Here is an 865,000-nt window from a genome sequence, read left to right as displayed (position 1 = left end):
AACATCATCAACTGTGTGGCACAATGGCCTGGCTCAACCCATGATTCTCGCATCCTCAAGCAGACTGTTGTACACAAAGCTTTTGAAGGTGGTGCAATACCTGGTATAATACTCGGAGATAGTGGATATTAGCTGAAACCGCGTTTACTCTCACCATTCATCAACCCAACCAATGAAGCCCATACCCACTATAACAACACTCACACAAAATAAAGGAATGTCATAAAGAGGTGTTTTGGTGTGCTGAAGAGAAGGTTCCACGGGCTACATGGAGAACTGAGGATGGTGCCTGAGTGAGCCTGTAACATCATCTGTGCTGCTGCAGTCCTGCATAACATTGCAAGGTAAGAGCAAATGTGCACTCATGTTAATTCTCCATTCATAACAGGTGTAATCCTATTTAAATGTATATTTATAGTTTATCTTTAGTTAACTTTTTAAACATATTGAAACAAATATAAAGATGTAACTAAAATACATTGTGGAAAATAAAATGTTTACTTGATGCAGTACATTAAATGATTGTTTATATAACGACAGGAAACTTGCACTGCCAGACCTGGAGGGACCAAATGGTGTGGCTGTGTATGAAGAGGAGGAAGTGCCTGAGCAAGCAGGAGTGGATGAAGATGGCTCAGGAAGACACAATCACCAAATGATTGTGGAGAATTGTTTCTCCAATTAATGTTTTAGTATTTACAAAGCCACATGAGCTCTCCCACAGGATTTAAAACCACAACCTGTTATAAAAAATCCAAGTGCAAAACAAACCTGTAGCCCTCAGGGACACTGGTTTTGGCCTGTAGCAGGCCTCAAAATATACTACTTCTGCTAATTTTATAATGGTTTGTTTTGGTATAAAAGTCTTTCAATTACCTTGATAATTGTAATAATAATTACAAACTTAGCATGTAGCGATTTCTGCATTATACCTCCAATTATTTCTTATTAGGCTTTTTTTTAATACAAATGTAGATATTTAAAACTTGTGTGACGCACACGAAAAGTGAGAATTCATACATGAAAAAGTATGGACACTTTTTTTTTTTTTTTTTTTACTTACCTGTACCTTTAAAGTAGGAACACGTCAAGTACTCCCAGAACCTAAAGGAAAAGCCTAGTGAACTGTACTATTTGATACAGCCACTAGGTAGAGCAGCCTAAATGCAGGACAGCGCTATCAGTGGTGATATCGTGCTTTCTTACAGTAGTAAAACCGAGAGACTACAAGCAACAATTGATTTAGTCCTGTCTTTATTTTTCCTATTTTAACAGGTTAGTAAGAGTCAATATAGCATAAATCACAAGGGTAAATGCTGTAGATCATTATTTTGGTGGTTTAAATATGTATTTTTGATATATAAAAGTGCACATTTTGAATTGGCCATTATAGTGGAGATTGCCACGTGGGGATAATAATACAGATAGTGTTAGTCAGTGAAGATAAGATGGCGATTATGTTTGCAAAGTGAAACAAACTGGTTTAACAGATATATAAAATGCTTGTGAAATATTACGGTTGAAGGTGTTCTGATAATAAATTTAAGCCCATACTATCCTGATGCCAATAATCAATATAAACTGATATTTCTGTGATGTTTGTTATTCTGTGTTTCGTTTTGCTAATTAATAAAAGGTAGAATTTAGGCATGGTATAACGTGATGTAAATGCATGTTTTGAATTACTAAAACTTATACCTTATTGTGAGTTTTATGTACCATTATTAACACTGCGTTCAGGATGCTTAGACTTGAATGAATTCTTAGACTTGAATTTGTAGTTGAACTGATGATTAATAACACCGTGTAACAAATTTTAAAATTGTTTGGTTCCTGGGTAGTAAGTGTTATTTCCTAATTGTTTATGCCTCAAAAGTATAGAAAATGGCTATTATTCCCCACGAACTTTGCTTTTGTGACCAGGACAGTGATATTTTGAAATTTACCTATTTTCCAGAATATTCCAGATAGATTCAGTACTGAGTAAACTTGGAGTAACTTCTAGAACTTTCCAGTAATATAAATAGTAGTATAAATACAGGGGCCTTAAGCCCACCAGTTCAGGTTAGTTCCAGCTAGATAGTTAAGCATTCACACGCTAACATAAACAATGTTGGGCAAGAAGCTTGTAGACGCAACATCTCTATCAATTGTTAGCAGTACATTTGAACCAAACGGTCTGCTATCTGCAATATTAGTCTCCTTTCAGAAAAGTGCACCAGTATAGCTCTGCCAGTCCACATGCGTAGCAAACTGCTAATCAATTCTCGATCCATGTTTTCCAACAGCAGCCGTCTTAGACTAATAATAACTAGTAGTTAGAAGAGAGCAGCAAGTCAGAGAGCGAGGAAGATGTAGATCCACATGACAATTTCAGAGGTGGAGCTGAGGAGAGAAACCCATACTACCCCAACCAAAAAGACCTCAACGACTTGATTGGAGATCTTGGTCTCACCAAGTCCAATGCCGAGCTTTTGACGTCTAGGCTCAAACAGTGGAACTTGTTGGATGAAAGTGTGCAAGTCGCAGATCAGAGGAAGCGTCGCCAACCTTTTTCCAGCTTCTTCACCCGTCAAGATGGGCTCTGCTTCTGCCACAATGTGACCAGTCTGTTCGAGGCAGTCGGAATCGCCTGTAACCAGAATGAGTGGCGCCTCTTCATTGACAGCTCATCCAGGAGCCTCAAAGCCGTGCTGCTCCATAATGGTAACAAGTACCCGTCTCTTCCCCTGGCTCACTCGGTGCACCTCAAAGAGGATTACAAAAGCATTAAGACCTTGCTGGACGCCTTGAAGTATGATGAGTACGGCTTGGAGATCATAGGAGACTTCAAAATGGTGGCATTCCTGATGGGTCTCCAGGGCGGTTTTACCATGTTTCCCTGCTATCTTTGCCTTTGGGACAGCAGGGACACCAAGGCGCACTACCACAGGCGGGACTGGCCACAGCGGACCGAGTTCTCTGTGGGGAGGAACAACGTCAAGTGGGAGCCACTGGTGGACCCCCGGAAGGTGCTGATGCCACCACTGCACATCAAATTGGGCCTTATGAAACAATTTGTCAGAGCTCTAGATAAGGAGTCGGCAGCCTTCAAGTACCTTCAAGACTTCTTCCCTAAGCTGTCTGAGGCAAAGGTCAAAGCCAGTGTCTTCATCGGACCACAGATAAAGAAGATCCTGGAGTGCAGTGAATTCCCCAAGAAGGTCACTAGTAAGGAGAAAGCGGCTTGAAACAGCTTTGTCGCAGTGGTTCGGGGCTTCCTGGGCAATCACAAGGCCGAAAAGTATGTGGAGGTGGTTGAGACCCTGGTGAAGAACTACGGCACAATGGGCTGTAGGATGTTCCTCAAAGTCCATATCCTTGATGCTCATCTTGATAAATTCAAGGAGAACATGGGAGTGTACTCGGAGGAGCAAGGCGAGCGCTTCCACCAGGATATACTGGAATTTGAACGCCGCTACCAAGGACAGTATAACGAGAACATGATGGGAGACTACATTTGAGGGCTGATTCGTGAAAGTGATTTACAGTATAATTGAAAATCTCGAAAAACTACTCACTTCTAAATCTTTTGTAGTCATTTTTTTATTACTTTAGTATAAACACATGTTAATTTGGATTCACATGTTGTTTTTTTCTGACTTTATGTGAACGAAAAGACACAAATTCGCCCGTTTTCTCATTGGAAATAGGTAAATTTCAAAATATCACTGTCCTGGTCACAAAAGCAAAGTTTGTGGGGAATAATAGCCATTTTCTATACTTTTGAGGCATAAGCCATTAGGAAATAACACTTACTACCCAGGAACAAAAATTGTGTTACATAGTGTAATAGTGCAACAGTGCCATGGAAGTAGTCTGAATGTGTTAAAATAGTGATGCTAGTTATATAACATGTATATGGAGAATGCATAACTATAGAAATGACACAGGCTATCCATTGTGGAATGCTTCTTTGTTGTGATTGTCATGTTTTATTTTAATATACTACAGCTGAGATAGCCGTTGAATACCAGTATGAAGACTATCTCAAAAGGCTTGCTATTGGTTATGTTCTATTGCTATTATTTTATTGTCATGATTATTATTGTTCTTCTCTGCACTTCTTCAATGAAGGGATGAGTTGTTTTATGTTTTAAAACTTTCAGTAGTAAAACCGAGAGACTGCAAGCAACAATTGATTTAGTCCTGTCTTTACTTTTCCTATTTTAACAGATTAAACACTTTATCTTCTGTTGATGGGCTCTCTGCCCGAGACCCGTAACACTTGCATTTACTTTAGTAGTTTTTATTCTGAAAAAAATAATAAAGATCAAAATTAATTATATAGTATTTTTGTTTTACAATAATAAAATAAATACTCACATTTCTATAAATTACTAACAATTACTAAATAACTATAATAATATTTTACTAAAAGTTACTAACTTGGATCTACCATTTGTATTTCAAAGTTGTATTAAAAAATTATTAAAACAATTTAACATTTTTGTGTGTTGATAATTTGTTGCAGTTTACTGTTCTGACATTTTTGCTATTTCCAATTTTAGTTTTTTCAAACTCTTAACTTTTCTATTTCTAAGTATAGCTTCCTCTCCTCAAAAATCTAATTGTTGTTCTATGACTGTAGCCACGGTGATTCTCGTGTCTGTGGTGGATTTGGTAGACAATTTATTTACATATAAATTAGTCTCTAGGCTCACTGTTTAAGAACGTCCAAATGTTAATAACTGAGACATACCATAATAGTTCGGTGATATCATGTAGAACTCGGATTCCCTTGACAACAATTGACATCCACACAACATATCAGAATTATAAAAAAATAGTTTATTTACGAATAAAAAGGGGTTGTGAAAAGTGCCCACCCCTGTGTATATCATCTGTTATGTTGCGTGTGGTTTGTTAAACGTTGGTGTATAGTCATTGGTACACGGTGTGGAAGGGTGGTGGGTAATTCACTGACACAGGAGACAGATAGGTGAATTTGGCAACACCGCACAGGTGCCCAGTTTTATTTCAGGGTGCTGTTTTTTCTTTAATCCCGCAGATGGCGCTGTGGGTCCGTGGTCTGATTTACCAGCGATGGTAAACAGAACCACGGGCATACCAAGCGATGGTACACAATACCGGCGCCCTTGCAGGTGCTTCGAAACAATAATTCAAAACAGAAGGCACAAAGAAACAGGGAAAATAAAACAGTAACAAAGAAAAGGTGCTGCACTTTGCAGCGTTATCCCGATCGCCGTTGCCCGTGCGATCCAGATCACTGTCCTACACTGCCGGCTCACTAGCCTGCTCTGATATACTAATCGGGGGTCTGCCCAAGGGTTCCCCGCCCTCAATGTCTCGCTCTGAACCTCCGTTTCTTTCTCTCCCACTGGTTCTCGTCGTTGACCAGCGCTTCCGCACTCTCGGTGCGTTTAACAGGGCAGATCTGAGGAAACAACAGAGCGTTAATTTATAGGGCTAACAATCTCCCAAGACGCGCCTCTCAGCCATTCAGAGAGGGGGAAAGTCCACACACCCACTTTCCCACCTCCCTGTGTCACTGCCATCACTGCGATGGCGGTTGTTGGACGACTGCCGCCCTCTTCCTGCAGCCCGTGAACACGCCAGCAGAGTCAGCACAGATCTCTCCCTGTTACAACGGGATATAAATGGGTGTGTAACACAAGTGTTTAAAATGTATATTTGTATTTAGGCACGGGATTGTACATCACTTCATGTACATTTAAAGTAGTTAATATGTGAGCACGAGGTTGCACATAATTAATTCACGTGCCGGACATATGATTTTGCCATAAGGCTCAGGACATTATAATCATTAATAAACACCCTTGCACCTGTGAATCATTGTCCGTGTGATTAATCCACTCTGCACTGCACTCACCTGCACGTATTCACCACTTTGCCACACGTGGTGTTGACATGGGATGGACTGCAATATACCCCACAGTGAAAGCATCCTTATCGGTTGGTCCGAAAAAACATCACCTGGTACTTGGGGTGGCGGAAAGGCTACCACATCCATTTATTCTGGGTCGAGACTGTCCAAACTATAAAGATTTGGTAAAATTAATGGCAGTCCCGACCACACACATAAATGTGGCAGAAAAAGCTGAAAGGGAAATGATTGGTAATGTTTTTCCCTTTCAAACGGAAATGTTTTCTCCCCCATTCCACCCGAGAAAAACATAAAGAGAGAGGGTTGTGGAAATGGAAGGGAGCGTTAATTAGACAAGGCTAGGGGCTGGTGGGAGCCTGCTATAACAGTGACAAATGCCAGTCAAAGGGGGTCGGAATGTCGTGTGAACAAGAGGGAGAGGTTACTGGGCCATTAAGGGCAGATGTTACTCCCGCCCCTCTCAACATACCGGACATATGGCACTCAAATGTGGACATAGTGTGGGGCCAGAAAAACGACCCCTCACTGGTGCACACTTGGGGACAGGTCCGGTCTATTGAAGGTAAGGATGTTGAAGGCGCTGGAGCACTAGTATTTCTACATTTCATTATCAAGGGGCAATTACTGTATAGTGTAAACCTTGTTACTGGCACTGGACAGCCTGTAACACAGTTATTGGTTCCCCCCATCCTTTCGGCTGGAGGTCATGAGGCTGACGCATGATGGCCCTTTTGCGGGGCACGGAGCTCACAAGACAAGAAAACGGGTATTGACTTGATTTGTTTGGCTAGGACTTTATAAAGATGTGTCGAAATATGTAGCCACATACCCAGACTGCCAGCTAGTAGCGCCGGGTCAGGTGCGCCACGCCCCTTTGGTCCCACTGATGATTATTTCCACCCCTTGAACGCATCGCAATGGACATAGTCAGCCCTGATTCCGGGTATATACATATGTTAGTGGTGGTAGATTACGCAATGCGATACCCAGAGGCTGTTCCATTGAGGTCCACAAGTGCTGCTGTGATAGCCAAAGAACTAGTGTAGATTATGGCAAGAGTAGGGATCCCTAAGGAGATATTGACGGATCACGAAACTAATTTCTTGTCAAACACGTTACAGCAAGTATATAAAATACGTCCCATCAGAACATCTGTTTATCATTGTGGCAATTTGACCAGTGATTGTGAAAAAGTTTGTAAATCAAGAGCAAAAACATTGGGCATCGCTTCTTCCTCCTTTTTGCAGTGAGAGAAGTGCCACAGAGTTCGACAGTGTTCTCTCCCTTCGAACTCTTACATGGCCGATAGCCTCGCGGCATTCTCCATCTTTTGAGAGAGAGGGGTGGGAGGAGCACAAAGTCTTGTCCAAAAATGTAGTGCAGCATATGCTCCTACTTAGGGATCACCTAGATTTGGTCGGTTGTTTGGCCCAGGACAATCTCAAATCAGCTCAGCACCGACAACAGCAGCAATACAGCTCTCGCACAGCAGAAGTCACCAAGCTCATTGCCATCGAGCAGTTTGTGCAGGTGCTGGGGCCGGCCACTCGGAACTGGGTCAGCTGCCACTGCCCCACCACGCTGGACGCCGAGGTCCGACTGGCTAAGGGCTATGAAGGCTCGCAGCCAACTCCATTGCCTGCATCACCGACATCTCCATCCACCAGACCCAGGATGGCAGGCCCAAGACCGCTTCCACCCAGGACCCACACCCCCTCGTTACCCAATGAACGGCCTCACTCCACAACAATGGAGACTGAGGTCAACCCCCAGTTAGGTAAGATCAGGGGTCCCCTCCCCAAGAAGACAGCAGGACATGTAAGCGTCTGTGGGCACCCTTTGCCCTGAGGTGTTACCGTTGCCGTGAGGTCGGCCAAGTCGCTCGGAACTGTCCAGCGGCTATGGGGTGTGGTGCGACCTCACACTTAAATTCACCAGCACCAGGAACATCCAAACTGTTGCCTCAAGGACTGCGTCAATGTATCGCTGAGCAGTAAGGTTGCCATAAATCTGCACCAAAGGTGTTCTTGTGTTAAAGGAGATTCCTCCCCACATCATCACACTTCCACCGCCTCACCGGTTGGCTTGAACAACACAACAGTCAGCATAATGCTCACCACAACACATTGTCTCCCGTCAGGTCTGTCAAGGGCAAAATGGCATTCATCGGTGAAGAAAACACTCTCTCTGCCACCACTGGTCCTGGGCCGGTGTGGCTCTGCCTTCCAGGACGTGGCCTGACCCTCACAGAGCCAGTTTCCTGGTTTCTCTGGACTAGTCTGCTGGTTGTTGAAGCAGAACATCTCATTCTCTGGGCAACTACTCTTAGACAGGCCACCATCAATTCTGCTGATAGCAACCAGGATATCTTCATTACTCAAGCTGGGCATGGTTGTACCTTTCACTGTTCTTGCATTTATTAAAATTGTATCTTTTCGAATGGCTGTTTATACAGATTCTTAATCAACTCATTTTGACAATTTTAACAACTCAAATATCAAACACCTGATGTTTTTATGTAATCACATGACTTGAGCTCAGTATTTTGTTATCCTAAAGAACAATACTACTCAAACAATAAACAAACCTATCTGGCTCACTATTTAAAATGTAAATGACATTTTGTATGTGCCCAATGAGCTATTGATGTAAAACTTAAAAACTGTTGCGTTTTCATTGTGCATCAGTATATGTATTAGGGACTTTACTGTTGATATTTTCTATTGATAAGTCAATCTTCTCATTGATTAATCCCACCTGTTTGCTTGTGATATAAAATTGTATTGAAAGACAATTACAAGTAATACAAAGAAAACATACACCAGGGAACAGTTTTTGCATGGCAAGTAGATTTTTGCAAAATGTATTATGTATGATCACAAAAAAGCAAAAGAACCTATCCACTGACCTGAACTTAAATCAGATTGTGAAAACTTTGTTAAATGTATCTGAATACCAGAGCACTGCACCATTGCAGTAGAAAAAAAAATTAAGCTTGCAAAGTTTTTGATTTAAAAACACTCAACACATGAAAGGTGTACCTCCACTACACTTATACAAGCACGAGTCACAAACTGACTTTGGACAAAGCCTCAGGCCATATTTGTATCAGAAAGCAGACATTCATGGAGTCAATTCAAAAGGAATTGACAACTTTGTAACGTTTGATATTTACCTTTGTAAATAATTGTAGAGTCCTTCAACCTGACTGGTTTCTCTCCAATAATCACAGTAGTCATTTTATTACACATTGCAAATGTATCACACACTCCCTCTGTGGGGAAAAAGGGGTGGTGCTGACCTTATGGTCTGCCATTCAGCAGGGCACATCCACTAGTCTTTTCAAATACCTCCCCATCACAGGGCCAGCCATATGTAATGAAGCATGGTGCATCCATTTCATCTTTGAATGAATTTTCCCTAGTTGTGTAATGAGACTACTAGAACTTAGAGAATACTGCTTAAACACAAAAGCACTTTCTAAACAGAATAACTAGGAGACAATTTAAAACTTCACACTTACTACCTCCTGCAGAAAGCCATTCAGACACCTATTAATCCAGCTCCAGATGACCGATAGCTTGAAAGAAACTGACTTAACTCAAACCATGACATGGACTTACACTAGAGGCTAGGACACTTCAAAATTGATACAGTACATGTTACCTATATGTAGGAAGGCAGAGTCACCATCTTTCCAGACCAGCAGACAAATGCCCACTTTTTTGTGATCTAATTGTACATACAAACAGGGTCAAGAGGGGGTATTAATGTATATTTAGCATAGTCTGCATGTTGTTGCAGACCTACATCTGATAGGTGTTTGATAATGGGCTGGACTAACCTTGAGGGAGGTTGTAGAACTAGTGTTTGTCACTTAAAGTCCCTTTCATTAAGGCAATAGTTTCAGCCTTTGTACAAAATCTAGATGTATTCAAGTCTAAATGCAGTGTACATATGGCATCTAGAACCAAAAAACACATATTGGACTACCAAATGTATTGGAATCTTTATTGCAAATAGTTCATGTACAAAACAAAGTGCTTCAAGGTTTGAAGACTGCACTGCAACCAGTTCATCAGGACTGTTGCACCCAGTGGAACGACTGGAGACATACCTGAAAACAGAACTTCCATTAATTCTATTAATAAATCTTAACTATAATGCATCTCCCTAAACTGGAGGGAAATTACATGCAAACAGGTACAAAATGGGATGAAGTCAGATTCTTTCAGTCATCAACAATCAGTTAGAGAGTTCAAGAATATATTCATCACTTATCCCAAATTATCTAAATTCAGCCAGTGTCTTAACTGCTTCAATGCACTGCAATTGTCCAAACTTACCTTTAAGGCTTAAAGTAACTTTCCATTCAATAGAATCTTCATCCAAGTACTAAGTTTACACAACAGTATCTGGAGAAAAAAAGAACACACACCATACCAAACATTAAGCAACTGACAATGTGGTTTTTATTTTGCCATCACGTGGTGTTTAACCTCAGAATAAATGGAACGGTAAGGAGTATAATCAGCTGGATTCATTTGGCAGAATCTGTTCATCACAGGTTAGATTTCATACACCAGGACACAAGAAACTGCCTTACCTGTTTGCACAGAACTACAAGCCTGGAGCAACCTGGAAAAGTTTTACAAAAATATGAATTAGTGAATACAAAAAGAGAGATCTCCTAGCCTTCTTAGAATCTGCTGGGTTCTTCAGTAATCTTGTTCTCTACACGTGCAATTCAGGTCAGACATTTGAAACCATCATTAAACCCACAAATTCTTCCTTACGTATTTAGCCAGTTAAGTTATGGTGGGGAAATCTGCCTACATAGTCTCTAAATACTCTGATCAGGTGAACAAAGTACATGGGTTACAAGCAACATTCAACCATATGTAACGCATAGACCAATTCCCCCATATCCAAATTTGATACTCAACTTGTCACAGAACGCCCCAACCAAGTGTTCCCAGGGCAATATACACAATACATGAGCACTATATTCCACTCTAAATATCTGCATCCAATAAGTGACACAAGTAGCCATATCCCTACCTTTGGTAGTACAGTATCGGAGTCAAGACAGTGCAGCCATATGAACTTCATTACACCTGTTAAATGAAGGAATGGATTAATTATCTAGATATATAATTAGCACACAATGAGGAGTTTAAAACTCTGCCCATTTCAGTTAGAGCTAATAAATAGACTTCATGCACAAGTCAGATGTGGTTCATCTCATCATCAAGGCTAGAGTGGGGGGGGGGGGGGGGGGGGGGTTTGAGTAGGCCTGGATATAAATTCTACATTTGTAGAGAAGCAGGTGGTTCGAATTTAGTCTCTGCCAAGGTCCACATGTTGACCAGTTTAGTGTTTATAGCTTGGTAGTTTCTCCAACTTTCACAAGGGTGAAAATCCACATGTTGAAGTGTTTGGCATGTATCACTTACACTAAGCTCACCATCAAGCAGCAAAATGGAGGATTACAGGATTAGCACTGAACCCTGCAAGGATGAAAAAAAAGTTAGTAATTGGCTTAAAGAAGCTTGTTAAGCTAGAAGTGTAACCTCTGAATCAGAATTGAATGAATATCCTCAACAAGATCAGAGACCTGATTCATAAGCATCATTTCAGAGATAATGGAAAACACACAAGATGTTACACAAGCAGTACATACCTTTTGTTTCTTGGCAGAGGGCATACAAGTATCTCCTGTAAAATCAAAACAATTCCATTAAGACAAAGCACTTGGAAAAACCACAAAAAAAAAGGGGACTGAACCGATACATCAGCTAGGAGCGAAAGACAAAGCAAGTTACTCGTCACAGTAAATCTGCTGAACTATGGGATCATCATTGTATCAGGTTTATTACATGCCATACCATTAACAGGACACCGTCATAAACCCACATCAAGTTAAATTAAAACTTATTTGAATACACACCTGTTAGTTCTTGGTCAATGCAATTGTCCATCTATTAGAAAAAAAGAGACCATAAGTTTAGTATCACTCTACTCATCAACAAATGCCTCACAACTGGATAATGATACATCAGCTAGGAGCGAAAGACAAAGCAATTTGTTCATCACAGAATTCAGCTGAACTATGGGATCATCATTGTATCAGGTGCTGTAGAATAGAAGAGCAGACATGTGCTGCTGTACTCTGGCAGAGCTGAAACTTACCAGCTTCCAAGGCATCAGGCACCATATGGATTTACTGGAGGGCTGGGTTTAACCAACAAAACTGCAGAGGAAGAAATCAATCAGGAATTAACCACTTGTCAAGAATTCCCTAGCTGTACCGGTCTAACTTAAGGACTGCAATTTCAGTAAAAAGGGTTCTCTTTCATTGCATTTCAGAGAGATTCCCATCTTTTTACATTCATCATTAACAGCAGTGAGTCTCTAATACAACCCAGTTAGTATAGCGGCAATTAAAGTATTAATTTTGGTACAGCACTGAGTCTGCTTAACTTATGCAAGACACATACCTGTGAAGTCTTCATCTTCAGCTTTGTTCACCCTCTGCAATAGAAGTTACAATTAAGGGATGGCACAGATCCACTTCACAGCAAGCATCCCAACAGCACCTCATTTCTTATAGTAAGCATTTAAGAGCATCCATTAATGTAATTTTTTTAAGTGTACACATGTGCTTACCCCCCCAGGGTTCCAGGTTTGTAGCAAAAAATTATTCATTTGGAGGCAGTTACACAGCACACACTTTATAAAGACAAGTATACAATGGATGTGACTTCCCATGCACACTTTTTGTCCTGCAATATTTAAAAGCAATTCTAAATGCTCAACCTAATGCCTCAGATACTGCAAAATGGTGGTTGCAGGTCTCATCATCCTTTTGGGTCAAGAGTAGCAAATAGAGTCATCATTGGCATAGGGGAGTTGAGCATTTGATCTGTACCAAGCTACCAGCAAGGTACATGTTAAAGTAACTTCAAATACAAAGTTGCCATGATATCCAACACTTAATGGAGGATTTCAAACTGCACAGAACCGTCTGTGCTCAACAAGCAGACCCACAGCAAAAATCTGGTAGCACCCTGCAGGTGCTGCTGCTGCTTCTCTGTTCTATTAGGCAAGTGCCAAATATTCAATAAAAGGTTGAAACTTGTCCAACCCAAAAAAGCAGGACAGTCTGTTCATCTCACGAAATACAGCCTCAGAACAGTCTTTGCCTTACCTTCAAGGTAATTTCTAGCTGCATCTGGAAGCCTCCAGAAACCAGAACCTACAATAGAAGAAAGTCATTTACTTCCAATTTAGAAACTAAACATGCATTCTACAACTGCATTAGAAGCCTCAGTATTAAGATTTCAGAAATGACTTCTGACCACTACTCTTTAAAAATCATCATAGGCTTTTAAAATGAATGTTAGAAATGTTTTATTTATCACAAAGTAGGTATCCCTGCATTTAAAATTAGCAGTTATTTACTACTACCAAATAATTCAAATCCCTGAATCATGAGATTGACCACCCCCTGTGTAGTTTACAAGTGGGCACAATTCACCTTCATGGAAATAGATACATACCTTTGCTTGCTTCTGGATAGCAGCACTGTCAAAGTGACCACCCTACAAAGAAACAGGGTACTGGTTTATACACTTTAACCCATGCAACAGAGAACCATGTATATCAAATCATGTACAATTCAGAGAGGTTGGCATTTCATCAGCAGTCAGATGTCCCTACCAACACTCATTTCATCACAACTACATGTTAGACATTCATCATGAAAAGAAAATGGTTGCCCATAACTGCATTGAAATTTACTAAGTCGCCTGCCACTACCATTTAATGTTATGTAGTGAAAATCGTAATTGAGGCATTCCCGTTTCTCGAGATTCCGCCTAGAGCAACAATATGTATGGACAGATACGGCTATAGTCACATGCGCATTGTTTCCAAAGGTATTAAAATACAAATTACCAAATGTACAAGTACATACGTTTAAAAAAGTTAATTGGTCGCCTGTTAGCGACAAATTTATTCGCCAAAATTAACGGTCGCCATGGAGATTAAAATGATCACTGCTTCGAGCACTGCCAACGCAGACAACTAGTCTCTAAACGTACCGGTATATAAACCACTAAGCATTTTATTCTGGTAATGTGGTGCGAGTTGTACAACTCATTTGCCACAATACTTTATTGTACAAGTTTGTATGCGAGCACAGAGGCTGTGAACGCCATTACAATTTATGGTCTATACGAGGCATTTGTTACACAACGTTATTATCCTCCTATCCTACAGTAGGAATAGCCGTATCTTAACTAATGAGACATAATGCAGGGGAGTTCCAAGCGTAAGTATTTGTTACTTTACACCATCCAAATGTTAGGGCGCACAGACTACAGGAAATGCCGTAAGACCAGCCGCTCAAAACGCGATTACGGTACTCAAGCCACTATTCTGAAGATATTACAACCCCTCCCATGCAGTGTTGTGTACTTTCCTATAGAGAAGTGCGCATCTTAGATCGCCTGCACAATGCAAGCATTAGATATAAAGAACCACACACCTCTGTTCTGGACTGCATCATGTAGACTCGGACAGTGCACACCCTACAAAGAAGAGATATTGGTTTATACACTTTGATCAATGCAATAGAAAACCATGCATATCGAATCCATGTACAATTCAGAGAGGTTGGCATTTCATCAGCAATCAGATGTCCCTACCAACACTCATTTCATCATATTCAAGTACATGCTGCATAAACGAACTGAAGGGAAAGTGCGCTGCAACGATTTATCTGCATTTGCTAAGCCAAACGCAGACAAATAGTTCAGCATCTAAACGTACCTATAAGAAAGCGCTTTAATAAACTGTACTACAAACCATTTAAGTACAGTTTAGGTAAACTGAAGATATTACAACCGCGCCCAGTCACTGATACGGCGCAGTTTACTACAACACGAAACAGATCTCAACTCGCTTGTACAGCAATAATTTTAGATGAAAAGCACACACATCTCAGTATTAGACTGCAGAACTGTGCCCACAGCACGAATGAACAAAACGTTAGTATAATCATTTCGTAACAAACGAAATGCTATACTATCATCTCACAAACCTTTACAAGAATTATATTTAGAATATACTTTGTATAAAATTGCATCTTAATATATGAAAGCCGGCCTTAGACTTTGCAAGGCAGTTTCTGAAACACGTGGCTTACCGTCACAGGGCCCAACCCAAATTTTACTTAAATTCAGCAAAATGCATAATCGTCAACCAGCACTCTCGCATACACAATCGTTAACTAGACTTTACAATGAGCATCCAAAGAAAAATAAAACTGATTACAAAAATCTATTTTCTGCACAAGCACCGACCACTTACCTCTCTCTATTAAAAACGCCGCAGACTGAGAACGAGTTAAGGGCGCTGTCGGTATTTATAGTCTACCAGCCCGTTGACTCATGGGACATGTGGGCGTGCCAAGAATACGGATTTTAAAATAAATTAATTAAATAAAAACAAAAAAAGTTTTGATGTAAAACACCTGTAACGATATATTTTTTAAAGATATTGTAAGTAAAATAAATTGAAATTGAAAGTTCTTAACCTAAAATGTTGCTGCTAATTCACAGTCACGTGGTAAATGACAATGAAAGTTCGGCAGTCAGTAAAGAACGGGTTTCCATGTGGAAGTTTCTTTCTTTTTTAAAAAAAAAAAAACAATTGATCTAAATTATAATTGGTACCCTTTAGCTTAACGGTGACAACATAAAATACAAAAATGTTAAGTTCTTTAAAAATAAAGTTGCTCCTTTAAGATTCCAGACTCGACTGTTTAATAATGTACTGATTTTATCGGCCTGGTTTTTGTTTTCCATTAAAATACTTGTTCAAGCTCTATCCTTTTGTATCTAGTGTCAGTTGATAGTAAATTATATTGTGAAAAAATGTACCTGTTATCTATGAATTGTAGGAACAGGGGAGGGTTGACCCTTTTCCGTTTAATTATTCCTCTTTAGGATCATAATCTAGCGATATAAGGAGGCGTCCAAGTTTCAGTCTGGGTGACACTTATATTTAGAATTTAGGGAGCCTGCTATTGAGAAACAACCCGTTTGAATCATCTTTAAACTTAGTTTGAAAATCTGTTAGATAGTTTTATTATATAATATATTATATATATATATTATATATCTATAAATAGATATATTACATAATATACCACTCTGAAATGCCAATGACATGGAAATGTACTTTTACAACAAGATACCAGTTAGAAGGCATCGTAGGCTTTCTGTTGCAAAAGTAAAAATACATTAATAAATAAACTCGGTAAAGGGTGGTCTGCAATGCTGGGGAAGTTACTTTAAAAAGTAATCTGTTAGTAACTATTTGAGCACTTGAACACAATTGTAACTAGTTACAGTAACTTCACTTTTTTTTTTTTTTAGTTACAAATAGTTACCGAGATGTTTTTTTCGGTTTGGTCAGTCTGCAAGCTCAAACTATTCTTTGAAGCTCCAGCTAGCAAACCCACTTGTTCCCTCCTCTGACGCCATTTTCTAACAAGAAGCACTGAAAGCGCTTTCACGTGTGTTATGTAACGTTTGACTTATTCTATCGAAGGGCTTTCTGATTTATTTTTTTTCACATCAAATGTGATTCGTCACCAGATTTAGTTACCTGTCTGAAAAAGCAACCCCGTTTGGGGACACTGTAGCAAACTTCTAATGTTTACAGCAGCTCCTTATTAGAATTGCCCTTTTGTATTTCATATAAGGGTGTTTTTATAGTACTTAACAGAGCGTTTAAGGGGGTGTGTATTTCACTGAGAAATGCAGGGCTGGGACAGCCTGTTCTGAGGGATAGGGGAATTAGGTAATTTGTTAATTATGTGGAAGCACAGTATACATTGTGTAGTTTGTAGGGGTTACTTCACAAACATGTTTGAAACATCCCTTACAAAAGTACATTTGCATTGTAATTTTTCCCATGCTTTCCCCATGGTTATACAATGCATTACGCATAATTTACCATGTCTTGTAATATGCTTTACCATAACTCTGAGCTTTATCCTGCTTACATATGCTTTATCATGTTTTTTACTATGCTATTTGCTCTGCTTTTAGTATGGGAAACTGTTATAAGGGATGCTAGCAAGGCCATTTTTATGTTAACGTTGTTTAACCAAGTTTTATATTATATATTTACTTTAACATTTGCATAAGAATATTATGTATATGTACCTTAACAAACACCAGCAGATTACAATTAATGTATAATAATTTTAGCTGCTGTTTTTTGTTTGTTCTAGAAAGCTACACTATAGGAGAAATCCATTGGTTCGGTTTCAAAAGTAAACTCTAGATGGCAGCAGAGAGCCGTAATTGGTTATGTAGATTTTTTTAAAATAAAGAAATACACTGCAGTTTGTTGCAGTGTTGTGACACAGTATATTTTGTAACGAACACATTGCACACGGAAAACTGAATAGTGGATTTTTCCGGTCTTATTTATTCTATGTTAAACTGCATGGCAATAAGATAAGTGGTACATCGTCTCAATATGGTACCCGTTTAACGGCAGAAAATTGTACCCTGTCAATGCTGTGATACTCCACAAATCACTACGAACAAGACAAACTGTAGTTCGCTCACAAAATCCCATTATGTTTACAATTTTAGATAACCCAATTTGTTGTTCATTTTGTTAAAGTCATTTGCAAAATTGTATATATATATATATATATATATATATATATATTAAAACTGAACATGAGTGGGCAAGGCGCATATGTTTACAACATGTAGCACGTTTTAACGCGTACCACAAAATAACACCACCGGGCTCGTCCGCTCTTACTTAGTTAGCTCTTAATCGCATCTCATCTCACCATAAGAAACATAACCCCTAACAACAGTTAATCGTACACGGACCGTTACAAGCACACATGAATGAGGCATGTGCCTCCTGAAGGACACTGGGGTATGGTTATATGTTCACCCCCTCAGATTGAGTTTTTGGTTCTATGAACAATTTACAGCACAGGGAGTGAACCTGGATTTAACAACCACCTATTCCCCTGGGTATCCTGTACTGCCCCTTAACATCCGTGGTATCCCCAGTGTGATAAAAATAATTAAAATATCCAGCTGTGGCACTCTACAGGTTGATCAAATTAGCCCCATGGTGCTCTTAAATTTCCTGAACAAGCAGCGTAGGCTATCGGTTTTTGATGCTTATGTCCCCGGCTAATGGATGCATATCCCTGACGTCAAATAGCGTTTTCTAGAGAATATCCTGAGGCTTGAAGAAACTTGCTAAGAAAATTTGAGTCAAAATGGCATTACATTCTAAATATGACTACGTTAATTGCAGATATTTGGAAATTAATTTCAAATGCCCGTATATCAATTAACTAAAATATGCTATTTCAGATATTTAGTAAAACTTAAAATAATAACTACAATTCTTTGACAAAGTTTCGACTAAAATTAATTACTGAACTTCTATAAAACGTTTGCCAAACCATTTTAAGAGCTTTCTTTTAGAGAATTACTTAACATAATGTAAACTGCGTTGTAAATAGTTTAATATTACTTAGTCAAATGCAAATTTGAAAATGTTGAATAAAATCCCTTTTAGCACCCTAATAATGGTTGTATAAGTGGAATGTTAACGTTTTCTTAAAATGTTAAAACGTCACTATTGTTTTATCCCTATTTAAAACAGAAGTACAATAGCCTAAAGCTTTCCAGAATGTTTAGAATTAAGAATCAAAATTCACTCAGTAGATTTTGCAGACGTTCGCAGTCTTGCCATTTAAATAACAATCCACTACAACTCCCCTAATTCTGTAGTGCTGGTACTGAGCATTGCGTTGTGGGACTTGAAGTTCAAGTCTGCCAGCTAAGCTGTATATTCAGGGTTCGGTGTCCAGAAATGAACATCATTACCCATACCGTTGAATGTCATGTTGCCATGCCCCGCCTCGTTTAATGGAAGAATATGAGCAGCAAAAAGGGAAGGCTGGGGGATATATTTATTTTGAATATCTGAAATATTCAGTTATGTACATTCATTTTAATATGCACATATATTTATGATTGTAGTTAAACGTAACGTTTAGGCCTATACGGCCAATTTCATGCATTTTATTTGTGCATGCGAAATACCGACCCCCTCCCCAGCGTTTGCCAGATCAGGGGAACTTGCAGGCCCTAGCTAATCACCGGACTGGAGTATTTCTAGTGATCGGGGGAAAGGAACGACGGCAACTGGGGAAGGGGGGGGGGGGTAATTATTATAGACTGAAAGCTAGTCAAGATTTGTGTTGAAGAAGTTTGTAAGTGTTTGAGTAGGTTGCAAGAACAGCAGTTTATTCCATGTGTTAGAAACTGATTTGTTGTGCCCAAGCATTAAGGTTGACAGAACTGGATCAAAGGTAAGACTTAAACTTTTGCGGTATTTAAATAAAGCTCAGTTTCACAAACAGCATGCATGAGTCCCGCTGTTACTCATATGACAGTGATATGAAATACAAAAATATTTGCTGTGATAACGTGTTTGATTGTGGATAGATAATTGGAAGTACTACTTGCCAAGATTGATCTCGGCACATTTTGTACTGATAGAGAAACAAACTTAAAGAAACGGGTGCATTGCTTTGACATGTGTACTAGTTTATTTTAGTATTTCTGCTGGTCAAACATGGTAATATGATTCCCATCCCATTACATAGCAGTTTGAGACATTTCAGGTTTTACACTGAACCTGTTCTATTCCATTGGGTCTGAAATCTGCCCTGTTTGTATTCCATTTGCAACAGAGACCCGTTTGAAATGGGACTCCTTGGAACCCAGTTAAGATTGTGGGCTTGTAAAACTGAAAGAAAAAAAAAAATTCTGATTACATTTGTCCCACAATTGAATTATAGTGTACGTTGGTTCAGTTTAGTCTCATATATAGTCTGATTTCCAGGTACTAGGTTAACATAGGTGTGTTGAGCTGTTTGAACACAAGCCTCCACTCATGAACCCTGATTGACAGTATGTCTTCCAGCCATCTATATTGGCATTGCTCTGCAATGACATGCATCAGTAGGAGGGCTTAGTGAATAAAGAGATGATACTGTAAACAGAGACCGTATCTTCTCATGCTTTTCGGGATTTTTTTTTTACATTCAATCAATCACAGTCTTTATTTTTGTATAGTGTTTTTACTGGGGGTCGCCACAAAGCGCTTTACATGACTAAAAACACATACAATTATATATAATCAGCAAATAAAACACACACACACACACACACACACATATATATATAACACTGTGTAACAATTTTTTTTTTTTTTTTGGTTCCTGGGTAGTAAGTGTTATTTCCTAATTGCTTATGCCTCAAAAGTATAGAAAATGGCTATTATTCCCCACAAACTTTGCTTTTGTGACCAGGACAGTGATATTTTGAAATGTACCTATTTTCCAGAACATTCCAGATAGATTCAGTGCCGAGTAAACTTGGAGTAACTTCTAGAACTTTCTAGAACTTTCCATTAATGTAAATAGTAGTATAAATACAGGGGCCTTAAGCCCACCAGTTCAGTTTAGTTCCAGCTGCATAAGTGGATACGTATCTGCATTTTTCTGAGATGGCATCAAGAGGCTGCAATGGTGGCATTCCTGATGGGTCTCCATGGCGGTTTTACCGAGTTTCCCTGCTATCTTTGCCTTTGGGACAGCAGGGACACCAAGGCGGACTACCACAGGCGGGACTGGCCACAGCGGACCGAATTCTCTGTGGGCAGGAACAACGTCAAGTGGGGAGCCACTGGTGGACCCCCGGAAGGTGCTGATACCACCACTGCACATCAAATTGGGCCTTATGAAACAATTTGTCAGAGCTCTAGATAAGGAGACGGCAGCCTTCAAGTACCTTCAAGACTTCTTCCCTAAGCTGTCAGAGGCAAAGGTCAAAGCCGGTGTCTTCGTCTGACCACAGATAAAGAAGATCCTGGAGTGTAATGAATTCCCCAAGAAGCTCGCTAGTAAGGAGAAAGCGGCTTGGAACAGCTTTGTCGCAGTGGTTCGGGGCTTCCTGGGCAATCACAAGGCCGAAAACTGTGTGGAGCTGGTTGATACTCTGGTGAAGAACTACGGCACAATGGGCTATAGGATGTCCCTCAAAGTCCATATCCTTGATACTCATCTTGATAAATTCAAGGAGAACATGGGAGCGTACTCGGAGGAGCAAGGCAAGCGCTTCCACCAGGATATACTGGACTTTGAACGCCGCTACCAAGGACAGTATAACGAGAACATGATGGGAGACTACATTTGAGGGCTGATTCGTGAAAGTGATTTACAGTATAATTGTAAATCCCGAAAAACTACTCACTTCTAAATCTTTTGTAGTCATTTTTGTATTTAGTATAAATACATGTTAATTTGGATTCATATGTTGTTTTTTTCTGACTTTATGTGAACGAAAAAACACAAATTCGCCCGTTTTCTCATTGGAAATAGGTAAATTTCAAAATATCACTGTCCTGGTCACAAAAGCAAAATTTGTGGGGAATAATAGCCATTTTCTATACTTTTGAGGCATAAGCAATTAGGAAATAACACTTACTACCCAGGAACAAAAATTGTGTTACATAGTGTAATCAGAATAATAAAACACATAGAAATATAATATAATATATATATATATATATATATATATATATATATATATATATATATATATATATATATATATATATAATATATATCAATATCTCAGCAATAAAATACACATAGTAAATAAATAAAAAAAATAAGAATGCAGAAGTGAGAGAATATCACTTTAAAAACTTGCGTAAGCCAAGCTATACAAGTGTGTTTTTAAACAAGATTTAAAAGCATCGACAGAAAGAGCTTTCTTTATAGTACTAGGCAAATCGTTCCATAATTTCGGTGCAATGTAGCTGAAGCATCTACCACCTGAGTTTTGTTTCTGAATGCTTGGTATGGAAAGTAGCTTGGCATCCTGTGATCGAAGTAGACAATTAGGAACGTATGGTTTTAAAAGATCCTTTAAATGGGGTGGAGCTAAGCCATTTAGAGACTTATAGGTTAATAATAGCACCTTAAAGTCTATCCTAAAAGAACAGGGAGCCAATGCAAGGATGCCAGCACAGGGATGATATGATCTCGTTTCTTACTCCCGGTTAAAATTCTTGCAGTAGCATTCTGTACAAGTTGCAGCCGAGAGGTCTGGATCAAAAATGACACCTAGGTTTTTTTAATCTCTGCTCTAAAATCTGTACAGAGACTGGCAAGTAGAAAATCAGATGAATCAATGTTCTTGTATTGCGTCTGAGGTCTCATTATCATCAATTCTGTTTTGTCTGAGTTTAGCATTAAAAAGTTTTTAAACACCCAATGTTTAATGTCAGCAAGGCAGGTATTCAAAATATTATCAGCAGATACATCACCCTGTTTGAGAGACAGGTAAAGCTGAGTGTCATCAACATAGCAATGAAAATGAACTCTTTGTCTACAAATTATATTTCCCAAAGGTAACATATATTGAGAGAACAGAATTGGGCCAAGAATTGAACCCTGAGGAACCCCACACGTAACCATTGACATAAAAGAGGTCTCCTCCTCGACTTTAACAAACTGAAACCTATTAGAGAGATGGGATCTGAGCCAGGACAAGACAGTACCTGACAATCCCACTAAATGTTCAAAGCAGCACTTAGATCCAGTAGAACAAGTACTGAAGGCGAGCCCATGTCAGAGGTCAACAACATACCATTTCCCACTCGAATCAGTGCCTTCTCTGTGCTATGATTAGGCCTGAAACCTGACTGAAATTTCTCAGAAATGCTCTGTGCAGCAAGAAATCTATTTAATTGTTCAGCCACTACTCTTTCTAACACTTTGGACAAAAAAGGGAGATTAGAAATAGGCCTGCAGCTATTAAGCACATTGGGATCGAGGATAGGCTTCTTGAGCAGGGGTTTTACTACAGCAGTCTTCAAAGAATTTGGAACAATACCTGATGAGAGTGAGCTGTTAATATTTAAAACTGTGTTATTTATTTTTGGATATACTTTTCTCAATTGTAGTAGGAATGGGATCTAATGCACATGTTGTGGGTTTTGTCTTTTTAATTATGCCATCCAGCTCTTGTTCACTTGTCAAGCAAAAGTGCTGTAAAGTTTGGTTGGGTTCAGATGGACCAAGAGTATTTTTATCATTGTTTATATCAGTCAACTTATCTCGATGTGGTATGTAGTTGCTCAACTGATTCCTAATGTCGGTCACTTTTTTTTTATTGAAGTGATTCATAAACTCGTCACAGCTTACTGGAGGAATATTCTATGTAATGCACTCTGCCTGCGGATTTGTCAATCTTGCTATTGACTGAAAATGAAATCTTTTATTGTTCCTATTTTTGTCAGTAGGATCGGCGACATAAACTGATCGAGCTAAAGACAGTGATGTTCTATATGTTAAAATACTATCTTTCCAGCTTTGATAATGTATCTGAAGTCCAGTCTATCTCCATCTGCGTTCTAATTTGCGACACATAAGTTTATGCATACGTGTTGTATCATTAAACCAAGGAGCAAATCTTTTCAAAGTCACAAATAAGTATGTGTTTAAGCCATAACTTTAATTTGTTTTTTTTTTTCCTACTAGGGATGACTCAGAAATATTGGCATCTGTTTAAAAAAAGCTAAGCATATAGTTGTTTTAAATGGGTTCACATTTCCCCTAAATCTGAAGTGCTTGGGTCACACTTAACTGTGTCACAATTGGATAATAAAGTGTACTTCTGAAGAGGATGCTCGCCACATTTAGAGAAAAGACAAATATCCTCAGGCAAGTGGATGTATAAATGCATTCACAGACTTTAATAAATAAATAGACATGATGCTATTATTAAATTATTCATAAATAGCGTTTATGAATCTTCATAACCAAAATCTTCATTTACTGTAGTTTGGTTGAAACCTTGCCCTTTTTTCACTAACTACACTTGCTTAAAAACCAAGTGATCTGGCACCGTGATGAACAAGCATTTCGATTTACCACAAATCTAAATTTGCTGTTGATTTACTGTAAGATTGTTTTGATGGGAGATTTTGCTTGAGAGAGCCGTACAATCCAAGAGCAGCTTACAAAATGTAGTTAATATATCTTTGACCTGCGTTATTTAACTTTACAAAGTCTCATTGTTTCCAATTCAATTTAATTACAAACACATTCCAAAATATTACATTTGAGGCAATTACAAACAAAAAAATAAATTGTAGGTGTTTCAACAAGTCCTTTTCAATGAAGAACTGCAGTTGACTTACAAGAGACAAAGTTTTGTGCCCAAAATCAAGGGCAGTACAGTAATTAAATGTTTAAATGCATCTGTATTTGTTCACATATGTGTTATTCCAGCTCAAGTGGACTAAGTTCTGGCAATTCGTTTGTGTGATAAAGAAAATCTGCATGCATAAAAATTGCTTTGTATTGTAACTGGTGAGAATGTGTGTGAAAATAGAGAGCGACAATTTCGATGACCTTTCAACTTCCCTTGGTGCACTTAAGCTTCTGATTTTCGGTACTTTACCCCGACTTTTTTACTCTCCTTTAAAAATTAAATTAATATCTGTTCAACCTTTAGTTTTTCTCAGTCACAACTGAGAAACGTGTTAATAGTAAAATGTATTTAATTTACAGGCTTTTAAATCACAAGTTTTACTTTCTCATTTAAAAGCAGAAGCGACTCATCTTTATGTAAATAGTCACGCATATCAATTGTAATAGTGTGTCCGGCATAAAATACTTTATTTTTCATAGTAGTTTTAATAAAGGTTAGTCACTTATTAACATGTTGCAATCTCGTTTGTAAGTGCTGCTTGTAAATGAAAAATGAAGGCTTAGCCGGTTTAAAAGCCATTTTAGTTGATTCACAGAAAAAAAAGTTAATTATATCAATTTTACTGTTAAGACGGTTCTCAGTTGTGATTGAGGTACACGAATGGATTAATAGGTATCAATTGCATTCTTAAAGAAGAGTAGAAAATCTGGAGTAAAGTACCAAAAATCAGAAGCCCTGTTGGGTTATTTCTCATCTCTTAGTTCTCCTACACTGAAAATACAAATCGCATCCTTTTGTCTTTCCAGCAGATATCTACTATGGAGCGAGCTGGCAGCATCCAATTGGAAATCCCTGACTTCAGCAACTCTGTGCTGTCCCACCTGAACCAACTGCGCATGCAGGGCCGCCTGTGTGACATCATCGTCAATGTGCAGGGTCAGAGCTTCCGTGCCCACAAGGTGGTGCTGGCAGCCAGCTCTCCCTACTTCCGCGACCACATGTCCCTCGGAGAGATGAGCACAGTCTCCATCTCTGTCATCCGCAACCCCTCTGTCTTCGAGCAGCTTCTCTCCTTCTGCTATACAGGCCGGCTATGTCTCCAGCTGGCCGACATTATTAGCTACCTGACGGCTGCCAGCTTCCTGCAGATGCAGCACATCATCGACAAGTGCACCCAGATCCTGGAGAATATTCACTTCAAGATCAGTGTGGCAGACGTGGAGGCCGAGCTCAACCAGGGTAGCAGGGGTAAGCATCAGGAAAGGACCCCAGAGGGGGGGAGGAGCGACAAAACCCGCTCCCTCAGCCCCCGGCACAGCAGCCCGAGGGGAGGTCGGCGAGCAGGTGGGGTGAGCCCCCCAGAGGAGTCCATGAGTCCCCAGATCATTGAGCACAACTCTGAGGGCAATGGCAAGGAGCCCATCCTGAGGATCAATCGGGCAGGACAGTGGTATGTAGAGACAGGGCTGGAGTTAGACCGGGCGAGCGGGCGCAGCGGGGGCATGGATGACGATGTGCGCGTGGTGGACGGGCTGCGCATTAAGACAGAGAGGATGGAGGAGTGGATGGGTGCCGAGACGCAGGCTTCGGGGGAGGAGGGGAGCAGCGCTGAGGAAGTGACCGCCATGATGATTGATACCACAGGCCACAGCTCACTGGCGCAGGAGAGCTCGGGGGCCAAGGGGTCCCAGCCATCCAGCAGTTTCAGTGAAATTGATCGGTATGGGCAATTGATTTAAACATTTTCATTTTTGACCTGTCCATATTACAAAATGCCAATGTCAATTTCTTTTGTTACCTAATTTAAAACCGAAATTAAAACCCAAGGCCCACCATAGGTTCCACTGCCTTACAGCTTAATTGTTTGCTAAAATTACAATTACATGGCAAATAATTACAATTGCAATTGAGCCCAAGTCTGCCACCTGGCCCCTTAGGAAAGCAGCATTTTGCTAGTATTAGAACATACAGTACATTGATGTTCCATTCTGCTTCAAGAGCTACTTTAATTTAAATGATCTGTTCGGTATATAAACCCCATACTTATACAGCCCCTTGAACAGCTGTTGTAAGCCGGGCTTCTCTGTATGCCCATTTTAATATTGAAGCAGGCCTGGTTTAGTACTATTCTGGAATAGGGTTCAGGTAAATTGGCAGGATTGGCAGCTCGGGAGTGGGGAACATGTTAACCGTTGTCCTACGTTGTTGAGAACTAGAGGCCATTTAGTCCATCTGTGCTCGTCCAGTTCCTAGTAGCTGATTCTTTCCAGTGTCAGTGATTGAGCATCGACAACGTGACTAGGTAACCCATTACCCTCTCTGAAGAAGTGCCCCCTACTCTCTGTCCTAAGTCTGTTCCACTTCATTTCCAGCAGTGTCCTCTGGTCCTGGTTTATGTGCTGAGCCTACAGTAGGGTTACATTGTGCATTCAGTATGTTGTTCTTTAAGCCTGCCTCTGCCTGGGTCAGGATCTTGGAGATTGTATACAGTGTTCTGGAGTGGTAAAGGAGTTGGATAATGAAGGTGTGTTTCAGTTGGTGTCTATTTCCCCCCTGAGTAGGTTCAGCCCTACAGGCAGTGTTGTGGTGATGGCTGAGCGGCAAAGAGCAAAGAGTGAATCACCTGTCAGGGTGGATGACCAGAGGCAGCTTACGTCACAGGTATACATTTCTTAAGTTCACTTATTGTTTGTTGTTCATCTGGTTTAGATAATTAAGTAATTAATTAAGTACCTACCTTCAGTGCTGTTGTAGATCTGGACACTTTCGGCATTGGTTACAGTTTGTTTCATATCCTGCTGACAGCACTAAGAGACAACTCTGTATTTAATACTTGTTAGTTTTATTGTACTACACAGTTTGTCTGCGTCACAATCTGTTGCCTTCATCTGAACAAACATCACGGTATTTATGTAATTTAGTGAATTTTCTTATTCAGGGAGAAGAGCAAACGGTTTTCGACATGGGTGGCTACGAGGAGTATTTGCGTGAGCAAGTGGGTGACCGCTGGTTCCGCTACAACCCGCGTCTCACCTGCATTTACTGCTGCAAGTCCTTCAACCAGAAAGGCAGCCTGGACCGGCACATGCGCCTGCACATGGGCATCACTCCCTTTGTGTGCCGTATCTGTGGAAAGAAATACACCCGCAAAGACCAGCTGGAGTACCACATCCGCAAACACACGGGCAACAAGCCGTTCCACTGCCACGTCTGTGGAAAGAGCTTCCCTTTCCAGGCAATCCTCAACCAGCACTTCCGCAAGAACCACCCGGGGTGCGCCCCTCAGGAGGTATCGCACAGCGCCTCCCCCGAGACCACAGTCACCTCGCGGGGGCAGAACGAGGACGAGTCTCCTTCGCAGGAGGAAAGTGGGGCCGCCGCTTTCAATGAAACCGTGCAGCCTTCTGTCTCCACCACGGGCCCGGACTGAACCAGGGCCCGGTTGCTCCATCAAATCGTTTCCACTTCAGTGGGTTGTGTTTTTTCTATTGAAAGGAAAACTGTTTTTTTTTTTTTAAGGCAGCCTGGTTTTGTATTCCCCTTTTTTCTCTAACACTGCTTGTTCTGGGGTACATTTCTCAGCTCGTAATTCAGAGATGTTTGTGTTCTACAGATTCAGACCCATTTCTCCCCAAAGGAATTGCACATGAAATCAAATGCTACAAGGTTCTTTCATTCTTCTCTTTCAGTCGACCTCAGCTGTTAAGACCACTTCTCCCAACCCTGATCACCCGTTCTTCTCCGGATTGCTCAAATTCAGAGCTGCTAATAACCATTGCCATCCGTCAACCATGTTTTTACACAATGAAGAAAAAAGCTGCTACCTACTCGAGATTCTCTTATCAAATTGGCTGATTTGGAATTGTGCAAAGTACAGAGGTGTAGCTGTAGTACATTCAAGTACTATTTTCTTAGCTTTGCATGAAACCTACATAATTTAATAAGTAAAAGCACACCTGAACCAAAACCAATAAGAGGATCTATACAAAGGATCAAACATTTCAGCCAGTGGACTTGCGTTAATGTTCATTTGTTTTTAATTATTCTTGAACCTCACGAAACTTACAGACTTTGTGTTAATGTTACATGTAGTGTAAACGGCAAGGTTTCTCATCAAGTCAGCATGTTGTTATGGAGGTTACAGGCTTCCACGACACTCTCATCTGAAAGGGAGCGGCTTTCTTACAGAACAGTACAAACAGTTGCAATATCAAGAGTGGAAAACCCTGCTTATGATGGGGGGATGTTCACATGAGAACTGCAGGTTCAAGGTTTATAGCAGCGAGGTTGAGTCCAGTACACCCGATGCGCCCTTTAGGTGTAACACTAATTGACAAGTGCTTTGGATTTTTTTAATTAATTAATCACATGCTCTGGGTTTTCTTTTAATGAAATCAGGCTGTGCTGTGAGTGGGAGCCTTCGTTAAACGTGTTTATTGAAACTGTATTGTGTTCTGTAGCTTTACATAACAGGCACTTAATAAGAAGGCAAAGAGTTCACAAAACATGATGAATTTGTTGTTACAGTATATACAGTGGTTTGAAGAAGTATTCCCCCCCTACCAATAATGTCACATTTTGTTGAATTACAAATAATGTGTGCATAGTTTTTCAAACAAACTTTTTTTATTCAAAGCTGTAGTGGTTAAACTGAACACTGTTATATGAGGAGGAAGTTAAATGTCAGCAAAACTTGCAAAGAAAATGTAAAACATTTTTTACTGGTTGCATAAGTATTCAGCCCCTTAAGTCAGTACGTGGTAGAATCACTTTTTGCAGCAATTAGTGCTATGCGTCTTTTTGGATAGGTCTCTATTAGCTTTGCACAGTAGGATGGTGAAATTTTTGCCCATTCTTTACGGGAAAATTGCTCCAGTTCTGATAAGTTTGTTGGGGATCGTCAGTACTGCAATCTTTAAGTCTCGACAATTTTTCGATTTGAATTCATGTCAGGACTTTCACTGGGCCATTCAAGAACATTAATTCTCTGTTTATCCAACCGCTCCATTGTGGCTTTGGCTTTGTGCTTGGGGTCATTATCCTGCTGAAATGTGAATTTCCTCCCCAGTTTCAGTGTCTTGGCTGATTCAAACTGGTTTTCCATCAAGGATTCGCCTGTACTTTGCGCCATCCATTCACCTCTCTATCCTGACAAGCTTCCCAGTCCCTGCTGAAGTGAAGCATCCCCATAACATGATGCTGCCACCACCACCATACTTGGGATGGTGTTGACTGGGTGATGTGCAGTGTTGGGCTTGCGCCAGACCTAACGCTTGGCATTTAGACCGAAAAGTTAAATCTTTGTCTCGTCTGACCACAAAACCTTTTCCCACATGTCTGCAGTATCATCTACATGCTTTTTTCCGCAAACTCCATACGTGCTTTAAGATGAGGCTTTTTGAGTAATGGTTTCTTTCTTGCCACCTGTCCATACAGGCCAGCTTTATGTAAGAACTGGCTTATTACAGATCTCTCAAGGTTATTGTTGGCTTCACAGTGACATCCTGAACCGGTTTCCTGCTTGCCCGGCTGCTCAGTTTCGGAGCGCGACCTGATCTGGGTGGTATGATGCATCTTCCACTAGTTAATGATGGACTTCACTATGCTGAGAGCACCTTTTGAAATTTTCTTGTACCCTTCTCCTGCTCTGTGCCTCTCTACCACTTTATCCCTGACTTGCTTTGAAAGCTCCTTCGTCTTCATGGTTGCTTTGTTGGACCTTTATGTGAGTTGCAGCTTGAGTTATACCACTTTGAGTACACACAGGCTGAAACCATTTCACTAATTTTGTGACCTTTCAAACAAATCATTTGAACCTGAGCTGATTTAGGGCTCCAGTAGCAAAGGGGTTGAATACTTATGCAGCTGATATTAAATTTTTTTCTCTGTAAATCTTACTTATTTATATTCTATAGGCATTTTTTAACTTTATCAATGTGGAGTAGTTTTTCTAGGTTCTACATTTAAAGTCTAATTTGAAAGCGTAGTGGAATATGCTCAGGTGCAAACAAAATGTGAAAACTTTGCAGGGGGGTGAATACTTCTGCAAACCACTGTGTGTGTGTGTGTGTGTGTGTGTGTGTGTGTAATATATATATACTGATGCACAAAAGAAACGCAACACTCGGGTCTAATGGATTTAATAAAATATTTTAAACATATATATATATCAAACAATCACAGAAAATGTGAACACAAGTACAGATCAAAGAATCTTGATAAGTTTTCAGTATGAAATGTGACACACTGTCAAAAACAAAACATTACAAAGTTAGTAGCGGGTATGACCTCCCTGAGCATTAACATAATCGTGGCAGTGTTGACGCATAGACCCGATCGGTCAGGTGTGACGGTCCTGGGCCGGTGTGGTAACCATCTGCCTTCCAGGACGTGGCCTGTCCGTCACTGAGCTGGTTTCGTCTGATGATGGTTGACGCAGAACATCTCATTCTCTAGGCAACTTCTCTCACAGACAGGCCGATAGCAACCAGGCCATCTTCATTACTCAGGTGCGACGTGGTCATATCTTTCAGTGTTCTTGCATTAATTAAATTTAATTGACCAATTTTAACTCAACTCAAATACCAAACAGTGAGCACCTGTGATTTCATAAAAATGCCATGACTTGCGCTCAGTATCTTATCCCAAGGAACAATACTACTCAAACAATCAACAAACCTATCTGCTCACTATTTAAAATGTAAATAACATTATGTATGTTCCCAATGAGCTATTGATGTAAAACTTTGACTGTTACTTTTCATCGTGCATCAGTATATATATATATATATATATATATATATATATATATATATAATATACACACACACACACACACACACAGTTGTAGTCAAAAGTGTACATACCTCAATGGAAATTTCTCAAACAAGGAATTTTTGGAAAAATCTTTTGTAGTAAAAGTTTTGCTGTTGTGGATGAGGGAAAAAAAGTTACAAGAAATTGATGCCTAAAATTATTTATTTCAGCAATTTTTTTTGCAAAACTCAAAAAATTCTAATTCAGAAGTAATCATACCCTTTGCTATGATAGTATTGTCTACAAGGTGCTAGAAATTTCAGTATGATAATGCAGAACCTAATTCTAGAAAAGTCTAGAAAATGCTGGATTGTAGGTGAACATTCTTAGAGCGTATATAAATGTTAGGCATAAGATGATTGCTGTCATTACAAATTAGTCAATATCGGAAAAAGTAAAGAGCGATCTGAAGACCTTAGGTAGACAATTATTTATTGTCGTAAAGCTGGGGAAGGATACAAGATTTCCAAGAATTTCAGAATGGTTAAAGAAGAGTCAATCTCGCTCTAAATCAGATTGAGAGTCTTTGGTATGAGTTGAAGAAGGCTGTGCACAAGAAAAGTACTCAGAATTTGACTGAACTGGAACAATGTTCTGTTGAATGGTCAAAAAGCACTAAAGAATTGTGCCAAAAGCTCATTGACAAATATCCTAATCGTTTAAAAGAGGTTATTATTGGTAAAGGTGCCTCAACTAGCTATTAATTAAAATTTCCTTGTCAGGGTATGAATACTTCTGAATTAACATTTTTGGAGTTTTGCAAAAAAAATTGCTGAAATAAATAATTGTAGACATCTATTTCTTGTAACTTTTTCCTTATCCACAAAAGCAACATTTTTCCTATAATTGTTTGTTTTTGAGAAATTATGAATTTCCATTGGGGTATGGAAACTTTTGACTACAACCTGTGTGTGTGTGTATATATAAGTTTACCAAATCAATGATATGGTGCATTGATGTGGTAAACATACTTTCAAATCACCCTGTATTTAAGCTGCATTTTATTTCTACAGCAATTAAGCCAACATAACTGAATCAGATAAGCCTCAGCTTTTGTGCTATTTTTTTCAAGGACTGTTTTGTTTATTTACATGGTTTTGCATATAAGAGTGACAATATTTATGTGTGTTATCATCAAGCAAACAGCTACTGATATTTATTTTCTCTCTGGTTAAATCCAAGACTGACCCTATTAGACACAAGCTACTGTCCAGCTTTGCCAGTGAAGATATTAGGATGTGATGGTGCCTGGCCTTTCTCTAAAACATTTAAGCCTGATACATTAGGACCCCCTCTACTGTATGTTCTCTCTGTGTGAAGAGGTAGTGCCTTCAGCCTTCCTAACTCATTCCATTGTAAAGCCCAGGAAGGTATGGTAAAACATAAGAAATGACAGGCAGAGATGCTGCTTTTTGATTGGTCAATCACATGTTCCAACCATTGAAACATTTTACAACATCGCCAGGGCTGGAGCCTCATCACAAAATAGGAATCCGCTAAGAGTAAACAAAAAGGAGATGGAGAAATTTAAGAAAACCCCTCCCATTATAAAACATGTACTACACCTGACGAATTTTCAATTAAAACAAGAGACAGGAAAAAGATACACAACACTAACATTCAACAAAAAAAACTAAAATCATAACTCCCTCACTGAAACAAAGACATGATGTATGAGGACTTTAATAATCCACTGTGTCTTGTACTTTCACTACAAAAATATATATGGAAAATGCCTGAGAACCCACCTGCTTTTTAATGACAGCGTCTACACCTCTGACAACAGCACCTTCTCACTGGAGCCAATGGGTATAAATGACCGTGGTTCAATAATGTTGAAGCTGGGCAAAGTGGCGGGACTATCAGACATACAGACCATTCAGTAAGATCTGATGTTACTGCTGTTCATATTCTAACCAAAGCTGGGCTTGAAACGCAGTAAATAATGTACATAACAGGTTATCTATCAGAAGCTATTGGCAAACAAGCCATAAAGAAAGAAATTATTGGTCCCATATGCTTATTTGCAGTGTGGCAGCAAACCAGTCAAATTCAAATGTTCCTTCGTCTCCACACTGGAAATTACTCCCTCTGCACAAACATCACCTGTGCTTAATAATCAGTGCAGTGTTCTCCAATAACATTTAATTATATTAAAAATACACATAGGATCAATAGTTATTATTTCTATTTGTAAAATGATAAGTGTAGTACCTCCCTCACACACAGTGCCGCTCATATGAACATACTATTTTAAAACGGTGAAAGTACACACAAAAGAAAATATTTTATAAAAAGTGCCAAATTATTATTTTTATTTATTTTTCCCCCAATCTGGAATGTCCACTTATGTTTTTTCAGAGTCCCCACACAGCACAGACGTTCTGAGGGTGTGTGAGCGTTCTCTGACCTCGAAAGCCTCCATATCCTGGAGCTTGTCAACCAGTGAGCCCACAGAAACTGACATTGCCAGATGGCCTTTTAGAAAGTGATCCATTACCTGTTCCACTGCCTCATTTGTTTTAAAGTTTGACGATATCAATATTAAAGTGATTGTAGTTAACAGAATGAATTCCATAGATTTTCAGGCAATGTACATCCTTTGAGTAAATGTGTCTGAAATGTGTAGTTTGAAAGGTGTTTTAACAAACATGCATTTTCATTTAAAATATATCTGCAACCACATTTGGTTAAAGACAAATCTGTTGCAGGCCTTGCTTTCTAAGTATCCTGCACTTTCATGGTAATTTCTCCTGGAAACTGAAATTGTCCTCATGCCTTTAGGGTCTTTCCTGTTAGTAAACAACCATCTTCTTCCCCTAATGACTGACATGCTTTATAGCCAGTAAAGTGCTTGACCTCGAAGACACTGCTGACCCGGGAAGTGTTACAGACTACCTGGAAAGTAAGCCAGACAAACTAAGAACTTTTTTTAAAAAAAATTTCTGCCTAATGTAGTTGCAGATGTTTTAAAATGAAATGCTCGCAACACAATGTTTCTTGCACATTTGAGACCGACATAGTCAACAGAATTGCATGATGGGTAAGATTTCTGAATATATATATATATATATATATATATATATATATAGCAACAACCACTTTAAGATTCCACATGCTTTTAAATGTTGGCTTTGCATTTTGGGTAGTATGCATTAATGATTTGATTATAAAGATTATGGGTGTCAGTTAAAAAATAGCCTGTTGTTCCAACCATATCTCAGTAACAATTTTTTGCTTAGTTATAAACACCTTGGCCATGAGAACTTTTGTTTCCTAATTCTGGAGAGCTGTCTATCACTAATAGAAAGTCTATTTTGAGATGTCTGTCAGCAAAGCCAGTGTTGCCAATACTCAAGAAGCCAGTGGACCCTTTGAAATATATTTTACATGGTTTTAATGTAGTGGCTTAATCCCTCCAGTCAGTTGATTTCCCTGTTTCTTTGGGGGAACATGCACTTTAAGTGTGACTGTGAGAGGTTTTATTTGAACTTCACTAAAGGCTGTTTGAAATAGTGTCAGTCATATATTTACAATTTTTAAGCAGTGACGTTGTGATACTCACAAGTGTCACTCCACATACCTGTATCCGTGCCCTGTTTCTCTGCCAGACTGTGGATTTGTGAGTTTATAAATGCATGGGTTAAAAAGCTTTAATTCTACTGCTTAAAACATTAGGATTTTATAAGTAATGGTTCAGTTGTCATGTTTGGTGCAATCAGACAGTATTGATAACCTCATATAAGAAGAACTGTCTGTTTTATAGGTACAAAATTCAAATCATGCATGTATTTATACAAAAGTTTGACCCTGTCCTCCTTGCATATGTAGATTCATTTAACCCACTACAGATAGTGTGTGGGATGAACCTTATTACCTAACACTAATTGTTCAGAATGAATACATATCTAACTTTTTTGGGGGGTTCGAATGTTGTTTTTTTGTCCCCAAATACTGATTTGTTTGTGTAGCCTGAAAGCTGTGTATTTAATTCACTGGTGCTAAGAAACGTTAAAATAATGTAACTTTTTTTTTTTTTTTTTTATGTTACTCAAGTGATTTTTTTGTTTCTTTTTATTTAAACACTGATTGAATAAATAAAAAAGAAAAGGATAACTTCACAACATGTTTGTGCTGTAGTTCTCAGTCATGTGGCAAATGATGCTTGACTCTGAAGACACAGCTGAGGTGAAATGGGCCAAGAAGTGCAAGCGTAACAGATTTCCTGGAAAGGGAGGCAAGCAAACTGAGAACTTTCTTTTATCTAGTGCTTTAAAATGAAATTGCGTGTTTGCGATACCATGTTTCTTTCAGAACTGCACATTTCAGACCTACAGAGATTGGAATTGCATAACAAGTGATGTTTATGAAAGTATTGTGTCAGCTACAACCAGATAAATGATGAAAACTCCGGTGGTTGGTTTTTTAAACCACAGACCCTTTTTTTTGTAGTCCCATTTACCAAAATATACGTAAAGCATTATTGTGTCCTGTTCTCAGTAGAGGAGTTCCTTTTCAAATTGTATAACTTAGTTTCGCATTCTTCAGCTCGACAAAAATAATTCAGGACTGAAAGGGTTAAACACAGTGAGGAGATATTTACTAAAAAATAAAATAAACAGATTAACCCTGATTACTGCTGAACAGTGTGTTGAAATTCTGACGCCGTTCAATGGAAAATGCGAGACTATGAGGATCAAAAAGCTCTATGGAGAATTAGATTGATATTCCTCACCATCTTCCTGCAGACATGCCAGGGGGAAGTTGAGAAATTTGCAGGGGTTCTCCGATGACAGTTTAATTATTTTCTGTGCAGTGTTTGTATCTTCCTTGTTGAATTCGGTTTTCATTTGACCATGGTAAAAATCTGTCAGGTTTCCTTTTCATTTTGTTTCCAGGTTATTTTTTTTTTTTAAACAGTTTCTGTTGGAGGCTACCTCGCAGAAACATTTAAATCCTAATGTGGTGTCTCTGGTACAAGCCATCTGATACAAAAAATGCAGATGACTGTCAGGCACAGCGATAAGAGGGTTTACTAACTAAAGGGTTATTATAAAACAAATTGAAATTGCTAAAAATGAGAAAACACATTTTGTTAAAATAAAAACAAACAAAAACATGTTTAAAAGCTAAAATATAATAGAAGCAAAATAGAAACATAAAAAAACTCTTATTCAGCATAGCCCTCAAACTAGTGCTAAAGGTGTTATCCATTTTCTAGTAATGCTATGCATAATGACTAAGCATCTTTTTGTCTAATTTTAAGTTTCTTTTTAGTTTTGCTGAATATCATGATGAGAGTGTTAAGATATGGATGACCATGGGGTGAGATAATTGTTTTCCCCACCACTCCAAAATATAAAAAATTTGCAAGGTCAGTGACTAATACAAAAACCCAGGAATGAAAAGAGAATCAAAAGGGTACAACATCCTTGGTATTTTTTATAATGTTATGTCCAGTTGTTAACAGAACACAGCATTTAATATATTTATTTTTGTTTTATTGCGCTTCTGGTCATACAGGAAATCACAGCTGTTTAAAAATGTATTATTTTTTTCATTGAGGAATTGATTAGGGGAGGTATTGTTAATCTCCTGTATCGGGGGTACACACACACACACACACACACAAACACTCACAACAAGGAGTTCTAGAATTTGATTCCAGTAATCCGTTACACGCTGATGTTGCAGATAGAGGCTGGGGTCTGGCCTCAGGAGGAGGTGGGCGTTACACGTTGGGGTTGCAAGGATCCGCAACCCTGCCTATGAAGATGATGGTATTGATAGACACCTCACGGATCAGCAGCAGGAAGGGCTTGTTGGCGTTAAAGACCGCACGGTTCATCTTGATGGAGCGGCCTGTGACGATGACTGCTGTGGATGCTGCTGCCTCACTGCCTTCCTCGTTCACCTGGGGACAGCACATTGAATTCACTGCTTACTTTTAATTAATGCAATGTCAAAATGTTTTGGTTAAAGTCATTTTTAGTTCCATAAAGCCATGCGTTTTTATGTTGTCGGAATGAAGGCACTACACTATAGTTGCTGCCAGAGTTTAAAGACACATTTTCAGTCCTAATCACATTTATAAGAACATTAGAACATTTACAGATGAAAGGAAGTCATTTGGCTCATCTAAGCTCATCCCGTTTCAAGTAGCTGACTGATATCAGAACTTTGTCAAGTTGAGTCTTAAAGGATCTCAATAATTCACCCTCAACAACATGCCAAGATAGCCCATAGCCAAAATTATTGAAAACAAGTCTGATTTTCTAAATTCCAGTCTAAAATTATTGTAAACAAGCCTGATTTTCTAAATTCCAGTCTAAATCATACCCTGTAAAAATAGCATATCAGAAAACAATCAAGCACTTGTCAAAATTCCATCATCTTGTGTACATATCTCATTCTGTGCAAAAAACTACAGCACTGTTCTAAAGGAAACTCATTTTTATGGTTTATAAAAGCTAATATTGTGTGTTATAAGTTAATATGTTGTGTGTCTCTTAATATAACAGAAACCATTTCACATTTGGTCCTCTCTCCCAAGTTGAACAAGATGACATCTCTTAAGGTACTTCTTACAAACTGCCTATTAACTAGATTAGACTGGTTTTGGGTTATTTAGAATCATTGAGGGGCATTTACCTAGCAAAGAAAGTACACTTACTTCTAAGAAGGCTTTGTGAAACGCTTCTGAAATGTAAAGGTCATTTTGTTGTCCTTCAACCATACCTGCAAAAATCAAACAAATTCACAAATCTAGTTATTCTCAAATTGCCTTCAAGAGCAATAAGAATCCAACATAACCATAAAATGAGAGTGGATCAATACTGGTTTAACATGCAATATATCAGACCTGGGATCAATATACTTATTAATATAGTTTGTGAAAATTTGAAAATAATTCAATACAAATTGTAAATAATTGAAAATAATTCAATACAGACTGCAGAAAGTAACTATTATTTGAAATGATTTAAATATGGTTTGTGGAAAGCAATTATTATTTTAAAATATTTAAATATGAGTAAAGTAGTTGAAATACATTGAAAAACTCTTCATAAATATGTAACTGCAACATACAGCAGCCTAATTATTATCCTGCATTCTAAGTAGATTAAGCCTTGTCCTTGTTAACCACTCAATTATCTTTTGGAAACTGCTCTACTTCAATTATATTTAATTTGATCAATTAATTGAAATATTTTATTTCAGTGGGTAAATATTTGAAAGCAAGTTATTGAATTGAACGTGTTTAGCATTTCCCTCGTTAGAAATCCTCCTCATCCACCATGAGTTAATTGCGCAAATAGAAATGTACATGTAAGACAGCTTGCTACAGTAGTGCTTACAGTTCTCTGTGAAACTGGCCCCAGATCTTTATTTATTTCATTGCAACATACTGCACTGGAAATAAGCCTACATTCTATGTAAAGCATACTGCATGTCATTTAAAACACTTTTTACTAAACGCCAATAAAATACTCAAAATATGAAATATTTTAAGAAGTAAATTTGGATTTCCATTTTTACATAGATGAGGATATTTTTCTATACTGTCGGAAGGGACAAGTACCACACCACCTACTCCATACAACTGCCTTGTATGAAGTAGTGGATTACTGTACAGTACCCTGAAAGAATTTGGGTTGCAACAGCATGTTTACTGATATCTTATTTATAGAAAATGGAAACATTTGTGGCATAAATAAGATATGTCATGAAAAACCATAAAGTAACCAATATATCTGTTTTAAATGTATTTATTAATTAGTGACTAGTAAGGCTATACAATCACTAGTAATTAAAAACATTGATAGGCTGCCGGTACTTGTAAATCTCCATCAGGTTCCACTGCTCTGTACTGACAGAATGACCTTCTTCAGTGCAGTGACGTCATGAGCCTCATTACAATAACAGATATTGCTTATTTTAATATAGTCCTTCACAAAATAACTAGTGCAACGACATGTGTTTAAAACACAATGAAATATGTATATTCACGTAAGCATTTATGGTTTAATAGGGCTGGAAGTTTGGGGGTTTTATTTTTGATCACAAAACTTATTCTGAGACGATTTTGTTTCCTAATTAAACTTAGAAAAAGCTGTTAATTACAAAACACTTGATATATCTTGACTGAGCCTGATTCTGTTAAGCTTAATTTTTATTTGACACAGAGGTGACAAATTACATTTGCCTAGTTTAGTCTTCATTTGTAGCAAAGAAAAAAATTATCTTAACCCAGGTCTTTATTTAGTATTTTCTCTTTATTAGAATGCAGAGACAGCTTGACCTACACTAACTATCATTTAAAAGGAGGTAGGGATTTGGAAAATAAAACACAAAAAGTTCAGCTCTAAGGTATAAACATATGTGATGTAAAACCATGATTTGGTGATCACTGAGAGTTTGTAGGGTCAGGCAAATCATCCCACAGCGCAGTGTTTAGAAGTGATGGTCTTGTCTATGTGATGGATGTGCTTATGGGGTTACATTATGGTATGGGGCACTATATTCTGGTACGGCATGAGCTTTGTCTTTCCTCTGAAGATCAGAGGAAAGACAAAGATGCTATAAACTGAAGTATCCCATTTAAGACTGTTAAGGGGTTTAAAAGTAAGAAACATGGGTCATCATTGGTAGAAAATACAGGCAAAATGCACAAAACTAACATGTAACTCAAAATACTGACTCACTGTCTTAATTTGATCTACTTTTTTTGCTACCATTCAGTCAGCTTTTTGGGTTGAGGGTTACAGTTTACATATTGTTCAGTTTGTGTTGACATGTTCTGGTTGTCAACACGGCTCTTTTAGCCAGAATCCAGGTTGGACACACCTATTTTTCGTGGTGTTTATATATTTAAAAACCATTGAAGTTCCTCACCTGGTAAACTGCATTTATTAGAGTCAAACAGGTCCCTCAAGCCCATGCTCTGCAGCTTGTCTTTCAGGCTGAAGTTGTCCGTGATGCGGAATCGTGGTACCTGCACGGCCACTGTGGTCTCCTTGATGGAGTCCATCCACTTGACAAGTTTCTTCAGGTTCAGGCTGCTCTCCACCTCTGCCAGGTTCACCCCATCGTTGGGCCGGATCAGTACCATTGTGATGTCATCCTCCTTGTAGGGCAGCTCCAACACCTTGACCTTGTCTTCTCGGAACAGGCCGTAGCGGAATTTGGCCTCCTGGTACATCATGGACACTGTACACTGATCAGTCTTTGACCTGTAAAATTCACCACTGAAGACATTCTCCTTGTCAAACTTAGACTTCCAATTACCCTGTTATGGAATGAAATGAGAAAGACAGAAAACAGTTCAGTAACTTTTGTGGAATACCCTTAAATGCAGGTGTCATAACTCTTCAACTAAAACACTGAGAAAGACTTCATTCATGCCCAAAATGTGATGATTTACTAGGACTGACGAAGGACTTGAGTGAGGATGTTTATTGCCCTTTCAACCTCAATCAGACCCTTGTTTACTGAACTTCTTGGCATTGCTGAAAAGATCATTCTTCCCTTTCCAATAATTTTTAGTAAGAACACCCCCAGTGCTGGATGCGGGATTGTAACTGATAAGACAGGCACAGCATTTAATGTGATACATCTTTGGACAGTCACCCTTAAAGAAACTGTGTTTGTGTGTGAAAGGCACAACAAATATCCTGCCCAGTCATTTTGCAGAGGTAGTAAATGCTACAATACAAAGTTAACAAGGAGCTGACTGGGGTTAAAAAGGGCAATAAATACCCCACCCCTAGTTGTCTATCATTCCTAGAAAAAGGATAACATTTTGGGTACCATTGCTCTTGTGTGATGGTTTAAATCATTGAACTGAACTGAGCATCCTTGTAAAGGGAGCTTGTATTAGCTGTTAATATCTCATAAACCATTTATGCGCAAGTCTTCAAATTTCCAGTCTTTTGGAAACTTATCTATGATACCCTTTACTTTGACCTGTGACCTAATACTGCTGCTAAATTGGCGTGGCTTTTTGGTTTCCAGCAGAAGATAAACATTTTGAGATTTTGGCTTCATACTCATTACACATTTATTCTGTGATTAGATCAAGCGTGATCGTCTTTATAGTTAGCACACAGCTGTATTCTCTCAATAAATGTTCTCAATAAATTTTCGTTACTAATAGTGTCCATGGCACATTAACCATTTCAGTGCCATATCTTTTTCACATTTCTGTTTCCATGTTTACAAACCATCTGACCTGATATGACATTGCCCTTAAATAATGCTACCATGATTGCTTTGTGTTACTTCACATTTCTAGTTATATTATGTAATGTGAATTTAGTTCACAGCTCACCTTGAAGTAAATAGTGTTCACTAGAACAAGGGCTGTGTTGGCGTCAAGGGCCCCCTCAGGTATGACATCTTGGATATGGTTTTTGGTTTTGTTAGCAACCCACTCATTTATGATATTTCTGGATAATTCAGGCTTTTCCTAGAAACAAACAGGAAAAATTAGTTTACACTTTCTATTGGCTGTTGTAAAGAATCACTGCCCTTAGATTGTAAATACTCAGTGGTGGAGCAATAGCAGGTGCAGATGCACTGGGGCCCGTGCACTCAGAGGGCCCCGGAGAGGTTAGAATGTTTTTATTTATTTATTTATTTATTTTTGAACAATGACATTATCCTTCATGTTTATATTTGCAGATGTTATACACCTGTATAAATGTAGCTGCCGGTGTGCAGTGCCAGTAATTCAGATTCTATCCTCCCTCATTTCAACAGGTATCTCTATTGTCTTAATTATCCTAACTTTTTTCCCCCTGAGGCTGGTACGAGGCACGTCTTCATGGAAGGTTTTGGGGTACTATCCAGCACAAACATTTGCAGTTATATTCTGTGTGCACGAGTCATCCTGCAGTTTAGATGGAAGCTATTGGGTGCTGTACGGGCACCAAAATAAACTACAGCAAACCAACATACCTGCATTTCTGATTTAAAAATAATAATAATAAACAAACGGTTTCCTGTGTGAGACAATTTCTGCAAATGTCTGTGCAGAATTGTGAATTCTGTAATCATTTCTGTGAACGCAGAATTGGGGAATCGTAGGGTTAGTGATTAAACCTGTTTGTTTATGATTAAAAAATAGTGTGGTGTTGGATGCAAAGATGTACTCAAAATAAAATAAAGTAGGCGGGTAGAAAACGTTATTATTACGTACTGTTTCCCCTCTGCACCATCCTTACCTAGTAGCACCAGTAGGGTTCGCTGTTGCACGAAAAGAAGAAGCAATCCCTGCCATTTTCCCATCCCTCTCCCCGAGAGCGTCAGAGCCAATGTGATACCTCCCTTGGAGTTCCCAGCAAGGTTCAGGCTTTTTGCACAGCTGGGACACGAACTGGCAGCGTCGAAACTGTGTGACTCATCCTGCGCTCCCAGCGGCAGCGCTTTAACTGGATGAGCCACCCAGGGACCCACTGCTTGGATTCTTATTCACATTTACTGTTGGAGCCTCTGTCTCTTCTTCTCATGCTCCCCCTGTTCCAGTCACTCCTGCAGAATGGTCTTCTTCACTCTTGTTACATCTTCAAAAATAGACCCTTCCTCTGCATTCTTCCTACACTGCAACATAATTGAAACTCCAGGATCTGAGTCCATTCAAAGCTTTCAACCCCTTCCCCAGTCTTTACTGTCAATTGTGATGTACTACATAAAAACATACGGGACTCATAGTCATTCTTCATTACTGATATGGCCTTTAGTAGATACAGCAGATTCTGCTTCTTTTATTCCCCGTTGTTGAGCTCCCTGATCCAGTCCTTCCAGATTTGCGCACCACCTCCTCCCTCGACTTCCTCAGCACCCCTCTTGACACACACCGGTTTACAGTCTGTCTGCACCCAACAAGTTGGACCCCTAGCCTCCTCACATTTTTCTTTCTCCTGCCAGCATTTCAGTATCCCCCACAAAGGAAGTCTAGCTCACTACTCAATCTTGACTGCATCAACCTCCCTCAAGAAGGGCGATTCTCAGCAGGCCCAGGGAGACCTCAGGACATCGCTGATATTTTCGTTTCTCCTGCTATCCTTATTTTCTTTTTTCCCTGATTCTCGCTTCTCGGCTTTGGAGGCCGGACTGCGCCGTCCACACCTCCACAAGGGCGTCTCTCCGTGAGCCAAGGGGGGACCCTGATCTCTTTACTAACTCACAAGCACGCTCCTCTCCTCCTAAACTCCGGAGGTCCTTCCTCCATTCATCCATTGCTCCTATACTGTGAACTTTAAAGTAATTCTAGGCAACAAAATAGTTCCATACATTTTTCTCCTCACCGCAGAGTGTCAATATGGACAATACCGTAGCTATATGCCCATTATGGAACATCTGCAAAATGAAGCTGCTGTGGACATTTTCTGTATTCCAATATTGGACATTCCTTCAAATTCAGAGGTAACCTCTGTGACTGTGATTGTCAAATAACAGCAGATTACTAGCTGGACACTCAGCAAAGCCTGCTTTTTATCTGCTAGAGTGCAGAACGCTACAACTGTGAACATTCAATCAACCGTTACTTACTTTGAAGTTGAGAGGCATGAGCTTGGCATTGTAGACCAACTCGCTGATGTCCTGGTAGATCTGGTTGAAGTTCAGAGATTTGTCCCCAAAGAGCCGGTTGGCAGATATCAACTCCGACGACTTGTTGGTTTTTTCATAGAGTCTGCAGTTCAGCTTGGCAAAGAAGAAGTGGACCTGGTCGGATGTCTTCTCTTTAATGGTATCAAAGTGGAACACCTGAAGGAGAGTGATTCACACCTTTTTTTTATTATTATTATTTTTTATCATTTAGAATACACAATTATTTTACCATAGAATGCCCGATAACACTCCCTCACCACAGCAATTCCCTACAACAGCTTAGAAGACTGAAGGTCAATGGACGCCCTAACCTCTACACCCAGAAGCTCTTCAGTAAATGTTGGCGAGGTAGCTGTCCGTGAAGGACAAAGGCCAGCCCTGCAGGTGTCTGCTTTGAGCTCACTGGTGTCTGGCCAGTAGGGTCCACTGTAGCGCGATGAGGAAAAACAGTCTGCTGATTCCCCTAACAAACTAGAGCTAATACGTTGCTCCCTTTGGAATACACAGCGTGTTGTTAAAACTGCTGATAAAGTCCACTCTAGAAATATACTTTTTAAATTGTCTGCTCATTTAGTGTCGTGTCCAAAACAGAAATACGTTCTAGAATATTTGCTGTTTATGCACTATATTATGCACTATATTTTAAAACAGCTTTACATTTTAACTATTTATTTATGTTCTAAAATGTGATTTATATGCAATAGATTGCAACCATAACTGCCCTTCTGTTCATCTAAAACTAAACGCTTCACAATTACTTTCCGTTTCAATTCAAACAGCTGAATTCAATAAAAATATTGACATTGCTAGTTTGCTACTGGTGTACACTCACAAAAATATGACTATGTTGCTTCTGCTGCTCTGAAATGGAAGAGTGTGATTAGTTGACAACAGTTCCTGAGATCGACCGTCACTTTTGTAGTCGGCCTGTCGAATTTTTTGGCGCTACCCTTACTAGGCAGTGTATCTCAAAGCATGAGGTTTCACGCAGGTTATGTAACATGGAACACTGGACCAAGCAATCCCAGCCCCACTTACATGCATGATCTCTTCCAGTGTCTTGTCACAGGCCCCAAGCTTGGTCATAGCGAAGGCAGTGGAGATGCTGATAGGAGACATGAAGATGTTGCTTTTGTTGGCCTTGGAGTCAGCCAAGGACTTGTAGAAGGACAGGGCAAAGCGGCTGTTGGCCTTGGAGAGCTCCCACACACGAGGGTTGGTAGCATGGGGGGCTTCTTCCAGTTCCCCCTCGTCACTCTCTGTCTGTTTCATCTCCGGGCTGCGATAGATGCACATGGGAGTGAGATGGAGGTCCCGGGGTTTTGCTGTGCAGATGTCCTCTACAGCAAGAGTGCTACAGAAGCAGAGTGCCAAAATGGCTAATAGCCTCATTCTGTAATGGAAGCACACAATACGTTAAGTGTTTACCATGTCTGCCATACATAAAGGACTCACACATGTAGGATCTAAATACCAAACGGGTGGTAAAGAACTAGAACAGGCTGTCAGCAACTAGATAGAATTCTTGACTATACAGTAAAACATATAAAGTACAAAGGAGGTTTTGTATAATGCACTGGTGAGACTACTTTGTTCATTTCTAGTCCCCACATTACCAAAAAGGACATTGTTGCCTTGGAGAGAGACCCGTGAAGAGCAACCAGACTAATGAGCTATGAAGACTGCCCTCCCATTAAAAAGGTTTCTGTTATTGTGTCTTGGTGAAGTCGAATTGCTTAACTTTTTATTGTTATTACTATATGGCTGAACTTTGGATGTTTTACATTGTTTTTGATCAGACATCCTATTTTGTGTTGTTAAATTTGCCACCTTATTATCATTAGACCACCTCTGACTTCAGTCCTTAGCCACATGGAATGACTGAAGTCCCAACCTTAGACTTGAGTTGCTCATTGCACTCGTAGTGGCAAATAGGTGTAATTACATTAAAAACAAGACAACATTACAAATTTAAGTGTTACAGCATACAATTCTGTAGTTCACATTAATATCTTAGTTTAATGAAAATTCACCTTAATGCTACAGCAGACTTTTTCTTCTTCTTCTTCTTCTTCTTCTTCTTCTTCTTCTTCTTCTTCTTGTTTACATTTTTCTAATTCTGTGGCAATACCATAGATTTTCCAAAACAGTTTGCACCTGTGTCTGGAGCTACAGTCGTCTAGTTTTACTCCACTGTTGATTGTTACTTTGCCAAAGTCAGATCAAACCAGTTGAAGCTGAAGCCAAGTTATCCAAGAAGGTATATACATAGATATGCATTATATATACACTGGGGCTGTACAATACAAGCCGAAGTCCACTCAGCATCATTTCTTTCAGATACAAAGACATCTGGTGCAGATTGTGGGATCCATATCAAACTAGGGTGCTGTGTAGGATACAAGCTGATACCCACCCACCCTGTGAGAGGTCAGGACGTCTGCACATCCACCCCAGCGACACCGAGTGTGGTGGCAAGCTGCTGCTATCTTGTTTATTTGAATTGAACTTTGGGGGTTAAAAGCCAATCCTTGCAAAAGCGTGTGCAATGTGGCCATTGCACAAATTGTCAATCAATTGCCTGAGAGCAGCAAGTTGTGTGTGCTGCCCTGCACAGATATAGCCTTTTCTTGGGTTCTCTTTTGTATCACTCTTTAATTTGTAAATTAAAATAAAAGTGAGCTACCAAGCTCTTTGAACTGCAATCTCCTGTGTTTGTTATTCCCGGCGCATGCGTTGACCACAATGCTACTCTTCCACACAACTTACAATGTGTTTGTGTTTAAGAATGATTAACCAGTATGGCTACAGGCTTCACTTCTGAACAGTGCATCCCATGTCCTGGAAAATTCTTCCCCATTTCCATGGAAAAAGCAAGACTTGTGGGAGCTAGACATCTGTTAGGTTTGAATTCCTCACCATATTTACTGTGGAGCAACTTTATAAAATTGGGCAGAATTAGGTCGAGAGCCAACTGGAAAATTTGATGAATTGGCAGTGTCTTGGTAGTCAGGTATTGTTTCATTATTTGAAATAAGGAAAATTGACATGCTCAAAGTAGAAGAATACATTAAATAGTAAATAATCTCTCTCTCATATATATACAAACCTAACTGTTGCTTAGGGCAGAATAACAGGCGATGAAGACATTTGCCCAGATTAAAAACAGTAACAGGCTACCAAATCTAGAGCTGTTCATGCAGGACTGTATTCACAATGCACTAATATAACACTTTCCAGCTCTATACATTTGTTATTAATACTTCCATTAGCATAAGGGAAGTTATTAACAGTTATTAAAAAATACAGTAGCATATATTTATACAGTAGCAACCTTCATTCTCACTGGCACCCAACAGGAAAACTTTTCTATGATGCCACCATTGGATTTTAGAAGTGGGTAAGACTCCAATTCAACAAGGAATTTGGTCAGATGTCTGATTTTCTCCAGGTGAGATAGTAACCCGAATGCAGTGCTATGTATCATTAGTCCAACTTGGGCTTCAATCAGTCCACGTGATTGTAATGGCTGAAATCACAACCATAGACTTGAGTTACTCTTTGTACCCCTAGTGGCCATGGGGGTAATTACATGTACAATACAAATTAAAGAATGGAAGAGAAAGTTCTATGGTGTTCACATCGATATGTACGTTTAATGAAAATTCACCTTTGCGGATTAGTTACAAAACTGCCGATTTGCCAGTCGTCAAATACACTGTAGTCATTACTTTGAAAACTGAAAAGAAAAAGTACTGGAATTGACAATTCTGCATTTCTAAACTTTTATTGTAATTCTCGTTCTTGATTAATAGATGATAAATCTATTAATCTTTAATGTTATATTATCAGTGATGTTAGGCAGTGGCAATTGAGTGAATATAGAAATATTTTAACTGAGAAACAACTCAAAAGTGGTGGTGTCAAATAATCCATAATTTTACTGTTTTACAGTGGATTATTATTATTTTTTTTTTAACCTAGTCACCACTTACTGTTGGTCTTCCCTTACCTAATATTGCTACTCCAGACCCATGTTAATAAAAAACTTCCGATGAGAGTATGGTCCAATCACCTCAAAGACACGGAAAAAGAGAGTTGAGATCTTGTCTTACCTTGTTGTTTTCTATTCAGTTCCGTCTATAGAGCAGAAACAACACAGCCGTGAGATTCGGTACTATGACAGAGACCACACAGCTCACTGCCCCAGGCTGACAAACACAGTGGGGAGGTCACTGTCCTGCTGGCAGTCCAGGGGGTTGAAACAGTTTGTGGTGTGCAACGTTTACACAGACTAACAAACCTTTGAACTCGTTATTTAAACAATGATATTTATTAAACTGTTGTGGGTTGCTTTAATTGTCTAGAAGATGCTTTGAAACCTCTATTTAATGCTCAAACCACAGTAGTTATAAAAAAAAAAAAAAAGAGTGGGACTGTCAATTTCAGCTCTCTAGTACAGGTCTTTACGGCAGTCTTGTTGTATTTTGTTAAACTTGCATACAGGTCCTAAAGCAGTCACATGACTTAATACCCATTTAACCTGGCGTAGAATGGTCCTCAAGGAATGGTGGCCCATTGAACAAAGAAGAATTAGGGGAGACTTGATTGAAGTTTTTATAAACTTAAAAGGAGTTGACAAAGTTAAAACCAACCAATACCTTAAGTGCAGCACAGGTAGGAGATACTATAGAATGGGTCACCTAATCATGGTGTTCAGAATCATTGGGATCAGTCACATACTAGGAAACGGTGGTCTAATTTTCTTATGAGCTGGGAAGATGAGTAATGAGAAGGAAGGATGTTGAAAAGTGCAATGCAGAAAGCAAGCTCACCAGATCACACTAAAAATATCCTTGGAGCCTAAACAGTATTACTGCCTACAATCCTGAATCCTTCTGAATTAAAGGGTGTTAACAAAACATAATTTTCACACTAGGAATTCAGCCTGCAGACATCTATTTTATAGAAATACATTTTGGTGCAATGATCCTAAATGTGGCGCCATGGCCTGCTCACAGGAAAGCAGCAGAGCATCTACTACTCGTCGTGCGTCTGGCATTCCTTTAGTTGATGCAGATGAAATATAGACAGACATATATCTAGATTGGCTGTATACAGTGGCTTTCAAAAGCATTCACCCCCCTTGGACTTTTCCACATTTTTTTTGTTACAACATGGAATCGATTTAATTAAGAGTTTTTGCCACTGATCAACACTAAAAAGTCCTTAATGTCAAAGTGAAAAATAAAATCCACAAATTGTTCAATAATAATTACAAATATACAACAGAAAATAATTGATTGCATAAGTATTCACCCCCTTTGCTATGACACACCTAAATAAGCTCTGGTGCAACCAATTGTCTTTAGAAGTCACATAATTAGTTGAATGGAGTCCACCTGTGTGCAATTAAGGTGTTTCACATGATTTCAGGTTAAATACACCTGTCTCTGGGAGGTCCCACAGTTGGCCACTACATTTTCTAACAAAAACTACATCATGAAGACGAAGGAACATTCAAAGCAAATCCGGAATAAGGTTCTTCAAAAGCACCAATCAGGAACAGGATATAAGAATATCAAATATTGAATATCCCCCAGATCACATCCTGGAGAGAAGGGCACTAGTCAGGGAGGCCACCAAGAGGCCTATGGCAACTCTAAAGGAGTTAGACTTCCACAGCTGAGCTGGGAGACACTCTGCATACAGCAACAATAGCCCCAGTGCTTCACAAAACTGGCCTTTATGAGAGAGTGGCAAAAAGAAAGCCACTGTTGAAAAAAACTTGCATCAAATCTCGGCTAGTTTTCCAGAAGGCATGTGGGAGACTGAGACCAAGTGGAAGAAGATTCTATGGTATGAATAGAGCTTTTTGGCCTCAACGCCAAGTGCTGTTTGGCGCAAGTCTAACACCGCACATCATCCTGAGAACACCATACTGTGAAGCATGGTGGTGGCAGCATCATGCTATGGGGATGCTTCTCTGCGTCAGGGCCTGGAAAGCTCATGAAGAGGGCAAAATGGATACAGCAAAGTACAGAGAAATCCTGGAGGAAAACCTGCTGAAGTCTGCAAGAGACCTGGGACTTGGGAGAAGATTCATCTTCCAGCAGGACATTTTCCCCAAACATACAGCCAAAACCACACTGGAGTGGATTAAAAACAAAAAGGTCAAAGCCCGGACCTTAATCCAATTGAGAATATGTGGAAATAGTTGAAAATTGCTGTTCACCAAAGGTCCCCATCCAACTTGATGGAGCTTGAGCAATTTTGTAATTAAGAGTGGGCAAAAATTGCAGTGTCCAGATATGCAAAGCTGGTAGAGACTCATCCAAATAGACTCATGGCTGTAATTGCTGCCAAAGGTGCCTCTACCAAATATTGACTCAAGGGGGTGAATACTTATGCAATCAATTATTTTCTGTTTAGTATTTGTAATTAATTTAGAACAATTTGTAGATTTCTATTGTGTTGATCAGTGGCCAAAACCATCCATTTTGATTCCATGTTGTAACACAATAAAATGTGGAAAAGTCCAAGGGGGGTGAATACTTTAGAGAGCCACTGTACATTGGTCCTCCTGAGAACACAAGAGCTTATTCCACATATTGCAAATCAGTCACTATAATGTGCTTACCCAATTACGTCTAGGTCTATTCAATTTTCATAAAGCAATTCATTGTCATTGATTATTCTAGACTGTTGGTAAATGTCATGGTCATCAACATACTGATAGTGCTAGTTTTGTATTTACAGTCGTAGTGGGAGATGCATGTTTCTGACAAACCTGTCTGGTATTCATTTAATGGAAACACTGTGTTGTAACAACTTGAGAATTGCACGTGCAAGTGAACCGTGACAGATGATGTTCTGCATAATGTTCTTCTAAAACAAATGAAGACAAACACAAGCATCGATTTACAATGTTATTTAATCACAGTCCCTGCCAGTAAAGAATCACTGTTACATCAGTTACACATTTTATTTTCACAGGTTTTTTCTTAAACTTCCAGTTAGTTACCCCTCCACACCCCCGCCCCCCCCCCCCCAAAAAAAAAGCAGATTATTGTATTATACAAAAATGCAAACCAATTTTCACACAGTGAATTATTTTACAAAGAAAAACGTATAACGGCTACATCCATATTTGGAGAAAGAGATAGTTCTAAACATTCCTTAAATGGAGTATAATATAAAAATGAACAATTTAATTTTTTTTTTAAACTTGTACCTTAATTTAAGCAATCTATTACAAGATAATTTGGGAGTAATCATCAAAAAGAATTACATTCCCAATGTTAGGAAATAACTAATGCAGCAAAGAACAGCCCAGTCTTGTTACAATGAATGCAGTTTGCGTGTAGGCAGAACAATTCCTAGAGGAACATAGAGTAGCAAAGGAAGCCATCTTGGGAGGCAAGTGCTCAGCTCTGGGCCTGCCCTAACTGATTTACCAAGTGGAATTATTTCCACAAAACAAATCAATGGTGACATTTTTAGTTAACCAGATTTTTCAGAATATATTTTTGTTTGTTTGTTGAGAATCTGTATTTGATTAATCAAGATACTAAAAAAAACCAAGTTAAAAAAGCCTAAAGCTTTTAGCACATTTAGTGGGAAAATGGAGCTCCCTTCAAGACTTTAGAAGCCTTTGGAAGTTTGTTTAAGAGCCATCACCATTGCTGCGATTTAGAGAGATGTATTTAATTGAAGTTGTGGTGGAAAACACCAATACATCTAGCAGGTTCTTAAAGAGGCAGTCTGGCACAAACATTACATTTCAGGGATGTTGATATACGTTTGAGGCTGTTTGTATCCGTCACTGACCAGTGTCTCCCAAGATGATATCTATTTATGTGTATCTTTTTTTAAAGCCACTCCATATGAAACCACAGCAGTCAGGGACCCAAGGTAAAGACAAATGCTTTTATCATCAATAACAGAGATGTACAACTGAAATTGAACAGACAGCAACTTATAACTTATTTTAAATAATGGAAATATTCTCTTTAAAAGGGTAGTGACATGGGATGGCATACTACTCATTATATGAAAGCCATACTTTATCTTAAAATTAAAACAAAAGGATGCAAGGAGGGCCCACTGTCCACTTGCAAGTGCATACCTCTTCTTGAACTCCCAGGTAAATTCAAAGCAGCAGCCAATTAAAAGTAGTTGTAGATAACAAAATAATTCCATACATTTTCTCTGCCATGCACATCCATTCATTATTTGGATCTCAAATGTACAGTTTTGAAAGAAACACATTATAGCTGGCATTTTATTTTTAAACATATCTGGTACAACTCTAGGTTAAAGGAATCCTGGGTTACTTCACCTGGCCGGTGAAATGATCCCTTCCCCTTCGCTGGCTTGTTTGTCATCGTTAACCAGCCACTCCCTCAACTAACTGGCATGCTTTGCAGCCAGGAACATGCTTTGACTCAGAACACACTACTAGGGTGCACTGGTCAAGCAGTACCAGACTTCCTGGTAGGCAAAGCAAGCTTTCACCAGAAGCCATGCTTTAAAATCAACATGTTTGCTATAGGCCATGTTTCTTTAAAAACTGCACATTTGGCCTGCGTGTCTAATCTAAGTGTAAAATAGACAAGATTGATGGGATTATTTTGTTAGCTAAGTTTTACCAAATGCCAAGATTGTGAGCTTTTTTCAATAAATAATGCACAAACTGCACATTTCATTACTTTTTACTTTTGTGTTTACCCATGCTTCTGTATTATGGACTTAAAAAAAAAAAAAAAAAGTGATGCTACATCCAGTTAAGAGATTTAGCACACTCTACCTTCAGTCCCCCTGACTGCACTACAAGGAAGGAGTTAAAACCATGACCTCATCAACCATGGCGTGGTTTAAAATCGGCTTAATAAACCATGGTGAGTTTGTGTCAATACCTGAATACACAGAACATTCAATACAGTACAACCTTACATTAAGCTAGAGATTTTTTTTTTGTACAGACACAAAATGGCCAAGTAAACAAACGTTACAAGTCTGGCATTGAACTCCTTTACTTATGAAAGGATAAGAGACATTCAGCTTTGCATTGGCAACCAGTTACAGATCATTGCATTACTGATTTGTAGAGATCATTTAATATAAATGCTTACTCAAAGCGAGTATATTAACAGTTGCACATTATATTTATTTACAGGTGTTATGTACTCAAACCTTAAATAGTCAAGAACCTGCCTAAAGGCACATTTAACAAGAAAGATTGCCCAATACAAGCCAACTGGACCAGGTTGTATTCTGGCTGGGATCTGGTCTGGTCGAATATCCCTGTTTTTAGCTAAATTTTGAAAGTGGCAATGTCCATGTTTAACATTAAGATTAATTTGCCAAAAGTTTGGATCAACCACTGTTCATGTGTTGGACCCAGATTCAGTTCAAGACTGAATCAGGGAATTTGTGTTTAAGAGATCAGAATATGGGTGTGATCATTCCTACTATGTACTGTCACCAAAGAGGCTGGATTCATTCCACAGCCTCACTTCATCTGAAAGGTTTGTAAGTGGTGTCTTTGCAGGGCTCTCTCACATCCAATCTTTACGATTGCTTAAGTGCCAATAGCTCTGTCCCAAGCAATAATAATATTATACAAAGATTATACTTGAAGGAAGTTCCACCAAAAACGGTGCTTAGGATCGCACATTGTCTCGAGAGACCAGTATATATATATATATGGGTCTAGAATATGACAGACACATCAGAGTGAAGCAGAACTGGAAACTGTACCAATAATGTACATTATTTTTAAACTTGAGTGTGTACACTCTTAAAGCTTAATTATGGATGTGCTTTGACCTCCTATCTTCAATGACAACTTTTTTGCTGAGTTTCCACTGAAGTTATGTTGTTGGTCTAGCCTACTGGCCTAGCTGCTTGTTTGGCTGAATGACCTTAGTTGGACTCAAAAGGATGGGTAACAACCTTCCAGTTTGTTCAAACTATGTTGTAATTAAACTGTCTTCATTTTTAATTTGACTTGTAGTGGAACGGCCACTGGAACCAAAGTCGCCCCCCCCCAATGTGAAACAGTGCACCAATGAACAAATGTAATGCACACAAACCAATCTTCACTTCTCATAAGCACAAACAAAGAGCACATTTGACACCAAAGGTCATGGGACATCTTAAAACAGTAGGCCAAAGACTATTGTGATAGGATAAACCAATGATATGGACCATCGATTATAACCCATATTTGAGTTGCAAATTAATGTTTTAACTCCAGTAATAACTCCCCTACAGATTTATTTTGTGAAGTTTGAATGTTGACAAAAAAGAAGTTTTGGGAACACAGAACTTGTTAATGTATCTTTACAAGTCTTAAATGTCATGAGTAGTACAGTCTTACAGTTCTGCAACAGATCTGAATGCCAGTTCCTTACAGTTGCTAAAGACTAGGAAGCTGTGCCGTATAGTTTGTATGCCAAGGTCGGTCTAAGGAAAAATATAGCTTCAAAACGTGTAGCAGAAGGGGGCTTGTTATTTACGACATTGGTACAGTACTGCTATCAAAGTGGTAATCTGTATGTTTGAAATATTGTACAGCGGAACAACAATTCAATCAAAAAAGCATATTAACCTGATTAACCTGAACTTTATGGTTTCCTAGCTATGTGTCTTTGTATATTTAATGTAACCAATAGCCATGCTCCAGAAAATGTGCACATAAGCAGATGCAGCAAAGTGCTCACTGCGAAGGTTTCTATGGACACACAACTAGAGAGCTTCTTTCAATAGCATCTGGCTATGAGCATTGTGGAATGGGTCTGGTCATCCACACAGTATCTTGATGGCAACACCATCACAATCTGTCAAACACTGAATAAATGAGATCTGACATATTGCCTCAAATGTAGATTATATCACATTGCTGTGAAATAGTGGTCTGGATATGTGAAACTTTAAGGACAGCAAGTCTATCCAAACTGGACATAATATTATGAAGGATTGGTTCCACCAAGTTCAAAGGTTCCAGCTTCCCATCTCTGTACTAATGCAGGGTTTATAAGTGTATGTATCCTATGGCTGTAACTACAAACTGGACACTTTTTTGAAGGTTCTAATAATTGTATCACATGTTAAAGTGCCTTGTATTCTCTGACTTCTTTGTTGGTTACAAATAAGAATTAAATAAAATACCCGTCTATGAACTTAAATAGTGGTATCACTGTGTTTTTGTTTATTCAATCACAGGATTGTTGCAGGTCCGTGAATGTAAGAGCTCTGAATGTATGCAGAGGTAGTGGGGGTAGCAGGGGCATCACTCAACCTTTTTGCTTGTTAGACACAAAGCCAAAATCTTTAGCAACTGTTAGAAACCTTGAGAAGAACTACTTGTGTATGGAAATGTAGTTCTGTTTACAGCTCCCCCTTGCTTATTCAATTGCTAGCTGGCAGGGTTGAATCCCAGAAGCCCCCCCCCCCCGCAGGCTTAGTGATAACCTAGTCTGTAAAAAAAAAAAAAAAAAAAAAGAGACAAAAAAAAAAAAACATGCAACTTCACAGAAGTTATCAAAGAAAAAAAAAGACGTTACAATTTAGAGTTCAGTGCAGGAGCAGCTGTTGGTGGCTGTTTAAAGTCAAACGAAGCAAATATACACTGACAAGAACAATGGTGCAACCTGCTTTGGTCTACAAAGCTTTTGTTCTGTACTATTTAAAAAAAAAAACAGCACATTGGTATTTTTATTTATTTTTTTTTTGATTTTTAAATACTTCCCATTTCAACCAGTGCAGAATCAATCTTCCCAGACTGGCACTGAAAAGTGAGTGATAAAGGCTACTGGTTTTTGATAAAGTGGTCAAGGTCACTGCTTGCTACTTGGTTACCAGAGATCAATATAAAATGCCAGCTCCAGCCTTACTCAATAGAACTGAGCTCGACTGAGATGGGGCATTAAAACATTTGCTCCGAATAGTTATTTTGAATTATTCTGAATACACGGAATTTCGGGAGTACATTGCACACACCCACATTTATACAGGCATACAATGACTGTAAAGATCCTGGACTGGTTGGTTGAATTATAAATCTGAAAATGTGTAAAAATCTTTAGTATACAGGAGGGAGCAGGGTTAATCTGATTCTGTTTGCTTTAGTTTGATTTGGTAATGGGAGAAGATGGATTCAGGGAACACTCTGTGTATTTGCAAAGAGTGATGAAAGCTGTGTCATTTTAAACAGTCCCAAAGGCTGTTCACTGGTAAACAGTTTAATGGACTAAGGTTGCAGAAGTAACCATGTTGCTGTTTAAGAAACAAATTCACCATTTTTGTTGCATAGGCAATACAACTGAAGCAAAGCCCCAGGTAAAGCTTTATTAATGTAGGACTCTTAAATCACAGTTTCACCAAGCCACAAAGGGCAAAACCTACTAATTTTGACACTAAAATGAACTGTTCCAAGTAAAACTAATTACTAATTACACAAGGTGAGGCACACTTTTTGATAGGTCTAGAGATCCACTTGCTGTTAACACAAACACACACAACCCACATATATAAATATGTAAACTGACTATTTCTGACTCGGATGACAATAGGTTTCTTATTGTTTGCCTCACAAGATAAGCACACCACCAACAGCTGCTTTTTTTTTCCAAGAATATATAACTTCTAAAGTTTTTAATTTTGCTGCTCTTTTTTAATAATTAAAAAAGAAAAGAAAGAAAGCTTGAATTCCAAGCCAAAATGTGTTTGCAAATTTGCAGACCGGCCACGCCCGATAGATCTAATTCAATGTGAAACAGTATTTTGCCGTGGCTAGTCATGTCTCTAACAGGGGGCTTTGCGTGGGAGTCCTGCCAGCTTTACTACTGAAGATAATTAGTTGTGTCACACAGGGCATAAGATATCTGGATATCCTGCAAGTCCTAACTGTTTTCCATTACCTGCAACTCATGTGAACTATTCTTTAGCATAAGGAGATTCAGTGTATGTTGTGCCCTGTGTACAGAACAGTTGACAAAAGGTGGCTGATTTACACTGGGAGCCTGGTTATAACCAGACTCAATTCAAAACCAAGCCAAGTGTAGTGGTTACCTATTACATACCCAGAGGTTTCCCGTCTAAAAGTTATACCTTAACAAGTGCGGTTTTACAATAACAGGTCAAAACAGGATTTTTTTTTTTTTTTTTTTTTACTGTTGCTTTTCTCAGTATTTGATTTTTGTGTGTGGAGCATGTTCAGCCTTTTCTTAAAAAAGGCCCAATTCTCAAAACTACAATTCCTCAAGTCCAGTTGCAGCAATATAAATTCCAAAGTCAGTCAAGTAGACAAACATTTCAACTTAGAACCCTGACGTTTGTCTGTGTGTCTGTGTGGATCTCAACCACTGCAGTAATGACGATAAATGACCATATTAGTTTTAATACACTGTTTCCTATTAAGTGAGGCTATTTATAATTTACCAGCTGTTTAGTGGCTTCAACATAGAAGCATATCCATGTTTGTTTTGACAAATCAAAAGTGAATAAATTAACCAAAAGTTAAAGATTCAGTTGTAAGCATATTACCATCCCGGGTGACCAGCGTTATTTCATTTTTAAAAACACACTAAATTTAAGGGTCTATTACTACCAAATTAATGCGATTTTAAGTTAAAGAGAATAGTTTGCAGCCGGTTTCTATATCCACTCTAGTTTTGTGAAACTCTACTGAGGGTACAGGTATCTAGACATATAATAATGTAACCAACAGAACTGCTTCTTAAGCTATTTTCAATTTTAAATGCATTGAACAAAAACAGTGTAATATCTATCTGCCCTGGGACCCAAGGCGCTCAGTTATATTAAAAATTAAAGTTCATTCACAGAACAAAAAAAGAAAAGAAATCTTAAATTCACTGCAGATACTGCTTATTTCTAAATAAAATGAAGACGTGCGTTTATCTACTGTATTGCCGAGAACACCCCACCCACAATGGGAGACTGAACTATGTGGTTTTTATATAATGCAGCTTAAATGTGCTAAAATAGCCTCAACGAGCAGAGGGCATGGAGGAGCTTCAATTTCTTCTGCTGACATTTCTACTTCAGTTCTACAGCAAATAATAAGGTGGAGTGTGTCCTCCTTCAACAAATTTATACAAGATTTGAGACATGCTGCTCAATATCTTCCCTCTTTCCCAGAGGGGTGGTGGTGAAAAAATGTGACTCCATTTGGAGGAAACATGTTACCACATCTTCACTGTGTGGTGGTGCTGTGCCTTGTCAGCGAGCAGCCCGATCTCTTACGAGGAGGAGTGGCCAACACCATTCACCTGCAGCTCAGAACTGCTGGCGGAGTCTGTAGACAGGCTCAGAGAGGAGGTCTTACTGGACAGAGAATTCATATTACTGTCTTGGACCAAGCTGGATCCATTCGTGTCTTCACTGAAAATAGAGAAGAAATCAAAACAATTCATGTAAAGAATGTGTGTGATGACAATACGACAGCTGTAATGAATACTGTAAAGCCATAAATATCTGCGACAAATATTTGTTGAATCACACCCACAAAATCTGTTTTGCTCAACAAATGTTGGTGACCTGTTGCAATATACAAAGTGTGTATTGTTAGTGGAATTTGATATATTCGTGCCAAAAAAGTTAGCTTTTTTTGTTCATATGTGAAAAACTAAATAAAACGCTTGCAAGTATTTATGGCTTTACAGTATACTCAGCCATTCTTAAACTGAATTATTCAGGAGTTGTCCCCAGCTTAACCCCCCCCCCCCCCCCCCCCTCCCCTCCCTTGTTTTAGCAAAATAAACTAAATTGATAATTCAGTCAGTGTATCCGAGTATCTGATTGATCTGGGAATGTCATCTAGTCACTCTTAAACAGAAGACAACAGAATGGCTTGGCAAGCTATTCAATATCATATTCTCGGACCTAAGCCAGTCTTTTCTCAATTTCCTACTGTGTCCGCTGCTTGAGAATGTGACTAGGGTTCAATTTTTGTTGATTCCTATTACAAATTTAATTAAGGATGCAAGGTCAGTTATGATTGATCCAGATTTTATGATCGATGACTCTTTCAGCTGTTTTTGACGTCCAATCGGTTTTTGATAAAACCATAATGAAAGTTTAAACCTGAAAAAACGTTGTTCTTTTAAACTGTGACAAACGAGCTCAATAAAGTGTTACTGCACCACTCATACCAATGTATTTTACAATTACACAATGTAGAAATAATAAAATAATGTATTAATATCATTATTTTCCTGGTACCATTGTCGCCTAGTCGGTTAAGTGGCAAATCGCATGCAAATCCTGTGTGAGCAGAACTGCAGCTCATGTGATAAATATACATGACTATGGATAAGGCCCTTACACTTTAATTCAATGAATACGCTGACAGAATACAGCAATGCATGCATTCGATACTTTGGTGGATTGTCAGTTTTGCATCATTCGTTTTTTATTAGGTCAACATAGCGTAGTTTAACAGACACGGCAGAATCCACTTAATTTTTTAACTGGAAAACTTCCAGATTCAGCTTTTCACTTAGGATGTATTTTAACAAAATGTTTAAGTTAGGATATGTAGGCTGAGTATATGCGTCTGCCTGTAGTGCTAGTAGCACCAACACCTTTCATCAAGAAACTGAACTGAGGACTGTCACAATCATCAGGTAGGTCTTGTCATAACTTTTGAATACTTATTTGTATTCATTTTCCAATTTTCTCCCATTTGAATAATGTAGCTTAAATGTGCTAAATTGGAATGTCCAATAATTATTCAACCTGGCTCACCGCTGCAACACCTGAACTAACTCGGGACAGATGAATGCTTGCGTCCTCCGAAACGAGTGCCGCCAGCCGTCCGCTTCTTTTTTCACTCTGCAAGCTCGCCGTGCAGCCATATTCAGAACTTATAGCATCAGAGGGCCACACAGTTCTGAACTGCGTACAGGCCGGCCTGCAGGCGCCCAGCCAGCCACAGGGGTCGCTAGTGTGCGGTGAACCAAGGACTCCCTAGCCAACCTAACCCCTACCCTGCCCGGGCAGCGCTTGTCCAATTGTGCGCCACCCAACGGGAACCCGTCCACGGTCGGTAGTGGCATATCTTGGATTCGAACCGGTGATCTCCAAGCTATAGGGCACATCCTACACTCCGGGCAGAGCGCCTTTACCGGATGTCACTCGGGAGCCCAGGTCTTGTTATAACTTTTGATTTAAAATCACTATGGGATATGAATAGTCTACATGCAAAAAAATGTGCGATGAGCTCCCCAAAATGCCCGCTGTCGTAGTGCTGAAACAGCTTTTTCACTATACAAAAAACAGGCTAGGGAAAGTCATAACTGTTGCATCCCAAATATTAATAACTTGGATCAATTCTCTAACAAGTGAGTCAACCAAGTTCATCCTAGTTACTATTTCAAGCACAGCACTGACCAGGTTATACAAATGGAAGTTTAATTTGGTTCAACTATGTGTAAGATAGTCCTGCCAGAGTTTCATACACAACAAAAACACCAAGGTACTGTGGTACTGAATACTATACTTTACACTTTTTAAGCTTCCTTTTTAACATTCTTATTTCAGTAGGACCAGATCTGGCGAACTGGACATGTAATATACAGATGCTCATGTAATCTAAACAAATTTCATATGGTCTAACCCAATATTAGGACAAGGCTCATCTCAGCTGTTCTCACATACCTGAGTGCAAGAGAGAGGTCCTCCATGTGGACCTTGTGCTCAGGTTGTCCATTTTCTGTCTGTTTCATTTTATACTGATCGTGAGGTGCTTGACTTTCCTGGAAAGAAATAAAATGTTTCAGATGCTACATAAACCTAGAAATTGAGCAACAAAAAAAGAAGCAAACCCCCAGTGTCAAAGTTACATTGGGTTGAATGGACAGATTAAAACAATAAAACAGCTGCCGGTATAGTAGTTAGCAGTTCCACAGTACAGAATAACTGTTGTAACATATCTTTTAACAGAAGTAGATTGGATTAAAATAGAGAAAACACCCACAAATCAAAATCTAAAACAAAAATGGCCGTAATGGTTTAAAAGATCAATTGAAGAAAATATTCAGAGAAAAAAAAGCATTTTACAGAGCATTTAAAAGGGACCAAGAACAAAGTACACAGAAAGAGAAAGGAACTGCAAACACCAGTCAAAAAGGTCAAGTGAGGAGACAGAAATTAGCATTTCCAAGGAGGCTAAAATCACAGGTGAAGGAAAAATAGCAAATATATTAAATGATTACTTTTGACAAGTTTTTACAAAGGAGGTTACGGATAACATGCCCCACATGTTGACCTGTTCCTATCAAATTATTTTCACGTGACTGGAGAGGTTTCAAAAGAAAACTGTGATGAACAACATTAAGATATGTCAGCGTCTTTAAAAGAAATTAGCAATGAAGGTATGTCAGAAGATGAAGTGAACATGGAACTTCGAGAATGGCTCTTTTAGTTGCAGCACGTTCAGTTAAGTAGCAAAAGAAAATACAAGTTCAACCAACAGTGGATAAAAGATTTTCCCTGGCCTAAAATTGACGATGTTAAAATGCAAGGGAACTGATGGCAGAGAAGACTACATTTAACAGGGAGCCAAAAGTTAAAAATGTGAAAATATATTAAACACAGTGCTTCAAAACGGCACGCAATGTGCTGAGAGGCAGACCATCCTGCTACCATAAACAGGCAAGTAGCACATTCTGAGGAAGATGCTACCAGGCAGTTAATCATTTAAAGTTGGAAAAAAAAGTTGGCCATTATAATTTTGTTGATTAAGTTGAAAAGTATTGAAATGCACAAGTGGGATGCAAGAAAGGAAGGAAAAAAGATTTGTAGATATTTAACAAGAAATCTGAGCAAACTTTGTATTTTTTTGTGTGCCCCTAAATTTTTCAGTGTGTGCCTACTTTTATTTTAAATTAGGCGCACATGTGCCTATAAAAGTTAGTGTAGAGCCCTGTCTACACCATGTTTTGTGACTCAGATAAAAATGCTGGTAAGTTTGTTTTATAACTTACCTGTGCTTAATATAAAAAATGCTTTGATTGCGTGTTTGTTATGTTTACGTTGTGGCGTTTTGTTTTATTAGTGCTACCTTACGTATTGGACACTGTTATATTAAATCCCGCTAATAATTGTTGGTCAGAGTTTACTGGTGAATCGCGGAGCCCGCTGAGATCCATCAAAATGGATTGCAGTGTTTGGTGTATTGGCCACCATTATCAGTATCCTGGAAGACAGTCAGCATTGTTTTAGGAAAGGGAGATCGTATCTAACTAACCAGCTTGATTTTTTTCAGGGTGCAACATCAACAATGAATAACTGCAAAGCACATGACATGGTTTATTTAGATTTCCAGAAAGCTTTTGACAAAGTCCCGCAAAAGATTAGTTCTCAAACTGAACACACGTAGGAATTCAAGGAAATGCATGTACATGGATTAGGGAGTAGTTAACATGTAAAACACAGAAAGTACTGATTAGAGGAGAAACCTCAGAATGGAGTGTGGTAACCCATGGAGTACCACAGGGATCAGTATTAGTTCCTCTGCTATTCCTAATCTACATCAATGACTTAGATTCCGGTATAGCATGCAAACATGTTAAATTTGCAGATGACACAAAAACAGGTGGAGTGGCAAACACTGTTGCAGCAGCAAAGGTCATTCAAAATGATCTAGACAAGACAGAACTGGGCAGACGCATGGCAAATGACATTTAATAGCAAAAAGTGTAAGGCACTGCATGCAGGAAATAAAAATGTGCATTATAAATATCATATAGGAGATACTGAAATTGAAGAAGGAATCAATGAAAAAGACCTAGGAGTTTATGTTGACTCAGAAATGTCTTCATCTGGACAATGTGGGGAAGCTATAAAAAAAGGCCAACAAGATGCTTGGATATATTGTGAAAAGCGTTAAATTTAAATCAAGGGAAGTAATGTTAAAACTTTACAATGCATTAGTAAGACAATATTGGAATATTGTGTACAAAAAGGATATTGCTGCTCTAGAAAGAGTACAAAGAAGAGCAACCAGAATTATTCTGCGTTTAAAAGGCATGTCATATGCACACAGGCTAAAAGAATTTAATCTATTCAGTCTTGAACAAAGAAAACTACGCGGTGACCTGATTCAAGCATTCAAAATTCTAAAAGGTATTGACAAGGTTGACCCAAGGGACTTTTTCGACCTGAAAAAAGAAACAAGGACCAGGGGTCAGAAATTGAGATTAGACAAAGAGGTATTCAGAACAGAAAATAGGAGGTAAATGTTGTTGAAGCCGACACACTGGGATCCTTCAAGAAGCTGCTTAATGAGATTCTGGGATCAATAAGCTACTAACAACCAAAACGAGCAAGATGGGCCGAATGGCCTCCTCTCGTTTGTAAACTTTCTTATGTTCAGAACAAATATGCAGACCCCTTTCAGCGGGACAGCACATTGTTAGGTCTTCTTCAGGTGTTCATTCGTTGTTTTGTACATTAGCAAACCACTTGATGCACTCACCATGGCTATTTCCCTGGTTCGCTTGCCAATCTCACGCTCCACCTGATGCAGTTCAATGCTCAGCTGCTCGCTGGAAATCGGCCCTGCTGCCCACTTCTGGGGAGGAGGCTGGGTGGCTAGTGAACTCACCTCCCTTTGCAGCAGCAATGTGTTACTAGCAGCCTAAGGCAAGGGGGCCAAGCACAGACACAACTCATCACCCCTCTCCGCAAAAACTGCTACAGCACACACAGACAAGACCAAGATCTTAAAGCAAAGGGCTCATCTTTAAATATCAGCTTTTTTTTTTTTTTTTTTTTTTTTAATGCATTCACAGCTGATGTTATACACCTTAATAAATAGTTCCGATTTGTGAAACATGAATACGAAGAATAATCTACTGATTGTCGTATTATATAAACAACTTACAACCAATACATTTTTTACATTATTGGCTTAAATGTGTAACATTAGGATTCTTCCAAATTTGTTCCTACGATGCCTAAATAGTTCATGTGAATGTATCACATGATGACCAGGCAACACAGCACAACAGGCTGTGTGTTGTTGTGGGATATCGCCTCAGTGTCTTCCCACAACGACACGGACCCTGGAGTGTTACATTACGACTATGGCTAGGTCATTTGAAATTAAAAACTACTAAGAAACTCTGGCATGGCTATACATCACATGGCCCATTCAAATGGATAGGAGAAGGTACCTTGCCATTGTATAATACTGTATGAACTCTTCTTTTTGCTGTCAAAGACAGACAACAGGCTTTAAAATAAAAGCACACATGTCAATTAATTGTGTTTCCAGCAAAACACAACCCCCAATCAGATCATACCCAATACTGGATTATCACGGTAATACAATTTAAAATGATGATTTGTATTTTTAGCAAATGTTCTATGGTATCCTATTAAACTAGGGGTCACATGACAGGTTTCAGGGCAAACTAATCAAACTACAACATTAAACATGGCTCAGTCAAACAGAAAAATTTGTATCAGTGTCATTAAAACCAAGTCAGACAAAAATTACAGGGAGATTCACAATTTGTCAGAGCGTCATAAAAACTGGAGGTTACCTAGACGATGTCGCAAAGGAAAAATGTCTGACAGACACACTGACTTACATTTTGCCAACTACAAGGTTGTTTAGTTAAAAAGAAGCTGGATGCTTACAGTTCCTCAGTTGTAACAGCCTCTACTGTGCAAATTATGAATCACCCTGAATCATCCAGTTTATTGGTCTTGGCATACATAGCCAGGACCAATTAACTGCTCTGGTTTTATTTTTAACAGCCCATGTACTGCAACAGCAGAGTTCTCAAGCAACAAGCAATGCTTTCAATAGAAGAGCTGGGACCACCCTATTAAAAGGGGAGACGCATTGTATTTAGGTTTGAAGTGTTATGCGGTTTAGAGTACCTCCATTCCACGGATGTGTGTCTGTTGGTTGATCTGCTGGTTAAGTTGCTGGAGCTCCATTTTCAGCTGCTCCCTGTCTGGGGGCATTGGCATCCTATCCATGAAATGGAAAAGATAATTACCGTATGCAATTGTATCACTACTGAGAACGCCCTGGTTCAACAGACTTGTCTGAGAAAGGTACCCAAGTACCATACAAACCCCACGACAATACATGTGCCAGTACAGTGCGCCTCATATTTCACGACACGATAATTAACAAGTTTACGGTTAGTCCAATTTGACAGGAAATTGTACATGTGCTGCATTTTCAACACATGCTTTTTTTCTGTGCACTGTATAAAAAAAATGCCCATGCACCGTTTTAAAGTGTCTCCCAAGATATTGAACAGTCACAATTTCAGGTTAAATCACAAGTAGAAAACCGTTTTAGCCAAATTTTTAATGAAATTGATTTAGTGTGGTTATCAGAAAGACAGTCCTACCTGTCACCGAAGCGTCCCTGAGTTGTCATGTTTTGGTGGTGGGTGTAAGGGACTGCTCCCCAGCCTCCATGAGTAGTACAAGGGCTGAATTCAGCTGCAGAACAAAAAATAAACCACATTCATATAGCTGTACAGTCTCCCCTTCCCACTGTAGATCTGGTGTTGTAGGTAACGCAACATACGTAAAACAGACAGAATCTAATTTGAATCTAGTTAAGTTACAATTGAAATTAGATTTAAGTTCAGAGTGCAAAACCACAAAATGAAAAAAAAAATAGTGCACAGGGGCAGATTTTACATCAAACACTGCTTGAAATGTATTCAGTGGCAAACATGTTAATATTTATTCATGCAATAGAAAAAAGTTGATGACCGTAACAGTCACAGTATTACAGAAAAAGAAGAATGTTTAGTCACAATTCAAGATTTAGGCAAATATCTAATTGCGAAAGACTGATGGGATGACCAGACACACAGTGACCTCACCCCGTATCCCGAATCTGATATTCTCAATACCTTGTGCTAAATAATGTTAATAATGTTTTGTGACAATTGGATAAGTGGTTCCCCAGATACAGGGAACACGTAAAGTGTGAGATACTAACGTATGACTGCCTCCACTAGATCACCTTTGCAGGGGACTTCTATAATGAAAAGGTGAACAGAAAGATACATTTTATGTCTCTGCTGCAGTAATGGCTCAGACCCATGGTAGTACCTGAAGCGCTGCTATGTTTGGGTGCAGCTCCTTGGGATGAAGCCATGGCCTGCACTGGGCCGGTGGTCTGGTACCCAGTTTTGGAGGTGCGGGAGATCACCCCGAAACGGGACACTGTGGGCAGGGACCCAAACGGAATTATAGGGTCGTCGTCTTTGGCCTCAGCTGACCTTCTCTGCATGTCGATTGGCTGATTCCTCAAACCTTTGCGGTCTACATTCTTCAAAAGAAAGAAAAGGGAAAAAATAGTAATTACGTGAAAGGTGTGGGATGATAAAAACAGCCTGGAGTCCCTTGTTCTCACACGATGCCACATAACTTTTCTTGAGAAGGTCCTTTATTAAATCGAAAGCAAGGAAGACTGGTTTTAACTGCCAGTCAAGGCTGAAACAGAAGACTGGTTTAAAAAAAGAAAAAAAAAAAAAAAAAAAACTGTATTTAATAGGAACTGAGAGCTGCAGCCTGTTAGGTTTAAGAAACAAATAATTATTTCAACAAGTACATATAGACAAAGAGATGGAGATGCGATACCTTTTATTGGACTAAATAATAATTATTCACAAACTACATATGAATCTGGTCCTTGCTATTCTGTAACACTTTGTTAATCAAACACTGTTCATGTAATACTTAGGTCAACAAAGCTGCACTTAATAGGTTTCATCTTTAAAATGTGATCTGCTTTTTTTCTTGGATAATACTTTTGAATATACAAAAGGCAGTACTTCCAAACAACATCATATAGGTCAAATCATTTAGTTAAGAAAATGGAACACAGCATAAATATTTCAATAAATCAAGTTTAGAACATATCTAAGAAAAATGTGTTTTCATGTAGAGCTATGTAGTGTGTGACATTTTCATTACACATTACCCTTATGAATCACATAGTAAAACTTCTAATATTAAAATTACACAAGGGTCTAAGGAGGTGGTTTAATACACACTAATACATATAGAACTTGCTTCAGTTTTTTGGTAGCTTTGTAATATAGAGCTGGTGACAGAATACTGGTTTGAATAAAAGAAAAAAACTGCTAAATTAGTCTCACATGGCTTTGTATTTTTGCACAAAAACCCCACAATAATCCTGAGTCACAAATTAATGTAAATGAAGACTTGAGGACAATGCAAGGGTGTGATAACTGTCTGTCAGCATATGACTAATTAATGTTAACTAATGTCTAAAGGACAGTATGGAGTGAACTAAATGTAATTGAACTCAAAAAGCTTGTAAAGGCATTTGTAAAAAAGTAATTCCTTAAAACTAACACAGATGTGCCCAGGGGAATTTTAGCACTTTCGTATAAACCTCTCCACCAAGGTGAACTCCTGGGAGTTTTGAAGGATAACTGGGTAATGGAATAAATACCATCAACAAAAAAATCAAATTTTAATTCTAAAAGATACATTCTGTGTTGGACAGGTTTCTTTTATGAACCACAAATGGTGGTTAATTTCCAAAAACATAAGGTATACTGCCTACTTTGTTTCATTGTATATATTCTGAGTGTATACTGAGTTTATTCTGAATTGAGCATTATGGGTCCACATACAATAATTAAAAAAAAAAAAAAAAAACTACAATACCTAATAATGACATCAATAAAAAAGATGCAAGTACTGTTAATCAATTTGTACATCAGAAAAGTTTAAAATTAAAGTTAAAACTGAAATGTCAACATTTTCCTTGAATTCCAGATACTTTATTTTTACCTAAAAAACATGGTATATTACTTTAATAAACCTTTTTTTTCTACACAAATAATGTACATCTATGGCAGTCAGTTGACCAGAAATACAAGTAAATAAGTAAAGACACGATCTACGTGCCCTGCCCCAGATTTTATTCTCTGACGTTCAGAGTTTGAGAATAGGGGTTTTCTTTTAATCTCTCTCTTTTTTTTTTTTTTTTAAAGTACATTAATTTCTACACATGCTTATACTGTAAAGAACTGCAATAATACAACTAATTATGGAGCATCTTTTTTGATTATTATACCACAAACCCTTAAACCTATAGTGCTGTGTTTCAGAACTTCACTATATGATTACACCCTTTACTGTGAGTTCCACTCTCAGATTTAGGCAAGCAGTAAAAGGCCTCTAGAATTTCGTTTTTTAAAAGACCCAGATAAAAGTTTGTCAATAATTTACTGTTCCTGCAGAAGTGCGCAAATAGCAACAAAAGTAAACACAGATAACCTTGTTTTGAGGGCATCCCTCCTCCCTGAAAAAGCACAAAGTTTGCACAACTCTAGCGTGAAGGCCTTTTGCTTTGGTAAACTAAAAAGTGTACAAAATGTGCACCACGTTGAATGTTAAGCATGTTAGCAGTCTGTTTATTGTTTTGTGCGGAATTAAATACATACATTTGTAAGATCTAAAGCACATAATTACAAGTTTGATATACAAATTGTACACATTTACAGTCCTGTCTGTATTCATTAATACAAAACAGCCAAGAAGCAGAATGTTATAGAATATAACCTTTTTTTCTTAAATTTCTTTAAAAAAACAAAAAAACAAAAACAAAAACAAAACAAAAAAAACCACATGTTCATCAAATAATTTACAATTCCTTTAGGTTACTTTGTTTGTCCTTCATATTTCTAGCATTCGGCTGTGAATCTCGTCTGTGCTTGGACACTTGCTTGAGCCCAGAGGATGAAAGAGACAGGAAAGCATTAGGAGGCTTTGTCACATTTTCCCGAAGTGCTTTGCGAGGACTTCACTCACCATCATCTCCATGGCTCCCGACGCCATGACGTCTTTGGGTTTGACATCCTTGGTGCCGATGTAGGAGCCAATGGTGTCACATGACCAAGGCGAGTATTCGTTTTCTTTGTACTTCCCAACAGCTTTTAGGTTGTCCTCGAAATACTGAAAAACAAGTTTACACTCAGTAACGAATATGAAATATTGTATTAAATACTGAGAGTAGGTATCAGAATATACTGTATTCGCCACAAACCACCACTAAAACTGAATTCATTATTTCAACAGATAGTTAAAGATCTAAACAGAAACAAATTACACTGTTAAGATAATCTACAAATGAAAGGAAGCCATTCAGCCCATCAATACTTTGTTCCTTGCAGCTGATTGACCTAAAATAAAAATAGGTAAAGAATTCAATGATTCAGCATCATCAACATGGCTATGTACCCATTTGATCTGACTGTGTAAAAAAGGGTCTCCTACCTGTCCTAAGCGGTACTTAATTTACAACTTCATTACAGTTAGTTTTCATTACCACAACCTATATCCCAGAATAAAAATCAGCAAAATTATTCCAGTACCTCTTGTGGGAAATCCGGTGGGAATGGACGGGGCAGAGTTGGGGACGGGGCGAAGGGAGGGGGGGAGATCACCTTCCTCTCCTCCAGCTGAGCCATGATCTCCTTACGCCGGCGGTGCAGGTAGTCCAGGCTGGGGTGTGGGGCAGTCATCCTGCTGTAGCTTTCCTAAAAGCACAACACACTTGTATGAGTAGGACAGCCAGGCTTGTTTTAATACATGAGCTCTATGCTTGTGTAGAAAGAGAAATTACCTTTAAATGACTGTGACAAAGTGCCCGCCCCTGTGTATATTATCTGTTATGTGCGTGTGGTTTGTTAAATGTTGGTGTATAGTCACTGGTACACGGGATATAAATGGGTCTGTAACACAGGTGTTTAAAATGTATATTTGTATTTAGGCACGGGATTGTACATCACTTCACGTACATTTAAAGTAGTTAAAATGTGAGCACGAGGTTGCACATAATTAATTCACGTGCTGGGATTCAAGTGAATAATTAATTGGTAATTGAATCCCAGCACAACAGTATATATAGATGCACGTTTTCACATACTCGCGGTTGGGTGTTCAGTGAGTGGAGAACGGGCGAGAGAGGAGGATAAATTATTTACAAATTGCTATTGCGTGCTGGTGGGACCAGCATGACAATTGTTTAAAATATCTACTCACCATGTTTTGTGTAGTGTTAGTCCGTTTTGTTTATATGTCTGTTTATTTTGGCGAATGTGCCGTGTCCCTGTGTTTGTGTTTGTTTATTCCAACCATTTATTTTCTGTCTGTTCTGTTTATTTATTAAATGCTGAGCGACAGCGTTCGCTCAGCTCAACCAAACTCCACCTATCTGTTTATTTCCTGCTTCTGGTCTGATGCCACCCACTCCGGCCGTCTTTGTGACAATGACCCACAATAGCGCCTATTTATCACACTGCAGGGTGGAATTTGTACCCATTAATGGATGAACACAACCAAATAAAAGAAAAAAAAACCTTCATTCCTGAAAGACTATAGCTAACAAGATAATCCCGTAAATCTTACTTGTGCACTTCCAATTGTTAATCAGGTATCAAAGTGTGCAGTTTTCAAACAAACACCTGTTAGGTAGTACACTAGTTACAGAAATCTGTTCAATGGCTTCTTTTGTTTACAAATGCTGCACAAACAGATTATTTCGGATTGAGCGTTCTACAGAAATCAGGTGCTGACAATCAGGTGAAGGTCATTGTTGTTGATTAGGCTGGGTTACCATTCAAAATAAAATAAAGAAAAAACTGCTTGGATGTGTGTTAATTTCTGCTTTTCTTAATGTGTAGAACAGCAATCCACACAAATCCAAGCAGCTATTTCTTCACTTGTCTCTTACTAGGAATAGTAAATTAGGCCAATCAACACCAATGACCCTCACTTGTGGAGAGCTTGATTCGAACAATCAGTTTGTGCAACTCTTATTTACCAACCAGCTGTTTTCTTCATTTGCTTTTTTCAATCACATGCTTTCAATAATAACCCAGAAAGTTCAAATGTAACATATCCTGAGAATAAGGCATAACAGCTGAGAACTCTATCGCAGAAGCAGATACCATATTTTAAAATTAAAATACAGGTTTGCTATTACATGTGTCAGACCCATGTAACTAATAAATGTGCAGCAGGTTTACTGAATTATTTTGTTAGCTACAATGACTTTAAAAAGATAACCTTCTAAGTTGTTGTTCTCATACTGTAAATTGCACACATTATTTTTGATAGAGGGAACACTACTAGTTATTAGTGTTATTAACGCAGGTCAAGGTTTGTGTCTATTCTTTCAGGCAGGTCTGTCATTTTGCGTGCTGAACAGGAGGTGTTGGTGCTGTGGAATGTTTGTTTTGTAGTCGGTGGGGGGTGGGAGTTTGTCTGGTGACATTTGTATCCAAATCGCATTTGACGCAAACATCCCTTGCATCAGCAGCAAACCGTCAGCGATCTCAATGTGTACATATAGTATTACTTTCATGTTGGTATAGTATTTGCAGTATTACTTGTTTACTTTTATATTGGTAGAACGTGCTTGCAAACAAAATGAATCAACATATAAGACTGGTTGACAAATCAGAAGTAAAGATGAGTTTGATGTGAGATTGGGGGGGTTTGAAAACAGTGACTATGAAAGAAGGTTTTCTTCTGTTAAAAAGATGATGATGATGACATGGAGCTGAAGCCATCCTTTGATTTTACACCAGAGTTACAGCAAAATATATTTATATTATATTACATATATGTTACAGCAAACTATATATACACACACACACACACACACACACACAGAGCTCTGGATAAAATTAAGAGACCACTGCAAAATCATCAGTTTCTCTGGTTTTACTATTTATAGGTATGTGTTTGGGTAAAATGAACATTTTTGTTTCATTCTATAAACTACTGACAACATTTCTCCCAAATTCCAAATAAAAATATTGTCATTTAGAGTATTTATTTGCAGAAAATGACAACTGGTCAAAATAATAAAAAATATGCAGTGGTGTCAGACCTCGAATAATGCAAAGAAAAAAAGTCCATATTCATTTTTAAACCACACAATACTAATGTTCAGAAATCAATATTTGGTGGAATAACCTTGATTTTCAAGCACAGCTTTCATGCGTCTTGGCATGCTCTCCACCAGTCTTTCACATTGATGTTGGGTGACTTTATGCCACTCCTGGAGCAAAAATTCAAGCAGCTCGGCTTTTCTTGATGGCTTGTGACCACCCATCTTCCTCTTGATCACATTCCAGAGGTATTCAATGGGGTTCAGGTCTGGAGATTGGGCTGGCCATGACAGGGTCTTGATCTGGTGGTCCTCCATCCACACCTTGATTGACCTGGCTGTGTGGCATGGAGCATTGTCCTGCTGGAAAAACCAATCCTCAGAGTTGGGGAACATTGTCAGAGCAGAAGGAAGCAAGTTTTCTTCCAGGACAACCTTGTACTTGGCTTGATTCATGCGCCCTTCACAAAGACAAATCTGCCCGATTCCAGCCTACCTGAAGCACCCCCCGATGAGTCCAATTTTCAGCTTTTCCCAACACCTGGTCATCTAATGGTTAGACGGAGACCTGGAGAGGCCTACAAGCCACAGTGTCTCGCACCCACTGTGAAATGTGGTGGAGGATCGGTGATGATCTGGGGGTGTTTCAGCAAGGCTGGAATCGGGCAGCTTTGGCATGAATCAAGCCAAGTACAAGGTTGTCCTGGAAGAAAACTTGCTTCGTTCTGCTCTGACAATGTTCCCCAACTCTGAGGCAGGACAATGCTCCATGCCACACAGCCAGGTCAATCAAGGTGTGGATAGAGGACCACCAGATCAAGACCCTGTCATGGCCAACCCAATGTCCAGACCTGAACCCCATTGAAAACCTCTGGAATGTGATCAAGAGGAAGATGGATGGTCACTAGCCATCAAACAAAGCCGAGCTGCTTGAATTTTTGCTCCAGGAGTGGCACAAAGTCACCCAACATCAATGTGAAAGACTGGTGGAGAGCATGCCAAGACGCATGAAAGCTGTGCTTGAAAATCAAGGTTATTCCACCAAATATTGATTTCTGAACTCTTCCTAAGTTAAAACATTAGTATTGTGTGGTTTAAAAATGAATATGGACTTTTTTTCTTTGCGTTATTCGAGGTCTGATAACACTGCATCTTTTTTGTTATTTTGACCAGTTGTCATTTTCTGCAAATAAATGCTCTAAATGACAATATTTTTATTTGGAATTTGGGAGAAATGTTGTCAGTAGTTTATAGAATAAAACAAAAATGTTCATTTTACCCAAACACATACCTATAAATAGTAAAACCAGAGAAACTGATGATTTTGCAGTGGTCTCTTAATTTTTTCCAGAGCTGTGTATGTGTGTGTGTGTGTGTGTGTATATATATATAGTTTATAAAAAAACACATACTACAAATGTGTTTGTCTTACTTATATTTTACTGACCCACAGGGGCTTAATGGAAATGTTTAAAACATTGATTTATATTTTGTTTTCTAATGTTTTAGGGGTAAAAATAGCAATTCATTATTTCAAACTCTGGTACCTGGCATGCACATTTATTTTTACATCTGGAGTTGAGGGGTTAATAGTAAGTTCCGTATTGCATAAACCTGAAAAACTCCCCTCAGCAGCTTCCTGCTTCCTAATAAACAGGCAGTTAAAATATAACCCAGAGAACAAACTGCATCTTCCTATTAATAAACACGGCCACCAGGGGGCATTAACATTTCACTCTGAATCCGATGGCTTGGAACTGCTACGTTTTACTAACTGGACAAGTAAATACAGAAAGAATTGGTATGAACTTTCCTTTTCAGTGAGTTCCCTCATTGTTCAATTTATCTGAGAACTTCTGTGAATTATTTTTGTTCAATACAATGGTTACTGAAAGTTTACCTATGGAAACTATCAATTTAAAAATAGGAAGATTTACTTTTAGACAAATATTTTATAAAGAGAATCTGGTCATGTTTTATTTTAAGGGTTGTTTTTTTGGTTTGTCGATTTCAAGCATATGATCGACTGGGCATTGATCATCCATAGGGCCCTGGTGTATGACTGATCATCCACAGGGCCCTGGTGTTTGCAGTTTTAGCTGGCCTACTATATATTATTAACTAACAGTTAACAGAAAATAAATGTACATTAACATGTTTATTAGCTGCCTGTTAACTATTAACAAACAAAGAAAAAACGTCCCTTAAAATAAAGCGTGATCGAAAAACCTAAATCAGGTATGTCCTACATAAGGTAGTCAATTGAATAATACTGAAGTCGAAATAATGACCGTTATGACAACTCTTTCAGTCCCTTTCCATAAAAAAATAAATCTTACTTCTTTTGCGTAACAGTTCTATCAAATCAAAATGGACATGTATATCCAATGGATAAAATATGAACCATTTTAAGCTCATTTTGGTGGGAGGTGGCAATAGCAAAAGACTCACCCTGTGATAGGGTCGCATCTGGCTGGGGTGTGGGCCAGCAGGGTAGCCCTCTGGTGGGTAGCCCTCAGGGGGATAGCGCTCTCTGCTCTCGGAGAGGTATGGTGACCCACTTGCTGGTGGCGGAACCTCCACAGGCCCTGGGCTCATTCTCACCATCTCCTCACGCTGGAAGGACTGTGGGGGGCCGTAGGGGCGGCGCACGTCGCAGTGGGCAGGGTACACCGGCTGTGCCATGGGGGGGTACTGCACGGGTGGGCCCGGGTACTGCCTGTCTTGCATGTAGGGGTAGTGATCTGGGTACTGCATGCCCGGCTCGCTGGGTGCCGTCCTGGCGTAGCGAGGTTGGACATACTGTGAAGACGGGTAGGGGTAGGGTACACCTGCAGAACAAGGAAACATTCTGGATGAGTTGCATATAAAGGCAATTCCATAATGTGTATTTACTGTTTAAAAACATGGTATATAGTACTTCTTTAGGTTGTAGGAAGTCTACTTTCTATGTTTTTTTTTGTTATACTTCCACTGCCTGGGTAATTTCACCTCAGCACTGTTTTGGGTCATGTTACTGGCTGAAAGCTGGTTAACTAATAGGACAAGAAGCTGGCTGGGTAATGACAAGTAAGAAACCACTGAAAGGGTGGGTCAATTTCACCCTTCAGATGAACTGACCAAGCACGTGTAACACAAACTGAAACCATGGCTTGCAAACAAAGTGTACTGTCATATATAATGCTTTAAAATAAAAATAAATGTTTACTATAGCATGTGTTTCTTTCAAAACAGAGACCTAGCTGATTGGAAGAGCACAACAGGTAAGATGTATGGGATTATTTAGCTATAATCAATTTCAGTCAGTGCTAATACATTATTTTGATAGACCTGGAGTTAAGGCTATTTTAACTATCCTCAGAATATTTGGTAATTGGGTGGTAGTTCTTCGCTTGCACTGTCATGAAGTGCTGGGATAAACATAGGATTTTCATGTTAAAATACCTTTTAAAAAATACCAATATTTGAATACTACATTTAGCTGGAGAACAGCCTTTAGTATAACTGAACCACAATACAGTGAAAAACGTCTCAGGAGTAAAATAAACCCAGTACCCCATCAAATGACCTTTTACATGATCCTGCACAGAAGATTGCGTGCTATTAAACACATCATTTATCCCCTGGTTTCCTTTACATCATTTTCAGTCATTTATAAATTTGGTTTTACTGAATACATTTGAAGCAGTGTTTGTTCTAATATTCAAATGTATATTCAAATACTACAGCCATTCCTTGCTTTACTGAACACATCTAATCCAATATGTTATTTGCTACTAAAGGTATTTCCATAAAACTGTGGTCACCCTGAAATATGAACATTTTACATAATGGAATACTGATAGGAATGTACTTTGCTTCAGTGGAAGTAAACAAAACCAGCACAAGGTTCCTGCAAAGCTGAAACTGCTACGTTTGGGTCCACCACCCCCACACATCCTTTACTAATACACATACAAATGTGCGGTTGTCACAACTTAAAACAAACAAATTTACTGCGTCATACAAATTCCTAGCAGTCAAGTGTTGCTCAACAGGTGTAAGCGGGGACAGTACTGTGGTTGCTAACATTGTGCTATTTTATTTGAATCTTCCTTTGTGTACAGCACCTATTATCACCTTCAATACCACCCTCTTCTAATCACAACATATAATGGGAGTCAATGGGGACATGCACATGATAACATCACTTCAGTAATCGCACTCTGGTTAACATCACGTGTCCCAGTCACACAATTGATTTCCACCACACTTATCAAAAAGTATAGGATACAAAAGTGTTGCTGTACAGTATTCAAATGTTCTATATATAATGTACACAATATAGGATACAGGACAGTAATGCATAGGGTTACATGTTTCAAGTGTTTAAATCATTGTGTACTACTGTAAATCACAATTTCTAGTACACCAGCACAATACCATAATTCACCACCAGTAATTTAGTTAATTCTCTGTTAGGCCACATTCATTTTTAAAAGTCCTGTATTTTCTTAACTAATTCACTGTTTTCAATATTTGATGTGCATGTCAGATAGCAAAACAATGAGGGAGCAGCATTCAACTGATGGATTTTGATGCTATTACCATTTCAAGTATTGAGTAATGTTTCAATATTAACTAAATTGAGTTATCAAAACTGATAAATCTTGTGATGCAATTGATTTATTAAAATATTTGGATAAAATATTTGAAAGACCAAAATACACAATTTCTGGTAGTTTAACAATCTTTATAAAAAAATAAATTAAAAAAAAAGCACTTCGCAATTTCAAGTATTTGTTCATGACAAAAGTACTGACACCTTTACATTCAAAGTCTGTACAATTTGAATAGAACTAAACTACAAATACATATATTCATTTATTGAAAACCATTTCACAGATACTAAGCTGCGTTATAAAGTAAATAGCTGGAAAAAGAGGTGATTACTTCCAATACCTGTTGATGAACATTTTGGCAACACAGCAGACGAGCTGGATTCACGAAAAGCACTTGTAGCAAACTACAACAAAGGGCATGGCTACAGAACGGTATCAGAGAAATATGGAAGACCAAAATAAATGACCAAAGCAATAATCAAGTACCACAGAAGAAATTAAACCGATGCTTCAAAAAAATGGAAAAATGTCCAAAGAAAATGATGGGTACAGCAGGGAGAACAATTGTCTGGGCAACTAAAAACTGTCAACGACTTATAGACTTAGAAGCATCGTGTATATATGTGCATGAAAGAGTTGTACAGAAACAGATGAACATAATAGACCTTGCTGCAAAACCACTTGTAAAGAACATTCAGAAAACTGACAGAAAGTCAGAATTCAGCCATGTATCAAAACATTCTACAAAGTACAATGATACCATCTGATCGCAAGCTGATTGGCAGACCATTTATCTTACAACACAAAAACAACCCAAAGCATACAGCTAAGTCAACCATGGAATTCTTCAAGAAAAACAAGATAAAAAAGTTCTGGAATAGCCTTCGTAATCACCAGAGCTCAACCTAATAGAAATGTTTGGACTGATCGGAAAAAAAAACATAGCCAAGCACTACATATCCAAGCTAAAGGAAATATCTAAAGACAGAATGGGCCCAGATTTCCCCAACAAGATGCAACATACTGATTAAGAATTATATTCAATGTCTGAAATCCACAATAAAAGCAAAAGGAAGATGCAGGAAATACTATAGCAGGGATGGCAATACTTTTGTCATGAACAAATACTTTCAATGAAAGTGTCTGTTTTTACTAGAAATTGTACATTTTGCTTTTTGTTTTATTAAAATAGTTACTAAATGCTTGTCTTTAATCAGCTACCTTGAATTATGCTATAAGCGTAGGGTGACAATACTTTTGTATAAATATCGAAACGATTACACCGTGTAACAAATTTTTTTATTTTTTTTTGTTCCTGGGTAGTAAGTGTTATTTCCTAATTGCTTATGCCTCAAAAGTATAGAAAATGGCTATTATTCCCCACAAACTTTGCTTTTGTGACCAGGACAGTGATATTTCAAAATATCCAAAATATCCTGGTCAAAATATCACTATTTCCAATGGGAAAATGGGCAAATGTCTTTTCATTCACATAAAGTCAGAAAAAAAACAACGTATTAATCCAAATTAACATGGATTTATACTAAAGTAATACAAAAATGACTACAAAAGATTTAGAAGTGAGTAGTTTTTCGAGATTTACGATTATACTGTATTTTCTGACTTTATGTGAACGAAAAGACACACATTTGCCCGTTTTCCCATTGGAAATAGTGATATTTTGAAATATCACTGTCCTGGTCACAAAAGCAAAGTCTGTGGGGAATAATAGCCATTTTCTATACTTTAGAGGCATAAGCAATTAGGAAATAACACTTACTACCCAGGGACAAAAATTGTGTTACACAGTGTTATTTTTTGACATGTATTCGGATACAAAAATCAGACGTTCGTATTTGCTAGAAATGACAAAAATACCTTGCACTTACTTACCGCCACACCAGAAAAAATGACAAATGAAAAAGAGCTCTGTGTGATGTGAGATTCATATATATATATAAAATAAAAACAGCAGCTCTTGAGTCTCTATTTAAAAGTTTTAGGGACAGCAAAAAGTAAACAAACCAGAATATGCGTGTGCACACAGTGTTACGTGTTGTGCTGCTTTGGAGAAAGTCAAAATCTCATGGGACAAAAAATGGACGTCATGGACGTCATTCTGAATTGCCTCGTTTAAACAGTGCCCAACTTGCAAGAAATGTCGTGTAGTGATTTTTATACAGATTATACATAATATATTTTTGTTGTGACTTTGTTATGTGGAATTTCCACGTTTTATTTGAAGTTAAATTTCAGTTTGTTTGCTTGTTCAGCTACAAAAAGGCGTAAGTAAACCTCATGTTATTACTTTATGAAAATGTGTATGGTCACTGTTTACTGTGGAGAAATGGCAAAGGCAAGGAATGAAAAAAAAGAAATGTGTTGTCAACTTTATGTACTATTTATTTCAGGAACAAACAAGAAAAACGTTTAACTTGAACTGATATTTGGCATCCTTTATTATAAGCGAATATCTGAACATAAAAGTGCTGTGTTTGTCCCAGCACTAAAATTACGTGCTGTTAAAAGCTTAGTACTTCTGGCCTAGCGACATGTGAACAACTGCTTATCTGAACATCTCTATCTACGTCTTAAAAAAACGCTCACGGCAATAACTGTTGTTCTACATGTGGCTGGAAATGACGGAAGAGCAATGGGGGTAGACATCAAGAGCAGAGTAAGACTGAACATCTTTGTAACCCTCTTGTTTTGTTTGCTCTCACCTGCTGGGTACGGAGGGTGCTCATACGGGGCTGCAGAAGCAGGTGGCCTCGGATCCTGGTAGTACATATCACTCGGTTGCTGTGTGTACATCTGGGATCCCCTGGGCACCATCTGGAGCTGCTTGGACATTGAGGGGTGTTCTGTGGGCACTCTGGGGTGAGCATTGATGGGCATCGATGGCACAGAGCCCTTAGAGACAGAATCAAGCCTGCAAGACAACAGAAATATGCCAGGAACTTTAAAAAGAATACATCTGTATGTAGTCATTATGTATGTAGTCATTTGCTCTTACACATTTTACAACCACCCTAAGGTCTCTGGAAAGAGAAAACCAAAAAAATGTAGGATAAGCTGGGGTGACTGTGCCAAAAAACATCTCCACAATTAAATACTAGCAGAGGGGTGAGGGTATGGAATGGGCTGCATAAGCCCCTTTCACACTGACGTGCTCTACCAAGGTCAGACCCTATTCAGATGGTGACCCGGTGTCGTGTGGGTCAGCTACACAATTTCTCACTACTTTTTGAAGAAGCAGGGTTGACCTGGGTGACAAGCAATTACACTATGTAACACAATTTTTGTTCCTGGGTAGTAAGTGTTATTTCCTAATTGCTTATGCCTCAAAAGTATAGAAAATGGCTATTATTCCCCACAGACTTTGCTTTTATTACCAGGACAGTGATATTTCAAAATATCACTATTTCCAATGGGAAAATAGGCAAATGTATGTCTTTTCGTTCACATAAAGTCAGAAAAAAACAACATATGAATCCAAATTAACATGTATTTATACTAAAGTAATACAAAGATTTAGAAGTGAGTAGTTTTTCGAGATTTACAATTATACTGTATTTATACTGTATTTACAGTATAATTGTAAATCTCGAAAAACTACTCACTTCTAAATCTTTTGTAGTCATCTTTGTATTACTTTAGTATAAATACATGTTAATTTGGATTCATATGTTGTTCCTGTGTCTTGTAATCTCTTGTAGAGATTTACAATTATACTGTATTTACAGTATAATTGTAAATCTCGAAAAACTACTTACTTCTAAATCTTTTGTAGTCATCTTTGTATTACTTTAGTATAAATACATGTTAATTTGGATTCATATGTTGTTTTTTTCTGACTATGTGAACGAAAAGACACACATTTGCCCATTTTCCCATTGGAAATAGTGATATTTTGAAATATCACTGTCCTGGTCACAAAAGCAAAGTTTGTGGGGAATAATAGCCATGTTCTATACTTTTGAGGCATAAGCAATTAGGAAATAACACTTACTACCCAGGAACAAAAAAAAAAATAATAATTTTGTTACACAGTGTTACGCAATGCCCCGGAAGCAGCTTGTTACAGATGCTTCCATCAAAGCTTCTTTGGATTAAATTTATGGACCAAATGTTGATTAGTGCAAATGTTTCTTCATTCCTGTTGCAATCTGGCTCATGTGTCTCAATTCAACAAAAAAATAGCTAAACAGAATAAACATAAATGTTTCTTGCGGAAATGAAATCTTCCCTCACGCGTGGCTGTTTATTACTACTTCTGCTTACCAACAGCCAGCAATGTCTCGCTCAACCCATGTTCTTGGTTTCACACTATGCAAGATTGTGATGCGGGTAGCCAGAACCCAGGTAGGATCACCAGTGTGAAAGGGACCCCACTTGACAAGGTTCTGAGATCAATCGGCTGTTACGAACTGGACGAGGCAAAAGCCTCTTCTCGTTTGTACTTTTTCTTATGTTTATGTTGTGTCAGAGTGCGAGAGACAGAAATTAAATAAAGTCCTTGATTTTTTTATTATTATATATATATATATATATATATATATATATATATATATATATATATATATATATATATATATATATATATATATAATTACTAAAACTGTTGATCTACTGGAAGCTGATTGTACTTCAATATGTAGAATACACAGTAAATTAACAGTGGAAATATCAGTGGAATATGTGGAATATACAATAATTCACAAGCCATGTATATTCAACTAATTTTCAGTCAGTATCCTCCGTTTATAATTACTAAATTGCTGTAAAGCCCAAACATTATCCAGATGATTAAAAAAAAAAGTTATGTTATTTCAGTTATTGTTCAGTGCACCACATCTTTGGACTCCAGTTACATTAAGACCACTAACCCGTTTGACATGTAGAGTTAATGTAAACATTTAAGATTTTGCTTTTGTGAAAGACACAGCTAACACCTCCTTCAGTTCCATATAAAATAACAGTTCACCATAAAGACCATTTGAAAGGGATCTCTGGGGCGCTTTTTGATAGGTGGTTATATGAAGACACTGAAGGAAATGGAATGGAAAAGGAAAGTATTGAAGGGGCAATGAATAAAATGAAAGAAGGGGAGACAGGGAAAATAAAACACAGGAACATGCAAGAAAAGCTCAATATTAGCCTGCTAAGGACATTGCCTCCACGGACCAAATTTTGTCACGCTTGCTGTCTGTGTGTTTTCACAAACCTGAACCAAATGTGCAGGGCCATTTGAAACCTTTAGGGGAAGGTACACGGAAACAAGGCCTTGGTAGATGGTAAAAGAGGGAGATGCCAACACACGGTAAGTGATGAAAATAAAGCAGGAAGCAGGATGGTGTCTTACAAGTCTGGGGGAGATCCGGGGGCGCTGATACTTGGGTGCTCCATTTTCCCTGGTTTGAGCCCTGTGTCGTACGAGCAGTCTGTCCCACGGGAGATGAGCTGCGGCATGTGGCCCCCCGAGCCGGCTGCTACGATCCCGTTGGTCAGGGAGGAGGGTTTCAGCACAGCACCCTCCAGCCCCCCATCATCTGACAGCAGACCAGACAAGCCCACCTCATTGAGCTGCGTGAGGGACTGGCTCAGGGGTCTTCGGGCTGCCAGGCGCTTGTTCATCTTGCGGTACCTACAGGAGCAAGACGCCATTTTAACCTACTGCTTTGCGTGTGCGCACTGTATACTGAAATTTATTCATGTACAGCAAGACACTAACACAACACAGGGGTGTTTATCTTCTTATTGAAGCTAGTTTCTGTTTTTTTTATTATAGGGGTCAGTCTACTAGAGAACAGTAACTGTGGAGTGCTATTTCCTTTTCTTCTCTGGGTGTTCGATTTTGAAATGTCAAAGTCGGTTACATTTTGGAATCAGCTTTATTATAGACAACAACGATTTTGTTTAAAACAAAACATTAAAAAATACAAAGGAAGGGACACCCACCTAAACTAATCCAGACCATAGCAGAGGATTGATCTCAGGACTTTGTCAAGTTGGGGCTTAAAGGACCCAAGTGATTCTACCTCAACATGAGTAGGAAGCCCATTCCATACCCTCACCACACTGTGTGAACTGTCTCCTTCCCTCTGTACTAAGTCTTCCTCTTGCATTAGTACACTTCCCTTTTTTTTTTTTTTTTTAAAAACACGTCTTGCTTTAGGAAATAAATAAAAGGACAGATAGATAATTCTACTTGTGTGTGTGTGTGGTTGTGATTAAAGTACAATTTATTATTTAAAATGTGACCTCCTAGTTATGTTGCTACTTTATATTTTTTATATTTAATATTATTGCTTCCTATCCTGACATGTGGGAAACTATTTTATCAATGATCTGTATGGTGCCAAAATTGAACCTTCTCTGCTACTGTCACTTGATTACAACGGAAAAAAGTGGATGCAAACGCAATGACTGAGCGGTTCTGGAAATGTGCAAGTGGGGAATGTATAATTCTTCCTTTGTTCAACCAGTTAAGCCCAAGTACTTGTAGTCAGGTTTACAAATCTGCCATTGTGTGCACACATACATATTAGCAAGGCACAAAAGGATGTGTAATGTTACAAATTAAAGAAAAAACGGTGAAGATAAATTCAGGGTGGAGTGGAACATTTTGCTTGAACTTTTTAAGCTCTAAAGTCAAAGCACTAATGTCTGCAAGACCATGTTTAAAACATAGTATTACACAATGTGGGTTGTACAGAAGCCCCACATCCAATATGCACATTGAGCACAAAAACAAACACAAACACTGGGAACACAATCGTTGAAAATGGAGCAAAGAATGCAAGCGGACAGCAGGCTACCAGCAACAGTGACAGCAAAACAGCAAGGGGAGCCCTACAAATGGGGGCATATGGCAGACAGATTAAGCGACAGAAGAGAACAAAGGTGGAGTGGATCCTAAAACGGAAGAGTTTTTTTTCAAATTACATTGTTAATGTCCCCTTTATTTTTAGAATGTTTGCAATCATTCTCAGTACGGCAATTATTTACATACTGTGTTTTACAAAAGTATACTAGTGTTATCTGAGTTTAGGAGCTGCTCTTCGATTACTGCCATAGATATATGTAAAGTAGGCTAGATCAGCCAAAGTGAGACTGTCTCCCACTTCTATAAAGACATGAATGCTAATCTAGCCTACATGTATCTATGGCTAGCAACGGGAACTGAACAGCAACTCCTGAACTTAGATGAAAGCACCTTAACAGAATAATCATAAATACAAATATAAACCTGAAACTACTTTTAAAAGTGAATGTTTTTGTTACAGGCCAATCTGAAAATATTAATTTTTATTTTTATTTTTGTATATCCAGAATGAATTCAGAAATTGTTGTACACCAAGATTTTATTTTCATAGCTCTAGATTTTTGCAACCCGATTCCCTCATGATATAAAAATCTGAACTACAAACCACCATCGGGGATCCAGGACAAAAAGGGCCCTGGCACGGTCTGGTTATAATAAAATCACTGCTCAAAATGTATAGAAATAAAAGGCTCTTACTTTTCTAGTTCTTCCTGAGAATGTGCAAAGGTACAGCTGGCCCCCCGAGGGCACCCCCCTTTCTGCTTCATATCCCGACACATGTATGTTTTGTACTTGCTGTGCTGAGGAGGCTGGAAGTGAAAGCAAAGGCATTCGTCACTTTAAGGCAGAAGAGCATAAAATAGAACGGACGAAGGAAACCCATGGAATATTGGAATAATGATGCCAGCTAGGTACAAGAGTCAGGGAAAGCTTATGGGTTCATGTCTTTTTTCAACTTGGAAATGCAGAGGTAATTGTTTTAAATTATCAGTTAGCCAAATAGGCAGGAGAGACATTGCTACAAGTACATGCTACCTCAGCTTACAGTACCGAAATTGAAACGCTTAGCAAAGAAATGTAACAGTTAAACGACAAATCTTTCAACTTTTCTAAATAAATGTGATGAAAAACATTAACAAGTTTTTTTAAAGTATTTCTAGCACTATTGAGTGTTGCATACTTATGGCTGATACATAAACATATTACTGAAAGCATATGTAGTATAAGCATTTTCAAGGTCAGACCAAGAAGCTCTCCAAATGCAAACACTTCTCTTATCAAGTACTTCCACATACTGTTTCCATTCTACTAGAATAAGCTATTCACATGGAAAGTGAACTCCTGTTACCTGCTGCTGGTCAGTGCCTTTCTTGCTGTGGTTCTGAATGAAATCCACCAGTCCGTGGACCACGGTCTTCACAGCAACCAGCCCCTTCTCCAGCTGCTCCCATGTAGGGGGAGGTGCATCTAAACACAGAAAAGACATGCGATTTAATATACTTTATATCAAAACAGAATGAATTTAAAAAGCAATGCTTGAACACAGCTTTGAATGCGAGTCCATGACTCCAACCAATGTAAACTGATCCAAAGCAAAAGATTCCAGATTGACATGGCATAAAGTAAACCAGGGCTGTCTAATTCAGCCCATCTACAAACTGACATTCTGTATAATCCAGCATCATTTTGGGTCTCAGCCAAATACCTATGGAAATGGATGGTGTGATACACTCTGGAACCTGTCTATTCTGGAATTCGGCATTATTTTGACATCTTCTCTGTCCAAAAGCAATGTAAATCTGGCTGCTGTCCAGCACCAATGCAAGACGTTGCACATACACGAACATGTCCCACCACCTCCATTCTAAACTGTGCAGTTATTCAACAGCAAATAACATTTCTAACATCCACACAACAAGCCTCGATAGAAAAAAATTGGGCTTATCAAAAAAGCTGCATGTTTACCAAAACCAACATACAAAAAGAGCAAAATAACCAATTCAAAAACGCAAGGCAAACCATTTCATACCTTCCGAAAATAAGAGCAACACAGAGAAAACCAGAACGCCAGCTGAAAGTGCCTGAATCCTGCATGCAGGTATGAACAAGTGAACGTCTTTCTATGGGAATAGTTTAAATAGTCTCGTGCTAATAACAGGTACACATTTTATTGAGGCATTGCAGAGTTTACTATACAGTAGGTACGGTACTTGTTTTTTTAAAGGGTTCAAATAGTTGTCCTTTTTCTGTAATCCAACAAAATGTCTAAACCAACACAATTTTCCAATCCCTAGCAACACTAGGTCTTGCTAAGCAAAACTTACGTGACTATATAATACAAATGGTATTATAGCTGGCACTGGAACCTATCCAAGTTGCACTACATTTTGAACCTGCCTCCTGATTGCACATTAGTTCAGTGAACCACCTGCCACAATCTGGTTAACACATATTTAGGACATCATTCATTGCTGTAAATATTTACATTACCATATTGTACCCCCTGATTTTTCCCCCCCTTTATAGATTGTCAAATTCCCTCACCACAGCAATTCCCCAAAACACCTCAGCCAACTGACACAATATACCCTGGCACTCGAGAGCGGGTGTCAGTGAGCTACTGGCCTCTGGAGGACAAAGACCAGCCCTACAGGAGACAGATTGAGGTCACCCTATGCCAGGCCACCAGGGTGCGCTGTAGTGCAATGAGAAACCGCCCAGCAATTTCTATCAACTTTACACAGCCAGGAATCTGTGCTCTCCTGACTGTACGACCCTGGACACCATGTGAGTGTGCCATTACCAGGGGAGCCACTCAGGTACCCCTTCTGTGTTTTGTCTTAACTCTATTTGTATGACATGAGATTGAAACAGCAAAAGCTGGAGCAGTGCATTACCTGGGCTAGGGTCGATGTTAGCCAGCAGCTCAAGGTGGGGTCGCAGGCGGTTCAGGTTGGCAGGGTCTCCCGTCCGCTGGAGTGCAATGGTCAGTTCCTGAACACTCTGGGCAAATGAGGCCGGCGTCTGCAACTTAACCAGAAGGATTTCCGCTAAAGTAAACAGCTATACATCAAAGTTTGCTAACCATGATGTGGCCTGAAAGTTAATAATACATAAAGTAATGACAATAAAAATCCCAGCAACCTGGTTTTACATACCGTTTAATTTTATAAAATCGAGGAGATACTGTAGTAGGGGTGTATTGTACATTTCCAGCTAATTAAAGTGAAAGACTATTTGGCTGAATTTTCAATAAATTCACCTCATGAAAAACCTGACTTTTTCCTAACACTAGTGTGGAGGAAATTACAAATTATAATATATTTAAATAAATGTCTATTACAATTTATGTAAGTTTAACTAAAATTTTTCAATTTAGACTGTGATAAAAGGGGCTTCAAATGCATATTCCTATCTATGGTGAAACCGCCATTCAAACAAAACAATTTGGTTAGAGACCCACAGCTTCAAAGACAGTTGTTCACACTTGGTGAATCTCACAGACTCTTTGATGTGATATGGATAACTGAATATATTTTGAATGCCAGTTCTAATATTATGCTCTATTTATATTTAACTTTTAAATAAGTCATTTTTTACTTTTGAAGATTTGTTCGTTTGTCTGTTACATAGCACCGATATATACATATATCAAAAAGTTATATTAAATTAAAATATACTCTTTACATTTTAATTAACTTTTTACATTAAATTGTAAAGTTCAATACATTTTTTTCAAAGATAAAATAATCAATTGAAATACAGATCGGCGCTGCTTTATCGGGATGCCTCAGGACAAGGAAAAATGTCTTGAATAAGCGGCTGTCACAATTAAAGGAGAGGCATTTGAGATGACCTTAGTCACACTTTTTTGTTTCTTAATGAAAAGAAAAAGAATGAAATTACATCACATTGTGACTAAATGTTAAATACATCAGTTAAAATAACTCAATGTTTTTTTCTACTTGAAATGAAAAAGATTGAAACCACACCTTATCACGAGGCAAGCCACCTGCAATGTTGACTCACCAACGTTCTTTGCAACATTAACCTGAGAAACCACCGGAGACTCCCTCCTCCTTCCAGAGTTCAACATGGTTTACGCAAGTCACAGAGTAATCATGTACTCACTGCACTATGAAAAGCCATCTCCGTTCATCATTTTAAAATAACGTATCCCATAAACAAAGTGAGGTCCCAATTAAACTACATAAACAGTACTGGGAAGAACCGTCTCCCAGAGTTGTATCCCATTATACAGAAATATGATTATCAGTATCCCGATTAGGTGGCGACGACTGTACTTATAACTGTGTTCAAATTTTACTTGACCTTAGACATTAAAAAGAAAATCTTAAAATATACCTCATACTAGAATTTCAGAGAACTAAGTTTAGTACACCACTACAAAAGAACAAAGTGATCTTGAGATTTTTTAGACTAATTAATCAGTAAAGCTAGGCACAGTTCATTTCAGATTTTCTTCAAGTAACTAGTGAATTCAAAATCGATGGGAGGACATCACTAGTTTGTCATCACTTGTTTAAGCTCTATACCCATTTTGGTATCTATTGAGTGGTATGTGGTGGCTTTCCCCCTGCTGGGTACCCCTTACCTTGTCGATGATAGACTGCATGTGTGATTTGTGGGACTGGTCCCCATACAGCAGTGAGGACCACTGGTCAGGTGCGATGCGCAGCCCCCCCTCCATGGCAATCTGGACGATCTGAGAGTCGTGTTCCCGCCGGAGAGCTTCGTACGTGCGGAACTCCTCCTTAAGCTGCATCAGCGAGGAATCCTCATCTCGCTTCGTCACCTAGACAGTACACGACACACACCAGACTGCTTGGATTCATTCCATCAAAATTTCATAACTGTATTAAAGAAATTGTAGTTAACAGAACAGTTCCATAAAATTCCTTTGCCATGTACATCAACTCATTGTATAGGTCTCAGAAGAAACAGTAAAGCAACATGTATTTTCATTTTAAAACATGGTATCTGGTACTACATCGGTTCAATACATCTGTTTGCAAGCCATGCTTTTAGAATGAATGCCTTGCACTTTTTGGGTCATTTCAACTGGACAGTCAAACTATCTCCTCCCCTTCCCTGGCTTCTTTCCTGTCAATAACCAATTGGCTGCTTCCCCTAGTGACTGACACGCTTTCAACCAATAACATGACACTGCTTAGGTTAAATGACCAAGGAAGTGCAAACAGCAAACCTGAGAATAATGCATAGAAACCGAGAGCTTCCTTTAACTGAAAGTAAAACCAGATATCATGTTTGAAAATTAATACACATGTGCTGTGATGTATTTCTTTCAAAAAACATTTATGGAAGATTTTTGAAGATTGAAATATAAGAAGATTTTTGTTTGCTAAAATTTATTTAAGTGAAAGTATAACAAAGCTTCTGGACATAGTATAATGAGGAAGCGTCCATAGTTAGTTTAGATCTTTGGTTTATGTACAATAATGCAAAAATATTTTTATTCAGTAGCCTTAACTTAAACAATACATTCAGGAATGACACATGGGCTAGTCTACTTCCCTACTACTAATGTTGGTCTGTAGTTCTTATATAATGCAGTAGTTCTGATGTGATCTGGTGTGAGGAGCACTTAGTGCTCCAGAACCCCATGCAGTTTTTACAAGAAACTCATTACTTTCCTTTTCTGTATCCAACACTGTCCATATCGCAGACATATTTTTTTCAACATAATCCTCATTGTTTTGATATTTGTATTTACACATCATAGGTAAATCTGCAAGGAAATTAGTTTTAACCCTTAGCGGTCCATTTATTCAGCACCTGTCAGGCATGTTAGGTCCAATTTATTTTCACATGTGCTGTTTATTTTACATGCGCTGTTTAAAAGTCATTTTATTCATAGTAAAGCAGGTTTAAAAGGCACTGCATATCAACAGGACACTCAATATTGCATCTCCAGCCCCGCCCCACGCCTTGTTCGCTCTGTTTATCACATACCTCTTCATAGTCGTGCATACTGATAAATCATTTCCTGATCACTTGTTTATCACTAAACTCCTCAATAATGCTACCCAAGTCATTATTTAACTACTGTAACATACTGTAAAATGTCCTTGACATTCTAAGCGCTGGATGCGGAAGCAGCTATCTTGTTTGTTTATGTCCATGTTAGCTCTGTGGTGCAGGGACATAAATGACGCAGTAGGGAGAAGAAAAAAAAAAAAATCAGCATGATTTTTTTTTTATCTACACTTCCCCACTGGGGTAGTTTCTACAAACAAGAACACATTGACAAAAATACATTACCTTAAAACAGGATGCTCTATAGAGGAGTTGCACCACGTGACCGATGCTCGTTTTGGAGGCCTGGGGGAATCGTGGCTCCAGTCTTTGAACCACAAAGAGAACCAGAACCTTACGGGACAGGGGGGAGCCATCTTCCAGGGCTAGCAGAACCAGCTTAAGAGCCTCCTCCTGCATTGCTGCACATGAGGGCACAAGACAGCACGGTGAAAAACAATAGTGTATTAAATAGAGAATACAGCTCTGTATCCAAGGAGAATCACAATTCAACATGATACTCAGTCACATACTTAATGAATAAGAAAAGTAATTGACAAACTGATGTTGATCTTTAAGTTTTGACAAGCTGATAGAAGAACAACAACAACAGTTAGTTGAACACCACATCATTGTACTGTATTAAAAATAGCTTCTCACTGCTATAGCACGTTCCAAACAAGAAGTGTACGTCCAAATTAGTTTTATTTTGAAAAAAATATATACAGGTATTGTATTTAAGCGTAACTGATTAATTAAAAATGGCAGGGTTATCATAGGTGTCTTAACAATGTGCTGAATTTTGGTACTGGCACAGAACATGGCTTGGGGAACTCACTGAAACATACAATTTTCCCCATAGGGTGCAACACATTTAACTATGGGTGTTTACACACATGGCCCCCCCCCCCCCCCCCCCCTCCAGGAGCATTTGTTTTGTGTTCTCCACGGCTTGGTATTGCCAAAAAATGATCTATTCAATAGAACAGTAGCTGGCCTAAATACCATCACTGCTTAAAGTCCAGTCAGGACTGAAAGGGTTAAGTACCATACACCAAAAAATGTTTGTTATGTTCACATGCATACTCAGTAAAGGAGTTCCTTTTTGAATGATATAACTTAATTTCGCATTCTTCAGCTCAACAAAAATAATTCAGGATTGAAAGGTTTAAACATTAAAATTGGGACTAAACCTGTTATTTTACTTTGGCTTTGTCAAAGTCCTCTTTTAATGATTTAAATGATGGTGGTATTTTGGACCTTATAGATTCATTGAATAGATAAGCCCCAATATGTGTCTCCCCAGGCCAAGCAATCTAATGCCAGCGTGGTTTATATAGGGTTAATTCTTTGGTACAATGGAAATATCAATGCAGTTCCCTTACCTGGCCCGAGGAACTGGCAGCCCCTGGCTCGGACAGCTGCCCACAGGTTGGAGGAGAGCTGCTGTGGGTTCTGGTGCTGGAGGATGAGCTCTGTGACTGTCCTCTCACCCAGGGAACGGGCAGCTCGCATGGCCCTGATCCGCCCCTCTTCCTCCACCAGCTGACAGTGAATCAGCGTGACCAGCTTCCTCAGCATGGGCCGACTAAGAACGCTCTGAGTGGTGCTGTTCAAACCAACACCTGACAAACAACAACAATCAGTACAACACTGTGTTCAATTACCAACAGAGCAAGCAAACTAGTCCCACTGCTTGAAGGAATGAGCTACGAAGACAGGTTCAAGGAACTGAATCTATTTAGCCTAGAACAAAGCAAGAATCACAGGGGACTTGACTGAAGTCTTTAAATTGTAAAAGGAGTTAAAAAAAGGACATGTTTCTTTCAGTAAATATTGTGATTTCCCTTAACAGATAATCATACCCTTTTTCAAAATTGAACTAACAAGGCACCCCGTAATTTCAGTGGTTGCCTAAATGTTATGCATTTAAACAATGCAAAACAACAAGGACGGACATGTGTTCACTTTCCCCAAAGGCTGTTTCTGCAATGGTGCCAATGACTGGTGCAACACTGAACACAAATCAGTTTTGGCTCTCACTAGTGCAGAAATCCTCTTTACCACCAAGAAATATGTTAGCAGCCAGGTTTCTTTATTTCTTTCTTTCCATCCATCCATCCTCTCTCCTTCCTCACCCACCAAGAACCTCAGTGTCATCCTCGTCCCCTCCCTCTCCTACTCTCAGCACATCTCTATTCTGGCACGCTCCTGTCGCCACTTCTTCAGCAACATATGCAGAATTCCCTCCTTCCTCACCAACTACTCCACACAGCTCCTAGCCTCCCTGCCTCTGCTATCCATCTGCTCCAGCTCATCCAAAACTCTGCTGCCCGCCTTGTCTTTTCCCTTCCTCATTTCTCCCATGCTACAACGCTGCTCTGCTCCCTATCGCCGCTTGCATCAAATTCATTCTTGTACTCTCCTATCGCTGCCTCAACCTTTCTGCTCCCTCCCATCTTCAGCCACCTGTTGAGTAACAAGTTTCCCATGTTTAAAAGTGTGTGCCGTTTTTTCTGGTGATTACGCTGTCCCTGCTGGTGCTGTCGGTTCTCTCCTTCAGTCTGTCATTATCTTTAGTAAACAACGGCTTCACTAATTACTGATGAAGAACTGGAACTACTTACTACTACTTATTCTATGGCAACCATAGTTTAAAGGCCACTTTTTAGTCCCGATTTCCTCTCACTGACAGAAATATAAACCCACCTTTAGTATTAAGGCCACCATCAGCAGTCCAAACGTATTACTTACCTCTCTAATAACACTGACATGCTGTTAAACTACCATCTGAAAACCTGGACGCAACAAGATGTAACTCATTTGCACATTTAAATATTTGAAACAAACAGTAAATGATAACAGTTTGCAGGAAAGAACTAAAATAAAGGCCACTCTCACAGTAAGAACACATTTTGTTTTTCTCTTGACTGGCCTTAGTTCCACAGTACAATGACTACAGAAATCCCAGGTGTCACAGGGAAGTGTACAGGACAGTGCATATATTGAGACATGGGCAAGCCTGTCTTACCTCTCGTGCTGCTGAGGTGTTTGAGGTAGAGCGCTAGCTCCTCCACACATTTCCTCGCCTCGTCATAGTGTTTGGTGTCTTCCACTCCTGTAAGCAGAGCGATGGGCTGCTGTTTGGGAACCTGCGGGATGAAAAGGCACAGTACATCAGTCAGCTAGAAACAGATCTGTCACTTTGAGAGCTAAGTCCCCTAGAGTACTGTGCCCAAGTGTGGCCAGCACAGTACCAAAAAAACAGTGTGGCCCTGGAGAGTTCAACAAAGAGCAACCACACTAATCACAGGGCTTAAAAGGAATGAGCTATAAAGATAGGTCAAGAACTGAACCTATTTAGCCTAGAACAAAGAAGAATTAGGGGGGACATGACAGAAGTCTTTAACATTTTAAAAGCAGTTGATATAGTTAACCCAAACCAATACTTTAAGCACAGTAAAGAAACCAGGACCACAGGATCCAGCTGGAAATCAAGTGGACTCAAGAAGGAGACTTGGAGACACTTAAAAATATATAATTCAAGATCATTAGTAGAATAGTATTCTATATTATCAAAGGTTAAGAGAGTTACTGTGTGTACGTTACAGTGAAACTTTTGTAGTTTGCTAGGGTTCAGGGCGCTCTATTAGAAGTTTGTCTTGTTGCTAGGGGAATATAGGGTATGATACAGCTCTGAATGGAGAAGTAGTACAGAGAGATAATACTGTGGTTACAGTACCTGCTGTGCATTCTGTAATTCTTTCTGTATTCCTTGCAAAGTTAAATGTCATTGCCAATGACTTAATCAGTGATTTTAAACAGCATGCCATAAGACCAGATGTTCAATAGCAGCACAAATGTAAGCCAATACATTAAAACAATTAAAATAAATGGTAAACTTATTTTTTTTGTATACTGGTGTACTGCGTAATGTATAATTTAAGACCTAGAAGTCATTAGGTAAGTAAATTAGGTTTCATGGTAAAGTATATACAGACCAAGACACCCCTATAATCCGATACTCCCAGTAACTTATGCAAAGTAACGTTAACACCTAGTTTCAGCACAATTGGATAAGACCACTTCCAGATATTTAAAAAAAAAAAAAAAAAAAAGTTAGTTACACAGACTCCACTATATCCATCTCTGATTTAATGAGATCATTATTAAAACTACTTTAGACCTGGGTGGAGGTTTATACGGTTTAATTAAACAAATGATGATCATACACCAAGGGTTCCACTCTGCAATTCACTAAAATATACAACCACCTCCAACACTTTCAAGAGAAAAACAACAGTAAAATTACACCCACCACTTCGTATCTCGGTAGCGCTATACACCAATACTTTGCATGTAGATCGATTAGCAACAGACAACCAACGCAACCTCATTTGTATTGCAAATTAATTTGCGTTGATTCACAAATTTACATGCCAAGCTTCTCCTTATTTGTGTTTCATATAGCATCAAAAAGTGTGCAGTGATGTAACTGAATTTAATTAATCAGAAATTCAAAGAGCCTTCTGTAAATGAGGCTTTAGTCTCAATGGGTAAATATCCTGGTTAAATAAATAAAATAACTACAAATCAGAAACTGCACAGATACAGTTATTTAAGTAATTATTTCAATCTTAGCAGTATACAAATTTAGGGGGCACAAACCAACTTTTATCACATTGCAGTGTACTAAATTGAAACCAATTTAATATTTACCTAAATATTTTGAAGGAAAAAAAAAAAATGTTGAGTTGACAGAGCTGTACTGCTACAGTGGGCTCTTTAAAAAGCCTGATATTACAAACTGAATACAATTATTAAACTACAAGCTTCCCTTATTTCTGTGCTCATTAAACAAGTTTTATACAGGTTTAATACAAAGCCAATGTTGCATTTCACCTTACCTTCTAGCACAGTGGTCCTCACAGTAATTTGGATGCCGGCATAAATGTGTCCACCCTGGCTGTTTGAGGGCATGCTGATGTATACTGCCAAATATTTGTTTTAAAACAATCATTTCTATAAATTGTGTAAATCACCTGGATATACCTTATAGGTGTACAAAACATCTAATCCAGTGTAAAGATTTGACCACTGCTAACTAATGACTTTTCTGTTGCCTTTTTATGAAGCACTATTCATTATTTGATTACAAGGGGAAGGTGGTGTAACTTTTAAACCGGACCAACAATAAACAAAGTTTGCTTTTTTTTTTTTTTTTTTTGTAAAATATAAAATTAGGCCTGTCAAGCTGTTAAAAATTAAATTGCAATTAAATTTGAGATTTAAAAAATATCAGTTAATCTTGGTTTTAAAATCACATTTAATTGATACAATTGCTGCATCCATCTCATAAGATTGTTATTAACGATGCTATTATTATTATTATTATTATTATTATTATTATTATTATTACTATTATTATTATTATCGTCATCACATAAAAAATCTTGTTTTCTTATTTCTGGAGTCTCTTTATAGTTTTAGATTTATTTACAATCCAGCATTGTTGTTAAACTGTTTGAACCAACTGCTAAAATCACAATGGAGTCAGTTTTTTACTCTCCTTACTGCACTTACAATTATCAGTTTCCTTTACAGTTGTCTTTACTCAAACTGATGTTTTTCATTTCCGTTTAAATACAGTTGCCACTTACACCACACAGGGTGATTTTAGGCAGCCGGACAAACATCGCTTGCCATTCACATAGATTTAAATAACAAAACGCACTGCTTATATTGTAGTAAATCGCTCTTACTAATCCACAATCAGCTGTTCTCACCTTGTTCCCTCGCCATTCACACAGATTTAAATTCAGAAGGCAGCACTTTACTGAAGTAAAAGCTTGACAGGTTGATTAATCAACTGTTTGCACCTAGTTATTGAGCGATTACCCCTGTACTGTACCATGGCTATTTTATCCCTGTACACAGTGTCAGGTTTATTTACAGTTTGAAAAAACAGTACTGACTGCAACAGAAAGCAAGCAAGCATGGCTGGAAAGAGAAAAGCAATGAGAATCAATCAGCACTTTTAGATGCTGTGCACTTGCTAAAGCATGCTTTGAATAACAAAGCAATGTTACAAACAATGAGTGTCTTAATAAAGATTTTTAACTGCATACATGCTTGTTTGTTTTGATTACCTTTTGATTGGAGACATTTTGAATGTCAGGTTATTGTGTGGGAGTTTATACTGTCCATCACTTACTGCAGGTGAATCATATTAACACAAAAATGTGCCTGTTCTAAGTGGCGGAGACAACTAATAATAATAATACTTAATTCTCTTAATAATAATAATACTTAATTATCTCATTAACAACTTGAAATTGCTTAAACAGAACATTGACAAAGTAATGGCTATATCCTCCACAATTGTAAATATTGTTTAAAAAAAACTGACGGGTTTCATTTGTTGTCTGTAAAACTACTAGATTGTTTTGAGAAGTGAAAGAATGTTTAGAAGGACACAGGTGGTACAGCAGACTAGATCTGTCATACTTGGAATTTACTTTGATAGTAGATACAAGTCTAGCCAATGAACCATCAGTTTAAAAAAAATAAACATCCAATTCTTAAGTCCTTCAGTTTGAGTGCTTTGCTACATAATGTGGTTCTGTGACTAATTTTATATTCAAAACTCATTCAATGCAGGCATGCACTAAAATGGTGCAGCAGGAAAAGAATTACGGTATGCCAAGAGGGACTAGACTGGAGTGCGATTAACATACATTAAAGATGTAGCGCCCAAAAATATACGTGTTAATTGCAGAAGTTAACTACGATTAATTGAGAGCTCCAATATTCAGCCCCCGCGGTTGACTCCAATATTGCTCTTGTAGAAGAAACTTCATGGCCAAATATTTAGTATTTATCTGAAACAGTGTGCGATGTTTCAGTAATGTCTCCAGTTCTGCTTAATTTGGGTGTTTTAAATCAGCCACTTAACCATTAAAATTGTTTGATGTTACGCTCTCCCATATGCTGCAACACAATTTAAATCTCACTACAAATCTCACGATAAAAGGTTTGATCCAAATCACAAGGGAGTACGGGCTCTTTAAAATAGATTTTGCTAAACTAATTAAAAGTTCCCAGAATCTCAATTATGTGATTAAAACGTATACAAATACATAAATAGGACTATGATTGATCAGCTGTTCAAAACAAATGTTTGACATTACACAGTTGTTCGTAAAGATTTTGTATTGCCCACCTAAAACATTCCTGTTCTATACTTGATTCAGAGGGGAGAAAATTATTGGAAAAAAAAATTCAGGTCAGGTCCAATTTATTTCACATGCGCTGTTTAAAAGCTTTTTCACAGGAAAACAGGTTTAACAGGCACTGCATATCAACAGCACACTCAATACTGCATCACCAGCCAAGCCCCACCCCTTGTTTGACATACACCTCTTCATAGTACTGCATACTGATAAATCCTCTCCTGATCACTTTTCTTTTTTTTACGTCCGTGTTAGGTCTGTGGTGCCTCCTCAATACATTATAAACAGAACTCTGTTCTAACAGGATCCGTTATAAGTGGAGTGCAATTGTAAAACAAAAAAACCCATCTATATCTATATCAGGGGTGTCCAATCCTGGTTCTGGAGGGCCGGTGTCCCTCCTGGTTTTTGGTCCAACTGTGTCCTAAATTACCTAATTGGACCAATTATTACCAATTATTGTTCTAACTAAGTAACTAAGTAATTTAGGACACAGTTGGAACAAAAACCAGGGGGAACACCGGCCCTCCAGGTACAGGATTGGACCCCCTAATCTATAGTAATGAAAGTATGTAGCTTTTTTTGTTTGATCTAAGCTGGCAATGCTCCCACAACACAAGGTTAGTTTCTATGATTCCACTCCCCCCAGTTCAAAAATAAATGAGCTATATAAAAGCAGCCGAGCCAGAATGCTTGTGAAGGGTGGGGTCTGATAAATATCTGTGACAGTTTCCCTGGAATGGACTCAAACTTGTTCTTGGTCTCCATGTAGCCCTATTGCATCAAACATTTACATTTTTTATTTTTAACTGTCAATGTCAACAACTGTTACAAGCTGGTCACAGGCTCAACAAAGAGAAAGCCTCCGACTCATCACTGCCAGCAACCGGGCAGTGTGGGGACGCAATCAAAAAGGCAAATCCCACAAATGTAGAATACAATCCAAGAATACCATGGTGAGGTTGTATAATGCACTGGGGAGTACTGGAAATGTTCTCATGTTTACGATATTTCGTTATTTCAATACAGCTCGGAAGCGCAATGTTTCCACTTTGCAGGCACAACCACAGACTTCAATGTTGTAACTCATCTCGGGAAGTCACTTCATTTGTGGCATAAAACCGATATACAAGACTCTAGACAGTCAGTAACTTTATGGTGAATAAACTTGTGTGTATTGTGTGTACAGTCCCATCAGCACAGAAACAGTCGGTCTGCAGTATCAGTGTAACTAGTGAAACCATTTTCATGGAACGGCCTGGTAGCGTCTAACTAAATAAATTCTGCCACCAAGCATACTTTTTTTTTTTTTTTTTTAACAAGATAGATTATATAAATTTCCCGTATAAATTTCCCGAGACAATTACATATTGGTGAATTGATGCATCAAATTAGAACCCAGTTTGAAGTCTTCTGTTGCCAGTTTGCATTAAAACCTTGAGTGTGTGAGTGCTCTTCTTTTAGTGCTAGTACAGTAGATTAGCGCGTTGCTAGGATACTCGCTTTAGGCCTCTCCATTTGCGTTGGACAAGCCTAAATCACAAGTAGGCCTACTGTATTTACGTTTTCTAGATTAAAAATTTAAGGCTATTTTTTAAAAAAAAATTTAATCTATTAAATCTATCGATTACCTTCTTTGCTTCAAAGCATGTTGTGTTTGGATTATATGGCAATAGTATATAAAAAGAAGCAGAATTAAGTACGATAGTTAAATTACTCAGGATTTGTGAGATTAATTCAAATGCTTTGCTTTTGGACATAAAATGTTAATAGAAATGAACAACCATAGTTCAGATAGAAATGACTTCTATTAAAATATAGTATTATTATTATTACAACATTAAGGGGACAACTGATGCGGACGCACACATATTTTCAGTTGTTAACTCAAGTCCTTTGTATTTCTTTTTTATATAAATCGAAGTGTTCTAATTTGAATGTAAATTGTGCCTTTTTGTTTAACTATTATGCACAGCAGTGTTTAGATAATGGATCTTTAAAAAAAAAAAACTAATGTTTGTTCTTTATTTAAAAAAAATAAAAGTCAAATGGATCGATTATCGTTGATAAATGCCTATACAATAATCGAATACGAAACCAGGGTGCTGATTACACTTTTGGGAATTACTATGCAGATGTGCAGTAGTACACTACAGTATATGTAGCGTTTAAAGTTTGTTTCAAGAGAACAGCATTGTAAAACCGTATACCTTGGCTAGCTCAGGGTGACAGACACTTAACTGTGGGTTTGCACTGCATATTGCCTACTTTAAAAACACAGTAAATATTTTTATTCATGTCACTTGACTTAAATTTCAAGAAAGCAAAAAATTTTAAACTATTACAATTCATCCCACAAATACAAAATAAACCTTCTGCTTAGATGTATAGTCATCTGCGGGATGCGTCGTATATCCCTGTGACAGAAATACTATGAACCTTGGGAGGGTCAAAGACTCGTAATTCGTTCCTTTGCTTGGTTTGTGAACTTGAACCTGAAGGACTGTGAGAGACGCAGTAACCACTGCTGAAATAAACCTGTGTTTTAAGAATATTCGTGACTGTTTTGTTTGTTTGTGTCTGTTAGTAATTGTCTGTGTTTATAAACCACTCAGACAGCTAACACGTACCCGGAGCTGTCGCCTTGGGTCAGCACAAAGCCGGATCAGCGCTTTCACATGTATCACTGTAAAACTGTCTTGTACCACAGTCACTAATTCACGTAATAAAACTGACTTGTGTTTGTGTTTTGTGTTTAATGTGGGGATACAACAACAGGACTATTATTTCGGGACCAGCCCAGGGATTATAAATGTAAGTAATACACATCGCTGTACTACTTACCAGCATTATTATTTACTGTTTGTTTCGCCATCATGCACTGGACATAAGGAATAACATATAACAAACATTTTGCACCTGGATTACAATTGTCTGTCTGTTCTTTGATCACCTCCACCAGCACACTATTAACCACTTTGCTACAATCCCATAATAATACTGTGCACTAGAGTCCTGTGCGGGCCCGTTTTTTACAACTGGTTTCCGACCTGGACGCGCTATAACAGGACCTGACCGGAACCCACACCCGTCTGGCCAGCAACACCGTCTTCTTACCCGCAACCCAACCCGACCTGCTTTAATAATACCTGCAAACCAACCCGAACCCACAAGTGTTTGTCCTTTACCTACTGCCTGCACCAACTGACACTCTCACACTCTCACATTCACACAGAGATATCTCTACCATTCTCCACGGATTGAGTTTATACAACAGCGTGATAGCACATTCACATTTTTTATATGTGTTATAAAATAAAGTTAAAAAATATAACGCTGCAATACGGACCACACAGGAAAGGTAGCATAATGCATTTCGCAAGATGTTCTGTAACACTAAGTTACGGATAAGGTTTAAAAACCCATAGTCTTTAAATACAATGTGTTACCTGTCCGCCGACGAGCTGCAGCAGGGCCGTGTTCACAGGTAGCTGTTCGATGTCTGTGCTGATAGTGGTCTGGTCGAAGGGGCATGCCTTGCGGTGTAGTTTGTTCAGGCACATCTTGCAGACAGTGTGGCCGCATCCTAAGCTGATGGGCTTGCGAATAGTTTCTTCGAAAGTCTGCGTGCAGATCGGGCACAAGAGGAATTCCGTCCATTGTGGAGCTTGTACAGGCATTGTAACAGGTTACAATTTAAAAACAAAAAGAAACCAAACAAAAAAAACCTACAGATTCCACTGGAATCAAAAAAAATCCTCCAAACATTAATATTTTTAAATATTTTCAGACATCATGGATATTCAGCACACAGTGTGAAATATAACCTGCAAAACAAAGAGGGAAAAAATGATCAGAACAAAATACACTTCAATACACAGCTGCAAGGGCAGTAATATTTTCAACAAAAAGCAAAAGACAACAAGGTGGTTATCAGTGACCGAGGCAATGAAGAATCAGAATCATAAAACATAGGTCCACATGGCAGTATGTTGACCTGAGAGTTCAAATCTGGATGAGCTGTTCATGACAGCTCCACTACTTCCCTTGTTGCTTCCCTTGATCCTCTGTGGGGATTATCATTGAATAAAATGTGCCTGCAAAAGAAATACACCCGAGACATGCACCTGTAGCAGCTACAATAAATAAGCAATACATTAACACATTATTCAGTATCATTATAACATTCATAACACTTAAACCTATGCAAAAATGTTAGTGCATCTGCAGTGAAGTACTTCATTTATGTTGGTAACACTCCCCTTCAGCTAACAATGGATTTAATTTTTTTTAACGATGCCAACATGCATTAAAATATGCACCCTCTCTCAAATATAATATGCAGTATGCAGTAATATGCAGATAGTCAGTATCTCTGATTATCAAATAAAACACTCCATGCATTGCATTCCCTGGTTATGCATTAATAAACCGACAACAAACAGCAAACAAGAACTTGCATAACTAATTAACAATGAATCCTTTAAAAATGTTAAATACAAATGCTTGCCCCAACCTGCTAAATGCACACTGGTAAATTCACAGCAATTAGTTGAAAGCAATGCTACTGAAGTAAAAACAGAAAAATCTGACTGAATCACTTGCATTTCTTTAATTCTCAGTAAAAATTAACTTAAAGCTATTTAGGCAGGAATGGACAGAAACGTTTTTAATCCTCTAAACAGGCTCAAGCAACAAAAAACAAAGCCTAGCTCTAAAGCTGAACATCAGTTTCAGTGTGAAAAATAACGCTGCACAACAAGCTACCAAGAACTAGTACTATAAAATATTTTTGTGTGGCCCTTAAAAGGGGGGAGCTACTAATACACCAGTGCTACACATGTGCCTAATATGTGTCTAATATTAAAACTACTGTACCAGTACCACAATGGGGTTACTACAGCCAGGGTTATTACAGCTCAAACAAACTTAACTGTCAACAACCTGATTTATTTTTTCAGGATCTATGGCATTCAGGTCATGTTGCTAGGTAGAAACACAAATCCACAGTTCTAATTAAAAGTTTTAATTTGTTACTCTCAATACCCTTAGTTATTTTGAATGTTAAACACAAGCTTTCAGACTTGACTGACCTCCTCAAACGTTACAGCTATGCTGCTTCACAGTTAACAGAACAGCTTTCAATCTTTATGAATTTCCATATTCCCACCCTCCCGAGTCACTGATTTGTCAACATTCAGACAGAACCTGCCCCTGGGATCCACAGCAAACAGCTACTGGTTAGAAAGCTGAGTAGTAAACCAAGTCTTCTGTTCGTTGTAACTGCAATGCTATAATAATGCAGGTGACTGAGACTGGATAAACAAAGCAGGCCAATCTGGGAAAAAAAATATTAAAAAGCTACACAAAGGTTTGAAACGCTGAAAAAACAGTACAGGACTGGAGACGATACAAATAAACTTAAAACGGCAAAAGAAAAAAAAAACTGGATAGGAGGAAAGTGTTTATGGCCCAATGTAGAAAACATTTTGTTTGAATGGAGCACTTTGAATGACTAATACATATTGCAACTTGTTATACATGTCAGTGCAACACAGTGGTACACTTGTAAAGTATATGTATGGTTATGATTAACAAAACAAAATGAATGTATTTGTACAGCTGTAAGTTTAATGCAATAGTACTGCAACGTATGCAACACTAAAATGTTCAGTTTATTGGTTATTAGATTGCAAGCAGCACTGTTTAATAGTTTTCTTTTAAATTTAAATAAATATAATGAATTTGTAAAAGCCATGTTCAGTAAAGCAAAGAAGATATGTTTAACTTGTTTGGGTACTTGACAAGCTAAAATAAAATATTGGTAGGTTAATACAGAAATTTTGAAAAACAGAATAGTTTCTAGCAGTTTCACTAAACACAAAAAACACTATAAAAATTATTAATGGATTAAGATGTTGCAAACAATGATTTCGAAACTAAAATTGTGTATCTATTTATCTGGATTGAGCATGTAGGGAAAAATCAATTGTAAAAAAAGTATTTTAAAACACAAAAAAGGTGTTTTCCTAAAACTGAAGTCTCAAAAAGGGGGGTGTAACGTGACACTTACGCCAGTGCGACCTATAAAACAATTTTTAAGAATAACTCCCCTTTCCTGGAGACTCTCCACGCACCATATCCCATCCATTAAGAAACATGTTCAACACAGACATATCAACCATTTTGCAGAACAAACTTCCTTGTTCCTTTACTTAAACAATGCACAGCCATTTAAGGTGGAAATAATCTGCCAGTCTACAAAGAAACACACACATTTCAATGCTTTGAGAAGATTTACTCAGACAGATAAAATAGGGATTGTTATTTTGTATTAAACAACATTGCTTATCATAATATGGTCTGACAATTATAGTAGCTGCCATATCTTTATGGAAAGCCATCGGGGACAAAAACGCATTGTGCTGCTTTAGAGCAAGTCAGAATCTCATGGGACAGAAAAAAGGCAAGTACATCATTCTGACATGCCTCGCTTAAACAGTACCCAACTTCCTGAAAATGCTGTGTAGTGATTTTTATATAGATTGTATATAGTATAGATTTTTTGTTGCAACTTTGTTATGTGGAATGTAATTAACGAGAACCAAAACAGTGAGCTTTTTTCCCCCTTCACTTTACAAGGCCATTTCCACGTTTGTTTTACTTGAAGTGTTTAAAGTTAAAATTTCAGTTTTTTTTGTTCAGCTACAAAAAGGCACAAGTAAACCTCATGTTTTTACATTATAAAAACATGCCTATGGCCACTGTTTACTGTGAAGAAACAGCAATGGGAAAAAATAAAAATAAAATGCGATGTCAACATTATGTACTATTTATTTCGTGAATAGACAAAACAACATTTAACTTGAATGGCTATTTGGCATCCTTTGTTTTACACTTAACTCACAGGGTTAAAAGTAAGGCCTACACAACTTACTTTATACTCCTGGGATATTTTTCTATTTTAACGTGCTACATATTGTAAAGTCTTGCTGTAAAATAAAGGAGCACACACACACACACACACACACACACACACACACACACACACACACACACACACACACAGGGGCCACGGCCATGCCCCCCTGCTATGCTATCTCTGCCTGCGTTCAGAACAATATAATGGCTTATTACTTTTTGAAAAGTAAAGGAATATTCCAACATGAAATTCCTGTGTTCGTCCCAGCACTATTTATTTTAATTATGAAGTGAACTAGAATTCACAGCAGAAACAATCCACTGGAACTTCCTTAAAAGCCTGAACCAGGAAATACCTCCCTTTTATCAAAGTCAACCCTGAGAGGTATTAGTCACCATGCTATAGAAATAGAGTCATGAGATACACCCGGTGTTGGATTAGCACTACACAAGCTTTCAAAATGAAATCTGAAACTGGGTGGAGAAATTCTGAGAAGATAAAAAGCCCTGAAGGCTGACAGCAAAAAGAAATGCCAAGAAATTAGGAGTTCCCAGTAACAGGTAAACATAACATTATTACTGACTGCCAAGAAAGTGTACAATCAGCTGAGATTTGACATTTACACCTGGGCAATGCAACACACATCAGACAAGCTATTTCACTAGCACTATCTGACTGACAGTGAAAAAACGAACTGTACACCAATGTGCAGGTGTGATGCAAACGATCATTATACCATGGACAAATACATTAGAAGACACAAATGAGAAGGGAGATTGTCTTCAAAACAACTGTAAAACACACTATAGAAAGTAGCATGATTCATTAATACAGCCCAACTGTATTTCAGTATTTCAAGAACTTAGACACAGTAATTAACTAAAGAAAGCAGACAGGTTTTTACTAGGGCCTGGTATCCTGTCTACCCATACCTGGCTAATTCCAGACATCCAGTCTAGCTGTAACTAGTCTTTGGTTAAAAACAGACCAGATTGTGGTCATTATTATACCAGTATCATTCCTGAAGAAACATCAATTCCCTTTAGATACAAAACCACAATGAATTCAGAAACCAAGAAACATTATTAGAACAGACTTTAAAAACTATACCACAAAACACCAAAGGCAGGTTTAATCTGGGAGCCATTTAGAAAGTGGGGGGGAGCGGGACGACTAAATAAAATAAACCAAACTAAATTTCAAATGAAAAAAGTTTTCCACTAGAAGTCTATCAATAAAATAATGGCAGCCAACTTTCAAATCAGCAGGTACAGCAAACGTGAGCTATAGGCCTAATATCAATATCAAACTGGCTAGCTGCATCTTGTGACTCTGAAGTGCATTCCAGGGACAGTAATGGAGAAAAACTGGTCAGATCACACATGTATAGCTTTATTAAAGTAAACATGTGTCAATCTTTAAACCTGTGGAGACATATCTTGGTTTCAAGTGAACATTAAAAGTGAAAAAGCCAAGGAAGTATTAAATATAAAAGCAGTTGCCACTAGGCCAACATTGTATTTACATAACTCATTTGAATCAAGATTTATGATGTTTTACATGATCCTGAAGAATGCTTCACCACTACCCCTTTCACACACAAATGTCGCTACTGAGCCGTCTCAAAGAAGATGTTTAAAAATAAATAAATGTAAATAACCATTCACACAGCACAGCATAATACTGTCATATCCCTTTCACACAGACAAAGGGATCAAGCGAGTACAACTTTCAAACTGTCAGTCAGCAGATTGTTTTCATGGCAATGTAAACCAAACAAAATAACAGTAAATTTGGCTGCATTTTGTTTGCTTCTAAGTTTTGGTTATATTATACAATGTAACAACCTGTTCTGTAAGGTGTCAAATTGTAGAAGCTTCAGGCATAATGTAGGTCGCATATTTTATTGCAAAGGTGATACAGTATGTTTAAAAGATAGAGTTCACCTCTTCATGCAAAAGTTGAGTGTGAAAATACATTGAATGCTGGTATTTGCTATATATAAAAGGATGCTCGTGTGAACGCTCAACTTGAGTAATGGAACGCCAACATGGTGATGTATTTTGGAACCAAACACTCCCAAGATTTTTATGATAGTGAGTGGAAAAAACACAAGGCAGTTCAGAGATGGCATAAAATGACAGCTCTGTGACGGTATAGGCAATTCACACAGACCAAAATGTTGTATCAGTGCCAGTTCTGAGCCATCATAACTCGTCTGTGTGAAAGGGTTATGAGATACAAAAAAATAAAATAAAATACAATTCACTCTTTTAAATTGAATTGAAAACGGCACGAACACATCTGAAAACAACCTATGCCAGGAAAACACTTTAAAACAAACATTTGCTTCCTTATTGTAAATCAAGAGGAAAACAGCCTTGTGAAACAATTTAAAGCGATATAAATCTCAGTTGAATTTTTACAGTTTGTAACCATTTTGGAGCTAGGTGGCACCAGAATGATTTCCAGTAGACCACAGACAGAACTCAGCAGAAACGTAGCAAATTACATTTAAATGACAAAGTGTTAAATTATATGTCGGTCACGATAATGTAGGATTCAAAGAACCAAATGGATGAAATAGAACTGGAAAAAGCTCATCAAGAGACTGGTGTTGTAACTGCCTTGTCGCTGTCAGCAACCAGACAGTGGGAAAGCAATCAAAAAGGCAGACAGAATTCTTTGGGTACATAGCCAGCAGTGTAGAGTACAGATGAAAGGTTATGATAAGAATGCATAATGCACTGGTGAGACTGCACTTGAGAACTGTGTCCAATTGTGATCACTACAGTACCTAAAGAACCTGGAGAGACCAACAAAGAGCACCCGCATGAAGTCCTGGAGCTAAAGGAATGTGCTACAAATATAGGCTGAAGAAGGGAATCTCTTTATCCTGATATCAATCAGTGACAAGGAACCACATGATCATAGATTTGCCAAATGGCCTCCTCTGGTTCGTAAAGCAGGCTGTGCTTTAGCTATGTGCTGTGTCTTAAAATCTGCCTTGCCAAAGAAGTTTAAGTTACACCTTATTTATATATAGTGCAGACATGTCCCATCCTAAGAGAACTGCTCCACATGTAGAATAGATAAAACAGTATAATTTTATTTGGGAGCTAGCAGGCCAGAGGGAGACACAACTCTTCAAGGCTTTGTAAAGCAAAAAAGAAGCTACCTAAATGATTTTGGTCAAAACAGTTCAGGCATTTTGGCAGATCTTTTTAAACATAGTATTTCACAAAAATAAACCGGTACTCCAAGTAGCAACAGGGCAACTTTTTTTCTCTTTAGGCACCTGTCACATGACCACCTTTGTGCTGGACAGTGTGTCTTAGTAGACATTAAACATTATCTACAGTTTTGTTTGCTAAACAAACTTAACAGCACTCTGCGTCTGCACTAAAACTAAAACAGAAACTCCATTTAAAACGCTGCTGCTACTGTATCTCTACAGACGTCCTGTGTTTGTAAGTTTTAACATTTTAGCCCCACAAACACCTTTTTCCAAAATGTTTACAAATAAATAAAATGGCTGAAACTAACATCTGCTAATCAGTCAGGCTGAGCTGAACCCAACTATGCAGGGCATAGGTTTGCATACTGCTGGCAGCCAAGGTATGAAAGGGAATGGTACTTAGTTCAAAATGATCGATCACCATTAGGGATATGATTGTCATGGTGGTCACGGAACCTGTGAATTCTGACATTTGTTTCTACTCAACGTGAAAATAGGAAATGAGCCGTTCTTGAATTGGTTTCAGTGTGCAAAGTCAAAGCGGTTTGCAAATGTAAAATAAACCTGAATACTTAAAACAGAATGACAAAAAAAATTAATTGAAGCATACGGAGCAGCTTTAATGAGAAACAAACTTCAAATTAAAGCCTTTTGTGTAGAAAATATGCCTCTGTATACATTTAATAATGCAAAGCCTAAACGGATGACGACCCTTTTAATCTTTTAATGCACATCTTGTAATACCAAAACCACAGCTGTGTTTAAATATACATTAATAAAACCGATATTGTAAAATTCTCAATTTACTACCAGAACATTTATTTTACACGAAATTTTAGCGTGCAGAATATTAAATTATTTTTTTTTTTTTATTACATCGGACAACGTATAGGCTACATGTTATAAAAAGGTAAGCACTTTCCTGTTATGGTTGTTTTTTTAAAAAGGTACTATTAAAAAAAAAAAAAAAACCTGTTTACTTGTGACTAGAAGCATGTGTTAAATAAAAACACATTAAATACATGTTAAACACATTAAATATATGCTTACTTTGCACAAATACTAACATATTACATGAATAAATATATTAAAGTTCAAATCTTTGTAGCTGTGACCATGCTATGAAATTGTCTATTTTTAGCCGTGTCTGTGCCGTGACTTTTACCGTAACAAAATCACACCCCCAAACATGATCGCTTAGCAGACTGAATTGCTTTGCAATAGCACTACAAAATCAACCTATCTACACCTGCTGTTCTGTTACTTAACACAAAGTACTGTACAGAGGTTACAGCAAGTTTCATTAGAATTGGCGATTGCTCTGCTTCTGGTTTTATTTATTGTTTTATAAGTCAATAATTTTGCCCTGATATTTTTTGTAGCCTACCACAGCACTATAAACAAAGGATTATAAACACATGAGTTTTTTTTTTCTCTTTTAAATAACTACTTTCTAGCCTTTACATATATATGTACAAATATTACATTTTATAAAATGTTTTTTGCTTTAAAACATTGCATAAAAGCATTAAGACAAATCCAGGAGATTACAGTAAATTATCAATTAGTACTCTGAACAATAAGTATGTATGTTATGCAAACACTCACCATTAAATCAACAAAATGTAGCATTAATACAGGGATGGCAATACCACCGAAGGGACATATCATTTTTGTAACAAATCTATAGCATTTTTACAATTGCAGTTTTGCAAATGTATTTACACACTCATTTAAGCTAATTTACTGAACAGTTAACCATTTTACTTTAGATCAGACAGTAATACGTTTATGTTTTCTAAATGTTCCTGATCTCAATCAAAGCACCTTCAAAAACTTCAGTCCTGAGTTAACACAATAACCACTACAAATTATTACAAACATAGAAAAAGGTAAGAAAATCAGTGCAGCAGTTGGAGTAACAGCAGGGTTCCAATAAATATAGCGTTACATGTCCCCACGTGTTGCTACAAGTTTAAATAACATACCTGGAATTTCTCTTTTCATTGTTAACATCCTGACCTTTTACACATGACTCAAGTCTGTCAAAGCTCTTTTCAAAATGGCCACTCTAGTGCACTGATAGCGTACGGATTATTCCCCACATTATCAAACAGGTAACACAGCAATAACAATCCATGATGTGGTATAGAACAGAAAAGCCACAGCACTTTTTTTTTTTTTGTTTGTTTTTTTAAATCACCCTTCCAGCAGTGATTTAGAGGACAGATCTGAAACCCCTGTGAACTAGAGCGGCCATTTTGAAGTTAGCTTTGACTTTAAAATTCATAAGTGTAAAAAGAAAGAATATATGAAGCTACTTACTCAAGTAAAACCCAAGTTATGCATGTCTAACTAAACAGAAGCCTTTCTTGCAACATGTGATAAACCCTCATTACTGCTGACAAATGTAGGCCTATGTAATGTAACGGAACACAGCGGACAGTTTCTTGGTTACCGTGGGACACAAATAAAAACAGTAACTGCTGGGCATTAAAGTATGAGAGAATGGTAGCGTAGTTGTAGATTAATTTTCTTGACATGGCACTTAGGCAACATAAAGACAATTGACACGCCCCTACTGTGTGGCAATGCTGTCAGTCATGTGCTGCTAGGCCAGTTTCTACAGCACAAACTCCATAAGATACAAAACTAGTCAAGTATTCAAAAATGGATTTCAGCTTTTTATATAAAAGAAGGGTTAACAGCTACTGCAGTATACCCATGGATGGGTTTAATAAAATCATAATTTATAACCTGACAATTTAAAAATGAAACACAGCGCAAATAAATTATTGAAAAAATATTAAATTCTGAATATTACAAAAACAAAGTGTATCTTGTTAATAAAATAAACCCCATCAAATGATCTATTAAAACAAGCAAACATTTTTCTGTACAGTAGAATGTGTTATTTCAAATGTCATTTAGGCACTGATTTTTTTGCATGACTATCTTTTTGATAGGTAATATAACAATTTATAAATGACTATTTAGAAAGTGGTCATTTTTGACACTGAATACATTACAAGTAGCGTTTGTTTTTCAGTTTTCTAAATATAATGCAGACAAGGTAGTGGGTAGAAAATACTTCCTCTAAAGATAACTATTTCCCACAATCCTTACAAACATGCTCCTAGAAACTACAAGATATCAGAACTGTTTTGTTTGTGCTGCAGGTGCCTCGTATATGGAAATGGCAACACTGCAATGAACAGGGCTACACCCAGCGAGATATTTTTAACCAAAAAACTTCCTTTTTACTGCTTAATAAAACTGTAAAATGACTGCAGTCATGAGTCTGTGTTCACCATCACAGAAATACTTCCACTTTATTCAATTTGCAAACCTAATAACAAGTACCAGTTGACAATGTCAACATATATCAATAACTTGCAGAAATAGATAATCATAAACAAGGCTTAATTGTTGTCAGTTTTGTACTGATTTTAGCCAATTTGCAATGATATGCAATACCTGGATGCTGGTTTAATATACTAGCACTGATACAGGGTGCGCTCCAGATAAGGTTTTGGGTCAGTGAGTAATTTACTCTCCAATTTATGCACTATGTGCATCAAATTTATTCTGGGTGAGTAAAATACAACACTACCTTGAAGTCATGAGTACTTTCAATAAATACTGTACTGTACATACTTAATGCTAACTTATGGAGTATGCATTAACTACAGCCTTACATTAACTGTACAAAAAAATTGGTCTTCCAATAAAAACTTCTTTCCTTATTTTTCGCAGCCATTTAGTCCTGCCTTAATGATATTACAGTCCGAGAAGTTTGAACTCTTGATGTAGTTAGCTACAGTACGGCGTTCACCTAATTCATAAGAGACACCTAACGCTAACAATAAATATAGCTACATTTGTCCACAGGTATGTACCTGGATCAGTAAAAATAATTTGATTGTGCAAAAGAAAGAAGCACTTAAAACCTCACATAACAATTGTAACAATCTAGATCTCCCCCCACCCCCAGAATATACCAGCAGTCATCCTTTGACTCAAGCACTGCGCGCCGCGCCCCCCCCCCCCTCCCCCACCCGAGTTCCTATCACATGAATTTTTGCAATTTCAATCTATCTTTTCCACTGATCATTTCATAGTTTCTCATTATTGAAGTTGAAAACCATGGTCCAAGAACCACCCACCCAATAGCTTTAGACCTTCCACCTCCAAAAATAATTAAATAGAAAATAAACAAAGTTGCCACTCCGAAACTCAACTTAATACTGACGTATCATCAATTACGGCCACAGTGCCCTTTCCGCTACAGCAACTTGAGATGCCTGTACACACCAAATGACCAAGCTTGGATCAAAACAATAAGTGTTTCAGTCACATCAGCAGGAGGAAAAAAAAAAACACAAAAACAAACAACCAACAATCCAGAAAAAAAGTAGGCGGCCTTGCACAAGCCACACAGGACAGTTCACACAATAAAAAATGTACAGAGGTAGTTCTTGCCACAAAAATGTATTTTCTGAACAAATAAATACTTAAGTTAAACTGTGATGTTTCTTTTTGTGGCTCAATTAGCTTTATATATGAATCCTGAGAAAAATTACACAATCTCCACTTTGGCTTAGCCATGTTTAGTGGCCTTGGTGCCCTCTACTAATGTACTGAACTGAAGCCCATTTTGGCATGGCATTGCATACCCCTCCCCCCAGTTCAGAGCCCTGCAATGTATATTGTTGCGCTCTCACATTTTTATTTTTATTTTTTTAAGTATGAGGTGTATTTTTCGAATTAGGCTTGTAAATCTTTAGCTGCATTTACGTACATGCATGATGACATCACTAACCTGGTTTGGGTACAAGAAAACAGGAAATGTGGTTGCTGTATTTTTTTTGGTCAAGCCAAAAACTTCTCTTCCGACACCATATGCTCTTTATTGAAAATTGTTTACAGTTCTCTTTAGCGTTGCATTTAAAATTTTGTTAATTAAGTCAAAATGTCACTACACCAAAAGTACAAATTTTAATTAAGATTTATAATTTTTTTTTTTTTTGTTTTTTTTTTTGGTATTTTTTTTTAATTCAGAAGTTTTAGAACTTACATCCTTATTGTTTCTGAGACATGAGAGATCATGGGATAAATCACCCCATTTTCTGGCACACAACAGCAAAAAGCCAACAAAATTCTAATCCAGGTAGAGATTTAGTCCAAGTCATACATCACGGCTAAATTGAGGATCATTCTAGGATTGTTTTGGTAGAGTGGGGTACTGAAGTTCCACAGATTTAAATTAAGACTTATTTGGATTTGAATATTGGTCTAACTGTTTAGAATTTCATTTTAGTATATTTCTACATTTACATGTAAAAAAATAATAATTTTTAGCTAATGCATTGCACTGCATTCATTATTTTAATTTGGGTGAAAAAGTAGGGTCTACTGATTTTCTGCAATTGCAGAATTAGGCACGGAATTCTGCACTGTTGTCTTTTTTTGCTTGCAACTCCAGTTTTCTACCTTTTTTTCTCCACTACACCTAGCCAGGTTGAGTTAATTCACCATGTGACTTCACCTCACATGTCTGCTGAAACTCAATACAGCTGCTTCACCAACAAAAAAAACAAAAATGCAAAATTTCAGCAAAAGACAGAGCTAAAACATTTTCTGATTATTAGGGCTGCTAATTAATCAACTAAACAGTTGATCGCAGATAAAAAACGAGTGTCAAAGATCTGCCCCTTGTTATGCAGCTGTCTAATCATTAGTGAGCAGAGGTGGGACATAAATATGCTAGGGTGCGCGGTGTAAGAACAGCTGAATTTCGTGTGATATTGCTATTATAGAGACTTACTGAGAATGATATTGAGAACTTCAAAGTAATATTTAGAATTGCTTTTTACAAATTAAAAAAAAAACAGTAATTCAGAGAATGAAGACATCATAGTCGATTTGGTTATGAATCCATTTTCAAGAATGGGAAGGGATACACTAGCCATTTACAACATTCAAACTATGAAAGGTATCCATGGCTTACCGGAAGCTGTCAGTTAAAAAATATATATACTGCTTTTGTTCAGTACAGAAAATGTGACATGGAACAGCACTGGCTACAGCAATCTAGGATGTCTAACGAAGTCAGCACAAAAACAAGAGCGATCCCAGAGTCACTTACGAGCCTCTGTAACACTCAAAACTTTTGGACAAACGCAGACTGATGTTAATGAGCAGAAATGTAGGGACACAATACATCACAATGAGCAAAAAAGAAAAAATTGTGAGGTTCTTAAAAGCTTGATTGATTCTGTTGTTTACCTTGATAAGCAAAAGCTGGCATTCGGAGGGCACGATGAAGACACCAATTTCTTAAATAGAGGTAATTATGTGGAATTACTTTCTCCGATTTGTGACTATGACAACATGTTAAGCAATCACTAGTCAACAGCCACTGTATTCTCAGGTACCTCTAACAAGATTCAGAACAAATAAAAGCAGAAGTACAGGAAGGCAAGTACAAAGCTGTAATGGTAGATTAAGGCAAGGGAGCAGCTCAGCTGTCTTGTGTTTTCAGGTACAGGACCGAATGTAGCCTGAAAGAAAGGTTGTTCTGTAAAAATGTGTTACATTTACAAAAATAAATCTAATAAAAATGCTTTTAAAACATACCAAATCCCCCCCCCCCCTTTTTTTTTTAAAAAAAAAGATTCTACTGATTTTTTTGTATTACTATGCAGGGCAGCCGCTATAAGAACATTACCTTTATTAAAAATGTGCACGGATTAATCTACTGATAAATTTACCGTTTAATCAACTAATGCCAATTAACCTATCATAATTTTTAATCGAGTAACATTCCTACTGACTATCTATATAAGGGTGGTGGAATATTATCCTGCAAATTTTGCTGTAATTCAATTGATCATGTACGAGTCATTACCAGTCAAACAAAAAAGTATTGCATTATTCTATTCTGAAAATCTTAGACCTAAAGTACTGAGCTCAAGGTGGGGCTTTCCCCAAAGTAGTAAGCAAGCTAAATTAATAGCGTATTTAATTAATTGTTTAGTTTATTTCTTTCCACTCTACTGGCACAGGTGTGTGCAATTTTAGAAAAATCTACTTGTCCTTAAAAAAATCTACATTTTACTTCTGTTTGTTCTCCTCTAACATCTTGCGCCATGATGGCTAACTAGAACACTGCTGCAGCATGGTGATCCTGGTTTCACACCCTGATGGGCTGCTTTTTTTTGGGGGGGACGGGGACGGGGGGACACTCTTTCCCTGCACTACTGAAAAATCACATTGAGATTTACAGTCTGTGTTTTATCTTAAAATAATAAAATATTGTACAATGTAATCTCATATATACACATTTCAGTTCTATCATTAGAAATATATTTTTTCGATACAAAAACAGAATGTTTGTACTCACTTTGACTCATGGGCTGCCTTATTCATCCTCTATGCTGCCTGACTGACTGACTTGCTCTGCCTTCCTTGTCCTCTGTGTAATCTGCTATTCTGCCAATACACCTGTCCTTCCTCCTTATGCTGTTGTTCCTCATCTTTCATGCTTTAAGTGAACTACAAATATCCTGCACTTCTGCTTTTTGATAATGTTTCTTAACAAATTAGCTGGAATTTGGCCTTAAGCCTGTGAACTACATACAACTATCAAATATTTCTTATTCATCAGAGTATTCATTAAACTGTTGATAACCCAGACAAAACATTGCAAGTTGAAAACGTGTGCTATGCTGTAAGGTTTGGAGAAGGCGTTTCTCTAAAAGCTGCGTGTGACGTCAGAAAGACAGCAGCCAAGAGCAGCCGGTGCAGGAAGCTCTGGGTAAACAAACACAGCAATTGAAACATGTATTCTGTGTCACTGACAGTTTCCTTGAAAACTATTATCAAAATACAGTATCAACTCACAAAAAGCTCTTCCTCAGACACTTTGCAAAGGCTGCAAGTACCATTGTTTCATTTAAAAGAATCGTGTTTGTAGTTGGAAAAATGCATTAACCGTTGTATAAAGGAATTACGGTAATTGTGGTGTAGAATAAAAGGAACTGTATTAATACTGTAATGTACCTAAACCGCGGTAAACCAAAAAAACAGCATATCCACCCATCCCTAGTGTGCATCACTTGGACTGGAAGCGTAGTTTGGTCTTCATCTCCTTTTACTTGTACCAAGTCAGCGCTTAACACAAGGCTCTGGGTCAAAAAGTCAAGTGAAGGGCTCTCTGCACTGATTCTCACAAGATCTTCAACTGTAGCCATATTAAGTGAGTTGCGCAGCTTGGATTTTATTCTCTTTTGTGCAGAAAATCCACGTTCGCCTTGGGAAGCTGATGTCGGCAGCACAAGCATGATTTTCACTAAATGTAAAATATTTTTTGAATCTGTGCAAAAGGGTTATTTTGTTAGCCTGACCTCCCATAAACCAATGTAGGATTTACCCATAAACTGCTTGAACTGCATCAACATTGCATCCATTCTTTTCTAAAAGGTCACTATACCAACTCAGTAAGACTTGTAATTGCTCACCTCCAAAGTTAACATGATCATCAGGCCATGCACCATGGCAGAAAATTAAAAAGCACTGTATCCTCCTGAAACCTCTTCCTCTGTGGAAAGCTTAATTACGTTGTCAAACCCGGACTCAAATCCCAATTGTGATTTCAACAGTTTTTTCAGTTTGTGTCTGTCATTTTTAAAAATGTCATGAGTGTGGAGGCCCTTAAGTTTAATGCCCTGAAATGTAATGCTTTCTGACTGAACCTGCTGCTGTGCACCTGCCTGGGGTTGGGAATCCAAATGTTGCAAAAATGTCTCTAGTTTGCCATTTTTTAAATGGATTTTCATTCAGACTTAAATTGTCAAAACACAGTTCTCTATTGCTGCAACAGCCTGGGGAAGAATTAAACCAATTTTCTGAAGTTTTGACACCTATGAAAAGAGATCATGTAAAAAATAACAAAACCCTACAAAGCAAGTTTTTCCATTTCCTGCACAACATGTTTTGCTCATCCTCTAATGTTGTGTTTTTAGAAGTGGAAGCAAGATGCTCCACGTGGTGATGCACAGCAGTAAACTATCCCTGTCCAGTAGCAAAATTCTCATCATTTGACTGTAAAAACACAGAGTGTGGCAAATGTGTGGCAGCCAGCGCTGTTTCTTTACAGCTGAAGGTGTCCTAATTGTGCAGCCTAACTCAGCCACAATGGCTTTCAACTTGTGCTTACTTTTTGGACTGAACTGGTAGGTTTTCCACACCAACTGCAGAAGGTCATACATTTTCTCAATCATTGGAACGGATCTTTGAGCACTTAACATTCCCAATTCAAGCCTATGCGGTAAGCAACGAAATGACAGAATATGCTGTCCAATCTTGCTTCTCAAGAGAGCCCCTGCACCCTCTTGTAGCTCCCATATTAACACTGGCACCATCTGCTCCAAAAGCACTTAATTTGTCTTGTCACCAATCTGAACATTCTTTGTCAACCTTTCAAAGCAAATTCTTGGTTGTGTTTAAGATTCCTTGAGCATGACAAGTTCAGCTAGACGATTCATTAGCACACCTGCAGAAACACACCTACAGTACACAGTTACATTATCTCTCCCAACTACATCTTTCCACAGTCAGTTAAAACAGAAATGCAATTTGCACTGTGAAGCCTTTTCTGAAAATCTCTTATTTCTTCAGCAATGACAGCAACAAATTCTGCACATGCTGTATCACTGTCATATGTTTTGGATACATCCAAACCATTCTTCTTCATGAGAACAATCTGCGAGTTAAATTTAGTGAATGGCAATTCTTCTACTGCAATCATACAAGCAGCACTGAATTTCATTTTTAATTCCCTGTGAATTTTTTCTGCATTGATTTCAGTGTCACTTACCATTGCTCTGGCCATTAGTGTCTCCGTTAAAATACACTTTGCAATAACGTAGTCCCTAGCATTTTTATGCTTCAGCTTTCACCATGCTTTTTCATGGTCTCTTTTTTAAAATGGTCTGGGCTATCCGATTTTTTACTCAAGATAATGTTCTGTGCTTTAATCAAACAGCGGTTTCTCAATCGAGATTCCGCTCACAGATCATCCTGGTAAAACACGTTTAGAGGGATCAATGTTTTTCATTGGTAATTCTTGAGTGATTTCCCGGGTGACGTACCTGTAAACATTGCTTGTGACCAAATCCTGTGAGGATTGCCCCGTGTAACACCCCTGACAACTCAAGTGCTCTGGTATATGTCACATGACTGTCTTCTCCAGTGAAACGAAGGTTAAAAAGGACACTATGACAGCCAAAGTATACACTTTTTTATTGAAGGCTACACTTTTTTAAACGAAGTTACAGACTGAATTACAAGCTACTGTACTCTGCTCACCAAGATTCACATTTTGTTATCTTGTTGTTACCTTTATTAAATTGTTAACGTTATTTCCCAACCCAGGAAAATAAATAAATAAATAAAATATGATAGTTATTATCACTGACTCAGATTTAGCACGTAGCATGTTAACATCGCTTTTTTCATTTCTTTAATGAAATGTACCGGTAATTTTATTTAAAATGTATGGTGCTTGTATGTAACTTACTGTACCGAGTGCAGCAAGAGACTCTGGTCCAAACCGTCAGCCGAGTGTAGATATACTATTTACATCCTTGCTATATGGTCTTCATTATATGGTCTTCATTATATATTTATTTTTAAAAATCTAACTGCTGCTGATGTTGGCTCGTACAGCTCTATGCAACCAAGATTTCAATTAACATTTGCAATTGAAACAAAACAAACTTTGTTGATGCGATTTTTTTGAGGGGGAGGGAGAGGGGGGGGTGTTGTACTGTGTTCTTCAATGAATAGGATATAGCCAGAGTACTAGATGCAGCCACAAATAGGTACTGTACTTGTAATTCTACTTTTACTCACAATCTCAGCATTATTATTATTATTATTATTATGTGCTAGTAGTGACGAATACTGTAATAAAGAAAATCAAAGAATAAAAACAGTACTAATATTAATAATTTAACTAATAAGCCTTTATCCAAGGTGACTTCCTTAACTTACTGCAGCAGCTTATATTGTTCGTTTTGGATTGTCCTTTTACTATAGTGAACAAAAGGTTGGGACCCAAACATGGTTGTTATAGCGAGGGTGTGCTGTATTGAATATCTGACTTATATGCTTAATACACTTGCACATTTTAATATATAATGTGTGCATATTTGTTATTTCATTTTTGTTATTTTTCACCACCCATAATGTTCAACACTTAACAGAGGGTATACATTTTTTTTCAATATCATCCCTTACAAAAAAGTAACATACTCCAAGTATACTTGTGCCATAATTGTCTGGTTTTAGTATACTATCTATTTTATTTTAGCACAAATATACTTGCAGTATACAACTTTGTATATTCTTTTTGTAAATAATGCAATGTAGTTCTCAAACATTGGCCATGTCTTAAATTGTATCTTACTTCTCTTTTGCATACCTGCATTGTCTCTTGCTAGATATGCACCTCCAGATTCTGACAAATACTTTTAGAAAACCAGGAGCAACTTCTTCTCTGGATCAAAAGGCTATAATGCTCTGCGGCTGTCCACCTATGAGGAGAACTATCAAAAACTAACTAAAACTAAAACACTGGGAAAAACTAAAAGTCTGGGAAAAACAAATGGAAATCTGGAAAAAGTATGGAATTTTGATGGTGAAAAGGTGTATGAACCTTGAGATACTGTAACTATATTGAGTACAGTGTACTTTGTACAAATCACAGTCCATAGGTCAATTTTATGGGCAACTTCACTTTTTTTTTTTTGGACAACCAAATGTCGACAACTGACTGCCTGAAGGGCAAGTACCATTACCAAAAGTTTGCGAGCCTTGGCAGCCTAGCTGACCTAATAAAGAAAACTTTGTGAAAAATAGGCTTTTAAAAAATGTGCAGAACTGAAAAATAACCACAGAATTACTAACGAAAAATGCTAGTCAGTAGAGAACTCTAACCATAGAAAAATACCAGAAAATACCAAAAATTCACCAACCCCTACCCTACTATACTTTCTCACACACCGATATTAACAGCTTAGGATTTTGATTAAATTACAGATTGTTCCGCACAAACTTTGTGAGAAACTCAAACTCAAGACTAAAGATGGGAAATTCCACATTTTCAACATTAAAGAATTTGCATTAACCTATATTTTCCACTGAGGTGTTTTTTTTTCATTGTTGTTTTTGAGCTTTTAAGTGGAGATTTCGAGACTTATGAGTCAAGACGTGACTCAACTTTTCTACTATTACTGTAACTTTAGGTCTCAACAGATTTGTGGAGACTAAGATGTAGTCAGCCTTTCGTTTTCATACCCACACAAAAATAAACACATTTCTAGTGGCACATTTAGTCATTCAACCATTTTGGAAAGTAATATTTAAAGTATTTTTGGACATTTATCCTTTGTGAAAACTCAGTTGATATTTAAGAGGCTCTGTATAGTTTATGTAGTGGTGTATACAATAAAGTTTGAAACTGTTCTTTACTGTTAATGAAACCATCAACAACCTAGAACAGTTTAAAAAATACCAAAACTTGATTTTATTAATAAAAACATTTTGAAAAAAACATTCTTTAAATCAGTTAAAGCTTTATGAATTGAGCCCACAATGTCTAAGTTAAAAGTTTATCTCAAAGAATCCTTAACATCAGCAACAACATTTCAGTGCTTTTTCGTCAACATCCATTTCCTGTAAAAGTTTTGTTTTGCAGATTAAGAGAATGGGTTCCAATAATTATTCTTGCTAGAGACTTCCTGTATAGATAGCTTTCACAGACTTCAGCGTAGGATAATTGAATATTTTAAAATCTTTAGAACAGCATGTAACTGGGACTTATTTTTTACCACAACTTACTGTGAGAATTTGAATCTAGTAATATATATGGAAGAACCTGTATGTCACACTTCTCGAATTCAGTATTGCCAATGTTGTGCTTTATGGGACAATCAGATTGTTTGTATAGAATATATATACAAACGGTGATGCAAATAACTGGAACACAGGACGGTATGTTACTAAAAACCACTGTATCAGCTAAAGGTAAGTGAAAGGCAACGTACATAAAATTAGAACATAATGACATTAAACTGTTGCATCAGTCACCACATGTTTCGCGTAAACTGTATCAATTTGGGTTCTGAATTATTTATTTATTTATTTATTTAGTAATTAATATGTCATTTTACAACATTTTGACGTAATGACTTACTATCCATACCGTGTATTTAAATAAAAATGATTAAACCCATAACGTACCGCTTCTGTATTATTAATACTTTTAAATCGGTTGTATTGGGAACATGATACTGGTTACCATTTTAATGTATTATTACACTATGAAAGCAATAACAGTTTTCTGTACTTTAAGGTCCAAAACAAATTCACTTCTAGGTGATCCACAGTGATATAAAAGCCAAAAACATTCTACTAATGTGATCAGATTCAAATCAGAAGTTTAACAAACAACGCAGTTTGTAAAATGCAAATGCTTAACGTTTTCACCCCATCCAATTATTCCTATGTACTCTGGGTTATTCGTTGTAATGCATTATTATTTAGTGTACTACAGAAATTAAAACACATACGAATATCTGGCTTCAATTATGCTGTGTTTGCCCTCCTGCCCTCCACCAGTCAGATTTGAGCATTATGCCGGACGTCAAGAGAGTTTGGCCGCAGACAACCTTAAATCAAACCCGGTACCAAACAGGCCCGAGGCCTAAAAAACTTGCCAATAAATAAATAAATAAACACATACATTGGGCTATTTTAACCCAAAAAAATCGATTTAAATGAACCAATCGAAATATCCAGCTATAATTAATAAAACGTACGAGCTTTGTACAATTTTTAGAAAGCTTTATCAGACAAAGTTAGGCCTAACCCAGACGATGGCGTTAATGAGTATGGTAAAATAAGCATTGCCTCGAAACTATTTAAAACAAACACAAAACATTAAAGGCAAGAGCAATACTTAAAATAACTGGTACGTCACGGTTTAAATGTATAGACTAAATTGTTAGATTTGTTTGGATACACAAGTGAAACTGTAAACCATACTTGTGGCAGGTTGATAACGACGTTTTAAAAGGAAATGCGTGATTTAATGCATTTCATAGTCAAGAAAAATGGGAATTATTTAACGCAAAATAAAACGACAAGAGTATTTAATACTATCGCGACATCTTATTGTACTAGTGACACGGGCTTCTTAGCAGTATTGTCTCGTCTTATTGTTGTTTGGTTTCGCTACGTTACGGTACATCGCATGGAAATATATATTAAAATTACACATTACCACATAATACAACTTAAATAGCTCCTCATAGTACAACAAATTGATCTAATTAAACAAACTGTGATTCCAGTAAGACTGCAGAAGATCGGCAGGAGATACAATAGTAAATATGACTCTATTGTTCCTAATTTTTTTTTTTTTTTTTAAAAGCTATAGCTGCCTGGTGAAGTGCGGACCACAAAAATACAAAAAATCATCCTGTTACAATATTTTCTCAACCCAGAATTAACGAGTACAATGATTAACATACTTACAATCTCTGATTGATCTTGGTCAATCTTCAGCTGCTGTTTTTTGTGACATGTTTTGTAATTTCGTGGTTGCCATGTCGTTCTTTCCACTGGCAGCTGAAGTTCTGAGGAAGCTTACAACTGACAAAAACTCAAAACAGCGAAGAACCGCCTCACATCTACAAACTACCCCTCCTGCAGGGGTGAATCTGCCATTACGAAAAAAACATGCATATTCATGTTGCAAAATCTTTTACAAACAGTAATGCATTTTAATGGTTTGATAAAAATGAATGGGCCGGTGATATAATTCAGTGCAATGCAACAGACTAGCCTTTCTGCTTCTTCTGAACTTATAGGACGTATACAGCTCATTTTAAAGTAGACTTAGGCCATGCATATTTAAATAGCTCTGTCAGCATGTACTTCTAAACTATTTTAGTACTATACCACACTTGAGATGTAATGCTCATTCTCATATACATACATATATATATATATATATATATATATATATATATATATATATATATATATATATATATAAGCAATAAGACACGACACAGAGGGCATTACCAGGCATTATACAACCGTTTGGGTAATGGGGCTGAGACAAAGTTATTGCTTACATCAATCTTACAGCACAATTAACTTATATCCATCTAGCTAAACCTTATTTAGAATGCGTGGAATCTTTCCAATGAAGTATATTTGGATTATGAGTGACAGCTCCGATGAGTGGGACTGCGAGACCCTGGCGATGGCCTACAGGTTTGACACTTGGCTGTCAAAAGCATCCACTTGCTTTCTCCTATCAGGGCCGTGTCAATGCATTTCTGTTCCAATTGCTCGTATAAATGGTCATAATCGTGTCTCTTGCGTTCCAATGCATGCATTGTGTCTCTGATCCGCTCACAGCAGAACCCAACATCCATTAGTGTGTTCTATAGAATACAAAAAAGTACATCGTTTTCACTGAAAATGGCCAGACCAGCAGAAGAGAAGCGTGGACTTCATATACACGTAGACATGTTAGTGCAAGTATTTATTTTCATTTTAATTGCCAAGTATTGGTAAGCAAATGACCATCAATTTGACATTGAGGTCAGATAATAATAAAGTAGGTATTGAAATTCAGTGCCATCCATCGGTTGAATTGTGTAATTACATCGGGGTTTTCGTTGAGCTGCTTCAATAACAGTCTTGTTCCCCACCGTGCATAATTATAATTCCCTTTCAATTCGAATGACAACCGAACTTGGCACCAACACTAGGGGAATGGTACCACTCAAGGGGACGCTCACCAGGGGACAGACAGTCGCCGCACAGGCACCATTCCCCTTCCCCAGGGGACAGGAGGTCGCCACGCAGGTGCAGACTATCACCATCAGAGTCGCCTCAAAGGCACACAAGCTCAGCCGAGCGGCTCTTCGCGGAGCTAGTGGAGACTATAGGGGCCCAGCAGACCATGCTGGAGATCCTATTGAGATCTCAAGGCAGGCAGCCCCAGCCCCCACAGTCTCATTCCCCATTCCCTCTGCCTAAACCCCCTAGCCCAGGTGATCTGTCCTTCACGGCGTCCAGCTCGGATGTCTCAGACCCAGCCACCTCCGTCAGGCAGGCCACAGTGAAGAGCACCCTGCTGCCCTTGCCACACGTGTCACAGAGGGAGGAGTTCTGGACACTAATGCCACTTGCAGCTGCAGCCACAGACGTTCCCTGGCTGGCGGAACAGGAGGGAAAGGGAAACTGCTTCTCCATCAGTGAGGACACCCACAGCATGCCCTCCTCTTATGCCAAGACTTCCTGGATGTGGTGCGCTCCTCCTGGGGCAACCCAGCATCTGCACCCTCAGCCTCCAGAACAGCAGTCTCTGCTTCATATGCAGGAGCCCAAGAAGCGGGCCTAGGCGCATTCTCCACTATCAGGGACACCGTCACGGTGTTGGTGCAAGGTTCCACCTTCACCAAGGGGGATAAGGGCCCAACCTGCCCATCCAAGCCTTGCAGGACAACAGATGCGTCCCCTCCCAAGCCCAAGGGAGACCGCCTCTGAGGGGCCCCGGCTGCCACCAAAACCCCCAACAACTGGACTAACCAACGACAACGACCCATGGCAAGGCTGCACCCAGGACTCCTCGGTGCTATCAACAATGAGACACGGATACGCGCTACAATTCCGCGTAGGTCCGCCACCCTTCAAGGGTGTGCTCCTCACCAACGTCGAACCAGGGAGGGCGATACTCCTTCAACAGGAGATTGCCAATCTTCGAAGGAAGAATGCTGTATGCTTGGTAAGTCCAAGTGATGCCCTCATCGGTTTTTACTCCAGGTACTTCCTGGTGCCCACAAGGGGTGGCGGTTTCAGACCAATTATGGACCTCAGGGTCCTCAACTTGTTCCTCAAACAGAGGAAGTTCAACATGCTGGCAGCATAGCGTATCATCCAGTCCGTCCAACCGGATGACTGGTTCACATCGATCGACCTGCAAGACGCCTACTTTCACGTCCCGATCCGTTCCTGCACAGAAAATATCTGCGCTTCGCCTTTATATATATATATATAATAACTATGGGACACGGTGAACCGAATGTTCTCTTTAAGACCATTGACCAACAGATCCATCTCCGTCAATCCTCCTCTCTTACCTGTCATGATTTCTCCTCTTTCTTTCGGAACAAAATCGACAACATCTAATCTACCCTCGCCCACCACAAACCCAGTCTACTACTTGACCACCTTGATGCTCCTCCCGTTACCCCCCCTGCCCTCTCCTCCCTCCATTGCTGATGTTTCCAGCTTACAGTTGAAATCAACTACTGCCACCTGCCCCCGGTACCCCTGGCCGACTAACCTTGTCCGTCTCTGTGCTCCTGATCTTGCTCCCTCCATTATGCACACTCTCAACCTGTACCTGGACTCTGGCTTGGTTCCTGCTGTGCTCAAGCTTGCCAGAGTCACGCCGGTACTCAAAAAACCCTCCGTTGACCCTGCTGACTAATATAATTTCCATCCCATCTCTAATCTCCCTTTTCTCTCAAACTCTCGAAAGGGCTGTAGCCAGTCAGCTGCTGAAACATCTCACAGGCAACAATTTGCTTGAATCTCTACAGTCTGGTTTCCAGCCGCGTCATAGTACTGAAACTGCTGTGCTCCGGATTGTGAATGATCTGCTCAATGCTAATGCTGTTTTGCCCTCTGTGCTTGTCCTCCTTGACCTAACAGCTGCTTTTGACACCATAGATCATGGCATTCTTTTTGACCACCTTCAGAAGTATGCTGGAATCTCTGGAACCTGTCTCTCCTGGATGTCCTCTTACCTATCTGGACGCATGCAGTCTGTTTTCTATGCTGGACGCAGTGGTGTTGCAAACCCAGTCACTTGTGGTGTCCCCCAAGGATCTGTTCTTGTGCCCCTTCTCTTCAATATCTACGTGCTTCCCTTGGGTCATCTCATCCACCAACACAGCCTCATGTTTCACTCCTATGCTGATGACACAGAGCTCTACTTAAAACTCGACCCTGGTAGCCCCTCTGCCATGGTCCGGCTCTCAGCTTGCATTCAAGACATCGAGGCCTGGGTGTCTGCCAATTATCTTCAACTGAACGCTAACAAATATGAACTCCTTCTAGTAGGATCTAAAACTCAGCTGAAGAATTTAAATATAGCTGCCCTGAACCTCGGAAACTGTCTGCTGCTGCCTTCCCCCACAGTACGAAGCCTTGGTGTACTTATTGACAGCAACCTCTCCTTTGATGCCCACATCTCCTCCATGGTCAAATCTTCCTTCTACCATCTTCAAAACATCTCCTAAATCAGTCCCTACCTTTCCTTCGCAGATGCGGAGAGACTTTGTCATGTATTTGTCTCCTCTCGACTCGACTACTGTAACTCTCTCTCTATATGGTGGTCTCCTGGCACGCACTATGAACCAACTACAGCTAGTCCAGAATGCCGCTGCCAGGATCCTTACCAGATACGTGATCAAATGACCCCCTGTCTTGCCCAGCTGCACTGGCTACCAGTAAAGTTCAGGATTATTTTCAAAACTTTCCTGCTTACCTACAATGCCCCCTTCATCACACAGGTCCCGAGTACCTCCTCAACCTGCTGACCTGCTATGTCCCTGCCCGCAAGCTGAGGTCCTCTAACTCTGCCCACTATGAAAGGCACTACATAAAATCGATATATATTCTCCATATATAACTTGTATACATTTACTCAGATATAGCGCTGGAAACCTATGTCCTGAGCTTGACTGCTTGGTTCACAGCAACTTAAGTGTAAAGTGATGTCAAGAATGGGGTGGTTGTGACTAACATGGGCTATTCTCTGAAAATAAATAAGAAACCTTCAGTGAAGAATGACTTCAAACAAAGCAAAGTGGACAAAACATTTGTCTGTAGTACTCAATGTAACAGCTGTGAAAATGGATGAAAATCACAGAGAAACTGATGGGCAGTGACAGCGGGGATGGGGGCAGCTGTGTGAACAGTCTTTAGAGTACTGGGGCGGGTGGACAAGCACAATTGAAAAGCTGTCTCAGACGTTTCTGTTGTGTTTTTACAATCTCAAGTTTGCAAAACTTTAAAACAAGCATTAAACAACTCAAGGGCATGGAGTGGTTCTGGAATTAACATTTTATTTATTTCTTTTAGATTTCAAATATTATTTGTATCCACTATAGACAAAGTGGGACAGGCTTTGCCCTGAAGCAATATCTAGTCCTAATTGTTAAAATAGGTACCATCTTGGTGATTGTAGCTAAAAAAAACATTTTCCATGTCATGCACATCCATTCACAATACAGGTCTCAAATGTGTTGTTTGAAATGAATCTGTGTTTTAGTACACTAGGTTAAGAAACATAAGAACAAAAGAACATTTAAGATGAAGAGGAGGCCATTCACCCTATTGAAGCTTGGCCGGTCCCTTGTACCTAATTCACTGATTGACCTCTGAACTTTGTCAAGTTGGGTCTTAAAGGATCCGAGTGTTTCTGTAAAGGATGCTATATAAATGAAATTGGTCTGGTCAATTGGTATAGTACAAGGCAGCCCATTCCATACCCTTACCACTCTCTGTGTGAAGAAGTGCACTGATTCCTCTCCTACATATATATGGCTTCACTGCCAGCTGGGTCCTCTGGTCCTGGTTTCTGTACTGCACTGTTAAGTATTGGTTTGGGTTAACTATGTCAGCTCCCCCCCCTGTTTAAGATTTTAAAGACTTCATTCATGCCCCCCCCCCCCCCCCCCCCCCCCCCCCCATTCTTCTTTGTTCTAGGCTAAACAGAATCACTTCTTTCAACCTCTATTTGTAGCGCAGTCCTTTAGTCCTGGGATTAGCCTGCTTGCTGTTGTTTGGGTTCTCTCCAAGGTCACAATGTCCCTTTGGTGTTTGCAGGCCTTGTTTTTCAGACGGTCTTGCACCTTCTTAGTTATTTCACCTGGAAAAGTGTCTCTGCATGGCTTTCTTTCCTGTGAGTAACGAACCAGCTGATTCCCCTAATGACTGACCTACTTTACAGCCAAGATGCTTTGTCCTAGCAGTGTAGAGTGCCAATACTTGTGTTCGTGACTGTATGTAATGCAATTAAAAATAAAGATTTGACAATATAATATAATATCATTTCACTCATGAGTATGTTAAAAAAAACAAACAAAAAAAAACCATGTTAAACGCATAGCATACCCACGGGAAAACTCCTATAAAAGTATATCACAGTATTACCATACTTTTCCCACGGTTATACTATTATTTGATTATTTAGCAGACACCTTTATCCATGCAACTTACAGAGACTAAGTAGTGTGAACTATGCATAAGCTGCAGTCACTTACAACAATATCTCAGCCGAAAGACAGAGCACAAGGAGGTTAAGTGAGCCAGGATTTGAACCGGGGATCTCCTGGTTACTTTTCTTTAAACACTGGACCACACAGCCTTCTACTATGCATTTATAATGCTTGACAATGCTTTACCATGCTTTCCCTGTGCTTTATAACAGGCTTTTACTAGAGTAAACTTGTAAAGAAATCATGGGGAAACTGCAAAAGGTCTCTGGTACACTTGTGAAAGGGTTAATAAACTTCATCTTGTGAGGGGCGTGTAATAATATAATGAATTGGTCAACTAACCTGTTAAAATCATAACAGAGGGACAGAGCTTATCACAATACACATTTCTATATTTCTCTAAGGATGTAGAGTGGAACCGTTTAGGAGACTGCAATACACTTCACCATTATCTAGAGACACTGACATCTTGTGGCACAAAGTGTAAAATACAGCTTTCCTCTCTACAATTCATGTATGTACACTTAGGAGTGACTTCACAAACCCAGATTAGCACTGATCTTAGACTAGTTTACCTCATGTAACACTTGCTAGCCCAAGATTAGTGCTATTCGTGTCTGTGAAACTTTAGGTTAAAGTTCAGGTCATTTTCCTCAGTGCATTGTTGGGAAGTTATTTTTAAGAAGCAATCGTTGCAGTTACAAATTGTTAACTAGTGACCAACCTTTAAACCTTTATATAAAGCATTTCAAGGAAATCATCAGTGTAATAAGGAAACCCCCAAGCTATATGGAATAGGAAGGGAAGATCCAAAACATGTGTAACATTGGAATTCTGTTCCCATTTCAAATTCTAAATGGAATGGGAATTAATTTAAACAAATCCAATTCCCAATACACTGCTTAAATGATCCTGATTCAATGCACTGTATGTCTAAGTGTTTGTTGGCTACCTCTAATCTTGTTAATTTCTCACTCTTTTCTGTGTCAGGTATACAAAGACTGCAAGGGAAAATACAACATTATTAGAATTAGCCACTGAACACTAAAATACAAATCACATGAACAGCTGATATTAATTTATTTAATCTGCAGAATGTGTTGTGGTTTACACATTTAGAATGTTTTATCATACACGTTCTGAGGGATACGCTTGAAATACACTTGAATGCAACAATTCTAAATGTCTTTGCTTCCAACAGGTTCCCATGGAGACTGCATATACATGTCTGAACTGGGTGCATTGCTTTGGAGACTGTTGCTACATAGTTTAAACAAATCTGTATCTCCAATGTGGAAATATCATTTTTAATGTTCTGTTAGCATCAAATGTTATACCAAATCATTTTGCTGCATAGTAACTATTTTAACCCATGTGATGGTGTTGTTTTTCTGCACTTAAAAGTTGTTTGTTGATTAGAAAACAAATAAACTTTGTTTTGAAGATCTTTTCTTCTCAGAGTAAATCCTTAGAGCGCTGTCTAATGGTTAAAACTGGTACAGATTACACTTTTCTGTGCTATTTGAGAGCTTATCAATATTTTTTGGGGTCTCAATTATCAATAGGTCAATGGAATCCAATAAACAGTAATGGTATCACTTTACATCAAGTGTCTCTAACTACACTTTAATTATAGTGTTACTGAATGTGTGGTAATGTCATAATTACATTGTAAATACACTAGCCCATGTGTGAAATGGGGGTAGTGGGTATCCACTGGCAGAACTGGAGAGACACAGGAATTTATGTATTTACTTACAAAGGACCATGAGACACGCACGGGTGAACATACAACAAGTGTAAAGGTCAAGTAAATACAAAACAAACACTGTGGGAAAAACAGATAAAAACAAAGGGTTGCCATGATATGACCACTATCACTATATGATACGCCCACTATCACGGAGGTCCCACTGCAGGAACCTACACTGACACACCTTGATTATACTGAGAATGAGATTTAATATCTCCTGAACAATCCTAACAGTTAAAACTCAGAGCCCGACACAGGGTGGTCAACAGGCTTCATTCTTTTGTTCTCCATGTTGTTTTGTTCTCCATTGCTCATGGTTACAGAGACAGAAGAGGCCAGTTACCAGCTGCTTTAAAGTATAATGTCTACAAAGAAAGTAAGTTTCAGCCTCTGTTTAATAGCTAATTGTAAGGATGAAACCAAGACAGTAGCAGTTTTTTGGAAAGTACTGCAGTCTTTTATTGCAAACAAAATTCTTTAAAAATGCAACCTTTTAATCTGGTTGGGTATTTCCTTGATTTGCAGGAATCCCAATATTGTTTGCAATCCCAGCAGAGCACTATGTAATTGCATTCACAGGCATGTACAAAATAGACTCTTATATGGAGCTCAGCTCTCTGCCACAGTTAAGACACAACTGAGTCCATTGTGTCTGCTTATATACCTGCCCATGCATCATGTGACCTATCTGGGCAGGTGAGAAGTAAAAAATAAAACATTTTAAAACATAAAGTATTTAGTCAATATACATATATACCATGACTTTTTATGTCTGGAGTTCTGATGCTGCAATATTTAAATATTATATATTTTTTCTAAATATCTGAATAGATAGTACTACACTGGAGGCAAAGGAAATTCTCAGTTTGCTTCCTTGCTCTCCAGGAATCTGTTACTGCTTTACTTCCTTGACAGTTCACCCTAGTAGTGTCTTCTGGGTCGTGTGTTACTGCCTACAAGCATGTCATTCAATAGGGGAAGCAGCTAATTGGTTAGAAACCAGTGAAGGGGTGGGGACAATTTTATCTTCTAAATGAAAGGAACCAAGAAGTGCAAGACAGTTTGAAAGCTTGTCTTACAAACAGGGATTTAGTTAACCTAGTTAAGTACTAGAAATCATGGTTCATCTCATCTCCTCTGACCAACGGGACAGAATCCCAACACTGCCTGTTACACGGGGTATGTTTCTGACATACTTGTTCTACAGGAATATCTATATATTGGACTACAGCAAATTGTGAAGTACTTTTTAATGAAAATGTACATATACTGCTTAAATATTAGGCACCTTGGATATGCAATGAACAGGAATCTACTGCATGTGCGACAACCTAATATGCAGGCACACCATGGCTAAATTGTAAAAATATTGGCACAAAAACAAGCTGGAAAACAATGCTGAAATGTTATCTCTCATCAGCAAAAAAAACCCAAAACAAGTTATTTTAGTTTTATTCTGTAAATATACACACACACACACACACACATTGTTTCTTCACTTTCTAGAATGTATATTCACTGAACAAAACTGCCATTTACAACTCAATTAAAACTAAATTCTCTAAATTCTGTGCAGCACAGCCTCTAAGTGGGTCTACAGGCCCTAATACCTACACTGCACATGAAGTGATCTTATAATATTGTGGCAGACAAAGTCAATCTAAAATGTGGAGAGCAGAGGTCGTGGCTGCCAGCAGGCATGCTGTCAAGAGCATCCAGTCTCAGTAAAGCAAGGACTTGCACAATGAATCTTAGGAAACAAAAACTTATTTCAGACAGAAAAAACCTGCTAGAAAATCCTCTACAATTAAAAATCCAACTTTAAAAAACAAAACAAACAAACAAAACAAAAAACAAACAAACACATTTCTTACCTCCAGGTTACCTCCATGTAAAGGAAAACCTCTGATTTGGCAACACTGCTGTTTAACACGCTGAACTGAAGTACAGGTTCACTTCACCATCCTTACATAGTTTGTATTTACAAATAGATGCGGTGAGCTGCTTTTTCGATGGTCCATGAGTACTACCCACAGTAAAAGGATAATAAAAGACCTTGAGTACAGTTATCTGGATAATTAGCATATGCTGTAGAAATAGGAAACTTCTAGTCAACAGATCAACATATTTCTATACTACAGATATCATGGTAAACATATTTCTACAGATTGCTATAGAGATTAGAAATTGAATCACGGGCATTGACAGTGTTTGCAGCATAACTCACGTACACTTGGCACGACAGCTCGGGAGCGAGCGCGTGTTCGTGCCCGTACAGGTGCTGGAATGTTGTTGACGTTGGGTGCGCAACGTGAACGCGATCGACAGGGAGGTTTAAGGACGGGGCATTTAACCAACTGCACTTCTCTGTGCTTGTCAGCTTCAAGTGATATGCTGCTTCTGGAGAAACAACGGACTAGGATTTAAGTTTGACAAATACGCCAGTCAGTGAACCTGGGTTGGAATTCTCTACCGCTTCGTGGTCTATATTCACTGACGTTTTTTGTGTCAGTGAGCTGGTGTTGTCATTTGGTGGTTTATGACTTTTTCTGCGCCTCACTTCCTGTCTGTGTGACTGCTCAGACAGGCACTGAATTAACTGTGGGTATTACGAAGGCACATTTCAAGGTACAGTATATATGCATTCAAAGTTTCACTTTTAATTATTATTTATTTATTATTATTATTGCAGTTGAGAGTGTACAAATTCTGGCAGTACAATTTACCGCCTGGTTTCCTGCCGGAAGATAGCTTGCTGAAAGAATGCATGCGTTTAAAAATATAATAATACGGTGTACATACTGTGTGGTGTTGCATTTTAAAGCGTTTTGGTGTGTGCATTTTGCTCTCTCTTTATTTTTCTAATTAAGTGCTGCTTTGAGATTTTAAATTACAGACACTTGGACTTATTGCACGAAACGTCTGCCAAAAAGTGGGTTGGCATAGTATACAATTAATGCAATCCCATAACCAGTCTCAGAAAAGTTATGCTCGTTGAGTGTGATGCTGAATTCTGTTGCTGTGAACCATTTTATTCCTTGTCATCTCTCGGGAAAGCCAGATTAAATCCTTCATCAGCTGTCTGTCGATCAACCTTGATACTATACATTCTACTGCCAATAATCTTTTTTTTTTTCATGTAAGACGCATGGTTTCTTCAGAATTGAGCAGTTGACGTTAGTTTCAAGACATGCAGGACAATGTTTTGTTTACAAGTTATATTTTATTCCATAAGAATACTGCTGCCACTTGTTTAAAAATTGTCTGTTCTCATTGAAGAACACCTGTCGGCTGTTTTGCGTGTAAGATGAGTGTGGCAAATTAAACGATTACAAAAATGTTTGTGTTTTCGGTTCGGCTATGAGAAACTTGTCACTGAGTTAACAAGGATTCAATAGCTTGGTGTTCTATTTGTAAATAAATAACTGTCATCTTTGCTAAATATTTTAGTTTATAAACAATGTAGTGGTTGAGTTATAAACAGCAGAATCGTGTGATTGGAATGCATTGTGATCTTGTTTGAGTTGTGCCCTGTTGGAAGCACAGGTAAGCATGGTAAAGGTATAGTAAAGCATGCAATATTAAAAAGAAATCTATAGAGACTGTGGTAATGCATAGTATAATCATGGGAAGAGTGGCAACGTTTCTGTGGTTGACATTTATAAAGTATTTTTGGTTAATTTGCCAAATTCATCTTGTGGAAGATGATTGAGTACTCTACCCTACTTTTCTACACTGTAGAGATAAAGGGACCATTTCTCTTTAAGACTGCCCACTGTGCTGCTTGTGTGGAGGTTTTGTGATGTGGATTACCCAGTTCACAGTGTTAAGACAGGCACGCTTTAGATTTTGTCCAAGCCTCCAATGATGAAAGCCTTTTAATCCCTGGTTTTTCAGGTTTTGGGCATTCTAATGTTATGCTGTGAAACAGACCCACCTAATGCAAGTGTTAAGTAATTGAATAGTTTCCAGAAACACCTGTATTTTAAAAACCTTTTTGTGTTTCATGCAGCTCTTCAATGGTTGCTTGTAAATTACTGTATGCATTCCAGAACATTAGCATTCTTAACATTCAGCATTACCATTACCATTCAGTACCCAACTGTAGTCTGAGTGTGTAGGTGAAGAAATGAAACCTTGTTAATATTAAGCGTTCATGTAAGGGATGCTTAATATGTTTTCCACTGTCACCGTTTCTTTAATATCTCAAATGGTTTGAGATGGCAACTCCATATTTTAAGTATTATGGAAATGTGTCTGGCATATTGTTGTCATATGACCATTTGGTTCCAGGATGATAAACACAGAATGCTCTGATCTTTTGATATATCCTTGTACAAAACTGAAAACTTTCAAAACATTACTTTTTTGGTCCCCTCTGCACCTGTGGTATCTGTATGTTAATAAGTGGAAAATAGAAAAACGCTTGCAGAGGGGGGAGTACCTACAGCTGCACACTACATGTGGTCATTTTTCAAACGTCCTTGCTTCAGACATTCAGCTAGAAGATCCAGCAGTTGGAAACCCATTTTAGTTGGAATAGTTAGGCATCATGGTGAATATAAGCAGTAATAAGAATAGAATATTTCAAAGCACACATAAGAGACTGTGTTAAAATGTAGGATAGATGAGTTATACAGTATGATCTCTTTCATTGTAAATCTGGTTAACCAAAATTAACACTTATAAAGTCAGATACAATAAACATTAATACATTGATTGGGTTTCTGCGTCTGCTTTCGCCACAATCTGAACCCCAATAAAGGCTGTGTGGGCAACACCGTTGACAGCATACTTCATGTATCATATCACTGCCTCCATAATGGAACTACTGTATCTGTAGAACCGTCTGAGATAACTGGCAAATATTTAGCAGTTACCATTCTGCTTAATTAGGCTGGACGCTGGGTCCTGTGCCTGTTTAGGATTGCTGTAGGTGTTCCCCACATTTAATCATTTTGCCTCATCCAGGTCACACATCCATTCAAAACCAGAATACCGTCATCCATGATTTGAAAGGGGCGTGAGCTGTTCTAAAAAGCACTTTTAACTTTATAATCACAGGAGGATGATTTAGGTCTGTAGTAATTGTTACGCTTTTGATCTGCCTTGTTTGTTAGTCTTTGCCCTCATCAGTTTCACACAATTATTCTTATTTTCTGAAGATGTAGACTTACTGCCACCAGTCAGATTGTGAAATTACTTGTTTTCGATCAGGTCTTTTTTTCTTTTTGGGGGGGTGGGTCGCCGCAACCCGGTATAAATCTCTGCATTTTTGTAAAATGACTTTACACTTACTTCAAAGCTGAAATGCACTAATTTATTTAACGCCATGGCTCAAATTTGAACTTTTGGTATTATAAACTAAATCTACTTCTTAGACATCAGAACAGTGTAAAAACGTCAAAACACAAAATAGTTCAAGTGAACAGCCTTTTCCTCACATTTCAAAGAAAGATAACGTGAGGAAATGGCTGTTCACTTGAACTATTTGTTGTTCTTGTATTTTACACTAAGTGCCCTTTAATACCTAGTTCGTTTATGAAGTTCTGCTTTGCAAGTGAATTCTAAGTGAACTAAAATGTTGCAATTTTGCTTCAATTGGTTTCACACCAGAAGATTTCAAACAAAATGCATTTTTCCTCCAAGCCAGTTCAAGCTCACCTTCTCGATTGTAATCGCACTAGAATGCGTTTGTTTTCGTACTGCAATTTTTTAAGTGAATCTGATTGTCTGGATTTGTGCACGTGACCAAAATGATATTGTAGCGCTGCTGTTGCCTACCCCTGTGCACGCTACAATATCTTCCTGTTAATGCCCAGACGGGTGTTCATTACTAAGCGTGGAGGGTTCCGACTGTACAAGGCTTGCGATATTAGTACTATGTATGTACATTTTGTTTATTCAACATCTGCTGGTAGAATGTCAGCACGAGAGCCGGATAATAAATATTGTTGAGTAACACCGATGTTTTCGTGCTGCTTTATGTCCAAGGTGGAGACATTTTCAAAGGTCACAAATAAGGAGGAAAGCTTTATTTTTTCAGTTTGTCGTCTGTTGCATTGCCAGTGGCATTATCCCGACATCGGTGAGTTGTATGCAGTCTCTGTTTATCAGCCTTTCTCGTCTCAATATGGTTGTATTGTAATGACACGTAAACGCTGAAAAAGTGTGTCAAGGCAGAAAGAACAATTATGCGAGAGACCAAGCTATTTATATATGTAACATAAAATATATAATTATAATATATACAGTGCTCTGGCAGAATAAAATGAGCATTGGAAACAATGTTATTCTCTGATGTATTTAGTTTAAGAAATATTGTATATTAAACTATACTTATTTAGCAATGATATGTTTTTTAAATTTCTTGAACACTCATTCATGCTGCTGAGTATTGTAAAGAGCCAATACTTCAACTTCAAACACATATCATTGCTAAATAAGTATAGTTTAATAAATTAGTGAATAACATTATTTCAAATGAAGAGTTCCAACACTTTCTTCTGCGACTGTATATATAAAGACTGTACACATACATTATGCCTACTTTCATTTAATAATTTAGTAGCTTAAATGTAATACAACATAGTAAAATAATTTTGCATTATTTACCAAACCAAAAAGAAACAATAGAACCAGTAATAGTGCTTTACATCTACAATTACATTTTTTTGCCAGGAGTATCTGGGTTCAGCACCGGTCATCTGTGTGGTGGCAGCACATAAATGACAACGGGACAGATAATAATGCATTACATATAATATAATTGGCACAGATAATAATGCACTACATATAATATAAATCGAGCCGAGACCACCCTTCCAGATGAATCATAGGCCTCTTATTTTGTGCACACTCTGATGAGAAACTAATATTTGACGTCTCACATCTGCACAAATGAACCAAAAGTGTTAAATGAACTCTAGTGCAAATTATCCTCTCCAAACTAACTAGGTGTGAAATGCTTCTAAATCTTGTTATACAAATACATTAGTAATAAGACAGTTAAGTAATCATCCCTTAAATCTATAGTTTTAAATGCTTAAAGATTAGCTGGATGGGGAGTTGAAACCCCATCCATGCTGTAAAACAACAATACCAAACACAAACGAGTACATTATAATAATAGTAATACAAAATAATATAAATAAACCCAGGTGTGGGGTACTCCGTCACAGAAACGTAATGTGAGGAAATGGCCGTTTTTCATACTGTTTTGATGTCTAAAAAGTGCATATTGTTTATACCGAAAGTTCACTGTTAAACCATGGCGAGGAATAAATTAATAGCGTAAGTATGGACAGTGAAGGGCTGACACATTCGCTTAACTGACAGTAATGCAAAATCTGTCATGACAAGGGGAGATGAAGGGAGGTTTCAGTTCTGAGTGACTGCTTTGTAGCATTGTTTGTTCACCACTGTTCACTCTTTTGAAAATGAACTTTCCCTGCATTTTTTAAACTCAAGCCTGTGAATGTGAGAGTATGTCTGTACACTTGTTTTAAGCACTCGCCCACAGAACTACTGAGACACAGACCAACTAGTCCTCACCAGTTTTAATTTGCCTCAGGCGAACATTTGTTTCTAACCCTGCATAGTTAAGAAACCGCTTAAGGTGTCACCAAATCTACAAATCCTATTTATCCTATCTATTTCTAGTTTCTACTGTCTAAGTTGGAATTTAACCCATTCTGTGAGTTGTATTCTAAGACCAAAAATTAACTTATATCTAAATAAAACGTTTTTAAACTCAGATCAGTATGAGCAAATGGCAAATAATAGTACAAAATATTATTTATAACCATATGGTTGTTGTAAGGAGCATAGCATGGTTTGGCTTCCAGCGTTTTCCTTGGAAACCTATTGACAAATTGCAGGGTTTGAAATTACAGGATAGCAAAGCAATTAACTCCTCTTTCAACTCCTCTCTGCAAATACAGTGCTCACCCATTATAACGTGCCCCGTTATAGTGCGGAATCGGTTATGACACGGTATGGTCTTGTCTCCCATTTACTCCATAATGCATTACAGTAGCCCTGTTATACTCGTTATAAGGCGGAACACAAACAGCATGGTCTTGTAACTATGGCTCCCAATTATAGCATTATAAAGGATGAGCACTTTATGGTAGTTTGTGTTCCAGCCATTGCTTCCTTATTGTGAACATTATTGGCAGTGGTAAAGCTGGTCTGCTTCTGGGTGGAAGTGATATTTGGGTCTGTGACAGGGTTCACTGCCCAAATTGTTACCGGCAGGGAAAGAGACTCTATTAATAACAAATAACCAAAAACAATGAACAAAATAAACATTTAAACAAAACAGTATCCACACTATCTACCCTGTAGATTCAGGCTGAGCCTCTGCTTACAAGGAAACACAGCTTCACAAAACCCCCCTTAGCACCAACAGTACACCACACAGCAATAACCACCTTCACCTCTATCGCCAACATTAACCCTAACATTTAACCTGTGATCGCCCTTTTTATACCCTGCTCCAGCCACATTCCCACGAGTATCTGCAGGGAGAAATTTAACCCCCTGCCAGCCCAGTATTCTCCACACACACCCATACATGTGCACTGGCACGGCTTTCACCCTGGCATGGTCATTGTAGCTTAAGTGGACCAAATTACGGTGAAATGTTTCATCAGTTTTTGGTTATAAATGTTCGGAAGAGGTGTATAACAAATGCCCCACATGGTAAGAATGTAGCTTAAGCTAAAATGAGTGGAGCTTGTATGAGTTTGAAAATCTGCCACTGTCACTGCTTCAACCTAATGATAAAGACCTGGGGATGTAGTGGGATGACTGTCTTTGTCCTTTCTTTTTTCTGTCACCCTAAATTTTTTGCATATTTGGAGAACAGCAATTGTCATGAAACTTTGTAGTAACAACATTTGTTATACATTATTGATAATATCGGGTTCTGGGGATATATGGGTGTCTGTCTCTTCATCCATGTTTGTCACACATTTTTCATATATCTGGAGAACCGCTTATGAAATTGATTAAACATGTCATTGCTAATTCGTATTCCATAGTATGCTGTACATACATTTACTATATGTCATGGTTGTATTTTTTTTTCATACTAATAGCTCTAATTTTGAACTTAGTCGTGACGTGGGATGTATGTTATTGACAGGGTTTTTTTTTTTTTTTTTTTTTTTTTTTTTTTTAAGTGTAGCCCCCACCTAACCAATCTCTCTACCACCACTGAGGTGGATAATGTGCTAGAATTTCAGACACACTTTTTATGTATTAAGCCCAAAAAAATTGATTTTAAACCCTACCATCTCCGATTTATACCAAACTTGTTTTTAGGGTTGTTTCAGTCAAACAAGCTCAAATGTACATTTTTAGACTACTGACTTTTGTTCATTTTTAGTCTACTGTCCAGGTGTCAAAATCTAGAGGGTCAAAATATTGTTGATGGCTACCACCCCCCTTTAACGTTAACCAACCTTTTACTGAAAAACGATTTGTGCTACAAACTTGTGGGAGATGTCATTTATTGGACACTGCATAGCAATTTCAACAAATTGAAAGACAACAAAAGGAAGTTGCACCTTAACAGAGTTTTTGACCTTTGACATTGGGGTGAAATCCCAAAAATACAAAAAAAAAAAAAAAAAAAAAAAATTACCAGGTCAAGGTCTTGGCGTTGTCTGTGCAAAATTTCAGGAAGATAGTATTTTTATTTGCTTTGAAAACCGTAACCCTAACCCTAACCATAATACTTCCATCCCCCATGAGAAAGAGTCAGCACCTTTTATTCTAGGTGAACAATTACCTTTATGTGACATAGAGGTGTTACTCGCACTGCTATCATAGTAATGAAGTAAACTATGGAGGATGTTAATCAAGGTTTTGCACTCGACTCAGAATTTGAAAACTTCCCATTGATGTAGAGTAAAATATGTGCCTGGAATTCTTTCACTCCAAACTCCTCACCCCAGTGAAGGAAAAACTTCCCTACCTGAGGACAATTCATTACTTCAGTGATAGTTGTGCTGCCCAATACAAAAAATTGTTTAATTTCATAAATATCTGTCACTGTAAACTGGACTTCAAGTTGGATGCAGAATGGAGTTTCGATCTTTCAAGGCAAACCTTGACCTTTTCTTGGTAAGTTTTTGAGAGGTTTTTTTTTTTCAAATGGATTTTTTTATAGATACTGAGGGGAGGAAAAAATGAAGAATACAGTATTTTTTTAACCACTTATTACAACTATAATTCTCTTCATACTGTTTGTAGGTGGTCCCTGAGATAAAATTAACAAATAATTAAAATGAAAATGTTACTGTTAAATTTTTCTTAATGAACACATACCATTCAGTGTTTTGGGGTGCCATGTACCCCAGGGGATGCTTGGTTTTTGTTCAGAAAACACCAATGTGTAGTATTCCTCTATTTAACTTGTGCTAAATGATGTACAACCAAGTTTAATCACACTTGGGCAAGTGGTTTTAAGTGTATTGTATTTCCTATAAATGTTTTAATAATTAACTTTTTACAATGTATTTTGAAAGAGGAAAGCAACAAGCACCTGACTGAAGTGATGTGCACAGTATTGTGCACAACCAGTATTTCAGGTTTGGGATACAGTATGTTGGCACATTTTGCAATTTGTGCTGCTAGGACATGAATGGGCTGTATAAAATTATAAGGAGTGTACCATTGCACAGCTATCCCTTAAACTAACATTAAAAACTCATTGTGCATTGATTGGATTTTGCGATTTTGTTGGTAGTTGATCCATTCAGTAATATATCATTGAAGAAAGTATATGTGGCAGAGCACAGCTCTGCCCTTTAGAAATTTGCAGGGATGGGGTTAAATTCCCCTACCTGCCTGGGTTCATTGTGTTCAGGTGGCTGGGGTTGATTAGATGATTAGTTTAACGATCAATCAGCGCCCAGCCACCTGACATAAAAGGAGGCCTCTGCTTCTCATTTAGGGAGAGGGAGCTGAGGAAGCAGGTTGGTAGTTTGTTTGTATGTTTGAAAAAGTTTGAATCCAGTGAAGGCATTGCCCAGCCTGGAAATTGTTATTTTTGCTTTTTGTCTTGCTTTATTTGTGTTTAAATCCCTTTATTTTGGCCCTTGTGCCCTTTCATTTTTGTGTTTATTTATAATAAAATAGTTATTTTTTTGAACTACAGACTGTCTCTGGGCCTCTATCCACTCACCAGCCTGCCACAGTATAGTTATAAAATTAGAGTGATTCTCTGTTAATGACATTCTTAAAGGAAAGTTGGTATACCTGAATAGATGCTCATATGCTGTTCAAATATCAAAATAATTCCATACATCTTACCTGTTTTGCACTTCCATGTGCTACCTTGGTCTCAGATTTGCAGTTTTGAAAGAATAGTAGAAGAAACATGTATTTTCATTTTAAAAGCATTTAAGAACTTTCTTTAATCTAAAGTAGTACCTGTTTCCATGCCTTATTCTCAAAATGTCTGTTACACTTTCACTTCTTGGGTCATGTCACCACAGCAGTGCCTTCTGTGTCAAAGCGATTTCATAATTGGACATCTGAGTCGTACTGATTGGAAGTGCATGGAATTATTTTGTTAACTACAGTTCTTTTATTCAGCAAGCCATTTCACAATCCATTGGTTGCTCAAAATGTATAGCAAACCTTTGGGTGGAATATTTAAACTTCATTTTAAAATGCGTTTCTGCAATGGTGACTGCCAAGACATCGTAACAACATTCAATATCATACTGTAACAGGGGTGTGATAAGGGTGTGGGACAGGGGCAATTATAATCTCCTAAATTAATCCCTATTTTACAGTTGTGGTTATCCCGGACTACACATGGTGATAACTCTGCTCGCCCTGGTTCACACACACACACACAGCCGTGAGGGTTCTCTACAGATTCATCACCAGGCTTATAAAGAACAAAGAACTGGCTCTCTAGGGCCTATATGTATCATTTGTGCGTGTAGACAAGATCCAACTCCTACCAAAGTGGCTAAAGATCCTCAATCTGTGCAATATGTAAAATGACAACATTCTCTGTAGGATATTGATGTAAGTAATTTTTCCGTTGTATACCAAATATGCTATTAATATTGTTGTTAATATTCTTATACTGTAAATGTTGGTCAACACCACCATGATTATTACTTAATAAATAGAAGGTAATGTTTTTGCGACTCCCTTGCTTCAGTTGTGCACTGGTAATTACAGAAGATAAGTTGTAGCAAGTGTGTAGGCTATTTAGAAAGAAAATAGCGTCGTTTTAAATGTACATTTCTGGGTGCAAACAACTTGGGGAGATTGAGATTTATTAACACCTATTCCTTAGAAACATGCGTACGAGTGCCTTGCACAAGATTAATAAATGATGATTTAATTGTACATGCAACAATTGCAAACTTTATGCTTGCTAACAAATTAAGTAATTTATTCACGCACAAATAATAAATATAGGCTCAGCTCCTTTTTGTAGCATGTGGCCATAGTTAATTGATAATCAATAAATCAATTAACACATGGCCACATTCCACACTTTTTTTAATTAAGGATTGTAACCTCCAACCATATCTAGGGCTGCAATGAAGGGTACATTTTGACCTTCGAAGGTTCAGACCTTCAATGGTACTCATTTGCATAATTTATTGGTGACGACACCATAGCTACTTGTTTATATTTAATTGAAAATGTTATTATTTCACAGGTAATTCATATAACTGGAACAAAACATTCACATGTAGTTATGTAGTTTAAAAATATGTTATATAGAGCAGTAATCATTTTTTTGTAATTGAAATAAATACATGTTGTTTATTTGCACGTAATTGATGCTGCTTGTGATATATACAGTAAGCTTGCATTGCAAATGCACCAAATGCAGCAGACAAAGCTTTTTTTAACAGTCACCTTTCCAAGCAGGTTATCAGTCACATTTTACTACTACTAAAAATATTAATAATAGTATTAATAATAATACAAACTTATGCTTGCCAAGTGACCCCGGAGATTGGCTGAGGAGTTTCGAGACTTTCAATACAGCTTACACTATCCAAAGCTTTGCTGTTGAGATGGCGAATGGTTTTGAAATTAAAGGTTTGCCTCTGGTTAACACAAGCTGGAGGAGGGAGGGGCAGATGATGCTTTGTTTCGTAAATTAAAATTATTAGTATTGGCTTATATTTTGTATGTTTCAAACATTATTCTGCCACAGCACTTCTCTCACTCTGTCTTGTACACTGATAGGGCTCTCAGTTAACCCCCCAAATAGCAATCGATTAATCGGGCACATAAAATTAATTGTTCAAATAATGATCGGTTGCACCGCCCACATAACTTTGTGCCCCCACCACCCCCCCACCAAGACGTGATTATTTTAATATCATTGCTGTTCAGTAAACGCTTGTGCACAACAATTGTATGCGATGGGTAATTAACTGTAATGTAGCTTTCTGCATGGTACTCTGGTAGTGCTGGCAATATTATGTTTTATCTAGAGATGTGTGAACCGGTTCCTTTTTAACCGATTACCCAGTTCCTGCTTTGGAACAGAGTGAGTACTATTATGTTTTTAATAAAACTAATTATTACAAAACATCAAACAATTAATTATCAAAGACATCTAATTTCTGTCAAAAATTCATTTGATAATTAATTGTTTGTTTTGTAATAATCAGTGTTATTAGAAAACACACGCACTTATGCCCTGTTCACACTAGTATTTTTATACTGCTATCTTTGCGGAACTGTACTGAAACATCTGTCCAGACTGGAGTTCTTATTTGTGTCGTACCGATTGTCAAAAAAGAGCAGGTTTCTTACCAGTACTGTTTCAATACAACTTGGTTCAGTTTAAATGTGGACAGGTAAACAAACAGGGAATTGGCAGTTAAGTCTGTTGGAAAACATGGATTGAGAATTGATTAGGGGTTTGCTACGCATGTGGACTAGCAGAGCTATACTGGTGTTCTTTTCTGAAAAGAGACTAATATTGCAGATAGCAGACTGTTTGGTTCAAATTGCATGTACTGCTAACCACTGATAGAGACGATGCGTCTACAAACTGCCCAACAATGACTGCAAGCTAATGAGATAACAATGCTGTGGACTAGAAGGGAACAGGCTCTAGACTTCAGAGAGATCAAAAGAGATAATCCCACTGGCATCAAAGGGGGTCGCAAGGAGATAGTGTGAAGAATGCACTGAGTTCAGAGGTTGTCACATTAGACTACACAGACACACACACACACACACACATACATACAGACACACACACACACTAAATTAACAGAATAAAGTGTTGTACCTTGACCATTGGTTAATGTCAGAGAAAGGGGAGGTGGACCATCTATACAGAAGGGTATTTAATGTCATGCAAACATTGTAATATTGAGTATTGTTTGTCCTGTACCTGGGACCAGACTCCCTGCATATTTCAATAAACCGAACAACTGATTGAAGGAAAGGACTCTGTGCATTTTCTTGAATTTACTTAATCACCATCTATTTTTTGTAAGTTACTTCAAAGTCAATATTCTGAAATACGCGCACGTTTTGCTTTACAGTTTAAATTCTTTAACAGCTTTACATTTTACAGTGAGCAGAACCTGTATCATGGCTACACCAAAAAATGCCAAAAAAGTGACAAAATAATCTCCACAAAATTAGTGATGAGGTAAAGTGTTCTGCAGACCAGTGCCGCTCTAAAATAAAATCCTTTTTTTTTTTTTTTTTTTTTTTTAAATTTAGTCGTCTCCAATTAGCTTACCCTGGTTTTCTCCCCAGTTTAATGTGCCCAATTATTATCTGTATCCTCGGCTCACCGCTCACAATCCCCCCGCTGACTCAGGGAACAGAGGCTGGAGCATGCATCCTCCGAAACGTGCTCCTGCCAATCCATCATTTTACACACTGCGGATCTACAGTGAGGCCACCAGACCTATAGTGCCAGAGGGCAACACAGATCTGCTGGTTCCACTGCAGAACCACATGTGCCGCATCGACCAAAATAAAATACTGTACATGAACAGGACGGCACAACATGCTGTATTGCATAACAGCAGATCCATTTCTGACAGTTGTGATAGCGGTCCTCATAGAAACCAGTTCAGAACCCAAGCACTGTCTTATTTAAACATGCATGAATGTGGACCGGTATATCACAACTGTATCGATATTGAAAAGTGAGTTAGGATAGAAAGTGGTTTCGTACCGGTATATTCTATACTGAAACAAACTGTATTAGTATCGTACCGATACAAATGTAAACAGGGCTTTACTTAGACTATATAGTTGCGTTTTGTTGTTCTTGTTTTGGACTGCTGATTGATTATGGCTGTGATGAGTTTAATTTGAATTTCTTTTTCTCTGTGATTGAGGTCTTTCAAATGGTTTTTATACTGATGTAAAACTGTAGCACTATTGCTTGTTTATATGTAAGATGCCACTGCCCCCCCTCCCCACCTTTTGCCACACTGTACTTATATCGACTTGATGTGGGCATCAGTGAGGAAATGCACGAGCATGCAGCCCCGTTTGAAAAATACATCATAAAAACCAATTATTCCCAGGTTCATATTCCAAAAAAACTCCAAAGAAGAGAAAACTATATACAGTCTGTTTTCTGATAATTTATTTAGCTGTTGTTCGGCAGAAATGGAAGCTTGTCGACCTGCTCTGGATCCAAGGAGGCACTCTTTTTGTTTACATTGTATACACAGAGGGTGCGTACTTACAAAGCGTTTTCAAAACTGATTTGCACACCAGCAGGAAAAGAGCATGCCCACTGCTTGTCTTTGTAGAAATACTGTAAATAGCAAGACGGCGCATTTGGTGCCGTTTCATTGATAAACTTAAATGATGTTACTTTATTAACTATATTGAATTATGAATGGAATAGATTGAAAAATGCATTTAATTGTAGCAGCCCTATACAGTAGGTATTCAGTATATTTTACTGAAGCACCACAACTGCTATGGCTTGGTATCCTCCCAGTGTACCCTGGTCCATGCACCGCAGCGGCACCGTATAGAGTTGCTATGTATAACGATTTGGTAGTGGATTTTAATACTTTTGTTTACGTAGTATGCATTATACAAATTAAAAGATTGAATTTTGCATGTGAGTGACATTTAATGTGTGTTTTATAGTACAGTGTTTACAATATTCACACATTGTCAAATGGTTTCTGTTAACAGAGAAAAAAAAACAAACAACAAAAAACACACAGTGCGTGAATGCCACCTGATGAACCTTTGAAGGTTTAAAACTACCTTTGAATTCCTGGCTATTGAACAAACCTTCAAACCTTTTAACACAGCCCTAGCCATATCTATCAATTTTTTTCAACAAGTAAACTTAATTTTACAACTCAAAAAAACACAAAAATACACTATTTACATATAGCCATACATGCTTGTGGTAAATTGAAGAAATACCCCACCCAGTTTTTCATCATTGGTAGTAAATGGGTAATGCGCCACATGATTTGAACAGCATACACGCGTCCTGTCTATTGAAGTACAGTATGCTAAGATGTTTAGTGAACGAGTGTGTTTGAGTGAGGAGAATTATACAATGACAAGGCTTGTCCTCTTATTAATTTAGTGGGCTGTGTGATGCCATAGCTGTGGCAATGTACTGAGATATTGCCACGGTTCCGTATAAACCAAATTGTTGTCAGTTGTTTTTAATTTAAAATGAGCTCGTAGAAATGTGTTTAATTGCAATGTGGCACTCCTGGGTGTGTGTTGTAGATGGGTATCGCTACTTCTCGTGCGGTTAAACACACTTGGCTTTGTCTTCAGTCCCACAGTGACACACACCCTGTCGTGCTATATTGCTCTTTAGTTGTTCGTCATTCTATGGGAAAGCAGTGAGGGTTTATGCAGCTATAAAAAGCAGCACTTCTTGGCATACACTGACCTAATTAGTACTACACCAACAGTATGATCTTATTCAGGAATACTTATCTTAAACATGAACAGTAAATTACATATTTTTAAGTGAAAATAAAAACCTTTGTATGCATGTTGAAGTTTTTGTTTTCAAAGCTTTTGTTGGAGAGTATAAACAAAGGTATGGCAGATTTGGCAGTTAGGCTATCTTATGTCTTATCTGTTTTCTGACTAACATTTTTTTCAACCTTATAATTCACCTTTTGTATAACAGTCCAACTTCCTTTGTTAGACTAACTACATCAGCAGAAGAATTCAGTAACATTTACATATTTATAATCTGTTCCTTATTCCTCTTGGTATGGATTAGTTTTGTTCTGCATTGAGATCTATAATTTAAATACTGATCCTAAACTGTATCTAGTTTGCATAGTTGACTGTTAGTTGAGGAGGTTATAGAAAGAGGCAGACAACCAGCACATTACCTTGGAGTAGTGTTTTTCAAAGGCTGAAATGAAAAGCCTACCAGGTGAAGTAGTAGGATCTGAAACACCCCCCCTCCACCCCCGGAAATGAAGAGCTAACAAGGGACGAGCCTTGATCATCTTGTTCCCAAACTTTTTTTCTGTTCTAAAGATACAATAAGTACTGAGATATGCAAGTTGCAATACGGATATATATCATGAATTATATAATGTTGCATTATATAAACTCCTATAAATTCTTTAGGAAATATATGTTTTGATCCTGTTATTCAAGTAGCTGTTGAAGATTATGTCTTGCTGTGCGTGTCTTGGCCATATAATACTCAGTTCTGTAATAACTGCCCCCTTTACAGAGGGGTTTAATAATTTTGTTTAAGCAATAAAATTTTTATTGTATTTCAAACCCCACTCTACTAATGAATGTGCAGTATATTTAATCAATTCCAAAAATAAATAAATTAATGATTTGTTGCAGTCATTTAGATTTTTTATACTAGTGCAGTAAATTTTTTTTAAGACTTTTATTCAGCAGCGAGAGTGGACAGCGAATTTTAAGTTTGTCCGCGAATATTTATCAAACAACAGAGGTTCTGTATCTAGTGAGAAAATAACCCTTACCTGTGATCGTTTTGAAGCTTGCTTTATCTCCCTGTGAGTGTCGTGGTCATATTTGACTTTTTTACACTAAGGCGTCTGTCATTCCTGATCTGTTGGACTGCTGCTTGTTGGAGATGATGATTTTGTTGTTGTTTGTTGTTTAAAAAACATGTCAGTAATTTTTATTTGTTTTGATGCCATGTTAAAGTGCTTCTGCCAATTAACATCCTGGCTTCTGCCTGGTTATGTTGCATAATCAAGCTAGAGTGCTTTCATTGGGCAAAGTAAAATGTGTGGGGGAAAAAAAAGAATTTGCACACACTCTTTTACAGAATTTTTTTAATACTTTCGCCACCGGGGCGAACAAGGTGAAAATTATTTGAGCCACACAGTAAAACATTACCATAACCCTGGTTCCCTGAAAGAGATTGACAACCATTAACGAATGGGAAGAGCCTCTCTGACTGTCAATCACTGAGCATATATAAAAAAGCTGCCCTATCAGGGCCCTGTATTGAGGGGGAAGTCCCTCCCACCTCCTGTTGAAGAGGCATGTCCTCACAGTAGCACATCACCATTTTCTCTCTCGCTTCACTGAGACAGGTCGGATTGCGTTTGCTTTCTTGTAACGAAATTGGCTGGTTTGTTGAGTTTTACCCGCAAATTAATAAAATTCCAGGGTAAAATTGCGCTTTTGAGCATTACTGAGAGTGTTCTCGTCTAATTCTCACGTCAGTTTACTGACTAGAGCTGGTTTCGACCCCTCTTATGAGATTGGCGGCGGCCATTACTGTGCTGTAAGGAGACTGCAGGCTCGCGGCGTCGTCCTCTACGCCGATTTAATCGGTCACAGCGACCAAAAAACAAAAAAAACAGCTCTGGCCTAGTGACCGTCTCAAGCGTCGGGCTTTCCTAGCGCAGCTGCGCTTGCCCTCGGCGACCATGCTGACTGAATTGGCTGCATACCCAAACATCGACCGCGTTTTTTCCCGCTGACTGCGAGGTTGAGTAAAACGGCCCCTACCTGGCCCTGATTGACTCGGCACTGGTGTAAACATCTTCGGCGCCACCTACAACCCGGCACCGACTGTGCCTACCATCGGCACCAACCTTGGAACAGGTCCACTCTGCACCGACTGTTCGGCATCGACTGCGCTCTCCTCGGCACGGATTTGCAGTGTTAGCTCTACAGTAGTTGTTATCTTAACACAGTAAATAACTTTCAGTTCCTTTTGTATTTTTACATTATTCTTAACCTTTTTTTTTGTAACACACAGCTGTCAGCCCAACACCTGTAGACCCAACAACCAGGACACCTTCTCTGACTCTGCAATCCACCCAATAGTTACATTTTTACTGTGTAATGTTTTAATTTAGTTTTGTCTCCCTTTTGATATAAAATTGTTATCCCAGGTGTCTTTTATTGGGCAGTGGAGCAAGCTTTAATAGTCTATTTTCTACTGTTGGAAGAATGTTTTTTTTTTTTTTTATAGCTATCAAGAAATGAGAAATTATTATAGGAAGTTATATAGTCTTACAGAAACAGGATCAAGGAGGTCCTCAAAGTTAGGATACTATGTTACTTGTAAACACTGCAGTGGGTTCTGTAACACTAACGCTTTGCGGGCCATTTATTCAGTGCCTGTCAGACATGTCAGGATCAATTTATTTTCACACGCGCTGTTTTATTTTACACGCGCTGTCCCCCCCCCCCCCCCAAGTAAAACTGCTTTAAAGGGCATTGACATGCTAAGCGACATCAGTTCTGCATCTCCAGCCAAGCACCACCCTGTGTTCGCTGTATTTTTCACATACCTCTTTATAGACATGCATACTGATAAATCCTCTCCTGATCACTCATTTTATCACCAAATGCCTCAATAATGTGATCCAAGTCATTATTTTATTACTAGGTAACATCTCAAAAAGGTCTGCAAATGTCCGTGATATTCTTTGAGCGCTGGATGCGGAAGCAGCTACCTCCTTTGTTTATGTCTGCTTATCTCTGTATGGCGCAGCTGCTAGGGCTATTGCTCGCCCCCTTTTTTTTCTGTTTCATTCGGCTCCTATCGGTCTCACTCGGCCATTGAATGGTTTTCTCGGCTTTTTCCAGAGAAAAAATGACTAGAAACTTGTGCTTTACGTCTTTTCGGTGATATCAGACAGGGTCCGACATTGGACTGCAAAGGGTTAATCTTGTAATATTGCAAAAGTTACTTCCAGCATAATATTTTTCCAACAGTATAGCAAGTTAGGGTGTCAGACTTTATCCTTGACAGGGGAATGTGGGTGCAATGCCAAAAAACAGCAGGGCCTCTGGTAAAATTTAAGATGGACCATCATATTTTTGTGCATCAAATTACTTTACATTGGTAAGTGAATGGAATAGGTCACCCCGTATTGTTGTTGCTACAGTAAGTGTTTGTGATCCTGTAAGAGCAGACTACATTCTGGGATAAATCAACTACTTGAACTAGACAAGAACTTATGGGCCAAATAGCCTACTGTCATTTGTCAATGTTATAAGAAGTTGTTAGATGCTGGTTTTATAACACTTACATTATTTTAACCTTGTCAAAAAATGTAGGCAAACTTTTCACTGTTGCGAACATAAGGGCTAACCATTACTGTTGGAAGGAAAAGGCAATTTGTCACATAAGAAAACGATTTAGCACCGTGAGCCAGTCTGCTTCCACTCTGGCAGACTTCTTTTAGACAGAACACAGTTGGAAATTAAGTGGAGATAGACTTTGAACAGAGGGAAGGAGGCACGTCTGCACACAGAGAGGGGTGAGGGTATGGAATGGGTTACCTAGTCATGTTGTTGAGGCAAAATCACGTGGGTCCTTTAAGACCTAACTTGACAGTTTTGAGATCATTGGAACTGGGATGGGTCGAATGGCTTCCTCTCGCCCAGACATGTTATTTTTCTATAGTGTTTACCAGAAATACATTATGTTACCTTTGCTGTGTTCCATGTTATCCATTTTGCAGTGTAGTATTTGTAAACACATTACTGACTCTTTTTACATTTGTAATCACACATCATGGGTCATAAATCAACTGGACAGTACATTTCTTAACATTTCCAGTAATCGTGACAATTGTCTTCTATCATCTCAGTGTATCCAAATCCTGCTACCTTCTGCAAGAATGCTGTCTTTCTGTTCAGTACACCACTAATTGCAGACAGAGCACCAGCATTGTTTCGGTGGGGGGCATGAACAGGATACGCAGTGATGGTTAGAAGAATCAAATCTCTTTCTCCTGGTGACTAAAAAAAAAAAAAATATATATATATATATATATATATATATATATATATATATATATATATATATATATATATATATATATATGTATGTATGTATGTATATATATAAAAACTATCGAAAGTGTTAAAAAAAAAAAAGAGATATGGACAACACGTGATACAGCAAAGATAAAGTAATATGTTATTTGTAAACACTGCAGGAGGGTAATACTTTGAGTCTTGTCAGTGTCGACTTTGTCTTTTCTTGCAGATGAGCATAGGTTTGCTCATAATTTGCTTTTGCTTGTATAACAACTGTAAGCTTTGCAATGCCAATACTTTAAGCGCTGCACAGAATGTTCTTATGTCAGGGTTATTTACTGAAATATTTTGCAGGAAAGAAAACCCCACCAGATTTAATATTCAGGGAGACAAAAACAGGAGTAGTCCGTCATACCACATAAAAATGGACTTACAGTAGCATTTACAGAACTGCATTATTCATACTGTACAGTATGCTCTGAACTGGAGTACATTTGAACATACTAACACTGTACACACTTCTTCATTGGAAAGAGCAGTTTCTGTACATATCTTTTGTTGTCATGGGTTTAAGAGTTCCATAGTTGTTCACAAGAATGAGGATGGCCAAATAACACACAAAGCACTAAAACCTAAATATTAAAGTCTTAATTTTTTTCTAGTGTAGTGTAAATCTACACTGCTGCAGTTGTTGGTTAAGAAGTAGTGGAATGTGGATCCACTGGAATGCTTTTTTTATTTTATTTTTATTCTCCTATCTTTTCAATGCAGTTCACATTAATGTAATGTAGCAAACAGAATATTTCCATAAATGTGCAGTTTAAAAAAAAAAAAAAAAACAACAACAACAAAAAAGCATCCCCCCCCCCCAGCCTCGAAAGCATTATTTAGGAGGTTTGCAACTGCCTCCCCAACAAAGCCTCGAAGCATTAAAAAAAATATATACAGAGAGTTATTCATGAGGTTTAACTTCCTATGTTTATGGGAAACTAATAATATATGCAACTATGCTTTTTTTTGTTTGTTTGTTTTGCGTGGCCCTCAAGCTATACCGCGGTTAAGTAATGCCAGGAGCGAGCAACGTCAGAGCATTCAGTGCACTGTAATGTGCCACAGCCAAGGTAAAACTTCACTGCCGTTCAAAGAAAATATATAATTATTCTATCTGTCTGACTTTAAAATTAGAGCGAGAGAGAGAGAGTTCATCATGAAAAGAACAGGAATGCAAAGGACCCTAAAAAAAATTTCACAAAACAATAACTATATCACTTCTTTCTTGAAACACCATATCAACTGTTTGTTTAGAACTTTAGTCAAAACCAACCCAAATATAACAAGGGGGTGTTCCAGGACATGTATGTCATATTCTATTGGGTGTTACATGCATTAATATGAAATGTAGATGTCTGCAACCTTATGTACTTACACTTCTGAATTATTAAAACAATTTATTAACTACCTATCAGTTTATCAGTATAGGGTTAAATAAATGCTGTATCATTTTGTTTATTAATTTGATAGTTTACTGGGATGATAAATTTACTAAATGGGGAAAATAAATCACTGTAACCTTTAAAATTGTTGCTTGTGGATTTAGTTTGAGAATACAGAATTGGATCAGATTTATTTTTGTTCAATTTGTTAAACATTGGTGTTAGTGTGGTGTGTTGGGGTTTGTTGTTACTGTTTTGTTATTCACGTATCATGTCTGAAGTGTTTCCGTATGTAGGTGCTTAAGATGAGCACAACATGAGCAGTGATAAAACCTGATCGGTTTCATGACAATGAACATCAGTAATTAATTAATACTAGAACCGCCACTGTAGTCATTTTGAAGGTTTTCACTTTTAAAATGTAAGTTACTCTGTGTGTGTTAAAAATCCGTGGTTGTCTGTTCTTGACTTTTCCTAAATACATGTATTAAATATTGAGAGCGTTTGAAAGTCTGAATTGCAAAAAAAAGTTGTAAGCACTTCTACCTAGAACCGCCAAAAGTAGTCATTTTGACAACTTGTTACAATGCATGCTTTTATTGTCAATATAACCTACAATATGCTATTTTTTATATGTATAAAAGCCAGTTTGTTATATCTACCTCTGCTGAGTTTACAGCAATATTTGAATAAAATATTGCTCTTTAAAGTCAAGATATGTGTTATCCAAATCTCTATTGTAAGCCTATCAATTCCTTGGAGAACTGCTGTCTGGCTGTCTACGTGAGTATATATAGTCTGCTATCTTATAATATTACTATTACAAGACTTTTTCAGGAAATCTTGATATTTTTGCAAATATTTTTGATTTGAGAGCAGCTACAGATATTTGCATTGGCAGCAGGAATTTGGATTGACTTCACTGAAAACAGCATTGCCTGTTTCAAGCTAAATATAAAACAATACATGGACAAGTAGCTGTTTCTGATAAAGCACGGTGTCGCTGGACACAATACACATCAAACAAACCTATCAAACTTGGGCTCAGGTTTTGGCTGGCAGCGGACCATACCCCTACCTGTGCAAATATGAAACACACCCAGCTGGTCAGAGACTCGGTGGCAATGTGGTACTTGGGCTGATGTAACCGTGGTTGGGAAAAGAGGTGAATGTTACCAATGATATATTTTTATTTCACTGTAATTAGCAAAACAGTTGAAGAAAAAAACAGCCTGGTTGGAACAGTAAACAAAGTGAGAAGTGAGTTTCCACCATCTGCACAAAACTTAGTACTCTGTGAAAGCAATCACTGGTGTCCAGTTGCAGTATTTTACAATGTACTGGACATGGCAGCTTTCGGGGAAAATATCATCTTATAATGCTACCCCTAGAGCTTTGGCGGAAACATTTCGATCAGAAAGCTGCAAACAGCAGAGAAATGCAGCTCAACCTGGATACAGTGTGCATCAAGTGATATGCAACAGAAAACGGGTAAATAAATGCAATAAAAATAAAATGTCTGATATCTGTGCCCAGTGTGAAAGAGCAATATGTGGTAAATGCACACGACAAGTTGATATCGTTACATGTGTGAATTGTTCTAATATGGGGGCTACTTTGAATTATGTTTCCCTGAATGCGCATTCCCATTACACAATGTGAACAGAGTTATTTTCTTTTTTTTATAAATAACGATTTCGATTTTACAATTCTGTATGTAAGCCTACATATAACCAGTTTACAGCTGGTTACACTATATTTTCTTTTGAAATGTTTATTTCATTATAGTTTTCATTGTTTTAAGTCGTTTTATGCAGGCTAATGTGAAAAAAAGCCTTTTGTGTTATTTTTGTAAACAATTACTTCATTTTTGCAATTTTTATTTGCATATAGCAGTTTACACTTATTTACACTATCTTCTTTTGAAATGTTTATTTTATTGTAGTTTTTCATTTTTTTACATCATTCATTATATGTGCTAATTTCGAAAGTGAAGCCTTTTATGTTTATTTTTTCATTTAAATACAACGTTTCTGCTATGCAAATGTTAGATATGATGTTCATAAATAAATCTTTTGAGTTGTATCTGATAGTTTCCGTTTCATTTTCATATCGAGGCTGTTTAAAATGTACCTGTCAAAATGGCTGCCGCTGGCTGTTCTAGTAGCATAAACTCGGCTGTTCTAGTGTCAATCAGGATTGATGCTGGCTCTGGGGATCAACCACAGTGCGGTCTCCCCAGTGCATCGGCATGACAACTGTCTGGATTGAGCCAAGTAGGGTACATCTCTGGGGTCTTCAGGTGGCACCTTCCATCCTTGGTGTTTTGTCGACTAGCCCACAACGCCTCAAGAGGGCTCAACAGTGATTCTGGCGTCCCAGCATCACCCCCGTCTGTCCCCCACTCAACACAGCCGAGCGTACTTACCTGTACATCAGCATTGCTTGCTTTCTATTGTGCTTGAGATCCCCATCCAGAATCTTTCCGTCTCAAACACAGCCAGTTGCTGCTCCTTTCTGCTGCTTCAGATAAGTTCTTCACTGTGCGACGAAACTCTTGGCCACTGAACCCAACATCTCCGAGAAACTGGGTTGTAGATTGTGCCACAATTCCTCGACAACCCATCTCCACTGGGTAAACTCTGACTCTCCATCCTTGCTGTTTCGCTTCAGCAGCTAGTTGAGCATACCGAAGTTTCTTCCTCTCATACACCTCATCCACAGTATCCTCCCATGGCACTGTTAATTCTACCAGATGAACAAGGTGTGCTGATCCAGACCACAAGACAATGTCTGGTCGAAGGTTAGTGGTGGCAATCTCAGGTGGAAAAATAAGCCATTGACCAACATCTGCCTGCTTCAGAAATTAATTCTTGTTTTTTTAGTACCCCAAATAAATTTAGATATATGACTATTGATTAAAAAAAGTGACAGATAAAACAGAAGGGACTGAAACAGATATGAGCAATGTGGGTAGCACATTTATCCTAATTACATTTATTTATCACAAAAGTGAGGTTGGTAAAATAGACCAGATTGTTTGTTAATAAGAATAAGACTAAAAGCAAAGCTATTAACGTGGGAATGCTACTGCAGTATACCGGAAGAAAAAACACATGCAAAAGTTAATAAAACCCAGAATCCAAATCAACTAAAAAATTGTGTAAATTGGATTTAGAAAATTATGGTAATCATAATATGTAAAAATAGTACTATCCATTATACTGGCAATATTGAATAAACTATATGAAAGTTTGGTACATTGTACAAAATGACAAGTATGCTGAACCTCTAGCAGGCTATGCCAGATATGATAAAACACTTTCTGTTGTCCAGATGTCATACTCGATTTACATGCAGCTGCCCACTGCTAAGAATTCAGCACAGCCGCATCCCTCTTGGATTTATTATTTTTCACTGCTTCTAAACAATTGGACAATATAATTAAATTAGACCGATGTAGGTTTTATGACTTTAAATCAATTTTATAAAAGAAAAGGGCATCAGTAAATCACACAATGTAGACTTGTAAATTCTATTCTGCATACTTAATAATTATAATAATAATATTTCTTTTGTATAGCACCTTTCATTAAAAGAAATCCCAAAGCGCTTTACATTAAAAAGACATAAAATACATATACATAAAACAATACGATAAAAACTATACAGTGCAGTTAGCCAGTGTATAAAAATGGCTCTTGAGGTGAAACATAGACACAGACTCAGAGTCCCTGATAGACCTTGGAAGGGAGTTCCAGAGACACAGGAACTCCCTTCCTGCTACTGTACATGGCTGTGCTCAAAAAAGCCTTTTGAAAGCATTCAACAAGCATTGGATTTATAACACATGCCCAGTTAACACTACAATGCCACATTTCCATCTGCCACTGGAACTGATTTTGAAACCAGGGTTGTTTATTTCTATCAGGAGCAGATCGAGGTCAAATTCATTTCAATTGGGACTCTCTCAACCCCAGTTAGAATTGTTGGCTGGCAGAACTTGATCCCTCCAATTCACACTGATGGTGGGAGTTAGCTAATGAGGGTCCAATGGATGTGAGTGTCAGCTATTGGTAGATGGTGAATTAATTAATAATGGCCTTCAAAAGTGATACATACATGTGATCTTTGATTTTTGTGTAATGTGTGGCTGCATATTGGATTTGAACTGAGATTAAACTAGGTGAGAGTGAGTTTATAGTTTTCATGGTACAGATGGAAATGTGTCTTGAGAAACTCGGACGACCCAGTTGGAAATTATGCTTGTTTTTAGGGTGTGTGGCAAGGCACATGTAACTGTTGTGTGTGTGTGTGTGTGTGTGTGTGTGTGGTGTTGTAAATTGTTTTAATGATAAAGGGTTCACAGTTTTTTTTTTTTTTTTTTTTTTTGCATATTATTAATAGTGGTGGTAGTGTTCTTGTGATCAAATCTATACCGTACAGAGTGCGACAATGGTGCTTCAGAGCATACACCACATCCATAGCAGTGACGGTCTTTCTCTTGGCATGCTCAGTGTAGGTGACGGCATCCCTGAGCACGTTCTCCAGGAAAACTTTCAGCACCCCACCGGTCTCATCATAGATCAGCCCAGAGATTTGCTTCACTGCTCCGCGGCGAGCCAGTCGGCGAATGGCGGGCTTGGTAATGCCCTATGTATTATCATGGAGCACTTTGCGATGACGCTTTACTTCCCTTGCCATGACCAGACAGTAGTAGTAGTAGTAGTATACTCTACTAATTTTCAAGTATACTAACTTTCATATATTTAATGTAGGCTTATATTTCTGAGAAGTTCAGAAAAACGGGAACATAGCACACTTATACTGGATGCATATTTAGGCAGATCGTTGTCTAGAAATACAAAGATGGATGAAACCACAGCATGACATTTTGAAAACTATTTAAGCTACTTACCTGGCGGTTCGTCAGGGGGATTTTCACAAATGTAGTTGAGGCATGAATTTTTTTTTTTAAAAACAGTTGTCCGTGGCAACTGACCGAAACCCCCCAGCACAATGCAGTGTCATCCACCGCACCTACCACAGTAGTGGGGGCTTTTTCCATAGAACTTTTGTCAATTTTCATTGTGTGTGGTGGTGGTGTAAATAGTTTGAAGGATTTGGGGTAATTTGACAGTGATGGGGGTTGAAATCAAAAACATGTGAAGAATGTGTACAGGACCTAATTGATTTATTGATTGTCAATTAGGCCTGGCAACATGGTATAAAAAAGGAGCCGGAAAGCCAGTTCCTGGGTTCAGTTTGAGGAAGGATTGAGAGCAGCAGGTTTGTGCTTTCTCGTTGCACCACAGTAGATTTTACTTGGGTGCTGCTTTGTTTTGTGTATTGTGTTTATTTTGTTTTTTTAAATAGTGCAATTCTGTGCTCAGACAGTGCCTAAACAGCATTTTCTGCCTCTGCTGTTCCTGCCGTTTGCCTAGGTCCCAACTGGAGTGTAATTTAAGTACGGATACAAACACTCCCTACTTAATGATGGTAAACTTAATGAAAATGTCTGCTTTGTTATAATTGTGCAGTATTGGCTGTATTTAAAATGGGCAGAATTAGCTGGCTGTCTAACCATTTTGTTCAAGTCATTATTTTTATCCCTATAATTATTAGCTGTCACTGGTAGCTGAACAAAGCGTGGGGAGTGTGCCTTATCATAAACCCAAAATTGGTACATAATAGATTAGCCAATTATTACATCAGCAGAGAGTACCCTGTTGTTAAACCCTCAACAGATATTAAAACATTGATCTGACTAGTTTGAACATGTGTACAGTTTCTGTAGTGTGGTAACAGTCACTACCACAGTTCTTACAGAGAAACAACTTTTATGAAATGCATAAGTTTTCTGACTCACACTAGTCAGTGTGAGTCATATTGCTCATTTAAAATATTTTTGCAGGGATTTGTTCACTCAATTCTGTCTTGAGAAAAAAGTTGTGCCTGTAAGTAAAATTTAAAATGGATGTTGAGGGCAAAGCAAAAAAAAAAAAAAATCCTGATTTATTTATTTATTTTTTTAATTGCAAATTAGTTTTTTCTCAACTCTGGAGGAGGAGTTGGGAATAATTGTGCAGGTGCGAAAATATGTTTTTCACAATGTTGGGTAAAAATATGTTGGATTTGTTTGACTTAACTATTTCGCATGCAAGCTAAAATACTATTTAAATATTAGCTTATTCATTCGAATTTAAGATGCAGCCCAAATTTCCCAAGTTCAATTTTAAGAAAAAATAAAACATAAAATACAGATGCATTTACAAAGATACAATCTCAGTTACGCATATAAGAGCCATTTTATACAAAGGAATACTCAATTGTGATGTTAACCTTTAGGTGTAATTCGGTGGACGCTGTAGAGGGCGCTCCCTCGCGGAGCTTCCAGGTTTTATAGCTGTATTCAGCTTCTCTAGCCTCTCTGGCAGCTTTCAGTAGGGGCGGGATTAGCCACGCAAACTACTTCCGTGTGGGGTGGGGGTCAGTTTAACTTGTCAATCTCTTTTTGTTATTTATACATTCAGCATTGCTTCAACCCTCCATCTGTGTTTGTTTTTGGATGCTTCTCAGATTTGCGTGGTATACTCTGGTAGCTCGTTTCTGTATCCAAAGCTTCGGCGACTCATTTGTTTAAACCTTTGTTTTCAATCTGTGTTTATTATTATTTGTCGGCTTTGAGAGCTGTTAAACTTGGGAGTCCAGGAGGACCCACTAGCATGACGACTAACTTAGATTCTTCCTCAAAGTGACGAATTCCTACCTGGGCAAGTACAGAGGTCAGTCCTCCCCCACCCCCCACCCCCCCTTCTTCAGGATTCTACTGCGTGCTCTCCCGTTCAGAGCCCTGCAGTATGGTGCTCAAGGCAGGCAGTTACACAACCCCAAATCAAGACTCTCTTTTATAAAGATTGGACCCAGCCTAAGTTGCTTAAAGTGTTTTTTGAGCAATCGATTCCCATTCCTACCGGAGCCGATTGGGAGGAACTGTTTTGGCTGTATTGCAGTACTATATCAGCCACTCCTGTTTTTCCACCAGTTAAAAGGAAGAGAAACGCTTCTCAGAGCCGATGCCCTGGCCTCCCGATCGCAGAGCCGATCCCTCCTCAGCTTCAGGCCCTCGCCCTGCCTGTTTCTTCTGACCCACCTCGTCAGGTTAGGCAATAAAACCAGACCAATGCCTCTGTTTCTCCTGCTCACAGCACGTACCTTCCTCCTCAAGCAGCTTTTGACCTGGACTCATTCAGGATCTCCATTATGCAGGACATGAATGCCCTTCTCCAGCCTATCTCTGACTCCTTGCTGGACATGAATGCCCATCTTGGTTCTTTGGAGGCTTGCTCTGTACCAGCCCCTCCTCCCACTCATACAGTTTCCTCCTCCGCCATTGAGGTCACCGATCCTACTCCTTCCTTCACTCTGTTTTCTGCTGCTCCCCTCGACCAGCAGCAGGTGTTCAGTTCCAGATGCATTACCGTCTCCCCTGCTCTACATAGGCAGATTACTGAAGATAAGGATGGTGATCTTGTCCTTGTTCTTATTGCCACCTCCAAATTAATTGATCAACACCTCATCAGCTGTGGGGATGTATCGGTGACACTCAAATCTTCTGATCCACGTTTGCTTAAAAATTTAACGATGGGGGAATTTTTGGCATTTTCAGCCTACAGAGATGTGTTATGCAGCGCCTTTCCTCACCACCGAGAGGAGTTGGATCATTATCTGGCATACGTAATTGAGCTGGCTGTCAGTTTCAGTGGTACCATGTTTTATGACTATCACAAGAGTTTTTCTGCAAAAACGTCTGTCGTCCTGGTAACAGACAATGTGGTTGTTAACTGGGCAAAACCAGACAGATCTGTTTCACAGGATTTTTGGAGGTTTGAGAGCCTACGCTTGCGGGGTTTGCGCTTCATCAAGTCATTCTACTCCCCTTTGTCCGAAAGCTGCCACCGCCGGAACTACCTTTTCTTCACGGTTTCCTAGGACATCTTTCAGTTTCAGTTGAACCACTTCTTCTGCCTGCCCTATCCACGCCTCAGCCCCTCCAGACACCTCCTCTTCTACCGACAGGCTCGGTCGCCTCATCAGATTCACAAGGGGCCGTCAAATTTGTAATAATTTCAATTACGCTATGTGACGGGGAACTCCCCGTCTATATGAACATGCTTGGAACTGGCAGGGAGGGGCTTAAATTTCTCCCTGCCAGAAAAACATGTGAGAATGTGGCTGGAGCCCTAATTGAATAATTATTGATTAATTGGGCTCCAGCCACAGGGGATAAAAGCCAGGGGAGAGACCCTGGCTGGCAGTAGAGTAGAGTGAATGGGAGTAGTAGTAGTAGTAGTGGTGGTAGTGGTGGTGGTAGTAGTAGTAGGGTGTGTGTTTTCTGTTTGCTTTTGTATTTTAAAAGAAAGGAATATAAAAACCTGGAACCTGACTGTTTTTTGAGTTCATTTTGATTATTTCTGTTAGAACCTCTTTTTTTGTTGGCCCTTGTGCCTATTTAGTTGATTATTTATTTTATTTAATAAAATAACTTTATTTTTGCCTCTATTCTGTCTCTGAGCCTCAGTCCACTCGCCAGCCTGTCACACGCTACTTGCAATAACAATACCTGCCGTTTCCTTCACATTTGTTCTTTTTGCGGTGACGCGCACGCTAAATCCATTTGCCCTTCAAAGCGTGGCAAATTACATTCAGCCCTGACCGTCTCTTCTCCTGTGAACATCCCTGCCTTAACCAAAGCACTCTGCCTTCACCCTGATAAGCAATCTGTGTCATACCTCATCAACGGCCTCCTTTACGGCTTCTCCACCAGGTTATCTAGTTTTCCTTCTTCACTTTCCTGCCTTAATCTCCGTTCAGCTATTTCAAATCTGGAAGCAGTCACCTCTCTTATCAGAGCCGAGCTGGAAAAAGGTTTGTATTTCTATTGGACTTCTATTGTAGTCGCCTCCCTGCTCTGGAGCCACCTATGGCCCAGAAAATCAATCGTATTCTTCAGTGATAACTCCTCTGCAGTTCATATAGTGAACAAAGGGCGCTCATCATCCCCTTCAATCATGCAGCTTCTCCGCCGCCTGGTCTGGATCTCAGTGACCAATAATGCAATTATTCAGGCCCACCACATCCCCGGTTCCTTTAATAATGCCGCTGACGCTTTATCTCATCTGCAGGTCCCAAGGTTTCACAGCCTAGCTCCAGGAGCAGATCCCAACCCGCAGCAGGTGCCTCCGTTCAGCCAGGTAACATTCATCTAAACGCCTCTCTCTCTCTCTCTCTCTCTCTGGTCTCCTCCAGTCTGCCCGCTGTTTTATGGAGAGCGTTCTAGACCCATCTGCACGCTCAGCTTACTCTACTGCCTGGTTCTCCTTCACCTAATTCTGCGCCCAGAATCGGATCTCTCACTCCACCTTTAATCTTCAACACCTGCTGGCCTTTGTTGCATATCTCAGGCTGTCTCGCAACCTCGCTCCTTCCTCCATCAGAAACTACCTATCAGGCATTCAGTATCAGTTTCACCTTGAGTCCATTCCTTCTCCCCCTCTCTTTTCTTTACCTGAGGTTTGCCTGACGATCCGAGGCATGGAGAAGAGCTTCTCTCTTCCTCCACTTCTGGACAGCCCATTTCTTTGGATATTCTTCTTCTTATCTCCACTCTTCGCCATAGTTGCTTCACTCCTTTCGATGACATTGTTATGGAAGCACTATGCTTAGATGCTTTTTTCGGATTCCCTCGCTGCTCAGTTTTCTGTGCCAACATCCGCAAGTTTCCCAGCCTTAGGATTGCGGTGCTCTGGCCTCACCCAAATTCCTGGGGGTCATTACATTCTCTTTATCAGATCTTCCAAAACAGATCAGCTTCGTAAGGGTCAGTACGTTCAGTTCGCAAAAATGGACTCGCCTCCAAGATTTCCTGTCTTCCTAGAGATTCTCTTTTTATTGACTCATCAAGAACAATCATTACCAGACATTTGGTTTTTCTCTCACCTCAACTCCCTCCTGACTCGGACTGGGCTATTCTCAAGTCTCTAAACCTCTCACTCTTTCCGGATCGGAGCAGCCACATCCGCAGCAGGAGTCAATCAGCACCTGATAAAAAAACATGGGGCGCTAGTCCACTTCAGCAGTCGAGTAGTACATCAGATCCTCCCCTTCAGACATTGCAGTAACTCAAAAGTCCTTTGTTAGTATGCCCGAAGTGGGGGGCTCCCTCTCCGCCAGGTCTGCTAGAGGTTTCCCCCCAATAGGGGAGGTTTTCTTCTCCACAGCGCGGATGGCCTCCAATTCATAGCCAGTCATACTAACCTCTCCCTGTATCTTCTCTTCTTTACAGCTTTCTTTTATCTATGAGTGCGGCTCAGCGGTCTCTTCCCTATCTTCACGGTGCGGTTCTGCGGGGAGCCGGGGGTCCTTCTTTTGGGGGGGGGGGAGTGAGTTTCACTCGTCCGACTGTTCTGTCTCTCATTCTCTAGCCGCTCAGCGATGCGTATGCGGCCTGACCCGGTGATGTAAGAGTTCAGAGAGCTGAAGCTGTCCAACTTTGTCTCTAATTCCTTGTTACACAAGCACCCCCGTTCCTCAAATCAAACCCCTTTAATACTACTCTACTCAAGCCCTTGTAAGCGACCAGGGAATTGCAATTAAATGCTACAAACTCATCTATTTGGCATATTGTAAACCATATTGTGTTTTGGTAAATTCACATACCTGTAAGAACAGTAAATCTCTCCTAGTCATAATCCTCTGAGATGGAGTCCTCTTTATTACGTGACATCTCCCAGACAATGACTCCCGCTTCTGTGAAAATGGCTGCCTTTATGTCAAGGTTGATTTGAGATTGGGCAGAGCATTTTTTCTCGGCAGTCAGTCACGTTGCTGCTTGTGTACTTGAGCAGTGACGTTGTTCTTCTTTTCTCGGCAGTCAGTCACGTTGCTGCTTGTGTACTCGAGCAGTGACGTCTTTCTTTTTTCGGCAGTCAGTCACGTTGCTGCTTGTGTATTCGAGCAGTGACTTCATTTTCCTTTTCTCGGCAGTCAGTCACATTGCCGCTTGTGTACTCTGGCAGTCACGTCTTTTGTTGGCCATTTTAATACACACATCCCTATACTCGAATTTAAGACTTTTTGAGAAGAAAAAATTGTTTAAAAAGCGCCTTGAATTTGAAGGAATACAGTATTTACTCCTATCAAGAGGAAGCTTGGAGCTGACTAAGCTTTGTTTAAATTAACTTTAGTTCCAGTTGTTCAGCAGTGTAGGAAGTGGGGGGAAAAAAAAAAAAAACAAACATGAATAGATGCTGTTTATAAATATATAATTTTTTATTTTCATTATTAAATATGTATCCAAAAATATGGACACATTCCCTCTAAGATGTCTACAGCCACAAAAATGCCAGCAGAGGATGCTGATGTCCCAGGTAACTTCTCAGTTTCAGACTGATACAGTAGCTGTGTCCAGAGCACTTGCAACCGCTGTGAGAATTATTTGGGGCACCCTTTCTCTGTTGGTGATCGGCTGTAACTCAAATTTGAAATCATGTCTTTTTTTAATATTATCTGTATCCCATAGAACAGTTGAAACAGCATTTACGTTATCTGTGGAGTGGGTGAAAGCTGGATGAAGACAAAACTGCCTGGACTGGGAACTAAAACAGTGTGAAACGTCTTGAAAACTGTACCACATGATTATTCAGCATCTATATATTAAAAATAATTATTTTTATATTTGTGTTCATACTTTAATCCTGTAGTATAATTAGACATTTCTCATTGATTTAACTGCCCTATGCGGACAGGTTTGGTTTGGTTTGGAAGTGTGTGTGTGTGTGTGTGTGTGTGTGTGTGTGTAAAAAAAAAAAAAAAAAAAAAGAAGAACTCGTAAATTGATAATCACTATAGTGACAGGGTAATACAAAGATAACTGATTTGTACTTTCAATCTCAAGAAAATAAACTTTTCTTTTAATGACAAACTTTTGAAGTAGTTTTCAGTGTCTTCAAGACTTTTTAGTAAACAAATTGTGCATTAAAAACACTTTGATACGACACCATCTGGTGCACAGCCAGGACATTTAAGTTCTAAAGAAATGTGACGCCTGAAGGATTTTCAGGGGAATTTTCACAAATGGAGTTGAGGCATGGTTTAAAAACAATGTCTGCAGTAACTGACTGGAACACCTTCGGCACACTGCAGTATCGTGCACCGTGCCTACCATAGTAACGGGGTCATGTTCCATGGAACCTACTGTATGTTCCATGGAACCTACTCTTTTTCCATCTCAATAGGACAAGTTCTCTAGATACATGCAAAACTTTAAATTGTGGCATATGTAGAGAAGTATGCACTCCTTTACAATGCATATCCCTGGCTGGGGATAATAAAACAAAATATAAAAGTGACTTTTTTTTTTTTTTTGACTTGACAACCTAGAAAGCACTTGGATATGCAATTTTTAGTCTTTCTGTAATTGATTCTGCTGACCTGATTTACAGGATTTAGTTTCTATTTTTTTTTCTTCTCTAAAATAGACTTGTAGGTTTATGTGGGATTGTACAAGAAACTTAAATTCAATGACAAATGTTTTGACTTGAATAATTTTTTCAATGTCTTAAACCTCACACACCCTACTATTTTCTCCTGTTTTCACTTCTTTTTACTGTATTTTATTTCCTTGTTGTGCCAACCTATGTAAAGCCCCTTTCACACTGGCATGCTCTACCCAGGTCAGAACCTACCCGGGTCAGGACCTGGTGTCATGTGGGTTGACTATGCGATTTCACACTTTTAATAAAGCAGGGTCGACCTGGGTGACAGACGCAAGTGCACAATGCCCTGGATGCAGTTTGTCCAGATTGAACTGTCCAAGCTTCTCTGGATTGAACAGTCAGCCCAAATGTTGAGCAAATCTGGCTCATGATGTGTCTCAATCAACAAAAATATGGCTAAACAGAATTAATGTTAATTAATTAATGTTCCTTGCGGAAGTGAAACGTTCATGCAGGTGAGGCTGTTTATTATGTTGTTGGCTTCCAAAACGTGTTGACCCACATCCTGAGCTGGGTCGCTGGGACCCAGGTCAACCCGAGTACGACCCAGTACATGGTTTCACACTATGCGGAATTGTGACCTTGGTAGGAGTGCCAGTGTGAAAGAGGCTTAATTCTCATGTCTTTATTTTATGCTATTTATTTTTACTTATTTAATTTTATTTTCTACTTTTTTTAATGTTTGCCTACGTGTCTAATTAGTCACGCACACCTCTGCAAGTCTGACTCTCAAACCTTCCAACATTTGAAAACATTGAAAAATACTTTGTCAAAATAGAAATATATATGAAAAAAACAAAAATCCAACATTTGAGGTCTTCTATTTGTCATTGAATGTCTGAAGTTTAGTTTAGTATTTGCTAATTCCTCACCTTTGAGTCTTTGATAGTTATGGATTATGTGGAGTGTCCTGCAAAATTAATGAGCATCTGGGAAGCCCTGACCTGATGAGGCAATACCCCACAGGGCACACTTGTAGAGTAAAAATGCTTAGAAGCTGGAAGAATACATAAACTTTGTTGATTCCAGGATGGCAATTTATCCTTTTTCTGCCAGATTACTAGATCTGTTTTGATGAATGTTTTTTTATTTTTTTTATTTTTTTGTTTTTTTACCCAGAATACTTGACCTGTTTTGATGAATATGTTTTTTCTCTCCTGTAGGTTGTTCTGCAGTGGGTTGAATCACGTTGGGACTGGTAGCCCACAGAGATGGAGGACAGCTCCTCTTTAAGCAAAATGAGCAGCTTGTCAGACTCTGTGTCCACTGTGAACAGCGAGGAGTTTGTGCTGGTGTCGCAACAGAGCGAGGATTCTCCCTCCAGTGGGGAGAGAAAACCACGGCTGAAGGTAAAGACATCTTCTAATGTCGGGTCAGCTATAGATAATGTGTGTGTGCCCACATGAAATGCTACCAAAGCCATTTCACTTCCCACCACCCTTAGGATCCCCCCTATTCAAACATTTTGCAGTTTTCATCAGTAGGACTTGGTAAAATGCAAACATCTTGGTCAGTGAATACATTGAAACTGACTAAAGTTTCTAAAGTAACTAAAATAGCTGACAAACTAATTCCATAAGTCTTACCTGTTGTTCACTTTCAAATGTCCAATTTTAAAAGAAACACACATTATTGTAGACATGGTATCTGGAACTGCACTTGGTAAAGAAACCTGTGGTTGATATCAATGCTTTCAGTTAGTGTTGCACTTGCTTGATTTCAAGGAGGATGAAATTGCCCCCCCTCCCCCTCCCCTTCTTCAGTGTCTTTTTCCCATCATTAACTAACTAGCAGCTTCCCCTATTGATTGTGTTTGACAGGAACATGATTTGACCCAGAAGATACAGGAGGTGCAAATGTAACAGATATTCTGAGAAACAGACATAGAAACTGATAATTTTCTTTAACCTAAAGTAGTATAATATACAGTGTTTTAAAATAGAAATACATGTTTGTTGTACCATGCACTTCTTTCGAACTGCACATTTGAGACTAATGTAGCAAATGAAAGTATGAAACAGGTAAGAGTTATGGAATTATTTTGCTACAATTAATTTAAGTTCAGTGAGCAAGCTAGTTAAATGTCTGATGTGATATACTTATATACTGACATTTTAGGTTGTTTACTATTTATTTTATATTTTTGAGCAGATAGCTTCCAATGGGAATGAGCAACTGGAGAAAGCTATGGAAGAGATACTAGAAGACCAAGGCGAGAAAAACGATGAAGCGCAAACAGAGTCTCCCAGCCTGTCTGCCACAGAGCAACAGAACCCGTCTTTCAATCTCGTGTTAGGGTCCTCACCCACAGGTTAATACCGATTCATTATTCAAACTTATAGAGAAGCATGTTTTATTACTTTAGCTTTTAACTTTCATGTTTTCAACATCAGCTCTGGAGGAAGGACTGCCCTCCCCCACACACATTACTAGGAGTTAAATTAAATACACTGGACAACATATATGGGTACAGCTGCACTTTAGAAAATCTTTTATCTGTTTTAAAATAATGGACGATTACCTATTAAGGGAATTCCTTGGTTCTGTCTCATTTTTGGTGAAATATAAAATGTTGCTTTTTGTTTCTCGCAGAAGTCGTCCCTGCCAGCAATTCTGATTCAACTGCTGCTTCTGAAGAGGACAGTGTGTTGTTCAATAAGCTCTGCTATCTGGGGTGCATGATGGTTCGAGCACCGCGCAGTGAGTCGGAAGCTCTAAAAGCCATGACTACTCTGAGGGCTCAGACTGCCATCTCCTTTCCTGTAACTCTGTATGTGCCCAACATCCCAGAGGGATCTGTCAGGTAAGTGTAGCTCATTGCATTCCCAGCTTATCATGCACACCTCTTAATTAAACAAGAATTATAGGGGGCCAGAGGACACAGTTGGAAATGAAGTGGAGATAGACACTTCACACAGTTGGAAATGGAAATAGGCTTAGGACAGAGGTCAGGTGTCACTTCTTCACACAGAGTGGTGAGGGTGTGGAATGGGCTACCTAGTCATGTTGTTGATGCTGAATCACTTAGTTTCTTTAAGACCCAATTTAACAGAGGTATGACATAAATCAGCTACTGGAACTGGACGAGCTTAGATGGGCCATAACTTTACTTACATTCCTATGTGCTGCATGAACCATATACAGTACCAGATCGACTGGCTTGTTTAATGTAATTACTACTTGTTTAATGTAATTGCTGTCATCAGAAGTTCTGTATATGATATCTATACAATAGGCAAATAAGCCTGTATTAGGTAACAGTTTGAAACATTTGTTTTCTGCAGAATAAAAGATCAAGCGTCAGACACAGAGATTGCCTCTTTCCCCATCTATAAAGTGTTGTTCTGTGTACGAGGACTTGATGGCACCCCAGAAAGTGATTGCTTTGCGTTTACTGAGAGCTATCGGAGCAGTGAGGATTTCCAAATTCATGTCTTCTCCTGTGAAATCAAGGAAGCAGTAAGTGCTAGATATTAAGCCATAACATTAAACAAACATGCACACAAGTGTTTCATCATTGTTTGCAATGCAACCTATACCGCTCAGGTCTAACAATTGCTGGATTTTTAAAGCATTTTACAACACCATGGAATCCTCCTTGATTGCATCATTCACTTATGTTTAGGGGTAATCCCGGATCAACATGGACAGGTGGTTCACTAGTGCTGTAATCAATACCATGTAAGCATAGTAAAGCCCAGAGAAGTATGGTAAGGCATATTAAAAACACTGTAAACCATGGTAAACTGCATAGGATAACCATGGGAAAAGCATGGTAAAACAGCAAAAATACTGTGCAGATTTACCATGGTAAAGTTTTGGGCAGTATTCTGATTAACAGTAGTATACTTGTTCTTATGAAATGTCATGGGCAATGTAATTGGTTTTTATTGATTACATGGCTGTCCAGGAATTTTTGCATTACCACACAGGCCAGAACTTTTTTGCCTCATCACATTTTTAATACTTAAATTAACTCCATCAAGGTCAAAGTGCGCTGGGGTCAACAGCTTTCAAAAAAGTGCATTTCAACACCATTACAGGTAGTTAAAACTACAGGCCACTTAGATATTCAGCTTTTTTCATAATTATACATTAGGTTAACAGTCAGAAAGTAAACCTGATCATATAAATATAAAATGTTAATGAATTTGTTTTATAAATCTCAAAATTTGGGGCTCCCGAGTGGAGCATCCAGTAAAGGCACTCCGCGGGGAGTGCAGGTTGTGCCCTATAACCTGGAAATCGCAAGTTCAAATCCAGGCTACGTCGCAGCCAACCATGACCTGGAGTTCCTAGGGGGTGGCGCACAATTGGCAGAGCGCTGCCCAGGTAAGGAGGGCTTAGGTTGGCAGGGGAATCCACAGCTTACCATGCATCAGCGACCCCTGTGGCCAATAGGGTGCCTGTGGTTCTGCAGTGGAGCTGCCAGATCTGCGTTGTCCTCCGGCACTATAGGTCTGGTGGCATCGCTCTGGATCCGCAGTGTGAAATGACGGATTGGCAGGAGCACATTTTGGAGGCTATGCAGTTTTATTGTTATATTTTTGTAGCTGTACTTCACATAAAAACAGAACCATTCAAGCTGCAGTATAACAATTAATAAATACGTCAATAAATGAACAGTTAATTCAGCAGTAATACGTTCTTTCAGCAAATTTGTGTTCTCTGCAGCCGAAGTGTCAGGACTATTTTTCACTGGTGGAAGGGTACATTCAATAAAAATTTATGTAAAATTAACATAAAGTAATTTTCTAAGTGCTTTAACACACGACAGTAGCTGTGCAGTAATGTTATAACTGCTGCACATCCTGTCGTGTGTTACTGCTTACATATAATTGTCTGAATTCATGCTTACTGAAAGTTTTATCTGCTTTGTGTATTCATTCTGTTTACTGAAACCCCCAAAATATTTGTTTTCATTTTCCAGGTCAGTCGTATTCTGTACAGCTTTTCCACAGCTTTCCGACGCTCGTCTAAACCTGCCCCAGATGTCAAAGATACCTCCCTCCCCACCCTGGAGAGTGACGTCTTCACATTTACTGTCTCATTGGAGGTGAAAGAGGATGATGGAAAAGGAAACTTTAGGTATAATATCTAAACCAGTGGTTTTCATCCTTTTTGTTTTTTAGAATAATCTGAAACACTTTTTTCCTGTTTTTTTTTAAATGTTATTTATGCCGCAACGCTAGTTTAGGGCAGAATTCCAAACAGCAGTTCTTAAAACATTTAAGTACAACTCTTGTGTGCACAGAATCAAAAGACAGTGTTTGGGAATCTCTTCAGAAACACATGTTTTTGCTTTCTATTTGGCAAAGTTATTAGAAATAATCCAAAATAGTCTGCACTGTATTTATCACATTACCATTTACTTCCCATCTCAGCATAAATGTGTGCCAGTAAATGTTTACAACTTCAAAAACATTAACCTCAAGATAAAACTATAATAACTAACAATGAATAACGTTTAATAAAACCCAACATAATAATTATCCAAATGGACTCCGTATAACTTTCCATGGCTTGGCACTTCCTGTAGACTTTCTTCTCCTTTGTTTGTCTTTTGCAAGCAAGAAATGTCTACTTGAGAAATGATACACAGGATAATGTGGGTGTATTCTATCAAACACTGAAAACAAATTCAACCAGCTGCTATCACTGTTATTAAAATGCGTCCGCGCCTAATAAATACATAAAAAAACATTGAAGTATGAGAATTGTGATTATTACCGGAGCATTAATACTGCTAAAAAATGCAAAAAGATTTTGCTTCACAGATTGGTGTTCAACTGTACGAGTTGAAAACTGCAGTTCATAAGCAGCACAGAATGCTCTGATCAGAGTTCTCCATAAGCAGACTCGACGGACACCCGCTTCTCCCACCGTAATATCAGAGTGGAAATCCGCTCAATTGAAATCACGCATGAAACAGAAAGAGAATCTAAACAACAAGAAGATACACAGAGAATACAGTTAATATATAGTTTAGACAACCCGTAAAAAGTTCCTAATTTAGATCAGCACTTTTAATTACAGTGTGTCTAGTTGATATCTGAGAAACAAGCTCCTTTTCTTATTTTTACAGCCCCGTCCCAAAGGACAGAGACAAATTCTACTTTAAACTCAGACAGGGGGTTGAAAAGAAAGTGATGATTACTGTCCAGCAGTTAACTAACAATGAGCTTGGGATTGAGAGGTAAGACAGCTTTTATTATTGCCATGATCTTATCTCTTATTAAAGTTAACATTTATTGGTAATTCTAAATTGGCACTGGGTCTCCCTAAGTCCATTGGTGTGTTGTCTTTTTGATGTGTGCTAAAGTCAATATATGAATACATGTGAAGCTGAGGCATGAAAGTCTTGTAAATTAGCCTGCTGCACCACTTACAGTAGACCCAGGTGCAATAAACTGTTAACTTGTACAGATCCATATATGGGTCATTGACTTTTGCACCTTGTAAAAGCAACATGTATTTTTTTTCAATAAACTTTTCTTTATTTAAAAAACAGTTAAAATTATACCAAAAAACACTTGCTAAGCTTAACAACAGAACACCTGTGAATAAAAAGCCATAAATCCCTGTCAAAATTATATTTTGTGTCAACTATGTTACAGACTTATAAGTAACAATTTGACTGTGCTCATGCTATTTAAATTGTATTTATATATATATATATATATATATATATATATATATATATATATATATATATATATATATATATATATATATATATATATATATATACACACACACACACACACACACACACACACTCTACTGGTCAAAAGTTTTAGAACACCCCCATTTTTCCAGTTTTTATTGAAATTTAAGCAGTTCAAGTCCAGTGAATAACCTGAAATGGTACAAAGGTAAGTGGTAAACTGCCAGAGGTTAAAAAAAAAGTTTAGGTTACCAAAAACTGAAAAATAATATACATTTCAGAGTTATACAAAAAGGCCTTTTTCAGGGAACAAGTAATGGGTTAACAACTTACAGCTGTTCTTCAGCAATGAAAGTAAATTAAGCCTTGAAAGTTGATGCTAACAATTCCTACAGGTGTCCCAACTTTAGTTGATTACTTACAAACCCTCTGTCTTTATAAAAGCAGTGTTGGAACAGACTGTGTTACTACACCATCTTAAGCATTATTTGGACAGTATTGTACTGCAGGAAGTAGTATATTGCTATCATAATGGTGAGAAAAAGGCAATTAAAGGAAGACAGACCATTATAACCCTTAAAAGTGTAGGTCTTTCCTTTAGAGAAATTGCAAAGAAAGCCAAGGTGTCAGTGAGTACAGTTTCCTACACCATCAAAAGGCACTTGGAAACTGGAGGAAACTCTGACAGGAAGAGGTCTGGCAGACCCAAAGCCACAACAGAATCAGAAGACAAGTTTCTGAGAGTCAACTGCTTGCGTGATAGGTGGCTCACAGGACAACAGCTTCAAGCATAACTTAACACTGGTCGAAGTAAGCAAGTCTCAGTTTCAACTGTGAAGAGAAGACCTCAAGCTGCAGGTTTGACAGGTCGAGTGGCAGCAAGAAAGCCATTGCTAAGATTGCAAAATAAGAAAAAGGGGCTTGCCTGGGCCATGAAGCACCGCCATTGGACTACTGAAGACTGGAAGGTCTTATGGACAGATTAATCAAAATTTGAAATCTTTGGTTCATCAGAAGGGTGAAAGCAAAGCAACCTATAAGTACAACAGATTTGTGGGAACTTCTGCAACAGTGTTGGGAAGAACTTTCCGAACAATATTTGATTTCCATTGTAGAAAGAATGCCATGAGTGTGTTCGGCTGTTATATCTGCAAAAGGTGGCTACTTTAACAATTTAAATTTTTGACTAAAACAACATGATTCCATGATTTCTTTTTTATCTCCAATTGTTTATTTGTTCTATGCTTTAATTTCAGAGTACATTGAGACATTAAACTGCAAAAATTTCAATAGAAAACTGGAAAAAATAGAGGTGTTCTAAAACTTTTGACCGGTAGTGTGTGTGTGTGTGTGTGTGTGTGTGTGTGTGTGTGTGTGTATATACATACACACACACACACACACACACACACACACACACAGGTAGTGGACAAAAAAATGGAAACACCAATGTAAAGTATATATATATATATATATATATATATATATATATATATATATATATATATATATATATATATATATATATATATATATATATATATATATATATATAATATGTAATATATAGTAAGCAAAAGGGGTGGGCACCCCCTCACAGTAGGTAAGGCTTTTCAGTCTAAAATCAGGATTCAACTGCCGAGGCTGGGTTCATATTCTCATAAGCTCAGTTGAGAATCGGAGGTTGGAAAAAGAACGCTTTGGTATCGTTTGATTAAAGTTTTCATGTCCAGTTTTTCAGCTGCCTAGCCACCTTTCATGACGTGGTATGTTGTTACAATATATCTGCTAGCTGTCCTAAATGTTTAAATTGATACAACAAAATATTTAGCACATTCAAGCAAAAATGCACGTATTACGCCAAGTAAATATAATTGTAATGCATTAGTTTGAGTATGTATAAAGTCTAAGCTTATCACATTGAATTGGTATGTATAACATTTTAATTATACATCTTGACTTAACACCTTTGCAAAAAATAGACTTCAGCCTATTTCCTCAAAAACCTGCTTCTAGCGAGCGATATTGCAAGACCAAACAGCACCCTGATCTTTTGATGGATAAAGATACACTGCCTAGATGGCCATTATGTGGTATAAGTTCATTTTTCAGAGAAAATGGTTAGTTAGAAAGGTCTTGCATAGTTTATAAAAATCCAAAGTGTTGCTAGTTCATCAAAGGTGATAAAAGAAAAGACAGCCGTGGTTCGTCTTTCAGAAAAAAATGGTGCTGGTGACCAGAAAGCATAGGTTTATTTTTAATTCTAGAAAGTGCAATGTGCAACTATACTTAAGAAAACTATTTAGCAGCAAGCACGCTCTTCTGTTCAGGTTAAGAGGGACCCCGTCTTTTTCTGTTCTCGTCTTCTCCCTCAAACAGTAAAGCTGTCCCGGGCATCCAGTATCTTGATCTGTCTCTGGTTGGCACTTGTAATGTACTGCAACTCCCTCAGTAAGCTCCCTACACTGCAGGCATACCATGCTTCCCATGGCTGTCCAGTCTACTGGCTGTTTACACTTGAGGCAGGTTGCTCTTATTATTTCCTTTCCATTGCTAAACACTGGCTCTCCTGAATTTACCTCAGTATAAACACAGTGTCTTCCAGGGGAAAAAACTGTACAAACTGTTTTTGAAATGGGCCCTGTCTTTGCTGGCACTTGTCACAGCAACAATCTTTGTGTCTCAGAGAAGCTCGTTTATTCCTGGAATTTGTTACTCAAACCAAACCTTTTGGAATCCACGTGGGACAGTTATAGAAAGTCCCATACTTGTCAATCTCAGTCTGCTCACATAAATATACAAATCTGGGCACACTGTAGGCCATTTTAATGACTCTAACGTAATATGGGCTAGCCTCCATGTCTGCCACTTTCCATTCCTCTGTGCTGTAGTCACAGTCAGTGGGTATTTGTAACAACAGATTAGACAAGGAGCCTACCTGAACACCAGTATTTATTTTATGTATTCTTCACATTTTGCTCAACTCTGTGACATCATACCCACTGTCAAACATGAATCGGCTAATCATTCATGTTCCACCCAGTAAATGCATCCATCTTTCTGATTGGGCAGTTCAGTACAACTACTATTATTATTATTGTGTTAATACTACTGGCCTTTTATACGCAGGTGTCAATGGGGTTTCTCATGTAATTTTTGTTCCGATGTTGCGGGTAATATTGTTCCGAACTGTGATGTAGGTTTTATGTATATCTTGATTCCTATCCGGCTGTTGCCGATGGTACTACGCAAGTGTCAGATGAGGTTTCCCCCATGTTAATTATTTGTTCCAAAGGTTTGTCTGTCACCCAGAACAGGAATGAAAGAACAGAGGGAGTGATTCCGATTCCCGAGAAGCAGTTAATTTTTATTTAGTGCTTTTCACAAAGTCAGCAGGCAATTCGTGAACATTTTCCAAAAAATATGTAGTGATGCACTTCTCAGCATGTTCCAGGAGATGGTGCTTTCAACAAACTAATTGAAATAACATGCAGCACAATATATTTCTTCTGGCTTTATGACTTATTGCAACACACAGCTTTGTTTTTGAGAAATAGTTTTTATTGTTTTTCTTTTTTTTGCAAAACAGTACAATACAGTATAGAAAGGAAATTTATTCAGTGTTTTAAGTGTGTTTTCCCAACACACTTTTCCTTGACAAAGCTATGTTAAACATACACCAACATTAACACACCACACGCAACATATAACACCTAACACACACATGGGCGGGGCACACTGCCACAATTACCAATACAGTTTTATACTAGTATCCCATGGCATAGTGGAAGCATGTTACAGCATAGACAAGCAAGGTATTAAATCTCTGATAAGTAAAAACCATAATAAATAAAACATGGCAAACCTTGGTAATCTTTTATTCGACAGGGGATGGACCTCTGGATTTTAATAAAAGAACTAAATATGAGAACTAGAATAAAATACTCTGTATAACACAATGGTACGTTTTTAGGTTTTTTTAAAAACACAAACATAAGAACATTTATGAACCAGACAAAGCCATATGGCCCATCAGTGCATGTCCGGTTCCCGGTAGTTGATTGATCCCTACATTATCAAGTCGGCTACTAAATGACATAGCTTGGCAATTTATTCCATACCCTGATCACTCTGTGTAAAGAATAGTCTCTTACCTTCCTATGCGTGTGTACAATTAACTTTCAAACTGTATCCTGTGGTCATAGTAGGGTTATGGTTAACTTTGTCAACTCCTTTTAAGATTGTTTTTTGTAGACTTTGATGGCATGAGTTGGGGTAAAGTTTCAGAGTTTAAATAGGCAAATAGTGAAATGTGTACTATCTGAAGGGCAGGATAGGATTGCCTTGCATTATTAATAAGCATCCCAGGAATATCACTTTGACTCCTGATTTAAGGTAGTACTCTATAACAAGGAGAAGTGTTGCAACACCTTTCAGAGGGTAAGTTACTATTAAGTTCAGGAGGGAATATAAGTAGTCTACTAACATTTCATAGTGTTACTAGGTAGGTGTCAGTTCGCTACGTTAGCTGCAGATTTCTCCAGTAACCACTTACTATGCCTGCTTTTAAACCCCTCGGTGTTTTCAAATCTGTACTATTTTCACTTACAAGCCTAGACTTGAATTGAATGAGAACTCAGTGAAGTGTGACTAATATACATGAGGGCTGGTCAAAGGCAGGGATTCCCAACATTATTTATCCTAATTTAAAAAAAAAAAGACAACTTTTCTGTGTCCCAGGCAGACACTATTACCTTAATGTAGGTACAGTAATGAAATGAAATATAGTAGTTTATTTGATTGGTTATGCAAAATATAAAACGCAAGTTATAGCCACTACATAACTCAATCAAAAATGTAAATAAAAAGGAATTGCACTGATGCACAGTTGGAAGTTAGTGTAAAAAAAAATGCACGCCTTGCCCAGTGCCATCCTTTTAAATTCGGAAACAGTTGCTTCTAACATGCATAATGTTGCTATTTCTGAGAGCAAGAATAGAGACCTTTTCTCTCTGGTTAACCAAGCCACTCATATGCCCTTTCTTGATCTGTCACAGACCGCATCAGTATTGTATTACAAATGCATCTTGCCTACTACAATATTCTGTATCCAGAGGGCAGAACATTATGATACTGCTTTTCTTAATCTTTGTGTTTAGTTTCATGGTGCCTTTTCAATTTTGAGCTTGTAACCACCGGTTTTGTACAAATTAACCTTCCTGGTTTGATATTTGGATGACCTTTGCGAATGAAAAAAAAAAAAAGATATCTACTGATTTTAATACTAATTGTATTGGCTTGCTTGAGAATGGTTGACTTTTTATAATTTAGGATGTTGCTGACAAGGTGACTGATTTTTATTACAATAATCCGCTTTTTTGTTATTTTATTATTGTTTTGTTACTCTTATTGTCCTCAATCTTGGTTTAATATTGCTTATATTGTTTAATCTTGGTTTTCTACATTTTGGAAATGCATGTTCCAAGCATGAAATATCGGAAGGGGGTAGGCCAGTGCCAGTTTGGTACAATTAATATCATTATATTGGTCAGAATGCATCAGATTCAAGGAATAATCAAACAGTTGTCATTTTACTGAGATAGAAATACACTTCCTTATCTCCTGTAATTTCATTGCAAGTCTCATGTTGAAATTGCACTACATCAAAACAAATAATGCATGGGCCAGTGAAACTGTATAAAAAAACAACAAAATGCCAACCAGGGACACAGCACAGAGCTATGTCGGTGCTTCCCTGCGATTTTGTCTAAACTGCATTCTCAGGAATTTCAAATAATCTAAATGTAAAAATAGGTTTATCTGTTTATAGTATACATGTTTTTATACATATATATTATACATACAGTGGCTCTCAAAAGTATTCAACCCCCATGGACGTTCCACATTTTATTGTGTTACAACATGGAATCAAAATGGATTTAAGTAGGAGTTTTTGCCACTGATCAACACAAAAAAAGTCCATAATGTCGAAGTGAAAAATAAAAATCTACAAATTGTTCTCCTCCAAGTTGTAAGGAAGAATATCAGTGTTGCATATGGAAAATATACAAAAGATAGGCTTCAACGCACAATGCTAATATTCTTCCCCCCACTTCACTCCCCCAAAATCAGTCTTGAGAAAATAGTTTGTAAGCATGGGAAATACTGATCTAAGCACAAATAATCTATCTTACACAACACACTAGGTGTAGCACTGAGTAGTCACCTAGTTGAATAGTGAAGTGACAGTCAACCTGACGGGTAGTCGACTAATTGCACATCACGTGATTGTGAATTAATTATGAAGTGTGCAGTTTCACATAAACTGAAGTTCACGTGCATTTGCAATATTACATATCCCCTTCTATAAGAATTTTAACATTTTAAAACTATGCAGTTCAATAAGTTGTCCTGCCAAAATGGGGAAAAAAAATACATATATGCATTATAAAAGAGATACATAGGTAGGAAACTTAACATGGTACAATCATACACACAGTGAATCCAAGCAGTTTTAAAATATAGTGCACAAAGAGTAAACAGAAACAGAGCACTACACATTATCAAATACAGGATTTATTAATATTTAAGTGGCGACTTTTTACCTCAGCCGTTTGAGTCTTGTCAAATTAGTAGTCTTACTAAGATTAATGTGTTATGGTATAAATGGATTAAGAGAATCATTTGAGTCACAGGTTCCACAGACCACAACACCAATCTTCTCCCTTATTCAGTGTTCTTGCGGATTGGAGTTTGTGGAAACAGCGGTAAATGTCGGTCCTAATTACAGAAAAAAATGGTCCTAATTACAGAAAGTGCGATTTAATTCCTGTTTTCTACAGCTATGAAGGATATAATGCCTCACATTGAAGATGTGCAATACAAACAGATCATGTAAATAGCCAGGGTTTTCCCTAAAGTCACCTTACAACAGTACCTTATAAAGCTGTCGAATTTAATAGTATAGTATTCCATAAGCACAGCAGTGACCACTTCCTGCAAACTTAACTAAGCATTAGTGTGCCAACTTAGATGTTTTAAGTTGAAACCAATATGCAGCTGGTATGAAATCTAATTTGATAGTCAAATTTAATTTCTTGATGCCTGTTTAATCCAAAGTTTAGCATAATGTGCATTGAATCTAGTTGGGTTATCCAAAGTTAAATTAGCTGTTTTCTCTATTAAACTGGTTCCCCTTCTGTCCTGCTACAACTTGCATCATAAGAATTAGGTTATAAATTTGAACTTATATTTTCAACATAAGATTATTTTCCCCGGCTGGGGATGAAGTCCCCTGTGAAGGGGGAATAGTGCAGGTTTAGTCTGCTTGTACCTACATCTATATCAGAACAACTGCTTATTCAATTGTCGTGGAACTTGGTGTTAAGATTATTAAATTATTGAGAATATCAGATGCTGGGGATATAGCAGGTGTCTGTCTGTCTGTTCGTACACCAGTCCATCTGTTTTTTTTTTTTGTATCTATCTTTAAGATGCACATTTCTAATTGTTATGAAACTTTGTAATAAAATTATTTATCAAACACTGAGTATCAGATTTCTGAGATTTCGAATTTATAGCTGTGGCACGGGATGTATGCTACTCACATTCTTGTTAAATGTATAGGATCTAAATATTCTGGTTGTCATTGTAAATGATATACTGTAGTATTTTTGTGCTTTAGCCTAGAATACATAATGACTTCAGTAAATAAATACTCCCAGCAGGGTTGAATTTCCCAATGACAGGAATATAGTGGAGGCAGCTGTATTACCGCGTGTCACATTGACTTTTTTACATTTTTATCTTGAGAAAGCTGCCAGTGATATCTAGGGGTATAATGATTCAAAGTGTATCGATGTATCATTATACCCATGTATTCCCGTGAATAACGTGTATTCCTAACATGATACAGATGAACCTGCTTTATTTCGTGCTTGCAGTGCAGGCATAATTTGTGATATAAAGCAGGTCATGATATAACCGGGTTTCACTCAAAGCAAGAAAAAAAGAAAGAAAACTCAGTGAATTAAAGAGCAGTGTTTTAATACTGTACATTCTGTCATTCTTTAGATTTAAACAAATACATATAGTTCACTTCAGGAGAAAAATACTTTGTGTCATTAATGGGAACAAAGCAGTTTGTCTATCTGAAAAAGGCATTAATTGACTAAAAAAGTCGACAGAGCTATTAATTAGGTGTTGCACTTGGTAGTTTTTTGTGTGCATTTGTATGGATGTTAAAGAGGAGCAGTTTGGTGGTGTTAGTGTTTTGTAACTGAACTGTATCCTGGTACGACTGCCCATTCAGAATTTAATAGGTTGCACAAAATGTCAGTTTATCAGCCTAGATGATTATTAGTTGTTAGTTGCGTTGGAAATTAATTATCTTGTGGTTACTTAGTAAAGCTCGGCCACGCACCATTTGACAGGCTGCACAAAACGTGACAATAAGCGAGTTTGTGAGATGTTGAGAGGTAATTTCTCAAGAAAAATCGTGACAATAAACAGGGTATGATATTAAGTGAGGTGATATAAAACAGGCTCATCTGTATATCATATTGTAATAGGAGCTTGTGGCAAAGTGCCCGCCCCTGTTTATATTTTGTGTTATGTGTCGTGTTTTAATGTTGGTGTATAGTCATCGGTACACAGGATATAAACGGGTCTGTGTAACACAAGTATTTAAAATGTATATTCGTATTTAGGCACAAGGATTGCACAGCACTTCACGTGCAAGTAAAAAGTAATAATATGTGAGCACAGGGAATTGCACTTTATTAATTCACGTGCAGTATTACCGCAACTCCAATTGAATGATTGATTAGCAGTTGAGTCTCGGTACAGCTGCATAAAAGCAGCATGTTTTCACATACTCAGGGTTGTGTGTTCGGTGAGTGGAGAACGGGATTGGAGACAGAGGTAATTGTATAAGTAATAAGTAGTTAAGTAGCTGCTCACCATGTTTTGTCTGTATAGTCAGTTTTGTTTGTCTTTTTGTTTTGGCAACGAGTGCCATGTCCTGTGTGTTTTTGTCTTAAAACCTTTTTATTTTCTGTTCTGTTCATTTATTAAATGCTGAGCGAAACCATTTGCTCAGCTCCACCAAACTCCACCTCTCTCGTTTATTTCCTGACGCCACCCACTCCGGCCGTCTTTGTGATAGAGCTGTACATCGTTTGAGATACAAGACCAAAAGGACAACAGAGCACATTGTAGTCCACCAAATGGTTCTTAAATGAAGAAATGTATGTGCTTTATGTGAATACTCTCCCTATCGCATTTAATTTTTGTCTTTCAAGAAAATGGTCCACCATTAAATGATCACTTGATTGTATTCTGCGTCAGACAAGTAGCCCATCAGGGCCATTATGCATCATGATACACATTGCATAGTTACCTGCATACATATTGTGATACTCTATCGTGACATTAGTACATCGTTATACCCTTAGAGATATCCTTGATTTTCCTGAGTGTAATTTTTTTCTGCAATGTTTTCATAATTATAACTGTAAAAAGGTATGCAAGTCAAAATAAAAAAAAAAAAAATGGAATTACAGTAGATTTATGAACTTTTTTGTGTTTACAGGTGTTTTGGAATGCTGCTCAGTCCTGGTCAGAAAGTTCGAAATGGTGACATGCATTTACTGGATATGGTAAGAAGCTGCTGTATCTAATTTGTTTCTATTGAAGTATCATTGCTTCGAGAACTAATATGGTTTTCTGTAAATTCTGCGCTATTTCTGCCTCCAGTATCTCATAAACCATTTGAGGTGTTGGCTTCATATTTCAACATTATCAAAATTCCATGACAAAATATAACGGTACCTTTTACTGATCTAAGGTGGCTGGTATATTATGGTCATGTGACACTTTCGTTTTCAGATGATAGACATAACACTTAAGATATTGGTGTCATGTACACAACTGTGTTGATTTTTGTTATTGTACAACAAAAATGTAACCCTTTTGTGCTATAGTCTCACATATCAATGGCCATATGCGATAGTGTCTTCGTATTAAGTGTTATTATTAGGGTAATGTTTTGGTAACCCCTGACCATGTGCCCATACACCCCATAGCCGGGGCACAACTCCGCCGCGAGGCTCTTAAAAAAAAAAAAAAAAAAAAAAAAAAAAAAAAAACTCCAATCTGTTATCCCCGACCTCCGCCTCCTCCTGCTGTTGCCGTTTTCCTCTCTCGCCCCTTCTCCTCTTCCTCTCCTGGGCTGGTTCCATTTTCAAATTAAAAAAAAAAACCTTTTCCATCTAATCATTTGGACATGCACATGTTGTGTTTTATTGATTGTTGTTTGGTAACCTTAAATCAGAATTTAAAACCCAATATATTAGTAGAAGGGTCTGAAGTAGCCGTTTCCAATGATATAATTTGTTAACTAGTGGAATATAAAAAAAAAAATATGTAAGCCACGTCCCCCATAAAAAAATGAAAAATTATTAATAAAAATATATATTTTTTAACTGCTCATATCGACCACTTTCCAAGTTAGCTAGAAAAAAAAAGGTCTGGATATTAGTTGTGAAATTATGAGGATTTCAAATAAAAACACAGTTTTCAAATATTTTTTACTGTTGACAAGCTATAAAGGTTTGTCCGAACCATAGTCTGTATGTAAAAATGCCCCAAACAGCACCATCTTATGGAAGTCTGCCAGACTAAGCAAAATATAAGTACTTTGTCAAGTCTTATGCAAAACCTTTTACACTGAAAATATACAAATAGATACAAGTGAGAATGCAGTTTTTTTAATTTATTATTACTATTAAGTATTTTATATTTACTGAAGTGCGTCACTGTAAAATAAATAAGAATTCAGCAAACACTAATTGTATTACTATATTGTATGTAAACGTTATAGAAAAAGTTCAATACAACCACAAATAGTAAAAACAAGTATGAAAACAAGCTATTTTAGGTAAAGCAGAATAACATAGCCTACATGTTGTAACCACACCAAGTAAAAAACAAAGTATATGTTCAGCAGAAGAAAAAAAAGTCGACAGAAAAAATAACTATGATGATAAAGCAATACATTTGCATTTTGCAAAAAGCAATTTTGCATGTAAAATACAATAAAGTTATTGCAGTCAGTGCAAGCAAATAAGGTACCGTCAAACACAGGCAGCTCGTCCGTTTTTAAGAGTCTATATAAAATATATATATATATATATATATATATATATATATATATATATATATATATATATATATATATATATATATATATATATATATATAGCTCTGGAAAAAATTGAGACCACTGCAAAATGATCAGTTTCTCTGGTTTTACTATTTATAGGTATGTGTTTGGGTAAAATGAACATTTTTGTTTTATTCTATAAACTAGTGACAACATTTCTCCCAAATTCCAAATAAAAATATTGTCATTTAGAGCATTTATTTGCAGAAAATGACAACTGGTCAAAATAACAAAAAAGATGCAGTGTTGTCAGACCTTGAATAATGCAAAGAAAATAAGTTCAGATTCATTTTTAAACAACACAATACTAATGTTTTAACATAGGAAGAGTTCAGAAATCAATATTTGGTGGAATAACTCTGATTTTCAATCACAGCTTTCATGCGTCTTGGCATGCTCTCCACCAGTCTTTCACGTTGATGTTGGGTTACTTTATGCCACTCCTAGTGCAAAAATTCAAGCAGCTCGACTTTGTTTGATGGCTTGTGACCACCCTTCTTCCTCTTGATCACATTCCAGAGGTTTTCAATGGGGTTCAGGTCTGGAGATTGGGCTAGCCATGACAGGGTCTTGATCTGGTGGTCCTCTATCCACACCTTGATTGACCTGGCTGTGTGGCATGGAGCATTGTCCTGCTGGAAAAACCAATCCTCAGAGTTGGGGAATATTGTCAGAGCAGAAGGAAGCAAGTTTTCTTCCAGGACAACCTTGTACTTGGCTTGATTCATGCGTCCTTCACAAAGACAAATCTGCCCGATTCCAGCCTTGCTGAAGCACCCCCAAATCATCACCGATCCTCCACCACATTTCACAGTGGGTGCGAGACACTGTGGCTTGTAGGCCTCTCCAGGTCTCCGTCTAACCATTAGACGACCAGGTGTTGGGCAAAGCTGAAAATTGGACTCATCAGAGAAGATGACCTTACTCCAGTCCTCTACGGTCCAGTCCAAATGGTCTTTTGCAAACCTCAGCCTGGCTGTTCTTTGCTTCTCATTGATGAAGGGCTTTTTTCTAGTTTTGCACGACTTCAGCCCTGCCCCTAGGAGCCTGTTTTGAACCGTCCTCACCGTGCACTTCACCCCAGCTGCCGTTTACCATTCTTTTTGTAGGTCACTTGATGTCATCGTACGGTTGCTGAGTGACATTCGAATGAGTTGGCGGTCATCCCGGTCAGTGGAGAGTCGTTTCTGCCCTCTGCCGGTCTGTAGCTTTGTTGTCCCCAGTGTGTGCTGCTTGACCTTGTTCTTATGAACCGCCATCTTTGAAATTTTAAGGATGGAAGCAACCCGACGCTCACTGTATCCCTCTGCCATTAAAGCCAGAATTGAACCCTTCTTTTCCTCACTCAAAACTTTCCTTTTCAACTCTTTGGGCATGGTCAGTAGTTATTTTTTTATTCCAATTACTTTTGAGGTACTGCTAGCACTGTTTTGTCATCCAGCTGGTCCTATCGCAAGAGGATAGTGATGACCACAGGAGTGGTTTTTATACTTTTAAATAAGTTAAATAAGATTTGGTTCAAGTGATCCCCTAATCGGTACCTCATTCAGTAGAATGAGGTGTGCCTGTGTTGGAATTCAACAGACACTGGAATGGAATGGCTGCCATACATGTAGAGATGCTGATTTAAGAAAAAATTGCAGTGGTCTCTTAATTTTTTCCAGAGGGGGGGGGGTGTGTGTGTGTAAAAACACACAAAAAAAAAAAAATCAATGTTACATATTGAATCAAAACACTTATTGAATTACAAGTTCATGAGATAATTACCTTCAAAAACAGCCGTAGATGAGATGTCTGCGTTGTCTTCGTGCTGTGTTTACATGGCATATTTCGAACTTCCTATGTAACTCGGCTTCAAGGTTGGTGCTGCCGATCGCATTTCCTGTACACTTTCTTGAAGTGTATCATTAAAAATACACTGAGGGAAACATGGGTTTTGTTTCTAGAGCCTAGGTTTACTTAATAACAAGCTTCAGCAAGACTGGTTTGATTACCACACAGCTTATTGTGTGAGACAACACAGAACACAGGGCGCGTCATCGGTCAAAAATGCACAAAATTAAAGTCTGACAGCAAAGGGTTAAACAAAACAAAAATCCATGCATCCCCACTCTGAGTCTCCAGGAAGCGCTGTCCCGCTTCTCTGACACCAACTGTGGCAGGGTAGCCAAAGTGAGGAGACTCAAGAGTCGGAAAGTGCAGCAAATAAAAGACTTTTAATTAAATAATAGTCAACACGCAAAACAAAAGGGCACAATGGCCAAATAAAAAGACACACAACAATCTGAACAATAACTAATAAACACCTAACAAAAACACTGCTAACTCCCTGTCCCTGTCCCTGTCCCTGTCCCTGTCCCTGTCCCTGTCCCTGTCCCTGTCCCTGTCCCTGCTACCAAACCGGTCCTCTCACAAACACTCGCCAACTAACACTCCCAACCACTCTCCTTTTTATACAGGTGCCTGGACTAATTGATTAATTAACACCTCATTAGTCGTGGCACATTCCACGCATTCCTCACACAAACTCATTTACTCACAGGTCCACCCTGCAGACTCACTCAAATCCACTCTAAACACCACAAACACACACACAGACAGGCTGCACCCTGTCACAGTAACATGTGTTTTTTTTTTTTTTTTAACACTAGAAAGACTGGAGATATACTGTTATCTAGAATACTTTCTGACGGCAGTATTCAAAACACTGTAAATAGTATAATGAAAGGAGAAACGTTGGATGTAATTTTATTTAATTTTTTATTGAGTACGTCACAAACATCTGAACAACCGAAGCATATTAATTAATAAATAAATAAATAAATATAGTAAAATTAAAGTCTCTACGGCAATGCAAAAGTTCAAAATTCTTTCAGCCAAACTTTCAATTAAGATGGCTTACCAAAAGAGTTTCCATAAAGACATTCTTAGTCGCACTCTCGTTATTTTGCTTCAAACGGATCCATTACCTAACTCCTGCTCATTTATTTTCTTCAAAAAATGTCTTAAGTTAAAACAAAACATGAAAAACAAAGAAAAAAACAACCTCTTGTTTGTGTCTTCATCAAGGTTCAAGTGGTGTGTGTGTGTGTGTGTGTGTGTGTGTGTGTGTGTGTATATATATATATATATATATATATATATATATATATATATATATATATATATATATATATATTACACACACACACACACACACACACACATTTATTTTACAAACCAAAACAAGAAAATGTAAATAAATAAACATACATACATATTTATAAAACTGATAACGATAGCAATTTTGTACTTTCCAACAGCAATTGGTTTACTATCAGATGAGCAAAAGCAACTGAACAACGCAGATAAATAAACTTAGAAGAAAACATTACAAAAACACACAGAACAAGAAGTTACAAAAAAAAGCCTAATGTCTTTTACTTTTTTTTGACAAAAGGGTATTCCTTTACCATGAGTCTAAGGCTGTTTACAATCAACACATAATGCGCTTCTCCACGCCGCCTTTCTGCAAAGGGCACAGCTGTCCGAAATAATTTTTATTACACTTGCCAACCTGGCATTGGCGGCTCTCAGCGGGGTTGCCAGCTTCAGCTGTGAGTACACGCTTGGCAGTCGCCCTCTGTTCCAAATGCTTCTTGCAAAACTCCTGTGCTAACTGAACAAAGATATTATATCCTTTGTAAATTCTTCTTCGTGCAAGTACCCAGGAGTTGATTGCTGATAGGTGTAATACATTGTAGCACACCTGAACAGGCCACTGGCGGGAGCCAGCTTCACAGAATACTTCTTGAAAACATCAGCTCCATATTTTGTTGCGTTGTAAAACTCCACGGTCTCTGTTATTTATTTTCACTAGTCCCAATGCTAATTGACTGACCAATGCAGCACAGCTGGCAAGCAAGCGCCAGCCTTTGAAAAGGCTGTTTCGAAAAATAATAGACTGTCTATCATTCACTCAGGCAGCGAGTAGAGACTAATCTAATTACAGCTACACAATACAATTGTTTTCTGTGTGGCCGTCAATGTGACTGCTCCCGGGGCTTTTAGGTATAATGTAATATATCTCATTTATGTCTGCGCTCCCGTGTTTCCTGCTTTGTGAGAATATTTAATACATATGGACAAAAAGGTACATGAACGCACAGCCCCATATGTGCTACACGACTGGAGAAAATTACATTTTAAAACCAAAAACCGCCAAAATGACTGCCGTTGGGTTTCTAGTGTTAACTGCACATTTGAGACCTTCCGTATCTAGCTAATGAAAGTGCAAAATTGGTAAGGTTATTTAGGCAATGTTTTTGATTTTTTTTTTTTATGGTTCTGGGATGTACACATCTGTGTTCTATTATTCCCATCACTCCAAAAAAGCAATAGCCCAATCACATTAAATGGCAGCTTAAACAGTTGGTGTAGACAGTATAATCAATGCAGATACACTACAGTTTGATTTGGGCATTTCTTCCAGCTGTGAATTTCCCCTTGTAACTACAGAGCCAGCGTTTTGTAAAGCCCAAACACTTTTTAAATGGTCTCAGTAGCTAGCTACAAATTGCTTGAGCATCACTTTTGACAGGTAGTAATTTTCAAATCATGTTGCTAAAAGATTGTGCTGTCTGCTTCTGTAATATACATTTGTGTTAATATGTAGGAGTCCATGGGGAAGAGTTCTGATGGGAAGGCATATGTTATTACTGGAACTTGGAGTCCCAATACGCCAGCTTTTCAGGTGCTTAATGAAGAGACCCCAAAAGGTAATTTTCTTTTGTTGCAGCTTGAAGTTGTAATGCATTCAAATTGCCTGGAAAGCATGGGGGGGGAGGTTAACAACTGGAGTGCCAGGTGCTTTTAATAAGGAGTGTAAAAGCTCTTTGCTTTAACGTTTTGCCACTACTACGCTGACAGATATTTTTCCTACAACCTATAATAATTGTACATAGCATATTTAAAGAGTATCCTTATGCAAGTTTCCCATAGTAAAAGCGTAGAAAATGTGTAATATAGCACTGTGAAATTATGGTAAAGCATAGGCAAGCATTGTAAAGCCAAGCCTGGTAAAGCATATTAAACATGGCAAACTATGCAAATTTACCGTCAGAAACTTTTATAAAGGTAACAGGATTGTAATCACTTTAATTTTGTTTTTTTCACTACCTTACATTTGATGATGTTTGCAGTCATTTCACGGTTCTGGACTCTTGAGTTCTATTTCTCACATATTGAATTCATTGGATATATCCTGGTTTCGAGCTTGCTTTGAATTTTTCTGGAGTATCCTCAGGCATTTATTTGATTTTAGTAAATGTAATACATTTTTGCAGAACAACCATTCTTTCAGGCCACTGTCAGTCACATACCTGAAAACATAAGACAGCTGAACTGCGTTTCCATCGTCGGTTGTTTAATCTACCATTACAGCTTTGTACTTGGCTTCCTGTACTTCTGCTGTTATCTCTTCTGAATTTTGTTAGAAGTACCCGAGAATACTGTGGCTCTTGACAAGCGATTGCTTAACATGCTGTCTTAGTCAGAGGAATTGGTGCCTTCATTGTGCCCTCTGAATGCCAGTTCTTGCTTGCCAAGGTAAACAACAAGGACCTCACATTTTTTTTCTTACTTGCTCATTGTGATGTATTGTTTCCCTATGCTTCTGCTCATACAGTTGATCATCAATCTGGGGGTTTGTCCAAACGTTTTGTGTTAGTGGCTTGCAAGTGACTTTGGGAACGCTCATGTTTTTGCGCTGACTTCACTAGACATCCTAGATTGCAGTAGCCAGTCCTGTTCCATATCGCCTTTTCTGTGCTGAAGTGCAATGTTTTTAATTGACAGCTACCAGTAAGCCACAGATACCTTTCAGAGCTTGAATCCTGGAAGTGGCGAGTATATCCCTTCCCTTCCTGCGTCAGCTCAGGTATTTGTGGTGTATACCTCAATTTTTTAACAATCTCCATTTTTTGGAGAATTGATTTTAGAAAAATTGATTCGGAACTAGTCTCAGAGACAGACTAAATATATTGGGAATATATATATATATATATATATATATATATATATAATATATATATATATATATATATATATATATATATATATATATATATATATATATATATTATATATGAGAAACTGAGAGGGTACCCATTTTTTTATGAGTTCTGGAAGTTGACAAATACAGGGCAAAGACGAGTGAGTCTAAAAAATACTCAGATATATATATATATATATATATATATATATTAATCTATATAATATATATATATATATAATTTTAAGATGATTTAACATGTTTCTTTAATTAATCAACCAGGTTAAATTAGACAATTAGTCTCGTCAGAGGGGATTACTGAGTTTTTAACCACACACACACACAGATATATATATATATATTATTATATTATATATAATATAGAATATCATATATATATATATATCATATATAATACTGTGCAAAAGTTTTAGGAAGGTGTGAAAAACTGCTGTAAAGTAAGTATGCTTTCAAAAATAGACATGTTATTAGTTTATATTTATCAATTAACAAAATGCAAAGTGAGTGAACAGAAGAAAAATCTACATCAAATCAATATTTGGTGTGACCACCCTCTGCCTTCAAAACAGCATCAATTCTTCTAGGCACACTTATTTTTTATTTATTACACACTATATCTTGCTTGCATAAGTATTCAACCCCCACACATTAATATTTGGTAGAGCCACCTTTCGCTGCAATAACAGCTTTAAGTCTTTTGGGGTAAATATGTACCAGATTTGCACCCAGTGTTGGAGTGATTTTGGCCCATTCTTCTTGGCAGATTTGCTCCAGGTTGTTCAGGTTGGTTGGACGACGCTTGTGGACCGCAATTTTCAAATAGTGCCGCAGATTTTCAATGGGATTGAGATCAGGACTTTGACTGGGCCACTGTAGGACATTCACCTTTGTGTTCTTGAGCCTCTCCAATGTTGCTTTGGCCTTGTGCTTGGGATCATTGTCCTGCTGAAAGGTGAATTTCCTCCCAAGCTTCAGTTTTTTACCGGACTGAAGCAGATTCTCTTGCAGTATTTTCTTGTATTTTGCTCCATCCATTCTTCCTTCAGTTGTAACAAGATGCCCAGTCCATGCTGATGAGAAGCATCCCCACAGCATGATGCTGCCACCATCATACTTCACTGTTGGGATGGTGTGTCTTGAGGCGTGGGCAGTGTTAGGTTTTTGCCACACATAGCGCTTTGAGTTTTGGCCAAAAAGCTCTATCTTGGTCTAATCTGACCACAAAACCTTTTTCCACAACACAGCTGGGTCACTCTCATGCTTTCTGGCAAACTCCAGACGTGCTTTCAGACGTTACTTTTTGAGTAACGGCTTCTTTCTTGCCACCCTCCCATACAGGCTAGTGTTATGCAGAGCTCTTGATATGGTTGACTGGTGCACCATTACTCCACTCCCAGCCACTGAACTCTGTAGCTCCTTCAAAGTGATTGTTGGCCTCTCTGTGTCTCCTTCTTGTTTGAGCGCTGAGTTTTGAGGGACGGCCTTTTCTTGGCAGTGCCTGATGCAGCTTCCACTTCCTTATTATTAATCCAACTGTGCTCACTGGGATATACAAACACTGTGATGCAAACGTGTGATGAGCGGTTTCTGCACTGCAACCCGACTATGATATCCCGCTCTGTGGATTTCTCGGCGGACCGTTTTTGATGAAACTGGCCTCTCGTGCCTCAGGTTGAAATTTATCAATTGATCTGCAGTTGCTCGCCTGTTTTGCCTTGCACTTCGAATTAATGCATGGATATCACGATCCTGGAGTATGCGATTCTGCCCGCTGTTGCCCTTTGCTGATGATGTCTATCACTCAGAATACCATGCCGACATCACCTTAGACACCGTTGCTCATGAAACATCAGCAAGTTGAGCTGTCTTGGTCACTGAAGCTCCTGCCAAACACGGCTCAACAATCACCCCTCTTTCAAAGTCACTGAGGTCTCCTCTTGCAGCCATGCTAGCCATAATTATAGGCAACCAGGCCTGTCCAGTATTTTTATGCATGATCCTAAGCATGCTGGGATGTTATTTACTTAACACATGAGCCACACCTGTGTGGAAGCCCTTGCTTTCCATATACTTGGTGCCCCTCATTTGTCCAGGAGTTTCCATATTTTTGTCCTGTGTGTGTGTTTGTGTATATGTGTGTATATATGTGTGTATATATATATATATATATATATATAGATATATATATATATATATATATCTATATATATATATATTATATATATATATAGTACTGTGCAAATGTTTTAGGCAGGTGTGAAAAAATGCTGTAAAGTAAGAATGCTTTCAAAAATAGACATGTTAATAGTTTATATTTATCAATTAACTAAATGCAAAGTGAGTGAACAGAAGAAAAATCTAAGTCAAATCTATATTTGGTGTCACCACACTTTGCCTTCAAAACAGCATCAATTCTTCTAGGTACACTTGCACAAAGTCAGGGATTTTGTAGGCATATAGTCAGGTGTATGATTAAACAATTATACCAAACAGGTGCTAATGATCATCAATTCAATATGTAGGTTGAAACACCATCATTAACTGAAACAGAAACAGCTGTGTAGGAGGAATAAAACTGGGTGAGGAACAGCCAAACTCAGCTAACAAGGTGAGGTTGCTGAAGACAGTTTACTGTCAAAAGTCATACACCATGGCAAGACTGAACACAGCAAGAAACGGGCAACGTTGAGGACCGTAGACACAGTGGTCGGCCAAGAAAACTTACTGCAGCAGATGAAAGACACATCATGCTTACTTCCCTTCGCAATCGGAAGATGTCCAGCAGTGCCATCAGCTCAGAATTGCTAGAAAACAGTGGGACCCTGGTACACCCATCTACTGTCCGGATAAGTCTCGTCAGAAGTGGCCTTCATGGAAGACTTGCGGCCCAAAAGCCATACCTCTGACATGGAAACAAGGCCAAGCGACTCAACTACGCACGAAAACACAGGAACTGGGGTGCAGAAAAATGGCAGCAGGTGCTCTGGACTGATGAGTCAAAATTTGAAATATTTCGCTGTAGCAGAAGGCAGTTTGTTCGCCGAAGGGCTGGAGAGCGGTACACGAGTGAGTGTCTGCAGGCAACAATGAAGCATGGTGGAGGTTCCTTGCAAGTTTGGGGCTGCATTTCTGCAAATGGAGTTGGGGATTTGGTCAGATTTAATGGTCTCCTCAATGCTGAGAAATACAGGCAAATACTTCTCCATCATGCAATACCATCAGGTAGGCATCTGATTGGCCCCAAATCTATTCTGCAGCATGACACGACCCCAAACATACAGAGAAAGTCATTAAGAACTATCTTCAGCGTGAAGAAGAACAAGGAATCCTGGAAGTGATGGTATGACCCCCAGAGAGCCCTGATCTCAACATCATCGAGTCTGTCTGGGATTACATGAAGAGAGAGAAGCAACTGAGGCTGCCTAAATCCACAGAAGAACTGTGGTTAGTTCTCCAAGATGTTTGGGCCAACCTACCTGCTGAGTTCCTTCAAAAACTGTGTGCAAGTATGCCTAGAAGAATTGATGCTGTTTTGAAGGCAGAGGGTGGTCACACCAAATATTGATTTGATGTAGATTTTTCTTCTGTTCACTCACTTTGCATTTTGTTAATTGATAAATATAAACTATTAACATGTCTATTTTTGAAAGCATTCTTACTTTACAGCATTTTTTCACATATATATATCTTATATATAATATATAATAGATATATCTACATAATTATATATATTATATATACTATTATATATATCTATCGTGTGTGTGTGTGTATATATAATATATATATATATATATATATATATATATATATATATATATATATATATATATATATATATATATATATAAATCCCAGACGACCGATTAACAGATGGGGCTGACAAAGTTGAAAACAAAGGTTATTTCATAAAGCTAAAGGACAATGACATTTTGCTATAGTCTGTGTGATTTTTCTCTTCGCCCTTATTTAAACTGAGCTTGACTGTATTAAAATATTGTTTACCAAGGTTATGTACAAAATCGGTACAAGAGTAAAATTTATTGGCAGTTTTTGTAGCTATATTCAGAGGGTTATGGATGGTATTTACAAAGGTCAGAGTCCCACATAGATTTCAAACTTGGTTAACCCTGGGCAATGAGGACTTCGCAGAAGGTTGTAACTGTAAGGTAATATGATGCATGTTGCTTTGCTAATTGCTGTGACAGAAGGCTTTTGTCACCATGCTGAGTGCTTATTTATATAATTTAGGAAGGTATCTGTGCTTTACAGCTCGAGTCAGTTTCATGTGTGATCTTGTCTCTTATGTACTACTTTGCATGACTGGGTGGGACAGAGCGATTAGGTGATTTGAGTCAGTTTGAAGGAGATTCATTTTCCTCTAGGTAACAGTAGATGTGCTTTAGATTTATCTTGAACTATATTTTCACTCTGTGTTACTGTGCTCAGTTGCATTCTTAGTGAAATCAGTATTAATGTACAGCTTCAGTAAGATTCAAACTTCTGTTTAAACCATGTTGGCCATTATGCTGAAATTATTTCACATCCTGGAGTCCTGAACGCAGTGTGCTATTGCACTTATAAAATGGCACCCCCCTCCCCTCCCACAGTGAATTGGTTGTCAAGTGAATCAGGCAGAGCTGTTCTAAAAGTTCCAAGCTGTGCTGGTACGGTGACATATCTTCACCAGTTGGAACACTTTTTAGCCAATGAGATTGCTCCCTCTGGTCTTATGATTTTTTAAAAATGTTATTAGAGGACCTTTAATTGCCAGGGAAGTTAATTCCAGGGGTTGGTTAGTATAACTGAATACATTTTTATTTAATGTTTCCTTAAGCTTTACCTTTTAGCCTATGTGTTATTCTCTTTTTTTTTTTTTTTTTTTATTAGACAGCCCTACTTATTATATAAAGTAAGTGGCAGAGTTTAAAGGTCGCTGTGGCAGGCTGGCGAGTGGATAGAGGCCCAGAGACAGACTGCAGTTCAAAAAAATAACTATTTTATTATAAATAAACAAAAATAAAGTGCACAAGGGCAAAATAACAGATACTCAAACACAAATAAAGCAAAAACAAAACTCACAAAAATAAAGTTTCCAGGCTGGGCAATGCCTTCACTGGATTTAGAAAATTCAAAAAACCACAAAACAAACACCAACCTGCTTCCTCAGCTCCCTTCTCCCAAATGAGAAGCTGAGGCCTCCTTTTATATCAGGTGGCTGGGCGCTGATTGATCGTTAATCAACCTAATCAACTAATCAACCCCAGCCACCTGAACATAATAAACCCAGGCAGGCAGGGGAAGTTAACCCCATCCCTGCCAATTTAAAAGGGCAGAGCTTTGCTCTGCCACACACCTCCCCCCATGTACAACGTACACCGGCCGCAATCGGCCAACTCCCCCCCTCCCCCCCCAAGAGTCCAATTATGTCCCTTGGGTGGGCTGTTATGGTGGGTGGTGGTGGGCGGGGTTGATGTCGGAGCCCCCAAGCCTTCTTTGGTTGAGGGGGCCCCGAATCTCCAAGGTAGCACGGCGACGGCGGCCCGGCTCCCTCTGGTGGCGGAGGCGGCGACGGCGGCCCGGCTCCCTCTGGTGGCGGAGGCGGCGGCGGCGGCCCGGCTCCCTCTGGTGGCGGAGGCGGCGACCGGCCCGGCTCCCTCTGGTGGCGGAGGCGGCGGCGGCGGCCCGGCTCCCTCTGGTGGCGAGCGGCGGTCGACCGGGCCGGCGGCGGCCACGGCTCCCTCGCGCCGCCGCCGGGCCGAGGGAGACCCACGGCCTCCGCCCGCGCGCCGCGGGCCGAGGGAGACCACGGCCAGGGCGGCGGCGGCGGCCCGGCTCCCTCTGGTGCTCGGAGGCGACGGCGGCCCGGCTCCCTCTGGTGGCGGAGGCGGAGGCGGCGGCCCCGGCCCCCTCTCCTTTCTCGGATGGCCTCCGCCACCGGGCCTCAGAGGGAGACACAAGAGACCCACGAGCGCCGGGGCTCGAGGGACCAACCGAGGAGGAGAGCCCCAAGAGAGCTCTGGTGGCTCCTCCCTCTCGGGCTCTGAGAGCGGCGGCGGCTCCTCCCTCTCGGGCTCTGAGAGCGGCGGCGGCTCCTCCTCCCTCTCGGGCTCTGAGAGCGGCGGCTCCTCCCTCTCTGGCTCTGGGAGCGGCGGCGGTGAGCTCCGAGCCTCTGCGCCGCACCGAGGGGAGCGAGAGCCCGAGACCCTCTAGAGGATCCTCCCCCTCTCGGGCTCTGAGAGCGGCGGCGGCTCCTCACCCCTCTCTGGCTCTGGGGGGAGCGACGGCAGATCCTCCTCCCTCTCTGGCTCTGGGAGCGACAGCAGATCCTCCTCCCTCTCTGGCTCTGGGAGCGACAGCAGATCCTCCTCCCTCTCTGGCTCTGGGAGTGACGGAGGCTCCTCCTCCCTCTCTGGCTCTGGGAGCGACAGCAGATCCTCCTCCCTCTCTGGCTCTGGGAGCGACAGCAGATCCTCCTCCCTCTCTGGCTCTGGGAGCGACGGCAGCTCCTCACTCCTCTCTGGCTCTGGGAGCGACAGCAGATCCTCCTCCCTCTCTGGCTCTGGGAGCGACAGCAGATCCTCCTCCCTCTCTGGCTCTGGGAGCGACGGCAGATCCTCCTCCCTCTCTGGCTCTGGGAGCGACGGCAGATCCTCCTCCCTCTCTGGCTCTGGGAGCGACGGCAGATCCTCCTCCCTCTCTGGCTCTGGGAGCGACGGCAGATCCTCACTCCCTCTCTGGCTCTGGGAGCGACGGCAGATCCTCCTCCCTCTCTGGCTCTGGGAGCGACGGCAGCTCCTCACCCCTCTCTGGCTCTGGGAGCGACGGAGGCTCCTCCTCCCTCTCTGGCTCTGGGAGCGACAGCAGATCCTCCTCCCTCTCTGGCTCTGGGAGCGACAGCAGATCCTCACCCCTCTCTGGCTCTGGGAGCGACAGCAGATCCTCCTCCCTCTCTGGCTCTGGGAGCGACGGCAGATCCTCACCCCTCTCTGGCTCTGGGGACGACGGCAGGCTCCTCACCCCTCTCTGGCTCTGGGGACGACGGAGGCTCCTCACCCCTCTCTGGCTCTGGGAGCGACGGCGGCTCCTCACCCCTCTCTGGCTCTGGGGACGACGGCAGCTCCTCACCCCTCTCTGGCTCTGGGGACGACGGCAGCTCCTCACCCCTCTCTGGCTCTGGGGACGAAGGCAGCTCCTCGCCCCTCTCTGGCTCTGGGGAGCGACGGCAGCTCCTCGCCCCTCTCTGGCTCTGGGAGCGACGGCAGCTCCTCCCCCCTCTCTGGCTCTGGGAGCGACGGCAGCTCCTCGCCCCTCTCTGGCTCTGGGAGCGACGGCAGCTCCTCGCCCCTCTCTGGCTCCCGGGAAGGCGGCTCACCCCTCTCTGGCTCTCGGGAAGGCGGCTCACCTCTCTTTATTGGAGTGACCGGTGGATCTCCCATGTCTACCGCCAGGTAATTAACCACCATGAGGGCAACCTCTGGGAAGGACGCCGGGTGGTGTTGTTCCTCCCACTGTTCCCACCTCTCCCCATCTCGACGCCACAGCGTGTTGATAACTATGGGGAGATCGTGGACGAGGTCTGCCTCAGGGTGCATCAACCAGTCCCAGATCTCCTGGGACGGTGGTGAAGGTGGTGGTGCTGGAGGTAGTGGGGTGGCCCCTGATGCCCGGGGTGAACACTGCACCTCTTCCTGGGCCTGGTTGTAGGGGCATCCTGCCCAGTTGTGGCCGTCCTCCTCACACCGGCCACACCAGTTTGCCGGTGGCACGTCTGGGCAGGACCGCCAACGATGGTCTTCCTTCCCGCACCAGGAACACCAGGGGAAGAGGCTGGCCGGGTCCTCCAGCGGTGGCTGCAGCAGCTTACATTTCTTCAGCTGCTTTTCCTGCCTTTGCCGCTGTCTGCTCTTCTTTCCCATTTTTTTTTTTTTTTTTTTTTTAAAAAAAAAAAAAAAAAAAAAAAAAAAAAAAAAATTATCCCAAAAATTCCACCAAACAAAACAAAAATACTGCTCTGAGCCTCTAGGTGGCGCTATCCCACTTCTGACACCAAATGTGGCAGGCTGGCGAGTGGATAGAGGCCCAGAGACAGACTGCAGTTCAAAAAAATAACTATTTTATTATAAATAAACAAAAATAAAGTGCACAAGGGCAAAATAACAGATACTCAAACACAAATAAAGCAAAAACAAAACTCACAAAAATAAAGTTTCCAGGCTGGGCAATGCCTTCACTGGATTTAGAAAATTCAAAAAACCACAAAACAAACACCAACCTGCTTCCTCAGCTCCCTTCTCCCAAATGAGAAGCAGAGGCCTCCTTTTATATCAGGTGGCTGGGCGCTGATTGATCGTTAATCAACCTAATCAACTAATCAACCCCAGCCACCTGAACATAATAAACCCAGGCAGGTAGGGGAAGTTAACCCCATCCCTGCCAATTTAAAAAGGGCAGAGCTTTGCTCTGCCACACACCTCCCCCCATGTACAACGTACACCGGCCGCAATCGGCCAACTCCCCCCTCCCCCCAAGAGTCCAATTATGTCCCTTGGGTGGGCTGTTATGGTGGGTGGTGGTGGGCGGGGTTGATGTCGGAGCCCCCAAGCCTTCTTTGGTTGAGGGGGCCCCGAATGTCCAAGGTAGCATGGCGACGGCGGCCCGGCTCCCTCTGGTGGCGGAGGCGGCGACGGCGGCCCGGCTCCCTCTGGTGGCGGAGGCGGCGACGGCGGCCCGGCTCCCTCTGGTGGCGGAGGCGGCGGCGGCGGCCCGGCTCCCTCTGGTGGCGGAGGCGGCGGCGGCGGCCCGGCTCCCTCTGGTGGCGGAGGCGGCGGCGGCGGCCCGGCTCCCTCTGGTGCCGGAGGCGGCGGCGGCGGCCCGGCTCCCTCTGGTGGCGGAGGCGGCGGCGGCCCGGCTCCCTCTGGTGGCGGAGGCGGCGGCGGCGGCCCGGCTCCCTCTGGTGGCGGAGGCGGCGGCGGCGGCCCGGCTCCCTCTGGTGGCGGAGGCGGCGGCGGCGGCCCGGCTCCCTCTGGTGCCGGAGGCGGCGGCGGCGGCCCGGCTCCCTCTGGTGGCGGAGGCGGAGGCGGCGGCCCGGCTCCCTCTGGTGGCTCCTCCCTCTCGGGTTCTGAGAGTGGCGGCGGCTCCTCCCTCTCGGGCTCTGAGAGCGGCGGCGGCGGCTCCTCCCTCTCGGGCTCTGAGAGCGGCGGCGGCTCCTCCCTCTCGGGCTCTGAGAGCGGCGGCGGCTCTCCTCCCTCTCGGGCTCTGAGAGCGGCGGCGGCTCTCCTCCCTCTCGGGCTCTGAGAGCGGCGGCGGCTCCTCACCCCTCTCTGGCTCTGGGGGCGACGGCAGATCCTCCTCCCTCTCTGGCTCTGGGAGCGACAGCAGATCCTCCTCCCTCTCTGGCTCTGGGAGCGACAGCAGATCCTCCTCCCTCTCTGGCTCTGGGAGTGACGGAGGCTCCTCCTCCCTCTCTGGCTCTGGGAGCGACAGCAGATCCTCCTCCCTCTCTGGCTCTGGGAGCGACAGCAGATCCTCCTCCCTCTCTGGCTCTGGGAGCGACGGCAGCTCCTCACTCCTCTCTGGCTCTGGGAGCGACGGCAGATCCTCCTCCCTCTCTGGCTCTGGGAGCGACGGCAGATCCTCCTCCCTCTCTGGCTCTGGGAGCGACGGCAGCTCCTCACTCCTCTCTGGCTCTGGGAGTGACGGAGGCTCCTCCTCCCTCTCTGGCTCTGGGAGCGACAGCAGATCCTCCTCCCTCTCTGGCTCTGGGAGCGACAGCAGATCCTCCTCCCTCTCTGGCTCTGGGAGCGACGGCAGCTCCTCCTCCCTCTCTGGCTCTGGGAGCGACAGCAGATCCTCCTCCCTCTCTGGCTCTGGGAGCGACAGCAGATCCTCCTCCCTCTCTGGCTCTGGGAGCGACGGCAGATCCTCCTCCCTCTCTGGCTCTGGGAGCGACGGCAGATCCTCCTCCCTCTCTGGCTCTGGGAGCGACGGCAGCTCCTCACTCCTCTCTGGCTCTGGGAGCGACAGCAGATCCTCACCCCTCTCTGGCTCTGGGAGCGACAGCAGATCCTCCTCCCTCTCTGGCTCTGGGAGCGACGGCAGCTCCTCACTCCTCTCTGGCTCTGGGAGTGACGGAGGCTCCTCCTCCCTCTCTGGCTCTGGGAGCGACAGCAGATCCTCCTCCCTCTCTGGCTCTGGGAGCGACAGCAGATCCTCATCCCTCTCTGGCTCTGGGAGCGACAGCAGATCCTCCTCCCTCTCTGGCTCTGGGAGCGACGGCAGATCCTCACCCCTCTCTGGCTCTGGGAGCGACGGCAGCTCCTCACCCCTCTCTGGCTCTGGGGACGACGGCGGCTCCTCACCCCTCTCTGGCTCTGGGAGCGACGGCGGCTCCTCACCCCTCTCTGGCTCTGGGGACGACGGCAGCTCCTCACCCCTCTCTGGCTCTGGGGACGACGGCAGCTCCTCACCCCTCTCTGGCTCTGGGGACGACGGCAGCTCCTCCTCCTCTCTCTGGCTCTGGGGACGACGGCAGCTCCTCGCCCCTCTCTGGCTCTGGGAGCGACGGCAGCTCCTCGCCCCTCTCTGGCTCTGGGAGCGACGGCAGCTCCTCGCCCCTCTCTGGCTCTGGGAGCGACGGCAGCTCCTCGCCCCTCTCTGGCTCTGGGAGCGACGGCAGCTCCTCCCCCTCTCTGGCTCTCGGGAAGGCGGCTCACCCCTCTCTGGCTCTCGGGAAGGCGGCTCACCTCTCTTTATTGGAGTGACCGGTGGATCTCCCATGTCTACCGCCAGGTAATTAACCACCATGAGGGCAACCTCTGGGAAGGAGGCCGGGTGGTGCTGTTCCTCCCACTGTTCCCACCTCTCCCCATCTCGACGCCACAGCGTGTTGATAACTATGGGGAGATCGTGGACGAGGTCTGCCTCAGGGTGCATCAACCAGTCCCAGATCTCCTGGGACGGTGGTGAAGGTGGTGGTGCTGGAGGTAGTGGGGTGGCCCCTGATGCCCAGGGTGAACACTGCACCTCTTCCTGGGCCTGGTTGTAGGGGCATCCTGCCCAGTTGTGGCCGTCCTCCTCACACCGGCCACACCAGTTTGCCGGTGGCACGTCTGGGCAGGACCGCCAACGATGGTCCTCCTTCCCGCACCAGGAACACCAGGGGAAGAGGCTGGCCGGGTCCTCCAGCGGTGGCTGCAGCAGCTTACATTTCTTCAGCTGCTTTTTCCTGCCTTTGCCGCTGTCTGCTCTTCTTTCCCATTTTTTTTTTTTTTTTCAAAAAAAAAAAAAAAAAAAAAAAAAAAAAAAAAAATATCCCAAAAATTCCACAAAAAAAAACAAAAATACTGCTCTGAGCCTCTAGGTGGCGCTATCCCACTTCTGACACCAAATGTGGCAGGCTGGCGAGTGGATAGAGGCCCAGAGACAGACTGCAGTTCAAAAAAATAACTATTTTATTATAAATAAACAAAAATAAAGTGCACAAGGGCAAAATAACAGATACTCAAACACAAATAAAGCAAAAACAAAACTCACAAAAATAAAGTTTCCAGGCTGGGCAATGCCTTCACTGGATTTAGAAAATTCAAAAAACCACAAAACAAACACCAACCTGCTTCCTCAGCTCCCTTCTCCCAAATGAGAAGCTGAGGCCTCCTTTTATATCAGGTGGCTGGGCGCTGATTGATCGTTAATCAACCTAATCAACTAATCAACCCCAGCCACCTGAACATAATAAACCCAGGCAGGCAGGGGAAGTTAACCCCATCCCTGCCAATTTAAAAGGGCAGAGCTTTGCTCTGCCACAGTCGCATTGGTAGGTTTTTCCGTGGAAAAATAAAAATGACTCACGTTTTTCTCACGCTACTTTTGGTAGTACCTTTTCAGGTAATTTGGGGTTTCAGGTAGTTTTAATTTTGGGGAAAGAAATTTTCCTTCCAAATGCAAACACCCTGATTCATCTTCAGATATGGGAGGGTATGTATATTTAAATGTTTCTGTCTGCGTTCCAATTTGGCTTACATCTCCTTCAGAACACTGCTGCTAGAATTCTAACTAAAACCAGAAAAAGTGAACATATTACTGCAGTTTTGGCCTCTTTGCACTGGCTTCCTGTGCAGTTTAAAATTGATTTTAAGATATGTGCTTTTAACTTAAGACCCTGAATGGATTAGCACCCAGTTACCTACAGCAATTATTGACCATCTAAACTCCTAACTGCACCCTTAGATCACAGGATACAGGGCTGCTGCTTGAAAGTTGTGACTCTTACTGGTTTTAAGTCTAGATTGAAAACGTATTTTACAAAATCGCTTTTCTATCTTAATTTTCCTATTTTACAATATGAACTGCATTTGCTTTTGTCCTTTTTTATTCTAATTTTGTAATTTTTTTTTTTTGTATTAGACTTTTAATTGGTCTATTGCTACAAACTCGCTTTTTTAATTAAGTGGTTTGATTGTTCTTTGTTCTTTTTTTGTGTATGAAATGCTTTGGGATCCTTGTGAATTGTTGTTGTTAACAGTTGATGGTGTCAATTCCACAGCCTAGTGCATCAGCACTACAACTAGAACAATGTTCAGGACTTCCCTGTGCAGAGAAATGCGGTGTTTACAAATCTGTAAGGTCTTGGAGAGAACTGTCAGCCGTCAGCTTTTTTTTACTCTGCAAGCCCACTGTGCAGCCATTTCCAGAGCTTACAGCGCCAGAGGACCACACAGTTCTGAATTGCGTACAGGCTGGCCTGCAGGCACCCGGCCAGCCACAGGGGTCGCTGGTGTGCGGCCAAGGACTCCCTAGCCAACCTAAGCCCGGGCAGTGCTTGGATAATTGTGCACAGCCCCCTGGGGACTCCACAGTCGGCAGTGTCATAGCTTGGATTCAAACCAGTGATCTCCAAGCTATAGGGCCTTTACCGGATGCGCCACTCATGAGCTCCCTACAAATGTATTTTATTGTGGCTTTCTTTGTTTCGTCTTGCAAAGTGCTTTGAGATACTTTTTGTAGCAACTCCAGCTCCGGCATCAGCCACTCGGGCTCCAGCAGTAGCTTCTCTGGCTCTGGAGACGGTAGCATGGCCGTTCTTCCCTCAATTAACTGCACAAGCAGTTGCCGCTGTTGTTGCTTTTGCTGCAGTAGCAACGTTCGCTCCTGTTGTAGGTCTTCCAGCTCCTGTTGTATTCCCCTACTCTTGGCCACCTGGTGCTTTTCTGCCCACTGGGCTACTAGTTGCTCCATTTTCTTTTCCTTTTTTTTCTTCATATGCAGTTTCCACCTGGGTCGCTTTTTCCATGTTTTTTGTTCTTCTAAAACATATCTTGCTCAGTGAACTAGGTTTAAGAGATTTTACTTCAGCTATAGGTGGTCGCTCAAGCCTGGTGCTGTAGCCCACAGCAATAATGCAGGAGATCACTTCTGGCACAAATTCCCAGATGTGCTGTAATACATTTTGGGGTACAAACGTGACATTTTTTGTCCTTGGTAGGTTACCATGATAGATGCTACTTAAGGCTGCTATACAATGACAAGCATCTTATTGCTAAGGGACAGAAAAGTCTAGACTTAAAGCAGTCACCTATCCGATGACCAAATACAAAGATAATTAGTGTGAAGGATGAAAAAAAAAAAAAGAAATCTTTCAGTATTGTGCAAAAGACTTCGTTTGTTTATTTATTCATTCATTCATTCATTCATTCAGTGCAAAGGCCTACAGTTTTTAATTTATAGTAGCTTCAGTATTTATTATAACCTTGCTTATAAAACAATTGAACTTTAAACTGTTTAATAAATGGTGACACTTAAAAATAAATAAAAAGCAACCGCTGGTACTGTGTTCTTATTTGGTCAGAGAGGCTTGCCAGGACTACTTCCAGCAGCTCCCGGGTATTGATAAAGAATTGCTTTGTACGGCCTTTCGTTATAGTAGAAAGTTGCATGAGGTTACATCACAAACAGGATCTTCACTGCTGAAGTTTCATGAACATAAGGTATGACTTTCGGACACATTTCCATGCTAATAAAAAAAAAAAAAAAAGTAGTTGTTGGTCAATTTATGTGCGAGAGAAGGCGAATTACCCACCCTTTAAGTTGTACCATGTTTTGGCAATGCACTTCCTATAGCGTGAGGTAGCTTGATATGTAAGGGTTTGAGGATTGATCTAGTAACCCAGGCTGACACCTGGGTATGTCACAACAATGTAGAGAGAATTTGGAGTTTCTAAACTGCATGGAAACCCGGCCATTGTCACATGATTCAAATGGAATAAGCAAGGCTGTTCAGTACTGGCACTTAGGATTCCCCAAACAATCTCAAAGCCGTGTAAAGGCTGATATCATCTAACTTAACATTAGAGCAATAGAACCCAGAATGATTACAAACACCATAAAATAGTAAATGAAAAAAGCAATTTCCAGCTACTACATACTCCTTAAATTACAGTAGCAAGTCTCGTTACTTGTGTCATGTGATGCTGTTTAACTTTGTGAATTTTCCAAGCTGTTTTAGAATCTGCTTTAAACTGAACTGCTCTCCTGGTCAGGAGGGAGGATAGTAGGGATGGGACGGTATAAAATTTGCACGGTATGATAACCGTTAAAAAAAATACCGTGGTAACCTTAATATCACAGTATACAGTACATCATACAAGTTATCAAATAAAAGCTCAAAAGAAGAAAGACTAATGTAAATCACTTAAATTACCGTAATTCACAAAAATAAAACCAACAAAACACACTTCCTTTTTTTTTTTTATAAAGACAATCAGAATAATAATTAAAAAAAAAAAAAATGAAGTTGTACACTATCAACTTTATACTACAACTGTATTAAGATCTATTATATGCTCAAAATGATGTGTTGCTGTAGTTTGTGAAAAACATTTTAACGTATAAAATTAAATAAATAAACAAATAAATAAATACTTTGTTTAGCTGATGGCAAATACAATTGGGAAATGGTCGGTCTTTTGCTTAAACCATAAACATGTACGACAGGTTATTATTTAAGAGCAGAGAAGTTTTCTCAATTCAAAAGAAACCTATTGTATGGCAAATAATATACATATATATATATAAATATATATATATATATATATATATATATATATATATATATATATATATATAATATTATTGGATTTACATTTACGACATTGCAGAAGCAAGCTTCCAATGATTACACATGCAGAGTTTGTTAAAAAAAAAAAAAAAAAAAAAAAAAAAACTAAAACTTGTTACAACTAGTTTAAACAAAACTACATTGATTATAAGTGGGCGATCCTGCTGCAGTTGCGGGACTGTGCTAGTTTTGTTTGAGACATTGGTCGTGTTCTTATAGTGCAGATTTCCGCAGTTCTGCACAGTGCTGCACAGAATCTCGGAGATGCGCTGTATACTTAATACACTCAATACAGCAACGTAAATATGTGCAGATTCTGCATAGCCCAGCGCAGCTTTGAAATATTATTATGGGAGGCTGGCTGCGGCTGTGAACCAAAGGGACAATGCAAAGATCACAAGTGGACCTGCTAATCGTAATGCAAATAACCACTAAAACTGCTGCTGCCACCTTGTTAGCAGAGGCGAACGACATTTTATCAGTATACAATGAAGCCGTGAACAGCCTTGTTCACGCTATATTAACTAAATAAATCAATTATTTAAAAAAAAAAAAAAAAAAAAAAAACATAATGTACTAAATCCGTGCTAAGTGATGTATAATTTTACAATAAAGTTAATGTTTATCTATTACATTAAACTGACTGTTGATAATCCAGACAAATGTAAATATAGCACGTTGAACTGTATGCTACGCTGCAAGGTTTGGAGAAGGCATTTCTCTAAAAGCTGCGTGTGACGTCAGAAAGACAGCAGCCAAGAGCAGCCGGTGCAGCAAGCGCTGGGTAACAGGCTGCAGCAATTGAAACTTGTATTCTGTGTCGTTGACAGTCTCCTTCAAAACCATTATCAAAATACAGTATCAGTTCACAAAAAGATCTTCCTCAGACACTTTGCTAAGGCTGCAAGTACCATCGCTTGATTTAGAAGAAGCATGTTTGCAGTTGAAAAAATGCGTTAACTGGTGTATACCTGAATTATGATAATTGCGGTTTAGAATAAAAGCGACGGTATTAATACCGTAATGTACTGTACCTAAACCGCGGTAAACCGAAAAACCGGTATACAAACCCATCCCTAGAGGATAGCACTTTGTATTTTATACCACAGCAGCTTGGTTTCAATGTGGCTGGTGTTCTGGTATAGCTGCTCCCTGACCTGACATAGAGACAGTGTTTTTATGTGTCTCTCTGATTGCTCTCTTTTTTTGTAGACAAGCAGGTGTACATGACCGTGGCTGTGGACCTGGTGGTCACAGAAGTGCTGGAGCCAGTTCGCTTCCTATTGGAGACGATCGTTCGTGTTTACCCAGCTAATGAGAGGTTCTGGTACTTCAGCAGGAAAACCTTCACTGAAACCTTCCACCTGAAACTCAAACAGGTACAGTACTGATTCTGCAGACCATCCGGACATCCATACAGTGTGCAATTATGTACAATACTGTGGTGCCCATAAATATTACCTCAATCTTCATTGCTCTTGACAACATTTTCTGAAACTTTGTGCAACGTTGTGCAGTTAAAATGTTTAAATACACATCTGTTGCAAGATGGTGTTTATTATGTTTTTTATTTTAAATGTACAAACTTAGCCTTTCAGCAAGAGCAGTGATGCAGTGCTTCATGTATCTTTGAAGGTCATTTGTAAATCTTCTGTTTAAGATCACTGTTCATATAGTGAAAATAAGAAATGGTATTTTGTGTGTGTATATATATATATGTAATATATATATATATATATATATATATATATATATATATATATATATATATATATATATATATATATATATATATATATATATATATATTTAAATAATTAATTGCCTTACTACCTTTAGTTACACTTTAAAGTCAATGCTTTGAATATGAAAACTAATACTGCTTGAAATATATTCAGTGACGAAAATTACTACATTTTTATTCCTTCATGTAGCAGAAGTTTTAAATGATTATTCAAAAGATGTCATGCAGAGTATATCGGTGTCTTTCTCTCCTTTCTCTAAAATGTCATTTGAAATTATATTTTGGTTTTCTAATTCAGATTAAAGAATATTTGAACTGAAAGAATATTCAAATTAACCCATGTTTGTCCCAACAGTATTAAATCATTGAAAATATTTTGGATTTACAGACACCCTCAATTCCGGCTGTGCTCATTCCACTCTGCTTTAGGGGGCTGTCTGTGTGCTGATACTGTGATAAAGTGATACAATATGTATGTTTTGAGCTCCCCTGAAACATCTGGTGGTTGATAAAGGTTGTTTAACCTCTTCTCTTTTACACAATTCATTTTCTGATTTACACAGAAACTGATGATGCAGGCATACATTATGTTTAGGCAACCTTGACACTTTCAGTAGACCTGACATTTTCAATACAAAATCTGTAAAAATATCTCTTTAAAAATCTATTAGTAACCTGTTGCTAAAAACTATTAATATACGTAGTGCTATGAAATGATAAACCGTGTTTTATATTGCTAAATATCATTCTAAACTAATTAGACCAGCAGCACGACTGATATTATTCAATTTTTAATGCTGTTATCCCCCTGAGACGAGGTATAATGCGCCTGATATATTTAAAAGCTCATTAAAATATGGTCTTCCATCGCATGGCGAGGACGAGGTCCTACAGCATGTTATTTCAGCTCTCATTAAGTGAAGGAAATTCATATATAATTATTATCACAAATAATGGGTTGAGGAAATCGTGGGATCTGTTGAGATGATTGCTGTGGTTTAGTAGTTGAGGGTCAGAATTATTCCCTTTTTAAAGGGCAAGTGGACATCCCTTACATTACACATGCACTATTGCAATTTTTTTTTTACTTTTAAATGAGAAAAATAAAATAAAAATAATAAACGACATTGTGTTTTATCAGAGGTTTAAACTATTTATCAGGATTTGCATTCATTTTTATCATTTTATAATGTCCTATTACCATTGATAGTTAGAAATGTAATGTGAAAATGTGTGTACAATTTTAAATACCATAAATACAAATAATATTGAAATATGACCTTAATTATTAAAACAAATCTTTTATAAAAAGTGAATGACAGTTTTCACAAAAGGTTATTCTATTAGAGCCTTAGTTAACTGTAACAGATGAAAATAATAGCTTTTAATAATTTAAGAGCATTTATTTAAGAGCATTTATTTACATTCTTGAAGAAGCGATTTACATAAAAAAACTCAAAAAAAATCCTAGCATGATTGTCTCACATTTTTAGCAATAGCTTTTTGTGCTGATACCTTCTTAGCTTTTCAGATGTCTATGCTGTCTAAAATACTGAATTAAAAAAAAAAAAAAAGTTAAAAATACATTTGTTTTTAAAAATAATTCCAAATCTGAATTTAGATAGTCCTACCTTTTTGTTTTAGATTTGCTAAACATTAGTATAGTATAGTCGCGTATAGTCAAGGTGATCGGATGTCTGTACGTGTCTCACACTTTACATTTTCCATATATCTGGAAAATCGTTCTCTAATTGGGATGAAACTTGTTTTCACTATCAGCAGAAGTTATTGAGCGTATTAGATTGTGGGATTCATGGAAGTGTCTGTCTGTACATATATCCACCTGTATTGTACGTCACATTCTTGCATCTGGAAACCTGCTTATTTAACTGTGATGAAATCTGGTGTTTATATTTTTATGTTATTGTGAGTATCAGATGATATAGCTGCCACACTGTACATTTCAACATGTATCTTGAACACAAGAAACTGATTCTGAGAGACACCTGATTGTCTTACTTAATGACTTCTAGGTCTTGTAGACCACTCCGTGGAAGTATTAATTAATTAATTTACCATTTCTACTTCTGTACTGTTGATTTACATCATGGTCATCACCTTTTCTGTTCTGCGGGGGATGTATGTGTGGACTGTCCATTTCAACTACCAGAACACAAGCACTGTCTAGTCAAACCATTTCCTAGTGTTGAAGGCTGATGACGAGGACATTCTCTATGCCATCCAGGCATGAGGAGTTAATAGAGAAGGAACACCGTTACTAGTTAAGAAACTTAACACGTTTTGCTTGGTGGCAAGACTTTCAAATTGCTTGATTGCTTTTTTTAAACTAACGTGCCTGAAACATGTATCTTAGTGCTGGTGGTTCATAAGCATTAATCCTCAAAAAACAAGGGCAGGAGAGGGAGCGAAGTTGACTCTGCAAAAAAAAATGTGCAGCTGTATCAAACAGTTGACAGAAGAAAACCCTGTATATGTGGACTGTAGAACAAAACAAACTTTTTTTTTTCCCTTAACTGTCTGCTGTCCCACAAAATCCTGTTTGCATACACACTAGCACCAGTCCCTAACCCACACACATTTTCCTGGCCATTTTGCATTCACTTTATTTCTAGACAGTTTCGGTTCTGATTAGACCAGAACATTTTAATCCACCAGTTACATGTTGTAGTAGTGATCTTAAGCAAACTATATTTAAATATTCAATGTGGTTGATTCATAATCCAATATTGATTGTTCATGTTCATAATTAGAACTATGTGTATGGTGAACAATTAGATGAACATGTATGTACTGGGGCTAGTGGCGAATAGTCAACTGGAAAAGTGACGGTCGACCTCCGACTCTCGTAGTCGACTAATCACACGCTTCATTCCAAAGCAGCAGTAACAATGTAGTAATGTGTTTGTGTCTTTAAAGTGTATACTAGTAGTAATCTAGCAATGCCAATATTTTAATTGTATTCAGCTATTTGAATTAAATGTAAAGTAATTGTGAAGCTTGTAGTTTCAGATAGACAGAAGTTCAGTTGCTGTTACAATCTATTACATACAAGTTACATTTTAGAACATTAATAAGCAGTTTTAAAATATTCCACATGGTTTTAAAATATAGTGCACAAACAGCAAACAGCAAAGTGTTACAAAAATGTAGGTACACAAATACATCACCAGATTTTATGAAATATATTATACCCATGGTCGTTTTACCCACAGTATGTACAGAATGGTATACAGTAAAAATGAGCAATGACTAGTTTAATGAAAATTGGATAAGTGGTATTTATGGCCTATTAGGTGAGCAAATGTGTGTGTGTGTGTGTGTGTGTGTGTGTGTGTGTGTGTGTGTGTGTGTTAACAAAAAATATGTGCCTCCATAAATCCCCACTATCTTGACTTTTAATAATTTATGCTAAGTAATTAGGGGTTCAATAAAATAATTGCACAGTTCTCCTGTGCAGACTGTCAGAGTTTTTACATTAAGATTAATAGAAATAATAACTAGATATAACAATAGCTTTAAACATAGACCCAGCAGCATTGATCGTTGGGCAGTCACCACAGTAAACCTATCCCCCCCAAAAAAACTCTGCTCTTGCTCACCTCTAAACTTTGTCTGCCTCGTGCAGTTGTGATAGCCATTTGCTGAGCTGTGGTAATTCTGTACCGGTGTCGTAGGGAAAAATTAGACAGGGGAAAAAGTAGATCACGCAAGCGCAATAAGGTAAAATGAAGGCGTGGCAGCTATTTGATTAATGGGGAAGTTAATTGCACTCAGCATTTTCTGTCTGATCATTTTATTTGCCAGATTGTATGGTTCACACACCTCTTTCTTGGTTTTATTTATTTTCTTTCTAAAATATGTGTGATGCAAAGTTTTCTGTTATGTCTTTATACTCAGACTAAAGTGTTAAACTTTGTCAACTTTTTCTGCTGGTGTGTATTTAAAAATGCCGTTGTTAGTGAGATATAGGCTGTAGTTGATGTGTGATCGCAAAGATTTATTTACTGTATATTATTAAAAGGCTTTACATATCAAAATGCTGTCAGTCTTTAATCGAAATTAAAATGTTTTAGTAATATATTCTAATGACATACAATCATACAGTATTTTTAGTATTGCTTATACTATTTTGTCATTAGGTCTAGCGGTAACTGTCACAGTTTACAAAGACTAAACTTTATGATCCTAGTGTTAAAGAAAAACAAAAGACTAGAAGAACTCAGCATGACAGCTAAATTAGAAAAAACCTCGAGTTGCAATAACGTTTGTTAAACAGACATACAAATTACACTTACAAACTTCATTTTAAATTATGTATTTATTGTTAATGTATATTACAGCATTCTCTTCTCTATCATTATACTGTCAAATACGTCCACAAAATCCATTTAAAAGTATTTATTTTTTGTTAATATGTCAGATCTACTTATTCCCTGGGCTCGATCTACTAATTCCCCAGACATAGCACTAGTACAGTGATCTATGCGTAAACCTTAGAAACAATGGAACATTCCCTTTAAATTCTAGACTGCGATCCACTTTTTTCCCGGTCTACTTTTTCCCCAGGACACCTGTACTGGTACCGTAGCGGTTGAGTCTGTTACGGGAAACTTGCTTTAGGAGCACATTGACCACATCCATTTTTGATTAAAAAAAAATTATATATATAAAATATTGATATTCTCTTACTGGGGCATTTGTGCTCATAAGTAAAGAAGTCCATATTTTTTAGTTCTGGGTTGCGTGAGGGCATGTGGACCACTTGTCTGAATCCCTGTAAGTAATATTAATACCAATTTTGATCACAAGTGGGTAAGCACTTTCCCATATATGGAAAAATATTAAGTGTGATATTCATAGGACATTCATAGGACTGCATACACAACTGTAAAAACCTGGAAATAATTAGAATGTTAATTAGATTTATGAGAGTTTATAGCACTTGGACAGACTTGTATTCTTATTGCGAGTAACTTGGTTTTTCATGAAACTCATAGTTGATCGCTGGAAAAATCAGTAAGTACTGTTTACTGAAAAATGTTACCACTTAAAAGTGTAATTACATATCATGGTTCATAAATAACTGGGAAATACATTTCTCAACATTTACTTGGGATCATTCTCCAGGAGAAAAAAAAGGATCGCAGTGTGCCCAGATCACGTTCCCTCCTGCAAAAATGTTGTTGGAGGGAGCATGTACTGGATATACTCCAATGTGTAGAAGAAAACAAAATTCTAGTGAGTAAAAGTTGAAAAGTAATTACCTAAGCCCTAGTTTGTTTATCTATGATGTGTGAATAAAAAAAATATTAATGTCTGGGATATGTTGGAAAGACATTTGCAATATGGACAACCCAGAATACAGCAAAGGTGAAGTTGTGTTACTGTAAACACTGCAGGGGGTTCTGGATCACCTTCGAATCCTCTTTCATTATTTTACTTTTGAATTATAGCAGCTTAAGATGTCACTGTTTTGAACCTGTTGGTTTGAATCACAAAGTGACATGGTGACAAAAGAGGTTTCATTGTCATGTCTTTAAGGTATGGAATTAATTTTGTGTAATATAAACATGGCTTTGAACTTGGTCTGGTGTCTAACACAGTGTGTGCGTACATGGCAGACTGGGTGAGTCTCTGATTTTACTTGAATCTTCTAATTTATTGTATTTTAGTCTAAAAGTCAGCTCGTCTTTAATTTTAAGTAAATTCTTTCATGTCTGGATGCCTATGTTCAAATTTGGCTCAGGGTACAACTTAACCCTCAGGCAATGTTACTCCAGGTCACTAAAATAACACACAAATCTGGCTGAGAGGCAAATTAGTGTAAATAAAAAAAAAAAAAGGTTTTCTCTTGTTGTTTTCTAGTCTGATGGAAAAAGCAGCCAGAGCTCAAATGACATGATCTACGAGGTGTTGAGTCTGCAGAGACAAAGTGACCTTGACAAGATCCCCAGGAGTCCCACAGGAGGGGGCCCACTGTCCCCAACCGAGGAGGAAGAGCCGGAGGAAGGTAAGCAGTCTCAGCTAGCCTGCTATGTGGTTGTAAAGTCAAGCCAGTTCATAATGACTCAGCAGTCCATCTAATGCCACAGTTCCATCTGTGCTTTTAAAACTGTCTGTTAAACTCCATCTCAATGTTCCAGTATCAAACTAGGACTTCTGACGGTATGTTCATTCAATGTTCTTGTTATGTTTTTGATTAAATGATCGATTTGAAGTTTCATCTATCAAAGATCTTTCTTAGCAGCAGGGTCTTTATCTGTGTTTACTATAGCATCACAGACTACAGATCGGGACAGATACTTAACCCTTTCAGGAGGGGGATCATGTAAACACGATAAAAAAAAAAAAAGCACTTCGTTTTGATGACTTACAGGTCCACCATACTTTACAGTACAGGCTTGAAACACATATCAATCGATTGGGGAGTGACTTTTTTTCCTGTGACCTCACTGAGAGGGACATTTACTGTCTACATGGCAGAGACCAATGCAGAAACAAAACATCACAGGAACTTTTTTAGAGCTAATAAAAAAGGGGAAACACTGTAAATCTAATGTATTTGACTTCTAGTTATATTCGAATATTTATTCTATCTTGTGTTTTAATATATATGTTTTTACAACATTTTTAAATATCAAGAAACAAGTAGATATAAGCATATACTATTTCACGATCTAAATGTATCATGTATGTTTTTTTTTTTTCCCTTATTACTGGTAATAATGAAATTAATAACTGTTATTTTATTTATAAATATTTATTTTGAGAAAATAATTTGAGAGTAATGTCCATTATTGCTTATAAAGACCCTGATAATAAACATGTATTATGTAATTGCAATCCCTCAGGTGAAACAATGTCTTGTAATCTGCCCAAACATCAATATTTTTCAACAGAACTTTCAGGAAGTATTGTAAGGTCCCCTGGGTCATAGAATACATTTTTATACACATAACTCTAAGCAGAATACATAATAAAAAAAGTTTGCTTAAAAAAACCCAAAATATTATGTTGAAAAAAAAAATGCTAAAAGTTTGTATGGTTTCTGAAGTACTTTATAATGTTCCCCAGAGTGTTCTGAAAAAAAGGACACCATTTCCAACATGCTACTGTAAAAAAAAAAAAAAAAAAAAAAAAAAAAAAGGTTATTTGTGAATTTTTATAGGAAGAAAGTCAACTACAGCCAAAAAACGCCTGGTCCTGGGGGAGCATCCCATTGAAAAATACTTGGTCCTGAAAGGGTTAAAGTAGTCTCTGCTATGCACATGGATTTATTATGTAGGTCTCAAATGCAGTTTTGAAAGTTAGACCTGTTTTTGCAAATATATATTTTAATTTTAGTTTTAATATGTGGTACCACACTTGGTTAAAGTCATCTCTTTTGCAAGCCATGTTTTTAGACTGTCTTACACTTCTAGGGTCATTTCACATTGTCCCAACCACTTCATTAGCTTCTTTCCTGTAAATGACCAGTCAGCTGCTTCTCCTATTGATTGACATGCTTTTAGCCAGTAAAGTGCTTTAACCCAGAATACACTGCTGGGGTGAAGTGTCAAAGGAAGTACAGCTGTAGTAGACTTTCTGTAAGCCAAGACCAGCAAATTGAGAATATTCTTTAATCTAGTGTAATACCAAATGTCTGTGTGAGGCGAGAGTGTATTAAATGGAATGTCCAGACAGTAATTTATGTGTACAGAAATAAAATAATTTATTTTTATTTTCTATACACAACAAAAGGATTAAATAACAAACAAAAAAACAAAATGGTGTGAGGGAAGGAGTGCAGGGGTGAAATCCAAAACAAACTGATGACTCGTCTTTAATTTGTCTTCGTGGTGACCATAAACAAAAAAGACAAAAGAAATGTTAGTATTTCAAAAAATCCCGCTGCACAAAACCAGTCTCTCCCTTCACCCGTTACTCCTCCTACTTTATTTTCGGACCAACCCCGAACACAGTAGTACGTTCCCTTTAGTATGTAATGTCCCGCCTCTGTAGTCAGTGGAACACCAATCCCCAACCGACACGTGTCCTTCTCCTTCACTTGACTCCAGTGGCTGGAAGTTACATACTTGTACTTCCGCCCCTCACCAAGGTGCCGCCCCTCAAAAGATGTCTTTTGCCATGGTCACGAGATCTTGGTAAGGGAAGTCCCGAGTTGGTTTGATGCCATCTACTGTCGGGAGGCTGAATCACAGACCGAAACCCCTTTGACTCATCACAGTCTGTTTTAAAATGAAAATATTTGCTATAACAGGCGTCTCTTTAAAAACTGCACAGACTTGTGGAGCTAATGGAATTTTAAAATAACAAAAATGACTACAAAAGATTTAGAAGTTTTAAAGTAAATTTACAGTATAATCGTAAATCTCGAAAAACTACTCACTTCTAAATCTTTTGTAGTCATTTTTGTATTACTTTAGTATAAATACATGTTAATTTGGATTCATATGTTTCATATGAGACACAAATTCTCCTGTTTTCTCATTGGAAATAGGTAAATTTCAAAATATCACTGTCCTGGTCACAAAAGCAAAGTTTGTGGGGAATAATAGCCATTTTCTATACTTTTGAGGCATAAGCAATTAGGAAATAACACTTACTACCCAGGAACAAACAAACAAACAAAAAAAAGAATTGTTACACGGTGTAATAGCATACTAGAGCAGATTTAGTATATTTTCACCTATATTAATTCTGGTAATGCTGTGTTTGTTTCAATTTCCAAATAATGACTTTGTTATCATTTTATGGATTGTTTTCTTCTAGGTGGAGAGAAACATACACATAATAAAATTGGTATTTAAGGAAAGCTTAAACATCGAAAATAGTGTTTGTTTATAGTTAAATTATATTTGTTATTGTTTTCTGACATTGTTTACATCTATGTGATGTACACTGTGTTATTATTACAGCGATAACGTGTGAATGTACTATACATCCTAGCTTCAAACACGTGCCATACAATCTTAAGTAATACTAAAGAAACAAAGCAAACTGCGAGCAGTTTTAGTATTACTGAATGTTTTATATGCTAATATGGTTCCCAGGACCCTCTTAAATGTGTATTTTTAGTTTTCTTACTCATGGATTACAAGCTCTTTTTACTACAATCTTACTACGATCTTACACTCTGGTGTGGTTACTGTGTATGTGTCTGCTACCGAGGGTGGCGTTTTTTTCGGGAGATTAACGTTAAACATGTTAAAATGGTCACTAGGTTTAAAACAATAGTTAGATAATCGGCCCTATTACCTTCCCATTGGGCATCAGGTTGGGTATACCTCAGCATGGTGTTTGGGGAGTAGAAGGGAAGCCTTCAGAAGCATGTCTCAAAGTGCTTGTGTGTAACCCCGATGTGTACAGACAGATAAACAAGCTTACGTGCTGTGCTAAAATGACCTTTTACTTAATCTATTTTCCCACTTTTTGGTTAAAGAAAAGGGCTTGTAACCAGGAGGTCCCTGGTTCAAATCCCGGCTCACTCACTGACTCACTGTGTTACGCTGAGGAAGTCACTCAACCTCCTTGTGCTCCATCTTTCTGGTGAGATGTTGTAAGTTACTCTGCAGCTGATGCATAGATTACATACCCTAGTCTCTGTAAATCGCCTTGGACAACAGCATCTGCTAAATAATCTAATAATAATAATAATAATAATAATAATAATATTTTCTCTAGTAAGCAGGACACGTGTTCTTGCATTCAACCAAAGTGCACCCTCTTTAGACTCATACAGTCTAATTTCCCAGCTACCTTAAATGTTAAACCGAAACCTGGTTGCTTTTTGTAAACCCCTTTTTCTGTATTCTTAACATAGTTGTTTGCTACTATGAAGACAACTTATGTCTGGGTAATTCAGTTTCCGTCAATAACATTAACCATTTCTTAGTTAATTTCTAACTCTACATAACCATAAAAGTGTGTTGCAGCGGCAGTAAGCTGCCCTTGTGAGGCTTGTCTCACAATTTAAAAACCCCCGGTCTAAAAGCATGGTTTACAAACAGATTTCGTTAACCTGGTTTAGTACTAGATACCATGTGTTATAATGAAACACATGTTTGCTAAAACATGTTTCTTTCATAACAGCTCATTGAGGCCTGTATGGAGAATGGGTGTGCATAGTTTCGAAAATGTCCTGTCTACAATTACTTAAATTAAATTAATTAAGTTAATTAACTTGAAGTTTTAACACCGCCTCTTTCATTCTTTGCATTGGCTGTTCATTAGGTAGTCAGAGTTGGAGAGGAATATTTTTACCAACCCTCAATACTCGAAACAAAGTGAAAAAACTCTTGAAACAAAGTGAAAAAAGTCGTCTTTTAAAGCCAAATGTTTTCTGTGTTGTCTTCCAGTTCACAGGATGTTTTTAATCTGAAGAAGGAAGCAGTGATACTCTGATATTTGCCATGTGACGTAGTTGTTGACAAATAGATCTGTGTGTATGATCATTACACATGATCTGACTAGGGGTGCTCTTCCTCTTCAAACGTGTTGTTTCAAGAGTGTAAAGTATTTGAGTGGAGTTTTATACACTGTTCTAATTAGAGATGCTGTGTGTAGGAATAATCAATCAATTACTAAAGACACTTATCCAGCTAGGCTTCAGTGTTTCCAGGTTTTCACTTCAGAGCTTCAGCCAATGTATTCATGGTGTGGTAGTTTCCTTTTATACCAATATTCAACAAACCTTTATTATCCTTTCCTATCCTCCTAAACAATCCTCATATATGTTTATTCTGATTTTGTATTTACAAAATACATGTTTGAAATTTATTATGTGGCTTTAAGAATCTAAAGTGTAAGTACAAGCCAGACCTATGGCATTACTTTAATAAAATTGCTTAAAGGCTGCACATGCCCTTTGACTTCAGGAATTTAAAAATGTTAGAATCATTATAGCTGCTGCAGTTCTCTGTCCAACGGGGTTAAAACAGTCCCTTTATTAACACATAAATCATACTCCAAAGGGAACTAACTTAAATTTGTTCTGATGAAAGCTAAAACCTCAGAAGTTCCATTCAAAATGTACAGGAGTACAGAAACCCTCACTGATAGTCCTAATCTAAAATACTATTGATTAAACGTGTATGTCCGCTCCACAGATTGAGCCTCGCCATTTTAGCAGAACAGACAGCATGTAGGTCTCTGAACTGGCAGAACAGGGGATGCATCCTCAGTCTACCTTCATATGTGTGCCTTTTATTTGGATTGTTACCTATCCACGCCTTTTGAGATGACTGACTATTAAAAGGGAAGGAAGCGTATGTATTGTACATCTATGAAATAAGGTCACAGACACATTTCACTTGTGGGTTTTAAGATTGGTCTTGTGATTCATTAAAACACCATTATCATAATTTTATTTTGCATTATAGGAACATATTTTTGAGGTCAGAACAGCCAAAAAGCCTGCTGGTGGCAAAGCCGCTCATAGGTACCCACACTAACATCTTATGGGGTTGACAGCAGCTTGTTTTGTAGAGCATCCTATAAAAAAAACTCTCAGAATTGCATTTGTGCAGTAGTTCACTCAAAAGGCAAATTGGCGAGATGATCACATTATGTTATGAAAGTCCTAATGTGGTTTAATTTTAGTGAGAGACCCGTATGTACAGTTTCGATTGTGAAGAAACTTGTTTTATACATAGCATGAGCTACAGAGGGTATCACAATCTGATGATATGAAGAGATGTCTGTCTGTTTATCATTTGTTGTCATACAAGACTAGAAGCTCAATGTAGCTCATTGTACAATAGTTCACCAAATAGTTCTTGAATGAAGAATGAGTGTTTTATAGATATAAAAATACTCTCCCCATCCTGATTTAATTTTTGGCTTCTAACAAAATGGTCCATCATAAATGACCATTTGATCTTAAGTAGCCCATCAGGACCATTACATGTATTGTCTTGCGACTTATGTCATGATATACAATGCCTTGCAAAATAATTCAGACCCTCTCACAGTTTTCACATTTTGTTGCTTTAAAGCTTGCAGTCGTGACACTTTGAAGTAGGAATTAATATGTTTTATATACACAACCTACTCCACACATTCAAAGCAAAAACAAAAAGAAAGAAGTAAATAGATAATTTTAATATGAAATAAAAATGGAAAAGTCATGATTGCATAAGTATTCAAACCCTTTGCTGTGGCAAACCTAAATTAATTCAGGTGCACAAAATGACCTTAACGAGCTACACAATTAGTTGAGTGGCCTCTGTCTGTGTGCAATATTAGTGGTTCTCATGATTTCAGAATAAAAACACCTGTCTCTGTGAGGTTCCTGGGACAAGTAGTGAATTTCAGGCAAAGGCTCAACATCAGTGAACCAGAAGACCAAAAGACTGCATCAATGAACAATATCCAGAACACTTCACAAAAGTAGCCTGTATGGCAGGGTGGCAAGAAGGAAGCCATTACTAAAAATAAGCCATCTCAAAGCCCACATTGAGTTTGCAACAAAGCACCTGAGTGATCCGCAAAAATATATGTGGCAAAAGGTGTTGTGGTCAGATGAGACCAAATTGGAACTTTTTGGTCTAAATGCCAAGCGTTACGTTTGACACAGACCCAACACAGCACATCTCCCAGTCAACACCATGCGTACAGTCAAGCATGGTGGTGGCAGCATTATGCAATGGGGGTGCTTCTCCTCAGCACGGACTGGAAGGCTTGTTAGGATTGAAGGAAAAATGGATGGAGCAAAGTACAGGCAAATACTAGAGGAAAACCTGTTTCAGTCTTCTAAAGACTTAAAACTGGGGCGACAATTCACTTTTCAGCAGGACAGTGATCCAAAGCACAAGGCCAAAGCTACACTGGAGTGGCTTAAGAATAAGAAAATGAATGTCCTTGAGTGGCCCAGTCAAAGTCCTGGCTTGAATCCTATTGAGAAAGTGTGGAAAGACTTAAACTGCTGTCCTTAAGCGATCCCCAAACAACTTGAGAGAGCTTGAGCAAATCTGCCAAAAAGAATGGGCACAAATTGCACCAAGTTGGTAGAGACTTACCAAAAAAAACTTGCGGCTGTAATTGCTGCCAAAGGTGCTTCCATCAAATATTGAGTTGACGGGTCTGAATACTTATGCAATCAACATATATTTCAGTTTTTTCTCTTTAGTTTTTGCTGACATTTACTGTAATTTATCTTACCCTTAAAAGTCTTCAGTTTGAACATTCAAGTTTTGAATAAAAGATTAAGTTTAAAAAAATGTGTATGCATCATTTTGTAATTTCACAAAATGGGACACCATTGGAAGGGTCTGAATACTTTTGCAAGGCACTGTATATTGTACTGTCAGATTAGTATATTGTTAAACTCCTGCTGATTTAGCTCCAATTTTGTATAGTATTTACAGCTATGGTGAAAACTGCATGTTAGTGACTAACAGTGCTCCCCCTTTTATAAGACAGAGCCGCTTATAAGCCGGCATAGCCGTGGCTCCTATTTGCCCCATTATTCCATTCCATTAGCACTTTCTTTCTTGTATGGCTCCCAACTATAGCGTTATAAAGGGGGAGCAATAATAGTTATAAAGCTCATATCATGATGGTCAATATAAAATTCCTGCCACTTATTGAAAAGCTTTTGGCAAGAAGGTAGCCGCCATTATGCAACTCTCTCATCCTGTGAAGGGCAATACAAATAGTACACATCATTCCATTGATCAGGAGAATGGCAATGCACAATGCTATCCCCCTGTTGTTTCCTTTCCTCTTTAATTTCTCTCCTGTCTGCCTGCAAGCATAATTGCTTTTATGTCCCGAAGAGATCTTTCACTGTTAGAAAAGAGCTTGCTTTAAAAATGAAAATGAACAGCAGACCACGCGATCCTGCCTGCAGCAAAATCCCTTTGGTTAGCGGAGAAGGGCTGGTCTTGTCCCAGCTAATTAGGATTTCTGAATGTTTGTGGAAGTACACAGAGTCAGTATTAGGACGTGTGAATTGCTTGCTTCAATTATTAGTCTGTTTATCGAAGGGATTTGTCCTACAGAGTCATCGTATAGAAACATCATATAGTGATTTGACTGAAGTATTTAAAATCTTAAAAGGATTTGACGAAGTTAACCCTAGAAAATACTTTAGGTACAGCACAGTAGTCGTACCAGGAAAATATTGAATAGACAAAAATCGGGTATAAATCAGTAAAAACAGATCCTGTAAAATCCTGTCATTTTTTGGTAAAATTCAGAATAAACCGGAAACGCGGAACACTAATTATATTGTACATGCAAACTTAACATGTATACATAACAAAAAAGAAAGATAGGCTTCATCTCTTGTAAGCAGGCTACTGTAAAGTATGCTAAGGCTGAGGCGATGCATCGATTGTAACAGAGCAAGTTAAGAGTGTTGTGCTAGAATTACAAATACTGTATCAACCGAACTACAGTGCCTTCCAGTGTTTGGCAATTATTTTCTAAAGTAAGATGAAAAGAAAAGTAAAGAAAGCAATGTTTGGAATAGCCCGGTAACACAACTAATTTGCGAGACCATTTAATGAGATGCAGAGGTCATGCTAGCCTTAAAATGTGCATTTGTAAAATGCATGCCATCTAAAAATCAGCATTTTCAACCATTTTTACATATTGCATCAACATAGGTCTATTATTTTCCACTCTATTTCAGATTAACGAAGTTAACATGCAAAACATTCACAGTATAAATAGTGGTAGTAGAACTAGACATGCTACCTTTTAAACATTTTCTTTTGAAAATCCCCCAATCCGGATGTAAAAATCAGTGTTGCAGAACATGTACCAGTATCTCTGCTGGTATCTGTCAACTTCATAACTATTTACAGTTTTGCTGTTTTAAAAGTTCTTTAAATTTTCCTTTTAGTCCAAAATGACTGGTGTTCTTTCCAAATCAAAGTCTTAATAATTCTCAGGAGCTTCCATTGAAGTTGTCATAAGTTTTAGATGACCGTCATGTAAATGAGAGCGTTTGCTGGTCTGCAGTCTGTTCTGACAGCTAAAACCCTGTTCTGATGGTACACAAGATACATGTATCGTAATTGCAATTGCTACTAGTTTTGCGAAAGCAGTGAAGATGGCGGGTTAGTTCTCAGTAAATACCCTGGAGGCCTCACCCATGGTCTTAAAACCATGATTTTTGAGCATATGTTTTACTTGTCCAATTCTTGACTGAGATTGTCAACAGGTAAGATGCTCCGATACAGATTACTGAGTTGCTTTAATACCAGGGACGTGCGCAGTGCTATATGGGATACTGTGGCAAAGTGGGTTGCAGTGCACAAGTAATGACAAATACGTTAATTCACGAGCCAAACGATGTTTAATTTTGATAGCGTTTGTAATCCTGGTCATTATGACCGCAAATGATAGTCCCAGCCAATACACAGAAATGTGTATTGCACTGTTAAACACGGGTTACAGTCCCGGAATAATAAACACTGTATTAAACACACACACACACACACACGATCACAAGTCCACAGTGAGTGCTAACGTGCAAGTGTTGAAGTACAATTTATTGGTGCATAGTGGTGAAGTGTTGGCCGGGTTTGGTGCTGGCCTTCAGCGACAGCTCCAGATCATGCTAGCCGTCTAACAAGAACAAACAAGTATAATTAGACATGACAGACAAACAAAACACTAAACACTCGTGGCAACTTTGTGGTTCTTTTTTTAGTACGCTCACAATCATAAAAAAAGGAACAGATTGCTTAGCCACGTCCCCATGGTTAGCGAGTGTGACCATTTCTCCTCCAATCTGCAGTTGCCACATCACTTCCCTTCTGGAGGATGACTTGGTGTACCATAGCTCTGCCCCTTTCTACATGGCCGACTTCCATCCTTTCCCTGGAATGAATTGTCAGACCATCCAGTCTGGGGCAATGTGTTCACTTTTCAGAGCGCCCTCACAGGTTGGGAGGGAGATGTATATCCAAGATTCATTCTTTCTCTGTCACAGATACTGAGACCCCCGTGGCTTTTTGCGTTTTATTAAAATCTTCCGTGTGTATAAAGTGTGTGTATATAATATATTTTGCTTTGACTCTCAACTGGTACAAATCCACACGAATAAGGTAAAAAAAAAAAAAAAAAAAAAAAAATTTAATTAGTATATGCATGAACTTACGTAATCAATTTAATATGCATAATAGTTTTTAAAGCGTTACTAGCAGTGTTACACATTAATCCACAGCGCCACATGCATTTTTTTTACCCTTTCACAACGTCGATGAATCAGTGCATCAGCTTTTTTGGAGAACGATATATCGATAGTGAAAAATTAGGCATTGCCCCAGCCTTAAAGAATGCAGTAATCAAATACAGTGCTGGAAACGCATGTATTATGCACACATAGACGCTCATTTTAAGATAGGAAATTCACTAAAAAAAAAAAAGGAATGTATTATACAGACATAGAGGCACAGTTTCATGAAGTACATAGTAGCCAGTATGTAGCAGCTGAGATTCTGCTATGTGAATATTTATATTCACATAGCAGGCAAATGTACCCCAGCATTTTACCATGTGCACTCTGAAGAAAGATTACTCCAATTTTAGGTGTCAAGGGTGTCATATAAGGATGTTTTTGGGATCAAAACAAAGGTAAGCGTCCTTCAGAAGAGGTCCTGCAGAATTTGTTGATGCATTGTTCACGCCCTAGTCTCTGTAAGTTGCTTTGGATAAAAGCATCTGCTAAATGAAATCTATGTGGCAAGTTGTCTTGCACTTGCGTGTAATTTTACCTGGAGGGTGAACTTGTCTCCACCCATTCACTTGCTTTTTTTCTGTCACTAACCAACCAGCTGCTTCCCCTATTGACTGACAGACTTTCAGCCAGTAACATGCTTTGACCCAAAATACACTTCTGAGATGAAAAGAACAAGGAAGTAAAGCATGGGTTGCAAACAGAGATTTCGTTAACTTGTGTTGTACAAGATTGTACCAGATACCACATTTAAAATGTAAATACATGTGTGCTAAAAGATGTGTTTCTTTCAAAACTGTTTTATTTTGTTATCAACAATTGCTTTGTTTGATTTAACCTTTAGAAAATAAGAATTTCACTGCCACATTGTTTTAACCTCAGGCCATATCAATTATACAGACACTTTAGTGTTCTTTTATTTGGTACACAGCAGGGTAGGAGAATGTCCCAAATTAGCGGGGGGCGTAATTCAAAAAAATGTTTACATACTGTAACTTGAGTTGACAAGAATGGGACTATCATGGCTATTTAACCCAACTAAACAATTACACATTTATAATTAACAAAATAAACAAATTGTAGGCCAGGCTTAATATTCTTATTTTACTTAGTCTGATAATAGATTTAATTACCTGTGCAAAAAATAGCTAAGAATGGGGTTTCCGGCAGCAGTGATGCTGATGCTGACATGAGAATGTTCCTGTCGGCAGAAGAAAATCTTCGGGTCCGGCCCAAATCCTTCAGCACACATTGTGCACAACTGTTCTGCATCCCTGGGACACAGCTGTACTCTATGAATCTATAAATAAAGTTCCATTAAAGTCCATTGTACATTTCACTGCCATTTTGATTCAACCATCACACATTTACTATGTTTGTGAGAGGGTGTGTGTGGGTGGTTCACTGATTACACAGGAGTCAGAAATGTCTTTGAGACGCCACACAGGTTTTACTTATTTACAAGTTGGTCTTTTATTGCAAACTCTCAGGGTTTCTACTAGCAATGGTATCGCCCTGAGGTACTATCCTTGTATAAATAATAGCTCAGAAACAAAAGGAGAGATAAAAAAGGAAAACAAACATTGTAAATAAAACTACAAAGAAAAGTGCTGCTTAAGCAGGGTCTTGCAGCCTCCACTAGTCTGCAAGGCACGATGTATAATGACTCTGTTCTGTTCCCTCAGTGTAATTTCATGGGGTTGCCCAGATCCCCCTGAGCTAAAATAAATAATGTCCCAGGGACTGTACTGTACCAGTATGGGTAAGTGAACAAACTCAAATTGAGCGGCTGTCTAACGCAGCCTTTTGTTGTGCTGTACTGCTGCTTCTGCTGTATTAGGCACCAGCAGTTTCTTTGTCTGTAGACTTTCGCTCTTTGTATTTATTCCTGTTTTCCGACTGGATGGTCTCCTGCTACGAATAGGAGAGTGTTATTTTTATGAGGTCAACCACCCCCCCTGAGTTCGCTGGACTTTGTGGATGTGTTGATTACACTGGAGACACCTTGTTTGTATTTACTGTGAACCTGCCAGAATTGAGAGCCTTGGTTGCTTGCTAAAAGCTTTGAACATTTCTCTTTTTTTTTTTTTTTAATTTAGTTGTTGCCAATTAATTTTATTATTTGCTCCCAATTTCGATTGTCCAATTATTTTTAGGCTCAGCTCGCTGCTACTACCCCTGCGCTCACTCGGTAAGGGCGAAGACGAACACAGGCTGTCCTCCGAAGCATGTGCTGTTAACAACCGCTTCTTTACACACTGCAGGTTCACCTTGCAGCCACCTCACAGCTACAGTGTCGGAGGGCAACGCAGCTTACAGGCAAGCCCGCAGGTGCTTGGCCAGACCACAGGGGTCGTTTGTGCGCGGTGAGCCGAGGACACCCTGGCCAACCTAAGCCCCTTCTGCTGGGCGGAGCTCAGACAATTGTGCGCCGGCCCTGGGAGCTCCCGTCAACGTTCGGCAATGGAATAGCCTGGACTTGAACTGCCGACGTCCAGGCTGTAGGGTGCAACCTGCACTACACAGCGAGTGCCTTTACAGGATGCGCCACTCGGGAGCCCTTCTTGCTTTAAACCTTTCTAATATAAACTAGGTCTTTGTCGCCTCCCTACATGTAAGCACTTCATCGCTGACATTCAAAATTGAGGGCGGGGGGGTCAACAGGCAGCTGATCTAGTCTGATGCTAATTCACATGTCTGTCTTGCCTTTTGCCAATTCCCTGTCACCTAGCCAGTTTCCTCTTTACACCCAGGAGCTTGAGAGCAGATGGGCAGTAGGATCCACTGTAGTGTGATGTGGAAAAACAGTCCCTGCTGGTTTTGCCTCCTTAACATGCGGGAGCGCAAGAGCCAATGCGACGCTCCCTCGCAATCCCCGGTGAAGTCCTGTGACTTCACACAGCCAGGAACCTGCGCTCTCTATGATTACACTACAAATATATCATGTGTCCATTTTTTGTTCTCAATTATATATATTTTAAACCATCGAACTAAATTTGAGCAGCTGAAGCGGATAACAGAACCCACAACTTTCAAAAGGCACCTGTTCCTTGCAGTGTATAATTTGGTTACTAACATACAGTTCAGGTAGATCTGTAGAGTTGAGGGCACATGAAGGGTAAATGTTTTTTTTTTATTTATTTTTTTTCTGTTTCTCCGTTTCACCTCTGAAAGCTCTTCACGGTGTCCTTGGTTCGTGCTGTCTTCCCATGCGCTGAAGTGTCAGGATCCAGGGACAGATGATATGTTTTTATATTAATGACCTCCTCGCAGTAATCACAGGGCATATTCATTATAACATTGTAATTAGATTCTGAATGACTGTGAGCAAGAGAGGGAGAAAGTGATTTACAGTTGGGATGAATTAATAGAGGTGTGTACCACTAACCTGACTTCAGCAGCATTCTTAACTCTTCATAAATCTTGCTTTTACAAAAAGGAAATTGTGAGAGCTTTAACTGACAAAACAGGTAAATGTTTTAAGGCATAAAGGGTCCTTCTTACTGTGGAGTTATGGGAGCCACTATGTTGTTTTTTTTGCTGCACAAACTAATGTCATACCTCACTGGAAGGATTTTTTTTCAAACTTGGTGTTTCAACTACATAGTTCTAGTCCATGTGTAATAGGTGTAATTGAATTTGTGTTTTTTAAGGAGTTCTAAGTTGCCTAACCCTGTTGTAAAACCTCCAGGAATCCATATTTAAAAAAAAAAAAAAAAGAAAAATACTAAAATCAATGTAATAATAATGTAGCGTCAGGTGCTTTCATTAGTTTTGGATGATATAATTCGGTATTACATGACAGGTGCATTATCTCAGATTCCCTTTCATTGGGATTCCAAATCCTGTTGTCCTTTGAAAAATTACATGTTGCAGTTTGGTGGTGTTAAAAATGTAGAGTTTAAAGTTAAATGCTAGACATTTAAGGTTTAGTCTAAACATCTAACTGTTAAATATAACCTTTAAATATAGATAATGTCCTTTGCGTTTTAGCTGTAGGGACTTTAATGTGAGGTCATTTCTTTTTTAAATGTTCAGAATTTTTTAATAGCATGTTCCTTAGACATATAGATATATAATACTGTGTACATGTAGTATTGGAGTAGTAATTTTTTTTTCTTGTAGGAGTGCTTTTTAATATGGGTTTTCTAAATGTTAACTCTAAACGTGTTCAATGTTAAACGTTTAGGAAATTAAACAGAATCTGCAGGCTATCTCCGAGCTGGAATGACTGATTTGCAGTACAGTGCATCTTGGAAGACCGTTATCGCCTCCTAAACCAGATGCATCCTGTAGTTACCGTTAAATTAGATAGTTCCAGAATTGTAATAGAACCATTATTTTTTCAATTTACATTGGAATGTACTAGAAAGAAGTTGAACTCTGTAAGTTATTACCAGTTTTGGTCACATTGTAATCTTTAGCACATGTCAATACTTTTCATAAATGATGAGTGGGTTCTACTGACTGTGTCAGTCAAGCCTAGCCAAATCTAAGACAAAAGATTCAGATCTGTGGTTGCGTTATTTCTAGTTGAGACATTTATGAAAATCAGCATTTTTTATGAATTTTTTATTATTTCTTTTTTTAGTAAAATATAATGGGTTGATCTGAAGTCTTGAAGTCCATTCAAGGCAGATTATTACATTTCACTGTCAACCCTGCACCATATCCTGCAACATTACTAGATGTAGTACTGTATGTTCCACAGTTTAATTTGTATATAACAACTTTGAATCTTTTTAGCCTAGAACAATTAAAGGCAGTTGACACAGTTAACCCTAACAAATACTATAAATGCAGTACAGAAACCAGGACCAGAGGAAACAGTTGGAAATTAGCCGACTTTATTTTCATTGAGGAGAAGGCAGACTGAAACTAGCCTGAACATCATTGATAAAATGTGTCAGTTGACAGATTCCCTGAATTCAGAGGCCATTATATAAGAAGAATATTTCTAAGACCTTTAGCAAGGTTACAACGCTGAATAATTGTGAAAGTGGAGTTAATCATTTCTCCCTAAACTTCAGTTTAGACAATTCATTTGAGCATATCATAAGGCAGTTTGTGGTCGATGGCCTAATAGGACACGGATTGGGGTCAGATTCAGAGGATTTTATGGACTGTCCCGCCAGTGCCATTCTGCCCTTAGCAAACTTGCAATGAAAACCAATGTAGTACAGTATTACACACATTTGAAAAGGATAATTCTTCCAGTTGAATTTATTTGTGCCACACACAGAGCAGTTCTGTCTAATAGTGATACTTATTTTAGTTAATTATTTTAGTTCAGATGATTAGAAATGATAAACAGTAGATTTCTGTGTACAATTTCTTTATATAGCTCTTGAAAGTCAACCAAAGTGCTTTTAACAAAAAACTGTATTTTATTTGGTACCTTTTACAAAGAGCTTCACACAAACCCAGTGCACAGGTCTCATAATCGCACAGTAGGTTAATTATTTTTATATAAAATCGAAAGTGTATTGGAGGTTAGGCCAGTATTATAAAATGTTGGTGAAGATTGGTGTAAAATGACACGAGTGCTTGGGGGCCCCTTTTTTTGAATGAGGAACCTAAAAAAATAAAAAATAAAATCCTCAGAAAGATAGTAAAGATGTCGATGATCAAAATAGGTCTTGGTGGTTTACTTTTTCATGGTACTGACACCAGTAATGTGTTACATACAGTACAAGTGAGTCATGGTGGGTTTAGGGCAATGTACATTAAGGTACTTAAGTAAGTGAGCAGCTCAGTGAAAGAACCCACTTAACGACATGTTCAGTCCTGCTACCCCTGAGCAGCTCAGAGCGCTTCAGAGCAGATTTAATCAGTAATTTGTCATAATGCACCCAGTTATACCACTGATAGCTTTCAAAATGGGCTTAATAAAATAGATTGAATAGTATTTTTGGCAGAACTACTTGTGTAACGTTGTTTTACCTGCAGTAAACCTGGTTCCCTGAAAGAGAAGATGGTCACCAAAAATTGTTTATGGGATGTATGCCTGCCTATTGGTAGGTGTCGCTGAGCTCTTCCTATGAAAGCTGCCGATAGGCCCCCTTCCCTCTGACCTCCTCGGTCCCGTCTACCGAGGGAACAAAACCGTCATGCAAGGAAGGATTGACCTCTTTTTCATGATGAAACCGTGATGACGACCGACGCGACCTTGCCGTTGGTGGCCATCTTCTCTTTCAGGGAACCAGATTTACGGCAGATAAACCAATGTTCCCTTTCAATTCGAGGATGGACACCAAACATTGTTTATGGGAAGACGAATACCAGAGCCGTCGCGAGGGAGGGAAGAACTGCAGCACAAGAAAGATGCCTCAGCCCTGCCTGACCAAAGGCGTGCAACCTCAAGGACCCTTGGGCCCATTGAAGGCAACATGGGATCTATCCAATTAAGGAATTAGAACCTGGAAAAAGTATGTGGCGTAGCCCAGCTAGCTGCATTACAAATCTAAGCCATGGAGGCACCTCTAAAGAGGACCCATGATATAGCCACACCTCTCATGAAATGTGCGGCTACTTGCACAGGCGGGGTAAGCCAGCACCGTCATACACAGTCGAGACTGTGTCCGCAATCCAATGTGACAGTCGCTGCTTCGAAAGGGGCTGTCCCAGGGTCCGTGTCCCATGGCAGACAAGAGCTGGTCAGAATGACGCAATGCTCTCGTCCTATCCACGTAGCATCTCAATGCCCAAACCGGGCAGAGGAAATTCAACTTCCTATCCTCCTCTGAAGTAAATGGTGGTGGATGAAAGGACTTCAGTTCCACAGACCGATTAATGTGGAAAGCTGTGACCACCTTGGGGAGGAACCGAGGAGCCACCTCATTCGGGCGAAAAACGGAACGATGTGGCTCTGCCGCTGTTGCCCAGGGGACCTGCAGGTATGCTGCCGTGCGCCTCATGAGCACGGACACTAACCCTGACAGCACTGGTGCACGAGAACCCGAGGACACCTTGGATCTAAGGACTGCTTCGGGCGGGAACTCTGGCACGAGGATGTGCAGCGCAATTGGAACAACGCACCGACCGGCGACCCAAAGGCGGCTAGTGGGCTAACTCGACAACGGGGACAAGGCAAGCCTAGCCCCGGTGGAGTAAGAGCACTCTCCCAAGAAAAAAAGGGTGAAAGACACACACTCACTCCTTTAAAATCAATACTGCACAGGCAGTCAACTCACAGACGACAGACAGTAAAGACAAAGCAGCCTGCAACGCAAGCGAGCAGGTGCTGAAGGCAGTATAAGAAAGAGAAAAAAGGGCTACGATTTAGCAGCTACTGATTCTGTGAAAGTGGCAAGCCAGCTTTCAGCACGAAGTGCAAGGGAACTAGCAGCAAGCTAGGTCGCATAGGTCGTTGTGGGAGGGTAGTGGGCGGAGCTTTGGGGAAGGACCAGAAATGACAGCACATGGGAGCCGGAAATGTAGTTTAGTCCTTAGAGCCCTGTACCATCAATGGTATCAGGGCAGGGTTTTATTTAACTAAACATAAAAATAGAACAGTCCAGTATTGCAAGAAATAAACAAGAAAACCACCTGGAATACCAGCAATGGTAAACTCAGGTTTGAGATAAAAAGAGTAAACAAAAAAATGTTGTGGTTACAAAATAAATAACAACAAAGGAAGCACTGGGTTTCTTTTTGTGCTACTGTGGTGGGTTTCCTCTCACCGCCTCTTAGCTCCCTTCCACAGATTAATGGCCAGTCCTCGGTTCCTTACTCCGGTAATCCAACACAGTTTCCAAGGTTTTCAAGCTTCTGTGAATAACAGCAGCGAATAAAAGCAACACAACAAGCACAGCATATGTTTTCAGTTCAGCCCAGGGAGACCGAATGGCAAAACCATACTGCTTAAATACTGCCAAGTCCCACCCCTGCAATCAGCACGCTGCCCCACGTCAGCCAATCAACGAGAACAGCACAGCTGATTGCAATGATGGGACCCGACGGCGGCATGGTTCTACCTTGGGACAAGATGGCCGCCTGACCCGGAACTTCCTGTATGGTCAGAGTTCAGCCTCCTGATCCAATCACGGTCAACCCTACACAGTGCTGCCGGTGGTCGGGAGGGCAAATTACGACAGGGACTCCTTTCAATCCTGTCACAGTGGTCATCACGGTTTCGTCGTGAAAAAGAGGTCAATCCTTCCCTGCATGACGGTTTTGATGTTTGGTGGCCATTTTCAAATTGAAAGGGAACTGTCCTTATGAGTCCCTTTGGTAACCCCTAGCAAAAACGTAAATAAGAAAACATATCATACTGCAACAAGGTTAAACGAACAAAAACGACAGTGAGTTTCCAATTTATTTCAGTTTTGCGCTAGAGGAAGTGAATAGAATTGTGCTTCAATCGTGCGCCATAACTTGAAGTTACTGAACTCATCCTCTGTTGGAAGCTGATTTGTATTATTTTGAATATATAAATACTGAAACCGGACAATTTGCTTTCTTGTATTATTTTGGGTGTAACGTCTTTAAAATGTTACAGAAAACCATACAGAGTGATGTGGATTGTAATCAAAGGGAGTGACAGCACAAAACAAGAGCTGCAATATATATCGCCCATAGAATATACTGTAGTTCCACCTGGTAGTTCTCTTTTAAACTAACTGTACTATATACTAACTCTAGTACATTTAAAAATAGCATATGTATTTTTGATAATGATTATTACATATTAGTGGTAAAAACAGGATATTGAATGACTATATTCTGCCAATGTAACACATTTTCATTTAGTATCCTCGATGTCCAGCAAGCAACTATTGGCAGAAATGTACAACAATATAGTACTGTAGGTAACATACATCCACCTTACAAAGCTGTTTAGTGACTAGATGAAGGTCACACTAAGATATGTTAACCAACAGTAACAACAAAACAAGTAGATGGCATTATTTTGCAGAAATATTTCAGTGCTGCTCCAGATTTTCAGTTGTACTAACTGAAATGTAAAGTCAGCTGTCAGGAGTCTTAATGCATTAAGGAAGTACGACACAGTGATTCAGCCATCTGCACTGCAGTTCTGTGAGTCAACTACCAGCAGGATATAAAGATTAGGATGTAAGAAGAGTTTGCCTTGGTTTTCTGTGTTGACATTTTATTCTTTAAATGCATCACGACTTGAATATTAGTTGTGTTTTATATATTTATTTGCTTTGTCATTGCAGTGTTACTTCTGTAGAAAGAGCTTGTTCTCATATTGCTAGCTCCATCCTCCTATACAGTTTGATGCCAGGGTGGGACACAAAGCATCCTTACAGTCCTATTATACCTAAGATGGCTGCCATTGTGGTCAAGTGACATTTTAGTTGTCAGATGATAGACCTAAGGCTTTGAGCTATTGCGTCACTCAGTATTGAAATGTACTTTCTTGGTCAAAGTCAATTTTACTTAATGCTTATAAACTATTCCACCTGGGATTTATTTTTGTTTACAAAAAGTCACCACAAAATAACGGCAACATTACAAAATGAGAAATGGACAACTTCAGAATGCTTAAGAGATCATAATTTATATTACTTTTTTTTGTCCTAGTTTTGCAAAATGGACTTTTCAGATTACAGTAAACACATTGAAAACCTACCCCATTTCAGTATTCTTCTATTCCCCACTACTGGGAACCACAGATCCCTTCCATAATTAAGTTATGCTTCCCCCAGTTAAGATTGAACCCTGTGAATTCCAGAGCTGTGAACTCGACGGGGGATTAGGGAGATGAAAGCCCGCCCACGAGGAAAGCTGGAGCAAGTTCTACCTGTCTTGTTAATGGATGATTATCAGGAGTGTTGGAGGTTTTTTTCTCCCTCACCTGTCTGTTAAATTGATGATGGCTGACTTTGTGTCTATTTTTGTTCTTTATTTTTGCAGACAGCGACAGTGAGATATCGAGCGGCACTGGGGATGTTTCCAAAGACTGCCCAGAGAAAATCTTGGAGTGCTGGGGAGAATTGCTTTGCAGATGGTAGGTTATCGGTTGTCAGTAGCCATATATCCGGCTAGTAAAGCTAGCAAGATCAAAGTTGTGTTCATGCCTGCTTATTCCTTTTTTTAAGTCCTTCCCTTGCTTCTGTGAGGAACAGGGATAGTGTCAGGAATGAGACTCAGAAGCTGGAAAGCTACAGTAAAATCGCTGGTGTGCACATTTATTAACAACAAACAATAGGGGGGTGTTTGTTGAAATGAATTTGTAGTCATGAAAAAACTTTTTTTTTTTTTTTTTTTTTTTTTTTTTTTTTTTTTTACAGTATGTTAATGTATAATTTTACTTTTTAGCAAAGAATATGAAATAATAAACTGAACTCACAAGCCCTTTCCTAAGTGTTTAGTTTGTAATGTGTAATACTATATTTAACCAATTGTTGAAGTGACTGTTGTGTAATTAAATGGTATTTGCATTTCTGTTGAATTGTTCTGGCTATGGTTTCATTGACGAATCAACAGTTTTGTGTGGAATGATAGCACAAACTGGATTCGTTAATCAGCAATATATCTGCCCTGCACTCAGTCACACAGCCCCTTTTAGTTAGAAGAGTCCTAGAATTAATCAGTCTAACGATCAAAGGGTAATGTCACTGAAATGTTTTAAAAGTAAAAAAAAAAACACTCTTAGGTTACGGTTTTGATTGGTAGAGTTGTGTCAGTCAAATCCTGTCATGTGACTAAATGGTAATGCAAACCTTAAACAATTAAAAGTAACTTTTAAACAAAACAGAGTATGAAATAAATACATTGTTAAAATACAGCTGGGATAGGTGTTATTATCTGTAAGGTGTTATTTTAAGCCATCCCTGTTAGGTTTTGCAGTGTTTACATTTATAATCCCCACCCTATATGGAAGTAAAAGAGTTTTCAGTGGGAATGTTTTAAGATATTGGCATCATATTTGAGACAGAACTGTATTCTATGAGTCTCTTTGTCAGGTTCAGTCATGTCAGGTCAGTCAGTCAGTCAGGTTGTATCATACAAGGTTTTTGTGGCTGCAGCCACCCCAATATCAGTGTCAGTGATCGACCATTACAGTTAATGGCTTCATATATGCTGGGTTATATAAACAACTTGATATTGACCTCTGATCTGATATCGCTATTACATTGAGGACAAGTGCCTTTATTTTTCTGGGATATAGAGTTTTATTGTATTATTTGGTACACAGTTCAATTCCATTACCAATGTTGTTTTGATGGCTTATAATCGGTTGGCAAAATCTATTACAGTATACAGGTGTTGTCTTCACAGTAACTGTGCAGCTGTATTTTATGATTCCTTAAATACAATTCAATAACGTGTTGTCCAGAAAAATTAACCATTCCATTGGCACGTTACCTCTGGCCATATTGATGTTATTGACCGTAATCTATTTTACTTAATGTTTGCAAACAACACACAGATTGTATCCTTGATGTGTATTTTAAGATTTTTCAAGTAACACACTCCAGATGTTAAGTTTAAAGTACTGTTTTCTTGTAGTGTACCATATCTCTTTCAGTGAAACACTGCATAGACACAATCCCATGATTCCAGCTTCACTGCGGTTTCTGACGCCATAGTGATCTACCTAACTCCATGCTGTACAGAATCAACAAGCAGTTTACTACAGACAGACACATTCCATTGCCTTCCGCACAGCTGTATCTGACCGTCTTCTTTCTTGCTGACTTAAATACTTTAGCAGCCCTCTAAAATACAAACTCAGTATGAACCAATGTTGAACACACTGTTTTCACTAATGCACATTTAATTGAGATATTAATGTTACAAACTAGTCATGACTAACATAACTAGTCTGTGTGTCTTCATTTGGAAAAGCAATTTATTATCTGAGCCCAGAAGGATACAGTTAAAGTTGTTACACTTTCAATTTCTATTTATGATGACACCTATTGAAATGTTTTTATATGGCTGTTTCCCTCATTGTATCAGTCCCACAGTGTATTTAACATGCTAGAGTGGGATTATAAGCATTTCTGGCTGAGGTTGTCTGCCTGGTGCATCTGTGAAACTCCCATCCACTTTCATGTGTGCAGTGGATGTTTATTCCGATCAGTTCACTGAGTGAAGAGCATTTCCTTGTGCTGACAGCTTGACAGACTAAGCACCAGTCTCCCTGCCACACTAGGAATTGTAATCAAGGCTCTACGCATTTGGAAGGACTCTTGAATCAAGATATAATTAATATGTTTCAAGCAATATATATATACAGTGGCTTGCAAAAGTATTCAGACCCCTGACCAATTCTCTCATATTACTGAATTACAAATGGTACATTGAAATTTCGTTCTGTTCGATATTTTATTTTAAAACACTTAAACTCAAAATCAATTATTGTAAGGTGACATTGGTTTTATGTTAGGAAATATTTTTAAGAAAAATAAAAAACTGAAATATCTTGCTTGCATAAGTATTCAACCCCCACACATTAATATTTGGTAGAGCCACCTTTCGCTGCAATAACAGCTTTAAGTCTTTTGGGGTAAGTATGTACCAGCTTTGCACACAGTGTCGGAGTGATTTTGGCCCATTCTTCTTGGCAGATTTGCTCCAGGTTGTTCAGGTTGGTTGGACAACGCTTGTGGACCACAATTTTCAAATAGTGCCACAGATTCTCAATGGGATTGAGATCAGGACTTTCACTGGGCCACTGTAGGACATTCACCTTTTTGTTCTTGAGCCACTCCAATGTTGCTTTGGCCTTGTGCTTGGGATCATTGTCCTGCTGAAAGGTGAATTTCCTTCCAAGCTTCAGTTTTTTAGCGGACTGAAGCAGATTCTCTTGCAGTATTTTCCTGTATTTTGCTCCATCCATTCTTCCTTCAATTTTAACAAGATACCCAGACCCTGCTGATGAGAAGCATCCCCACAGCATGATGCTGCCACCACCATACTTCACTGTAGGGATGGTGTGTCTTGAGGCATGGGCAGTGTTAGGTTTGCACCACACATAGCGCTTTGAGTTTTGGCCAAAAAGCTCTATCTTGGTCTCATCTGACCACAAAACCTTTTCCCACATCGCAACTGTGTCACTCGCATGCTTTCTGGCAAACTCCAGACGTGCTTTCAGATGGTACTTTTTGAGTAATGGCTTCTTTCTTGCCACCCTCCCATACAGGCCAGTGTTATACAGAGCTCTTGATGTGGTTTACTGGTACACCATTACTCCACTCCCAGCCACTGAACTCTGTAGGTCCTTCAAAGTGATTGTTTGCTTCTCTGTGGCTTCTCTCACAAGTCTCCTTCTTGTTTGAGCGCTGAGTTTTGAGGGACAGCCTTTTTTTTTGGCAGTGCCTGGGTGGTGTGATGCAGCTTCCATTTCCTGATAATTATTCCAACTGTGCTCACTGAGATATCCAAACACTTGGATATTATTTTGTACCCTTTCCCTAATCTATGCATTTGTATTACTTTATCTCTAACTTCTGTAGAATGCTCTTTGGTCTTCATTTTCCTTCAGATTCACAGCCTTACCAATGATCCTTCAACAGTGGGGTTTTTATCCAGAAAATGTGACCTCAACTTTAATGGTTCACAGGTGGAGGCCAATGGTAAGGTAATTGTGCCCTCATTTGGGCAATTTCTTTCATTGGTGCAAACTGGGAGCTTCTACAGCACAGGGGTTGAATACTTATGCAAGCAAGTGTGGAAGGGGTGTGGGTAATTCACTGACTAGGAGACAGACAGGTGTAATTGAAAACACCACACAGGTGCCCAGTTTTATTTTAGACCAGTTCTTACTTTTTCCGGCAGAGGGCACTGTTGACCGTGGGCTGCCTATCAACGATGATAGACAGCACCGCGGAAATACCACAGCTGGTAAGCGAACAGCAAGTGCACTCGCAGGTGCTCAAAGAAATAATAATGAAAACAGAAGGCGAAAAGAACAAGGGAAAATAAAACAGTAATAAAACTACAAATAAAAGGTGCTGCACTCGGCAGCGTTATCCCGGTCGCCGCTACCCGCATGACCCGGATCACCGTCCTACTCTGTCGGCTAACTAGCCTGCTCTTTTACAATACGCCGGGGTCTGCCCAAGGGTTCCCCACTCTCTCTGTCTCGCTGTGAAACTCTCTCCCGGCTGATTCCCGGTCCTGAATCAGAGCTTCCGCACTCTCGTTGCGTCTAAGTGGGCAGACCTGAGGAAACAGCAGAGCACTTTTTTATAGGGCTAGCAATCTGCCAAGACTCGCCTTTCAGCCATTCAGAGAGGGGGAAAGTCCACACACCTACCTTCCCACCTCCCCGTGTCACTGCCATGACGCACAGGCGGTTGTTGGAAGACTGCCGCCCTCTTCCTGCAGTACTGTGAACACGCCAGCAGAGTCAGCACAGATCTCTCCCTGCTACACAAGATATTTCAGTTTTTTAATTTTCTTAAAAATATTTCCCAACATAAAACCAATGTTACCTTACAATAATTAATTCTGAGTTTCAGTGTTTAAAAATAAAATATCAAACAGAATGAAATTTCAATGTACCATTTGTAATTCAGTAATATGAGAGAATTGGTCAGGGGTCTGAATACTTTTGCAAGCCACTGTGTGTGGGTGTGTGGGTGGGTGTGGGTGGGTATGGGTGTGGGTGGATGGATGGATGGATGGATGGATGGATATCTCTTTTAGTAGTAACAACATACTGTAAGAAAATGTGTTCACGAGATTTGGTTGATCTGTGCTTCTCCAGTTCCTACCAGCTGATTGGTCTTAAAATTTGGTCTTAAAGCATCCCAGTGATTCAGCATCAACAACTTGGTAACATAGGTTTTACAGCGTAAGCATTGCAGACTGTCACAGCACAACACTTAAAGATGGGGTCTTGTTACTGTAGGTCTCCTGGTTCTTAGTACTGTAAGCTTAGTACTGTAAAAACTGAGAACTCAGGAAAGTGTGTACTTATTTCTAGTCCACAGTACGTCACAGATAATAGTGTAAGAATGGTGATTGTGGAGTAGTGAATTAAGGACATTGAGGGGTCCAGGATAGAGAAGATTGTTTCCAGTACACAACTACTTAAGACTAGGGGTAGCATCGAATAGGGGATTGAATAGAAAAGGGACAGTCCACCTCTGGTAGTGGATTAATTGCGCATCACATGGTTGTGTAGTAATTGTATTACCATATAGTAGCAGCTTTCATAACAACAGTAGCATAGATATCATTCTCAGCTATTGGTGAAGTATGTGTGACTCCCCTTGCTTGTTTAAAAGAACATTTCTTCTCAACCCTTCCAGTGTACATCTGGTACAACAGCAGGTGATTGATGGAGCCTGACAGTTCAGCAGGTGGATGGGAGGTGCTGAAGTAGTCATATACTATTACTTTTCTTACACTGACTGATAAGACTTTAACGAGGTGCACTGAAATTGAAATTAAAACAAATTAAAGGTATCCTTTGTCTCAGAATTCAAGAACTTGCAATGTTCACTAACCTAGAGTAGACTGAGCTTTCACACATATTGTTCTTTAGTGAAGTGCTCATTTAAAATCCACCTGACCTGCTATTTTTTCACACAAGTATGAATGAGTTTGGTACTTGTCACGTTTATGATGTCTCTAAAGCATAGGAACAAGAAGACAAGAAGTTGAAAAACTGAGACTTAGAATAGAGAGTAGAAGACACTTCTTTATGCAGAGAGTGATAAGGGTATGGACTTGTCTACCTAACCATGTTGTTGGTGATGGGACGTCCAGATTTTGATCATGTTTGCTGGCAAATGCTTTATTTTATTTTTCAGCATAGTCTGTTTGTTTCTCTGTCGGCTTGTCAGTGTAGTAATTATTGAAGAGAGTTCAAAATTATTAAAAGGTATTTTCTTAGAGGACAACAGCTATATAGCAGACATCCATATTTGAAGGGGACTCCTGTTGACAATATGTCTGTGTACGAGGGAGAGTTTGTTGTTTTGTTTTACCTGTGATTTTAATCCCTGTGCTATAACTTCATGCCATCTGTTTGCCTGTCATTGTGTGAGGGAGTCGTTATTAGAGGATAAGATCTTTACCAAACATATGCCGACTTATATTTGAAAATCTTGCCAAATATGTGGTGTTTGTGTTTTAAAAAATGGTTTTAGGGGTCTCATCTGGTAAAAGCAGGGTGCAGGGTAAGTTGTACTTTCAGGGGAGCACAGGCTCCTGGCTATACGATTTTTGTGAAATAATTTAAAGAAATTACCAATTTTGCTATGTGAACATGAGCACAGCTGCGCTCCTGATGCAATTTAATGTGTGTGCTCCATTTATCTAATTAACACCCAGTGAAATTGGTAGGCATGTAAAATAATTTTGTAATCAGTTTTAGTAGGCATTAAGTAAATCATCTTTTTTTTTTTCTCCTACCACTGTGCCTGTCATTGTGAAGCTGTATTTTTGAGTAATGCTGCATCATGTTGAAGCACAGGTATGCACTGCTTACTGTTGATAACACAGTTTTTTTTTTTTTTTTTTTTTTTTTAAATGCTTAGCACTTCAAAACAATATTTATTCAGTAAATAATTGTTTAAATAATAATATTAAAATATAATATTAGTTTGGAATTTTGTTTTGCTTTAATTAATAAGTTAACCACCGGTTTGTATGTGTGGTGCATTTGTACCTCTCTGCCTTACTGCTGAAAAAGGGTTAATTTACAAGAGCTGTCATTTGCATTTGAATCATTAAGTGTTGTTTTTAGCTTGATCTGAAGCCCTCAGTTTCACAGTTTGAATATACATTGTTGATACGAGTGAAGGTTACTGACAATTATTGAATGAGCTCTTACTTAAGTACTACTATACTTCCAACAGCGTTGTAGAGTTGTGTTTTTTCCACAAGCAATACTCAGTTTGGCTGTTAAGCATCTGCAGTTTTAAAGCATGTACATGCCAAATCATTGTACCGTCTCCACAATATTACCGCGACTCCTGTACAAAAACTTGATCCTTACAATAAAAACTAATACAACACTTATGCTTATTTGTTTTTTTGACCACAAACAATATGGCTGTGAAGCAAATAAACACAGAAACAGAAGAAACTATAAATTCCAATGCTGCATGTGGAATATTCAGTACTTCACAAAAGGCCTGCATGCACATACTAATATGTATATATTTTTTTCTAATAATTAAAAAAAAAAAAAAAAACTAATGATACTGCACTAGCAAACAAAGAAACTATAATATTGTATTCCTTATTGATCGCATCTCAGTTCAAAGTCAGTTCAAAGCAACGACCTCCACCTTCAGCGTAATGGCATTCCCTTCATCAACCTTTCACTTTTTTTGAAAAACTATAGAAGTTTGTTAGGAATGTCTATAATTTTATTTTTAACTTTTATATTAATAGTTGTGTATTATAGAGTTATACAATAGGATAATCCCCTGTGCATAGGTTATATCGCCACTCCCTCGAACATTTGCAGTCCTGTAACCCAACAAATAGAAAAGCAATAGCAGTTATTTTGTAATGCAAAATGGGTACAGCACAGGAAACAGAAACAGTAAGTAATTAGTCTGTTACAAACACTACACTGTGTTTAATAGCTGTGTTTGGAATTGCGATACTGCAGAGTGTAGGACATTTGAGTCTTTGAAAAACACATTTGTTGAACCTAACTGCTTGTTCATATCCGGGCAATAGGGGATACTGCAGCAGGTGCGAAATGTGAGTTTCCGCTGGGATTTTTTAAATGTCTTTGTCCTCTTTTATTCAGCAATGAGCTGTTAGTTTATTGCACAGGTAAATCATCCTAATGTCAGTTAGCATGTGATCAGACCTCTAATGGCGGGCTATGAAAACCAGTGAATCACAGCTCAGTATTTAGTGATGAAAGACAGACCTTCATCTGTTTTCTAAATTAATTGTCACAAGGTGCTCAAACCAAGGGATACTAGAAAGAAACAATATACAGTAAAAATACCCAGCCTTCTCATAAATAAGTAGACCTGACATATAAAATGTATTGTGCTGCTAACAATGAAGGTGACTCAGTCTTCTGCCATCCATTAATAATGTGTGGTCCCATCATTCAGAGGTCTATTAAGGATCAGATATGTTCTGTTAGATTGACCTGCCCTGGATCTCACTGTGGCTGTCTTTCCGCTGGGTGTGACTGAGTGCTGACGTCAAGTGGTAGATGGCAAACATAGGCAGATCTCCAGATGGCAACCAAATGTTTCTGCTTTTTTTTTTTTTACCCCTGATTTTCTGTGAATGACCTATTGCGTTTCCCTCACCACAGCAATTCCCAACAACAGCTCTGGAGAACTAAAGGTTAATTGAGCGTCCTTCCATCCCACAGCCAAGCCAACTAACTTGAAAGCCAATGTCTGCTTGACTTGAAAGCCAAGCTACAGGCTTCTGGCAGACAAAAGGCCAGCCCTACAGGTGTGCGCTTGAACTCACCAGGTGACTGGCCAGTAGGGTCCGCTGTAATGTGATGATAAACAGTCCCTGCCAGTTTTGCCTGAAGGGAATCTTGTTACTAGCAGTTATGCAGCTCAAAACCGTGTTGTAGAGATGTATTTTCAATAAAGGCACCTGTTTAGTGTTGGAGCAATTTTTCTTGCATCTGTTTCTTTATACATAACATGTAGAATTGTATTATTATTATTATTATTATTATTATTATTATTATTATTATTATTATTATTATTATTATTATTATTATTATTATATAATAAATAACATTTTTTAGCAGGCGCCCTTATCCTGGGTGACTTACAATTGTTACAAGTTATCACAGTACAAGGTATTGCATTATAAAATATCTCATTACAGGTTATCGCACTATAAAATATCACATTACATAGTCTCATACAGATAAGAGCACATATGACAGTACAATAAAATCAGTTCAAGTAAGAGCAAAATAAGCCATGCAGTAACCTATAAGAGGGAATTCGTCTAAGTGCAGTTAAACCTTATAGTAACTATTTGCTTATATGAATAAAGTCCAGTAAGAACACGTAGTAAGTATGATAAATGGATGAGAATGATTTCAAATAAGAGTACTTACAAAAAACATGAGTACAGATACCTATAAATGTAAAATCTAATACAAGATACAGTAAGTAGTTGTATATAGGAGTAGTAGTTGAATGCAGCAAGGTATGGAGCAGTTCAGTGCAAGTGCAAGCTGACGGAGAAGGAGCGGGTTCTGGAGGTGGGGGAGTGGAGGGGGGTTACAGCTGCTCTGGAGGTGGAGAGGGCGAGGGGGTGAAGGGAGGTGTATGTGTTCTGTACACGTTTTGCATCATAGCTGTTTAGCTTGCTGGTGCTATTTATGCTGGGTAATCTTTTTGTGGTTGTTTTTTTCTATTTTTTATTACTGTTTATTCCCTTTGTGAACGACAATTACTAGTTGTTAGTTACAGCTTTTTTATATTCATCTTAAACAGTTATGAAAACACATGTAACATTCTCGGAGACTTGCTCATGTTTAAAAGCCAACATGCATATTTTACTGTGTATTGAAATGAGCGTGACTTGGCTTTCTTTTTTTCTTTTTGGGCTCCATTTTCAAATTGGGGTTCCTGGAAACAGCATCTGTGGTCTTCTATTACTGGCCCAACTTAAATGGTCTGCGATTTGCATGGAGGTCTACAGCTATAGCCAATATTTTCACATCACCTAGAATTTTAGGATTGAGACATAATAAAAGAAAAAAAAAAAATTATATGAACATCATTTAGATATTTTATTTAACATCCTGTAATCAAATAAGCTACAAAATGATATTGCAAAAGTTTATTGGAAGCCATAACAGTAGTACAGTATTTCATGTTAGGTTTTGAAATTTAACATTTTTCAGTTGTCAGTTTTTTGCTAAGTATGTGGAAAACTACACAGCAGTATATAAGTCAATATGTTAATGTAACATTATTCAGCAGGTTTCTTTAACTTTTGGCCATAGCTATAGTTACATTCCAAATGGTGGACTATTCCACTTTTCAGTGTCAGCTATGCCACGAAACATAATCACACAATTTCCCTATAAGTTAAGTTTCAGATCTAATCACAGTTGATAAACTGATATATTGGTACAGCTTTTGTAGTTTGATACAGTCGCCAGAATTCACTATGGTAACTTATCATAATTGCTGACGGAGGACATTCGCTGAAAGTCTTCATCTGTTTGAAAGTGATCACTTTCCTCTACATCGTCCTGGTCAGTGTCTAAAACCAGTGAATCTGCGTCGCCTCTATCGCTTCCACCAAGACTGGAGTCTGCTACACACCAGACGCGATGTGACAAAATTAATAGAACCTATACTTTTGACAAGTATCTTTCACACCACATGAACATCATAGACACCGAACAAAATGATTATATAAACTGTTTTGCACTGTCATTAGCAACACAGGTCTAAACAGGTTTAAACATGATATCTGGTAATAGATTAAAGAAAGTTCTGTTTATATGCCTTATTCCCTGGATATCTATTATACTTGCACTTTGTGTCATGTCACCTTAGCAATGTCTTTCAGGTCAAAGCATGTCACTTGCTGAAAGCATGTCAGTCAATAGAGGATGCGGCTGGTTGATTAATGGCAGGAAAGAAGCCATTGAATGGGATGGGGACAATGTCACCCTCATGGCTTGCAAACAGAGATTTATTTAACCAAGTCCTGTACCAGATATGTTTTAAAATAAAAAAAATATATATTATTTCTTATAACATGGGTTTCTTTCATAACTGCACGTTTAAGTGTTGTATAACAAAATCACAACAAGTAATATTTGAGGAACTTTTTTGTTAGCTGTGTTAGCACTTTAAAGTCTTGAATCTAACTTTTGCAAGCCACGTGATAACTAGGGAATCTTGAGGAGCAGGTATGGACAGCTGTCCTTCTAGACATCTAGCTTGCTGAATCATGTTACAAATTCTCCTATGCCTGACAACCAGAGCAGGATAACACGCAGAATATAAACATGCAATACAGAAAGCTTTACTGTTTCTCTTTGGTCTCAATTTACTTTTAGTTCTCATTTCCAGACTGTCGCAGTGGCTTAGTGGTTAGTAAAGCTGCATGCAGTGGATGTAGTTCATGGTTATTTACTTTTTTATATTATTGAAAGCTATTGAATTTTGTATTTACAACCAAAAAATCACCATTTCTTAATGTTGAGGAAGTTACTTCTTAAAAAGGTAATCTGTTACAGTTACAAGTTACTTGAACACAGTCTGTTTACACTTCTCAGAGGTGGCCACATCCTATCCTGTCAGACTGTACTGAATAAAAGTTTTTGTTACATTTTTTAAATGTGTACTGTAGTCTGGTGTACAATCTTTTGTTTGGTTTGGTTAGGCAATATCCTTTGAAGATACAGCTACTGAGCCCACCTGTTCCCTCCTCTGCATCCATTTTCTAGCAAGATGATAAGAGCGTTTATGTGACATGTAGCACATTCATGTGACACGTAAGATTTGACTTGCAATGTTGAAACACGTTTTGATTTCCACATTATTCAAGGTAACTTATGTTTCCACCTGTCTGAAAAAGGAACCATTGCACTGAAAGTTACTGACAAATGTAATCGGATTACAGCAAAGCATTAGATGTAATGTGTTACTCCCCACCACTTTATACAAGTCTTACTGGAATGAGTCCTGCTGACAAATCTGCAAACATCACATTAAACATGTATTCTACTTTCTGTTGAATCCTATTTAGCCTAGAACAAAGAAGAATGGGGGAACATAATTGAAGTCTAACATCTTAAACAGAGTTGATAACATTAACCTAACCAATACTTTAGGCACAGTACACAAACCAGGACCAGAGGACACAGTTGGAAACTAAGTTGAGATAGATTTAGGACCCTCACACAGAAAGTGGTGAGGGTATGCAGTGGGCTACCAAGTCATGTTGTTGAGGCAGAATCATTTGGATCCTTTTTCAATCAGCTTCTTGTGACTGGACAAGTATATATAGGCCAAATAGCCTCCTCTCTTTTGCAGATTTGCCTATGTCCTTTTGTTATATAAAGCAGCCTCCAACAAAAGGTGTTTGTGTTTGTGCTCTTAGGCACAGCAGCCTGGGTGTACGTCCCAAGGGTTTGACTGCGCTGGTGAAGAACGGAGTCCCAGAGGCTCTTCGTGCTGAGGTATGGCAACTGCTGGCAGGCTGCCATGATAACCAGGCCATGTTGGAGAATTACAGAGTCCTCATCACAAAGGTAAGGATAGCTCTTGTTAAACAATTTCACTGTATGTTTGCGTGTGTATCAGTATTGAACTGATATGTTTACATGCTGTGTGTAACTTTATAAAAGTTTACTGTAGTAAAATAATGTCAAACTGAACTAAAGCATGAAAGTATTGTAAAGCCCAGTGAGGTTTGGTAAAGCCTACTAAAAAAAAACAAAAAAACAAAAAAACCTAAAATTTTATGACAAATGTTCAGACTAAAAATCTTTTTGACTGTATGAAAAAGTTCATGTTCATTCGTAGTTTACTTTTTATGTGGGTATTTACACAGTATAACCATGTATAAAGGAAAGTCAAGCACTTTATAGCCATTGTGGAACAATATCATAAAAATATAAACTGTGTGTAAAAGTATTGCCCTGAGAGGTATAAATGGTTAAATTATTAGAAACAAAAATCTACAAAAACACGAATCGGTCTGTAATATTGCAGAGCTTTATCAACAGTTAAATAAGACAGATTTGTTAATATTCCTAGTTTTGCTAGCCAGCGTGGTTTGCCTCCAGCACACGCTCCTCCGTTAGCTTATGATCTTGCCAAGGATCTGTCAGTTTCCGATTTTTCCAACATTTTTTAGATGAACCTGGACTAGGCCAGTGACTTGTTTATTTTCTTTGATTGAGAGGTGAGCTTGGTGTTTTGATGGTGAGAGATGACCTTGGTGTTTTGATATTGAGAGATGATCCAGGTGTTTTGATGGTGAGAGATGATCCAGGTGTTTTGATGGTGAGAGATGATCCAGGTGTTTTGATGGTGAGAGATGATCTAGATGTTCTGATATTGAGAGGTGATCTAGGTATTTTGATTGTTGTACAGTTTCACAGTTTAGGGAACCAAAGCAGCAACTCTTGTCAAATAGATGAAGCCATCAAATCCTCAGAGATATTTGAGAGAATGAAAGAAGAAAATCGGTTGTCTCGGTTTTGCAAAATCCATTCTGTAGTTCCACGATCTAAAGCCCCTTTCACACTGGCACTCCTGCCCGGGTCCCGACCCGGGTTCTGGCTACTCTGTTTACAACGCCACGTAGTGTCAAATCACGTACCTGGGTCGTACCCAGGCTGACCTGTGTTGTGGTGACCCAGCTCAGGATGTGGGCCGAGGCGCTTTGACCAGGGTTGAGAGAGACAAAATACATGACGGCCGTTTGTAAGCCGACAAAATAACAAACAGTCACGCCTGCGTGAAAGGAACATTTTTGTTTATTCTGTTTAGCCATATGTTTTATTTGAGACACAGCATGAGCCAGATTGCAGCAGAGATGAAGAAACATTTGCTCTAATCAACATTTGGGCTGACAGGTCAATTCAGAGAAGCTTAGATAGAAGTGTCCGTAACAAGCTGCTTCCGGGGCATTGCTACGCGCATTGTGTACTTGCTTCTGTCACTCAGGTCCACCCTACTTTATCAAAAGCAGTGTGAAATCACGTAGCCGACCCGCACAATACCGGGTCCTGACCCGGGAATAGCATGCTAGTGTGAGAGGGGCTTAAGTCGTTGTAATGCCAATATGAAACAACGTTTTCTTAAGGCAAGTGTCTGAGCCTTTAAATGTAGAAAAACGTGTTTGCCCATCACGTCAGATGTATTATATGATATTTATTTTGTTTATATCCAGTTTTTCCCTAAATGATGCTGTATTGCAGTCATGGGTTATTTAGATCTGAAGGTTTATAGAGATTTGCTGCTGGTTATAGCATGATAACACTGTTTTCCCTTGTCACTTTTTATGTTTACATTTAAGCTCTGTAAGCTGGTAAATCATGCTTTGAACGTTATTTGCAGGTTTATTTGTGTTTTTTTTAAATTTCTTTTTCAATTCAAGTACCAAGAAGACTATTTATTTGAGCAATGATGTCCAGCCTATGGAAAGGATGATATAAGGTTTGTTTTCAGAGCTCAGTAAATGTGCAGTTTTAAAGGACAGGTGGGAAAACACGGAGGAGGTTTATTTTTAATCTGTGTGTTCAGCTGGGGAATCACTGAAAGCAATTAAATGTCATCTCAGCCCTCTTCTTTAGGAATTGTATAATCATTGTAAATCAGCTCCATGGGTTGTTTTCTAGCATCTAGCTATACTTTCATTTCATTTCATTCCTCCCTAAAGATAATAGAAACATAGTTACAAGACAGAAGGCAACAATATTTTAGCTGTGTGCTCTGACTCTTGTGGAAGTTTCTTAATAAATATTAAAAAATTCTAACTTTTATAATTTTATAATAATAATTAGTCATTGTGAATTATAATACATCTTCAGTACTAAAAGAAAATAAAACTAAACAACACATTTTGACTAATCTTTTTAAATGTGTTTTTTTTTTTTTTTTTTAATATTTTGAAATTCAGTACTATTTAGTGATTATTGTTATGGATGAATTGTAATACATCCCTGCTTCCAGGTTTTGCATATAGTGTTCTGTTGAGATCAGTCAGCTACTGGGAACCGGGCAAGATTACATGGGCCAAATGGCCTCTTCTCATTTGTATATTTTCTTATGTTCTTGTGTATGTTATTGCCCATTAAAAATTAAAGACTATTAGAAATATGTGAAGTTAGAATATTCAAACATGAAAAATCCATGATTATCCCAAAGCTTGATAAATAGTAAATTATAATAAAACACTAGTTTGCTCATCTCTGTTAAAAAAAAAAAAAAAAAAAAAAAAATTCCAACATGACATTCAAAGAAAAATACTGGTGTTGTAATGTTTTATTTGTGTGTCACAAGGTTCTCTTGTGCATTTTGTTTGACGTGTGGAAGAATAAAATTGACATTAAAACCTAAACATTTTCCAAATTTACGGACAATTTAAGTTTCACAACACAAGTTGAATAGGTTTTTGAGTTAATGTATTTCTGTACAAACTCACACAAGCCTGGGTTGCTGAAGTAACATCAATTAAGTATGTTATTTAAATGATTCAGTAGCATTTAACACTGTTAAACATGTTGTTCCTTCTAAAGCCCTTCAAAAATTGTCAGGAAACATTGTCTGGAAACTTTTTCAAGCATGCTGCATGCTCCAAAAATGGAGGAAAGCCTTATTGCACAGAGTGGTGCTGCACTGCTAATTGCACGAACACTGTAAAAGAAGGGGAGACACAGGAACAAGAAGTCATGGGGACAAAGGAGTGGATCCTGAATCATGAGGAGAGAGGAGAGGACCATACTCTTTTAAATGAGCTGCGCTTAAGTTATTGCAATTTTGTTTTATGGACGTTGGGCTTTATTGCTCTGTGAACAACTTCTAATAGTGAACCTACAGAAGCAGATGAGACTGATTCCAGTGTGATGAGTTCAGAGCAGATTTAACAGGGGCCTGATTGTTCAAATTCCTGGCACTGTTGATTTCAATAATAATACCTAAACAAGGGGAGTTCTGAAACCCAGGACTGGGTGAAGGGCTAGTCGAAGTTCCTAACCTCTAAACTGGTCAGCAATACATGATGACATGCTACAAAACGATGCACAATTGAGAGTTTGAACTAAACACATCTGATTGGAATAAACCTTTACTACAAAATGTCAAATACCCTTGCAGTACTGTACACAAGACAGTGATGGGGCATGTGAGCCTTTTTAGTGTGCAGTAGTCTCCAGGTTAGCCGAAGTGTTCTCTAAGACAGAGTTGACCACAGACACAATATCAGTCAATAAATAAATAAGTATGTATTACTTTTCTCGACGCACATGCATCAACATATGAAATGAACAGAATAAGTAAGAGTAAAGCAATGGGCAAGTGTATGTTAACAGACTATAGTAATAAAGTAACAGACAAACTAATGTTAATAAACTAACTGTCAAACCACACGTTAAAAAATGCAGCAGCAGCTCTAGATTAATTCTGAATACATAGCCAGGAGCAATATTCAAGACATGCACAAAAAAGCAACTAATCAGAATGGAAAACACCAAATTGCCCAGTGACTTTGCCTGGATTCAGGTTTTTTTTCAAGAGCTTGAACAATTTCCAACTTTGTGCTATAAGAGAAACAGCAGTGTGTGTCGCTGTTTGTTTATATGCCATTTTGTAGTGATGAGGTGCACGCCTGGAAATCAGAATACACAAGAGGCAATGATAAATTGAAAGATTGAATAAACCAATCAGTGTTCCTCAAGAACTCTCACAATAACAAGTCAGTTTTGAAAAGATTGAATAAACTATTTTAATTTAAGTCTAATGATGATGATGGTGATGAGTTATCAGGTTACAAAACAGTACTGTATTTGTTGTGAACAAATCCATATCTGTGCCAAAATGGTGTTCTTTTAAGTAAAATTCCTGTTCCGTTAGCTGGAGCATTTACAATGGGAAAAATCCATTATACGACAAGGTTGTTCTTTTAGCTGAAGTGTTCTCTAGGAGGTGTTCCTGTACACGGAGACTATTTGTATTTCTGAATGTAGAAATAACATCATTAAGTTTCCTTTTATAATAAATCATGTTGGTACTGTATTAGAATCTGCTGCCATTTAGACAAATTGTATAACCCTTAATAAAATCATTACAAACGTATAATCTGAAAATGTAAATAGATTTTGTGTGCTTATGGTTAATGCAGTGTCATTGTATATGTCTTGTGCAGTATGAGGCTGAGGTGTGCCCTTAGCTGGTGCAGTACAAGATTGTGTCATGATCAAATTACAGCATGCTTAGTGTTTCTGAAAAACCTGCAACATTTGCGAAAAATAAATTTATTAGTATATTGTATACTGCAAAATTTGCCAGCTTAGCAATACCCAAGCAGTATGTGCTAGTTTTTACAGTTGAGAACTACATAGAAAGAATCATAGAAATGCCTTATCTGTGCAGGATATAAATGATATGTAGCAGTATTACAGATTTACTGTCTTTATTAAAGACCAGATAGGAGTAGAAAAATTGTGCTATATTTACCTGTATTTTTGTAAAGTGTTTTGGGGATTTTATCTGACGGCATAGTCAGACTACTACAATTTTGAATTTTATTTTTATTCTGTGTTCCTGAGATCAGTTTCTCATTACTATCATCACATAGCAGACCCTCAATTGGCCTGGTTTTAATGACAGTAATTACATCAGTTTGGTCTGATTGCAGTCTTTTATGTTGCACATTTCGCAAGTGATACAGAATCATGCATAACAAATCAAACGCAAGGACGTCTTCTACACTCGCAATCAACTCGAGCTGCACTTTCAGTCACTGCTGGGGATTGAGTTGCAATAATGAGGAGCTGGGTATCAAACTATAATGTGTTTCCTGACTGGTACTGTCTGGGGGGGGGGGGGGGGGGGGGGGGTTGGGGGAGAGGATTTCTTTTACATGTTTTACATGTTTTTGGACTCCTCCGATAAGCCGAGTTGAACGGGACAAAGTCCATAGTCATAGCTGATTAATCTCAAGACTTTGTCAAGTCAGGTCTTAAAGGATCCCAGTGATGTTGCCTCAAGTGCATGGTTACTTAACCCATTCCATACCCTCACGACTGTGTAAAGACTTGTTTCGTACCCTTATCCTAAGATTCCTGTTTTCCAGCTATGTCCTGGTTTACGTGCTGCACTTAAAATATTGTTTAGGGTTAACATTATCAAGAGTCCCCCTAATTCTTCTTTGCTGTAGGATAGGAATTGGGAGATTTATCAGATTTCAGCTTTTCCAGTATAACATGAAATCAGATAAACAAAAATAGCGATCTATAGATATAAATTGCCCCTTGTTGTTTGAACATTTTCTTCTGTTCTTAATAGTAGTAATTCAGTTTTACCCTGCAACTTTCAGGGACTATTTACTGCTGGCAGTGCGACACATTTTTAGTAACACTGCAGAGGTAGTTTATTATTATCACTAAATAGAATTAGGACTTGAAAGAGATCAGTATTAGAGTTACATTTAGAAGTTCTAGGTTGGATTTACAGTAGATCTGCTAATTTATTGGGTCACATTACCCATCTCAAACTATTTATTTAGAGGTGCACACTTAAAATGTTTATTTATTTTGCCTGAATAGTGTTTTATTTTTTTATATGCAACGAATGGAAAACAGAAAGCAACTGCCACTGTTAACACATAGGTGTCAAATATGTATATATTTTATCTTGAACTTGGGCAGTCATACAGTAGCTCAGTATAACCTCGGGTGGGCTCTGCTTCGCTCCGCCACTCTTGAAGGTGAAGTGGGCAAAGGTAACTAGTAAAATACATTGAATATTTTCAGTGGGGCGTACATATTCTCCATATGTTGCAGAAGTAAAATATATATCAAGGATGAATATCGAGACCTGGCAGTTAAAAAGTTGTTGTAAGCAGCTGTAAGCTTTGTTTCTTGCTAAACTATGTTTGAAGAGGTAGGGAAATACACTGCACTATATACTAACCTATACTAGAACTCTAGTCAGTAAGCCACATGTTATAATCTGCTTGTTGGTGCAGTATACTTTCTAAATGAGATTCAGAGCCCTTGTTTTGCTGACATCACTTGAATATACTGTAAGTATAGTCTAACCTCTATGGGTCTCAGGAGTGTCTTTTTGATAGAATAGGGTTGCTCTTACTGGAAAGGCAATAGCCCTGCTGTCTATGGAGAAAAAGACTGAGAACAAAATATAGAAAAGCTCACATCTGGGCTAGTACAGACTTGTTAAAGAGAGCTGTTTCAGCTTTGAAATTAATTATGTCCAAGTCTCCTGACACAAGCCTTGTTAAGGTTAACTCTGGCTTATATCAAGTTGTTGTTTTTTTAAAATAATAAGTTCACTGAAAGTGATTACAGAAAACCCTGTATGTTAGCTTGTTGGGCAGCTCATTCAGTGAATCAGTGTTTGTTATATCCCGGTATACTAAATGTAGATAGCTAGCCGCCCACTTTGATAGAAATAGCATGGCTGCGTAATGTTTAACTGCTGAATAAATTACAAGTTAATTAAATGCATTATGGAGGATCCCATGGGGAAATCTGTACTGTCAATGTACCTATTTGATATTATTAGGGCTGCAACGAAGGGTGCATTTTGACTTTCGAATGTTTGGAACACATTACTGAAGGAAAATTCAAACCTTCGATGGTACTAATTTCATAATGTACTGGTGACATCACCATAGTTACGTTTATATTTGATTGAAAGTCCTTTTATTTTACAGGTAATCCATATAAATGGGAAGAAAACACTCACATTTAGTTTAAAAATACATTATATAGAACAGTATACATGTTTTTATAATTTAAATATAAATATAAATACACATTGTCAAATGGTTTCTGTTAGCAAAGAAAAAAAAAGTGTGTGAATGCCACCTGACACACCTTCAAAGGTTTAAATCTATCTTTGAATCCCTGGCTTGCAAACGAACCTGCGAACACAGCCCTAGATATTGTATAATTTATTCTAGGTCCATGTGAAGGTTATACGTTGATTTGCTTTTTTGATTGAACCACCTGCAGTGTTTACAAGAAACACACTATTTCCTTTCCTGTGCTGTCCATATTGTAGTAATATATGTTTCATCATAATCCCAATTATTTCATATTTGTAATCACATGTCATAGGCAAATCAACAAAGGGATAACTGTTTTTCAAATTTTACTATGGTCTTTTCACCAGCAGAAATATATGTATTTTTTTATCCGGTAAATGCTCCCTCCTGCAGCAGTGCTGGTGCTATGATTGAAATGAGTGGTGTGTTGTGGAATAGGAAACCAGCATTGTTGCAGGAGGGAGGGTGATCTGGATACACTGTGAGCCTTATGAGTGAAATTCTGTTTCTCCTGACGAACACTCCTGAGTAAATGATGATAAATGTTTTCTTGTAAACACTGCAGGGGCTTCTGTAACACTTATAATAAGTTCAATGAGAAACGTTTAGACTCAAGGTGTTGCTCAATGTCTTCAGTGTTGAAATTAGTTTTGATTTGCATATGTGAATCAAAACTCATTTCACTATTAAAGACGTAAGACTTACAGTCAAAACGTTCATCTTTGAACTTAGTTTCTTTTAGTATTTCAAAATGTTGAATAATTGATGGTTTTCGGACTTTTTGTGCTTTTTTTTCAAATTTACATGATATGATAAAATAATAAAGGTTAAAAAACCTTTAAAAGTCTTACTCATTAGAAAAAACAAAAGTCTATTTCTATTTGGCTGCTGCTCGCTGGTGGGAGAGCAGTCTCCCTATATGCTAGTAGTTTCCATAACAGCAAATTTTGCTTCCATTCATTTTTCTTGATCTCATTAACATGCATTCTGAGTAACGAGTTCCTCTTATTTAGTCATTGAAACAGGAAGTAATGTTTGTGACCTGCAACAATTAAGCTTTTTAACGAGAAATGCATTCATTAACAACCTCATCGACTCAATTTCAAAGCATTAATGGATTGATTTAATTAACACATTTAGTTTGAAATTACTTGCTAGCAAAGCTCTCGTTACTATACCACCAGTTCGATACAGTAACACTGGTTTTTGAAAATCCAAGACATTTTTATATCAATTTTTCATTTTTTTTTTTTTATTATCGGTGTGAAAGGGTAGCGTTGTGACCAAGGCTGTTTACCAGCAGGAAGCAGACCCAGAAACAAAAAAGGCATAGTTTAAGCGCAGATGCACGCGTTTATTGGCAAAACAAACCAAAGAAAACACAGGAACAAAAAACATTTAAACAAACACTGTTTACGGTTCAGGGTGGGCAGTCGCCTTCACTGAACCATTCTTCACCCTAAACTCACCCACTAAACAAAGGATCTGGTGCCCCTTTATACCATGAATTAATCAATCAGGACCCAGTCGCATTCCACACGTGGACTTGGAAGGATTGGGATTTTAACCCCATCTCTGCCAAACTTAAATTCAAAATATTCAAACTTGATTTACACAGCACACCAAAACTCATTATATGCACATGCAGGACTTCCACCATGCCACAATCAGTAATACTCACTTTTCTAACAATATTTACAAAGAGAGGCCAATCAACCCTTCAGTCCTTGTCCATTTCCTAGTATCTGATTTGATCCCAAAACACTGTGGATCTTAAAGGATCCAAATGATTCAGCATCAGCAGTGCGGCTTGGTAACGCATTCCACTCTTGCCCTCCGTCCGACGTCTGTCTCCACTTTCTTTCCAGTAGTATCCTCTGGTCCTGATCTTTGCTGAGTGTAAAGTATTACCTAGAGTTAACTTCGTTAAGATTATAAGAACTTTCATTTGGAAGATTGAAGGTTAACTTCCAAGATGTTAATATTAAGTATGCTAAAATAAGTTTTACGCAATGCCTTTCCTTGATAAAATAAATAAATAAATAAATAAAAAAAACAAAACCCTGACCTGTCATAGCAGTATCGTGTCCAGGATAATAGTATGTGAACATGTGACCCCTAGTATTGTTTAAATGCAAAAGGTTGTCGTATGAGTTTTGTTCAAACTGATGGTGAGCCTATTGACTACTATTCGATAGAGGGAATTGGCTTAAGTTCGCATAGTAAAAGCATGGTAGAGTGTAACAAAGCATATTAAAAACATGGCAGACTATTTAAAACAATGGTCAACATATAAAATAACTGGGGAAAACATGTGAAATTGCTAATATTTACCCATGGTATACTTTTAGTTTGCACCCTAGGGTTAAGGTCAGAAACCTTTATCAGGTAATAGGATGCCATTTCTATATTTTTGAAATCTTACCTATCCTATTCCTAGACTCTGCATGTTCTTAGATGGCCATGCATCTTCTATTTGCTGTTATTTTTTCTGTCCAGTCTGCCCTTTGGTTATTATCGATTTATTATTGGCACTTCAGGTAAAGGCCAGAATGTTGTGTTTTTGACTTTTTTTTATTTTTATTGGTTTTACTTGTTTTTTATTTCATTTACTTTTCCAAGTACTTTGCAAATTAAGTCATTCTTTTATGAAGATTGTTACTTACTGTAGCTTCGACAACATTTCTGGCAGTCAGGCACTGGTGTGAAGCTAGACAGTATTACTATTGGTGTGAATATGTGGAAATGAAGTACAGAAATTGCTTGGTAATGAACTTGGCTTTGCTGACACTGACAATGTGGCGGTTTCATTCCATTTATAAATTTGCAGGATTGCATATCCATGTTTTGATAGCTTTCATGTATGTTGAGAATTGCTCTAAAGTCTGAGTAGAGTAGGGGTGGCACTGAATAGTCTAATAGTAATTTGTTGTTGACTATGCACATGTCACGTGATTGTAAAACTTGGTTATTACCCCCTTAACTTATACAACTTATATAACAATACAATTTCTTATTGAAATGTGTTAACAAAGTTGCTAGTCATTGCTTACCATAACAGTTTGCAGACTAGACCATTCATAGGCAGAATTGCTCATGATAATTGGAGATGACCGCTGTGCTCTTAGCAGCTTCCTACTCTCCCCACGCATAGTAATTTATTTAATTCACTGAGTGATCCAATTTGTAAAACTGTATATCCAAGGTACTGGTATTGGATTACTCAAGTTTGCCATCCTGCAAATTTGAAAAGTGTATAGGATCAACTACACACATCTTAAACAACACTATAAAACTGTAAAATAGCATAGATCTTTTTGAGTCTTGGCTGTACAGTACAAACAGTTGGGGAATATTCTGAAGGCAAATAATCAGCATTAAATAGTTTAGAGTCTACTTTTAAAAAGATCTGTAATGTACATTTCCTCTGTGATGCAGTTATACAAAATAGTAATTACTTTGGTTTATTTAAAAAAAAAAAAAAAAAAATCTACCAGTGTGGTTATGTGTCATTTATAATAAAGAATTGTCTTTGACACATCTTGTTATAGGCTTGAATTACCTGCTGACTCAATGCGAGCGATATGATCTGTATTTTTTTCCCCCCCAAGAAGAGACAGCTGAGGGCTAGCATTGAGGTTCAGTGATGGTGCTGGGTGTTCAAAGGTGTGTGTGTGTGTGTGTGTGCGCCTGCTGCTGCCATTACAGTGTGTAAGGCAGGTGCAGGGGGCTGTTGCCATCTCTCTTGAAATCTGCCTGTAGCCTACAACACTAGGAAATGATACGAGAATTCTGCTCACTTTATTTGAAAGAACAGTCTCCACATTTCCAATTAAACAGTGTTCTTTTTAATGTGCAGTAATAGAATGTTTCTTCTCTGCATCTCCTTATCTCGATTTCTTGTGGTAATTGATTTTAGCTGTTACTGATTGAAAAAAACCAAAACTTTAACCATATAACAAACTCTCTGTAAAATATGATACTCTTTGCTTAGCAGTCACAATATGGCAACTGATAAAACCCAGGCCTCAGGTGCATTTTGAGGCAGAAGCCCAGCCAATGAAAAGTAGTGTCTATACTTAGGCTGTAGAGGGCTACTAATTGGCTAGAAGAACTAACTACTGCTGAATTTGATGTTCATTTGCTCCGAAGATATGCAAAAATATTTATTTATTTATTTAGTAATCTGCAACTTGAAGTTATTGTTTTTCTGAAAAGGAAAACAAAAAAAGTTAAATAAAACTGCCAACTTGTATGTTTTTTGTACATTTGAAATGACTGTTCCACTACAATAATCACACTCTGCACTGTTAAAATTTAAACGCAAAGACTTTGTTTATTCTTACCACCAGTGCTCCAGACTAAGTTTCATCAGGCAGCGCTTGCTTGCTGAGAACCACTCATCGTAAACAAGACGAAACTACTTACTGCATTTTAATACACACTGATGTCAGTAATTACTGTGCTGTTGTTTACCTGAATACTACAACCTTAAAATCGTAATCTATTTATTTTTTGGCAGAGGTCCAAAATAACTACGCTCAACCCTGGTTTTAGAAACTATTGCCTGGCTGCATTCTGTTCTAAAGCCCAAGACTTTGAGGGCGTTATCTCTGCAGCTGACCTGATCGAAATTTCATGATTCAAAGAAAAAACGTATGAGGAGGTTGATTGACATTTTTAATTTGTGCGATTCTGTTTACTTTCTTAAGCGTTAAACTAAAAAATAATTATGAAAAAAAGATTAATATCTATGTGGCCTGTAACTCTTAACCACCAGCTGTAATGGTGGCGAATTTCACTTTAAAAAGCTGTTGACACAGATGTGTTTTGATCTTAATGCATTGAATGAAATGAGGTCTTAACCACTGGTTATACTGTTTTAACGGTATGGCTTTAGAATGTCAGCTGCCAATCAGAATGCCATTTACCAAACTAGGGTTAAATACTATGACAGATTAAAAAATTCAAACAAGGCCCTTTGTGTATCTAAATCCAAGTAAGTTGTCTCTTAAGCTGTGAAGGTTGTCAATATGTAAAAAATGTTGTAAAATGTCAAGGATGAGTATTATTTTAATCATTTACACAACATCTTAAGAGAAACAGACTTGTTAAGAAGGAATCTTTGAAATGCCATGGTTTTTACCCCTGCTACCCTGGTACTAGCTAATGCTCGCTTTCCTTTCTCAAGCCTCCAGCTGACAGAACACATGGAAGGGGTTGCGGTGCTGTGCTGTGCAAGAAACACATCCAGCTACTGCGAGGAAAAGGGTGCTTTATTTGTTAAATATTTTGAAGACATGCAGTCCAACCTCTTGTTAGGATCATACTATGTATACTAACAAGAGATGTAATGACTCACAATATGTATCGTGATATGCAGACCTCAATATGATGGGTCACGATTCATGTCATGGGCCTGATGATGAGCTACTTGTATGATGCATAATAAGATCAGATGATAATTTTAAGATGACTATTTTGTTAAAAGACAAATATTTAATACGATATGGAGAGTATATATTCATACCTACTGTTAAACTTGAAATTATCCTTCTTTTAAGAACCATTTGGTGAACTACAATGGGTTAGGCTGTGCTTTAATGATGCTTCTCTCTATTACAGTGTGAAGGCATTATCACAGTTCACTGATGCACAATGAATAATTACACCCCTAAAACTAACTCTTTCAACCAAATAGAAGCACATTGCACCATACAGTATAACGGCTATATTGTTGAATGTGCTCCCCAGTAATAAGACAGTGACAGATCCAATAGATGTGGTTTGTGTTATAATGGATTTTAATTATCTATTGTTTAATGTTCTAATTATTAGCAAAGATTTGTTTTTGACTGTTGTTGGCACCCATCTCAACATGTTTTATTGCTGAAATTGGTCACACTTAGTCTTGCGAAGCACCAGTCAAATCACAGTTTTACCACTGCATTGAACCTCTCATTAGCTAGGAGGACAATTCGGCAGCAGTGAGCTTTAATCTTTGACCTGTCTCTGATGCCAACAAAGGGCACAGTCAACTTGGACCTGGATCAAATCTTGAATGGGTCCCAAAGAGTAAAGTCTTGGAAAACGTTTCTTCAGAATAATGTTAGCACTTGAATTCCAAAGTGAGTAAGACCTACGGCTTCTGCTTTGGGTACATACAGACTGCATTCAAACAGATTCTCCTTGGACAATGAGTTCTCTCTGTCTTTTAGGGGTTGTCCGGTAATGGCACAGCCGCATGGTGTGCAAGGGGAGTTCTACAATAAGTGACGTGCAGGTTACTGGTTGTGCAAACTTTCGGATCATCACTGCGGTTTTAAGTGTTGCATTTAGTTGTGGTGCTCCTACAGGTTAGGAAGGCAAGATTGGCAGGGACTGAATCACCACTCAACAATAGCGCCTACTGGCCAGGCCTACAGTGAGTTCATGCACACTTTCAGGTCTGCCCTCCAGCTAAACTCTGAATAACAAAGAGGTTACCAGCAGTTCGCGATTCAGTGAACTATATTCATATCAGGCATATTTAATTATACATACTTGTGACAGGATATGGCTAAGTGGTGACGTCAGGCCAGAAGCAGGAAGAGATGCACTAAGGCAGTACTGCAGTGAAAAGACGCGCTGGTGCACCGTTTATTCAAAAACAATAATAAATAAAATATTTTAACAAAAACAAACACTGCTCACAGAGCAAAAAAAAAAAATTAAACAAAAGAAATCACAAACACTAAACAAACCGGTCAGGCTGGGCAATCGCTTTCCATGATCCTATGCTTTGCTTTAGTTTCGTTTTTACTTACCTCTCGATCTCCCGTACTCTCCTCTGTACACACCCATCCAGAGTGCAGAGAGCTGCAGGTTTTTGTACAGGTGACCATCTCCCGATTAGCAACAAATTAATTACTTAATTAACTCAGGAGATGGTCACCTTCTGCACAATGTTTTTTATTAATTATTCCTGGTAGACCTTGCCTCTGCTAGAACACATTCAAACAAAAAAAAAACAACAATGTGGTGCTTTGCCGTCACATATAAATACATACATAAATGTAAAAACAGTAACTATGGCTTTCGCCATCATTAAAATTAATACAATACAATCAATAAATCATAATAAACAAAAACAACACAGGGGCAGAGGGTGAGACCCCGTTCTCAAAAACATTTAAACAGCAGGGCTTTCCTACCTCCCTGCTACAATACTGTATACATGTGCACAATCTTTTACCTTTAACGTCCAACTGCAAAATGAAGCGGCCCCAATTTGATATAACTTCGTGCTTACCTGGATCTCTCCCAGTGGGACTTATTACTGGTTGCATAAGTTGTCTTATGCAACCAATTATCAGTAAGTCTGTTAAGAGAAGATTTTGAAGGATTGTTGGCACAGTGGCATCTGATTGATTTTTATTACACAAACTAGGTAATTACAGTAGAACCTCAGTTACAAACACCAAAGTTACAAACTGACTGGTCAACTGAACACCCCACTTTTAGCTGGAAGTATGAAATCACTCAGCCATGCCTATGGTTCAACCAGAATAAAAAACTGAACTGGGAAATGCAAACGTGTTACAGTTTCAGTTGAAAGAACACATATAAAAATATTTTTTAAAACTTGACAGCGTTATCATACTGGGCAATGGGAATACATTATCAGGAAATTGTCAGTGACATTAAAAAGGCCAAGCATTTTCAAAGGAGTTGAAAGACAGCAGATCAGTAAAAACAGGTGTATCGTAGTAAAAGCTGAAGATAATGTGCTGGTCATACGAGTATTACTTTACTGTGCTGTGTCTGCTTTGCCAGAGTAAGGCTGTAGACAGCAGGTATACACATTTATTATCAAACTCATTTTCAGAGTTAGGGACATTTCAGACCTACGAACAATCTTCGTTCCCCAGGTGTTTGTAACTCTGAGGTTCTACAGTATACAAAAAAAGCACACACTGATTTCTCCGTTCCTGTGATTGTGTCTGTGGGTAGGTGACATTTTACTGAAGATCTGTTCTCAGTCACTGGTTAAAATTTGTGTGCAGGTGTTGCTTTTTAACTGGTGTGAAACTGACATTTTCTAAAGCTTTTATGTTGTCTGTTATTTAATTAGCAAGGGGCTTGAGTGCAGATCTCTTCATTGTTGAGTGAACAGTTCTTTTTTTTATTTGAAAGGTTATTTTTAATTTTTTTTTGTATTTAATATCTTTCAATTCTACACACTTACACTGCTCAGCAGTGTTGGGGAAGTTTTTACAAAGTAATCTGTTACTGTTACAAGTTATTTAGCAAACTAGTTGCAGCTACAAATTATTACTTCTCGGGGACAGTTTAGATTTTACAAAGATATTTTCTTTCGGTTTGGTCCGGCTGCAGAAATATTTTTTGAAGATCCAGCTATCGAACCTACTTGCTGTTTGTAAATCCACCATCACTGAAAAGCTCACATATTTTAAACTGTTTTCTATGAACTCCTCGCTTTAATCTTTAGTGTTGTGAGGATACACCGATGTCACAATATGCATCGCAATAGGATATGTCATGGTCCTGATTAAGCTAGCTGTTTGATGCATAATAAGTATGCCGGCAGTTTGTTGGTGGAGGGGATTTATCCAGGCTAGAATTGTATTTACCTGGAGTGGGATTTAGCAAGGACACTGGAGTTAGTGCCCTGGAAATGCCCATAAAGTAACCTGCAACGTCTCATACAAAGGACAGTTCCACTGATATCGTAGTCAGTGTCTCCTAAAAACATTTTGGGGTATTGGTTGTGTTCTGGCCCCCTAAAAAGCCACCAATATCATTGTAGGTTTCTCATACAAGTCCTGGCACGGCCTAGCCATGCTTCACTTCAACAAATAAGACCACATGGTGATATTTCTGCAGTACAGCTGTTTCAATTAGAAGCACCCTCCTGTAGACACACTGCTTAATGAGATGCAATAGTGGTTCTGTTTTGCTTCAGTCTATTGTGGTGCTGGTGTGTGACCATGCCTTTGTGATGACCAGATCATTATGTTCAAATCCAGTCAATAAGCAAGGCAATTTACAGATTTATTTTTTTTTGTATGCTTTCAGTTGACTTTGACTTTATAATAAGTCAAAATAATTTAATGAAAAAAACAAAAAACTAACACAAAAATATAGGATGAATTAAATTTCCTGTGTCTCTAGCAAAAGGTGATGCTTTTGACCTTGTTCCTTTGTAACAACAAAAAAGCATAATTAGTGTAGATTCAGCCAATTTGATCATTATAAGTATATTTGCTACATTCTCAAGTGTTTTTTGTTGCTATTAGAACTTGTAATGCGTTAAGGGTATGGCAATGCACCATCTAGTCTTTGAGGGACTACATTGGGGTGAAATAAGATGCTTGAATGAGATTTTACTCGAGGAAACAACTGCTGATATTTATTGGACCACATCATGACACAGGCAGCATACCTATGAATCTGACGGGGCTTACTCTTGGTGGAATGTGTGACCAGTGTTCTTGTATTAGGCTGTGGACACTACAATTCTCTTGGTGACGGAAACAATTCGATTAAGATTTCAAAATGATGACGCACCTTCGACCTGTATTCAGTATTGTGGTCAGATTTTTTGCACCTTGAACATTTTAAATGTCAGGTGTATTGCACTTTGCAACATTAGTGTCTTCTTGCTTTGAAGGCTACAGTACTAGCCCCGGCTATGATTTCTTCTTTCCTGGTCTTTGAGGGACAACATTGGGGTGCTTCACAGCAATTTAGCATAAATTAAATCATGAATCAAATTAGCAAAAACAAAATGTGTTTTTTCAAGCAAGAGCCCTGTATAAATTGTTGTGAGCTGTTTATGGTAAACACTGGCACATATGGGACTGTGAGTAAGTGTGGTATTGAACTGGTGTGTTCCACCTGTATATTCTTTCATCTGGTTAATTCTCCGTGCAGGAGAGAGTGTTTGGTTGGAATGTAATGAGGTGAATCTCCCTTTCCCAATAGGTTGCCATTAAACATCAGGGTGCTTTCCATTCAAACAAGATTTAAATGCCAACTACACTATAAAGCCTATGACAAATATAAGGGATTTTTTTAGAAGCTGTTTTTGTAATTAATTATTAATCAATTCTACTTGCTGCTACTGATTGTGTTACAAGAGATAATAATGCATCTGATTATAGCAAAATACCGCTTGTTAGAATAATAGATTTCACAAATGTTTTTTGTTTTTGTTGTAATTTGTACTATGCTGAAGGATTTTATGTTTGTAGTTAAAGGTATATTATAGAAACAATCAAATAATCAAGGACTCCCCCCGCCCCCATCCCCCTGCCCTTCTCTTCATTTGTCATGCTTGATCGCAACTAACGTGGGAGACTATAAGCCAACAAATGCCTGGCAACTGTAACCAAGTGACAATTTCAGAAGCTATGGTCATTGGCCACTGTGTTTATTGGGGGCAGAAGGACCAAGTCAATTTTTGAATGGCAAATTCTTCTGCATAGGCTGGGAGGAGGGACAGAAAAAGGGAGGGAGGAAGGCGGGGAGGAGGGATGGGTAGAGTGGGGGCCTCAGGTGCAGCCAAGTAATACAGAGAAAACAAGAGAGTCAGAGAGAGAGAGAGAGAGAGAGAGGAGAGAGAGATCCAGCGACAACGACAGCATCCTTTACACTGCATTAGAGGCTCCTCTGCTACAGTATGCCTTCTGCAGTGTAGAGGTAACCTTGGAAAGGATTTCTCTCTCCTCCACAACAACAAAACAAATAAAAAGAAAGTCCTACGTCAAGTAAAAAAAAAAAAAAAAAACTGGAAGCTGTATATGTTTTTATGTGAAAACGGCTGCTTGGAGAATCGCTCTGAAAGGGCTTAACCTCTCTTTCGGGTGCAATTTTTATTTTGTGGAGAACTGACAGTGGGAGATGGAGATTTCTTCTAAGATTTTTGAACAAGCATTGCCTAAATTCAGGACTGTATCCCCCAAGTGCAATTGGAGAAGAAATAAAACTGGTTGGAATTAACACCTTGTTTGCTGTAAGTAGGAGGAATGTTCTATTGTCTTGTTTAGCCCACAGTAAAAGCAGTGTTAAAAGTTCAACAGGGAGAGAGCAGGACAAGTTTTTAATAATACTGCTGGAAATTTGAAACTGGAGAACAGCCGTCAGAATGAAAGGTCTCTCTCTGTTTAACTAAAACATGAGTTTTTCTGTTCTTAACCAGCTGGAAACCAGTACGGAAATGACAAGGACTTCACATCTATGAACCCAATAGGGCTTAATCTTGGAGGAGTGTTTTTGTATCACACTGTGGGCTACATTTAAAAAAAATGGAAATAAGTAATTTTTTTGGTGACAGAAGCCATTGGATTAAGAAGATTTCAGAATGACAGCACACATCCCCGTATATTGATTTTGGTCAACTTCTTTGCATCTTGTACAGTGGATTTTAAATGTGAGGTGCGTTGCACTTTTCAACATTAGTGTCTTATTGATTTGAATGCTGCCAGCCTGTGTTGACTTCTTGAACGCTGTTTTAAATAACATTGTGAAGCAACTAGCATAACTTTGAATTGAAAATCTATGTTGCATTTTATTGCAGTTAAAATTGACACTATACTCTTTGTGTGGCTTACATTAGAATCACCCTGGATGTCATATAAATTAATTTTTTGGAACCGGATTTATTTAAGCTGTGGTATTTTATTGTGTCACTTGTAAATGTGACTCTTGTGAATGGTATATTTTAAGTGCTGAAAAAGCCCATATCCATGTCCTTTTTTCATGTCACCTCTCTTGGGATCTTTCGTTCTACACCTTGCCTTTGATTCTTTATCCTTTTTACTGTGAAGGTAGGTTGAACTATCCCCAGAGAAAGACAATGCTTCCAGCATATCAGATCTGATAGTAGCTGCCAGAAGAAACTGTTCAGAGAATTGAGTATTTTCTATAATGTCTTTGGTTAAAAAACCTAATTCAGGATGGATAGAGTGTTGAGGATTGTGCACTGGAAGGAGCTAGTCATCATTCCTTCTCCTTGCATTCTTTTTTTTCAAAAGCTTAGGTGCATAAATACAGCCCTGCTGCTGTGAATGGAATGAGCAGTCCACTGAAACGCCAGTATCTTAGATAGAAGCAGCAGCTGTTGCATAGTGGCTAGCAGACATTGGAGAGTGGAGAACAGATGTCCTGTTAATTTATTTTGCCTCTGTAGCACTGGCTATCCTCTGGCCCTCCACCCCCCTCCGTCTCAAGCCATGAACCAATCCACACTTGAATGGAAGACTCTGACAATGAACACCAGCTCCATCAATGCATCCGTGTATCACTCTTGTCCACTGGGCTTTGTCCACTACATGGAAGAGGCTTGTGTCCTGGAGACAGTGGTCATCGTCCTCCTGACCGTTCTGATCATCATTGGGAACCTGACCGTGATTTTTGTGTTTCACTGTGCTCCCTTGCTTCACCACTACACCACCAGCTACTTCATCCAAACCATGGCATATGCAGACCTCTTTGTGGGCGTCAGTTGTCTGGTCCCCACACTTTCCCTTTTACACTACCGAACGGGAGTCCAGGAGTGGTTGACCTGCCAGCTTTTTGGCTATATCATCTCTGTGCTCAAAAGTGTCTCCATGGCCTGCCTTGCCTGCATAAGTGTGGACCGGTACCTGGCCATTACCAAGCCGCTGTCCTACAACCAGCTGGTCACTCCTTGCAGGCTCCGTATCTGTATTGTTCTCATCTGGATCTACTCCTGCCTCATTTTCCTGCCCTCCTTCTTTGGTTGGGGGAAGCCGGGCTACCACGGGGACATCTTTGAGTGGTGTGCCCGCTCCTGGCCCACAAACGTCTACTTCACAGGCTTCATTGTGTGCCTCCTGTATGCACCAGCCGCCTTTGTGGTCTGCTTCACCTACTTCCACATCTTCAAGATCTGCAGGCAGCACAACAAGGAGATCAGTGAACGGCGTGCCCGTTTCCCCAGCCAGGAGATGGACACGGGAGAAGGTGGCCACAGCAGCCCCGATCGCCGCTATGCTATGGTCCTCTTCCGCATCACAAGTGTCTTCTACATGCTCTGGTTGCCCTACATTATCTACTTCCTGCTAGAGAGCTCCCAAGTGCTGGACAATCCTGCCCTGTCCTTTGTCACCACCTGGCTGGCCATCAGCAACAGCTTCTGCAACTGTGTCATTTACAGCCTGTCCAACAGTGTCTTCAGGCTAGGCTTGCGCAGGCTCTCCGAAACCATCTGCTCCTCCTGTGTTTGTTCCAAAGACAGAGACATCCGGGACCCCAAACCACGCAAAAGGGCTAACTCTTGCTCAATTTGAACTGACAGCAAATCTATGGAATGGTTCAGATGTCAGATGGTTCAGGGATTTCAGATGGTTCAGTCCTTGCCTTGCCCAGCTTTGTGATGGAGTAAATCCACGTCTGAATTAAGCAGCTTGCAGGAGATAAGGGGAAAATGGACTTCCCGGCCCATTGGTCACGTTAAGCTTGAGACGGGTGTCTAATCAAGGATCTTGTTAGTCTAAGCTTGAAGGATTGATGTGGAGAGGTGACCCTGTTTGGCCTGCAGTTGGAATGTGGTTTTCACGGCACTAGTGAAAGGAGCTTATTTCTCTTGAAAGTGTCTCGACTGTGCAGGATAATGTAATCATGTAAAGATGACCTCCGACCTCCACAGGCTTTCTTGTTATAGAGCCATTGGGTCGATGGGGGACAATTGAATTCAGCACATCTTACTAAACATCTAGGGTCTCTCTCCTAGTCTGTTCTATAAATAACGTACAATGTCAATGATATCTGAAATTAATAAGGCTCTTTTATCCCCCTCCCCCCATTGCCTTTGTCAGTAATAATTGTGTAGCACTGTCTCTGTAATGTGTGGAAACAGAAAGATAGAAGATAACAGCACATTTACAAATAATTAACCCTTTGTGTAGCTTTCAGCTGTAGGAGGCGTTCCTAAGTATAAATTGGCTTGCACATATCTTATTTAAATTGTAAAGATTTTACTATTTTTTATTATTAATATTATTATTAGTAGATCTTAATTGTATCTGTGCCTAATATTTTCAGTGCACATTTAAACGGGTTATTAGTATTAAACAATGTGTGAAGACTTAAAATATTTATTTTTTAAATGTGTGCTATTATAGTGAAATTCTGAGATTGTGAGGACAAGCATTAATTCAGATTTTAAAAAACTAAATTATATAATGGCCAATATGTAATTGCTCAGAAACCTCGTATGATTTTCCTTGAGTCTATTAAAGTTACTCAGTATGAATTCTCTTTTAACATTCTTGTTCCATGTTATAGTTTGCCTTTTTTGAGAAAGTAAGGAAGTAACGTTGACGATATAGGCGTATATATATATATAGTATATATATATATATATATATATATATATATATATATATATATATATATATATATATTTTTAAAAAGAAAAATTCTAGTATTGGTTACCAATGGAGCTAGTCGGACTATTTTAACATTGTTAAAAAGTGGTGACTGGAGATATGAACATTATGTATTCTGTTAATCTCACTTAATTATAATTGTGATCAACTGTCGTATATGTAAATAAAACAAGAATAGTTTTACATGTGCTTACATTTTTAACAACACATCACATTGGGAACATTTATGAACTATGTCTCATTTAAAATAAATATCACGTGTTGCAGTGTAGTGTTAGATTGTTAGATTAAGAGCATCCGAAAGAGTGAATATGAAAATGGAACTTGTTTGAGGAACCTTTGTCTATCCTTCAATACATACTGCTGCATATCTTTTCAATCAATTAAAGCAAAACACGTCAACCGTCAAGTCATAGTAAACTCTGATGAAAGCTTGATAGGGAAAATTGTTGTGTTTGTTTATTTATTTATTTATTTATTTATTTATTTACGTACGTATGATGTTGTGACCAAAAGTTTTCAAAACGTCGTAGATTTAAAATCCTAACTTTTGTAGTATATATATATATATAATATATATATATATATATATATATATATATATATATATATATATATATGCGCCGCATATATATTATGTACATTGTAGTACATTAGTTTGTACATGTTTTAATATCGCGTTTTTTGATACCGGAAACCATAATAGTAGTACAGTATTTCATGTTAGATTTCAAAATGTCACATTTTTTACTTTGTCAGTTTTTTCCAAAAAAAAAAAATTCATATAGAAAACTACAAAGCGGTATGTAATTCAATATGTTAACGTAACTTTGTTCAGCAGTTTCCATTCGACTTTATGAAATAAAATTGGTTAATTCTGGTGAGGTGTTTCAAAACTTGTGGACGTAGCTTTATGTATGTATTTCATGGGAATAACATATTTGACAGGGGCTTGTTTTTTTTTCTCTCAATGACATTGAAAAATGCTTGTTTGCCTGATTTAGTTTTGTTTTACCTGAGACTGAGTAAAGTAATTGATTTATTTAAACATTTGTAACATCATATGCCTTGTTATACAAAAAAACAATACATGCCTAAAAAAAATATGTACGGAATTGTACCTGCAAATTAACGCTTGTTAATTAGGGATTTCACTATGCACTACTTTTTTAATGAAATGAAATGGCGCATTTTAATGTTTTTTGTTTTGCTGCTACCAATATAATTTGCCAGTTGTATTTGACAGCTGTGTATCACACCTACTTTTGTCACTAAAGCTGACAGAGTGGTGGGGATAAGACTGGGGTATTCAGTCTTTTGCTGCTCATTTTAAATTGGTTGTAAGGTCAGCAGCAAGAGGTGTGGTCTTTGTATTTTTCCCCAAAGACTAATGTAGGAGAGCAGGTTTGGAAGACAGTTCAAGGCTAATTCTCACTAAAGCACTAACAACACTAATCACTTACTCTCTCATTCTGTTTCATTTATATTTCCGCTGGAAGCTGCTTGTATGCAAATTCTTTCAGTCTGCATTCTGTAATCAAGGATAATACTAAGGGTTAAAATATGACATTGAAAGGAAACTGAATAATGCCTGTCACATAAATCATTCCCTTTTCTGAAGTCTGCTTTCAGTAGGTACACAAAAATGTGAATAATTGATTAAAAAACATCAATTATGTCAGGACGTTTCGGACCACAAGTCCTCCTTCAGCTGGATTGAAAAATATATGTGTGTGTTTATTAATTGTCAATTATAAAAGTGAGTATTAAGAAGCTCTGTGTAGGGTTCATATAAAGGGTTTCAGAATATTGTGTTATGTTGTTTTTTTTTTCTTTTCATGGAAGAACAGTGTTTACATGTAATGTCATGTACTTTTGATAAAGCTGTGCTTTGTTTTGCTCTAAAAGGCGTCATGAAAATCTAAGATATAAAGCTGTTTACAATCCATTTCTTTAGTATATTAATTAATTCTGTGTGTTTTTGGAGTTTATGATACAGAAAACATTAACAAAGAAAACACAGTTTATCCATTTCCAAAACACGCTGCAGTTGTGCTACAGTGTTTTTAAGTGACTTTGGAAGTAATGGATGCAGTGGCACACACGGCAGTAAGCACAGACGGTAATAATTATTTGACAAATTAATTATTAACTTAATAATCACATGGCTTAACTATTAGTTTACTGAGAAAATAGACCTTACTACACTCGTATGATTCAAGAACTCTACTACTGTCTGCTGGCCAGGAAGTCTTAAAACACAAGCTTGCTATGACACAGGTTGTTGGTAGCTGTAGAAGGGCCACGGCAGGAAAGAGACAGAGGCAAGGAAGCTGCAGAATGCACACTTTTTAATAAACAAAATAATACAAACAAAATACAGGAACAAATAAACAGGCACGCGGGCCAAAACAAAAAGGCTTAAACAAAATACAAAAACTTCACTACTTAACAAAAAAACACAAGATACAGAGACACAGTAACAGCACACAAACTAATTCACCAACTCATCTCAAAATGGAGCCTTGGGCTCTCTTTTATAGGATGTGGCTGATCTCAATTAGCCCCAATTACTCTATTTTGGAGCAGCCACATTCTCAAATGTTTTGGCAGGTAAAGGAATTAACGCCATCCCTGCCAACCATCACCAAAGCACACCAAAAACTACAATATTTACAGGTACAGCTCTTGCTCTGCCACAGTAGCAGTAGCAGTTTGTATGAGTAGATTTTACAGTTTAGCACAAACCACAGTTACTTTACACTGTACTATCCTGTTACATATCTGTTAACTGTTTATCCAAACTCTGACCCTGTTCTTATCTTCTATTCCTGAACAGGTATCTCTTCAAATATGTGCAGACTTTGAAGCATGGTGTCTAAAAAGTATAGATGTACAGTATATATTACATGTATACCAAAATCCATCCACTGGGGTAGGGCATTAGTTGCTCATTTTACTCCACTTAAACCTCTTGGGGCTGATGTAAGAATAGTCGTAGTGCAAACAGGTGTGGCTGCAATATCCAAATTGCCTAGTGGCCAGGCAATTATGTAGCACTGCTACCTATGTAAGCTTAAGAGCAATGAAAATTGCTCAATACGCACAAATAATGAGCTGCAATCATGATAATGAGGGTCACAATGAGCGCCACCTGTGCATCGGGCTAGTTAATGGCCGCACTTTCAGACCAGAGGTGCTGCGAGTTAGGAGTATGGAGAGCAGTAGGCACTGTACGAGATTTATGGAGCAGGGCCACCATCCACATCACAACTGACACTGAAGGAGAGGCAAGCAGAAAGGACAGTCTATCCCAGAGAAAGTGACCCTGGGTTTGAATATGCGGGTTCTTCTCCGTCTTGCCCTTCTCTTCCAAAGGTTTTCCTGCCTGTCCTCAACAAGAGCCAAGCATTGCCGCTTCAAGCAGTGTACCACAGCAGCTACACTGAGGCCAAGGTGTGTGGTTTTATACAGCTCTTAATTACTCGCTTCTACAATGGTTTGCACCTTGTCAGAGGAGTTTTTGGAGGGTCAGCATTTGCTTAAGTACAAGGCAACATAATGTTTCACCTGCTTAGTATTCTAGATCCCTGCCCAGTTCCATACTATTTTCTTAATTTGAATACATTTCAATATCTTTTAAATGGATTAATGATGACAAAGTGCTAATTTGATAGCGGGTAAAGACCATTCTTTACATACGTCGCAATTTTACCGCAAACGTCCCACTTTACAGCAGCTACATATGGGTGTTTTGCAGTCGCAAATCACTTTGCACGGATCTTTACATCAACTTTGTATACTTATTATTTTGGTATGAATTAATGAACACTCATGTGGTTTTCAGATTTTTGCAAAAGACTTACAGGTGCAGAATGCTTCCTTTACAGTTTACCCCCAAAACAAGTTCCCTCAATGGCGATTGTTATAATATTCCTTCTGTATTGGCAGTAAAATAACCCTACCAATGCACTTGGACAGATTGCTCATTAAAATTGTATTTATTTCACGCCCCGCAGTTGTACGTTTATTCAGCTGACCCAATATTTGCTAGAGGTCTGTGTAAATACATGATAGTGGTTTGTTATTTCAGTATATAGCTCACAAAAAGCTGTCTAATCTAATGTAGTTGTAAACAGTAGAAAATAATGTTATTGTTATTTTTTTAATTGTCAAAATCAGTGTCAACTTTTCTTCTGTGTTTTTACAATTAATAAGAAAAGAGTTTCTTACCTCCTATGATGAACTCCACACACAAAGTGAACTACCAGTCCCCATGTTTTATGCAGGAGGGACACTGGCTTTGGCAACAAAAGGATTATATCAATGATCTCTGGGTAAGAGATGCGTTTGCTTATCCTGACCAAGCAACATGGAGACTGGGAGTGTGTGGAGTTCATCATCCTACAAAGAAGCCCTATTACAGGTAAACTTTTTTCATCATCCCCAGGGTTCCCTTTCAAGTAGGGAATATTAACCATTACAAAGTGGGTGATTTCCTTTAAGAAACCAAAACTGAAAACTCTATACCAAAGATTTTCGCTAGAGCAGGGTGGCACTACTGAGGCTCCGCCCCTCAACCACAAAACGGCAGTGCACCCTATATTTTGTGTGTGTGTGTGTGTGTGTGTGTGTGTGTGTTTATATATATATATATATATATATATATATATATATATATATATATATATATATATATATATATATATATATTTACATATATATTTCAGAATCGCTGAAGTAAAATATTATTTCAAGCTGTTTTTCTGTTATTTTTAGTCTGTGCTGGTCAAGTCCCACCGTGGCCTTGTGTGCCGTGGGAAGCCTGCTGCTCGATTAGCTGTTCCTTCCCGAGATCCTAGTACAGAGTGACTTGGTCAACAGTTGGAGTGTGTTGTAGTGTGTATATATATATATATATATATATATATATATATATATATATATATATATATATATATATATATATATATATATATAAAATTACGCTGTATGCATTTCCAGCGCTTGTGCTTGGAGAAGATCAGACAAGACCAGGCCAGGGTGCTCCTAACAGCCCCATTCTGGCCAAGGAGAGTCTGGTTCTCCTCTCTGATGCAGCTCCTGATCGGCCAGCTGTGGATACTTCTGATGCATCACGACCTACTCAGTCAGGCGCGGGGCGCTCTGTGGCACCATAACCCATCAAGCCTGCAGCTCTGGGTTTGGACCCTGAACGGCTGCATTTGAACCCACGACATACTTAATGCACTGACAAAACCTCAATTTAATCCTGTGCATTCAGCTGAGCTCAAAACTTTGTCTTTCAAGACCGCTTTCTTGCCACCACCCCCGCTAAGCGGGTGAGTGAAATGCAAACACTTTCAATTTCAAAAGCTTGTTTAATTTTTTTCAGAGGCCAGAACACAGGTCACCCTTCATATTAACCCAGCTTTCCTGCCGAAGACCATTTCGGCTTTCCACATTAATCACTCGCTGAAATTGGAGGCTTTCCATCCCCCTCCTTTCTAATATGATAAGGAGCGCCAGCTCTGTATGCTTTGATCAGTATGGGTGTTAGCATATTATGTGGAGCGGACTAAAAGCTGTAGGCAGTCGGAACAACTGTTTGTTTGTTATGGGGCTAAGTCCCAGGGACAGGCTCTGTCTAAACAGCATCTGTCCAAATGGTTAACAGGCGCAATATAGACTGTGTATGAACTGGTCAGTCTGTCCCTGTCTGAGAACCTCACTGGCCATTCCACCAGGGGTCAGACGACTTCATGAGCGTTGTTCCACGGTACATCTATTCAGGACATATGCAGTGCAGTGGTGTGGGCTTCCTCTCATACGTTTGTCAGGTTCTATCAGGTTCTGAATGTCAGATCTACAGATTTGGCACAAGGTTACTGAGGGTGGCTTCCCAGTCTACCCTCTCGGTAGAACATTAGAGGCGAGTTAATCTTAATGTTTTCAATATAGAACATTACTGTGACATAAGCGGTTACTAGCTTGCAATTGGGTTGTATGCCACGTACTTGCAACCGCTTGGGTATACTCACCCATTTTGTAATGGTTAATATTCCCTACTTGAAAGGGAACGTTAGGTTATTATCATAACCCTGGTTCCCTGAAATAGGAATATTAGCCATTAAGTTCGGGATCACGGCGTTCATGGTTGCAAGAAAATAGCAATGCTTACGGGGCTCGCTGGTGTTTTGTGGTTGCGGGGCGGAACCTCAGCAGCACCACCCTGCTCTAGCGAGAATCTTTGGTATAGAGTCTTCGGTTCGGGTGTCTTAAAGGGAAACACCTTTGTAATGGTTAATATTCCTATTTCAGAGAACCAGGGTTATGATAAAACCTAACACTCTGCATCATGCTGAGCTTTCATTGTGATGGAGACAGAAAGAGAGATTTTGATTAATACCTGTGTTGTTTCCAAGTCTATTAATGGCTCTATGACCCCCCAAAGGGGTTTGTTTTTATGAGGTAACATATTCTCTATGGGGGCATTATATTTGTTAGTATATGTTTCATTACATGGATTCTTTCATGGAGAGTGAAAGTGAAAATATATATACCTCTTTATTAGGAATTGTGCAAATACCAGGATACATTTTGAGGAATTATAACATTTATTTTTCAGGGGCTCACAAAATACCATAATAAATTATTTATCTTTTAGAGTTATGTATTTATTTAAGCCAACTTGAGGTGCTTTATTGATATATCATGAAACCTGTTATTTGTTGCGTCATTTGATGATTTTCAATGTATTCTTTGCTTCTGACCAAATACAGAGATAGTCAAGCTAAGGAAAAGCACAGCGAAGCAAACAATTATACCTGGAGCTTTACTGTTGTTGACTTTGGATACCACTATCTCTGCCCCACTCAATCACGGATTATTGTTGGCTCAACTCATTAACTGAAAGTACCAAAACCTGCTATGTAATTAACGGGTGTCATTGTGTTCCAATAAAGAACACCATTGAAATACATATTCTGTTATATTGTGAGCCCTGAAAAATAAATGTTGACAAGGAGCGCACCTAACTAAAAAAAGGCAATATTCAAAACATGATTTGATCCATAAAAAGTTATCATGTCCATTTAAATGTTATTCTGTACGCAGATGCTAAAATGTAGCTTAGGGTTAGATTTCTTTCTCAACAGTTAATTGATTGAATTTTGACTTGATTCATTTGTATTGAATTGATACTGTGAGCTCTAATTTTGTATTAACAGCTGTGGCATGTATGTTCCTGTGGCAGTGTGCCCCGCCCCAGTGTGTATTTTGTGTATTATGTTGTATGCGGTGTGTTTCATGTTGTCTGTTATATGTGGATATAATGGTGCACAAGATATAAATGAGTCTGTGGAGCACAATTGATTTAAAATATATAGTTGTATTTAGGCACGGGAATTGCACAATCACTTCACGTGCAGATAAAAGGTATATTAATATGTGAGCACAAGGATTACACAAATTAGTTCATTTGCTGGGATTCAAGTGAATAATTAATTAGTAATTGAATCCTAGCACAGCTGTATAAATGGTTGCACAATTCACTCACTTGGGGTTTTGTGTTCGTGAGTGGAGAACGGGTGTGGAGAGGAGATTAAAATAAGAGTAAGAAAAATAACAATAACAATTGGCCCAGCACGATACTTGTTTGTATAGCATTCGTCCACCGTTTGTTTGCCTGTCTGTTTGTTTTGGCCACCACGCCGTTTGTTTTGCTCAGTGTTTTGTTTTCTGTTTAAACCTTATATTTGCAATAAACCGGTGCAAGCAAGCGCATTCACCATTTCACCTTGCAGTACTGTGTGTTTCTTCCGGGTCTGACATCACCGCTCAAGCCATCCTGTGGCAGTTACTAATGAATTGTCTTTTACAAAAGTGATTGCTTGTGACGGATAGAGGCTTGTTAAGAAAAGTACAAACCAGGCCCGATTTAACATCTAATTTACAGTACTATGCTTCAGATGTTCACTTCGTAGTTTGAACAGTCTTTTTTTTTTTTATCCCCAGAGGTTTCATCCATATTCATGAAACTAAAGATGGTGCATCCAATCATGTTAATATTTATGAAAATCTCCTTCATGCTGACTACATTAGAAATTATATTTAATATTAATATGTGCTGCAGCAAAACTGTGAAGTAACCTTTCCTTTTAGCCACTGTCAGTGAGCATCACCTGCCTTCATTGTAAATTATGAGCCCTATTTCAAAGCTTTGTAACATTTTTTTCAGTATTTAAATGAATGAAATAGGGCCTTTAACTGCACGGTGCACATGCAATTAGGAGTTAAGCTCGTCTGGCTGAAAAGGATTTTAACCAAACTTTAGCTGGTATTTACAAAATCGTTTTGAATACCGTTTTCGCTGTGCGTGGCTAAATGTGAAACGTAGTCACTGTTTAGCTTTATTCAAGCAGATACACGCAGGCAATGTATGTATTGCACATCTTCTTTTCCTCTTGTCACATTGCTTAAAGGGGGAACGTAATGCAAATTTAATATATAACCATTTCAATAGAAAACATGTTAACTAAATCTTTTTCAGCCTCTCCTTGAGCAGTATATTATATAAAAACCATTAAAACAAATTAACATTGAATGTATTGGAGCGTCTCTTCCATTGCGTTTTGTGTGACGTCCTGTCGTTGACTCGCTCTATAGTCACACATAGTATTCTATTGAGCGTATGTCCTGTTCCTATATTATGTAGCCATTGTTTTGTTATGGCCGAACTTTGTTGATTTAAAGGCCTAGGCACAGAAAAATACTTTTTGTTACTGTTTTTCCTTTTGTTATTTTAGCAACCGAACGCGTGGGATTCCGACATAATTCACCCTGCCGGCGTTCACGGGTGTGGGTGGCTGTCAATGATATGATGTAACATCAGCGCCAGAAACATTCCAATATGGCGACAGCCTGCATTTCCAGCTGACCGAGAAAATTACAAAAAAATGGAAATACTGGCCAAACGCTTGTCTTTTTAACAAAATTGGCACAGCGAGACGCATTTGTTATGAATACAGAGCATTTGGAGGGCTTTGTTATTTTGAGTAGAGTTCCCCTTTAAAAGTAGCTCATTGCTTTCAGTTATTAAAAATACTTGAAAGCAAACATGAATTACCTTTGTTGCCTTTCACCAAGATACTGTATTAACCTTGGATGTCATGGTTAAGTATTCTTTTACAGAGACACTGTACATGCAATACATTTGTCTTCGGGGTAGGGTTAAGTTAAAGCTGATAAAAGTAATGCAGTAAAGATGTTTATTTTTACGTTTTTACACTCCCGACACTCAACATGTGTTGCTGTCTTGACATTACCTTTAAATCCCCCCCCCCCTGAAAAGCACGAAAATAACATTAAGATTTATAGGGAGTGGACACTGATGGGCACTTCTCGACAGCGAGACCACCCCCCCCCCCCCCCCCCCCCCCACCATGTTCCAGTGGCAGAGGACCTGGGTGTTGGCCTGTGACTGGACCTGAGTGATAGGAACCAGGCTCACACTGAGGAATTACCCCAGCCAGTCAATATTAATATTTCATCTTACTGAACAAGCTTGTGGAAAGCTTGTACATATGTGAAAAAAGTACCTTTGTTTTTTGATACTAGGGTACAGTGTTCATATTTCAGTTGTCATATGTGTGTTTGACTACAGTTTAAACAAGTCCTTAATAAAGCTATATTCTTATTTGACAAAGCTGTATTTTGGTTAGGCACGTCTTTAATTTACAGTAGAACATGCTTTATGAATATGGAACAAAACATAACCACATGTTTCAAGAGTAACTAAAATTTTACACAGTCGTAGGAGATAAATTGCTTCGTTAATATGGCTCAAAAAGGCTTTTGGTGACTTCTATATTCTTTCTTGCAGGTCCAAAGTTAGCATTTCTAACATGTCTTACTATTGATATCCTAATTAGCCCGCAAACAGTTTGAGTAGGGAGAGCTATTCTAAAGGTTATACATTTGTAAATGTTGAGTGTCTCTTATTTCATACAGTAAGAGGACGTATACGTGACATTTAATATTATCCAGTACTTTTGTTTATATCTGATATACTACTGGGCATACTTGGCAAGGTTAAACCTGGTTAGCGCTTGGGGGTGGGAATTCTCCATGGAAAATGAAGTACTGCAGAAAGTAGTGGGCGGTAGTATAGAGTGCACATTACTGCCGGGGGGTTGCTTTTTGTGGATGAGATGTTAAACCAAGTTCCTAGCTAAACTACAGACAGAAAATATCCTATTGTGTACCCCTGATTCACAGATAAATTATCTCTTCCTAATTCTCATTACAAATCACTTGTGTGAAATCAGTTGATGGCTGTTTAGGATTTGTCAGAATTCTAGTACACCTTAACCTATGTATAGATGTCATCCCGTACATGGCAGACACTGCTTGATTTCAAGAGCAATGTTTGTGTTAAATAGTGGTTCCTGAGTACAAGAAGTCAATACCTGGCTTGCATGCTGTCTCTTTTTATAACAGAATTGATTTTGCACAGTTTGAGCAGACAGAACCGTTCATCTGCACTTTGCTAAAACTGCACCTTGTGTTAACTTAGGAAAAAAAAAAACAAGGCTTCAGTCTCCCAGTCCCTGTAAACAAGTGGAGAGCACCCCTGCAACTCTAGGGGACTATTAATGTGTACAAAAATAAACATCCTAACCTTTTATGTGCAGCCAGAATACATATTACAGGAGCTTTTGATTGTTTCAATCATTTTTGACATAGTTAACCAAGCCAGTGCTCTCAGCGCAGTATAGAAACTAGCGGTGAGGGTATAGAATGGGTTATCTAGTCTTGTAGTTGAGGCTGAATTATTGGAATCCTTTAAGAACCAACTTGATAAAGTTCTGAGATCAATCAGCTACTGGGAACCGGCTGAGCTTAGCTGGGCAGAATGGCCTCCTCTCATTCGTACATTTTCTTATGTTCTTAAGTTATGTAAGAACTTGCACTTAAGTTTAATTTTTCAGTTTCTCTACTTAGCATTCGTACCAATGCTGCCTGACTAGACAAACTTAAATGGATCTGTTTGGAATACATATCAGCAAAAGGTCAGTTACAGTGCTCTTTCTGTTTATTTTTTCCATCTTTATTTCCCTGGGGTCTGGGCTACAGCAGCTGTGACCTTTCCTGAAGATGGTATCTTCCAATGCACTTTGCTTGGTAGGCACTGTGCAGTGGACTGTAACAGACTAAATGCACTCCTTGGTTTAGGGAGTACAGCAAGTAAGGGAATGAACTCCTGCCCTGTACTGCTGCCCTGTGGAACCTTGCCGATTCAATGCTTTTTTTCTTCTGTATTTGTTACCACCATTTTAGTTTATAATCTTATCCATTGATCATGTTCTTCTGTCTGTGTGTCACACTCACAAACCAATGTCTTGTTTTTGCATATTCACCAAACCTTTATCATGCACTCCTAACCACCTACAGACATTTCAAATTGCATTTAGATATAATGCCATTTACTGCTCAATTTTCTAAAAACATTTTTAACCTTCCGCATGTATTGTGCGAATATGAGGAACTTCTACATCTGTGTACACTGTTTTAGCTCAGTGCCATTTCCCCACTGTTGTATCTAATATTAGCACCTTCTAAAAACATGTTATGCTTGTCAAGTAAACAGAAAACCAATGTTTTATTTGGGGGGAGGGGTATTTTAAATACAATACAATGCTGTTCGAAAATGAAATGAAGATTGAATGTGTAACATTAGATCAGCATCACTAGTTCATTCTGTGCGTGTTCTCTAATTCCATTCTCAATTTTAGTATTGTGTTCCTGTATTCTAAATGGTGTGTGGGATTACAATTTGAACCTGTTCTGTAACAGAAGCACTAGGTACCCTGGTGAAGTTGTAACAATAACCTGGAACCTAATTATCGTGGCTCTTTGTTTTTGGTAATTGTTGGGTTATTTGTATGTACCTTCATTTACAATGTACTGGATTAGAGGGTTGTTACAACTTTTAATCTGCACAAACTGGCCTGCAGTCTACACAGAAGATGTAGAAGCAGCCCTTCTATTTAAAAGTTATGAGAACATTGTCTCTAGGTAAGTTTATTAGAGCAGTGCTGTCATTTATCCAAAACAACACAGGGCATTTTTCTTTCATTAAAAACATAACACAAAAAAAGTATTGTAGTTCTTCCACAAATGAGGCTAGTCGACATTCATGTTGTTTTCTGTTTATATAACAAGTACAACATTTGTAAAAGAAAGTATGTTTAAACCTGTACTTAATAGCTAATACAGAGAATGACTTGTCTTTGGTTAAGCTCTGCATCTGTGTAGCAGAGCAACATAGTTTCTAATGGTTTGATTTGCCCAGTCATTTTGTCTTTGGATTTGAATGAATGCAAGATAGATTTGAAAGTGAGATTCGGTAAGAAACATTATGGAAACATTATTCAGTCCTAGATGCTGCAAAACTTGCTGTATAAATATTATAAACCTTTGATAAAAATCAAATAACTCCTGTGGATGACAGTATACAAGGCATATAGGAGTTTGTTAGTTGGCTGTAAAATGGTTACAATTTTCACCACTAGGGATCACAGATAGACTAATAGATAAATAGATATTTAAGAAATACGACTTATCACAGAAGTAATTAGCATTAGTGGGTTAGTACATTGAGTGTATTCAACAGGGGGTAACTGAAGACGAGGGATTGTGCAATTTCCATGTAAGGGGGTTATAGATTTTTTATCTTTAGGAGTTATCATGTACTGTCAATGTTTATTGGACAGAATGGAAAAATGTTATAAACCTATACAAACTGTTTGACAGTTGTTTAATTGCTTATGGAGATGAGTTTTTGTCAGCCAGTGCTATGAAAGGCATCATAATAAATAATGATATTGTGTTGCCTTTCATAACAAAAGCATTGTATTTTGAATGATCCTACACTGAAAAATTACAAGGATAACAGGAATAAAGACAGTTTTGCTATTCCTTGATTTTATGCATAATGAAAATCGGAACTGAAGCATATAGTGTGGGATCACCTTTTTAAATTTAAAGTGTATCTGTTTTCAGTAGGCTTACTTTGCAAGCAGCAGTGTCATCAACAAAGTCTTGTGACTATAATTAAAACATGTCTGCGGCTTTAGTAAGGTCCACTGTATAATATTGTGTTTCATGCACATGTTTGTATTGTCCCTGACAATCGTTTTAACACCCCCACCTAAGACATGCTTTTACTGTAGCTGTACTGTAAAACAAAGGAAAGCATATGCACTGCTGCATGTCATGTTTGCACAATGAACACAATTCTAAAATCAAAAATATATAAAAAATACTGGATGTCGACCAACAACCTTGTAGACCAGAGGCCAGTTCCCTCAGCTTTGTCCTGCTAGCTATGTCTGTTTATTGGCTGAAGATGAGGAGGGGTTGGGATAAAGGGAGGTTGTGAAAGATGGGTTAAAAGATGAAGTTCTCTGGCAGAAGCCCCATGCTATAAGTGCTATAAGCCCCATGCTATTGGAAATATTTTGGCAGGGAAACACATATATAATTGTGGTTGTATGAAATTGGATAATTTAATTTAGCCTGGCCAACCCTTGGAGGATCTCTCAGTTAAATGGCAAGACTGATGCTCAATGTTGGCGAAACACTGCGTTAAATGTAAAGCTTTAAATGTGCATTGATTAGCTGAGACTATCGTAACCTCATATAAGTCTCTCTCTTTTTTGCTACCATGTTTACTAAATGCAGTAAACCTTAACAGTGTTTAGTTTTTGTTTGTATTTTGTATCTCAACTTGTAGGCACATGGAGACCGACATACCCCAATAACTTTTTTTTTTTTTTTTTTTTTTTTTTTTGCTGGTGGTGTTTTCAAAGCAAATGATTGATGTAATTAATTGTCAAGTTTCTATTTTAATAACGAATTAAAATTAATATAATAATTTCATATATTATTATATAATAATATATAATAATATTATTAACCATTTTGTTTTCATAGTGGTTGAATTTTGTTCCCTGAGGTCATTTGGGTTTTCCAGCAAATATCAAACGCATGGAAAGCCAGGTACATTACTTCAATACATCTCTGTCTTTGTATTGTTCACATTCACAAGATGGAAAATAAATGGCAGCACTTTATTATGCAGGTTTTGCTTTATCAACTGTATGACTGAAGGAGGTTATAAAAAAAACATCCCAGGCAATGAAGCGCCTTGGATGAAATGGAAAGAGAGTAATGAATCGATCCACCCTCTTTGTGGCGGTACATAGCTTGCTAAATTGCTCTGTGTCCGTTCAATAAATTCCAGTAGAGATATACACTGAGGGGTCGTCCTGAAAGTAGGATGTGTTTTCACAGGTTCCATTAGGGTGTTTGTCTGGGTGGGTAAGGATATAACATTGTGCTTTATTGACTGTGAATGCCAAACATTCAAAAGTAGTGGAGATAAACGGAATTTAAAGTGATTGTTGTGCACAGAATAATTCCATAACTCTTACAGATGATGTACTTGGATTCATTATAGAAATCTCAAATGTCCGAACCAACTTACTGTCATTAACCAACCAGTTGCTTTCCATATTGACTGACATGCTTTCACATGCTTTGACCCAGAAGACACTGCTAGGGGATGTCCTATTTTTAACCAATGGGAATATAAAGGGATTTCTATATGTGTTTATTTATTTTAAATTAGAGATTCATGCAAACACTTTGTTTATTTAGAAACAAGATGGTTAGATCTGATTTAATCAAAGCTGCATACATTTTTTAATTAAATTGACAAGACTTTGATGATGACGGTGCTTCTTACAAAGTGTATTACGTTTTGCACTTCCAACAAACTTACTGTAAATACAGATTCATTTGTGTGTGTGTGTGTGTGTGTGTGTGTGTGTATATATATATATATATATATATATATATATATATATATATATTATATATATATATATATATATATATATATATATATATATATGTATATATATATATATATATATATATATATATATAGTGTGTGTGTGTGTGTGTGTGTTTTAAAAACTGGTTTATTATGAAGATTATTTATAAGAAACAGTAAAAGAAACATTATAAATTCAATGCTAAATGTTTTTTTATTTTCTTATGTATATTCTTGTCCAATTCATGTTTGGTGTTGTAGCAGGACTGGAGCCCTGCACAGAAGGAGTGTTGAGATTGTACAACTAAATGGGATTAGTTTTAATGGGGAACCTGATGCTCTGTATGTAGCAGCCTGCCTGCTGTGTTTAGTTGCGGCAACGAGCTGCGTGTGTGTTTACCAACTGCAAGCTCCTAATCAGCAGGTGGGCTTGGTGCAGCAGAGCGCCAGGAATAAAAGTCCTGACTATACAGTTAATGGCTGCTTTAAGCCATAGGGGTCAGAGTGTTGCTCTTGCCGAAACATCGGCCTGTCTGTGCTGCTGAACGACTAGGATCAGGAGACGAAACGACCTCCTCTAACGGCGACCGTGTGCATATTCCGAGGTCAGGAGGTGGTTTTGTCCTGGGAGAAGGAGTTTGCAATGAAGCAACGGCTGTGTGTATATGTGTGGTTGGAGTTGGGTGAACTGCCTGATGGACAGGGAGTTAGTTAGTTTCGGGATATCCCACACAGTATAGCAGACAGATTTGGAAGCGGGACCTCCGTTTGTTAATGAAGTAGCGCAAGCCGTCTTCACATGGCACTTTTTGTTTATAGTTTTTGTACAGTGTTTTATTTTGACTTTTGTACAACGGGCCATCTGTTCCACGTGAGCTATCATTGCTGGTAGCAACATGTGGGGTTCCTGCAAGTACTCTATGTTAGTAACTCTACACGCCTGCAGGCATGTCAATCCCAACCTTCCAGTCGGTCTCCTGTCAGTCTAGTGGCGAACATGCATCCATGTCATCATTTCATCTAATCAGTCATTCCTTCAGCCACATGTAGTGAGTGCCCTGTTACAGGTGTGCATAGAAATTAAGTCTTGACTTAAAAGATACAACAGCGGTGACAATGCTAATTTTATTGGAATAGGAATTTCACAAGCAGGGCTATAACAGCTGAATACAGTTGTAGTCCAGCTGGATTTTTCAATAACATTAATTTTTCTGGTGATGAGAAGAATTGTGAGGACTATCCTGTCACACACCGAATTTGCGAAAGATTACTTTTATAACCCAATCTCTGACTACCAGGCAACTATATCTCAGCTTCTTACTGCACTAAATTCTGTCCAATCCCATAACTCACAACAGACATAACACTGGTAGGGATGTGCTTTTGGTACATTTTTATGAATGTTTAAACACTTTGCAGTGTCAGAGTTTTAAACGTTTAAATCATATCTACACACACACACACACACACTCTTTGTTACATTCTGATACTGACATCCCTGGTTAGTATTTTCTAAGCAAATAAACCCTAAATAAGCAAATAACTTTTTTAACATCGCAAAGACTTGTACACATCAACGTATGTATTGAAATGTTTATATTTATGGTTTTACTAAATTATGTAAAATATTCAAATTCACGTATCCACACAACTTTACATTACCTGTTTGAAGTGTGCCTCAGAGGTCCTTTACTTTAGTGCAGTAGTTCCACGATACAAATAAAAATTGTACTAAACATAAACGGCCGTTCAGTCCAAAAGCTTACAGAACAATTTCAAGTGCAATAAAGCCTTCCACCTATGGGAAGATTGGGGAATGTGGTCGACGAGTCTGTGGTAACTGCAACTTTTTCTCCCTTTGAAAGTTTTGTGTGAACCGCTGCAGCACCATTTTCTTTAAGTTCTTCTAGCCTCGCTGTTACTGTTTTATGGGTCGGCACAGTATTGGGATAATCTTGCATTGATTTCAAAACTGCTGCATTCCCGATTCACATGCACTGTCCTCATAGGGGATAACGTGATCACGCCCCTGTTAGGCCACATCTATAGAAAATGTTGTTATGGATGTTTGCTTTTTATTGCCATCAGTAGCTCCATCTACAACAATTCTGAATGTTTTCATTTCAAATGGTGGAGCACTGAACTTGTTTTTATGTGGAGCGGCAGTTTTGTTTGGCATAATTACTTACATACCACTGTTTTCTCATCCTGTTCCTCAAAATAATTCCAAACGTGGCTTCCTTTGTTTAGGAATATAGAACAAACTCAGAAAAAACACTAACGTCATTAACGTTATTACCGTGCCGTGGAATTGATACCATACCATGCCTGCTACAGGCATGAACACACACAGTGCACCAATGAAGCGCCATATCTACCGTGAATAAAACCCGCCCCAGTGTCAATCTTTCTGTTGCACCAATTGGAAAAGCTACTTGGAGGCAATTGCCAAACCTCTTCCTTTTCATAATATCCGTCCTTACTGTGTGGCACTAGAGCAGTCGGATACACGATGGAATACTGATGATAAATTACTAAAATTAATGTGTAAAAAAATATGCGTGTGGTGACATTTGTCATGTAACCGATTATATGTCTGGCGTATTATGAAACTTTTAACCATTTCTTTAGAGTTGATACATTTAAACGTTTAAAAATTCCCTTCCCTAAACATTGTCCTTTCATAGAAATTATACAGTTCCTGAAATTAGTTTCATAACAGCTAGACAATAGTGGCATGTCTTGATCAATGTTGAGGTTATGATGTGTTCAATTCAAACTAATGTGTAGGCTCCTTTTTGTTAAAACAAAGCAAAATGATCCAGAATAGTATAGTTTCCAAATGCTAGCCTGACTGATTTCTGTTGTAACTGAAGGATTGAAATAAGTTTCCCATTGCAAAATTCCATAACTGCTTTCGACACTCCATAACTTGTTACCTGTACACTAATCTAGATAAGTTACAACTAGAAAGGTTGAAATATCCATTGAAATGGGAGTGTTTTCTGTCTGTACTGTATGTTAGTTATGCCAAGTAATACAAACTATATGCTGAAAATGTTCTACCTTGGCTAAATAATTTACATTTAGTAGACTGGAGTTTGAGAATAAGCATTTGTAGGCTTTATCTCGAGAACTGCTCTCTTGGATTTTAATAAACATTGCATGGGTATTCAGTATGTTTTTTTAACATACAATGAATGTAGCTACTTTGTATCAAAAGGAAAATGGTTAACATAGTTTTGCTTAAACCATTGTGTTCACTTAATTATATACAATCCATAGACAGAATTTCATTCCACACAGAGATATGCATCTAAAGTTGACAGTGTGGCTCTGAGGGTTGTCTCTTTGTGTGAGTTCAGTTCTACGATTCAAAACCCTCTCTGTGATTTTCACGCCTAGTGCCTGTCTAGGAAAATGGATGGTGAGTCATTCCATGTATACCATGAGACCTTGACATTTCAAATGAAAAAAAAAAAATCTCCTCCTAAGAAGACAGAAGGTAATTTTCAATGATGACTGTATCTCTGAAGCCGCTAATCCATTGATCGAGAAGGAGAGCAGATATCTGGCTTGCTTATTAGGGATCAGATCTCACAGCCTCACCCTTCAGCATGCCTTGACGTATGTTGAAGTCTGTGGCAAAGTGGTTGATTGTGTACAGGTGCAGGAGTAATGCAGTGCGCAATGAACAGGCAGAGATTTGTAATCCAGTTAGAAAAGTACTTTTGTTATACAATCCAGGTCTGGTGACCAAATGATCCCCGGCAATACACAGCAATGTGTAGTGTACGGGGTAAATAACAAAGGGTTTGCAGTCCCAAACAATAAACACAAGTGTCCCTCCCACAATGTACAAGCACGGTCACCAGTCCTGGGTTCGTGCTGTAGTGCTTGTGGTGGGTGATATGGTCTCATGTGTGACAATATTGCAGTGCTGTTCTGTTCTGCATTGCAGTTTTGTGCTGGCCCTTAGCGACAGCTCCAGAACATGTTAGCCGTCTATTAATATACAAGCAACAATTATAGATAAGACAAAACAAACACTCACGATACGTTATGACAATATTGCACAGGTCCTTCCAGATTATTTTTCGTAACCAAAGCGAAGGAACAGATGCATCGTTTCGACCTCTATTTATACGGTCACGCATGACCCCTTGGTAAACGATTGCAGCCACTCCTGTAATCTGTGGCCACATTGTTTACCTTCCGGGTCAATGAGTTAGTGTACCGAAGGTCCGTCTCTTTTCTACATGACTGACTTCCTTTTAGCCCTCGGAACGAAGTGCCAAAAATAACCTGAATTTTGGTGGTCTTTCCCTGCACGATGTACCATGTGGTACATGAAGTCTGCAGTGCCAGATCCCACTGAGTTATCCGGGCATTGCTATGCTTCATTGTGCTTAACCATTTGAGTGGAGCATGGTCTATGACGAGATCAAATGAGTGTCGCAGCAGGTAGTATCGTAAGGAGTGAGTATCCCATTTAATGGCCAAACACTCCTTTTCGACTACGGAGTAGTTGTGCTCCCGAAGGAGCATCTTTTTATTAATGTACAATATCGGGTGTTCTGCTACATCAACCTTTTGGGACAAGACTGCACCCAAACCCACATCTGACGCATCCTCGTGGAAGATGAATCTCTTGGTGAAATCTGGGGTGGTGAGAGTGGGGCCTGGCAGAGTCTTTTCTTAACAGTATCCAACGTCCCCTAACACTCTACTGACCATTTAAATTTGGTGCACTCTTTTTAATGAGGTCAACTAAAGGGTTAACCACTGTGGCATATTCGTGGATAAAGTGGTGGTAATAACCGGGTAATCCAGTCTCACCTGAGTCTTGGTTTTGGGGATCGCCGTTTCTACCAAAGCCTGGATTTTGGTGACAACGGGTTTCACTCTTCCATTCCCCATTAAAAATCCCAAATATTGAGATTCTTATTTGGCAAACGCACATTTTTTCTCTAGAACTGCGGGTTAAGGGGATCTGCCAGTATCCCTTTGTCATGTCCAGTGTCGAGATAAACTTCGCCTTCCCAGTCTATCTAGACGTTTGTCCACCCGAGGCATAGGGTACGCATTGAACTTGGCAATAGCAATTACCTTCCGGAAGTCCACACAGAAGCCATTGGTGCCGTATTTCTTGGCCACTATGACAGTTGGACTGCACCACTCGCTCCTGGAAGGCTCAATCACCCCAGGTACGAGCATATCCCATACCTCTTTGGTGACTTTCTGGGATGCGGTAAGGTCTCTATCGTACTGTGACACCTGGTGGAGAGATAATGCCATATTCAGCTAAGTTAGTTCTGCCAGGCAAGTCAGAAAAAAAACATTGCTGAACTCCTCAATAAGCTTACACAGCTCCCGTTGCTGATCTGGAACCAATTGTTCCCCCCTCGAAATTATTTTTGTGCTAGGGGTCTCTGGACAGGGGCCTAAATCATCCTCTTCTTTGCCTAGGGCTATAAATAAGGCCTCCCTTGCCTGCCAGGGCTTTAATAAACTTACATGATAAATTTCACGTTCATTACGGCGATCGGACTGTCTAATTTCATAATTAACCTTTCCTATAGCCCGAATCACTTCATATGGCCCCTGCCAACTGGCATATAATTTCGATTCTGAGGAGGGAAGCAGCAGCAGTACCTTGTCTCCTGGTCGAAAGTTTTGAATTAATGCATTTTTATTGTAATGCTGCTGCTGGCGGTGCTGAGCCGATTTGAAATTGTCCTTGGCTAAATGACCGGCCAAATCCAGGCAATCATTACATTTTTGGATGAGCCTTTGTGCTCCTCCCACCCCTCTCTAAACAGATCGAGGATGACGTGAGGCTGTCGGCTGTACAAGAGCTCGAAGGGGGAGAACCCTGTCGAACTCTGCGGCACCTCTCTCACTGCAAAACGGCGGTAGGGAAGAAGCGATGCTCAATGTTTTTGCTCTTGCGTTACAAAACATCAGCAAATGCTTGAAGGTCTGATTAAAGCGTTTCACCAAACCATCCGTCTGTGGATGATAAACAGATGTCCTGATGGAACATATTTTTTTTATTTTATACACCTTCTGTAATGTGTTAGACAGAAAGTTGGTTCCATGATCAGTCAAGATCTCCTTGGGGATCCCTATTCTAGCCATAATCTGTACTAACTCTGTGGCTATCGCAGCAGCACTTGTGGACCTCAATGGAACTGCCTCTGGGTTTCGCGTTGCATAATCTACCATTAGTAATATATGTGTATACCTGGAGTCAGAAGGTAGCAAAGGGCCCACTATGTCATTGCAATGCGTTCAAAAGGAGTGGAAATAATTGGCAGTGGAACCAAAGGGGAGGGGCGCACTCGACCCGGCTTTACTCGCTGGCAGTCTGGGCATGTAGCTACATATCTCGACACATCAGTATGAAGACCAACCCAATAGAATCAAGCCAATACCTAGCGATGGTACTTGCAGCCTTAGCAAAGTGTCTGAGGAAGACCTTTTTGTGAACTGATACTGTATTTTGATAAGGGTTTTGAAGGAAACTGTCAATGGCACAGAATACATGTTTCAATTGCTGCGTTCTCTTACCCAGAGCTTGCTGCTCTTGGCTGCTGTCTTTTTGACGTCATACACAGCTTTTAGAGAAACACCTTCTCCAAACCTTGCAGTGTAGCACACGTTGTCAACATGCAATATTTATATTTGTCTGGATTATCAACAGTCAGTTTAATGTAATAGATAAACATTAACTTTATTGTAAAATTATTAATCACTTATCATGGATTTAGTACATTGATTTTTGTGTTTTTTTAAATAATTGATTTATTTATTTAATATAGTGTGAACAAGGCTGTTCACTGCTTCATTGTATAATGATAAACTATCATTCGCTAACAAGGTGGCAGCAGTAGTTTTAGTGGTTATTTGCATTACGATTAGCAGGTCACTTGTGATCTTTGCATCATCCCTTTGGTTCATAACCGCAGCCAGCTTCCCACAGTAACATTTCAAAGCTGCGCTGGGCTATGCAGAATCTGCACATATTTCTGTGGGTGTTGAGTGACGTCTACAGCGCATCTCCGCGATTCTGTGCAGCACTGCGGAAATCTGCACTATAAGAACACGACCAATGTCTCAATTAAAATTTGCACAGACCCGCGACTGTAGCAGGATAGCCTGCTTATTATCAATGTAGTTTTGTTTAAACAAGTTGTAACAGTATTCCAATTTCCTTAGGTAAGTGAAGAAGTCCTTTTTTTACAAACTCCACATGTGTAATAATTATTGGAAGATTATCCGGTTGAAAAACTAAACAACTCATATCTGCTCTTAAATAATAACCTGTGGTCCATGTTTGTGTTTTACAGTGGCTCTAAAAAGTAAAAATTGCTTTATGAAAATTGAATAGACCTAGAAGTAATTGGGTAAGCACATTATAGTGACTGATTTGCAGTATGTGGAATAAGCTGTTGTGTTCTCAGGAGGACCAATGTACAGTGGCTCTCAAAAGTATTCACCCCCCCTTGGACTTTTCCACATTTTATTGTGTTACAACATGGCATCAAAATGGACTTAATTAGGAGTTTTCGCCACTGATCAACATAAAAAAGTCCATAATGTCAAAGTGAAAAATAAAATCTACAAATTGTTCTAAATTAATTACAAATATAAAACAGAAAATAATTGATTGCATAAGTATTCACCCCTTTGAGTCAATATTTGGTAGAGGCACCTTTGGCAGCAATTACAGCCATGAGTCTGTTTGGATAAGGCTCTACCAGCTTTGCACATCTGGACACTACAATTTATGCCTATTCTTCTTTGCAAAATTGCTCAAGCTCCGTCAAGTTGTATGGGGACCTGTGGTTCAACTCTTTCCACATATTCTCAATTGGATTGAGGTCTGTGCTTTGACTGGGCCAATCCAGGACATTGACCTTTTTGTTTTTAAGCCACTCCAGTGTGGCTTTGGCTGTGTGCTTGGGGCCATTGTCTTGCTGGAAGTTGAATCTTCTCCCGTCTCAGGTCTCTTGCAGACTTCAGCAGGTTTTCCTCCAGGATTTCTCTGTACTTTGCTGCATCCATTTTGCCCTCTATCTTCACAAGCTTTCCAGGCCCTGACACAGAGAAGCAACCCCATAGCATGATGCTGCCACCACCGTGCTTCATGGTAGGGATGATGTTCTCAGGATGATGTGCGGTGTTAGCCTTGCGCCAAACATAGTGCTTAGCGTTGAGGCCAAAAAGCTCTATTTTGACCATAGACTCTTCTTCCACTTGGTCTCAGAGTTTCCTACATACCTTCTGGCAAACTGGCCGAGATTTGATGCAAGTTTTATTCAACAATGGCTTTCTTTTTGCCACTGTCCTTTAAAGGCCAGTTTTATGAAGCACTGGGACTATTGGTGCCATATGCATAGTGTCTCCCAGCTCAGCCATGGAAGACTGTAACTCCTTTAGAGTTGCCATAGGCCTCTAGCTGGCCTCCCTGACTAGTGCCCTTATCGCCTGGTTTTTGAGGACGGCTTGTTCTAGACAGATTCACAGTTGTGCCATATTCTCTCCATTTCTTAATAGTGGACTTTACTGTGCTCAAGGGGATAGTCAATGCCTTGGAAATGTTCTTATATCCTACCCCTGATTGGTGCTTTTGAAGAACCTTATTCCGGATTTGCTTTGACTGTTCCTTCGTCTTCATGATGTAGTTTTTGTTAGGAAATGTACTAACCAACTGTGGGACCTCCCAGAGACAGGTGTATTTAATCTGAAATCATGAAACACCTTAATTGCACACAGGTGGACTCCATTCAACTAATTATGTGACTTCTAAAGACAGTTGGTTGCACCAGACCTTATTTAGGTGTGTCATAGCAAAGGGGGTGAATACTTACACAATCAATTATTTTATGTTTTGTATTTGTAATTAATTTAGAACAATTTGTAGATTTTATTTTTCACTTTGACATTGTGGACTCTTTTTGTATTGATCAGTGGCAAATGATTCCATGTTGCAACACAATAAAATGTAGAAAAGTCCAAGGGATGTGAATACTTTTGAGAGCAACTGTAAACAATAAGACCGATCATTTCCCAGTTCTATTTACCATCAGCTAACCAAAGTAGGGGGAGGGAAACAAAGGAGAGAACATTGCTCATTGGGGCTGGAGATCTAGGAGGTCTGGATTCCAGTGCTGAGGGTGGTGCTGGTGGCGGAGGAGAGAGAGGAGGGACTTGGATGCTCCGAAGGTCGGGCACCACCATGTCTGTCTGGGAGGAGACCAGGGAGTCCTCATAATCCTCTGTCAGTTTTATGGCGTCTTCCAGAGTGTGGGGGTTGTGGCACTGTATCCAGGCTTGGGTATCAACGCCGACCACATGGCAGAATTGCTCCACAACCACTGCTTCCCCCATTTGTAGGTTGATTTTCTTCTACAATACAATACATTTCTTGTATAATACAAACAGAGCTAGTAATGCAGAGGCCAGCGTCCTGTGAGACCTCACTATTGTTACTGCAGAGACTGGCATGCAGCCTTCATTAAGGCAACTGTCACCTCTCTAATAAACAACCTTTATTTCATTAAAGCAGTGCCACTTCTCATTAGGATGAGATGCAGGGCATGCAGTGCAGTGAATCTCTCTTTTGTACAAATGTACATTATTTGACAGGAGTAGTGAGGTTAGCCAGTCAGTTTTGGCTCTTGGATCATGTTCAGTAATCTCCTTGTATTTAGCGAAATCAGGAAACATGGCAGAAATTACAACTGCTGATTTACCAAACTTCAGAGTATTAACAGGCATATTCTCTGTGACTAAAAAATAGTGTAATTCACAGAAGGAATAAGTGTAAAAATAAAAAGTGTAAAACCGGATTAAGAAACCAAACTAAATATAGGGTTTATTATATATAGCCATTATCTTCCATGTGACAGGCATAAGAAAATGTATTATTACTATTATTATTATTATTATTATTATTATTATTATTATTATTATTAGTTTATTTGGCAGACGCCCTTATCCAAAGTGACTAACAGGTGTTATACGGCAATAGAAGGTTACAGTGAAAAAACAATATTTAAATACAGTATAGTTTACAGTACTGTAAAAATTGTTTTATGAATGCACTGGTGTAAAAGTCGCTCCCCCCTTTTTGAGACTTCAATTTTAGGAAAACACCGTCTCTGTTTTTTTACAATTTATTTTTTTCATACATGCTCAACACTGATAAATAAAAATATAGACACAGATTTAATTTTGAAATAACCCTTGTTTGCAACATTTAATTCCATAAATAATTTTACAGTGTTGTTTTTTGTTTTTAGTTAAACTGCTATTCGGTTTTTCAGAATTAAAAGTAATAATTGACAGAACTTAAAATCAAGTTATACATCCCGCGTCACATCTGTATTAACCGTTATTTTATTTTAGCTTATCAATTATCCAAACAAGTTAAAAACCATATTGTTGTATTAATTCAAATTTAAAAGAAAATTATGAAACAGTGTTAAACTAAACACCAATAAACTAAACAGTGAACCAATTAATAAATAGTAAACAAAACATTTTAGGGTTGCATATGGTACAGTACAATTGCATTCATTTTCCAGCTGCACAAATACATTCATTTTGCTTTGTTAATTAGAACCATAGCCACACACATACTTTACAAGTGTACCACTGTTGCACACTGTAAAAAAAGAAACTGTTGATTTTACGGTAAAAAAACTGGCAGCTGGGTTGCCAGTAATATACCGTATAAAAACAGTATCACAGTACATCATATTACGGTAAGACTTTCTTGATAACCGTCATTTGTACAGTAAAAAAATTTTATCCGGTGAACGAATTACCGTATAAATAATGTTATTACAGTAAAACCGTGTAAAAATATTATCATTCTACATTAGGGTCATCTTTTTTAGAGATTTAAAAACCATACATGTTCAGTAAAATATCATAAAAACACACAAGTAGTAAAGTTCAGCAAATGAACTCTTAATAAAAAGGGTTTATATGCGTTAGAGCTGCTACAGCAGCAGCAAGTTCAACCAGTAATAATCGCACCTCATTTATTTCATAGGCTACGATACTGCCAGCATTGAACTCAGCAGGGAACGGAGAGACGTATAAAGGGAATAGTAGGCTAGCCCACTCCAAGGTCTGACCTACCACAAGATAGTGACCACACAAAATATGAACAAAACACATAAAATGGTGAGGGAACACAAATGACATGTAAATTTACATATAATTGTGCAACAGCACATCACATTTAACACACAATAACACAAGTAACACCGTTAAAACACTACTATTTGCAATCAGCCCTGCAATGGATTCTGGGATTCCAGTTTTAACGTAATTAGATGTAATATCTACGGTATTTAACTGTCAACGCGACCCATGTTTTTTTAAAAGAAATGTTGTCTGTTAAAACTACGGAAAATATCTGTTTTTACTTTTTTAATGTAAAAAACTGTTTTTTAAAGGAAATGTTCTGTAAAAATAAACATCTTTTCTTCTTTTTAGTATGAAGGTAATTTGCTGTTAAATTTAAGGTAGATTGTCATTTTATAAGAGAAGGCAATTTACCTTCACTGTTTACCATAATTTTACTGTTGAATTACGGACATTTTTTACAGTGCATTGACGTGTAGAAAAAGTTACTCAAAAGTCATTCAAGGTGCTTGTGAACAGAATGGCTTTGCAGGGGTGACGTCAGACCAGAAATAGACTCCAAACACTGATGAATGGCGGTGAGTTTTATTGCAAATAATAATAAACAAAAAGGTTTAAACAAAACACACAAAACAGGACACGGCACTTGAGGCCAAAATAAAAAGGTAAACAAAACAGACAACACTCAAGACAGTGGACGAACAGACAAACAAGTACCGGGCTGGCACTTCCAGCATGCTGTAGCAATTGTTATCTCAAAACCCCAAAAACTCCTTCTCTCTCCACTCTCCACTCACGAACACACAACCCCGAGTGAGAGAAAACATGCAGCTTTTATGCAGCTGTACCGGGACTCGACTGCTAAACAGTAATTCAATTGGAGTCTTGGTATAACTGCACGTGAATTAACAAAATGAAATTCCCCGTGCTCACACATTATTTTACTTGCACGTGAAGTGCTGTGCAATCCTCATGCCTAAACACAAATATACATTTTAAACTTGTTCTCGCAACCCATATTTATATCCCATGTATTTTATACATAAACACCAACATTAACACACTACAGACAACATAAAACACTTAATAAACATAAAGGGGTGGGACACTCCGCCACAGTGATTCAAACTAAATGTTTTCTACATCGGGCCATAAACACTTTCCTCTTCTTTCAGCTCGTTTTTCTTTTACCAATTTAAGTTTGTCTTCAGTTATAAACTTTTTTTTCATCATTGCGATAACATGTATTTCAGCAAATTCAACAACGTGCAATTTCAAGAATCAAACCTTCTCAAGAGAGAAGATTTACAAAGGAGGCCATTCGGTCCATATATACTTGACTGGTTCCTAATAGCTGATTGATCTCAAACATTGTCAGGTGGGCTTTAATGGATCCTAGAGATTCAGCATCAACAATATGACTAGGTAACCCATTCCATACTCTGCACTCTGTGTAAAGAAGTGTCTCCTACTCTTCGTCCTAAGTCTATCTACCTAATTCCCAACTGTGGTCTTGGATTTATTGTTGTTGTTAAAGTATTGGTTAACTTTGACACTCCATGTAATATTTTAAAGACTTCAATCAAGTACCATCTAATTCTTTTTTGCTGTAGGCTAAATAGATTCATTTACTTCAGCCTGCCTTCGTAGCTCATTCCTTTAAGCCTTGGGAATTAGGCAGCTGCTGTTAGAATGGGTCAGCTCCTTATGTCTTTCATGATAAGCAAGGAAGAAGGAAGAGCCTCAGAAGTGACAACCCTTTGAGAAATTATTTTTCTCTCCAAACCCAACTTCCATGAGGAAGTTAGGGACAGCTGTTGAGGAATGGTCATGTATCCCCACAGAACAATGGACAAGCTTTGTATGCTTGTCTTGTCTAATCAGTGCTCTGTGTTGTGTGCATGTAAACTGTGTGAAGCTGCTGTTCTTGTGCTCTTTGTCTCAGTCATTACTCTTGCTTACTCTTGCATATTTACTGATTCGGTGCTCCAAGGATTCTGATTTGACAGTAAGGTAAAGGAACAGATGTTAAGCTGTAGTAATCATGTAGTGATGGGAGTAGACAGTAGCCTTGTGAAAAATGGAAGAATTTGCCCAGATGTGGAGCCCAAGGTTCTGCTTGCAGAGGATGGTCCGTCTGGAATCTCTTTAGCAACCCCTTTACTCTGGATGTACAATCCATTGGCAGTGCCACCTAGACTTGCATTTGCTCACTTGAACAAAACTCCCTAAATGTATATGTAAATTACTGACATATAACATATGAAGCCCCCCCCCCACCCCCCTTATAAATCTTCTGACCGCATATCAAATGCTGTCATGTGGCTTTTTGGTTGATTTTCAAGACTTCACACTTTGATACCTGGTATACTGTATTCTGTGATATCTTTAGGTCAAGTCTAATCATGGGTATCAAACAAGAAAAAAACATGGGCTTTTTATAGGGAGCCCCCCTCCACCCTCCCAGATATTTTGTAATTGTTCCTGTTGAATACCCAACTATGGGATTCTATCCCCCAGCCTGAACCCTGGAACTACACTGTGGGTGCCTGTGTACCCCTAACCCTGGGCCTATTTAACCTGACACCTAATAAATCAAAATGTTCTTTGAAAGGTAATTCAGTCTTCTGGGTATTATCCATGTCTTCTACCGTACATTGGGTACTGTGTTCCTGTCTTTAGTGATTTTGAAAAGCAGATTGTTATTTCCGACCTTGGCTATCTTGATACAATAATAGGAGCCTTAGGCTGTTTTAGTACGTTTTTGATGATAAAAAAGTTTTTTTTTTTTTTAAATATATAAAATAATGTTAATAAAAGGGCTACTAATCGAATGACGCCTGAAGGACTAGGGTGGACTAAAGCACTTTACACAAGAGAATTGGTCTATAGGAAGTAGGCCTGATACTAATAGGGCTGGAGCTGTTTGAAATCTTTCCAAGTCTTGCTTTCAAGGGTATGTATAATTGGTATATAATCTCCCGCAGGAAAAAGCCTGAACAGACTGAGTTTATATTACTTCAGAGATAAAACGTGTTTTTAATTTTGTTTAGCAAATTGATTTAAATTATATTTGTTTTGCTGTACAGTCCTGTGCTGTTATTCTCAACCTTGCTTTCTCCCGGTATGATGTGACAAGTGAAGTAAATAAACAAATAAATAAATGTAAACCCTATTCATAGCGTTGACAACAGTTTTATGGGTAAAGCATTTTAATACAAAGAATTGCAGAAGCTTTCTGTGCAGTGCAAAGAGAAACGGTAAAGAAACACTGGATTTGCAGGGAATTTGTCCGTAGTAGAAAATCTAACCTAGGTCTAGCAGGGTACACAGTGGGGGTGTCAACATTTACTACTTAAAAATTATTAGCTATTAGCCATTACTAGACTCTATATGTTTTTTTTTTAGTTTACAGCTGATTTGAGTACATTCTGGTATTGCTTACGAATAGGTCACTGTTTCGGTAATAGAGGATTTAATCACACCATTTAGTTCTTAGATTTAGTTTCTTTGCAGATTTCACCCAACCAATGGGCCAGAGTCTCCAATACAGAGTTTGCCTCCATTGGTTTTTGACAAGGAATAAAGTAAGAAGAAACAAGAAACTGATGAGAAACAACTTAGGATGTTAATTTAACTGCTTCTACCCAAGTTGGTAGTTATAACATATACTTTGCTTTTTTCCTTGTCAGAAAAATTGAGTCAACTTTGCACTGTAGTATGCAACACTGCATTGTATTTTCTATAGATGTCATCCATTCTGTTATTACTAAAAAAACAACAGCAAATAAAGCATGTCTGCTCTTAGTCTCTTTCAGTGGACTACACTGATTATTTCAATGAAGCAGTATAAATAAAATTAGAGGACCGTAAGCCTGGGACACACCAGTGTGCCGCGTTGCTTTGCTTCGCCTCAATCGCTTTTTGATATAATGGGTTTCAATATATATATATAAACAAACAAACAAACAAAACAGTATGTTAAACAATTAGTACGTTTTCCACTTGTACACTTTCTAAAAATATATAAACACACAAGTGCCAAAGCAGTCAATCTGACAATATTCCACAATGAATATATTTTTTAATTAGTTCTATAAAACTTTCAATGTAAAAATGTCAGTGCTTTTTATTTTTAATTGTTTATATTGATTGTTAAACTAAAAGAAATTGTGTGTTTTGGTCTTTGTCATATTAATTAGTTGCCAATGTTCACTAAATGCTTGTATGTAACATGTTGTTATATTAACTGTGTGGTGCCAATACTTTTGTCTGCAGCAACCCAGATACTCGCCTCATACACATAATTATCATCATATAACCCCATATTTAGAAATGGTTAATCAATCCGGTTGTAGTAAAACTTGTTTTTTACATTCTTTACTATATGCTATCAGAAGCTGAGAATACATGAAGGAGTCTGTCTATTTTTACATTCAATTTAGTATAGCCTATGTGTGTGTTCATGACATAATGAAAATATTACTGACCAGATATTTTCTTGAGTTTCCATGCATTATGAAGTGTATGTGCAGTACTTGGCATTGCATATTTTATATCAGTGAATGTGTATATTGTGAAGGATCTCTGACTCATTATGCCTGAATATTAGCAGATGAATGGCCCCAAGCTGATGAAGATAATACATCCAGACAGCTGCCAGCACACTGCCATTAGACAGGTCGAATAAAGATTCGGTGGGTGTTGCCATCTGTCCTATTAGCATGTTGTGTCACAGGATTTCTGAAAGCCCTAGTAACCAAGCATGATGAAAATAAAGCAGGGTTGGGAGAAGATTACAACAGCTCAGTGGGAAATGTATGGGGAATGCAAAATAATATAAATGTTTTTTTTTTTTACTGTTCCAGTAGCCCTAAACAAAAACTGATGTGATTCTGTGGAAAATGTTAGAAGTCTATGTAATTCTGTCTTTAACACCATAGTCTAGGGTATATGAAAGTTCCCTGCCTATTTTCACTGTTACACTTACATGTTTATAAGTACTTATATAGAGCAGTCTGTTAACCTTTTCACTGCTGCATTTTCTTTGTTTCCTTGATGTCATCTTCACATTTAATTCACGGTATTGTTCTTTTATTCAACTTCCATTAACGGTATTGTTTAGTAAATTTGTCTATAGCATTTTTTTAAACTCTGGCTATATCAGTGATACAGATCACACCGTGCAGTATGTTTAATCCTATTTTGGTTTTTTTGTGCCTTTTCAATTGGTTACTGTATGTCACACTTGCATTTTTACATGTGTAGCTCTAATTATCCCCTGCTGGGGATGAAAGCTATGTCACACTTAACCTTCTTCCATATGTCTGGAGACCCATAAATCCAGTTATCATAAAACTTGGTATTAAACATATTTAGCATAAGTGCATGAGTATCACTTTCTGGGGACACATGGAGATGTCTCTTCATCCATTAGTCTGTATGTCACACTTACATTTGTGTGTATGTCTGGAGAAGTGTGTATCAATTTGTGATTAGATATTTCATTGCTAATTCTTATTCTGTATTATTATGCTGTACATACTGTTGATATGCGTCAGGGTCATCATACTGAGAGCTCTGATTTTGAATTTGGGGGTTGGATGTTACTGACGTGCTTTGTTTAGACAGATGTTCTCAGTTAAGTGCTAGGCAGGGGTGTGGGGGACCCCTGTTGATAAACCGATATCAAAAAAAATTGTCTTTGTGTTTGTAAAGAAATTTGGGAAACTATATAGTAAACAGGAGACACAACAATGACAACTGAGAGAGTACAAATCCTGGGTTGTTTGCCAGCACTTCAACAAGGAATAAGAAATGAAATAATTTATAACTGTGTTTAAATCTAGGAGCTCCTAGCCTGCCTCTTGTTGTAAATGAATTAGGCATTGTGATGAATGCATCAGCTGGTAATGAATGCGTCCGCAGTGTGTGTGGGAATATTTCAGGAATACTAATCCAGTTGGTTTAATGAGCAAGGCAGTTATCTGATTAGGTCATACCCCGAGAGATCCTAAAATATGAAATTTGTTATATAATTTTAATACAGTAGGAGTTGAACTCGCATAATAACATTTCTTTTGAAGGATACCATTAATTTTCATTGAAAAATATAGTTTATCAGCAATACTGATAATGATGTGAATAGTGGTATTTTTTCAGCTTTAAGGTAGGATGGACATAGGTGTCGCACAAATAAAATTATGCTAACTGTCTTTTGCAGTGAGATGCACGGAACAGGAATTAAATGTACTGACAGGTTCGATCTGGTCATCCAAATTGTCAGTTTCTTCCTTGTGATACTTGTCACTCAAATGTTTTTTTAAGAAACCACTCATTTCCTTGTGTACCCTAAGGGGTTAAGCCAGTTTAAATATAGATTCTGCCTTTCTAGTCCTTTTGCTGTTCCTTCCTCATCGGGCACAGCAGCAAGTTGTAAATTTCCAAGTTCTGTTAGATGTATTCTGCTGCTTAATCTGCCGACAATTCTCTCGTATTCAATAGGGCAGTGCATCTCACTATAATAAAAATAAATATTTGACTATTTTAATAAACACTGCTTGGAATGTATTCATTTGTGTTTCTATTATAGATGACTGTAATATAGTACAAAAATGAAAAAGCTAATTCCATATTAAAGAATATTTGAAAATGCCAAACATAAAAAACCCATGTTCGTCCCAGCACTATAATATTCAGCTTAACAGTATTCTCTTCCTCAACCTTTTCCCTCTTTTCAATGTAAATTACACTGGAAGAAATAAATGGTGGTCCCACATAGAAAACAAATTTAGTTGGATTTGTTAACTGATATATTATTAATAGAACAGTATTTAACAGATGTTTATGTATGAGTTGTATAGACATGCGCGGTGTGCTTATACTTGTGCCAGTATTACCCACATACACAGCGTTCACTGTCCTATAACCATACAGTAGATTTCATCTAAAATGTACTGTTTTTTAGTTGCTAGCATCATCTTTGTATTTAAGAACTCCATGACTTCCCAGTATTTACTAGTCTGTACCAATTATTAAGTGATGCTTGTATAAATCGGCTGCCGCCATATTGAGGTTGTGTAGTGCTTTATGTTTTTGCATGTGTTAACATATTGGGGTCTACTCAGTTGATCTGAACAGTGACAGTTCTATAAACCACCACATCAATTAGATAATTAAAATGTGTTTACCAGGGTTATAAAAAGCTAGCAAATAACAGTACTTCTGTAAGGGCCAGTGTTGTGTGAAGCATTGCCGTTAAGGATTCTATCCTCTGTCGATGAGATTTGATGAGGCTTAAAGCTCTATAAGTGAGAATGCAAACGAGCCCAGCTCTTTTTCATACTGCTAAGATGATCGCTCGCCGTGTGGGGGGTCACCGGTACGCACCCATCCTCCACTCTGTTACACATACAGTACAGTGAAGTTCTATTACCTGTGTTGTCCAGTAAAAAATAAGTTTTGATGGGTTACAGACCTCCTTGCAATGTGCACAAGAAACACATGATTTAACTTTGCTGTATCCCATGTTGTCCATATGCCAGCATCCCCCACTAAACATTGCAGTATCCAGTTCATGCTCCCTTCTGCAACAGTTCTGGTGATAGCTATTTTTTTCTCCTGGCAAACACCCTCCAGTAAATGTTGAGAAATGTAGTACCCATAATGTGTTGTTGTTGTTGAGTCAGCAATATGTTTAAAAAACTGTGATACGGACAACATGGAACACTGCAAAGGTAACGTAATCCATTTCTCTAAACTTCAACTCTAGCCATATAAATTGTACAAGTCGCACACATTTTGACATTTCCATAGTACTTCATGTTTACAAATCGTTCAGTCAGAGGTAATCATTCCCATGAGGTTATGCCCCAGGGCAATGTTTTTTAGGGTTTAAAAACATTCTAGTGTAGGTTCTCCTTGATAGTGGCCTCATATGAATTATACAGTATGTCAATGCATGCATTGATCTCTTATGCCTTGATGAATGCTTTAAATGAACTACAGTTTTTTCCATTAGCAAATCAAATAACCCCATGTCCCCATCGAAAGCCCTGTCCCTTTGGGTAATAAAACAATGTCATGATCGCTTTTCAAATTGGATAGCCGACAACATCACCTTTTTAGAAGTGCAAGCCAGCCAGACAGTTGCAACTTAAAAACTACTGCTATTACAAGTTCATTTTCTAAGTAGTACAAGTGGTAAGGCTTACCTTCCTCTGGTCCACATTTGCTTGGCTCTGGTGGCAGAACCATTTAGTTGCTATTACGCATTTCAGTTGTGGCAGGATGTGATATTTGAAAGTCTTTTTAGATGCCTTTACAAAATAGGGCCTGTGGTTTCCTTGTGTTCTACAAAACATGATTGTAGAAAAATGTTAAGTACGTGGGCAGATAAACTTTAATAACTTTTACAGATCAAAATATTACTTACCCCAAACCTGTAACCATCTGGGTCATATAGGATCCAATCAAGCTGTTGCTTATTTGGCCTTTGTAAAGTGCTGAATTTTGGTCCTAGCACAGAACAAGACAATGGGGAACACAAATAAAAAAATTGCTCATTGACTGTTGAAGCCTATATTATATCATTATTATATGAGTGTTAATGTTACAGAGTGATGTGATGTTTAATGATTGAGCTTCAAACACAGCTCATAGTTAGTCAATAATGCAGTATACAGTATTGGCAGTTCGTAATGCCTCATTGTGTTTCCATGGCTACTTCAGTGCCAGTACCAAAATCTAGCTCTCTAGTCTACATTTAAGGATATGCCCCAAGCAGAGCAGCTCCATATGAGCCATGTATTTTTAGTGTATTTGTATTTTTAAGATAATCAGTGAATGTGTTTAAGGGTAGCAGATTCACCCCCGCATATATCATTAGAATAGATCTGTAATGTATTCTGTATACCTATTCTGTATACTTGGGCTATTCCCCTTTTGCACAAACTGTAACTAGGTTATTCCCAGTGCCTGCACACACACACACACACACACACACACACACACACATATATATATATGACCCAGTTCCTGTATACAGTTCCATACAAAACAGATTGAACACACACGAACCTCTCACTACACATATGCAGTTCATAGTCCAAGGTTGAAACTAATTACCAGGTTTAAATACAGCCTGTTGAGGATAGATACAATTGGCAGGGCTTGCCAAGCTTTTTAAGGGAACATTACACACAAATCTAGCCAACTGCCCTTTACAACTATGGCTCTGAAGCCAGAAACCCAGTTTTCACTGTGGGCAGCAGGCCATCAAGACTATACAGAGGTCCTAAAGCCTCCCCTACATAATTCCTGCATATATACTCCATCACAAGATACTGTTACGGTAACACTTACTCTGTCTAATGCTGTTAATAACAATAGCTGCAATATTAGATTGCTACCAGAAGTCATTCCACAAACTGGAATGCAGTTAAGCTTAGTGAGAAATAGTGGACATCGCCTCTTAAATAGAGAATTGTGTGCAGCTATGGACACATGTTTTTCATCACCCTAGAATTATTTGATTCTACTTTATAAAGTTGAATGAAACCTGCTGAATAATGTTACAGTAACATATTAAATTACATACCGCTTTGTAGTTTTCCATATACTCAATGAAAAACTGAAAAAAATTGAAAAAGTACAGCATTTCAAAATCTGATCAATCAATTAAATTTTTATATAACGCTTTTCCTGTAGAACATCTCAAAGCCCTGTAGCACAAAATACATCAGCAAGTGTTAATAACATCAGATACATTAAAAAAAGTTAATATAAAAGCCATTACAATATCTAAATGCATGTGAAACATCCATTATAAGTTATACTAAAAAACAGTTAATTACCAAAAGCCAAGAAAAACGAGTGTATTTATAAGTGTAGCTTAAGATTTTTCTTCAGAATCAGAGCCTCTCACAGATAGTGGCAGTGAATTCCAAAGAGTAGGAGCATACAGAGTAAAGCGTCGACCACCCAATGTAACGCATCTATTTGATGGAACAGCCAGCACCCCAGCTCCTGAGGAGCATAGCTGAAGCCCAGGGACATAAAAATGCAATAAATCCTTTAAGTATGAAGGACCAGTTCCCCAGACAGCCTTAAAGGTCAGTAAGAGGATCTTAAAAATAATCCAATATAAATATTAGCTAACCTATGAAAAGTCTTTTTCTGAAAGGTGAGAACTGATTTTGGCAGTATTATATAGATTGTAAAAATATGATTTAGCCACTGGTGAGACTTGATCTAAAACATGAAAACACATGATTTCCGAAGACATATGTTTATAAGAAGTGGTAATGAGTAGATTTAAGCTATATAAGGATGGTTTCTACATACACTTAAGTTCAGAGTAAGCCAAGGGGAAGAGCCATACCTTCCTGAAAACATGCTCAGCCAACATTGCACTTCATGTGGAAGGTTTTAGCAGTCGTCAGATAGCCAACAGAGGTTATGTCAGCCAAACCACAATATATAGGTTCATCCAGAAATATAAGAAAGCTGGAAGCTGTAAAGCTGCCCCCAGGTCTGGACTCCCAAAATTCAGCAATGCTCTCCAGGATCGACACCTGTGTTGTTCAAGTGTGAGAGATAGGCGGCCAGTAGTGTCCACTTACTGTGGCCATGGAAAAAAGTTGGAGTGAAGGCGTCTCTTGGAGAATGGTCTGGTGTCTGGGAGACCTGCTAAGAAGCCCCTTCTGAGCAAGAAAAACATCAGGGATAGTCTGAACGTTTGCTGCACAGAGAAAGACCTCACCAAAGATGATTGGGCCAAAGTAATGTTCTCCAAGGAGTCCCCCTTCAGCTGTTTTGCAAACAGAGGTGGAGTAAGAGTTTGAAGGTGCAAACGAGAAAGATACAAGACAGAGTGTACCATCCCAACGGTGATGCATACGGAAACTGTCCTTATCTGGGGTGTTTTTCTACTAAAGGCACAGGATCCCTGCACGTTTTACCCAAGGGGACAGCTCTGAAGAAGGACTGGTACCTGGAAGCACTTCAATACCACCTTCTCCCTACAGCTCAGAACCATTTTCCCAACAGTGATTTCTACTTCCAAGATGACGGATCCCCTTGCCATCGAGCCAAACAAGTGAATAAATAGTTAGAAGACGACAGTATCACACCACTGCAATGTTGGTCTTGAATGTTTGTGGTATGACCTGCAACCGAAACAAACTGGAATCTATTGTAAAGGCTGCATGAAGAAATGTAAAGGATAAGTCTTAAAATACAATGGAAGCACTACAGATACTACTATTATGGCTTTCGGCAGACTTTTGCATTATCATTTGACACTTTCTTTGATTAAAATATCTAAATTATAGTCATAAATATATATTTTTTTTACCTAAAATTCTAGGATGATGCGAAACCTTTGGCTATAGCTGTAGAGCTCGAAACCCTCTATTCACATGCAGACATGTGTTGAATTTCATGCACCGTATTCCTTTGGATTTAAGACGCACTTTTTTAACCCTTTGTGGTCCTTTGTTGGACCGGGTCTGACATCATCAAAAAGACGTAAAGCACAGGTCTCTAGTCGTTTTTTCTCCGGAAACACGAGAAAACCTTTCAATGACCAAGTGAGACCGATAGGGTCCAAATGAAACCGGTAAAAAAAAGAAAAAGGTCGTATCTCATAGCCCCATCCACTGATAACACGGTCATAACAAAGGAGGTAGCTGCTTGTGGATCCAGAGCTCAAAGAATATATCAGACATTTGCAGAGCTTTTTGGGAAATGTTATAGTAATAAAATAATGATTTGGATTGCATTATTGAGGTGTTTGGTGATAAAACAAGTAATCAGGAGAGGATTTATCAGTATGCACATCTATAAAGAGGTATGTGAAAAATACAGTGAACAAGGGGTGGGGCTTGGCTGTAGATACAGTACAGAGTTTCCTTTTGCGATTCAATGCCTTTTAAACCTGTTTTACTCTGAAAAAAAAAATTTAAACAGCTCGTTAAAAATAAACAGCGTCTGACAAGCGCTGAAAAAATTGCTTCTAAAAAATAGCCTGTGTCTTAAATTCAAGTACAGTATAGTGATGTGTGTATTAAAATCACCAACAAAAGACACGATTACCAGAGTACACAAACAGCAACGTGACTGACTGCCGAGAAGAGAAGAACCAAAACATTACTGCCTGTTCTGGAATTGTCCATTACATTCAGGCAACCATTTTCAAAGAAATGTCATTAGCTTCCTGAGGAATTCATAAAGAACTTTTACAATTTTAGCGTTTCTAACAAACAGTACCAGCTTAAACAGAGTGGAAATGCTGATCAGACTCCTGTATTTTCCGATTGCCAACCAATACCACCATTCACAAATTGGGAGAAAAGCAGGTGCAAGTAATCATGACTGGAAATGAGAAGCAGCACATAACTCTAATGCTCTGTTTGATAGCAGGTGGCCGCTAACTGCTTCCATATGTGTAATTGAGGTTGTATCATTGTAGATGCATATTTATTTTTTCCTAAAATTTAGGGTGGAAAAGAGGGCATCTTAAATTCGAAGGAATAGGTTACTTATTCATGAGTTATCTCTTGCTAAAGAGTGCTTTAAAAGGAAGGCTGACAATACCATAATGTCTTGCCTGTCTGCTGGGGTACACAAATATGAAAAAAATTTAAATGCAGATCATAAAATTGTATTTGCTACTTCTGTGCTGTTCCTAAATTTGACAATAACTTGAAAGGCAATATTTACTATTCTCATCACGCAAGTTTGGGATAGTGGACATGAACTTACCAAACTGCTGGCTATCAATGAGTTGAGGTTCAGCATGTCCTTCTCTTGGGCGGGCACAGTCTGAGTAATCTAAGATTTAATCTGAGCAGAATAGGAACTTCTTCATTTAGCAGAATAAACTACACTACAACATCTGGACATTGTAAAACTTTGCATAATGAAACAGTCTGCAGTTACCTTTTGTTCTGATTTCAGGGCACCCTGAACAGTATGACCAGTCCTAGAAATGTAACTTTTTCTACTGTTGTTAATTATGTACAGTATATACAACATTTGTCTTGGCTCTAGTTAAGAGATGCTCTCTGTCATGTAATGAGACTGATGTTTAAATATCAATTGGCATTACAGGGAAATGGAAGCCACAACCACTTACTGAATTGCAGAATGCTATTTAATTTCGCCCTGTGCATCGCCTATACCGAATGACTGGGCTATAGTGGAGACTTGATGACTTGTTATATTCAATTACACAAGTTATTGGTTCATGGTTCAGACATTGTATGTGTCAGAAGAACATAAATACTTATGAACGCGAGAAAGCCACTAGCTACCACACTAGCGTAAAGAAAGTTGCCTAACTTTCAGGTAGTCCTACACTTGCTAGGTTATTCTACCCAGAGCATAAATTTTCCTCCACCCCTTCAATGCTTTCTTTCCTTTCATTAACCAAACAGCTGCTTCCTTTAATTACTGACATGTTTGGCAGCCAACAGCTTGCCTTTTTCGTTAGTGGTGGAAACACGTAGGAAGTAAAACAGTAGCAGATGACCTGAACGTAAATAGTTCTAACTAGGAGATTTTCACTGTTTGGTTCAATCATCTTTAAAATGCAAAATGCTAATGGAAGTGCCCAACAGATAAGATATTACTGTTCATAAGCTCCAACCCCTTTAATTTACTGTTCCACAGACTTTTTTTTGTGTTGATCAGTGGCAAAAAGTCCTACTTAAATCCATTTTGATTCCATGTTGTAACACAATAAAATGTGGAAAATTCCAAGGGGGGTGAATACTTTTGAGAGCCACTGTATATGGTAACAGTATCCTGGGAGACAATCAGCATGATTTTAGAAAAGGGAGATTGTGTCTAACTTTCCTGCTTGATTTTTTTGTGAAGCAAAATCGACAATGGATAATTGGAAAGCATATGACATAAGCATATGACATGGTTTATTTAGATATCCAGAAAGCTTTTGACAAAGTCCTGCATAAAAGATGAATTCTCAAACTGAAAGCAGCAGGGATTCAAGGAAATGCATGTACATGGATTAGGGAGTGGTTAACATGTAAGTATGTACTGATTAGAGGAGAAACCTAAAAATTGAGTGAGGTAACCAGTAGAGTACCACAGGGATCAATAGAAGGCCCTCTGCTATTCCTAATATACATTAATGACTTAGATTCTGGTATATATAGTAAGCAAACTTGTTAAATTTGCAGATGACACAAAAATAGAGGAGTGGCAAACACAGTTGCAGCAGCAAAGGTCATCAAAACGATCTAGACAGCATTCAGAACTGGGCAGACACATGGCAAATGACATTTAATATAGAAAAGTGTAAGGTACTGCACACAGGCAATACAAATGTCCATTATAAATACCATATAGGAGACACTGAAATTGAAGAAGGAATCTATGAAAAAGATCTAGGAGTTTATGTTGACTTGATCTAGACAATGTGGGAAGCTTTAAAAAAGGCTAACAAAATGCTCAGATATATAGTAAAAAGTGTTGAATTTAAATCAAGGGAAGTAATGTTAAAACTGTACAATGCATTAGTAAGACATTGTCTAGAATACTGTGTTCAGATCTGGTTACCTCGCTACAATAAGGATATTGCTGCTCTAGAAAGAGTGCTAAGAAGAGTGATCAGAATTATTCTGTGTTTAAAAGGCATGTCATGTGCAGACAGGCTAAAATAATTGAATCTGCTCAGTCTTGAACAAAGACGACTACTCGGCGATCTGATTCAAACATTCAAAATTCTAAAATATTGATAATTTCAACCCAGGAGACTTTTTCGATCTGTAAAAAGATGTAAGGACCAGGGGTCACAAATGAAGATTATATAAAGGGGCATTCAGAACCGAAAATAGGAGGCACTTTTTTACACAGGGAATTGTAGGAGTCTGGAACCCTCCCCAGTAATGTTGTTGAAGCTGACACCCTGGGATCCTTCAAGAAGCTGCTTGATGAGATTCTGAGATTAATAATCTACTGACAACCAAACGAGCAAGATGGGTCGAATAGCCTCCTCTCGTTTGTAACCTTTCTTATATTCTTATGTTCATTGAGGTACATATTTGCGCTGAAAAGAACATACTGAAAAATAAGTGATACATTAAAACAAAAATGAACGGAGAGAAGCACTCCATTTATGCGGCTTTTACACGCGCTTTTATAAAAAGAAGCGCAGAATGACTGCGTTCATTTGTCAGAGCACTGTGCTTTGCTGGACTGTCACTGTTTATTGCAGAGAGGTATGTATTGGTGATTTCATGCTACAGTACTGTCCATCAGCTAAAACATTGCCTAATGCTGACATGTCTTAAAATGGATGCTGGGGTTCAGATAGCGGCCCTTGTCAGATGGACAACAGAGAAAGAGCGAAGTTGTATAAAACTGGAAGTATGTGCTCTCTATTTCGGTAAATAGTAATTGCTGTGGAGCTGGAGAGCTAAGCAAGCTATAAATTAGGCAAGTGCTTATCAAAGTAATGCTAGCTTAGCAAGGCTGGCTTGGGGGGTTAACCCTGTAAAACCTTTTCTTGATGCTGATCAAAATAATAAAGCATTGAAACACCAATGTAAAGTCACTTAATAGGGCATTTGGCCACCACGTGTGTCCAATACGGCCTGTATGCGCCGTGGCATAGAGTCTTCCAGCCTCTGGAGGGATGCGGAACCATTCTTCTACGAGAAAGTCAGTCAACTCACGCCTGGTTGATGGAGGTGGAAAGCCCTGTCTCAGGTGTTGTTCCAGAATATCCCATAAATGCTCGATTGGGTTCAAATCTGGTGACTGAGAAGGCCGTGACATATGAATAACACCAATGTCATGCTCATCAAACCTTTGGGTGACTACATCATCTTTGAAGACACACCCCCCCCCCCCCCCCCCCCCCAGCAGGAAAGAAATGCTGCAACATGGGGTAAAGATGATCACTCAGTTCCATTAAGTAATGATTAGCATTGACCTTGCTTTCTAAGTGAATGAGTACATCCAAACCATGCCAGGAAAATGCACCCCACAACATTATGGAACCACCAGAGCCCTTCACTGTTGGAACCAAGCACTCAGGGCTGTAGAGTTCTTTAGGTTGGCGCCACACGTGCACTCATCCATTTGTCGAGAACATGGTGAAGGATGATTCATCTGACCATATCGCATTTCTCCACTGCTTGGTAGTTCATTTCCTGTGGTCTTTGCTCCAATGGACTCGCAAATTGCCAGGTGTGATGAGCGGTTTGTGCACTGCAACCCGACTATGGTATCCTGCTTTGTGGAGTTCTCGGTGGACTGTTTTAGATGAAACTGGCTGCTCGCACCCGAAGTTGAAATTTGCAGTCAATTGATCTGCAATTGCTTGCCTGTTTTGCTTTGCACATCAAATTAATCCACGGATATAACGATTCTGGAGTATGCCCTTCCGTCCACTTTTGCCCTTTGCTGATGATGTCTATCCCTCGGAATACCATGCCGACGTCACCTTAGACACCGTTGCTCATGAAACATTAGCAAGTTGATCTGTCTTGGTCTCTGAAGCTCCTGCCAAACGCGCCCCAACAATCACCCCTTTTTCAAAGTCACTGAGGTCTCCTCTTGCAGCCATGCTAGCCATAATTATAGGCAACCAGGCCTGTTCAGCATTTTTAAACATGACCCTAAGCATACTTGGATGTTATTAGCTTAATTAACGCATGAGCCAAACCTGTGTGGAAGCCCTTGCTTTCAATATACTTGGTATCCCTCATTTAACCAGGTGTTTCCATTTTTTGTCCACTACCTGTACATACCAAAGTCCATTGCTGGATTGTCTGTACTTTAAACATCACAAGATTCATTACAGAAGGTAGCACAGCAGCATTATTTTGTATATATATATATATATATATACATACATAATATATCTATGTATGTATATATATATATATATATATATATATATATACACATATACACACACACAGTGCTGAGAAAAAGTATTTGCCTCTGTCTGATTTTCTGCATTTTTGCCTATTTCTGACACTGAATGTTTTCTGATCTTCAACCAATGTCTAATATCAGATAAGAGACCCTAAGTGAACAAATAACCCAAAATGTGATACTTATTTCATTTATTTATTAAACAAAGTTATGCAACACCCAATGCCCCTGTGTGAAAAAGTAATCACCCCCTTAGGCTCAGTAACTGGTTATGCCACCTTTAGCATCAATAACTGCAACCAAACACTTCCTGTAGTTATTGATCAGTCTCTTACAATGCCGTGGAGGAATTTTGGCCCACTCTTTCATGCAGAACTTCTTCAACACAGTGACATTTGTGGGTTTTCGAGCATAAACTGCTCATTTCATTGTCTTGCTGCATGACCCAGCTGCGCTTAGCTCACAGACGTATGGCCTGACATTCTCCTGTAGAATTCTCTGATACAGAGCAGACTTCATGGTTCCTTCAATGATGGCAAGTCGTCCAGGTCCTGATGTGGCAAAGCATCCCAAATCATGACACTACCATGACCATTGGTATGAGGTTCTTACTGTGGAATGCAGCTGGTGTTCGTCAGACAGAACGGGGCTCATGTTGGCCAAAAAATTCCACTTTTGACTCATTTGTCCATATAACATTGTTCCAGAACTCTTGAGGATCATCCAGGTGCTTTTTGGCAAACTTGAGATAAGCATTCATGTTCTTCTTAATGAGCAGTGGTTTCTGCCTAGCTACTCTGCCGTGAATCCCATTTTTGCTCAGTGTTTTTCTGATGGTGGAGTCATGATCACTGACCTTAGCCAAGGTGAGAGAGGCCTGCAGATCCCTGCATGTTGTTCTAGGGTTCTTTGTGACTTCCTGGACGATTTTACGCCTTGCCCTTGGAGAGATTTTGGCAGGACAGCCACTCCTGGGAAGATCCACTACTCTCCCAAGCTTTCTCCATTTGGAAAATATGGCTCTGACTGTGGTTTGGTGGAGCCCCAGAGCCTTAGAAATGGTTTCGTAACCCTTTCTAGACTGATAGGCATCAACAGCTTTTTTTTTCAGAGGTCTTCAAGAATTTCTGGCATGATGTGCCTCTAGTACCTGTGTGCTGACAACTTCACTCTGATGGTAAGGGGCAAAGTTAGTCAGATTTATATTGGGCAGGGCTGGCCCAAATCAGGCCTGATTGTTAACCAAATTATCCCTTTAATTGGGTTGAGTTAACTAGGGGGACAATAACTTTTTCACACCTGAAAAGTGCCTGTTTGATTACCTTGCACACCAAATATATGAAAGAAGCACCAAACTTTGGTATAATTTTTTCTGTCAGACTCCCTCTGTATACTACTACAACCACAACAAAATGTGACCGAGTTCAATGTGAAAAATGTGCTAAAATGCAGAAAATCAGACAGGGGCAAATACTTTTTCACAACACTGTGTGTGTGTGTGTGTGTGTGTATATATACACATACAGTACTGTGAAAAAATGCTGTAAAGTAAGAATGCTTTAAAAAATAGACATGTTAATAAATTATATTTATCAATTAACTAAATGCAAAGTGAGTGAACGGAAGAAAAATCTAAATCAAATCCATATTTGGTGTGACAAAGTTAAGTTAAAACATTAGTATTGTGTTGTTTACAAATGAATCTGAACTTACTTTCTTTGCATTATTTGAGGTCTGACAACACTGCATCTTTTTTGTTATTTTGACCAGTTGTCATTTTTTGCAAATAAATGCTCTAAATGACAATATTTTTATTTGGAATTTGGGAGAAATGTTGTCAGTAGTTTTATAGAATAAAACAAAAATGTTCATTTTACCCAAACACATACCTATAAATAGTAAAACCAGAAAAACTGATAATTTTGCAGTGGTCTCTTAATTTTTTCCAGAGCTATATATATAATATAATGTGTAAATATATTCATTTGTGTCTGTGGTATTATTATTATTATTATTATTATTATTATTATTATTATTATTATTATTATTATTATTGCTGTTATAGAAAACTACAACACTACAGTAGTTGCTCAGTGGGCTTTACAATATTAAATATAATCATCAGTACTTAGGCATCTTTTAATATGACCACTAAAGCTTTACAAAATATTTTACTTCATTTCAAACTCCAGGCAGATGATATTACTGGTCATTAATAACCAAAGAATTGGTAGAGCAACTTTATTTAAAAGATGTATACTTACTACTTGGTTTCAATAAGATGTAACAACTCTATAAAACTACATTTCTGTGCAGATGCTTTGTCTTAGTAGGTCCATTTTTTAAATGTTGCGGATGGTAAATTCATTCACTATGGATATGTTAGTGACTATAGTTATCTGTCCAATGGTTTTTCCACTGTGTTCTGTCTCTGGGAGGGAAACACGACTTCTACTGCCTGTGTTTCATTTGTAGTCTAGGTTGGAGAATTTGATTTACGGAGAATTTGACTTACAGAGAATAGAGAAATTGAAAATAGAGAAACTTGTCTCCAAGAACCAAAAATAGAACAGAACAGAAATAACCCATAATCTAATTGGCAGATGAAATTATGGGGTTTGTTAAGGTACTGTTCAGAGTCAAGGCTCCCTTAGGAATTGATTGTTTCACATCATTTAATCAGATGCAACAAGTCGTGTGTTGCAAATAGGATTATAATGGGTACTTCAGGGAATAAGAATATTGCAGAGAACAAAGTACATGCTGGTTATTTCCCTCTAGTGTTAGATCATTGACAGAAAAAGGAAACCAAACCAAATCAGCAATTGAAAACCTGTTTCTGCTGGACGGGGTGAGGGTATACCAATCTAGGGTGCTTTTAAAAGCACACAGTTTCTAAACATTTATTGCATTCTAATTCATTTATGCATTTTAAATTTGTTGATAAGGATAGCGTTGTTTTTCTTGAGGTGACTCATTCATTCAAGCTTTCTTCTTTGGTCTCCATTTTCTGTGTCAGACATGCCAGGGTGTAGTGGTATTAGGACTAAGTAAGCCTCAGACTTACTGTTTAACCTTTCCTCAGACCCTCCCATGTAAACATGAACATTTTCAAATCAGAGGAGGCCATTTGTCTCATCTGGCTTTAGTAGCTGATTGATCTCAAAACTTTGTCAAGTTAGGTTTTAAGTGATCTCAGTTATTTAGCTTCAACAGCATGGTTAGATAACCAATTTTCAATTAATTTTCAACTGTGTTCTCTGGCCCTGGTTTCTGTGCTACACTGAAAGTACTGGTTAGGGTTAACTGTAGAAACCGGATTGCTCTGAAAAAGAGATGTTGGATCTCAGTCACTTTGACATTCCTGGGGAAAATACATTTCAAATGCCACATTTCCATCTGAACCAGGAGACTTACACCGGGAGGTCTGTAAAACTCATTCTCATCTGATTCCAATATCAAACTGGGGCTGCAGCTGGTTCCATCTGCAGTCTACAATCCAATCTGCAACCAGACATTACACAAAAGTCAAAGATCACCTTTATACAGAAAGTGTTTGTATATTTGCTGTTAATAAAATGATTCACCATCCTGTAATATTTTTTTGGCAGTATTTTATTTTTGTTTTAGCTAGCCACTGTTTATATGAATGACTAATTGACTGTGTTTTAATGCAGTGGTTCAAACATTTCTTGTGCTTTGATTTACTGTATGTTTTTTTAAATATAGTTTGCTTGAGAGTGATTAGTGTACAGTGTACTAAAAACTGAAATCACGGACAGCTTTTTACTAACTTAATGATGCTTAGCTGCTGCTTGACATGCATATTTACAATGGTTTCTGAAAGATTTTAAACATTTGCTTAAACTTTTCAACTCAAAACTATTAGCATCCCCAGTTAATAGCACTTGCTCACCTGTGTGTCTCAGTGTGGAAAGCGTAAATGTTTTTAACAGTTAACCCCTTTACGGCCAAGTGGTTTTTTAAAGGTCACCTCACAGCCAGGCATTTATGACCAGATTGTGCTGTACAAAACATACTTGAGGCAGTAGAATGATTTTTTGAAATTTCTTTATTTTAATTCCAGACCCTTGCCAGAACACAGTGTAAAAAAAAAATTATATTCTACCTTCAGGAGGTATTTTTTCAATAATTAAATATATTATCATATATATTATATATATTATATATATATATATTATATATTATAATATATATGATATATATATTTTTTAACTTATGTTCCTGGTGGTATCCTGGTGTAAACACTTGTAACATACACTTATTGGACTTGTTTATCATACACAGCATAGCCGACTTTATCACATGGTGAAATAGTAAACAGCTGCAATGAACATACACTGCCTAGTCTTGTGTAACATTGGCAGACCCCTCCTGAACTCTGTCTCCAGATTCCTCAGGACCTATAGAATTTGGTTCTATAGAATATACAGTATCTGGGGTTGGTGGGTGGTACACCTGTGTGTGTGTGTGTGTGTGTGTGTGTATATAGTGTCACTCTCTATTTCCTAATAATTTATTACAGTTATTATAATACAAAGTTGAAGGCAAAAGTATTGCCAAGCTATGCGTATTATACTATAATTCGAGTTAATAGATTAAGGACAAGTATTCAGTAAGCTGTAACCAATTTATAATAAACAAAATGCAAAACACACAATTTCTAGTAATTTAATAAATAATAAAAAGACAGCCTTATTTAATTTAAGTATTTGTTCATGACAAAAGTATTGGTGCCCCTGCTTTAGTATTTTGTGTGTCCTCCTTTTCGATATTTATGATAATTCTTAACCTTGTTGGTGAAATCTACAGCTTTTTTAACATCAGTCCAAAGCATTTCTATTAGATTGAGATCCGGTCATTGCTGGTGAAACTGATGATGGGTTACTTAGATCCTTGGTAGAGATGCCAAGCATGTAACCAATATTACAAAATGATTACCAATAAATTAAAATAAAACCCTAATGTGTTGTATATTGCAGTGCCACCCTTTCTGTTACATTTGAAGAGTTATCTGCTTGACACTGTTTTTTTTTTTTTGTGTTGTCATTTTTTCTTCTTGAATTGCTGGGGGCTGTGCAGCCTCCAGTGAAGTGTGAACGAGACGCAGTGTTACAAGAACCAGAATAGAAAGGCAGATGGCAAAGGGAGTTATTTATAGGCACAGACGCAGCCAGCCTCAGGTCCACAGCGCTGGGTAACACTTACTGGGATTGCTTCAGCAGTAGACAGACAGATTGAGCACAGCTAACCAATGTGGGGAATGCATTATACTAAGTCTATTTGTTTTGTATCTTTGTGTGTATGTTTATATTTTAGCCTTCTGTGTATTCCCTTTACAAAAGCAAACCTTGCCAACAGGCTGGTTAGTTGAAATTCCTTAAATGCACTGTAGTGTTATCTGTAGGCACACGCACCCACCCCCTGCCCCACCCCCACCTTAAAATGTACTTGCCATTGTAATGGTTAGGAATGTGCTATTACTTTTAGAAATGTAATTTAAACCCTCAAAAAAAAAAAAGTAGCTAGAGCAATTCCAAAATTTGATTGCCAAGATTGGTAGAATATTACCATAACAATAGCACAACCCCCAACCACCACACATATAATTTAATAAATACCAAGTAGTCAAAATGCAATCAATTAGTTTGAAACATCACGTTTCAAAATTTGCTGCAAATATTAGCCATTAGAATAATCTAGTAAACTAGGAATATTAATACTGTATGCAATCTAACAAGTCAATTGAGTACTGCTATAAATAAGCTTTCAGACTTAAATCAGATGTCACTATTAAGTCACTTAATAGACTGAAATTGTTTCAGTTAAGGCTAAACAGGTAGCTTTTAGGCTAAATCCAGATATATCACATTCAAAAAGACTCGCAGCACTAAACAGATAAATATGTAATTTCTAAAGAAGCAAAAATGATAGCATACATGGATGGAATGTTATAGAACACAAACGCATGTAAAGGTGCTCCATACAGTTAAGTAAATACTATTCATATATTTAGATTGTTCTGTTGTGAAAATATAAGCCCTTGTCGTTGAAGCTTGCAGATGACAGCCATGACCTCCTACTGCTGCAGCTAGTAGCAGCAGAAGCATGTCTGATTTAATTCAAACTTATTGACATAATCCAAAGAAGGATTGAATAGGTTAGAAGCGTGTGGAATTAGCACTGTAACAATATATCACCAGCACGATACGTATCATGATATGCAGTTTGCGATATGATGTGTATCATGATATGCAGTTTACGATATGATGTGTATCATGATATGCAGTTTACGATATGATATGTATCATGATATGCAGTTTACGATATGATGTGTATCATGATATGCAGTTTACGATATGATGTGTATCATGATATGCAGTTTGCGATATGATGTGTATCATGATATGCAGTTTACGATATGATGTGTATCATGATATGCAGTTTACGATATGATATGTATCATGATATGCAGTTTGCGATATGATGTGTGATGGTGCTGATGGGCTAGTTGTATGATTCTTGTATTAATACCAGCTATAAAACACACTTCACTCAAGAGCATTCTTCATACTTCATTTGGTGAACTACAATGGGCTATGTTGTGCTTTTGGTCTTGTATTACGATACAAATGATACGCACCTCTCGTACAATCTCATGCATCATGTAACGAATCATGATTCATCGATACACAGTCAATTGTTACACCCCTATTTCGCGTGTAGCTAACTACCATTAGAGAATGTAAACAGACTGGATAGCCAAAAAAATATGACTTGCTGTAATATAGACTCCACAGAAGGGAAACTATGGCAGAATATAGTAAATAGTTAAAGTATATTTTAGTAATGTAGCATTGACACAGCAGTTTTAAATATCTAATAAAAACACATGGGTACCCCATACCTTTTATTATGAAAAACACTAAAACACTTGTTTGCTGCAGCAGTGAATTAAGTTGATATTTGCAGTTTTGCTTGTACATGAAAATTGCTTTCTGATTTTTAAACTGTTATTGACTAGCTAAGTCTTCCAAATTCTACCCTTTGCTTGAATGGGTTAAAAAGAAATAAAATATTAAGACTTATTCCCTCAGCTTTCCTGAATTACAGGCGCTTCCAGTAATGCTATTATTTGTGTCTATTCTCTTGGGATTTTTATTGCACCAAGGAGACCGATTTGTTTGTCACTATGGCAACCGGAGTATACTGCAAAATAAAAAAGCGCAGGTTTAATAAGTGTATCAGAAGATTAAAATAGGGAGTAATTAAATTGAGGTGCATTGTTTATTTATTGGTGTTAGTCTGTCATTGTTTTTCATCCTGTTAGAGAGTGTCACAACCCTTGAGTCAAGTCTTTGCCAGCTCTGTGCCGACTGTATTTGTATGAAAAATGTTTAACTGGGTTTTTACTAATTGCCAAAACATGTTTATAGCATACAGACATCAGTTTAAAATACATTGAGCAAGTAGTTTTTGTTAAAATGTTTATGAATCAGTATGTTTTTAGATGAAACTCCTTGGGCTGAAGCCAACATTACCTTTATAGTTTAACTGTAAATATCAGCAACCCATGTAAGATTATTATGTACTGGTTAACACCAGTCTAATTAAATTGTCTTTAGTTTCAATTGATTTTGAAATACCCCCTCCCCCAGTGCAAAGTGAGGTTTGGAAATTGGAAATAGGTTCCTGATATTTAAATGCTTTCACGTCTTGGATGATTAGGCATTATGTTCTGTGCCACCCACAGAAACTTATTATAGTGATGTTCCTGTTAGCCACTATTGGCCTGGAAACTCATTTAGATATACAGAGCAAAAAAGCAAGAATTGAGTAATTGATTAGCTGAAAGAGAATACAAAAGACATATACAGTAAAAACTGCTGATTGAGTAGCATAACTGCAGCAACACTGACATTCCTTCAGATTTGCCTGTCTCAAGGCAGTTGCCATAGCCCAGAACCCTCAATGAGTATTTTACTTAATCCTTCCAAATACTGACAGTAATTAGAGAGACTATTGTCTGGAGACATGTGCCCTTTTGAAGCATTAAATTAAAAAGTGCACTTGAATGTCTGCATTAGCATTTAAATCTGGGGTCGCAGCATTTGTTTTGTTAATTAGTTTTTTTCTATACATTACTGCCTTGTTTTGTGTCCCACTGACCTTTGGAAAAGGAGGTGAGTCAATGGTGGGTGTTATACAATCACAGATATCTAGGTCAGATGTGTTTTTTACATATCCATTAGTGACAACATTAGGTCGTCTGATGGCAAAGGCACACTATCTATAATTTCATTTTTACTTGGATAAGCAATGGTTCAGATGGCTAGAAGTGAAATACCTGTTAACTGGGTTTTCCAAGTCTTATTTAATGAGATGCTACCAGGGCCGGTGCTAGGCAACTCGCTGCCCTAGGCAAAGCCTAGCACGGTACTCTTATATCAATCAGGTAATGATTATTGTATTTATTTTTGAAATCAGGTTTTTGATTCAGCTTGTATTGTGCAATCGCTCTGTGTGCTCATATAACCTGGTTTCTCTTTTGATTGTACGGCCCATGTGCAGATTTTAAATTGGGTTTCCCAAGGTATATGGGATTTTGAAATTACTGTTTCATAACTTCAGTAATGCCGTCTTTGTAAACTGTAATATAAAAACGAAATGTACTGCTTGAAAATAAGTGGTTTGGCAGAAGCATTAACGTTCCTTTGATATTGCAAACTTGCTTAACAACTATTCTACAGAAGAACACAACACCATAGGGAGATATCCAACTATTTTAACTAACGTTAAGCTAAGCAAACCAAAAATATATTGCTTTTTAACTTATGTAGCACACATTATGAGTCATCATTTAACATTTATCTGTGCCGTCAGATGATCTAATGTGTAAAGAAACAAAAGTTTATTTAAGGTGAAAACAGAACTATACACGTGACAATATTATCAAAAAAATGCACTCCCAATATACCGTATATTTTGAAAATACAAACTTGTAGAAAAATTGCAACACAGATAGGGTAACACAGACGTCATCACGCCAGCTACTACCTTCCCTAATACTGTCAGTCTAATTACACACAGTACTGTAATTAAACTAACTTCATGCTTTTAAAATACTTGCACAAGTCCCAATGCATACCTTTTTTCTTAAGAATAAGCACATATTATTAAACATGAAGGCAGCAAATGCTGTCTGTATGTGCAGCAAATACACAAACACGAAATACAGTACAGTACAGATAATACAGTTTATCAGTTTCTCAGTTGTAATTGAGACACCGGAGTGACTTATCATGGATCAATTGAATAACCCTGCACACTTGACTGTTAAATGCATTGATGATGATGGAAGTCTGTAAACCCGAACTGTCTCAGCCTTTGCAAGAAGGTTCTCACCGTTGACACTGAACCGTATGGTTGCCCCCAGTAATAAAGACTATGTGTAAATAGGAACGTTTTAATGTGATGACAGTAGCTTAGTTCAGCTCATGCCCGGGTTACATTTAAATAGTATTACATGTCTATTTACAGGTTAGTAATATTGCCAGTGTCATGTGATAAACAAAATTCAGATTTTTTTTTTCAATTTAATTCATAACTTCTGAAATCAGAATTAAACACATTTTATTATCATTAGTATTTCCTGTCAAAATACTGTTAAATTCACATACGTTTAAATTATTAACTTACTAAATTCTTGTTCTGACAGTGAAAATCAATACCTGCCTAGTGGCTTACTTCTTCAAAATTTGCATCTCCATAAATCAATTTTCTCTACAGAGTGCCATAACACATAGAAGGAACACAGTTTACTGTCTGTCAGTCCATACCATGTGAAAGAGCATATTTTATAATAGGGTTCTTCAGTGCGATGCCACTGGAGCGCAGTGGAGCATGTAATGGAGATTCTTTGCTTTCATTTGTTGTTTTTTTGCCTCCCTACTAAATTTGCCACCATAGGTGGCTGCCTAGTTTGCCTAGGCCTACCTCTGGGCCTGGAGGCTGCTGTATGCTGATCAAAATAAATTTAGCAGGTGCAGACTATGACTGTCCAGGAGCAATTACGTACCTTGAAGCAAGAGAAAAAGAGTTCTGCCTGCAAATTAGGGTATATTAACACATTTTAGTCTGGCTACAAATGTGGCATTAACATTGTAGAAATGTGGATATTTGTATCATTGTTCTCAACTCATTTTTGTTAATATGATTGATGAATGATTCTCCTTTAACAGCCACCACAAACACTGGATAACTACAATAAAAAGGGATGACAGCTAAAATAAGTGATCCCCACAGTATACCTACCTTCCAAGTCTGGCTTGAGGTGACTGTTAATATAACAGAGGAGAAAAACTAATTACATGTGACAGTTTTCATGTGATAGAATTAAAGAAATCATCTTTTGAGTAACTTAAAAAAACAAAAAAACGAGTAGCAATTATGAAGCAACTCGTTCATAACAAAGAAAACAGTGTGTACAGCTTTCAGCTCAAACCACTGATCTACCTGTTTACATGAACTATACGTAACCTACACAATATATACTCTTTGATTTACTGCCCTTACAATCTACAGAACATTAAAATGAACACCACACCTGATACAGATCTCTGTGAAAGTGCCGTCTGAACACCAGGCAGGATCAACACAAATACCCTCTAACTGAACAATTTACACAAGTCTGTCATGGTTGAAAAGATAAAGCTAGTCTGTTTTCATCTATTTTTATCAGTTGTTCAATTTTGGTAAATATCAGATAGCTGGAGAAAGAAATACAATCTCTTTATAATACTTTCCCCCTCCATCTAGAAGGACAGGGGCTTAAGAAAGGCTAGTTTTCAGTTCACTGGACTTAGCAGTTTCTATTACGATTGCAGAACAATTGAAAAACAGCTGCAAACAAAACAATGCAACATTTAATTTCTAGTTGCTGTCTCCTTTTTCAGTTTCACATATACTGTACATTTCTTTAATCCACAGAGAAAGTTGCTGATACTGTAGGTCACACAGTTAAGCAGTTCTCTCACAAGTGCAGTGGTACCCCAGTATGTTATCTATTTTTAAGAATGTAGTGACTGCCAGGATTGGTAAAAAATTCAGTGTGGTGTCATTCTTGGTAGTCACAATTTTACTGCACCTATGGGACAGAAGTTTAATTAATTTTTTGTATTTAAAGAGGAGGCAAGGTCGTAATGGATTTAGGGATACAAAAATATTTAGTGAACCTGATTGAAGTGGCCTGATTGGGAAAATCTGAGCAATAAAAACCCAACCCTAGTCGTTCTACATTCCTAAAAAGGGATAACATTTTGGACACGGTTGCAGTGGTGAGATGGCTTGATCACTAAAATCTTTGGCATGTGTTTAATGAGGAGACAATGATTCAGGAATACCGAGATATTTAGTAAGCAAGAGCTCTGAGTGGCATAAAGGGAGCAATAAATGTCTCACCCCTAGTCATTCTGTTTTAAGGCTGGTAAGACCATAATTCTGTGATGCCAGTGTATACACACACTTGCACCCCTGGTTCGCTCACCTCTTGCAAATATAGAGTACAGTGGGGAATTGCCCATGGGATTACTGGCAAGACATCCCACTAGTTCAGATTTAAGACTTCCCAGACTGGGCCTTGCTCCATGGTTCAGTAGCTTGGGAATATCCGTTGCTTAGGTTTAGCAGTTAAACAGCTTGATCAGAGGACAGAGGTCAATTGATTGTCCTTCCTTCTGGTCACCACACTGTAAAAAGGATTTTGTGGCCCTGGAGAGTTCAAGAAAGAGCAACTAGACTAATCCCCGGGCTTAAAGGAAAGAGGTATCAGGATATGTTGAAGGAACTGAATTTAGTCTAGAGAAAGATTAATTAGGTGGTATGGACTGCGTTACCTAGCCTTGTTGTTGATACTAAATTATTGGCATCCTTTAGGACCTCACTTGACAACATTTTGAAATCAACCTTTAGGAACCAGACAAGTTTTGATGGGCCGTATGGCCGCCTTTTGTTTTTTTTTGTTTTTGTTTTTTTTTTTTTTTTTTTTTTTTTTGCTCATGCTCTTATGTTCTGATTGGTGACGGGGGGAAATTGATCAACAAATTGAAGAAAAGTCAACATCCAAAAGACACTAGTCTTTTATTAGAAAATAAAAATATATATATATTGATAGACACTTGGCAATATGTTTGTCTTCTCAACTAAGGTGACTCGGCAGGAAAAAACTAGACAGCTGATATCAAGATTATTAACTATTAAGCTGTGTTAGCATATATACAGTTGGAAAGCAGATCTACCAAAATGGTTCTTATCCTCCCCCCTCTCTTATTTTGAATTTCTATTCTGTATGGTTGCACTGTGGGACCAAGCAAAGGTAGCTATTGTCAGTTTCAATTACTGCTTTCATTGAAGTGGGGAATTTTGCCCTGGGATAAATAACAGAGGTAATTTCAGACTTGTCAATCAAAATGAAGTTTTTATTTTTCTCACTGGCCGCCAAAGTAGTTATGCTGTGCTGTACTTGAACTAAAAACAGTGCTAAAAATAGAATTATGTGGAAGCAGAGGAGGCTGAAAAGCTAGGTCTTCTGCTTATTTCATACTTATTCATTTACAGTTGAATTTTAATGTACTCTTAATTAAAATGCTAAAGGCTTTTATTCCTTAATGGCAAACCTGCCAATGAGGACGCTCATTGCCATTGAAATTGTGATCGCCCATTACATAAGCCGTGCTTTGCTTGTTATCCAGCTAAATGTTTTAGATGGAAGTGGGTGATTTTTACAAAATATGTCATTTTTCATCTCCTTTGCTGACATCCATTGACCTGATTTCCTTTTTGGAAATTCCCTGCCTCCCTAAATGTGTTCCAGGATTTGACAGGTCTGCTGCTGACTGGATTATCTCGTCTTTTAGTTGTTCATTTTTTTTCCGATTTATTTTTTATTGTTTTTAAGATTGCATTCATAGTTGTTTACATTGCCTTAAAATAATGAAAATTTGCTGAGATACCCCCCTACAAAAGGGGATGTATCTCAGCAAATCTTCACCATTGAGCTTAAATATTTGGTCTGGTTTCATACCTGACCTGTATCTTCCACTACACAAGATACAAGCAAAATCTAAATCTTGAGGTGGAAAGCTTTGGTTGAGTTGACACGGAATGACCATAATACATTTTAAAGCGTTTGTTTTCAGTCCTGGGGCAAATGAAGACTGCCTGTCAAATGTTTTAATTTGCTGGTGTTATTTTGCTCAGGCTACATTGGAAGTGAAGATTAATGTGTGCGGATTCTGAAATCCCTTGAACGCTCCTGTCACTGTTTGGTCTTCCCTCTTAGACAGTTCACTTAGACAGGGCTGGAGTATAGTAGCTCTGAGCCCCCTCTTGACAGGAGTCTGCCCATACTATCTGTCACATGACCCTTAAGTGGTGGTCCTGGCTTTATCAGTTCTGCTGCTGATTAAAATGACACAATGTTAAAAAGAAAGGGAATCTTTCTGAAGTTGCTATCTGATCCAGAAATGTGATCCTGCACTGTGATCCTGACAGCGGCTATACAGGACCCAGGAAAATAAATATCCAATTTAAATTTAAATTAGTTTGTACATTATTTAGCACAAGAGTATGGAGAGTATCTGAATCAAGGAATATACAGTATTAAGTTTCAGAATCTTGATATGCAAGGGATGCGCACATTTGCATGTTATAATATTGTGCCAATATAAATCAAGATGGCTTTATTTTAGCAAAATACAATGTAGAAGTACCCTTGTACATGAGTCTTACTTTTAGCTTTATGGGAATGTGTTATGTGTGCATTCTAGGGGTAAAATGACTACTAATGTGACAAATGGTTGAGGTAAAAACAGCCAAGTAGGTCTGTGTACAAATCAGGTACATCACAGAACTGAGGGGAAGCCCTGATGGTGTCTGACAGTGCCAAGTCCCTTTCCTAATCTGTTGCAGAAACTGCCCACTTGAAAATGGCAGTGGACATGTGTGGGTGATATTTAGATCCCTGGCTGTACTGTGACAGCACAGATAAGTAATGTTAGTTCTGTTTGACTGTGACTTGATGAAAGTAGAGTGTCCTTATTTAACCTGAATGTTTATCTCTGGAAGGAGAGCGAACCACAGGACAGCAGTAGCATATTCAAACAGACATTTCTGTCAGCTTGCCTGAGGTACGAAACGGCTGGTTTTGCAGATGTAAATTCGAACTTCAGGCTGTATCCTTGTGCACAAACAGTCATATGTTAGCCGGGGCGTCGCTTCACAAAAAGCTTGAGGGTGGGAGCAAAGAATGCATTTAGGGGACGACTCTCCATAATAAGAAAACTCTGCAACAAACTTAAAAAAACAAACAAACCATCTGGCATTGCATGAATAAACCTAGTAAAGCAGCGAATATCGTCTAGGCTTAACTTTTGCAAAGATATCAACCAGGACATCAAAATCAAGTTTTGTTGTTTTTTTTTTTAACCATTGATGTTTCAGTTGCCTTTAAGGCAGATCACTTAGACGAGGATTGGTCATGGAAGTTCATAAATAGGTTTTAACCAAAAACAGAAAATAGACGCTCATTGTTGTAGTGGTTACTGGAAGAATGCTGACTACCTTAATGATTTTTTGTAATATATAGCAGGGCTTAAATTCTCATGGAATATCCCGAAACATGAACACTTTCCTTTTAACTCTCTTAACTTCTCAGAAACTGCCATTTGGGGGCTCCCCTGGCAGGATATATCTCCAGTGCCACTAGTGGTCATTGTGAATTTTTACACTTGCTTTCATTAGTAAAATAAATTTATGCGACTGTGGAACAATGTCCACCACTAAAATGTGTGTTACAACTATCAAGTAGGAGGTACTGACCTAGAACAGGCCAATGATGATAAAGGCATTGGTGTTGCCATGGAGTAATTACCAAGCAATGTGGGAAGACAATTTAACTGGTTAACAGAATGCTTGGTTATATAGGAGCATAGATCAAGTACGGTTATGATGAGGTTGTATAATGCCAAGATGAGACCACACCTGGAATACTGTGTGTAGTTTCTGCTTTGGAGAAGAGAAGAGCAACAAGGCTAATAGTAAATCCAGTATGAGAAATTACTGTTTAGGATTTGTCAACATTGCATTATCTCCTGTTAGTGTCATTCCTCAATACAGCATAGTTGTAAAATGTTGTTGTTTTTATGTTTATGAATGTTTCCTATGTAAGGATTTGTTTTTGTGATTAAAATAAGTTAATCCCCAATGATACAAATAATACAACACTTTTTTTTTCTTTTCCCCAGCATTACCTGAAATGTTGGTCTTCTTACATTGGTTTCATAGACATCTTACCTGTGACCCAAATTGTTTCAACTGCTTTAGTTGCCTTACAACTTGCACTTGCCTGAATAAAAAAAAAAAAACAAACAAACAAAAAAACAACTAGATTTCACACACACACAAGAGTTAAATGAGTTTGTATGAGTCTGGAGAGGCAAATAATCTGGTGAGCACAGCTTTACGACCAGATGAAACAAATACCTATTAAGAAGGAAGGGACCATTAAGAAACCCTGAAATTTTGTTTTATGGGTCACAACACAGGGGGATCCTACCAATAAACCTGTCCATTCTAACTGCTGTGTGATATTAAAATGCAGCTAATTCTATAACAACAGGCAATTCGGAATGATTAAATGTTCCTTAATGGAGTTTTGTCTAATTATTTCTGCGGAGAAGCTAAATGAAAATTGTATTGTATATTGTTTTGCTTAAGGAGGTACAAATGGTTATGATTGCTTTGTTTGAAGGTGACGCAGAAGAGTAATTTGTATGTTAGAATGTTACCTTGACATTAGGACATTATGTACATTTTTTTGTTAATTGGGTAAAAAACTTTTGTGAGTCATCACCAATTTTTAAGTAGCAACTTCATTTTTTAACCTTAGGCTGATTTGGTTATATCCTGTATGATACTGTATTTATGTATTGAGCAGCAAGTTTATAAGTATGTGAAATAGCTCAAATGAGTAATTAGGGTAAGAAATGACTCTTCATAAAAGCCTTCAGTACAACAGAAACATGCATGAGACTCCAAGTAGGCCACCGGAAGATTTAATCAATCATTGTTTAAATAAGGCAAAAAAAATAAAAGGCATTATTAATGGAATAATTGCATTGTCTACAATTCAATTATTTTCATATGCTGCTGTATTTACTGTTTACTGTATTTAATGAAATAATTTAAGTATTTAAGATTAATAAAACAATTAGTGAATATAAACCTATTATCCAACTGTCATTGTTATTAACATTATTTAGCTTAAAATTATTGGAAAGATCAGTTTCTGAGGATATAGGGGGGAGTCTGTCAGTTCTTACATCCATCATCTGCATATCATACATTTTTCTATATATCTGGAGAACAGGTCATCCAGTTGTATGAAACCTGGTATTAAAATTGAAATCACCAAATTCTGTTAGGTATATGGAGGGGTCTGTCTGTCCACGCACCTGTCTGTATGTAACAATTTTATATATCTTAAGCTCTAAACGTTATTAAATATTTAATTGCTTGTTCTTATTCTATACTATTCTGTACATGTTGTTGATATATGTCATGGTCATCAGCTATTTCATCATACTTTACCAGCTGGGGCAATGGGGGACGTTACTGGTATACTTGGTATAACATTATTTTTCTGCTGATTTTTGCTTTCCAGGCTTGATTTTGATGTCGGTGAAGCATCTTTATCCTTTCTGAAGCCTTAAATAATTAGTGGCTTATGTCTTTTACTTATATTTGGAAAGAACTGTGTTCAGTCTACATCCATTCTGTATATAAACACCACAGACAGCTTCCTTTGTTCAGGACAAACATTACAGTGTTGTCTGTTATTTATTTAGTTCTATATTTCTTTGTGAAAGAGGAATATCAAGGTAATTTCACCCACTGACACAGTGTTTTTAGAATAGGAAAACCATTATAGAGCCGGATTGTCTGTTCCTAGTGTTTTAGATACTTCATCTCAGAGGCTATTCCATGCATTTGTAACCCTCTGTATAAAAAAAAAAAATGCTTCTTAACTGTCTTGGTTTCAGTTTATCTATACCGTTCAGGATGTTGTAGACGTCAATCCACTCTTTCCTTATTTTTCTATGCTGAAGAGATTTAATGCTTTTAACCTTTCCTCATAGCTCATGTCATTTAAGTCCTGGGATCAACCTAGTTCTCTGTACCTTCTCGAGTGGCATAATAGATTTTTCCTAATGAGGTGACCAAAACTGGACAGTGTTCTAGCTGGGGTCTGCCTAAGGCATTGTATAATCTTAGCATAACCTCCTTAGATTTTACCGGCTGGTTTCACAAACTCCGATTAGCACAAATCTCGGATTACCTTACATAAAATAACATTAGTCATAACATAACATAGTCCATGATTAATGCTAATCCAGGTATGTGAAAGCAGCCGTATAATTGATACATTTCATACATGTCAGCGTAGGCCTTTGTGTAGATTTGGTTGCAGACTTTAGATTGCTGCTGGAGCAGTTTAATATTGGAACAATGTAAGATTCACACAACAAACACATGTCATGTAGTTGATTGCTCTTGGGCTCTGACAATAGTGCCTGGTCATTGACATCAATAGCTGTTCATTTTGGAATATGTTGTTTTCTTAACATAAATGTAGAGTACGTCGGACATTAACCGACCGTTGTCAACAATTCCCAGTGAATCTCGGGCAATGTTAATAACTGCCAATCTGTAGCTAATACCTCATAACGTGGGACAATAAGTGTTCCAGCACCAGGAAGCCTGGCCAGGCAACACTTTTTTGTAGTTCAGTTAGTATAGCTTATGGAAAGATGCAAAAAAACTGTAAATAACAACCATAAAAACCACAGTGCAGCTGTGTTATTACTGTGCACAGATGACCTCCTGTGGATCTTCATTCCTAAGCCGTGATCAGCAAGAATATTACTCTGAAGAATCAATCTTCTCAATTTGGGTTACCAGTGAGACCAAGCTTTTTCTTTTTGCATTCAATCCCCCCCTCCCCGTTATTTTTGGGAGTAAAAATATAGTTTTGAGGGACTGGACTTTCTGGGATGTTTAAACAAAGACTGATTTATGCAGCATTTCTTCTTCTTCTTCTTCTTCTTCTTCTTTAAAATTATTTATTTAATTTTTTCCCAGTTGACTCCTCTGCTAGTAATCTGTTATTAACGTTTTACTGGTTTTGTGTTTTTCCAAGCATGTTACTTTTCTCGTTCATTCCAAGCATTTGCAAATATTGTGTAAATAAATATTTTGAGTTTGATACATTTTCGTGTTTCATATTTGCTATTAAGCAGTTCTTCTATTTTCAGTGAGGTGTCTCTGTTCTTCTCTTATTTAGAAATAAGTTGAGAATGTATTTGATTTATAGAGCTGTTTGTTATAAATTAGTTTCTAAAATGCTGTATGTATTGTTGTTAATTTAAATCTGTATAGTTGGTTCTTTTAAATATTGAATACTATTGAATAAAGCAACAAAGTATTTTAAAATATACAGGGGTTGCGTTTTTTTTTTTAACCTCCAGTATATTTTAGTAGTTGTATTTATGATTGTTTCAGCATTGACCACCTAGTACTGGGCAACATTGTCATTGCCTGTTCAGTGTTGTTATTTAGGTCTTTGACTGTGAATGACCGGCCAATGCTATCATTGGCCAGTATGTGTGTGTGTGTGTAAATATATATATATATATATATATATATATATATATATATATATATATATATATATATATATATATATATATATATATATATATATATTGCAAGCCATGTTTTCAGTTAGTGTTGTACTTGCTTGGTCAGTTCACCTGGAGGAATTGTCCCCCACCTGCTCAATGGCTTAGTTTGTGCCATTAACCAACCAGCTACTTCCCCCTTTGACTGACATGCTTTCAGCCAGTAACATGGCCTAGAAACTGAGAGCTTTTATAACCTAAAGTAGTATCAGACCAAAACTGCACCTTTTGAGACCTATTTAACTAATGGACGTGCACAGCAGGTAATATCATTTTGTTAGCTACAACTATACAAACTGAATTGGAACAGCAGAACTTGCATCTTGGCTTGCTGTAGGTGTTAATATGCTGCCAATTTTGTGAGAGATGCATTTATGATTCTAAGCTCAGGGATGTATTAAAAGAGTTCCTTGTGAGAGTTCTTTTAGGAGGGCAAACGCGCTTGCCTATTTACCATGGAAGATACTTAACTGGAAATTATTTTTTACACCAGTATCTCAGTATTGTTTAGACTTTCAACCTTGTAAAATAACCATCGGATGATTCTTATAAAATGAAATATAAAGATGGAGTTGTCATTTAATATTTATATGTAGCCTGAAGCACTGTACAGATATTAATGGCTAAATTACCATTTTGAGACATTTTCCTAATTGTGAAATGTAGGAATTGAATTTGTCAGAGCTAGGTTAAGGATGCAGTGCAGGAGAAATCAATTTTCTTAAACCCAGATAAAGGGCATTGGCACTGTAATTAACAGATAGTAGTTTCTGGAATGTGGTTTCTTTTGGTTGTGTCCTTACTCTATGTTTCATGACAAATGAAAGCTAACAGAAAGGCTTGGCAAAACCTAGGTCATTGGGGCTTCATCCTAAATAGCGGTGGATAAAACTTTTCAGCTCATTAATAGAAGGGAGATTAGATTTTGTTTTACATATTAAAACAGTGGGAGTATTTAGATAGATAGACCCTCTTACACTATAGAATATCTAACACTTGTAAATGTTACTGCTTGTAGAAGGGTTCCATTGTCATAATGCAGCATCTTCGATGATGTAACAGGGCGGAGGTGACCTCACAACCCACAAGCAAGCATCTTAACCGTTATGCAAAAGAGCTTGTTTGCATTTGTGGTTTCAGATATTTTAATCTCATCTCATCTCACTGACGGGACAGAATCCATAACGGTGCTGCATCACACAACACTACACATTAGATACATTTCTGTTTTCTAGGACAGGAAGTTCTATTGCTGCTTTACTTTCAAGGTCATTTCACCTTAACAGTATCTTTGGGTCAAACCATCTTACTAGCTGAAATGCTAAAGGGGTGGAACAATTTCACTCTCCAGGTGAAATAGCCCAAGAAGTACAAGACTATCTGAAAGCATGGCTTGCAATCTGAGATGTATTTAACTTGTGTAGTACCAGATATCATGTTTTACAATGAAAATACATGATTGCTAAAACATGTGTTACTTTCAAAACCAGGTGTGCGGGAACTACGGGCTTGATGTACTGGGGTGCTGTGCACCTGCTGGTATTGTCAAAAGCGGGTGCAATGAGAAGTCCTGCTAGTTTAGTGAATCTTATGAGCTGTGTATGCAGTGCCCTGCGCCATGGCTTTTGTACACAAAGGATAATAGACTAATCAACACTGATAGTCACAACAGGGGTGGGTTATTTTATAAATTGCATGGGTGCAGTCTCATGAGAGTTGGTTAGTAGTTGGAACTCATTAGACGCGGGTGTATTCAGTAGAGCGGTTATTGAAAATGTCCCTGTGAGGCGAGAGTGTATTAAATGGAATGTCCAGACAGTAATTTATGTGTACAGAAATAAAATAATTTATTTTTATTCTCTATACACAACAAAAGGATTAAATAACAAAAGAAAACAAAATGGTGTGAGGGAAGGAGTGCAGGGGTGAGATCCAAAACAAACTGTGATGACTCGTCTTTAATTGTCTTCGTGGCGACCCATACATAAACAAAAAAAGACAAAAGAAATGTTAGTGTTTTTTAAAAATCCCGCTGCACCAAACCAGTCTCTCCCTTCACCCGTTACTCCTCCTACTTTACTTTCGGACCAACCCCGAACACAGTAGTACGTTCCCTTTAGTATGTAATGTCCCGCCTCTGTAGTCAGTGGAACACCAATCCCCAACCGACACGTGTCCTTATCCTTCACTTGACTCCAGTGGCTGGAAGTTACATACTCGTACTTCCGCCCCTCACCAAGGTGCCGCCCCTCAAAAGATGACTTTTGCCATGGTCACGAGATCTTGGTAAGGGAAGTCCCGAGTTGGTTTGATGCCATCTACTGTCGGGAGGCTGAATCACAGACCGAAAACCCTTTGACTCATCACATATCCCACCCCTCAGAGTGGAGCCGAAGGAACACTCGGAAACCTCTAACCCTTCCCTTTTCCCTCCCTCCCGGGAAAAAAAATCAGCATTTTGATGTAACTTACCCGCACGATACCTTATTTGAAAGGCGAAGGGTTGGAGCGCCAGGTACCACCGCGTAATCCTAGCGTTTGAATCCTTCATCGTGTCTAACCACTTTAAAGAAGCGTGATCTGTGATGAGTACAAAGGGTCGTCCCAGAAGATAGTATTTTAAAGATTCCACTGCCCATTTCACTGCCAGGCATTCTTTCTCCACTACCGAATACCTCTGTTCTCTGGGCAGTAACTTCCGACTGATGTATAGTATCGGGTGTTCTACACCATCTCTCTCCTGGGACAGAACCGCCCCCAGACCAGTCTGCGATGCATCTGTCTGCAGGACGAACTCTCGGCTGAAATCCGGGCTTATTAATGCTGGGGCCTGACTCAAATTAGTTTTAATAGATTCAAAGGCTGTCTGACACTCTGCACTCCACTTAATTTTATTTGGAGCGTTCTTTTTAGTGAGATCAGTGAGAGGGGCGGCTATAGTGGAAAAGTGTGGAATAAAGCGGCGGTAATAACCAGCCAACCCTAACAGTGATCTCACCTGGGTTTTCGTGGTAGGTACCGGTGAATCCAACAAAGCCTGGACTTTTGAAACCAACGGTTTCACTCTACCCTTACCCATTATGAAACCTAAATATTTAGTTTCTTCTTTTCCAATAGCGCACTTTGCCATGTTCGCTGTGAGCCCCGCCCTCCTCAGAGACTGTAAGACGGCTTCTAATCTAGTCAAATGTTCTCTCCAGGAAGAACTATAAATGACTACATCATCGATATACGCAGCTGCATACTCTCGATGAGGTTGTAAAACCCTGTCCATTAGTCTCTGAAAAGTAGCAGGCGCTCCATGAAGTCCGAACGGCATAGTACAAAATTGAAAAAGACCCTCTGGGGTTGAAAATGCCGTTTTCTCACGAGAGGCTTTCGTTAATGGAATTTGCCAATATCCTTTCGTCAGATCCAGAGTTGAAATAAACCGAGCTTGCCCCAGTTTGTCTAAGAGTTCATCTACTCGAGGCATGGGATATGCATCAAACTTGGAGATAGCATTCACCCTCCTAAAATCGATACATAATCGTAGTGACCCATCTGGCTTGTCTATTGGTACTATTGGGCTACACCACTCACTTCGGGAAGGTTCAATTACCCCAAGTTTCAACATACACTCCACCTCCCTTCGAACAGAATCTCTCCGACTCTCTGGAATGCGATACGGTCTCTGTCTAACTCTTAGACCTGGCGGAGTGATAATAGCATGTTCGATCAAATGCGTTCTTCCAGGCACGTTAGAAAACACATCACTGAACATTTTAATTAGATTGCTTACCTCTTCACGCTGATCAGGAGTTAATTGTTCCCCCATCGGGACCTCAATTGCTGACTCTGACTCAATTGAGGGTCCAAAATCCTCTCCCTCCTGTACAGGAGATATAAAATGGACTTCCCGTTCTTTCCACGGTTTCAGGAGATTAACATGATAAATTTGACTTTCTTTCCGACGCCCAGGCTGTCGGATCTCATAATTGACTTTACCAATTGCTCGAATAACCTGAAAGGGACCCTGCCATTTAGCAAACAACTTAGATTCCGATGAGGGCAACAATAACAACACTTTATCTCCAGGTCGAAAGTTCCGAATTCTTGCATTTTTATTGTAGCTTTGTTGCTGCTTCTGCTGTGCCGCTTTGAGATTGTCATGTGCCAATCGACCGACTAATTCTAAGCGATCGCGTAACTGCAACACGTATTTTACTACATTTTTAGACTCCTTTGACTGTTCTTCCCAGCCTTCTCTTATGAGATCCAAGATACCCCGCGGCTGCCGACCGTACAAGAGCTCAAACGGGGAAAACCCCGTTGAGGATTGTGGTACCTCGCGAACTGCAAAGAGCAAGTAGGGAAGCAGTTTAGCCCAATTGCGTTTTTCTTGATCTACAAAGCGGCGCAACATATTTTTCAAAGTCTGATTAAATCGTTCAACAAGCCCATCCGTTTGAGGATGAAAAACTGAGGTTCTAATTGAACGGATTTTCAATAATTTATATAGTTGCTGAATACAGTCTGACATAAAATTAGTGCCCTGATCAGTGAGAATTTCTTTCGGGATTCCCACCCTAGAGAATATTTTTACCAATTCATTCGCTACAGCTATTGCATTCATAGAGCGTAAGGGAACAGCTTCTGGATATCTCGTTGCGTAGTCCACTACTACTAAAATATACCGATATCCTGACTCTGTTCCCTCCAGAGGGCCTACTAAATCTACACCAATCCTTTCAAACGGTACCCCAATAATTGGAAGTGGAACCAGAGGTGCGGGGCGAACTGACTTAGGGGCAGCTAATTGACATTCAGGACACTCCGATACATACTTCCGCACAAGACCATAAACCCCAGGCCAAAAAAACCGGGCCAGAATTCGTTCCTGAGTCTTTTCAGTTCCCAAATGACCTGAAAATGGAATGTCATGCGCCAATCTCATGACTTCTGACTGAAAAGGCCTAGGAACCAATAACTGTTTTACGAGCTGTCCCGTCCCGGGAGCCCGGGTTATTCTATATAATAAGTGCCCAGATACAGAAAAATGCGGAAATACCACCGGTTGTCCTTCCTGCATATCCTTCCCCTCGATATATCTAACCCGTTTCCAAGCATACTGTAACGTGGGATCATTTTGTTGTTCATATCCCAAGTCAATATCTCGGTCCCAATGGTTAGGTACACAGAGAGGAGTGTCTTTTATTACATGACCTTCCACCTCAGTAACCTCGCAGCCCCGGTTACACTGAATACCTACTCCCTTTCCTTGCCGTTTAAGCGATTGGTTTACTTTTGTGTCAGACCCCTCCCCTTGTCGTCTCAGAGTTCCCTCATATTTTTCCACCCGACGCTCTCTTTTTGTTTTTCTTGGGCGGATTTTAGGGTTAAACAGGTCGGATTGCAACGGAAAAATCTCGCCAATTGTTTTCTCCTGTTGCTTTAATTGTCCCCTGGTAGAAACTAAGACCATTTCCCGACCTAAAATACGATCAAAAAACGGCCAGTCTCTTCCCAGGAGAACAGGGTATGGTAAACATTGCGCTACAGCCACTTTAACGCAAGCTGAATAATCACCTACAATAAGTCTAACTTTAGTGGTGGGATAAACCCGAGTTTCTCCATGAATACAGGAGATAGCCACTTTACCCTGTGGCTCCCAGGCTACCCCATCCAAGAGAGCTTGCCGAATCAATGTTTGTGCACACCCAGAGTCCGCAAATGCGTAAGTACTCTTTCCCCCGACCTGTACTCTTAACTGATAAGGGCCCTCCCGACATTCCCCAGTGTTCCTACCTGTTACTGCTGACCAGGATCTTGTCGCCAGGTCCACCTTTATTACTGGACAATTCCTGGCAATGTGTCCAGGCTCATTACATTGGTAGCACACTTGGTTAGGAGGCATCAACGGAGTTAATCTGTCCTGCGAGTCCGCGACCGGCAGGTTAGGGGGATTCTCTCTCGCCCAGGATGGGGCTAACCTCGACCTCCATGGTCTGAAGGTCTGGTTACCCCCTCTGGGCTTCATTGGTTGGTTGGTCCGAGTTAGTTTAGGGGCAGGAGTGGGGTCTGACCCGGCGCCTTCGTTTGCGTCTTCGTAGGCCTCCGCCAGGAGGATGGCATCCTCGAGAGTGGTAGGTCGATTCCTCTTAATCCACTCTCGATTCCCTGGCGGTAGTATAGACGCAAACTGTTCTATAACTATTTTCTGCACCAGTTCTTGGGGTGTATGTTCTTCTGGCCGCAGCCACCGGGTGCACTGATCTAAAAGATATTGTCCCGCAACCCGGGGCCGCATCCCCTTGGACAGCTGGTATTCCCGAAAACGGCGCCGGTATGTTTCCTCCGTGATCCCGAGGCGTGAGAGAATGGCTTCTTTAACTTTAACATAGTCCCCTGCATTCGTGGCCGTCAGGGCTCGATACGCTGCCTGAGCTTCCCCTGTCAGGCAGGGTGCCAATTTCATGGCCCAGTGTTCCCTAGGCCACTCTGCAGCCTCTGCCACTCTCTCAAAAGTAATCAAGAAAGCCTCGGGATCATCTTCCGAGGTCATCTTCTGAAGATTAGGCTGAGCTGCAAACATCCGGGCAACCGCTCTCTCTGATGTTGATATTAATAGTTTTTCCACCAGCTGTCCAAAGAACTGGGCGAGCTGTTCCTGGTGCCGTGTCTCTCTCTCCTCTCGCTTCTCCTCCTGCTCCCTAAACATTGTCAAAACTGTAGCTGGATCCAATCCCACTTCTGACACCACGTGTGAGGCGAGAGTGTATTAAATGGAATGTCCAGACAGTAATTTATGTGTACAGAAATAAAATAATTTATTTTTATTCTCTATACACAACAAAAGAAAACAAAATGGTGTGAGGGAAGGAGTGCAGGGGTGAGATCCAAAACAAACTGTGATGACTCGTCTTTAATTGTCTTCGTGGCGACCCATACATAAACAAAAAAAGACAAAAGAAATGTTAGTGTTTTTAAAAATCCCGCTGCACCAAACCAGTCTCTCCCTTCACCCGTTACTCCTCCTACTTTACTTTCGGACCAACCCCGAACACAGTAGTACGTTCCCTTTAGTATGTAATGTCCCGCCTCTGTAGTCAGTGGAACACCAATCCCCAACCGACACGTGTCCTTATCCTTCACTTGACTCCAGTGGCTGGAAGTTACATACTCGTACTTCCGCCCCTCACCAAGGTGCCGCCCCTCAAAAGATGACTTTTGCCATGGTCACGAGATCTTGGTAAGGGAAGTCCCGAGTTGGTTTGATGCCATCTACTGTCGGGAGGCTGAATCACAGACCGAAAACCCTTTGACTCATCACAGTCCCTAAAAACAAATCAGATTTTTTAGTACATTTTCTGCTCGTCAAAAATGCCTCTCATGGGTTCTGCTTTGTTCAGCAATACTAAAATCACAAGGACCCATATTCCTGTAGAGAAAACACCCATCGGCGTTCCATCTCAGTCACCTGTGATCGCAGTCATACAAGAGCTGCTGGATCAGCCATTTCAACCAAAGGACTACAATTATCCTGTAAGGTACTTTGGGACAGAAAGATACACCTGATCATGTAAGTCTGGTTGGTTTGAAATGTCTGTGTATGCACTGTCTTAATGAAAGGGACATTTTCTTTGCTTTATATGTTTAAAAGAAACCACAAAAAACTGCTATGCAGAAAGAAAAGTGCCACTTTCGATTTGTTAGCTCTCAATGTTTTATGGTAAGCAGGTTGTAAACATTGTGGCAAGGACTGTGGTTAAAGCATTTTCTGCTTAAAAAGATAAACAAGTGTTGAGACTAGCTTCATTTTATGGGTGTAAGTGGAAATTAAAAGAACTGTTTGCTTCCTAGTCCTTGATTGAGAGAGATTCTGTGTATGAAAGCACATTCCCTGTAGCAATGTTTAGCTTCACACATTTCTTTATTGCTGAGCAGTAAATTGTGTTGTTTACCCTTGAGTTACAGCAGGGGCTTCTGGGACCTCTTGATGCATAATGTGTTTTTCTTGCAATCCATCAAACTAGGACGCTCAAACGACAGGCTACAGAATAACAGAATCAAGCACTGACACTGCTGGTTATTCATTTTATGTTTTTAACAACCAAGTATTATCCAACTGCCATAAAACATGGTATTGTACGGGATTTTGGTGATATAGGGGAGTCTATGTCAATCCTTACATCTGCATGTCATACATTTTTCCATGTATCTGGAGAACTGCTCATCCAGTTGTCATTGGTATTACAATTATTTATACATTATTGAGAGTATCAAAATATGTCAAAACTGTTCTCAAACTGATCTGAGCCCCACTCTGCAGCAGGTCTGTGTTGAACAGATCTGAGTGTTAGTCTGGACAGGCAGATTGGTCTAGATAGAATTAGTTCCTTTTTGCAGGTGACTGAACAGAGAACATGATCAAAGACGGGTTTTACCGAACCTCTTCCTATTTACTTTGTGTGTTACAGGTAACAAATCATATGAACTGAACCACAAGAAGTGAAAAATCTACGGAAAAAAATAAAATGGGTCTTGTTATGTTAAAGAGTAAGTAGTGTGGTTTCCAAAAGATATAACGTTACACGTCTGCATGTGTTGCTACAGCTGTTTAAATAACATACCTGTAATTTTTCTTTTCATTGTTAACATCCTGGCAACTTTTTACAATTATAACTTTAGAGTCTGGTGCAAAGCTATTTTAAAAAGTCCGCTCTAGTGCACTGATAGTGTAAGGATTATTACCTACATTGTCAAACAGGTAACACAACTATAACAATCCGTGATGTGAAGTGCCAGAGCACTTATGTGTTTTTTTATAATCCTGCAGTGATTTAGACGTCAGATCTCAAACCCTAGTGCTCAAGAGCAGCCATTTTGAAAAGACTTTTGAAAGGTATCAAGGTATCACACTGACTCTGCAAATTAATTGCGTTACTTATATTTTAACATTAAATTCGTAAACTCAGAAAACAAATAAAATAAGAAATTGAATACGTTATAGAACAGTTTGTTTAATATTATAGGCATCTTTTTTTTAGTGGTTGCTTCTGACAATGGTTCCAGTTGGATTTGTAGCTGGACTGGGGTGCTTACGCTTCAGCCTGTGTAGCTTCGAATTTTTCTTATTCTTGCTGTGTTTGGCTGCAAAGACAACAGGGCTAGCCAGAGATTGGATAATGTTTGTTGGTTTGTTTTATCTTGTGTACAGTTTCCTTGTAACTGAAGACACTGTATTCTGGGAGATGTAGATGTTAGTGGAAGTTTTAGGGGCAGGGGAGGGGAGGCAGACCAGCTCTGAAGCAAAATTGCTATGAATATTTTTACGCATTAAATTAAAGTTTAGTGCATGTTTTGGATTTTTAAGGTGTAAAAACAGCAAGTATGCAGCTTATCTGGACTGCTGATTGAGGGAATGTCTGTCTGTCCGTTCATCCCATCCATCTGTATCTCACATGCCGATATTTGTGCATAGATTTGGATGATCTTTTATTAGATATTAAAACTTGACCATTGGATAGTATTCTGTACATACTGTTGATATTTGTCATGTTCATGAACTTTGTCATTACACGGATAGATCTAATTTTTTCAACAGCCCTGTACTGAATTCAAAGCTATTTAGAGGTAGCGGAAAACACAAAAGACAATTTGTGGACTGTTCTGTGATAGAAAGCTGCTGCACAAACAGCATTAAAATTAGACAACCCTCAAGATCAGACACATGGCTGAATTTAGCTTTTACACATCAAAACAAGCCTACATCTAAAAAAAGAGGAATTAATGCATATGAGGTGGGGGTCAGAGATTCTCTTTTTAATGTATTTCTTCTCTGAAAAAAAGTGTTCTGTATACTGAAAATAATTAACATTTGCACACCATACCTATCTTTGTGCAGTGTTCTGTGTTGATAAGGCGCTATTGTCATTTGCACAGATGGTGGTGTTAAATCCAGTCTAAACCCCTGGGGTTTGGCTGGCACTGCAAAAATTAGAAACAGTTTGCTAAAAAAAGATGCCATCAATTTGCTGGCAGGGATACAATGGGGGTTGCGATTACTGTATATGCCTGGGTGCTTATTTTCTCAATCTTCTCTTTACCTAGGCGGTTATCTAGATAAGAGGGTCTATTTGAGAGTAGATGCTAATTGGCCACAATAGGATCATCAGTCAAGTCACCACTAGGTTTATATATATAGATATATCTATATATATATATCATATATATATATATATATAATATATATATATATATATATCTAATATATATTTCGTTATCTCGGGCCCTTGAAAGCAATTACATGAGCAGATGCTACGGCTCGCATATGTATAACTCCAGTCTCGGTATGGAGATAGCTCTATCGCTACCTAGAAAAAAATTTTATTTCTTTATTTTCTCTTTAAAAAATCTTTATAACCTTTATTTACCTTGAACTTGTGATATTTCGCCAGGTAACATTCCACAGAGGAAAATAGTCCCTGACATAATTAGAATATAAAAACGACATTCAAGTAGAGAAAATGTTATTATTATTATTATTATTATTATTATTATTATTATTATTATTATTATTGTTGTTGTTGCTAACATTTATTTATGGGGGGGTCTTACTCTTTCTTGTTATAATTTATTTGGACACGTACAACTGTTGAATAGTCTGTGTAGTATTGAGTCTGACTCGAAACTTGTTGTTGGAGGCGGGGCGTCATTCAAGCTGGCAGGGAGTGGATTGGCTGGTGCAAATAGAACTAAAACAGAGTTGGGAGTTTGACTGGCTGGTTTTGAGGGAGGGTGTTGTTTGGATCCAGCCGATGACAGAATTATTGTCCAATCGTGTCTTCCCTGTTGATTTGATTTCATCTATGCAAAAGAAGCCTGTTAGATCTGGAAGCTGATTGGCTGTTCGCATATATAATATAATATAACACACACAGAATGTAGTAATTCCTAAAGACAAGCCTCATCTGCAGGTTTCACATTTGATCTCAATACCCTCAAATGCTGTGAATGTTTAATTTTAAACAGACTATAAATACAGATTTAAAATATGGTACCTGACCAAAACAGTGATACATGCATAGAAAGAGATTATAGGGAGTCACCTATCTGTAGTTCAGTCTCTTTTCGTAAAGTAATGCAAATTGTCAGTGGGTCTTGTTTTCTTCATTATACATTATACACTCCATTAGTTAATGTAATGGGGACTGCATCCAGCATCTTTTAAAAGTATAAATAATAAATCATGAATGAGAAACAAACCAATCAACATTGAGGAAACTTTACAGAGACATTTCAATTCCTAAGTATTTTTATGGTCTATATTCACTAATATGACCTCAGTTATTTAGAGTGTTTTTTTTAAAGACTATTTTGTTTTAATAAAATCAAGTTTGATATTATATGAAACTTCACATGATTTCATTAATAACATTAAAAAGCCGCTTTATAAATGTCAAACATACTTTGATTTATTAAAACAGACTTTTAAAAAACAACTCATAGGTTGAAACTTTGTAAATAGAGCCCTTATTAAAATATTTCATTAAAGGCAAACAATTAAAGCATTAAAATGAATAATAATAATAATAGTAATAATAATAATAATAATAATAATAATAATAATAATAATAACAATACCGTACTGTATAGAGGTAATAGAACATAAATACAATGAGTTGCTTCGGTATTACATACATTATTAGTTTTTAATGTTTTCACATTTTTGCAACAATTCTGAAAATGTTTCAAATATGACCCAGTTCTAAAGCCATTATCCATTGCAGCTACTCATCCTCAGCAGTACTTGCAGGAGGATAGTAGTTAAACATGCATGTGTGTTAAAGCTTACTGTGCTTGTATTTGAAATTCTTTATACGTGTGTAGTCAGTGGTGTGTGAATGTGATTTGCAATTTTATCTGGAGAATACAACCAAGCATTTTAATTGTAATTGTCTCCTGCATGAATTGCCAACTGTTAAAAAAAAATAAAAAATAAAATGTAATTTGTAGAAACTCTGAAAAACAAATCTAATGACTGAAATAACTCAGAAGATTGTATTCTAGTATTAAATCATATAATTTGATGAATTATGAATCACATTGAATAATTGCAGCGTAGATACCTTACAGTGTACCCCCTGTAAAATTAATGTGTAACATGTTTATTACAGATGATAACTTTTACTGTAATGAGGCATACTTTTATGTTCAAAATCCTCCTAGGGTATTTAATAAACAGCATTGTATGAATAAAATTGAAACCCGCTGGAAGGAGCTAGTGGCAAATGAAAACAATCATGCCACTGTGTCTCTCTTTTTTCAATTGTTAATTATTATTTACGGGAACTAACAAAGTCATTAGGCTCAGACACAGAATGCTTAAACACATACCCTCACTGGAGCTTTTATTTCAAATACTTTCACAAGCTTTGCCAAAGCATAGTATACCGTAAAACACAAATCAAGAATAAAAAACAATATTCTCCTTTCCTTCCTTACAGCCAGCCTGGTCCTCCAGGAAACATGGCTCAACTCAGTTTCTAGTCACAATTATATATTAATATGTTCGAGCTGATTAATAGTGACAGTATTTGGAAGGTTTTTTCAGTTTAACAAAAACAAATGTTTGCACGTTAGGAAGAAAGCTGAAATAAAACATGTTGTAGTATTCATAAGGTCAATAGCATAGTAGGAAACCAGTATTGTACAGCTTTGTGAGTTTATATGTAACATTTACAGAGTGCGAAGACTAGTTCCACAAGTAAAAGGGGTCTATCATTCAATTCAAAAAAGAAAATTTAAAAGCTCATGTAGTTCCCAGTAGCTGATAGACTTTGTCAAGTTGGGTCTTAAAGCATCCAAGTGATCCTGCATCAATAACATGACTGGGTAATCCATTCCATACCCTCACCACTCTCTGTGTGAAGAAGTGTCCCTTCCCTCTGTACTAAGTCTATCGTCACTTAATTTCCAACTGTAGGCCTCATTTACTAAAGGTTCTTAAAGGTAGCCATAAAATGCATGTTAACACAATCCAGTAACACACGACTTAAAACTATAAATAAGCTGGGATTTACTGATGTGAATGCCACTTAAGACGAATGCTATGTAAAGCATTAGCATATTAAGACGCGTCTTAATGAAATGACGACATAGGGGCCACTGACCTATAAAGGAATGAGCAGAGATTGAGATACGCAGTTGTCAGTTCTTGACTTTTACTAAATATATATATATATATATATATATATATATATATATATGTGTGTGTGTGTTAAATACTCTATAACGGCGTTTGAAAAAAAAAAAAAAGTTATAAACAATCCTACCGAGACACTGTCATAGCTGTGCAGTATATAAAAAGCATTTCGCTTATACAATATAGTAGCCTATTCTTTTTTTTTCTATCCATCACTGATTGGATCATTCTGCAGCCCTTAGGCTACATTAATGAAACGGTTAATACAACAAAGTATGGAGTTGACATTTAGACCAGGTGGCATATTTCAGCTATCAATGCATTTCTGTACATTGAAATGCCGTTCATGTGTTTTACTCATGGATCTCTCAGACACCAATTGCAAGAAATGCACAAGTAATAATAACTAGGAGTAACTATACTGTACATAGCCTACTGTATAATCTACTGTAGGTAGACAAAGAATCATTTTGTACAGAAAAGTGCAAATCGGTTACACTGTGAAGGTACAGAATTGTTTGTACAGAAGTAAAAGCAGGTTTGCAGAAGGTATGCAGACCCCAGTGCCAGCCGACACATGCAATGGTATAGCTGTGCCCAAATCGTGTGGAGAAAAAAAGTGCACTGTATGCAATTATGTGATTTAGGAGAACACTTCCTCCTTATGTGCTGTTGTGATTGTAAACCCAATTTCCTTTATTTGTTTATATTAGCGTGTTTCAATTTTGTCTGTATGAACGCAGTTATGTCTTTTTTTTCGTTTGCATAGTAAACTTTTGCATGCTTTTTATGTCTATAGGCTACGTAACACATTTATTTTCAATGTCCTCTTATTTATTTTGTTTGTACAGTTTTATTTATTCATAATATACCTGTATATATTTGTGTTTCTTAGACGCATTTCTGTTCAAAGGTTGTTTTTCTTTTTTTTATGCAGTCAGCTGGTATATGTGCAATTTAGTATATAAGCGCATTTATTTTAAAATTAGTCTTATTTACAGAGTTTCGGATGTGTAGTATTGTACATACATATACCTGTACCTTGTGCTAAAGAGAACTTTAAGATGGATCTCGGCTCGTAACACCTGCTTTCCATCAGTGCTATCTAGCACGCAATTTAAGATGTGCTTCATGGTTAGCACAGTGTAGTAAATATTGTCTGAATATCGTTAGCCTCATTAGTGCTCTCAAGTCACTTCGTTTGAATACATCACCATGCATTTTGCATATTCAGCAGATGCTAATGTACCCATCATGTTATTTTTAAGGTGTGCGTGCTAACTCAAGTCTTATGTTTTAAGTCAAGCTTTATCGTGGTTGATAAATACAGGATTATCTAGCACACCTTATCCTTATTAACACACGTGCTATCGCATTAGAACCTTCAGTAAATGAGGCCCTGACTGTCTTCCGGTAAAAATAAAGACACCTTACAAGTAATAATAACATATAGTAATTTTCCATTCAGTACTTTTATAATAGGCTAGTATTCACAGTAAGTGAGCAATTTGGTAGGTCCTCAAGGGCCTTGAGTTACAGGTGAGCTCAGTAAGAGCAATAGGGATTGGCATCCATGAAAACAGAAAGCTGGTATTAGTGTTCTAAGGCTGACTTGGATCGTAAAATCAGCATCAGTCAGCACACTTGTTGCTAAGCTTGCTTGGTGGATCATGCAATGATATGATATCAAAGTTAAGAGTTTAAATCTGTCGTGGACGAATTTCTGTCTGGTGTGCGTCCGTTGTTTGCAAAGTGAAGTTCCATACAACACAAGTAGTGTGTTACAGGACAATATTGTGTGCTTTCCTGAGTCAGGAATACGAAGCAGAATAACACAAGTACATGTTGACTTGTATGTGTTATTAAAAAGCGCTTTATATTGTATGTTTTACCGGTAATATTTTTTAATCGGCTTGGAAGAACTACTTAACAAAATGGGCTTTCTAGTACTAGTACTCACAGTTGTGTTCTTGGTCTTTGTGAAGTGCAATTTTCCGAACTCTTAATTGTGTGTTTGCAAAAAAAAGTTACTAATAATGGTTGTTTTATTAGCCATAGAGAAAGGAAAGGTTGACGTTTGCAAAATAGACAATGGCAGCCAACGCACACTACTGCAGTTTCACTTCATTATAGCTTATAATACTATCATAGCGACACCTACTGTACCCTTGCGTACCACACTCTCATAAGAGGTATGTTGTCTCAAAAAGTCATAGCATTTCTAATGTTAATGCAAGCAAAACATAGATTGGCATATGACTTGGCGGTCTGGTGTATCCAGATGACGGTCCGCCTATTGACTACATAAAACATACATGCTTGAACTAGTTAGAGATATATTTGTATCATTTTTCTCATTGGTAGTGTATAAAAGTAATTGACAGAAGGGTCTCTTCCTGTCGGTGGCCATCACTTTGTTTTCTAGGTTTTAGAGGAAGGTCAGCAGCTTCCAGACAAATAAAACTGCCCTGGGGGTCAGCCCATAGAGATAAGATGTTCTGTATTTTTTTTTTTTTTTGGCACAAATAATTGATCATCTGATAACACCATCAATTTTGGGATCGCTAAGGGAAATGTTGGGGTTATATAGTTAAGAGCTACATTTTTAATATTCCTGGAGCAATGTTGTTCTGCTGGAGTCTGTTAATTTGATCAAACCACAGCAGATCTAAGTAATAACAGTCAAACATCAAATCTCTTTAGTTTATCACTGCCTGCAGCAATGTTCATATTTAAATAATTTATATGATCGTAGTAATTAGATCTGCAATTGACAGTTGATGCTGGAGGGGGAGGACACCAAACAATGTGAAAATAGCAATACCACCACATGCCAATTGTATTTGATTCCTATATGTGTTATGGCATCAATTGTTTGATATAAAAACCTAAGACACAACACAAAATTTGGTATAGGAACATAAGACGAAAATTTACGAACGAGAGGAGGCCATCGGCCTATCCATGCTTGTCTGGTTCCTAGTTGATGATTGATCTCAAAACTTTTGTCAAGTTTGGTCTTCAAGGATCCACGTGATTCAGCATCAACAGCACGACTAGATAGTCTATTCCATACTCTCACCACTTCATGTGTGTAGAAGTGTCTCCTACCCTCTGTCTATCGCCTCTTAATTTCCAAATGTTTTCCACTGGTCCTGGTTTCAGTGCTGCACTTTAAGTATTGTTTAAGGTTAAATTTGTCTATTTTAGATTTTAAAGAATGCAATGAAGTTCCTCATAATTCTTCTTTGTTCTAGGCCAGTGGTTCCCAAAGTAATTTTGGCACGGACATAAATTGAACTTTCTCTGACTATTGCATAGGATCTTATCTTACATATAATTTACTTTCTATAATTTACATAAAATACGCAATGCAAATATTTTTTTAAATATCATATTCACACAGATAACAGTGAATAAACTTAAATAAAAAATGTAGATAGCATCTCGCTTTGTTTCAATTTGACAAGTTGTCAACACAACTCTGTTTTAAAGATCGCTCATGTCCAGTACAGTTATTCAGAGAAAGTGGATTTGTAACTAAATATACTACGGTGTTTCCCTTGTCTGGTGAAATAAAAAAAATGTAGAGATAGAAAATTTAATTCTAAATACTGAAATGTGTTATTTTTCTCAGTAACAGTCGCCGAAATTCAGTGCTCACCCAGCATATTAACACTCTCCTCTGCTCACGAATAATTGGACAGCTGTCAGATCTTTCACTTTCCCATTGGCTACTCACTCGCCTTCAATTTTCATATGGAATACCGTGAACGGCCTCTGCTTGCTTATGATTAGACAGCTGCATAAAATTTGGCAGATATTTGACTCTCCTATTGGTTAAACTTAGTGTCAGTACCTGCACGTGAAACAGACACAGTTTATGTTCCATCCAGCTAACTTATGATTGGGCTACAGCAGAGACAATGCAGATACTCAATTGGTTGATCATAAGGCAGGAGCCATTCAGGAAAAAAAAAAAGTTGCGTTTGTACAAGCACAGCATAAGCGAGCCACACTGTCAACAGACTGCTGTGAGGCTTTTGTTGGAAAATGTGTTTAAAGCTTTAGTTATTTTCCTACGCTACGACCCTCCAGAAATGTGTTCACGACCCATAATTTAAGAACATGTCCCGCGGGCACAATGGCCTGGCTTCGTAGGCACGACATTGAGGACCACTGTTCTAGGCTGAGAAGATTTAGCTCTTTCAGTGACATTCCTATAAGACCTGGGTTAGTCTGGTTGCGCTTCATTGCTGCCTCACCAGTGTGTTATAGAACCTCATCATAACCTCCTTTGCTTTGTACTCTACACTTTTGGCTTTATACCCAAACACTCTGTTTGCCTTTTTGACTGCTTCCCCACACTGTCTGAATCAATCTCAACACCAAGGTATTTTTCTTAGGGAGTCTATTCTACGGGAAGTAGTAGTAAGATAGTATTAAAACAGCAGAAGAAATACGTTTCACAAGTCTACACAACACCTCTTGTATATATGGGACTTGTGCGTCAGGACTTGTAGACAAACTCACTGTATTGGAGACACTTAGCTTTGAGCTCTGCTGGGGAATTAAAATCCTGCCTTTGGCCTCTGTACTAACCCTTGAACAGAGCTCAATCTTTACAGACCAGCTTCTGAACATCTCATTACAACATGACCTGTGCTGAAAATAATGCAGATTCGGAGTTGTGGTTTCTGTTGATATAAAATGTGTGTGACACCTGCTAACACTGCATATATGATTTACTTGTGAAGAGAAAAAAAGACCTATGTAGTTTAATTACTGTTATCATCATTTTGGGCTGCAATTTATGTTGACAAGTACACAGAGATTTTGCCCCTTGTTACCCGAAATACAAGCTATAATTGGCCAGCCAGTTTCAGTGAAGTTGTTAAAGAAGCATAAAGTCTCCATTTTTTATTCCCTGTAATAGAAAAGGCCCTGACATTGGCAGATTGCTGACAGAGACAGCAGAGTGTTTGTGAGAGTTGATAGCTGTGTTCTGAGTGGCACGTCAATTTTATCCATTGGTCACACCCACCCATAACCCACTTTAAATGGGAGGTCTGATTGAGGCTTAATAATAATCTTGCGAAGGGAATATAGTGGAGGTGGTCATACATGCATTTTTTCACATCAGTGGAACTGCTTATCCAATTGTCATGAATCTTGGTAATAACATTATTTAGCAGAAGTCATTGAGAGTATCATATTCAGGGGATATAGGGGGCTGTCTATCTGTCTGTTCATCCACCAGTTTGTATGTCCACTTTGCATATATCTGGAGAATAGCTTATCAAATCGTGATTCATTGAGAATTCCATATTCTATTCTGTACGTTGTTGGTATATTTTGTCGTTATATTTTCAACAGCACACTTCAGGGAAATATTCAAAAGAGGCAAACAGGCTGTTATTCAGAAATAGTCCAGTAATCAGCACACAAGTGCAGAGAAAGCAAGAATATGTGTCCTCCTTTTTATAAATCTGCTTAAAGGTAACGTTTTGCCAGAATAATAAGTTTAGAAAAAAAAAAAAAAACTATGTAGTGTTCTCTGTGGTTCAAGTATTAGTTTACTCCAGTACTTCAAAAGCAATGTGCTGTTTGAAGTCACTCCATGTGAAGGTAAATGAAATGCTGGGAGATTTAATTTATTTTGAGTTAGTGTCAAAATCTGCCATTAGGACGTGAGTAATAGATTTAATCAGAAAGAACAAGAGACATCCCTCCCACTGTCCTCTCCCACAGAGAAAGAGTAGCACCAGTGGCCTGCCACGACTTGGAAGATAAAGTGACTCCTCGTTACTTACCCCTTGTTTCACTTTCCATGTTAGCACTAGTCCTATTTAAATATCCGTATGAGGGACTGTACCAACCAGGGGCGCTGGAATTAGGGGTGTGGTAGAACCCCCTGGATTGAAGTGCTGTGGATCTGCTTCCATCATATACAGGGGTTGCAGTTTTGTTCAATGGTTTTCAGCACCCCCACTATAAAAATGGTTCCAGCGCCACTGGTACCAACTGTCAATTGACAACTGGAGGAAAAAAATCTATTTAACAACTTCAAAAAGAGGGTGCCAGCAGGGACTGATATTTAACTGAATTTAATAAGTAAAAAGTTGAAAATGCCTGTAAGTTAAGTATTCACTTGTAAAAGAAATGGTGCTCATTCAGCTGGTTGGTAAAGATCAATATATCTCCAGTAGACTCTGCATGAGTGTGCTCAGACCAGAGCCCTGAACATGGCTCCCTGGAAATCTTGTGCTTCCTGGTCTTGTAAATGGCAAGTTTGCCAAGACCCAGGAGCAGGAGCAGGAGCAGGAGCAGGTGCAGGCGGTCTTTTGCCTTGGGGGTCATGAACAGGGTTCACAAAAGTAGTAGCAGTTGTGACTCCTAGTTTCACAGTTCAGCAGCCTGGCCATTCCAAGTGTAGGCCTGTGTGCTAATTCCCAAATCAGTAATGATATATTGGATAAAGAGGTGGTAAAGTGGTGAAAAGGTGAAAGTAATCCAGTTGTTGGAGGGGTTAGACACAAGATTGTTTGAGGGGTAGGTCTACCAGGGTGTCCTCGGCTCACTGCGTGCCAGCGACCCCTGTGGTCTGTCCGGGCACCTGCGGGCTTGCCTGTAAGCTGGCTAGGGCTGCATTGTCCTCCGACGCTGTAGTTGTGGGTGGCTGCATGGTGAGTCTGCTGTGTGTAAAGAAGCGGGCGGCTGACGGCACACAAAGCAAATTAAAAATCTACTTGCTGAAGCGGTTTTTAATTCAGCCAATGAGGTGTTCACTTGTGGCAGCAATACACTAACAATACACTAGCAAAAGTCACAAGACAGTGACGTCAGCTCCTAGCAACAAGCCTCCTATGTTGGGAATGGATTCTTTCAATGCAGCGGGTTTGTACATTTGAGAAAGGAGAGGAAGACTCATGAAACTAATTGGAGACTGAAGTTGATGAGATGCAATTACCCTCCGTTGGACAAATTAAAACGGTGTGCTGCTTTTTATACGGAAAATTAGAAAAAGTGGGTTGCATAGAGGATTTATAGTGGACCCTGTCACCCCTGATAAAATAAGGGAGTGGTTGTACAGTGTTTGTTAGCCTATTTGTTTTTCTATGGGTCTCTTGCTATATCGCAGCCCTCGATATATAGTGGATTTATATTGGACCCCGACACCCGCGATATATTGAGTGGGTGGTGTAGCTGTCTTTCAGAAAATTAACAGCATATTCTGGTAATAGTATTCTATATACTGTAGTAAACTTGTGCTTACAATTGATGCCCATTATTCTAGAAATCTACATTATAAAACAATCCAAGGAGTCCAGGGATTAACAGTGGTTTTTCTTTCCCTGCCTAGAGGCTAAATATTAAACCTCAGTTTCCATTGCAGTAGCATACAATACAATGCTGTCTGTATTCAGCAGCTACTGCATATCTTGGGCTTGCTCAATTAAATACGTGTATTATAAAATCCACTGTAAAGATAATGCAAAACCACACACCTTAAAATAAGCTTATTAGAGTGATGTCAATAATGTTGTTCCTGTATTGTTCAAGATAGAAAGAAATAGATTAACATTCTATATATAGGTATTGTGGAAGATGATTCAAGGGTTATGCAATGCAGTGATTGGAGCAGGATTATGGTAATGAAGGCTTTAGTTTCAATGGATCTGGCAACTATTGATCTGCAGTTTGGTATGGTGTAAAGTGGATTGGCTCTTTTGATCTATAAATTGGGTTCTGAGCTTTGCTTTTGAAAGATTCACTTTTATTTTGAGCTGATGGGAAGAACCATTGAGTATCAGTTGATATATCCTTCAAAGCTTTCTGCTCTCTCCGTGCTCTACATTTAGATTTTTTACTTCTGGTCCCTTGGGCCAATGAGGCAGTGTTTTTACTGGCCCGGATACAATTTTATCTGGCCCAATGATAAGTACAAAACTGGCCACATTGTTTTAATCACCGCTGTAAATGTATTGGTGAGCCGGAAGTACATTCAGCAGTGACTGGATTTAAACAACAGTTTGGTGACATTAAATATGGCAACTAGTACTAGAATTGTTCAAACGTTATGTCGGCCCGGGTGTCCTCGGCTCACCACGCACCCCTGTAGTCTGGCCGGGAGCCTGCAGGCTTCCCTGTAAGCTGCCCAGAGCTGCGTTGTTCTCTGACACTGTAGCTCAGAGTTGGCTGCATGGTGGGCCTGCAGTGTGAAAAGAAGCTGACGGCACACGCGTCAGAGGAAAGCATGTGTTCATCTTCACCACTCCTGAGTCAGTGCAGGGGTGGTAGCAGTGAACCATAAAAATAGTTGGCTTCTCCAAATTGGGAGAAAAAATTATAAAAACAATTGGCGACCACTAAAAAAAAAATATAAAAAAAAATAAACAAAAAAAAAATGCATTAACTTAATTTTTGCTTTATAATTTGAATACTTAATTTAAAGGTTGAACAGTTCCTAAACTAATGGGATTTGGTAGGACTTTTATTACTTCACAATTTACAGTGTTCTTGTCCACTATATATTTAATTTAGTCTGCCCACAGTCCACATTGACAGATTCCATGGGGGGGCGTCTGTGTTGTCTATACATTGTTTACAGTGAATCTCATCTGCTTTTTTTCTCGGCGAGTCTGGTAGCTGACTTTAACAACGGTTCTGCGAAGTGGAGCAACCAGTGAATAAAACAACATGCCCACTGTATTACCCTGCTCGGCAAGTTAATAGAGTAATGAATTAGGTTGTGTGTTAGCGCCACACAAAAAAAAAAAAAAAAAACACAACAACAATCTTATGGATTATTTGTTTAACCATTCTGATTATGTGTATACCATATGTTTAAATGGTAATAGCTGATCTTGTTTTTTTTTTTAAATCTGGCTTTTTATACATTTAACATGCTTTGACTAGATGACAATATAAAAATAAAATAGTTATCATCTGCAATAAATTCACCCGATGTTTAATTTTTAAACTATTATTGTGTTATTTTTTATACTGATATTTTTGGCTTCAGAGTTGCTACGGGGTCAGTAAATTAAAGAAAAAAAACTCCCTGTTTATTTTTACTGTGGAAATCTGGTAATCCTAAACTACAAGGACAGTGCGAGAAACTGAAGTTCTGGTAGAAACTTTGGGCAGACACCAAAATCTTGCCAGACTCGACAAAACTCACAAAATAGTAAAACATATTCAACCTGTAGGCATTCAAGAAATGTATTCATTAAATTAGCAAAGTGCTCCCCAGTGCTTTCTTCCACAGCAATGTGTAAGAATCTAAAACATGCTATATTGGCGCAATATACCAATAGCTGCCATCTTTCAATATGCCTTGCAGGACATTGTAAACATCCGTTTCACACATCACATAAATGAGCCAAGTGTACTTGCAAACTGCATTATGAACACAAACAGACTCGGTTCTGAAAAAATCCGAAAGGAGGAACCATATAATATACTATATGATATACTATATACATTGTACAGTTAAAAAATATTACCGGTCCAGCTGGGCCTGTGGTGCTTCATAACTAGCAGCCAAACTTCACTCTCTGCCGGGCCCGGGCCGCCGGGCCATGGTTAGTGTCGAACCCTGTCTCTATTGGCTCTTTGTCAGATGCAAGTTTTTCCTTTTTTAGTGCATCAGTGTATTCCAAACCAGTGTGGAAGATAGAGGGTACACCAGGAATGTTCTTACTGTGCTACCGTAGTTATTCCACGAATGAGAATAGCCAAATAACAGCACTCTGTAGACAAGCATGGAGTATTCTATTAATATGACAAGGGTAATTATGGAAAATAAATTATGTTTAAAACTAAGAATCGCCTGAACTTTGGGAATTCCTTTCCTTGGTTCTGCATTTGCTTAGAAATGTGGCGTTATTTGGAACTAGTTTCAGGGTAGATTAGCAGTAGAAATCTACAGCTTGTGCAGCCTTTAGAGTCCTCACTGCCATCCTTCTGAAACATCCATAGTAGCAATCATGGATGTGATATCAACCCTCCATCATTTCTAATGAGTACTTTATTTTATGAACCTCACACAGATTTGATAAAACTTTGCATAGAAATGTCTTTCTTCAGGGATAGCCTACCCTGTGCCCATTTATAGAAATACACAGTCTGTTTGTCATGGAAGATTAATTAAAAACTTTGCGAGTTCCCTTGTAAATGACGAATGCTTGTTTTTTTGGCTCAGAGACTCCAGGGGTTAGCCATCCTTCTGATGTAATAACAACATTACACTAAAATAGCTTTCCTTCACAAAGATTAATTACCACCTCCATCTCCACCATACAGCTAGACTGCACAACCAAGCAGATAGTGGGAGGACAATACTGAGAGACAGTGTTGTGGGGTGAGTGGGGTCTTCTCAGTTAGGGGTTACTGTGATGGGCTTATTTTTTGTTGCTCATCCTCGGTATGTTGAATTACTGAGAGCATCAAGACAAAATACAGTCGACAATACAGACATACTGCACGGACTATTCCTGTTTGTACTGTATGTTTTATTAGCAGTGTATAATAAATGATATACAGTCTTTATAAATTACTTCTATATGGAATAATCAAGCAGAAGTACCTGCATACGGTGGGAATATTTACACATGGTCAGCATGGCGGTAGAATTACTACTAGTTGAGGTAAAAATAAGTCACAGTAAACATTTTAATAATGTCTGTGATCATACTGTTTCTTAACACTTTGTTGTGTGCACTGTATTAAAAAACTGCTTGGATTTTTCTATCTGGTAATGTTCTAAAATAAAATGTATATGTTAATGGGCAGCAACCGCAACTGCATATCCGTCCATCAGAAACCGCTCACAATTACATCGACTCCCAGTTTCAGAGGTCCACTGTCACTTTTCTCTTCTGTGCTACCCCTAGCCAGTGTTAGTAAACACTAGACAAGGTTACGGTTGTTTCAATCTTTTATTAGAAAGTTGAGCTCAGCAGTGGCTGATACAGCAGCCCACCCCGGCTCATAGCCCCGCGGCAGGTATGAAGTGTTGTATTTGAACACAATCATGGTACATAAATTGCATTTAATTCTGTTGGGCTGCAGGTCTCATCTGGGGTTGTAGTATAGATATAACTTGCACGTTTACCAGTATAACTGTATGATATCTTTACATGGTCTGGATTTGTGCTGTTGCTGTGCAATAAATGAGTGGCTATCTATTCTCCGATTTGGCTGAAACAAACTTTCAAATAAAAATCATTACTTTCTTATATTCCTGTAATAAAATCTGGTGGTGCATCACTCATATTTACATTTTCACAGATAAATTGTAATTTTTCTATTGTAAATTATATTTTTTGGTGGGGGGAATGAGATGGGAGTGGTATTTTTCATTGCCCAAAATAGTAAACAAGTTTTGAATTTACAGCTATATTGGTCACACTTGTTGTAATTGGTAGTTACCTATCAAGTACAAAATGTAACTATTACCTCAGAGGCGTTTATCCCATAATATCAAAGCTGTACTATATCAAAGCTGCACGCAGTGCCTGTGTCACAGTCGTGCCCACCCCCAAGGGCATAAAAGACTGCTGACAAAAGCAGCATTTTTCCTGATTTATCACTTGTGTTTTTGCCAAACTTATTGCGATTAATTACATGATTTATAGTAATTATTACTTACACATATTGTGCACTCAGCCATGGTTTTTCATAGTCCCTTAGCGGCCTTGTGCCCCACACCGGCATCGAACACCTTAAGTCGGCGACTTATGCTCTCTTAAGCTGCTATCCTCGGTTGAGGCGTAAAAATAAAAAAAAAAAAAATTATAAAAACTGTATTAAAATAATGGTAAGTGTATTGTGTGAGAATTTTTTTTCTCTGTGTGTATTTTCAGTTTTTGTCAAAGAAATACTAATTGGGCTCAGCTGTTCTGCTTTAGACCGAGACATGCACTTGGGTCAAGTGCTTGCAGTTTACCCACAGTGTCCCGTTGCCACATTAAACTGTGTTTGCAGAATTAGTGAGAAGACTGTTAGGGCTCTTGCAGTGGGCTTCCTCAGTTTTCGATCTGTTGGTAAGCTAAGAGCACTATAAGTGGGCACCCCTATAAACTCTCCCATGGTAACTGTAGGTCCCAGACCTGTTCCTGTTCCTGTCGGTACTTTGTACAACGAACAAGGTTACCATTACCAATTCACTAGCAGTCACTGGGCTCAGCTGTGCTTCGAGTCTGACTGCTTGCAATCCTTCCTGCAGTGTTTTGTTGCTGCTCTGTCTCTGCTTGCAGTGCCACTGCGAAGGCTGTCAGGGCTTGGACAGCAGGCTTCCTCCAGTCTTTGTTTGGTTAAGCCAGAAGTTATACAGGTGGGCATCCCTGTATATTGCTTCTTTGATAACTGTAGGTCACTGATCTATCGCCGTTCTTAGTGAATGAGGTTACTGCAATGGTAGTGTACGTACTCTGTGCACCGTACTGTACCTCATGTACCGTACAGATTGCACCGTACTGTACTGTTTGCACTGTACCGGGGTAACCCCCCCCCCCCCCCCCCCCCACTCACTGCTGCGTATGCACAAGTTCTTTACGTTTTCCGAAAAATGTAATTTATGTATACAGTGTAATTGTAATTGTAATTTGATTATCTGTTTCAAGTCATGTAAATACAAAAAAGTAGAAGTGTCATTTTCAGAAAGGTAATTTTCTAATTCAGTTTTTCGAAATACATTAGTTTTCTTAAAGTTTGATCTCATTTAACTGTAGTGATTGGAATTCTTTCAGAGTCGACTTGTAAAAGTTGATATATTAGTCAGCTACCCGAAACTGGTCAAGCCTCGTCTCTTCCTGTGTAGTTTGTAACTTTTCTTACCTGGTCATGAAATGGCACTAACTCTGTTGGTTTTGTACAGCATATTAACACAGAGTATTTTTCTCATGGTTTTCAGGCAAAATGTGAATTACATATGCATATCACACTTGTATCTAGACTATTATAGGCACCTATCTGTATGTCACCTTTATATTTTTACATCTATCTACACAGTGTCACATGTCTGTACATATGTATTTCTTACTTTCTGGCATTCCTGTTCATATATATTTAAATTCAAAGCGTCTGTGTTTCTTTTAATTGCAGGATTCTGCCCAGGAGGGTGTAATAACTCGTGATATCCATCGTACATTTCCTGCACATGATTACTTCAAAGGTACAGGCGGAGATGGGCAAGACTCACTGTACAAAATCTGTAAGGTAAGCAAAATGCTGTTAAGAGAAAAGGTTGTGGGAAGCAATGAACAAGTCAAACAGAACTGTTGGGTATATAGACAAGAGTACAAATCCAAGGAGGTTATGATGAGGTTGTATAATGCACAGGTGAAACCTGTGTCCAATTCCGGTCACCATAAAAGGGACATTGTAGCCCTGGAGGGAGTCCAAAGAAGAGCTAATCCCAGGGTTATGAAGAGAGACTGAAAAAACAGAACTGCTTTAGCCTAGAACAAAGAAGAATTAGGGGGGACATGACTGAAGTTTTTAAAATCTTAAAAGGAGTTAACCCTAACCAATACTTAGCGCAGTATATAAACAAGGACCAGAGAACACAATTAGAAATTAAGTGGAGAATGCTTGGGACAGAGGGAAGGAATGGACTACCTACCCAGTCATTAAGACCTAACTTTATCAATTAGCTGCCAGGAACTGGATGAACTTTGATGGGCTGAATACATTTTTTTATATATTTGCTTATACAATGTTCGCCCCTTGAGACCATGAAGATGTCAGCCCCAAAACTCAGAAGGATATGGGCATAGTATGCAAATTTGGCTTTTATAAAGATGAGTTTTTACCTTCAGGAATCCACGTCCACAGACCTCTGTATTTCACAGAAATTAAAAATAATGGGACACCTGACCCAGCATAGCCTGATGTAGAGCAATTTGTCAAATAATCCTGTCTTTGAGAAGGACACAGTCCCGGTGTCTGTTCACCTTTTTGTTACCGGAACAGGTTGTTAATTACAGCTGTTTCTCGAGCATGTGTAAAGAGGCTCAGGACTTGTGGTGAGTTGGAGGGGGAAACTGTGTTTATATGTGCTATATGATCAGTGTATCCATTAAGCATAAACTGTACGGTTGTTATAAAGAGTTATATTTTTCTTAAACATAAAGCCCTGACTGTAAAGTCAGCTCTTGTAGGTTGTGAACTGATACACATAGAATCTGTGGCTTTTATATAAGTAAATATAACACGCACTCACGTATACATTTTAGAAGCATTGATTATTTTATATTTTTACGAAAACACAGGCTTTGTTAAAAGTACAAAGATGCCAACTGCTATGATTTGGCCACAGCAGCTAGTATTTTGGAGATTCTGCTATGGCGCTACGTTGAAGGGGTATAATACTACAATATTTATAAAATAAATAAATTATGGATACTCCCTGAACGTTTATGAAATATTATTTCAATACCATGTGTGTGTGTGTTTTCATGGTTCATTCATTTTAATAAATTAATGGTTCTTAAATGATACAGTATTTTAGTGACAGTTTATTGTGGTATTTCAAATGGCATAGTAAAAGCTCTGGGCCGGGTAGCTTAGTAACCAGTTTAGGGCTCCTTCAGAAACAACATAACTCCAAGTTAACCAACCCCCCAAAAAAGCTATTTTTTTTCATGGTTTAGCTAATGATGTTGAACTTGCTAGGCTGCCTTACCTTCCAACGTAGCCTATCACTTTAAAACAGTTGACAGTGCTAAAAAAATTTAAACATACATGCAGTGCAAATTTACTTGCCGATTTTGTCAACCTGCAGCTGCATTTTTCAGTTTTTTTGACCTAAATCAAGCGAAGTATCTATATTGTATAAAAAAAACAAAGAGTTGAATTTTCATCCTCGTGACTTTACACACCATACCCCCTTCCTCTGTGATTTTGAACACATTTACCATGACTGCTCCGTAATTTTTAGTACAAATTTCCATGACAAAATCTCAGCCTTACTTATGAGTTGTTAAAATAGAACCACAAATCAAACAAAAAATGTCACTCTTCTTCATCGAAAAGATTGAGGTTAGCATGTCAGAAATATCGAGAGGAATTTACCACAGAATGGTCATTCATTAAAAGAAGTCGAGTGTTTCAATCTCACGTATACTATGAATACTGCAGACAGACTTCTCTGTGAAACGTGGTGGGCGTCATGACTGAATCACTGTCATTGATATGAAGAAGCATCAGCAATACACAAAATCTGACACTCCCCATTATTACTGTATATTTGTGCAAGTGAGTTTTGAGGTTTAACTTGCTTTAAATAAATAATTAATTATTGGCTAGTACACCGTATGTTGTGTTTTGATAGTTGCAGAGCAGTAAAAATGTAAATAAAAAACATTATGTTAAATCTTTCTTGAGGTGTTGTTATTTTAATAGTTATTTTTATAAAGTTTTGAGATTGACTATTTCAGTCTAGGCTTGATAGCACTTACAATATCTTTAAACAGTCTTCATTACTTATATTTAAATCTAGAATAAATAGTATTCCACATTTTACAAATATATATCTATATGCTGTGTATTTACAATTACCAAAATTATAGATTGATTGCACAACAAAAATGAGGCCATTGGCTTGCCAGAGTCTAAGAACCTTTTACTTTCAAGGGGTTAACTGCCACTGGCCTTCCTTTCAGAAGTTTTCATCTCTGAAAGTAGCATGCAGCCATTGTCTGCTTTTATTTAACACTGTTGTAGCGCAATGGGTAAATTCACATCCCCTACACCCAATGCTTTTGAAACCAGCTCAGGTAACAGATAAAACAAGTTTGATGGTCTAGCCCACAATTTACATTAAACCGCATCACAAAACAATTAGGTCACACGAGAATTAGGTGATTACATTGTGCTCTTGACGGTGTCTTGGAACATTATTTGAATATTGAATGACAGTGGTGCCTGTGCCTGCACATAGTACACTGTCTCTCTCCTTGTTTCCAGAGTTCTTTTTGACATCTTTGACCTTCAATTTGCATATTAATAACGTGTCTGCTTTATGTGCTTTTTCATTTATATGGGGATGTGTTTTTATGTCTTCCTTCCTCTTGGAGAGCTCTTGTAAAAAGGTCAGCTTACGGAGCGCCAATAGTGTCAGTCCTCATTGTGATTTAGGGAGTCCATGTCTGTAACATTCCCAATTACTTTCTTGAGGCAGCTTTTTGTATTAATAAATCCAGTCATCAACAGGGAAAATGATTAAATAAATCCAGTGGGTAAGCTTATAACATCTGTCTATCGAATAATGGGTGTGAGGTTGTAGTGTAGGCTGTGTTTCTAGGGTTGTTTTTTGTGTTCTCATCAGATACCCGAGCCAGGAGGCTAGTTGGTTAATCCATCCTTTCAAGTCTTTCATCAAGAGAGGACTGCTTTCCGATTGGTCACATAAGTGAAATGAGTTGTCTCAGGATACATAATGTTTCTAAGTAGGTAATGCAAAAGCAATCAGTGTGAAAGGGAAGACCAACACAGATGATTATTTGACCCACAAAGAATTATTTTCAAAGCATTTCCTCTAATCTTTAATTAACTCCAATTTTTTGAAAGGGGGAAAAAATCGTGTTAATGATACAAAATGAGAAAAAAAAAATAACTTGAGTGTTTAGGCGAACTTTCAAATTGTTTGGTTCTAGCTTTGTGAAATTAACAGGTGTTTTGACGCTTTGGGTTTTCTGTTTGTACCGTGCCTAATTACTCAGTATGCTAGATTTAAGTAGCTAATTTGTTTTGTTTTTGAGATTAAACATTGCTGTTGCTGTGGGGAGCTCTGAATTCAGAGCGTTGCTACAAACTGGCCATTGGCATACAAAAAATAAGTCTCATTTGGAACACCAATACACGTAGTGAAAATTGGTTAAATCCACATGCCAAATACTGTAAATCCATAAATATATGCGACCCATAAAATCATCCATAAAACCTATTTTGCTCTAGAAATGTTGGCGACCTGTTGCAATATAGAAAGTATATGTTGTTAGTAGAATTTGATATTTGTGCCAAAAATGTTTGTGTTTTTTTTCATATGCAAAAAAACCATAATAAAAGACACACAAATATTTATGGATTTACAGTACTCACAGTTTAGGACAGAAGGTGAACTGATGAGAAAAGGGGTGTCAGTTTTATATTATCTTAGTTTGAAATAGCAACCACTGTGGCTAGTGGGTAAAGGCAGCTGTCAACTAAAGGTTGTCATATTTTATTAAAAATGTTCTGCAGCCATTCAGAAAGCTATAGAGCACCACTCAGACATAAGTTGCTCCATTCTTGTAAGTTCTTATTGATTTGACTGAAGTGGAAATCCTGGGTTTGATGAGAAAAATGAAAGTGCTGTTCAGTGTGAGTCAATGTTAAAAAGGATTTCGATTAGGTCAGTAAGCAAGCAGAAAGAGAAAGTGAAATATCATAGTGCTGGGCCTGGACACGGAACAATTGGCAAAAGCCTGCTGTTGAAGATATTTAAAGCTGTCACTTTGTTTGCCACACCAGAGCCATGCAAGCTTTGACTCTCTCCCTGTTAAGTCACTTTCTCATGGCACATAAGCATGTCTCTCGATGTGTGGATGAAAGGGAGAGCATTAAAAATGCATGAGCCATTTTAAATCATCACCCACCGTGACAGTATCATAGTGTAGTGTATGTTTAATTAATGAGATAAAACAAAATTACTAGCACAGCACTTTTGGAACAGACTAGTTTGTCTTTTCATGTTCAATCTATACTAGGCTTGGAGGGAAAGTCACTGGTAGATATAGGTTATTCGGGTACTTGAGGAAAATATGTGGTCTGATATTGCTCATTAATCAAAAAGTGATTACACCTTTTAAAGGAGTAATAACAATCTCAAAAGTTACAAGGCAAAAAGTACCAGTTATTTTTTGCTTTGATACCCACATTGACACTCAATGTTATGGTAGCTGGAGGGTTGACACACATACCAGTGTGCTCCTTTGTAACACTTGGGAACCATATACTATCCTGCTATTTGTGTTCCACCTGACGAGAAATAAAGTGCTGTTGTAATGGCATTATAGGGCAAATCGGAGCCAAAACAGTACCTCCTCATAACCTCTTCCACAGTATAAAGAGATGCCTGATAAAGGGAGAGCCCTGTATCTTCTAGTGCTCTGCTACTTCTCGAAGGGCGAGCAACGGGGTATGGGATACAAGAGAGGTTCTGGGGTTATTGTACTACCTAGAGTTAAATTAATTGTAGCTAACAAAGTAATTCCATACAGTGCCTAAAGAAAGTCTGCTCCCCCTTGAACTTTTTTCACAATTTGTTGTGTCAGTGCCTCAGAGTTTCATGGATTTAAATGAGGATTTTTCCACTTATCTACACACCATATTCCACACTGTTAAGGGGAAAAAAAGGTTTTTATTGAGAAATTTTATATTAAAAATACAAAACTGAAAGATCATAATTAGATAAGTCTCCACCCTCCTGAGTTAATACTTGGTGGAAGCACCTTTGGCAGCAATTACAGCTGTGAGTCTGTTGGGATAGGTCTCTACCAACTTTGCACACCTAGATTTGACAATATTTGACCATTCTTATTTACAAAACTGTTCAAGCTCTGTCAAGTTCCTTGGGGAGCGTTGATGGACAACAATCAAGTCACGCCACAGATTTCGACTGGATTAAGGTCGGGGCTCTGACTGGGCCACTCAAGGACATTTGCCTTTTTGTTCCTTAGCTACTCCAGTGTAACTTTGGCTGTGTACTTTGGGTTGTTGTCATGCTGAAAGGTGAACTTCCTTCCCAGTTTCAGCTTTCTTGCAGAGGTCAGTAGGTTTTCCTCAAGGACTTCTCTGTACTTTGTTCTATTCATTTTCCCTTCTATCCTGACAAGTGCCTCAGTCCCTGTCAATGAGAAACTTCCCCATAACATGATGCTGCCACCACCATGCTTGACAGTATAGATGGTGTTCCAAACATAAAAAAAAAAAAAAAAACATTTATGCCAAAAAGTTCAATTTTGGTTTCGTCAGACCACAGAACTTTTTGCCACATAGCTACAGAATCTCCTGAGTGTTTTTTTTTTGTATATTTCTAACATGATACAAGGTGGGCTTTCTTGAGTAATGGCTTCCTCCTTGCCACCCTACCGTACAGGCTGGATTTGTGGAGTGCTTGGGATATTGTTGTCACATGAATGTTTTGACCAGTGTTGGCCATAAAAGCCTGTAGCTCTTGGAAAGTTGCCATTGGTCTCAAACTAGAAAGGAAGGGGGGAGAAATCAACAAAAAAACAGAAGGGAGACCGCATCAAAACAAGAAAAACTCAGGTAAGACAACCATTAAATGTATTTATCTAAATGCTAGAAGTATCAGAAACAAAATTCTAGAACTTGAAGCTACTGCACTAACAGGTAACTATGATGTGATAGGTGTTACTGAAACTTGGTTGTCTGAGAGTGATGGGGATGAATATAATATTTGTGGGTATACACTGTATAGGAAAGACAGGCAGGACAGAAGAGGAGGGGTAGCGCTATACATAAGAAACAGTCTTGAAGCCCAGGTGTTAAACAAAGAAAATAAAACCGAATCAATATTGGTCAGAATAACGGACACAAATTCAAAGGGCATAATAATAGGAGCATGCTATAGACCGCCAGATTCAGACACTGAGCAAAATAATCTGTTATACAATGACATTAGAAATGCGTGTAGCAAAGGAGAAGCCATACTAATGGGGGATTTCAACTTCCCCCAAATAAAATGGGAAAACCCGATGGGTAGCACGAAGGATGAAATAGAAATGGTGGAAATGACAAATGACTGCTTCCTAACACAATTTGTCAAGGCACCGACTAGAGGGGAGGCATGCCTTGATTTAGTCTTTTCTAATAACGAAGATAGAATAACTAAAACAGAGGTCAGAGAACCACTGGCAAACTCAGACCACAACATGGTCTCATTTGAAGTGTTTTTTAAAACCCCAAAAGTAATGACTAAAGCTAAGGTTTACAATTTTAGAAAAGCAAACTATGAAGGTATGAAACAGAGACTAACAGAAGTAGATTGGAGTAAAATAGAGAAAACACCCACAGAAGAAGGATGGTTGTTCTTCAAAAATGTAGTACTAGAGGCGCAAAACAACTATATCCCTAAAGTAGACAAATCTAAATGTAAAACTAAATTGCCAAAATGGTTTAATAGATCAATTAAAAAAAATATTCAGTGAAAAAAGGAACTTTACAGAGCAATAAAAAAGGACCAAAAAGAAAGTATGCAGAAAGAGTACACGGAACTGCAAACGCAAGTCAAAAAGGAAGTTAAAAAGGCCTAGAGAGAAATAGAAATGAACATTGCTAAGGGAGCTAAAACCAATTCCAAAATGTTTTTCCAATATTACAACAGCAAGCGAACATTCAAAGAGGAGATTAAATGTTTAAGAGATACAAATGGCAAAATCGTAGATGAAGAAAAAAAAAATAGCAAATATATTAAATGATTACTTTTCACAAGTTTTTACAAAGGAAGATACTGACAACATGCCCAACATGTCATCCAGTTCCTATCCAGTTTTAAATAACTTTAGCATAACTGAGGCAGAAGTGTTAAAGGGACTAGGAGCTCTTAAAATAAACAAATCCCCTGGGCCGGATGAGATCCTCCCAGTAGTACTCAAAGAAATGAAAGAAGTAATTTACAAACCGCTAACCAAGATCATGCAGCAGTCTCTTGACACAGGGGTGGTACCGACAGACTGGAAAATTGCAAACGTAATACCGATCCACAAAAAGGGAAACAAAACTGAACCAGGTAACTACAGACCAGTAAGCCTGACTTCTATTATATGCAAACTTATGGAAACTATAATAAGATCCAAAATGGAAAATTACCTATATGGTAACAGGGTCCTGGGAGACAGTCAACATGGTTTTAGGAAAGGGAGATCGTGTCTAACTAACTTGCTTGATTTTTTTGAGGATGCAACATTGACAATGGATAATTGCAAAGCATATGACATGGTTTATTTAGATTTCCAGAAAGCTTTTGACAAAGTCCCGCACAAAAGATTAATTCTCAAACTGAACGCAGTTGGGATTCAAGGAAACACATGTACATGGATTAGGGAGTGGTTAACATGTAGAAAACAGAAAGTACTGATTAGAGGAAAAACCTCAGAATGGAGTGTGGTAACCAGCGGTGTACCACAGGGATCAGTATTAGGTCCTCTGCTATTCCTAATCTACATTAATGATTTAGATTCTGGTATAGTAAGCAAACTTGTTAAATTTGCAGACGACACAAAAGTAGGAGGAGTGGCAAACACTGTTGCAGCAGCAAAGGTCATTCAAAATGATCTAGACAAGATTCAGAACTGGGCAGACACATGGCAAATGACATTTAATAGAGAAAAGTGTAAGGTACTGCACGCAGGAAATAAAAATGTACATTATAAATATCATATGGGAGATACTGAAATTGGAGAAGGAATCTATGAAAAAGACCTAGGAGTTTTTGTTGACTCAGAAATGTCTTCATCTAGACAATGTGGGGAAGCTATAAAAAAGGCTAACAAGATGCTCGGATACATTGTGAAAAGTGTTGAATTTAAATCAAGGGAAGTAATGTTAAAACTGTACAATGCACTAGTAAGACCTCATCTTGAATATTGTGTGTAGTTCTGGTCACCTCGCTATAAATAAAGAAGATATTGCTGCTCTAGAAAGAGTGCAAAGAAGAGCGACCAGAATTATTCCGGGCTTAAAAGGCATGTCATATGCAGACAGGCTAAAATAATTGAATCTGTTCTGTCTTGAACAAAGAAGACTACGTGGTGACCTAATTCAATCATTCAAAATTCTAAAAGGTATTGACAGTGTCGACCCAAGGGACTTTTTCAGCCTGAAAAAAGAAACAAGGACTAGGGGTCACAAATGGAGATTAGACAAAGGGGCATTCAGAACAGAAAATAGGAGGCACTTTTTTACACAGAGAATTGTGAGGGTCTGGAATCAGCTCCCCAGTAATGTTGTTGAAGCTGACACCCTGGGATCCTTCAAGAAGCTGCTTGATGAGATTCTGGGATCAATAAGCTACTAACAACCAAACGAGCAAGATGGGCCGAATGGCCTCTCGTTTGTAAACTTTCTTATGTTCTTTTGTTCTTAAATGCAGTACCCAACAGAGGGAACCTACAGGAATTGCTGAATTTATCCTGAAATCATGTGAATCACTACAATTTAATTCAGGTGGAGGCCACTTCAGTTGGTGTGTGATTTTGAAGGCGACTGGTTACACCTGAGCTAATTTAGGATTGCTATTACATGGGGGGAGGACACTTATCCAACCAAGCTATTTCAGTTTTATTTTTAATTATTTTTACTTAATTTTCTACAAATTTCTAGAATATTTTTTTCACTTGGAAGTTGTGGGGTAGGATGTGTGGATAAAAAAAAAATAAAAAAAAATAAATAAATAATATATATATATATATATATATATATATATATATATATATATATATATATATATATATATATATATATATATATATTTTAATGCATTTTAATTCCAGGCTATAAGGCAACAAAAGGTGAACATTTGGAAAGGGGGTGTAGACTTTCTATAGGCACTGTAAATATGACCTCTAGGATTAAATGATCAAGCAAGTGTAACACTAACTGAAAGAATGGCTTGCAAACAAAGATTTCTTTAACAAAGTGTATTACCAGATATTATGTTGATGAATAAAATACACATGCTTATTATAACATGTTTCTTTCAAAGCTGCAGATTTAAGACCTAGTAGTAAATGAAAGGGCAAAACAGGTAATATTTCTAGAATGGTTCTGTTAGCTACAATCACTTCGAACAGTGTCAGACTCATTTTCTTCATTTTCAAAATCTTTTTAAAGTTTTAAATTCTGTTTCAATGTTACAACTGGGCCTATAAATCTATAACCCTAGCAAATAATGTGAGACTATAAGTTATATGAAAAATGTATTTTCAGAACACCCAACATGGCGTACGTATATGCAGAAAGATGAAAAAACCTACATTTTTCAGTACAGGTACCATAAAGAAGCAGTATGTTGTTAATACAGGTTACACTGCCATTGCAAGTCCTTTTTCTAGATAAAAATAATGATTGGTAAATCCTTGCTATATTTATTCAGAAAAGGTACTTTATATTTTCTGAGTGAAATGTAACTTAATGACTCTGTCCTTTTAATCTGATAATGCCATTGCATTGCCCTCTCTCTTTTGAAGTGGTCAAAGAACATGTGTGTCTCATAATTGATGCAGAAGATTAAAGATGCTTTTAACTAGTCAATCCAAACTACTTCCTGTATTGGCGATTGTGGTTCTGCACTTTGTCTTTGACTGTTCTGCCACTTAATTTGTATCTGGGAGAAATTAACAGAGGGGTTTGTGTGAATATAGACATGAATCTCCTTAAGTGAACCAAACCCTCAACTCATTTACAGAAAAATAAATTATTATTTTTATTGCTACAGTCACATTAAAGCTACACCACTTCGCTTTTAGAGCAGTCTTACTTCTTACTGTTGCTGCTTCTGTTACATCTGGGGCAAGTAAATAAGCACACAGAGAGTAAAGTTAAAAGATTTATTTACAGGGCCCAATTCCGTAGCATGCTTTTCATTTGAAACTTCATATTAAACAGAGCTTCATTCAGGATACTCATGACCGATAAGCTCAGCAACAGGTAGAGATTAGCGTTGAGAGTGAGCTCCCTTTATTCAGTAATGTAGGTATTCATTACCATACTGACCCTGAGTTAGAGAACATAAGAACATTTATGAATGAGAGGAGGCCATTCGGCCCATCTTAGCTTGTCCTCAAATCTGACTGATCTCAAAACTTTGTCAAGTTGGGTCTTAAATCCAAGTGATTCTTCCTCAACAACATGACTAGATAGCCCATTCCACACCCTTACCATTCTCTGTGTGAAGAAGTGCCTCTTAGCCTTTGTCCTAAGTCTGTTTCCCCATATTGTCCAGCTGTGTGCTCTGGTGGATGTGAATGACAGCTCTAATTCTCTATGCCACTGACATGCTTGTTGTAGCTATCCACATCCTTTCATTGTCTGCTCTTACCGTCCAGTCTGTGTTCTGAAAACTAGGCAAGTTATCAAAACTTGTTCAATTACTATTTCATTAACTCCTATTACTTTAGGCATTAGTACAACTTTTGTTCTATTTTTAGGACAGCATTATCACTTTCATAGAGATATCCTCCCATCTTGTCTGGAATTATTATGCATTCTAGTTTCATTTATATGTTTTTGATTGAAACAAAGCGTGTTCATCCATTGACTGAATGGGAATAGTATTTGAGCTTTTATTATTATTATTATTATTATTATTATTATTATTGTTGTTTCTATTTCTTTTGTGAATATACAGTATTTTTGCGTACATTTCTGTCAAATAGTTTTGCCTAAAATATATCAAATATCTTAAATGTGAAAGAAGTAGAATTGAACGGTAAAATCAGAGGCAATTTTCATATTCTTATTAAACTTCAAGCATTTCTGTGATGTTATCCTATGATTTTTTGATTGAATAATTCTATGAATCTTCTAACTAAAATGGCTGAATTTGTGCGGGGCAGATATATTGTTCGTTAACGAATCCACAGTTTGTGCTACGAATCCACAGAAGACAAGATTCGTCAACAAAATCACAATCAGAACAATTCAACAAAACAGCGAATTATCATTTTATTACGCATCATGCCAACAATTCATTCATTATAGTATTACACATTGCAAAGTAACACCAAGAATGGGTTTGTGATTTCAGTTTAGCATTTCACATTTCATATATATTTTGCATTTCTTTCGTTTAACCATTGTTCTAACAAGCGAAACAGTGAATTATTTTTAGTGATTTATGAACACTTATCGTTGTTTATCCCTTACATAGTACTCTAAAAAATATCATGCATAGAAAACACATTTTACTATTTATTAAATGATGTCTAAAATGCATTTTTTCTATAATACAATGCTATATTGGAATATATTAGCTTGTAATATTAAATAATATTAAAATTAAGAATATTAAAACTTGACAAATCTGTGTTTGTCCTAGCACTTAGAAAAAACAAAAAGGAAACCTGAAAGGAACTCTAAAATGAAGGATACAATGTTAAATAAAGGCAGTAGTTGGATTACTCAGAGAACGGATTTTCTGTTTATCTGTGATCATTATTTTCTCAAGCCACCCGTACTGGAAGTGATCCCCAGCCCCGCTGACAGCCCAGAGAAATCGATATTTCTTATAAGGAGGGTATTGATTCCAGAGATACGACTGGGCTCCTATGTTCTAGATGCTAATCAGTGCACAGCAGGGCGAGAGCATAAATCACAGGCAGATAAATTGTTTTGAAATGGAATATATATTACTCTTTCAGTGTGCCAAAGTAGGGCATCATTTAAAGATGCAGATGCAGGAGGGGGGAGAGATGTACTTTTCAACTCAAATTTCATTAAGTGTAATTATATCTAATAAAACTCCTCAGGGGCTAGGAGGTTAGGCTGCTCTCAAAGAGGCAGGTGGCCTGGACTCCATTACGATGAACCAAATGAAAAGCTGCCCTCTGTACAATTCAAAATTGCATTTTATTTGTAATGTGTTTTTTATTTTTATTGTAACTTCCCTATATCTGTACTGCCCCATGCCTAGTAATGCCTCCTGTTAGGAGAGACTGACACTACAGCTGGCACGTTGGGGGTTTCAGCGAGTGCTCAGCTTGAGCGAATCCAATTATCTGTTCTCATGCTTGTGTCCTCGTAAGCAAATTCAGGAAGCGCCACACGTCTTTGTAGCTACATTATTTCCTTCATATCTCAAGCATAACTGCATGAGAGCAGTGATTCCAGATATTCTGATTTTAAACAAGGTACAACATGCTGCTCCTTCTGCAGACAAGACCAGACTTTCTGGGGATACTGTCAGGACAGTGGAAGCATGTTTACTTCACCCCAGAGAAAACCAAACTTAGTCTTGTAGTGTGCTGGCCACCATGCCCTTTTTAACTGAGACCTACACATTTTGGACACTTGTTTTAGGATATTTGCTGTAGAATGAATTCTCAGCATAGGTCATAGGTATATCCTGTTAATGGACAGTAACTGGAATTACAACAAATAAGGAACTAATAAAGTAATTTTTCCTCAAAATGTATGACATTCGTGTTTTTTTAAATACAAATTTGTGGACTATTTTCCTCAAACTTTTCACAGCAGAAGGTTACCCTAGAAGCATTACAAGTTGGGGAAAAAATATTGGGAAAAATAATTTTTATAATAGGTGTTGTCCACTCTTGATGAAGGCTCTAGCTTGTGGTAATTGACTTTGACTTTCATTAGTGCCCTCGTCTTCGGCTTGGGATGCATAACTCCCGTCGCACTCAACTACCACACAGTAGAGCCTTCCTTGACGGGAAAAATCAAATGTTTCCTGAAAGCGAAAAACTCCTGCCTAAAACCTCCCATCTCTGAGTATATGGGACACTGTAACCTACTTAAAAAATGGAACCTAAAGAATAGCACTTTACCATCTGGAAGGAACGGCCCATGCAGTAAAGGGTATTCAATGTAATATGAGGGTCTTATTTAGAGAACAGAGCAGTGTGCCTGAGCTGTTCTTTTAACATGCTGAAATAAAGTTCCTAAAAGTAATCGGTCTGCATCCAGGTGTCTGATTTCTACGAGTCGTCATTCAAAACGTAATTGTATTGCTGTTGTGGTTACTGTATTGTTACTGACAGCAAATACTATTATCATTTTTATTTATTTTTTGTTAGTAAGTATTATTTGCTATACTAAATTTAAATGGATAGATTGAATGTAAAAAACTGCAAGGAAGCAGACTTTAATCTACATTGACAGACAACATTCAGAGGGTGCGTACTTGAACAGAAACTTTGCTCAAGCAGAAAAAAGTCAGTTACATAAATGAGCACCTGTAGCAGGGGGGTAGAAAAGCCCTGCTGTTTAATGCATTTTGTTTATTTTTGTTCTTTAATAAATGGCACAAGCGCCATTTCACCGTACCTTTGTTTTGGTGTGTGCTTCCTCCTTCTGGTCTGACGTCACCGCAACGCCATTTCCTACCACACATGGTGTCCAGTGTGGGATCACCAGCGTCTCCTGGACTCAGGCCAGAAGAGGTACTGAAGAGAAGGTACTTCAGCAAGGATACTGCAGTTTTCTTTCATTATTTTTTGGAGTGAGGAAGGATGGGAGGAAGAAGAGAGAAAAGGAGGCACTGGAGGAAGCAGCAGCAACAGAGGCAGCAAGTCTGCCTGACATGCTTGAGGGGGGAGGAGTGGTGTTTTAAAGTTGGCAAGGTCGGCCACATATCGCCTGACTGCTACCACTCTCCACCTCAAGAAGAGGAGGAGGTTGGTTGGGAAGCCCTCCTCCGCAGCATGGGAGTATGCATTATTGCTGCTGCAGGGCATTTCCCAGAGAACTGCCCCCTCCCACAAGACGAATGCCTGCTGTACCCACCCCCACTACAACCTGAGTGGGAGGAGCCCGAACGTCCTGTGCCCGAGAGGGGGGAGTCGGTGCGTCCACAGCCCAGGAGGGGGGAGTCGGTGCGTCCATATCCCTAGGGGTAGTCGGTGCATCCACAGTCGAAGAGGGGGGAAATGATGCGTCCACAGCCCAAGAAGGGGAAGGCTAAACGTGCACACCCCAGGTACCCGCCAGCAGAGGGAGAATACCTGCTGGTTCCACCTCCACCTCAATGGGAGGACTGCTTTTCACTCCCACCTCCACCAGCAGAGGGAGAATACCTGCTGGTTCCACCTCCACTGCCGTGGGAGGACTGATTGTCAGTCACACCTCCACCAGCAGAGGGAGAGTACCTGCTAGTGGCACCTCCACCACCATGGGAGGACTACGTCCTGCTCCCACCTACACCAGAGGAGGGAGTATGCCTGCTGGTTTCCCCACTGCAGCCAGAAGGGGAGGAGCCCCTGCCGCCTTCACTGTCAGAAGGGGAGGAGCCCCCTCCGCCTTCGCTGCCAGAAGGGAAGGAGCCCTGGCCACCTTCGCTGCCAGAAGGCGAAGAGCCCCTGCCTCCTTCGCCTGGAGCAGAGCAGCAGGAGCTGCCTCTGTCTCCACCACCACCAGGAGCAAAGCAGCAGGAGCTGCCTCTGTCTCCACCACCACCAGGAGCACAGCAGCAGGAGCTGCCTCTGTCTCCAACCCGCTAGAGGGAGAGAAGCAGGAGCTGCTTCTCCCTTCAGAATTGGAGGGACCAGGGCAGGATGCTGCTGGACCTCCGCAGCCTCTGCACAGGTTGGTGAGGGGAGCACAGGGGAAAAACGCCCCACCACAGTGGCTGCGAAGAGGGCCAAACCCTGTACCACAGCTAGGCCTGGCTCTCCTCCCGCTGCCGCCTCCCAAGGGTCCGCTGCTGTCCTGCCTCGCATCGCCCAAGGATGCCTGCCTCGCATCGCTCAAGGATGCCTGCCTCGCATCGCCCAAGGATGCCGGCCTCGCATCGCCCAAGGATGCCGGCCTCGCATCGCCCAAGGATGCCGGCCTCGCATCGCCCAAGGATGCCTGCCTCGCATCGCCCAAGGATGCCTGCCTCGCATCGCCCAAGGATGCCTGCCTCGCATCGCCCAAGGATGCCTGCCTTGCACCGTCCAAGGATGCCACATCCGCACCGCCCAAGTATGCTACATCCACATCACCTGGGGCTGCCTGTGGCTCCGCATTGCCTGGGTCTGGTTCTCTCTCTCTTTTATCCCCTAGGGTCGCCAAGGATTCCGCTTCACCTGGGGTTGCCTGTCTCTCCTCTGCTTCTCCTGGGGTCGCTAAGAGCAGCTCCCCCAGCCAGACTTTCGTGGAAGGTAGTAACATTCAAGGTCTCTTTCCCGAAATTAGGGACCTCATATTGACCAATCCAGTTAAAGGAAATCTCTGATCCATTTTCTAATCTCGCTTGGGGCACCAGATGCTACAAGGCTGGCCTTGTCTCGTCTCCACAATACGGTTTACAGCTTCAGAGAATCCAAAGAGCAACTAGACCAATCCCATGGCTAACTTGAGACCAATCCCAAGGCTAACATTATTTCTGAAGATTAAGGGAACTGAAACAATTTTTGCTTTTAAAAATTATTTCTAGTAGGAGTCGACACACTTGAGACAGAACAAAGGGTAGGAGGCAATTATTTAGCCAAGAACAAAAAAGCATGAGTCATTGGTATCCTTTACAAAGTTCAGGGATTAATCAGCAACTAGAGACTGGATGACCTGAATGGCCTCCTCTTTCCTTACATTGTTATGTTCTATAGTATGAAGAGCTGACTGTGATAAATTCCAAAGAGTTCGAAAGTTTAATAAAGTTACTGAAATGATCAGTACATATCAAGACTTTTTGTATTGTTCATTTTTATTTTGAGATCATGGTAATATGCATTGCCTTTCACTGAAAGTTAATGACTTAATTGACTGGTAACATTCAGACAGCTACATGATTGAATGAACATTTGGGCCAGAGTGTTACTCCTGTAACCACTGTCTATTTCCTCTGCTTACAATTCTTTATTGTTTTTAACACAGCTTTATAATTTGAATAGCTCAGTTAAGCATCAACTATTCAACTAATGTGACATTGTCAACCCAACTTGTCAACTATTCGCTAATGTGACATTTGTCAGCCCAAGCAAATTAATGTCAGCAGAGTCTGGTGATGTATCTTTGTTCTCCCAGCTCTCTGGCTAGATTCCGCTCCTCGCTGACAAGGCTCTCCTGCCATTGTGCCAAAAAAAGACTCAGCTCTAAAAATACTCTTTGTAATGAGGGAAGAGAATTGCTTTTTCTTAGCACTGTTAACCTCATTCTAAGCACATCATTACATAAGTTTAGTGTAATATTGTTAACACTTACAATTACTTCCCCACACTAAAGTTGGAAGGAAGAGGAATTTAGACTGGTGTTTCAGTAATTGCCTCACAGGTGCTTAATCGATACTAACTGTTCTTTAATTAATGTTTAAATTGTTATTGATTAAACACATGCGAATGCCATTGAGGTCCTCTACATTAACAGGATATTCATTAATTGGACACTTACAGAAACATTTATAGAACAGCATCCAGATCCAACATGTGTCATGCCAATATTGTAACACATTGAAATATAATATAAAATATTCCAAAATCTGATGACCCATGCTGTTGAAATAGGTAATTAAATGTCTGTTTTTTTGCTTTAGAGCTATATAGCACATATGCTGGCATGTGAGATATGCAATTTTCTAAGGTTGCTGTACATCCTGGGGGGCGGTAAATGGATGCAGTTATCAGCCCTACGTTTAAACTCCCTGAGTTGGATGAGTTAATAATACTTTCGTCTGCATAGCCTGTACTTACCTCTCGATTACAGACCCTGCTCTCGGGTTTCTGGCACATGGATACATGACCTTCACTCTCGTCATTTATCTTGTCACCAGGAGCCCTCGATACGATTACATGCTTATTATGCACACTGGTGTTGTTTATTCATGATTGTTATTATTGGTGAAGGTCTCAATAGTAGCAGGCCAAGGTAAAAATGACTCTTAGGAAAATGTCACAAGGACAATGGCTTAAGTTTGCAAAACCAGATTTGAATAATGGATATGAGTTCTGTTCAAAGGTTTTGTGGAGCGATGAAACAAAAATCAAGCTATTTGGTCACGCTGATAGTCGTTACGTTCGGAGAAAGTCTGGTGAGGTGTACAAAGAAAAGAACACCATACCTATTGTCAAGCATGGAGGTGGCCTTCTATTAAGGTGGTTTTCCTCTAATGGCACGTGAAATTTAGTTCCAATACATGGTAAAATGGATTCCATAGCATTCCAAAAGATATTGGCCAATCATCTGCAACCCTCCCCTACAAAACTTGGTTTAAAGCATAACTGGACATTCCAACACAACAACGATCCAAAGCACACATCAAAATCTACTTCAAAATGGTTAAAGAAGAATAAAGTCAAGGTTCTGAACTACGGTTCAGGCCTTGTCAAAGTCCCAATCTAAATCCAATTGAGAATCTTTGGAATGAGTTGAAGAAAGCTGTGCACAAGAGAAGTCCTCGGAATTTGAATGAACTGAAACAATTTTGAGTTGAAGAATGGTCAAAAATCACTAAAAAAACATGTCAAAAGCTCATTGACAAATAGCCTAATCGTTGATAATTATTTGTTTTTGAGAAATTTTGAGAAATTATAAATTAACATTGGGGTATATAAACTTTTGACTACAACTGTATAGGAACTCACGTATGCTCTATCAAAAAATATCCTTGACTGTCACCTCTGACATTCTCCTAAAGGTCAAATGAAAAACTAGCTTATAAATCCTTACAGAATGCAGATAGGGCCATGATTACTATGGAACACATATAGAAAGCCATATATGCTCTTTCAAAAAATGTCCTTGCCTGTGAACTCTGACCTCTCCTAAAGGACCAATGTAAAACTGGCTTATAAGTCCTTGGAGAATGCAGATAGGGTCATGGTCCACTCGTATGTTCTGCTTGCCCCCCGATCATTGCTGCTTGCAGACAGCTATATTTATTGTTGTCATTATTATTATGCTCTCTTTAGTTTCAAAATGTTAAATGGTACAACTCATTTCATATCATTCATAAATAGCTGGCAGTACTGGATATGCACAGGTGACCTTTGCAAGAAAAAGTAAAAGTGCTGCAACATTAGTAACCTTACAGACAGTGGGAGTGATAGATCAGATAGACTTGTTAGTGGAGAATAAAGAAGAGTCTTGTGCAGAGCAATCATATCAGACCTGCTTTTAGAAATAGGCTATCAAAAAGGTTATCAGGGAGAACAAGCAACAATCTACTTTCTCTCTTTGCCTTTCTCTCTGTCCCTCCCGAATCGTAATCTTTATGGGCTCTGAGTTTTAGAGCAGTTTACATTTTCACAGCCATGAATCATTTTGACATTGTTGGCTTTTGCAGACTATTGATGTTGCCATGGCAATTGGCACCTGCAAATTCAGATCGCTTTTCTTTGCCCCCTTTCCAAATATAACCTTACAGAATCAATTTCACTTAAAGCAAAGTAAACTGTAGCAAAAATGTATTCAGAGAGTTAACCCTAGTAACACCATATGGTTATATAAACTTTTATATATAACCAAATTACAAGTAAAGTTTAGTCTTAATTCTAAAATAAATTAAGATACAGATAGGTATCCATGTCCATATTTCTTAGTATAGATGCTTGTGCTTCTGCTTTTTTGTTTATTAGTGTTCATTATCTATCTATCTATATATATTGATATGTTGGGCATGCCGACACAAAGGGGAGGGGCTTCTTCGCTCTCAGCTCTGCATTCAGAGAAAGTTCACTCTTCGCTCTTCAGCAGTCCCAAGGAACAGAGCAGCTCCGCCAGATGCAGCCGCTGTGGAGATTCTACCCTATGCTGCTCAGTCACCTCCTCCTACCCCCCCCTCACCTCTACCAGTAGGGTACAGAGTTTCACATTTTTTAGCAAGTTGGCAGTTGGGTTCTGGGGGGGGGGTCATACAGCACGGCTACAGAATACAATTCTTGGCTCAACCACTTTTAACTATTACTGCTGCTTTTTTCTTGTAGCTTTCAGTTTTGTAACTGCTGTACCCCAGATTTTTAAAGGACTTGTGTAACCTGACAAGTTTCTCTGCATTTTTTACTGTTTTTCTACCAAAATGCATGCAATATTTACAATCTGCAATGACAAAATAGTTTTTTTCTTTTGTTTATTTCAATTCTATACATTTTTTTATTAAAGAACACAAATAAATAAAATATTTAAACAACAATAAACACTTGCTCACAGAGCACAAATAAAATATTTAAACGAAAACAAAATCACGAACACAAACAATAACAAATATAGGTCAAGCTAGGCGATCACCTTCACTGTTCCTCTATCGTTTTAAATTACTACCTCTCTTCTCTCTCCGCTCTCCGTCTGTATACCCACCCCGAACATGGAGAGCGGCAGGCTTTTTATACAGGTGACCATCTCCCGAATTAGCAACAAAAGAATCACTTAATTAATTCGGGAGATGGCCACCTTCTGCGCGAGATTTTTTGTTACGTGTAGTGTGTTAGTGTTGGTATATAGTCATTCGTACACGGGATATAAATGGGTCTGTGTAACACTAGTGGTTTAAAATGTATATTTGTATTTAGGCACGAGGATTGCACAGCACTTCACATGCAGTTAAAATGTAATGCTATGCGAGCACAGGGAATTGCACTTTATTAATTCACGTGCAGTTGTACCAAGACTCCAATTGAATGATTGATTAGTAATCGAGTCTTGGTACAGCTGCATAAAAGCAGCATGTTTTTACTCACTTGGGGTTGTGTGTTTGGTGAGTGGAGAATGGGTGTGGAGAGGAGAGAACTTAAAACGATAACTAAATATATAACCATTGTTTTGACTCACCATGTTTGTCTGTTAGTCCACTGTTTAAGTGTTAGTCCGTTTTATTTGTCTATTTATTTTGGCGTCAGCTCCTGTGTCCTGTTTTTTGTACTGTTTTATTTTATAATAATAAATCGTGCAGCAGTGCATCCATTTATCATTTCATCTCGCAGTACTGTGTGTTTCTTCTGGTCTGACGTCCCCACTACAGCTGTCTTTGTCACAGTAACCCATTCCATACCCTCACCACTCCTGGAGTGATCCTGTTGCTCTTCGTTGTACTGTCTCCTGGGTCATAATGTCTGTTTGGTTCCTGTGTGACCAGAATTGGAAGCTTTACTATAAGTGGAGTGTCACTTGTGTATTATACAACCTCTTTGCAGTCTCCTTGGGTTTGTACTCTATACTTCTAGCTCTATACCTAAGCATTCTGTTTTTCTTTTTGATTACTTTTTGTCACTACCTGGTTGCTGACAGCGATGAGCAATCAATACAATAACATGTGTTTTGTATTATTCTATGTTGAACATTTGGTATAGCTGCAGTGGCTGAGAAATCTCAGTGAACCTGTCTAGTATTCATATTTTAAAGTAAATAATATTACAGTGAAGTGAAGTGCATTTAAGAATTTAAGCTGCTGGCTGTTCATCTCCACATTGCAGAGGCTTGGCAGTCGACAAAGCTCTTGTCAGTATGTGTGCCTAATTTATCTGAATTTGTGGGTAATGTCACAATGAAAAGCTCAACAAGAGAGTTGCCCCCCCTGGGAATAGAATGGAGGTTTTTTTGGTTGTTGTCAAAGTAGAGAGAGGTCATGGATAGCTTGGAGGAGAACTGGCACTGTACCCGGCACATGTGGCATTTAAGCTTTAGTAAAAAACAAAATGCCTGCATTGCGACTCAACGTGATAGGTTAACTAAAACACACGGTTAAAAAAAGTAGTTACTGATACGCAGTCAGACTGGCTTGGAGGTTGTGTATTTAGATATGAGATATACAAAAATTTAAACAAGCGATTCCAGGGTTTGACCTCACAACCAAAGCTTGTCTTTGACCTGTACGGTTTGTGTTTTTGTTCAGCCCCTGCCTCTCCTATACAGTGACAGTCATAGCAACAGGGTTAGCAACGGGCAGTAGGAGCCCTTCTGACACACACCAGAATACCAAAGTAATGCTCTGCATTTTCTCAGAATTCTATTGCTCATTAAACTACAACAAGTGCGGTGCTGATGTACTACACACTTGCCTTGTTCAGACTGAGTTGCAACTTAGTCAGACCCTGTTGAACAGCTGGTGCGTTAAATTCCTCAAAGATATTTATTACCTGTAGGGAAACTAAGCTAAGACTCTACCAGGTAATGAAAAAGGATGACCAAGCTGCTAGGACTTCCAGATATTATCCTTATTATAACACACGATTATGCTAATTTTCCAATAGACTTTGGTGTTTTACAGTCTTTTTATGCCCAGTGGTGTAATAAGATTAGGTGGTGGCGCGACATTCATGTATAATAAGGTTAATAGTAAAACTGCTAACCTCAGCTTTTAAAAACACACTCTACCACCAGCACATGAACAGAACAAAGAACTGTCAAAACCAAAACAAACAACAGTGCCCTGCAGATTTAAAAGTTTTATCCACAGAAGACAGTGAGAAGTTTGTGGAAGAGAAGAATAACCTAAGTACTTCAGTAAGAAATTACCTTAGTCATGTTCTCTGTGGAATGTTACGAAATTTAGACCGATGGCCCTCAGAAAATATAGGCTCTTGAGTGATGAGGACTAGATTCTCCAAACAAGTTCTGCTCCGATTCTTAGTGATAATGCGTGTAAGTTTGCCTGCGCGAACACCCTTCCTCCCAAAAAAATGTTAATTAAAAAAGTAAATAAGTAATCGTTTAAAATTAAGGGAGCACTGCATTGGTGGTCCTGAGGGTTAGGGACACAAAGCTATGGACTGTTACCTAGCTGACTGAGCATTCAGGATTGTAGAACTGAACAAAAAACACATCTGTGGTTACAAAGGACTAAATAAAATGTGCTGACATGTATCCCAAGGGTTGTGTTTGACATAAGGCCTGCTTATGCCTATACTGTATGCATGATTTTATACACACCAAAAAAATAAATAAAAAATCGGATTCAACATTTCATGGACAATAAAGTTATTTTTGGTGACCTACTTTCTCAAGGTACTGAGATTGCATTAGCTATTACAGTAATTGTATCTTACATCTTTTTGGCCTGAAATGTGAGTTTTTTTTTTTTTTTTTTTTAAAAAAACACATGTTTAGTGCACATGTAGTTTCATTTTAAAACATGTGGTACCTCAGCAATGTTTTCTGTTACTAGCTGAAAGTGTGTCAGTCAGTAGGGACAACAGAAGTTTGGTTATTATTTGGTAGCCAGTGAAGGGGTGGGAACAGTTCCCTCATTCAGATGACCAAGCAAGTGCAGCACTAACTGAAAGCATGGCTTGGAAACAGAGAATCCTTTAAGTGTAGTACCAAATACAGTATCATGTCTTACAATAAAAATACAAGTCCACTATAACATGTGTTTCTTTAAAAGACTTGCATAAAGTGAACAGAAGTACACAACCTATAAGAGGTATGGAATTATTTTGTAAGCTACATTCACTTTAAATGCCACTGGTGAGCGTTTGCATTGGAGAAAGTAGTTCCATACAGTCTCTCTGCTATGCACATTCATCCATTCATTCTAAGGTCTCAAATGTGCAGCTTTGAGAGAGGAAAACGCACATTTTAGCAAATGTATATTGTAATTTTAAAACATGATGTCCGGTACAGTACTGCAATAGGCTGAAGAATTCTGTTTGCAGGAAATGCCTTTTAGATGGTCTTGCACTTGCTTGGTTATTTCACCTAGAGGATGAAATTGTTCCCACCTCCTAACTGGCTTATTTTCTGTCAATAACCAACCAGCTGCTTCTCTTAATGGGTGACTTCCTGGGTACATCAGCCAGTTACATGCTGGTGAAATGACTAAGGGAATAACGCAGTAACAGACCTCCTAGAAGGCATTGCTTGCAAACAGACATTTCTTTAACCTTGTGTTATACCAGAGATCATGTTTTAAAAAGAAAATGCATGTTCACTATAATTTTAAACGGCACATTTGAGACCTATCTGGTTAATGGTGGTTAATTAAGTGCAAACTGGGTAAGAGTTGTGGAATGCTTTTTTTGGCTAGTTTACTTTCCAACACCAGTATTCTATTTTCAATGTTTCTAATGTATGTAGCTGACATGCTTTCTTTGTTTTCCTTCAGGCCTATTCTGTCTACGATAGTGAAATCGGATATTGTCAAGGTCAGTCGTTCCTGGCTGCGGTTCTCCTACTTCACGTGAGTACCTGTGGGGTTTAGTAATGAACAAAGTGCCTTTATGGGGTACAGCTAAACACTCCCCTGACAACAGAGAGTACCATATAAGCCTCCTATTGCTGAGGTAAGCAACTATGGTCCTGGAGGGTCCATTAAAGGTTTATTAGATGTAATTACATAATTCAGTATGTTCCGAGCTGGTGAGAAGATTAATTGGTTCAAATTTATAATTAAGGACTTCAACAAAGACCTGACTGTGTTTCCATCTCTACCCACTATAACCCTACACACTTCTTCCAATTTAGTGGATAGTATGCTAAATATTCCTTAAGCCCAGATATTCATAACTGATTATTAGATTTGTGTTCACTTTGTAAAAAAAGTAGGACGCAGCTTTCAAAATGATAACAGTACAACAATACATTGCGTCATTTCTACTGCCTGCCGCTACAGGCAGCTGCTGCCAAAAGAGCGTTCCAGTGCTTTTTTCCAAACCTAGCCAACTTGGAAAATGTTTGCCGTGTTTTAAAGGTCACTGGGTGATTGTGTGTGTGTGTGTGGGGGGTGGGGGTGGGGGGGTCGTACTGTGTTTTTTCGAAATGGTAACAAACGAATGTAATTATTGGCTCATTATAAATAAAAAAAGAATCAGGTTGAGAAGAAGAGCACCGGCAAACAAACAGCTTTAATTTTTTGCTGTTGTGTTCGTCAGGAATTATTTAAAAAAAAGCAGCAATGTGACTTTTGTCTTGTGTGCTGCAGCAGGATGAACATTGTTCTAAAGCACAGAGAGGTATGCTAAAGAATATGGCAAATCACACATAGTATATCTACAGGAAAAGGAAATGGTTTGGAGATTATATGCAGTACCAGTCAAAAGTTTGAGTACACTTGCTGGAAACTAGGTTTTTTCATAATTGACAATGTTTTACATCGTATACATTTCTGTAAATACTTGAAAATGAAAACACATGTTACAATCTATAAAACAAAACATAAGGAGTATCACAGCAATGTTCAAGAAAATTGAAAATTGTCTCTCAATCTTGGATTCCTCAAAATAGCCACCCTTTGCCTTAATAACAGCCTTACAGATACGAGGCATTCGGTTAACAATTTTCAGCAGGAAATCACCCGACATGTCTTCCCAGCTCTTTTGCAGCAATTCCCAGAGATGCAGGGCACTTCTGGGTAATTTTGCTTTGACTCTTCTGTCCAGTTCGTCCTATAAAAGTTCTATGGGATTGAGGTCTGGAGACTGGGCAGGCCAGGTCATTAGATTGAGTTGTCCTTCACTTTCCTTCTTTGCCAGATAGTTCTTGCACAACTTTGAGGTGTGTTTCGGGTCATTATCTTTCTGAAGAATGAAGGACTGCCCAACTAGCCGTAATCCTGATGGAATGGTATGCCTCTGAAGTATGCTATAATAGCCATGCTGGTTGAGCTTGCCATGGACTTGGTAAAGATCATCAACTCTGCCAACAGCAAAGCAACCCCAGAGCATGACACTGCCTCCTCCATGCTTGACAGTGTGAACCACTCATGCGCTCTCCCTCTCTGCATCTTACAAATATTTGGCGGTTGGTCTCAAATATTTCAAATTTTCACTCATCGGTCCATAAGACAGACTTCTACTCCTCAAACGTCCACTTTCTGTGTTTTTTGGCCCAGGCAAGTCTCTTCCTCTTATTCTGCACTCTTAACAATAGTTTCTTTGCAGCAATTCTTCCAGTTAGGCCAGTTTCACGCAATCTCCTCTGAACAGTTGATGTTGAAACATCTGTACTTCTAGTAGCATTTAGCTGACCTTGTATTCTGCGGTCACCCTTGGCCTGCCTGACCTTGTTCAGTCCTTGTGAGTGCCAGTTTCTTCAAATGGTTTGATGGTCTTGGCCACAGCAGTTACAGACACGTGCAAAGTTCCTGCGATGTGTCTTAAAGATTGACCTTCATTTCTTAAATTACAGACTGTCTTTTTTCTTTGCTTAATTGAGCGTATTTTGCCATTTTCTGCTCCCTTACATTCAGGAATGACAAACTTGTGCCTGTGCTACCTATATTTATAGTAATCATGGACCCTCACCTATCAACAATAATTGGTGACAAAAGGTTAATTAGGTAACATGCTAGTTAACTCAGAGAACATCTAACAAAGACACTTATACTGAGGCCAGTGTTCTAACACCGTGTTATACACATTTCAGACTTTTAACTGACTTGGGCTTCAAACTGAAATCCCCTTGCTTTTGGTGACCATTTAATTGAAATTGACAAGATTTACATTTTCATTTAAAATTGTAACTTTTGAATCCAATTCACTTAGATTATATAAGTACACATATCATATAATTAAATATTAAGTGTTTCTAGACAAGTTTATACAGTTAAAAGCATAGATAATCATGAAAAACCCGGTTTCAAGCAGGTGTACCTAAACTTTTGACTGATACTGTATGTGTGTGTGTGTGTGTGTGTGTGTGTATATATATATATATATATATATATATATATATATATATATATATATATATATATATATATATATGCACACACACACACACGCAGTGCCTATAGAAAGTGTTTCATAATGTTCACCTTTTGTTGCCTTATAGCCTGGAATTAAAATAGTTTTTTTTTTTTCATTTATCTACACATTCTACCCCACAACTTCCAAGTGAAAATAAAAATGTAGAAATTTGTAGAAAATTAATTTAAAATAAAAACTGAAATAGCTTGGTTGGATAAGTGTCCATCCCCATTGTAATAGCAATCCTAAATTAGCTCAGGTGTAACTAATCGCCTTCAATATCACATATCAAGTTAAGTGGCCTCCACCTGTGTTAAATTGTAGTGATTCATGCGATTTCAGGATAAATTCAGCAGTTCCTGTAGGTTCCCTCTGCTGGGTAGCGCATTTCAAAGCAAAGACTCAACCATGATTACAAAGGCGCTTTCAAAAGAACTCCGGGACAAAGTTGTTAAAAGGATGGGTATAAAAAAACATCAAAGGCCTTGAATATCCCTTGGAGCACGGTTAAGACGATTATTAAGAAGTGGAAGGTGTATGGCACCACCAAGACCCTGCCTAGATCACGCCGTCCCTCCAAACTGGATGACCGAGCAAGGAGGAGACTGATCAGAGAGGCTACTAAGACACCAATGACAACTTTGCAAGAGATACAGGATTTTATAGCCAAGACTGGTCAATGTGGCATGTGACAGCAATATCCCAAGCACTACCCAAATCTGGCCTGTATGGTAGGGTGGCAAGAAGGAAGCCATTACTCAAGAAAGCCCACCTTGAATCTCATTTGAAGTATGCAAAAAACACTGAGGAGATTCTGTAGCCATGTGGCAAAAAAGTTTTGTGGTCTGACGAAACTAAAATTTACTTTTTGGCCTAAGTGCAAAGCGTTATGTTTGGTGCAAACCCAAAACAGTGCATCACCTGAAGAACACCATCCCTACTGTGAAGCATGGTGGTGGCAGCATCATGTTATGGGGATGTTTCTCATTGACAGGGACTGGGGCACTTGTCAGGATAGAAGGGAAAATGAAGGAAGTCCTTGAGGAAAACCTGCTGCCCCCTGCAAGAAAGCTGAAACTGGGATGGAAGTTCACCTTTCAGCATGACAACGACCCAAAGCACACAGCCAAAGCTACGCTGGAGTGGATAAGGAACAAAAAGGTAAATGTCCTTGGGTGGCCCAGTCAGAGTCCCGACCTTAATCTAATCGAAATTTGTGGCATGACTTGATGATTGCTGTCCATCAACGCTCCCCAAGGAACTTGACAGAAGTTGAACAGTTTTTTAAATAAGAATGGTCAAATATTGCCAAATCTAGGTGTGCAAAGTTGGTAGAGACCTATCCCAACAGACTCACAGCTGTAATTGCTGCCACCAAGTATTAACTCAGGGGAGGGTGGTGACTTATCCAAATATGATTTGTTCTGTATTATATCTTATCCATTATGACTTATCCAAATATGACAGTTCTGTATTTTTAGTATATAATGTTTTTCTCAGTGAGAACTTTTTTCCCCTTAACAGTGTGGAGTATGGTGTGTAGATAAGTGGAAAAAAACTCTCATTTAAATGCATGAAACTCTGAGGCACAACAAAATGTGAATAAAGTTCAAGGGGGAGTAGACTTTCTATAGGCACTGTGTAATTATATATAATATATATATATATATATATATATATATATATATATATATATATATATATATATATATATATATATATATAGAGAAGATAGAGAGAGATAGAGAGAGAAGCTCATCTTATATTGAACACCCGTTTTTAACGATCCCAACAGCAAGAACTGATATATATATATTTTTTTTAATGCAAGTTAGCCCTATTTGAATGATCACGTACAGGATTGACCTGGATACAATGATCTCAGTACTGCCGACACTGAACTTTCTCCAGTGTCAAGTGTGTTATCACCATTCTTGACTAATTCAATCATAACGCTAATTCAAAGATGACCTATTGTACTATGAAGCATGCATGATGAATGCAATCGTTGCCTGTCCGTAATCTTTACACAAAATGGCAAAAACCCAAAATAAATAAAGCCAAAAAAGGGGAAAGGGGTCAGAGCACATTGTGTGACACCCAAGATTGGTAACTTATAGGAAACCATAAGGCTACCTTTCCCCTATTTGTCATGCATGAATGTAGCAGGGGGAGATCTGTGCTGACTCTGCTGGTGTGTTCACAGGGCTACAGGTAGAGGGCGGCAGTTGTCCAACAACCGCCTGTGAGTCATGGCAGTGACACAGGGAGGTGGGAAAGTGGGTGTGTGGACTTTCCCCCTCTCTGAATGGCTGAGAGGCGAGTCTTGGGAGATTGTTGGCCCTGTAAAACAATGCTCCGCTGTTTCCTCAGGTCTGCCCACTTAGACGCGCTGAGAGTGCTGAAGCTCTGATTCAGGACCAGGAATCAGCCGGGAGAAAAAGAAAGAGTTTCACAGCGAGACAGTGAGAGCGGGGAACCCTTGGGCAGACCCCGGCATATTGTAAAAGAGCAGGCTAGTTAGCCGGCAGTGTAGGACGGTGATCCGGGTCGCACAGGTAGCGGCGACAGGGATATAGCTGTCAAGTGCAGCACCTTTTTTCTTTGTAGTTTTGTTACTGTTTTATTTTCCCTGTATCTTTGTGCCTTCTGTTTTGAAATATTGTTTCGAAGCACCTGCAAGGGCGCCGGTATTGTGTACCATCGCTTGGTATGCCCGTGGTTCTGTTTAACATCGTTGGTAAGCAGATCACGGACCCACAGCGCCATCTGCGGGCGAAAAGAAAAAGAGCACCCCGAAATAAAACTGGGCACCTGTGCGGTGTTGCCAAATCCACTTGTCTGTCTCCTGTGTCAGTGAATTACCCACCACCCTTCCACACGTGGTATTAGAAGTGGGATTCACTGGCACTGCCCCAAGCAGTGCATCTACAGAAGGAGCAGACTGGCAATGGATGCTACCCAGTTTGCCGCAATGATGGACCTCCTGCGACAGACGCTCACCGCGGCAGTGCAGGGGGCGGCTAGACCCGCAGCTCCAGACCACTCCCTGCAGAGACCCACCAAAATGACGGCCGAGGATCGACCTGACGCCTACTTGGAGGTGTTCGAGGCCATGGCGATCTCGGCCCGGTGGCCCCAAGCTCAGTAGGCTAGCTGTTTGTTGCCCCAACTCGCCAGGGAGGCTCAAGCAGCTGCGAGGACGCTGTCCCCAGAGCACATGCTGGATTACCCCCTGCTGAAGGCAGCCATCCTGAATCGTGTGGGAGCCACCCCGGAGGGCTACCGGAAGAAATTCCGGGAGGAGCAGTTTGCGGCGGGAGAGCACCCCCGAGCTATTGCCCACCGGCTAAAAGATTATGCCATGGGCTGGCTGAACCCGGACGCGGTCACCAAAGCCAGGCTGGTGAAGCTGATCGTGGTGGAGCGGTTTCTGGAGTGTCTGGCCCCGGGACCTCGGCTATGGGTCCAGCGACAGGCACCAGATACTCTGGATCGGGCGGTCGAACTGGCGGAACAGTACCAGGCGGCGGAGTCAACGCCAGCGAGATCGTCTGGGAGGAGCGCAGCTACCGGATCGACCCCTCAACTTGCCCCAGAGAGGGCGAAGGGACTTGGGGGAAGGGGTAGTCCAGGATTTGGTCGGGGGGTGTTGGCGGGAGCTCCCGGCCCGGAAACTGGGGCAGGGTGGGGATACCCATGGGCTGCTGCAGTGTCGGACCGGGGTCTCGCACGGATGCCTTATCGGCGAGCCCCTTTTATGGCTCCAGTGTTTCCCCCTTTTGCCAAAACTTCGGGGAGAGAAAACAGCCCACCGAGGTGTTGGACGTGCAGGGAGGTGGGCCACCTCGCCCGGGACTGCCCCGTGATGGAGTGTGACCTCAGCCTACCAGGTAGGCGCGTTCAATTACCTCAGTCACTTCAGCATACAGGTTTTGTTATTCCTGTGACAGTGGATGGTACAAAAACCCAGGCTCTCTTGGATTCAGGGTGTGGTCAGTCTCTAGTACAGGAGAGCCTAATCTCACCGGGGCATAAACGTATATTGCGACGGGTGCATATTAAATGTATTCATGGGGATGTCCGCTCCTATCCCAAGATCAATGTGTGTATGACTATTGGCAAGCAGGTGACGCAAGTGCAGGTAGGATTATGTCCTTGATTGCCGGTACCAGTAGTTCTGGGATGGGACTGTGAGCAGTTTAAAGATTGGTTGACTGCCCTGACAGCCCCGTCCTCTTTATTGGCGAAGAAAGAGGAAGTAATTGGAGAGATTTTTCTCTTTCGCGATCCAGGGCGTGACGACATGCTGGGCAGGCTCTTTGACCAAGCAGCAGTGGTTAATGGTCGGGTGGTCGAGCCCAGACGCGCCGCCATGTACCACCACTTTGAAATTGATCGAGACCTGCTGTACCGTGTTGATAAATTACACCAGACCGGTGAAGTGCGTCATCAGTTGCTCATTCCTCAGCCCTTTAAGGAGGATTTGTTGCAGCTGGCTCATGCTATTCCCCTGTCTGGTCATTTGGGAATGGATAAAACTAAAGCAGGGCTTGTGTCACGGTTCTTCTGGCTGGGGCTGGATGGCGATGTCAAACGGTTTTGTGAGCGTTGTGGGGAATGTTAAAAGGCCAGCCCTAGAGCCGTTCCACGAGCCCCACTGGTGCCTTTGCCCCTAGTGGAAGCTCCGTTTGAGCGTATTGGGATGGACATAGTTGGGCCATTAGAGAGGAGCGCGGCAGGATACACCCACCTACTTGTCATTCTGGATTACGCTACGAGAGGCTATTCCCCTCCGATCTATGTCCGCTAAGTCTGTTGCCAACAAGCTTGTAAAGGTTTTTTCCCAGGTGGGGATTCCCAAGGAGATACTATCTGATCAAGGCACCAATTTTATGTCCCGGCTAATCCGCGGAACATGTAAGCTTTTGGGAATTAAGACCATTAGGACCTCGGTGTTTCATCCTCAGACCGACGGTCTGGTGGAACGCTTTAATAAGACCCTTAAGAGCATGTTGCGCAGGTTTATTCGTAGTGATGTGCGTTACTGGGACCAGCTGATTCCTCCCCTTCTCTTTGCGATCAGAGAGGTTCCCCAGGCTTCCACAGGGTTTTCACCATTCGAGCTGCTGTATGGGCGGAGACCCCGGGGCGTGCTCGATCTGGTCAGAGAGATGTGGGAGGAGCAGCAGGACAATTCGACCAATACCGTCCGGTATGCGTTGGACCTGTGCAAGCGTCTTGAGTCTGTTGGGAAATGGGCGCATGACAATTTGCAGCAGGCACAGTACAGACAGGAGACACAATATAACCGAGGAGCCCGGTTGCGCACATTTCAGCCGGGGGATAAGGTACTTCTCTTATTACCCAGTTCTGCGTCGAAACTCTTGGCTAAGTGGCAAGGACCCTTTTGAGGTTACACGCCAGGTTGGGAAGGTGGACTATGAGATCTGCCAGCCGGCGCGATGGAGAGAAAAACACATTTATCATATAAACCTCTTGAAGCCTTGGTTGCAACCAGAGGCATTGTTAGTGGCGCATGCAGATGATGTCACGGACCTGGGACCTGATCTTTCTGTGTTGGCAAGAAAAGGATCGGTACAGATTGCTGAGAATCTGACACCAACACAGAAATGTCAGGCTCACGGTCTGGTGGCGGAGTTTCCTGACGTGTTCTCTTCCATCCCGGGGCAGGCTCGAGTAGCCCATCATCACATTGATATTGAGCCAGGGGTGCTAGTTCGCCAGAGGCCATACCGTATACCTGAACGTAAAAGACAGGTAATAAAAGCGGAAATTGACGAAATGCTGAAATATTGAATTTCCCCAGGCACCAGCGGGTACTTCAGTTAGTTAAAATTACAAGGAAAATTAAATTAATAGCTAGTTGAGGCACCTTTAGCAATAATAACCTCTTTTAAACAATTAGGATATTTGTCAATGAGCTTTTGGCATGATACTTTAGTGATTTTTGACCATTCTTCAACTCAGAATGGTTCCAGTTCATTCAAATTCCTAGTACTTCTCTTGTGCATAGCCTTCTTCAAATCATTCCAAAGATTCTCAGTCAGATTTAAATCAGGACCGACTAGGCCATTCCAGAACCTTTATTCTTCTTTAACTGTTCTGAAGTAGATTTTGGTGTGTACTTTGGATCGTTGTAGTGTTGGAATGTTCAGTTGCGCTTTAAACCAAATTTTGTAGCGGAGGGTTTGGTATGCTATGGAATCCATTTTACCAAGTTGGAACTAAATTTTCTGTGCCGTTAGTGAAAAAACAGCCCCATAGAAGGATATTACCATGCTTGACAGTAGGTATGGTGTTCTTTTCTTTGTACCTCAGCAGACTTTCTCCAAACGTAATGACTATCAGCATGACTAAATAGCTCGATTTCTGTTTCATCATTCCACAGAACCTTTGACCAGAACTCATATCCATCATTCAAATGCTGTTTTGCAAACTTTAAACAATTGTTCTTGTGACGTTTTCCTAAGAGTGGCTTTTTCCTTGGCCTGCAACCATTGAGACCTTCACCATGCAACACTCAACCAATGGTTGCAATGGAAACCCCAGTCACACTTGCAGTCAATTCACTTTGAATATCTTTGGCAGTCAATCTCGGATTGTTATTATTCTTCCTCACAATTCTTCTACTTGACGGAAGGAATACGGAATGTCTTCAGATAGCTCTTTACTTTTTCCTATATTGACTTATTGATAATGACAGCAATCATCCTATTGCCTAACCCTTGTATACTCTCTAAGAATGTTCACCTGCAATCCAGCTTTTTCTAGACTAGAATTAGATTCTGCATTATCATATTGAAATGTCATCAAAGTGTGTGAATACTTTTGAATTAGCATTTTTTGAGTTTTGCAAACACAACTACTGAAATAAATAATTGTAGACATCTATTTTTTGTAACTTTTTTCCCCTCATCCACAAAAGCAAAACATTTGATACGAAAGATTTTTCCTAAAATTCTTTTTCTAGAAATTTCTAGAAATTATACACTTCCACTGGGGTATGTAAACATTTGACTACAACTGTACTACAACTGTAAATAAATAAATTAGTTTGTCTATAAAAGCAGAGAAAAGAAAATGCATCTAAGTATTGTTTATTTATTAATTTTGGCTTTCACGACATAAACCGAAGTGACACTTTTTATTGATTAATTTTTTGGAAACACGTTTGATGCATTGAAGTCTGTATACTGTAAACCAATGAGCTCCCCATCGTATACAACTGCAATTAAAATTGTACGTTTTACATACATTTAGAGAATCATTTTTAGAATGAGAGAAACACTTCTAAGTTCAAAAATGTGTTTAATTTGTGTACCACTGTGTTTTACCCTTATTGTACTTATGTTTTCTATTTTAGTCATCTTGAAATATGTGCTTGCAATGTGGCAATATACAGAGTGTATGCATCAGAAATTATTTTCCAAAGTAAGGTGGCCAAAAAGAGATTAAACATCATTCATGCAACTGTATAAAATGCATTTGTGTGTTCTTTTTTTTCTATTTTAAGGTGAAAATTCAAGTACAGTTGTTCTATGTTTTTTTATTATGATCACAGACACAAAGAAAAACCATGGAATCAGTGACACTTTTAGCTTAACAGTCTTGACTAAGGGCTCTTATTTCATGTTTTGTAGCTTCAGAACATTGTCTTAGTTGTTGGCTGTCCCCTCTTACATTTGCAAGATGTGTGCAATTCATTCTGACTGGGTCTTATTGCCTACACTCAGATATTGTGTTTTCTGTTATATGATAGACTGTGTTCAGATGCTTTGACTATGGGTTCAGGAGCTGCTTTTAAGTTCTACTTGACTGCCATAGACATATGTATTGCAGGTTAGATCCGCCCATGTGTCTTTATATTAGTAAGCACCAGCTTTGGCAGACATCTAGAACTGAAGAGCAGCAAGAGTTGCAATGTCATAAAAAGTGATTGTAGCAAAGAAAATAATCCCATAACTCCAGGGTGTGTACTTTAAGTCTCAAATGTCCAGTTTTGAAAGAAACATGTGTTATAGTTAACTGGTATTTTTATTTTAAAACATTACATATGGTACTACACTTGGTTAAAGACATCTCTGTTTGCAGGCAGTGCTTTCAGTTAGTGTTGCACTTGCTTTGTCTTTTCACCAGAAGGGTGAAATTGTCCCCACCCCTTCAATGGCTTTTTCCCCCTATTGACTGTTTAAGCCAGTAACATAAGCTGAAATGACCCAGGAAGTGTAAACAGATTACCTGAGAATAAGGCATAGAAACTGAGAGCCCCCTTAAACCTAAAGTAGTACCAGATAAGATGTATTAAAAATTTAAATACATTTTTGTTATAACACTGCTCATCTAAGACCTATTTAGTTGATAGTAGTGCAAAACAGGTAAAATTTATAAAATTATTTTATTATCTACAGTACTTCTGTTTTGGTACCGCTCTTTACTGGTCTTAAACAGCTAAAGCAATATAGTGTGTGAAACGTAATTCACTTTAAGCGGAGAGTGCTCTTATTCCAAAAGCTGGAAACTAAAAACCCTTACGCAGTTCCTCCAAGCCTGTGTGCATCTTATTAGGATTCCTGTGTAGAATCATCCACTGGACTCCACTGAACTGCGTCTACACAGCTGCATGGCGTTACCATCATTATGAAGAGCTCTGCAATCTCATTATCTTGCCAAGGGGGGGGTCAATGCATACAGAAATAAAAGCGGTGTTACATGTACAGTCTACACGCTCTCATATGGAGTATAACAAGCAGAACGTGGAAACTTGTTTAGCAAATTCTAGTTCAGTGAGCATTTGAGAAAAAAAAAAAAGATTTTAACATGTCTTTGTCCTAGCAGTGAGGGGCAATAGGAAAGCAAATGAACAAGGACGGCGCTATACAAATCTCTTAGTATGCAGGAGAAGTGCCTGGTGTCAGGATTATTAATGAATCAGCCTGTCTACCAGTAGGAAGTGATTTAGTCAAGGAGACATTTGTAAGTGCAGTGATTAAATACCTGCTTAGCTCCTTCAGATAGGGGGAATTCTGCTCATAGATATTCCGTGTGGATGCAGTGATATTGCATAAAACTCTGTGATCAAACTAGAGGAGGTTATTGACATGCAAAGAGGAACATTTTACAATGAAAACTGGGTTATAGCTCATCACAGTCTCATTTTTATTTAGTTTGGATATAAAAAAAAAACTTGCATTTAAAGCCTTGTGATAAAATAACAAACTTGCTGTAGCCGTTCTGTTTTTTCCTTATTCTTTTTTTGGAGTCCCCCCCCAGGCAACTTATTACAGCCTAGCCTTGCTACAAATAGCAAGCATTCTCATTTCAAGGGATTTAATGACCAGTGGTGAGACCTGAAGCCAAAAGTTTTTCACATAATTTGGAAGACTGGTTCCTAAGGTTCTTACAGCAATACTTACATTTTAGGACCCACATGGGTAAAGGGTTAGGCTGAAGTTTGAATAAAACTTGTCAGTTACGACTTTTTTGCATTTTGCCAGAAGTGAGTATTGGTGTTGCTAGTATTTTCTTCTGAAAAACCCTGTTCAATACGAGTACAATGAGGTGCTACACATGATGGTAGGGTCTGCATTGCACCCCAGGTGAATCTTTCTACGAACGTCAGAGACGGACAGGCAACAGCACTGGTTGAGTTGGCATGGAATGACCGCTATATATATATATATATATACTGAACATCAAAAGAAACGTATCACTTATATGTGGATAAAATTCACTAGATATGATTGAAAAAAATGACAAACTCTGTTTTAGAGCAGGTGCAGTGACTTTTTATTGTCCTGATTAACAACTGACTTCATGCAAAATTATCTGTCGATGTTGGGCAGGTGTTGTTTGGTCTCCCAGTTTGTGGCCTGTCATTGAAAGATTGTGTCTGGTTATACCGTCTTGCTATGTTTGAACTTGCTGGCTATGAGCACCCATGTTGGTGAGCCACAGTACACTGCCCTAGTCCAGCCTCCAACATGGCGATTGTACGTTGGCGCTGCTCTCTTGACAGATGTGGCATACTTTCTTTATTGTTTTTATTCAAGATTGCAATTCAACTGCAGAAATCACTCCATATCCAGTGTCCAATCAACTGTCTAACTAATTAGGGATTAAGTGCATGTGCTTCAGTCATAACTGACTGAAGGTGACCCCCTTGTAATAGCAATCCTAAATTAGCTCAGGTGTAAGCAATCGCCTTCAAAATCACACACCAAGTTAAGTGGCCTCAACCTGTGTTAATTTGTAGTGATTCATGCGATTTCAGGATAAATTCAGCAGTTCCTGTAGGTTCCCTCTGCTAGGTAGTGAATTTCAAAGCAAAGACTCAACCCTGATTACAAAGGTACTTTCAAAAGAACTCCGGAACAAAGTTGTTGAAAGGCACAGATCAGGGGATGGGTATAAAAAATATCAAAGGCCTTGAATATCCCTTGGAGCACGGTTAAGACGATTATTAAGAAGTGGAGGTGTATGGCACCACCAAGACCCTACCTAGATCAGGCCATTTGTCCAAACTGGATGAACGAGCAAGAAGGAGACTGATCAGAGAGGCTACTAAGACACCAATGACAACTTTGCAAGAGCTACAAGCTTTTATGGCCAAAACTGGTCAAAGAATGCATGTGACAAAAATATCCCAAGCACTCCACAAATCTGGGCTGTATGGTAGGGTGGCAAGAAGGAAGCCATTACTCAAGAAAGCACACCTTGAATCCCATTTGAAATATGTAAAAAAACACTTAGGAGATTCTGTAGCCATGTGGCAAAAAAGTTTTGTGGTCTGATGAAACTAAAATGGAACTTTTTGGCCTAAATGCAAAGCGTTATGTTTGGCGCAAACCCAACACAGTGCATCACCTGAAGAACACCATCCCTACTGTGAAGCATGGTGGTGGCAGCATCATGTTATGGGGATGTTTCTCATCGACAGGGACTGGGGCACTTGTCAGGATAGAAGGGAAAATGAATGGAGCAAAGTCCTTGAGGAAAACCTGCTGCCCCCTGCAAGAAAGCTGAAACTGAGACGGAAGTTCACCTTTCAGCATGACAGCGACCCAAAGCACACAGCCAAAGCCACATTGGAGTGGCTAAGGAACAAAGTAATGTAATTGCTGCCAAAGGTGCTTCCACCAAGTATTAACTCAGGGGGGTGGACACTTACCCAATTATATTTCAAAAGTTATTTTTAAAATGTTTATACATATATATATATATAACACTAAAAAGATGTTTTGTATACATATATATAATATATATTATATATATTGAAGGACAACTCAATCTACTGACCTGGCCTGCCCAGTCTCCAGACCTCAATCCCATAGAACTTTTATGGGACAAACTGCACAGAAGAATCAAAGCCAAGCTACTCACAAGTGCCCTACATCTCTGGGAATTGCTGCAGAAGAGCTGGGAAGACATGTCGGGTTATTTCCTGCTGAAACTTGTTAACCGAATGCCTCGTGTTTGTGAGGCTGTTATTAAGGCAAAGGGTGGCTATTTTGAGGAATCCAAGATTTAGAGACAATTTTCAATTTTCTTGAACATTGCTTTGATACTGCTTATGTTTTGTATATTGTAACATGTTTTCATTTTCAAGTATTTACAGAAACGTATATGACGTAAAACATTGTCAATTATGAAAAAAAAAATAGTTTCCAGCAAGTGTACTCAAACTTTTGACTGGTACTGTAAATCTGACTAACTTTGGGCCCTTACCATCAGAGTGAAGTTGTCAGCACACAGGTTCTAGAGGCACATCATGCCAAGATCAAAATAAATTCAAAATAAACAGGGCTTAGAAGAGGGGGCTAGATTGTAGATAGTTTAACCTTATCAAGTCTATCCAGAGAAACAATCTGAGGATGCATTATAAAGTTTTGATGCATTAGAAGGAATTTTATTTTGGTATATAGACTGCCGGGCCACTGAAACTCCTAATATGGGGTTGGTCCACTGTTTGCCATGATCACAGCCTTGACAAGACATAGACTCTACAAGGTACTGGAAGTTGCCTTGAGGGCTTGTTAATCCATGCTAATATTTCACGCAGAGAATCGTGATGACAATTGTGTTTTCCAAGTTCATCCCATACATGCTCATTTAGATTGAAGATGCATGAAGACATTTTTGTCATGCTTCTTAAACTGTTCATGCACAATTCAGGCACAGTGGGTGGATGCATTATCATCTTAAAAATAGACAGCACCATCTGTGTACAAGGATAACATTGTTGGATGGTAAAGATAAATTCAGCCTTCCAAAGTAATTAAGGGATCCAGGGTACCAGGATAACTTTACCCCCACCAAGGCTATGTCAAAACCAGTCAGGTAAATACGTCCTAATGAGGTTGCCAGACAGGGTATTTTCAGAACAAAGTGACCCTCTAACCATGCTTGCTCTGTCATTGGGTCACACTGCTCATTATTATCTCCCACTGGGGATGACATCCCCTGCAAAATAAATATACTGCAGGCATATTTGTATATGTCTAGAGAATCACTAACCCAATTGTCATGAAACTTGGTATGAACATTAATTAGGGTTATTTTTTGATGCTGGGGGATATATTGGGTTGCCTTTCTGTCTGTCCGTCCATCCATCCATCCATCTATCTATCTGTGTTTATATCTGGAGAATTGCAAATTGTGATTAATAAATTAATTGCTAATCCTGTACTTGTATGTTGTTGATGTATGTCATGGTCATTAACTTTCCTACTGTTGGCTCTAATTTTGAATTTACAACTGTGGCAGATGATATGTGCTACTGATAAAATGTACTGATGGTTATTGCATTGTCCTAAAACTGAAGGCGAAAAAAAATAGATATTAACCTCAAGAGACCTCTGCGGCCATATAAATGAAAAGATTTATCCAACCTTCCCTTTCAAAGGAAAGCTGCCACCAGAAGAAAAAAACAGTCATAAATCTTAGCGGAAGCTAATGCTTAGTTTATCATTGCACAATTATTTATCTATTATGTAAGCCAGTGGTGTAGTGGTAAATAAAACATTGGGTACATTCCCTTGTTTGGTGGTCCAGGCTATTGTTTCCAGTTTTTTAATTGGGTTTGGAGGATATCAAGGGCAAAAATGAAAAACATGAAAATGCCTTTCTGGCACTCAGTTATACAGGGACAGTGACAACACTGTTTTAAAAATGATTTTGATTTTGTAAATAGTACAGTTACTTTAGAATGTAGCAAAATAGACAGGAATGAAACATTAAACAAATGTGGGATGCTATAGGTTAATTCTGAGCTCTGAAATTGAAGGCTGTTGCCTAGGAACATTTAAGGTTCTCAATTATTACACATTTACGGCTCAGAGAGCCGAGAAACAGACCCGTTGTCAGTTCTTGTTGGGTAACGGAGCATTGTAGCTGTCAATTGGTTTGAAGTTGGCCTTCATCATCTCAATAACTATGGTTGAATTGGAGAAAAACTAAATTCAGGCAAGTGTGACAGTCTGACATCAGGTTCTGTGTTTCTGAAACTCTTGAAGGTGGAAACAAGGGGAACAGAACTTTATATCTACAATTTCCTAATTACATTTCTTAACTGCTTAATATCCTTTTACATGTGTTCTGTATGATTTGTTATTGTTTTTTCTGCTTAGATAATATATGCTGTGCTCACTAACTATTCTAGCAAAAACTGCTGTGGGAAAGTGTATAACAGTACAATGGTGTATGTCTAGGGTGGAAATATTATAGTGTTACAGAACACCCTGCAAAGTTTACAAGAAATGCATTACATTACCTGTGCTTTGTCCCATGTTGTCTGTATTGCTGTTATTTTTTAAACCTGTTGTAATGACCTTGTTTACCTATGATGTGTGAACAAAAAAACAGCTCTGTTCAAGTTGATGTGGTCTTTTATGTCCCCACCTACCTGGACGTCAATCCATCCTGGCTTAGGCAAGCTTACCGCTTTCCTGCTTACACACACACACACACACACACACACACACACACACACACACACACACACACACACACACACACACACACACACACACACACACACACACACACACACACACACACACACACACACACACACACACACACACACACACACAGAGGATCCATAGACCAGTCATGTAACAGTATAAATCTCAGGTTGTTATAAGTAATATACACTGAGTGTACAAAATATTAGGAACACCTTTCTGTTATTGAGTTGCACCCCCTTTTGCCCTGAGTTCGTCTGGGCATGGACTCTACAAGGTGTTGAAAGCGTTCCACAGGGATGCTGGCCCATGTTGACTCCAATGCTTCCCATAGTTGTGTCAAGTTGGCTGGTAGTGGATCTCTACTCCGAATAGCTTGTTCCATCTTGTCCCACACAGATGCTCGGTTGGATTGAGATCTGGTGACTGGGCAGGCCACTGCAGTAAGCTGAATTCACTGTCATGTTCGTGGAACCATTCCTGGACAAGCCTAGTCTTGTGGCTTGGGGCATTATCCTGCTGAAAAAATCCATTAGCAGATGGACACCGAAGGGATGCACCTGATTGGCAGTGATGTTCAGATATCCTGTGGCATTCAAACGTTGCTCCACTTTTATCATGGGGCCCAATGTGTGCCATGAAAACACACCACCACCACCAGCCTGCAATGTTGACACGCTGCATGATTGATGCAAGTATTCATGTGGTTTTCTCCATACCCTAGTCCTCCCATCAGTGTGAAAACAGTCAGGAACCGGGATTCATCAGACCAGGCAGTGTTTTTCTCCAGTGCCCAGTGTTTTCGTTCCTTAGCCCACTGCAACCGCAGTTTCTTGTGTTTTGCTGAAAGAAGTGGAACTCTGTTAGGTCGTCGGCTGCCATACCCCATTCATGTGAAGGTGTGACGAGTTGTGCATTCTTTTATGGGTCTTTCGGCACCAATGTTGTACAGGACTGTCAGCTGACTAACTGTAGCCCGTCTGTTGCTCTGCACAATTCGTGTCAGCCTGTTTTGGCCTCTTTCATCAATGAGCCGTTTTCGACCACTGGCCTGCCGTTGGCTAGATGTCCTTTGGATGGTGGACCATCCTTGATACACACGGGAAACTGTTGAGCTTGAAAAACCCAAAAGCGCTGCAGTTCTTGACACACTCAAACCGGCGCGCCTGGCACCTACTACCATACCCCATTCAAAGGCTCTTAAATCTTTTGTCTTGCCCATTTACCTTCTGAATGGCACATATACACAATCCATGTCTCAACTGTGTCAAGGCTTAAAAATCCTTCTTTAGCCTGTCTCCCCTTCATCTATACTGATTGAAGTGGATTTAACAGGTGCCATCAATAAGGGATCATAGCTTTCACCTGGATTCACCTTGTCAGTCTATTTCATGGAAAGAGCAGGTGTTCCTAATGTTTTGTACGCTTAGTGTATGTCCCAGTTTTAATTTAAATGGGTTTAAATACGGTAATGTAAAACAACAATAAAACCCAATGTTTGTGTCAAATTGCATTATGGGAGGAATGGGAGCCACGACCTTACCACGTTATAACCGATTCCGACCTATAACGAGTCGCGTTGTAATGGAGTAGCACTGTAATGGGTTTTTGTAAACACTGTAGAGGGTTCTGTAACACATTAAACACCATCAACATATTGTGATTGTGTATGATATGAATGACAGTTGTATACACAATTGCACATTATTAAATTGTAAAGTAATTGTATTCAAATGTAGTTTTGATTAGTTTTTTTTACATTTCCCTCGACACTAGAGTAGGGTGTTTGCAAATATTCTTGGTGGATCTGGGTTATGTTGCTCCAATATTGAGCTATGTCATTTTTTGCTAAATCTATACCTGACAAGCTTGTCTTGAAAATCCTTACGCTTGTATGCAACTAACAAAGTTGAAAAGTCACATTGACATATGATTGGAATGGAATTAGAAAGGCTTTTCAGTCCTATCACTTACGAGGCTCCAGACAAGTACAAAGCACCCCTATAAAAGCTCACCAAAAGCATAGCAAAGTACAGTAAAGCATGGTAAACTGTGGTAAATGGTATAACAAACTGCAAAATCACTGTGGTAAACTTTTTCTATGGTTACACCTGATGTGGTATTTGCAGTGTATTTGGTAGTTCTACTATATACCCAATTTCTCTGATTCTGAGATTCTCTTGTTTTTAGATGCCAGAGGAGCAAGCCTTCTGTGTGCTTGTGAAGATCATGTATGAGTACGGTCTCAGGGAGCTGTACAGGAACAACTTTGAAGATCTGCACTGCAAGTTCTACCAGCTGGAGAGACTCCTGCAGGTCAGTGGAAGGTTGTTGTAGAAAGCAGAGGATGCACCATGGACATTCATAGAGTGCTGAAGTTATTGCACGAATGAGGGTGGGGCTTAAACCTAAAATTAACAGCTGAATTCAGTCACTTTCCTTAGATCAAGCTCTGCATCTGCTTAGCAATGTGTTGTATGCGATAGGTACATTTCGAAATGAGATCCTGTAAGAAAAATAAAATTCACTCAGGACCTCTGAATATCATAGAAAAATGCTGTTTGCAGAAAGTAGATTTTCATAAAATCTGTTGAAAGTTGGGTTATGGTAATGGGTTATTTTGAACTTGGCCGTGCTCTGCATAACTTTTTTATTTTGATCCTGTTGTAAAAAAATTCATAGTCTTCAATAACTAGTTACTTATTATATATCATCCCCAATGCTCATTCTTAAACACTATGAATCATATTAAGTATAGGGTATGGAATGGGTTACCTAGTAATGCAGTAGAGTCATTGGAATCCTTTAAGACCTAACATGACAGTGTGGAGATCAATCAGCAACTAGGAAGTGTCTACTACCCTTTGTCCTTAGTATATCCTATTTCCAATTATGTTATCTGGTCCTGGTTTCTGTGTAGTGCTTACACTATTGGTTAGGGTTAACTTTGTCAACTCCTTTTAAAGACCAGTCAAGTTCCCTCTAGTTCTTCTTTGTTCAAGGTGAAAGAGATGAAGTTCAATCTATCTTCATAAGTGGTATTGCATTATTTATTATTTCAAAGTCTTTTATTTTCACTATCTCAGTTGAAACTGGTTGTCCCTCATGTTTTTCCAGAAAAAAAAAAAAAAACATGTTCTAAATGTTTGCCATTTACTTTCATTGAAAGAACTACCACATCCTAGTCACATGGGCTCGCATTTGAGTACCAATCATTGTTTTTCCGGAAGTACAGCATTGAGGTATCTGCAAATGCGTTTGATAAATATTCTTCAAAATACATTATTAATTAAAATTCATCTGTGCATTTTATATATAGGAAAATCTGACACCAGCAAAATGATGGCAATATGTGTTAGGTAAGATGTACTGGAATTATTTTGTTAGCACCATGTACTTTAAACTGCAAAATATTCCCAACACCACATCCTCAGCGTTCAGAACAATGTGAGAGGAAAGCATTGAACTGCGACATGTGTGTGTGGCAGCTCTGGAGGGGCCCCTGGTGTTTACTGGCGCAGTTTGGTCACTGATGCATCTGAATTACTGCAGTCTGATGGAAAAGCTGTCTTGATTGATGTTCCCAATGTATAATTGATGTCCAGTGAAAGTTTTTATGTTGTGATTGATTTAAAGGTAGATGAAACCGTTTGTTGACATGTAGAGTTAAGGGATTGCTGAAGCACAAGTGTGGCATAGAAGGTTAAGTGTGTACTGTAATCTAGATAGCAATAACTAGAGCTGCTGCAGGGTAAACCTTTTAAAAGTTTACCACAGTGAATTTGCAGTTTTCCCCCCATGCTTTTCTCTTAGTTATACTGTGCAGTTACCATATTTGGCCATGTTTTTTAACACGAGAACCGCCACGGTTATACTCATACCTAGAACCGCCGCCAGCGGTCATTATGATGGTTACATTTTAAACAACCTCAATATTAAAATTAAAGACAAACTATCACATACAACTCAAAAGTTTTATTCACGCACATCATATCATTTATAAATGAACAATTAAACATAAAACAGTTTATTTTCTAACTTACCACATATAAAGCACTACTTCAAAAAATGAAAAAAACTGTAATAAAATAAACATTTCAAAAGAAACGAGTGTGTAAACAGGTGTATGTACATACAAAACTGTAAAAAATAAATAGTTTTTTTTTTAAATATAAAAAAAGAAATAACTCAACTCCCATTAAGTAACGTGAATGCGCTTTCAGGTAAACAGACTTCAAGGTAGCATCCTAGGTAGCACAATCCACACAGATGTGACGCTTTCAACCTTTCCTGTGCATTTACCACATGCTGTGCTTTCACATTGGACACAGATATCAGAAGTTTTATTTTTATGGCATTTAGCTACCTGGCATTGTTTCTCTTGCGTGTGTCACTGGGTGCAGCACTAAATCTAGGTTGAGCTGCAGCCTGCTGCTTTGCAGTTTTCTGATGGAAATGTTCCTGCTGAAGCACTGTGGCTGGCTTCAAGACGAAATCTCTCCTACTGATATATTCCTGTACAAAACAAAGGAATTGATGACTGCCAGGTCCATTACATTGTAAAATACAGCAACTGGCCTCTGGCGAGAACTGGCTTTCACTGAGTACTGACATGCCTTCTGGTCTAAAACATCCACATCCACGTCCACAATTACATTTTTTCCCTGCTTGCACTTGTAAACAGTTAGTGTAGCACAGTCATTGTGTTTCAAAATTGTACTGGAGTACAGCTGGGATGCACGTTTTGCGCAGATGGAGGAAGCTCTCATCTTGCTTTGTTTACTTCAGCTCTTTTGGTTTCAGTCAAAACATTTTGTGCAGCCCATCTTCCCACTGCGTCAACACCGGGATTTCTAGTTTCCCAAATAGTGCCATCCTTCCCAGTCTCCTGAATGCCAGTTCATGCAGTCGCTGTACTTGGTATGTCTATGGGCGAAGTGGTTGGCATGGCTGGCATGCCAGCAGCTGCTGCAGAGACAATATAGGCAAAGTGGCTGGCACTGCAGAGGATTCCCCAGGATTCACTGGTGGAACTGCCTTTTTCACAAATCCAGGATTCATCGCTGTGGTGATCCCTCACATTCCTTGCATCAGAATCTGCTTTGGCGGTTCTAGGTGGGCAGGATTCTAACTTCCTTATTTTTGTGATCCTGCCTTTCAAAGGCCTTCAGGGTATTTAATACTTGTATTTAAGAAAACTCATAAATGGACAACCACATAACTTTCAGACGTGCAGAGTAATGAAAATTTGAAAACCTCAAACCGTCAAAATGACTGCCGTGGCAGATCTAGTGTTAATATGCTTTATTATACCTCTCTGGGCTTACCTGTGCTTTACCATGCTTTCACTATGCTTCATATCACTTTACTATGCTTCAACTGTGGTAAACGTTTTTACGGTTATCTGCATAAAAATGGTTTACCGTTATCTGTGCACAGGTGTGTAGTGCTATATTTAGAAGTGAGGGGTCACTATGATCTCAACTCAACAGAATTGCAGTTTATCACTCTACAGTAGTTACATAACTAACTCATGAGTTGCAACGGTGAATGTATAATGGGTTCCATATCTAACTTTAGCTATATTAAGAAATGCATGGAAATATTGCACTTTTTGAGTGGGGAACTATAACGCGAAATAACATCACTTATAAAATGACATGTGACCTTCATACAACTTGAACATAAATAATAAGGATTCAATCTTGAAATTTGTAATAATAATAATAATAATAATAATAATAATAATAATAATAATAATCCTATGCGTAACATGGGATCACTGAATGGTTTCGACCAGAATCAGCTCGTCTCACTGTCCTATTGCAGACGCTAAATGAGACTGACGTGTTTAAACAGAAGTGCATCCATTTGCAAAAAAATATTTGTGTAAGGCCACAGGTACCCTTTATTTGTTTTTTTGGTTTTTTTTTGCAATGAGTTTTATCTTCTGAATAAATGTTTCGCTTATTTTATCGACTTGATTTCTGATATCTGGGTCTAAAAATAAGAACTGTTCCAATTATTACATCTAATTGTAAAACGCTGACACCTCAACACAGCGTTGATACAGGTTCCCTTCACCTCTCTTATTCATTATTCTAGAAGCATGCTATTCAAACTTTTTCATTATTTATCTCTCAATGGTTTCTTACAGCTATTGCATTCTTTGGTTGTTTACACATGTATGTCTATCTCCATGTATTAATAACAGCAAAGCAGTTAAATATTCTACACATGAAGTATGGAAGCGGTGCGCTCCCGCCCAAGCAGTGAGGGCTCGGCGCTCCTTGCTGTCCCCACAGCACTACACCCCTGCCTGTGCAGATTTAGCACTGACTGGGAGCTGGAAAAGTAGGACTATGTGCAATGCAAGTGGGCTTTCCCACACCTGAGAACATAGTCTGCTATATGTATATGTGTTTGACCTCAAATTTTCATATAAATGCGGTTTCTGATTGTGTGGGTTTATGAAGACATTATTTTGAGAAACTCACCTGGCTAAAGTTAAGTTGTTTTTGTTATGAAAAATTAGTGAGCAGATCCAGTAGCGACTGGTGAATTTTAAAATAGATGGGGCGATAATATAAAAACTAAAAATATGTATTTTAAGAAGGACCGGTTTTGGCAGAGTTTGGCATGTTTTCAAGGTTACGCGCATACAGTGGCTACTGCTTGAGAAAAAAATAAGTCACGAAAAAATGTTCTTTCACATTAACAGGGGCTTTAATAGAGCACAATTTGTAACTGTGTATGTGAACGAGCATCGTCTTAGTGTGTTTCTTAAGTCAAACTGTACTAATTTGCATATACAGGAACTTTGCTTGGCGATCCTTGAAGGCAGCAAATTTCTCAATGGTTCACTTGATGAATTCCGGTATCTCCTCGATCAGCAATTTCTCAATCGACAGCATGGTCAATGCGTTGAGTCATTGTGTTCTTTAAGAATGTTTTAATTCTCTTCAGCGTGCTCAGTTTCCTAGGTAATAGAAGCGAGAAGTAACACGCCCCATTAGGTACTGAACACGTGAGCATTGTCGTTCAATACAGAGCTTAGAAACCACTGCTGCTCATGAACTACAGGGGCAGCAGTGGACTTGCCCCACAGAGCACTGAACATTGAGTACCTTTGCTTTAACAAAACAGTAAGGAAATCGCTGTTCCTACAGTGGCAACAGGGGAAGATGCCCCAGTGCTCATATGCGACAACAGCAGGGATCCTGTAAGGATACTAATAAAGTAGGTAATGATACGACAACTTCTGCTGCTGTCCGTGGTGATGACATAATAATAAATTACTTAAAGCATTATTTATTGAATTAAAACAGTTGGGGTGGTGCCCCAACGCTCTCTATACACCAGCCACGCCTGACCAGATCTTTATTTTCAAATGTATTTAGATATACTTTTTTAAGCATACTGGGCAGCTTTTAAAACAAACTTTAACAAAATATAACAAGTTTATTTTCACAAAATTTCAAATATTTTACAAGGTGGGTAAACATTGATCTAACTTTTGATTTAGATGAGGATATTTTAATAGAGGAATTTTATAAAACACCGGGTCTGAAGAATGCAGTTCTCTACATCCATCTTACCTGCCAGACTGGACAAGCTTGTGCAGCGTTCACAGTACTGCCTACAAAGTAATAGTCTGCAGTTAATGTACAAGTATCAATTTTCAAGAAAATCTGTGGAACAGAAGTAGGTCGTGCTTTCAGTCTTTTGCAAGGCACAGTGAAGATGCTTTGACAGTGTTGCTTGTGTAAGGTAATGGCTGCAGATATTGTAATATGAAAGCAATAACACACAAGCAGAGAGGTGCTTGGGGCTAGACGAAGCCAAGTCCTGTTAAACAGTCCAGGTCTGCAGATTTTAGGTCATATTTGAACACCCTAGTGCTTAGTGCACCTTTTACCCTCTCAAAATGAATTGGTTATTGTAACGGGAAAGTGTTATGTGCATCTGTCATCACTGAATAATAATGAGTGAGGCAAGTGCATCGGGTGTTAACACGCCACACAGGCGCACAGATTTAATAAATACACAGGTGCTGCGATACCAGCAATAAAGAAAACAAAACAAAACTAAAAATACATTTTTTGCCACATAAGGTGAGCGCTAGTCTCACTAAAAGAGACATCCTGCTCCAGGAACCTACTACACTACGAACCCCTCTCTACACTGTTTGGGATCAACATCCCATAAATTAACCTACTGCTGCTGCTTCCGAAATACCGGGCTTTCAGTGACTCAGAGTCGTTGCAATGGTCCTGGTTAGGCAGAGCTTCACAGTCTTGCAGTTTAAGGGTTCCGTAGTAGCTATCCTGTGGAGTGGACGCTCTCCTCCTCCATGTAAACAAAGTGCCCGTCTTTGTAGCAAGGCGGTGCAGTCGCCTTGAGTTGTGGCGCAGATTCTATGGGCACGAGTCCCAGCCTGTTACGAGTCCCAGCTGCATATATCCACGCAAGAACCAGGGACAAGGTCCTCCGTGTCACAGTTAACAATAGTGTTGGAACGAACACTTACTTGCCAGAATCAAATAATCAAGGTAAAATAGCCAACTCGTCTGCAAAAAATATATCATGCCTTTGATAATGTCTGGTGTTTGTAAATGTAGTTTTTCATAACGCTTTGCCATTTGTGCATATATTGTGAAACTGTTTTTTTTTTTTTATTTATTCTCAATTATATCATGCCAAAGCACTTCCTTCCCTCTGAAACCACACACTTTCACAATTTCTGACGTTGATAGTTTGCCGCTATGATTCATTGACTACCAGATTCTGAGGTCGACTGGCACTTTTCTAGTCGACCATTTGGTGATACCCCTAGTTGTCATGTGAATAGTTCTGGGCTGGTATGGTGACCTATCTGCACAGATTGGAATACTTGTTAGCCAATGACATTGCTCCCTATTGCCTTTTTCTAAACGATTCTTATCTCATTGGTTAGGTATTGTTTGCATATATGCTCAGTCTCGTTGAAATGATATTAAAAGGGTTTGAAATTACATTTGTTCAACTCCATTTTATTCTGACTCCTCCCTGCTGCCTAGAATCTCTATCACTCACTCCTCTTTTCCTAGTCTTCTACACTCCTCTGCCAAATGCTTCTACTTCCACTCTATTATTCAGACTTCCACTAACAATCCCTGTAAATGTTTCTCTACCTTCTGTCTATCCTGGCTGATAACTTTGCCTCCTTCTTCTCTTCCAAAATCACAGACATCCATAAACTCTTCACTACCTAGCCTCCTTCCCCACCCACCCCCTGTCCTCTGCTCACTCATTCCCCATCACCCTCTGCTATACTACCCTCCTTGTCCTTCTCGGACTCTGATCTTTGCTCCTTGCTCCAGAGCCATAAACCCACCACATGTGCGCTGGACACCCTCCGCACTCACCTCGTCCAGGCTGCTGCTTCTGCTCTACTGCCTTTCATTTCCTATTTTCTTAACACCTCTCTGCTATCTGGCTGTTTCCTGTCTTCCTTCAAACAGGCCTGCATCACTCCCCTCTTAAAAATAAAAACCTCCCTTGATCCCTCATCCCTCCAGAACTGCCATCCTGTCTCCCTTCTCCCGTTCCTCTCTAAAACCCTTGAGCGATTGGTGCATCGCCAGCTCTCTGCTTTCGTGTCAACAGAGTCTCTGCTCAAACCCCTCCAGTCTGGTTTTCGGCGACACACTCCACTGAAACTGCTCTTCTCACCGTCACTAACTCTCTACTCTCTGCCCATGCCACCTCCCTCTCCTCTGTCCTAATTATCCTCGACCTCTCTGCAGCCTTTGATATGGTCTACCACTCTATTCTCCTGTCCTCTCTCGCTAACCTGGGACTCTCCGGCACTTCTGTTGCCTGTTTCTCCTCCTACCTCGCTGATTGCACGTACCGGGTGTCCTGATGTGGCTCACACTCTGCCTCAGCTCTCTTTCAACAGGTGTCCCCCATGACTCAGTCCTGGGACCCCTCCTGTTTTATCTCCCTGGGTTTCCTCATCTCCTCCCATGGCTTCTCATATCACCTCTATGCTGATGATGCCCAGCTCTTCCTCTCCTTTTCCCCCTCTTACACTGACATTCCCTCCTGTATCTCTACATGCCTCTGTGCCATCTGGATGCACTTGCATCATCTCAAACTGAACCTCTCCAAATCAGACCTCCTTTTCTTGTTCAATCTTCCTCCCCCACTGCTGATATTTCTATCTCTGTTTCCTTTTGAATCCACAATCCTCTCTTCCTCCTCATCTACCAAGAACCTTGTGTCACCCTCGACCCCTCCCTCCTACTCTCAGCACATCTCTACTCTGGCACGCTCCTGTCACTTCTTCCTCAGTAACATACGTCAAATTCTCCCCATCCTCACTGACTATTCTATGTAGCGCCTAGTTCGGGCCCTGGTACTGTCCCGTCTTGACAACTGCAACTACTTCCTGGCCGGCCTCCCTGCCTCTGACATCTACCCGCTCCAGCTCATCCAAAACTCTGCTGCTCGCCTCTGCGCACATCTAATTCAAAACTTGTACTTGCCTATCGCTGTCTTGACCTTTCTGCTCCCTCCTATAGCCAGTCATTTCTTCCTACACCACCTCTCGTCCCCTCCGCTCCTCCAACACCGGCAGATTAACTGCCCCCACCCTCCCCTCCGATCTCCCACTTCCAGATCCCACTCCTTCTCCACCCTTGCCCCTCAGTGGTGGAACGACCTTCCCACAAATATAAGGACTGCTCAGTACCACCTTCTGACGCCTCCTCAAGACACATCTGTTCAGACAGCATCTGTAAACCTCACAACTCTCGACTATACTGGACTGTATGGCACCCAGTTGTACCAGTACTTGCATCAGTTTGTACTTGCACTGAACTGCTCCATACCTTGCCGTATTCTACTACTGCTCTTAATTATAACTACTTCCTGGATCTTGTATTTGATTTTACTCTTATAGTTGTCCATATTCACATGTTTGTAATTGCTCTTATTTGAAATCATTCTCATCCATTTATTGTTCTTACTTTGTGCTCATATTGGACTTTACTCATATAAGCAAATATTTTTTTATATAAGTTAACTGCTCTCAGTCAAATTCGCTGTTACATGTAATTATTTACTGTATTCTCTTATTTCTTATTTATTTTATATTTTTTGCTACTGCGTTTATTGTACTTTACAGCTGTTCTTATCTGTAATAGGATACTCTGTAATGTGATACTTTGTACTGTGATATTTTGTAATAATTATAAGTCGCCCTGGATAAGGGTGTCTGCTAAGGAATAAATAATAATAATAATGGAGTTGTTAATGCACAACTGTAAATGCAGTGGTAGCATATGAAAGGCTAAAACACAAATGTGGTTACATTTGGAAGCTAGCTAGTTTGATGCCAGTCTAGTTTATTAAGTGTTTCACCAAGTCTGGTAAGAAATCTTTGGCTTTACAGGTTTATTGTCTCCCACTGGAAGTTGGATTTGCAGATATCAAACAACACAATAGCAGGGAAGAAGAAGCTGTTTCATGTCCTTGAAGTAAAATAAGATTGTGTGCTGCAGCCAAGTTTCAGAGAATCAGGAATTCAAAAGAAGATGCCATTTTGGCCTTTTGCTATTCCTTTTTTTTCCCCCCTCATCTTTCAAGCCCCAGGCTCGTGCGGTGCTCTATAAACTGTTGTCTTCAGGAGCTCTTTCCGGGAGAGGGTTTGATAATATGAGAAAGCCACAGGCCAGTGGAGCCTCAATCAGTGAGCCTGTTGGTTGGCTCTGTACGGGGTTCGCCTCTGTGCCCTGAGATAACAGCTCAGGGAAAAGTCTCCACACAGTTAGCACCACCCTCACCAGCATGGAAAGCACTGTTACTGTTTTGTTGGATTTGCTGTGTACGTTTGTTTTATTATTGCTTTTAGCTCTTGGGGGTTCTTTTGCCACCTAAAATTGGAGTCATAGATCTGTTTTCTAAAAAGGTTGTTGTTTTTTTTTTTTTTTATATAAAATACTGCTGTTGGGAAACAAAAATAAAATACTACAGACAAATTCTGCATCTATACATTAACCTAATCTTAAATGTAATTGTAATTTTAACCCAAACCTTTAACTTAATCCAATCCTTAAAGTCACTGTCAGATTGTAACATTACTATTCAATCTCCCCACATTTATTAAAATAATATTTGAATTGGTAAATTTAGAAGCATTTAATACCAGACAAATTGAAAATCTATTTTCCAAATGCCATTCCAGTCCTTAGATCTTTCTATTGTTTTGCTTGCAAAATACTGTTTTGACACAACTTTCACCTTCTGAGTAAGCTGTTCACCCCATATAGCTTTGGTTTCCACCTTGCCTCCTGACTATGGACTTCAGTACATTCTGTTGAGGGTTCAAAGTAGGGCTTAAAGTTAAACTATGCATGGTCATTTTACAGTTTTCCTAGAAACACTGCATGTACATTATTTACCATGGTTTGCCATGTTTATTAATATGCTTTACACTCTGGGATTTGCAGTGCTTTAACTGTGCTTTATTTTACTTTGATTTGCTTTTTGTTTCGATATATTTTTACAAGGGTGCTCATGATATAATTCCTTAAATCATACCTGTCATGAACTTCCATTCACTACATAAGTATTTCATGAAACACACACATACAGTAAGATACATGTACAAAAATTATCTAGTACCATACTAGGTGATTTCTGTTGGTTAAGAATGAACAGGAAGTTCATTCAAGTGTCCAATGTGTCCAGTGTGACTGCATGAAATGAAATAAAACATGCACATTGATCTTTCTTTAACCTAGTTCTTCTTTCAGCTGTGCACAAAAGACCTGTATAAGCAAATGGATGTGCACAATGGATATAGTTATAGATTGTATATAAGCACTTTAAATATACAGCCCTCAAAAACATCCAAATACACTTAAGAAAATACAAACATAGCATTATATTATGTAATTTAATAGTCATATATAAATATGCGTAAAAAGGATTCTGGTCTGCTGCTTATCTCTGTGCTGTTTCATTAGGACTGACATGGAGGAAAGCATTTTGGACAGCTCTCTTGTAATTAACGTTGCCACACGCTGAGGTCTGTAAACAATCTAATTTCTCTCAGCTCAAAAATCAGGCAAGTTAAACGTGCATTTGTCACTGCCTGGAATACAGATGAGTTTCTTATTTTGAATTGGGGTTGCTGATTACTTTGTGCTCAACAGTTTGATTAATTTTCCAGCTCCTGGAGTCCTGGTCAGGTGCATTGTGGGGGCTGTAATTGTAATTTTGTTTTCTTTTTCTATTATTTACTGTAGGTAAGCGTTTAGTGCTTGGATAGCACATTTGCAAGGGCTTTCTATACAAATACTGATGGGTAACAATCAATTTATTCTTACATGTATACCAAAAACAAAACACTTTGAACTGAGTAGCAAAGTAATTATAGCGAACAGAGTAGTTCCATAAAGTTTCTCTAACATGGACATACATTAGGTCTCAAAAATGCATGTTTGAAAGGAACATGTTTTAACAGACATTGTATTTCACTTTAAGACATGATACTGCCACTCTAGATAAAAGAAATGTTTGTTTGCATGCCATGTTTGCACTTGCTGCTTCCCCTGTTGACTGACATTTTGACCCAGAAGATACTGAGGTGAGGTGAAATGACCCAGGAAGTGCAAATGCAAAAATCTAACTGAAAATAAGGCATAAAAACTGAAAACTTCCTCTAACCTCAAGCAGTACCAAACTTCATGCTTTAAAATGAAAATAAAAGTGAGCTTTAACATGCGTTTCTTTCAAAATTGCACATCGGAGACCTGTGTAGCTAATGGAAGCTAATTAAATTATTTTGATACAATTTCTTCAAATGTAAAACATGGTAAGACTATCAGGTGTTTTATTTCATCAGGAAGTTTATCTTTAAGTAAGATTACATAAGATTACATACGCTTATCAATTATTCAATTTGCGATTACTCATGAGGTTTGTGACAGGGCAGAAGCCCTGCCTGTCAACAGTGTTTTGTTTGGCTGTGTGTGTACAGATAAAAATGTATTATTTTCAAGTTAAGTTTGGAGGGGGGGGGGGGGGGGGTAGAATGTGGCCCCCAATTAATTAATTGGGTGCTAATTGAGAATGGCAACATGTATAAAAAGGGAACCAAGTCCTTAGTTTGAGAGACAGAAGTTTGGAAGGAGAGTTCAGTGAAGACCAATTTCTAGCATGAACAAAGCCAGTAAGAGACACCATGATAGCAGTGCTTGGGGTTCTTGATTTGCATTTAGATTTGTTGTGTTTTGTTTAACCCTGTAGTGCATATTTATGAAGATATAATATTTAACATCAATACCTCAATATCCTAAGGCACACCCCCACTATGTTAGTAATATACAAACATATAAAATCAGGGTTATTCCACCAAATATTGATTTCTGAACTCTTCCTAAGTTAAAACATTAGTATTGTGTTGTTTATGAATCTGAACTTATTTTCTTTGCATTATTCGAGGTCTGACAACACTGCATCTTTTTTGTTATTTTGACCAATTGTCATTTTCTGCAAATAAATGCTCTAAATGACAATATTTTTATTTTGAATTTGGCAGAAATGTTGTCAGTAGTTTATAGAATAAAACAAAAATGTTCATTTTACCCAAATACATACCTAAAAATAGTAAAACTAGAGAAACTGATAATTTTGCAGTGGTCTCTTAATTTTTTCCAGAGCTGTGTATGTGTGTGTGTGTGTGTGTGTATATATATATATAGTAACGTGCACGGGGGCTGAGAGTCCCTTGTTTTCCCTGCTTTGAGGGGCAATCACCAGCCTGGGTGCCGATTGATGGGTCGCCATAGGGCTCCTCTATGGGAGGTGGGTAACAAGTAGGGTAACAAATAAATACTGTACAACCACTCCCTTGTTTTATCGGGTGCATCAGGGTCAAATATAAATCCTCCATGCAACCTGCTTTTTCTCATTTTTTGTATAAAAAGCAGCAAAGGTTTTAATTCGTACAGCGTAGGATAATTGCTTCTCATTAACTTCAGTCTCCAATTAATTTTGTGAGTTTTCCCTCTCCTTTCTCAAATGCACAAACCCCCTGCATTGAAATTATCCATTCCCAGCAACAATATAGGAGGCTTGTTGGTAGGGAGCTGAGGTCACTGCCTTGTGGTTTTTGCTAGTGCATTGCTGCCACACGTGAACACCTTGTTGTCTAAAGTAAAAACCACTTCAGAAATTTGTATTTGAATTTGCTTTGTGTTATTGTGCAATACTTGTGCATATGATAACAGTACGACATTAATGCTTAGTTTTTAATTGTTTTGTACATTGTTGTTTATGATGTGCTGTACGAAATATAACAAACAGCAATTCTAAGTGCCTATTGTGCAGATAAAGCATACGCAGTTAGACAGTAAAAATGGGGAGCCAACTCCAGGACCACGATATATCCGAGGGCGATATAACGAGGGGTGGGTGTATCTAGCTATCTATCTATCTATCTATCTTTCTCTCTCTCTCTCTATATATATACAGTGCCTTGCAAAAGTATTCAGACCCATAACCAATTCTCTCATATTACTGAATTACAAATGATACACTGAAATTAAGTCCTGTTTGATATTTTTTTTTTAAAACACTTAAACTCAAAATCAATTATTGTAAGGTGACATTGGTTTTATGTTGGGAAATATTTTTAAGAAAAATAAAAAACTGAAATATCTTGCTTGCATAAGTATTCAACCCCCACACATTAATATTTGGTATTGCCACCTTTCGCTGCAATAACAGCTTTAAGTCTTTTGTGGTAAGTATGTACCAGCTTTGCACACAGTGTCGGAGTGATTTTGGCCCATTCTTCTTGGCAGATTTGCTCCAGGTTGTTCAGGTTGGTTGGACAACGCTTGTGGACCGCAATTTTCAAATAGTGTCACAGATTCTCAGTGGGATTGAGATCAAGACTTTGACTGGGCCACTGTAGGACATTCACCTTTTTGTTCTTGAGCCACTCCAATGTTGCTTTGGCCTTGTGCTTGGGATCATTGTCCTGCTGAAAGGTAAATTTCCTCCCAAGATTCAGTTTTTTAGCAGACTGAAGCAGATTCTCTTGCAGTATTTTCCTGTATTTTGCTCCATCCATTCTTCCTTCAATTGTAACAAGATGCCCAGTCCCTGCTGATGAGAAGCATCCCCACAGCATGATGCTGCCACCACCATACTTCACTGTAGGGATGGTGTGTCTTGAGACATGGGCAGTGTTAGGTTTGCGCCACACATAGTGCTTTGAGTTTTGGCCAAAAAGCTCTATATTGGTCTCATCTGACCACAAAACCTTTTCCCACATCGCAGCTGGGTCACTCTCATGCTTTCTGGCAAACTCCAGACGTGCTTTCAGATGGTACTTTTTGAGTAACGGCTTCTTTCTTGCCACCCTCCCATACAGGCCAGTGTTATGCAGAGCTCTTGATATGGTTGACTGGTGCACCATTACTCCACTCCCAGCCACTGAACTCTGTAGCTCCTTCAAAGTGATTGTTGGCCTCTCTGTGGCTTCTCTCACAAGTCTCCTTCTTGTTTGAGCGCTGAGTTTTGAGGGACAGCCTTTTCTTGGCAGTGCCTGGGTGGTGTGATGCAGCTTCCACTTCCTGATTATTGATCCAACTGTGCTCACTGGGATATCCAAACACTTGGATATTATTTTGTACCCTTTCCCTAATCTATGCATTTGTATTACTTTATCTCTAACTTCTGTAGAATGCTCTTTGGTCTTCATTTTCCTTCAGATTCACAGCCTTACCAATGATCCTTCAACAGTGGAGTTTTTATCCAGAAAATGTGACAGCAACTTTAATGGTTCACAGGTGGAGGCCAATGGTAAGGTAATTGTGTCCTCGTTAGGGCAATTTCTTTCATCGGTGCAAACTGGGAGCTTCCACAGCACAGGGGTTGAATACTTATGCAAGCAAGATATTTCAGTTTTTTTATTTTTCTTAAAAATATTTCCCAACATAAAACCAATGTCACCTTACAATAATTGATTCTGAGTTTCAGTGTTTAAAAATAAAATATCAAACAGAATGAAATTTCAATGTACCATTTGTAATTCAGTAATATGAGAGAATTGGTCAGGGGTCTGAATACTTTTGCAAGGCACTGTATGTGTGTGTGTGTGTGTGTGTGTGTGTGTGTGTGTGTGTGTGTGTGTGTGTGTGTGTGTGTGTATGTATATATATATATATATATTATATATATATATATATATATATATATATATATATATATATATATATATATATATATATATATATAAACAAACACAGGTGCATGTCAAAACCTAGCCTGCAGTACAAATGCATTTGTTGTAACTCATAACGAAAACATAATTCTATGAACACACCTAACAAGTGAATATCACAAAATCATGTTAATTGAAGAATATCACAGAAAACTTTTGGTTGTATCTATGTATATTTTGTTTGTGTAAAAGAAAAAAGTACAGTACATACAGTAGGCTACGCAAGTACATATTGTTCGTTGTATTTCAGTTGTCTCTGCGCTACATCATTAATTACTGAAGAGATTGCAGTTTATGTTTAATTAAAGAACTCTGCAGTGATTTGTTTCCATGCTTCCCTTCATTAATAAGCATCTTAACATGTAAAAGAAACCAAAACAAAATGTGTTTATTGCCATTGTTATTTAATATAGACTAGTAATAATATATATTTTCTTGGTTTCTTTTATATTTTAAGATACTTTATTTTGAAGTAACTAAAAGCCCTGAAATGTTTAAACAGGAAGTTTCACATACAAACAACTAGTTGGATCTACGCCAGTGAGAGACATACGTAAGGTAACAGGCACAAACTGAAGTCATAAATCAGGAAAACTGTGAAAAAAAACTATGAAAAGTCAAGATACGAAAGAAAAATCAATGATACATAGAGCCCACAGTATTTTACTTGAATTTTCAAGTCTTTGAAACGTAGTACTTATTCTGGTCGTTGCTGAAAACCAAAGTTGGAATGCAGTTGCTCTTCTTGTAGCATGTAGAGTTGCAGTTGGATGTTGCGGCGAGGAGTCTTCTTCAGGATGAAGATAGGTACCATGCTTGAATGGGTCCCCATTACAAGAAAAGGCTCAGTGGTTACTTCATGGTGAGATGAGTCTGGATCCAAGAGCCCAAGAGAACGAGTTCATGCTTGCTTTGCCTTAAATATAGCGCCCTAAGAGGATTTAATCCAATCACTTCTGAGTAAAACAGAAAGCTAATCCCTGAACAAAATTATTCGTTACAGAATTGGCTTACAAATTTAACTGACGGTTCCTTTTACACAAGCCATGTATGTCATTTACACTGGCACCGCCCCCTTTTCCATGGAGAGAGAGATAACAGGAGAACAATAACATTTATAGAACAAAACTTCACTTTGTTCTAACTTTAGTTATATTGATCATAGAAGGATAACAAAGTTAAGTGTCATATTTCTAACTAAATTACTGTTACAAGCATGTTAAACACATTATACAATAAAGATCAGCACAACAGTAATCTCAGCTATTCCCCAGTTTAAATCTTAACGGCCCTCTGTTAGTAATATGTAGCCCTTTGAAGTATATCTAGAATGTTATGGGAGAAGGAAGGGGAAGACAAACTTAAATAACATCACAGCATCTCAAGTCTCATAGTTTAAGACTTTATATGTCATTTTATAAAGTACATTCAATTACAACTACAGATTTCTCCCACAACCCTTTTATTTTGGTCCTTGTACCTTGTCTGTTTGTTCCTATGTTTTTGTTTTTTTGTAACTAAACGTGCATGTCCAGCACTTTAAACTGCAGCGTCCTGCCTCTGAGCCTCCCCCCTGGTGGTAACCAGCCCTGCCCACGAAGCTACCCTTTCACAAGGTTATGTCTGTTTGTTAAAGTTGTTGCAGAGTATAAAACGAATAAACAAATTCAACACAGCAAAACTTGATCAAAGAAATCAGTGTCTACAATAGTATGATCATTTAGAAATCAATTACAGAAAAATAAATCTGCAGAGGTTACCGCCAGTGTGTCTGGATTGTAAGTGTTCGGTCTCTGAGGGTATTTAATGAAATCCAGACGAAATCAGCCCAGTTCTGATAAGGAATGTAATTCGTCTTAAACTGTTCTGTTTTACAAGTCAAGATCAACCTGGTTAGTATTGATGGGCTACAATGTAAGAGAGTTAGAATTGATCCATCTCTGCGGGTCACTTGAGGATAGCAGGCCAAAGAAAAGGAAGATGCTTAAATGTTAGCTGTATAATTGTTTTTGTATGTATGGGAATGGCCCCTGCAGTGTTTACAAGAAAGGCATTCCTTTACCTTTGCTGTACCCATCTTGTCCATATCACAGCAAATTTGTTTCAACATATTCTTGATAGTTTTGTATTCACACATCATAGGTAATTAAACGAGTGAATTACTTTTCCTCTGGAACGACTGCCAGGAGATATTTTTTCTTTTCTTCTAAACATCATGGTGTATTCAGTTCATACTCTCTCCTACAGCAGTACTGGTACTGTGATTGAAATGAGGGAATTGTCTGAACAGAAAACCAGCATTGTTGCAGGAGAGAGGATGATCTTGATATACTGCGATCCTTAGAAGACTTTTTTTTCCTGATGAATGCTTATGAGTAAATGTTGAGAAATGTATTGCCCAGTTGATTTATGGCCCATGATGTGATTACAAATTTCAAAAGCCTTGACATTGTGTTTAAAAATATAGCGCTGTGGTACAGACAATGTGAGACACAGCAAAAGTAACATAATGGGTTTCTGTTTTGTAACACTGACATTTTAAAACTGGAACTAAACATCTCTTTTTCCAGGTTTTCTACATAGTTATTTCTTGCTAGAGTGTTAAAAAAAAAAAAAAAAAAGAAAGAACAGGCTAACCCGGTATCTCTAGTGCTATGACAAGACATGAAATAAGCACACTTTTTAATTGTGCTAAAATAGTAATCTCTTGAAGGTATTTATTTGTATTTTAGTGCACTTACTGAACACACAACCTTTTATACTGAGCAGGGAGTGGTGATTTTCATATCTTGCATGTCACTAAACCTTCAAATACCCCAAAAGATCTGGATTAAGTCCATCTTCTTTTTTCAGTGAATCACTGATATGTTTAAGGGATAATAGTATTGCTGTGTCGAGTTATAAGGCAAATAATGGAACACCTGACTCAATAAAGCCTGAATGAGGGAGTTCCATTATTACACAGGAACACACCATTGCAATGGCATTATCACTGTGCTACCTTTTACCTTTGGTGGTCTGAAATACTAAGAGTTTTTTGAGAGGTGCCAGTAATCATCTTTTAGCCATTCTTTATTCGCTGTTCTGTTGTTGAATAATAACTGACCTCCATAAACACAATGGGAGAGCAGTGTCCTGTTGCTGTTTAATGATTATAGCACTGTGATTCTGTTAATTTGCTTTGTTATTGCAGTATTTCTTGTGTTACATGTTGTATTTTCTCTGCTGCACTTTCAGGAGCAGCTGCCTGACCTGTATAACCACTTCATGGGCCTGAACCTGGAAGCTCACATGTACGCCTCCCAGTGGTTTCTCACCCTGTTCACAGCCAAGTTCCCTCTCTGCATGGTCTTCCACATCATTGACCTCCTGCTGTGTGAGGTAAGACATGGCCACAGCTCCTGGACATGGATGCACAGCCAGTCCAGTGCAGGTATTCCAACCATTTCCATAAATCTTTTTTGCACAAACATCTGGTGCTACACTAGATTAAAGGAACTTTCCCCAGTTTGAATCATCTGTTAACCATTAAATACCCAGTGCTTTCTTTGTGTGGATGATTGTGTGGACAGATTCAAGGTAAACAATTTGGCAAGGAGCAACGTTTATAGTCTATCAGATATTGAATTCGTTATTCAAGCGCACAATTAGGTTGCCTAACAGTGCATGGGAGTCCCTTTGTATTTTTAATTTTACTTATTTACATGACATTAAACAAATATGAATTACATGTAGGCCTACCTTAAATTACGTGTTCTATTATTATTATTTATTAATCCTAATCGCTTTTACAACAATTCATTACACTCAAGCTCCTCCTCATCTTCCTGAGCTTCCCCATGGCATTTAATAGAGACCCTTCATTTATTTACAATATTAGCGAGCAGACCCGGCGCGTTCTGCGTACAGGCAATTATTTGAGACATGTCAGTTATTTAAAATTTTACAGTATTATTGTTATATAATTTGCCGTGGTCCTTGGCTGACAGTGGTCCTTTTCTTTTGGTGTGTGTGTGCATGTTACAATATTTTAAGCTTTTCGGATTGTACAACAGTTATGAGCAAACGGAAGCAAATAAGTTTATTTGAAGCCTTCAAAAAGGACAAAACAGGGCTTTCTTCTGATGATCAGAAGAAGGATGAATCGGATAAAAATAATAATAAAAGTAGAAGAACCGAGGGGGGCTTAGGTCAGGCAGGGTGTCCTCAGCTCTCCGCACACAAGCAACCCCTGGACTGGCCGGGCACCTGCGGGCTTACCTGTAAGCTTCTTAGAGCTGCGTTTTCGTCTGAAGCTATAGCTCTGGGTTGGCTGCATGGCAGGCCTGCAGAGTGAAAAGAAGCGGTCGGCTGATGGCACACGTTTCAGAGGAGAATGTGTGTTTGTCTTCGTCGCCCCCAAGTCAGTGCAGGGGTGGTACCGTTGAGCTGAGTCTAAAATACAGTTATTGTGATATTTCAAATTGAGAGAAAAACAGGATAAAATAAATTTGCGACTACTGAATAAAAAAATTAAAAGAATTTGTGCTGCTGAATTTTACGTGTTTGTGATAACAAACAACAGTCCATAATTGCATCTTTAAATAAAGCCCACCAGGAATATGCAGAACACAGTAAGTCAGCTCTGAGAGCAATTGTAGATTTAATTGCGGTTTCTTAGAATACCATGTGAAAGCAGGTGAGGTTCTGAGAAGGTCCTTGCAGCAAGCACCTGGCAACGCGAAGTACTGCAGCCACAGAGTACAAAACAAAATTATTGATCTATGTGGAAAGCAAATTTGTGATGGCATTCTACTTCAATGCTAAATTGTTCTCATTGCTGGCAGATGAGAGTGCTGACATTAGCTGTACAGAACAAGTGTCCCTTATTCTTCAGTATGTGGATCATTCATCATCTGGACAGTCCACTGTGCGAGAGGACTTTGTGGCTTTTATTTCAACAAGTGATACAACAGGTGAGACACTTACCGCCCTGCTTCTGAACCACTTGAAGCTGTCCAATTTGAACCCCTCCAACCTAGTCGGACAAGGCTACAATGGTGTTGGAAGTATCAGTGGCAAAAGAGTGCAGGCGTGCATCAGAGATCAATACCCCTCAGCAGCGTATGTGGACTGCAGAAAGCACTCACTAAACCTCACAATACACACTCAATGAGAATCCCTTTGGTTTGCAACACACTGAATACCGTTCAAGAGATCATGGCTTTTGTGACTGCAGCTCCAAAACGAATGTAGTGTTTTTTGGATAAAAGTGACACTAAGCAGCGTCTACAGAAGTTTTGTGACACCTGTTGGTCTCAGCATGATGCGTGGTTCTCTCACTCACTCCACTCAGCAATGCTTTTCAGAACCTGACATGTGATCTTGTGAAAGCAAGCCAGCCAGTTAGTGTCACTGCTTGGGGACAAAAGAGTAGACAGCACCTATAACAACCTGTGGGGAAAATGCCTGTTAACTGGCTGCAAAAATTGAAATAATTGTCTCAATGCCTCATATAGCTAGACTTCAAACCCAGAGATCGAATTTCCCAGCTTTAATGCCACAGGAATATCGGCACTTTAACCTATTTCTTCCATTTTTGGATCGTCTAACCACACAGGTTAGATGTTCTTTGCCTCGACTTAAAGCCCAATATCTCCTACTTAACAAGTGGCCAATGCTGACCCAAGCTATGTGGAGTGAGACCCAAGCTAAAGAGGAGTATGAGGCTATGATGCCCAGTGTACAAACGGCTTATGAGAGAGCTCTGGAGGCATTGCAATACTGCCAAGAGCAGCAGTGAAATATGCAAAATATTAGAGGACACTGTGATACTGTACCGTAACATCCACAACATCTTAAAAGTACTGCCTACCATGCTTGTGTCCACTGCTTCAGCTGAGCTCTCCTTCAGCCATTTGAGGCTTTTGAAAACGTACCTGCACTGCCCCATGTCAGAGACACGACTAACCGGACTGGCACTGGTGAATATTCACCACAAGCTGGCCATCGACAGTGAGAAAGTTCTGCAGGACTTTAAAGCAATGGGAACCTAAAAAATTCCTCTGCTCTTTCAGGTAAAAATAATAATTATTATTATTATTGAACCACTGTACTAAACTAAACTACTGTTTAAATAAATAAATAAATAAATAAATAAATAAATAATACATTTATATTTCAAATAGATTTATTTGTACTTTTTATTCTTGTAGTATTACCATTCAATATTTTATGTGATGTCGGAGTGATTCAGTTTTGCATACCATGTGAAATATTTCTGGGGGTGCCACTGGTTTAACCACAGGAAACCTGCAGAATCACTGTACATATTTACTGTGGTAAATTTATAACTGTTGAATCAATTGTGGTTAGATTTAATAAACTCCACTGTGTCCATATATTAGAACTCACCAGTGTATTTTGTGCCAGTTTGGCTGCAGGGCTTTGTGAGGGGTTGTCACAGTGATCTTGTGCCGTGAGCATGGTGAAAGAAAGAAAGAATGAACACCCATAAATCCAAAGGACTGAGTCAGGGTGCACTGCCACTGAAACCACATTCATATTTAATATGGGTGACTGAATTACAGAACATTGCTGAGGGATCAGTTACTGGAAATATGACAAGAAAACATAATGGCAGGCTGAGTTCTACAAGAAGCGCAGGTGTTGAATTTCATTGTGCCAAGGGAAACTGTACACCCCCGAGCGAGCGAGAATCTCACAGGGCACTGAAGGGGAGCTGCACTGGGGAGTCAGCTGACTTTTCTAGTAGGTTTTTGCACATTCAGTTGTGTGCTGTAGCTGTGTTCAATCAGAGTTCAATGAAAAATAGCTTCTAATTACGCTGTCCTCTTACATTTTATGATATTTCTAATTATCCTGCGTTTGTTATTGCAGTTACTGAAATCTTTTATTTAATTGCTTGTATTATATACTCTTTCACCATCGCCATATGTAACACAGGCGAGATCTGTGTCTGTTTAGAGTTAAGAGGCAGTGCTGTCTAGAATATCAAGTTTCCTGTGCTAGTTAGTGCTGGCTCTTACAGCTCTGCAGACACTATGCTGGCATAGCCTGTTACATACTGTATATCTATGAGTTAAAGAGCGGCTCCTGAAGTATCTTTACAAGGAGTATATTGAAAAATTTATTAAACACAACATTTGAATAATTAAGAATAACAACAACTCAGAATGGCTTCATATAATACAGTATAAAGACATTACAAATATTTATTTAAAAAAAATTGAAAGAGGCCCCAGTAACTAGCTAATTCTGCATTCGACTGCATTGTGGAAGGTAGTGGGTATCGGCATAGGAGCTCAATGGTTAGAGTGCTGGGCTGCACTGTGGAAAGCAGTGGGTTTGAGTAGCACAGTGATTAGAGTGCAGGGCTGCAGTGGATAGTTTTGGGCTGCATTGAGTTTAGTGGTTAGAATGCAGGGTTAGAAAGCCAACACACAACTCCCGTTATTTTTTTGACTAAATTGAGTAAATGAAAACTGAAAAATTAAACCCTGAAAGCCTGCCTGCAAACTCGGGTTTCCTTCTAAAACCGTGCCTCTAGTTAAAGTATATTAGGGATCGATAAGTCTGGAGGAATAGCTATACTGTTTGAAATGTCATTGCTGCTTGGTGATTGAGGAAAGCATGAGCATGCACACAAATAAGGGAATTAGCTGATCAGCTTGCAATCTGCCATGGAGCTAGTGCCACTGATGGGAGATATCTTGCTGGGTGCTTAATAAGAGAGAGGGGGTGCACACCACACTTAATCTAACAGCAATACACCTGCTCTGTTATAATGTTCAGCATGCTTGCAACTAATAATTGAATATCTAAAACTGCTGATATAACAGCACTAAAATCTATTTGATGTTATTAATCTATAATGATTGCTTAATTTGAGTTCTATGTCTCAAAAGTACTGGCCTGGGAGTTTTAAGCAAAGTCAAAGAAGACACTGCAGGAGTGAGAAGAATGTCACTCTCCATACCCAGGAGGTGCAAGACAATCTCAAAGCATGCAGAGATTTCTTAAACCTATTGTATTGGCAGATATCATGTTTTAAAATGTCCAACACTTCCTGGTTTCTTTCACCTGGAGGGTGACATTATCCCCACCCCTTCACTGGCTTCTTTCCTGTCAATAACCAACCACTGGCTTCTTTTCCTGTTGACTGATATCCTTTCAGCCAGTAACATGGCCTTGAAGGCACTGCTAGGGTGAAATGACCAACAAAGTAAAGCAATAACAAACTTCCTGGAAGAAAAGGCAAGCAAACTGGTAATTGATTATGATTAAGATTTATGAAATTATTTTGTTAGCTGCAAGTACCACCACTGAGAAAAAAAAGTCGATACATTTTATGAAAATCAAAGGTCTACAGTGTATGCGAGTCGCATTTCTATCTGTAAAAAAAAACTTTGCCCTTTAACTGCCGTCTCCTTGCTGACTTCTGTTTGTCCGCAAGAGTAATTTGCTTGTTTGAGTCCCAGTGGACTCAAGCTTTTGGTTTGTTGTATTTTTTTTATCAGCCTCGGGCAGAACAATTTGAATTTAGCTTCTCTCTGTTATCGAGCTTCTGAAGAGCTGATGTTTATCTGGAGTTCAATAAACTGTCTCACCCAGCAGTCTCTCGCAGACGTCTGCTTGCACAGTTCATGGGGCTCCCTGAACCAGGTTCCCATCCAACATGCTTTTTTCCCACCCATGTATTATTTTAACAACCTTATATTTACAAATGCCATGTTTTGGTGAAATTGGCAGTTTGAATTGGGAATCAGAAATTCTTCAACACTAATGCTACAACTCCAAGAACATAAGAACATATCTATGTAAAGTTATCTGGTTCCTATTAGCTGATTAATCTCAGAACTTTGTCAAGTTGGGTCTTAATAATTCAAATGATTCTGCTTCAACAACATGACTAGGTCAGCCAGTCTGTGTGAAGAAGTGTCTCCTTCCCTGTGTCCTAAATCTATCTCCACTTAATTTCCAGCTGGGTCCTCTGGTCCTGGTGTGAGTACTGCACTTAGAGTATTGGTTTGGGTTAATTATATTAACTCATTTTAAGATTTTAAAGACTGTAATAATTTCCCCTCTTAATTCTTCTTTCTTCCAGGCTAAATAGGTTGTTATTTCAGCCCATTTTTGTAGTTCAGTCCTTTAAACCCTGGTATTAGTCACGTCGCCCCTTCTTTGTACTCTCTCCAGGGCCACAATGTCCCTTTTATGCTGCGGTGACAGGAATTGAACACAGTATTCCAAGTGCGGTCTCAGCAATGCATTACACAGCCTCATCATAACCTCCTTGGATTTGTACTCTGGCTGTATACTCAAGCATTCTGTTTGCCTTTTAGATTGCTTCCCCACATTGTCTGGTTGCTGACAGTGATGAGTCTATTACAATACTGAGGTCGGTCTTGTGGTGTGCCTGTTCTGGTCCCCCTTATTCATTTGGTATTTGGATCTTACATTTGTTGACCTTAAATTGAATTTGCCGTGTTTTTGTCCGCTTCTGTAAGTGGTCTAAATCTTTTGGATTTCCTATGTGTCAGCCACTCCACCAAGCTTTGTGTCGTCTGCTAAGTTTGCTAATTGTTCCCTGATCTAAGTCGTTGATGTAGATAAGAAACATGAGTGGTGCAAGGACGGGGCCCTGCGGCACCCTTCTGAATACACTGCCACAGCTAGAAGTTTCTCCTATTATAAGTACTCTCTGCTTGCTGTGTTTTAACCAGTTCTGTATCCACTTGCATGTACTACCTTGTATTCACATGGATTGCAGTTTGAGGATTAGCCTTTCATGTGGCCCTTTGTCAAAAGCTTTTTGGAAGTCCAAGTTTATGATGTCACAAGCTCTTTTTGTGCCCATCATTGCAATGACTTCTTCGAAGAAGTCTGAGAGGTTTGTCGTAGTTGCTGTATAGATACTACTCTAGTGCCCCTCCTACGACTGATTCCATGATTGTACATGTTATGGAGGTGAGACTGATAGATCTCTAGTTTCCTGTTTCTCCATTTTTGAATATGGTTATTACATTTGCAACGCGCTAGTCAGCTGGGACATCTCCTATCTTGATTTTAAAACCTTCTCCTTATAAGGCTATTGATGATTCTGTCCATGCCTGTTTGCATGTTACTTATTCCCTAAAAAACAGCTCGTATTTTCATGTTCTCTTGGTAATTCCAAGAAATTGATTACAAACCTATGGTGCGAGTGCTTTCAGTTCTCAAGCTCCTTCACTTTACAACTCACTTCTAGGATTTCTTCAGAATGCTGAGTTACTCAGTATTTTTAAATCTAAGCTTAAAACAGATTTCTTTGACTATGCCTTTTCTCTTACGTTTTACCCTGTTTCAAGTTATATACCACATCTGGGGAAGATCTGAAATTTTGACTTATTTTTTCCATTTGGACCTAGGCAGATAACGTTAGTATAATTTTAAAGTAGGATTCAAGTGGCTTCCAGCAAAACATAATGAATTTATGGAAGTGTGGCAAAGTGCTCTGCCCCTGTGTGTATTTTGTGTTGTATGTTGTGTGTTAATGTTGGTGTATAGTCATTGGTACATGGGATATAAACGGGTCTGTGTAACACAAGTGTTTAAAATGTATATTTGTATTGGGCACGAGGCTTGCACAGCACTTCACATGCAAGTAAAATAATATACAAGCACGGGGAATTGTACTTTTATTAATTCACGTGCAGTTGTACCGAGACTCCAATTGAATGATTGATTAGCAATCGAGTCTTGGTACAGCTGCATAAAAGCTGCATGTTTTCACTCACATGGGGTTGTGTGTTCGGTGAGTGGAGAACGGGATTGAAGACAGAGGTTATAATAATAATAATAATAATAATAATAATAATAATAATAGTAATAATAGTTAAAGTATCAGCTCACCGTGTTTGTCTGTGTAGTCCGTTTTGTTTGTCTCTTTAATTTGGCGAAAGTGTCGTGTCCTGTGTTTTTGTTTGTTATAACCTTTTTATTAACTGTTCTGTTCATTCTTTAAATGCTGAGCGAAACCATTCGCTCAGCTCCATCCAACTCCACTTCTCTATTTTTTATTTCCTGGTTCCCGTTTCTGGTCTGAGGGCACCCACTGCAGCCGTCTTTGTGACAGGAAGTAAATGACATAAGGCCCTATCCTTGGACCACTGGAGCTGGAGTAGATTGTAGATTGCACTTGATATTGCAGAATTTTCAAAATGACATGCTGGTTTCATGGTGCAGATGGAAACATAAGATTAGTAGCCAGTTAGTTCACTGCTAGAAGCCAGGTCACATCTGTAACTAAATATGCATTTGCTGCTTCTTTGCCTGAAAAATATACCAGTTATGTTTGAGTAAGAATCAATGGGAGGTCTCTGGATGGCTTTCATTAGTCATTAAAGTGGTGCTGTAAGCTCATTCACTGGGGGGGATGGCATGATAAATATAGCTAGGCCTTCTCTGTTATTATTATCCGGGTAGAAGGTTTCAGTCTGGGGCATTGTTAGGACGGTCTAGATGACAAATTAACCTGCTGAGGCAATAGGAAAGACATTCTTGGACAAACACTCTCATGTTACCATTTTAGGTGCATTGAGAAGGAATGTTTTTTTGTGTGTCACAGCTACTCTGTACTCTGTGTTGTGGGAAAAAAAAAAAAAAAACAAACAAAAAAACATTTACCATAAAGCACTGTACTGTAGGAAAGTGAAGGCACTGAGATTCTAGGACATCTTCCCCATTTAGCACTTCTGTTTGCTAGAATTATGGGACAAAAAGTAGGGGACCCTATAATGTGAGCCTGAAGTGACTGTTAGCACAGCTAATGAATGTTTTCCTCTCAGACTCCACAAGCATATACGAATTCCAGTATGTAAATCACAATATTCCAGGACACACTATTGACAGAAGATCAACATATTTGTCTTGTTTTTTTGTTTGATTTATTTATGCTTACATTATTTCTTCAAGGACACAAAGCAAGTCAACACAGTAAATATTAGAACATAAGAGCATAAGAACATAAAAAAGTTTACAAACGAGAGGAGGCCATTCGGCCCATCTTGCTCGTTCGGTTGATATTAGCTTATTGATCCCAAAATCTCATCAAGCAGCTTCTTGAAGGATCCCAGGGTGTCAGCTTCAACAACATTACTGGGGAGTTGATTCCAGACCCTCACAATTCTCTGTGTAAAAAAGTGCCTCCTATTTTCTGTTCTGAATGCCCCTTTGTCTAATCTCCATTTGTGACCCCTGGTCCTTGTTTCTTTTTTCAGGCTGAAAAAGTCCCTTGGGTCGACACTGTCAATACCTTTTAGAATTTTGAATGCTTGAATTAGGTCGCCACGTAGTCTTCTTTGTTCAAGACTGAACAGATTCAATTATTTTAGCCTGTCTGCATATGACATGCCTTTTAAGCCTGGAATAATTCTGGTCGCTCTTCTTTGCACTCTTTCTAGAGCAGCAATATCTTTTTTTATAGCGAGGTGACCAGAACTGCACACAATATTCAAGATGAGGTCTTACTAGTGCATTGTACAGTTTTAACATTACTTCCCTTGATTTAAATTCAACACTTTTCACAATGTATCCGAGCATCTTGTTAGCCTTTTTTATAGCTTCCCCACATTGTCTAGATGAAGACATTTCTGAGTCAACAAAAACTCCTAGGTCGTTTTCATAGATTCCTTCTCCAATTTCAATATCTCCCATATGATATTTATAATGTACATTTTTATTTCCTGCGTGCAGTACCTTACACTTTTCTCTATTAAATGTAATTTGCCATGTGTCTGCCCAGTTCTGAATCTTGTCTAGATCATATTGTATTACAAATTACCCTTATATAAATGTTGTTAGCTCTTATAACTGACCTTTGTCTTGGTCATGCTGTATCCAACTCATGGTGTACAGTGAAAAAGACCAAAAACTTAAGTGGGGAGAAATGAAAAAATAAATAAATAAAAACCTAATCCTGTTGAGCAGAGATCCTTAGAAATCGTAAAATCTCAAAAAAATGAATCTCATTGAGACAAACTGGTGTGAAATCTTACAAAAATAAGTTATAAGAACTCTATTATTTTCACGCGTCGTAGAATGTATTGTCTAAGTTGTGTCTAGCTACAATAGGACACTGTTACTTTCATGTTGTGAGTGTCTTCTCCTGAAATTTCAACGAAACTTTAATCTCACATTAGTCTTTGTAGTTATTATTTTGTTATTTAAAAACAATTTAAACGTTATTTGGAAACAGCTGGACTTGTTGTACTTTATTTATTAAATGAGGTAAGAATGCCACATCCAGAATGAAAGACAGGGACATTGTCATTGTCATTAGGTCATATATATATATGCTATGACAGTGGTGTATTTTTTCCTACAATGCAGTCAATAAATAATAGAATGAGAGCTACATTGCAGTATTACAGAGGAAAGCAATATAGACTCAACATGTGTTCCTAGTAGACAAAACACCAGAGCGCAACAGATAACAACCCCCGTCGGTCTTTTTTGTAATCTGTCTGGAAGGAACAGTACACCACTTTTTTATGCCAATGTATTACAGTGTTTATAATTGATGCAGGTCTGCACTTTTATAAAATGGCTTTCTTATCTCTGTGGATTTTAATGTAACTTTAAAATTGCTGTTTTTGTATTATTATGTGTATACTGTTTTTTAAATATGTTATTATACAAATTTACTTTGGTTTGTTCATTTTTTCTGCTATGTACTGTACAGTGATTTGTGATACTTTTGTATAAAAAAAGCACTATATGAATAAAATAAAATAAAATAAAATAAATAACTATTTCAACACCTGTATTTTATAATACCAGATGCCAGTGGGCCGCCTGGGGGGAGGGAGGGCTAGGTCGGCCAGGGTGTCCTCGGCTCACCATGCACCAGCGACCCGTGTGGTCTGGCCGGGCACCTGGGGATTTGCTTGTAAGTTTCCAGGGCTCCGTTGTCCTCTGACGCTGTACCTCTGGGTGGCTGCATGGTGAGTCTGCAGTATGTAAAGAAGCAGACGGATGACAGCATGTGTTTATCTTCGCCCTTCCCGAGCGCAGGGTGGTAGCGGTGGGCTGAGCCTAAAAATAATTGGACATTACTAAATTGGGGAGAAAATACAAATAAATGGCGACCGCTAAATTAAAAAAAATAAAATAAAATGCAGCAGCTAGATTAATTATGAATACAGGTGCAATATTCATGACAATCCAGAAATGGAAGATGAAGCGCTTCAGTTAGTTTTTACTTCTGCTTTACTTTTAAGAAGAAAACATCGTAAACATGTTTATTTGCCAGAAATCCACTTAAATGACTCAATTTCTGCAAAAATACTTCTCGGGTCAATTGGACGCTGACAGTGTGTTGATCGGGCTATAATCTCGTGACCGGTTTTCAGTCAGTGGTTTTCCCCAAGCCTTTTCTGCCGGGTGCAAAAAGCGGCAAAGTGGCTGTCGCCGCCCGGATAAATAAATCCGATCTGCCCGCCTTGCACATGCTACTGTGCCTTTAACAGTAAGGATTGATTGCACTTCTAGCAGACTAGATCACTTGCGCATTGCTGCTTGAAAAAAAAAAGTCTTGGAACCACATGACAGCTGTGTTACGTCTTGACACAACATTTAACCAATCAGAGTGTTGAAGGGGCAGGTTTTCTGCATTAAGCACTTCGAGAGGCTGAAACATTAAAAATGACTGCTAAAAAAATAACCAATTATTTTCAAAGCAAAAATATTTGCGGCGGCTACTTTATTAAAAAAAAATATTAAGATTATTTTCTGGTATTATCATTCAGTCCATTTTTTGTCGTATTATTGTACTGAAGGTGATATATAGTACATAGTAGCTGTAAATATGCACCAAAAAAAGAAAGAGCATATTCCTCTTGTTGTGATGTTGTAACAATATGCACCCAGGTGCTTGTGAGAGATATTGGTGGTTCATTTAAAGAGGCTGTACGACTTTAACAAGAAAGGCATGATAGGATATCAGCTGTTGTCAGCTGACATACAAATGCTTAAGTGCAGAGGTGCTGGATTATTACACTGTGGTTTCATATAAGAGTTATGATGGTGACCAAACGTGTGTATGTAATGTTGTGTTAAAAAAAAAAAAAATGGTTTAAATGAACAGTTTCATTCAAAACATGTAGAATAGCGAGAAACAAAAATAGACATGCATTAACAGAATGCCCTGAAAACTTCACATAAAGAAAATAACTTAAACGAAGCAATAAGCTCAATAATTAAGCTAAAAAGGAAGTGAAAAGGTTACCTTTTTTTTTTTTTTAACTCCGATAACCCTACATTATCTTTCCCCAGTCAAATAGTCGAGTTCCTAATAATTTACCATAATAAAAACAGTAATGAAAAACAAAATGTAGAACATAAAAAAGCACAACCAGATATAGTCAACGAAAGACAACACATTATTCAAATTCTTTGTTGTATTATATGTTTAAGGTAAGGCAAGTTTATTTTTCTGTTAAAAGTGCTCCCGGCTATAATGTTCTGCGCCCGGCTACAGAACTCCTGGGGAGAACCCTGCAGTCGAGCAACCGGCCTTCACCCAAATATACAAGAAAATGAACAACGAAATAAGCATTTGTTTGTGATAGTCACTGTAATTGTTAATTATATACAAGTAGGTATTAAAAAAAGGTAGTAGGTTAAAAAAACTGTTTCTATGACCTGATGCGGTCCAGTCCAGTCTTCTTAATCATGACTCTTCACTAGAAATTAAAACTCCCACTCATTTGTACAGCCTCTTGCTGCACGCATTTCCATTCATAATGCAGTTTGATTGGTAGCATCTCTAGTCAGTCATACTGCGCACGGCTGAAAAAGCAGTTTGATTGATAGTATGAGGATGTGTATGCTGACATGTACACTGAAGAAAGCGCATTCGCTTCTACAACCCCGCCCGCAAGTATTTTTAATGTAAAGCACGTGAAGGTAAAGCTAATTCAGTGGTGTTGATAACTGTCTTGCTTATGTTGCAAAAAACAGACTTTCCCTACAAAATGTAAGAACAAGAAATATCTGGCAAGATAGAAATCTTCCTGCAGCAAACAGATTTCTAGGAAGTCCAGGAACTTGCTTTACCTGCTTAGTCGTTGCACCTCCTTGGTGTCTTCTGGGTCCTGTTACTGGCTGAAAGTGTGTCAGTTAATAGGGGTAGCAGCTGACTGGTTATTGAATACAGAAATCAGTGCCCAATTTTTTACTGCAACACATCTTTGATTGTTGGCTTGCTTCAGTTAAGATTTTCTTACAGCAGTGCTACAGTTTGTTGACGTGATTTCCTACACATGTATACATTCCTCTTATATGAAGTGCTTGCAGGTTTATTACCTGCTTGTGAGTATGCAGAAAATGTAGGCATTAGGGCTCCGTTACCTAAGTACCCAGCTCAGAAGGACATTCTTTATTATAGGGAATGCGCCAAAGCCTGCAACACTGAGGATAGTTACATGAAGCCATGTATCATTTCTGGCTGCTCATGTTCGTGTCTCTGGCTCAGTTTCTCTGCGGCTCAGAGTACAGACGCTTCATATTATTGCATGCTGATTTTCTGTGACCTTGAATAGTGCAATCTTTCAGCCATTCTAAATAAGGTTTATTTTAGAAATATATTGAACTCCAATTTTCATTAAATAAATAGTGAGAAATACACATTTATTTCAGTACAGTTCAGTTTACAAATCACACCAAACAATAACATTTTAAAGTGCTTGTCCAGTCACTAGGATCCAACATCATCAAGGCAACCCATTCTATACCCTTACCACACTGTGTAAAGAAGTGTCTCCTAACCTCTCTGTCCTGCGAAAGTCTGCGCTTCATTTCCATCGGTGTCCTCTGATCCTGTGCTATATCTGACTCATTCCCTCACAGATGGCCTGCAAGTTGTAAACCAGAGCTTTGGATTCTGCTGTCTTGCTTTTCCAGCAGACTCTGTGTTGTCACCTCCTCCCAGAGGTTGTACTATTTCTGTTTCATTCACCCTGTCTTTGTTTTTTGAGACTCGACACTCTTCCTGGAAGGGGCATTTACAAATTGTGCTTAAAAGCAATTATTTGCCACTTTCACTATTTCAGGCTGTGACATTCCACAATTTGTGGGGATGTTCAAGCTGATACTTGAAAAATCCTCTGTGGTAATGGCGTCCCCTTCCTTGCGTGGCTCTCTAAAATTGTTGTACACAAAAAATTGCTGACATCCAGGTTTGACGGTCTACAGCAAACTCCTGGTGTATTTTTGTTATGTGTTACCTTGACCCAGATGGACTAGCAACCCATCTTGGTAGGTCCTCATTCTAATATTGTCTATGTGTGTCAGGATGCCCTACCTAAATCTCCTGGTACTGTATTTTTTCCTCAATACAGTTTGATATTCAAGAAACATTTATATACCAGACTGGTTTGTTGTCTCCGTAGGTTTTTTTAATCTAAAACTTTAAGTCTGAAAAAACATTCTTTTAAAAGGGTTCTTAAATGTAAATATTTCCACTACTCAGCAAAGTTAGTGAACGACTCCTGAAAGTACAGTGCAGCCATCTGAGATCCATTGCATTACAGTGGATTAACACCATCTAGTGGCCATTTTGGGAATATCAAGAATCATTTCACTTTATTAATAACCCCCAAAATGTATTTTTATCTTCTGTTGCCATGTTAACGGCTTATATAAGCTATAGGAAGTGTAGCTATTTCGGTGGAACCTTTGAATTGCCTCGTTGTGTTAACTCTGTTGACATCCTGTGAAAAGATATGTTACTGTGAGACGAGGTGGAACTGAGAAAGTGCCATCTGCTATTTTCTATTCTGTTTTGCTTCATGAACATCAGTTTATATTTTCCCCAATATTCCATGGTACCTTTGAACATTTTTGGGGTGATTTCAGCTATATTTAGTGTATAAACCAAACCATGGTCAAAATGAATGACTTGCCATCTTTCATTTCTAATTTTGTAAGTAAAGACAGATGGACAGACATCTCTCTAATTCTTTAGATTCTCATTCTCTGATACTCTCATGTTTCATTACAGTTGATTTAACTCTGTTAGCTGTGACATGCACACCTTCTGTGGGTTTGCTTTCAAGAAGGTGTGTAAGTTTTATTAAGTTCAGTCAAGGTTTAGATTAGATTAAATATTTTATGAAACTGCTGCAATTTAGTATTTGGGGCTTCTTCATAAAACAGCATTAAATAGTCATACCTTAAATGTTTATAGCAGCTACAATTGATAGTATATAATTTATTGGACGTGTAATAGAAAGGTAGGATTGAGGCGCTGCAACAGCAGTTTAAATGCAAACGCCAAGGCAAGAATGTAGAAGAGCGACCGTACAGCTTAAACGTATTTGTTTAAAATTTAATTTAGTGGATTATAAGTAAATGCATTTCTAAAACATCAATAGGAGGCTAGGAATGTATGATACAAGTTTGATAAAGATCAAGGCAGTTACCGTGTTCACCACGGAGAGTGACAGACAGACAGATGGACATGATCAGCGCATAAGGGTCCCCATATTTTCCATGAACACCCCGTTTATTTACAGTTACACTGGAGTAACACAAATGCATATGTGCTTATAGAAGGGTAAAATAGGGGTGTGTATAGTCACTAATTGACAGGAGACAGACTGGAGTGAGATTGGGGGTTTTCTTGACACGCCTGCACGCGCACAGAATGTATTTACATTTACAGTGACAGTGTGTGTGTGTGTGTGTGTGCATTAATTTTTCACATGTGGAATGTGGTGGTGTTTATTGATTAATTGTCACGTCACTAATATATAAGGGAAGAAGGTGCACTGTTTGAGGAGTGTGTGTTGGAGAGTGTTGTGAGCTGTGTTATTGTTTGTTTTGTTATAAATAAATAAAATACAGCTAAAAACTTACTATTTTGCCTTTCACAAAGACATAGGATCTGGCATACCAAAACCAAATAAAACACTGTACAAAACAAATACAAAATAAAAAGTGCCGTAAATACGGCTCTAATATCCCCAAACTACTCCCTTTTCCTCGAGCAGTTGACCAAACCCGGATATATACAGTCACCCGACCAAATCCCGACCCCGGATAGAGGCACATAGCTTGTCCCGTTTTCTTTCGGCAGAACAGCCAGCCTGATGGTCCTGTGGCCTTGGAGCAGCCCTAAGGTATGTCTGCGGGATCCTTTTATACACGACCCTCTGCTGGAACATGCCCATCTGCTGGTTAGGCATTGGCAGCTAGTCAGTCACCAGCTGCATTGCCCCGCAACCAAACACAGCGGGTAGGGTGTCCTAGACCGAGCGCCAGGTTCTCTCCTCAACATTTACCCAAATCAACAATATTTACATAGATACAAACACAAAACCCACTTTTACTGTGCAGGGCTTCAGCTCTGCAACAGTGCTGTATGTGAAGAAACCATGCAGACTGTTTGTCAGTGTGCAGAAGCATCTTTTGAAGCACATTATCGGCAAAGCTATTAATATGAAGCCGTTTATTGATCCCAAGCTTTTCATGACAATGTAAAAGCTATTGTGAAATATTTGACACTTTGAACAGCTTTCTTGGACATGGCCTTGCTCAATATTCAGTACCTCTTTAGCTTTCTAGGAATGAACTAGTCAATACACATTACTCTTCTTGGAATCTTGTTTCTCGGGTCCTTTGCTAACCAAGTCCAGTTATTAAGCATTGTGTGCATGTGTTTATATTGCAATGGCTCCCTCTGTTGGCAGATTAATACCACTGTTTAAAGTGGTTGTAACCTACACACTAATTTCAGGAATATTAACTGTCATGTACTTTCATTCTGTATAGGTGTAAAATGTGCAGTTTTGAAATAGACATGTTTCTGCTTTACTTCCACGTTCATTTCTCCTTAGCTGTGTCTTTGGGGTCAAAGCATCTTACTGGCTGCAAAGGTTAGGGGAAGCAGCTGGTTGGTTACTGACAGGAAAGGTGGCCCTGAAGGGTTGGGTACAATTTCACTCAGCAGGTGAATAACCCTGGAAGTCAGTCTAAAAGTATGTGGAATACAAGACCGACTAATACCACAGCAAACACATGTCATGATTTAAAGTGAAACATGTGTTTCAATCAGAAGTGCACATTTGAGACCGATATAGTGAATAGATGTGTACAATGGAGAATGTTTATGGAAGTGTTTTGTTGGCTACAATTACTTTAAACGATATAATTTCAACACTGAAGTGTTAAGGTTTGGTATTCTGCTTGATATTTTAATATTGACCGAAATATGTTGTTGCAAATGGCAAACATGGGGAACCATCACATTTGAAACCTTCAGCTGACTTTCAAAGAAAATCTATAAAAAAAAAAAATTAATTGCATGAGGCTATTGATACAATAAAGAGAATTACACAATTTAACAAGACTAGACCATTTAAAGGAAATTATAAATATTAATTACCTATGACTTGAAGTCCATTCTCAAAGAGTAATTAAAAAGCAAGCTTATAGATGCCCGACTGCCATATAATCATATTAAACGCTTGTGTTGTTCTTTATAATAAATGCTGTCTTAAAACATACTAATTTGTTGGGATCCTGTCTCTATGAATGTGGTGGCATCCAGTGGACAGCTAGTTTATTAAATACAGGACATTCATATATTATACAGTATTTATTAATAATGCTATTTTTTGTGTTTAATGTCTTCTTTATTATCAGCGGCAACAGTGATATAGTGCAATACCTACCTATACATTATTAATTTACTTAACCACTTATCCTTTTGTATTGGTAAGGACTTTCTTTATTTAAAAGTTATTGAAAGTGTCTGAATTTGTGATATAATTGTCAGGTGCATGAATGTCAGACTTACAATACATGTAGAGAGCAGGACCAGGTGCAAATAAAGTGTCCCAGACTTAGGACAGAGTGCAGGAGACCCAACTTTACACAGAGTGGTGAGGACATGGAATCGATTACCTAGCCATGTTGTTAATGCTGAGTCACTGGAATCCTTTACATTTTGAGGTCAATCAGCTAATAGTAAGTCCAGTAATTCAGCATTCATCAAATTATATTCTGCCATGACATATCATATTACCGTTATAATATTAATATGAGATAATTAAGGTTAGGTAACAATATATCAGTATACCAAAAAGAAATAGACCATCATCAGTCAGACCATCATCCTGGCTTTGCATGGCTTCTATCATATACAGGGGTTACAGTTTTGTTCAATGGCTTTCAGCACCCCCACTTTAAATTGTTCCAGTGCCACTGTCAATGCCTTTTAGAATTTTGAATACTTGAATCAGATCACTGCATAGTCTTCTTTGTTCAAGACTGAATAGAGCCTATTCTTTTAGCCTGTCTGCATATTACATGCCTTTTAAATCAGAAATAATTCTAGTCGCTCTTCTTTTCACTCTTTCTACAGCAGCAATATCCTTTTTGTAAAAAGATGACCAGATCTGAACACTGTATTCTAGATGAGGTCTTTCTAATGCCTTGTAAAGTTTTAACATTACTTCCCTTGATTTAAATTCAACAATTTTCTCTATATATATCCAGATATATTATTGGCCTTTTTTATAGCTTCCCCACATTGTCTAGATCAGTGGTTCTTAACGTTTACTGCAGCCTGCACCCCTTTGGTTCTCAAAATGTGTTCTCGCACCCCTTACCAAAATCATTGAAGTAGGTCAGTTCTTTAAACCTAAGCTATATCATAAATATAGAATGAAAGACAATTTCACTACAATTAGCTTAAAAACTTGAAAATATTTTTTTTTGTTTGTATATTACAATAATCGTTAAATGTGTAATGTTAATGAATACATACAATGCCTATAGAAAGTCTACACCCCCTTGGACTTTTTTTCACATTTTGTTGTGTCAGTGCCTCAGAATTTCATGCATTTAAATGAGTATTTTTTTTCCACTTATCTACACACCATACTCCACACTGTTAAGGGGACAAAAAAAATGTATTGAGAAAAAAATTATATATTAAAAATACAAAACTGAAAGATCATAATTGGATAAGTCTCCACCATGAGTTAATACTTGGTGGAAGCACCTTTGGCAGCAATTACAGCTGTGAGTCTGTTGGGATAGGTCTCTACCAACTTTGCACACCTAGATTTGGCAATATTTGAGCATTCTTATTTACAGAACTGTTCAACTTCTGTCAAGTTGCTTGGTGAGTGTTGATGGACAGCAATCTTCAAGTCATGCCACAAATTTTCGATTGGATTTAAGTCGGACTGGGCTACTGAAAGACATTTACCTTTTTATTCCTTAGCTAGTCCAGTGTAGCTTTGGCTGTGTGCTTTGGGTCGTTGTCATGCTGAAAGGTGAACTTCCATCCCAGTTTCAGCTTTCTTGCAGAGGGCAGCAGGTTTTCCTCCTTCTGTGTAGATAAATGAAAAAAAAACTATTATAAGGCATTTTAATTCCAGGCTATAAGGCAACAAAAGGTGAACATTTTGAAAGGGGATGTAGACTTTCTATAGGCACTGCAGGGTTGATGAAACAAAGTAGTTGTACTTACGTGCCTGTGCTTAATTTGTGTTTTCAATGATTTACCTTCTAAAAAAATCTGGCATGTCTCGGACCCTGTCACAAAGACGGCTGCAGTGGGTGACGTCAGACCGGAACCAGGAAATAAACAACAGAGAGGTGGGGTATGGTGATTGTTCTCACTCAGTATTTAATAACGAAACACAGAAGATAAAAGGTTGAAAGACAAACAAGACACAGGACACGGCACTCGTAGCCAAAACAAAAAGACAAACAAAACGGACTACACAGACAAAACACGGTGAGCTTGTATGTTAACTATTAACTATTCTTATTACCTCTGTCTCCAATCCTGTTCTCCACTCACCGAACACACAACCCCGAGTGGGTGAAAACACGCAGCTTTTATGCAGCTGTACCGAGACTTGATTGCTAATCAATCATTCAGTTGGAGTCGTGGTACAACTGCACCTGAATTAATAAAGTGCAATTCCCCGTGCTCGCATATTATTACTTTTTACTTGCACATGAAGTGCTGTGCAATCCTCATGCCTAAATACAAATATACATTTTAAGTACTTGTGTTACACAGACCTGTTTATATCCTGTGTACCAATGACTATACACCAACATTAACACACAACATACAACACAAAATACACACAGGGACGGGCACTTTGCCACACCCCCCCAGAAAGGGCATCTCGCACTCCCAGGGTGTGTGTTCACCCCAGGTTAAGAACCACTGGTCTAGATGAAGACATTTCTGAGTCAACATAAACTCCTAGCTATTTTTCATAGATTGCTTCTTCAATTTCAGTGTCTCCTATATGGTATTTATAATGGACATTTTTATTGCCTTCATGCAATACCTTACACTTTTCTCTATTAAATGTCGTTTGCCATGTGTCTGCCCAGTTCTGAACGGTGTTTAGATTATTTTGAATGACCTTTGCTGCTGCAGTGGTGTTTGCCACTCCTATTTTTGTGTAATCTGCATATTAAACAAGTTTGCTTACTATACCAGAATCTAAGTCATTAATGTAGTTTAGGAATAGCAGAGGACCTTCTGATCCTTGTGTTACTCCACTGATTACCTTGCTCCATTCTGAGGTTTCTCCTCTAATCAGTACTTTCTGTTCTGTTCTGCATGTTAACCACTCCCTAATCCATGAACATGTGTTTCCTTGAATCCCTACTGCGTTCAGTTTGAGAATTAATTTTTTAAAAAGGACTTTGTTAGAAGCTTTCTGGAAATCTAAATAAACCATGTCATACATTTTGCAATTATCCATTATCGATGTTGCATCCTCAGAAAAGTAAAGCAGGTTAGTTAGACACAATTTTATTTTCCTAAAACCATGCTGACTGTCTCCGAGGATACTGTTAACATATAGGTAATTTTCCATTTTGAATCTTATTCTAGTTTCCATAAGTTTACATATAATAGAAGTCAGGCTTATTGGTCTATAGTTAACCTGGTTAGGTTTTGTCTCCCTTTTTGTGGATCAGTATTCTGTTTGCAATTCTCCAGTCTGTTGGTACAACCCCTGTCTCAAGAGACTATTGCATGATCTTAGTTAGCGGTGTGTAAATAACTTATTTCTCAACTCATTTCTTTGAGTACTATTAGGAGGATCTCGTTTGGCCCAGGGGATTTGTTTATTTTACAAGCTCCTAGTTCCTTTAACACTTCTGCCTCTGTTAGTTATTTAAAACTGGATAGGAACAGGTCGACATATGGGGCATGTTTTTGTATCTTCCTTTGTAAAAACTTGTGAAAAGTAGTTAATATATTTGCTATTTTTTCTCTTGATCTATGATGTTGCTATTTGTGTTTTAGATATTTTACTTCCTCCTTGAATGTTCTTTTGCTGTATATATATTCGTATGATCTTAACATGCAGCCTACAGCACTCAGTATTCCCAGGTGGTCTCCCATCCAAGTACTAACCAAGCCCAACATTGCTTTGCTTAAGCACTGCATGGTAAGTTCACTTTGAAGATTTGCCATCAGAGACGTTGCCCAGGGGTCACTACAAGGAAGTAGCTCTTCTTGACCCCCTTCTTTTGCTGTTATAATATTGGAAAAAACTTTTTGGAATTTGTTTCAACCTCCTTGGCGATGTCCATTTCTATCCCTCTCTTGGCCTTTCTAACTTCCTTTTTGACCTGTGTTTGCAGTTTCAAGTACTCTTTCTGTATACTTTGCTCTTGGTCCCTTTTAAATGCTCTGTAAAGTGCCTTTTTTCTCAGAATATATACATTTTTGAAAAATAGCCATCCTTTCTCTGGATGTTTTCTGTATTTTAGTCCAATCTACTTCTGTTAGTCTCTGTTTCATTACTTCATAGTTTGCCATTTTAAAATTGTAAACCTTAGCTTTAATTTTGGGGTTTTAAAAAGCACTTCAAATGAGGCCATGTTGTGATCTGAGTTTGCCAATGGTTCTCTGTTTTGGTTATTCTGTCCTCGTTATTTGAAAAGACTAAATCAAGGTACCCCCCCCCCCCCCCCACCATCTAGTTGGTGCCTTGACAACTTTTTGTACCATTTCAATTTCAGCTGTCATGGTCCCCACCAGGTTTTTTCGTTTTATATGGGGGAAGTTAAAATCTCCCATTAGTATGGCTCTCCTTTGCTACACGCATTTCTAATGTCATTGTATAACAGATTATTTTGCTTGGTATCTGAATTTGGCATCTATAGCATGCCCCTATTAGTATGCCCTTTGAATTTAGGAGGCTGTATGGTCCAGTGTTTAAAGAAACAAGCTTATGACCAGGAGGTCCCCAGTTCAAATCTCAGCTCAGCCACTGATTCATTTGTGTGACCCTGAGCAAATCACTTAACCTCCTTGTGCTCCGTCTTTCAGGTGAGATGTTGTTGTAAGTGACTCAGCAGCTAATGCATAGTTCACACACCCTAGTCTTGTATCTTGTAAAGTGCTTTGAAATGGTGGTCCACTATGAAAGGCGCTATATAAAAATAAAGATTGTTATTATTATTCTGACCCATATTGATTCTGTGTTGTTTTTTTTATTGTTTCTGTAACACCTGTCACATCTCAGTTACTTGTTAGTGCAGTAGTATTAAGTTCTAATATCTAGCATTTAGATAAATACATGTAATGGCTATTTTACCTGAGTTGTTGCCCTTGATTTGGTGTATTCTCCATCCTGTTTTATTGTTGATTTCTCCCTTCCTTCCTTCCTTTCTAGTTTAAATGCTTCTGAACCTCCTCGAGTATCCTTTCTCTGAGTAGCTTGGTTCCCTTTTTATTTAAGTGTGTTCCGTCCAGCCTATGTAGAATGTGGTCCAAAGTTCAAGGAAGGTGAAGCCTTCCTTGTGTGCACCACGATTTAATCCATGCATTTAGATTATTTATTTCCAGCTGTCTGTATGGTCCTTTGCAGTTTTGGTCTTGTCTTAATTTCCTTCCTAGTTCTCTGAATTTATTTTGCAGGTATCTAGGACTGTCTCTTCCAATGTTGTTTGTACCGATGTGGACGACTGCTACTGGGTTGTCTCCTGTTCGTTCTAGGAGCCTGTCCACATTCTTAGTGATGTGCATGCAGAGGCTACTGGAAGACAGCACACTATTGTTGTAAGGGGGTCCAGACTGCACACTGAACTTTCTGGTTTCTCAATATTGAGTCCCCAACAATTATGACTTCCCTTCTTTTTGCTGCCTGGCCAGCACTGTTTATGGGGTTCTGGATGTTGTTTCTTTCGTTCTCTTGCTGCTGGTTTTGATCATCTGATTTTTTAAGTGGTTCAGATTTTCTTCTTTCTTTTTTTCCCTTGTCTCTGCCTATCTGAACCCAGCTGTTTCGACCATCTTCTATCTCCCTGGTTGCTTTCTGTCTGCTAGGAGTGCAAACTTCCAAGAATTGTTGGTGTGCCAGCTCCTCAAACTCTTGTGGCTCTCTCATTTCGTGCAGCTCCATTTCTAGAATACTTACTCGTTGATGCAAGTCGTGGATCTTGCAGCACTTTTCACACATATGATTTAGCTCTGCTGGGTTTTCTCAGATTTCCCACATCATGCAGGTGTCACAGATTACTGGCTTGAAGACCAGGTAATAATTTTTTTTTTTGTTGTAAGTTTAAGATTAGTTTCTGCAGCTGTCAACCTGCCTTCAAACGGCTTTGCACTTTGTCACAAAGTACTTTTCCCACGCTGTCGCTGTTTAGACTGCCTTGCTTTGTGCGAGTGCCTGTGTGTGCTTTGTTAGCTCCGCCCCCTTGGCTCAGAATGGAGTTTGAATCAGCTAACTTGAGCTTGTTATCAGAAAAAGACATGCATCTGTTTAGAATTTAAGCTGCAGTATTTTCCAAATTTACTGTATTTTCTAATTAAGGCAGTTAAAGATTTTATTTATCTTAACTGCTTCTAAACTACTCTGCACTTTTCCATTAAGTACTTCTCCCTCTCTGTCACTCTCCACACTGTTGCTGTTTGAACTGAATATATGTAATCATCATTTCAGGACCGATATATAAGATTGAGACAGCTTATCGGAAGACACACAATATTTACCAGTTCTGGTCATCCTGCTGCCAATGTAGAATGGTGTGTTTCACAGGAACACCCTGAACACATCTCTCACTTTGTTTTATATAGGCTATGAGGTGTTACCTTCTTCCTCTCTGTAAGATGCACACACTTAGCTTTCCCTTCCCCCAACTGTAAACACATTCTCAGCACATAGGACCCCACCCAAACTGGTTATACAAAGCAGAGGTTTTACAAATGAATAATTGTAACAATGTGTTTTGAAATATATATATATATATATATATATATATATATATATATATATATATATATATATATATATATATTTGTTATGGGAATTTGTATTTTACAGTATGACCAGGAAGAAGTATTAAAAAGAGACTATCGTTTGCTTTTGTATAGACATGGTTTATAACTAACTTTTGGATTTATTATGAGAAAATAAATTAAGTGCAAAACAATGGTAAATGTATTATTATAATCAAGCAACTGATTTAACTGTTAATAAACATGTGTTAATATGTGAATATGAACACAGTTGGTATTTATTTTTGGACAGGACAGCTCCGGTACTGCACCACTGGTGTTAAACCGGTGGCATAGAAATGCTTAATGTTTAAAATCGGTATTGCATGACTTCTGGCAGCGTGATGGGCTTTAAAGCTCCCAAAGACTTTACTTGAAAGAGTAAAGTTACCTGAGAAATGTACTTGAAAGTAAAAATACTTTACGTAATCAAACTAGCAAAAACTATTGTAAATCCATAAATACATCATCATAAGTACATCAGTTTCATTCATAGTGCATCTAGGGTGGATGAAAGCTAACAGTGACATGGGGCATGTTGTTGATGTTCTCGCTGATGAAAACTTCTACAGAGTAGTCATTCAATATGTTTGTTATTGGTTTGTCATCCTCCACTACATTCCCCATGGTGTCCCATTATGTTCCTTTGAGAATAACCCCCTGTGTGTGCTGTCTCCCTTTGAAACAGCCTCAATTCTGACTTGCATTTCTCTTTTCTTCCTTGTCATAGGGACTGTGCATCATCTTCAATGTTGCTTTGGCTCTTCTGAAGGTAAGTTGTTATCTTGTATCCCAATTAAAATTTAACTCACCAAGATAAAATGTTGCAAAACATATTCTACTTTAAAATGCCTTTCCATCTTGGCTGGAGGAATCTGTAGATAGAGAAAAAAAAACATCAAATAAAAAAGAAACTGGCTTGAATAAAATAAATACCCCAGCACCATAATGTGTCTTTCATATAGAAGACATGTATTTATGTCAATTTATATATACTGTATATGCTTTCATCTGAACCTTCTGTGAAGACTCTCAGTCAAGCTTAGGAAATGCTGTTGTCAAGGCAACAGTTAGAGGTTGTTAATGGACTTTTTGTTTAAACAGTAGTTATATTAACACAATGTTATACGCATTTATTGTTAGACACATTACAGACTGGAATTTTTCTTTCACAAACTGTGAACAATATGTAATGATGGTCAGGCTAGTTTGATGTTAATCGAGGCCAGAAGCCAGTATAGATAGTCCAGGCAGATTGTGGGTACAAACACAGAGCACACTTATATTAGCAGTCAAATGCTCAGACCAGAGGTTCTCAAACTTTTTGGGCCGCGCCCCATGTCTGTGGTACTTGAAATAAACGTTTTAATTAAATATTCCTGCTAAAACAGTATCTCATTTACAGTAACTTGTTATAGCATCTCCAGTGTAACTGCAGCAACTTGGAGAACAGCAAAGGCCTTCTAATCATTTACAGTATTTATTGTTTTTATATAGCTCTTAATTTTAAACAACCAGTAAAATTTTATGATAAGGGTTTGCTGTCCGTCAGTTTTAAAACTATGATTCACAACATAACACAGTGTAACAATCACAGTACTACCATGCAGTAATTGTTGGGCAGTATTGCCACGTGTGAAATCTTTAACAATAAAGCCCAAATGAAAATGCATTCAAAATCATTTCAAACTGGTTTATAGATTAGCAAGCACTAGCAAAATCAGCTCAGTTTATACGGTGCAAAACGTTTTGTTTCTGGAATTTGCGATACCTGCAATAATAGTCATATCTACAAAGTATCGACAATAACAATCATCCATTTTGTTATAGACTTTCAAAAAGTCTAACATAAACAATTTTCGCTGTTACTTGATTAAACCCTAAAAAAAAAAAAAACAGTCCTACTAGCAGGCAGTTTACACATTATTTCTCTTGTCCAGCACTTCTTTAAGCTGTTCTGTATACCAGTCTGACAGAGGACGGGATCGCTATGATTTCTGTGTGCAACCCTCTGATGATTGGAAGTATTAGTATATTAGTAAAGTATTTCATGGATATTTGGACTGTAGGTTATCGTGATGATATCCTTTTTTTTAACAGTTATACCTTTTGTAAAACAAAGTTTTAAATTTAGATTTCTATATTTGTATTATGAATACACGATTTGTAAAACATACATAATCTCCTCAACACATAAAAACAACCATAAGCTTACTGTGGAGACAGTCACGTTATTCATTTATATATTAATATTTATAAGAATTATTTAATAACTCCCCCAAAAAAAAGTTTTTCTTAACTTTTCTTCAATGTGTTTTACAATACATGTAACTTATAAAGGTGTTCAAATTGTTAATCATTCATAATTTACGAGTTATTGTGTTTTACTTAGTTTGTCATACAATAACTCAATAGGTATTACACAAAAAGAAAACAACTGAAATCTGTCAGTGTGCAATTGCTAGTTCCTCTTTAACACAACCTAAACACTTTGTGGAAAACCAGTTTAAGAAAGCTGCATGATATCAGTACTCACCCAAGGCCAAATTGGAACTCAGACAGAAATATTTAAATATACCCTCCCGTATTTTGAATATGAATTAGGTTATTTGCATTTGGAAGGAGAATTTCTCTTCCTAAAAGAAAACCACATGGAAACGCATGCTTTAAAAAAGGAGATAACATAGTAAACCCTATTTAAGTACAGAAACCAGGACCAGAGGACACAGTTGGAAATAAAGTGGAGATAAACTTGGCACAAGAGGGCAGGAGACATTTCCTCACACAGAGAGTGGTGGGGGCTACAGTACCTAGTCATGTTGTTGAGGCAGGATCACTTGGATCCTCTAAGACTGAACTTGACAAAGTTCTGAGATCAATCAGCTACTAGGACAAGCTTAGATAGGCTGAATGGTCTTCTCTCGTTCTTCTGTTCTCTAGCTCAGAATCCTTCAGCAGGGTCTGCATGGTAAGTTAGCAGCACTTTCATAGATAAAATAGATGCAACTTGAGTAGAATTGTGCTGGATGTGTGTAGTGTAAAGCCCAGGTAACTATACAGGGCTAAAGTAAAACGAGCACAAAGTACAATGTCTCAGACAATGTAGCCCTTTTAGTAACTGGAAGCTTCATAAAAACTGTTTTATCTCCATATTTTTGTATATTTGCATCACACATTCAGTACTTCAATATATTGTTTACTTATGTTGGACTTTAAAGGAATAAAAGAAGAAATAATACAACAAATTGGATTACTTGAAATCTGCTACAACACAAATACTGCCAGAAACAATATGCAGGTTACTACAGTGCCCCCTTGTTTAATTCTCTATTTAGTTATTTCCTGTTGCTTTCAAATTAATACTGTACTGTATTTTCAGAATTAAAACTTAAATATAATAGGTTTTCCCCTGGCTCACTACAACTTGATTGCATCTTGCCAACTACTATACAACACTCACAAAGTCACTAGATGGCACCAAAAACCACTAAACCCCAATTAAACACGTATACACCCAAAGAAGCCATACAACACACTTCAAACTTGGTTCATATTATTATAAACAAATACCTAGCCAATCTAACTTGTGATTATATAACACTCTCTTTGTTTATTGTTGCATTGTTATATTTTATATGACTGGCTTTCTAGATAAGAGAGTAAGATGAGCGTCATGCAATCCAGCAGGAATAGCTGTGCACAATGCACAGAAGTAGCATGCAGAGTTTTAATAATACTTTAATAATGCTTTAATAATACTACAGTGAGCAAATTGCTAATGCTGCCAGAATGACACTACATTATATTCAGAGTAGCAACAGTAGGTGCATGTCACATCGTCCAGAAAGTGCTTGAAAAGTCTGACAGATTCACTGTATCTTTTTTTTATCTGACTCAGTCAATGTGGTGCTTACTTGTGTTATTGTATCAAGTATTGGTTTTACATGTGCAGTTTTGATAAGAGCCACATTTTATAGCAAAAGTGTATCTCATTTTAAAAATGATATCCAGTGCTATACTAGCATACATTAAGCTCTCATTTAGCATGCCTTACTTTCACTCTGCAGATGAAATGACCAAGGAAGTGCAAGACTTATTGAATGTAAGGCATGCAAACATAGCTTTAATTTATTGGTAGCATGTATTCTGTTTTAAAATGAAAATACATGTTTGCTGTTTGCGAGGCTCTCTTGATCTGTGTTCAATTTCAATTGAAAAAAAAAAGATTTTTCTTCAACAATTTAGTTTTTTTGTAAATCAACTGCTGGAATAGCTCTGCGTGAAAGCAGAAGCACACCAAACCATTAAACCCACTCGCATGTCACATCGTCCAGAAAGTGCTTGAAAAGTCTGACAGATTCACTGTATCTTTTTTTTATCTGACTCAGTCAATGTGGTGCTTACTTGTGTTATTGTATCAAGTATTGGTTTTACATGTGCAGTTTTGATAAGAGCCACATTTTATAGCAAAAGTGTATCTCATTTTAAAAATGATATCCAGTGCTATACTAGCATACATTAAGCTCTCATTTAGCATGCCTTACTTTCACTCTGCAGATGAAATGACCAAGGAAGTGCAAGACTTATTGAATGTAAGGCATGCAAACATAGCTTTAATTTATTGGTAGCATGTATTCTGTTTTAAAATGAAAATACATGTTTGCTGTTTGCGAGGCTCTCTTGATCTGTGTTCAATTTCAATTGAAAAAAAAAAAGATTTTTCTTCAACAATTTAGTTTTTTTGTAAATCAACTGCTGGAATAGCTCTGCGTGAAAGCAGAAGCACACCAAACCATTAAACCCACTCGCTGCTGAGGTTTGGTAATTTGGGTGAGCACTCGCCCCCCCCCCCCCCCCCCCCCCCCCAATGTTTGTGTAGACATCAAAGTCTTACAGAACCCCTTACAGTGTATGCAAGAAACACATTACTTTCTATATTGTGTTTGTTGTCTGTATTGCAGCACATTTTTTTGCAACATAATCCTTATAGTTTTGATATTTATACGTAGATGAACAAGGGGATTACTTTTTTTCAAATTGGAGATTTTTGTTCTAAACATAAGTGTATCCAGTTCCTGCCCCTTGTAGCAGGAGGGAGTGTAATCTTGATGCACCTTTTGAAAATCTGTTCCGTAAACCAGTGGTCGATGTTAAATGTTTTGGCAAACCACTGTGCTTGATTTTTGTAATTGTAATGTACAGCTAATCTAGTGAACAGTCTGCACTTAATTAGGACAAGGGACATTGAGTCTCAGTTGCAAACGCAAGCACTAATAATGACCCCCTGCGGGATTTGGTACTGCTCTTGGGAGAGTAAAACCTCTCACTGCAAAGCAGAACCAGTGCACACAGCATCAGTACATAAGGATGTGAAAGCTGTTTGTATTGCACAGGCAGACATTTTCCAAACAATGATGAGGTCTTGGAAACAAAGAGGTTCAAACCAATAACAGAAGAATTTAAGGAGACATTATTAAAAGAGCAAGAAAATGAAAATGCATTCCAGCCACAACCAACTGCAGACATATTCTATTCCGACGCATACGTTATTCTATATACATACAGCATATAGAGAATCACTGGCAGCAATGCAGTGTGAATTAAAACACTTGACTTTCCATAGAGCTTTCAGGCTTAGCAACACAAAAACAGTGGTTTTGACTACTATATTTTTCATTTGTATATTTTATTTCCAAACATAGTAATTTTTTAATACATTTTTACATATGCAGTCGCCACAGCTTAGAACGCCGCATTTGTGTTAACGTGATTTACCTGCAGTAAGTGATAGACGGTATAAACTCCCACACAGTAACCTGACATTCAAAATGTCCCCCAATCACCAGTACAGTAATAAAAAAAAACAAGCTGTATGCGGTTAAAAAATCTTTATTAACACACTCATTACACTAATAAAAAAGATGTATTAAAACCTATGACTGTAATAAAAAGTGAACAGTAGCTCTCCTCTCACTCACAAACGCAACTTCTTTTAGCTCTCTCTCAATTCTCTCACCACCAGATCCCGCTTCTCTCTTTCAAACTGTCATCTCTACACAAACACCCAGGTCCCTCCCCCTTCCTCACTCATTGGTCCAACACTCCCTATCCGTAACTGGTCGTGTCAGACCTGCTCCCGCCCCCCTCAGTGATGCACTCACACACAGGCAGTCTATCAGATGTGGTCATGCCTTTTTCCGTCCAAGTTTAAGCTCGGTAAAGCTTATGAGAATAAGAATATATATCTGACAAACGCTGTGGAAAACAGCGTTTAAGTCGACTTTTAAGAAGTTTTTACTCACATGACAAGCTTGCTTGTTAGAGGTGGTTTTATTTTTTACTCACAGCGACATTTTATTCGACACTTGCATGGATTACTGTACAAATTGTTTAACGCACTGACTGAAAGAAAATTTCCAAAATGTTGCGCCTGTCATGGTTAGGGCAGGGAAAATTTAAAGTTGAATAACCTTTTTTCAAATGTAGTTGAACACACCCTCAAAACTGCACCACCCCTTGTTTATGTAGAGGTAGGGTCCTCTAAGTCGTGACCAAGATACAGGTTTCTTCACAGAAGCCCCTTCAATTAAATGAAAGTCAGTAGTCACAAGTGCAGTTTAAAATTGCCTTTACAGAGTAAAGTTATTGAATTAAAAATAAGTAAATATCAGGTTTCTATAGTTTAACAAGTGAGGTTGAAGGTGAAGAAGAAATACCAAGTATTTAGGGTCTGTAGAGAAATTCAAAACGATACAAAGAAACCACACCACAGAGAGCATGGAAAAGGACAGCCACAGGAAATGTGATAACTACACAAAGATAAATATAAAACACCAAGTGCAAAATAAACAGATGCACAAAATAAATGTGTAAACAAATGTAAAATCCCCATATAAATTCAAATGACTACACAGTCCATGCAGGCCGTGTTGTTGTTGTTGTTGTTATTATTATTATTATTATTATTATTATTATTATTATTATTATTATTATTATTATTATTATTATTGTGTAACTGGATCAAGTTTAATTTCCATTTTTTAAGGTGCTTGATCGGTAGAGTGTATACTCACTATAATGTATGGAAAATCATCTAGCGAATATATTTTATGCGAGTTGGCAGAAAACACTGTGACACATGCAAATTGGCTATGACATCACAAAATGTCACAGGGGATTCTCTTTGACTTGCTAGACTTTTCAGTGGATGGAAAACCATTTTTTCGACACTTCAATTTCAAAGCAGCAGCAACAGTGTACAGTTGTATGTGCTTTAAAGTTCAGTAGTGAACTAGCAATGGCAATATTTTAATTGCATTCAGCTGTTTGATATGAAATGGAAAGTAATTGTGAAGTACGCGGTTTCAGATGGATGGAAGTGCAGTTATGGTTGCAATCCATTAACACTGAGATTTTCAACCGGAGGTACGCGCACTCCTGGGGCACTTCCAAGGGTCATGGTATGCCTATCATATACCATCTCTAAACTACTGTTCATAAATATTCCATTGTTGTTTAGCAACTCAAAGGTTAGTATACTATAGTTTCAAAATTATCATCCACCTACTGCAAACTCACGCGTGATTTCAATTGAGCGGATTTCCACTCTGATATATTAGGGTGGGTGAAGCAGGTGTCTGACAGCTCTGCTTATGGAGAGGTCTATGTGCTGCTCACGAACTTAGCAGTTTTCAACTCATTGTAAAATTGAATACTAATCACTGAAACACAATCTTACTGCATTTCTTTTAAGTATAAATGCTTCTGTAAACATAAATATTAACCAGAATACTCTTACTTTGACTGTTTTTGTTTTATTTATTAGGCACGGCTGGTTGAATTTGTTTTCAGTGTTTGATTTACTACATCCAGATAAATTTTATGTTGGCTTAATAAAAAGTTTATCCATTGTTAGTTATTAACAGTTTTATCTTGAGGTGAATGTTTTTAAAAAATGTTTTAAATGGACCACAGCATTAAGCTGAGATGAGAAGTAAATGGTAACTGTGATACATCTATTAATCTGATTATTCTGCCTTGTATTGCAACTCTGGTTCCATTCAGCAGAGCGAAAATTGTAAAAATGTCATTACTATACAAATTACATTTTAGAATTTTAATAACATCCCTAGCAGGTTTAAAATATAATGCAGAAAGTATTCCAAAACTGTATGTAAACAAATTGAGAACCATACATTATCAAAATGCATGATTTATTAATATTATTTTAGTCGACTATTTTTACCTTGACTATTCTGACAAATAAGTAATCATTCTACCCCTAGAACATACTATGAATCAATTTTGTCATTGCTCCTGTAACAGATATGTGCATTACTGTCATGATAGGTGCATGATTAATAAACATTTTGCTTGTATCACGCAATAACTGTTATGCAAACAACATACCTATGCATATTACAGTAATTCATATTTAGATTTATGTGCACATCACGTGATTTTGATGCAACGTTTTGTCAAAGGAAGACACAACCTTTGTATTATATCTGTAATTAAAAAATAAACTGCATACAGGTCTTATATTAAAAAGTAACAATACTACAGCTTATATGTACTGTATATGTGTCCATGTACTATATGTGTGTGGAATATGTTCGAGTCAGGGATGAGGGGAGGGGGGTGGGGGGGGGTCGCCCTGCCGGCTGGCTGGCTGGCTGGCTTTCCATTGGCTCCGTATTACAGCATTCTCTCTGGAGACTCCTCTTCATGTTTATTCACACCCACCCCTCACCCCCCTCCCCTCCCCATTACTAATTCAGAGCACCAGGCAGTGGGATCTGTCACGTTTCATGGGTAGCTATGAGCTCATCAGCTTGCCTGCAGCTTCCTTGCTCTGCCCTGGATTTCTCTTCCCGGTCGCTGCTGCTGCTGCTGCTGCTGCTGCAGGCTCCTTGGATAGAGAAGCCCCGACTCTCCACCTCCAGCCTCCCCTTTCATCCAGGAAAAACGTTACGAGCGGAGTTATTTCATAATGGAGTCTTTTTTCGTAATATACTGGATTTACTTGGACAAGCCTTAAACTGGGGATACAGTCTTGCTTTGAATTGGCTTTTTTTCCCATATCATACTGACAGTGGCATGACAGTGCTTAAAAAAACTGAATTCGAATTTGTTGTGTTCTGCATAACCTGTGATTTGTTTTTGTTGTCATTTTAGATGTCTGCCTTTTGTTCAACACAGACTATAGTCTTTGACCACCTAATTTGCTTTCATCTTTAAAATACCCTAGCAAATTAATTAATTAAAATTTTTTGTCTTTTGTAATACATCATATTTATTAGTTCCAGGATAAACTCGGTTCATTATAAGCATTTTTCTATTGAAGTGTTCATATTCTTGATTATGGACACTTTATTGGGTTACATTTTCCCCATCACTTAAGAGCGCTTTCCTGACTACTTAATAGCCATTTCAAAGAGACAGAGAGACTTTTAACTTCACTATTTTTTTCCCTCTGTTTGCTTGATGTCTATTAAATCTGAAGATCAAAGTGCCAGAATGAATTGTATGCATTATAGATTACTTTTAAATGCAATTAAACCTCACTAATTCCAACACATGGGATCCATCAGACTTCTGTTTTCTTCTTCAGAAGGCTTCAGCTCATTTTCAGAAGCACACAAACCTTTTTCTGTTGACATTGACATAACTGGAAAGAGTTTGACGCAGGGATGATGGGTTGGAAGATATAGAAGATACTCTGAACTGCTCAACTTAGCGAGCTGCTACTCCCCAGTTCTCATTGGCTTTGGATATTGTTTTTTAACCCTGGCCAATCCAAGCCAAGCCAGTGGAACCAGCAGGCTGGATCCTTCCTGCATCCTGCTCCCGGAAAAGGGACTTCCGGGGCTCCCCCCCTCCCCTCCGTCTGTTAAGAAGGAGGAGGAGGAGGTGGTACCAGAGGGTGGCCTGGTTTCTGATTGTGCCTGCCGTGTCTTGGAACTCTTAGGCATGGGGCACCGGCTGTTTGTGCCACGTCTACTAGCGGTGAGATTGTGTTTTTATCATTGATTCACTTTGATACTTGGCAAAAAATGAGATAGTCCTCTCTTTACATCCATAGGGCTACCACAAGCTGTGGCAATGTGCGCTTCCCCACGTTGTCTTGCAAGTCTACACTGTCCCAGTGAGGCCTCCTTGAGGGCAGCGGTGCACAGCTCTGGTCCTCAGGAGTCCTTCCATTTCAGTTTTTAGAGGTTATTAAGACCTGAATAGAGATGTATTAGGTTAATTTTAGTAATTACGGGTGTGGTTGTAAATATCTAGGCTAGAATGGGCCTCGCTGTTCACCACTGGGTGAGGATTCAGCGTAGTCTTTTCTTCCAATCCTTGTTCTCTCTTTTTGAGACTGCATGGGGCAGATATGGAATAGGTAAAGAAAAAAAAAAAGAAAAAAAAAAACATTAAAAAGCTGTATATAGAAACTACAACCACAAATGTGACTGGAAATTAATAAAGAAGGTGGATTGTAGACCATAATATTCCAGAATTTTTCTGTTTCATGTTATCTGTACTTAATACTATTCCACAGGTATTTCTTAAGTCAGGTTAAATCCAGTTTCCTAATCCACCATGCTCTCAGCCTTTATGTTAGTGGTGTGTGTGTGTGTGTTGGTGCTGGTGTGAAATGAGATGGATATCTGTGCTGTAGCTAACAAGTTGAGAGCCACACTTTAGCATCCTGTGGACTTTCAGGGAGTGTCCTCCTAAACTGAACCAGCTTCTCAGAATGTCATTTTGTCCTATTCCTGCACTAATTAACTGCCTGCCCCATTCACTATGCTCTGTCTTTCTAGTGTGAATTATTAAAATCAATGCTTAATTTACTCACTAAGGTGGAGTTCAGAAAGGGATTAATCTGAGTTCTCCTAGCCAGTTCTAATATTTAGGGCTGTCTTAAGTCATATGAGTATATTAGAATTAAAATAAGGCAGAGATAATGGTGGGTCCATAATTAGTTTTAGGTGACGGTGTTTGATGCTTTACAGTATTTGTATTGCATTGTAAGAAACAATTCCTGTGGAAAAATAAATTGTCTTTTTTTTTTTACATTACAGTTTAAAATTATTTTCATTATTTATTTTGCATAGTGACTAACTCATCAGTAATATGGAGTTAATAAGCAGCTTCAAATGTAGCCAGTTTCAATGCAGTAGAATATTCATTGTGAGTGATGGAGCCATTGTAACCATGATTTTAAAGGTGTGGAGATCCTTGCCTTAATTACAATATTTCATCAGCAGATAGCAAGTTCTTTTATGCAAACATCCCATTCAAAGAAACCACAGTTTGACTACCAGACATCAATGTGTGCTATTCTCAAATAGTAAAACTTTACAATTATTGGTGAAATTTCCAGGAAATTCACAAGTTTAACTGTTTGCAGAAGAGTTAGAATATATGAACATTTACAGATAAGAGGAGGCCATTTGGCCAGTCTATGCTCTTCTGGTTCCTAGTAACTGATTGATGTGAAACTTTGTCAAGTTGGGTATCAAATTATCCAAGTGATTCTGCATCAACAATATGACTAGGTAACCGATACTATACCCTTGCCATGCTTTGTTTAAAGAAAAACTTTACTGACTGCAGCTATCCTGCTCTGTATCTGTATTCAGTGCTGAGTTGCTGCAGGCTGCAGCACTGTAGAGTAAAACTTTACTGACTGCAGCTATCCTGCTCCGTATCTGTATTCAGTGCTGAGTTGCTGCAGGGTGCAGCACTGTAGACTAAAACTTTACTGACTGCAGCTATCCTGCTCCGTATCTGTATTCAGTGCTGAGTTGCTGCAGGCTGCAGCACTGTAGAGTAAAACTTTACTGACTGCAGCTATCCTGCTCCGTATCTGTATTCAGTGCTGAGTTGCTGCAGGGTGCAGCACTGTAGACTAAAACTTTACTGACTGCAGCTATCCTGCTCCGTATCTGTATTCAGTGCTGAGTTGCTGCAGGCTGCAGCACTGTAGAGTAAAACTTTACTGACTGCAGCTATCCTGCTCCGTATCTGTATTCAGTGCTGAGTTGCTGCAGGGTGCAGCACTGTAGACTAAAACTTTACTGACTGCAGCTATCCTGCTCCGTATCTGTATTCAGTGCTGAGTTGCTGCAGGGTGCAGCACTGTAGACTAAAACTTTACTGACTGCAGCTATCCTGCTCCGTATCTGTATTCAGTGCTGAGTTGCTGCAGGGTGCAGCACTGTAGAGTAAAACTTTACTGACTGCAGTGATCCTGCTCCATATCTATATTCAGTGCCTGCGTTATTCTGTGCACTGATCTAGGCCTTTCAGTTGTATTGTGTTCTCCAGCCTTTTTCGTTTTATTTTCTGTTAGTAGTCACTTCTAGCCACACAGTGTATTTGTCATCAGTGGAATCTGTCATTCAGACTTGGTGTGTGGTTTCTTGTTTTTCCTATTTGTACTGTAATGCAGATTATCCAACTAGTTATGTTCCTTTGAAGGTTTGATAGTATTTAGCTGATAACTGATCTAGCCTTATATACTGTACAAGGGGGTTCGGCTTCTAAGCATAACATTACCTCATCATCTTGTGCCTGTGTTGTTTCCTAATAAAAAGGCCAGCCCCTGCAGCTCCCTGCTCTTGTGTAACTGGTAACCTTAAGTCTTATATCTGGCATCAGACTGAACGTGGGATAGCTAATTGTAGTGCACAGGGATTGACAAGTTATTATGCAAACTGGTTTATTGGCAAGGTTTTTGTTTTTTTTTTTAACCCTTTTTTCTGTTGTTTGCCATGCATAAGGTGTGGATTGTACAGTAGCTCAATGATATTGAAGTCTGTTCTAAATGGGACTGCCTTTCTTTTCTATACTCAATCTCCAGTAGTGTGCTGCCCTTATGGATAGCAAAATACTAAACAGATACTAAAGAGAACTTAGTGTTTAACGTTATGATTGAACTGTATAGCAAATCTATGACTCACACAGCATTTATAATATATTTTCCAGGTCTCAATTAGGATTCAATTACAATTCTGGAGGAGTCAGAAAACAAAAATTATACAATACTAAACCCAGGAGTTCCCAAACACAAATTCCACTTAGCCACTTGGCCACACCTTTCACTTTAGCTTTAATATTGAACAGCAAACACATTTTTGCAAGTAGCCACTGCTGTAGACTAAGAATATAATCCAGGAATATTATATAGCTGAATCTGTTTGGCGGGGGCGTTATATCAATCTTACAACTCCATTAATAGTTCTTGTTTTTTTATTAAAAATAACAAATCGGAAAACAGTTCAGCAGCAGCAGTCATCTGGGTTCGAATCCGGCTTAGGTCACAAGAAAAGCAGCTGAAATATTGCCATCCAGGGCATAGTTTTCAAAACACCAACATAATTATGCTATCAAAAAAAAGCCAGAACTGCTCCCTCATCCCTGAAGAGAAAAGCTGACCACTCCAATCCAAAGCAGCTCTGAGGCATGGAGACTGAACTGCTTCAATACTTCTGTCCCTTCAGGACAGACCATTCCATAGTTCTGAACCTTCAGGAATGTTTTCAAAATAAATCATTCAATAAACAATACTAATGGGAGCAGTTCAATTAGAATCAAAGCTAATACCGGTAAAGGTTAAGGAAATGGATTTTAAAACCTTTGAGACCAAACCGTTCAGTAAAACCTTCTATTACGTAGTGATTAGCTGTGTGGTACAGCCAGTATGAAGCTCTCTGATTGTGTGAGTGCACTTCTATTTTGCCTCATCCAACTGCAATGCTAAAGAAGTATGGAAACTGTATGGGTATTCCTGGTTCCCTTTCAAGTAGGAAATGTAACCCTTACCGCATGGGTATTTACCTCCTAAAGAACTGAATAAAGTATATCAAAGCTGCTCAACGAGTCTATGACACAGTTATGGCCCGCCCCCACAGCTCTCCTGTCAGGAACTGACCTGACAGGAGAGCTGTTTCAGATTTTCTGCTACATATTTTGCATTTATTGTGTTTTACACAATTTATATGTGATATTAAAAATAATTGCTGTATTAGTGCGTATTTGTGTACTACTGTCTGTTCTTTGTTACAGCCCACTGTGGCTTTGTGCCCCATGTATAGGCAGCAGCTCCAGTCACTCCTTCCTAGGGTTCAAGCAACAGTAGTAACCTACTTTATGCTCTCCCCCCAGTCTGCAATATGTATTTTTAAAAAAGCTGATTATTATTGTTTGTTTATTTGTCCAAAGCGACCTTACAGATTCTAGGGTGTGCGAACTGTGAATCAGCTGCAGTCACTTACAACAACGTCTCACCCGAAAGACGGAGCACAAGGAAGTTAAGTGACTTGCTCCTCCTTGTTACAAGCCCTTTTCTTTAACCACTGGATCACACAGCCTCCTATAATGTTTAGTAAAAAAATATGTATGTAGTTAAAAGGTGATGTATACTATACTATTATTTATATACATCTATTTGGGTTGTTTTATTAGTTGTATCTGTCATAAAAAGAAATTTGTGAAAAATAAAATGAAAAATTATAAAATAAATAAATAAAATTTGAACAAAAATCACAAGGCTTTGTCTGTCTGGCAGCTATTTCAGTTTGCCATGTTAAGATTGACTTGGTCTCCACAGGAGCTCACTTCCTGGCAGGAAAATTTTTGAAAGGGGCTCGGCAGCTTTGACCAACATTGTTCCTCGTTGGAGACTAAACATGGTGCTTAATGCACTCATGAAGCCTCCATTTGAGCCCCTGTATTCAGCTGAGATAACATTTGTATAATTTAAAGTGGCTTTCTTGCTTTCTACCACCTCCTCAAAGCAGGTGAGTGAGATGCAGGCATTCTTACAGAGGCCAGGACAAAGTCACACTCCATACTAATCCTGCCTATTTGCCGAAGGCTTTCCATCCACCTCCTTTCCAGTATGACAGAGAGCGACAGCTCCATAAGCTGTGCCCAGTTCGGGCCCTGGCGTACTATTTTGATAGGACAAAACATTGGAGGCAGTCTGAACAATTTTATGTCGGCTATGGGGGAAGTCCCATGGTCAAGCCCTGTCTAAGCAGCGGCTGTCCAAATGAATAACAGACACCCTCAGGACTGCCTATGAACTGGTCATCTTGCTCTCTCCAGAAAAACCAATTTTTTGCCCATTTCACCAGGGGCATAGCAAATTTGTGGGCTTTATTCCAGGGTGCTTCTGCAAAGACATATGCAAAGCAGCAGTGTGGGCTAATCCCTATACCTTCACTAGATTGTGCAGACTTAATGTCATGGATCCTCAAAACCCTGGCTTTGGAACTAGAGTGTGAAGGGCAGTTTCCCAGTCAATCCTTACAAAACAGGCATATTGAGTTTCACCTAGCTAATTATTGGGGTTCGGAATGGGCAGCCTCTTGGCTTAGCCTTGTAGCATTCCGGTCATTCGGCGATCTTGACCTTACGATGGCTTGGGTGTACTGACCTATTCGGTAATGGTTACTTTTCTTATTTGAAAGGGAATGTTAGGCTATTATCAAAACTCTGCTTCTCTGAAATAGAAAGGTAACCATTGAGGGCTCATGAGTGGCCCATCCGGTAAAGGCACTCCACGTGGAGTGCAGGATGCGCCCTATAGCTTGGACGTTGCCGGTTATAGTCCAGGCTATTCCATTGCCGACCATGGACAGGAGCTCCCAGGGGGCAGCGCACAATTGGCCGAGTGCTGCCCAGGGGGAGGGCTTAGTTTGGCTAGGGTGTCCTCAGCTCACTGCACACCAGTGACCCCTGTGGTCTGGCCAGGCACCTGTGGGCTTGCCTGTAAGCTACCAAGAACTGCGTTGTCCTCCGACGCTGTGGCTGCATGGTAAATCTGCAGTGTGTAAAGAAGCGGGCGGGGGATGGGACACGCTTTGGAGGACAGCGTGTGTTCATCTTCGCCCCTCCTGAGTCAGCACAGATCTAGTAGTGGTGAGCTGAGCCTAAAAATAATTAGACATTCTGTATTGGGAGAAAAATAAGAATAATTGGCAACTACTCCGTTAAAAAAAAAGAAAAGGTAACCATTAACCTTCAAGTTCACTGCGTCCATGATTGCAGCAGGCTTGAAGGGAAAGTGACGCTGAGATCTGTGAGCACAGTCCTTTTGATACCTCGGGGGCAGTCATGACTGAGTCACAGGCTCGATGAGCAGCTTTGGTATACAGTTTTCAGGATTCGGGACCTTTAGGAGGTAAATACCCATGAGGTAATAGTTACATTTCTATTTCAGGGAACCAGGGTTATGATAATAACCTAACGGTTTCTGTATTTTAGTAGTCTTTTTTTTTTTTTTTAAATATAATGATGAAGTATAATTTCAGACAAATTACTTTCATATAATATGTTCTGTTAATAACACTTATTGTGTGTTGTTGTTCCAGACATCAAAAGAGGACCTGCTCCAGGCAGATTTCGAAGGGGCGCTGAAGTTCTTCCGTGTTCAGCTGCCGAAGCGTTACCGTGCCGAGGAGAATGCCCGGAGACTGATGGAGCAGGCCTGCAACATCAAAGTAAGAGCAGGGCAATCCATTGATTTATGATAAGATTGTATATTGCACTGGTGAGAGCGCACTTAGAGTACTGTGTCCAATTGTGATCACCACAACACCAAAGGGACGTTGTGGCCCTGGAGAGTCCAACAAAGTGCAAGAAGGACTGAGATATGAAGATAGGCTGAAAGATCTGAATCTGTTTAGCCTACAAATTGATCCTCAACAGTCAACATCGGACACATGGCATTCTCATGTCAGTGGTGTAGGTGCTTGAAGTTTTTTTTACTCTTGTTTGATACTAATTCCCTTGACCTTGTTATAGCTGCTAGTTGATTTTATTAGATTGCAAGGTAGTCTGCAGCCTTCTAAAATGCTGTATTATAGGCAACAAGATCCAATATATTTCTGAGCATGTCTGTGGCATGTGTAGTGCCTACCCTCTTTATATTTTTTTCATGAGTCACTCTGCGTATAGGAAGTGGGTTTGATTGCTCTAATGCAGCACAGGCCATTAACATAAACTCCGGAAACCAGGCCTTTACATTAGAATGAATGAGTCAGTTGAGATGCAGTGTTGTTGTCGCACAAGATATTTTCTTTCGGTTTGGTCAGGCTGCAGCTCGAATGTGAAGATCCAGCTATTGAACCCACTCGTTTCCTCCTCTGATGCCGTTTTCTAGAAAGATGATATGAAAAGTGTGTTCATATGTAATGTTTGCACTGTTAAAGCGTGTTGTGATTTCCTTGTTATGCATTAGTCCTTTTTTTTATTTAACAAAAAGTAACTGTTATTTTTAATTTTAATTTTACATTTAATGTAAAATTTAATCCTTTACACATTTTGTTACCTGTCTGAAAAAGGAACCATTGCTGTTACAATTTACTGAAAAATTTAACCAGATTAGTTACATCAAGAATCAATATTCATCCCCCGCTGTGTGGGGCAATCTAATGACAGCAGACCAATCACAGTTCCCAGTGAAAGGACTGGTGAGTTTGCAGCTCGTTCTGGGAATCCAGGACATACAATTTCTGTTAGGTTAAAACAGTGTGGCATCTATTTTAAAGCATGCTGCATCTAAAATTCTTTCACCCTTGACTCTACTAAACTGGCTGATGTTTTTCAAGAGGAGTTATTTAGTGACTCACTAAATGCAAGAAAAATACAGTAGAATTAGATTATCTCAGGCACAGGTTTTTAGATTTTAGGAGGGCAGCATTAAGATATGTAATTGCTTAGATAATTAAAATAGATCTAACTGATTCCTGTTTGTGATTTGGCATACAAATGTATCATTTGGTTTGAATTGGTCTCATTCCAGCCCTTTTCTCCTGCTATCAGCTGTTCATGGTTTTTCACTGCAGCAGTCTCCCTGTCACCTAGCAACCATTTCAATAACAAAAGCATTGCCCTCCCTGACCAGGATTGAAACCTGCACATGGGATGCCTGCAGCCTGTGCCTGTAAAGCGCAGGACAGTGCTACATGTCAGCAGTGCGGTTATGCCTGGTCTTTTAAGGTATAGAAATAAGTATAATATTGGGCCCACGTTCGAAAATGAAGCAAGCCTCCTGTCTGAGTCTGTGATGGGATTCTGCCCTCTCTGGGTGAGATGAAAGCTAAAAGCCCCTAACCATGAGTGCAGATGAGCCTGGCTCTTTTGAATAGTGCTTAAGATGCTCACTTGCGGAGTGTGTGGTCACAGATTCACACCCAGCCTCCGATATAGATAAAGTTACCCCAGACACTACTTCAGATTTAGCATAGAGAGTAGAATAAGATGGTATAAATGGAAGCTGGTAAAAGTAAGTTTAGAAGGGAAGGTAGGAAGCACTTTTTTACACAGAGAGGTGTAAATGCGTGGAGTAGCTTGTCAGGTGACATAGGATCGAAAATTAAAAAACCTCTTGATCCCTCTAGTGGGTGGCCTAACAAGGGACGAGAGTTGATGACCCAAATGGCCGCTTCTCAAACTTTTCATTTGCTCTTATGAAATTAAAATATATTACAGCCCTTCAAGTTGGAGCTTTTTAATACTGCAGTAGACAGACATATTGTGAAAAACCATGACCAAATATTGTACAGCATGGTTTTTCATGACATATCTTTTTTGTGTCACAAATGTTTACATTCACTAACTTTCATAACATCATGTTTAAATTTAGCCACAACATGGAGAATACAAAGACAATACAATTACCAGTATTCTGATTGGTAAAATATACAATATACTGCTAGTTGAGTTAAGCAATTTGGTTCCTATATGCCATTATTACAAGTAAGCTGACAGCTCAAGTTAAAACTGCAATGGGTTGGTACATGTTTACTGAAGTGTGTCTTCCAGATCCCTTCAGGCACATGCTGTTTATCAGGCAGGGCCAGTTAGGCCACTGTTTTCACAGGGCGGGGAAGGGAGTATAAAGCTTCAGGATAACAGAACCGATTCCCATCATTTCAACCCTGTTGTTCATGTTTTTCAAGGAATTCCAAGGAATGTATTTGAAAGTATGTCAGACATGCGTAACAGACTGTCCAGATGATCGCAGCCCACTCTTTATGCCAACAGATTTCACCAACTAGTCTTAAAGGAATACCTTTTTTAATATCACTTACATTCATAATATTTCAATTCTTACCTGTGCAATATCCGATCATGTGTGCTGTAAGGGTAGAACAACTACTTATTTGCGAATAGGCAAAAGAAAAATACTAATACATAATTTGATGATGTGTGATGCTCTATTGTGTATGTAGTTTTGTAACACTTTGCTGTTTGTGTACTGTATTTTGAAACTGCTTGGAATTGTTTTAAACTCTTTATTAATGTTCTAAAATGTCATTATATATCATCGATTGCAACCGCAACTGTACTTGCATCCATCTGAAACCGCATACTTCACAATTATCTTCCTTTAATTCAAACAGTTGAATACAATTAAAATATTGGCATAGCTACTAGTATACACTTTAAACACACAAACACAATGCTATGTTGCTGCTGCTGCTTTGAAATTAAAGCGTGCTATTGTCATTAAGTATAGTGCCACCCTTTATACCACAGAACCAGTTATTAGGCCATATAGTCATGGTTCCTTTTTGACCCATAGTGCCATTCCACTAGCACTTGCCTTCTTGTTATGAGGTGCAACACAAATAGCACAGTCTCATAGCTGTGGCTCCTAGCTACAGTGATATAGAGTGGGAGAAGTGTACCAGGCTTACTAACTACAAGCAAATATAGCCGTGTTTAACCTGCTTCTGAAGGAAGGTAATTTGAAAAATGACCAGCTGTGATTTATGTCAAATGCTGTGTCTTTGTCTAGAGAGTGTCCATTTACTAAAGGCTGCCTTGGTGGCATTTACTGTGTTAGTTTTTTCTACACAATTTCCTAAACACATTTAAAATGTTTAAACATTTTGGGTGTGTTTGTAACCAAGAAAGCTATCATGAGAAGCCCTCTAGATGAGTACCTTTTGTATAATACACTGCAACATTAATGGCTGAGAATATGTAAGTATGCGTACATGGAAAAGACTACATATTGAATACATAACCTTACACTGCACACACCCTACTGTATAACCACTATAGCTATTTGACAAGCATATCTTTGGCTATGGTTAAACGTTTGGAAATATAATCTTTACATTTTAAAACACTTAACGCTTGTTTGTTTAGATTTCCATGAAATCGCTTTATCTGTAGTAATGTAACAGGAGCATCCTTTGGGATTTGTTCAGAAGTAAGAAAAGATAGCAATCATTTTTGTTTGACCGGATGGCATTGAAATGAAGGGTCATATTTTTCAGTTGTGTTTCCTAGTGGGTGGCATTGCAGAAAGATTACTTGAATTGCTAAATTTGTAATGGTCTGGCCCCTGCATACCTGAGTACTCACACTGCAAGTCCCCCCATGGTCCTATCGTTTGACTTACCATCCCCAAAACTAGGCAGCATACCCAGAGTGACAGACCCAGATTGAAGACTTTTTTAAAATAACATTTGATAGCTGTTTTAGAATTCGACACATACTGTACGCATGGGTTTATACAGGTCTGTATTAAATGGTTTGTGTTCTTTAGTATAGTCTTGATGTTAGTCCTGGTTATGGATAGAGTTTTATCACGGAGGCCACCAAGGTCAAGGAAATTATGAAAATCGTGAATTTGTGCTCTCTAGGCTACTCAGAAGCAACCAATTTAAATGTCTCAATCTTATTATTGAAGAATATATATATATACCGTTTTATTTTGAACACGGTAATAAAAACAATTATTTGGCTTGCTGATTTTGTATAAGTATGTACATTTACGCCGGTGTCATAACCAATAGTGCCTCCCCGTATGATGGTGTCTTTTTGCTAACTGTGCATGTGCAGAGCTTTGAAGACGTGCTGTGGCAGGGCAATTGGTTTATGGTGCATCTCTTGACTTACGGCGGCACTATCATATGGGGAGGCACTATCGGATGGGTTTATTCTATATTACAGTGCCTGCAGGAGGCAATATTGTACAGGGATTCAGTATTGTACGGGCAGGCATTATTGGTTACGACACCGAACGCGCACAGAAAAATAGGCATCCGGTTTATTTCAGATACCGACTGTTTTGCTACATGGCCGATGTGAAAGCCTGCATCATACAGTATTCTAAAAAAAAAAAAAAAAAATGTTACGTTTGTGTGAAAGGACCTTTAACTAAATTTTGTACTCTCACATTTAAACTTGCCAGCAGTCAAAAACAATAGTCTTTATATTATTGGTTTCGGTGTACTATTTAAAAGCTCTTGTGTATGTTGATGTAACTAAACCTACATTACTTGGAGGCCTTTCCGTGAATTCTTGTTTTTTTTCCAACTCGCCTGTGAAATGTATTAAAAATCACTGTGCCAAAATCGAAATCATAGTCATGATACAGTAAGATTTTTCAGGTCTTTAGTAAGCATCCCTTTGAGGGGGAGCTTTTATGAATTAGCAAATCTTCCCATTTCTAGTTTTTTGTGTGTAAAGCTTTGGGTTAACCCCTTTTTCAAGGTACTATAAAAAGCTGTTTGTTGTTTTTGTTGTAGTGTGTTGCTTCTACCTACAGCTAAGTTGTTTCTATGTTTTATAATATTGGTGTGTTTTTCAGGAACTTTGCATTAAAGTTAATACAGTAATGTCTGAACTGAAAACAAAAGGTAGATTCTTGAGTGACTTTCAGTGTGTGTAGCATTCCAAGTTTCCAGAGAAATATTCAGGGACGGTTGAAAGAGCAGTGTACCTGCTTCTATTCTTTGTGATTGCAAACTGTGTAAAACTGCTAAAGTTAGCCTGTGTTAGTATTTAAGTATTCTAAACAGACCGACCGATATTACACTTCAACTATTTTTTATTCACCTAAATTTATGTCACAGATTGTCATAGTGTAGATCAATATTTTCACATGCTTGAGTATGCCACAGTTTGGGTGAAAATTAGTAAATACCAACCTATACTAGAACAAGTATTTGTGTGCTGATTTTTATGAACTCTGAACATATCAGTAATCCAGTCCCTTTATAACGATATAACGAATGTATGTAACTCTATACTTTATGTATATTTAAATGTGTTATATTTATATAATATTATGTAACTTTTAAAGTATTGGATTTATATATGTATTTATTCATAAACTCTTTCATTCATTACCTACATATTACTAGATATACTTTTTTATTTTTTAATTAGAAACGTTTGCAACTGGTTTTAGTCCTTACTTTATTATATTTTCAAGAGAAAAAAAAAATTGTCCATATTTATGCTGAGAGGCAAGTTCCTTAAGGCGATGCCTGACCAAAGTAGGAGCCAGGAAGGAGGCCGAGTGGCTGGGCCTCAGGGAGTCTGTACTCCCCAGAGCTGTGACTGTCAGGAAAATCTCTCAAAGCAGCCAGCCTGGGGGTTTGCCTTGCAAATTATTGAAAAGACACAGAGGCATAATATTACCCTGTAGTCCTCAGCTTGACAACCTCTCATAAAATGTGAAACAAGTATGTCGGAGGAGCCCCAGTAAATAATGTTCTGTACCGGTGTTTCTCTGGTGTTTAATGCAGTTCTCTGACAGAAAGACAGCCGAAAACAATATGTTGAGTGTGTACTACTGTATGCCAAGAACCAGGCCTCAAAACAGACTGTGAAAATGTATAGCAATGTTGAATCATTATTGTGTCTAAACCTGTTTATGAAAAAGATTATTTATTATAATTATACCAGTGTGTGTGTGTTTATATACACACAGTAACATTTTACAGATATTTTAACAGCTTATCGACATTCAGTATGAAAAATTGAACTAAATTACTTTTTTAAATACATGCACATGATTATATTTATTTTCTCAAGTTCACCAGATATTTTGTTTAAATGGGTGTTATTGAAAAGAAAAGAGATGGTGGTTGTCCCTTCATATTTGCAGTTAGATAAATATAAAATATTGCTACCATTTCTGTACTGTGAATACAGTTTGTTAGGGGATTAAAAATGTAAATAAATTATTACTTGTTCCAGTAGGCAGTTGGATAATTAATTAGGTCCCCATCGTACTTGCTGATACAGCTGTGCTCCAACCAACGAGAGAATAACTGTAAGAAACCAGTGAGGAGAGAATACTTGTTATTGACACAAGTATACCCGCTGTAGAGGTCAACACTAGGCAACTAGTATAACAGTAGAAGTACCGAAAGATACCTAATAAGTACCATGATTAGCATTTCATCTACAAGTTAATCTTGAAGTTTGCGATTATGTTGAAGGTTCTTTTAGTATTTCTAAATTTTGCAGTACTGAATGTTTAAAGGTTATGGATAAAACACAATTTAGAAGACATTTAGAGGGGTAATTTTGCTAGTTGCAAGAAGCAGTAGGAGAATGCCTTAATTAACAAACCAAGTGATGCTATTTATTACATTTTTATCTTTGTGTAAATCGCTTTGAGGCACTGTTTTTATTTCCTTAGTACATAATAGGAACAGGGACACTATTTTACAGAGAAATTGAGCTTGATTGTGGAAACAGACGCTTTTAACTGCATAATATAATACCATTTTATAAATACGTGACATTTTGCCTTATATATATATATATATATATATTTTTTTTTTTGCAGTGTTTGGAAGTAATGCATTACTTGTAATACATTTCTGTAATCTGATTACATTTTCCAGGAAAAAAATATATACATTATGAGAAACTGTTGAAGCTAAGAAGTGTACTGTAAGTTAGTGAGACAGTGTCCATTTAATTTGCAAACATTTAGAATTGTTCTTCCTTAGCCCGCCTTGGTTTGTAGGTGGGAGGGGCCTGAGGCTATTTGTAAATAGCTCTCCAGGCTGGCAGAGTCACTGTTACTTCCTGGTGCTGTTAAACTAGGCTTTGGGGTGGAGGAGAGTGAGTGAGTGAGCAAGCGAGAGAGAGAGAGGACTAGAGAATTGTGGGAAAATTACCTGCGCTACTGCTATATCAATTACCTGGCTGGGAGTGAGTCAGCATTGGAGAGAAGTACTTTCTCACAGACAGGGATTCTGCCTAAGCACCTGCTTCTGGCTTAAAAACATTGCAAAACACCTTACATAAAAGTGGACACCTGCCGAGAAGGGTGAAGCAACCAGGAAGTGTCGTTGATATATCTGTTTTGGTGGGGCCAGCAGGAATCTGAAAACACCTTCTGTCAGTGTGTGCTTTTCTTTATTCAGTGACATTAGCCTGATACCTGCTCTGCTGTTTCCTTCGGGCGAAACGTATATATTAGTTGATGTGTTTTTGAAATGCTGCCGTTTAGCTAAAGCTGGATTGCTTGTATTTGAATGCTAATGTGACATGGTGCTACACAGTACAGCTGTTTAGAAAGTATCTGTGGTTTTTTTCAAGGTATTTCACAAAAAGGCGAACAGGAAATGTGCAGGAAGGAGAGATGGTTACAGTGCGTTGTCTCTGTTGATTCAGTAGCATGCTTTTGCTGGGTCATTTATTTTTCCTCTGGATAATACATGGAAAAAAATGTTAGCATTGGAGCTACAACCTTGAAAAGAAACTGCAGACAGTTGTGGAAACTCACTTTAGTCTGAGAGGTCTTTTTAATGAACAAAATAATCCTTCTACCTTTTTTAAATAGTGTCTGCAAATTACCTGGGCGTATCTACTTTATGGAGGATGGGAAACAAAAGGTTTGACATGTGGATGGTGATGTCTGTAGCACCTGCTTCTGCTTGAAACTGATGTTAGACAAATGAGTTCTAGTCCGCTGGGCTTTTCCACCAAAATTCTAATGCGATTACATTCTGGACTTCACAGCACTGAGCACTTTCATTCGGAATACCTTTAATTAAATTGCTCCATTGATACTAATTGTTAAGTGAGATTGGGGCCACTTAGCACCTATTTGAAAACATTCATCTGTGTTGAAAGGTAGTTATAACATACACGGGACAATTAAAAGTGCATCTGGAAATTGGCATTATTGTTCTAAAACTGAGTGAAATTTTGTTATGTGGACTGTTGCTTTGCTACAGGGCTGCCTTCTATGCCTGCCTCAAGGATCTTTCAAACAGTGCTATGACGTAATGCAAGTCTTGTGAAGTGCCTGATCAAAGGATATTGAACACCAAGAAAATTCAACAGAACTCTAATACTGTGACTACATTTTTATAATTCACAGTATTCTTGCATTTCTGACATTCCTTCTGAAGTGTCCGATGGAAGTGATTTTTTTAAATGCTTCTCTTGAATGATGATGTATGACATTGTGCACTCATTTGCTTTTAAAGATGTAATACAGCTTTAAGAGAGAACTCTGGAGAGACAAGACAGGAAACCAGCTATATTGCTGAGCTTGTTTGAGTTCATTTTTATGCAGATAATCCTTATTTTTCTTGCCTTTGCCTTAGCTTTAGGTTAAAAATTTTACATGCATTTTGGTTAACAATTATTTTTGAAACTCTTGATCCATGCTATTTCCCTCTGGGCAAACCTATTGAGTTATACATTAGTATTAATCAAAAATAGGTTAGTCTTGAATCAGGTTATATCATAAGAACTCACTGGCACAAAGTATGTTCTGAGGGCTTTTCTTAATGAACTAATCTGAGATTATATAAGGAATTTGAACTTTCACATCCCCTTTTAAGAAAACAAAGCACACCTTTCATAATCAATCTGTAACTTTTATTTATTTAAAGCCACAAGACTATGAAGGCTCCCGATTTCAAATTTAAATAAACCATTGCTTTTGTAGGAACCTGAATTTTGAAATTGGAACATGAAGAACGGAAATATTTCTTATTGAGACCTTGCTACTCTCTCCCTGGTTTTCAAAGCAAGTGGGCAATCTTGCATTATTTGCTACAGAGATCTACAAAGATAGCAAAACTTGGAACAGAAACGAAAGTATATCAGGAATGTGTCGCGGAAACCACACTTGCATGTGATAAACTTCAGTGGTCGTGACTTACAAAAAGAAGTCCACACCCTTCAAAGGAGAAAACTAAACCAAAAAAACTAGGGCTTTTTTAATATGAATTTAAAGGACAGAAAGCAGCTCCCAGTTTCTCTATTGGAAGGATCTGTTAGTAAAAGCAGGTGCTGGTAAATTTGCCTTCTCAAATCATTTTGAACACGCCCCCTATCATCTCCGCCTAGTTTCACAGTACAGGGCGGGTGGGAACATTGAGTCTCACAAACTCTCTTACAGGCACACGCAGGCTTGTGCAACCTGTTGCTGTAATCTCTGGATATCTACTAGTTGTTTTGCTGAAGGAACTCTGAGAGAAAATGATGGAAGAGGTGTCCATAACGGTGGCCTATGACGCCTATGTTTTTAGTCAAATTTACGAAGAGGACTTCTTTGCTAAGATGGTGGCTGTCTCTAAACCCAAGCCAGTGGTAGGTACCACATTTTTAAAGTGGTTTCAGACTATTAACAGTATGATTTAATGTGGGTAAAGGTTGTTTTATAATTTCTTAATAAGCAGAGATTATATAGTGCACGATGAGTTTGGGTTCCAAATTTCATATGGGACAGAAGTTATATATATATTATTATAATATATATCTATATATATATATATATATATATATATAAACAAAACTCCCTCTGATATCTGTATGATGAGTTATATTAAGTTACTGAATGTATTAAGCTACCAATATGACTGAAGACTACTTAAGACAGGTGGATGCCTGTCGTTCTACACTGTGCCTCTATAATTCACTTGTATTGAAAAGCAGGAGCAGGTGACTGCCAATACATGTTTTAATAGATAGTAGCCAGGAATGTTACAGCAGTCGCAGGTTGCCGTACAATAAGGCATACTCTATGTTTTAGTAAACTTTTGTTATAAGTAATTTGTGGATGTGATGGATTACAATGCAGTACCACTGAGTTAGGAGTGTAGCTGATGTTCTTTAGTAAGTCTTTAGTTTTTGTTGGGGGTTGTCTCTAATATAAAGAATTGGGTATTGGTTTGATGAGCTGTTAATATTGGTTGGATGAAGTTACGCAGAACATGTTTGATATGAAGTGTCATCTACACTGCATATTAACAAGTTTCATTTTCTGTCAATTGTGCGTAAAGGGAGAGCAGGATAGCAAACATCATAAGCCCTGATGTTATCACTGTGTCACTCTTTACAGCAGTGTATAACATAGACACACAGTGCTGTCTGCATAAATTGCCATTTACTTTATAAGCAGATAATAACATAGTACATGTTTTTAAGCCTGTTTTAAATTGATCAGATAATGTTTTATCTTTATGAAGCTGTTGTTATCAATCCATGTATTCCAGTATTTAAGCCGCAGTCTCGTTGTTGAAAACCGGGATGTTTGATGTGTAAACATGTAAACGTTTATACATATAAAATATTACCATCCCTCATTGAAAACAAGTAATACTGCTGACAATATACTGAGTGGTTGGAAAATCAGTTTAGATGTTCTAATTATTTGGATAAATGAATTACAACAATGAAATAGTTTGTATGACCTTTCCAATCAATTTACACAGTGGCTTCCTTTGCATCTTTCTGTACTAATATAAATATATATTAAATTAACTTTCATCTAAGAAAAAGCATTTGAATAAATTATACATTAATGATATAAACAGCAATGTGGATGAAATTGCATTTTAACTTGATAACTCATCAATGATAAATCAGAGAGGGTTATTGCATACATTAGTATTTCCCTAAAAACCCCTTTCTCAGGTAAAAGTGAAGTGTACCTAAAGACATACAGCAAAAACAAACATTTTGGCCATGGCATGTTATTTGTGAAAGAAAAGTGCTTTAACGTGTACTTTGAAAGGTTATTTAATCAGTTTCTTCATACGTACTTACTGTTGATAGAACTGGAGAGGTAGCTTTCAACTGAAATTGGGGGATCTAGAATATTCCTACTTCTTTTAGTTCAGCCTAACTGCCTTTTCATTCTGATCCTACAATGAGGTGGCTCTTAAATTATGGGGGTGTTTGCTGAAACTCACTGCTAGTTTCTCAGTCAGGCAACTTGTCTCACTGTGTTTGTTTAAACAACAATGCCCCAATAAGCACCAGTTAATACTTCTTTTGATCAATTCATTCATTTTGTAAGGCACATGGAGGGAGGTGACAACTATATATTTTAAGAGGTGAAGAGTGATTGCACAGTAAAACAATACTGAAGCAAGTTAAGGTAAAAGGATATAGTAAATGTGCATTGTATTTGGCTGTTTTCCCATGTTCCTATGATTATACTAAGCATTTACCATAGCTGATCATATCTATTAATATGCTTTACCTTGAACATTTTGTACAGATAAAAACAATGATGTTTAGGTTGAATGTGTAGAATAAAAGTTTAAGTAATTTTTAAAGACAAAGCTATTTGCATTGTATTTGATCTAATTATCTCTTGTAGAGCATATAGGATGTGGTACTGTGATACCAAGCTATGAGGAGGCATCATTGCAATTGAAACTAATGGGCGAAGTTCAGTTTCACATGCTTTAAATAATGTAATTGTCTAGTAATTTAGATCCCAGATGATTTCAATCATGTGAATCCTCAAATACCCTTAACTACCCCCCCCCCCACCCCACTAAACCACAAGGTTTCCAAAACAACCATCAAACTAACAAAAATACAGGCAGCCTAGCATAACAAAAGATGGTGTCTCCTTAACAAGCATCTTCATTGTTACAGTAATGTACTGCTTTGTTCTATATTTCGTATTTCGTTGTATTTTTTGTTTCCCAGTCAGTGGTGACACTTTTTTCTCTAAATCTACAGTATATACATTGCAGCAATCCTAAAAAGAAAGTATTATTGACAATTCAGTTGTACATTCTTCTTTTTTTTGTGTTAGTTTTATACAAATTATTTTAAAATCAGATTCAAAATACCAAAGATACACTTGGCCAGCTTTGAAAGCTATGGTGTGCATAGTTATCACCGCTATATAAACTAGTGCTATAGTTATCACCGCTATATAAACTTTTTTTTTTTTTTTCGGTTTGCTCAGGCTGCAGCTCGTAATATTCTTTGAAGATCCAGCTATGGAACCCACTCATTCCCTTCCCTGATGCCATTTCTAACAAAATAATATAAAAAGTGCGCTCACATGACATGTAAGGTTAATCATTGTTTTTTTTTTTTTTTTTTTTTTTAATGGTTGAACAACATGACTAGGTAACCCATTTCATACCCTGTCTTCTTTTTGCTTGAAGAAATGTCTCCTTCCTCTGTTCTAAGTCTGTCTCCACTTAATTTCCAACTGTATTCCCTGGTCCTGGTTACTGTACTGCCCTTAAAATATTGCTATTGGGCCGAATTAACTATGTCAGCTGTAGTAGATAGTTATATGCAGTTGAGACCACGTGTTTGGTTTTGAATTTTTTTGAATTGTGTCGGTTTGAACTTTAAAGTAGGGGGCTTGTTTGATTAATGTAGGCTGCTTGCTTCACACTTCCCCTAAATGCTAAAACCACCAGCTACCACAAAGTGTCTGTGTGGTGTTGCAGGAAAGCTTAAATCACCTGACCTAGCAGTGATGTTCTAATTCCATGCACTGTGGGCTGATAGCGGCAGACAGGACTAAATGGAAAGCCATATCTTAATCTTACAAAAATGTTGTACTAAAAATGTACTTTAAGTGCACTCCTGTTTTGTATTTCTAAGTCATTTTTTTTACAGTCTTTGAGTTCTTTTTTAGATTTAGAATGTATTAATTTTTAAGAACAAAGTGTTTGGTAAACTGAGTTTTAATTAATTGTAGTTCCTACTGTTTGTTATGTTTTACTTGAGAATAGTGAATGTATATTTTCCACAGGCTAGTCTGTAATTGTCCATGTATTATTATTATTATTATTATTATTATTATTACAGGTGGTTGTATTTTTAGTAATACTACTATTAGTAAAAAAACTAAAACAACACTACCTACTACTGCTGTTATTGATAATAATTTGACAATAACTATTATTTATTCAATATAATAATAATAATAAAAATAATACATTATATTTCAAATTATCCATTTAAACTCCACAGAGCACAGAAAACAACCTTCGCTCTACAAGCTTTAATACACAGCCAATAAAAACAACTATCACAACATTTCACAGTAAAGGCATTTCCAGCTTCCCAAGGCAGTTGAAAGAATTTGAGCTCAGGTTCCTTTGAAAAACAGACAAATAATGTGTATAACGCGCTATAAAGTGCCAGTTGACGAAAGAGAAATGCATTAGTTTCTTACAGTCTATTTGTAGGAGTATTTAAGTTCCCATGCAGAGGTGCATGTAAGGTGACTCGTCCATATAATATAGCTGTTGAACTTCATATTGAATCTAGATGATGATAACCTACAGTATTGATGATTTCTGGGCTGTGTATTTGTAATGATTTGAATGCAAGATTCCAAAATATGATCTGGTAAGAAAGTTATACAGTCAGAAACACCTAATAAAAAGCTATTCATTGCTAGATATATCTGCACTTGTATAAAAATTGTAGGGCTGCTAATGTCTGTGTGTTTGAGTTCGCCATTCGCTTTGTGTAAATATTATTCACATACACATCCATTCACCATCCAGTAACCCTATAATAACTACATATCCGATACTTTTTTTTTCATATATATATAATATATATATATGTGACACACACACACACACACACACACACACACACACACACACACACACACACACACACACACAGCTCTGGAAAAAATTAAGAGACCACTGCAAAATTATCAGTTTCTCTGGTTTTACTATTTATAGGTATGTGTTTGGGTAAACTGAACATTTTTGTTTTATTCTGTAAACTACTGACAGCATTTATCCCAAATTCCAAATAAAAATATTATCATTTAGAGGGTCTTGATCTGGTGGTCCTCCATCCACACCTTGATTGACCTGGCTGTGTGGCATGGAGAATTGTCCTGCTGGAAAAACCAATCCTCAGAGGTGGGGAACATTGACAGAGCAGAAGGAAGCAAGTTTTCTTCCAGGACAACCTTGTACTTGGCTTGATTCATGCCAAAGCTGCCTGATTCCAGCCTTGCTGAAGCACCCCCAGATCATCGCCGATCCTCCACCACATTTCACAGTGGGTGCGAGACACTGTGGCTTGTAGGCCTCTCCATGTCTCCGTCTAACCATTAGATGACCAGGTGTTGGGAAAAGCCAAGTACAAGGTTGTCCTGGAAGAAAACTTGCTTCCTTCTGCTCTGACAATGTTCCCCAACTCTGAGGATTGGTTTTTTCCAGCAGGACAATGCTCTATGCCACACAGCCAGGTCAATCAAGGAGTGGATGGAGGACCACCAGATCAAGACCCTGTCATGGCCTGCCCAATCTCCAGACCTGAACCCCATTGAAAACCTCTGGAATATGATCAAGAGGAAGATGGATGGTCACAAGCCATCAAACAAAGCCGAGCTGCTTGAATTTTTGCGCCAGGAGTGGCATAAAGTCACCCAACATCAATGTGAAAGACTGGTGGAGAGCATGCCAAGACGCATGAAAGCTGTGCTTGAAAATCAGGGTTATTCCACCAAATATTGATTTCTGAACTCTTCCTAAGTTAAAACATTAGTATTGTGTTGTTTAAAAATGAATCTGAACTTATTTTCTTTGCATTATTCGAGGTCTGACAGCACTGCATCTTTTTTGTTATTTTGACACATACCTATAAATAGTAAAACCAGAGAAACTGATCATTTTGGAGTGGTCTCTTAATTTTTTCCAGAGCTGTGTATATATATATATATATATATATATATATATATATATATATATATATATATATATATATATATATATATATATATATAGTTCAGTTAACATAACATGGTACTATAAATTAATTTGTCAATGTTGGTTATTTATTCTGTATTTGAATATAATTTTTTACTATAAAGATATGTGATTGATTATAGAGTTGACACATTCAGAATTCATATGCTGTAGTTTAAACTTTAAACTTTTTCAAATGTATATTTTTTGGAAAGCATTGAGGTGTGTGGTTTCTTGAATGACAACAATAGTAACATTCACGATAGGGACTTAGTTAGATTGTAGCAGTCAGCTGTATAATTGCAAATTCCTCCTGGCTTCAGTTCTGGTTGGCAGGGCAGCACTGTCACACTCGAAAGGCAGTGAGGTGTGTCTCCTGTGCAGAAAGTAAGCCAGTGTGATTGAGCAGAATTTGATTCCCAGTGCTGGGCTGCCACCCCCTCCTTAATCAAGGGTTTGCTAGTGCAGTAAGGAATTAGATAATACCTCCTTTGTCACTGTAATTATAAACCACAGTATCTCTTGTTCAGTTTATTAAAGTCTTTTTGTTCAGTTGTTGGACAGCATTGTGTGTCGGATTGATTGAATGGTGCTTTGAGGTTAGGTGGCTCATTTTTGATGGCTGATTCATTGACAGGCCCGGCTTTAGCTGAACACAGTTCTGATGACATAAATATAGATAAAATGTATAAGAAAGTCAAGCAGACAAACGTTTGAATCTGAAGTGTTTAGGGAGGATTAAAGAAAATATCTTGCCTGGTATGTATATTATAACCTAACATTATTTTTTATTTTAGGTCTCTATACATCATAACTAGGAGACACAAAGTTAAAAGGCGTTGTAAGAGTAGCAGGAATCCGAAAAATATCGTGTTACACGACCCCACCTGTTGCTACAACTGTTTAAATGACGTAGCTGTAATTTTAATTTTCATTGTTAACATCTTGACCACCTTTTACACGTATAACTTAGTTTGTTTCAAACCTATTTTCAAAATGTCCGCATTAGTGCATATTGTAAAACAGGTAACAGAGCAATGTGTTCATGTGATGTGATACAGAAAAGCCAGAGCACTTGTTATCTTTTTTATTTTGTTTTTAATTGCTCTTTTTGCAGTGATATGAACAGAGCTTTGAAACCGACTTTAAAGTTTAAAGTGTAAAAAGTTGTTGCAATGTTAACAATGAAAATGCAAGTTACTGGTATGTTATTTCAACATTTATAGCAACACTTGGGGACGTGTAACAATATTTTTCAGAATCCCGCAACTTACTCTTTAAGCTGGATCGATCCAAAGAGGTGTAGTCATTTCTACCATGTTGTTTAAATTGTATTTTCCTTACCCTGTATTTTGAATGTGGATGCCGTACATTCGGATATGCCGACACAACATATGTCCCCCAATAATATCTAATTAAGTGTGATGTTAGGTAATTATAAATTGCATGATCCAATGAGGAAAAAAGGAAAAAGAAAGTGTGCTAGGTATTTTACCACTGTACTGTATACTATTTAGGCCTGTATAACATGGTAGCTGAGCATGGTGACATCAGGCCAGGAAGCACTGCAACAAAGGCAGGAATGAAGGGCAAAAACTGCGTGGCTGAGCAGTATATTTATTGAATAAATCAAAAGCAACAAAATAAAAGAACACAAAAAACAGGCAGTACATACCAGTACCTGTACGTAGAACAATAAAGGTAGCAATCGTCTCTCTCTCTCTCTCTCTCTCTCTCTCTCTCTCTCTCTCTCTCTCTCTCTCTCTCTCTCTCTCTCTCTCTCTCTCTCTCCATGTCTCTCCAAATCACTCCTACGCTCTCTATATAAGATCTCGAGAGCGAGATCTTATATAGCAGGTAGTCAGGAGCTAATGAGACAATTGGTGATTATCTCCTGACCTCCTGCATTCCACATGAAGGCAGGGAGAGGAAGTTAACCCTCTCCCTGCTGAATCAAAACAATATGAAATAGCGAGCGGCTTTCATCCGCTTCCATATAAACAAACGCAAAACACAAAACCCAATATCTACAGCCCACCACCACAGCCAAACCACAATAATAATTACGATTTCAATCATAATAACAACACACATACAACAGAAACAGTAATATTGAAAAATAATAATAATAAAAATAATAATGAACAGCATGCATCTGCATTTCCTTTTAAAATAATCAACATCATAACTTTAAATAAGCTGGGCTTTGCCCTGCTCCCTCTTTATGTGCAGGGCTCTGATACCTGCCACAACGTAATTTCAGAGCTTCACATTTAAAATACATTGAGCACTATACATGTATGTGTGTGCGATTCTATTAAAAAACATATTAACTGGACACTTTGTTATTTTTGTATAACCTGTCTGTGTCCTGACATGTTTGGTTTAGGTAGGGACTACTGTAAGCTATGAAAGCAAGTGGTCATCTCTTGGTCTGTATTGACAGAAGTGGTGTAACGATACCCTAATGTCACCATACGTCACAGGTCACAATATGATATGTACCACGATACATGTGATGGTCCTAATGGGATACTTCTATGATGCATAATAAGATCAAATGGTCATTTAATGATGGATGATTTTGTTAAAAGACAAAAAATTAAATGAGATAAGGAGAGTGTGAATTCATACCAGCTATAAAACACATTCAAGAACCACTGGTGTAATTCGATTAGGGAGCTCGCTACATAGATCTCATGTGGCTATGTACAGACATTAACAAAATCTTAAGGAATAGCCTAAGAGCCCTGTGTCATTTGCCTACAGTTATTGTTAATAATAATAATAATAATAATAATAATAATAATAATAATAATAATAATAATAACCCATTTCATTCAAAGCCTGTTAATAACAGTAATAGTAGTGTGAAAGGTAGACTGTATTCTAGAGCCAAAGGACTAGATGTAATGTATTTAGAAGATATGTTATGAACAACCATGACATACCTCCTTCCACTAGACACCGATCCCGCGACATTAATACGATATGTCTTGGTTTTTCATGACATATATCTTGTTTATATTTACATTATGTTTACATTTTCTATTAAAATGAAGACTCTAACTCATTCAAAGGTACTGTATGGCAATCGATTACATTTTAGAAAGCACCACAGAGTAGCCATGACATTCTTAGAATGTATTTATGTTGCAGTATGTCACAATAAAAAAAAAGATCCTGTCACTCACTTTTCATGACTATTTATTTATTTATTTATTTATTTATTAGCAGATGCCCGTATCCAGGGCGACCTACAATTGTTACAAAATACCACCGTACAAAGTATCGCATTATAAAATACCACATTACAGAATATCATAATGCAGATAACAGCAGTTATGAAAGTACAATAAGATTAAATTCAAGTAAGCGCAAAATAAAGAATACAGTAAGGTATAAGGTTTTTTTTTTTTTTTTTTTTAATAAACACAGATACAAAAATAAAATTAAAATCATAATAATACAATCAGTGAAACAGTCAACAATTAAATAGTAACAAACAGTAACAAGTCTGTTCAACTACTCAAAACATGCACAACTCTCAAGTAGATAATCGTGCAGCTTACTCTTACATTGTACAGTTATTTGGGACTGCAACTTAAGTTTATATTATAAATCATTCTAAGACCAAAAAGCAAAATAGGCAAATGATCTTTTAGCAGCCTCTGTGTGCAATATAATACTGCAGTTATAAGTAATAGCAAGCTTGACTGAGAGCAGTTATAACTTATAGTAACTATTTGCTTATATGAGTAAAGACCAGTAGGAACATGTAGCAAGTATGATAAATAGATGAGAATGATTTCCCCAATAAGAGCAAATACAAAAAACATGAGTACGGTTACCTGTAAGAATAAGAGTATAAGAGTAAAATCAGATACAAGGTACATCTATAGTTAGGAGCAGTAGTTAAATGTGGCAAGATATGGTGTTAATACAACTGATGCAAGAACTGGTACAATTGGATGCCATATAGTCCAGTATAGTTAAGAGATGAGGTTTACAGATGCTGTCTGAACAGATGTATCTTGAAGAGGTGCCGGAAGGTGGTCAGGGTCTGAGCAGTCCTGATATCCATGGGTAGGTCGTTCCACCACTGCGGGTGGAGAAGGAGCGGACTCTGGAGGCGGGGGAGAGAAGGTGGTGGGTACAGCTAGCCTGCCGGAGGGAGGAGCAGAGCGGGCGAAAGGGGGTGTAGGGAAAAATTACAGTCTGGAGATAGCAGGGAGCAGAAAGGTCAAGACAGCGATAGGCGAGTACAAGAGTTTTGAATTGGATGCAGGCAGCAATAGGGAGCCAGTGGAGGGAGCGAAGTAGAGGTGTAGCATGGGAACAGTAAAGTTTTGGATGAGCTGGAGCAGACAGATAGCAGAGGCAGGAAGGCTGGCCAGGAGGGAGCTGCAGTAGACGAGGTGGGACAGTACCAGAGCCTGAACTAGGAGCTGTTTGGAGTAGTCGGTGAGGAAAGGGCAAATTCTGTGTATGTTGTTGAGGAAGAAGTGACAGATGCATGCCAGAGTCAAGATGTGCTGATAGTAGGAGAGGGAGGGGTCAAGGGTGACACCAAGGTTCTTGGTGGATGAGGAGGGAGAGAGGGTTGTGGATTGAAGCAGAATAGAGATGGAGAGAGATCAGTGATGGGGGAGGACGAAGGGGGGGGGAGAAAAGGTCTTATTTGGAGGGGTTGATTTTGAGATGATGCGAGTGTGTCCAGGAGGAGATGGTCGAGAGACAGGCAGAGATACGGGAGGAAACATCCGAGTCAGAGGTGGGAAAGGAGACGAAGATCTCGGCATCATCAGCATAGAAGTGGTTCAAGAAGCCGTGGAAGGAGATAAGGGGAGCGGGTGTAGCATTAAAAAACTCATGGACCTTTAGCCACATGAGTAGTATAAGATATTTTGTACCGATAGTAGCTGGAGAAAAGGCCACTGGTAAAACAGACAGTTTCCTAGCAACATATTGTTCTGGTTTCTTTGTGCCTTTTTATGAAACCACCAGGCACCAGATATTAAGTCAGGTTTGAAGTAGCTTGAATCATTAAAGAGAGTGCAGTTTCTCTGTTTCCATGGTAGCAGTATTATCAGTGTGGCAGTTTAGGAACACCATATTTAAACCAGTGCCTTATTTGCAAGATAATAATGACATTTTGTTCCCTGTATCTTCTGTGAGCCATTGTTTATAGTGGATCCTTTTTAAATATACTCAACGTGACCTTCTCTCTGTTTGTTCTCCTTTTAATCAGGTGTCAATTGTGACTTCTTCCCTGTCTCAAGGGACTGTAGCACCTTAGTGTTGTAATCTGAAGCTTCCTGGTGTAGGTGTAAGGGAGAACTTACCAATAATGGCATTCGTGCCCGCAGCTGTACGCACGTTACGCACTTCATAAGTGTGGACTCACATGCAGCGGTCCAGATAAGCTAGGTACCTGTCGTTTTTAAAAATCCCAGATAGGCAATTAATTTAAAAAAGTGGGCATAGAAATTTTGCTACACAGCTTATCTGCCTCCCCTAAAACTTCCACTAACAACTACATCTCGCAGTATACAGTGTTTTTAGTTACTAGGAAACTGCACCATAAAAAAGCCCAACAAAACATTATCCAATCTCTGGCTAGCCCTTTTGTCTTTGCAGCCAAACACAGCAAGAATAAGAAATTCAAAGCTACACAGGTTGAAGCATAAACACCCCAATCTGGCTACAAATCCACTGGAACCCTTGTCAGAGGCAACCGCTAAAAAGGTGCCTAGATTATTAAACAAATTGTTTTATAACTTGTTAATGCATTTCCTTATTTTATTTGTCTGTATGATTTTATATTGAAGTTTTAACATGTTCACTGAGTTTAAGAATGTAATGTTAAAATATAACTAACGTAATTAATTTGCAGTCATTGTGAAAAAATGCTGAGCCGATAAAGAACCTTGTAGAACACACGCATGGTTGTATAGTTCAAAGTAACACTGAAGTTAAAATGGAAGGCTCTTTTTTAATGCCTACGCCATTACCATTAAAGATTGTACAGTATTTATCGAGATTACTCATGACTTCAAGGTAATGTTCCATTTTACCCCCTGAAAATACATGTTACTCTCATTGTTAAAATTAGAGGGTAAGTTAACCCCAGACACAAACTGTAACAACAGCACACAAACTGGCAGTTAATGAAAATGACGACCAGATTTCAAAATGTTACTGATGAAAACAGACATGTTTGTTGAAAATCAGGAAAATGCTGCCAAAGAAAAATGACTTTGAGTGATATACATGTACTAAGACTTTTTGTAAGAGTGTAACTGGAAGAAAATGGAGAAAACAGAAAAATTCATTAAATACCAGAACAGCAACAGCATCCAGCATACTGGGACGCAAAGACAGGCATTTAACAAGACACAAATATGAAAGTTCAGTTTACTACGGTAACCAAACGGACTTCATAAAAACAAAAGAAAGTTTAGTGCCAAAACAAACGCATTACAAAAAACAAGGGAAGGGAAATGCCCATATGTGCTACTTTTTCAAGTGTGCAGTAAAAAGCCTGTAATTGTATCTCAGGCTTCTGGTGACATGGATCCTGCACCTTTGGTCTCGTCATTTATCTCGCCACGAGTTTATTCTTATATTATTATTATTGTTATACTTCATGCTTACACCCCATGCTTAGGGGATGAGTAATGACTAGTAGTAGTTATTGTGAGAGTAAATGATTAGAAATGGAACCAGCATAACAGATTTGTGAACTAGTTTTCCCCTTAGTTTAAGTCTGTATTTCAAATAGGTTTATTTGTAACTTTTTTTGTGGTTGTGGACTATGTGCCTGTCACTGTAGTTGCTGTTCTGTCTCGATGGCCGCGCACTGTGTTTATTCATTTTTAGAAAGGGAAACTCGGGAAAAAATAGACATACAGCACTCTGACTGGCTGAAACACTTTACTGCATGTTGATGCAGAGTCGTTATCAGCATGAGACAGGTTGTCGGTGTGGTTCAGTTGTTTGTACCATGTGAAAGATTTCTGGGGGTGCTCCTGAATAATCGTATGGGCTGTACAGTAGTCTAGGCTAAAAGAACACCCCTCGGGAGGCAAGCAAAGTGTTCTTATAGCCAAAGTGTTCTCTAAGACACAATATGAATCAGTAAATAAATAAATACTTATGTATTACTTGTCATGATGCATGTGCATCAACATATGAAATGAACGGAATAAGTAAAATCAAAACAATAGGCAGATGTTAAACAAAAACTGTAGTAATAAAGTAGCAGACTAACTAACATTAATAAAACTAAAGCAAAACAGCACGGTCAAAAAGCTTAAATCGCTATGTAGCCTACTATGAAATTAGCTGCCGGATGTGTTTCAGGCTATTATAGTGGCAGAGGCATAAATATTGTCAGTTACTTAGGGTTAACTTAACGTTACTAAACTAACTGTCATACTAAATTAACACAGCACCCCTACATGTTACAAATCACAGCAGCAATATACAAGACATGCACATTATTTAACAGAATGGTGAAGCAACTCACCAGAACGGGAAACACCAAATTGTTCACCAATTAGCATCTGTGAACCCTACTTCAGATAACCTGATTGACAGTCCCGTCTGTGTACATTCCCACAAGCTTCTTTGAAAGCAGCTGGCAGTGATGTTAATATGTAATGCAGGTAGAGATTGCTACTACTTACAGCAGTGAGAGGTTATTAATTACATGATCTGTGCTATTCAAAAAAGGTGCATTTCTTTACACATTCCCTCGAGTGAAGATGGCCAAATCGAGGTCCGGAGGTCAAATTTCATTAAGACATTAGTTAAAAGTCTATCTTACAGTTAAATGCAGAATTTACAATTGAGCGCAGGTTTCAAGAGTCCCTTATGCTCTGTTCACAGAAGATATGCAACTTGTATGTAATTTACCTGTAAAGCAGGATGGCACAGCATGTGTAAAATGAAACTGCAAAACTGACTGAAAAGAAAGCGTAGGGGACACTAATAACTGCAGATCAGTGTGGAGAAAAGGAATGCTTTATATTGCTAAAGAAAACGGCTAAGGCACAGCCTCGTGGTGTGCAGGTGCTGGCTCTGCCAAGTTGCTGTCCTTTACATTGATATTGGCTCTGGCACTCCTGTGGGTCTGTTTTTACTTACATGTGATGTATTTTTTACTACATTTGATTTGGTTAAGACAATTTACCACAAGTTATTGAGAGTATGAAAATATAGAGACGCATGGAGTGACAGGCTTGCAAGTGGTACGCACTGGCAGGTATTCTTTATTATGGTATGATTCCTCAACCACATTACTCCCTTAATCTGTTTGTACCACTGAATCACAGGGAAATGAGAAATTAGGAGGTATTTGTTGTGGACTTTCAGAGTTACTGATGGGGAGCCAAAGCAGCCACTCTGATTCTGGTGAACTCTTGTCAAATAATTATATGATGCTGTCACATTTTCAATGAGACAACCGGTTGTAATGGCGTAGGTCTCTGTTTTACAACAGCCGTTTAAGATTGCACCTAGTTACTTGTGCACCTGATGGTCCCTGCTGGAAACACTGGATATGGAAAGGTTGAAAACCAAGTGGACTGCATGCTTACAGTATTTGAAACTACCAGTCCAATTGCAGAAAGAAGTGTCTGCCTCTGCAGCGCCATCTAGTGACCGAAACTGAATAGAGATTATGTGATGTTCTTGGGTTTTTCAATCAGCATTAGCCTTATAATAAACAGAGACATTAGACTTGTGTATATGTTTCTGTTTTCTGTAAGTCATGAAAGTTAGGCCAAAAGATAAAAGGTTAGGTGAAAGATAAAAGGGGCTATTCTGCACTATTCAACATTACTTAAAAGCTCAATTGTGTTTAACTTTACACTAACATATAAATTGGGTTGGTTTACTGCTTACCAAATTCTTCCACAGTTTAGCATCAGTGAACCCAACTTCGTCAGATAACCCTGTTGGCAATACAGTTTGTTTCTGCTACTACTTGCATCAGTAAGAAGTTATACATTACATCTGTACAGTGTAATATAGAAAAACTAAAAATCCAGTATCACGCCATCAATGTTGTACAGATGTCAAGATTTTTGTAATGGTGGGTCTTTTCTAATAGACAGATGTTTGGTCATTACTGTGCTGTAGTTTGATACTGGCACTTCTCTAATGTAACCAACATCCCAGATTGATCCACATGTGTTTATTTATCCTGTTATTTCACTGAAGCTAAAATGACCTTGGAACAAATAGAATAGGTCTGTCAGCAATATCTGATTCTTTAGAGAATACACTAAACAAATGTTGGAAATAGACATTCATTGAGATGGGCAGACACAGCAAAGCATTCATTCATGTTGTTTAATCTCAGGTGCCAACCAAGAAGCTGAAGAAATATGAGAAAGAATACCAAGCCATGCGGGAAAACCAGTTACAACAGGAAGACCCTATCGACAGGTACAAGGTAAGAGAACCTCCCGAACATCATTGTTATGATAAGATGGGTAAAATTAAGATAAACTAATCCTCCAGTCTTTCGATATTGATAGTGTTATTATTAAATTAAAATGACAAACGTTTTGAATAGTTTTGAATGTCTTCAGTGGAAGTGTAAGTATTTATAAACTCTATTGAGTGTTTAATAGTTATGGGTGCTGTTCTACTACACTTGTGGGACATCTGTGTTTAATGGTATTGTTAAGTGGGGATGATCTATTCGGGTATACTAATTTATTTTTTGTCAATAAATTGGGTTAAATGGCCAATCATTTATTTGCTATTCCTTGGAAATGAATCAATCTGTGTTGTACTTGTGAGACTTCTTGCTAATGATTTACATACTGTGTATTTGATACCTGGATGGTTATCAGTTCAGGGGTACAGAAGATAGTGTGACTGTAATAAACTCTGATTGTGTAACCTACTTTTTAATACAGAGCATAGCTAATGCCTTGTGAATACATTATTAAATGATAACAATAAATTCAAGTCTAAAATGCAGTGTTCCTGTGGGTCACCAGTAAAGGGTGTTTGCCTTGAAACTACAGTCAAACCCTTTTAATATCACTTCAAAGGGAGCACAAATGATGATAATAAGCAGTTGGAAAAATAAACATTAACAACACTGAACAAATAAACCTGTTTTGCTGTGGAAAATGTATTTCCCATATACAGTCATGTACAATGCATTGTAATAATGAAAATAATAAGAAAGCTGTTAACATAGTGGTTTTGTTGTTCTGTATGCTTTATAGTGCTACCTGGAACATTTCAATAGCACACAGCAGCTACAGGTTCTAATATTATGCTTTTATTTCCCAAAGTAATATTAAGTGGGGTGTAAATGAGTTGACTATTGAATGTGAGTCATATCAACCAGAGAGGGATATGAGCATGAGCTTGTTTCTATTTGCTCCTGGTATATTCTGGGAGTCTGGGACATTTCAATATGGTGATAATAAGCGACATCAAAAGGAGTCATATTAAGTGTGTTTGACTGTACTTTAGGCCCAGGATATACAAACATATTCTGCATATAAAGTTAAACCGGGTTTGTACCTGCAGCTTTGAAATCCTCCCATCGCCTTCCCTCCTTCTGTTGACATCCTTTAGGTATGCCCCAAAATGCATGAGGCAGACACAACGGTAGAAGACAGTGAAAGGGTATTTACATACCTGATTCACGCATGATCCTCTCTCTTCTTTCAGTTTGTTTGTGTTTAGACCATTCGTCAGATATGGGGAGCCACTGTGTGAGCCTGCATGAAAAGAGGGACAGAACTCAGTCAGTACATATACATTGTCAGGAAGTATGAGAGAGCATGATAACACTGGAAACACTGCATGTGAGATTGGAAGACCAGCATTTTAGTGAGCTGAAGCAGTCTTTACAAGGGGATACAGACAAGGCTAGTCTCTGTTGCTGTGCCTCAGGAGTCATTGACCCTAAAGGTGCACTTATACTGGGTTTGCTTGGAGGGTTTTTGTTTCAGTTACAGTATGACCATCATAGCTTTCCTAACAATCCGTAATTGAACAAACTAAGATAAAATGAATGGAAACTAAAGCCCCTTTCACACTGGCATGCTCTACCCGGGTCAGAACCTACCCGGGTCAGGACCCAGTGTCATGCGGGTTGGCTACATGATTTCACACTGCTTTTGATAAAGCAGGGTTGACCTGGGTGACAGATGCAAGTAAACAGTGAGTATATCTATTACCCGGAAGCAGCTTGTTACAGACGCTTCCATCCAAGCGTCTTTGGATTGAACCAGCGGCCCAAATGTTGATTAGAGCAAGTGTTTCTTCATCCCTGCTGCAGTCTGCCTCATGGTGTGTCTCACGTAACAAAAATATTGCTAAACAGAATAAACAAAAACGTTCCTTGTGTAAAAATCTTGTGTGAAACCTTCACGCAGGTGTGGCCGTTTGTTATTTTGTCGGCCGTCATGCATTTTGTCTCATTCACACTGGGTCAAAGCGAGTCAACCCACATCCTGCGGTGGGTCGCTGGGACCCGGGTTAACTCGGGTACGTCCCAGATACATGGTTTCACATTACGCAGGACTGTGACCAGGGTAGCCAGAACCCAGGTCCGGACCCAGGTAGAAGTGCCAGTGTGACAGGGGCTTAAGTCTAGTAGATAAACAGCTAGTGCCTATATGGTACGGTAAAGCATAGGTAAGCATTGTAAAGCCTACAGGGGATAAAGCATATTTTAAAAGCATGGTAAACTATGATACATGCATAACCACAGGGAAAGCATTAGAAAAAAATGTTTAAGCTAGTGCTCTCTTTTTTAGTACTGAAGAAGGCTCTAGCCGAAATGTTTCTCTGCTTGATTTAGTTTCTTTCTTGTTAAATGAAGTGCACGACAATGTAAACTTCCTGTAAACTCAGTTTGGAGGAAACACCCAACAAACTCCTTCCACATGCCATGCACATGTGTTCATGACACTGACCATAGCAACACATTTGAAATTGTAACCAAAGCAGTGTGAACCCACTGAGAATCACTTTAAAGCTTCAATTAGATGCAGTAGATCATCCTTTAGGCCCCCCCTTTTTGCACACTGCAACAGTCAGGGACCCCTACTGTGTCTAAAGTAGAACAGCACTATAGATAGGAGGCATTTTCAATCTTTGACATTAAACGTCTGGAAATACAAAGCTGGGTTCATATTTTGTGCAGTATTACAAAGCAGAAAATGTAAGTGTTAGTGAACCCCCTGCAGTGTTTACAAGGAAAACATTGTCTTTGCTGTTTCTCAGGGTAGTCATATAGCAGCAGTCTTTTTTCAGCATATTCCCAGTAGTTTATTTCTTTTTTCTTTCCTCTAGGTAAACTAACTAGGGAATAACTTTTTCAACTTTTGCTCGGAAATGTCTGCCAAGAGAAAGAGGTGTTTTCTTCCAAACATCGCAGTGTATCCAGTTCATGCTCCCTCCTGCAACGATGCTGGTGCTGTGATTGAAATGAGTGGCATGTTGTGGGAACAGAAAACCAGCATTGTTGCAGGAGGGAGTGTGATATGGATACACTGCAATCCTTAGAATATATTTTTTCTTTTTTCTCCTTGCGAACTCTCCCGAGTAAGCTTTGAGAAACATATCGCTTGTTAATGAGGTCTTTACCTCATTAATAAGCATCACAGACACCAGTAAAGTCATAAACTAGTCCCAAAAAAAATGCCTAAGAAAGTTATAGAATAGCAGTGTCTTAAACAAATGTGAATACAACTGACTTGCAGCTTATTTATACTGTATGTATGCATACTTTAAATAATGATATGAGACAGTCCCTTCTACACAAAAGAGTGTGCTTTGATGCCGGTGTTGTTAATGTAACAACTGTTTAAAAGGAATATTACATTAAAATGTATTTTACTTACTTGTATAAATGTAATTATTTAAAATCCCTCACTTATTAGCTGTAGCAGAATTTAAGGCAGAGACTTCTAGGGAATTCCTACTTCGAAAGGTAGCTAAAAACAACCTCAGATTTTTGCATAGAGCTATGAAGGATGGTTTTTAAGTTTCTCCCAACAAAAAACATTTATTTTTAAGAAAAAGTTAGAGGCCTATTATTGGCTTTTTAGCTTGAGATTACTTTTTTTTTTCTCAAGATATAAATGTAAATGTTTATATGTTAAGTTTACATTAAACTTTAGTTACACAGCATGTATAGCTAGCAGTTAGTATACTGTTGGAGTAATTTTTTTTTTTTTTTTTTTTGATAATTTATTTTATGAAAACTGACAATTTTCTAAATTATTTTACTGTAAGCTACATTGTAAATGTTGGTTCAAATAAACAAAAACTTCCTCAAAGACCCTCTTGTGCTTTTTGACCATGAACACAACAGAAACAGTGAATACATCACAGGTTATACTCGTCGAAGTATCAAAGCAAGCAAACTTCCTTTGATTTTAGTGCTTGCAGCTCACTTCAGGAATGTAGCTTTCAGAAGACACTTCAGAAACAGACAATCATTTGCAGAAACGATAGAAAACGACACAGGACACACATTTTATTATATTATACAGGTAAGTAATTAAATATTAAGGAAATACCTGTTCTACAGTTAGTATCTTGTGTGTGTGTGTGTGTGTGTGTGTGTGTGTGTGTGTGTGTGTGTGTGTGTGTGTGTGTGTGTGTGTGTGTGTGTGTGTGTGTGTGCGCGCGCGCGCATGTGTGCTTCCCTTATCTGGATACTAAGAAGGGCCCTCCCTGAACCTCCAGCCGCTTATATTGTTATTGCTGAGCAAAATCTTTATAAAGGAGGCACCCAGAGGAAGTTTAAAAGACTTGTTTGCCAGAAATGACAGTACTCTTGTCCTGTGTTTGTTTTAACACAAGTCTGGAAAGGTAAGCCACTGTTTTATTTACTGTATGTGACAGTGTCTGCACTTAAGCTTGCGTATTTGTATTTTCAACCAATGTGCTGAGTTCTGTTATCCTGCTTTTCTTTTTAATGCCTATGCAAAAGAAAACCATATTTTATCTACACTTGCAATGTAGGACAACAGCTACTACATAACCCTCCATAGTCTTTTAAGTAATAGTATTTAAAAGTTGTTGAAATAACTAAATAGTCATCATTTTAAGTGAATTTCGCTTTGCACTGATTAGGTGTTATTATAAGTTGCTTCTCCAACTGTTTTGAACAGTTCACCAAAAAGTGCTTAATTCTAATATAATAAAAGAAGCTTAACAAATACAATTTGACTATTGAATTTATTACATTTAGTATTTCTAAAACAGTTCACTTAAGACCATTAAAAATATCTTCATAATAAAGCACTTGTGGGAATATTGACTAGGCACTGACTTTTAAAATGATCCTAGCACTTCTGAAGCACTTAGACCTCACTGGGTCTTGTTGCTCTGTATTTGAATACAAGATAAGAAAGACGACGGAAAAGAATACAAAAAAAAGCATTTATATGGGTGTGTACAGTGACTAATAGGCACAGTGTTTTTAGATATGCTTTGTAGTTCTGTTATTTAGAGATTCATACCAACCTAGACCCTTATGTTTCTGAAAATTGCAAATATTTTCAGAAAAATCAGGGAAAGACACTTGTCATGAATGACCCCAGGATCACTTCATTTTGATCTGTTTCTCAACGTTTGTGTTGCAACAGCAGTGCTTATCTAGTAAGACACCCATTGATCAGCTTGCTTTGCCTAACCCACAGCCAGCCCTGTCAGAGCTGTATCAGCACATTTGGAACAATTAGATTCTAATGAGGACAGTCCAGCTCTTGCAGACGGTTTCCTGCATACTTCTAGGAAGAGAACTCTATAGCTGAGTTCAGAGGCCAGAAACCACATTTTATTACACAATAATGCCAAGCCTGAGAGCGCTTTCACGTGTACATCAGTACTGTTCAATCCCCATTTAGTTTGTAACTGTAAGATTAAACAGCTTTGTAGCACCATCTGTACCTGTGGTTCTACAGCATCCTGGATAAAAGGAACAGCATTTTGAGTAATTCAGCTCTTGTTATTGTGGCTTTCTACATCAATACCCCCCCCCCCCCCCCCCCCCGTGTATAACACAAGACGTATCCTTCAGCGTGCTGCTAAAATCCAGGTCACAGCTAGTCAATGATTAGTGAATTGGTAGACATTATGTAACGATCATCCAAAAAGCATATGCGGCCAACTGTGGAGAATGTGATGGGATCTTTGCAGAAGAGTCTGAGTACAATGACTCCTTTGACGCTGCAATGGCCACAAATCACACACATGTGATCATTAATTATGTGTGTGCTTTTCTGAGGCACAATATGTAATATAATCCACTTTGTCACTGAATGTATTTTGATACAAGTACACTATCAATAACATGGTGCTGCAAGGGCAGCATTTAAAATCAAGACTGTCTGTAGGAGTCAATGTCTCCTGGAAGATTCTCAATTGAGTTCCCTTAGATTTAGCGGAGAGGGTGATTGATACATAGTGATCTTAATTATTAATATGATTGGCTGTTCAAATGTATGTTTCTGGATGCATTGCATTCTGATTAGTTGCCACTATGCTGCGCGATCTACTGATTGGATCAATGGACAATCCAATACTCTAAATAAAGTTTGTTAAAGGTGTATGAAATAATAATTCTCTCACCTAGGTATCATTCGTGTTATTTGGTTTCTAGTTCGTGTTTTGTTTCCGTTTTTCATTACATCCTTGTAAAAGTTTACCACATAAAGATTGCAGGGTAATGTTGCCATGCTTTTCCCATGACTGTACTTCAGCATGGGTTGACATTTTTGTAATATGCTTTACCATACTTCTCTGGGTTTTGCAATACTTACTTATGCTTTACTTAAACCGTGCTTCTAGTTAGATCCCCACAAGGACCCACAAGTAATTATTTGACTGTAATTAATATCTCAACCGAGGCAGAGATGATTGTGCTCAGGAAGCGCTCTGCAGTGTTTGTATTTTGCCACCCTCTGCAGATGTGTGTTTCTCACAGGAAGAGAGTAATCAGTAATGCACATGTTTTGGAAGTGGGGACACCATCTCTGCTACTGATAAAAGAACCATTAATGGTCAAGAAAATAAATAATATAATTCCACACATTTTCCACGCCATTCACATCTATTCATTATAAAAGTCTGAAATGCGTAGTTTTTCATAGAAACCTTAGCAAGCACGTATTGTCCTTTGCGAACATGATAACTGGTACTATCTTAAAAAGATTACAAGCCATGCTTTTAATCATGTTAACAGTGGAATTGGCTTTGCTACCCATTGTTTTGAACTCCTTGTATGAAACAGACTTTCAATTTGAAATAATTCCTGTATTTGACTTCTAGATTTTCGAAATACTTGAATGCAAACAGAGCTCTCTCTTTGTGGGTGTACCAGAGCATATTTATTTTTTATGCAGGCCAGGTTGTAGTAGTGATGTCACAATAGTCGCTTCACTAAGCTTGAAATTCAGAGCTCCGCACAGCAAACGTGATTTAATATGTTAAACAAAAATAAATCACGGAATTAAATTAAACGCAAGAAAGAAACATAAAAGACCATGGTTCTTCGTGGGAGAAAGATTACATTTGTGAGTAAAGACACAACTATTGTCTTCCTTATTCATAGATTAGATTATTTTAAATGACCCACTTACAACCGTCTTCCAAATCAAATGACCTTATTTTAATGATATAAACAGATTTGATACCTTCCCCTGGTTAAGTGTGCAGCATATTCTGGATCGCTGTCCTTAAAGGGCACATAAGGACCTTTTTTATTTTATTGTGTTACATGTTCCCATGTGTTGCTACAACTGTTTATGTAAGGTGTGTTTATTGTTATATTATTATTATTATTATTATTATTATTATTATTATTATTATTATTATTATTATTATTATTATTATTATTTATTTTTATTATTTTTTATTTATTTATTTATTTATTTATACATTTTGACCACTTTTTTAAACTTTTAAATTGCCTCAAGATGGCTTCCCATGTACCTGCATGGACCTCTCAGAACTACATTTCCCATCATCCTCCTGCTCACTGGTAAATCCATCTCAGTTACATATGTGAGCAGGGGGATGATGATGTAGTTCTCAGAGGTCACTGTGGGTACATGGGAAGCCATCTTGAGGCAGGGAATGGAATTTAAAAGTTTTTAAAAAAGTGGTCAAAATATAAAAAAAAAAAAAAATAAAACAATACACACACCTTACATAAACAGTTGTAGCAACACATGGGAACATGTAACACAATAAAATAAAATGGTCCTTACGTGCCCTTTAAGATGTTTTATCCAAATGCTGTTTAATTGTGATAAATGTAACGGTCACTTTGTCAGGCTATGAAGTAACTACTACTCTACTCAGCTCACAACTGGCCCCTGGAACGTGGGAATGATTGATCTGAAATTGACACAGCCTACTTTTAATAATCAAAGGCTACGAATACTACCACAGAAGAGATCAAAAGCAAAAATGTCTAGCTTTTGTTACGTACTGGGGAATGATAATACAAAAGAAAGAACAAAACACTTTTACGGTCACTTTAAGACAAGCCTCATTTATTAGTTATCTCTTATTTAAATGAATATTTTACTACTAGATGTAATGGTGGAGGTAACCAGGAGGTTCAGGCAAGTTCGACAGTAACATATTGCGTATAAGTCTCTGTGGTTATCCTTTAAGTATGCAATAAGATGCCGATCACAAGCCTGTGTACAATAGTGTGAAATTGAGTTTGTCATGAAATAGCAAAAAATGGTAGGCCTTAATATTTGTTCGTAGGCTGATAAACAAAAATAATCCTCTAGTTTTATTTTGAGGGATGTTAAATAAGATATGTAGTACTGGATATAAAAAGATTTTCTTCTTCATTTTAAGCAGCCTTGCGCTTCGTGTATCTGCAGCAAACGCTTTCTAGCTTTTTAAGCAGTTGCTGCAACGCCAATCATTTATGCTCCAACAATCTCCTGCTGTAGCGAACTTAACAAGGACTGATTTCCCACTTTTTTTATTTCTCTCTTCCACCACTAGAGGGAGAACCGCCGGCTCCAGGAGGCAAGCATGCGTCTGGAACAAGAGAACGACGACCTGGCGCATGAGCTCGTCACGAGCAAGATTGCCCTCCGCAACGACTTGGACCAGGTACACTGTGGAATGCTTTGCTTGCAGTGGGTGCATTGAGTGAGGAGGCGGTCTGTGATATGGCAGTGAGTGTATTATAAGTAGGGCTTCTGATTTTTGGTTTTAACCAATAAAACAGATACTGAAAGTTTACTAAAAAAAAAAAAATATAAAAAAAAAACTGCTAAAAAAAAGCTACAAAAAGTGACTGCTATCTGAGCTTGTTTAATGGCTCAGCAATAGTAATTCAAAACTAAAATGAAGCATATGAATGTTTAATATACATTCCTTTTAAATTGGATATCAAGGAAGGGAATCCAGGAGCTGACATAAATTATCAAAGATTATTATAAACTAGTGCAGCTCCCCTACCCGAATCTGAAACCTCGGAGCCTAAAAAAACAACTTGAACCAGCCCTGCTGTCCACTCACAGGATTCTCTGGTGCAGGGATCAGTACAGTGCATTAGTATTTGAAACAAGCTTCTCTGGTGCAGGGATCAGTACAGTGCATTAGTATTTGAAACAAGCTTCTCTGGTGCAGGGATCAGTACAGTTCATTAGTATTTGAAACAAGCTTCTCTGGTGCAGGGATCAGTACAGTTCATTAGTATTTGAAACAAGCTTCTCTGGTGCAGGGATCAGTACAGTTCATTAGTATTTGAAACAAGCTTCTCTGGTGCAGGGATCAGTACAGTTCATTAGTATTTGAAACTAGCTTCTCTGGTGCAGGGATCAGTACAGTGCATTTGTGTTTGAGAGAGCCAAGCAGTTGGCAGGAGGCTGGCTGTTGACCTTGTGTTTTCCACTGTATTCCAGGCTGAGGACAAAGCTGATGTGCTGAACAAGGAACTTCTCCTCACCAAGCAGAAGCTGGTGGACACAGAGGATGAGAAGAGAAGGCAGGAAGAAGAGACAGCACAGGTACAGTCCTGACACATGTCCTGGCATGCTTAACAGTTTAATATCTTAACCTAACCACACTTTTTCTGATATAATCAAGCCTTTTAATTGCACACAAGCTTAGTTAGCTCACTGCTAGTGGAGATTGAGAGTTGTGAGTGTGTATATTCAGCAGTGATATTTCCAGGTTAGTGTAACAATGCAGTAATTAAAAGAGGTATAAATCAGAAAGTAAATCCTGAGGGAGGTGTTCTTCCTGTGTGTTAGACCTAATGAGATGTTTATCTTGTTTTTAGCTCAAAGAAGTGTTTCGGAGGGAGTTGGAAAAGGCAGATTTGGAGATCAAGAAAACTACAGCGATCATCACTGAATACAAACAGGTAAGCTCATTTCTCTGGAGGTTCTCCTCAGCATTTCCTGGTTTCCTTTTCACAGCCCCATACCACTGCATGAAGGCTGCAGTACAGAGTCAAATGCCTTTTATGTCCACTATTCCACATCTTACAGCTGCACAACTGTCTTGTTTCATTTCGATTTGCACCCCTCTCTCCAGTGTTTCTGGTGGTTAGTCCTGTTTGGGGTACTGATTGTGTAATGCACACACATAAGAGGTAAATCTCGGCTGCACTGCAACGTTGTTTTGCAGTAGAATTATGGGAGCATGAATGGAAGCAAACCAGGACTCATTAGTTCATATGTTAACTAACTGAAAACACAAGGGGGATGCCAAGTACATAGTTAAATAGGGAAGCAGAATTTGGGAAATATAAATACAATCTCAGTGAAACTTCCCCACTGTCTACTCCTGCAAATTTAAGATACTTGTAGCGGTGTGCAGAAGTCTGGCGACAGGGTGGGTAGCTGTGCGTCAAACCAACAGGTAGAGAATATGTATAGAGAGAGAACGTACGTACGTTTTTATATCAAACAATTCCATTTAAAAACACGCTCAAAAGTTAAGACGAGTTAGCATTCTCCTGTAAGATCCGTGGCATTGAATTAGAGCGAGATGTATTTATTTATTATTCTAAATAGTTTTATGAAATCGATGTAAATAACGTGCAGAGGGAGTTCACGTCATTACACATATAGACGTGTAGAGAATATCATCCTTCACAGCAAATAGTTTTGAGGGGCTGTGGTTGTGTGAGCGCCGGCTCTGAAAGTTGGAATTTGTTAACACATTTTATTTCAGCGCCTCGTCCCTTTGCAATCGCGAAAAACACTGTTTGCAGGCGGTTGCTTTAATTATACACGGAGGGTGGGGGCAGTTATTTCTTTAAATGATAGATATTTTGTCCACGTGCGCTATTGACTAATTAAGAAGCGAGGTGAGTTCTTAATTAGCTGGTTGAAGACGCCAGGATAATGTTCCCTCGGTGTGAGCGCAGCCTGGCACCGCGGATGGTTGCGCTTGGAACAGCGCGTCCTTATCCCGCACACGTGGTAAGCGGTTCACAGAGATTTTAATTTACGCGTAATTGCTTTGCGTCTATGGTCCACGGATAGATCTTGTGCTTGTCAGTCGGGGTCCATTCCTGAAAAGCTGATTTTAAGTGGAGTTGACCCCGACCCTGGCTACGGCCACTCTAACCCCCGCTTCTCTCCGCTCTGTTTGCAGCCGCAGCAGCGATGGCGTACCCCATGGTCTCCCCTCCCGCGATCCGCCCTCCCGCGATCCCCCCTCCCGTGCCCCCGCCTCTCGTGATCGCTCCCGTCGTCGTGCAGCCCCCGGCGGTCGCCCAGGGCTGGAGCACGGGGCTGTGTCAGATGTGTAGCGACCTGGGCATCTGTAAGGGGAAGCGTCAAATGTGTTTTTTTTTTATTTTTGTTTTTTTGTTTTGTTTATGTTGAACACTTAAAACCAGCCCTGGAGTGAACTATAATGAGCAGAATTACAATTACAGCAGAATTGATCAGTTACAATTAGTAATGATTATAATTGCAATGCGTTTTGTTCAGTTACATCTCCTCCATCTCTCTCCCCCCTCTCTCTCTCCCTCCGTCCCTCTCCCCCCCCCTCTCAGGTGCCTGCGGGATGTTCTGTCTGTGCTGTCTCTCTGCGCAGGTGGCAGAGGGTTTCGGAGAGTGCTTCGTGATTGGCTGGCTGCCTTGCTCTCACTGCGCTATGCGCACCGGGATGAGGGAGCGCTACTCCATTCCGGTGAGTCCCGCCCGGAACCAGAGGCAGGGCGGCGAGGTTACCGCTGCACAGCTCAGCCGTGTGGTTCTCCAGTAGAAATCAACGTCTGCCGTAAATCTCATAGCTGATTATACTCCCTTTACAGCTGTAGCCAAAGGCTGTGCATCACCTAGAATTTTAGCATGATAAAATATCTGAACATTTCCTTCATGTTTTTAATCTCAGGTGCCAACCAAGAAGCTGAAGAAATATGAGAAAGAATACCAAGCCATGCGGGAAAACCAGTTACAACAGGAAGACCCTATCGACAGGTACAAGGTAAGAGAACCTCCCGAACATCATTGTTATGATAAGATGGGTAAAATTAAGATAAACTAATCCTCCAGTCTTTCGATATTGATAGTGTTATTATTAAATTAAAATGACAAACGTTTTGAATAGTTTTGAATGTCTTCAGTGGAAGTGTAAGTATTTATAAACTCTATTGAGTGTTTAATAGTTATGGGTGCTGTTCTACTACACTTGTGGGACATCTGTGTTTAATGGTATTGTTAAGTGGGGATGATCTATTCGGGTATACTAATTTATTTTTTGTCAATAAATTGGGTTAAATGGCCAATCATTTATTTGCTATTCCTTGGAAATGAATCAATCTGTGTTGTACTTGTGAGACTTCTTGCTAATGATTTACATACTGTGTATTTGATACCTGGATGGTTATCAGTTCAGGGGTACAGAAGATAGTGTGACTGTAATAAACTCTGATTGTGTAACCTACTTTTTAATACAGAGCATAGCTAATGCCTTGTGAATACATTATTAAATGATAACAATAAATTCAAGTCTAAAATGCAGTGTTCCTGTGGGTCACCAGTAAAGGGTGTTTGCCTTGAAACTACAGTCAAACCCTTTTAATATCACTTCAAAGGGAGCACAAATGATGATAATAAGCAGTTGGAAAAATAAACATTAACAACACTGAACAAATAAACCTGTTTTGCTGTGGAAAATGTATTTCCCATATACAGTCATGTACAATGCATTGTAATAATGAAAATAATAAGAAAGCTGTTAACATAGTGGTTTTGTTGTTCTGTATGCTTTATAGTGCTACCTGGAACATTTCAATAGCACACAGCAGCTACAGGTTCTAATATTATGCTTTTATTTCCCAAAGTAATATTAAGTGGGGTGTAAATGAGTTGACTATTGAATGTGAGTCATATCAACCAGAGAGGGATATGAGCATGAGCTTGTTTCTATTTGCTCCTGGTATATTCTGGGAGTCTGGGACATTTCAATATGGTGATAATAAGCGACATCAAAAGGAGTCATATTAAGTGTGTTTGACTGTACTTTAGGCCCAGGATATACAAACATATTCTGCATATAAAGTTAAACCGGGTTTGTACCTGCAGCTTTGAAATCCTCCCATCGCCTTCCCTCCTTCTGTTGACATCCTTTAGGTATGCCCCAAAATGCATGAGGCAGACACAACGGTAGAAGACAGTGAAAGGGTATTTACATACCTGATTCACGCATGATCCTCTCTCTTCTTTCAGTTTGTTTGTGTTTAGACCATTCGTCAGATATGGGGAGCCACTGTGTGAGCCTGCATGAAAAGAGGGACAGAACTCAGTCAGTACATATACATTGTCAGGAAGTATGAGAGAGCATGATAACACTGGAAACACTGCATGTGAGATTGGAAGACCAGCATTTTAGTGAGCTGAAGCAGTCTTTACAAGGGGATACAGACAAGGCTAGTCTCTGTTGCTGTGCCTCAGGAGTCATTGACCCTAAAGGTGCACTTATACTGGGTTTGCTTGGAGGGTTTTTGTTTCAGTTACAGTATGACCATCATAGCTTTCCTAACGCAAAGGGGATTGTGTTAGGCATTACTTGTTTGATTCTATTTTACTTACCTTTGATTTCGGTTTCACACTGTGACCGTACGGATACCAGGGTCAGAATCTACCCGGGGTCAGGACCCAGTGTCATGCGGGTTGGCTACATGATTTCACACTGCTTTTGATAAAGCAGGGTTGACCTGGGTGACAGACGCAAGTACACAATGCGCGTATCAATGCCCCGGAAGCAGCTTGTTACAGACGCTTCCATCCAAGCGTCTTTGGATTGAACCAGCGGCCCAAATGTTGATTAGAGCAAGTGTTTCTTCATCCCTGCTGCAATCTGGCTCATGGTGTGTCACAAACACCAAAATATGGCTAAACCTAATAAACAAAAACGTTCCTTGTGTAAAAATCTTGTGTGAAACCTTCACGCAGGTGTGGCCGTTTGTTATTTTGTCGGCCGTCATGCATTTTGTCTCACTCAACCCAGGTCAAAGCGTGTCAACCCACATCCTGAGGTGGGTCGCTGGGACCCGGGTTAACTCGGGTACGTCCCAGATACATGGTTTCACATTACGCAGGACTGTGACCAGGGTAGCCAGAACCCAGGTCCGGACCCAGGTAGAAGTGCCAGTGTGACAGGGGCTTAAGTCTAGTAGATAAACAGCTAGTGCCTATATGGTACGGTAAAGCATAGGTAAGCATTGTAAAGCCTACAGGGGATAAAGCATATTTTAAAAGCATGGTAAACTATGATACATGCATAACCACAGGGAAAGCATTAGAAAAAAATGTTTAAGCTAGTGCTCTCTTTTTTAGTACTGAAGAAGGCTCTAGCCGAAATGTTTCTCTGCTTGATTTAGTTTCTTTCTTGTTAAATGAAGTGCACGACAATGTAAACTTCCTGTAAACTCAGTTTGGAGGAAACACCCAACAAACTCCTTCCACATGCCATGCACATGTGTTCATGACACTGACCATAGCAACACATTTGAAATTGTAACCAAAGCAGTGTGAACCCACTGAGAATCACTTTAAAGCTTCAATTAGATGCAGTAGATCATCCTTTAGGCCCCCCCTTTTTGCACACTGCAACAGTCAGGGACCCCTACTGTGTCTAAAGTAGAACAGCACTATAGATAGGAGGCATTTTCAATCTTTGACATTAAACGTCTGGAAATACAAAGCTGGGTTCATATTTTGTGCAGTATTACAAAGCAGAAAATGTAAGTGTTAGTGAACCCCCTGCAGTGTTTACAAGGAAAACATTGTCTTTGCTGTTTCTCAGGGTAGTCATATAGCAGCAGTCTTTTTTCAGCATATTCCCAGTAGTTTATTTCTTTTTTCTTTTTTCTTTCCTCTAGGTAAACTAACTAGGGAATAACTTTTTCAACTTTTGCTCGGAAATGTCTGCCAAGAGAAAGAGGTGTTTTCTTCCAAACATCGCAGTGTATCCAGTTCATGCTCCCTCCTGCAACAATGCTGGTGCTCTGATTGAAATGAGTGACATATTGTGGGAACAGAAAACCAGCATTGTTGCAGGAGGGAGTGTGATATGGATACACTGCAATCCTTAGAATATATTTTTTCTTTTTTCTCCTTGCGAACTCTCCCGAGTAAGCTTTGAGAAACATATCGCTTGTTAATGAGGTCTTTACCTCATTAATAAGCATCACAGACACCAGTAAAGTCATAAACTAGTCCCAAAAAAAATGCCTAAGAAAGTTATAGAATAGCAGTGTCTTAAACAAATGTGAATACAACTGACTTGCAGCTTATTTATACTGTATGTATGCATACTTTAAATAATGATATGAGACAGTCCCTTCTACACAAAAGAGTGTGCTTTGATGCCGGTGTTGTTAATGTAACAACTGTTTAAAAGGAATATTACATTAAAATGTATTTTACTTACTTGTATAAATGTAATTATTTAAAATCCCTCACTTATTAGCTGTAGCAGAATTTAAGGCAGAGACTTCTAGGGAATTCCTACTTCGAAAGGTAGCTAAAAACAACCTCAGATTTTTGCATAGAGCTATGAAGGATGGTTTTTAAGTTTCTCCCAACAAAAAACATTTATTTTTAAGAAAAAGTTAGAGGCCTATTATTGGCTTTTTAGCTTGAGATTACTTTTTTTTTTCTCAAGATATAAATGTAAATGTTTATATGTTAAGTTTACATTAAACTTTAGTTACACAGCATGTATAGCTAGCAGTTAGTATACTGTTGGAGTAATTTTTTTTTTTTTTTTTTGATAATTTATTTTATGAAAACTGACAATTTTCTAAATTATTTTACTGTAAGCTACATTGTAAATGTTGGTTCAAATAAACAAAAACTTCCTCAAAGACCCTCTTGTGCTTTTTGACCATGAACACAACAGAAACAGTGAATACATCACAGGTTATACTCGTCGAAGTATCAAAGCAAGCAAACTTCCTTTGATTTTAGTGCTTGCAGCTCACTTCAGGAATGTAGCTTTCAGAAGACACTTCAGAAACAGACAATCATTTGCAGAAACGATAGAAAACGACACAGGACACACATTTTATTATATTATACAGGTAAGTAATTAAATGAATTAAGGAAATACCTGTTTCTGTACAGTTAGTATCTTGTGTGTGTGTGTGTTGTGTGTGTGTTGTGTGTGTGTGTGTGTGTGTGTGTGTGTGTGTGTGTGTGTGTGTGTGTGTGTGTGCGCGCGCGCGCATGTGTGCTTCCCTTATCTGGATACTAAGAAGGGCCCTCCCTGAACCTCCAGCCGCTTATATTGTTATTGCTGAGCAAAATCTTTATAAAGGAGGCACCCAGAGGAAGTTTAAAAGACTTGTTTGCCAGAAATGACAGTACTCTTGTCCTGTGTTTGTTTTAACACAAGTCTGGAAAGGTAAGCCACTGTTTTATTTACTGTATGTGACAGTGTCTGCACTTAAGCTTGCGTATTTGTATTTTCAACCAATGTGCTGAGTTCTGTTATCCTGCTTTTCTTTTTAATGCCTATGCAAAAGAAAACCATATTTTATCTACACTTGCAATGTAGGACAACAGCTACTACATAACCCTCCATAGTCTTTTAAGTAATAGTATTTAAAAGTTGTTGAAATAACTAAATAGTCATCATTTTAAGTGAATTTCGCTTTGCACTGATTAGGTGTTATTATAAGTTGCTTCTCCAACTGTTTTGAACAGTTCACCAAAAAGTGCTTAATTCTAATATAATAAAAGAAGCTTAACAAATACAATTTGACTATTGAATTTATTACATTTAGTATTTCTAAAACAGTTCACTTAAGACCATTAAAAATATCTTCATAATAAAGCACTTGTGGGAATATTGACTAGGCACTGACTTTTAAAATGATCCTAGCACTTCTGAAGCACTTAGACCTCACTGGGTCTTGTTGCTCTGTATTTGAATACAAGATAAGAAAGACGACGGAAAAGAATACAAAAAAAAGCATTTATATGGGTGTGTACAGTGACTAATAGGCACAGTGTTTTTAGATATGCTTTGTAGTTCTGTTATTTAGAGATTCATACCAACCTAGACCCTTATGTTTCTGAAAATTGCAAATATTTTCAGAAAAATCAGGGAAAGACACTTGTCATGAATGACCCCAGGATCACTTCATTTTGATCTGTTTCTCAACGTTTGTGTTGCAACAGCAGTGCTTATCTAGTAAGACACCCATTGATCAGCTTGCTTTGCCTAACCCACAGCCAGCCCTGTCAGAGCTGTATCAGCACATTTGGAACAATTAGATTCTAATGAGGACAGTCCAGCTCTTGCAGACGGTTTCCTGCATACTTCTAGGAAGAGAACTCTATAGCTGAGTTCAGAGGCCAGAAACCACATTTTATTACACAATAATGCCAAGCCTGAGAGCGCTTTCACGTGTACATCAGTACTGTTCAATCCCCATTTAGTTTGTAACTGTAAGATTAAACAGCTTTGTAGCACCATCTGTACCTGTGGTTCTACAGCATCCTGGATAAAAGGAACAGCATTTTGAGTAATTCAGCTCTTGTTATTGTGGCTTTCTACATCAACCCCCCCCCCCCCCCCCCCCCCCCCCCCCCCCCCCCCCCCCCCCGTGTATAACACAAGACGTATCCTTCAGCGTGCTGCTAAAATCCAGGTCACAGCTAGTCAATGATTAGTGAATTGGTAGACATTATGTAACGATCATCCAAAAAGCATATGCGGCCAACTGTGGAGAATGTGATGGGATCTTTGCAGAAGAGTCTGAGTACAATGACTCCTTTGACGCTGCAATGGCCACAAATCACACACATGTGATCATTAATTATGTGTGTGCTTTTCTGAGGCACAATATGTAATATAATCCACTTTGTCACTGAATGTATTTTGATACAAGTACACTATCAATAACATGGTGCTGCAAGGGCAGCATTTAAAATCAAGACTGTCTGTAGGAGTCAATGTCTCCTGGAAGATTCTCAATTGAGTTCCCTTAGATTTAGCGGAGAGGGTGATTGATACATAGTGATCTTAATTATTAATATGATTGGCTGTTCAAATGTATGTTTCTGGATGCATTGCATTCTGATTAGTTGCCACTATGCTGCGCGATCTACTGATTGGATCAATGGACAATCCAATACTCTAAATAAAGTTTGTTAAAGGTGTATGAAATAATAATTCTCTCACCTAGGTATCATTCGTGTTATTTGGTTTCTAGTTCGTGTTTTGTTTCCGTTTTTCATTACATCCTTGTAAAAGTTTACCACATAAAGATTGCAGGGTAATGTTGCCATGCTTTTCCCATGACTGTACTTCAGCATGGGTTGACATTTTTGTAATATGCTTTACCATACTTCTCTGGGTTTTGCAATACTTACTTATGCTTTACTTAAACCGTGCTTCTAGTTAGATCCCCACAAGGACCCACAAGTAATTATTTGACTGTAATTAATATCTCAACCGAGGCAGAGATGATTGTGCTCAGGAAGCGCTCTGCAGTGTTTGTATTTTGCCACCCTCTGCAGATGTGTGTTTCTCACAGGAAGAGAGTAATCAGTAATGCACATGTTTTGGAAGTGGGGACACCATCTCTGCTACTGATAAAAGAACCATTAATGGTCAAGAAAATAAATAATATAATTCCACACATTTTCCACGCCATTCACATCTATTCATTATAAAAGTCTGAAATGCGTAGTTTTTCATAGAAACCTTAGCAAGCACGTATTGTCCTTTGCGAACATGATAACTGGTACTATCTTAAAAAGATTACAAGCCATGCTTTTAATCATGTTAACAGTGGAATTGGCTTTGCTACCCATTGTTTTGAACTCCTTGTATGAAACAGACTTTCAATTTGAAATAATTCCTGTATTTGACTTCTAGATTTTCGAAATACTTGAATGCAAACAGAGCTCTCTCTTTGTGGGTGTACCAGAGCATATTTATTTTTTATGCAGGCCAGGTTGTAGTAGTGATGTCACAATAGTCGCTTCACTAAGCTTGAAATTCAGAGCTCCGCACAGCAAACGTGATTTAATATGTTAAACAAAAATAAATCACGGAATTAAATTAAACGCAAGAAAGAAACATAAAAGACCATGGTTCTTCGTGGGAGAAAGATTACATTTGTGAGTAAAGACACAACTATTGTCTTCCTTATTCATAGATTAGATTATTTTAAATGACCCACTTACAACCGTCTTCCAAATCAAATGACCTTATTTTAATGATATAAACAGATTTGATACCTTCCCCTGGTTAAGTGTGCAGCATATTCTGGATCGCTGTCCTTAAAGGGCACATAAGGACCTTTTTTATTTTATTGTGTTACATGTTCCCATGTGTTGCTACAACTGTTTACGTAAGGTGTGTTTATTGTTTATTATTATTATTATTATTATTATTATTATTATTATTATTATTATTATTATTATTTATTATTATTTATTATTATTTATTTTTATTTATTTTATTTATTTATTTTATACATTTTGACCACTTTTTTAAACTTTTAAATTGCCTCAAGATGGCTTCCCATGTACCTGCGTGGACCTCTCAGAACTACATTGCCTGTCATCCTCCTGCTCACTGGTAAATCCATCTCAGTTACATATGTGAGCAGGGGGATGATGGGAAATGTAGTTCTCAGAGGTCACTGTGGGTACATGGGAAGCCATCTTGAGGCAGGGAATGGAATTTAAAAGTTTTTAAAAAAGTGGTCAAAATATAAAAAAAGAAATAATGAAAACAATACACACACCTTACATAAACATTTGTAGCAACACATGGGAACATGTAACACAATAAAATAAAATGGTCCTTACGTGCCCTTTAAGATGTTTTATCCAAATGCTGTTTAATTGTGATAAATGTAACGGTCACTTTGTCAGGCTATGAAGTAACTACTCTACTCAGCTCACAACTGGCCCCTGGAACGTGGGAATGATTGATCTGAAATTGACACAGCCTACTTTTAATAATCAAAGGCTACGAATACTACCACAGAAGAGATCAAAAGCAAAAATGTCTAGCTTTTGTTACGTACTGGGGAATGATAATACAAAAGAAAGAACAAAACACTTTTACGGTCACTTTAAGACAAGCCTCATTTATTAGTTATCTCTTATTTAAATGAATATTTTACTACTAGATGTAATGGTGGAGGTAACCAGGAGGTTCAGGCAAGTTCGACAGTAACATATTGCGTATAAGTCTCTGTGGTTATCCTTTAAGTATGCAATAAGATGCCGATCACAAGCCTGTGTACAATAGTGTGAAATTGAGTTTGTCATGAAATAGCAAAAAATGGTAGGCCTTAATATTTGTTCGTAGGCTGATAAACAAAAATAATCCTCTAGTTTTATTTTGAGGGATGTTAAATAAGATATGTAGTACTGGATATAAAAAGATTTTCTTCTTCATTTTAAGCAGCCTTGCGCTTCGTGTATCTGCAGCAAACGCTTTCTAGCTTTTTAAGCAGTTGCTGCAACGCCAATCATTTATGCTCCAACAATCTCCTGCTGTAGCGAACTTAACAAGGACTGATTTCCCACTTTTTTTATTTCTCTCTTCCACCACTAGAGGGAGAACCGCCGGCTCCAGGAGGCAAGCATGCGTCTGGAACAAGAGAACGACGACCTGGCGCATGAGCTCGTCACGAGCAAGATTGCCCTCCGCAACGACTTGGACCAGGTACACTGTGGAATGCTTTGCTTGCAGTGGGTGCATTGAGTGAGGAGGCGGTCTGTGATATGGCAGTGAGTGTATTATAAGTAGGGCTTCTGATTTTTGGTTTTAACCAATAAACAGATACTGAAAGTTTACTAAAAAAAAAAAAAAAATATAAAAAAAAAACTGCTAAAAAAAAGCTACAAAAAGTGACTGCTATCTGAGCTTGTTTAATGGCTCAGCAATAGTAATTCAAAACTAAAATGAAGCATATGAATGTTTAATATACATTCCTTTTAAATTGGATATCAAGGAAGGGAATCCAGGAGCTGACATAAATTATCAAAGATTATTATAAACTAGTGCAGCTCCCCTACCCGAATCTGAAACCTCGGAGCCTAAAAAAACAACTTGAACCAGCCCTGCTGTCCACTCACAGGATTCTCTGGTGCAGGGATCAGTACAGTGCATTAGTATTTGAAACAAGCTTCTCTGGTGCAGGGATCAGTACAGTTCATTAGTATTTGAAACAAGCTTCTCTGGTGCAGGGATCAGTACAGTTCATTAGTATTTGAAACTAGCTTCTCTGGTGCAGGGATCAGTACAGTGCATTTGTGTTTGAGAGAGCCAAGCAGTTGGCAGGAGGCTGGCTGTTGACCTTGTGTTTTCCACTGTATTCCAGGCTGAGGACAAAGCTGATGTGCTGAACAAGGAACTTCTCCTCACCAAGCAGAAGCTGGTGGACACAGAGGATGAGAAGAGAAGGCAGGAAGAAGAGACAGCACAGGTACAGTCCTGACACATGTCCTGGCATGCTTAACAGTTTAATATCTTAACCTAACCACACTTTTTCTGATATAATCAAGCCTTTTAATTGCACACAAGCTTAGTTAGCTCACTGCTAGTGGAGATTGAGAGTTGTGAGTGTGTATATTCAGCAGTGATATTTCCAGGTTAGTGTAACAATGCAGTAATTAAAAGAGGTATAAATCAGAAAGTAAATCCTGAGGGAGGTGTTCTTCCTGTGTGTTAGACCTAATGAGATGTTTATCTTGTTTTTAGCTCAAAGAAGTGTTTCGGAGGGAGTTGGAAAAGGCAGATTTGGAGATCAAGAAAACTACAGCGATCATCACTGAATACAAACAGGTAAGCTCATTTCTCTGGAGGTTCTCCTCAGCATTTCCTGGTTTCCTTTTCACAGCCCCATACCACTGCATGAAGGCTGCAGTACAGAGTCAAATGCCTTTTATGTCCACTATTCCACATCTTACAGCTGCACAACTGTCTTGTTTCATTTCGATTTGCACCCCTCTCTCCAGTGTTTCTGGTGGTTAGTCCTGTTTGGGGTACTGATTGTGTAATGCACACACATAAGAGGTAAATCTCGGCTGCACTGCAACGTTGTTTTGCAGTAGAATTATGGGAGCATGAATGGAAGCAAACCAGGACTCATTAGTTCATATGTTAACTAACTGAAAACACAAGGGGGATGCCAAGTACATAGTTAAATAGGGAAGCAGAATTTGGGAAATATAAATACAATCTCAGTGAAACTTCCCCACTGTCTACTCCTGCAAATTTAAGATACTTGTTTATTATTATTAGTCATTTATCCAAAGCGACTTACAGAGATTAGAGGTGAACTATGCATCACAACTGCTGCTGCAGAGTCACTTACAATAGGACATTGGTCTTACATCTCATCTGAAAGACAGAACTTCTCTTTAAAACAATTGTGTTTGAAATAAATGTTTAAACATTCCAGGGACATGGCCCATGTCCACATCAATAGGTTTTGTCAGGTTAGTTGTAAGAAATCTAAACAAGCCCACAATTACACACAATGACTCAGAGAAGGGCTATAACTTGTATCTATCTGCTCTGTTGGTGGAGCCTGGCTCACAGACAGACAGTTTTAATTGGTCTTTTGAAATACAACAGGAGTGAGCTGTTCAGTATCCAAACATGTTGTGGAATTGTTTCGAACTTGTTTTTATTTTGTTTTTTTGTGTTAGCTGTTTTGCAATAAAAGGCAGATATTATTTTATTTAAATTGTTTTATACAAAAGAGGGCTGTGATGATAGCCACAATTCAAATCACCAGAACAACTCAGATTTTTATAAGGATTTTCCCCAAACGTTTAGATTGTATTTACATGCTTGGTCGGATGGAACTTTATAAGTGGGTTAGCCTAGCAGGCTATCCATTTGTTCACTGAAAAAGGCTTGGGGATATTTTATGCACAGAGGCGTTGTAGATGTATTCAGGGATGTTGCAGGAGACTTTTCAACTGGATAAATTGGCAATCTTGGTAGCTTGAGATTTTCTTTGCTCCCCTATGCAGCACTAATGGGACTTGCAAAACAATTGGCACCTGCTGTTTTAGTTTCTACTGTATATTAGAGCTTTTTGAAAGCTAATAGGAGTCTGACTTGCCTTTGTATTTTTAAGATCTGTTCTCAACTGAGCACCAGGCTGGAGAAGCAACAGACTGCCAGTAAAGAGGAGCTGGACATTGTGAAGGTGAGTACAAGGCTTGAACCACAGCTGCACAGTGGACTGGTACTGCAGTATATCCTGTACAGTGGACTGGTACTGCAGTATATCCTGTACAGTGGACTGGTCCTGCAGTATATTCTGTACAGTGGACTGGTCCTGCAGTATATCCTGTACAGTGGACTGGTACTGCAATATATCCTATACAGTGGACTGGTACTGCAGTATGTCCTGTACAGTGGACTGGTACTGCAGTATATCCTGTACAGTGGACTGGTCCTGCAGTATATCCTGTACAGTGGACTGGTTCTGCAGTATATCCTGTACAGTGGACTGGTCCTGCAGTATATCCTGTACAGTGGACTGGTCCTGCAGTGTATCCTGTACAGTGGACTGGTTCTGCAGTATCCTGTACAGTGGACTGGTCCTGCAGTATATCCTGTACAGTGGACTGGTCCTGCAGTATATCCTGTACAGTGGACTGGTCCTGCAGTATATCCTGTACAGTGGACTGGTCCTGCAGTATATCCTGTACAGTGGACTGGTCCTGCAGTATATCCTGTACAGTGGACTGGTCCTGCAGTATATCCTGTACAGTGGACTGGTCCTGCAGTATATCCTGTACAGTGGACTGGTCCTGCAGTATATCCTGTACAGTGGACTGGTCCTGCAGTATATCCTGTACAGTGGACTGGTCCTGCAGTATATCCTGTACAGTGGACTGGTCCTGCAGTATATCCTGTACAGTGGACTGGTCCTGCAGTATATCCTGTACAGTGGACTGGTCCTGCAGTATATCCTGTACAGTGGACTGGTCCTGCAGTATATCCTGTACAGTGGACTGGTCCTGCAGTATATCCTGTACAGTGGACTGGTCCTGCAGTATATCCTGTACAGTGGACTGGTCCTGCAGTATATCCTGTACAGTGGACTGGTACTGCAGTATATCCTGTACAGTGGACTGGTCCTGCAGTATATCCTGTACAGTGGACTGGTCCTGCAGTATATCCTGTACAGTGGACTGGTCCTGCAGTATATCCTGTACAGTGGACTGGTCCTGCAGTATATCCTGTACAGTGGACTGGTCCTGCAGTATATCCTGTACAGTGGACTGGTCCTGCAGTATATCCTGTACAGTGGACTGGTCCTGCAGTATATCCTATACAGTGGACTGGTCCTGCAGTATATCCTGTACAGTGGACTGGTCCTGCAGTATATCCTGTACAGTGGACTGGTCCTGCAGTATATCCTGTACAGTGGACTGGTCCTGCAGTATATCCTGTACAGTGGACTGGTCCTGCAGTATATCCTGTACAGTGGACTGGTCCTGCAGTATATCCTGTACCGCGGGTTCCACTGACGCTCTTTTTTAAAATGCCTCATCTACATTTTTGAAAAATCCCCTGAAGAACCGCCAGGTGGCATGTTTCTTTAGAACTTAAAATATACCCTGGCTGTACAGCAGATGGTATCGTGTCAAATCATGTGTCACTGTATCATGTTTTAAACAGTATCTTAAGCTAACTCTTCGATCAGAAAACAGTACAGCCTTTATACATAACTAGCCTTGTGTCAATCAAAAAGTCTAAAACAAAAGATCAGTTGTTGGCTGTCATTTAAACCTTTTGACATGAACGCTTCACGACTAACCACTTGTTTAAAAAAGCGAACTTAGAGAAGAAAATTGTGAATAATTTGTAGCCCCCCCATCCGCTGTTAATTGCAATCTGAAATTTTGTTAGAGCCTTTAATACCTTGTGAATACTACAGTAAAACTGGGATGACTTTACAAATGTATTGTTTCCGACTGGGACAAAATATTAAGGCTGAAAACTGGGACAATCCCAGTGTTCCAGGAATGTCTTTTCATAAGTGAACAGCTAGTAAGGTGCTTGACGCTGAAGACACTGCTGAAGTGAAATAACCCAGGAAGTGCAAGTGTAACAGATTTCCTGGAAAGGCAAGAAAACTGAAAATTTCCATGGAGTATAGTACCAGTTGTTTTAAAGGGAGAATACAATAGTGGGTTTCTTTTGAAACTACACAGTTGGAATAATATGGCAGGTAATATTCATGAAAGTATTGTGTTAGCTTTGTCTGTATACGGCCGTGCTTCTGTCTCTGCAGAGTAAGGTGTTAGCTTTGTCTGTATCCTGCCCTGCTCCTGTCCCTGTGGAGTAAAGTGTTAGCTTTGTCTGTATACTGCCCTGCTCCTGTCTCTGCAGAATAAGGTGTTAGCTTTGTCTGTACCCTGCCCTGCTTCTGTCTCTGCAGAGTAAAGTGATGGGGTGCGAGCGCTGCAGCGAGGTGTTCAGTAAAGAGGGGACACTTCAGCTGCCCGTAGTGAGCCGAGACAACCGGGACCAGGACATGGACGAGGAGAAGGACTCTCTGAAGAAGCAGCTGAGAGAGATGGAGCTGGACCTGGCTCAGACCAAACTGCAGCTCGTCGAAGCCAAGTGCAAGATCCAGGTACTCCCAACACCCGACCAGTGTCATTTTACAAAATGTTTAATTTTCTGTTCTGTTTAATATCCTACTCTGTGTGCAGAGTTTTCATTGTATTATTAGTGCACCTAAGTGTACTGAGACTAATCCTATGGCTTAAAAGGTATGAAGGTTGAGGAAGCTGAATATATTTAGCTTAGAACAAAGGATTAGAGTAGACAAAGTCAACCCTAGCTTGTATTTCAAGCACAGTACATAAACCAGGACCAGAGGACACAGTGGAGACAGACTTAGTTTTACACTGGGGTGAGTATAGAATGGGTTGCCTAGCCATGTTGCTGAACATTGGAATCCTTTAAGAATTGGTTATACTTAGTTCTGGGATCCATCAGCTACCAAGAACTGGGCATTGCTGGGCTGCGTGGTTCACAGTGTTTCTTCTTCCCTGGTGATATACTAACAGCTGCTTTCTATATTTTCAGGAGCTTGAACACCAGAGAGGAGCCCTGATGAATGAGATCCAAGCCGCCAAAAACTCCTGGTTTAATAAAACGATGAACTCTCTGAAAACTGCCACAGGGACCCAACCACCACCGCCACCACCCCCTCCACCCAAAGAGGGCATGTAGCTATGGGACAATTCCAAACAAGAAGCGTTGAACTAGCTTCCCAGGCACCATGTGATGATCTCAGTTCTTATTGACACAAGGAAGACTTTCAAACACTGCAATGCAGTATCCCCTTTCTCAGGCAGAACTGAATATATGCACACTGGCCTTTAGATAATTCTCTATTCACTGTATTCACAGGTTAGTAAAGCACAAAGTGATGACAACCTGTGTAGTTTTCTGTAAATGCCCAAATCCTCTGAACGCTCCCTTAGTTCATAGAAGATGTGCTAGAAAATCCCATTTAAGTTCTTCTAGTTTGATAATCACTGGATGAACAGTAATTGTGCTGTTACGTTGTAACGAGAATTTTGGAAACACTTAAAGAAGATTTTGACTAGCAGCTTTGAAAAAAATGTCCTCCTTTCATTCTTTTTGAATTTGGTGTTGAATTTTGTTTTTATTATTTTTAAATTCAGCTACTACTGAGTGTTAATAGGATATAATGACAATTCAAATGTTTCTAAAAACGGGATAATGGTATCTATAGTGCAGAATAGATATGTTAGCAGTAAACGTATAAACAAATAGGAACACTAAAACTGCTGGGTTTACTTTATCTTGGTTTCAAATATCAGGTGAAAGCTGGTGTGGAAATTTAAAATACTAAAATATACAAATCCTGCTGCTCAAGCAGAACTGCCTTGCCCTCTTAACCCCCTCTAGACCAGAGTGTTCATCCTGTTTAGGACATATAGGGTACCATGCATTTTGCATAACAAGACTGCATGTTTTACACTACGTTTTAAACTGGACACTTTGCTATAGAACCAGATGGCAGGAAGGACCCGAACACGATGCTTTAGCTGATGGGTTTGTTGTAAAAAGTCGATATATGAACAGCTCTAAGATGAGTGTTTGCCTAGGTAGCTTGCATTGCATCTCTGTGAATGTCATAGTTGGTTCACTATGTGATAGGGACTTCAACAGTGCCCCCTGTTGGCAGTATTTGCCCTCTTTTTGTAGTGTGGGGAGTCAGCTTTGCAGAGACAGAAGGAGGTTACTATCTTAACTAAGAAAGCGACAAGAGATGGAAAGTATACTGAAGTATTGTTTATACATAGAGGCCAAGTCCTAGATAGTAATAAATATTCCTCTGCAGCATTAGGCTTCTGAGGTGCAGCATTTGATGTGTTGGCATTGATGTATACAGCATGTTGTCTTTTGTGCAGTGAAGGGGATACTGCATCTGTGGTTTTGGTGTAGCGCCATGTTTGGTGCGTACCTTAACAAATTATATTTGTCATTTTACATTTAGATTTTTTTTTTGTGGTTTTTTTTTTTTGCCTGCTTGTTTTTTAATATATATATATATAAAAATATAGATTTAAAAATACAATATTGTTTAAGCATATGTATAACTAATTATTAATAATGTGTAATCTTGTACAGCTCTTGAAAAAGAGCTTTGTTATTTTTTAATATCTGCATTTGAATGTCATTCATGAAGCCTTTTTCGAGCAATAAAGCACACTATATAGAAAGTTGCCAAGAGGTCTGCTAAAAAAAACTAAAAAAAAACTTAACAGCAAAAAAACAAAACACAAATAAATATTATTGCACTCACAATATGTTTTATGTTTTTATATATTTATGTGTTTAAAATAAGTTAAATTAATACAACTCTCATAATGTGTTCTAAAGAATCTGATCCATGTTCCTTATTCCTAATAACGAAAGAGAGGAATGGAGGGTGGATAATTCCAGGCAATTACTTGAACCCTGATATTTTTAGACATGACAGAAAAGATTTGCTTACTGTCTTGAGATTCTGTGGCAGCCACTTATTAGAGTTAACCAGTGTAAATCTAGCTCAGATCAATCCACTGGGTAAGTCAATGTTTTAGCCATTTTGCAAGTCTGCTGGGCTCTTTTTAGAGTTTGTGAACTTATCAGGCATTGGCTTTCAAATTGGTGTCCAGAACCGTTCTTTAACTGTTACCTGACTGTTGCTTTAACATGGGGTTTAGAAATCGCTTTGAAAAGATGAATGTTTACTCTAAGGAGCTGGAATTATCAGTACTGCACATTAGCTAGTTCCTGTTAATAAGCAGACTAATCAGTTTTTTTGTTTGTTTTTTTCTTTTGATTAAGTAATTAATTCTACCACCTTGCATAGACTGTCTAGGTTTGATTTTTATCCTTCAAAATAATATCGTATTCATTTTATTTTGTATTTGTTTTTTAGCATTACTGGTAGAAGGTTTTTGTATTGTTTTTTTAGCATTACTGGTAGAAGGTTTTTGTATTTGTTTGTTAGCATTACTGGTAGAAGGTTTTTGTACTGTGATGTGACAGTATGTGTTGGGAGTAAATTTAAAGTAGTAGTCTGCTGCAGATGGTAAAGAGTTGGTTTCAGTGAAGCGTAATGGCTGCATCCTGTTAAAAGCCAATGCTGAATCATAACATGGTTACATTGTAATAATAACATTAAAAACATCATGGATTGCCACTCTAGCCTCACAGCCATTATTCTATGGTAGATTCATTTTTGTTTTAGAATATTAAAACTCTAATTGCAGCTTGTACAAAAAAAGCGATAATAAATGTGTGGGAAGGCATTTTTGACACGTGCATAACACTACAAACATGTGCCTAAACTTTCAATAAACCAAGCGCAACACTCAATTTAAATGTAGGTACACAAGACATGAGTTTCATACATATACTCACATAAAAATGGGCTTGTAGCTTCTAAAACTGAAACACCACACAAATGTATCAACTATTACTTTATTACTGGATTTTGATGCTGTTTGGCAAGGATGTTTATGCCATAGAGATATAAGATCTCCCCAAGTTACACGTCTCTAGATCAAACGGGTTTATGTGAGAGGTCACCAAATATTTGACCGAAATGGCTCCCAGATCAGACCAATGACAGTAAAAAATAAAGTATTGCTAGAAAGCTGTCTTTGTGCTCTATCCAAATATGCCATTTTCTATATTTAACCTCAAACAGAATTCTGACCTTTGACTTATTGAGCTTTGACCTCACTTGGACTGTCAGCCCCAACATGGATGACCAAAATCAAGGTTGGATAATGAAGTTCACACCATTCTCTGTTTGTACCAAAAATCTGCCTGGGATCCTGATGGGTCAGGAGGTATTTATTCAGTATGTTGTGTCATTGTAGCTTCATGGCTGATACTGTTGGTAGGGTGTTATTTAGGTCCCAACACTTTTTTGTCAGGCATAATTGGTGAGGAACTTTTATCAATGACCAACACACACCAACGTTGGCTCCATTGGCAAACCCCTTACACGTAGTTCAGTCAGCTGCTGTTCACTTGGTAGAAGTTAATTCTCAAGTATCCTCAATGAAACTTCCTATGGAGCAAGTCATCTGGAAAGAAGTGAATCAGCAGTTCATAGCTATGAATTATTGAATTCTTGAGTCTGCATCACATTGAGTATATGCTCCATTACATAGGACTGTAATTCCATTTTATACCAGGTTTCAATCCCAATAGTCAAGACATGATGCAGCATCAGCACACTACACTGCTGGGAGGCACTAGAGGTGTCCTATACATGTTTGTACAGACTACCTGAACCCTCTACTCTCTCCCTCTCTAAATTGTTTTTCCTTTCCAGTCATTCCTAATGAAGCTACAATGACACAATGTAATGAGTGAATACCTCCTGATCCCATCAAGGTCCCAGGCTGATTTTTGATACAACCTTAGAGGATGGTGTGAACTTTATTTTGGTCATCCATGTTGGGTGGCATATTTAGATAGAGCACAAAGAGCTTTCCAGCAGCAGTTTACTTTTTACTGTCATTATGTCATTGGTCTGATCTGGGGACCATTTCAGGTCAAATATTTGGTGACCTCTCACATAAAATAGGTTTGACCTAGAGACGTGACATCTTGTATCTCTAGGCACCAACATTCCTGCCAAACAGCATCAAAATTGGTAGAGGTCAGGTCAGAAACCTTCCTGAAGGGATTGATTTGACATGGACTGGCCTATACATCAAGAAGTTTCTTTTTTTCTTACTACATAGAAAATCTGCCAAATGTTAATCAAAAGAAGCCTTCTACTAAAGCAAAATAATAATATGCTTGTTATTAAAAGTGCAATTTATTGAGCATTGTTATTGCAGTTTACCTTGTTATTTTATGCATTGTTTTTATGCTGTGATAAACGCTACGTAATAATGTTATTTTGCATCTGTTTTGTAAGATTATGGCTGTTTTCAAGTGAGTCAGTGAAGTAACTGGACTTTGCTGCATAAAGATACAAATGTTATTTTCTGTATTTGTCCTACTTGCATTAATAAACATAAATGTTTCTCTGTTTAATGTGGGAAATTAAGTCTTTTTTGTTCAAAGTTGTCCATCTTAAAATACTGAGCTAAAGCATGGTGGTGTGAAATAATGTTTTCTGTTTTCCATTTTAGGGTTATGTCATGAAAACTGTACTGGCAGAAACTGGGTGTATTGTGGTGCTTTTCTTTGTAATAAAAATACTGTACCTCCCAAAAACAATATCTCTGCAGCACTACTACTTCAAAAATACATGGGTATAAAAGTAAGTCAAGTTATTTTAGGGTCTGAGATCTCATTAAAAAAAAGGGGACCTGTGAACAGACTGGCTGTAGGGTGACATTAGGCCAGAAAGAAACACAGGCAGGCAGTACTGGCAAGTGAAACTGAGACTCTGCGGCACTCAATGTTTTATTAACACACAGAAAATAAAAGGTTGAGCAAAACAGAACAAGGGACTTGAGGCCAAAATAAATAGACAAACAAAACAGACAGTGGACAACACCAAACAAGTAGCATTTGTTTTGCTTTTAATTATTTCTCCTTCTCTTTCTCTCCTGTTCTCCACTCTCCAACACACAACCCTGAGTGAGTAAAATGTGCATCTATATATACTGTTGTGCTGGGATTCAATTACCAATGAATTATTGACCAGCACATGACCTAATTTGTGCAGTCCTGTGCTCACATACTTTATCTGCATGTGAAGAGATTATTTAATCCCCGTGCCTAAATACAACTATATATTTTAAATCACTCATGCTACACAGACCCATTTATATCCCATGCACCAACATCTAAACACCAACATTAACACACCACACGTAACACAACACAAAATACACCCAGGCGGAACACACTGCCACAGGACCCTTACGCTGTGCTCTGGTCTGCGTATTGGTCTGTCCGTAACATACAGTATGGTGAATACGACAGCTGTTTTGATTTTGTACCAATCATCACCAGATGTTCACCATACACTTCAGCCTCCTATAGACGTTTTGAATTGCAGTTGACAAATGTTAACCTTGTAATAATTGATATGTTTGAAAAAGTGGGCTGTTATAACTATCCCTATTGTCCAATTATGAGTACCCTCTTTTTTTTTAAATTAAATTATGGATATCTCAAAAGTGTTGACTGCTTTGGAAAACAGTTGATAGACAATAACAGTGCATCTGTTGAACTCCACCAAATAGGCATTTACCCACTTTTGTATTTACCACTACACCACTGTAAATCATGTATTTGATAATGTTTGGTGCTCTGGTTGCGAACATACAGTTTAATAATATTTGCTTGTTTGTGCACTATATTTAAAAATGCTTGAAATTGTGTGAAATGTTATAATGCATTGCTACCGCAACTGCAGTTCCCTTTCAAGTGGAATGACAACCATACCCTCTTACCAAAGTTATGGTAATAACGTTCAGTCCATTTGAAACCGAACACTTCACAATCACGTGACATGTGTTACGTCTATTGCCAGTTTCTGAGGTCCACTGTCTAGGCAACTATACAGTATACAGTATAGCAAACTATAGAAGACCATGCAGATTTCAAGGGGGTAGACGGTGTCAGTACTACATTTTGATAATACAAAGTAGTAATAAAGTGTGGAAGTAGATAAAGTAGGATAATCTGAATTGTGGAGGAATGTACAGACATCAAGAAATACAAACGTTATGTGGAACTGGCTATGATTGTTGGACTCAGCTTGTATCTCTGTACTGGATTTGAAACATGATTGCATTACCCTTTTAGAGCACTAGGTGGTGCTTCTGCTTCAGAAACCCCCTTGGTTCAGAAGTCTTTGCAGTCCCAACACCTCATCTGCAAAATGCCATTCTTTGTTGTAATGGGAGAAGCAGTACAGGTCTACATACAATACGCTGAATTGTTTTTCTTATTTATTGTGTTAAGGTACATTGTAAAGTGACTAGGATTAGGCTTCATTTTCAGGAATTAAGCAACACAGACACATATACAGCCATCCAGACTAACTGGGACCAGGTGGTTTGTGAAATCCATTTGTTTTCTTTTAATTTTAGATCCCAGTTAGCTTTTCATAATGTTTAGGTCCACTACAGTAAGGCCAGTAATAATTGTCTAAACCTGCTTGGTTTGAGGGTCCATCATCTGGCTTAATGGATGAGGCTAGGGGAGGTGGAGCGACCCCAATAGAAGGGTCAGTTACAATGTATTTATACTGCTCTGATAGGCCAGAATTGGACGATATAATGTGTGTTGGAAGAAGTGCTTCCTCCCAAACCGTTAAATTCTTTTTATGACTGACTCATTGTTGGATTTTACTAGAAAGTTGTATAAATGGTTTGTATCAGCCATAGGAAATGCCTGCTAATTATTGCTAAAATACTTGTTGTTGTTTGCCTTTCACTTTCAATGGATGCATTACATTCATTACATTGTTGTCACTGTTGTAGAACTGAAGACGGTGATGAAGGGCAGTTTTTTCTTGTGGTCTGCATTAGTGGTGAGTGTGCAGGCCAGACATTTAATCTACATCAGACTAGGACCATACCTTCATCCTGGTCTTCTTTACCAAGAAGTCAACCAGCTGCCACTGAGCATGTTTCAAATCAGGATGCTTAGATAGTGGTAATTGCCACTGCAATTGCATTTTAATTTTGTATATATATATATAAATCAATCAATGTTAATTTAATATAACGTCTTTTGCAATAAATTGCCACAAAGCACTTTACATGGATGTGACAGAGATCGTATGATTCTTGGTGTTAGATCTCCCTCCCGACATGTGAGGGTGCTGTGTAAAGGGAACAGAGTAACCTGGACTATAAGGCATTGATAATTTATTCTCGTGGGCAGGTGGAAGTCGTCAAACTCAATGAAGTGGAAATGACGTGGCATCTGCAGATTGGAGAAGCGGATGCGCTCGTTAACCAAGGGGTCATTAGGGAGGGTATAAATAGGGGTTGTAGCAAAGTAATCTGTTTCTTTGTAAATGGTTAGGAAATAACCTAAAAGGAGACCCTGCATCTGTGAGAAACTTGAGTGTTGTGTTTGTTAGTCTGTCTAGTAACACTGTTTATTTGTCTGTTTCACTAAGAGTACAAACACGATCCGAAGCTGTAGCTGGAGGCCAGCAACAAACCTGGATACCAGCACTTCCCTGTTTTCACTATGAACTGTCTTTTCACCACGAGCACTAGATTCACTCACTATTAAAACTGTTTTTGTTTTGTGTTACGTGTGGGTGAGGAAAATGACTGGACTTTTGGTTTCAAGTCAAACCCACAGATTATAAATGAAGTGATACATGTCACTGTATCACTCCCATCATTTATTATTTACAGGTGTTTGCCATAAGGCTCTGGACATTGTCAATTAATCCATAGACACCCTCGCACCTGAAAATCAATCCTGAACAATACAAGATGCCAGTGCAGGGCTGCTAACACAGGCATAATGTGATCAGGCTTTTTTGTTTTTGTTAAAACCCTGGCAGCAACATTTTGCACAAGAAGCAATGAAGATAAACCATAGCTTGGAATACCACAAAACAGGGCATTACAATAATCAATTCTAGATGTTACGAAAGCATGCATCACTCTCTTGCCATCTTGTAGCAAATGAGAACGTCTTATTTTTAGCACTATTTCTAAGGTGAAAAAAAGACTTTAGTTACCATCTTGGGTCAAAGATTACACCAGCAATTCTCATTCTACTTCCCTAAAGCATATCTAAAGTTGTTGTTTATTTGGTCTATGTGATAATATTACCCCTTCCCAACAACTGCATATAACTATAATAAAGTCATTTGGACCAAAAATAGAATACTTAAATATTAATAAATCAAAAAGAGATGTCCCCTTGATTTTAGAGTGAAAAAAGTATATGATTATTTAGCTAAAATCTGAATGTATTCGCTCTCCTCTATACCCTATTCACTTCCCATATTGTGCTAACACACTGTTTGTTTACATTGTAATTATGGCACGCACGCCTTTCAACAGCATTTTAAACGTACCAAAAAACAAGAAAAAAAATGAATGGATGGATTTTTTTTGCCATTTTATGCAATGTTAGCTATAAACAATTGCACGCTGTTACCATGTGTGGGAGGGTGTGGGAATTCATTGGACAGAAGACAGAACTTTAGTTGAAACGCCGCTTGGCGCAGTGATTTACTTCTGCCACAAGGTGGCACTGTAGTACTGTTTCCTGAGCACAACCCAATCCCAACAATGGTAAAAAATTGTCCGTTCCCTCATGGTGCACACACAGGTGCTCAAAATAATACTACAAACAAAAGGGCTAAAGTAAAAAGGATAATAAAACACAATAACAAAACTACAAATAAAAGGGTCTTCAGCCTGCGCTTTGCTCTTCCCCTGCTATACTCTATGGGGTTTCCCCACTAGCTACACGCGTCCCGATTCGGGTACATTATTACAATTATTTTTCTTTATTTCGACTGTCTTGTTTGCCCATTCCTTTTTGTTTCTACAGTCCCTCACAACCAGGGCCGTCACAGTTGTTCTTCCTAGATGGAAGGAGCTGAGGAATAGCAAAGCAGTTTTTATAGGTCAGGCACCCCCCAAGGCCTGCCTCCCGGCCACTCAGAGAGAGGGAGAGAACGCACCCTCACCGAGTCTCTCTGTCTCTTCGCCATGATCGCAGGTGGATCTTGTAGGGCTCCTGACCTCTCCCCCACAGGATCATGCATACGTCAGATAGACAGGACAGATCTGACCCTGTTACATGTCTTCCCCCTCAAAATGGCACCACTGGTCCATTTGAAAATCCTACACTCCATGCCTTCCCCAGAGAAAAAATCAGCATTTTGATGCAGTTTCCCTGCTTGGTGGTCTACTTGAAGGCATAGGGCTGCAGCGCCAAGTACCACCGCGTGATCCTGGAGTTGTTCTCCTTCATCCGGTGAAGCCATGCTAAGGGAGCATGATCTGTCACCAGGGTGAAGTGTTGCCTCAGGAGTTAGTAATGAAGCAACTCACCCACCCATTACGAGACTCGATGGTATTATAGTTTTTCTCATGGGGAAGGAGCTTTCTGCCGATATACAGGACAAGGTGCTTGCTTCCCCGCACCTTCTGAGACAACATGCCCCGAGACCTGTCTCTGACGCATCCGTCTGCAGATGAACCTCTCACGGAAATCAGGACTGCACAGTACTGTTTTGCTACACAGCCTTCGCTTCTGACACGGCTTCATCCACCGGCAGCCTTCCGGGTGAGGTCCGTCAAAGGAGTAGCGAGCATGGCGAAGTTCAGGTTGAACTTCCTATAATAGCCCGCTAGTCCCAAGAAGGAGTGCAACTGGATTTTGGTCATAGGGATCGACCAGTCAGCTAAGGCTTTAACCTTTGCAATTAGAGGTCTGATATGGCAACTCCCTACTTGATACTCGGCCTCCCGCAAGCATTGCAGCACTGCTGCTACCTTACATAGATGACCCGGACAATCCTCACTGTGGATAACCACGTCATCTATGTAAGCAGCAGCCTACTGCTGATGGGACCGCAAAGCGTGAGCCATCATCCACTGGAAAGTGGCTGGTGCTCTGTGCAGCCCCAAAGGGCATGGTCCTAAATTGGTATAACCCAAAGGGAGTAGAAAACTCTGTCTTCTCTCTGGATTCTGGGGTTAGGGGTATCTGCCAGTACTCCTTTGTTAACCCTTTGCTGTCCTATGTCGGACCAGGTCCAACATTACAATTTTCCCTTTCCAGTACGATGTCAGACCCTATCCGACATCATCAAAAAGACGTAAAGCACAGGTCTCTAGCCATTTTTTCTCTGGAAAATGCTGAAAAAACCTTTCAATAGCCGAGTGAGACCAATAGGAGCCGAATGAAGCCGAAAAAACAACAAAAAACTTATCTGATAGCCCCAAGCACCACAGAGAAAACACGGACATAAACAAAGGAGATAGCTGCTTCTGCATCCAGTGCTCAAAGAATATCACAGATATTTGCAGAGCTTTTTGAGTAAGAAAATAATGATTTGGATCGGATTATTTGTTGATGCCTGAGGTACCTCTCTGATAGCAAAGAGAAGGGGATGAATCAGCTGGTCCCAGTAACACACGTCACTATTAATAAATAAAAAACATTTTTTGAGGGTCTTATTAAAACAATCCAAAAGACCATCGGCCTGAGAATGGTAAACTGAGGTCCTAATGGTCCACATGTCTACAGAAGTTTACATGTTCCATAGACTAGCTGGAACATAAAGTTGGTGCCTTAGTCAGTTAGTAGCTCCCCGGGGAATCCCAACCTGGGAGAAAATCTTCACTAGCTCATTGGCAACAGATTTAGCAGATGCAGATTGGGCTTTAATGGCCTCTGGAGAATTTGTAGCGTAATCCAAAATGACCAATAGGTGTGTGTATCCCACCACACTCCTCTCTAACACTCCAACTATATCAACTCCAATATGCTCAAACGGACCTTCCACTAGTGGCAATGGCATAAATGGGGCTCATGGTACGGCTCTAGGGCTGGCCTTCTGACACTCTCCACAGTGTTTGCAAAAACGCCTGACATCACCATCTAGTCCCAGCCAATAGAACCATGTCACGAGCCTTGCTTTGGTCCTGTCCCTTCCCAAATGACCAGTCAGAGGAATAGCATGAGCCAATTGCAACAAATCCTCTTCAAAAGGCTGCAGAATGAACATCTGGTGATGCACTTCCCCTTATGAGGTAATTTTTCAACCAGGTACAAAAGGTCTCAAGCAATTTCAAAGTAAGGGTATGTGGCAGCGTGTCTAGGCTCAACCACCCAACTATTAACCACAGCTGCTTGGTCAAAGAGCCTGCCTAGCACGTTGTCACACTCTTGAGCCAGTAGTCACGTGAGCGAGCTAAGAAATCAGCTCCCGTTGTTTCCAGCTCAGGATCAGGCTTGACTATTCTCTATGGGGCTGCCCAGGGTTTCCCCACTAGCTTTTGTTATTTGCTAAGTATAACGACACAACTGAAGGCGATAAGGGCTGATGGTCAGAGCAGCTGTGGAGACCTCTCAGATCAGGTCTATAGTGAGCACAGACTGACACAGAGGTAGAACACATTGCATGCAGAACCTTATAGAAGTGAACAAGAATAAAATAGAACCTTCTGCCACTTAATATGTACCTTCACACTATTGAAATGCAACATTAAACTGGATTTAAGTTATATTACAAAATGATAATTTTCATATTTAAAGTATTCCAGTGAATAAAGAACACATTATCACAGATTTGACTAAAACCTCTTTTTGCCTGCTTTGACTGAAAAAGGTAAGATGATGAGTACATGAACTAAGATTAAAGTTCTAACTGAACCACAGCAAATACCTACGGTATATAGAGGATACACCATGAACATTCATACAGTGCTGTATTTATTCCACTACAGAGATATGAGGCTGGGTACCCCCCCCCCCCCCCCAGAGCAGAATGGGAGCGAGTGGGTTGTATATGACTATCTTCGGCAGTCTGTCAGCGTTCATATTCAAAGAAACTGTCTATATAAAGAAAGTATTATTCTGCTTAAATGCAAGATTCCTAAATGAGATCCGATTAAAAAAACAAAAACTCAGCAGACTATAAAAAAGTTATTTATGTATCATATTACAGTTTCTCCTCATTACAAATAAAGTAATATTGAAATCTAAATGATTCAGCTACTACAAGCTCACTGTAAAAAAAACATAGAAAAAAAAAAATATATATAGTGGCATTCCCCATCGGCTGACCCTCCCCAGAGACATTCCAGACCATGTTGCTCAGGTACAAAAAAGTATTTATTGCCTTTGATTGTTTACACAATACCGGCCCACTCTAGCAGTGTACCAGAAAGCTTGCAACTAGCTCAGCTCTGCCCAGGCTAACCCAGAGTACCCCTACATAATCATTCCCTTCTTCCACCCAACGAAAGTCAACCTCCTATCATAACCCCAAATTAAACATGTGAAAAACACCCATGGGATCCTGTGAACAAATGGTTTGCAGTGTGCAGGTGTTGTGGTGATGCTAGTGTTCCAAACAACGACAGACACAAAATTCACGCTTCAAACTGCCTTTTATTTCTCTTCGTCTGCTTGAGACTGTTAAATAATAATGCTGGCTCTACACAACAATGTGTATTGCCAGAGTATAAACCACGGGGTTCAGTCCTGAAATAATATTAACACACAGACACACAACACAGATACAGAGACTTCTTGCGATAGTGAGTGCTCTTGGTGCAGGTGTGGCATAAGATAGCAAGTATATTGTACAGGTGCAGTGCAGTCTGGGTTTGGTGATGGCTCGTGGTGATGGCTCGTAGCGATAGCTCCTGGGTTCGTGTTAGCTGTCTAACAATGACAGACGCAGACAGTTAACAACAAACAAACAAAACACTTAACACTCATGATACGTATAGTAATGGTCTGTTTCCTTTCTCAGTCGTTGTGATAACCATAACAAAGGAACAGATTACAGTGTCACATCCCCAGATCTACCCTTAGTCATGACCCCTGTGATAATTAGTTCAATTACGTCTCCTCCAATCCATAACTGACACAACGTGTACCGCATTAGGGCAATGACTTTGGGCATTGTGACTCTGCTCCCTTCTTGTATGGCTGGCTTCAGACTGACCCTGGAATGAACTGCCGAACCATCCAGTACGAGGCACACTCTTCCTGTTATTCAGCGTCCTCACAGACTAGGATTGTTGACTAGGATTCATTTGCTCTCTCTCACAGACCCCCACTTGTCAATTAAGACACCCATAACTGCTATAGGCAGTCCCCAACACAATTAATGCTAGGAGAATGGTCCCTAATCCTGTTTCCCCTTTTACCCCAATGAGGGTGATAGAGCATTACAATATATACAATGACATGCAAAAGTATTCAGACCCTCTCACAGTTCTCACATTTTGTTGCTTTAAAGCTTGCAGTCATGACACTTTGAAGTAGGAATTAATATGTGTTATATACACAACCTACTCCACACAGTCAAAGCAAAAACTAAAAGAAAGAAATAAATAGATAATTAGTATGAAATAAAAATGGAAAAGACATGATTGCATAAGTATTCAAACCCTTTGCTGTGGCAAACCTAAATTAACAAAATAGCACAAAATAGCACAAAATTACCTTAACAAGCCACACAATTAGTTGAATGGCCTCTGTCTGTGTGCAGTATTAGCGGTTCTCATGATTTCAGAATAAAAACACCTGTCTGTGTGAGGTTCCTTGGTCAGGTAGTGAATTTCAAGCAAAGACTCAACCATGAAGGAACCAAGGAACTTTCAAAGCAAGTCAGGGATAAAGTCTTTGAAAAGCACAGATCAGAAGGGTACAAAAAAATATCGAAGTCTCTGAATATCCCCGTGAGCACAGTCTACTCAATCATCAAGAAATGGAAGGTGCATTGTACCACCCAGAAACTGCCTAGATCAGACCTTCCCTCCAAACTGAGCAGCCAGTCAAGGATGAAACTGGTGAGGGATGCCACTGTGAGGCCAACGACAACTTTGAAAGAGCTACAGAGTTCAATGGCTGAGATGGGAGAAAATGTGCATCAGTATCCAGAACACTTAACAAAAGTAGCCTGTATGGCAGGGTGGCAAGAAGGAAGCCATTACTAAAAATATGTCATCTCAAAGCCCACATGGAGTTTGCAACAAAGCACCTGCGTGATCCTGCAAAAAATGTGGCAAAAGGTGTTGTGGTCAGACAAGACCAAATTGGAACTTTTTGGTCTAAATGCCAAGCGTTCAACGCCATCCCTGCAGTCAAGCATGGTGGTGGCAACATCATGCTATTGGGATGCTTCTCCTCAGCAGGGACTGGAAAGCTTGTTAGGTTTGAAGGAAAAATTGACAAAAATGGAGCAAAGTACAGGCAAATACTAGAGGAAAACCTGTTTCAGTCTGCTAAAGACTTAAAACTGGGGCGACAATTCACCTTTCAGCAGGACAATGATCCAAAGCACAAGGCCAAAGCTACACTGGAGTGGCTTAAGAATAAGAAAGTGAATGTCCTTGAGTGGCCCAGTCAAAGTCCTGACTTGAATCCTATTGAGAATATGTGGAAAGACTTGAAAACTGCTGTCCATAAGTGATCCCCAAGCAACTTGAGAAAAGAATGGGCACAAATTGTACCAAGCCAGTGTGCAAAGTTGGTACAGATTTACCCAAAAAGACTTATGGCTGTAATTGTTGCCAAAGGTGCTTCCACCAAATATTGTACCAATAATCTTACCCTTGAAGTCTTAATTTTGAGCATTCAAGTTTTGAATAAAATATGAAATTTGTAATTTCACAAAATGGGCCTGTGGGACACCATCTGAAAGACTTTTGCACGGCACTATATATATATATATATATATATATATATGCCTATATAGATATATATATATATATATGATGGAATATGTTGTATAACAGTATGTATATAACAGTATATATATACTGTATATGTTGACATTAATGCAGAAATGACAAAAAACATGAGAAGTGCACATGGCCTTGTCTATTGTGAGCACACTTCCAGCGCCTGCCTCTCCTGCACGTTTGCTCTTGTTAAGGGTTTAAGGGGATTGGTAATTGCAGTACTTGATGATCTCATGGCTGCTGTACTTTGACACTTGAACTAATAAGAATGAAATATTACATAGCCGTTAAGGCTTGATGGGCTGTATTTGTATACAGTCATTGTACTCTGATGGAGAGAAATCTGATGATTAGCTGGTTTAGGCTGAAGCACAATGTGCGCTGTACCTGGGCAGTGGAACTCCAGAGAGGCCTGGGGGCTTGGATACATGTCTTGCTGTCACACTGGCGAGTTCAGGCAGGCTTTCTGGAAACACACTTGATAATCAACAATTGACACCAGGGTGTACAGGCTCTGTGTGGAGCCGGGAGCTGCTATAGGTGGGTCTCTAGAAATAATAATTCTTGGATTCCCTTAACATTTTTAAAAGCTGTTTTTATGATTTCATAAGTCTGTGTTAAGGTGCTGCTCTTCAGTTCTAGGTGCTGCCATACACACAATGACCTAGCCTAAATGTACTTGTAGAAGTACTGGATTCAGATCCAGAGATGTGGTATGTATGGACAATGCCTGAAGACTCTGTCATGCTTGAAAGTGTGGTTGAAAGGGTGCATTATCTTCTTGAAAGGGTGCATTATCTTCTTGAAAGAGCGCATTATCTTCTTGAAATGGTGAATTATCTTCTTGAAAGCAGCAGTATTGCTGGGTGGACTTCATCTGCAACACCATTTAGGATCACAAGTCTCATCACATGATCAACTTATAGTTTATATTCAGACAAGTCCTAATAAAGTGACCAAGCAAGTGGCAGGCAACTGGAATAGAAAAGCAGCTCCTGAACGTATGTCTCAAAGCACCTTAACACAGACTAAAACAAATGTGAAACAGTGTTTGTGTCAGGGCAATAAGAACCATTCACATAATATCATTCTGTTGTACTAAACATAGCGCGTTTCTTCATTTGCTTCTTTTTTCATCACAATACTGCCTGAAGATGTTTCCGACATGTTATATATTAAAAATGTAATCAGCTGGTTCCTAGTTCCTAATCATAAGCAAACTGACTTCACAGAGAGCAAATAACTTATCTATTGCCACTCATAATTATTGTCTGTGTGTATTAAATCCCAGACCACTTCTGCAATTTTGCTCAGTTTTATGGTTCTGTAACTTTGCATTCATTTTTTAACGTAATCTTTAAACAATATCATCTTTTAATATTTTTCACATCTTATAATGCATAAAAGCTTATGGAAGACTTCTTAAAAATAGATGTGAAGCAGGACAAATTTCCATAAAATGCATTTTGCAACATTGTGCAAGACTTGCATGGAAGCCTTCCTTATACAGGGGTCACCATTGCATAGTTCTTGTATTAACCCAGGATTGGATGGTCTTGCCTGCTTTGCTTGATCCAAGCGTAATCCTTGCCTTGGTGTGGGCAGTTGTCTGTATGCCTGACGAAACTACATCCCTGGGACTCTGTTCCCATTTCAAGCTGGACAGAAGTTTTGTATAAAGGAGAATGCCAGTTCAGTGAATGCACTTGTTTAAACATCCTACAGACTCCCAGTGTGGTGACAGCATGGTTGCTGTAATAGCACCTTTCAAATACAGCATATAAATAACAGGAAGGGTTGCATGGTTCACAGCGAATGAATGAACTGAGCACCGCATCTATAATTAAACAGGATTTCATTTACAGATTTTATTGTTTAAGAGAGAAGATACGACAACACTGTTGGTAGCATTTTCCTATCCTATTGAATATCTCCATTCAGGTAAATATTTGTATCCATGGATTCCTAAAAAACAGAAAGAAATGATGACACATCCTGGCCTGGGGGTAAATGGTTAGCTGTGTTGCTTCTTCACAAGTTAAAACAGGGCTGTGGAGGGAGGTAATCCAGTGAGCCACTCAAGCTCCTGGCTTGCATATCCAAGTTGTTCTGTAGCCTGTAGGTAAGAAAGAACAAGGGCTCTCTGAAGACCGTACTTCAACTTAACTCTTTCTACAGGCTGGTACCATAAACATCATCCTATAAGTCTTTCTTGTGTAAGTCACACGCCCTTAATTATATTTTCTGAATATCAATGCACATAGTTTTTTCTTTTTTTGCTTAAATATAAAAAAAGACGAGTAACTCAAGCAAGGAAATCAGTTTTCTTGCTTTATAATTCTGAAAAGTGAAACAATGGCACTAAATAGTTCTAAAATTTCTTTAAAGTGATTGTAACAAACAAAATAACTCCACAATTCTTACTTGTTGTGCGCTTCCATACATTATACAGGTCTGTGGCAAAGTGGTTTGCAGTGCGCAAGTGTAGCGGTGATGCAATGCTCAAACAACAACAATAACACAGTGTTCACGTTCCAAACAGTGCTTTTAAATGTTGTTATGGTTTGGCACCATCAAATAATAATACTGGCAACTGCACATCAATGTGTAATTTCACAGCTAAGCAAACCAAAGTTTCAGTCCCGAAATAATAATACAATTATACAACTCTGTGTCCTTTCTCGCGGTGCTCCAGTGCTGGTGGTGAATACACAATTATTGGTGGCTAGTGCAGTATTTGGAATCTGGGTTTAATGCTGGCTGGAACAATGACAGCTCCTGGTTGTTAGCAGTCTATTATATACAAATAAACAGTGGTTAACAAAACAAATACAAACACTCGTGGTTTTGTTTTTACTCCTTCCTGGTCCTTTCATAACACCATAACAAAGGAACAGATTGCATCATCACATCCCCTAAAATACTCTTAGTCACGCCCCCTCCGATAGCTAGTTCAATCAAGTCTCCTCCAATCTATGACTGACACATCACTTACAGTAATAGGACGATGACTTCTGGTATTGTGACTCCGCCCCCTTCCTGAATGGCTGGCTTACGACTGACCATATGGAATGAACTGCTGAACCATCCAGTACGAGGCAGACTGTTCCTATTATTCCGTGCCCTCACAGGTCGTCAGGGAGATTGTTGACTAATATTCATTCAATCTCTGTCACAAGGCCTCAAATCGCAGTTTTAAAATAAAAATTTACAGTACTACACTTAGTTTAAGAAACCTCTGTTTCATATCAATGCTGTCAGATAGTGTTGTACCTGCTTGGACATTTCACATTAAGGATAAAATTGTCCCTACCCCTTCAATAGCTTCTTTCCTCAATAACCTGTTTCCCCTATTGACTTAAATGCTTTCACCCAGTAACAAGCTAGGACCGAGAAGACACTGCTCTGAGGTGAAATAACCCAGGAATTTCACGTACAAACTTAAAAAATAACATTTTAAAATGAAAATACATTTATTATAACATGTTTCTTTCAAAACTGCACATTTCAGACCAGATTTATGGAATTATTTTTGTTAACTGCAATTACTTTGACTGCTGTCATTGTGACTTGCTGAGGGATTTGAAATTATTCTGTACCTACAAGGAGCAACTTGTAGTACAGAATAATGCCCTGTTCCTTCAGTTTATACATTGCTGGCTGAAGGCTTTTATCTGAAAACCCCCCCCCCCCCCCCCATTCCTTCTGTATTGGTGCAGCAACCTCAGCAGCCAAAACTGATGTTAACCAACACTTTGAAAAAATGGGTCAATGGTCTTCCACTGCAGTGGAGTCTTACATTTGTTCTTCTCTCCCGGATAGCTATTGGGACCACCAGAGTCTTCTCCACTGAGAGACAAGATTAGTCTTTAATCCCTCATCAAAAAAAAAAAAGTAAATAAAATAATTAAGCTCTAGGTTGCAACAATTAATTGATGCATCAATTATTGATCACCTGTCCTTAAATTTCCCAAGCTTCTATTACATATTGTTGAATCAATGCATCAAATTAGAACCCAGTTTGAAGTCTCCTGTTACTGGTTTGCATTAAAACCTTGAGTGAGTGAGAGTGCGCTTCTTTTAGCGCAAGCACGGTAGATTAGCGAGTTGCTAGGACACACACTTTAGACCTCTACAGGCCAAATCAGAAGTAGGCCTATTGGATTCCCATTTTCTTGATTTAAAAATTAAGGCAATACTTTCTTTTAATCTACTAAATCTACCAATTGACCTCCTTTTGTTTCAAAGCGTGTTGTATTTGGATATGTACAGCATGTATTGCTGCTCTTTATCTGAGTCTTGAGGCAAATATAGTTTCAACATCCAATGTCAATTTAAATACACAGGTTGTAGGTTGTATTTTGGTAATAACTACAGTATTGTTGTGCAAATAACCACACATGGCAATACATTTTTGTAGCTTCCATGACGAAAAAAGTCTGTCATAGAAACGCAATACATGGTTAATTTTGTTACTGTACTGAAAAGAATCAAAGTGAGCAGATATTATTTTGCCAAACAGAATAAACAACAATTCATAATGTTTATATATGTATAAAGCATTGTAGTTTATAGAAGTGCATCCATCGATCTGTTTTGTATCTTGAACATAATTATGTGGACAAGGAAAAACCCATACGATGATTAGGCCACACAATGATAAATCCCTCAGGGCACAAAGCCCTGCACAACATAATACAAAAAAATTAAAATTAAAAATTACATCTGTTGCAAATGTGTACATATATGGTAAGGTATTTTTTCACAGGATATTATTATTATGATTTTAATCCTTTCTTAAAAAAAAACAAAAAAAACATTTAAGCACATAAATGAAACCCACTACATAACATTTTCTGCGATTTGTTTGTTTATTTTATTGGTGTCAAATGCTGTTTGAGATTTGTAAACTAACAGCGTGCGCTGGTCCACGAAATGGGTGCTCTTAGAGATGCCCCAGCAACAGAAGTTGCCCTCAACCAATCACAGAATAACAGAACCCATGTATAACTCGAGGAGGCAGGTCTTTCTTCACAAGAGGCTTTTTTCAAAGCAGAAAGCAATTTACTAAGGTAGGTAAAATCTATTAATAATACTAATTATCTTAATGTGTGTTAATCAAAGAAAAACCTGAAATAAAGACGTATCAGACAGCTATACAACATCCACGAATAAAATAAAGTTATTTTGCTTTGTTAGTGATCAATGAAGGAATTTCTGAGGTAATATTTTTGAAAGTACTAAACCCACGATGACAACCAATTGGCCATAATTGAGAAAAAATTAAAATAAATAAATATACTATTCGCAGCTGGTATAAAAATGTTTTAAAACATTTCATTATTATTATTATTATTATTATTATTATTATTATTATTATTATTATTATTATTATTATTATTATTACAATACAATAATCTGGGCAGTTTGTAAAAATACTTTCTGATGTAATATGTGTAAGTATATTGTTTAATGCCGATTTCTAGGTTATAATGATTAAGTATGAGGTAAATTTAACATTGGCTTCGCGTCTTTCTTGGGCGATTCGTCATGAGTACAAAGTTAATGAAACACAAATTACTGTATTTTTTTCTCTTGACTAAATGACTTCCCCCTCTTTGAACTGTACTATTTGATTATTTTAGGTAGTCTCTTTCCTTAGCACATTATCTCCTCTTTCACAACTCTCAATCCCTTCTACCATTTTTACCGTTGCCAGCTCGAACTTTCTGCTTTGAATGTTACTCAACACCCCACTACTCTGCGTCTGAACAACAGTCCTTAAAAAAGCACTATCCAGGCTAGTGCTTTTTTTACCATTTATTTTTTCATGACATTGTGTGTGTGTGTGTGTGTGTGTGTGTGTGTGTGTGTGACGTTCTTCCTGTCTGTGTTTGGTTGGCCATGCTGTGGCTACGAGAGGTCCCGAGTTCGCTCCCGCACTCCGTCTGTGTGTGGATTATATAATGTGTGTGCCTGCGGGAACCAAGATTGCTACATTGGTGTCAGAAGTGGACGCAGGTACCCTGACACGCACTTGTCAGACTGTAGCCTGGTAAGCAGTCCGGGGCGGACTTGAGGCTGGCAGGGAAGAATGTAGCATGCACAGGGGAAGGCAGCAGCAGGGTTGGTAGGTGACGTAATCACATACAAAGACATAAGCCCGATATATGCTCCTTGCAAAGGAGCCGGCTTATTTGTACAGCAGTATCAGTTCTATGGTTGAGGAACCGGGTTCGCTCCCGCCCTCCACTTGTGTGTGAATTGCCTCACCCTGTGTGTTGCGCCTGCCTGCAGGAACCTGATTGCTACTATATATATATATATATATATATATATATATATATATATATATATATATTAACAGATATATATATGATGAGTATATATAAATCATCCTGAACCATAGATTTTTACTATATAATTCGTTAGCTAGCAGACTCGTAGGTATCTTACAATAGGAGTACATTATTTTATGTTAGATTTAGAAATGTCACATTTTTCAATTTTTGGAAAACTACAAAGCGATATGTAATTTCAATACGTCAACATAACATTATTAATTCTATCATGATGCAAAACTTTTGGCCATAGCTGTAAGGTTCCCATATAATCTACTAAATAAAAACACTGGTTTGTTGTTTTTCTGTCATCTACAGTGCCTATAGAATGTCTACACCCCCTTTCAAAATGTTCACCTTGTTGCCTTATAGCCTGGAATTAAAATTCAATAAATAGTTTTTTTTTTCATTTATCTACACATCCTACCCCAAAATCTTCTAGAAAAATATATTCTAGAAATTTGTAGAAAATTAGTTAAAAATAAAAACTGAAATAGCTTGGTTGGATAAGTGTCCACCCCCCTTGTAATAGCAATCCTAAATTAGCACCAATCACCTTCAAAATCACACACCAGATTAAGTGGCCTCCACCTGTGTTAAATTGTGGTGATTCAGATGATTTCAGGATAAATTCATCAGTTCTTGTAGGTTCTGCTTGGTACTGCATTTCAAAGCAAAGACTCAACCATGAGCACCAAGACGCTTTCAAAAGAACTCCGGGACAAAGTTGTTGAAAAGCACAGATCAGGGGATGGGTATAAAAAAATATTAAAGGCCTTGAATATCCCTTGGAGCACAGTCAAGATGATTATTAAGAAGTGGAAGGTGTATGGCACCAACAAGACCCTGCCTAGATCAGGCCGTCCCTCCAAACCGGATGACCGAGCAAGAAGGAGACTGATCAGAGAGTCTATCAAGAGGCCAAAGACAATTTTGCAAGAGCTACAGGCTTTTGGCCAAGACTGGTCAAAGCGTGCATGTGACAACAATATCCCAAGCACTCCACAAATCTGTCCTGTATGGTAGGGTGGCAAGAAGGAAGTCATTACTCAAGAAAGCACACCTTGAATCCCATTTGAAGTATGCAAAGAAACACTCAGGAGATTCTGTAGCCATGTGGCAAAAAGTTTTGTGGTCTGACAAAATTAAAATTCACCCAAAGAACACCATCCCTATTGTGAAGCATGGTGGTGGCAGAATCATGTTATGGGGATGTTTCTCATCGGCAGGGACTGGGGTACTTGTCAGGATAGAAGAGAAAATGAATGGAGCAAAGTACAGAGAAGTCCTTGAGGAAAACCTGCTGCCCTCTGCAAGAAAGCTGAAACTGGGACGGAAGTTCACCTTTCAGCATGACATGACCCAAAGCACACAGCCAGAGCTACATTGGAGTGGCTAAGGAACAAAAAGGTAAATGTCCCAGTCAGAGCCCCAATCTAAATTCAATCGAAAATTTGTGGCATGATTTGAAAATTGCTGTCCATTAACACTTCCCAAGGAAGTTGACAGAGCTTGAACAGTTTTGTAAATAAGAATGGTCAAATAATGCCAAATATTGTGCAAAGTTGGTAAAGACCTATCCCAACAGACTCACAGCTGTAATTCCTGCCAAAGTTGCCCTAAGTATTAACTCAGGGAGGTGGAGACTTATACAATTATGATCTTTCAGTTTTGTATTTTTAATATATATATATTTTTTTTCTCAATAAAAACTTTTTTCCCCTTAACAGTGTGGAATATGATGTGTAGATAAGTGGAAAAAAATCATTATTTAAATGCATGAAAGTTCAAGGGGGTGTAGACTTTCTATAGGCACTATATATGCAGGTGTATGAAATGAGCAATCTAAGCTTAGCAAAGAAACAAACAATATGTTACTGACATTGAGTAGTAGAAAATATATCCTTTTATAGCCAGTTATTTAGTAAAATAGTAGTGAACTACAGAAATAATAAAAAAGGCAGGAAGGATGCATATCAGTGGCAATGTAAAAAATACTGAGTTGCCTGTCCTTTTATAAAATGTGGGAAGGATCAAACACTTCAGGGTGCTTGGACACCTCCATATACAACAGTTTCATTCTTGATTTTTCCTTGCAAGCACATGTTGTCAGCACTTGGCTGTGATTGGTTAATTCACCAACAGCATTGCATGGCAGTCAGAGAAAATCGCTCTGGATTCGATTTAATCGGTACCGCTCAGCGTCACCCTAGGACTAGCAGTATCATTCCACACTGATCTGTCCAACACCATATAAAAGTAATGGCAGTGACACAGGCTGCAAAATGCCTTGCGTGCCCCATCGCGCCTGTCAGTCCTGGACTTTACACTTGTTGGCCATTTCACATGGGGAGTGAAATTGTACCCTTCAGGGCATTCTTTCCTGTCAATAACCAATCAACTGCTTCCCCTAATAACTTACAAGCTTTGCAGCCAGTAAGATGCTTTTACTCTGAAGACACTGCTTTGGTGTAGTACAATGGCTCTTAATAAGTGTCACACAACAATATACAATACTATTTTCATGTTGAGCAGAACATAATGTGCAAAAATGAAAGTCAAATAAACTCAGATGCATTTACAATAAAATTTTGAGAAGCTGAACACCGATTATCCAAACACCTCTGTTATCCAAACACCTCTGTTATCAGAACTTCATTTCAATATCCTGCCTGTCTTGTGTGATGTGCTCTTCTGCACTGTCTCACAGAAAATCCTGCCCCAAATCTCTGGTATTTACACGAATAATGTAGTGTAGTATATTACCTATTAACAGGTAAAAGCAATTGAATTATATATTTTTTAGGAGGTTGATTGGAAAAGACTTAATATTAATAATTTCACACTATCTGGTTCTAATTCTGTTTGAAAGAAATGCTGAAAAATAGCATTTATTATAAAGCTTGCGGATAACCCGAACATTGGCAGACAGCCTTACCTACCAATGACTACACCATTGTACCTGCCATATTGTTATCTGTGTATACTTGCCAACTCTACAACTTTAGTCTATAGACTAAGGCCTAGAGTAGATATAATTTATGGCGAGGTGTGGCAGCGTGTCCCGCCGCTTTGTATTATTATTATGACTTATTGTATTATTATTATGACTTATTGTATTATTATTATGATTTATTGTATTATTATTGTTGCAACGCGGATGAAACCCGCCGCCATTGTTTTGCGCGTTTTTAGAAACTTGTGAAGATGCGTGACTGATCAGCTACTGAGTATTTAATTAGCTGACTGTCATTAAAATCTGGCCAAGGGGTAATAAAATAATGACAAGCTAGTTAACCCCTCGGCCAGAATATAAAAGACCTGCAGAATGGCTGCACGGGGGAAGAGTGTTCAAGGAGTACTGAATGGGAGTTAAGGAGAGGAGACATGGAGAGGTAAAAGACAAACTAAACCACCAGCACAATATTTGTTAGTATAATTGTTTGTTTGGTTGACCAACGTGCCCTTTTGTTTTGTGTCTTTTTGTTTTGTATAAATCTTTTTTTTTCGTTTGATTAATAAAGCACTGAGCACCATTGTGCTTCAGTTTCGCCTGTCTGCTTGTTCCTTTTTGATCTGACATCACCACCATCTTGTCATATGGGGCCATAGTATTATAAAATATAGCAATCAGCCATACATTTTTATTTTATTCTGGTTTTAGTCATTGCAACCCATCTATGGCTTTTCAGCGGGGTCTTCAACATTTCCAGTACTCTGGTTTATGTCCAAACTATTGAGCATCTTGTCCAAGTCACCTACCTAAGTAACTCAGATAATGAATCCTAGGTATCAGATCTCTAAATAAGCCTTGTTTATTGTAATTTTAGTTCTGGACATTTCAGTTTTTATTATAGCAACTGGATTCTGAAGTATTATATAGATCATTAAATAAAATGTATAACATATTTAACTAAGGGCAATGTCATATTGTTTCAGAATAGTTGCTTGAAGCAAGATTAAAATCACTTTTCTGACTTCCATGTTATGCATTAGCCATAGTCCAAAAAGTTATTTTTTTCACAGAAAATGTAATTCATTATTTTGTTACATGTCTGCAAAAGGAACAATTAGAGTTAAACAGTACTTAAAAATGTAATCAGGTTACTGTAATGTGCTTCCACTGAGCTGCAGGTCCACCACCACTTCCATTTCAAATGGAGTTTGGTTTCCAGTATTACTTTAAGACAGCTAGCTTATACACACAGGGAAATCTTGGGTAGAGTGAGGATATTCCTGTCTCTCTGCTACCAGCAGCTTGATGCGTAAACCACTATACCCAAGGGGGAGGTCAGAGCGGCTGAGAGCTATTTACATTTCTTCAGCTTGACACTCCGCTCCCCTGGTTTGACAGTTTCTCAAAGGAGTGAAAGCTGTGGAATTTCATAACGCAGACGAGCTAGTGTTACAGATTCTCTTCATTCTCTGTTAACTGCTCTTGTCCTCTTGTCTGTGTTTGCATAAAGGAACAGTGCTGGCTGATTTGCTTGGAGTGTATGAAGTGAGTGGGAGATGTTAGGAGCATGTAAACCACTTATATCTTCATTAAAATGATTCTTCTGAGAAATTATAATAGCTGCCGTTAAAATATGTTTGTACCTACTAAAATCTATTCAGTAGAAGATTCTTAGAAAAACATTTTTTTTTTCTTAGTCTCAATGTGTTTGATCTCTGTTTTAACCAACTGAGCTTTCAACAAAATACTGGTTGTTTATTAATAGTCAATGGGAGAGCCTGGCACTAACAGAAAAGTTGGAATGACGTTTTAGGATACATGTATCATAGATGTATTAGAAACCCTGTCTTTTAGGAGTTTACAACCCTAACCAATACTTTGAGCTGCACACAAACCAAGTCTAGAGGACACATTTGGAAAGGAAGTGGAGGCAGATTTAGGTTAGAGTACAGAATGGTTTACCTAGCCATCTTGTTGATGCTGAATCATTGGGATCCAATTTTTTTACCCCGGTTTTCTCCCTAATTTAGTGTGATCAATTATTATCCGTATCCTCGGCTCACTGCTCGCAACCCCCCTGCATCCTCCGAAATGTGCTCTTGCTAATCCGTCATTTTTCGCACTGCAGATCCACAGTGAGGCCACCAGACCGATAGCACTGGAGGACAACACAGATCTGGCGGCTCCACTTCAGAGCCACAGGTGCACTATTGGCCACAGTGGTCGCTGATGCATGGTGAACTGTGGATTCCCCTGCCGACCTAAGCCCTCCCTGCCAGGGTGGCGCTCGGCCAAGTGTGTGGCACCCCCTAGGAACTCTCTGTCACGGTTGGCTATAGGGCGCTCCTGCACACCACGCGGAGCGCCTTTGCTGGATGCGCCACTCGGGAGCCCCCCTGACTTGAAATTAACAGGCTACTCAGAACTAGACAACCATTGACGAACCAAATTACCTTTTATGATATGACAATGGTGTGACCAGTAATCCACTGAAGTGCCAATGAGCAAGACCACTGTGCAATATTTGTTGGAGATAATGATGTGGTCTGCTAATTGTTCTGCTAAAGTGTATTTAGGGTAATAGTATGTTAGTACTATGTACAGTACTGTAGATGCCAAGGTGCTATTTCAAAGTATATGGGTGGTACAAATACATTAATTTGTATTACAACAACAGGACAGTTAAGCATTTATAATTTCCAAACTGCTGGTTGGACCTGGTTATCTTTCCATAACCTTGTAGGCATAGCCAAGTACTTAGTCGTTTAGGACAGCCCCCACAAAGCTGACTGACAGACAAATGGATGTATTGAGGGACTATTGCCTGCCCATTGAACAATTGAGACCCCTGTTGTGTTAAGGAGATTTGTTTATTGATGTTAGAGCTCATGGAAGTTGAGGGACAATGGCCTTGGCTACAGTCACTGGAAGCTAAGTTAGATCATCAAAATTATTTCTCTTGTGACTTTATAATAGAGGTCTCCAGATTTGAAAGGTGTAAATGGTTGAGCAAAATAAGTTAGAACAAGGTAGCTGCAAGGGTATAGATTGGTTTGTAAATGAATTCAAGCAAATTTAACAAAAAAAAAAAAAATATTGATCATAAACAACTTAAAGGTTTTTAAAGGTGTTTTCTGGTTTTATCTTGTGTCACCCAAGAGATATCTTTTCAGATGACAGACCGTTTCAATTCCCAGTTCTTAGGCTGAAAAAGGGATTCTGAAAGGCCTTCTCCCTGCTCAGAAACTGATGTGGGCTTTTCTATTATTGCAGCTTTTAACACTTCAGGAAATCGGGGGGCTAGTCTTACAGCTCTGTGATTTCTGGAAAGTCCTTTCAAGGAATTCAGAATTCAGAGTAATTTTACTGTATATCCTAAAGGATTGGATTGGTGCCACCAGTGCTGAACTGTAACCCTACAGTGGCCATCATTTACAATATGTAATGTAGGATCTTTACACATTTCCATCTATCCCTTCTGGTGAATGTTTACACAGGAAAACAAAACTATGAAGTCCCTGGAGAGAGTCCAACGAAGAGCAACTAGACTAATCCCAGGGCTTAAAGGAATGTGCTATTAAGATAAAGAACTAAATCTATTTAGCCTAGAACACAGTAGAAATTAACCCTAACCAATACTTTAAACACAATACAGAAACCTAGACCGTAGGACAGTTGGCAGTTAAATGGAAAGGACAGGGCAGTAGCCACTTCTTCACATAGAGAATGGTGAGGGTATGAAAAGGGCTACCTAGTCATGTTGTTGAGGCAGAATCATTTTGATCCTTTAAGATCCAACTAGCAACTAGAGGAGCACAGGTGGGCAGAATTGTGACTTGAGATACACATGTAAACTGCACTCAGGTATAAATCATATATAATGTGCATCTGAATCCTAACAACAACTTTTCATGTATATTCATGTATTTATATATTTTAAATGGGTGAATTGAGTGTCTCCAGAATTGAACATGGTACTCTAAGGATCTAAAGGGTTCATTTAGAATTGTGGAGTTGACTTTATTAGTAACCATGTTCAGGTGCCATAGCCAGAGTATGTTATCAGGCCTTCCTAGGGGATCACAAGAAACTAGCTGGAATAAGAAAGTAGGGGTAGGGCCCTAATAAAGTGTCCAGTCTGTGTGGAGGATTTATATTGGCCTGCATTGCTGCCCTCACGGCACAGTAATAACATGAGATGACAACGCTGTCTGATGTCAAAGGAGGATTTGGTAGTGGCCTCGAGGGTCAATGCAATAAGAAGGATTGGACTGCCTGGAAGGATCTAGGTTGAGGCTCTTAATATAATTGTAGCTGACAAAATAATTGAATAAATCTCACCTATCATGCACTTTTCATTCACTTGTTCTTCCTAGGTCATTTCATCCCAGCAGTCTTCCGGGTCAAAGCATCTTACTGGGTCTAAATCATGTCAGTCATTATGGAAAGCAGCTGGGTGGTTAATGACAGGAAAGTTGGCCCTGAAGGGGTGGGGATGATTTCACTCTGCAGGTGAAATGACCAGTAAAGTGCTACCAGAAAGCAAGGCCTGCAAACATAGATTTCCTTAACCTAGTGTAGTATATGTTTTTTTCATTAAAAAACATTGAAAACAGATTAAAAAAAAAAAAAAGACAAATCTGAGACCTATTTAAAATATAGAATTTGTTTAGCTGCAGTTGCTTTTAGAAATTTAAATAAGGGTTTAGGAGGATGAGGAAAAAAAATAAGACTGCTGTAAAGATATATCTGACCAAAATAGCTTGTGAGTTACAAAATGAAAGTTTACATTATTTGTGCTTTACCCTCCTCCTCACATTCATTAACCAAAAATTGTAAGAGCTTGAAAAATGAAGGGCCAAGTTAGTCCTGATTATGTCTTGTTAAAATGTTATGTTATTGTGCTGCTATTGTAGATCTTTATACTGTAATAAAATTAACATACAAGAAATCTTCCTCCCAAAAAACAAGGGAAAAGTCATTGTTTTTTAACTTCCCAGACAGCACTCCAGTCTCTTAACGTGTGAAACGTATTGTAACCTTAAAAGAAGCGAGGGGCAGCTTTATGGCACTGTAAATATTTACCTTTACATTTAATAGAAAGTTCTTTAATTGGCTTTATAGGCTTTTGCGGTCTGATTGTTTAGCAACATTGTCAATTGGTGTATAGTCACTACCAGTATGTGAGTCTTTATTTTATAGTTTGTACTGCATTAAGCACTCTGGTTACTCTCTCTCTCAGTCTGTCTGACTAACTCTCCAACTGGGGGTGTGGTTATTATAATGAGGTCTGATGTGATTGGGTGGTGTTGTGTGGCCGGCAGCTTAATTCTGCTCAGACAGGCACTGTACTAAAGAAGAAACACTGGAGACAGTAGTAAGGGTAGAGGGAGAGAGACAGCTAGGGCTAAACTTGAAGGGAGACTGACAAGGGGGGAAAGAGAGAGTCACAGTGAAAAGAAAGAAACTGGCAAACAGCTTCTTCTCTTGCACAGGTAAAAAGCATCCTATTGCACTTGGACAGGGAACTTGTTGCTGATTCTTGCCAGTGGTTTGAAGGTGTCTGTATGTTCACATTTGTGTAATGAGATAAATTGTAAAAGGCACCAATCCACAAGAAGGTAAGCTGCTATTTATTTATTAAAAAAAAAAAAAAGAAAGCATGTTGTCTTATGTTATTTGTAAAATGGGTTGTGTAATTTTGCAGTTTTCACATGCTTTATAATTTATAATATGCATTTACCATAGTTTCTCATGGTTTTCTATATTTATAAATATGCTTTACAGTATTTCTATGAGCTTCACAATGCTTACCTAAACTTTACCACACTTTCACTGTGTATTATTACACATTGCTATTCTTTTACTAGGGGAAACGTTTTGTTATGTGAGTTTGTTTTTTCATCCAATTCTTTCCTTAATGCTGAAAAACCTACAATATTCCCTATTGGAAAAAGACTGTTTAATACATTTTTGATGGATTAAATAGCAGTGGCAGTAATGGCACAATTACAGCAAAGGGCTGCTTTTGAGGGTTAATGTATCTAGGCTTGAAATCATCAAAAATCACATTTTGAAAAGTGCAACATTAACTGTGGATTTGCTATATGCATTATAATAAGTGAAAGCAATTTCCATAGAAAGATAGCAGTACAAACACATGTGTGTTTAACAATATTGGTGTTACTGTGTTCAATGTGCTCTATGCTGAATTCTTTTCTAGGGTATGTTTATGAGCCATATGTATGGAGAGCCACATTGTGACGTCATAGTCTTAGAGATTGTTGCTACCTGGTTCTAAACAAAACTGCATTTATATTGAAAACAAAATGTATACGTGAATGTACGTTTTTTGTAACATGTTGTTGTTTGCGCACCACATTTTAATGCTTGGAATTTGTGTTCTTAAATGCCATTTAAATTTTAATGAGTTGCAGTTGTAACTGCACTTTCACTGACTACCAGTTTCTGAGATTGACTGTCTCTTCTCAATCTGACTCGACTAGTGTGCGTGTTAGTGCATAGGTGTAGGGGTGATGCAGGTGCTCCAAACAGGGTCAAACACAGAGTTCACAGTTCAAGCTCTTTTATTTTTACTTGTTCTGGTCAGCTTCACCAGTTTAAATAATAGTGCTGGCTCTACCCAACTATGGGTATTGCCAGCGTATAAACCAAGGGGTTTCAGTCCCGAAATAATAATGATAATAAACACAAACAAAGACACGTCTCCGGACAGCGCATGCTGTCAATGCAGGTGTGGTGCTGGAAACAGTAGTGCTGGTATATGTACAGGTGCGTTGCAGTCCGGGTTTATCATTGGCGTAAAGCGGCAGCTCTCAGATCTGTATTTAGCCATCTGGCGAAGAAACACACACAGTTAGAACACAAAGCAACACTTCACTCACGTTTGAACAGCCCTCGTTTCCTACCATTAACCACAACAAAGGAACCAATTACGACATTATGTTCCACTAAAGTAACCTCAGCCCTGCCCCCATTCGATAGCTAGTTCAATCACGAATATACAGGATAGGGTGCTCTACTCCGTCGACCCGCTGGGACAAAACCACCCCCAGACAGCCCAATCGACATTTTCATGCTGAAAAGGGCAGGCCAATACATATCATTTCCTAAGGATACTAGCATATCTGATGTTGGCTAAGGCTTTTCCGAACAACTCCGTTTCATGCTGAGTGACCTCTGGCAGGATTTTCAAAAACAAGTATGAAAGAGCCCTAGGGCCAAAGAAAAAGAAAAATTAAAACTAGAAATGTTGTCTTAAAAACTAGAAATTTCAACTTTAAAAACACAAAATGTCAACATTTTACAACCAGCTGGGTCATGGGAAAAGCCGGAAGAGGCAGAACTCAAAACTCCTGCTGGCAGCATTGCTGCCGAACTTCAAATTAACTTCTGACGGGTTTTAATAAAGAAAATGCATTTTCCCACATATAATACATTATAGATTCATTATTGATCAATCATTTGTAAAGCATACGTACTCCAAACTTTAGCTGCTTTTTCAAACAGATATGATTCTATAATATATGTGGGGAAAATGCATTTTCTTTATTAAAACCTGGACTCTTCAGACAGCACTGCTGTCAACAAAATTTTCAAGTTCTGCCTCCTCCAACTTTTCCTATGACCCAGCTGGTTGTAAACTGTCGAAATGTCCTGTTTTTAAAAGTCACTGGTTGTAAACTGTCAAAATTTCGTCTTTCAAAGTCAAAATTTCTAGTTTTAAAGACAATATTTCTAGTTTTTATTTTTTTCTCACATTGCCCTATGGCTAATCCGTAGGTAAGCCTGAAATATCTACAAAAAGCATTCTATAAATATTCTTCAGTAACACGGCTTCAAATAAATTACCATTAAAAAAATCCAATTCACCTTTACCATAATGTGTGTGTTTTAAATAGGAAAATTAGAGACCCACACTATTATGGCAATAATACTGTATTAGATAAGATTTACTGGAATATTTTTGAATATTGAATATTTTTGTTAGCACTATGCACTATAACACAGTGGCATATATTTTAATAAACAGTGGCAGCTCTTAATATCATTACCCTGCAATATAAAAACTAGATTTTTCACTGACTTGGGAAACAGCGGCTGGAACACGTGTCCTCTGAAATGTGCTCACTGCAGATCCACAGCGAGGCCACCAGACCTATAGTGCCGGAGAACAACACAGATCTGGCGGCTCCACTGCAGAACCACAGGTGCCCTATTGGGGGGGGGGGGGGGGGGGGGGTGGGGTGTTGATGCATGGTGAACCGTGGATTTCCCTGCCAACCTAAGCCCTCTCTACCTGGGTGGCGCTCGGCCAGTTGTGTGTAGCTCCGTAAAAAGCCCTGGTTACAGTCAACTGTGACACAGCCTGGATTTGAACCTGTGATCTCCAGGCTATGGGCCTATGGCAAAGTGCCTGCCCCTTTGTGTATTTTGTGTTATATGTTGTATGTTAATGTTGGTGTATAGTCATTGGTACATGGGATATAAACAGGTCTGTGTAACAGAAGTATTTAAAATGTATATTTGTATTTAGGCACGAGGATTGCACAGCACTTTATGTGCAAGTAAAATGTAATAATATGTGAGCACGGGGAATTGCACTTTATTAATTCACGTGCAGTTGTACCGCGACTCCAATGGATTGATTGATTAGCAATCGAGTCTTGGTACAGCTGCATAAAAGCTGCATATTTTCACTCACTCGGGGTTGTGTGTTCGGTGAGTGGAGAACAGGTGTGGAGAGGAGAGAATTAAAAATGAGAAAAGTAAACAAAGTAAAATATATATAACCGTTGTTTTCACTCACCGTGTTTGTTTGTTAGTCCACTGTTTGTTTAAGTGTTAGTCTGTTTTGTTTGTCTGTTTATTTTGGCCTCATGTGCCATGTGCTGTTTTTTTTACAAACCTTTTATTTTCTGTTCTGTTAATTCATTAAATGCTGAGTGCAAGCAAGCACTCAGCTCCACCCAACTCCAACTCTCTCTTTGTTTATTTCCTGTTTCTGGTTTGACGTCCCCCACTCCGGCTATCTTTGTGACAGGGCCACATCCTGCACTCCACGCGTGCCTTTTACTGGATGCGTCACTTGGAAGCCCCCTCTGACATGATTTTTAATGTATTTTTTATTATATATAGTAATGTTTATAAGTAAGCCTATAAATCTCCCTGAGGAAAAACACTGGATTATTATAGGGTAAGAGAAATAGACGATAAGGTAATTTCACAAATACCTTGTGATTTAAAATGTTTATAAATGGCTTTACATTTTGTTAACTAGCAGGTTATTTGTACAAGTGGTTTCACTGTACAATTAACACATCTCTACAAAGATATTGTAGAGACATTATACGTGTGCTAACCCTTATAAAAGGTTATCATCATAAAAGCATGGTGAAGTGAAATATAGCTCAGGTAAGCACTGTAAAACCCAGAGAAGAAGTGTAAAGCATATTTAAAAATAAGGAGATATTTCAAAACTATAGGTTTAAAGCTTTTGCAGTAATTGAAATGGTTGTTTTTCTGTTTCCGGTGTCTGCAGGAGGAATGATAGGGTCCTTACCAGTGGAGTGCCTCTGACAGACAAGTTTGATTGCTTGGGATCTTGTCTCTCGTAGCTTGTGGGCTGTGCTTGTGGGAGCTGGTAGAAGCATGTTGGGTTAAGCAGGGCAGGGATCTGTACTCTGCCCAAGTGTCTGCCCTCTCACCTGTGTGTGGATGTGTGTGGAGAGAAGCAGGGAGAGATCCCAGCCCACAGTACTTGATCCAGGGTCCAGGGAGGTGTCTGGAGCTGTGTGCTGTCAGCAGGGGATGGTTGTTGAAGCTGAAGCTGTCTGGATTTGCAGCTGGAGAGAGGAAGAAGATTATGGAAGCCTGGGGACCTCGTCTGGGCTGTGTCTTGCTCCTTTATCTTTGTGTTGGACTGAGAGAATGCCGAGGCCAAAGCAGGCACACAACACAAGGTAAGGACTGAAATCAAAATTGCATTCTGAAAGTACATTCATTTCCTTTTAAGATCACTTCTGATATCACACAGGGTAGCAGCAAATGGTTGTCAAACTTTGGGTAGCAAAGTTACATTGAAGGCTGGTAATCAACGAATCCCACGAATTGTGGTTGCAAACCATTAACATATAAAGTCATTAAAAAAAAGAAGTTTTAAAATATAGTGCAACAACTAAATATTCTTAAACAGTATGTTCACAAATAGAGGCACTGTCAAATGTTTATTTCATATTTTTATAGTGACAACTTCTTGACTTATTTGACCATTTTTACCACAATTGTTTGACTTTGTCAAATTAATAGTTGGTCTACCCCTACTTTAAAGGGACTGAACACAAATGCTAACAGTAAGGGGATTTGACTCTATCAGGCATTCACCAATAACCTGTTTTTTCTGTCGATAAGTAATTCTAAGCATTCATTAATAACATTTCTACCACGTGCACAGCATGTTTTAGTATTTGAAAACTGTAAAGAGCATTACATGCCAGAGAGTGCTAATTTACAGGCCGTTTTAATACAGCAACTTGGATGTTAGGTGATTGTTAAATTGGTTGTATGGTAGATAAATATAATTGATAGCAACTAAAGTCTGATAATAACTAATAATAATAAGTGACATCATGAGCTTGACCCCATTCACTTCTATTATAATTCAATGTGTGACATTTCAGTGTGGCGATAATAAGCAGAGGGTGACACTAACAGGAGTGATATTAAGCACATTCGACAGTATATTGTGTAATTAGCATTTATTAATGGGATTAAATAATTAATGACTTTGCAAAATTAGCCTACAATGATTTGCAGTCAAACCACTTTAATGATGAAAATTATTTATTGAGAGTAGCCTCTTCACTTAATTCTCACCAAAGCTGCAATGTCCCTTGTAATGTGGAGACCAAAACTGAACACAGTATTCCAGGTGTGGTCTCAAGGTGCTTGGGTATATTAGCCAAAAGTACAACTCAGTGAAGTTTATGATTAGGTTGTATAATACATTGGTGAGAATGCACTTAGATTACTGTGTTCAATTCTGGTCACCACAGCATCAAAGGAACATTGTGACCCTGGAGTCCAACGAAGAGCAACTAGACTAATCCCAGGGTTTAAAGGAATGAGCTATGAAGGCTGAATAATTTAATCTATTTAGCCTAGAACAAAGAAGAATCAGGGGTGACTTGATTACAAAGCACAGAAACCAGGACTAGTCAAATAGCCTCCTCTCATTTGTGATTCTTATTTTTTTACTTTCCTAAAACTCAGTTATACCCTATCTGCACTCCCTAAGTAATGCACAGTTGTGTGTTATAAACGTGATTGGTATTTAAATTAAATGTAGTTAGTGTGACTAGTCATGTTGTTGATGTTGAATCAATAGGATCCTCAAGGACCCCACAAGACAACGTTTGGAGATCAATCAGCTACTAGGAACCAGGGCCGGCTCCAGAAATAATTCCTGGGAGGTGGGGGGTGCTTAGCTTCTGGGGAGTGAAGCCAAGGAGAACATCTTGGGGTTAATAAGCTCTGACAACCCAGAGCAACCTCATTTTTGCTTCTGTAACAGTTGTGATCTCTGAAGTCATTATCATGACTGAGCTATATTATAAATATATACATTGCTAATGTAGCTGATCCTGTATATTGTGCTGTGTTATTGTGATTATTTTATATGATAAATAACTTGAATCAACACATGCTAAGTGATGCCACACAAGGTACAAACCAGAAATAAGAAGACAGCATTTATAAATGCATTATATTACCTTAAATTAAAATTAAATGAACAAAATGCATCCGTTGTGTTTAAAATGTAAGATGTACAAGATGTTTCACTATGTAAAATTGCATATTAACTTTTGTTCAACTTTCCAGTTAACAAAATGATGTGTTTAAAATAAATAAATAAATAAATAATCTCCCTGATGCCTGATTTTACGAGTGTTGAGTGATAAAGCTTAATTTAAAAAACTGTTGGGTGGTAGGCTATGTAGAATAGTAAAACATACTCATAAGCTTTGGGTAAAACTGTTATACATCGCATCCATTCTTATACTCAGTTTTCTTAACGTTTCTGCAGTAAATGTCCACTAATACTGCCAAAATCGTAAGGTACAATTTCAGAAAGTCTTTCAAAACTAAGGAGTTACACTACCCTAGGATAATTAAATAAACAGTATCCATACTGGAAAAAATAAAAACAGCCATAGATATACACATAGTATATGAGATCAGGTTACTGCTATGTTATTTTCCTAGACCTGTATACAGGTCTGCAGTGCTTAAATAGTTAAAACATGAAATAGCTTTACATGATTTGCCTACATCAGATCAAACTTATGAAAGTAAACTGATGTATATGCATTCTTGTGTCTGGTTCATTTATTTATCTATATTCCGAAGACGTAACTCTTTTTATTATTAATTTTATCCATAACGCCTTACAAAAAATTAAACAAAATATAAAAGTATATAAATTACAGTCCTGAAGTTAACTGGTAGCTGGTTCCACCGCAGGTGGACAAGGGAAGGGAACATGTCGGCCAGTAGAGGATGATGGAGAGGGGGAGAGGGAATATAAGGAGACACAAGGAATTGGGGATAGGAAGGGGCAGTACGATGATTTGTAAAGTGTTTAGCTGGCCTAATCACTATGACAAACAGAGAGAGGAGGATAGTGTAGCCCCTTGTTCTTTGTATTTTAAACTTATTTCTAATTGCATTGTAATAAGAATATGAGAAAGGGGGTAGAGACTAGCTTAGTAACCATAGCAACACTGATAAGGATAAGGCCCACTGGATGACTAAAGCCCATTTCAGTCTGGTGCTCTTACCAGGACCGGAATTGCCCACCCCTGCTCTAGACAGATACTGAATCCTATCAACCTGTTATGTTCTTACATTACTTTAATCAAGCATTCTGCTATTTTAATTGCATCTCCTCATCCCCTCGATGCTAGCAGTGACCTACATCAAAGTCATGATGGACCTTTTTTTAGTTTACTACCATCTATTATGTTTTTGTAGCCTACATTTCCATGTATAGCACATACAAGTAGTAGTGGTTAGGGCTCTGGACTCTTAACCAGATGGTCGTTGGTTCAATCTCAGGTGGGGGACACTGCTGCTGTACCCTTGAGCAAGGTGCTTTACCTAGATTGCTCCAGTAAAAAAAAAAAAAAACTGTATAAATGGGTAATTGTATGTAAAAATAGTGTGATATCTTGTAACAATTGTAAGTTGCTCTGGATAAGAGCGAATGCTAAGAAATACAAAATAATAATGTTGACTTTCTCGTTAACAGAAATATTAAGCATTGAATGTTAACATTAAGAATATTTGTTTGACACACCACAGAAGACTTTTTGAAGGAGCTCGGGGACTATGAGTGGGTGGTTCCGGAAAGACTGGATTACCATGGAGATTTTCTCAGCTATGAAGTCACTTCCCCCTGGAGGCGGGACAGAGCAAGGCGGAGTCTGGAGTCGTCTTCCAATGGGATCCCTGAATCACAGCTGTTCTACAGAGTCTCGGCCTATGGGAAGCTCTTTCATCTGAACCTAACCCTGAACACCAATTTAGTCTCGGAGCATTTCACCGTGGAATACTGGGATGGGCAGGGTCTGGAGTGGCGCCATGGTTACGTGGAGGATTGTCATTATGTAGGCCACATACACAGCCAGAACATGGAGTCTACAGTAGCAATAAGTAATTGCAATGGGCTGGTAAGTGTTATTTTTCATTCAGAAATACTAAAAGAAACCAAAATTCAATAACAGAGTTCAGTGTCTTGATGCATGTCAAAGGAACTTACTAGAAGGTGTATAACTGATGTATAATTTAAATGTGTGGTTAAGGTATTGAGTTACAGGTTCCCTGAGTGGCTTACCTGTTAAGACACGAACGTGTGTTGTAAAGGGCGAGTCAGTGGAGCGCAGGTTTGCATGCTGGCTGTGTGAAGTTTCATAAAAATGCAGTGGGTCCCTATATGCTTATGTTTCTGAACATTTCTTAGAGAGTAAGCTGCTTCAATAATAGTTTTTACTTCCCTGTAAATTGCTGCTTAGCGGTTCTGAGTTCTGCTGCTCTAATAGTGAGTTATTAGCACTTTTCTCTCAATCTGCATGTACCTGGCTTTCAGCTTGTCTGGAGTGCTGGGACTGAAAAGCCTTCCTAAATCCAATCAAATTGTAAAACTGAATGTGATTGTGGGACACCACCAATGTTAATATAATGAAATGGAATGGCAGTTCCTGTGTGCCTATGGCAATCCTCTTCTCTGCAGCGTGGTGTGATTGTGACTTCAGATGAGGAGTACTTCATTGAACCGGCCCAGAACAGCTCCACATTGACTCCTAGTGCCCACCACCATGTGCTGTACAGGCGTTCAGCAGTTCAGCAGCTGCAGCGCAGGGTAGAGATGCGCTGTGGGGTCACAGGTGAGCCAGGCCTTCTACACACTGGGCAGGCAGCTACAGTAGGTGAAAGCAGGCTCTGGGACATACAGTAACAATTTGGTAGCTTATAAAGCAGGCAACACTTTATAGTAGAGTTTCAAACGTCACAAAGGCCACTTGAAAGCACAGGATATCCTGGCTATAAAAATCCAGGACCCTAAAGTCCACAATATTTGTAAAAAATAGCTGTAACTAATGTATTGTGAACTTTCTTCCTGAGTGGTAACCCCCTCCCCCCCATTTCAACAATTAGATTTTATTTACTCAGAAGATTATCTGCTTATATTAAATACATCAAGGCTTTGGAGTTATCACTTTTATAACAATATGGTTTTAAGGTACTGCCATGCTTAGGTAAAACACGTAAATACACAAATTCAGTATGCTATAATGAGAGGGTTAAAGTAATTGTAGGTAACAAACTAATGCTATCACATTTTGCACCTCCATTAGATACAGAGGTAGCAACATGTATTTTCACTTTGTAACAGTCATCTGTACTATACTGTATTATAGAACTTTCTCAGTTTGATTGCCTTGCCCTTCAGTCTGTTACTGTTTGACTTCCTAGGTCATTTTACCCCAGCAGTGTCTTCTGGGTCATGTTACTGGGTGAAAGCATGTCCGTCAATAAGGGAAGCAGCTGGTTGCTTACAGTGGCTCTCAAAAGTATTCACCTCCCTTCCTTTTTGCCACTGATCAACACAAAAAAGTCCATAATGTCAAAGTGAAAAATAAAATCTACAAATTCTTCTAAATTAATTACAAATACGAAACAGAAAATAATTTATTGCATAAGTATTCACCCCCTTTGCTAATACACACCTAAATAAGTCACATAATTAGCTGAATGGAGTCCACTTGTGTGCAATTAAGATGTTTCGCATGATTTCAGGTTAAATACACCCGTCTCTGGAAGGTCCCACAGTTGGTTAGTACATTTCCTAACAAAAACTACATCATGTAGACAAAGGAACATTCAAAACAAATCCCGAATTAAGGTTCTTCAAAAGCACCAATCAGGGGTAGGATATAAGAACATTTCCAAGACATTGAATATCCCCGGAGCACAGTAAAGTCCATTATTAAGAAATGGACAGAATATGGCACAACTGTGAATCTGTCTAGAACAGTCCATCCTCAAAAAAACTTAGTGTCCGGGTGAGAAGAGCACTAGTCAAGGAGGCCACCAAGAGGCCTATGGCAACTCTAAAGGAATTACAGTCTTCCATGGCTGAGCTGGGAGACACTGTGCATACGGCAACAATTGCCCAGGTGCTTCACAAAACTGGCCTTTGTGGGAGAGTGGCAAAAAGAAAGCCATTATTGAAAAAAAACTAATATCAGATCTCGGCTAGAGTTTGCCAGAAGGCATGTGGGAGACTCTAAGATCAAGTGGAAGAAGATTCTACAGTCTGATGAGACCAAAATAAAGCTTTATGGCCTCAACACTAAGCGCTATGTTTGGCGCAAGCCTAACACCGCACATCATCCTGAGAACACCATCCCTACCATGAAGCATGGTGGTGGCAGCATCATACTATGGGGATGCTTCTCTGCATCAGGGCCTGGAAAGCTTGTGAAGATAGAGGGCAAAATGGATGCAGCAAAGTACAGAGAAATCCTGGAGGACAACCTGCTGAAGTCTACAAGAGACCTGGGACTTAGAAGAATATTCATCTTCCAGCAGGACAATGACCCCAGACATACAGCCAAAGCCACACTGGAATGGCTTAAAAACAAAAAGGTCAATGTCCTGGAGTGGTCCAGTCAAAGCCCGGACCACAATCCAATTGAGAATATGTGGAAAGAGTTGAAAATTGCTGTTCACCAAAGGTCCACATCCAACTTGACGGAGCTTGAGCAATTTTGCAAAGAAGAGTGGGCAAAAATTGTAGTGTCCAGATGTGCAAAGCTGGTAGAGACTTATCCAAATAGACTGATGGCTGTAATTGCTGCCAAAGATGCCTCTATCAAATATTGACTCAAGGGGGTGAATACTTATGCAATCAATTATTTTCTGTTTTGTATTTGTAATTAATTTAGAACAATTTGTAGATTTTATTTATTTTATGGACTTTCTTTGTGTTGATCAGTGGCAAAAACTCCTAATTAAATCAATTTTGATTCCAGGTTGTAACACAATAAAATGTGGAAAATTCCAAGGGGGGGTGAATACTTTTGAGAGCCACTGTATTGACAGGAAATAAACCAGTAAATGGGTGGGGATAATTGCACCCTACATGTGTAATTACCCATGAATTGCAAGACAGTCAGATATTTATTTAACATATGTTTTAAAGTGAAAATACATGATTCTTTAAAAACTGCACATTTGATACCTATATAAGGAATGGACGTGCATGGCAGAGAATATGCATGGAACTATTTTGTAAGCTACATTGACTCCTCCATTGCTGTTTTAGATGACTATGTTGGCAGCTCCAGGCCGTGGTGGCTGCAGAATGCCCCCAGTCACACTACCCCCCGCTGGCGGGAGTCTAGAGCACAGGCTGAACGAGGCCGGCGGTCCATCAGCACGGAGCGCTTTGTGGAGACTATGGTTGTGGCTGACAAGATGATGGTGGGATATCACGGCCGAGGGGATATTGAGCACTACCTACTCACCATCATGAATGTTGTAAGTAAGATTTGGCTGCTTCTCTTTCTCCCAGTGTGGGAAAGCACTTCTAACTAACTTCACACAGTGCTACAGGACTATATTTGAAAATACAAAAAAAAACTGTATGCTGTGTCATCTGTATATTTTTTATTGCCAACTCTTTTGAAATTTGCAATCACACATATACACTGAACAAAAATATAATGCAACATGCAACAATTTCAAAGATTTTGCTGAGTTACAGTTCATGTAAGGAAATCAGTCAATTTAAATAAATTCATTAGGCCCTAATCTATGGATTTCACATGACTGGGATTACAGATAATCATCTGTTGGTCATAGATACCTTAAAAAAAAGGTAGGGGCGTAGATCAGAAAACCAGTCAGTATATGGTGTGACCACCATTTGCCTCATGCAGCGCAACACATCTCCTTCGTATAGTGTTGATCAGGCTGTTGATTGTGGCCTGTGGAATGTTGTCCCACCCCTCTTCAATGGTTGTGCGAAGTTGCTGGATATTGGCGGGAACTGGAACACGCTGTCGTACACGTCGATCCAGAGCATCCTGAACATGCTCGTGGGTGACATGTTTGGTGAGTATGCAGGCCATGGAAGAACTGGAACATTTTCAGCTTCCAGGAATTGTGTACATATCCTTGCAACATGGGGCTGTGCATTATCATGCTGAAACATGAGGTGATGGTGGCAGATGAATGGCACGACAATGGGCCTCAGGATCTCGTCACGATATCTCTGTGCATTCAAATTGTCATTGATAAAATGCAATTGTGTTCATTGTCCGTAGCTTATGCCTGCCAATACCATAACCCCACTGCCACCATTGGGCACTATTGTCACAACGTTGACATCAGCAAACATCTCGCCCACACGACGCCATACGCACAGTCTGCCATCTGCCCGGTACAGTTGAAACTGGGATTCATCCGTGAAGAGCACACTTCTCCAGCGTGCCAGTGGCCATCGAAGGTGAGCATTTGCCCATTGAAGTCGGTTACGATGCCAAACTGCAGTCAGGTCAAGACCCTGGTGAGGACGACGAGCACACAGATGAGCTTCCCTGAGACGGTTTCTGACAGTTTGTGCAGAAATTCTTCAGTTGTGCAAACCCACAGTTTCATCAGCTGTCCGAGTGGCTGGTCTCAGATGATCCCGCAGGTGAGGAAACCGGATGTGGAGGTACTGGGATGGCGTGGTTACATGTGGTCTGCGGGGGTTGTGAGGCCGGTTGGACGTACTGCCAAATTCTCTAAAACAACGTTGGAGGCGGCTTATGGTAGAGAAATGAACATTCAATTCTCTGGCAACAGCTCTGGTGGACATTCTTGCAGTCAGCATGCCAATTGCATGCTCCCTCAAAACTTGAGACATCTGTGGCATTGTGTTGTGTGACAAAACTGCACATTTTAGAGTGGCCTTTTATTGTCCCCGGCAAAAGGTGCACCTGCGTAATATTCATGCTGTTTAATCAGCTTCTTGATATGCCACACCTGTCAGGTGGATGGATTATCTTGGCAAAGGAGAAATGCTCACTAACAGGGATGCAAACAAATTTGTGCACAAAATTTGAGAGAAATAAGCTTTTTGTGCGGGAAAATTTCTGGGATCTTTTATTTCAGCTCATGAAACATGGGACCAACACTTTACATGTTGCGTTTATATTTTTGTTCAGTGTAGATTCATAGATCATCTGGGGAATACATTTCTCAACATTTACTCTGGGGCATTCGCCTGGACAAAAAAACCTAAGGATCGCCGTGTATCCAGATCACGCTCTCTCCTGTTTTTTTTGTTCTCACAATATGCCACTCATTTCAATCACCAGCACTGTTGCAGGAGGGACCATGAACTGGGAACATTGCGATGTTTAGATGAAAAAAAGCTCTTTCTCTTGGTGAGTGTTCCCAAGTAAAGGCTGAAAAGTAATTCCCTAGCTGATTTATCTATGAATATAAAAATATGTAAATAAAAATATCAAAACAGCGGGGGTTACGTTGAAAAACAAAATGCTGCGATATGGACAATTTGGGATACAGCAAACGCAAAGGACCTGATTTCACAGACACCGATTTAGCTCCATTTGTGGACTACCTTCTCCTTAAGAATCTCCACTTAATTTCCAACTGTGTCCTCTTGGTGTTAAAAATGTTACACTGGGTTGTCTTGTTCATGGTCCAGTTTATTTAAGCGTTTGTTTCTCTCTCTTTCTTTCCTGGAGGTCAGGTTGCCAAACTCTACCATGATGCCAGTATTGGCAATGCTATTCACATTGTGGTGACTAGACTGGTGCTACTGACAGAAGACCAGGTAAGATACGCTTTGCCTTCTCTTCTGGCAAGTTGTGGATTTGTTCAGTGATAAATGTTCCTGTGTGTAAAGAGATGCTTGGTAGTGGGATTGGAGGACATCTTCATTATAAAAACATATACTGTATATACACTGCTCTGCAAAAGTCTTAGGGCCTCATGCACTAAACAGCGGTAAGCCTGTTACTGCATGCTTTTTACCCCTGCTATATTCACTGACCAGCGGCAAATGACTTTGCACGCGAAATGAATCACGTGGAAAAAGATACCGCGTGCGAGTCATTTACATACAATTAATAATGGTAATCCATGGAAATGTATTCAAATTCTCTCCCCTAATACCGCGTGGGAGGGACTTGATATAAAAAACATATTTACTTAAAGGTGCTAACTTTCCTAAGTGTCTCAGTGCATGTTAAGTTTACTGCTTATTGAAACTAGGCGGTGTCACAATAAAATCACAATATAAATAGAGCAGGCCACAAGTAGTGCTGTGTGGGAAACATGATAAACGCGTATATCTGCTTTCAGGTACTGTATTAAATTTTTTCCAGGATAAACGATTGCCCGTGTTCCACAGAACACTACAAGTAGGATGTTTCGTTGGTTTTGTGGATTAAGGGCAATATTTTAACATACTGTGTTGTAATACTGTACATAATGATATGATTCTGAAAATGCAACTTACCAAAAGATGACTGCATGTGAACTGTATTACATAATCATTTCCTTTATTCCGATTCCAAACAAAACGTTGTATTGCCGAAACGACCAAGAGACAGTTGTGCTCTTTTTACAGATGAATGACACTGAATTATTTTGAACCTGAAAACATTAGCATTTCTATCATGTAAAAGACACAAATTGTGACGAGCCTGTGCAGCACGTTGAAATCGCCGGATAAGCAGCTGGAAGGTTAAAGTTTTTTAAAAGAAAAAATAAATAAAATAAACCACACACTTGCAATCCCTTTAAAAGAAACACATTGATATTTAGCTAACATTTCGGTACTGGAATACCTTCAAAATAAACCAGAAGGGGATAAAGGTGAACAAACAAATATTTGTTTTCAGTTAATTATTTTCTGTTTCTCCACTGTGACCGTTTCAAAGCAAGACATTCCCGGGCCGCCTCCCCTCATCCTACGGAGACCCACTGAAGATGTAGCTGGTGCCGGCTGGTGCCTTTGGTCGCTGTCATTCTGACCAAGTGAGAGCTGGACTATCTGTCCTTTGAAGTGCCCATATGCTCAAATGAAGGGTGTGTAACGCATGCAGCATTTCTCGTGCTATGATGACTGGCAAATGAATCATTTAGCTCGCCTTATTTGTGCATATTATTATATTAGTGAATTGAGTGGACACACCTTCCTTTTTGCGCGCAGTATGGGTTTCAGGTAATTTACCACCATTTATTGCATGAGGCTCTTAGACACATACAGGAGTTACAATATATATCTCGATGTTAAGAGCATCAACAATTTACTCAAAGCCTCCACTAGTGTTTTCCACTATTATAACAACTTTGACCAGGCTTGTTATTTAGCAATCTTTAATTCACATTGATCAGACTCTTCAAAAATTTGTGATCACAACAACTCAAAGTCAACTATACATGAGCAGCTAATATGAAGTGTTGTAGTAGCTAATCCATCACATTTACCCAGTGGTTCTCAATAGGGGAGGTAAGATGAGTCCAAAAAATAAAAAATAAATAAAAAGTAAAACTTTTTTTTTTTTTTAAGTGTATATGTGACATGACGTTCTGTAGATGGTGTGGGTTTTGTTCTATGGTAGTTTTAAAGCAGGTTGATTCTATGGTAATATAAACCACCCACCTCACAAAATGTCCAAAATGTCTAAGACTTTTGCACAGCAGTGTAGATACACATGTTATTGAGGGAAAAAAAATCCAGGTGCATGAGTTAAAATCTAAACCTGCTATATCTTCAGGACCAGAGGACACAGTTGTAAATTAAGTGAAGATACACTTAAGATCGAAGGAAGCACTTCTTTACACAGAGAATAGTGAGATATGGAATGGGTTACCTAGCCATGATGTTGAGGCAGAGTCACCTAGATCTTTTATGTCACCAACTTGTCACAACAAAGTTTTGAGATCAGTCAGCTACTAGGAACCGGACGAGCACTGATAGGCTCATCCAGCTTGTCACTTGCCTGGACATTGGCTACAGACTGTCTAAATACAGCCATTATTTAGCCATCCTTTATTGTAGTCCAAATACAATAATATACAATGGAAAGAGGGCCGTAAAACAGCTGGTTTATTTTAACAGCCTTCTTTAGATAATTAAAATAGACGCATTCATCTTTGTCGCCACTGGAGCACTGACATTTACTATTCCGACTCATGGCTATGAGAATGCTAGTCATGGTGGCCTGCTTTTTCATGGACCTGACGCTGCATTATTTAAATCTTGCGGGGGAGATGTACATGTGTAGATACAGTAACGTGGTGTGTAGATCAGGGAAGTCCAGTGCATAGTAGGAGGGGTAGATCAAGAGATCTACAAGTGCAGTCTAAACAGGTTTACCCCAATTTGGCTGTTAAACACATTTTCTCCACTAGCCAACAGAAAAAAGAAAATAGCAGCCCATCATAGTTTACTTTAATATACCTAACTGCTACACAATGACAGCGTATGTTTAAAAATGGACTTTATAAAATGGCTTGGATAAATTCAGTACTGTGATTGGCTGAACAAGACCACATGACCGTGCGGTACTAATTGTCTTACTGCACAACTATGACATCATAGACCAACTTACTTACCTGATTTATTAATATTACTACACCTTCATAGTAACAATTATCTAAACAGTGTTTCTGTAGGTAAAAAAGTCAAAATACAACTGAAACAACATTTAAATCACTCAACAATCTGTTTTTTTTTTTTTTATCACTAAAAATTACAGAAAAGTTGGCAAATACACTGTAGTATGTATTTAGTCAGAGAAAAGAGCAAAGAAAACTCTGAGGCAAGCAGTAGCAGTAACACTATTAAAAAGCCACCTGAGAAATCGCTAGTAATATATACAGTATACACTGAGTGTACAAAACATTAGGAAAACCTTCCTAATATTGAGCTGCACACCTTTTTGCCCTCAGAACAGCCTCAATTCGTCGGGGCATGGATTCTACAAGGTGTCAAAAGTGTTCCACAAGGATGCTGGCCCATGTTGACTCCAATGCTTCCCACAGTTGTGACAAGTTGGCTGGTAGTGGATCTCTACTCTGAATAGCTTGTTCTATCCCATTAGCAGATTGATACACTGCTGCCATGAAGGGATGTACCTAATTGACAATGATGTTCAGATATCCTGTGGCATTCAAACGTTGCTCCACTTTTTTCAAGGGGCCCAATGTGTGCCATGACAGAAGTCGTTTATACCACATATCATCTAATGCTGGTTTACAATCTAGGGAAATTATGCCAGTTACCGGCCATTAGTGTGAAAACAGCCTCAGAAATTATTGTTCAGTTTCTCTTGAAGACCGCAAAAAAAATATACCAAATAAAAAAAGAAAACACTCAGAAGCCCCTCCCTCAATGTGAAGTGCAGTTTTGGCTGTTCCATGAATCCTCCCTCAGATGTGGGAAATCAGTCTGTTTTCAATTCCCAAATGCCATTTAATTTCGAAAATGTTAATATAAATGACAATGTTCAATGTAATGTTTATGGCAAATAAAAAAAGTACAAAATATATGTTATAATCAAACAGTCTTCAGGAGAAGTTGAAGGATACATAATATATTTCTTATTGTTTTCCTTATAAAAGCTATTTTGTGTAATTATTCTCAAGAAAAAGGTGTAGCCATTTTATAAGAAAAATAACCCACTCCAGGGTGTGCGGCAAGACAATTATTACCACACTTCCTGGGTGATTGAAGGAACTCGGCTTGTGGCCTCATGCATCACAAACCACCTAGGGGGTGTGGTAAGAATAAGTTATTTCTTATGTATACAACATGAATATAGCATTTAGATTTCAGATCACGTTACTAACATACTTTGCATAAAATATTTTCTAAACAAAGTTGTTCTGGCAGGAGAAAGGCAGGCAAAAATCAAGCACATCCTATATAGACTTAATTTGCTAAATTAATGACCAACAAAATAATTACATACCATGCAGGCCAAAAGAAAGTGAACGACTTTGCCTGTGCTGGGGAAAATAAACAAATACTGCTGTAGAAGGGCTACAATAATATAAATACAACTTTCAACAAACACTAAGAGAAAAAAAAGCACAACCAATTAGATTTGTTCCCAGAGAAAAGAAGTGGTATCATAACATGAAACTTTGAAAATATATCTAACTTTACTGATGCTCCCATTGTCACAATGCAATAGGCACATGGGTGCAAAATGTCTTCTGGGACTAGTAGTGTATCTGGTACACACTAAAAGGTGTTTCCAATCAACAGAAATGCAGATGAAAACTATAACTCCCATCATCCACACATGTCAGCAATATGCTGGCTTCATATTTCACTTTCTGTAAAGTCTTATACTGTTATGAGGGATTTCTTTTTTTTTTTCAAACCTCCTTCAGAAAATTGAATACGAAACCGAATGATGCAATTTCCATTCTTCAAGACTTCACTCATAATCGAGCACAGAGTAGCAGTGATAAAGAAGGGGGCGGGGGGGTATGAGGTGCTCCTCCAATTAAAATCAGAGCTCACTTTTAAATTTTGAGGAGACGCTGCCTCCCTTGCCTCCTCTTAGGAGCCTCCACTGGTTAAATACAACATGAAATTCTAAGAAACTGCTGTAGTGATTTTTTTTTTTTTGACCCTCCATTTTCCTATTTTGGTTTTCATAATAAAATCAGTCTGGAGTCCTGTTACCTCATGTGGGACTTTAGGGCTTAGGAGCCCCTGCTGTCGGATGTGTTGGTCCTGAGTTTTCGTTGGCAGAGAAAGTGGAAAGAGGGATTTGTGAAAATCCCAGCACTGAAATCCACAGTTACTTAATGAAGCAGTTTTAGAGCTGTAAACCCTTACTCAATGGGATGCAATTATTGATCAGTCAAGAACAAAGTGAAGGTTACCCTTATAAATTTGTGCTATAGTAAAAGCACAGCAAAGTGTAAAGCATAGTAAAGCATAGGTAAGCATTGTAAAGCCCAGTGAGGTAAGGTAAAGCATATTTAAAAAAAAAAAAAACCTTGGTAAACCATGGTAAACTATTGTATAACGATGGGAAAAGCATGGAAATACTGCAAATTATCACGCAAATTTACTGTAGGGAAACGTATAAGGGTATTATCTTGGAACTATCAGAATTACATTTTAAACCATGCAGTTAAAGGAATTCCTGTGAATTTGCACAGTATTTATTGTATCTAATATGGGTGTAGATCATGGTCTCTCCCTAAAAAGTTATTAAACTCTGCTGTCTCTTCACAAATAGATATGTCACATGCTTTACAAAGTCACCAACCCATTTACTTGTAACTGTTGGGACTGTAATACTGTAAGAACACCAGCATGCAATATAACCAGCACATTTATTAATGTACTCTGTAAGAGACTTTGAAATTTGCATAAACAAATCACCCTATATACACATCCATATATTGGTTTTCTCCATGTGTACTCATTCCAATGGCAATGTGCACTTACTTGCATGCCTGTCCACCTACTGTCTTAAGTGAGCCCCAGAACTCCAGCTTCTTTGAACCGGCTGTGTTTAGACTACAGAATGAGGGGTCCCATTCATAACAGCACCTTTCTTCCACTCTGTACAAAAGGCCAGTTCTTAGCCAGTGCCTTACAGAACTGACACAGCCACCCAGCCTAAACAATCAGAGTGTCTAACTGCTTTCATTTCCTTTCTGTAAGTGCAAGTGTGACTGGGCTCCTAGACACCCCCCCCCCCCCCCCCCCCCCCCCCCCCCCCCCCCCCCTGGTCACAGTTTATGGTTCCCAAAGCATGGGTGTTCAAAAGAATTGTGAGTACAGAGAAGGAGGTTTAAAATGTGCATATAGGTAGTTAGTGAAGGACAGAGGAAGTACATATGAGGAACATTGCCAGGGCTTGGATGCCAGCTGTATCAGTGTTTTCTTATGCTTTATGTAAGTTGCCTTCTTTTTACTAATGTTCTTCAGCTTTTAAATACGAACTGTAGTTAGAAGGTAAACACAGGGAGACCATTCATGCTAACAAAAAAACACCCTTATTAATCATTCAAGAAGTACTAGGTGAACCGCTACGTTGTGCTTCTGGTCTTGTACAAATGATACATACCTCTATTTCAATATGATACATCATTTAAAGAGTATCATGATTCATCAATACGCCCCTAATTAATGTCATGAAATCTTACCTCATATACCATATATTCCCTTCACTTTGTAGGTCAGACATTTTCCTATATGAGAAACATACACATTACGGTAAAGGTGATTTTGATTTTTTTAAATGGTAATATATTTTAAGCTATTAGTGAAGAACATTTATCTTTGCAGATATTTCAGTGGTACAGTTTTGGTTTTGAAATGAAAGACCAAAGTTGACGTGGAAAAAACATCAATGGTAGGAAAAGCAGGGGCACTCAAATGCAAGCTAATTTGTCTAACTAGCCTACAAAAATTATGTTTCTGAATTGTTTTTCCTACAAGAACTCAAACTACCAGAAGCAACTTGACTGTGTTGGATGCAAGCATGTTTATCAGCTGATTGAAATACATGTATTGATACTCCTTTACTCATGGTCAGTACTATATTACCCATTCTTTCCTATAACATAAGAATGTTTCTGACTGAGGAGGATCAGTGGTTACCATTGATCAGACTGAGGTATGCAGGTCTGATATTTATTAGTCTGAGTGCTGTTGTTTTAACATTCATCAGCGGTGGAGTCTGTCATCCCCTTACCCGGGAGATAAGTCTCCTGAAATGTTATGCTAAGAATCGCTAACAGGTTGGCTGAGAGGGTGCTGAGTGATAGAGAACGGCTGGAGGAGAAACACAGGCGGCTGTGGTGGAGGGTCGCCTGGCTGTGTGTGTGTGTGTGTGTGTGTGAGTGTGAGAGTGAGTGTGTATGAGTGTGAGTGTGAGAGTGTGTGTGTGTGTGTGTGTGTGTGTGTGTGTGTGTGTGAGTGTGAGGAGTGAGTGTGTGTGTGTGTGTGTGTGTGTGTGTGTGTGTGTGTGTGTGTGTGTGTGTGTGTGTGTGTGTGTGTGTGTGTGTGTGTGTGTGTGTGTGTGTGTGTGTGTGTGCGCGAGTGTGTGTGAGTGTGAGTGTTTCAGTTGAGTGTGAGTGTGTTTTCTATTACCAGTGAGGTATGTCAGGTTCTCAGAAAAACAGGAAAGTATGGCAAACCTACCAACAGGGGAGGGTAACTTAAATTGCATCCAGGCACCCCACACCATTTCAGATTCTAATAGTAATAAATTAATAATATCCTGTAGATAGATTTCCTTGGGAAGGAAGGAGAATCAAAAGTGTGTGTGTTTGGGTTGTTATTTACACCAGTGACATGTGTAGTCATAGAACCTGGTAGTAGCTTTTTAAAGCTAAAGCTACTATGCAGTAAATGGATGTTACTTGACATTTTATTTCTATTAATCTGAGCATTTGAATGGTCAATAAATCAGTATCTTGTAAGACCTGTATCTTGAAACCAGCTTCATTACAAAATACAATTTTTGACCTTACTAAGATATAGTCATGCTTTACAATTGCAACACAATTGAAGTAGGGCCCACAGCTTGTTGTTCCTCACAAATGCTACTGTACTGCAAAACAGTTCTACACCCCATTTTTATTAAATTCATTCATTAAGTTTTAATCTTCTTCTTTTGTCTTATTTTACACCACCAGACTCAGTTATAAGCTGCCACAACTTGAAAATAAATTACAACCACCCTAATTTTCTCATAGAAAACGTCAATTTAGTTTTAGGAAAATAAATGACAGGTTTGAAAATAGAACCTGATAGTTAATCCATACCTAAACCACTCTGTAAGACCCATAAAAAATACAGTGAAGCAGGAATGACTGTAGACACAACATTCTGACTGTACTTCCCAGTGCCTCGAGATGTCTCACCTTCAGTTTACATTGAACAATCTTTACAAGGGTGTACCTTCAGAAGTTTCTCTGAATTCAAAGCTGCCCTTCTACATTATGACCCTGTAGCAGTCAATGAGAGACATGATGGAGTGAGGCTGGGAAGTGGGTGCTGTGCTGAGTGATTCGTTCTGTAATTATAGCTCGCTGTCAGACTAACACACACCTATGTGAGCATTTTGTTTTGGGTGCGTGGATGCTTCAGAGGTCAGGGAGCTCGTGGAGTAATAAATGCCATTATCAAAACACCCGGCAGATTGGAACCCCGTTCATCCTGGGAAATTGACTCTTGGCCTGCAGTTGCTGGCAAAATATGTTCATGGAAACCACCAGCAGAATGAGTTCATGGCATTTTATTACTTACTGGGGTTCGAGTGGGTTTTGGACACATTCCTCCTGTGGTCTGATGAGAGTTTTGTATTTAATGTGTCTGAATTTGAAGCTGAAGTATTGTTATTTTGGAAAAAGCTAAGTGCCACTTAGCACTGGCAAATGTTGGAAACGACTTTTGAAGCGTATTGCTTTAATGTGCAAATTACCAATTATTACAACATAAGAAATCTAACTGAACCTAAATGGTCTTTAAATAAATACAGTCAAACTTGTTTAATTCACCCTGTGCTTTATTATCACCACATTGAAATGTTCCAGACAGAATATAACGGGATTCCTGATAATTACACTCCACTTCATATCTATCACATGTATCAGTCATAGAATCAAGCTCCACCACACTTAATGTAATTTTAAGGAAATTAAATTGTTGCTGTACAGTATTGAAATGACATATACTGTAATAGCACAATAAAGCATTCAGAACACTGTTGTATTATGATTACAGCTCTCTTCTTTTTAATTGTTGTGTTTAATACTGTCACGCTTAAAATCAATTTTGTTAATGAACACTGTTGTAATCAAGACAATACAGTATATCCTGAATTCTGAAAAGGCATATTTTTTTATGACCCCTTCTTCCATGTTTTAATGCCTATTCATTTTATCATGTTATTAGTAAACTTCTTATAAAGTACATACATCTTCTTTATTACCACAGATTTTGCCCAGTCTCTTTTGAAGTAAAATTGAAAGGGGTTGACTGAAGATAGAGTAGTGTGCCCCACAAATACCAGTTTGAATCTTCACCAATTTTTCCATGGTCCCCAGTGCAGTTTGAATTAAAGGGGGCCCTGTTATTTCATTGTGCTTTCTAGTGTAAAAACTTTGCTAAGGGAGAGACTGATTTCTCCTGTCTGCTTACCTGTAACATTCTCCAATTGTTATATGCTATCACACCATGTACCATAGTTTCAATAACTGGCAATGACTTTGATAAGTGCAAGGCTGGGAGTATGTAATCAGAACATAAGAAAACATATTAAACGAGAGGAAACCATTCAGACTGTCTAAGCGTGTACAAATCCTTAGCTGATTGAGCTCAGAACTTTGTCAAGTTAGGTCTTAAAGGATCCAAGTGATTCTGTGTCAACAACTTGACTAGATAGCCCATTCCATACCCTCTAGTTTATCTCCACTTAATTTCCAACTGTGTCCTCTGGTTTCTTCCCTGCAATTAAAGTATTGTTTCAGGTTACCTATATCAACTACTTTTAACATTTTAAAGACTTCAATCATGCCCCCACTAATATGTCTTTGTTACAGGCTAAACAGATGCCGTCCTTTCACCCTATCTTCATAGAGTAGCCAGTCCTTTAAGCCCAGGGATTAGTGTGGTTGCTATTCTTTTGGACTCTTTCCAGAGCCACACTGTCCCTCTTGTGCTTAGGTGACCATCAGGGACTCTCTCTAGTTGGGTATTATAAAGTCCTGTCTATCAGCTTGATAAATGAAGGCTGCCTGTTTTTGCATTGGTCTCTGAACTTGCTAAATCTTCTCTGAACTGCTGAAGGGATTGTTTTACCTCTAGTTTCCTGCAATGAATTTTGACCTGGCATTCTTCAAATTCTATGCGGTGTGTTTGTAACTTAAATAACATTACTAAAAGTATTCCTTTTTTTTAAAGATTCTGATGCTGTTTATTTTAGCTATCTGATTTTACTTTGGTTCATATCCTTATATCTCCCATGTCTCTTTTTCTACCTCGCCGCGTGGCACAGACAGTACTATAGAAATAGTTTTCCCCACAGAGCTAGCCCAACAGTGTAGTGAGTGCATTGTGGGCAGCTACAATATGCATCACATTTGTTCTTCTCCCCGCTGATATCCCGGTTCTAATATATGAAAATTATTGATTAATTAATGATTCGCAATGCAAAGTGCATCATTCCTTTGCTAAGGGAATACTCTGTATCAGCCCCTCTGCATATTTAAATAAAGATGTGTTCAAAGTTTACTTTTTACCAAACCAACAAGCAGACAGCATATACAGTCTGTAACCAAAACAAAGTTCCTCCTCACTGATATTCACTTTATTAGTCATTACAGTTATTCTGAAGAGTGTGGTTTGTTCTATATATAGGATATTGAATCAAAGTAACTTGGTAATTGATTACCCACTGATCAACTAGTTATCATCAAGCTGACCTCCTACTGTTTTAATGTTATATTTAGAGTGTATTCAACAATGTGGCAGGTATGGGGCTAAATCTATCCCTGCCAACAATCACAGGTGTGGTCATTCCTTAAGTAGGTGATAATTGCGGAATGGGCACATGTATAAAAAGGGAAGAAAAACCCTTTGTTTGGGTGATGCTTGGGATTAGAGAAGTCAGTGAAGGCCTTGCCCAGCTTGACCTCCGTAAATCTTTGCATTATAGCCTTGCTAGTTTTTGTTCAACACTTTATTTTGGCCCTTGTACCCTAGTGCTTAAAGTGCAGCTTTCCAGCTTCTGAATCTCCTTCCTGCCGGTAACAGCTTGGGCCGTGACGCTATCCTGTCACAAATCCCCATTCTTTTTCAAACCAGCTCACATATATAACTATAGTTGACCGGTAACCTTTGGGTCAAGGTAAAAATGCCACTTTAACATTGTTCTGTTAAAATCTGTTATGTTCCTCCATTTCAGCCAAACCTGGAGATCAACCACCATGCTGATAAATCCCTGGACAGCTTCTGTAAGTGGCAAAAGACACTGAACACGCAGAGCCAGGACAGTAAAGCCAGCGGGATCCCCCACCATGACAACGCTGTGCTTGTCACCCGGTAAGGCCTGAGTCACCTCTATAGATCACCCGTAACCAAGGTGATAAAAGAGTTCACTGCGGTAAAACAAACAATTTCTGCTATTTTTAGAGGCAATCAATTAATTTGGGGAATGGAGGACATTTAATTTAAACAATCAAACGTGATAGAGCATAGTAGTATGTTAAAGCTTACTATACTGGCAAAGTCAACTACCAATCAAGGTTATTCTCTTGAATCGGGTTTTGTTGCAATTAGAAACATGTTTCCTGTGTCTATATTGCTATATTAAACATTGATATTTAGATTACAGATTTATTTACCTACCTCAATATTCAGATGTCATCTACCCTGTTGCCTCTAATAGAGCTTCCTGATTGGTGGATTCAAGTTTCTAATAGCTTCTAAAATGTCTGCGAATTATACATGAGATTCAGATACATTGAATCATAAATGTAATTGCTGTCGTCCTCTCCTGTCAGTTCAAGCACTGCATCCCTTATGGAACACATTTTCAAATCATGTGTAACTGACTGCCGAGACCTAGCCTATCAAATAAAATTGTACCTATGTAATCATTAACTTCACAAGAAAGTAAATACTGGATTATTCACCTACATATTAGTCTTGACGGGTAGATGTTGTCTACTTGGTAGTACTGAAGAATGTGACTACAGAATTGCAAATAGTATTCCTAAGAAACCACTATTGACTACTACACAGGGGTTAAACAATGCATTACAGCCTTTGATTGAACCATGAAAGAGGTGTAGTGACCAAGCGTAGTTATGAGGTGAAGAATCAGGATTTTATTCTGAATTTAAATGTAGTATGATCTCAATATATATTGTTCCCTCTGCTAGTTACAAGTTACTTGAACAAAATCGTAACTAGTTACGTACTGTACTTCTCAGACATGGTTACATTTAACAGAGATATTCAGTTTGGTCGGGCTGCAGTTCGAAATATTCTTGCAAAAAGGTAAGAAATATTCTCTGAAGATCGAATCATTGAGCATATTTGTTCCCTCCTCTGATGCCATTTTAAGAGGATGATATGAAAAGTGTGTTTGTGTGACATATTTGACTTAACTGTTGAAGCACTTTCTGAATCATAGGCTGTAGTCCTTTTTTAAAATCTAATGAAAAACAACTCTGTTAAATAAAATGTAATCTGTTACCACATGTCATTAACTGTGTGAAAAAGGAACTCCTCTTTTCTTAGCTCTTTAGCTCTATTTCCATCAGCGATCTTGTCATATCTTCAAATCCTTCTTAACCAACCCTACCCTAGAAGGGCCCTGGTAATGATAGTGTACTGATGTCTATTACGAGTCCGATGCACATTATGTCATTTGCACAGTATGCGGATGACACATAGTTTAAAATTTAGACTGTGCTGAAAAGATGAAAAGATTGGGAGAATGATCCCTCTAAAATGGGATGACACCCACTACCCTGCAAGAGAAAGGAAGTTTGGCAATAAATTAATTTAGGAGGAGACTGCAGACCTGCTACTTAATCTAAGGGATTTAGAAGGCTAAATTAGTCAGAAGATTCTTGTACAGTAATATTAAATAAAATGGTGTTACTGTTTCACACATTTCTAAATCCATTGACTCATTTTCTTGTCTTTCCTTGTTACATCCAATCATTAACAAAATCCATCATTTAATTACAATCTTTTCAAAAATAAAAATTTTGGGGTTTATTCAGAACATGTTTTTATTAAATTTATGGTGGATCTAAATACTGCAGACCTACTGCAACCCCAGAATCGAATATTCTCAATAACATATGCTGTTTCATAACAATTTGATAAGTGGTTCTCTAGATCTATGAAAAGAACGTACAGCCGCCTCCACTATATCGCTTTCCTTCTTTTTTTCTCATCGCTGACACAGCACTCTGGTCTTGGAAGCAGAATGGTGCCAATGGGCACAGCTTTGAGGATCTCTGGTCTAGTTTATTCTATTCTTTAAAACAAGAAGGTTCTTATTGCAATGATTTCAAAGACAACAGTGTATTGCTCACCACAGTTTAGGCTTGTGTACAGTCCTAGTTTTGTTTCAGTTTTACATGAGTCATGGTGGATGGAAACTCCACCATGTAGTTTCTTTCTTTCTTTCTTTCTTTCTTTCTTTCTTTCTTTCTTTCTTTCTTTCTTTCTTTCTTTCTTTCTTTCTTTCTTTCTTCATATCATTCCTTGTTACAAAACTGTTTTAATGCAATCACTTAGAAGGAGAAGCTTTGAGACTGCAGGGTACTTTCACCAAGAGGAATTTAACCTTCAAAATGAATTACTTGCATGTTTTATTCAATGTGGATATACAATTTTTTACCAGGGACACTGAGCTCCAGTTATGAGTTGCACTGTCAGATAAATTGGTAATCCATCACAGCATGAGACAGATATTAATATGACCTTTGACTCCTCGATCCTCTGCAGGTGCAGATGTTTTCATTTCCAAGGTTTTTGGTGGCACAGTTGGTCGTGCACTCAAGGCCAAAGATTTCAGGCCTTTGTCATATTTCATCTGCTAACAGCCTGATGGAAGCGAGGGAGGGATTTGGGATCGCTGGTCCAGAAGCTGCAGTAAAAGGGACACATCACTGTAAAGACACATCACTTTGTTATGCTAAATATCCCACAGCATTGGTCCATCATCCAATGCTTACTGCACTTTCTCCAAACTCCCTCTTAGTAGCCAGTTAAACACACATGTCAGTAACATATATCCTCCACCACAGCTGTACATTTAAAATGGCAGTATGACTAAAAGGTTGTTTATTAAGCGCGGGTGATTTCTTATTGCAAGATTTAAAATGTATTGGTGTATTATTATTTAAAAGAATGGATTGTTTGGGAACAGGGGTTGTTGCTGTTTGTATGATTTGAATGTATTTTGTTTATTTAAAATACAATGTTTTATTATCATTTATGTATAAATGTGACAGCGAAAAAGCTCCAGCACCGTATTTGTTTGTGAGTGAGACCTGTTTTTGTTTTCCTCTTTGTTTGCTCTGTGAGCAGTGTTTTTGTGTTTAATTTTTTATTTTTTTTTGTATCAATAAACACAGCGCTGCAGTGCACTTTGCACCCAAGTACTGACTGTGAGCCTGCTTCTGGCCTGACGTCACCAACCTCAGCCGTCCTGTCACAGTAAGAAATATCACAGAGAACAAATGTGGTGTTTCTTACATCTAAGAGGAGGCTGAGGGAGACAGGTTAATGGTTAAACACCTGTGTATCAGAGAAAACATGTTTCTGTTAAAGTTCAGTTGCTTGTAAAGTTGCACTTGCTAGGTCATTTTACCTAAAGGGAAAAATTACCCCATCCCTTCAGTGTCTTTTAACCAACCATCTGCTTCCCCTTTTGACTGTGTTTGAGCCAGTAACATAACCCAAAAGACATTGCTGAGGTAAAATGACCCAGGAAGTGCAAAAGATAACCTGAGAATAAGGCATAGAAACTGAGATTTTCCTTAACATAAAGCAATACCAGATATGATGTTTTAGAATTAAAATAAGTGTGCTATAACATGTGTTTCTTTTGAAACTGCATGTTTTAGTGTGGTACCTATTTAGTAAAACAGGATGAAATAATGTTGTTAGCTACAATTACTATAAAGAATTCCATGTCAATGGGTTAAATAATGAAGCAGTCTGTTAGTAATGAAGTGAAAGTTGATATGTTGACACCCTGTGGGTGAGAGACTACCCCATCAGCAGAATCTGAGGTACAGTTGATAAACCTAGGTTCCTTTCGGAGCATGACTTATAGTGTGTTATATAAATGAACAGGGGAGGCCCATCAAAGGGTTTCAAACAGTCAGCTTGCCCTGCTGGAGAGATACTTTCCTGAACTGGCGAAGCATGCTGTGAATTTACAAGCTGTCACCCTGAACAGAGCTGATGTTGTTTCACTTCACATGTGAAATAGGGACCTGTTAGCATGGCATCAGATACTCCCTGTGTTAGACTGACCCCTCGAGACCCTAATAAATCTGGGCTATCAGTAGCTGTCTGATTAACTGTCTCTATGCATTTCTTGATAATAACCAGTCTGTGTGTCAGAGCGAACTTACTTTTCCTCCACTCTCCCTGATTGGTTATACAGTCAAAAGAGTACAAATATAAAAGGTGAGGTAGTATAATGTGCTGGTGAGAATACTATGTTCAATTATGGTCACCACAACACCAGATGGACATTTTGGCTCTGGAGAGAGGCCAAAGAAGAATGAGCTATGAAGATTGAGAAACCTGAATTTATTCACACTAGAACAAGGAAGAATTAGGTGGAAACTGAATTTATTTAGACTAGAACAAAAATTAGGGGTGACTTAGTGAAATTCTGCTTCTGATTGTGATTATTATTCATTAGTGGTCTGACCGTACTTACCCCTGATTTCACTTAAGTTCAAGATGACTTGTGTCCTATTTGATTTATGTCTGACAGTGCCTGGCAAACCAGGGGCCTGTTTCCCAAAAGCAACTTTAATTTAACCAGAATCATAAGACCATTGTAAGTTCATTGTTTGCAAACTGTATTGTTTCTCGTAACTCTGGTTGTTGTTGAACTTGAGTTCATGACGGATCTGGCGTTGTAATGTTGTAATCTACTGTGGGAACGTAAAGACAGAACTCAGCAAAGGCTGCTATTCAGAGGATAGTTGTTTTGAATTGTCAGTAACACTGCAGATGCCCTTGTAGTCGGCTCATTGCAATAAACTTCTGCATAAGAGGAATCCTGCCATTTCTTGCGAAACTCTTTGCCTCGTGGAGGACCAGTGTTTAAAGCATTTACTTTCATTGCAATTTGTTCACACTTCTTTTTTTTTTTTTTTTTTCTAACTCACTTTGGCTAAATATATTTATTTATTTTTTACTTACTTTGCCTTCATTGTCAACCAGCGGTGCATTTCTTGTTTTATATACATTGGCCACCCCAGTGTATAGAGAATAGCCAAGGGTAGGACGGGGCACCTGTGCGGTGTTTTTCAAATACCATCTTCTGTCTCCCGTGTCAGTGAATATCCCCATCCTTCCACATACCCCTCATTCAAATCTCTCAGTCCTAAAAGCAGTTGACCCTAACAAATACTTTAAGTGTCACTCTGAAACCAGGACCATAGGGCACAGTTGGAAATGAAATAGAGACACTTTGATATGAGACACTTCTTCACACAGAGAGTGGAGAGGCTATGGAATAGGTTTCCTAGTCATGTTGTTGAAGGAGACACTTCTTCACACAGAGAGTAGTGAGACTATGGAATAGATTTCCTAGTCAACTTGTTGAAGGAGACACTTCACACAGAGTAGAGTCCTGCATCAGGTCGGGTACCTGCAGTTGGTTCGGGGTGGAATGTGAACTTTTTCGCAGTTTGCGGTTCGGATGCATGTCAAAAAAATTACATTTTTGGGTCAGGCTTGAGTCATTTACCAAGGGTATAGTTAGTGTGTGACATGTGATGGTATCAATAGGGGATGAAGTGACGTAATCTGTTCCTTGGTTTTGGTTAGAGAACAACCTGAAAGGACCTTTGATTTGTGTAAACGTGATGTGAGTGTTTGTTTGTCTGTAATTGTGTCTTGTTATTAGTAGACGGCTAACACATTCCAGAGCTGTCACCAAGAGCCAGTACAAACCCGTAGCAGCACTGCACTTGTATCACGAATAAACTGTATTTGCACCGCGAGCACTAATTCACTCACTAACGGACTCACTCACTATGTGGTTTGTGTTTCATGTGGGTGTATAAAGAACAGGACTATTATTTCGGGGCAAACCCGGGATTACAATTTAAGTAATACATGCCGCTATATTGTTTACTGTTTGTTTTGCCATCAGACACTGGATATACAAACTCATTAAACAACTTTGCACCTGGATTATAATTGTCTGTTGTCCATTGTCTGCACCTACACGCTGTTAACCATTTTGTCATAATAGCCTATTGTATAAACTCAATCTTCCTATTGTATAAACTCAGTCTTCTTGTATAGATATAGCTGTGTGTGAATGTGAAAGTCAGCTAGCTCAGGGAGTAGATAAATGACAAACACTTGCGGGTTTGGGTCGGGTTGCAGGTCTTATTAAAGCGTGTTGGGTTGCAGGTAAGAAGACGGTGTTGCAACGGGTTGCGGGTTCAGGTCAGGTCCGGTAGTAGCGGGTCCAGGTTGGAAACGGGTCGTAAAAAATCGGACCTGTACAGGACTTTGACACAGAGAGTAGTGAGGCGATGGAATAGGCTTCCTAGTCATGTTGTTGGAGACACTTTTTTACACAGAGAGTGGTGAGGGGATGGAATAGGTTTCCTAGTCATGTTGTTCAAGGATGCATTTATTCACATAGTGGTGAGGGGATGGAATAGGTTTCCTAGTCATGTTGTTTATGTTGAATCACTGAGATATTTGAAGACCCAACTTGACAAGGTTGTAAGATCAATTAGCTACTGGGAACTGGATACAAAATTGTTTGTATTCTTCCAATCAGTTTTTAAAACACTCAGTGTGGAAGATGATTGCCATTGATTGGTACTCAGGTGTAAAGGTGAAGGAGAAAAACTTTTCTTGTACTGAAATCAACACGTTAATGAATGGAATTATTGAATACCTGTCGATTTAAATACTTCTTAAAGGCAATTTCGAATAACAAGTTTCTGCACACCCCTAGTCCTAAAGGACCTGAAAAGGACCACAGCCGGCCAGTTGAAAACCCAGAGCATCAGTCTTGTAATGATACCTGCTGCCAGATGTTGGCCTATTTTTAGCTACTATAACATCACACGAGATGAAGGGTATATTTTTCCATGATTAATGATTAATTAGGCCCCAGCCACATGGTATTTATGGAGGAGAAAATCCTTTGTTTGGAGGTGGTGTTTGAGAGTAGTGCTGGTGAGTGTTTGTTCCTGTGTCCTGTAATATTTGAACAAGGTCAGTGACGGTGAATGCCCAGCCTGAAGCCAAATCGTTTTTGTTTAACCATTTATTTTGGCCCTTGTGCCTGTTTATTTGTTTAGTAAAAAAACCGTAAGAACCAGCGCTTTAAACTGCAGCTTCCAAGCTTCTCACTCTCATTATTGGTGCTATCCTGTTACAATCTTTTGAAATTTCAGGAATTTAAAATTTAAATTATAGCTCTATCTGTGTAAACCAGACCGAAGGTTGTAGACTAATTCAACAGATTCATCAACACATACTGTACCAAGCAACAGTCTGACCACATTTAAGACCACTGCACAATGAATTCCAGCAATAGTGTTTTGAAAGCTATACATTTCTTAATCATTATTCCATCAGTAGTCACCTGGTTACTAATAGCAGAGCAAACAAGCATCTTAACCACAATGTGAAAGAGCCGGTCTCATCTACATTCATGATTATAGAACGTTTAACCTCATCTCCTCTCACCAACGGATTAGAATCTGTAATGTCTAGTCCTGTTACAGAATTGTAAAGTTTTGTGTCTACAACTGCTATCAGCCTGCATTTCATTATGATAGCATTCTCATTATGAATCTAGGTCAGTTCAGATTTATGAAAGTCTACTGTACCAGATACAAAAAATCTGATCTCATTAAACATTTTACTTGGCTGTAAAATATGTGAATGTATTGCCTGAAGCAGTTGTCTTTACTGTACTTTCGAGTTGCTCTCAATGTTTGTGGGTAGATTTGCATATAGAATCTCATATGGGGTACTGTACAAGCTGATACCCACCACACAGGAGTCTTGTTTCACTATTTGAATGCCTGCGAAGGTTTTCATTGAGTCTTTGTATTTGCTTGTTCTTACTGATCATAGTATAAATCTTTCAGATTTTTTTTTTTCTTTTTAGGTAATTTCAATTGATTATCTGTCTTTGACGTGTGGTTTTAATGGTTTTAATTAATATAAAACACTGAGTTTAAATCTTATTATTATTATTATTATTATTATTATTATTATTATTATTATTATTATTATTATATTATGTATTATTAAGGTAATCCAAATTTGTTTTTGTGAACTATGATTTGCCCTGCCAAGAAAGTATGGTGTTGAAATATGATACTGTACAATTATACATACAATGACCAAAGGGTGGTTATTATTATTATTATTATTATTATTAGTAGTAGTAGTAGTATTATTATTATTATTTATTGGTATTATTAGTATTAGTATTATTATTATTGTGGTGATGAGAGCTGTATATGGTCTAGTCATAACTACTTGCTTGTGGTGCTAGAGAGTTCGATGTATTAAATAGGTCACTGGACTTGTAATCTGGAGTCTAGCACTGACTGTTGCTCGCACTTCTATTGCAGCTACGACATCTGCACCTACAAGAACAAGCCATGCGGGACCCTGGGTGAGTGCAATAAACATTCACTTCAGCCTATAGAGGGCTCTGTTTGCATGGATAGGATATAAGAGGGTGGGGTGAGGGTGGTTGGTTGGGATTGTGTACAGAAGGGCTCATGTTGAGCACAGGCAGGGTAAACAGCTTCAGGCAGAAAGCCAGCTCTGTTAACAGGTCATAAAGCACCGTGGCTATATTGGGGACGTTCATAGAATTCTCACTGAAAAAATGGAAATAACGCACTTCCAGACAGTTATTAACCTACAAATAACAAGAACAGACAAGTCATAATGATTAGCTCGCAGGAAGGGGATATAAGAACATAACAATATTTAAACAACAGGAAGCCTTTTGGCCCATCAACGCTTATCGGGTTCTCTTACCCACTGCTCGTTTCTTGTCAGAACTTGGGAAAGTATATACAGTGCCTTGCAAAAGTATTCAGACCCCTGATCAATTCTCTCATATTACTGAATTACAAATGGTACATTGAAATTTCGTTCTGTTCGATATTTGTTTTTAAAACACTTAAACTCAAAATCATTTATTGTAAGGTGACATTGGTTTTATGTTGGGAAATATTTTTAAGAAAAATAAAAAACTGAAATATCTTGCTTGCATAAGTATTCAACCCCCACACATTAATATTTGGTAGAGCCACCTTTCGCTGCAATGACAGCTTTAAGTCTTTTGGGGTAAGTATGTACCAGATTTGCACACAGTATCGGAGTGATTTTGGCCCATTCTTCTTGGCAGATTTGCTCCAGGTTGTTCAGGTTGGTTGGATGACACTTGTGGACCGCAATTTTCAAATAGTGCCACAGATTCTCAATGGAATTGAGATCAGGACTTTGACTGGGCCACTGTAGGGCATTCACCTTTGTGTTCTTGAGCCACTCCAATGTTGCTTTGGCCTTGTGCTTGGGATCATTGTCCTGCTGAAAGGTGAATTTCCTCCCAAGCTTCAGTTTTTTAGCGGACTGAAGCAAATTCTATTGCAGTATTTTCCTGTATTTTGCTCCATCCATTCTTCCTTTAATTGTAACAAAATGCCTAGTCCCTGCTGATGAGAAGCATCCCCACAGCATGATGCTGCCACCACCATACTTCACTGTAGGAATGGTGTGTCTTGAGGCATGGGCAGTGTTAGGTTTGCGCCACACATAGCACTTTGAGTTTTGGCCAGAATGCTCAAACTTGGTCTCATCTGACCACAAAACCTTTTTCCACATCGCAGCTGGGTCACTCTTATGCTTTCTGGCAAACTCCAGACATGCTATCAGTTGGTACTTTTTGAGTAACGGCTTCTTTCTTGCCACCTTCCCATACAGGCAGAGCTCTTGATATGGTTGACTGGTGCACCATTACTCCACTCCCAGCCACTGAACTCTGTAGCTCCTTCAAAGTGATTGTTGGTCTCTCTGTGGCTTCTCTCACAAGTCTCCTTCTTTTCGAGCGCTGAGTTTTGAGGGACAGCCTTTTTTTGGCAGTGCCTGGGTGGTTTGATGCAGCTTCCACTTCCTGATTATTGATCCAACTGTGCTCACTGGGATATCCAAACACTTGGATATTATTTTGTACCCTTTCCCTAATCTATGCATTTGTATTACTTTATCTCTAACTTCTGTAGAATGCTCTTTGGTCTTCATTTTCCTTCAGATTCACAGCCTTACCAATGATCCTTCAACAGTGGGGTTTTTATCCAGAAAATGTGACAGCAACTTTAATGGTTCACAGGTGGAGGCCAATGGTAGGGTAATTGTGTCCTCGTTAGGGAAATTTCAATGTACCATTTGTAATTCAGTAATATGACAGAATTGGTCAGGGGTCTGAATACTTTTGCAAGGCACTGTATTAGACAGCAGCAGCTCCTCATACGGCAGGGATATCCAGGAAGCAGGTACAAAGGCAGTCCTTCAAGTCCCTCAGAGTTCCTGTGTGTTTCCTCCCAGGGCTGGCCCCAGTCTCAGGGATGTGTGAGCCAGAGCGGAGCTGCAGCATTAACGAGGATATTGGCTTGGCTTCTGCCTTCACCATCGCGCACGAGGTCGGGCACAAGTAGGTGTGCAGTTATACAGCATGCAAACTCACCCCCTATCACTATGGAAGGTAGAGGGGGTTTCAAAAATCACTTGACACAAAAGCAATGAAATGCTCCCTCAAAACATTCTTTTAAAATCTCTACCTAAGAAAGCTTATTTATTGTTGAGAAACGTTTTGCTCTGTCACTTGTAGTTTCATGTTAAGTCAGGATATGCAAATATTTAAAATAGTGATTATGTACAAGGAAGCAACAGCAACTTTTTGTCTTTTGCCTTGTTTTTGAAATGTTTGCTTATGAGACACCACACAGCACCCCAGTCTCTCTCGTTCATTTTACATCATGAGAATATTCCTCATGGCTCCTGCAAACCCAGTAAAAACAAACAGCTTTGTACAGAGATGGATTCTCACAGCTGAAACATAAACGTAACACAACTCTCCAGACACATCAAGGAAAAATAGAAAATGCACTGCAAAGAGCAGACAAAAACAAGATACCCAGCTTTTTATTTTGCTTATTTAAGGTAGGGCTAAGGAAAGGCTTTAAAAATAATTAACAGATTGATCTATTTTCTCATCAATAATAATTTAAAATGTCTAAAGTAAATTACCAACAATTAATTAATTTTTTATGCATTCTGGAACCAGAAAAGGTCAAAGGTCAAAATTCAGGGTAATTCATTTAAAGAAGACCAATACATATTCAAATGTGTGTTCTTTACCAGTGCTTGTGGTCTGAATAATATAACTATGCATTTAATTTTGTTTTGTGGACTTTTGGAAAGACTTACCTCATTTGTTTTTTTATACACATAGAGGAAAACAGAAATAATTGTAAAATAAAAACAATAAACATGTCTGCTTTTTTTGTCATGTATGGCATACAGACATAAAACGAATATGGAACCTTTCAGTGTTCTAGCTTTAAAACATTTCTATACATATGTTTTCTGGCAAAATGTGAAGATATAATGAGTTATATGCAGTGAAAAGCACTTGGGAGTAAGGGTTAGCCAGCACACGGATTTCCTACAAGAAATCAGTTTTCAGGAATTAAAAAATGTTCTCTGTCTGGAAGCAAACTTTCCTTTCACTCTCGGCGCTGACATCTTCTTCACACGCGCTGTCAGAAGTGCTGCAAATGATACAAAACATGACGCAAAACACATGCAAATTAGCTAAATGGTAATGATTCATAAAGCACATGTGATCTTTAGCCCTACCTTAAACATCAACTTTAGTATAATAAAATCTACAGTAATTAATTGTTTTATCATCTTATACACAGCTGTATTATTGTGTGAACTGTATTCTGGTTTTGGAAGAAACTATCAGTGACACAGAACACAACTTTCAACATCTCAATTTATTAGCAGAGACAAGCGACTGCAGTGTGATAGCCTACTTATTCTCAAAGTAGTTTTGTTTCAAGTTATTTACAGCTTTCAAAACGTTTTAGGTAAGTGAAGAAGTCTTTGTAACATGTAATAATCATTTGTAGTAAGATTGGAAGCTTACTTGTGCAATGTCACATGAATATAAACCCAGTAAACTATATCTTAGTGTTAAAATTACTTTGAATGTTTTGAATGTTTACAGGTTACCACGTTCAGTCTCATATACCAGATTCAAGTATAAAATACAAGCAAAAAAAACAAGAACTATAATATTGCTGGTGCTAGTTAGAGGTAAGACAATGGATTTTAAACCTTGGTTAGCACTCCTTTCACAGAAACATGTTCTAGAGACGGTGCTCCTAAACTCGTCTTTGCCTTGCAGTTTTGGGATGAACCACGACGGGGCAGGAAACCCCTGTGGAACCAAAGATAATGAGTCGGCCAGGATCATGGCAGCCCAGCTGGCATCCAACACCGACCCCTTTGCCTGGTCTGCCTGCAGCCGTAAATACATCACACGCTTCTTAGAGTAGGTTCTTCTCAAGCTTGTCCTTTAAAATTAAAACAGTGGTTCACAAAGGTCTGCAAAAGGCCTTGAGATGTGAAAAATGGTGATTTTCAAAAGGCAGAGAAACACACGTTGAAGATTTTGAGTCCACCAGGATTTAATATTATTGAAGGTTTAATTTGGTTTCCTCTGGTACAATAATGTCTACTCAATCAATAACTTCTCTTTGGCTTTAATACTTGTGACACGGTTTTTAGTTTATTTTGTACACACTGACCTGAATACTGGAAAACAATTCCCAAGAGATGGAGGCACAGTACCATTGATCCAATGTTTTTTTCGGTGTAGTCGTTATTAAATAACCACATTCAAATGTATATGGGTTTGTGTTTGGTTATTATTTTATAAATATACAATAGGGTTTAAAGCAGGGGTACTATGGTCCCCAAATGCCATTCTACAACAGGGTTTAGGTTTCGAAGTTATCAATTAAAAGATTAATACCTACAGTAGGTTTAATTAGTTAAATTAAGGGTAACATTGTAACCAATATCTGGTCGCTCTCAACCAGTGATTGTTAGATTTGGTTATAAGAGCTGTTACCAGGACCCAGGAAAGGGTTAACTGTGAGCCTTGGTTTGTCATTAATTACCTGCAAATTGCCATGTGATGAATGCCAGCTAGGAGTTGTGGGGATTATCCAGCTCCAGCTGACACTGCTTAAGGTAATTGACTCTGAGCACTGACAGGTAGAGCAGGATATTGCTTGAGTGTTTCAGTGTTCAGGTTTCAGGTTTGAGTGTTCAGAAGTTCAGGTACTAAGTTGCAGGAGGCATGCTGGGAGCTGATACAAGCCTTGTTTAGTTTAGTGGGCTGACACAGAGAACCACATTATGTATTGTTTATTTGTAAAGTTTTGTAGTGTCTTGATTACTTTGAGTTTTTTTAACCTTGCAGTTTTGGAAACAGACGTGCGCCACCTTGCACTGTAGCCCAGTATTCAGTTGTGAGTGTTGCTGACAGATTGAATTCTTGCTGCATGTGAGTGAGGGAGCACTGTGTGTGGGAGAACTACCCTCAAGTGGTTTGAGGGGACAGATGCTGTTTTGCACCCTTTGAGTATGAAACAATTAAAACCATTTTGTTTGTATGCAAAATACAGACTGTATATTGCATTTCCAGGCTTACTGAGAAGCATTTTGATATTTATTATGTGATATTAGCTTATGGAAAATGTTACTAATTATGTTTTTGATAATCATTTTCGTTAAAAACAAATAACTAGAAATTGAAATTGCCGCATCTGTGTCACAGAAGTCATACCCAAATAAATCCAGTTTTCCAAAAGACATATGCTTCTTTTGGAATAAACTACCTAAGATTCTAAATGAAGAAACCGGTTTGATTTGACTTGATTTTTGCCATACGGTTGCAGATGTTTTTAACAGTGTATAATATTTCAACTGTAACTTCACCTCCCTCCCACTCACCCCTCTTTTTCTGTTTCCCCTCTCTGTCTCTTTCCTCAGCTCAGGTCGTGGTGACTGTTTGAAGAACTCTCCCCCGAAGCGAGTCTTTGCGTACCCCACCTCTCTCCCTGGACAGCAGCATGATGCAGACGAGCAGTGCAGATTCCAGTATGGCAGCGCCTCCCGTCAGTGCAACTACGGGGTAACAGTCTAAGCACCGTTTAAACACACAGTGCCCTCTGTAGGATTGGAGGGATCACTCCTTGCTATGCCTCTACTTTAAATACTCAAACAAATAGTGAAATGTATTTAAGAACTCAGACGGTCAAGTTCAACCAAATTGTGTTCCTGTTTACTCGACATTTTTTGTCAAGTAGAATAACATGTCTTCACCTTTTTTAATTTTCTGTCTTCAGAAAAAGATCAATCAGTATTTCGTTAACACGTATACCTTAAACAACTGGGTATGTGTATGAAATATCAGAGTTACTGTAATCTTGTTGTGTTTTAAAATGGTCACCAAAAGGGGGCTGAACATATGTGAGTGCTTAAAAAACAGGACAGGAGTAAACTGAAATTAAACAGCTGAATTTAAAGAATACATTTGTAGATCAAGCTCTGCAGCTGCACAGCTACTTGGCATTTTTTGGAACAACACAATTCTATTGCTGGATTTTAATGAAGATAGATTCCAAAATGAGATCCAGGTCTGTAGTGATTTATTGATGGATGTGGTGTTTTTAGTTATATCATTTATTTGTCTGTTGTTGCTGATGAGAACCGCACCGTCGCCATTCCGTCTCTGACTCGGGACCCACCGCCGTTCCATCTCTGACATGGGAATAGCTGGCTGCCTCACTGCTCATATGCTGGATCTGCTGCTGCTGAGTCACGTCTCTGCCTATTCCATCTCTGACTCAGGATCTGCTGCTGCTGAGTCACTTCGCTGCCTGTTCCGTTTCTGACTCAGGATCTGCTGCTGCTGAGTCACGTCGCTGCCTGTTCCGTCTCTGACTCACGATCTGCTGCTGCTGAGTCACTTCGCTGCTTGTTCCGTCTCTGACTCACGATCTGCTGCTGCTGAGTCACTTCGCTGCCTGTTCCGTCTCTGACTCAGGATCTGCTGCTGCTGAGTCACTTCGCTGCCTGTTCCGTCTCTGACTCACGATCTGCTGCTGCTGAGTCACTTCGCTGCCTGTTCCGTCTCTGACTCACGATCTGCTGCTGCTGAGTCACTTCGCTGCCTGTTCCGTCTCTGACTCACGATCTGCTGCTGCTGAGTCACTTCGCTGCCTGTTCCGTCTCTGACTCCCGATCTGCTGCTGCTGAGTCACTTCGCTGCCTGTTCCGTCTCTGACTCATGATCTGCTGCTGCCGCTCCTCACCGCACTGCTCTGTCACCGACTCAAGAAACACCGGGATTCTAGATTATGGAAAGCTCTTTGTCTTGTTTGGTTTTTAAAATGCTTTATTCAAATAGTAAAAGGTGCACAAAATAACAATCTTCAATACAGGAAAGAAAAAGATCCCTGGGTCTGATTCCAGGCATCGACCTCAGTACAAACTTTTCATTCATATTTCCCGGGGTTAACTAGCCCTCAGTTCGCTGCCTGTTCCGACTAGGATCTGCTGCTGCTGAGTCCCTGTAGCAGGAACCTGATAGAAAGTCTCTGAAGGATCTGCCCTTATCAAAACTCTCTATGATCTGCTGCTGCTGATCACGTCGCTGCCTGTTCCGTCTCTTGAACTTCAGGATCGCTGCTCCCTGAGTCACTTCATATCGCTGCCTGTTTTTCCGTCTCTGACTCGGATCTGCTGCTGCTGAGTCACTTCGGCTGCCTGTTTTCCGTCTCTGACGCACGATCTGTCTGCTACTGAGTCACTCTTTACTGGTCACTTCTCTGGGCCTTTTTTTCCGCCTGACTCAGGATCTCTCTGCTTCTAGCTGAAGTCACTTCGCTGCCTGTTCCTCTCTGACGTCATCGATCTGCTGCTGCTGATCACTCACTGCCTGTTCCGTCTCTGACCACATCACATTCCTGCTGCGCTGACCACTGACTTCCGCTGCCGGTTCCGTTTCCTGACTCAGGATCTGCTCTGGCTAGTCACGTCCTGCCTGTTCCGTCGCTGACTCAGGATCTGCTGCTGCTAAGTCTACTTCGCTGCTGTTCCGTCTCTGACTCCGCTAGACGACGACGACTCGATGTCTCTGCCTGTTCCGTCTCTGACCTCACTATCTGCTGCCTGCTGAGTCACTGCGCTGCCTGTTCCGTCTCGGATCTCACGATCTGCAATGAGTGTCGCGTTACATTTGTGCCGCTAAGATCTATACATCAGGATCTGCTGCTGCCGATCACTTCGCTGCCTGTGCCGTCTCCTGACTCTACGATCTGCTGCTGCTGAGTCACTTCGCTGCCTGTTCCGTCTCTGATGATCTGCTGCAAGCTGTCACTTCGCACAGTGTGTCTGACTACGATCTGCTGACCTAGCTGCTGAGTTCCACCCATAGCCCCTGTAGCAGGTAACCTATAGAAAGTAAGGCACCCTTATCAAAACTCTCTAATTGGTTAAAATCCTACAGAGCTTGACTCTCCACAGTCTGGGCTCACGCTGATGATTGTCAAGTGTACCACAGTGTGTGTGACTAATGCTATTGTATTGTTACACTCAATCTTATTGTACATAACAAAGCAACATTCAATAGTGTCTGATTACAACATTGTACAGTACATAAAAAATAGCATTCAATTGTGTTTAAGGATTACAGATAATATATTTGCCTTTTAATACAGTATTTTACTGGGTATTGTCAGTAGTGTGCAATTCCTGCAATATAGTAATAATAAAACATAGCTAATTTCCTTACATGGAAAAAACAAAACTTAATTTTGTGTATAAAGATTTTTCTGTCTTAGATTGCATCACTTGTCTACTTATTCATGCATATGGTGTAAAATGTACCTTTTCCTGGCCATGTTCTCATCCTTTAAGAATGGTAACCTTACATATTTATTTTAAAATCTTTGCTTTGCTTTTTACAACTAAATTAAAATGTTGATCGAAAATGTAACACTTAGAGTAGATTTTGGAGGGTATATGAGAAAACATTATCTTCCGGTCAGTAGCTTGAAGAAATGTCTTGTAATTGGTACAGGTGGAGAAGAAAAGGAGACCTATTTAAACTTTTAGTCACCATCTTGCCAGAATTAATTAAATAAAGAGAATTTAAAAAGAAACCGATGCTACCTGCAAGGTGATGTTATTCAGCCTGTGCACTCAGTGTAATGGATGCTGTCGTGTATCAGTCCAGTTTACTGACCAACTCCTGTGTGTGCTGTTTGCTAGGAAGTGTGTAGAGAGCTCTGGTGCATTAGCAAGAACAACCGCTGCATCACCAACAGCATCCCAGCTGCAGAGGGGACTGTGTGCCAGACCAGCACCATCGACCAGGGGGTAAGTGTGATCTACAGAGAGAGGGTCCATGTGCCAGACCAGCACCATTGACCAGGGGGTGAGTGTGATCTACAGAGAGAGGGTCCGTGTGCCAGACCAGCACCATCGACCAGGGGGTGAGTGTGATCAACAGAGAGAGGGTCCATGTGCCAGACCATCACCATTGACCAGGGGGTGAGTGTGATCTACAGAGAGAGGGTCCATGTGCCAGACCAGCACCATCGACCATGGGGTGAGTGTGATCTACAGAGAGAGGGTCCGTGTGTCAGACCAGCACCATCGACCAGGGGGTGAGTGTGATCTACAGAGAGAGGGTCCGTGTGCCAGACCAGCACCATCGACCAGGGGGTGAGTGTGATCTACAAAGACAGGGTCCTTGTGCCAGATCAACACCATCGACCATGGGGTGAGTGTGATCTATAGAGACAGGGTCCGTGTGCCAGACCAGCACCATTAACCAGGGGTGAGTATGATCTACAGAGACAGGGGGGACCGCGTGCCAGAGCAGCACCATCGACCAGGGGGTGAGTGTGATCTACACAGACAGGGCCCGTGTGCCAGACCAGCACCATCGACCAGGGGGTGAGTGTGATCTATAGAGACAGGGTCCGTGTGCCAGACCAGCACCATTAACCAGGGGTGAGTATGATCTACAGAGACAGGGGGGACCGTGTGCCAGAGCAGCACCATCGACCAGGGGTGAGTGTGATCTACAGAGACAGAATGACATAGGCGTGTGACAGTAACATAAAAGAGAGGAACAAAGCAGGGATATAACGATGTCACGATAAGTTACATGTCACGATATGCAGGTAGCGATATGATCATATGTGATGAATCAGTTGCACATACTTGTATCATGACCCATTTATATAGTCCACTTACATCCTCTGTATGGCAATTGTCATTGTAAAAATGTCAGCGCCAGGGTAAGAGGAAAATTCACTTCACTTTTAAATCAATCAGCGAGGAAGTTAATGGCATTAATTGGTACTCAGTTGTAAAGCTGAGCGAAAGGCAGCTTTTCTTGTTTTGAAAATAACACATTCATTAATGGCTATGACTGGATTAATTTAATAATTTCTGACAATGGTAATTACACCAAAAATATGTATATCGGCTCACCCATAATGCATAAGAAGATCAAATGATTATTTAATAGCGGACTACTTTGTAAAAAGACAAAAATAAATGATTTAGGGAGGATGTATTCTTACGAACTATAAAGCACACTTATTCTTCATTCAAGAACAACCTGGTTAACTACAATGAGCTCTGTTGTGCTTTTGGTCTTGTATCATGATAGAAACGATACATACCTCTATTACAATTTGATGTGTCATGATTCGTCGATACACAGTGAATTGTTACATCCCTAGAACACGGGTAGCATCACTGGTATCATGCAATGTCTTGGATTGCCCTTTAGCCTAAACACACACCTGATCAGACATCCCCTGAAAGAGAGTGACTATCTTCTCCTAGGTAGGTTGTTCCACAATTCAAACAGGGCATGTTTCAGGACTGGAACACTACATTTCATATTGTTGACTTGGCCATGGTAACACTGAGATTCCTGGACTCTCTTTCCACTGGGTGAATGTCTCAGTGTCCTCGTGCACACCATCTATAAACAGTGTTCACCAGGGGCAGGTGTTGGCATTGAAACAAATGAAGGAGTCCTTTACTTAGTTATATGTCCTTTAAGAGGTTTTGTGGGTTATTGCATTGCTGTTTGAGGTCTGACATCACATCCTTGCTGTTTTACCATTGCAGTGGTGTTACCAGGGACTGTGTGTGCTGCTGGGGACTCAGCCCAATCAGGTGGATGGATTGTGGGGTCCCTGGTCCTCTTGGGGACAGTGCAGTCGGACGTGTGGTGGAGGAGTTGCCTTATCCTACAGGCGATGTGACAGCCCAGTGTATGTCCAAACCAGGGCTGGACCTTGTAAATAAAAAAACTTGTAAATGTTCCATTCAGCTTGGAACTCACACTTTATTTCTGGAACAAATACTCAAATATTGCTTGAAATATATTTGGTGGCAAAAATGACAATGTTCTTATTCATTCATGTAACACAATTTGCAAATGAATGTAAAAAAAAAAAGATATCGTGCAAAGGAAATCAATGGATTAATGATCTGAAATAAATAACACACATTCTACTGTTCTCTAATGGGTCATTTGATGATGTAATGGGTTTATAATATTGAATCAGTAATACTTTTTTTAGTTAGTTAGTTAGAAATGAAAGCATATTTGAATAAATACATCGCTTTAACACGGAGGCAGCCGCCCGATTCAAATTCTCCACTCAGTCATTTCTGTACACTCGGGAGAGGCAGATGCACTCTTGCCTCCTCTGTAGTTATGATTAGTGCATCTATTAGCCAATCATATTCTTTCTTTTCTTCAGCTGGCTTGCATGGAATGCTGAGTAAAGTCGTCTAAAAAATAGCCAAGGGTGGCATGCCTTCTTTCAGCCAATCACCGGAAATCTAAATGCTATATTAATGTTGTATACAGTGCATTTTTAAACATAGGCTGGCAGTGTGTAACACTAACAGTTACCCTTATTAGAATAGACTACGATGGGCTGCTTTTTTTTTTTTTTTTTTTTTCTTTTCCCTGCTGGCTAATTCAGACTACAATAATAAGATTAATCTCCTGCTGGAGGCTCAAGGAGACCTCTAACCCTCTGCCTTTTCTCAGCCTCACCTTTCATTTTGGCCGCCACTGCGTTGGTCCCAGGACTATGGTAAATGCATCATATAGCATGAGAAAAGCTTGGTGAGAAGTAAAATGACAGTCGGACCATGGGAAACATTTTATAAAAGGATACATTCCATTTAAAGATTTGAAGAACCACATTATGCAATATTTGGTTCGGTCCTGAAGAGCTATGAACTGTATTTCTCTTATTTCAGTCCCTCACATGGAGGTAAATTTTGCTTGGGAGAGAGAAAACGCTACAGATCCTGCAATGTGGAGGTGAGTTTTATTTGCTGATGTTGCAATGATTTTTAAAGACAGCTAGGCAGTCTTTTAAAGAGGTTCAGACTATACCAAATATTAATTTCCATTCTACTGTCTTCTTTGCTTTGCATGAATACTAATAACATTTTAATTATAGTGCCACTATCAAGCTGCGTACTGAGTGTTTGAATTACGTATGATATTTAAATTTGCTGATTTTACATGTTAACAAGTTCATTTACTTTGTTGGATCCCGGGACAGTTAATTGTAGCATACTTGGGAATTGCCAGAAACACGTGACCAATAAGTTCAGGTTTTTATAAAAAAAAAAATTGAATCCACAAAAAGTTGAATCCACTCACTTGCACTGCATGTTTGTAACTGCACAGGGTACTGCACATTTAGGGTGAAAACACGCAATAGCGAAATGGTTTTTTAATCCTTTTTTGCTCTCGGCAACAAGTACAGTGCAATATAAAGCATGCATTGTTTATCTCTGAAAAAGGCAGATGGATTGAGTCTGGTATTCTGTGCCGTGAGAAACATGGAAATTAACAGCTCTAAAAATCCCTTACGTGTGGTTAATCTTCAATCAGCAGCAAATTATCCCTAAGTAGATTTAATAAATGAATAATTTACTGCTAGATTGAGTGGGTGAAAATGTTTTGGTGTCTCTGAATATTTTAAAAAAAGGGTCTACTCTAAGATGAAAATTTCACCTACATGTGACTGACAAAGTTCATATTTACAAGTTCTTTCACCTTTTAAAAGGAACTACCATCGCCTATTTTTAGCCTCTACTAAGATTAGCAGATAATTCACCACACAACCCTTTGTTAGGAAGGTTGCCCATCCCTGCTCTATATCACAGCTAATTTCTGTTCTCAGTCAACCAAGAAAACTTACTCTTAAATATGTAGCCAGCACTACACATGTGCTAATTAATCAAATCAATTAACCAATTGTCCAATGGATTAATCCAAGATTGTTTTATTCTGGACTCTTAACTAGTTTACAGCAAGCCACACTATACTACAAGAACTAGTTCTAATGAAACTGCGTTTTCACTTTCCGTGCATGCATACAAGCTCATCCGGTTGGAATGAAGTAAAGCCTTCTAAAGCTTTGCAAATGTGTCTCCTTACTACCTCATATATATATTGAAATACTGTTTACGTTGCCAACATTGAAAAATTGTCTGAGCCATTTTGAAGGACAACGTGTTCTACTGATTTACTGTACAGACACAGGAGAAAGTTTAACCAGAGGACATATATCACTTCCTGTGGAACTCCACCACACAGAAAAACAACACAGGGAGACTCAACTGTAGCACTTTAAAATAATGGCGGCAAATTCATAATGAATTCCGGTTGAATACCACAGGAATAAAACCTGAATATCTTATGCACTTCCTCTGAGTTCTGAAGTCATTCATTTTGACTTCAGTCCTGTTTAATTCATGTGAATTTAATTACCTGTATTAATTCCATGTTCCTTTGAAACAAATTCTGTTGATCAAATGCATGAATGAACACTTCTCACTTCTCACAGTGAATACGATATGCAGGTGTTATTCCTGTGGTACTCAGACAGAATTCAATATAAATTTGTGGCCATTATTTATCAACCCAACCAGAACTTGTGGAGACAAACAAAACACACACCCAAACCTCAGTGCCCATTTGAATGTAAGTCATAGTAGCTTCTATACCAAGGAATATATTTTCAGACTACTCTTTGTATAAACAAATGTAACTTGCTGTCTTAATGTTCTCTTAACACAAGCTTTGTTTACACTTTCAGGACTGTCCAGACAATTCAGTGGATTTCCGTGAAAAACAATGTTCTGACTTTGATCAGCGGCCCTTCAGAGGGAAATACTACACCTGGAAGGCGTACACTGGTGGTGAGCTGGACTCTTCTGGGTTTAAAGCTTCAAAGCCTGATAAAAGTTTTATGAGTTGTGTTTTTATATTTAAAAAGATTACCTTAAAGGAAACCTATGTTATCGCTGAAGGTATTTCCCACAAAATGTTTATCAGTATAACAAAAGCACCTATCTTCTTATTTAGATTTGGGTTATCATTTGTGACCTGCAGTATAGCAAAACTGAAGGTGCCACATTTTACTGTTACAGAGCCCTCTTCAGTGGTTATAAAAAAAATGGTTGTGGCAATGTTGCCCTGGCCCTGTGTGTATTTTGTGTTGTATGTTGTGTGTTAATGTTGGTGTATAGTCATTGGTACACTGGATATAAATGAGTCTGTGGAACACAAGTTGTTTAAAATGTATATTTGTATTTAGGCACGAGAATTGCACAGCACTTCACGTGCAGGTAAATGTAATAATATGCGAGCACGGGGAATTGCACTTTATTAATTCACGTGCAGTTGTACCGCGACTCCAATTGAATGATTGATTAGCAGTGTAGTGTCTGTGTAGTCAGTTTTGTTTGTCTCTTTATTTTGGTGAAAGTGCCGTGAACTGTGTGTTTTGTGTTTACAACCTTTTATTTTCTGTCTGTTTCATAATTAAACGCCGAGCGAAACCAATTGCTCAGCTTCACCAAACTCCACCTTTCCGTTTATTTCCTGGTTCCTGGTTTCTGGTCTGACGTCACTCACTGCAGCCGTCTTTGTGACAATGGCTTACTTTCTTTTGTCTGAGTCCTGTGTTGTCCATTTCCAGAAATATATTTTTCAACTTTATCCCAATTTTGTTTTGCTAGGTTCATTCAAACATCACAGGCCTTAAATTACTTGTTTTTCAACTCTTTCTGGAAGCATTTGCCTGGAGAAAGAGTATTTCCCTTATAAAACAGCACAGTACCTCCAGATCATATTCCATCCTGTTCCCACTCAATTCTATCATTGTGACAGGAGGGAGCACGATCTGGACATGCTATTTATATGAGATTCTTTATCTGTCTTTTTTTCTACATAGTAATCCATCTATGTTATCATGGTAATACCACCACTTTCCCTGCTCTTCCGTTCAGGTCAGATGAAAGCATGCTCATTAAACTGCATTGCGGAAGGTTATAACTTCTACACAGAGCGTGCTCCGGCTGTGATTGACGGGACTCCTTGTTACTCTGACTCCACTGACGTCTGCATCAATGGTGAATGCAGAGTAAGGATTTCATTTGAGATGCATTCTTAGCAAGGGTAGTAGTTGTTGTACCACAAGTAGTCAATGAAAACAGTCAAATATTTACATGTAAATGTAAAAGAGAACGCACAAACAGCATGAGGAATGTGTTCTGTATCTATTTTACCAATAGGAGATACATATCCCCAACAATGGTGATTTAGCAGAAGCACCTGTACAGTCAAACATATATAGCTGTCACATTTACATATATGTAATTCGACACAACTTGGTAAGGACAGTCGTAAGCATGATTTGCATTGGACTACAAACACCAGTTGTCCTCAGAGTTGGGCCAAAGAGGACGTCTACTAGCTTACCAGACGTGGATTAGTTTTCATCAAAAAGTCGGTAAATGCAAAATATAATGCGATGTTGGGCCAGTGAAGGCGCTTGTGCATGATTAAATAATTTAATAACTCAATTGGTTGTACCTTCTTTTCCAAAGTCTAGAATAATCATTCAGGACGGTTCGCATGGGACAAAATTTCACAGATGTTGGTAAATTTTGAAACGAGCTGTTGATAACTGAATTATTGAATTCTGAAATAACTGGAGTTGCATTTTTACATGTGTAGATCTTATTAAAAAGTGATTATATGAGGCAATACAGTATAGGTAACACCCTTGTACAATACCTAAAGATCTGCTTAATCATGTAAACTTGGTGGTGATATTCTTTAGCATAAATGATTGTGTGTCTCAGAATCTGAGGTTAATGGAAAATAGCACTGGTACATGGTCATGGTGATAATGATGAAAGCTAATTTTTAAATGACAGCCTTGGTGGGGGATACGTTCATTACAGACATTGTTTACGGTATATTTGAAGAATTCATGTATGTAAAGCAATGTCTATTTTTTGTATTTCCTTTTGCTGTTCAGGGTTTACATTACCTTTTGCTGCGGTTTTGACTGGGCCATCTTACCCCTGTTGTGTGTCCTCAGAGAGTGGGGTGTGACCGGCAGCTGGGCTCTGAGATGGTGGAGGATGAGTGCCGGGTGTGTGGAGGAGACGGAAGCTTGTGCGAGAGAGTGCAAGGAGAGTTCAATGTCACGTTGCCACGTGGAGGTACGGCTTTTCACTATCACATCATGTTTATATTACTATGTACATTCTGTTAAAAGCACTAGTACTTTGCTTGATTAGAATCCCACAATAATAATGTACCACAGTAAAGCAGGAACAAATTATCGAAGCAGTGTTGAACACCTGTGGCAGGGGACAATTTATAGTGTCCTACTGTGATGTAGTAACCATGGCGAGTCATTGTTTTTGTTTGGTGAGTGTCTTCAAGCAAACCCTTTTTTAACTTTGAGGGGGAGGTTTTTTTGTTTTTCTCATACAGATTCTTGGTTTAGACATTTTGAAGACATTGAGGATATTTAATAGTGAACATTTATGAAAATACTGCCTTGGAAACGCTGACTAAATAAAGTTTAGTCTGTTTAGGCTTTCACTGTGGTCTCAAAGTAGCCAGCATTCAACTGTAATTATGGCAACGCTGATAGGCAAAACAGAGAGACATGGGAGGTGGAGTTGAAACGCCGGCACAGGTGCGCAGGATTTATTAACACACAGAACAGAAAAAGTAAACAAACGGGCCATGTGACATTACCAGCGATTGGTAACGCATATAGGACACATACAGTAGATTGTACAAAAGGCACAATAAAACACAGCACAAAAACTAGAAATAAAAGGTGCCACACAGGGCGAATGCTAGCCTTACTAAACGAGTTGTTCCGCTCCAGGAACCGGCTACGCTACGTAACCCTCGCTATACATTACTTGGGATCAATATCCCCTAAACTAACCTACTTATAAGCCGGTATTCATACAACGACTCCTGCTTCTTCATATGACCTTGGCTGGGTATTGCCTTCACAAGTACCGTGTTACAGTTTAAGGGTTTTGTAGCTGTAGTTCCTGCAGAGCAGACTCTCGCCTCCTGAGTGTGCGCAGTGCCCCTGTCTGTAGGCGTTGCAGTCGCCCAGAACGATGTCCCTCAGATGTTTTTATGCTGACGGACATGCAGTGGAGACTCGCCCACCTGCTGAAGATATGGCAAAGGCTTTGTTTGTTTAGATATTTCTTATGTTACTTTTAAATCCCCCATATTTACAGTAAAGTACAACTGCATTCCTCTTCTTACAGCTTACCAGGAGGTGGTCTTGATCCCAAAAGGAGCCATCCATATCAAAGTCTCAGAAGTTGTTGTGTCCAAAAACTACCTTGGTGAGTTCAGTAATACTGCATATTTATAAAAGCGTTGAGAGATCTGGCGTTGAGAGTAACTTTTTCATATGTGAGCACTGTTCGCAATTATGCTGTGTTGCTAAGCAGGTGCAGAGCTTAATCTAAGAAAAGTGTGTTTGTTAATTTAGGTTTAAACCACATTTTTTCATTAATTATCCTTGTTATTAATAGTCAATGAACATTCATAAGCTCTGTGGTTATTTCACTCATTATGAGAGCTATAAATGACCCTGTCAGGTGCTTGTGGGTTATTTCGCTTATTAGGATAGCTATAAACGACCCTGTCAGGAGCTTGTGGGTTATTCGGCCACATGGTGTATCCTCTGGATATACTAGACTAAAAATGAAAGGAGCAACATTTAAAATTTGATTTTTTCCAAAGCACAAAGAACAAGAAGAATCAAATCTGAATATTTCAAGGGAGCACTCTTTACATGCTGCACAAAAAAGATTATTTTCTAAAAAGAAACACATATGTTGATTTTACAAAGCCTCAGATAATAACTTTAAAGAGGTTAAAGGCGTATTTTATCTAGATTAAGAATGTTTAATTTCTGCCTGCTTTATATCCTACTATATCTGTTGATTGTGAGGTGGGGTAGCATATCAGTGTTGCACAGGCTTCACCAAAAGACACAGAGCAACAATAGAATTCTTCCCCACCTCACTTCCTCAGAATCTTTCCATAAGCATTTTTTCTGGAGTATAGCAAGCCTGACATATAACTTGGCACTTAGCTTTAAGAATATGGCCCTGTGTTCAGTAACCAGGAAAACCTAAACCTAAAATGACAATTGGTGTAACTTTTTATTTATTTATTGCATTTATATAGCTCTTTTTATACAAAGGGTATTGCAAAGCACTGTACAGTACAAAGCAGAAAAAATGAACAAACGACAATAAATTTGTATAGTATGTCACACACATACAACTGCTACAATCGTACAATTTAAGTAACATATTTGAATAACAGTATACACATAATACAAAAGCAGCAATTTTAAAGTTACATTAAAACCCTCTAAGATGATAAAACCATTTTATAAAAGTATGTTTTTAGTCTTGTCTTGAAAACTGTAACGGTCCCAGCTTGCCTGACAAACGAAGACAGGGCATTCCATGATTTAGGAGCTCTACAAGAAAAAGCCTTACCTCCCACGTTGCTTTTGTTAACCCTAGGAATAACCAGCAGCCCCGCATCTTGTGATCTCAGAGTGCAGTTTGGAAGATACAGGTTCAGTAACTCCTGCAAATAACTAGGTACTAATCCATTCAGGGCCTTATAAGTTAACAGCAAAATCTTAAAATCAATTCTATAGTGCACAGGGAGCCAATGTAAAGAAGCCAAAACAGGGGTAATATGTTCACTTTTCCTGGTTTTAGTCAGAATTCTAGTGGCGGTATTGTGAACAAGCTGCAAGCGGGATACCACGTTTTGGGACACCAGAAAAAAGTGCATTAAAATAATCAATTCTAGATGAAACAAAGGCATGCATTAATCTCTCGACATTAGATACAGAAATAATTGGTCTAAGTTTGGCTATATTTCTCAAATGATAAAAAGATATTTTAGTAACTTCCCTAAGATGTGTCTCAAATGAGAGATCAGGATCAATGATGACTTCCCAAACTCCTAATTTCTAGTTTAAGTTTTGATGAGAAACTACAAGGGTCAAGCTCATGCAATCCCACATTTCCTTTTAGTTGGTTCTGTGAGCCCACTCCGTTTTATCTGAAGTCAACATTAGAAAATTCAGTGACATTCAATGCTTCATATCTGTAAGGCAAGTAGCTAATAACACCCAGGCAGAAGAAAAACCTGGCTTTAGGGACAAATATAGCTGGGTATCATCAGCATAGCAATGGAAGTTGGCTCTTTGTCTACAGATAATGTCACCTAGCGGTAGCATATATAATGAAAACAGCAAGGGACCTAGAATGGAGCACTGTGGAACACCACAGACAACTTCGGAAAATGCCAATTTTACCTCTCCAATAGAGACAAACTGAAATCTATCAGCAAGATAAGATTTGAACTAAGATAGGACAAAACCAGACAGTCCTACTGTGCTTTCAAGACGATTCAGTAGGATGGAATGGTCTACAATATCAAAAGTAGCACTTAGATTAAGAAGAATTCATACTGATGGAAAGCCAGGGTAGGAGTTTGAACAACAGTGGTCATTACGCAAGAGTTGAAACCTTCTGTCTCTTTTTCTTTTCAAAGCGTTGAAATCCATAGGAGGAGATTTCTACATCAATGGGGGCTGGACAATCGACTGGCCCAGGAAATTCACTCTGGCCGGGACTACTTTCAACTACAAGAGGCCGGTAGACGAGCCAGAGTCCTTGGAAGCCCTTGGACCAACCACAGAATTCGTGGTTGTCATGGTAACCTCACTGTGTATTTTGTAACATGAAACAATATTGTTTTTATGCATACCAAGCCTTTATTTAATTAAGATAGGCAGTAGGTTTCATGAAAGGGACCCTATATTCTGTCTTTGCAAACTGACCTAATTTTGTGAGATAGCAAATTTGGATGCTTAAATAGAATGTAGCTTTAAATATTTTTTACGGTTTTACAGTTTTACAGATTTTCTTTACTAAAACTTTTTACTTTGGTTTTTCTTGCCTAACCTTTTTATGCTATTTGTATGTGCTGGTCAAATATTGATTTTCTTTTTTTAATGGCAGTGGGACAGTGCTCTTTCAGAACAAAATGAGCTTTTCTCCATTTTGACAGTAGATTGCCATGGCAACCTGTAGTGTAAACTTGACAGCTCAATAAGCTGACCATATGGCTCCATGTTCATCGGGACAGTTTGGGACAGTTCATACTTTTCATCTCAAAACTCACTGCATTCTGGGAAGTGTAATCCTCCTTCTCTTAAAGGTAAGAATGATACCCGAGACTGGTAAAACGTACCAGAATGCATTGGGCTGACAGCTAAAACGTACCAGAATGCATTAGCTTGTGAGTTGAAAAGACTGAACTGTCTCAAACTGTCCTGGTGAACATGAAGCCATTTGGTTGCTTTACACCTCAGTGACATTGCCCTAAAAGTCCAAACCAGTCCGATTCTGTCAGTTATTGTCATATCCGATCTAACAGGTACAATGCAGACTGGACATATATATATATATATATATATATATATATATATATATATATATATATATATATATATATATATATATATATATATAGGACCCCAACGTTTCCTCCCGTATCTCGACCTGCCTTTCGGCCATCTCCTCTTGGATGCACTCACATTATTTCAAAATCAAACTCTCCAAGTCGGATCTCCTTTCTTTCCCCCCTCTTCCTCCCTCACTACTGATCTCTCTATCTCTCTTCCTCTTCAATCCACAACCCCCTCACCCTCCTCATCCACCAAGAACCTCGATGTCACCCTCAGCCCCTCCCCCTCTTACTCTCAGAACATTTCTACTCTGGCAACATACATGGAATTCACCCCTTCCTCACTGACTACTCCACACAGATTCCAGTTCAGGTCCTGGTACTGCCCCGCCTTAACTACTGCAACTTCCTTCTGGCCGGCTTCCCTGCTCTGCCATCCATCCACTCCAGCTCATCCAAAACTCTGCTGCTCGCCTTATCTTCCCTTCGTCGTTTCTTCCATGCTACACTGCTGCTCCACTCTCTGCACTGGCTCCCTATTGCTGCTTGCATCCAATTCAAAACTCTTCTACTCGCCTGTCATCTACCTTTCTGCTCCCTCTCCAGACATTTCTCTTGTTTTATATATACATTGACAATTCTGTTTCTAATATATAATCTAATTTCAGTGTGTTCAGTGTAGCAATATAACCTTTGTGTCCTTTCATTGCATAATTAGGTGCCCTTGTAAGGTGGTCTTGTATGTTTCCATTGTGACTGTGAGCTTCACTGTGTACCCAGGTGCTGCTACAGGAGCCCAATCAGAGGATTCAGTTCAGCTTCAACGTGCCGGTGTCTCGCTCAGGGAGTGGAGAGGCAGAGGACGTGGCTTTCACCTGGCAATTCACACCCTGGACAGAATGCTCCACTACCTGTGCTGGAGGTGAAAGAGAGAGCCCTGAACAGGCAGATTGATTAACAGGCAAACACAGAGTGTAGAGACATTGAAAACTGAGTCTTAGGAAAAGTGACTAAGGAGAGCCTATGAGACTTCAACTCCCATAGACCAATGCTTTGCCTCTCCTCAGGAGCCAATTACCTCTTTTCCAATGACTCACATGCTTTCAGTGTCTTGCAAGTGCAGGTCTGAATGATGTACTTGTTTGGGCAGTTCATTAATGGCTACGTTTTACCGTAATGTGTACATCTTTCATACTTGAAAATGTGAGACCTACAAATTTATGTTAATTCATATTGATAGTTTACTGGGATTATTTTTTTTATCTCAGTGTCCTTTTAATGAAAATATTATAAACTTAGGTCGGCCAGGGTATCCTCGGATCACCGCACACCAACAACCCCTGTAGTCTGGCCGGGCGCCTGTGGGTTTGCCTGTAAGCTGCCAAGAGCTGCGTTGTCACTCCACCCCGACGTGCACCTCAGACGTCACAGTCAGACGTGCTTTGGAGGACAGCGTGTGTCGTCTTGGCCGCTCCCGAGTCAGTGCAGGGGTTGTAGCGGTGAGCTGGGCCTAAAAAGAACTGGATATGCCAAATTGGGAGAAAATAATAAAATTGGCGATTTACTAAATTTAAACGAAAAATTATATGTATGTATGTATGTATGTATGTATGTATGTATATATATATATATATATATATATATATATATATAAAGTGCATGTTAACAGCGAAAAAGCAATGTCAACATTTTAATCGTATCTGTTTAAATTGAAATAGAAAGTAATTGTGAAGTATGTGGTTTCCAATGGATGAAAGTGCAGTTGTGGTTATATTTTGATAAAACACACACACACACACACACACATACACATTTTGGAACATTAATCGTTAAAAAAAAAAAAAAAAAAAATCAAAGTAGTTTTAAAATATAGTGCAAAATCAGCACATTGTTACAAAACTGTATATACACAAATAGAGCACTAGCCATTATCATATAAGATGCATTCATATTTGTTTTAAAGTGGTGACTAATTGATTATTTTTACCTTGACTATTCACAAATAAGAAATCATTCTACCCTAGGCCCAACACGTTTATTGTGTAGCGAGCAGAGAGTGTGAGTAGGACAAGCCTAAAGTATAATTCGTTATGGAAGGAAAAATATATATTCTCCCGATTGTGGAGCTGTGTTTGTGCCATATAAAAATGTGAGAAATGTCATCAGTGTAACCATCTGTCTGCGGTTATTATATAGCCTATATCATTCTTCTATGTGTTCGTGGGTTGCTTTGAGCTCCCCATGAGACATTTGGATACAAACAAGCCCAGTATGAAGCAAATTTGATACGAAGCATATCCAAAGTTTGAAATAGATGAGTACATCATACACAACCTGCAAAAACTTGTTCATTGCTATTGCTAAAATGATATTTCCTAACGTTTACTTTATTTTCAATGTACACATTTTTTCAGTAGCAATCAATAATAATGTCTTCGAATTGAATTAGATAACTTCTCTGAGCATCTTCTGTTGGTCTTTTTCTTTGCTAGGAATTTTTTTTTTTTACTTGGGTCAAGTATGCGATTATAATAATGACTATTGAATAATATTCCTTTCTAAATGTATTCTGAGCATCAAAAGAAATGTATCACATATTTGAGCATCAAAAGAAACGTATCACTTATACAGTGGCTCTCAAAGGTATTCACCCCCCCTTGGACTTTTCCACATTTTGTGTTACAACATGGAATCAAAGTGGATTTAATTAAGAGTTTTTGCCACTGATCAACACAAAAAAAGTCCATAATGTCAAAGTGAAAAATCAAATCTTCAAATTGTTCTAAATTAATTACAAATACAAAACAGAAAATAATTGATTGCATAAGTATTCACCCCCTTGTGTCAGTATTTGGTAGAGGCACCTTTGGCAGCAATTACAGCCATGAGTCTATTTGGATAAGTCTCTACCAGCTTTGCACATCTGAACACTGCAATTTTTTCCCATTTTTCTTTGCAAAATTGCTTAAGCTCCATCAAGTTGGATGGGGACCTTTGGGGAACAGTAATTTTCAACTTTTTCCACGTAATCTCAATTGGATTGAGGTTGGGGCTTTGACTAGGCCACTCCAGGACATTGACCTTTTTGTTTTTAAGCCACTCCAGTGTGTCTTTGGCTGTATGTTTGGGGAAGATGAATCTTCTCCCAAGTCCCAGGTCTCTTGCAGACCAGCAGGATTTTCTCCAGGATTTCTCTGTACTTTGCTGCATCCATTTTGCCCCTATCTTCACGAGCTTTCCAGGCCCTGACGCAGAGAAGCATCCCCATAGCATGATACTGCCACCACCATGCTTCATGGTAGGGATGGTATTCTCAGCAGGATGTGTGGTGTTAGGCTTGTACCAAACAGCGCTTTAGCGTTGTGGTCAAAAAGCTCTATTTTGGTCTCATCAGACCATAGACTCTTCTTCCACTTGGTCTCAGAGTCTCCCACATGCCTTCTGGCAAACTCAAACTGAGATTTGATGTGTTTTTTTCAACAATGGCTTTCTTTTTGCCACTCTCCCATAAAGGCCAGTTTTGTGACGCACCTGGGCTATTGCTGCCGTATGCACAGTATCTCCCAGCTCAGCGTGGGAGACTGTAACTCATTTAGAGTTGCCATAACCCTATTGGTAGCCTTCCTGACTAGTGCCCTTCTCGCCCGGATACTCAGTTTTTGAGGACGGCCTGTTCTAGACAGATTCACTGTTGTGCCATATTCTCTCCATTTCTTAATAATGGACATTACTGTGATCCGGGGGATATTCAATGCCTTGGTAATGTTTTTATATCCTACCCCTGATAGGCGCTTTTGAAGAACCTTATTCCTGATTTGCTTTGAATGTTCCTTCATCTTCATGATGTAGTATTTGTTAGGAAATGTACTAACCAACTGTGGGACCTCCCAGAGATGGGTGTATTTAACCTGAAATCATGTGAAACACCTTAATTGCATACAGGTGGACTCCATTCAACTAATTATGTGACTTCTAAAGACAATTGGTTGCACTAGAGCTTATTTAGGTGTGTCATAGCAAAGAGGTGAATACTTATGCAATCAATTATTTTCTGTTTTATATTTGTAATTAATTTAGAACAATTTGTAGATTTTATTTTTCACTTTGACATTATGGACTTTTTTTGTGTTGATCAGTGGCAAAAACTCCTAATTAAATCAATTTTGATTCCATGTTGTAACACAATAAAATGTGGAAAAGTCCAAGGGGGGTGAATACTTTTGAGAGCCACTGTATTTGAGAATCAAAAGTAACATATCACTTATATTTGGATAAAATTCACTAGATGTGATTGAAAAATGACAAACTCTGTTTTAGAGCAGATGCAGTGACTTTTTATTGTGGTGATTAACAACTGACATCACGAAGATGCTGCAAAATGATCTGTCGATCTTGGGCAGGTGTGTGACTCTTGCTCTCCCAGTTCATGGCCTGTCATTGACAGAGTGTGTCTGGTTATACCATCTTGTCAGGTTTGAAATTGCTGGCTGTGAGCACCCAAGACAGCGAGCCACAATACGCTGCCCTAGTTCATCCTCCAACATGCCGATTGCATGAAGGCGCTACTCTTGACAGACGTGGCATATTGTCTTTTTTTCTGTGATTTTCTTTCTTGCTTTTATTCAAGCTTGCAATTCAACAGCTGAAATCACTCCGTGTCCAGTGTCCAATCAACTGTCCCACTAATTAGGTGATTAAGTGCATATGCTTCAGTAATAGTCACTCAAGCATGTCATGGTCAAGGATGAATGATCAAGTGATTAAATTAAAAAGAAACCAAAAACATTTCATCAATGTCCATCATTTATATACTTTATTTTTTTCAAAAGTAAACATGTTACGTAGTGATAAGCATCTTTTCATCTAGAACTGGCTAGTTTATTTATTTATTATTAAAGAACGAATGGAGTGGAATTTTGTCACCACTCCACACAGCTTGCATTCTCTAATAGCGAGCACATCATAGGGCAAGCCAAATAATCATTTGGAGATATATCAAATTTAATTTTAAGATATCTTGAAATATTTAGAGATGTCTTAAAATCATTTGCAGATGTCTTTAAAGGAATTTGAGATCTGTAAATAAACCATTTTTAAGATCTCTTAATTTCATTTTGACATCTAAAAATCAAATCAAAACTGATTTACAGATATCTTTAATGTGTTTTGCTGGCATGCTAAGCCAAACTGCCATGTAGAACAGGAAGTTATTTAAAGATACTGTAAAATGATTTAGAGATATCTCTAAATGAACAGGAAATCATTACCAGATATCTGAAAATGCATTTTAGATATATAATTTAAAACTCCATTTAAAGATATCTGGAAATCATTTTCACATATCTCTAAATTTATTTTAGATATCTTAATATGATTCGAACACACTGCAATCCTTTAAAAGAGATTATTTTGCAGAGTAAATGTTAAGAAATGTTGCCCAGTTGATTTCTTAACCATGATAGGTGATACAAAATGTTGGCAATATGCTAACTATAATGCTGCGATACGGACAACACGGGGCACAGCAAAGGTAACAGAATGTGTTTTCTTATGAAAGTGTTCTGTAACACTTTAAAATGATCACTTCCATTGCCAGCAGAGTGAGCCTGATCAAGAAACTGAACATTGAAGTGTGTCACATTGCAAAACAATGGGCTAGACTTTCAAAGCTATTTCCTCCAAATCATAATTTACAATTCTAAAATGAAGAAAAGACCTTACCATTTTTGACTACACTTATACAACAGATTTCACAGAAACCTGTGATAACCTTGAAAAAAGCACAGCCTTATTTATTAATCATTATAAATACCTGTCTGCCATTGAGTAACAGGTGCTTAAACTATTCAACGAAATGACTCCTGCTTTAGTCAGGACCTGGCTGGCGGATGGCACTGCCCTGTTGTAAGTGTTTCAAAACTGGTTTGTAACAAAAACCTCACCCGGGGCTATAGACACCACAGTGCAACAGACTTTCTAATAAGTTTATTTTACATCTCGGTCATTATAAAGTGTCTCACCAGTACTGAATGCACAGCTTTGAGATGTATGGAGCAATCCTTACTCTGTGGATCTGGGAATGTTTACACTAGCCCCCTCGCTCTATTGAGACTACGAGAACCAATACTTTACCTACCAGCACGTGCAAGGTGCCTGCACAGGAAACTCTGCCATCTGGGTTCAATCAGACAGTCTGGCGAGCCTAAGCATTTACACTATTTACATTTAATAGGGTTCCCAGCATTTCATATAGTGGGGGCTGGGAGCGGGCATTTTAAAATCACTTATTATAATTAGTTAAGGCTTTGGAAGAATTTGTTTTTGGTATGGATTTTTCTTTAGGATTTTGAATTCATGCCCAACGTTTTCCCTCTATAACACTCACATTGCCATCACAGCAACCACTTTTGTAGGACTTGTTAACCTTCTCTGGTAACACCTGTTGGAGAAATGTGTGAAACAGATTCAGTTTTCTTCTGCTTAACAATTAGCTTTAATTTTAAGAGGCACTTTTTTTTGTTTGTTTATTGACTCTTAACAACTAGCTTAATATTAACAAATGTTCATTTTGTGTTAAAAGTGAATCTATTACAACCTATTTGTAAACTAATAAAAAGTTATTTTGTATTTAATTGGTTACCATGTATTAACTAACTTTTATCACAAAATGAAGAACAGGAACATCAGTGCTCATCCTAGTCCTAGTAGCTTATTGTTCTCAAAACGCTGGCCAGTTTAAAGGATCCCAATGGTTCAGCATCAATAATTTGACTTGTGTAGATCAATGCTAATCCAGGCCAGAAGATAGTGTAGAGAGTCCAAACAGAGAGCACAGTTATATTTAGCAGTCAAATGCTTCAGACCATACATTTCCTAATCCCATGTTTCTTTGTTCTAAGCTAAGTACAGTGGATTTTCCTTCAGGCCACAATGTCCTTTGCACCAGTGCATTATACAAGTCATCATAACCTCCTGATTTGACTCTACACTTTTGTCTGAATACTTAAGCACTCTACCATTTTAATTGCTTCTCCACGATGTCTGGTTTGTTGTAATTAACAGTTGATAAACAAAAAATGTTAAATTAAAAACGTGCCCCTGGTTAGGACCTGGCATGTGCTGTGGTTTTAAGAAATACTGCAGAATCACATGTCTGTATGCATAGTCATAACATTTGCTATACAGGAAAATTCCAGTACTATTTCAGTGTTAAAAAGATACAAACATGTGCTAATGTAACATACATCCACCTACAAAGCTTTGATGTGGTCTTTTATCAATGTTTTAACACAGTTCCCCATGTTAGCAAAGCAAATCTACAAACATATTGGCCAGTGGTTTTATATATGTCAGCTTTATGTGCTTATAATTGGGCCAGTAACTGCATTTTTTTTTTTTTTTTTTTTACAAAACTTGAAACAATAACTTGAAAATCTTAATTTATTTAGCTTTAGAGAGTTCAAGTGTAGCAGGCAGAGACCCACGGCACAATGCATACACCTGCTTTTAATTAGCTTCAAGGGGACGGAGATCGTCTCCACCAGGGTCCTTCTCTCGTCCATTGGTGACTTTGCCTGTCTACAGTCGTTACAAACAGTGCATATAATGGTACTGTTTGGAAAATTGAAGCTTGACTTTTAGATTTGGATCCTTTATTTAATAATAGTTTCTGTAAAGTGGTTTTACATTCTGCAATTCAATCAAAGTTTACTTTAGTTTGAGAGGAGGAAATCTTTACATATTTTATACCATGCATACTGGAGATAAGTGGCTTACTTTTTTTTTTTTACTTTTAATTGTCTAAAATGCCTGTACACAAAGACACATTTATTTACACCCCCACCCCAATTTGATAGTAAAGCATATTAATCACATAAAAGCAGTACAGCACACCAGGACGTGTGTTGTTGTGGGATATTGTTCCCCCTCGGAATATATTGTATAATGTACATTTGTGTGTCTAGTAAACATTATCTTTATATCATTTAACTGATGTCAGTTTTGGCATGTGATTTTCAGGTTAATGCATTGTATAATCAGCCAAGTCTGAGGAGAACAAAAAATGATCTTGCCCCAAACCTCTTCTAATGATAAATACATTGTATTCTTTCACACAGGGACCCAGAAGCAGGAAGTCGTCTGCTGGAAGTTAGATGATGGCTCCCTGGTCCACAGCAGTTACTGTGATCCTACTATAAAACCTCTAGGCCAGCAAAGGCGCTGCAGTGAGGAACCCTGTCCGGCTGAGTGAGTGAGGCAGTGGTGGGCTGTCCTCCAGAGGCCGGTAGCTCGCTGACATCTGTTCTCGAGTGTAAAGAGGCAGTTTGCTTAATCGTGGGATTAGAGGACTCAACTTCAGTTTTCCTGAGCTATGGGGAATTACTGTAGTAAGGGAATGTAATTGGACATTCCAAATTTTGGAGAAAATGAGGGGTAAAAATAATTTGGCATACTAAATAGGGTGTAGCTTCCTAGGTTGCGGAAGAAGCATAAAGTCACCCCATAATTTAGGACTGGTTTTAAATTAAAATCAAAGAATCAGTCTGCTTGGTTTCCTTCTGTGTGGAGCCCTATGTGTAACGGTGTCTGTCCTTCCTGGCAGGTGGTTTATCGGGGAGTGGGGAGAGTGCAGCCGGAGCTGTGGGGGAGGGGAGCACTCTCGGGTGGTGCTGTGTGTCAGGAGGCTGGGCCCAGTGGAAGAGGAGACTCTAGAGGAGAGGCAGTGCCTCACCAAGCAGCCCAGAGACAGGGAGGTCTGCTCCACACAGGACTGCCCCCAGCGCTGGGTCACACATGACTGGTCTGAGGTAAGGGAACGTCTTTTAGAAGAACAGTATGGGGGCTCCCAAGTGGCACATCCAGTATAGGTGCTTCGCATGGAGTGCAGGGTGCACCTTGTAGTTCGAGCCCACGCTATTCCTTTGCCGACCCTGTGGTTTGGCCAGACGCCTGTAGGCTTTTCTGTAAGCTGCCCAGTGCTGCGTTGTCCTCCAACACTGTAGCTTTGGGTGGCGACATGGTGAGTCTGCACTATGTAAAGAAGCGGTCGGCTGACGGCACATGCTTTGGAGGACAGCATGTGTTCGTCTTTGCACCTCCCGAGTCAGCGCAAGGGTGGTAGCGGTGGGCTGAGCCTAAAAATTAAATTGATCGGGAAATAAGTTGATCAAGCGCTAGAATTTAAAGGGGAGGTTCCATTGTTTCTAATGTCTACAAGCTTAGGCTGGGAAATAAGTGGATCAAGCCTAGGAGATAAGTAGATTGGATATATTAATAAACAATAAATTATTTGAAATCAGTTTTGTAAGTATAATTTACATAAATGAATAGATCAGATTTGACAATATGACGCTAGATAAGGTAATATGAATATATCTGTAATATATATTAGCAACAAATACATCATTTAAAATGAAATTTGTAAGTAGCCTGTGATATTAATGTATATTACTGTTTGTGTAACAAACGTTAACTAGCAAAATCTGTTACATATTTAACTTTATTTTGCATTTCTGGAAGTGCTCTTGTTTTGGGAAGCTCTATTGTATTGTCAGGTATACGAACGATTTTCCAAAAGTTAAAGCATGATTTTCAGTCATGGGAAAAATTGACTAACTAGGACCGGTGCACATCACTCACACATGCTGCTGCTGCTGCTGCTGCTGCTGCTTCTTCTTCTGTATTATCCACTTTGTTTCATTTACTTTTTACCTACAGTACTTTGTATAATAAAAACATTGACAACATTTTCACATGTAAAATCATTTAATATATAAATCTGATTGACAACAATGTTATAGAAACATAAAGACAGGAGTTTAAAATAATTTTCCATATAAAGAGTCGCCAATCACACATTTTAAAGTTCATACGAAAAGAAAATGGCATGAACACACATCAACATACACAGGCTTGCAAATAAAACGCTCAGATAAAAATAAAAAGCCATGCAGTGAACCTCCCCTTTAATGAAACTGTTGCCTGCCTTACTTTTGCTTACTTTTGCATTACTGTGCTTGTGCAATCAACTTATTTCCCGGTCAACTTATTTCTTATTGAAATCGTCTCCATGCAAGTGTACTGTACCTCAGTCCTCCCCTGAGCTCACCCTTGTCTTGGCTTCACTCAAGCAATATTTAAACATTGAAACATGACAAGGGGTGTAATTAACATAAGCTCATCAAACCCCTAAAAGCATTAAGAGGTAAGACACAAAGCCGAATATAAAACTTAATTCAATCTCTGCTCACACCACTCTAGTCCTGGCTTCTCTCCACTGGTTACCGGAGAGGTATAGAATTGATTTTAAAATTCACTTACTTACATATAAAGCTTTAAATAATTTGGTCCCAGTTTATCTAAGAGATTTATTAACCTTTCATTCCCCCATATGTGCCTCGAGATATGCAGAGCAAAAACTATTGTTTTCCTAAACCTAGACTGCCATCAATGTGTGATCGGACGTTTCCCTGCTATGTGCCACGGCTCTGGAATACACTTCCTATGGCACTGAGAGAGGCTCCTTCTGTTAATGTTTTATCCCTTTTAAAAACATACCTTTTTACTATGGCTTTTTAAATTGTTTATCAGTGTTTGCTTTTTTGTTTGTTATGTTGTGTTTTGTTATTTATCTATCGTTGCTTTGATTGTAAGTGCTTGTTTTTATTGTCTTTTCACTATATAAATTGTACAGCGCTTTGTGATTCTTTGAAAAGCACTTTATAAGTGTAATTATTATTATTATTATTATTATTATTATTATTATTATTATTATTATTATTATTATTATTATTATTATTTATTATTATTTGTTCTGAATACTTTAAACCTACCACAACTACTGAGTGGCAGCACATTCCTAAATTTCTATTGGAATTTTAAATGATTACAATTAGGAATGGAGGCTTGTTCGCGGGATTTAAAGCTGTATTACAGTTAAGATGGAGGATTTAAGACAGAATTACAAATTGTAGCTTAATGTAAAAAAATGCCTAAACACAAAAACCCCAGAAGAATGTGCCCGTGACCATAAGGATTTCGTTGTGGAAGCCAGCAAAGGAAAGGAGGTACAACTTAAGTACTGCCAAGTTACTACTATAAATATTTTGACAGAAAAAAAACACCCAAGCATTGTGGAAAATAACTGAAAACAATAATTTCATACAATATATAAAAAGCGAAAGCCCTGAAAAAAAAAACATGAACATAAAACTAAAAAATTAATTATAACTCGATGGAGCTGTGATAGAACACATTCTTCCAGATGACAAGCACTCCTGTAAAGTGTCAATATCCCTATGTGTAATTATTCATTTCAGTATTTTGCTTAGAAATAAATTATGGTGTGCGAATAAATAGCAGAGGTACTGTGGAAACGTGGCTGTAAATTGAGTTTCTTTTTAATTTTGTTAAGTTTGTGTGAAGATGTGACAGCCATTGGCCCTGCAAAGATTAATCTAACCCTTCTAGAATGTTGCTAGCCAAGTAGAGTGCTCCCTGTGGATTAATATCTATTAACATGAGATTACCAAATTCCTTCAGGTGAAGACTAAGTGAATTATGGCATACCAATATACATGTAACTCCCTTCCTTTTGAACTGTTAACAGTGCAACCCGTCATGTGGCCCTGGGTTCAAGCACAGGATCGTTGAGTGCAAAAGCAGTGACCTGAACAGGACCTTCCCTGCATCTCGCTGCGCTGAGGAGATGAAGCCTCCGGTTAGCATGCGCTGCAACCTGGGCCGCTGCCCTCCTCCGCGATGGCTCGCTGGGGCATGGGGGCCGGTAAGAAATGCACATGCATTCAGACAGCCAGACTCTGGAACACCAGCCAGCATGAACAGCAACGCTTTTACACTAGTATATTTTACAGACTTAGGACACAGCGCAGGAGACACTTCTTCACACAGAGTGGTGAGGGTATGGAATGGGTTACCTAGTCATGTTGTTGATGCTAAATCACTTGGATCCTTGGCAACTTGACAAAGTTTTGAGATCAATCAGCTTCTTGGAACTGGATGAAGATATACGTGCCAAATGGCCTCCTCTCGTTCATAAATTTTCTTATGTTTTTACTCTCCTGGAGCATGTCCATAGTCTGCCAAGTATACAGAGCTCCCATAAATCATTGGGAACACTTAAAGGGGAGAAAGTGCGGTACAATAGTCATTACATAACTCTTATTGGGATGACAGTTATGTATTGTTGGCTTTGTTACACACTGTGCATGTAAACCTGTGGCCTTACCCATAAATGCATGTGATACCAAATAACCTTTTTAGAGACCAGAGGCCTGATCCATGGTGAGTGAGTTTTTATTTATTTTTATTTTTTTAGCAATTTACCAACTTTGTTTTGTCAATTGCTGTTCAATAACAAAACCAACAAAATCTAGTTGCTATTACTGTCATCCTCTTACTAAACAACTAGTAAATATGCCTACTTAAAATCTTGCAGTAAATATAAAAGGTTGGATTTGACCTTTTTTTATTAATATATTGATCGTAGCCAGCTAAGGAATTACTATAATTATAAATCAATCGTTGTTAAAGATTTGTCAAAATCCCATTATATCTGCTGTTGTTTATAGATGTCATCCTGTGCATAGAACCGATGACATAATGTATGTTTATGACAAAAGTATTGGCACCTGTGCATTAAGTCTGTAAAAAATGTGTATAGAACTAATTAATAAATATGTTCATTGATTTAAAACAATTACACAGTAATTAATAGCCAGAAAAAGAGGTAATTACTCCCAACATCTGTCGAGGGAGAACGTTTTGGCAACACAGTGGCTGGTGGTCAATACAAAGGAGCTGCATTCTCATATGAGAAAAGCAAAACTAACAAAGGAAATGGCTACAGAACAGTATCAAAGAAATATGGAATACCACAATCCACAATCAGAGCAATAATCAAGAAGTGCCACAGCACAAATTCAACTGAAACACTTGAAAAAAGTGGGTATCCAAAGAACACTATGGGTACATCAGGTAGGAGAATCGTCCGATCAAAAAAAAAACCCCACAATTAAGAGCCAAGGTCTTAAAGAACGATTTAGAAGCATCATGATTTCCATTACATGAGAGTAGATGTTAAAAAAAACTTAATGCTGATTTGAACTTGGCTTTCGCCAAGATAAGCACGATGTAGCTTTACAGTAAACTAATGTGATCCATCTGAATCTCCATCCATTTGCGTTTCTTTCCATCTATTGATGTAGATATCCTTCTGCCTGGTGTTGATGGCTGAAGTGTAATGCGGGCTCCAGATATTAGCTTATTTTACCTCCCGAGATCACCAGCACACACAACGGCTGTGATGCTGGCTCCGGGGATCAACCACAGTGCAGTCTCCCCAACGCACCAGCATGACAACCATCTGGATTGAGAGTACATCTCTGGGGTCTTCAAGTGGGCACCTTCTGTCCTCGGTGTTTCATCGACTAGCCCACAACACCTCAAGAGGGCTCAAGAGGGCTCAACAGTGACTCTGGTGTCCCAGCATCACCCCCCTCCGTCCCCCCCTCAGCTCAGCCCAGCTTACTTACCTGTACATCAGCGTTGCTTTCTTTCTATTGTGCTTGAGATCCCCAGCCAGAATCTTTCCGTCTCAACCAAAGCCAGTTGCTGCTCCTTTCTGCTGCTTCAGATAAGTTCTTCGCTGTGTGATGCAACTCTTGGCCACTGAACCCGACGTCTCTGAGAAACCTGGTTGTAGAGTGTGCCACAAATCCTCACCCACCCAGAGGTTTAGGTTCCTTGGTGATAGGAGAACATCATATGTTGGTCTGATGAGGCAGTGTGGAACTCCCAACTATTTCCTGACATATGAACTGATTTAAAGCTTCCAGCTTCTCAACTTAACATAATTGTGCACTAAAGAACTGTACAAAGGCAACTGAACACAGAAGACTTGAATTGCCAGATGCCTGCTTCATCCACCGTAATATCAGAGTGGAAATCATAAATGTATATATTCATTGATTGAAAAACCATTAGACAATAAGTAAGCTGCATTATAAAGTCAATGCTACAGAAATGGCTACAGAACAGAAGAAAAGAAATGTGGAATACCAAAATCTACAATCAGAGAAATAATCAGTAAGTACCACAGAACAAATTTAACAAACAATTGTGGACGTCCAAGTTACAATTACGGGTACAGCAGAAAGGATATTCGTTTGACGAACAAAACAAATCCAAGATTAACAGCCAAGGACTTCAAGAAAGATTTAGAAGCATCTGGCATAATGGTGCACAAAATAACTGTACAAAAGCACCTGAACACAGAATAGTTGCATGCACATAGACCTCTGAAAAACCACTTCTAAAGAAAATTCAGAAAACGAACTGTCTAAAACTTGCCAAGAAATAGGAACAAGACTCGAAATCATTCTTCAAAGAAATTCTCTGGTCCAATGAGACTGAAATATAACACTTTCCCAAAAAATGGACCACAGTATGTTTGAAGAAAAAAAATGGAAAGCCTTCAATGAAGCCTTGCACCTACAGGTAAATGTGGAGGTGGTTTGATCATGATATGGAGGTGTTTTAGTAGTTTAGGGACTGGAGACATTCATGTAATTGAAGATCGAATGAATGCAGCTATGTATCAAAACATAGGCTGATTGGCTGACAGGTTATCTTCCAACAAGACGACGACTCAAAGCATGCAACTCTGGAATTTGCAATCCCTAGAACTCAATCGAATAGAAACGCTTTGGACTGATCTAAAAAAAGCTGTAGCCAAGCACTGTGTCACTATCCAATCTGCCTGAGCTGAAGGAAATATGCAAGACAGAATAGGTAACACACTGGTTAAGAATTATCATAAATGTCTGAAAGCCGTAATAAAAGCAAAAGGAGGATACACGAAACACTAAAGCAGGGTTGCCAATACTTTTGTCATGAACAATAGTTTAAATAAGATTGATTGGTTGGTACCTTGAATTATGTTATAATAAGTGTAGAGTGCCAATACTTTTGTATGTGTGTGTGTTTGTGTGTGTGTATGTATCTATATATATAGATATACAGGGTGATTAGAAAGAATGTTTACCACATAATTGATGCGGTAAACTTACTTTCTTTTTTCTTTTAATAAATTTGGAACCACCAATTATTTTCTCCAGAGTTTGGTAATTGTTTATTTCAACCCGGCTCACCGCTGCCACCCCCGCACTGACTACAACAGATGAAGACGACGCACGCGTTCTCCGAAACGTGCCGTCAGCCGTCCTCTTCGTTTCACTCTGCAAGCCCGCCATGGAGTCAGAGCTACAGTATTGGAGAACCACGCAGCTCTGGGCAACCTACAGACAGGCCCACAGGCGCCCGGTCAGTCTACAGGGGTCGCTGGTGCGCAGTGAGCCGAGGACACCCTGGCCTACCTATACATTTACATTTGAAATAGTGAGCAGATAGGTCTGTTGATTGTTTGGGTAGTTATTGTTCCTTTGGATAATAAAATACTGAGCTTGTCATTTCATAAAAATGCCAGGTGCTTAACGTTTGGTATTTGGGAACAGTGAAAGATACGACCATGCCCCACTTAGTTGCTGTCGGCATGATAGAAGGCAGCCTGTCTGTGAGAGAAGTTGCCCTGAGAATGAGATGTTCTGCTTCAACAATCAGCAGACTTGTCCAGAGAAACCAGGAAACCAGCTCTGTGAGGGACAGGCCACGTCCTGGAAGGCAGAAGGTCACCACACTGGAGTTTTTTATTCACCAATGAATGCCGTTTTGCCCTTGACAGACTTGACGGAAGACAATGTGTGTGGAGACGTCATAGTGAGCGTTATGCTGACTGTTGTGTTGTTCAAACCAACCGATGGGGTGGTGGAAGTGTGATGTGGGGAGGAATCTCCTTTAACACAAGAACGCCTATGGTGCAGATTGAGGGCAACCTTACTGCTCAGTGATATATTGACCAAGTCCTTGAGGCAACAGTTTTTCCATTCATGCAAGCCAATCCAAAAGTGTTGATTTTCCAGCTGGACAATGCAAGACCTCACAGTGCTAGGATTACAATTGCATGACTTCAAGAAAAGAATATCGAGGTCTTGCCGTGGTCAGCTTTTTCTCCCCTCAGTCCAATAGAACATCTGTGAGACTAAATTGTCAGTGCCATCCACAGGAGACAACCGCGACCAGCCAACCTTTGCCAGCTGGCTGCAGCTGCACAGGAAGAATGGCCGAACATCCCACAGCAGTCTATCTAGAGGCTGATCAGGTCTATGCGTCAACGCTGCCAGGATTGTGTTAATGCTCAGGGAGGTCATACCCAATACTAACGTTGTGATGTTTTCATTTTGACAGTGTGTCACTTTTCATACTGAAAACTTACTGTGATTCTTTGACCTGCATTTGTTCACATTTCCTGTGATTTTATTTTATATCTATGTTTAAAATATTTCATTAAAGCCATTAGACCTGAAAGTTGCGTTTTTCTTTTGTGCATCAGTGTATGTGTATGTATATATATATATTATTCCTGAGGTCTGCATCTACTTTCCTCAGTGTTCAGCACAGTGCGGTCAAGGACAGCAGCTGCGAACAGTCCAATGTCTGATGCACAGCGGCCAGCTAACAGACAAGTGTGAGGATTCTCTGCGGCCAGCCCCTACCCAGCAGTGTGTGTCCAAGTGTGACCTCAGCCCCAGCATCCACACTGAAGGTAATGTGCAAAACAAGAAAGGAAACTAAAGAGACTATACCTCACTCCTGGATGTCTTACGCTATCCTTCAGTTTATCCACTCAGTGCCTGCCAGGGCCAGCACAGGTACAGATCAGTCGTACAAGCAATAATAAAAAGAAAGACCTAAAAGTAGAAATAACACACTACTAAATTAGTGCCATCAGCGTCAGGAAAAAATATCATCTTTTAATATGAAATATAAATGTTATATTTCATAATGAAATTTATGAAAAATAACCTTAAATTAGCAAAAGTGGACCTACATAAGATACAACTGGACAAAAAAAGAATGTCACAATAGAATTAAAATGTTTTGCTTTGAGATAAAACACTTATACTTTAATGATGAAATTTAGCCACAAGTAGTTACAGTCAATGCATTGTAATACATGCTTCTTTTTAAACTGTTGAAAGTATATTTTAGTCCAGCTTCGTACTGCAGCTAGCAAAGTGCTTTCTCTCTCCCAGTATTTGATATGCTTGTTTTTGTTTACACACATCACACAATGGTGTTTGATTGTTCTTTCTCCAGTGCTGTGCTAGTATTATAATTGATATATTTTTAGTATAATAGTGCCAGGACTGAATATCCTTCCTCATTCCATTCAAATCAAGTGACAATGTGACCTTTAAATTGCGAGCCCCAGCTATTCTACATCTGAATAGACAGTGAGAGGAGGGAGGGCTAGCAGGTCAGCTGATTTTAAAAGAACGAGGAAGGCTGTTCAGCCCTGGCACTTAAAGGAGAAACATTATTGTAATTCAATATCGGAGCAACATAACCCAACTGAGAATGATGGCGAACACAGAATACTGGGGGAATTGTGAAAAAAAAAACCTATTAAAACAACATTTACATTTTTGTTATGCTTATGGTTTGTCTTGCAATTCATTTTAACGCTTCTAGATATGTGCCTCTATTTGAATATTATTGCACACTCCATTATAGGTGCCAGGGTTTGTATTTTTGATAATATGGTAGTCATCTGGCAACATTCTTCCTCCATCTACTCAGCCTTTATGTTAGATAACACACTGAAAAATTTACAAGAAATGCATTGTTACCTTTGCTGTTTCCCATGTGATCTGTGTCATTATATTTTTAAAACATATTGCTGAATCTTTTGAAAGGTATCACACAACATGGGTCATAAATCAACTGGGCAATACATTTAGTTTGCCAAGAGAAAAAAAAATCTCTAAGGATCGCAGCATATCCAGATCACGTTTTCTCCTACAACAATTCTGGTTTTCTGTTCCCACAATACCCCTCATTTTAATCATCAGTATTGCAGGAAGGAGCATGAACTTCATACACGCCGATGTTTGGGGGAAGAAAAAAAAACCCTCTCTTGACGAACGTTCCGGAGTAAAAGTAAAAATGACCTAGTTTTTTTTTTTACCTATAAAAAAATATATATATATCTAAACTATCGTGAAGATGTTGAAACATAAATTGGAAAATAAGCACAATAGAGGTTACAGCAAAGGTAGAGCAATGGGTTACTTGTAAACACTGCAGAGGACTCTGAAACACTGCAAGCCTCTGAAAGGAATTGTTCTTTTCTGTTCCAGACTGCAAAGATGTCAACAAAGTTGCTTACTGCCCCCTGGTCTTAAAATTCAAATTCTGCAACAGAGCGTACTTCAGACAGATGTGCTGCAAGACATGTCAGACACATTGAAAAACAGAATCCATTTTACAGCAAACAGTGCCACCTAGCAGAGTGGAGGAATCAAAATCCCCATCCAATATGCTGGGATTCTGGATCATGATGTCCAGCCAACAGGGAAATTCTAATGATTGTATTATCGGTACACAGTGAGAAAGTAGAAAAAACCCTTGTCTGCAATAATGAAAATGAATGTTGTCACGCGACATACCATGTGATCCACTAGGGCTGTACAAGATGTAAGAGTTGAACTATTCAGCAACAATCATAAAAAAGCAGAACATTTTTTTGTGAATTCAGTGGCTGTATTGACCAATATGTCTATTAAGCGCCACAGCTAATGCAATGCACCATGTGGAATCTCCAGCAAAGACTGGTAACTTCGCACCGCTAGGATGCAAACCTGCCCTTACATTATACATTAGCACATACTGTTAGAGATGTTAGTTTACAGTCCTCTTTTACCTAGTTTGCAATGAATTGGGAGTTTTAAACAGCTGATTATTTTTTTGTTTTATTAGGTGTAACTGGTCCTGAAATGTTGCTGTTACAACTATATAGTACATTTGTCCATACTGCATGATGTGCATAAATAATATGTAACTTGGAACATGTGAGGGTTAAGGGAATGTCCATTAGAATGGTTAATGATGGTATAGGTCCATAGGTCTAATGGTAGTGAACACCTGTCTATGCTCATCACTCATAACATTTCTGTAAATATTTGAGTCAAAGAATCAACCACTATTTAAAAAATGAACAAAAGTAGTGTTTGTTAACCCTGACTGTAAAATGCAGATTCATGTCTAGCATGAAACACCATTACCACTAACACCATTGCAGACACATCAGTCACTCACTGTTTGGTATTAGTAGATTGACTATTGGCAAAGCCTATTGGTGAATAAGGCAGCTATAACACAGCACAATAATATATTATTTTGATATTAAATGTACAGATATTAATGTACATATTAGTACTTTCTTCTCTAAAAAATATGTATTTCATTATTGACTGTGGTTTCCAGTGTAGAATACAGCACATGTATGGTTTGTTAATGAATATCCCTTATTTATTAAAACTGAATTTCCAACACAGTAGACCATGTTTCTTTCAGCTCTGTTAGAACTCATTGCCAGACATTGCTTCACTGTTCTCTTAAACCATCAGAGGTGCAGTAAAAGTAGCTTTGTATCCTTGCATTTTCCATGACCAAAGTATGATGCTTTGTTGTACCAAGGGACATTTAAATCAATTATCTTCTTTTTAGTTTATACAACCTTATCCTTGTCCCCCCTTTAATTCTGATGTATTTTTCATTAAATCTGAAGATTTAAAAACTGTATTCTGTTGCTGCCTGGTAGCTATAACTTCCTGTGTTGTAGGTCATGTGGTCAGATTACATCGACCACTGGACAAAATTAATATACAGCACAGTAAGGGATTAGGTACCAGGAAGCTACAGCATTTTTGGTTTCAGTGTGTATTTGGAATATCTGCATGTGCCAAATTAAAAGTAAATAAATAAATAAATAAAAAAAAGTGGACAAGCACTAATGTTGTTGAGTTGATTTGATAATCCACAGAGCACTTTGCAGCAATGGGGAATCAGCTTGGATTGCATAAAGAGCCCAGCTCTGCCGGGATAGCGAGCGACAGGGGCTTGATGAAATCCAGGGGGATTCCAGTGTTGTAAAATGCTCTATGGATTACCCCTAAAACTAAGTAGCTGTTGCAACCCAGGAAATTCCATGGTGCTGTATAAATGCTCTATTTAAAAAAAAAAAAAAAAAAAAAAAAAAACACACACACACGAGCTGTGACTTATCACAGAAACTTTTAGGCTGATCGAGTCAAAGTGCTGACAAGAGATAAGAAAACAAATTTTAAAATGGTGGTTACGAACCTATAGGAGAGCATTTATATTATGTTTAACCCTTTCACTGCTTTAATCTCTAATCATAGCTTTAATCTTCCATGTTTCGCAAACACAATTTGATTGATTCCTTGTTACTTCAACAGGCCAAGTGTTAGGAGTCTTAATGTTCAATGTGTACTGAGAGTCTGCGTTTCCCGGGACAGTGCTGCCTGTTTTAGGCTCTCGGATGGGAGATCCCAGTCTGCTCCAGCTCTGCAATGACAGACATGTGTTTGAAATCAGCAGGCTTGTGGTTGAACAGCTCCACTAAATGGAAGGTCTCTTGGTGCTGTGTGCCATAGAACAACTGCACCTGATTGGCGAGGCACTGGGCCTTGGTTACGTCCTGTGGGAAGAAAAAATGAATAAACCTGTTGTTAAAATGTTACTCCGCTGACAGCAATAAGAAAGAAAGAGTAACAAGTTTTTAAAATCTTAAAAAGGACTTGGTAACCCCAGTCACTATTTCAAGAACAGCAGGAGCAGAGGACACTGATTTGATACTTATGACAGAATAGACAACACTATTTATTAATTGTTTAGACTATATCCACTCACTAACAACATACTATAGTCACTACACTATATTAATTTGACCATCCGAAAGGCTCGTACTATGGGTACCTAGAACAGTCGACTAGAAAAGTGATAGACTATCTCAGAAAGTGGCAGTTGACATAATTGTGAAACATATGGTGCGGTTGTGGTTGCAATCCATTCCATTTAAATAATATTTTAGAACATTAAAATACTTTTGCAGTAATATGAACAAACAGCAAAGTGTGAAACAGTATGTTCCGAAAAAAATCAACTACCTTGAAACTATACTTAAAATCGGTCACTCTCAATTTCATTTTTTTTAAAATTGTGTGTTAGACATATCTTATTACTGCTACTAACAGGCACTGAATGTTCCTTATAATCTCAGAATCGATTAATTACCAATGTTTCTATTTCTCAATTACTCTTATCCCAACTGTTTTTTTTTCTTCTTTTGTAATGTGTTTAAATGATGAGTTTATCTGAACTACGTATTTGTGTTTTGTATCAGAAGCCCCTTGTAAAATGAGGCTTCGGTGCTTTCCTGGTTAAATAAATAATAACGAACGAATCTGACTGTGTTGAACTACATTTTAAATGATGTGGTTTACTAAAATCGTACAAACACAGCAATATAGTTCTCAGGGCCATATCTAAAAAGGCCAGTAATAGTGTTGCTGTTGTAACTTCAGCTGTTTCAACTCTTACAATGATACTGCAAGTAGAAAACAACACCTTTTGCTTAGATTACACTTGGGCAGTTCTACACCCACAGTATTTGAGAGGCACTGGAATATGTGATAAATCAAATGACAATCAACACAATTCTGTTCCCTGGTTGACTGATGCATAGCATACTATAAGCACTACTCTGTATTTCATACAACATGAACATTTTGTTTCCATCTAATAGAAATGATACATGTCTAGTGACATACAACCTATTGCATTGAACAGGAAAGGTGCCCTTTCCCAACCCTGAGGTGTACAGTATGATGGGCCCTGGTCTGTTAGCTGGTTCGCTTCACAATATTTATTGCATACCTGCAGGCGGTGATTATCTGCTGGTATAGAACACCATTTGTGCTTTTCCATTGTGCCCACTTTAATATTTCCACCTCCATGGTGGTCCCACCTGCTTTTAATAAAAAAAAAACGACAGTTTTCTTACCAGGAATTTGTGGTCCATTTCTGCTGCCATGAGAACGATGCCTTTGTCCTTCTGAAGTTCAGGGTAGTGATAGAGAATCAGCTGGCTAGGAGCATTTTGCCCTATTGTCTGGAATGCAGGAAAACAGTATTCAGTCAGGACAACTCTGCAAGATTTAAAAGTAACATATTAACTAAGAACAAATTAATTTTATATATATATATATATATATATATATATATATATATATATATATATATATATATATATATATATATATATATATATATATATATAGACATACACACACACACACACACACACACAGTACTGTGCAAAAGTTTTAAGCAGGTGTGAAAAAAAAGCTGTAAAGTAAGAATGCTTTCAAAAATAGACATGTTAATAGTTTATCAATTAACAAAATGCAAAGTGAGTGAACAGAAGAAAAATCTACATCAAATCAATATTTGGTGTGACCACCCTTTGCCTTCAAAACAGCATCAATTCTTCTAGATACACTTGCACACAGTTTTTGAAGGAACTCAGCAGGTAGGTTGGCCCAAACATCTTGGAGAACTAACCACAGTTGTTCTGTGGATTTAGGCAGCCTCAGTTGCTTTCTCTCTCTTCATGTACTCCCAGACAGACTTGATGATGTTGGGATCAGGGCTCTGTAGGGGCCATAACATCACTTCCAGGACTCCTTGTTCTTCTTTACGCTGAAGATAGTTTCGCTGTATGTTTGGGGTCATTGTCATGCTGCATGATGGATAAGTATCTGCCTGTACTTCTCAGCATTGAGGAGACCATTAATTTTGACCAAATCCCCAACTCCATTTGCAGAAATGCAGCCCCAAACTTGCAAGGAACCTCCACCATGCTTCACTATTGCCTGCAGACACTCAGTCGTGTACCGCTCTCCAGCCCTTTGGTGAACAAACTGCCTTCTGCTACAGCCCAATTCTCAGCATTGAGGAGACCATTAATTTTGACCAAATCCCCAACTCCATTTGCAGAAATGCAGCCCCAAACTTGCAAGGAACCTCCACCATGCTTCACTATTGCCTGCAGACACTCAGTCGTGTACCGCTCTCCAGCCCTTTGGTGAACAAACTGCCTTCTGCTACAGCCAAATATTTCAAATTTTGACTCATCAGTCCAGAGCACCTGCTGCCATTTTTCTGCACCCCAGTTCCTGTGTTTTCATGCATAGTTGAGTCGCTTGGCCTTGTTTCCACGTCGGAGGTATGGCTTTTTGGCCGCAAGTCTTCCATGAAGGCCACTTCTGACCAGACTTATCCGGACAGTAGATGGGTATACCAGGGTCCCACTGTTTTCCTCCAATTCTGAGCTGATGGCATTGCTGGGCATCTTCCGATTGCAAAGGGAAGTAAGCATGATGTGTCTTTCATCTGCAGCAGTAAGTTTCCTTGGTCGACCACTGTGATTACGGTCCTCAACGTTGCCCGTTTCTTTGTGCTTCTTCAAAAGAGCTTGGACAGCACATCTGGAAACCCCTGTCTGCCTTGAAATTTCTGCCTGGGAGAGACCTTGCTGATGCAGTATAACTGCCTTGTGTCTTGTTGCTGTGCTCAGTCTTGCCATGGTGTATGACTTTTGACAGTAAACTGTCTTCAGCAACCTCACCTTTTTATCTGAGTTTGGCTCTTCCTCACCCAGTTTTATTCCTCCTACACAGCTGTTTCTGTCAGTTAATTAATGTGTTTCAACCTACATATCAAATTGATGATCATTAGCACCTGGTTGGTATATTTGTTTAATCATACACCTGACTATATGCCTACAAAATCCCTGACTTTGTGCAAGTGTACCTAGAAGAATTGATGCTGTTTTGAAGGCAAAGGGTGGTCACACCAAATATGGATTTGATTTAGATTTTTCTTCTGCTCACTCACTTTGCATTTAGTTAACTGATAAATATAATCTATTAACATGTCTATTTTTGAAAGCATTCTTACTTTACAGCATTTTTTCACACATGCCTAAAACTTTTGCACAGTAGTCAGTGTGTGTAATTTTATATATATATATATATATATATATATATATATACACACACACACATATATATACATATATATATGTATGTGTGTGTGTGTGTGTGTGTGTGTGTGTGTGTGTGTGTATATAATGAGAGAAGGCCATTTGTCCCAGTTATGCTTGTCTGGTTCTTTTAGCCAATTGATCTTTTCCACAGTACAACCAAGCTGCGCGGGGGAGCTGCACCGAGACAGCCTGGTTGTTTTTACTCTGCAGAGCCCCAGCCATGCAGCAGATGTCACAAACCATGAACGTCTCAAGTCGCACGGAAATGATGTGGTATTAAGAGGCACTGTATTGAGTTGTGAACTGCGGAGGTTATAGTTGTGTTTTTTTGGTTTTGTTCTTTATATACAGTGGCTTGTGAAAGTATTCACCCCCCTTGGCATTTTTCCTATTTTGTTGCCTTACAACCTGGAATTAAAATTGATTTTTATTTGGATTTCATGTAATGGACATACACAAAATAGTCCAAATTGGTGAAGTGTGAATTGGTGAATATAAAATATAAATAAAAAAAAATTCTAAAAAATAAATAACGGAAAAGTGGTGCGTGCATATGTATTCACCCCCTTTGCTATTAAGTTTCTCAGTATCTGAGTGATCTCAGTATATATACACCTGTTCTGAAAGGCCCCAGAGTCTGCAACACCACTAACCAAGAGGCACCACCAAGCAAGCGGCACCATGAAGACCAAGGAGCTCTCCAAACAGGTCAGGGACAAAGTTGTGGAGAAGTACAGATCAGGGTTGGGTTATAAAAAAATATCCGAAACTTTGAACATCCCACGGAGCACCATTAAAGCCATTATTAAAAAATGGAAAGAATATGGCACCACAACAAACCTGGCAAGAGAGGGCCGCCCACCAAAACTCACGGACCAGGCAAGGAGGGCATTAATCAGAGAGGCAACAAAGAGACCAAAGATAACCCTTAAGGAGCTGCAAAGCTCCACAGCGGAGATTGGAGTATCTGTCCATAGGACCACTTTAAGCCGTACACGCCACAGAGCTGGGCTTTACAGAAGAGTGGCCAGAAAAAAGCCATTGCTCAAAGAAAAAAATAAGCAAACACATTTGGAGTTCGCCAAAAGGCATGTGGGAGACTGCCCAACCATATGGAAGAAGGTACTCTGGTCAGATGAGACTAAAATTGAGCTTTTTGGCCATCAAGGAAAACGCTATGTCTGGCGCAAACCAAACACCTCTCATCACCCGAGAACACCATCCCCACAGTAAAGCATGGTGGTGGCAGCATCATGCTGTGGGTATGTTTTTCATCAGCAGGGACTGGGAATCTGGTCAGAATTGAAAGAATGATGGATGGCGCTAAATACAGGGAAATTCTTGAGGGAAACCTGTTTCAGTCTTCCAGAGATTTGAGACTGGGACGGAGGTTCACCTTCCAGCAGGACAATGACCGTAAGCATACTGCTAAAGCAACACTCGAGTGGTTTAAGGGGAAACATTTAAATGTCTTGGAATGGCCTAGTCAAAGCCCAGACCTCAATCCAATTGAGAATCTGTGGTATGACTTAAACATTGCTGTACACCAGCGGAACCCATCCAACTTAAAGGAGCTGGATCAGTTTTGCCTTGAAGAATGGGCTGGATGTGCCAAGTTTATAGATACATACCCCAAGAGACTTGCAGCTGTAATTACTGCAAAAGGTGGCTCTACAAAGTACTGACTTTGGGGGGGTGAATAGTTATGCACGCTCAAGTTTTCTGTTTTTTTGTCTTATTTCTTGTTTGTTTCACAATAAAAAATATTTTGCATCTTCAAAGTGGTAGGCATGTTGTGTAAATCAAATGATACAAACCCCCCAAAAATCCATTTTAATTCCAGGTTGTAAGGCAACAAAATAGGAAAAATGCCAAGGGGGGGGGTCAATACTTTCGCAAGCCACTGTATTAGGGGCCGTCCAAAAAAAATTCTAAAAAGCATTACAAAGCATATGATGAGAGGCGAGGGCTGGTGTGGTAGGAGTGGGGGGTGGAGGCAGTCTATGTTTTTTGACAATTTTTTTTTTTTTTTTTTTTTTTTTTTTTATTTAGTAGGGATGGAAATTTAACGTTTAAGAAGTATAAGTAGTTGAACGTTAAATAATATACTAGATGTATAACTGGTCACATGACAAATTGTCTCCAAGTAGTTTTTCCAATTGGTGCAACAGAATGATTGACACTGGGGCAGGTTTAATTCTGGGTCGATCTGGCGCTTCACTGGTACACTATGTGTTCATGCTGTACTGGGCTTGGTATGGTTCAGTCCACATGGGGTAAGAAAGGTGTTTTTTTCGGACGTTTGTTATGTATTTTTAATAAAATTGCATCTCTAAAACAAAGGAACGAGGCAAAGTCACGTTTGGAATTATTTTGAGGAACCGGATGAGAAAACCGTGGTATGTAAATAATTATGCCAAACAAAATTGCTGTACCACTAAAACACAAGTTCAATGCTTCACTATTTGAAATGAAAACATTCAGAATTACTGTAGATGGAGTTTTGTATTTAATATATAACTTATTTCCCCTTAACAGTGTGGAGTAAGGTGTGTAGATAAGTGGAAAAAAAATCCTCATTGAAATGCATGAAACTCAGAGGCACTGACACAACAAAATGTGAAAAAAGTTCAAGGGGGTGTAGACTTTCTACAGGCACTCATAAAATATATAAAATAGCTTTTGTTCATTCACTTTGTGCCCACAGGGCCAGGTACATCTCAATAGCACAGTACAAATACAAAGAGAAAAGAAAAATAATAAAACAAACTCTTTTAAAAAGACCAAATTCCCATTGTTTTTTTTTTTTCGGATTCTATTAATTTTTAGCACTGCATGCAGGACAGCTGCTATAATATTGTTAATCAACTAATGCCCATAAATTAACTGACCAAAAATCTGAATCAAGTGACAGCACTAATTTCAATATATACTTTGGTGTGCATGTTTTTATTTATTTATTTATTTATTTATTTAACTGTAGTTCAGTCTCTTAATTAGGGGTTCTTTGCATGGAAAACACTAACCAGGGCTGTCAGTATACATCATAAGGTCATAATGTAATATAAAGAGTGTGTGTGTGTGTGTGTGTGTGTGTGTGCGTGTGTAGACATGGTTAAACGCGACACCTGCACAACATTTAAACGGTCATAAAAATGTACCAGAAGCACATCCCAATTATTTAGCTTCTTATTAAGCTTGAAGCTTGATTTAACAAAATTTTAATTTTCCAATTATAAAATGAAGATTTTTTTTTTTTCTTCAATTTCAGGAAGCATTCTAAAAATGTTATCGTCAGCGTCACACAAAGCCTTTCTGAATTCTGTATGTTCCAGCCTGTGCTCTACGCTGTCCACAGTCGGCATGTGTTCAAAGGATACGGGTAAAGACCTGTGTGCAATCGTGATCATTCTTTATTCTTCACTTTTCTTTTGTCATCAAGCCCATTTCAGCATTTCCTTTACCCAGCATAGAAACTAGAATGAAAAATAATAAAGCAGATGGCTAAACACCATATATTGGTGTGAGGAGCTGGATTAGACTAGTTGTATATTGGTGCGAGGAGCTGGATTAGACTAGTTGTATGTTGGTGTGAGGAGCTGGAATATACTAGTTGTATATCACTTCATTTAGAGTCTCCCTGTGCTGGGTAAAGCATGTCTTTCTTTAACTAATGCTGAAGTGTTTATCACCTGCCCCACAGTTTAAAGTAGGATGACACAGAAGGATTACTTTTGCATTTATCAGAAGACAATGTTGCCAGGTACCTCCAAATGTAGTCTGCATTCAGCGGAGAAGCCCCTAAATAAGTTAAGAACATTAACAAAACAGATCTGAATGTGTTACATGTTTTATTTTTTTTATTGGTATTGTGAATTTCATATTCTCCAGGCAAGCTCAAAAGACAGGTAAAGGCAACTAAAGCAAAATGCAAATAAATGAAATGAATTAGTGTAAACTCACCTGAACGTTGATGAGGGAAGTGAAATGCAGCTCATTGCCTGACCACTGACCCACAAAAAACTCATAACCCTCCTCCTGTGGCAGAGCATATAGGAACTGTGGAGAAGAGCAGAAACACTGTTCAAACAACAGGAACCACAACACAACTGTGCCATCTACTGGCCATAAACTGCACATCCACTCCAAACCACAATCATGCACCATATATAAAGGGCTGAGGCGTTTACCTGATACAATCTAATTTTTAACAACACAACAACCCTTCTTTCTTGCCAATAACCAGTCAGCTGATCCCTGACTGACTGACATGCTTCCAGCTAATAACATGCTTTGAACCTAAAGGCACTGCTGAGGTGAAAAAGCAACAAACTGACTTTCTGGAGGGCAAGGCAAGCCAGCTTGGGAACTTCTATTAACCACGTGTACCCAGATGTCCGTTTTAAAATAAAATGGGTTTAATTTTTTTTTTTTTTTTTTTTAAATGCACAATTAAAACCTCCATAGCTAATGTAAAGAACCCCTAAAGGGCCACGGTGTACATTTTAAAATAAGGTTAATATCTCTTATCTACAGCACACAACTGGTGTTCTCGGTCAAAAGGTTAGGAGACAATCACTACATTTGAGACTAAATAGAAGGCAAAACTTAAAATCAAAAGATTTCATTACGTGATTAGGTATACCCTTTATATTTTTTGCAAATAGAACAAAACTTAAAAAGAATATGATTAACATTACATTTCAGTTTATCTAGCAATTTTTCAATTCATTCCATGTCACCAGTAAGCAAACACATATATCTAGATAGATAGATGAAAAGAGAAGTAAACAAGTTTAGAGGTGTAAACATTTCTGAAGAATTTCAGGACGTTTCAGACACTATGTCCTCCTTGAGCTGTGTGAAGTAAACGCTCTGAAATTCTTTGAGTACGTTATTTCCGTACTCTCTGAACACAAGCCTTCTTTTACACATTACGGTGGCTCGTTGAGTGCAACAAAAACAAACACAAAAGAACCTTTGTTATGTTGAGATCTCGAGAAATGATCTCGTGATCGAGAACCATTTTGTGAGGTCGTGCGCACAAGATACTAACCTAATTTTGTGATTTACACCATGCCCTTTTAGGAGTTCTGTTCTGATGGAAGTGAAAAATAAGATTTATGGAATTATTTTGAAGGCTACAATTAATTCAAGAGGATTCTAAATCATAAAGGATAGCTAAAGGTTGGACTGGACAATCGTTAGCAATGTCCAAAAAAATTTATTTTTGGCTCTACCAAATGTATGAATTCACAATAGGGGCTTTAATCTTGATATGTTCTACTGATCATCCGATCTACGATCGATCAAACACACACACCTGTTTGCTAGTGATATGAAATTGTATTTAAATGACAATTACATGTACACTGTGACAATCTGACATTTTCTTTTTTCAAGAACGTAAATTACCAGCAGCACTACAACCTAAAATACTGTATTTAACTGATCCGTTTTAGTATAAAGTAAGCTTTCAAGTTTAGGAATAACACAAGGTAACTTACTGTAATTTACTGAGTGTTTTTTTTTTAAATTTCAGTTAGCTGCAGAAAAAGTATGAATATAGCTGTTAATTTTCTGATAAATCAGTTTACTTGCAACAAAACTGTAGTATTGTCGTGAAAGGAAAGCATCGATGAGCAAATGTTGCAAGTTGCAATCTTTTTTTTTCATTCCGAGACATTGTGAAATAGTGGGTATACCTTCTAGTTGCCCTTTTGCCAAGGTCTTTAAAAGAACCCTCCGCCACTTTTCAAGATTTCTTTTTTGCACGAGACTATATCGATCAATTATTTTTTCATCGATCATAGCTCACAGTTGTGATTAATCATTCATCAACTAAAAAAGTATAGCAAGTCAAAACATATTTTATTCTGTTTTAGAAAAATACACCCTACTTACAGTGGGACAGTTCTTTCCTCTGTTGGACATCGTTTCAAACTTTTCTCCCTGAGAAACGAGAGAGAAATACAATAAAATTCTTGGTTGCATAGACCACAGTACATTCCGTGAGCAGGCTTGGTTAGCTCAATAGATTAATACAATACGCTTTTAATACTGGGTTCAAATCAAGCACGTGAAATTACTCTGACGTTTTAGGCCAACAACCGGTAAGTGTCAGGAGCCATTTGCTTTAACATTTTTACACGCCTTCTTCCTTACAGATCACTGACTCGATCATTGTCCCCTCTATAAATATATGCAGCAACTTATATTCTGCGGTAAAGAGTGAATATTTCTCTTACCGGATCTCATTTTGTAATCTGCCTTGCGTTCATTCAAATCCAATGCCAGTATTTCATTGTTCCAAATTTCATCACGTTGCTAAGCTGATGCAGAGCTTGATCTCAGGAAGGTGCTTATCTAAATCCAGCTATTTCTTGTGGGCTTAGCATACTTTCTTTTACACACATTGCAGTAGGTACAGGAAAAGAAAACTCCATGAACGTTCCCAACTGAGGCACATTGTTGGGGCTCTTGTGTTATTCAGTCTCATTCTCATTTGTGGAACAGCTATAGCACTCCCTGATCGTTTTGTGGAGTATCCATCTATGTATCTACTTATTACCAACGCAGATTTCTAATGCTGAGCAGTCTGATTGTATAGAGTTGACAACGTTTGCAGAACTCACAAGATAAAAAGCCTTAAATTAACTTCATACTTTGTAACAAAGTTTTGTATTTTTCTATTCTTAGAAAGTCAATCAACTTACAGGAATAATTGCACAAATGGTGTCCTTAGTGGCAAAATAGTGCATCCATATCTGTAAAAAAGAAGCAGCATTTCAATTGAATTCCTTTGCCTTACAAAAGACTATGGTAGGCCCCCACCCCACCTCTGTATGTAATGTTATTGGTCAAATAAATTATAATTAACATTGCTGTCTTATTTATTAGTCCTTTTTGTAAATCTGACAAAACAAGTATACTTGACAAAGAAGTCTTAAAAGCGGTTTCTACAGCTGCATCGTCTGTTGGGAAACACAAACAGACCATGTTGGTTGGTACGAGTGTGCAGTGGAAACTATAACCAAAGTATAACCTCCACAGCTTTTTTTCCCCAGAGAATACGCACCTGGCCTATTTCTTCTGCTGTCTTCTCTTTGACCATATCTACATTAAGGATGGATCCCAAAGTCTGAAAACATTGCAAAAAAAAAAGAGATAGGTGTTAAGGGTTTTTGATTAACAGGTAAATGCATAGTTTCAAAGACCCAATTGGCTCTAATCTTTGAGTACAATTAAGATGTTTTCATGAACCACATAACCCGGGTACGTGCTTGAGTTGCCCTCCCACACCTCCGTTTCCTTGTTTTTTAATTACAAGAGTTGTAAAAACCCCAGCGCTTGTGGACTTTGCTGAACCGCTTCAAGACAGGGCAGGGTCAATGTGCTGCCAACCTCGTTCGCTGGGGTCAAGCCACCGACCCTTCCTGCAGCTGTGGAGCCCGACAAACCATGTCACACATCGTCGACGACTGCCCACTGACCAAGTTCCCCGGTGGACTGCCAGCTTTGCACCTTGCTGATGATGATGCCGTTCAATGGCTTGGCACGACACGCATACGATAGAAGACTTGAGTTGTCTCCCAATTTGGGCGGGAGCCCCAATTCTCTGGTCCGACTGCACTCTAAATTCTAAAGTCCGAATTCGAGCTTGGAGGAAACGGCATCACTAGATGTCAATCAAAAATGTTGTCGGGGCAGGAACATGCCGTATAACGGGACATTTTGGCTTGTATTAAATTCGGCAGATTTTCTACCTTGGTGGATTTTGAATCGCCGTTTTTCACTTAGCACAGTCCCAAAGAAATATGCAACACAGTTTTGCAATTACACTTTTAATTCCAAAAAGATTCAAATAAATGTTTACTTAAATGATACCAGTCAGCTGAAACGGTAACTTGTTATACTAACATCTATAAACAGGGGTGGCCAAACTTCCTGACCCTACAACCCGCATACCAAAATCTTCATATGGCAGAGAGCCGCAAGACACATACTGTAAAACATGTTTGCGAGCAATAGTTTTAATTCTTTCCAAAAGCTGAATTTTGCATTACTCTGTAGTTGTTCACCTCTTGACATTAAATGGTAACAAAGCACACAAGAACAAGGGAGAACATTGGAGAGCCTAACACAGTTTGTGTGATTTTTTATTGTATTGTAGATCTGCAGTTTAAGATTTGAATGTAACACTATGGTGCGTTTCCATTATTTCCGTTTATACTGTATGAATTACGTACTTAAATAAAATATATTCAGTTATTATGAAGCAAAATACAATAACTGCCCTGATTTCACCAAAAACACCACAGGAAAAAAAAAAGGAAAAAGAAAAAAAGGAAAAAAAAGCAGCTTTTTGTTTTGTATGACTGCTAAGGGTATTAAAATATTTCTGAGAGCTTTGCGGATGATAAATGCAGTACATTACCTGCTCATGACGAGATACAAGATATATAAATATAATAATTTTAGACCTGTAGATTCACATACTCCTCACCATAACACTGCTAGTTACTGCTGGATGCCTTGTGGTTATCCATCTTGGATGTGAGCAGATATGCCGTCAGGGCGGTATGGAGGAGTTCTGTCCTTATTGACCAACACCCCACAGAACAGTGTTTCGCTTTCATGAACTTGAGCATGGAGTAAAGAGACTCGCAGTAGCATGTTGTGCTGAATATTGATATGAGTTGCACGGTTGTCAGTTGCACCATCTTTAGACACCCATCCTCCTGGAGTTCCAGTGGTTCCATTTTCACAGCAGATGTGTTTGTTACCAAAGGTCTGGGGATCGGACAGCCGTCGTTGACCACATCAACCATGAATGGATTCACCAGAAAGCAGGGTTTCAACTTTGCAAGTCTTCAAATCTGTGACAAAAGTCATCCAGCAGTCCTTGCAATTTGCTGTTATATTCCTCAAGTTTCTGCTCTTCTACTTTGATTTCAGGGAATATTTTTTCCATATTATTGAGGCAAGGAAAGTGGTTAAAGTGTCTCGACTTTAAGTTCCTCTACAGAAGCTTCAGCTTGTTCTGGAAACTGAAGACTGTCTGAGTAAGGTCAGAAATGAACTAACCCTGTCCCTGGAGTGCCAGGTTTAGAGATTGCAGGTGCTGCATAACATCGGTGAGACATGCCAGGTCTGCCAACCACTGTGGATCCTCCAGTTGTGGACAGGACTTTCCCTTTTTTTTTTTTCAAGGCACACCTTGATTGGCTCCAGCAGTTCCACAAACCTTTAAGACATTGCTGGTTGATAGGCACCTCACCACACAGAAGAAGGAGACGTCATCGGGTTTATCTTCAAGATCACTTCAAGATCTAGCTCTTTTATGACATTTAATTGTCTACGAGTTTTCCAGTCCGTGCAGATGAAATTGACAATTGGCAACACTAACAAGTTTGTCCAAGGGAACACCGGTATTCTCCGGTGCGCTATCCAGTGCGTTCTTAGTGTCAACACCGCGGGTTGTTTCTTTCAAAGCCACCAAGTCCAACACTCTTTCACATTCATAATGGCTGAAACATAGCGAGAAAATATTGTTAGTTGTGGTTTGACTTCGATGTCCGTGGACTCATCAAGTGCTGAGCTTGATGAGTCTTCGTTGCAACATCAGCACAGATGCACCTCTCCGTAGCGTGCCTTGAAGATGGGATCTGGCTTACTAGTCGTTGAAGTTTCTTGTTATCTGGATTCAAAATTGCCACCACTTCTGCAATGGTCTTTTTAATAAATTCTCCTTCAAAATAAGGCACGAGCAATATTCCATGCAACAACAAAACTGTTTTCACTCGTTACATCAGCTTCTTTACTGAATGCTGAAAGAGCATCTGCTGACTACAGGTGAGATTTTAAAGAGGCCTGCTTGTTTCTCCTCAAGTCTGATCCAGAAGAATATTCAAATGAAAATGTTTCATAACGATGTTTCACGTTGCTCGCCTTGTAACCTGCAAGTGATTTGTTGCAGAGGAGACACAGAGGTTTACCTCTGTTTTCTGTGAAAGGAAACTCTTCCTCCCATTCTGGCTTAAAGCCTCGGTTTTCATCCTCATACTGCTGCTTATTACTCATGGAGGGTTTGCTAAATGCCATTGTCCCCACGAAACGAATGAGCATTTAATTTAAGCACTTAAACTTACTGTGCTTTCAATTGCACAACTGGCTTTTACTCAAAGTGAAAGCAAAATACGCATGTGCCAGTGCGCGGTGTCGAAGACCATCAAGTGACCAAATGTCCTTGCATCCAGGCTCAAAGAGACAGAAGAGGTGAGAGAATAAAGAATAAACACGAATGAATACAGGAGAACCAAAATAATAAACTTGTTTATTTGTACTTGTTTTCTCTTTCGCGTTTGTTTATTATGCAGTTCATTCGAGCCGAAGTGTGCGTCACCCAGCATTTCACCTGAGCCGCACCTGAACTGCAAAAGAGCCGCATGTGGCTCGCGAGCTGCATTTTCGCCACCTCTGATCTATAATGTCACTGCAGCAACTCAGAGAACAACAAAAAAGGCCTTCTAATCAATTAGATTATCAAGCACTGGTAAAATCAGCTCAGTTTTATATGGTGCAAAACTAACTAACTTTAACGTTTTTGTTTTGTTTATGGACTTTGCGAGACCCCTCACGGTGAGTGTCTTTAGTAATATCTACAATGTATCGACAATAACAATCAACCATTTTGTTACAGACTTTCTAACAAGTTTGGCATAAACAATTTTGTCTGTTTCTTAATTAAACCCTTGTAAAAAAAAAAAAAAAAAAAAAAAGTAACACGAAAAATGCTTAACAAAAAACGGTCTTACTACAGTAGCAGGTGCAGTTTAAAATGCCTCTGGGTTTCTGATCACATCAGATCACTTCCAGATTTTTTTTAATCCTTTGATGGAAATGTCCAGTCTACTTTTAATGTTTTCAAACAAACTGGCTTCATCACATCTGGCACATAATTTCCCATGTCCAGTGCTTCTTACCCTGTTTTGCATACCAGTCTGCCAGACGTATATACACTGCACGTATCAAATGCGAATGAATATCTAGATGGATTTATCTTTTAAATAACTGACAATTTGACTGTAATACCGTTTGCAGCAAATGCAGATCTTGACCATTAACTTACAAGTATTTCCTCACGTGATAAATCGGGTAACTCAGAAATATCTCCTTTTTCACCAACTCGAGCTGTCCATCAACTTGAGTTCTGGGGGAATTCAGACCAATTAGAGCGCACGTGAGTCGACTCATGTTGGCTGTCCATGGAAATGAGGTATAAAAGCAAGTAAGGCGGTCCTAGATTTATATTTTTCATCTTATCAGAACAAAATTGCTGATATTTCAATACCCAACATTATACCTAAAGAAGTCACCTGAAGAAAAGCAGAGACTTTGAAAACAGCTTTAGAAGAACTCAAACTCCAAGAAGCCTAACACTTTGGCTCTTCTTTGCAGCAACCAATCACTGCTTTTCCAGTGACAGGCTTCAGTCTGCTGTGTTCACTTTTGTGCCTTGGCGGAGGTGCAGCATTAACATACCTGGAAGGACAGAGTGAGCGATTGCTACACTCAGTAAATTCAACAACAGATAACTAAATTCAGAGCTCACCTTACATTTGAGGTTGTAGGTTGAAACTCAGATTGAAACAAACACTTTTTAATGGTGCAATATAAAACAAACATGTTAGAAATTCAGGATCAATCAGAATCCAGAATTAAAGGGTTTAAAACCAAGCATTAATCACACCCTTAATGAACACTGTGATGGATAACTCGTCTCACCAGGTTGGAGTACCCGGTTTTACAGCTGGATGCAAGTTAGGAAGTGCCTCAGCAAAGGAGGGTAAATCAACATTGTGGCACTGTACACATTCCTCCAAATCCACTAGCCTTGCTTACTGTACCTTGTCTTTGGAAAACCCTCCACTTCCAGATGCCCGTTTGCCAAGGTTTTCTGACTAAAATTGAAAAAATAAAACAGTTAGTCTACAATCAGTGTAATTGCTACTATTATTTTCCTTTCGCGTTTCAGTTTAGTTTACTGGAACTAAATGTTTAGCCAATCAGTTAAACATATGAGAGATATGAGCCATTCAGTGTATCACTCATTTATTTTTGGTGTGTTCCTTAAACAGTTTATTTTATTGTGTATTTTATGAACTATGGGTCACTGTTTTAGCAATGCAGAGTTTAATTATACCATTTCTGAATGTCAGTTTCTATTTAATGGGTCCTTGTGAATTTTGCCCACGCAGTAAATGGAAATGGTACATTTTATTTGAGTTTACTCAGGTAAGATACATAAGAAAACGACAGCGGGTCATTCGGCCCATCTATTTTTGTCCAGTTCCAAGTAGCAAATTGATCTCAAAACTTTGGGTCTAAAGGATCCAATGTATTCTGCCTCAACAACATGAGTAGGTAACCCATTCCATACTCTCACCACTCTGTGTGAAGAAGTGTGTCTTTACCTCTGTATTAAGTCTATCTCTACTTAATTTCCAACATTGTCCTCTGGTCAAGGTTTCCGTACAGCCCTTAAAGAATTGCTTCGGGTTAATCAAGTCAGTTCCTTTTAAGATTTTTAAAGACTTCAGTCATGCCCCCCTAATTTTTCTTTGTTCTAGGCTAAACAGATTCAGTTCTTTCAGCTTATTTTAGTGTAGTGTAAATCTTTACATAAAACCTAACAAGACAGATTTCAATAAGATTGCATGATGAAATGTGAATTTATTAGTCAAAAGTGATGATTCACCGGGTACTAGACCAGATAATGAATGTTAAGTAGTAGCTATTTTTTGCGAGTTGGCTGTATTTATAAATAGATTTTTAGGGTCTTTCTTTGCAGCCAAAACGGTGCCTTCAACCTTTAAAAGAACTGACATTAGAAAATATGCAAATATTTCAAATTCTTCAGAAATATTCAGCGCTGTCTTGTTTGCCTGTGCTGGGTACGGCTACAGTACCCACCTCCTGTTCAACGAGCTTGATAAACTCAGCCTGTTTGGATTGGCCGAGTGGTTGCCTTTTCAACTCCCTTCTCTTCTCCATGCAGGCCTCAAACTCTTGAGGTTTTAACCTGAAACAAATAACAGCAGCAATAGGAAATTTAGCTTAACATACTGCCATACACCTTGGATTCAAGGACCGCTAATGGCGCAACATAACCCATTACACATCTCTGAAAGCTTGTTACTACTGGCTCTCCAGGACCTGTATTTATCAATCTTGCCTTCTGAACCCTGCATGCGCACATTCAAACACAAAGTATGTGACTTATCAACACTGACGTTTGGGTACATTAAGGCGTTTTAAATGCAAATGTCCATGTGCGAACAACATTAGTGATAATCACCTATTACTTAGAAATGTGCCTCATTCAACATTGATAAACCAATATCAATTTGTCCATGTGACAACTTTAAATGTACCTGTACAAACAAATCAAGTCATTTATTCACACTCGACTGATAACTATAGACCAAGATCCTTTGTTTAGTTTTAAATTATTTCTAATGTTTTAGACAAACCACAATGAAGTGGTACACGAGTGACATACATCACACCATGAATGCAAAATTACAACTAGTTAATATCATGCAATAATCTACAACTTGTCAATAAGTCTGTGTTCTTCATTAATGGGCATTGCTTTCAATTCCTTCAGAGTTGTGAGTGAACATTTAGCAGGATTCTTGAACACGTACTGTATGTAGTCACGACTTTTACGACTGGTGTGGGCTTGATCAGGGAAGCACCTGCCAGCTAAACACCTACTTAAGTTTCAGTCCTCTATCAATGCCTGCAAAATCAGCTGTCTTCCTTGACAAGAAACATGGATATGTATATACAGTATGTCTCATCAACAAGCAGACCTATTCCGTCATTTAGCAGTCGTTAAAACTGCCAAAATACCAGTACAAAGTATTCAAAAGCACTAAAAAACAAGCGATGTGTGGCGTTTTTCATGGTCTCATTTCATGTCACATGGCATCAGTCCATTTTCAATCTTAATTATAATCGCTCCCCAGGACCGTCAAAAACATTATTTTAATCAACTTACAGAAACAAGATAAAAAATCTGTTTCATTCTCAGTTCTGTTACTTTGACCTACATAGACACTTCACTCTTAAAGCATTCACCTCCGAAGCTGTGCGATCTTGTCCTCGTATTTGCTATAGAAAGGATTTTCCTCCAGCGTCGGTTCTTTGAGCACAGAGAATGCCCGGAGCTGTAGCGGCGCCAGTCCGGGGATTAAAGGTCGGATTCCCGTGTTCCTGACCGCCAGCATCCCCCGATATATGCAACACATCTGGACCATGGCCGCCGCCATTTTGCTTTCCCCTATGTCGCTCATTAATATTGTTCCGGCTAGCGGGGGTGCGCAAGCAGCACAGAATCATGAGTTCCGGTGAGGACAGAAATGTTCTTCCAAGTTTGAGCGTAAGTGGTGCTATTGTCAAAGTGAACGGTTAACTAGGGTTGCCCCACCTCGATGACACAAAACACTGGCCACTGAGCATTCCCCACCAGCAAAGGGTCCTATTGCCGACATCACTGTGCCCTTGTCACGCGAAATTTGGTCCCTGCCCCCGGAAAATTAAATATTTTCTTCTTCTTATTATTATTTTTTTAAGTACTCTTAAACCCTGAAAAATTACAGTATACGGTTCACAAACATTTCATAAAATAAGTACTGATAGTTAACATTAAAAGATGAACTTTTCATATTTTTCTGATTTTTTTTTTTCTAAACTAACAATAGACAATGGTGTTACCACATATGGTGTGTTCTGGAAAAATGTATAATTTAGTGCTTAGATCTAACTGCCATGTTTTAGATGTAATTGGTGAAGTCTACTAGTATGGCAAACACAATTATTTGATTATTGAATCATTATTTGAAGATATTGTAGCGTGCAAGGGGAAGGCAGCAGAAGGGCTGGTAGGTGACGTAATCACACACGAAGATATAAGCCCGACATACGCTCCTTTGGAAAGCCGTTTCTTTTGTACAGCGGTATCGGCGCTATGGTTTAGTGCGGGGCTTCTCAAACTCGGTCCTGGGGACCCCCTGTGGCTGCTGGTTTTCATTCCAACCGAGCTCTCAATTACTTACCTAGACCCTTAATTGAACTGATAATTTGCTTAAACAGAGCTTTTTACTTGTTCACAAAGAAATTGACACATTAATGGTTGGATAGTTTTGACACAAATGGCGCTCTATAGTGGAAAGTGTGGCGTGCACAGGGAAGGCAGCAGCGGGGCTGGTAGGTGAGGTAATCAAAACCGAAGACATAAACCCGATACTCACTCTTTGCAGTGGAGCCCGTGTTACAGCCTAATTCTCACCCCAGTACTCTTCTGGGAGGGTGAACATCAGCCCGGGCCAATTCTTACCCCAGTACTTTGTACATAGTATAATCGTTTTCATTATACGATAACTAAGGTAATCAGCAGTAGGACATATATTTGTGAATGTACTGTAAAAGATATGAGGAAAAAAAAGACTAAATGTGGACAATATAAGCAACGTTTGTATTTATTCGTTAAGATTTATAACCCTTATAAAAGTTGTCTGTAGTAAAGCATTGTAAAGTGTAATAAAGCTTAGTAAATGCAGTTAAACGGTGTAAAGCCCAGATGTACACAGAAGGTGAAAATATACAAGCTTTCAAGAGCACCTAGGTATGTTATTAATGCATTTCTGATGATGATGATTAGTATTATTACACTATGTAACACAATTTTTGTTCCTGGGTAGTAAGTGTTATTTCCTAATTGCTTATGCCTCAAAAGTATAGAAAATGGCTATTATTCCCCACAAACTTTGTTTTTGTGACCAGGACAGTGATATTTCAAAATATCACTATTTCCAATGGGAAAATGGGCAAATGTGTGTCTTATCGTTCACATAAAGTCAGAAAAAAACAACATATGAATCCAGATTAACATGTATTTATACTAAAGTAATACAAAGATGACTACAAAAGATTTAGAAGTGAGTAGTTTTTCAAAATTTACAATTATACTGTATTTACAAAAAATACAGTAAAATGTATTCCCTTGCTAATTCTTGTCAAATGTCCATGAACACAAATACAGACAGACAGGCCAATTATAGCCTCTGTTCTGATGTTCAGGTATTTGAATATTTGTACCAGCAGTGACTGTATTTCTTTTCACAATCTTTTTTTTATTTTTATTTTTTTACAAAGACAGTTGACAGGAAACATAATTATATATTATTTATTCTTTTAGATCAGAAGTCCAGTGTACTAGGTAAGTAATTTTATGATGCTATTAAACATATATTAAAACGTTTTATATGTGATGCCAGTTGTTTAGTTTTCTTTTCTTTTTTAATCATTAAAAATTGTAATGTTATTTATTAAATGTGTTTTTTAATACTTTAACATATTTTTATTTAATTTTCATCTCACTGTACTGAAACAGTATCAATATTTATAATGTTTTTTTTTTATGTATAGTTTATCTTAGTGACAGAAACGCAGCTTTGTCAAAGAATTAGGATACTGTCAGATGAAACGTGCCGAGCTACTGGTAATGTATCAGATTTAAAACAGACGGTAGGCATGGGATGGCCATGTCTAGTAACATGTTGGGTAATGGAAAAAAGGTTCACAGCAATTAGACTTACAAGGCCATACTTTTAAAACATTTACTCAAGTCACTGACACAAGTGTTTTGTTGGATGCATAGAACTGTACCAGGAAAAGCTGCTTCTTCCTTTAAAAGACTGGCTATTACTGCCAACTAATAGGGTGTGCAAAAGCGCTTAAATATATTCTAAATTGTTTTTGTGTTGCCTGCTTGACCGGTGTTACTCTGCCACAGGGACTAAGTTCAAGAGCATTCATATATTTTCCCATACAGACCCTTTAAGTGCAAAATTCCCCACATGAACCACGTGTGAATAAGTTGGAAATGAAAGATAGATCTAAAGGAGGAAGCCTGAAGTGTCACAATAATGCTCTGATTATTTAGCTACAGGAATATGAGAAACTGGAAGAGTCTGAAGAGGCAACACAACACAGTCTTATATGTGTGAAATCAAGGAGCTGCAGGTAAGGAATGAAGAATCGTCCCCTCTGTGGTTTGTTGTTAAATACTGCGGGATTGGAGTATGAATCCTACTGTTCTGACCTTCACTTAAAAGGACATGTGTATTGATCTGCAGCATGTGAACAAACACACGGGGGTGGGGGGGGGGGGGGGGGGGTGGGGGGGGTGGGGGGGCAGCTCAAGGCCCTACAATCACCTTTAGAGGAAGAAAGAAAACGCTTGTTGCCAGGAAGTTTGATCAGCCACCATGGTTACTGTATAGCAATCACTTTCTTTGCTTAAACTAAACTAAACTAAACAGAAATGCCATCCTGACACCTGGAATGTGTTTTTTGGTTTCTTAGTTTTACTATAACTTATTTTATTTTAATAGATTTCTGAGATTCAAAAATCCATTAGGAACTTTCAGAAAGCAATTGAATCAGGGAATGCAGAACTGTCAATGGTATGAAACCTAACCTTGAATTCTATTTGGGCCTATATTTTCCCCAATGGGCAAAAATCGCTGGCAAATTGCCCTCACCATAGTAAGTTAATTACATGGGCAATTTGCCCACAGTGGAAAATCGGGCCCTTGATGTTATTCTTTAGCCTAATTGAAATAATTGAAAGTTCGTACATTGGTCGCTGGCTACGAGTTAACACACAGTAACTATGCATTGTGCCAAAACTTGTGTGTAGTCTCTTCTTTACAGCACTTGTGTGTAATCCCTGGCTTTACACCACTTGTATGTAGTCTCTTCTTTACACCACCATCATGAGTTCTGTTGCTCTGATATTGAGACTTTGATCATTTATTTTTGTGTGATTTTTTTTTTTTGCTTCACACCCTGCCCACCTAGATTGAGAATTTTGAACGAGGTGATCTTTTTCCAAACATACAGTGCCAACACAAATTATGGAAACAACAAGTGATTTACAGACAGACTGGGGTGGGGATTTTATTGGCAATTTTTCCTCGCAAAATATATTGAGATCCCTGAATAGATACCATCTCCTCTTTAAAAATATGCAAAGTATGTTACTGTTACCAATATATTTCGTTAGTCTGAGTGAAGAAAAATGGCCAATATGATTCCTGCCCCCAGTCGTTATGTAAATTCTTTGTTGTTTCGAAATTTTTTGTCAGTACTGTATATAACTTGAAAAGATTACAATTATGGCCCTGCAAGAGTTTCATTTACGATTTATAAAGCGTTAGCCAAGCCGGACTTGTGCTACTATTTAACACCAAAACAGTCTTCAACTGTGGGGAGTCAAAATGTGAAATATAGTGCTGGGAACAAAAACAACACTACAGGCATTCTCCAGCACTGAATTATTTCGCCTTTGCATACATATTTTTAAAGCTGAAGAGCTAATTTGATTTTGTCTATATTGTGTAACAAGATACATTTTGTAGCAGCTATCTAAAAGGTTGAATCAGGTTTTGTATTTGTGTGTAACATGTACCATTTCTCGGATATAAAATCCATCTAGGAAGCAGCTGTTTTGTAAAAGGCCAGATTAAATAGGCTGAAATTGAAGAGAATGAAACATTAAACAGGATGAAGATGAGACCTGTCTTTAATACAGAATTGTTTCCTGTTTTACAGCAATTGAAAGAGGTTAAAGACATAGCAACCTTACTGAGGACACTGAAACATTCCAAAAGACTCACAAAGATATGGAAGATTTGCTTGCTTGCAAAGACTGTGACATCTAGGGACACCACTGTTTAAATAAAACAAAAATAAATAATATATAAGCCTAGTTAAATACAAGACTATCTGGGCCAAGTCTAGTTTAAAGGTTATTAAAGGTTTAACTCTAATTAAAAAGAAAAGGTTTGTTACACTATCACTTAAATTACACCACACTAGTTTCATGTTATGTTATTGCTTTTGTCATATAGAACAGGTTTAGGGAGTTCCGAATGATACAGGTGTTTGCAGATATAATTTGGAGTATATCATCAAGTTTGACTGCTTAGTTCCTTAGTAGGTTTGACCAGAAGTTTCAGAACTAAATGCCAGTATGAGACAATCAAACCAACAAATACAGTTTCCGTGCTAATAGAAACCTACCTATTCCTCCTCTGTTTGCTTTCAAACAACCCTTGCTCCTTGATAAAGGTTTCTTAATTCTTTAAAAATATTGGAGAGCTGGCTCATCTCGTCAGAACAATATTATATTACTTAACTACATCTGCTGTATTTACATAGATGTATTAGTTTGTATTTATAGCACATCCTGTCATGACTACTTTCAATAAATACTATACATACTGTAATGTTAACATATGGCGTATACATGAACTACAGCCTTGCATTTTAACTGTAGTGTTACTTTGAACAACTTCATTTACAATCGTTCAATGTTCATGTAGACACTGAGCTTTCCTTAGTTTTCACCTGAACAAAATGAAACAGTTTGCTACTCCATTCACAGAGTCTCCTCCCACTAGTGCTAGGCTGTTACTGTTTGTATAGTTTTTTTCTATAAATCTTCCTTTCTCAATCCCATTCGACACACTCCCTACAAATTACAAAACAATTATTATTTTTTTTAAACAGATACTGGACTAATGCAAATAAAGAAACACTAATATTGCATTCCTTATTATCGCTTTGCTATAGCAATGTAAAGCATCCTGGTAGTTCAGGTTCAGGGGAGGTAAGACTATTGACATGCTGGGAACCATCGAAGTACAAGAAGTTGATAACATGCAAACTCAAGCAGTGCAACAGAATTGCTATGCGTATTATTTATGCATTCAGTTGAAATATACATAATTGATATTTTTTCAGTAAGTTTATGGTTTACTTAAGGGTTAAACAGAATAAAAAGAATAGCCCATGAACGTTCATGGAGTGTTGTTTATTTCTCTTATGATGGCTTTTTCTTATTCATGGAATAAGTGCTTCTGTTATTCTGAGTGGGAGCATACCTCAGGTAATACCATTACATAATCAGTAATTAAAGGAGCAAAATTCACCTCCGTACTGTCTTTGTGTGACCTATGGCAGAGGAAGTGAATAGGTACCAGTAAGCAACAGCACTATTTTTTGTTTAAACAACAAAGAACAAAAGAAAAAGACGAGATAATGACAAAATGGATGAAAAAAATTGCAAAGGATTTATTTATTGCAAAGGGCTAATTCTGCTTTATTTGTAGTAGATTCAGTATTTTTTTATAACCTTGCCTATACAATAACTAAAACATAAAGCACTATCATTCTATGAGTCAAATGGCAATAATTTTGTGTCACATGAAAATAAATGAAGAGGTCTCTGAACCCTCGTACTGTAGGCACATTTTGTCCTATTTGTTCAAAGATTCTTGCCAGGGCTACTTTCAGCAATCTCAGTTGTTACTCAAGAATTACTTGGTATGGCCTTTAGTTATAGTAGAAAGTTGTTTTCATGCGTTAGAAGGTGATTTATCCTCCCTTATTTTAGCCATACCATTTCCACTTCCTATAGCAGGAGGAATGTGTGTGGTATTCTCTTGATGATTATATACAACACACATATTCACACAATAGTACATTAGTATTTGTGAAGGGGTTACTATCCTTTTAAATCAAAGTATTGCCCACACTGCAGTAAATGCAACCCTGTTGGGAAATTCTCTTTGATCATACTAAAGCAATGAGAGAGAGAGAGAGAGAGAGAGAGAGAGAGAGAGAGAGAGAGAGAGAGAGAGAGAGAGAGAGAGAGCATTGCAATGGTGGAAAAACATCAGAATAGAATGGTTTAGAGAGAAAAGCAGTGGAGAGGGGAGGGGGTGTCTTAATTTCTTTTAATGTTTTCGACCACCTGAAAAGCATATTGGTCTAGTGGTGAGCACATGATATCCCTGAATCCATTTTTCACAGATCAATATGAAAATCCCCATTGGTGTACTAATGCAGTTATCAAAGGACCATATTCACAAACCTTATGGTTTATTTAAAGAATGTTTCTTTCAAGTCCAAAATATTCCTGAAACTTTTAGACTGCTGTTTGCTTATTTGGCAGCCTGGACAATTCTTAATTGATAACAAATTATCCCTTTGGTTTCTTAAAAGATCATCATTAATTACATTCCTCAAGCCTGACCTTGAGCCTATCACAGTAAAAAAAAAAAAAAAAAAAAAAAAATTCTTCCAAACTTCCAGACTCCTCCAGGTCCCTTTGAATGTGTGGAGCCCTGCGCAGTGGCACTGGCTGTTCCTCCACCACTGGTCTCAGAAAAAGTGAAGATGTTCTCAAGATATAGATTGTCTTGATACAGGGGACTTGACAAAGAGCATAGTTGAAAACAGGCTGAATTTACAAGGAACAAATTATTACTCTTCTGTCAAGTACAAAGTTGAATGTTCTAAATCTTTTAAGGAGATAACAAAATAATTCCATATCACTTAACTATTTTCCACTTCTATTAGCTCCATATGTCTCAGCTGTGCAGTTTTGAAAGAAACATGCTCAAGTAAACATATATTGTTATGTTATACACTAGGCTAAAGAAATGTTGTTTTCAACTTGCACATACTGGTCACTAGGGGGCAGCACATAGCTGCCTGTTTCCTCTGACTGATGAAAGCCTCTTTCCAGCCTGCCCTGTATCTCAACGCTGTCTGCAGCCTCTGGCTGTTTGATTTGTGTAAAGAATGTTTGAGCTAAGGAGTGTTGCCATGGGAGTTGTTTTTCAAGTTACAGTATAAATGATGTGTCTGTGTTTGCTTTGCAGCTAATAGAACGATAGTTCCATCACCTACAGAAGCGAGTATATTTATATTTCCTTCTTGGATCTGCATTAGAGATGATTGAAATACCATAGCTTCAAAATAAACCATTTAAAAGGAAATAGGGTCCTGCTTTTAAATAATTACTGCACACGTAAACTTGATTTAGTATATACTGTTTTGGTAAGTACTGTATTGGAGTTTAAAGGGCTTATAGTAAATGATGGGGTTATTACTTTAAAGAGCTGAATGAAATTCCAGTTCTAATGCATGTTGGACCTCGTAGATAAGTCAGGTTTTTACTTCTCAGTGATGTCTGGGGCTAAAGGCAACTCAAAATGATCTAGAAGAGCTAAGCTTATACATCTTAAAAGTACTGTATTGGGAACTGCATATAGTGAATGACACTGAGGTATAAGAATGGTTTGTAAACACTGCCAGCTATACAGCTAATCTTGCTTTGGAAACCTGAGCGCAAACTGACTTGCTGAAAAAACAAGTCATACATTTATTTTGAAAAGATAAGGTATAAAAATGTGACCTTGTGGAGTAATGGAGAACCAATATTACGTTTTAACAAACACTTGACAAAGCCTAATTATGTATTATTACACCTGTAAGCCGGGTTGGATAAAGGTGTCTGGAACATAAATCAATATTATTACCTTGAGTTGCTTTTTTATGTACCCTATGCTCCAGTAATCTTAACAGCAACAACAGTATTAGGAATAATGCTCATGTAACTGTGCCTAATAAGTTTTTAATTCTATTGAGGATTTCTGGTGACATAAATCGTTAGCTCGAATGATTTATCAATGTCACTAGAAACCCAATGTAGAATTACAGCCGTACAGCCTTATAAGTTTAGGTGTATAGTATCTGTTATAATACATGGTGACTGATGCAGAGATCGGATTAATAATGCCTCTGCCATCAAGGCCACCTCCATTTAATGTAGATTGGTGCTAATTGGGGAGTGGCCACCTGCACAAAAAGAGCTAGAAGTCCTCTGTTTGGGGAGAGAGTAGGTGAGTTGGGGTTTTTTGGGGGAAGGGGGGAGAATCAGGGATCGGGGACCAGGGATCGGGGACCGGGGATCGGGAATCCATGCGTTGCTGTGTTTTTTTGGGGTTTTTTTTTTTGCAAAAGTTCAGTGAAAGCTCTGCCCAGCCTAGACAGTTTTTGCTGTGTTTTGTTTGAACTTTTTGTTTTGGCCCTTGTGATGCTTTTGTTTGTTAGTTGTGTTATTTTGTTTATTAAAGTGCGCTTTAGCTGTAGCTTTTTTGTCGCTACCCTGCGTGACATAACAGAGAAATTGTAGATATGAGCAGTGATTATTTTTTAACAATTGAAGACCAAGTGTTGAGAAAAACATTGGAAAACATAATTTAAAAAATGTAAAACAAGTTTCTTTTTTAACAATTCATTTTAAGATTTAGTATTTTAAAAATGTTATTAAAAATATGTGGGTGGGGGGCGCTGGAAAACTGCATGTATTACTAGGAATTGGAGTAGAAAATTGATTTGACTTTTTCAAGGGTGGAGTTGGATGTTTCTCATCACCCGAGAGCCTCTGCTTTCTGAGGGCCATCAGTCTACACTAACCCATGGAGGTGATTTCTTACTACATTTATGTTGCTTATTTGCATCATTCTGCTCTTCCACAAATTTCTCAGTCTTCTGAAGATAACGTTTTATATATGTAGGCCATTGTTTGTTTTGGTATTGACAGTGTTTTGTTGTGTTCATGTTGGTACAGTTTCAATTTAAAAAATGAGGTTAGCAGTTTACCTAATTATACACAAGCAATCTTATTATACATGGGTCTCACGCCACCGCTGTGTATAGTAAATGCTACGGCATACCTGACATGCTGCGATTTCATCAGAGACAAGATACTTTCAGAGCAGCATGATTACACACACCTGGACACACAGAGATGCCATGCCACAGGTTTGAATACTGCCTGATCTACAAAACTGTTAAAAACTGCTATTGACAAAACTATGGTCAAGACTGGGAGATATTCAACAACATGATGTGGAAACTATGAAGGTGTTCTCTGATGGTATTTCAACATATATGGCAATAAATCATAAACACCAGGACTAGCAATATATTATCTTTCATCTCTATATACTTGAGATGATCTTTGTCTTTGTCTTTGTCTGGGTGTTTTTCAGCAGCAACTTGGATACTGCTTCACCATGGTGGACACATTGCATTGAAGCTGTTCTGTGATTGGTCAATTCCTTAGTTGTCGCACAAGAAATGACAAAAAATGCGATTCAATTCTTTTTATTTTACGTTGCCTGTGGTGTGAAAGATAAATTCTCAAAAGAATAGGCTCTATTAATTTTGTCGCATTGTGTCTGGTGTGTAGCAGCCTTAAGACTGTAAAACACAAAAGTTTATAGAAAATGATCATTCACCATGTATTAATAATAATAATGTAGCGCCCCTTTAGTATCCCTCTTTGACTACACCAACCTTTTATTATTTATTTATTTATTTATTTATTTATTTATTTCTTAGCAGGCGCCCTTACCCAGGGCGACTTACAGTTGTATACAAAAATACATATCCAGACTACAGCACATATCCAGATTTAATCAAGTTGCTACCTCGCAGAAACCTCCCAACAGAAATCTCCCTGTGAAGAGATCAAATGACGCTTGGCTTTAGATCTCCCTCACAACCTGAGAGGGTGCTAGATAAAGGGAACAGAATACCCTGGACTAAAAGGCATGACACTTTATTCCTGGGGGTAGGTGGAAGTCAGCCGGCTAGAAAAAGGACCGAGCTACGGTACCCGAACTCAATGACCCAAACGGGAAACGGTGTGGCATCCATGGATTGGAGAAGCAGATGCGCTCGTTAACCAAGGGATCATGAGCGATGGTATAAAGTAGGGGTGTAGCAAAGTAATCTCTAAATGATTGGATTTGACCTTGAAGGAATACCGTACTGTACTAGGAACAGTGAGTGTTTGTTTTGTATTCGTTAAGTGTGGGCTGTAACTGTTGTTTGTCTTTGTAGACTACCAGTAACACAATCTGGAGATTTAGCACAAGCCAGCATTAAAACAGACATCACTTTTCACCACATGCATTTCACGGAGTACTGTAGTCACCACTAGCACTGAATTTCACTCATTGTTTTGTGCTTGTGTTTTGTGTTTAGTGTGTAAAACCTGGACTTTTGGTTGCGGGTAAAACCCAGGGATTACAAATATGAGTGATACAAGCCCACTCCAACATTTATTATTTACTGGTGTTTGCCTTCGGGCTCTGGACATTGTCATTTGTTAACAAAACACCCTTGCACCTGAAAGCAATTATCTGTGTGATTAATCTGCTCTGCACTGCACTCACCTGTATCCACTCACCGCTTTACCACACTCCCAAATAAATGACAGATGGCAAGATGTGGTACAATTCAAATGCTTTATTAACACAGAGGTAAACAACCCTGAATGTAACTAAAGAAAGTGAAACACTTTCTGGAACAGCAAGACAATCTATCAATTATGAGCATGCACAATAACAGCTCTACAATTGTTCTACTAAGATATTTGAAGGCAGCCTGCCATCAAAAGCCAGAAGGGCAACAGAGCCAATGTGTGTAACAACAACTTAAAGTGGAAAATACTTCCACCAGAAAACACAAGAAAATAACAGTAGTGCCGAATCAATCATTTAACAACAGAAATGAATACGTGCAAAAGTGACAAAAAATAAATAGCTATAACAATACTAAAAGAAACACCCTGTGACTTTGTTACCATCCAGGCAGTTGGAGAGACTGCCTCCAGAATCATGAAAAAACTGCAGCTTAGTAAGTTGTCAGATGGAAACTAGCTGTAGATAAAAGCTGTCCAGAGAAGTAAGTAATACAATAAAAGTACTTAAAGAAAATACGAACAATATTAAAGAAAAACAGTGGAAGACGCTCCATTCCTAAAACAAAAACACATGTTAAAAGTGCGTTTCCTCCAACATACCATAAATATAAAATGTCTCCAATAGCAATGTAACAGGGAGAGATCTGTGCTGACTCTGCTGGCGTGTTCACGGGCTGCAGGAAGAGGGCGGCAGTCGTCCAACAACCGCCTGTGAGTCATGGCAGACACGGGGAGGTGGGAAAGTGGGTGTGTGGACTTTCCCCCTCTCTGAATGGCTGAGAGGCACGTCTTGGAAGATTGTTAGCCCTATAAATTAACACTCTGTTTTTCCCTCAGATCTGCCCTTTTAAACGCATAGAGTGCGTGGAAACGCTGGTCCACGACCGAACGGAACGGAGGTTCAGAGCGAGGCAGTGAGGGAGGGGAACCCTTGGGCAGATCCCTGAATAAGGATAGCTGAGCAGGCTAGGTAGCCAGCAGCGTAGGACGGAGATTCGGGTTGCACGGGCAGCAGCGACCGGGATATTGCTGCAGAGTGCAGCACCTTTTCTTTGTAGTTTTGTTACTGTTTTATTTTTCCTGTTTCTTTGTGCCTTCGATTTTTGCAGTATTGTTTTGAAGCACCTGCGAGTGCGCCTGAACTGTTTACCCTTGCTTGGTATTCCCGTGGTTCTGTTTACCATAGTTGGTAAGCAGACCACGGACCAACAGCGCCCTCTGCGGGCTAAAGAAACCTAACGCTCCCCTGAAATAAAACTGGGCACCTGTGTGGTGTTTTCAATTACACCTGTCTCTCTCCTGGTCAGTGAATTACCCACACCCCTTCTACAAGCAAATACAGACATTTTAAATGACTGTATGGAAACAATTAAAATAAATAAAACATTATATTACCTCAGATGAGTCATGAAGCAATATCCACTAGCATCCCCATGGCTCACCCTATAAATACCAAAATAAAATCATTACAGGAAACAAAATAAAAAGGCTAATCTTTAAAACATTGGACTGGAAGGGTCTGGCAAAGTGGTTTGCAGTGCGCAGGTGTAGAGGTGATGTCATGCGTAAACAGATGACAAACAAAAAAGTTCACGGTCCAAACAATTCTATATTTGTTTTAATTGTAATCCAGGTGATGTTGGTGATTGCAAATAATAATCCCAGGCAATACACATTGCTGTGTATTGCACAGTTTAAACCACGGATTACAGTCCCGAAATAATAAACACACACACAACACAAACACGATCACAGTTCCAGAGTGAGTGCTAATGTGAAAGTGGTAAAATACAATTTATTCATGGTACAGTTGTGAAGTGTTGTCCAGGTTGCTAGCCTTAAGCGACAGCTCCCGGTACGTGTTAGCCGAGTACAATTAGAAACGACAAAACAAACAAACACTAAACACTCACAGTTGTTTTATTACACTCCTTCAGCGGTTCTCTCGCAACCATAACAGGGCCACAAACCTACCACGTGTGCCCTGGATCCCCTCCCCCTCACCTCTTTCAAGCTGCTGCTCCCGCTGTACTCCCCTTCATCTCCTCCCTTCTCAACACCTTTCTCCTCTCTGGCCTCTTTCCCTCTGCCTTCAACCAAGCCTCTATCACCCACCCCACCTCCCCCAAGAACTACTATCCTTTCTCCTCTTACCCTTCCTCTCAAAAACCCTTGAGCGGGCAGTACACCGCCAACTCTGCTTTCCTGTCTAACCACTTTCTACTTGACCCTCTCCAATCTGGTTTCCGCTCTGCTCACGCCACTGAAACTGCTATCCTGTCTGTCACTGACTCACTAAACTCTGCTCGTGCTGCCCCTCTCTCCTCTGTCCCAATTCTCCTCGATCTCTCTGCTGCCTTTGACACTGTCGATCACTCAATTCGCCTATCCTATCTCGCTGAACTGGAAATCTAGAGACCTGATCTGGCCTGGTTCTCCTCCTACCTCTCCGACATCACCTACCACCTAATCTGGCGCCCCCACATCGCACTCTCATACCATTTCTATGCTGATGATGCTCAGATCGTCCTCTCCTTCCCCCCCTCTGACCCCATCATCCCCTCCCATCTGCTATCTCCTCCTGGATGTACTTGCATCACCTCAAACTCAACCTCTCTAAATCTGACCTCCTTTTCTTCCCCTCCTCTACTCTATCTCTATTCCTCTGGAATCTACTATGCTCTCTCCCGCCTCCTCAGCCAAGAACATTGGAGTAACCCTGGACCCCTGCCTCTCCTACTGCCTGCATATCTCCACTCTAGCATGCACCTGCCGGGTCTTCCTGAGCAACATACAAAGAATCCGACCCTTCCTCACCAACTACTCCACGCCACTCGTTGTCCAGGCCCTGGTTCTCTCCCGGCTAGACCACTGCAACTCCCTCCTGGCTGTCCACCCTGCGTCCGCCACCCATCCACTCAAGCTCATCCAGAACTCTACTGCTCATCTGGTGTTCTCTCTGCCTCGCTTCTCCCATGCTACTCCACTGCTTCGCTTACTCCATGGCTCCCGATCACTGCTCGCATCCAGTTCAAGACTCTTGTACTCGCCTACTGATGCCTTGACCAGACTGTACCCAGCTAACCCCAAACCCTCATCTCTCCCTACACCCCCCCCCCAACCTCTCCACTCTGCTTGCACTAGAATACTGGCTGTACTTCCTCTATGCTCCCCTGCCTCCAGAGACTGCTCCTTCTCCACCCTCGCTCCACAGTGGTGGAATGACCTTCCTACGGATGTCAGGACTGCCCAGTCCCTGACCACCTTCCGGTCAAGAGACACCTTTTCAGACAACACCTGTAAAACTCAACTCTTCCCTTCTGGACAATAAAGCACTCTGCCTTTAATACACTTTAACTTGCACTTATCTGCTCCCTATTTTACTGTATTTAATCCTGCACTGAATCCAATCTGTAGTATCTTGTATTTCACTTACACTCGTATCTACCCCTGATGTAACTATCAATACTGTTATCTGCTCTTGAATTGCCCCAATATCAACTTGTACTGTGTTTTGTATCTGCTGTCATTAGAACTGAAGTCACTGTATTTTGTATCTTGCTCTTAATTGTATAGTGATTCCTGATTTTTTTTTTTTTTTGTATACAATTGTAAGTCATTCTGGGTAAGGGTGTCTGCTAATAAATAAATAAATAAATAAATAATAAAAACAATAAATGTGTTGCTCCTTGTTTACTCAGCCGAGGAGTTTGAACCCCTGTCATTCTCAACAGTAATAGATTTGGGTGGGTGGGTGGGACTCTACCCTGAGATGCGCATCACCATCAGACTTTCCATACATTCCTACCAGGTTGAATGTGGGCTGTTTACTGAACATATTCCATGTGGGCAAGCAATTGATTATGAGGTCTTCTCAACTGATTTGTACAGTGGCACCAATGTTTATATCATTCAAATAAGGCCAAGGTTATGAAGTCAGACATCGAACATGTCAAGTGTAGTTCTGTCTATGCACATATCTGTCCTATATAGATTTGACACTGTTTTGAAATTACTTGGGCCTTCTTGTATATAGAATCACCAGCTAATAAGCATTTTAAATTGAATTGCAACAGCAAGATGCAGCTTTCATATATTACAGAATACATGTCAGAGATCTGCATAGCCATATTAATCAGTTATGTGAAACAAAATACAGTTCTATATAGAGGCTGGACTTGTTTTGAGATGACAACTTCATAGGTGCATTCATTGGTTTATTTTAGAAGATCAGACCACTTTTTGCATTGCTTAATGGATTGCTGTACTTAAAAGCTTTGTAGAAAGTGTGCATAATCACCCACCGTATCTTTCAAAAGGACCTACAGCTGAGACTTTCTTGTCAAACATACTGTGTGTCTGCTTATGCCTGTTAAAATGTCATGATTCTATATTTGTGCATTTTATACTTTCCTAATACCAATTATCTGTTCTTGTCTATATTATTGTGTTACTTGACAGCTGTGACAATAGACAAAGATAACATCTTGAAAAGAACATTTGTCAAAAAAGCAACACTTTAGGAAGGATTTGCCAGTGGCTGATACACAACATGTTTGTTCTGAAAAGAATAAAGATGAACTCCCTGATAAATTACTCACAGCGTTTGTATTCTTTTTAAAGTTTTTTTCTTGTAAACACTCATAAAGGCAGGTGCTAAGACTACAGCATCTGGATGAATAGCATGTGGCATTACAAGATCTACTTAACACACGAACCAACCCATTCCTGCAGAGCATCTAAACAATGCTCTGCAATATTAAACGTTTTGAATCTACCAATAATACTGGTATTCTGCATTAAACATCTGCATTATAAAATACATTTATTTTATATTCATTTTGAATCTGAGCTGCTATATTGTTATATTTCAGGAGATCAAAGGAAATGTCCCAATATTTAGTAGAACGTGATTTTGATATCGGTACAGCCCGTCTCAAAAGACTGTTGCATGATCTTGGTTAGCGGTTTGTAAATAACTTCTTTCATTTCTTTGAGTACTATTGGAAGGATCTTGTTAGTGCAGTAGCTTCAAGTTCTAACATTTTGTTTTTGAGACTTCTAGCATTTACATAAATACATCTAATTGCTATCTGAGTTGTTGCCCTTGTTCTGATGTAATCTCCCTTCTGTTTCTTTGATTGATTTATCCCCCCTTCTAGTTTAAGTTTCTAGTTTAAATGTTTCTTAACCCACTTTGCCCTCTTGGGCCGCAAATGCCTTTTAATAAGATCACGAACACTTAAAAAATAAAAAAATAAAAAAATTGTTTAAGAAACATGTCCTGTAAAGTATCGTGATCAAGTAACTATTGAAGATGGCAGAAAACAGTCAGAAGTAGACATTAAAGTGCCAAAAGTGAGCTTTTATTTCAGCCTCAAGTGAAAAAGCAGTACAAAACACTAATTTAACATAAACAAAATCCAACACAATTATTCTTCACCGAGTACACAGCTACTCAGTCACGCCAGCTTCACTGGAGTCTCAAATCTAGTTACTAGAATGAGCCCTTGTGGCAAAGTGGTTAACAGTGTGCAGGAATGCAGCATTGAAAAAATGAACAGACAGACAACGATAATCCAGGTGCAATGATATTTTATTTGTAATTCCAATGGTCTGATGACACAAAACACAGTAAATAATAATGATAACAAGCAATACAGCGGCGTGTATTGCTTTGTTGTAATCCACGGGTTGGTCCTGAAATAATAACAGTCCTGTTGTTTTTCTTTTTGGTTTTCTCCTCGCTCCCTCTCGTTCATTCCTCCAAACTCCCACACCGAGTACAGAGAGCTGCAGACTGTTATGCAGGTGACCATCTCCTGATTAACAATAAATCACTTAATTAATTCGGGAGATGGCCATCTTCTGCACAAGGTTTTTATTTACTACTGGCAGAGGACGAGCTGCCAACCTTACCCCTGCCAGAACACATTCAAATAAAAATAACAACAAAACAAAAACACACAGCTATGCCGTCATACATATACATAAATAAATCATAATACTAATGCTACTACTACTACTACTACTACTTGTCTCAGAACTCTTACTATATTCTTTCATAGCAATGTGTTATTTTACATTTACAATGTTTACCATGAGCAAACAATATTAAAAAAGATAGTCTTTAGTGATGGAGCGTGTTTCTCTATTGTTTTCACTCCTCGCAGGTACATTCATTTATCAATATTGGCCCTTTTTACTCCAAATGAGTCCTCACTTTCTCTTCCTGCCTTTGTCTGAATGTTCTGAACTGGTTACCTAGCAACCAACTAATGCTTTTCTCCCAATCTTGCATGCCAGCCAATCAGCAGAATACACTTCTGTAGTGTTAACTCGACTATATTTGCTGGGAAGGGAGTTTAAAAAATGTACTGTATTGTAGCGTTTGCCGCTACAGGATAATGTTGCATGAGCTGTTTGCAGCTCAGTGGTAAATGACAACATTGTGTTAATACGAGAACTAGCAGTACCTTGCTGGATGCATGACAGAACACGGGTGGAAAGCCCTGTAAATCTGTTTTCCCTATAGTTATAATGGGTGCATGTTCTGCACCGGCACTGACCCCTCACCAGCGCAGGAAGGGTGAGGTGGGTTACGAGATGGGAGGCTCTTGCACCACAAGCCAGTTGGACTCACTGCATGATATACTGGCAAAGTCTTGTTGTAAAAAAAAAAAAAAAGCCACCTGTTCTGAAACAAGTTCTCAAATAAAGCTGTTCACATTGTCAACTTTATCAAGTCTCATCCAACAAATGCCTGTCTGTCTGTAATTTTGTGTGATGAGATGGGAACAGAGCACCGTCAGATACTTTACCACACAGAAGTTTGCTGGCTGTCATGGGGCAAGGTGCTCAATCGTTAGTTTGAGAGGAAGTGAGAATATTTCTGGCCGAAAAGCTTGTTGCTTTGCTAGCTTACCTGGCAGGTATTTTTGATCGCTTGAATATCCTTAACACGTCACTCCATGGACTAGGTACACCTGTCCTTATTTTCATTGACAAAATCAAAAAGCTGGATCAAGAAGCTAGCCTTGTCTTTAGGGGTGAGTCAGAATATTCGAGTTATCAAGTATTCTAAATAAAATTACTACTCAATACTTTTATCAAGTTTCAAATACAAACGTAAAAATGACCTAACTACACCCGGAAAAACTTGGCACAGTATTTTTTGGAGAGCGGGAAGTTAAAAGCAATCAGCTACTACAATTGTCACCTCACTGATAACTGGCAGGAGGCGGGCACGCTTCATTACCTAGCGCTGCTATTGGCTAAGGGATTACCTGTGCAGTGAAAATAATAACAATAATAATAGTCTTTATTTTATATAGCGCCTTTCATGTGCACATCTCAAGGCGCTTCACAAGAATAAAAAAGCAATTTAAACTTTTAAACAATTTAAACTGACATAATGTCCAATAAAACAAGAAAAACAATAAATACATAAAACAACACATAACAGGTCAGTCAATAAAAGTCCAAATATAATAGTGGGTTTTCAGTTTAGATTTAAAAATACTAATACTAATCACTGTCCCTTATGACCTCCGGAAGGTCATTTCACAGCCTAGGTTCTATGCAGGAAAACACTCGGTCACTAAAAGAATGCTGCTTAGTTCGAGGTACTCAAATTTGGCCAGAGTCAAAAGATCAAAGGCTACCCATGGGAGTATATGGCGCTAACCCATGCAGAGCCTCAAAAGATATCTTAGCAACATTGCTTATATGCTATTCAAAAGCCAAATTTGGATCAAAAATAATACCAAGGTTCTTTACACATTTGCTAGGCAGGGTCTCAATTCCATCAATAACCAACTTTCACATTTATGAGGCTGATATGAGGAGCCAACTAGCATTACCTCGGACTTATCAGGATTCAACTGTAAGAAATTCGGCATCACTCCAGCGGAATGTTAAAGAAGATATGGCTGACTCAGGGGTAGTGCACATATAAATTTGAGTATCGTCAACACAGCAGTGAAAATGAATGCCGTACTTGCGAAAAATCTGACCCAATGGAAGCATATATATGCTAAACAGAACTGGCCCCAGAATTAACCCCTGAGGAACACCTGATCCGACTGTTGTTTTTTGGTGATGAACATTGGCCAATTTTTACATATTACTCCCTTCTGGTCAAGTAAGATTTAAACCAAGAGAGCGCAGAACCTGTAACACCTACACCCTTTTCCAGTCTACTCAGTAAAATAGTGTGGTCGATGGTATCAAAGGCAGCACTAAGATCTAACAGGACAAGAATGGAAACAAAGTCTGAATCAGTATTCAGCAGTAGATCATTGACTACCCTGACAAGCGCTGTCTCCGTGCTGTGCATAAATCTAAAACCAGACTGGAAAGGATTGAGAACCGCTGCCTCATTGCTGCACATAGAAAGGAAAGGTTCATACAGATTGTTTAATTTGGATTTTGACTGCAAACTACCCAGGCAATGTTAAGCCTTTGTTGTCTGAGTTCAGCTGTTATCTGCTACTGATATTGGCTTGATTCTGGAATCAAACATTTTTTAAATGATTATTATATTATGGAATCAGCAAATATGGGTACAGTACATCTCATTTTTATGTTTTATATTATAGCATAGATGTTATTGAGCAAACATACTTTGATGTGCTTCGTTAGTAAGCAGTCGTGTTTTGTGTTTTGTACAAGTGGTTAAAGGGTGTTAAAAATGCAGTTGAAAGTAAGGTCCTTTTTATAAAGTTCTGCACTTTATAGTTCTGCTGTGTATTCTTATTTCTTACTTATAGTTTAAATCATTTTTTACTTCGAAAACATTAGATGTCTTCGATGTTTCTTCTCTGTCACGTCTATACGTTCCTATGTGTGGTTGCTCCTTCTAAGGACCTGCCACTGTTATGAGTAATTAGAGGTCGAGCAATCGAGTATTTGAAACTTTTATTCTTGGTATATTCGAATATTTTATTATTCAAAATTCCCACCCCTACTTGTAGCATGATCACATAAATCATGGCAGTCTGGAAACATTTTATTTAATTAGATAGCTTTTTGGATGAGAGTGCCTTGTCAAAGAATGACTTACAATCCATTATCACCAGCCACCTGGAATGCCCAGCTACAGTTTCGAGAGTACTTCCCTGAAAAGGATTGGAAAGGGTTGGATTAGAAACCCCTTTATTGCTGATGTGACTGCCAGTGCTAATTTGCCATTTACAGCAGAAAAAACATTGAAGAACCTTTCTTGTGACGAGACACTGAAGCTCAGATTTTTGCCTTTACCTGAGCCACACAGAGCCCCGTTTCAAGCATTTGTGTTCATCCTTGCAAGTCCCCCCCCCCATTAGATAAGTAAAGCCATTTGTAAAAATTGATTATTATTATTATTATTATAAATGCATTATTATTATTTTTATACTGTTGGCTGTAAAAAATAAGCAATGGCTATATTTTAGTTTTGTTGCTATCACCTTGTAATGCATGTTTTACTTATCAATACTAACTATTCTGCAGTAATACATGGCAGTGGGGTCGCAAAGTAATTTTTATTGGTAGAAGAGGGTCGCAGTGCCTTGAAGTTTGAGAACCTCTGGCACCACACACATATAAGGCTAGAAGCCGCTGTAGAGGTGGAAAGGGAAGGGAAAGGAATGTTAATGCCAACCTGAGTGCTGTTCTCTGACATGCTGTATAAGATATCCACCTCTGGTCACTCTGACATTGAGTGAAAAAAGCTTAACTCTTACACAACACCCTATGCTGTATTTATTTATAATATATAGTTAAACAAGAATAATTAAACAGCATAGTTTATGTTATTATGTCATCAATTCCATCTAGTACAAAGACATTTCTCATGGTTGTATCACGTCAATATAGGTATATAAAAATACATTTGCACAAAGGAGATCTGGCCAAATAGAGTATTATGTGTTTATAGTGTTTCTAAAGAGTTCTAACTAATATTCCCAGCCTGTACTCAGTGTAACCAGCCAGAAGTGGATTCCCTTGGCAATTAGGTTCAAGCAGCACCACTGAAGTGGTGTTTTTTTTCCAAGGAGGGTTAAACTAATGTGAAGTGAAGATGCAAGTGCATGTTCGGGGGGAAAAGCTCATGGGATTGTTGACCAAAAAACAAAGAGAAGGACATGGAGAAGGCCACACCCACTTTTTAATTGAAACACCAGTTTCACATGAAAGTGTTAATGAACTCATGGTATTTCCTTAAATGCCAGCGCTAAAAAAGTCATAAGGGAAGATGCCAGCTGGAGTAGATTCCAAAACGATAAATATACTGATGTTTCAATGCATATGGTTATCATACCATGGATCATAACAGGTTTCCAAAGTGTCATACATATAGTATTTTCTAAGTCTGGTATTTGTCAAGGGGTTATAGCTATTGCAGTTAGTATTCCAAAGTGATGTCAGAAAAAAAGCCTATTGCACTTCTTAAAACATGGTGTGACAGGGTTTTCTCATGAGAAAGTCAGATTCTCTCAGCTCGTTGTTTCTACATATGGAAACCATACTTTTCAGGGATTTCTTTGTAAAAACAGTGCAAGAACGTTTATTTGGCCTTCTGCACGGCTCATTTAAATACGAATAATTAAACAGGGCCTGAGATCCCCAAGTCAGAGAGAGAGAGGAGAGGAGAATAGCGTGATCAACAGTGTCAGAAGAGAGAGTCAGTTACAGAGGAGAACGGTTTCCCTGGAGTGTGCAGGATGGAATCTGGATTGAGGATCAAGCAGAAGGTTTGAAGGTGCTCGGTGAGGAAGGATGTCAGCTGGCTCGAGAGTTTGAGAGGAACGGGATTGAGAGAAATGGAGCGAAAGTTCTGGCCGGAAGAAGGGTTAAGAGAAGATTTCAAGAGAAGAATGGGGGTGACTCAAGCAGTTTTGAAGGCTGAGGGAAAGGAGCCAGAAAGCAGGGAGGTGTTAATGAGGGAGGAGATAACAGGTAGAAGAGCGGGGGTAATGGATTAGAACAAGTAAGTAGGAAGGGGATCCAGGGCACAAGTAGTTTGCCTGGAGTCCAGGAGAAAGGTGTGAAGATCAGAATCAGAAAGTGGCATGAAAGTTGAGAATGAGGGAGAGGGACAGGAAGGCGTGATGTGTTCAGGTGGAGAGGGAATAGGAGAAGATGGTCTGGAGAATAGCTTCTCAATGTCTTCTACTTTGGAGACAAAGTCATCAAGTGTAAAGGAGGAGGATTTGGGGAAGTGATGGGGGTTTGAGGAGGGAGGAAAAGGTGGAGCAAAGTCAGCTGGGGTTGTTAGTGGAGAACAAGTTGATAAATTGAGTGTAGGAGTATTTTGCAGAGGTGAGGGCTGTCAAAAAGTGGAGAGGAGGGAGAGGTAATGGTCTAAATCAGGGGGTAGTTTGGATCTCTTCCATCTTCACTCAACAATGCTCATCTCATTATGGGAGAGCGGAGTGTAGAGGCTAGCTAGGGGATGGGAGGAGCGAGCATGGCGGGAGATGATAGGACAGAAGGAGCAAGAGTTGCCATGAGAGAAGAAAAAAGAGTCGTGGTGGCTGAAAGCTGTGAGAACGAGTCTAGGGGGAATAAAGGAGAGGGCAGAAGAAGTAAAGGTGGTTGGGGAAAGGGAGAGGAGATTACAGCAAAAAGAAAGAGGGGGTGATAGTGGAGGAAGGAGGAGAGCAGTTTCTGGAGACAATCAGGTTCTGCTGGCAGACAGCTTTGTGAGTAGGAGGCTAGGGGGAGAGTTGAAGAGAGAAATAATCAAGAAGGAAACCAGCAGAATGAGTCGAGTTGGAAAGATAAATGTTAGTTGCCAAAAAGAAAGAAGTCGAGTTCATCGAGATAGTGAGCACAGGGACCAGGCGGCCAATAGAGAACAATAAGCAATTCAACAGTGTGAAACTCAAAAGTGCTGACAGAGGGAGGAGAGAGCAGAGGGGATAAAGAAGTTCCATGACAGAGAAAGTAGGAATCCAGTTTCCCCGTCTCATCCTGAGAAGCGGGAAGAGTGAGAGAGGACAGAGAGAGAAAGAGGATAGAGCAGCAGGGGTAGCAGTGTTCTCGGGGCGATCCATGTTTCTGTAAAAGACAGAAAGTCGAGAGTGAGATGAGACACTGTGACAAGGATGACGTGTGTTGATGACATCTGACCAGGAAGAAACACAGCACTGTGAGTGAAATGATAAATGTGCTGCTTGCGCGTTTATTAAATTAACAAAATAAAAGGTTTAAACAAAGCACAAAAGAGAAGGTCACATTGGTCAAACAAACAGACAGACACTAACAAACATTGTGAGATAGACAAACAAGTACAGTGCTGGTGATTTCAGCATGAAATGGCAATTGTTATGTTTGTGGTTAAATATTTCTATTTCTACCTCAAAACTCTCGTTCTCTCCTCACCGAACACCCAGCCATGAGTGAGTGACTCGTGCATCGATATATACAGTTGTGCCTTATTGTTTTTTTTTTTTCATATTGTCTCATGATTTGAATGTAACGAGGAAGTCTGTTTGGTGCAGATACTTTGTGTTCAGCCCAACTCAAAGCCAGCTTGAAGCAGGTACAAGAAGATTTAAAGATCAGTGATAATATTGATGATATAATTATTGGAACACAGACCCATTCAGTGTAAGAATGCAAACATTATAAAATAGAGTGAAAAATAAAACAATGATTACAATGACTTGCTCTTTAACCATTATTTACTTAACAAGTTACAGCCCCCTAAATCAGTGGCTGATGAGTTCATAATATTAGACATGTATTATTATAAGCTATAGCATGTGTGTTGAGCCATTTGATTCTGTAACGGGGCCCCTGATTCTGGGGGGCAGTGAATGGTTGTGATTACGAGCCCCACATGGAAACTCCCTGGGTCTAGGTAGACATGAACTTGTGTTTAAGTTCGAGTACAAGCTTTGCTTAATGGAGCTCCTCCTAGTGGCTGGAGAGTTAATACTGACATCAGCATAAGACCAGTACTTACTACTCGACTACAGAGCTCGCTCTTTAGTTGAATGGTTAGTTGTTCGTCTTTGAACTGTATGGTTTGCAGTTCTTGTCTAGCCCTTGCCTTTCCATTCAATTCCTTGGGCTGAGATGTCAGTTCATTATGCAGGCACAGGTTTGCAGGCAGTCCACACTATATATACAGTATCTACGATTGATTTATATTGCAGTATCAATGTCATGTCTGCTGCGTTTTGCAGATTTTCACGTACTCTTTTTATTCGGTCTTATTTATTTTCTGTTTACGCTGCACACACTCTTAACTCAGGGGAGACGTTAGGAGGACAGAGATGTTATAAACTCCTAGTGGTTTATGTTCGAGCACTGGACGAGCTGTAAGTATGTCCGTTTAACCTTTATTTAATTGGAAAGAAAGACACTCAAGACTCAGTCATTTTAAGTTTTACGAATCAGAGCAATGCTCCTTCGGTTTATTAAAATGCTTTTAATATTTGGAAAAAGGTAGGTTGATCAGACCTCCAAATTCCAACACATGCAGTCTACAAGCACCCACTTCTATATTTCAGTTTCATTCAATATAACACTCTCTTAAAACCAAAACATAGTTTCAAAACCTTATAGCAATACAACCAATACATGTAAGATACAATAATGTTAGTAATATGCTTACCTCCTATTATAAGGAAAAGTAGCTTGAACAAAGGAATCAGAATTGTCTTATGGCGATCTCCAAGTGATGGACCACTTCACCCTGTCAAGCAAAGGTCTGGATTGTGGTACCCCTTTGCGAAAAGTGTGAGTTTTTATAGGATTTGTCTCCATAGGAATACATGGAGAATCTTTCCAATTCTTATCTCTTTGGCACACAACAGCCTAAAAATGTAGAGCCTTGTGTCAGCAGCTTTTCAAGATACGACACCTGGTCTACACATCCGATCATGATCTCACCCGCTCATCTCTCGACCCCTCCTCTATCTAAAAAGCTAGGTGAAACAAAGAAAATAATATTATTTTGAATATATGAGTGTTGTTTGAAATATATACAACACTATTAGTTATATTGAGTATATAACTGTTGTTTAAAGTATATACAACACTAATGTTATTTTGAATAGATAAGTGTTGTTTGAAATATATACAACACTATTAGTTATAATTATATTGATTATATGTATTAATGTCTAATAATATATTCCCTCATGCCATTCTATTCTTCAAATTAGTTTTCCTTCTCTCTTTACAGGCGTGTGCTTAACAAATATTATATCTTATGTTTTTCCCAATATAGAGTTTCTCTTCATGGATAATCTATTTGTTTTTTATTTAAGTGTAAGATTGTAATGTCTCTGTCCTATGAGTTTCCTAACAGCACAAATTCAGCTGAACTGCGGACGACCTCCTATTTTTTTCAGCTGCACAAAAAACAGCTAAAACCAGTTTTCTAGTTGTGCGCTTAGCTTTCCAATTTCCAGCGATAATCAAGGTTTTTTCCAACTTTTCTATGGTGAGAAGACACTCTCTAACCTTGACGCTGTTTGATAAGAGAACGCCGCTCTTCGTGCCAACTATCCCTTTACTTTCTGGCACGACTTCAAGACAGGCTCACAGCAAGTTATAAAGTTTTTACTTTCTTAAAACGCATCTTCTATTCTTTTTCTTAAAATTACTTTTTAAGCTTCTTATTTTATTTTTCAAACAATATCCCTTTATGTTGCATAATCTTTTAACTCGGTCAAACTAGACAGTTTATTCCCTATGGCACACGATTACTAACTATTTTAAATGCGAACCTATCTTGACGAGAAACAATTTCATGTATATTATTATAACAGGCAGTGTTAAGCATATGGTCTTACACGCACAAATAGTTTATAGTAAAAAGCAAGTATTTCAACATTTAACAACATTTTCTTAGGCTAAAAAGGGTGCTGTAGAAATTCTGGGAATCAAGCCCATCTTGATAAGAAACTGCCTAAGAACTGGCCACTTGTATCAAACTATACCAGCTTCTACTGCATGATTTTATATAAAGAAAAGTTTCACAATTAAGAATTAAAACAGCATTACGCATTACTTTTGATTACACACTTACACAATTTTCCAAACTAAAGATTATACAAACAATACAAAGGATTATAACACATATTATTGCATTAATACACTTCATTTTAAATAGGCACAAAGTCAAGGGTTTCAGCTCACTCCCAGCAGGACTCCACTTCGGTCTCAGGTTCCACTCGGGTAGGCTCAGCGAACATGACAATAGGCTCTTGAATCCATCGTCTCGTGTCACAAGTGTGAGTCGCCATGGCCTTGACTTCGTACCTACAAGACACTTGTACACGCTCAGCAGGGACACCTTCCTCACATTCTAATTTTCCCAGATGCGCCCATTTCACTAAGTGACCCTTTCACAACTCATGCATTCAATCCTCTTAATATCTTTTTGGGTTTACATTTAAATGAGAGAAAGAAACACCTACAGAATCATTGCATTCAAACAAGATTCTACAGTGTTTAGCCAAATGACTGCATGCCAGACAAAGTCTGAGCCCAGTCACTGATGACTTGCTTTGGCACATATTACATGCACAATTAACAATAGGATTATGTTTTAATTTATGTGTCAGGGTTACTTCTGCACCATGTACAATAGTTCTGGATCTGTACACATTGTTACTATACATTTCTTTCTGAGACACTTTAGAAGGGATGCTGTTCATCCAAAATACAGTATGGGGCCAAAACTCACTGTTTTTCATATCAGCAGGCACCTAACTTGTAGTTTGTTTATCATCATCAGTTGGCAGACACAATACAACTGAATCTGAATCAGTTGATAAACCATGAGCCTTAGCTACTGAGATTCTCCATACAAAAGGATTCAATGTTTTACTGACCAGCCTAGCTGATTCAGGGTTATCTGCGACATCAGATATTGTATGGCTGTGTTACAACAGTACTAATTAAAAGTGACAAATGGGAATTGACAAGACTTAAGTGAAAAAGGTATAATACACACCATTCACTGCAATAAATACATAATACGGGCAGAATATACTAATAATGTATTTGTTTTCAGCACAGTTACGTTGTACATCATTTCTGAATCTATATATTTATGTTCCAGCACTAGTTACTGTAGCAGACTGATGCACAGACAAAATAAAGATATGCATAAATTACATCTTCTGAACCAAAACTGTGTATTGTGCAGACCTGCTACACATTTATCCAGTGGCAGCTGGTGACTATGGAAAGACCACATGACAGCTGGCAGGAGGAAATAGACCCCATTGGGACTGGTTAGTGTTAGCCACCTTAGCTTGCAGTATCCAGCTCTGTGTTTTCAAATGTAACAGGATGCTGGAAACACCCGCTTAAGCCTTCTAATACAGTAAGAAGGAAAATACCCCTAGAGTCAACGAGAGCAGGGGAGGAAGATGACTCACATTTGGATAATAGGGTTATGACTTAGGAAAAGAAATGGACACGAGAATGAACTTTAGTACTTTACAACAGACAACCAGTTGGGCATCCAGGTTTATGAAGAACTTTGAGTGAAAAAAATGGTATACTTACAGCAACTAAGTTTGAGGTGGAGAGATATCCTGCAGAGACATACGCTGATTCAAAAAGAGGGGAGCCTCTGTCGATTAGCTCTGATATTCCACCTATTAATCGACCAGAATACCAAGTGGAGGACTCCTAAGTGAAAGCAGATGGAGCAAGCCATTAAAAAAAGCAAGGGTTTCATCATCACCTGGGCCCAATGGTGAACCATATCAACTTTACCAAGGTGCATCTATGATTTTAAGGCTCTTTGTGGATGTTGATGAAGGCAGCGTGGGTAAAAAACGCTATGTCCCAATGGCGTGACATAGACAGGAGTTGTCTTCATCCCCAATGAAAAATAATCTAACAGCATCTGTGAATTTCACCCAATTTCACTGTTAAATGTGGAGGGTAAGATATTCTTCAGCATTGTGGCACAAACGTTGTCTATTGAAGAATTACATGATCAACAACTCCATAGAGAAAGCTGGTATTCCAGTATTTACAGGATGCTCGGATCTTGTCAGTGTGTTCTGGCAACAGATTCGGTCTGCAAAAAAGGAGAAGTAGCTCCATGTTACATTTCTAGATACCTCAGTGCCACATAGGCTCCTTTGGGTTCTTCAGTGTACTAAGTACTATAACTGGGTCAGTGAACTCTTACTTCAGGGACTTGCAGTTCTTAACAGTTTCTTAACGGACTCTCCTACACTGGTGCTTGCCCAGTATTCAAAGAAAAAAAAGACATTTCATTTCAAATATAATTCCCAAAAAAAACAGAGCACATGCTGTAATAGCATGTTAATGCATATGTCACTGTAAGATGATTGATACTCGGTAGGAGAATACTCTTCCACTGTGAACTGGAGGAGTCACATACTGTAACGGGTTTGAATCACTCTGCATCAATAAACTGGAGTTTGCAGATTGCAGTCTGCTAACGGACACTAACCAAACAAATCAATTAACATCCATGTCACTGGACTGGGATAGGTTTCTGACAGACTGCAACCAGACATTATACAGTGATGATATAAAGGGAAGATAACTCAAGTTCCACTCACTGCACACAGTCATGGTCAATACAGCTTGCTCGTGCCTCTACCAAAGTATTATGCTTTTATTTTACAAAAAATTGAAACCTTTACTAATAATTGGACTTACTTATTTTCAACATTTCTTTTTCAGGAGCCCACAAAATACTGTAATAAATCACTCTGCTTTTAGAGCAACATATTTGACTGGAGTTCTTTATTGTAACACCATGAAACCTGTTAATTATAAACCTTCAGTTGATGAGTCATTTTTGACCAACTGAGTTGATGACATGCCGTGATTCAGTGCAGCGGAGATACTGGTATCCACAGCCAACATTATGAAAGGTTGACACCCGATTTGTTTGCTGCAATTTTCCTTTGCTAAGATAAGCTCTGAATTTGTGCCCTCCCCCACATTTTGGACTCAAATCCTGTCTATAGTTGTTGTACTAAAACAATAAATAATACTGGAAGCAGAGTGATTACTAAGTATAATGAAACTTGCTGTAGCTTCTGTATGGTTCCTTTCAGTTTTAACAAATAGCAGTAAGTAAATATACATGTACATGCCTGACTGTGACAGAGAAAGAATAAATCTTGATTATAAATCTCCCTCCCGACCTGTGAGGTCGTTGTGTAAAGGGAACAGAGTGCTCTGGACTGGGTGGTTAGGAGGAAGTCGGCCATCTAGAAAGGGGGCGGAACTACGGTACACCAAGTCATTGATGTGGAGGAAAACGATGTGGCAACCACGGATTGGAGGAGAAACGGAGGATGGCCTGGAAGCCTACCTGGCCCCCAGCTAGGGCCCTGCTTGATCAAGGAGGCCCAGGCAGTCTATCAAGCAATGACGGACACTGAATCTGCCCAATATGACCTGGCAAAGCAAGCCATTCTTTGCCATCTGAACATCACAGGGGAGACACACAGGGTACGATTCAGGGAGTACCAGAGATCCCCGGATACATACCCCAGGGTTGTCGCACAGTGATTGTGAGACTACATGGTGCACTGGCTAAGCCATACAGATGGGTGAGGCTATCATCACCAAGCAATTTTGTCATGTGGTTGGTGCCGAAACCCAAGCATGGATACGGCGCCACAATCCTGACAACCTGGCTTTCAAAGACTCCCTGGTCTCGGCCAAAACCAGCCTACTCACACTCCAGCCCAACGGAGCAGCCAAGCCCTGCCTTCTCTGCTGGAAAGGTAAATTATGAAATTAAATAGCCCTGGCAAGCAAAGGAGGCCTTATTTTTAGCCCCAGGTGAAGTAGAGGGTGATTTAGGCCCCTGTCCAGAGACCTCTAAACATTTCAAAGGAGGAACAGTTACTTCCAGATCAGCAAAGAGATCTGCATAAGTTAATTGAAGAGTTCAATGATGTTTCTGACTTGCCTGGTGGAACTAACCTTGTTGAATATGCGATTATCACACCCCCAGGTCACATGCAAGAGAGACCTTACCGGGTCCCAGAAAGTCAACAAGCTGGCGTTAGCAAAGAGGTACGGGTGATGCTCAAACTTGGTGTGATTGCAGTCCGATTGTTATAGTCGCCAAAAAGGATGACACCAGCCACTTCTGCGTTGATTTCCGTAAGGTAAACGCTATTGCCAAGTTCGATGCCTACCCCATGCCTCGGGTCGACAAGCTTCTCGATAGACTGGGAACGGCTAGGTTTATCGTCACTTTGGACATGACAAACCCTCGGCTCTAGAGACAAAACCACATTGGTCTGTTTTAATTTATAACCATGCCGTTTGGGCTACATGGTGCGCCCACTGCCTTTCAGAGAGTGATGGACCAGCTCTTACACCCACATTGTGAGTATGTGGCAGCGTATATTGACGATGTTGTTATTTACAGCTCCTCCTGGCTAGGATCACAACCAGTCTCTAAGGGTATCCCAGCTGACAGCCAACTTGAGAAAATGTGCATTTGCCAAATCAGAAACTCAATATTTGGGATTTATTATTGGAAATGGATGGGTAAAACCCGTTGTCACCAAAGTGCAGACTTTGATGGATGCAGCAATCCCCAAAACCAATGCTCAGGTGAGGTCTCTACAGGGGTTTGCCAGTTATTACCAAAGATTCATCCCACAGTGCCACAGTGCAAATCACTTCGCCACACTGACCCACTACAGCGGGTGTAGATAAATAGATAGATTTGTAGTACTAGTACAAAGAAATTCAGTCTGCTAATCAATCATGAAGGATTGATAATTTTCAACCAAGTATCATTCCCATTCATATCATGGCCACTGAACACAAGCTTATGTTGAAATGTTTATATTATTTGCAGTACCCTCTAGTAACTGGCAGCCATAGAAAGGTCCTTCTGGCTGAATAGGCACACCTAACCCTGCATTTCTGGGTTTGGTTCACCCTGACCGGAAGTGAGTGTTAACTTCAAGAATCTTTTATTTATAAACAATTCAGGAAAAAAAAAAAACAGGAAAAGAAAAATGTTAACCCTTACAAATACATAAGACATCAGTAGATACAATTGCTGCAGTACCACTTTAAATGTAGTTTCTTTTCAGAATTTTAGTTTGATCTCGGAGTGATGTTAAGTTTGTGTAGCATGGAGACGCTGGTGTGCTAACAGAGATAAAACTACCCCTAGAATTCCATAAGCTAATCAAAGTGCTCCAGTTGCATTCATATTTTTTAAAAACACAGTAGTCTTGCATCATAAGAAAACAACAAATGTAGAGGTGCAAAAAGGAAGGCGCCCCAAACTATATTACGGTATGAATAACAAACCTGCAGGTAATGTTCAATATTACATTTTTCAGTACAAAGGTGGCCGCCTATAGGCACCTAAATACATGTTTACAGTCGCCTAAAGAGATAAAAGGTCAACATGGCGAGCAAAATGGTTGCCTACGGAAGTCCTGTCAGCATTAATCTTATGTGTTTGAGGTTTTCAGCTTTAAAATGGTCAACATAAAACAAGTGCAAAGATAACAAAGCCAATTATTTTAATGCAAGGAACTATTGTTATTATGTACAGTATTTGTTGTTCAGCTGGGTCAGCAAATGTTTTCTAGTTATTTGCTATAAGCTTCATAGCTCCATTAAATGACACACATGAATGAAGAACTGAACAATATAACTTTACAGGATATAAAGTAGCTAAAAAATAAAAATAAATTACCATAAATTGAAACCCTGAAAATAACTGTGAAACTGCTGATTGCTACTGCAATTCATAATCGCACACCCTTGTTCCTTAATTGTTCCTTTATTGCACTGTCAAATACATACAGTATGTTCAGTGTGTAAGCACAGGATTTTAACTCATTATCTCTCCATTGTTCAGGCAGAGAAGTGATTGAGCATTAAGTCCAAATGTGAATATTAAAGAGTATGAGAATGAATCAGAAAGCAGGCCTGATGTAAGGTGCAGCCTTTTAGTGCAAGTGTCGACTTACAAAAAAGGTGATTCTGTCACCCACCCCATGTAAAAAATGTATCTTTGCTAAAACCTCTGTACCAAGTGCTTAATAATGTTAAGCTACCACCATTTAGTACAGACGAGACTGCTGTATGAATCAAAAGAGAAAGTTAATAAAAGAAAGAATATCATCGGGTAAAGTCAGTCCTGTACTCCACACAAAAGCTGGATTTATTAGCTAGCTCAGTTATCATGAGCTATTAAATGCTCCCCTTGCTTGCAGGTTAATGCCCTCCCTAAGACTGCAATGAGAACACAACATCTCTGCTAGTCTCATATGCTCCAGACACCTAGACTCTACATGCAACAGTACATAAGACTAACTATCTCCCAGTGACATTTATTTTGTTTTGTACTGTCCCATTACATGTATTTGATTTTTACAATAATTCCTACTAGTTCTTTTTGCAGTTACTCCAATATTGTGTTTTGTTTTAGAAGTCTGTGTTAAGGTGCTTTGACTATTAGTTCTGCAGCTTCTCTTTAGTTCTAGTTGTCTGGTATACAAAAAAATGCAGGCTAGATCTACCAAGCACTTGTATATTAGTTAGCACCACCTACTCTTAAATATTAAACTTTGGGTGGCAAAGATTTTTCACAAATTACGCAAAGAAAAGCGCAGGTCAAGAAAAGTTATGTATATGTTGTGTGCTCTGTGGGTGAAGTTATGTTATTCTCATAAATATGCAATTTTTGTTTTACTGCTGAACTTTCCTCAACCTGACATGCCAAGCTTAAAAACAATTCATAAAGCATTGTGTTTATTACATTAGCAAATGGCTTGCCAAGAGGAGTGTCTGTGCTTTCATTTACTGTACACTGACATGTGGGTTACTTAGAACTGATGTTTTGTTGTTTTTAGTCTATCAAAGTGTATCCAGTTGAAGATCCCTCCTGCAACAGTGCTTATTTCCTGTTTCCACAATACACCATTCCTTTCAGTCAGGGCACCAGCATTGTTATAGGAGGGAGCAACTTATCTAAGTTATGATCTCTGTTGTGAGATAAAAAGTATCTGAACAATCAGGATTATGTTGAAAAATATATTGCTGCCCCTTTAAAAAGATTACCATGGTAAATTTGTACTTTGGATGATTGGCGTGAGAATGCTATGAATGGGCTCTTTTTTTTCATTTCCTGTGCACATTATCTAACTAAACAAGCATTGGCACTCATTTGCAAAAACATAGCAAAGAGGCTGTATGATCTTTAGTCCAACATGGCAGAAGGTATTGAATAAGTCTGGGAATCTGCATTTTGCTATTTACGCATGTTTTTCCCATGGTTATACTATGTATATAACATTTATATAGCACCTTTCATAGTGGACCACCATCACAAAGCGCTTTACAGAGGTAGACTGTGAACTGTGCACAGCCACTTACAATAGGACTTACAATACAAGCAGACAAATACATCAATGTTAAAATATCGTATTTCAGAATTATCATTGTAAACTATACATTTTTAAAACATACGTTTTGTTCATATAATTTAAATGCACCTCATTAAGAAATTAATCTTAAGGTGTCATTGTATTCCTTACTCCAAGAAATCAGTAGATGATTAAATATGCATGAAAGGTCCAATTGCACATGTTTCAATCAGTCTGTTGTAAATTACAATATATTATGAATAATAAAAATACCTGAAGTATGAAGTGCATGTACCACAGCATACTGGTTAGGAACCAGAAGTCACTTACAATAGGATATTGATTTAACATCTCATCTGCAGGATGGAGCACAAGGAGGTTAAGTGACTTGCTTACAGTCACACAGCAAGTCAGTCAGTGGCAGAGGTGGGATTTGAACCAGTGATCTTCTGGTTACAAGCCCTGGACTTTAACCACTGGACCACACCACACAACATGGGATACAGCACAGGTAAAGTACTGTGTTTTTTGGAAACACTGTAGGAGGTTCTGTAACCCTTTAAGTAAACCAGCTTATCTCTTCCCCCTAGAGCATGTGCAATAACAGCATCAGGATCTAAGAAACATTCTCTTTACTGAAATCATGTTCCAATGCATATTTTATAAGAATGAGGTCAAAACCTCTGTCTGCATGAAATTACATTCCATATTAAACTCTGATATAAATTAGAAAAATTGCATTAATTAAGCTGGATAGAAAGTTATCAGCTCTGTGTGGGTCCCAGAAGTCATTGAGAAGCTCCACTTGAATCAGGGAGACCTGGATTCAGCAGCCCCAAGTGGATGTGGAATACATGTATGACATGCTGGATGTGCTTGACGCCCATCCTGGTCCAAATTTATCACATCTTTAAACTGAGACACACATTCTTAAACAAATGTATTTTATGTAAACACATCCCTGTCTCTATAAGCCACTTGACTTGCAAATGTACAGAAATATCAGGTGAACAGTAAGAGCAGGTATCCTACACTTCTTCTTTTTACAGTAATGTCTGTAATGGTGGTATTCATATGGGAAGCACGGTAAGGCAAGCAGACAAATACATCAATGTTAAAATATCGTATTTCAGAATTATCATTGTAAACTCTAAATTTTTAAAACATACGTTTTGTTCATATAATTTAAATGCGCCTTATTAGGAAATTAATCTTAAGGTGTCATTGTATTCCTTACTCCAAGAAATCAGTAGATGATTAAATATACATGGAAGGTCCCATTGCACATGTTTCAATCTGTCTGTTGTAAATTACAATATATTACGAATAATAAAAATACCTAAAGTATGAAGTGCATATACCACAGCATACTGGTTAGGACCCAGAAGTTTGGACTAGATCAATCAGTACTATGAATCCCCTAGTTCCTAAACCACAAGCTATACCAAAAATTGCGATATTGAAAAAAAAGAGTGGACCCAAATCAATTACATTGTCATGTGTCGTTTTCTCCTCAGGGCCCAGTGTGTTCATTAAGATGAATTGCTTAGCTTCTTCTTTAATTCCCTCAATAGCCACATTCTCTAATGTAGACAGAAAATTGAGTTTAATAAGTAATGATTCACAGTCCTCTCACACCCCCCCCCCCCAAGTAAAATTAAATGCGAGGTGAAAATTATCATAAAAGGGTTTGTTCTGTTTTAGCTCAAAGGGGCTCTCTTGACTGATTTAACATGAGGTTAAGTTGATGTTGGTCCGGTTTAACATGGGTTCAAGGGGACTGGCCCACTTTGACTTGCGGTGAGCTGATATGTTTGGACTTGTGACGATTTGACTGGTACCTAAAACCGGCTTTTAAAAAACAAAAAGGGCCTATCATTACCATTCTAAATATGTCAGACATAACATGTTGCTCATGGCTTAATTCATTACCCATGTGTGACAGGGACTGTCTAAATCCCTTATTTAGGGTGTAAATAACATTTCTTGTTGAAAAGTAGAAGCAGAGCTAGCTCTTCAGGTGAGGGTCTCTGAAGGAGCCCAGGTGTATGATTGGCGTGAGAATGCTACCAATGGGCACATTAACTAACTAAACAAGCACTAGCACTCACTCACTGGGAGAAGGTATTGAAGAGGTCTTGGGATCAGCAGTAGTAGGCTATGCTTAACAAATGTACTGAATTTGAAAGTACTTCTGCACTGCGAAGAATTATATAGTTTATTGAGTTGTCAAGGCAAGCCAGCGTGTACAGCTTAGTTAGGTAACGTAGCATGCTAAGGCAACCTTTTGTTTTAATAGAGTTTTTCACATATTTTTGTTTTGGGTTTTTGTAGGAAAATATTTATTCTGCATTGTATGAAGACATATTGTGTGAAGTTTGTTGGTCCTCTAGCACAGCTGTGTTGAATTCAATTACTAATGTAAATAAACCTGGGCACCTGCTGGAGTTTCAAAGACAGCCCTCCATCTCTCCCAACATTCTTCAGAGAGGATCCAAGTAATCTTGTACACCAAAGTGTGTAGTGGATGAGACACAGGTTAATAATGGCACTCAAAACATTTAAAATAGCATTACACTGTTATTTAGGCAACCATCTAAATCAGAGATCCATGTTTTTACCAGAGAAGGTACAAATAACATGCCACCAGTGCTGCCAATTTGTGCACACAGAGTTCTGAAAGATTTCAGCATCAGTGAAGCAGAGATATTAAATAAGCTAGAGGCCGAGATGAGAAACAGATGAGGTCTCTGAAGACTGGAAGCTTGCAAATGTTGTGCCATTATTTAAATAGGGGGATAAGACAGACATATGTAATCATAGACCTATTAGTTTAAATTCTGTACCATGCAAAATGATGGAAGCAATATTAATTAAGAGGTAAGCTTGAAGACTATTTATACTGCGACAATATTATAGGGGATAGCCAGCATGGATCCAGAACCTGCTTTACTTTTTTGAGGATGTTACAGCTAATGTAGAAGATGGCAATGCTTATGATATATAATGTACCTTGAATTTCAAAAAGCATTTGACAAATTCCCAATATAACATCAGTAGGAATACAGGGTAGCACATGTAACTGGATAAAAAACTGTTTAAAAAAAATGCCAAGAGGTGTAAAATCAGACTGTGGGGGGGTGGGTACTTAGTGGGGTACCACAAGGGTCTGTTCTTGTTCCTCATTTATACAATTGACTTAGATACACATTGCAGGATTCTTAAATTTGCAGATGATACCCCAGCCCAGCTAATACAATGGGTTTGGAACTCTGTAACTGGGCAAACTTGTGGCAAATTTGTTTTAATGTTAAGAAATGTAAATATTAATGTAATATTACATATTGGGCATAATAATCCATGTTATAAGTATAAAATGAATGGGATGTAAATAGGGTAAATAGGCAATTAAAAAGGCAAATAGAATGTTAGTAGGCTTGTGTTAATAGTGTGTGCGTGGGAATGTAAGGCTGGCAGGGATGGGGGGGCCATTCCCCAGTTAGGTAGTTAGTGCTAATTGAGGAGTGGCCACATGTATAAAAAGAACCAAAAACCCTTTGTTTGGGAGGAGGAGTTTGGGGGTGAGTGTTTGTGTTGTATTGTGATTTCTGTAACTTGCTAGTGAAGGCGAATGCCTAGCCTATGAGTGTTTATTCTTTTTTGTTTTAACCTTTTATTTTGGCTCTTGTGTCGTGTTTATTTTGTTCTTGTTTATTTATTGTTTTGTTTATGAAATGTGCACTCTAGTGCTTAAACCACAGCTTCATCTCTGAGTCACTCTTCCTGCCGATCAACAGCTTGGGCCGTAATGCTACCCCAGGCTATATTGCAAAAAGCATGGAAAAATAGTCTAGAGCGGTTATGCTAAGATTATACAATGCCCTCATTAGACCCCACCTAGAAGACTGTTTGCAATTTTGGTCCTTCACTACAAAAAATAAAGTATTGCACTTAAGAAGGAGAAGGGCAACTAGGCTGATCCCAGGACATGAGCTAAGAGGAAAGGTTAAAAAATGTAATCTTTAGACTAGAAAAAAGGAAAGTTGACTTGATTTAAGCCAAGACACTATTTCAAAGTTAATACAGAGAGATGAACAAGAGAGCATAAGTGGAAGCTAAATAAAAGTAGGTTTAGACCAGAAGGTAGGAAGCATTTTTTATAAAGTTATAAGTTTTTATAAAAGCCTACCGGGTGACATAGTAGGATCCAAAACACTAGGAACATTCTGTGTTTTTAAATTAGATCCCCCAGTAAGGAGAATGATGTGCTAACAAGGGAAGAGCCTTCATTGGAAGGGCCTTTTCTTGTTCTCAAACTTTTACGTTTTTATGTTCTATCACCTCATGACCTTACTGTCTGCCCAGTAAAGCATGTGAGTTTGCAAGTGTCCTTTAATCACTTCCTCCATTCTGGAATAATTGTGGTGGTGTTGTCAGTTGCAGTGAGGTACTTTTCCTCCACCACACCAGACCAGTGTAAAGAGTATCCCACAGCTAACACCACATGTGACAACGTGAGGCTTGTCCCTTCTGGTCAAGGACAACTTTGGTCACAATGTTTGGGTTCTTGCTACTGCTGGGAAATGTAGTTCTGTAGCTCACTTTAAACGGTAGAATTACAATTCTTTTCTGTCATATTTCCAACCCCTTTTAAACTATATTATACAGACGCTGCATGGTCTGGGGTCCTATGTACCATCCTGCTGTCACTTTTCCTCAGACTGCCACAATATATTTATACACATACAGCCACAGACAAAAGTACTGGAACCCTATGCTTATTAAACCATAATTCCAAGTAACAGATTAAGGACAAGCATTTAGTAACCATTTTTTAATAAAACAAAAAGCAAAATACACAATTTCGTGTCATTTAACAAAAAACAAACAAACTTATTTTATTTAAAGAATTGTTCATGACAAAGGTATCGGCACCCCTGCTTTAGTATTTAATTTGTCCTTCTTTTGTTTGTATTACGGCTTTCAGACTTTTATGATCATTCTTAATCAGTATGTTACATCTTGTTGGTGAAATCTGGACCACTTCTGTCTTGCATATTTCCTTCAGCTAAGACAGATTGGATACGCAATGCTTGGCTACAGCTTTTTTCAGATCAGTCCAAAGCATTTTTATCAAATTGAGATCTTGTGATCGCAAAGGCCATTCCAGTCATTGTTGTGTTGGAAAATAATCTTTCTGCCAATCAGCCTACGAGCAGATGGTATCATTGTACTTTGTAGAATGTTTTGATACATGGCTGAATTAATTAAATCTTTAATCACACAAGTGTCTCCAGTCCCTGAACTGCTAAAACACCCTCATGATCGAACCACCTCCATTTTTTACCTGTAGGTACAAGGTTTTCTTCATTGAAGGCTTTCCCTTTTTTGTCCAAACACTTTGGTCCATTTCTGGGGACAGTTCTATTTTAGTCTCAAACCAGATCATTTTGTTGAAGAATGTTTTAGATTGCTGTTCATATTAGAAGGTTTGTTTTATGAATTTTCTTTAAAGCTGGTTTGCAGCAAGGTCTACATGCATACAACACTTCTGTGTTCAGCTGCTGCTGCACAGTTCTTACATGCACTATTATGCCTGATGCTTCTAAATCTTTTCTTAATTCCTTGGCTGTTAATCTTGGATCAGCTACTCGAATGATTCTCCTACCTGCTGTACCCGTAATTTTCTTTAGATGTCCACTTCTTTCAAGCGTTTCAGTTGACTTTGTTTTGTGGTACTTCTTGATTATTGCTCTGATTGTGGATTTTGGTATTCCATATTTCTTGGAGACTGTTCTCTAGCCATTTCCTTTGTCTTAGTTTACTGCAAGTGATTTTCTCAAATGTAAATCCAACTCCTCTGACTTGACCAAAACGTTGCTGTGTTGCCAAAATGTTCTTCTTCAACAAATGTTGGAAATAATTACCTATTTTTCTGGCTATTGACTTTTTAAATGCAGCTTAGTCACTGTGTAATGTTTTTTTTTTTTTTTTTTCAATCAATCAATCAATATATATATATATATATATATATATATATATATATATATATATATATATATATATATATATTTTTTTTTTTTTTTTTTTAATTAGTTCTATTACATTTTTACAGACTTGTAATGTAAAGATGCCAATACTTTTGTCATGAACAAATATTTGAAATCGCTTTTTTTCTTTTTTGTTAAATTACCAGAAAGTGTGTATTTTATTATTTGTTATATTAATTAGTGGCTCATGTTCACTAAATGCTTGTATTTAACATGTTTTCTTGAATTATCTTACATTAAGTGTAGGGTGCCTATACTTTTGTCTGCGACCTAGAGAACTACTGGTAGGCTGCCAGGGTAATAAGGATGGCAATTTACAGAATGCATGTGTGTGCTATCTGCCAGCTTAGTGCTAAAACACTGGAGAAATGTTGAACACAGAACATACTGTGACAGCACAATGTACACAGCCTAAAAGTGATGGTGAGGCATCCCTCCAATTAAAAATCTTTCTGTATTCTGCTGCTCATCAGTTATGACAATGGAAAAAATCTTGGTAGATTTGTGTTATTGGTGCTGCCCTTTCAAACTGACATGACATGGCACATTCCACTCACCCCTGTAAGCACAGTTTCATAACAGTAGACCATATACACCTCAATTTTTCTGGTGGTGCTATCACTTGTGTCATGCATCTGGTAATCAACTTTTTCTTTTGTTTTGATGAAAATCACAACAGTTGTAGGTCTTTGACCATTTGTGTATGGGCTATATTAGCACTTGTTGCTGGTTCACTTCTTGTATCAATATTCTTTCATACAGAGAGCATTCTTCAAGAAGTGCTGTGATTTAACCTGCATTCATCTCCAGACCTCCTAATCAGCCTTCCCTGGGGTGCTCATTAGCAGAACATGTTAATTTTTTAACAGCCCCCCAGATATAAAAGAGCACTGGAGATCTATCAGGAATATAGATTACAGCACATAACAACAAGCTGAGACTGACTCATTTATAGGTTCAACAGTCTACCAGAGTATTTCCAATCACAGCAACAGGAGAGAAATTGTCGAGGCAAGGTAGTGTCGAAAGCGCATAACTCACTAGTCTTTTAACTATTACCACTTGTATAAACTGGTAATGTGCAATATAATGAACATTGTCCCCTGTGAATCACCATTTGTCCTTGAATATTTTCAGTGTGAGATGATTTATGGGTTATCAGATTATATATGAAAGAAGATGAAACACAAATGTCTTACTCCATTTCACAAACAATATGAATATAACATAAGCATCATTTGTCTTTTCCCTTCCTCGTTTCTCCTACGCTACACCGCTGTTCTGCTCTCCGCACTGGCTCCCTATTGCTGCTTGCATCCAATTCAAAACTCTTGTACTCACTTATTGCTATCTTGACCTATCTGCTCCCTCCTATCTCCAGACTATCATTTCTCCCTACACCCCCTCTCACCCTCTCCACTCCTTCACCAGTGGCAGATTAGCTGTACTCCCCCTCCCCCTTCTGCTCCCCCGCTTCCAGAGCCCGCTCCTCCACCCTTGCCCCTCAGTAGTGGAATGACCTACCCACCAATATAAGGACTGCTCAGTCTCTGACCACCTTTCGGGGCCTCTTCAAGACATACCTGTTCAGACAGCATCTGTGAACTTCACAACTTTCTACTATATTGGACTATATGGTACTTGCATCAGCTTGTATTTGCGCTGACCTGCTCCATACCTTGCCGTATTCTACTACTGCTCTTAATTATAACTACTTCCTGTATCTTGTAATTGACTTTACTCTTATAGGTGTCCGTATTCATGTTTTTTGTAATTACTCTTATTTGAAATAATTTACTGGACCTTAGATATAAGTTAAATGTACTTAGTCGAACCTGCTTACATGTAATTATTTACTGTATTCTCTATTTTTTGCTCTTATTTGAATGTTATCTTTTTTGATACTGATTTTATTAACTGCTCTTATCTGTAATGTGATACTCTGTAATGTAATACTTTGTACTGTGATATTCTGTAACAGTTGTAAGTCAACCTGGATAAGGGCGTCTGCTAAGAAGTAAATAATAATAATAATAATAATGTAATCTCTGAATGCCACCTGCAGGCAGTTACATCAGTATTGTTTTTTCTCCAAACTACAGAAAGACCAGGTTCTGTGCCCTGAGATTTGTTTCTTTGATTATGATATTAAAAAAATAAAATAAATAAACAAAACATTTGCACAGTACAGGAACAGTCCTTTGAGCCATGCCTCCATGTTTAAAGAGACCACAATTATCTTCAGCATAATTGTCTACTTTTGTAAACAGACTTCGTATCAGTTTCCTGCCATTTTTTTTCAGATATCAGACGCCCCCTGCTGGACCCCCTAACCTGGTGCTTTTAAATGTAATGAAGTAGTCCCCAGGAAAAAAAAAATGTCTCAGGTTGTTTTTTCACCCTTGCACTGGGGTCTTTTCAACTAATATGCCAGTACCCTGTGCCCCATGAACCACGAGACAGCCTATTGATTTACTTACTGGAAATAACCAGATGTTCTTAACCTATGCCACTTGTATATATGGTGCAGAGACAAAACTGTAACCGTTATGTGGTGGACAACATAAGCCAGTGCAGTTATTACAGTTTCAGCTCAGGGTTATAGTGACATCATTATATTATTATAATATTTTCTTCTACCCTGAGTATGAATTATAGAACTTATACATAAGTAATAAAATGATCCCAACTGTACGTCATTTTGATCTGTTGATTTTGCCAGTTGATTTGTACAAATATTCTGAGGCGATGAAGGCATTTGTGCTTATTAATTACAGAAGGCACAACAGCACAATAAAGCTATGAACTGTTGTAGTTTATGCATTTGGTACAGGCTGTATCTGTAATGTAACCTGTGTAGTTACATTGTTATTTGGTTAATTATGTGGATAACAAGTTAACAAAAAATGTGTACTGCTATATCTGTGGTGGATTGTTTTGTTTGTGGTAACAACACACACACAACAAGGAAGGTCAACCACAGATAAGTGCATTCCAGAAGGCCCAGAAGGTTTAAATGTCATCTATGTCAGGCTTACCAGTCTGCACTGTGGGTTTCCTCTCAGCCCAGTGGAGGTTGTGTATAGAGCAATTATCTGACTGCAGGGAAGATTGACTGCAATGGCAAGGGAGGCTAGAGTCTGCTGGGGAGGAAGACTGCTGGGATAATCCACTCCCCCAACACAAGATTGATGACAGGGAAGTCCCTCACACACTCATTCTATTAATGATGAAACTGACGATTACTAATTAAGCATGAGATAAAATTAAGAAACTAAGTCAAACAGACAATCATTTAAACTGGTTCCTTCATCAGTTCATAGATAACCTCTACATGGCCAAACAGAAAACAGGGCTGTAAAGACCATTCAAGGGTACTGATTACCATATTAAAGTGTTACAGGACCCCCTGCAGTTTTTACAAGAAACAAGGGACACAGCAACGGTAATTTAATGTGCTTCATGTAAACTTTGCAAGATGCTCTTTTAAAGTAATTGCCTGTTGTGCACTTTCATTTGTTATGTAGGTCTCAGATGTGCATGATAATATCTGGTACTATACTTGATTAAATACATTTCTGTTTGCAAGCCATGCTTCAAAGTGTTGCACTTGCCTGATCATTTCTCCTGGATGGTCAGATTGTCTCCACCCCTTCACGCCTTCTTTCCTATTAACCAACCAGCTTCCTCCACTCTTTGCTGTAATGCTTTAATCCAAAGTAGTACAAGATACTATGTTCTAAAATGACAATACGTTCGTTACAACATGTCTGTTTCTGTCAAAACTTTGATGGAGTCCTAGGTAGCTAAGGGACGTGCAAATCAGGTAGCATTTAAGGAATTATTATGGAAGCTACAATTACTTTAATATCCATTTCTTTGGCTGGTCTTCAAAATCTCATAATTTCAATCTGTTTGGTCGAGTTGAGGATGTCTGTGCACTGATGAAGGCATTAGTTGAAATGAATGTCTCACTTGTATTATATCTGAGTCTGTATATTTTTTATTTAGTGCACAGATCATGGGTAGTCACTGTGTGCATCGCTCATTGAAATGAACATAAAGTCAGCCCTTGCCATGTTAGAACGAGCAGCAGTGCAGTCTGTGGAACACACTGCAATTAAATGGCACCCAGTAAGGGAACACCAGGGTGAGGGTGCCAATGCACAACCAGTGTTACAGGCACATGCTATCAGTACTACAGAGGAATGCTGTAGAGCAGACCCCCAAAAGCAAATCCTGTCAAGATAAAGTATGTACATCACAGAGACACTGACTGCTTGCAGCTAGAAAAATACAGGAACTGGCATTATACAACACAAGCTGGTAAATGTGTTTTTGTGATATTGTGAATTCAAGTGTGATTTATGCTTCTTTAAAATAAATTAGCATTGGCAACGTTAACAACGGTCCTCTTATAGTACTTCATGTTATTATTATTATATTTTTTTTTCATTGGGCCTATGCAGATTGTTCTGGTATAACACTGTTTTTAAAAGTCCATGGTCTGGGAAGTCTCATTGGCCTTTATGAAATCAATTATACATGGATGACAGTGTACATTGCTTTTTGGAATTGCAACTTTATAAAAATATTTTGAAATGTACCACATTGCTTTTTGGGAGCACAGATAAAATATCTGAAATGTGTGATTAACTTACATGTTTGCTTGCTTGCCATGTCGCAGCTGCTCACATGTTATGACCGCTGTGCTGCAGGTACCTGGCATGTTGTGCCATTGAGCTCTTGCATTGCATGCAGAATGACATTACAGTGCGATAGAAACCCAGAAGGCTCTATAGAGGCATGACCAAACCAATCTGTGTATTCTAATTTAGTCCCTGTGGCAGGCTGGCGAGTGGATAGAGGCCCAGAAACAGTCTGCAGTTAAAAAAAAAAAAAAAACTAATTTTATTATAAATAAACAAAAATACAGGTGCACAAGGGCAAAACAAAAAATCTTTAAACACAAATAAAACAAAATTCACAAAAATAAAGGTTTCCAGGCTGGGCAATGCCTTCACTGGATTCAAAACTTTCAAAAAATACCACAACAAACCACCAACCTGCTTCCTCAACTCCCTCCTCCCAAATGAGAAGCAGAAGCCTCTTTTTATGTCAGGTGGCTGGGTGCTGATTGATCATTAATTAAACTAATCATCTAATCAACCCCAGCCACCTGAACACAATGAACCCAGGCAGGTAGGGGAATTTAACCCCATCCCTGCCAATTTCTAAAGAGCAGAGCTGTGCTCTGCCACAGTCCCTTTAATAAGAATTCAGATAGTGTTATCTGAATCAGATTTGTTAATGTTTTTGCTGCAACTATGGTATGTGGGCATCTAATGGTTTTGAATGGGACACTATATCATCCATAATTGTTGTAGCATCGGCCCTGGAGTCAGGGAGAGGTATAGAGCCCTGACCCACAGAAGCGCAGCAGTATCCACAACTTGCCTACTGCTCTTTTCACAACACTGTTCACAACGAATGTTCACAAAGAATGTGCCGTGTCCTGTGTTTTTGTGTTTGTTACAACCGTTTATTTTCTGGCTGTCTGTTCAATTATTAAATGCTGAACAAAACCATTCGCTCAGCTCTACATAACTCCACCTCCCTCTGTTGTTTATTTCCTGTTTCTGGTCTGACGTCACCCACTACAGCCGTCTTTGTGACAAGCACATGTGGTTTTCTATATGTGTTCCACAGTAACCATTAACCTATCTGCACTTTGTTAGGAGTTATAAGCTAGTTTTACATTTGACTGAAGATTTTGAAAGGTTTTTAAAGAAGTGCATCAGGTGGCCATATTGGTTTATGTACAAACAACATTTTTCAAAAAGTCAATTGTATTGACACAGGCCTGATGCTTGTCAACTTTGGAGTTAATCAAATAAACAATTTTAAATTTAAGAACAAAATGTAGGTCTGGTGGCCATCTTGTTTTACAAAAGAACACCATTTTGCCACATTTGAATTCCATTGTGCCCAGGATAATGCCTACCAAGTTCAGAGTTAAATGGTTGGTTAAATGGTTTACAGACAGAAGCAGTTTTGAAGCATTTTGATAGTAAAATTTATCGCAGCAACTTGTGCTTCACAAACTTGAAGCGGTTTGTTTGCTGATGACGTATGCAAAATTTCAGATCAATTGGTTCACCGCTTCCCAAGAAGAAGATTTTGAAAGGTTTTTAAGGAAATGCGTCAGGCGGCCATCTTGCTTTATGTACAAACACCATTTTTGAAAATGTCAGTTGCATTGACACAGTTATGATGCTGTCAGCTTTGGAGTAAATCAGCTAAACTGTGCTCAACTGAAACAGTTTTAAATTTAAGAATTAAATGTAGGTCTGGCCGCCATCTTGTTTTATGAAAAACACCATTTTGCCACATTCGAATTCCTTTGGCAGGATGATGCCTACCAAGTTAGGAGTTCGTTGGTTAAAAGGTTTGCTAATAGAAGCAGTTTGATGTTTTGGGCGCATTTTAGCAAATTTGGTGGCAGCCATTTTGATAGTAAAATTTATCGTAGTAACTTCTGCTTCGCAAGGCTTGGTTGCTGATGACATATGCAAAGTTTCAAATCAACTGGTGCACCGATATCCAAGATTTTGAAAGTTTTTTCCAAGAAAATTCGTCAGGCTGCCATCTTGGTTGACGAAGGAGTGCAATTATTATTATTTTTTGCATATGAATTGTAATCTACAAGAGATGATACCTGCAAAGTTTTATGTTGATTGGTTACACTGCATGTGAACAGGAGCAGTTTAAAGTTTTGGGAGGAAAAACAACAACAATAAAATAAAAAAAATAAAAAAATTAAATAAAAAAAAAATCTTTACAATACCAACAGCCTTCCCAAGCCTAATAATAATAATAATAATAATAATAATAATAATAATAATAATAATTGTGTAGGTCTAATACAAAAAACTTTTTTGCAATGGAGAAGGTCAATTAGACTAACCCAGGACTTCAGCTATACCACAGTATGAGGACAGCCTAAACAAATGCAACCTCTTGAGTCTAGATTAAAGTTAACACAAGTCACAACTTCAAACTCAGCACAGAGTGGAAAAATGGAAGATGAATCAAAGTAAGTGTGGAACAGAAGGCTGGACACACTTTTCGTTTTAAGCACAATTATTAATGCGTGGAATAGTTTAGCACGTGATCTAAACCACTGAACAATTGGATTCTGCCATGGAAAATGGGTGTGCTAGTAAGCGATGAGCCTCTGATTTTATTTTTTAAAGAGAAATGACCACTATATAATGGTTGGACTGTATTTTAATATATAATCCCATGTATGTATGCATGCACATGTTAGCAAAACTGGATCTTTAGCATCTTAATTCTGGAAGTCAGTCCATATCATTGTTAAAACATTTACTATAGTAAAGTATAGAAAAGTTAATGAATTGTGAAAGCATGGAAAAGCACAGGTAAACATTGTAAAGCACAAAGAGGTATAGTAAAGCATATTTCAAAATATGGTCAATGCATACAATAATCTTTGGGAAAGTATGGGGAAACAGCAACATTAGCATGCAAATTTACACTGGTAAACTTTTATAAGGAGAATTACAGTAGCTTTGCTATATATTATTATCAACACTGAGACATCTACCAGTATAAACCACATACATGCATTTATTTTTTAAATATATTATTAGGGGAGACTTTAAAGACCTTTTTCACTTTTCTTAAATAATGTACTCCCCCAGTTTCTCAAGAGAGAACATTTAAATGTCTCTAAAAAGCCTTTTCATTACCTCTTATTCAGCAAGCAACATTAAAACCCCCCCACCCCCACCCCCCCCTTTCACTATAGAGAAAATATTGTGGCGCTTTACTGCTTCTTTTCCTTTCTTTAATTTGGTATAGACAGATTTTCCAAGTGCAATGCTACAGCTTCCTGGTACATATTCATGTACTGTGCAACAACAACACAGTCACTTCAGACAAATGAATACTTGTCCTTAGTAACAACTTTAAAATTACATGAACATAAATACTTGTAATGGTCCACTAACACAGCAAGCAGCGGCCATTTGTCTGCTTTTAAAGGCTTTCAGAAACGGAATTCATTACTGATGTTAATACTTGCTCTCTGGGCTCCCAAGACAGTTTTCAATTTGCTACAAAACATTTTTGGTTATTGTAATTTATATTTTAATGAACAGTGTGCTAGCCCTTCTCCATTAACAATAAAATGAATTAACTTAACGCCATTTATATTTTAGCTGAAGATTCACTGTGGTTCAGATAATTGAAGGTAAACAAAAGAAATGATTGCATTAAATTCACAAAGGCTTCCTTTCGTTAAACAAAACATGAATTATTATTATAATTATTATTCTTTTTTATAGAGGCTTGTGATAGGGATTGAATGATTCTTGCTTGTCAGATCTTCTTCCTGACCTGTGAGGGTGATGAGTAAAGGGAAACTTCATTCCCAGGGTTAGGCGGAAGTTGGCCATCTAGAAAGGGGACTTAGCTACGGTACACTAAATCATTGACCCAGGAGGTTAACGTTGTGGCATACACGGATTAAAGGAGCGGGTGCGCTCATTAACCAAGGGGTCATGGTCGACGGTATATTAAGGGGACATAGTGAGGTGATCTGTTCCTTTGTGAATGGTTAAACTTTGAACCAGAAGAAGAACCCTGTACGGTTTGTTATTCTTTAGATGGCTAACACGATCCAGAGCTGTCGCCAAAGGCCAGCGCTAAACCCGGATCAACATCACAGCAATTTGTTTCACTCAGGACTGTATATTCACAACGAGCACTAAAGCATGCACTGTGGACTTGTGTTTGTGTTACATGTTATGTGTGAGTGAATAAGAACAGGACTGTTTATTATTTGGGAACCAACCGTGGATTTAAACAGAGCAACACATGCTGCTGTATTGTCTGATGTATATATGAAGGTGTATGCACAGGATTTCACACTTACATATTGAACATTCTGTGGATGTATATCCTATGAGTCATGTATTTACATGGCTCGTGCATGACAGTGGCACAGTAAGACTTGATATGTTGAAAAAAAACAGCTACAATTTAATAACTAATTAATTGTCTTATAATTTAAAAAAGAAAATGGACATTACTGCACTTATTAGTACATTGGATTAGTTTAGTGGTCTGCTGGTTTTGAGTTGAGTTACCTTTCCTAAACCAGTATACAGGTCTGCAGTGTTAAAAGAGTCAATATTATAGGCAACTAGTAAAACTGATAATGTTCCCATATTGTACTGGATACAAGCATTACAGGAAGGTAGCTCCTGTTGTAAATGATGCTGTCCTGCCACGGTTCAATTACATAGCACCAGAGAAATGAAAGAAGATGTATAGCCCTCATTATCACTGTGACATTTTTATCAGTACTTTTAAGAATTGGTGTGTCTGCTTTAAACATCAACTAATGAGATGTATTTGAATGGGCTGGCTAGGAGGTGGTAGAGTTCTATTTCTTTCCTAGAAATGACACAGATCTTCCATGCTGTGGAGCAGCACAGCCAGTCCCATGAACTTCCAGGGGCTCCGAACTCTCTGATTTAATAGACATGAAAAACATACTGGAGGGCTGAGGAGCCTTGTAAGAGAGCAAATTACTGGGGATGGACAAAAAAGAACCTGCCATAACACTTCCAATAAGCTATACAGCCACCATGGCAGCCAAGACTACATTGAGTCCAAGGTGTTTACAACTATTCCTCAATAATTACCAGCCTCTTATTCCTTCAAGTATGCACTGAATATTGCAGATGTTTCCATTGTGTAATCCAGCTTGCCCTAAATATATTTGCAGTGGTAGCATATGTTTAGAAGATCAATAGATTTAATATTAAATGTGATTGTGTAGATCTATCTTATGTTTTAGATAATAAGAATACAGTGCTCCTCCTTTATAAGCTGTAGTCAGGAGCCATAGTTAAGAAACTATTTGTGTTCCACCTTATAATGACAATACTGGTGGCAGCAGTTGTTTGTAGTGGCTAATCATACTAGTGAAGACATTTTGCTTTGGGCTTTTACATGATCGAGTTGCTTTGTAGATAATGATGCGAAAGGCAGAATAAAAAGATAACCTTTTTGGATCCTCAAGCTTGTCAGGTCCAATTGTTACACTGTTAACATGAATGTTATGACAAAGTTGTTTGGTTTCTGACAATAAATAGGGACCTACAGTACATTTGCTGCTGATTTGAAGGAACTAGAGGGAATGGTCACAGTGGAGGTGTCCTGGGGGGTGTTTGTAATTACAAGCAACAGGCAATTTTCCAGGATCTACAGCATGCTAAAAAGCCTGTCATATAAATAGAGGCTATGTCATGAGAAACCACAGCAGATGGTCATGTCATTAATACCGTATGTCATGGTCAGTGACAGTGACGTCTCCAGTGTTTAGATTTGCTTTAGATACAATATCAGTAAGAGTACTCAAGAGAGCTTGCTCCTCTGACTGGTGAATGGTATAGAGAAGTGCTTTTCTCAGACCCCAAATCTTTTTGAAACCCCAGAGTTACTATATACCCATTTAAGTTTACTTCCATCTTAAAATATTTCTTAAAAACATTTAAATTTGAAAATTCTGCTGCACCAGTGTTCCGAATCCCTCAAATGGGCTACCAGTATCACAGATTAACAGATTAATCTGAAAATTAGCATCTCACCTCCAAATAGCCTACCTCAATTGACCAATAGGTAGGTCATTTGGAGATGCAATGACACATGTTGACTAAGTGTCTTGACTTTATATTATCTTATTATTATACAACAAATAAAACCAAATATACAAAATGAAAAGGATATAATGAACCAAGTTTATTGTAAGACCAATACAAACAGTTGTACATAATGGAATAGCCGGTATCAAACTATAATTTCATCCTCAGGGAGATCAGAAAGGGTAATGCAGACCCTACATACTCTCCTTTCTCAGTACTCTCCCTCTGTTCCTGGGTTGTTCAGAAAGGTTAGGAGCCTGTACTCTCCGTCATAAGAAATGCCCCTGTATTTGACTGCCTACCATGAAAAATATGCATTTCATTTTCCTTACAGTTATTTTACATTACTGTACTCTTCACCTCCACTATTGATTTCATACTATTATCAAGCAGAAGCAACGCTACAGTAACTGTACTTGGTCCAGCTCAATGCCATGCATTTGGTTACTACGGCAATAGGGTCAAACAAATACTGGCTTCATGATTGGTGAATTCCTCAAACTGTACAATGACGTTTCTACATACTATTAGAAGAAGAAATGTACAGTGTGTATAAAGAAAAACACAAAAGTTTCAGTTTTGTCACTTCAGGTTTGCAGTTAATGTTTCTCCCATGTTTAATATTGTGACGACCCGAGCTTTCAGGAGGATGGATGGAGACAAGATTTTCAGGGCTAAAGACAATAATTTATTCTTGAAAAGAACTCAATGCCACGAGTCCCTCTTTGGGCCAGGACCACGCAACCAAAACAACAAATTCCCCTGTAGCTAGCTAAACTGTAGTTCCCCCGTTCCCTACACGCTCCCGACCATAACGCAGGCCCCTCTCACACCGATCAGTCACAGCATAGGCTAGGTAACTTCAGTTTCTTATGCTGTTGCTCTGTCAGTCAATCTTACCATCTGTCTCTTGCCCTCTCTCTCCCTGCGTTCCACGTGTCCCTTATACTTATATGCTCTTGCTCCCATCTCCTTGTCCGGACCGGCCAATCACAGCTCTCCCTCAACCAGGTAGCAGCAAGAGAGAGAGAGAGAGAGAGAGAGAGAAGCTGCGGAATAATATTTTATATCAGGTTCACAATTAAAGGAGAATATACATGTCGAATGTAAAGATAAAATGAAATTTATTCAAATGGGCAGTGATAGGGTAATTACTGTAACAATGAATATGCACTTAAATTAACTCTCCTGCACTTAAATTAACTTTCCTGTGAAACAAAGTTAAATTGTGAGTGGTCTGTTTTGTAGACTGCCTTTGGATTAATTATATAAGGTTCTTGCCAGTATGCTCAAAGAAAGTGATGGATGACAAGGGACAATGCCAGCCACCAAAAGGCTGGATAACATATATGTCTTGAGGAATATCTAGAACATGATGTGGTAAAGTGGCTGCTGACTGTGAACAGGTGCAGAGGTGATTCAGTGCAGGAATAATCACAGAAAGACAATTGTAATCCGGTTTGGAAAAGGGCTTTATTTATCTCTCTTTTTAATCCAGGTCTGGTGACCAAAACAATAAACCCTGGCAATACACACCAATGTGTAATGTGCGGAGGTAATAATAACAATGGGTTGCAGCCCAAACAATAAACACACGTTATCCGCCCCACATTAATACTAAAAATGGTCACCAGTCTGGGTGTGTGCAGTAGTCTCGTGGTGGGTGATAACAGGTTATCTGTGACTGTGGTGTAGTGCTGTTCCGGGTTTGTGCTGGCTCAAGGCAACAGCTCCGGATACGTGTTACAAACACAGACACAAACAAACAAAAAAATCATGAATATTCTAAAAACAGCGGCTACTGCGTCTCTCACGGTCCTTCAAGTTCAAGTGCGAACCAAGCGAAGGAGTAGATTGCGATTCTCCGGCCCCTTTTATGCCGTCACGCATGACCCCTTGGTAAACGAGTGTAGCTGTCTCTACAATCTGCAGCTGCTACGTCGTTTCCCTTCCAGATCAATACGTTCTTGCAACAGAGTCTCACCTTCTTCCAGGCTGACCGACTTCCTGACCCTGGGAAAGGACTGTGAGGCCAGCCCATTCAAAGGGCTCTACTTTTGCTGCTTAGCGCCCTCACAGGTCAGGAGGGAGATTTACAACCAAGGTTCATTATATTTCTGTCACACATAGTATTTGGAAACTAATTTGAAATATAACACTGACCTCTTGCAAAAACGACCAACCAAGGGAGTGCCCAAAAAAAAAAAAAAAACACCCCCCTATTGGAGGAAGACATCATTATCGGTGTGAGTGTAAATCTGTTTTTAATAATGTAAATATGGTATTAACACATGTTTAATCTTACTGTTATGTTTGATCAACATTGTAAGCCCCATAGCAATATCAGACAGTGGTTACAAAGAAAGGCTTCTGGTATGGTACACAAAGCATGCTGTTATGAAATAATACACATGTGGTATGGCAATGTCCTGCAGTCACCCCAATTAGCACAAACATAACCACTCACCTAATATCTGAAATGTTTGCAGTTAATTAATAACTGTCAATATCATTTGATGGATTTAATCCAATGCCGTAGTGATCAAACAGTGCTGTGGTCAAGATATTAAACCCTGTTTCTACAGACTGTAGATGGAAAGCATCACACCCCAATACAAGTCGGTGGGGGCAGGAATCCCCAAGCTAAGAACAAAAGAGAGATCCAGAGAGGCTCTCTGCCAATAAAGGGTTCGCAGAAATCCGATTGCAAAAAGCATGTATTGAATGCAACCCGATGGAGCAGTAGCCCACTTTCCAGGAAAGGATTAATGGAGCTCAGATTGCATAGCAAGGGAGAATCCTGATCCTGATTTTCAAGGGTGACCAATGGTGAGAGGCTGCAACAGGGGAATAAAATCATGCAAGCAATATGTTAATAAGAATGCCATCACGACCTCATTAATTCTTGGATACAACAGTTTCTGACTCATTACAAAGCATACTTTTGCTCAATAGCTTAATTAAGCTCGGGAATAACTAATAAGATACATAATAATTTGGTTGTACTTGACTGTAGTTGTACAATTCAGTACAAAAAGGATGTACTGTAGTGATGGCTTTCTGGATGAGGTATTAATTATGTTATTAATTATAAGTTTTACATGATGTGCATGCGTGTGTCTTTTATAGTTGTTTTTAATCACTATGTTTAAATTGTGTGTGAATGTGTTTTTATAGTAATTTTAATGTGTTAACTAATTCAGTAGCTTTAATATGCTTTTATATTAAGTTTCTATACAGTCAGCAAAACCAGCTACGTGCAGTCTTGCATAGCCTAACATGACTCAAAGTCACAGATAGGTGTCTGAGCTAAACGTCAAAAGGCAGGAGATTAGCAGAGATCGTGTGAGATGGGGGAGGGGAACTGAAAGACAAGATGAATGTGGTATGCAACACGTCATGGACAGGGTGCAAACCCCCCCCCCCTTTTTTTTTTCCCCCGCAGAGGGAATGTGCAATGACAGAGTGGAAACCCCTATCATTGGACAGAAGACAAATGGGAGAGGAGTTAACAATTGTTTACAAATGTATAAATATCAAACATTGTAAAGTTCTGTCAGTCTTTTCATCTTTTTTGAATTGACTCCATGGATATCTGTGTTTTCTAATACAAATATATGCACTGAGCTGTACTGAGGCCTTGGGGGTATACCTTTCTTGTATATAAAGTATTTTTGAATCAAAAAACATTTGTCATCTTAATTTTTTTACTGCGCTGTGACGGGGGACTGCCCCGTCTATATGAGTGTGTTTGGAACTGGCAGGGAGAGGGTTAAATTCCTCCCTGCCAGGAAAAAATGTGAGAATGTGGCTGGAGCTCTAATTGAATGATCAGTAATTATTGATTAATTGGGCTCCAGACACAGGGGATAAAAGCCAGGGGAGAGGGCCTGGCTGGGGAGGTGTGTTTTCTGTTTGGGAGTTTGCTTTGTGTTGGAGGGGGTTTTTTTTTTTCTCTTCCTTTGGAAGAAAGGAGTGTCTTGTTTAAAGACTTGGAATCTGACCATTTACTTTTGTAAGTTCACTTATTTTTGTTTGAACCTCTTTCTGTTGGCCCTTGTGCCTATTTATTTGATTTTTTTTTTGTTTAAATAAAGACCTTTAGTTTTGCCTTTACACTGTCTCTGAGCCTCAGCCCTCTGTCATCCTGTCACATATACACACACACATATATTCCCCCTAGCTAGGTGGTGTGGTCTGAATCCTAACAATATACAAAACACAAAAGCACAGGATACACAAGGATGACAAACAACCAGGACAACACGAAACTCCCACAAGGACAATATTTTGGGATTAGAGGCAGCAAAATAGGCTACAAATTACAGGTATTTTAATTGCTGTATCAACATAAGTTTTAAATGTTTACAAAACTCAAATGTTGCTGAATTTGTCATTCAAATTTGTTTTTTAAAAAATTGTTTTGTCTGCTTGTTGCTTTTTTTGTTGTCTTGTTTCCAGCAGAAGTTTGTTACATTTTTAAAGAGTTGACTCAGTAGCTGGGCTAAATGTTAAAATGTTTCAGCCTTGGTTTTGGGGTGATGTTCTTGATGAACTATCAATGATAACACATGTTAGGCAACTTACATCAGTAGAATATAATGTGTGTGTGTGTGTGTGTATATATATATATATATATATATATATATATATATACATTCTTTTAAAATACTGTGAATTTTCCAGGCCCCTATATGACTGCTGCCATAATGCTCTTTCCTATCAGCTGCTTTCTGACTTTTTTCTTTGCACCCAATTTGAAAACGCTCTTATTTATGGACTCTTTTAGGGCCGGCACTGTTATGCTGCTTCATAAATCTCATTTTAATATCACAGAGCTCATCTACAAATGAGTTCCACCTACAATTTGCCCATGCATATAATTAAGGCTTGACACGACTTAAAATGCATGGCTAATGAGCGGCGGAGCACATTGCACGGCAGAGAGCATTTTGGTGGTGCTAACATGGCCTTTACTTGACAAAAATATCATGACACATACAGGACAATTTTAAGGCCAGTGTAAGTAGCTGACTTAGTTGAGATGTAAATGTCTGTCCTGCTGTATAGGTAATTGTGATAGAAAAACAATGATTCTTGACCTGTAAGGACGCTAAGTAATGGGAACAGAGTACCCTGGACTACTTGGCCTGACACTTCGTTCTGAGGGTTAAAAGGAAGTCGGGTATGTAGAAAAGAGACTGAGCTTCAGAACATTAATTCACTGACCTGATGATGTAGTAAATTTAATAGTTTACCAAGGGGTCATGAGTGATGGTATAACTAGGGGTTGAAGCAATGTTTTCTGTTCCTTCGTTTTTGGTTATGTTATTGACCTGGAAGGACCTGTACTGTTGGTGAAATAAATAGTGTTTGTTTGTACTGTCTATATAGTTCAGCGTATTCACTAGACGGCTAACAGTTTCCGGAGCTGTAGCCAGAGGCCAGCAAAAACCTGGAACAGCACTTCACTTGTACCACTGTAAAACTGTATTGCACCATGTAACAGGGTGAGTAGCCCTGTTCAGTTATTTATTTAGAACGGGGTTTCCCCCTCCGCCCGTTTAGTTTATTTTGTGTTTGGTATTATGATTTATTTATTTGTTTATTGTTTTTATATATATATAGCAAAGCGCCGTGTGAGTTGTTATTGTTTTGGAAATGTGTGTATTTTTAAATGACGCCGTAGCCGCGTTAGTTTTGTTATTGCTTTGTTTTTATTTAGATGTGTTCTGGCAGAGGTGAGGGAGTAACTTGTCCTCTGCCAGCAATGATTAAAAACCTTGTGCAGAAGGTGGACATCTCCCAAATTAATTAAGTTATTAATTTGTTACTAAATCAGGAGATGGTCACCTGTATATAAACCTGCAGCTCTCTGCACTCGTGGTGGGAGTGAGTTTCCCTTGCCTGGATCGGTATTACGTTTGCAATTTTCATGAGGGCAGGAGATGAGCTCCTATCCCTTTAACACTTCTGCCAACAGTTGAGTATTTGTAAAAAAAAATAAAAATAAAATTAAAAACAAAACCGAACTTGCATTTGCAGTTCTGTGTACTTCTGTGTACTTTCTTTTTGGTCCCTTTTTAATGCTCTGTAAAGTGAAATTGATCTATTAAACTGCCCAGCCGCCTCTAGACTTCTTTGTGGGTGTTTTTCTCTCCAATCTTTTGTGTTTGTGATTTGTTTTGTTTCAAGTTTGCCAGTTTTTATTTTTGGTTATTCTATCTGTGAGCAAGGCATGCCTCCCCTCTTGGGTTTTGTGTTAGGAAGCAGTCATTTGTCATTTATTTATTTTTGTTGTTTAATAAACAGAGCGCAGCACGTCTTTTTGCAACTGCAGTTACCTGTGTTATTCTTCCTGAATTCTGGTCTGATTCTGTCATATTGATTCTGTTTTATTTTCTTTGTGCCACCTGTCACACACCCCAATCACTAATTCAAGCACTAACCAGACTTGTGTTTGTGTTTTGTGTTTAATGTGGGGATACAAGAACGGGACTATTATTTCGGGAACAGCGTGGGGGATTATAAATGTAAGTAATACTGTATTACTTACCACCATTATTATTTACTATTTGTTTAGCCGTTAGGCACTGGACTTAAAATAAATAAACAAACCTTTTCACCTGGATTATAATTGTCTGTATGTTCTTTAATCACTTGCACCTGCACACTATCAACCACTTTTCCACAGCAATCAACTCTTCTTCAATGTACTGTTCATATAGCGAACAAAACAATTCCATTCAACCTTATCTAATATGAATTACTGTCATGTAGGACTCACAGTGTCTTATGTAAAAGATGCACACATTGTAGTAAACAAGCATTTATTTTGTTTTTTAAAGTGATTGTAACTAAATAATTCCATCTGTTTTTCCTTTAGCTAGTCTGAAATGTGCTATTTTGAAATACACACGTTTTATAAAAAGCATGTTTTTTTATTTAAAGAAAGAACATTATTGCAGGAAATCTGTTACCCTTCAATTCCTGAAGTGTCTTCTGGGTCAAAGCATGGTCATGGTTGAAGCCAAATATAAATAGTATGCAGACTCACTGTCATGAGGAAACAGTGCCATCTTGGCTGACGATTTCATTTAATTGACTTCAGTTCTTCATTGTTCAATCAGGAAGAGAAACCATTGATATCTGCATCTCACTTGCAACAGGGTCAGGGAAGACAACAGTAGTTACAGTCTCATTTCTCTATTAAGGATGGATTATACAATATTAGATTATACAATGCAAAACTGGACACTGCTCTCCCATTGTTTTCTATGGGGGTCAGCTGTTCTATTATAATTCAATAATGGAAAAAGATGACACAAATTAACAACACATGTTCTAAAAGCACTGTATACTGATGGAATGCTTCACAGAGGTGCTTCAGCTCTGCTCTCAAAGATTAACTCTTTCAGTGGACTACAATGATTATTTCAGACAACAGTGGTAAATAAATAACATTAATATGTTGTATAATAATGACAATGGCATTGCTGTGGCATGTTCCTTGGTAATAATGAAATTGTAACAGACTTAGCTTTGTGTTCAAAAAGAATAAGCAGTAACTGGCACAGTTACATAATAAAGATTAATCCAACAAAGAGCGTCGACGTCATTGACTCTCAAGCGAACAAACAGAAAAACAGTAAGTGCAATGCAAGCTCACATGAATGATAACATCCCTGTCAGTAAATATCTTGCACTAGACATAAATAATAGTTCAGTCTAATTTTGGCAAAGTAATATCTTCTGCTGTAAAGCTGAGATTCTGTTGCCATGGTGAGGAATGCGGCACAGACTAGTGTATGATGTTTTTATTTTTTATAGATGATAGCAGAAATTAGTATAGTTAATGTAACCCTCCCTGTGGATAAGTTAATGAAAAAGACGAGTAAAAGTCATTGTCAGAAGATTCAATTTGCATGCTGTTTGTTTAATGAGTTCAGCATATTGCAGGCACAGAAACAAATGTTTTGCAAGTAAGCCCAATTTATGACAGTCCTAATGAAGCAGGGTGATGACCCTGCACATGGGTAACTGAGTCTTGTTAGGGAAGAGGTCATTCATTTTACTGTCACACAAATAGAACATCTGTGTTTCTGCTGTGCCACAGGGACATTGTTCTGCTAAAGTAATTGTAGCTAACAAAATAATTCCAGAAATATGACCTATTTTGCACTTTTATTAGATACAAAAGGTGCTCAAATGTGCGATTTTGAAATGTTTTTATATTTTATATTTTATTAGGTTGTTTTGTAACAAATGGAAATTTACAGAGTGAATATTAAATCTTTTTAGGTAAATAACCTGATCCTGTAAACATTAGTTTGGATGATTTGTCACAATATAATAATGACCTATTTGCATACTTAAATGCCGGAAGTGTCCAGCACAGGTACCCTGGTTTTATTATTTTACACCAATAATACAATACCAATGAAACACTGCTCAAAACAAAGCTAAAAACAAAACATTTGAGCTAATCCCCCTATAGCAGGAGGTCTCGCTACACAAACACTGTCCTGCACAGACTAAATTATACTTCAGGAGATACCCAGTTTCACAAAACAAAATTCCTTATCTGACCTTTTCTCCTCCTGAAATAATGGGATTTTGATCCCCTCAGCTGTCCATAGCTTATTCAGCCTGGATAGAGCAACAATGAATTGGAAATCAGATCAGACAATTTATTAACCCCAGTTCTTGCAAATGAACAAACATCTTTAATTTTAACTAACTTTATTTACCTAACCCAAACAAACCAAGCCCTCTCATGTATGAATCATATCAGATCAAAGATGATGTAAAATAGATTTGGAAGGTAAGTTTCTTGTTTAAAAAGACCATCTGTTCCACTGACATTCAAATTCTTTATTGGAGCAGTACGGTGTGTGGTCATTGTTTGGCACCTGCATAGTTACAGTGGTATGTCTACTTGTTTCTGGATACTGATGGGTCTAGTATTCTATTTATGTTACTGACATACCTGCCTGCATACTCCACATTGTCATAAACAAAAGGATACAATTAATAAAGCAGTCTAATGATCAGCTGTTCCCCCATTGTCTCCATTTCTGTAACTCCACAAGCTCCTTTTCTATCAGTAATGTTCCTTCAGTGTGTGTGCTTCTGCTGCCAGATGAATGACTCACACACTTCAGACAGTAAAAAAAAAACCTTAACTTATCGAACCGACTGAATTAAATGCAGCATTATCCCAGTGGCTCTATTCTGAAACAAGACTGGAACACAGAGGAAAACAGGCCTGTGACAGGACGGTCACGATAAAGAGACAAGGTACAAAGTTGTGTTGTAATTTGGTTGTCACCAATGGTTTTTACCTCAGTTTTACCTCCCCAATTTGGAATGCCCAATTGTTATTTTTGTATCCCGGTTCACCGCTGCAACCCCCTGGCGACTCGGGAAACGGAGGCTAGAATACTCGTCCTCTGAAACGTGCTCCTGCCAATCTGTCATTTTTCGCACTGCAGATCCACAACAAGACCTATAGCCAGACCTATAGTGCCGGAGGACAACAAAGATCTGGAGGATCCACTGCAGAACAGCAGGCAGGAGTAGCTGGTGCGCGGTGAACCGTGGATTCCCCTGCCGACCTAAGCCCTCCCTACCTGGGCGGCACTCGGACAATGGTGACCTGCACCCTAGGAACCCCTGGTCACGGTCGGCAGTGACATAGGTGTATTTTTAAACAAAACAAAACTGTGAGGGAGGGAAGTTGTGAGAACAAAATCAAAACACAACAAAATCCAAGATTTGCTTATCCATGATGTTAAAAGTCTGTACATCCACAAGAATAGAGAAAACAAAAGAAAGACACACGTCAATTAAAAAAAGAACACTTGTTATTTACCCTCTAGATTCTGGATCTCACCCCTCCTCCTCTTATCCCCCCTTCCAAGCACCAACCCTGAGTACAACCTGATCCCTCTTGGCCCCATCCCTGGAGTCACGGAAACACCAATCGCTAACTTAGAGGTGATTATAATTCCCCTCTGACCCGAGTTGCTGCGCCTCACGCACACAAATTGTTGCCCTTCATCAAGATGGCATTACCCACAACAGAGACTTCTGTCTTACTTATGTGATCCTGGTGAAGGGTAATTTAAGCTCCCTTTGTTTCATCACATATCCTATCCCTCAGAGTGGAGCCAAAGGAACACTCAGACAAATCTAAACCCCCCCCCCCCCATTTCCCCCACCCCAGGAGAAATAATCAACATTCTGATGGAACTTACCTGCCCTGTGACTTTACCGGAGGGCAAAGGGTTGTAAAGACAGGTACCACCATGTAATCCTGGTGTTTGAGTCCTTCATAGTATTTAACCACTTTAAAGGGGTGTGATGAGAACAAAAAAAAAATGTCATTGTCCATTTAACGGCTAGGCATTCTTTTTCTATCACTACATATCTCTGTTCTCTAGGAAGCAATTTTCTACTGATATATAGGACAGGATGCTCCATACCATTAATCTCCTGGGACAGAACTGCCCCCAAACCAACTTCTGAAACGTCCGTCTGGAGGATGAACTCTTGACTGAAATTCGATCTTAATAAAGCTGGAGCTTGACTTAATCTGTCTTTATTAGACTCCAGGGCAGTCCATTTAATTTTACTGAGAGCATTTTTCTTAGTGAGATCAGGGAGAGGGGAAGCTATGGTGGAAAATTCAAGAATAAAATCCTGATAACCAGCTAACCCTAATAGTGATCTCACCCGGGCTTTAGTAGCTGGCATCAGTGCCTCCAATACAGCCTGGACCTTTCCAATCGCGCACTTCGCTTTGTTTGCAGTAAGCCCCACCTCTCTCAATGACTGAAGGACAGCTGATAATTTAATAATATGCTCTTTCCACTACATCATCAATATAAGCGGCTGCATACTTGATGAGGCTGTAAAACCATATCCATCAGTCTTTGAAAAATAGCAGGGGCACTGTGAAGACCAAACGGCATAGTGCAAAATTGGAAGAGGCCTTCTGGGGTAGAGAATGCCCTTTTTTCACGAGATGGACCTGTCAAAGGTATCTGCCAATATCCTTTCATCAGGTCCAGAATAGAAATAAACTGATTCCGCCCCAGTCGGTCTAAAAGGCCATCCACCCGGGGCATGGGATAAGCATCAAACTTTGAGTTAACATTCACCCTCCTGAAGTCGATGCACAACCGCTATGTCCCATCTGATTTCATTACAGGAACAATGGTGCTGCACCATTCGCTCCTGGAGGGTTCAATTACCCCAATCTCTAACATCACCTCTTCCTGGGCAACTTTCCGACTTTCTGGAATATGGTACGGCCTCTCTCATACCTGTAGATCTGGTGGAATGATAACAGCATGTTCAATTAAGTGTATTCTACCAGACAAATTAGAAAACACATCATCAACGTTTTTTAATTAATTCTCTAACCTCATCTTGTTGATCAGATGTTAATTGGCTTCCTATCGGAATCTCCTTTACTGGATCAGGCTTAACTGAGGGTCCAAAGTCCTCCCCCAAAACTAGCTGGCAAGTAAAAATGTTCTAATTCTTGCATTCTTATTGTAATGCTTTTGCTGTTTCTGTTGTGCTGTTTTTATTGATCACAAAGTTCTAGCACAAACTTTGTTACATTTTTTGAGTCTTTTGTCTGCTCTTCCCAACCTTCTCTTATCAGATCCAAAATACCACTTGGTTGCCGGCCTTATAATAACTCAGGAAGAAAAGGAAGAAAACCCTGTTGAGGATTGAGGTACTTCCCGGACCCCAAAGAGCAGATGAGGAAGTTGTTTAACCCAATTTCTTTTCTCAGTAGTCACAAATCGACACAGCATAGTTTTTAATGTCTGATTAAATCTTTCAACCGATCTATCCATCTGAGGTTGATAAACTGAGGTCCGAATTGAACACATTTTTTGAGGTTATATAGTTGCTGAATACAGCCAGTTAGTGCCCTGATCAGTAAGAATTTCTTTGGGAATACCCACCCCAGAAAATATTATCACCAATTCAGAAGCTACTACATTCACATCCATTGAACATAAGGGAACTGCTTCTGGATATCGTGTAGCATAATCCACCACTACTAAAATATAACGATAACCATAGTCTGCTCCCTCCAGAGGGCCCACAATGCCTACACCAATTCTCTCAAATGGTATCCCTACAATAGGAAGTGAAACTAAAGGAACAGGGTGAATTGTTCTGGGAGCCACTAATTGACATTCGGGACATTTCCTGATATATTTTTGCACACTACCATATTTCCCAAGCCAATAAAACCAGCCAGAATTCGTTCCAGAGTCGCCCTCCCCCAAATGTCCTGAAAATGAGAGGTCATGAGCTAATCTCATAACCTCATGATGAAAAGACTCTGGAACCAATAACTGTGTTACAGGCTGTCCCGCCGCGGGGGCCAGAGTCACCATATCTAATGCGGAAATGCAACAGGGTACTTCCCCTCAATGCACCCGAGCAGGGTCATTTTGCTGTTCAAGCCCCAAGTCTACGTCACTGCTCCACTGATCAGGTATATCAAGAGGAGTCACATTTTCTACCTGCTCTCAAGTTTCAGTAACTCCAACCCCCAGGTCACACAGAACACCAATACCTTTACTGTTATCTTTGTGAGTCCCCCTGTTTGCATTGAGTACCTTCAAGTTTTTCCAACCTTCTTTCTCTCTTAGTTTTTTAGGGTGAATTCGAAGATTAAACAAGTCTGACCAATTGATTCCTCCTCTCTTGCTTTCTGTCCCCTGTAGAAACTAAGACCATCTTCTGCTCAAATAATTGGTCAAAATATGGTCAGTCTCTTCCTAGAAGAACAGGATACAGCAAACACTCAGACACAGCCACTTTAACATGTGCTATAACACCTTTCACTTGTAACCTAACTTGGTCAAGTAAGTCCAGGTTTCCCCATGTATACAGGAAATAGCCATTTTTCCATGTGACTCCTAAGGCATACCCTCCAAGAAAGATTTCTGAATTAATGTTTGCGCACATCCTGAGTCCACTAACATGCATAGGCGCAGGATTTGTATAATTTTTGGTGGTGCCCATCAAGGGTCAGAGTCCAATTAAAAAAAAATGTATGAATGGATTGTAAACAGTGAAAAGTTTAACAGTTTCACTGTTGAAAAAAAACATTACCGTACGAAAAACATATTGTGGTTGTACTTAACTCAGACTATCTATTTTATTTTATATATATAGTATATATTATTGCTTATGTATGACACACTGAGTTGGAGTAGATTGTCCTATAAAATGGTATATTAGAGGATAAATGACAAAGCTCTGCTGAAAACAGTAAGAACCAAGTGCTGATGGATCCATAACCCACAAAAGCTAATACTTCCTAAAATTAAATTAAAAAGGTACCCCCTACTTTGCGATGTTCTAATTGTTTCCAGGTAGCCTGAGTTCTCTCTGTTGCTGCTCTGGCCGCCCAAACACTGCATTTACACTTTAAATGATTACTTCAGTTAAATTGTTTTAAAGCAACAACACAGACAGAAAACGAAATAAATGATATGATACACAATAGGGCTGTCTGTTAAGCCTCAAATTGGGCACACAAGTAAATATCGATTATTGTACCAACCACATACATTTTCGCTCTATCCCACTCCCTGCAATGTTATTATTTAATATCATTGCTGTTAAGTAAAAGCTTGTGCACAGCAATTTAATGCGAGCGGTAATTGCGCCTTGGTAGCATGAGGAAAAACAAAAAACAAACAAAAAAAACAACACAACATTCGCAACAAGCCTAAAGCAAGTTGAACATACTACAGGGGTGTTACTAAAATATTTAGTCCAAACAGATTACAGTACTTTGGAATGTAATCTATATAAACTAGACACAAGTTTATAATTTTTTTTATTTTTATTTTTTTTTTTATTTAGTGACAGCTGTATCACGCATTGCATCTTGTTACTGTACCACTTAACCTTCTGAAACACACAATGCGAAATTCCCTGCCTAAACATCATCATTCATTTAATAATAATAATAATAATAATAATAATAATAATAATAAATTGATTTACTTACCACAGCATGCATTCCCGCTATAGGTAAAGCTGACCGTTACTCCAAAATTGATTTTAACATCACTGTTTCTTTCTTCCTTTCTTTATTTTTTAACATTATTGAATATTGTTAAATATTCATTATATAACAGTTCATTCTGAAACTCCAAAAAAGCACAAGCTACAGTCAGTTTTCTTTAATGTGCACAATTTATTTACAAGCTGTTTGCCATGAATAGAAGTGTGTCTTCCTGCTCTGGATTTAAGGCAGCGCGCCTTTTTTTTGGTTTTTGTTGTTTGTTTACATCGAACACACATAGGGGCGTACTTACAAAACGTTTTCAAAACTAACTGGCTGGTAAGATGGGACCTACAAGTCAGATGCCAGTTAACACGAGCAGGAGAAGAACAGCACTCCCACTGCTTGTCTGGCAGAAAAACTGTAACTAGCAAGGCAGGGCATTTTGGTTATCTGGTACTTACATCGATGTACAGTATCTAATGATTGATTGCATATAAACCTTAGGCCATGTGTAACGTTTGTTATAAAACAATAAGGAACATTTTAAAACACAACCATATTGTGCATATTGTATATTAAACAATTTATTTTTAAAGACTATAACATATTTAAGTGTATCTGAAGTGTTAAACACAATCGCACCTCAAACTACCTGCCGAATTGAGCTTACGTGATTTTCCTTTTATCAGGCACTCATTTGGGTGCCTTTCAAATGATGCAATGGCTCAGAGAGATTTTTTTTTTCACGCTGCGATCGTGTCTCCTTAAGAATGAGGTCAAGAAGCAACAGTCCAAAAGCTAAGCAAGCCCCCCAAGCTGACAATTAGCGGACATCTGTGAATAGAAATATTGTTCAAGTCAAAATGTGTGTAAAATATAAGCTGAAACACTGGTGGAGCAAGGCCCATGTTCCTGAATATTGGTGGAGTATGGACACCATATAACTCGTCGCCTATGCTAACACATGTGTACTGTGGTGTTTGACTTGTACTCTCAATAAATAAGGGCCTTCCCAACAATTACCCCTTTCCTTACCTTCTGCCTGAGCCCAGGATCTTGCTGCGATGTCGCACTCCATCATGGGGCAGTCCCATATGATGTGTCCTGGCTCCCTGCCCCTAAAACAAATGGGGCCAGAAGGTGTCGATAAAAGAGACAAGAAGGGTTTGTCCCACTGGTCGGCGACCAATGGGTGAGGTTTTTTTTTCTTTGCCCAAGTCGGGGTAGTTCTCGGTCTCCATGGTTTTAGAGACAGAGTTTCTCTTTTAGGCTTAGGTTTAATACTGATTTATTACACCATTGTGTTGGTGGGTTTTGGGGCAGGAGAGGGCTCTGGGGTTGCAACGTCCACAGCATCTTCATACTCTTCCACCAGGGCAGTAGCCTCGTCCAGGGTTGTAGGATGATGCAGTCTCACCCACTCTTTATTCCCTGACGGAAGGATTGCTGTGAACTGTTCCTCTACCACTAATTGCACCAGCTCTTCCAGGTTGGGACATTATTTCAAGATATCTTAAAATGTTTAGAGATATCTCTAAATGAATGGGAAGTTGTTTCGAGATAGTCCGGTGAACCATGCTAGCAAAATATTATTTAAAGCTATCTGTAAATTAATTTGAGATATCTTTATTTCATTTTTAGATATCTCAAAATGAAATGCAGATATCTTCAAAAGAATTTATTTACAGATATCTCATATTCATTTAAAGATATCTGCAAATAAATCAGATATCCCAAAATATTTCAAGATATCTTAAAATGCAATTTAAGATATCGCTAAATGACAATTTGGCCTGTGAGACTGTACTTTATGTTTGCTGTATTTCAGCTCTAACTCACTGTCATTCTTGGAATTAAAAATATCACTTTGGGATATCAGGCAGAGCAATGTAGTACAGTTATGGTAGTATGGTAGTACCAAGGTCATTTCTTGCCTCTTAGCAACGGTATCCCTAGTCCCCTAATCATTGTGCTGACGATTTTAGTAATTCAGCTGACTCATCCTGGTACTGAATCATAATATATAGCAAAGTTATAAAATACGCAGGAAGCAGCAATGTAAAGGAATGATAACATATATTTAATTACCTATTATTGGCACATGCGTTATCGCTGCTGCCTTTCATTGTGCTGAAGATTAAGTACAACACTATAGAAGGATTCCTGCTGCCTCCTGGTAGCTAATCACTTCACTACGACAAGCCAAATGATCATTTAGAGATATCGCAAAGTCATTTGAAGATAGCTCAAAAGGAATTCCTGATCTCTCATTTAGATGACTTCCTGTGAAAATGTTTTTAATGGACTTCCTCTCCATTTAGAGATATCTCTGAATGAACAGGAAGTCATTAGAGATATATTAAAATGATTTAGAGATAATAGACATTAATAATAATAATAATAATAATAATAATAATAATAATAATAATAATAATAATAATAATAATAATATTGGTGAAGAATTAATAGTTGTTGAAAGGATTAAAAGGCTTCATTAGTTAAAACCTGTCTGGGATTTAACATAGACTATAGTTTTTAGCACACTATAGTCAGCCAAGACGCACAGTTGAGCAATGACTCATACCAGTAGTGGCTCCTTAGTGGAGGTAAGGGAGGCGTTTGGCCCTTTTAATGCAGACCCAGACACAGGATTTGAAAGGTTTGTTCTTCGTGACAGTCTCGCTTTTCACAGACTGCCCTGAACAAACATTTATTTTGGTTTATATACCTGCCTGCTAATTGCCACCCACCACTAACTTGTAATAAATGTTGCTCATTATGGCAAGCCGTTTTAATATTTAATCCTCAATTGCTGATATCACGAATGGCATTTCTGATATCAAGAATTGTATTTTTGATATCAAGAATTGTATTTCAAGTCCAAAATTGAATCCGGATGTTCATTAGCATGCATTTTTTATATAAAAAATTCAGACAGGATGTTCATTAACATGCATTTTTGATATCGGAAATAGAATTGTTGATATCGGAAATAGAATTGTTGGTGTCAAAAAAGTCATTCTTGATATCAAAAACTCTGTTCTTGATATCAGAAATGCCATTCGTGATATCAAAAACGCAATTCTTGATATCAAAAATGCCATTCGTGATATAAGCAATTGAGGATTAAATGTTAAAACGGCTTGCCATAGCTCATAATCTTTGGAATGTGTCTCCTCCAATGCATGTCTGATTGAGTAGCGTCACAAAACAGTTGGGTCATAAAGCAACACTGTATTATTTATTGACTCTACACTTTATAGGAGTAAGAAATGAACATGAGAGGGTTACGAGTATTCAATAGTAAAATAAATATTAAAGGGTATATAATCTATAAATATACAAGAGCTTTTATTCATGCAGCCAAGCAAATGGATTAGTAAGGCGTGCAATCCCTTGTGCATTTGGATTTGGGGGATTTATTTCAGAGATGTATATGTGTTTACAATAAAGATATAACTGATCTTAAATGCACAGACCCACATCCACCCTTCAAAACTAAAAATAAAAACTGTTCTTTCTGTTTCTGACCCTGGAGATATCATTGTTGTATTTGTAGTTTATGCTATGCAACCCTATAAAGAAATTATTGCCGAGTTGAATGCAAATAAGCCTGAAGGTATAGTTACCCACACTTCATCAGCCTTTTCTAAACATGATAAATATAGTGCCAACCTTCCTGTCAGTCTAGCAACCAAAACTGCTTAAAACAGAGCCCTGGGGTATTTATTTTACTGCTAATGACTTCTCTCTGTATTGTAGTGTGACAGAAAGACAATGATTCTTGGCAGTAAATCTCCCTCCCGACCTGTGAGGGCGCTAAGCAGCAAGAAAAGACTTCCCTGGACGGGCTGGCCTGACAGTTCTTTCCCAGGGTTCAAGGGAAGTTGGCCAGTTAGAAAGGGGGCGGGACTCCCGGAAGGGAAACGATGTAGCAGCCGCAGATTGGAGGGGTGGCTGTACTCATTTACCAAGTTGTCACATGTGATGGCATAAAAGGGGACAGAGAAACGCAATCTGTTCCTTCACTTTGGTTTGAGTTTTGAATCTGTAAAGACTACGAGAGACGCTGTGAGCTGTCCGGAGCTATCGCCAAGGGCCAGCACAAAGCTGGAACAGCATGTCACTACTGTCACTAATAAGCTGTATCGCCCACCACGAGCACTACTGCACGCACCCAGGACTGGTAACTGTGTTGGTATTATTGTGGGGAAGATATTTCTGTTTATTGTTTGGGACTGCAACCCGTTGTTATTTACTCCATGCAATACACATTGCTATGTATTGACGGAGTCTTATTATTTGGTCACCAGACCTGGATACAATAAAATACCTTTCCACTGGATTATAACTCTCTTTGTCTGTTTAATCACGCATTGCATGCACCTATATCACTTCTGCACCTGTATCCACGCTCATTGAGAGGGTAGGGTTGGCAATGACAGCGCCAAACCGTACAGGAACACCAGCGATGTCGGCACCGAAGGCTCAGGCGATGAATATGTCGGCGGAGGATGGCCCAGAGGTGTACTTGGTCGCGTTTGAGCAGCTAGCCACCACCGCGTCATGGTCACGGGAGTTTTGGACGAGCCAGCTGGGACCATGCCTGTTTGGGGAGCCTCAGGCAGCATACAAGGCTAAGAGCGACGCCATCGCTACAAGCTATGACCTAATGAAGCTGGCCATCCTCCATCGCCTCAACATTACGGCACACTCATCGGATACGGTTCAGGGAGTACCGAAGGTCCCCGGATACATGCACCAGGGTGGTTGCGGAATGGTTGTGTGAAAAAGATTTAAAGACTGAAGCATTTTTTTCCAGATTAAATATGCATATTGACTTTAAATGTTGACTTTGTGATATGCATTTTCAATATTTATTCTATCTGAAAGTAATACATTTCAAAACTTTTAAGTATGTTTTTGTTAACATTTATGTAAGCTAACTAAAAAAAAAAGTCTTTTTTTTTGGTTAAATCTAGGCGCCCCATACCTTACTACTGTACCTTGCAATCCCACCTGTTATTGACCGAAATCCTGAAATGAAGTAAAAACTGTTATTTGCGTCATTAACATGGTTCTCATATAAATACTGGATAGTAATCATGCGACCTTTATGTAGATTGCACCCGCCTGTTGGAAAACAGCAGAAAGGTGTTTCATTTTATGATGGAAACAACGTTTGGGATAAGAGTCGGTTTTAAACAGATGGAGACAACGAGTTGGGGACTGTCAAGAGACACTTCTTTTGATATTCAGGGCCACTGTTCTGCTCTGCTCTGCTATGGTAGTAAATGATAGTTAAGTGCAATGTTCTATGGTCTTCAATACGGTTATACAATACATTGCACATTATTATTATTTAAATGGTTGTGCTGGGTGACCAAGCTCGGAAACACTATTTGGCACGGGCAGTATTTAGCACTTAAACCAACTACTGCCAGGAGACTGTATTTGACATAACACCGGGACGCTTGCGGTTCGCTAGTAGCATGTAGGAAGAAGATTATAGACATAATGCAACCAAGTGAGAATATCATACTATTAAAAGAACGGACCTTTAAATTCATATAACCGTCCGGAAAAGTCGGTTCAGTAGTTGCACAGGGGACGAAAATGATACACAATACAACTAAGTGAGAATACAGTAACAATACTATTGAAAAAAAAAAAAAAAAAAAAAAAAAAACCCACACAACCGACATTAACAAAACAGCCCGTTCTGTGCAATACACAGCTTTATTAATAAAATAACCAAGAACCGTATGTTTTGTGCACTGGGGACGAAAGTGATGCACATAAAAGAACGAAGTGAGAACGACATTGCATTACAGAGAAAGCACACTCGAACCCACCTTTAATTGTCCACTCAACCCACCTTAATTCGACTGCGAGTCAAATGGCACTACGAAGCGGCTTTTTTTTTTTTTTTTTTTTTTTTTGTGGTAACAAAGCAACCGCCGCCAGTCTCAGTCTATTTCAGTCTTTTGTAATGCTTTAATGTTGTGGGTGAGCTAGTTAAACAGGAACGATTAAAGACTGAAATGTTACTTAAAACACCACAATCAATTACATTCTTGATGGGGTAAAGTTATATGTATTCCGAGTGACGTTCCTCACCTCAAACAGTGCCAGGGTTTCTGTTGCTCGAGTTCTGTGTGCCTCCTTCTGGTTAGCCTGACTGCACAGACAGTGCTTCAGTGGGGCTTGAACAGAGCTGGACGCGCATCTCTGTTTCTCTCTTGCATTAACTTGGTACCTGATTTTGGGGGGGATAAAAAAAGACACCACACACTAAGACTTGAGGGTGGAAAAAGAGGAGGAAGCATGGACAAACATGAAGCCATTTTAGGTAAGAACTTTGCATTTGGAAAGCGTTTGTCTAGGGTGTGCATGACACTTTATTTGCAATGATGTCTTGAGTTTGGTCTAGACTGATTTTTACATGTTGTATTTGTTTATTTACAAGCAGGTGATTATGTGTTGCTATATGGCTGTGGTTGTAATAGTTTTATCCTCGTGTAGGCGACTGGTTGTAAATGATCTCATCCAATGCAGTAAACAGTGGTATGTGTTTACAGTACTGCATAGGACATACAGAAACAGACACTGTGGGCGAAAAATGGTACTCTACCTACCTGTTGACTATTAGTCAAATTACTGTGCTCTTTTAGAAGTGTATTGCAAAGGTAATCATCATAGTAGCATCGTTGATCTTTGAAAATACATTTGAAGAGACGTCTTCTTTAATTCAGGTGAATAAATTCAGATTTATTTCCTCTACTTTCCAGTTTAACAGCGTTGTTGTTACAGACTATGACCCCGTGCGTTTTTTTTTTTTTTTTTTTTTTTATCAAACTTTTATCAGAATTTCATCAAATATCCCTTATGAAACTAAAATATATTTAAATATATTGAGATATATAATGTAGTATATTACAAAATGTATTATACAATATATGCCAATATATATTTTCGTTCCATAAGGGATGACAGCACATTACCCTGATTAAGGTCTATTTTATCGTCCAGTAAAACATATGTATTGTTCTTTAAGTTAAATAATATCGTATACGGTTATTATAAAAGCAGAGGGTCACTTTGCAAACGTGCCGTGGAAAAACAGATATTCTCTGCAGAGCAAAGCGGTGCAAGTGGTCACATTCATGGCGCATTTACCGCGGTGGCTGGATACGTTGATGTCTAGAAGATTTAAATAACCCAGGAGGAAAAACTCCTTTATGAACCAAGTTGTTTACAGCTAGTTCAGCAGAATTAACATGAAGCAGTTTAAGTTCCACTTGGTGACTTAGCATAGTAGTAAATGTTTTGTGAATATGGTTCTAGGACCACCACTACAGGGCCCTGTGGCAGATGCCTATAATAAGTACAGTATCACAATAACTGCTTACTGGGTTTCATTTGTCAAGTTGAACAGTTGCATCATAGCAGAATTAAAAATAATTGGAAAACAATAATCACTGATTTTAAATCGCTTTTCAAAGTACTCAACTAACTTCATTATCCCAGTAAGTGTAGACTTTCTTAACGTTGACGTTGTTTGTATTAATCTTGCCCCCCTTTAACACTTCTAATTTAACATGCATTGCGTATACCTCTGAGCTGCGGCAGGTCCGAATGGGCTTGGCCTGGTACAGAACCAGAAGAACCTGGTATAGTTTCCTCTTTAGAGCCAGGGCCCAGGAAGAGGTGGGGTGCAGCCTTTAAAACACATGTCACGCATATTGTAAATGGAGGAAAACAGCAACCTCAGTGCATAGGAAATTAAAGCATTTCATTTGATAAGAATCAGCATTGATAAGCCCTGCTGTATATCCATGATTTCACTGAAGCTAATCATTTTTATTTTGTTTGCATTTTGACCAAGCTCTGCAAATAATGTCTAACAGAGTGGCAGGTTTTTCTTACTGTGCCTATTTGTCCCTTGAATTATTTTGGTACAGTAACATTTATTTCCTAGTATAACATGAAAACTGTTAATGCATACTTGGTTGTTCTAGCGTGTTGGCTGTTTTTTTTAATTCATGTTTTTAATGTATAACTATCCAAGAATCCATTAATTACAGGGTTTGCCTCCCGATAGCACAGAATGAAAGACAAGTCGGTCAAGCATGTGTTTCCTTTAACTGTCCATTCTCTGATGCTATTTATATTGGGGGTAAAACACAGATGCATTACTCTGTTCCCAAAATTTCTTGCTATGGGTCAGTTTTCCAACTGTTTGTGATACATCAAACCCTTTCATTTTTCTTGGGTCATTTAGGTCATGTTCACATTAAGTTCATTACAAACAGTCTGAGTTCAATTCCTTTGGTTTAAAACAATCACTCAATGTACTTGCTGTTCATACTTACCTGTGAACAAATGTACTGAGTTAGTTTCTTTTTATACATTTCCTTGTTTTTTTTTTTTCAGGACTGAGTTAATTTGTCTTCACATTGCAATTGGCAAGTGAAGTCGATTAGTGTTTTTTATGATAGTGAACTGGATATTTACACTGTCTGCAATCAAGGACTGATAAAGGGTTCTTGTTGACACTGAGCAGAAGGCATATAGCGACTGCATTCAAGCAGACGTTGTTAATACTGTTGACTCCCACGAAATTCAATGAATGTGCAGCACAAGGAACATAGTGAATACGTGGGTTTACTTGAGTTAGATGTGCCTGCAGACCATTGCATCATTCTGACATATTGCTAGCATTATTTGCCATAACAAGCACAGTCAGCAAGGCTTGCACCCGTATAGTTCTGTAGTGGCTTAAATCCAATTAGTCATTCAACAATTTGTCCATCGGTCAGCTGATCCAAATTCGATTGATAAGTCTGGTGTTGAATCGACAATCACTGAAAAATATTTGGCTTGTTGCAGTTCCCTGGCGATTGTGCTTTTCATTTTCTGCCCTTTACAAAGAATTCATCACAAGTACTTGATGACATATAATCCACAATGCAGGATGGGTAGTAAATTAATCTGATAACATTCCTCTCGCCATCACTCGACCCTGTCACGTCCTCTTCCCATGGGTCATCCTCTGTACCAACCCCGTTTTGTACATTATCAGAAGCACCATATGCAGAGCCAGCTTCATCTTCGTTGCGGTCTTCGGCGACAGTCGCTTGTTTCTCGCTCTACTTGAAGAAATATTTGTATATTTTCAGTATCTTCTCTAGCAAAACAACTTCTTCAATCTCCTTTTCTTGCTTCAGCTTCCACGTAGCACTCCCACTTAAATAACGTTGATTGCTAGAATCCATACTGGAGTTTTATTAACCAATAACAGTAACTAACTACAATGTCAGATTTGAAGTTTTTTGTCTTTGAATTTTAATGCACAATGTTAGCATCAGACCAATCACACAGTATTATTTGGATATGTATTCAGCCATTAATATATTAAATAAGAGTATTTATTTAAGAGCATTTCTTCCAGTTCATTTTTTTTTGTGATATTATTTGTAAATGTTAATATTTGTAAATGCTGATATTTTGAAGCAGCGCTTTTATGCAGTTGTTCTGGGTTATGGTGAGTTTTATCGAGGGCCCCTATTTGGCTGGGGCCCTGCGTTAATCCGTTCCTGTCTGCAGTGTATTTATCGCTATTTACTAAACAAAAGCACAATGGCAGACAACCCACCACAGCCCCATAAGAAAACTATTAAAAAATACCACAGACCATTGCAGCAGTACTTCAGTGTCTCAGTCTATGGTTCTGAAGCATAAATGTTGTTGCACTAAACAGGCTTTCTTCCTACCGCTGGTGCCAGTTTTCACAACTACAGAATGTGTAGCATGTTGTTAGTCTCCCGATGGAGCCCATTAGTACCAGCAGAGACTCAGAAATGAACACTCAGCTGGTGCACTCTTAGAGTGATAAGGAGGAGGACATTGTACATGTTGAACTCTGCAGCAACAGCTACTATTCTGGTCTGTCTGACAGTAATGTTGAGGAGTGAGACTCCAACAGTGCGTCTGTACAGCTGCAGCATTCTCCACATTCAGAGTCAGACTTGTACTCTGAAGTCTCCACCAGCCCTGCCCATTGGGCAGTTGAATCCTCTACTGCCAAAAAATATAAAGAACTGGCTTTGGCTCCTACCCAAGGCCTGCACCCACAGACTCTGCAACACAACCTTCATGTCCGCACCACCTGAGCTACCAGGACCAACTCACCAACATCAATTGCCCATACTCAGCCCCTTAAAAAAGTTTTGCAGCTGCGTTTGGCAGACGTTTAAAGTTTGTGCCATAGATAAGTTGACAGCTGTGGGCACTTTGTGTAATGCCTGGGTGAGTCAAGGTAGGGACCCAAAACATTTCAATACATCTTCCTTACACAACCACTAGAGCCTTGGGCATCAGTTTGTTAACACAATCAGCGGCTCTCCTACAGCAAAATCACAACATATCCATACAGCAATCCTGGCCAATATTTGCAGCAGCAGCATAGCCAACACCTTTTCTTCATTACCATCTCTAATATGATCTTCACTGATGTGTAATTTTCACTGTTCTGCTATGACCTCCAGCATTCAGAGCAATCGTGTTACCCCCAGAGAAGTAGCCAAGAGAGGGAAGACTGGCCTGTAGTGAAAGCCTTGCATGCAAAAATACCTTTCCCCAAAGGCCACCCCAGAAGAGCCAAAATCACAGCATTGATAGGGGAAATGGTTTGCACAGTTCTGGCCCCTTAAGGCCCGTTCACACCGGACGCGGTGCGCATGCCGCCTCCTTGCACATCGCTCTGCAGTTGCCGCAGACCACTGTTCACACCGAACACGGCAGGGGAAAGTCACTGGGTGGTTTGTTGTTATGTTACGACTGTATGTATAAGCAGCAAGCAGTAAATTCCAGCAGGAAGGGAAGCTGTTTTTATTCAGAAGACACAAAGCTTAGTAAAAAAAAAAATATTTCAAGTAATGAACTAAACATTATATATGTTTTTTTATAAAACCTAATTTTACTCTCCCCCACACACCATCATATTCCCACACAATTACCCAACATATCAAGCAATTCTGTTGTTTAAAATAAAATAAAAACATGTTGCTTTTACAAATGTAGATATTTTCTTTCTTTGTGAGTTTTGTCTGGTTTACTGGGTATAGGCAAAGACAGTGTGAGTTAAAGGCATCATTGAGCGTTATACACATGATTAAAAAATGCAACTACTGCCATCCCATCATATCAAACTTTGGGGAGGGGACTATAAACACGGCAACAATCAGTGATACTGTGCATCTAACAACACAATACCTGGAACAATGAACAGCAAACAAAAAAAGATCTGCTCTGCTCTACCGGAGAAAGAAAAAAAATGTAAGATCGCTGTGGGTTCATCACATCACCAAGAAAAGAAAAAGGTACAGCGAATATCATCGGCTGATACAGGAGCTCCGGTTTGATGAAGGCAGATTTCAAACCTACTTAATGTTCTATTACACAGCTCTGGAAAATCAGAAATCAAAACCACAAACTTTTCCTCCATTGTATTTTTTAAATAATTTTTTCTTCCTCGCAAAGGAGTCTCCTACTTTCCCCTGATTGGTTGATGGTAGTTTACATCGTGGCGTGGCAACAGTTGAAATATTTTATCTTCTGCGCGCCGTTCTCATCCACCGCTCTGCTAAAGTGATCAACATACTGCCCGACATGCAGCTGCACTATCGCTTAACACTATCAAAGTATACAATATTAAAACATGGTGGAATTACAGCTTGTTCTACTGGCTGGAGGAGCAAAAGAGAGCTATTCCCTCATGACCTAGGAGACATGAGTGTGAAAGCAGCAACAATAATTTATCCTGGGAGATGGCATGAGACCTGCTAACAGTCCAGGCCCCATTTGAGGAAGTCACTGTCACTTTATGCAGAGATCAAGCATCTATCGCTGAGGTCATTCAAATGGTGTATGCCCAGGGTACTATTGTCAGGTCACTCCAGCAGAGGGAAACACAGCGACAGCAAGTAGGGCTGGTTGAGGCTACTGCCGTTGGTGGTGGTGAAAGTAGTGCTCCTGATGTTGGAAAGAGGCTATGCAGGGCAGCCAACAGTGTAGTGGGTGACATGGAAGCACAGCTGGAAAGGTGTTCTGTATGAGTATTTCAGGTCAAAGTTGTTTTGGATCCCCGCTACCAAAATAGTCGTTTCCCAGGCAATGTGGATTTAGATTGTGCAAGATGAAACAGCAAAAACCGCTAAAGCGGCTTGCTCGAATGATCACAAATACACCACCATCTGAAAAAGCAGCAAGCATGCATCAGGTGTGGCCATTACAAATTGACCAATAGGGTTTCATTTTTTTAATGACGATTACAAGCGTTTTCTTTGAAGTGTTTCTGAGGTGAGTCTGAGGTGAAGAATGAAGGAGATCTGACTACAAAAATGTACACAGTGGGGGACAGATATGAAGTGTTTGCGATGACATTAAGACCATAGCGCCGAGTTTATAGTGTCCTAAAAATGTATCACAACACTTTTGCAAGTTAAGACTGTGTTAGCACCACCAAAATGCGCTCCGCCGTGCAATGCGCTCCACTGCTCAAATTGTAGGTGGGGCTCATTTGTAAATGAAGTCTGTGATATTAAAATGAGATTTATGAAGCAGCATAACAACAGCGCTGGACCTAAAAGGGTCCACAAATAAGAGCGATTTCAAATTCTGAAAGTCTTATTTGGGCACAAGGGAAAAGTCAGAAAGCAGCAGACAAGAAAGAGCATTATGGCAGTAGTTGTATAAAAAAAAAAAAAAAAAAAAAAGAAGAATTTCATGTAGTGTCACGAAACCGAAACAAAACAAAACAAAAAAAAAAAGCACATTTTCTATTTACATTATATTCTACTGATGTAAGTTGCCTAACATGTGTTATCATTGATAGTTCATCAAGAACATCACCCCAAAACTAAGGCTGAAACATTTTAACATTTGGCCCAGCTACTGAGTCAACGCTTTAAAAATGTAACAAACTTCTGCTGGAAACATGATGTTTAAAATGGTCTGTTTTGGCTGCAAATTTTTTTTTTTTTGACAAGCTGACAATATAGATTCTTTAAAAACAACCTTGAGTGACAAATTTAGCAACATTTTTGTGTTTTGAAAACCTTTAAAACTTTTACTGACACATCAGTTAAAATGAGGGTATTAAACATGTGAGAAATGTTAACTGCAAAACCTGGAATGACAAAATCAAAGCTTTTGTGTTTTTCTTTATACACACTGTACATTAGTAGTATGTAGAAATTTCATTGTACAGTATGAGGAGTTCACCAGTCATGAAGCTGGTATTGGTTTGACCCTGTTGCCATAGTAACCAAATGCATGGCATTGAGCCAGACTGTGTACAACTACACTAGCGCTGCTTCTACTCACTAAAAGTATGCTATTAACGTGGGGGTGGGGGTGGGTAGTACTGAGAAGAAGGGAGAGTATTTCGGGTCTGCATTACCCTTTCTGATCTCCCTGAGGATGAAATTATAGCTTGATACCGTCTATTTCATTATGTACAGTTGTTTGTATTCATTGTATAATAAACTTGGTTCATTATATCCATGTCATTAAGTATTTATTTTAATAAAGTATTAAGTATGTGTTTTTAGCCGTCATGTAATGGTAATATAATATAAAGTCAAGACACTTAGTCTGCCTCTCCAAATGACCTACCTGTTGTTCAATTGAGGTAGTCCATTTGGAGGGGAGTTGGGTTTCAGAACACCAGCGCAGAGGAATTTTCGCATTTAAATGTGCCAGCTTACACTGTGCCTCGTTAATTTTGGGTCAATTAATACATTCAGGATGGGGCAAAATTTGTGGCACTGCAGAAGGTTACTTTACACTCTGCCAATTTAGAGCTGCATTGGTCGATCTTGATACATGAATTTACAATTATAATGTCTGACTTGGCGGTAACTAGTGAAAAGTCAAGTTGCAGGCTGTCAGATCAGGGTTAGATTTCGGTTCCAGTTCAGAGGAAGATTTTAAGGGCTTTACTGCTCAGGAAATGTACAGACCCGGTCTGGAATACAGTCAGTGGAGTAAAGCAACAGGAAGCATTCTGACAGGCACTTTTTTCAAGGAAATATAAAGAAATATATTCCTATATTTGTCTGAATCGTTGGGGGTGATGACACTTGGGAAACCTTAGTAATAAATACGAACAGGAACGCCAATCAATTTATCAGAAAGCATCCTAAAAATGCTATTAGCAAGACGTGGACCCCTAGTGACTTGTCAGAAAAAAAGCTTTTTTTGTAATTAGACTGTCAGTGGAGCATTGTGTGGTGAAAAGGCGATATCAGTTGTACTGGTAATGAATCGGTTTACAGCAATATGGACATTTTTGCATGAAGAGACAGTAGAGAAATCGAAACAAGCTATAGGTTCTGCCACTGATAAACAAGTTTTTAACACATTTTCAGCATCACTGCTGTGTGTGTCTGAGCAGGAACTGTCAATTGATGAGGGAATGGTTCCAGCGAAAAATTTGATTAGGGTTCAAACAGTATATGAAAGACAAGCCTGTGGAGTTTGGGATCAAATCTTTTCAGCTTTGTTAATCAAATATGTACTACATTTAAAATGTTGAGATTTACAGTGGGTCTGAGAGAGAAGATTTTGGTCTTGTGGAAAAACCTGGTGAGTGAGGGGAGTGATGCTGCAAGCACTGAGTCTGGCAGTGATGATGGCGGTTCCAGTTCTGCTAGCTCCATCAGCTGTGTTCAGTTTTCAACAGTGCAAAAAGAAATGCAACACTTGGCAGTGTTAGCAGTCGTCCAACAGAACATGACCTTTCTGCTGGAGGGAAATGTTCTCATTCCACACTGATCCACATAATGTGGTACAATTGGTTTTCGTAAAGGCAAATTATTACTTTATCCAAAGTAACAAAAACAAACAGGCTCTGCCTAAATGAAAGAAAAAAAACAAAACACACACACGTTTGTATTCCTATACTTGTGGGGACTTCTCATTGACTCTCACTATATTTTTATTTACTATTTCTAACTCCAGTCAGACAAAACTCCACACAGGGTGAAAGTCGACAACAAAATATATATATTTTTAAAGGCGTATTTAGTTCTTAAAAAGGTGTGCCCCCCCCCCCCCCCCCCCCCCCCCCACACACACACACACCACACACACACACACACACACACACACACACACGCACATACACAGAGTTCTTGACCAGATCTGCAGTGTGTTCTTGTCTTCTTTAGCACTGTCAATCTGTCACTGAAGTTCTTGTTCTTTTAAGCAGTGCAGTTAATTCAAAACAATTGAACAACCTTTAAAACAAACAAACACACAAAAAAGCATTGACTTATCTTGTGCACAACAAAAAAATATTTTCTTGAAACTCACTATATCATCTTTCTTAAAAAAAAAAAAAAGAATTACATTTTTATATCCAATCTATATTGAGCAGACTCTTACATGTCATGTGAAATATTTCCACGAGAATATATTCAGGATTTCCACTACTTTTCTGAAGTAGTGTCCTGGAGTGTGTTAATGGTATCTTTCAGTAGTTTCTCTTCGTTAATAAAAAATTCACAGAGCAGTTGGAACTTCAAACCACTGGGGATTCATGGAAATAAGGGTCACGGTAAATACCCTGCTGTTGGTTATTTCTTGCTGTTGCTTTGACTGAAAGAATTCTCTGCTAACCAGAAATCAAGTAGGGGCACATTTTTTATAGTTTTATTTTCACTGTTTTTTTTTTAAGTGATCTGTTATGGTTTTTACTAATTTTAAGAATGTTGTTTGTCAAATCTGGATATAATAATGTTTATTTGCATGACTGTTAAAGAAAACAACAAACTGGCTATTAGTATGCTTGGTGTAATTAGGCTGCTTTAAATGTAAGGTGCTAGAGGTTGCCTATTGAAATGAAATATGAATATGAACATTCTACACGCATTGTGACATGTGAATCTGGGTCTGCATCAGTAATACCAGTTAAACACATCTCACCAGGCTATTACTCTTCTCAAAAAACAACTGCATTGACCTTTTCAGACTGATGCAAAGTAACGATGCAGAACTCCTTTTTTCTGTGTATTGTAAAAGCTATTTGTGTGAGTGCTACAGGGTCAATGATTCAGAGCATTTCATTTTTTAAAATGTGCATTTAGTTTGTTTTAGGTAATGACACAAATTGGTTTGTACTGTGCAGTGTTGTGCTGCATGCTAAAGCATACTATTTCAAAGCACAGCACTGATGTAGCCAAAAGCCAATGTAATGACAAAATGGAACAGGCATTTGTGTGTTTAGTAGGCCAGAGTACTTACACTGGCACCAAATTTCAAACAAGTTAGGAGGATTAAGCCAGTCGGTCTGTGTGGATAGGGCTGTATGGCGGGGTGTCCCGTCCCTGTACGTTTTTTGTGTTTTATGTTTTATGTGGGATGTTTACATGTATGTCTGTTGTGGTGCACAGCTGTATATACAGAGGCATGAATCACTCACTCGGGGTTGGGTGTTGAGTGTGGAAAGAACAGGAGAGAGAGTCATGAGGTAAAAATAATAAATAATAACAAATGCTATTCATGGTGGAGGACCAGCACGGGGGTTGGTTCAGTGGTTTTTGTTTGTCTTTTTATTTTGGCCAACGTGCCGTTTTATGTGTTCTGTGTTTTCTTTTGTGATTAAATCTTTTATTTATAATAAACCGGCGCAGCAGCACAATTCACTCACCACTGTGTCCTGCATTTCCTTGCCTGACATAACCACCAGCCAGGCCGTTCACATATGGTATCAGAATCAGAATAACTGTGCCTCCAAGACATAGGCCTTTTGTTGTTGTTTGTGTTTTTTTTAATGGATCTCTGGAAAATAAAAAATCACTTGGTTCTGTAATCAGCTGCAGCAGGAGGACGAAGGGGCACCCTGTGTGAAAAGTGCAGGGAGCTTGGGCATCTCTGGGGGCAACAAAAGTCATGCATTTCTTCCAACAAATGCAGAAGTGTAGAGAGAAAACAGATGGGGATTTGCATCTCTCCATGTACAGTATGTGTTATAATGACAAGCTTATAGACAGCAGAACAGAGAATTACAATGATAGCTCTCTTCTAACACCTGACTGAATCCCAGCTGACTTCCTCACAAGAATTGACATTCTTGGGAGCTAACTTTAATACAAGTCTGAACTAGGTCAGTTAACCTCCAGACAGAATATCTGCTATGCTCCTTAGCCAATTTAAAGAGGCACAAAAATGTCTGTCAGAGACTTCCAAACATTCCAGCCTGAAGCAGCTTTGCCTGTCTCACCCTAAGCACTTTGAAGAGACAGATTGCAACCTAAACATCCTCATCATCGCTCTTGGTGTTGGTTTTGCACAGTCAATACACCCAGTTTAAGGACAAGGTCAACTGCAGGTTCTTTTTGTCACTTATAGTGCCTTGGAGAGGTGGTGTTTGGATGCATCTCCTAAATCCACATGCTCACCAACACTATGTGCTCCTGCCCAACATCTTCTTGTAACCCTTAATGATCCATTAGATTTCTGTATGATCCACTTTCATATTATTGTGATCTACCTTGATACTGAATCTACATTCAAATATAGACTCTGTTTTACTTAGTTAATGCAAAAAATGTAAGGGTATTAATAGCCCCAATTTATAACGGACCATAATAAATAGGGAGTCAAAGCAGTTACAGTTTTATGAATTTAGCTCTTTTAGAGAAAGGTATAGCTGTTTTCTAATGGATTGCTCTCTCATCTCTCCCCTCGCCTTCAACAGCCAGCCGGTGTCGCAGCAACATTTTTTTAAAAAGACCGATTCCTCCCACTCCACTCTCAGTGATCCAAACAGAACACAATCCCTCACTGGACATTAACTTCACCATGCTCCCCCCTCTCGCTCCACTCACACACACACAAGCTGGTTGACAGGAGCGGGCTGCTCAAAGGAAGGAAGGAGAGAAGGACAGAGCCAAAAGAAACGCATTCATGAGTTTACTGAGAAATCTGACTAGAAAAGGACTTTGTAGGAAGAACTGGTGTTTAGATACTCAAATTAAGGATATCATTAATTAATATGTATTATGGTTTAATTTAATTAGCACTCTCGATTATACATGTCTTGCCTATGCGTTCAGGTGGTTAATTGAGCAGTAAACCACATAACTTTATCAGAAAGTTAGAAATTAGATAGAAGATTATCGTACTAGCTAAATCAGTAATTTAAGTTTCAGTAATATTCAGGTAATCGCTCAGCTTCAGTGTAAATTTCAATTACTTGGAAAATAATTAATTCATCATTTGTTTATAATTTGTCTTTCTATAGGAAATAGTAATACAAATAAAATAAATGAATATGCAAACAGGATGATTGTTTGGGTAAATACGAGTCAGTAAATACCAAAATACAATGAATTGCAATTAATGAGATATTATGAAATCGTAATTCATTCTTTATCAATCTGTTGTCCAAATATACCTCTTTAATTAGAATCCATGGTACATACACTGCATACACATTTAATCTGTTCTTATACATTCCAGCACCTTTACTCAGTTTCTTAGATCTCTATATTTATTCTTACTTTGTTTGCTTGTCACACACATCAAATATTATTTCAGCCCCTTTCACTAAATGACAGCAACTTAATACATCAAATATCACCCTTTCTGCAATTGTAAATGTATTACATTTGCCAAGTATATTTTCTATTATTTTTTTTCTGTTCTTTCAGTTTAATGGTGAACACTCGATTTGTTTTGCCGCGCTGATCCCCTGTGTGATGACTTGGTGTTGTCCTTTCTGGCCTGCTTAATAAAGGCTGCTTCGTATTGATATGAGCAGTCCGACAGGTTAAATTAGTTCATAATTGATTCATCGATTATGAACTTTTCTTTTCTTCAGTGGCAATCCAGATTAATATAGTTCCTTTTGAGTCCTTTCAGCAAAGTTCAGGTTTTCTTTCCAGTTTATTGAATTATTTGGGATGTTTAGTTGGATTTAATGGAGAGATGGTATTCTTCAGATCTTGTCAGTTCCTCTCTTCTTCTCTGACTGTGTAATACAATCTCACAGAACCAAAGCAGGCTTCTCCCCAGGTCTTTTTTTTTTGGATGTACACAAAAGGTTTAAATTATTAAAAAAAAAAAACCCCAAAAACAAAACAAACAAAAAAAACAACTTCTTCAGCTGTGTAGAAAGAAAAGTAAACAGTGCAATAAGCTTGCTGTCTTCAAGAATTCTCGGCATGATGTCATGATTGTGTCAGAATAGAATGTTCATTCCAAGAGGTTCTAAGCAATCCAGGCAACCCCATTGTATCAGCCTGTTGTTGTCCTACTGAACTGATCTCTGAATTTCTTGACAATATCTTCAATTTTCTACAAAAATGAGATAATTTCAAAGAACAGCGACATTTGTGATAATTCTGTTCTTTTTACAATGGGCATTAAAAGCCTCTACACCATTATTCCCAGCAGTGAAAGTTTAATTGCATCAAAACACTTGATAAAAAGATAGTGAAAGAGCCCCCAACAGATATCCTTCTGAGACTGGCTGAACTTGTGCTCACTTTGAATTGTTTTTCTTTTAGTGAAAATACTGTAAAACAAGAACACTTTGCGAGCAAGAAATGTTTGCTAATTTTGCGTTTATTAAAAATCTGCAAAATGAATGTGCCATGAAATATATTATTCATAGATGTGCTGAACATTAAAAGAAAAAAGAAACGTAAACATTTATTGCAGCAAAAATGGACCTTGACAGCCATTAGCGAAACGAAGTTGCCACAAAAAGAACCTGGTTTACAGTAAGGGAATGGAAATAAGGTAGGTTATAAAATGGCTGACTGGCACTAGCAAGAACCAGCATGTCTACCTCCCTTAACACATGGGTTACATATGTACTATATCCTGCTGAACAGGAAGTCAGGTGACTGGGGAGAGTGTGGAGTCAGGTAGAACTATAAAGAATGGCTACACTGCCTTCTTGTGTCTGTCAGATGTCACACTATCATAGCTGACTCATTAGGGACGTGGAATAGCATGGAAAAATAGATATCTTTCAATTTGGAACAACTCCTTTTCTTAACAGGAGGCCATCCAGCCTGGTCATCCAGAGTCATTTTTACTTTTTGATGACATCTTTGATGATGGAGGTCTTCATACGTTTCAAGACCTCAAAGAGACCTACTCCCTTCCCAGCTTCTCTTATTTTATGTACTTGAGGTGCAGATCAGCTGTGCAGGACAATGGTGTGCACTGGGATACAGTTCTGCCACCTCATCCTTTAGCAGGTTGGAGCAATTCTACTAGTTCTTCCCAGGGGATGGTATCTACTACTATTTATGGGCATTTGGTAATTAAATCTTATAAGCCCCTAGCTGCCACAAACATATGGGAGCGGTAATTGGGGATACTTTTATGGGTTCTAAAAACCCTGCCCATCAACATCTCAGATTTATTCATAGAGCTTATGAAACCCTGTACAGATGCTTCCAAATATATATATATATATATACCCTGATTGTAACATCTGTAAACTTGGCACACTTGGACCAGTATGCTGGTGTTCTGGGGCTGTCCCGTCATAACCTTGCTTATTTTTACTTACTGGTTAATCTTTCTTTGACTTAGCGTAGAACTCTACTTGATTGCCTAACAGCTAATAAAAGTCAATCTTACAGCTTTAGATAACACCAGATACAAATCTGGCCCTTCCTTGGCTCTGCATGTTTAGGGTTAATGTTCATTTAATATTGTTTTCTTATCACACTTCCTCAAGCAAAAAATACATGGAAAAACCCATTGCACTGCTGGGAAGCTCTTGTGTATACTGTAAAATCAATTGTGTAATCAATCAGACACCAATTGGATATAAATAGAACTTTAAAAAAATAATAATATTTACAATTTCTAGCTCTAATGCTTCCACATTTCTAAAGGTAGCAGCACCATTGCAATCCTAACACTAATCACTAATGGCAAACAATGAAAATTCAATAAACTGTCATTTTATTTTAAGACTGTGTGCTGTGTTTTGTCATGAGAGCTGTCAAACGTGTCCAATTACAGTCCACTGTCATTAGTGTGCCTTCTCTTATCTGCTAGACTCAAGTGCTTCTAACAGATGGTGAAGAACGGATTTCCTTCAATAAAACTTGTTACACTGCCAGACTTGCTAACTATAATTTGCCATCTCTTGTTAGTATGATGAATCCTTCTTGGTCAATCCACTTCTTCAATTAAAGATGCCGCACACTAAACTATGACTAGAGTTGTATCCAGGAGATGACTCGACTACAAGCATTACTGAGTCCGGGATAGGATGTAGTGACAAAAACATCATGTAACGACACAGTGCACCCCATTCTAGTTAATTAGCGAGAACACTAGGCTGCTCCAGGGACAGCATGCAAATTATGGAGTGGGATAGAAGACTGGGAGCTCTGTTTTGGGAGGCAGAACAGGGTTTTGGGGTGCCATTAGCCAGTTGTACAAGTCGCCATTGGGTGGGCTGTTGGTGCCAGGGACGGGGGACGGGGGTATTTTTGTGTTTAGTAACCTGCACATATTGGTTGGTTTTCTGGCATGGAGAATGCTCCTGGAGCTCCATGTGTTAAGTTTGTCCTGGGAGACTTATTGTTGTAAAGCGCCTCAAGGATTTATGTAATGCCACAAATGACAAAAAACATTCACGGGTTATCCTAATGCATGGACATTATTTGTTTTAATTAGCTATTTTAGCTGCACATCGTTTTCAGAAATGCTCTTTTGGCATTCAGATTTTCTCTGTGCTGCATTATCAGGCCATCTCTTCTGAAAGTTTGTTTCCCAAATTAAGGCTGGTTTTGGTGGATTTTTGGCTTTTTCTGTATTAAACACAAACATATTCTCCACAAACACAAAGCTGAGTAGCTGCCCAGTACAAATCTTGTGCATATCTCTTGGCAAATATACACGCTCACTTTCATTCTTTTTGTTGAAGTAAAGGGAAAAAAATTCCACAATTCAGAGGTTTACACTGATTTTAAGCAGGGGCCATGGACACATCAAGTTATACAGGTGCTGGTTTGTCAAGGGGTTAGACCATTCAATTTAATAGGGGTTTGGTTGTAACTGTACAGAATGTTATTATGCAGAGGGGCTGGAATAAATAGAGTTGACTGTATTTAGAAATGTACACATTTTTAAATGTCTCCTGAAATGGTCTTTAGCTGTTGACGCATACAAGTGAAAGGCAAAATAATTTTCTCAGATGAAACCCACTGACAGGGAAAGGAAGGTAATTGAGTTATAATGGATCTAAGTGTTCCACCCATGGTTAAGTATAACGGCAATGAAATATCTGGGAATACTGCCCGGCATCAAGTTAGTCGAGCCATGCATTATTAGGTACCCCCTTTTTCTCCTCCAGCTCATTTTATCTAGCTGTATGCAGCAGGCATAAAATGTCATGAACATATGAAGAGAGCACCTCTAAATTGGACCAATATTCCAAAGGTATCCAACTGCTTTGCTGAAAAGAGCTATACAGATAACCAGGGAGCCATGCTGAGAACTCTTGGCGGGTGGATGAGTCTTTATTTGTAATAATAATGAAATGTTGAATCCAAGTTTGAGTTATTGATTTTCATGTCATATCTCTAAGTAGCTGACTTTTATGTACTGATTCTGTCTGTCTGACTGTATGTCTGTCCATCTGTCGCACTATACTAGGTAAACACAATAACTGCCTTCACCAAACTCTTATCATACACGTCCAGCATTCTGTAGATGTCGGATTTATAATTCAATAAAGTTTTGATTTTATATGAATATTTTAAGCCTGTTCTTGCACTAATCCACTTTCTTGCCTAAAGCAGTCCAAAAACATTACTTATCATTTTCCGAAGTATCCCCCTAATGTGCATGAGCAAAACATTCTACACAGTGCGGAAACATTTGTGGTTGTATGCACTTGATTGTTTTAAATTTTTTATATTATAGAAAGTAGATATATGTATGTTGTAATGTTATATTTATATTGAATTACATTTTATTTTTTACTATACAGTATGTTTGTCCCAGATGGTAAATGGCAAGTGCTTCCTTTTGACTTTTTAAAGGCTTCAGATTTGAAATCACCCATCATATGAAGTGTGCATCACTGATGAGTGGCAAAGCAGTGGTATATTTATTTATGTCTTTGTTGTGCATGCATACACATTTACACAATGCATTGTATTTGACTATTAGGCAATGTTCAGCTGAATTGATTGTTGCTCTACTTCATTTATATCAATTCCAACATATTCCATCCCTATGAATATAATACAGCTACATAAATATAATCAGTATTCTATAAAGCACAGCATCTAGTATGACTTATGTTAAGTATTACTACAATTCTAATTATACATTTCATTTAACTATTTAACTGACTCACATGGCTGTCTGTTCACTCAATGTGCTGAACACGATAGCTGCCATAGTTTTGCATCCAATCTTCACCAAACTTATTTTATTATACACTCCTAGCCATCTCTAGAAGTTACCTCTTGCATTTGACTATAATCTTCCACTTACTGTGTGCTCATTACGCCATTATGTATTGTATTGGCCACTGTATTGGCCATTTTTATACAACTGATCCTACTGGTGGTTTTGTACAGTGAATTACCTTCTCTTCCCTGTCAGTGGGTTTTGATGCAGCTTTGAATACTAGGACAGAATGTGGGTCACCAGAACAGTTCTAATAATAAAATATTAAAAGCACTGGTTAATTGGGTCAGTGCTTTAATGAATCACCTGCATAATTGGATCACATTGGGAACTATTTCACGGTGAGAGTCTTCAAGTTCCACTTCTCACCTGAAGAAGAGCCCTCTGTGGTCTTCAAAGTTAGTGTATATACTGGATTTCGGTCCACTAAGATAAAGGGCTTTACATAATCTCTGCAAGTAAGAAATTTCAGTGTCCTGTTTGAAAACACAACACAAAATAATAAATTAACATCCAAAGTAGCACAGTAGCATTAAAATGTTCAATACAAAAAAAAAAATGTTCTTGAGTTACAAGCTCTTGCAGTGTCTAAAAAATGTACTGTATATTTTTTAAAAATCCAAAATATGGATTGCAGTGTGTGTGACAGGGAGGATGCAGCTGGTTGAGAGGTCCAGCCCAGGGGGTCATGCCCGGGGAACCTGCGCGCAGCTCAAAAAGTATCTGCATCACAGCTAGTGGCGACTGCACCGCCATGCTACACAGAAGAGCACGGGGATCGGGGAGGAGATCGTCTGCTCCGCAGGATAACTACTACTGAACTAAAGACCCAGAGTGTCTGGGAGGCCGGGACTTCGGGAGCAATAGCAGTAGGTTAGTTTAAGGGATGTTGGTCCTGACAGATAGAGAGGGTTTTGTAGTGCAGTAGGTTCCTGGAGCGAGACGTCTCTTTTAATGAGGCTAGCGCTTGCCTTGTGGGGCAATTCTTTTTAGCTTTGTTTTCTTTATTAAATCTGACACTAGGGTTACCATTGCTGCTATTTTAGTGGCAGTGCCTCTGTGTTGCATTAAATATACGCACCTTTGTGGCATGTTAACACCCAATGCTCTGTGTCTGACTCATTATTATTTAGCGACGTCCCACACACGTAACACTCCTGGTTAGATAGCGTAACAGGAAAGCAAAACCAGTCAGACTGCGAAGTCTGTATCATCTGATCCAAAACCGCCGAACTCCATGTCTTCATTATCTGAACCGAAGATAATCCTAATCCTGAATCATTCAGAGCACAAAACAACAACTTCTAGGTGTTTCTTTTTCCATTAATTTGAGCTGCTGTATTTTCCCTCAGGCATTATTTGTGCATTGTTATTAAAAACTGAAATTAATGGTAAAAATGTGACTTTCAGCTAAAAGTTGGGGTGGGGCAATCGTTCACACCGGGACACTGACTTGGCAGAATCCGGTGTGTGTGTATCTATTTATCTATCTATCTATCTCTCTATCTATATAGTGATGGATTGCCTTCTTGTCACAGGTTTTTCTTCACATATATACTTGACAACTAGGGTGCGAGAAAAACGTTATTTACAATAACAAAAGAAAACAAAACCTAACCCGATCTCGGGCCCTAACATAACAGATACTTTCCCTAACTAATAACGAGGCAGGCTAAGTCTGTTACCTCATCTCCAAAACAGTCCAAATCATAGTCTAAATATCTTTTCCAATCATTCATTGTCCAGTTTCACATAATCCTTTCGCTCGTACGCTCCAGCTCCGGCTCCAGCTCCGGCTCCAGCTCCGGCTCCAGCTCCGGCTCCAGCTCCGGCTCCAGCTCCGGCTCCAGCTCCAGCTCCCCAACTAAATCTCTTACCATCACCCTTCAGCCAAGCACTCGCAAGCACAGGCATTTTAAATGGTAACCAATTACACTGTTAAGCAATTGACAAATCATTACATTGAATAATTTGAACTGGAACCAACCCTGTCTCCAATAGCTTCCCCGTGGTCCTAGTGCCCCCCAGGTATTGTCTCTGCACAACAGTAAATATTTATTTTAAACCAAGCTTTTTTTTACTTTCCCTTATTTAACACAGTTATTATTTTACGAAGTGTATTCTTTAACCCAACTTCATTTTTGATCGCAAACACTTTACATTAATTTTCTTTGTTTGCCATCCAGTTGGTTTATGTTGTCTTTCCCTCATTTGTTTATTTTCTTTAATACTAGAAGGACTGGAGATATGCTTATACCTAGAAGCCCCGCAGCAGTATTTCTGATGGCTGTATTCAAAACTGCCATTTATAATACATGGTTTATCGAAAATTGAACGTTCGACTAAAACTACCGACCATAAAGTTTTTGTGACATTTATCACATTTGTAGATTATGCTAATACAGATTACAAGTCTGTTGTTCAGATGTATGAGTCCTTTTTTTTGCTAAGACAACAAGTCTACAATATATATATAATCTATATTATAAAAACTACAAGGCTTATATATATATATATATATATATATATATATATATATATATATATATATATACACATACATACAGCTCTGGAAAAAATTAAGAGACCACTGCAAAATTATCAGTTTCTCTGGTTTTACTATTTAATACAACTCGGTCCCATACATCACACAACAGGATGGCAGCTAGGCTTGTTCGCCCTCGACAAGTAATCTCGTATGTGTTTGGGTAAAATGAACATTTTTGTTTTATTCTATAAACTACTGACAACATTTCTCCCAAATTCCAAATAAAAATATTGTCATTTAGAGCATTTATTTGCAGAAAATGACAACTGGTCAAAATAGCAAAAAAGATGCAGTGTTGTCAGACCTCGAATAATGCAAAGAAAATAAGTTCATATTCATTTTTAAACAACACAATACTAATGTTTTAACTTAGGAAGAGTTCAGAAATCAATATTTGGTGGAATAACCCTGATTTTCAATCACAGCTTTCATGCGTCTTGGTATGCTCTCCACCAGTCTTTCACATTGATGTTGGGTGACTTTATGCCACTCCTGGTGCAAAAATTCAAGCAGCTCAGCTTTGTTTGATGGCTTGTGACCATCCATCTTCCTCTTGATCACATTCCAGAGGTTTTCAATGGAGTTCAGGTCTGGAGATTGGGCTGGCCATGACAAGATCTTGATCACCTTGATTGACCTGGCTGTGTGGCATGGAGCATTGTCCTGCTGGAAAAACCAATCCTCAGAGTTGGGGAACATTGTCAGAGCAGAAGGAAGCAAGTTTTCTTCCAGGACAACCTTGTACTTGGCTTGATTCATGCGTCCTTCACAAAGACAAATCTGCCCGATTCCAGCCTTGCTGAAGCACCCCCAGATCATCACCGATCCTCCACCACATTTCACAGTGGGTGCGAGACACTGGGCTTGTAGGCCTCTCCAGGTCTCTGTCTAACCATTAGACGACCAGGTGTTGGGCAAAGCTGAAAATTGGACTCATCAGAGAAGATGACCTTACTCCAGTCCTCTATGGTCCAATCCTTATGGTCTTTTGCACACCTCAGCCTGGCTCTTCTTTGCTTCTCATTGATGAAGGGCTTTTTTCTAGCTTTGCACGACTTCAGCCCTGCCCCTAGGAGCCTGTTTCGAACCGTCCTCGCCGTGCACTTCACCCCAGCTGCCGTTTGCCATTCTTTTTGTAGGTCACTTGATGTCATCCTACGGTTGCTGAGTGACATTCGAATGAGTTGGCGGTCATCCCGGTCAGTGGAGAGTCATTTTCGCCCTCTGCCGGTCTGTAGCTCTGTTGTCCCCAATGTGTGCTGCTTGACCTTGTTCTTATGAACCGCCGTCTTTGAAATTTTAAGGATGGAAGCAACCCGACGCTCACTGTATCCCTCTGCCAGTAAAGCCAGAATTGAACCCTTCTTTTCCTCACTCAAAACTTTCCTTTTCAACTCTTTGGGCATGGTCAATAGTTATTTTTTGATTCCAATTACTTTTGAGGTACTACTAGCACTGTTTTGCCATCCAGCTGGTCCTATTGCAAGAGGATAGTGATGACCACAGGAGTGGTTTTTATACTTTTCCTCGTTAAATAAGATTTGGTTCAGGTGATCCCCTAATCAGTACCTCATTCAGTAGAATGAGGTGTGCCTGTGTTGGAATTCAACAGACACTGGAATGGAATGGCTGCCATACATGTAGAGATGCTGATTTAAGAAAAATTTGCAGTGGTCTCTTAATTTTTTCCAGAGCTCTATATATATATATATATATATATATATATATATATATATATATATATATATATATATATATATATATATATATATATATATGATAATATATGTCACGGAATAAAAAACTATTCAGCCTGGGATTTTGATTCATTAGATTGGGAATTTTCATTTGTGAGTCACACATTCTTCTTCACAGAGTCCCCCCCAAAAAAGAAAGAAAATAGTAAACAATAAAATAATAAAAATTAAAAAACTGAAATGTCATCATTTTTTAAGTAATCATCCCTTGGTCAATACTTGATTGAACCACCTCTGGCAGCTATTACAGCCAGTAATCTTTTTGGATAAGTCTCTATTAACTAACAATATTTGCCCATTCTTCCTTGCAAAATTGCTCAAGATGTGGGAATAGGGGAACGGTGATGGTCAGCAATTTTGAGATCTTGTCACAGATTTTCGATGGGATTAAGGTCAGGACTCTGACTGGGCCACTAAAGGACATCTATTTTATTCATTTTAAGCCACTCCAGTATTGCTCTGGCAGTGTGCTTTGGAACGTTGTCCTGTTGAAAGACAAATCTTCCGCAGTTTGAGTTTTTTGGCAGAGGGGCGCAGGTTTTTATCCAGGATATCTCTGTATTGTGACAATATTGCCAGTCCCTGCTGCTGAAAAGCATCCCCATAACATGATGCTACCACTGTCATACTTTACGGTGGGGATGGTGTTACCTGGCTGGTGTGCAGTGTTTGATTTGCGCCACACATACCGCTTAGCGTTCAGGCCAAAAAGTTCCACTTTAGTCTCATCAGACCACAAGACGTTCTGCCACATAACAGCAGTATCTTCTAGGTGACATTTTGCAAACTCTTTGCGGGCAAGGATATGGGTTTCTTTCAGCCAGGGCTTCTTCCTTGCCACTCTCCCATAAAGGCCCTTTTTGTGGAATGCCATGGAGATTGTTGATACATGAACATCGACGTCCATCGCAGCCACTGGCTTCTGTAACTCATTCAGAGTCACAGTTGGCCTCACAATAGCTTCCCTAAGAAGTGCCCTTCTTGTCCGGCAACTAAGTTTAGAGGGGCGGTCTGATCTAGGCAGTGTGGTGGTAGTTTCGTATTATTTACACTTCTGTACGATGGACTGCACTGAGCTCTGAGGGATGTTCAGTGCTTTTGAAATGGTTTTGTACTCTTCTCCAGATTTGTGCTTCTCTATAATCACACCCCTGACTGCTTAGAATGCTCTTAAGTGTTCATTTTGATTCTTTGTTTTGAAAGTCTCTACCATACTGTTGGACCATACAGAGAGAGAGAGGTATTTACCCTCACAGATTAATTTAAAGCAGGTAATCCACTAATTTCTTACACAGGTGGAGTCCATCAACAAATTGTATGACTTGTTGAGGTAATATATTGCACCTGAGCAAATTTAGGCTTGCAATTACAAAGGGTATGATTACTTTTTTAAACTGATAATTTCCGTTTTTCATTTTTAGTAAATTGTTGAAAGCTTTTCTTTTGATTTGACATGGTGCTCAAGGCTTTGTAGATCAATGGGAAAAAATCCTCATTTAATCTGTTTCGAATTCTGAATCTGAGACTCTTAAATGTGAAAAAAGGGATGGGGGCTGAATACTTTTTCAAGGCACTGTATATATATATATATATATATATATATATATATATATATATATATATATATATATATATATATGAACATTTATTTTACAAATCAAAACAAAAAATAAATAAACAACGATAGCAATACAACAGCAGTCGGTTTATTATCAGATGAGCAAAAACAACTGAACAACATAGATAAATAAACTTAGAAAAAAAACATTTGAGCGACGCGCACAGCACAAGAAGTAAAAAAAAAGTCTAATTTGTTTTTCTTTTTTTCGACAAAAGGGTATTCCTTTACCTTGAGTCTAAGGCTGTTCACAATCAGCAAAGATAATGCGCTTCTCCACGGTGCCTTTCTGCACAGGGCACAGCTGTCTGAAATGTTATTTTTATTGCACTTGCCAACCTGGCATTGGCGTCTCTTGCAGCTCTCAGGGGTTGCCAGCTTCAGCTGTTGGTACACACTTCATCTATTCCAAATGCTTCTTGCAAAGTTGCTGTGCTAACTGTAAAATATATTCTCTCCTTGGTAAATTCTTCTCCGTGCATTCTTTGTAAAGTGCCCAGGATTTGATGGCTGTAAAACACCTGAACAGACCACCGTTGGGAGCCAGCTTTCACGGAATACTTCAGTGCCATCTGCTCCAAAACATCAACTCCATAGTCTGTTGCATTATAAAACTCCACTGTCTCTGGTATTTATTTTCACTAGTCCCGATGCTAATTGACTGACCAAAGCAGCGCAGCTGGCAAGCAGGCGCCAGTTTTCAAAAGACTGTCAGTCATTCACTCAGGCAGGAATAGACGAGTCTGATTACAGCTAAACATATTGCGGACTGGAAAAAAAAAAAAAAAATGTAGAATACCGTTCTGTATAATCACAATACAATTGTAATCTTTGTGGCCGTCAATGTGACTGCTCCCGGGGCTTTTAGGTATAATGTTATATCTCTCCTTTACTTCTGCATCCCCACGTTTCATGTTTTGTGAGAATATTTAATACATACAGACAGAAAGGTTCACGAATGCACAGCCCCATATGTGTAACACCACTGGAGAAAATTACAATTTAAAACCAAAAGCCTCCAAAATGACTGACGCGAGGCTTCTAGTGTTAACCCATCCCTCACACTACCCCCCTTTTCTGTACGATCCCGTGGGATCAGGCAAACAAAAGAAGCCGGGCATGCAAAATCATACAACAAAACACTTTTTTTTTATGTCGCCAACCAAGGTTTCAGGGTTTTTAGACGCTGGTTAGACACATACACTCCATCACACACTCAACCTCTTTTCTCAACCATCTCAGGTTGTACAAACAAGTTAACCTCGGACTGAGGGTTTCTTGACTAAACAATCAGCATTGACATGCTCCTTGTTTTTCCTGTACTGGATATCGAAACAATATGGCTGTAATGACAAGAACCAACGGGTCATCCTTGCATTCCCATGCTTGTTAATGTACATCCATTTTAAGGATGCATGTTCTGTCACCAGGGTAAACCTTCTTCACCATAGTTAATATCGAAGGGCCTCTATTGCTCACTTAATGGCCATGCACTCCTTTTATACGATGGCATATTTAACCTCCCTGGGCAAAAACTTCCTGCTTAAAAACAGCCCTGGATGTTCCCTTTCCTGTGACAATACTGCCCCCAGATCTACTGCTGAAGTACCTGTCTATAAAATGAAAGGTTTGTTTAACACTGGCTCTTTACAAATGGCTGACTTCAAATTATTATTATTATTATTATTATTATTATTATTATTATTATTATTATTATTATTCCTTAGCAGACACCCCTACCCAGTGTGACTTACAGTTGTACACAAAAAATATCAAGAATTACATTACAATTAAGAGCAAGATACAAAATACAATGACTTTAGTCCTAATAAGAGCAAATACAAGTACGATTTGATATCGGGGCAGTTCAAAAGCAGATAACACGAGGGTTAGATATGAGTGCAGGTGAAACACAAAATACTACAGATTGGGTTAAGTGCAATATTAAGTACAGTAAAATAGGGAGCAGATAATTGCAAGTTAAAATGCTATATTGTCTAGAAGGGAAGAGTTGAGTTTTATAGGTGTAGTCTGAAGAGGTGTAACTTGAGGAGGTGCATAGAAATGGTATGAGAAGCCATAGGATGCGATGAGGGGGCCCAGGGAGCGGGTGTAGAGAGACAACAGGAGAGGACCCAAGACTGATCCTTGAGTGACTCCTGTTAAGAGAGGGTGAGGTGTGGATCTTGACCCACGCCAGGTTACCTGGTAGGTGCGGTCAGAGAGGTAGGAGAACCAGGCCAGAGCAGTGCCGGAGATTCCCAGGTCAGCGTAAGGATAGGCGAATAGAGTGATTGACAGGCAGCAGAGAGGTTGAGGAGAATTAGGACAGAGGAGAGAGGGGCAGCACGGGCAGAGTTTAGCAAGTTAGTGACAGACAGCAGTTTCAGTGGCATGAGCAGAGCGTAAACCAGATTGGAGAGGGGTGAGCAGAGAGTGGTTAGACAGGAAAGCATATTGCTGGCGGTGTACTGCCTGCTCGAGGGTTTTAGAGAGGAAGGGTAAGAAGGAGACAGGATGGTAGTTTTGGAGGGAGGTGGGTTCGAGGGTAGGTTTTTTGAGGAGGGAGGTGATATAGGCTTGTTTGAAGGCAGAGGGAAAGAGGCCAGAGAGGAGAAAGATATTGAGAAGGGAGATGAAGGGGAGTAGTTGCAGGAGCAGCAGCTTGAAAGAGGTGAGTGGGGAGGGGGTCCAGGGTGCATGTGGTGGGTTTGTGGCCCTGGAGGAGGGAGGAGAGGTCAGAGTCTGAGAGGGGGGAGAAGGAGGAGAAGGAGGGTGAGTTAGTAGGGGAGACAAAGGGTGTTGGGGTTGGAGCTGGAGGGGGTGGGGGGAGGGAGAGGAGAGGTTTTAAAGAGTTTGTGGATATCAGAGATTTTAGAGAAGAAAGATGCATCAAAGGAGATAGAGGAAGGAGGAGGGAGGGGTTGAGGAGGGAGGAGAAGGTAGAGAATAGTTTCCAGGGATTGTTAGTGGAAGATTGGATAATATATTGGAAATAGGAGTGTTTAGCAGAGGAGAGAGTAGAGGAGAAGGAGGTGAGGAGGGAGCGGTAGAGATTTAGGGCAGCAGGGAGTTTGGTTCTCTTCCATTTATTTTCAGCAGAGTGCAGTTTGGTTCTTGCTGAATGGAGCACAGAGGGGACAGAGTGAGTCAAGGGAGGAGGTCAGGGAGGAGAAGATGATGGAGGTAGCAGCATCTACAGAGAGTTGGGAGAGTCGATAGGAGAGAGGTGAGAGAGCGGTGGAGGCAATGACAGAAGGGGAGCGAGAGCGATGGTTACGGCGGTAGATGACAGTGCGAGTAGGGAGAGAGGCAGAGAGAGGAGTGACAGAGAAAAAGAGATGAAATAGCGATCAGAGAGATCCAGAGGGGTGACAGAGAGGGTGGAGAGTGCTTTGGTGTTCCAGACAGTCTTTTCTGACCTTGTTCCTTTTGTCAGCTCTATAAGAGGAACGGCTCTAGTAAAGAAACCTTTTATGAAGTGCCTGTAATAGCCTATTAGCCTTAAGAATGCTCTCACTTGTTTTTTGTTTGCCGGTTGTTTACTGGCTTGTATGGCATTGTGACGGGGTGCCCACCCTTGTGCATATTAATGTATGTATGTATGTATTTCATTTGTATTATTATTATTATTATTATTATTATTATTATTATTATTATTATTATTATTATTATTATTATTGTATGTGTTACTGTGCCGACGGATGGCACTGTTGTTTATTATTTGAGACCGCCATGGATGGGGTTAAATCCCAAGTAAGGTACTCGTATAATTATTGTTTCTGTTATTTTTACTTTGGCCAGTGTGCCCTTTATTTTGTGTTTTCTATAAACTGTTTGTTTTTGTTTAATTAATAAAAAGCTGAGCTGAGCTGTTTTGGTTTCATTTCACTGGTCTGATGATCTCACCCCTGCGGCCATCTTCTTTTCCTGGGGTTTCTTGTACCACAAACACACATTTCTTTTTATTAGCAGTCAAGTTACTGGGCTGCAGAGAATTCAACACTGCCCTCACCTGGCATAAATGAGACTCCCAATCTTCATTACAAATTAACACATCATCCAGGCATGCAGCCGCATACTGCTGATGTTGCTGAAGAACCTTATTCATGAGGCATTGAAAGGTAGCTGGTGCCCCATGAAGACCAAATGGGAGAACTGTAAATTGAAAAAGACCCTTGGGCGTAGAAAAAGCGGTTTCCCCTTTAGAATTATCTTCTAAGGGAACTTGCCAATAGCCTTTTGTTAGGTCCAGTGTTGTTATAAACTTAGCTTGACCCAATTTTTAAATTGTTTCCTCTATCCTTGGCATGGGATAGGTATCAAACTTTAACACTTTGTTTACAACTCTAAAATCAATACAAAATCTGATGGTGCCATCTGGTTTCGGCACCATCATGACTGGGCTTGACCAGTCATTTTTTTTCTGAAACCAATTGACATTCTCTACACTGATTACAACGGTTAAGAATGTAACCGTTGCATTTTATGCATGCTCAAGTGACCACTCAACACATGACTATGAGATAAATGGAAAATCAACTCTCTGCATTTATAGGGAACGACTAGCTGTTCCAGCCAGTCCCCTTTGTCAGTTTTGGTCATCTGATACTTAAATCATATCTCATAATAATTGAACGGGAAGGCTGTCTCTAATGTGTTCATAATTGTCATCAATTTCATAGATTTGTTCGAAAGCAGCGCAAACATCTGGGTAACAGGCAACTTACTGTTTCTGTTTTTCTAAGCCTTTCTTGCTTCGAGGGTTCAGTTTTTCTAGTGTACTTTCTTGACAGTAACCTTTGCAGTCTAGACTGGCCCTGGCTTTCCGGCATGTTTTCACTAACACTCTCAGATTCACTCCCCGAGTTAACCATAACGTCACATTTCTCTGGTAGTCTATTCATGTTACCCATAATCCCATCTTGTTTTTTTTCTCATTTTCTTGGTTTTACCAGGTTTTGCAAATACTTTTAAACAACTGGTCCACCTCTAGAATCTCACCTCTAAGCCTGTCATCCTATACCAGGTCCTATTAAAAATGAAAAATCTTTTAAAATGCCCCAGATTAATGCTTAATTTTGTTCAAACTGGGAAAACCTTTAGTTTTAAAATGTAGACTGCAGGTTTCACTGTACACTATACTCTGTAGTAGCACTGCAAAGTATTTTGTGAATAGCCATGTGATAGCAGTGGTATTTTATTATAAAATAACTCCAGCCTCAATGACCTCCCACGAGAAAACCTTCAGCTATATTTTCTTATCAGGCCCCAATACCTTTGTCTTCACTGTAAATTGGAGCATTGTGTGACAGTGAGGTGCCTGTGGTTATTTAATTAGGCTGCTTTGTGATTGGCTCAGAGTTCAAAGACTAGTGGAAGTGTAGCAATTGCTGTGACTTTGGAAGCTGTAGCATTGAAGGAATGTGTGATTTATATCATGTGTTATTTCCTTCACAGCTCTTTGGTTTTGCCTGTGTTTCAATTTGATTTCCCCTGTTACACTACATTATTATTTTTTTAGCTTCTGGTTTCTGCATTTCTTTCTGATTGGGTATATAAGAAAAGAGTCAGGACTAGGTTAGTGAGCAGCGGTACAAGAGGGTATATAAGAAGAGAGTCAAGACTAGGTTAGTGAGCAGCGGTAGAAGGTGCATCACTTCCAGTGTCCTCCTTCTGCCTCCGCCCTCCCTGAAGGGAAGATAATTGATCCCTATCTTTCTTCTGTACGAGATTGCTGATGCATTTACAGTCTATATAACTGCATACAACAAACTGCTTGTGTTTTCTTTATGTAACCTGCTGTGATTAAATAAAAGTGTTTGGCTGTACTATTTTATTTGTGGGAATTATAAGAATTCTAAATTATTATTATTATTATTATTATTATTATTATTATTATTATTATTATTATTATTATTATTATTATTATTATTTCTTAGCAGGCACCCTTATCCAGGGCGACTTACAGTTGTTACAAAATATCACATTACACAGTATCACTTTACGAGCAGCTATAAAGTACAGTAAAATCAGTAGAAAAATTCAAATAAGAACAAAATAAAGAATACAGTAAATAATTACATTTAAGAGCGAATTTGACTAAGAGCAGTTAATTTATAGTAAAAATATTTGCTTATACGAGTAAATTCCATTAAGAGCATGGGTTAAGTGTAATAAATGAAGGTACTGGAATTGAACTAACAAAACCCAAAACCCAACAGTATTCACGTGTTGGTGCATCATTTTTACTGCCACAATGTTACAGGAAGTTTCGTAGTTTATTGCATTGAAATGACAAGGTGTGTGTAATTTGTGCACTCAAGAGCCATCTAAATATGCCCTAACCTGAATAAGTCTCACTAGAGTCTGTAAGCTATAAGGAGTCATTCATGCAGCTTATAGAGAGGTACAATTTGTATAACAAGTCTGAACCATAGATACTGAAATGTTGCACCACATCTTTTTTTTTATTGGCTTGGGGAGTCATTGAAATTTGTTTTGATTGGTGTGTCATCCCTGAAGTTTCTCCAATGAATATTTCACCACAGTTAATATTTTATTAAATTCTTTTTGGGTTTCTGAACATTTTACTAAAAAAAACAAAAAAAAAAAACAAATGGAATATCACTCTTGACTTACAGACCTGACAAACTGTTTGCTGGTTCATTGTCTGAAGTCTGACAAGGACTTTAGTACTAATCATCATTACATCATCTATCTGATTTGATTGACATTATAATGGGCCTTCTGGAAAGGGTTACCTTTCTGATTGCCACACATAATACTTCTGTTCCTGCTGTGCCTCAGTAAACACGGCACTTCTACATTGTCCTAATGAATGTTTGTGAAAGTGTTCTACAAACACACAGCTTCAAATTGGTAATAATTGGTAAACTAAAACAATGAACTCTGTAGCTCCTGGAGGGTTCATGATACCAGCATTAGCAGTTTTAGTAACAGTACCCTTGATTACATTGAATGTTTGTATTTTAAATATTCCTACATTAACTCTGTTTGGTTTATGACATATTTCAACATCCCAACAAGATCAAAATGGGACCCCACATGGCCAGATAGAGGCAGTATGTCTTTAAGAGATCCCAGTTTTTTTTTTTGTTTTTTTTTTACTGGACCTCTCATCCTTGACACATTGGGGGAGACAGTAAAATGACAAGACATCTCACCAAAGGCACTGAAAAGGCTAAAGGAAGAAAGAAAAGTATAAAATAACAAAATAAATTTTGGAAATTCTAAAGTATTTTTTTTCTGGCTAAAGCAATAAAAAAAACTAAAGAGCTAGAATTGTCCAGGATAAAAACTTCAGTTAAAATCTTGGCAATCCCTTGTGATGTCAAAGGCCATCCATTCACAAGAATTTCCAACCAAAAACAAAGAAGATAAAATACCAATACTCTATTAAAAGAGAAGGCTGTGTTTTATTGTCTCCCGTAGCTTCCTCTGCATATTAATGTGCAGCTGTTTGTGCATTAGTGATAAGAACACACAATCAAGGGGAGAGGCAACCCAATTAATTTACATATAATGAAATATTGTTGGGTTTGCTTGCTGTGGATGGGTTAAAGCCATGGAACCACAACAGGAGAGAGAGAATTAATTCCTTAGTTTTCTGTGTGACGTGTGTCTGTGATGTCCTTACTGTGCAGTGAAGGAGTAGTGTTTGTTAGTATCCTACAGACTCTGAATACAGTTTCTCTGTGAAATTCTAAAAACAATGTCTCATTCAAAAGGTTTTGTATGACCAGCATGAATAACAGCAGTAAGGTGGGTGTTGACCATGAATACAGTTCTAAAGTTTGTTTCTCTTATATTTCATTCTCTATTTTTTTAATCTTTCTTTCTGTTTCTCTCCTCTCCTATATACTCGGCCCAAACACTTTATTAGGGTCTGTTGCAGATTTTGGGTTGGGACATTGTCATTATCACAGCCTGGTATAGACATGGCATAGACTCCACAAGGTGCTGGAAGGTGTCTCTATGAATTTTATTCCACTCATTCAATTCAGAGAGGTAGGCAGAGGGTTGTGATTAAGAAAGCCAAGACAAGGCTACTTACAGAATATCTTACAGATAGTTCCATAAATCGCACCTGCTGTGCTCTTTCATTTATTATATAGGTCTCAATGTACAATTTTGAAGAATCACATTATAGTAAACAAGGTAACTTTATTTTAAAACAAAATATGTGGTATTTACGCTTGGTTAATGAAAAGATTCTGTTTACAAGCCATGCTTTCAGTTAGGGTTGCGCGTGTGAAGGAATTGGTAAGCTGAAATGACCCAGGAAGTGCAAACAGAGAACCCAAAAATAAGGCATACAAACTGAAACACTTTTTTAACCTAATGTAGCAGCAGATACCATGTTTCAAACTTAAGACATTTCTGTGACATCACCTTAGATCTTTTGATTGATCAATTCTATGAATCTTCTCACTAAAAGTGATCTGTGTGGCTTTGAAGAGAAGGGAAGTGTGGGGGATCTATATTGTTGATTAATGAATCCACAAGCAATTTAATCTCATTATCGAATAAGTATCAATTGGGAAGAAATGTTTTAAGTGGCATTAACAACATAACAGCACTTAAAACTTGTGCATTATTTTTACCGCTTCAACACTTATCGTTGTTTGCCCCTTACACAAAATGCTATAAAATGCACACTTGAGGCCATTGCAGCTAACAGAAGTGTAAAACATTTAAGATTCATAGAATAATTTTTTAGCTAATATTCCTTTAACATCTCTGCAAATTAGCCATCTGTTTTTTTTTTGTTTTTTTTTTGTTCAAATGCTCTGTACTCCATCACAGAAGCACATGTGCAAAAAAACTTCCTTAACTTTCTGGAGTTTTTGTTTCACCTATGCAATTTAAAAGTTTAAGTCAAAATGTAAAAATTAAAAAATTTAAACAATACACACACCTTACATAAACGGTTGTAGCAACACATGGGAACATGTAACACAATAAAGTCCTTATGTATGCTTTAAGGTCTAGGATTGTGTGTTCTTAAGGTCTAGGGTTGGGGGACTGTGACTGTGTTACTTATTTTACTTCCTGTTTACAGCTGTAATCCGCCACTCTGTTATATATCTGGTACTTACTGTTAACTGATAAAGCAGGTAAAGGTGTTTGCAAAGAGGTAAAAGGCAAAACTGTAATGTAAAGAAACTCGCTTGAATTATTCATGTTTTATCTGAATTATTTACAGTGCTCAACTCCCCTCCCCTCAGTCTTTTTGTCTCTCCCTCTCTCTCTGCCGCTGAAAATAAAATGGTAGATGTAACAACAATGCCATAGGGAAGTTAAAGAATGGAAATGGTGGTAAAAACAGCACTGTCTATACAAAGAAAGACGTGGTTCCCCTTGCTGGCTTTAAAGAAATAATAATAATAATAATAATAATAATAATAATAATAATAATAATAATAATAATAATATTTATTTTTATATAGTGCCTTTCCTAGTGGACCACCATCAAAGATCTTTACAAGATACAAGATTAGGGTGTGTGAACTATGCATCAACTGCAGATTCACTTACAACAACGTCTCACCTGAAAGACAGAGCACAAGGAGGTTAAGTGACTTGCTTGGGTTCACACAATAAGAAATATTATTTAATTGTAGCCAATATAATGTGTTGCAGATGTTGGCTGCCCAAAAGTAAAGCTGGAAATTAGGAAGATTCAGGCTTCTGCTTGGCCTCAGCCACTGAAGAGAATCTCTCCGGATTCTACGGCTCTTTGCATTCCAAATAAACATGGATATAATGGGATCTAAAGTTATAAAACAAAGCTTAGGGTATGAAAACTGGGATTCACTGAAAAAGAGAAATTACCAATACAACAGTTCACAAAGTAGAGTAAAAACAGGTGTGAGTAATGAGAAGCAGCGCGTAACTGCAATGCTCTGTGTGACAGCAGACTGGAAATGAGAAGCAGCGCGTAACTGCAATGCTCTGTGTGATAGCAGACTGGAAATGAGAAGCAGCTGTAATGCTCTGTGTAACTGCTCATAACTGTAATGCTCTGTGTGATAGTAGACTGGAAATGAGAAGCAGCTCATAACTGCAATGCTCTGTGTGATAGTAGACTGGAAATGAGAAGCAGCTCATAACTGTAACTGTGAGAAGCAGCTCATAACTGTAATGCTCTACAGCAGACTGGAAATGAGAAGCAGCTCATAACTGCAATGCTCTGTGTGATAGTAGACTGGAAATGAGAAGCAGCGCGTAACTGTAATGCTCTGTGTGACAGCAGACTGGAAATGAGAAGCAGCTCATAACTGCAATGCTCTGTGTGATAGTAACTGTAATGCTCTGTGTGACAGCAGACTGGAAATGAGAAGCAGCTCATAACTGCAATGCTCTGTGTGACAGCAGACTGGAAATGAGAAGCAGCTCATAACTGCAATGCTCTGTGTGACAGCAGACTGGAAATGAGAAGCAGCTCATAACTGTAATGCTCTGTGTGACAGCAGACTGGAAATGAAGCAGCTCATAACTGTAATGCTCTGTGTGACAGCAGATAACTGTAATGCTCTGTGTGACAGCAGACTGGAACTGAAGCAGCTCATAACTGTAATGTGACAGCAGACTGGAAATGAGAAGCAGCTCATAACTGTAATGCTCTGTGTGACAGCAGACTGGAAATGAGAAGCAGCTCATAACTGTAATGCTCTGTGTGACAGCAGACTGGAAATGAGAAGCAGCTCATAACTGTAATGCTCTGTGTGACAGCAGACTGGAAATGAGAAGCAGCTCATAACTGTAATGCTCTGTGTGACAGCAGACTGGAAATGAGAAGCAGCTCATAACTGTAATGCTCTGTGTGACAGCAGACTGGAAATGAGAAGCAGCTCATAACTGTAATGCTCTGTGTGACAGCAGACTGGAAATGAGAAGCAGCTCATAACTGTAATGCTCTGTGTGATAGTAGACTGGAAATGAAGCAACTGCAGACTGGAAATGAGAAGCAGCTCATAACTGTAATGCTCTGTGTGACAGCAGACTGGAAATGAGAAGCAGCTCATAACTGTAATGCTCTGTGTGACAGCAGACTGGAAATGAGAAGCAGCTCATAACTGTAATGCTCTGTGTGATAGTAGACTGGAAATGAGAAGCAGCTCATAACTGTAATGCTCTGTGTGACAGCAGACTGGAAATGAGAAGCAGCTCATAACTGTAATGCTCTGTGTGACAGCAGACTGAGAAGCAGCTCATAACTGTAATGCTCTGTGTGAAGCAGACTGGAAATGAGAAGCAGCTCATAACTGTAATGCTCTGTGTGATAGCAGACTGGAAATGAGAAGCAGCGCATAACTGTAATGCTCTGTGTGACAGCAGACTGGAAATGAGAAGCAGCTCATAACTGTAATGCTCTGTGTGACAGCAGACTGGAAATGAGAAGCAGCTCATAACTGTAATGCTCTGTGTGACAGCAGACTGGAAATGAGAAGCAGCTCATAACTGTAATGCTCTGTGTGACTAACTGTAATGCTCTGTGTGACAGCAGACTGGAAATGAGAAGCAGCTCATAACTGTAATGCTCTGTGTGACAGCAGACTGGAAATGAGAAGCAGCTCATAACTGTAATGCTCTGTGTAATGCTCTGTGTGACAGCAGACTGGAAATGAGAAGCAGCTCATAACTGTAATGCTTTGTGTGACAGCAGACTGGAAATGAGAAGCAGCTCATAACTGTAACTGTGTGACAGCAGTAATGAGAAGCAGCTCATAACTGTAATCTGTGTGACAGCAGACTGGAAATGAGAAGCAGCTCATAACTGTAATGCTCTGTGTGACAGCAGACTGGAAATGAGAAGCAGCTTATAACTGTAATGCTCTGTGTGACAGCAGACTGGAAATGAGAAGCAGCTCATAACTGTAATGCTCTGTGTGACAGCAGACTGGAAATGAGAAGCAGCTCATAACTGTAATGCTGTGTGTGTGACAGCAGACTGGAGAATGAGAAGCAGCTCATAACTGTAATGCTCTGTGTGACAGCAGACTGGAAATGAGAAGCAGCTCATAACTGTAATGCTCTGTGTGACAGCAGACTGGAAATGAGAAGCAGCTCATAACTGTAATGCTCTGTGTGACAGCAGACTGGAAATGAGAAACCGCTCATAACTGTAATGCTCTGTGTGACAGCAGACTGGAAATTAGAAGCAGCTCATAACTGTAATGCTCTGAGTGACAGCAGACTGGAAATGAGAAGCAGCGCATAACTGTAATGCTCTGAGTGACAGCAGACTGGAAATGAGAAGCAGCTCATAACTGTAATGTTTTGTGTGACAGCAGACTGGAAATGAGAAGCAGCTCATAACTGTAATGCTCTGTGTGACAGCAGACTAACTTTAATAGTCTCCATACGTCGTTTTCTTATATCCGCAATTGAGGTTGTATGTTTGTAAATGCATTGTTATTTTATGTTTGTTTTTTACTGAAATTGAGATGGGGAATTTAGGCTGTGTCCTAAATTCAAGGGAGTCTTAAATTTGAATGAATATGGTATATTAATATTGATATAAATGATCTGGCCCATCAGCGAGAGAGGCAGTGAAGACCAACATGTCAAGTCAAGCTTAGTATGCTCTAACAGAGAAATAAAGTTAAACAGTTTTTTAAAGGAGTGGTTGACGGAAATCCCCAAATAAGTAAAGCTCTCATGTGCAATTCTGAACAAAAAGTTCTTAACAGGCATATTTACTGCTGTGGGATTATCTGGTGGAAAACATTTTGAGAAAATATTAGTAGTCCATACAGAGGCCAATGGAGAGGAATATAATAGCTTAATACATGAGATAAAATTTGGACCAAAACCAAATCTGTGAGTGTAGCAAAAAGGTAATCACTCCACATGATAAAAGACCTTCTCTGCGTCAAGACAGACTAAGACCTCTGGGAGTGGAGAAGGGGAAGATGTGTAAATAATATTAAAAAGCCTATGGAAGTTAAAAATGAGTGTCTTCCCTGTATAAATTTTGTCTGATCAGAGGAGCTTATAGAGGGAAGAACTGATTCCAGGTGACAGGCAAGGCCCTTGGCAAGAATCTTAGCATTCACATTTGGGAGGGAAATGGGACGATATGAACCACAGTCCAGGGGGTTTTCTTCTTTTTTAATAGTAATGTTATACAGGTTTCATGTAGCGTTTGTGGGCCAGGTAAATACCGCTGTATAGAACTAATATTGCTAGAGTTATTTCTCCTAATGTTCGCGGTTCCTCTAAACTGGCCATGGAATCTGGATCTACAGTGGAGATGTTAAAATATTAAAAGAAAGAGTTTATAAGGAAGGGGGCAGCAGGTGACGCTGTATAGAGAGGAATAGCATTTTTTAAATTGGACATTGATCTCCAGCGGATCCACTGTGGGGATCCTGTTTTGGTGCTAATTTACCTAATAAAATGAGAGTTCGCTGATTGGTGGAGTTGGTGTGCCAGCAGTTTCATACACTGCATGCCAAAATTTAATCAATAGCTGTTCAGTCTGCCTTGAAGAAGGTGGAATTCAATTTGTAACATTGGCTGCTGTTTGTAAAAATCAGGAGTTGGGAGCTGGCATATTGCTTGTTTGTAAAATTTGATGAATTAATTCAGTAATTATCTTATTGCTGTGTTTATTGGATTGAGCAGAGTTAGATATTGTTTGACCTCTCAGATATGGTTTGAGAGTGGCTGGAGAGTGGCATTGGTTTTAAGAAAGAAATGAATTTCAGAAGAGATTAACTGAATGCAGTTTTGGGCTGGGAGCAGCAGGGTGTTGAAGATCTCAGAGCGATGTGATGTTACCTGGTTGGGGGAAAAAATCTGAAAGACTAGGGGTGCATGATCAGATATCCCAATACCCTGATAGGCGCATGAACGGACAGAAGGAAGCAATTTATTGTGGAGAAAGAAAAAGTCAAGATGGGAAAATGACAGATAGGTGAAAAGAACGAGTACTGCCTGCCAGTAGGAAACAAAAAGCAACAAACATTTTATACTTGTCAAGGAAGACCAGAGATTTTGAGGGAAGGATTTGCTTTGTGGAAGAATGGTTCAAGGTGCAATTAAAATCTCCTCCAAGAATTAAGTGATGAAAATGCAGGTCTGAGAGAGAGGGCAGAAAAGTTAAAAAAAAAAAAAATTGTCTGTCATCATACGTTGGCAAAGATTACTGGTGTATCAAACAGATCAACCTTGACCATGACAAAGCAGCCTTGGAGGTCTGGCATCAATTGAGATGCAATTAATGGGACAGAATTATGCACCAGAATGACTGTACCCCTAGGCTTTGCATTAATGGTGGATTGGAACAGCTGCCCAAGCCAACCCCTACACATCTGGAAACTATCTGAGGGTCTAAGGTGGGACTTTGAGCTTCTGGACGTGGGACATTACTTCATTTCACGGGGTCATTAAGCCCTTTGATGTTCCAATGGGTGAAATGAATAGGGGACCATTTGGTGTTAAAGCCCTTTGTGTCAACCATAAGTTATAAGTACATCACAAGAAAAACTGTGTGATGTAATTATCAGTAATCATTAAACAACCCCCCTGCCTTACCCCCCCCCCCCCAAAAAAAAATTCCTAATAAAACCAGGACCTGTAGGTGAAAGGCTGTATCAGCTAATGCCAATATCAGAAAAGTTTATACTCCAGCTAAAATTCATCCTAATTGTACACCAATTCCAAAAAAAAAAGTCAAGTCTTTTCTGTAGAGAGGGTAACATTAGTGTAACTGTATGCCTGTACGGTATATACATGTTTAGCAGTACAACTGAACGGTTTAGGTTATGTTCACATGGTCGAATTTGATTTGTGCTGTGCTCTGATTGGCTGGAACAATTCTCATCATACTGTGAATAAGAGTAATTTCTTTCTTTTTTATTTTTTAGCATCTCTGATATGGCTTTAAATTTTCGTGTTCAAAATAAAGCATTGATGGACCGTTGATTGTGTGTTCATTTTCTTGTTTCTGGAGAAAAAAAAAGACCAAAATTAAATTTCATTTCAATAGGTGCATTTTAAAAAAAAAAAAAAAAAATTTGTTATTATAATTACGACGGGGACGGGGTATAGCAGCTGTCCTGTCAGTATGATTTCAGTCGTCAGGTAAAGAAAGCATCACCATAGTGACTATATATGTATAGGTGACCAAGACATTGACCTCTGACCTAATATGGCTGCACACAGTACACTGAGTTGCAGTATTATCTGATTCTTTCAATAAACTTCCATTACTGAGTGGCCAGTGAACATGAACCATTTCAGTGCCACATTGTTTTAACCTCTGACCATGTTAGTGACAAAGACCACTCCCTGTCAGACAGGGTCTTTACAAGCTGTATTCAATGCTTCTCTCACTAATTTTCCATTACAGATGGTGTCCAGTAGAAATTAACCTTGTCACTGTTGTCATTTCACAAAAAAACCCTTAAAATTGATCTCTTATGTGACACAGGCATATCATGTTTCCTGCTTGGATAAAATGAGACATTTCCACCTAACTACTCCAAATGAATTCCTAGTAAACATGGTACAAGCTGATTTATAACCTATCATGGACTGAAACCACAACTTCAATAGCATTGAGGACATGTAACTCGGACACCATTGGAATGAGAGAGATGAAACGATATATAAAATTACACTGTTACAATATAATTGCCATTGTCACTTATAATCAAAATTGTGTTGATTACAAATGAAGGGAATGGCATTGTTTCTTGCTTTCTGTTTAATTGCCAATGTAAAACGGCTGAGCTGTGAGAAGTCTGTCGCATGGTATCCAATTGGTCGGCACCATGAACTACACACAATAATGATCCAATACGTAGTGTGGTGTGGTTAGCAATTATATGACTTGCCATTATCTTTACTTACGGACCATCGGGGAGCACAGACTTGAAATAAAATAGAGGCATTTAAAGCTTCTAAAATGCTTCAAAGCTGGGACACTAGTAAGAAATAAATTGCAGAAAATGGCTTTAAAGAGGGCAAGTACTTTGAGTCACATTTAGAAGCATGACAGCGTTATTAATATCCATGCTCGATGGAACAGAGTGACGTGTTTTTAGAAGACTGGAAATTTAGTTTGTATTCAAGAACTATAAGATTTGTTAAGGTGGCTCAGGATCTTGATTTGATTTATACAATGTTGTGGAGATGACATTTTCCATGTACTGTCCATATGAAAGCCTGTAACAGGTGTTCTGTGTGGGTATCTGCTGAGAGATGAGAGAGACACAGGGTTTGATGTTGAAACACCGCTCAGGCATCCAGGTTTTATTTCTGATCACACAAGCAGTTGTAGTGATATATGGCTTGCCACTAGGGTACCAACATTGGTATACCTAGTGTGGGAGTACATAGATACACAATGTACATAATACAAAACAACACACAGTGGGTAAAACAGCTAACAACCAAAAGATGGGCAAGCTCGGGCCATGCTCTGCTCCCACTAAAAGGGAGGTCCTGCTTCAGAAACCTTCTCCCTGACAGACTAAATAAACTTCGGAGGGATTAAAATCCCCCAAATGAATAATTCCTGAACGATTAAACTTTTAGGATAAATATGTGTAAACTTTACCCATCATGTGCAGGGCCGTAACTAGAGTTAACATTCTGCCGAGGTCAAACTCAGGTTTCAAGCTAGTGCTGGCAGTGTTTATATTCATATGCAATACAATACAATTTGCATTTCCGTAGCACCTGAGAGCTTTACAACGGAATGACAGATATAAAATCTGACTAAAGCTATTGACTAAACGTCAGGTTTAAAAAATAAGTCTTAAGCCTATATAATGTTATTGTATCTGCTTCCCTAATATTTTGAGAAACAGAGAAGCATGGTAGCTGAAAGGCCCTGTTATCATATAAAATAACTTACATGCACTCCTCTACATGTTAAAAGTTCTTTCAAAATATAGAGCACAAAACCTACACTACATAATACAAAACACAGTCTTAAAATAGAGAAAAGAGCAGTGTTTATCATTAAGCGTGTTTCAGTATGCTAAGAACTTGATTCCATCAAGCCTCCTCAAAGTATAGCAACTCGATATACAGAAGTTATTAACCAAAAAAGGCAGTTACCTAAAAATAAAAAATAAAAATGAACCGTTATTTTTTTTACTAATGTTGGTAATAATATATTTTATTTCTATAGCCACTTTCATTATATGAAACACCTTGAGATGCACACATATAAAAACAAAGGTTACATGAAATACAGAAATTAACTACAGAATGAAACAGTACACAGCTGTGGCTCTTTCTAAAGTATAGCCATGTAATCAAAGCAAATCAGCTCCTCATTCCAATATTTGTGTTTAACTTACAAGTGTGAGAAAATACCTTCTATTCTGGCTTCACCTTCTTTTTCTTCCCTAAGTTACAAAGCTGCCCTGCCATACTATAAAAAAAAAACACAGATCATATGTAGATAGATAAATTGATAGATAGATCTTTGTGGATATGATGCTTAGCCTGTAATATCAAAAACTGAATCAAAATGATCACCAAAATGATTACCAATGTGAGGTGAGTTACCTCATCTCACATTGGTAAAACAAGTATGCAAAAACTGCACTGATGGGAAATATTTTAAAAAGTATTGGCTTCTCGTTAAATTGGTTGGGTAAATCCTGTGTAGAATATTGAAATAGATTTCCTTGGCTTCCTTAAAAAATTAAAAGGAGATGCCCAGGCTAGCTTAAAATGTATATCCTCTGGTTGCTGAGCATATATTTTCCCGTCAGATATGTACAGCTTTTTGGGACGATTTGTGTCTGCTCGGCGCCGAAATGTGAACGTTCTCATTGGATGCTTGTATGCTCGGCTGATCCAATCACCTCAAGAAATCAGTGCTTTTTTTGCAACACTGTTTTGACTGCTTAGCATTTGCTGTTCGACCTCAAAATGTATGTTACACAGTAAACCAGCAGAGAAAATGAAGGAGTCTATGTAGTTTACCAGAATTTGTACACGAGCATCAGCATTTATAATGCAAAAAATCACAGAGGACACGACCTCGGTGTCCACATAGCTAGTTACAGACATGATCATGATTAGTCCGCCAATACAATTCTGTAGGTTTGTTTTTTACTGAATCATTTATGTGGATATGGGGGAAAGTGGCTCTAAACAGCATCTTTATTTGGCATGGTTTGTTTATACTTTAGTTGTATGGTTAAGCAAAATTCTAAAAGTTTATACTTGGCATTTAAACTCCAATGCCGTTGTGGATCTGGGGATATATGGACACAATTTAATAACACATTTTGTATTTAAATTGAGTATATTTCTTTTCTATTAAAACAAGTTTAGATTATTCCACATATTATGCTAATATAGTACAATTAACACTTCAGCTTCTTTTGCTATTTTCTTTTCTAGTGGTTTCTGAAGTGGTTAACCTCACCCCACCTCTCATGTCTCCTAAAAGCATTTCTGTAAATGACTTGCTTTGTGCTTCCATGCAGCTCACAGATCTTGACTCTTCTGATTTAATGGAAGTCTCCTAAACTGTATTCAAGGACTAGAAGCTGCAGGTGTTGATTGGTAAAATCATCAGCTATTTATAGCTAATCCCACTGGCATAGCAAGACCTAGCCCTTCTGATTCAGTACTGCCTGGTGCTTCAAGTTAAGGTGGTGGTGCAGTTACAATGCAACCACTGGCAGTTGCAAACACAATGTGTCCACATATGCTTGTGTAATTATAATTCAATTCCCATGTAACCACATGTGCATATGCAGTGTTATTAAATCTGTTTCATCTCCCTGCAGCACTATGGTGAATCAAGAAGCTGAGGATGTTGGGATTCAGCCCTTGTTCGGTCAGTGCTCGCACGCTGTCAGATCAAAATGCCCTGGGTGTGCCGGAGATGGACTGCAGCCCCCGCAGTTACTTCCTGCCTCCGCCAGAGACGGAGAGCTGGCGCAAACACCGGCTAGGTCTGACACAGGCCTCGCACTCTTGCACACTGCTGGAACCAGACAGCCTCTCAGAAAGCAGCTACCTGTCACGCACTGCCAGCGTGGACGTGTTGTACGAGCTGCGAGCCAGGGAGGCCGACTCCACCAACCTCTTCCCCTTCGACGGCACTGCTCCCATGGCTGTAGACCATGACATCCCTGTCAGCCCACAGGTCATCAAGAGGCGCCGGGGCGGGCTAATTGACCAGAGGGATATCATCCGGGCACACGAGGCTCACAAGATGCAGAGCACACCCCAGGCCAAGCGCAAGGAGTGGGAGTAAGTACAACTAAGGGTTATTAATGGACTTCCATGCTCATTGTTCAAATGACCATCCCAACTCTTTTATCAAAGAGGTCTCATCTGGATCTGTTGCTGTCAGTGTCAAAACTAACTTGCTTCTCTCTGTAGCCAAAATTAGATTGTGTTGATTGGAGCACTTCCTCAAAGATATGATTTTTTTCACACCAAAAACTTTTTTTTTTTAAATAAATGTGTTCATAAAAAGAAAATTGTATTTATAGCTACAACTGAAAGGAAATATACTTTTTGTGTTTTGGTAGATTTTAATTAATTATTGATTGACATAGACCTGCTGAGTCAGTGCTGCCTGGGGCTTCAAGTTAAGGACTATTTATAATCCAGCTCCACTGTTGTCTGACTGACTGGCTGTACATTTGATATATTACTTAATGTATTAAAGGCTTGCTGTTATTCCAGAGGCAAGACAGGGGATTGTATTGCCCATTTTTCTTCACTCAGACCCTTTGTTTACTAAATATCTTTGTATCCCTGATAATCACCTCTTTTTTAAAAATATGGTAAATATTTTCACGATCAAGACACGTCACAAATAGAACGGTACCCTGAAATGTTCTCCTTTTTCTAGGAAAGCAGTGCATCTAGGGATGGGGAGTTTGTTGCCACATAACTTCACTCAGACTACTGTAAAATAGGATTTTTTTGTGGCAAATTAATTTTACTAATGGCCTTCAAGGTCCATTTTTGCTGCAATAAATGTTTGTGCTTCTTTTTCTTTTAATGTACGGCACATGTATGAATAACACCGTGTAACAATTTATTTATTTATTTTTGTTCCTGGGTAGTAAGTGTTGTTTCTTAATTGCTTATGTCTCAAAAGTATAGAAAATGGCTATTATTCCCCACAAAATTTACAGTATAATTGTAAATCTCGAAAAACTACTCACTTCTAAATCTTTTGTAGTCATTTTTGTATCACTTTAGTATAAATACATGTTAATTTGGATTCATATGTTGTTTTTTTCTGACTTTATGTGAACGAAAAGACACAAAAGTGCCCGTTTCCTCATTGGAAATAGTGATATTTTGAAATTTACCTGTCCTGGTCACAAAAGCAAAGTTTGTGGGGAATAATAGCCATTTTCTATACTTTTGAGGCATAAGCAATTAGGATATAACACTTACTACCCAGGAACAAAAATTGTGTTACATAGTGTAATATATTTCACAGCACATTAATTTTGCGGATTTTTAATAAACGTGAAATTAGCAAACATTTCTTGCTCGCAAAATGTTCTTGTTTTACAGATCTTGGTATCACTGAATAGATCATTGTCTCATCTTTAAATATATGCTCAGGATTTTAATGAGCAGTCCGGCTCACAAGTTCAGTGGAACCCTAAATATGATTCATTTACTAACAATGCTGAATGACTGGGAGGAGCATTTGTTCTCTATTTTACCCAGAGAAAAAAATCTTGCTGAGTGACTGCCCAGACTGGTACAATATTCAATGTAGTGATGTCCTTGGCAGTCCCCAACCAGACACAATTTTTCAGCATAAAATGAGGAGAAAATGCTATACTAGGTCATTCCACATTGGTAGTAAGTGGTGGGACCACAACACTTCAGGGATACCAAGATATTTAGTAAGAAAGTAGTCTGAGTAAAGTTATCTGGCAACAAACCTTTCAAATGGTTTGGTTACTGAATTTATTGGTGTATGAATATCTGAGCACTGCTTAGGCAGGTCTAGTAAGAGAAAAATACATACCAGTAGAGGTGGCACAAACAACACACAGCACCTATATAAATACAATGCCATGGTCAGTGTCTGTGAGCCACAGTTTGTTGGGTGATGGGTGGGGAGCTGCAGGCAGGGCAGCATTATGGGAAGTGGATATATATGGTTGATTGTGAGTCACAGTTTGTTGTGTGGAAATCTTACTTTCATTCTTTTAATATTATTCCTAGCTCATGAGTTAAGGATGTTTTTTTTTTTTACATATGATTTCCTTCCTTTTTGAGAATATATAGTATATTTTAATATAGAGCCCTATCACGGTGTTAACTTATAATAGATCTGTATCTAACGATATTATAACATATTGGCACCTGTCTTCATATAACCAAGACAGAACACCTCTATATGGGTTCCCCAGATACAAGAAGATGTTTCTTTCTGAATAATTAGTTTCTCAAGGGATATACAAGAGACCTATACAATGCTTTAAGTATACTGTCAAAACATAAATCCATACATCTCCATAGTAATAAGTCATATTATATGATTAAAGACACAGAACACCGGATAGAATTTGTAATGGGATAGAATTTGTTAATGGAAGAGAAGTGAAGCCAATTTAATTGAGGCCGAATTGAAGAATGTTCCTGGAATGGGTGAAAAACCAAGTACTTGAAAAAGTGCATTCATTTCAGAAAAAGTAAACTGAGAGGACTCTTAACAACATATATCAAGTTCAAGTTTTCTGAACTATGTACAACTATTTACAGGAATGTATTTGGAAAATTTCACACTCAGCCCCTTAATGAAGGTGATCCTGTGAAAAAGCAGAAACTTTTTGAGCAGCATACTAGGTGAATGCTTCTGTTTACATAAAAATGTGAATCACATACTAACAAATTTCAGCTGTAACAAACTAAATTCGGAGTAAAATGGTAATACATTATACATCTATAAATAAACATAAAGGATGTTTGAATCTTAACTGTGTGCAGAGAAATTACATAAATACTATATAAAGATGCAAAGACGAGCACATAATTTAACCATGAAGTATGTAAATGTAGCACCTCCAAAGTACAGAGGTCTCACTAAATCATGGAGGAAAATGGGGTTTGCACCCCAACATTTCATTATGTTTCATTAGTCCGACTACGCCACTGGGAATGACACCCAAACATTTTTTTAGTTAAAGAATGTACCAGAATGTACTAGTCGTCTTTCCACAGCTGCACACAGGCGCTTTAAAATAGGTTTGACCAGGTCAGGGAATTGAAAGAGACAAAGTACAATGTCTCATTAGAACATAGGAAAGTATTTAAGAACATAAGAAAGTTTACAAATGAGAGGAGGCCATTCATCAAATTCAACCTAATTTAGCTAATAAAAACATTAAAAACCTTTAATGGTATTGTGACCGGATGGCTGCAGGGTGAAGAGTCAGGAAAATGCAGTGAAACAAATTAATTAACCAAAACACAAAATAAAAAGGCACAAGGACCAAACAAATGACACAAACACAAACCAAAGGCTTCAAAAACACTGGAACAAAATTAATTAAATTAAACAAATATTTATATGTACAATTTTGCAGGCCACACTCACTCTGTCTCTCCAAACAAAACCACCCCAGACAAAGATCCCACCTGGCTTTTATAGTCTGTGGCTGGAGCCCAAATAATCAATAATTAACAATTATCCCATCAAGGCTCCAGCCACATTAAACAAGAAACATAATAAAAATGAAAAACCATAAAAATAATAATATTTACACAAATTATAGGAGGCGGGCTGGCACCCCATCACAGTATATAAGACTAGTTAGATATTTCCTCACAAACTCTACAGTGCTAGTCAGATATTCCTTCACAAGCTGCACAGTGCTATAGTTATAATGATCCAGATACAAATTGCTGTAGCTCAAACCGAGCAATGGCCAAAGGGTTAACAGAGTGCAAAATAAAAATGAAATCAACTTCCAAACGCTGCAAAAAGCAGAAACAACTCTCTGGTGACAGCTCTGCTAAACATGTGATACAGGTGAGGCAAGGCAGCTGTTCCTGTTATTAAATTAACACATTAATGAAGGTAACACTTTTGTTTAGGGATCTGTTATAAGTAGTTATAAGCAATAGCAAAAACAAAACAATGGCAAAAACAAAGCTGCCCCGTACAACTGGTGAGACAGACACACAGACAGACTTAGAAAGACAAACAGACCTGAAAAGACAGACAGACTATATCTGTTATAAGTGATTATAAACAATAGCACAAAAAACAATGCCAAACGTGTATAGAAATACTCTTATTATTTCTAATCATATTCTATAATTGTTAATAGCATAATTAATAACATGTTTATATATTGTAATACTCATTATTTCTAATCATATTCTATAATTGTTAATAGCATAATTAATAACATGTTTATATTTTGTTTATAATCACTTGTATCGGATCCCTAAACTAAAGTGTTACCCTAATACATAGATGTGTTTTGATTAATTTAATGTATGCCAACAAATACATCTTAAAGTTAATTACTCAGAAAACACAAGTATCAGCACACCCATGCTAAGTAGCAGTACCTGTAGTTCTACAGAGTTCTGCTAAGGATAGCAGCTCATCCAGCATAAAGTCCTATGTGTGTACAATAGTGTTCAGTTACAGTTGGACATGCATATTTTTATTAAGGTTACAATGCAAAATTCCCTTAACAGCTTAACCTGTGAGCTGCAGTTCGAATTCTCTTTGCAGTTACTGTGGTGTGGGCTTGGATAGGTTGACTCATAATAAGATCACCCTTTAGGGTTTCTTTTTGAGTGCTGTTCACGTGGCCTTATTGTTTAACCTCCATAGATCTCTGACCTTTTACGAAGTGCATTACTTACTGAGCAGAGAGAAAACAATTAGTTCTCCTGTGGTGATATGATGAAATTGAGAAACTGCATAATACAGGAAAGAGGAATGGAGAAGAAAACCACATTGGCTACAGTGGCTACAAAACTATATGGATAGCCTAGAAAAAGGTTTTTTTTTTCCCCCAAGTCAAAAAGTAATTTTACTTTGAATCTCTACAATGCTGAAACATGAGAACCAGCTACGTAACTTAATTCCCTATATGTTCTGCCCTTGACATTGCACAGTTAGCTTGTAATTGTAACTTGTAATTAACACTTGTAGGAAATATCTATAGTTTAGGTTGATCGCTCTGTACTAGTAAATACAGTAGATGAGGAAGGTGAGAGGAGAGAGAGAGAGAGAGAGAGAGAGAGAGAGAGAGAGAAAACTGTCTGAAAGATTTATAGACCGATGTTTTTTTTGTTAATGGATTAAATCTTCTATTGCTCAGTGTCCCAACAATGAATCAACATTTCCAAAAGAACACTGTGGCCTTCGAGAGTGACTCCAACAAAGAGCATCCAGTCTAATCCCAGGGCTTAAAGGAATGAGCTCTGAATTTATTAAGTTTAGCAAAGAAGAGTGCGCTTCTCAGTGTGACGTCACATACGCTGCTAGGTGGTTCTAAACAAGCATGCGAGTCAATCGCAAAAGGCATTAGTGCGTTTTAAAACCTGTGTAAATTAAATTGCAAGAGGTCATTTTTTAAATATAAATCAAAAAAGAGTAAACAGCATGGTCTAGTTTTGTGCTGCAGACTGCAACCACCATTCAGAAACTTTCTGAGAAAGAGAAAACTGCAGTTTCGTTAGTCGATTTTATGCATTGCTGGACCGGTTTGGAGGGAACTGTCCGAATAATAGGCTACTAATAAAAAAAAGAAACACCACAGTTCATGAATAGACATGTCATTTCATCATGTTCATTGCTATTATTATATTACTGTGTACTACAGAGAACAGCAAAGCACAACTGTTAATGTACAGCAGAGTAATAAATCAGTGTCAACTAGTCCATGTATTTTTCATTAATATTATCAACTTCTAGTATTCTTGTTTAAAAATACATTTTAAATTGTTTATATACACTTTACAAATAAATTATAATAAAATCTGAGCTTGAATTTAGTGAGAAACGTTGTAGGTTTTAAACTTTTTTGGTTTTCAAGACACCAAGTGTACCATATTTTTAAAAAGTCAAAGCAGAAAACAATGAGAGCACCATATTGTGTAGAACCGCATAGCAACAGTATCCAAGGAAGTAAGTTTTTGTGACAAAAGCACTAAATAGCTGTATTAGGGGGAATCGATCAACTTTGCAGGGAAAGATGAAAGCGTGCAGCGTGTTTTATAAAATCTGCAGTATGAAAAGTTATAAAATAAATAACCAGTTCAATGAAAACGTGTTCAACCATTCAAAGCTGTGTTTGTTCAGTTAGAAGCCAGTTCAAATATTAATTGTGTTTGCACTGTGTTTTTACATACAGATAGAAAAGTTTTTTGTTCTCACCCAACAGTTATTCTGTGCATCACCCAGACTGCAGATGTTTCAGAAATAAGACCTGAAACTGTCTTCCATTACACCAAGGCAATAGCACAATGTGATAATGGACCTGGGTTTGGCTATCTGATCAATTGAAAGTCATGAGGTATATAATATATGCCATGTATTAAAAGCTACAATGTTGATGAGCAAGCCTCTGTGTCTGAGAGTCTGTTGGTTCTGTGTTCTGTGGTCAGTATGGTGCAGACAGCGCTGAGGAGCTGAGAGGCATGTGCTTCTCTGGTCAGTGTGGTGCTTCCAAGGGCTGTCTGCAGCTGCTTTCCAGCCCCCCACCCCCAGGTCTTAATGGGGAACATTCAGCTGCATCTCCTGCTTGCCTGATTGACAAATTATTGGTTTGATTGGGCATTGTGGATTGGGGCAGGGGCTTGTAACCTACTGCTCTCCAACAACATTTGAAACAGATGGGCTGGCTAAATGCTTATTAAATATCTTAGTACCCCTCAATTGACGATTGTCTTCTCTTGAAATGGCAAAAGATTTGAATAAGCAAGCTGTCTAATACGTTCTCCTCTGATGCATTTGCTCAAATCAGAAAGCATCATGTAGAATTACAATATCAAGTAACAGTTTTATATATAACTCAATGATTATCTAAAAGCACTGAAGGAGAGTTAGGTAATGCTAAATACATTTAGGTTGAGTTGCCTGGAAAATACATTTCTAGAAGAAACAGAACGTCAAACCCAATAGATACCAGCAGACCAAAAGAAATGTGTACTTGGATAGGAATTAGATTGGCTTGCTCTTGTGGTTTGTAAAGCACCTCTCGATGAAATGACACCCATGTTATGTACTGTTGGAGGTATACTGCATAAATGATTATTTGTATATTTGTCAGCTTGGGACCAGCTTAACTGAAAGGCTACTTGAGAAACGTGGAGGTCCTGAGCATGATACTCTCTCTGCGTCAGTGATGTGTCACTCTCACTCTCACACCATTACAAAGTCAAATGGTGTGTAACTGTTCAAGAGCAATGACTAATGCTACTCCAGGGGCACTTTTTCAGTGAACTTGTGTTTGAGCGTCTTAGCTATCTCGCCCTCTTGTGGCTGGTGGTGGAATTGGGGAGCAGTGACGAATCTATTTTAAGTTGTTATTTTATATTCGTTTTTAACCAGTGACATATTTCCTATGCTGTAGATCACATGGTCCAGTAGAATCTTTAAAATATAAGATAAGCCACCTAGACTCAGAAGTGGAAGTTTCTCTAAAAACATAAATTTCATTATTTTATTTTTAGCACAGACCACCAGATCTTCAAAGGGTTTTAGCAGTGCTACTTTGGCTTATGTAATAAGCTAATTTACAGTTCCACTTCTATTCCTATAACCGTCTAGGGTTCTGTCTTGCATTTTGACTATTGTAGCCTCATTTGCACAAGAAGAAGTCATCAGTAAAGTGAATGTTTCTGTGATTCACTCTAGATAGCTGGATATTGGGTTTTAGTGTGGGTGTGTTAGTCCAGGCAGGAGACAGAGGTTAGGGTTAGGGTTAATCAATCAATCAATCTTTATTTTATATAACGCCTTTCATAGTGGACCATTATCACAAAGCACTTTACAAGATGCAGCTTAACTCCAGAATGTACTTAATTTACAAAGTTGATATATACAGTGCCTATAGAAAGTCTGCACCCCCTTGAACTTTTTTCACATTTTGTTGTGTCAGAGTTTCATGCATTTAAATAAGGATTTTCCACTTATCTACACACCATACTCCACACTGTTAAGGGGAAAAAAGCTTTTATTGAGAAAAAGATGATATATTAAAAATACAAAACTGAAAGGTCATAATTGGATAAATCTCCACCCCCCTGAGTTAATACTTGGTGGAAGCACCTTTGGCAGCTGTGAGTCAGTTGGGATAGGTCTCTACCAACTTTGCACACCTAGATTTGGCAATATTTGACCATTCTTCTTTACAAAACTGTTCAAGCTCTGTCAAGTTCCTTGGGGAGCATTGATGGACAGCAATCTTCAAGTAATTTCACACATTTTCGATTGGATTTAGGTTGGGGCTCTGACTGGGCCATTCAAGGTGTTGGAAAACATGGATTGAGAATTGATTAGCAGTTTGCTAAGCATGTGGACTGGCAGGGCTATACTTGTGTTTTTTTCTGAAAAGAGACTAACATTGCAGATAGCAGACTGTTTGTTTCAAATTGCATGTACTGCTTACAATTGATAGAGACCTTGTGTCTACAAGTTTCTTGACTGCAAACTAAAAAGATAACAATGCTGTGGACCAGAAGGGGCCAGCCTGTAAGACTTTGGAATGCAAAGCATAAAGGGCCTAAAAGGCTCCTAGGGACTGGCGTTGGACCCAGAGGTTCTCAGAGAGATCGAAAGAGATAATTCCACTAGGATCAAAGGGGTAGATTTATGGACCTTTTTTCTCCAGGAGTGTGAAGAATGTTCAGAGGTTGTCACACTAGACTACACACACACACACACACACACACACACACACACACACACACTAAATTAACAGAATAATGTGTTGTACCTTGACCATTGGTTAAGTGTCAGAGAAAGGGGAGGTGGACCATCTATACAGAAGGGTATTTAATGTCATGCAAACATTGTAATGATGAGTATTCTGTTTGTCCTGTACCTGGGACCAGACTCCCTGCATATTTCAATAAACCTAACAACTGACTGAAGAAAAGGACTTTGTGCATTTTCTTGAATCTACTTACTCATCATCTATTTTGTTAAGTTACTTCACAAGGACATTTACCTTTTTGTTCCTTAGCCACTGCATTGTAGCTTTGGCTGTGTGCTTTGGGTCGTTGTCATGCTGAAAGGTGAACTTCTGTGCCAGTTTTAACTTTTTGCAGAGGGCAGCAGGTTTTCCTCCAGGTCTTCTCTGTACTTTGCTCCATTCATTTTCCCTTCTATCCTGACAAGCGCCCCAGCCCCTGCTGATGAGAAACATCCCCATAACGTGATGCTGCCACCAGCATGCTTCTTAGTAGGGATTGTGTTCTTTGGGTGATGCGCTGTGTTGGGTTTGCGCCAAACATAACGCTTTGCATTTAGGCCAAAAAGTTCCATTTTAGTTTTGTCAGAGCACAAAACTTTTTGCCACATGGCTACAGAATTTCCTGAGTGTTTTTTTGCATACTTTAAACAGACCTTCAAAATGGACTTTCTTGAGTAATGGCTTCCTTCTTGCCATTTTACCATACAGGCCAGATTTAGGGAGTGGATATTGTTGTCACATGCACGCTTTGACCAGTGTTGGCCATAAAAGCCTGTAGTTGCCATTGGCCCCTTGGTAGCCTCTTTGATCAGTCTCCTTCTTGCTCGGTCATCCAGTTTGGAGGGACAGCCTGACCTAGGCAGGGTCTTGCTGGTGCCATACACCTTGCACTTCTTAATAATAGTCTTGACTATGCTCCAAGGGATATTCAGGGCCTTTGATATTTTTTTATACCCATCCCCTGATCAACAATTTTGTTCTTTTGAAAGCGCCTTGGTGCTCATGGTTGAGTCTTTGCTTTGAAATGCACTACCCAGCAGAGGGAACCTACAGGAACTGCTGAATTTATCCTGAAATCATGTGAATCACTACAATTTAGCACAGATGGAGGCCATTTAAATTCATGTGTGATTTTGAAGGCGATTGGTTACCCCTGAGCTAATTTAGGATTGCTATTACAAGGGGGGTGGACACTTATCCAACCAAGCTATTTCTGTTTTTATTTCTTATAAATTTTCTACAAATATCTAGAATATTTTTTATACTTGGAAGTTATGGGGTAGGATGTGTAGATAAATGAAAAAAAAAAGCTATTAAAAAAAAAAAAGCATTTTAATTCCAGTCTATAAGACAACAAAAGGTGAACATTTTGAAAGGGGGTGTAGACTTTCTATAGGCACTATATATATATATATATATATATATATATATATATATATATATATATATATATATATATATATATATAGGAGGATATATTATTAAATGTTGTCAGCTGATAAGAAATGTTGTCAGCAAAATGTATATTCACCCCCCTTGGACTTTTCCACATTTTATTGTGTTACAACATGGAATCAAAATTGATTTAATTTGGAGTTTTTGCCACTGATCAACACAAAAAAGTCCATAATGTCAAAGTGAAAAATAAAATTTACAAATTGTTATAAATTAATAACAAATACAAAACAGAAAATAATTGATTGCATAAGTATTCACCCCCTTTGCTATGACACACCTAAATAAGCTCTGGTGCAACCAATTGTCTTTAGAAGTCACATAATTAGTTGAATGGAGTCCACCTGTGTGCAATTAAGGTGTTTCACACGATTTCAGGTTAAATACACCTGTCTCTGGGAGGTCCCACAGTTGGTTAGTACATTTCCTAACAAAAACTACATTATGAAGACGAAGGAACATTCAAAGCAAATCCTGAAATAAGGTTCAGATAAGAACATTTCAAAGGCATTGAATATACCCCGGAGCACAGTAAAGTCCATTATTAAGAAATGGAGAGAATATGGCACAACTGTGAATCTGTCTAGAACAGGCCGTCCTCAAAAACTGAGTATCCGGACGAGAAGGGCACTAGTCAGGGAGGCCACCAAGAGGCCTATGGCAACTCTAAAGGAGATACTGTCTTAAAATAGAGCTTTTTGGCATCAACGCTAAGCACTGTGTTTGGCACAAGCCTAACAGCGCACATCATCCTGAGAACACCATCCCTCCCATGAAGCATAGTGGTGGCAGCATCATGCTATGAGGATGCTTCTCTGCGTCAGGGTCTGGAAAGCTTGTGAAGATAGAGGGCAAAATGGATGCAGCAAAGTACAGAGAAATCCTGGAGGAAAACCTGCTGAAGTCTGCAAGAGACCTGGGACTCGGGAGAAGATTTATCTTCCAGCAGGACAATGACCCCAAAACTATAGCCAAAGACACACTGGAGTGGCTTAAAAACAAAAAAGTCAATGTCCTGGAGTGGCCCAGTCAAAGCCCAGACCTCAATCCAATTGAGAATATGTGGAAAGAGTTGAAAATTGCTGTTCACCAAAGGTCCCCATCCAGCTTGATGGAGCTTGAGCAATTTTGCAAGAATGGGCAAAAATTGTAGTTTCCAGATATGCAAAGCTGGTAGAGACTTATCCAAAAAGATTCATGGTTATAATTGCTGCCAAAGGTTCCTCTACCAAATATTACTCAAGGGGGTGAATATTTATGCGATTAGTTATTTTCTGTTTTGTATTTGTAATTAATTTAGAACAATTTGTAGATTTTATTTTTCACTTTAACGTTATGGACTTTTTTGTGTTGATCAGTGGCAAAAACTCCTAATTAAATCAATTTTGATTCCATGTTGTAACACAATAAAATGTGGAAAAGTCCAAGGGGGGGTGAATACTTTAGAGGCCACTATATCCCTTAATTATTGCAGGACAAATATGCCGTCTAAAACACAACATCTTGAAAACAGTTTTCTTTCATGCAAAGCAACTTCCGTCTTCCTTTTTTTATTCCAGGCTTCCTCACAAACATGCCGCTCCCCCTGGTCACAAAGCCAAACTGTGGGAAATAAGCTGGGTCTCTATTTAGTCCAGCCTCTCCAATGAGACTTGCCATGAGTGCTGTGTGCACACTCTCACACTTGAATTAATAACTCACAACTCATATTTGCTGACAAAACCTAAATCTCTACAGACCAGTGACCCCTAGTGGCCAATCTGCTGGCACTGCATACCAACACACAGACTTTTGTCTTAAGATCTTCCTAAACTTCATCTGAGGGTATAAGGCACTCTCCAAAATGAAGGCTAACAACCTGTCCCTCAGTCACCAGTCACGGTGTACACAAAGTATATAGACATGTAGTATTTTTCTACTCTGATGCATTATGAGCATCAACAATTTACTCAAAGCCTGCACCAGTGTTCTCTACTATTATAACAACTTTGACTTGCATAAAGAAGGAAAAGCACTGAGTGAAATAGCTCACATCACTTGATTTTTAATGTGTGGTATCCGAAGCATAATCAACAAGTACAGAGAAAGATCATCTGTAATTGACAAACCCAGGACTGGAAGACCCAGAAAACTGTCTAACAAGGATGAGCAATACTTGAAGATAATTCATCAAAGTACTTGCCGACTGCCATAATAAAAGGAATTTCATTTAAAAATAATGAAAGTTGTCCATATTGCTATTCATTAAATGTTCTGAGAATACCAGCAAGTGTCGCAAAGCACTTTATGAATAGGTATACAGTCATTCAACAATCTGCCTCTTTTTGATGACATCATTAGCATTATTAATGCTTTAGATCGTTGTTATGTTGAAACGTCCAGTTGTGCTTTAAACTAAGTTTTGTAGCAGAGGGTTTCAGATGATTGGCCAATATCTTTTGGTCTACTATAGCATCCATTTTACCATGTATTTTCTGTGCCATTAGAGGAAAAACAACCACACAGAAGGATATTACCACCTCTATGCTTGACTATAGGTATGGTGTTCTGTTCTTTGTATCTCAGCAGACTTTCTCCAAATGCAACGACTATCAGCGTGACCAAATAGCTCGATTTTTTTCATCACTCCACAAAACCTTTGACCAGAACTCATATCCATCATTCAAATGCCATTTTGAAAACTTTAAGCGACTGTCCTTGTGACGTTTTCCTAAGAGTTGCTTTTTCCTTGTGCTGCAACCATTGAGACCTTCACCATGCAACACTCAACCAATGGTTGCAATGGAAACCCCAGTCCCACTTGCAGTCAATTCACTTTGAATATCTTGGATTATTATTATTAACCCTTCTCACAATTCTTCTACTTGTTCTTGGTGAAAGAACCTTCTTTCTTCCAGACTGAGGGAGTGTTGTAACAGTACCATGAGTCTTGAATTTCTTGATAATAGAAACAATAGTTGAAATTGGGATACTTAAATGTTTGGAAATCTTCTTGTATCCTTCTCCAGCTTTATGACAATAAATAATGTTCTTCCTAAGGTCTTCAGATAACTCTTTATTTTTTCCCATATTGACTTATTGGTAATGATGGCATCATCCTTTGCCTAACCCTTTTATACTCTCTAAGAATGTTCACCTACAATCCAGCATTTTCTAGACTTTTCAAGAATAAGATTCTGCATTATAATATTGAAATTTCTAGCACCTTGTAGAAAATACTATCATCACACCAAAGGGTATTAATGCTTTTGAATTAGCATTTTTGGAGTTTTGCTAAATAATTGCTGAAATAAATAACTGTAGACATCAGTTTCTTGTAACTTTTTCCCCTCATCCACAAAAGCAAAACTTTTGCTACAAAGGATTTGTCCTAAAATTCTTTGTTTTTGAGAAATTTCTAGGAATTATTCATTTCCATGTACAGAAATGTTCATTAATGATCAACAAAATGAGTAATATGTTAACAAAAAAAACAAAAATAGATGTTAAGCTAGTACATTCGGAGCTCAGAGAAACTGGAGAGGAACAGAAAATTGAAACAAGGGGTAAAGGCAATCATCCAAATAAAGCTGAAGCACTAGTAACAGATAACAACATAAAACGTTTGTACAGCACTGAAACACTAAAAAACCAACTGTACTGCTGAACCTCATCTTCTTTAATATTAGCATCACAAGGGTATCCGCGTATTATAAAAAAAATATACATGGGGCTCTTCAATGAGTTACAGGAAAACAATTCCATCTCAAACCCTAGATGGAATTATTTTCTTGTAAAACACTCCCATCTATTATTCTCTCTCTCTCTCTCTCTCTCTCTCTCTCTCTCTCTTATATATATATATATATATATATATATATATATATATATATATATATATATATATATATATATATATATATATAATATATATATATATATATATATATATATATATATATACACACACACTGTACTGTTCACTGTCCCCGACTCTACTCAGCCCCATTGCCCTTCACATTCAAAAGCATCACATTTAAATACATCAATAAATGATTCCTCTAAAATGTTAAGACACTTAAAAGCAATTAATTTCATTACACACAATGAGCAATACCCAGGGCCACTCATAAATGTTTTAAACCCAAGCTCTTTGTATCCTGCTATTAGTATGCACATCGTGTATGTATGTTCTTACATACACCCACAAGTTGTGGCCACATCCATTGCTGTATATGCTGTTATCGTGGGCGGTGGACATGCTATGTGTGTTTTAAATGCAATGCTCCAGGGATCACCTGCAGCTTGATCGTGTCCTGCTGGCACTGACAGAGTGGATAAATAGGAAGGGAATTAAAAGTAGTGCTTTTAAAAATCAACATCTTAGAGAAGCTCCTTATCCTGGATTTAAGATTAAAGTGTTGATAGATATCCACTAGAGGGCAGGAGAGCGTTGCGACGCCTGTGCTCGTACCAACTACTTCTTGAAAATGTAACAATGCAGAGCTTTAGACAGGTGCGGAACCTAAGAAACAAAAAGTCATTAAATCCATTAAGCAAGCAAGTGAGCAATGTATTAGTCACAGTCACTAAAAGGTACTGCTAACTTTGATGCAATAAAATGCAGTTTCTGTTAAAGCCCTTGTGGCAGGCTGGTGAGTGGATAGAGGCCCAGAGACAGCCTGCAGTTCAAAAAAGTAACAATTTTATTATAAATAAACACAAAAATAAAGTGCACAAGGGCAAAATAACAGATACTCAAACACAAATAAAGCAAAAACAAAACTCACAAAAATAAAGTTTCCAGGCTGGGCAATGCCTTCACTGGATTTATCAAAATTCAAAAAATCACAAAACAACCACAAACACCAACCTGCTTCCTCAGCTCCCTCTTCCTAAATGAGAAGCAGAGGCCTCCTTTTATGTCAGGTGGCTGGGCGCTGATTGATCGTTAATTAACCTAATCAACTAATCAACCCCAGCCACCTGAACATAATAAACCCAGGCAGGTAGCGGAAATTAACCCCATCCCTGCCAATTTAAAAAGGGCAGAGCTTTGCTCTGCCACAGCCCTTCTCGCCTTTTTTATTTTTTATATAACCTCTATCACTGATTTTAAGCATTGAGAAATGTTTTAATGTTTCACCACAAGGGGTCACTCATAGAGCGGACTTACCAATGATAACACCTTGTAACAAATTTTTATTTTTTTTGGTTCCTGGGTAGTAAGTGTTATTTCCTAATTGCTTATGCCTCAAAAGTATAGAAAATGGCTATTATTCCCCACAAACTTTGCTTTTGTGACCAGGACAGTGACATTTTGAAATTTACCTATTTTCCAGAACATTCCAGATAGATTCAGTATTGAGTAAACTTGGAGTAACTTCTAGAACTTTCCAGTAATATAAATAGTAGTATAAATACAGGGGCCTTAAGCCCACCAGTTCAGTTTAGTTCCAGCTGCCTAAGTGGATACATATCTGCATTTTACTGAGATGGCATCAAGAGGCTGCAATGGTGGCATTCCTGATGGGTCTCCAAGGCGGTTTTACCAAGTTTCCCTGCTATCTTTGCCTTTGGGACAGCAGGGACACCAAGGCGCACTACAACAGGCGGGATTGGCCACAGCGGACTGAGTTCTCTCTGGGGAGGAACAACGTCAAGTGGGAGCCACTGGTGGACCCCCGGAAGGTGCTGATGCCACCACTGCACATCAAATTGGGCCTTATGAAACAATTTGTCAGAGCTCTAGATAAGGAATCGGCAGCCTTCAAGTACCTTCAAGAATTCTTCCCTAAGCTGTCTGAGGCAAAGGTCAAAGCCGGTGTCTTCGTCGGACCACAGATAAAGAAGATCCTGGAGTGCAATGAATTATTAATAATAATAGCCATTTTCTATACTTTTGAGGCATAAACAGTTAGGAAATAACACTTTCTACCCAGGAACAAAAATTGTGTTACATAGTGTAACAAACCATACTCTATTTTTCAGGATTTTTATTTTGAATAAAATAAATACATATTTTCATCATCAGAACCTACATTGAAAGTAAATCTTTGGAAACAATAAGACTTTCCAACAGGCATTTAAAGCTGTGCTTTGTTACTTAAAAGCTGCTCCTATAATATTTGTATAAAACCCTCAAGTGATTTCCTATTGCACATGCAGTAACAGGAGACACACGCATGTGTGTTTAGGACAGAATACCAGGAAGCCTGCATCAAGGAGGATGACCTTGTTGCGATTTTATTTATTTTCTTTAGTTCAAACACCTATTACAATTACAACATTATACCTTAGTGTTAGGGTTTGTGCTAGTGATAGGGATGGGGTTAGTGTCAGCGTTAGTGTTAGGGTTAGTGTTATAGTTAGTGTCAGTATTAGTGATAGGGTTAGTGTTAGTTTTAGTGTTAGTGTCAGTGTTAGTGATAGGGTTAGGGTTAGTGTTTGTGATAAGGTTAGGGTTAGTGTTAGTGATAGGGTTAGTTTTAGTGTTAGTGATATGGTTAGGATTAGGGTTAGTGTCAGTGTCAATGTTAAGGTTAGGGTTTATGATAGGGTTAGGGTTAGGGTTAGTGTTGTTATATGGTTAGTTTTAGTGTTAGTGATAGGGTTAGGATTAGTTAGTGTCAGTGTTAGTGCTAGGGTTAGGGTTAGGGTTAGGGTTAGGGTCAGTGATAGTGATAGGGTTAGTGTCAGGGTTAGGGTTAGTGTTAGTGATAGGGTTAGGGTTACTGTTTGTGATAGGGTTCGTGTCAGTGTTAGGGTTAGTGTTTGTGTCAGTGTCAGTGTTAAGGTTAGGGTTAGTGTCAGTGTTAGGGTTAGTGTCAGTAATAGGGTAAGTTTTAGTTTTAGTGTTAGTGATAGGGTTAGGATTAGTTAGTGTTAGTGATAGGGTTAGGGTTCATGTCAGTATTAATGATAAGGTTAAGGTTAGTGTTTGTGATAGGGTTAGGGTTCGTATCAGTGTTAGTGTTAAGGTTAGTGTTAGGGTTAGTGTTAGTGATAGGGTTAGTGTCAGTGTTAGGGTTAGTGTCAGTGTTAGGGTTAGGATTAGGGTTAGGGTTAGGGTTAATGATAGGGTTAGGATTAAGTTTTGGGTTAGTCGTAGTGATAGGGTTAGGGTTAGTGATAGTGTTAGTGTTAAGGTTAGGGTTAGTGTCAGTGTCAGTGTCAGTGATAGGTTAGGGTTAGGGTTAGGATTAAGGTTTGGGTTAGTGTTAGTGATAGGTTTAGGGTTAGTGATAGTGATAGTGTTAAGGTTAGGGTTAGTGTTAGTGTTAGTGTTAGTGTCAGTGTCATTGTTAATGGTAGGGTTGAGGTTAGTGTCAGTGTTTGGGTTAAGGTTAGTGTTAGGGTAATGCAGAAGGCGTGCAGATTAACGTGAAACATTTGTCTACTTGGTTTCTTACTGTTTTACATTAGTATTGTGATTGAGCATTTTAAGTTTTGGATACGATACAAACTCAAATGTACTGGAAGTGTTAGGGTTAGGGTTACATGCATGTGTACATAGATGCATCCCCCAGTAGGAGGGATTGGGAGGGAAGAAAATGCATTTGACCATGGTTATCATCACTGTCTTAAATAATGATGCGTACACATATACTGTATGTAAAGGATAAGATTTTGTATTAATAATCTTGAAAATGATCATGGCACGGGTATATACAGTATACCCAGGCATTGAATAAATGTCAAATATGGGCTGCTTTGTAGTGCTAATCTCATGCTTCACCCACATCTATATAACACTCGATACAAGTATTAACTCTAAAAAGATAAACAATATACCATGTAGAATTATATGTTTTTTTTAGTATAACTTCTAATTGTGATATCACTACTAATCTTGAGATCCCTTGAAAATACAGATCTCCAGATATACGCAAATTATTTTAATGAGCAATCCGTCTTAAGTAAAGCCATACCCTAAATATGATCCCTTCCTGTACAAAGACTAAGACTAAACATGTTTCTGCAATGATAACTGCCAGGACTGGTCTCAGATTCAATGGCACACCTGTTTTCTCGGTTGCTGAAACTCATTTTTAAATGGTAAAATGAAGAATACCCTACCCAGTCATTCTGCATTAGCAGTAGATTAACAATGGTTTTGTCAAAAAATAATTTGATCAGGGATACCAATATGTCTTGGTTACCAAGCGGTATGAGTGTGGGAAGAAGGGAAACCAACACCCCTTCTGCCCAGCAACACGAGTCAGCCAACACAGGCCAGTATGTGTGTGTGTGTGTGTGTGTGTGTGTGTGTGTGTGTGTATGTTCAGATGAAGGACATAGCTGTAATACTGGTGAATGCTTCAGCTTGCAGACAGAAGGAACCGGAGTGGAGGGTCTGTTGCTAGGAGACAGTGTGAAGAACACAGAGTCCTGAAATCCTGTTTATCTGAAATAGAAAATCAATATCAATAGAAACCTATGGGCCTCATTTACGAAAGGGCGCTAAACTTTATGGTGTGCAACAATTGCAATTAGTGTGCAAGTCTGTGATTTCTGTATTTACTATTGCAATTTTATTCATTATCATATGCGATACTTGGCATATTATGGCGCACACTAAAAGTAGTGCGTCACACTGTGGTAGTCAGAATGAATATTATTTTTATTGTAATGCGTGCTGATGTATTTAAATGAGCACCCATCTCAGAAAAATGAGATGAGCTATATTCACATGGTATTTAATAAAGGACATTAATTTTAGTGACCATTTATTACTGCCTATGGAAAGCAGACTTTAACCAATGATAGGCTCTCTATTTAAGCCTTTTTTTCTGGCCTGAAAACTAGTGATGTGCTGTTCGATTCTTTTTACTGACTTGATTAATTTGATTGATTCATATACAGTACTGTGCAAAAGTTTTAGGCAGGTGTGAAAAAATACTGTAAAGTAAGAATGCTTTCAAAAATAGATATGTTAATAGTTTATATTTATCAATTAACAAAATGCAAAGTGAGTGAACAGAAGAAAAATCTACATCAAATCAATATTTGGTGTGACCACCCTTTGTTTTCAAAACAGCATCAATTCTTCTAGGTACACTTGCACACAGTTTTTGAAGGAACTCAGCAGGTAGGTTGGCCCAAACATCTTGGAGAACTAACCACAGTTCTTCTGTGGATTTAGGCAGCCTCAGTTGCTTCTCTGTCTTCATGTAATCCCAGACAGACTCGATGATGTTGAGATCAGGGCTCTGTGGGGGCCATACCATCACTTCCAGGACTCCTTGTTCTTCTTTACGCTGAAGATAGTTGTTAATGACTTTCGCTGTATGTTTGGGGTCGTTGTCGTGCTGCAGAATAAATTTGGGGCCAATCAAATGTCTCCCTGATGGTATTGCATGATGGAAAAGTATCCGCCTGTACTTCTCAGCATCGAGGAGACCATTAATTCTGACCAAATCCCCAACTCCATTTGCAGAAATGCAACCCCAAACTTGCAAGGAACCTCCACCATGCTTCACTGTTGCCTGCAGACACTCATTCGTGTACCGCTCTCCAGCCCTTCGGCAAACAAACTGCCTCCTGCTACAGCCAAATATTTCAAATTTTGACTCATCAGTCCAGAGCACCTGCTGCCATTTTTCTGCACCCCAGTTCCTGTGTTTTCGTGCATATTTGAGTCGCTTGGCCTTGTTTCCATGTCGGAGGTATGGCTTCCTTGAAGTCTTCCATAAAGGCCACTTCTGACCAGACTTCTCCGGATAGTAGATGGGTGTACCAGGATCCCACTGTTTTCTGCCAATTCTGAGCTGATGGCATTGCTGGACATCTTCCGATTGTGAAGGGAAGTAAGCATGATGTGTCTTTCATCTGCTGCAGTAAGTTTCCTTGGCCCACCGCTGCGTCTACGGTCCTCAACGTTGCCCGTTTCTTTGTGCTTCTTCAAAAGAGCTTGGACAGCACATCTGGAAACCCCTCTCTGCCTTGAAATTTCTGCCTGGGAGAGACCTTGCTGATGAAGTCTAACTACCTTGTGTCTTGTTGCTGTGCTCAGTCTTGCCATGGTGTATAACTTTTGACAGTAAACTGTCTTCAGCAACCTCACCTTGTTAGCTGAGTTTGACTGTTCCTCACCCAGTTTTATTTCTCCTACACAGCTGTTTCTGTTTCAGTTAATGATTGTGTTTCAACCTACATATTGAATTGATGATCATAAGCACCTGTTTGGTATAATTGTTTAATCATACACCTGACTATATACCTACAAAATCCCTGACTTTGTGCAAGTGTATCTAGAGGAATTGATGCTGTTTTGAAGGCAAAGGGTTGTCACACCAAATATGGATTTGATTTAGATTTTTCTTCTGTTCACTCACTTTGCATTTAGTTAATTGATAAATATAATCTATTAACATGTCTATTTTTGAAAGCATTCTTACTTTACAGCATTTTTTCACACCTGCCTAAAACTTTTGCACAGTACTGTATATATATATATATATATATATATATATATATATATATATACACACACACACACACACACACACACACACACACATATCATAATGTACGTGAAAATGTCTATATAAATTGTATATAGGCCAATAAACTCAAATATACTTGAAACAAAGCATATTACCCCCACTGCATGATTCCTAGTCAGTAAGTATGCAGGCATGGTTTCAATGAGTTAATCAACTATCCCCTCAGATGTTGTTTATTATTATTGGACTGTATAGACCACCTTCATCCATCAGATAATACTTTTTTATGATAATTTACGTAAGATGTTTAAAAAGTGTGATCCCAGAAAGAGATCATTCTTATGGGTGATTTCAACATCAATTGGATAGAAAAATCTAATAAAAATAAGTTAAAAGAAACTATGAAAAATGTGATTTATGTCAGTTGCTTTTATAAAAAGAAAATATAGAAATATAACTCATTTAATTAATTAATCTATAAAATATGGGAAATTCACTAGTGCCTGGAAGTCTGCAGTAGTTATTCCAGTGTTCAAATCTGGTGATAGTGAGAAGGTCAGTAAATTGCAGAGAAAGTCATGGTAGAACAGCTGACACCCCATTTAGACACTGGATGTTCAACTTTACACCCAATGCAGTTTGGATTTAAAGCAAAGCACTCCACAGAAATGGCAAATTGTTATTTTTTAGAAGGGATAAAATCTCAGCTTGATAAAGGTGAAGTTGTTGGAGCTTTTGAAACGGTTAATCATAATATCCTGCTCTGTAAGTTATCCAAATTTAATTTCTCTTGAAATGAATTGACTGTTATTTGCTGGATAGAAAACAGTGAGCAATAATCTGCTTTTAGGAATTCAAGGATCTGTTCTAGGACAGTTATTATTTAGTCTTTATATTAGTGATCTTCCTGAAGTTTGTCCTGGAGTTAGCATTCAAATGTATGCTGATGAAACAGTGGTATATGTAAGTGCCAAAACTAGTCAAGACGCTGCTAGCAAATGAACAACTGTTATGGAAGAAGTGTCAAAGCAGCTTGATCACTCAACGCTTAAGTTTAAATGTGAGTAAAACCGTGGGAATGTGTTTCTCTATAAAGCAAAATACAATACAGAATCAGTTTAATATTTTTGTAAAAGGGGAAAAGATTAGTATAGTTTCAGAGTTTAAATATTTAGGTGTTATAATGGACTCACAAGTTTCCTAACATATAAAAAAGGTTGTTAAAACTGTGCAATCCAATTTGGCACACTTTAGGTTTATTAGACCAAGCGTATGTATTATTGCTGCTAAGTTTTATTTACATTCCATTGTCTGATCACAAGCTGGGGCAACTGCAATTAAGCATCTGAATTTTTTTTATAAGCAAAGTTTAAAAAGATAAAAAGCCAACAAGATATCATCACCTTTATATTCTCAAGAAATATTTCGATAATTACATAAATTATTCATATGTATGTTTGGTTTTTAGGTCTTGAAGGATTTAGCTCCCCCACCATTAAAGGAGTTTATAAAACTCTTCTCAGATGGTAATAAAAGGTGATTGCATAGTTCCAAGATGATGTACTAAGTTTGCACAGACAGTCTTCTCAATTAAGGGTACCATGTCTTGGAATTTACTACCGGATGATATAAGAGGTTCTTATAATTATAACAGTTTTATAACTAAATTAAAGATTTGGTTAAAACAAAGACAAGTCTGTGATCATGAACTGTAGCTTTGTGTTTTTAATTTTCAATACAATGGTAAAGTTTCTAGTTTTATAATATACTATGCATTGTAATGAAAATTATTAGTTTTAATATCCATAAGACAACAATTTTAATATATTACAAGGGGTGGGTGGATATTATTAAGGGGATTAAATTGTAGTTGTATTTATTATGTTAACAATATTATTGGTATTTGGTATCTGCTATATTTATAATTATAATAGAGTAAAACAATGTAAGTATTGGATTTTGGTTTATATGAACTAATTTATTAATCTTATTGTATTTATTGTAATGTACTGTTTGTATGTGCTGGTTGTATATTATTTATTTATTTTTTTGGTTTCTTATGAGCCCAGGGACTTCCAATGTAAATTAGCTTATAGCTAAGTCTGGGTACAATACATCCTGTGACTTGTCATGAATGTTAAAAATTGTACATTGTCCCTGACAAATATTAATACTACTTAATGTATTTTATAGTACAGAATAGGCAGATATAACTAGAAGCAGCTTTCCTAGAACACTGACAAAAAACTCCATATCACAAATGTAATATAGTGGAGGAAATAGAAGAGTACCATATAACGGGAAATTTTGGCAAGGAATTTATTTTGGCTTTATGAGCGATTTTGATTGGATCGCCAATAATTCTTCCACCAATCAGAGCGTGGCATACAATGAGTGATGCCGGCCGCTAACAGACTGGTATGCATCACAGTTTAAAGAAGCGCTGGGCAAGGGAAAGAACGTGTCGGATGTCAAAGTGCATATGAGAATATGAGAATGGCATGTGTTGAAGCCAATTTGCTTGAAAAAAAAAAATTAAAAGCAGACTGGACATTTACATCAATGGATTTAGAATATCTAGAATGCGTGGTAGCTGTACGACTGTTCTTTTTTATGTTGAGCTGTTTTGTGGTTTTGTTGTTGTTGTTTTTTTTTTAAACACAGTTTTCACACATGGCAATACTGATTGTTTATTCCAGTCTGTAACAAAAGCAAATTTACTTTGGATTGTTATTGTTGATTCGTTGTAGATACAAACACCCACCATGCAGGTATCACAACATCCCTAAATAATATGTTAAAATTAATGAGTTCTGCACTGTATAAAAAATGTGTTGATTTTGCTACTGCTTGCTAGTCTATTAATTTGTTTTAAGTTGAAATCTTTTTTGTTTTGTGTTTATTGTAAACATTTTCACACTTGGCAATACTGTCCTACAATTACTAAATTACTGAACCAGAGCTACGTTTTAAAACCGTGAGTTAGCAAACGCCTATCGTTAAAGTGTACTGCAGCTACTAATCCTTTCCAATTACTGGTATCTTAAAATGAAGTACTATATAACGATAATGCTGTAACTCATTTTTAGAAGGCCGGCTTTGTTCTTATCCAAGTTGCTGCAGTGACATTGTAGATGCTATAACGAGTTACTGTAAATTAGATACTGTTTTAGAAGACAGATTTAATTAAGTTAACATGTACTTTAATGTTTTTTAAAAAAGAAATTCAAAACTGTGGCATTTTTCTTTGTGAGCATGCTAAGTGAAAAACGTCAATTCAAAAAACGTCAAAATCTAACAAGGTAGCAAATCTGCTAAATTTAATACCAGCCAAAATGCCCCATTATACAGTATTTTATTTCAAGGGAAACGTCAAACAGTTAAAACAAAAAAAGTGAAATAGTAAACAGCTCCACTATTTTTTTTTTACTTCTGTCCCGACACTTGGCACTCCTTTTCTGGCACACTTGATAACAATGCTCATTAAGTTCGAATTCTGCAAGTTTTCCACACAAAGCCTGTTGATGCAGAATTCAGTGTAAGAAAATTGGTACTTCTGGACTTCTTTCTTTAATTTTTTCCAGCACTCTGCTAGCCAGTCCACTCTTTTGTCCAGTCATATACCATATGGTGCACCCTCTGTTGTAATCCCAGTTAGTTTCTTCCAAGGTATTTCTGCACTTTCCATGGCTTCCTGAAAAATAATTTCCTGTGGCTGAGTTCATGGCATCCACAGCACTTCTCATTTTCAGAACAAAAACCTTTATCTGAGACTCCATAGCTTCTTTCATAGTGATGTTGTATGTTATAATCTTTCATAACTGCAACCATTGCACTGCAAATTAGACATACTACCTTGCTATCAAAATATAAAAACAATAATCATCTGGCTAACTATTTTGGAATCTTCCGTGTTCCACCTCCACCTTTCGCTTCCGTGACATCTCCAACTACTTTTTGGCTAATGATTTAAAATTTTACACAAAGTAAAATAAATAGTTTAAACCAGCCTTCGCTTCATATCCTAATCAAAATTATGTGTTCTGTGCTGTTACATGTGTGCATGAGAAAACCGATCCTGTGTGCTATTTGATTGGCTATTTTAATACCTCTGTGAGCTGTGATTGGCTTAATGGGAATGTCACTCATACAATGCAGACTGCACATGTTGAATATGTGTATGTGAAGAATTCCAAAACGATACAGTACATCATTGCCAAAAATTGCCCTCTGGGCCATATGTTTGACACCCCTGCTTTAGAGTATTAACTATTTATAACTGCAACTTTTTAATAAACTCCAATTTACAACAATTTAGCCCTGCTAAAAGTCACTGGGAATTATATTAAATTTCCCACACAGAGGGCAGGTTTACAGGACATGTGCTATTCATTGTACTCACATAGCACTGTCACCCTGACAAATGGAGCCTGCTCTGCAGAGTGGCAATGCCAACAAGGAAGAGAATTGGGGATACGTCTCATCAATCAATATTTCTCGAGTAAGCAGAACAAAAAGAAAAATATGCCATTGCCCCACATGACTTTTATTGTATATGCATTAAAGGTGAAAGGATTTTTTATTTTATTTTGTTTTTTCCTACATTAGACAAGGAATTCATGTTAAAATTAAAAGGTAAGCAGTGCAATTTCACTTTTCGTTGCGTCTGCCTGTCCTAATGCTGAGTGCTGTGTCTCTGTTGATCGTTCATTTTCGATCAATGTAAGCCACATCCACCTTCACAATAAGCTGCTGACCAAAAGATAAGCCTGGACTGCTGGGGCTTTTGATATCACAGCAGACACGGGTCTCTGACAATATTGTGCTCATTAAATTATTGCTCACAATACATGTAGTGTGCACGGTATGGTCTGTAAATTAGCCAAATTAATGCGTTGTCTGTTAGTAAATGGGGCTCTAAACTTAGATTTATCGTGCACGTTAGGCTCACTACTTAACGTGCTTGCTAATTCCAAATGTAGTGCCCTTTCGTAAATTAAGCCCTATGTGCGCTCCCCAAAACTACATTATAACGCAAATCCCATTAATAGATATTTCTGCCATAGTAAATACCATGAAGCTTTCCTTTTGAACAGGGGTGAGGAACGCTGTTGGATTCTTGAGATGGCAAACCACAATGGATGACTGTGGGTACTGTATGAAGGTTCAACTCTGGTATTGTTTTAAACAGATTATACTAACAATAATTGCCAGGTTTATCTTACAGAGATCGGTCCCTGTTTAATCATGTTGTCATACCACCTGTTTGCTGTGTATTTTTGTGTATAGCTGTCAGTGTGAGTTTGTCCATGTCTGTTTTGTTTAATTAAATAAGGATAGATTCTGTTTTATAAAGGTTAACTAACTCCTGAGATAAAGCTATTTGAGTAGGGCAGAAGATCGTAGAGACACATTTCGAAAGATAGCAGGTGCCTCTTATATCTGTTCACAGAATGTTGTTTTGCTTGCCTGATCCAGAGTGGAGCTTATAGATGGTAGAGAGTCGCAGGAGCAGGTTTGTATACAGATTGAAGGATTGCTGAAACAACCTTAAGGGAATGCAAACAAACTGGACAGCCTTATTTCTGGTGCAGTAACATGTATAGAAGTGTACACTTTGGTAGAATGTAAAAAAACGTTTCCCAGAAATTTATTTTAAAATGTTCATGTTAAACAGATGACATATAGAACTATGAGTCTGACTCCCCACCTCTTAACCATGTGCAAATGTAGTTAGGGTTCCAGGATGTGGTGAGAATCCATTTGTGTATGCTTTAAGAATGTCCTGGAGTAGCCTCCTGTAATATGCTCGGCTTGATCATTCATTTATAGTTACATTTGTCATTGTTAACATTTTGGTTTTGGTTATTTGAAATGATCTGATGTGTGGCAACTGCAGGCTCATGCTATAGTTGAATTGTACATTGTTTTTCACAAGCCCATTATCCATTACCTTGGATTTCCAAGCGCCTTGCAACACTCTTTATTAATCAGATGGTGTTATTATTATATCTAATGGCACTGCTGTAGCACGATACAAGGTAATAATGGCACTCCCTGAGTCAATACATTCTTTGAACAAGGGAGTTTCATTATTGCCAATGAACATCCCCAGCAATGCCATGTAAAGTTATTCATTTCTTTACCTTTGTGTAAAACAATAGTTGTGGTCCACTAAAATAGTTTTTGAGAGTAGGGCTTGAGTGACCGCGTGAGGCGTTTCAACAGTTGACCATAGAAGTAATGGGAGATGTGATGTGAATTTGTGATTACTGTCTGTAAAATGTGCATAATGTGCAATTATTTCTATGCTCTGTAATAATGTAAATAAAGCATTTCTGTTTAATTTAACATATTTTCTCAGACACAGATTGATTGGTTTACATTTTACACAGAAAGAAGCGTGACTGACCAAAGCCATTCAATTTTCTAAAGTTCACAGATTTTCTCCAGTTTTGTGAAGATTTTCAGATATTTCTTGGATTGCGATATGAGTAGCTGTGGCAAAGTGATTGATAGTGTGCAGGTCATCAATGAACAGACAAACAATTATAATCCAGGTGCAAATTTTGTTTAATGATATTTTTTATGTCCAGTGCCTGACGGCAAAACTTTCCCTGCACAATGTACCATGTTGTACATGAAGGGCTGCAATGCCAGATACCACAAGTTATCCAGGCATTTCTGTCCTTCATTGTGCTTAATCTTCATTGTGCTTAGTCGGGCGTAGTCTGTGACAAGATTAAATGAATGTCCCAGCAGGTAGTATCGTAAGGAGTGAGTAGTCCATTTAATGGCCAAATACTCATGTTTGACTACGGAATAGTTGTTACTGATATACATATATCTTTTTACTGATCTACAATATCGGATGTTCTACTCCATCTACCTTTTGGGACAAGACAGCACCCAAACCTACATCCGACGCATCAGTGTGAAGGATGAATCTCTTGGTAAAATCTGGGGTGGTGAGAGTGGGGCCTGGCAGAGTCTTCGCTTAACAATATCGAACGCCCCCTAACACTCTACTGACCATTTAATTAAATTTGGTGCACTCTTTTTGATGAGGTCAACTAAAGGGTTAACCACTGTGGCATACTCGGGGATAAAGCAGTGGTAATAACTGGCTGATCCCAGTAGCGCTCTCATCTGAGTCTTGGTTTTAGGGATCATTGCATTGACCAAAAGCCTGGATTTTGGTGACAACGGGTTTCACCCTTCCATTTACCCATTAAAAATCTCAAATATTGAATCTCTGTTTTGGCAAACTCGCATTTTCCCAAGTTAGCTGTCAGCCGGGCTACCCTTAGAGACTGAAGGATGGCTGTAACCCTAGCCAACGCTCTCATTAGGTGGAGCTGTAAGTCTCTAAAAGGCAGTGGGCACACCATGTAGTCCAAATGGTTTTGAAATGAAACAGCCCTTCTTGTGTTGAAAATTCATTTTTCTCTCTAGGGCTGCAGGTTAAGGGGATCAGCCAGTATCCCTTTGTCAAGTCCAGAGTAGAGATAAACTTCACCTTTCCCAGTCTATCTAGAAGTTTGTCAACCTGAAGCATAGGGTGCGCATCGAACTTGGCAACAGCATTTACCTTCTGGAAATCTACACAGAAGCAGTTGGTGCCATCTTTCTTGACCACTATGACAATAGGACTGCACCACTCACTCCTGGAAGGTTCAATCATCCCAAGTTCGAGCATGTCCCATACCTCTTTGCGAACGCCACTTCATCGACTTTCTGGGATCCGTTAAGGTCTCTCTCATACTGTGACACCTGGTGGAGAGATAATGTCATTCAACCAAATTAATTTTGCCAGGCAAGTCAGAAAAACATTGCTCAATAAGCTTATGCAGCTCCTGTTGCTGATCTGGAACCAATTGTTCCTCCATCGAAATTATTTTTGTGCTAGGGGTCTTTGGACAGGGGCCTAAATCATCCTCTACATTGCCTGGAGCTATACATAAGGCCTCCCTTGCCTGCCAGGGCTTTAGTAAATTTATATGATTCATTTTACATTCATTACGACGATCAGGCTGTCTAATTTCATAATTCACCTTTCCTGTAGCCCGAATTACTTCATATGGCCCCTGCCATTTAGCACATCATTTTGATTCTGAGGAGGGAAGCAGCAGCATTACCTTGTCTCCTAGTCGAAAGGTTCAAATTAATGCATTTTTATTGTAATGCTGCTGTTGCCAGTGCCGATTTGAGCTGGGCCAAACAACTGACCAAATCTAGGTGATCTCTTAGTAGGAACACATGCTGCACTATATTTTTGGACAAGCCTTTGTGTTCCTCCCACCCCTCTCTCAACAGTTCGAGGATGCCGCGAGGCTGTCGACCGTACAAGACAAAATGTTAGTTCCATGATCAGTCAAAATCTCCTTGGCGAATCCTACTCTAGCCATAATCTGCACTAATTCTTTGGCAATTGCAGCTGCACTAGTGGACCTCAATGTAACAGCCTCTGGGTATCATGTTACATAGTCTACTACCACTAATATATGCGTATACCTGGAATCAGAAGGTAGCACAGGGCCCACTATGTCCATTACGACGCGTTCAAAGGGGGTGGAAATAATCAGCAATGGGGTGCACTCGACCCGGTGCTACTTGCTGGCAGTCTGGGCACGTGGCTACATATTTTGTCACATCAGTAAGAAGTCCTACCCAATAGAATCGAGCCATATCCGTTCCCTTGTTTTGGCAGCTCCGAGGTGCCCCGCAAAATGGATATCATGCACCAGCCTCAATTTTTTTTTTCCAGAAACCAAAAAGAAGGAACAAATAGTGTCACTTTGACCCTTATTTATACTGTCACTCATGACCCATTGGTAAACGATTGCAGCTGCTCCTCCAATCTATGGCTGCCACATCATTTCCCTTCCTGGTCGATGAGTTAGTGTACTGAAGCTCCACCGCTTTTATAAATGACCGACTTCCTTTTAACAGTTGGAATGAAGTATCAGGTCAAGTAGTTTAGGATACTCTGTTCCCGTTACTTAGCGCCCTCTCAGGTTGGGAGGGAGATTTACCACCAAGAATCATTGTCTTTCTCTCACAGTAGCATTGTAAAAAAGACCCAATCATTTTTTTGTTATTGTTACATTAGCTTCCACTCCAGGGAACATTTTACCTGTTTGAGTTCTGACTGACATAACATGACTTTCAGCTTGTGTATCAGGACAAATATCCACTGAACATATACAGTAGTGTACCTTTCTAAACAACTAGGAATTAATAAGAGAATAATGTTTTCACTTTATGATGAAATATACCCTACGATAACCAAGTTTGAATGTAATAAATACGTTTTAAAATGTACTCGAAAATTAATTTTTATATATGTCTCCATAAGTGTAATTTGGTGATCGCCTACCTAAAAACTAAAAATATTAATGGTAGCCACAACTCTCAGGTACTAGGATCAGAAAGATCAAACAACAAATTGTTTTATCTGTGCATAATGTGAAGAAGTTTGTCATCAGAGATAGAGTTGTCAACTCACCAACATATTCTGTAAAAAAAAAAAAAATTATTTTGGGTCGGTAGGCATTCTTGGTTATGTAAAGCAATATAGTGTGCTCTTCGCTGGTAATGCTGTGCTTTGAAATGATGGTTATACCAGAGGTGGCCAAACCATGGCTGCCGGGCAGTTGAAATGCAACTCCCGGTGAAAGTATGAGGCTTTAAGCCAGAATGAGAGGAAGAGTTTGCTTTCACTGAAAACAGTGATAAACCTATGTGTCTCCTCTGCAAAAAATCTCTTTCACTGTAGTTTGTACAAAGCAAGAATCCTTAAATGTTATTATGAAACAAATCACAACACATTTTCTTCTGACTATCCTCCTGGATCAGACTTAAGGAGAAACAAGCTGGCCTCTTTAAAAGTACGCCTCAGCAGTCAGCAGATGCTGCTTTCGGTGTTCAGTAAAGAAGTTGATTCAGTGACTCGTGAGTTTTGTATGGCGTGGATTATCTCTTGTACCAAATGTCCTTATTCAGATTAATGAATATTTTTATAAGAGTGTTAGCATTAGACTATAAAATGCATGTTCAAATGTTATATTGCAGGTCTAAAATTATATATTATATATATATATATATATATATATATATATATATATATATATATATATATATATATATATATATATATATATATATATATATATATATATATATTATTGGCTCTCCACCTCCCATTTTATTGTGTTACAACATGGAATCAAAATGGATTTAATTAGGAGTTTTTGCCACTGATCAACACAAAAAAAGTCCATAATGTCAAAGTGAAAAATAAAATCTACAAATTGTTCTAAATTAATTACAGATATAAAACATGAGCAGGTACTGTAAACCCTTTCAAAGGAAATACCATGCATTTGTTATCCACAAAGCTCTCAAAGGTATTTAATACATGCACAAGTCATACTGAATATATTTTATTTATAGTGTGTAATACATGCTGTATAAACAGAAATAATGGAAACGCATCATAGTGTTTCATTTAAAGCTTAACACACTGTAGATCTACAGGAAAGTACAAATTACATACAAACTTAAAAAGGCTTAAAATGGGTGTCTAACATCACCATTACATCATCGTTCATATATGAATGATTTCTAGCGGCACGGTAGTGAAGGGTTAAATGCAGCTTGGTCAAAGAAGCTTGCCAGGGCTACATCAAGCAGATCTAACAGCCTTTACTTGTAGTAGAAAGTTGCAGCAGTTTACGCCACAAACAGGATCTTCACCGCTGAAGTCTTGTGAATTAAGGTATGGCTTTTGGACTTTCCATGCAAAAAAAAAATAAGTTTTTGAACACTTCCTATAGCGTGAGGAATGTGTGTGCTACAGAATTTTGAGTTTCTAATCTGCATGGAAACTGCATGCAACTGTTACCAACAGAAATAAAGAACTTGAGGGTGCTTGGGAGACTTTGTTTTACCTAGTCGTTTGGTTCTAATGTTATCATATTTTTTTTTTTTTTTTTTTATCCAGCCAAGAAAATATAGCCCTGCAAGTCTTGGAGAAGTGTTCCAATCAACATTGTTGTATATACCAGATATTTCTCAGAGATACTTGACATTGATTATGTAGAGCCAGTTCTGATGAAAGGATCCTCAATTACTATAACAGAGATCATGCAATCCTTTTTTTCATTGTCCAATGTGTGTCATTTTTGCAGGACCCTGGACAGCTTAATACCCAGCACCTGTGTCTGTACTCTATTTTCAGGACCATGGACAGCTTAATACCCAGCACCTGTGTCTGTACTCTATTTTCAGGACCATGGACAGCTTCATACCCAGCACCTGTGTCTGATCTCTATTTTCAGGACAATGGGCAGCTTCATACCCAGCACCTTTGTCTGTACTCTGTTTTCAGGACCATGGACAGCTTTATACCCAGAACCTGTGTCTGTACTCTGTTTTCAGGACCATGGACAGCTTCATACCCAGCATTCGTGTCTGTACTGTTTGCAGGACCATTGACAGTGAGATTTAGATTTACAGTCATGTATGAATTGTTCAGTGGTAATCCTACAATATAGGGCCATATTCACAGTGTTAACTATTGCGTTATTAATCAACCAAATGCTTTTTTAAAGTACCAGGAAGGAATACCTGTTTTCATTCATAGAATACTGTAAAGGAATTTGGCAACAGTATAGAACATCCGATTTCTAAACAATCTAACATTTCTTTAATTTTTTTTTCAACTGAGACTCCATCCTATATAGTACGTATGACACATCAATGTCACCTCTCAGATAAAAAAAAAAAAAAACCCTTTTAATTAGTTTCTTATTGCAATTATTTAAGTACTCTTTTTTAATAAGAACATAAGAACATAAGAACATAAGAAAGTTTACAAACGAGAGGAGGCCATTCGGCCCATCTCGCTCGTTTGGTTGTTAGTAGCTTATTGATCCCAAAATCTCATCAAGCAGCTTCTTGAAGGATCCCAGGGTGTCAGCTTCAACAACATTACTGGGGAGTTGATTCCAGACCCTCACAATTCTCTGTGTAAAAAAGTGTCTCCTATTTTCTGTTCTGAATGCCCCTTTTTCTAAACTCCATTTGTGACCCCTGGTCCTTGTTTCTTTTTTCAGGCTGAAAAAGTCCCTTGGGTCGACACTGTCAATACCTTTTAGAATTTTGAATGCTTGAATTAGGTCGCCACGTAGTCTTCTTTGTTCAAGACTGAACAGATTCAATTCTTTTAGCCTGTCTGCATATGACATGCCTTTTAAGCCCGGAATAATTCTGGTCGCTCTTCTTTGCACTCTTTCTAGAGCAGCAATATCTTTTTTATAGCGAGGTGACCAGAACTACACACAATATTCAAGATGAGGTCTTACTAGTGCATTGTACAGTTTTAACATTACTTCCCTTGATTTAAATTCAACACTTTTCACAATGTATCCGAGCATCTTGTTAGCCTTTTTTATAGCTTCCCCACATTGTCTAGATGAAGACATTTCTGAGTCAACAAAAACTCCTAGGTCTTTTTCATAGATTCCTTCTCCGATTTCAATATCTCCCATATGATATTTATAATGTACATTTTTATTTCCTGTGTGCAGTACCTTACACTTTTCTCTATTAAATGTCATTTGCCATGTGTCTGCCCAGTTCTGAATCTTGTCTAGATCAATAGTAGTATTTTGATTTTTATAGTGTCTGTGTGACCAGAGTTTAGTAACATAGGCTAGAGAAGTCAAGGTGCCTAAAGAAGAAACAGCCAGCACCCTCCAGTAACCAGGACAAGTATGATGGATTATGTTTCTTTTATATGGCTGACAATACACCATTGTGTACTTGTTTCTACAAACAGTGGTTAATATACACTGGGTACATATCTTTATGGGTGCATAAAACTATGAGTAAAATAGATGGAGCAACCCCCCACAAGCAGTCAACGATTAAAGACGTGGTCATCAAAAGCTTCATTACAATGACAATCAGCTTGCTCTTTTGAGTACAGTAGACAGGTCAGAGCTCCAGTTTTGAAGGCTATAGGATCACATCCAATGCACTGTCCCATTACAGTATGTTCACAAAATATAATTCAATTTGTATTTGCTTCCAAGCAACAGAGGGAGCTATACATGCATCACTGGTGCATACCATCCTGTATTCTGGTAACTGACTGAGGGATCTATATGTGCTTCACTGGTGCATGCCATCCTGTATTCTGGTGACTGACTGAGGGATCTATATGTGCGTCACTGGTGTATACCAGCCTGTATTCTGGTGTCTGGCATAAGAAACACTCTCAAACATGTAAATTGAGTTGCTGATGTCACTGACACCTTTGCATTCCTCTTTACTATTTAATTGTGTGCATTGCTAGTTTAATGAAGCCAGACATTGCCATGTGTCCGTTATAGACGCATTTACACGTCTATTATTAGGCTTTTATGCTGTGCTGCTGAGGCGTCACTTGCTGTTTAAGCTTGTGATTCGCTATGGAACCAAAAGGAGTCAAATCACAATGAATTGATTTAAGGACCATTATTTGTATCCCTGCTGGATATTGAAAGGTGTAGCAAGTTTTTTATGCAACATGTTATTCATTCTCCCAGTTGAGCAGTGACTGGATAATATAGTTGTTTTAGAGGTAGAGGTTGTAATTATGAATTGGAATGGGTTCAATTCTCAATTTGCAAGCAACGTACATAAAGTACTTTGATTAGAAAAAAAAAATTTCTCCCAAAACATAAAAAAATAATGTTATCTTACAATATGAGTTTTATGGATAATTGAAGAGTTACATCATTGATCTTTCTGCAGACAGTATGACAGAGGCCGCCTCCCCTCTACAAGCGTTTTACATCATTGGCAGTTAAACAGACAGCTTTGTCTTTTTAATTGTACCCTGGACCTGTTTATATTTGCCTCAATACTGACTTTGTGTTTTATAATAACCAACATCTCTAGACAATTTTGAGCCCAGTTTGCTCTTAATGAAAGACTTATAATTATTTAGTGATTTTGAGATAGTTGCTCTTACACTGTTAAATATATCTAGAGAAGATGAAACTTGATGAGGGCATCTTTTAACATGAAACTGAAAGTTTCAATCTAGGAAAGTGACTGCATATCAAGATTAAATGTTACATGTGCATTAGGTCTTTGCAGATGCTTGTGTTTTCCGAGTAATTGCCTGTGGTAGAGTGTCCCTCCCCTATATAATGCAAACTTTGCATATATATATATATATATATATATATATATATATATATATATATATATATATATATATATATGCAAGTTTGTATAAGTTTGTATATTCACGTTTTATTATTATTATTGTTATTATTATTATTATATATTTTGTTTTGGGCAGACAGACGAAAGCTGTCCGTCATTGTTTGCTGTTTTAGACTGACGGAAAGCCACTCTCAAAGTGTGGATAGAGTTGAATCCCCATCCCTGTAAAGCTCGTGGGAATGTGGCTGGAGCCTTAATAAGGTAATGGTTTAATTGTTAATTAAGGCTCCAGCAATGATATAAAAGACCCACTCCCATCTCATTAGGGGAGAGATAAACAATTGCTATACATGTTGGTTAAAACCAGCACAGTACTTGTTTAGTTGCTATTATTGTTTGTTTGTTTGGCCAACGCGTCTTTTTGTTTTGTGTCTTTTATGTTTGTTTAAATATTTGTTTTATTATTTAATAGATATACTGAACATCCTTGTGCCTCAGTTTCACCCGCCATTCCTTGTTTTGGAGTCTGTGTTTCTGGTCTGACGTTACCACTGCAAGCCACCATTTCACATTGCCTTTAAGAGATTTTAAGTTGTTAGGTGTTGATTAAATGGAATAAAACTTGTAAGTTACTGAATACAAAGCACGCTCTCCCTCGGCTGCCCTTGTTTACAATTAACCTGTCGTGATCAAACTAAAAGCACTCATATTTTATATGTGATTATTCGTTTTATCCTTTTGATATGACATCATTTGGGTTTGACTTTACTTATATTCTTAGAAATGTGTCACCTCAGCAGTGAATTGGGGCATTGCAATCCTGGTGTGAATCACTTGCATTTGCCAGTTTCAGAACATGTTTATTAACAGTTTTATGGCCTAGATACAGCAATAAATATTGAAGAGTCCTGGGTGAAAGCAAAATTATTATTTATTTATTTATTTTTATTTATTTATTTATTTATTTGGCAGATGCCTTTAGCCAGGTGATTTTTAAATTGTAATTGATTGGTGCTCAATTGTAAAGGTGAGGGAGGGAAATGCAGCTTTTCTTGCTATGAAATGAACACATTATTTAATTGGCTTGTTTAGTGGATGAAACTGGCAACTAATATATTTGTGGTACTGAGTGCACAGCTTGATTTACAACTGCAGTTTGGAGCTGGCTACTGCCATAGAAGTTTGGTTTATTTTTCTCTGCTTGGATAATTATAATTTTTACCGACTATTCCATTTCTTATGTCTGAAAACAATCCATAAATATGGTGTGCCATACAACAATGTGGTCAGGGACCTTCTTATAATATGTTTAGAGAAAATAAAATAAGATGAAACTAGAATGATTACTCATGTTCTTATGCTTATATTCAAAATAAATATAATTTGCATACAAATCATTAGCAGTAATTATGTAAACAATATATTGTTTTATCATCAGTCTTCTGCTTTAAATGTTAACCAAAATAAATAAGTATAAGGTGACATTTTATGTGCGGTTACTTGGGATTTTGAAAAGAGTTGTTAAAACAAATTAAAAAAAACCTTGCAAATTACCATCTTATATTAACTTCAGTTTTTCTTACATTGATAATGAAGATGATCCGCATCCCCATGTGTATTTGTTGTGAGTTGCTGGCTCACGAAAGCTAAGGCATTGGCATCTTAAGACACAGCATCTAGATTGCGTTGGGAAACTAAACAAGTTTTTACAGAAGAAAGCTGATTAATTAGCTAAACAGCAAAATGTGCTTAAAAAATCAGTCAGAGAAGATGAATGTTTTCTACCTGGTTACAATGCATATTTAAAAAAAAAAAAAAAAAAAACTGCACAGCGGGCTGTTGTTGGTGTATTTGCATTGATATTAGAATTGAAAATCAAAACTTGTATTCATTATGTTGCAACATAATTTTAAATTGATATTGTAACATGGAGGTAAAGGAAGAAATCCAGGCAGGTATTGTGGTCTCAAATGCACGGCTCATTTTACAAGAACCAGCGAGTTCAATAAGATAAATGCAATAGTGTCAGTTCATCAGCTGATCAAGTGGGGCAAGGACTCACCCAAAGGCTAAAAAAATTGTTTTGCATATTCACATTATTTAATTAAGAAATATAAACACATTTAAGCATATTACATACATTTAAGTCCACAGGAGTGCTAGTGACATTATTAACTTTAAAAAGTCACCAGTAGAAAAAGCGCAACGCCAGAAAGCTGAAACGAGTGCTGCTACACTGCTGTGTGACTCACAAGCCTTGAGTGCCTCACAAAGCTGCTTCTTACCATGGCAACTCACCACACTGACAAGTCCCTTTCTGAAGGCAAGGCTATGGTAATCATAGCTTGATGAGGCACCTATTGGATTTGGAACTGTTAGAATGTGTTCAATTTTAATTAGTTGAATCTGATATTATATACAACATGAGGAAAACACGTTTTACAGTATGATCCCAAGTAGGGAGACGTTCAGTTGTTAAGGATGGCAGAATAACAGAAGCACTGAAGATTGTGAAGACGTTCAACGAATGCAGCAAGTTGATAAAATGGAAGGACAGCACTGTGAGCAAACTGTTGTTGGCCATGTTTCCTTCTTTCAACTAAATAAGGCAAGATCTTTTAATGGAGTAAACATTTCTTGCCACAACATGACAAGCTACCTTGTTGGTTTTGAATACATGATTTTGTGGTATTGTATTTGTGTCTTTATAGCGAATGTTCCACGTGTGTTGTTTACAGGATTTTTAATTGATGGGGGTATATTTTACATAGCAACTGAAGTCTGTTATTTGAATGCATTAAAATGCTCTCAGCAGAGGCATATATGCAATCAGCTGAACAAAGTAAATTTTAGTACGTTAGCCATTGAGTGGGGGGTGGTAATAACTATTTAGTGATTTGTGCCTCATCTGTCAAAAAAGTCACGAGCCGCCACTGAAATGCAATAAACAATAACAAACACAGGATAAATAACAGGGTTTAATAAACAGTCAGGTAACACATTAAAAAATAATAGAATCTGTGTGTCTGACTGAGTAATTAAAAAAACAGCAGGTTACCACAGCTACCACACTCACTCTGCCAGGCTTACATTTGGCTCCGTCTATCACAGGCATGCATTCCCATCCCACCACCCATTATCTCAATGCACCCACATAGTCCATCAATCCCCTTGGGAGCTCTCCTGCAATTGCATGTTTGCCATCCCGTTGTCTGCGCGAAAGGGACCCTTAACCTGGGCTGGTTGTCGTGTGAGAGACTGTTCTTAGAAGTGCCCCACCCCCCCACGGTTTGTCTGCCTCATTGTTACAATATGTTAGTTTAATACTTTTTTCTTCTTACTAATAATTAATTTAATAAAAGCAAACCCATAAAACTATCAAAGCCTGAATGCTTATATAGTGTAGTGTAGTTACAAATAAATGAAACATCGTTTTTTGATTGGTTAAGAAGTATTTAATTTAAAATACAGAATAATTAACCATTTTGGGTCATGGGTTCATTATTCCTATGTTCATTTGGATTGCCAATCAAAAAGTTTGGGAAACACTGCTCTATGCAATTCCTATATTCTGTGCTGGAGGATGACTCAGTAATGTGAAGCGTGAGTTGGAAGCTTGCTGCTGCTGTAACAGTGAGAATGCTGCTGTATGAAGCTACCTGTTTCAACCACAGTTTCAACCATTGAAAACGGTGGAGCTGTGGTGTTGCAGGATAGCTTGTGGGTGACGTCAGACCAGGAACAACAAACCAGACATAGTACTGGGGTTGAATGTGCTGGTGTGAAAGTTTTAATTACAAATAAACAAGTAAAAGGTTTAAACACAAAAAAATACACTTTTCCAAAACAAAAGGCACAATGGCCAAAACAGACAAATAAAACAGACACGGAACAAACTCTAAATAAAACAAGTATCGCTCTGGTTTAGAACCAGCATGCATAGCAATTGTTTATTACTATTTATTCTTTCTCTTTACCTCCCGACTCTCATTCCACCTCTGAACACACCAAGCTTGTTCAGCTAAAGCTGTGGGTTTTTATATTGTGGCTGAGGGATTAACTGGCTATCAATTACCTAGTTTATCCCTCAACCACGTTCGACACGGCACTTTCTCACGATTTTATCTGGATGGGGCATTTTAACCCCATCCAGCCTGTAAAACAATAACAATAAAACAGGCAGTGCACTCCAGCAGTGATGGTGGCGCTGGCAGCAGTAATGCTGCACTCAGTGAGGGACACTCCGGCAGTAGCAGCAGCACGGTGTACTCCATCAGTGATAGTGGCGCTGGCAGCGGTAATGCAGCCCTCAGTAAGGGACACTCCGGCAGTGGAAGCAGCATTGTGTACTCTGGAGTGCAACCACTGCAGTTGGAAGTGATCTCCTCACCTCTCCCCCTTTCTCTGTAGTCGGCAGTTCCTTTTTCTTGGGCTCTGGCCCCAGAATTTCGAGCAACACAAATGTTACTTCTGCACACAACAAAGCTCCAGATGATGGCAGGCCTCCCCGGGTGATGGCGAACTGGCCTCCCCAGATGATGCAGGCTCGGCAGCCCTAGGCGATGCAGGTTCGGCAGCCCCAGGCGATGCAGGCTCAGCAGCCCTAGACATTGCTGGTAGAAGCAGCTGCAGCTCCTCTTCCTCTTGTGGTGGAGGTAGCTCCAGCTCTTCTGGTAGTGGAGGCAGAAGCAGACGCAACTTCTCTCCTTCTGGTGGTGGAGGTAGTGGCTGTTCTTCTGACAGTGGATGTTGAAGCTGTAGGTAGTCTCCCTCTGGTGGTGGAGGCAGCAGCCTCAGTGTGGGGCACTCCGTCTGCTGTTCCTCCTCCCTCTCCTGTAGGGGGCAGTTGACCGGGAAGTGCCCTCTCCCCGCAGACAGGGCACCAACTCAAAACTTTGAGAAGGTGGAGGTAGGCTTCCCAGCATCTCTGCTGGCAGCTAGTTCTCCTGTCTCCTAAGCAGGGGTGCAGGGTATTCTGACCTTGTCAACAGTGGCAGTGGAGACAGCGGGCCGCCTTCCATTTTTGGCATTCCCTTTGGATTCCTCCTTCTGGGTGTTGGATGCTCGGGCTCCCCCCTTCTGGGCTGTGGACACTCAAGCTCCCCCCTTCTGGATGCTGGACTCTTGGGTTCCCCCATTTTGCCCTCTGGACACAACGGGACTTCAGACTCAACCTTCTCCTCGTCTGTGTCCCAGTCGACCTCTAGGCAGCTTACCTTCTCATGCCCATAGCGACAGCAGTAGGCGCACCACTACTCCCCTTGTACCCACCGGATGGGGTCCCATGGCTGGGTCCGAGGGTTCACCTCCTTGCTTCTCCATCCCTCTTTTGGGCAGGTGCCTGAAGGGGCGGATGGTGGTGTGCCTGGGTTTGTTGTTCTTCTACTTTTCCCCTTGGCTCCTTCTCCTCATTTCTCCTTTCTTCCATTACTGTAGGGAACATTATTTCAAACACAAAACTGACTTACAAGACCATTGCAATAGTCAATCCTAGAGGATATAAAAGCATGCATTAATCTATCTGCGTCATGCCTAGAAAGAATACCTCTCAGTCTTGCAATATTTCTTAAATGAAAAAATAAAATTTTTGTCACATTTTTAACATTAAAACCACCACGGTAGTCATTTTGCTGGTTTTCACTTTCAAAATTTAAATTACTCTGCATGTGTTAAAGATCTGTGGTTATCGGTTGTTGTCTTTTCCTAAATACGTATATTAAATATCCTGATGGCGTTTGAAAGTCAGAATCACAAAAATAAAAAAGTTCTAAGCACTTCTACCTAGAACCGCCAAAAGTAGTGATCTTGACGGCGTGTTACAATACATGCTTTTATTGTCAAGATAACCTACAATAAGTTAACCTACAATACGCTATTTTGTACAAGCCAGTTTGTTGTCTCTACCTCCACTGAGTTTATAGCAGTATGTATTTGAATAAAATATTGTTCAGGTCTAGATATGTGTTATCCAAGTCTCTATTGTAATCTTAACAATTCCTTGGAGAGCTGCCGCCTGGCTGTCTACATGAGCATATATAGTCTGTTATCTTATAATATTACTATTACAATAATTTTTCGAGAAATCTTGATATTTTTGCATTTTGATTTGAGGTAAACTACAGATATACAGCATTTGCATTGGCAGCAGAAATTTATAACGACTTCACTGAAAACAGCATTTCCTGTTTCAAGCTAAACATAAAAAAATACATGGACAAGCAGCTGTTCCAACAAAAGCACGGTGTCGCTGGACACAATACACGTCAAACAAACCTGTCAAATTTGGAATCAAGTTTAGGCTGGCAGCAGACCCTACCTTACTTGTGCAAAGTTGAAACTCGCCCAGCTGGTCAGAGACTGGATGGCAATGTGGTACTTAGGCTGATGTAACCGTGCTTAGGAAAAGGGATGAATATTACCAATGACATTTTTTATTTCACTGTAATTAGCAAAACAGTGGAAGAAACAAAACAGCCTGGTTGGAACAGTAAACAAAACGAGAAGAGAGTTTCCACCATCTGCGCAAAATATAGTACTCTGTGAAAGCAATTACCGGTGTCCAGTTGTTGTATTTTACAATGTACTGGACATGGCAGCTGCCAATTTCGTCGTTTTGCACAATGAATGCACAGGGGAAAATATCATCTTATGATGCTAGCCATGGAGCTTTGGCAGAAACATTTCGATCAGAAAGCTGCAAAGCAGCAGGGAAACGCAGCTCAACCTGGATACAGTGCGCATCAAATGACACACGCAACAGAAAACAATGGCAGGTAACTAAAGGCAATAAAAATAAAATGTCTGATATCTGTGCCCAGTGTGAAAGAGCAGTGTGTGGTAAATGCACACGACAAGTAGATACGCGTTACATCTGTGTGGATTGTGCTAATACGGGGGCTACTTTTAAGTATGTTTCCTTGAATACGCATTCCTGTTACACAATGTGAACAGAGTTTTTTCTTTTTTATAAATAATGATTTTGATTTTACAGTTCTGTATGTAAGCCTACATATAACCAGTTTACATCTGGTTACACAATATTTTATTTTGAAATGTTTATTTTATTATAGTTTTCATTTTTTGAAGTCGTGCTATGTGAAAAGAAAAGCCTTTTATGTTATCTTTGTAAATAACTACTTCGTTTTTACAATTTTGTATGTACATATAGCAGTTTACACCAGTTTACACAATATCTTCTTTTTAAATGTTTATTTTATTATAGTTTTTCATTTTTTTACGTCATACATTATATGTGCTAATTTCAGAAAAAAGCCTTTTATGTTATTTTTGTAAATAATTACTTAGTTTTTCCAATTTTGTATGTACATATAGCAGTTTACACCTATTTACATTATATCTTCTTTTGAAATGTTTATGTTATTATAGTTTTTCATTTTTTTACGTCACGCATATGCTCTAATTTCGAAAATAAAGCCTTTAAATACAATGTTTCTGCTATGCAAATGTTAGAGTGGATGTTCATAAATAAATCTTTTGAGTTGTATCTGATAGTTTGCATTTCATTTTCATGTCGAAGCTGTTTAAAATATACCCATCAAAATGACTACTGCTGGCGGTTCTAGGTAGTAGCATAAACCCGGCGGTTCTAGTGTTAAAGTGTGCTTCGAAAGAAAGTTCTGTATCAAATATAACACCTAGGTTTTTTACTTCAGCAATTAGCAGTAATAAGTTCTTTAGACCTCTACAGCCACAGCATAGGAACTATTTTTCACTGAGGAAGGATACATTCAATACAAATTAAAGTGTAAAATTGAATGTGTTTTTGTTTTCTTTTAATAAAAGGAACATATTCACGACAAAGCCAGGGAATGCTGTAATGTTATAACTACTGCACTCCCTGTCAGGACAGGACAGGACTGAATCTAAATTATTTTAATTCCACTATTGCATATAACACTATTGCATATACAGAATATACAAACAGATTTGGTGTGCAGTGTCTTCAAATGCTCTGTGTATAAGCAGAAAACACACGCAAATACACACAGAGGCACAACACTCACAACACACAGACACAACACACATACACACACACACACAAACACACACACATACACATAAATACACAGACAGACACACAGATGCACATACACACACACAACACACACAGATACACATACACACACAGGCACAGACAGTCAGGGACACATAAACACACACACACACACACACACACAGACACACACATCCTCTCACACTGCACACATACAGCAAATTTAATAAAGGGACCATGTGTCCAGATAAGTAAATACAGATGAGGCTTTTCTTTCTATTATGTGCAATGTGCTATCTGCTATCTGTCAACAGCATTGTTTTGTGCACAACACACTGCAAAAAGAGCAAAACATGTAAAGTATTCTTAATGTGATATGAAGGGTTATAAGCACAAAATATCACACATACAATATAGATATAAGAAAATACTACTAATAGTATAATAATGTTTGTATTATGTGGGGTGGGATCAGTTGTGTGACAGATATATATGATTGATATTGACATGAGTGTGTTCATAATCAAAAACCTATCAGGAGCTAGTTTTGACTCCCATGGTATTCTGGTGGGACATTTCAATGTGGGGAGAATAAGCAGATGGTGAAATTAACAAGAGTGATTATTTAAAAAAGGTTTACATTGCATTTTATGACATATAATGACAATGTACAGATATGATGGCATGCTGCAATACGAGAATGTCACAGAATTAATAACCTCATTGTTTTTGCATACTGCTTTATGTAACTGTGGTTACCATAGCGACAGTGAACTCCAATATTCCAGACCTGCACTTGTCATTGGAGCAAAAAGAGAAAAACACACACAGTTCCTAACCTTTTGCAATGACTACATATCGCAGGAACAAAAAAAAATGAAATACAGTGCCCATAAGTATTGATTTGTTCCAATATTATTCCCTTGAGTGGCCTGCAATAAATGTGGATTTTGATTCAGTTTTTTACCGGGGTAGAAACATAAGGGCTTTTGGTAAATCCATTAGAACATTACTGGAATCCATTAAAGAGGGAGGTGGAGAGAAATGTCAACAAATAATGAGCAGGTCAAACAGGTCTAGCAAGAAGCATACTAAAAGACACATAATAAATTCAATAACAAATGTTTTGACGCAAGACTTTAAGAAAGACTTCTAGTCAAAACATTTATCAATACATTTCTTTTAGTATTTCATTGATAGGTTAAATGGTAGCTGTATCGGTCCATAGAAAACAAAGAGTAGGAGAAGTAATACCTTTTATTGGACTAACTAAACAATAATTCATTACAAGCTTTCAAGATCTCAGGGGTCTCTTCTTCAGGTGAAAGTAGGAAAGAGAGATTGATGCTTACATACAAAGGTGTCATCAGAACTTTAACAAAAATAACCCATTTTGGAATTACTACAATTCTAATACTGTAAGGCAAGAAGCTGTGTTGAAAAAATAAATAAATAAATAAACATCCACGGCAACTTACAGGTGTTACAGGGCAGTACAGGGTTACAATGCAAGATTAATATTTAAAAGCAGTATAGTTTATAGTAAGTGCAAATGATACTACTAAAATACAATAAGAAATAGGATGCAACAAGTTACAATTACAACAAGTTATATCTGCAGTGACATATTAGTAGTGCAATAGTGCAAGGATAGTGCATTAGCTGAGGATCCAGTAACAGGGTGCATAAATCAGGCAAGTCCAGTGCATAGTAGGAAGGTAGATCAAGAGATATAAACAAGTGGGTCTTGAACAAATAAATGCATAAATAAATAACTAAAGAAAAAAAAATAACAAATACAAATATAATATTAATATTAATTATTGTTTAGTAACAATAATCAGCCACCTGTCTTCAGCAGCAGCAAATCTACAGATGATTTAATTAAGGTTTCCCTGCATAACATTTCATCGAGGCTAACTGTCCAGAGACATTACACAGTTGTATTTATTTGTAAGCACCGCTGTCTAATTACACACCATCTACTCCTGAATAAACACACCAGGCTCAGTGCAGCAGCTGCTTCTGATTGCACTGTGTGGACAGCAGCACACTGGAGTTTTCTTTCTGCTGCTGCTCTGGCTTATTATTTTATCTAACCATTGCAACCTTTCATTAAGCTAAACTGCCTGGGTTTATCAATCATGTTATTGTTATTTATTTATTGATAGATTTATTTTCTTTCACATCCAGAATGTAAGAACATGCCTATCTACACCAAGATAACAATGACTTTGAAAAGTAACATTAGGAAGACATAATATAGAAGGAATTTTAAATCATGCCTGAATAGCTTTCACTTTGACTTGTGAACTAAGATGGCTATATTGACTTTATGTTCAGTCCATATCTGTACTCTGTGATTTCCTAAGTCAAGTTCGATTGTGGGTGTTTAACAAGAAAGACATCATCTTTTCATGTGAGTAATTTTACAAGCTGCCACAATGTCAAAGCCTAACATTTGTAGAGTTACAGAAAGCATACATGCTAAATATGTTAATGATCTTTACAGTGGCTTAACAGGTCTACCATATTAGATCAACACTATTGGGATCTGGAGACCTGGGACAGATTTACTAAGATTTTATTCCAGAGAAATATAAACTACCAGTGTTTCAAAACTGACTCTGAGTGGCTCACAGACGCATGGTGCGCAGGGTGGGTCAAACAGTCAGTTGAGCACAGGGTTTGCTGGTGATTCCGGAGGGAGCGTCGCATTGAGTCTGGCACTCCTGCGGGTATGGAGGCAAAACAAGAAGGGAATGTTTCTCCTCGTCTCGCTGCAGTGGACCCTACTGATCAAGCGCAGTGTCTCCTCGTCACGATGCAGTGGACCCTACTGATCAAGCGTAGTGTCTCCTCGTCACGCTGCAGTGTTCCCTACTGATCAAGTGTAGTATCTCCTCGTCACGCTGCAGTGGACCCTACTGATCAAGCGCAGTGTCTCCTCGTCACGCTGCAGTGGACCCTACTGATCAAGCGCAGTGTCTCCTCGTCACGCTACAGTGGACCCTACTGATCAAGCGCAGTGTCTCCTCGTCACGCTGCAGTGGACCCTACTGATCAAGCGCAGTGTCTCCTCGTCACGCTGCAGTGGACCCTACTGATCAAGTGTAGTATCTCCTCGTCACGCTGCAGTGGACCCTACTGATCAAGCGCAGTGTCTCCTCGTCACGCTGCAGTGGACCCTACTGATCAAGCGCAGTATCTCCTCGTCACACTGCAGTGGACCCTACTGATCAAGCGTCTGATAAGCTCAAACGGTGCCTGCAGGGCTAGCCTTTGTCCTCCAGAGATCGGTAGCTCACTGTAATCCGCTCTTGAGTTTGAGTGTGAAAGAGAAAATTGTCCATTAAAAATCATCTGTTTCACTGACACATTGTTTAAATGCTGGCCAAATCAATGACACAGATGTCTTTCACAAATCCATTTTATTTAATGTTTACATACCATTCAACCAGAGACACCTTCACCAGGGAAACTTCACTTTTCCACTTAGACTTCTTCAATAATGGCCAAATGTTTTTTTTAGGAATTAAAGTTTAGCTGTAGGCTTCCCCAGTATCACCGGTTTGATCCTTGATGAAGTAGTTATTGTCTAACTCTAAAGCATATTATGATATCGGACATTTTTGGTGGCACTAAATCTAGTGAACAACTTGTCTGATTGTGATGAAACTTAATAAGAACATTCTATAGTACAAGTTATTAAATATCAGGGTCTAAGGGTACACCTATCAATCAGTATGTATGTGTATTTCACACCTGTATTTTTACATATATCTAGTAAACACCTTTTTAAAATGTGAGGACATTCTTTACCAAAAGCTATTCACAGTATATCTGGATATACTATGGAAGCATTCATTTTTACATATGCATACTGTGGCTTACAGTGAACTGCTATAGTTATAGTTTTATGATTTGACTTGTTTTCACTTTGACTCATATAAAGCCCACTTTTACTGCCACAAAATTACAATCCCCCTTCCTTCCTGTTTTATGGATAATAGGACCCCCCCCCTGAGTCTCACAGCTTTGTTCAATGCTACCTGCAGGAAACTATGTGGGATCAGGTGGTCCTATTACCAGACATTAAGGGCGTCAACTTGTATAATTAGGGCTGGATAAATGAGATTTTAAGAATGCTACAATGCTGATGGGAGGTAAGAAACTGTTTTGAAGGAGTTGTTTTACACTCCTAGGCAGCTTTTATAAGGACCTGCTGCACACAATGATCTTCTGGTGTCTATTTCAGGTCAATGTAAAGACAAGTCTCATGTTTATCAATATTGCAAAAGAGCCATCATGTTATCATGGTTTCCTTAACTGAAAATCACTAAAAGCCACTTCTGGTAGTGTAAGAGATCCCTGGTTTATAGTGCAGAGAAAACAACCACACAACAGCTGTTTAAACTCATACTGAATATGCAGCTTCACTCCCACACACCCAGAAAGCAAACCGGGTAAAACATGACTCGCAACTACTAATTATATCTTAACTCATGCTGGTAAAGCACAGCAGCATTAATTTTAAGGTTGTTTCTGTTGAAATGTGTAGGCTAGATGGTGGAGCAACAGGCTAATTCACTAGTCTCTCTTGCTTTTACCTCTTGAGTCCTGAGTTCCAGTCAAGGGGTTCAAGGTCAGCATTGAGGCGAAGCTATCGTGGGGCCTGTCTGCCTCTTGGCATGCTGTTTAGGGAAGGTCAAGCGAATATATTCACAGAAGTTATCAAGAACAGAAAAGCTAAGCAAAAATGAAAACAAAGGCATAAAGGTTGATCTTTTATTGTCAAACTATTATTATAATTCTGATAACATTTTATAGATGATATCTGAAGGGGCTGTGGGCTTACAGAGTAGCAATTGAACGTACTGAATTTGTAAATTGAAAGAAACTTCATTAATTTTCTAAATGACCAGAATAAACCCAGAGGCCAATGTAACTTCATTCCTCTATTGAAGTAACAGTTGCCTTGTATGGTACATGAAGGGCCTCTATCACCTTGAATGTATCAGATGCATGTACATAAAATTGTGTTTTTTTTCTTGCTCTGTGTGCAAGTGTTTCCTAAAACTCACATCCTGCTTCCTAAGTTGCCTGTCTAAAAATATCTTGTGTGAGTGAACTGCTGCCGTGAGTGGCAGGGACTTCTAGCATTTATACGAATTCTCTACATTAAAAAAATATGGAGGCTCGTGGAGTTTAAAAAAAAACTATCAACAGGAGTATGTGTGGCAGTAAACTATTATCGCAAATCAAAAAGACTTACTTTAAAAGAAGACTGGATGACCACCGACTTTACAGTAAGTAGTATAGTTATTGTTTTAAAAGCCATAGTCGTGGTGTAATATTTGTTGTAGACTGTTAATTTAGCGGTTCGATATGATATAGGCTTGTCCAAAATGAGTATGCGAATTTTCAAGAGCATCTTCTGTGTGACTGTTTATGGTAACAAAGTTTTGAAGAAGCCTGTTGTTGTCTTCTTTTAAATCATCTAGTGTTGGATTACTAGGAATTAAGGGTATTTTTTTTCTTTATGTGTTTCCATTTGAACTGTAAATTGGGAATAGACTCTACATAGAAGGTACTTAGTTTCAGTGGTGTATGTTTGGAATTATGATATTTGTGGAGAGGGTCAGGTCGGGTCGGGTATGGACATATTTCAAAGGTCTCGAGCTCAGGTCAGGTTCAGATTTGCTTGGTCAGGTCTCGCTCAGATCGGGTTTTAACCGAACAGACCTTTATCTAGTACCATGCTAAGTTCTTAGTTGGCTTGTATTGCCCTCCAGGAAGTCTGTTGCTGCTTTACTTCCTTGGTTAATTCGCACCAGCAGTGTCTTCTGGGTCATGTTACTGGCTGAAAGCATGTCAGTCAGTAGGGGAAGCAGACGATTGGTTGTTGACAGGACTGAATCCAGTAAAGTGGTTGAGCTGTTGAGCTGTAAGAAATTGTGATTTGCTTCAGGGTCCTGGTGACCAACAAACTGATGGCGTTTGTTCTTTGGCACAAACTGTTGTGTCTGGACCCTCCCCAGGGGCTGCTGGAACAGGTCCTGAAGAAGCTGGTTATTTTTTTCTGGAATGGAAATCACTGGCTGCAACCAGCCATGCTGCACCTGGCCCGAGACAAGTGGGGTAGGGGCTCATTGACATCCCTTCCTGGTAGCTGCTTTCAGGCTACAAGTGGCCCAGAGACTGCTGTACACCCCTGAACTGAGCTGGAGGGGTCTGTCTCTGTCTCTCCTGGCTGTCCGCCCCCACCCCCACCCTAACCCCCCCGGGTCGAACCAGTTTCCCTGCAAAGTAAGTGACAGGAACGTTTTTATAAGAATATTTTAAATGCCTGAATCAAATCAAATTTTCATACAAAAAGTACATCAAAGCATTATACAATACTAAGCAAAGAAAGTTGCAATAAATTACATTGTATAGAGATCCCAAAGCGTGTCGCACACACAATAAATTGAACAATGAAACTATTAAATTAAAAACAGTGTAATACAGAATATGTTGAAAACATCAATTTAAAAAAGAGATACATATGTTTCTCTTTTTCTTACAAGTAACAAATGACCTAAAATAGAGCCCTGTGGAACTATGCAGACAACTTCAGACATGTTGATTTCTCCTCCCCAACAGAGACGAATTGTAACTTATCGGAAAAATAAGACCTTAACCAAGATAAGACACCTCCTGACAATCCCACTGAGCTTTCAAGATGATTCAATAGAATTGAATGGTCCACAGTATCAAAAGCAGCACGAGTCAGAGCTTATCAACAGATAATTTACATCTCTAACAAAGGCTGTTTCGGTGCCATGTGCAGCGCGAAATCCAGACTGACATTTTTCATATACGCTATTAAGAGCTAGAAATGAGTGTGCTTTAATGGAAACAACTCTCTAAAACCTCATCAAAAAATGGCAGATTGGAGATTGGCCTATAATTATTAAGACCTCAGGTCCAAATTAGTTTTCTTGAGCAATGGCTTTACCACAGCTACCTTAGGTGCTAAGGGAGCTATACTGAAGGAAAGTGATCCATTTCTAATTTTTAAAATTCAAGACTGACTTCTTGTATTACAGCATGGTTCAGAATTTGGATCATTTTAAGATGCAGTGGTGCATTGGGAAGGCAGTGTGTGGGGGTGAGGGAAGAAGGAAAGCTAATTTTAAACTTTTAGCAACGTGATGGACCAAAACTTGTAATGTGCTGATTGCATTTACTGCTTCTGCTGTTTTATGATTTACAATTTAATTGTTGGATTGTATTTTTGTGCACTTGAATTTTTTCCCGTTTAAATTAAAGGGATTTTAAGATCCAAATTAAATTCTCTCTCTCTCTCTCTCTCTCTCTCTCTCTCTCTCTCTCTCTCTCTGTCTGTGCGTGAATGCGTGTGTGCGTGTGCGTGTGTGTTAATTCTATTATCGCCATAATTTGTAAGAAGTTGGGGGCGTTGAAGCAGATATGATCTACATCACGTGCTATGTTTTTTTTTTTCAAAAGACTCCCAGATCTAGCCGCACAAGTGTTTTTTTTAAATTATAATAGAGATAACAAACGCACTCATTGGGATTTTAATGAAATGTAAATACAAGCTCTAAGACTAAAAGAATCAGCTGGATTGTACGATATATGTTACTTGAAAAACTGTGGTTATATGGTGTGCGCAGTGTGAAAGCGTTTGGGAACGCGGACTTGGAAAGGGGATAGGGACAGCAGACAGGCATGGCAGAGTGGACAGTGTGATACGTTCAGGGTAGACAACGATTGCTTCAAATGGATTAAAAAATAATACAAAGCATAGCCTATAATAAAGATTCAACCCGTTTTCTGAATGCAGTTTGAGACTTTGAACCAGGAGACTGCGAGTTAGCATGGCTTGCTTCAAATGAAAAGAAACAAGCTTTGCTGCGTGGCTTCATATTGTTACCAAGTTAAAACTTATAGCTAGTTTATGTAAAGAAAGGGTTTGATGAATATTATTATTTGCATTGTACTTTACAAGAAATTTGCGTTAATTTGCTGCACTTTTTGGATATAAAGACATTCAACCTCGCCTGCCTGCACAAGGAATTATGATGGATTAATTCTGTGAAGACCTTCTGTCGTTGGTTTTATTTTCTTCCTACATCTAACGGTCTTACTGGATTTTCTTTCCGTTTCTCTCCCTCTCCCCCACTCCTTTCAGAATGGCACGGTTTGGAGACGGGGTGGCCGGCAGACTTGGATCCGGAGATGGTGGCTCAGAACGCAGCCGAAACAGACAGGGAGTCCCGGTCTCATCTGGAGGAGTTTCGGCAGCTTATAAGCAGTCAAAAGCGCAAAGAGCCCGAACGATGGCTCTGTACAACCCCATCCCTGTCAGGCAAAACTGTTTTACTGTCAACAGATCTTTATTCATTTTTGGAGAGGACAACGTTGTCAGGAAATACGCAAAGAAGATCATTGAATGGCCATATCCTTTTTTAAACGGTAAACAAATAACTGAACATGATATTGCACTGTCTTTATATTATTTTGATAAATAACTAACACCATAATGCATATACATTTCCAAACATTGTGCCACTGACATTTTTTTCGGATGCTGGAGTGTGCACCACAAGCATAATATAGCGTGTTTTTCTTTTTTTCTTTTTTTTTTGTAGAAGTCTAACACTTACAGTAGTAACCACTTACTCTAACCCAGTACTTGTAGCTTTGGTAGTCTAACCTTACTTTTATAAATAATTAGGTTATAATATCTTATGTAAGTATATGAAGCCACAATGTCACTAGCAGCAACACAAGCCCCTGTTTATATGGTGTATGCTTTTTGTACATTTGACTAGTTTCTTTGGAGTTCGAGTCCCCAGCCCATTTTAGTTATGCCTCGCCTTTGCTTTATACATCCGTGCTGGCAATGCCTATACCGGGAGATTCTGTCTGTATCGTGGTGCGTCCAAAACCTCTCACGCTACTACTAAAAATATAGACAACTGCTAATCTTCTTAACATTCAAGTTGGTTAAGGCATTTTAGCATTCAAGTCAAATAATAATAATAAATATAATTAATAATAATAATATATAATTATATTAATAATTCAGTAACCTACCACATGATATATATATATATAATATATATAGATATATATATATATATATATTATATTAGAGATATATATATATATATATATTATATATAGATATGTGTGTTGTGTAAAAAAATTATTATGACATTAAAGAACTAATTCACAAGCCCAATCTTGTCCTAAATCGGATGTCCAAAATGTGAGCAGAAGTAAAAAAAATGTACCTGTTGAAAATGTGTACTGAGAGTTTATTTTGTTTTATTTATTTCCATTTGACCGAACGTTATTAGTTGTAATTTTTCAACATGTTAGTTTTGCAGTTTTGTTTTTTTTTTTTTTTTTTTGGCATGTGCATTTCCAGTGATGCGATGCCCTCATTATTATCAATGTTATTGGGAGACCAAATATTTCAGGCATAGACGCCGGAGACGGGTGGGGCAAAGGGCCACTGTCCACGCACTTTTTAAAAAGGGGGCGGGGGGGACTTTGACTCGCTTCGGCTGACTAGTATATATATATATATATATATATATATATATATATATAATATAATATATGCAAGTTTGCATTATATAGGGGAGGGACACTCCACCACAGGCAATTACTCGGAAAACACAAGCATCTGCGGTGTACACAATTGAAGGCGGATGAAAGAAAATGTTTTTAAAAAATGGACACAAAGAAGTTTAAAAGATAAAAAAATATTTTATTTTCAGGACGTTTTGGGCAAAAGCCCTTCTTCAGCTGTTTAAAAAGAAAAGTAGACACAGTGCAGTAAACTTGTTGTTGTTCAAGAACTGTAATCATACAAAAAATCTGTGGATGGTGTCATGATTATTAGAATAGAATGTTCATTCCCAGAGGTTCCAAAGTTCTCAGTTTGAAGATAAATTCTGGTTTCTTTTGTTTCCGAGCAACATTTGTTCCATAGCATTGATTGATCACACAGACTGTGATGTCTTCAGCAGTGTGATCATCACTGTTGAAGTGATGGGCTACTGGAAATGCAGTGGTGTTAATGTGAATGCTTCTTAGTGTTCTACAAACTGATCTGCTAAACGCCTTTTAGTTTCCCCAATATACAATTTGTTGCATTTCTCGCAGATAATGCAGTAGAATGTTCATAAATGTTGAATGAAGATTTAATGCCTCTATTCTCTGTTTCAGAATGATTGTATTTACAGGTATTACATCGTGGTCTATTATAAGGATATGTACCTTTCAAAGGTTTCCCAGAAGGACGAATAGCACTATGTACCAAATATTCTCTTATAGTCTTGTCTCTTCTATATGACATCAAGGGGGGAGTCTTGAGAATAGGCACTGTAGATGGGTCTTGTTGTAAAATTGTAAAGTGGTGGTAAGTGAGGACCAGAGGGAGTCTATCATCTGTGTGTTGTATATTGTTATTATATAAGGCATTTTTTCTATGTATATTTGAAATGCAGGATTTAGCTTTAGTGAGGATCTTGTCCGGAAAGCCACAATTTCCAAAAAACACACACATTTCCTTGCATTTGGTGAAGAAATCTTGATTGTTGCTGCAAATATGTCTGAGTCTTAACAGTTGTGAGTAGGGAATCAAGTCATGGCAAGCCTTAGAGTGTGAGGAGTCATACTGCAGATATGAATGCGAATCAGTTGGTTTGTAGTAGACAGTGGTGTTAGTGGTGGAATTCAACACAGTGATGGAAATGTCTAAGAAAGATATACTATTGCCCGTTTCTGATGTGTTCCATGTGAAATCCAGGGCTGGAACATTTTTGTGAATCTTGATGGTAAATACAGCAGGTATATACTGTGTATATCATATCTATGTAATACCTGTAAATACATTCATTCTGAAACAGATTAGAGGCATTAAATCATTATTCAACATTCATGAACATTTTACTTGTACATTTAAAAGAATAGTATACTGCATTATCTGCAGGAAATGCAACAAATTGTATATTGGGGAAACTAAAAGGTGTTTAACAGATTGGTTTATAGAACACTTAAGAAGCATTCACATTAACACCACTGCATTTCCAGTAGCCCATCACTCCAACAGTGATGATCACACTGCTGAAGACATCACAGTCTGTGTGATCAGTCAGTGCTATCAAACAAATGTTGCTTGGAAACAAAAGGAACAAGAGTTTATCTTCAAACCGGGAACTTTGGAACCTCTGGGAATGAACATTGTATTCTAATAATCATGACACCATCCACATCATTTTTGTATAATTACAATTCTTGAACAACAACAAGTTTACTGCACTGTGTTTACTTTTCTTTTTAAACAGCTGAAGAAGAGCTTTTGCCCAAAACATCCTGAAAATAAAAGATTTTTTAATCTTTTAAAGTTTTTGTGTACATTTTTTAAAAACCTCTTATATATATATATATATATATATATATATATATATATATATATATATATATATATATATATTATATATATATATATATATTCCAATCTATGGAAGTTAGAAGTTAGAGTAGCAAGAAGGTTTTGTCCCTGTGTCTAATTCAGTTTATTTAGATGTTTAATTCTGTTGTGGTCTCTGGGTTAAAGTGTAACCGAGTCCACTTTACTCAGGTGAATACTAACTTATCTTTGTAACATTATATATATATTATATATATATATATATATATATATATATATATATATATATATATATATATATATATATATATATATATATATATAATATAAAACTATACAAGTTTTCTATCATTTGTATCTGTTTTTTTTCTTTCAAAACTGAACTTAGTCCAGTGCATAGTCAGTGGAAACAGAGGGCAGGTGTTTGGAAAAATTTAGAAAATAACTAACAAAATTTAACTTGATACTGGGGGGTAAAACTTGTCTGTATTTCTATACGGCAGTCCTTCAGTGATATTTCAGCACCATGGACGTCCATTGCCTGTGGAAAGAGATAGCTCTGCTGTGTTGACATCAGTATATGTGTGATCTGCATGCTCCTGTGAAATGTGCTATATACATGTATGTGTTGCTTTTATGCATTTTCTTGTTTGGCTGTTGTTTCAATGAAAGACTGAGACTTAGCACACACATTTGCAAATTGTTATACTAAAGTGTCCTCCTAAACCATACAACCGTATATGCTGACCATTGCACTTGCACACATTGTTGTGATGTTCTACTTTTATGTATAATAAGTTTATATATCACCCTCTCCAAAATTGTCATAGTGCAGCTTTTACTGGGAGAGCCAGCGAACTGCAATCTCAGTATAAATACATGTATATTTCGGTTATTTAGATGATACTGCACATTGTTACATATTTGTGCTCAATATCCAGACAGTGACTTTTAATGAGAATTCATAACATTATAATAATTGAATATTTCTATTAGGATTAAAAGATCACTGCAGCTGAGTATAATGGTTATGAACCTTGCCAGGAAGCATGCACACTTCCTACGGAAGAAAGAGACCTTGATCTGCTTTAACTCTGCACAGAGGAGGTGAACATTGTACATACATACTGCTAATATTGTGATAAAAAGAGGGAGGCTGTCTTTGCCCCTAGAGTTTAATACTGTGAATGTTAGTGCTAATGAAAGGGGAAGCACAGTGGCACTAACTACACTTGGGCATGCTACTGTCATGCAGGTTGACCCCACTGGAACCTAGGTCTCCAGAAGTGAAAGGCAGGAGAAGCTAGTGAATTAGCTCACTATGTCACCAAGCTCCCAAATTCTAACCAAGGCCTATTGTCCTGTGTTTTGGTGGTTTGAAGTATGTCAGTCTTTTGTCATAGTTAAGTGTGAAATTGAACTCTATGTCCCTGGATTCTCAAATACATGCATCTTTGTGAATCTTGGTGGTGAATACAGCAGGTGTATATGCATGTTAACAGCTCTTTTGTGCAGTGGTTAAGACTTGTATTGCTATGCCTTATTAATGATGGACATGCATATTCCTGGTAATGGGGATATAGTGGAGGCAGTTGTACTATGTCACATGAGTTGGATGTATATGGCGGTTGTCCTTCTGTCAATTGGTCACACATTTTTTGCAAATATTAAGTGCTTGTCCAATTGTAATGACATCTTCTAAGAACATTCTTTAATTTCGACAGTATATGGAGTCGATCTATCTGTTTGTTTATCGCACAAACACATACATACAGTGTTGGTCATAATGATTTACATTTTCATGATACTGATGGCTCTAATGTTGTATTTTATATTTATATGGTGAGGGATGTATATCACTGACAGACTTGTCACTGCATGTCTGTAAATTATTCCATGTGAACAGTCTTTTCCCTTAAATGATGCCCAAAAGGATGATTTTTCCATAGAAAAATCCACATTCTATTTTTATCGTGATCTGAACTGCATGCCTCAGACCTCTAGAACTGAAAGGCACGGAAGACTTACAGCCCCCACACTTAATGTCTCCCTGTTTAATTGGTGCATTTTATTAAGACAGATCTGCATTTTTAGTGAGGCTGAAATACTGTACAGCATGAAATGCTGTGAACACATGATGCTAATCAGAAAATAATGGTAATAAAACTCCTGCTAGGGCTGTAGATAGAAAGGTATTATTATGTATAGAGCACTTGTTAAGGGTAAAGGCTTTGGGTCTCTGGATACATTGTCACAGTATTTTTAACAGTTTTCTCATGCTTTTTTGCCTTGATTTTATAAAGGCATTTATCCATAGTTTACCTTGTTTTTTAATATGCTTTACCGTACATCGCTGTGCTTTACAAAGCTTACCTGTGTTACCTGTGCTTTACTGTGCTGTCACTTTGCTTTAGCTCTCGTGGGAGTCAGCACTTATCTGCCTTGATACCTCCAGCACCTTGAAAAGCAACCTCTCTCTCTCTGTCTCTCTCTTGCTCTCTCTCTTTCTCTTCTTTCCACTGTAATCACCATGGTAACCTGCTACAACCCATTAGATATGCACAGCTTGCTTTGAGAGTGCAAATAATTATATTCATTTTCAAATGAAACATAAAGCAATGAAAGTCTTTTTTTTAAAACAAGTAAATATCTGAAAGAGGCAATAAACCAGTTTCTTAGAATGTCATGACCAGGAAAGTGTTTGTGAGAGGTTTCAGGCAGTGTTGGATTGGTTGTTATGGCCTCTGTGCCTGAGATGTAGCATCTGCTGAAGACATTATTGATGAGAAGGCTAAATAATGTGTTATCAGCTGTACCTCTGTACTGTGCAGTACATCATACTTTATGGTTGCACATATATCTAGAGGACCAGTAGGTAGCACACGTTATTGAAAATAACCAGGAGTTATATGCAGGTCTGTCTGCATATCAGAATAGGAGTAGGCTATGGTGATTTACTTCCACAATAGTGATGGCTCTAATTTCTTATTTACAGCTCTGGTAGGGGATGCTTGTCATGATTTATCTGTTAAAAGCAGAATCTGTGCTGTCTGTGATTTACAAAAAAATATGGTTTGCTGTTTCTAAAGTTGGGTAGGTAGGTAGATTCCTCCACCCCCTCTTAATAGACTCATAGAACCTGTCAGGACCAGGCAAACAGAATGCTGGTGTATATAGCCAACAGTGTAGAGTACAAATCCAAGGAGATTATAATGAGGTTGTATAATGCACTATTGAGACCGCCCTTAAAGTACTGTGTCCAGTTTTGGTCACCACAACACCAAAAGGAAATTGTGGTTCTGGAGAGAGTCCAATGAAGAGCAGCCAGACATATCCCAGGGCTTAAAGGACTGAGCTATGAAGATAGACTGAAATAACTGAATCTGTTTAGCCTGGAACAAAGACGAATTATGGGGCCATGATTGAAGTCTTTCCAATCTTAAAAGGAGAGGACAAAGCAAACTCAAAACTTTAAGCACAGGACAGAAACCAGTACCCAAGGACACAGTTGGAAATTAGGTGGAGGTGGACTTAGAACAGAGGAAAGGAGAGAATTCTACACACAAAGAGTGGTGAAGGGTTGGAATGGGTTGCCTAGTCATGTTGAGGAAGATTCAAGGTTTGTTTAAGAACTACCTTGATAAAGTTTTAACATCAGTCAGCTATTAGGAAAAGGGCAAGTTTAGATGGGCTGAATGGCCTCTCTCGTTCATAAGTGTTCTTGTGTTTTCAAGACCCAATTAATAGTTTGCTAGCGTGAAGATGGTTGTTTTTTTATTTCTTCTCGTTTCAAGTATATTAGTGACAATTGTACTGGCAGTATAGGTTGTTTATTTGATTGTAATAAACATACAAGACAAAATGATGCATTCTAAGGTAGATAGAAGTCTGGGGTACTTTACACATTTGCGTTTTGATTAACTTTGAAATTGTGCCAAGTATTCAAATATATATTTAAATTAATTATAAAAAAAGAATGCCATTGTATTTCAATTGCTATATCACATAAACTGGTTGACTTGCTAACTTCATATTTTCAGGGGATGTCTGTACCCCTTTGACCTGTGACCTGAGATTAATTCTATGTTTCTGGATATAAAGACCTAACGCTCGACTGTATTCAGTGATTCTCCTGGTCAAGTTTGATTGTGGGTATCATACCAGAAAATACTTGGAAGTTTGAAGGGTTATGTAAACACTGTATACTACATGTGTTGGTGACCATGATATTGACAGAACAGTTTTCTAAAATATATATTCTTTTTTTTTTTTTCTAAACCATTTAATTTGTTTTAGTAGTGGATGTAGCTCTGATGTAGAAAGGATGCTCTGAGGACAGAAGACTTGGCAGCAGTATGCTTGCTGTATGTCCTGTTTCCTTTGATAGAGATAATTATATTATTGTCCAGGTGCCACTGAAGATAATCTCTCCCAAAATCGTGCAGAGTCTGATTTCATCATATAATTAGTCTCTCAATTACTCTCTGGTTAGCCCTGTAGATGGAGACACCCTGGCAGTATGCCAGCACACACAACAGGGGGCTGAGACTCAAAATAAATAAGCTATTTGAAGTGCATGCTTCCATTATCTTTAAACAAGAAGTGGGTTATTTTAAGGGCATTGATCCCAGATTATTGTGATCTGGGGGTCTGATATATATATATAAAATATAAAATTTTTATTTTTAAAAATGTTGTTCATTTGTAAAGATGTACCATTCAGTTTTAAAACTAAATAAAACATGTCTTTGGAGAATGTTTTAATTTAAATGTTAAATGCTTCTCCAAATCAATATAAGAACAGTTTCCATAGAAACCCTCTTGCCTGGAGATAGCAGAATACAAGATGTGTTCTAAAAGGCACAGCATGGGTTTAGCAGTCAGGCCTCAATTCACAATGCTTTACCGCAGGATATATATACAGCCAGTATTTTATAAATCACTTCATTAAATTGTTTCTCTAGACCAACAATTTCATAAAGACCCATCTTTATTTAAAAAAACAAATACTGAGTAGTTCAAGGTGTTTAATTAGGATTTAATAGTTTATTTAATAACAGCTGTGAATCAGCTTCACCTTCTAGACATGCCCATGCAACCTGAGTGGAAAAAACACACTCACACACACTGAGACATATACACCGAGACACTCTCACACACACACACACACACCCTGCAACATATACACTGAGAAACTCACACACACTCTGAGACACTCTCTCTCTCACACACACACACACGCACCCTGGGACATATACACTGAGAAACACACACACTCTGAGACACTCTCTCTCACACACACATGCACACACACACAACCCTGGCACATATACACTGAGAAACTCTCACATACACACACACACACTGAGACATATACACTGAGACACTCTCTCTCACACACACACACATGCACACACACACACTGAGACATATGCACTGAGACACACACACACTGAGACATATACACTGAGATACACACACTGAGACATATACACTGAGATACACACACTGCGACATATACACTGAGACACTTACTCTGAGACAGTAAAGCCTGGTGGAGCAGTTGGGAGGGAAGTTAAAGCAGTGTGATTACGGTCCAGTGCTAAGCTAGTTTTTCAAATTAATTTCTGCTCTTATTTACACAAGAAACATTATTACTGCCCCTTCTATTGTTTTTTCAACCTGCTTCCTCTATTGACAGACCTGAAGTCACTGCTGTGGTAAAATAACTAGGCTTTTAAAGAGTTAAAATCACGTTGTTGGCACGAGCCAATCAAAGCGCATCACACTGTACGCAACCACACAGGTACTCCGGTGGTAGAACCCTTTGTTTAAACACAAAATTACCCAGCGGTATTGATATAACTAAAGACCAGTAGAGGCACATGAGGGGCCTCGAACCTGTGTAACTTGTTTTTCACACTCACCTGTATAATGATGCAATTGTGTTGGCCATTCTCAAGAGCGAAAGACTAACGTTGATGAGAGTGATATGATATGAATGCTTGTTGTTTTGGTTGTGTTGGAAATGACAACCAGATAACCCTTAACTATTTTCCCCTGGCTTTTTTTTTTTCTTTGGGATGCGGTCTGCTGTGTATATTGTCTGCATAATAAATAAAAAGGTTTATGTAGACCCCATCGTAACTTCTGACCACTCTGTAAGTATGTTTTGTGTGGATATAGCATAAAGTGATGATGCCATGGTTTTGGAATGCTTTAGGTCTCTTTGAGAGGTGTGTTCTATGAGATGGATGGCTTGTTTTTGAAGTAGTGTTTTTACCTTTTGTTTGAGGACCAAGACCTGGAGAGGGTCATTCACGGATGTGACCACGATCCCTTGAAAAGGCAGCGGTCCCAAGTGGAATTGCAGTGCGTTGCCAGTGTGTACCGTAGCGAGCACCCAGGAGTCTGAGGTGCAATTGTGGCAGTAGTGCCAATGGTCTTGTGCGAAAGGGTTGGTCTGATGCCGCAAGCCTTCAGGGCTCCCGCTGGGGCTGTTGAGGCTGGGGCGGAGGCTGCCAAATGTTTACGATTGAGACAGTCATCGTTAGGCAGTGTTTTAGCTGAGGACAGTACTGTCACACAAAGTCATCAATGCATATCTCTCTTCAATAAACAGTGGTTGTCCAGCAAAGCACATCACTCTGACAAACCCACTGACACAGTCATTCTGTGCTCTCTACTGTAAAGCTGTGGCAAGCAAAACACTTTGTTAATAACCAGAGATTTGCTATATATATTCCTGGATATTAAGAGTTAAGACATTTTACAGTTGACTTGAGAAAACAGCAATGTTTATTGTATAACAAACTTATTTTGTTGTATTCTCAATCATGTAACGATTCATGATTTAATTGTTCAGTGTTTCATTTTCATTGTTATATACAAAAGAAGTATGTAGAAAAGTTGCACGTGTGTACTTGTTACATGTGTTGTATGTCTTACTGTGAAATATGCATACCGATGATAACAATGTTCCCCTTAGTGTTTAATAATAAAGAGTGTTCATACATAATTGATTACTTGGAGAAGATTTTTTTCTGCATATCTTCTGTTTAAAACAGAGTAGCTATGCAATAAGAAATATGTATGTTATGGTAAATATATAATGCTTTGAAGAGATGATTCTTGGTATTACCTTTCAATTATGCAGAGCCCTGGAAAAAAGTTGTTTTTTTTACAATTAAGTTAAAAACACCACACAGTTGAAAGGCGGAACAGAACAGAGAAAAAAAGCAAGTGGCATATTTGATGGAGCCATGATCCTGATTAGCTGCAGAGTTTATTTTAGACAAACATTGCAGAAAGTTATTGTGTTGAATGTAAGGACGCTAACCCACCGAGATTGTGGGGAAATGCCGCTGTTTTGAATTGTTTTTAAAAAAGTGTAAACTCGAGGCAAAAGAAAGTTAGATGGAGAAAAGAGAAAAAAAATGGACTGCTGTCATTTTCTTTTAAGGCTGCAATGCTCGTCGTTTCTACAGACAGGAAGTAAGTGCATTTATTATTACTTGTCACACTGTTTTCCCTTTGAGTGTCGAGTTATCTGGAGTTTATTGTATTTCATACTTTTTTGTTTAATTCGAGAAAATGAAGACCTATGAACACCAATACAATAGCCTACTTGGCTAGAAAAAAAAATGAACCAGTATTAACCAGTATTTAATTTAGTTTAAACCAGAACAGAACGAAATCAGCTGCTCAGAACTTTCGGAACCGGAGCTGAAAATTCTGTTTCGGTTCGGAGCTGAACCCGAACGGAAAAAAAAATCAGTTTGAATCCCTGCTTGAAAGTAATCCGTGTTGGATCATATTCTGCTAACAAGAAAAGTAAATATCTGCCAGGTAAAATAATCCCTGAATGAATTGATTTAATATAAAAATAAATAAATACATTATATTGTTATTTATGTAAAAAGTATACTTGTGTTATGAACAGAATACAAAATGATCATTTTTATTATTCCCCTTGATATAGTTATTATTCCCCTTAGGAGGATGACCTTACATAAACCATTGTACAGATAGTACATCGTGGTCTATTGTATGGAAGTGTGGGGAACTTAAAAAAGTTCCCCAGAAGGACGAATCTCACTGTGGATTTCATATCTCTTGGATTCTTGTTTGTTCTAAATTATGTCAGTAGGAGTCTTGAAAATAGGCAGTGAAAGGATGCTTTATATAATAACAGTAAACAACATGCACATAACACAAGTCCTCACTTATATTCCATACCAACAAAGCAATACAGAACATTGTGCAAAGAAAGTCCCATCTACAGTGTCTATTTTTAAGACCTCTCACTGCAAAGAATAGGTAGGGAAGAGTTTTCACCCAATTATTTGTGTCTTTTTTGGCAAAGTGGCGGAACATTTGCTTTAGGGCCCGATTGAAGTGCTTAACCAGCCCGTTAGTTAGCAATTAGGCATGCCTGACTAACATTTTTAGGCTGTCAATTGGCACACAAATATGATGAGACATAATTCAGTATGTTTCTGTAAATACTTGGCCAATACAATCTTGCAAGTATTAGTTTCTTGGTATTTTGTTTCCCAAGGTGCCCTAAAAACGGGCTATCATGGGCTAGCCTGAGCACCTGGGTTCATAAAGACTATCACAGATATTTGCAGAGCTTTTTGAGATGTTGTAGTAATAAAATAATGACTTGGATCGCATTGTTGAGGAGTTTGGTGATAAAACAAGTGATCAGGAGAGGATTTATCAGTATGCACTACAATGAAGAGGTATATGATAAATACATTGAACAAGGGATGGGGCTTGGCTGTAAATGTCTGTGATATTCTTTGAGCGCTGGATGTGGAAGCAGCTACCTCCTTTGTTTATGTCTGCTTATCTCTGTGGTGCAGCTGCTAGGGCTATTGCTCACACGCCCCCCCCCTTTTTTTTTTTTTGGTTTCATTCGGCTCCTATCGGTCTCACTCGGCCATTGAATGGTTTTCTCTGCCGGAGAAAAAAACGACTAGAGACCTGTGCTTTACGGGTCCGACATTGGATTGGAAAGTGAAAATCGTAATGTCGGACCTGGTCCGACATTGGACCGCAAAGGGTTAAACCTGTTTTACTCTGAAAAAATATTTTAAACAGCGCTTGCAAAATAAACAGCATGTGTGAAAATAAATTGGACCTGATGCACCTGACAAGCGCTGAATAAATGGACTGCTAAGGGTTAACTCGAATGGTTAATTCTCTTACCATCGATACACTGAATTTGAGTCTTGTTGAACTTCAAGGTCAGATTGCTGTTTTGCTCAAGGGCTAAAACTGATATCTCTATACCAAAATGACAATGTATCGAGTGACCATGAGTCAACACCAGTCTCTCCTACTTTGTTAGTCACCCTGTAGCTCACATTGTCCACCCACTCCTTTTCCACTCTGATCGGTTGCTTGCCAAGCCAGCCCCTTCCTCCAGCCTACATCTTGTCCCCTCCTTTTTTACCACTTTTCGTTCTCTCTTGCTTTGCAGATCAAACTGCCAAGTAAAAAATTCACAAATCGATTTTTTCTCTGCCACACATACCTTTTTATGTCCAACTAACTCTTTGAAAAAGGACCAATCCTGTCTCACTACAATGGGGTAAGGCAGTCTCTTGGGTACTGTAACGATTATGTCAGGATATGACTGGACATCTCCAGGGATACAGGAGATTGTCACTGGTTTCAGTGGCTGCCAGACCATACTTCCCAGGGGTATAGTTCAAATGAGAGACTGTTTACACCCAGAGTCCACTAATGCGTGGTAAACGGGTTACTCAAATGATAAGAATCTTTTAATCTGATAGAACCTAAGCCAGTTCAAGTCGAGTTATGTGTAAATACACCAACAGTGACAGACTAGTCCAACACACAGTGGGCTAGATTCTAAAAGCTATTTACTCCAAATTGTCCTTAGCACAACGTTTTCACGTAGTAAAAAGGCATAGAACCAGAGATACAGTACACATGTCAAACACTTTCTGTATGTCCTTGTGACATGTCTGAACTGGTTTCTTATTCTTTTTAGAATAGTAATTGAAAAAAAAATGCTTAGAAAATTTGAAGTGAGTCAGCCGCCTGTACAGCTGGCAATCCAGAGGTCAGTAGCTTGCTGGTAGAGTTCCTGGTAAATGGCCGTTTGGTTGTAGGTTTGGAGGACTCCCACTGAACCTTCATTATTAATTTTATTTTTCACCATGAATACCCTTTTATTAGTTTCAATGACACATCATTTCATGAATGTAATTCCATTCATTTATATTTAACAGTATATCAAATAATTGTGTTATTAGTGAATTTTTTTAAAAACGTTTATACGTGCTGTTTTTGCTTTAAGTCCACTGGTAGGAATTAAATGTTTTGAAGTGTGTGCTCACTCTAAAACCAGAAGTTGCCTTTTGTTGTTGCTTACTGCTGCTAGCTTCACACTGCTGTACTGACATAGGGTCAGTGTTGACCAAGGCAGAACACCCAAAGGGAGTTTTATCTGGCCCTTTAAAGGCACAGTACACAGGGCATGTGAAATATTGAAATATTGATGACAAATATAGTCTTTATACTCCCACAATGAACTGCAATGCTAGGGTATGAAGTGGAGCTTGGGGTACTGCCATTATATTAACACCTTAGTGACCATATGACTGTTTGGACACAAAAGTGCTTTTTGTGGTGATCATTCTCTTGGTTATACTGATAGCTCTAATCTGTAATGTATGTCATTAACCCAGCACCTAATTTATAGAAAACATGTGATAAAATAAAAAATACAGTATAATAAGACAATCTAATAAATAATAAGACATTATGGCATGCTGACCCTGCAGGGCAGAAGGAATTAATTGTCAGAAGATTCTCTGGGCAGGATTTTCAAAAGGTCGTAAATGATAACTCCAGTATTAATCAAGAAATCAGTATGTAGCATTGATTGTGGCATTTTCAAGTGGTTGTTATTCCAATTTCGTTACTAAATAATCGTCCTAATGTGATTTCTGAAATCGTGTTGATTTACAAAAATAATGTTAATATCTTAACGAGCAGTGCTTCTTGCGACTATTTCTTTTGTTTGCATGAGAATTTAAAAGAGGGTCTTAATTAACAAAAGAGTATATAACTGTGAGGCGTGTGAGTAAAAATGGATTTTCCAGACAGTGATTTACGTGTAAAAATTAAAATTTTATTTAATATTACACGGAAAGAAAAATAATAAAGAAGGATGTGAGGGAGGGAGTGCTGGAGTAATCAAAAATAAAGGAACGGAAGCCTCTTAGTCCTCTTTGCGTTCTGCTTAAATCCAAAAATAAAACAAAAAGGAATAAAAACAGAAAAGAGCCAAGTTAGTAAAGCCTCCGTTCGTGACACAGTCCAAACTCCCACATACTTCCCTCCAGCCTTTTTTCCCCCCCGCCTCTATTCCTTAGGACCAACCCCGAACACAGTAGCACGTTTCCTTTAATATGCAAACCCCGCCCTGGTAGTCAGTGGATCACCAATCCCAAACTGACAGGTATCCTTAATTTCACTTGACTCCAGTGGCTGGAATTTACATACTCGTACTTCCGCCCCTCACCAAGGTGCCGCCCCTCAAAAAGATGACTTTTGTCATGGTCACAAGACCTTGGTAAGGGAAGTCCCGAGTTGGTTTGATGCCTTCTACTGTTGGGAGGCTGAATTGCAGACCGAAACCCCTTTGACTCATCACAATAACTCACCCTAAAACAGAAATTTAACACACTGCAGCTGTGAACGTTTTTTTGTATTGCTAAAATGATATACTGTTATTTGCACCCAGTGACTACCAAGACATTATCAATGCAACTGTAGCCTATTTGAATTCTGCATAGGTACACTATATGAAAGCTGACATCTACTATAAATTGTATTTGAATTATACAACTGAAATCTTGGTATAGAAAACGGCATATTAGATATTACAATAAAGTTTCCTTAGGTGATTGCAGATTTGCTTTGATCATCTGTGTCTTATCCACACAAGAAAGAAGAATAGGCCTCAAGGACACACAGCGATACACTAGGAATTTGGTCAAGATCATTGACATGGATTTTACCTGGACGTATTTGTAATGTTGTCAGACTCGCCCCACACTTTATGTACAATATACACTTTCACCTCCACATGTTTCCATATTATATTTGCATATAAAATGTTCTTATAGTACTGTGTTTGGTGGCTAATCATGTTGAGTTTATTTATCGCAGAGGCCAAAGAGTAACAGAGAAAATGTATGATTAGAGGAATTCACCAAACAGTTTATTATAAACACATTGTGTATTGCGTCTTATCGTAATTTTAAAAGCTTAATAGATACATACATGGTATACATGTATAATAACTAACAACTACAAACACCAATGGCAGGTGAAATGTATGTATTTATGTTAGCCTACAATCGTAAATACTAAAATACATAAAAAAGTAGATTTCCTCATAAGAAAATAAATTCCAACCAATATACATAGATGACTTTCTCGTGGAGTGTAGGATGCGCCCTATGGCCTGGACATTGCTGGTTCGAGTCCAGGCTATTCCACTGCTGACCGTGGATGGGAGCTCCCAGCGGAAATGCACAATTGGCTGCGTGCCGCCCAGGGGGGATCCTAGGTCAGCTAGGAGGTCATCCTGTGGTCTAGTCAGACACCTGCAGGCTTCATTGTCCTCCGACGCTGTAGCTCTGAGGTGGCTGCATGGTGGGCCTGGAGTGTGAAAAAGAAGCGGTCAGCAGAGGGCACATGCTTTAGAGGATAGTGTGTGTACGTCTTTGCCACTCCCAAGTCAGCGTGGGGGTGGTAGCAGGGAGCTGAGCCTAAAAATAATTGGCTATTCCAAATTGGGAAAAATGACAAAAAAACAATTGGTGACTACTAAATTAAACAAAATAGGTTGTATATAGTAAGCTGTGGCAAAATATCCACCCTGAATGAGGGTAAATGACTAACGGGGTTTAATTTATTTATTTTTTAATCCATGCCATCCGATTTTTACCCACGCACCAAATAATCATAAATCAGCATTATATATGTGAAGTATTCTAAATAAATGTACATTCTGCATGACAAAATACACAATTTTAAATGAAGTTTAGAAATTATACACAGAATAGATATTCCAATTATTTCCATTTGGCTGCTGCTCACTGGTGCACAAGTAGTTTCCATAACAGCGAATTATGCTTCCATTCATTTTTCTGGATCTTGTTAACATGCATTTTGAGTAACATTTTCCCCTCATCAAGTCGTTGAGACAGGAAGTGATGTATGTGACCTGCGACAATTAAGCTTTTTAATGAGAAATGCGTTCATTAATAGCCTCATCGACTCAGTTTCAAAGCATTAATGGACTGATTTAACCCTTTGTGGTCCCATGTCGTACCAAGTCCAACATTACAATTTTCCCTTTCCAGTACGATGTCGGACCCTGTCCGACATCATCAAAAAGACGTCAAGCACAGGTCTCTAGTCTTTTTTTCTCCGGAAAAAGCAGAGAAAACCTTTAAATGGCTGAGTGAGACCAATAGGAGCCGAGAGAAGCCAAAAAAAAAAGAGCAATACGCATAGTCCCTGCAACATAAAGATAACACGGACATAAACAAAGAAGGTCGCAGCTTCTGCATCCGGTGCTCAAAGAATATCACAGACATTTGCAGAGCTTTTTGAGATGTTATAGTAATAAAATAATGACTTGGATCACATTATTGAGGAGTTTGGTGATAAAACAAGTGATCAGGAGAGGATTTATCAGTATGCAGGTCTATAAAGAGGTATGTGAAAAATACAGTGAACATGGGGTGGGGCTTGGCTGGAGATGCAGTACTGAGTGTCCTTTTGATATGCATTCCCTTTTAAACCTGTTTGACTGTGAAAAAAAATACTTTTAAACAGCGCGAGTAAAATAAACAGCGTGTGTGAAAATAAATTGGACCTGACGTGCCTGACAGGCGCTGAATAAATGGACCGCGAAGGGTTAATTAACAGATTTCGTTTAAAGCTCTCATTACTATACTACGAGTTTGATACAATAACACTGGTTTTTGAAAATCCTGCCCTCAGTCTCTCAAAAGTCCAATTAAATAAATGTTGCTTGACATATATTACTCATAAACTGACAGCTCTCAATTCCCCCTAGCTGTGTCTGCTCAAATCATCTTCAAATATTTTTTTCTTTTTGCATCAGAGCAGCCTTGCAAACAGGTTTTCATGTTTGAGCTTTTGTTGGATGTTGTGGCTAAAGGAGTAACTAACGAAAGCGTTAAAATCCTTGTCTTACTTACGCAGTAGAACGTGTCGGGACAGACAAGGTCAACTACCTTGATCTGATAATAGGGGCTTTACTGCGACTGGAAACTGGTTAACAGTGCCTTTATTGTTAAACATTTGGCATCTCTAACTTACACTGTTATTTGCCATTTCAGTGTTGTGCTTTCCTTCCATTTTGTTTTCCTAGACGTTTTACACACGCACAGACACACACACACACACACACACACACACACACACTGTGACACTGACAGACAGACAGACAGACACACACATACATTGTCACACAGACTGACACACACACACACACACACACACACACACACACACACACACACACACACACACACAGACAAACAAACACACACAGGCACAGTTAAACAAGGCAAGGAATTACACAGACATGAACTACACTGACGGTTGTTTCCATGGTTACAGTTTTCAAATAAAAGTAAAAATGCATATCAACCAGGACTGAACAGAGATGACAATAAATGCTAATGCCTCTTTGTCTTGTTGAGTCCAGCATCTTTCTAATTCTCGGGAAGCAGAGAGCTGGTTACCTTGGATACAGCTCTTTTTCAAGTGGAATAATATCGATGCTGCCTCATGCACTGTTCCTGCAGGTTCAAACTTGGACGAGGCAACATGGGGAATGTAATTGAAATCCCAGCAGTTGAATTTGCGAGGAAGTGATGGCTCTTTAAAAACAGCAAGGACTGAAATGATGCTAGCAAGGGATGATTGCACTGAGACAGTATTCATTATATATCTTTACAGACGCTACAGACGCTAACATTATTGTAATATCATGGATTTGGCAATAGTCATGGAAAGTGCCACTCCTTGGTTGAAATTTAATCAACACTCAGGGCTGTTTCATCGCAGCATGAATATCCCATTTGTTTCTGACTCAGCAACACCAAAGAATGCATTCCAACCAGAGTACGTACCTTTAGCCAAGCAGCTATACTGCTCAGTGTTAAATTTTCGCCATGCAGCTGTAGATTAACTGGATCTTTTTCAACATTTATCTTCAGGGGCTCACAAAACGCTGTAATAAAAAACTCACCTGTTGCTTCTGACCAGCCGCTGGCCAAATGCAGCCACTCGTGTCGTCGGCTCAGCTGGTCAGAAACAGGTTTCATGGTGTTCCAGTGAAGAACCCCAGTCAAATAGGGATTTATTAAAGTATTTTATGAGCCCGTGGCATTGAAAAGGAGCAAGCCCAGTTATACACTGCCTAGAGCCCTGGAGTCACTAATTAATAGATACAGTGCTAAGAAAAAGTTTTTGAACCCCTGAGGATTTTCACATATTTCACATAATTCAAACCTAAAATGTTATTAGAGCTTAATCTAAGTCCTAATAATAGATAAAGATAACCCAATTAAACAAATGACACAAAAACATGATATTTTTTTCAACATTTATTTATTCACAAATGATTCAACATCCAATATCCATGTGTGAAAAAGTATGTGAAACTTTAGATTCAGTAACTGGTGACACCCCCTTGAGCAGCAATGACTTCAACTAAGCATTGCCTGTAACTGTTAGTCAGTCTCTCACATTGGTTTTGAGGAATTTTGGCCGATTCCTCCTTACAGAACTGCTTTAACTCAGTGACATTTGAGGGCTTCCTTGTATGGACAGCTCGCTTCAGGTCCTGCCACAACATTTTGATGGGGTTTAGTTTCAGACTTTGACTAGGCCATTCTAAAATTCTGCAGCCATTCTTTTATAGATCTGCTTGTATGTTTAGGATCATTTCCTTGCTGCTTAACCCGCTTTCAGTTCAGCTTCAGCTCAGGGACGGATGGCCTGATATTCTCCTCTAGAATCTTCTGATACAATGCAGAATTCATGGTTGTGTCAATGATGGCAAGCCGTCCAGGTCCTGAGGCAGCAAAGCAGCCCCAAACCATCACAATCCCACTACCATGCTTGACGGTTGGAATGAGGTTCTACTGTTTGAACGCAGTGTTTGGTTTTCGCCAAACATAACATTTCTAATTGAGGCTAAAATGTTCCACAAGTATTGTGGATCATCTGTGTGCTCTTTGGCGAACTTCAGACGGACAGCAATGTTCTTTTTAGAGAGCAGTGGTTTCCTCCTGGCTATCATTCCATGAGCACCATTCTTGTTCAGTCTCTGATAGCTGAGTCATGAACACTCACATTAGACAAGGCAAGAGTGGCCTGCAGATCCTTGAATGTTACTCTGGGGTTCTTTGTGACTTCCTTGGTGATTTTCCGGTTTGTTCTTGGAGAGATTTTGGTAGGACGACTGCTCCTTGGTAGAGTGACTGTGGTCTTGAACTTTCTCCATCTGTCTGACAGTGGATTGGTGGAGCCCCAAATCTTTAGAAATGGTTTTGTAACCCTTTCTAGACTGATGAGCATCAATAACTTTGTTTCTGAGGTCCTCAGGGATTTATTTTGAACGTGGCATAATGTGTTTCCACACACCTGTATGGTGAAGACCAAACTCATAAAGTTTCTTTATATAAGGTGGAGCCTCCCAAACTCACCCCTGAAGATCTACCTAATTATTTAAACACCTGATTCTAATTATCCCCTTAACTGAGCTGATAAAAATCTTAATTACTCATTGTTGGTCTAATTCATACATAATTTTGTTTCAGAAGACATGGAATTGGTTGATATAAACACGATTGGTTATTTAAGAAAAGACTGGTTTTCATTCAAGAAGGCTATCATGGTAAAACTATGGAATTTCCTTAGTTATCATTGGGGTTCACAAACTTTTTCTCGGCACTGTATTTCATTGTTTGGTTCAGCGCAAACATTAAGTTAATTAGAGCAATAATACATTCTGTATTGTGTATACGCCTTACCAACAACCAGTGAGCTCAACATCTTAAACCAGCTACTTTATTAGAAGAATAGTACTTTGCCTTTTTATTCCAAAGCATGTAACAAGTGAAAAAACTGTGGCTCTTTGGCGAACTTCAGACGGACCAGGCTGATGAGAGATAAGAACATGTAAAGCCTTGGTTAGCTCTCCTATGGAGTGGGATCAGTGATAGTGTTGCAAATGCTTGAAAGAGGTAAGAAAATTGATTTTATAGCCCTGGTTAGCTCTCGTGGTGTTAAGTGCTAAGAAGAAGAGCTTATTAAACAAAGTTATTTTTTTCTGTTTGGCATCAACAGTATATCTTCTGAAATCACATTGTGTGGGAGTGTGTGTATCATCATCTTGACCTCCCTGTATGTACAACAGAACTGGCAGTGCTGTGGGTCAGAATTAGTCTGCATTGATTTTTACAGTTTGCAAAACAGATGTGCATCTCTTCCAAAAGCATGGTGCAGTACACCCACACAGTGAGTGTCTACGTTTCCCTGCAGCAGAACTCAAACCATCCACATCCTGGCCTTGACAAGAGCCTTCTACCTCCAGAGACACCCCCATTCTCACTGTACAGGCTTTTACTCCTACAGCCCTCTCCCACCCTAACTCCCTAAAACATTGCACTAACAGAGCCCTTTCATATCCCAGTCTTGCTGCAGGTGCCGATATACCTTTACATCTAGGGGTGGAAATCAAGGCAGGCAGGAATAAGCCTTTGTTTTGGATGAGAAAAACATTTTCACATACTATAAATAAGTGGTATTATTATTGTAGAAATTGTCATGGTATTCAGGATTTAGTGTGGTAAAACACAGAATTGTATTTAAAATAAAATGTTATTTCATTTGTATTAATTAATCCAGTATACTTCTGAATTAAGAGTACGATACACATATAAACAGTAATTGAAAATATCTGAATCTGGAGATATATTGAGTTTCATGCTGACATTTTTAGATCTAGAGAACCGTGTAAAATCAGCTCATATAAATGGAGCACTTGCATTTCCCATATACATACTGATATTAGTAGCTGTAATTTTTTGTTCCCCATTGTAGCTGTGTATGTGTGTGTGTGTGTGTGTGTGTGTGTGTGTGTGTGTGTGTTACTGATACATTTCATATACATTTCGCCCTTGGAGGCTTCATTGCAAAATGATCAAGGTTTTTTTCTGAGGAAAAAGTATATAATGTGTCATAATCTTGAATGCTGTTTGTCTAACTGTCTATCAGTATGTCATTTTAGAGTTTTGTACATAGCTAGAGAACCACTTACTGAGGTCCTTCTTTGACACACATTATTCAGTGCACCATAATCTGCAAGTATATGGAGGAAGGCTGTCTGTCTGCCAGACTTGTGGTCAAGTTCATGTCCAGGTCTCGAGTGTCAAGTCTAAGTCAGAGTCTGAGTCTGAGTCTGAGTCACGAGTCCATGACTTCGAGTCTCGAGTGTGAGTCTGGGTCCTTGAAATAAACTCAAATAAATTTTCATTAAACTAGTGGTAGTAGTCGGGGAACAGTTTACCTAACGGACGTTGTCTGATATCCCTCAGGAAAAATGCACAAAAAAATACAAAAAAAAAAAGATGTGGATACTAGTTAGATTTGCTTAGATACTTTCTATTTGCATACCTTTTTCAAATTGTCTGTCACTGTCTTATTTTCTTTTGGAATTGGAATACTGTTTGAGTGTATCTGAAGTTTATAGATAAGCTTTGAGTTCAAGTTTGTGGATGTTGTTTTTCACTGATAGAAGATGTGGACAGTGTAGTGTTAGAAAGTGGTATGTCATGGTACACTTACCAAAACGTGACTTGTGTAATGTCAGAAAGTGGTACACCGAGCTCCCTAAAAACACAATTGGACATTTCAAATTGGGAGAAAAAACTGATTAAATTAATTGGCGACTACTAAAAAAATGTTTTTTTTAAAAGAAAATGGTACGCTGTCATAATGCATGTGGTATGCTGTCAGATTTTGGTACATGTGCAATCAATTGCGATCTAATGGGTGTTTTCCAATTGTCAAAAAGAGATACATTTACCATGAATTATACATCATTTTTTTGCAAACTTAAACTGGAAACAATTTCTAAAAAGAAAAAAAACAATTCACAAGAAGTCCACTGCAAAGTTGCACAAGTAAAAAAATTGTACAAGAACCAATGTATTGCTTATGATATATATTTGCATACTACTTCATAATGGCAGAAAAATATGATCAATTACATTAAAACAATGTAAAATATTGAAAAATATGATAAATTCAATTAAAATATGTAAAAGACAGAAGCATAACATGTCAGATTTGACTGGGTGATTCCCTGCTTTCTTAGCGAAAGTTGTTTAGGTGAGCAAGTGTATTGCACAGAGATAAGCAAAGCACAGAATATTTAACCACACAGCGACTTCTTTATATGAATTAAGAAGCTCTAAAAGTATGATTATTCTTTTTTCATTTATTATTGTTTTCAATAAACTCAAAATTATAAAGGTGATCAATGTTCTATTGTTTTCAGTGCAAACAAATAAATTATATTCCAGATGTTCAGGGAGCTCAGCAAAATCAAATGATGTATTTTTCAAGAATGTAGTTTTAGAAATGCATTTCTACAGTGCTTAAAAAAATTAGAACACAGTTTAAAGTAGTAAAGAGAAAGGTTGTTAAAAGCCAAATAATTACTTGGTTGTTTACCATGCTGACATTATTTATTCCTTGTAAAACTTGGTCTGCACCCTTGCAGCTGGATTTGTAGTGGGGTGTGTTTACGCTACAACCTAATTCAAATTTCATATTGTTACAATGATTGGCTGCAAAGACAGCAAGACTAACCAGTGATTGGATAATGTTTTGTTGGGTGGGTTTTCATTGGGCACAGTTTCCTAGTAACTGTAATATTGTGTAATAGAAAATAAAAAAGGACTCAGCGTTAATATCTCCGAGTCATGGAGCCCCAATGTTAAATTCATACAAGGTCAAGTCCGAGTCCGAGTCACAAAAAATTAGTCCTACAACTCTACTGCCTGCAGTTCTCTTTTGTATAGAAATAAAACAGCTTTCCACATAACTCATTGACATTTTAGAAAGAGTCGTCTTTAACAAACTATTGAAAAAACAGAAGAACCTGACATTGAAGCGGGATAAAAACTATTTAATAGAAATTACTGCTGTGGTGGGGGATTTTTTTTCCTTAACTGAATTGCACTCCTTTTGAATACATGATTCTGGCCAGTATCATTGCCAACTGCATCGTCCTGGCTTTGGAGCAGCATCTTCCAGGAGATGACAGAACACCTATGTCAAAGAGACTGGTGAGTGTACCTCTGGAGAGAATCTGCTCTCATTGAAACAGCTAGCATTCACCTGGGATTGTCAAAAGAAGTTTCCAACACAGTTCCTTGCTGATCCCTCCTGAGCCTTACACTCACATGCTGTACTGCACAAAGAGACTCATGTAAAAGTGTCATTGGAACCTGTGACATAGGATTAGGTACCACTGTGTACCCAAGGGGACTTGGGAGGGCAGTGGTCCACGATAAAATATACATTCCAACACATATAATATCCCATACAAAAAGCAAGTATCAGTTACAGTGTATAATACTCATTCATTTTACAGTTACATTTTATAACCCAATTTTGAAGCTAGTGCAAATTGCACATTTTCAGAGAGGAATACATAATGACCTATGCTCCTTGCACCTAAGATTTCATTCTAGTTCTTAACTTTTAAAATGTGTCTTTGTCTTTCACCTGCTCCAATATAGGGCTCATGCAAGCTTTGAAAACTGAAAGATTTATTTTTCTTTCTTTCTTTCTTTCTTTCTTTCTTTCTTTCTTTCTTTCTTTCTTTCTTTCTTTCTTTCTTTCTATTGCAATGAACATGATTCTGACAGCAACACACTTAGGGCTCCAGGTTGTTTAAAGTGTCTCTGTTTCTTGTCCCATTGAGCAGGAAAAGACTGAACCATACTTTATAGGGATCTTCTGCCTTGAAGCGGGGATTAAGGTCATCGCCCTGGGTTTCGTGTTCCATAAAGGCTCCTACCTGCGGAACGGCTGGAACGTGATGGATTTCATTGTGATTCTCAGCGGGTGAGTGGAATGTCTTGCTTAGGTCCGTGCATATCGAAGGACGTTGTAACCACTGAGCATGAAATGATTGTGCAAATTAATTTGTATGCTTGATTATACCAGGATGTTATCGCTCTAGTAATGTAATCTAATTTGTAGAGTCCTTGTGTGTCATTTGTGTGAGAGACAGGGAAATGACAGAGCTTCAGTAGCTGCAAAAAGGGACGGAGCAATCAGTTGGGGCTAATTACAGTAGTGTCTCAACTGGTGGCTCTTTCAAAGGAAGCTTGTCTAGTCTAGATTTTCACTCAAGGAGTTTAGCAGTGATCTAGTGGCATAGTAAGGGTTTAAAGTTTAAAAGTTTAAATGCTATCCTAACAGGAATGTTGGAATTTTGTCTAAATATTTAAACATTATCAGAAATATGCATGTCAAATGATATTAAACAGAATCTAACAACCCTACACTGAACATGTGTAGAGAATATAAGCTTAGGTATTGAAAATTGTATAGGGACATAACCTTTAGTATATTTCTTCATCTCTTCTAAATAAGTGTTGGATTTATTTTGACATGTCGGGACAGTATGTTTACCTAGCAAGTTAGCTGTGTGTGCTCTGTATGGCAGATGTTTCCACAGCCCATATTTATTATTAATTTCCATAATAGAAAGTACAAAGGGCCAGTGGTTCTGACACAATTGGTCATGATTGGGATGATGCAATCTATTATTTATAAGTGTGTCTGTTGGGTGAGTCACAATTTCAGTAGATGTGCCAGTCTGTGAGGAGTGTGTGAACAGATAGACAGCTCCAGCGACAGCTTGCAGTTGCTCTCTCTTTCTCTCTCTCTCTTCTCTCTCTCTCTCTCTCTCTCTCTCTCTCTCTCTCTTTCTCTCAATTCAATGGTGCTTTATTGGCATGACTACAGCAGAAGTATTGCCAACACAATTACAAAATAAATAATAATATGACACATTTAAATAAAAACAGCATACCAAATGATTATTGAAAAAAAATCTAGAATTTATTTATTTTATTTGTCAGGGACACATACAAGATGCATTGCATTTTCAATTTAGCCGATTGGCTAATTTCCATTGATAGTCCCTGTGGTAATAAAAAGATACACACGTTTCAATAAAACCAACACGTATGGGGCTCTCGAGTGGCACACCCAGTAAAGGTGCTCTGTGTGGAGTGCAAGGTGTGCCCTATAGCCTGGAGATCGTTGGTTTAAGTCCAGGTTATGCCATCGCCGATCGTGGCCGGAAGTTCCCAGGGGGTGGCGCACAACTGGCACAACTGGGTCTGGTGGTTTGGCTGTAGACCTGCAGTGCGAAAAAAGACGGCTTGGCAGGACACGTTTCACAGTTTCCCGAGTGGCAGTTGACGACGACTAAATAAATAAAAAAAATTTAAAAACAACACATATAAAGATACTTATTGGTACACCCATGTGTGATGGAAGGGACTTGCTGTAAGGTAATTGTAATGGGAGCAGATATCCCCCAGTGGAGTCTATTTAAACACTGTGGTTTTACTGATCCTGTCTCAGCTCATGACACTGTTTGATATATTCAGTATCTATGAGTGCAGTGCTAGTGTTCTCACCCAGAATAATTACCATCTCTCTCTCTCTCTCTCTCTCTCTCTCTCTCTCTCTCTCTCTCTCAGTAAACTGATATGGTGCTAGTTTTCAGAAATCTGTCCTGTGCTGTCAAAATGAATGTGAAATATTGTGGCAGTGAATTACTGAATTATTACAAACTGAAATACAGCACACGGTAATGCCAACATGGCCTCCTCTTTGGCGTCTGAGATGTAAACTCTATAGACTCTACAGTGCATTAGAATTAGAGAGCTCTGCATAACCCTGTGCTTAGGTGCAGGTCACACTTATAGCTTGATAAAGCCTGCAGGTACCATATTTGGGAGTGTTAACATATATCTAGAGCAGGGGTTCCCAAACTTTCCCAACTCACGACTCACCTGAATAGCCAGATAATTTTCTGGGACCCATGTGGGATAGTGTGAGAAAGCATATACAGTACCTACAGCACCAACTAAAAAAGTGCAGCAATATAAAGTAAGAGTAAAGATTAAAAAATCACTTGTTTACACAAAATGCTAGATAGAAAATAATTATTATAATAGTAACTGTAGTAACTTGCTGTATTTGTAGTGACTTTTTATACTAATTTATAAATTAGTCTCTAGGCTCACTGTTTAAGAACGTCCAAATGTTAATAACTGAGACATACCATAATAGTTTGGTGATATCATGTATTACTTGGATTCCCTTGACAACAATTGACACCCACACAACGTATCAGAAATATAAAACAATCATTTATTTAAGGAAAAAAAGGGGTGCACAACTAATCTAATATTACAGAAAGGAAAGGCTATTGGTTAGAGATATGCGTGAATAGTAATATGCAGTTCATTGATTCCTTAGTCAAACGATTACAACGACCATAACATCATTAGCATACATGGTTAATATACTAATATTAAATATGTTTTATCACACAGTGTCTACTTTGCGTTAGTATTTTCAATACCCGTTTCTCGTTGTAATCGATCATGTCAATATGCACGAGAATTAATTCAACTTCCCATTTTGAAAGGAATCCAACATTCCAGTACCAAATTTAGCAAATTAGTGTTAGCATGTTAATTTAGTTTAGACGTGATGTACCAAAATAATATGTTATCAACCTCACTTGATTATATATTCAAATTAACTCAAATGGGGCAATGATTATTCCAATTCTGTTACTTTCATGCACAGAATGATATGATGACCCCCCCCCCCCCCTCCTCTGATGCTACATATTTTATCAAGAAAAATAGAAAAGCTGCCAGCACAAATACAAAATGTTTGTCTCTAAAACGCACTTTGTCTGCATACTCATACACGCTGCTTTCTTGATTTTGCTGCAGACACAACCTTGTATTTTACTGCTGAAGATAACCGACAGAAATCCAACAAATTTAAATTTAAAATTTAAAATTTAAATAACTTGAAATATTTAGTCAAAAAAAGAGTTAATATTAATCATTTTAAAAAAGTAACAGAGCCCTATAATTATTATGACCATGTTTTTTGTTTCTGAGGCTTTTATACTAGCATCCACTAATAAAAAAAAATCTTTAATAAACTCATTATGCCACACGGAACAGTGGCGCAGCAATAGCAGGTGCCGCTGCACTTGGGTCCACACACTCAGAGGGCCCCGGAGAGGTTAGAAAGTATTTATTTATTTATGAACAATTATAATATCCTTCGTATTTATATTTGCATATGTTACATATTTGTGTAATTGTGGCTGCTGGTGTGCAGTGCCAGTAATTCAGATTATCTTAATTATCCTAACTTCTTTCCCCCGGAGGCTGGTACGAGGCACGTCTTCATGGAAGGTTTTGGGCTACTATTCAGCAGACATTTTCAATTATATTTTGTGTGTGCACTATTCATCCTGTAGTTTAAACAGAGCCTGTCGGATTCTGCTGCAGGCACCAAAATAAACTAGAGCAAATCAACATGCCTGCATTTCTGATTTTAAAATAATAATAATAATAAACAAACGGTTTCCTATTTGAGACAATTTCTGCAAATGTCTGTGCAGAATTGTGAATTCTGTAATTCTGTGGGGTATCCTGGTAGGGTTAGTGATTAAACATGTTTGTTTATGATTAAAATATAGTGTAGGCTGGATATAAAGATGTACACAGAATAAAATTAAGTAGGCGAATAGAAAACGTTCTTATTTCATACATGCTAACATTCTGACAATTAAATATAGTTCAATATTGAACACTTGTTTTGGTGTGTTTGATGTATATAAATAAGGGTTAAATTAACATTTGGAGAGAGGGGCCCACAATAAGGTCCTGCAGTGGGGCCCCTCTTCCTCTTCCTCCGCCACTGACAAAGAACGTACAAAAACCATGAGCTTGCACATTCAGCGATGTCGCCGCTTTCATCAATCTGAATAGTGATCATGCATCTTTACCAAGCCGTTCACGGGGATGGGAGCAGAGCAAAGTAGCCAAGACTGAAATTGTATGGTGCCGAGTGAAGCAAGGCAAACATTTTTAGCAGTTTATATTTTAACAGTAGTTGCACTTATGCACTACAAGCACATGCGTATTCAACCTACAGAAACAAACACACTGTGCACAATAATTACAAAAAACGTTTCATTTTACAAAAAAAAGGGCAAACAGAAAAAAAAAGCTGTATTGCTTGTTTCTTAGCTTGTTACCTCTGTTCTGCAAATGTGCTGGCTGCGAGAAAACGTAACAAGCAGAGAAAAAAAAGATTTTTTAAAACAACCTTGAGTGGCAAATATAGCAAAATTTTCAAGTTTTCAAATTATGTTGACATGCTAGAGGAACCTGCAATTTCCATATTTTGCTGCCTTTAAATCAATAAAAACAAACGTTTAACGGCAAACCTTAAATGACCAAACCCAAGTTTTTGTATTTGTCTTTACATTTACATTTGGCTTTCCCTTAGTTTTTAAACCACATATACCTTCAAATTATTAGTAAATTGTAACCTCATATGTGCCACTGACTCACTAGGTCAAGGTACAGACTAGTTTAAGTATAACTCGGAACACCATCATGAAGTCGGTATTTCTCTGGCCTCGTTGCCATAGTAACCAAATGCACGGCTCTGATAAAAGAATGGCTTTACACTGTAATGCGGAAAATAAAATGAATATTTTTTTTCACGGTCAATTACAAGAAGCTGAAAACAACTTTTAATTTTTGCTTACGAAATCAGCTCTTGGTTCGCCAAAGCCCACGATTGCTACACAATTCAAAAACACACTAATTTTTCACAGTTCCCAAAATATTTTTAAGACGGAAAGTCGACTATAGACGGAACATGCCCACCCCGGTCTTCAATACGCCGGTGTACAGTAGTACTTACTTTGTACAGTAGTATTTACTTTGTACAGTAGTATTTGACAGTGGCACACATCTGATCTTTTCACTCAGTGCGGCTTCCTTACCTAGCATTTGCTCAACGATGTCCAGCTCCTCTCTGATTCAGGCTTTTTTGATTTTGCAACGTGCAGAGATGCAAGACACAGTGCTTTCAGGGCTTTTTTCTTAAAACACGTGTATTGGCGAATAGATTTTTTTTTTTTTCTAAGACGTAAACCACAGCTTTTGCTTGTGCATTCTATGTAATTAAATGCCTTTTAAATTTGGAAGCCTTCATGCTTTCTTCTGCAAGCATTTTTAGGCATAACGCATACTTTGGAGCTGGATTGTTTTCAGTCGCACACACAATGAAGCCAAACTCAGTGTAACTGTGATAATATTTCCTTGATACAGGTTTGTTTTTCTTTTCAAGTGGAAGCATTGGACTTGCACTTAGATTGCTAGTACTTACTTGTTTTAAAAACCTTTTTTAACAAATTGTTTGCTTAAATACACAACACCAGCCTAACTACCTCTCATTGTTGAGGTGACGTTCAGTAGGAGCATGTGATAGGTAGCTTTCTTGTCCAGACCATTTTACATGTGGGTGGGGGGGCTACATTGTTGTAATTTATTTATAATTTATTTATCTAGTAGTGATCTTATCTTTTGTCTGTTTTGTTTTCTCAGATTAAAAATATTTAGGGTAATTATTTTCGGATTAATTTCAAGCTATAAATATGTTTGTGTTTTACTTTGTTTGGTTCCGCAACCGACCCTGATACCTCTTGCGACCCATAATTTGGGAACCACTGATCTGTCTGTAGTGCTAAGACTTGAAAGTATGTTCTTTAAATTTTTGTGTGTATCATAATCTGGAGATATATAGAGAAAGGTAAGTTCCAGTGATCCTTTTTATTGAATAGAAAATTGAGAATGTTAATGTAAATACAAAAGTGGGAGTTCAAGAAGGAGGAATGAGAGCAGGTGTTCAAGTGAAAATTAAAGTAAAAGTGAAACAGAAAGAAAGCAATTGCTACTTGTGCTGGGCAGACCAGCAGGGTATTTGTTTAGTCAGTGTTTGAGATTTGTTTTTGTTTGAACTTTTTATTTGGCTCTGCGAGCATTGTTTTGTTTAATTGTTTTATTTTGAATAAAAACGCACCCCAGCGCATCAACCTGTATCAGAGTCAGCTTCCTGATCTGGGGACATCACCACTTAGCTGTGACATCACAGGGCCATGTGCATAAAAGGTGGCAGTAATTTCCAGCCATTAAAAAAATAAATACTGGGAAGTATTTAACATACAATTCATAAAACTAGAACCTCGTTATTTTACTAGGTAGTGATAGATTTAGATGTGATTTGTCATCAAGGATTGTTAATGAGAGATTGTATCCAACCAATTGTCGGAGGTATGCAAATGAGCTGTGTCCCCTACTTGAGACGTCAATGGCATACACCGTCGGTTTACTCCATCGCGTAATGGCTACGGGACATGTCTGGGGGCAGACAGGTTGTCCAAAATATCGAGATGTCAGTTTATTAGAATAAATTGCACACACAGGTGCTGGACTGAAATAGAACTGTAACCACCAGAAATTGTGTTTTTGTCATTCATGATATTTTACTTTAGGTTGAGAAAAAAAGGATCCTCGAATGTTATCACACATTTCCTTTCCAGCGCAAAGTAGAAGGCACTGTGGCGTCAGGAAGCTCTGGTTATTTGTTAAAAACTTTCAGATTGAATGACAAATGGCACAGCAAGGCAGCACCACACAGTTACATTTAGCCTTCTATTCATTGTTAAATGTTGTTAGGTGAATAATTGTGCTCCTCCTAAATTGATACCTGCTGACATCATCAGAGTAATCCAGAGGGTCAAGTCGCAGCTCAAATCTGCAGGGTCTTTCTGGAAGGATTGTCTTCCAAAGCCTGCCATTTTACATATACACATGCATTTTAATAGGTGATATAGAAAACGCATGTTTATATTCACAGTTTTTAATATATACACATGTATCTTATATATGACTTATTAATTTAAAACATGTGTTATCCATCTTGCCTAGTTGCCTAGCCTAGCTGCCCTGTGCATTCTCATTTACTGAAGAAATCTGTCACCTTTTTCATGAGACAAGCTTGTCAATATTGGGATTCATGTTTTGTGCTGAAACGATCTTTAGCACAGAGTGTAGATGCTTGTCATTCAGGCAAGATCTTTGAGCGGATTTGTTAATCTTCATCAGTGAACATAGCTGTTCGTATATACTGCCAAACATTGACATGATGCGTGCAGCCTGAATGCGGAGCTGTGGGAATGTGGCTGGAAGGAACGGGTAAAACTGCTCAGCCGAGACAGAATCAAACTTAGCCTTCAGTGCGCTATTGCACTGCAATTCAATAAATTCCATCTGGATGTCTTCTGATGCAGTTTCCACATCTATGCCAAATGGGTTCGAAAAAAGCTGAAACTGGAACTGCTACTTGCGAAAATCTGACAAACCGGGCTCAAATTCCACACGCAACACGTATAGTTTTTCAGCAAACGCACTACCAGGAAAAGTAAAATCCGCCATAGAATCACATAGAGCTTGGCACATTTTTCACACACATGTAACTTTAGCTGAAGTGCCTTAACACTATCATACATTTAAGTTATGACTTGTTTATAGCCTTGCAGTTTCACATTTAAATTGTTGAGCTGTTCGGTTATATCGCAGAGAAATAGCAAATCACACAACCACTTTCCATCTGAAAGCTTTCTAATTTCTTTCCCTTTATTGTGCATGAAAATGTCTATTTCTTGACACAATCCAAAGAACCTTGTAAGTACTGCACCGCGGCTAAGCCAGAGAACTTCGGTGTGGTGCGGCAAATCACCATATTGAGCATTAAGCTCGTCAAGCAACTTTTGGAATTGCCGGTGATGAAAGGTTTGAACCGTGACCATTGTGTGATCCATTTTCAGCACCTACAGTGGTACGTTCGTTATAAGTGTCGTTGAACAATTCACCACCTGTAGTTTTTTGCACACCAAAGCAACAAGCCCCTTTTTTTCACCACACATGGGAGGCTGTTGTTGTCAATCCAACTAATTTCTCCCACTGTAATTTCATGTTGCACGCACAGTTCTCAAGCTGTTGAAATGCATAATTTGCTGTGGTAGTGAGGTGCATAGCTGCAACATCCAAAAGCTCTTGGGTAATAGTGAAGTCTGATAATGCAGCAGTATCAGTAATAATCCTGTGCTCTCATCAACACAAGAGTAAAGGCTACGAAATCACTTGCTTTTTAAGTGAGCTCTCTTGAAGATCAGTAGCCAGTTCATCCATTCTTTCAGCCAAGGTATTTCTTGAAAGTTTGACATTGGAAAACACACACTTTTTCTCAGGACAGACTATTTCTGTGACTTTAAGCATGCAGTCTTTTACAAAAGTACCCTCATAAAAGGGCTTTGGCAGCTTTGTGATTAGCTTTGACAAGGTAACTTGCCTTTACTGCCGCATCACTTTCACTTTTTACCTTTTTAAACATGTTCTGCTGTAAATCAAGGGTTTGTTTTAATTCGGCCAGCTTTTCTTGCCTTTGCTTTCCTTCAAACTCGCAAATTTCTATGTTTCGTTTCATAGTGGCGCCTTAAACTGACTTATTTCATCACCGCAATACTTCCCTTACATACCAAGCAAATGGGGTTTTCCTTGTACTCTACAAATAAATATTCAAACTCCCACCTTTCCTGAAACAATCTGTCTTCCTTATCGATCTTTCTTTTCTTGGACACTTTGCCAGTTATATTATCATTTTTGGTGGGCAGTAGGCTACAGTGTCTAACGAAAAACATGCCTTAAGCACCAAGCACGAGATATGATTGGCTGTCTCTTGCTGTCTTCTGTTGCATTAGCTCTGAACTTCCCACTGCTTTTCTGATGGCTGATGGGATTTGGAGTTCTTACGTGTAATAACCCAATAGACTCAAACTGGGCCGGGCCAAATTACACTGTTATAAATGAACCTTGCTTGGGGCCAGACAAAGTACCTCCAAGGGCCGTATTCGGCCCGTGGGCCTTGAGTTTGACACCCCTGACTTAGACAATGCATAGGCTACAAACCTGATTTTTATGTTTTCCAACCAGTAAGTGGCCTGTCCTGTTCAACAGATTTAATAATGCAATTTAATGTATGCATTACAAATAACAAAATACATAAATGACCTAATTATTGGATTATTAAACATAAACTATTATTGATATAGGCTTAAATACATGTTCCTAAACAGAAATTATGCTGGGAAATGCATTCTCTGCCTGGTCTGAGGCATGTGTTAATTATGATGCCAATAAGGGTTAATTAATGGCATAATAGAGATTTATGAATCAGACAAATAGTATGTTAATGAGAAAGTTGGTTGCTAAGGGTACATTATTCTAATGTCGCAATGCGTGCTGTTTTTTGACGGTGGTTGCCGTTTATGCATCTGATGAAATACTGTCATGTTAAACACTATTACTGGCACAATAAAGGAGACACTAAGTTGTATGCATATAGGCCTATGTGTTAACATGTGAACAACTAAACATCAGTGAGTAATTGCATATCACTTAGACACTGTATTTGTGCTATGGATAATAAAGCAGTCCCCATACAATATATCTAGTTTAATCTTGGGACTATGGCGTTGAACATTAATATATGTTTCTCCTGTCTGAACTGTCTGGCTCCCTGCTGCCACGTGTGCTTTTATTGTGAGAAGCGCAGTCGGTTTGTGAGCCAGCAGGATGATGGATCTGTGTTGGGAATCTGACTGCTCTCCAAGAATAGACACTAAATTTTGTCAGTTTCTTTCAAGTGCTGTGGGGGTGTACAGGGACTGGACACAAATTAGAAACGCCTGCCGAATTCTGTCATTGGGCTCAACCATGAGCATCCAGGATGAAACTGATGACACTGTAGGGAGTTTAAAATGTTTTGGAGGGATACGATCCATTACTCAATGATAAGAGCATCTAATTGATTTCCTTTACACAACGGCAAAGTTGTGTTGTATTGGGGGCGAAACTCTCCCTGTTAAAGTGAGTTTTCTAGAATGGCCTCATTTTGGAGACTGTTCTTTGTGAAGCCCCATTTGATTATCTTGGTTATGGAAGCCTATCTGCCCTCTAACAAAGCCTGTCAGATTTGACATGTCCCAAAGTTATCGTGTGTTGAAAATGTCCTGCATGACCATAATTGATTCTTGTGATAGAAAGCTTTAATACTAAATGTGTTTTAAAATGCACGCTGTTCTAGACCTGGTTTCTTTACCAGCTCATCTGTCAAGAGTATTTTCACAGGACAGGAGCAAGGGCTCATGGAGAGCCGCCCTTGCGGAGGTGAGACTGGACCGATCAGCCTCCAAGGTTGGGAAGCAACCTTTACTTCACCCAAGGGGAACCTAGAGAAGGCAGATATTGGAAAAATGTCAGGATAGCTTTGGACAGGGGTTTTCTCTAGCTCGTAGAGAACCTTCCTGATGAAGGATGAGGCCAGGAAATAGAAGTTTATTAATACTATATATGCATATTTTTTGTAATTATTTATTTTTTTTATCTGATGAACTCAATGGAGAGGAACCTCCACATGGGAGGAAACCTCTGGTGGGCTGTATAGAAATCAGAGAGAAGAACAAATGTAAGACTTCACTGCAGCAGAAGACAATTGAATGCCAGCTAGGTAAGTTTTGAGAATTCCCAAGGATAGCTGTAGATTATCTTTTGCATGAACGAGGAAAGGCAGAATGAAACCCTGAAAAAAAAGGCAGACCAGCTGGTTGCGTAGGAGGAGCGATTAGATGGAGTGAGGGCGGCTTCTGTGTAATTTTGAAAAACAGGTTCAGCTGAGAAGGACTGGCAGTAAATAATAAATAATGTGATTGCTCCCCGTTGGAAATGAAAGTCCTTTTTTTAAAAAAGAGAGCTTTCAGAAAATTGTCAGTGGGCCAGTCTTCAAAGAAAATCCTAGCCGGAGAAGTTGGATAAATGAATCCTGTTTCAAATACCATTATTCACAGCTGTAACAATTACTGTATTCACACAATGATTGTTTTGAGATTCAGGTTTTATTCAGACGGTCCCCAAAATCCCTTGTTTAGAAAGATACAGGGTATTAATGATTGTGACAGAGTAGCCGTCTGCCATGTGTGTGCATGCATTTGCTGCTGAGTGACAGGCAGGAGATTGAGATGGAGGTGGAAGTTGATATGCCCTGCAGGCAAACAGGATTTATTTAAGTATCAACACACCGAATAGCTCTTGTGACACTACCGGTAATGGTAGCACGCAGAGCATATACAACACAGTATATGGATCAGTATCTTTGGTGGGGGCTACAATTTCTGAACTAATCTTCTCTGTTCAATAATAAACTATCGTTGCTGAAGAGCTTGATCATGGCTAATAAACGGTTAGGGCAGATATGTGATGGGCGGATTCACAACGAATTACTGTATGTGGTTCCTTCTGAGTCATTTCCAAGGCTTTGTGCCATTTGTTTTCCTGACTAAGGTTGTCTTAAAAGTGGCAGCAAACATAATATGTCTTGTCCAAATCTGTTACGTTCAAAAACTTTAAATGCCCACAGTTAAAAATCTGCATCTTTAATAGTATTCTTGTTAGCACCATTGACATCTGCTGCATGAATGTTACTAAGGGCATTGAACAAATACTGTAAACACTCCTTACAGTACAAAAACACTCCAAAACAAAAGGTGCTGTTAATACAGCAAGCGCTAGCAATGGAGAACCCACTTCTCCCTCTGTCTCCTATACTGGTGGGATCTACTATCCCTGTCCCTTGGGCCATTCACCCAACCCCAACCCCAGATATACACACGGGCGCTGGCGGCTGTGGCTGTGGATTTTTTTTTTCTTTTGCTTTTGTTAAAATTTGGAATCGCCAGTTATTTTTTTTCATTTTCTCCCCCATTTGGAAAGCCCACTTATTAATTTTTATTTTAACCCAGTTCACCGCTGCCACCTCCACGCTGATTCGCCACTTTGGAGCCCCCTAAGCCGTAGATTTTTTAATAAAGCGGGTCCTTCCAGTACATTATTGCTTCATTATATAATTGTGATAGAGTGCTCTTGTCACGTGTGTGGGTAGTCGCTGATGTGTATGACAGAGAGACATGGGAGTTGGAGTGGAGACACTGCTCAGCCATGCAGGATTTATTGACACAAAAGAACAGAAAGTAAACAAACAGGTTATGTGATGCTACCAACGATGGTAGCAAACAAAGGACACATACAGCAGGCTGTACAAAAGGCAAAATAAAGACAGTACAAAAACTACAAATAAAAGGTGCCACACAGGGCGTGGGCTAGCTTTATTAAACAAGGCGTCCCGCTCCAGGAACCTGCTACACTATGTAACCCTCGCTATACATTACATGGGATCACTATCCCCTAAACTAACCTACTGATGAGCCAGTATTCATTCGACGACTCCTGCTGCTTGATATGGCCTTGACTGGGCACTTCCTTCACAAGCACCGCTTGCAGTTTCAGGGATGCGTAGCTGTCATTCCTGCAGAGAAGGTGCTCTCCTCCCGAGTGTACGCAGTGCTACTCTCTGTAGCATGGCCATCCCCACCCGGTTGTTTTTATGCTGACGGACACTCAGTCCAGACCCGCCCACCTGTTGACTGAGGACCAGCAGAGCCAATCACTTCCCTTCCCCTTAACCAAACGTAGCTCCAAACAAGTCTCAGTCGATCGCCTGTATGTAAACAATAAGTTAGTCACACACAACTCCAAAAAGCACACAAAACAAACCCTTTTCCCCATATTAATTACCAAAGCTCATTTTCTCATGTGCAGGGCAATCACCCTGCCACAATAATATAATACATTTCCGTGTTTCAACTGAGCATAATCACACCCAATATTCTACCAGCCTGGTATAATAAACAATGGCAAAAGGAACACACCTCTTTGAAAACCCACCACATTGAGCAAAGACGCAATGGCACATCTCACAGTGGTGTAAAATAGAATTTTCTGATCATTTTACTTGTATACACTGTGTATAAAGAAACGTCTGTTGTGCTATGGTCTTTGCCAAGACAATTTGTTTGTATTGTGTTCTTTTTATTTGTCACACTTCACACATCCAGTGCATGCAGTTTTCCCCAGAACAAAGAAGGCAGAATACAAAGATGCTGCTTCTAGGCTTCAGTGAAGGCAAACTATTCACAGAAGAATGCAAATACTGAGCTTGTTACTATGTGTCAGTCAGTTGTCTTCCTATGAAGCATGTTTATAATAAACTGCAGAAAAAACTCAAATAAGGCAAAATTGCTTTGTGGGGCCAGCTGAGGTCCTCTTATCTGTAACACAGGAAGTAGCAGAAATTGGCTTCACAGGAGTGAAGGAGTCAGCACTGGATAGAAGACTGTCGATCAGCCTGCTGTCGATCAGCAGTTGATTTAAGGAAAGGAGAGGTACAAAGCATTACAGACTGTGCAAAAATCCAATTAACTTTTTGATTGCAGTCTTCTTATTGATGGAATATTTGCTCTGGCCACTCCTTTTCTACATGTATTGGAAACTTTAATGCCGTTACCCCTTTTATTGCAAGTAAAAAAATCCTTTTGTTTTTTTTAAAAACTGGATTAAATGAAACTGTCGCTTCATTAATCATTTCCTATAGGTCACATTGTCTGACTGCAGCAAGACATTGGAGTGTAATTGAACAGGACATGATTAGATAATAAGGATATGTTTTATCAGAAATATTTGTGTTTTATGCATGTTGGACAAGAAAGAAAAATCCACAAAATGCTTAAGAATTAAAAAAACACATTAAAAAATATAGTACCTTATAAAAGACGGACTACAGTGGCACATAAGAAACCAGGTCATGTTGACCTCAAAGTTTGTATAATATGAAGTTATGAATAAATGCAAGACCACAGTGAAGATCCCTTTGCATAAGTCTCGCCTATCTGTTGTAACTGAACTGGTTATACAGAATAGTGGAGCTCGCTGCCAGGCAATGCACAGCCGCTCCACATTGCAGTTGACAGGTTTCATTCAGGGTCACTCAATATTATTAGATGTCCTTATCTTGGTGGAAGCTGGTATGCTGGGACTATGCTAGGAAGATTCTATTATATTTTTTATTAATCATCTTCACCCAGCCAAGGCTTAATCCTAGCATAACCAGTATTCTGCAGTCTCTTATTGTTTAACCTGTTTAGTGCCTATGGAAAGCGCCCTCCTTTTAGATTAGATCAATATATTAATTATTTGGTTGTACAATTATTAAATAATTTGGTAGTGAAAATGTTAAGATAAAAGGCATTAGAAAAACAGTTTGATTTATTTGACTTGTAAAATATTGCTGTGCTTGAAAAATCTGTATAGCCTGTAGTGGTATATTTGTATTTTGACTAGTTTAAGTTGTGATAATATACCTTATTTGAATGTAGAACCCACCTTTTATCAAAATAATCAGACTGGACAACGCTTCTAGGGAATATAAAGGAACAGTTGGATTAGAAATAAAGCTAAATAAAAGAAAACGTAAAGGTGCCACAACTAAGCTAAAATAATACAGAAAAGAAGAATTAACTAAACCTAACAGTACAGAAAAGAAAATATAAACAACGACACCCTGTCTCTATCCAAAGCAATCTATGCGAGATTCCCTTAAAGGTTACAACTGCACTCCTGACAGCTATTTAAGACAAAGGTTAGTCTTAACAGGGGTATCGTTAGTACCACAAATATTTACTTTCGTTAATATTTCATAATCAAAGCATCATTAAATCAGTCTCATATATATAGTTTTGGTTCAGAAGGCAAATCTCACTCTTGCGAGATAATCTATCAAGAGTTATCTATTATCAAGACAGCTAAATTTGGATTCTAGCCTTAAACTCAGAATTGTAATTGCCTTGTAAAACCCAAATCAATTTCTGTAAATCACATACAAACAAATATTACAGTGTTCTGTAAACTCAAAGCATGAATTGAAAGCAATAATACTTTTCTTACATTCTACTTAAAACAGAACGTTAATTTTACTTTAAGGTCTGCTTATTCTCGAGATTATAAGAGGATTGAAAAACTACTCATTGAATAGTTAACAGAATTGCGCTGCCTCCTATGTCTTCAACAATACAGACGTTCCATGTTCCATGTCTTCAACAATACAGACGCTCGAAGGCTGTCCTGCTAGCAAAGACAAAAGTATTCACCCCCCTTGGACTTTTCCACATTTTATTGTTACAACATGGAATCAGAATGGATTTAATTAGGAGTTTTTGCCACTGATCAACACAAAAAAAGTCCATAATGTCAAAGTGAAAAATAAAATCTACAAATAGTTCTACGGTTTTTATTTTCACTTTGGCAATGTTTGATCTAATACACACTTTGCTCTGTATATATTTTTTGATTGCAGTTTCTGCTTGGATCATTAATGTGCTGTGATTAATAGATACTAGGAATTGTTTTCATCCATTTTCTACTAATAAACTATTACTATTAAAGGTGATGAAATGTGTTAAATATCCTATCCTGACTGTGTGCAATATATGAATCCCACTAATCAGCTTTTCTGAGTTTTGTTTAGAAGCTGCCCTGATTGCAGAAACAGGAATTCCCTTCTGAAGTACTTATTAAGTATGGTAAATAGTAATCCAGGAAGGCAAACCCTTTAAGTTTCTCTGAATAATTGTATTTCCAAATTCCCCCTTTAACATGCTGTAAGCTGATGGACATCACTTAAAAAAGAAAGGAACCTGTTAGAAACGTGTCAATTGTATGATCATGAGAAAGCTTCTTCTGACAATCCTAAATAGATAACTACACATTTCATGAAGGCTAATTTCTGTGCTGATCTTGGCTGTTAATTTTTTGGAGTCAACACAATAGACTGAGACATGGATCAAGGTGTAATAAGATTACATCTTATACAGTTTCTGATCAAATTATATTTTGCCACTTCCTTACTTACAAAACGAATACTAGTTAATCTTCCTTAATATAAGTGTAAGCATTAACCTATGTAAAATGCGCAGAGAAGCTTTCAGACTGTCAGGAAACACTTTCTCATTATCATTGATTTTTACTGCGAAAACGTATCATTGATCAGTACTGAAAAACTGCACAGATAAATGTCATCATACAATTTACACATTTTTAACAGAGTCTTTTCTCTTCTAAGTGATACCTGTCAGCTTAAAACATATTAAAAAGGACATTTGGAAATAAAATTATTTGAAGCAACCTAACAGAATCAACCCCAGTAATTCCAGCCCTCTCTTTTGCTGAAGGAAAAACATGTTTTTATTAATGTGTTGTTTTGCTTCTATTAAACTAATAGCTGTTATATAGCTATCATATGCAACATATGTGGGATAAAATATACTCATATAATATATTTAACACAGAAATAAAAGTAAGCAGTCACCAAATTAAAGAGATATATCCTGCCTCTAAGGCAGCTTAGTTAGATATTTTTTTTAAAGAAAAAAGGTAAAATAAAACAAGGACATGATTATTTTTTGTAACTGTTTTAAACTATTTGTATCACATACAGTACTCAACTATCAATGTAAATCTGTTTTAAATAAATGAAATTGGCAGCAGGAGACCTGAAATGTTCTGAAACTTCTAAAATATTTTTACATGAATTTTGAAAATAACTATTTTATATTATTCACTAACGTATGTTTCTTAGAGGGTACCTGTGGTTAACTGAAAGTAATTATAGACGTATTTTAATCGAAAATGTGTTTCCAAATACTTTTGTCATATTTTACAGCCCCTGCTATTGTTGTGATGGGCTATTTTGATGTACAGAGGGTTCAAAGTACGACAAGCTTCAGTGCACTGCGTTCTAAGCATGGCATGGTGATGTGACATGACAGCGTTGATTTCCATAATTGTCGCCTATAGCTACACACAAAGCCTGTATAGATATATTTTGGCATTTTCGGATTCTCCTGGGACAGACTTGAGACTGCAACTGTGAGTAGATGAAGGCTCAAGCAGTTTATTATTTACAGTTATTACATTTATCACAAAATAAATCATAAGGGAAAGGGAACTGGGAGTCGAAAATGAAAATAAATGATCTTTATCTCTATCTCTCCCCACACACACTCCTCTCTGTCACTCTTGCTTTCTCCATTCTCTTTTTCCTGCACTCCCTTATATGCCCTTGTTTCCCCCACCCCCCATCTTTTATGCCAAATCCGCATCCCAATTCTCCTCCACACACACACACACACACACACACACACACACACACACACACACACACAACCCCTGTACACATACACACCTAATGCAATCCCTTGCACACACTCTACACTATCCTGGTTCTCTTCCCCCACCCCCCTGGATCGCTATAATATCATGGATGAAGAGAATAGTTCCAACAAAATACAAATGGTACCTGTAGGAACCGTTATTGTTAGACTACAGTAGTCTAACCTCTTCGGGCAGTGAGACAGGCATTCAGACGAGGATAGCCTCCAGTTAGTTTTAGCAAGTCAGTGGATAAAGTCACTCGCAATTCTCTGTGATTGGTTGCAAATATGAACGTTGACTGTTCAGTAATTCTCCAGATTTGCACGGCACTGTGCAGCCGCTTTTTAATGCTACTGATCGTTCAGCCTTCCCTTTAGTCATCACAAGTGTAATTGTACTGTACTAAGTTAGATATGGTAGTAACACAGCAGCCTGCATGAAAATACAATATCCTGTTACTGGCGTGATGATGGTCTGGGAAAAAATGGGAAGAAAGGTCCTGGGGATACTGGGACCAGTGTTCCAAAAGTGGGACTGTCCCATCCAAAACAATGTGCCCCTCCACACACTTTTTGTGAGCAAGTAACATTTCACTGCAGTAAACCGGCATGCTTCAGCTTGATGCTTTCCAGGGCCTTGAGTTTGAGATCTGTCAGAATAATTCTGCTGGAGACGAGAGAGTAAGGCACTCTGGGCATCTTCAGTGACAGGAAGGAGTGGGGGTGGACACACAGACACACCCACACACACACACACACACACACACACACACACCCACACACACACCCACACACACACACACACACACACAGCAATTCAATTCATTTATAAACTAATGGTGAGAATGATTAGGCTAAAACTAGTAAATGTGCAAAGTTGAGCAAGTTCAATCATCAATTACTCACTACCCTATTGGCTACAGAGGGAAAGATCAGATGGCTCTGCTATAGGATAGATGGTAGCATTCCCAGGCACAGGCACTTGTGCACAGCTCTGGCTATTGTAGTTTTAACATGCTTCATCAACAAAAAAAAAAAAAAAAACAGTAATTTGACTATTTTGGCTGGTAAGGGAAGAACAAAGCACAGTGTAGAGTGCAAAACAAATTTTACAGCACAAATAAACCAGTTCAAAGGTAAACACCATGCAGTTATCATTAACACAACAGACCACACCTTTTTTCCTCCTTAAACAAGCAAACTACCTGCTATAGGAAGAAATCTGCATCATCTAAAATAACGTTGTATGTTAAATGAACTTTCAATGCACAGCTGTACACCCCAGCCAAGTCCAAGCATTTCTGTTTTATCTCTTGTGTTACTGCATGTATAATTGGTTTTGTCAATGTATTCATTATCGTTAGTGCGCTTTTTGACTGGTTTTATGTATCTGTTATTCACACGCAGAGATAGTGTCGGGTGGCTCCAGCCCCAGATGGTACATTTCAACTGGGCTTTTTGCCTGAATCACACTGCGAGTCTTTGGTCTCACAACGTGTGAATTAGGGCTAGGTTGAAATCAGGCTGTTGCAAAGGATTGCAATACTAGTGTAGAAGTGTAAAGATATTTAGGTGTGAAAGCACTGAGGTTTACATAAGCATGGAAACAAAAGTCCACATTAAGATTGCTGTTTACAAGACCTAAAATGATAGAGAGCTATATTTCATCAGTCTGTGGTTGAAATGGAAATCCCCATTATCATTACATGTTGAAAAGCAATTTAACGATCTATTGGAAAAATGTGTTTTGTTCTTAAAAGTGCCTTCGTATTTAATTGGAAGCCCACCACTCAAGTGACTGCATAATAAAAAAACAATTTTGAGAAAGTCAAGTTCAGGGATTTTGTAGGTGCTTCAACTAAGAGCTGATGTCACAGGAAATAAGTTAGCTGGGAAATAAGGTAGCATTTGCCTTTTTGAGCCTTTCTATGCATGCGCAAATCTTAAAATTTAAAGGCAGGGTTCTCTGTGGAGATTCGTCCAAAATTACAAGAGCCCGCTATTTTGTAATTTTTTGAGAAACAAAAACAGGTATTGCATTGCAGACAGTAATTTTTGTTTAAATATGTTGTCACCTTATTTATTGAAGTGTATTACGCTGTATTGCAGTGTATTATTTGTTTAAAAAGGTGACATTTCATCATCGTAATGTATATTTACATTTCATTTTTATTGTAAACACATTTTATCTTCAGGAAATTGCTCGCTGTATTTATTCAATTTTTTTTTTTTTTTAACATAAATAAATATTTTAAAAACATTATTTTGTTGGCATATTTTACGTCTGTGCATAGTTCAAATCACTACTTGCCAAATGTGTATTTCCTTTCAATAATGTCGTTCATGGACATATCCTATACTGTGGCGTGCAAATTATTCAAACAATAATTATACAAACAAAGTATTTATGTAGGCTCACTTTAACATAGTTATATTATTTTCATGGTAAATTGCTCAGTGACTTTGAACGTTTTCAGTAAATTGAGTGGGAAAGTGGGTACAAACACTTTTCTTCATGTTTTATTCAAGTTATTTATATGAACATTTTAAATTCTACTACATTTAATCAGGAACATCTGTAGTCCACTTGACATGAGTGAATGTACTCGAGCACCAAATACTGATTATTCATAAGCTTATCCGGTCAGGTATCTCTCGAATTTAATGTAGTACTGTAACAAAGTGCCCGCCCCTGTGTATATTATCTGTTATGTGTTGCGTGTGGTGTGTTTAAATGTTGGTGTATAGACATTGGTACACGGGATATAAACGGGTCTGTGTAACACGAGTGTTTAAAAATGTATATGTGTATTTAGGCACGAGGATTGCACAGCACTTCACGTGCAAGTAAAATGTAATAATATGTGAGCACGGGGAATTGCACTTTATTAATTCACGTGCTGGGATTCAAGTGAATAATTAATGGGTAATTGAATCCCAGCACAATAGTATATATAGATGCACGTTGTCACATACTGGGGTTGGGTGTTCGGTGAGCGGAGAACGGGATTGGAGACGGAGGAAATTAGTAGTAGTAATAATAATAATAATAACAACAACAACAACAACAACAACAACAAAGTATCTGCTCACCGTGTTTGTCAGTGTCTGTCCGTGCACCGTTTTGTTAAGTTTAGTCTGTTTTTGTTTGTCTATTTATTTTGGCGTAGAGTGCCGTGTCCTGTGTTTTCGTGTTTGTTTAAACCTTTTATTTTGTATTAAACCGGCGTCAACAGGCGTCTTCATCATTTCACATCATCGTCTTTGTATATTTCATTCCTTCCTGGTTCTGACGCCGCCCACTTGGCCGTCTTTGTGACAAGTACCCTGCAAATCTCTGATCCTCACTTCTACAATGAAAGTCCCCACTCATCAGTCATTGTATTTCAGGAAAGATAAAACGTCATATCACAGGTTATACTTTTTACTTGTAGATTATTATGCGAAGCTCCATGTGAGAACTTGCTCTTAGCATTATCTGATTTGTTATGTTTACACCAGATCTCATTAATCAAATATAAAGATATCATGAATATAATAAAGACATCATACAGCATTCATTGCATACCATACAGTAATACTTATGTCTATATACATTTCTCAATAATAAAGATATTATAATAATACACTTTTATTAAAACAAAACAATATACACAATACATGTACACACACAATTCAAAATATACAATACAAAACAATATATACAATAAAAACAAAAGCGTAAGGGTGGTTTAATTCTATGCTGGAGGTTTTTTAGGACCCCCCCCCTTAAAAAGTGCAACCTGATCATATTTAATTGCAGGGTGCCCAATTGAATCTCCCCTAAACCCCTTACAAAATCCAAAATTACATTGTTCACCCAGTTACGTGCTTTGTTCATTTTTTACATCTTTCCAAAGATGCCGCTGGGAGATACACGAGAAAATAATTTTTTATGACATTTTAAACAGAAATATTATTGCACATAAAAATAAATCGCACAACAAATGATAAATAATTTCTGCATATGTCATAACCCATATACAAAATAATGCATGTATTGTATTTATTTCGCTTTTGCTAATATTTGCAAACATGTACAAAGAAAATCTACAATATAAAGTAGCCAGGGATTAAATGTAATCTTTGTAAACTACATAGCCTAAAGTTAACCTATTATTAAATAATAATATGAAAAAATTGATTAATATTACAACAATGATGTGTTTCCGATGTTTACCACATATACTGTAGCATTTAATAAAGATCCTAACATTTTTAAGAGTAAAACTATTTATTAGACACATTGGAAAGATCGCAATGACAATATTTTCTGAATTAACCCTTGCCTTTAAGGTCTAAGATTCGCATGCGTAGAAAGGCTCAAAAAGGCAAATGCTAACTTATTTCCTGTGACACCAGTTTCACAGACCCCCATTAGCAGTAATCTTGAACTACCCAAGGTTACCTTAGATAGGAAATTCCAAGATGAGTACTAATCCAGGGTCTGTGAAACCAGACATTTATCACTGTGACTGGATAAGGATTTTCTAAGTGCATGTCACTACAATGTCGCAGAATACCATGTCCATAGAAGTTATAACAATACCTGCTCTTTCCTATCCTTCTGGATCAATCACTTGAAATAACTTTCAGTACTTTTTAAGAATTATGAACTGCTTCGGGCAGCTCCGATCTGTCCTGAAACTCAAATCTTTTCCATTTTTTGCAGCAGTCCCAGAATTAGCATTTTCATTATTTCCGCTCAGGTAGTAGTAGGTGCTCCCCGATAAACACAGACTATAGCATCTCAGGTTGCTAGGATACGGTCTGCCTGGCATCACATTAAAACTGCAACGGTTTTTGTACACAGTACATTAGATACCAGGACTGCTCTAGTACCAAGACTGAGCAGAGTTCGGAACCAGGGTTAGGTTGTCATCTTATGTCCATTCTGAACTGTCAGTCCTTCATTTTGCGTGGGCTATTTATTCATTCATTCTTTATGTGTGGTAATGTTAGTGTAATAAGACTTACAAACACATGTTTGAATTACTCAAATATTAACCAACTTTGAAAAACATCCCTAAAAGTATCTTTCTGTATATTGTGGCAACAAGAAATAAAATATAAAACCATTTCACTTTTCTTTTTTTTAAAAAAGATGTATCGTTATTATTATTATTAATAGCACAAGAGCATTATAATAACTGTCACTTTGTGTAGACTGGGCATTATCTTTTATATTTTAGTTTGCATATCCTTGAGTGTGGTCAGGACCGTGGGTTTCGAAAGCACCACTTAATAAATAATTAGCCAATGTTTATAATAAACACGTTTCTAAGAATTAGGTCATTACTAGTCATTTTAGAAAAAAGTTAACGTTGTTGAGTCGTTGAGTTGTTCTCCTCCACTCACAAGGTGGCAGTATTAGAATGACAGGTTACTTCCATTGCGGTCAGCAGGTAAATCTTGAATCCTGCAATCTTTTAAAAACAAGACCATGGCATTTCAAGAAGCACTTTGAAGGCTGGAATTGGACCTAAATCCAAAATACACAAAAGATTTGCTTAGGTAACCAAGCAGGAGGTGGGACTCCCTAAAATGGGAACACAAGAACACACAGAAGACAACATTTTGTTAATTGAATTGATGCACAACCTCATAAGGGTTAAACCATGATACTGGATCTTTAAGTTGCAGTTTACTTGTTTCAACTTGATCATCATGTAACTGATCCATGGATAAATATAGACCAGCACAGAGAAGTGCTTTGTGGAGTGTGGGAGTGGGAGGATTAGTACCATTTGGCAACTGAGTAAAAAAGCTGTTTTCTGTTGGTCCAGGATGACAGTGATTTGAATGTAAATTTAGTTCCGGCTTTCTCTGCCTAGTTACAGGTGAAAAGATATCCCTGTCATGAAACGATAACCACTGCTACATGACCTGGCATCAGCTCAACAGACTAGCTCCACTTTTATAAATTCAACTTGACATGCATCTAACACTTAAATTAGCATTTGAATATTTTTAGTGTAGAAATTCAGGTTCAGTCAGAAAACTAATGCAGTAGATTATATGTTAAAACAGACCAGATAACTTTACTGCAAAGCACATGATTTATGCTACCTTCTTTTGCCTTTAGCCTCGCCTTTCAAGGTACCCCTGCCTGTGAATTTGCTCGCAGATAAGTGGAGAGGCTGGCTGTAGACAGCTATGGGCAGGGGGGCAAGATGACTGCCCTCCCCCGTTAGATGAAGCCAAAAAGGGCAGGTATAGGCTAGGGAGGAGGAGGTAAACTGGCGCACAAACTCAAACTCTAGCACACAGCAGCCTAGTGGATTGAGGTAACATATAAATCCTTTCATTGCTGATCATTAGACATATTGTTAATCTAGGGATGAATAAGGAACCAGCTATTCGATTAACTTTGGTATTGGAAGTGCCACATATATGCTTGATATTTATGTGATTTGAACAAAGGTTAAAGTGAACTCCCTGCCAGAATCATTGCTTTGCTTAATCTACTTACAGTATAGTGCTCTTCTAATTTGAATAATTCTAATTCACGTTGCTGGGATACAGAAGTACACCCCCAGTAGCTATGAAACCAATAGATTGACAGCTCAATGCCAAGCTGCTAATACATATTATATTCTGACTTTTCTCTTGCTGTGTAAAATGCTACTTTCATCTCAGCACCCACATAGGCTTGCAGATTACATGAAGCTAAATTCACTAGCAGAATGCATGTTTAAATATCAAAATGGAATGTGCATTATTCAAGGTAATTATTTATAGTATCTGTTCTATCTTACAGTAATTAATAATAATTGAACTAATTCGAATAATTGACGAGCTTGGGTGTGTATGTTGCCATAAGTGATGGGAATCAGCCTAGCTTGCTGTCTGTCAAGGGGCGTCTAAAAATTCTAAGCACTACATACTAGCAGGAGTTGAGGATTAACTACAAATGATTAATTTAGGAAGAAATGGTAGGTTCGGTATTGTTTTTTGCATGTAAGAAAAGAAAAAAGAACCCTAAATTTTGTTTTTGTAGGCTAATCACATTTATTGGTTATCAGATCCCACACAATTACTGACAAATGGGTTTCAAAATGGGATTGTGGTTTCTGTTTCCATGAAGGTTTGGATTTCTGTATGTCCGCGTTTGCTTATTGCTATGTCCATATGTGTTTGTCCGTTCAGCTGTTCTGCTTCTGGCGTTTTCCACATTTATCCGTTGTTTTTTGTAAATCACCTGCAATGCTCTAAATGGCAACGTTAAAAAGGGGGGGTGGAACCTCTAAAGCAAAAAAAGATTTTAAGTAAACAAAAGCAGGACAAAAATACAGTAAGGTGCAACAAAACCTCAGACCCTCCTCTGGTGGAGTACAAATCATTCAGCTAATTTGAACACAGTGCAATGTTTTGTCCATTTTTGCTTTCACACGTCAAAAAGGTACTGTTAATCTTACAGAAGCAAGTTAACAGTAAAAATGACTGTCGGGCACAATTCTGTTAAAAAAAAACAAAAAAAAAACTGCTTTATATTTACAAAACAGTGTACTTCATGTTTGGTATTATTATGCGCTTGCATCATTGAGGTAGGCTGTATGGTCATTTAAAACTGCAACACTAAATTACATTTTGCTTACAACATCTCCTATTCCAAACAGAGAGGAAAACGAAATAATTCCATTAATAAATCAACAAGGTCAGCACCATTTGTACATTTGGAAGGAAGTGTCTGGAGTTCAATATATTGTGGAGGCTGTAGCTTCTTCACAGAGACTTGCACACGTAGATGCTGTATATCGATACTTGCATGACAAGTATGTTAAGTAAAGCCAAGTTTCACACGAAACAAGACTGTGTTGTTCAATAATTGACTAGAATGCCATCAGTGTTTCTCATTGTTGGGACTAGTAATCAAATTCCTGAGTTTACTGACAGAGAAATCCAACAGGGAAACACCATGTATGGGTTGGTTACCCATGCCCTCGACTTGACCCGATTCCCAAATGTCATTGCTGCTTACAGGAGCAGATTTCTGGAACAAATTGGCTAGTAATTGCATCTTACCAAAGGGTGGGCAGTGTTAATGCATCTTGTGGTAATGAGATTTAAGAAAATACAGGGTGATTCACAATTCATGCAACAAAATATACATTTTACCCCGGCTAAACATTTTATCTACTTGCTTTGAGCATTTTATATATTTTATATAGCGCCTTTCATAGTGGACCACCATCACAAAGCTCTTTACAGAGGTAGGCTGTGAACTGTACATTATATGCAGAGTCACTTACAATAGGACATTGTTGTTTAACTTGCTTTAAGTTTTATTTTTTTCTTTTAGCTTGTAAATAGTTTTATCTGTTAGTAATAGTGGTACAGTATTTCATGTTAGATTTCAAAATGTCAGGTTTTTTTTTAATTAGTCAGTTTTTCATTAAGTATATGGAAAACTGCAAAGCTGTATGTAATTCAATGTTAATGTAACATTATCCAGCAGGTTTCATTCGACATTACGAAGCAAAATATGTTAATTCTATAGGGTGATGCAAAATTTTTGGCCATAGCTATACAGTAATATTTTTGGGTATTATTGCAGAGTACAAAAAAGCCAGTGTGACTTATAAAAGCAGCAATAATCCTTATTTATCATCCGCTTTTGACGTCTGATTTCCTGGTACATTATAAAATGAAGCCCCTAGTTACTCTACACAAAGAACTCAAGAAAAGAGATCTGTTCACAGGACAGACACAGGAAATGCAATAAAGGGGTAATTGGCATTTTTCTTCACAAAAAAACACTTCTAATGAAAATTGTGGATGAGATGTGCAAAAGTGCGAAATCTTAACAATCTCTTTTTTTTTAAATATGACTTTTGTGTGATGTATAAATCTGTTAAGTTTTGACAACTGGTGTTGCGAATGAATACTAATCAGCAGCTTTCCTCAGTAACATACACTGCGTAAGCCAGAAGAGAGCCAATGTGATGCCTTTCATCTTGGAAAGAGCTATTAACCATGAAGCACCCCTAGTGTTACACCTCCGTGGAGCAAGCATACATTATTAGCCAGGCTTCACATAACTTTTAATGTTAGGTTCTCACATGTGTACCGGCAGAAATGGTTTGGTACGCACTAAAATTAGGGGTCATCATCCAAGGCGCTGTCTAGCTTGACCTCCTCCTCCAACAGTTCAAACAATTGGGCTGGCAGTGTCAGAGACCACAACAATAGTTTCTGAGTGTTTAAGTAGGAGTCTGGATTGCTAGTTATTACAGTTTTTAACAAACCATCACTCATTCTCTATTTATTTCAATATCCTACCACCATGTTGTTGTCCTGAGGATTTGAAAGTTGAAATGTTGAACATGTTGGCTTGTCAGCACAACAGTATTTATATAGGGATAGAACTGAGGGTGAAAAATATATTATTTTAAGTAAAATGGCTAAGTAAATGTATTTTTTAAAACTCACATTTAAATGTAACAGCTTTCAAACGTCGACACGTCTCAACCCCCCTCAGTTTGGGAAGCAGGCATCAGCGAGCTTCCTTGATGCCACTCCCCGTAACTGCATCCCTCTTCTCTGAATGGGTGACTTAATGGAGATCTCTGCTATCACTGGTTGTTTCGAGATCACATTAAAAGACCATTATTGATACTATGAACTGGAGAGGTTCCACCAGTCACTCTCCGTGTTTTAGTAAACTTGAAGCAGACAATGATAGCGCTAACAGGGAGGGAGTGTAGTTAAATTGGAACCCTCCCGGAGATCGTTGACAGAGCCCGGAGACCCTGAGTCTCCAGGAAAAACCCAGAGGTTAGGCAGGTATGGCTCACCTTGCAAGTGTGTGCACCTTCACTGCCTTTATGAAAAATGTTGAAGTCTGAATTTTTCTTTATTGGTTCACATGCGTACCATTATGTGAACCCCTGATTTTTAGGCTACTTATGAAAAAGATATGAAAATATGAACGGTTGTACAGCGAACGTCATTATATGAATCTAGTATTCAAATTACATTTATGAACTATGAAAATCAAATGAAGAGCTGACAGACATGAAAATATGTTTTTGTTGACTAAGCACAGACAACAGAAAAGACAAAACCGGAAACCTCATTTATACATCACTATGTGTCAAGACCAGAGAATGTAGGACAATAACTTCCACCTGCTGCATCCTAATTCAGCAGCAGTAAGCCTGTAAGGGCTAACAAAAGAAAATAAAGTTAACAATATACAGCTTGCAAGGTTTTCAAAGGAGGACATCTATAGTATCATTGATGCAGTTCCTATTACATCATATTTATTCACTGCCAGTTCTACAAGCCAATTACCAATAAATTCCCATCAACCTATTAGGTATATAAACCTACTTCTCAAATGCAGTCCTGCCATGCTTTCAAATTACCACCTCCTCCCCAACCACCACCACCTCTCCCCAACCTACCACCACCTCCCTCCCCAACCTACCACCACCTCACTCCCCAACCACCACCACCTCCCCCAACCACTACCACCTCACACCCCAACCACCACCACCTCACACCCCAACGACCACCTCACTCCCCAACCACCACCTCACTCTCCAACCACCACCACCTCACACCCCAACCACTACCACCACCTTACACCAACCACCACCACCACACACCACAACCACCACCACCACACACCCCAACCACCACCACCTCACTCCCCAACCACCACCACCTCACTCCCCAACCACCACCACCTCACTCCCCAACCACAACCACCTCACTCCCCAACCACCACCACCTCACTCCCCAACCACCACCACCTCACTCCCCAACCACCACCACCTCACTCCCCAACCACCACCACCTCACACCCCAACCACCACCACCTCACTCCCCAACCACCACCACCTCACTCCCCAACCACTACCACCTCACTCCCCAACCACCACCACCTCACTCCCCAACCACCAACCACCTCACTCCCCAACCACCACCACCTCACCTTACATTTTTTAAAAAATTTAATTGTGACTTTTTGTTTCATGGTGTGCCACAGCGTCCCAGGCAAGGCAGGTCTGCACCATTTGAAAGAGAAGACTCAGACACAGTACTGAAGTTTAAGCGCTTTATTCACAAATAACAAAACAAACAAAATAGAGGAACAAAACAAAGGTTTGAACAAAACTCTAAAAATAAAAGTTTTCCAAGTGAACACAATACCACACACAAGCTATGGCTTTCTGTTCTCTTTTTATCTCCACTCTGCACTCAATCTCTGTCTCTCTCCTATACACCTTCTCCTCTCTCCTACACACTCTCCACAAACAAACCTGTTTTGTTCCTTTCTATACACATTCCACACTTTTCCATTCACTCTCAATCAAGCAATGAATCATTCAATCTTAAAATCAAACAATCAAACCATGTGGCTATGCAAACGGTGGCCATCTTGGCTATAGGCTGTCCCTTCAGCAAGATGTCCGCCAGCCACCAAACTGAAATATATATTTTTTCTTTGGAAAACCTGGATTGTCTGAGACTGTTAGGCAAATACTGCTTAAATGAGGAATTGGATTATTTTTTACTTTAAGTGGATACAGGACTCACTGGTTAAGAATCTGTTAGCTAATGCTTTGATGTACAACCTCTTACCTCTATACAGCTCTTCATTATAAACTAGATACTAGGTACTGTTTGGTTCGGTGTATATACGTGTGCATACAGTATAACTGGACATTTTGGCGAGAATTTAGTTTGGCTCTATTGGCAGTTTTGATTGGATCGCCCATAAGTCTTCCACCAATCAGAATGTGGCATACAGTGAGTGGTCCCGGCCTCTGACAGACTGGTATGCAGGTTAGAGAAGCGCTGGGCAAGTGAAAGAATGTGTCGGATATCAAAGTGCATATGAGAATATGAGAATGGCAGTGCGATGAAGCCAATTTGCTTGAAAAAATTAAAAGCAGACTGGACATTTAAATCAATAGCTTTAGAAAATTTGGAATTTATGGTAGCTGTAGGACTGTTCTTTTTTTAATCCCTGGAGCCAGCACTGCCGCCATTGTGTGTGCTAATGCTCCGGGGAGGCTGCAAATAGGCTGATCCCTGGAGCCAGCACTACACTTCAGCCAGCACCAGGCCAACAGGAAATCCACATTACCTTAAGCTTCGTCTTGGTTGGTCCCCACTACTACTATATCATTTTATCTTGGTGAAAGCTGTCCAGTGTTAGCATGAAATAACAGCTACTCTTGTGTAATGAAAATAAACTTACAAATAACCAAGTGGAGCTGAAATTAGCTTGAAACTTCTTCACAAATAATAGCCTTCTACCAGTCCTGTCATTGCTTCTGTTTTCTAATCACTTTAAACATGTGAAAGACTACAGCGTGATGTATGTTAATTACATAGTATTCACTCAAAGACCAGAAAAAAAGACCACGTTTGGTGCAGTCTCCAAAGAGACTTTGAACACAGCTAAAACAGTGTGTCTACTGGTTCTGACTTGAATCACAAACCTTCTTTTTGCAAATCCAAAATGACCCACAACGAGATCCCCAAAAAAAGCTGAAATAAAAAGGTAAAGTTTGGATAAACAAGCATGATAAAGAGTTCATTGACAGCAAAGCAATAGCAGACACTTGCCAATCTGCATCCCTGGCTCATCTTAAGTCAAGCTTAGAGCAGAAGTGACAGTTTAAGAATTTATTTAGCAAACTCACAATAACAAAGAGAAATCATTGTTCATGTTTTATTAATTCTATCATGATGCATATCGTATCACAACCCATGCATCGATGTATGTATCTTATCGTTATGACCCCAAAATATACACAACCCTACCAATGACCCTGTATAGTATTTACCAATCACTAACTTGGTAAGCACTAAGTAGTGTGTGCCCTGTCTCTGATTTAAGCTGCCTCTACTTCTTTATAAACTGCTCATATCTCATAAACCATTGTGTTATGTGTCGAAAACTTTGTTTTTGTTCACAAGAATGCCCACGCACAGACCATTGTGCTTGTAAGCTCCTCTGTCTGAGACTTCTGCTGTGTGTTTTAAATAGTTACTTAAACGGATTGAAAACGTACTGTACAAAATTACTTTGAAAAGATTATGGCATTAACATTTTTTCATTTGGCCAAGTAAAAAATAACTATTTATACAATACGTGAGGAGTATACATTAGATTTTTATTTTTAAATCACTTTTTTTTTAAATTCATTTTCAACAATAAACAGATTACAACAAATGATAAAATCTAGCTATGATCAAATATAGAAACAAATGTAAAGGTCACCAAAGCATACATGAAATAATATCAGCAGACAGCCCAGCCTAATGTTTGCAGGACAAGATCTGTTGCAGAGCAAGGAGATGCAGATCTCACTGTGTTTAGTTCTTGTACCATTCCATTGCCTTTTTATGATGTTTGTAATTGTTGAGTGGTTCTAGATCCTGTTGAGCCGATATTGACTTGTTATCAGTGTTCCACTATGTCTGTGAGCTAGTCTGCAAAATGGCTTCCTCATTCTATTACAATCATGTGACAAAATATACTTTCAGCACGGCTGGTCTCACCTACTCATCCTCAGTATATACTGAGTCAGTTAGGCTAGCACAGTTGAAAGATCACCTTGTCCTATAGTTTGAATGGAACAAGGATGCTTTTTTAATTGTGACAACAGAAATATATTGTTTTTGAAGTCAGTAATGTGCTCCACCCCAGAGTCACTTCTACCTTTCATTTTTCAAGCTGTCCTGTCCCAGTATTGTTCTCTTGTACGTCTTCTCAGAGTCTTCTCAGATCAAGTCTGTGCTGTCATGGCTTTGTGGCTGGGAGTTTGATATAATGGTTCTATATATTTCAAAAGAGATCCTCATCTTAAATCATACTAACAGACAATGTCTCCTTTGTGATCATCTCTGCTATTAAATTACTAATTAATTGTCTTGTTTATGCAATATAATATCACTCTGACCCACAGTAATCCAAACCGGTGTTATTCTTCAGTTTATTAATTTATTGGCAGACTGACTTTCCTCCTGCTCAAGATTTCTGAGAGCAGTAACAGCATGCTAGTGTGGTTCTTCTATTCCATGTGCCTTCCCATACATTAACCAGTTGAAGAACTGGGTTCTGCGCTTGTGTTTTATTTAAATGATAAAACAAAACACTTTTATACAAACACAAAAAGAAAAGGGCACATTGGCCAAAGCAAAATGAACACAAACAATAATTATCTTTCTAAACGAGTACCTTTTGGGTCTTTCACTGGTAGCATTCGCTCTCACTCTCAACTCCTCTAAACTCTTTCCTTCTCTAATGAGCCTGGAGTGGGTCTTTTATATTCTGTGGCTGGAGCCTTAATTACCCACAAATAAAATAATGACCTTAAGGTTCCAGCCACATTCCCACAAGATTTAACCCCATCAATGCCAACTACACTTTACTACGCTTTTTTGCTGGTCTCAAATAATAAATAACAATGACGGACTGTTCCCATCCGCCCGCATTTAAACACAATAATAATAATCATAATAATAACAATACATAAATTAATATACACAAGGGGTGGGCACCATGTTACATTAACACATATAGAGTTTAATTCCCAGTAAAGCTAGGAACAAGCTTACTTCCGAAAAGATCTTTTCACACCTAGCACATCGTGTCAAAGTATCAGAACTGTCAAGTTGCTTTCATACTGAAGCATCAATCAATCTGAAGCGCTGTCACTGAACTCAACATCTTCCTTAACAAAGTACAGTACAGAATTTTATTTTTGTGTCTTTCAGCACAAAGTACTGTTCTAATAGAAATAGTATCTCATGATATCGAATTAATAAAGTTCTGTGTCTTTTGCAGGAAAAAATATAAAAATAAAAATGGGAATTGGTGCCACACTGTGTGTAGAGCAGTCTTGCTTTACTGTACGTCTTCAGTGTTGAAAGTGCCTTTCCAGTGACGTTACCAGGCCATTCAATCACATATCCCCTGGGATGCTCTGTTTTTGTTCACAAAATATTTTTAACATGATTTTAATTGAAATGGGAAATGGGTAGTTTTGATATGTGTCCAATAAAAGGCATCACATCATCATTCACCCCTGTAAAACTCAATCAATTATCAATTCGACCCCCCCCCCCCCCCCCCCCCCCCCGAACATGTTGTTATCAGAGATTCATTTCCTTTCTTTAGAAAGCTCATCTAAACAGGATGCTGTGTGATAGAGCCTCATCCTCCTAATTTGACTTTCGTGCTGTACAGATTGATGTGACTGCCCTCAAAATCCAGTCACCTTCTACTCCAGAACACAAGAGAACTAAAGCACATCAAACCCCTATACAAAGAAACAGCAATGTCTGTGTTCATTTACAGCCTTGAAACAATGATGAGAATAATGTAAGGCATAAAGTGCACCCAACTGTACAAAATAATGCTGTAATATAAATTACAATAGTGATACATTTATCAATGTCACTAACAACCCGAGATGGAATAACAGGCTCAGAAGTTCAGTAGGGTATTTGTTATGAATACCCCATTGTCACAAAGACGGCCAGAGTGGGGGATGTCAGAAGAAACAGGAACCAGGAAATAAACAGAGAGAGAGGTGGAGTTTAGTGGAGCTGAGCGAATGGTCTCACTCAGCATTTAATGAATGAACAGCCAGTAAATAAAAGGTTTGTAACAAAACAAAAACACAGTACACGGCACTCGTCGCCAAATCAAAAATACAAACAAAACAGACTATATACACAAACACAGTGAGCAGATACTTAACTACTATTATTATTATTACAATTATTACCTCCGTCTCCTATCCCGTTCTCCACTCACCGAACACACAACCATGAGTGGGTGAAAACATGCATTTATACAGCTGTACCGTGACTCGATTGCTAATCAATCATTCAATTGGAGTCGCGGTACAACTGCACGTGAATTAATAAAGTGCAATTCCCCGTGCTCACATGTTACTTTTTACTTGCACGTGAAGTGCTGTGCAATCCTCGTGCCTAAATAAATATACATTTTAAACACTCGTGTTACACAGACACGTTTATATCCCGTGTACCAATGACTACACACCAACATTAACACACAACATATATATAACACAAAATACACACAGGGGTGGGCACTTTGCCACACCCATATACAGGTGTTATTTGTTTTTCCCTTATATATTTAATATTCACTCCAGAATTATCCAGTGCAGTGTGCTCTGCAATTCAAATGTATGCTTAAAATAGCATGTCTTTAATTTATTGTTTTGTTGTAAGACCTTAATTTGTTGTAATGCGATTTAAAATGCAGAATTATACAGTGTCACCAAAATTCTTCAGACTGGTACCTTTTAAGTTTTAATATTCACATTGCAGTTCCTACCTGACTTTATAATATTTGGTCAATATTGAAGAATGAAGTAATGAAGTACAAATTACACATGTAGATATATGCTAGACCCAGAAGAGTACAGTGAACATTTGCTTATAGATGACTGGAATCAAGTGTTAACTCTAAGAAAATAGCACATTGAATTGGATCACTTTAAGAACCTCTTCAAGCAATCACATCGCTAATTTTGATCACAGAAAGAGTGTTTGATTCAATAAAGCGCGGCTACTCATTATGCTGTTTCACTAAATGTTCCAGTTATCAGCTACACAAGAAGAAAAAGGTTTAAAAATGCCGGTTCTACAGTGGCTCATTAAATGTTTAAATGAGATGACAAGATAATTAACACATTTCTCTTTATTTATTTTTTCCAAAGGGATCAGGTCTGCAATTTATTACAATATACAGCACATTCTATGGACAAATGGGCCCATTATGCAGTTTTCATGGTCATTTCAAGCACGTGCATGTATTTAGCTTTAGTTTCAGAAGTTGTTGCTACTGTAGCTGGAGATACAGAGAGAGCAGTAATGCCGTGAGGTCTGTACAGTATCAGAGAGTAATCACAACCGACACAGAGGAACAGAATGGAGATGTCTGCTGTTGTAAGGGAATGAAAAAATGTAATTACATTTAATAGAGATGAGCTCACTGGCTTACATTAAAAATAAACCTTGCAATGAAATCATTGCAACATGACTCGAGGCTGGGAAGCAGTCTGATAACAGCTGGGTTATTTTGCATTGATAAACTGCGACAGACATGGGGCTACATGTACTATAGCATTCCACAAAGAAGTATGTTACACCATGTAACAGGGTCTTGCTTCTGGCTGTGTGCATTCGCTACTGAGTGACAGGCAGGAGATCAAGACAGGGGTTGAAGTTGAAACGCCGGCACAGGCGCGCAGGATTTATTCACATACAAACAGAAAGTGAAAGTAAGTACAAATGGTCATGTGACGTTACCAACGATGGTAACGCACAGAGGACTGCTACAGCAAGCTGTACAAAATATAATGCTAAATAAAACAGCACAAAAAAAACTATCAAAATAAAGGTGCTGTAATAATGGCGTGCGCTACACCCCGCTTTATACACCTCGCTCACTATATATTAGTGGGGTTTACAATCCCTGAACTAATCTTTTCTGTTCAATCATAAACAAACCCCGACTTCCGACTACTAGCAGGACCGTCGGCGGTTTCGCTTCTGATCCCGGGTCACTCTCATGGCGATCAGGATTACGCAGCCAGGTCTCCATGTCCGGGTAGCGTGGACGATCTTTTGCCCATTGTCCGTGGCTTTGCAGCTGCCCCGGGGTGAACAAACAGGACCTCTTTATACCCGATGCCGTGCTGGAACACACCTACCTGCTGATTATCCACAGCTGGCAATCACACACAGCAGGCAGGCTATCCCAGGACCATCAGGTACTTCCTTAAATTAATTACAACAATTTACACACTTATTTACAATATTTACACATAAAACCCACTCTTCATGTGCAGGGCTCCTGCCTTGCTACACACCACAAGCCCAGTCTGTCCAAAGAACTCTGTTCTCACTGCTTAGCACCCTCATAGATCAGGAGGGAGATTTACAACCAAGATTCATTGTATTTCTTTCACAGGCCCATATATATTTGTTAAACTATTTCAAATGGTCTCTTTACATAGCTATGGCCAAAAGTTTTCCATCACACTTTAGAATTAACTCATTTTGTTTCATAAAGTCGAATGAAAACTGCTGAATGTTACGTTAACATATTGAATTACATACCACAGGTTGCCTAGGACCCGCCCTGATGCCCGTGTGTGACTGTGGCAAAGTGGCTGGTAATTGGCCATAATCTGTACTCGTTGGCTATTACAGCGGTGCTAGTGGATCTCAACGGGACTGCCTCCGGGTATCACGTTGCATAATCTACCCCTACTAAAATATGCATATACCCAGAGTCAGAAGATAGCAAAGGGCCCAGTATGTCCATTGCAATGCGTTCAAAGGGGGTGGAAATAATTGGCAGTGGAACCAAAGGGACGGGGCGCACTCAACCTGGCGCCACTCGCTGGCAGTGTGGGCATGTGGCTACATATTGAGACACATCAGTATGAAGACCTAACCAATAGAATCGAGCCAATATCTGCTCCCTTGTCTTCTCACCTCTGAGGTGCCCCTCAAAAGGGTTATCATGTGCCAGCCTCATGACCTCGAGTCTGACAAGACGGGGGAACCAATAATTGTGTTTCAGGCTGTCCTGTGCCGCAGCTAGATTTAATGTATACAGTAATTGACCCTTGATACTGAAATGTGGATATACTAGCACCCCAGTGCCATCAACATCCTTACCTTCAATAGACTGGACCTGCCCCCAAGCGTGCATGAGTGACGGGTCATTGTGTTGGCCCCACACTATGTCCGCACTGGAGTACTACATGTCTGGTACATTGAGAGGGGCCGGAGTAGCAACTGCCTGCTTGGCCCAGTAACCTCGCCCTCTCGGTCACACTGCATTCCGACTCCCTTTGACTGGCGTGTGTTACCATTCAAGCACTTTCCCACCAGTCCCCAGCCTTGTCTCAAAGACGCTCCCTCCCATTTCGCAGTCCGTCTCTCCTTATTCGTTTTTCTAGGGTGGAAAATAGGGGAAAACATTTCAGTGTGAAAAAGAAACACATCACCAATTCATTCCCTTTTCTTTCTTTCTGCCATGTTTACATGTGCAATTATTTGCATCAATTCTTTGAATTGTGGCCAGTCTCGGCCCAGAATAACTGGGTGTGGCAACCTTTCCACCACCCCTACTACGAGGTGACATTTTATCGATCCTACCGATAAGTATACTTTTAGGGTCGGGTATGCCGCCGTGTCTCCATGGATACAGGAGATAGCCACCTGACCTCGTGGCCACCACAACACACCGCCCAAGAGAGCGGTCCGAATTAAGCTTTGCTCACAACTCATGTCCACTAATACGTAGGTTTTCACATTACCTAAAACCAGATCAATCATACAAGGCCCCTCCTGACCATTTTCCTCACGCTTACCTATTTCAGGTGCCCAATTACACATGGCCATGTCACACTCCATGGCAGCGGGGCATCACCTGGCTATATGTCCCAGTTGGTTGCACCTAAAACAAATTGGGGGGACCGAGGGAACAGGGGTTAAGAATCTGTCCCGCTGCTGGCAACCTTGGTGTTGGCCCAAAAGCGAATGTGTTTAGCCGTCTGGTGATTCAACAAACAAGACAATTACTAACACATACAAACAAACACTCACGAATATTCTGTTCAGGTTTCTCAGGCAGTAACTTCTGCGGCTCTCAGTCCTTCCAGGTTTGTGTACACAACCCAAGCGAAGGAAAAGTCTCTGGCCCTTTTTATGCTACCCTGCATGATCCCTTGGCAAACTTTTCCAGCTGCGTCTATAGCTTGCACCTGCTACCTCGTTTACCTTCCGGGTCAATACGTTCCTGCAACAGAGTCTCGCTTCCATCCAGGCTGACCAACTTCCTGACCTCAGAAACAAACTGTCAGGCCAGCCCGTCCAGATACTTCTCCTTTCGCTATTTAGCACCCTCACAGGTCGAGAGGGAGATTTACAACCAGAACTCATTGTATTTCTGTCAGTGACCATAAGGATTTAATTGTGGAAGACAGCAATAGAGAGGTACTGGTGTTACTATACATATTGTACTAGGAAAAACCACACAACAATTGTGGAAATAGCTACATAAACCTTGAAAATACCTAAAAATAAACACAGAAAAAACGGAAAACCTAGTGATACTGAATTATTGGTGGGATGTGCACATGGTGATAACTTTGCAGTGTGTTGTGTCTTGTTTTACATCCCTTCAGTGCTTCATTACAGGTTGTTCACATAAGTCTTAAGACAGGCTATTTGGAGGCATCCCCTTCCTGCTGGTGACAAAAACAACAGCATAGCGCCAACCCCCACCCCATAGCAGACATGTAGAGCTCGCTAGTCACTACCCCCTGACCCCCTTCTCCCACAGTTGCCCCTCTTGTTCCCTCATTTTTATATTAGCCCTGGGGCACCCAATCAGCATTTTCCATCATTTCTCATTCACTGGAACGGGGTGCACTGCAATATACTTATCCATATTAAACTTATTTATGTCCACATACTTTCTATATCATATATATATATATATATATATATATATATATATATATATATATATAATATATATATATATATATATATATATAGATATATATATACTATATATATATATAGATACTATCATATAATATATATATATATATATATATATATAATAGCAAATGAGCTGCACCTCTCCGCAGTTCGTTGCCCCTCTTTAAAAACAGGACCGAGAAGTGGAAAACACATATTTAATTGTTAAATTATGCTTTTTACACATTAATTGTTAAATTATGCTTTTTAACAACATGTTTTTGTCACAAGCATGTTTGCTATGTCTAAACCTGTTTGTTCATTCAGGGAAATTTCTATTTTATTATTATTATTATTATTATTATTATTATTATTATTATTATTATTATTATTATTATACAGGTTATAAATGGATCACATATTGCCCTATTCATATACCCTATCAATGTGCATGTACCTACAAGCAAGGGCATGACACTGCCTCCTCAACATAGCTAACTGGTGTACTGTAAAGCACTGATTTAAAGTATCCAGACCAGAAAACAATGACACTTGAATCAATATCATGTGCCAGCGTATTACCGGGGTTCGTTTCAGCATTGAACGAAGCAAACAAAATGAAGTTGCCTTCGTGAGATGCTGCTGACACCTGTGATTGGTTCGCCCTAGCTGAAATGAAACACAAGATTCACGGAAAACCCTGAAGTAGGCAAATAGCGGTTTGCTTAGTTTGAATCGCTAGTATGAATTACCAAGCCCCAATTGCTTCGAATCAGTGAACCAATTTTTAAGCAATTGCTTTAAGTACCTCATTGCTTCAAAAAGCCTAATTTTTTCCCCCATCACTATTTAACACTACCTTTTTTTATTCTTTATGGTTGAACATACTCCCAAACGGGCTCTTCACTCTTCAGCAGCCCAAAACAGACGGACTGCAATCCTTAAAAACCACGATTACACTTTCTCTGCTCCCTGTTTCACACATCCTTCCCCTTGAAACACACTGGCCATTTAACGACCCCTCCCCCCCTGCCTTTAACACAACCACCCACCCTCAAGTCCCATCTTCACCCTCCTTCTTGGACGAACTTGAGGGAGGGTTGGCTTCTTTACGGGCACCTGCAGGTAGGGATCATGACCCAGCGACAAGGGACCCCACCGGGCTGACTGTTGAGACTGCAGCGACGGGGGACAGGCGGCTGCAGCTGCGGGCAGAGGTCCGTCACTGGGGACTGGCACAGTGATGTCCTATCACCCAGGGAGAGCGAAGCAGTGACCAGGGAGAGCACAAGGGACGTCTGTGAGCAGCGCAGTGACGTCTTGGTGCTTGGGGAGAGCAGAGTAGGGAACCAATGGAGGAACTGTGGCCAGTGGTGCAGATTCCTGGTCTCCAGGTCTAGTCCTGGGAGGTCCAGGCAGACCGGCAGGGTGTCCAGGAGCAAGGGGCAAGAGACTGTACCTGGCAGCGCTGGACTTGATCTCTGGGGTGGTGGAGGTGGGTTCCTCACCTCCTTCCACTTGTCTGTTGCCGGCGGCGATACCTCTCGCTCCCTCGTCCATGGCTCCTCCCCTCTGGGCTCTGGCAGCGGCGGCTCCTCCCCTCTGGGCTCTGGCTCAGGTGCTGGAGACAGCAGGGCTTCTCCTATCTGCTTCCACTTCTGGAGGAGCAGCTCCAGCTCTGTTGGCTCCCGTTCTCTTATTTTTAACGGGGCCAACCCCAGCTCTCTCTTCCATCTCTCATTCTGCTCTTTCTGAGCAGCAGTATTTTGGTTGATCCTAGTGATCAGTTCTTGTAAACTTTCCATTTCTCTGGGTCATAGGGGCACCCACACACGCTGCCACCATATGTAAATGAGCTGCACTTCTCCGTAGTTTGTTGCCTCTTTAAAAACATGACCCAGAAGTGAAATTTCAAAGCGCTTGTGCACTATTTTCAATATTTACACCAAAACTAAATTAAAAAACCAAAACAAACACCTAGCTCTTTTTTCCAAGTACTAACTAAAACACAAATAGGAACCTAAAGTACAAAACAGGACAGCTAAGCTGTTTACCTCTTACAAAAAAAAAAAAAACATTGGTTGAACACAAAACACTACACAAGGTTTAGCACTACCTTTTTTTGTTCTTTACGGTTGGACACACTCCCAACCAGGCTGTTCACTCTTCAGCAGCCCAGAACAGACTGACTGCACTCCTTATAAACCATGCACCGGGCTCTAATTTGCAATCATAGCCAGATGCACGTGATAATTTCCCAATTAGAGGCTTGTCAGCCCCGTGGCCTTCTGGGAACTGTAGTCCTGTGCTCCCCAGGACTACACTTTCTTGCTGCCTTTTTTCACATTTTGTTGTGTCAGTGACTAAGAGTTTTTTTTTTTTTTAATTATCTACACACTATACTCCACACTGTTAAGGGGAAAAAAGGATTTATTGAGAAAAAATTTGATATTAAAAATCCAAAACTGAAAGATCATAAAGATCATAACCCCCCAAAGTTAATACTTGGTGGAAGCACCTTTGGCAGCAATTACAGCTGTGAGTCTGTTGAGATAGGTCTCTACCAACTTTGCATACCTAGATTTGTCAATATTTGACCATTCTTCTTTACAAAACTGTTCAAGCTCTGTCAAGTTCCTTGGGGGGCGCTGGTGGACAGCAATCCATAACATGATTCTGGCACCACCATGCTTCATAGTAGGGATTGTGTTTTTTGGGTGATGCGCTGTGTTGGGTTTGCACCAAACATAACGCTTTGCATTTAGGCCAAAAAGTTCCATTTTAGTTTCGTCCGACCACAAAACTTTTTGCCACATGGCTACAGAATATCCTGAGTGTTTTTTTGCGTACTTCAAATGGGATTTAAGGTGGGCTTTCTAGAGTAATGGCTTTCTTTTTGCCACCATACCATAAAGGCTAGATTTGTGGAGTGCTTGGAATATTGTTGTCACATGCACACTTTGACCTGTCTTGGCCATAAAAGCCTGTAGCTCTTGCAAAGTTGCCATTGGCCTCTTTCTTGCTCGTCTTGGTGGTGCCATACACCTTCCACTTCTTAATAATCATCTTGACCGTGCTCCAAGGGATATTCAAGGCCTTTGATATTTTTTTCATATCCATCCCCTGATCTGTGCCTTTCAACAACTTTGTCCCGGAGTTCTTTTGAAAGCACCTTGGTGGTCATGGTTGAGTCTTTGCTTTGAAATGCACTACCCAGCAGAGGGAACCTACAGGAACTGCTGAATTTATCCTGAAATCATGTGAATCACTACAATTTAACACAGGTGGAGGCCACTTAACTTGGTGTGTGATTTTGCAGGCGATTGGTTACACCTGAGCTTAATTTAGAATTGCTATTACAAGGGGGGTGGACACTTATCCAACCAAGCTATTTCAGGTTTTATTTTTAATTAATTTTCTACAAATTTGTAGAAAATGTTCTTTCACTTGGAAGTTGTGGGGTAGGATGTGTAGGTAAATGAAAAAAACAAAACTATTTTAATGTATTTTAATTCCAGGTTATAAGGCAACAAAAGGTGAACATTTTGAAAGGGGGTGTAGACTTTCTACTGTATATACTTATGTATATATGTATATTACTGTATATATGTATGTGATGGTAAATTAACTACGAGCAGCTACTGTACAGAGGCCTCATGGTAAAACTCATACTTTATTAACCATGTGATCTGGAGTTAAACAATGACTGTTGAGCTCACCATAGTTTGGTCTGTATCAGTGTTACATTGTTTAAATGTACCCTAGGCTCTATCCTTGTATGTTTTTCTTGTTTTACTTCAACACAATAGCTGCTTTATGTGTCAGGTGAACCCAATTTAACTGAAGTAGACTCCTGCCTGTTTGACTGCCCTCATTTCCAAATCCACACCTGACGTGGCACTCATGCTGAATAGCTGTTCTAGTTAATTGGTAATAACATATTGCAGCAAGCCAAGTTAATTATCCCTTCCTTGTCAGTTCTACAGTATGCTAATTCCACCTCTGCTGGAGCCTACCAGAGTGTGGAAGAGATTATAAAAAGCCAGTTGACAAATTGAATGACAAATTGAAAGAAACCAATAAAAACAGAGACTTCTGAAGGAGAAACATCTCTTAACCTTGTCACTTCTGATGAAGAGAGCCCTCTGCATTGTATAGTCTTTCCTTATGTATCAGTCATGTACCCTGTTTCCATTTTTAGGATAGCTATGAGCTGACCTAGGTCTTTGGTAAAGTCAGTTTCCCAGGGGAGACACCCCAGTGTAAGCAACAGGACTCATGAGGACATTAAGTTGCAGTCAAACCCTTACTCTGGAGCGCTCTTTCACCTCAAATACTGGAACAGGACATGCCAGAACAGATGCTGATTAAACTTCAGTGTGGTTTTTATATCAACATTGTTTTTAGTTCAAATATCTGTAAAAAAAAATATTCCACATTTTATAATGGATCAAATGTGTCCCTATTTACTGAATTGACACTTCATTTGTATGTTTGGCAGTACTTATGTTGACAACTTGAAGGTCTTTTAATAGATTTGTCCGCTGACAATTCCCTACAGCCAGGTAGGGGTGATTTCGGCTTCGGTCTAACTTGCAGGTATAAACCCAGTATTATTGAAAACAAATAAAAGAGGTAGTTGTCACGTCCTATACATTGTGGTTGGTGCTTAACCTAAATTTACGCCTATAGAGATATTAGTGGAATAAGAGCTAACGCTTCCTTTTCTATTTCTGAATATTTCTGTTCACTGGCACTCAGGTATGTGAAGCAAATGCAACAGGTCTTTCCTGCCCCTCTTCCATCACATGTGATATAACAGACAAGATGCTCAGATATGCTGTCCCTCTCCTAGTTTCCTGTTCTCGTTGCCTAACCTTTAGCAGGTTTACAATATTTGGCATTAATAATTCAGCCTGTTCCTGGGTGCCATAATTTTCCTATCCAGAACCCAAGTTGAAATGTCAGGCTTGCTTCAATTATGCAGGCCTTCTCATCACTACACGTTGTCATAGAGATAAGGGTTTAGCAGTGTCACTATGCTTATGTGTACAGCACTTCCTGCACAAGTGGTATCTGAAATGGTAATGAGAGAGGAAGCGGACAGACCGGCACCTTCATATATCCCCAGATTCTGATGTCCTGATTTAATCAAAACTGCATGAGTGTTTCTCTAGATATTTCCAATACACGCCCCGTTCGGAAGATTAAAAAAAAAAACAATATTAGCACTCCTTTAAAGGGCAGTCAGTGATAATGTTACAAATAGAAGGTAAGACATGGATATCAAAGCCCTGGTTAGCTTCTCTTTAAAGCGATAGAAAACTTGAACACGTGTAAAAAGACTACATTGAATGAAAGACATCACTTGATATCAAATGCTAGCACATAATACAACCAAAGGGCTGCACCATTGAAAAGAATGATCAACATTCCAACCCATCTTAGCTTTGCCGTTATTATGAAAGACTGTTCTATATGTGATGATGTCACTGGTCCTTTTGTAAACTCGGCAAATGTTGTAATTAAAGTTGTTAGTTTTTTAAGTCTTCAACTGCTGTCTATGGTGTGTACTTAGGGCCGGGAGATATTATCTGGTTGTACTATTCAACATTACCATGTGTAACAGAGTGGATGCTGGACACGAACCAGCCACCACACACAGAGCAAGGGAGCATCTTAACCACTGTGCAGAATCCAGATTATATCCCGTTACACAAGCAAGCAGTGTGCCTGCTGGGAGGTGTGCTCTTATTAAAACACCTCGCACTTCAATTCAGTTCTCTGTTGTTTTTTTTGTTTTTTTTCTTTCTAAAAGAGTAAGGTTTTAATAATAGATCTTGAACTGCACAGCTGTCATTTTGACCAGAGCAGGCAGGTATGTATTATTTTCTTTCAAACTGACAGTGTTTATGAAACACAGTATTTCACCTGCTATTAATGCCAAAAAAAACGTGCCCATCCTAAGGAGGATTAAAGATACACTGCACATACACTCCTGTGTAGAGAAACCTGTGAGCATTCTAGTGTCACAAGTGCGCAAAACACAGGAAAAACACGTCTGCTTTATGTAAGCTTTCACTGTCTTCAATTGTCTGAGGTTTATTATTATTATTATTATTATTATTATTATTCTTATTCTTAGCAGACACCCTTATCCAGGACGACTTACAGTTATATTACAAAATATCACAATTTAAAGTATCACATTACAAAATATATCATTACAGAATATCACATTACAAATAAGAGCAGTTATAAAGTACATTAGAATCAATAGAAAATAAGATCAAATTCAAATAAGAGCAAAATAAAGAGTGAATTTGATTAAGAGCAGTTAAACTTATAGTAAAAATATTTGCTTACAAGAGTAAATTCCATTAAGAGCATATAATGAGTGCGATAAATGGATAAGAATGATTTTGAAAAAGAGCAATTACAAAAAACGTGACTACGGCTACCTATAAGAGTAAAATCAAGTATAAGATACAAGAAATAGTTATAAATATAGAATATATAGAATACGGCAAGGCATGGTGCAGTTCAGTGCAAGTACAAGCTGTTGCAAGTATTGGTACAATTGGGTGCCATATAGTCCAGTATAGTTGAGACTTATGAAGTTTACAGATGCTATCTGAACAGGTGTGTCTTGACATGCTGGTGGTCAGGGACTGAGCAGTCCTGATATCCGTGGGTAGGTCGTTCCACCACTGAGGGGTGAGGGTGGAGAAGGAGCAGGATCTAGAAGCGGTGGTGAGAGGGTGTGTAGGGAGAAATAATAGCCTGGCGTTAGGAGGGAGCAGATAGGTTGAGACAGCGATAGGCAAGTACAAGAGTTTTGAAGTGGATGCAAGTGGCGATTGGGAGCCAGTCGAGGGAGCGGAGCAGTGGTGTAGCGTGAGAGAAATGAGGAAAGGAAAAGACAAGGCGAGCAGCAGAGTTTTGGATAAACAATGGCTGCCCAACCCTCCTTCAGGTCTGCTTGGTACAACTTGCAGTGGTGGTTACCTCATATTAAAAGTACATAATAGGCAGCTCACTTATTTTCCCGTGGATACTGGTCGTGGTAAATGGTCTCATCTATATTCCTGGTGAGTTGCTTGTCGCTGTTTTGATAACAATGGCGATGTGTCACTGGTCGTTTTTACCATTAAAATGATGGATTTCCTTGACTTAATAATTATTGAATTGTATTCTAATAAAAGGAAAACCCATTATTCATTGTGAGTTTTGTCTTCATTCAAAGAGGGACCAATGCAATGTGAGTAGTGCTAATTAGTAAGAGAATTACTTTTAAAGCCTTGGTTATCAGTCTTTATTAGGTACATCAATTCAAATTGTCCAGCTGTCAGATGAGGATAATCGTCGGTTCTTGCAGAAAGGTGAACCATGGGAGTACCCATTGTACTGAACACCTGAGATGGCCATTAAATGATATATATTTCATCGAGTTCAATATCCTGCATTGTCACTCTAGACAAGAGAGTTTTTTATATGTTTTTGCAAAGTGACAAAATGCTGAGCTAAATCACTCCACCTTAGCAGACTTGGATTATTCATTGAAGCAGACATGAAGCCTGTTATTTGTGCAACATATTTCATCACTTTAATAAGCTAGTGGGCATATAAACAATAGGATAGTGAGCGAGTTGAATAAAAAACATATCTAACTCCTTTTGCCTGCCATTGTTTTTAAAAAGATGCCATTTATTTTAAAAGATCTACCTGAACTGGGGGTATTCTTCCAGGAACAGGAGTGAAGGATATCATTGTAAATATCCCGAATAGCCCACTGAATGTATATACTTCTGAGTATTTATATTCAACAGCTAATAGAAATAATGCCAAGTTATTTCCCCATGTACTTGAACCTCAAGATTTACTGGTAAATGTCGACATTTACCAAGTAATGCGATAAATGTCAGAAATAACATTTTATATATATATATAAAATGTTATTTCTGACATTTATATATATATATATAGAGAGAGAGAGAGAGAGAGAGAGAGAGAGAGAGAGAGAGAGAGAGAGAGAGAGAGAGAGCTCCTATAGAGAGGAGCTGTGACATCCAGGACTGGGGGCAGGGTTAGCGCGAGTACACCCCTCAACATGGTGGGCGTGATAGTAGATCTGACTGACTCTGACAGAGGGATGAAAGTAGGAGCTTGGCTTGCAGATGCAAATTGCACCCCGATATAGTGACAACCCACACTCACCCACCCCACCCGTGTGACAATTAGCTAAGTGTTTGCTCTTTAGCCAGGATGAATAATTGATTCGCTAGCAGCCTAAATGATTCATAGGCCATCTGGCACAAAGCAGCAAGCCTCTGTGAGCCTAACCTTAATCAAAGCAGACCTTCAACAAGGCAAGCGACGGGACTCAACCTGTAATTAATAAATAACCTGACAGACAGACAGTGGAGAAGGCAAAATGACATAGTATTTATCTTGCCAAGCACTCACTTAACATGCTTTCTTGAAATAGTAAATGGTAATGTTTCAAGTATTCTCAGGTTACTGTACTGCCTGTCTTGGTGTCTATTATGCAACCCTCCGTTAGAAGCAGTCATTCTCCGTGGACTAAAAGGGAGCACTCTGCATCACATGTTGCTCTGCTGTAAATTCACTATACACAGTATTCGTCCCATATGGAATGGGTTCCCTAGGTCTCGGTTAAGTGTAATTATCCACATTTAAAAGGACCCTAATAATATTTAATAGATACATGCATAGTGTTACTGTTACTTCAAAAGTGCATTACCCAATCTTCAACTGCAATCAGAGCAGAAACATAATCCTAAAGAATCTGTCACATACAATGAGGTGCTAAAATGTATTGGCACATTCAGGGCAACAAACTCAAGAGGTTGTACTTGTGCTGAACCTTGAATAAGTCAGTGATGACTTTCTGCACTCTGAGGCCCAAATTTATAAAAGGGAAAAACCGACCGCAAAAAGCCACGTAATGTATCTATTTTATAAGACTAATTAGGTAAAGCAGGCGATTCCGCAGTCAACCAATTTAAATACCAATCACCGCAATTAGCAGAATTACACACCTCTCACAGTAAATAGCGGGTTTAGGTCAACCCTGCGTGTGTAGGCTACACATTCCAAAAGAAAATGAATGGCACACAAAGACCTCAGCTTGGTACTAGCCATGGTGATGAGGATGTTCGGAAGGAAAAACTGAAATTTTGCGTAGCCGGCTGCTGCTTTCTATCTGTGGTACGTGAGTCATCTGCCTGTGCAGTATTGATTTAACCCTTCGCGGTCCTGTGTCGGACCAGGTCCGACATTAGAATTTTTCCTTTCCAGTCTAATTTCAGAATTTCTCTGGAAAAAGCCGAGAAAACCTTTCAATGGCCGAGTGAGACCGATAGGAACCGTATGAAGCCGAGAAAAAAAAACCTATGCACTACAGCGATAACACGGACATAAACAAAGGAGATAGCTACTTCTGCATCCAGCACTCAAAGAATGTCACGGACATTCGCAGTGCTTTTTGAGATGTTATAGTAATAAAATAATGGCAATAGTAAACAAGGGCTGGGGCTTGGCTGGAGATACGGTACTAAGTGTCCTTTTGCGATTCAATGTCTCTTAAACCTGTTTTACTCTGAAAAAAATACATTTTAAACAGCGCGTGTGAAAATAAATTGGACCTGACATGCCTGACAAGAGCTGAATAAATGGACTGCAAAGGGTTAAAGGAGTGAATGTTGTTGTCTTTTCAAGCTAGGCTTCGCATTACCCCCACTGTTTAACGCAATTAGTGCACAGTGCTTGGCAGACACGACGAGCATCCCATGTTCCACGTCTGCACATATTGCCACTCAGTGACAGGCACCCGCTCTGGATGCGGTTACTAGGGGTCCAACATGCCACGGAGGCCATGGGCCGAGAGGACTTCTGCGAATTATGCGCGGCTTTTCAGCCCAGGGTTCATCGCAATAGGCTTAAAAGGGCCATAGGGATAGATGCTCAGTCTCCCACAGCATAGCCGTCACAGTCCTTGGGGCCCCATCCCCACTCCTCACGAGAAGGGTGAAGTGCTGAAGGCAGATGAGGGACATTATTTATCTCAAGGAGCAGATGGTCCAGGTCCTTGAGCTACTGTCGAGGCAGCAAGCTCCTGAGGCAACGGTAGAGGTCCCAGCCCCGCTACCACCCACACCAGCTTCAGCCCCTGGGTCTCCCATGGGAGCCCAGGCCGAACCAGAACCGCAGCTTTTGATGGCAGAGGAGGACTGTGGACAGGCTGGCTGTAAGGTGACGTCAGGCCAGAAAGGAGTACACAGAGACAAGCTGGGATTCTGGGATTGAAACTGAGACTCTACGGCACATTTATTGAGTGAAACAAATAAAAGATTTAAACAAAAAAACAGGACATGGCACTTGAGGCCAAAATAAATAGACAAACAAAATCGATAAACACTAAACAAACAGCAGATGAACAGACAAGCAAACACGGTGAGTCAGAACAAACACACAAGTATTGTGCTGGTCCTTCCAGCACGAAATATCAATTGTATGCTTTAATTTAATTCACTTTACTTTTTATTTTCTCCTTCTCCACACCCGTTTGCCACTCAACACACAACCCCGAGTGAGTGAAACATGCACAATTATACTGTTGTGTGGGGATTCAATTACTAATTAATTATTCACTGCTTTCCTCCCCAAGGTGATTACAGCCTTCCACATGAATCAGTCTATGGAATTGGAGTCTTTCCATCCACCACCGTTTGCTTTGGAGGAGGATAGGACATTGAATTTCCTCTGCCAGGTGCAGGCATTGAGGTATTACGTGGATAAGACAAGAGCTCTGCGTCATACTGACCAGCTCTTTTTCTGTCACGGTATATGGACCCTAGGACAGCCCCTCTCAAAATAGCGACTGTTACACTGGATTGCGGACACAGTTTCTGCAGCGTATGACTCTGCTGACTTATCCCCACCTGGGAGAGTAGCTGGGCCTCGCTGTCCGATATATGTACGGTGGCAAGCTGGCCTACACTGAATATATTCTCCAGGTTCTACTGCTTGAATGTGATAGATCCTTCCTTGCCTTCAATAGACACAAGGGTCCTTGAGGTTGTACGCTCGCATCGCTAACCTAGGGTTAAGCGGTTCTGATGTATGTCCCTCGTATGCTGTCGTTCCTTCTCCCTTGCGACATCTCTGTTATATATTTACCATACATAATGTTGTTGGTAGTTGTCTTCGAATTGAAAGGCAACTTTAGCATACTTATCATAACCCTGGTTCCCTGAAAGAGAAGACGACCACCAACCACGACGTCGCATTGGTCGCCCTCACTGGTTCAATGCAAAAAGAGAAATGGCTTCTGCAGTATGACAGTTTTAATTTCCTTTGGTAGGTGAAACCGAGGACGTCATCCCAGGAAGGGGCCTATCAGCAGCTCAGGAAATACCTACCAATAGGCAGGCACATCCCATACGTAATGTTGTTGGTGGTTGTTTTCTCTTTCAGGGAACCAGGGTTACAGCAAGTAATCTAACCTTTCCAGGGCAGCAGTACTAAGTTTTTCAAACTCAATTGACACACAATAGAGCATTATTTCTATGATACAAGCCTACTAGCCTGCAGAGATGAGACACATCAAAAGCTGTATTGCAGACATACCTTTACAATACTGTGAACCTATAAGATAAACACCAAGATATGTTGTCAGTATTTTGTATTGCTGTTTTGGTACTCAGGCTGACATACTGTAATGTGCTTTTTTGTGAGCAGATCAGCCTTACTTTAAACGAGCAAGGAAGTTTAATAATTTGCTGTAATTAGCTTATTGATTTGGTGTGGAACACTTGACTTTTATAGAAAATATAATACAAATGCAAATATCTGTGTTCTCTTACTGTGACATAAGGATTGTTACATTTTTAACAATTCATGGTCCACATTTATGCTTATTCTCT

At 38.7% G+C, this 865,000-nt stretch overlaps 9 protein-coding genes, 2 long non-coding RNA genes and 8 other non-coding genes across 28 annotated transcripts in view; 7 read left to right on the top strand and 12 right to left on the bottom strand.

The window, feature by feature from the left end:
* Positions 1-9,905: 9,905 nt before the first annotated feature.
* Positions 9,906-15,307, bottom strand: LOC121331235. The gene is made up of 13 exons (XR_005951951.1): positions 15,284-15,307; positions 14,460-14,502; positions 13,471-13,512; positions 13,119-13,166; positions 12,409-12,442; positions 12,101-12,161; positions 11,859-11,889; positions 11,592-11,626; positions 11,365-11,418; positions 10,970-11,025; positions 10,515-10,546; positions 10,255-10,323; positions 9,906-10,025 (listed from the first exon to the last, which is right to left on the bottom strand). It is a non-coding gene; the product is annotated as an uncharacterized LOC121331235 (long non-coding RNA).
* Positions 10,405-10,478, bottom strand: LOC121294198. The gene has a single exon (XR_005946714.1). It is a non-coding gene; the product is annotated as a small nucleolar RNA SNORD47 (small nucleolar RNA).
* Positions 10,623-10,686, bottom strand: LOC121294205. Its single transcript, XR_005946721.1, has one exon. It is a non-coding gene; the product is annotated as a small nucleolar RNA SNORD78 (small nucleolar RNA).
* LOC121294202 lies at positions 11,695-11,778 on the bottom strand. The gene has a single exon (XR_005946718.1). It is a non-coding gene; the product is annotated as a small nucleolar RNA snR60/Z15/Z230/Z193/J17 (small nucleolar RNA).
* LOC121294201 lies at positions 11,959-12,041 on the bottom strand. Its single transcript, XR_005946717.1, has one exon. It is a non-coding gene; the product is annotated as a small nucleolar RNA snR60/Z15/Z230/Z193/J17 (small nucleolar RNA).
* On the bottom strand, positions 12,237-12,314 carry LOC121294249. Its single transcript, XR_005946756.1, has one exon. It is a non-coding gene; the product is annotated as a small nucleolar RNA SNORD79 (small nucleolar RNA).
* On the bottom strand, positions 13,234-13,297 carry LOC121294206. Its single transcript, XR_005946722.1, has one exon. It is a non-coding gene; the product is annotated as a small nucleolar RNA SNORD75 (small nucleolar RNA).
* On the bottom strand, positions 13,581-13,656 carry LOC121294200. Its single transcript, XR_005946716.1, has one exon. It is a non-coding gene; the product is annotated as a small nucleolar RNA SNORD74 (small nucleolar RNA).
* Positions 14,571-14,648, bottom strand: LOC121294199. The gene has a single exon (XR_005946715.1). It is a non-coding gene; the product is annotated as a small nucleolar RNA SNORD74 (small nucleolar RNA).
* Positions 15,308-18,900: 3,593 nt separating the features above from the next.
* LOC121330609 (zinc finger and BTB domain-containing protein 37-like) lies at positions 18,901-28,861 on the top strand. Its single transcript, XM_041277246.1, has 4 exons — positions 18,901-19,346; positions 25,077-25,987; positions 26,829-26,928; positions 27,206-28,861. Exons 2-4 carry the CDS (start codon positions 25,086-25,088, stop codon positions 27,695-27,697), a joined length of 1,494 nt encoding a protein of 497 aa, XP_041133180.1. The 5' UTR covers positions 18,901-19,346; positions 25,077-25,085; the 3' UTR covers positions 27,698-28,861.
* Positions 28,862-36,519: 7,658 nt separating this feature from the next.
* LOC121331033 (antithrombin-III-like) lies at positions 36,520-47,939 on the bottom strand. 2 transcript variants are annotated; one of them, XM_041278138.1, is made up of 7 exons: positions 47,811-47,939; positions 44,734-45,088; positions 43,636-43,851; positions 41,414-41,551; positions 39,979-40,372; positions 37,757-37,821; positions 36,520-36,997 (listed from the first exon to the last, which is right to left on the bottom strand). In XM_041278138.1, the coding sequence occupies exons 2-7, from the start codon at positions 45,085-45,087 to the stop codon at positions 36,815-36,817; spliced, it is 1,350 nt and encodes a 449-aa protein (XP_041134072.1). In that variant the 5' UTR covers position 45,088; positions 47,811-47,939; the 3' UTR covers positions 36,520-36,814. The 2 variants fall into 2 exon arrangements, with proteins under 2 accessions (XP_041134072.1, XP_041134073.1); XM_041278139.1 differs by lacking the exon at positions 47,811-47,939 and adding an exon at positions 47,708-47,801.
* A 2,672-nt stretch (positions 47,940-50,611) lies between these two features.
* LOC121330937 (roquin-1-like) lies at positions 50,612-121,228 on the bottom strand. 3 transcript variants are annotated; one of them, XM_041277928.1, is made up of 20 exons: positions 121,131-121,228; positions 99,816-100,193; positions 92,166-92,286; positions 90,520-90,759; positions 89,381-89,556; positions 87,693-87,893; positions 85,975-86,107; positions 84,426-84,544; positions 83,774-83,886; positions 81,614-81,895; positions 78,972-79,180; positions 74,099-74,478; positions 69,123-69,287; positions 68,560-68,703; positions 65,821-66,040; positions 65,103-65,196; positions 64,618-64,711; positions 63,203-63,364; positions 60,382-60,479; positions 50,612-58,104 (listed from the first exon to the last, which is right to left on the bottom strand). In XM_041277928.1, exons 2-20 carry the CDS (start codon positions 100,044-100,046, stop codon positions 57,963-57,965), a joined length of 3,324 nt encoding a protein of 1,107 aa, XP_041133862.1. In that variant the 5' UTR covers positions 100,047-100,193; positions 121,131-121,228; the 3' UTR covers positions 50,612-57,962. The 3 variants fall into 3 exon arrangements, with proteins under 3 accessions (XP_041133862.1, XP_041133863.1, XP_041133864.1); XM_041277929.1 differs by having other exon boundaries at positions 85,975-86,101; XM_041277930.1 differs by lacking the exon at positions 81,614-81,895.
* A 9,726-nt stretch (positions 121,229-130,954) lies between these two features.
* rabgap1l (RAB GTPase activating protein 1-like) lies at positions 130,955-509,588 on the top strand. 4 transcript variants are annotated; one of them, XM_041277492.1, is made up of 27 exons: positions 130,958-131,285; positions 160,546-160,614; positions 165,081-165,266; positions 166,069-166,228; positions 166,510-166,720; positions 167,202-167,376; positions 168,848-169,005; positions 170,003-170,113; positions 180,177-180,243; positions 186,463-186,565; positions 204,188-204,354; positions 210,606-210,750; positions 230,815-230,908; positions 242,950-243,100; positions 352,879-352,992; positions 376,532-376,606; positions 395,288-395,413; positions 413,622-413,765; positions 438,437-438,478; positions 454,086-454,214; positions 478,858-478,950; positions 487,518-487,628; positions 488,426-488,530; positions 488,806-488,889; positions 502,117-502,188; positions 504,436-504,633; positions 505,092-509,588. In XM_041277492.1, the coding sequence occupies exons 3-27, from the start codon at positions 165,129-165,131 to the stop codon at positions 505,236-505,238; spliced, it is 3,120 nt and encodes a 1,039-aa protein (XP_041133426.1). In that variant the 5' UTR covers positions 130,958-131,285; positions 160,546-160,614; positions 165,081-165,128; the 3' UTR covers positions 505,239-509,588. The 4 variants fall into 4 exon arrangements, with proteins under 4 accessions (XP_041133423.1, XP_041133426.1, XP_041133425.1 ...); XM_041277489.1 differs by lacking the exons at positions 160,546-160,614; positions 502,117-502,188; positions 504,436-504,633; positions 505,092-509,588 and having other exon boundaries at positions 130,955-131,285; positions 488,806-489,302; XM_041277490.1 differs by lacking the exons at positions 130,958-131,285; positions 160,546-160,614; positions 165,081-165,266; ... (19 more) ...; positions 488,426-488,530; positions 488,806-488,889 and adding exons at positions 490,883-490,970; positions 499,578-499,688; positions 500,347-500,451; positions 500,727-500,810.
* gpr52 (G protein-coupled receptor 52) lies at positions 259,569-264,710 on the top strand. The gene has a single exon (XM_041277493.1). The coding sequence runs from the start codon at positions 262,605-262,607 to the stop codon at positions 263,682-263,684; it is 1,080 nt and encodes a 359-aa protein (XP_041133427.1). The 5' UTR covers positions 259,569-262,604; the 3' UTR covers positions 263,685-264,710.
* A 25,033-nt stretch (positions 509,589-534,621) lies between the features above and the next one.
* Positions 534,622-540,974, top strand: LOC121330545. Its single transcript, XR_005951872.1, has 3 exons — positions 534,622-534,846; positions 538,788-539,208; positions 540,633-540,974. It is a non-coding gene; the product is annotated as an uncharacterized LOC121330545 (long non-coding RNA).
* A 1,366-nt stretch (positions 540,975-542,340) lies between these two features.
* On the top strand, positions 542,341-608,714 carry LOC121330697 (A disintegrin and metalloproteinase with thrombospondin motifs 6-like). The gene is made up of 24 exons (XM_041277424.1): positions 542,341-542,362; positions 542,609-542,976; positions 543,537-543,690; positions 546,135-546,349; positions 548,574-548,657; positions 559,783-559,919; positions 568,214-568,257; positions 570,201-570,306; positions 572,071-572,217; positions 573,726-573,867; positions 577,011-577,118; positions 578,895-579,040; positions 580,047-580,110; positions 581,903-582,005; positions 583,098-583,231; positions 584,198-584,321; positions 585,408-585,488; positions 587,737-587,900; positions 589,435-589,576; positions 596,772-596,901; positions 597,257-597,461; positions 600,263-600,439; positions 605,179-605,335; positions 606,933-608,714. Exons 1-24 carry the CDS (start codon positions 542,341-542,343, stop codon positions 607,040-607,042), a joined length of 3,264 nt encoding a protein of 1,087 aa, XP_041133358.1. The 3' UTR covers positions 607,043-608,714.
* Positions 608,715-608,807: 93 nt separating this feature from the next.
* atpaf1 (ATP synthase mitochondrial F1 complex assembly factor 1) lies at positions 608,808-627,104 on the bottom strand. Its single transcript, XM_041277904.1, has 9 exons — positions 626,855-627,104; positions 625,682-625,790; positions 624,616-624,669; positions 619,785-619,847; positions 619,423-619,473; positions 618,611-618,658; positions 616,670-616,765; positions 610,661-610,768; positions 608,808-609,295 (listed from the first exon to the last, which is right to left on the bottom strand). The coding sequence occupies exons 1-9, from the start codon at positions 627,067-627,069 to the stop codon at positions 609,125-609,127; spliced, it is 915 nt and encodes a 304-aa protein (XP_041133838.1). The 5' UTR covers positions 627,070-627,104; the 3' UTR covers positions 608,808-609,124.
* Positions 627,105-697,165: 70,061 nt separating this feature from the next.
* On the top strand, positions 697,166-791,117 carry LOC121330696. Its single transcript, XM_041277423.1, has 3 exons — positions 697,166-697,477; positions 739,315-739,783; positions 790,778-791,117. The coding sequence occupies exons 2-3, from the start codon at positions 739,341-739,343 to the stop codon at positions 791,115-791,117; spliced, it is 783 nt and encodes a 260-aa protein (XP_041133357.1). The 5' UTR covers positions 697,166-697,477; positions 739,315-739,340.
* A 23,264-nt stretch (positions 791,118-814,381) lies between these two features.
* Positions 814,382-865,000, top strand: part of LOC121330947 (voltage-dependent R-type calcium channel subunit alpha-1E) — a 149,528-nt gene continuing 98,909 nt past the window's right edge. For all 4 annotated transcript variants that reach the window (XM_041277954.1, XM_041277953.1, XM_041277952.1 and 1 more), the window contains exons 1-2: positions 814,382-814,491; positions 815,136-815,275. In XM_041277954.1, coding sequence (XP_041133888.1) covers positions 814,399-814,491; positions 815,136-815,275 — 233 coding nt within the window. In that variant the 5' untranslated portion in view covers positions 814,382-814,398. The remainder of the gene's footprint in view (positions 814,492-815,135; positions 815,276-865,000) is intronic.

The sequence above is a fragment of the Polyodon spathula genome, chromosome 18, assembly GCF_017654505.1.
Source record: "Polyodon spathula isolate WHYD16114869_AA chromosome 18, ASM1765450v1, whole genome shotgun sequence".
NCBI classification, from domain to species: Eukaryota; Metazoa; Chordata; class Actinopteri; order Acipenseriformes; family Polyodontidae; genus Polyodon; species Polyodon spathula.
This window is presented reverse-complemented; position numbering and strand designations above follow the sequence as displayed.

Excerpts from the sequence above, each read along its gene's own strand:
- LOC121330697 (XM_041277424.1), top strand. The coding sequence starts at position 542,341 with ATGGTCGTTGGTTCAATCTCAG. Across the intron at positions 543,691-546,134 it reads GATGCGCTGTGGGGTCACAG|ATGACTATGTTGGCAGCTCC; the intron begins GTGAGCCAGGCC and ends TTGCTGTTTTAG. Across the intron at positions 573,868-577,010 it reads CCCGTCAGTGCAACTACGGG|GAAGTGTGTAGAGAGCTCTG; the intron begins GTAACAGTCTAA and ends GCTGTTTGCTAG.
- LOC121331033 (XM_041278138.1), bottom strand. The coding sequence starts at position 45,087 with ATGAGGCTATTAGCCATTTTGGCACTCTGCTTCTGTAGCACTCTTGCT. Across the intron at positions 41,552-43,635 it reads TCATGCCTCTCAACTTCAAA|GAAAAGCCTGAATTATCCAG; the intron begins GTAAGTAACGGT and ends GTTTGTTTCTAG. Across the intron at positions 37,822-39,978 it reads TAATAAATGCAGTTTACCAG|GTATGGTTGAAGGACAACAA; the intron begins GTGAGGAACTTC and ends TGATTTTTGCAG.
- rabgap1l (XM_041277492.1), top strand. The coding sequence starts at position 165,129 with ATGGAGGACAGCTCCTCTTTAAGCAAAATGAGCAGCTTGTCAGACTCT. Across the intron at positions 166,229-166,509 it reads GTTAGGGTCCTCACCCACAG|AAGTCGTCCCTGCCAGCAAT; the intron begins GTTAATACCGAT and ends TGTTTCTCGCAG. Across the intron at positions 210,751-230,814 it reads GGAGGAAGAGCCGGAGGAAG|ACAGCGACAGTGAGATATCG; the intron begins GTAAGCAGTCTC and ends TTATTTTTGCAG.
- LOC121330609 (XM_041277246.1), top strand. The coding sequence starts at position 25,086 with ATGGAGCGAGCTGGCAGCATCCAATTGGAAATCCCTGACTTCAGCAAC. Across the intron at positions 25,988-26,828 it reads AGTTTCAGTGAAATTGATCG|GTTCAGCCCTACAGGCAGTG; the intron begins GTATGGGCAATT and ends CCCCCTGAGTAG. Across the intron at positions 26,929-27,205 it reads AGAGGCAGCTTACGTCACAG|GGAGAAGAGCAAACGGTTTT; the intron begins GTATACATTTCT and ends TTTCTTATTCAG.
- LOC121330937 (XM_041277928.1), bottom strand. The coding sequence starts at position 100,046 with ATGCCTGTACAAGCTCCACAATGGACGGAATTCCTCTTGTGCCCGATC. Across the intron at positions 66,041-68,559 it reads CGGGAGCCATGGAGATGATG|AATGTAGACCGCAAAGGTTT; the intron begins GTGAGTGAAGTC and ends TTTCTTTTGAAG. Across the intron at positions 64,712-65,102 it reads CAGGGACGCTTCGGTGACAG|GATGCCAATGCCCCCAGACA; the intron begins GTAGGACTGTCT and ends TTTCATGGATAG.
- atpaf1 (XM_041277904.1), bottom strand. The coding sequence starts at position 627,069 with ATGAGCGACATAGGGGAAAGCAAAATGGCGGCGGCCATGGTCCAGATG. Across the intron at positions 624,670-625,681 it reads TCAAGCTCGTTGAACAGGAG|TCAGAAAACCTTGGCAAACG; the intron begins GTGGGTACTGTA and ends TTTCAATTTTAG. Across the intron at positions 618,659-619,422 it reads CCATTTGTGCAATTATTCCT|GGAGAAAAGTTTGAAACGAT; the intron begins GTAAGTTGATTG and ends CTCGTTTCTCAG.
- LOC121330696 (XM_041277423.1), top strand. The coding sequence starts at position 739,341 with ATGTTGGGATTCAGCCCTTGTTCGGTCAGTGCTCGCACGCTGTCAGAT. Across the intron at positions 739,784-790,777 it reads GCCAAGCGCAAGGAGTGGGA|AATGGCACGGTTTGGAGACG; the intron begins GTAAGTACAACT and ends CACTCCTTTCAG.
- gpr52 (XM_041277493.1), top strand. The coding sequence starts at position 262,605 with ATGAACCAATCCACACTTGAATGGAAGACTCTGACAATGAACACCAGC.